We start from the raw sequence: 1,047,214 nt of genomic DNA on the forward strand, positions 1-1,047,214 counted from the left end.
TCCATAACAACAGAAAAGCACTGCCAATTCATAACCTTGAAAGCCACAAGAAAGAGTGAAACAGAGCTTCTACCTAAAATACTCACAAAGGTCTGATTCAAAATCCTTGAAGTCAGCAGGAGTCTTTGCATTGGCTACAGGAGGTTTTGTATCAAAATTTGATCTGGAAAGGAAGAGAAAAAATGCTTTTATTGAGGGCTTTCATTACAGTAAAACAGTGACTCCAACACAAGTGTCAGAGTTAATGAAAGGACAAATGATGGTTCATTGCTCAGTGACTTCTGCATGCTTGTCCTGCACAATAAGCTGTGCAGTAAACATTTCCCCTCCAGGATACATTTAACTTATTCTGATTCCTCTCAAATCTTATTTGCAAGAGAACAATATAAACTCAGAAAGTGATCTCCCAAACAGACACAAAAAAAATGCGAAACATCTTCCAGTCAGCAAGTCCAAAAGCTATTCAGATTTCACCTCCCACTCATTTACAATGCCACAAATACTTCCCAAGTTCTTGATTAAAATCTATGTAATCGTACTGATTTCAGCCTGAATTGATAATCCCCCCCAGTTTCAGCATGCATGGCTGCTCACTCTTCAGAGGAACACTGATGTCAAATGCTTTCAGAAGCAGAGTGGACATGGTCCTAAACAGTGTTGAATGAGGCTGACGGACAGACAAAGTATTTGGCTTTTGTATCTGAATCCCTGGGAAATGTCTCGGCTGTCTTTATGACCTCCATCACAGTAGCACAGATGGATCTGTGAGATGAAAAGTGATGAAGAACACATGTGACCATAACGTGATGACCACAAAGCTGTTTTCCTGCTAATTCTCATACTCATACACTCTTTTCCCCCATCTTTCTTCCACCTCAATATTTTAACATGTATTTCCAATGTGACATGCTTAATAATACTTTTTTCTCTGTTCAGCTTCTCCATTATCCCTACCAAAACAATTTGCTCTCTTTTCTCCTCTGTAATACTTTAGGAAGGAAGCACTTTCTTAGGACCATTACCTAAAATCTCAAACATCTTTAAGCATACTTCACTCCATCAGAGCTGCAGGAGGCTGTAGTTTCACTCAAGCCCACATACTATCCAGAACACAAACAGACCCAAATAGTCCATTCAGGACTCTTCTGATGTTCCTTCTCCAACAAGTTTCATTAGTCCCAGTGTTTGGTGGCCCTGAGAGGAGAGAAGCTGATATTAGAAACATGAAAGGATGAGAAATCATAGTCCAACTCCAGTTCCAGTCGAGACCTTAGCAGACTCCTGCTCTGCTTACAGGGCAGTTACACAGAGGACCAGCATCTTATAAACCTGTTCATAACACAGACATCAGTAGAAGCCAGTTTTCCACTTCTGACACACAAAGAAATGAAGATGCATTACCCTTCCCTCCTTGGGACAGAAGTAACCCCATTTCTGTACCTTTGTCCCTATCTCCCTCCAAGAAATGACCACAATCCCAAACAAAATGCAGGTCCTGCACATCGTTCCAAATACCCCAACTTAGACACCAGCATAACAGTATTCCTCCTCTCAGGGAAAGATGCTTATAGCCCAGACCAATCTATTCGCAAAGGATAGGAAAAAAACTTGCCCTTTGCCCCCTAACAAAATTATCTCAGACATCACAAGATGGGCGGTAGAAATGGGCTTGCGCCTACTCAATCTGCAGAGTCTGCTTCTTTTTCCTCATGTGTGGTTTGTTCTAAACCTCACTTACGTAACGTTTATTTACCACAACCATGCAGGCTAATTCATGTATATGTATTTAGTAGAAACGCGTTTGAATTAATGTTCCCTGCTTGTTTACTTTGAAGGACTGAATGCCCCCTCAGGAAGACATACTGATCTTGAAGGAGGCCGTTCTCTGATGAACGCTGCTTCCTGCAATATTTATGGCATCTGAAGTCTTCTCTCCGCTCTTGATCTTTTGGAAAGGGATCCCAGAGGAGGGCGACAAAGCCTGGAGAGGGGAGGAGGAAGAAGTAGTACAAGGGGAGTCCCTCTGCTCAGAGTGCAGCATCAAAATGTAAACAGGAAGGTGATCAAGGACTGTGGTTGTTTCTAAATTAAGCACTTAAAGTCAATATTAATTAACACGAGAGGAAAAAAAAACATTGAGCCAACTTTATAACAGCTGCTTTTGTCAGTTTTGCAGCTCAATTCTGCTAACGTAGGCCACGTCATCTACAATCTTTAGGCTGGCCAAAAAAAAGGAAACATTGGAAAGTAACCTCTTCATGTTCTAGCACTTGCACTTCTTCAATTAATCCACACAGCCCATAGTTATTATTAAAAATAAAATACTAAGTACTTCTCTGGCTCTTTCTTCAGAACAGAGTTTGGGCTCCATAAGAGCTGGGAGAATGAGGAGAGCTCGCTTGCTGTGCATGTGATATCCTTCCTTCACCTGCATCCCAATGAGAAATCACCCCTCTTTGGGTGATTATTGATTTCATGGCACAGCGATCGAACAAGAAGCAGCAGCTCAGAGTTGCGAATCCAGTTCTACCAAGTCCAAGTCAAAAAGTATCACAGACTCACAGTTTTATTCATTGTCTTATATTCTTTCTAGGGCTCAGCTGACTCACCCTCAGCTGGGGTAATTTCCTTCCCATCCCTGGGCTTTGTGGCTACAAACCAGCAGGTGTAGCTGGGAACAGCAACTTTTCCCTGAAGTCTCAGTGCACATGGACCAGAAGCAAAGGCCAATGCAGAAGGGAAATGGCTGTGCTCCTGCAGTCCTATCTACCCTTCTCCTTTTAATTCTCTTTACCACATGCTGTACACAAGCATGGGGCTAATGCACCTCATTTATACCAGACACTTATGGATACACAACTCTGTCTATATATGCTGCTACGAAACATAGATAAGAAAGACAGGCTGCATGGTTAGCAGATACTTCCCTTCATGTTCCATTCCCACACGGCAAGGTACAGATAATGAGTAGAAAACCACATTTCTCCCATTTGAGAAGGACGTGCCACAAAATCCTGCAAAACAGGTAATAAGTAGAGTCATTTGCACTGCTCTTGAGGTCCATGAAACTGCCAGCTTTGAGCTGTGGCTCTCCTCTCCCTTTCCCTTTCTAGAAAGCATATTTTGTCAAGAAAATCCATGCTAATATGCAGAAAGTAAGGCTGAGTGAGACAGGCTGGGAAAAGATGAGACCAGAGGGCAGGGTTACGCTGTAAAAAATACGGTTTTCAATGAAAGAGCTTAGCTGCAACCGGCTGAAAAGAATTTGATGGAAGAATATGATCAAAACAAATTATTCATAGGAGCAATGTGAGGAGAAAAGCAAAGATTGAGAGAAAAAAAAGTGGAGAAAGGGGGGATGCATTTTACAAGCCAAATGGGTGTGACAAGTTTGATTTCTCAAAAGTGACCTGCACCTGAAACTTCCTTGCAGGGACAGGGGATGCAGATGGGATTTCCAAAGGCCAATAAGGGGACAATAGAAGTTAACAGCATCAAGAACAGGATGAAGAAGTTGATGATGACACATAACACACTCACCAGCACCTTTTCCACACAGTAGAAGGAGGTTCAGCTCCTTGCTATATTAAGATGAGCTACTGAAAGACAATTTCTCCCCATAGGCTCTCAGTCAGTAGAATGGACTGCCTGAAGGCATTTTAGTGGCCAAGAGCAAAACCTATTCAAAAAGCAGTTACAAAACCCATTACTCATTTCTGTGGAATATATATCCTCAGCTACAAACCTCCTGGAGACTCTCATTTCTTCAAATCAGGCAAACCAGAAGTGCCAGTTGTCTAAGGCATCCCACCCCAACCCAAAGCTCTGCACTGCCACAGCTACCCCATGCTCCCCAGGGGCTGTAGCACGGCGCATCCAACTCCTGTGCCTGCAAGGTCCCTCTCATAGAATGACAGTTTGGAAGCCACGAAAGTCCAACTCCCTGCTACATCCAAACACTATATCAGGCTGCCCAGTGCTCCCATCCAACCTGCAACTCTACATCCTCATGGCAGCACACAGGGGTGGCCAGAAGCTGTCAGAAGCTGCACAGGCAAAGCCTGTTGCACATCAAAGCCAACATCGGCCCTCTTCCTGCTTTGAGTGGATTTCTGCATTCATGCTGTGCTCAGTTCTTAGTGCAGCTCGCCACCAAACAGCCTCTCCTGGCTGTGTAAAGCACTTCCCTGATGCAGTCACTAAGAAAAAAAAAAACAAGTTACAGAACTTCTCTCACTCAAAAATTTGCTTTAAAGGGAGATCAGAAAACTTCACCATAGCAATGACTCTCCAGGAGAGGTGTGAAATGCTGTGCTTATCAACTAGTTCAGCGCTGGAGAGAGAAATGGACATCCGAGCTCATTTTGCTACATAATGTTATTAGTTATATGAAATTAGACTGTCAAATACAGCTTTATAAAATGCAAGCGGAACGCAAGAGGGCAAGGAGGAGAATGAACACACTGGGGACAAATCACTGTCACTCACAACGGAGTGCCTGGCAGACTAAGAATTAAGTTCACTCCTCAGGGCAAGCCATCCCCAGCTGTTATAAATACATTTTAATGCCCCTGTCAGAGTGCTGAACGAGTGAGCTAGCGCAGTGTGTCAGGTGTTTTCTGTCATTCAGAGAGCTGGAAAAAGACACGTTTCGATCTCAGCTTTGTCACTCTTGCCTCCAGCAGTGCTGAGGCAGCTCCTCCACGGGTCGGATGGGGAGGGTGGTGGTTTAGGAGCAGGCTCAGGCTGCTCCTCCTTCCATTGTTAATGCTAGCTATGCATTTGTTGGGCTCCTTGGCCCTCTCTGGACCGTGACACCAAATCACTATTTAAGAGGCCACTTGGGCTTCTCCCTGGGAGACTGACATGGTAGGATTTCAGCCAAACTTGGATGCTGACAGCATGGCTCCTGGAGACCTTCCTCAAGCTTGCACCAGGAGCTGTGCCCAGAGGGATAAGATGAGGTCAAGGCTCTGGGAGCCATGCTTCAGTGTTTCTTTCTTGCTTTAGGTCTGAGGCATGGTTCCCAGAGCCATCTGCCTTCTATTCCCTGTGAATCCAGCTCCTAATGTCCTCCAGAACCTGCAGCCCAGCTACAGACACCCATGAGGGTACACTGAGCTAGGTTGGAGCCAATACTCTCCGCAGCTGCTTCATTTTTCATTATTGAGAAGCCCCTTCTTCAGAAATGAGCATGAAGATGGGGCTTAACCCCAGCTGTCAGTTGTGCATCGACACAGCTGCACAGCACACAAAACCACCACCAGGAACAGCAGAGCCCACATTAGGGGTCCTGCTGGTCTCCAAAGCAAAGACAGACTCTTTTCTGCAAAAGCAGCTCTCCAGTGCTGTCCCATTAACCCAACAGAAGCAAAAATGCATTCCATCTAGTAAATCCACTTCTGGATTGCTGCTGCCTTTCACTTCCCTCTGAAACATGAGTTTGGCCCCACAGACTACAATCTCTGAACAGAAGGAGTGTTTAAGTCACAGGAGACCAAACACAGCAACAAAACAGGGTGCAGCCATGAACAGGCAACACAGATGGTAGGCTCCAGAAGAGGAGATCATTTAAAATAAACAGCATCTACATGAGAAATGTGCTACTACAAGGCAGCATGCAAGAAGCTGCTCATTCAGATGGAGAGACATACAGGGCTGGGCACCCTTCGGACTCATGCAGCTATTTGGTACCAGGATGACGTGGCACACCCCTTTCAGTCCATCCCAGCAATCCTAGCGATAAGATGAACAACTGCAGCAGCTACTGACTGAATCCACAGAGATGCTTGGGGCCAGAAGCCAAGGCATCTTTTCAAAAGAGAAAGGCTTTGTTTCTGTGATTTGTTTTATTTCTAAACAGCTCTTGTTTCCCTGCAGCCTCCTCAGCAATAGTTCATGTACAGTAACATGCCAAGCCACCGCAAAACGTCTTGGGAAGAGAGATTTCACTCGGCTCAGCAGACTTTAAAGGGAGCGTCTGCTGTCAGACACCCGTGCTCATCACCCACTGACGCATGGGCCTGTCTGAGAGCAGACTTTGGTTCACCGCATACTCCCTGGGAGAGGGAGATTTTATCAGCATTACCGTTACAGCAGTTCTTTAAAAACCAATGTGGGATCTCATCTTTCTGGGAGCACGTGCGTGCGATTTACAACCTCGCAGCCAGCAGCATGGCAACCCAGATTACTTAATTCATCATTTCCCGAGAAGGGAAGGCAGCTGCTGAGGCACAGGGAGGTTTCAGTCAAGCGAGACCTGGTCATTATCTGTTGAAGTAATGGCTTCAGAAAACATACTCTGCTTCCTAGACTTCAGCTGGATACAAGATGCCGTCTCACAACGTGGAGACCCCATCCTATCCTTAGCTGCACAGAACCAAGCCATCACCGGAACCAACCACATAACTAATTCTGCTCACAGACGCTCATGAAGCGCACAGAGACAAACAGCAAGTCTCTAAATCTCCCACTCCTGAGGGCAGGGACTCAGCACTGTGACCAAACTACTGTGCTACAGAAGACACTCTCTCCTCCTCTACTATATTTTAGCATCCTTCTGTTCCACTTTTTTTCTAGTAGGTATCAGCCCGCAGTACCCCAGAGCACCTGGTTCAAAGGAGCTCCACCAGTTCTGCAAAGCAATATGAACAAGAAATTAAACACGCATTTGCATGTAGGGTTAATTAGGCTGCATGTCCTTAGAGACTGGTGGTAGTTTCCCCCCTCTGCCTCCTAAGTACCAAAAACTCAGTGACTGTTTCCTCACGGAAAGCACATCTACACCAGATCCCCAGCACTTCTCACTGAGGTTTTTTCTCATTGACATGGTCAATGACAAGGTGTTTTTTTCTCATTGACACAGGTTCACTTCCTTGCCACGCTTCCCACCTTAAATATGTTCACTGGGCTGTTGGGCACCACAGACTCCACAAGGTAACACAGAACAATATGTAGGACAAAGAAAAGAAAGGGATAGCAACCACGACTAGTGTAACTGTCCTTATCTTTCAGCATATCAGTGCAGAGCCTAATAAAGCCATAATGAATACATTCTTGGGTACACATGCTTTTCCAGCATGCTACGCATCTCTTGTGTAAGAAAGAGCTCCATCTCCTGGGATGTAGCTCAGTCCCTGGGCCATTAACACAGTCCTTGAAAGGACTCTCCTTTTTTATTCTTAATTTTTTATTTTTTTTTAATTTTTTTTTATTTTTCCTCTACTGTTGAAGATTCCCCTGTGGAAGCATTCAGAAGTTGTATGGGAGCAGAGGAAGGAGAGCTGCCTGTTTTGCTTGGAGCTGTTTGGAGGCGGTTAACACAACATGGCCAACAATCAGCTTGCAAGCTTGAGGCTTAGAAAGACCATATATAACACACTGGGTTGTTTAAAGGGAGGCTCATGTTTGTCCCTCAATTTTCCACTCTTTAGAGCACTGTTGAACAGCTAAATCACTGTCCTTGCTCACAAGCAAGACAAAGATCCTGGGGAGCTAGTGCTGCTCCTGCCAAGGAAATGTCAAACCCTTCAGTATCTATTCAGAGTGGGGCTCCTGATAGAGTTTCTCATTGGAAATAATAAAAAGAAGCAAAGTTACCAAATTGGATTAATCTTGCCTTTCTAAGTCTCCTCTTACAATCTGATGGAGCATGGAAGATTTGATCCTTCTCCCTTCCTGGGTAGGGTATGGATTTGCTCCCATCCATGCCTCTGGGGCTTTTGGTTTGGCTCACTTATGCTGCAGCACTCAAACTCCCTTAGCTCCCAAACCTTGGGACTAAGGCATGAGACCCACAACCAAAAGACAGGGTTGGGTTAGATCTATTGGTTGAAAACATAGCAGGAATTTAATGATGAGGGCCACAGAACTACAAAAAGCAAAACATGTTAAGAAAATGTATTGCAAGAGTTAACGCCCCAAATAATGAACTCTTGCAAATAAAGCATAATGTCAAGTCTAAAAACACTTGCTGCAAGAACTTGCAATGAAATAATGACAAGATAAAATTGCAGCTACTTATATTAGAAAATATTATTGAGTTCTTAGGAGGATGGTGTCCAGCAGCTTCAGCTGGGGCAAGACTCAATTACAAAGGAAAGAACATTATGCCTCAAGGTATCTACATGCTTAATTCCCTCTCCAGTCAGTATCTTTATAGACATGGCTGGAATAGATTTGTCACAGAAAGCCAGCTATGCCATCCTGCAGAGAACAGGCTGACCAGAGCTGTGACACGTTACATCAGCTCTGTGACTACCAAGGCACTGACTGGTGCAGCCTTTCAGCATCAGCACAGTGCAGGGGGGCAGCCCAGGGTGGCAGTTAATGGGATGGGTAAAGGCATAACAGTGGAGGACATTAGAAGGCAAATCATAAAAATAAAACTGCTTTACAGCTTTACAATAAAAATGGGCATATAAAAGAAGTTCAGAAGAGATTGCGGCTCCATTCTGAACCAAGTTTGAAAATTAGCTAAAATTTATTAGACTGCTTTTGGATCAGCAATGCAGTAAATGCTGATATAGTTGTTACAGAAGTTCTCTGATCCAGAATGGAAAATATAAACTTATCTACAGTTGATCATTTCCCTTGGGGTGATGGTTTTTTTCATGGCTTTTCTCTTTGCTCCAAACAATTAAATGATGCTATAGATAGTGCCCATTTGATGCAGACACCCACAGCCAGAGCCGTGTTTCTCTGAACTCTGTAAAATAAGCTTGTACATTACATGCCCTGCAGTGCTAGCCTGCTAGTCAGCTCCTGCCAACGTGAGGCAGTGACACACTTGGGTGATACCAATTGCTTTTAAACAGTCTTAACTGTTTGGGGAAGGAGGGTCAAGGGCAGGAGGAAAGCATGCAAATAAGCAAGAAAGCAACTTGATCGCTTTCCCCAAAGTCACACCTCTAAGAGCTAACAGTCTGCTTGCTGTTCTCTTACAGTGAAGGTCTGTCTTTTGTGGGGTAGGAATCAAATTCTATTTATCAGGCAGTATTTTCAATATGTGAGCTGCCACTTTCTTTCCTCAGCCAAAGCAACCAGAAAATGGAAGATCCGAGGTGAGAATTTTTCTCAAGTACTCAACACTGTCATCTCTCTGCTCTTGATAGCAAAGAACCAGCTGATGCCTGACCTATGCCTGGCTGCTCCTGGTGTGCATTACTACCTGGATGTCTGTGCAGCCACACAAGCGTACAAAGGGGGAGAAAAGCAGCAATATCCAGCTGCATAGCAAGCTGAAAAGCTATCTGGAAGGAACATTAATTTTGGCAAAGGAGACTGTTTCAGTTAATGTAAGTTCCCTAATGATTTTTAATGCCACATGGGAAGAGTTGCTCTTTAATTTCAACGGCCCACCAAAGATGTTTTGTGGCAGTAAAGCATGCAAGACTTGCTCCAGGCAGAAGCATTCTCTTGTCAGGACCCAGACTGAGATTTCAGGGAATCAAAGCTTGCTGAGACATCCAGACCTTCACCATGGTGTCTGGCACACCAGGACAGACTATTAACCTCGCTCTTTCTTATAAAGCTCACTGCTCCATAGAAGGACCACTCACATTACCCCACACACTGGCTCTAGGCATCCATGCGTAGTCATACTGACCCAGGGACAGTGGTAGTGAAAATAAAGCCATCCTGAATCAGCCACCAGTCATTTTATATCCTGATACACGAGGCTTAATTACCCATGTCATTAGCTTAGTTTGCCTCAAAAGTAATGTTTAACAGATATTGCAAAGCATTATCATGCAAGTTAATTACCTCCTAGCTAGACGGAAAAATAAGAAATTGATTTGGTAGGAATTAATAAACAAAGCACAAACCAAAACACAACGCAGCCGTCACCTAGAAGCAGGAGGGTAAATGTAGCCAAACGTAGCCCTGTGTTTGTAAAAGGCTTTTGGAATAAATGTTTAAATGAAGATAATTATTTGTCCTTTTGTTTTTTGTTTTTTTAACCCTACTCTAAAAAAAAAAGGGGGGGGGGGGGAATGCCAATAGCTTTGAAAAACACAGAGTCATAAAGATGCATCATATAGATAAATACACATCTGCAGCAAAAAACCCCTGAGGGTGTTTTCATGCTGGGTACTGTGCTTTGTGGTACCTTTAAACATGGAGAGCGCTGCTCCTTTACTCTCTTGACTTGCACAATCCATCAGTGTCTGTGTGGCTCTGGGTCCCCGTAGTTTTCTACCACTTCTCATTTCCCGTGGCACAAGTTAGTGCTCCAACTGCACCAAAAAGAATGAGAAATGAAAAGGTAAATTGGATTTGCGAGGGCTCCTTTTGCCAGACAGTAGGAACAGGAAAAAAGAAGGGAAGGGAAAACTATTACTGACCTTCCTCCATCGCCGGTGTGCATGCTGGGGAAAGAAAGGGGCCAAGATGTCTCTTATGTCACTGAGACAGAGGTTGGGGGGAGGCTGAAAGTCAGTGCAGGTGCCAGACACCATGGGGACAGTCAGGTCAGATTCACTTCTGTGCTGCCTTGCCAATGCTTTCAGTGTGTTCTCCCCGCACTTAAGAGAGCCAAACCACACGAGATGGAGTCCAGTTAAATTACTAGGTAAATTTTTTGATTTGTGCAGATCATCTGTGGAAGGGGACTCGAACAGACCCATGGAGACTCCAGACCTCAAACCAGTTGGACATCCAAAGGCCGAAGGGACAGGGCAGCCTTGATGCGGCACCTACGATGAAAGCCAAGTCCCTGTGAGCCACAGGAAGCAGGGGGCATACAAAGAAAAGAGGGGCAGATTCCCAGGAGGACAAATCCACCTTGTTCCACGCTGTCAGAAAGGTCATTTACACCAGCTGAACAACTGTCCTGCAGTCCTCAAAACCACTTACAAATGCACTGAAGAACCCTCCTTACTTTCCAAAGCTGCTTCATCCCACTCCATAAACGAACATCTCCATTTCTACTCCCTCTCCCCTTCCAACCTCACCTCATTAACTGTTTTTTAAATGCATCCCATAGTGCCAAAACTAAAAGAAAAGAAAGAAAAAAAAAAAAAAAAAAGAAAAAGAAAAAAGAAGAAGAAAGCCTCTCTACTCCAAAGAGCAATTAAATCCCATTACCCTTCAGCTGGCCCACTCAGGCACGACGGTCACTGACAACTATCATCAAACTTGCAGCAGCACAGCCGCTGAGCCACCAGTGCTGCTCAGGGAAGCCTCGTTCATGGCTTTGTTCAGTGTTCTCTCCATACGTGCATGGAGCTGTGTGCTGGGGCTGACTCCTCACTGCAGAAGGGAGCAAAACACACACGTGTGGGTACCTAACGTTCAGGGAAAACAACACATTTGCAGTTACTGAATTATCTCTGGGAGTAGAAATCCTGCCCCACCAAACAGTAAGGCACAAAATGACAAAGCTGTGGGCTGCCATAAGCAGGCTGCATGGGGGGCAATGCAGGCAAACATCCCGCTTTACCCCTGCCTGAATTAGTGAGGCCGTTTGCTTACCCTGCTCGTTTCACAGCTAAGAATGGGATGAGGCAGAATTCCCTCCGACTCTTCTTGTTGGCCTTATGGTGGGTTTTCAGCAGGTACTGCAGGCATCACATGTTATTGGAGACTCCATCAGCATGTCACCAGGTCTCAGTTTTCCTATAAGTCAAGAAGATGGTCTTGCAATAAAGACAGACCCCCCAGCATGATGCATATTATGACAACAAGTAATGAAAACTGGACCACAATCAGCCAGAATATTACCCAAAGGTAAAGGAGAATGAAGAGTTCAGGCCAATCTCAGCACATCTCTTCATACCATGAGCTCAAAGGTGGTTTTGCTTTGGGCCACAAGCAAAATGAAATTTAAAAAACAAAGGGGGAAGCTTTCATCCCTTCCCAGCTGGGCCCCTGGAACAGAGAAGCTGAAGTTTATGTTCTCTCTGCACTGTTTGCTAGTCCCTCAGCACAGCCCACTAAGTAGCACAGTCAAGACAGGCTCCAATTCTCTAAAATCAGCAGCCTTTAAAGCTGTACCAAGTTATGTATCAAACAACAGTGACACCTTAAAATCAGAAGTGACTTCTGGAAGTGCTGGCTTCTATTTTTGGAAGGCAATTCCTTCCCTTGAAGCATCTTGTTTAGAAAATAACAGTTTTTCCTCCTTTCCATTGATGTTTGTGACAGAATGATTGTGAGGTCTCAATTACTCTGTATTCAGTGTGCTAATCCCCTTGGAGATAATGGGTTGCAGTCACCATGAAACCAGGCACTTAATGAGATGATTGAAAATAGTAATCAGGCACTAGGTGAAGCACCTCACCTCTGGCTATTTGAGATTACTGACTCCAAAAGAAGTTGAATTATTTTTCTATTGCATTTATTCCTGCACCCATAAAATCTTCTTATACCAGCTTCTAAAATACATAAGCAATGTGTTTCACTTCACAGAACTATACTTACTGTCACGGCTGAGCCCACAGGTCAATGTATCTGAAGATGTAGATATCAAAATTCAAATTTAACCCAGCAGATCTGCAGTTCTCAGTGAGGAACCTTTGTGTCCTTGAATTCTTTCTCGTTTGCAGTCAGTTCATGTGGTGGTGGGGAACTCACAGAAGAACATCCGCTCCCCACCGAGTGTGACATCTCCTTTTCTGTGCTAATGTTTTCCCTGGTGGGACTGACAGTGGTGGTCCTACAGGGAAACAGCCAGCTCTGCCACAGTCACAAGGCATCCCAGTTTCACATCAGCAGAGAGCATTCAATTCCTGTCAATAGAAGAGAAACTGTTGGCACCAGCAGGAACAGGTGGGAACCAAATCTAACAGCAAAGCAACAGCCCTGATCCCATCCCACAGAGACACCTACAAGCAGCTCTCGCTGTTGTGCTGTGGGCCATTCATCATTCACAGGCCTCCACCCACCCCACACTTTGCCCATTAGAGAAGGCAGAACCACCAGCAGCTATACAGGCACTACATTTCAAGACACAAATAAGAAGCTAAAGCAACCAGACCAATTTCCCCAGTAAATGCAAATTGCCACCATGAGGCTGGAATGAAGGCCTGGGTCTGAACGTACTGTTGACAGGAATCCATTTCTAGAGACATCAATTATTTACGACTGCAATAAATCATTTACAGAGAGCTGTAAATTCCAAACCGGGTTGAACAAACACAAGGCTTCATCATCACCCATTTCTCTTACAGCCAGAGCTGGGCTGGGAAGAGATACTTATCTTAAGCGGGATTGATTGGAGGCATTGTGCTCAGAGCACTGCACTCTGCATACAGTAAGGGGGAAAACTTGATGAAAGGGCAAATTAAGGTTAAGCCTCATTCTGGCAGTTCCAGGGCTGCCACGTTAACTGGTAGTAACATGTGGAGTTGGTATTTTACAGCCAGTTTGGGGATTGCTGGGGGAGGTCCAGACACAGCTATTCTGCCACCGATCTGTGACAGTGCAGAACAGGTGCTGAAAAGTTTTGGGAAACACAGCTGGGCATCTTCTACCTGACTGCTTGGACCTGTGGCTGTGCCCAAGTCAGATGGATTGGGACAGCCCCAACATGCAGCAGACTCTCCACCAGCATTAGGGCTCACCATTTCTCATTATCTTTCTTTGTATCTGAAATCTGGAGCAGCTGCTGTGAACAAAGCTGTGGGGAAAGTATAGCAAGGCATGCAAGCTCAGCAGGGCCGAGCTCCTACTCACTGCAATGAAGATGCAGCAAAGTTCTGCAGCCCAGCTAACAGGAGGCCGGATCCTGCTCACATTATTCAAGTGCTCCATGGCCAGGTTCTGAGCCAAGTGATGGGTCTCACTGCCATGAGCAACCTTTGCAGTATAAAAAATAAATCAACCCTGGACTTGGGAAGCTCCTACAAACCGGGCAGTTATCCTACAAATCCCTCCCTCACAAATAAATAACCAAAACAACAGATAGATGATGCTGCTGCAAGAAAGCGGAAAAATCAGTTTGCCTGTTTAAATCACTTGCTGCTGGGGATGTATTTCCTCTGCCAGCCTGTTACTCAGAGCCCTGTGGTTCGCTCTCCCTTTTTTTTCTGCACCAAAAACCTGCTGCTGTTTTTCTGAGAGCCTGAGTGCTGCTGACTCCTGTGTCGGAGCCAGCTGCTATTAGTCATCTGAGGATAATTCCTGCCAGGGTTTTATTCACTGCAAGGCCCACAGAGGGGCCTTTGCAGCAATTCACAAAGACCTAGTTGATTATTTAAGCCAAACTCGGGGCTCTATGTCACCTACCAGCATTAGCCGAGTAGCTCAAAGGAGATGAAGGGTGATGTGGCACCGTGGTGGATCCAGCCTCATGTCAGAAAGACCACAGATAGGCCTTCAGGTGCGAGAGGCCATTTGACTCAAGAAGGAACCATGGACTCCACTTCCCTTCACAGGACATCGCTTGTAATGCAACAAAGCATAAATGTGCCATTTGAAAGCAACTAAGGCCCTGATCCGACATTGCAAAGCTTGGCATTGACACTTGCACCACTGAGCCAGTAGTGATTTTACTGTACAGACTTACATTGAAAAGATCTTCAGCACGCTGTAGTAATTAGGAGAGACGTACTGAAGTACTCTGGACCATCAGGTATGTCATTTATCACATTTCAGTGCAATTGTAAGAACTGCAGCATCAGCTACATCTCCACAGAATGCTGAAGATAAAGAAGAATTTATAAATATTCCGCATTAAAATTCCCTGCTACCACTTTGTGAACCTCCTGCTGCAGCCTAATGCAGCCCACAGGTTACTCACTTTGCTCAGCTCCGGCATCCATTTGCATACTCCAGGTAGTCCCTCCGCTGTGGGCAGTAACCATCTTTGTTAGCAGTGCGGGCATGGCACATAGTGATACAACTTACCCATCAGGCTCTTGGAGGTTACTACTTGTGATTAACTGCTGGGAAAGAACCATGAGGAAGAGCGTGCTCTTGTGATTAACATCAACTAGTGAAGACACCAAGAATCAATTCACCTTCCTAACTCTTATCACGTAACAGAAAACCTCTGTCATGCATTACTACCACACTGGTCCATATCATAGCACTGTTCCTGTAGCCCCCCTGCCCAAACAGGCAGCCTTGGGCCATGTGAGTGTGAAAGTTACAGAACTAAACACTTGCACCTGTGTTGATAATTGGTTAATTGTCATTGCCTTCCGGGCAACTTGAGATCACATTGTTTTCAGCAGAAGTCCTAGGCGAACTTCATCCTCCCCCTTCCCTTCTGTACCAGCCAAATCTGCAACCTAGGAATACTGGCCAGTTCCAGTCTCTCCACTTCAAACACATTACATTATTGTTTTAAAGAAAATACTATGGAAATTTGGCCACTATATCAGGCCAAAATAGGCTATGTAGGCACTTAAAAACTTGATGAATGACTTTTTAATTGTCATTCTGGTTTCCCACAGTTTGTCACCTATTCTCCTACTCTTGGAAAAGGTAGATAACAGCAGGACAAGGGGAAACTGTTTTAAATTGAAGGAAGGTTTAGGTTGGATGTCAGGGGGAAGAGCTTCAGTATGGGAGTGGTGAGGTGCTGGAACAGCTGCACAGAGAGACTGTGAATGCCCCATCCCTGGAGGTGTTCAAGGCCAGGTTGGATGGGGCCCTTGGCAGCCTGGTCTGGTATTAAATGTGCAGATAGGTGGCCCTGTCTGTTGCATAGGAGTTGGAGACTCATGATCCTCAAGGTCCCTTCCAACCCAGGCCATTCTCTAATTTCCTGAAGAGAACACCTTGTCTAAGACCTGCTCTTCACTGGCCACATTTAGGACAGGCTGAGGAAGTGAAAAAGGTAATGCTGACTTTGTAGCTCAGAGAAACAAACCTTGTTTGGCATCTGTAGTCTCGTTCCCCTCCCCCTGAGATCATCTCACACTGCAGAGCTCAGGGAGGCCTGCAGGAAAGCCATAACATGGATGTTCTTGGACATTCCCTTATCAAAATTAGGACCAAAGATCAGATCGTAGAATGGCTTGGGTTGGAAAGGACTCCAAGATTATCAAGTTGCAACCTCTCTGCCACAGGCAGGGCTGCCAACTACTAGACCAAGTTCTAGATCCAATTGTCCAAGGACCCATCCAACTTGGCCTTAAACATCTACAAGGATGAGGCATCCACAACCTCTCTGGGCAGCCTTTTCCAGCACCTCTTTACTTTCTCAGTAAAAAACTTTCCCCTGACATCTAATGTAAATCTTCCCTCCTTTTGTTTAAAATCTTTCCCCTTTGCCCTATCTCAGTCTACCTTTGCAAGAAGTTGGTTTCCCTTGCTTTTATAGCTCCTTTTAAATACTAGAAGGCTGCAATGAAGTCTCCCTGCAGACTTCCCTTTTCCAGCTGAATGCATGCAGACACCCAAATTATCATCAGAAATGCCTCAAGAAAGGCATATGGGCAGTAACACATCATGTACATCAGCCCTGTGTGCCGTTGCTTGCAGAAGGCACCTGCTTAGCTGACCCATACTGAGTACCACTTCTCACTCCAGCTGCTAGGCCTAGTATTGGAAGCAGGTTTTGGAAACCCAGCTCTTCCAATTACAGGAAGCAGAATTTAGCAGAATTTAGGCAGCATAACCAGCTGGTGGCTGAGCTATTGGCTGCTCCTCACAATAACCTCTTGTTTATACTCCACCCCTTTCCTGCTCTTGATCCCCAGGCTGCCTGCATCTGTAGCAGCTTAGAAGGAACTGAATCTTCATACAAGGAAACAACGCATATCTTTGCAAAAGGGAGCCCATGGCCCATGCAAACAACACTCTACAAGGCAAAATATTTGAGTAGGTTTCCTCTTTGCAATCCTGACTACACACAAGCCTTCTTATTTTCCACAAACCCATTGAATCGCATCCCTTCGAAGTGTGTGAGAAAGCCTGAAAGAACAGAAAAGTTGTCCTGTCCAGCTCATTTGGTAGGAACCCCTAAAGCAGAAAGAAGTAAACCAACATTCTTGCCAAGAGATTGGGAATTTTCCAATTTGTGCTTTTGTCTCTCCCACCCATCTGCACAAGTACAATAGTGGGGCCACGTTTGGCTCTGCAGCAAACTCAAATGCAATTGGCAGAAGTTGGGAAAGAGATATAATTGTGTTTCTCCAGGGAAAGTGGTCATTAGGAGGGTATTATCTGGATAGTGGTTATGTAAACTGTAGCTGAATAAGCTCTATTTACAAGCAAAACTGCCAGAAAGTGATCAGAACACAAGCGATCTGATGAAAAGGCTGCACTTGAGCAATGTGAAAAGCCAATAATCTGTGAGGAAGAAGCTGTCTTATTACCAAGAATTTTAAGAAGAAATACTGCTGGTGGAGGGATTTCAAACCTAACCAGACCATCAGTTTCAACATTTCTCAGTAGTCTGAACCCCTTCTTGAACTTGAAGTAAATGAGACTGAGAGAGAAGGCTGCTGCATCACAGGGACCAGGCTCTGACCTGCTCTGTAATCTCTGCAAGTCCATAGTCTTCACAACAGTGCATTCTGTGTCCCTTTGGTAAGTAAGCTTTTAGTAGAGACAAAGTCCTGTCTTCATACTTCACTACCATGGGGGTTGTATGTACTCAGAAGAAGAAATCTATCCCATTACACCTCAGTTTGTCCCATTAGGCCAACATCAATCACAACATCTCTGCAATAATTTGCTACAGACCTGACTCAGTTTCTCAGTATCACGTCTGCACTTGCAGCCAGAAAGTGCTGGATCGGTCCCAGTCAAGTTCTTCCTCCACATCTCACTGGAAAAAGATGGTGTGAATGACCACGAGATACACACAAGTGGCTTTATCTTAGACAACTTCATTGCACACAACACAGTGTGGACTTAAGAGCGTTGTTTTTCTTTTAGTCAGTACTTTCTAGAAAGAGACAACCTGTGTGAATTCACAAGCACAATCTGGGATATAGAGAGGTCGGCCTAACCTGAGCAGCTTAGTTCAGCTTGACAAGTTTGAGACCTATAAGGGAGAACTCCATAAAGGTGTTAAGCAGTTCAGTTAAGTCAGACACACACTTGACTGCTCAAAGCTTCTGCTATCATGGACTAAACCACCAAACACGTGTTCCTCATGCAGCAGTACAACCTCCTCTAGCCAAAGTACCCTATGAATTTTTTGCTGCCTCCTCCTCTAATGTTGTCAGAAGTGCTAAAGATTACAGGATGCAGTACCCTTTCCTACAGCTCACAAAGCCTTATGTCCCTGTCCTACAATCTGATGGCTATCTGCAATCTCACACAGAACATATGGAGGGAGACAGAGTTGTATTTGTGTGAATCTTATTCATTCAGCATGATTAGCCCTTGATCTTCCAGTGCAGGTGTTAACACATATGGCCACAATTCTCCCGTGCTCATCAAACAAAACCAACTTGCTCATAACTTGAAGCTGTAGGGCACTTACAGGCTGACAGACTCCAATCTAATTCCTCTGCTTGTTTTTTATCTTTCCTTCTCCTTTCAGCTTGACAAATGAACGTTGCGCTCTCCAAACTGAAATGAGAAGCTCAAAGACTGATCAGTAGGAAATGAGCACTCAGTTGATTTGTGAGAAATGCCGACAGTTCTGATGGATTTCCTTTTTTTTTTTTTTTTTTTTTTAAAGATGAATTGTTCTCTCAGAAAGCAACTTACAGCAGCCATATAAATGCACACTGTTGTACTTAATATTTAGATAAGCAACCCTTAAGGAAAAGATAGACCATCAATGATCCAGTGAAGCATCTCCTTTCTATTCAGAGCTAATGATGAACAATAGTCCATTCTGCAGTTGGCTGCAGGAACAGAGGTTGCTTTGGGTAACATGACAGCAAGATGGTCCAGCTGTACTGACTATCTGTATTGTTCAGAAGCTGCTACAATGCAGAATGTATCAATCACAGTTTGAATGCTGCAGAAGTGCTTCTGGTGAAAATCTGTTTAGCCTGATTACAACCTATACAAGCATCCCAAAAGTTCAGCCAGAAAATGGAAGTTGCTTATCCTGTCTTAGCACAGAGATATTTGGTGGTATGGAACAACCACATCTTAAAACAGATGACCACCTCATTTGTGCTTCTTGCTTTGTTTATTTTGCTGTGAAGCATCTACAATACCACTCATGAACGCTCCACATCCCCACGACAGCCCAAAGCCACTGCTGACATCCTAAAATATTAGGAGAAAGATACATTCTTGCTTTTTTTCCCCCTGAACGCAAACAGTAACAGGAGAGTCAGCTCAGAGAGAGAAGAGAAGCTGTAAATCCCTGTGATCTTCTCATACCTGGGGAAAAACAGCCCTCCGGGATCTCCATCAAACCCAAAGAAATTAACAGAAAGTCTCCCAAAGGGGATTTTTACTGTGCTTCAAGTCAGAAACTCCATCCCCATCATAGATATCCACAGCCACAATCCCCAAAAGAATAGGGAACACCTGCTTTTTACTATTAAGCTGGGAAATGCTAAGACAGAAAGCCTAAAATGGTCACTGGTGCAACATAGCATGTACATGCATATGCAGCCGTGCAACTGCCACCGATCTGCATCTTTAGATATTACATTTCTTTTAAAGCATGGTCCTAGGTGACTACTGATCTCATCACTACCTGCTTCCCTCGCTAGCTGTCAGAACTGCAGGACTGCCTTCGCACACATGGCTCACTTTACCTGCATGCCACGTGAGTGCAGCTGAGCAAACCTTCAGCCCATGGTGGGCTTGTAGAAATGCCCTGCTTGCAAAACATTTGCTACTGGAGGTTAGGCAATAAAGAGGACAGCAGGTCGCAGACAACTCGGAGTAGATTTGCAGGATTGTTAGCAAAAAGGGAGGGCAAGAAGGATGCACAACTACAAAAAATTCAGTAAACCATTTTTGCTTGTAAGCAGAGCATGTTTTCAGTTGCGTGACTGAAAGGCAATAAGCTGATACTTGAAGACAATAAGCACAAAGGTGTTTTCTCAGAGCCTCTTCTCAGATTAATCTTAATTTCCCACTAGCTTGTCATTACTCTGATTAGAGTGCTGCTATTGGTGTATCACAGCCAGAGATGAAACACTGCCAACACACGAGGACATCGCAGCCTCTCCCCGAGTAGCATTTCTAGGAAGCACACTGCTGCTTCTGGCTGGAAGCACTCTAGAAAATGGCTCTAATCTGCAAGATGCCAGTTAGCCAACAAAAATTAGGAGATGTAAATCGTGCCATAAACCCAGACAAGGAAAACCAGGGTAAAACTTGGTGGTGTTGGACTGAGATTCAAAATACCAAGATTACCACTTGACTTTGCAGGGAGCTTATTGTGACGAGCTGAGAAGCTGGCCAGGTCTTACCTCTCATTGCCTGCATTCACTGTAGACCAAGGAAAACCAGGGGTAAGGCAAGAACCAAACAGCATGGGGATGCTGTCAGCTCACTGATCTGCTATAGGACCCTCAGGGGCCTGAAATGCTGCACAGAGACCACTAGATAAAGCACGTGCATTTTCCTTGCAGCCACAGCCATCTGCCAATCAACACTATCAATCTGCTACAAACAAGCCTCAGACTACAGGATAAGGCCAATGCTGTAACTATTTAACATACCTGCTGCCAAGCTAGCTGCTCACTAGCTGCCTATAAATCCTGACCTGACATATGCATGTGTTATGTTTCCCAGCTTTTTGGCTTTCCATCCTTTGTTTTGCAATCCCAGAATGATTGCAATTAAGGAATATTACCTCATCAAAATGCCTATCGGCACACTAGCCTGTAAACACTAGTAATAAGTATGGCTAATAAAATACAGTTTATTAGCCAACCTTGTACAGTATTTTTACAGCCTTTTTCACTCATCGTTGAGAAAAATAAATCCTCCGCAGCTGTGCTGGAGCTGGCATTGCTGCCAGCCTCCCTTGGTCTCACCTGTAACGAGGTGAGTAATTAAAGTCCTTATTGGAGCAGCAGGGTTTTTTTTATTGCCTGCCACAATCCTATTCTCCACTTTCCTGACTGACTCAGAGAGGAACTGCCACAAATGCCGTCTCTAAAATAGATCGGCAATGAATTTTGCTTTTGTTGCGTTGAATGATGGAAAAACTCAGCATCCCGGCTGCACAACAGTTCTCCTCCTCCCTAGCCCCAAAGGTGCCAAGGAGAAATCGAGCGGCCCCTCCCAAATCCCTGAGCAGCAGAGAACTACTTGCAAATCACCGCAGTTAAAATGGTAACAAGGCTATCGCTGGAAGAAAGCGAGGGGGAAAAACGCTCTGCTCCATAAACTTCTCAGGAATCAATTAGCCTGGAATGATGGTAGATAAGTGATGATTTGTGCGGGGTTATAGGAGAGCTATAAACATTTTGCTTTTATTTGTGCCATGACCTTGCTTGTTCTCAGCCAGCAACTGGGCAAACGAACCACAGAACAGGAATATTGTTAAGAGCTTAAACCAGCAATTCTAAAGAGAATGTTTTACTTGTGGAAAACCACACACAGTCTTCTCTCACACAAGATGTTGTTTTAAGGCTTTTTTTTTTCCTTAAAGGTACTCGGTGAAGTCAATTATCGTGATTTATGAAGTTACTTTCCATGAGATAAACATAAAACCAAATGCTTGGCAGTAAACATAAACCTCCCAAGTTTTTCCTCCTTCTTCTGTCCTTTTATCTCTTTTTATTACCACATTCAGAAGTATAAATTGGTAATTTATTGAAAAATGAATGGTAACATTTACTGAAGTGGCACTGTTTGCTACCCACTTTTACTGTGAAGAGTCTGGTTTTAGGAGCTTCTTTCTTTACACATATAACACACACATAAACAAAAATGATCCTTAAAAGATGACTTAAATATTTTCTCCCCTTTCTTGTGCTCTTTAAAAGCAGAGACACTGGGGAAAAAAATCATTGAAAGGAATAAAACTACTCTATGTGCATACTTGCCCTCCATCGGGTCCTCACGTGGAATGCCAGCACTGCAGCCTGGAGGAGGGAGTGCAGATTTCTCCTGAGAACCAACCAGGAAACCAGCTTCACTCCGGGATCCAGTTGCAGGGTAACAACTCCCTGGTAAGGATTTAGATGTGTTACCTGCTTAAAGCAATGAAGTCATCAAAGACATTAACCCTCCTCCGCATTCAAGTTGCCGGGTTTTACCTAAGGAACAGCATATTATTCTTAATGAAGTCACTCGCCCACAGCAAGGTTTGCAGAGAAGGTAAATTGCTGCTGGTGACATAATGGGTAGACCTGGGAGAAAAAAAGACCTTGCTCATGGCATATGGCAACCCATGTGCTCAGAGAGCAGAAGGAGTTGGGTGCAGGAGGGAAAAGTGGAAAAGAAGAGTCACCAAGGGAGAGATGCTTGGAGTCGACCTTGAATACAACCAAATCCCAACAGCATGTATTTTCCCCAAAGCTGATGAATCACCGCTTTCCCTTTCTATTAGATTTGTTAGTATGAGAGGAACGCGTTAAAGGGGACCATGGATGAGCACTGCTATTGGAGACTATTGGAGACCGTGCTATTGGCGCACGGTGCTAGAACCGCCGTTTGCATCACTGGAGGCCCGGGTTCAAATGCCCCCTGTGGGGCAAGTGGTAGAACTGCCGCTCTGCTACACTAGAGGGCTCGAATCCCGGGAGTTGGACTCGATGATCTCTAAGGTCCCTTCCAACTCGCACGATACTATGATGATACTATGACTCTGCACTGGTACAAACAGCCCCCCCCCCCCCCCCCCCCAGGAACTCAGTACCGCTCCACGTTTACAAACCAAGCATCTAGACACGCAGCAAAATGGTACAGGCCGTGTTCATCGAACTGCAAGCCATTCAGATAGCACCTCATCAAAAAGACTTCCCTGAGCCAGAAAGAGAGGCCTCGCTGCTTTCTGTGCATCCACCTAATGAACACAAATGCTCAAATCCCTGTGGCCTTGGGGCCTAATTCCGACACCTGCCAAAGAAGCCTGCACCTGTTTCTTGGCACTTGCAACAGGCTATCCATGCACACTCAATCAGCTACTGCTTAGCAAAAGCCTTGCTGTCTCCAGGTGACACCTGGTAACTGCAGATCTGTTCCTCGTGCACCAGCTCGAGGTTCAAGCAGCTCAAGACCCCCCTCCAGCAGGGATCAAAATGATTACACGGTGCTACTAAATTACAAAAAGCTGTAACTATACGTTCCACGTGCAAGCTTGCAGGATTCCCCTGAGGCTTGTCTTCCTGAGGCTTGTCCTTACGCCAGGACCTACAGACACATTAGCGGCTTAACCGAACAATGGAGGGCACTCCCCGCTGCCATTAACACATAATAAAACCTATTTTATTAACGATTCCACATAAGTACTTCAGCTAGAATGAAAACCGTCCGCATAAATTATGTGACTACGCCGCTTACACTCTGAAACTCCCATTTCTACAGAGCAAATCACTCACACCTTCTGCAATGTCCCAGAGCTGAATAGACAGCGATAACTTTCTGCAGGACCTAATTAAATTAAATTCATTCTATTCCAGAAGTTATCACAATTCAAAGAAAGCAAGTCATTGTCTGCTAAACTTCCCATGTTGGTAACAAAGAGCCTAACGCTCTGTAATTTCTACGATGACAAGCGGATGAAAATTGTGGAGGGTTTTTACACAAAAGCAGCATCCGGGATTGAGAGAAAATATCTCCTTTTTATAAATTCATTCTCTGAAGCATTCTAATTCTCTAAACATACAGTCTGAGCGAAGTCACGCTGTATTAAAGCTGTAATATTCTATTATACACAGTTCTACAACCCCTTTCACCAGATGCCTCACACAGTAACGCAAGCATTTTTTACATCACCTTTTCACCAGTGAAGAATCACACACAGGAAAACCAGGAAAGGATTTGGATCGGGTACCCTGCGTAAATACATTTTACACGCTGCCTGTTGCTACAGATTAACAGAGATGAGAGGCCAACCAGCTCCATCATGCATGGCCAGGAAGGGCTGTAGAATTTGTGCTTTCAGGAGCGACCCTCGAAAAGGCATGAGAATGAGTCCGGCCCTTCTGCTGAGCCTCAGGAACATGGCGGCTAAGCACAGCCCACAGCTTTCTGAAGCTGTTATGTTGATCAAGGTCTCTTGGACAAGAGGACTGAGATTCTGGTCTACCTTGATAGTATTTAGCATAGCTAGCATAGGATAAAAACAACTTGCTTCCCCTAACACCTTCCAATACAAACAGTAACCAGGCAGGAAAATGTTCTGCTCACAAAGAAGCAAAAGAGCTTCTAGTTCACTGTGCCACCAAAATATTCACAGGTAGGTCCTTAGTCATACGCAGAAAGAACTGAACTCACCCCACTGTAGAAGAAGCTCTGTGGCCATGCAGCACCCCACGTTACGAAGTCCCAGCTCCAAGAAATGCCCTCCCTTCTCTGGCTGGTCCTTATATGAGCTCCGTGTGGCTGCCCCTGGGTCCGCCCCTTTCTGGCCAGCTGCGGAGCACAGGTGCTAACGGTTTAACGGTTTGCCCCTGACCCCCTGGGCAGCCACAGCCCTTCACCAGGTGCTTCATCAATAATTCAAGCCCTGAGCTAACCGTTCCCCAGCAGAAGGGAACACAGGCAGTGCAATTAAGGCCACACATCTTGTGACTAAAAGGTCATCTCCAAGTCTGGCAAACTAGTGACAAAGTGTCTTAAATCAGCATAACAGCAACTACAACACATGAGCAAATGTGTAACACATCCTCCCCTCTATGTAGGATTAACCCTCAGATTAGAACCACAAAACTCTTGAAAAGAGAATTCAGATATGTCACTCAGTTTTAATGCATGAGTTTGATAATCTAGCCGATGTGGCAGTGGGCTTCTCCATCACCCCTCTGTCAAACAAAACATTCCTGTTTAAAGGCTGGGAGAAGCCATTCTGTCCAGTTAATCCTGATCTGTTGGAGAAGATACATTAAATCCATACTGGTCACTCCCTAGTAATGCCTTGGGGCAACAGCTTGACTCTGGCAAGGAGAGCAACAGAAAGGGATTGTGATAAATGAAGGAATTCTGCAGGAAAGCCACTCCCAGTTCAAAGCAGACAATGTGCACCAGAGCTCATGTGGAAGCAATTAATTCTAATCACTTATGAGACAATAAATTTAATTATGAGTTCTTTGAAAACTAAAAACCCGACAATTATTGTTAATAGTCTTTTCTTGATGGCAGATAGCGAACAGAATTTCTCGGGGCTGTCTTTCCTGCAGTTAATTAAAAAGTCATTTTTTAGTTAAGGATGCCTGGGCTCACACTAATATATGCAATGGTGCTATTGCACTAAGCTTAGATCCTGCAGGACTGAAAAACAATCTTTGAGCATTCATATAATCGGCATCTTCCTTTCTACCAAGGTCTCAGATCTTTTTTGTGTGTTCCGAGGTACTCTCATCTCAGAACAGCTGGATGCCTCCAGCTTCATTACAGCTACCCTTACACTAGTAAAGCCACAGACTGCAAGCAGCACTCAGTTTTGGAGCTGAATGGGAGCTCTGGCTGGGGAGTAACAGTGCCTGTAGTCACTGCTCCATGGTGACACAGCTGTGACCCACATACATTCCTTCCCTGCACCTGACAGTAAACAGTTTCATACAGAAAATAAACTGAGCTTAACAGCATATCTCACACAGCCTGAACTGCGTGAGGAAAGCCTGAGCGTGGAAATGACCCCGACTCAGGCATTTTCCATTTTGATGCTCCACTCTTTCTCTCTACCAGACAAACACCTGTTAGAGCCTGACTTCTCTGCACTTGCAGTAGGTTCCAACATTTCAAAAGGTAAACTACACACGATGCTATTGTACCTACCAGAAATTACTTCAGAGCATTTACTAGCAAATGCAAGCTAACAAATCTCAAATTTGCCCAGTAGCTTTCATACCCATCCTTCTTCCCCTGTACTCTCTCCCTGCACTTAACTGCTCCCCAGACTCTGTCTTGCATGATGTTCAGATTGTTAATTACTACACTTCATAGAATCATTAAGGTTGGAAGAGACCTCTAAGATCCAACCATCAACCCATCCCCACCACAAGCACTACTCACATCCTTCAGTGCCACATCCCCACAGTGCTTGAAAACCTCCAGGGATGGTGACCCCAACACCTCCCCAGGCAGCTGAGCCACTGCAGCACTGCTCTTCTTTACAAGAACTTATTCTGAATATTTAACCTGAACCTTTTCCAATGCCCAATAGCTGAGGCACCAAGTGCTTGTTAGCATCTCAAAAGGAGATATGAATGATAAAGGATTGCTGAGACCCTCAGTGAAGAAACTACAACTTGGGCTAAGCTGCAAAACAGATTAACTCTGGTATCTGCATAGCTGCCCCAAGAGCCCTACGGAAGATTTTAATGCTTATTTTAGGATACCCTAAGAACACAGATCTACTGGTGATAAGAACATGCCATGTATTTGCTTCCAGCTGGCCTCATCAACAAATGCACAATGACTGAAAGCTCAGGTTTGATCCTCAGCAGGAGTCAGATTTTGATCACGCCATCTTACTTTCCATCTCCACCATTCAGTCTCCCATAACACAGGACAACAAACATTTCATCCCATGCCGCACAATGCTTTGTCAGAAAACCACCCACTTTGCCAAGAGTTGCTCCAAGAAGCTTCTGTCACAAGGGGGTGGATTGTTAATGCCTCTCTCTCAGACATGACAAATAGAGCCATTTTAAGCTACAATGAGCTCTCATTACCACCATAAGAGACCTTGGAGGACAAGAGCTAAGCAGTATTTAGTAAAACTCAGGAAGTCAGGAAAAAAAGAACAGATTGTCTAAAGCTGGAAGAGCAAATGTTCTTCCTGAAGAAGTGTCTGGCTCGCAGTAATAAATAACGTGTGTGATCATTTACACGAGAGGCTAAAAGCAGTGTAAAATCAGCACAGCCTGCTGGCTTCGCACTAGTGCCAGCAGCTCTGTTCCAACTGACAGACACCATATCCAGTGTGTTTAAGGAATATCATGCTTCAGGAGGAAAAACTTGACCTTCAATAATAACAAATGTTCCTTGGAAGAATGAGTTGTGCTGGAACTTTAAACTCTCAGCCCTCCTGGCAGAAGCAGAGCATCCATTTAACATCATGGTACTCCCAGAGAGTGAGTTTACTCCCTAGCAACTACTCTTCTTTTCCCTGAATCATATCACTCTAAACCCTCAAACATAATTTGCAACAAATGCTTTTGTTTCTGTTTCATCTTTATAAACTTCCCCGAATTAAGAGTTTGTCTCAACCGGTACTATCGCTCTGCAGAATTCAATACATTTTAATTATGAGGACGAGGGAGAGTTTAGCCTACCTAATTTATGACAAAATATCACATTCCCCATTTAATTAGGATAATTTAAAAGGTTCATATTTAAACGCTCTTCCATGGTAAGAGAGAAACAAATGTTACACTAACTAGATTATTCCCTATAAATTGAGTTACGCATTGTTCCATACAGAGATGCAGGAGGAACAGAACCAGAAGGTTGGGGTGGTTATTGGGCAGCATATTTTCATGTCCTGCAGATGGCTACAGCAGAAGCACTCATATGCTTTGTATGGCACAGCAGCATCTCCTGTCAGTGCAGAGATGACAGAACTAATTACATCCACTGAAAGCTTCCCAAGGTCAAGGGTTGCTCTGACTATGGCTTGGCATTATAAATGCTTTAAACAACAGGAGCCAGAGATACCCTCCCCTTTTACCACCTCACCTTTATTGCCATGTGTGTCCAACCTCCTGCTAGCGGCTGTTGGCATCTCAGCTGGAATGCAGGCAGTAGGTGAGCATCAATCCTCTGATACTGCACACACTGCATCTGTGGGGTTTGGTACTACCATCCAACTCCTTCCCTGCTTTTATGAATCACCATAATCCTACGGATACAGAGGTGATAAGCTCCCAGGCAAACTCTGATGCAAACAGAGAAAACCAATACACAATTATGCTTTTAAGCCCAGCATCCAGTCCAGCAAAGCCCAACAACCTGTAAGCCCAAGAAGACATCCTGCTCTGCTCATTGCCAAGAGCCCCTTCAGATCACAGCATCTTTCCTGCTTGTCTCCATTCTATGCCTTTCAGAAAGCTGATTTTGACTGTTTCAAATGGAGCACACAGTTCTTCTCAAAGCTTCCCAGTGCTTGCTTCACTGATATAAAGAATACATCTTCATTTCCCAATGTTCTTGGGCCCTTACTAGGAAAGCAAAAAGTTACAGCACTGAGGTATCTTCCCTCTCTTGCATTCTTTTTTCTTGTGCAGATCTCAGAAGTTGTGCCTCATACTGTCTTTTATAGCTTCATGTGTCTCTTTATTAACTTACTTTAAGACACTAAAGCAGAATAAAATGATTTGACAGCTCACAGATTAGCAGATGGCCTTTTCTTGCTCTGAACAGCACCTCTTTCATCAGTCATTGTCATCCTCCACAAGATTAATAAGAAGAAGACACATATAAGGCAGAACCTGTCAAAAGCAGATGAGAATGGTACAAAGGATACTAATTGTAACTTCTTTTTTAATCTATATTGATCTCAACAGCCGTAGATATTAAAAAATAAATATCTATAAAAATAAATCCCATAGTGTTTTCACCCTCTTTTTGCAAAGAAGAAAAGGATACAAAAAAATAAATTCAACCAGCACTTGGTATTGGCACGAGGTAAGTTTGGGGATGACTTCCTGGCCCACCTGAGAACGATAGAAACTATTATTGTATCAACTCGCATCAGACACAGCAAAACCGGAACAGTTTTCTTCAACAGGGGAAGCAGAGGAGACACAAAAGGAGGTAGAGGAAAGGACAGCTGGGGCAGCGTACGTACCGGTGGGTTTGCTCAGGAATGCAAGGACGTACATGACATCCGCTGTGGCAAAGTGGAGAAAGGACTGGCGTTCAGCATCAGCAGCAAAATGTTAACACTACTGCATAACCAGAGTACTCAGTATATGGAATACATTTAGCTCATGTGTTTCTCTTCCAAATTCATTCTAATTACATGAGGATCTATGGACACCAAAGAAGCTGTGGTTTAAGTACCAGCAGCTGCTTCAGTGAATAGCAGGAGCATACAGACAAATGTATATAGAGTGCAATGCTTAAAGAACTAATGACAACAACCAACCTTATTTTTTAATAAAGGGAAGAACTCAAGAATGAGTGGACATGACAATCTGGGGCATTTATTTCATTTTCAGCTCTTCAGAAAAGTAACAAAATCAAAGTAGAAGAGAATAAAGACACATTTTAAGTTATCACTTTGTTCACTACTGGAGGTAAAAGCAGGGTGGGAAATGTGCAACAACATCAATTATTAATGAAATTTTTGCCACTGGAGAAAGAAAGTGCAGTATGCATTTACAAAGCACTGCTTCATTAACTACCATTAGTCATTCATTTCACAACTGAATGGGCGAACGCTTGATAGCTCTGGGCTCTCCTGGACTGCTGTTTGGTTTTGTTTTTTCTTTAATAACATCTCTACTCTAGAAGTGCAAAGTTCTCTCTCTCCCTCTGCATAGCAGTCAGGATTGCATTCAGCACAACAGTTAGTTATGATGAGATGTCTGAGATCAGAGAACTTGGAATATCAGCCAGGCCAGAAAGAAATCCACATTTAGCTCAAAATTTGGTCTTGGCACTTAGCATCTGTTGTTCAGGGATTCCTCTGACACCCACAGGTATCACAATTTGTCCTCTCCTTTGCACCTTCCAATAACAGCTCTCATCAGTTTTGATTTCCTTCCTGAAATGTTATCTCATTAGTTCAACTTCTAATCTTTCCAACTTCAGGGCAGCCCTCCTATACTGTGTTATGGGGGAAAAAACGTGTGGTCCCCAGCTGGAAAATATTTAGAGGTAGGCAAAGAGACTGCCGTATACATATACAGGATACAGCATTGTTAGACACAGAGCTGCAGAACTCTTCTGTGCAATCAGTAAGTGAAGACACGCTGCAGGTGACAGAACAAGTGTCTGCTCTGCAGACAGGATTTGCAGGCATTACTAGAGCTGAAAAAGCAGGAGAAAAGCCTGGAGTGAAAGTGAAAAGGTCACTTAATTGGGTGGCGTAAGGTAGTGACACGCTTTCACCTTGTTCTGAAAGGATTCAATCTTAATGCCCACAATCCCAGCGCAAAACACTGGACAGCAGTACAAAGAAGTCTTCAGGGAATTCCCCATTTCTGAAGCCAAACAAAAAGCTGAAAGAGAACCCTTACAAAGCAGTGACAACTGCTTGAATTCAGACTGATAAACCTGATTTTTTTAAAAACAGAAGATTTTAAAAAGAGAACACAGAGAGATTCTTCATTACCCATCAGATCTGCAGGCTGTAGAAGAGGATGCTTAGCCAGGGTTTAAAAAAAGAAAAAAAGTAGAAAGTAGGTGCCTCATGCCCCTGTGCTATTGCAAGGAATTATTAGGAGTTCATCATCTTTTGTCTTTTAAGAGGTTCTATCATACCCATCACCCTCGACAGTTCTGTACTGTGAGAGTTGTCCATGGCATCATTGGGTAGATCATGCAGGAAGATGCCCGATCATTACGTTAAGCTGTAAAATCCTCAACAGTCAGCAACAGAAAGAAGAAGCTACACATCTTTCTATGGGAATTCAGGGCCAAATACCAACAGTCCAGTGTGAGAACATCTGGGCATACGGATCCAAAAACATCTAAGGAAGAACAGGTTAGTTATCAAAAGAGCTACTCCTATGGAGGAACATTCCTATCTTTCATCTCTCTGCTATGGTAGCATCTGGATCTATTAAGTAATATTTCTTCCTAAGTGGAAATGGAGATAAGTTAGTGGAAAGGCTGGAGAGAACAGTGCTTTCCAATGAACTATCAAGAGCACTCGCTTGGAGTTAGTTTGCTTAAGCTGGAAAGACAAACAGTGCAGACGCTATAAAACGCATGGCAAGACTGTCAGATGGATGATCCGAGATCTCCTCTTTTGCGTTGCCAGAAGCAGCTAAGATTGCAGGTTGGACATAGATCTTCTATGCAGCATCTCCTTTGTCAAATTGTCTGTAGTGGAAGAGACTCTTGGAGTCCAATTTCCCAGAGTATTTGATAGCTTCAGCAAAAAGCTTTGTCACCTGTCAATACAAAGCAGATGAGGACTGAGCATTGCAAAGCCTTCTGCAGAAGACTGAGCGAGCAGGCTCCACACTTCCATGCTCACACTGATACAGTTACGTAATAGATCCAGTTCCCAGGTCCATCCAAATTAAAACCAATTTCAACCTGGCTTCAAATAAGTGTTGGCTCCAGTCCCCTGAAGAGTACCTGTCCATCTGGATTGATGTATTGCTGCCAGACTTCCTTGGCAAGACAGTCCTATCCTGTGAGAACACTTCTTTCCCTCTACTGCCCAGACCTTTAAGAGAACGTGGGGTTGTCTTTCTCAGAGGATCAAACTCTGCAGTTAAAATGGTTCACCTCAATTAAGCAGGTATAGTAATAAATTTTCGATGGGACTCCTTTTCTGGTTTCACAAGTAGGCAGAGGACGTTCTTCAATTTCCCATTCCTGTTAATCATGTTTGGCATTATCCTGTTTACAAACATGGATCTTAGCACACCCTCAGCTCATTCCAAACACAGAAGATATTGCACAGCTGGACACCAGCTCTAGTCACCGAGTTCCACACTGGCATCCACTGAAATCCACAGGAATTTGGCTGCAGTGTTTAATGAGAACCAGTTGAGTCCCTTTCGTGGCAGGTGAAGCCCCTTCAAAGGAAGTCAAGGTAATACTGGCAGCAGGAGACCCAGTTTGCACTACCAAATATCACATTCCCTATCAGTATGTGAAAGGTGCTTTACAGGAGCTCCAAACACATCATAACTTCCAACTGGGGGCTACAATAGACCTAAATGCTCAGGTAGGAGTTCCACTTGGATGGTACTGTGGACCAGGATTGTCGCAATGATCATTCAGAAAAGCCCAAAAATCCTGTTTCATGAACTAAATACTGGAAAAAAGAACACCAAAAATCCTTCCCACACATGACTTAAAGATGTTGTGGGGAATTCTGCACAAGGAATTTGTTCTGAATCGAAAATGATACAATGACAACCTCAACTGCATTACAGGACCCAAGGTTTTTTCATCTATATTTCACTGCAAGCAACATTATTTTTAATAGTAGCAAAAGGAAAATACATTCTAACATTCATACATTGCCATGATTTTCTGTCACATTATGATTTTTCAGAAATAATGAGGGTCCAAACACACCAGAATCTAGTGATTGAAAGTGGTTGAAAGCTCTAGAGGCTTCTATGATCAAGAGGAGAAACTAAAACATGGAAGTACCTGGAAATTAGTGAGCAGAGCAATCCCACTGTCAATAGCCATTCTCCGGATCACATAATTATCATGGACAAACTTGGTGTTGCTGTTAGGCAGGTTAATCACCAGATCTATTTTCCCATCCCTTATCAGCCTGAAGAAACAATGCACAAGACAGTACCACAGTGTATCTTGCTTAATGAAAATTTAAGCTAAATAGCACAGGCATGCAAGTAAACAACACCGAGAACTCCCATTTGTGTTTAGTCTTTGATGCTAAGTCATACATCCCAGGAGGGGAGGGTTAAGGCATCAAGGTAGGACAGAGCAATCTGGGCTTTATTTCTGTTCCACTCAGTGATACAAAACAAATATTCAGCCTTCACACAGTTCAGCACAACTCTTAAAGGTAGATGGACTGTCATCGAGATCTTGCATACTCTCCCATGAAAATGTAATGTGGAGCAATACACCCATGATGTAACAAAGAGAACTGTTAATGAGATCATAGAATATCTTGGTTTTGAAGGGACCCCAGGGATGATCGTGCTCTTTCTGCTGTCATAATATCAGGCTGAATAAAATAAAACTTCGGAAGTCCCATTAAATCACTAACTTTGATCCCAACTGGACCAGAAATTCGCATTCACCACCCTGGATGTTAACACAGTTTGGACAAGGTGAGTATTGCTCTTACCTCCTGACTGAAGGGAGGCTGGGACTCAGGCTTTCCTGTGACGGCCATGCTACAGGATTTGCAGGGATACCATTTGCATAGAGCCAGTCAGAGGTTGCTTCAGTAGCATAAAGCTGTTAGGGGAAAAGAAAATATTACCATGTGCCTCATAATACAGAAACTTTTCATTTAACTCATGTGGGTCTGACCCTACGCTCAAGTCTGGTTGCCAGAGCTGATTTTGAAGGGCTTTTTCCATCACAGGGGCTTTTCCCCATAAAAACAGACACAAATAAAACAGCATGACTTTCCCAAATTTCTGTTATCTCTTGCCTGCTGATTGATGACAGTGAACGACAGTAACGCATCCAGAAACAGGTTATTGGATTAGAAAAACCTAAGCTCCTCTGATTTTCAACAGAACTTACATTCAATTAAATAAATAAAAAATTCTTAAGTGATTATTTATTTTCTGCCTAGCACTACATTTTGAAAGACAGACCTATAAATCCACTAATGCCACTGAGCAAAAGAGTATTTAAATACTTAATATTACAAGCTCTCCCCAATCTTCAGTGGCTATGTTGTTAAGTTTCAGTAAGGATGTGGTTTCAAAATTACCCATGAGTTTACAGAAGGGATATCCACACTACACACTTCCTACATCAACAGCTGATTAGAATCACTGATGATGCAGTACCTTCTCTACACAACAGGCTTCCCTTCTCTGTCATTTTTTGTTTCTTGGAGAACTTAGATTTATAGTGTGACATCCTGGCTGCTGGCCAATAGCAGAGCCACGGTCGCTCTTGCCAAGACTTGTGACTTAGTCCTGCTTGTTCAATTAATCAGAAACACTTTTAGTTGGGTGATACCTGCTGGCTCTACTGACCACTTGGACAAAAAAAAAATCCCTGTTGTACTTGGAAAAAGCTCCTTTCCTCTGTCCCCAGATAAATTCCAAAGTTCATCAATCCTACAGCAGGCTTGAGTACATTTTTGATTTTAAAAACTCTAGCTTTAAATACCTGAAATTGCTTACCTTGAAGCCTTCCCCATGGAGTAGTTCTGCTACAGTGAGGAATCTGGGGCGGAAGGATTTCTGAAAAAGGAAACATATTGCACAAACAGTCAAAGGTAGGATTAGAAACAGGGCTTCGTTTACTAGCACAGAGCTCTTCCAGACTCTGCACACAGACAAAAACGCCTTGCTGTGCATAACATGCACAAACACATGTCTGAATGTGCATGTACAGTGCCATCCTGAGAAAACAGTCTGCATCTTGAAGTCCAAAGTTACTCCCAGTTGAGACATACAGACATACACCAGAGTAAGTGTTCCCAAATTGATTTCTGTATCAACAAAGGAACAGCCCTGCATATTAAATATTAGGGCGATTGCCTTCCCAAATACACCAACTAGAGCCTCTTCTACTCCTAATCAAACATCTGTTCCGACATTATTCAAATATTTTGCCTTCTTTGCTGACAAATGACAAACGTGAACAGGCTTTGGGCAATCTGTAGTTGCTCTGTTTGCAGATTGCTGTGATGAAGAGCCTGTGTAGTTCACTTCTAACTCCTGTGGCCACATAGAAGGAAAAAACAAACAAACCAACCACTCAGGAGACTGGGACCCTCTTTTCCCACAAGGAGCTGAACGCCCAACTACTTGGGGCATATGAAAGACTCATGACACATATCCACATCTATCAGAAGACACCAAGATAAGATGATCTCCTGTAAATGTCTGCATTTGAACAAACCACTATTGAGCAGCAAGTGGAAAAAAATCGAGCTCAGCATAACTTTCTTCTGGATGTCAAAGGTCCAGCAACAAAAAGATCAGAAGGACCGTATGCCCTTCTCACCAATGAGGCAGGCTGATTCTTGCTTACAGATCTAACCTGCTTTTGCCATTTTGCAAGTAAGATTATAGCAAGCTCCCTTCTCAATCTACTGATGGCTTAACCTTTATGGGCAAGTACAATATTCTGAAAGGTGAACTATTTCCTATGAAGAAGTCAATGGGGTTTTCTTACTTCTTCTTTTTTTGAAAGAACCTCATTCTGTTCTCTACACTAACTGGAAAATATAAATATAGAGTGTGACAGGGTTGGCAGCTTCCCCGTCAGAGAAAAACGTTCTGCCTTCTGGTGGTCAGGGGGGCTGGCTTTCACAACAGCATTATAAACTTCCACCAAACATGTACTGAACACTTGTGACACATAAAACAGCCTCACCATGAAAAGAAATTACAGCTGTCAGCTTGCATCCGAGCAACCTCAGATTTACAAGCTGACTGAAAGAACCTGTGCAAGAAACCATTAGTTACTAAAGGTGAAAAGTACAAGCAGATTTATTTAGTGGAAGATATTTATTGTGGGAGAATTGTATTCTCTTTCAGTTACAGCAAAAGTTCTATTTCTCATAATCTCTCTCTCTCATGTTTGCTGGTATGCCACACTATTTATAGAGGGCTATATTCCCAGTTCTTCCACTCCCACTCCCACCAGTTCTCATCGAGGCCAGGCACAAAATGAAGCCAGCCCAACTCCTGGCCTCATCTTGAATTCTGTATCCAAATGCACCGTGGAGCCTGCAGAACTTTCTGCACATAGGGAACCAAGGGAGAAGGTTACCTTGAAACAACAGACTCAGAGAGCTGGGATTTAAAAATAAAATACTCCATTAGTGCTTTCCGCATCTCGTGGTCACCAGCACAGATGCAAGACAGATGCACACCCTCCCAGAGATATCACTGAATAGCCCAATCAGGAAAGAAAATAAAAAGAGCTTTTCAACTCCTCTTGCATAAAATATAAATTATTTAATGGCAGAGTCAGGGTTTCAGCATCACAGATTTCTCCAAATGATGAAAAGAAAAGAGGTCAGATTAACAGCTTGTTCAAACTGGCAGAGACTCTTTTTCCTAACAATCTAGCCATGATCCATTTAACCTGGGATGGCAATAAGTCTTTAGGATTCTGGGGAATCTTGACCTTAGCTGTCTCAGCACTGCTTACAACTGAGGAACAACCAAAGGGCACCCAGTCCATGCCGGTTGCCCAGCCCACCTTGTTCTGTCCAGCAAAGCTTGCTTAACCAACCTTGAGGAGGAATACACTACCAGCAACATTTTGGAGTGGCTGCTAGGATAGGGTTAACACAGAAGCTGCTAACAAAGCACAATATCATGGAAGGTTCTCAGAAAAGTTGGGTTCATACTGGGGACTGCTTGGCCTGTGTACATGCAGGGACAGGCTCTTGTTACTTATAAAAGGGCTGGGTTTTTGAGCTTTTGGGGTTGCTTTATCTTATTTCTCTTTTTCTTCTTAAGACCTGTGTACCAAGAACACTGGGCTTTGTTTAACACATACTGACACAGAAGCTACATAAATGCTTTCTACAGCAAAAATTACCCTCTACTCTCTGTTTCCTTGAAGCTCCTCCAAAGAAAAAAAGTTTGGACAGTTCCTAAGTTTAGACACTGGATTCTTCTTATTCTTGTTCTCCTGGCTTCTCTTAGTACCGCAGTGATCAGATACACAGGTATCAACTGCCCAGATTCTCCTGCACTGATTTTAAACTAGGCAGCAAGCAAGGACTTTCCTGCTAATGTGAGGTAGCTTGGAAAAACAGTTTCAATCCATACATATTTGTGGGTGTTTGTGTGCGTACATGTGTCTATATAAAGAAGAATAAAAATCAACAAAGAACAACTGGAGTTGTGATCTATGTTAGCAGAAATTCTATTCCTTCTTGGAATCTTTTCTTTACATCCCCTGATGGCTCAGACAGTCCAACATATTTTTCACACCTCCACTCAAATATACTCCCATCGTGACTCCAGAGCGGAAAGGCACACGACAATGGTACACCTGGTGGATGTCTAGTGGTCTAAAAGTGTTACAGCTACACAATACACTAACAGCAGCACACTCCTCATGTGGTTGGGTGGCACTACAGCTCTGCCTGGAATTAAATCTTGTGCAGCTTAGTGGTGTGAAATACATCTGTCTCAGATGGCGGAATAAATTGGTTTCAGTGAACCGATCATATCAGTCACCTACAGGCACCAATCTCTGCAGCAAGGTGGCTTCTAACTCTCTTATTCCAGCCCTAAGCTTGTAACAATCCCTCAGCAAATTTCTGCAGCTCCCTGTAAAATAACCAGGGTCCATATGTAAAAGCACTGTGCCAACTCCAGTAAGGATCTCTCCACTGTGTTTGTTACTTGCCATTTCATTGTTCTTCCAGATGGATTGCAGAAAAATACATTTAAGCCATAAAGATGTGTGGACGAAAAAAAAGGCAACACTTACCAACTTCCTCTGCATCAGTCTTTCATTAGCTTTGATTTTTAAGACTTACCTGGATTCCAATCAAAATTCCTTGCTTAGGAAAAGTAAACCCAGTGGCAAGCATGGCTTTCTGGAAGGCAGAGTACACATCCTCTCCAAAGCATGCAACCTAGGAAAGGCACAAAGAAGACAGCATGAGGGGCCAAGACAAAAACAACCCAGAACGCTGTTTCAAAGGCAAAGAGGGATAATAATATTGAAACGTGCTCCTTTGACTTCTTCATGCAGAATCAGACTGTTATTGCATGGAGTCTGCAGGCACATAAAAAAAAATAAAATCAAAATATCACTGCAGGCAAATCTCACAATGTTAATGAAGCAATAATGTAGGAATAGGCAACGCTTTAGTTTCAAACAGCACACCAAGGAATAACAGCAATTGATTTTGCTGAGTTATGTGAAAGTTGCACACACTTTCTGCTCCAGTGTTTGCAAGTGCACTGCAAAATGTTTAACACTGTGTAATGCTTAAATACCTGCGAGTGTTCCGCATGCAGGCATGCTTGTGTGTGTGGACACGGCAAACTGCTGACTGCATCTGTGCCATCACACGCTTCTGCTGATGGAAAACCATGTGCTTTTCCATTAGTTTACACAGATGCATGGAATTCCAGCAAAAAGTCAGTAGGCACTTACCAACTGGAATGATTTTGTTGCTTTCTTAAGGATTTATCTTAGACAAATAAGATCTTGGTATTAAAAACCACGTAGCAGTTCTCCATCACTCAGAACTGCCTGTGGATCTCAGCTGCTTACAGACTGTCAGATGACAATGACATTGTTCAAGAATCAAACCGCATCCCTCGCCCAAATTTGGAATTCTGAAGATAAAGGAATGCAGGAGTTTTTGTGCAAGTAAGCAAAGAAACAACTGAACAGCCCTTGCTTTTTCTGGCTGACTCCACACTTGAAAACCAGAGCAAAGCAGAAACTGCCAACAGATTTTTCCCTTTGAAATAACAAATCTACACAATTATACAGATGGGATAAAAGGGCTGATAGAGGATTGCTCTCCTGTTTCCCTCTCATGGTCCTTCCCATCACAGAGTGAACACATTTATGGTCTCACAGTTTCCATGGTGAACAGAAAGCAATATTTCATCATGGAAGAAGAACAAACCGTGATATGCCAGAAGTGGGAAAAAAAATAAGAACTGCACAAACAAAAATCCCACAGGGGACTGGAAAAATACTGGTGACAACTTGTTGCTTAGCTTTTCTTCAACAACTCATCCTTGAGCCTTCAAGTCAGCTTTGCAGTGCAGGTTTTCTGAGAAGAGATGCACATCTCTTTGTAGGTGATGGATAATCCTATCCTGTAGGCTTGGCCAGGGATTGCAACATGCCAGGGGAAGTTTCCCACTGCCACACAGTCACAGTGTGTGCCTGAATCACCCACAATACCCAAAGGAACCTCCAGCACCACACCTGCTAGTGTTGTGGGAACAGACTCCTGGTAAATGCAGCTCTGCCAGACAGATATGACAAATTCAATCCCAAATCAAGCCCTGTGTGCTGAAAATGTCTTTGAGGAATAATTGAGCATTTTACCCGAGTTATTATACTTACTTCACTCATAAGAAAGACCTTCATAACTGTCACATTTTATGGCATTTGTGAATATGGATCTTTCCAATGCATAAAAGTTAATAGTCCCTCCCTTATGATCAAAGTAATCTCTGACTCCATATAAAGCTAAAAAAGATAATTCTTGCCCTTAGGTACATTTTTCATTCCACTGTTTTTTTGGAGGGTGCGTAGCAGAAATGTCCTCCATGTAGTCAGTTTTGTTCTGAAAATAAGGAAATCACTGGGCTTTTTTCTGTATACTAACCTATACTGACAGGAAATCTTCCACAATACTGATTTCCCATGCATTAAAAAGAGTGAAACACAGTAATCCTGGAGATACGTAAGAGAGCTAAGGTTGTTCTAAAATTATAAGTCTAATGATTTTTCTTACAAAAATGGTAAGTTTTTTCCAGAGAAAACAGTGCAAGAAGACATAGAAGAGCTCATATCAAATGAGGCTCTGCCACCTGCCTAGCTGTGATGGAGCAGAGTCAAGCCTAATGTCATTTCCTCACAAATTAATCACTTCCCAAGTTGGCTTTCCAGACTGGAATATGTCTCTAGCTACTGCTATCTCTTATAGAAGTAGCAGAGCAAGCAAGTTTAAAGATAGCTTGAATGTATCTACAGAAACTATTGACAAATCAGCAAGAACTCAAACAAGCCTCTTTGTTCTGCATGCACAGTACTTCTTCAAACGTTGTCTTGAGAAACTATTGAAAAGCAAGAGTTCCCATCAGTGCTAAGTCTGCTCAGGAAGAGGAACGGCTTTGTTCCTTTATGATGTGCCATGCTTTCTCAGATACACTACAGAAACACGTCACAGCCCTGCTGTGTGCAAAGCAGCTCCGTCTCCCTGATACTACAGACAGCCAAAACCACAGTTATCGCATTTCTTGCCTTTTTGCACCTTGGGACATGCTTTGATGGTTACCAGGCAACATCAGAAACGTGGCCACATGTATTTGTTGCCTTTAAGTAACTAGCAGGTTCCAAGACCAAACGCCCATGACTTGGAATCTTCATATTGCTACTCTGGTGTGTACCAGTTGGGGGTTTTTGAAGGCTGTATGCGCTCGTATGTCAGGAAGCTGGTGATTCATAAAACGGACTGACGCATCGAGAACCTCCCAGAACCCAGCAGCTCTCAGACTAACTCATTTCAGGCTGTCACATCAAGCAGGTCCAATGCAGAGCCCACATGCAGGTAAAGAGGGACATCCAGTGGCTGAATCAATCAGGTGTTCCATGACTATGTGTTCTCACAGATAAGAAAGATGTTTTTAATTCTCGAGGACACAGATGCCATCACGACTCAGATTACTTTAAAGGTTTGTGTTTAAAGGTTATTTGCTTAAATAGTAATTAAAATAAAAGATACCTCCCCTGTAGAGGCCATTTCACATCGGAGAACAGGATCGGCATCTCTCAGCCGGGACCAGGAAAACATTGGGGCCTTAAGAGAGAAAGAGGGTGGGGATGGAAAGGAGAATGAATATTTAATAGATTGCTGCAAAACTCCAGTTACACTAAAAGCTAGAGAAAGAGATAAACATGAGTTAATCCACAAGAATCACTGGTCAAGGCTGATAAGCAAAGGAGCACTTGGCAAACAGGCATCCCTAGCATCTTGATGATGGACTGGAAAAAAAATGAGCACACATTTCACCACTAAATCATCCTCTTAACTCTCCCAATCTCGTTCATATCTTGACAGCAGATTTCTAATCTATGGTAGTCCACTATCATTTTTAAGACTTTTTAAAACAGAAAAGTCTACAAAGTGTTTAAATCACGAAACAAGGAGAGATACTATCTAAAGCCAGTCAGTTTTCTGAGCAAACATTTTTGCAGCAGAAATCCTTCATTCGCAGGATGAAACCATTCCCCGGGAACACAGCCTTGTTGGCAGAATGCAGGTGAAACTTGGCAAACCATTTTCAGGTTCTTTTTCCCTTTCTCCCTCAAAAATACACACCACTAATTTTTGTCTAACCCTCATATGAGTGTATTACAACTACTGATTATCTTCATTACTGTTCTGCGGAGTCAGGACATAGCAGTATCATTAACCTCTAAGTTCTTCTTTCTAATTTAACTTCATTAAAAATAAAGAATAAAACAATAAATCCCTGGTAAAGAGCCTGTGACCACATGTGGGAAACATTCCAGAATAATGGTCTACTAATTAATGATTTTTTACAGGTTATTTTAACTATCTTAAACTACTACAGGTATTTACATTAAGACAGCATCGCCGCTGCTTAGAGAAGATTCTGGTTTAGAAACCAAAGATGAAATTCTATGCTTGGAGGTCCTGGAGATAATACTGCAGGCAAGACAGATGCTGTTTCATGGCACCTAACACTGACCAACTAAAATGTGACAGCACAATTTCTCTGCGAGAGGTTTCTCAGTGGATGTCATCTGTCACAGTGACTTTTAGATCAGTTTTGCTTCCTCTGTAAGAGAAAATTTTTACAGTAGCCAACTCTCCTGTCTCATGCCGAGATCTGACAGTCAAGGTGGATTATTTTTAATGCATGTCTTAAGAGGTAACAATCAAGAAAAGTCTTCCAACCAGTCCCCTAAATTTTGTCTGCCATCAATGTGAAAAATCAATCTGAAGGAACAGACTCTGTCTAGTACTGAAGATAAATCTTATGTAAAAACTTTGCCAGTTATGATCTATCCATGATTTAATCTTGGTCAGGATGAACATGTTTCACTCTGAAAAGAAAGACAGCAAGGCAATATTTTGGTCACTAAAACTAAATTGATGGGACTCCAAAATCACAAAGGAGAAGCTACGTTGAGAATGAAAGCAAATTCATATTCTCTTCCTAGAGTACTTCCAAACTGCTGGAGAAACTAAATTCCATTCCCATGCAGATACTCCTACTAATAAAACCATAAAGGGACAGAAAATACGATGCTCAAGTAATGAGAACCAGGTTTAACAGGAATGCTTTTCCAAGTTCAGCATTTCCAAATGCGTTAGCAGGGTTTTCTATCTGACAAACCCACACAGAACACAAGCAGTGCAAAAGGCTTTGTAGCAAAATTTTCAAGAAAAGAGCTGGCTTTTCTGCTCTGTAGCCCACATTCCCAGGAGAGGTGAAACTCTTGACTGTTTATCTAACAACAATCAGCAACAGAAGCCCCGAGTCTAAATAACAGAAACTCATAGAAATAAACGGCACTCAAAAATAATAACAAAAAACCCTCAGACTAGACTTCCAGAAAAACACTCAGCTGTGGTATCAAAAGAAAGCATTAGCTTGCTTCCAGACTGAAGATTTTCTTAGCGGAAAGATGTTATTTCCTATTCTTTCAGTTCTCACTTAATATGGAAGCTATTAAAGCTTCAAAGTTCCTGTACAAGCAATTCTCATTATCAATCATATCCTTGCACTGCTGCTCTAGATTTTTATGAGTCAGAACTTCAATTTTTTTCTTCCACCAAGCATTCAAAACATTTATAGCACATTTTGGTATCTCGAGTGCAGTCTAAATCTAGTAATTCTGAAAAGTAACATCTTGGCCCCACTGAATTCAACAAATCCAAGACTTTAACCCTCCTTTAACCGGTGGAAAAGTAAAACAGGTTCTGTGCATTCAACAAAGGCCCATGTCCCAGTCCTGGAAGAAAAAAATCAGGGGGCACCCAAAACACAAATTTGTACATGTCCACACATAGATCAGACAGCATTACAAAAAGGCTTCAGTATTCAAGAAGAACTTGAGCATTCAGTTCTTCAAGTGCAGATCTCTCAGACAGTTTGGATTCATAATTCACAACGTGTTAAATACAAGGAAAAAAGGGAGATTGTTGCTGTTTAGCACTGGATAATTTCCCTTCGATGCCTCTAAAATACCCAATGCACATTATCATAAAAGAAACTAGAAACGGTCAATGTGGCCAATATGTTAACTGTTCTGCAGGCATCAATGCACTCGTTAACATCTATTAACATGCTAAGTGCTGGCTCTGTTATACTCTTTTTGAAACCATACCTTAATCCCAACGTATTCGGATGGAATAATGGGATGCTCCAGTGTCGGGAGGGATGACTCATTAACCTCATTTCCAGTCATCACTTTTGTGGCCACGTCAATGAAGTCCACACCCAGAGTCTTGGATACAAAAGGAAAGGAACGAGAAGCCCGCAAATTGCACTCTATTACCTGATGGGATTAGGGCGGAGAAATGCTTCAGTCAGTTGCCGTGCAACAAGGAAACAGATTAATTCGTGTCTCTGGCAATCAGTCCTTACTCCTCTTGGCAGAGATGGTCTTCAGATTGCCAAATAAGAGGCAGTGAAGCTGTGTTCAATGTTACAAAGAGCAACGAGGGACGGGAAGCAGGCAATTTGAGATAGAAGACAGCGATATTCTGCACCTGAGTTTCAGCTTTGCTGCCCATAGATCTCACTAGAAATTGTCTTATACTATACCCTTAATGCACAAACAGCATGAGAATTTATGCAGAAGCATTAGGTACAAGTTTTAGAAGCCCTCCTTGTTCCTTTTTCATGGTAATGGCACTTAGCGAATGCCCAGCTAGTTTTACCTCATCTTCATATGGAAGGCATTCGGTGACAAAGGCATGAAATGGGAGTTCTTGCACCTTCCTGAGAAGCAGGCCACCAAACCCATTAGCAAGAAGCTAAGTGTTGTAAGAGAAAACAAAGGGGCAGAAAGGCAAGGCAAGAATAGGTAAATAAAAAGAGAAGGAAAAAGAGGGATTAATCCACAAAAAAAGGCTGAAGGAAAACAAAGAAAGAAGACTCTGTCCTATTCCTCTGAAGAGTTTCTGAATAACTGCGTGAAATAAAAGAAACGTGAGGAACAGTTCAGTATGTTTTCCTCAACAAACTGCCCGAACAGCATCTCCAGTAACATCTCTACCATACTATGTCAGGATTTCCACCCATTCACTGCTTCCTCAATCTTACTCTGCTTTCACTCCTCTTATCTTCCTCCAGGAGGAACAGAAAACAAACTGTCACCTATAAAAGGTCTGATATCTGCCATACTTCTGTTACTGAGAGCTATCAAGACCACACTACTTAGAAAACCATGTTAGCAGCTTATATTAGAAGCTTTATTACTTATATTGTCCTGCTTTCTTTCCAGTAACACGGAAGGCTTATTTTAATAATTGAAACAGCTAAAGACCAGAAGGGATATCTGAGAGCTGAAAGCAATGACATTTAGTTCACAGGATGAGGCACGGGTCTCAGTGCTGTCCACCCTGCTAAACACTGATGATTTTGGGAAGGACAAAAGCCATGGAGAAATTAAGCTACTGCTGACGGACATGCTGTAAGTTAGAAATCCACAGCTGTAACTGCCACATAGCTTTTCTGACAGAGAGAGACTGCAGGAACCATGCACCTAACTATACCCAGCAGAGTACACCTTTGCTTGCCAGTTACCAGCACAGTACTTACCAGCACATTATTGCCTCGTACCAAGAACTGCACGTTGAATGGACCAGAGATGGCAAAGGCATTTGCAATCTTTCTTGTAGCAGATTTTACCTACCAAAGATAATATACACATATATAAACAAAAATCCCACAAAATAGCACCATACCAACAAATCATCTCAAATATGGATTCCTTAGAATATTCTATCTCTCTGCTAGTGCATTGTTTCTCCATATAGCCTCATTTTGGCAATAAAAGTATATTTCAGAAGCAAAGAATATTGTGGTAACCCAGAACCTGAGGCTTCCTTTGACTGCAGAAGTAAAAACACAGTTTTGTGTGTATGTGAAAAGGGGAGCAGGGGAAGAGAGAAAGAATTAAAACCTGTCCCGTCCGTTGCAGCTCCTACGCTGAACACTGCAACTTGTATAACCCTTTGTGAAATAAAGAGTAGTGATGTTTACCTACTTGGTATCACAGGCATCCCAAGAGTCTTTCACCAACAAGCCTGTCCCATCAGTGGGAGATGTGTCAGCAGAAATACTCCTAGCAAAACTGGGAGAAAACTATGGCCCTAATTTTTTGGTCAGCAATAAACCACACACTATTTCAGTACAAGACTTTGAATAGCTTGGCTCCTGAAGATGGCTGCTGCCAGAAACAAGGCACTGGACATCTCTGTAAGCAGAGTTGGGGCACCGACAAGATGACATCGTGAAGGATTGCATATTCATTCAGTACATGCATGTTGACAACTAGCTCCATATTACTAGGCTTATTCTTCAAAGGGGAAAAGAGTAAAATTAAGTGAGGTTCATTCATTCTGATATCCTTTCCAGAAAAGATATACAGCTAAAAAGATCTAATCATTTAAGGACAGGGGAGAAGTGGAAAGTGAACCCTGGCATACACATGGATAGGATGCTCCTCTCCTGCAAAGAAGTTCATCCTAAGAAAAAGAGAAAAGAAACCCAACAAATCTAAAAGTGTGTACTCCTACTGCTTAAATTAATGGAACACAGTTCAGGTGGTCTTATAAATGCAGCAGAGTCACAGGGAGCACACTGATGTCCTGCATTTCCAGAAATCACACTGGCCTTTAAAAAAAACAAACATTGTTGATTTCTCCTGAATTTTCCTTACAAGTTATACCAAGCAAGGAGAAAGTTGAAACAAATAGCTTTTCTCCTTTCTCTTTTCAGAGCACCTACCTTCTCCAGGGCTCCCTGGCTAATAGTCTGTGTGGGTAACATGAGAGTGGCATCTCCAGAGTGCACACCAGCATCTTCCACGTGCTCTGAAACAGCATGTGCAATAACCTGCATGTAATGAGACAGTAATCAGTCACATCGCAGTTTCTCATAAGGGATGTGCCCTCAACTCCCTACCCTTTGCTAGGCACAGGCCAGCAGGCTCTTGAATAGAGCTGTATCCCAAAACAAAAACAGATGGTTCACGAAGGAAATCCCCCAATATTCTTGAGGAAAATACATCTAAACCGAACACAGGGCATATGAAAAAGAGGATTATGTCAGTTTCTTTCATACTGTGCTTCAGCAAATGAAGAATGGTAAATTGTACACAGCTTGGAGATCCTATGACCTCCAGTAACACATACTGATTTAGAAGCTAACAGCTCATTAGACTTTAAACCTCATCTTTAAGCTCTCCTGCCCATCAAGACCAGAAATTTCCCCCCAGATTTGTCTACATTTGCTTACTCTTTTACAGAACTTTAATTGCACAGAAAAACAATAAGGGGAAATTCAAGCCTCGGGGTTTATGCTAAATAAAGTTGCATCAAGGCACGCTATCTTGATACTCAAAAAGACAACGATCTTGTCTGCTGGTTAAAAATGAAGATTGAAAACAGCATTTCTATAAAACGAACAGTTTGTGATTGCTTGTGAAAACTGGAATAGATCAGCAATGAAATGTAAGGTGAAGCTGTAGCAGTAAAAACATGTAATACCATAACACATGCTAGTAATTCTGATGCAAGTCATTTGTGAAGCCAGCAACCTGCAAATCCATAACAATTTTATTCTAAAGGACTCGTCATGTGACTGAGCAATGCTTAAAGCAAAAATAATGCATGTAAACAAATAATTCAGGTGTATACAATAAAGTATAAAGTATTTCAATCGTGATGTTTTTGAACCTCAGACAAATCCCTCTTCTCCCATTTTTCTGCTCTTCTCAGCACCACACAGCAAGTCATTAAAACCAGACATTTTTACAAATCCCATATCTTAGAAAAAGTTTAATAATAAAGGAAAGCTGAAGTTCTTACTCTTCCTGCCTTGGCTACAGCATCCATTTCCACCTCGCGGGCATCTTCAATAAATTTAGTGAGTACCACTGGGTGATCCTGTCATCATGACAAGACAGAATAAGAAAGCTTTTATTTGATAGTATTTGTGGATCATCCAAGCACTCTGCTATTCAGCACAGGAAAAGCTCTGGAAGCGGAGTCTCGCAACACCAATCCATGAATATCCTTATTCCACAGACAAGTGAACTTTGCCAAAGAAATAACTGGAGAAAACATCACATGATTTCCCCAAAGCCACTGAGCCCTCCATAAAGTGTCACTATGAGAGAGAATTTGCAGGCAAAGGGCTTAGGGCTTTTAAGTGACACCACAGATGCAGTGATCTCAGATCTTGCCTTCTTACCTCTAAGATCTTCAATGTGTCCCCTGCTCTGAGTCTCACAGCCATCTCACTGGGCATACTGCTTCTCAGATCAACTGATTCTTGGCATACTTAAGGACAATGCAGAATGGCTGTTTGCTATGGCAGTAAGTCACACGTTTTAGGCAACCAACCCATTCCTTTCTCATTTCCCTGCCTAGTTTCCTAAGTCTCCCAAGGGAGAAGCTGCCACTAATTATAGCTGTCCAGGATCAACCTCCCCTTGACTCTCAGGTTCCCTTGTACACGCAGTTTTCCTCCCTCTTCTTCCCACCCATCTCTGGGATGCCAGCACACACTCGCCCAATGCCTTCTCCTCCCAGCCACCTCCTCTCCAACAGATGGTTAAAAACCTAATCCACATTCTTCCAGACCAGCTTTATGTTTCAACATTTTAACTGTCCCACCCACTATTAACTGCCTGTTATTTATTAGAGAATAAAAGGGAATAAATGACAGCCAGGGCATGCTCAAAAGACTCCTCTTGAAAAAAGATAAAGCAACTTTGAAAGTTACCAGACAATTCCTTACATTTATCAGTGCAAGGGTAAATTCACAGGCAAGGACAATGCCACAGCCTCTGCTGTTTCATAAATTTAGTGGCTCATGTCCTGTAACTTTCTGTTGCGCTGCAGTTTTTCATAAGGAGATGTTAGATATGCACACAACCTTGTTTATTCCAATCTATTGCAAATCTTGCAAGAAGTTTTGAACATTACTACCAACATAAACGCCATAATGAGACAACACCATAATAGCTAAGTGGCTAAAACAACAGAACATGGGTCAGGAGATTTATCTGGAGATGTTTTGTTGGGTGAAGCAGAAATAGGAAAGCCTTTGTAATAGAAAAGTGAAGTCCGTGTCTCATACAGATGCTCATTTTCAGTTGTACACTCACAGTTAATTCGGTAGAATCAACTACAACCCATAACAAGCCTTGATGAAACTAAAAATCTCCGTAACTTAAAAGAAAACAGTACATCTGTTGTTTCAATTTTTGCTAGTTCAGCTTCGGCTATATTAACGCTGTTAGCAAAATAAAAACACCACATGAAGAAAGAAGTCTTCCCTTTGCAGTCTGACCAAACTAGCAAAACTTTAGCATGTAAATTTACCATACATCTCTGCAGGATCAGGGCCAGAGCACCCAAAAAGTAATTGTGTGCCCAAGAAGTACAGCTGCTTGCGTCTGCAGCATTGAGGCAGTATTGGTGTAGTAGAAATGACCATCACACGGACCCAAAGGGAACAGCTCCTCTTTTCCCCAGGATCACATCATGCACTGCAAGCTCCCCAGCCCCCCACAGGGCCTTCTGTACCAGGGCTGAGATTCCCAGCAATGAAAAGCTGCAATGCCCAATTAAAGTCAATCAAGCTGTGACTATTTAAGCTGATGAAGCTCACTTTCCTGGGCCATGGTAGGAAGCTACAGCAACTACGACAGCACTATTCCAAAGAGGGAACATTTGAAACAAATAAAGAAATAAAGCCACCACCAAAAAAAGGGGGAGGGGATCAAAATAAAACAGACAAAACTCAAACTGTTGAAAGGTCAGACTCCAGATATTGTATATTATCATTTCAAGCTCTGCCGTTTCATTTTTTCCTCCCACACTCTCAGCTCTCCGAACATCCCTCATTCAATATAATACCAATGATGAGTATAAAAGAAAATCAGGCTTTGAGTTGTTTACTACGTTCTGAAGCGCTCAGGTCTTTGGGGAATTGCTGAGATTTCCCTTTTCTACATTTCTACGTACTGTCCCAAATCCTTCCTATCGGTAGAAAAGAAAAACACTGAAGAAATCCCCAAATCAGGTTTTGAAGAACTTTTAAAATCAAAATCTTTCATCTTATGCTTCATGTACTCTGAAGGTCAATAACCCCACCTAACTAACAGTAAGCAAGCAGCTGTCCTGCTTCTGTATCAGAAGAAACTCAGTATATTATTTGCACGCTTAAATGTCATAGCAAAAGCTCGCAAAGGTTCCTGGAATCAAGATCTGCCCTTTCGGGAATGAACCGAGGGGTCAAACTCTAATTTCACTGGCTCCTCAGAAACAGATGGAAAACAAAACAGGTAAAAATGACACCGTAGGCACAAAACATAAAAGCAGCAGCAGGGCAAAGACTGATACCTGAGAGACTCTGGTGGCTTCCACTAAGAACTTTTTCATTTCCTCTTCAGAGAATACTACATTCATTGCAGACCCACTGTAGGAATGAAAACACAAAACAATCAGCTTTCCTTGTCACTGCATGAGAGACCTGAGAGCACCAGACACCACAACACAGGGCTGCCAGACCTTTATGTGACAGACCAGCCAAGCAAGATCCTGACTTCAGCCATGTGCTCACTCCCCTCAGCTGAAAGAAAGGCAGCTCTGGTATCTCGCAGACCTCCATTATACTCGTCATAGCTCACGGCATAACACTCTGCTCACAGACAGCCCAACTGCTCTCTGGCAACAGGTAAAGCCAGCATTGCACCAGCCACACTGTTGTGACAGTGTAAACAAAGGTAAAAACAGGCTGCTCTTAGCCAGCTCTTTCCTTAGGCTTTAGGGGAGGGGCAGAGCAGATACAGATGTAGAACCTGAAAGCCACTTCAAAATGCAACTCCTAGTAATATCAGACAGGGGGATTTGGGAGAACGTGGGTCGAGAGTCAGTAATTTCATAAGATGCAACAACGTTCACTTCTACCACTGCTGCCCAGATTCCTCCTCGTTTTGAGAAGCAAACCCACAGAGGCTGTGGAGAACAGTAGAAGAAGAATCTACCCCACCGTAACAGTCACTTTAACCTAAAGTAAATAGACACAAGTACCTACATGCTTCTACTTAACTGGACTACATCTTCAGCTGATGTAAATCAATAGAGTTCAATTAAATCCATGGATCTATGTCAGCTGCACCACTGAGGACATGAACTGGTACACACAGCACATAACCAGGGAGGAAATGCATTTAGTTTTCAGAGGCAACTAGCAAATATTAAAGGCCGTACGTGTTCAAAGGATGAAGTCTAGCCGTGGACCTGCTGCTGTTGTGCAAATAGAGTCCACACAGAATGCTGTGCAAAGGCTTTTCACTTACTATTTTTTCAAGCTTGACATTCTCCAGTTCCATTTTCCTGAAAATTCCCTCATCTGTCCTGAAGTTCCTCTAACCTTGAAATGCCCAAATCACCTTGGAAATACTGCATTACCAAACACTTACATGGAACGGGTTTATACTTCCCATTTATACAAATGGAAACAAGAAGAATGCATCTCATTAATTTAGAACGTGATATCAGGAACACTTTCTAATGTGCCCTCCTGATCAAAGCTCAGGCTTTTAACTTGGATTTGCAACTTTACTGCAAGCTTCAGAAACTAGATGGAAAAATCGCAATCAACACTCTTTACTGAAGGATATTTTCTTGAGGTTGAACATACATGAAATGTTCTCTTTATCTTTTTATTTTGCATTATTTTCACTTTGATATGTTCCTTTTCATGTGAAAAGGATTCTGTCTCCAATTTATTTGCACTTGTAAATTGTGCCCAGCAAACTGCCTCTTTGTGCCTAGTCAGCTCTGAAGAAACTCCTCACAGAGCAGAGCGATCATTCAAAACCTGCGTGAGCACTGATGAAACTTCTTCAAAAAGTCTAGCTGTCGGAAATGTGCAGTTCTGTACAATGTCTATTTAAAGACAAACAGCTGCCGCAGCGTAGGGACATAAAACATGCCCAAAAGCAGAGAAGTATGGCAAATAAGAAGCTAAATTCAAAAAATGTGCTGTCATCTTCTGGTAACAGATGCCAACCTCAATAAATGGCCTCAGCATGTTGCCTTCTGATTTTCCTGGTGGCAAACAATCTTGTGGCTTAATTGTATAAGCAGTAGTTTCAGGAACCTGACAAAATATCCCAGATGGCTTGAGGTTTTTGGCCTTGAGACACGAAAAAGGCAGTTTAGCTGAACAGACATTCTTACGATTACATTCTACCTCTGATCTATGCCTGAGAGATGTAGGGAATCCATTGGATTCCTTTGTAGGTATTGAGCAGTTGTCCCACCTGTTAAAACTGGCAGTTTTAAGCTGCACGCACCTAACAATGTGTTCTCCTTGTGGCCCTAAAATGACTGTCTCCCTTGTCTCAAGAAGGCTTTCTGAGCTCCTGCTCCCCACCCTGGTGAGCCTTACCTTAGGACATAGGAAGGCCTCAGCAAACATGGGTAACTCACAGCGCCTGCAAATTCAACTGCATCTCTCTAAAGACAGGGAAGGAAAACATGCTGTGAACAAGGACATACTTTAGTCATACCAACATTTCCATTCTAACAGCATTTATACTTAAAAACAAAACAGAAAAACAAACAACAGTAGAGTGCTACAGGTGTACTGAACAGAGTACATGACTTCTCTGTTCCAGAGCTTTAATGCTCAGACCTTCCCATAGAGCTTCATCAGGAAAAGCAGAGGCACTGACAGGTCTTAGAAGTTCTTCAACATGAGTAGTAAGAAAAGTAAATTAAAACAGTCAAACGTCTTCAGAATCTTGAAATGTATCAGTAAGTTGGTCCCCATGAGCAGATGTTCATAACGCCCTGTGATGTTTTTGTTTCCCAAGTGCACTTACCAGAGTGCTGACTGCCTTCCAGGGAGCTTGAGCCACGTGCAGCTCATCCAGAACAGCTGAGAAAATGGAGCGATCTTCTGCCCGGTCGATCTGCAAAGGATGCGTGCCAAGGATCTTCACTCCACTCTGGTGTAGTGGCACTGCCAAGTTATTGGGAATCTGCCCACCAACAGAAATAATGCAGCCACTACATCCCTGTTGGCAGAGGGAAAACAGCACAGTTGCATCCACGTTAGCTTAATATTAAAAACTGCTCAAACTAAGGACTCAACATATAGATGATATCATTTTTAGATTGCTATGAGCAGATCATAACTTTTATGATGCAGAGGTACCCAGGTTATAAAGTGTGATTCAGAATGTAGCCTCTTGGAAAAAAAAAAACAACACTGTCCTCCTTGATGTCATCAACAGACAGCAGTAACTTGATATAGAATTCCCCAGGAAACCCAGGAGTCTGCAGTGTTCTCGTATTTTTGATACCAAGCCAAGATTTTACTAATTCTGCCAGAACCACAGACTACTACTTTGTTTCCATGTCCTATTAAGGGGCTACTGCTTTCCCAGTGAGGATAAGCACCAGGCTGACACATGCTCCTTCAATCTGCACGGGAAGGGAGCTGTGCTACAAAAACATCATGCCCTGCAACACAACTCAGAACACCACTCAGAGGGATCATGTCTCTCTCCCTTCCTCCTCACACGTGGACATGGGGACCATCACTTCTGCACTGCCCTACTGTGACCATCAGACATAGCAGCACAAACAAGCTGTTTTAGGTCTTCCTTCTTTCAGAGCCCTGCTCTTCCAAGAAAACAGCCCTAAGGCCAGGGACTGCCAGAGTAGCAGACATCCACACAAACACAAAAGGCAGTAACACCCAACAGAGGGGCAACTGAAAACAACTAGAAGGCTTTCTTGTTGTTGTTTCTTTCCTCCTATGCCAGCACTTTTATTTGCTAAGCCAACATCCTTTCCTAGCCTTAACAAGCAAGCCTTAGGGAGCTCTCACTGCTGACCCCTTGCTGCCTCATACATAGCCAAGCAGCGTGTTGTTCATCCCAGCCCATTCCATCAGGCAGCCTGTGGGGGAGAATTACTTTAGATATAAGTCACCCTTTATTTTAATTCATCCTCAGTATTCTAAACTAGCTCTTCCTTTCTGGTAGCACAAGTATTTATGCCAGACTCTCAAACATGCTGATTTCTATGCAGATTCTTCAATACCTTACACAATCCAGAAGTAGATGAGGTAGGACAGGTGGCACAGTGTCCTCTGTTCCCAATGGCACATCTTTTGTTTGTGCCCAGGCAACCACAACATTTTACCACAGAAAATAAGAAATGGCAAATAATGAGATAGCTGAGCTTCCTTGCAAACACGCATCCTTCTTCAGGTGCAAATATGGCTTTTGTTGTACTTTATTAAATAGACTACTGAAGACTTTCAAGTACAATATAGCTTGGTAGGGAAATTTTCACTAGTAAAAATAACAGGCTTTCAAGTGCCTGAAACAATTATAGTGAAGTGAATTACATTCAAATTCTTTAATAATTAAGGGTAATTAAATAATGGTTTCTTTAATTCTAAATTAAAGCCAGTGAAACTTGTCCCAGAGGAGAATCAGGCCCACGGCACAGCCATAGCAGTGAGCACTTTTGAATCACGCATGTTATACAGTTTTACCCACCTCTAGCAAATGAGAAACATAAATCAACATCCAGTGCACAGCGATCCATGGTTTGGCTCTATCTTTTAGAGTATCAATGTTCTTTTAATGAACAAGGGTGTTTCTCCTGCAGAAAGTTATCCCAACTGGCCTTCCTAGAAGAGGAACTTCTTAATGAGGGATTTAAAAGATTTAGAATGGAAGATCCATAAGCTGTGAGCAGAATGGTCCAGAAGTGACTCAGGAAAAAACAGATGATAAATAAACCCTGCTCAACTTTGATGAGGATAATTTCCTACGGTAATAAAGATCCACTCAAAAAGCTTGGCATTTAAGAAGCACTTGTTATCCCAAGGTCTGCAAGATTACTCATTTGCCTTATGTGACAATATACCAATATACGGTGCTAGAGACAATGTTTTTTCCTAATCTTTATGCATGGCATACAGCTGCTGGCCAACAGAAGCCATCTGAAAGAGCTTAGGATGGAAGAGTGAAAAAGACTCAACACAGGGTGGAGCCAAGACAGAGGCTGGTTTGTGCCCACTTGGGGCCATCTCCTAACATCAGAGCTCATCATCTCCAACTCTGAAGGAAAATCTGTTCCTTACTGGGTCTCTGAAAGCCCTCAAGCTTCCAGACCCAACCAAATCACAATCCTTATCTCTGTTCCCTGGACTCTCTATCATCCCTCATTGATGAGAACCAGGCAGTGAATAAGCAAACCCTTCTTGCAGCTCAGAACAGTTCTTGTTTGATAAAAAGTCAGCCTAGCTTTGATGCCAAGGTCAACAACATAGTAATCTATCCTTAACATATTTCAACCACAAATGTCCCAGCAAATGGCATCTCCTCAGCTGCTGCTCGTTTCCTCCTTTAAAGCAGTTCAAGTCACTGAGCCTCTAAAATCAAAATACTGCCTCTACTGCAAAGTTGGGATGGCATCGGGGACTCCAGGGTGACAGAGGAGGCAGCTTACTCGAGCAGAAAGCTAAGAATCACACGCTCATTTTTACTCAAAAAGAAACATAAATTCAGGCCCAGCCGCTGCTTACTTCCCCCTTTAAAACTCTGCTGTTATTTCCCAAAAATGCTCTCAACTTAAGAGCAGCCCACTGCCCCGCTAAGGTACGGGACCGCACTGCTGAGAAACACGGGCACAGAGAAACAGACTTTGCTGTGTATCAGTTTGTCATCAGCCGTATTTTAATTATAAAGAAGATGAGTAATATCCTTGCCAGTGTGCAGCCTTAAAATATACTCTGTACATACTCTAGTGGAAGAAGCCTAGAGAGAATTATTTTCCCCTTTACAATAAAAATCACTCTTTTTATTACTACCTTGCTTTTATGCCATTAGTAATAGAGTTGGGTTTTCTTTTTCCCTGAGTTTGAAAACAAATTAGACCATTAAAATTGTACCTAAGAGCCTCCTTTAGTTTTATGAATTGTTTCAGAACGATCCTGGAAACTGAAAAAGAACCAGAAGAGGCCCTCAAGCAGAGAGAATATTAAAATAAAAAGGGAACATCTTCTCCGGAAACAAAAAGCCAATAAATCTGAGGGAAGGATTTTTATTTATTTATTTTTTAAATTATTGTCCTCCCAGACTACTACCTAATTTTGCACTTTCATAGTAAATTAAACTTCCCTCCAAAGCACAGCTCTACTCTGAAGAGCTGTCTCCGGTTTGTCAGAGCAGCTGGGGATGTTGACTAGAGAGGGAGACAGCCAGCTGAGTACATCACCAGAACAGCCCTGTGCCAAGCTGTGAGCAATACTGGGAGGAAGGTTGGGGACCCCCATCTATCTCGTTGGTCAGCCCACTCCTCAATGGACGATAGTTGCCCAAGGCTTGGTGCTAACCCTAGCACTTAGGGGACAAAGGAATCATCTTTGCTGGTGGCTAATGGCTTTATCCATTGTTTGCTGATGGTTTTACCTACAGTTTGTCAATGCTCCAGGATGTTTCACAGTATCTACATCACTAACACTGTTCATTGCACACCAAAAGACCAGAAGCACCACCTTTACTAGGATCAGACCCTAATGGGTTTAACATCTTCAAAACAAACACCTTCGGCTCCAGGTACCACAGAGTGCTGCTATTTGATGATGAGATCCACAACACCTCCCAGCATAAGCAAGGTCAGCCAATAGACTGAGTGCTGTGATCTCAAACTCACCAACCCCTGCTGTGACAAGCAGTACAATGCAAATAACGTATGTACCATTCTTTTCTCATATTTTTCCTTACAGACCTTGCTAATTACTAGTACTATATGTTCGAATGAGAATATGTTCCCTCATCAGCTATCCCACCTCCTCCCTGATCCTGAAGTAATTAGATGCTGTGTGTCATGGATGTTATTTCTCTGACAAGCTGTCACACCAATTCCTTCCACACACCAAGTTCAGAAGTTGAGTTTTCATTAAACAAGTAAGTGTTCAACATTTATAGAGCTGAGCTTCCCGGTCAATCCTTAAGCGTTCCAAAATAATCAGCCTTTAAGACTCCAGTGAGCCACCAGAGTCTTTTAAACTGCCCTAAATCAACACCTACCAATAACCATCCCTCTTTTAGTGAAAAAGTAAAGAAGTAAAAGAACATGGAAAAAACAGCTATGTACAAAGATGCAAGTTAAAAACGGACTTAAAAATAATTTGTGAATGGCTTAAAATGTGTTTAGAAAATGAAATCTGATACGCTTTTGCTTGGTTCCATATTTGGGAATAACCGAATTGTAGCCAGGCTATAAAAACATTTTAGAAACTATCTTCCATTCACAAAGGAGCTGAGCTCAGATCGTCAAGCAATGGCAAAAAAAGAGCCAAGAAAAGTCATAATGTGACCTGGGCTCCTCACAGTTCCTTCATTAAGTTACACAGCCAACTTACACTGAAATTTCAAGGGAGACAGAAGTTTCTGTATGTACCTCTGAAAATCTCAGTCATAAAAACTAAGTATATTACCAGTTAGAAATGAACATTCCCCATAGCAGGACCAACTGTTTTCACCACATATCCTCTTATCACCACATCTCCCTGGGACTCCTATCTGTCTTACTGTCACCAGTCCTGAACACTCGAAAGCTGCCAGCAGACAAGGGCAACACGGATCAGGTGCCAGAATATCCTTCAGCTTGATGGGGATACAAATGCCCCTTCCTGACCTACCTGCACTTTGCACAATGCTTACCACGCTGCCATTCTACTTTAAAGCCTGGAACCACAAGCTTCTGAGCACCTCAGTGTCACACAGTTAAGTTGTTCTGCTTGCTTCAGGGAGAGTACTTGTGCTTAAAGTCAAGGATACACTTAAGTGCTAAAGCTCAGCACCACAAGGGCAGAACAATTTGTGCGATAAATGACTGCACAGCAAATTAAATCTGCTTGTAAATATTGCACAATATGGCATCCTGCAAAATAAATTAATATTTATTTGGCATTCATTATTGAGCAGTCTGCTAGGAACATCAACGAGGTGTAAAATGCAACACGGGGATCCAAACCAAACAGCCTTAGCTAGCAAGCTCTCTCCCCTACCCCCAGCTGCTTCACAAGAGCAAGCTAGTGACATGAATTTTGACAAGTTTGGGCTGCTTTGTGGCTTTTTGTTGCTGCTTCTGCTTTTCCTTAATTTTTTTTAATTCTTTTTTTTTTTTCTTTCTTTTTTTTTTTTTTTTTTTTTACCTCGTATTGGTAGATGTCCAGAATCCTTTCCAGTGACATCTCCTCAAAGTACAGTCTGTCACACTCATCAAAATCTGTGCTCACAGTCTCCGGGTTGCAATTCACCACGACTGTTTTGTTGCCAAGCTGACGCAGCGTGCGGATACTGGAGACAGCACACCAATCAAACTCCACACTGCTGCCTGCCAGGAGACAGAAAAGCAGGCAAGGAAAGGATGGATGCAGGGAAGAAAACAAACAAACATTCGTGCTGAAAAAAAGAAAAGAGCCAGCATTGCCTCCTGTCAGCTCAGAGCATGAAATCTAATCGCCCCCCCATGGAAACTAATCATCCATGAACATGGTCTTCCTAGAAGCACGGGTGAAGTTGGCTCAGCTGCTGAGGAAAGAAAGGCCCCCAGTATGTCTGTCATCCTCGTGCAACAAGTTTTGCCTGTCCTTGCTGCTCATCCAGCTGCTGCTGCCTCTCAGCCAGCCCATTTTGGGAGGAACTGAAGAAGAAAAAGCTTAGAGGTGACAAAAGGAGTGCACATTATGAAACAGTGCAGTTTACTCAAGGAAACATGAAGCAATTGTACAGAGACTGTTTGAAAAACAGAAGAGTGAATTAGGTGTTTTGTTGTGGGTTTTTCCTTTTGGTTTTGCTCTTTTGGCTTTTACCTCTCAGAAAAGGAGAGTACGGTTAGTCTAGTTAGTGGTTCTGACCTTTCTACTCGCTGGCTGTAGTTAAGGCAGACTGATAAACACTTTCAGAGCCCCTTTGTGAACCCTTTACATCACTGTAAAGGCTGCAGTGCTTGTGGTATCACTCTGGGGCAGGCACATCCCAACTGCTGTGAACACTGAATAAGCACTGGCCACCCCTAAAGGAAAGATGCAAGGAAGGAATTTTCAGAGTGCCCAGTGACTCCTTTCTCTACACACCAGGGGAACTGCAACTTTTGGCAATGCTGCAGGACTTGGGCAGTTCCAGAATCCAAACTGGAGGTAACAGCCACCATCCTACACATTTCTGTGCTCAAACCTCTAAGAGGGGTAACAGACAGAGAATGATGCATACTAAACAACAATGCTAAACAGTTATGCTTGTGGTCTGCAAGAAAACCTTGGCCTCATTGTGATACTGTGATGTGTTCACAGTCATTACATGATCATTAACCAGATCATCATTTTTTATATATAATTGTGTGACAAGATACACTGGAGATTCAGGCTGCACTTAATTGCTGCCTCCACAACACCCAGTAACAAACAGATGGCTGGCACAGGTCACTTATCAACAAGCATATAGTTTATTTCCCTGCTTCTGTCAAGCAGCAATCTCAAAGTATGTGGTGGCCGCAGCTAAAATTTCACAGAAAAAAAAACAGGGAAATCAAATTTGGAACAGCATGTTTCCCAAAAGGGTCACCAGATGCTCATTCAACTCTTTATTCCACCTCAGCTACTCCAGTATTCTTACACAAAGAAGAAACCTCAACTATAGGACATGACGGTCAACCGCAATCCCCAGCAGACTGCTTTAGGCACTACCTGGGATCACAGCCAAACACACGGAGGTATAATACAATACATCAAGAAAGGGTCAAATCCAGACAGCAGGAAGAGTCAAGACAGCAAACTGGGAAAAGCACGCCACTTACTTGACTTCAGTGGATAATGAAAAAATAAAATAAAACACATCAACTTGGGTAGCGCAACTAGAGGTGCAAGAAGTGGTTTCTTCTATTAGCAGACTTCCTTTAGTTGAAACCTCTTTCAAAGATCGTCCTGGTCTAATCCAAGCTAAAGATCAGATAGAACCAATACCAGACCCACACACCTACGTAAATTTTAGACACATCCCACCAACATCACCAGAAGGGTACTGCGTGATCCACCCATCCAAGCAAAACAAATGGATGCAGTTTAATTTCCAGCTTTCAAAAACTGTCACTGCTACTTGTGATGCGCAGAGCAAAAATATTTCTGAGGAACAAGCTATTTGTTTCTTGTCAATAATTGCAAGAAGGATCCACTCAAAGTGAAAGCTGTCATAAAGAATTCAGCACACACTGTCTACGCCATGTTTGCAGCCATAAGAAAACTCTTTTGCTGCCTGAGAGGCTGAGTGTGTCAAAAAATGTATACAGACAATTGTAGATAAAGTAGATGAAGATACCCAAATGTTATCACAGTCACCTATGTTATAGTATTCAAACTCAAAATATGTAACAAAGCACATAAGAGCTGAAAGCAAACATATCAAAGCTACCTGTGGCAACAGTGATCTTCCAGACTAGATTCTCAAGACTTAAAGACCTGAAAAAGATTTCTTTAAAAAAAATCCCTAAAACTTGGTGGAAATGACAACTTAGCGATGTGCTTTTGAGTTTCAAGCGAAAAGGAATAAAAATTCTGTTTTTTTCAGGGCGTGAAATAAAGTCTCCAAGCAAGAATAAAAGGCAAACTTTGTGCTAGGAATTGATGTCCTGTGCACTGTGCTCTAGAGGGTTTTGCCACCACATCGGAAGAGGAACAAATGAACCACAGGAATATCCAAAGAAAGCTCAAGGGTACAAGGAAAACAGAGTTGTGAGAAAGATTTACCTATGTGATATGGTCCACAGCCCAACACCATCACTCCACAGTCATCAAATTTTACATCGTGCTCCTGAGAAGGGAGGAAAAGAAGTCATTAGGGCCCATACTCCAGCAGCACCTAACTCCGTGCTTCTCAGAACAAACAATTTCAGGTGTTCCATCCACATCCAACAGCCTGATCCTTCAGGGCACAAGTCTGATGTCATTTACTGCAGTGTTCAAGAAGAACAACTCCATCAGAACTTGTGCTGCTGCACTCAAACCAAAGGAGACCCGACACCCCTAACCTGGCTATCTGAGCAGTTGAGGAGCTATGAGCTTCCACAATAACAGATGCTAGGATGAGACAAGTGAGACGTGAGTTCTGTATTCCTAGCACCTGACCTCTGCACAGAAGTTATCTGTACAGGTGATAGGAGACAAGATCCTAACAACATAGGGGCATTAACACCAAATGCACTGGATCACTGGGCTTGATCAAAGGGAATTGTATGCATCACCATCCAAAAGAATTGCTACAGAAAGCAAGTTCTCCAGAAATACTGCAGCAAATGGGAAACAGATCAAACTAGACAGCAATGAGTTGCACCTACCTGGCCGTTGTACGTAACATAGAGGTAATTAGTTACTGCTGGGTATTCTGCTGCCAGTGTGTCAATCTGTATGGAAAAGGAGAGCACAAACTATGTCTTTGCCAGTGCAAGATTTTTCTCACACAGTTCCCTTTTTCCCCCCCACTTTCCTTTTCTTATTTCTGTCCTATTACTTTTTTCTGCCATACCTTTCCTCAGAGGGACTTGATCAGAACTGTGATATGCTGACAAGGAGGCAGATGCTCAGCTTACAGTTTAGCTAGCTGGATGCACTCCTCTCTACCAACTCTTTCTAAGCTGCAGATCCACATCTACTCAGTAGAACAGCTTCCCAGCCCAAGAGATTTTCCCAGCCAGCACTTCTTGCCTCCACCTTCTTCATTCTCTAGTGTAAACCAATTACTACAGGTTACGTGCACAGTAACTAGTCCATCTATGCCACCCACTACTACTGAAGTTCCCTGAATGAACAGCTGAAACATTTCTAACATGGAATTCCAAACAGTGAACAGTACTAAAGCAGTCCTGGCAAGAATTTTTACATGTTACCACTTAAATATGTTCCCAATCTTCAAGTATTTTCATGAATCCCCACTGACAGTCCAAATGCTTGTGAATAATGAAGGATGTGACCTTAAGTCATTAGCACTATGTAAGTGTCTGCTGCTCATTACTGTTGCTATTACTGCAACTTGTACTTCATGGCTCACGAAGAAACATATGCTTTGATGCCACAAATCTTGCATCAGGCAAACGACCTTATTAAAGGTACCTTGGCACAGAAATCAATCCAGCACAGCAATGTCATGTGCAAGAAAGAATGTAGTGCAAGAGCAGACATGTTCCTGTAGGCCAGGTGAGGACACAGAAGGAAAAGAGCAGCTGGGTAACAGAAGGAGATTTGGCATCTGGAATTGGGCCTGAGGATACAGATGGGCTTTTTCAGAAACACTGAGTAGCTTAGATTGGCTCTGTTGGTTTTTCTCCCCCCTATTAAGGACAAAAAAAAACCAACCCAGCTGGTGGCAGTTTAATACCGACATACCTTAAATGCAGCAACAGAACACCTAGCAAAGCACTTCTGACACTGCCATGAATACTAGATGAGCTCATTACACTCTGTGCTATCACAATGAATAGTAAATGAACCCATAGCAACAGGGCACTTCAAATAAAGTATCACCCTGTAAAAAGTTACTAGTGGCACAAAAGACATAAGGCATTTTTCATGGTGACCCCATGGTGGGCAAGAATCGGTCTTCACAGCCATTTTCTATAGCCAGGTAGCAACATTCCCACCTCAGCCATAAAGAAAATGAAAAAGTCAGCACCTCCTTGGGGATATTCAACCTACAAATGCACGATATTGCAGTGAGCCTTGCAGTACAGAGGTAACAGCTAGACAGGCAAAGTTTGTTCATTTCTATAGTGCCAAAACTCCCACTAATGACAACAGAGCCACGGTTTTCACTTTGTTTACCTCAATTGTTAAGGACACAGAGCCCTCCTGCTCATCGCCCCCTCAGAATCTCCCTCCCCAACCAGTCATGTTTCTCATGGTACCTTTTTCACCCAAGGCACTACGTTCTTCCTCAGTCTCAGCTGGCGGCACTGGACTTCAGTCAGTCCCAGGCATTTCCCAATCTGTCTGTCTGAGAAGCCAATCTGTTTGGCCTTCCTCAGCGTCTCTTCTGGAATTTCTTCACTGGCATTAAAGGAACAAACAGAAGAAAAGAGCTGCATGAAGCTTTACAGCAATATTTAGATGACACGTGACTACTTGTGCCTTCTAAAGTGCACTGAGGTGCAGTTGCTATGGAAGTATGCACAAAAAAGCCAAAAAAAAAAAAAAAAAGAAGAAGAAGAAGATGACCCAGCGAAACCATGCAATTCTTTGCATAAAAGATTTGCTTTCTGTAAGTCCTTCCTCTCTTGTTTCTGCTTCTAAGGAGTCCTAGTTTTTGCTAGTTATTTCAGATACATTGCTTTCCCCCACTCGTCACTGCAGCTCATGGTTTCTTGCCCATTTTGAGTTTTTCACCTTCTCCATTCTCTCTTTATACTCTCCATCACACACTTTTTTCTCTCTTACAGTGCTTCAGTTTCACTTTGTTTTGACTCCACCTATACCCCTGATAGTTCCTGCCTGTTTCTAAGCTACCTTTTCTAAGCCCAGCTTTTGCAGAAACATAAAAAAGCCTACGTATTTTTATCAGCACTTCTGCTCTTCATCTTCACTGCCAAGAGCATCCTTGCCTGCCCAATAAATCAATATTTTATGAGCAAGCAAGCTCTGAATCGGGAAAAAGGAAATGATTAACAAACAAGCAATTTTCCTAAATCAGAGCTTTTGAATTATGTCCTTTGCTTGATGGCATTTTTAAATAAATAGCGTTATGTTATTTGAGTGGGAGGAGAGGATAAGGCCACTTTATTGGAATGTGTCAGGAAGCTGAAGCATGAAAGACAACCATTGGATTGGATTTTCCACTTCAGCTCGTGGAGCAGCTCCACTGCCCTCAGTGAAGTCAGGCTAGCTGCAAAACAGGTGAGTCACAGAAGTGCCAAACCAGCTGATTCTGAGAGCAGCACTGCAGACAAGAAACTTTAGGGTTCAAACCCCTGGATAGGTGGGCTTTCCTCTATGACTTCTCCGGTATCCTCCCTCCTTCCTCTGCAGTGTGAGAACAGGATACTCCATACACCTACAAGATTGTCAACCAGGTCGGGGAGAACTCGCAGAAAGGAAGCAATCCCTGTAACTGCTATCCATCCTCAGCACCAGATCCCAGCCTAGCAACCACATGGTAACTATCAGCCTGCTCTGTGCACAGATGACTCCAGACAGGAAGATCATCTGCACCCTTGTCTTCTCTACAGCTTCAACACATTGTTTTCCTTACTCCAACAGACCCTGCTCTCTTCTAATCATAAGGAAATGGTCCTGCCTAATTGGGGTTGAGTTTCCTGGGTTTTGGAAGGGCTTCCCAAAATAAAATCCACTTTCCAGCAACTCAGCAGCTTGATTAAAACGTACAGCTTCCATGCACTAACTCCTTCACTGCAAAAGCTCCTCTGCTTCTGCAGAGCCCTTTCTACCTTCCAATTTCAGCTCAGAGATAGAACTTCTTGTATTAAGTGCATATGTCAGAACTGAAGGCACAGATGAGTGTTATACAAGAGGAAACAAGCAAGCAAAATCTGCCAGCTCCCTGGCAAAACTGACGCTAGCTATCACCAGCTATTAGGAAGGACACAGCCATACCAGATTCTTCTCCTAAGTTCAGCAATCCCAAGGTAAAAGTGAGAACACCTGATGACCCCAAGAAAATGAGCCTGTTCCCATGTATGTTTGCTCCCTTGCTTTCACTGTCTCAGAAGCACACATTGTTGGCTGTTATCTGATTACCGACAGAAAAAGAAAATGGCCTTCATTTGCAGCTTATTTCAATTCACTTTTTTTCAGCTCTCATTATAACAAAATCATTCATCGTCACCCCCGCCAGCAGGGTGGACAGAACAGAAGCAGCTGTAATTTTGCAATATGATCCCCTTTGTCTTAGGCTAGCAGTTTAAATCACCTGAGATCATTACCAAGATACCCTATCTTGGCCATGCAAATAGGTAACCAGTTTCACAAGGGAGATAACCAGTACACAAGAGTAAAGCTGAGTGCCTAAAAGGGAAATAAAAGAGTTTTTCCCCTGCTACTCCCAGTGCACAACAAAGATAAGAGGCATGGTTTTGACTGTGGTTAATAGAAAAGATATGCTGGGAACCTTCACACAAGAAGTATCTGGACAGGAAGGGTTTCCTCATTTCCAATGCCATGGAGCTTAATATGGAGAAAAGGCACCTGGTTCATCATGAGGCAGGAGAGATGAGAACTGGCAACCCTGCCATGTGGATATAAGAATTTTGCCATTGGATAGCTAAAGAAAATCAGTGCAAATCGAACACTCAACAGTGCTGCTTTCCAAGGCCTTGAAAGCAGAATCTGCCCTGAGATTTCTGTTTACTGTTAATGACTTCTCAGATTTATATCCCAACTTTCACCTGAAGCATATTAAGAAACATGCAGACAGTAGGCAGCGTGATGTTTATATTGCAGATAGCAAGACAGAGACACACAGAGGTTAAGGGGGATGTTTTTTAAATCCAGCATTGACCTAATTCTCTTCCCACAGCCTCTGTTCCCAGACAACCCATTACACTTGCTAGAGACACTGAAGGCAGTAAGGGCAGACTCATGCTCATCCCTTTGAACACTTGAGTGCAAATGACCCTTCTAAGAGCTCATCATTAACCCAACACTACAATGAGAAAAATAACAACCATCAAAACACTCAGTTCTGACTATTGCCAAACACATGCCCAGTCCAACATAATGCCCTCCACCTTCCCCTGGGACATCACTTGATACAGACCATGAGTGTTCTGAAGACTGAATGCTCCTTGCTAGTTTATAATCCATTCTAAAATAGGGGGAGATTAAGTGGCCTTTAAATGACTTCTTTTCCTAACGATCACCTTCACAAAATGACAGTCAGAAGTTTGAGACCTTCAAAACCAGACTTCCTCTACACTGCCACAATCAATCAGCGGCTGTTCCCTCCTTGCAAAGCTAAGTCTCCTGCACATTTTGCAGCTTATACACAATACAACCTTTGCTTGTACTTCCTTTTCAGGTTCCAGTTGATTTGTTGTTGCTCTTTGCTTAAAATTCTACCCTGTCATCTTATGAACTCCATACTCCTGCTTCTTCTTCAGTGATAAACGATAAGAGGAAACAGAATAAATTCCCTGTAATGCAGAAATTTTCATCTGGCACAGAAGACCTGGGGAAATCTATTAACTGACTGGAAGGATGCTGGTAGTGCTGCAATTACCAGGACAGGTGGCTTGCTCCAGCACAGCCCTCTCTTCTGCTTGACTGCTTTCACATGATCCACTGCTTTAGGAGTATTGCTAAATAAACATGTCAGTGGAAAGCTCCAGCTCCATATGCAAAATGCTCTTTTTCTTGTCCTGCTTTATGTGGTCTGGGCACGCAGGGAGGATCTGCACAAACGAGCACACTCCACCTCACTTTGCCAGTCTCAAATGTAGCTCCTCCTAATTCTGCAGCCTGCTCAACAGTTTGGCTCCTGCAAGCAGAGAGGACCAAAAGCAAAAAGCACTGCAGCTAGAATCCTTACGTCCTGAGCAATCTCTCACTTTCACAGGGGCATCACAGACAGAGAAGGTTTTAAAAGCCTCCTTGATGTCAGGTTGCATTATAGCCAGATATTTTTCCACCTTCCCTCCCTTTCCCTGTCCACTACAAGGCTCCCAGTGGCATCCTTTGCTCGCTCCTGATGTTTTACAACATTTTGAACGTGCTACAATTAAAATAATGAGATCAGTGTAGTAATCCTCTCTCTTCTTCTCTTCGTGAGGAGAAAGACTGTGACCCTCCTTCACCTCCTAGGAAACCTGAGAGCTCAAAGAAGAGCTCAAGGATGCAGGAACTGTAAAGCAACAAGCCTCGCTCATTGAACAACCACCACTACAGAACCATGCATCTACACTGTTCTGATCCCCAGGCTAATCAATCTTATTGTGGAGACCTTTATTTAAGTAACATGAGCCTCACATTGTGCCCCAAGATGTGAATGATTCACATCTACAACTGAGTGATGTGCCAAAACAGCAGCTCAAACAGCCAAGGAATGGGTCATGTGGGTCAGGCTTCCTCAAAGCCTGTTTTCCACTACAGCTAAAAAGAGAGCTTTGAGGGCTTTCCTGGTATGCCCGGATGCAGATTCCCCAGAGCTAATGCATACATCACTAGAAGAGGTTCCCCAATGGCTTTTAAAGAGCAATGCCTGGCTATGGTGTGTCAAAGAGAAAAATGCATACTGAGTCTTCACAAATGTACAGGTGCTTTAAAAGAAAACACAGCTGCAAATAGGAAGTATGTTATGCTAGACCTTCACAAAGCACAAACAACCGCATGGAATAACTGCTTACACCATATTCTACTCATGTAGTTAATTCCTAATGTGTTCCTGAGCCTACTCTGCCCTCCAGTTCACTCAGAAGACAAAAGTAATCTTCCCAGTTAGTTAAACTCACGTACAACAAATATGTCACTGACAGGTCCTCAAACAGTATAAATCAGAGCAGCCTCCTTTACAGTCACCAAACCAGCTCCACATTAAATCCACACAAGATCTCACCTGTGCTCTCTGACCTGTCCCAAAACACACAAGCCAGCAGGAAAAACTGTTTTTGAGAAGAGCAGGTGTGCAACTCGCACTGTGGAAGAACTGATGTTATCGATGGCCTGTCTGATCTTTCCTCCTACTTTGTTTCCCAGGTCACCTGCTGGAGTCAGGCTTTAATTCCAAAACCCATGGCTACTCCACCATGTTGATATTTTGAACTCAAGTCACGCTTCCAGTAAGTGGCTCACCATGCACACCTTTCACAGAGCCAAGGGCATGAGCTTCTAAAAAGAATTCACAACAAACAACTTCTGCCATGCAACCTGGCTATGCATACTGGGCTTAAAAGGGTCTCCACCCTCACATTTCACTCTGCTTTCCCATCTATCAGCCTATCTTCTTTAGAAGCAACCACAACACTCAGGATTGACTCTATTCCTTTCAGGCAAACCAGAAGCCAGCAAATGTTTTTATATCCCACAGTGCCAGGATAGGCTCTCATCTGGGCACTTCTTGTGCACAGCCACAGTTCTTAAGGAGCACAAAGTTAGGAACAAATAAAAATAATAATAATGGCCACACGCAAAAAAATCCTCACTGCAGATAGTCAACAGACAGATACTGATCCCCAAAGATGCTTTACCTGCCTTTACTCATGCCATCAAAGCATCCTGAAACAAACATGCTCCAGTTGTTACTTCCAAGTTAGCACTTCAGTTGAGATCATGTGGATGAACGTGCTAAGGTGGAATGATACAAAAATGGTAACCAATATTCAAAAGGTTATTTATAAAGAAAAACTCACCAATATGGAAGCCTTCACCAGGAAACGTTGAGGTAATCTCCACTGAGGAGCAGTCTCCAAGAGATGCTGCCTTAGTGGTGGTCAGCACTTAAATGAGGTCTACAGGGAATGGAGTCAAGCTCCACCCCATCCAGGAGAACAGCTAAATTACTCTCACCTGTGCTCCCACAGCTGATTAATCAGAGGTTCAGGCTGTGATTACCAACTTCCCATACAATACAGCACTTGACTCCACTGCAAATCTGACTTATTCTGGACTGCATTTATTACCCAGGCCTTATCAAGGTCAGCTAGATGCAAGCAGTTCAAATTTCTTCCACCTTCACAAGCTGTCTGTATGACAAAAAGCCAGCAGGGTTGCTCCAAAGCCCTGCCCTTCCATTCTCTCTCATGGGACAGGCATGGCTAAATCCCAGGAGCTCAATTCCAACAACAGTGCAACTACTGCTCTATCCACCACTGTTCATGGACCAACAGCATGGGATGCTGCTTTCTCTTTCCACTTACATATGTATATGAACAGTGGAGAAGGCTGTGGTTAAGATTACCTTACTGAAAGTATCAATGTAACAGATAAAAAAAAGCAACACTGGAAGTTCAAACTTTAAATGAGAAATAAGTTGGTCACAGGAGAAACAGCAAGGTTATATATTTGATGTGAGTGATTTTACTGGATATTCTTGCAGGTACCCTCAAAATGGCTTTCTTTTCCCAATTCAACTCAGGTCATTTGCTATCATGCAGCCAAATCACATCACCTGAATCAACCCTTTCTCCATCTTCGAGGACCCAGAGGCAGAGCTGAATAGAAATATTGTTGCAGCATGACCGCATAGGCTCACAGGCACCAGGTCCAACCCTTTTGGAAACAAGTTTGCTGGGATAAACGTAAATGAAGCAATGGGTGCTTTTCCTGTTCTCAGCTGTCTCTGCAAATGATTGGCCTTGTACAACAAACGCTGATAACATAGAAAGATTTGTCTCCCCCATCACGTTTCCCTACATAATATTTTGCACAAGCAAACACTTTCTCTGCATAAATCAGTGAGGCCTTGTTCTCCCTTTGAATCACCCCATACAGCCCTTGCAGTGTGACCTGAACACTGCTTGATGAACTGCTCACAGTTGTCATTCTGCCTCTGAACCCCCTTCCCCACCTGCCTGACGCATCCACTACTTCTAGCTCTGACCTTCCTCTGGGCAGAGACCATCTCCTTGTTACCTGTTTCTACAACAGCTCTGCTGGGCCCAAATTAAGATTCTTGGCACATCCATTGCTTCACTGTAAATCACTCCAGAACCACTCAGAAGACATTAAAAACAATAATAATAAAAAAAGGAAGAAATGGACACAGCAAAAAAGAGAGCTTGTAATCAGGAACACAACAAACACTTTTGCTTGCAGTAACTACATTGCAGTAACAAAGATTTCAAGCCATGATTGTGTCACGGCCCATTCTTTTCAATTGGGAATAATCCCACAGCACAGGTAAAACTCAATGCCAGGCATGCTAGGGACTAGAAACAGCTGGTTGCAGGAAGAGCACATGCACACCAAGTCTCATTTGCATCACTCAATTAGCTTTCCCAGGGCTACTGCAGAGATGTGTTTCCTGATGTGGCTCACTGGACTAGCCCCTTAGATCAGGTCATAACTGCTTTTTCCCTGTTCTTTGCCTTCCACATAATGCAGCTGGACAGTCTACCTCCTCCTTTCGATGTAGTTTATGAGGTAAGCTGGTTTCCTTGAGAGTGTTGGAGTAAGAATAGCAGAGTGAAAAAACTGCGCTGATCAGTAAATGAAACTAAATTAATTAACATCAGCAATCCCAGCTGCGTTGCATCAATTTCCTTACAACAGATGCAACACTGGTTAGTGATACAAACACAAGGTTTGACATTGCCAAAGGGCTTGCTCTAGCAGGCCTGCTGTAGTTACTTAAGTGACCAGAAGGATGAAATCGGTATGAGATGGTACTGCCTCCTGGTAGTATTATTGCCATCCTCCCATAGCAGGGAAAGGAAAAGTAGCCCTAGTGATAAAGGACGGTACAGAGTAATTAGTATCTGTGGAGGAATGGTGCATTTATAGCAGCTGAGGCTTCGATTGACCTCTGGGATCCTAAGCGCACGTTCCAGAGCGTGGCACTCCAACAGCAGGAAAACCAATCTAATTCTGGGCTTTTTTCATCTTCTTCCTTGGGAGTTGCGCTTATATATTTTAAGGCACTCAAGACAAATACGACATGACACAGATGTTAGAGGGCAAATGTTTGTGCAGCCAAACAATAGACTTCTGTAAGTAATCAAGCTACTACTTCTCTTCGACATCTCCCTCTACATTTATTTTTGTTTAGCTCCAGATTCAGCTTGTTCCGGGGGGCAAAGGAGACCAATAGCTGCTCAATTAAAACTGCACAGCTGGTCAAAGAAACAAAATCCTAGCAGGTGAACTCGGTTATCTACTGGCTTCGGTGCGCTCCCAGTGCCATCATGTGGTGAAATGTGGTTAGCACAGCAAGTATTCAAAACGAAAAAGCCAACACATAGCCTATAATTCAGTAAGAAGGTGCTCCCAACCTCATAAACCACGGAAGGAAAGCTCAAGTCAGCAAGAGGCTGGAACTGAAATACAGCCAGGCACTTTAATTTACCGCTATCTTTCCAACTTAGTTTTATATGGTCATTTTTCTTTAGGAAAGAAGATTTATATTTAAATATGTCTGGTATTATAGGTGTTTGAAAGTGCACTACAAAGGCAACACATAGCACATGATCACAGAAAGGCAGAAAAGCTTAAAAATCGATTTTCCAGGAAAAATAAAAAGCACTGTATTTGATTCTCAGGTGTAGTAAGTCAGGACTACTCTCAAATCTGAGGGCAAACCTATCCTAGGTATGTGAGTGCAACCTAGCATTATTACTGCAGGCCATCTCCACATTTCCAGTCCTAGCATCAGTGAGACAGTAAGGATTTTCCAAAATAAACTAGCACTGTCAAAATGCCTACAAGCAGCAAGAAAGCCTGAGTGCTTAATGAACTTGCTCATCCTGAAAGAGTGTGCTCAGACATCTACTCCATCTGGGTGAGGCAGTGAACTGGGGTTTAAGGCAGCATCACCTACACTTAGTACCAAAATGAACCTTTCAGCATCAGGTACCACAGTTTTCCCAGCAGAAGGTTCCCCAGACACACCAATGTGCCCAAGCTCAAGACTGTTGGTTTGTCTTACTGCTTCGCTTCCTTCAGGATTTTCTCCATGTTCACAATGCTGAGCATCTTACACAGGAACCATTTGTCGATGGCTGTGAGATTGTGAATGACATCCACAGGGACTCCGTTTTCCAAGGCCTGCCAAAAAGAGGAAAGCACCAATCAGATGCTTGAATATATGCTCTGTAAATAGAGCAAAGAGTAACAGCAACTACATAACACAAAGACGCCAGCAGCAGAAAAGGCAAGCCAAATCAAAGGTCTGCCACCACAGCCCAAACTGAGCCCAAGCAGAACACAGGGAAGGACCAGTCACTTCCACACACGCTTGGGCAGTAAGAACTGGATTCCGCCTGAACAAAAGAGAGAATTTGCTTTTACAAAGCCAGCAGCCAAACTTCAACCAACAGCCTGGTGGCTACCAAGTGCACGTCTGTACCCCTTTGCAATCAAATCACTTCAGTCTCTGTCCCACTGTGAACTTGTAGGTGCTAATGCTAAACAAGAAGGTCCAAATTCTCATCTCACTGCTTTGGAGCATCAATTTCAATTTACCCATTAAAAATAATACTTGAATCAAAACATATGGCCTTGAGTGCCTAAGTAAAGGAGAATCCAGAACTAGGTGACAATTTGCAGCTACATAATCACTATCCTTTCTGGGCCGTGGCTTCTTTGGTTTTGTTTTTGTGAGATTTTTTTGTTGTTTGTTTATATACTTCAAACTATTTATGCCACGGAGCTAAAAGGCTCCCCACAGAGTCACTGTAGAAAAGATTGTTTGACAGGACACTGCAGTATTAAGGAAGATCTTGAAGAGAGCCCCCCAGTATGATAGTTGTATCTTCCATTGTTGATACTTCCTGGGTCTCACCAGCAGCATGCAGTTACAACTCTCCTGATAAAACAACTATAATCAACTATAATGATAATAGCAGCATACTATCTTTGCTGAGCTGAAGTAATCAAACTCATTAATTTGTTACCAAGCTTAATTGTTTTCTCACAGGACAACATCCCTGGAACAAAGCCAGAGCAGTGCCACTGAAAACTCCAGCATTCATCTGGGGATGAGCTTAGCACACTGCACAGTGACGCTTTTTTCTTTGAGTTATCAGGCCAAGGGCACTGAGCCACATAAGCTCAAAGTTAACATGACCACATACACTTAATCTACTTAGGACACCATTTAAAAAAGTCTTCCATGGGAACCTGGAGAAAACAAATGCCTTGTCAGACCATAGAAAGAGAAAATAAACTACCTCCGTCCCCATGGAATAAATCTGGAGAGGGAGACAAGACCACATTTGCAGACAGCTTTTACTCCCAAACTACTGTGCCACAAGGGTAAATCAAGTTTCCAAGCATAAAATCCCTGTAGGGTTTGATTGGTGGTTGCGGACAGCACTCAGAGTGCTTGCTCTATTCATACCTACATGGCAGAGTACAGAGGGAGCTAAAAAATGACAGAGCCTTTCAGCAGGGCTACTTGACTTTAGAGCCCTGCTCACTTTCATGAGCGTCCTGTCTCCAGGCAAGCACAAGGGGCTGGCTTAGCCACCTGTGCTGTCTCTAGGGCCAGCATTGTTCCTGCCATCTCACCCCTGCTCCCAAACGAAGTATGTAGCTGGCTGCGGACAGGAGTGCAAGGCAAGCTGACATGTCTGTTGGTGTGGATAACATGGAGATCAGGACCCCAGTGTGAAATGGTACAGACTGCACCCACCATATAAATCCCCTGGTATACAATTCCTAAGAGAATCTACAGAAGGCCCAATACAACCTGAATAGCTCTTCCTGCTCATCAAGTGCAGTTATACCCTTGCCACACTCTGCCCAAAGAAAAACCCTCATCTGTTTCAACCTCTTTCCTGCTGCCATTTAAAAAAATAAAATAAAATAAAATAACAATATACTTTGCAACAAGGATTCCTATTACAACAGCAATCGCTTTGAATGTCAACTGAGCTTCCTTTTCACCTGAACAGTTTATGTTTAAATCATTCAAACAGACAAAGAAGAAAGAAAAAACTTAAGGAGCCTTCCAGAGATGAGGAGTGGGGCCTGTAGGGAGGAAAAGCCGTGCGAAGAAGCTCCATCCTGATTCAAAGCTGATACCTAATGGGGACTAACTCTCAGCTTTTAAATGTCAGCAAGGTGGGACCTGCTGCCCCAGCTGCTAGAGGTACCTCTCACCGATATTGCTTGCCTCAGTTATTAACAGGGAAGAACAAGTGCACAGCGTGAGACAGAGGCAGCTCTTCATACAGAGGGATTAACATTTTTTATCCTGTGCCTTTGTTCGATGGTTCCTAGTGAAAATGCCACCAACTGGGAGCACCCAGAGTGTTAACTGTGGCCCAAACTCACCTTTACCTCCCTAAATCCCGTGTTAGCATGGGGCTGAGATTAACCTTTATAAAGGCTCCCTAAGCAACTCAGAGAGATGAGAATAGATTGGTCCTCAGTTGCAAGAGAAAGCTGTAATACAGACCAAGCACAGCTGCAGAAGGATGTTCTACACTTATGAAGACACATATTTCGCCAGCTTGAAAAACAAGAGTCAACAGCTGGACACAAACAGAACATCTTGTGCTTTTCATTAAGGTCATTTATAATAGAAACAGTTATGTGAAAACCTCTGTACAAATACAGCACAACTCCAGCTCCCCTTACTCAGAGGGACTAATGAGCTATCTACACAAGTAAAAGGGGCTTAAAAGACTCCACCAAACAAAGGCAAGGTTGGATGGGAGCCTGGGCAGACTGAGCTGGTGGGAGGTGTCCCTGCTGCGGGCAGAGACTGGAACCGGATAGGCTTTAAGGTTCCTTTCAACCCAAACCATTCTGCAATTCTATGATTCTCTTCAGAGAGGACGTGGACAGATGGAAAAGTTAGCTGCAAAAAAGCCGATACTTGAAATTACAGCTATTTGGTCAAGTAACTAACCATGAGATACATGAGTGAACACCAGGAAACTGAAGGCAGAAATAATTTGGTACCCTAGCTCCCTTGCATTAACATACGGTGGGACTGGATGATCTTTTAGGTCTTTGCCAGCCTTGGTGATTCTACGATTCTATACACTTACCCACAGACCTCAAAAGGTGCTGCTACTCGCCTAACGTGACAGGAAACAAGTTTAAGAACACTAGGAGAAGTTGAGCATGTTTCCAAGAACAAGGGATTCCTGATGGCTATATTTAGCATAGTCACTTAACTGCTTTTCAAGTTTCAAGCCCTTACCAGTACAACAACTTCAGAAATACAGCACTCTCAGACTGCAGCTCACCAGTCTATCATCCCTTGTTTCAGTTCACGAGGATCTTCTTTGTTAACTTCTTCCCTTTCCATAAAACTAATGGTAATCTGCCAAGTAGACTGGCTTTAACTGTCAATTACACTAGCATAAATAAAGGCTGAATATTAGCTAATATTTAGCAAACAATTCTATTAAAGGACCAAGCAAAAGAAGTGATTCAGATTTCTGCTGGCACTGCCACAAATTTTACTTCAGCAACAAAGATGCTACGCAAATGAACTAAGTATGCTTGGCAAAGGAAAACAAGGGGGAGAAAAATGCTCAACTTCTGCCATCTCAGTTCACACAGTTTGGTAGCCATAACTCAAGGGACATAGGTCAAATGCTTTCAATCTTCTGTTACCTTGGCCATTGCATATATTCGAGTGCTGGATGGTTCAGACAGTTCCTTCTGGAGATCTGTGTTGTCTGGCCAGGCTTTGCTCATGGGCAGATGTGAAGTGAAGCCATCTATAGAGGGGTGGCACATTCTCAAGGCCTTTTGGAAGCTCTCTTCAAAAGTGCGGCCAATAGCCATGACCTGTAACAGAGAGTACTTCCACATTAGTTACAGGGAGCTGCTACCCATCTGTCCTTCAAATAACAGATGGGTGCAAGTTCAAACCGTAACGATGAACATACAGAAAGATGACAGCCCTCAAACCCACTCCTTAAGATAGCCATACTGGCTTTAAAACCAGTGGGAGTCACACTCGTAGGCCCAACTGCGAGTAATTACCAACAGGGAGTTTCAGACAAGCGGCTGTTCTGCTTTTGTCTACCTACCCGTTAAGTACAGCAAGTCGCTGTTCTCCTTGAAAACAGCTTGGAAGCATTGTAGAAAGCATTATGCAGCAGCATGGGTGTGGTGATACAGAAGGATATTTCTTTTTAACAACCTGTTAGAGAGAGAAACTCGCAGTGGGAATTTTAAGGTGCAGAAGAAATCTGCTCCTCTTCCTGTAAATTACATTTAAAAGTGACACTCTCCTGAGAGGGCTCTCTTAAAGAATTATTCCTGCTTGGCAAGCAGTGCCGGGGTTTCCCTCTTTAAGTCTTGACATCAGTTCCAATAGAAAAAAAAAAGACTTTCTCTGCAAAAGTCCATGAGGTACAACAGAGCCCTTACTCAAATTTCTAGATGCTCAGTACGGCAAAATCCTAGCTGTGTAAAAATCTCCACAGGCAAAGCACTGGAAAATGTCAAATTAAAAAATAACATTTTTTCTCCTTCCTTACAGCTCCAGGCTGTTGGCCCAGCACAACAGAGCTCTGGAAAAAAAAAACAACAAACAAACAAAACAAAACAAAAAAAAAAAAAAAAAAAAAAAAAAAAAAAAAAAAAAAAACCACAGGCCAGGCCAGATTGTTCAATTAATAAAAATGCAATAGGTGCTGCCATCTGCTTCTAGGTTCACGCGTAAGGGGATGGCTGTGCCATACTAACAGACACAAAGCTGCCAGAAGCCCTTTGCTTCAAAGACATGCTTCTCCTCTTGGAGAAAGCTGAGTCTCTTCAGCTTCTCCACCATCATTTCAGTCCACCCTCAGCAGTAGTAGACAAGCACATTTGGGGCTCTGACTCTTTTTATCCCTCTTCCTCCCTCACTTTACCCAGCATTAAAAGATGAGAAGGACAGGGCATTTGTGTGGTTCTGCTTTTGTGGCATACAGCAAAAGGAAGGACTCAGTACTTCCTCCTGCAAATACATATGGTCAGCAAGTGATTGCCATGCAGCTGAAGGTGCACAATGCAACCGTATTTGGAACTCCAATTCCAAAGAATGGTCCAAAAACTCATAAGCACAGAGGGTTAATATCAGTAAGTATCAACTCACTGAAGAAAAGAAAAACACACACACAAAAAAGCACCTCATTGACACTGAAAGCCAAAACTGCAAATGGAAAATGAAGGTCTAATTAATCCCTTCAATTGTGATGAAAGCTCATTGTCTGAGCAAGGTAGAATTGATGTTAGGAAAGGCTCATGTCAAAATAATTAAATCAAATATCTACTTGAAAAGCATTAGGAGAAAAAGGCGGCTGAAAAAAATATATAAAATAATTATTTTGCTTTGATACCTGATATGTAATTAGTTAATTAGGAGAATAATTTATACAGTTTCCACTTCTTCAAATTCAGTCTGAAAAAGCTGCTATTGTCACAGACACCTTAAAAATCAGCATTTAGAAGTCCTGCTGTCACATTCCAGATATGAGAGACTTAATCACTAAGATAAACAAAACTTCAGAACAGCTTTATGCATTGTGCTAGGATTTCAAGAGCAGAAGTAGGTAAGATTTGGCATATGGTTTTAACAGGGAGGACAAAAGGACAAACAACTAAAGGAGCAACTGAAAGCTGTTGTTCATCTGTATCACTGAAAATCGCAACCACAATTCTTGATGTAATACTCCTAATTAATGACCTTGACCAAATTCCCAACAAAAGATAACTCCAGAAGTCTTATCATGAGTGTTAAGGGTGCATTTGATCTCAGCTGATTCAAAGTGGTCTCTTCCATTAAAAGTCAAACTGTTTATGAATCTTTACTTTGACAGCCAAGATCACAAAGCTCAAACTCATTTCAGTTTAATACAGTATCAGTTAGGAAGAACTTGAGGTGAATTAACATCTTCAGAAGCCACTGGGTTCAGTAAGAAGGATACTCTGAGAATTTCCGATCAGTGGCTTTCCCAAATGGTAGAATGGAAGGAATGGACAGGCTCTTATACTCACCTCTCCCACGCTCTTCATGGAGCTTCCAATCCGGTTGGAGGTGCCCTGAAAACGGTCCAGATCCCAGCGGGGTATCTTGGTAACAACATAATCAAGGCTGGGCTCAAAGTAGGCTGAGGTTTTTCCTGTCACTACATTCTTGATCTCAGGTAAGGGAATCCCCAAGGCAATTTTAGCAGCAATGAATGCTAGTGGATACCTGCCACAGAAGAAACAGAGAATGGTAGAGTAGGAATGACTCTGCTTTTGCAATTGCTAGTATTGCAAATGACAATAAAACCTCATAGGTCTCTGTTTTAATAAAACTATTTGCTATACCAAATTGCAACAGTTCACTACTCTTGGCATACTGGTGGTCTAAAAAGATAGTCTCAAGCTTACCGATACAATTTCACCCTTCTTGCCTTTACTCTCTGGATATTAACCAGCTGTTGAAAAGAAAGCAAGAGCCCAGAGTTTAAGCTGTGGAACCAAGGTTCAGGACATCTGGATTGGGTTCTTGGCCTTTGTCACCAAAACCCTTTTAACACGGCATCTCCTTGTCTCATCACATGTGAAATTAGAAATATGGGTCTATTTTCATTATTATACTTTCAAATATTGAGCATATGAGGGCCTGAACTCTGCTTTGCACATGGTAGGTGACAGAACTCCTGCTTGTTTGCAGTTGCAGACAGTCTACCATATAAACACTAAGACTAATTACCTTATAGTCTTAAGGACAGACATCATAAAGACAATATCACATGCCTTAGGTGAAAGACATATTTGATACACAGTGCTATAACCACATATCATCCAGTGTATTATCAACTTTATAACTGCACGAGACATGCCTGTAACCCTGCAGAGGCCGCGACCCTGGTTTGTTCCCTGCAAGGGCTGGGAGCCAGGACTACCATCAGTATTCATGGACCACTGAACACACAAGCATAGCCTTGTCAATTAGGAAGGCTAATCGCCTCAGCTCTCTGGCTAACACCAAGATTTTACAGCCTGCACTTCTGCCAAGGATTTGGTAGCAGCATAGATGAATACCAGAGTTCATGTTTTTTCATTTAGAAAATGAAGGATATAAACCTCAAGGGATTCTTTGCATGTTACTGTCTTTTATTCTCCTTTTCCTCAAGGAACAAAGTGGCTTCCCCACACTATTGCAGAAAGTTATGTTTTTCCCCCATACCACAAAGATTTTACTTTTCATTTGAAGACAAGAATCACAAGAAGAAAATTCAACACTGGGGGCTTCAACAGTCTACACTGAAACAGAGTTAGGTCAAGGATGGCAAAAGGAATGGAGATGACAGTTCTGTGAAGCTGGCTCAGCTGGAGGAAAAGAAACAAAGTGAGTCTGTTGCTCTCATTTTGCTAGAGATATCATCCTTCACAGTGTTTAGTTGGATGGAAAAACCTCATCAGCAGACAAGTAACTTTATTCCTGTATCAGACAAAAAATCTCATCTTGAAAATTCACCAAGAATCCCCACATCTTCCACTTACGCCACATACTTTTTCATGACTGGTACTGACAGCTGAACTACTCTAACATAAGATACACACTGCATAAGCAGCCAGATCACTGCTGTATAAGGTATTGTATGTATCAGCCAGTCCTCAGGCTAACTTCCTATGATACTGTCAGCGTAAACTGATATTGACAGGGGAGAGCAAGTTTCTACAAAGGCAGATAGGGATAGGGCAAGGGAGAATAGTTTCAAACCAAAACAGGGTAAATTAAGATTAGATGTTACGAGGAAATTTTTTACACAGAGGCCAGTGATGCCCTGGCACTGCTGCCCAGAGAAGCTGTGGATGCCTCATATCCCTGGAGATGCCCAAGGCCAGGTTGGATGGGGCCCTGGGCAGCCTGAGCTGCTGGGGGCAACCAACCCAGAGCAGGGGGTTAGAACTGAACAAACTTTAAAGGTCCCTTCCAACCCAAGCCCTTACATGATTCTATTAAATCTCAAGGTCTTTGGCTCATTCACAGTAATGAATATGTGAGGTCACTGTTCATGAGTGCCATCTGAAAAGAAAAATAAAATCTTTAGCTGAATCCAGGCATCACATAGAGTTGCAGACCAAATCCAAACATTCTTCTCGGAACCTTCTTCACTGCAAACAGCTCCCTCCCTCAAGATCTTTTTCCTACAACACTGATAGCAAAGCCAGTTTCGTGATGACTTTCTTGAGCCACTTCCAATCAGACACAGTCCATTTGCAACAGCTCTTAGGAAATCCTCCAGTGCTTCATTACACCCAAAGCTCTCAACACAAAGTTGCCAGTAACCCAAGTAGCTCCAGCCTTTCCAGCACATCATTCAAAAGCCAAACCCTTGCTGTTTTGTGAGAAAAGCAGATGTGAGGTGATTTTCCCTCAATGTAATGGAAGATTACTGTGCTTGAGCACTCCTTCAACTTCCTATCCCAATACACTGTAAAGCTACCTAGATCAGAGTCTCACTTTATTACCCTTTTAAATATATCACACCTATGGTGAGATCATAAAAACAGTTATATTTAGCTTCAAGTCTGTTGTTGAAAAAGAAAACAATCCAGATAACCACTGTCCATCATCATGACTAATCTCCACTCTGCTACAGCACTTCAACAACCACTGAAGTTGTTGAAAACTGTAAATTAATCCATAATTTGCACCTCTCAACAGCATCTGCAAAGCACAATTAGGAAGCCTATTTTTAAACAGGCTGCTCTGGCCATTCTTACCTTGATTAGTTTATGATTAGCCAACAAAACAAAGGCAAACTAATACCATTCGCATCAATTTGACAGATTTGGGTCCCAGAGGTGATGTGCAGCTAACATATGGATACAGCGGATATGCTTTGTAAGGACAGCTATTAGGCTCCCCTCCCACACAGCTCCTGGGAGTTTTTCCCTTCAGCATCAGCAGGCTGGAACAGACTCAGAAGGCTCACTAACCCCTTCTTCCATCTCCCAGCAGGACAGACTCTCCCAGGGTCACTCCTAGCAGATGCTGACAGAAGCTGTTCTTAGAAACTTGCCAGGCAATTCATCTTGCCCTGACTGCTCCAGAGTTCTCCCAAACAGCCAACTTCAATCTACCTTGCTGCAAATTAGGCTTATGCATCCTTGTCTTAACTGCATGGAAAGCAGATGCTGAAACTCTCCATACTCACAGCTGTCATTTACACATTTAAATAACACACTAACCCAACTGCCTTTCCATAATTACGTTGTTCTCCACTTTTTGTTTGTTCATATTGTTTTAGTGCTCATTCTTTAAATAAACTTACCCTGTTGCCTTGGATGCCAATGCTGAACTTCTTGAAAGTCTGGCATTAACTTCAATGATGTAGTATTCCAGGGAAGTTGGATGCAGAGCAAACTGGATATTACATTCTCCCACAATGTCCAAATATCGGACAACCTTGATGGCACGATCCCTCAGCATCTGAAATTCCTTATTAGTGAGTGTCTGGCTCGGAGCCACTACAACGGAATCCCCTGTTTGTCACAAGGCAACAGAGCAGGAAAATGAGAAACAGTTCAGCAGCAGTGAATTCTAGCCACATACATTGCTTTGTTTGCTAAACCACTGCTGCTAGTGAAGTTATCACTAACTTTAAAACCGAATGAAATGAAAAGCAAAGACAGTCAGAGGCCTAGAACTGGATTTTGGGGAAACTAAAAGCCGTTTTATGAAAAACAGTATGATACTTGGGGGCTCAGCCTAACAATACTTGTTTTACACACTATCTGGCTTCACTGAAAACCTGAAGAGCATTTCTAGAGCCCACTTCATCAATCACAGAACTGTGTAAACTACTGCATAGAACAGTTAACAAAAGTTACTTCCTGTGATCCTACCTGTGTGGACTCCCATCGCATCTATGTTTTCCATATTGCAGACTGCAATACAGTTATCAGCAGCATCTCTCACAACTTCGTATTCTATCTCCTTCCAGCCCACAACTGACTTTTCCACAAGAATTTGTTTAGTCATTGCAAATGCCTACAAATACATCAGAGACAAGGCACAGTAAAAAAAAAAACAAACAACAACAACAAAAGAAAAACACCCCTAAATTTAAGGTTCCTGTTCCTCTCCAGACATCCCAGATCACTATGAACACTGGAAAATAAGGGTAAGTGAAGCTCATTGCACAGATGACAAGCAATTTGTATTCTCTTTAAAATAAATAAATACATTTCTTACCTTTATTTGAAAGGCACAACAGGTTAAAGGAGCAGGGCATTTAAGATTACAATGGCATATAAGTAACCACTGGGAATATAAAAATACCTAAGGATTCAATCACACAACAAAGACATGGTCTCACGCACAAGAGTAGCTCCATGGAATTCAGTTGGACAACTCCACAGAAAGCTGAGCAACTAAATGATAAGAAATACGGGTGCCAGCAAGCACTACTTAATTAATAGCACTAATAATGTCACTTATCATTGACATACTAACCAGAAGCATGATTCACGATTTACTCTTAAACTAATCCAGCAAGCACTCCTCAACACAAGAGACAAAACTGAAAAAAATGAGCATAATCTAAGTGAACAAATGGACGCAATATTAGAAGATAGAAAACATTAATCACATCTTGCTTAAAATGGGCATATTATCAGTCCATCCTTTCGCAGAGCTCTTACTTTTTACTCAGCACATGAATCAGCTTACAGACTTGTCCTCTCTGCAGCTAGCTTAAGCTTTTACTCCAATAAGGCCCTTAGCTCAGTTGTCAAACTCACATAATAGAAGAAACAACTTGTACAGTAGCATTTCACCCAGACTAAGTGGGTGCTGAACTTGCAGTAACGCAGTGGGAAAACCTAACTATGAGTGTAAAATAATCCATGCTTCTCCTTTGTTACTGTCCGAATCCAACACTTCACTCCACACAGGATCACCCAAATCCAAACCTTACACCTGGTGCTGGAGATGGGGCTGCACTAGGCAGAGCAATGGGACAACCCCTCCCTCAGCTACTGGTAGCCCTGGGCCTGCTACACCCCAGGTTCCAGTCGGCCCTTCAGGCTTCAGGACATGTTGCTGGCTCAGGTTCAACTTGCAAGCAGCGAGAAATCCCAGGTCCTTTTTCCAGGTCTGTGCTCTGGCCTCTCATCCCCCAGTCTGTACTTAAAGCCAGGGCTGCCCCATCCCAGGTGCAGAACCAGCACCTGCTTTTCTTCAGGCACATGGAGAGAACTCGCACATTTGTCAAGATCCAGGCACGAGGCCTCTCTGTCCTCAGGGAAGTCAACACTACTCCCAGTGTAGCATCATCCACAAATTTACTTAACATCCAGATCATTATTGGAGTCATCAATGAAAACATTCAAGAGAACTGATTTGAAAACAGAACCCTGCAAAATCCCACTGAGTGGCAGCTAGGGCAACTCTCAGGCCACAGCCTCCCCTTGCCCGGCACAGCCATGTTTTGCTTATCATGGGACATTCTTATGGTCACAGAGCCATGCCATAATGATGTCACGAGGCAACTCCCTGACAACACCACTGTGTGTACGGGGTCCCTGTCAACAGACCCTCAGTCTGTGAGTGACCTGCATCTTGTAGCCTCCTGACCCAAGAAGCGATTTATCCAGTGCTCTCTTTCTCTCCATCCCTCCCACCTTTCTGGAGGAGGATGGATCCTCCTCCAAAGAAGCTTAAGATCCAGGGGAGCAGCAGCGAGCCTGAACCAATGGAAACTGATCCACCTGAAGACGATATTTAGCCCATGGTTTAGGGAGGTGGATCTGCCTCCGGAGGAAGAGCTGATGGAGGTGGATCCATCTCCATCAGGGCCGAGCCAATGCTATCACATCATGCTTGCCCAGATATGTCGTCACATGCATTGGCAGCGCACCAGGGGCTTTCTATTTCCATCTCATCATTGAAATGACACCATCCTCCAGAGAGCCCCTGTGACAGCTGCTACACACCCCCTTCTTTCCTGATTTCCCACCTTTTCCCAGCACCTCTCCCCTCTTCTTCCCCGAACTCTGGGGAAAAGGAAAGGACTTGGACTGGTGTTCACTGGGCTGCGCTCAGGCAACAGAAGGAGTCCGGCAGATTGTCCTGAGCTCCCTTGCAGCCTCCAGGTGAGCCCTAAACAGGGTGAGGCTGGTATTGGTGTCCATTAAGCTGCTGAGCTGTGAAAACAGTAGTCCAGTGGATAACCCTCAGTGTTGTGCCACCTCCAGGTGAGTCCTGAAGAAAGCAGGACTGGGACCGGTGTCCATTCAGCTGCTGTGGCTGGGATAAAAGGAGGAGTCCAGGCCTTGAACTCCTTGCATCCTCCAGACAAGCCCTGAGGAAGAGGACAGGACTGAGACTGGTGTTCACTGAACTGCTGTGCTGGGGCAAGAGAAGTCCAGCTGATGTCCTTGAGCTCCCTGCTGCCTCCAGGTGAGTCGTAAGGAAGAGGGTAGGACTGAGGCTGGTGTCCACTGAGATGCTGTGCTGGTACAACAGAAGGTGTCCAGCAGACAGCCCCAATCTCCTTGCTTCCTATAGGTGAGCCCTAAAGAAGAGGGCAGGACTGGGACTGGTGTCCACTGAACTGCTATGTGGACAGCCCCGAGCTCCCTGCAGCCTCCAGGCAGTGTCACGAGAAGCTACAGGGGCAAGCTGTGCCTTTGGAGAAGCAGAAGACTTTGGTTTGGATCATAGAATCATAGAATCATAGAATTACTCAGGTTGGAAAAGACCTTGAAGATCATCAAGTCCAACCGCAGCCTAACCAGTAGCCTATCTCTTAAAAACAACCACAAAACAATACCACAACAACAAACTTCTGCTAAATCATATCCCTGAGTACCACATCCAAGCGGCTCTTAAACACATCCAGGGATGGCGATTCAACCACCTCCTTGAGGAGCCCATTCCAGTACCTAACCACCCTTTCTGTAAAGAAGTTCTTTCTAATATCCAACCTAAACTTGCCCTGGCGCAACTTGAGGCCATTTCCCCTCGTCCTGTCACAAGTCAGTAGTGAGAAGAGACCTGCCCCACTCTCACTGTAAGAACCTTTCAGGTACTGGAAGACGGCAATAAGGTCTCCCCTCAGCCTCCTCTTCCTCATACTAAACAGCCCCAGCTTCCTTAGTCTCTCCTCATAGGGCTGATTCTCCAAGCCCTTAACGAGCCTCGTTGCCCTTCTCTGGACCTGCTCCAGTACCTCCATGTCCTTCTTGTGCTGAGGTGCCCAAAACTGGACACAGTACTCGAGGTGAGGCCTCACCAATGCTGAGTACAGGGGCAGGATGACTTCCTTAGTCCTGCTCACCACACCATTAGGATGGGAAGAAGGGCTCAAGTTCAGCGTGAAGGTCCATTCCAGTTGCTCCATTTGGACTCTTTTCCAAGTCAGGACAATAAATTGAAAAGGACAATACAGTTTAAAAGGACCATAATGATAACAATAACAAAGTAAAGCCAGTAAGTGCCTCTCCATCTTTAGTACTTCAGGGTCTGTCCTGGGACACTTGTGTCCCCTCCCAGACTCCCCAGTGGGAACAGCTTGACTCTACATTGTGAGGCCCAGCCCAGGCCTGCACCCACTGCTTCCAGCCCTGTCAGCCCTGAGACAGGTGGTGCCTGACAGCTCTGTGCTCAGCACTGCTGCAGGGCTCCAGAACTTGTTTGCATGACAGCAGGATGGGATGCATGAAAAAAAGGCATTTTCACACACAGCTCCTACAGCATTTTTCTTGCTTTTTCCCAACAATTTCACCTCTCACAGCAAATCTAATGAAAACAATGCTGGATTTCCTACAGCAAAAGTTCATCCCTCACAGCCAGCAACAGCCAAATGATGAAGAGTATCACCCCCTTCAGAAAAGAAGAGTAATGGCAAAAGAAAGAGCACCTTCAGACACAAACACAGCAGAAGCCCAAGACTTCAAAGCTTTCTGACTCCGATACCACCGCCATCACTGAGCTTTGCAAAGGCTTCACGCTCCTTGACACCTTTCACATGCCATTCACTCCTAAAAGTGGTGAAAATACCCCACTACGATTCCAGTCAGACCAAAATTGCACAAATGCTCAAATTAAGGCCAATTTCTCATTAACAGGTCTGTCAATCAACCCTTTTCATTCTCCAAGTCAGCAGCATGAATTATGAAAAGAAGGTATGTGAAGCAGTCAGGAAAACATCTTACAGGTAAGATGAAAAGTAGAGTATGTATGAGTATAATTCCAGCGTCTGTAACTATTAGGATAGAAACCATGTAAAAAAAGTATCATAATCTGTCCAGACTGTATTCCCAGAGCTTGCAGTCACAGACATACCTTCGTACCAAGGTCCAGCAAACTTTCCTTGTCAGTGCATACACCTGACCCCAAACCACCAAGGGCATAAGCAGAACGTATCATGACCGGATAGCTGATCTTCTCAGCTGCCGCCAAAGCATCTTCAATCTTAAACGAGAGAAGACTATGTTACAGAGAGAACAAATTCAGAGAAATAAAGTCAACCACATCATATTACTCTGTTAACTGGAAATACCATCACCAAGACATTAAACTGTCCCTTGACAAATTGAAAAGAATGGAAATGGATTTTTAATATTACCATGTTCTGCCAAATAAAAAACCAAACCCAAAAAACCAGGCAAGTGGAACATGGGCTCAAGATGGCAACTTCTGTCTTTAGCAGTGTGGGCTTTGCTGCTGTCTCCCATATCCTTACCTGGTCTGCCTTTGCACATTAAAGCATCAAATAACCCTTTCAACAGACATCCTGGTTTGAGACTTCCCTCCAAACTCAAACATGCCTTCCATTGAACCAATTACTGCTTCTCATTCTCATCCTCAGGGTTCAGCATTGCTGAGTTTGATGACCAGAAACCATAAGCCTAAAAGGCTTGTGTAAATTTAAATTAAAAAAAAAAACAAACAAAAACAAACAACAAAACCAACCAGCTACTGAAACGTTACAAAGTTTTGTAAACTTAATCTGCAGCACACAAGTCCCCACAACCCCCCAACTTGCTTTCCAATGGATAAATTAGCTTATGCTTTCCAAGTGCTTAATTGCATTTTCATCTACTTTAAATCATTGTCAACCAGCACTAATCCTTGTGGAGTGCTGATGAAACAGCACAAGCTAAGCTTGTAGTTAGATTTCACTAAACAAAACTAGATTTAAAAAATAAATAAATAATCCTCACGACAATAATAGTAATCACATCTTCAAAAGTGCGTGATTTACCGATTCCACTGCAAAGCTAGGAGCAATCTTTTCATTTAGCTCCATGAGTTTATCAGAAAAAAGCTTTCTATCCTCTGTAGCCATGATGGATTCAACTGATGTACCTAGGACCTTCACACCATACTGCTGCAGGACTCCTTGCTTGAAGAGCTCCACTCCTGCAGAGCAAACATAGTTTTGAGGCATTACAGTTAACAAAGAAGAAAGTGCCCAGAAGCTGACTACCTGACCACTTGCCTGCTCTCATCAACAAATAAAGTCATTATTCTGATACAAGCACTTCCAGCCTAAAATCTAACAAACACAGAATTACTGACTAAGGCACTGCTTGATGGTCATCCAAGAAACAAGCAGTGCAGTTGGATAATGTTGCAAGAAGGTAAATGAGGCTAACTTTTCCAATTGATTTCCACCTCCATAGTCTGACTACCCTCAGTTGATCTGTACTAAGCAAGAAATGAGCTCCATCGCAGGATACATGCATTACTTTTAAGTATCAAAAGCAGTGATTAGATGCTATGCTCACAGTTCACCAGTTACTTTTTCTCCCCAAGGTCAGCCATCTCTGTCTGCACTTCTGGGCAACATATCACAGATCTTGTACGTCTGCCTAAGTGGTGATAGCAACGAATTCACCTGCAAGAGCTGCCAAGGTGCCTGTACTGAACTCACCACAGTTGAGAGCTGTTTGGCCACCCATGCCCAGAATTAATCCATCAGGACGCTCTGCCTTGATGACCTCTGTGACAAACTGTGGAGTGATGGGAAGGAAATACACTGCGTCAGCCTGCTTTAAGCCAGTCTCATTGGTCTGCACTGAAGCAATGTTGGGATTCATGAGGACAGTTTCTACATTTTCTTCCTGAAAAATGAAAATCTGCATTTAAACTAGGCATACATGGTAAAAACAAACAATATTACCAGCAGCAAGGTGAGAAAAGGTTCAACAAGAAGTGCCACCAGCAGCAGAATGTAGGTTCCCTAAGATATGAAAGACAAAGTCTCTGCCTCTATATGCAAGGCAAAGGTTAGCCAGAACTTTATTCTGCTGTATAAAGTATGTCGTGGATGAGAAACTGAGATAGAGACAGTAAAGTTTGTAATCTGCTTCCTTCTGTAGTGATGATGGTTTTCCCACTCTTTTGACTACAGACAATTTCACTACAGCTTGCTCAACAACAGAAAAGCCTGAAAAGAGCTGGGCAGATCAACTCTTCTCACTCTCAACATATTAGCGCGTAAAGAGATAACTAACCAAGTTTTGCTAAGGAAATCAGATTGTGGCCATTCTTAAAAAGATAATAATAAAAACCACACCTCAATCACAGATAGGCCAAGGGTGACATATTCCTGTTTTATTTAAAAGTCGTACTGGAAAGAGCAAGGATTCTGGACTCATTTTTATGAGAATTCATCCTAATATCCATCAATTTCTGGTAAGGCACTAAGTTGCTACGTGTACATAAACCCTCTGGAAATAATGCCAACTATCAATGCAAAATACATTTTAAGAGAAAAGTTTGCCACATGTGAGTAGCAGAGGCTAAGAAAGAAAAACAGAAACTTTCAGAACAAACTGAAACGAAAGCAGAAATACACAAAGATAAACTTTCCTTAAAAACGTGTGGAGCAGGGGAAGAATAGAAGAACCAAATTCCTCACAGAAACTATTTCAGTTTTAGACTAATGACTACTTTCTGTGTAGTTTTCATGCCACTGCAGGGTAGTTCAGTGACCAAGTCACTATTTCCCTGAAATGCGCTCAGAAATTCACAGCTCCACTTCTACTGTAATGAAATGGGGAGAGTGAAGGTACATGACTCTCCAGCAAGATGGCCTACCCGTATATCATCATTTCTTTCCAACTTACCTGGGGCAAGGTGTCTTAAGGACCAGCTGGCAGAGATGAAGAAAATAAACAACGAGCAGAATTAACGCCCCCAGGCCCTGTTATTCGAGATGCTAGATTTTAATCCAGTCCCTGTTTGTCTTTGCAACTTTTTCCTCTAACTTCACCTGTTCGTTTTTTTATTTGTTTTATTAAGTACACTGCATTCTGCAAAATAGGTACCCATTCTAACTGGAGAATTTCTTCATAACCTAACTAAAATAGTGAAATAACAATACTTCAGAGCACTCCATTCCTCCTTCTATGTAAGATCCACCTGTACTCAGAACAGCTGGGAGAATCCCCAATGCAAGTTATCAAGAAAGTTTGTGGATGACCATAGCCTGGTCTCTGTTATTCACAGATGCTTCCAGGCTTCACTCTTTGGGGTATCTTCCTGCCTTCGATAAGCATTCTTGCAAATGCAAATTCACTGACTGGGGCAGTCCCAGATCCACAATGTCTTAGTCCTAGATAAGGGCGTACACATAACTGCAAAGGACTGAATGTAAACAGCAGCACCTTCTTATAAGGAGTTGGCATCCAGCAGACTCAGAAGAACAGAACTACATAGCAGAGCAAATCAGAGCTTCCAGCAGTGAGAATCCATATCGATTATTTAGAAGAAAATAAAAACCAGATATCTAGGAGAAAGACATCTATTTTCTGTCTGCTGTTAATTGTCCCTTTCCTCTCCCATCCATGCTCTGGTAGCCACTGCCTTCTCTCCTGCACGCAGCTGTATATCACATCACCAGAGGCAAGGTCAGTAAGAGCAAGTGCTGCTGCTAGAATGGCTGATTAGCCTACAGCAGATCAGAGGTGCTAGATGGTGGCCACAGGAAAGGAAAGGGCACTGTGGGAGGTCAAGCGAGGGATGTTTATCATTAAGGAGGGTTTTCATCCACAAACTGGAGATGAGTTTGAAGGACGAAAGAGAAAAGAAGGGGAAGAGGTGCCTCTTTTCTAACTCAGGTCATTATCTGCACTCACCTTCTCTGTCATCCCCCACTCCTAAACTTGTTCTCATCTTCCTGAAAACATGGTCATTTCACACTAATAGCCAGCAACAGCAATACAGAGCACAAAGCATATACAACACACGATGCACTATAACATTAGGACCAACCTAGACTGACCACAGATTATATTTAAGATTATTGTAATTGATTTAATTATTTTTTCCCCCATTTTCTGACTTCAAGATCAGCAGAGGAATAGAATGGCCCTGACTTAAGTTAGAGCAGTTCACAATTACCATCTTCTCTGAAGGCAGCTGCTACAACTGCTCAGACTGTTGGTCAACTCAGATCACTCAACCAAAAAAAATCACAAACAAAAAATGGCTAAGTATTCCCATAGCCATTTCTTCTTACCAACTTCCATGCCCATGTGATACCACAGTTGGATAGGCATAGTTCTCTGTGAGAAAGCAAAGTATGTCAAGTTAGGTTAGTACTTTTCAAGTATCCTTCTCACCTTCAGAGCCTTCACAGCCTGAGATCCAGAGTAATCAAATTCCCCTGCCTGACCGATCGACAGACCCCCAGATCCTAGAATGAGAACTTTGGAGACCTACAGGTGTGAAACAGAATGGAGAAAGTCAATATTGTGGTGGAGATGTTGAAATGGTGACTATACAGCACAGAACAGCCTCCAATTAGATAACACATCCTAAAAAGAAAATGAAAGTCACCTCCAAAAACACTGCAGTTTTTCTTCTAAAGGTATTTCTCCAGGACTTCCCTCATAACTCTTTGGATTGAGAAACATGATTTGCATATAAGGCATGCAACAAACGTGTCAATTGTAACATACTTAAAGAGAACCGTGCCTCATTTTGGCTGCCCACAGAGTCCAGCTGCTTTCTAAGATAGCAATACTGTATGAAATTCAGCTCACGCTAGAAATTTCAGACTTATTTGCTAAGCATCAGAGAGCATCAACATTATGATGCTGAGACAAAACCTCATGGCCAGATTATCCCTGGCACTTCATATGCTGCTGGGAGTGCACCCTTCTTGGGAGAACTAGAAAGAAAATTACATGTCACGTCATATCTTAAAACTTTCTGAAAGAAAAGGGAGTCAGTAACACAGCAAGAAAAACCTTTTGTAAGGGAGGCCTCCTTCCACGGTCTGCTTCTTATGCCACTTTGTATGGTGGATTCAGCAGGAACCAGCAAGCTCCTAGACTCACTGACAGGCAGGAATGAAGTGCATCTGTACACTGACCTCCACTCTAGAAGCTGTTGCTCCAGCCTTGGGCAGGACCGAAGCAATGGTAGTGCCTTTCCCTCTCTTAACCAGGGAGATAAATGAATCAAACAGGAACTGGGAAAAACAAACACAAGTATTTAATCTCCAAAGTTGAACACAACTAATAACAAGCAAACAAGGAAAAAGCAGGCCATTTGGGAGTGCAGGCTATCAACTCTACTCCACCGCCTTTAGAAAGCAGATTTCTCTTCATCAGAAAGGAGAGGGCCATTATATATAGTGACTTTGGTTTATCTGACAAAGTTGCATTCAAGAAAGTGAGGTCATATCAGGGAAAAAACACATAAATCACATCTGCACGCTCTGTTTGTGTAAAGCTGACAGTAGAATGAATGAGTGCACATTGAAAGCTAATATACAGAAAACCATACACTTAAATGCCTCAAGTGAATCGCGTGGAATGGATTCTGTTACAGAGCTGGGATCTGAAAAAGTATATCTGAAAGTCATTTGTGCTAAATTAGTATATTGGGGGGATCTCAGAGCAGCTGTGAGGGAATTTTTCTTCAGTCTGCATGTGCCTCATCTCACAAGCTTGCTTGCCTTGCAGCCAGCCAGCACAGGCAGAGGAGGCAGCAGGACACAGCAGAATACACTCTGGCCGTATCCGTCTCCACACTCGCAAAGCTAAGTCCATCAAGCTGGTTGCAGGCAATCACCCATGGCAAGGAGCATACAAGGGTCCTGTAAGCCTAGCAGTACAACATCTAAATAACCAAATCTATCCAAACAGTGACAGTGCACTTACTTGGAACAGACAGCCGAGGGTTGTTAATCTCAGAGAACTCAAGTCAATCAAATTAGTAAAAACGCTCTTGATATCAAGAAATTTACTCACAAGTTTAGTCAACAACATGAAATTAAGATTAAAATAAGCACTTCCATGTATACTTCCACCTTCTCAAGAAAGGCTCAGAAGGATATTTATGTTCAGACCTGCCTCCTCTGCATTCCACATCCCCTGTTGTTGTTTCGTCCTAGTCTGTGACTACACAACCAGTTGTTACAGAATTTGTGCTAAGTCACAGATGGGGGATTAAAATTTCATTTCACTTGGGAGAACCAGAGTGAGGAAGTGTGAATTCATCTACATAACTCTACAGTAATTATAAAATTTGCAAGTGGAACTAAAATATATTAGAAAGTTAATGATTTTACTACAAAACATCTGGCTGGGATTTTTTTCTCTAAGATGAAATCCTTTTCCTTTTGCTATCACCCCAGGTACAAGAGATTTGAGCCTGATCTTGCAAAGGCTTAAGCACTCCAGTAACTTCCAACACACAAATAATCCCACCAGGACTCAAAGCACGCACATCATGTGAATGGAACCATTGATCCAAAGCACACAGAAGTCAATAGATGTCTTGCTGCTGATTGTAATTAACTGTGATTCACACTAAGCAGAACAAGCTTATGCATTATTGGGTCCTCTGTGAGAATCCTAACTTTTCCAAAAACAAGATTTAGGACCATCACCACCATAAAGATTTGTCATTGTAACTGATACGTATTCACACTCCCCAGGGCACATAAAAGTAAGGCTGGATCAACTCTCACACAATACCTCTGTGTCTGTCGGCCCAGGATTTGCATCTGGGTAGAACTGTGCTGTGAAAATAGGTCTGGTCTCATGCATAATTCCCTGCAAGATTAAAAACATTTATCTTAGACACCTCCTTGCGAGTGGGCAAGAAAACAGAAAGCCAGATCTTATCCTTGTAAATACAGAGGGCTAAGGAGCTGGGATGCTTTTAGGAGCTACCAAATTGAAACCCATTTCATTCCCAGACTTCAAACTATGCCTTACCTGAGGAGGCATGGAGCCTTTTGCTCCTCTGAGAGTGTTCCAATGCCTGTTTAAATCACTGAGTTGCGCATGGCTGAGAAGCACAGTGGAGACATCACTTTCATTACAATCACAAGCAGTACTCAATTGCATGCACTTAACAGAGCAGATAGGATAGCCTGCCTACAGAGGAAATTCTGAACCAGGCAAAGAAGTAAAAAACTTCATAGCAAGAGAAGGTCACCTCGAAGGATCCCGTGTCTTTGGTTTTCCTGCCCCAATATAGCTACATCTGTTACGGAAGAACTAGATTTTGGTCACGCTTTCTACTCCTGTAACTTACTTTAAATACTGACACAAAGCCTTGCACATGATGTCTAGGTCATTTTGGGGTTTATGATGAAGCATGAATGCTGCTCTGAATGAGCAATAGCTATGAGGAACTGTTGAACAGCTGTTTTTGGAGACAGCACTCTTATTTTCAGTTAGCGTCAGGCAGAATAAACTTCTCAACTCCAAGTCTGATAGCACCAGGCCAGCATGGTCTACCACTAGACTACGCAATAGCTGTCACTACTCATGGCCCCTGAATCCAGATGGAGGAAATCAAAATTCCATCAAAAGGGAATTCAGAAAAAAAAAAAAAATAGTTCTGATATAATCTGCTTCCCTTGTGAATGGACAAAGGAGTCCCAGCAGCTCCTACAGAGCAACAGTGCCATCCAGAGCTGCAGGGTAGGATGCTGGGATAGGGCAACGGTGTGAGATAAGCTACCAACCTCAATGAGTTTCTGCCCTCCAAGTAAACACCACCACCAGTGTGTCAAGCTTTCCTTGAATGCTCACATTATTACTACATACATACAAATCTTTCCACAATATTCCATGGTTTGTCAGTATTTGGAAACCTGTACTGGCCCTGTCCAGCTGTAAAGAGTCAGATCAGCCAGTATTTCTTCTTTTCCAAACAACAAAAAAACAGACTGCATATGAGAGCACATTGAATCCTGTTCCTGTTTGTGCACATCAGTGTTAAAATTGCATTGTTCCTCATCCCTCCAACACATGGACATATCTACAGAGGTTTAAGAGACTTATGCCATTTTGAGGAAGACACAGAAACAGTCCTTCATTTCAATGACTTTCTGATAAACAGTAAGACATGTGCAACACTAGGCCTAACGTACAGTATTTATCACAGTCATCTACAGAGCCTAAGACCCTTCTCAGTGTCTCAGAGCTCAAAAGACCTGAGCAATATGATTTTGTTTTACTTCCTATCCTTTCCCATGTTCATCTGTGAAAATCTAGTAGTCAGGTTATTGTTTTGCTTTTTAAATCTTTTTATTTTTCCTTACATGAAGGTCACTTCAGATCTGATAAATTGTTCTGTAGAGGTAACTTGCCTGTTTCCCTCCTGACATTTATGCCTTGGAATTCTATTTACATTAACACACCAAATTCAACTCTAATAACAATCCTGTTCTGTGCTGCATAACACAGAATGAACGCAACAGTACTCTGACATGGATTGGTACACTTGCAGTAGGGAAATCATTGAAGTTAATAAGGCAGCGTTTCCAGGGAAATCATGAGTTCACTGTTGCAGCTGTACATTTTGGGCTGATGTAGACAAGAGAACTAATGGTCCACCTTCTTATGTATTGTATGGTAGGGCTCCAAGTAAAGCAGGTAGGGTCAGGTCACTACGTTTAGTCATGGTGACTAACGGTAACCTGACTGCAAGGAGGAAAAATAAGTTGAGACAGAGTTTTTACTCACTAAAGGCTGCTATCTACAGATTAAAAAAGAAAAAAAAAAAAAAAGGAAAGCATGCACTCACCTCATTTGTTTGATCATTGGCATTCACAAAGAGAGGCTTCCAGCCAGGTGGGAGGGTAGAACTGTCAATAGCATAAGCATGGTTCTGAGCAGTGATGACAGCTTGTCCATTCACTGCATTCAGGACGGGCTGGTTCTGTCCTCTGAAAGAAAAAAGGAAAAAGAAAGGGTCAGAGAACAGCAGTCAGAAGTGCCAGGTGTGGCTAAATGTCACAAAACGACAAATCCTAGGAGAAACTTCACTATCCCTCAGTTTGGTGGAGACCAAGTACCCACAAAAAAAGCAATGCACATCAGGGCAGACTAATTTAAGGCAAGGAGAACATCAAGACTGAAGTAGTGTTACTGCCACTACTAGCTTCTGTAAAGACAGTTCAGAAGGAAGACACACTGCTGTCTGGTGGTCTTTAATGATGCTGAGATGATCTGTTTGGGCACTGGGAAGCAGAAGAGCTGCTGCACCTGTTGGCCATCTGCATCTTGTAGGAAGTAGCTCCAGCTGCTATTCCAGTGATTAGATTCCCCACACCAATTCCAAACAAAGGCTCTGGGCGATTGCTCTCCAAGACCTAAAAAGAAAAGGTTTTCAATAGATATTGGAGCATCTCTGTTCAGAAATTCCAGCATAAACCATGCTAAGCTCCTAGCCCTGCTACAATTCCCACACAGCAGCCACGTGTGGAAAAATAGTGAATGCAAAGGTAGCAACAGCCTACAAAGGACATTTTTCTCCTCTCCTAGGCCTCACAGGCAAGGCTCAAAGCACAGCTTAGCATCTCAGTCCACTCCAGGGGAATAAACAATTATACTTTGCATTTAAGTATGACATTATCTGAAAGAAGAGTGCCAAAAAATCAGAGATGCTCTTTCACAAGGTTACAAAGGTGCTGACAGAGTGAGTACAGGGCATTTCAAGGCACTGCTAAGGCAACTGTGGCAAGGTCTGTGTGGCCTTATTGCATCTACTGGTTTGGAGACTCAACTCCCAGTGGACTGAAGCAAAGAAAATCCTAGGAAGCTGAAATAGCTGCATGACATTTGGCTCTTAACATGTCAGTACAACCAGCTGTTCAACCAACTTGACAAAAAAAAAGGCAAACATGAAAAACTGGTCTACTGGCTATCACACTGTACCTTTCTGACATTCTGAATCACCTCCTGGGCCTTCATGGGATCTCCTGGACCTCCAGAAATTATGAGCCCATCATACTCCATGCTGGTAAAATCATGGTCCCATGGAACTAAATGTACTTCTGCACCTTTCTGGGAGAAAAACAAGCAATGAAGGAAGCAGAAGGATAAATGAATTTATATCTGGAGGCTGTTCCCCATGTCCTCTTTTCCCATGGGTTGAGGTGTGATTTCAGCCATTCCTTTGCCAGGGACAACAGCAAAGCTATTTTTAATTATGCTCAGATTATTTCCACAAGCCTGGTAGGATTCAGCATATTTGAACCACCACAGCACTTGCCAAGTCATTTTGAAATCCACTAATTAGATTACAGCTTAGTAATGAAATGTGAAAGAGGTATGTGCATGTTCAGCATGCTCACTTTTGCACAATGCTTTCATCCTAACTGCTAACACAGAGCTTCCCCACCTCTTTCTTTGACATGCCAGAAATAGTCTTGCACATCAAAAAAGGGACGAACATCCACATTAACTAGAAAACCAACACAAGTAAACCTTGTACATCCAGAGACTGAGAGGACACCACCTTCAACTCCTCCTATGTGGCCAGAGAAGTTAGGACTGCCACATCTCAGTGCTAACAAAAAAATATTTTCTAAAAATCCTCAAATTAAACAATAACTTCGGCTGCAGGGAGCCCAGGAAGTCACCTAAAGCAATCTCTGCTCAAAGCAGAGATGACTTCCACTTTAAGGCGGTTACCAAGGCATTGGTCAGTTTAGCTTCCTGTATCTTCAAGGACAGACACTCCACATCTTTTCTGTGTCTCTGTTTCAGCCACTCAGCAATCACTCTCACTGCAAAACTTTTTCCTATTGACTCATGTTTGAGAGCGTTTGGGTTGGTTGATCTTTAGAGACAATGTGCCTCACATCTTTTAAACTCTTTACTCTCCTGGAATTCTTTATACCTGAAAGGCTGCTGGGCAAGTCCACTTCCTTACCCCCTCAATATCAGGCCTTAAGTTCAAGAACTCTTCACAGACCGTAAGAATCATCCAAAAACAAAAATCACCTGTACTTCATTTTAAGAGGGAAACCGCTACTGGAATTAACATGTCCACCTGGAAGGAAGGCTACTGAATACACACAAGGCTCTTTACCAAAGCAAAATGGGAGATAAAGGATATAAAGCACTGATCTACCTTTACCAGCAGACGGATAACATTGTTCTTCAACCCGCAGTCAACAGCTACAATTTTAATCGGGTTCCCTTTGCCATATACCATTACTTCCTATAAAAAGACAGACCACGATGTAAATAATACATCACCCCACAAAACACAGGGAAGATTAGTAGCAGAAGAACTCTTTACCAACATGCAGACTGGTGCTTAACAATCAATTCACAGAGAAGTCTCCAGAAGTACCACAGGTATTAACACTTTCTCCTTTTTTTTTTTTTTTTTGTGTTGAAGTAGAGATTATAACACCATTTTATATCTCGTTGATTGCAGCAGTGACAGCAATCCCTAAGAAGGCACTTGTTTCCATAGCTAATGACAAGCTTTTTTTTTCCTGCGTTTCACCTCATTAGCAGTGAAGTAGCAAGACAGTTCTCACAGATCATTACAGCTCAAGAGAACTGCCAAATACACGGGGAGAGATTTTCAGCTGAAGTGAAATCATTGTGCCGATGTCAGTAGAGCAAGGTTGCTTCACACCAGCTACAGATCCAACCCATTAAACACCATCCCAAGATGCCAGTCACAGTAAGACCAAGGCATAGCATTGGCTGGCTATATTTTGTGGCAGACTTCCAGAGCATCACACGCTACAGACTGGTTATCTACCACTGAGCAACAGCTATGTGACACAGACAATTTTACACATCTGACAACACTTTTCTTGGCACCTTCTCTTCCAGCTGCTGCTCCCATCTCACAAAATAAATTGCTAGGACAGGTTGCCTGCCCCAGTCCTCAAACTGGACTGTTTGTACACCCACTCATCTGCTGGTTTTAACTAGAACTTCTTTCTTAAGCATGTTGAATTATTTTACTTGTTACACAACTGCAGTTAATGCCAGGCCGGGAATGCTACTCATCAATAAGCACATAAGGCAGTCTTCTTTCTCTAAGCCAATTCTGTGCTTACCTTCAGCATTTCTCAGCTCCTGAAAGCTGATATTCGGAAGTGTTCTTTAGATAAAGTGTCTTTCTTCTTGTGCAATCAATTTTATTTATTAGTTCTTAAGTGAGCTAAACAACTCCCTTTTAATCAGCTTCCCTGACATTCATATTTCACAGCTGGGCCTCTTTATGAAAAGGTGTTAAAATCCATGCCCAGAATGTCTTGGTGCTAGGGATGAATCAGTTCTTTTCAAGGAGGATTATGACCAGAGAGAAGGAAAAAAATAATACCCCTTCTATAAAGAGGACAAGAATTTTTAACAGTTCCTCCCTATGTGTTATCCTAATTCAGTTCTAGTTTGAGTAGGTATCTTCTCAAAGACTGAAGCGATTTATAGAATTTAAGCAAGCTCATGTCCTGCGTGAAGACATCTCTCACCATCATCATGAGTGACTGACTGCCATTTCAGGAGCAGAGGTGGAAGAGTCAGGGCACAAGAAGCCATTGCCCATCTCTACAGGGTTTCAAGGTGCAGAGAGGGCCCAAGAGAACTGAAGAACAAAACTTCATGGAACTTTTTTAATCACCTTCTTTTCAAAACTTCCCTTGTCCAATTAATTAGGCTATGATTTGTTAACAGCTTTCCTTCAGCAGCTGCACTGAATTCAGTCTCTGCTATCTTCACCACCATTCCTTTACTTCTCACACTTATTCTTACTCTGTGCTGCAGAGCACTGACCCCTGTGTCTGGCAGAGCGTGGTTAGACTGTGAACTGAAGCAGATAAATGTTAAAATACTTGTTTCTTCTAAAGCCAAAGGATTTCCCTCATCTGCTCAGAGCCAGGCCTATAAAAAACGTCCCAGTCTGAAACAATGATGTGGTCAGGCTGTAAGCCAGCAGTTAGGATGAGGAGAAACCCCTTCAGGCAACAGTGGTGAGAACAAAAAAAGTACATGGGACTGAATGTGTAGATAGAAATGACCTTTTAATTTCAAGTAGATTAATCTCTTTCATTTGCTCTGGAACCCTGGCATCAAAATATATCTCCAAAAAACAAAACACTGCCAAGTTTCCTGAACTCCCTGCTTTGTATAAGCAATGCTAGGGTATAGAATCTACATGCTAGCATCTATTGATGCTGAGAAAAGGAGGAATCAAGAGAAGTAAAAAAAAATAAATAAATCTCTCCAAAATACAATAGATTAGTAGGTGTTAATGTACCCTGATTAACATGGGAATAACTGTTCAGCAACTGATAGATTAATTATGTCCAATAATTATCAACACTAAACAGCTTACTTCATTGTCAGCTTTATTTGTGGTGCTGTTTTTCAAGCCCAGGAAATGAAGTTATAAATACAGCGAGACTACCAAAGCTCCATTTATCTTATTATACTTCCCTTTTAAAAGCCATTTTCAACATCTTTAGAGTAATTTTGTCTTCATAATTGCAGAGTTTATCATTACAACCTTACCTGTTGCTGAATTACTGCTCAAAATGTCTTCACTGGCATCTTGCAATCATAGATCACAAAGACTTCAATAAGCAACTGATACCCTTGTCTGTAGCAACAAGGCCCTGACTTAAGGTACAGAAGGCACCGAGTTAACTCTAAATTAGTGAGATCCTTGTCTTTCAAGGCTGCCTGTGTAGTCTAGTGGCATCTCGGGTAACCAGTTACTACAGCAAATCCCAACATGAATGATGTTGAGATCACAGACCTCCAGGGTCTAGAAGTTATATGGTTTAGAAAAAGTCCAGGCTGCTTATCCTCATAGCAAATGGGGAGCAGTTATTATCCAGAGCATACAGAACTGGGACTACAAGTTCTCACCTTTGTTGAAACTTCTGCAATTAAGTTCCGCTTATTTGGGTCTGCAAACTCTGTGGATTGACCTTCAAATTCAATCTTCCCAAGTACTGTGCCCTATGGTAATAGACCAGTAAACAAAGCATGAGAGCAGGAGAAGCTATGAACACTGGAACAAGGTGGTGACAGGCGCAGCAAGCTGAGCATCTGTTTATAGATAGTTTCTTGACAGCTAATAACCATTCCAGCATATTCAGAAGTTTATGATTCCTTCAATGTATTAAGAAAAAGTTTGAACTTCTTTCATCTAGAGATTAATAAGTGCCATCAGTAAAATCTCTAAATAGTTTGGTAAGCTTTCTAGTGACAGTAAAACAGACTGCCTTCCAAGAGGATCTATACTCAGATCCCCAAATAAGATCTGAGAGTAATCCCCAAGGCAGTTTGCAGCTTCTGGTTTTAGACATCCACTGTGAGGTCTTTAGCCACATACTGTGCATAGCTATAAGGCAGCAGAGCTGTAAAGCAAAGCTGAGTAGGAGGCAGGTCATCATGGCTGTTTGACAATTAATCTGTTAAAAATAATAATAAAATGAACTCCAGCAAGCTCTGCTCTTTCATGCTATGACACCCTTGATCTAATAGCAGCACATTCTACTTGATGTTCTGCTCATTAAAGTTCTCAGTGAAAAAAATCTCATTTTGGTTTTTCCCCTTTACTGGACTAAGTGGGACGAATCTAGGGTTAACCTTTTACTCAGCATGGGGACAGGGTGTGCAATACAAAACTTCTCAAGGTAGGAAGAGGAAAGTGAAACCCAGTCTATGTTTTGTGATAACACTTTTAACACGTAACAGCGTCATGACAAAACACAGTTTGCCCTGTGAATGCTGGAAATGCTCACAGGCTTGAGTGCTACTTCCTTAAGATACTCAAGCTAGAAAGAATCTTTGCTATTTTCTTAAGGCAGAAATGTGCCATTGTCTTGCACTGCTAAGTGTGCTGCTAAGGCTAAGTTTTAAAAATAGCTCTTAACTGTGACAGACATCCTGCCTCACCTTGAAATGACAACACTTCACACTACAGGGTACTCCATACTGCTTTCTGCAGAGCAGACCTGAAAAAGTCAGAATCCACCTTAAAGAAGTGATGTTCTTGGGAGCCACACACTGTCCCATTTTGTAGCCAGTCCTGTAAAAAGCTGATGAAAGAACCCTAAAAAATCCTTTCCCACAAATAAGAAATCTATGTTTTACCTTGCCACTGGATTACTCAGCCAAATGTATCTTTAAAGCTACTTTAACAATTTGCTGCTCAATTCTTCACTTGTCACAATGAAGCTCTATTCTCACTCCCAGTTTATAAATAGACACAAAGTGAAATATTAAATTGTTTTTTCAACATGATTGAGAAGTCATGGAGAAAAAGCTACATTATCCACTATTTTATAAGCTATAAACTGATACCATTCAGACGTCAGTATGATGCCCTATGCTGTTTGAGAAGCTACTGGATAAATACTAAAAGCATATTTACTTTGGATGGAAGGAACACTGATCCATTAAATGGTACAACTCAAGAAAGCAGAAAAAAAAAAAGGTATTGCCATTTTCCATTGCAATAAAATGCACTTGTCTGCGGTCTGTAAGAGCAGGACAAATCCTTATCATCCCATAGGAATCCACGTACAAATAACTCCCTGTTCAAGCTGGGTCACTGATAGTTTGGTCACGGAATGAACACGGGTGTGGGCTTGGACTACAGATCACAGACTTGTCACCTTAAGAAAGAGCAGCTTCAAATAACCCATTACAAAAGAAAAGCCTCCAAGACCCAAGAATTTACATTCAGAATGGCTTTGATCACTGTACCTTAACGCTAACTTTCATCTGCTAACATATCTGTCATTTCTCCATTCTATTCTATGATTCCTGCTTATATCTTTCTATTGTTCGCTCTCAGAAACCAGAGAAAAGTAACAAATGTTAGAAATAATCATAGGTTTCAGTCAAAGAAAACTAGTATGAATCAGGAGTCCAGGTTTCATAACATAGGCATTTCTTAAGTTTTGAAGAATAAGAGGTTTCATCAACCAAAGCCTTGGATGCCTATGAATGAATTTGCACAAAAGGCCACAAAATTGTTGCCCTCTCTGTTATTACCTGAAGGAACGGATAGTAGGCACTATTACTATAACAGCTTGTGTTGGAAAACATGCCTACATCTAACAGGAAACCCAGAGCCTTTGGAAGAGTGTGAGAATCTGAGCAGCATTTGAAGCCAAGGCATCCCAGCAGTTGCACTTCTACCTCAGGTTAGCTGTGCTGTTAGAAAAATGTCCCAGAATTGGCAAGGTTAATTTAACTGGATCTAGGGAAGTGGATCATACCTTGTCACGGATTATCTTTGACAGCATTCTGGTATCGACCCCATACAGAGCAGGCACCTGAAGAAATCACAAAAATGATATAAGCTTGAGATTAAGATAGATGAAGACAACAGCTAGACCACTTTGCCACGAAGAATGTCCCTTGGTTAAAGAGCTCTGGCTCATAGCAGCTCTCTTACCAAGGCCACATCACTTTCAGTTCTTTCTTTCCCCTCCCATTCCTACTCATAAAAAAGCTTAGTTATTCAAATCTTCTAGTTTCTGCACGAAAAAGCACTAAGCAAAAGCTCACGTGGTCTAATCCCTGAGCCACATTTAGCCTTCCTCTTGAGTACCTAACCCTCCTCGCCATTATAGGTCAGTGGCACTTTACTGGCACATCCCTGACTCCCACAGCCTCAAATGAGAGGGCTTCCAGCAGCTAACATCTCCTGAAGTTTCCACTGTGGCAGCCACTTGGAGAAGCAATGTACAAACATAGAATGATGGACTGGAATATAATCTAACATGAATTGTTTTTCAGAAGAACCAAACATCCCAATTTAATTAACAATTTGTCTGTAAAGATGTTGGAAATAGCACTGCACCATGACAAAGAGAAATGGATGAAAATGCAGGGGACTAAGGAACACTGAAGAAATGAAGACACCTAAAGAGATAAGTGACTACCAGCTCAATGCCGAGTGTTCTTTCCCTTGTTCCCAGACAGACAGCTCTGTTCTCTGAATGCAGTTACCCTTGGATCTCTCACCTTTTCTTCCTGCAGCCACTCTCCTAGACTCCTCACAGCCTGCCAGTGACTGTACTCACTGCTGTAATCCAGCACCAGCAAACCTGAAACCTGCAGAGAGAAGAAATGTCATTTTGCACTGAAGTATCATTCCATACTAGCCCTGTACATTCCCGGTTTTCACTATTCATCCACTGCAAAGCACATCAGAGTTCAGACATAACGCCACACGGATTTGATGTGACTGCTCTTGAAGAACAATGAAACAGTAAAACCTCACTCTTCACAGTGGGAGTGCATAGAACATGCACCAGGCAAAGGAGTAAAGACATCAGCAGTTTGTTCTGATGAGTGCAACTGGGCCATTTTACTTAGAAAACTCACGGAATAACATTGCTTCCAGATAACCAGAACTACAAATTGTACTGAATCAAGACGACCATTCTTGTTAGAAAGAAAATGGAAATGTAAGACAAAATGTTTTATTTTGATCCACTTTTTGTTTAAGCAAGCACTGCAATTCTTAGCGACATTTCAAGTGTCAATTCCACTTTCCAATGGAGCTGGATTGCTTATAAAAGAGGCATTTCACCTCAGGACAGATACAGCATTTCACTGGTTCTGCAATTACATGGTTTTATTTGATTTTTCAGCACCACCACAACTGCATGGACACAGACCTGCTGCTAGCCAATGCACCCTGTCACTAAAGAGTAAATACAAGTTCCTGCACATATAAGTACAGCCTTCCTCAGATAGCTGCCACTTTCCCTGTTTGTGGTCGTACAGGCACACAGAAACGCCTCATTCTCTGGCATTTGTTCTTTCTGTGACAACCTGGCCTCGGCAAACACAGACTAATGTGAATCAGAAGTGAATGTGGAGAGAAAATAAGGAAGACATCCAGGAAAGCAGTTCACAGAAACTGTGCCATGTGTATCACTGAAGGGAAACACACCACTTTCAGACAGCATGCGGCCTTGTACAGAAGGCAACACAGATTACTTTTTGCCATCATATCTCTAGAAGAGAATATCCAGTAGAAGAAAGAGAAAGATTAAGTATCATTGATTCCATCTAACTGATACTAAAGTGAGAGTGGGGCAAATCTCTTCTCACTGGTGACGAGTGACAGGACGAGGGGAAATGGCCTCAAGTTGCGCCAAGGTAACTTTAGGTTGGATGTTAGGAAACACCTCTTTACAGGAATAGGCTCCCCAGGGAGGTGGTTGAATCGCCATGCCTGGATGTGTTTAAGAGCCATTAGGATGTGGCGCTCAGAGATATGATTTAGCAGAGGGTTGTTAGAGTTACGGTACTACGGTTAGGCTGCAGTTGGACTTGATGATGTTCGAGGTCTTTTCCAACCTGGGTAATTCAATGATTCTATGATTAAGGTGCCAGTAAATCCTTGCACATGTGTGCACATATTCACACACACTCAGGCTGCCAGCACCACCCTTTGATCAGCTCTTGCATTGCCACTATTACCTTGATACCATCAGACTCCAGAAACCTCCTGAGGCCTATTTCATCCAGGGCTGCTGTGTCAGGCACTCCACCATTCCCAACAATGGGATTAGCCAGTGTAAGAATCTGCCCTTTGTAGCTGGGGTCTGTCAAGGCTTCAGTGTACCTAAGAGAAGAAGCAACAGGAGAAAAAGTACATTGGTCTGGAGTTGAGAGGAGAACGAAAGAGCCAGTGAGAAGATGACAGGTCTAAATTCTCATAGGCCACAAAACAAAAACAGTGATTATGTAATGTGTATTATTCACAAGACAAAAGAAAACAAATCAGTGAATACGCCCTATCTTTGCTACCTGTGGTTAAACATCTGACACAAGGAATAAGAAAAGGCTTTTGCTCTTCATGTTTCATTGAATAAAAGCCTTGGAGCTAGTAGCAAACTCAGACTCTTTATGACTTAACATTTCATTTGACCCATAGACAACCACTGGGGCTTGGTCATTCTGTGGGTACCCCATGTGGCCAGCACTTACCACCTCCTTCCACATGGTACAAAAACTTGTGCCTCTCAGTGCTAATAGAAGGCTCAAACAGAAAATCCAGCTGACAACACAGCTGCTTCCCCAGCCTTGGTCTTAACTCCAGTTTTCTTGTAGAGTTCTTCAGATGTCCAGGGCTGTAATTGCCCCTTCTATGAGGAACAGGTAGACATTTATATTCTCTGGGCCCATGGAAACAGCTACAACACATCCCTCTGATTCCTCACTACTTCTCTGTTTTCTCTTCCCCTACTTGCTCTATCTGCAAACTGTCACAGTACTGCTCCTGCCGTTTCTCCCAGCACAGAGGCCTGGCAACTCTTACAGGCCATCTCCAGCTTCCCCACTCACAGGGCACTCCATATTTCACCTGACGATTTTTAAGAGCTTTTGATAAGGAAAGAAGGTTGAAGACACAGCTTTAGAACTCAGTAGTCCGTGCTGGGCACAGAGTCCTAAGGCACGTTCCCATCTTTAACCACATGCAGAAGCCCCAGAGACTGCAGCTTTGTTCCATAACCTGCCTGAACACTCCTCTTGTTAAGAACAGATCTAAAAGTAAGGCAGAGCATCTTCCTACAAAGAACAACTGAATCTTATGATGTTTGGAATTGAATGGAGGATCATACTTAGGATTTTTCCATCAACTGCTGTACCAGTTCCAGATGTGATGGGGCTAGTAGATTCTGTCTCACTTCAAACCCCAAAAAGGAGAACAGGATAAATATAATCTCACCCATGCGCCCGATTCTGCAGCTTCAAAGCAATGCCCGACCCTTCCTTCTCTCCTTTATAAGCTAGCACACTGTCTATAAGCTAGCAATCTGTCTTTCAACTCAGAAGTAGCTGTAATTTAGCAACAAATGAAGGTAGCCACAGGAATATTTAGCCAAATGCATCAAGACACTTCAGGATGAATCCTCTCTATAGAAAATATAATTTATTACTGTCGTTACTGTTTAAACAATACGCAATTGGCAATTCCAACCATCTACCAGATATCAGGAACTCACAAGAGACATTTTTATGAAATGCTGAATTAATGTGCCAGCAGATTAATTGTTAAACACTGGGAAACTTCACAAAACCTGGAATGGTTGCAGGCAGATACAGACAGCCCAGCACACCAGCCAGCACTGAGAAACGACATGTCAAATGAACAATGGCTATGAAGTATTTCCAGGTAGGCTTCTCCTGCTGTTCATATTCATACTTCCTGCTGTAGGTAAACAACCACACAAAGTGCAGTGTGATCACAGAACTGCAGTAAGTACACAGCATCTGCGCATTTAGTCTCTCTCTCTCTCCTTCTAAGTCAATTGGCTGTGCTTCCAAAAGACTCCGTGTTAACGACAAAGCCAACACAATCAACATTTACACATTATTTGTAATGCACAGATAAAGACAGGGAGCCACTGAGTTTAGCTGTGGTACAAAGGCACAGCTCTGCAATAAGACAAAACGCCCTTTAAGAAGGCACAGTGTCTTGTGGAGTAGAGAGGAGCAGATGGGATTGGGAGTTCCAAAGATGCTGCAAGGTCCAACCCTCGCTGTGCCTGCCCACATCTTTGCTTGATTTCAGTAAATTCCCATCAATCACCTCTTTCACCAGAACATCACATCAAACACACGCAGGCATACTGGAGGCAAACACATTCACTAAGCTGATTCAAACAGAGTAACATTTTATGAGCTGTAATTCTTCTCTCTTAATTGCAAAATCTCCTCTTCCTTTCTTCCCTCTAATCCAAACAGATGGCAGCAACACAAAGATTTTTTTTATTTGAGCAAACACTTCGGAAAAGTTCATCTTCATGCTTCTCTAATGAAAATTCAACACTTCTCCCCCAAATCACTGCTCTCTGCCCTCTATTCTAGACTAATCTGACATTTTAGCCAGCTGTAGCTACTTCAGACCTGAAAGGTATGCATACATAAAAAGCTTCTATGTCCATGAAAACCACCATGGGCTGCATCCAATGGGTTCCATTGGTAAGGAGTTGATCTCCATGCTCAGGAGCACAGGAGATAGAGGTGTGCTTCTACTGAACAGCAATGCCACAACTGGCAGCAAATCCTGTCACTTCTATGATCTGCAACAACACTGCAACTTCTTATCCTCTATGCCTGTAAGTCAATCAAGTTCACATTTCAGGAGTGCTCTGAAGACACTACTTGATATTTCCTATGTTTTCTCCCTTGCCATATGCTGCCCAGCCCAGAAAAGATCTCTCTTTCCACAGGCTTCCTTCCCAAATCACTAGGAAACGAGCAAACACAGCTTCTGCTGCCACAGTAACATGTGGAGGAGAAATTAATCCATCAGGTCCTCCTTGACTTTTGTGATGTGGCAAGATTTATTGCCCATAATCCATCACAGAGAAGAGAACCCTGGTGCCCTCCATCATTCTGATCTATATTAAACAGTTGTTTGTTGGCAGGTATATTAACACAGCAAGTAATTAGTGCTGTCAAAATACTTAAATAATTGCCTCCTACTGCAAAACTTCACAAACAGATTCCCCTCTGCTGCAATTTAACATTCTCACCAATGAGATCATTTAAAAACTCATCTTGCGAGTACTGTTTTCTCCAAGGGAGAGCAGAATTAAGAGAAAGCAAGGCAGCTGGGCAAATTCTACTATGGAAGGCTGCAGGCAAACACGACTATGGATAACTACCAAGGAGTCTCAAGCACCAGCAGCCTCAGAGTTGCCTCACCTGCCTAGGGGCACCTCCCTTTCCTAATCAAAAGCCTCGATCCCCTGGGCAAATTTCCCTTACTTAAACAATTCAACAAAAACACTTGGAATATTTGGTTGCCATCCTAAGCTAGCAGCTATTGGCTTCTAGCACTTAAGAGCGCAAAGTCAGGCTAGGTTAGGAATGAACCCGATTCTCTCCTTCACCTGGAAAGAGCACAGAGATCATATACATACTTAACTGTAGTATGAGACATCATGCATCAAAAACTATGGTTCACATAAGTAACTTTAACTTGGGAACCTTGGGATTTAAGAATTTTCAACTTAAAAGCCAAACTCCATTAGCCAGCAAGCTGCAGATACTTCAGACCCCTATATAATTAATCTGGATACTGGAGAAAGAAAAAGGATTCATTAAACCAAGAATCTTACTGTCCTGTTCCTCCAAGTGCTGATCAGCAGCTCTCTTCTCTGACTCGGCAGCGGCTGAATTTCTACATGAAGGTAAGCAGATCTCTGCATACCTCACTACCACAGTTAGCTTTACCAGTCATTAAAGTGCTATAATACAAGAGGACTGCCTGAAGTCATGTTGTTACTGGTTCTCTGTGTATTCCTAGAGTACAGTGTTCCCTATATGAAATGTCTCATGATTAGAACAGGACACTATGAGCTAGGAAAAAACAGCCACAGAAACTACCCCTTTCATGCTAACAAACCAGTTATCTTCCTTTCATCTTATTTGATTTTACCTTACCCAGAAATACCAGTGTTGAATACGACTTCCCCTGCTGTGGAGGATGGATAGCCAAAAGAATATCCCTTCATCTTCGTTCCATCTTCCAGCACCAAGTTCGCTGTCTGCGCCTAGAGAAAGGCACATGAAGACACTCAAACACAGGAGGAAAAAGCTTGATATTTACACATGTAGCACCTTGGACAATGCCTTTTATGCCTCGTGATGTACGTGCTCCTGCCCCTCTCCCGTTCCCAGCTGTCATTATTTGTCTCCTGCTGTTCTTTTTCTTCCTAATAGTTAGGGAACATCATGCTCCTAGAAGAGCCAAAGCAGCCAGCAAACCTCAACGCAAGCAAAACGTGTTCCTATTAACATGGCATCACACCAGTTCCTTCCACATCATTTTGTGCCTTTCTTCCATCACATTATCCGGCATCACAACTCTACAGGAAGACTTGTCTCTCTCCTCAATGTTTGCTCAAGGCTTGTTGCTGAGTATGCTGAGTACCCAACCATGAACTTTGACAGGTGCTTAACTTCTGTTGCAACTGTACAGCTAAGCCACTGAAAAATAGATGGACTTGTGTCAGAAGACAAAATTCAACATACAAATCCATCCTGCCGCAGAGGAATTCACATCAGATACTTGTGATCTCAGTTACTTAACAGGTAGGCAAAAATTGTACTCGAAGGGGTAAGTATCTGGAAAAAAAACCTATATAAAAATCTCCCTCAGAACAACAGCTCTTTCCTGAACATTGCAGCGCTAGCTCAACTTATGGCAAAGAACTGTATGCATTTTGATACACTGATTAAACACAGCCCACTGAACTGCAAAAACATGTAGCCTTGCTTTACATTTTGATACAGGAATTTGAGGACAGCTTTCAAGATTGCTTTAAAAAAAAATAAAAATAAATCAATCTTCGGAGTATTTGTGTTTTCAGGTGTCATAAATGAATTAGCTGTGAATTTTGAAATGTATAGAGTTGCAATCAGACATTCACCTCAAAACAAAACGTGATCAAGTCTCTCTACCATTTCTCTCCTACCTGAGAAAAATAACCCTCACTTCATAACCCTGCCCTACTCAGATCATCACTTTCTGGCAGAACACACATCTGTCAACAATTAGTTTCAAGGATGAGATGCAGGAAGAGTAAAAATTCATTTAAAAATCGCTGACAAACACCTTGAGAACTCACTGAGAACTGCAGCTACTTCCATTACAAACCAGACTGATGCATTAGTTACATAAAATCAGGGCATTTAGCTTTATGGCTTTGTTGGTGTCTTTTTTTTTTTTTTTTTAAGGTTTTAATGAAAGTATTAATTGCTATCTATCTACAATTAACTATATCATGCACTTTACAATGGCTGCTCTGAAAGTAATGCCTCCTGTTTTATGATGTTGGCCCACAATGTCAGAGGTAGATGGTGGTCGCTAAGAATTTGCTATCAAACAGTTACACTGCTTGTTATCTGTTATAGTTTCCATGAAAATAAGAGGCATTACTTTTGGAGCATCCTATATATATGTGGCCTGAGACAATTCCTCTTCACACAGTGCAGCCCAGCCAAGCCAAAAGCTTCAACACCCACAACAGACTGGGTTGGGAGATTCCTTCAGGCAGCAAGGTCACCGGTGACATGCGGGGGAGGACAGAGTAAGCAAACCTGGAAATAAGTTTGTTAACAAACTTCAGAGATTAAAAAAAATTGGAAGAGCAATCTTTCAGATACCAAGAAACTTCCACTTCTGTAATGCATACACAGAGCACAGACCAGTGTATACACCTCACTGGTCCAAGCCAGAGCTGTGCCAAGTTGGTCCATTAGGCAGCAGCTCTTAACACAACTAATCTTCACACTGGTTTGTGCGTACGTGCGTGTTTGTGCTAAAGTTGTTTTGTGTCTGTTTGTTTTATAAGCTATTTTTGGTTGGTGTGGTTGTTTGTTATCTAGACAGAAGGATTCCTCACACTGAGGGTTTTTTCTTAAAGAAGATTCAAGATCAATGTGCTGTAGAAAGGAGCAGGAGAGCTACTTTCCATTAACAGCACATCAGCTGAACAGTCGCAGCAAGGAGAAATTTCATTCCCAGCACTGAACATTTTGTAACAATCATGGCAAACATTCATCTGGAGCTGCTCTGTAGTTATAAATACTGCACAAATCAATTACTAATGTACTGCAGAATACACTAAAAATCAAACCGCACTGCTAAGTAATTGAATTGCGTGCATCTGGGATGGTTTTAGCCTTACATTTTTTCCTCATTAATGTCAAGCATCCAGTCATTCTCAAAAGGTTTAGCTATCACTTTCTGAGCCTTCTCATATGATTGGATGGGATAGTCAGCAACACCACAGTCCTCCCACAGCTATTGATACAGTTTTTGGAGCTGTAGATCTAGCCCCAGTAAAAATCACAGCTTGGTCAGCCCCCTAATCTCCTAAAATGCCTCTCACTACAGCAAGCTTTCAAACCATCAAGGGTTTATAAAGGAGAGAGGTGACCTGAGTGCCTTGGGCTGTGTTGGACAGGACTTCCACCCTTTCTAAAAACCAGACCCCATTACCAACACAGCAGGCTGATCAAGCTTCTCTCAGTCTTGGTTTCAGGAGATGGATCCCTGGATTGACCCTCTTCATAGCCCACATAATCTGAGTCCATCCAAATATCAAACCCAGTTCAAGCAAATCCTATCACTTGCTCAGGCAAGCTGGGGTCAGCACTTGAATCACAGCCAGACCTGCAAACACAGCCCGGTAGGCTCCTCCTAGGAAGTGGAATCTGCTATGGTGGAATGACCAGAAAAATTAAAACCCACCTAACTCCAAAATCCAGTGCGATGACCAGGACCTTTGAGGCTCACCCTCACCATGATAATTAACAGGAACCTGCAATTCCTTCTGCACCAAATCAGACCTGTTCTTCTACACACTGAGCCAGCAAAGAAATCACTTGTGTTGAATAGAAGCCCTGTTGTGCCATTAGAGCCCCTACATGTTGTCCAAGTAATGCAGTGGGATGTCCCTGAGCAACCATAACCTGCTGCAAGTTCAGCTACAGAATGGATAAATGCTCAGAAGCTTTCTTCCTCTCCTTGATTTATTGTTCTTAATTAAGAGCTTGGTTTGTTTGATGAGCATTCTTGAAGCAATTACTCTTACTTACATTTCCAGCAGAGGTGTTACCACATCCCTCAGTCACCAGCCTACTTGTCTTTTCAGTTTTGTTTGTAATGTGAAAAGTGATTTACAGGCTATAAAAAAGGCCAATTGGCTCAATCGAGGATTAGCTGGAGAGACTTTTGGTTTTAAGGGGGAAAAAATAAAAAAAGCAGGAAATAAACAAATATCCCAGAGCTGCCATGAGATTCTATTTCCTCCCATTTCCTCCCTACACACCAGTGGCTTTACCTTAGCAGAGCTCCTTGTCCTCCAGAGAGGCTGCAAAGCTCTAGAAGAGCTCTGAGAAGGATGGAGATAGCTAACAGAAAGGGTGATGCTGTTGTCAAAGCACCATAGGAATTTGTTTATCTTGTCAAAGGAGCTTGAAGAGCTAACTAGTTCAGATCCCACTTCACTATGTGCTCTGTGCATGAAAAAAAAACAAAAAAAAAAAACCAAAAAAAAAAAAAACCCACATTGTAGCAAAAAGAATAAAGTATAAAACTGGATGAAATTAGTTCCTGCTGGAAATCCTGCTCTAGCAGACCATCTTCCCCACAGAAAAGATGAAGACCTGCCTAACTCCAAAAGATCAGCAGTACAACTTGCTTTTTAAAGAAAGACTTAACCCTTGTACTAGAAAGTAAACAGGTAATATTTCTTCCTTCACACTTGCCTCACAGAGAAGCCAATCAAGGAAGTCAAGTTTTTCCTCTCAAAGAGATACTTCAGCTTCACTTGGCAAGGCCATGCAGAACCCTGAATGCTGGGCTGCAGGAGGACTATGAGTACACCCAGCACTGAGGACAGGTTGTGTGCACAGTAGGCACAGCTGGCATTCACTTTCAGCACAGGCCATCTTATTTCCCTGTGGTAGGAAGATGGTAAAATATCTCCTTGCCAAGGCAAGCCATGAGTCCACTCTGGCACACTTCCTGGCACACACATCCGGCTGGCAGCTAACAGCCAAAGTATCAGAAGGGCAGAAAAAGCCCAAAGCCAACACGCCTCTCGTGCTGCAGAAAGCTTGTGCCAGGACTGTGCTGCATCTATGCCAAATAACCAGCAACAAAGGAAGCATCTTATCCTTGCTATAAAACTGTCTTCTTGTGAGTACTATGCCATCTGGACACTGCTAACTGTGAAGTCTTCTTTTGCCAGCCTTTTTTGTTTGTTTGAACACATATGATTTTCTCACACTTGCTTATGGCTAGAACTAGGAAAGCAGAAAGGCAGGAATAAAAAGACGAATCAGGTGCCAAGTCAAGGTGTTATGTATCCCAAAGATGTTTCACACTTAGGCTGACTTTACAGAGAAGGTTTGGATTGGTTCCCTCCTTTACCATTCATGTCAAAGAGACGGTGAAGTCAGGTATCACAATGAAAATGTCACAGCTCCTACAACTTGAACTCTGTAGCATTTCTTGAAGCTGTTCACAACAACGCCACCAATATTTGCCCTTGATAAAAAAAAAAGGAGGAAGAGGAACCAAAAGAGGCAAGGCAGGTAGTAGAGGTCATGGAGCACCAGAAGAAAGGAGCATCCCTCTTTCCCACCCTGCAGCAACTCTTCCCATCTATGGAGAATAAGGCCCCATTTCACTTCCAAAATAGAGGGACAGAGTAACACTTGACTGATCTTTCACCTCCTTGCTTGTCTCTGCTCCCCAGGCAGTCATTTTCTCAGTTATTTTCCACCTGCCTCAAAATGGATTTGAGGAGCCTTTTTGCAGTCATCTGAAATAACTCCTAAAGCCAGCGCTCAAAAATTCTTTTCTCGTTTTTAACTGTATTTTTAACTTGCTTCTGGTGTTTATGTGTTTCTTTTTAATAGCTCTCCCAGTCCTCTCCTTACAAGCCAGCTATACTGTTACAAGCCACCTATTTATTGCTCATACAACTCTTTACATCCCCATATAACTACACTGGCCTCAGATGAGTATTAAATGATATGAGCTTTGAGTTAGTTTGCCCATTCCTGAACTGCAAAGAAACACAATTATGCCAACAGCAGCGATGCTAAGCATCCCTATGGAGCCCTTGGGGGTCCCAGATCTGCTCTCTTTGCCCCCTTTTACCCTTGGATGCTCTATCTTTCCCACAGAACTGATGGGCACAGTGCAGAGTAGGGGTGTACAGACCTTCTAGTCCCCATATTTCAGGTGACACAATCACATTTCCTCCCATATGCTGAGTTTAAAAGGACAGAAATCAGACTTGAGAGAATAATTATCAGGCATTCTCCAAAAAGTACCACTCTCCCTTTTGCTCCCTAATACTTAGCTTATACATAAATCAGAAATAGGTTTTCATTGTACTTCATTATATTCCCTAAAATAGCCCACTGAGAAAAAGCGATCAAATGCAACTAAACACTCATTCCAAGTCTACAGTGACGCAGGAATGGGATCATTACCTATGCTACCATTAGCCCACACACCTTAATTACCCTGCATTTCACAGTTTCTGCAGCCTTCCTACAAATATCCATTACAGTTAATGATGGCTGCAACACCAAATGCAGACCTTCTTGGTCACTGTGTCACAATTACACTCAACTACCACACTCATAGGCAAAGCTATATAGCCATTTAGCCTTTTAGGACTACTTACCCTTAAATTCTCCCATGGGCCTGCTGCTTTAATGCTTACATAAGTGCATTAGACACCATTTGACTTCTACTTCTGCATGTCCCATAAAAAGATAGGTAAACAAGCTTGTCACAGCCTTAAAGACAAGCCCCAAGACAGGAAAGGTTCAGATTCTGTATTTCAGATTCTGAATTGAAACATGCAGGTGTTGCCCCTGGCAAAGGTGATGTTAAAAATGCAAGCTGAGATCTCAATTTAAGAGTCACAGTCTCCTAAGTTAAGCAAGGTATCAGCTTTACTGCTTTTCATAAATCAAAACACCCGCTTTCGCAGCACAAACTACCACAGGTACTAACCTAAATTATCAAGTCCAGTACATGAACAGCTTTCCCCAGAGTCAATGATAAGGCAGTCTAAGTCAAACAATATATTTCAGAAACACACTGATGGCTGGCTGGCTAACACCACAGCTAGTCACCGTGCAGGTACAAAATCACCACCAAGCCCAAGACTTTCAGTGCACGGTATGATCTGACTACCCTGCAACAGGTCCTGCTGTATACCCTGAAAGAGAAAGTGAGACCACTTCCTTCTCACCCTCCTGGGGCATATAATTGTTATTGCTGTCACTGAGGTTGAAAGAGCTCCCAAGGTTTTCACATGGTATTTATTTATTAAATACGTATTCATTTTCCTTGTCAAGAAAATTGGCAAGCACAGAATTAAGTAGATGCTAAAACAGCTGGTACTGTAACTCTATCAGAGTTGGGCAGCAGTTTTCTATGAGCTTGAAACTTCTTAATCAGATGCCTCAGTATCATGAGATACAACCTTGTAGGTCTGCCACTCTGCAGACTATGAATGAGCAACAATACACGTACCTAACACATCAATTTGTCACTTCAGCTGTTAACCCATCAGAGAAAGAACACACGGGATCCAGTCTGATGTAGGTGCCTACCAGAATTATCCTGGGATATGTAAAGAAAAAGGATACCTCAAAATCTGAACCAGCAATCCTAACCATGGGCTACAAAGCTTTACCAGCAGAAGACGCTTTTACCACAGCAGACAGCTATAACCACTCCAAATAGTACAGCAAGAATTACATCCTTCTAAGTCAGATCTGATTGCAGAGCCTGGATAAAGCCAGTGGGAGGAAGATTATTGCACTGTGCTATAAGACAGTGAACAAGGCAGCAGTTCACACCTGCTGTGAACTCTCAGGGAGGGAAAGACAGGTCCATTAGCAAGTACGCCAGTCACAACACAGCCTCTGTCTTTAAGTGCCTGTCAGACAAAACTGAACTGTAAATTCACGTGTTGAAAGAAGGGATAAGAACTGGGATGCTACTTTCCTCATTTGATTTCTCTCCTTTGCCACCAATTTTAAAGAAGTAATGGCTCTTTTGCAGGAGCCCAGAGAAGCATTTATTCTTCTCGGAAATCAGTGGCCACAGCCCAAGTGTCCCATAGTTTTTCCCAGCACCCACTGAAACATCACTCCTTCAGTTGCTAATTTAATTACACTGCTATTCCACATACAAACACACCTGAGTCCCAAAAGGGGGCTGCAATCTCATGGAAAACCTTGGGAGGTACCCGATACCAAAACACCTACAGCGCTACAGAATTCATACACCAAGTCCCAGCTCACCACTGGGTAACGCTGCATCTGCCCCAGTTGTCAAATACAACTCTTGTATACACTGAACGGAAGAAAGCTGGGGCAGTGAACCAAGGGTTCAAGTCCATAAGATGAAGCAGTGATGCAGAAATATATTCACAAAGAACCATCTACATCTCTGATTAAATTCAGAGCCAGTTGGTTTTCAATACAATGTAAACAGGTGCTACATGGACCCAATGGTGCCTCAAGTCATACTTCAAGTGATGTTAGTTTTAAAATATCTAGTTGATTCATGCTGACTGGACTAAAGTGCTGCTCTGCTAGCTACTGATCCTATAGAAAGGTGGGGTGTTTGTAGAGAAAATGTCATGTAATATTTAACTGAAACCTTGAACTTCCACCGTCTGGTGCAATTTACTCTACTATTCCAGACTACACAAAAATTGTTTTCTTATCTAATAAAACTGTTGAGCCAAGCAAACCCTCTGCTTCAGGTTCAGACAAATCTCAGTCAGATCAGTTTGACATATCTAGGTAAACCCTGTTATCTGCAACAAGCTATCTCTAGGCATGCCAAAGCATCTATTAGACCAGCGTAGCTCCCTGCTAGCAGTTACTGTTACCTTGATGCTCAGCAACTTGGTAGCATTCCTCCAGGAACTCCAGTGATCAGTAGACACTTTGCAAAACTCCAGTCTGCCTTTCAAAGTCTTCACCACTTTGCAAGCTGTCAAAATTCTTGTCATCTTGATAGCTGCTGAAGTGTAAAGTTGAAAGAAAACAAGTCAAAGCAAAAATCCACTTGTATGCGTTTCTTCAAGATTTGGCATATGCAATACACTCTTGCAGATAACAGAAGAAGAGGATATGCAGCAGTTGTGCTGGACTGACTGTACAGCACTGCCCTATGCCCTCCCATGTATTCTGCCATTAAAAGCCCCTGGTGCAGCCCCACCTTTCTCCCGCCCCTCCTCGAAGGGGTGCTTGCTTAGGAACCCTTGCAACACTAATCTTTAGGTGGTCCCTGAGCAACATGTACCGGTTGCATCACAGGCCAGATGCTAACTTAACTTACTAGAAGACAGCAGAGCTTGCTGAGAAACTGCACCTGCAGCAAGGAAGACAGTCCTCACTCTGAAACAAATACCTTACATCTCAGTAAGTGACAGAGAACCACACTGCTTCTTCTAACAGCATGTCACTTGTGCAAATTAAGAGTCTCTCTGTTCACAGTGCGCTTTCCAGCACTCTCCAATGTATAAACTGGGATTCACCTGTTAGCAAGAGGGACAGCCTTTAAGTGACTATAACACTTATTCCTGTACTAGAAGACGGAAAATGGGAGGACTAAACTGAACAGATAGCTGCAGACTTGCTATTCTGTGTTTGGAGAACACATAGTCACTAGCAGTCCCAGCACAGCTCCCAAAGTATCATCCCAGGGAAATAAAAAGGACATCAATAAGAAAAATAAACCACCGCAAAAGGAAAAGCATCTTTTGGCAAAAAAATAAAACAGCAGAAATGAGATAAAACATTTCATACACCATCTCCTACCCAGCTAAAGACTTTTGTAACTATCACCTACATCTTGGACACATACTACTTGAAAGGATTTAAGCTTTTTTTTTTTGTTTGTTTGTTTGTTTTTTGGTTTTTTTTTGTTTTGTTTTGTTTTGTTTTTTAAATCACTGACAGTAGCAATTAGGATTTCTTTGTATCTAGTAGTTTGAGATAGTTTTGAGCTGACAGCAGCATCATGTGCAAGTACTTCCTGCACAGCTCGTTATAGCACCAAGCTGAATCATGATGCCCATAATAGAAGACAGGGGCACGGGTACCCTCTGTGATAAGAGCTAGTTGGAGGATTGGGTTAGAAAGGTATGAGGAAGGCCTGAACCCAACAATGGAAAGAAAGATGGACAGAGATAGTATGGAAGACAGAGTGGATGCAGAGGACTTCATGGCTTTAGCAAGAGCTCTGTAAGCATGCAGAGTTGAGAGAAGAAGGTCAGCTTCATTCCCTAGTAACTAGAGGGTGGTTTAGGGGAAAGGCATAATCATTCTTAAAAGAAGATAAACAATAATCATTCTGTCTCATAGACAAAGCTTGAGAAAGAGAGGAAAAAAAAAATAAACCCTCCTTGGTTGGATCTAGCTTGTACTGCTCCAAGTTGGAGATATATCAGAGAGGGGATGTACAAAAAGCAAAGTAAGCAAACTGCAAGCAAGTGGACTGTGACGATCTACACCTTGTATATTAAGATAACCTTTCTAGTACAAATGCATACAAATGTATTCACACATGCAATTCAGAAGCCAGTTTTCTTCCAAAGTCACAATTCACATCACATTGCCTTTCTATTGCCACAAAACTTCCATTACAGATATACCTAAGGGCAAACTCTGCACTCCATCTACCTCTACCAACGGCAGTGAGGTAACTTTGTGTCCTAGACATACATATATTTGAAACAGAATCAACCCACAGTGCTAATTTAACCACCCTAGCTGCTAATTCCTAACTCTATCCTTTTAACCGCATAAATTTTAATGTGGCAGCACAATGAGGAAGACAGACCCAGCTACCAACACATAGGAAAGATAGAAAGAAGATACATTTGATCTGACTCTAAGGCCAGCAAATGTAATGAGTGTTCCCAACAGAAGCTTCATTTCCAAAAAGCCTGTCCACAAACAAACAAGCCTTCAGTGGTTTGGACAGATATTTAATATGTGCTGCATTAACAACTAAATACCTTCAGTAGAGGTAGAGTCAATAAGAAATGGCGAAACAATGAGGAAAAACAAACCAAGCACAAAAGAATGAAGAAAGAAATGCAGAGACCGATGGTTTCATAGAAATACAACCACACTTAAAACTCGCCTGTCTGTACATAACTTGAATCTGTAAAGTCCCTGCACAAAACTAAGCTTGGGCAGGCACTCTGGAAGAAGGAAACATATCAGAGAAACCGGGAACCTACAGCCATGATGGCAGATGATCACTCAGACAATAGCAGCTCAAGTAGTGGGAAATAAACAAGTATGCACAAGTTAAGCCTCCTACCCTTCCGCATAAATACTTAGAAAAAGGCAGACAGCATTTTGTTTCAAATTCATTCATACTATGTCCTACACAGACAGGGAACAAGGCAAGGAGAGGGAAGCGCTCATTAAAATGAGGAGCTTTTTCTGTTTACAAATGAAATTCATCATACAGCACCACTGTACCATAAAATCAAACAAAGTCAGTGGTCTGTGGCTTTGTGAATCCCCAGGGCTCGGATATTCAGAGAAAGCTAAGTGCCTACATTTTTCAAAGGCTTAAAATAAGCCACTTGACTTTCAGATAAGTGCTCAGAGAGTGCTTGAGGTCCAACTTAGGTCCCCCTGAATAGGCATGCCAAACCTGGAGCTCCTGAAGCCACCCATCGTAGCTGGAAAGCTCTGCTATAAGCAGGACCTGCAGGACTTCCACGTTGGATGCATTTACCTCCTAGAGAGCTGCACATGACTGCTAAAGGAAAGGGGGAGAATTGCTCCCTGGACAAAACTAAACACTCCTCCACTGGAAGGGAACATGGGCTGCAAAACTGCAATTTTGCAGTGCAATAGCTGCAGGACAGCAGATCACATTAGATCTGGGATCATAGTGACACACGTTGACAAGGGAAAGCTGGACTTGTTTGCCTTGCATGATTTCACTCAGACCCACCACAGGACATCACCAGGTCTGTCTTTAGCATTGTTTTGTCCCACGTACAGCTCACAGTCACAACTCTGCAGTGCAAAGTAAACACGGAAGGAACTCTCAGGCCTTGAGTACCAATGCTAGCCATTTCCAGCTCCTCTGCTTCACAGAGGACAAGTAAGCCCCAGCCTCACAGCAGACCAAGAGATGTGATCTTGACCACATCAACTGCAGTGTCTTGAAATAAACCCAGGAGCAGGAAAGCAGCAATATGCTTCTGCACAGCTATCACTGCTCCCTAAACTACACTCCTAGTTACTTGCAGGAACAGCCTAGTACTTTCCTCAGGAAGAACTCAAAGAAAGTTCTCCAAATACATGGAAGTTCTTAACAATTCTTAATGCTGAAAAGACAAATTTGTACTACAATTCTGAAAATGGAGATAGGGTAATTTTATCATGTTCTGAATTTTGTGCTCCTTTTCAAATCCATGACAAAAGGTAAAAAATAAATAAAATGCAGAGATTATCAAGACTGCCTGTTACAACTATCACATTCTCTCCACCTAATCTTAGCATTATTCAGCTGCCTCTGCAGATTCCAGTAACAGAACTATATATCCCTGTCAACTTATTAAGTTATTGCAGGAAAATGACTGTCATTTTCAATTTCTCTGTAAAAAAGAAAAACAACAACAAAACACATGACTAGTTCTGTTCTCACTTGAAAGGCAAGAAATATAGCCTATTTGTGGGCATCTGGCCCAGATCCGTGCCAGTTAAAATCCCAAGTAACTGCCCTTCAACTCATCTGAGCTTCAGTAACATAAATCTCTCTGGACTGGGACCAGTGTAATAAGCAGTCCAGAGAAATTGCCTGGACTCTCCTCATAGCTGACATGAGAGGGAAGTTTTTTCCAAGTGTTTCTCAGATGTCTTTGGAAGTCTGTCCTGCCATCTGTCAGGCTCTATCTTATTTCTGACCACCACGTCTTGCTCTGACTAAAACATGCTCCAAAAGATATTGGGTGGAAAAGCAAAGTAGTTGATGGTGCCAGTAAGAACGAAATTCTCCATGGCCACAGGGAAAAAGACAAACACACTCCTCCTTCCCTCAGCCAGCAGAAAAAACTTTAAAGTGATTTGGAAACACCACCTTCCAAGAGAAGATGCACTTGCTTCTCAAGGAACCCAGTGCAAGCATCAAAAGCAGATGAATTATGCTAAGGTTTCCCAAACCTCTTCGACATCTTTACCAACAATCTGGATAGTGGGACTGCGTACCCCCTCAGCAAGTTTGCTGATGACACCAACCTGAGCTGATATGACAGAAGGAAGTGATGCTACGCAGAAGGACCTGGACAGGCTTGAGAAGTGAGCCTACATGAACCTAATGAGGCTCGCTAAGGGCAAGTGCAAGGTGATACACTTGGGTCATAGCAATTCCAGGTACATGTACAGCCTGCGAGAAGAACTCATTGAGAGCAGCCCTGCAGAGAATGACCTGGGAGATTTCATCCCTGGAAGTGCCCAAGGCCAGGTTGGCTGAGGCCCTGGACAGCCTGACCTGGTGGGTAGCAACCAGTCTGTGGCAGGTGGGTTGGAACTGGAAGATGCCTAAAGGTCTGTTCTGAACCAAAGCATTCTAAGACAATTTTAGGATTTCCTAATCAGGACTTTATCAAACAAGATAAGCACTAAGAATGTAACAGTAAGTTTAAGGTAGCTATCAATTTCCGTCTGCAGCATACTGCTAACAGCTCTATTAAATCTGTTGACCTCAGAGAACATCACTTACTATTTTTGGTATAGAGGAGGGATAAACTAAAATTGTACTGTTCGTGTGCAAATGAACTAACAGCATCCCTGCATCCCCATTCCTCTTGGATTGCCACAGGAGAGAAAGCATGCTCAGTTACGCTTGCAGATCTGCTGCTTTGAGCCAATCTCAAAATCAAATGAAGCACTTCAAGCAAAACACATGATACTTAAAAAACAGTTCAGCTGTGATGCAAAGTATCACAAGCCAAGAATTGTAAAAATTAAGACCGATGTTCACCTGAGTGTATGGAGATAAGCTGAAGGGAGGAAGAATCAAGTACATGCCTCAGCCTTTGCCTTTCCTCCCCCCAAAGTTCTCCTATTTTAAAGGGAGGTCTGAGGAAAGATGTATTTTAAATTTCAGTAGGAAAAGTTCATGGTAGATCAAAAGACAGTCCTCAGATCTGGGTGATGCATTCCAATTGATCCTTATTGACTCACATAATTGTACATCCTGTCATTTTTCCCTTTTCCTGAAGTCCAGCCAGACAATATCAGCTCATTATTAGAGACTTCATCCCTCAAATAAGAAACAATAAAGGTTTGTAGACGTGATGAAGAACTTCAGGACATGCTACTGACTTCAGCACAGGAGACAAATAAATAAGTTACATTTCAAATGATAGCAAATTGAAGCCTTGGCAGACTTCTGGAAACAGCAGGTCTCCTGCATGCATGCAGATCAACTGCACACCTGCTTCAAAGGCAAGCCTGGCATTACCCTGCACTTGGGAATTCACATCACATGAATCACACTGCACATCCAGAGACACGAGTTTGAAAGTTCAGGAAAGCTAGCAGAACAATACATGCAGGTTAGTGCACCACAATTCTGGGGAATGGCTGATCCATTCTGCAACACCTGGAACCTGACAGCTGCTGAGAACTAGTGCTTTGACAGAGGAAAGCTGCACATGAATGAAAATAATAAGATCTAAGTTAGCCTGTAGCAATTCCCCTTCTATTTTAGTCTCAGTCACGTTTTGTATAAACAGGATGCATTCAAGTCTGCATGATCTTTAATTGTTTCAGAATGCCTTCATGCAGTTGGAAAATTGATAACCACTTGTCTTATTGAGAAGCAACATAAACCTTATTAAAAACCCACCTGCTTGATTCCTCAGATATGGAGAGATTGTTAGTAACTCAAACAGCCAAACATTGCTGATCATTGACCTTCCTTTTTACATTATTCTACTATTGACCTGAATACATTTGGGTAAACTTTCTCCAGTTCCAGTAAAGCAGAGAAGAGGTCTGACAGTAGCTCAGATAACCCAGAACTAGGACTAAGAATATTCTACACTTACCCACATGGCCACTCCATTATTTCCTTATGCTGACCATTTGATCCTGCAGAGAGTATAAGAAAATCTGCGCTCAGTACTGAGAGTCACTGAGAAAGGCCTTCCTTTCCAGTTAGGAACTGAATACAACAGTTGAGAAAAGGGAGAACACTTGGAAGAATTTCTCAGACATCATAATGATAGCAAGCTCACATCAGATGTTTAATTTTCCTTTGCCTTTTTACATCCTCACACTCATTTATGCTTCATCCTCTCTGTTTATTAGCCAGAGACAGCTAAATATTGAGAGAATACAAGAGCAGTTTTTCTGTTTTCAAAAACACCAAAGCAAAGCTTTTGCTGACAGCTCTAAGTGACTTGCAAAAGTTTGCCTGAAAAGCAGCAGAACTAACACACATCTCTACACCTTTTCCCCTTGTTTCCATGTTCTTTCCTACTTGCTACTTCTTCCTGCACAGACTGATTCTGACTGTCCACTTCGGCTGACTACACCTGGCACTAGCAATGGCAGGAAGCAAAGTTCCAAAGCATGACTGTGAAATGCAGAAGGGCATACTCAGTATGAGAAAGAGCACAAAATCTTGGTATAATAGCATGAAGAAATCCTGTTCCTAAGTCACAGTTTTGCAGTCCTCACAGAGAAAAATATGAATGCCTTGTTGAAAGAGGACTTACAGCTCTGAGCCTTGAGACAACTTCCATTAATGGAATCACAATGTGCAATTATCCTTTCAATAAGACACACAAACCTCCAGTTGACAAGGGATTGGGATACAGTGCAGAATTCTGAATGCAGAATGTTTTCCTCATGGGTCTTTGGCTAACAAATGCCTCAGTCTGAAGAAAACATGGAGACAGTTGTACTTGTGGATGCAAAGCTGTAACTTATAACTTGAAAATTCTTTGTAGATCTGATTAAACACCACTTTTTGTTCAGGAGTTCAAACAAAACAACAACAGTTTTAAAATCCAAAATCCACTCTTAATGTATAATTGCAAGCAGTTATTTGAATGCCTGTGCAACTCCATGTAAAGAAAATAAAGAGACGGAATTTTTTTAGACTAGATATTATGATATCACATTAGATGAATGTTTTAAAGTATTAGGAAGAAATTCTTTACTGTGAGGGTGGTGAGACACCGGCACAGGTTGCCCAGCGAGGCTGTGGACGCACCCTCCCTGGGAACATTCAAGGCCAGGCTGTTTGGGTCTGTGAACAGCCTGGTTTAGAAGGAGGTGTCCCTGCCTACAGCAGAGGGTTGGAACTAGAAGATATTAAAGGTCCCTTCCAACCCAAACCATCCTATCATACTATGAAATGCAATTCTCACCTCTTAAATTAATTTTTTCCTTACATTTTTTGTTTTCACAACAAAAACCAGAAAGCAAATTTCATTGAAGAAATAAGTGAAAACTTTTGTTCTAGTATTTAAACTGAAGTGTCAAAAAGCATCAGAATCAAACCAGAATACAGTTTCACTTTCCTTCACAAAACGTACATCTGGCCCACCTGACAGCAAGCAGTATCTCAGCACTGCAAGGTAAACAGCTCTGGAAATGAACTTACACGCACAGCGTGTGGCTTCATAAGATGAAAGAAGCATGCCTCCAATGTATCTGGAGCAGCAACAAATACGAATGGCATTCAGGATACAAAAGTGCTCACAATCAATCAAGCACCCTGCAATTGTCTCATTTAACATCCCATATGGTACTTCGAAACAATATTAAGAGTTTGATTTTGTAAAAAGAAAAAATACCGTAGCAAAATCATTGAAAAACTCAAACCAAGGTCACAACAAAGATGGTCTTTAAAAAGAAAAGGGGTGGGGGGGCAAATTTCTTGTTAACTCTGCCCACTGTGGCACCTTCCTACTCTTCCAAACATTGTGGATAAGTTGTGATCAAGACAGCCTTTTGGTCAGTAAGGTTTATATAATGCCTGACAAGAAGATTGTTATATCTATTCCCACGTTAGAGAAAAACCATTTTCAACGAGATTAAACTTCTTTCAGGCTTGAGCAGCTCAGGGAGCAGTGATCTGCTGTCTGGAATACAGGGTCTGTGCTTCACCCAAACTTAACAAAGATAAGGCTCTTATCTTCAGCGAAAGAAAAAGAACCAAAGTCTTGAAAAATGGGTCAAATTCCATTGCCACTGGGATTAGCAGTTCCTCTTAGATCAGCTGACTAGGAGAAAATACAGAAAAAACCTTGCTGTATCTGAGAGAGACTGACATTATCCCGAAAGGCCAACTTCAGAAAACCCTTGCTTGGCTAAAACTGAGTGTAGCCAGAAGAGCCAAAGTAGTTTTATGAAATAAAAGCAAATCAGAAGGGCTACATAAACACTCTCTCCCATGCTACACATCCTTTACACAGTTTAAAAATAGCAAGACCTTACAGTGCACAATTAGCCACATTTGCTGAGGATGACTCTCATCACGTTTGCTTCCTTCTGTGGCAACGCTATCATGGCTGAATATGTGATAGATTACCACACCCCAGTGTATGCTCTAACAAAGGAAAGCAAAACTGCCTTGCCCTTGATTACACTACAAAGATTATTATCTAGAACAAAGGCTTCAATATAAACAGTTCCTGGGCTTCTACTTTATACACACACATATAAGTGCATGAACACAAGCACACACTGTGTCCACTGCACAGTTCTGTCATTTTGCTCCTCATTGCGGTATCAGTTTTTTCTCGAGTTAGAGGCAACATCAGTGAAACCAAAACATTCACAAAGAAATCCTGTTATGGAAGAGCCAATGGATCCAACCTCACAGAAGGCATCTAGCATCTACAGAAGACGTTGGCCAGGATGTGACCCATCACAGATCCTGGGATCTGTGACCTCAGATCTATGAGTAGGGTGATCCAAAAGCAAAGTCAGGAATTGAGGGGAGTGAGCAAGCATCCATCAGATGAGATAAGCAACATAACAGAAGAGTATCTTATACATAAACATGGCCTGGCACAACAGGTCCTCACAGGTAGGCACTATATAATTCAGCTCACAGTAACTGCAACTGGTTGGACAGTAGTGGACAGTTATATTACCACCCTAAGTAAAAATAACAAAAACTCACAAGCAAAAGCTCATGGCTCCAGAGTATATCAATAGGCCAGGCCTACAGCTGGGCTCGAGAAAAAAGCAGCTCCACTGAAACAGTGGTATGTGTGATCACTCTCAGTGACTACTTGATAGGCTAATGCCTTGTGTACTCATGAAAAGCATCACCTCACAGCCTTATTCAACCTGACTTGTCCTAAGCAGAAGATACTGCACTAATAACAGGTTTTTACTACAACAAACATCATAGCAGAAGATACAGAAAACTTCCCACAAAGTTTCTTCCCAAGCTTCAAAAGCTTAATTCATTAATTTTCCCTTTGGAATATTTATGACTTTTTGGAAAGGAAATGCACAGTATTTCTATTTCACACCAGTTCAGGTTTGTTTTACTTTTTACCCTTTAGCACTGGCCTGTGCAGTGCTGGACGTTCCTGGTTTGGTAGGAGGGGAAGCTAGTATTTCGTAGGTATTACTTAGCCTGGCCTTGGCCCCTCACCTCATAGACAGCATCCCTATCAATCAGCATTTTTGATGTTGTTTCATACCTGGTGCTCCAGACAGGAAGGATTTGCAGAACAGAGGGTTTTCTTTCAGTGCTCTGTTTTTTTTTTGTTTTGTTTTGTTTTTTTTCCTTCTTACTGCTGCTTTTTTGTCCTCTTCCCATGGTTACTCAAGGGGGTGAGGAGGATTAAAAGCTTCATACACCATACACACAACCATGCACCGAAGCACGTGCCTCAACTTACAGATGGATCTGCCACTAGGCAGGTATACTTAACTGAGGATGGCTCTCTATCTTTAAAGAGAACAGCAAACTCCTACTAAACAGATCTATAATGTCATTTAACCAGAAGTTTTTTTCTTGCAAAGATCAGTTAACTTAGAGAGTATACACTTCTAGGTAGCAGCTTTTATTGCACGCCTATAAAGAGGACACAGAGTACCAGAAGATGTGGGAGCGGGACCAGCACTGGAGATTTCAGGCACAGGTGCACTAACCCCAAAAATACCACCAAGGTTAAGTACTATCCACAGTGAGGAAGCTTATCATGAGATAATTTTGTGAACAATCTCTGCTAAACTCTTCCAAACAGTGCAGAAAGCACAAGGGGAGCTGTGCTACAACTTGCTGCTGGCTGAGCCTTATGCAGTTTGCCTCTGAGAAGCAAGAAGTTGCAGGCACAGAAAGCGCCATTTGAACTAAGCACATACTACTTTCTGCTTGCAATATAATTAGGAACCACAACTGCAAAGGAGTGCTTTACACAAGTGCTACCTCTTTCCTGTTCCAGTCAGGGAGACAACCAGCTGTGCACTCTAGAAATCACATTTAACCTTTCCAGACAACGTAATTCTCCCTCTCATTCCCTACCCCACAATCCCTTTGCAGCTGCAGCACCCTCAGGAGTGTGCTTTGAAGAATCTGCAAGGTGGATTAGGGCAGCATGGGTCTGATTTCCAGCATAAGCAATTGGTCTCAAGCCAGACCCAGAACGACCTTGGAAAAGACCTAAGTTTTCAACTCTGTTGATGCACATGAAGCTTAAAGTCTATCCATCCAGGTTCCTGGCTTGGTTCAAGCCCTGCTCTTCCCCTCACTCTTACTACACCATCTCATCTTGGCAAAAAGCAGTTTTGGTCAGAGCTCTGACCATAACACTATTACCTATGCGATTCAGCAGCTAGAACAGCAATGACGGTATGCTCCAAACAAGCCTAATTCTAGTGCTTACTGTAACCATCTCACTATGAGCTTCCCACAACAGATACACTGAAATTTCATAGGGAGAAGATTCAATACCTGTGTGGATGAAGCAGAAAAGTCTAAAGTTCCTGCTGCTTCAACAGCAGAAGTCCACAAAAGAGGAAGATTCTAGAAGCAACACGGAGCTCTGTGTTTAAGTGCCAATATTAGCTATGAATACACCTGTAACTCAACCCTCAGACTGCTTTCTGCAGCTAACTCTGCCTTTTCCAGGGCAAGTGTTCCACAAAACGCAGCTAAAGATGGACTAATTGGGATTGCGTGCATTTTACATGTTAGCCACAGAGTTCTCTAGTAATGGTCTCTATCAAAAATTTCATCCTGCCAGTCATTGAATGGGTTCAAAATTAATCCAAAACTAAGACAGGCTCACAACAAAAGCTCATGATCTTCGTGGCCTGGGCACAGCATTACCTTTAATAAAGTGAAATAACATCTGCTTTTGTTTTTCTTTTTTTACTTCAGACTCTGGCTTGGGTCTGCCACAAAGAACCATGTTACTGTATCTTCAGTTATTCAAAATAGAAACAGTATCAACCAAAGTAGCCAAGTGAACAAGTGATAATCTGCAGAAGCACTTACAGTTTAAGTGTCAGTGGTGTGCTGCTGTTTATTGAATCCAAGGGCCTACTTCGGGAAGAGTCCCTCCATGTACACGAGGTTTTTCCTTGTTCGCTTGATGTTGGAAAATGCCCTGGGAATGATGCAGAAATTACAGAGTTAATTGCAGACCAGAATCCCAGAGGAGAAACAGCTTCGACATTACATCTACACCTACAGTATGAGAAATGCATTCTCTTCCATTTATCTGTATCATAAAAGGAGTCACAAGAAAGAATACTGGCATGTGAGGTTGGAAGCCATGAGGTTGGAAACTTAGGAAGGAAACCAGCCCTTTGTTTAAAGCAGCATTATGAGTTGGCAAAATATTTTCAATCCTTAACAAATAAACTTAAAAAGAAAACACGCCTTAAAAACACAAACAAGGCAAAAAATATAAAAGACAAGGAGAACAAGAAACTCTTCAATACACAGAAAGCTCTGATCCTGCACTCCAGGCAGTGACCCATTGTGAGATATCGCTGTCTGGGGAAGAAAATACAGTCCCACACCCTGGCACAGCCAACATGCCTTGTGTCAGCCAGCTGCAGTGGCTCCATGCCAGCTGGAAACAGCCCTCCCTCCAAAAGCCTCAGCACAGCAGCTTGCTTTTCATCGGGAGTAAAACCACGCAGTGTTATGGACACATCTGTGGGACGACAATGCTCTCCAAAGCCAGCTGCACATCTAAACTGGAATTTCTGCAGTGTTTTTGTCCAGGGACAGCTCCTTCCCTGCAGAGAGCCAGCCTCAGCAGAGCTTCATTAATGTCAACGAGGAAAAGGTCTTCCCATCTCTCTTATTTCTGTGTTGTGTGTAAATGGCAGTAGCGCACAGAAGAGGACCAAGCCCAGCACTGCAGTTGAGGAAGCAGATTTGCACTGTGCCAGAGATCCTCGCTAGCCACTAAGACAAGTTACCACAGTTACTAGCATGCCTACCTTAATAACTTATTAATGCTCCAGCCCTGTAAAAGCAGTGAGACAATTACACCTGTCAGAAAGGACAAACCAACCACCTCCAACTTCTATGCTCTAAGCAACTCCAAACCCAGCTTCACTGCAAGCAGCCCCCAGCAGCAGCTGGGGCACATCACACACTATAAAGTCTTCACAAAGAAGGAAATATTATGATCCACGAGAAAAAAAGTACAGCATAAGTTCACACCTTATTAGCCCCTCGAGTACACAAAAGGAGGAAGAAATCTATAGGAAATTAGATCGATTGTGTGGCACAACACATTTATGTGGGGGATTTTAAGTCATTTATTTAGAAGCTGTCTCTGGAATTTTGTGTACTGACACTGCTAATTACAGCCATTACCAGCACAGAGACTGTTCAGCGATGCTAATGAATACACTGCTCTCCTAGGTGTGTGACTTACTGAGGACCTGCAGGAAGGAAGAGCAGCTGTAAGAGCCTCTGTAAGCCACAGGAAGAGAAAACATTTCGGGCTAAAATTGAGCTACAGATTTTATCATAGGCAATCTCCGGGCAGCAGGAGACTTCGCACCACCTGCTTTGGCTTTACATCAGATCAGGAACCTCTCCTTCGCCAGCTGCCTTCTCTTAAAGCCCTGAGGTCTGAAAGCGCTGGCTGCAATAGTCCTGAAACATACTAATTAACCCGGTTTCCCTGAAAGAATAAGGTATTGGGTACTACCAGAGACCACCAAAAGAAACAACTGGGTCCCTTCAGTGTTACTCGGAGACATTAGATCACCTGTTAAGCCTAAATGTGTTCCTCACCATCATAAAGACCCTGCTCACTACCACCCAAGCTGCTCACATAAATCAGCAAGTGAGTCAACAGTCATGCTCATGCACTGCACACCCTCCAGACGTGCAAAGGTGAACATGAGTACAGACAGATGTCAAATACAGTCAAGCTGAGCAATGAGCCACATCAGTATCATCACTGGAGATCACATACCATCCAGGCACTGAGCTCTAAAGACAGCACTAAAGAAGCAAGTGCCCTCTGCAGAACTGTTCTAATCATTACAGCAAGGCAAAAGAAACCTGACGTAATGTCAGCCCTGTCCAAAGATCAGAGCCTATTAAAATCAGAGCAAAATGTCTTCCAGATGTATTTTACATTGACCTCACCACAGGAGCAGAGAGCTCGATCCAGCCCTCAGCAGCTTCCTGTCTGGTTTTCTTTGCTTCTGCGCACAGGAAGCCCTTACTGATCTCTTCTCATCCAGGTCTGCTATCCAAACTATCACTCCTCCCTTCACTTAGAAAGAAAGGATTCCCCACACTAACTGCAGGGTGCAGTGGGAGCTGGTACCTTACAGTCTCAAGGAGGAGAGAGTGGCAAAATGTCAGAGAACTGCAACATGCACTTCCCCAGAGCCTGATGTATAGAACGTCTGATCTGTGCGTATTACTACCTACAAAAGCAGCCACACGCTCCCACAAAGCAGTGCATTAGCTGCTTTCCCACCGCAAAGCCTGCCTCCTTCCATTTGCTGCTTGTGAGACAGGGGCATCTAGCGGCTGAGCCCTAAAAGAGCAAGGATGAGTCGGGAGCTTAAGGGAAACAGTGGCCGCTGGCACAGAGACACATAGTTACAAAGCTGTTAGCCTAGTAACTGCTCCACCCAGACTGAGAGCTGTAAAGCAAAACAGAAACACACAGCATGAGGGATACCTAATCTAATACCAGCTTTCATATGTCAGACACACAGCGTGCTAGTGAACGCATGCAGCAAGAGTCCCCTAACTCCCAGAAGCCTGTGGCTCAAGACCCTCTTCTGCACAGCCAGAGCGATACCTTCTAAACAGCCTGCCCTCACTTTGGATAGCTGCTCCCAGTCATTTCAGCTGATGGCTGCTAGCTTTGAAAGCCACTGTATCACCTTCTCCCATTAAGCCCGTGACAACATCCAAAGACCTGACAAGCATCTACCAGAAACCTCTTTCAATGTCTCTTGTCTAGTCTGAACAGCCCTACTCAGACTACTTAGTGCTTGTACATAAGACACGCTTATTTCTTGTATATAAGACACAGCTTATTTCTAATATGATTAGTTCTCTCACTTGCACTTCTCCTAGTTTGGCCACATTGTCGGAGATGAAATGTAAACACAGTATTTCAGAAGCAAGTGAGCCACCAACATACCTAACAGGACTCTCACTTCTGTTCCCTTTCCCCTCCTTGTAACAACCGAGCATAAAAAGCTCACATTTATGCAGAAGGTCTCTTTTCTGGATGATAATCACTGCTCAAAGACAATGCAGGTGTGTGCATGATCAAGACGGCTTTGCTGAGCACCTGCCTTAACACCTCACCTCAGTAAAAGCAGGCAGGATAATAGGTGAGGTTTGCTCCACATACACTATCAATAAAATTGACCAACTTAGTTCAGCTTCTGTGACTGATACTTTGATCTCCCCACAGAAGCTGCTAAAAGAAAATAATCAATGCAAAATACAATCATGCTTACAGCATATTGGGAAAACAGAATCCAATAAAAGAGACGCTTCTCTTTCCAAATGCCCTTTAAAAACAAGAAATTTTGTCAGCATAGAGCCAAGATATAAAACTTGCTTTGCCTTCAGAAAGCAAATCTTTTTAACACCCGTTAACTGGAGAGCTGCGGTAGGGGAGGTTACAGAGCTAAAGGATGCCTAGTGAAACCAAAGGACAGTGCAGGAGGAGCCATTCCTCTCTGGTAGGTGTTTCTGCCTGCTATAAGTGGCTGAAGCACTGGCAAAAATTTATACCCTCATGGAAATGAGGGAAGGTGCAAGCAATCAGGCATCCTGAAGCTAACATCATGGAGAACCATGTGTATAGTAGAAAATATTACAAGAATGGTGGTATAAAAGATAGTCAAAGGTTATCAGTAGGAAAAAACTATATAGGAAAAACTATAGGTTATCTATAGGGAAAACTCACCAATTCTGAGGCCTTCAAACTAGCTGGAAAATGCTGAGACTGATCACTCAAACTCCACGAAGCAGCAAACTCCAAGAGATGCTACCTTAGTGGTGGTCAGCCCTTAAATGAAGACTAGGAGAGGTGGAATCAGGTTCCACCCCTTCTGGGAGCACAGCTGAATTGCATTCACCTGTGCTCCCACAGCTGACCCAACACTTGCCTCAGCTGCTTAATCAGAGGTTCAGGCTGTGATTAACCATTTCCTATACACTGTGAAACACAAGTTTTAAATGTATAACCACAGGATGCATACAACCAACCTACCAGCGTGCCAGCAAGCAGGACTAAAGTGCAGTATAAGGAGCAGTACTGTACTCCACACCATTCTTTCCTCACTCATAGAGAACTTTCTAGAACAACCTCTGGTCTGCAAACCCAAGACCTGCTGGAGGCTGGTTTCTAGACATTTTATGTTTACTTTCAGGTTGCTTCTGCACAAAACTAGCCCCTAGATGTGCTCTGAATAACTTGCTCACCCTTTTTATTTTCCCCAGGGAATCCAGCACGACCTTTTTTAGTTGCTATAAGCACACCAGCATTGCATCTGTGCCCTCCCTCACACCCCAGCTGACTGGTACTGCGCAGGGAACTTGGGAACAGCTTCCTTCGCATATTCATTGCCTGCCTTCCTTTTCTGCTCAGTGTGGGCAGGTTAACAAGCAAACCCCCAGGGCCAGCCAGAGGAGAACTCTGAATCCCACAGGGACAACAGCAACGCGCTGCTCGAGCCCCGCAGGAGATTCCAAAATGGCGCCCGAAGCCTAGAGCGCTGCGTAGGGGCGGCGCGGCGCGGCCTTCCGGCGGCGGCTTGAGGGGCGGGGCGAGGCGAGACGGCGCGCGGCGGCACCATGATGGCGCAGCGGGCGCTGCCCAACCCGTACGCCGACTATGACAAGTCTCTGGGCACCGCGTATTTCGATGCGTCCGGCCGGGTGAGTAGGGAAGCAGCGCGGTCACGGCTGTTCGGTGGACCCTGAGGTTCCTCCGGCACCCTGGGGTGACCGCGTGGTTTAAAGCTCGGCTGTCTTTCTCCAGCGTGGCCTTGCGATCTCAGCCCGCCGCTGGGCTCCTAGTTTCCAGCCAGCCCTTTTTAGATGCGTTAGGAGCTGTGCCGGCCCCTCCAGCCGCTCACTGAGACCTCCTCCCGTTTGCCGCTGTTGATTTTGGTGTTTCTGCATTCTCTGCAGCTGACTCCCGAGTTCACGCAGCGTCTGAACAACAAAATAAGGGAACTGCTGCAGCAGATGGAGAGGGGCCTGAAGGCTGCTGACCCGCAGGACTGCACGGCTTACACGGGCTGGGCAGGTAGGGCAGCACCGTGGGCATGCCGTGCGAATGGGCCGCCTACTCAGCATGGGGCTGGATGGCTCTGAAGCTGTCCTGCAGGTTAGGCCAAGTCAAATGCACTTCTTCACTGTATCCACAGTAAATGTGTGTCGTGACCGGCACTTCTATTGCACGATCTGTTAAGCCAAGGGGCTGTTATTTCTGGAGTTCACGTTTTTGGCAGCAGAACTCAAACCGCAAAGGAAGACCACAGAGATGACACTGGGTCTTCCCTTCATTAATAGTGCCTGACCTCTGCAGCAGATAAAGCTGGAGGATTCAAATGCACCTGCTGGGGAGCAAATACTGGAGCCTTTGAAGAGCGCTGACAAGTAAACTGCTCTTCTGTGAAGCAGGCAGGTGTGCGCAGTAGGCCATTTCCCTGTAAGCAGCAGTGAGTGGCAGTGGTAAGCTGAGAGCCTGCAATAATGTCCATCTTTTTTGTTTAGGCTGATTTTTATCTTATGATGCTGACTGACAGACGGTTCCCCAGGCGGTGCCCCTTCACTCAGGCAGGGCCAGCTCTGCTTCAGCATCAGCTGGAGGGAACAGAGCTAAAGATGGAAACCTTACTCAGTCAAACTCAGTGCAAAGCTTCCAGGAGCTCGTCTCTATCCTGTTCTGCATTTTCAATCTGTCTTTCCTTCTTTGGGAGCATGCCCTACCTTCCCCACCCTGTTTCTTCCCCCTGGAGCCAGGGAGGATGCACCTTTCTCTGCATCATCGTCTTTGGATTCTGCTGTGTGCTTTGTCAGCTTTTCTGCTGCTGCTTTCTGCACTGTGCCAGGCTTTAGGGAGGCATCTTGAGATAGGCAGGTACTTGTGTGGCTGCTGCAAGACTTCTTGCTTTTTTTATTTGTATTTTTTACCTGGATGCTGTAATCCCAAATGGCGATTTTCCACGTTATGATCTGAGCACAGATTGCGCTTGGATGCAGTGGAACTCGATTCCAGCAGTTTGCTTGGGAAAACAGTGTTCACTGTGTTGTTGCTAAGGTAATGTTGCAGCCTGGTGAGAGCAATGTCAGAAATGGCTGCTTAAAAATTTTAGTAAGGTAGACAGGCGCTGAGAGTACTCCAAAGCAGTCAGTAAGAAATGCAAGCATGCCACTGTTGAATTCCAGCATGGGAGAACATTCATTTCTTCCTTTTTTCTTTTTTTCCGTTCCCTGGAATCACTTCTCATTGGGCATGCAACCTTCTTGCTTTGGCTAATAGGATTAGAAGAAGCCTGGGAGCAGTTTTCCCGTGGGTCACTGCCAGAGAAGTGAACTTTGCACATATTACATTGTATCGTAGGCACCCACGTTTCTTTTCTACTCCTAGCTGTATTAATTTATTCAGTGCTGGTTTCCAGAGAGCAAATTAATTGGGCCAAGACAGCAGCTTCTTCCCTTAATTGCTTATGTAGAAAAGGCTTGTTGAGCATCTTCTCATGTAAATCATTGCCCAGCAGTCTGAAATCAACCTGCACTCTTGTGGCCACTAATAAGAAAGATTTGAAATGTGCCTCTTCTAGCGTAAACTCTGTGTGAGATGCAATGTACTTGAGCATACTACATTACACCCAGTAATACACAGCATATGCTGGCACTTTACTTTGGTGCCTTTTTCTTTCCCAACACACTTGAGAGCCTTTCCTCCCCTTGCTTGCTTTTGTGCCAAAGAAGCCGCAGCTTCTTGGCACGTGAACTTGGAGCAGAGGAAGGCAAGGACTTTCATTTTCAGCTCAGAGGCAGAGACAATGTGCTCGGATCGAGATTATCCAGCATACAGCTGAATGTCCTCAAAACATATTTGGATCAGCTTGTTACGATTTCATTCAGTTCCCCATAGAGATCAGGGCCCTGTAGGCAAAGCCTTGAATGTGCCTGGGTATAAACCAGGCTCAGCTCTTGTGTTCCGTTTTGTCTTTTAATCAGTTTAGCTAGACAGCTGCAAAAGCTTTTATGGTCCTAATCTGTTTCCCTGTTATTGGAGTATTGACTCAGGGAAAGTAAACTGCTGTAAGCTAATTCTGAATCAGAAACGGTTTGAATCTTGGCAGAAGTACGATGCCCTCGTCCATTTTCAAACAGATTAGCATGAGGATGCCCAAGAGTTGTTTGAGCATTGGTATTTCTCAGAGGCCAGGAAGCCTTGGTCCAAAGGCTACCTAGACTAGAAAGCCAGATGGTGGAAAAGAACCAAGAGACTTGATGTCACTACTGCCACCGCTTTGCTGACTGCAAAAGCCAGGAAGCATCTGAGTCTGATCCCAGGCGGCCTGTTGTGTCCTTCCAAGATGATGGGGTGGTCTGCTCTCTGAAATATTATTTAAGGGTGAGAGCCCACCTCTTCTGGCAGCGCTTTTGGGATTTGTTTCCCATGCAGACATTGCTTTCTCTAGCAATGCACTAGTCATGCTTTGACAGCTTGAGAGCCTCGGAAAGAAACGAGTGAGTGCAGGTAGCTGGCTCCAGCTTTTGGCTGGCCTGAGAGTAGGGCTGAGCTGCCTTTTGAAAGGAGTCTTCAAAGACATATCCAGCAAGAGAAATGCAGTTCAGGAATGAATGGATAGAAATACAGGGAAATTACCTTTTGATCACTTCAGTGTAATATCATAGTTCTAACCTCATAATCACAAGAACTTGCATCACCTTACAGTTCTATTCAGAAGAAAAGAGAAACATCAGAAATGGCTTTGGAATGCATTAGTGAGTGTGAGATAATATCCATACCTCTGCACCAGAAAAGATGCTTATTGTCCTTGCAGCTGGGCAGTAGAGCTATTCCACCCCACTCTGTAACTTTTATGGCATGCTTCATCAAAATAACATTGAGTTTCCTGCAAGAAACCATCAGGTTTTCTTGCAGTGTGCAGAGATAAGTTTCCACTTCTCTCTATTCCTGGATGTCTTGCTTGGAGAGTGCTGGCTGACTTACTTCTCTGGGTCAACGTAAGATCTCCAAGCTCTTTCCTTGCTACTGTGGATGACAGGTTTGGAACTGATCCAGATCAGCAGCGACCCAGAAATCTCTTGTGGGAACCTGGTGACCTTGGTGAAAGGACCACACTGGGGCTCATCTCCTGGTGGATAAGGAGGCATGTTCAGAGCAGTGTAATGGACATCCCTGCTGGTCTTGTCAGAACTGCAGTGGAGCTGTCACCACTTTTATCCATTCTGGTCATCATGAGGAGAAAGCTTTGCCTTGCTGCTGTTGTTCTCCCACCAGCAGAACCGTTTGCAGTGGTAGTGCAACCAACAGAACTTGTGGGGAAGCCAAGACATGGTTTTTCTTTTTGATCAGCAGAACAGTCATATGGTAGAGACTGTTTTCAGCCTCTTGCAGTGCTTTAGATCCTGAGCAAGAGCTTATCTTCTCTCTGCCCTGTTGGAGATAATGGATGCTGAAATTAGGACCGTTGGCATTAGTTCATTGCTGCAAATACATCCATTTCCAGTGCATACATTTAAATCTCCTCCCACACCTCTCCAAAAGAAATAATTAATGCAAAGCATTTCTATGCATCTGTAACATTTCTTATACAGGGTTGCAAGAGATGGAGATGTTAAATAAACAGGCTTTGATGCGAGATACACAGAACTGGTATCTGCCTCCTGATTCCCCACAGCTAGCAAGTATCTCAGGAGTTCACACTGCAGTACATTGGCTCCTTGCATGCTAGAGACAGCAGTTTCGGTCATCAAAGCCCTATTAAAAAGATATGCTGTCAATAGCACACATGTTCAACACAGTCCTGCACCAAGTGATGTCTGATGTACAGGTACAGCAAGATCTTATGCTGCAAGGAGAAACAAAAAATAAAGTCTGTAGAAACTGCAGGGAAAGAAGGTCTATTTCCCCTGCAGGCGACTGCATTCTGTATCGCTCCACACGCAGCTTTATGCATGGTCCTGCCTTCCCCTGCTAGATTTCCCTCCTGGGTTCACAAGCAGCAACAAAGCAAGCAACTGGCTGAAGGCAGTGCTGCGCTGTGCCCTGCTGGTCATCTCAGGAATGGGAATTCCTTTAAGAATGAGTCAAAAAAAATGTCCTTAGAGACAGTTTGTACTGCTTTTGGCTTTTAAAGATAAAGAGGTGGGGGATAAATGAATGGAGAAAGCAAAGGTCTCGTTCCCATTCCTTAATATAGGTTAGTATAGGTCAATGCTTTTTGGAATCTCCTCCAAAAGACTGACCATTGGAGAGCACTTAGGCTTGAGAGGAAAGGGAGCAAGGACTGTTTTGCAAGATGAAAGGCAGAGAAGTCAGTGGAAAACACTGCTGGGACACTTACTTTCTCAGCATTCAGTCCTAGCAGTCTTGGCATAGTAGTTATGTAGAGAATTAGGGTGGTATGATGGCCATGGGAATAGAAGTTACTTACAAAGCAAGGAGGTGTATATCAAAGCAGGTAACTCAAAAGTGCAAGTTGTTCTCAGCCGTCGGATGTGTTCAGAGTCTAGAGGCTGTCCTCGGTGCTCAGGAAATGGAGAAGAGTAACTTCAGATTTGCTGGCTGGAAGAGGAGCTCCCCTTTGAAGAAGGGCTTCATGTCCACATCCCGATAAACCCAAATGTTGGTATCATGCACCTGAGCTTCTCTCTCAGAAATACTAACGCTGAACTGCTTGGAGAGAGGACAAGGTTATTCTGCAGCAGGAAATGGAAATCTGCTCTTAATGTACAAGCAAAACTGAATTGTCTGTAGTACGAAGCTTTCAAGATTACCCATGCAAAATGAAAAGGAGATCTAAATTTAAAATCATCCACAGTACTATAGAAAGTAATTCTGCAGCATGCTTTTTCTTACACCACCACCCCTGCTTTTGTAAGATGCACCAGTCTGTTGTGTAGGTCTTGGGATCTGCTCAGTGGGAGCCAGTGGGAGAAGAAAGAGCCAAGCGGGACTTCTCAAGGGTTTTGTTTCCCAGTGCTGAAGAGGTGTCACTTTTTAATCTGATCCAAGTCAAGGGACCCAGCCCTTCACTTCTTGGCATCAGAAAAAGCAGTTGAGACAGGGTAACAACTTGCATGCTTTGCCACAAGTCCTGTCTTGCCTGATGTTTTCTGGTGTTCTGGGTTTTACAAACCAGTCCCAGGCATGATTTTTTGGTTTAGGTGTGTTTGTCTGGGTCTCATCCTTTGCTCTCAACTACTAGAACGGTATGTAACCTTTCTAGCAGAAGCTCTGTTAGCCCCAGGCCCTCCTGGGTCAGATGCTACCACTTGTTAACTTGCAGTCCACTCATAAGCAGCGTGAGATAGAAAGGGGTCAGAAATCAGTAGAAGCTATGGATGGTGCTGCTGGGCATTATGTTGTGCACATACCTAAGAAGAGGTCTGCAAGGCTCATGACCTAGATGAGGCTGAGGGCCAGGCTTTTCAATGTGTAAAAGCAACCAAGCTGTGTAGTGGGAAGAAGACATAAAAAGTAAATCCTGCTGGTTACAAAACTTGCATTCCTTTTGCAGGCATTGCTGTGCTGTATTTGCACCTGCATGATGTGTATGGAGACCCAGCATACCTCCACATGGCCCATGAGTATGTGAAGAAGAGCCTGAGCTGTCTGACAAGACGATCCATCACTTTCCTGTGTGGAGATGCTGGGCCCCTGGCAGTGGCTGCGGTCATCTACCACAAACTGCAGAACCACAAGCAGTCAGAAGACTGCATCACTCGGTAAAATGCATGGTTATGCCTTTCTGTTCTTTCTGCACTTGCTGTAGAACTGACCCGGGTTTGTACCAGGCCCTTTCCTCTGTGCCCCAATAGGTTTTGCCACAGTCTCAAAGAATTCAGAAACTTAACAAGACAAGCTAACTTGTGCCCTGAAAAAGCATCTAGCTTAAGGACAAATGTGTGGCTGCAAGCAGGGGAGCAAAGGGTATTCCTTAGTTGGTATTGCCACTTTAGATATAACTCAGATAAGAGAAAAATAATGCCCAAATAAATATATTCACAAAAAAATTAAGGTGAGGTTTGGGATTTTTTTTAGAACCCTTAGATTCAGCTTGACATCCATTCTGATGACAAGAAGAAATGTGTCACTCGCTTCCACTCTCTATTTGTTAGTTGACTTTGACTTAAACCTAAGATTGAAGCATTCTTTTCAAGTGCCAAATGCAGCTGGTTATGATTCATTTATTTCTATTTCCTGCCTTCCCTCAACTGTTTTCAAATGTATTTTTGTTGGATACTTAAGAAAAAAGAGGATGTACAAGGAGTATTAACAATCAGATCAGCATATGGCAGAGGAAGGAAAAACAGCTATGGATAGAGGGAGACTGCAGTTGGAAGCTTTTCTTGCTCAAGGGATACTGACAAAATGAGAAAGAGCCCTGCATAGAATTGCTATTTTCAGTGGTCAGCACACCAGCAAGACAAAAACACAGGCACTTCAGTATGACACCAATGCCCTTAAAACACTGATTAAAATGCCATAGACGGGTATCTGAGGTGCCCGTGTGATTTGGAGACGCAGTTCCTATTCCTTTAACTAGAGCAGCTTTTCATTTACACAGATGTGGTCAGCCTGAAGACAGAATTCCCTTTTTGAATGCTTGAAATAATCTGTGGTTTGAGTTTTGCTTGATAACTGTTGAAGCGGTGAATCTCACTATAGTGAATGTATTTGTTACTAACAAGGGAACTAACCTGTCAAACATTAGCAGCCAGTTCAGTCAGTACACAAGCCCCAGGTTGTAGAAAATCCCTAATTAATATCTGCTTGCTGTAGATCTCCCCCTCATGCATCCCCCCTGTTCTCCCTACAGCTCTGTGGCAGAGTGGAAACGTGTGATTAATCCTGCACTGCCATCTAATGGCATAATAAGGGCAGAGCCTTGGAAATGGGTTTCTTCATACATCTGAAAGAAAAATGGGTCTTTCTGGAAGAAACAGTTAAGCTGTCCTTACTGTGCTACCAATTCCCAGAGCAGTTAGCCTGAGCATGCTCCCTTTACAAAGGGAGTATTTCTCTTTGAGAAACAGCTCCCTTGATCCAGACTCTTAAGTGAGCTTTGAATATGCTTTTTGCTTACAGAAGAATTGCTAAGTTATGCGGTGCAAGTGTATAGAAAATGCACTTCTGTTCCAACTAGAGAGAAAAGAGTCAGGGTATACACAAATCCCATCTTGCTCTGTGCTGCCTCACCTTCCCTTGGTCTAAAAAATAGTGATTCTTTGGCAGCTGGGACAACAGGCTGGTTTGTGAGCAGTGACTCTTTCAGGCCCTCAGTTTACACCCTCGCATCTGAGAAACACATCCTGGCAACATACCAAGCATCTCCTACTGTACGTATGCTGTGCAGTCCTGCCACACATATCTAAAACAACAGAAAGTCCCTTGATAACCATAACTAGGAAGGCAGCTAGAGGCAGAAACAGTAACGCATAGGGAGCAAGAACAGTAGCTCCAACTATTCCAGATTTCCCCACTAAGAGAAGGTTTTACATCCATGTTGTTGAAAACCTCCAGCAAGGGTGGAACTGTTTATCCACCCATCCATTCTTGCTATTGCACCTGACATTTCCCTGACATCCTCAACAGACAGCATCTGTTCCTACCAACCTGCTGCTAAGCAGAGCCTGTCTGCTGAACTGTCAAGCTCCTCCTTGGAAACCCTCCTCTTCATCTGCTTTTCTTCAACATGGGGACAGGAAACTCGAGGAGGCAGGATTTTTTCTTCAGGCCACACAGCTGGGAGCAGGATCCCTGCCAGATGGGTTTGCCAGGACTCCACTTACTCCCAGTCTCGGATGCAGAATCTGTCTCATGGGTTTAATCCGTGAGAAGCCTCCCCTAGAAGCAGTGCAAGACAAGATGAGGTCAGGCCATCTCCTTGAGACATTTCTCCCTCCTTTCTCCTTTAATCTCTCTGCTTACTTTGAGTCCAGTGCCAAGGGAAACTCCTACCACAGGAGTCTGAGCCCAGCGCCCTCTCTCTGCTCTGAGGGTACACTGGACGTTTGGTTGCTTTTCTTCACAACACATAACTCTGCCTAGCAGCAAGGGCTGCCAAAGCACCTCTTCTGTTCCTCACACTGATGTGGCAGGGAAGCCCTGCACACACCGATCTCATTTTAGCCCTTTCCCTGTTACAGCCACAGCAGGAAGCAGCTGAGGATACAGCCTTGAAGCTGCTGATGCCAGAGTTTTAAAAGTGATGGCCTTTTTCAGAGTGTTTTGTCAGAGAGGAATGGAAAAATAAAGACAGAGCCACTCACATCTCTGCCTGCTGCTCATGGAAGGACATCCAGCCTTGGTGGTGCTGTGGGGAGAGGCAAAACAGGAAACTTGCATTGAGAGTGAACTGAACTGTAAAGTGCCAGTGTGCACAGCACTCAGTCCCCATTAGAACAACAGGAATATCACAACATGGAAATAGTCAGGAAAAATGGCACAGAACGTTTCTGAATCCAGCAGAGCTTTTGCCATGCACTCATGGGCTAAAGGCTGGTGCCAACCAAGCAGCTGTCACTGTGGAACTGCCCCACAGACAGCCCATAGTGTTCATGCTGCACACACTGTCCTCACTATTGCATAACTCACTCCACAGCTCTTACCCAGATTTCTATCTCATGCAAGCACCTCTTTTACTGACAGCATTGCTCTGCATACCTTGTAGGCATGGAATGAAATGAGCTTTGCTATCAGGACTTGTTAGAATATAGGTTGAGGTTTTTCCACACCCTCACAGCACCGGCTGGACTTTCTAGCATTCCTTGAGCAGCTAAATTAGGCAGATACTTGCATTTGAAAGCAGCCATTTTTGGCAAAGGTCTGCACTTCCTGTGGCCTCACAGGAAAGTAATGCTGATTGTCTCCTGTAGCCCAGACTTCCCCACAAGTAGCTTTCCCAGAGCTAGTGCTCTGAGATAGTATATGCACATCGTATGGCTACAGTGTGAAACACTGGACAAAGTAAAGCAATAAGCCAAGGAAAAAGCAAAGGGGAAGGAGGGATTTTGTACCTTGTGTAACAAGAAAGCTGAGACAGGAACTTTCGTGGTATCTCGTAGGGTGTAAGGCAGCACTATGGAATAAACGCTGTTTTAGAACTCCAGTCTTACTGCTTGTTTACATGGCTTTGACTGTCCTCTGTCCTCTGATATCCCTTGTATGTTTTTTTCTTTGTAGTCTGCTCCACCTACACAAGGTTGATCCACGAGTGCCAGATGAGCTGCTGTATGGGCGCATGGGCTATCTGTATGCACTGCTGTTTGTGAACAAGCACTTTGGAGAGGAAAAGATCCCTCAAAGTCACATTCAGCAGGTACTGTGGCTTCTCAACAGTGGAGGCTGAATTAGCCACTTGATGATTTATTAGCTGTCTCTTCCCATTCCAGTCACCTTTAAGCAGATATAAATCAGTGCTAGATGTAGAAAACTATGGCAACAGATGAGAATCCACACTGTGGTTTCCTTGCTGTTCATCCTCTTTGGAAGAGAAAGTGCTACACGTCCCTCTCACCCCATCCCTGAAATCCATATAGATGCCCAGACAGCACTGAATTGGCATCTCTTTCACCCCTCCAGCCACACTCCCCACCTTACATGGGGGATTAACAACAGCTTTTTCTATTTCAGGTTATCTGCTGTGCTGGACGTAAGATTATAGGACTTTCCTCACCCACATCTCTTCTCTTCCACAGGTCTGTGAAGCAGTTGGAGCCTCAGGAGAGAGCCTGGCCAAAAGGAGGAACTTTGCAACCAAGAGCCCACTGATGTATGAGTGGTACCAGGAGTACTATGTAGGGGCAGCCCATGGCTTGGCTGGGATTTATTACTATCTCATGCAGGTAAGAGGCACCTAGAGGGGAGGGGCTGACAGCACTTGTTTATCATTTCTTTGAATGAGAAGGAGCATCTGAATAGCTTCATGGTGACATCAAGCCAGGCAAAACCTCTTGTCTGAGTCTCTCTCCTTTTTGATCACATATTTCCACTTCTGATGTTTTTCTCCAAGTCTATGAGTTTGGATGTTCCATCTCCATGAACATCTAGAGAATCTACATTATACAAGCAGTTTCATGTAATGAAGGCTGGTGGATCAGCAGGATCTAAGCTTCCCTATCTTTTAATTGCTTATAAAGTATTGCCATTCGTTGACATCTTTGGGTTTCTCTGATTTATGTATTTTTAGGAGGCAGTTGCTTGGAGCAGTCTCAGATCATTACAGTGTGAAAATTGCTGTAAGAAAAGCGTGCTGAAAGAGATCATTGGTGTAGTAGGAAAGTTGGAAATGTCTCCCAAAATCAGAGCTTCTCAGTGTTAGAGCAGTGGGACTACTTCTATTAAGCAGCTGAGTTCTGTAGCACCTCAAGTAGGCAGAGCAAGGCAAGAGTCTGGGTGTCTCTTTACTTTGACGTGCTCCTTCTCACAGTTTCTCACAACTCATTGCTGTTCTGGGAATCTTCCCTGCCCTAGCTATGAAATCAGGGTGAAAATTCCCATGTGGGTCATTTTTTGCATAAAACTGCAACGTTTAAGCTTCGTAATGACAGCAATAAACAACAGTGCTTTTTCAAAGCAGTCAGAGTGCCCACCAAATGATTTGAATATAGTAAGGCTTATAGAAGTATGAATTTTTGTTTGATATTAGGCTTCTCACAGCAGGTGGAAGACTGCCAGGTTTCAAGTGCTTGGCTTCCCTTCAGGAAGTCCGTCTCCCATAAAACACTATGTAGGCTTCATGCTTCTCTGCTGTATGAAACACAAGGAGCCTGGACCAGCCAAGCATAACACACAAAAACCTGTGGGAGAAGCAGACGATGGGAATGCAGAGAGGAGGATGTTGGACTTATGGTCTCCAGTGGTTTTACAGCAGAAGTATTGATTCTTAATTTTCAAGTTAACACCATCTTGAGAACAGCGTGATCCCTAGATTAAAGTCTCAGTGCAGTCTGCTGCAGGAGGTCTGACCAGTGCAGATCCCCTGTGGGGCAGCGTCATTTGGAGAGGAAGCTGAAACCCCTTCCTTGCTTCCATCTGAGGTCAGTGGTGAAATTACCCCCTTGCAGTTACCCAGAAACATCCACAAAAATGCAGCATCACAGGCCGTTGGGCAGGAAGAGCAGCTGACAGCTGCTGTGCTCTGGGTGCTAGGAATCATTCCTGGAATTCATCCCTAACAGCAGTTTAACTTATTACTCCAAAGCTGGGTACTTGAAACCACATCTACATAGTCTCAGGAAAAGACTACTTCTCTTGCTTAGAGGGCTGTGTGACACACTTGGGGAAGCTTTTGTTTTTGGGGATGCAAGAGTATGACGGGAAATGAGTTGCTGCTGACAGAGCAACCTGAGGACAATCAGGTATTTGGGTTGTGAAAGACTGGGCCAAAGAAATAACTTCATTTACAAGGAGCAAGAACAGAATTAGCTTTGTTTCTTTCAGTCAGACTTTGGATCCATTAGGGAGAGACACAATGGTAACTCTCCTGTTATTAACACTTTGTGTCTCTTAGCCTGGCCTCGGAGTGAGCCAAGTAAAGCTGCACAACACAGTCAAACCCAGTGTGGACTACGTCTGCCAGCTCAAATTCCCATCAGGCAATTACCCTCCCTGCATCGATGACACCAGAGACCTACTTGTCCACTGGTGCCACGGGGCACCAGGCGTTATCTACATGCTTCTCCAGGCCTACAAGGTACAAGAAATCTTGCAGATATCCTTTGGGGATCCCTAAATGTGCTAATGGAGCTAATTAACGCAGGCCTCCCCCCTCACACAGGGATGCGCTCTGTGTAAGGAAATTACTTCATCGTAGGGGAATGTTTCTTGTCTCTCCAGGTGTTTGGGGAACAGCAGTACCTAAATGATGCCCTGCAATGTGCAGAAGTGATCTGGCAGTACGGGTTATTGAAGAAAGGCTATGGGCTCTGCCACGGGACTGCTGGCAATGCCTATGCTTTCCTAGCACTGTACAACCTCACTCAGAACATGAAATACCTGTACCGGGCCTGTAAGGTGAGAACCTGTGCGAGAGGAGAGAGAGGATTGTTTACTTCTGCCTTTTTACAGTGCAGCTTCTTCCCTTGAAACCGGATTTCTAGTGTGGTAAAGAGGGAGCTGGTTCTAACCAGCTCCACCAGCACAGTCACTGAGCAGGGTAGTTGCTGCATGACAGCCCACATAGAAGGAATATTTTGCACTCTTGCTCTGCAAAGGGATAATGTGAGGTTGAAGATGGTAATTATCTCACGATGCATCTCGAATGACATCTGAACGCTATTGCTTTTTTTCCATAGTTTGCAGAGTGGTGTTTAAGCTACGGTCAGCATGGCTGTCGGACTCCAGACACACCGTTCTCTCTCTTTGAAGGTAAACCTCCATTCCTCAGCATGCGTTCTGTTCCTGGATATGAGTCAGTTCAGCACTGAGGAAAATGTTCCGCTGAACTCTTGGCAAAACTCAGCATAAAGAATGGGAGGGACATAGTGTTTGCTGTTTTTACCCTTTCCCAGAAGCAGTGTTCCTGTAACAGGCCAGCAGCTTCTCTTGGAGCATCTTGTCCTCTTGGGCCTCCAGCACAGATTCTGCACACATATTAAGGGAATGACTTTAGTGGGTACGGGCCAAAGTCTGCCTTCAGGCAATTTGCAGCCTGGCTCTCCAGTCTCTTTGCGTTTTTAAGGATTAAAATCCAGCAGAGGCTTTCCAATTCCATTTCAAAGATGAATGAAGAGGAAGCAGGGTCACTTTTGCAGTGTTCATTGACTTCCCCCAAAATCTGCCATTAGCAGGTATGGCTGAAAGAATTGGTTCCTCAGCTAATATAAACCTCCCTAGCTTTGGGGCGCACCAAGGAGCGAGAGCCAGACATCACAACAGGATCTCAAGTTTTGCAAAGATATTCAGATTCTTAAGCCCATAGACAGGTGAAGCAGAAGGAAGGGGGCTGGAAGTGGGGAAATTGGCCATACCTTCCCAGATGCTTTTCCAACACGTGACTAATTTCAGAATGCTCTCCACATTGAAGAACCTGAGCTGGTTGGGAAGTGTAGGCTCAGACCTTGGAAATGATGTAGCTCCTTCTGAATACATTTTCCTGCCTTCTGTCTTTATGATGAATTCTCTCCTTGAACAATTGATAACTTGGACGCCCAGATGGAATCTCTCTGAAGCACTTTATTTTTTCTCATTCTCAGGGATGGCTGGAACAATTTACTTTCTTGCTGACCTGCTGGTGCCAACCAAGGCCAAGTTCCCTGCATTTGAACTGTGAACCTAAGCTAGGCAGTTCCTAGCCTAAATCTTTCTGCACTTGGAAAAGCAGTTCAGAGCTGCTTTCTCCTCCTTCTGAACTCATCGTTGTTTACCTAACTAAACGTAAATCCATCCTCCTAGAGCACGCCGAGTTCTCTAATATTTCTAGTTGTTTTGTTGCATTGTTTCAGTTTAAATAACAAGGTGCAGGTTTTGCTGGTGTCTCCTGAAAGCACAGGGCTGCAGCTGGGAGAAGGGAAATATGTACAGTATTTTGTGTGCTATAAAGTTTTGCTATTCTCTGTATCCCATTTCCTGGGAGAAAGTTTTGTATTGAATGTAACTTTGCCTGTTTAATTTGTTTGTTTCGGTGCTGCCAAACAGTTACAGGGAGTTGGCCTTGGAAAACAAAAGATAAAACACTGAGACTACTGCCCTTCAATGTGCTTTGAAGCTTTCTCTTTCCGCCCATGCAGGGAGTAGGTAGTTCAGGAGCTGGGCTGCTCCACAAGAAGTCAATGTGATGCACTGTGGGATCTCTCCTTTTTTTGATGTCAGATTACAAGTAGAGCAGCTGGAACTGACAGGGTCTTGTTCAGCCTTGGTCTGAATTTACACCTGGTCTGCTTTATAGGTGAAGGTTATTATGCATTAGCTCTTTTGTGCATCTTTTCCAGTACCAGACAAATAATCCACTCGCTTTTGTGCTTTTTTGTCATCTTAAGCTGAATCTTGCAAAGTCTATTGGTCATGTCATGGAAAATTGTAATTTAATAGTAAGCTAGGTTGCATACTGGTGTGGGCACTCCTATTTAGCTTTGAAAATTCATTTTGCAATCTCATATTTAAAAACATATATGGATATTAGAGCTGATTGGCAGCAGCAGCATAAAAACAGAAATGTATCTCACTGAGTTCTCTCAGTGTTCAACCTGTTACCTGGCTACAGGATATGTACAGGCTTTTGTTTTATAAGCTTTCCTGAACCTCGATAATTCCAGGCACTTGTTATTGCTCCTTGTAGTTTGACATGCACTACATCTACCCAACTGGAAAACCTGCTCTAGGTTCAACAGCTTTGACTTGACAGCACACCAAAAACTTGCAAGGGGCAAATTAGCTTTGGAGCAGTTTGTTGATGCTACCCATCATGTTCCCCCCCATTAAACCATTGCATATTTTTCTAAGCTCCAACCATGGGCTCAATACTGAGTACAGTAGAGGTTACTGACTCCCCTATACTACTTCGTGCAGTTTGAGGGCAGTTCCTCAGCCCGCACAAGTGTGGGCACAGGTTTGGTTTTTCAGGAGAAAGCTGATGAGTGGTTGAGGCCAAGAGCAAGGCAGCTTCAGGGCAGCACAGTCTCCAAGTCAGCAGCACAAAGTGGGAGCTGCACAAGCTGTCCTACTATTTTCCAAAGGGCACAGTGCTGCCATGAGGACCAAACCTGGTGTGTTCACAGCTAGCTTACCTCGCAACAGCGGCATAGGCAGATCTGAAAGAAGCTGTTTCAGTGAAGAGTAGGAAGCATTCCTGAAGACAACTCCTCTCCTCAAAGAGCAGCCCCACAGCCAGCTCATCAGAAGACAGCCTGATGCACAGAAATGCTCATCTGCCTTCGGCTCAGCCTTCCTGGCAGGAGCCTGACGCTGGTTTGTGCAGCCTAATGGGGCAGCACTGCGGCCCAGGGCTCATACACAGGACTGGTGCAGAACTAGCAGGTGGAGCACTGTTCAATAAAACATGAAAACAAACCAGCTTTGTGTTGTTTTTTCTCATTTTGTCACCTCATAGTCCCCAAAAATAAATGAAAACCACAGCTTAAAAGCACCGTCACCCAGCTTAATTTGTGCTTTCTCTGATTCTCAGTGAAGCAGAAAACCACAACCTCAGACATACCTGTTCCACACAGATCAGGGGTGTTCTGCAACTCTGCTGGAGGTCGGTTCACATTTGACAACGCAAACTCAAATGCACCATCAGAATAAAGTTTTCCCAACTAATCATTATCTGTAGTGCTGGGCATGCGGTATGTACTGGAATACAGGAGCCAAGTACAGTGAAAACTCTAGGAAAGTGATACTGGATCGAGTAGGTCAACTGGCAGGCTCAAAGTTGTTACCCAGTAGTGACTGAAATGACAGGGATTTTCGGGCCAGTGGGGTTTTGGAGGGGCTCCCTGGACTCAGAGGGTGTGCAGTGTTAGCTTGCAAACTCACTGTCAACCCAGATGGAAAATTCTTTAGCACTCAGACCAGCATAGACTCAAACCTCCAATTACAGTATCATAGCTGGCAGAGGTGGATGCTTCAGCATCTTGACAGCTGGGCCTCTTAACTCATGGGACTCGCTAACCTTGGCAAGAAGGGCAAGCATAGACTTCTGAATTACAGCTGAATCTCAGAAGATGGCTTCATTGACTGTTACCTTCCTGAAGCAATCAAAAGATGCTTCATACCTTCTGCATACTTTTTTCCCTTTCTTTTTCTTTCTGAGGAGAGGGTGGTGTTTTTGTTTTGATCCTTAGCTTTGCTTTTCTCAGTTCTGGAAAAGTCATCTACAAGGGGTCAGATCTGGAGCCAGTGCCTGATGTGTGTAAAGCCCACGGCATTAAGCTGATTTAGAGCAGTTCAGGATCCAGCCCTTCTACGACAGCTGAATGTAGGAGTCAGGCAGAGTTTAATTAACTTTGAATGGCTGATCACATTTCGGGCCCACCTAATGAACTTGTTTCTGCCTGACCTTAAAAGCAAGCCTGGCTATATTAATTAAAGGATCCTAGTAACAAATACGTGACAGGTAGAATTGTGGGGTTTTTGTTTGTTTTCTCATTTGAAAAGAACTGGCCAACCCTTCCATCATTCAGACAGCAGCAGGACAGCCCCCACCACATACCTCTTTGCTGGAAACAAGACACAAAAGCACTCCTAACAGACATATTTATATCCCTCATGTACCCCCTGGGCTTCAGAGAGCTTCTTCCTGGCTCTGAAGTGAGAATTATGGATGCTGCTACTGCAGAAGTGACATTGCTTGGTTCAGGCAGTGCTTTGTACAGACACAGGTGAAACAGAGAGCAGTGGGGCTCACTGCACTGACGGTCATGCTGGGATCACAGTGAATGTGGCATTTGGTGTCTCGAGACAAGTATCACCAACCCAGTACCACCCCACTGGTGCAACTTACCTCTGAAAGCAGAGGTGAGCGTGAAGATCTGGGCAGCTGCTGTGAGACCTGGAGAAAAGCATCATATCACTGCGTTGTGCAGGGTTTCAGCTATCTCAGCATCAAAACTGCTCCCTTGGAAGCTGTTGAGAGAAAAACAGGACAAAGTAGTTGTTAATGATTTAAGGCAGAGCCTGTTTCTGCACCACCCACAAGGCTCTGTATTCCCAACTACTGCTCAAGCCATCTTTCACACGTAGTGTGGTGGTCTCTACTGTTTTCTGTGGCAGACCTGCTTAAAGGTCTTTCTGTTTTATCTCCCCCCCGACTTGTTTCTGCCTCCATGCTGCTCTTTGAGGAAAAAGAGTGGTAGCTTTGACTCTGGATTGTTTCAGGACTCCAGTTCACTGTATGACAGCAAGGGGGAGGCAAAATGCAGTGTGAGATCAAGGCAAAACCTTAGCCCAAGGAAATTTGCACCCTCCCTACTGCTCTTGGAGAACCCAAAAACCAAGCTCATCCTCAATATTAGGATAATACAGATTTGAAGAGGTCCTAGCAGATGGAGAGAAGAGGAATAAAGTATCTCATATAGCATCCAACTCCAGAGATACAAGAGCCATTTGTTTTTACCATTCTGTGCTGATCAGGACATCACACAGTCAGTCTAGCACCCTCAGATGCTGTGCATCCCTCTCTGCCCCTTCTGAGGAGAAAATACAGCAGATTAGGTTATAAACCACAATACTGTACTGAATGGTTGCAGTATGACTGTGGTGACACACTGGAAAAGGTTGCCCAAGGAGGTTGTGGATGCCCCATCCCTAGAGGCACTCAAGGCCAGGCTGGATGTGGCTCTGGGCAGACTGCTCTGCTGGTTGGTGACCCTGCACGTAGCAGGGGGGTTTAAACCAGATAAGCGCTGTGGTCCTCTTCAACCCAAGCCATTCTATGGTCACCGTGCCATTTATTCCCTATGTGGATGACAAGATGCAGCTCAGCTTGCTCTCAGTGAGGATGACAATGAGTGACAGAGAAGGCCCAGAGGTGTGCAAAACAACTGCAGAAGCCTTAAGAAGGGAACATAATCCTGCGCCTGTGTGGAGCCATTTAGCTCCATCCCCTCATGGCTGGGGAATTTCTCACCTGCAGGACACGCGTCAGACTGCCCTCATTTTGCGGCTGTTGCAGTTTGCTGCAGCATTTGCAGCGATCCCAAGCAGTAATCAAATCTGCTGGTGGTGCTTCATCGTCCATAAATCCCATTGGAGTCTGGCCCATAAATAGTTATGCTACAGCATGCAGCTGCACACAGAGCAAGAGCAAATGTTTCACCCAGCGGCTGCTGGCTCTGATCGGGTTGAGGAGTTGATCATGTTTCCACCATTTGGCTGAGTTCTATTATAGCTGCCTCTCCTTTAAGGCACGCTCCTACCAGCGAGGGGGAGACCACAGCACCACTGAGCACCAATGGCTCTGTGTTGTATGAGCAAGCATTGAATTACTGCCTTGTGAAAGAGAGGAGTAATGCTATTAGTACTCACTTCCCTGATTTGAGACAGGATATATCAGTAAGGGAGAAGTTAGGAGACATTCCTCACAACAAGAAATGAAATATCTTGGTATTCTCTCCTTGCTTTCCTCACTGTAAGATTTAAATCTGACCCCAGACCCTCTGCATCTCCAGCGGGAGCCTCTGCAGGACACAGCAGGAATGAGGGCTGCACCAAAGCTATACACAGACTGACGCACATCTTTTGTTGTAAAAAGTTCATGCTGTGTCCACGCAGACAAACCAAAACCTTCAGAAACTTCTGATGATGGAAGCGGCACGTGCCATCCTGCTATGGCTCCTGGTCTGAATAAGAGCTATCTCACACTCCTACTGAAGGTAACTTGGGGGGCTCTGTTAAAACTGAGAGAATCAGGTTGGATTCATGCCTATAAAGTCTCATTGTGATGCACTGACAATTCTCCAAACATCAGATTTCCATCCAAAGGGAAGAACCTCGGAGAACAGAGGTTGGAGGTGACATCTGAGACCTGTTCCAGTGAGACATCATAGAATCATAGAAACAAAGGTTAGAAAAGACCTCTAAGATCATCTTGTATACTTCAGTCTTCCTTGGACCGAGGCTCCGCAGACGAGTCTCCTTCCCCTGGCAACAAATGCCAAGTTGGAGCTCCTCCAGTAACTAACCTCCGTCCAGTAATTCACTGCTTTGTTTTTCTCCCACATCCTTAAGCTGAGCAGGCAACCCTGAGCTGCCCAGCACTGGAAGCGCACAGGAGATGTGCACTGTGAAAGGAACTGGGCAGAGGCAGAGTGTGATTTGTAATGATGTGGATTGGGTCCCTGCCCTCTGCCAGCATGCAAGTCTATGCCCTGGATGAACTCTGAGAAGCTCACAGCCCAGAAGCAAGGAAACTGCCACCAGCTCTTTAAAATGATGGCAAAAAGCTGAGGAGCTTAACTGCATCACCACAAAGGTCACCTGCCTGCAGGAAAACTGAGTTATAATGAAATGTGCCACGTTTGCTGGCCAAGACTGTCAGAGAGCTATTAAAAACAGCAGGGATCTCTTGGCCATCTACTCCACAGCAGGGCAGGCACCCTGGCTAGCTGCTGGGCATGCCTTCTGCAGCTCCAGCCGAAGCACTGGACGTAACCTTTAGATGTGACACAGGGATAGGAGTTTCGCATGGGCATGAAATTAAGGCTGAGAGAAAAGGCAGCAGAGAAAAAACCAAATGGCAGTTTGTGACGGCCGTGGGAAAGCAAACAGCTCTGTCCTTCAGGAACACACCGAAGGACAGGAACAAAATTAATGCATGCGAAAAATAAAATACCAATAGAAATAAGACATACCAGGGGTCTCCTCTGATCCAAAACAGAACTGGAAACCAGACTGAATTGTGACCTCCTTAAGTGCAACTAGAAGCAAGGAATTCTCCATCTGCGCTTCCCAAAGGGACGAGCGCACGCTCTTAAGCACTGGGATGGTAACTCAGGCTCCCTGTGCCCTCAGTGCTCGGAAAGGAAAAGTGTGCCAGACCACAGATAAAACAATCCCAACATCCAATCTTCACAGGTATTAGCACTTCAATGTGCAGGGTACCAAAGTCTTGTTCAAACCATTTTCCAGCCCTCCCCGTGCCTCGAACCCACCTACCAGAAAGCTTGGCCATTCACATCTTCGCTTTTACCCTCACCACACGGTGGTTTCCCATTAGGTTTTTTCTTTTTGAACCCTAACAATACACCTCACAACATACAGCATACAATACGTTCTCATGGCCCCAGAGACAGCTCACTATTTAAAAAGCCATCTGTAGTAACAGATTTGTAAAGCCAAGTGATTTGAGACACCTTGAGCAGGAGGACAGACGTTCAATTCAAAAATCCATGAAAGGAGGCTGCTGTTTTTTTATTACATGAAGGGAAGCGAAAGGAAGAAAAAAAGCAAGATTGGCCTCACAAAGTCACTCACAACAGCTGAAATCTCTGGCCAATGAAGACCAATTACCATCCTCATTACTGAGCCAAAGATGACAGGGAAAGCAGGTCTGCATTACAGTGTGCAGTGGGGAAAAGCAACCCTCAAGCTGTGGAAGCTGCCAACACCACGTTCCTCCTGGCAGATGTCAGCTCATCCCAAGAGCTGCCGTTGCCACTTTTTGCTGCACCATTTTCTCCAGCTGTGGCAAGCGTGCAAGCTCATGAGAGCAGGCACTCACAACCACACTGTGGCTGTGGGTTTCTCTTCCCATTTGGAGGGACAAGACCGTAGGACAAAATGCTTGTCAATTTAATTAGGAATTAGGGAACGTCTGCTCTTAACTCTATTGTGCAGGTGGCAGATCTACTAAATCAGATGCATCAGGGATACTGCTCAGTGTTTAGCACCCTTAGGGAGGGAAGCCAAGGCTAGCAGCCAAGGGCAAGCAGAATACTTGCATTAAATACTGAAGTCCACAGCAGACCCACTTGATTCCAGTTACTCTTTACATTCTTACAACAATAATAAAACCATATAAAATCTTTGTAGAAATTAAAGCTTTCAGAAGGGGAGAGAAAAACCCCACTTCCATAATGACAACTAAAAGAGAACCAGAAAAAGTTTAAAGGAAAAAATGGAAAGAGTTATGCAAAGAAAAAAAAAAAACCAGCAGGGCCCACAGCCACACTGGAAGCTTCCTTGGAGATACCTCCAAAGCTGTGGTCCAAAGGAGCATAAGCCCTAGTTCATGATAAAAGATGGGTTAGAGTTTCAATTTATGACCATAAAAAGCACAGATGGAAGAGATACTCCCAATACTCCCAATGCTAACACTTATCAAATACAGCAAGCAGAAGGATGGGACTCACACCTCCAGGCTGGTAAGTATGACAGTATTAAACGTACAGCTGCTCCCCTCTCCAACCTATCCTATAGAAGCTGTGTTAAAACAACATTCAGCATGGGAAGAAGGAGGCACTGGCTGGAGGTCATTAACATTACAGCACTTCCTATCCCATCCTTGGGAGACAGATCCAACAACATGAAGGTTAGATCCAAGTTCTGCCATAGCAACAGACAGATTTCCAGATGCCTTCACTTTCAGAACCCTCAATTACTTCAAAGGGATTTTATCATAATATGAAATTCTATGCACCATCACACAGAATAAAGCAGAAGGCAGGAGACCCTACGCCAAGTCCCCCAAAGGTCATAATTCCATCCTAAGCAACCTCCTTGACCCTGCCAATTCAATTCACAATAAGAGAGTGCCTTCAATCACTGTGTGTAACATTCACAATGGCAAATCGAATACAGAAAACAAATTAATAACAATTTCTGGAAGAGAAGCACTGGCTTCAAGTCCCTGCAGCATATATGGTTTGGTGCTATTGCTAGTTAGAAGCATTCAAACATTCAGCCAAATTGTTTACTTTAGAAATCTACAAGGAAAGAGACCCAGCTCCACATGCCACAGGAATTGTGCCAAAGAACACGTCACGGATAAAGAGGAGCCAAAATGAAACACTGGCCAATCCCTGCCAGCCAGAAACACTCAATGCGGCACCTGGGGACAAAACGGATCATGTGGATCCCATATCTCAAAGCACAAAGCCTGCCAGGGAGCATCCTATCAACTCCCTGGGGAGGCCAAAGCTATGAGACATTTGAGATTGCAAATGGAGAGGAAGATCCTTTGTGTTGAAACTACCTGCACTTCATTTCATCACATCAGTTGCAAAACATTACTGGCATTTGGCTCTCCCGGGACTGCGCAAGTATCACAGAATATCAATCAAAAAAGCAGATAAAAACCAGATAGATCTCCACGCAAGAGATGAAAGCACGTTTGAGTTCTGCAGAAATCACTCAGTTCCTTACTCTGTGGGTAACACCGTTGCATGAATACAGAAAAAAATACTACAGAACAGTCACTTGAAGTTCTCATTGGATTTGATTTAGTTGAAATGTCTCATGTTCTTTGGCAACGGACTTCACCAGGTCTATGCACTTGACAGAATTTTTTCAATATATCTGATGAGAACCAGCGACAAAGCTTCAAGAAATAGAAATACTCGGAGGTCACCTCATTAACCAAAATGGTCCAGATTTTAGGTTGAAACCAGTTATCTTGACCCATCCTTGAAAACTCCAGAAACTAAAATTCCTTTGCCAAAAGGGATGGATAAATAATCGCTACGTGGCTATTTCTAAGCAAAAAATTAAGCGGTACAACTGATGTAAGGAGGTCGTAGACCTGGAGTTTGTGTCAGGGTACTCCTGCATGTGGATGTGGCAGCACCATCTTCCGTGATCCAGTCTGTCACCCATTGACTATGGAGTCCTCAGAGCTACAGAAGGAATGACCTCTTCAACGTACACGTACTTACCACTGACATTTCCAACTGCTCTTTCCACGAACATCCTTGCAGACTGGCTGTGGTGCTCAGGGTCCAGCTGCACTTGCTGTTCTCACTTGCATGGTTTGAAATTGCTCTGGGGGAAAAAAAAAAAGAACAAAAAAAAGGAAGAAAAACATATAAGGAAAAGGGTTAAAAATAAAAGTTGCACCTGCACGTGTGCAACCCACAGCCAACTGCTGAAGCTCTACTGACTTAACGAAGCTGCTCAGGGGAGATGAGTTTGGGACAAAAATATTTTAAGATAACAGGCATTTCTGAACTACCTTTGGAGATAACAGTCTCCATAAAGTATGTCATCAGCCACGCGCTGGCAGCTCTGAAGTCATCTCATGTTGCAAAGCAACTGACTTTGACAGAAGTTTAACAAGCAAGAAGATAAACCTTGGGACTGCCTATTTGAGCAGAAGAGGTTCAGGCTGAGACCTTGCTCCTACCACACTCTGCAGGTGAAGTGCCACAGCCCTGAATACGTGCACCTTGTAGAATACAGCAGCTTTCAATGCAGCAGTCAGAGTGCTCTAAGTGGAAGCAGAGGCAGCTTGCACCAATTGCCAAGTGCCATCCCACAAAGCTTTCTTTATGCTGGAGGTGCCCCTATGGCCACAGGGTCCCCCCAGCAACTCTTCCAGTGAGGGTCACCATGAATCTCCTGCTAACAACCTCTGATCTCACTAGTCACATGAGAAGCAAAGTGACATTCTTGAGCATCACCGTGTCACTTCTCTCCCTACAGCTAAATAAGGGGGGACAGCACCAGAGGGCTATTTAAAGAAGGCTAGCAAAGCTATTTAACATCCTGAAGGAGAGGCGTTGCACACATATACATTCCTACTCACCCAAAAACAGGCTCACAGCTTTACTGTGATGATTTCAGAGCCTTACCAAGGGCTGTTTGCTCATGCAGAAGGAAGGCAAAGGTGTTATGAGCTCAACACAAAGGCCAAGTTCCATCACAGGTAGCTTTAAGTGGCTTGGTCAGGTTTGTCTGGGGGGGGGGGGGGGGTCACATGGCATTGCTGGGACAAAGGTAGCTCAGTGTGTGCTCTGTCCCTCAAACAGCTCTATGACGTGTTGCTGAGTCTTCCTGCTGCCATTAAGGCCACCATGGAGCACACATCATCCTCCTGTGACATTTCTGAAGTGAGGCTCCTTTACCTGCTGCCTGAAGATCTCCTTCCCAGTCACGGTCAGACAGTGGGAACAAATATCCTGCTGGGGTAAGAGGATGTGGTGTCATCAGAAAACACCAGCTGATGCTACAGGAGGAAGCAAAACCATAGGCATCAAGCTGGTGACAATGCTGGCCAGGAGGACAAAGAAAAAGGCACAGTGTAGACTCCACTGAGATGCTACAGCTGGGCTGCCTCCAAGGCACACCTTACCCAGACGCACAGTAGTCTCAGATCCCCAGACTCCCAAAGCAAAACATCACCTCTGCCTCCCCAAGTCAATTCTCCACCAGAGCTACTTTACAGGTAGTAATAAATACACTAAGAGACACAGGATGCTCAGAAGAAAGTGCTCCTCAAATGCTTGACGCTCATTTGCATCTAGTCAGATGCAAATCTGACTGGTTGCACGGTACAGATTATTTTCACAACACTGTGCATGAGAGAGAGTGCACCAGGATCTGCATATGATGCCAGTGTTCAGTCTTCAACATCTAAGACCACACAGCATTCCTCTGGGCCCACAGTAAGGAGGCCTGCCAGGAACTAGATACACAGTGCTGCTCACCTGTATTTTGGATGCATTTTCCCAAGGCATTTGCACTTCAGAGTTGCTCTGCAACCTACAAGCCAATGCTTGTACAACCACAGGGGAAACAAAAGCCAAAAACAACAATCAAGTATTTCATGGGACAGTGAAAAGTAAACTGCACAGGGTGCTTGGGCAACTTGACTTCCTCCCCGGAGGATTTCTAACAGGCTGAACATGAGCTGAAAGCAGTGCAGAGCTGCCATAATCTCCAAGGGAGCTGATTCTCCCCACAGCAGCCCTCCTGGTGTGCAAGGGGGATGGAGATGCTCAGAGCTCTGAGAGGAATGCCTTGTATGTCTCACTGCCACTTGCTAGAGGACGCTGACATCGTCTGGGACAGAATTAGAAAACCTTGAGCAGGAGGGCAACTAGGCACAAGTGCTAAGTCAGCCAGAAGCTATATGTGGCACACCAGTTGCTGCCTGCCCTCCCTCCCAGCCCAGGGTGCATATACACACACTTCCCACAGCTTTTCTCAAGCATTTCCCATGCAGGTAAAGGGCAAACGTGCTCTCTCAGCCCTCCCGTAACCAAATCCACTGCATCAGACTTGTGTTTTCAGATATTCATTCCCTTGCCTGCTCCTCTGAAGTCATTTGACTTCAGCCTGCACTACTGATACCCCATCTGTGTTCAGGCTCTCCGTGCCTCACACCACACTTGGAGGAGCCAAAAGGCAAATCCTTCCTCCTTCAGCACACCCACTGTCTCCCTCATGATGGCAGAGCCCTTCGCTTATGCCCATAACCCAGCCTTGGTTTTAATCACACACCACCGCCTTACCTCCCACCAGCTGTAAATCCAGCACCGATGGTTGGTCACACTCCTGCAGTCACCTCCCCCTGCCTATCCAAGGATGGGGCAACCAACTCACAGAGGACCTCACTTAACCAAGGCAGCCCCAAACACACCGACCTAACCATTTTTTAACTGCACGTTATTGTGCAGTTCTTCCACAGAAACTTGTGTCCCACAGCTGCCATCACCTTGGGTAGGAACCAGCTCTGCTTCCCATATAGAAAGTGCCTCACACGGACAAAGCCAAGTCACTGCTAGAATAACTAGGTGCTCTAGAATAATGAGGTTGCACACAGTCAGCATCACAGCCTCAAGTGGACATCTTGACAATTTGCTGGCAGCAGATCTCCGATTTGTTACCTTAAACCTGCAGTGAAATGTGGGAGAATCAAAGCAGACAAGTGGACTGGCCAAGGCAGCGGTCTCCTGTTAAAGAGAGCACAAGAGTCTCTGCTGCATTTTGATGGGGAAGAATGCATGGTGAAATGGAGTATTTGTTCCCTCAAATTCATCATGAATTTGAGTAACTCCAATAACTGCCTAACAGCCCAGTTCGCTTCTGCATCTGGTTATATTCCTGTCCCCAAGCAGTCCCCCTGGCAAAGAGTTCCACAACCTCACTGGTACAGGAAAACACATGAGTCCAGTATGTTAGCTCTGAATTGCCTTGTTTAGTTTCACCAGGATTCTCCCTGGACTTCCCTGTGGCTTTGGGTAATGGGATCACCTCCCACTTACTGATGGAATAAAGAAGGTTGTTGTACCTGAGCACAGCTTGAAAGTGTTGCACTGTTTCTCAAAGCTCGACGCTTGCCAAATGGTGCATGTAGGCTTATGGCTTTTCCTGCTGACACTGCAGCCCCCCAACCTTCACAGGAAGAACGCCGTGAATACTTACTAGCAACAGGTGTCAGACAGGAGTTTATCACAGGAAACGAAGGACATGTTGGACAGCTGAAATGACAGATGATAACTAGGTATGGGACTGCAAAATGGGACCAAACTAATTGCATTTTCAGGTATTTTAGACAGTAAAAGACAAAAGGCTCAAAGGGAGCATCCAACAGCTCACTGCTTAACATATGGGAGATTCAGTTCCCTATTCTGGTGCTGGAATTTAAGCCAGCACCTCCCTCCTCCAAAAGGAGCAACCAGCTCCCTGAGCTACATACTATCCTCAGGCAGTGCCACCCTAGTTGAGACTACATCAAAAAGGCAGAGACTTAAAAGGAATTGCAGAGGGATCACAGCCCTTCCACTCTGGTGCTGCAATCATTACCCATCTCTATGACCCTCGTCTGGAAAAACAACACATTTCATTCCAGAAGTGTCAGAATGAACCACATCAGTGCTCCAGAGGGGAAAAACAACAACAAAAAAGCCCCACACATCTCCCCTTATTAAATCAGCTGAATTTGGCTCTAATGCATGAAGCTTTCTGTTGGCTAACACTGTATCTTTATCAAGCTTTTCCAAAACCAGGCAAGCATCAAAGCAAGTAGACCCAAGGCTGTGTTTCCATGAGCAGCAGGAATAACAGAGCAGTGCACCCAACAAAAGGCTTTCCCTTTGCTCGACTTTTGGGGCCTGGTGAAACCTGAAGCCCCCTCCTCGCTCATGATGCCTCTCCCCCGCTGCAGGATTCTCCCACAGGAGGAAGGCAGCCCCACACCCGACAGGGCAGATGCCAGCAATATCTCACATCCTCAGCTGCTGCTGCTTTCCCTTAGAAGTGGATCTGGGCAAATCCCAGCAAGTGTGAGGCTGGGGGTTTGTTCAAGTACTTGTGCTCACAGGAAGAGGCTGCTCACAGCACGAGAGGAGCCGTCCTGCTGCAGCAGCTGGCCCTGGAGCACAGGGACAAATCTCCACACTTTGCTCCCAGGGGACAGGCAGGCACACAGCCCACACACTCCCAGGGATGTCCTGGGGCACATCCAAGCTTGCTGGGTAGATAAACCCACAGCAGAAACGTGACAGGATTCAAATCCCCACCCTAACGGGTAGAATAAGGACCCGTCACCCCCTGCCTTCTTTGCACTTACCCTCTCACTCGATCAATATGCTATTATTCTGTGGCAGCTACTTATGAAACCTCCTTTTCTGGTGACTTGATGTCCCAGAACAACTGCCTGCTTCAGACACACTGTGCAGGATCAGCATTAAATTCATGTTTCATATTTAGGAAATCATCTTCTTTATTTTAAAGGACATTTAATGGTGGCTTCTGGGCTTATTTCATTGCAAACCTCAGGTTACTGCAGAAATCACTGGATTGTCACCGATCCCTCCTCGCAAACACTCACAGTTCTCATAGAGATGAACACACACAAAAAATAGGTTTCCTACCAGATTACATCTCCAGAATTCACTTCTGGTGGTGGATTTTGCCAAAGCTTGGTCTGAGCAACGTATGAGATCAGCATCATACATCAAAGGCATCTGGGCTCTGAACGCTGCACGGCACAGTTCAAGTGACAGAAATAACTGCCCCATCAAAGGCCTTGCACTTGCTAGCACAGAGCTTCTGGAGGCTGGAGAATGAATGGGAAAGAGAAGGGCAGACAGCAGCCCTGGGTTTCTCTACAGATGATCTTAAACATATGCACCAGGGGAAACTATCAGGTTCAAAAGAGTTAGAGAGGCTGATTTGTTGTGCTGAAAAGAGGTTGATGAGAACAGAAAGGCTTCTGCTCAAAGCTATCTCCCAGTCAGACCGGGAGAGCACAGGGTGCATGGAAAACCATTCAGAGATGGAGGGGCAGAAGGATAAACAAGAGAAAAAGGATGGGCAAGGACAAGGAGAGAGCAGAAATGTCTCCGGTGCCTGATGACTGGTTTCTGATCATAACTACTTTCTAATGAGGAAACCTGCTGTGGGGGAAAACATCATCCAGCTGATCTCTGGTCATCAGGAGCTCAACTTATTCGAAGGAGGAGAAAAAAGATCAAAGGAAAAAAATTAAGCAGTGTCATAATGGGATAGAAAGGAATCAGCAGAGCAGCTGAGAAATGCTCAGGGTCCAGAGAGGCGCCTTGGCTGGAGGTACTGCAGTGTTTTCCTTATTTGTCTGCTTTATTTTTAAACACCCAGAGCCTTTGCTTGATCAACACTTCCCTGTAAATGAAGGGAGAAGAGGAGGAGTGCGGGACTCTGGGGAGAGAGGCAAACAAGGTTGGAAATTGATGATCTTCCCAGCCATGAAAGTCAAAATGCCTGCTTGAAACCAAACCCTCCTGGAGCACTATGCAGGCATGGGGCAGAAGGGGAGGGAAGGAAAGAAGATTTATTACTTCAGCGGAGTGGAAATTCTGATGAGAAAAAAGAACCGCTCAATCCATGCTCGAATGTCAGCAGCAGGTCTGAAAGTGGATTTGTCACATTTCCCCACAAAAAAAAAAAAAAAAAAAAAAGAAAGAAAGAAAAATTAAAAAAAAAAAGAGCAGAGAAGAAGGCTGGGGTTTATAAAGAAAGGGGAAAAAAAGCCTCTGAAGTTCCTTGATCTTCTGAAGCCCTGAACTCTTATATTCCATTTATAGCCCGAGCTGGAATGACACCCCCCTCGATTAGGGACTGTCCAATCCAGCTGCATGTGTCAGGATTGTACAAGGCACTAAGTGAAATATATATATGCCCTTATAGACTTTAGCACACTGGGTCCACCTCCAGGGCACGGGCTGTAGCTCATTCCGACCACTGCTTCTCTCCTGGGAATCGCTTTTAGGGGGGGGGTCTTCAGGTTTTTTTTTGGGGGGGCCACCTTCACTCTCAAGTTTAAGCAACACAAAATGGCACCTAAGAAGGACGTTAAGAAACCAGCAGCAGCAGCACCCGCACCCGCACCCGCACCAGCACCTGCAGCAGCGCCCGCTAAACCCAAAGAGCCAGCGATCGATCTCAAGAGCATCAAGGTAATGGATGAACGCGTGCTGATCGCTGACCCCAAACACTCCCGAGAGGGAAAGTTAGCAGAGTTTCTTTCTGAAACCTGCAGTGAAATGTTTTGTGTGCTTGGTTCCTGTATGGAGACTGCAGTGAAATGAATAAGTAAACCTCGGGCAGTGGATTTCTTGAGCTGCTGAGTGTTTGGTTGTTTTAGTAGCTTGGAGGGGTGTGAGGCATGGCGCATGAATTAACAGAAGAGTGGAGCTTGGTGCCTTCAAGCATATTGCAGAGGGTCACCCTTCAGAACTTCTTACCAAACCAGTATCAGCCTGACTTGTTTAGTAAAGCTGAATTGACAAATTCCATCAAAAAAAACCAAAAAACAAAACAACCAACAACCCAAAGAAAACCCACAAAAATTAATCCCCCAAACCCTAAAGTAGGTGCATGAGGACTGGAAAAGGTTACTGGAACTTGGAATGAAATGCTTTCCCACAGCATGGTGCTAAAAACAGATGTTAATTTAGCAGTTTCCCCTCAAAGTTCTTCTCAAACTTTTGCAACCACTCAGTAACCATTTGGGCATGTGTTTTAAGATCAATGCTGCTTATCTTTAAAAGCAGCAAAGATGACAGAGATTTGGCACGTTCACCTCTTTGTGTTTTCCCTGCACAACGAACACTGAAAAACACCACGAGCTAGAAAGCCATGAATGGAAGCGTTTCAACTTATTTCCTCTCACCTTTTCATACTTGCTCAAAATTCACATTTTAATGCAAATTGAAAGCAAGGAAAAGGAAAAGGCTTCCAGACGTTTCCATCTGATTGCATGTTCATTGGAACACATAGTGAATTTAGACTCTGCATGCCATCCAGCATCACCAATCATTGCCGTAACCCTCTGAGAAGAATTCCCCAGGCACTCATCAGAGGGAAATCTCTATTTAGTAAAAAGTAGGGGGAGTTAAAGCAGTTACAGAGATGAAGGGACAGACCTATTTCTCTGGGCATTACTATAAATAGTTGTTCTCCACCTCCCTGACAAGCTGATTGGTCCTGGGACCAATTTGCTGATAAGGAATCATGCCTACTATGAAGAAAAGAAGGAGTACAAGGACTCCTAATAGGACCTACTCATTTTAATCTCATGATGAATTTCTGTTTAAGGTATCTTAATACATGCAGTCTGTCATCAATACGGTTCCAGGATTATGACCCACTTAGTAAAATTCCTTAAGTTGTCTTTGGTTTTCATCACTGTTAGCCAGTATTTTGCTGGAACAGCACTTAGCTCCTCATAAGACTGAAGCTGAACTCCCTGGCAAAGCTAAACAAGAGCAAGAGGGGAAGAAAAAGAAAAGAAATACTGAAATATTTAAAACAATCTTAGTAAAAGATACACAAAAGCCCACTGTTTTTGAGAATACAGCCTGAAAATTAGATTAGACTTCACATTTTGCTCATCTCAGAGATGAAGGGGAACACAAGCTACACTGCCTATGAAATAATTTAATATGATTTGATAGCTCTCTATGTCCAGTTCATTAGGAGAAAATAGAATTTTCAACTTCAGTGATCTCAGCTAATCTATCTTAACATAAATAGAATTAATAGTGTATTACCAGCTACAAAAATGGCAGGCTGCAGTCTCAGGCAATCCAACCCACTCTTCTGCACAGACAGCTCTCCTTTACAGCAAGGAATATATGCCAATAGCAAAAAGAGAATGCTCTAGGTTTTATCACATTCAATATGACAGAGGAGAGTCTTCTTAAATTCTTTCTTCTGAAAGATCAGACAACATTATTCCTCTTTGAAGTGTGGGAAAACCTGGGCTAGCAAAACTATTTTCTTCACACTACCGGCAGCACACAAGCATTACTATTCCTATTTGCAAATGAGTAAAGCTATGAGCAGCATGATGGAGGATATGGGTCTGTCCTGCAGCGTGCCCCCACAATGAGTCTCTGTCCCACTGTGACCTTAACAGGCCAGGGCCAGGAAGGAGGCCTCAGAGGTGCTATACAGGCAGAAAGAGCCCCCAAGCAAGGAGGGGGCCCACCCAAATGCACAGCCATCACCACAAGGTGATGCAGAAGCCCACACTGCCTGTAAAGGTGACAGGTTCCTTCAGTCCCAAGCCTTCTCCCCACACCTAGACCTCCATAGCAATCCAGGGTTGCTCAGATGGACCACGGCATCTCCATGGCTGGCTCTCTGGGCGCATAACAAGAACAACCACAGCACTTTTGGCACGGAGTCTTGCAGTACAAACTAGACAACCCCCTGAAGCACCAGCCAGCCATCCTGGGTTACCCATTTTCACTCACCTCAGTGAAATCAGACCTCAGGAAATTAGGGGAAATAGTCTCGTCTTCTAAGCAATTTGACCAGGAGATGCATATGGTAAAGTTGGGTACAGAAATACATTTTCTGAGTTTTAGCTCTATCCCCTCTTTTAGCATTAATGAATCCCGAATCCTTCCATTCAGCCAGCAAAGCGTCAGCACAGAGAAAAGCACAGCAACATTTCCTGTAAAACTTCAGAGCCAGAGAGTACCTAAACCTCATCTTCTGACCAGGACTCTCTTCTGATCAGCACCCTCTCCTGGAGCTCTTGTGTTGATCTATCAAGTGTGGAGTCAAAGCCCCCCGCACTTTCAACAAGAGTATCAAATGGGCTCCCCTATGCTCACCAAGGGAATTATCAGTCAATTTGTAGCTTGCTGCAAACAAGGGATTCCTGGGATTACCGGGATGTGGGGCCAGCAATGTTTTGGAGAGTCACCAAACCAGCAGACACACAGAAAGCCTTCCTTGGTTTTTACATTCAAGCTTCCTCTATCCATTACAACTGGAAAGGATAAGGGTAGAGCTGCCTAATCACGGTTTACATCAGCCAAATAAGCCAAATCTGGCGGTGCACCTCGTTTCCAACAGGTATCAGAAATCATAATATCCTCCAGAACAATCAAGAAAGTGGTTTCCCAGTATTGCTGGTCATTCTTGATGGAGTCTGGTTTTAAGCTTCTTGGGATGCACGCTTTATAAGCCAAACTTAAGAAGCATTAAGCTGGGTTCTTGCAAAAGTAGGCACCCAAAATCACTCAACATCCTCAGAAGTGGTAATGGGCTTTTCACCTTCTCTTGTTACTATTGGCCATTCTTTCCACATACACTTTAAATTAACCCAATTGAAGCAAATGACTTAGTGACATACTAGCAGCTAGTATGAGATTTCCTATTTTTGAGCACCATCTATTGACTAAAACCCCAAGTAACAGGAATATCAGACTGCGAAAAACTCAAATCTCTGAACTCAGCCTATTCTTCAGCTCACCATAGGTTATAGTGCAACCAGGACAGAAAGGAAATCAAGACAAGGACTGGGAACAGGAGGAATTCATTTTGATGTCAAAAATTAAGGACCTTTTTTTTCCCTACTCAAGAAACAACAACTCTGAATTTGCTCTGCATAAACCTTTTGAGTCTAAATTTATATTTCCCTTTTTCTAAAAGTGCATCCTGAGACTTTAAAAGGTCAAGAATTAAATCACTGACAGGAGAAGAACAGGGTGATGGCAGCAGCAACCAACCACGATTAAAAGAATAAATAACCATTCGAGTCATTTTACTAAAAGACTCCTGGAATTTAAATTGGTAGGAAGGACATTCCCCTAAAACTCATCTGTTTTGTCAACTCTTGTGTGCATGCCTCAGTGAAAAGCTCTGAGCTTATGAACAGCACTACTATGAAACATTTATGAGAATTTCACAGGTGTTTGGTTTTACAACAAAAGCATTGATAAATGGCTAAGCTTCAAACTGCTCAAACCAGCAGCAGATAGTGTTTCCTCATGTTTAACTCTGCCCCTACCACCAAGATGAAGAGTGCACTGCTTTTTTAAACTGGAAATTCAAAGGGCCCTTCCCAGCACACACACCCACTCCTAGGACCAGCAGCAGCCTTGCAGCACTAAGCACAGGGCTTGGGGACCTGGAGATGCTGAGCTCAGTGCTTTTCTCTGTACTGATCTGAACACGAGGTGCACTGACCCAGCGTCACAACAGGTCCTTTATTTAAAGAGTACACCTGAGTGTCTTTCCCAAGTACCCATGGTGTAAGTGATGCTCCTTTGGTACATGAGGCTTTGCACAGTGGTGTTTTCAAGGACATTAATTATGTCATACCCAGTTGCAGATACACTACCTACATCTTCGGGGGAAAGTAATTTGTAATTATCAACTAACAGATATTTGCTAAGGTCCTGTGTAACTGTGTGATGCATGACAAAGCCTACTGCATGGAAGCAAGCCTGTGTGATCGTTTTGTTTTTAAATACAGAGCTCTTAAGACCGCAAAAAGTGTTTCTCCAAATGTCCTTACCTCTCAATGTGTTCAGTACTCAAGGGGGTCATCTCTGAACATGCACTGCATTGGATATAACCAAAGAGGTAAACTCACTAAATGCACTGACAGAAAGCTTCTGGGCTGGAGGACAAACAGGACTGCAAATGTCAGCTGAAGTACTGAGAGAGCAATTGCACTGCAGACCAACTCCTGGAGAAGTGGCAGAATGAGAACAGCAAAGTTAACAGTAGCTTTGCTCACAGTGATAAGCGCTTCCTTGAAAACAGGCAGGTTCCTGCCTGAAATTTTTGACTCAGGCCCTTAGGTTATGCCTGACCCAACACCAGCAATGGTCCAGATTCTTTGGGATGGACTTACCTACTAGACAAGGTCACTGCTCCTAAGTGCCCTTCAGGTAGGAAGGAGACAAACAACAATAAGACTTCACCTAAAGAAATGTGAAAGTACCTCCCTGACCATCCAGACCAGCTTCCTCAAGTGTTGTTAAGCAAGGAATCCTTCAGATATCTACCTTGTCCATATATTTTAGGAGACACTATCTGATAACCTGAAAAAACATTTAAAAAGTAATGGTTCCCCTTTGTGGCTTTTTCTTTTTAATGTCAAACAAGATCCATTCTTAGTAATTCACAGCTTTGGCAGTATCGCTTTGGTGTTACCGAAGATAATGATTGGAGGGTCTGATGAGTGAAAAAATTTGGTAGAAACAAGAGAATTCAAAGCAAATGACAAAAATTCCCAACAGCTCACCTAGAGTAATTTCAAGCATTAGCAATAGTTGCATGATAGAGGCTTTCTCCCACCAACAGATAAACTGAAGCAAACCAACAGGACTTCTAACAGTTTACAACCCCTTAGCACACAGAGAGATCACTACTGATAGCAACAAGATACTTGAGTTTATCTTACATAAGGTAAGAAGAAGGTGACTAATTTAGCCCATGACACGTAAAGAAAGTAGCTGACTGTAAGGAGATATGAAACAGCCAAGATGGAAATTTGCCCCTGGTTCCTTGAGGCTTTATTACATCTCGTACACACTGCCAAAAAACGCTTTCAGCTGGCTAGTTTGCTGCATAGCACTTAAATGTCAAGTAGCAATAGCTTAAATAATGTTAATACTCTACCACTGCCACTGGGAGGCACGTTAAAACAAGGCATCCCTTGGAGAGCAGCGCAGAGCTCCCAGAGCTTCACATTTCCTTGCACATCCCCTCGATTACACACATTCATGCAAAACTAAATGCAATTAGAAAAGGGACACACTAACAAGCGAGCACAGCTGACTGTCCTTCTCCATGAAGCCAATAAAGCCAGTGCAAAATGTTATGATCAGCAGCCGTGACACATTTCACACTCAGGCATTTCAGAAGGACACAATTAATTGCCAAGGTTCATCTACAAGTTTTAGCCTAACTGTAAAGTTACACACTTTAAAGTAAACAAGGCACAAAGTTACAAAGTGTGCTTAGATGGAAAAAAAATACATCACTTTAAATGCATTAAGCTAACAGATTTAGAACTATTCTTCCAAACCTCACGACATTTCACATTTCTCTCCCATACATGAGCAGCATTCATCTTTATTCTTTCTCCTATTATATTTTTTGGCACTTTCATTCTCAAAAAAGAGCTCTTTCTCAACAGCTCACCCCCTCCTAGCGTTTCTTTTTCTTATAAAAGATATGAGGCTAAATCCATCAGGCTGATGATTTTTACTTGAATTGGACACGGGCTCTGAAATCTGTGGCATCAATCATACCAGCTACTGAACCAGGGTGAGGGTCAGCAGCCTGCTTTATGGAAGGATTGGAGAGCTGTGTAATCCTGCACCCCATCATGTCTGCTAGAAACTATGTGCAGCTATATTAATCAAGGGGGAAGCATTAGCAGTGAGCAGATACTGTATGAACTGCTACAGGCACAACACCAGCTCCATCCACCCAGAAATGATAGAAATCTCTCAAGATCAGTATTAACAGCTAGATATACAACAAGAACCCTCAGGGACTGTCTGATCTTCCCCTCTCTGATTTTTAGAGACATCTGAAAGGTTCTCCATCTTTTCTACAGAAACAGTACCACGAATTACCTGGTGGCTCCCTAATCCAATCCTAGCTACAATAATTCTCTGGAACTTAGCCTGATGGCAGCAAGCAGGTGGAGCAGCTTTAGCTCCAAGCAGCACCTTTCCCTCAGGTCTTTGACCCTTCCCAGACACTTGCAAAGAGCACCAAGTGACTGTCCCTCAGCACAGCTGTACTTAGAGTGCCCTCCAGCCCAAATAGGTGGGCACAGCACACAGGTTTGTGTGGACTGGGTATACTGCTTATCTGGTGACTAAGAGCTGCACACAACCTTGTCCACCCTACTCTGTGTAACTGGGATCTGGTCAGATGTGTCCCATCAGCAATTAGAAGATGGTCACAAACTATATAGCGAACTGCCTCAACCAAAAACAAAACAATACAAATCAACACAGAAAAAAAGCAGCACTTTTCCTTGGTATAGCTATCTTCCTCCTGGATAATAACTTTATCCCTAAGTAAGGGCTGAGCCAAGTCAGAGAAATCCAGCTCCTGCTGGTCTTCCCATGTGTTGCAGTTTCCTTCACTCCTTCCTTATTTTTGCTGGAGGTTTGGGGGGGATGGCATTTGTGTTAGTTTTATTTAAAAACTAGGTTTTATTTAAAAATACCCACACCAAACTGAACTCCCTGAAATTTCACCTTCTTCCTAAGGCCCTAAGACTCACCACATTTAAAACAAGAAGTACTTTAAAGCCCCCAACAAACCCTGAAGGCTTAGAGCTGCTTAACTGAAATGTGCCCATGGTCAATAATTTCTCCCCAGTGAAACAATGTCTAGGGCATTTTTATTTTATATATATATATAAAAATATATATATATTATATATGTATATTATATATATATATTATATATATATAAAACAAAAATGCCCTAGACATTGTTATTATATTATATATATATATATATTATATATTATTATTATATATAATATATATATATATTATCTATCTATCTATATAAAATATAGAATGAAGGGTAGATGCAGTACACAAGTATTTCCTCTCGTAAAACATGAGCCAAAGCCTCCTACAGTCAAGAGTTCTGCCTGCTTATATGGAGAACCCTCTCAATTTATACTTACTTGACAGCCCATTCAAGCCAGGTGGCTGGCTAATCCAGGTATCAGTTTTCTCTGCTTAAGACACATGCAGCCCAATTATTTTCTGGTTGCTACGTAAAATCTTTTGGAATGAGTTTTGTTGTAGCCAGTAATAGTCTGGATCTGGAATCAAGAAGATACTCAGGAAAATTTTCCTTGAGCAAAAATTCAATCGTGTTTCCAGGGAAACATTTAGCAGCCTCCAGCACTGCAGAGCAAGAGGCTGAGGGCAGGAGGAAAATTCCACAAAAGGCAACACACTACTTTGACCCAGGCAACATTTCAGCTCTGCCAAAGTCTTTGGAGAGCTCCTCTATTAATGCATTGGGACTGATGGCCAAGGTCCATATTAGCTTTCTCACTGCATGTGCTCCTGCCCCAGTCAGTATTAATTAGGAGATCTGAACTGTACTAAATCGATGTGGGCTAATTCAGACAAAAACATCAGATCCCTCTACTTTGTAACCCTATGGCTATGCCCTGTCCTGAATATGTTCCCGTTCCCACGTGATAATAGATCACTAGTAGCAGAACATTTTATAGCCTCAGTTTATTTTCCAGGTATTCCCTGGAAATATGCATTTATAAAATGCAAATAATCCATTTGGACATAATGTCTTCAAACTAAAATGACTAGCTCAGGAAACTCTTGTATCTTTAGACATCAAGAAGGGAGGTAGGAGGTTAAAGATTCAAACTGCACTAATTATTTTGACCCATTTTGATTGTTCAGTCTTTAAAGGATATGGATGTTAATTCTGTCTGGATTTGATTGTTTCCTTTTCATACAGAAAAAAAGCCAAACCAGTTAAGCTTATCTTCAGTTTAACTAAATGAGCTATAGGAGAAAGTTTCTCACAGACCACATTTTACCATTAGAAAAAGAGGAGTGGCAAGTGCATAACAAAGGAGAATAGATGTTAGGAAGGACTTGTTTACAAGAATGGAGACTCTTGCTGTCATACAATTTTCCCAGCCCAGCTCCATGAACCTCCCCATCCAGCTGAAGTGACAGAGAAGTGAAGTTTGGATCAGCTTTCCCTCATTCTTCTACCTTTCATTGCATTAGTTTAGAGATGTGAGCCAGGATCGTAACTATATATTGCACTGTAGGAATAGATTTTTGCTACTGGAGAAACTGTACAATCTCTCTTCTTCAGCTTATCCTGAAACTTACCACTCCTAATCCCACCAGGAGCACCCTGCAGCCCAAAAGACACTGCTGTCCCCTTTCCAGCACACAAAGCTTGACAGGCATCCTTGCTTCAATGACAGCTTCTTCCACATACCTGCACCACAATAATCCATCCAACCCTGACCCCAGCAGCTCCTCATCTCATCACACCAGCAAGCTCTTAAATTGGCATGCTAGGGTCGTAACTCAGCGCTATTTAGGAAGGTGTCCTAAATTCCTTGCTGCCCTGCAAAGTACACCTCCTTGTCAGCTGCAAACCTAGCAGTATAGCTAGGTCCAGACGTGTGCATAGATTTGCCCTTAGAAACCTTCAAAATTTGGAAAACATGACCAGCGCAATAGAAGACCTTCAGTTGGATACCACCTCAACAAGCAGGCAAACCTTCTTCACAGTGCCAGCAGCTGGACTGCACCAAAAAGACAAACAGCACCACCCACATAAAGCAGACCTCTACATCACCCAAATAAGGGCTTGAGAAAAGCCAGCAAAGGGACAAGGAGTACTAGCAATTTCATGGGCTTTGAAACAAACCCAAGGCATGCTATCCAGCTGCACTTAACACACAACTTGCAAGCCACGTGTAAAACAAGCCAGCCGGGCAAATACATGGCACCTCTTGCCCTCAACACTCCCTGACTGCTGACTTAATAGCTCATTGGAGAAATAGGAGCCTTGCCTATCTCAGTAGGCCTGGACAAGGAATATCCCTTCTTGATGGTCCAGACCCAGAAAGTGCTGACATGATCCAAACTTGCTGCTCACTACTCCCTGCCCCTATCCAACCTCCTAAAAATAGCAGTCGTAAGATGTCCATCAAGGCACGGCGCCTCCTGTCACTTTGCCCTAAGAAAGCTAAAGAACTCACCGAGGGGAGGGGCAGCTTCCTTCTGACACCTAATCCAGGCAATGCCGTCAGCGCCGCCAGATAAATAGGGGAAAGAAAGGCCAGGAAAGCAGGACCACTCTCAGAGACCTCTCAGCTAATCCCTCCAGCCCGTCCGCCGCTCTACTTTTCCAACTCTCAATCATGGTGGGTCCACTGCAAAGCTAATCATTAGCAGCAAGGCAGTGTATTTTACAGGAGTAAATTCAGCTTCTCGTTCAAGCTAGTTCTGGGGGGGGGGAAGACAGGCCAGAGGGTGATGGTTTAGGTTTGCTTGATTTTCCTCCGCATTATGTTTAATACAAAAAATATCATAGCTTAATGCTTTATGAAACAATGTACTGTCAACAGCTAACTTAAACACATGCCTTGGAAGGCATGATTTACTTTCTGTTAACATAAAGAAAAAAAAACAATAACAAAACAAGAAAAAAACAAGCTGCTTGTTATAAATATTACTTCAAAAGGTTGTACTTACGTGAGTCTATACTAAAGTAGTAAGTCACCTGGTGGTACATACATTATCAGCTTATTTGTTAGTTAATAAACTTGAGATTGCTATTGCTTCTGGCCACAAGCTTGGTGCTCCCAGGGATGGAGGTTTTTACAAGAACTCTAAAAACAGGCCTGGGGATGCATTTTTATACGGCAGGTTGCTAGTTTGGGTTTCTGTGGCCTAAATACATTAGGCAAGAGACAGATATGAGAGCACTCAGCTACCTTGTGCTATTTGCTTTCTCTCAGTGCATTTTCAGCAGTACGACTCCTTTTTTTCTTTCTCTCTTCCCAACTGCAGTCCTTCTCACCTGACGAAATCAATGGTAAGTGAAACAAAACCTGAACTAACAGTGGGCAGGATGGGGGGAACATAATGGCTACCAAAAAGCTAAGCATTCACCGGTCTTAAGAGCTCTTTTGCCATCTACATCGCTTCTGTGCATCTGTCAGGCCACATTTTTTTTGCTGTCTTGGAAGATACTCGTGGATTGAGCTGGATGCTTTAGAAAACAAGCAGGATCTCCCCCAGCCCCCCCTTCCTAAGCTATTTTTTGTGATTGATTTCCTTCCAACAGATCGAGTTCTCCAAGGAGCAGCAGGATGGTAAGTTACAAGACAGCCGATGCATTTCACATGTATGTGAGTTCAGAGAGGAGCTACAGCCTTGAAAGTTTAACTACCAAAAGATGAGCTAGGACTTCATTCACCTGGTTTAATTCACAACACTCTTGGCTTAAGAGTCACTGTGCTGGTTTAAACTCAACAGTAACGTAGCCTCAGATTTACATGTGATTTATCAGGGTGCTTACATGCCACCTAAGCTGAGAAGTATACGACCTGATGCACGAAGGGGAAATACAGTGGCGCTACCACTTCTACCTGATGAACATTTTTCACCTGGGCTGGCTGCTCATAAGCATGCTGAAAATGGATTTTGTTTGCTTTCTTAGAGCTGTGAAGGAAATAGGCAGTTGAAGACAAAAAGGAAAGTGGGAGCAAGCTGAAAATTTAACTTAGCTGTGCGCTGATATAAACAGAAAACATTTTGCTGAAGGCTCACATGTCACTTCTGCAAGGAGATGCTATGGAAGAGGGGGCAGAGAGGCTATTTTACTTTAAATATATTCATGAAGCATGGAAGTGGCTGGCAAATAAGGGACTTGTGGACTGTCACAAAATGTAATTGGTCTGAAGGCACTACAATTCTCAAGCATCTTGTATTATTTTCTATTGGTGACCTGCTGAGAAACAAGTCACAAGTTCACCCCCCACTGAAGCCCTAGAAACCTAGAAAAGAATGTTTTAAATACCTTCAAGAAGCTATCTGGGTTATATTAAATAATTACTTTAAGACCTGTCAAAAACACAGTAGCAAATACAAAAGTCTTGTGACTGTGAGGAACTTATTTAAAATGAAAAAAAACAAGAACTTAGTAGAAATCCAGAGGATGAGGAACGACTTGAAGCAGGTGTTAAAAGGGCCCTAAACTTCCTAAATATCAGCCTGTTCTACGTTACGCCATCAGAATCGACAGGGAAAGATACTGTGCAGCAGGTAGGGCTGGAACCATTCTTTTTCCTGACATCCAAACACTCAAAATGCCTTCCTTCGTGGCCAGGACTCCTCATCACTTTGCCATTTTAAAACTTCTACAGAAGCGTAGGGAGTTTAAAGAGAAATGTCATCAATTCAAAGCTGGCACATGTAACAAGACAAAAGGCTTTTTTCAGCTTCCTTCCATGTTTCAGACCATCCAGCTGCTATCTTGCTGTGACGACTACGGCAAACAGAGGAGTAATTAAAGTACACTTGAGAGAGGAATTTCCCTGGATTGGAGCTTGTCCCACCCTCAGTTGCTATTTCCAACCATACAAGCAGCTGGTTATTGCTCTCCTTACAGAGAGATTTTAGACTTGCTTATTCCAGCAGAGGTATAAACTGGGACCAGCTATAAAAAAAAGTAATCAAAGATATCGCAGCAATACTCACACCTAAGACAGAAAACATTTCTCTGAGCTAGGGAGCTGAGCTCAGAGCCCAGCGAACATAAAACTTCATGGGATTTACAAAGTAGGGAAACTCTGATGGCTTTTCTAATAACAAAGTGGCATTGTTTTATACTTGGCTCTGGCTAAATGTCAGGAATGCACCAGATGAAAGATCTGATCACATAGTATAAATCAGCACAGCTCTATCGACCTCAGTTGCAAGAGCAGAAGCTGATATGGAGCTGGTATATTATAAGGGGAGGCTCCACACTGGTCCAGAAGGCCTCGATTTCATAGTCTGCAATAAAAGCTGTAAGGGGAGAGGGATAATAGTAAAGGGCTATAGGTCTCACAAATCAAACAGTAAGATTAGTTTCAGATGTATTAGATTACAGCCTAGCAGGTTGTACATCCCATATCAGCAGTTTTCCTGGATGCCAGAATCTCCTCCAGTAACATGGTTTATGGATGGCTAAAGCAGGAACCTAAGCACCTCTGTGCCATATGTCCCCAACACAAGATGAATGAGGACATGACTTGGTGTGGTTTGTTACTCCTAAATCTGCTCTGAGGCACAAAAGACATTCCACCTACATATACTGTGAGACAAAGCCCTCTCTAGCATCACAGCCACAGAATGGAATGCATTTGGTTCGCCTGGAGTCAAAACATGGCACCATCAGTCATCACAGTTCAGAAGAGATAACAGCACAGACCAAGGTGGCCCAGACATATGAGGTTCAAAGACAACCCTTCAGCTGAGCTTCTGGCTTTCTTTTAATGATTTATTTTTGGAGATCTCTTTGCTTATTGCAACAGCAATCCAAAAAGCTTGAAGAATTTTTAACATGATTAATGTGGAGCTCTGCAGATAGACAACATGATAGGCAACTGCCTGCACTGATTTTTATAAGAGAAATGTCACTACACCAAAGTATTTGGTCAGCAGCAAGGGGAGAAAAAAGCAATGTTGATAACTGGCATCACTAAAAGAAACAAAGTACTGAAGTTGTACATACTGTTTATACTACACCATAACAAGCAACCACACAAGCTTTGCCTACATATTCACACATCTAAAATAAGTAGGTATAAACTGCAAGTAGCAGACAAAGGTGGGAATAAGTTATTCTATGATTCAACTCTATGATTCTTAATGGTTCTATTCTCCCTTTGCAACTGTCTGAAAGGAGATGGTGGTGATGTGGGGGGTTGGCCACTTCTCCCAGGTGATAGGACAAGGGGCCTTAAATTGTGCCGGTGGAGATTCAGGTTGGATGTAAGGAGAAATTTCTTCTCAGAGCAGTGAGGTGCTCGAATAGGCTGCCCAGGGAGGTGGTGGAGTCACCTTCCCCAGAGGGTTCAAGGAAGGTGGAGATGTGGCACTGAGCAGACATGGTGGGGAAGGGTTGATAGTTCAACTAGATGTCCTTAGTGGTCTTTTGGAACCTTAATAATTCTATGATTATAAGCACAGGCAGAAGTGTCATTGCAGCTTTAAGGCAGAGCAGAAGTAGGAGCATTTTAACTCCACCTAGTTTCCTGTTAGTAGCGTGTAGTCAAGATGCTGAAATTGCAGGCAGAACCCACTGAAGCAGGCTGCTGTTTTATGCAGCTACATACTGTGGCACCAGAGACGCAGTCTTTGGATGAGACAGAGAACAGTGGATTCTGCTGCTGACACGTAAAGAAACTTGTACTTGAATAGTAAGGGCTATTGAAAGCTTATTTTACTCCGTGTTTGAAATAACTACAAGGTCAATTGCAAAACTACTGGAGGCTTTTAGAGTCAAGAAAACTACAAAAAGTAGTTATAAAAGTTTTAAAATAACGAAACCTAAATGTCAGAGAGGAGTTTCTCTTGGGATTGTGGGCCAAAGATTCCCTTGCTAACTCCCCTGGAGTCGTTGGAACAGTATGAGAAGACAACAGGCTTGCAGCTTTGTCAATACAGATGGTCAAAACGTAGCTGTCTGCCTCAATCTAACCACTGCTCTTCCCTTGCAGACTTCAAGGAGGCCTTCCTCCTCTTTGACAGGACTGGTGATGCCAAGATTACCCTGAGCCAGGTCGGTGACATCGTTCGGGCACTGGGACAGAACCCCACAAATGCTGAGATCAACAAGATCCTGGGCAACCCCAGCAAAGAGGGTAAGAACCCTACTATCTTTCCTGGGCCCTTTTTACAGCTGAGGAACTAATTAGGAGCCATCGGTACTCCCAGAAGGAGGAAGATGATTTTTTGCTCCAACAGGGAAGCAAGGTGGGCTCTCCAGCAGCAATAAGGGGAATTTTGCCAGTTTCATTGGAAGAAGACGGGGGCAACAGGAAGTACAGTATTCAGAAAACCTCACCCCTAGGCTATAGGGCAGTCTCTGCAGAAATCACTTTGTTGTCAGCTTGGAGAAGCATGCACTTCTTACTGTTCACAGCCTCTTAGTGACCAAGACTCCTCAGTAAGAGTCTACTTCTAGCAGCAGTTCCCTTGCATTAGCTGAGACTTACCCCCAAGAGTAGAAACCCAACTTCATATTTCAGCTGAACAGGATGGCCTTTTTGAATCTACTACAAACCTAGACACACACAGCACAAGCTGGCAATTTATTACTGGTCATTTACTAACTGTCACATTCTATTTCCTTTCCTCCTCCGTAGAGATAAAAAGTGGTAAACTTTGTGATAACCTCCTTTTAACAAGGACTTGGCTCCCGGACATCCCCAATTTCACTCAAACAGGCACAAATTAGGATAGTCTAAACAATATCCAAACCGACAAGCCTGGGAAGACAGGCTCAAAGGAACAGTTTACAAGTCCTGCATTAAGCATTAGCATCAGTGGGAAGTGCTAAGCAAAAGACTAGTACTGAGCTGAGACAGTGCTTTACGTGACTATACCAATAACTGAACAACATCTTTACATAGCTGGACAGTACACTAGTTTCTGGAACAGCCAACAATTCAAAAATCTCCTGTGTTTCCATCTCTTATATTTCATTCTTGCCCAGATGAAAGCTCCTTGAAAGGATCTAAGTACGAAAAAGAAGGGATCCTTCTGGCAGCCTTGCTGTCTGGGGAAGGCCTCAATGAAGACCTCAGCTTCTGGCCCATGAAAACAAAGGGGCAAGTTGCACTAAGCTTGTGAGGCCTTAAACCTCAACAATGAGCACTCTTAACAGCAGATTTGGATACCACCTCCACTGGGCATCCTATTTTTAGTTTATTCTTTTGCCAAGTCTCTGTTATCACATCCAGGAGACCTGACAAGGCTAGTAACATGATGTAACCCACGGGCTTTAAGTCCCAGCATCTCACTCCTCTTGCCTTAAACCCTATGCAGCAGGAAAGGAGATCTGTTTCATGCTATTCTGCAGCTCCCCCATTGCCAAAACCTTTCCAAAGATCAACTCATGTAGCACACTTCATTTCTGAAGGAAATATACAACACTCATGCATTTTATAGAACCATGGGAAAAGTGGAGTAGAGAAAGGATGTGAAAAATCAAGTGGATTCAAAAACTAACTCCTATGATAAGAGGACCCAGATTCTGCAGAACAGCCTAATCCTGTGGCAAAAGGGGCAGGCAAGCAAGGTGGGAGGCTTTCCCAAATTTCAGTGTGAATATCCCAGGTGAACATTCAAGTGTCCAGCAGCACTGCAAATGATGCTTTCTTTCCAGAGATGAACGCCAAGAAAATTACTTTTGAAGAGTTCCTGCCCATGCTGCAAGCAGCTGCTAACAACAAGGATCAGGGTACCTTTGAAGACTTCGTTGAAGGTCTGCGTGTATTCGACAAGGAAGGCAATGGCACAGTCATGGGGGCTGAACTCCGCCACGTACTGGCTACGCTGGGTAAGGGATTGTCACATCTGAGAACACAAAAACTGCTGCTGTTTCTAGGCACAAGAGAAGGAGGATGAATGTTCTAACTAGCTTAGAGAGGTAGGAGGCTGCTAGCCAAGACTCCGGGAAAGCTGATACAAAGCAAGAGAAAGATCAAAAGAGTTTTACTTCTAAACTTAAATGAGGTACTTTTAGTCCACTGAGGGACAGAGAGAAAAGACTAAATCTAGAGATCTAAAGCACACAGAGGATTTGCTGCATATTCTTCACTCTGTAAACGACTAGGAACCCTATGTCTACATGCACACACAGAACTTGTAAAGAAAGTTAAAATGAATAAATGTTAGTTGAGCAACAGATCTTCTCATTACTACCCCAGAAAACAAAGAAAGCATTTGGAAAAGCTGCAGAATTCAGCCTCAGCTGTGTGTCTGCTTAAGAATTAACCAGGCTGCCTTCGTTCTCCAGGTGAAAAGATGACAGAAGAGGAAGTAGACGAACTGATGAAAGGACAGGAAGACTCCAACGGCTGCATCAACTATGAAGGTACATGTGGGGGGGTTCAACACCCTCTTGTCCTACACTTCATCCCTAAATTTCATAGCAGTTGCCTCTTAGATTCTCTGGCAAATTGGATGGACAGAGCTATAGTTGAGTTATGTTGAAAGGTTTATGCATGAAAACAATGTGCCTGGCCAGCACAAACCTAGCCAAGTGAAAGGCTGGGTTTAGCGGCAGCAGAGAAGGCAGCTGTTGTTAGCCCTGGGTCTCTAGACTCTAACATCCTGTAGAAAACCTCCCATAATTGGAAGCAAACAAACCCACAGCCAATACTTGGGCAAATGTTTCATTTGACATCTAGTCTCATCACAGCCAAGCAGGAAGAGAATTTAGTTTGAACAGTATTAAACACTTCAAACTTACTATCACGTTACTGAGCCAAATCTGATCAGAAGCGTGCCTTCCCAACACCATCAGCTCCTGAACAGCTCTTGCTTTTGAAAGAGTCTCCTGAAGTAATATTTGCTGCTCCTTCTAACTAACACATCTGTATTTTTCCACAGCATTTGTAAAGCACATCCTATCTGTCTAAGTGAACATCCACAGATAACAAATGGTACGTTCCCATTTGCATGCTTAACCTTGACTTTTTGCTATGCTTAAAGGCTTCTTCTTGCCCATGGCCAGACACAGGTTATGAAATCAACATGACACTGACTCACCAACGATAAAATTAAACTGCTGTCCAAGAGCAACAAGCACAGGAAAGCAAATCGCTGGGTCTTATTCCCCAGCTCTACAACTGGTAAAAAACTCAGGTGGGAATTAGTGGATTTTTCCAGCAGGCAGATCATGAAAAAATGCTCAGTTTATTTGTGAATATGAAAATGCTTGAACTTAGAAGTCACTCTAAATTTCTGTCGCCATACAAAAGGAAAGTTCAACACTATGCAAATTGATACCTTAAGACACAGAATCAGAAAAACAAATCCAAGCAACACCTCCAAATAATTCAAAGATTACTGTAGAAAGCACAGCCTACGTTTGTGAACTACTGAGAACAGCTCTCCAAAAGAAATGAATTAATTATCTCAAGAAAGTATTCTAACAGACATGGCCAATAGCCAAAAAACGGCTTCAGAAGTACCTGCACATTTAGCACTATTTCTACAAGCAGAAGGGGGGAAAAAAAACAAACAACAATAAAAGAAACAACGTGACCCACAACCTTGATATCCTTCTGCAAACAAGATACTGTGGGTATGTGGGCTCCTTTGAGCTGTTATGCTATGTTGGGAAAGACAATCCCAACTCACGTGCAACTAAACAGACATCTCAAAAGCAAAATTAAGGGTTCCATTTGTCATTTTGCAATGTTTCTTCAGCCAAATGTGATTTCAAGTTGAACTATCCCATTCCTTCCTAGAACAAGATCAATTCGGAAACACCAGATGGCACCTAAAATCTGCTGAGTGAAATTCTTGCTCTGGCAATCATCATCAACATGGAAACTGCATAGGACTGGACAATATGCCTCCAAACCCACTATTTCTTTACTATTTTTATTCTATTTTTTAACCAGTGCATCCTTGGGCATTGCCTCTGGGTCACTTCCAAAAACTGAACTTTCACCAGGGAGAGTTAGATGGAACAACTGCTACCGTCCATTCCCAGTCATCTCTTTCCATGTTGTTTCCCATGAAAGAACGTAAACTTTTGGAAAAAATAAATCATCAATAAATCCCTGTTGTCATTTTGAGGCTATAAAGTCTTTTTTTACCCCTTCTAAACCTATTCAAACCTACTCAAAACAAGAACTAAGCACTTGATTTATTTCTGTACGTTGTACTTAACAAAATAAAGTGTTATGAGAAAAACATATATGAACATCTTCAAGAGGCCACTACTAAATATGGATGAAAAGCAAAGGGGGACTGGGGGTCTGGGAGGAGGAGTGGTCAGGAAGCAGCCACACAAATCAGCACTAACATGCTTTTTGGAGAAAGCCACCTGGAGCTGGTATCAGAACAGCTCCCAGGGTAGCACCTGCCCCAGTGCACAGATAGACCCAAAAGCAGCCATGGTGACCCTGCCTCAGGGAGACACACAGAGCCACTCTTCCCAGCAAAGACTCCTTAGTACTACAACAGTACGCCCACAGCACAACTGGGAAGGGATCCTCTCGACCAGTTGTATTTAGAGTTTTATGGACAACTAGAACAAGCAATCAGGAATTAGACATGCATAAAAGCTCTGTATGGGGGGAATAAATGCTGCCATTTCCTGGGGCACGTGGAGAACAGCCCAATGTCCAGTAACCAGCACCCAGGGCTGAACTGTCACCTGAACATCCCTGCCTTTAAATGTAGCTCCTTGCTCCTTTCCTTAAGCATTTGCAAAACTGATTTAGCCCTCTATCTGAGGGTCAGTTTGTTCTATTAAAATCTGACTTAGCCTTATTAAGTTACAGTGCACAACAGCTCCATCATTCAAGCACCAACAGGTGCACAAGGGGCAGCTGGCATGAGAATAAGCCACAGTACAGCCAGTGGAGCAGCAGCTGCCTCTTTCGCAAGGCTTCCCCAAAAAAGTCTCCTGCACACTGGCAGACAGGACCAAGTAAGTCTTAAACCTATGCTCTGCCCAGAGACCCATGGCAGGAGGTAGCTTACAGGTGCTTGCTTTGTGCATAGTGGGGAAAAAAGGCTCTGATAGAAGGAAAATGGGAGGTAGTTGCTTAACTTTGTCGTAAGAAGGCAAGGAAAAAAAAGAAATCAAGATGCATGAACAAAGTTATTTATAGGGTCTCAGTCTGGAGGACGTTTCTCAACTGCTGAACACCATACTGCTTCACACCATATTGCACACACATGCTCCACGTGGTTTCTCTTTCCTAGAAAACCACAGATCTCAGTTGCTGGGAAAGCAAACAAACAAAAGCCAAAATAACATGTCTCCACATACACTGTCAGTCAGTCCCACTTTGACACTTCTTTACCACGTGACATCAACGTGCAGTCACATAACCAGCCCGGGGTTGGAAACAGCCTGAAAGATCAGCATGTCCACCATTCTTCTCTATAAATCACAGCTTTCGTTAACACATAATATACTTGGAGTCCAGTTCTATACTATCAACAGAATGAGACAGCTTCTGTGTGGAAACAGGGAGATTTGAGCCACCCACTGTTAAAAACCTACATACATAGAAATATCTGTTAAAACAAAATAAAAAAATCATATCCTGATAAGACAACATTCTGGGAGTAATCTTAAACAATGCAGTCACTTAAAATGAAAGAGCAGCTCTTAAATACTAGCCTCTTTCAGCAAGTTACGGCTTCAACCAGCAGCTGTTGTCTAACAAAAAAGACATCAACCAGAAATGTCTTATTTTCAAAGCATAGAAAGGAAATGGCTTAAAAGAAAAAGGTTTGAATTGAGACACACGACAAATCCAGACCTTCCTCTCAGAAAGTTTTAATTCCGTCAATAAAAACCACCTCAAAAGGTACCCAACCTGAAAGCACAACTTGGAAATACAGAAACAAAGGTCTCTAATAAAACATTCAGGTGCCTTGTCTGTAGGTGAGCTGAGTAACCTGCTTTTCTTCAAACCATTTAAAAGTTTAACTTGTTTAGACCCAATGGCCCCATGCTAGTAACCTCTGCATTGCTCAGAGCCCTGATCCCGGGGGGTGCTCCTCAAAAATGCTTTATTTCTTTTCATTATTTCCTGCTCCCTAAGGAAAGAGTGACCAGCACAAGCAGGACCACTAGGCTGTATTGTGGTTGAGCTCCTTCTCTACCCACGGAGTGGGATCAGAGAGACCCCAACAGCCGAGGAAGGCTGCCTTGCATCTGCTTAGACTGAATGGAAAAAGTAATTCTCAGACCCAGACATCTGACACCTCTTGTTATCACTGCATTTGCTTTGTATTTTAAATAGAACATAGTTAATGATCATGCTTTCCATTACTCAAAGCAATTGAGTTTAACTCCTTGGGAGCAGGGCTCAATCCCCAAGGAAAGGTCAAGGTGCAAAATGCTAGTCCTTGATACACACCACAAGGCAGGGTGACTAGCAACATGGAATGCACACCATACAAAACCCAAGCAGAAACTTCAGAACAGCTGAGGAAATGCAGACACTGAGCTTAACATTAGCTCTCTCCTACATACTGTATGTTTATCAAGGGACCAGACCCTTGGCTGGGAAAAAACAGAAGCTGTTTGTGTGCTACTTGTGGTGTTTTATTGTCTCCCAGACCTAAATGGGCTCCTACATGAAGCAATGGAATGTTAAAAAGATGAGGACATCAGCAATGGTTTTCCTAACGTTAAGCCACTGAGTTCAGGTGGGCAGGAAGGGAAGTTTTTCCAGGCGTGCCTGACGTGTCAGGAAATAATCACTGATCATAAATATTGTACATACTGCACTCCACCCACTGCCCCAAGCTCATTTGAGTATCAGAGGCTGTCCAAAAACGTCTCCCCACAACCCTCCCTGCACGGCTTGCTTTATTCCCCCCTCAGGAGTTGCTAAACATCCAACACTTCTTCCCACCTACAGCCTAAGAAATTCATTGTGTCACTCTTCAATAGAAGACAACGGTATGGAAGGTGTATTAATTACCCTTGTAGAATCATATCATAGGAGGGCTTGGGTTGGAAGGGACCCAAGGACCATCAAGTTCCAACCCCCTGCCACAAGCAGGGCCACAAACATCCAGATCTGGCACTAAAACAGGTTGCCCAAGGCCCCATCGAACCAGGTCTTGAACACCTGCAGGAATGGGGTATCTACCATCTCTAATACTACAGGAGCCAGCACATACACTCACTGACATCTCATAGCATCAGCAGAAGGCTCTGAAGGCTTGCCATCCATCCAGAGACATCTCCAACACTTCTAAATTACAGCAATAAATGCAATCGTTTCCTCTACAACGTCACGTGGGTCTTGCACACATCTAGCTCCAGCACACACTGTGATGGGAAGTCCTGTAGGAAGAAGCTCAGCAAATACATCCGTCTTCTTTCTGGCAAGCAAATTTGGCTATTTACATCACTGAGCCAACCCAGCTTTCACATCCATCCTCTCTACTTAGTACTGAGGCCACGGTACATAGAACAGTGCTCTCTGAACAAACTCCATTAACATCATCCTTCCAGTGATGTAAGCCTACTCCCACAACACTTTATTTTCCTTTTCCACATACTTTGAGAGAAGCTATTTCATGCCATTATTACCAGAACTATTGTTATGCTTGAGCAAATTTTCAATCTAATTTCAGTTTTCAAACCAAATATGATCAGTATCTTGCTATCAAGGTAAACCTTCACTATTTTTACCATAGGGAGGCTGACTACTATAAGGATATAAGGAAGGTAATAAACACAGAATTGTTCCTTAGTAACCTATTATTTCTCATTTGTTTTAAGAAGAAAAACACAGTACTTGTTCTACCTAGGCACACACATTTATTTCAGAATGAATACTGAAATGTTGCTGAAAAGGTAAGATTTCACTCTCATATCTACCTCCTAGATTAATTGGTGTGGTATGCATCAGCCCACAGTTTATTAGAGCATTAAACTGAACTTTCCATTACCAAAACCTATGGTTTGGGAGGATAGTATAGATTAGTCCATAAACATTTCATTTCTCCACCAGTGTAACAATGATGGGCAGCAGCACTCCTAAATCAAACTCTTGTAAAAGAAAAGCTATTGCCAATCCACTGGAAAGGACTTATGCTACAAGATGAAGATTGATAAAATGCAATAAAAATGCGGGCATATTTCCTCAGCAGCATGAAAAGTATCTCAAGGGTATTGTTCACACTCATTAAAAGGAACAGTTGTGATAACTGGTATTTGTAATTACAGCCTAGGTCAATTTCATTTCTACTTAGTAGAAGAACTATTCAGAGTTTGTATGCATTAATGGTGTACAGGCCCCCATTGCATGACGGGCATTTAGTGGCATGGAGAATAGCAGCCAGCATGATCGAGGGAATTCAGCTCCTGCCCAGCCTTGCAACCATTTCCTGAAGCTCACTCAAAATCTTCTAATTCACCATGTCTGGCCCTGCTACTATAGAAACCGAGAGATGACAAGTGAACCCTAGGCATCACGTGGATGAAATGTCTCTCAAGGCTGCCAGGAAACTTGTGAAGCAGGCCCAGAAGAAAGAAGATGAAGAAACAAACTGAACGTAGCTTATGCCAGAGGGAAAACCAAATCTCCTTTAGGGATTTTTGGTCTTGGAAGCTTGACTCACACTTCATGCAGACTTGGAGCTGGTAGCCACACTTACAAAGCAGGGAAGGAGCCTTGCGATAAGGTATTTCCCTATTTCATTTTTAAAATGTGCCTTTTCAGAATAAAATTATTCCCTACTACAAAGCCCTTTCTGAAACTGGCACAGTCACACGAGTTTGTGTTTAAAACTCTATACAGCATAGCCACATTTAGCTTTTCAATAAAGGATGTAAAGAAAGATAAAATACTAAAGGAAATTCCCGTCAGGCACAGCTTGTAGGCAAGTCAGCATAGCACAGAGTTCACAACCTCAAAAATTAGAGCTTCACACTTCCAGGCAGCATGATAACAATTGCTTCTGCCCACAAGCAGAGTGGAAATGGCGATATTTAGTTTCCTACAACCTAGCTAATTACCTCCTGATAACAGCATGACCCACCTCCGCCCTGCAGTAAGTTAAGCATGTCTGAGGGCACTATGTAATACGAAGTGCTTGGAAAGAGGCTACAAACGGTCTGTGGGTCAATTCTGAAGGCTTTCCGATAAACTGTGATACAATAAGACCTTAAAATAGATACTATACATTTATAAATCCACTATCTACTCCATCAGTGAAGTGCAGAATAGAGACCTGATCCCCAATGCAGGTATTTTCCAGACTTATTACTCCAGAATCATAAAAAGGTCATTTTTTTCCTCGAGAAGAAGCTCTTCTCCCTGCTGAACACATATGGGCTTGGGTAGACACAAAGCAAACTGAATGCTAAATGCTCTGGCAAAAATAACTAAGTTAACCTTCTTTCCAGGTGACAGGAATTGCTTCCTTCACTCTAAATACAGAGAATATGACTATCCTAAACTGTGCATCACTCAACAAACTGCATACATGTTACTCAATGCTGTAACATGACTGGAGGCACAGCAATGACAGCAGAGTAACAAAGTCCTGGGCTGCAGCAAGCGAGGGCTTGCTCAAATGCAACAGCCATTGGAACAAAATCAAAAGAAAAGTTTACCTTTGCAAGGCCTCACAAACACAGGAATCTTCAGCAAGATGCCCTCACCTCCATGCCAACCTTCCAATGGGGTCAGAGAAGGGGTGGATACTGGCTCCAGCCCTTCTGGTCACTCAACAGCATTGCATGCACCTGAGCTCTCCTGGACTGGCCCCACCTTCCCACCAGCTGCTTAATCACTGCTTCAAGCTGTGATTCAGCATTTCCTCTAAGCCATAACACAACCCATACATCTTGTACCCTGGGGTAGTCAGGGATGGGCACATTAAGCTCCATTCTTCAGTTATTGCACTCCTTGGCTCAACCAAATTGAAGCCACAAAAACAAAATATTTTTCTTATCTTCCCAAATATCAGCTCTTCAGATTGCTTGCTCAGGAATGCATTTTCTGCGGCTCTTTGTGTGACAAAGAAAGATCCATTTTTTATTTCATGTCAGTCATTACAGTTTTTCATGCTAAACTCCTCCATGTAAGGGATGGTGCTTATTAACCACCTCATTAATTTAAGGAGTGCTTTCAAAGTTTATTGTCTATAATGTTTATGCATATCTGAAAAAGCAAAGGTTGTTTTTAAACAACAGCAGACAGAATCATAGAATTGTTTGAGTTGAAAGTGACATTTAAAGGTCACCTAGTCTAACTCCCCTGCGATGAACAGGGACATCTACAGCTAGACCACATCAATTACATGTATTTAACTTAAAAGATTTCCTCTAATCTATTCTTTTATCATTCAGCAACATCACTGATCTACTGAGTGTGTTCTAATGTTACTGCTACATCTTTAGCACATTTCTGACAGAATGAAAAAATAGCAATTAGTTTAACCAAAACAGGCTACATCACTCATAACAAGAAGCTGGTCATAAAAAGGCAGCATTTACCTACTACTTTTGCAAGTTCACAAAGGTTTTCTAAGAAACCAAATAAAGAAGGGAGATCAATACTTATGTGAACTCTAGCTACAGCCTTATTACCTCAAAGGCAACCAGCTAGGATGGTAATGCTAATAATGGTTCTAATATACCTCTCTACAACTACAACCTCTTAACACCTACGTGAGAGTGGTGCTCAGCTGATTCAGGTTCTTGAAAGCTATGAAGCATCTATTTAAGAAATTCTTTCTTTGTCAGTGCATGTTACACCCATTATCTTAATTTGCTCAGTGCATAGGACCTTCCAACGCCCCACTTCTGCATTATCCCATTACAGAAGGACCAGCTCTCTCCCAGCACTTAGCTACACCGAGTGTAAGAAAGTTTACTTATTTATTTGCCTGGACTCATTGGTACAGCCATAGCTGACCAACAGCTCCTGGCCTCTGTTTCTAATAATCAGCACTAATCAACTCAAGTGCATTGCACTCCACTAACGCTGAAGTGTTAGGAACATTTTTGGCTAATGACTGAGTTAAGCTGGATTTCAGCTGAAAACCTGTGGGAGAAACACTGGATATGTCAGTATGCCAGATATCCAACTAATAGAAGACGTGCTGGCACAGGTATGCATAAGAAGACTTTGCTACAGAGCAGCATCCTAGATTGGCAACTCCTTGTAAAACGTGATAGTTTGAAGTTTCACACCAAAAAAGACCCAGAGAAGAAAAAATTGTGTCCCCTAGTGAGACATAATCTCCACGCTGAGTCATGATCTGCGTTCATGAGACACTCTGCTCCCTCTCCCTGTTGACACCCAGCAATCACTGGACTTCACACAAAGGTCTTGGAGGGGTGTGGTGTCTCTCAAGTGCTCCAAGACACATGCTGAAGGAGCTGGATTTCCTGCTAGGGAAGGCCTACTCATCAGCCACAGCCTCTCTCTCTCTCCATCGTATCATCTTGCATACACGTGACTAACACTGTGTGACCCTGAGCAAAAGCATGCTAAGGACAGTCACGTACTGGGAGAAGTAAGCTGAGAGCTTTGCATCTTATTCAAGCTTGCCCTGCACTCTAATGCCAACATAGTAAAGTTGGATGAAGATCATACATGTCCCCTGGTGGGCAGACATGCTAAACTGGCACCTGGACTCTTAAAAAGAAGATAGCACATGAGCTTTAAATAACCTGGTCAGAAACCAAACCTCTAGGGCTTTCATATCAGACATGAATAGTTGGACACTTCATTCGCAAGAGAATGAAAGTCTCAAAAGGGAATAAAGAGCTCTGTAATAGGAGGAGAACAGTGTCTCTTGCCACACGTACCAAGCTTCTGGTCAGATCTCGCAGCTTGGCTTTACAGGTAGTAGCACCATCAAACACAGCAAGACAGAAAAATACAGAGAACCATATTTCTATCAAAAGGAATTACTTGGAATTGCCCTGCTATTGAAAACAAGTCCAACATATTAAGTCCTGGAAGAGAAGAACACCCTTGCACAGAAATAGCTGCTGCTGCTGCAGGCATAATAATAGTAGTAACATCTCTATTCAAAGCAGTGAGCAAGATTTGAATAGACAAAGCCACAGCTGTGCTGTTCTGATGTTGGAGATGGTCCTGCCAGGTGGGAGGTTGGACCACAGGTCCACTGACACCATCATTGCTATGAGACCTTGAGGGTAGGAATAAAGCAGAGGCAGCTTAAACAGTAAAATCTTCCTAATTTAGATACCTCGTGGTTTTTTTGTTTTGTTTTTTTGCAAGCCATCAAAACGTATTTTCAAGCAAATAAGGACAATGCCACGCACAATGGGCAGCACAGCGTAGGCTGCCAATTCTCTTGCAACCCTCCTAGCCTCATACTAGGAAGCAATGGCTGCACAGGAATGCAGAATTGGGGTCCAAGATTTGCAGCCATTATCCCCTTTGGACCTACATGGAAGCTTTTTATGTGGCGCTCAAAAGGTTTCATCAGGAAACTGCAGGAACAACTTGTTTCAAGGCACAAGATGACCACCCACTCTCCACTGCCCTGTTGCTCCCACACTGATGCTCCAGATAATGCCCTTTTGTAGCTTCCAAAGATGCTCTTTTGCTGAGGCCACCAAAAAGCCACACTCAAAGCCTTCACACGACAGGGAAAGAATGGCTTTCCGTATGAGAAACCAACACATGCAGCAGCTAGTGACTGGGCACATGCTTGGCTGTCAGCAGCTCTGTGGATGCCACTGGAAATGGCTGCGAGATTTTTAAGGGCACATCAAATTGATTTGGATCTGTTAAAACCTAACGCCTTGAGCTCCATCTGTGTTTCAAGTGTCCCTGCTGGAGGAGCAGAGGGAAGAACAAACACAAGCAGAGAACAGGATTTTCCTTGCCTTATCCCCACTAAGTCTGTTTGTTTAAACAAGATGGGTGGAACCGAAGCCATGCATGGGTGAAACTAAAAGGAGCCAATGTATGTGCCTGACTACTTCATACCAGCACATTTGCAGAAATACATTCCCTTGCAATGCAAAAGCCAGTGGAGTCCTGACACGTTCTGCTTATCACCAAAGCCTCATTTTAGCCTTAAAATTTTGCCCTTTTCCCCATCATTATTTTACTTCTTCCTGCCTTCAGCATCCCAAGCAGTAGGTTTGCCCTCCTCATGTCACACGCCACCTTTTAAAACAGCTGGTATGGGGTGGGGATCGCCTGTCTGTGCCAGCACCCAAAGGTAACGCCCCGATCTCAGCGGGATTTTTCCACCTTTCCCCATGGTTCTGCCCAGGAAGAGAGCAGACAGATCTGTATCTCATCCCCATCCAACCCATTATTTCGCCATCTGCGTAAATTCAGCCTAGCAAATGGTTTGAGTGGCAGACAGCTTTGCACAATACTAATACAATTAATCTGAACAGTGAAGATATTCTTCAGGAGTTCAGCCATGTACAAAACCTCCTTTACGTCCCTTTATTTTCTGTCAGCAGATCTTTGGACCACATCAGATACCCAATTCACCCTTCTGGATTGAAGGGATGTGGCCCCTGGGCACGATGGGGATGGGTCAGCAGTTGGACTAGACTATCTTAGAGGTCTTCTCCAGCCTTAATGATTCTACGTTTCCATGAGTCTAAGGCCGGAAAAGGTGTTCTACAGCCCACGTCAAGAGCATATTGCACATGTGACTTACAGTACAGGGGAGATCTCTCTGGTGTCCTTGTATCACAGTATTGTTATATGCATGTTCCCAACTAAACCAAGGCAGACGCCTGCAGTGACTCTCCTGCAACAGCTCACAAGCCAACAGGAGACATTTTGGCCCCAAAGTGCTCCATCACTACTTGCACGTGCCTGCACAGCACAACCCACCCTGCTGCTGAACAACATTGCTCCTACCGCCAGCATCACAACAAGCTTCAAAGAACTGTGTGCATGAGACATCAGAAAACCAGGGCTAGAGTGGAGGAAGAGTTTGGAAACACGTCCTCAGTGAGTAAACATTCCTTTCCCTAAAACAAAACCAAACCTAAAACAACAACAAAACAATTTATTCACACTCTTTGGGAGATGCTAATTAAAGTTTACTTTAAAATACTAGCAGACACGAGTGTGGGCTGTAACAGGAACATACTGTGAAGTGACAGGTCTGCAATAATCCCATGCCTCAGCCAAGTCTAATTCATTCTGATCACACACGGGTCCGAAAATCCAGGAAGGCTCCCGGAGCAAAAGCATGTGCACTTGTGGGAGGTGCAAGAAGTGGCTGTGGAGCTCCGGAGGTGCGAGAGCGAGAGCAGGTGTGAGAGCAAGGGTTAATAAATGAGGGGTGCTGAGGAGCCTGGCTCTGCAGCAAGCAGGAGGAGAGCTTTTCCTGCTTGGCTATGGCAGTGAAACGCCTAACACTTACAGCACGGTACGGAAAATAAAACCACCCAAACACAAGAGCAATACGGCAATAAAAATTAGTTGGTTCTGGTGATGCCATGATCCAGACAAGCCACCTACGGGCAGAGCAACACCAAAGCATTTGTGCCCAGAGAGACATAGGGTGTTGAGGAGAAGGTTGGTGGAGATGAGTTACGTGTCCATAAGCGTGGATCCACACTGTGCTTGCTTAGATTCACCTCAAGTATTCCATGCTGGGTAGGAAAAGCTACAGAACGGGATGAATACTGGTGTTGTTAAGATGTCCCTTCCTAACTCATAGGTCTCTGTTCCTGATGGATGCAAGAGTTATATCTATGATGGGCTTAATAAAAGGTGCAGAACACCAATATCTCAGCCTAGAGGTGTAAATGCACCTTGGGTACACAGACACAACATGACGGCCGCAAGGTCCACTGCTGTACCATGTGGCTGCCAGAGTCTCCTGCCTCCCTAGGTAGGTTCTGCATTTCCCATGTACATACCCAGGAACGTGCCTCCTGAGCCTCGCACAGCAAAAACACACCATCTACACATCAGAGCACTGAGCCTGCCCTCACCGCTACGGAGCTAAAGCACTACTGAGTCACTGATAGGGGCTGCTGAAACAGAAAGAGTAGACCCAAAAGGTTCTGAACAGCAGGGCAAAACACAAACATCTCTATGGGTCTGCAGTGCAAAAAGACCGAAAAACTCACTGTGAGTTTGCCAGCGAGGAGATCACACACAGCAGTCCTGCACCTATTCACGGGGGAAGGCAATGAGAAGAGAAACACTGGGTGCAATAGGAAATCATGTCGCTAGTTTCCTGCTGCCAGCACCTTTTATTTAATTCCATCTTTTTTCCCCCCCGTATGCTCGTGCCCTGGGAAGGCATTGGATTTCACCAGGATCCCACCTGCACTCACTGCAGCACTACTCTCTCAGGCAGGCTTTAATTAGATGGGGCCAATAAACCATATGTTAAATGAGTGATTTCACTTTTAATTACATTTTCCAAAATGTAATATATAGTTCAATTACAGAGAATGTGAAAGGGACACCAGCCAGGCGCTCTCTGTTGTCACATCACTGCTTACAGCCGTGGAGCACCAACTGCTTTCCAGCTTAGTCCACTGCTGGTGCTTGCTTTCCCTCCATGGCTGCTGCACGTGGCTCCACATGCTTCAGATGTGACTGCTCCTCCTTTCACCAACCCAGTATTTCATTGGGCCCCAAAAAATAATCAAAGGGGCACACATCCTTACAAGAAACAAACCTGAGGCAGCTGACAGCCCCCAGCCTGCTCACCTGCAACTCAGTTTGTGCCCTTGAGATGCATGAAAATGCTCTCGGAGCCTTCACTGACAAAGTTTCATTCACAATTTCCTTCCACACTTGTGAGATCCCCATCACTCCCTTAGAGATGAATACATATAGATCCTAAAAACTGACCCAACAGATGGGAAGCAGTATAATGAAGGAGCATTGCTTCTTACTGAATCTCAAGCTTTCTCCTTGAGCCTCTGAAGAGCCTGAAAACAAGGTCAGTGAAAATAATTTGGTGTCCCAAAGCTGTTTAATAAAAACACCGCTATGTTTACCAGACTGCTGCTCAGCCACTCTCGCGCTGACACCTCCCTAATTGGGGAGCAAGAACTCGAGGGTGGCTGTTCTGCACCGAGCAGGATTTCTGGCCAGAAATCTACATCAGATCAAGTGTCGCATTTGCTGGAATTTGACTTTTTCCATATTAGGAATCCCTGCAAGCTGATGCGTCACATTGAAAAATAAATATTAGTGGTTAATGTCAAGTGGGAACTGCAGCCCTAAGGGGAATTCTTCTCAAAAGCTTGGTTAGATCTATATCAAATGTGTGTGCTTACTTACTTTGTGGTCTCTGGTTCACAGGGGCTGCCACCTACAATATCCAAATGAGCCTCTTTTCTGCCGCCAGGTAATGGCAGACAGTGATGAAGATCGGGGCTGCTGGGTGCAACTGAACAGCTTGATCCTGCAAAAAAGAAATGGGATTTGCACTATGAGCCCTGGCCAGTGTAAGTCACAGACCTCAAAAGCTCCTGAGAAAAGTCAGCATCTCAGTTTAGCATACAAAAGAGAAGAAAGAAGGGGACAGACCTTAGCAGAGTCTGCTATGGTGAGACAAGAGAAAATGGTTTTGAACTGAAGGAGGGGAAATTTAGACTGGGATATAAGGAAACAGCATTTTGCAATTAAGGTGGTGAAGCACTGGCATAGGTTGCCCAGATGGGAGGATACCCCTCCTTGGAGACATTCAAGGTCAGGCTGGACGGAGCTCTGAGCACCTGATGTAGTCCCTGTTCACCGCAGGGGAGTTGGACTGAATGACCTTTAAGGGTCCCTTCCAACTCAGACCATCCTATGATTCTATGATGATATGGATGTGGTGCCTGGGAACTGGCCAAGTCTCAATTTTGTGGCAGAGAGAGCTGCCATCAGCATCAAGGGATGAGATGGCTTCCCTCTCATCCATGTCTGCACACAAGACACAGGTCTAGGCATGGGCTCTTATTTCTGCCCAAACCCTCCTGAAACACATTGCCTTTTTGACATCAACAGATTTTAAGGTATCCAAGAAGCTTGTAACTGTAGCTTATAAATAGCTTATAATTATATATCAATATGGGGACAGGTACAATACACAGCTGCAGATGCATGTGGCAATGGGGAGATGTGATTTCAAGGCCAGGCTACCATCAGTGCCCCTAAATTACATCATTGCACTTGGATGCGGCATTTTTGATTCTCAGTCTAAGATGCCACACATGGAGAAACACCTTCAGGTACAGAAGTGCCGAGTTACACACCTGCACAGACTTCTGAAGGACGGGCCCCAGCCCTATCGACTTTTTAATCCTGACCTGAAAAATACCTTCATATTTTATAACCATCTGTTGCATGTCTGACCAGCTTCATATCTACAAAGCAGTTAAAAATCCAATTATTTTGCACATTAGGGAAAAAAAAAAAGTGCACAGCTCGCATTAGGTGTAAAACCTCATAGCAAAAACCAATTGCTTTGCAGATATAAACAGCCTGATTGAGATACATGGCATAAATTTTGCATAATCAGCAGCAACAGCTAAATGTTCTTAATCACGTTTTATCCACCTGCTTGCAAAGTTATGTTAAGTGACCACAAAATGCCCAAATGCCTGAAGATAATGTTTTCCTAGTAATAAAGTCAGTCTTTTTGTTCTTGTTTCACACATCACCTTATTGAACTGGTCACTCAACTCTCCTTTCCCTGTTTGGGAAATCATTCCTCCAGGAACAATGCACCCTCAGGCTTACTTCTACTTAGGTTGCACTATAAGCTAAACTGGCCCCAAATCAGGGAAAGCCCTGAAAATGTATTTAAATGTGAAGTTATTCAACTCCAGTTGCAGTATTACATGAGCATGCACGTCAAAACATTGCCAATGTACAGCCCACATATAGCTCCCATATAAAATAGCTGCAAAATCTTATCCATCTGGAGCAGCTGGGCACCTCGGTCTGGGTTTGTTTCATCACATCCCATGGCTTGCTTGCTAGCACACATCTTCCAGCATCGACCCACCCCCCCAATTCCACCATTTCCTTGCCAAGAGGTGCTGAAGGTTACCTGGTCTTTGCTGTCCTTTTCATGGAAGAAAGGAAGAAAGTGTTGGTCTGATGCCTGCTTGCTGCAGTCAGAAACTGATAATAATGTTCTTCTTGCATTTTCCAACAGCAAATCTTAGAAAGCATCTTCCTGAATACTGTGATCTCACGACGTCAAAGCTCTCTACATGCCTGGTGTCCTCCCAGTACGGAACCTGGAGGCCTTTGCAGCAAAAGGAGACAAAGAAGAGTTTGCTTTCCAGGACTCTTCACCTCCTGCAGAGAACACACTGTTAGTATTGTTCCTGCTCTCAAAGGGAAATCATGTCCTCGTCACTATCAGTGAAGAGAGCAAGGTATGATAGGACACATGGAGAATCATGGTCACCTGAGTCAAGCAGGACTATTGGCAGCTCTTTTCTTCCCAGCTCTGATGGCTTTCAGCTGTCACTACACCTGGAACTAAGTCAAACGTGTGCTTATCCTGCTGAGCAAAGTTATTTCAGCTTCTACAATAAATCAAGGGCATTAGCAAAGCCTATCACAGGCTGCAATAAAGAACCATCTTGTATTTAACACACAGCAATTTCCAGCTGAGATTAAGCATGCTCCTTTAATTTCCATTGCTTAACATCTGCATTTGAAAACACTGATCTGCAAGTACCGAAAAGCCATTCATGAGAACACAAGGATGTATACTCCAACAGTTATGTACCTCTGTGCCTATCCATCTAGAAATATGTGAGGAAAAGGCTCAAGAAACAGCAAGGTGTGCTTTGGTGGGACAACCACTGGTACAATGCCTCCGAGCCTGGTATCTGCACCTCAATAAATAAAGGAGCCACAAGAGCAGTACAGAACTGCCTTTGCACTTCTGAACATGAGAAGAAGCCTGGTTCCTTTTTATATGGGGACTATAAGAACTTTGGTGCTGCCTGGGATCTGTTCTTTGCTCGGTGCTACTACACCACGTAGCTCTGAAGGACTTCTAAGAATGAACATAAGGCAAATAATCAATCAGCCCACATTGATTTAAGCCCTGCTCTGGAGGTGGATCTGAAGAGGGAGGCCGGTCACATTTGGCAACAAACTGATAAAAACAAATCAACCACAGAAACAAATTCCTCAGCTCATTTCAAAGAACTAGAAAAAAGAAAAAAAAACAGCTTCAAGCAAGATCTTCCCTCCCATCCTGCTCCATCACATAGATTTCAGGGGCTGCTTTGAGTGCTTTATTTTAGCAAGGAATAAAAGTCACCGCACCTGATAGATGGCACTGCTCTCTGCCCTGAAGACAGATCGATATTACAGATCACAAATAAAATTGTCAGAAGGATTGAAAACAGGATTTACAACTGAACTGGTACCACACCTACATGAAAATAATAATTTACATTCCTTGCCACACCCTACAAACTACACATGGGCAGCCTGAAACAGGGAAAGGCACCAAAATAATGGGAAAGAGCAGCAAACTGCGTCCTGACGTTATTTCAACTGATATGAAAACAGCTGAGGGGAGGTTTCCTTTAGAAACCAAACAAAATAATCCAGAAGCCTTCAGGGGGTTTCAGCCTTTCTTCCTGAGATGAGAAACCCCCAAATCCACCCATGCCTATGAAAAGCAGCCTCTTTCCATAGAGAACACCTTCACCAAGAAGCAGTTTTCTGCTAAAAATCAGCTTTGATAGGGCAGCTTCATCCCAGCTCAGGTGCTGGGGGTGGCGGGAGCAGCTGATGGGCACAGAAGGGAGATTGAGGTGCGCAGAGGCAGGTGATGAGGTTTGGGCCCTGCTCCTGCCTTGCGGGAAGGCTTCCCCCATCCTGGGAGCGACCCGGGCTGCAGGAACAGATCAGAAGGGAGAGAGGTTCACGATTCGTGTGGGAGTCTTGAATAATCTGTTCCTATTTTAATGTGAACACGGGTGGTAACATGGAATTACAGCATGTGGAGGCGGGCTGGCGCTCATGGATTAATGAAAAATAATGAGATAATACGGGACGTTTACATAGTCTCATTAGGAGGGCTGGATTTCTCCACCAACAGAAATCCCTGGGAAATGTTGTATTCTGGTACTTCATCCATCATCTCTATAACAGGAATGAAGAGGACGCGAGCTGTTTCACGAGCATATTCATTTGACAAGAGCTTTCATTCTTAGCCTTAATTTTTAAGCAACCAAAGTACTTACATGCTAATCCCTTCACCTCGTGCTGCATTGTATCCGGGGGGTAGCGTGGCTCCTGAGGTGCTCTGCTGTGAGAGAAGAGTAAAAGGGTAAAGCTGAGTTTACTAAGGACTAACTGCATTAGGATTGACTAGAAAGAAAGAAAAAAATATCAAGCCCAAAGTGCAACCCGAGCAAAATTTATTTTTAGCCCCTCAATTACTGTGAGTTTCATAATGTGATTTCAAGGGCCTTCCATTCCCGCACACGAACACTATTGTGCTTGATGCTCTGCGGTGTCGTAGTGGGGAATGATTCACCGTAGGGCTGGGATTTAGCATTCAAGTGCGGAGATGGAGAAAGCCGACTTTGATTCACTGCTTTTCTAAAAACACAAATTTGCCCTCGGATGAAGCTCTACTAATTTCTTGAAAGTTAACGCATAAAACTGGAAATCTTAGAGCTAGGGAGGTGAATGCCAGGAACCAACATGGCTGTTCATGGGGAAAACCATTTTGAGTTTGGCAAAGCTGCAGAAGGCACCTGTCAGAACGAGCTGCTCCCAGCTCCCTGCGGTTGCCACCGCCTTTTGGTGACAAGTTCGGATGTGCTGGGCAGGTAGGTCAGAAATATGTGGCTTACCTGGTTATTAGACTGATCCCTGAAGGGTGGTGCAGCAGTTCAGAAGGCCCACTGCAATTACAACATTAAATCCCGCAAAGAAGGCACAGAGAGAACTATCGAGTATTTTGAAAGCAGTTGCCTCCCCTACCCCAAATTAAGGCGTGATGACAGCAGAATATGCAGACGCTGGTTGATAACCAGGAAAGTGCTGTTTTTCAATAGAGCAATGGCTTTTTCCAGTAAAAGTGCTGCAGGGAAAGTATTAGATGTGATTTCCTACTGCTTAAAGAGAGCCAGAATGGTGAGGCTGACCTTGAAGGGTGTTCTTGAGAAACAGGCAATGGCAAACTCTCGTGTGACTTGCACCACCTGTACACGTGAACAAGTGAGAACGCTGGACCTCAGTGACAGCCAGCAGGTTTCTAAGACTTCATTTCTCCCGAGTAACACAAAGATGTGCACAGTCTCTTCCACGTGCAGACAAACAGCTCATTAGCCCTAATGATTGCAGCTCATTCAGCTTCTGCCTGAAGTTCCTCCCCTTATATTCTCCAAATCTCATCCGAAGCATCTGCAGCCAAGGAAGAGATCTCCACCGTAAGGGGTCAACCCAGCTTCACAGTGGCACAACCTGATTCCTATGCACAAAGTACTGGGACTGTCAAATTACTTGAATCTCTGGTCTCTCTGAAGCAAAACCAAGGAGCTGGCAATGCTGAGTGCAGGAAAACAGGGCCATTCCTCCGAGACAACATACATCAACCAACTTAAAGGATTAAGTTTTATTCAGATGATACCTGAAGCATTTCCCTTTCTCATGTCAATGATGAACACTTTTATTACCAGGGAGAGGCCGGTTAATCTTTAACCAGGAATTTACAATTCTTAAAACAAATAACCAAACTTTTACTCGGGAGAGGTGGTTTTTCCTTTTTTGCTTGCTGGTTTGGTTTTTATATCATGAACATCACCAGATTGACAGCCATGTTACGAAAGTAAGAATGAGTTGAGCAGTGTGAACTGCCCAATAAATCCATACTCACAAGATGGCCCCTGGACGCAGCAGAGGGGAACTCCACCAAAACAAACCCAAGCTGAGGGAAGGAGTCAAAGTAATTCCTTACGTGATCTGAGCGCTTTTCCAAACAGGTTGCACGTCAGGCCACCAGCTCATCCCAAAAGCATGGCAGCCCTGGTGTCAGCTAAGCGATGCCCTCATGTCACAGAACAGCACCTGAGAGGGAACACTTGTCGAACTCGCACTGAAAAGCTTCTTGCTCTGAAGTTGATGGAAAGATCGTTAGCTCCAATGCACATCAAAGCGGATCTTGGCCCCATCCCCCAGTCTTATAACCCATACTCATAACCCCAGCTCATAACTCATTCAGCCTCTCCACTTAGCTAATAGGATTTGTAACCAGGTAAGAAACGTGATTCCTTTGAGGTGTAAAATTGCCATTCACGTTTCCTGCTGCAAGGAAGAAAAATGTATGCGTACACCAATACTTCCAGAAAGCTTGAATGGAAAACCCTTTCATGTCAGAAGTTTATTTTTATTGGTAAAATATTAAATAATATACAGAATTAAAAACTGCACTTACACTTCTGAGAAGAAATAATTCTTGGACAAATTATATGCTTGTTCCTGAGATTCCCTACATTTATTCCAGTAGCTGTGCACTCAAGACAGTACAAACCTTTATAATATAATCCTTTTCACAAAGTATTACAAAGTTTCTGCAGCTTCTTTTTATTTATACACACATACAGACTCACACTCTCACGTGGCTGCACAACACTCACACATGTACAGAGCACACACATACAGACGTGGAACCATATGTATGCATGTAGACTAAGGTGGAAAATAAAATCAAAATAAGTCCCATAATTGGGAAGCAGTGGGGCAAATCCCAGCAAGTTCACTGCGTTTTGGAGTAAATTCTGGTTTAATTTGTTGGGTTTTATTATTATTATCATTATTATTATTAGATCCCTCAATTTGAGCTCAGAACTAAAAATCCTGACCTGGGAGGAACCAGGACCAATGTGGAATTCAGCACTCGAGTGGGCAGAGAGCAGCCCCGCATGTCATAAAAGGTGCTGTGACAAATGGGTCAAAATCTGAGATTACGTTCACAAGACCTCGAGCGCTTTGCTACCACCCCACTGCTCCAGCATGGTCCCTGGTGGAGGGGGAACCTATACAGCCTACAGCAGATTACCACAATTTGGCCCTGAAAGAGTGAACCCGTGGGCAGTCACCCCACAGAGTGCACTTTTCTTCTTCAACTCAGCCGAGTCTGGGGAAATATTTTGGCAATCCATCATATGGTCTCCTCACCTTTGTTATTATTAAAAAGGAATATCTTAAATACAAATTTAAGAGACAAAAGTGGCTCCTGTGCATGCGCAGCAACTGCCTTTCCAAGAATCTCAATGGGGTTTTTCTTTTTTGTTATGTACCTAAATACAGATTTACAGAACAGCAGTTTCAGTCTGCCGGGGGAAGGAGAAGGGGGGGAAAAGGAATTAAAAATACGCTATATATAAATATGTATAATATGTAAAACAAGTCCCATCTAAACATATATAAGACAAGGACAACTGTAAAGAAGCTTTTCTGGTCTCTCAGGTAGATAAAGGACACAAGTCCTGTAATTCTTACGCAGGCAAATCTCTCCCATTAGAGCAAATGGAAGCTTTGCCCTAGCTAAGAGCTTAGGCCTAATCCATCATCAAACCCAGGGAGAGTCTCCACTGAGTGGGTTTTGGATCGGACCAAGCCATCTTTTTCTTTTCTGTTATTTTTCCATAAACATCAATATTAAGTGCTTTTTTTTCTTTTTTTTTTCTTTTTCTTTTTCTTTTTTTCTTTTTTTAAGAGGAAGAAAAGAAAGCTGCAATTAGAAAAGGAAGGAAGAGGCAAGAACACATTTGTCCTCAGTTCAGACCACTGGATGTGTGTCAGTGCTGAATACAAGCCGGAGTTAAGGGCCGGGCTTCAGTCTTAACCTACAGCTTCTCACCTTCTGTCAGCCAAAACCTGAATTCCCGTACTTACTCAAAACTTATCTTTGACTGCATTTAAGAAAGAGCATTTTGCTTCACTGATTTGCATTGACTGAGGAAAGGAAAAGGAAACCATCGTACATTAATAAGACATCAGGGGAAGTATTGCACTTGAACCGAAAAATACCCCCTAAAAGGTGGTTTACTTTGTGATTTTCTTTTTAAACTAATACAAGCGAATCATCCATGTCTGCAATGAGCATTTTTAGAAAGCAAGACCCAAGAATGAAGCACGAGAAGGAAATTTGGGGTTGGTAACCCCCACCCTGGAATACAACAGTAGTAAAACTTTTAAAGCATTTTCTTCCAACAGGAAAAAAAAAACAAAACAACCCACTATACGACTTTTTACTTTACAATGTTAAATCTTTCTAAACATTTGCATTAAAAGTTTCCAGTTTCTCATAAAAAGATACACATTTTAGGAAAACAGAACAAGAACCCAGAAAATAAAACCAACTAAAAAGGAAGGCAAATATACAGTATTATAATTACATCACTGCAAAGTCACCTCGAAAGGTACCCTAGGTCTTTAAAGTGTTACAAAGAGTACGTACCTTAATATTTTGTCTCAATTCAACTATGTTTTTTTCTTTTTCCTGTTTTTAATATAAAACTACACTTGAGTACAAAAATATGTAAACAGACTGTACAGCCAATGAACAAAAAACACACACACACACACAAAATAAAACCCTAGAGAGCCCCAAGCTACAAGAGATAAGAGCAGGCCCAGACTTAGAGAAGGAAAAGGGGGAGAAAGGGAAACCAACTGAAAACCGAAGGAAACTGGTAGGTGACAGAGGGAGGGAACGCATTCAAGCTCTGAGAACGCTTGACAATTAGTCAAAAGAATCGATCACAGTTTCAGAATCTGAACTACAACATAAAAAATAACCCAAAGTCCTTCCCTTGTTACAGCGTGCTCAGAAGCGAACATCCATTTCCAGTAAGCAATGTCAAATCCCAGTAAGTGCATAGTCGGGGATTCAGTGACCTCTACCCCTTCAAGAAGCTTTTCTTACTCCACATCACTTGAGGTAAAGCTAAATGGCCCAATTTACTGCAAACTGGCCTCTTTGTGCCAATAACGGCATCACACTCTCCCCTCTGCCTCGCGGGAGGCTCCCATATTTCATGCCAATGGACAACGTGGACTGCAGGCTGCCAGCACAGCACGCACAAACTGCTGGGCAGAAAGGATTAAGGCTGCTACAGACACACCTGCGGATTTGCCTTCACCACAGAACCCTGCCATTGGGTGCTGCCCACCAAGAGCTGGTGGAAATTGCTGCGCTGTACCACTCAGCAAGGAAAGCCCTAACCTAACTCATTAAGCACAGGGTTAACTGTAAAGCTTTGTTTGTTTTCTTTTTCTTTTTTTCTTTTTCTAACTGCAAATAATATGAGGATGGTCACTGCTGTCCACAGAACAGCAAGTCTCACGACGTAAAGGAAAGGGATGTTGCAGCAGGAGAGCATGGGCAGTTGTACTCCCAAACAGGGATCCATGTGAGCAGGGCAGTAACCACCATTCCGAGGGCTGGAAGTGAACTGCAGTAACTGGGAATGCTGCGTGAGCCTAAAACAGGAAACTGGCAATGCTCTCCCTGAGCAATCCTTCAGCCCTTTCCTTAATGGGATAAAAAAAAGAATACTGTCTCTACAGAGCCAGTCCTGCCTCTTCTCTCCCTAATTCCTCATCCATCGTCCCACCGGGATGGTCAGCCCCAGCAGACCTGTGCCAAGGAGCTGGCACTAGATTAAAGCTGTGCCGGCACCTTCAGATGCTGAAGGTAATTAACCAGGTCTGAAAACAGGTCACCAACCTGCCAGGAAAGCACCACAACAATTCTGCACTTCTCACCCAACTATGCCAGCTCCTAAACCCATACAGAAGGGAGCGAGTTCCTCCTGGCCTCCAACACACACCTCTCCCAACACAACACCCAGATGGGTTTCTCCTTGCTCTGCTCCAATGACTGGGGTGGCGTTGGCACCATGGTCACATCTCCCAATGCTGAGTCAGTTGGGACCAGCCCCATTGACCAGCTCCAGCTGGATGCTGGGTGCAGCTGGATGACTGCAGCCCTTCCCACTCCTACAGACTCTTCCTGCACACCTCACAGCTAAACACCAGCACAGCTCCCTCCCGGCCCAGCTGCCAAAAGGGCACGGGGGTCCGGGATCTGCCTTGCCTGTGGTACAAGAAGGGGTTTTACTTTGGGTTGGCTCTTGTCATGCATTCTGAAAGGGCAGGGCGAGATATCATGAATGACATCATGAACTTTCAAAATGCGTTTTAAAAAGGCACATTTACAATAAAGCATCAATCTAATCGCACAATACTATATATATAAATATACTTTCTCAACATCTTCCACTGCTCTACACTGCAAGTCATTACTGCCATCTATTTTTGTTTTTAAAGGATACTAAGCCAAGCAAAGATGCACATTTCTAGCATCCAAGTCAATTTCATCACACTCTTCCTAAAATTCCTTCCTCGAGTTTAGTTGATTCAGGTAACAGCGCAGCCTCCCTTATCCCTCCTTATTACATTATAATGCACAGCAAGAGTTAAGTAAAAGGAATATTACCTCGTGAGGGAACTGCATTAGCACTGCTCCTGCCCTCGGCTGAAGTAAGCACCTTTCCCTACATTGTCTCCAAAGCTTTTCTCTGGATGAAGGACTGTTCTCTGTCATCTTTCACAACGCGTTCCCAAATAAGAAAAAAAAACAACACAACAACAGTTCAGGACTAAGACAATAGTAATAACATCCCACTGAAGGCCAGTTTTGAAGGGTTTGGTTGGATTCATGGCCTTCCTCTTCTTCCTGACAGCCCCAGTTTAGGAGCGCCCTTGTAAACAGAAAGAAATTCGGGAATTCTTTAAAAACAGAGAATTTCTTCACTGCTAAGTAAATACACATTGCTTCCACACGGCTACTTGTGAGCTGTCCCCTCAGATCGCAGAAATTACTACTAATATTTAATTTAAAAAAGGCCAGCTTACAAATTTAGATTCTTCCTCTAATACGGACCAATAGTGGTTAATGCCCGGACACCCCTCTCATCAGTTCATAGATGGAAGCACTTTTTAAGGAGAATAAAATTATTTTAATCTCCTAAGTTACTGAGTAAAGAGCTGGCTTTGCTGAGAAATGCTATATATTTTGATGTGCACTCCTAAGTGACTGCAAAGAAGGGTGGCTGTAAAATCCATTGGCTGTAACAGCGGATATATAGATAATGCACTTTGCTCCAGGAATATGGATCACATCAAGAGCACAATAAGCAGCCGTGCTTCTATGTGAATTAATAGCCTTGTGCTATAAATTGAGTCAGAATCTTGCCATTTTGGATGTAAAAAGAAGTGAAAGGGCTAATTGGATGTTTGCAGAAATGGCTCCTTTATTTTATTTTTTAATATAATGAAAACAAGGAATGTTCAGGAAGCCAGTCCTGAATCTGCAAATGCATGTTTTGAACTGGAAACCCAATTCCAAGAATTTCAAGAGAGTCCAATAAAAATCAGCCAGGTTTGATTTCAAAGACCAAATACTCAGAACAATTGGATTTGCAGGCCAAGGATTATCTACTGAAATTCCTAGTATGCTCTGAATGACTAATCAATTTGACACAACTCAACAGCTTTTCTTAGAAAAAGTTTCAATGCTTCCGCACGGGGGCAAAATGACTTATGTAAAAAACTCCATTAGTTTTCCCTTGGCCAACCAGGCATCTGCTTTTGAGGAACCTGGGATTGCTCCTTTCTCCAAACAGTAATGCCAAGTGGGAACTGAACACTAAAACAAACAGTAGTCCAAAATTCTGTTCAAAACTCAGACTGGAATTTAATCTGCTTTCTTTCCCTGTGTCTAGGATGAAAAACTTCACTGAGCCTTCAGAAAAGGACAATGATAATAGAAATTATTAGAAATTAATAGACATTATTGTAATCACTCATCTTGCTCTCCAAAAAATGAAGGTTTTGGAAGGCAGCTTTAACAGTGTGTCGTCCCCTTCCTCGTTCTCTGCTCCTGCGGTATCAGTGCATGGTATTTCTCCCACACAGTTCTTGCATGCTGCCACTGGAATGAGGAGTTGGGCTTGACTGAAGCCAGCAACACCACTGCGCCTCTCTCTCTGATCACTGAAGCACCTATAGGATATACACTGCAGGAGGTATTGATGAACCATCAGCAAGTGAAAGAGCACTCTAACAAGCTGTGGATATAATAGCCAACAACTTATTTGTGGATACACAAACGATGCTCTGCCTTTCCCCAATCCCTGTGCCTTCCCAAGCACAGGCACAATTGTTTTAAACACTTGTTCCCTAGTGCTAACGATCTGAAAAATCCAAAGCCCACGTTCTTAGAATCACAGAATCTCACAAGGTTGGAGAGGACCCACGAGATCACCTAGTCCAACCGTCCTCCCATAACCACTGCTACCACAAGCCCCGTATCTTATAGCTCCTTCCTCCCACTGACCAGAAGGCAGAAAGGACTGTTATATCTCCCGCTGACAGAAAATGATACTCAGCCACCCTTCTTTTTGTACAGATGAATCTTTTCAGAGCCCCAGGCAAGCCCAGTGACTTTCAGCACCCTTCCCTTTACACATCTTTCCTAAATACCCTTTGCTGCCCAAGCAGAAATAACAGCTGCCTCCCCCCCAACCCTTCGTGACATGCAATAAAAGCAACTCCCTTCTTCTGGATTTCCAAACACCTGATGATGCAGAGCACAGCTCCTCAGCCATCTTCCACTGTTCCAGGGAATCAGCCATACAGAACGGAAGCGATGCCCTACAGCATCTCCTTTTTCTCCTGCACAAACTCATTTGATTGCACCAAGCGAAACAGAATGAGAACAGCCTGGAGAATGGCAGCAACTTCCTCTATGTTAGAATAAGGAAAGTAGGAGGAGGAGGAGGAACCCAACTACATTAAGAACAATGTTGGGAAAAGGTTTTTAAATCTGCCTCTCCAAAGCCCGTATATTCCCAGCCTTGATAGCTCTCACATTACACCAGATGACATTTCTCTCCATATTGTATTATAATTAATAGGCTACTGCAAGACTTTACCAGCTCCTACTTAATAGCATTTCAGTGCTGGGAAGCAGTCATCAGGTAATCTGGCCATGATCTACTGTATCCTTTCTAAACACAGGTTCTGGCTGCCAAGAATGTCACCATAAAAAGATTTCAATCGATACCACTCAGCTCCTACTTTCAAATGCTCCAGGTCTGGGAAGAGAAAGGAAAAAAAAACACAAAAAACCAACAAAGCAGTACCCTCCAAACAAAGAGTAAACTGGCACGTGTATGGTGTACGCAGATTGAAGTGAGCAGATGGGAACTCATTATGGCCTGATCTTTCTCCCTTCTCTTATACTTCAGTTACTTTATATTTTGGAGAAGGTCTCACTGAGCGCACGGAGACCGCTCGCGTGGAGGGGGTTAAACTCATGCAGTTCTTTCCATTCCCAAGCTGTGCTCTTGTTGCACAACAACAACATTTCAATTGTGATTGGTACAAACAGTTGGGTTTCAATGGCAATCTGTCACATAGGTTTAAGCCCAGTTTTTAACTGAGGCAACCTGCAACTTGGGTGGTTGCTGGCTTTGTTACTTTTGGGGAGAGGAACAAAGGAAACAAAACTCGCTGCTGTGCTGGCTTTTTTGGTTGCCGTTGTCCAGTCTGTAGCTCAAGGAATTGCGATGGGGTTTGTTTCATTTGTTTTCTCTACAGTGAAATAAATCAATTACGAATAGAAATGAAATTTGAATTGAAATCAGAGCACAGCACCTCCGTGTATCAATTGTGAAGATACAGGGAAGGTCATTTGCAATCCGTGTGTTTGCAGAGCCGGTGCGCTCCCCAAGAGCAAAGGCCATTCAGTAAAACCTGTGCTTTCACTCCTAAATTAAAGGACAGTTGATGATATGAAAACAAAAGGAAGTCACTGGTCCAGCAAATAAGATGTCAACTACGGAAAAAGCGATCGAGACTCAGATTGTGGTGTGGCTGAAATCATTGGGGCAGTCCCATTAAATCCAGTGGAGCTAAGAGGATCAACGCTGGCCAGTGATCTGGCCCCTAGTTCCTTCTCAGCTGCCAGTATTAGTTTAGGCTGCTGCCTAGAGGTTAACACTGTGATAATAGAATGAGAAAGTATTATATAGGTGTATATAGATATATAATTATACTTAAAGAACACTTTACTAGTAGTACTTTGTTATTTTCACCTCTGTCATTTTAAAATAAAACTACTTTAGAAGAGCAGCAGAACCTCTTGAGTAAACTACAGACTCTCACCCACTCCTAGGCCACTTATGGTCCCAGAAGCAAGTTTAAACATTATTTGTAAATTAGATTTTTTAAAAAACCATAGGGTGTAACTAAATAATTAAGGCTCCCAAGGGTCTCTAAGAAGCCAGTGAGTCAACACATAGGCACGGAGTAACAGCAAACCAACAAGTCTAAAAAAAGTGCTTCATAAGTTAAGGAAAATAAAATTGGAGAGCCTCAAGCTTACCACAGAAGGCCCTCAGACTTATGAAACTAAATTGCTGTTACGTAGTACAGTGTTAAGACTTACGTTTCTTTTCTCTTTTTCTTCTTCTTTTCTTTTTTTTTTTCCTTTTTTTTTTTTTTTTTTTTTTTCCTTTACATTCTAGAAGGGCAATACACACTGCGTCCAGGAAAAAAGCTCACCCTAGAAAGTAATTTTGAAAGGAATGATGACTTTGACTGATGCTCCTAAGTCCCTAAGCAGTTTTGCTTTAACAATAATCGCTCACTCTGCAAAATAAGGACTTCCAGCCACTGAAACCCCGCACCATATCTGCACGTATGGAAAAAAAAAAAGGCTCTCCTCTGAAATGTTTCTGTTTGTCTGAAATTGTAAATGAGTGGCAACTTGTCAAGACTTTAAAGCAGCTAGCAGGGCTGAGCAACATCCCAAAATAGGACGTGATATACAGCTGAGACAGAAACAGACTGCCTTTCAGCTCCCACAGAAAACACATCAGGTCACTCCGCAACAAGTGGCAGCAACAACAACCTCCCCCCTTTTACCTTTCCCCTTCCTTCTTTCCATTCTTAAGCCGGGCAGAACAAATGAAATTAAGTCCACAAAAAAAAAAAAAAAAAAAAAGAAAAAGAAAAAAAAGAAAAAAGAAAAAAAAATGTTAACAATAACATTAATTAAACAACAGCAACAACAACAACAAAACAGGCGTATCAATGTCTGAGGAAAAGTGGGACTGTAAGTGCAGTATTTCTTCATGTGCAGTTCCTCTACTTCATAAGAGTCCCCTTTGGATGAGAAGGCCTAGTGGAATGTGTGCTCCCCTCGAACAACGTGCGATGAGAACTCGTACCGGTCCTGGCTTCGGTAGCCACAGATGTTGCACTCCAGCGGGTCCCGGTAGCCGTGGCAGCCCATGTGGATGGTATACATGACGTGGTCCAGGAAGAGAACGCGACAGTGCTCACACTTGAAAGCCCTGATCTGCTCCCCTTCTCCATTGATGACCTTGTAGATATCCTTTAAAGAGCCCTTAGAAGCTTTTGTGGCATCCAAAGCCTTGGCATCCTCCTTCATATAAGCCGGGCTTGGCTTCCTCTTGGGGTTTAAGGCAGAGTTTCCTTGGTAGGACTGGCGGTCTTCGTGGCTGCTCTCTGAGTCAGTAGAATCCAGGCAGCTATTGCTGGGGGAGCCCTCTCTGTCTTGGGTTCGACTCTTTGGTCTGATGAGGGAGATCGGGCCATCCATGTTGTTCTCGTGACTGTCAGCTGTTTCCCTGCTAATGGGCCTTTCTATCCTGTTAGGATGATAGACCAGAGCATAAGGTGAGCTGCTGACTGGAGCCACCTCTGCAATTGTGCTTGGTGTGTGCTGCATCAGGGGGTGAAGTGAGTCAGCTAAAAGGTAGGCGATTGCATTGTGGATGGCTTGGTCCATCATTTGAGACTGTATCAGCTCAGACTCCTTCTCATAGGATAGGTTCATATCGAAGTGAATATCTGGATAGCCAAGTCTCATGAGCTTTTCACCTAAGGGACAAGAGGAAACGAATGAGAAAAATCCATGCAGTCACTCCAAGGTCTCACTGCAAAGGGGATGAAGGAGGACAGAAAATCTCAGCTTGAAGCGAAACGCGCTCCAGAGTCCAAAGCTGGCCACAGAATGAAGCAAATAACGTGAGCACCTGACATTGTGTGTTCAAGGTAAAGTACTTCTGCTGCTCATCCCCTTAGTAAAAAAATACCTGCCCCCAACTGGAACTGGAAAAAAAAAAAAAAAAAAAAAAAAAAAAAAAAAAAAAAAAAAAAAAAAAAAGCCCTGCACCTGTTTAGGCAGGAAAACATAAATCACACCTATAGCTCAGTAAAAGGCAAAAGCAACCTTCACTGCCATAGGATAAATATACTTAGAATGACGATGAGAGATGACTCACTGTGTGAGTCCAGGTTCACATCTTTTCAAATCAGTGGCATTACAGATACATGCAATAGCGACCACAAACTGAGCGAGTTACAGGGCATGATGCATATTATAGATCTCCTTTAAACTTAACAAATTTGCAGCTGCTTACGTCGGGACACAGCACAGCTGCACGGCTTTTCCTGCGGTGGCTTCAGAGTGTCAGCAAAAAGAAAGTTCATATACTAACTCCTCTTAATTAAACAGAAAAGATGATATGCACAGCCATACATCTGAGACACAAGATGCGCTCACCCGCGTGTGTTCACACACATGAACTGTTAGCTAATGTTCATTTTTAAAACTGATTTTATGACGTCTGATAAATAATTCTGGTGGGTTTTCACCATCTTTGTTATTTTTCACTGCCTCAGAACATAAAACCACACTTTTCTTTAATGCTGTAAGCTAATTAATTCAGGGAACCAATGCATACAACTAGTTGGGCTATCCAAGAACTAAAAATCTCAAAAAACTCTATTACCTTTTGCCAAAATTGCTTGGAACAAAGTGTGTATAAACCAACATAAGAAAGAAACAGAACTGTAATCCCAAATCTCTTCCAAATAGCATTAGTACATTTCAACATAGCTATCATTCAGCACCGTATTTTAGGCTGTAATTCCTTCCATGCAGCGTGGCTTATCTTAAACGGATGCACAAAGAGAAATAATTTTATATTACCCGTGAAACAATCAGGTTATCTTCGGAGATGATGCATCCCTTTTGCTTGGGAACTTAGCCCTGATTAGCAAGGTAATTAAATGCGAGCTTAAAGAGAAGCACGTAAATATGCCTGGTCCCTTCAGCAGTACTGCTCATGTGCTTCTGATTAGACACCACATTTAGATACGTTTCCCTAAGGCTGGCTGTGTTACATTTACAGCTCACAGAAAAAAAAAAATAACATAGAAAACTCTTCCTTGGTCATACTTTAGACATTTGGAAAATAAAAATACAGAGAAACCAAATGGTCACAGCTGCAGTTATCTAACACGGCTTAAGGATAACTCTTGCCCAACATCCTCCTTTCAGTACAGGTGTGGCTGTGCTGCTGCCAGTTGCATGGATGACACTTTAGTGGTCCAGTTCCGCTTGAAACGGAGCAGCTACTTCCCAGGTGGGGTGGGAAGAAAGCTGCAGGAGGCACGTGGCATCTCTGGCATGGTGGGAGAAGGAAACGAAAATGGAGAAGCCATCAGCCCCTGTCGCCTGCTCTGGTCACCCTTACCACTCTTGTATTTGAAAAAGGAACTGGATCTGGTGGAAGAGTCTGATCCACTTTCCAAACACGCTCTCAATCCTTTGTAGACTAGAGTGATCAGGAAATAACACTCGTCTTTATGGATGACTTGGATGAATGAGCCAGACTTCATTTTGATTCCTTTTTTCTTCCACATTTAGCAATTCCACCAGACAGCAGAGTAAATAGCAAACTGCCAGTGACCTGAATTATTCATTCCTTTAATTATGTTTCAGTAATGTCAGAGCCTTAAAAAATGGCATGACACACATAAAAGTAAAATAAATGATAACGTGGGGAGAAGAGGACATAAGATACAGAGCTCAGAAGAAATAATAACAAATCAATCTAACATAGTTTTCAATTTTAATTCCTCTTCGGCCAGGCCTATACTTCAGACCAATCATTTTAATCATTTTACATTTTCACTCCAAACTATGCTTACATTCTGTATATTCTTGCCTTACATTACTCAAGTGGAAGAAGAAACACTCTCTGCTGTGATAACCTTAAGACATTCAGAAAACCCCCTCTAAACAGGTTTCTGAAGCTAAGTCAAGCATCAGAGACACTTCTGTCCTGTGATACCTGCAGCCCGTTTTGTCAATTACCTACAGCAACTGCAATTTCATACACACTGGAGAAAGCCACAGGAAACCCTGGAAAAGTCAGTTACAGTATTTAGCACTGGGTAAGTTTCTTTCTGACCCTTGGAGTCTGTTGATCAGAAAGAGCACTAAAGCATCGATAGATGTAGCATGCAAAGATTTGAGCTCATGCTTACAGGACCTTCTCATAAACACCATTAAGCAGTTTTGGAAGGGTGCCCGATGTATGCACAGGAAAATTTCCTGCAAGCAAGAGAACCATTACAAGTTCTTCCTGATAGAGTTGAACAACATTTCACTGGGGAGAAAATGAGAAGAAAAGTGAGGTCACCATGAAAAAGAAAAGGTAGCAAAGCCCAGGCTCTGCTGGTTTCCAGCTCAGACACTGATGCCAGGAAAGATCAGAAATGGCAGGACTTTTCCGGTCTAAAAGAGAGGCTGTCATTGGCAACTTCCAGAAACTGATTTTATTGGTAACATCCAAAGAGTGAATCAACTCAGTTGTGAGGTTCACTTACAACATGCAGAACTATACTGCTTATGGCAACAACATGAGTACTCCAGAACCCAAAGGGCAAGGAAGAGGGCCCTCACACCCTCGCAGATGAATTCTGTACCCTCACAAAGATAACCTTTAAGAGATATTGCAAACATAATTACATCTAAGTCTGTGCACAACTAAAGGGGAAAAAAGAAAGAAAAAAAAAAAGGTGAGGTGTGAACTGCCCTTCTTCCTTTCTGGGCTGTAAGAGGTCTGAGGTCTAGCACAGATAACTATTTCACTGCTGAGCACAGTGTGCAGGGAAGTACAGCACTAACTAAGACAACACTATAGAAATCTGCCATGTCTACAATCTCTTACCACTGGATTTGGTTTGCAGAGAGCTCTGCTCCTATTGTCAGCCTTTTCAACCCTAACTTGCATCACAGCAGTAAGTTAAAACACAATACACACCTTCCAGTTCTTATCAGCTGTACAGTAAATCATTTCAGACCACTCAAAGAAAACAGTTTAAGATTTAAGCTTTTATCGCAGGAAGATGAATAACAATACTGAAAAGGAACCGATGCCTCCTAGCACTCCTTGCATGGGTTCCAATACTTCTTACCTAACCCCGTTAGAGAAAGTGACAGAAAAGAAATAAGAAATGACACGAAAGTTGTCAGTCAGAGAATGGAAGAAGCCTGGCACTGGTATTTGGGGATGGCCAGCTGACTGTGAGCAGTCAGGTCAGTGTGTCAGTGGCCCCAGGTGAGATGCTGCATGCTGTTAGCCCTCTACAATTCAAAATCATGAGGGTTACCTTAAAGCCTCAGCGGTGATTTAACAAATCTGTCTGAATCTCCATTTAGCCAAGGGGCAATGACTTTTCCAAATGGCTGTCTTAATTGCCTACAGTCCTTCAGTCCTCTCTCTGCAGGTGTCTTTGGTGTAGGCAGAATGAGCATACAATACCCTTAAAACCTAAATACAGTCCATCCAGGGAGTGAGTGTGGAAGACGCACATTACCTTAGTTCAGCATCTAGCAGCATATACTTAGCCCAAATAACTCTGTCCTGCCTCACGTCCTAACAAGTTTAACACTGCCTCAATGACTGTGAAGAGTAGATCCAAGCTACAACTCAACACCAGTAAAATTTTCCATACAGTCTTCTGTTAGGAGCTGAACAATTTTAAGATGTTGAGATACAAAGTAGGAATTCTGGGTCTAGGACTCTGAATTTGGTGATCAAAAGTGATCCAACACTGTTTTATATTCACGCACTATGAAATTTACCAGGTGCAGAACACTGCACTTGGAGCATGCACTTCTCCTAACAGAAGCAATGTGATTTTGCTTCCTTATGCTGCTATTATCAGACCAGTCGTTGCTAACTCTCAAGAATTAATACAAGTTACAAGTCATGAGATAATTCCTTTTTTTTTTTTTTTTTCACACACACATATGGAGACAGATAATTACACGAGTTACTTTTTCACTTGCTGAGTGAGGAGAGGGAAAGATGACAAGTCTTTGTCAAAAAGACAAAGGGTCACAGGAAAGTTAACAAAGGAAACAAAACAGACTAAAGGCAGAGTAAAAAGCTCAAGATTTTCTAAGTCATTTTTATTATGATGGGGACCTCACTTTTGAATGGTCTGGACTGGCAAAACTAATTCTATTGTTTCCAGAATGTCTTGCTGTGCTTTAACCCATCTCAACTACCACCCCTCCCACCACAATCACATTCTGAGAGCGCTACCTTTCCCCTTGGTTCTTTTTTTTGCTATCTTTCACAAGTTAGTAGCGACCTACAGCTACACTCTACAAATAATAAAAGGCGTATCTCAAGCTTACCCACAAACTTCTGTGGGGTGGAGCTTTTACGCTTTCCCAAGTTGCTTGTCAGCTTCTCTATAACAGCAGGTCTCTCAAAAGGCACCATAGGAATATTGTTGTCCATCACAGGCTCTTGTTCCTTACAATCTTCCATAGGAGGTACTACATAAAACCAAAAAATTGTATCAGACAAGTCTGGTCTACACTTGACAGATGACACAAAACATTTGAGCTCTGCTGATTGTGCAACTAGAGCAACACAAAATAAAGCAAGGTGCAAGAACACAGTGGGCATTCAGATAGCATTCCCCTTTGAGAAGGCAGCCATGCTCTTCCAATGCCTGCCTTTGGGATCATCTTATTTTACAGAAGCTACACTTTATGTTTAACAAAGGACTTGTTTTGTTCTGAGTACAGAAGGTCCCACTGAGGAGAAAGAGCTTTTGGTATATGGTACTTAAGAAAATTCCCTCTGTAGATCGCAATTTCTGTCTTCCTCCCTCCAGCACGATCCCATGTTACCAGTGTAACTTTATGGCTGTCTCGGTGGTCTCACTTAATATCACGCTTATCTTATTTATCATTCTTGTTTTCTAATTACACTGATCTCAATAACTAGAAAACATGCAATGGCTTTGCATTCCCTAAGACAGAGGCTTCCAAAATGAAGAACATATTTGTTAAGGTGTTTCCTTTATTTCTATATATGAGACTAAATTCACCACACATTGTACTGAGATTGTAGGATTAACATGATAAAGAGATTCCCTTTAGAAACAGTGAAAGAAACTGAGAAGTTTTTGAACTAATGTTTTTTTCCCCATCAGTCACAGACCTATCAATTGGTAAATGCAAGTCTTTTGCAACTCTCCTCCCACTATTTGCAACCTCTTATGGACACTAGAAGGGTCAGCGGTACCACGCTGAGGATTAACCCCACATCTTCTGCTCCATTGTTTCTACAGAAGCCTCTTGTCTCATTTCTTATTCAGTTACCTTTCATTTGTGATTGTGCCATAAATGAACATCACCAGCCTGCTTTCCTCCCATGTAACTTGACTGCCTTCAGGATCCTAGTGCAGAATAATCACTCATCTGTTCTCAAACATGTAGCTGTTTGCTAGCACATAATGTATGAAAAATGAGGTGTTAAAAGCCTCATCTTTGCCTTCTTTCTGGTAAGGAACAACAAATTCCAGGCAATTACAAAGCAGAGTTATCTGCTCAGGTGAACTTGTCAATTCAGGCATTCATAATAAGAAAACATAGCAATTTATTCATTTGATACCATTTGTGCCTCTGCTGCTAGGGCAAGCTGAGTACTTCGAGTTTTAGAATCTCCCATATGCTATAAAATGATTTACTCTGCTGCTTTTTTGTTTGTACAGGATGCTCCCCCTGAGAAACACAATAGTTTCTCATTTACAAGGCAGTCCTGCTGGCATCAGTGAAAGAGGAAGAAAAAGCATAAATATGAAACGAATCTATTGCAACAAACTGGGATGTAGTGTTCACATGGCCTAAACCCAGCACAGTTTGGGAGATCTGAAATGTTGTTACTGATATGGCTAAATTCCTACAGTTAGGCAAACACTCTTTGTCCAGAGCTATCTGCACTAGATTCCTTACCTGGAAAGAGCCAGGTAAGCTAACACGTAGATTAGGGTTAGCTCTTAACACTTAACAAAATACAAAATTAAGCAGCAATTGAAATCTCCAAAGCATATATTCACTCAATCCCAAGAGTATCTTTCCAAAGTGTGGAATGTGAGAGTGAAGGAAATCAAGGCATTCTTCAGAGTTAGCCTGAGCCTTAGCTTGAAGCAAAGAGCAGAGTAATCATTTGTGTGTGCCTCTCTGGGGCCTCTATGCTTCTTTTGAGAAAGGACTTAAAAGTAAACCATAAAGCACACACTGAGCTTCCCAGGTGGGAGCACTGGGATGTGAGGGGAGACTTAATGCTACCATTCACCTGGATCTAGAACTACCTGTCACTGCCAACTGCCATCACTGTGCCCCTCTAACCAGCATGATGTGAAGTCCCTTAGACATTCGCCAGGAGAGATTTAATCATGTTTGCCAAGGGGAGACACAGGCAACAGTTGAATTCAAAATGTTGTTGTAAGAAAATATTGCTGGAAAAAAAAATAATAAAAAAATGAAGGGGTTGTTTGAACATTTCTATTTTAAGCCCAAGCAAAGTCAGACTGGAAATAAAATGGATAACCATATTGGGTTTGCACTGGTTTAACTCTGGTTGTTAGAAAAATCAATGCAAGGTCAGCCACTCCAACTTCTCTGGGTGCACGAGGTTAAAGACTTGCCCCTCTTGTCATAGTGTTGAGCTGCTCAGAAGAGGCTTTAGATTTGCTCAGAAACACGCTAACAACAGTAAACCTATTTAAAATAAATTACTGAAAAATAAATCTGTAAGTTGAGCAGAATTAGGGAAGAATCTTAATAAGGTGATCTCTGAAAGACTCCTGCAGTCATACCTCTATTGGCCAACTGTTATTTCCCTATAAAAATGCTGGCTGATATCACCAGCTACCTGGTTAATCTGATAGACCCACCCTTGCAGAGGGAAGAGCATGTATTTTATTGGGAATGGAGTATGTGGTTGAACTATTACTATCAGCAAAGTGCTCCATCAAGTGCAGAACGGGTACCCAAAAGCAGCAAAGCCATCAGATGAGTCTTTCTACTGACTTTTATACACATAAAATCAGGCCTAACACAGATAATCGCTAACTTCAAGATCTTTGAAGTCATTCATTAAATTTTAAAGGCTGATTTTAGTCTCCAGGGCATCTAAAAAGATAGTAATTACTTCATAGAGCTGTATAAACGTTTTGGGTCATGTACCTTTATAGATCTAAAATTGTCACAGTACATTATTTTAGAATTTTGGTGATTTTCTTCCCACCAAAAAACAGTCCGTAGTAGAAACATTGATTAGATTTCATTGCTGCTTGTTTTTTTTACGTTTTTAGAAGTGACCTTTCAGAACTTTCACGTAATTGATTTCCAAATGACGCTAACACATGCAAATGCATGAAGTTTTTTTTTATATATATATATATATATAATTACTTTCATCATCACTGTTGACTTCATGTAGCTCTGGAGCTTTTCACATCTCCTTCCTATTTTTTTGATAGGATATATTACTATAAGGCATAGAAATAATGACCTCTGAGTATGTCTACCACCTTTACCTCTTAAAAGTACCAGTCACTTTCACCAGGCAGACGAAGGGGATTCATATGTTCCTTAGTTTTTATGGCAACTTTGCACTGGTGCCTTTATCACTTTACTTCAATGTCCACACACTCACATATCTCAAAACTGAAATACCAATTTCAACAAATCAGCAAAAAAAAAAAAAAAGTGGGGATTTTAGCCCATCTTTTCTCTTCCTGCTTATCTGAGTGCAAGCAATAGATTAGATGGAAGTGATACAAAGCACAAAGGAAGGAGGAAAAACAGATGGAAAACCCCTGTAAGATGTGCTCCAAGTGCAAGAGACCTCAAGACATGGTGTCCACCCACCGTGGTGACTCAGGACCTGCCCGGCAGCCTCCATGCCAACATTCTGCATGTAGTTGTGGCAGCGTTCCTTGTGCTCTTCCAGCGAACTGCGCTGCTTGTAGCTTCGGCCACAGTAGTTGCACTTGTGAGGCTTCCCCACTGTGGAGAGAATGAGAGTGACAGGTCAGATCCGCAGCAGCCCACCCATGCTGCCAGCATCACATCCTCACAGCAAACTGCTCTTGAGATGGAAAGACAACTAAGAAAGGTTACTGAAGTCCCATGCCTTCTTCCCAGCCCCGTCTCCCCCCACGCACATGCCTCCCACCTGCTTGGTACTTGGCTCCATCAGCTGTTCACACTAATGCATGGTATCTGCAGAAGCAACACGAGGTGAACTTGCTGATCGTAAAGCAAATAAACAGACGACAAGAGGGGAAAACAACCCAAACAGTTGAATCACATCCCGGCACTGCTTCTGTGTCACCGAGTCTCGTGGGAAAGAAACTTCTGAGGTGTTTTGCCCATGGCACGAGCAGCTGCTTTCACAAAGTTGTGTTGCCCCAGTGCCCTAATTCTGCTTTGAGCCGGGGAAACCCATCGCATGGCACAGAGGAGTTCTCTCAGTGAAGCAGCTTTGCCAAAATTACCAAGGGAAGGTTCGGAAAAAACACAAAACCCAGACAACAAAGTAATGCTGGTAACGGCCCCTGTTTCATGTCAGAGCTAAGCTGTCACCAGTACTTCACATAGACTAGATAATATTAAAAAAGAAAAGAAAAAAAGCAAAAAAAAAAAAGCTGAGTACAACAAAAATCAAGCCAGATGAATTTTGAATGCAAGATATGACTAAATATTTTTGCATGCGTGCATTTCACTCAAGTGCAATATGAACAAATGGCAAATGACTCTCAACACACACAAAACCTGGCACCAGATTCCCATAAAGTAAATCCCTCTCATAGCATGTCATTAAGAAACCACAAGAATGGCCGAACCCAGGGCCAGAAAGCTAGCCAGAAGTACAGTTTGCCAAACCATGCTAATAAAGGTTTTTAATATAATTCCAACTTGAAGAACAAAACCATTTATTCTCTAATAACTAAAGAGCTATTAAGTCAGTGCTACAAGTCCTGTAAAACACAAGAGGCTGAGATTTTCAGAGCAGGCTAAGGGATGGGGAAGGTCAAACTTCTTACAGAGTTTTCAGAATCTTATGTAAGTATTTTAGTTTCCATCCAAAGACACAGAGAATATCCTCTGTTGTACAACGTGCATAAACATTGGGTTCATCCCAGTCTTGAAAGATTTTCACTGTCGTTTACTTAATGAAATCCAAGCTGGACTAATGACAGACAAACACTGTCATTCCTAGGCAACTGGTTCCTTCCTATCATTGTAAGATAGACCTGGGGCTGCTTCAGCGCAGGGGGAGATGTAGGGGGCACAGTGGGAGGATACCCATAGCCAACAGGAAGTTGGACAGGAAGGGTTTTGTGTTAGCTTGGTGTCAGATCAAGAAAGCTAACGCAGCTGAAGGAATTAAGCTAACAGATCCAAAGCAGGGCTGAATTAGACCACCCAGTTTAGCTATGCCGGGTTTCCAAAATCTTAGGTGAACCATAAGATGCAAAGAAAATGTGTGATTGCCTTCAGCTACTCAAGAGATAGATGCTACTAATTAAACTTATTATCATTTTGCACAGATAAACATATTCTCTTACAAGATACAGGAAAAGAAAAATTAATCAATTCAACAATTAAAAGAAGGAAAAAAAAAAAAGCTGGTATTACACCTCTTCAAATTGCTGCTACTTGCATCGTAACTATTTCACAAATTATTCCTAGATAATGAGGCTGAGCTTTCCCATTGATATGTGGGACATACAGCTACCCAAATCCCATCAAATTTCAAGGTTCATAAGAGATGATAAAAGCTAATGGCAATAGCAAGATTAGTACATGCAGTATGGGATTTGAGGAATGTAACTCCCCAAGGAAACAAACTCCTTCCTCCAGGGAGAAGACAGGAGTATAAACAACAGGTGACAAATGTTAGCCACATTGTCTAATACACAACTGGAAGCTGCTCAAACACAACAGGCAAGAGTGAAGTTTGTGGATTCCAGTTCAGCAGACTTGAACGTAACCCCCTTGGGTTCGCTTGCAAAGTTAGTCCCCTGACTCTCCCTTCCCAACAGATGTAATTACATCACAGCCTAGACGTGACACAGGGAAAACCTGACTTATTCTATAAAATTACACAAATCAACTACAACTCGGGTTGTGCCCTCGATCAAGTCAGTCCCCAATGGGAACAGGTTCCAGTAGCAGTAGTTCATGTCACCAGCAATGCTCACAATCCAGCTGGTGATGAACGCAGATAGCAGGGGAAGCAGTGACAGTCTGGATTTTAGGAATCCCACTGTTGTGACAAATGTCAAGACATAGAATTAGTCACAAATTTCCCCTTTTGCACTTATCAGAGTAAGTCATGACAAAAAATACACGTCTGTGGATACGAACATTGCCAGCAGGTGGACATTTTTCCACTATTTGTGCTACACAATATAAAGATGTAAAGGTGTCTTAGAGAATTCAGTTCCAGTGATCTTCTCTACAGCGTATTTTGTTCCACATAACAAACCACCAGATTAAACCATGTAGCTTCCAAGAAACATTTCAGCCCTTGTCAGAGAAGGTATAGTAAATAAAAGAGTCAAAAGTTGCCTCCAGAACACACAGCTGTGCTCCCAAGCACAGGTCCTGGTCTTTGCAGAATTCAACTGCACTATAACCACCAAAAAACTCAAGCCCACACCAAAGACTGCTCTTTCAATGAGCTCTTTATGGAGCCATCCAGTGCTTGGCTCGGCTTGAAGCTGATTTCCCCCAGCTCCTGACCAAGGACCTTGTCAACAAACATGGCATTCAGTGCTCCAAGTCATTGTACCAATGGCAGCAGCACCCAGGAAAGGTGGTTTGGAAGCCCCTGGTTTGGGGTAATTATTCCTGTATTGCCTTTAGATAGAAAACTACCATCACTAATTCTCATAGAAGTGACATAATACAGTGAATGCAAACAAGACCAAAATCTTGAGAAGTCTTCAATTTGTCGTTGAACTGGGAAAGACCAGGGCACCGGGTAAAACCCAGCAGCCATATCTCTGAAAAAGCTGACTTGAATACAAAAAGCACACCTTATTTTTCTTACTTACATGTCAGAGTTTCCACACATTTCAGCTCAGATTCATACAGATGACAATGTGGCACAGAAAACCCACAATGGAGTCTCAGCCTCAAATGGAAAATATTATGACAGTTACACAGAAAAAAGACATTTCAATTTGAAGTAGATTTTTTACCATGAAACAGGTAAACCACTCGCTGAAATTTACAAGAAACCGAGTTTGCTTGTGAAACAAAAACGTTTGTGTGCAGGGAGGTGTGGAAACAGGAAGAGAAGACAGAGGCAAAGTGCTCTATAGTGAGGAATACTGGAGTCCTTGTGGGTGAACTTTGATAGCTGAGAAGTTTGCAAGCAGCAACAATGAGATGGTGCAACACTCAGGTCAATATTCAAGACAGAAAGCAGACTTGGGCCTAGGGAAACTGCTTTTAAGTCATAAAAGAAGGTGAGTGAAAGAGAAAGAGCCCGTAAGGTTTTGTTGCACAGGTTCTTAATTTTGGCTCAGCTGCATAGTCTATGTATTTTCATGCATAACAAGTGACTAACTGAGGATAATACTTAGAACCTGAGAAACTGATCCTCAAATTCAGACTCTTGCAGAATATGGCTCCTGGGCAACCCTTTGCATCTTATTGAAGTGCTACAGGGTTACCTCAGCAATACTAAGGAGCAAAGACAGCAAATCCATCAACAAGTAAAATAAAGACATTGTACAGGCCTAGACACACAAATATAAGTGGCAGCAGTTGTTACAAACCAATGCTAGCTAGCAGGAAAACTGTGCAAAGATATTTAATGGGGTTTTCATGAAGAATGTAAGACTTTTTCTGATAAGCTGCTGGATGTTTACAACAGAAACTTGAACGTCAGAATCTGGAAACAAAGCTGCGCTCCACTGCTGTACAGTATTCATTTTCAGAAGCAGGACAAGTGCTTTACAAAGTCAAAACTACACCTGGATTGTAACTGCTAACAAAACCCAACTGGGATGGTTCACATCACAGAACTTACCCTTGGGTGCAATTTGGATGACACGGGTGGCACTCACGATCCTCATCGGCATACTTGAAAATGAAACTGTTTGCCCCCTGCAAGCCATCAGGACATTTCTCCACACAGTTCGGACCATCCTTAAAATGGAAACACTTTGTGCAGTGGTCAGGCCCCTGGAGAACACGGAAGCAGCAGCAGATTCAAGTTACTCCATTTTTCCCTTCTGCACTAGAATTGCAGGTTCTAGCCTGACAGCACAGACAGCAGTAACTGCAGCGGTGGGTCTTTCTCAGCAAACTCCACAGCTCCAGCCACTACTGAAGAGCAGCACACACGTATATCTTGGTGGTTCTGATCACAAACTTACTCTGCAGAGCATAAGAATAATTCTAGTTTCTAAATAGGTTTCACCACATTACCAGCATGCTTCACACAACAGGCTTCACGTCTGCTTTAACCCTATACACACACAAACAAAAAGAGGTAGAGTGATCCACTGCCTCCACAGTCCACATCACTTCCCACACTGCCTTCTCCCTGTGGCATCTGGCAACCCTTCAAGTGATCCTGTGACAAGGTCTTCTTCATATATACATAGTTTTAGCCTTAGCCCAGCTAAGGCTCCTGAGCAATGTAAGCAACACTTTAAGCCAAATACTGTGTTCTGTTTGTGCACTGTTCTACAACTCTATATTCATGAGCCCTCCTTCAAGTCCCAATTTCTCTCACAGGCTGAAATTCGCAATGTTAACTTCTTGCTTTGCAGCAGCATTGCAGAAAGCAGAATGGTACAGCAAAAACAATTATGAGAGCGATGAGCAGTGTCATGTGTTTGCTTTCTATACAGTCATTAGGTTACGTCAGAGAACCAAGGAAAAAAGCTACAGGTTAAGTCTTGTCAGTAATGAACAACCTAAAATACAACTCCTTGCATCCAAGATGCTTTCCATCTTAGCAAAATAAACATGACCAAAACAAGAAACAATTAGTATCCAACAAAAGGACGATAACCTTTGAAACAAGACTCGCTGCTCATATAATACTGCCATCATAAAGATGACAGTTGCAGTTGAAATTCTTTTTTAGGATGTGTGTTAAAAGTGCTGCACCAGAACAGGCCTACGTACAGAACCTACATAGAAAAAAAAACACAAGATGAGGTTGCTCGAGCTTTCTGAAAAACTGAGACAAAGTCCCCCTTTTTTGGAGGGGAAAATAAAACAAACCTGAAACCACAACAAACAGGACAGAACTGAACACCATGAATAAAAGCAGTTAGAGAAGGTTCAAACTGCAACTGAGTACTACCTCACATTTAAAGACCTGGATGTAACATTTAAGGCATTAATACAACTCAAGAAAGGACTCCTTTTTCAAAGCATCTTCTAAAGCACTCTAATACACCCAAGTTCATTCCTAGAATCTGCTTAATACATGCAGAGTACTGCTCCTACGTGCAGAGGAAGTGCATTTCCTGCCTACATTAATGTTGATTTTCAACAGCTACTTTCCATTTTCTCAACAGAAGATACCCGTGCGTCAGCACATTTTAACAGCCAACTAGCCCACAGTGCACTCAGTGTTGCTCTTACCGGTCCATAGCACGTGATCATGTTGTCTTCCATCTTCTCACACTGGGGATCACACTCCACACAAACAGAACCATTTGCAAACTCTCGAAATTCCCTAGGATAATATTTTGCAGGCAGGTTAGGAAAAAGCAAAAGTGAGTCTGAAGCTGAGCAAAAATGGCTGCCTCTTCACCTGGTGCTAATCATCTCAGCCTCTTTAAGCCAGTGGACCACACCAGCTGAGATCACTCCATTTAAATGCATTAGGCTGCTTAACAACAGCTGAAAATTGAGCCCAATCAGCAAAGTCACTCAAAAAAAACAAAAGAACTCCTCCCCAAGTCTGGGGCAAATTCCATTCTCCAATCAGTACAGTTCAGAACATTCTAGAACAAGTGCTGGTGATACCATCCAAATAGAGCCTCTCTTTGCAATCTTACTAATCAGGCACCATGGCAGAACCACCCATCAAATGCTGCAGGGTTTGTGGTCAGATGGTTCTGAAGCACACAAAAAGACAATTTTCCAACCTTTTTTAAGCACATGGAAGTATATTCTGCCACTGTTCTTTTTGCATGCACTGCCCAGAAGTGTTTAAAATATTTTCATGCACTTATAGCACTTCCAACCCTCTCTCCATAACAGTTCTACGATTTAACATACAAGGCAGGAAAAGAAAGAAACCATGCAGCGCTTTTATTTTCAATTAGCACCTTGAGAAAAACACAATTAAAATCATTCAGAGGTTCTTTCATTCATTTTGTTTTATCTTTATTATGCAATAAATTCTTAGGACCTTGCTATGCTGTTATACAGGATGCTGAACTCCATCTGCTTCTTCCAAAGCCTAATTATCAATTACTCCTACTGCAAGTAACACGAGCTTTGCTCTACTTTACCATTATCAGACAGCCTTGACCAGCCTTGTCTGCTCAGATGGATTGCAGATTAAATACTGGAGGATGTAAACATGGCATGTAATAAACATGACAGCTTTTATGTACTTTTCCCCATTCCACAGATTTTAATTCAGCTCATTTCACACATCAACACAATCCAATTGTATGTGAGATATATTGCTACGTATAGTGAGCATTTTTTTCCTCTACAAAGAACTCAACAAAGAATGTGTTTCCAGGATTAAAAAACAGTTAGCAAATACGATGCAGAGGCACAGGGCCAGGGTTTCTTTGTTCACTTTTTAAACACTAAAACTCCCACTCAACTTGTCAAAGCCTGATATTCTCAACACTTTTTCTTCTTTGCCAAGTTCAGATGAATTTATTTCAATGCTTACATGCATTTGGGAGTTCATAAATATGCACTCAGGTAGTCAAGAGGTGTAAAGTTACCTACAGTACTTGGCCACTAAGCCAACACTAATGAACCCCACACTTTGACAGATATATGGCCAAAGACAGACTCACGACACATCACCTGCTACTCAGCTCCACAAACAACCCCATCCCAATCAGACTGTTCGGCCAACAACTCAGGGTCTGTAATAATTACAGATGAGTACGAAATGGCCAAGCTCACAGCAGAAAAAAACCAGTAACCCACTAGCTAATTTACGATCAGACTTGAAAGCCCTCTGTAGGAGCGTGCCAGTACCCACTAAGGATCTCAATCACAGTACACCAATAGCACATTCAGTAACTTCCAGTGCATGTACATCAGAACCACAAGCTAACAGACCTTCAAGTAGTTTTTATTACCTATGCAATAGTGCACTTCACATAGAAGTGGACCACAGCTGCACAACTCCACACAGACTTAATATCTGGGGGCATTTAGAGTCCAGACAAAGTCACAGCCACAAAACCAAAGTGCCTGAGTATGGCTCTGTGTGCACAGCCATTCATCTCAGTCTGTATTACCGCAAAACGATTTGAAACTACAGCTTCCATATTACTACACAGAAATATCCCCAGTATCTAACAAAACTGAGCTGACAACCGCCACATAAACATTAACATTTTTCCTTTCACTTCAAATGAAGCTAAAGTACCAAAGAACTTGATGCCAGGATCCTAGCCTAGCAGTTATGAAGTGTTTCCTTTAAATCAAGGAGGCCCTAGCTATCAGTTTATGATTCACATCCATCCCTGCTATCCTCATTCGTGCTGCTGACACACTGCCCGATTCATAACAGGGATCACTCTAACACACATGCTAGAAAAAAAACATAGATGGCAAAGCACTGCTGATTTTGCAATAACTGAAAGAAGGTTCTATATTCCTCAGCTGCAGAATAACACGTGTTTTGAAGAGAAACCTATCTGGCCATCACCAGAAGTGGAATGTATGAAAAATGCTGAAGCACTAGTTTGTTTTATTAAATGAAATAGGAAGCAACATATTGTGATGGAGATTTCCTGCCAAATACCTCTGTGCAAAGCAGTGAGTAATCAACCTCTACTCCTGTACTCGATATGTGGCTCTGGCACAGTACTCGTTGATTGCTGATTGCTTATTCATCTGATTTTTAGTTTTTAAGATTATAGAATTGCATCCTGGCACCCCTTCTGAGCATAAATGCAGACAGACTCCTAAAAGCTTTCAAGCCCAGAGGAATTTATCCCCTGAAAAAGACAGCCAGCAGCCATCACCCTATCATCATTAAGCTTTAATCTTATTCCATGGACAGAGAGAAAGACCATTCATTTTCACCTAAATAATTGCAGTCTAAAACATTGCATTCTTAAATCCACCTGAAATCCTACAAGTCTTAATCTTTTTGGTTGAGATCTAATTATTACTGAAGAATAACAACACATTACCCCAAGTCTGCACCTCCTTCTGGTATTACGCCCTACCTGTGCTACTCCTCTGGGCCCCAAAGTCCAGGGGGTTCATCCTGCTGTTGGTGATGTAGGGCAGCTCAGCAGACATAGCTTTATGCAAGAAGGAACATCACACTCACTGTGACTGTTTCTTCAAGTCTCCAGCATCCATTCACTGTGGATTTTTCCTTGTTAGTACTGGCTCACATTTTTATAGCTTGTTCTTCATGCAAGCATCTATAGTCCCATGCTGTATCCACACATACTACAAACAAATATCCTTTACAGGTGCTAGAAAATAACACTTGGTTCAGTTGCTCCTAAAAACTAGTTAGTTCTAGCCAGCTCAGGGTCAGGGGGCTATTGTGTTTTGCTCAGCTATTGAGAACATACACACACCTGTGAGGTCTCCAGCAGCAAGCCACACTCCACCTCTTCCCATCCTGTGTGCCTCTCCATGCCCTCCACATCTTCTCTTCAAGTGCCATTATCACACCAGGTGTCTTATTTCTCTGTAAGACATCATCATACGAGAGTCACAGCAGCAGACCTGTCCAGAAGAGCAGAGCTCTCTTTTTAAAAACAAAAAAACATTCTTTTATTATACATCCAAGGAGAGGAGCACAGAACATTTTACTAGTAGAGCTTTTGGTATCTGAGCAGCAGTGAACTGTAACACTTGGCTGCACACAATCCCCATGGCTGTTTACTGCTGTATTTATCAGTGATGCTTAGATGACTCCGGTACCATGACAAAGGCTTCTATACTCTGTAATTCATGCGCATTCTAATGCATTATGATATAGAGAGATACAGAAAGATTGTATGAAATTCAGATGAGGAGCGTTTTCTATCAACAGACAGGATTAAAAAGGTGCAGGTGCTTCCCCACTCTTGGGTCACCCTCCCAAACACTGTGTGAAAAGCACATTCACTAATAAAAGCAAGACACTCACCTGAAAGACAAGAACCAGTAGAACACAAACGAGCGTAACAAAGAGTTCGGGACTATTAGTGCAGTTAAGAAAACCCAAGTTGCTGTAAAAACAATGGCATTTCACTTGAAAATGTGGCCATTCATACGCACGTTGCTGCATGCTAAATGCAGTTCAGAAATATGTAAATCTCATCCATCCCTAAGCTGCTTCTTGACTCTATTTTCATTTTAGTGTTTCTGTCTAGTCTACATTTTGCCTTCTCTCGCCTGTTTTCTGTTCCTGAAACAAGCTCAGAGGTCAGCAAAGCTGTATTTATCCCAGCACTACAGTGCTTCATTGAACGTGGCTCGGTAGGAGCCAAATCATGATCTAAATAGACAACTTACTTTCCCAACACAAGTCCTCAGGTTGCATTTAATTGTACAGGGCAGTTTTATCATGGAAAAAGGTTAATTAGGTATCCCTAAAGCCTAGTCACCCCCTCATCAGTACATTAAAAGCTATCATACTGCACTATTCTTAAAATCATTCTCAGTGATTAAAACTCCTTATGGGCAACCCTATGTTATTGTCTGTGACACTAGTATATAGCGGATGTTCAGGTACAATGCAACGCTTTGGCCTCTGATACAGATCGTGTTGAAGATATTAAAAGATAACATCTTAAAGCACATTATACCTTAGCAGCTGCCAAAGGTGAGTTTGAACCCTCGGTCATCCTTGCAGAGTTAAGATGACCAAAGCTCCAAGAGGCACCTATGAAGTCTGAGCACGTCATTTCCATCTGTCATGAAGCAACATTCTGCACTGGGGCTGACACGTGCTCCTGCATCTTTGTACCCTTCCAGAACACTCACAAAAGAGACAAGCAGCTCTTCAATCTCTTCTCAAATGCAACATTGCAAGGCTTTCCACTTATTCTCCTCCTCAGAGAACTGCAGTGCTTTCGTGACATTCAGACCACACTTCATCTCATCAGTTAAGATTCTCCTGCCGGCAAACTCACACCGTGCACTGCTCATCGCAGAGCAGCTCCAGGCTTCCACATGAGGGACACCGCAACTGACCCTGTTACTGCAATCTGTGGACTGCCCGTGGCATTCGTTATCACAGACAGCCAGAGGGGACAGCTCTAAAGAGATCTCACACAGCACAACAGAGTAGAAACGCCTCTCCATCAATTAAGGGATGTAATGGACCTGTGAGCTCACCGTAGCTGATGACAACTAGTGCACACAGAAAAACATTCGTCCTAAATGGGGACAGGCTGAAGGCAGGAGGTGCTTTAAAAACCAGAATCACTTGAATCACCTCCATAGTACTTAGACTGATCTACCAAACCCCCTAAAATTATTCCAGTCCATTGCAGCCAAGTACTTGGAAGCAAGTTACGGGCCGTTTCCATACTTAATGTTAGAATGTGTTTTGTGCTCATAACTGTCACGTGAAATAAACAATCAGTGTTATAAACATCACAGCACACTGAAAATGTAATATAGCTTTGGCTCACTAAAGAGCTAAAAAAAAAAAAAAGCATTAGTGTTCATTCAAGTCTTCCATTATAGGCACAACTAATCTGTCAGGTTTGTATGCTTAATGTATTCACCACAATTAGGTATACTTTTTATGAAAAGGCTAAAGAAATATTACAGTGCAACAAACGCAGCAAACACGAAGTTAACTCCACTTAATTAATCAACCCTAGGCAAGACAATACCTAAATATACACCCTGCTTTTATCTTAATAAATATTTCCTGTTGAGTCTTTGCAGCTAAGGAAGCATTAAAATTTAAGATTATTTGCGCACTGTACAGCTATAAAATATAAAGACATTTTTCTTTGAAAATGGACACAAAAGATGGCTAAGTCCTATCCTAACCACTACATGTGCTGCTACTAACATTGAAAGAAAAAATGTGAACTCCTGGTCAAAGTTTCAACAGCATTCATGGCAGAGTTAGGCACACGCTCACAGGCTTTTTGGACCCAGTACCACTCCAGGGCAGTAAGCCAGACAACAGTGCCTTTATTTGTGCCTTTTCAGTAGGGTACCTGCTAAATCTGGAAGAAACAAGATACAACACCATAAATGACTGCCTGATCTCTTCTGCACTGCAGTTCTTCTTCCTGACATCAAGTAACACACACACAAGTGTCTCAGGCACATTTAAGGTCATTACAAGAAGTTCTGGAAGATTGTGTCACATCTGGGGCATATCCCTCTCTACAGCTACACATGAACTTATAATAAAATAAAAAATTAGGATTAGTACTGTGGCAAGTATTTAATAGTTACACTACTTCACTTCTGAACTAATGAGTTCATCTCTTATCACTTGACAATTAGTCCTCTGTATGAAGACAAATGCAAAGAACATTTCAGAGAAAGAAGAAATAATCAAAGCATACAAATAGGGAGATTTGCTTTCCAAACAATTCCACTTGACAGTAGTACTATACTTAACACCAGGCAGATAAGGCAGCTAACAGGAATTGTCACAGGATAAAAAGTGCTCTGTAAGCAAACAGTAACATACAGGAGAATTTAGACATGCTCTCCATCTCCTATTTGAGAGCCACTGTTTCCTCAGTATGATGTTCTGTCCAGTCCTTGTTCTTATTTTTACCCTTAAACATTTTAGCTTTGATATTATTACAGATTTTTAAATGTTTTGAACACAGTGGTCAAAGCAAACTGCATTATTTTCCATGCACTGAAGCGGCAAAGGATGAAGGAGTACATCTAGTAAGTAAAAAGAACATTGTAGGACTATCTTACTGAAACTGAATGGTGGAACACAGATTTTTTCCAGAAGCAAGGGCACAAGGTTGCTTATTACAGCTGTCAGCAGCAAGGTGAATATTTGGCTGCTGCTTGACAGCTTTCTGTGAAACAGAGTTGACAGGAAAAAACACAGCAAATACTGAATGTTGAGCCATTATGCCAGAAATTAATAATGAAGTATTAGTACAAGGAATGCCATCTTTCCTTAACAAAAAGCCTTTGGGGAGAACATCTAAACGCAAAATCAAACAAGAAAGCTTTAAGTTCAAACAGGTTGTAATTCTCAGTCATTCGTTGGGTTTTGTTTGCTTGGTTGATTTTTATGGTGCAGCTCTTGGCCTTTTAAAGCAATAAAGCTCCTAATGGCAGAACCAGAGCATCAACACACCCAATGTGGCCCACAAATCACACAGACCAGAGTCTTCTGGACACTGATGGTCACACCCACAACAGAAGGTCCCATCCTACCATCCTTTGTTTCTACTGAAGGTAATAGCTCTAGCTATCTATGTGCCCTAAACTACTTCATCCTTTAGGACATGACATCCCTTCTTCATATTGTCTCACATTAATAAGTACAGCAGCACATGCAGCTCCTAATCTACCTACATGGAAGAAGATACAAGTACCATGCTCCACTATGACCTCCTTCCTCAAGAAGGATGGGGTGGAGATCAGAGGAAAGCTCATTTAGGCCAAACGCTGCCTCAATTATAACAGAAGACTGTCTGTAAGTAATCTCTCCACAGCTATACTGAGTTTACAGTTTTTATTCCTTCTATCTACAGCTGGTGAATTACTGTTTTCCCCTCTTAGCATCAGCTCAACCAACGTGGATATAAAGAATCACTGCTGTATTACTAATATTAATATAGCGATAGTGATTACTTATAACTACTGAAGCACTACAAATGGATATTTGTATGAAATATTATTAAATTTAGTACCACTCCCCTAAATGATGAGTCCCGAGCACTGCAGTACAGATAGGTTTTTACTGTCTACTGGAAGGCTTCGGAAGAATAAATGGAATCATTACTCCACAAATATTCAACCGTACATTTCTAAATCCTTTTGTTTGTTTTCAATACTGAAAGTTTTTAAAAGCACCATGTTCTCACATTATTATTCCCGATGTGGAACTTCAGGCTTCTCCCTCAACACACTATTTTCGTCTTATTTATATGCACTAAAATGATTTTTCCCTCCTCCCCCTTCATATAATACAGAGGAAAAACTTGAGACAAGACAGCTGTTATTTTTCGCTTTGAAGACATTCTACAAACAGCTTAAAGTTAGGGAAATGACTCAAAACAGCAACACAAAATCAGTGGGGAGCAAGCTCACTTCATTAAACATCTGCATCACAAGCCGAAGTCTCATATGGAAGTTAAATTAGTTTGCTGAAACATATTAATACTTACTGTAGTGTTTTCTTTCATTTCCCAGTATGAATTACTAAGCAGAGCAAAAACAGTCACCGTACCATTTTTACAAGCATTGTACTTCCTATACATTTACTCTATAAATAGTTAAAACTGAAGTGATTAAGGTTTAGCCCCATGATTTACTGAGCTATTTGCTCACAGTACACCTTTCACCATCTGTACCTCTACACATAACACACAACACATGAAATATACCTTATACCACCGCTATGTAATCCAAAAGCTAAGCTTTACTCAGTCTGGATCTTCCACACTTACCTTCCACAGTAAAACCTCAGCAAATCCTTTAACAGTTCACACCAAAGCAATCTGCTCTTCCCTGGAGACTGGCACACGGAAGTCTGAAGACACACAGGAAAACAGCTCCAGTTTTCTTCTGGAAGCAAAGGAAAACATTTCTCTGAGTAAACGGGTCAAAAATATGAAAATTGACATTTCATGTCAGAATTAAAGAGCTTGCCATGGAAAAAATGAAATGGCTCATCTAGGGATTAACACAGCTGTCTGCAGTTACATCAAGTGACAAGGTCTCATTAAATTATTCAGTGGAACTACTTAAGGCAACGCTGTTTCCCCCTCTGCTCATAAAAACAAAGTTAGCATTTCCAAGGACCCCAGCACTTACAGACAGCTTTTCAATTCAGCAGAAGACTTACATCACTAAGGTTTAACCCAGAACCCCAAGTGCAGTAGGTATGTACTGTTACTGAATAGAAACAATTAACAAGAGCTTCAGCTGAAAATGATTACATCCTACACTGCATGACAGAAGTTCTTATCCCAACACAATAAGCAAAGAGGCACAGAGGTATCAGCTCCACATTTTTCTCCCCTCTTCAGAATCTCCAGCTCAGGAACACAAAGCTAAGCACTGAGTTCCAAGCAGTACCTCACCATGAACCCAAGGAGCCACTACAACATGGATGGTATTACTGTCTAGCTTTCCCTATGTCTCATTCAGTAGCATACAAAACGAACCACTCTTTCCTTGCAAATTAACCTCACTAATCCCACCAGGTCTCACAGAGCAGCTTCTTACCCAGACGAGCAACACAAAGGGATCAGCTTCTCAACTCAGGCACGTGGATCTCATCTCATTCTTGCCATAACCAACACATGGCACTTCCTTCCGTAGAATGGAGGCACAAGACCACTGCTCTATTTGATGCATAACAAGGGAGTGATGTAAGGGAAACACACCTTGGGTTAAGCTTGCTTCTTGACTTCTCAGTGAAACAACTGCTTAAAGCAGAGGAAGTTGCTCTATGAGGATACATTATTACTAGAGTGATGCTACTGTTTATTCTTAATCAGCTTTCAGACACTTGCAGCTTGATCTTGTTTGGAACCTGACCTAATCATCCTTCCTGTACTGAAATACCAATGACTCAGTTACCACTAAGTCATTATTCTAGTACAACCATGAAGTATTTTTCTCTTATTTTTCATATTTTAAGTGAATATATAATGAGTTCCTGTCAACATTTGGTATGCACACAACAGTCTAACAGCACATTACTGCTTGTTTCACTACTCCAGAATGTCACAGTACGTGGTTCTGGAGCATCCCAGGCAGGTAAGTTGACCTTGAAGGTCAACACCTTCAAGGCCACAAGCATCAACTTCCCTAAAATACATCCAAGCCACAGTTACAACTGGCATCAGTGCAGACACTCAAGGAAAACAAAGTTGAATAAACAGATCAAAATCAGTTCAAACCAGTTAGCAGGTTGACAAATCGAGTTACTGTGCTCAAGGCAGGATTAGGAATTAGTTACATCATGATAGCACGGACCAACAGTATCAGCCAAAAATACTGGGTCAGGCTTCACTTTCAACAGAAAAATAACATGCTACTTAAGCCAACAGTCCTCAGTCCAACTGTTTTAATTGAGGACTTCACCAAGAAGCACACCAGCATGCTAAGGAAAAACAGTAATTTTTTAGTCATTCTTTAAACATAATTTATATGTGAAATCAAGCCATGGAACAGTTACCAAGACCAAAAGTACTTACTAAGTCCCATCACAGGAGAAAGGCAACTGGCCTGAAGGCACAGAACAACCAGTAAAGAGACAATGAGGAGAGAAAAAGGATGCTCCTATTAATGTTATTAACCCACATTTTCCCACACTAACCTGAAGTTTCTGTTGGCATTTATCAAACGTGATTAAAATTCCACAGCACAGATTAAAATACGTGGATTTCTGCATAATACAACTGAAAAAAACAAGTCTTAACACTTACTGCAATAACTTTAAGCCTTCTTTCTCAAAGAAAATAAAATTAAGACAGCACAAAGTGGTTACAGTTACAACGCTTACCCTGCTGAAGTGACAGATTTTTGCATGAAGTCTCTTAGTTTTGTCTTTTAGAAGAAAAAAAACTATCAAGAGGTGATTCAACAGTAGTGACTCACCAGTGTTAGGGGGGTTTGCATCATCGCAGCCAATTCATTCTCACCCACACTTGAACATCATCATCACCAAACCTGCTTTCTGGCTCTTCAGCTCTGGCTTTCATACTTTAAGTGAAACAGAAGAGATGACAACTCATTACCTGCAAAACCTGATTCCTTCCATGTCACTGGGAAGATAACATGGAAGATGTTGAGAAAGCATTTGAAAGTATATCTCAGTTACATATAATTCAACACCAGAGCAACATCTCTATAGCATTATCACCAACCTCTTCTAACTAACTCAAAACTAACTGCCTGGGGACACTTTCAGTGAACCCCACGTAACTGCTGTGACTGCCATTTGTTTGTTACCCATAGGTATTAGAGCATCACACATTGTCTTAAAGTCAAATGGTGAAGCAGCATAAATGCTACTATTTCATCTATATTCCTACTGTGTATAAAAATAGGAAACCTGTCCTGTACATGTTCTTCTCCAACATTCTCAGACAGCTTTGCAAAGCTGGCACCTTTGATCTGTCATATTTAACTAGAATGATGCTCTTAGTACCTTTTAAGTATTCAGTAAGTGAAAATGCCACCCTCAACTGCATATTAAGTTCAATAAATTTACTATAGCACCCAGGTTCCTGGATTCTTAGTCAAAACTTTGAAGTTTTCTCCCCCCCTTTCCTCAAAGATCAGCACAGCCTATTAAATCACCAGCATTCCTACGTAAACTAATATTCTTACTCTGAATAGAAGTAAGGCTGCAAAACCTGAAGCAGCTCTCCCGTACCTTCACTCTTTGAGCCATATAAATCATCACATGGATTTCACTAAATCAGAACAACCATTTTTCTAGTGTGTATAAAATATTTAAACAACTTGAAACAAAATAGTGTTTCAACTCCAAAGCATGAGAAATTATCCCTGCAAGTTTACTGGAAGTGCGGCACTGAGAATATGTATCTTTCCCTAATGCTGCTAATCGCTCAATTGAAATCCAACCCAAATAATGCAGTTTGAACTGTAATCATTTTTACAGAGCAATTCATTAAAAACAACATTAGACATGCCATTTACCACACTGGTTTTGCCACACCAAGTCTTTTACAGCTCTCTTAGGTTATGCATTAAATTAACTTACATCGTGGAGCAAATCCTCCCTGAGCAGTTTGGGGCACAAAGGATGTCACACAATGGATTATATCCAAGTTCTGGTGTTACAAATAAAACGTGATTGGAAAAAGAAAACAATAAAAATTCAAGCAGAGAGGGCAGTATTTGACAGGCCAACCAGCTCTCCACATGTAGCCTACACAATGCTACAGAAGTCTGTAATGTTACATACCTTGTTTAATGTTAAGTTGGTGACCTGGAGGAGCTGGAGCACATTGGAGCTCACCAAGAACACCTGCTCAGAAAAATCAACCGCTACATCGAATTGCGAGACTGCCATGCCAGGATCGATGAATGGACTAACTGGAGCTGTAAGAAACTCATTGACAATGTGAAGCTCAGCCCTTGGCAACACAGAGACCCTTGCCACAACACCAGCTGGGAACAACTCTACAAAAGAGCCCTGGAGACAATCAAAGGCAACCAGTGCATCTTGGCAGAAACAACAGCACTTCACACATACTTAATAGGAGCACAGCCCATCACATCAAGGGAGCCATCAACTCCCTCTGCTGAGGACTGATTACACACCCCGTGTGTTTCAGCTACTTCTTAGTAGCCCACTACCAAACAGGCACACAGACTGAAGTGTGTTCAGCAGAGGGACACCAAGACAACCGGACTTGGAGAACACAGCCCTTTTAAGGAAAAGCTGAGAACACTGGTCTTGTTTGGCCTGGATGTACCTTCAAGGGCATGTAATAGAAAATGGCCTCTGAAAAGCTACAAGCAGGTGGAGTAGAACAGACATGGGAGAAGAGCTGAAACAAGATGCAATTGCATTTAAGGGGAGCCCCCTGAGGTTGCACACTTCCTACATTCCTTTCAACTTCCTAGCAGAGAAAGCACGCAGCAAGGTCGAGCCCGCAGCTATAGCTGCAAAAGACAAAGCTCTTGAGAGATGTGAAAGAAGGGTTCATCCACATACAGCTGAGAAAAGATCACAAGTTACTGCCTCTGAGCTCTTTGATTTGCCAGCACCACAAGTCCGATAAGGACCGAAGCATTCCTGGCATTGCAGCCTCTCTGCAGCTAAAAAGAAAGCTTACATGGTGCTCTTCAGTAATTATGGCAAATCATCTAATAAAGCTATTTTCATCTCGATTTCTCCATGCTTAGAGCAATACTACAAGCCTACCTGAAGCAGCATTAAAACTCGTGGAGTTTCAGGGTCTGCTTCTAACTTCTGACAAATAGTGAACTAACAAGCTGCAGCAAACACTGCTTCTTCCAGACGCACAGCCAAGCTTACCATAAGCTTACAATAGATTTTTAAAACAAGCCAAGCTCCCTTATAAGAGATTCACTTCAATTTTTGGCATCACCCCCTCCTGAATTACTCACCATACAATTCTGGCAATGTGCAACTCTACAAGGGCACCATTCTGTTCACACTCTCCCATTAAGTGATACGTGGAGTCTTTGTATGAAGATCAAATATTTCATCTGTGAGTTCAAGCAACAATTTCTGAGGGTAGAATTCACCTCTAACTCCAAGTTTTTCTGCTGCACACACTCTAGTGTCCTTCTGCAACACAGCAATCAGACAGTCAGATGCCCATCCTTATGAACAGACTGATATGAAGTTCCAGCTGTGCAGCAATTTATATTCCACCTAAGCACTAAGTGATTTTGGAGAGAGTTCTTGCTGTCTCTAAACCATTAATATTCTTATGCCTCAGGAAAACTTTAATTCACGTGCCCAGTACTACCAGTGAACAACAGGCTTACAGCACACACCAAATTCAACTACTATTATACTTGTATTCAATTTTAGCTTGTTGCTTTGTGTTTATTTCTAATAAAATAATCCAGTCAGAAGATAAAAGGAAAAGTAAGAAACAAAGCTGTAGATGGAGACAAGATAGAGGGCAATGAACAGCAGCTCCCAAGAAAAGGAAACTCACATAAAGTGTAGGAGTTGCATTTATCATCAGTGACATTGCCATTGTCATTATTAATATGTCTCTGTACATTACTGGCACTTTATTGCAGTTAACGACCCATTTCCCACACCATCTCATTGCTAATCTATGTCTTTCTTTATTAAACTAGTAGTTAGCTAGCAAAGACAAGTATTGGTCACACATGAACATTGTCTTTACACCTTCTAACAGAAGGGATGACACTTGTAAGTGAATTAAAGAAGAGCCACATCACTCCTCAGAAACTATTTTTAAATGAAGAACCTATGTAAAAAGCTTCTTAAGACATGGAACTTCAAAGACTCTACACGGCAATTGAACTTCAGTCCCTTTTTCTCTAACACTGACACAAGGGTCCACCTTGTCACTGAGTATTTGGAGTCGTGCATGAAAATGCTCCTCTGGTGAAATGTCAGACAAGAAACACACCGATGTCAGCTTTGCTACTTAATATTTTTTTTCCCCCAGTTATAAAATAGAAATAAATAAATAAGAATTCTGACACTGTCGTACAACCAGCACAAATAATCCCTTTACGGTTATTTCCCTCCATCACCACAAGATGGAAGAGAACGACATTCGCAAGCTATTTCAAGGAATACAAGCCAAAATACAGTAGTAGGTAGCCAAGAATGTTATTACTGTTTTGTTACCTAGTTAAGGACATTTCCCGTTTTGTTTTGTTTTGTTTTTTTTTTAAACACATACAAACAACAGAAGTGACAAAACTGATGGGTTCTCACACTTATATACTCCCCATTCATGTTCCAGTGAAAATTAGCACATTAAAGACTCCACAATTCCAGGTTAACATCTGGCAGAACTTCACCAACAGCCTTCAGCAAAGGCCTCAAGAAAGCCTGCCAGAACCATTTCCTTGCAGCCAACTCTGTTGACAAGGAAAGGTTTCTCAGATCTTTCTTGGAGCAAGGAAGACAAACAAACACAGATTTTGCAGAGGTAAAAATGTAACTTCATATTGGACTACAGTTTTTTCAGCCAAATAATTGAGTTTTGCAAAAAGCTGCACTTAAAAAAAAATTAATGTTCTGCCTCATAACAGGATTATCAAGCATCATTTGCAATGTTAAGTTGTACTGAGTCACTTTTATCCAACCTTTCCCTAGAGTAAATGGATTTCTTTTGATGCATTACTGAAGATAAGGAAAAACAGTAACCTGACTGCACTTCAGAATTAGATATCCATAGACAGCAAAGCCTGCTTGGAAGTTTCTATTTAATATCAGGTATAACTCCAATAGGAATACAAAGAGTCCAAAACTGCATGTCCAACTAGCTTTTCTCCTAGAAAAGAGGTAATCACCCACACATCTCATCCATCACAAAAACTGGGCTGCAGCTTTCAGTTTCTCTGACTTAGATCAACTGTGATACGTCATTTGACTTTGTGAGGCTCTGTAAAGTCATCCATCACTTTCTCTAAAGCTCTGCAAATCACCCCGTGCACAGACAATCCTCAGGAAATCACAGGGATGATGGTCTGTCACCCTGTCATGATGTTCTTAACTTAAGTCACACAAGTGATACCATAGTTCATAACCCAGAAATTAAACATATAGGAAAAATTATTGAGATACATATTTTGTTATCATAGAAACACAAGAACTTCTTGTTAACAGATACTCATTCATCACTTTTAACTACCCAACCTACCAGTTGTTCCCAATGCACTACATAGAATGACTGACTGGCATATGTAGCTTTCTAAAGCTATACAATGCTCAAGCCTGCACTGACTCCTCACTTAAAGCCACACTCCAAGCTGAAATAACACAACATCCACAACCCTTACATCACACTCAGATCAGCATGCACAGCTCTTCAGTGTCTATGTCACTTCCACAGTCTCACTTTCCTCCCAAGACAAGAGAAGTCACGCCGGAAAACACCAAAACAAGTAGCACAGATCTGAACAGTCCTTCTGTGGTCACTGGGCTCAACACTGAAACTCAAAGAGGAAAAAGACAGCACAGTGTGTAATACCCCACTTCCAGAATATTTACTTCCCCCTACAGAAGCATTTTTAGTGGGGATCTCCATAAAGTTTAACCAGCTGGATATTCACTGAAGCGAATGGAAGAACAGCCTATGTGAATTAGCCACGTTAATTTAAACTCCCAGAATCATTTCAGCCATTTGTTACTCTCTCCTATAAAAAGAGATTTGTAATACAGTATCTTCCCACCATTATTTTGTCTCCCTTTAATTCCTGCAACCTTCCCTTTTTCTCCTGAAGTGAAAAAAAAGAACACATATAAACAAGTAAATAAATGCAGACTCTTCTACACGCGTCTCTCTGAAATGCCCGACTTCCAAGTTCCAGCCAATTCCCAGCTCTCCAGTGAACCACCATCTGCCCAGAAGTCAACACATAACATACTCATCTTGCTGTGTTCACAGAAGGAACAGAACAACAGGGACAAAACAAACTCATGCAGAAATCAACCTGCAGCTCAAGTACCAAAATTGATTCTCCCTCCTCCAAAAGGCAGCTTTGAAGCCACTGAGACCTCTGAACAGCAAGAGCCGGGCTGCTCAGCAGGCTTCTGATACCCCCAAGCTTTTTACACTTATCAGGTTACACGGAACAAAAGACCCCATTCCCTAAGCTGTTTTTTTGTTCTTGTTTTTTTCCTATTTCAGTTGCATTGCCACCCATATACATCATCTTAACTGAGAAAAAGAGAGGATACTTGTGAGGAGCATTCCTTCAACTCTTAAAATAAGTCAATCTAGAGACACATGCCTTCATAGTTCATCTATTTTCATAACAAGTTTCAAGTTTACATTTTCTGTGTCCATTTTTTTTCTTTTTGTTGCTGCTAAACCACCAACACCATTTGCTAAGCAGCTAAATGGACAAGGTGACACACTCATTCAGAGATGCAATCCTTGACAATCCAGCACTGCTAAGGCACCGACCAAGGCATCACCACCAAGCTATAAGGCAATTAAAAGAAGCATGAAGAACATGCAATCATACTTCATCTCTCCTTCCACAGCTATACTTAGAGTCATTAACCAGTTTACTACACACAAGTCTCTAGCTATGAGCCCAAAGAATTTATACCATGGAACAGAAAATAATATTTATCACAGGTTCTGGGTTTTGTTTTGGGTTTGTTTGTTTTTTCATTTTAATGGAGTGACAGTCTGAACAACAAACTAAGTCAGCAGGAGCTCCCAGCACACATAAGCACCGAGAGCTCACAAGGAATTATTCATAGGAAGGACACTCCCGCAGCACTAGATGAGCAAACCATTAGCTCAAATCAAATGGGAAACACTGTACTTGTACATTTGATGCACCAGGTCGCCAACTCCCAGATACTGAGGGGCGCTTACAGTAACAACCTGAAGCATGTTTGGAATCTCAAGCTGAACTGATAGTCAGATCAAGGGGAAGAGAAGCTATTAACACCAGCTATTAACAAGACTTATTCACTGTCTTCCACTTAAGTCCAGGCTACAGAAGTTAACCACCTGATTTTTACTTATTAATAAAAAGTTTCGTAGAATAACATTCTGGAGACTGAGCTCTTGAAATCACCTTTTTGTTTTGCAGGTACTGACAGATGGGACCAAGGAAACAAAGGCAGACTCCTGTAATGGCATGGCTACAAAGCTACAAACGGCTAGTAAGGCAGAACATCCTTCTACAACAACAGGTTTAGAACTGCACATCCACGTTAGGTAAGCATTTATTCCAGAATCATCCTTAGCAAAGCACGTGCATATTTAATGATACTAAATGCACTCATTATTTGGAGAGAAAGCCACCCTTTATCAGCAAACAGGCTCAGAATAGGCTGACTGTTCAGTGACACCTGTGACCTTTAACCAAGGAATCAAAACCATCAACAAGTTTTTGTCTCCAAGCCTTAGACTTGCAAGCAGCCAACCCAGCACCTCACTAATATAGCCTGTTATGCTTAATAGGATATTAGGAGGGAACTAAAGGTGCTGAGCTTTAACCACCACCAGAAGACTCTGAAACTCAGGATACTGAAAATGCTTGATGGCTCTGGAGTGGACCTCCACGCGTTATTGTCATAACAACCTGCCGATGGAGAAGCACTCTCACACAGCTCAACTGATACATACAAAACAAAGACATTGTAGTTCAAAGCCTGAAAATCCCGAGCTGTCAGCAATTTCTAGCAGAAGCACCTGTAGGGTAAAACAATAAAGCAGAACCTTAGCAGCACGTTTAAACGCCTGCCTATCGCTGCACCTGCCCTCTGTGCTTTCCAGAGATGCATTTAGATACACTTCCCTCTCCACTAAGATCCACCACTTACACGGACTCCTATTCCACACCTCAAGTCCTGCACCCAGCTCTACAAACCCTGAATCACACTCGTGCTTCGGTTTATTCCTTATTACCAACTTCCCCCTGCGCTGTTAGATACAATGAGTGCAGGAATTAGGAATCACCCAAGTCGCGCTTCTCCTGCTTTATGGTTGTTTGCCAGTGTTGCAAATAAGCTCCAATGCAATTTCCAGAACTCAATGCGGCCTATTTTTAGGCAATGCAGAAGGGCTGATTACTATTTTAGTGTTATTTTTTTCATTGTACTGCTTGGTGTAAGATGGGCACTCGCATTTAATCATCTCCATAGATTACCTCAATGAATACAAATGCGTTACATTCTCCTTAAATAAATGAATGCCAATATGTTCTAGGGCAACAGAAGTAATTGCATATTGATAACAGTCATTATCATAAGTCATAGTTGCTGGCAGAAAATCCACTTGTATTTTTTAATAAGGTGCAATATTATGGTCTATTTTGAGATGATGGCTTTCTATTTCCCCATACATAACACCTACAATATCATGCCAATATAGCCGGCAGACCCTGAAAATAGATAAAAACTCAGAATGCAAACCTGCAAATTGTCAGATTTTACAGTTCTTTGAAGCCAGGGTAGATATTCCAAGTACCTCAGCAAAACAGATACGGAGGAATCATTATCTGTGCCGGGCTGATGTACCTCCTGTTCCACTTACACAGCAGATAACAGCGAGAAGCACTTTACCCTGAACTCACACAGCCAGCTATTTCAGATTGGGCTTTCTACTTTACCATAGTTTGCAAAGTAATCTGAAAGACACTCAAGAAGAGGACACGTTTCCCTCATTTTTAAGAGGCATCGAACTTTAAAGCTCACTCTGGATCCAGCTGCTACAGGAGAGTAAGTTGTAACGTCCGATATCAAGATTGGAGGCCCGCATTCTGTGCTGCTGCTCTAACTCAACGCTTTACATAAGCAGAACGAACTCGATAAAACAAGCAGACAAATGCAAAGCCCTGCACCATGGACAGAAGGCTGCACGAAACGGCACGGGCTGGAAAAGGAGCCGGCAATGTCTCCAGCGGTCATGGATTTTAATAGCAGCCGACAGCGCGCAGAGCAGCGCGAGCACAGCGAGGTCAAGACGAGCCTCGTGCCGGCATCGCTCTCCTCCGGGTGCTGTGAGGAAATGAGGGCTGGAAAACTCAGCCCAGTTTTGAACCTCCGCACCCACAGCAAATCGGCGGCTGCGGCCCGCCCAGCACAGCGCCTCTTGCACAGCCATCCCAAGGGAGGCTGAAAGGCAGAGCGCCTTAGCGGCGGTCTGAGAGCCCGAGTGAATGCAACCGGACAAACCGGGCGGCGCACGAGGTGCGAGTCCAAACCGGGACAGGTCGTATATGGAACGCGACAGGACTTAAGATCAGCAATAAGATAAGCCAAGAAAGCCATACCTCGCAGCAGAGCACGGCGCCCGGTGCCGCACGTGGCACAGCCTGCCGCAGCTCCCCCAGAAGGCAAACGCCGGGAACTGCCCGCCCCGCAGCTCCAGCGCCGCCGTGCCCCACGGGCAACGCTTCAGTGCGGGCAAAAACGCGTTAAATAAAAGCACTTTTCACCACAACCTCAACACCCGAAGCGCAGCCGCCCGCCCGCCCGGCCCTAGTGAGGAAGCACGAGCCGCCGCACGCGGCTGCAGCTGAGCAACCCGAACCCGTCCGGCAGCTGCGGGTGGTTCGTGCGAGCAAACCGACACCGCTGGTTGGTTCAGCGAATGCACCGCGCGCACCTGAACCGCTGCTCGCTGGATTGCGGCCACCTGCTGCGTGCTGCAAACCGTCCCCCGCCCCCCGGGTACAAGTGCAAACAGCGCAGCACAGGTGGTGCTCAACTCATCTCTGTGCAAAGTGCTGGAAGGACGCGTGGAAGCTCGCTGTCCGCCCTTTGCTTCTCACTTCTGTTCCTCCGGATCATTTGCTGCGCTCACGTGGCGGCCTCGGCTCTGCTCAGAAACCGTGCAAAGCAACTCACCCCCTCATAGGTGTAACCGACACCCACCTGAAGGCGCAGCCTCTGCGAGAGGTTTAATGATAAAGGTCTGAGCACCTTGATACTCATGCAAACCTAATCTAAAGGCAATTAAAAGCATGCACGTGTAGCGATTCTGCAGGATTTTACCGCCCCGTGAAAAGCACCAAATTTGGGCACCGAGCATTTCTGCAGAAAGCATTTCTGTGCATTTCAATACACCGAGTTGCACACAGATCATAATTTGGATGGAAAGCTGCACGTTCCTGGGCTGCAAATACCACGCGCTTAGTTAACAGCTTTCGAGCAGGGAAGTTGTAGTTGCTATCAGACACCATTTTCTGCTGTGTGCTCTTCTTAAACTTCACAGCAAGCACGAGGGCTATTCTTAAAGAGAAAACCGCCTTTCAATTGAGAATTAACGTCAATTGGTGGACTCCCTATTCCTAGCTTCCATTGCTCTGCTGCCGGCAATGCCCACATTTCACTAGGAAATGCTTCACCACAGCAACACGCCTTGTGGGCAAGGGGGATTAAAACAAAAAAGGCTGGCTTCAGTAAAAAGAATTTCAGATGGATTGAGGACCTCCAACAACACGCATAAAATGCGACATTTTAAACGTATTTCAGATATTTCTATACATCCCAAAATGCTCAAGATTTGTCTCAGACAAGATGCACACACATAGAAACTGTTCTATAATGTGTGGCATCGACCCCAAATAAAATAAAGTCTTATTGGGGTACCATGCTGTAATGCAATGGAAAGTGCAACAAAGATAGCAGAGTAGTTAGATCCTAGGCTACAACAACAAAGAAGGTGCTTAAACACAACCGCTAACTAATAAGACACAAAAGAAAGGGGAAAAAACAAAAACCCACTTACCTCCGAAAAGCCTCAGAAACGCAGGGATCTCCAAAAAGAACCTTCTGCTCCCCCTGCCAGCCCTTAAATAAGGTCAGGGAAGTGGTGGAACCTTCTGGACACTCAGCAGCACCGCGTGCACCTGGGCTGGCCCTGCCTTCCCACCAGGTGTTCAATCAGTGCTTCAGGCCGTTAATCAGCGTTTGCACCACGGGGGGTAAGGGGTTCAAAATGGAAATGAGACCAGAATTAACTCCAAGGCTTTGTTCTCCATGTTTAAACTGGTTGCCTCCCACTGTGGCAGGTGCAAATACATATGGGAGAAAGAACAGAGCAGATCCATCTAGTGGGAGGACAGAAAACATATTGCTGTCCTATATGCAACCAGGAAGCAAAGTTTATTTTTTCACATAAAACATGAACGTATGTGTATGTTTTATGTATGGCTTTTTTTTTCTTGCCTTTTAGCAAGCATTACACGTTAAATCAGGGCAAGTGATCCCACATATGATCAAGGGAAAGCAGAAGCCATGCTGGCAGTTATTTAAATCTACAAATTCTGCCATGTTGTCTTTACAGCTAATTTCAGCATCGGTATTTTTCTGTGTTTCAGCTCCAAATCTTTTAAATACACAAATATGAAGAGAAATATTTATAAGAGGCAACAGGATACAGTGTGGCCATGGCTTTCATGTCAATCAATCGAGAGGATCACAGTTATACAAAGAAACATTTTGCTTTCTTCTTTTCTTTTGTCTCTCATTCTTCATCCTTCCCTTGTGTGTGTTCTTACTTTTAACATCCAGAGCAATTTTTATTGACTTATTTTTCATAATGACAACTTTTTATTGTAGACATATTGTCCAAAGTGACTTAATGATGACCATTCATTGCTATCAGCTTCTGTTGATCTTTGTATTCAATAGTGCCAATGCTTACAACAAAAGAGCTAAACAGCACGATGGGGCATCATCTAGAAAGCTCCTGAATGGCAAGAGTGTGTAAATTACGCACAGCTGGGTCAGCTGGGTCTTGCCTGAGGAGTGAGAGACAAGAAGCCTTCAAGTCAGTTGTGACTGAAGTGAGAAATGGAGCAGATCTTAAAATGTCAGGAAATTCCAAAGAGAAAAGCACAGTGATGCTGGAAATAACAAAGTCCCGCTACCTGGCCAAGAAAATAGAAAACTAAGGGAGAAGTGAAGAAGCTCGGACAGATAACCCTTCTTTCAAACATCTTGGCCTGTTTGCTCTTCTACACCCTTTCCAAGAACCAGAGTGCGCCCAGCTGCAAGCAATAATACAAACTGCTCGGCATTCACCTGGAAGCTCGTTATTATTTGCTTGCAGTTTCACCCAGGAATGTTAGATCCTTGACCACGACTGCAGGGTGGTGGAAAATATATTAAGAAACAACAAAAAGTTGATCCCTCTCCTATAAGGAAAACAAAATAGTTTATTAATCCGCAGCTATTCTAGTTTGCTTTATGACTGTGTCCCTAGCATTTAGAAAACTGCTTTAACGGGGATTGAAGTTGGATTTCTATGAGCTCCTCCTTGTAAATCTTAATAAATGATTTATTCGTGTTGTTTTCTGTGTTACCGTGCCATTTTTGCAGCGTATTTACCAGGAAGCAGAAGTTCAGATGAATGCAGCAGCCTGCTATGGGGAAAGGGAGAATGCTGGAAGGATGAAAAGAAATACCTTAAACATGTACAGAGCTGAAAGCTTAAGTAAGTGGTATCCTGATGCAAGTGTATGGGCAATCTTACTAAACACAGACCATCTCAGCACTGTGAAAATAGGACTTCTGCAGTCTCTTATGCACAAGGTAGATTACTCTTTAATAAAAACCGGTATAAGAATTATAAACAGTGAAACAAACAACAGCAATGCAGAATGGAGACCATGGTCATTTATTAGAAAATATTCATTATATAGACTTTCAGTGTATATTTTTAATAACAATACGTTCCTAGAAATGATTAGATATAATTATTACCCCCTTATTTGCCAAGACCCTGCAGAGGAATTTCTAAGCAGTTCTGGGTGGGCTGTCCTTATGGCATAATGGTCTTCTGCTTGTTATCAGTTGGAATTTATTGGTACAGAAGACCACCGGCGCTTTTCAGGGCTATTAACATCACTTAAATTTAAATAATTTAAGTAAGCCTGTTTCTCACTCTAAGGGAGAATATGCAGGAGTTCCAAAAGAATACTGATAGCAAGAACTAACGTTAGCATTTCAAATTGCCTACTGGAATGCTCTCTATTCATCATCTGGTAAACCGAGGGAAGCTATTCTTTTAATTTAGGCCTTTGAGTTAATTGCCAAATGAGAAGAATTATAAACATGCCCATTTTCCTTCTCTTTGAATACTTCCCTCAGGATCTCATTTGATCTTGTGGGTAATGTACCATTTTAAAAGTAGTGGGATTAAGCCTTTAGGAAAAAAAAGCAAGATTACAGAGAAAAAGAATACGAAAAATCATTTTAAAATGGATCTGGAAAATGATTTAGCCCTTATTCTATATCTGCATTTCAACTGTTTTGTTATATCTACATCATCAGAATATTTGGTTGCATTTTCTATAGAGGCACTGATTTTTTTTTCTACCTACCCTCTCCGAAATGATTAATTTGATCTATATTTCAGAATATAACAAAAACTGTTTTTCCTTCTCAACTAATCCTCCAGTTAGAAGTCAGTGAGCTTGGCTGCTCTATAAAATATTCCACGTTAAAGATACCAGTTTATAGCTTTTTATTCAAGTGACCAAAAAATTGACTTCATAATTCGAAGGAAACGTTCTTGTTTAATTTCTGGCACTTCTGAGATTCAGAAACAACTAAGACTGTCCTCAAACTTCTTCCAGTCCGTTTCTTCAGTATTTCTTGTGTAATGGCCACAGTGTGCCGAAGAGCAGCTCAGGGAGACTAGAATCCAGAAGGGAAATGTTCTACCACTGAATACATCATTACTAATGAATGTCTGGAATCCATAAAGCACCTAATAATCTCCTTTCCCTTTTTCTTACAGCTAAAAATGTCGATGACCAGAGGAAAGTGTCAGGTGCTTTAGCAGAAAGATATTTCAAACACATGGCATCAAAATGAGAAAATGGAATACAGAGGGCAGACATGAGCTAGTTTCTATTACATGGTGGGGAGCAGTGTTTTATTTAATCAGACTAATTAAAACAGAGATGTCTCTTGAGTTCATTGGCATCTATGACAAAGTTTCTAGGAGATGATGTTTCTTTATAAAATCTAAACCTAAAAACAAACCTAAGTCTGTTTTCTTTCCATCCTCTTCATATGGTAAATAATAATAATGATTAGAAGCAGAGCCAGAGTGTGGGGAAGGTGGATTTATGCATTCTCAGTTGGTAGGGTCTTGTTCTTTCAAAACTGCTTAAAAACTGCAGTCGCTGTTAATTCAATTGAAGTCACTGAATAGTTCTAGAGTGTGATTTGCTATTAATAAAGTAGGAACGCATTTCTGTAGCAGTTCAGTCACAAATCTTTCCTAAAATGTATTTTCCCGATGTTGGTCCCCCAGATAAGAGCCCTGGTCTTGCTACGCTTATCAGGCAGATCTGCAGACACAGCTGAACACCAAAACCAACAAAAACAACAAAAACAACACCACAAGTACAACTGGTAGATAGGAGAGACTATTGCATTCTTCTTCCCCATTACCAATTTCTGAACAATCGGTGACCTAAAACTAGCACTACTTTTAAGTAGAAACAAACCAAACAAAAGATTTGGATCAGTTCGCGAACAAGACATTTTTAAAGGAGCACAAAACAAGCTTTAACCACGTGCTTACCCAAAGATTAACTGGGGAAAGAAAAAAAAAGGCTTTTCAATACTGCTGTCTGTCTTGGGCTGGAGATGTTATTTATTTTATACAGATACTCATTGAACAGTGTAATCCAAATCTTGGAGGCCTTCAGAAAAAGAAATGAGAACAGTTTTGAATGCAGCAATAAATGTTGGCTGTTGCAAAGGCTGGTGAGGTGATGAGTAACTTCAGATTTGGGAGCTTCCTTATACATATACTGTATGTTGCTGTTCAGTATTGAGGGAGGGTTCTTAGGTATTTTAAAAATAGGGGCATTAATTTCTGTATCTAATTCTCTTTTATAAACACACCAAACATTTGCTGACTCACTGATTTTTACACCATTGGTTGTCCAAGCCGTATCTACCTCCGCTGAATAAATCTAGTGTCTTGGCTCGATTAAATCCAGTGGCAAGCTGACTTTTCAGCGGAAGAAGGATTTCATATGTTCACAGCGGTGCTGTAAGTTGCCTCGAGGCAGTCTCACTAGGAAAACAAGAATACGGCAAAGTTTACTGTTTCTAGCTGATGAATATCAATACATTGGAAGGTTACGCAGAGCTCGAATATGCTGTGGAGGCGTTTTGCAACTTATCAATGTCAGAAGTTGCCAGTTTGACACTTCTCATAATGATTTTCAAAGAAAAAGATCTGGAAGCCAGGAAAATACAGGGGAAAAGTATTGTGCAAATTGTATCTTTTTTGGGTAACAATGTAACCCATGAAACTGTTTGTTTGTTTGTTTTAATTTGGGAGGTACCATTAACTTTCTCAAAAAAGAAAAGAATCTGACGACCAGATTAATTGATATAACGACCATCCTGCTTTGGAATTCTTCTCCACCGAGATGGTGGATGAAATTGGAGGGGAAAAAAAGGGAAGGAAGAGAGGAGAGAAGGGACACTATTTTTTCGTGTCTCTACCGCCTCCATTGATTTTGTTTATGAAATTTTCCTGACAACAGTATTGTCTCTTCAAGGAATGTACTAAAACTCTTTCTGGTATGTGGTCAGCCTGTTAATTACACCTGCAAACAGATTTATTCTGCCATTTGATGCTGTACCTGCCCTAGGCCAATCCAGCTGGTTACACTGCAGCATGGTGGAACAGAGACTGTCTGAACAATGTCACACCGATGGTCTTTGTAGGGAAGGGAACATTTCTGACCCTCTTGAAGCAGCTCTGGCTTTGTGCAGAGCATTAACCATTGTTAGGCACCACAAAGTTACTAGATTTGATTCTAACCTGCAAGAACTGCAAGAGAATGAGATTTTATTTTCACAAGTTCTATATCAACAGCAAAAGGCAGCTCTTGATTTCCTGGGTCTTTTTTGGGTACAGATTAGCAAACAGAAGGTTTGGTATTAGCTCTGATTGCCACTTTTTCTGTAAGTCCAGAATTTTGTGTAACATTGCCATTGTGACAACGGACATAAAAATTCAGAAGAAACATGAGTTCCATAAAATCATTATGCTAACAACTGACAGAGGCCCATGGGAAGCGTGCCTGACAGTCCAAGACACGCTGGCCATGTCACAGCCGTGACACATCCTGGACCTTCCAAAGTGAATTATCACACTTCCAGAGAACTTACAGGTAGGGGAGGGTGAGGATGGAAGGTCAAGTCCCTGCAGAAGAGTGGATCCTCAGGATACAGTCCACACGCCTGCTGTCCATGAGCTTGACCAAGAGCACCTGTCTGGCACAATGGAGAGCAGCAAATTCCCCTTTACAAGATACTGTAAAGCCACAGATGTTAACAACTGTGAGATCCTCCATCTGCCAAAACCATACAAGTACATAAAAAATAAAAACACAGCAGCCACTCTATGTGAGAAGCAAGGCGTCACCTCCTGCCTAGGAAGAGGCTCCCATTTATACCCTTTGTCAGATGTGCAAGGCTGCTCTCTGGGACCAAAGAGAACAAGGAGCATCACCCTAACCCCAAAGCACAGAGCGCTCCCATACATCCTGGCTGCAGGAAGGCCGTACCACAGGCTGCTGAAGATCTGGAAGAAGAAATACGCTTCACTGAGTGTGTGACAGTCAGGGGAAGCAAAATCTGTCCGCAGGTTTCATGAAGGACCTTGCCTATCTATATACCAAGCACCTACTAATTATTTATGGTTTCCATTCTGGAACTGCACATCACAGTGGCTCTGGGGAAGATCTTTCATCTTCAGTGTTGTATATTCCTCTGAGGACAGGGGCTTTAGTACCGCAGTGTCTTGAGACCTCATCTGAGCACTCAACCTATAAAGGGTGCCACAGAGAGGTCTTTTAGAAACCTTCTATTTACTCTCCCTTAAAGGGCTTATCACATTTTAACTATCAAAGCACAAAAGGCAGCCGCTGCCTTTCAAAAGCAGCATGCCAGCTAGTTGTTTCCCAGTACAAAAAATAGAACTAATGTCCCGGTGTTTGGCACAGCTCATTTCCACCTCTAAGCAGCTGCAGCCTGCACAGGCACTCCGTTTGTAAAAACCTCCTTCCAGGCAGTGCGGAAACGCACCTTATTTACTGTAGCAAGAGGTAGCAAAATAAAAATACACCAGAAATGAGTGCTTTTATAAAGCAGGATTTACATTAGCACTACTGTGTGGGATCCTGGGATGCCTTACACCTTTCCACACTTAGCAGGATCTTTATTTAGTTGGAGGCTTTCAGCTCTTTGCTGTGTGTTTTTGCTGGTTCATAGTTCTCAGTATCCCAATTCAGTGATTCAGCCCCAAAATCAAGGAACTCCCCTTGGGAATTTCACAACTTCTTCTTCTTTATTTGAAGACAATATTCTGTACCTACCTTTCAGGCTACAGCTTGAAATTAATGCTGCCGTCTTTCTTTCCCTGCTTCTCACAGGAGACATGAACCAATACTCCTAACAATTGTAAATCCAAAATGCTTTTATTAGTATTATAACCAAGCCGAGGAAGAGAGGAAGAGAGGACTACAAAGGTACCATCTCCAATTAATAGCGAAAAAGTTTGCAATCACTGGGCTAACATGGAACTTGGACACAGGAATATCTTCCCCTTCCAGACAGGTTGACAAAGAATACGTGTGAATAAATAGAAATCACTGCTCATCCTATATGTGCGATATGTATTACATCACTGACTGGCCAACCGGTACTTAAAGCTTACTAAATGTCTTGATTGCTTTCACTTTGGTGCTGTACACAAGGAATCCCCTGCTGCTTTAACACAAGATCAAGAATATTCAGTAACAGAACAATGAAGTGGAAAAAAAAAAAGCATTTCCCATACAAAACCCCAAAGCTCAACGTCTGCATTCTGGCTGCTGTAGCTCAGTACATCAGGTGCATTAGTAAAAGCCTGGTGCTTCAGAAGTTTACTCCTGTAGCATTCCCCCTATTTACCAACACCGCTTAGTAATAGAAAAAGGAGAAGAACCCCAAAACGCTCGCACCCTGAACACACACCTGCAGTGCCCTCCGGGCGAGCGCCAACCGACACGAGGCCAGCATCCCGCGCTGCCATCGCCCACGGCAGCCCCGCTGCACTCACGGGGTCACACCGAGCCCCAGATTTACGAACGGGCGGCCCCAGCTGAGCGCTTCGCGTTCGGGGGGACGGATCGGCTGCGGGATGGGAAGCGATGGGAAAAGAAAAAGCCGAAAAGGAGGAGAACGCAGAGAGCGACAGGGAAGGAGGCGGCCGGGGCACGCAGCACTGCTCCCGCCGGGGCCGCCCGGTTCGGCGCTGCGGGAAAGGGGTCCCGGGGGGAGCGCGGAGCGAAGCGGCTCTTCGCCGGCCGCTACCAGGGATGGGAAGCGCCGACGGGCGGCCAAGTGCGGCGCGCGACGCGGGACGGGCCGAGCCGCTCCGCCGCTCCCGGCCCCAACGCCGTTACATAAAGCCCCGAAAGGCGCCCGGCCGCGGCGCAACGTCGCTCTCCCGAACGGCCCCGAATCCCCAAATCCCGGCGCCCCGCAACTTCCTCGCGGCTCCCCTGCAGCTCCGAGCCGCGCTCCCCTCGCGCCGCCGGGGCTCCCGCTGCAACTTCCCGGCCCGCCTGGCCGCGCACCCACCTGCCTGCGCCGCAACCAGCACACAGCAGCTCCACCACAGCAACAGCCTTATTTTCTGCAAGAAGATGAATTAGGAACAAGCCATAAATGATTTCCAGAACCAAACAATAAAAACGAAGCAATAATTGAGCAATGCATTTAAGTATATATGCCTAACGTCCGGCTCCGTATTTCACCGAGCGCAGCCAGGTTCTCTTTCCCAGAGGAGCAGTGGGGCGAGCGGCGAAGAACGGGAGGGGGAATACCGCAAGCGATGGGGATTCATCAGCAACGGGCACGAGGGGAGGGCGGAGCTCAAAGCTACCCACGCCGTTCTCAGCTCTGGAGGCAGGCGGGCACCTCGCTCCCTGCGCTCCCAAGCCTTGCACAAACGCTCTGCTTTCCAAACCCTGGCTCTGCAGGCACCCAGCTCTGTGGGACCACGGCAGCAGAGGGAAAATGCTGCACTGGGCTGCGTGTGCGAGTATGAAGCACCTCCCGAGGTGTTTTCAGAGTACATTCCAATCACACAGAACAGCCGTTAGGTCAGGGCATTGCTCAGCACTCCACTCAACGCCAGAGGAGCAGAGATGGACATGCCAGCAGCCCCCAGAGGAGGAAGAGGGCTCCTGCTCTGCACTGGGCTATGGAAAGACCTATGAAGAACAGTAGCCAATGGCTCGGCTGAAAGCATGGAAGAGAACTCGTGCCTTTCATGGCTGTGTCACCCAGCTCTGCATGCGTGGGCAAGCAGCAGAAGGGCTGCTCAGAGGGCAGCACGTGTGGGAGCATCATGCGTGGCGGGCAGCTGAAACACTCTGCATGGCTCTATGGAATCATAAAACAGTTTAAGTTGGAAGAGACCCTCAAAGGTCATCTGGTCCAAATCCACTGCAGTGCACAGGGACACCCACAGCTCCATCAGGTGCTCAGAGCCCTGTCCATACTGACGCTGAATGTCTCCATGGACCGGGCATCCACCACCTCTCTGAGCAATCTGTGCCAGTGCCTCACCACTCTTATTCTAAACAACTTCTTCCTCATATCCAATCTAAACCTCCCCTCCTTGAGCTTGAAACCATTTCCCCTTATCCTGCCACAGCAGAACCTACTAGAGAGTCTGTCCCCTTCTTTCTTATAGCCCCCCACCGAGATGCTCTCAGGTCTCCCCAGAGCCTTCTTTTCTCCATGCCCCAGCTCTCAGCCTGTACTCATAGGAGAGGTGCTCCATCTCTTGGAGCACTTCTGTGGCCCTCTTCTGGACACACTCCAACAGCTCCACACTTTGATACTGAGGACTCTGCACTCAGCTGCTGACCCCAGAGCCAAGGTCAGGGTCCTACAACAGGAGCAGTGTGGAGATGAGCTGTTCTTGCAAGACTTGGGGGCTGATATCATCACCCAGCATCGAGAACCGGCCGTGAAGCGTGAGCTCAGCCACCCACAGCAGCCAGCCCATCTGGCACCAACAGCGGGGCCATTGTGGGGTGGTGCAACACAGTCTGTCTGTTTTTGCAGTTATTCTGTGGGGAGGAAAGCAAAATTCCCCCTAGAGCATGAGGTGTGTGCTGGGAACTCAATGAGTCCAGCCACTTAGACTGAGGAAAAAATTAGGCTATATGCATGAAATTTCAAAAATAATAGGTAGAAAATACAATGCAAGGATTTAATAACCATATTTTCTGGAACAAAGGGCTCAGCTCAAGAAAGCCTTTTAGGCCACGCTTGATTTTCAGTGCTGTTTGTGTCTCAAAACAAAAAGATTCAAGTGCTCTCACGTTAAGCAGAGCCAGAGTGGGACTATGAGCTCTCCTCCAACTTAGGCATCATAATATTCCTTTAGGGCTCCTGCACATACTGACCCCTTGGGCGCCCTGCCTTTCCAAGGGCCTCACCCATACCCCCCCACAGCTCTCTCCTAAGGCTCCCGGCTCCTCTCCTCTAGATAAGATGCAGCAATATTTTTCCTTGTCCACATACAGAAAGGCAGGTGTGCTGGTGTAAGGAAACACCAGAGTCAAATACAGCATCCACACACAACATCTGCTTAGCCAGACCTCTCACCTATCCTTCTCTTCCTCCTCAGCCCTTCTTTGTTCCTTACCTTGATGGTGGGTCTCTGTGCTCCTCTAGTGCCTGCAGGCTCCTTGCTACTCAATGATTTCCTGCCATACTTCACATCTTCCCTGAGTCTCTTCCCAACTGGCATTGAATAGAGTGCAGCAAAGACAATACAGAGGTCTCCTACTTGACACAGAAGTGTTCCTTCTCCCTCACAAATTGGATTGTACTTCAGTCCAGTCTCAATATATCACCTTTCAAGAGATGCATCGCAAACATGTCAACATACTAATAGCATTGTATTTGAACATGGGCTCTTCAATTTTGCATGACAACTGAAGACAACACAAGCTGCAGTTCAGTGCTTTGCAATCCTGCTGCTGTCCACAACAGAGCTGAGATTTCTCCCCAGGGTCAAAGCACCGCTGTTTTCAGTGCGCTCAGGGTGCCACCTGGATAACTTTAAGGGGAGGGGACTAAGGGGATATTCACCCATTCCCCAAATCGTATTTGAAGTTCCCAGTCATTGTTATTTATGAAGCAGTCTCCAATGCCTTTTTTTGATACAAAGTTTTCCTATGAAAAATTCATTTATACAGCACAGAATGTGTCTATAAATAATAGACAGTCCTGCTCACCTCCCTAATTTCTACAGACCAGGCAAGCTCTACTTACAGAGCTCTAGCACAGAGACAATTAACAACATGGCACTATTGGTGCACATCAGCAGTCTGGCACAATGTGCTGAAGGGCACCAATTGCCCAACAGTTTGTTCTTTCTATAGCAGCGACACAGAGAAGAGTTTCCCATTGTGCTAGAGGACAAAGGATGCTCCTGTGGACCTCAGTAGGTGTATTGGGCTCAGTTCACAGCCAGATGGATCCTCACTCTAAAAAAGCAGCTGCCAAAATCACCATTATTTCAAGTTTGGTCATCAGAATGTCCAGGCTGAGAAGCTGGGTTGCTTCAAGGCAACCAAGGAATTTGCTTAGAGCAAAGCTGAGTTTATATGCAGGAATGAAATGCTGACTTGACCACCTCCATCCTTTCAGGCTGTCATTGAACTGGCTCAAATGATGTACCCAGTACCACCAGGCAATAGGAAGAGGTATTAAACTAAATGAATTACCTGAGGCAGCTTTGTTGCAGGGTGCAATCGGACAACAGAGCAATACCCCACAACCTTCCCATACCACCTTCATTTCCTATGTAGTCAACTTGAATCATCACACAAGAAGTGACTGAAGCCCAGATCATGCTGAACAATCCATCACGACTCATACACTTCTTTGTATGCTTGGGGTTTTGGGGGTTTTCTTTTTGGAGGTTTCCTCATTTATCCCCCAGCACATGCTTGGGGTTTTGGGGGTTTTCTTTTTGGAGGTTTCCTCATTTATCCCCCAGCACCTGCTCAGGCACTTTGGTCTTGATGGCTCCAATTTGCCAAAAAATCAGCGTGTGCCTGAGGCTTTCAGCTGGTTTCCCCTCTAGTGGTGAAAGCCTGCCACAAGCACATCCATCTCTGTGAGCAAGGGGTTGCTGCATGCTTCCCTCCTAAGGTTTAAATTAAGCCTTAATGAAGACTCAGAATCTAAGATTAAACGTTCAGCCTCTGGCTAACTATGTCTGTAAGGTTCAATTTCCTTGGCAAGCATCTGAGTTGAAAAAATACAAAACAGCCCCAAATCATATTTACATGATAGGGATTATGGGCAGTCCTCCCTTAAAACAGCACAAGGAACCCATGCAGAGCTCCAGCACACTTTTGGGCAGCCACCCTTCATCTTAAAGAACTTGGTTTAAGCAGTGGTTGCTCCTCACTCAGGTCTTTCGCTACAATTCCAGCTGTTGGCTTCATCAAATTTTCCTTTTTATATTTCTCCTCCCCATAGCGATGTCTTGTAAACAGCCTGGTTATTTACGGCTATGAACAGGATGGAAAATCCTGTGAGTATCTCGCAGCATTAAGGACAAACATCAGTGGTTACTGCCTCATACAACGCGCACAATAAATCTGGATAATCTGAATTTATATCGCTGCAGTCTTTAAAATGAACAGCTACTATTGCCTTTTTTTTTTTTTAATTATTTTTTTATTATTATTATTTTTAAATAATGCACAAAAATTCTAATAAACGACTTAGTCTGAACTCCGGGAAGAAGCAAGAGGCTGCTCAGATGCACTGACTGGCTGGATTATTGAGAACGACTGTGGCTGCAACTACTTTGGCTCACCAATATATCTGCCCCTCTTTTTTTCCATAACAGTACCGCTGTAGAGCTATCAAAAAATGAAATCCCCTTCTTTTCCAACAGACAGAAATATTCATGTGGTTCAGAGAAATACAACTAAGATGATGGGAGCTTCAGCACCATTTGAGCCTACCACGTGCAGGCTTTACCAGCACAAGCTGCACAGATCTGTCTGCCCGTCTGAATTCTTGCAACATACCTGCTAGTTTTCCTCCTTCTGTGGATCCACCGATCAATTTCTCCCCTTCATTAATAATAAACTTCCTTCAGAAATGAAACACGAGGTTCAGAGCATCTCCGGGAACTTCTGCTGCCACTGTGTATGAAACAGATGTAAATGTAAAGGCTGTCTGCTGCGTGACACTAAGTAGATTACACCTCCCACTATGCAGAAAAGCACTGCCACCAACATCATACCCACTTGTTAAGAGTCAGATAGAATTTTTACTCTGTTTTTAAATATTTCATAACATATATATATATGTATACATATATTAAAGTATCTGTAGTCAAACACAAGGCAAAAAGCTGCCAAGAAGCATTTCCCTCTGGCTGGTGGCACCTCCCTGTTTGCACTCTCAGTGTCTCTCTAGGTAAGCAAAAGCATAACTACATCAACCCATCTTCAGTACCACGACTGACAACACATGAGGTTTAAATAAATGAATGATTAACTGTGGGATGTAAAAGGAGATTGTGTGTTTTGTTGTTGCTTGACAAGCTGGTGAAAAATCTTGCCCCGTAAACACAGTTGTCTCTGTTGATAGAGAGACACGTTATGGAAAGGCATTAGTCACTGTAAACCCTTTGATACCCAACAAAGATGGATTTCAATAAAAACCAACAGACATTAAACTCACCCATCAGGCTCAGGCTTAAAGGTGAATGTCATAAATACATTTCCATTGATCTCAGTACTTAGAACCAAGAGGCCATGGAACAAGTGGCATTTCCAACACCACCCATTTCTGCTGACTGCCCTGATGTGATGCCCAGGGCTGAATCCCACTCACCAAAATGCCAGCTGAGCATCACTGGAGACAGATATTCCCCTCATGGTGTTTTGGGATTTCTTCCTTTCTTTCTTTTGACAACAAGCCGACCACTTTATTCTGAAATATTTACTGGACTTATTAAGGATCGAAACAACTGAGCCTTCCTTCATCTCTGCATCCAAAAGCTGGACACAGCTCCAGCTCCTCAGAGTACGCTCCCTGCAGCGGTTTCCTCGGCTCAAAAGCAAGATGTGGACCCAAGGATAACCCTTATCCTTTCCAAACTTTGACCTAAGGGGACACTTCCAGTAATTTCTGGAACTTCTGGTACTTTAGTCCATCAGATTCACACATACTAAAGAAATAATTCTCAGTTTAGCTGCAGTGAGGAGGTTGGCCTGAACAGGAAGGTTCTCCTTTAGCCTTTGGGAGCACAGAGAGATGGTTATACCATCCACTTGGTAGGACCTGCTCTCCAGCCCTGCTCAGCCGACATCCTTCAACACCTGTGAGGTGCAGAGCTGGTCTCTCTAAACTTTACCTTCCCTCCCACACTCAATATTCTCATCATACAGGGTAGGAATCTAAAATGACCTGGTGGCTTTGCTACAATAGTACCAGAAAAATCATCACCTCATCATTGTTCGACCTTGTGAAAGAAGGGTGAAGTACCTGAGCTACCGGCTTGAGATACCATTTATACTGAGTATAAATTCTCACGAAAGAAAGGTAATTATCTGTGAGTGCTGTGGAGTGCTGTGGCTTCATCTGTCCTGCAATGTCAGGTAAAGGTGAAGGCAGCCCACCTGCACACACGGTCAGGTGCCGCATTTTGCAGTTCTTGGTAATTTCCACTTCCAATTAAAGCTAAAAACAAACCAACAACATCAGAGTGAGAGAAGATGATCTGCAATCCCGCTGCTGGAAAAGCGATGGAAATCAAAGCCTTCTTGCAGCAGCACGGGGAAGGGCGGAGGGCGGGCACAGCCCCGATGTGCGGCAGCAGGTCGGGCAGCTGCTGCCGGCACCCGGAGCGCAGTGACCGAGCATCCTCCCCAGCGCGATTTTCCTTCCGCCTTCCATCCTATTCAGGTACCGCCCTGGCGGCTCGCAGCAGCAAACTGCCCCCAGGTGCTCTCGGAGCGTGTCGGGGATGCCGAACTCGGGGGACCGATTTGGGGATTTTGCGAGTACTTCCCCATACCCCGCGGTCTGCTCGTCTCGCAATACAACACCGCCCTCTCACGGTTCGTCTGCTGCCGAAGCTTCACATTTACAGGCTTTACGTTGGGGCAGCACGCCGCAAGGATGCAAGGTCACTGCCCTTTCTGCAATGGCCCCCACGGGATCACGCTAGGTAGAGCATCATCAGTGAGCTGACAGCCAGCACCCTCCAGAGCACTGCCAGTCAAATTCAGCGCTGTATTTCCATTTAATGTGAAGCCAGCCTCTTTTTTCTCCTCCTTCTGTGAAGGGCAGGAATGGAAGATCTCCAGGAGTTCACAGCTCGGTGGCTCACACCATTTGCTCCCCAGGTTGGCCAGGCCTTGCTGCAGTCCCACCCTGGCCACTACCCCTCCCACTCCTGTTTTCTACAATAAAGCCTCTTCTGGAGGTGCAAACGTTGCTTGGCTGGGCTTAGTCCTCTCTTTGGAGGGTGGTACTTGGTTATATTCAGCTTAGTGTTTCTTCTGCACATTTGAGGTAAAATCTAATTCCAAGAAACTATAATATTTGGCAAGGTATCACCTAAAGTGGGAGGACATCTGAACACACAAGGATGCTTTGCCAGGAGGGCTTGAGAGCCCTGTAGTATCAAATACCCTACCAGCATCAAGAATAGAGATCTGAACAACAGGTCCAAAGGGAAGCAAAGGGGAATTTTGTCTCCTGCAGCCCCCTCAAACAAGCCCCCTCGCCCTGTTGCCCACCAAGGCATTGTGCCAAGCCACTCCTTAGACACAGTGTGGGTGTCTGGCCCCACCGCTTACCTCCTGCATTCGATTTGCTCCTCTCCTCCTGCACAGTCGGGGCTGGATGAGGTCTCCACCATCTTGCATCGCACAGTGAGGAGGGCTACGTCCCCAGCAAAGCACGTGGCACTGAGCTCTGCAGGCAGTGGCAGGACAAGTGTCACCACAGAGCCGTGAGACTGGCAGGAAAACCAATTAGGGTGTGGAGCTAAGGTTAGGAAAGAGATTGCACATGCAGTACCTGTATCCTCTGTATAAATCTTGTCCCCTCTGCTTAGGAGGTGTTGGATCGGACCAAACAAAACACTCATTTTGGCTGTTTTCAGAGAAAAGCGTAGGTGTCCAAAACAAGGAAATATTCTGGTGTAGGACTCAGTGTAGGACTTGTCCGCTAGCAAGAGAAATCTCTGCACTGCTTGGAGATTTCCTTCAGGAAAAGAAAGGTTTAGAAATAATTTATAAGTACAAAAATGGATTACAGCATCCAATTCCTGCTTTTAATATCTGCAGAACTTCAGCTTACGTTCACTGTCTACTCCATAAAGTTCTTGGTGTTCCCAGTGTCATATTTTTCTTATCGCTCCATTTGGAGCTTATAAAAAAGTTTGGGGACATTTCTAAAGCGAGAGACACACGAGCACGCTATCAAACTGAAACCAATGAGGTGCCACGCTACGAGGCTTCCTCTGCGGCTTCTCTGCTGGCAGACAAATCTCAGCCTCGGCTGACCCAGAGGAAAGGTCAGCCAAGCCATCAAACATTTCAAAGCACAATTAAGACCCTAAATGAGAGAAGTTAAAGTTTAATGATGGAACTGCACCGCCGGTTGATGCTCACCAATTACAAGGGTCACTTGAAATACGATCGGTGAAACCGCTGCGTGTCAGAAAGCTGCCTCTGCTGATGGGAGCGAGGAAATTTTCTGGCAAGGCAAACAACCTTGCTCTAATGATACGACTGCTGCTATAAAAAGAAAGAGGAAAAAAAAGCAATTCAAATTCAGTTCGGAAGAGCTTGAAGTTGATGCATTCTGATGCACTTAGAATAATTCAGCTCCCATATGGGTGTGGCTATCCAAATGAAGTCAGAAATTAACTCTCCACACCAGGAGTACAGCACTACAGGAGAAATCAAAGACTGAGAAGGGACAAGAGCCAGCAAAATAGCCTGATTCAAAAATACCATGTGTAATTTCCCTTTAATAATGTGCAATTTCATACCGATTGTCATTTCCCAGCCTTCTGAAATCTTCAGTGGAACAACCTATTCTTAATATTAAAAAAATTAAAAAAATTAAAAAAGGTTGAGTAAAGCATTTCAACATCAGAAAGAACAGAACTGAAATGAGGATTGCATATCTGACATTCTTCTGCTGCAGCTGATTACATCTGACATGCTCCTGCATTGTGTTTTGTTTGAACTAATGCCAACTTGCTCAAGAGCAAAATATATCATGAAAGCCTCTTCTCTGCCATCCTCCCCATGCCTGACAGGACTGTTCTAGAGGATCAACGCTGAAATACTGAAGTAACAGCAGGAATGCCCGAACAGCGCAGCAATTACCAGCAAAACAGGAAAAAGTTTGGCTCTAATACTACCAGTAACTTTCCTACCGAGTCACTGCAGCAAGGACTGTTATCCATTACAGACCAAGGCTTTGCCAGGATCTGACTTCCCCCAGATCAGCCCAGGAAGGCATTTGAGGATTCAGCTGAGCATCCAGGCTTGCTCTGACCTCAGCTGTTTTCCCTAAGTCACAGAAGTTGCGTGTTCCTGGGAGGGAATGGGATGGCCTCAATGCTGATAAACACTCATAAACACTATTTACTCCCAACATTTCTTCCTGAAATACAACTTCTGATGGGGCACAACCTCATGGGAAAAATGCCTGGACTGCCCTCCTGATAGCTTCTAATGAGTACGTCCAGATAAGCTCAGACATCAGGCCCCACAGCACTCAGAAATCTCTGTACCCACCATGTGAGTTTTTGCATGACTGTGTAAAGGCCTTAATGCACACAGGTCAGTGTTTGAGTGACTGTAAAACATATACCACAATGGGGTGACATCTGTTTTTTGACACACATCTAAGGTATCTTACATGCTAAGGAGCCTGTGAGGACATGAGGGGGTAGCACAGTGCTCCACCTCCTCTGTGCTCTCTGGTTTCTATAGAAGTTTGGTGGGAAGGAGAATGAGGGCGGAAGGAAAACAGTGAAGGGATACTTTAAATTAATGACTGCTAAAGAAGAGGAATGGCTTCAAACTAAAAGAAGGGAGATTCAGGGTAGATAGTAGGAGGAAAATCCTTACTCAGAGGGTGGTGAGGCCCTGGCACTGCTGCCCAGAGAGCAGTGGGTGCCCCATCCCTGGCGGTGCTCAAGGCCAGATTAGATGGGGTCCTGGGCAGCCTGAGCTGCTGGGGGCAACCAACCACTACCATGGGCTGCAACTCTATTCCAATCCAAACCATTCTGTGATTCTGTGATAAGATTAAAGCCAACTTCAGACTCTCCTCCTGTCTGAAGGACCATTGCTGTGTTCTATATCAGTTCACCATCAACAACGAATTTCTTATCAGTGACATACCTGACAGCATTTTAAGCCACATCATCTTAAGATCCTGGAAAACAGAATCAAATCTGAGATTTACCAACACCATCCATTTCTATTGACAGAAAATATCCAGAACATGAGTGAAGACAATTGAATTTGGATCCTTCTTAACCAAGACGCAAAAAGAACCCTAGCAGCATGCCTAATTAAGTCATGTTCCAACACATATTGTGACAAAGTCCTTAGCTCAAATGCCACCTTGACACACCAGCTATCTACTTTCATTACAGTCATCTTCATTTCTGGTGTATAATCTAAGTCGTAACATAAAAGTTTCTGTGTGGTAGTAAGAGGTGACATTATAAGTCATTACGCCGTGGTTTATAATGCCAGTGGAATAATTTTGTATCAAGGGTTACAACTAAATTCTTGAAAGAGAATGATGTTATGGGAAGTAATTACTTCCCGCCCCCAGCCCCCCATGCGTACATTAGCTATTAAACTTTAATAACTCAGATATGATTTCAGGTTTCCTAGAAGACAGGTTTGCACAGAAGGTCTCTGTAATTCTTACATTTTAGCGGCCAGAAGAAAAGTATCCAGTGAATATTTACTATTTCATTTATACAACAAGAAAGAATTGCAAATAAGTGGAAAATGGGCTGTTTGTGGCAGATCAAAGGAAAGGCTTTTTCCTCAGCTCCGATCCCAGATAACAAATCTCATCTGACGGGCAGCTTGTGTGTCAGCTAATCCCATAAACACAGTTATTTAGACTAGAGACTACAGGTGACACATGACTGCAGACATAGGAAGAGAAATCTAGGATGTACTTAAAAGATCAGATCAGAACCAGTGACAAACACCCTGTCATTATTCCAGGCGGCTGCGCTGGTTCCTTACCTGATTTGAAAGACCGACCCACATCCTCTGAAGAAATAGAATCATAGAATCATAGAATCATAGAATTACCCAGGTTGGAAAAGACCTTGAAGATCATCAAGTCCAACCACAGCCTAACCAGTACCCCATCTCTAAAAATAATAAAATAAAAATAATCAATACAATAAAATATAATAAATAAAATAAATAATAAAAATAATACACACAGCCAGCTGTGAGTATGTGTGCATTTAAAATAACACACTACATTTGTCTCCTTGCCTGTTTTATAGCCTTGTCATTCTGCTTCTGTCAGCTCAACAGCAGGAGCAAAGCGGGGGACATCTGTGACATTCCTTGGACCAGCCAGATCCAGCCTTTTCTGGGGGCACAAAAGATTGATGGAAAAAAAGTCAACTCATCAACATTTGGGCCCAAATACATTGCAGCCCATCTTTATCTCTCTACCAAATCAGCACTACATTATTTGGTTTAAAATACAGCCCAATATTTTCCCCTTGTGCACGCAGGACCTGCCTGTGCACTCCAGTTTCAAACTGGGGAAAGGAGGGAAGGAAGACAGAACATTTATAAGCCTTTTTGCTTCTATCTCAACACAGAAAAACATTCCAGCATCACCAAACTCACACCATTCACTCAAAGGTTAAGGACACCCCACAGTATTACCCAATACACCAGCACACCTGCCAACAAGGTCATCCCGTACATATGTTTGCCTCATTCTAGTTGGTCACATCCTCCTGAAATTAAAATTTTCCTTCTCTTAAGATCTCTGAAGTAAATTTTGGAGTAAATTGTCACGCTGGTGCATTAGGCTCAATATGCAATGCCAAGTACATGGCACCAGTACTCAGTGACAGAACACAGGCCTTGGGGGAAAGGCAAGGGAGTGCCTTTGCTGCAGAAAGATCAGTGCTAATTTTGTTATGTCACTACTCACAAACAAAGAGTTGCACAGGTTGGACACACTCCAAGCAAGTGGAGTGAGCAACTTTACTGGGAGGATTGGGATAAACTTGTATTTGAAACTGGATCTAAGGCTAAGCCACCCTCTAGAAGAACATATCAAGGACCTTTGCAATTTAGAGGTAGATGGTAATGATACAACTAAGATCAATGCTACAGTTATGGCTTATTTTTAGACAAAGCCTAACAAAAAGAAAAAATTAAAAATCCAATTTTCTGCTCTACTTCCTAGAGAATACAAAACTTCCCCTATCAGTGACCATCTAATGATCCGTTCCTTCTCAAACATTGGAAACTCATTAATGTTCTTCCAGCCTCATGAATCCAGGCCTTGATCCAGTGCAGTCTGAACAAGTCCCAGCCAACCCAATCACTGTGCTACCTTCTATCCCTGCATGCGTTGGGGAGGATGGGCATCCATCACTGACACTCAGCAGAGGGCTTTTTGGAGCTTTTTAAACTACTTTTGATTTAAGAAGCTTTGGACACAACAAAGAAGTCTCTCCATAGAGGAGCACCCCCAGAAGCACGCGGTATTGGTATGCTGGGAGTCCGACTTGCTCTCACAGCAAAGGGCTACGGATTGCACCCGGATGGCTTTTGCTCTGTGTCTTTAACAGCAGCTCAAAGGGTCCCCAGTGGCTCAGGTTTGAAGGAACGAAAATACCAATTGACATTTTGACTTGTTTGTTGTCTGGAAGCAATAAATCAAACGATCCACCATAAATCAGCTTTATATCGCAGGACAAAATATCAATTTGCTCTGGTGAAATCCATTCTCCTTAGAAGTCAAGTCAGCTCACAGAGAGAGAAAAGAAGGGCCAGGAGGCAGATGCTGCAGGACTTCCACAATCCATAGGGAGTTTATTTTTACACCGCATTGGGAACGCTTGTCAGCACCTTTCCTCTGCATTGCTGTGGCCACAACTCCCACTGACATCAAAAACACAGAACCAAACAAAGTACCACGGAAAGAAAGCTGCGACCACATCAGATTATTTTAAAACAAAGCACTCACACCTCTGATACCTTACGAATGAGCCATCAGCTGTGCTCGTTTAGTTCTGCAGGCAATGCAGAACTCATCTGCAGATTGCTTGCCATAAACTTTTCCTCATAGGCAGGCTAGCTCGGATGGGACCAAATTGATTGAGAGCCCTCAATCATCCCACCACTGCATAAAGACATTGTTCACAGAAACCTCTCCCCGTCTGGAGACCACCAAAGCATGGAAGAAGCACAAGCTCTCAAGATCTCTGTATAGAGCAGAAGGTGTAAATCAGCATTGCTCTGTGCAATGTTCTGGTGTAAAAACATACATAGATAATCCCCAGGATTCCAATCTCCTACTTACTGAGTGATGCATAAGATTCAGTTCAAACCTGTGGCAAATGGAAAATGTTTATGTTCGTGTGCAGTCCCTGGGAAACCAGTGATGATTTTGTCATTGATCTCAATTAGATAACCATTACTGCAAGACTTAATGGGCTGGTTGAGCAACGGGTTCCAGTCATTTTCTACATGACCATTAACAGCTGTAATTTCTGCTCTTTTTTTAATATTTTAACTCATAAGGCTCTCCCTCTTTTTATCATGTTCAACAGTGTCTCTATTTCACTTCTTCAGAAAAGGGCCACTTTCCACATCGCCATAGCTAATCAACACTGGATGAGCAACCAGCTTTTCTTCCACACAATAGTAAAGCAATACATTCTCATGTCATTATATATTTCTGCTGTAGAAATCCTACTGAGACCATAGGCAAGACAACAGGGGTAGAGGAATCTGAGTCAGGAGAGGCTGATGAGGGCTTAAAATGGGGTGGGAATGGGGCAACATGTAAGGCTGAACTAAAAAACAGTGTTCTGAAAACAGCTCAAAAGGTCTGATATTCAGATGGCCATCTGACTTGTTTGCATTTACCTGCTGTAGTGATTTCAATGCCTTCACTTGTTTTGAGTTACTTGGGATCCTGATGAAGGATCTTTCATGAAGTCTCCAACAGAGGAGAAGCCTGAAGAGAACTGTCTCATTTGCATCAGCTCTTGAAGAGTTTCGGTTCCCCAGGGCTGGCAATGGAAACAGGAAAACTCTGGGGATGCATATTCCAAAGCACAACCAAGTTAAATTACCAGTTCACCAAAGCAAGCTTTTTCCCCCTTTCCCTGTTAAATTCACCCTGCATACCTATCACTTTCTCATGTATGAGCTGGGTGGGGAATTACGCTATGAATGCCTCATCTGAATGCATGTCACCAATCTGCTATTAACTGTTCTCCTAGAGCTACTCCTCAGATTCTTGCAGGGAAATGTTTACTGCTTTCTTGCATGGGCAACCCTCTGATGTAGCTTTGTCATCCATCGCAGGCGATACAGTGAACTACAGTTAATTTCGAAGCAAACAAAATGGATGATTTCACACCCCGTTAAACTAATAATTTCTTTCTGCATTACCGGACTTGGGCAATTTTGTTCTCATCCCTGCTCAGCTTTGTACAGCCCCATACCCATTACTGTGGAGCAGTCTTAATTAAATACAAACACTTTCCTCATCAAAACACTGTCTAAGGAATGTCAAACCTTGTCTCCTCAGATGCCATAAGGGGCCCATTATGTTATCTAAACACTTCCAGAAAGCACTGCAAGGCATCGTAAATCACAGCATTACAAACAGGCTCTCATCTGTGTGTTCCCAGCCCCCTCAGGATGTTTCCATAGTGGCAGACACAGGCCCATCCCCTCAAACAGCAGCACCAGAACATGCCATTTCAGCCCTTCAGACTGACTAGAAACAGAAGAGAAATCCAAATTCCCATGATAAAAGAGCAGCCATGTAGGAGTTGAGGAGATGTCATGTTTCTCACAGCTGCACCTTTGGAGCTGCCGGGGATGCCAGATCCCCATCAAGCTGTCCTCTCTTGCTAAAGGTACAAGCTATTGAAACCACTTAAGTTGCAATCAGCTGCCCCAGCTCGGAGCCACGAGTGCCTCTCCAGCAGGTAACTGGCCAGATACATTTGTGCAAGGCCTCCAGGGAAGTGCCAGAGAAAATTTAGGGGTCTCAGTCCCAGGAAAATGAACCCATCCATTCTGTTTGCCACAACCATGCAGCCTGAAGAGGGTCTCCCATAAATCTCATATACTGCTATGTGTCAGCTGATGTCAGCAAATATGACCACTGTTCAGAGCTTGGCCTTTGTTCCTGGGCATGTCCTGGGCCTCAAACTGTGCCACACATCTCTTTATACTTAGTTGGAAAATGGGAGCAAGCTTTTAAAAAGGAAGCTTGCAATTTCTTCCACAGTTACCCCTGTCATTTTATACTAACCATTTAAAACACATCAAATGAGAACAAACATCACAAAGATGTGAGACCAAAAGCAGTTCCCAATAGGAGTTCCTATTAAACACTGATGGCAACAGTTCCCATAACAAAAGACAGACATGAGCATTTTGCTACATCATACCGAGTCTTACACGGTTACGTTCTTTCATTGCCTTGTGAGGTGGACACGTTATATGTGCTTGTGTATAGACTCTGATCCTTTACTGTGTTTATTCTCCTGCCATGGCCATTTAAGGAGCTCCTCTGGTGCTGCAACACACCGGGGAAGAGCCACCTTCTACCAACACCCTGCCACCACCCCAGAAAGCTCCACTTCTTGTTAGAAAGCTTTGCTTTGTCCTTCCACATCGCATTTTCCTCCCTACAAGAAGATATCTGTGTAGGCTTACATGACTCACCTCTTTGTGCTGAACCAGAACTTCACATCTGAATCCCAGTACTTAACTGCCATGAAGAAGGGATGGCTCTCATTGAAGATCAGCAAATAAGCTGGCGTTAAGTTTCCATTGTGCATTACTGGTTTCTCACTGCATCACAGGAAAGCAACAGCTCCTGGCTGCACTTGGAAGCGTTTTGAGGTGCAGGACAAGCTCCCATCTGTAACATACCAACAAAAATGTAGCAAAACACTGGTGGGAAGGTCCAACCTCTGTGGCCATGTCACGAACATCTGTCCCTGACTTCATGGGCCAATGTAATAAAATAAAAGGCAGTGCTTTCAGAGCAGCAACTGCACTTCACCTGGCCAAGGTAATTGGAAAACCTCCTAAATTACTGCTCAGATGTCTCAGAATGATAGAATAGCCCATCTTAACTCACAGTTCTGAAGCAAGGAAACAGCTACCCATAAGGTCTGATACTTTTGCAGTGCTCAATACTTGCTATTAGGTTTTCCATTCTCCATATTTATCCACCAAGTTTGTCTGGCACCTGAGAGAAGTAGACTATTTTTGAGCATTATTTAACATGAAGCAAAGAACTCTGTGCTGGCACAATAATAAGATTACTTCCTACCAAGGACCCCGTGCAAAACCCCTGTGACACTCACTGTTATCCCTAAGAGATGTTCATTTCACTTGTTATCCTGTGTTCAAAAACATGGATCATTTTAAACACCCATGTATACCTTGCATGCATAATTTTCCATGATTTTAATAGGATTTCTCCTCCTCTGTGAAGCACCATGAAATGTAATATTTTCCTCAGAATGGGCCGTGAAATGTGCCTACCTTATCAGCAACTTGTATAGAACTCACTTGCTGGATAGTTTGACTCGCTGCATGCCTCCCTCCCACACTCAGTCTATTGGGCTGCTGTTAGAAGACACATTGTTTAGCCTATTTTATTTTAGTTTTTGGCGATAGTTGCAGTCTCAAAGGGATACATGGCATCTGATTGCACATGCACATGTTTCTGTTTAGTTGCTAGAGCGTAAGGAAGAACATTATGCCTGATTCTTGCTGCTGGAGTGACTTCAGTCCTCAAGCACACAGCTATGATACCCTGATGTCTAGAAGCCTCACACACAGCTCAAAATCATGATAATTCCAAGAGAAGAAAAGCCCCTGCTCAACAACTACATTGGTGTCTGAGACCAGGAGCAATGCCAGAGCACCAATGACCTACAAACAGGAGATTCCTCCTGCAAAGAAGATCCTCAATATGAAAAACAGCAGGTTATCCACAGATTTGAGGTTTGCTCATCTGAAAGAGCGACCACCAGGAAAAAGCAGTGTGTGCTGATTGTCCCAGACTGTAATTTAGTCCTGTATCTGCAGGTTGCAAGTTTTGTTCCAGTACATAATGGTTTGGTGGAATGCTTCCCAGCAGTCCTGCTATGCACGCTCCTTAATAACAGAGAGATCACTTGTTGGAGGGAAAGAACATATTCCTGCATAAGCCTCTTTTGTATAAGAAGTTTCAAGGATATGAAAGCAGCAATTACCCTCACCATGGCTAATACAATTAAGAAATACTGAGGTACTGAGAAAACTCCGGTGCAGTTAGACTTTGAATATTGTCTAACTACGAGTTGTCGTTTGCCAGTGAGCTACAGATAGGTCAAATTAAATCTGAGGTGCAGGGAATGATCGTAAGGCAGTCAAAGGCTGCGGGGTGGGCTTTACACTGCAGCCTGTCATGGAGCAGGACCCAAACCCTCTGCCAGCTGCCACCGTGAGCTACGGGCTCTCGTCAGTTTTCAGGGCACGAATATGCAAACTGAAGCAGAACCATTACACCTTTAGGGATAACCTCAAAGCTAATTATACTCTCTATCCAAAGCAGAAATGCCCTAGGTAACAGGAACAATGCTGCTTCACTAAAACCTCTCTTGCTGACTCCAGCTTTTGTGAAACAGGTAGGTTGGTGCTTCTAACAGGGCACAATTCAAATAATTTGTCTTCGATAACAGGTAGAAAAAAAAATACAGTAGGATTATTACAGCTTCAATACCAACAGTAAGAAGCAAAGCAGCCATGGATTGGCACTGCAATGAATTCAAGGCAGCAGAAGGCACAGGTCATGGAAGAACAGAGGCACAAACATCCTGAAAACATAGTCCACGAGAAGATGGTAGAAAATGCAATGTGAAGAAGAGGAGGGCTTATAGAAATGTTCACATGACTATTACTGAGAGAAAGGAAAAGACTTCTTTGAGGTGTTTGCAAGGGTTAAAAGGAGAAGTCTGTCTTATATCAGGAAGTAGATGTCTAATAATGAGAAGGAAGCAGTCCTGTGCAGCTAAGGGTGCTAATGAACCTTCAACAGATCTGCCTCAGGTAGATTCTGTTTTCTGGTTTATTTCACCTCAGCAGAGAGGGAGGGGGTTGCCCTGGACAGGACTGAGATTTCAATGCCCTTGATTCAGTGCCCAAAGTACAGGAATAAAACACATAGTTCAAAGACCTCTGAATAAGAACTGATATCCGCTGTTTAAAACAAATATTATTTCCAATTCAAGTTGAAATACAATTAAGTGAAAAATAGGATGAGCTCTGTCTTCCTTTTGGCTTAGTTATACTCGATTGCTTTGGTTACACTATGTATATAATTTCAGATTTTGTTTGGGAGGGTAATGAATGCAAAGCTCACCACACAGGTTTGCTTAGATCTGCTGCTGGCAGAGTCCACTAAGGGGATGCTGCTGACAACCTCATGAACGCCATCCTTCCATCCACTGCAAGGTTTGCCTGTATGTGTGTGCTGATCTGATGCTAATGCAAAGTGCTTTTTCAATGGAGAACTGGCTAATACTTACAACGTGGGGATATCACCACAGCTCCCAAGTGCTGAGAGCCACGTACACTACACTCATTTCCCCAGCTCCCCATTACCTTGGTGCTAACATAACTTGTGAAGAACATTACGTTATCCTTAGCAAGAGAGACCCAAGAGATGCAAGTGTTTGCCCTGGATAATCTCCCTCCTTATTAACAGCAGACTTATGCAGGTATTGGTGATTCACCTTTAGTTAAATGGGTAAAAGCTTTAATTTACAACAAGGGATTTATCTGGGAAGGAAGGAAAATAATTTCATGCCTCATTGTTTTTCCATGATCCCATTACACCAGGGGATGACGCTTCCATTATATCACTCAGATATGAGATAAGCATACCTCACCAAGGTCTGCTTTCTTTCTCTACTATGCAGGAGCATGTGAGTAGCTGGAGACAGGAGGGTCTGAATATTCGATACACCTTAAGCATGCAGAAATTCCTTTGCATCTGAGCAAAGAAATGTCCTGGGGAAGCAGGCGGTAGAAGGAGGCACAGTGAGCACAGCACAAGCTGTGCAGAAGGCAAAGGAAAGGCCTAGAGTAGCCTGAGGACTCCCCATGTGCTAAACATCACAGGTTTGCTGCAGGGCAGAGGTGTTAGAGCCTTTCAAAAGGGAGGTCATCAAGATCCTTTTATAGGAGACAATAAGCACTAAGAGGCTTATCGTGGGCTTTCTCCTCTTGTATAGTTACATACTGAAGTGAGGAGTCTGTCCCACGGGTAACAAACTCAACCAAATCTTATTTTCTCTGTTTTTGTGCATATCTGAACTCACTGGAAGATAAGAAAGCCATCCAGGCTAGGAGCCTGCTCCTCCCTAGGGCCCCTCAATGCAGAGCATCGCTGCCTTCCCCTAAAGCCTGGGGGAAGCATGGAATTTGGCCAAAATCACAGAATTGTATGGGTTGGAAGAGACCTCTAGAGATCATCAAGACAACAAGTTCCAGCCTCCCCAGGCTGCACGAGGGCACATCAGTGCTGTTTATTAAAATCACAGCACCAGGCACTGCCCAAATGTTATGTATCCTTTGTACGAGCTGAAGAACACTATTATGTTAACGCAGCACCATTTTGTGCACCTATCAGTGGAAAAAGTAGCACCTTAGAATCTATTTTAAGAGATTAAAAATTCTACAAGGTGTCAAGCAGCTTGACATTTAAATTATCAGCGAGACGAACAATACTGAACCCTTAAAACAGCTCATGGGCCTCAGCAAGTTTTTTCCACTGCGTCCATACATGCATCTCCTTAACAAGCATGACACCCCATTCCATTATGGTTTAGTCCCCAGTGAGGGTATTGTGAAGACACAGTGTCAAACTCTTCTGGGTGTGAGGGCCATCTCCATTATGAATCACCATTTCCTGAGTCACCAGCAGCTGGGCTTTTTGTCCAGAAGGATTAAGAGCAAAGAGGTAATGAGGCTCACCTTTCAGTTACTGTGCTTCCCAGTGTGATCCAAGCCAGCTCTCCTGGAGGCAGCATCCTCTTGAATCCACGGGATGGCACTGCAGCTATTACTCTCCTCTTTCACATCTGGAAAAGTTTATAAATCAGGTTGACTTTTGGGGTAGATTTTCTGCTAAATTTCAGACAGAACTGAGAAATGCTGCCATAATGCTGCAGATTGCTGGCAGCTGAACATCCACCCCCACCCCAGGCAGCCGCAGCTGTGTCTCTTTTCTGATGCAGTGCACCAACACTAAACCCCAGAGCTCCACATTTTCCTTAAGACTTGTTTTTAACCAGTCTGACCTATGGGGCGAGGTTACTTAACCTGCCTGAAATCAACAGACTCTCAGGTTTTATTTCCAGTCAGATCATTCTGGAATGAGAGAAACAGACTAACACATGCAGGAGGCTTAAACACTTACCACCAATTTTGGGAGTTTCTCCAAAGCGGATGAAGGGTCAGAGGAAAAGCCTTGCAAGTTCCCATCTCATTTATAGGGCACCTCTTCCTGATCATTTGTACAAAACACGGGAAGGACTGACAGTCTCTAACAGAGATATTGAAGCCAGTGTAGAAAACCTCATAAAAGCAGGTTGGCTCTGTAGGCAGGTGGCCTAATTACAAGCCTCACTAGCATTGATTTCAATCTGAGTGTGATGGAGCCCTCAGTTTCCACATGAAAGAAATAAGTCAGCACCACAAACCTTGCCAAACCACTGCCACTCTGGATCTTCTCACAAGGTGTAAGGTGGACAGATACAAAGATGGTAACAGATATGCAAAAGGTTATTTATGAGGAAAAACTCACCAATATGGATACCTTCATTGGGAAATGCTGAGACAATCCCCACCCAGGAACAATCTCCAAGAGAAGCTGCCTTAGTGGTGGTCAGCCCTTAAATGAGGTCTAGAGGTGGAGTCAAGCTCTACCCTTGCCAGGAGCACAGCTAAATTACTCCCACCTGTGCTCCCACAGCTCACCCGACACTTGCCTCAGCTGATTAATCAGAAGTTCAGGCTGTGATTACCAATTTTCCATACACAGGGGTTCTCTAAGTGTAGTGGGATTTCTCAGCTAGGCCCAAGTGCCATCCAATAAACATCAGTACTCTTCCCATGAAATGTGGTCACAGCTCTGGCCTTTGGGTCTCTGTTGTTGCACTGCAGCCCATCAGAGTGTCCTGGGGGGTGATAACAGCTCAAACCATCTTGCTCTTGCACTGGACAATCTTCTGTTCTTGTCCCTCCAGGGCTGGGGAATGACCCTCTCTCTTGGGCAGCCAAAGGTCTGAGCCCCACCAGCTTTCCAACACAGCCTGCCCAGGGGGAGGCTGAGCTGTGGGGGCTCAGCCAGAACACCTGAGCCCTAGCAATTAACTGTAATTTGGAGACCTTTAGAATAGCACAGGAGAGAACAAGACTTTCAGAAGCACCTGGGGCTGTTCTGAACAAAGTCTGACTTTCAACACTGATTTTTGCTGCTACATGTCACATGTGCACGGAGGTAAAGCAGATGCACAGGTTGGGCAGGCACAATTACTTTAAGCTAAGCAGGCTGATGTAGCAGGGCCTCAGCAAAACCCTTCCTTTATTTCCGATCCATTTCAGAGCATGACCTCAGCCTTGATAGCTTTGCTCTGAAACACTGGTGTGAACAAAGACTCAAAGAGAAACTTAGCTGCCAACACTCTGCCGTGGTTCCCCGACATGCTGATTTTGCAGGAGTTCAGTATAAAAATGGTCATAGCTCAACTTAGATTGAAGCTAAAGGGCCTTCGGAAGAATATTCTGCTTCTTGACCTGGGCTGGCACTTTGAATGGGCTGCTGGGTGATGGTGGGCACCAACTCAACATTCACTCTAAAATCTTGAGTTCTGAGCTCCTGAGGGCAAATCTGGAATGACTTTAAACAAAAGGAAGGAAGATTTAGATGAGATGTCAGAGGGAAGATTTTCTCTCAGAGCTTAGTGAGGTCTGGAATAGGTTGCCCAGAGCGGCTGTTGACGCTCTATCCATGGACATGCTCAAGGCCACGTTGGATGGGGCCCTGGGCAGCCTGAGCTAGCAAGAAAGCAGTAGAACTACCAACTGATATAACCCATTGCTGATGGTTGGGTTTTTTCATTGTCTACTAGGCAAACAATTTGAGCCACGAGGAGATAAGCTGTATGAGGAGCCGGGAAAAGGGGAAACAGCCAGGACTGAAAGAAAACAATGTATTTGTCCCATGAATGTCTTTAGGAATGAGGAGACATGTTGGCCAGAGGTACATGGTTTCAGCACTTGCATTTGCTGTGATGTGAAAAGGAGAGAGCTGTGGATGAGGAAGGAGATGTTAATTTACTCTGAGGCTAGGAGAGACCCACCCATGAAGTATCGGGTTGGTTTTCTGAAGGGATTAAGGTGTCCTCACCCTTTTGGGAATTCTCTGTGCTGTTTTTGTTGCTGTCATCCAACAAAGGTGTGGCAGTGGAGAGTCACAGGAGAGGTGAGCAATGCATTGAGCACTCCGCTTCCCCCAGGATGGAGCAACATGTAGCAACCAGGCCAGCTGAGTCAGAAAAAGGGACAAATGATATGGAAGACTTCATTGCAGCACGGGAATTTATGCCTGTGCTTCCTGATCAGAGCTTAAAGTACCTTACAAGCAATCTTAGTACTCACTGCATTCTATACATCCTGCTGGTTTCAGTAGAGAAGGCTACAGAAGAAACAAATCAAACACTTCTTCAGACAAACAGCCTGCAATATGGATTTGCAGGGGATCCGCTTAAGCTATCTGTCTGGTAGGGCTTCGGCCTGGCGTGACTCTTCCCCATTAGGGAGATCACGGCTGCAATACCTTTCCTCAGTGTAGCAGTGCCAAGGTCAGTGGAGAGTCATTCCTGAACACAAGTGCAGTTAAGTTATCTCCTACAGGCAAACTCCTATGCATGCAACTTCAAGTTACAATGATGATGGCCAAATTCTTATTGGTAATGGCAGGTAGGGCTGCTTTTTGTGGCTTCATAAGGGACAGAGTAGCCATTAAGAGAAGAAACTTCAGTCAGTGAGTAGCCTGAATAATGTCTCAGCTCAGGAACACAGACAAAAGTTGTAGATTACTTATTTAATAGGAAAAAATAAAGAAAAGCATATAATTGGATCCATTTGCTTGATACCTTCATCATTTTTTTTTCTTGCAATAGGAAGACAGCAAAGAATACCTCTAAGAAAAGAATTCCTTTCACAGGAATATGACTTGAATATACTTGTACAGTCTTTGTACTTGGAGATGAACAACAGGGACATTGTGACCAAAAATGAGAACAAATTTCATTTCAACTTGTCTTACCCACAGAGCTTTACTTGAACGCTTTTTCTCCAGGTAACCTACCACTTTCTCATTTATTCACTTGCATTTTCCAAGGCCACATGCAATTTTGCAGCTAGATAATGCTTTAAATTACATTCCCTGTAGTAAGCACACTCAACATTGTTCTGAAGAAAGCAAGCACTGTAGAGAACATGGCCCTTTCCAGCTGGAACAATGACCTATGAACACTGGAAATCATGAAAAAGCACATAAACAGAGGCTCAAAATGGAATGTTTAGCCAAATCAATTTGTAACAAAGCCCAAATGTCACAGTGACAGTAATACACTGTATTAGAGACCGCTGAACTGGTGCCTTTGTGTCATGCTGGCAACACGGTGAGGGCTGGGCATCAGTGGGGGGTCTTGCTAGATTTCTCCAGTGGTTTGCAGTCTCAAAGGAAGTCTGCTGCTAACCAAATAATATGAGAGCAGGAGAGCTGAAAGTTGAGGAGAATCTATGGCAATGGATGTATGGCAGCCTGTATCCCTTGCTTGTACTGAAGCTTGTTCATACCAGAGGTCGGAAAGGACAGATGTGCCATTTACTGGCAGGGCAGACAGCTATATAAAAGAGAATGCATTAACACAGAGAGGTGGAAAACAAAATCAGACTCACCCTGTGACCGTGCCCACATGATGAATGGAGAGGCAGGGAGCAGACCGAGCTGTCACTTAACCCAGAGTGTGCTGTTCCTCTGCAAAGTCCTGCTAGGCCGTGGTAACGAAAGCACAGTCCCAAACTGGAATAGCATCTGAAAGGCCAGCAGTGTGTCTTCACTTTCTTCTCTGCTGTGATTCCTGTTTCTGTCCTGTTTTCTGCAAAAATAACAAGAAATACATTGTTCTTAATGTCTAGATTGTTTAAAACCACCTTTCTTCCCTCTTAGAAAAACATGCTATGTTATCGAAGTGCCACCGAAGCACTTCCTGACCTCAGGAGCAGACAGGGGAAGCCAGGGACACCACCTGGGTGTCGGACAGGCATTGATGTCCTCGGGGAGGCAGGGCTGATGTTCAGGCAGGCCCAGCCACATAGACGTGCCTCTGCTGCCATCTCCTGGCCTACTGTGGGAGTGCAGCGCTGCGGACCCCAAAAGGAGGGATTTTGAGTAACTGTACGGCAGGTTTAGAGCACAGAAACACCGGTAGGTGGCGGTCGGCGACTACTTTTCAGGCAGGGTTTCAGCCGCGCTCGCCCCGCTGCGAGCAGGATTGCTTTCCGTGCGATTTCCAAACCGCGTTTAGGGAAAAACGCAAACAGTTTTATCCTAATCCCGTTGTAAACAGGGCGGATTAGAAGGAATCCCCAACTCGAACATGTCTTAATCATACCGACGGGGATTGCGTGCCCGTCTGCGGGAACGGAAACACTTCCTTTTACAACACACCGAGGACGGGCGCGGCGCCCACGGGTGCAGCCACCCGCGCAGCCACCCGGGCAGCGCCGCTCTCCGTCCCCGCGGCGCGGCTCCGTTGCGCGGCCCCGCACTGCCCCCCGCCACACCCCGACGCAAGATGGCGGCGCGGCTGCTTCGCCTGCGTGGGCTCCTGCGGGACAGCGGCCGGAGGGCCTTCTCCTCACAGCCCAGGTCGGCGGGAGCGAACGGAGCGGTTCTGGGGGCTGCGGGACGGCGCTGGGGGTTGCGGGGCGCCCCTTTGGCGCGGCGTGGGGCTGTTGGGACGGAGAGGTGTCGCGGGGCCGGCTGCGTGGGCTGCGTGCGGGTGTGCGTTGGTGGGGCTGGTTACGGGGTACGTATATACAGGGGTATATCTCGTACGTGCTTGTGTGGCTATGTAGGTGGTGGGTGCGTGTGCGTATATGTGTGTATATGTGGCTTTGTGCTGTGTGTGTGCGTGACAGGAAGGCTGCGGGCCTGAATGCACACGTACGAGCACACGCACACATGTATGTGTACATACATACGCACCCTTGCTTGCAGGGAGGCAGCTTGGATCCTCCGTGGCACGCTGGGCCCGGTGGTTCAGCCATGGCTGTACAGAGGGCAGGCTGCCCTTTGCCCCACTTCCTGGCTGACAGCAGGCGGCAGCAAGGCTTGACCTTGCTTGCCCTACTGCACCAAGGGGCTGTGGGGCCCGAGTGCCCTTGTGCCACCCTTGAGCTGTGCCAGCGTGGGGTGCTGGCAGAACAGCAGCCCAATGCTGCAGGCCCAGCGGGCCCTGCACTCTGAACAACTCAGTGTGCCCATAGATGTGGCTCAATAGAGCTGTAAGTAGCTTTATAAATAATCCCTGTTTGCTAGGCAGGTGTTTCCTTCCTTTACAAAGGGCTGTAAAACAGGGTGTGCCTGCATCCAAGCCGATGTTGGCTTCTCTTTCTCAGCCCTGCGCCAGCCGAGCAGCATGGCACGAAGCGCCTGGAGCCTTCTTCTGCTAAGCGTTTAACTGACATTGGCACCCGGAGGATCTTCTCGTCGGACCACGATATCTTCAGGGAGAGCGCCAGGAAGTTCTTTCAGGAGGAAGTGCTGCCTTTTCATACAGAGTGAGATACCTTTAAAATGTTCCGGTTTTTTAAATAATTTGCTTTTTTTCCCCTCCCAAAATAAGCGCTTTCAGGTGTTATTCACTATGACAAGATAAACAAGATATTTGTTTTCAATAACAGGACTCGATTGAAACGAACCTGCCTATAAGGTTCATCAAAAGTCACCGATCGCTCTGAGCTGGCACCTTTGTTGCAGGCCTACGAGCAGGACAGATGGAGTTTGTACAGTTGCAGCTGGTGTTTCCCTGTTTGTGCACTGTCTCATTGAAGTGGAGGGGGTACATTTTCCTTTGTCTTTTATTAGAAAGACTTCTGGTGCAGCTTTGTGAACAGGTATTGCGTCTGCTCAAGGTTAATTATGATCCTGTTTGCTGACACAACAGTTTCTTCAGGTGACTGGAACAAGTTGGACTTGTGTTCTTGCATCACAGCCGAGACCTATGAACCATTCTGTTCTCACACCTTCCAAATAAACAAGTAGGCTTCAGGCGTAGTGTACCAGTTAGCTGGGCCTATGTGGAGAGACTGCTGTGGCATCAGCAAATGTGGATGAGCAAGAGGAGAAAATGCTTTTGTGATAGGTGACATTGAGACAGTGGTGACCCTCAAAGTAGGGGACAAAAAAAGCCCACAAAGGTGGTCTTTAGAGAGAGACAGTTACCATTGCCAGCGCAGGAGCAGAAACTCTGGTTCTGGCTAAATCTCCAAGATCCTGCTCTGGTGCTCAGACCGAGACGCAGCACAGCCTTGCATAACGAGTCATAGAGTCATCAGGTTTACATGTTGGAAGCCGGGATTCAGATATAGTTGGTATCTGTGTCATGCCAGTGGCATTTGTGAAGAATGGAAAACCTGTTATTAAGCCATCACTTCTTAGCTGGGAAACTTAGTTGTCACAGCACTCTGTATGCTGCGTTGTGCGTTGCTGAGACTGAAAGCCACTCTACCAGGCAGCGAAAACTTGCTGCGGGCCCTCTAAGATGAAGCAGCAGCCATGCCAAATGGGAGGTAGCACACGGAGAATTTAATGGCTATCTCTGTTCTTACGCTGTTTGCAGGTGGGAGAAGGATGGCCAGGTGAGCAGAGAGCTCTGGGAAAAAGCTGGACAGCAAGGTTTGCTGGGTGTTGCTATTGCTGAGAAACATGGAGGCATCGGAGCGGATATTCTCTCCTCAGCCGTGCTCTGGGAGGAGCAGTAAGTACTGGGCACCTCAGGAACAGTTTGATTCCAGTTATCCATGGACTGGTTTTTCCTTTGTTTCGCCTTTCATATGATTTCATCATTGCTTACAGACATCAACATCAGTAATAAAAACGCGTACAAATCCCTTCAGCTTTATGCATTTCAGGTGATTGTTTAAATAATAAATGCCATCGTGCTCTACTGTGGTTGAGGGAAGCATTTTGATTAGGCTGGTAGGCTACACAATGACCTGGCTTTGAAGATACATTCTGTAAATAACAGAGCAAATGCTACAAGTTCACATTATGTCCAAGATGTCTGTGTTTAGGGCTTGCTTTCACTGTTGGGTCTGCGTTGTAAAGGTGTGAAGTTCACTGTTTACATTTCTGTAGCGTTGCTGCCTGAGCTGTTTTGTTTTTCCTCACTCCCCAGGATGTACGTCAACTGTACTGGCCCAGGATTCAGCCTTCATTCCGATATAGTCATGCCCTACATTGCAAATTATGGCACTGAAGAACAGATCAAACGCTTTATTCCTCAGATGGCTGCAGGCAAGTGTATTGGTGCTATTGCCATGACGGAGCCTGGGGCTGGCAGGTAAGCTAAAAATAAAGAGAGATGGTTATAATCTTACTTGCTGTCTGCTGCTTTCTCAGTGAAAGGGATTCATGAGCATCCAGGTTATGCGGACATCCTAATAACTGGGCGATATCCCAGAACAGGGAGGGCCTCTTTACAGATCACTCTTCTGCAGCTTTGCCAATGTGAGATACTTGCTCAGAATCAGTTTCCTTATTGTCTCACGATGAACAAATTTACTTTGTATTTCCTTTTATGGTCTGAGATAAGGTTAATAATCTGTTTGTCCTGCGAATATACCTTTAGTATGATATGTAATCACGAGAAGGTTACATCAGTAAAGATGGCTTTACTTCATTAGTATTAATTTTTGCTGTGGAACAAAATGCTGGGTTTTTTTCTGTGCTTTTTTCCCCCTCTGAATCCTTTCAAACAGATGAATGTTGCTGCTTTACTGACATTGTTGAAGGGCAGACAGCACATATTCTGAATAAACTCAGGTGATCTGGCCATTTTCCACAACAGAGAGGAACAGGTGAAGAGCAAAACCTTTTAGTGTCATGCTTCCACAGGGAGTCGATGTTGGCTGTATTTTTTTGCAGTCCCTCCTCATTAAAACTGAGCATGTTCAGAAGATGTTTTGTTTGACATTTGTCTTCTGAAGCATATCAGCGTAAGGGGATGCTGACTTCTGGTATCAGCACTACATCACACCGCTTCCCACAGGCAGATCCATTAAAGGGGGGCCTCATGCTCTTGTATGATAGCACACATTTATCATCTCTTTCTGCAGCAGGCTTTTGATTTCTGTGTTACTGCAAACCATTTCTCTGTGTGCCATTATCCTCCTGTGCGTTTTCTCTGACTGCATGCCTTGATGGTGTGAAGTCCACTTCTTGTGGGGTAGCATTCAAGGTACAAATGACAGCTTCTGCAACAATTTCTTGAAGGGTTTTTTGAATTCCATTCTAGTGACTTGCAAGGAGTACGGACTTACGCAAAAAAAGATGGAAGTGACTGGATTCTGAATGGGAGTAAGGTAAGAAACAGGCATGTACGTCCCCCATAGCCTGAGAAGAGGTGTGCTGCAATGAAAGCTGTGGGAACTGTTCAGAAACTCGTATTAGGAGAGCAACATTAGATGCTGTGCTTATGCTTTCAAGCTATTACAGAGTTGGTGTGTGCAAATAAATCTGTACGTACAGATGTCTGTAAATATACTTGCTCATTGTGTGTGGTTGAAGTCAAGCAGGAGAGATTGCTTATTTCTTCTGGTGGTGTTAGGATGAGTTATGTTGACAAGCAGATGGATTATTCTGCAGAACTCTTGAGAGCAGTTGTTAGTAGAGGCCATTGGCAGTTTTGCATTTTATACCTTACTAGTTTATTAAAAAAGAAAACCTCTCTTTCTTATTTGATGTCTACGCCTGATAACTCCTTCCTTCATTAGCAGAGGGCAGATGGAAGAAATGGATCTGTGCATTCTTTCTCTTCACAATTCTCACCACACAACACCTCTCACATTTTGTAATTTCCTCTTAGACAGCACTTTAGACTTCCTGAATAATTAAAATGCTTAAACCTCGCCTTTCAGTTTACCTATGAAAGCTTCCACATGCTAATGGTTTTCTTTCTATTGCTTGATGATCTCTTCTAATGCCTGTCCACTTTGCTTGTTGCGTTATTGCAAGCTGTGCTGGAATTTGTTTGTTTTTACAGACTTTCATCACTAATGGTTGGATGTGTGACATGGTGATTGTGGTTACGGTTACAAACCGAGAGGCTCGATCTCCTGCTCATGGAATCAGCCTTTTTCTGGTGGAAAATGGAATGAAAGGCTTCACGAAAGGACGCAAGCTTCACAAAATTGGCCTGAAAGCTCAAGTAAGTTTGTGTATACGACATATAACACGACATGTATAAGACCTATAACACATAGTAGACTTTGGGGAAGTCTAAAATTGCTTGATGCCTTGCACTAAGCTTAATAAAGATAAAATGGAACAGTTATTTTAGTGCTGAAGCCTTAGAGCATAAAAATTACACATACAAAGTATGTATACTGAGTTTCCATATGGAAGTCTGAAGTACACAATGTGCAAGGAGAAGCTGGCAGCTGGATTTCTTCAGTCTGAGAAAGGTTGGAAAGATGGGATTCTATTTCTGTCTTCAGATACCTAACGGTTGGCTGTAGAAATGGAGCAGCACAGTTGAAAGGTGGCGAGGGACATAAACTGAGGAGACTTTAGTTGGTTATTAAGAAAAACCACCATAAAAATGATGTGATAGCAGAACCAGAGGCTCAGAGCAGTTGTGGGGCCTCTCACTTGGAAGCACCAGGAAGTGAAACCTGATAAGACCTTCAACTGCTGAAGGTTGAGTGCTTTGTCCATCTTTAAAGGGATGGACAACTTCAGAAGGACCCTCTCAACCTAAACAGTCCTATGACTTAATGGGGAAAAAACGTGGAATGCAGAGATGAGAATGTCAGACTATAAACTGTCCTTTAAAATCTTCTTAGGACACAGCAGAGCTGTTTTTTGAAGATGTGCGGTTGCCAGCAAGTGCCTTGCTTGGGAAAGAAAACAAAGGCTTCTATTATTTGATGTCAGAGCTCCCTCAGGTAAGAGCAGCGGAAATGTTTGCCGTCTCTGAGAAGAACATGGACACAAGTTTTTATCACTGCAAGAATCTTGGAGATGATGGATCTTGGAGAGCCTCATGTGGTTCAGGGTGGCTGTGAGCAGCATCCCACCGATTTTACTGCTTTTTACCTGAAGTATGCTACTTGTAATGCTGAAAAGCCAAATTCTTTGGGCGTTGGCAATGGTGTTGACATTTCACTAATTCAAAGTCAGCAACACAGCTATTGAAGAACCTGAGCTTAGATTAAAGGGTTTGTTGGGTTTGGGTTTTTTTGTATATTTCTACTGTGGAACCATTTCTCTTAGCAAACAATGTTCAGCTTGGAAGATTGCATTTGGCATTCTCTTCAAAGAAAAAAGCAAGCACTGCTGTCTTAGCTTTTCATCTTGTAGAAGCATATTAAAGATGCAAGAACTTATTTCCTTATCCATAAAGCAAAGTAACTAAGTTGTTACCTAGATACCTCTAGTGAAAATAACAAAGACTGACTGGCTGAAGTTTTGGAATGATCTAGGAGGAAAAAGGGGCAATGTGGTTTTTCAAAACCTGACTGTGCTTTGTCCGAACTCTGACTGGCTCATCTGGTAGAGATCGTGTGCCTTTACTCTTAGGCTGTAAGTAAACATGAAAAAATATGAAGCCTGATTAAAGGAAATCTTCTGCTTGAAAGAAACAAATGCAATTGCAAGCAGGTTCAGAGGAATGCACCAGATATTTTAGTAGTGCTAAAAGCAACTGTTGTCTCTGTTTATCAACACATTTTGTTGAAGAAAGGGACAAAAAACCAGCCACTGTTCTTATGTAGGTTTTCTTTTTTTAAGAAGTATCCTACTGAAATTATTCAACGTGGGATTTTTGTTTTAAACTGAGCAGCAAAATCTGATAATAAAACAGATTTTGATATTAAGCTTTCAATCAGTAAGAGCCCTGTGGTTGTCACATATCTTTTACTGGGACATTGTTCCACCAGGGGAGTCACCAAAAAGCTTTAAAAATGAGCTTTGGACATGGAAACATTTGGCCTGGTCACTAATATCAGGGTGTCTGTTTTGATCTCTGATGTGCCTTCTACCTCCCACCTTCAGTGAGCAACACTGAACATCTGACTTCCAATTATGTATTTACATACGTGCATCTAATGAACAGGAGTGTAGGACTAACTCTACTGGATTCTGTGATTCTCTGTTCCTAAAGGAAAGACTGCTGATTGCTGATATGGCTCTTGCCAGCTGTGAATTCATGTTTGAAGAAACAAGAGATTACGTGAGGCAAAGGAAAGCTTTTGGGAAGACAATTGCACACTTGCAGGTGAGTTAGAACAGGGAGAGCTGTAAAGCAGATGCACAGGGGAATTGATGTACATTTGTGTATGTATAACATCAAGCAAGAAAAAGTCCCTGGACTGTTAGTAAAGGGCTGCTTGCTGAGGCTTCATTGCACTTTGGCTGCTGTCTCTCTTAATGCCCATTGTTTGCAAAAGTCGCAAAAGACAATGCTTGTATTTTAACGTTAAGGAATCCTAAAGCAGTAATGCTTGTGGAAAGAAAAAATACAGGCAGAAATTACTGGCTTTGTGCTGGTTACTCTTAGGCTTGCATTTTACCATCTGAAGTCACTAATCACAGAGTATATTTTAACTGCTTGCATTTCTTGATCTACTTGGGGTGCTGTACACTACAGAGGAGCTTGGTGTGTGTGCAGCTACGTCATTCATCTACCCATAATGTGCTACAGCAGCATGAACTTTATGAGACTGATGCTGTGATGGTCCCCAAGCAGTGACCTTAATGCTTGAATGCCTGCAAAGGTGTTTTATGTCCAGCTTTATAGGTATTGTAACAAGATTCCTCACCTACCAGGTAGACAGATATTCAAGTGATTGCATTGTAAAACTATTGGATCATTCACTGTAAATACAACTTCCCCATAAAGTAGTAGTTAAATTGTATTTTGAGGTGTGCCTACACTGCCTAATTGCTGTCATGAAGCACAATAACATGGAAAGAAACATTTGCCATTAGAATTTCCCTGAAAATCTATTAGGCCTGAAACCAACCAAGCACCAGAAAGATTGATTTATAAGATAGGAATTGCTCCTTTTTTCATTATGAAACACTCTAAAAACAATTGGAACTGGAGTATGTCTGTTTTTCTTTTGAGAGTTCCTTTGTCAAAATAAAGTCTTTAATCGTTCTGAGTAGCAGCAGAATTGAGTTCCTTAGGGGCTGGAATGTTAGGTAACCAGGAGCTGTGATCTTTCTTTCTTTTTAAACTTAACATTGAGAAACAGCAGAATTTAGTATGTCCAGTGAGCAGCTCTAACACAGAAAGAATACGCTATTTATGTAGGTGTGGAATGCTTTCTCATCATAGTACTTCACTGTGCAGAGGCCTCCAAAATAATACTGTTTCTTAGTATAATCCATTCCCAACACCAGGAGGCCCATATTAATAAAGTACAATATTTATGGGAAAAAAATAATAATCCATTCTTGCATACCTTTTCCTGTTTGCACTAGAACATGCACATCAAAAATCCTTTCTAATTAGAGCTGTGTCTTGCCCAATTCATTTAGTTGTATTACAGTACAGAGTTGGGATTTGGTTATACTAACTTTGAAGGAAAGCAAAAAGGCCTTTTCTTTAGATGTTTAGAACTGTGAGATCAGGAGAAGTTTCTGTTCCTAAGAGGTGACTTTTATTCCCCTTTCCTACCAGAACTGCCAGGAGGCAGTTACGTGCTGCCTTAACTGGCTTTAGGTACCCTTCATAGTGGGCTTCACCTGCCAGGCTGCATTGAGTGAAAGGGGATTGTTTGGGCCAGATATACATAAGCTGCTCCAAATGTAATGCCTACTATCTATTGTCATGGTAACTACAACAGATCCAATAAGCACAGTAACCCTGATAGAGCAAATTCTTAGCTACAAAACACAATTTTTCAACATAGTCACCACCAATAGCTGTGCATCTTCACCAGCAATGAACAAGAGCCTGCATGCTGCCCTCATCAAAACACGCACCAGCAGAGGTGACCCAGCATCACCACTGCTGAAACACACCACCCACCTCTCACTGTGCTCTCCTCTGTTGTTCGGCCTTCATAAACATTCAGCGAGCATCAGTGAATGCTGGTAGGCACAACTTGTTCTGCATTGGCAGACACCGTTCTGTTAGATTGCCCCTCTGCTGCTGTCTGTCACATGGCAACAAAACATAACAGGGCCACAGGTTGGGCATACCTGATCTAAAATATCTCTTTCAGTATGACAGAACTCAGCATCAGGAAACTTTCGGATAGTTTGTCTGAAACTACCTTTGTTTTTCCTCAAAATGTTTTGTTCGTCACTTGCACTCTGAAGAGCTGAATGCTCAGCAAATGCAGCCAATGCACAATGACATGTTACTAACTCGGCTGGAAGCTCATTCTCTCACAGGAGAAAAAAAGACAGTAGCAAAGCTCCCAGCACCTCCTACTCTCCAGGAATGTGTTTCCAGGCATTTGGGGGGTTCCCCATGATGTCATGTTTTGACTTGTTTGGCAAGTTAAAGAGCAGTAATTTTCCCTAATAAGACTGGTAGAGATGTAAATGTATGGAAAACAAACTGCATTTAGATGTAAAGATACAAAGCTGCTTGAAATAGAGATTTTGAACAGAAACGCTTCTAGAAAATACTTCCCTTTCTACCTCAAATAGAGCTAAACGGTACTACTTCTGCTCTTTCTTTCCTCTGCTTCCTCTGTCCGCTTCCAAAATAAGACGGTGCAGCACAAGTTGGCAGAAATGAAAACGAACATTTGTGTGGGCCGAGCCTTTTTGGACAACTGTTTGCAGCTGCATGCAGATAAACGCCTGGACTCCCCCACAGCTTCTATGGCAAAGTACTGGTATGTAGTTAAAGTAATTGGGAAGTGTTACTTATGTGATCTTGACAGGAGTCTAGTAATAAAAGCACTGAACTGCTCAGATTTAAACAAAAGATAAAATTACTGTCTGATTAATAACAACACGGTTGGTTTCTAAGAGAGGCCTTTAGCTTTAATTTCTGTGGAGCAATCCACAGCGGCCTTACTTGTTTTGAAAACCAGCACTGGTTAAAAGATCAGTTTCAAAGTTTTAACATGCTTTTAAGATAGGCTTCCATTAATAATAAAGATCAGCTTCAAGTACAAGTGAGCATTTCATAGACATTTAGAAAACTTCACTACAGTAATTTAAAAAATTATGTGTATATATTTAATCACAAGTTTATTTGAAGCTTGTGTGATCTAGAATACTTTTTAGTTAACATTACTTAGCTTTAGTAGATGTTTGGCCCAGATACTTTTTGAAGCTATTTAGTTTCAGGAAGAAATAGTTGGCTACAGCTATTGCTGTAATTGAGACTAAACAGTTCATTTCTTTATTGGCCAGAACTCCTCCTCCCTTCTTCCTCCACACTTGGTGCAGTTATCTGTTAACTGGGGCTTAACTGGGGAAATCTGGATGACTAAAGACATTGAAGAGTTATGTCACAAGAAATTGTAATCTGTGTAGTTTTGTTTCACTCACAAAGATAGGAGAAAAAGTACACCAAACATAAAGAAACGGCTTAGGGAAGTGTAGAGTAGCATATAATACAAGAATGGTGGTATAATAGTTAGTAAAAGGTTATCTACAGGAAAAACTCACCAAATCGGAGATCTTTAATCTAGATGGATAATGCTGAGGCAGGTCATCTAAACTCCACAAAGAAACAATCTGCAAAAGAGAAGCTGCCTTAGTGGTGGTCAGCCCTTAAATGAAGTCTAGGAGAGGTGGAGTCAGGCTTCCAGGAGCACACCTGAATCACCTTCACCTGTGCTCCCACAGCTGACCCGACACTGGCCTCAGCTGATTAATCAGAGGTTCAGGCTATGATTACCAATTTCCTATACAGACAGAGGTTTTCTCAGATTCTAAGCTTTCAGAATTAAATGTAGAAGTAGTATGCAGAAAATGCTGAGGGAATCCAGTGAGAATCTTTACAATGAAAGGAAGGATTTTGTTTGAATACTATTTCTGGCACTTCTTACCTAGAAGTACCAGGTACGTATGCAGAGGCATTCTGCTCTGAGGAGGGAACAGCTGACGTGCCAGCTCAAATGGACACTTACTTCCTCAACAGATTTTCCAAAGCAAGGAATTTGAAACTCCCCCGACCCACTACAGTTTGTTGTGCATTTACCCGTTCTCTAATAGTGTTCCTGTGACTCCGTCCCATAGATCCCTTAGATGGTTTAGAAAGTCCTTGAGTGCAGAATTGCTCATGTTTCAGGAGACAATCTCCTGTTTGTTTTGCTTATAACCTGTTGCACAGTCAGTGACTTGAGTTAGAGGCGTGATGACTTCAGAATGTAGTGTTAGTATCTCCCTCCTGATACCTTGTGAAAGATTTGTACTTTTCATTTTGTGATGACTGGTTATATTATGTAGCTGAATACAGAAGTATGTTTGAGGGATAGTTGAAGTACCTCCCTGCTGCATGTTTAAAATAAATACACTAAGAATTCAACAGGGAGGATGGCAAGGAATCATAGAATCACAGAGTGGCCTGGGTTGAAAAGGACCACAGTGATCATCCAGTTTCAACCCCCTATGTGCAGGGCCACCAACCAGCAGCCCAGGCTGCCCAGAGCCACATCCAGCCTGGCCTTGAATGCCTGCAGGGATGGGGCATCCACAGCCTCCTTGGGCAACCTGTTCCAGTGCGTCACCACCCTCTGGGTGAAAAACTTCTTCCTAAGATCCAACCTGAACCTCCCCTGTCTCAGTTTAAAACCATTCCCCCCTGTCCTGTCACTGTCCACCCTTGTAAACAGCCGTTCCCTTTCCTGTTTATGTGCTCTCTTCACGTACTGGAATAAGAGAGTCTCAAGTTCTTTCATGCAAAGCAGTTGACTCAAACAGTCATCTTATGTTGCCACTCTGAAGGTCTGTTTTTTGGGGGGTTTTTGGCTTTTTTTTTTTTCCCCACATCACTTTTGCTTGAACTCTCAGTGCAGTTAAAATCGTAAGTGTTCCTTTGTCTGTTTTTCCTTGATTGAAATAACGTGAAGTATGTAGTTTGCTAGAGGCTGAGATGCAGGACATCAACTTCACATGGTGTGTTATCAGTCATCTTCTAGAGGGAGGGGTCATAAAACCAAATGCTTTATAGAAAATGTTTAATGATGGAGTAAATGAGAAGCTTGCAGTGAGCAGTCCTATTTAAGAATTAAAGTATTTTGGAGTGTTGAAAGCTATAAAATATTTTGAGGACAATAAAGTATTTCCTGATGATGGTGATATTCAAAGAGCCTGGAACAGAAGGGTTTGATAAGAAGGATATGCCAACATGCATATTGTCTATTAATAGAACCAACAAAAGAAGTTTTTTGGCTGGTGAGGAAGGTAAACAGGCTTGTTTGTTTTGAAAGCTTCCGTTCTCTGAGAGCACATAGACAACAAATCTTAATGCTTTTCAATTCAATATATTAATTTTTCATCGTGGAGGAAGAAAAGTCACAATTGGAGTGTTTGAATGGCCAATGCTTTAGACTGGTTATACAGAGGAAAAAAAAAACAGCCCAGTGGGGTGTATTTTTGTTAGCTTATCTGTATCTGTTAATTTTTCATAGCATGCATCCTGCTAAAAACAGTTTTCTTCTTGACCATTTAAGGGCGTCTGATCTCCAAAACAGCGTAGCAACTCAGTGTGTGCAAATGCACGGAGGCTCGGGGTACATGTGGGAGTATCCGATTGCAAAGTAAGTGCACCGTTTCAGACCTGACTGCTGAAGGACTGCTAGCCAAATAGAATGCGGCCCTTCTTACATATACTCGTCAGTTGTTTTGTGTTAGTACCGATTGACTGTTCCTTTTCTCATCGTGTTTATTGAAAGGCAGTCATCTGTACAGATGTCTGTGTGAGGCTTTTTTTTCCTGATTCTCCAAGTAATTCATAAGCTGTTGTGCAGTCTGTCTCTTTTTCAGGGTTGTTCTTATAGAAGAAAATACCAATTGAAAAAGAGAAATAGTATTTATTATTATTATTATAAATAAAGGAGCTGGTTTGCATGTTTTCTTGCTGGAATTATATGTGTATGCATGGAAATGTTGGTCAGCCTAAAGCTTGCATAATGTTATAGAATAACAAATTGCCTCATCAGGACCATGAGTGGTTATGTTCACATTTTGTCCCCTCTTAAATGGAAAACCTGGGGGACTTGCATGGAGAGATTTGCTGTTCCCAGGAATCCTTCATTGAATCTTTCCTTCTTTTTTTTTCCTCTCAGAGCTTTTGTGGATGCCCGTGTTCAGCCCATCTACGGTGGCACCAATGAGATTATGAAGGAGCTGATTGCCAGAGAAATTGTCGGTGACAACTAAGGCAGGTGCTGGCTGCCTGGAGAACCTTCCAGAACACCTTTATAGTAATACATGAGATTAAAATCAGACATCGGAATGTAAGTAAAGGAGGTGGATGTAGTGTATCATACTCTTTCAAAGGAGAGAAGCCTGTTGAAGTGGTAGCAGCAAGAAAGTGCTCCTAAGCGGGATTTCTGATGCTTAAATTGAAAGGTCATTAAATAGATTTGGATGAGACTGACTTCCCCTGACGTGTTAGTGAAAGGAGTACTATGGGTAACTGAAAGTTACATTGACTGTACCCTTTGCTGTTTGGGATTAAATCTTGCCTCCACACAAGCCCGTTTGTGATGGATAAGTGGGAGCAGAACGCTGGTGTGAGGGGGAGGCCGGGACCTTGTCACTGTCCATACACGGCTGCTTATTGCTGTCACCAGGGCGATACGTGCTTTAATCGCTGTGCCTTATTGGACAACCGTAATAAAGCATTTCTGTGCGCTCCGTGCCTCGGCTGTGTCACTTCACACCTCGCGGCCGGGAAGGACTCCGAGGTATTTTTCCAGGCGGGGGCAGCGCGGTGCCGGGCCTACAGCCGCGCTGTGCCTGGAAGCGCCGTGCGGGACGTTTCCTCGGCCACATTTCCGTCGGCGATCGCTCGGCGGGGCGCGGCGCGTCCCCGTCAGCACAGCGCGGCTCGGCCGGGACGGGGGCGCGCACGGCGGGCGGCTCGTCCCCGCACCCCGCCAATGGCGGCCGGCCCGGCCCCGCCCCCGGGAGCGGCAGCTCGGCCTCGTCCCGCCCCTCGGCGGCGGGCAGACCCCGCCCCGCGGACGCGCCGCGCTTTAGCTGGGCGCGGACTGTTCAACCGCGGCAGTGGGAGCCGCGCCGGGCGCCGCGCCGCGCGGGCTGGAGGCGGCAGCGCCGCTGTGGAGAAGCCGCCGGGCGGAGGCAAGCGCGGGGCGCGGCAGGGGACGGCGAGCGGGACGGGGCGGGCGGGAGGCGGCCGGCAGCGGGGAGCGCGGCGCACGGGCGGCGAAGCGCGGGGAGGGGGGGAAGAAGCCGCGGCCGGGCGGCGGTTAGTTCCCGCGGCGGTGGCGCCGGCGCGCATGCGTGAGGAAGAGAGCGCGTGGGGGCGGGGCGGCGCGGGGGGGTAACGGTCCGTGGGCGCGGGAGGCGGCGCCGTGCGGGAGGGGCCGCGTCGCCGCCCTCAGCCCGGCCTCTCGGCGCCTCGGGGGCGGTACCCGCCGCGCTCCGCCTCCTGCGCGGCCCGGAGCGGGAGTTTTCAGCCGCCCCGGGCGGTGGCTGAGGCGCCGGCTCCTCGTCGGCGGCGAGGAGCGGAGGAGCCGATCCCGAGTGAACAAATGTAAATACCGTGACCGAAGCCCCGTTACCTGTCAGCAGACGAGCGCTTCCTCGCCGCTCTCCGCCGTCCCGGCTGGGTAGAACGCTGGGCCGCGCTCCTCGCGGCGTGGAAGCCGGCTGCGTTCGGGAGCGCGCGATTTCCTCTGCGGCGCTGAGTGACGGGCGCGGGAGCGCGCGGCGCTGTCACAGCGCTTCGTCGGACGGCGAGGTACGAAGGCGTGAGGGGTCAGGTAGAGAGCGGGGCAGCGACGGGTCCTTCCCTATTGGTGGAGAAAAACGACTCCGTTATCATGAGGGAATGCTGACCAGCGTGGCCCTTTTGAGTCTGGTTTTATGATCGGAGCGGTTTGGGTGGTCTTAAACCGAAGGATCCCCCGGGGCTGCTTGCAGGATGGCAGGCTGTGCGGTCCTGTGTGCTGCTGGGAGACGTCCCACGTAATCCTGTTGTGCTTGGGGTTGAGTTTTTGGTGGGGGTTTTGTTTTGTTTTTTTTCCCCAGTCTATTAATAGAACCAAATGCTGAAACACTTAAATGCTCCTTGTGAGTAACTGGGCTGTGTTTGAACTGAAAACAAAGGCTGCCTGCTGAGATGATCTCTGCTAAAGCAGTCCCAGGTGTGCTAAATATGGATTTCTTCCCTTTTTCTTTCATGCTCCTAACCAGGACGTGCCCGGTGGGACCCATATCTCCTTTGTGGCCGTGGCTGCCAACTGCTCCATCAGCAAACGCAGGCCGTGCTATTGAGCTCTTCTCTCTGTTCTCAGCAATCCTTACAATCCCATAACTTTGGTGCAGACCAGGAGAGCTGGGTAAAGTTAGCCCCATGTGGCTGCCTCCTGCGGGGTGCAGCTCAAAACAGCTGCCCAAACCCAGCTCCATGGGCCCAGCCAGCTGAGGCGATGCCTGCCTGCCAGAGCAACGCTTTATTTTTGTCTGGTGCTAATCAGGGGCTGGCTGAGAGGAGCTGGGGCTCACAGGATGAAAGCCACTGTGCTCCAGGAAGCCAGCTCTGCTGCAGGTGCCCTTCGCAGGCCTTTAAATCAGCCCTCATCAGCATCAAACATAGTATTTTTGTACGCTCTTGGAACTCAGTTTTGGGTATTTCAGCAGATGCTGTCTGTTCCCAGTTGTTTTGCTTTCTGAGATGCTTGCTAGAGAAGGAATAAACATTAGAAGTTCACATATCCGAAATACAGCTTGCGTATGTTAATCTGAAATGCTATTTGCAGGTAGAGTAGGCCCTTGGATTTGGAAGCAGTAATAAAAGAATCTCTCCCTAGTGCCCAGGAATGTCATTATTAAGAGCATTTCAGGTAATTGGGATGACAAAAGCCATCCTTTTGCAACAAGAGAAGGCTGCTATAGAGCAGCTTTTGCAAACCCTCCAACAAATGGTTGCAGAAAAGAGAAGATAACAACAAAAAAAAGCAGCCACAAGTCAAACCAACTCTCCTTCCAAGCAGAAATCCCCCAAAAGATTGTCTGCAGTGTTATGCAGCCCAAGTGGTGGCGTTGTATAAAGGGGGGAGTCATAAAACAAGAGGACTATAAACAGAATCATCACTTTGCAGACTGGAGAAGGATTACCAGTCGTATTTCTTAGCAGAGTGCTTCTCGTTGCCAGCATGAAGACACCAGTTTCAGGATTTAGACAGATCCCAGTGATGGGGAGAGAAGGTTAGAGCAGTAAAATGCAGCATGAAGATAGAAATAAGCAAAGCAGCAGTAGAAAAGCAAGGGTAGCTGCAGGATTAGGGACTGGAAATTATGTTTAGTGGGGAGAGAAGGCAGCAGGGTGTGGGTCGGGGCAAACTGCAATCCCAGGCTATATCCTGCTGGGTAATTAAGGCATTAGGGAGGATAAGCATAAAGGCACTTTAAACATCAGTCACTATCCTGTGCATGTCTGTTGCTTGTTTCTTCCCTTCCCAGGTTCCTATTTTACATCAGCTTTTCTTCTTCCAGTACATTTTACTCTACCAAGTGAAATACGTATTGCACAGGTGAAAAGCAAAACATTTGCCAGCTTTAAAATTAGAACAGCAGAAATGCAAGTAGAACACAGTGGAAAAAGTTTACCTGAGACAAAAATAAAACCTTACAGAATGAAAACACAAGCTTTTCCTACAAACCAAAGGCTACTTGCCATCCGTGTCCTTGCTTTTCTTCTCTCCCCCAGAAGATAACAGGTCTGGCTTTGGAAATGCATTTCCAATAAGGGTGGAGTGAAATTATTTTTGCTGCTTTGTGCCAAAAGGAAATAAAGTGCGTCAGCATGAAAATTGTGCCATTTCAGTGGAGCCGAGCACTGCATCCTACCATAGTTTTTCTGTTTTTTTTTTCTTTTGCAGCTCATTCTTTGTAAAGTCTTTTTGATGTCACTGAGATGAGAGGAACACACCTGAAGTGACTCACACAGCTTCCTTGGGGCCCAGCCACTATGTAAAGCTGGCAAGTTAATGGATGAGGGTTTAGCTGTGGCTTTTTTCTTTTTGGAAGCATTTTTCTTTACTTTTTAGCTGCACTGTAGCATAGAACCTTTTGTCAGGTGGTGTACAGTTAGAATAATAAAAGCGTATAGTTGTAATTACAGAGTAAATGACTATCTAAGAAAAGACTCACCAGTGCTGAGGCTTTCAGTCAAGCTGGATGCTTACCAACACTGAGACTTATCACAAAAACTCCACAAAGAAGCAGCCTCCAGAAAGAGTGGCTACCTTAGTGGTGGTCAGCCCTTAAATGGGATATAGGAGAGGTGGAGCTTCCCCTTCAGGGAGCACAGCTGAATTACCTTCACCTGTGCTCATGAAGCTGACCTGTGGCTTGCTTCAGATGGTTAATCTGAGGTCCAGGCTGTGACCAACAGCTTCCCTTACAGGTGGATTGACCAGTGCTCTTTAGTTTAATGGCATTGGTTTAACTGGAAGGTACTTTGATTTTCCTTTTCTTTCCATCTTTCCCTGAAAAGAGGGGAGAAAAAGGTCCTTCAAACTAAACCAACTTAGCATAATTTGTTAATGGCATTTGTTGTGATTTAGGAGATTTCAAGCTGTGCCAAAAGGGGACAGAGTCCTCGAGGGGAATGTCATTTTGTGCAGCATAGCCTTCTACCTTTTCATAGGTATGAAATAAGTGTATCCACTGTAACTCCTTGTTTGCTTTGGGAGCATTGGTCCTGTGCATAAATGCGTCCTGGTTTTCCAGAGCAGCAGCCTGTCATTCTTAAAGCACTGGGTCTCACTGCTAGGTAGGATGAGAGTGAAAATCCTGAGCTTTTTAGTCCTGTTGTTTTGGGTTCGTATGAGGACTGCTGAATTCGGTCCCTGTGATGCTAGGAGGCACTGCACAGAGGTGAAAACCCAACAGGTGATGTATACAGAGAGCATAGAAAGCTAAGTACACCTCACAGAGAGGGCCAAGGCAGAAGCAGATCTGTGGTTCTTCTTGATTTTTGTAGCGTTTTAATGGTTAAGGAGAAAGCATTCAGACTGGTACTTCTCATCTTAGGTCAGCCTCTGGTGTTTGCACCTTCAGTGTAAGAGCTGTAGTTACAAACCTTCACACAAGGAGGTTGCTTTTCTGTAGTTCCATATAGAGACATCTTGGAAACATGGACCATATATGGGATCGGTGTTGGAAATTACTGAGGTATGATAAAGAAAAACTGGCATCCTTGGTTGCCTCGCAAGGGAGTGTAAGCTGTCCGTGGTCTTTAGATAATGTCCCTTTATTTGATGTCTTTGATTAATGTTTAAATGTTGAAAGAATGAAATGCCTGACAGAGTTGTTGTATTTGTATCATATCATGAAAATGAGAAAATTGACACGGCCCATGTTGTTTTCAGGTTTGCTGTAAACTGCCTACCGTAGCTATAATGACACCAGCCCTCAGAGAGGCAGCAACAAAAGGTCATGGTATCCACTTGTCACCTTCTTTGTCCTCTAGAGCTATGGAGTCTGATACAACTTTGTGCATGGAAAATTCCAGAGCAGTGGAAGAGAAGATAAAAGAGGACTCCATTGCACAGATTACTTGCTCAGTCCTGGGGTTCCCCACTGCTGAGCCCAGCCTCAGGAATAATATCTTCAGCGTGCAGCATTTTGCTTCTCCGCCATCCTCCAAGCACTATCAGTCTGTCTTGTTAATGAGTACAAATTCTGCGTTTAGCAGCAAAACCGGTAAGCAAATGATATCAGGAGAGCCTGAGTGCTCCAGGATGAGAAAAGCATTACATAATGGCTCCAACGCATCGTTTGCTCAGATCAGTCATTCAGGACCTGAGCAACAGGTCAAAGGGGAAGCTCTTTCAGAGACCACATCTCCGAATTTGGCAGAAACGCAAAGACTTGTGGATTCAAATGTAACTGAATCCAGCAACGCAGAAGAAATGAGGCTCTTAAATGATAAATGGTACAAGAAGAATGGTTTTTTGGGTAGGGCTTTGGGAGTCTGCACTGAAACAATAAAAGGGGATTTATTACACCAAATTCTTCATGGGCCTTCAGAAGGGATTCTGAGCTGCACCCGGGAGGAGGTGTACGCTCGCTTACTCCAGTGTGTCACTAAGCAACAAATGGAGATCAGCCGGGCCAAAAGAACTCAGAAACGTTTACAAATGCTCCTGGCAAAGCATGTTATCAAACACTGTGATCAGCAGCTGAAGTGCTTCGTAAAACATCAGCTTCAAAGAATGAAGGTTTTACACAAACCAGCCAGGTTTTCGAGCAGTGGTTCCCTCAGGTGTGCAGAAGGTTGGCCGGAAAACACTGCAGCTACTTGGGAAAGTAGTTCAAGTGTGGATGTACAGAACGGAGTTTGCGTTGCACCGGGAGAAATCCGGGGGTTTGCGCTTTCGACTGGAGGGCTGCTGTCTCGTGTGGAAAAGGATCTGGACTCCGATGCAACGTGTAGCAGCTCAGATGAAGACTACGATGGACAGACTGTAAGAACAGCTGTGGAAGCGTAAGTGTTAAATTCCTGCTTAGACTCATGTGCTTCATGCTTATAAATCAAGCTGGAGGGGTGTAGACCTGCAAATTCCTTCTTGTCTTAGTAACCTCGCTCTGTAGGTAGTCCTTCTGAAATCAGCAGGACTGCCTACGAGAGATAGGTTTGGCAGGATCCAGATAGAAAGTAAGAACTTGTAACTGCACAGGGCTTAAGCAGCAGTTATGTTACTGCACTGCAGAGAATAAGATGTAGCACTGTGCTGAATCAAGCATGCATCACGTTAGCGCTGTTAATTATTCAACACTCGGATTGTGCTGTAAATCACAACAGATAGTGATAGCAGTGCAGTAAATGATGCTTGTGGCTAGTACCAAACTGAATTAGTCAATGTTACAATCTTGAAATCCATTATTAGGTGATCACGAGTAAGTATAATCATCAATGCAGATGTCAAGCCATCCAGTATTTGAGGGATGCATATTGAAAGTCTGCTGCTCTGAACTGTATTTTTTAAATGCTGATTTACTTAACGAGCTGTTTCTTGTTATTTTGAAGTTAGAAGTGTTTGTTGTTTATGGTATCAAGATGTACTAGCGCAAAACTGATATCATTAGATAACACTGCAGTTCTGTGTGTCTATTACACTGAGAGAGAACCAGTCAATACAAATTATCATAGCTTTGGGAATCGGCTGTGGGTAAGACAAGTGGGCTGTAAAGTTGTTCCAGGAATGAAGATGGAAACACAGCCTCTTCTTTTGTTATTCTTTTATTTTACTGTGCTGTCAGTGCAGTATCTTCTGTTGAGAGATTGAGAAAGCATTGAAAACGCAGCTTCTTTCCCTTCTGAGCAGGTGAAGAGGAGGGAGCATCTCCGAAGGTGTGTAAAGATGACTTTATGGCAGCAGCATCTCTAGTGCTTGAAGTCAGGACCTTTTTTGTGTTTCCTTATCTCCTAACGTAGTCCCTGCTTTCAGGGGCTTTTTGAAAAGCACCGAGCGACACTAGTATTGATGGAAAAATAAATATTAAAAAAAAACAACCACAAATCTTAGTCTGTTTCTTCAACAGCACATTGTTCAGAAGTGAAGCACACCTCGTCTTCCATTGAAACGGAGCTGTGCCATATTATGTGTTTATTGCTTCTGTTATAAAAGCTTGAGTGCAGCGTGGTTCTATCAAATCGCTGCTGCAGTTTGTTCAGCTCTGTAGATCTGGGAAACAGGAGTTGTTCATTTTCTTTTCCATACTGTCAGACTGGTAAACACCACATTAAAGACCAACCCAAAGCATAATGTATTGCCAACTTAGTTACCATCACCTCAAATGTTTTAGTCTGCAAAAATACTCTTCTCCTTTTGAAATACTCTAATGAAAAACCAGCATCTCTAGCTCTTCCCAGCACTGCAGATTGAGCATTCCTCTCCTGGCTGATACGCTTCAACTTCTGAGTAATGCCTTTGCCTCCGGGATTCTTATCTTGTGATTACATGAACTGATGTGAAATTCTGATGCTCAGAGGGTAGCAGATAATCTAAAACTTGGACTGGAGCTCAGTGTGAGGGTTGTCTCTTTTCCTCTTGCCAGGGATAGTCCAGTTCCACATACTGCCAGTCCTCCAGCTTTATTTCTTCTTGTAGCCTTCAGATATCTGAAGTTATCTTTCCTCATTGGGCTTATTCAGTTCATTTTGTTGTTCTGACATACAAGGCCGCAGAGGATTATTAAGGACACAGCACCACCTTTGGCTTGGGAAATCCCCAGGCTGCCTGGAAGGTGAGGGAGTATTCTGGAGAAGCTTAGTTCTGTGTTGTCCTGTTGCAAGACTGTTACCTTGGCTGCTGCTAGGCGGCCAGAGGCTGACCTAGTGCAAACTCCTCTTTCCCCCCTTTTAATGTTCTTATGGTTAAAAGCAGTCAGGCAGCCGGGATGGCTGGTTGTTATTGTGCATTAGGGAAACTTTTGCTGCCTTGTCAGCATGACAGTCACTGTGTTTGTATCGTGCTGCTGGACCAGCAAGTGTGGAGTTAAAGCACCACCTAATTTAAGCTGAAGACACTTGTCGGTGTGCATATGTTGAGCCAGTGCCTGAATTAACTCCGCAATGGGGACGGGCTGTCTCATCTGAATTCATCGCTATTTTATGCTTGGGATGGCTTTCTTTGTTCTCCACCTTTCCAAAGATTTGTATTCCTGGCTAAAAGACTGCACTTCCTTTGGGTGGTAAAGGTTTGTCAGTTGTTCAGCTACACAGCTGCTGAGATTTGCTTTTATTGCTGAACTTTACCGCTTTAGGATTCTTTTGATTACCTTTCGGCTGGACAAGAAAATGAAACAAAAGTTAGCTTCCATTTTTATTTTTGCTAAGTGGATTTATGTTGCTTTGAAATGCTTTTGTCTCCCAGGGAAGTGGTTCTTAGTGCTTTCCAGAAATAGTGTGATTATGTGGTGAGAGAAGGCTCATTTCCTCACTTTGGACTGTTATTTGTCATAGTGAAGACTTTCACTGATTTGGAAACACTCCTCTTGTAACATTCTAGCCATTAAAAGGTTCTGTTAATGCACTGGGAGTGGGAAAAATCTTTGGGTTCTACCTGTATCACGAATTAAAGATTGTGTTTAACTCAGGGGAATAAATGTGCAAGTGGCTGGCCATAGCTGCATCCTTTGTAGCTTGCTGCATCAACCCAGTGTGCAAGAATGGAGGAGCTTCTCATTCATAGATTTACCTGAGCCCAGCCTGCTTCTATTACAGGATAGGGAAGATCTGATTCCAGCCCTAGTTTTTCATGGTGAGAAAATATCTGGAGCTATTTTTAGCTCTTTGAACCTGTTCATTCCCGTTATCCTGCACAGAGTTTTGCCCAATGAGTGTTGACATAAGCTCTTCTGAGCTGTATCTCAATGCTCTGTGACTCAAGTCAGATTGTCTTTATCCATCTATTTCAATACCCATGTTCTTCAGTTGCAAATAGCTGTTATAAGATACTTACACCATTGTTCATCCCCTGTGCGTTGCACAGGTGCTGTCCTCAGACAAGGAGAGCTTTTTTAGTTGGCAACAAACAGTGCTCTGATTACTAGAGAAATTGGAAAGTCCTGTCCCATTTCTTAATCAAAACACATTTGGTTCTTTGAGCATCTGTCAAGGAGAGGCATTAAGGAACAGTTGGCTCATTGCAGGAGTTCCGACATCTTGCTTCAGTTGTACAGCTCAGCAGCATCTTCAGCTCATCACAGCTTTTGTGAAAGGTTTCTTTGGCAGTGCAGCGAACTTTCATAAACATTCTGTAGTATTTTCTTGTACCATTCCTTGCTTTGGGTGTGGGAAGTCCATTGAGATGCTATGTCGAAGGTATGGTGGTACTTCTTCCTGCTTTAATAAAGACAGAACTCAGGTGCCAGTCACTGTCTCTGTGTCAGGTATGATAACCAAAGTGAATGCAGGACCCAGTGAGACATCGCAGAGTAGGATGTAAGCATTTCCCTTGGGAATTCGGAGCCCACCACCACCACTTAAGATACAGCACAGACAACATTCTGTCAGCTCGTTCCAGTTGGAACTGCTTGGTCTTCCATTGAGGTTCACAGAAATGAAAGATTACCTGTAGAAATGATGTCAAATAAAATGACTTTGGGGAGGATGTCAACTTCAGGTATTTTCAGCAGCACACCTCTGCTATGTAACATTTTTGTCTGGGGCAGCCTTGCATCCTTATTCCTGTATTTCCTGTGCATTCCTGATGTGCCTAAAGGTTCTGACTGCTCATAGTCAGATGTGAAAAAGCCAGATGTGGTTATTTGGGAAACCTTTACAGTTGCACAGTACCGATCGTTGGGGTTATTTTTCCCTTCCAAATGCACTGAGTGATCTTCCAAAATGAAAAGATTTATCGCTGGCGTTCTTTAAAGGCACAGCTGCTCACTCCATCAAATAGCAATGTCTGTGCCTAATTGATTAGAGAGAAAAGCTTCTTACAACAGACTTTTCTGCAAAACAAGTTGCTGTCTGCCTACTTGCGAGAACTCCTGGGCCCTGTTTCCCCAATCCTCCTTCCCCCATCCGAGTGAAACCCTTTTGCATCACTTGGTGGGATTTGTTCCTGCAGAAATATTTTCATGCTTTTCCTCTGAATTTTCAAAGACACATTTTACTGATTATCTTCCAGCAACCTCATGCCTGACAAAGTAGCACTATTTGTATTTTTCCATGCCCATGGGGTTTGTTGTGCCTGGAATCTTTTATAATGAATATGCAGAGATAGGAAGGAGAAAAATAAAAATAATAAAAAAAAAGCAAAAAAGAAGACTTAGTCAGTTTTTTTTTTCCCTTTGATTTCTAGTTGGGAAGAGAAAGATTGGAGATCTGCTTTTAGTATAAATACTTGGCAGGGAGGGGAGCAGTAAGGCGGAGAGAATAGAGGAAGGAAGAAAATATTATGACTGGTATCTCCAGTTGGGATCTGTTTGTTCTAGATTATTTTCCAGTTTTCCTAGCAGTTTTTCTCATGGCTAATTGAGCAATGTCAGTGCAGCTCTGCAGGCTTCACAACAGAAGGCACCGCTTGGGGGCTGGGGCTTTTTGCCCATCTTTGAGCCACGTTATCAGGAGAAGCTCGGGCCCTTATTTTCCACCCTGAGATATAATTTCTCTTCAAAGCTGATAAGAGAAATGAAGTCAGGTTTTGGGAAGGGGAGGAAGAGAGTCTGCCAGCAATGCTGTTCTCCATTTCTCCGAAGCACAAAACCCCACCTAGTCCTAGTTTTTAAGACCTTTTTGTTTTATGAGTGAGGGAAATGTCTTATTTGCATCAAAGATTAGTGTGACAACCTTTGAATACTTAAGAATTTGTAGGTGCTGATGTTGAAAAGTTTAAGGCATTGCTTTTTCATGAATTCCATTCCCTCAATTCTTGGCTCCTATCACTTCATGTAGGAGGAGAATTGTGTGCAGGGAATGAAAGAAAAGCTTGCTCTACGTTACCTTCTGTTTTCATTTGAGGGATGCTTCTGTTATTCCAGAATATATCCTACCTCGCTTGCTGGAATTTCTGTAAGGGGGACTGACAACTCCTTTAGGATCACACATGCATGTACTGTTTTCTCTGTAGATATCTGATATACAGCAACAAGGATTTGGTTTTGAGCAAGGCTTCCTTCTCGCAATACCAGAGCAATGCTCTTGTGAATGAGGATCCTGATTTCTAACCCGTAATTACATCAGTATTTCTGCAGCTGCTGAAAGCCATCTGGAAGGTTGGAAGGAAAGGCAGCAAGTTGGACAAGTTCTAACGTGCAAGAGAGCCTCAGAGCTGGGAATGGCAAGGCTTCTGAATTAAAGAAGTGTTGAATGCATATGAAATAAAATCTTGGCAGTATTCTTCTAAATGACAATCTAATGCACTGTCAACATAGCATAGTAGAATAGAAACTCTAATAATTACACACATGTATATACTTGACGAGCTTGCACACTTAATGACATGGTAGATGCTGAAGCACTTGGTGCCTGATGAGATCTGCTATTTAAGCTGGGTTTTACAACCAGCTTTTCTCCTTCTGCTAAGCTGTGAAATGTGTTTGTTTTCATGGAAAGCTTTGTTTACAATCAACAAGAAAGTGCGTGTGTAACATCTTGAAAAGCGAGGGCGTTATGATTGCATTTTGCAGATAACATTGATTCCTTAGGAACCTACTTCAAAGGGATACATCCGGATCCCTTGAAAGTCTGCATACGTGGGCCTTGAGACAGGAAATCATTTAAGTGCTTTCCTTTTCACGTGAAATAGAAAGTGTGCTTAAAGGCTTCCCAAAATAGGAATGCTCTCCTGTAATGGGCTTTCATTCATACTGCTAAATATGGGTGAGGAATGTAACTTATGATATCAGATTTAAATATACTGACCTGTGTTCTTGGTTTTTTGTTGTTTTTCTTTTAATTAAAACTGCAGTAGCTATGAATTATTTTCATCCAAATGTTCTACCTAGCTGCTGTGGGCGAATGAGTTTTGTGTTAGGGAATTAATACATTTCCAATTAATGTACTTCTACTTATTGCATCTGGTTTTGAAAGTGTAAACACAGGCATGTGTGGAGATGGATGCTTTGGAACCTCCTCCTCCTCCTTTCAGCCAGGGGGTGGGCAGGCTGACAATGGAATTCAGCAGAACTCCATGCTGGGTTCCTACCAAACACCCAAAGCAGGAAGGTTGTCCTGTTCAACCACACATTTATGGCTGGGTTGGCCCCTTGGCCCTGCAGTGCCTGGTACTGCATGCAGCCAGGCTGACACTTAAAACCACGCTGCCCCTGCCTACCTTTTCCTGAGAGCGTAGGTGCAAGTTTGGGGCCCAGCTTCAGGGGTGTTGGGGAAGCACCGATTACACCGCTTGTATGCTGTAATGTTCTACTGTAGGTATCTTTAAAGGCTTATATTGTAAGCTCTGTCTTACTTTATGTTGGTCATGGGATGCAGACATAGCACTGTTTTCTTGAGCTCTCTTTTCAAGGGCAATTGTGTAATCCTTACAGGGGATTGTTGTTAGTCTATTGATGTGCCATTTCAAAAGCAAGAAAACCTGTTTCCAGGCAGCCCTGGTGTTCCTGAGCTGGTTTGTTTTTATTTTTGTTTTTATTTCCTTTGCATGTTAGCACTGCCTGCTTCTCTGCTTTGTGCTGATCGCAGTGAAGTTATGTGAAGGAGGCTGAGGCAGCTGACGGAAACTGACAAACTCATTTTAGAACGTTCTGAACAAGTAGCATTTGCAGGTCTGCATTCTGCAGGGGTTTCTGTTGTTGTTAAAAGGTGAAAGGGTGCTGATTGTTTTCCTTTTGCAGGTTTTTATTTTCTGAGCAGTTAACATTCTAACTGATTGCCTCTGTCAGCCAGGTAGGCTTTTTATCATGACCATCAGTTAAGAATGACGTAAACAGAACTGAAGAGGAAAAGCACATACCAGAACTGCTACAAACCTCCTGGAGCTCAGTCCCCTAATACCAAGCTGAATTTGTTGCCTTTGCTGAGCTCTAGCTGAACAATTAAGTGCAAGTGTAATAACTGTATTGTCTCTATTAGAAGACCTACAATAATACTATGATTGGGTGCAGGAGTCCCATAGCTGGCAAATACTGGCTATGGCATCTCCTTGGCTTGCAAGATGTAATTTCTCAGATAGGGGAGCATACACGGCTTCAGCATTAAATTCTTATTAAATGTCTTCTTTTCTACTGTACCCAAGCACAGAAATGCTCCTTTCTTCTCTTTATATTTTCAGTTATTTTCTACAGCTGATTGTGCCTGATAAGCTTAGGAATTATTGACTGAAATCCTCAGGCCTGATGACTCATCTGAAGCGTTCACCTAGACGAAGGTTTCCAGTTAGGGAACACAAGATATGTGTCGTGTATTAGCATCAACACATGTCATTGGGTGTAATCTGAAAGTATTAAATGGCAATGGCGCGGTAGGGATGGTGGGACCAGGCGTGGGTGCCAGGCGTTGTGATAAGCAGTTGCTGATGTCCATAGATGACAGGGAGGGCTGCCACCCATCTGTTCTGAAGCCGTGTAGTGTTTCAGGGGACAATCTCTGCCAGGTAAAACTCCTGGTAAACACCAAAGAAGATAACAAGCCTGAATGACCCGATAGCATGCGTTTGCAGGGATTGCGGTGTAATTCATGAGTACCAGAGAGCCTTCTAAATGACTTTCTGGTCTGGTTTGGTGCCAGCTCTCACAGAACAGTTGGGTATTGCTCTCCACACTTGGTCTGCAGTGACTGCTCCTGTGCGATCTGAGCCAAGGCTTACTTTGAACTGTCAGGGTGAGCAATGCTCTGTTGTGTAGTGCTGCTTGGCTGTGATACTGGAGGATTCTATTTGCTGCCGTTTGTTTGAGTCTTGTTTACACTCTGGAATGCGTGGAAGAGATGTTGTTCATGAAGCAGCACTTGCTGCTTTTTCAGTTATGTGGTTATTATGGGTTTAACAGTGAACTCGTTGAGGGGAGTTAATACTTCAGCAGCAACTGAAGTTAGTTCTGTCTGAAAATAAACATGAAGTAGGTGTGCTGGAAGAATGAGACCTTGAGAAAGTGGGTCATTTCATAGTTGGACCTGCAGAGCACCAGAACGCTGCTCAGCTCTGGTCAGACAGTGCCACACAGGGAACCTGAAATGTTTGGGGGTTTGGTACAATTGAGTGAGCTGTCCCAAGAGAACCAGGAGATGTGTGATAATTTCCAGTGTGTGTTGTGTCCTGTGAATTTCATCATGAGTCATACGATGTCTGGATGGGATTTAAGGATCGGGAAAATATTTTGATGGCTCGTTCTTCAATTTCCAGACTTGAGTCTTTCATCAAAGTGATGAACTTCTGCCATTGTTTTCATTGACTCTGTCCAAGGAAGGTGATGAGCTGTTTATCCTCAGGATAATTAATCTGTAGTTGATGAGCTGATCCTTTCTCCCATATACGTCAATGTCACATGATTGGCAGTGAGCGTCTGGTAGCAGAGAGTTGCCACTGAGAGGAAAAGGTGAAGCAGCAGGCATGGCTGCTGTCAGGATCAATGCATTGCTTTGGGACTAAGTCACCTGTGAACTCGACACCAGAGCAGCGTGGGAAGAAGTTAAAAGGGGCACAGCCTGGCAGAAAGCACAAGTAGAAATCCAATTGTCAGGAGCAGCTGCCATTCTTACGTTTAATGAAGAATTTCTGAGTTGGAGTTATTCCCACCTATGCAATGTGAATGCCTTGCTCTCCACCTTGTCCTTGTTGAAGAACACTGTAACTTGAAAATTCTGGTCTTCTTTGGGACAAAACTTTAGGAAGGAGACTGTGTTGTGTGTTGGTAAGCTTGCGTTCTGGAGTCGTGGTGTGGGCCTGCTGCAAGCATCCTCCTTTCCTGTTCAGTAGAAAGCATCCTGTCATTGTCCCTGCAGGCATGTCACGGTAGGGGCACGTTACATGTTCTCACTCAAAAGCACAAGGCTAGGAGGCTCCAGTTTGGGTTAATTCTCAGGACATAACATGCATGTGGAGAATCTTGCCTTGCAGTCAGCTGTGTGCTATGAAGTACTGACTTTCCAGTACTTACCATACCTATTTAATAGGCTATCCTGGGAATTTAACTGTCAACCCCAGATTTTGTGCTTTTTTGTGCATTTAAGACATCACTGTGTTACCCTTCAATAGTTATGAGCTGTTACTCAGGCTCCTTGGAAAACAAATCTCACCTTCATCTTCAAGGAGGCTCTGGTAGAATAAAATGCTTCTCAGCGTTCTATTGCTTTTCTGCAGCGTTGATCTGCTTATGTAAACACATCATCTGGTCTTGTCTCTCATTCCTCTTTTTTGGGAGAAAGGGAGGAGTGTTGAGGTTTGTAGGGAGCTGAGAGGAAGGATTCATAGCCCAGAGAATTCCTCCATATATTCTGTCTACAGATCACAGCTAACAACTTTTTTCAGTTCTACTGATAACGTTGCTTAGTTTTTCTCAACAATTGCCTGTTCAGTCTTACTGGAGCGATGCATTCACTTCAGAGTTAGATTTTTGATCACAGTTTGCCTTTCCGCTTTTGTACCTGTTCTCTCCATGTCTTGTTTGTTCTATTGTATATGTCTTCTTCAGTTGCAAGTTGTGGAGGATGGACAGTTCAACCAAAACAGCAGAAATGCCAGCCACAGATAATGCCTCTGATTCAATCTCAGCATGTTTTCCTAGGCAAATTCAGCTTGCCTCATTTGTGCAAAATGAGTATTACCCTGTTTCTTCCTATTCTCATGGCTCTGAAGGAACACAGGAGATCACCTCCAGATCTAGAGTCATCCCAAGAGCAGGACATTTATATGCAGATGAATATTTCACAGTACTATGGCACTGACCTTAGAAGCTTCTGGAAATGTGATGCGTGTATGGAACTACTGGCAGAATTTGGAATTCCTGTGAGGGATGTATGATGTGAAAAGCATGCAAACCAAGCCGAGATGCTCTGCATGCAGGAAATGGGACAGCTCCATCTTCTCTTGTCTCAGTCCCAGCTGTTCTACTGTAGCTCCTGCCTGACTTCCTCCTTCACTAAAGACCCTTATGATGTTTGTAACTTCTGTGGGCTTGTTTTCCTTCTCTGGGTCAGTAGGATTAATGAGTTCACTTGTACCATCCTAAAACACCTTTATCCACCTAAATCTACAAAATGGAGGAAAGAGTGATGCTAGAGTTCATAATCGTAGCTTGTTAAAAGCATTTACCAATCTCTGTAATAAGATTTTAGAATCACAGAATCCTTAGAGTTGGAAGGGACCTTTCAAGGTCACCTGGTCCAATTCCCCTGCAACAAGCAGGTATGCCACTGCTAGATCAGGTCTTGTCTTCTCTGTGCTGAACAGTCTCCAGGCCTTGTCTTCTCTGTGCTGAACAGCCCCAGTTCTCAGCCTGTCCTTGTAAGAGAGGTGTTCCATCCCTGGAATGGATGCTCCATTGGATCTGCTCCATGGCACAGAGGTGAGACTGGCAGGTCATTAGTTCCCAGGATCATCCTTTTTACCCTTCTTAAAAATGTGTGTGATGCTGCCTTTTTTCCAGTCACCAGTGCTCACAAATATTTACTCATTTCTTTACTGAGCAAATGTTAGGCCATACCTTACAACATAATAGGAATTACAGACTTCTCAATTAAACAGATGTTGTTTTCAGTTGTTCATCACTTGGGTTCCCATAATATTTTGCACTGACAACAGGCATGGGGTGGCAGGCATGGGCAGGGAAGAGAGGCTGAAATCACTTCCTTTGGTGTGAGCCTGGTCTGGAAATGTCTGTGTTTAGTTTGGTGGGAAGTTGTCCTTCCAAAAGAGCCTAAGGACAGTGTTATTACAGTGCTATTAACTAGCAGAGTTTAATTACATACTACTCTTACTTTAAGGCCTTAAGAAATACGTAGTATTTTCGAAGGAAGGAGAAACATTTACATAATGTATTGAACAGCACATGCAGTTAATTCAAGACTTAATGTTGTGCTCGAGGAAAAAAAACCTGTGTAAACGTATTTTCAAAAAATTAACTTGTGATGCAACTGTGGAGAGGATTTCTTTATCTTCAGGTGGAAGAACGGTTCTCCTGTTATCTGTTGTGGGTTGGCTGTCTGAGTATGGATTCCTGTACAGACTCTGATTTCATACAGTGGATGTGACGTATGACCAGCTGCAGTCCTTCTCACTCCTTTTTTCTTCCCAGCTGTGTGGGCTGGTGTTGGGGTTTTTCGCTTTTCATCTGTACCCCTCTCTGGGCTCTGTTTTAGAACATACCCTTCTGCAGAGGCAGTTCCATCCAGCATCCATGTGATCTCTGTTCTTGCACCTGATCTTCTTGCATTCTTCTGCTTTTGTGGAGTTAGTTTTTCATTAAGATGTGGGTGCAAACCAGAAGACAATCAGTAGTAAAAGGTGGAAAATGATGTATTTTACATGCAATCTACCAGAGGCTGTATCTACTATTCTTACGATAGCTGAAGGAGGTTGAACACTCCAAAATGTTGAGGCATGTTTTATAAACCTTTCCATGAAACTATTACAATTCATTGTTAAGGTAGTCAGCACACAGTCCTGCATGAAGCCGTGCAGTGCTCCTATGCAAATTTGCTTCTAGATTCCCATGTCTGTCTTTTCTTGTTTCTTTTGTGATACTTCTGTGTTCTTTATTGGCAGAGGAAGGAGGGTGCATGTAGTCAGCCTCTACGAAACTTGCCATGTAGTGTCACACAGCTTGGTTCAGATCAAATAGTTTATCCCAATAGCTTGTTGGATTTAAAGCACTTCTTTTCCAGTTGGAGTTTTTTTTCACAATTATTTTTTTCTGCCAGACTATTTGACAGTTTTGATGGGGAAAAAACACCAGTCATTTTCTTAAAGTAAAATAGATAATGATACGATACCGCTGGAAGTTACATATAGAACTATTGTTGTGTTGTCTCTGTTTGAATTTACCTGACCATTCAAATGATGTGTTGAGTGGTAGCATTACACCGTTCATTCATTTAATAAGTAGTTTGAATAAAGTTTCCTGGTAGCAGCGTTGAGCTTAGCGTACTGTCAAGTAACTGGAAGCATATCTTGATACAGCACCTGCCTGTTTCTTAACAGCAGCATGAGTTTTGATCTAGCTGTACTACACCTATCCAGTTTCATTTATCAATTAACTCAAACAAAAGTAAGTTAAACTAAGTGTTGTGTTTGGGCAGTGACTGGATATCCGGCTGGTCACTGCTGGTGATGTCTTAGTAGATTACAATTGTTAGCAAATTATGCTCCTGGAAGCTTGTGAGAACAGCAGACAAATCTGAGTTCTAGCTGGTGGGGTAATGGAATTCTGTACAGGGTTGTATCAGGTTAATGCGGAATACAATTCAGTAATTTTGACATTTTGGGTTTATAATCTGCTAACGAGAAAGTAGCCTAGCCTGGGAACAGTCTGTGAAGATTGTACACGTTTGAGCAAGTTTTACAGTTACAGAAATCAGCTGATGGGAAAATGGATGGGTAAAATCAGGTATCTGCTGAAAGCAGCTGAGATGCTTGCAACACAAGGCAGAGCAGCTGTCAAAAATGTTCTTGTGCAAACGTGGTTATCTTTATTTTTGGACTAACCAGCATTTTGTCTTCACAGCAGCTACACTTCTGAATGGAAGTGGCTTGCAGACAGAGCTAGAATTGGCAGCCGTTGGACATGGCTTCAAGCCCAGATTTCAGAACTAGAATACAAAATCCAACAACTAACTGACCTTCACAGGCAGATACGTGCCACCAAGGTATTGTCTGTTAGCTCATAAATGGGCTTTTCGCATTATTATTATTTTTTTTTTTGACAGTGTTTCTTGTAATGTTTATTTCTTTGGTTCCTTGTTGTTTTTTGTTTTGTCCTGGAGTTCTTGTATATAAGCAGACTATTGAAAGCAGAGGTTAATAGGAAAGACATCAAGAGGTCAAAAGTAATGTACCCTAGAGGCATCAGTACAGGATTAAGAGTCAGGGACTCTTACCTTCCTGTCTGTAGTAGCTGGGGACATTGTTAGTGACTTTCAGAGGCCTGGCACAAGCCATGTCATTTCTCACACTGTTTTCTTCCACTGTGGAAGAAGTAAGATGTGTTTATTGGGAGGGGTGGTTGGCTATTCATTTTTGTGTCATGGGCATCTGGGGGCTTTTTCTGTTATTTACAGTGCATGCTTATTCTAAGGATTAGTTAATGTTTGCACAGCACTTTGAACAGGTCAAGGATTAATTATTACTAAAATTCCAACGTGTATAACTCATGTGCTAACTTTTGTAAAGCAAACTGGCTAGACAGTGGTAAAGCCACATTCCTGAAACATTAATAATCTATCTATCTATCAAAGTAATGGCTTGTACAGGTCAGTCTCATGCACAAAAAGCCAAAATCTGTGATAGTTCTGGTGGTGTGATAGTAACAGGTTTTAGAGGATGACTTCTGGGCTCATCATTAATGAGACACATAAAAGTTGTGTTATCTATGCAGCAGTCACATAAGCACAGATAGAGAGGAGCCAGGAGATGCTTTAGGTTTTATGAGGTTTGGAGAAAGAAAAGAAAGAATAAGGAAAGAAATCTTGCTAGAGAGCATTTCCTGCTTATCACATAAAGAATTATTTAGTCTTTTGTAGCTCTCAGAACCCCTCTTCACATATCTTAGTCTCCACAGTCAAATTTTTCTTTAAAAAAGAAAATATTTAAAGAACCTCTAATTGAGGATCTTCACTGCCTCTCTGTCTATAGAGGTAAAGGAGATTTGGTACTTTGCTGAATGGTGCGAACATCCATATTGTAATCATGTCCCAAACACACTCCAGTATGCCCAAAAATCAGACTTCAAGGTGGCATATGTCCCATGGGCTGCAGAGCAGTGAGAAATAAATAACAGAGAAATGAGAGAGCATTCTTTCAGTCATGCATTTTCTTCGCATTAGGTGGCATGTTGGCTCACAGCCTAGTCTTCTTCCTGCTGGAGATCTTTGGTAACATTCCTTTTTGCAAACTTCATGCCCCTTTTACCAGCTGTGGTGTGCAGGATTTGGCATTGTGTCCCATACAGAAGGTAGACAAATAATCCTTGACTGTGATTTTTGTTCTTCTTTTTTGTCTACACCTACATAGCATGTTAGTGCAGCAGTTAGGGAAGGACATGTGGACTGGTGGAAGAGCTCTTTGTTTTGATTTAGTGGCTACAGAGTAGTTACACAATATCTTTAGAATTTGTATGCTGCTTAATGGTTTTAAAGTGTTTTCTTTGTGTTTTGAGTGGGAAAATAAGTGATTCATAGCCAGTGAATAGTAACTCAAGCAAAGCATCAATCCTCTAACAGCAGAACGTAATATGAAGGGAAATAGTTAACTTACCAGATTCCTGGCCTTTTCTGCTGTGTCTGCTTCATCCTTGTGCAAACAGAAGTAGCAGCCCTGGAGCTTGGAGAGTCCATCCATTTAAAGTGCTTATCTGCCAAATAAAACAATAACATTAAGTTGGAAATAGGGAAAGTTGGTTGCCAAAATCTACTGGTTGTGACCAGTTGTTGTAATCCTGCATAGCCAGTGTTAGCCTCCCAATCCTTTCCTGTTCCTCTTTTCTTACTTACCTATTTCTGTCCACTCCTTCTCATACTGTCTTTCATTTTACTCCTTACTCTTGTGCTTTCTTCTTTCCATGCTTATCACTAGGAGTGTGAAGCTTTAGAACAATAAAACACCAGTGGAAAAAACTGTGGAGGGTTCTCTTTTTTGACTGAGTTCCCTGTGAGCTTCCTCTCATTTGAGTTAGTGTTCTAGACTGCTGTGGGTTATTTTTTCCCCTCTCTCCACGATGACCTGTGATTTAATTACTTATTTAGCTTTCTTCTGTTTTTAAGCTATTGGGCCACTTTGTCCTGTGGCACATTCAAATTAAGGCTATCCTGGAACTTCCTGGAGCGTAACAGCTACAGTCTGTAGATTATAGTCTGATACTGCCTGGATTTATTCCCACCTGACAGAAATTGAAAAGCACAGATGGTGGGCTATGGCCTGACAGTGAATGTATAGTTGGAATAATACAAGGGTATAGTTGGAATTACAGAGTAAATAGCTAGAGAATATCTAAGGAAAGACTCACCAGTGCTGAGGCTTTCAGTTGAGAAGGATGTTCACCAGCATCAAGGCCCACAACAAAAACACCACAAAGGAGCAACCTCCAAAAAGAGAAGCTACCTTAGTGGTGGTCAGCCCTTAAATGGGATCTAGGCTTCCAAGAGCACAGCTGAATTACCTTCACCTGTGCTCCTGCAGCTGACTCGTCTTTTGCCTCAGATGGTTAATCAGAGGTTCAGGCTGTGATCAAGTTTCCCTTACAGTGGAAAATCTCATGTTGATCTTACAGAAATCTAGAATCTCCATGGGTGTTTTGAGCTAGGATACAAGTTTTCAAGCACCTGTCAGCACCTGAGTATGTCAGCCTTGACTTGAAACAGGAATAAATTAGAGATGCAAGGAAAACTAGTCCATTTTACATTTTCTCCTAGTCTTGAAGGCTTTTTCAAAATTGCTTTTGTGATTTGGGGCAAGTTGTTGCTGAGGTAGGAGTGCCAGGTGTGAGTAAAACTGCAGGATCCTTCATGTTCAACAACCACAACACAAGTGAAATATGTCCTGCTAAAAGGCATGGTGTGTTCATTTAAAGGTGATCTTCCCCTGCTTTTTGGTGGGATAGTCTCACTAGAAAGCCAAGTTGGAGGCAGAGTAACTGAGTGAACCCATTCTTTCACTATCTGCTTGATATATGAGTAACAGTAAGTTCTTTCCCATTCTCTTTGGGTAATGCCTGCGGAGGCTTGATAGCTGTTTCTGTGTATTAAAATTACTTCTCAAGACAGTAACAAGTTAGGGCTGTCAGAGGAACTGTCGTTGGCTGTAGCAAAGTTGTTTTTGCTTATTATTAATGTTTAAAGCTTGTTGAAACAAACCATCAGAGGTGTTACCTGGGAATGTATCTGACACCTGTAATTTTCTTATCTGTCAAGTGAAAAGCACAGTGACAGTAATCTTTTTCCAGCTCAGTTTCTGAAACTCTTGGTTCCTTACCAAGTAAAGCTGCAGCCGTCTTACTGGGCGGTGTACTCCAGATGATGTGTCTCCCATTGGATTGGTGCAGATTGCCTGGAAAAGCAATGAGATCGATGGAACATTTAGGATCATTGCCTGTATAGTTACAGAACTCTAAAAATGCTCATCTTAAAAATCAATTACTCAAGTATGAAAGGCTTTTGTTTTGATTTGCACCTTTCTCTTGGAACCTTTATGCTTTGTTTAGAGCATGGATAGGAATAAGAAAAACAGCGCTTTAAAATGCTTTAGAGAAATGTATCGGCTGCAAAAAATATAACCAACTTCAAATCACAGAGTGGTTGTTTTTGCAGAAAAACCTCTTCTTAAATCAGCAGGCAAATGAGCCTGTAGTTGTAATAAGTATGAATTTCCGATTTGAATTTTGGCACAGATGTTTAAGCAGTGGTATAACATCGTAGTGTGGTTGCTCTTACGGGGAGTAGTGTGAACGATGCAGCTTTTATTAACCAAAGTACTGACTAAACTTTCTGTATTTGAGCTGTTGAGTGTATTTAAAACCTAGTCGAAGTGCTCCAGAGTTGCTGGGAGGATTTAAGGGGGAGGTGCCAGGTTCAGCCACCCCTTAAGCATGGTTTAGGAGGGTTAATTCGTTGTCAACCAACTGTGTTCAATTGCTGTTGTCTAGGGGATGGTGATCTTAGAAGAATTCCCATTTCCAAAAGACATTTTGAAGAAGCAAATACAGTTGACAGACCAAGAAGCTTTATTAAACGCCACAGGGAATTCGCAAGCTGCCATTGAGAGACAGGATTCTTTGCCGGAGCATGACTTTGAAATGTCACCCAGCAGTCCTACCCTGCTTTTACGAAACATAGAAAAACAGGTAAAGTAAAATGAGAACTGAACAGTCAACGGAGCTGAATGATTTACTTCAGAAACAGGGCAGGTTCCATGGTGATGCTTCTGAAAAGGAAGCTATTTTGCACTCCTGAGAGTGGGTGCTGTTGAATTCAAGGGCTTAAATACATACATTGTACACCAGGTTTACCAATTAACCTATTATTTCTAATATGTCTGTGTTACCACTTTGTTCCTATCAAAACGGCCACATAACCACTTCTAACAGCTATCCCCAAACCTGCCTCCCTCTTATGTTTAGGTTTGGGGTAGAGTTGCCACAGGTTGTTTCAGGAAACACTTCTGTGAGATCAAAGACTGCAGCTGAGGATGGAGCTATGTTGCCTCTTAGAAAAGCTCCAACTGCATGTTGTTGTTGGTCTGGCTTTTTGAGCATCATAGCAACTCAGTGAGGAGCTGAGGAGTTGCAGGTATTTCACAGGCAGAGTGTAGGTATAGAGAGGAGTTTCAGTTTATGGTGTCCAAAACAGTCATTTCCAAGGCTAATTCCACGAAATACAATGTAGACTCCAGCAAGGTTTCTTACTGCTGGAGGGTATACAGGGAGTATGGCAGGATCACACTGCTGAAGGAGGTACTGAAGGAGGTAAAAGTTATTTCCTGAATGAGTTTCTGCAGTTAGTGTAGAGCAAACCTAACAAAAGTGCTGTGATGTATTAACACATTGCTCTGCCACTGGCTGTAAATTCTTGCTCATATGCACGCTGCTTAAATGGAGTAAGAGTGGCTTTAGTTACCATTCCTGTTCCTAAATCTCTGTGCCAATTTTTCTTATTTGATAGTCATACTTTCCTGTTCTTAAAGTGCTTCCCCTGTTAGATATATTATAGCTACGACAGACAGGAGTGAGAAAGTAATGAAACAGGAAATTGACACTGTTGTGTGCTGGCAATTGCACAAGGTAAATCGAGAGCATTTTTAGAATGTGGTAAATGTCCCCTCCAAAGTAATCACCTGGAGAAATAAACACACTTTTCTTTTAGTAAAACATTTGACTAATTAAGTACTAGCTTATTAAGTACTAGCAGTGCACTTACTGGTACCTGAGTGGTTATAGAAGTCCAAGAAATGTGATGATCCAAAAATGACTTGCAAGTACAGGTGTTCTCTGGACTCACACCAGAGTTCTTCCTTGCACACCACACTAAGCTTTGGGATTCGATCTGTTGTATTTCGGGATGATTAATTCTGGAAGTTAACATGGGCCCTGAGGTCTGGGTTTCTTCATGTTGAGAAGAGCCATGCTGTAATCTGCGGTAGTTCTGCACACATTCCCATGGAATTCTTCAGTCTGTAGATAAAAATGAGTAATTTCACTGGTAAAATACAAAACGACCGAGCCTTCCTTTTTTTTCTAAGACTGTTTTTGAGTTCTTTACGTAGCTGTGCAACATCTTAAAAACATGTAATTTTTTCCTTGCAGTCTGGATATCTGCCACTGTGGTGGTGCTTTCCCATTCAGCAGAGTCTTTGCTTCATACAGATTGAATGCACATTGAGATTTTTAAATCAATCTGATCAATACGTTACTCACATCTCGTTTGCTCTGTCCAGATCTTTTACGACCAAATTGCTATTTCTGTGCTTTAAAACCTGTCCCTGAATGTTTTGTTCTGACCTGATTTTTTTAGCCAGTGACCGGAATGCATCACTTAAACATTAATAGAAAAGGCGTGACTTGTAATTAACTGGAAAATATTTTTTTCAGCCTCTTCCTGTATAAACAACAGTGCCTAGAAAGGCAAGCAGGAGATACTGGGTAGTCTCTGGCCATTCTTGTTTTGAGCAATCAGTTCTGACTGATAAGCATACAAAGTAATATTAAAAGTTTAAAAAACATGCATGCCATTTCAGATCCATTGCATTTATATTCAATATGCAGCAGTTTCCTCTGAGTAAGCTGTAGGCCGCGTTTATTGTTAGAATAACCATTAAGGTCTGACATTTAAAACAAAACCATTGTGAAATGTTATCTGGAGTCAGTCCACAACTCAGTGCTTTGTGGGGAGCAGCTCTTAGTCTTACCAAGTAACCTGCGTTTCTTTTGGGGCAATTTTAGAAGGCAGTGGTTTTGAGGACGTTAGAAGACTTGAGTCATTTTATCCGTAGCTGCGATAGTCTCCCTGCAACAATAAAGAAGAAAATAAAAAATGACGGCTTTGTGGGGTTTTTCTTCGTTTTTGTTGTTGTTGTTTTTACTGCTGTGAGCAATGAAGAGTATTCTCTTAACAAGAGTGCATGCTTTTGAGTGAACAAAATGTGCCATAAGTAGACAGCAGACTTTTTTTTTCCTGTTGAAATGCTTTCCGAGCTGCAGCTGTTGTAACATCAGCTGTAAAATGTTCTGGTTTCTTCTGCTGTTCTAGCCATCTTTGGCTGAGATACTGAAATCACGGATCTACTCGGTGTATTATTTATTCCGTGTCCTTGGCAGGTCGTTCAGGGCTGGAGTTTTTCTGTTTGTTTGTTTTTGTGGTGTGTTTTTTTTTTTTTTAATAGCTGAGCATAATGTGGAAGAAAATAAACATGCAGCTCTTGGTTATTCACAAGAAGAAACTAAATATGATCCTTCCATGATGTATGAGATTGGAATCTTAAGTGGGAAAACAGCAGAAACCCAGGAGCTGTTGAGTATGGTCTGACTACCTTCTGTGTTTTTATTTATTCCAGAGTGCACAACTGAGTGAAATCATCAGTAGCCTCATTGCTCCGCTCAACCTGTCTCCAGCTTCTTCTCTCTCATCCAAAACTTGCAGGCACAGACAGCTGGTCAATGGCATCTCCTTCAGGTAGGTGACAGTGTGGTGTTATTTTCTTTGGGAACAACTTTGGGTAAAGTAATATAAATTCAGCAAATAATCCTTACGGTATTAGGTTAGGGAGAAAGAACTGCTTTCTGTGAACTTCAAGAGTGACAAAGTTGAGCTTGGAAAGTTGTAGTGTGTTTTTGTTTTCTTAAAGACGTCATAAAATAACGCCATCACTGTAATTGCACATAAGTAAGTCTTGGAATGAAGACTGTATCTGTGCAGTAGTGAAAGGACTCATTAAATTGCATGCTATTTTTACATGTTTCAGTCTTAGTGTATTCTGTCACCGTGAGTTCAACTTAATTACTACGAAGCTGACAAACTAGATTTCACTGGATTAGTACAACACACGACCAGTGCCACCTGTACCTCAACATGGGTCAGGGTCTGTTTATTTCTAATAGCTTTATGAGTTTGCACATCTTCAATCTGAAGAATCTAAATGAATCCTTGCCAGCTCATCTTTCACTCATTTTGATTCGCTTTGCAGTCCTGGATGAGTTTACTTTTCCAGGATGAAAGGATGTAGCAGCCTGAAATTGATGCTGTAGGCAAACGCTTCATAGTATTGTGCCATACGTTTTAGTAACTTTATCCTGTATTTGTTCATTTTAAAATGCGCCACAGGTACTTTTCAGTATTATTCTCAAAGCACTATTAAGATTACTACTTACAGTCCAATCTTACAAACGACCTAGGTATGTAGGATATTTCTCTTGAGCTGCTGGTGAGGTGATTCGGGGGGATGAGGGCATAGCTGAGTTATTCACGGGTCTTGATTAAGATCAAGTGGCTGAAGGTGATCACTATTGGGGCCAGGGGCTTTATGGCAGTGTCTGCAGCAGAATGTAATTCCCTGGCTCCCGGCTCCGTGTAGGGCTGGCCACACCGTCTGTTTCTCAGCAGCTTTGCTGCAGAAGCTGTAGCTTCCCACGAGGAGATTATAATGAGCAGCTTGGATGGGCAACTGCTGTCTGTTGCCAAAGCGACTGTGTGACTGTGCCCTCAATTTGAGGATGAAGGGGTCCTGTCATGTGGCATTTGTGTTCCTGATGTAGTGGTTGTTTACAAGTAATGCAGAGAACAATCAGAATACTCTGCTGAGTTCTGGAATAAAAGCTGCCCCGATGATGGTATGTGGAAGAAGAGAAGAATCAAGACCATTAGGAATGTGTCTTGAGTCTGTGACTTCCTTGTGCAACAGACCAGGAAGGAGTCCTGTTTTTCTCAGTGTTCTTAGATGGGAATGAAGTTGACTTCATGGTGAGGGAACCTAATGGTGCAAGTTCAAGGTTCTTCTCTTCTGCATTTTACTTTCCAGCAGATGTTTATCAGGAACTGTCCAAAATCAGTCCTCTTCCTTTTATGAGCAGCACGGTTGTTGGAGCAGCTCAGGGAGTGCTCTCTTTAAGGCTGGTTGTTTTCTTTCCTTGGTCTGTAACAACCTAAGGTAGAATGGGAAGACACGGAGGATTTTCTCAGTGCCGTAGCTCAGAACTGGAGGTGGTAAGTTAGCTGCTGCCAGGGAAGCATAAGATCACAATCATGGAATGACAGAATGGCTTGGGTTGGAAGGGGACTTCGAGGATCATCCCATTCCCTTGCCGCAAGCAGGGCTGCCTCCAGCTAGATTCAATACTAGACCAGGTTGCCCAGGGCTGCATCCAACCTGGCCTTCAGCACCTCTGGGAACGCAACATCCGCAGCCTCTCTGGGCAGCCTGTGCTAGCACCTCACCACTCTCTCAGTGAATACCTACCCCCTGATCTAAATCTTCCCTCCTTTGGTGTAAAGCTTTTTCTCCTTGTCCTATCGCTATGTATACCTGTGTAAAAAGTTGATTTCCCTTCTGTTTATAATTTCCCTTTAAATACTGGAAGGTTGTAATGAGATCTCTCCGCAGCCTTCTTTTCTCCAAATTGAACAAGCTCAGCCCATTCAGCCCGTCTTCAGAGGCTTGTGATCTTTCTATTTGTTAGCTTGAAGATCAGCTGAATTATTTTAATTTTTCACTTCATGTGAAGTGTTTTAAAGCCTGCAAATAAATACATCTCATAAAAGATGGTAATTAAGCACAGCGTAGAGTAGTTGTCCTAAGAATCCCACGAGGAAATTCACTGACTCCTACTTGTGGTATTGAGTATGTTTCATTTCTTCTTGTATTTTATTGGTGTCCTTGTTTAGTGTGCGATTAAATCAAGCAGTTAAATTCTGAAGTTAACTTCATTCCTTGGCTTATGTTCCCCTCGCTTTTTCCAGAGCACTGTCTGACTTTATTGTGTTTCAGAAAGTAGAAGTCAGAATCAACTTGAAAGTAAGGTGATTTTTAGGATTTTGAAGATGGAAATAGAAGGGATGGGATTGCTGTGTTTACAGATAAGGTAAATGTTTGAAATATGTGGTAGGCTCTTGATGCAGAAGATCATATAGTCCTTGTTTAAAGTAGGTCTACACGTGAGGTGCTTTGAGGATGGTAATGACAGGGTTGCAGTATGGCTTGTTACTTGGGAGTTCCCAGTGGAATTGGTGGTACACGGACAGTTCCTGGTTGATTAAATGTGGGTAAACTTGAATTGCCATTTGTCAAGGTCTGATTTTATTAGTGGTTTCCCGTTTTTTTTAATGTAGTCTTTCTTTGCTTCATTAAATCTGGACCCAAAGATGAGCCAGATGAAGGTAAATCTTCATAGAAGCAGCACCTTAACAGAATTACTTCCTTATCAAGAGAGGGGAGTGGAAAAAAACCTTTAGTTCAGAATAGAGCCTGTCCTGTGGCTTCCAGTGCATATGTGCATTCTGTAAGGTCTGTGTTCTGCAGCCAGTCTGCAGCGCAAGACAGGCCGATCTAGAAGCTCTGAGTGTTTCAGCAAATACAGGAATGTTACTTCCACCTCTGCTCTTCTGTAGAATCCTGTTTTGAAAATCATACTACATGAAGATCTAAATACATGGATAACTTCAGCCTTCACTTGGAAGCCTGTTCACATGAGTGGCAGGAAAAACGTATTGCTGTGAACTGCAGTCCCAAACCACAGAACTGAGAACTCTGCTTCATCTGAAAAAGAAACTGAGCATTCCTGGAAGGCACAGGAGGGTAAACAGAGCAGCTGGAAAAGGCTGCAGAGAGATTATCAGTGACCTACACAGCACAGCAGAACAAGGGCTGCAATTGCAGAAATTGAGACTGAGGAGCTTTTTGTGCTAATGCTCTTTTCCAAGTTGTTTTTCATGTAAGGGGGAGATAGTGGAAGTTCAGAATCTGGTCTTGGCACTCTCTGATGTCAGGGCAGATAAGAATGGAACAAAAGTTTTTAAGCATTCAGAGGAGGTACTTCACTGGAACTTTTGCATGGTCTTGCAATATTGTATTTCTTTCTCAAGCTGTAAAGTTCAGCATTTGCATTAAGAATGTCATGCTTCAATGCTCTGGGCTTTGTTTTGGCACTTACTAGTGTGTTCCTCTATATCCATACCATTCTTCTTTTAATTAGCACATTTTTCATTGGGTATGTACTGCTTGTTGGGGGGCTTGATGTGTCAAAAGAATAGTTCAGATTCGTGCCAATAAAACATCGTTGCCACAACAGCACAGCAGGGGATGGTGTTTAATCAAGCCTTTGTAATGAGCACTTCTTTTTAATAAAACATGTACCGTTAGTAGATAGTTACTTCCCAAATAGATTGATAAACAACCCTGTAATAAACTCTTTTCCATGTTTTATTGCATGTTAGAAGTTTTCTAATAAAGCTGTATCCTACCTGATAAAGTTCATGCAAGAGAATAACCATTCATGCAGAGAAAATAATCATTCCTGCAGACAGATGGCCTGTTATGATCCAAGGCTGAGATACCTCGTGTGCTTGCACTTCTTGGGCAGTTGAGATTTGCACTCAAGGTCTTCAGTATTGCAAAAATAAATGCATACTTGGGGATTTTAGCAGGACGCCTTTATGTCTGCAGGCAGAGGTTGCTACAGTGACAAAATAAGATTGGGATACCTGGGAAGATGAAGTACATTTGATGGCACTGTATTGCTTTAACTGAAGGAGGAGAATTCCTGATTTTGATACAGATGTTTTGCAGTGGTTTGCAGTCCTACAAAGAGTCAACAGTGGTTTGTAAAGGTTTACTAAAGTTTCAGTTCATGAACAAAAAATAAGACGATCTTAAAGTGTGTAGGCAAGATTCTACATCTCCGTGTATTAGCACAACTGTTGCTTTGTGTGGAGTGTAGGTTTGTAGAGAAATAATAGTTGTAACTTGGAGTTCAGAGGTATTAGAAGCACTGGGAAGAGCTCTTGAATTTGGAAAGAAACAAGAACTGTTAGAAAAGTTAGCAAAAACAATGCATTTCTTTTTGTGATAGACCACAGACTTAATCAAAGAGCAAACAAAACACATGGATGCTTTCCAGAAGCAGTATCCTGAAATACTTCAGTGTGTATAACGTTCTCTTAGAATTAGATGGCTAATGCTAATCAGAGGTTGAAAGCTTGTCCACTGCACATGGAGCATATTTAACTTTTTGTATTTACTCTCTCATTTATTATGAAACTGCAGGGCTTCAGACAACAGAGAAGTATCCTCTTCGAGCAACTGGCTGCTTGATCATCAGCACATCAAGAAAAGAAGAAGAGACAGGACAAGACTAAGATCTTTTTCTGTGACTAATGTCAGCACATCTGCCCGAACAAGGCCACTTCACAGTTTCCAGAAGAGAAAACTCTACAGAATGCACAGTGCCTATGACTGGAATCAGCAGGTAGGCCTTTGCCTCTTTTTCTTCAGGAGACAAAAGCAGAGTCTTTCCGGTGTGTCAGAAGAATGGTGCGTGTGTTGCTTATGTGTTACTCTCAGGGAGCGTAGAGGTGTGCCAGCAGGAGCTCAGAGTTAATGAGCTGAACATAAAAATCAAAGATTGCTCAGAATCCTGCTTTTCAAATGAGTTTGTTGCGTGGCTGTCTTTAAAATCTAGTCAGAGGACAACGCAGCATTTCCTTTGGGAGGCTTGACTGCTGAGGAAACAAACTTCGGTGTACATCAGCTGCCTGCTTGTTATCAGAATATTTGCTTTAACTACAGGAAAGTTTACACAGCTGGTGGCTCATTATTTTCTAGGAAATTAAGTTGCAATATCTTAATCTTGTTTCCTTTTTATGCTGTTCCCGATTAGAAACATTACTTCTTCCATGGTGTTTCACAAATGCTTTAAAACTCTTAAGAACCTTCTGCATTACTAAGGAATTCATATTTTAAAGTGGGGGATAAAACACTGTTATGCAAGACAAGGCATATTTCACATCTGTTATTAATAGCATATTGCTGTTAGTAGCATATAATGAATTTATTTAGCTGTAATGCTTAAAGCAGTCATTTGGGAGCAGAGACAGTATGAACTCTTTAAAGCAATGTGAATCCAAAGTGATTTTAATTTCTTCATACTTGGTCTTTTAGAAGCAGTGCTACACTGACAGCAGTTTCTGTGTCTTCTCTGCTAACTGCTTAGAAAATACTAAGTGTACCAGTGGTCTGGGGAAGAAGTTTCCCCTGCAAGGATGTTATCTGAGCATGCTGATCCAGCACCTTCTGCAGCAGAAGCTTGTGAACAGAAAGGTCATATCTGCAGCTCAGTGGTGGGAATACAAAGCAGAGTTATACCTTTATCTTCAGCCTGCTGTAGAGCTGAGCTGCTCTGGGTCATCAGTATTTTACAGACTGTAATCAGAAGGGACTTGTTTTTAAGTAATGTGAAGGCTTCAGATGTTGGAGCTGCAGTAATTCTGTGCATGCTCCACGTTTTTTACATTTCTAGTGCTGGGTTTCCATATATTAAGCCACCTCCAGTGTCTCTGTACTGAAGATGCAGAGATGTCCAAAGACATCTGTCTTTGGCAGTAAAAACTCCTGTAGGAAATGCTGTCTCAAAGAGGCCTCACAGAGTTTAATGAACAGAAGTGCAGCTTTCTATTTAACAGTGACCACTTTCACTCTCCCTCCAACAAAAATGAGCATTCCCAGATTTACAGAGGAGCCTTTAGCATTAGTTAAATGGAGGCCAAATTTGATGCCACGTTAAAAGAATTTTAGTCTAAAATTCTGGAATTCAGGACATATCTGAAGTTTTAATATTCCTTCTGCAGTGATGGGATCCAAAACCTAATTGGTTTGGAATCTCTAGGCTGCTTTCCAAATACCTAAGGCTCGGTTTTACAGTTGATGAGCTTTAGTAATGGACCTCATGGATGGAAGGAGAGATCTGTTAGTTTGCAGCTCTTGCCTGGCGATCTGCTTATTGACTCTGAATCTCAGCATCTTCAGGGTGTCTGGTGGCCAGGCAGCTGGATGCTGTTGATAGATACTGGAAATGTGTGCACTAAGACTGCAGTTCAAATGCACCTTCTTCAGCTTTGCAATCAGAAGCCTGCCTCTGAGTGCTTGTAAAATCATTGCTAGCCTTAGCCAGCTTGTCATGGCTGACTGTATGTGTCATACAATTTTTGCTTACTGTGGCTCTCAGCACAGAAGTCTGTGGTTATACTTTGCTTTCTGCATGCAGAGTTTACCAAGGGGCTGTGTGGAGAACTGTGTCATGCTACAGAGAGAGTCAGCTCACGTTCCTGAAGAAAATAGTTGGTGGCAGCAATCAAGCTGTCAGTTTTAGGCTTCATGCAAGTGCCAAACTCAATTAAAATGCTCAAAATTAAGGTAAAGCAGTTAACAAAGGCACATACGGTGTTGGGTGAAAACAGAATAACAGTGATCCTGCTGGGGAAGCAAGCGATAAAATTGGATTGGACGTTTTCTGCATGTTCTGACAATCAAACCTAAGTAGCTATCAGGTCTTTCAATTAGGAGCCATCGAAAGAGTATTGTTTCATTGAAGAAATTTCATTCTGACAAGCTCTGTCACTTTCTTAGTGCTGCATTTGCTACACTTGGTTACCCAGCTGCTGATGAGATTGTACAGCTTGAAATGCAAGAATGCTGGGTATCAACGTGGATTGAGTTGTAGATTAGACAGGGGGTAAGGCTGCAATTTAGGAACAGCCTCTGGGATTGATTTCCTTTCAAAATGCATCTATATCCCAAATAGTAATCCAACAAATTTCCTCTGGCCTTTCCTAGAAAACTGAGTTATTCCTTAGCAACATGGAAAATATCTGGATTTTTAATACAGTGTTACTGTGCTGCCTCTGGCAAGTTGTTCTCCCATATTTTCTCAGGTTTTAGGTATTTATAGAGCTTGTGGTACCATGGTGTCTGCAGACTCCCATTTCTTTTAGGACACTGGCTTGATAGCAAGCTGGAGCTAAGGAAGACTTGCTGCCGTCCCTGCAGCAGCTGTGCGGTTAGCAGAGACCGGCTTGCCAGCGTCTGAGAAGGTGCAATCTTCTGAACATTGCATCTCCTCAGACAGCCTCGGCGCTACTGAGTGCCAGGCTGTGCTGGTGGGCAGTGCTGCACTGCTGAGGAACCCGAGAGAATGAGAACTAAAGAATTGTGGCTAGAGAAACCAGAGCAAAATGCAGACTGCCCATGTCGAGGAGATGTAAGAAATGTTGGCTTAACTTGGAGGAATTTGTTTTTTCAGAACACATGACTGACTGTACACTCCTTGTTTATCCAGCGGCATTCACAGTGTTGTCCTTCACATCTCTTCAGATTCTTTTGGGAAGCTCATTCTCCCCTGCAGCACCCAACACACATGTTAGGAAAGGGGAAGTATGAAGTTGAACTGCTATCCCGTCTGTTGGTTCATAAGGTCACTGGGAAGAGAGCCACATTTTTTCTCTATCTACTGCTGTGCCGCATACATTTCCAATGCTGTCAAAAGTTTGTGTATTCAGTGACGTAGTATCTGCTCAGTGCCTGTTGAGAGATGCCCCGTACTGTCCTCTGCTTTGCTATGTTTCATCTCAGAAGAAAACTCCTTCCCCTCCTCCTGTATTTGAGATAATGCTTACACAGAAGAGTATCTAAAAGAAAGCATAGAGTTTACGTAATTACCAGTGCAAAAGGAGATGAATCCTTAAAATTGTCTGCAACTCGAGAAGATCAACAGATCAACATGATAGCTGGACTGCAGTGGGGATAAATAAAACAGGATGCGGGGTGTTTGGCTTATCTGCCACCATCCAGTATCCTCAGGAACATGAGACATCCTTTGGGGACGAATCCGCTTGTCCACTAATTCAGAATGAGTGAACAAGATGATCCGTGAGTCATCCTTTGGCAGTGCTATCTGTTTTGTATCTGTCTTCTTTCATGATCTAAATATCTTAGTAAGAATGTAGGCCATTTCTTGATTGTGAGTCAGTGCACAAGCCACTCAGAATAATCCATGCGTGCAGTAAACCCTGGGATGCAGTTTGTTTCAGAGTGGACAACGTGATTGTAGTGACACATCTCTGCAGCAAGAGTTCTGAATGAATGTTACAAACGTTTGTGCGGGGTAACACAGAGGAATAAACTGCAGCCATGTTGTAGGAGGAGGATGCATGCTTGTGGACGGGGGCTGGAATCCTCATATTGCTTCATGAAGGATTTGAACTTATCTTAGAGATCTCAAAATTTCTGGTAAGCTTATTTAAAAGCAGCCAATAAGCTTTATTGCTACTCAGACAGTCTCAGAGAGGTCTCTGCTTAGCTGATGTGCCGTGCTGTTTACTAGAGTGTATTTAATCTGTGTTGTTTGTTGCAGGGTTTCTTTCATAACAAGGAATGTGTTTTGCCAGGACATTTTGTTTCTCACATCCTAGCTAATGGCATCAGTTTCTCTTAGTTTGGTTGAGAGTTGCTTTACCAAGAGATGTCACTGGAACTAGGTAGCGGCTTAACACATTAAAACATTACACGGTAATAACAAAAGGTAAGAGGCAAAAGAGGAGTGAGATCTAAGTGCTATAACATTTGGTCCTTTCCAGTTCTTTGCAGGGTTCTGGAGCACTGTGTTCTTTCTTTTTAAGCTGAAAATTTCCTTTGTATTCTGTATTTCAACCCACTGGAGGAAGATGGTGGTTGTGCGGACTGAGTCACGCATAAAGAAAACTGGAATGTAAATTTGCAGAGTTGCCAACACTATGAAAGTCAGGAACCCAAGCGAGCATTTTAACAACCCACTTCCATTTCCTCTGTCAGATTGTCCCATGTTGTTGTGCCTTGTTATTTGCCTTTCGAGAGATGCAGGTGAATTCTGTGTGCCTTTTATCATAGAATATCCTGGGTAGAAGGGACCCACAAGGATAGAGTCAAACTCCTGGCTCTGCACAGGACCACCCAAAATCCAGACTGTTGTCTTCTACAGATAGAAGTGAAGTGACAATTGCTGGTTTCTCTAGCTCACTCAGTCTGTGCACAGACACAGACAGAACCAAGTGAAACAAGAGGCTGTTGAGAAATTCTGTATAGAATAGTAACTATCAAGCATTTTATTCACTAGCCAGCTAGAAAGTTTGCAGCCATTTCTCCTTAGTTGCAGTGAAAGGAGTCCACTGGTTGTCATTCCTCTCATTGGTATCCCTAGATATTGGCTCTGCCACCTGCCTCTGCATAGCTCACTGGCATTGCTGGCTTCTCAAAGGCTGTGAATACAAGGAATGTTGTTGTGGTGCCAAGTCTCTTGCAAAGAGGTTTCAAAAAGGAGATGTACCCTGCTTTAGTGAAAGTGGTATACCTCTGAGGGGACGTCAGGCTTGTGTGGGGGTACAATTCCTTGGTTATGGCTTACCAAGTTTGTAAATGAAATTGCTAGTTGATAAAATCACAGTCTTACTCTGGAAGTTTATATATATATATATATATATATATATATATATATAAAGTAAATATACATGTAAATATAGTACTATGGTAATTATAGTATACATACTTTCATACATGCACACACACACACCGTGTATATCTATCTATATACATATTTATATATATGAAAGTGTGTGTGTGTATATATATATATGTATAAAAGTAAAATTAGTAAAAAACCCAAACCAATAAATACTGCCTGGAGAAAAAGTAGCATTCCTGTGCATTCAGCTATTCTGAATATGTGACAAGACTGTTGTCTGCTGGGGAGGAAGGAAGAGGGAACTGCTTGAGCTATTGCCAGTAAAACATAATCTGTCTCTGTCAGGTTTATGTTAAGCCAGGCGGTCTGAAAGTTCTCTTTTCCACAGTGAAGTGTGCTTTTAACAGTTGTGCAGTTTTAGCTTGTTATGGTATTTCTGTAGTGTTTTACTGATCTACTCCTGATGTCTAGACAGCATTTTTACAAAACATATCCTCACGGGTTAAAAAGTCTTTTCCTTCTTTGGGTTTCTTTAATTGGTCAAAAATTAATCACTGACCTTGAATTCTTCAATTGATTTGTTTCTTCAACAAAAGCTCTTTGTTTCAGGGTCTTTAGGACAGCATACCTTTCCCACAGAGCAGGTGAAAGTCCATCTCCCATTGGCTTACAACAGGGTTGAAAGAACTAAGCTAATTTATACCTCTGAAAGGTGGGTGGTCTACAGGAATGGGGAAGATTCTGATCCCTTATGACAGTGATCAAAATCCTAATTTGAGACAAGCTGGACGCTGAGTAGTTTGTGCTCTGTCTTTTATGGAGGTCAGTTTCCTTCAATTTTCTTCCTGGAAGAACAAACTTCTGCCACAGGATGTGCTGCTGTATCCTTACTATCAACTTCAGAGGGACCACGGGCAGGCTGATGTGTTCACATCCTGGGGCAGCTTGCTGTGCTGCTCCTGACCTACATCATGTGGGAAAGGTCCTCTCCAGGAGCTTAATCTGGTAGGGAGGTTCTGTGAGGCAGTACGCATCTTTGGCACTGCCTGTTAGACACCATGAAGGGGTGTCTGAAGTGTTTTGCCTGTCTTCTCCCTGCACTACTGTGTGTTCTAAGATATCAGCCATCCACACAGCGGTTCTCTCGTGTCCCGCAGGTAAGCCTCTGCAATGCAGCTGGCTACTCATCTGCTGAAGAACAGCCTTTAATATTGACAAAGATGGCTCCTCTTTGACACTGCTGCAAAGTTTTGAGTCTGTGTGTGTAGGGCGAATATATTCTTTTTCCTTTCCTTTTTCAGGCTTATAAGAGTAATCAGAAGCAGACGTGACAGATATTCAGCAGAGTGTATTTGAGCTGACTTAATTAACTTGCTGGATTCATACGCATTGGTGTAATTGAACTGTGGCTCTGTGTTGTACTGTTACACTTCGGCTTGTTTCCAAAAATGGTTGGAGTTTCAGCAATGAGTTGCTGAAACCATGAAGTGAGTATTCACTTCACGAGTCTTAACCAGGAGCACAGAACGGTTTTCTCTTCAATTCTGGCACGCTTTGTGGATGCAGACCTTTTTCTCTCTGCGGAAAGGTGGTTGGCTGGTACTGTCCAGCTTTCTGAACCCTCTGCAGCACTGGCACATACCCACCATGCTTTGTCTAATGAATCAATTTATCACAAGCAAGTGCAAAATTGTTTTAGATATCAAAATAAATGGCTCACTGTATTTTCTGTGAGCCAGTAAGACAGTACTAAGAAAAAAAAAAGCCAAGAAGATTAAAATTCATAATACTCTTAAAAATCAGATTCTCTTGGTGACACTGTACATCATGAAGTTTAAAAGAGCTGCTATTTTAGTTTAATAGTTAAAGACCACACACTTCAGATTGCCTCTGAAGTACAGTGTATTTTCTTCTCCATAATGGAATTAACCTAATGTAATGTTATTCTTCATATCTACTTCAGCTCAGGAAGCGTGAGGTTTTGTATTTCAGCAGTGAAGAAAAATGGTTCATTCGGTGTGTAAGGTATAGGATAGCAGGGGAAGAGATGATAAGAGTTCAGGAATATCTTTTTTTGCCTTCTGAAGGGTTGGCATTGTAGCCAGGCATGCCACAGAGGCCTCTCTTTGGAAAGCTGTGTGCCCTGTTTTACTTAAAACCACGTTTTGGTGCTGTGTTGTGCTGATACCTGTGGGCTGGTTTTGTTCAGTTGACTTTTGGTAGTTGGTGAGCCACCGCCTTCCTGGTTTTGTTTTTTGCTGTGCTGCAGTCAACAGTACGTTGAGTTGTAGCCTCTGTTTAACTCGGAACTGGAAAGGGGCAGAGGTCGGTTCCCCAGCAGAGTCAATGTTTTGTTTTCTCTAAGGTTGAAGCACTGTCTATGAGCAGCATGCTCTCACTGCAGGATGAAGGGCTTCGGAGTTATTTTCTTCAAGAGCTGATTAAAGCAACATTCCTGACAAACATCATCATTTCACTCATTCAGCGTTTTCCAGTGGAAAACTACTGCAACAGAAATTTAAACCAGATCTGGTAACTGGGGACACAGACGCTGCCAGGCTTGTTTTTAGGTTTGTTTTTTTTCTATTAACTTCAGAGGGATTTAAATAAAATTACTCTTGTTTCTGTTTAAGTCCTTACGTTCTTTTGAATTATGAAGTGACTTAATGAAAGACTGAATGATTGAGGTGTCGGTGCCAGAGCAAAGAAATAATGCACAAATCCAGGAGGAAGGTTTGTAGCTCCCACCACAGACGAGATGAGGAAAAGAATGTGGCATTTACCAATGTTGGCAATTTGATTTTATTACTGTTTGGAAATAGACTGTGATTGCGGAAGTTATTTGACCGTTTTATGCATGTTTTTCAGCAGGCTTAGCTGTAAGCTGTATTCTAAATGGGTTTGCAAATGAAGTGAATTCAAGCAAGAGAAAGTCAGTCAGGACTAAGGGACTGGGTGTCAGTGTGTGTTGCTCTTACTCATATATTTTCTAGGGGATTTTACTGATTGGTGTTGGGGGATTTCTTTTAAAACTAACTGTATTAACTGTACTGTGGGTTCATTTCCAGAAGAAAAATTCAAGCAGAGTGAGTGCAGCAGCAGCTTCAAGTAGCGGACCTTCAGGAAACCAATTCATTCCAGAATAACAAAATCTGGTGAAAGTGGGTTTTAGTGCAGTTTTGAAAGGCAAAAGTTAGAAATTGAATGAAGGTAAAAGCTCTTTAGGCTTTACTTTAATGGTCCGTATAATGGGAAACATTCAGCTTGCTTTAGCACTTACCCCTCTAGTGTTTCCAAACGCGTCCCTGTCCTGCCAGCACTTCATGGATGTTTAAAGTTCAACAGAAGAAGCATCCCATATGTCTGACGTGGGAAATAACACAACACTGACTTGAAGGAGTCCCGGGCTAGAAAAGAATTATTTCCAATTAAAGTTGAAACATTCCACATAAAACCCATCTACGGAGGTCAGGGTGGCATAGGGACCATTCACGTTTTCTTTTGATGAAAATGTGAAATACAGCAGGAAGTCCACACAACCACAGGGTCTCCTCTGCCCCACTGTCATAACATGCAGCTCATTATGATTTTAATATATCCTACAGTACAAAGGTGAACAATTTAATATGTTCTGATAATCGTGGGTTGCAGATACTGATGCTACATCAGAAGTACAGATTACAGTAATTAGAGAGAGACAGTGTGGTAGATGCATCACTAGCAAATGAGTGACACTGCTAGAATACAGCCTGGGGTCTCTCAGGCAGGAGGAAGCAGCTAAAGAGATGTCTTGGATTCAGGAAGCAGGACGACTAAAAATACAAGTTTGTTTGATCGTCTTCCCTGTGATGCAGCTGTTGGCTGGTTTCCTCTCCTTCCATAAAAAGTCTTAAGAAAATCAAGAAGACCACTGTGACGTTCATGCTTACAGTCTGTTGAATTGAAATCCTTTTCCAGGAGACAATAGTTGTGGCTCCTTGCACAGTATTAGGCTGAGAAGCTGATACCGCAGTGTTCCTGTTTCCTCTCTGCTCATTTTAGGATCCTGCAGTATTTGGCAAAGCAGCAAACCCCTTCTTGTGTGTGCACAGCAGCAATGGATGACCTTAAAAATATCAGTGCTCTTGGGGCTGCTACTCATTGTACCTAGTAAAGCTGAAAGTGGCATCAGCAACACTCTTTTCCTGCAGTAGCTTATTCTGAAGCATGGGCTTGTTTTGACTACAGCTTAGTAGTACCATGTTCCACTCTTTCCTTCTGTCTTTAAGAGCTCAGCATTTTGCCTGCATGCTGCTGCTTTGTCCTTTCCTCTTGTGTTTTGCCATGCTGTCTTGCTACTTTGCACCTACCAATTCTGTGCAGTCCATCATTTTACTTTCCGTGCCTCAACAAGCCTTGTAAATAAGCAGCTACATTAATCTTTCTTCACAGTTCTCATCTTTGTAGTAGTTCACTTATAACCCATTAGTCAGTCAGTGCATCCATCTCCAGCATTTATTGTTCTCTATCTTCCTTCATTTATGTTATAACAAGGTAAGGACTTTGCCCTCCTCTTTTGTGTAAATAGTATGCACAAAATATTTAGTATTGTCTTGGTGTAAAAGATATGAGCTCAAACTGTCTGGAGAAGTAGCTTTTTGGCCATAGGATTATTATATGGGAATAATAACTGGAAGCAGTTACATTTTGCTCTGCAAACTCTGACAGCTTGTACCTGGCCTCTAATAAAAAGGGTATTTTTATATTCTTTGTATTGTGCTCCACAGTAGAGTTAGTCATATGTAGATTACCTGACATTTGTGCGAGTACTTTTCCCATTCACATGTCAAAGAGTGACTGTGAGGTTTTGTATTCTTCTGATCCAGCTGGAGGGAAGTTAAGCGAGTAAAAGAGAAGTTAACCTTTGCTGCTTTGTTTCCATGCAGACTTCATCATTTAGAGATACCTCCTATCTGTACAGAACTCAGTTACCATGTGCGGTGCCAGCCTCAGCACTGAGCAGCAGCGAGTACAGTCCAGAATCTAAAATGCTGGACTACGTGCAAGAGCTGGACTCTTCCTTCCATCCAGTCCTATCATTCCCTTCAGGTAAGTAACCCAAATCCTCCATAGAGGGTTGTGTGCTTATGAGAGCTGTGCAGTTTATGGACTACCTTTCTCACAGAGTGAATTTTTTATAGGACATCGTTCTTACAAAAAACTTCCTACTGGCAGACCATGTTAGGCTGAAGGAAAATCATAGTTTCATGCTGATATTGAAAGACACACCTGAATTTCCCATAGCAGTAAGGCAATTACAGCTAAGGAAGTATGGTCTAGGAAAAATTTGTGCTCGGGCCCTTTGCACTCGGCTCAGAAAGTTTCTTTAGGTTTTGTGATTGTTTGAGTGATAACCAGCCTTTTGGTGGTTGCTGATATTAATGATTTCTGACATCTCATTCTTTAAATCTTTTTAACCAATAATGCAGATGTTCTCTCTGTCTTTTCTTTGCCCTGAAAGTGCAACTTGCACTTCCAGGTTACCACATCCAGTGCTGTTGTTTGCAGAAGGGATTCATACTATTGAATTTCTTTCTTTGGTGATTTTTTTGTTGTTTTGCATTTTAGACAAAACCTTTTTGCTGAGCAGAACGGGAATCCTGCTGTAATGAGGGCTTCTTTGCCACAAAATAATCCCTACAGAGGAGAGCTGTCCCTGCACTCTTCCTGGGTCACTTGGTGCCAGTTTGTGTAACTAATGAAATTGTTTCCTTGCTTCAGCTTCTGAGCAAGGACCGCTGACCACAGCGCATGTTTTGGGTGGCTTTTGTCAGTGTTCCTTTAGATATCTGCTCAGGGATCTCTAGAGGGGCTGTGCCCCTTGCCTTCATTCTTGGCTTAGTCTTAGGGGAGACTAGGAAGTTTGACAAGAATGCTGGAAATCCATCAGAAAAGAAAACCAACTCTGATCATCATGAAAATAAGAGAAACTGAAAGGCTACTGATTGCCTTGTGGATACTGTAGGTCACTTTGCCAGAATGAAGGAAGAAAAATTGTTACTCTGATACCGAGGACATCTTTCGTTTGAGGAATATTTATCCTCTTTTTCCAGGAACCTTAGCCTTGCTAGTAATAGATAAGACAGGATAAGACTGCTGGACTGTGTGCTGCTTGGACACGCTCCTTGCTTTTGAGGGAGCACAGATTCCTGCTCTAGACTGCACTCTGCACTTTGCTGAGATTCCATATTATGAAGGGTATTTTAATAAAAAAGTGCAAGTGATCGCATCATACCTTGAGCACAGAAGTGATTTCCAAGCTTACACTTGGACAGATGGAACTTTGTAGTTTTTATCTCAGACAGTGGGCCTGGTGCTTTAACACCTTGTTTGTGGATAATCTGGAACAAATGCTGTTGCCCTTGTAGTTAAGGGACAGGAGCACATAATCTCTGAGACATCGAGGTTGTTCTTCAGGAAGAAATCAAGAGGAGTTGTCGGTTTTTTTTTCCTTTGCGTGAACTTGATGACTAATAAACTTTTCATATTTCTTTATGTTTTACTCAGAGGTAGAATAGGAAACGTGCCAAAAACCTTGGGGGAAGGAAAACCTTTTGCAGGTCAGCTTTGATCTGGAGACTTAAATATCTACTTAGATCAGTATCAAATTGAAATAATTTGTTCTTTTTGGTGAGTGAAATACATTGAAAGGTTCTGTCCTGGCAGGTCCTCAAGGCATGTGAGGCTGTGGTTGTATGTAAACAGAAATAATTTAATGCCCACCCTGTGGCTCTGTGCTCAGTCCTCTGAATGTAATAGCTGTCAAGCCTGCTTCTTATGTTGACATATTTCTTTCTACTTTATTTCTCTTTTTTCTTTTATTTCCAGAAAGGCCTTTCTTACAGTGACCTATTTTTCTTAAGCCTTCCTGTCTTAACAACAGCGGCTAAATTCCTTACCACTTGAGATGTTTTGCAGACTAATTCTTGGTTAGAACTCCCTCAGGAAACGAATTACATTTCCTGCTGTAGCCTTTGCCAGAGAGAGAAAGAAGGAATGTATCTTGAAATTACCTCTAAGCTCTCAGCAGTAGCAACTTTGAAAAGCGTTAATTACTTGTACCCAAAAGGCTGAACCAAAAGCCTTGTGGATTACAGGGAAAGTGCCCTGTGTGCTCTTCGTCGTGCTGCACTTAGTGCAGAAGTTAGTCAAGAGGGGAGGACCCCAGTCTTTCCCTCGTTTTATTCTCCAGAGCTTGTTTTCATGAACATCAATTCTGGAGTCACGGCAGGTGTAGACATAGTTTATTCCAGAGTAAGACAACCTTGAATTTCCTACTTTGCTACTGAAGACTAAAGAAGTTAATCTACAGAGTGCCCACACTGCAGTTTGGTGAGAAGCATCAGTTAAGTCCTACCTTGATTTTAATTGCCTTACTGGTCCATAGAAGCTCATAGTGCAGGAGGGCTTGTAACCACTTAAGCATCATGGCTCTGTTGGCACAGGTGGCAGTGTAGGTTCACAGCTAAAAATTGACTTGTTTCTACCATGATATAACTCAGTTTCTACTAATAGAAAGAAAGGTACCTTCATGTCTTACCTCTCAGCAGTTACAGGAGATTATCTTAGAATCGTAGAATGGTTTGTGTTGGAAGGGACCTTAAAGCCCATCCAGTTCCAACCTGCTGTTCTGAGCAGGGCTGCCCTCAGCAGCTCAGGCTGCCCAGGGCCCCATCCAGCCTGGCCTTGGGCACCTCCAGGAATGGGGCACACACAGCTCTCTGGGCAGCACTGCCGAAGCCTCACTGCCCATCTTATGTAATACTTGTTTTAGATGCACATGCACAATCATTATCTCGCTGAGAATTACCTTGCCTGCAGTATTTTGTTTATATATGCAAAACACACACCTTTGAAATGTTTGCTTGGGCTACGGTAATCACATTTTCCTTTGGGCTTTTGCCAGCTTTAGATGTTTACCTAGACTGTGTCCAGATTGACAGTGTGGAGGTACTGCAGATACTGTAGCGGGCAGTTCTCAGAGCTGTGCCATTTTATGAGTCACAGGACTCAAGGCAGCTGCATTGCTCATAGATGATACTATACAGTGTCGTGTAAATTGATTCCTAGACCTCTAGTGATGACACATATTCCATTATTTCACTGGCTGCCATCTAAACCTTGTTTTGTTTGGATTATTTATTTTAGATATTCCTCTTCACATATACTTCGAAACATTATTAAGGAAGGATGACATCAAGGGAGAACCTGCTGATGCCTCATATCCTGGAGTGGAATTTAAAACGACTCCAGAAAATGGTACGTAAGGCAAAATACTGCAATGTTTGCAAGACTGTTTTTCATTAGTTCATCCCAAAAACATTCAGTTTGTAAATGTAACAAAAGCAGTTACCAGGGAAGGGAACTGGCCAGGGATTTAGGTGGAAGAGGAATCTCTAGAACACAGGTACTGCAGTTACGCTGAAGCGATCCCATCAGGAAGGCACCAGTACAAGTGCAGGGAGTTTGGACTGGGAGTTCTTTGCAAACACAGGTGCCCCACTGCAGTGTTTGTAGTATTTGCATCCTCACCTGAAGTTTGCCTTTCCGCTGTAAGTAGTTCACTGGGTGAGACTGCCTGGAATTGCTGCCATGGAGAAGTTCACTTGATATTTGCTTTTTCTGTTGTAGACTATAATCATCGTAATGTTGCTCTTAAACGATGGAACAATAGCTGTCTATCTAATTCCAAATGTCAATCAGTGTCAGGAACATCTGAGCAGCTGTCGGAAGGAAGAAAGAAAAGACATCTAAGTGAGACAGCAGTGGGTAAGAGAAAACCTGTGTTGTTTAAGGCAGTTCTGGTTGTTAAAGTGTGTGTACTGTCTAAAGGAGTTTGTCACTTTTCAGGAGTGAAAGAATGGACTTAAAATGCCAGGAGAAGTACTGTGCTATTGTAAAGCACCGTAATCCTTCTCTCTTTTTTTAATCTTCAGTGTGTATTGCAAAAGGAGACAAGCTTCTGTATTTTCTTTTTTGGATACTCTCAAAGGAAGCTGCTGAGCAGTCCCACTGTGCTTTTGTAATGCTGGCTGTCATTATTTTCATGAGGAATTTTTTATAGTAGCCTAGTGAAGCAGACTCCATCACAAAGTTATTCGTCAAATCACGTGCCCAGCCAAACATTTACTATCCCTGGCATCTTTGGTCAGCAGTGCTTCATTTCTTGTGTACTGTCACTTGTGGTTCTGGCTTCCTTCCTGGCTCTTAGGAGGACCTGTGGGTAACCACTGCTTAGAATTAGTGTTTTCACTCTTGTTACCTTTCATATTTTAAGCAACTGAATCTCTACTTCAGCAACAGGTCAATTAATAGAAGCTGCTTTGAAATCTCTATAGAGCCACATAGAGCAATGTGATCATATAGACTGGAAATTCAGCACAACTGTGTAGATGTAAATAGCATATTACTTCTCCAGGGTAGTGGGATGTAAAATCTAACAAGTTCTATTACAGATTCATTTATGTGAACTTTGGGAAAACGTTTGGCAAAATTCCTCCCAAAAGATATAAGGAAAAATGATAAGTAAGAAGACAAACTGTATTAGTGTAAACTGTCCCCTAGGAGAGAACAGAAATGTATAAATCATCAGTTAACGTGATGGGAAAATACAGTTCTAGCGTGGATCCAGGTAAAGCTGTAATCCAGGCAAAGGAACACAGGTGGGGGTGTGGAAATTGCCACAGAGATAATTTAACCAAAAATTATCATCTGCTTAAGAAGAAAGCCAAGCTGCTTATCAACCTGCCCCTCAAAGGCAGGTGCTGACCCAGTGCTCCTTGTGATCACACTGCTTGCCAAGTGAGCTGTCATGCACACAGAGAGCAACTACTGGAAATACTGGGAGCACCAGAGGAAAGAACCTCTCGATATAAACCTTTTGCACTTACAATTAGTCCTCTGCTATAGTATTTGGCTACTTGAGGTAACAGAAGAAAAAAACCTATCTTTTATCATAAGGATCACAGCTTCCCAATTCTAGAGAACTGCTTTGTAGTATAGTGAGTAGCAGCATCAGTTCTAGTTTATTAGTGCTATGGGTGTAGTACTACATATTTATTCCTAATTTGGGCTCTGTCTAGGAGAAATTATCCATGGGGAAGGTCAGCCTGATGAACAAGGCCAAAAATAAAAGCCGAGTACCAGGGAGCTGCAGCGCTGCCTGGCAGATGCGAGTTCATGTCTTTGACCCGGCCTGTGCTGTTTGGGTGTAGGATCTGATTTAGCTGTTTTTCTTACCTCCCAAGTTGAAATCGTCTGCTTCTTTTTATTAGTTGTCACTTCATTGTCTTTTTGTTTCCATGCGGGCTTCAAGGTCAAAGGAAAGCAGAACACTGGTGGTTAACTTCTGAATCGCCCTAAATGCTGCTTCCGCTGAGATGAAATAAGAGTAAGGGGGAATTAGGATTTGTCTGGAGCAGTGGGCCAGTGTTAGAAGAAACCACGCGTGGAGATGGAGGAACTACTTTTGTCTGTTAGCCTCGCTGCCAGTTCAGTTTCATTGTTGGCCCATTTATCCAGGAGGGATCTGTCAGGGATTGGCACGTCTGAGAGATGAAGTGCTCTGAGGGGATGCTGGGAAGCATTCTTCCAGGTCTGATTGGATTTGCTGTGTGTAGTCTAGGATGGTTTCTGTAATAAGAAGCAGGATTTGCCCATATGAAGTTGGTTCCAGCAGAAGAAATCCTTTGTAGAAGGAAAGGGTTTTGTGGAACGGCAACGACAGGATGAGTAACAAGTGTTTATTTAGACAGCTTTTTTTAGTACTCATTAAATCTCAAGCGGATAGCTGCGGGCTTCTAGAACTGACTTCACTCTTACTGTATGGAAAAACATCCTCGGTCTAATAGACTACAGTGGGCATGCATTGTTTTAATTACTGTTCTCTTGTGACAGGCGACCGTAGCACGAGGTTTGAGACGTTCTCCTTTCAACATGCAGAACCAGAAGCGCCTGGCAGTTTAGCAGCCGTGACCAATATCAATGCCATGTCTAGGCCCACTCACAGCACTTCAGCACAGGTAAAAGCAAAATGCACCATCATGGCTGAAATGCTAACAGAGTTGCAAATAATCATCAAAAATATGTGCCCTTCATAGCTAATTTTGTGTTACGTTACAGTAAAGAACCTTTCCTACATTAAGTAAATTATTCCAGATGGAGTTTGTGTGCTCAGAAAACAGATAATTGCTTGTTGAAGAGTTTTACAGACGACAGAACTGGACATTTCAGTTACTGGCACTGGCCTTCCAGCTTTTTCTTCAGATTGCAGTGAACATTCCCTAATTTGTGCTTCCAGGTTGACACAGGAGCTCTTAAAACACTTTCTTCTTGGTGCAGAAGGGTCTCAGTGCAAATACAGTCACAACACTTGTTAAACCTGTTTCTCTGATTGAAACCTCTGTGCTGCACAACTGGTGAAGTCTCTGGTGTAGAATTGTGCTGAGGAGCATCAGAGCTCTGATTCAGCAGGATCCCTGAAGAAACTTCATTTCAGGCCTCCAGTTCTGTTTGGCCTTGTGCTGTGCTGGCACCTGCTAAGTCTTAATCTGGTGATGATGGCTGGAGAACTGAATTCAGATACACACCTTCCAGGCAATTTTGGCTGTGCACAGATCTCTTATTCTCTCTTCTTTGATGAAGCCATCTTTGAAGAACACCTGCATCACCATTTTAGAATAGATCTTTCCATTACCATTCAGCTAAAAATGGAGGTATTACATTATGTAATATATTGTGATTTAAAGCTAAACTCTTTCTGGTAATCAAGGAAGCTCAGTTTGTACCCTTTAGGTTCCATGCACTACTGAGCACAGAACACCAGGACTCCTGGTATGATCGTGGCAAAGAAATTCAATTATGAAGAAGGGACCATTAAATTTGAAGATCTGTTAAATATTCCAAATTAGCAGTAATTGCAATTAGGGAAATACCCACTGATTTCAGAAAGAGTTATGCAAGCAAGGAGTAATTCCTAGTGGATGGCCTCCAGAGTCTCTTGAAGTGAGTTTCTTCTTGTGCACTTCTGTTATTTCTCAGTTAACTTAGTTCCTGTGTTGTAAGCTGATGAATCTTGAATTGACTCTGTTATACAGCATAACTCCAGGAGGCGGCTGAGAAGTGAGAGCTCGTATGACATAGACAACATTGTTATTCCAATGTCACTGGTGGCACCATCAAAGCTGGAGAAACTACAGTACAAAGAAATCCTGACGCCAAGGTTTGTTCGCGCCTTCAGCTGCAAAGAAGGTGGCAAAATGAACGTGAGGGTACTGATAATTCACAGTTAGATAATGGTACAATACTAATGATTGCAGAATCATAAATTGGCCTGGGTTGGAAAGGACTGCAGTGATCATCCAGTTTCATTCCCCCTGCTGTGTGCAGGGTCACCAACCACCAGACCAGGCTGCCCACAGCATACTCATCATCTTCTCATATGCTTGGTGGCTGTTTTCTTACCGTGCATTTCAATTTGTGTATAGGAGTGGGTGCAAAGATGGGTGGTAGGAAGACTGGTCAGCTGATGGCACAAGGTATAAAAAGAAATAGGCACAGACTGATGGCAGAAGCACAGACTGGCTAAAAATGGAAGGGATTTTATATCATCTTACTTGTAGTGATACTTGTAGGCTTAAGTATGCTATTGGGCTGACTCTCTCAGCAGTTACACGGAGATGGCTGTCTTTTGTGTGCATCTGGTTCACTGAGACCCTGGAGCGTGTCCAGAGAAGGGCAACAAAGCTGTGATGGTCTGGAGCACAAGTCTTGTGGGGAGCAGCTGAGGGAGCTGGGGTGGTTCCGTGTAGAGAAGAGACTCAGGGGAGACCTTGTTGCTCTCTACAACTGCCTGAAAGGAGGTTGTGGTGAGATGGGAGTCAGCCTCTGCTCCTGCATAACTACAGTGAGAGGGAATGGCTTTAAGTTACACCAGGGGAAGCTCAGGTTGGGTATTAGGAAAAAATATTCTCTGAAGGAGTGATGAGGCACTAAAACAGGCTGTGCAGGGAGGTGGTGGGGTCATCATCCCTGCAGGTGTTGTATGAACGTGTACATGTTGTATTATGGGATGTGGTTTAGTGGGGCAGTGCCAGGTGAACAGTTGGACTTGATAATTTTAGACGTCTTTTTCCAACCTTGGTGACTTTGATTCTTTACAGCTGAAACAATGACTCAGCTTTTAGGTAAACTGACTTCTCTTGTTTCATTTCTAGCTGGAGAGTCATTGAATTAGAACCTTTGGAAAGCTCTCACGCAGATGAAGAAGAGGTAAGCTGTATTTTAATTAAACCAACTGCATGGTTAAACTAGAGGTGTAATTGGGATAATCAGTATGTATTTTCTACAGACACCAACTCTGTGCAAATCCTGCTAAGTTTCACATTTCAAAAAATAAAGTATTGGGTGTCAGAACTTGGCAACGAGTCCTACCACAACCTGCCTGACCCTGTAGTGGATGACAGACATGCAAGTGTCTCCATTAATAATTGCTTCTTCATCTAACTCATATGTCCCTTGCTGTTGGCACAGTCAGAGCTCCCTGCTCCTGAGCAGGATGTTGGGTCTGCTGCTGTGACTGTCTCTGGAGCTACCTGTGCTATAATGTCTCTTGTCCTTTTCCTTAATGGCCAGGTCCCATGGCTTCTTACCCTTCAAGAGACAGTTTGACATTTTGCCTGCAGGCCCAGAAGGTTCATCAAAAGGTTCAAGTTTCCCTGTCAGTGTTCTTTCAACCCTCCTGCTGGATGCAAACTTTTCTGCTTCCTCAGGAACAGCGTAACCTTTGGCATTTCCCACTTGTCTTTTTGCCACGCCAGCACACCATGTGCTACTACTGTTGCTTTCTCCAGATGTAAAAATCCCCCTTTTTCCTTCAGGGAATGCCTGTGGACTTAAGAGGCTGAGGGGTTCCTTTCTTCCCTAATGATAAGCTTGAGCCCAGCCCCAGTGTGAGCATAACAGCCGGTCTGCTCTCCAGGCAGCTTTTCTGTTCTTCCTGTCCTATTGTGGCTCCTCTTCGAGTGTCAAAAGACAGACCTGCCAGTTTTACTGTCCTTTGGACATTCCTAGTTTCAATCTGGTCTCTGCTATAGGCCATTACCAACTGCTGTAGCCGTAGGGTTAGCATTTATACCTTCATTCATCATATCCATTCTTGAGCTCATTTTTCAGAACATCTACAATCGAGGCTTAGGGGCCTTATTAGTAGGAAAGCTTTGCACTGATGTAGCAGCACAGAAGATAATGCTAAACATAACGCTGAATGGACTTCAGGGTGTCTCTCTGTGAAGCATGTATGCTCATTGTTAAATAGCCCTCCCAGTACATTTGTGTTTGGCATTCCTAGTTCAGCCTGTATGATTCATCCCTTGGCCAGGAAATAACTTGAGTACAATAAAGTGGCTTTGCCTCCTGCTGTGGTCTGCTGCTTCAATATTGTCCATCAGCTGCTGGGTAGAATGGCAGAGACATCAGAGGAGGAAAATGATAGAGAGCTTACTCTTCTAAGCTGTTCTTTGCCAATTTTCCCTCTTACTTTTAGGATCTTATTAATTGGTTTGGATGTTTTTCTGAGCACTGAGAAAGGGTGGCTGTCTGATCATAAATCTTCCATTTCCTTGCTTAGTTTTTGGGCTGACTTAGTGAGTAAGCTTGAGAAAAGGCATGAGAGAACAGGAGCATTACCTTTTTTCTTCGCTCACATTCTGACTCTTGAAGTTCTTCCTTGTACTAACGTCAAGGAGAGCCTCGGCAGATCATTGTGGAAGAAGAGAGAGGGCAAAATGTATAGTCTGTTTCTGCAGAAATGTTAGCTTTTTCTTTGCTTTCTACCACATCGCAGCCTGTGGTGGCACCATAGAATAGTTTTATTATTATTATTTCCCACCTGTCTTCTGTCTGGCTAAATTACAACTCCTTGTGCCAACCAGCAGTTAGGATCTCTTCCACTTGATGCAATAGGCTTGTACACAAAGTTTCCACAAGTTTAAAACAAACACGGAGTCCCACATTTGTCAGGTTCTACAGGAGCTGAACTTGCAAGGATTGAAACTTAGCCATTCCCTGTTCACAGCACGTTCCTTTGAGTACAAAAGGCTTACCTATTTTGGGTACCTAGTTCTTGTTTCTGGCAGTTTTGCCTTACAAACACAGAAGGTGGACAGTCTAAAAGTTAATCTGCTAGCTGTGTCTGCTCCATCATTTCTCTCTAAAATTAGGTATGTTTTGGACATGCAGCATTTGTGTTTCCTGGTCTGCATGTGTGAATTTGCAGCCTGGTGTTGCTCTGATGCAGGGGAGGGTGTGCCATGGGCTTTCCTGTTTTGTTTTGCCTAGGTTAAAGTTTCTGGCAAGGCGAGGGTATAGAATAGCGTTAAAGTTTATTAGGTAATTGTTCCAGTAAGGACAAGGACTTCAGAATTATTAGTGTCATTAGTTCAGCAGAAGTGCTGTTACGGTGTACGGCTGAGTGTTTCCCATGAAGCAGGAGACCAAAGCACTGACTTAGTTTCGAGAACTTGTCAGAAATATTCCTGGTCATTTATTCTTGGTGCTGTTCCTGCTCATTCAAGGTGAATGCCCAGTGCTTTGTAGCCTAGCTAGGTGAGATGGGGAGAATTCACATCCTAATAGAAGCCAGGTCTTGTTCTTTGCATGAGCTCCTTAATGGTGCTTCCCAAAGAGACCTTCCAGCCTTTGCTCTCAACATCACCGCCAGAACCTTCTGACAAGTACTGACAGTTCTTTGGCCTTTTTCAACCTATTCTTACTGGGGAAAAAAATCACATTGCTCTTGCTAGAGAATAAATGAACCTAAAGTTGGTGAAGGAAATAGATCAAGTCTTAGGCAGGGGCCAAGGCCGTAGTGAATTTACTAATTAGAGACCCTTTATGCTGAAGTAATGATGTCATTTTGTCTGTGGAACAAATAGTGATTTTAAAATCTACTGTATTAGTGGTCAGTCTTGGATGGAATAGAGCAAAACTGAAATAAGCAAGTCGTTAAATCTCTGCTGTCAGCCACGGGAGAGGTACAGTAAAGCTTATTTCATACTGCAGAACTCTTGGCCGGCGGAGGAACGTGGGCTTTGATTTTGAAAGGAAGCTCATTAAAAATGAAGTTTCTTCCCAGCATGAAAAGTTCTGGCAATTTGCTAAGAAAAGTATTTTCAAAGTCTACGTTTTTCTTTCAGAATTATCTTTTGTTTGCACTTCAAAGGAAATGGAGCACGCAGGAAAATCCTAAGCGCTCCCTGAGGGAATAACACTCGGGTAGTCCATAAAATTCTCACTTTTGCACTGTACAGCGCTGACCTTGGAAAAGCAAAATCTCAGCTGAGGTGCAGGCCTGGAGTGGTGCAGTGCAAGGGACAGAACTGGTGGATTCCAGAGAGAGGAGGAAACGCGTTAGGTTGACTTCCATGAGGGGAAATCAGCAGCTAACAAAGCGGTTTGTGTTCAACAGGAATACATAAAAGCAATGAGGAGTCTTCAAAAAGAAATCATGAGCTGGGCAAACAAAGCAGGCTTGTTTGTCTGAAGGTTCCCGTTGAGTGCTGAGCTGAGGAGGAAGCAGGCAGCTACAGTCTTAGCAAATGGCTTCCCTGGCTAATTCAGACTGCACTGAATTGCAGCTCTGGGGCCCTTTTCACCATCCCAGCTGAATTTTGTTGTGGGACTGTAGTTCACGACCTGCAGCTTCGGTTGGAACTGTGGTCCCTGGGAAGCTGAGGGATGCCACTATAGGACATGTTTGAAGCAGCATAAATGCGCTGTAGTATTTTGCGTTGCAGCCATAATGGTAATGCAGCGCTTCAGTGCTGCGAGTCCTCGTGCAGGGAATGGCTTCTGCAGAAGGCCTGGGGGCATCAGTTGCCTGCTGCAGTGTAAACCCAGCTGACAACCTGTCTGTCTCTGGCAGAGCAGTGGGGACTCTGCCTTTTGGTTCTGTGTTTTATCAGATGCAATCAGAAGATGAATCATGTTGCTTGTGTAACAGCCACGAGAACTTTGTTTTTATAGGAAATCAAATTCATTTTCCATGACCCTCAGTTCTTGGTATAGTTCTTGTCCAGGGATGATCTGGCAATGCAGTTTAAGAACAGGAATTGTTGTTTCTTAGAATTTCACTGCTTTTGAGTGGGGAGCAGCTGGCATAAAAACCCAGGGCTGCAGCACTCGCACTCTCTTGCCAGCCTTAGCTCTGAGGTGGACTTTGAGGCAGCTGAATGGTTTGGAGCACTCTGAAACAAATCTGAGCAGTGCTGGAGCGGCCCAGCCAAGAGCTCACCCTGATCTGGGGAGGGAGAGGGACAGGCAGCTCTGTTGCTTCTTGCCCAGCTACTTCTAAGCAGCAGGAGAAATGAAGATGGCTTTTTCAAAGCAAAGTTCAGAGAGGAGGTTTTTTTGCATCTGAGGAGTTTGTATCGAAAAAGCAAAGCTGGCTCTTTTGCCTGTGAGCAGTTAGTTAGTTCAAATACAGTTGTCAGATCTGTGTGAAGTCGTACCTGGGTGGTGCAGATCACTCCTAAGAAGTGCTTTCTTCAAAGCAGCAGCAATTTTCTGCTTGGTTTCCTAGCAGGAATGCAGCACCTCAGCTTTGCTGTGTGCCTCTCTGTGTGGAGCTATCCCCAGCCTCCGTCAGCTCAGAACTAAGGCTCTGTGCTTAAAGAGCACCTGGTAAATCCTTTTGCCTCCCAGCCCCCTCCTGCAGCAGGCAATGGAAAGTTCTGGAATTTTTGCTCGTCTTCATCAGAGGAACCTGAACTTGCTGCTTCCCACCACAGGAAAACATGCATTAGGTGGAAGGGGGGATAATTTCCGTCTCAATTCAGACTGACCACAGGCACATGAGATAAACTGTGACAGCATCCCATTATTCTGACATGCCTTCATACTGCAAGCATGCATCATCCTCTCTTGTGGTGTGTTCTGCAAACAGACCTCCATAAAATTACATATAATACTGTCTGGTTCTAGAGAAGTTCCTAATTACAGCAGCTGCTGCATCTCCCTCCTTTCTCATTACAGGCAGAAGATCTGTCGGATGAAGTGTTTTCCTCACGTCATACAAAGTACGAAGAAAGAGAGCGAGCGAGGTGGTCGCTGTGGGAGCAGAGCCGCTGGCCCAGAAGGAATAGCAGGCAGGTGTACTGACTGGGGCAGGCGTGTTCCTGCTCAGCTCATCACGAGGGCTGTTAGCACAGCTGTCATGGGGAACTGTGACAGACAAAACAAGGGCACTCCTTGTGAATCAGCTTGTCAGAAACACCACCAGGTCTGCTCCGAAAGTTGGTGTGCTAGTGATTAGTGAATAAAGTTTGTGCCATTCCCAGCTGTGACTTCAGCCACACGGTGCAGCAGGAGCCCTTCTTCACTGACCTGACTGGCTGTGCCACGGACCTTATGCTTAAGCCGTGATGTGCTGGTAATGAAAAGGTTAATTATCACAGGCCTGCTGTCTGGTGCAAAACTCTCCCGAACAATATTGTGTGTAAGAGTTAACATCCTGCAGCTCTATCTGCAGTTCAGCACTGGGAAAATGATTCCCATAAACGGCTTCACAATCTGCCAGGACAAAAACCATCCTATAAAGATTGGGATAAGTGTTTTTGCCATTCATCATAAGACTGTGTTTGTTCTCGACTGAAAGTGACCTGCGATCATATGGATAAAAATGCCCAGTTAGCTTAGTCTGTGTGCTAAGATTAACACCTATCCCGTGCACCAGGGGAACCCACAACCTGCTGTTCTGAGTTCCGCTGGCACAGGAGGAAGGCAGCATGGTTTGGATCAGGTGCCTGTGAGCAGTGCTGTGCTCCCAAGCAGGACCAGCCCCGAGCTGCTGTGCAGCCAGAGTGTGGCTGTTCCAGCCATGCTTATCCATCTCCTCCACACAGTGCTCTGCGACAGCAAGGCTGTCGAGAACCATGCATCTTCATGTCTTTGGTTTAAATAAGTAGAGCTTAGTTAGCACATATGTACTGTTTCCAGTGTTGTGAAAGGACAGGAGCCAGGTGTTAAAGACTGCTACCCCTTTTTCCCGTGCTAGATCTTACAGCAAAAATGCTGACGGAAGACACGGCCAAGATGCAGTGCAGAAGGACCACCCGGGCAGCTCCTGTGCCTCGCTGCACTGCGCTGCTGAACCTGCTCCCGACCTGACTTCTGAAGCCCACAGCTCTGTTTGTTCAGGGATTGCACAACTCTGCAGGGAGACCCAGGAAGCAAAGGTGGGTGGTTCTGGTGGCTTCCACTCCATTTGGGACTTCAGTGACCACCAGCTCTTAGTCTAAAGCTCACAGCTTGAGCGTACCCATGTCCCTCCTTGCTCCAAACCTGTGGCTGTCACACTAGTTTGTGTGGACCAAATGCAGTGCTCCTGTTTAGATAGGTTTCATTCATCAAACATACCTAACATTCACCAGCAGGTAAAGTTCTCACTGCTCAGCAAACACGGCGCGTTGTTCTAGAGGTGAGTGTGGCAGGCCCGGGCTCGGAGCTGCTCAGTCTCTCCTCAGGGCTGCTGGCCAGCACCCAGATAAGCCTGCGCATGTCATGGCAGGGCACCTGATGCCTGGCAGCAGGGAAAGGAGCCTTCCCCTCCCAGTGCTGTGTCTGTACTGTCACAGCTCTGTTCCTAGTTCAAAACCACACGAAGCCAGCTTACACGGACAGCTGGTGCCTCGTAGTGCATATTCTGTACCTGAAGAGCCCTGCAAACGATTGTACAGAATGACGCTCATTTGTAACTCGATAGCAGATCGTTCTGCACGTAGCTAATCAGTTCAGACTCAACCAAAATCCCTTTTTTTTTCCTCCTCTTTTCAGTCTGGGCTGTGGGAACTAAGAGTTTTTCCACTAAAAGATGAAGAGGTGGAAGCTTTACTGTGCCAAGATCAAATAACAAGTCAGACTGAAACGTCAAGTGCAGCTTTCCCCAGCGACTCTCCCTGTGCTTCCTGCACACCCCTTGCTTTGCCAGACAGTGGCCTCCCACCACGAAAACCATCGACAGAAGAGCCAGAAGACAGCGAAAATGCTTGCCTGCGAATCAACAGTACAAGAAAGCAAAGGTGACAGGGAGTAATGTGGTTCATTAAGAAAGCCAATTAAGGTGGAGAAAAGTGTAAGGTAAAATCTCTCTTGTTCACACAGCATATGACAGCACAATTCAAAACCTGTACGTTAGCTGCATATAATATGTTTTCTTTCTTGCTTTGTAACAGGCAGGATAAATCCCAAAGACAACACTTCCTTCTTCCTGAACCCCAAGAGAAAGTAATTATTTCAAGCTGGAAGTCTAATATTCCCAGTGTTGGGAGTGGGCACACATAAATTGCTGGCAGCATTCACTGCTTTCTGTTGTCATATCGCCACAGTTGTTAGCGATCATCCTTTCTTGTTTGTTTTCAAATGCGTTTCTGGTTCCGGTCGATTCTGGTGTGGCAGGATATGCTGCCTACCTTAAACCAACAACTTCAACTGAACACAGAAAAACTACTGGACAGTGTAGTGGGGAGGAACAAGAACTACTCATTGTCTTCCTGTGTGGCATGAACATGTGGCACAAAATCCACCTCTCTTTAAAATGTGTGTGTGTAACCTGTGTGTTAAGAGAAGGGCAGGTGAGCAGTTTGAAGGCAGGAGGTGTGGAAGCCTTGACTTTAGCTTAAAACCTGTACTCAGCTCTCAGTAGTGCCAGGGCATGTTTTGTACAGATGTCGTCAAGCAATACGATAGACATAAACCACTGCATTTCAATAGGCCACATATCTGCTACTCAGAAAGTAGGGTTCCTGTTTGTCGTATGGGTAGAGAATTGGAAGAGGAGCCCTCTGAATATCACATTCTGGGTCATCTCACTTCTTTAGTCCTTCAGCAGCAAAGGAGGCTCATCATATTTTGCTTTAATACGTTAAAGACTAAAAAGTCTTGTAATTTCTGTACAGTGCCTTGCAAGAGTCTCTAAGTATGCCAACATTTGGTGACTAGCTGAAAAGGAAGAGGTGGCTGATGCTTACAAGACCAGGAAGGGAAAAAGCCTCAAAGCTCTCCACTGTGACACTGGGTAGTTTTAATTTCCCAGTGAGTCGACGGGGAGTAAAGAAAAGCAAGTTGTTTCAAACTTGCATCTCAGTAGGGTAGTTTGGAATCTTATCTGCAACCTCAAGAGGTATTAACAAAAATGAAGCATTGAATGTAGGTATCATTTACCAACAGGAAGTTTTTCTGTGTAGGACAGTTGAAGGCAATATTATAGGAGTCTCTGTTTTTGTGCTAAAGTTTCTTCTGTGTGTCATACCTGGGACTGGACAGGTGACCCAGTTACAGCGTCAGTTCTTCTTTTGTTTGTCAGAATGACAGGAAATATACACTGGACATCTGGAAGCAGTTCAGTAAAGTTTCAACACTACAACCTATTGCTACATTGTAGTTTATTGCACATTCTGATTATTTTTTTAAACTTTTTTTTTTTAACACTGGTTTGTCTTAAACTTGAATCTTGCCTCAATGTCTGATACTATAATCTTTGATGCAAGGTTGGTTTTTTTAATTAAAAGTTATTTCTCTATATATATGTATGTTGTTGTATGTAGTCTGAATTTGCTGGCTTTTTACAAGTGAAGAAGCAACAGTGAAGCGTTCTGTTGGCACAGAGACTGGCTCAGTGCAAAGATGGGCTTTGCAAGCACACAAATGGTAGTGGCATGAAGCTGTGCTGCCATAGCAAAGCTGCACAGGTGCCCTGTGACCAAGGTTGCCCCCAGCATCTGTCTGTCTACACAAGCGACCACTGTGTCTCCCCCTGCGTGTACATCTGCTGCTGGGAAGAGCTCTCAGAACATTGTATGCCACCAGTGTTTGCAGGGCTCTTCCACTGCGCAAAGCCCTCCAGTAAGAGGGTGTCCAAACCTCACCCACTTCATTGTAAGGTCAGGGCTTCCTGCTGTTTGACTCCTGACTGTTCTGCATTTCAGGGCTGGGACAGAGCCACAGCAAGTAAGGCAGCCTGCTAGCTCCCTGATGTGTTCCCAAGATGCAGTCAGGAAAGGGAAACACATTCCCAGCATTGCATGGCAAGAAGCAAAAGGAGAGGGGTTTTCCAGATCTACTTAAGGAGAGGCAGGTGAAGAGAGTTGAAATGTGAGAAAAGGGACAGATGACCCAAGTTTGATCAGACTCACAGGCTGTAAAATAAAGCTGCTCTGTGTGGCTGTACAGTTCCCAGCTGCAGTTTCCCATTGAACCATTGTGCTGCTTTGAGGGTTGGCTTCCAGTGTACAGCTCTAAAGCAGCTGTTTGTTATCTTGCCAGATGCAAGTCAGCGTAAGCAGAATTTCTTTTGTCCTCCCTTCATATGCATTTGCTCAGCTATTGTGGGAAGCAGTGCCTCACAGCGCAGCAACAAAACAGCTAGGCAAAGACAGGCTGAGCAGCCAGGAGGCTGTAAAACATACTGGACAAACTATCCTAGTGCACATTGGTCCTGCCCCCATCCAGTCCCTGCCCAAAGCCTTTTCTCTTTCCCTCTGCCTCTCAGCTCGCTCCACCCACAGCTGTCCACGTGTCTTGCCCTCAGTTTCCTCCTTCCACTGTTGCCAAACTCTGCTCTGTGGGAGCACTGTAACAATTCTGGTGTTTGTTGGGCCCTGTGGACAGCGCTGCTAACCCAGGACTCAGTGCGAGGACAAACTCAACAACTTAAGCAGTGACACAGTGACTACAGCATGTACAGAAAGCACACGGCCTTCTGCTCTCAGAGCACAGCGCAGTGCCTTCAATTAAGTAGCACAACTTCGGGCCTATCTTTTGCCAAAACAAGGGGTGTTTTGATGACCCTTTCGTCCCAGCTTCCCAGCACTTTAGCTCCTGCACTAACCCTGCAGAGCTGTTTGCTTGCTGCTCAGCCTGCATTTCAGGTACCAGAGCTCTGACCAGCTCTATATGCACAGTGCATTGCACTCTACCGAGCTGCTTTCTGGTCCTGACGCGTGTACCAGCCACACAGACTATAGACCTTGCCTAGCCAAGCCGTGGCTGCTGAGCCTTCTGCTGTGTTCCCCCAGAGCAGCAGACTGTTTGCTACCCTTCTGTCAGCAGTACAGGAAATAAAGCACACAGAATACCATGAAAGTTTAAAGGAGAGAGCAAGGCTAATGAGAAGCACAGGAGGCGAGTCTGTCTAGAGCACCCTGCTAAGGCCTCCCTGCAGGTTTGAGCTCTCCTACTTCACGTGTCCAAATCAGACAGGACAGGGCATGTACAAGGACTGCTCAGGTTACTAACCCAGAGGAGAGTTAAGCTATTTAACAACTGAAAAGCACACACCTCTATCCCCTGCATTTCAACCTACATACAATGAAATCACTTCTCAATCGCTGACCTGGGTAAATGCATGAACAGATATGGGACAAGATAACACGTTTTAACATTCTTCTACAGCATCCTGTCCCTTGGATCAATACTGGAAAGGTAAAAAAGACTCCCCAGGTCCTGGGACCTGGCAAAGGCGTTTCACCAACTTGCTCGGTCTTTAACTACTTACGGAGGTCAAGTACATCCGTGCAGGAAAAGCAGAACTCAGCAGCATTTCTGACAACCACACACATGATTCCTACACCTCAAACGATTCATTTTTGACAGCTCAAGGGAGACTTACCACAGCACAAGTGCGTTTAATGCAGACAGTGGAAACGTTTTGTAGGAATGCACAGATCAAAGGACACACACAGACAGCGGCAGGCAGGTGGTTCATTAGTTCTTCCACAAGGCAGCGGCCTGTGGCGGTGCCACGCTCTTCTAGCAAGCAAAGACTGAACTGCGTTTCAATTCAGTCAGCATTACAAGTTGTGCCACGCAATTAGCCTCCACAGAATCAAGAGACAGGTTCAAACCATTGCATTACCAACCCTGAAAGACAGCCAGAGCGTTTTTCAGCGCTGCTTGCTTCATTGCAGCGAAGGAATGATTCCTCTGTTCAGCAGCAACAAGTTTCCACAATTAATGGTCATCCAGCCCTCCCTTAGCACGAGGAACAAGGATTTTCCTGTGCGCCCAGAGCCTTGCGCAGCGCTGCTCGGGTAGGTCTCACCGATCCAGACACCGCTTCTGAGCAGCTTCCGAACACACATTCCTTAGCAGATTGATCACAGATCTCGGATCTGCGCTCTTCATAATGGCACTGCCAGACACAATCATATTTGCACCCGCCTGGAAGACATTAAACACCCGCTCAGTGACGCTGGGACACGGGTAAGGGCAGCGACCGACGCGAGGCTGAAGGGCAAAGCAGCACTCCTTGCAAGGCACGGGCACCGCGCCTCGCTACCACAACCTGCGCTTCCCCAGCAGGTAACTTGCTCATCCCTGCTGCTGTTAGCTGAACACTCCGAACACCGCCTTTAGCTTAGCAGAGGCTTCAGGAGCCACTGCAAAACCAAGCAGGAGCTCAGACCCACGCGACACCGGCACTGCCTGCTCTGCCATCCCCTCTGACCTCAAAGCATCAGAAGGCAGCTCCTACTGATGCAGCTCCTCCTACACACCGTTTCAGGGGCAGCGATGCCCCCGGACCCCCCGCGCGCAGCCCGCAGCCCCTCACCTCGGCACACTTGTGGATGGTGTCGGGCCCGACTCCTCCGTCCACCTCGATGTCCAGCGATGGGAATTGCGTCCTCAGCCACTGCACCTGCGGGCACACGGTGAAGGTGGCTCCCCGTCCCGCGGCCGGCCACGCGAGCCCCGCGCTCCCGGCACCGAGCACGCGGCAGCCGCCCGGCTCACCTTCGGCATCATGTCTTCCATGAACTTCTGCCCTCCGAAGCCCGGCTCCACCGTCATCACCAGCGCCATGTCGATCTGGTTGGCCCACGGCGCCAGCTGCTCCACCGAGGTGCCGGGTTTGATGGCCAGCCCCACCTGCCGGGGGGAGAACCGTCCAGAAACGCGCGAGCCGCCCCGCGGCCCCCCGCGGCTCCCGGCCCCGCTCACCTTCATGCCGTTCTCGCGGATGTCCTTAATGAGCGCGCCGGGGCCGTCGGTGGCCTCCAGGTGGAAGGTGTACTGGTTGGCGCCGGCCACGGCCATGGGCTGCACCCACTGCTCGGGCCGGGCCACCATCATGTGCATGTCTGCGGGCGGCAGGCCGGCGGGCCGTCAGGGAGGGAGAGAGCCCCGCCGGGCCTGCGCCGCCCCCGCCCGCTTACCGAAGAAGGGCTCCTGGCCCAGCCGCTTCCTCAGGCTCTCCACCACCGGGTGCCCGAACGTGATGTTGGGCACGAAGTGCCTTGGGGGCCGAACACACAGCACGTTACCGCCGCCGCCCGCCGCGCCGCCCCTCCCCGCCCGCCCCGCGCCGCGGCCGTTACCCGTCCATTACATCCAGGTGCAGGTAGTCGGCCCCGCAGTCCAACATGCGGCTGCACTCGGCGCCCAGCGCCGCCAGGTCGCTGTTGAGGACGGACGGCCCGATCCGGCACCCCGACGCCATGGCCGCCGGCAACTCCGCGCCTGCGCCGCCGCCGCGAGGCCTCACGGGACGGGGCCGGGCACCGCCCCCCGCGCGGCGCCATCTCGGCCCGCGGGCCCCGAGGCGGCGTCCGACGGAACCGCCCGACCCCGAGAGCCGGACGGCGCCGCCCGAGCGGGGCAGGCGGGGACCGACACGGAGAGCGGCCCGCGGGGCTCGGCACAGCGCCGGACTGCGCCACGCGGCCTTGAGCGCGGCAGTGTCCGCCTGCCGGCACGTGGGCGCGCGGCTCTGCGGGCCCGGGGGCGCGCGGCAGCAAACAAACACACACAACCGTCCTTCTGCCTCTCTGTATTTCGGCCGCGGAACGACGCGCGCACCCAACGGCGAGGCGGCACGACCGACGGAAACGCGGACGGCGCTCGGGGCACGGACGGCTCCGACAGCACGCGCGGTTAAGGCCCCTAACGCTACGGGAGCAGCGCCGTTCGCGGCACAAACACGGCGGTTCCGCTACGGAGGTACAGAGCGAAGCCAAAGCGCAGCCGGGCACCGGCACACACCGCAGCCGGCTGCAGCGCCTGCAAGCGGGCGTTGTATCTAGTGCCGCCTATGGCTCACCGCGGGGGAGTCGCTGCTGGCAGGGGGAGACCTTAATGGCAACACGTATTGCGTACACGGACATGAAATAAAGCACAGCACACGGCCAGGCACCCGCTCTCATTAAGGCTGGTTCTCCCTTCTCGTTTCCAACAGAAAGGTCGCTGGATGAAACACACCCCACGCTCTGTGCTGCACCGCAGCTCTCGGCTCAGCCTGCACACCAGCTCTCCTCCTGCTGCCCACCTGCACCCAGCCTACCCAGGCTGTCATGCAGGATGCCCACCTGCACCAGCTCCGAGGCTGCCACCCCGTCATCTCCCTTACAAAACACATAAGCTTTAAAACTGCATTAGTGCACCACCTACAGATGGATGGACAGATCAATAAAGGAATACAATTTGCCCCCCTTGTAGCGCAAGCAGCACGTGCTCGGCGCCCCTGAGCTTGGCAGCAGGATGGCTTTTGCTGTCGGCTGTGGGTGTTGGATGTGCACAGGTTCCCTCCTGACAGCTCCCATCCACTGTGAGCATTTGGCAGAGGCCGGGCAGCAAAGCCCAGGGCTGCCCAGGTTGGAACATGACTGCAACCTGCTGCTACCAGGCGTGCACATCACTGCACCGCAGCAGCGAGATGAGCATTTGTACAGCGGTATCTGAACAGCTCCTAGGGAGATGGCTGGCAAAAGACACGAGTCCTTCCCATGGAGATGAGAGGACGTGGCTCCATCTCCGCAGTAAGGCTGCTTTATGACACACATGTTCAGATTACAAGCCCCAGGGGCCAAACTGGTCACGAGCACGTTTTGCAAACTCGCAGCAATCTGAAGCATTTCTCTCTGCACAGTAACGCCACAGCCACAAAGCTCAGCACCTATCCCTTCTCAGACACTGGAAAAGGCTGCGTGGGATCCCGAAGCACACGGTGACCTTGGGCACCGCTTACTATCTCATGGCTTGATTCACAGCTGGCTTGCAGTTTGCCCCTAAGCACCTGATGGCTACATTCACATTTCCCAGTAACTCTGTGGTGCTGCAGCGCAGCCCTTAACTGAGCTGTGACTTCAGCTGATTCCCCCCCAGGGATCACCTCAGACATATGAATGTAGCACATACGTATCTCACACTTGCAGCCGTCAACGTTACACACATGTAATGGAACCTCTAAATAGAATCTCGGCATGCCAAAAAATAGATTCTTTCATCAAGTTTCTGCCCTGCAATATCCATCCTTTCTCTGCAAAGTACATATATATTTGCATGTTTGCATCTATAAGGAACACGAAAATACCATATATAAATATTTACTCTAAATCCCTATACCTAAGTACATAAGACAGCATCAGTGAAGCAGCTGCAAGGTACCAGAAGGTCCACGCATTCCAGATGCGGTTCCCCAGGTGGTTTTTTAGTTCTAAGCCGTGCATCACCCAGTACATGAAAGCAGCACAGCGTGGAGTATGTCTACCACCTGCAGACCACTCACGCCCTGTCCATCCTCTGTGCACAGCACGTGCATTCCTTTCTGTGGTATGAGCTGCATTTAGTTTAACAGAGCAAATATTTCTGTAGCACGAGGGCAGCATCTTACAGAGTAGAACGACACCAACAGATACAAGCAAACTCAACTAAAGTCTGCAGTGCCAAAAACATGAAAAGGAAACAAAAGCGTCTAACTGCTCCACAGTGCTCATCATTGCTCTGCAATAAGAAACTGTGGTTCCAGGCTTGTAAAAGTCAAGCTTTAGATTGGTACCCTTTGTCAGTGTTTTCACTGTTGGTACCAACATGTCAAAGCCTGGCATCCAGCCACTGCATAAGCAGCCCTCTTCTCAACATGGCTACAAAAACACATCTCTTTCCTTGCACAGTATCTCAGCCCGCTTACCCAGAGAGGCTGCCTATCACAGCACACGGCTGCCACATCAGGCCTTTGTGGACCACGCACACTTGTGCACACACCCGTACCCTGAGAATTTTGTACAAATTCTCTGCTTCTACAAGTCTCGCCCTGGATATGAATGGATTCCTCATAATGAAATTGGCCAGTCTATAGCAGCAGGCTGTTAGCTCTATTCTGCTTTTGGATAATAAAGTGCTCTTAATTAGTTACTAGTTACCGGGGAACTCAAAGGAGAAGGTACAGCTTTCTCTTCCTTCTCCCACTACCATACCTCCCCAAGAGTTAAACATGAGATTCATCCAGGTCGACGTCCGTCTCCCCAAGCTCCACATGTGTGAAGATGAAGTGAGTGGCCAGCAAGGGGTTTTCCATTCCATTGTCCTCACTGATGTGAAGGACCGTGTCCCCATGCTGCAGCAAGCTGGTGGTCTCGAGGCCAGCGTAGTCCTCGGTGTCAGAGAGCTGTGCAGGCGGCGTGCTTTGTGCTGTGGCTGGCCGGGACTCCACATTCTCCTCCTTCTCCTTCTCAGCAGAAAGCGCCTCGCTCTGCAGGAGAGGAGAGGCAGTGGTCAGGCTCAGAGAAAGAGGGAGTGGGCAGGGAAAAAGAGCAAGGGAATACGTGTGAAGTATTTACTTATTCTGTACTACCATTTTGCCATTAAGGGGCCAGGCAATCGCAGATTTTAAGTTCCTAAAGTTCTACCCTTGCAGTTTTTGCTGGTGAGTCAAATCCGTAGCAATAACCAGAAAAGCTGTTTGCTTTCAGTTTTTAACTCTTTGCCATTTCACTGCTCAGTGTATTTCCAACAAGAGCTTCTTATATTCATTCATGGCAAAGGCCATACACCCAAAAGATGTGAGGTGTATGGGTGTGTAAAAGATCTCAGTGTCACTGTGCAGTCTCAGTGCGTAGAAGCAGTGATCATCATCACTATGCTCAGTGGTGTCCAACACAGAAAGATGCTGGACAAGCAGCTAAGCAGCTCCTTTTGAAACACCGTGCTGCTGACATTACCCCCCTCAGTTTCTGCAGGAATCCTTCCAGAAGGACTCACTGCTCATAGGATGAGGAGCAAAGACCAGTTGACAAAACCTCAAGCAGCTCCACAAGGACTTGTGGGTCTGACGGGAAGATGAAAAGAGAAGATACACGGATCTGCAAACTAAGAATCATTGCAAAGGTAGAGAACTGAGGGCTTGATACAATTCAGCCTAAAAAAAACAGTCTTGACTCATCAGCAGGTTTTCATCACGCTGCTGTAGTACAGCTGTATCTACCTGCCCTGCAACTTAAGTTGCTGAGGCCGAGATGAAGCAGCAGGCAAACAGACACAATAAAACTGTCGGACACGCTACCTGGCCAGTGGTCTGGCTATGGAGATCAGCTACGATGACAGCAGGTGAGGATGTCAGCACAGGTTTACTTGGAGCTTCCTGCTTGCTGCTCTCCTGGGGGCTGCAGCCCTGCTGCTGGGCAGCTGAAGCTGGGGACTTGGCTGGGGATGGTGGTGTGGCCTCAGGCTGGGCTTCAGTGAAAGTCACCGAACGCTTCTGATCCGCTGAGAGGTGCAAAGCCCAGAAAACTGAATATTAAAATACTTTAATTTAGGAAGGAAAACAGAATGAAAGCAGACAGCATTCCTAGTGGCTTTACAAGCAAGACAAGACTCCTGATTCATTCTGTCTTTATAAGGTGTCTAAATGGCAGCCAATCTAAAAGCCTTTTATTCATAGGCTTCCTCTGAAGCCAGAGCAAAAGTCCTGGTTCTCCTGAAGATTACTGGGCCTACCTGTCTTTGTCATGGCTCGAGGATGTCACCCAAAACATATTTCCATCCCTGAATTTCATGTACTGGATTCTCATGTAAGGGAAACCTAAGATGTAAATATCAAAGGGAGTTGCCTGAGGCTTTGAAGGAAATTTGAGAAAAGAAAGAGGGGAGCTGACTGCCTCTCATTCCTGCCACTAACCAAGTCCACTGCCTGGACTAAAACTTCACCTTGAAACTAACAGCCTTGCTCTCACCCTTCATTATTCCAGTAGGAGCTTTACGTTCCAAACATCTCCAGCAGCACTGTTAGCCCAGCAGTCCTGGCCGAGCAATTAGAAACCCAGGAAGTTCTCAAGAAACCTTTGCTCTTCCAGGTGTTTCCTCCAAAATTAACTGTCCACTTCAGATGTGCAGAATTCAACTACCTGCTCTGCTTGACAGTGCTGACTCGTATCCATTTTCATATACAGCCCTTAAAACTCTGAACTGTGAAGCTACAGAGTGGGAAATTTCTTTTTTCAACTCACTAGCACCTTCAAATTAGGCACCTCTTATTTCCACAAAGCAGCTGAAAACAGCTTACACACCCTTCAAATATACTATCTTTTCCTCTGATCTAGAGCAACAACCAAGTACTGTCTGCTTTAGGGTACGAAGTGCAGGATCTGAACATGCAGTACTGCCCTACCACTTGGTTTTGGTTTTGGCTGGATGCTCCGCCGAGTGGTTGAAAGTCGAGCTCCGTGGCGGCTACGAGGTTCAGTTTGAGTTTTCTGACGGGACAGCAGCGGTCGTCGAAGCTAGATATGGGAAGAAAGAGCAACGTTAGGCTGAGGTGTGCTCATAAAACACACAACTTAGCCCCTGCAGGAAGGATACAGATACATGTTTTAACATTTCTATGGCTCAGACATCTCCTTCATACTAAAACTTGTGCAGTTTGTGTCTTTCCTGTTTTGCTATCAAATGCAATCAATGCGATTTGCGTGACATCATTTGAGTTTGAAAACCAACCAAACAAGTGACCAAAGCAACAAAAACCCGCAGAGGAAACATTCAGGGAGTACAAAACCAAGTGCAGCTTCTTTAGGAGGGCTGCTCAGGTCTCACAGCTACAGACTTGCAGTACTTGCTAATTCAACCAGAGTATCACAGATTATTATGTAAAACAGACATGTCACATCCCGAAATCATTTCAGAACAGACACAGACTAGGAAGAACAACCAAGGCCTGTTCACTCACCTGCCGTAGGCCTCTCTTCCGCCCCAGGGGCTGCTGCAGAAGGAGGTTCTGCTGCCCTGGCTCACTCTGCACGCTTGCCACCCTGTAGGACGTCGACAGCGTTAGGTCAGGCACAGAAGCCACCTGTATAACTAGCAGGAGTCCTGGCAATTGTGACTAAAATAAATAGATAGATCAACCACTAATGGCACAGTCACTTCAAAGAGCACATACTGTCTTTGAAGGATGGTGGGAACGTGTCTGTTGGGTTGTGGCTTCCAAGGCTTAGGAGAGGGTGGGAGGTGGAGTCATGGCATTCAGGACTTGGCCACGCACAGGTAGCATCCAACTATAAATAACTGCAAATTTCAGTTTTCAGGCATTGATTGATGCATCCCACTGAGCAACACTCACTTCTCTTCATCCTTTGCCACATGGGCTTCATCAACAAAAGGCAAGAATATCAGCTTCCTAGCTCTAAAACCTTCTTGTTTGCTTTTCATTTACTTCATGGACAATGTTGTAAAAGCTATTTTATGTTTTTTCCGCCCGAATGGACTCCACAGCCTCATCACAATGTTGTCATCTGGTTTTAATTTCAATTCAACAAACAAAAAACAAACACAAAGTGACAAAGGACCTATTCACGTAATGGATGCATGAGTTATGTAAACAAGGCCCCACACTCAACACTCGCAGCCTTGAATCTCTGCGGCTAACAGATGAAAAATACAAGTGAACATAAAATTCGTATATACATAAAAGCGCACGTATTAAGTTTTTAGTATCTTGGCACAAAACAATCTTTAGCAATAGAACAGACTTGGCTACATATCATTCCATCCTACCGTTCCAACTGATCATTACATCTACTTCCTACAAAAACAGCACCCTCCCCTCATTTTTATCAAGTACTGTATTCCTCCCAGCAGTTAAAAGTTGGTCATTGAGCAGGCAGCGGTCACAAAACGTAATAGCTGAATGCACCGTGTCTGAAAGACATATGGTTACAATAGCAACTAACATTTAGATGGACTTCCTTTAAATCAGGCAGCTGCTTATTTGGGAGAGGCTGGAAACCAATGAGCCACAAGTCCTATTTAAGCAACCTCCAGCTATAGCTGGTGTGCACTGTAGAAGATTTGGTATTACAATCCATTTCACTTTTGGCCTGCCTTAACCTAAAGAAAAACAGCCTTCTTTTCTCTAGATGTTTTCCTTGGATCTCCCTGGAGGAGCTCAGTACCACCAACAGAGGGAAGGTTTACTATCTGACCTAACGTGAGCCGAGGAAGAAGGCAAACCTAAGGTTTGATGAGGTCAGACATGGAGGATGTCTGCAGAGAGGCTTAAGAAGTTCTGTCTCTCCTAAGCAGCTCCCTCTTCCCTTTGGCAGAAGTTACTGCTCTTCCTAAGTTTGGTAGAACAGAACATGTGAGCTTCCTGGCTGCTTCAGGTCAAAGTCTGGTTAACTGAGCTAAAAGTCCTTTTCCTTGCTCCCTTATCAGATTAAACCCAAGCCAGACTTTGCACTAAACTGTATGTGTTTCCAAAAGCTTTGCGGTGAGACAGCTGGCAACTTCAGGAGAAAGACACTACTACCTTCAGCCCCTGACGCTGTTTCTCTTCACATTGTCTGACCACAACATCATAATCCTAGCCATGCCTGTGGCAATTCACCACAGCTGTGGTGGGTTGGAAAGAAGGAAAAGCTTCTGCATGCTCAAAGCCAGAACAAAGATGTATTTGAGTCCTTTTCTCCCTCAGCTCCTCCAAATGAGATCACCAGCCTCCGGAACGTATTTTCCAGCTTTGACGTAGGAAATTGACATGATTTACATACAAAGCATCCTAAACGTCATGCAAAAGCCTGTGTAATTGCCAGTGTGGGATTTAAATAAAGACTGGCTAGAGAAGGCCTCGAAAGAAAACTGTTCAATTGTACTAGCTTCTGAGAACACTGTTAAAATGCCTGATGAAGGAGCAGAAGCTCTTAAGTTACGAGTGAGGAGACATACCTGTCTGTAGCAGGAAGACTAGTTTTATTCAGTACTGTTTATCGTGATGAGACAAAGTCACTTCACATGCACCTTGAAACTACTTAGAAAAGGTCATTAGATCAAGAGAACACGTGGACCACATGAGGGTACAGAGGTTATACATGAAGAAAAAAAAATGATTCCCATGGAGTAATCTGTGCAGTAAAGACAGACAACAGAGAGGTGAGCAACAGAAAGGCTGGATTTCTTGTCTTCCTGCTAGAGTCTGGGATTTTCAGCCTGGCTAATATCATAAGCGAAATGAGTTTAGTGCTGGTGGATGCTTATTTCCAGCGCTGAATCATTACACTAATTGACATAATTGAGGATGATCTTACGAGCTGAAATTGCAGAGAATTATTGCAGGCAAATGTTAGATCAGAGAGCAGCCCAGTTTTGCAGAGCTGCCTGTGCACAGCACAGTCCTGATGTGGCTCTGCCTTTTAGCCTGTTGTCCCCAAATTCTGAAGAAGGGATGGGAAGGGGAGTCATAAAGACCACGGATTTCAGATGAGCGGCTGAAGTTTCAGATACAGCCTTTCACTTTGTGCAGGTCTGTTTTCACATCAAAGAAGGCTCTGCTGATCGCATTTCCATGAAAACGAGCGTGGCAGACAGATTGTTGACTCTGCATCGGCCTTCCCTCCTCTCCTGTCTCTCCTTGTTTCCCAGACCTGACCAGGAGTACACTGCTTTTCTGGCAGCCTGTGGGACCCAAATAACGAACTCTAAATCAAATGGCGTTTTGGCTGATGGTACCTTTCCCTCCTATGGCAACGTGATCAATAAGATGGGTTTTGCTACATGCCATATATCAGATTTATTTGGGAATAACCAAACAGAAAAGTCTCCTGCCCGTCACAAAGATGCTCTGTCTCTCCCTCAGTAACACTATCAGAGTTTTTATCTTTGCAGAAATGTTCCTTCCATTTCATAGTTATGGCAGAGACAGGTGAGCAAAAAGATCAGACTAACCCAGCTTCATGGAAGCGTGTCGCCAGCAATGCAAGAAATGACAGCCAGTCACACAGTGGGGGGCTGAAGCAAACTTTGTCACGCAGGTAATTATAATAAGTGATGTTCATAAATCACAAGAAACCATGCAGCCAAATAAATAAATAAATAAAAAGATAAAAGAGGAAAACAAAACAAAGGAAGCAAGTTTAACAGTCTGTTAAAAAGGTGTACATGCTTGCCAAGCCACTGCAATAGGATGTACACACTATGAGCCGAGACATCTGCGTGAGGAGGGTTAATGGACAAAGGCCAGTGGAAAATGTAGATAAACTCCAGCTCCTGTATTCCTAGACACATCCTAGCCCTGCTGGTGTTAGATCTGTCTTGCTTGCCCTGACCATATGAATATCCCTGTCAAGTACCATGAAGCTAGGATAGGTTTAAGTATAAACATTGACAGTGCCTTTGTGCAATGGATTTCCATTGCAGTGAGTTCTCATACTTCTTCCTTTCCTGAACTGGGGGAAACATGCTTTCCTCTGACGCAGCCCGTGATGCTGGGTGCAGCTGTTCCCCAGCCCTGCAGCCCATGCTGTCTGTTCACTTCTGAGCACTTAAATGCTGTCCCCTTCCTGTCTTCCCTGCTATTCTGCATAGCTGGCTATAGCCGTTAGAGAACGAAGGGAAACAGACATCATTCGTTCTTCTATTTGTCACTGCTTATTTAACTGATTTAAACTCCTGCTTTCCACAAGGGTCGAACGTCCATTTGATTTATTTCTTTGTGTCAGTTACGATTAAATTCAGGTCTTGAATTCAGAAGGCAATCCTCAAAAGTTGTCACCGTGTTCCAATCAAAGTTATGCGAGAAAAACTGAAGCCTGCATTATTCAAAGCTAATGTTCCTAAGTGTAAAAACACATTTGTTCTACCCTGAGGTCCCCACAGCACAATAATCTCCTACACTGTCTGCTTCATTACTTCTGTGCTTTAGAGGAGGAATCCAATTTGCAAATTTAACAGCGCATTTGAAATGACTTTTCTCGCTCACAGAAATGTAATCTAGCTTTTTTATATGAGCTTGCAGTATTTCCTTGCCCTCTTTGTAAGGCTTTGCAGCCCTGATGCCTGTTCTTTGAAATAAGTAATAAACCTCTACAGAAATGACTCCCAAATACGCCTGTTAAGCTCTTTATCCAACAAAAGCTCTGTACCACAGAGCAGGGTGGAAGATACAGTGTCCTGGTTCCCAGCAAGAATTGATGTGACAAATTACTAAGAACCCACTGTACAGTTGATTATATTTCAGGGTTCAAAATAAATTACTGCTTTTGAACTCATCTGTTGATTTATCTGTCTCACGTTGCTCAGTCCAGTCACCATTATTAGAAGTGACTCCCAATTAACAAGATCAAAACATTACAAACTCAACACTGATGTAGGCCGGTAACAGGTCATGACAGCTTTAACTCAGATACGGACCTTTGTTGCTCATCTTCCTCAATTGGGGTGAGCTTTTAGTTCTACATCTGAGACAGCCCTTAGCTTCTTCGGTTGAACAACTTCATTTTAAACCCCAAAACTTGCTCAGATGAACATGCAATCAGTTTTGCTGTAACATGGAAACAGATCGCCACTTTCCTGCCTCTGCCGACAAGCTAATGTCTTTTCCTAATGCTACTCCTACAGTGGCACCATTTGAAAGCCAGTCAGCCAAAGCAGGATTCAAGTACACAAAGAACAGTGTGAGTCATCGGATGATCTTAGTGACGCAACCAATGATAAACTCTCCACTTGTCACCCAAGAAAAAGGAACAAATGAACAGAGCAGCCTGTCCCCGTCCTGAAAAGCAACTGCTGACATGTAAAATCCAAGGAACAAAATAAAAACCGTTCACACAAACGCTTCTCAGTGCATCTACATCTTCAGCTGGTGCGGTCAAGTAACAAAGTAGTGTGCTATCTACCCTGCAGACAACGTAAGGGGTCTTTTTCTGGAAAGAAAGAGATGCTCTTGGGCCTCATGAGAGATCCCTGACCTTGTGAGGACAGGCTGAGGGGTGTGAGCAGAGACTATAAGGATGACTAGCATGGCCAAAGTGTTAAAGGTGCAGTCCTCCCTTCTAGGCTCACTCTTGATGCATTTGACAAGCACAGCCCTATCAGTGCTTGCACACTAACTCCCCTGTCTGCAGGAAATGCTATACAGCTTGACCCAAACTCCAGTTCCGATAGGGCAATTTTACATGCAGAATAACAGTGTTAGCCCACAAAGCTTTCTAACCTGCCATTTGAGAAGTGCATAAATAATGAGAATTACCGTAGAGCATCCACAGAGAACTATGTTCCACAGGAGGCATTGTAATTAGTTTTATTAGTGAATGTTAAAGAACACAGCTTGATATTAGTATTAAATCTTTTGTGGTGACAGAACTGTGAGATGAATGGAAAAACAGATGCCTCTGTTTATATAAGCCTCCAGACTAATAACAGGCTACAGCTAATGCCTTGCGGATAATCTTTCTCGTGCCTTTCACGCAATTGCTAAATAAGGGGAAACCCCCCCCACACTAGTATAGATCACTATTTCACCTGCCATTTCTCCTTCCCCTTAACTTCCTCAAAGTATTGGCAATCAAAGCTGAAAACTGAAGGTGATTTGCTACACCTTTGACTCGCAGGCCTGAATATCAATGAGCCACAAGAGACAGAGATGGAAGAGCAACGAAAGGTGAGGGGAAGAGACAAAGGTTGGAAACGGTCTGTTTCCCAGCACACACACTGACAGACAGGTAGTGTTAACACTGTACCTAGAGAGGCTGCCCTCAGTGGTCAGGCTCGGGGAGTCATCGAGGACATTAGGTTCACTGCAGGAGGGGCAGGGAGATTAAAAATTTAGGGAAAGAAAATGCAAAAAATAATAAAAAAAAAAAGCATGCGATTGTCTCTGTTTTCAAGGGAAAAAATATCAACGGAATAAAAAAATAAAAAGGACGGTAACATTAACTGGTCTCGCACGCTCAGCAGCACACGTATGACTCAGAGGAGCTGAAAGAACATCCGATAACAGTAGCAGTCTTTAGAGGGAGGTTTGCGCTACATGGAGACTTCTACATCTCAGGCGTGAATCAAAGAGTTGAGGGATTCAGAAGGATGTGTCTCCACTGGAAATAAGGGCAAGGAAACGTTTTCCAAGCCATTTTTCTGTGTCATTTTCATTTACTTTAGTTCTATTTACTTCCAGCTTCATAGAAAGCTTTTTTTTCCATCCCCTTCCCCACGAGCCAGTTCTTCTAGGCAAAAGGAGGGCTAATCTGTCTCCCAGGAGCTACAGACCACTCTCATTGAGGTACAACTCTAAGGACAAACACATCTGGAAAGCAAGATCTTGTAGTGCAATGAAACTGTAAGTAAACAGCTGGAGTGATCCTAGCAAATGGGTATGCAATCACATCGCTCTTCTGTACTTCAACCATTCATGGACAAACAGCCTTCTCTGCCCATCAGGAAAACACAAAAGAAAAAAAGCAGTCTGCTGGGTTACCAGCAGCAAAGCAATAATAATATTACTTAGCTTTAATTAGCTTACATTTGTGAGGCAGCCTGAAAGCCAAGAGACTATCTCCAACTAAAAGGGCACGATACTGTGGGCTATGGCTGTACTTGTTGAGCTTGTACTTTCCCTGTACAGATGAAAAATGATTCTCCTAGCATACCATGTACATCAAAAGTAGAGAGCAATGCTCAGTTACCACTTAAGTCCTTCTTTTTTTCCCCTCAGAATCACCATGACTTGGGATTGCACAAAGCAAACGTTGCTGTCAGTCAGCTGTGACTCTTATGAAGCTTATGCATTCAGGATCGTCATGAAGGACTGGGGACAGTGCAGTCCTGCATGTTAATTTTTTAAGAAATAAAGGGCTTGAATCAACTGGGTTCAAAAGTCAAACAAGTTCCTGTAAGCCCATTTGTGAAAAATCCCAGATAAAATCTGTGCAACTCCTCTCTTGTAAATCACTTCTCCTATCTCTGCTGGTATGTACCACAGCTGTTACTTTTCCTTCATGTATCAAAGTTATTTCTTTGCTTCCAAGCAAGACTGGGAGGGAACAACGTTATTTGATTTTCTAAGGCTGGTCAAGAGACAATACGGAATTTACTGTTTAAAGGTTCAAAGGAAGTAGCACAAATTAATCTATCCATTGAAAGATATCTTTGGATTACTATGTCACAGAAAAAGAAAACAATAAGTACTATTTACTTAGGACAAAACAACCTCATTTAAACGCATTTAACTTCTCTCAGAGCTTAGTACAGATGAGCATAACTTTCTCTCTTTCTCACCACTCCATGTTAACCAGGAATAAGGCATTCAAGGGTATTCTCATCAGCAAGAACATTCCAGTTTTTAAACAGTGTTAAATCTCATCTTTGAGCTTAACATTCAGTGTCTGAGATGAGCTAGTTACTGTCCTAGAAACGATAACATCTGGATGGAGGAAAACAGAGTAAGTAAAATAGGCTGCCTCTGCTCCTTGCCCAGCTCTGGGGATTCCTCCCCACTTCCTATGCAGACTGTGTGCAATCCCCTGGTTCAATGCAGAACCCAGGAATCAAAATTCTTTTTGCTATCGACCATAGTAGCAGAGGAAATAACTGCTGGAAATTACCAAAACGATTTAAGTGGAAGGATTCTAGAGATGACAGCTTGTTCTTCTGGAACTTATACAGCACAAATCATCCTGGATAAACATCATTTCCAAACCAGCATCCTTGGTCCAACACTATTTCAGGATGAATAAATTTATCACCACTATGCAGGTGATGATTATCTCACATCCCAGAATTACACATAAATACACCATTTCTGCTCTCATGAGTGTAACAGGAAAGATGAAAAGCTCACGTTGTTACCTTTGGCTGGGCAACATGCCCACCTCAGCCTGAGGTGCAGACATGCTGGAGAGATGGCTGGAGAACCGCCTCCTCCCAATGGCACCCATAAGGTATGCTTCTTGTTCACTTACCACACTGGGCATGCTCAAGGAGTCATCTAGAAAGAAAAATAACAAAGAAACAGAAAAAAAGAACAGGAAAGAAAAGAAAACAACTCCCCCAAAGCCCACCACTTATATTGGTCAAACAATGCCAGTGGGGTACCCAGCACTTACTTACCAAGTTGCTAAGTCTGCAATTTTGAATATTTCCATTGCATTTTACAGTCATGGTTCAGAAAGACATGGGAATAAAACCCGTCAGGATGAGGAACACAGAGTATGTGGGGCAGGGGTTTATGTCTGCCTTCAGCTTATACAGCTTTCAGGAAAATAGGTTTCGACAATTCTGCTTCCTTAAAGCTCAATCCTGTGAGTAATAAACTGTTCAGCCAATTTTTGTCATAAATGTTGTAACTGGCCATGTACAGTATGAATGAATGGCTGCTACCAGTATAGCAAAGCACTGTTATAAAACACATAACAAAGCAAAACGCAGGGCTGACAGCCTTTGCCATCCCCTTGGGACACGCATTTTAATTGTCACCAAAAAATGGGATAAATTGACTCAAGCGCATCATACTGCAGCTGAGCTATGCAGACAGTGGGACTGCATTCAGGGATGCTTGAGATTTTCAGCGCTGTTTCAAATTACATAATGTATCTGGAAAGAAATTACTCTACTGTGGTTTTTACCACAGCAACTTCTAATTATAAATAAACAAAACACAGGGGAGGTTTGGTGTCATTTTTCTTTTTGACCTTGTCCAATTTTGATTTACTGAAATATTTTATGGCAGCATTAAAGCAAAGCAGGACTGAGGTAACAGTGCCACAAGCAAACAGGAAGATAGAGCTCCTCATTCCACACAGCAGCTCATAACTATTCTGAGGCTGAAAACGGTGTTTGGCACAGCGTGTCGCAGAGCAATGTACGGGCAGTACAATGGTATCCACACAGGTGGATTCTACAATGGTTAAGTAATGAGCCCAGCTAAAATAACATTGGGCTGAGCCTGAAAAGTTTCAGGCTAAGTGCTCTTTCTCCAAAGGCAATTCTGCCCTTTTTTTTTTGAGCCACTGTTTTTCCCATTTGCTTAACACCTTTTGGGAACAGTCAGCAGTCCTCAAATACAAAAACGAAGTGCTTCAGTTTCAAGGCATTATGGCAACCAAACGCTTTTGCACCAGAAGACAACATCCCTGCTAAAGAAGGGGGAAGCTCAAGCCTGACGACACAGAAGCAGATTTTTCTACCCTGGTTTTCAGTCATGGACAGCTCAGAGGAGCATAGAGAAGGAAAAATTCCAAGAATAACATGAAACTCAGCTGAAATGACAAAGCAACACTGAGGTCATTGCAAATCACTCCCTGAAAGATTCACCATTCCATTCCTTTTAAACAGACACTAGAAAGCCTGGCAGTCCCAGAACTGGCCAGCTGCCCAAAAGAGAGATATCAGGCTTTTGTTGTCAGGAAGTTTAACACTTAATTTCCTCTTTGTGAACTGGGTGACACAAGCACAAAAACATTCTACCCTGCAGAGCCACAGCTGGATCCCATGCAGCACAAGGACAACATATCCCATATCAGAGCATCTGGATATACAAGTGATGAGTCGGAAGTACTCAGCAACAGGACCATAACTACACAGCCAGCCACCACCCCCACACCTCCTGTGAGATGAAGGGCAAAGAGAAGTCTGATTGCTAAATGCCTTATTAGCAATGCAGGGACTGCACATCAGCCTAGGTCTCACACACTAGAAGCCTGCCTGTGCCCTTCATTTTCTCTACACAGAACTCAGGAGGAAATGTGGAGGTACAAAATGACCCAAGCTCTAACATCATGGATGATGCAACAACCACAAAAGTTTCTTAACCTTGTACACCCACATGCTTTTTGTTCACACTGGGACAACTGTCTACCCCCCCCTCCCCATCTGTCTTCCAGAGCATCCAAGAAACACCTGCAGTGTTGAGAGCTTTGCTCCAATCAGTAGCCACATACTTTCTTCATCCTCCTCATCTGTACGGCTCAGTGTGTCCTGAGAGGCCTGCTGGGAAGGCTCACTGTCCTGCTCCCAGACTGTGCCAGTGCCGGTGTTGGAACGGGACATGGTGGCCAGACTCAGGCGGTAGGCAGAGGTGGAGGTGCCCACAGTGCTCACAGATGTCTTCCCTTGGTAAGCTGCAGAAGTGAGAACACCAAACCCAAGTCAGAGAAGGGACTAGAAATAACAAACAACACGCATTCATGTCACATCAGGCACCTGGCTCTGCTCCAACCAGTGTAACAGTAGATGGGCAGAGGTAAAGCAGACACAGCTGCCCTGGCTTGAGGTACCTCATCTCTCCCAGATCTCTAATAATATGGTGTGTTTGTTTTTCTCTTATGTAGTCTGTTTTTCTCCTTCAGCCTTACTGACATATTTTCTGGATCAGCTTCAACATTTAGAAACAAGGCAGATCTCTACTGAGGAAAAAAAACTGGAGGCATTTTTGTTTCTTTCCTTTCTTCAGAACAAAGCACGTAAAATCTCTTGCTGTCTGTAAGCAGCGGCTGCCATCTCGTGGCAGAAAGGGTGACTGTTAGAGAAGCATGCCCTCATAGAAAGGGAGCGATGGAGAGATGCATTGTTACACTGTGAGCTCACAGGTAACAGTAGAGAAAATCAAAGCAAGATGGAGAGCAGAGGAGACAGAACTGCTGCTGAACAATGGATAGATGTTTCTACATGAGCTGCTCCAGATGTACACAGATAAAGAGGGCTTGCTGTGTTGTGTGATGGGGCTGTGCAGGCCAGCTGTGACGGAGAGGCACTTGCTGAGAAATAGTCTTACAGGAAAAAAATAGGCACAAATTGCCTTTCACAACTGCCCTGCACTTTGGGTGGCTGTTCAATGGCAAAGTTGGGCAGGGCATGGGGCCTAATTGAGGGACAAGCTGTCAGGGTGAGAGTGGACTCTCCTCCTAGACTGTGGGCAGACCTGCCACAGGTTAATTTTTGGGTGGATAGATTGGGCTGATAGCCCCTTGGCTCTCCTCTGCTTACCAGATCCGCTGTGCACTGCCTCCTTCAGGATCTTCAGCTCATTATTGAATTCCGCAATGAGGGAGCTCTTGCAGAGAGGGCGCGGTATGAACCGTCTTTCCAGCTGGTCAGCAATGTGCTGTCGTGCAGTCAGCTCCTCGTGGTTATCAGCTGGCTGGGCCAGCAGCTAAGGCATGAACAACAAGAGAACATATTAGCATTGGAGGTGAATGATGCCTAGGGAACTGGGACTGCTCTCCACACCAGTTTAAGCCTGCAGCCAGCAGACTGTCCACTTTGCTGGCAAGACGATTTGACTGCTGCTATGAGAAGTTTTCACCTGTCTTTCAGGGACAACCTTGTATTTGACTGAACAGACAAAATCTCACTTAATATTGGTACATGGAGATCACAGCTTCCTTATGATAAGCTCTACACTCAGAGCTTACACAGCTACAGCCTCCAATATGATTTATCCTGTCCAAATGGTGAGACACAGAAGGCTAAAGAATGTGAGTGCCATGTGCCAGTCTACCTGGTAAGAAGAGAAGAGCTGTGATTAGCTTAAGCCATGGCTGCCTCAGCCCGGCAGCTGTCTCCTCTTCCGCATGAGACGCATTAGAACCATCGCCCAAGAGCTGCAAAGCAGAACGGTACTTCCTGGCTGTATTGCCCAGCTCTTTTCAGAAGAGCATTTTCAGAAAATTTCTGCCAACCACGCCCGGGCTCAGAGCATCCATGCTACTTTTGAGTGTCTGTCACAAAACTATGTCAGTTTGAAAACCCTCTTGGTCAAGCCCAGTAGTACTAAGTCTAGTTGTCCTCGGTGGCTTCTTGGATCAGAGCTCCTATACAACAGTCATACTCTTTGTTGTATCTAGCAAAAAACTTTGTGCTTTAGTTTCAACGGGTTCACATGTTTACTAATGCATCTATACTTCTGATAAGTCACTCCCTATACATGAACATCCAGTTCTTCCCGGCACGCTGTTACCTCAGTTCTTAGCAGGGTAACAAGGGATATCTTGCCTTCAGGGAGTGATCTAGCAGGAGCTAAAGCAACTGTTACCTTGCACTGGATGAAGGGCCGAAGGAGGACAAAGATCGGGATCCGTGTTCGCACGATAAAGTCGAGAAAGTCCCACAGGGCCAGCCCTCCCACCTTCCGCAGCGCCATCTCTTTGACTTGCAGACTCAGCCAGTACCACTGGCTGTCCAGCTGGCGTTCAAAGCAAACAAGGATCACCTTCAAGGCTATAAGAAAACACACACCAGCAATGGGCAATCAGAGATGCTATCAGTGTCAGTTAGAATTACTGAGGGAGAAAAGGGGAAGGCCACAATGGGCACAAACCAACACAAGCATGCTTGCATGCATGTGCACATACACACCTACACACCTTAGAGTCACAACTGTCTTTTCTGTCTGCAAACACTTCAGGAAAGAGGGGTGACTTTGTTAGAATAACAGGCCTTCAAATCAAGACTGGAAGGCCTAATTCCAGTTTTACCAGCAGGAAATTTTCCTACTTCACACCCAAGTTCCTCTGTGTTTTATTGCTCCAGCCTTCCCTCTCCCTCCCTGCAGAGTTCTTCTAATGTAATTAGTTTATCTTCTTGGAATCCAGGTATTGTGAAAGCAACTCAGGAAAGGAACACAGCCTTGGCTGATCAAACATCCTCAAAAGTCTCCATCAAGCACAGCCATGTGAAGGGCCACCCTCAGAGCACAATAACCTCCAGGTTATTTACAGGGTAATGAAAAGAATCTTTCTAGCAGTGCAGCTGCTTGAGCCACAGCCAAACTATAATCTAAACAAAAAAATAAAGGTTTGGTAAGCCAAGGGCTATAATTCACAAGAGCACTGCATTACAAACAGGGGATGAAGACAGGAGATGAGGCTCAAAACAATATGCTATATTCAAGTGCACTGTGACCAACAGCTCACAGAAGAGACAAGGAATTTACCCCTTGGAACAAAGAACGGGCCTGGAAATTGCTGGGGGAACAGCTGACTGCTCTACCTTTCTTGATGGGATGGCCAAGACATTGCTGCCATCACATATCTGTATGCACAGTTTTGGGGACAGGGAGATAAATCAGTGATAAACTGTCAGTTTTTCCATCAGCGGCACCTCATACCTCAGATACAGGCTAACAGAGACATGAATATGTCTGGGTAAGAGCTCTCACAAAACCAGACAGTGAAGCTGTGTGGAAGGAGGGCTCCCCACATAGTTCTGATAACCTGCACTGCCGCTGGAGCTCTATTTCAATTATTTTCTCTTTCCTTTCAACTGAGGGTCATACGTGGGGAAAATGTAGTACTCTCTTGCAGCAGCATACAGTGAGGACGGGGAATATCAGTCAATAAGGACTGTGTGCACAGGACCAGCAGGAAGGCAGACTGCATCACATTTTATCCCAGCTAACCACAGGCCAGTGAAACTGTGACACGAGGGGACGGTAGGCAGGCTGACTTGCCTTTTGTGGCCATATCCTGGCAGTATGAAAACTGGGTGGCATCTATGTGTGCTGCAGTCTCCTCCATCTGCAGTGCAGACACCGTTCACATTGCAATACTTCCCACAGTTACTCCTGGCTTCATGCTCTGGCATGGGCCCCTATTCCAGGGCAAGACCTAAGGCAGCTCTAAGAGCTCAATTAGTTCCTGCCTGAGATGGTTTTCTTTGGTGCAGTTTTGAGTGCTCCATTTTATCTCTTTCTCTTCCCAGCTGTGAGCAGAAGCCATCACTCACCCAGGTAGGCAGCCTGGCTGGTGGACTCTGCGAGCCCTTCCCGCCGCAGGTCCTTCCCTGCATCCCCCGGGGTGGAACAGTGGGCTGGGGAGCTCTCCAGCATGAAGTTCTTGCTGCGGGACGTGCTGATGATGCGAGGTGGCAGAAGGATATTGATAACGGTCTGGAGCAGCAGCAGGACCTCAGGCTGCTCCAGCCAGGGGCTGTCTGAGATGCATTAGGAGGGAAGAGAGAGAGAGGAAGATCAGACTACATCTCATCAAAGATGTCCAAAGATCCAGACCCTGTTCCATTCCAAAACGTGAGGCAATCTCAATTGTCCCCTAAGCCACAACTCCGTCCCCCACACCTTGTTATCCTGTTTCTCCTCCTGCAAGCAAAGGCAAAGTTTATTTAACACCAACACAAACACGCACAAACACAGAGCTAAAAGGCACAACTAAATGTCCCATTCAGTGGTCTGATGATTTCCTTTTTTTTTAGTCTCCTTTTTCCCCTTCTTCTTGGCTTTTCTTTGGGGATTTACCAGTGATCACTCTCTATAGATGAAAGCAAGGAGCAGGACTCGTGCCAGACAAGTGGCATGGACTGGGCAGACAGCAATCCACAGGGGCACGCAATTTCTGTGACCTCTGCTCCCCTCTGGCTTTTGCTACAACAGCCCTGTCTTGCTTTGCAGTCCGGTTTCAAATAGGGAGCATATGTCTGTGAAAGACCTGACCCAAGAACCACGGCACAGCTGAAACAAAGAGGAGAAACAACTTCTCCCAGTGGAACTCTTTCCAGTCTCAGACCCAAAGGGCACTTAGCTGACACACTGTAAGTGACAGAAAGAAAGGAAAAAAAAAAAAGAAAAAGAAAAAAAAAGAAAAAAAAAAAAAAAAACGAAAAAAGAAAAAAAGAAAAAAAAAAGAAAAAAGAAAAAATGAACAGAGAGCAGGGAAAGTACAAACAGCAGTTGTCAGAAAAGGGGAGAAAAACTCCTTTTGTTAAATTAGTCAGACCTTTGCTTCCAGATCCTACTGTGAGCACAAATGGAATCAGTAGGTTTAAAAGCATTCCTTCCCTTCTTTCCTGATTGGTGAATGGGGAGACGACATGGCTTAGGGGGAAATCTTCTTTCAAAGCCTGTGCAGTAATAATAAGAAAGGATTAAATGATTTCACCAGCAGATAACTCACACAAGTTACTGTAGGGAATGGCAGTCCCCCAGGCACCCTGTTTACACAACACAACACAGGCACTGATGACCTGATTGAATCATAAGCCCTGACACCACTTAGAAGTAAAAGGATTTCACAGAATAACCTTAGCGTCACCTGTTCTTGTCATAACCGAGAGGTAAGAAGCTCAGATTCCTTACCCACAGACATTAGCAATATCAGAGGTCTACCATAGGAGTTGGCTGGGTGTTAGTCCCAAACTCTGTATTGCTGCAAATGGGACCTGAATTTGACCCTGATTACAGGGAACAGAAAAAAAAATAAAATTAACACAGGCAACAGCACAAATGATACTACCTAAATATTCTGCTGTTTGAACATGGAGCTTATTCCCAAACACACTTTTTGGTCTGTCTCACTTCGCGCTGTTCTACCACCTTCCCTAACATAAAGAATGAACTCCTGAAAAATAAACAAAATGCACATTCACTGAAGCCTAAATGAAAGATCTTCCATATTCTTTAGAGGAGGTAACACAAATGACTGCTAGTAGAAACTCTGCTTGTTTACATTTCCAACTTCCCTGTTGCTCTAGTCCTAGCTGTGAAATGCAACTTTGCAACCCCTCCAGAAAATGGGTTTTGGTGGGTTGTGAAGTACTTCTGTTTCATATCCTACTGGAAGCGATAGGAATACAGCTTCTCCTGTGTTGTCCCGATGTTTGGTTTTTGTTCCACTTAAAACCCAGGTAAAGAAGGAGTGAACAAGGAGGAGAAGATAACAAAAATGGAAACTCCCAACGTGGTTTCAAAATGACTGTTTTGATACCTGTTTTTAAAAAAAGATAAAAGATTTCAGAGAAGGTGCAGGTGGCCCTTTTTGGCTTCTGATTAACGAACCGTTACCTCAGATCTGGAAGAAATCTGTGCTCTGTGTGAGCTGGTTTCAAAAGGTCCTTCTGTGCCTCGTGCTCTGAGAGACAGCACTATGTTTTCAACCCTCTACCCCTTCCCAAGCAGCCCCACTTCTCAGAAATAGCTGAAGTATCCAACTAGATGTGTCAAAGCATATTTAAAAACAGAAGTTGGAGCTAAATTATGAAAAATTTGACTCTTCATTCTGTTGCTGCCACTGTCTCCACTCTATCTGATCTCATGCCAATGAGGAGGGAGAAAGAGATATGAGGGCAGAAAGATTCTGTCATAGTTGTGGCACCGTCATGAGAAAGGAACAGTGATGAATTTCTCCCAAAGTACAGGATGGGTTTGTTATTCTGTACAAGGATGTTATTGAGTCAGCAGCTGAAAAGCCTAAGTTGCCCTGCCTCTTTTAGCTGGCACACTGTGACCTCTCAGTTACGCACATGCACCCAACAAGAAAGGAGATTGGGTTGCATGGACGTGACCCAGGCACATCCCCCCATGGCAGAAGACTTATGCTAGCTTCTTAGATACTGCAGAGAATCCTAATATGCTTGTCAGAGCCTTAAACAGCATCAATCAGCCGAACTCCCTGGATGTGAATTGGTAGTGTTAAGCTAATGGATGCTTGCTGGGGAGCTGGCCCCAACAGGTCAATTCTGAGCTCAGTTCAAATCGTCAAAAGGATGAAAGAATCTGCGTGTTGCTTCTCATTGATTTTTGGTGTATGTTCCACAGTTTTTGCCCAGCTTTTGCAGAAACAAAACAGAGCACCGATGAGTTGGTGTCTCAACCAGAAGCTAAAACACACCTAGCCACAGGCCAGGGCAGACACACCTGTATCTGCAATGCTACAAGCCGGACAACAGCTGTGCTGAAGGGCAGAGGTGGCGAGAGATAAGGGCTGAGATGAAGAAGGGGTAATCCGTCAGCCACACTGGAGGGTCCTACCACTCCCATCACCTGCAATACAAACAGAGCGCATCACCACAACTGACTGCTTACAGTTTAATCCATGCCATATCCTCCAACATCAGTGAAATGGAGGGGCCTTCCATTCGAGCACTGGGTTGGGTTGGCTCTAGGAGAACCAGCCCTCCACAGTGGTCCCTGTGAGAGATGGGGCCAGTGAAGAGGAGTTCTAGCAGGGAAAGGAAGGGGGGAAAAGGGAACCGGCAAGGGTGGGAGGAGTGCACAGGTAGCTTGGTACATTTACAAATGTACCCAGTACCAGCCCTGAATGACCAGCACTGGACTGGTGGAACAGTGAGTTGGAGGATACGTCATGTAACGACTGTAACAAATGAAATAAGTCATCAAAGCAAAAAGTCTGCATTGAAACTGGATATTTTTCCCTTCTCTTGCTGATTGAAAAATAATGTCCTAAGTCTGACCCAAGCCGGGCTTTGTACAATGTTCAGATTCCCCTCAAACACACTGTATTCTTACAGATTCTAAGTATGATTCATCTCACCTGACACAAGACTTCCATAATATTATCACCTGTATGTGGCTTGGTTGTCTGCAACCCTATGAAAAATCAGCACAAGAAAACAACAGTTCAAGGGGAGAGTTATTTGAACTGTTTTGGATGTTTTCTTCATAAAAGTTAAATCCCAGGTCTGCATCTGCCCATTTCTCTCCATGACTAGGGTAAACCTAGATGACAGAAACAGGCAGAAGCCACTTTTCCAAATTTGGCTTAGGGAGAATGATAATTTGGAATGGGAAGAGGTAGAGCCCTTCCTTTTTGTCACCACAGAGATTATCATTTAGGAATTTCCCCATCTTCCCAGCTAATCTCTTTTTGGCTTTGTGATGTAATTGGTCTCCACACAAATAAGCAGTCAGGGGTGCTCCCAAAGCAGCCATAGATCTGACAACTAAGGATAAGATCCTCTTAACAGAAAGAACAAATCTCTTTTCCTCGTACCTCTCTCTGACATTGCCAGCCAGCTGAATGTAAGCTCTATGACTGCACTCTGGAACTGTAGATCTTTCTGGTTTTTTTTGTTTTTTTTTTTTAGAGCACTGGCTCATTCCTAATGCAGGCTTTTAGAGAGCTTGCTGTTGTGATTCACTCCATACTGTCTGCTTGTCAAACTACACGTCCATTCTAAATTTGTATTCTAGCTAACTCTATAGCAGCTTCCCTGTGCAACCACTCCAATTAGCCTGAGCATCCAGATTAGCAGTGCCTCTGAGTAACCACCTCTGTGAACAACAAAGAAGTCCCAAGGACACACACGAACAGCTTGAACTTCGACGTCCTTGCAGTTAAGAGTGCTGCAGAAGCTTGAAGAATAGGAGCCTTTGTATAACACCGATACTGCACTTTAACTGATGATAACTGCTCTTAAAGCTCCTCAGAGAGGTGTTCTGATACTGCTAGATAAAGTACCAACATCTGCATTCTAAGAAGAAAATGTTATTAAATCCAATAGCAATGACAATACTAGGGCCACCTTTCACCCTTTATCTGTATTTTTTCCACATGGAATGTGAGCATGTGCATTTCTACAAATAGCTGGAGTTACAACGAAATCAAACTGTTTGTTCCCTCTGTAACAGCTGCAGAAACTACAATCTATCACTGAATGACTAAACAGGTTCTGTCTCTACCACCTCTCTGTTGTAACACACTTATGAACAAAATATCTACTGAGAGTGGGATCTGAACATTGTACCATGCAAACCATGCAAAAAAAAGATCAAGCCAGGGACATTGCAAACAGTGGAGTGAATTCACCCATGTAAATCCTTCTAACTAGCCAGACACCTGATGGCCCCTGACAGAGCCATCAGGGTCCTTCCCCACTGGAGACAGTAGGTATGTCCAGTATCAGCCCCTCCCCACCTCTACCAGGTGTGTGCAGTCTCCACCACCCCACTCTCCAACTTGCAGCCCTCAACTCTCAGCTCGATCTGGCAAAGGTGGATCTTCAAAGTGGTGCGTGGGAAGCAACGGAAAGAAATCACTTGACCACTGCTACTGGTCACTGTATCTCCCCATGCACCACTTCAAAAATGAACCTTGCTATCTCTAGTGTCACTTGCGAAGTCCCCTTGTGAGGAGAAGGGGGACAGGTAAAATGACAGGAATGGGTATGAACTGTCATCTTCGGTGCAGAGAAGTCAACAGCAGACTGGGGTTTAGCAAGGGTTCACAGGGTTGCCGCTTGGCTACTCACCAGATTGACACACACATTGATCAGAGACCTAAGGTGAGGCAGGAAGGATATGATTGGCTGCCTCTGAAGTGTCAAACAAACCCCTTCAATCAAATTGCTGGCAGGCTCCCACTCAACCTGGCGCCTGCAATACAACAGTAGGTGCTGTTAGCTGACGGCCTCCTGCCCCCCACCAGACGCTCGCAAACATGGCGACCAACACACAGTGACGCCCACAGAGGAAACGTTTCAGACAGCAACGATGCCCGAGATGAGCACAAAGTGCACGACAGAGAGAAGGTTTTATTCACGCAGCTCAGGAAAGCACAGAGCACACTGAGTGTCTGAGAGAGCAAAATGTAGCAGAGATGTCTGCATTAGCGACAGAAAAAACCCTGACAACGACAACAGTAGATAGGCTGTGATTCACTTCTCCCTGTGATGGGGGACGGAAGAGATTCAGCAGACAGCTGTCCCAGGTGTGCCTGTGAGTGGGAAGACATCTGCTGAGCCATGATCCCAACTGAGAGTGACTCCTCCATCTCTTGTGGCTTTTGGATGTTCAATAAATCTTGTCAGCTGTTCTCCTAAACTACTCTGCCATCCAGTCAGAGACGCACACTGACGCTCTGAATTTAAGCTGCTCAGTAGTGCAGACTTCACCTTCCTCACCCCATGTAGGACAACTTATCAGCAACAAAGTCCTTCATTTCAGAAGTCCTCCTTCCCTCATGCTTTAAATTTTTTCATGAAAATAGCTTGTAGGACTCCTGATACAGAATGGAGTTCCTCCTAATCATAAGCAGATACATAACAGAGACAACAACAAGGTGGTTCCCATCTTTCATCTCAGGGCTGGACTCCTCAGAGGCAGTGTAGTTCTGAAGCCAGTATCTAACTGTGTACTTACTGGGATGGAAGGCCAACGCTTTTATAACTTGTTTGCTCAAGAACAAGCGATACCCTAGTCAATTTTGCTCAGATTTCCTAGAGATGAATGGAAGATGAAGCATTTACTGTCTAAATTCTGAAGTACACAAACATACACCTCATTTTTCAGCATCTATGGTTCCTAAACGTACTCCAGAACAGGAGTTTGTCTTTGTACATGTTCTTACACTACTCCCATCAGACTCTGGCTTTGGAGCAGGGTGCCCACAGGAGGGAGCATGCAAGACTCTGGTGTAAATATCCCTCTAGATGGCTTCTAGGGTCTGCCACCCTGCAATGTGTGATTTCTTTTCCACCTCCAAGAGGCTTCTTGCTTAAATGATGCTTAATAATGATTAAATGCAGTTACTGCATCTAGTCAAGCGGCTTTGCTGTCTCTGTCCCTGTGCATATGGAATAACAGTTTCATCTAAGCACAGGTTCAACTGTAGATGGAGGGAATATGTGGGAAATTTTCATATATAAGCATTCATTTCACTTAAACAAGAGGAAAGTTATTCAAGAACAAGACAGACCCTTAAGCTGCCTCTTGAATCAGAAGAAAGTATAAGCAAGAACACAAAGAAATTGCAAGAAGCACGCAAGGCCCATTGAAGAATGAAACCATCAGGAAGGGGAAGCATCAGTACTCCCAGCTCTAAATTCCCTCCCCACAAAGGCAGCGGTTTCTAAAGCAAGATTGTTAGTCTAAGGGAAGTGATAGGCAGCGATGACAGAAAGAAGAAATCACCCTCTTATTATTTGCTCCATCTTAGTTGTGTACACACGATTCCCACAAGAACCTGAAGTTTTGTGTCTAAATTCCAGATTCTGATGTTCCCTAATGTAATTTGGTTTCTGAGTTCATATGACTAACAAAATGACTGAGTGAAGCAGCTGAGGACGTTTGTCCACAAGGTTAAGTGAGACCAGTAGCCCTTTTCACTAAGATCACTGGAAAATCTGCATGGTTGACAGATTTTACATTAACCAAACTGCATTTATATCACTGCCTACAAGGTGGAAATGTTCAGTTTTGAATTCTTCTTGAACTCATCAAGGCCTGTACCACAAGGCTACTTCAGGAAGCACCAGGGTTTCACAAGTCACTGACCAGATTCCACTGCTGCAGTTCTGCTCTATTTATGAAGGAATACTGAGAAGTTACTCACAGCTCCAGACTACTTTTATCTTTACAGAGAACATAACAGCATTTCTGTGAGAAGGTATTCTTGAAATGCTCTTGCTACAGTTCAGTTAACTTTCCATTAAAGAAAAAAAAAATAAATCTCCTTAACTCACAGCTAAAATAGAGGGCAGACGGTCCAAATCTGAGGATGTATTTTGGAGAAAGAGAACATAACATTTCTCTAAGTACTCTCTGTAGTTCTTGATAACCACAAATTTCTTTTCACCAGAAGCCACAACAGAAACATCAACATAAATGCACACTGACAGAGGAAAAAACCTTCATTTTCCAATATATTTTAAAGGTTCACAGCAATACAACAATTTTAGTTAGATGACATACCCACACTTCAAGGCTTGCAACATCAGAAACGGACCCCAGAGGGTTTCCATTGTACCTGCTTACCTCAGAGTAGGCATCTTGTGAATTTTATTGAACATACGATCCAATCTCTTTAAGATGAGGATAAGGGCAGGCCTCACCGCCTCAGCTGTCCAGTCAGTGATGGGTAACATCTCCATGATGTAGCGCCGGAGACCTCTGCTTTCCATCGTCTGCGTGTCATAAGGTGCCAGTTTCAGCAGGGAATGTGCAATTTCTGCCAACCTAAAACCAGAGCTTGTTAAGAGAGAAATCCAGTACTCTATGACTTGCACTTCTTCACACATGCTAACCTAGTAAAAAGAAATACTCTAAAGAGCATATAGGCCTGTGTATTTTTATGATGATATTAAATGCACTGAAGGAACATCAAGAATCACCTATGTTACTAAAAACAAAGCAACTGAGCTGTTAGTAAGATTAGAACACGGAAATTGGTTTTGTGCTTATTTATGCTGCGTCTCCACACTTCAAGAGGTGTCAATGCGGAGCTTTCAGGTGTTAATTTTTAAAAATGATGTGTCATCTGCTAGGTTTACGTAACATGCCCTTTGTACGATTACTCCCTGCAGCTTTCATCTTTTTCTCCTAACACTTCCACAGATTGTGCTGCTCTTGTTCCTTCTAACCTTCTCAGACGGCCTTGCCAATGGCATTTTCTGTACACTGTGAAATGCCATGGCAACACTTAACTTCCACTTGCAGTTGGAAAAGTAGCTGCTGAAATACTTGCCTTTGTCTACCAGAAATCCTCAAGTAGTAGAGCCATATTACTTGTAATTACTAATAAAAGAGGTAGGAACTTGCATGCTCCTTGAACTGTCACTAGACTTTGTAGTGGCCAGTTACGGGGTAAATCCTACTCATACCGTGGGGTTTCTTCTGAAATGCTTTCAACTAGTGGAACATATTCCCCTCATCTTTAAAATCCACCTAGCAAAATCAAGGGCAATTGAGCTCTTCAGATTAAACACCTTTGTCCCACTATGGAGTAGATCTGTTCTCTTAAACACCACAAAATTCAAATCATATAATTATGCTTCTTTCCAGTAAATCAATATCAACAGTATATAATGGTATATTCCATTTTCTAATGCATCATGAATTCTAAGATCCACCTCACTCAACTTGAGATGCCACTCTCAATTAGTATTCTGGCTCCGTTCGGGAAGAAATAAGCAACTTGGGAAATGCCCAAGTACTGAGATAAACAGCTCTTTTCATTGGCTCCAAAAAGACCTTTATGATTTCTCCAGACTAAATATTTCACTTTGAAATGGTTAAAGTTAGGTGAGATGAATCATGCCGGAAGGGAATAGCCAATTAATTGGTTTTCTGAAGACTCTGAAATGGCATCTGACAGCCTCCAATGACCATGGCTGTCACACTACATTCTGGCAAATCTGCTGTCTAGTTCCTTCAGTGGCTAAATCCTGTTAGTCATTTAACTGACACTTAGCAAACGAATTTATGTAACAAACTGGATAATGTTCCTTTTATTTAGGAAATATGATGAAGCAATTCTTGTTCCACCACAATAAGGCAGTCATTTCCAGCACTTTCCAGGAGACATGAGAGAATCAGAGCACAACTTGTTGTCATCTGCAAATCAAGCCCTTAGCTATACTGCTATAACCTCTGAACTTGAAAGAACTTGTCTCTTGAAAGTAACGCAGCTGCTAACGTGTTCTCTAACTGTTTCACTGCAATCTCCTGTCAAGGAAGTATCCTTCCAGAAAATACACCAATAGCACCTTCTGTACACGCACATTTAAGTTTGTGAAACTTGTCTTTTAAGGGAGGGACATAAAATTATTACAGAGCAAGTAAGCCTAATCTATCTGGATTATGAAAAAATACGTAGAAATGAAGCTCCCGCATTTCTGTTATCTAGCAAATACTTCCAAGTAGTGCACTTAGTACCCTCAGAGTGTTAGATACAAATGTAAGACTAGGATGGTAATGCAATATGGAAAACAAAAGTAAACCCCTTACTACATGGAACAAAGAAAATTCATTTATTAGACATGTATTTTTTGCTCCCAGTGAAATCATTAAAAAGCCCAACACAAACATATCTAACTAGGGACTTAATGTGTCCTGAGAACCTCACCTCAGTTTCCTAACATAAGATTGAAGTTCTTGATTCATATTGCTAAAAGTTTGTAATGCAACTAACATTAATTCCTGATGCTAACATTCCTCGGAAAAAAAATAAAGATGGCATTGAAAAACACCCAGGTCCATCAGATTTTCAGCTTGTTTGCAGCTAAGCACTACACAGAAATGACATGCATCTGCAGAAACAGACATCTCCTGTTTAAAATTACCCTCTCAATTACAAAGTACTTGCCAGAGGGTGAAAGGCAACATTCAGTTAATATGCAAACACACAAACCAACCAAAGGGACACCTTCCATGTCCACAGCAAATTGGGGCATTTGTTAAAGAAGACCTAAATTAAAACAAAACACAGATCTCTAATTGTGACAGAGCCTGCTACGTAAGGGGCTCTTGTCATTTGTTTTCAGAGCATGAATGTAAAAGACAAATGTTTTTACAAGGGTTTCCCTGGTCCGGGGGGGAGCAGGAACAAAACTGGTTCCGTAGACTGCTAGCACTTGTCTCCCGTCAGCGTGCTTCACAAGGCTTTTATGGTGAAAAAGGTATAACAATCAGGTAAAGGAATTTCCCCTAAAGACGACTGAAAAACTATCAAGAGAATCAGGTCCCTTCCCTCTTGTCTCACTGCCTTTTTTTTTTTTTCCTTTAGTATCAGGACAAAACTTCTCAGTAGCAAATTATCCCTGTTTGGTGGTTACATGAACAGCAAGCACATATTTAGCAGAGAATGAGGTCCCAACTATTAGAAATCTTCACTCAGCAATTTCTAGGTCAGTAAAACCAATCTACAGTGAGCACCCAACCAGCCTTCTGAGCTCATTGCTGTACCTTTCAAAAAAGTCTTGTGCTCCTGCCTTATCACACAGTGATGGTCCTGTAAATGTCTTCTGCCCTATCCTCCCCCATACTCCAGGCATTTATGTTGAGTAGTGCAGAGGTTATTTACCCCTTCTCTATATTTGTTGGTAGCTCATTCTGATGCACAGCATCCCAGGAGAAGATAAAAGCCCCATTCTGCCAGATCAGCAACTTCTTCATCCCTTGCTCTAGAAAGACAGCCTTATCTACTCTGCTCCTCATCATAACTTACTCTGATGTATCAGACGGGCCTCAACTTTTGTTTCATCCACTTGAGACAGGGGTCTAAACAAGACCAAAGGTGAACATAGAAACCCTTCTTACAAGCAAGCAGCACCAAGTACAATCTAAATAACATCCAAGTCATGCATGGTCAAGAGAGCAACATGCAAGCCTGCACTAACAGAAAGTGATACAGTCTTCCTGCTATCGTGAAAAGAGCTAAAAGAAATGAATGTCCCTGAAACAACAAGTAAAAGCAGAAAGCCTGTGGAGTACCTCATGTGTGACTTCACATCCAGCAGTTCCAGAGAGGTGACTCTGGGCTCTCCAGCCAGGTTCTGCAAAATCTTCAGCCTTGGACCACAGTGCTTGTAAAACTCAGTGCAGATATTCAGCAGCGACTCCCGTGGTCTCCTGAACTCCTCTCTAGCAATTCGTTCATCCAGTTCCTCTCGGGGAAGACCTTGGCCCTCCTCCAGTAAATGCAGGTTCTCCCTGGAAGATATAAAATGAGAAAGAAAAAGAAGTGTTGCATGCAGAAGAACCTTTCCTGTTTGTTTTACAGGAGATGTTTCACCTGCAATTGAAAATAAAAAGTAGTTGCACCTGCAACTAAAAAAAAAAAAAAAAATAACATCTGCAAAGTCTTTTTAGGAATGAGAAAAATGAATGAACAATCCTTTGATGTCTTCCTTTGAAAAAGGTTGCCTGTCACAGCAACAGTGGGTGAGCCTCAGTGAACCTGGAAAGCGCTGTACAACAGTTCCTGACGTCAGAGAAGGCTGAGTGAAGATTTTACTGTACCTGATGAAGTGCAGTTTGGCTCCCTGTTCTGGATACCTGGGAAAACAGAAACAGTGCAATTGTAAAACAGCAGCTTAGGAATGCCTAAACGGTGCCTTATCGCAAGAGCATGACAATGTTCTAGCCACTCTCCATGGGCAGGATGGTAACTTTTATCACTGCAACCATGACTACATGTAGTTAGTGACCACACTAAATAGCCTTTACCTCCTATCTAGAAGCAAACAAAACAGACTGTCAAAGTTATTGCCGTCATTATAAAATGAAAAAATAAGGTTTTCAAGCAATTTCACATAATAACTTCCACTCCAGTGTTTGGTCTGTCATTAAGCCAGAGCTCATCTTGTGGAAAGAGTACATCAGAGTATTGTTTTGTTGTCATTTTCTCTAGGTATTTTTGTTGAGAAAGCACTAAAAAACCCTGCACCTCTAGGCTAACATAGCCAAGGCTGGAACAGCATCCATTCTATGAGACTCCTGCTGCTGCTGGCAGATGTCTGTTGCAGTGATAGCAGAAGAAATAAGGGCAGGAAAACTAGAGCAGTGAAGAAATGTTTTTGGATTTGAGACTGAATGCTTAATAATGATAAATATCTGGAAATTTAAACAAGTGTATTCAAGTTACACAGCACCGGGAGTCTCTACTTGGACTGTCAGCAGATACATATTAACGGCTTTCCAAAGTCAGCAGACAAATAATATAAATAAGGCATTAGTTTCCAATACACCGCTACAACCAGGAACATTCAGATCCTGGACTGAGATGCAAATCAGTGTCAGATGCACTGCTGATACTCCAAAGCCTGGATGTAACAGTCTTAAAGAGCAACAAATTGATTCCAGGAGTTACCAACCATGATGTGTACACTTGACAGCTATAAAGTGATATACCTTTTGACAATCCATGTGGAAAGAGCTTTCTATCTCTCTTCAGTACAAAAGAAGACAGGGAACAACTTGGAAAACATGACTTGCCAAAAATATATTCGTGATTTATAGTCCAGCACAGCCCATGGTACTTTACTGGACCCCTATGGGCTGTGCACAGACTTATTATATGCTGTTACCAACAAAAGAGAATTTAAGAAGGAATACTGTGCTCTGAAAGAACAGTAACAAAATGTTTCAAGCCCTTGCTCTATGGCTGTACAAATTGTCTAGTGGCCTTGTTCTCACAGCATCCTCATCTGAATGGCCAGTATGAAAGGAGCAGTCTGCTTGCATCTCCTTCCTTATTCCCTTTCTCTGTGCAAAGTTATTTTTCTTGTTGTATTTTTATAAATAAAGGCAGAAATATTTCCAGTCACTTCCCTTTTCCTCATATTCTCTGCCATCTTCTCCCTTGCTACCTGTAACCCCCAATAAAACAAACAAATAAAAAGCCAAAATGGAGGCAAAGGCAATATAAAGAGACCAGAGAAAAGGGAAAAAAAAAAGGCAAAATAAATGGATGGAAAGAAAACTAGAGGAGGTGCTAATTTCTGTGAGTCTCAAAAGGCATACACAGTTTAAGGTCTTGTTGCTGCCCAGTCATTTAGAACAAGGCCAGAAGGATCAAATCCTTCTGCAACACAAATGGCCTCTGTCCAGTGGCTCTCTGACAGCGGACTTGAAGGAAGAAAGCAGTGAACTGAAGGACATAGTTGCTTTGTCAGTGTACTGCTAGAGTGCAAAGAGCAAAACAAAAAAAGGGCTATTAAAGATGACTGTCTTCTGATTTGATATTCTGGTCTTCTATTTAGTAACATGGTTTTAAATAAGAATTTACAGTGTTGGAGATTTTGGCTATTGTCAGAAATTCAGTTCTAGGCTGTGTGCTTTTTATCTCACTATTTTCTTCCCATAGTATTTACAGCATCTCCTCAGACAACTGAGAAAGCACTCAGAGGAGACAATACCTTACTCCAATAAACCCAGAAAAGCTGCTTAGAAGGACAAGAAAGAAAGGAAAATCCACTGACTTACCTGGTGTTCACACCTGCTGACATGGTATGGTTAGCTGCTGTAGTCCCTTTGTGGCCTTGGTCACATCGACTCATCTGCGGGGCTGTCATAGGCCTGACAAAGGGAAGGTGAGTAACATGCTAAAAACTGCATCTAGTAAGTGCACTGAAATTCTGCTTGTGGTCTAGTGAAACCTAGCTTTAACTTTACCAAGTCTAAACCTCAACCATTATACAAACTAACTCAAATATCATGAGCACTTGTTCACTCCTTTTCCCCAGAATGATGAGCAAAAACATCCTGAGACGTGTGAAGTGTGAGTTACCTGGTGAGAACTTCAACACTGTATAAAAGGGCCTGCAAAGAGGTGGCAAGTGCAGCCATAGCAGCAATCTCCTCACGAGCTGCTGTCACAGTTTCCACTTGAGATGTCTGTCGCTTCAGTTTCTGCAAGTAACAGGGAACCAATGCTTCCAAGACCATCAGCATCTGGAGACTGGAAAAACAACCATGACTTGGTGTCTTATATCCTGTCAGTCCTGAAACTCGCATCAGATGGAGACTTCAGATTCTTTCTGAAAGCCCCTGAGCCCCCACTGGCCTGTGATACCATTGCTTCTCAATAGGTAATCAGCCTTGGGCCAAAGAAACTCTCCTATAAGGGACTTCAGGGAAAAATGAAACAACAGTAGGAAGTCTAAGCTTTCAGGTATCTTCTAAATAAGTCATCCATTTGCAGATGTTTGTTTTCTGCTCCAAAAACTCCTTTCTTCTCTGTTTTTTTCTTAGACACTACCCTTTTTGCTTTCCCATCTCTATGCATCTTCCTGTTCTTTCCAGCTGCCTGTTTTTGCCTTCCAGTGCCTCTCCAACAACAGTAACCATAAAAACACTACGTGGCCCCCATCTGGAAATACAACTTACTTGGTGCTGCTCAGACTGACACCCATCTCAGCACTGCTTCCAGCAGCTGGCTAGAATTGGAGCTGGTACCCTAAGAAATGCATCAACTAGCAGAGCCTAGGCCTCACAGAGAAGCATAGTGCTTGGGTTGCATTTCTATGCCCTCTGTTTTGATTTCTCATGCCATATGCAACTTTTAGGCCTTTTCTGAGTCTGCACAAAACAAGAAAACAGACCAGCACCTTCTGAATGACTCAGGAGCATAGGCCACCACTGTCACACATAGCTTGATGGCTTCACTGATTGAAAATGTCAGGTCCTCATTCCCATAGCAGAAGTCTGAGGGAATAAAACAACAAGAGAAAATTAGTACACAAACACAACAAATATGAAAAGAGCTAGCACACTCCTTTCCCCCATTTTCAATCGCTTGTTTCTCGTGTTAATGCTCCCTAATGAGCTGATTTTTGACTAAATAAGTCTATAACATAGAAGGGTGCTGAACTCCCACTTGAATCAACATCCAAGAGCTCAGTAAGCAAGAAACAATTCTTAGTAAGACAAATCACTGCAGAGCATAAAGGCTTACAGCTCATGCTGCAGTCCTGTTTCAAACATGACCCATCACTAGTAAATTCTTAAGCTCATACATGACAAAGACACATATCTGCTTTAGAAAAATTTTTGTCCTTTTTCCTAGATGCTTCCATCATACTAAAAATGACATCAATGCGCCACTGATGACAGCATCATAAAATTCCAGGATAAAACAAAGCTTTAAAGCTAAGACTAGTTGACCAAAATTGGCATTAATTAAGTAAAGTGCAAATTCGGAATCCTTATAAAAATCAGACAGAATTGTTTCCCTGCAAATCACACAGCAGCCGAATTCTTAAATGCTGCATTGTATGGCTAACTACTAAGAGACAGTGTCTTACATACATCACACAGCCATATATACTCTACTTTGTAATAAATCAGCTCCCCTCCTAGAACTCAGCACGACTGACAGTCTCAATGGCATCCATCAGTTACTAGTCATAGTCTGCCCACAGGAGAGGATGTTTTGGTTTCCTGCCAGCATGGAAGAGAGGAGAAGATGACACTGATCTTGTCAGCATAATATAGTTTATTAGCCATCCTTATTCTTCACCCACACATGATAAAATTCAAAATGCCAGGGGCGAGCTTCAGATTCGAGCTTCTAAATGCAGAAAAAGGAGCTTTGGATTAAAATAAATGAAAAATTCCTTTCCTGCAGAAAATATCTAGTGTATGGTGGTAATAAAGTCATCCTTACAAGATTCATGAGGCATAAGAAACAGATATTACTGCACTCTGGGAGAAGAAAAAAAAATAAAAATAAAATAAGCTGCATCAGATACGTGTTTAATCAATAAACTGCAAAGCAGAATTACTGAATAAAGGATTATTTGCTGTTACCTAATGACTTGAGAGGCTTTTCCGCTTTCACCAGCTCTAAGATGTCCAAAATGTCTGGAGTATCTCCCTCTAAGGACTGCAGCAGGTCAAACAGGCACTGAGCTGACACTCCTTTGCTGGTTCCGTTGTTTGCAGCATCCTGTTGCAATGACACATGGCTGCTTTTCTGAGGGTCTGTGTGCATGCTGGCAATCTTTACAGGAGGTATCGACAGCCCTTTTTGGTTTGTTTGCTTATTTTTTTTTGACAAATTGCTCACACAGAGTTCAAGGGCTTACTGCTCTAAAGCAATAAGCCTTGCCTGATTCCACAGATGGATGCTATACTGGAAACAATACGAACACCGCACACAACTTTACTTGCCATAAAAAGCAGATCAATGCTGCCCTGCTAAGAAGAATGTGTGCTCTTACAATGTATGTGCACTTAGATCTAAGAGTTACACTTCAAATTACAATTCCATTAACTTTTACCTCACTACAATGTTAAAAATTAATTAGTGAGGATTTCCAGACATGGCTAATCCAGTCTCAGAGCTCATATGTACTAAAACTTGGCAATAAGCTTTCTGTTCATATAACTGCATTGTAAGAAAAGATCTGCATTTGAAGAGTTGCAAATCCGTACTGTCCTTTTATAGCCTATTTATACACAGGTATTTAAAGTGAAACTATATTTACTACCCTAGACACCAGTGGCTCATTATCTCAATATGCTGCTTAATCAACTGATGAACAGAAGTGAGTAAAAATAAGATGAGGTAATGGTTCAGTGTAACACCAACTGCAGTAAGTACGTGTTCAATTTGCATGGTGCTGATGCTCCAACTGTTTCCTCTTTCTCATGTCTGATGGAAGGCTGGCTGCACACACAGGCTTCCCCACACCAAGCCTAGGGAATGGTTTCTACTCACAGGGAACTCCAGCAGAGGGGCGACACTTGCAAACAGCTGCAGAATGAAGGGCTTGCGATGTAGAACGTAGAATTGGCGGCATGCAAACTCCATTGCTTGGCGTAACTGTGGGTTGCTCTCATAGTCAGCATATACCTAAACAAACATAAAATGACACGGAAGTACTACTTTACTCCAGTGGAAGGCTTCTTCAGCTCCTATCCTCACACTGAATCAACTACAGCCTGATAACAAGTCAGGAATGTTGTTGCTTGGAGCAGCAGAATTATTCCATGCATATTTCATAAGATACAATTCTCTATAGTCAACTCCAGAACGTTGTATGTTTCCTTTTTCATCCTTCAACAGAAACACACTTGATTCTTACTTAGCTTTGAAGCTGTAACAATTTCAATATTCTGTCCTACAGAAGTGCTACAGAATCAGCTGTCTTCATTCTGTACATTCATGCAGCTGATTATTCCTAATTAAGAACCTGCAACTGTCCAGCCTGATCAACATTATCTGTTTTTTCTTTTTTCTTTTTCCATATACTCAGACTGCATCTCCAGTTTGTCAAGACAACCCTAACTCCTCAACTATCATTCAACACACTGACAGTTCTGCCCACTTTAAAGATACTCCAAGCTTTTTAGAGTGGCACTTCTTCTGAACTGGCCACTGAACACAAAGCCAAAGAAGCGAGACTTATTTCTCAGTTATATTAACAGCATAAATTCTTAGGAACAATTTGACTGTGCTTCCTTCTTTTGTCCATTTCAATTGCCTGTCTGCACATCTCTGCTGGTACAAATATTTGAGAGGTTTGGAGCAGAGGCAGTCAATTGTACTGAGGTTTGCCAGATGTAATGATGAAATTCACATTACAGCACACGTTTCTTGGAGGTTTCTAAAAACGTTTGTGTTAGACCTCTGCAGAAAAGTACTCTGTTAGTGTGCTAGTAAGCTGAAACACATCCACACTTTTAGTACAACCACAAGCCTCCAGCAGCATAACTTATTGCCATGGCCTGCTACACTTGCAAGATTTTATTTAGTTGAAGAAAAGGAAATGGCTAACAATATTTTAATTCCATCAAGCAAAGCAGAAGAAGCTGCGGGCCGCTCCAGTGAAAATAACATTTCCTTGTAACTTCTTTTGGATAAATGCAACAACTCTAACAGAGTCGTGACAATGGAAGGAAATTTTTAAGTTTATCCATTAACAGTCAGTTTTATAACAAAGTGCCCACTTATTAAGTTTCCCTTTGTATTTTTCATGGAAATAGCTCACCTGCAACATGCTTGGGAGCACCCACTGGTACCCACTAAGGGAGAAGAGGTGGTTAAAGTGCACAGCTGTGTTGATGACCGTGGCAGCATACTGCCTCAACAAGGCACTGTCTTCAGGGTGCAGGATCAGGGCACCATTGAAGACATTCAAGAACAGCATGATCTCATCCCCCCAGGGGAACTCGCTAGGCATGCCAAGAAACATCTCTTCCAGCAGCTTAATCCACAAGCTTTTCTGAAGGGTGTCAAGACCAAAGAGCTCTTTTCCAGCTGCGGTGGAGAAAAGGCAAAAGCAATCAACTCTGCCTATGATGGCCAGCCTCACAACACTCACATAAGCTGAAGGTTTTTCCAGAGAACCCTCCCACAAAGACTGACCCTTGTTCTGCCTTTCTGAAATGAGCTCATCCATTCTGAACTTCTGCAAGCGCCTACAGGGCTTGAACCATTCTCAACCGAAAACAAGGCACATGAAGACTCACTCTAGTTTGTCAAGAACTTCTGTGTTCTGGGGAGTACACAGCTGGACACAGCTCAAGCTGTAGCCTCATGCATAACTTCAATACATTATTATATTCCTGTTTATGTCCAAAGAAAGTAACTTTGTCTGGAGGCATTTAACACAGCAAAGACCTTTTTACTGCTATGCTTACAAACCAACAGTAATGTATCATTTTCTCTAGGAAGAGATTTATATAAGCTTCTAGTGTAGCTTTGTAGCCTGTGTTTCTAAGGCAAATGAAGTGCCTCACATAAACCTTCTGAGCCCTACAGAACCATCAGAGAAAGCCATGAAAAAGCCATACCTTGGGGATCACTGAAGAGTGAGAACTCAGCATCAATGGCATTTCGGGGAAATGAAGGCAAACGGAGGAGGTCTTCCTGAAGCATCGATACGTGTGACTGCTTGTGGGCAGTCGGGATTTTCTGTGTCAATGATATGAGGAACAACACCCGCCCTACCTCTTCTAGTTTACGGGTGAACACCTGAATAAGAGACAAGAAATACAATCAGTCAAATCAAAAAGCTCTTGTATATACGTACATGAACTTCCAGGTAAGCTTCCGCAGCCTTCTCTGATGACAGAGAAGAAGCACTCGTGGCTGACAGGAATTTGATGAAATTCAACGTGCAAGTACTGTGCCCTTATGCAGAATTTGTACGACCAGTGTTTTTAGTTCCATTCAGCATATGTTTGTAAACAGGTTTTAACTTCTTCCATTCCAGTGTTGTAGAGGATCATGAGTGGCTGTCAAACACTTTGCAAATTTGCAAATCTTTTATGGATCAATGTAAACGTAAACTCTGCTTGTGTAGGGTCCAAGGTGATTAGAGGCAAAACAAGTCCAAACAGAAGGCTATACAGTTGCACTTACTCTCTGCAAGGTCCTAGACAATAGGCAACACTATGTTGGGATGATTACCTCCCTTCTGGATAGAGGCTGGAACTACTATTGCAAGTGTATGTAGGGTTCCAAAAGAAAAGTAATCGTAAAACAAGGCGGATCAAATTCTCAGCTACTGTAAACTAACGAAGTCCTGCTGACTTTGATAATGAATTCTGGTTTACACAGCTGAGAAACTCAGATCCATTCAGCATCCTTTGAACATCTGAGGGGTAGGACTAATCAGGCAGCTATTCTATTTTGATTCTAATAGCAACCATAAGGCAGAGCTGTGCTCAGTAGCAGAAACAACTGTCTTTGGAAGCAGTTTCAAGACAGCTTTCAGCTTCTGGGTTGAAGCCAAAACTTAGAGCATGTGGCTTAACATGGGACAAATCTCAGTTTCCCACATCCTGCAGTCGCTATGGCCTTCCTCTTACGTGCACTCACTCTAGAATAGTGCATTCAAACAGTACAACTTCTGCACTGATTGCTCCCTAGTATGCACATTCCACAGTGCTGCTTTCTTTCCCAGAGCCAGATGTTGTCCAGCACCTTGCTGCATGACTACAGAGAGGCTGGCAGATGCTTGATATAAGCTTTACCTTGGAAATATGTTAGTTTCCAAGTGCTCCAAATAGACAAATGTGGAATGTAAAATAATGCCCTGAGAAATCTGGACAGGCCATTCTAATGTTTTTGGGTCACATAGGGCACAAATAGCTCAATTATTTGATGTATGGAACAGTGAGAATAGTTTCTGGCAGCGAAGCAACCAAAGCAATTCCAAGTCACTTTCACATTTTTATAGAATTTCTACTGACAGATGCAGCACATGAGATATTTCCCTACTCTGTACTACACACACATAAGATGGCACTAACAAAGTTTGCCATTATTTTAGCAGCTTGTTTCTCTAAAGCAGCTTCACAGTTAGTTTTTGTAATGTTTCCCAATGATATTTTCCTGTTTGCATGCTCACATCGCCAAGGACGCAACTACAGCAGCTGCTTTATGGCTAGAATGATATAACCATCAAAACTTTTAACAGTTTAACCACATTCCCCTTCCTTTTTATTTCCTGCTTAGTATCACCTTTGCAGATACAGCTAGAGCAGTATTCAGTATTAAGTATTCAGACGTATACTGCTGAAAAAACTTTGTTTTTGTGGGAAAAAAATGCATGAGGTTTTCTACAGGTGGAATGGACTCAGACATAAAGACAGCAGTATTAAGGAAATGATACTCTCAGAAGGCTGTAGCACATAAAAAGCACTGCTCTCTCCTCCAGTTTCTGTAGAGAGCTTCTAGGAGCTGCAGAGCATAAGCAGGATCTGATAGATTATCAGGTCATAAGGCTGTGAAATGGGGAAGACAGTGCCCTTCCAGGGGCAGAGTCTCCCCTGAGGCAACAGCTGCTCCTTGAGTGTCACTAATGGTGGCTGTACTAAAAGACTAGTATCTGAGAGCAAGACAAGAAACATTCTTTACAATCAGAGGACAGACAGCAAGGTTAAACAGATATTGTCTAATCCACAGCCAGATGTTCTCAAGAAGAAAAGGTTCTGAAAGACTCAGAGGTCATGTTTAAGAAAGCAATAAGCATCTTAAAGCTGAGTCAACTGAAGCTGTTCTGGCCAAGCGTAGGAGAATGCAAAATGATCCACCTGAAAAAGCTGTATGGAGAGAGGGAGAGGGAATTCACATTCACATTCTTTGGCTCTTCTTAAAATACCATACAGCTGTCAAACAGCACCTAGACAGATTTTATGCCAACTGCTGCTTCTCCAGCAGAGCTCACTATCTGCATGCAGTATGAATGGAGGCCTTTAAAAGGGAAGGAAAGTTTTATTTACAGGGCTTGTTTTTGGAAAGAGATCTTAAGTGACAGTAAGATACCTGCTTCTGAATGAGCTCTTGACCCTTTTCTGGATGCATCTGCACGAGGTTGAGCTGGGGAGAAACTGATCTCCGGAAGGGATAAATGTCACGAACATAGGTCTGCCAGGAAAGAAACAGTGAAGTGAATTTTTAAACAAATGCAACTGCAACAGCATTGTTCATTAGAACTCAATATAAGGCCCTTTTTTCATCCTATCTGAAGATTTTGGGCACGGCATGAACAGAAGAGAAATTCGCTCTCTCTCTTTTCCAGGGAAGCTGGACATAATGACTTAATAGCCAAGGGACATTTCTGTCACTTCATCTTTCTGTCAGACTTCAATCTTTTACCACACACAAATAAATACCAGAGATGTGGTGCCTGCAGGACAGAATTCTGCTTATGGGCTGCCTCATTTCCCTTGAGATAACCCTGATGTTTAAAAGGGACGAGATGTAAAGAACCTAGATATCTGTACCTGACCTTTGCCTTACCTTGTTGTAATGAATAAGATTCCATCGCTTATCCATTAAAAAGTAGTGAGAAGACTGTGTTTCAGGTATGTTAAAAAACTCCAGACACTCCTGAAGAGGAAGAAAGAGAAACGTTTTGATACTTAATAGCTGTCTTGTACAAACACCTCAATATCTACAAGAATATCCTGTTAATAGTGTATAAAAGCACAAACCTGAATGTCTGTCAGCCTTGTAGTCTCTGTGACTCTTGTTGCATTACTTCTTCATTCTTTTTTTTAAATCATCAAGTACATTAATGTGTTCGCAACAATCAAGGCAAACCAATATCACAGTCTTGAATATTGATGCTATTTATTTTGAGATTTTCATTCCGCATGTATTCATCCGGTCATATTGCCCATATGGGCATCATACAAGCTACTTTTTTTAATCAAGTTTTAAAAATAGGGGATGTACAGAGACACTACAGTTCGGACCCTTTAAAGCACCAAGGTGCATGATTCCATTAAAACTGAAGAGGTTTCTACAAGTCTTTCTTATGTAGCTTGGTTAAGTTCATCCTGGAAAAAACTGGGCATAAAAGAGAACTGACTTCAGATCTCCTAAATCCTAAAATATCCTAATGGCTACCAAATCATCACTTCTACTCTTTCTGATCCTAATCATTGTCTTCAGTGTTGATAAAATTAAAGTCACTTCAGTTACTTCTGTATTTAACCAAGGGATAAGAAGCTGCAATGTATTCAAATGTACTTGCATTTGTGGGGTTTTGGCTGGCTGTGAGGTCAGCACATTTCTATTACCATTTAAGATGGGATTCTGTTTTCAGGCAACCAAGATTTCCTCATATGAACACAGAAGTGCTTGTTGCAGCAGATCTGACACTAAAACAGGAAGCTCAGGCAGAATGTATTGCTGGCATCCAGGTACGGTAAGTAAAAAAACCCACTTAACAGTTCATTCAATTCAAAAACTCACCTTCAGAAGTGCCTCAAACTGTGTGTCTTCGTGGACTGGTAATTGAGTTGGTATATCACACTCATTCTGTCCATGCACAACAAGGGTCTTTGTGCCTAAAGGAAGAAAAGCAGTTGCATTCTCCCTGGCCTCTTTAATTAACTCTGTTTCAAAAGACTGCCATGTAGGAAAAGTAACAGTTAAATTTAATTCCTGGGCAGACAGACAATGCCAGTCCTGCCTGGAATGTGTTATGTGGTGACAGCATAGGCTCACAATTCTGCAGTTAGCGAGAAATTGATCTGTTCCTAAAATAGGGAGCTTGCAATTTTAACAGCAACAAGTATGGAAAAAGAACAGGCCTAAAATGTTGAATTTGTTTTTCACCAAGAAATTTCTTGCCTGACTCAAGAAGCCCTAAGCTCACAGCACACTGTTTTGGGGCTCTCAGGAGACTTAAATGAGAGGCTGCATCTTACAATGATCATACTGCCAGCTTTTCACACCCCAACTGGCATAAAGTTCTGAGTTAAAAAGACTGTTTTCATTCATTTTGTTTGCTTCTTACAGAGCTCTTAAAGTTGCCTACTAAATCTCAAGGAATTAGAGGTAGAATTTACTGACTGAATTCTCAGTTCAAGTAAAAGTGACTTACACAACCATACAGAGATCTAGTGCAGTACTGGCAGATCTATTTTTTGGTAAGAGCATGTGAACTTGGAAGTGAAGGAGGCTTAAGGACTCATTTCTTATACCTGGCATTGAGGCAGTCACCAGCAGTTTCACTTCACACTGTTCCTTCTTCATAGTCTGTTTGAGATCCTTGAAAAAAAGCCCTTCAACATAACCCACCACTTCCCAAAGGAAGGTTAGCGTGGCAGAAATGGCATCCATGCCCCATTCACATGGAGTGCGTACAAAATACATGATCAGTCCTACCTGCAAGTAACAAGTAAGAGGAGTATTAGATTATACACACTCGAACTGTGTAGGGCATTGCAGAAACACAGAACAAGAACATGGTTCTTCTCTCTCTCCTCACTCATAGAACAAACCCTAAATTAAGCTTACATCCTGAAAGTTTATACATAATACAGAACAATTTGCCTCTACTATTCTTTCTTTTCCTGCAGAGGATGAGGATGGGGGGAGAAAAGCACAATTGCAACCCAGTCTTAAAAGCCACTGTGAATGAGGAAAATGGAGAACTCCTCCATTACAAGACTCCATGTACCTTTTGCTTTTATGTGCTGCCACACAGACACCTGACATACACTGGAAGGCTCCTGGAATAGTATGTATCTTGTCTGTTTTTTCATCACTTAATTGAAAGAACTCCAACAAATGCATTTTCCATAACTATAAAAGCTTATAATTTATTCCAAGCAAAGCATTTTCTGAATGAAAATTAAGTAAAATAATAAATGGTTTCTGCCACTGTGATCCTCCTATTTGTCTACAGTTCATCATTCGTGACTCAGCTCAGAAATTCAGGACGGGGAATGTAGGGGCTTAACAAGAAGTGAAAGATTCTTTCTCCTCTCCCTTTAAGGAATCAAAGGCTGGTTTAAGTAATTTGAATCTAGAGCCAGAAGCAGATATGACCTATACATTAATAGTTAAAGACCACCTTTTTCCTTGCAGATTGTAGCATTAACTTCTTAAGACACATACAGACAGGGGTAAGATTATGGGCTGCACAGTCAACCCCCAAGCTACTTACCAAGTAATTAAAGAGGATATGAGATGTCTGCGCAGGAAAGTCCCCAATATTCAACAAAAGCTTCCTTAACATATACATTAGCTCATCCTGCAAAAAGAGCAAAAAGTCACAAAATAGAAAACGGATCTCTCCCTTTTGTCTTCCCCAGCTTTGTTCATTTCTATTTTTATTCAATCCCTTCGTTCAGCTCTGTCTGTTGGTGTATGAAATAGAACTCTCTGCTTGTGACTGCTACTATATTTCCCAAAATAAGACCCAGGGTACAGCACCCAGGCCAACGTCTGCCTTTTTAATCAGAGAAAGGACATTACTGTCATTTATCCTAACTGTACTTATCCTGGTTCTGCACCCCTCTCCCTATAATTATACTAACTCTTGCTTATTACAACAAATGGCTACTGAGATATTTTTGCAGAGAAGCTGTGAAATCTAGCACCGCTCAGTTCAGCAGTTGAGATTGCTAGAAAGGAGATGGGGGAAGAATCTAAGTTTTCTTCCACTAGAAACTGCTTTCTTTAAGGCAGACTAAAACATTTCTTAAGGTGGAAAGGACAGCCAGACAGAGACAACGCCACCCCCCACCCTTGAGAGAAAACAGAACAGGAGGTGATATCTTTGATAGAAAGGGTTGTGCTTCACTAAACATCTGTTCAAGGCTAGCTTAGAACAAGCCACATCCTTAGTGGTGGTAAATGAGGTTTGTCCCATTCACATCAATGAGCAGAAACCAAAGCCAAACGAAGATTTTGAGCACCAAATTTACTTCTCCAGTCACTGCCCACAGAGGGATTCTACTTGCAGATGTGCACCCCTGCTCTAAGCAATACCTAAGTCCACTAGAGAGAGGAGAAGTTTACCTGACGGTTGCTTATTGTGAGCTTCTCAAGGAAATGGCGCAGAACTGTAGAAGGATCTTCAATTAAGCAGTTCCACAGGACCTGCTGAGCAACAGCACTCACTGTAAGAAAGAAAACATAGTCAGAACTCTATCCCTTGGAAAGGCCTTGAAATGGTGCCCTTAAACGCAAATGTCCCTAAGTTATTACAATTGTCATTTTTGTACTGAAATGCACAGGAGTTACTTAGAGGTATTAGGATTCCTGCACACCACTGCAGTCATTTCAAGCAATAATAACAAGTCTAACACTTGAACCTTCCCTAGGTTCTGGTGACAGCACAGGTAGCGCTTTATCACTGTGATGAGGGAAACAACTGTTTGGATTCACAACTCCAGATGAACAAACATGCCAACTATGAAGAAAAAACAATACATATTTTGTTCATACATGGAAACTGCACTTCATAGTGATTCACTGAGTGACTTAATCTGGTATTAATGGACGGTATTAGACTGTCAGCAGGGGACTATGTCGCTTATCAACTCCCCAAAGTGTAATTAATTGTAACCTTGTGAAGATTAACAACAGCAGAGAATTATTCATTGTTTTGTTTTCACTACTCATTTCTCAATCACAAAACAACACGCTAATTCAACAACTGACTATACCCACTCAAACTAAAAAAAAAAAGTGTCATAAGTTTCTGTTTGCAATCAGCTAACATTATGAGTGATGATAAAGGGAAGGACAACAGTCCACCATAAACATTTAAGAGAAAGAAACAGAGAAGGACCTATTATTACTTCACAAATAAAGCACAAACCATAAAGCAAATGCTAGAGCTGTGTATAATTGGTTTTCTGTTTGTCATGGGATCAAAGAAATACTGCTGAGAATAGACCTCTGCAGGTCTCTAGTTCAAGCTCTGTTCAGAGCAGGACTGTCACCAGCATCACATTATGTCAGCTGTGGCTTTGTCTAGACAAGACTTGATAACTGCTGTGGATGGAAATGATTGAAGATTCCATGCAGATTGCACTATGCTCCTGGCAGTTTATTTTCTAATTTGCATCTTGAACTTCCCAAGTTGCAGTTTATATAGCAGCATTCCTCTAGCTGCTTGTTTTCTTTTTGTCACATAAAACAAGCCCAGCTTCACACTCAGTTCTCACAGAACATTTCTTTTAAGTCTTTCACTGTTCTAAAATCCCCTCATTAGATTCCTTAAAGCTTCTCCAACACCTTTGTTGAACTTTTTAGGGCCTCCCAAAATATCAACAGACCTTCAAGATCTAACAACAAAGGAAAACAAACAAAACAAAAACAAAAGAGTACACTTCTGATGCTCATCCATCAGTGAACAGTTTGTGAGAACTGGTTACTCACAAGGTTTGTCACAAATACAGACACTCGTGACAATATATAACACATACTACTACTATGAAACAAACTGTGAGCAAATCCAAGGTTGTATTACACTTCTTTCACTCTAGTTAAGGCACCTAACACATGTAAACGTTGTAATTACTGGCAGGTTCTGCCACTCCTAATCAAGAATGACTTAAAGTGTAATCTAAGTCAGTACCAGCTACTCCATCCTCCCGGACTTCTCCGTCTTCCATCAAATGGACAATGGGGAGTACTGCTGCACAGATGCATGCTGGAAACACAGCTTGAGGTGGTTGTGGCACATGATGGTTTGGAGTATGCTCTGTAGTATGTTCTTCATCTGGAGTACAAAGAAGATTAGAAGGTGAGTGTTTGTGAATGAGTTCCAACATTGTATACAAGCAGGTGAGATAGACATTTGCATTAGGTGCTGTATAAACAGGACAAAATGGCAGGCTGTCTGATCACTGTGCACACACAACAGACTTACTACTATCTCCAAGAAGACACTGAGCTTCCAGTCAACTTTCTGACCAAGAATTTTAATTAGCTTATTATAAATTGGTTCAAGCCTGTGGATACATTCAGCAAAATATAATGCCATCAGCTTTATCGATTAACAGGTTTCCAGTGAATGAAATCCTAGGAAAGAATATTCCACAGTGAATTCAACCTACCTTCTGCACTGACTGCTGACCGCACTGACCAGACAGAACCACGACGGAAAGAATAGTTCCTATGAGACGTACTGGAGGTGCAGGAAGGACTCACAGAGAGACGGCGGGAAGCCAGGTTGGCAACTTCTTCTACTGACAAAGAGAATGGGAAATGTCAGTCCAAACCCAGCTGACAGACTTGAGGGACTTGTTGAAAGGAGAGCACTTGCAACCAAACTGCAACATTGAAAATTCAAGTCAGGTAACACTCAGAACAATTTAAGACCTGTAAACATCAGGTAAGTACTTTAATCATGCTTTGGGAACCAGCTAAGCACTGATCCATAATAGTGTGTGGTGACTTGGTGAGTCAGATTTCAACTGAGGTGCCTATATACTTCATGTACATCCTATTACTCATCTTTGTTGGTGGTTCCTACCTTTTACTGAGAACTGCAAGTTCTGCACACATATCTCCCAAGACACATCTAAGATTCAGTGGTTGTTCACCACCTTTCTAGAGACATTAAAATGATTCAGTGCTAATACTTGCCCACTCTCTAAGGTGGTGACCATACCAAAGCAGGGACTTTCCTACTACTAACAATAGTTTTTTCTTGGATATCACATCCCTAAGCAGTGCTGTATGTTGGTAGCAGGTGCTCTCAGTTCCTTGGAAGGCAGTTTCTGGCCCTGGGGCACACCTTCTTCTTCCTGCTCTGAGCTTGGTGTGCAGGTTGGCTCATAGCAGGCCTCCTGAGTGATGGGGATAGCAGTGATGAGACTGGCTTCCCGACCCAAGCGCTTCTTTTCTTCCTCCTGCTGCAGGTTCTTCAGGATGTGCTCTGCTCGCTGATGGGAACGAGACACCGCTCTGGCTGAAAATGACTTCTGTTAGGAAGAAAAGAGAAGAAACAACTTGACACTGTTAGTTATGATACACGTAGTCTTTGTGTTTCACCAGGGTCCTTGGTGACACTCAGCAACTCAGTTTCTAAATACAAACCAAACTCATACTAGCTGAACAGAGAAGCACCAGGAGCTATGTCTATAATAAACCTCACCACACAAAACAGGACCAAAAACCAGAAGACAGTTTGAGTGAACTTATCCTTTGGAGAGATAGCAACTGCGCTCCTAAGATCTCAGTTACTGACTCTCATGGGTGCATAATGTACAGTATAGTGTCTCCTTGATCAAACAGACAGAAAAATCTTACGTCCATGTAGAATATGCTGTGCCCTACATGAACCACGTATTGACTAGATCTTCCCCAGCAAGAAAACTTAAGAGTTTAGTTTAGAACCTTAAGGCTTCAGCATTGCCCAGGCCCTTACTGAGAAGCTGCAATGCTCACTCATGACATTTTTGCTTACCGACTGGTCCTCGTTGATAGGATCTTGCACGCTCCCGCTGCATTGAGGGACCCACGGAGGATCAAACATCGGTACAGAGGGCATCCCCAGGACAGGAGAAGGCAAAGTGAAGTTTATACTTGGAGGAGGGATCTAAACAAAACCACAAAACACATTTTGTTACAGCACACAAACATGAACGCCCATAGTGCTAAGTGCTAATTAAAGGACATCTCACTATAAAATAAGAACACATTGACAGATTTCTTCATCTGTTTTTCTTGACCTCATTGTGTGTTCTCCAGTATACTCTTCCCATTTTATACAGGAGTTCTCTAACACCAGCTATCCCTACATTGTGACTGAGGTGACCAATTTTTTTCCTAAACAGATTTTGAGACAATCTCATGTCAGCATGTCATAGCACATCTATCCTACAAGACAAGCCACAAATGGTTAACATTGTGTTTCACGTGTTCTATCTACCTTAAAGATCTGTTGAGCTCCTTCTTCCATCCTAGGCCAGACTTGATACCGAAATCTCCAGAGCGTGTGAAATTTGAGAATGGCGTTCAGTCTTTGCACTGTCTCCGGGTGATGAAATTCGGACATCAGCATGTCAGAAACAGCCTCTGGCACTTTAACAGCACATAGCAGGAACATGGCAGCTGCAGCGAGAGAACATCTGATCATCTGTTTCCCTCACTAATGTGTTTACTTGGCAGGAAAAAACTGCAGCTGCACAAACCCCAGTCAGAAAGAAACCCTGATTCAAAAAATGTGATCAGCAGTCCACTAAGCTTAGCAAAACTTGTGCTGCACCATGAAACAAAAGTGTCTATGATTCTATCTTTTGGAGACACACAGCGTTATGCTTGTAAGAAGCCTACTTGTTAAACAAAATACAGCTCTTCCCTTCTTACTAATGCTCAGACACAACTGATATAAAATAAGAAGCATTCCTTGAAGCAACATGACTAACTCAGCTTGGCTTTCTAAAGTTTCCCCCCTGACTGCTTCCTGTGATGATTAGTAAAGGCAGGTTTAACAGCTCAGCCTTTCCCACAGAGCAGGATCAAGCGGCACAGTAGAAGACCATACCTCAATTTTCAGGGGATAGAAACAAACAAACCAAAAAGGTTCTTTCTTGCTTAACTGCTATGATTACAATCCACCTCCAGGAAAAAACAGCATTGCTACGTATTGACAGACAAAGAGCAAGTCAATGGAAGAGATCAGAATAGAAGTTGAGGTGGCCCACACAGGGTTAATTGGAGCATATCTGAATATAAACAGACAGAAGACCTCCAGCCCTGTGGAGGTCAATTAATTTAGGTGCATATCCAAGGGGCACCGAGCAGGAAGCAAGAGAGCAGGTGGCTGGTAGGTGGCTGTAGGTGGCTGGTGGGTGAGGTACTCACAGCTTCTTAGACCAGTAGCTGACCAAAGATCAATGGAGTTAAATTCTCTAGATTATGGAGTAATTCTTCCATAGTAGAAAAAGCACAGTTACCGTCTTGTTCACCTCAACACTTACTTAGATGGTGACAGACATGGGAGCTGTGCTGATGGAAGGCAATCTGAACGCATGCAAAAAAACAAGGCTAACCTTTGAGTGCTTACGTACTACCTTGCACGACGCTTCCGGTTTTGCTACCACATCCTGCTTCAAATGTGTGTAGCCCCTCCTGTTTCACCAGCAGAGAGAACTTTTCTACTCTTTGGTGTTTTACCTGCATCTATATCGTGTCTTAGCAGGACTAATTTGAAGATGCATGCTCACACTGAGAGGTTTCCAAAATAAAGAGTTTCAGCCTGAAAAGGAGTCAGTAGATGGTGCTGTTGTACATGAACACAGGATTTCCTTTTGTCCAGTTTGTGGATAGCAACATTGGGAGCGTTCACATTTGACCTTGATTGAACATAAATCATGCCAGGGCTGAAATCACTCAATACTAAACAGCTACTACAGTCTCTCAAGTGGATTTCAATCCTCCCTTGAGGGAGGGGAAGAAGAGGAAGATGTATCTAACAGGCTGCACTGGAGGGGCAGGCAGGTAGCACTCCTCAGAAATAGGAGTCTTAGTACAACTTTGATAAATTAAAAACAGTTGTACTATTTTACTAGAAAACAGTATGAAATGGGGAAAAGAAGTGCAGCCTCAGGCATCTTGCTTCTTTTCTTTATTTTACTGCTGTCTTCCTGTTTGCACATTTGGTGCATTTGGTTTTCATAGTGAGGCTTCTGTAGCATGGGAGCTACAAGGTGGCCTCTATTAGAAGAAAGATCAGGGGCCGCTCCTATGCTGGACAAAGCCATTTTTAGATGGTTCAAAGATGGGGCTACAGCTGCTGACCAAAGCTGAACCAGTGAGCTGTTTATACCTCTGTGCTTACGTGTTTAAGAAAGGGTAAAAATCCTGTGTAGCAGCTGCAAGAGAGATGAGTGAGAAGAACAAGTCTGCAGACACCAAGGTCAGTGAAGAAGGAAGGGAGAAGATGCTCCAGGTACTGGAGAAGACTCCCTGCAGCCCATGGAGAAGAACATAGTGGGACATGCTATCCTCCTGCAGTCCATGGTGTACCACATTAAAGCAGATATACACATTGCAGCTCATAGAGGAACCCACATCACATCAGATGGATACTTGCTAAAAGAAACTGCAGCCCATGGGGAGCCCACACAAAAGCAGCATCCTGTGTTGAGGAGCCCATGCTGGAGACAGTATTCTGGCAGGAACTGCAGCCCATGGGGGAACTGAGCTGGAGCAGTGCATTCCTAAAAGAATGCAGCCTATGGTACTGACCCACTCTGGAGCAGACCCTGAACTGCAGACTGGGAAAGGTCCATGCTGGAATAGTTCGTGAAAGACTATATGCCACAGGAGGGACCCATTGCAGAAATACGGGAAAAGGGTGAGAAGGAAGGAGCAGCAAAGGATTTTGAACTTAGCACAGCTTCATTCCTCTTCTCCCTGCACTGCTTAGGGAGTAGGAAAATGAAGAAAATTCATGAGTTAAGTCGAGCTTGGAAGGAAGGTGGAGATAGAGAAGCTGGTTTTAGCATCTTCCTGGTACTCACTGTTCTAGTATGCTATTAATTAGCAATGAAGTAAATTAATTTTACCCAAGTTAAGTCTGTTTGCTTGTGACAGCTTAGTGATCTCTCTCTGTCCTTAATTTGACCCTCATTTTTCCCCTCTTAGTTTCTCCCCTTGTTGAGGATTGTGAGAGAAGCTTGGTACACACCTGAGACACTGGAAAGAACTGTGGCGGGTTAACCTTGAATCACAGAAGGTTGTAAGGAAGGGACCTTAAGGATCACCAAGCTCCAACCCCCCATGCTGCACACAGGGCTGCCAACCTCCACATTCAATACTAAACCAGGCTGCCCAGGGCCCCATCCAACCTGACCTTGTACACCCCTGGGGACAGGGCATCCACAGCCTCTATGGGCAGCATCACCACCCTCCCTGTGATGAACTTCCCCTTGATATCCAAACTAAATCTTTCCTCCTTCAACTTAAAACCAATTCCCCTTGACCTGCCATTTTCTACCCTTGTAAAAGAGTGGACATAGTCTGCTCTCTAGTCAAAAAAGAAACAGCTTAATGAAAGAAAAATGAAGGCAATATACCAAATACTACAGCAAACTCTGGATTGATTACATTGCTGTATTTCCTCAGCATAGGAACCCTGTTAAACACAAATTACCAGTTCTGCTTTTCTCTGCTTGTTGGCCATCAACAGGGCCAGACTGTCTTCCTGGTCCTTCTGACCACCTCCTTTGTATGGAGCACAAAAGCACAGGAGGGTCTGTGAAAACTCAACAGCCCTCAAGAAACCCATGACGTTATTCAGACCTTCTCAGCCAGAGAGCTGTCTTGTGAGGCTTTGCAACCTGCTGTGGGTTCAGCTGTCTGTCTAGCTACACTGCTCCCTTACCTGCTGCTCCAGCCATGTGCTCATCCACACTGAGCAGGAGCTCCCATGCCGCAGGATGGATGTCCCCATACATTTCCTCAGTGAGGACAGGAGCTGCCTTGATTAGCAGTGACAAAGGTGCAGGGGAGAGGCTCATAACCTGTAAAAATATTTAAAAGGAAAGTGTCATGACTTACAGCTGAGCTGTGCCATCTGCCTTCAGTGCACACTGCAACATTTTGTAAAATTACCCTAGTTTTGGACAGCACTTCTGGCTGACAGCTTCTAGTTTCGGTCATTTCAGATAAAGTTCCACAGAAGAACATTGCTCTCAACCTACACTAAACCAGCACTGTTGCAAGCTAGTTCTGAGTCTGCTGCTAATCACTTAGGTCACAGGACATGGGTAAATAGGACAAGAGGAAAGGAAAACTCTTCCAAGATGGTGCACAAACAGTGATGTAAATCCATGAAATATTCATACACAACTAAGAATTGCTCAATGCTCCTTCAAGAACACTGAACAAGAAGAAACAAAGGAAACTTCCTGTATGCAGACAGATAGCATCTCATTGTATTCGAGGTTTTTCTTCTATTCTATGTTTTGTGTCCCCAGTCTTGATGCATTTATCCCTACGGGAAGCCACAGATGTTGATTAACATTTAATGGACCTACATCTTTAAAGAGTACTATGCCAGGGGTTCCCCTAAGAAGCTTAAATGTAGAATTACAGCAGGGCTGAACTAATCCATACTCAAGAACAACAGTTTCATGAATATCCATACACATTTTATTTCTTGTTGCAGCCTGACCCAACATCTGTGTAGCCAACTCCCCAATCAGTGTATGGCCTGGCCTAGTCAGTACCTGGTGCCTAATGTATTTTAACATTCCAGAGTCCTTCTTTCCTTCCAAGTTGATATCAATCACTCTCTTCTTTAGAGAGGGAGTTCTGAGGCATGATTTGTCTGAGCACTGAAAAAGAAAAAAGAAAAAAGAAGAAAGTGTTCTCATTTTGATTTCCTGAAGTCTGGAAAGGGAGATCACATAGAAGAAGAATTTCCATACACTAGAAGCTGCCCAGTACCGGAGGTGCAGCACCAAGCCCTTTCCTGTGCTAGCAACACGCTATCAGTGAGATGACATCCCATTTTCTTCTCTTTTTAACATAGTGTTTCTTGATAAAAGCTTGAGGAAGGCTGTAAGCCAAATGAGGACTGTCAATGTTCCTTGTGTAATCTTCATAGGTGACACTCGTGTATTTTAGGTGAAAAGTGTTTTAAGCACAGAAGTGGTACAAAAAACACAGCTTTCCCCAAAATTCCCAACTGAAATGCTTGCTGTGTACAACACATATTCATCCCTTGGCTACATTTATCTTCTGCAGAAAGCATGTGACAATTCACTTTAAGATTTGAGCTCATGCCTGCCTGACTGTTGTCTCTAGCAGCCTGCCAATGCCAATGATAATGACAAGGCCTGTTGTTCACGCTCATTGTTCACAATACCAAGGACTTTCCCAGAATGCTGTTTCCACAGATTTTCTCCTCAAGCTGGTAGCCTGCTGATTAAAACAGGATCTCTCATTTTTCAGGGGGCTCACAAGGCCCATGATTGAATTTGTGTCATACTGCTTTGCAGTCGGAGATAAAACAATACACAGCATTGCACAGTGTTCTTTTGCTACCTTTCATGAACACTGCCAGCTGCTCATCTTACTCCTGCCTTCTGTGGAGGAAATGGCTGCCTCTCTTTCTTAATATCTAATTTATCCACTGTTTCTCTACGCCAGAGGAAACATATGGGAATTATTCTTTCCAGGAAAGCAGATTCATTACCTCATTTAACCTGCCCTGTGCTTTGTTCCATAAAAATACCCTTCTAACTTGACAGGAAACAAACAATCAACTGGCTGATAAAGAAGCATTCAAAATTGTTCTCACAGTCTTTCATTTCCACTTATGCAGATGACAGCCTCTTTGCCCAACTAAAATCTTGATGAGTTTCATGACCACTTTTGCCTTCACTGTTACTGCTAACTAGCAGGATGACCTCTGCCATTACAAACATTCAGAACAATTGTCTGTCTTTTGCAGTAAAGGCTATATTGGTATTTACCAGATATTTACTTTATTCATATGGCAGGTCTGTGGATATTTTGCTAAAGGAACAAATATATTTCCACTGAACTTAAAGGCACTGCTCAAATGCCTAAAAAGGCATAATCTTTTTTGACTGTCTTGCGGAAATGATCGTTGAAAGCAACTCACTAAAGAGACTGTAATATTAAAGACCAATGCATATAATTACTTGAAAAGAGCTGAAATCTCAAACGTAAAAGAAATCATGCAAGGTTTTACCAGAATTCCAAGAATGATTCTTATTAACAGACAAGAAGGAACAGGAAAATAGGAATGAGACTCCAGGGGCTGATGAACTGATCTCATAAAAGAACACTACATTTAAGGTCAGGTTATAGGCATTTTAACATCCTTATCAGCAACCAAAATTATTCCTGAACAATACAGTTTACGTTCCTTCCATAATCCTAATTGACTTTGTAACTGATTGCAGAAGGACTATGTTTAGGAATGCGCTGTGTTCCTTTTCTCATGAAAGAAGAGAGTTTGAATAAGTTATGCAGTCCTTGAAGATACTTATGCCTTGCCCAGAGAACAAAACGAAACAGAAAACATAGAAACATGATAGATTTTCCATTTACTCACTTCTTTTTGCTTTTTGCCCCTTGCCACACTGTTCAATGTGTTTTCTCTAAGGGAGTCCACTGTGTCTCCATACAAGAGTTTGATGGCACGGACGAGGCGAGCACAGGACCGGCTATGGTGGAGGTAGCAGTGTGGGTGACAGTAGTCAATGTGAGTACATATGAAACTTTGCTGATTGCATAAGAGGATCATAACCTTGAAAGGAATAAAATTGGATAGTTAGAGACATGCTGCATAGCATATGCCAGCCATGGGGACGGCAAGCTGATACTCACAGCCTCGCTGGCGAGACCACAAGCTCAACACAGCTTTTTGAAAAAGTAAGCCTATCCATGCTGAACTCCATACCTGCAAGTAGTTTATGAACTGGCTAAGCACAGCTAAATAAACACTGTCATTAACAAAGCAGACAAAGAGAGCTGCTGTAGATGCATCTGTTTAGCTGGTGGCAAGATGATGGTTGAGTAAAACTGTACTCTCCGTTCACAGAAAAGCTATTCTATCACCAGTCTGAGATGAAGACTTAGACTGGAAATTGTTAACTACTCAATCACCAACCTGTCCTATTGCAATAGCTCTGTAGCTGCAGTCTGACTGCTCTTTCAGTTAAGGTAGCCACATCACTCCACTCTCAAATACTTCGGCTTTTCAAAAGTCAGAAGCTTAATTTAAGACCAATCTAGGACCAATCATTTGAGATTGCTGTCTATGCTTACTTGTTATGGAATTACAATATTTTGTGGTCAATCAGGGATAACTCAAGTCACTAATGCTGTGTGAATGCTAAATCTGATCAGCACTACATAGCCTTTACTGAGCCCTGGGTACACTGTAACTTGTAGTTGCAGCACAATGACACACAGTGAGGACATGGCATATAGGGCTGCCATAGAGCAAATGTTGGTGCATGAAGAGAATAAACTAGAACTAGTGATCCTTTTGAGTGGTTTGCCCGGCTGCCAAGTAAAGCAGGCTTTTGTTTTACTGCAGTCACCCACCCATGCCTTCTTTCCAACAGGTAAAAATGACAAAGTTCTCATGTGATGCTGGTATTTGTATGGCATTAACTTCAACAGGTGATTTTTCAAATCGTCTTTTCTCCTGAGCAGGATAATGAAACCAAGTGAGATAAATAGCTCAAGTTCCCTTCATTTCATGCTATGTATTTAATAGTCCATGTATCCTCCAACACTGAGTATAAGCATCGTGTTTTATCCGAAGCTGCTAGTAGAGAGATGACTTCATCCCCTAGTAATTCATCTCTCAGTACAAACCTCCACGTCTACATTCTCAGCTTAGTACAGTGGAACTTCCAGTTGACATGTAACCACTACCAGCAACAGAGAATTGACAGAGAAGTAAGGCAATCCAGGGACTGAGGTACTAGCTTGGAAAACATGGCATTCAGCTTCCCTGCTCTACTACCCTCTTCCAAAAAAATACAGCTATCAAGAACTGCTTCTGAAATCACAGCACTGGATTAAGTCTATTCTTGTCCATATTCCAGCAGCTAAGGGCAGGCTGTGTAAAACACCTGGAGGAAAGAGGAGCAAAGCAACTCACTCTTTGGCAGCTGTTTTTCCCAAAGCCAACCCAGAAATTAAAAGGAACTTCTGAGAGGTATCAGTTCTCACAAATAATCTATGTGTGCTAGAGTCAATCCAGCTTCCTTGTTGAGAATGTGGACTGTACTGCACCATCAGAGAGTGTCGTGGGGCAACAGAAGTGTACAATCTCAAAATACCAGAAGACTGAACTGCATAGGCTTGCCCACATTACAGTGTGACGGACAGCCAAAACTACTCAAGGCCTTGTGGGGTTAGATGTGATGACAGAACTCACCCACTGGAATATTAAGTATTACAAAAGTAAGACTTTTTTTCCCCACAAGGTAGATAATTACGCTCACCGCTGTTAGATTTCATGGATACAAAAATATGTAAGTTGAACCAAAAAAGGGACTGCACAAACTCCCCAAGGAAAAGTTTTTTGTGTCTATTTAAGAGTGGTCACAACAGAATCTCCAGCTCAAGTAGCTTCTAAAATACTGAAATACCTTTTTTCGGTAGCACAGGTCATGCTATAGACCATACTGTTACTATCCATTCCTATTCAAGCTGGTGATAATAGCTAATGGATTTTTAAGCTGAAGTGGCATGGCTTCCCTGAACATCTAGTGAGAAATACTCCTTTTTCCTTTACAAACTAACTATGTAAAATGGACAGAAGGAGCAAGACAAAAACATTCTGGTTTTAGTCTGTTTTAGAAAAGACAAACAACCAATTTCCAAGGGTTGCTGCTTATTTACACTTGAGATACTACACCAAAAAAGCAGAGACTGGGATCTGGTTATTGGCAGCTCAAAAGGTTTCCCACCAACAACGCCATCCTTGAGCGTGTGGTCAGTGATCCATACTTACATGCAGCCATGACATGTTCCGATGATAGTTCTCCTCCGTGCCTGTGCTGCTCAGCACCTCTGGCTCAATGCTAGGTTCGCTTGCGCTCCAAGGGCTCCCTTCTTCAAAAGAAAAATATCCAAAGGTGGTTGTTTTTATTGCTTCCTACATGCTTAAAGCCTAGGGACAGCACTTGTAAGCCAGGCAAGCCTTGTGGAAACAGACCACCGTACACTGAATATGCCACACTGAAAAACTGCATTTGGACACCCCTCCCCAATCTTGGTACCATGCTGGTTTGACAATTACAATTCAGACTTGTCTCACAGGCCATCTTTGTCAGTAGCATACACTGCTCCCTCCCAACATATTTTCTTTAGTGCAAAGGGAGGAGGAAACTAAAAAACATCAAGAGAAAATTATTTGCACCATTCAGATGCTATGAACGGTTGGTTTCGTGATCTGCATTGACTGGGCTCTGTGATTAAAAACATAAGTAAAAATCCAACCAGGAGTGGCATCCAACTGGAAGAACCAGTGGGCCAAGTAACTGCTAAATGCCCATGGAAACTGCTAACATTACGGGGATGAAAGGGGAAAAAAATCCTGATTCTAGCACACTAGTTCTAAAGAATTCAGGCAGAGAAGAGACTTACGCAGGAACAGCACTGATCCCTATGTTTCCTGCAGCCATTTCACTACCTTTTGGTTTCCTACAATACTAATAGTACTGTTACAGGATGACTGGAGATGAACTCTAGCTAATTCTTTCTTTCTCCTCTTTAAGCAAATGCTCACTTTCCAAAGACTACAGAACAGGCAATGCTACTCCCCATGTTTACCTAATAAAACACCCTCGTATCTACATAAAAATGACTATTAAGCTTGGGAGATTGTTTCCACACTAAATGGATCAAAACCTTAGCTTTTGGTTAACAGCTCTATCAGAGAGAGACCCTTAAGTTCAACTGTGAAGGAGATTTCTTCTGACAGGATGCATATTTGATTTCCATAACATACATACACTGAGATTAATATTTTTGAAGACTAAGGAAGGCAACTGTAAAAATGTATGTATATGCCAATATGTAGAAATATAGTATGTAGCAGGCATATGTTATGTTCTATATGTAGGTACATATATATATACTACATGCCAAATGGCATGCTTATGATATCATGTACTACATAAATATGAAGCGCATGTTTGTACATATGTATATATATAATCTGCTAACATAGACAATAAAATATCATATATGCATATGATCTTATTCTTTATATCATATGATCTAGGGGTGTGTGTATGCACATATACACATGTGCGTGTGCTCCCCTAAAGGCAGCATGCATTCAGCTGGCAGACACACCAGCATTCCAAGAGTTCATGCTGTAACACGGAGCTCTGAATGGAGCTGATGCTGCAGCCAGGCCCTTGGCGGCAGGATTTGAACCATATTCTTCCCAGGCCCTACTTCTGACAGTCCACGAAGAGGACTCTAGTCTTTCTCCTAGCCTGTCGGGATGGGGGTCTCTTGTTGTCTCTAGCTCTGCTGCAATCACATAAAGAGTTTAGGTCCTGCCTACTCATCCCCTCCCTTTCCACCCACTCATCTAAGTTACCTATATCAGTGACAGTGTCCCTGCTGTGGGACAGCTGTAGATCCTCATTCTCAGACTCTGAGTCCTGCCGTGATAACTTGGTGCTCTTTAGGCTGCCGGCCCGGCGAATGCTGGAAAGGGAACCCCCCTTCTTCACCCGGAAACTGCGGGTTCCTTTAATCTGGAGCAAGCGGGAGCCTCCTATCCTGATCCTCCTGCTGGGAACTGTATTAAAAGAATAAAAGAGGACTTTTTTCCCCTTAATATTTCCCCATTTTAGAAAATCAATATATACTGGCCCTCCCCTCCCTCCCAACCTTTTGCTGCCAGCTTATATTGCAGCGTCTTTCCTTCTACTAAGAAATATGGGGCCAGAGGCTCCCTCCAAAGCCACCGCCAATGCAGCTCTGTCAGTCAGGCAGTAAAGGTTTAAGGAAATGTGTTCTGCACCTCTTTTCCTGTAGACCTGGTACGTCACCTCAGGCCTTGTCTGTATTTGGAATTAGCCCTTCTTCAACCACCAGCAAGTAGAGTCAGCTGCTCTAACAAAAACCCAAAAAGTGGACAAGGAAAAACTACGATTCACACCACTTTGAATCAATTCCTGTCAGGAAACAGAATCTGTCCAATGGATGTAAACTGCAGTTTTCTTTGCCAGCCCCTGGGGTCTCCATTAGTGCAGAATCACTTCTTGCTAGGGATAGATGGCCGAATCCCAAGCATGAATAAGGCACCTTGGAAAAACCTATTTTCTTGTGGGCCTGGGTTCTGTAAAACACACTGAAATCTGCGGCAGAATCAACTAAGCATACAGTACACGTGATTGCAGAAGGGCAGTCTGCTTCGTGAGGTTAGCACACACGACTTCTTTGAAGTAAGATTTGCATAAATCCGTGTCTCTGCATGTTACTCTTCATCATTAGAATGCTTTAGAGGAAACAGGAGCACGTAGATCCTCTCCTTCAGACAAATCAGCAGCTTTCAGGCATTAACAACATCCATTAACACTCTGCATTTTTGATGAGCAAGACATGAAATGATTCAATGTTCAAAGCACCAACCGTTTGCGCTTTCGTTCTCCTCTTAGTTCAAAGGCAGTACATGGCAGTATGTCAGTCCAAATGTTGCAACACTCAGTCATTTTACTGCAGATCTAATCAGGCAGGGCCATGTGTGATTGATCACCTTTTTGGAGTCTTGTTGAGAATGAACAGGACACAGTTTTTTTTGACACCATGGGTAAGAAAATATTTCAAATTAATTGTATTTTGGCTTCGAGAAGTAAAACAGACATACCTTTCCTGCTGAGAATGTTCCTAATTCCTCCAGAACCCAACTGCCACTCCATTTCCAGCGACTAACACCCTGGCCAACGACAGGATAGGTTCTGAGAGCTACTATTCAGTTGTCATGAATCAGCTGGGTAAATCACTGTTGAGTGACCAGAGAATCTCCCTCCAAGTGATCATGCTGAGTTTCATAGCAAGCTCAGATCTATCTCTATACAGCTGCTCAGTTCACACAAACAGCAAACTATTTTAGCTCTCGTAACCCAATTTTGCAGAATACCATGCTAGCACCCAAACAGAATGCATGGTACAATAAGAGCCTGCATCTACCTAGATTTAGAGTCTACATTTCAGACATACCTGGAGCAGATTCTAGACAGTAAACCCGGAGCTTTTGGATAAGCTGACAAGTCATGCCTGGGGTGAGCAATGAGAACAAAGTTTTTAACACTCCATAGTAAGTGAAAGGAAGCAGATTAGTACTCGCCAGATAGGTAGAGATAAAGAGACCTGCCTCTGCAGGCAAGGAAAATTTAGTTATAGTCACACAACATCAATTCCTTATCTAGAAAGTGCAGACTACAAGAGATGCCTCTGCATCTTTTGTGGCCCAGGTAGATCCCCAGAAGTATATGCTATGGCCAGGAAAAAGAACATAATTATTGTAATTTTTAACTAAAACATTATCTTGCATTTATTTAGATTCCAGAGACTTCAAATTCATTTCTTGCTAGCATACATTTAGGAGTCAGCCTTCTTACTACTATCACATTTCTCATCCCCAAAACGTAGTTAAGAAGGAGCTTTAGTAAAGGAAAACTACAGGTCACATTACAGAAAAGGGAAAATGGGGGGAAAAAAAAAATCAATATCTAAAGCTGCTGGAAAAATAATTTAAACAAAGCCAAGAATTCAGAAAGTTAATATCATCCTTTCAAACATGATTCAATTCTACAGTATGCCTGCAGCATAGTAACACATGGAGACACACCCCAGTACTCTAAGGAAAATGGGACAGTTGTAGAACGACCATGAGAATTGTCCACCAGCACCACAAGCTTGTAGACATTCTCTCATTTATGGGACTGCTGCCTGAGAGGATGAAAAGAGGCTTCTTGGAATTACATAGCTATCTTAAAAATAAAACCCAAAACATTTCCTCATCTAAATAGTTAGATATCCCACTGAGTTAGATTGTGAAATAGACCATAGGTCAGTGTGCATCTCTGGGCTGCCATTATGTCAGAGGTACAAAAGACTAGGCTGAGCATCAACTTAACTCACCTGACCTTTCTTAGAAAGAAGTCCCTAGCTGTGTTCACAGAAGAAACTATCCTATGTGAAACACAAATCTGGAGGCAATTGTACACCATGTGAATCTTAGAAATGTTGCTAATAATTTCTACAGTAATTAAGGCAAGGTCACAGCTGAAGACAACAAAGACTTTGTCCAAAGCCCTCTGAAGTGAATGGAAGTGCCTCTGAATCATGAATACACAGTACAGATGCTAGAGGATAACCAGCCACAGACTCCATCCTTTTCAACTTAACATAAAACATTTATCCTTTTGAAACCATTATCAAAATCATCATTCAAACATCTGTGCCTTTATATGGCCTTTATAAGACAGGATTAAATAGTTCTTCCAGGAAATGCATCTGAGGGAAAATCACTTACAGGTGATTGACTGGCAGTTTAGTTTCTAATTGCAAATAGAAATAATGACTGTATATTGTATTGCAACACTTGTACCATTACATAGTACGTGAGTTTTGCATGAGATGGCTTAAAAACGGAAACAATCTGCTTTTCTCAGCAAACACAGTGAGCTCGAGGTTTGCTTGTACAGTATACAGTATGTTGGTAACATTAATCTGCTAGCCATCAAAAGCCACATAGATGTGTGTTTTCATGTGGTAGCAAAGAACTCAAGAGATCAAGTGACCACCCACTAATTCCATGAGATGCCATGACTTGCAAACCAGTACAGATTTTCACAGTAAGATCCCAATCTTCCCTCCTATCTCAGGTTTTCACAAAATAAATAAATAAATAAAAAAGTAATCAAAATAAGAAACAACTAAAACCACCTTTGATCTTTATTTATGAAGCGGATCAAACAGTGATGCTTCTAACAGCATTGCACTGAGATATAATTTCAAATAAAACTTTCTCCTTTCTAGAAATCTCACAATGCTTCCAATTGGTTTCAGTCATAGCAGTGCTTTATAGAATTTAAGATCTTTGCTTCTCACATTCAATATATTGAAACCTGAAGGCAAAAAGCATCTTAGAAATGATTCAGAGCCACGTGACTCCACGGCCTCCTGCTTTTTTACACAGTCTATGCAAATGAAAACATAAAACCAAGCGCCACTTCACAAGCCTGAAGAATACACAAGCCTTGTTGTGCCAACAAACCTTTTTTCTCCTCGAAGCCAGCCTCAGATTTGAGGGTGTGGCTGCTGCTGTGCAGGGAATCCTTTGAATCTTCATTTTCATCCAGAACCCCAGCAAAGCTGATCTTTCTTTCATACCTGTGCCGGTCCATCTCAGGGTCCAGACGTAGCCGACAGCTCTCCAGATCCTGTTGGCAGCACACAGACCATGCAGATTTTCAACCGGTTTGAATCACCACCTTTTTCCACTACAATCATAGAAACTTAAGGAAGAATAGTTCAGATGGCTACTTATTTCCAGATAAAATTACACACACTCAAGAGGTCTCTTACTGGAATTTCTATACGAACTTGTACAGAAGTTCTTGGGGACTACCTGGAACATGACAAAGTCTATTACTCTAAGAGCTGGTCTGGGGGAAAAAAGACATTCTAGACTGAGTGTGGTTGAAGTGTATTAGCTGATATTAGTCCATTGCACGCCAACAGTAGGCCCCAAACCATCAGCATTCAGCTATGTGTCTGCATGGAAAAGCTAACAGTTGACTAGAATAAGGAAAATATTCTGACTTTGTTGAACAACAAAACCTGGGATACAATATATAGATAAAGCAATGGTCTCTAGTGTTATTTGGCACTGAAAATTTTCATGCTGACAGCTTAAAAAGTATCCAACACAAACAGTTTAGGATATGTAATAAAGGCAAGAGATCACCAGCTTTTATCCTGAACAAATCTGAACCTGAGCCACAGCAGCAATACAGACATATTCCTAGGGTGTGTTTAAACACATAAAGGTACCCCTTGAGGGTACTTTAAACACACTACTCGCTGCTGTTTATCAACGCGCATACACTGGAAACTGCAGCCCCCAACAAAATTCAAAGGCAGAATGAAAGACTTCATCTCACTGCACCACACAAAAGTACCACTTTCTACTGATTCTCATTATCCAACATATTCCTAGCTTTAAGACAGCTACACTGCCGAGATGAATTCAAAATCCTGGTATTACCCTACTTTTGGATGAAGTCATTTCTCACTCAGTAAAATATCAACAAGGAGGTTAGGAAGTCTCACGCTGAATTTCTTTCCCCTTTTTATTACTGCCATTCTTACATACCTGGGGGCTGAGCCACTTCTTCATAGGTCAACTACAGCCTTTGAAACCAGCCTCAAATCCTAACTACAACAATGCTGCAACATCACCCTTTCAGGGACGACTGTCATCACCAAAATTTGATCCTAGTCATTCATTAACAAAAAGCACAATAGTAGGGCTAAACTCTTTGTGCTCTCTTGGAAATCTGACTTCTCATTCTTTCTTCAAAAAATTTAGTCTGATTTCCTGAGGAAATTAAGCTTAAAAAGATCATGCGGCTTATCTGTCATTCTATGTTTATCACATCTGAATTTGCTGGCCACTTCCAATATAGCTTGACAGAAGACAGCTGAGAAGAAAGCCTGTACATTTTGTGAAACAAAAGGCTGGAGGTAAGGTAATGTTAAACTGCATTAAATGACATAAGAAAATCCACATAAGAATGAACTGCTAGAAATTATGAGGTTCTGCCATTCAAAAAATTAGCTGTCACCTTATCAGATGCTTAGCTTATTACTCATGCCAATATTTGTCTTTGTCTCTCAGTCTCAGGGAAGTCTCCTTCATTCTTTGTCTCTGTTCCTTTCTTTCCTCAATTCCCTCAATTCTATTGGTAAGACAACAGAAAAAATGCAACCGTGACAAAGCTCTGAGCTTCTGCAAATGCTCTGCAAATCATCTTCTCCCCTTTCTCCTAACTGCCCTGTTGAGGGTCAGCTGACTCTCCTAATCAGCTATGTGGCACTTGAACTGTCATCTGTTGCACTCTCAGGTCCTCCAAACAGTTTCTCAATCCATCTGCTGCTTTCTATCTTGAAACTTTCTTGGACTTGCAATACACATTTTGCTTCACCAGTCTTATCTTTTTATCAGCTCATTTGATGTGCCATGCACATCTTCCTAACAGAAAACGGCTCCTTTCCCTCTGCATCAGACTCTCGTTTGAGTTATCCCAGCCAGCCTCTCCTCAGAAGGGCACAGAGCATGACTCTGATGGCACAGCTCCCTCTCCCATTTTTATTGCCCACTTACCACAAGAGGCTCAGGACGTGGCCTAGGCATGTATGGAAAGGTCTCTCGAAGGAAAGTGGTGATCTCCAGGAGAAGCTGACAGGCTGCCATTTTCAGCGCAAAAGGACAACAACATTTGGTAGGATTCACAGTGCCTAGGAAAAAAATATTTCTGTTGTGAGCAAGGAGACGATACAAAATGTTGAACCAAAACGTGATGGACGTTTTTATGTATGGTGCACAATACGAGTTGCACTAAAAGAGGAAAATCTCTTCCTACACTAAAAGGAGCATAATAATACAAATATCAGTTCATGTATTTACTGGCACATGGCAAAGTATCAATGCGGTATAGTGTTCTGCGACATATAACAACGTATAGTGAGCTATCTGCTAAACTGACATAGGTGTTGGTACAAGTGAAGAAATAGATATCCTTCTGTCTCTTTACGGTTTTGCATTCAGATGCAAGTTCTGTAAACATAGGAAAACTTCTCAATATATACATGGAATTACGATTAGCCAGAAAAAAGGACTGTGCCTGTTATGAAGTACTGCCCTGGTAACTGAAAAAGGCCATCTCCTCTGAAATCAGGCTTCTTTATTTGTGTGTGTGCACAGGAGCCAAATGCCATTCAAAGATAACTGAAGAAAGAATAATCAAACGGCATATTCAGGTTATACATTCAAATGCTTAACCTATAACAAAAGAAGGGAAAAGGGATGACCCAAATACTTGAAGTTTTGCTTCAACTCAGTATAGACTATCAGCTTCATAAGTCCTGCACTTTGTAAGCAATCTAAGCTTAAAAAGTGAGAAACAGCTTCAATGCTTCATCTTAAAAATGCTAGTTAGGATTATGAAAAGTACTTAAACTAGTTGTGATAACAATTAAATGCAACCATTTTTTAGCGTTACCTCATAGTTCCGTCTCGGGAAATTTTAGAGCAGTTTTTACCCTGATGTATAATCTAACAACTTTTTGCAAAGAAACGGTCCAAACCAAACAAGAAGGCACTGCCAGTACCAGATAAAACCAGAACAGTTCTATGAATCTTGTTAATTCCTCTGTACGTGCTATGTGTAGTGAAGACAGACTTCACAAGGACTAAAATAACCTGAACTATTAAAGAGAGTTGAACTGTACGGGGTGATGGAAAATCCATCAGCATACTTCATACTCCTCAGCCCAATTCCTTTGTGCACTAGGCAGCTGCTGGAAACATCTGTCTTCAACAAGAAAGCTGACTGGATATCTTCTATCTATAACATGGCTTTCAGGCAAGTACTTGCGCTTTTATGTGGCTTTCTAGACAACAGCGTGTTCTCTGTTTGCTTGCCTTGTGCTGCCTTGATAAAGCAGTTCCATGTCCCCCTGGTGAGTGCCTAGAATCAATTGCTAAACAGGAACAAGAAAGCCTGTTCTGTCTGTTCATTACAGGAATGTTCCTCACCTTTTAAAAGTCATTCAATGTTATGGGAGAGGAAAAAAATCAAGTACACTCTCCTGCTTTAGATATACCTCCTCAGTAGCCAATAAAACATCCAGAACAGCCACCCACACTCCTGTTGCTGCTAGTGCTGTCACACCACACTGTGGCACGTGTGAAGGTCTAAGCTCAGTGTTAATACCCATCTTGCTAGCACTTCCCACAAATGCCATTTCCACCTCCTCCCCTTAATCCCAACGCTGACCTCCATGTAATGATAAGAACAAACCTAGGACCACAGAAGAAACCAGAAGATACATAAACAGTGCTAACACATTACATCCAATGGTAAACAACAGTACATGTAAACAAGAAGTAGCACGTTACAGCACAGACATACATACAAATGGTGTCTGGAGAAGACATACTGTTTGTCATCACCTTCACCTACACCTATGACAGTATCTATTCTGACCAAACTTCTTTTGATTCATGGGCTGCTATAATTTGCATATCTATCCAGACTTCCAGAATCAGTGACTTATCATCACCCTCTCACCCTTATGTACACACATATACCAACACACACATACAATGTGTGTATCTTAGTTGGTGTTACACAGGTTTTTAATGATGCTTTTTATACCACTGTGCTAGTTTCTGCTGAAGGATCAGGCAAATATATAGCAAAGCCAAGATTTAAAAGCCTTTGGCAGAGCTATGCCAACACACACCAGGCAAGGAGTTCATTCTTCAAGATTAAGAAACAGAAAAGCAGCTAGTCTTACAAAAATATTTTGGTAGAAATAACTGGAAAGAATGGGAATCCGAACCATTTTTGGCACTGAGGTGACAGCAAGACTCAATAAATATATTATTCTGCATATAATTGCTGTTGCCAGTATTTAGGAATTGCAACTCACTACCTGTTTCACCCCCTCCTTTTTCTTCAAAGTTTCTCAGTACTGCTATCCACCTGTAATGTTGTACATCAAGGCACAGAAAGAACAGGGAAGGAAACTAAGGCGGAGGTGAGGGACTGGGAAATACAGCTGAGTGGCAAGGAGATGAAAAGAGAAGAAAAATTAAGTGCTCCTAAAGCAGAGGTTCTTACAAGCGGGGGTTCTTGTAGTAAAGGGAGTCTCCTTACTGTCATCTAAAAAGTCTTCTTCCTCATCCTCCTTTCTCAGGCGCCTCTTGGTCTCCTCGTCATAAATGAGGCCCAGCAGGTTGGCAGGGCTCTCACTCTCGGCATGGCACAGCTCATTGAGGCGGACACCAATTGCCTGCAGAGAGGGAAAGGAAAGCATAAGAAGGTGAGAATTTCAGCCCAACCCTGCAGCCTGTGAAGATGTTCCAACCAGAAGAGAACGTACCGGCTTCACGTTTACTCTCTGCAAAATGCAGTAAAGTACAAAAAGGAAGGATAAGAGAGTAATCGCTACGAAAAGCATTATTTGTTTCCCCATGATCTTTTCAACCAAACTCCAGAAACCACTACATTTCAGGAGGAATTTTTGTTTTGCAGATCAGGTTAAATAATAAGAGCATAAACGGCACAGAACAGGCAAAAAGAAAGTAGGTCACCAACCTGTATGAATTTCTTTCACTATTCTCCCTCTCTGTTCTCCTCTCCCCTATAACTGTACCAGATTTTTTAATGAGATTTTCACTGAAAATGTACGTCTTCAGTTCAAGCAACTATCCTGTCACTCAGGGATCCAATAAAAATACCCCTTTCTTCCACAAGACTTGCATGCTTGTGGGAAAGTCCGCTTTCATCTTTAAGAGTGACTTCTCAATGTGCTTTTGAACAAATAGGTAATATGTACATAAAGGCTAGAATTGCGTATAGGTGATCTACAAGGGCTGCCCTGAAGGTAATGCCTCCTAAGTAATTCTGTTGGCCCTGACATCAGAAGCGGATGTTGGTGGTATGGCAGCAGAGGCTGAACCTTCCCAACAAAAACCTAATATAATGATTTTCTTGCTGTGCAATAGATGGCAGCAGAGGGGCAGGCCGATACAAAGGCATCCAGCATGAAAGTGCCCATCAAAGCAAAGGCATGTCACTGAATTTCTCCATGTGGAAAAAAGTGCACCTATGGACATTCATTGATGTTTGCTGAACATTTATGGAGACCAAAAAGTGGATATTAACAGAGTGAGGTGGTAGGTGGTATGTTTAAGCAATGGTGACAAAGATGTGAAAGATGAGCTTATGTTCTAGACAGCCATGCACAGTCGTCACACCACAAAATCAGATTATGACCAGGGATCTGTGTACAAAGCTCAATGTCAGTTTCAATAAGTTGGAAATGATGTTAGTAATGTCAGAATACTGCAGTCTGCACCAGGTGGGTCCCACAGATTCTCAAAAAGAAACAAAGAACACCATATGCAGGTTTGTCAGGATATATTGAACAAATATGAAGCTCAAGGTACCGATCTCCTGGAACGCATCATAACAGGTAGCAAGATGCAGTGTCCTTACTATGAGCCAGAGTCAAAATGGCAATCCATGGAGCAAAAACACATGACTTTGCCCTCAATGAAAAAGATCAAGATGCAGCCCTCAGCAGATAAAGTGACATGCCCTGTCATTTGGGATAGAAAGAGTAATCCTTCCAAGTTTTCTAGAACTCAGACAAATCATCAGCTATGACCACCATATTTCAATGCTGACTATGACGAAGGCTCCAACTTCCAGAGTCAGACCAGAGAAGAAGACAACCTTTCTCTTGTAACATGATAACTCCAGGCCCCATAGCAGATTGAAGACCGTGGAGTACAGTGCCAATCTCAGCTGCACTGTCATACCACACCGATTGTACAGTCTGGATGTGGAGTCTTCTGAGTCCCAGCCAATGAAAAGCAGACTGCATGGGCGACATTTTCCTAGCAATGATGTCATCACAGCAGCTGTGAAACAAGAGGATCACCTCTGCTAGTGCAGATTTTTTACAAGCACAACATGCAGGTTCTTGTTTACCACTGGCCAAAATGCAGAGCTAATGGTGGTGACTATATTGAAAAATGGAGTTTTGTAGCTGCAAATTTGATCTATCAAATAATATTTTTGTGCTCCTCCTATCTGTTGTAGCTTCCATTGAAATAAATAGGAGTGACTTTTGGAGTGACCTACATATATAAGAAAGACAGGCCAACAGACACCCACTGAATACTGTTACGTTCTCTACAAGAGCATTGACTGTTTATTTGTTGCTACTTTGTCAGCATCCTTATCAGTATGTAAGCAGCCCTTGCGGTGCTGTCAGCAAAGCTACAGATAAGGATGTGTCTGCAAGAGGTTTACTTTCCTGCTAAGATACTTTATTATTATTTTTTATTTATTTTCCTTGTTGCATATAGGTAAAGAGAACAGACAAGAAAGTAAAATTTTATCCTATGACATCCCTTTGATAGAGAGGAAGAGGTTTTAACCTTGAAGTTCTAACTAGCACTTGCCATTTGGCTTCCCTGGTTTAGGGATGGTTTCAGAGAAAAATATTCAGGAGGATTTCTGATTCTTCTGGAAGTCAGACTGATGCTCATGCAAGCACTATGTAATTTTCCTCCCTCAGCTGAAGCAAAGCAGAAACAAATAAGCAGTCACAAACAGGTAGCATTTATGGCTCTTCCTTACTACTTAGCAGTTCCTGTGAAATCCAGCAACAATGAAATAGGCAGACTCTGCTACACAAAAAGAATAAGGTGTTATTATATTGTGGTTTGCAAGCTGATGCAAATAGTTGCCCATCTCAGCAACCTGTACATTGCTAAATAAACTCCACATCTCTCAATTTTTTTCCCTTCCATGTTTCAGTCAGTTGAGGAAGAAAGTCTGCTTGTATCTGCAGAGAGCAATAATCTATCACATTTTTTACGCTATTCTCCAGCCTTACATTAAAGCAATCACATGCAATCCCACAGCACTCTACCTAAAGAGAACTGAATTCTTAACATGTATTACCTGCATTTATTATCCTTGGTTACTCACTTATTTTTAAACATGTGGAATATCTTAAAATAAGCAACAGTTCTTCAGCAGGTATGGGCTTCTTGACAGGGTCAGACAGTGCAATTGCTCACATACTTTAAGAGATCATGGTCAAATGAAACTTAAAGAAGTCAAACCATCTTTTTAGATGACATACAGTAGCTCTGCAGAATTCCTTGCTGAAGAAATGTAAGTGTGCAAAAAGAGACTGAAGAAGTAAGTCAAAGAAATCCACTGAAGGTTATGAATACGCACTGTCACATCTAGGCTACAAATAAATATTTGGAAGCTACATGAAATCACTGCTCATACTTTTCATTAAGCATTCACATATGCAAAGTGATGGACTAAGGAGAGTGGGCCAAAATGATCTTCTGACTGAACATGGTAAGGACAGGGACAGTATCTCTGTTACAGCCTAACAACATAAATTATGACCAGAGAAACAGATGATCTTGCCAAGCCATGAACTGCAATTTGGAAAGGAGGCCTGTGGGTCCCCATTTTACTGGAGTTGAAATTATCTTCACGTTTTGGTTGGTTTTTAAACGTAAATAGAAGAGAAAACTAGCTCTTACGTCTCCCCATTGGTAGAAGAGCTTCGCTGCATTCCACTGCAGTTTCTGGTTCCTCTTGTTACCAACAATAGGAGAACGTCCACGGGACAGGCCTTTCTTAGTAATGTTCACATGGTGGCCCTTCATCCATTCAGGCCAGTTGCCACGGTTGCAGCGATGAACAAAACGCGCACACTCAAGGAACAGCGCTGCTCTCGCCACTACAGGAGCTTCCTGAAACGTTCGCAAAAAATCACCTTAAATATACATACATTAAAAAAAGCGAAATATTAAGAGGACTTTGTGCTTTTATCAGTTGATCATAAGCTTGCCATAGCATCACACAGTCTGAGCAATCTCTCCATCAAAGCCTGAAACCAGGATCTCTGCCTCAAGCTAATTAAATAAAGACCCACAACACTGAGCAGTTACATTTAGTTGAACCAGCAGAGGGGCAAAAGGAACCACATTTTAAACAATCTTCTGTTTCACTTCCTCTCTGTAATTGTTTCTTCCCAAAACCATCTAACCACAGAAAGCAGAAGTGTTTATCTGACACTTCCACTGGAGGAGTGACTTGTATTTCCTTCTCACCTCTAGTAAGCCTGCAAAGTAAGCAGCATGGACACGTGAATCCTAGCATTTGTCATGTTACGTTTTGTTTGTGCAGCTCAGGGGTGGAAGTAAGAATAGAGGCTTGCTGAAACTAGGAAAAGCGCTGTTTCGCACTTAAAATAAGCAGATATACAGAGTGAAATCTCCTACTGGTACAAGTCAACAGCATTTCACACCTAACTGCAAAAGCTTCATTAAGTACATACAGTCTAGTACTGAAACTTAATATCGACCAGCTGAGATCTGAAGTGAGAACCTTGTATATTTGTCACAGTGACACTCCACCCCCAACTTGGAGGAGACATTTTCTTTAATGGGAGACATGATATTGAACATATCTTTGTCTGAACTGGTCCAACTCCCTCCCCAGCAGCCTATAGCTCTGTGAAAATAACATCTTAACACCTGTGGAAAATGACTAAAAGTGAATAACTTCTCTTCGTTTCCATTTAATCTACCCCTCTTTCCCTGTAGTATCCATAAACAAAAGACCCCAGGCCAGCAGGTTGTAAAATAAAATAATAAAACAACATCCACATTTCACAATCTGGCTTTGAAGGTTCCCTAGCAAGAATTTCACAGAGCACAAACACGTGTTCCACACACTGAGATGATGCCAGCCTTAATGAGATGATTTGCACAGGTGAGCATCTCTTTATAAGGGTGAGTTCTTCAGCTGTGGTCCATGAACAACAAATGGCCCCTGAGATCCTAGAAGATGGCCTGCAGTTGGTCTATACAACATGATTAAATAGGGCTTCCAATACTGCTTCAATCAAAAGTTGAAAGCAAATTTTCAAGTAATGCTCCGTAAGTTTGAGAACTGCTTTAAGAAATTACATACTACAGATAAACTTAGAGAAATTAATCCTGATGGGAAAATGAACACGAAATTACAACAGGATGCAAAAAACAGGTCACCTCTTTTAGAAAACTGTTAAAAAAAAAAGGGGGGGGGTGTGGAGGGGTGAGATCATATGTTGTCCATACTAATAAGAAAACACACATTAATTGCTTCCTGACTTATCTTGTTGCTGCTTAAAGCTGCAGGCTGCTATTCTCTTTTATAATTTGAATAGAATACAAGCTCTTGGCTTACATTTCATTCAAACGATGGAAGAAAAGAGCAATGTTTTAGTCATTCATTTAAATAGGAAGTACATTAATGGTGACCCAATGTTCTGTACAGGAAGGCAGGGATCTTTAATCAGACACCGATCAGCAACCAGAAACAAGGCTAACAACTATCACATTACAAATTGCTTACTGTCCACATGAAATGTGGAAGACAGCAAAAGTTCTTCTTGTAGTTGCTTTAATTCTCACACAGTAAAACCTTATCCAGACTTGGAGACATGTAATCACTGGGAAAGTAAAGTCCCACCTTTGGTAACCTGTTTCAGTTCACTACTCATAAAAAACACAATTTCTTAGTACGCAGGAATCTTGTAAAGATATATGTGCAAAAGGTTACAGAAGCACTCAACTAGTATAATTAAGGGAGCATATCTAGGACAGGGAGTGAAGGGCAGGAGGAACATGGACTAGCACAGGAGTTCCAAATTCAGAAACAATGGAATGCCCCCTTGCATGAAAGAGGACTTTCTGAACATCATGAGGCATAAGCTCCTTGTGACAGCTTACCTGAGGCTCAGCGTAAACTGAAGCAGCAGCAAGAGAAAGATGAAGATGTGACAGAATGAACAGGGATGGATTCACACCACAGAGAAACACATCACAAATGGAGAGAAATGAATCAGGCAGGCGATGCATAGCTGAAAAGAACACAAGTTTCCACAGTCACTGTCAAAACTTAACACAGCAGCAATACTCTCACAAGCTGGTCTCTGCCTGTGAAACAGGTCACAAGTACACTTTTAACATTAGACCTACTACATCACTTTGCCTTTTGATGTATATATTTTTATTGTCTAAATTGACAAACACAATTCTACCACTTAACAAAATTTCAAGCATTCCTATTCCTATTCTTCAATAGATAACCTGATTTGTACTAAAGCAGCAAAAGCAATGACCTGGGGTGACAGGGCGCTAATATGGAATACATCTGGAAACACAAACATGGGAAGAACACAGCCTAAGACATCTGGTGACACAGAGTCAGGGATACTGACAAGTATTGCAGTTCTTGCAGCTTTGATTTTGCTTCTGCACTCTCATTACTTAATAGATTCTTTCACAACACAGTCCTGCCATAAAGCAATGCCATTATAGCATTTCTGGTAGGACAAAAGATATACATGCTACAACAGAGTAGCCCACATGTGGTGAGGATATACTGGAAAAGTGTAAAAGTGCTACGTGGCAGTCATTGCTAAACTAGTCAAAGGAAAGCTCATTCTTTCCAACACGAGTCATTAACAACCAGAATCATAAAAGCTGGTGAAGACCACTAAGATCATCCAGTCCAACTGTCCACCTACCGCCAATACCAACCAAATCCCCAAGAACTACACTTACCCTTTTCGCCTGGGCTACTTGTCTTGGCTAGACAAAACAGCTATTTATACAATGCTACACAGCAACGTTTTGTTGGAACCCTCTGCAGAAACTTAAAACATTGTATTCCTTGCCTTACAAAAGTATCAGTTTGGATACAAGTTTGGATTTCAGCTAGGGACAGCAATGAAACTGTCTGCAACATATTATCAAGTGTCATTAACAGTTGCAAAGACATACATTGCGTGCAGTTTTATAACAGTCTGTCAAGCCTGAGTGGATCTCCTGGGAAAATACATTAACTACATGGTTTCTAATCCTAAGCAAACCCTTAGCTTTAAGTACAAATAAATCAGTACCTCCCATAAGGATGCAGCCTCTGTTTCACTGCTCTTATGTCTGGAATTGCTGTGGCAAATCTGTGTAAACATCCAGGCTAACTAAAGATCTTTAAGTCTGTAGAAGATTGAACATTTTTGCTGCAAATCTGCATTGAAAAGCATGCTGAAAAAGTTCACAAAACAACTAAAACTAAAAGCAGTCTGCCTTTAACTTTTTTTTTAAGGTCGCCATAGCAACTGGGCTGGATAAAATGACATAAGCAGCTTCCAGTTTGCTTCAAACCTGATTCCAACTATTACTTCAAAAGCTTGAGGAAAACAAAATGTTTTCTGCTGGGTGTGCTCCACTGAAATAAAATATGGGAATTTTCCAAAGCAGAACACTGTCATTACGAAACACACCGATATGACAGCAGATGTCAGCTTTTGAAAGCCCCAATGCATGCGACTTGTTAACTTCCATTTTGTAGACAAAATGGCAGCTCAGTAGGTACTTGTAAGTAGTATCCCAACTGTGTAATTTGAACAAAGCTTCCATCATCTTTAGCTGCAGACTAGAAATCTAGCCTAGAAATCTAGTCCATCTAGAAATTCTGATCCCAGAAGTGTAGGCTCTCACTCACATCCGTAGCTACTCCAAAATGACACCACTGTGTACAGCTCCTCACACAGTGCAAAGAAAATATGCAATACGAAAAAGTAGAGAAAAAGATGAAATTGTGGCCGCTGAAATGACAGGCTGGGATTTGATTAAGACCACAAATGAAGGAGCAGGTTTATATGCATTCCAATAGGTGTTACATATTTCTGCCTTATGGCACGTAGCACTGTGTGCTATCTTCTAAAGGGACAGTTTATTCAAGGCAGCTTATCTGGCTCCCAGCTACTGGGTTGCAGAATTACAGACTCACATATATAAAAAGCTCCTTACTTGTGTGTCAAGTTACACCCTTGCTGAGATCACACAGAAATTCAAGAAAGAAAAGCAGAGCCAGGCAGCTATAGCATTGCTTCTCTACCATCACGGTTCTAGCCACAATAGCAAGAAAAGCCACATATCCCGAGTTTTTAAATATTCTTGGTAAGTACTTTTCATAGCAGATGCTGTGTTACAGTTCTGCCTTCATTATACTGTTATAGATTGATAGCAAATATAGAAATACAGAACCAAATGCCTGATGATCTCACCCAGAAATGAATTAAGATATACCCATGCTACTGACCTTGCTTAAGAATAATATCAAGTCCACAGAAACTTTATATGAATGCATTTATATGTATAACAAATGCAATATAATAGATATCTGTTAACATAAAACAGTTATTTTTAGAGGTCATAGTGAAATCAACAGGACTTTATTCACTGCAGTGTCTTATTCTACTAACTTTAAATGAGTCACTGTGGACTGAAACAAACACATCATACAGGCTAGAATTCATAGCCAGACTTGAACAAGTCTGCCCCTCTGCTACTTGCTCTGACCAGACACTTAACTTACACTACTGGCCCTCACCAAAGCCATCTGCAGGAAAGGAAAAAGACTGAAATTGCAGGAAGTCAGAACAAACATCTTCAGGTAGTTACCTGTACTAGTAATTTTTAATTTACTTCATACACTGGCAGAGAACAAGCCTGTCTGTGACTTCAGCATGTGTATTTATGATATCGTCAGGACGTAACTGCCAAATCTATGCTTTACAGACCAATTTATAAGCTCACAAATACTGCATCCCCAGAAGGATTTTATTGACATACTAGACAGTGGTGACTCTTCCTTGTCTGTTCAGCAGTGGTCTGACAGCATTGAGGAATGGATTTGTGCTGTACACACAGCAGGAGTGACTACCCCCTTCTCACCTTCCAAGCTCACTGCAACCCTGACTGCCAGACTATAAAGCAGGTTGCACTGTCAGCAACTCTTTTCATGGCTTTCAAGCGGAGGACCAACAAACCCCAAAAGAGGGTGTGGACAACTAGTGAAGAAAACATCTCTCAGCTAGAAAATGAACACTAGAAAAGCTGAGTCCTGGTTAGCAACAGTGACTCTTGGCTGGTATTAGTGCAAATCTGCTTGCATCTGCAACCTAAGGATGTAAACGGGTGGTGCACAGAGTATATTACCCCGAGGACTATAGAGCAGACAAGGCAGCACAGCTCAGGACACAGCATAAGCAGAATATGGGAGAGTCCAAAGGTCTGGCACCCCCAGCAGGGAGCAAAAAACTCAATATGAGTAGAAACAGCAACAACACTATAAACAGGTGAGAAATAGGAAGACAAAGGGATGGGGAGGATGTGGATGCTCAGAGAGCAGTGGCTTTCAACCCTTCTCAGTTTGTGAACATCCAGACAAAGAAGTAGAGGAACACTATGCAGAGAAGTTAGAAACACTGGAAGGCTTTTCTTTGCTGCCTACATCAAATCTTCTCAATGGGAACACAGAGTCCCACTGGCCCATGTAGCACAGGCTGACAGCCACTGCTTTAAAAATCAAAGAGACTGTCAATATAAACAGCAGCTGCAAGGAAAGGAAGGCAGGAGATAGAGACACTCAGTTGTGTCAGGAGCAAGGGACTGAATTGAGTCACTACTGTGACTTAAATCTATAAATTAGCAGTATCTACATTTAAAGGCGTGCACACTGACATCTGAAGTTTTTCCCAGTGGCAGGCTGTGCTGAGGGTTTAGTATTACCTAATGTATTTACAGCTCTACCAGAACTCCTGAGTGATATCTGTGCCTCCCCAGGTAGTTAACCAGTCCCCAGTCCTTATTCTGAAGGTAAGTACTGACACTAGGAACAGACGCAAAACAGCTGTGAGCAAAACTTAAGTCTGACAACAAAAGCTTTGTGCTGGCAATAATCGAGTGGTGGGGAGTCACCTAATAAAAAAGAGATCCAATTTCTCTGCACATTTATCCAGTCACAGGTGCTAAAACTTCAGCTAATACAAGCACCACCAGTTGACATTCCTATAATGCTTTACCTGCTTTCTGCAGTAGCATTACCAACATTAGTGAAAGACAGCAGACCATCATGTAAGCACACGCTCTCTCACTCAGCAGGTAAAATACACCCATGAACAACTTACAAGATCTAGGGCAGCTGCTAAGATGGAGGCATCGGGGATAGTGCCTGGTTCACAGCAGTTCAGGAGAAACTGAAAGCGCTTCATCCCTTGGCGGATTGCTCCCAGGTTCACAACGTTCTTGGATTTTCCTCCTTCTTGGTTGGAGGTCATGTGATCGTCAAAGCTATGGCAACCTAAAAAGATAAAGAATACAGAGGGGATTGCAGGGAAGGGCAGGGAGAAGGCAACAGACTCTCTCACCGATAAAATAAAAAAAAAAGTGGTGTAAAAATCCTGATGAGTCCAGTTTTAGACTAAATCCCTTCCTCACCTTGATGCGCTATCTTGAAGATAATACGAGCATTTTTAGAACATTTGTGACTTCTGTGAAACAGGCATACAGCAAACCAAATTCTGGTCACGGACAGTCTGATGTCTCCTCTAAACAATACCAGCCTACTCAGGGTGGAAGACCCAGACCTACTCCAGCATAGGTGAAGAAGAACATGACTCTTTGTCCCCAGCTCTTTAATACCAAGGATCACTCTTACTGCCTCTTATTCTTGAATTCTCTCCTACCTCACTTAACTATTAGCTTCTAACTTAAAAGTGGAGCATACGTAAATCTTATTCCCCATATATTAAACAATATTAGATCATGTAGTAGAACACAAAAATCAGTAGCAAACACTGTGAAGATTCCATATGGGAATCACATACTGTCTAATTTTTAGGTGCACATCTACTGTAATGACCAGAACACCTAAACTGAGATCGGATTCAGTTTCTAAGTATCTTAAATCATACCAGCTTTGCTCCCTTGAAGTGCCTTGCATTCTTTGGGTTGGAAGATTCCCTTATAAAAATTCATTTTGAAAATGGAGTTAGGAATCTCACTAGAGCTTCTTCCAAACACTATTTTAAAATACATACTGAGATCACATGATAAATGGACAAATCCCACTGCAAGTTGTAATCAGTGCTTCCTAATGCACAAGATCATTACGTAGTCTCTACCTAGATTTCAGACAGTCATGGAAAGACACAGAAAATGAAGAAAGAGGTTTTGAGGCCAACGTGGCTGGCCAAAACAAGAACAGACAGCTTCTGGGTCTTTCTGTTTTTATCCATAATACTCCCTCTGTTTACACGAGGTACAAAAGGTTACAGAATACTGAAGGATAAAGCACTGAAGAACAAAACGCTGCATGGAGGATTCAAGATTAGTTTCAAAAGTAGACTTGGAAGACTTGGCAAAATGGCCCTACAGCACTTTGGGACTTCCTCTCCAGGAAAGAATGGTTGAAAACTGAAAATCTCTTTGAGATCTGAAATTCCCAACATTTCCTAGAAAGCATTTACACACTACAAATAGTCACAACAACAACAACAAAAGGCTATGTGGATCTTCTCTCTTTTTTTTTTTCCTCCTATGAAAACAGTAGTATGCTAAATGTCAAGAAACTTATTTAAGGTATCTGTACCTTTTCTCTTCCCTCTGAAGGTGCACGTAACTTAAAAGCATACAAAATGTTCGCATGTTGGAAAACATTTCAAGAAGTAACAAAGAGAAACAAAGAAGTAGAAAGAACCAGCAGAACGCTTACATAAATGAGTAGGCACAAATACTCTTTTCTCTCAGCTCCTCCTGTTTCCTTACAGCCTGCAACGTCCTGTCTGAGCCCTCCTGCTCTGGCTGTTTTAACACTAACTCATCTCAGGTACAAAGAATTTTCTCCATGTAGGGACCTGTTAAGGGAGTGCCCAAATGAGATAAAGAACAGAAACATGAACTTCAGATACAGAAAAGTCTGCCTGAGGCACTACCTAGACTCGATGGCTACAGCCCTTTGCAGTCCTTTGCAGCCCCAGTCTTGAATTTGTTGAAGCTTTGCAACAGAATCCTTCAGAGGCAGCTGATGGTTATCCTTTACATCAATCCTTGAGTTGACTTGCTATCAGCAGGGTGACTGCCTCCAGCTTACAAAGGGTTAGTGTGATTTGGCCTCACAGAAACCTCACCCAGTGAACAGAAACCATTTCCTACTGTAGTAGGGATGCTGGATGTCCATGAACCCACCCAGGAGAATTGCTTTGTCCCCTTGCTTTCACCCTTTGGAGCCTTACCATATGCTGCCATATGTTCTGCCATGAAAGCCCACACAATCCCTCTGTAGTCACCAAAATGTCTTCATTAAGAGCCTGAAGGATCATAAAGCCTCTCAATTTAAACATATTGTAACTCACTTCTGTATATATGCTGTGTTCTTTGAAAAGGTGAAAACATCTTTAAAACAAAACAATTGTGATGCATGAATGTGTATATATTTGCTTGTATATATGTATACACATGCACACATACAAATATACACACACACAGATATGCATACACACATATCCAACATAGACAAAAATTTCCAGTGGTCTACATGATATATCACAATGACAGTTTATAAAAGGTGCGGCAAACTATTCTATGTTTTATTACCTCACTTTCTCTCTATATATAGATACATAGATAGATAGAAATATCTATCTATAAAAGACATATATATACCTATTTACTCTAATGTATGTATACTTTTGGGGTTTTTTCTTTAATTTTTTCTACTATGATAAAAAGCCCAAAAACATAAAAAGGAAAAAAAGAGGAAAAGAAAAAAAGAGGAAATAAAGAGGAAAAGCATAAGCACTGTAATGGTACAGCACCATGAATGACAGGAGTGGAAACGTAGAATTACATCCCAAAAAAATGTCTCTGTGTGTAAACTTAAAGGATTGAATAGCACACCCAGCTACCTCAACAGGCTTCTGTTCTCAGTATACACACAAAACTTGGACACTCTTACAGAAGATACAGAAGCATTGCAAACTTGAAAGCCCTCTGTATGAGCCTGTTCTACTGTCCTAAGTTCTCCAATCCCGAAAAGTCCTCACATGAATTTCAATACGCACATATGAGTACATGCAGGCGCATACAACTAAACTATTATTATTGCTTGTGTGGCTTTCTTTGTATACTAGATACCCGTGTGGACACAGTGATGATAATTCCCTTAACTGTCACATTTGGAACATGAGCCGATAGTGTGCCCAGGTGGCCAAGAAGACCAATGGCATCCTGGCTTGCATCCGAAACAGTGTTGCCAGCAGGAGCAGAGAGGTGATTGTTCCCCTGTACTCAGCACTGGTGAGGCCGCACCTCGAGTACTGCGTCCAGTTTTGGGCCCCTCACTGCAAGAAAGACATTGAGGCCCTGGAATGTGTTCAGAGGAGGGCAACAAAGCTGGTGAGGGGTCTGGAGCACAGGCCATATGAGGAGCGGCTGAAGGAGCTGGGAATGTTCAGCTTGGAGAAGAGGAGGCTCAGGGGAGACCTCATTGCTCTCTATAACTTCCTGAAGGGAGGTTGTAGTGAGCTGGGGGTCGGCCTTTTGTGTCAATAGTGACAGAACCAGAGAGAATGGTTTCAAGCTATGGCAGGGGAGATTCAAGCTGGACATTAGGAAGCATTACTTCTCAAAAAGGGTAGTCAGGCACTGGAATGGACTGCCCAGCAAGGTGGTGGAGTCACAGACCCTGGGGGTGTTCAAGGAAAGACTGGATGTTGTGTTGAGGGACATTGTTTAGTGGGAGCTATTGGTAATAGGTGAATGGTTGGACTGGATCACCTTTTAGGTCTTTTCCAACCATGGTCATTCTATGATTCTATGATTGATTTTGCTGCATAGCTTTAAACACCCTTCCTTTGCCTCAGTTAGCGATCAGACAACTCTCCTTATCAACATCATTAGACCATTTGCCTGTTTCTCATCCTCACATGTAATGGTCTCTGTTTTTAACCCATTGTATCACCTATATTATCGCATTTCTAAGGCACTTACATATCAAAACCAAACATATCACTTAACTCCTCTCAGAGGTATATCCAAAGCCTCAAGTTCTTGTCATTAATCAGACCAACTCTGATGTTACATACAGAAGGCTGCAGTATGGACTTCAGTGTTAAAAAGTTCACAAAGCCCAGAACTAACATGTCATGTGAGTTTTATACAGGCCTAAGTTGTGCCACACATACAAAGCAAGGTTATTCACTGCTCATAGGGCCAAGACTAAAACTGTGAGACTGAATCAACAATACAGGCACCCTAGACAAAAGCAAACTAACAGTGACAAAAACTCAGCATTATTAAGACAAAAAGAAAATGTTTCCTGCAAGAAAGTATGAAGCACATAACAACATGAGCAATGCAGAAACAGCTATAGCAGTCTAAAGATCTTACCGCCCCTCAGTTACTAGCTCCCAGAAAGAGCTGGGACTTAAAATAGTTGAAGCATTCCACACCTACTTCAGTGCAATGTAGCAGATGCAATTTCCTCTATTGTGGGGATTTTCAGCTTCAGCTAAAACCACACAAGCTGCTGGGCTGAGGGAAACTCTTAGAGGAGTAATATTTTTAACTTGGGAGACAGCTGACTGTGCTTCTACCACAGCAGAATGATGATCAACCTACACTTGTGAGATGTACCCATCCTTTGCTAGTATCACTTGCCTAAACAATGGCCTACATGCATTACATTGCATGTCTGGGACAGGTGATGGTATAAAACAACACAGTGCCAGAGGGCAATGTCAGAAAATGAAAACCATAATGTCAGATAACGGATCATACTGTAATAAGCACAGAAATGGTGGCTAAACAAGAAAGCCACTCCTTTTTACGTGTTTTTGGGAGTTGGGCTTTGTGGTGGTTTTCTTTTCTGTTTGTTTTTGCCTTGTTTCAAAATACAACAGTAAAACTTCAAGACTGTTATCTTCCTGAACAACAAAGATGAGTTCTGAGCTGAGGACACGAGCAAGTGAATGACTGCATGACATCTGAAAACAGAACATATCAGGACACTGTAGTATTCATAAAGGCACTTTTCAAACACTGCTGATTTTAAGATGCATTGCAATTAAGTATGCTTTTGTGGAAAAGTAGTGTTGTCATTACTTTGTGTGCTATGAAAAAGGGACAGCATCCCTAACGAATGGTATGCAGACATTAGACATGCAAACACAGAAGAAAAGAGGTAATTTTAACAAGATTTGCGCAGGGTTTTCCATTTCATCAGTGCTGATCTTTGCTAAAACTGTCAAATGGTCACAAATTGGAGGGAAAAAAAAACAACAACAAAACAACTGATGGAATACCCATTGTCATCTTAGGCAATGAAAGATTTACAAACCTAATTTCAAACTGAATCGGTGCTTTGAAGCAAGCATTAATTTTTCAAGTCTGTTGTTCAAATTCAATTTGATTTTCAAAGCCCAAATATTGTATTTGCATAATTTATTTGGATAGTCTAGAAAAAAAAAAAATAAATCGACTTTGCTAGAGGATTTTCTAAATCAAAACAAAGAAAGAAGGAAGGGAAAGAAAACGGTTACAAAGACTAAAAAGTTGGAGAAGGCTAGAATGGATACAGAAACTATGGAGAAAGAAGAAAAAAGGGAAAGGGATGAAATACAGAAGGAGATTTAAAAAGAAAAGAAAAAGAAAGAAAAAAAGGAGACGAGAACCCTGATTTCTAACCATCTTTTTCTTCTGTGTGATGAAGCTTGGATGGGTGTCTTCGGCAGGTGCGCCATTTACCAAGACGCTTGAAGAAATTCTCCTCTTCATCTCGCCCATTGTCCAGGCCACCTCCTGGCCCCCCTCCTTCTGACAGCTTCACTGCACTGGTAAACTTCACCTGTGCAAAGACAAAGGGCAGGTTAGGTTGTGCCATGCTACCCCTCTCTATCTTCCTTGCTTAGACAGAAAGCATCTAGGAAAGTGCTGTGGCACAGTGAATCACCATAGCAACACAAGTGGGTCTGCAGAGACTTATACATGCTGAAGTACTAAATCTTTTAATCTTTCTGCTTAAATGATCTGTCTGTCACAACAGGCTGTAAAGGCACAAAGGAAGCATAGAGAAATGTGGCTATCAGTTAAACCTTATGGGTATTTACAGGATCTGCTATTCTTTCTCCACTAGCAAGGACAGGCAGACAAGTACAGCAGAGGTTTTTACCTAGTCATCTTCACATCCTAGAAGGGAGTCTGCATGCAGCCACTCACATACCACAGCCACCACTAACATGCCCCTTGTGCAGAGAACCAGGCTCCAGCATTCTCTCTGACAAGGTCCTAACACCTCACACCCTTTTTCCTACCAAGTAGCATTCTGCACTTTGTTCCTGTTTCAGTTACACCTACCAAACAACAGCATGCACGGTTCTCAAAAAACACTCTTCACCAAATACTGACGGTGCTCCATTAAAGATGGTCCTCACTGCTTTTCCAGTATTACACAGCACAGGACAAACTAGACAATACATCACAATAGAAAGATACCACTGGTGCACAAGTATAGCTTGTCTCCTGTCTACCCCATCTTTATTTAAAGGTAGGAGAAAAAGCTGCTATTTTCTATAAAAAGCCTATTATGGAGCTAGAGGATACAACACGCTGCAATTGCTGCAGAAGGCAACACATCAGCACTTAAAGACAGACAAGATTTAGAAATCCTGCAACATAGATGGAATTGCAAATAGAGCAGCATCACCAAGCTGTTTCACAGAGGGAAGCAAGTAATTGGCTGGTAGAAGATCAAATACACACGTTATTAGGTAGGAGCTAAGTTTTCCCACCATGCAAGGACTGAAGAACAGGAAAGAGTAAAGAATGGGGAAAAGAAGTAAAAGACTTGCTTTCAGGGATCAGCAAGTGCTGCAACACCTACTACCAGGACAAACAGCTTTCTCCTGGTCCTCACTCTGAGGACTCCTGGTACCTGGCACAAATATCTATGATTTACTCTAAGAAGTGGACTGACATAAAGAAGTTAGACTGCCTTACTCTGCAGAAGTCCAGTATCAAACTGCCATGTGATTTACTCTCTAGATTTGTGTTAATAGTCAGTCACATTGGCCTGCAACGCCTACGTTGAGTACAGCATTTCCTTGGGCAGGTAAAACAAGTCAGATCCTGTCCTTGTACGGTCTCTGAAATGGAGTCAAAGCACTTACCTTGGAACTCTGTCTGATGAAAGACAGACGATCAACAGAGCTGATATCCAGGAGATCTTCCACCCCATCGGCCAGGCCAGACAGGGAAGAGCGCTTCAGCCAGTTCCCTGTTGCAGATTAAGCTATTCAGAACAGTTCTGAAAAAGCTTCCAAGTAGAACCTATTTATAAGCAATCACATCATACTTGTCTGAAATGGTTGTGCCAGGGTATGGTAAAACAGGAGGTAAGGAGAAAGCAACCATGACATGTTAAGTGCATTAACTACCATGCAAGGCCAGGTCTTCAGACTTGTAAATGATGCATGCTTTATCTATCAAAATGCTATTTGGATATTTCTCTTTGACAGAGAGGAAGAATGCTTGAGAAATTGAGGCGTTAGCCTGCTACTTTAGAGATCTATTTTTCCACAGATATTGTTACCTTTGGTAAATTGCTTACTGTTCCCTTTGCCTTTGTTTCCTACCTATGAAATGGAGAAAGCAGCATCTCCCAGCTTCAATACAGAGAACATCAAGTAAACATACACAAGAAGGAACTACTGTAAAATATGTTTTCTAGAAGATATATCTGTGTTTCTCTACACATGCAGTACGTATATAGAATAAGAACAGACATACATTTACCTATGGGGAGTTTGAGTTTCTTTCGAAGGGAGATTCGTCGAGAACGGGAACGGGAGCGTCTGTCTGTAGTGGTTCCAGAGTGAGCAGTGGTGCATTCAGATGTGTCCTGCTCAGACTGACTACTGGTATCGCTTGCTGCACTCTGTGATTTGAACATCTTTCGCCAGAAGTCCTTGCGTCCCAGAACAGCACCTTGGTTTTGTTCATCACTGGAAAAAAGGAAAAAAGAACAAGAAAAAAAAAGATGAAAAACATGAACTGAACTTCAGTGAAATCTGGATGCTCAGGGCGATGTGGCCTCCTCCAGCAGCCCCACACTGACCTTTCTTGCTACATTTTCAATTCCAAACATACTCTTCTCAGTGTGACATAATCAAATTGAGCATATACAATATTGCTCAAGGTACAAAATAAGTATCTTCTTCACTCTGAAGAGTTTGCCCACAGAATGGGTCCTTTCAATTTTCTGTTTGCACAAGTGAAAACAGCACATCATCTTGTATAGGTCAAAATGACTTGCATTGGTAAGACTACACTGGTGCTTTCTACAAGCACGTGTACTGGAACAGCTTTAGGACATCATGATAGCCATTTGTGAACCTGCTGGAATCTCAGTTATTAGTAACTTACTGCAACGGGAACAGCATATTTTGCTATACTCTTGCAATCTTTTATAGCTGTGGCAGTTGCCTGGAGTAGAACAGCTTGCTTCAGTTCTGCATAGGAATCAAAGGCTTCCTGTTATCCTTGCAGTCTCAGCAAAAGAGAGACTCTGCAGGCTTAGTTAACGCACAAGAAATGTATAGAGCTTTGGCATTTGCACACCTCAAAACACTTTAGCAAGACAGATAGGAATTCAAGGCCCAGACAAGTTACATGACTTGTCCAAAGTAACTCAGGAGACCAGTAGCCATTCACAAAACTTAATGAAATCCTTAAGTAATGGAAGCTTCAAACGTGCAATGCTTAACAGCATGTTGGTTCACTCATTAAAGAAACTGGTAGAGCGCCTCTACTGTTAAGGGAAATGCAACAGTTTTAGAAGACTATGGGGCCAAGATGAGTTCTTGGGGGGCAGAAAAGGAGTAATGTCTCTTAGCAACAACTTAGAATTTGAAAATAAATGGAGCCTCCCCCTAGAAACATAAACAAAGCATCATGAATAGCTGATGACAGCTCAGAGGACTTTCTGCCATCTTCAAGGCTATGACAGTGAGTGATATTGACAAGTTACTGTGGTGTCTTTAAACAATCTCTGGTGGTTGCCCATGAAAATCAAGCTGATTTCAGTTGGAAGCACTGAAAATAGGCATTACCTTGATGTAACCAGCAGGTCATAAGACCTCCAACACATTTGTTGCACCATCCAGGGATGGATGTCCTTGGATGTCCTCTCCCAGTTTGTACTAAACCCAGACAGAAGCTGCCAGCAATAACATAACGAAATAGTATTCACTTACTGTTCTGGAGTTTGCATTGGGCGGCTTGAAATGTAACTGCGACATTCATCGGGTGCAGCTGATGCCTGACTTTTGTCAATGATGACACTTCCCATCTCAGATCTATATAAACAATGTAAATCATCAAATACTACGAACGGATGGCTTATCTCATGCTCATCACATTGCTACATGACAAAGAAATCAGCGCTGCTGAACAATCAAACAGTTTTTGAGATGCACTCTCAATTTACTAACTCAATGACTCTCTCTATATATCACTTGAAAAAGGCAACAGCTCTGAGAATAGCTAAGGTTTTTAGGAGATTTTCAACCTTCTTAATCCTTCTTCCCAGCAAGCCTCAGAGCATGCTGCTTTTTGATAAAGAAGCATGTCAGGATTATATTTGTTCAGGGATTTGTTTTGCATACCAAGGTTTACCTCTCAGATAAACAACACTAGTCTCCCACAGGACGTGACATACATTAAAAAATATAACCACACAGCTCTGTGGGACTTGCACCATGCTCTTTTACTTCTTTTAGCCTTTCCTCTTCTAGTGTTTCCATTGTTCCATTTTCTTTAGACTCCCATAGGAAAGGGTTAACATCCTTTGCTGCAAAATCTATGATTGTTTCAGTTCATTAAATTTTAAAGGAGGCTGCCACCACAGTGCAATTCAGTACACCAGGAACTAGCATAGACTGTGAAAACAGAATACACAAGCCCTTGAACTTTCTTCATTTGTATTCAGTGCATACACTCATATAGCCATATTCAAACCAGTCGTTCACCTGTTTCTTTCCAGACACCAACCTTTTGCTGCCAGAAGATTTCAGCTCTTGCTCCGTTTCCTCTGGCTTTTTTCCTGGTATTAACTTTTCAGCGCTGTCTAAGAGGGCACTGAGTGCCACTCTCCGAAAGACATTCCCATGAGCCTCCTTGATAAACTGAACAAGCTGACGGATATCACAGTACAAGCCCTGGGTAGCAAGATATCACGAAGAGAAAGATCAGTCTGTAGGTTGTAAAGAAGCAGTGAGAATCAATAGTTTCTAAGGTCCTTCAGGAGAACTTTACTTCCTCTGATTGTTGTCTGATCTACTCTTAATGGACAAGGTTTGTGTTTTCCAGCTGAGATCAAAAGCTGGAAAAGCTGCCACTTGAAGCACTTGGAAGAAGCACAGCAAAGATCATTACTGTTATAGAAGATGATCTTCAGAGGTCTAAAGTGAATGTAGAGGTATCAGAGACTAGATGAGGAAGCTGCAAAAATGACTTAAAGCCCGTTATATCCCATTTATCTAGCCTATAATCTGAAAAGGCATGAAAAAGCCTAAACGATGGGCTGGAGAGGAAAGCATAAAAGACTTGCAATCTTTGTTTCAAAAGTAGTGGGTGTCTAGGGATTTTTCTTAATTATTTTAGAACTTTACAACATGTGAAGAGAGAGGAATGACTCATTCCCCAACCTACTCCCACACTTAAGCTCTTTTTAGTTTTGAACACTCATACATAGCTGTGACGTGAAAAGTCACCCGTACCTCTGAGGGTAAGAGAATGGACGGTAAGGCTTAAAAGACCTGGTTTTCCATCTGTGAACTTTACTGAAAGATCGTGCATTATTCTGAAAATTCTCAGCTAGGAAGTGCATAGCCAGCTTTCAACAACAAAAATATTGCTATGCTCATCATATTCCACTAAACTGAGTTCATCCACTCTGTTAAACTTCACTGGTCACATCCAAATGAAAAACTATCTTTGCAAATACTAAATCAAGTACTTACAAGGTTTTCTGGACTGTGCAGCTCATGCGTGGTGGAAGCGCAGCGAGTGATCAATGACTTGAACATAGCGCTGACAATAATACCTTCTACATTCTGTGCTGTAGACTTGTTGTCCACTGTGGTGAAGTTATTGCCAAATCCAGCTTTGTCTGTGAAAATGAAGAACAAGCAAACCCCCTTGTTTAGAATGCTTTTAAAAAGATGGCTTTACAATGCAAGTTATGGTATTCAGATACACAGGACAAGGGCTAGTCCTCACCTAAAATCTTATCCTCAGTTCTGGCAATCTCACCTCACAAAAAATTTAGCAGAGGAGAAAACAAATAAAAAGGATGTAATTTTCCCAGAAACAGTTGTAGCGAGAAAAAAGACCAAACAGATAAGGGTGAGTCTGGCTTCTGTTTATCCACATCCCTCGCTTAGAAATGTATAAAATAAGACATCAAATTTTAACAATACTTGTAGCTTTTCTATTTATTATTTTAAAGAACAGGAGATATTTGGTTAAACTGAAAAGTGACAATGCCCTTGAGAAGACAGTCTTACGAACTAGAGGAAGGCTGTTCTTGCAAGGTGCAAAAGAAAACCAAGTTGTCAAAGATTCAAAAAAGCAGTACACGTTTATAAGACAAGAAATATCCCAGTTTTATAAGGTGAAAGACTTTCCAAAAGTTGCATGAGCTGCCACCTTTCAAAGCCTGGTAATAATTGGTGAATACTGAGGAAACTTCCTGTGAACATCTTTTTCATAAAAGCCTGCTACTCTTTTATTGGTGTAGTCTCTGAAATGCCTGAGATCAGAGAGAATCTAATAGAGCAGACAGACTCCCCAAATACTGGGGAACTGCTATTTCTATTCTGTAAACAGTGAAAGTTAACTGCTATCACATGCAGTGACCAAGCAGAAATGTCCAGTCATTCTCTTGGCATCTGGAATAATTTTCCTAAAAAAATAAGCATAGTATACACTAACACACACTTATATTACAGCTATGCACATCTCCATGTTTATATTCTTGTTTATATTCTTGTTTATTCAATCTGTTCCTGCTATTTCCTGCCTCACCTGAGGCACTACAGAGGGTTTTAATGCTCAATTATATCTCCATTCAGAATAAGCCCCGGATTAAACAAGCCATTTCAGCCGGTTCCTGCTCATGCCATGAAGCAGAAAACCTTCAGCCTGAGGCAAAACTGAATGAAAATATTTCTTTTGAAGAGCCATGAACAACAGGTAGGACGAATCAAAAGAGAAGCTTTCCATTTCAGGTGCACTGGGTGCTGCATGATCACTACCTGCGATCACTAGGTGGTAAAATCAGATGAGTTTGAGCTCTGCTGACCTGTGTTTGCTATGAGTATAAACTGTTAAGTTTTGAGGATAGAAATTCACTTCTTTTAATTTATTTATGTTAAGGCAACAAAAAAGGCATGGTTTCTTCCTGATGCTAAAGTTAAAGTAAATTCAGATGAGAACTTCTGATGCCAGCCATACTTACTGTCTGTGACTGGCTCCATGCAGAATCCCAGTAAAGCATGAAGGAAATCCACCACATTATTAAGAGAATCTCTGTTCACATAATCCCTCATGGTCTGGCGGAACTGCATCCTATCCAGTTTATACAGCTTTGTGAGACAGTTCTGAGCCTGAAACGACACCCGTCAAATCTAATCACATCAAATTACATGTCTAAGTCACACTGATAGCAACTGGGTATTTTGAGGTCCTCTTTTGCAATTAGTCAATGCTCTGCCTTCCTATCTACAGTAACCTTCACCAGGAGCCAGAACATTTAGGTTCTGTAACGGAACACAGTCTGCCCCTGAAACAAACAAGAAATTCAGCACAAGGGGAGAGTGGACTTTCATGTGTGCCACTGTTTGGAGGTGGCACTGAAGTTATTCTCAGCCATGTCTAAAGTACTCATCCCCACCCCTTTCCCCAAAGGTAAAAAGTCATTAAGCATGAATTAAATAGGAATGTACCACCTCTGTCAAGGTTTATTGCCTTAAAAAAATTTCTTAGATTCAAGCATCAGATTTTCAGCTGACGGCTCAGATCCAAGCCACTTCACCTGCACCCAGTGATCAACTTATATCATTAGCTTCTTACTTAAAAGCTATTAGCATTCAATTTCCTATCAGAAAAGTACCCATCCCACTGGGACTCCCAGCAAAACTTGCATTAGCAAGTCTGAAATACCAGCTTTTACAGGAAGCATCAACTCCTCTGCTACCTACAAAAAGGTGTTTAGCTTTCCAGTAACTCACACGTGAGTTGTGCATGCAGCCAACACAAATGGCGCATGCAAAGCAGTCTGACTAGACAAACACACAGAGAGAACTGCAGACTTGGACATGTAGACACCTCTTCCCATAAAGACCTAGTTCAATAAGCCTAGTAGGAACTCTGGTTCCAGCAGACCTACTCATTTATGTATAATATCATGCTCTGGACTAAATATTTTGCTGGCTCAGTTCGAGCCTAACTGACCCAGGGGTCAAGCCAACTAACAGAGTAATGGTGACTGATACAGAGGCACTTAATCCATCTTCAGACCATCTAGCTCAGATTCCAGCATCAAGTTATAGCTTTTCTGACATGGCTGAGGTTAACCAAAGCCATGCAGAAACACCTGGCTCCCACCCCCGATTATGGACGGGGGTAAACTCTCATTACAGTCATCAGAACTGCTATCTGCTGCAAACACAGAAGGCTAAGAGGCAATATGTGCTGGAGAGAATCTTTGGAAGGCTCCCATTTGACAGGGCATTGGACTGATCTCAGGGAGTCAAATTCTGGTTGAAGTTCAATGTCTGGGTTACATTCTGGGCACTTTACAATTCTTCAGCTTGAGCATACTCTGAAGTAGAAGGAATCAGTGGTAACCAGCTGTCTTGTCCTTCAACAGAGAACGAGTCTTCTACTTACTTGCTGCACAAGAACATGCCTGCAAGCACAATGCACTTCAACTATTAGGACCTGATGAAGCAGCCCAGCAACATCCAGTCATAATTATCATTAGGAAAGGTGGACATAGCTACTTAGACTTCAGGATTTAGATATGCAACCTAAAACATACTCTCTTGGAGTTTAATCAGTGTAAGAAGTGACTTACACCAGCACACATGGGGCTTTGCTCCAGTATATTTTTGACTTTTCACACAACCTTTGCATTGGGTGCTGCAACATACCCTGGGCCTCAGATGCACTCATAGCAAGTCCCAAGGTCCAGAAGGTAACATCAAAGTTGAAGATCTGCTACAGCTGGGCTGCAACACAGTCTATGTGCTCAGACAAAGAGAAACACATTTGTACTCGATACAAAAAAAAAGCTACAGAGGGGTCAGACAAATCTCAGCAGCTGACGTCAAAAGTACAAGGGGGACAATTTAATGAGCTTTAATTTTCTTACATTCTCCCGGAATACCTGGTGTCTCAGGCGATCTCCAGAGAGCCCTCGGTGTCCTTCCCCACAGCCATAGGCACAACCCAAGGACTTCACAATTTTGATAAGCATTGTGAGAGCCAGCCTATGGGTGCTGATAGACGGACCTTCATCCTGAGTCACAGAAAGTTGGTGTGAAACCTTAGTAAAACCACTGGCTTTTTCTTAGCACTTAGCTTTCAACAAACCGTAGCGCATTACTGCCCTCAGACACTGTTACAAAGTTTAACTCTTAAAACACGTATTGCAATTACTTTTCAAGTTAGAGCACCAGCCTCCTCTATTTAAACTTCCCTTAAAAACTGACATTACAAATACAAAGCCCACTAACAGGATACTGTATCATTAAGCATCTACTTCAAAAAATTCTGCATGAAAACAGAGAGCTGGCTTGCTTAGGCAGAAAAGCAACCATGTTTTTCACCTATCTTTGGTATTACACTACCATGAGTTGTGACTTTGGAGGCCAGCAACAGCCTTTCTCAGCCAATTTTCATAGCAGTATTGAAAAACTTACAATTTCTGGTTATCAAAAAAAACAAGCTGTCTTCAAACACTAAATTTTGGTTTCCTTTATAAGCTATGCACAATAAACCTTATAAAGAAATAACGACTGCTTTGCATTTTGATAGGATATTGAAAATATCCCAGTAAGACTCACAAACTGCTTTTGGAGAAGTTGAAGTGCTTGAATTCCCAATTGTGTTACTTCAGCACAAGTTCAGTGAGCACCAGAACAAAAGAAAGTAATTTGTGCAAAGAAAAAGGAAGGCAAACAGAAGGGCAACTGCAAACACATTCATACTTTGTCTTAACAGATATTACAGTTCATTATGGAGAGATACAGTGGGAAGCAAAACAAACCTTCTCTTGTTTTTTGTCATTCTTCTCATATGGCCCTCCACCTCCACCACCTCCATCACTTCCTCCTCCACCACTTCCACCACCTCCTTCTTCCCCTCCATCTCCAGTTCCACTGACAGGAGGAGGCCCAAATCCACAAGTTGAACCTCCAGAAGCTTTGAGTTGAAAGGATCCTTCATTTGGTCTCTTTTCAGGGGCTTCATTTTCTTTGTTCTCGCTCTTCCTCCGGACTTTCTCTACCGATGGCACAACCCCAAGCTGAAGCAAGCACTCCACAATGTTCAGTGCCACATCACAAATCCTGGAGCTGATGTCATGGTTCAGGACCAAGTAAACAGCCTTCAGGACTACCTGGTAGAATCAAACATCATATTTAAAATTAGTCTAATTTTCTCTCCTAGTACTTCTCAATGCCTGGAAATTCTAGTCACAGACTAAAGACTCATAGCAGGCAAAGTACAAACTCAGAACGAATAACACAACCTTCAAACCCAAGAGCCTACAAACTAGGTGTAAAAGAAGAAACCATGGGTTGGGCACAGTCAGGCAAAAAAGGAAACTATGAGATAATATGTGTGAGCCTGAGAACACTGCCTCAGTGCACCAGGCATTGTCAAGTCATTAACAGGAATGAAGAAAGGGTGAGTTTTAAGGTGCCATCGAGGTGCTGTTCAGTTTTACACTGTTTTACAGGAAATTCAGTGCATGCTTCAGGAACACAGCAATTAAATAATATCACTTAAGATTTGATGTGTGCATTACACATGCACATGCACTCCTTGCAAGGAGTAATAGGAGTTGCAGTATCTCAAGGGAGACTTTTACAATATGCACAAATGTATCTGACTGACCTTTATGTACTGCTGAGAGAAGTCATATAAAGAGGTGGAGGAAAAGCCCATCAAAACCCTGATCTCAATGGTACCACTACAGTGACAGAAGAGGGACCTGGCTTTCCTCATTCCTTGCCAATTACCGAGAGATCCAGCATGCCGTTCTTGTGGACAAAGTTGTTGGTTCCATCAATGTGATCCGTATCCTCTAAGCAACTGTAATTGATGCATGAGTCTGTCAGGCTCCGTGGGAGGTTGGCACACGCAAGAGGCTCATGGGGCATCTCAGGGATAGGCACCTGATTGCAAAGCTTCCTCATGTGCTCACTGAAGAAATCAGCATAGCCCACATTGAATGAAGCCAGGGTAGTGTTGAAGGTGGCCACAGTGATGGTAGAGATCTGGGACCGAACTGCAGGGAACAAAACGACTACCTGTGAATTTCCATCTGCAGAGTTAGAAAGTGGCAAATTGAGGCTGTGCTTGCTTACAAGAAGGGTGCAGCTCTCATTGCAATTCGCAGTGCTGTAAGACAAGACAGGCTCCTAATTCCTATAATGGATGCAAGGGTGAAAAGCGTAAGTTAATTTCTTTCTTTAAGCTACTGCAAATTAGAACCCAAGATTACTCAAGCAGTACAGTTCCGTGGCAGTATAAACTGATCCGAGACTACAGGGCAGTTAAAACCAGGGAGTCCAGACAATTTAAACTTAATCCAAAATGAGGATTATGTTTTGGCTAGCCTTGCTCCCCATACTGGTCCAGTGAGTAGTCTCAGAAGCAGGAACACCACAGCAAAGGAAAGAATAAACACTCAGCAGCTGAATACAGGAGTGAACATAGGTTAGCAACATCAATTTAAAACAGCTTCATTAGACTGGCTTGCAAGATTTCATCACACCAGTTGAGAAAACAAGTAAGTCTAACACCACCTGCAATAGTACATCACCAACATTTAAAATTGACTGATGAGAAAGGTAACGTGGTATCAAAGTTCACAGTACCCAGAAAAAGGACATCATGACACAGTTAAGTCTAATTTTAAGTTGGCTAGCTCAGATAGAGGCAGCATTTTGGCAACATAGACTAATTCTCATTAAACACTCATGCTGAACTCTAGCACACAGTATGAGTAATTTCCTAAGCTTAGCACTTTGTAAACAGGTCTGTACACTCGACAGTGTAGCAAAATCATGTGTCCCACAGTGCTGATTGGGCCATATCCCTCAAGACAGTATGGCAACAGCACTAAGGAATAACAACAAATTTCTGCCTAAGGCTACTTACAGTGGTTTAATTAATAACATAAGAGACCTAGCAGCAACCTTCAAGAATTGACTCAGCAATGGACTTGCTACATTTTGAAAATAACAACTTGTAAGAGTGGTGACTACATGCATGTGTAGCCTGTGCAACTCTGCCAGCACCAAACGAGCAGTTTCTATTAAGAGGCCAATGGCAGTGCTTCAGCCTAGACTACACACTGGTTGACAATCAGTACAGGAAGTAACTGCTGTACCATAATATAGAAGGATGACTTACAGCAAGCATGACTTTTCAGTGGCAATCACAGACATCTGCATGTTCAAGATGACAACGGAAGTATTAAATTAGGAAACTCCATTCCTGAGTTACCAAGTTTGATGACTACCCAAGGGTAACTATTTTCTGTTTCCTTGAGGTTATGCTTAGTTTAACAAAAATCCACATCCAAAATCTACACAAAATATCTTTGTTTATGTACCAAACTTCTATTTCACTATCACTGACAGAGCTGACTGCTGGATAGGACTCAGAGCCCGAGAAGGAGAACTCTTCATTTACATCGATGGATGCCTGCAGCAAGTATGTCCATGACTCTTCTTCAGCATCTACAAAGGACATACCTAATTCTCCACCTCTGATTTACAGTGTGTCAGACAAAAGAAAAGCGTTTATTAGTAAATTTCTCCTGGCCAGGGTATTTAGACGACAGATGGGAAGTTAGGAACGACCAGAATGCTTGGATACAGTTGGCCACAAAAGAAATAATAGGTAATATTTGCACATCTTCAACTACTAAACATTTCATTTGAAGTGGGAAAATTCCCCTGAAAACAGTGCAATTTGTCCTATTACTTAAATAGTTGCAGCACAATTGTACCTTAGGTACAGCCAGTGTAGCAAGCATTACATACAGCTACTTTTCAGCAAATATTTGGCTACAAAGCTGATGTGGTATGTAGGATTACTCTTCTACAGAACAAATGCTGATCATGTATATACACTGCATAAAGCCGATCCAGGAGCAGAACTTTGCTCAGAACCACAAGGCAGGGATAAAAGAGATGTATCCATACTAAATTAGAGCTGATGCAAATCCATTCTCTTTCAGACTTAAGACAGTTGCTGTGCTAAAACAGCATGAATCTTTGAGAGCTCCCAAGGCGACGGTACATAAAAATGTGAATATCCTTCTTGGTAAGCAGCCTGGCAGCTAGTGCAGACAGACTCTGCCCTGCTCCATGGGGTGTGTGATATTCTCTTCCCTCACGAAGGTTTAAGGTTACACTTGCCACAGCTGAGGCCTAACCTCTATGGCGAGGTTTTGCTAGCAGCACTACAAAGCAGGGAGAAAGATTTGCTCTGCTTAGGCAGCAGGAGTAGTGCCAGCAAAGCCCTCTGGTGCAGATAGCTCTGCTGACAGAACTTTCCTTCACATGACTAATGTTGTTTAACAAAGGTGGAGCTGTTCTGTAGACAGGAAGTCTCTTCCTTATGGAGCAGACTTCATCCCACCAGGGGTTCTCTCATAGTGGCCATACTGGTATTGCTATTTCTGCAGAAGGCTCGGAGACAGATGGGCCCAGGATGACTGAGCAAATTTCAAAGCTTGGCTTCTGTTTTGAATTAAGAGAATTAAGAAAAAAAGTGGATTTTTCCAACACAGCTGAAGACTGAGATGAGGCACAAAGTACCACAAAGCTCCCATGAAACCAGCGAAGTGATACTAAGTTCCTGCTCAAATTTATGTACCATGTACTGTTAAAGTAAAAAAACAAACAAACAAAGCTAAAAATCCCCATCACCACACCAGAGCTAACGGCTGCCTATATGTATATATGTAGTAAAGAGCGAAAGATAAACATGAAAAGCTCAGAAAATACTTAAACACTGAACAAAAAACAGGCAAAAACAATTAGTCGTATACTTTTACATGGAAACATTAACATTTCCTCATCTTCCCGGAGTTCATATTTCAGTGAAATTTTTCTTTCTTGATGTGTTAAATTTACCTTCTTTGACTGTATTCTCTCCATGGCTGTTTGAGTGGTCAGGCAGATCAGAGACAAGAGTGTGGTGAGAGTGTGAGTGCCTTGCACTCAGGCTTTCCATCTCCGTTGCTGTGTCAGAGCTCCCCCGTCTGGTGAACTTTCCTAGGGTGAAGACAAGAATTTGATACTAGATTTACTAATCTGAGAGGCTCCTGGAGATTCTGAGAGACACTCACTGAAGACAGAAATGGAAAGGTTGGAGTCAGAAGCCACGGCTTTCCAAGACCCTGTGAAGTTGCAACAGAACAAATTTAAATGAGATACCTTGCAGGGGTTCACTGATGTAAAGATTAGCAAAATAATGAGAATAATGTATACCATCTTCAAGAAAGGATACGAGGATAAAAATATCTGACATTAGAAGTTTGTGAAAAAGAAACCATGCCTAGAGTCTGTTCAGTGAACTTGGAAGCTTGGAGGAACCAATATTTAAACTCCACATCTTTGTAATACCAAGACAAGGAAAGCTTAACTATCTGAAGCAATGCTCTACTTAATATCCAACATTCACTTGAAGAAAACACTTAATATTCTTTTCTGTGCTTCTAATGACTACACTGCTGCTTCTCCAGAGATTTCTTCAGAGAAGAAAAGGATGCAACCATTCTTTGAATCTAATTTAAATCACAGTTGGATAATGCAGCTTCACATGTATTGGAGTGGTACAGCCACAACTATGGGTTGCTACAGTAGCTATTATTACAACTATATGGCTATTTTCAGAGACAAAGTGAAGCATAGGTCATTCAAGGTCTGCTGCCAGCACAGTTACCACTTCTGCAAACAGATATTTAATACTGAAACCAGAACGAAGGACATAAGGTTGTTATAGGACAGACAAAGAAACCAAAAGCCTCTGCTGTTCCCTAAATGTTCAGGACAGGAACGATAGAGAACATGGGGCAGAGATAACAACGCCTCACCCAATATGGTAGTTTGCCACCCTCCTCTCTCAATGCCACGCCGGTCCTCTCCAATGCCAGAAAAACTGCCAAATGAAAAAGTGCTCCGAGTGGGCGAAACATCCAAATGGTCCTCATGGAGAAGGAAGGGCATCCCCATTCTCCGTTGACGCTTCTTCCCAGTATGGTGGAAAGGAATTGACCCTTTACGTTCACGTTCTCTGTCCTCTTTGCGGCTTTTAAACTGCAGGAGGAAGAAGAGCAAAGATGAGAGCAGGTAGAGGCCTTGAGGCATTTAACAGCCACTAGGGGGGAAAAATTACATCAGCTATGTGGCCCAACTGTAACCTTCTGTGCTGAGCATTTTGTCTTGGTCATTCATCCTCAAAGCAACTCTCTGCACTCAAGGACCATAGAAATACTTAAAAGGAACTCTGTTTTACCACAGGCTGGGATGGACGCCCTTGAATAACCATACAACACGGTCAGATATAAGAGGTAAATTTCCAGAGCCCACAAAACTCTGCTAGATATCTTGGATGGGTGCAAACCCAGAGCTTCATTACATTAAGAATGTCAGAAGAACTTTACTTGAATTAGCTGGAATTACAGTGAGCACCAGTAAATCTGGATGTCGTTTGAGTATCCTCCTCACATACAGTTTCAGCAAAACAGACATTAGAATAATGTCTTGGGTATGTTCAAGAAACGTTTGGATGTTGTGTTGAGGGATATGGTTTAGCTGGGAAGTATTGGTGATGGTTGGACTGGATGATCTTCTTGGTCTTCTCCAACCTTGATAATTCTGTGATAACGACTTCAGTAATGTGATTTGAGTTTGTGCATAATACCTAAACAATAACACATAATATTACTCCCTTTGACAAAAGATGACTATCTCCTATACAGCCACGAGCTCACAGTCCAAGCAGACCCTCAGCTGCTACTTACAAGGACATTCAGACACTGAATCACAGGTAAACCAAAGCAAAATTTTCTTCCACTTACCTTTTTGAAGATGTTCATCCCCAGATCTGTGGAGAGATCTGGAACCGCTGGCCTACGCAAGTTCGTCAGTGAAACCTTGGAAAATGCTTCTGTGCTTAGTGATTTTTCTTCCTCATTACATTTCATTGTGAGATCCTGCAGCTCCCAGAAGAAGACAACAAGCACAAGGAGAAATAGAGGATAAGCAGCTTAAGAAAATAAGTGCTTCCAAGAGCACTCATTGGAGGAGCACTGTAAAGGAAAAGGACTCATCACAGAAAACATCATTCACACATTTAAAGAACAACAAACAAAAATGTTTAGAGACTCCTTTAATTATTGACCTTCAGTAACATTTTTGTCATTGGGAAAAACAACAATAAATGAGTGAGACACTGTGCTGCCAAAGACAGATTCAGGCATCGCTGTCAGCATAGACAGTAGGCACAGCTGATCCGTGGTCAGCCAAACTTGATTCTGATTCAAGGCATGATGCTGAGTGGCTGATAATCTTCCCGAGGCCTTGGTTTACATTCATATGCAATCACAGGAACCACACTTTGTGCAATGCTTTAACACGTATGAGAATCTGCCCTTACTAATGCATGCCCATAATCATGTGTTTTGGAATTAAGCTGCAATAAGCAGCATGATCACCTCAAGAGGTTTTATTTGCAAAAATACTTTAATTATACAAATTCCTAAGTACAAGAGTCTGAAATTTTCAATTCTTCTTGTGATGCCACAATGGGATATTTTGGCAAAAGGAAGGAACTCATCTTTAATTGTATTTATCTACTAAAGAAACCTAAGATGTCAACACCACTAAGAATCCTTCACTTGTAACAACAAGTCCTCCAAGATCCTTCCACATCATACTACTCATATTTATTAAAGCCCCTATAACTTCTTCCACCACACGTCCCAAGACAATGAAAACTTTGAGACTAATTTACCAACAGTTCAGTAGAGGGCGCTCTGCTCCCCTTCTGCACAGAGAAAACATTCCAGCTGCCTACTGCAAAGAAAGGCTTTGGTACAAAAGGTGGCATAAGCTCAGCTCCTGACCATCTGTTCTCATTAAAAGATATGCTGCCACTTTTCATGAGATGTTTGTGCAGCTGACCTGACCAAATCCCCTTAGGATAATTTCCTTCTGCCTAAATATCAGATTGTCTCTAATGGATATGGTCTCCTGCCTTGTTTCCTCATTAAGAAGATTGTGCTGAACAACTAGGTTCTGTTAAAATACCTTTTTCCTTCCAATCCTGACAGCTACATGCCATCAATAGATAAAAAGACTCCTATAGTATAGAAGACATAGCTCCTGGCCAGTCACATCCCAGCTCTGCAAACAGGTGAGCAGTTTTATGTTTATGAATTTTCTGCTAAAGCTTAATGACCAGTTACAGAGTCCGCAGTACTGGGACACTGGGAATCAGACTTCTTATGCTAATCAAAGACTACCCTTAAATCCTTCCTATTTATTTTATCAATATAAGAGTGGAAGGAACACACAACAGAAAGAGATCTGATTCACAATTGTCCAGTCACATTCGGTCAAGGTACTCTTTTAAACCATTTTGAAATACACTAAAGACTGGGGATTCATATGCAAAATCCATCAGACAGCAATCAAGGACCCAAGCCTAGATGTCCCTCAACAGCAAAGCCAGCAATTACTTCATATGACTTGGTTCTTAGCTTTTACAGCTCTCTAGCTTCATCTGTCTGGAAAACATTGTGCCAATTTAATTCATTTTCACAACCTTTGGTATATTAATACCTAATTCAGTGTTCTATTTGGTGGCTTATGTTCACCAAAATTACAGAGTAAGGATGAGGATGTACCATGATACAAGCTACACAAATGCAAAAAGACACAGTCCTAGCTGTGGTTAAGATGGAAGTCAAGTGAGAAACACTAGAAAAGCAAACTACAGAATTATCTTCTATCTACAGCATGGTATACAACTACTTAAAGAATCAAAATAGTACTCTCTTTGAAGACTGATCTGTGCAGTAGATTATGTTGGTTTTACGGTATGCCTAAGATGGACAAATAAAGCTGAACAGTTTTGGAGCTGTTACCCTAGATCTTGTTCTGATTTCTATTGCCTTTGTTCTGCATGACTGCAAAGCTAGCAGCTTACTAGTACTTCTTTCACTTCTCAAGGTATTGCACTTAAGACTCTCCCTTTTATATTAGTACTGCTGTGAGTCACTACAGCTGCATTGGCCTAATGCTTTATTTCAGCAATGGCTCTTTGCCCCTGCAATATCAGCACAAGACTAGAGGTTTGTGAGCCTCTGAAGGTCTCATTTCCTAGACCCGTCCTTAAGCTAAATTCAAGGCATGTAGGTACAAAACAGGCTTCCCTTAACATGTGTTGCTACATCTGAAATATGTTTGGATTCAAGTCATTTTCTAGAGAAAGCTAGTATTAATTTTATTCACTGTAGCCAGTACCCCTTTGCTATGCAACATGGAGTGCCAGCATGCTGCACTGAATCTTCATCCACTTTGCCCTTCATTTTATTAGGCAATACATGAAGGATGCTTCTTGTGTTTTCTCAACACGACACCAACTTCTTCAGCCCAAGATAATAATTAAAATGTGATTTCAGGCACACAGAATTCAACAAGAAGTGTGAGAGTTTTGCTGACACCTCAGCAGATGCATTAAGTTACTCTGATAAAGAGCAGAACAACAAAAAGAACATAGGTTTACCAGCAAAATCTACCAGCCCCTGGTCTGATTTACATGCAGCCTCCTTTTTACCTTTAACCGGTTTAATCAGCCAACTGCTATGAATTTAACCCACTGGAAAAGAATGTCAAAAGTTTTGAGAGCGTATTCATCAACCTGATGATGTCTAGCTTGGAATTTAGATCTAGACAAAAAAAAAAAATAAAAAAAAAAATAACAAGACCCAAAACAAGTTTTAAGCATATTCCCTGTTCTTGACTGATGAGCTGGTGATATCTCAAAGAACAATACTGTATGTTGATAAAAAGAAATGAAAACTCAGTCCTTTGGAGGTGGCTCCCTCTCCTCTGACTAGCAGATGACTTGGGTGATGAGACTATTTAAGATACTCAGCTAAGCGCCTACAGTCAGTTGGGATAAACTGTAGGGCCTTGGTGCCTCTGTGTTGCAGACTTCAGCCCTCAGAGTTGAAACTTTTGGTGCACAGAGGACTGTTTGACCTCCTCCATCACAGCTGTTCTGCTTAACGAATTGGAAACTGTTTTAAACAGGATTCCAGTTTGATGAAGCACAGTAAAAATACGCAGGGCTGACACAGAGGTTACAAAAAGCAATCAAATCTAGCCCTGGAGGAAAGAAAGCCCTGGACAGAGTCTTCACATTTGCAGCCCAGTGGAATTGCCAAATGGATTTAACAGAAAAATGTTAGTGAAGAACAATTGAGTAAAGGAATCTTTTGCAAGGGAGAAGCATCTTGAAATAGCAAGAAATAGCCAAGTGTGTGAAAGGAGATAAGTGTTTAAAGAAGAACCAACAGAATACTAATGCAAGCAGTGCCTATGGAGAACAATCTCATGCACGCTGCTGTGTTGAGAACTGACTGCAGTGTTACAGCACTAGGAGCTACCATATTTGTGTGTAAAATAACTGGGCTGTTATGAGCAAAGGCAAAAAGACACACACACAAGAAGAGCGAACCACATGAACAGAGTAATATCTTCCAATGTACTGTTCTACTTAGCTAGCATTACCTCCAGGAGATCATATTTTCTGTACATGCACAACAATTCTATAAAGTCCCCTCCAAAGGTAGATGAAGACTAAATAGTAATTCTCCTCACCTGGCCTTTACAGGGATATGTCAAGCCTTCACAGGGATGAAATAGGCAACAGTTTATAGGAATATGCAATACAGACAATAGAATTTAAAGAACACTGCCACTGCTGAGCCCTGAAAACTATGAGTAAACATATGACTTCATAAAAAGCATAAGAATGGCCGCAGCACCCTGAGACTAAAAATGAAAATACTAACATTTACATTGCTTATGCTTGTTTTCTGGCTGTACAGGATGTTTCACCCCTAACCTTTTTGAAATAACAGGTCAGAAACTGCCAGAATACCACAAGAATGAATTTAAATTTAAAAAAAAAAAAAAAGAGAAAAGAAAAAAAACCAAAACAAACCACAAGAATTAATTCTGAGAGTTCTGAGTCAAAAAAGACATTTGACAGGAACATTAACAGCAGCAAGAGCCTTTTACTTGTAGAGCCTTTTACTTGAGATGTGTCATAAAATGGGATTGCAAAAATAGAATCCTGTATTAAATTTTGTAAGGAAGTTCTACTAATTCAGTAAGTCAGAATTTGCTGTTAAAAGCCTACATGACAGGACGAGTACACAGTCTACAAGCGTCACAAATCAACAAGGAGATTAACTCAAACTGCAGCTGCAGCCCCTTTTCATCCCTGGATCAACCATGACCTAACCAAACCAAAACAAAACAGAAACAATTAAGTTCTAAGACAAAGATCTCTACTGCATTACAGACTGGAGTCTGGAGATCCTTTTCTAGCAAAACAGGGAATAAGTTTTGACACCTACTAGGATAGTTTGTCCACCGAGGCTCTGCTGACAAATATAAAGGTAGAAATTATGCAAAAAGAATAACACCATGAGAAGAAGTAACAACATGGAGGGTTCACTGTCTCAGCTTTCAAAAGTCTACTCTGATATTTAACATAAGCGCTAGTCTGGAGCGCGCAATGATATACCAAGCACAATTCCTTTTCTTTTGAAGGGTAACATCAAAGAGAGCTCAGGAAAGGCAGTCTGATATCTTCTGACAAACTTGTCAGTATATTCCCGCGTTAAAAACTAATGTTATCAGTATTCTCCCTAGCTTAATTATCACAAACCTCTAAGCTTTCAAGCTTTCAGCAATCACCAGCTCAGACTCTGACTCAGATTCCACCTCCAAACCCTTCATCAATCTCCAGTTCTCCTGAATCACTGCACGTATCTGACCTCCAGGCAGTTTCGCCAACACCAAAGCTGTGCTATTCATAGCCATCTGCCCACCACTTCCCAGAAGCACCACACTGGTTTCATACCCATGACAACTGCTTACCTGAGTTTTGTGGGTATTCACCAGAGAGGGTGCAGCAGCCACCATGGAGCTACTGCGGAGTCTTGGCAAAGGGGTGATCTCTGGCTCAGGTGGTTTCTCAGGCTTTTCCTGTAGCATGTGCCTCAGTCTCTGCAGGTAATACATCAGTGACCACTGCGTGCCCTCCTCAGACCAGTGAGGCTGCAGCAAACAGCGCAGAACTGCCACGTCGAAGTAAGTGGCATAGCGAGATTTCTGGCACGGTGGGATCACCACGGACACTCTGTTCCAAAAAATAAGAGAAGACCTGTTAGTCACCAGGCTCCTAAGACCCTTCCTAGATACTGTGTCCTCTGAATAAAGAAAACACAAGGATTGTGTTTTGTACATTCAGTGTACATTTTATGTGCTTGGTACATTCAGCTGTTCTTAAGGGGTCACCCAATGCCACAAAATTTTCTTTTACAAGGAGAAACTGGTTCTGTCCTACCTAGCATGCTGGTTTGCTCCAAAAGATGCAAGAGCTCTCCTAAGAGGCCTAAAATGTAGCCAGTTGTAGAGAGCTGTAAGCTATTTGCATTCTCCTGCTATCTGCACAAAACACCAGGATGTGCACACAGCTGTGCCTGCTTCAGCTTGCAGGGATATTTGACACTGACCCTTTGGGACTAAAGCCTTGACTGACGAAAGTGTTTCTAAAGACACGTAAGTGGATATTTAACTTTCAGCTCCCTAGAGGGCTCAAGCACAGCCTTGTTTTGTGATATATTGGTTTTTTTTTTTGTTTGTTTGTTTTTAAGGTGTTTTCTTGGGTAAGGTTGCTTTCTTAAACTGTGATTTGAAGATAAGCCTTAGGCATCTGTGCTAACGGAATGATTTGTTCAGCTGGAAACAGACAATTCTGTTCTGATACTGGTAAGGAATATTTAGAAGCTGTTTACATTCGTACACGTCAGGCCTTAACAGAACAAGCAGACAGCGCAGCTAAGCTAACTAGCTATTTCACCAGTTAAATTGATTCTCATGCAAGTAAAAGCTTGCCAAGGTGTGCAAAGGGAAAACATCTTACTTTCACTACGGTTTTCCTACTTTTCAGATAGGAATTATTTCCTAAGAGCTTGTAGCATGGAATTTCCTCAGTACTGCAGTCTGTACACACAAACCCAAGATGACTGTGGTAAGTCTCAGACTCCACATTAAAGACTCCAGAGATTCCAGATTTCAAAGAGATCACCACATTTTCAAAACCAACCCTACAGCAATAAAGTGCCCAAACATTTTTCCCCATTTCTCTCCCAGTATAACTGTCCTGATCCACCTTCTGCACAGTCAGCAGCCGCTAAGAGACAATCTGTCAGAAAAGAAGCAGTGAAAGGAACTCGGAGAAATGGGAATCATATGGGAAAAGGTGTGAAATGCTGCAGATGGGGCAGGAACTCTGGAGACCATCTATATTTTTTGCCCATAGAAATACACAATCTGAACATCTCCACTCAGTGTCTTAGAAATACACCCCTGTGAACTGAATGATGAACTTCTGTGGGTTTTGGATTCAGTAAAAATCAAAACCACTTCCATGAATAGTGCTCTGAATCATTTGGGAGCTACAAGAACATCAAATATTTATTCTTAAAGCCATTTACATTATCAGCTCTGCTAAACAACATGTGAACAGCACTGGCACGATACTCCTACCTCCAGCTGGGTACCACCACATTCAGAGTACAGGAGACCAAGGCCACAGTCCAACAAAGCAACAACGCTGACTAGTTGAACTCCTTTAAGAGCTCAGAGTGAAGCGCATGCTTGAAGTGCTTTGCTGGGTCACTATCCAGCGTCACAGATCTACCCATTGCATCTAGGGTAGGTATAGGACTGGCAAAGGAGAAAGAAGTGTGCTGATGCTGCTTGGGATCACACAAACCCTCCAGATGTGCAGATCTAGAACTCAAACCTGCAGGACTTGGTTTGCTGCCAGCCTCACAAGCTAACATTGAAGGTAACCGGTGACTGCAGACCAGCCCATCTGTGTCAGCACATAACTAACTGCAATCTACGGACTCCAAGTTCGTCTCTAGAGGAGAATGGAGAATTTCACTGAGTAGAGCAGAGATAATTAGCCAGGATCAGAGGAACAAGCCATTTTTGTATCTGAGGAACCAGAAACTAAACTCTGTGCTAATTTAGAAGGAAACATAGGGTTTGTTTTCTCAGTTCCAAGCTAATTATGACTGTAGGGAGAGTGGAAAAGCAGTCATCCTCCAACCCAGGGCCCAAGGACAAAGAAATACTGCGGCTGTTGGTAAGCAAAATACAGTGGTCCCCAAGTTGCCTGTTGCATGGCAACCAAGGCTCCCTGTACAGTTTTAACTGATCAATGAGTCCTGCAAATGAGGCGACATAATGACGCTCTCTTCAATGCCTGTCTGCAGCTCCATCTCCATAGCAACCACCAGATCCAGCTCGACAAACCAATCACCTGATTCTGTCTTCTTAAAAGGCTTTTTTTTTTTGTACAGCTGTGCCTCTCTGAGCCACAGTGTTCACACACAGAAAGGCAGTCTTACGCCCAACTGCAATTTTACTGGCTCACATTAATACAAATTAAATAAAGAATCAGAATTGACAATGGGCTTGATACAGAATCCCAAGGGAAACTGCCTGATAGGATCAGAGCCATAGAGAGCAGCTATGCCCTTTCCACCAGGGAAATAGCACATCAACCCCTTTTTTGAGAAAACCTATTATATGCAGAAACCCACTTCTTCCCACATTTCTTCTGTTCCTGTAATGAAGCAATTTCTTAAAACACTGTTTTGGATATGACGTTTCCTGAAAGAGACAAGCACCAGGACCAAAATTTTCATGAGAAGTTCAAGTAAGACACCTAAATCCAGAGACCTGAAAATATAGCTAGGCTTCCCTTCCTCTCCACACTCCCGAAAACACCCATCAGCTTCATTTACTTTATGGCAGTACTGAGTGTCCAGCATCACTGAAAATTTAGTTCCATCTTTATCTGATTGAACCTAGAATAGAATGTTAGTGTAGCAGTGCCATGCTGGAAAACTGCAGCTTCAAGTCTACAGGGCAAGATGGGAGGATGTTTTTACACCTTTGCTTTTTTGTTTCTCTGCTTCTCTTGATCACGAGCCTCAGGGTAGCAATCTAAGCAACAAGACACAGAGAAGGTATAACGAAGGCAATGGAGAGAAGCTTGCAAAAATCCTTTGCTGGTAGGAAATAGAATTTTATCAGGATGAAGCCAGAAAACATACTAACTGCCTGAGACTAAATCCAGCTAAGAAGAGCTGAACCTGCAGATTTGTTAGTCTCTTTAATTATGAGAAGCCAGCACAGTAGAAAAGACCAAATCAATTGTCACAACAGGCTAAGAAGAGATGTCTCCAATGTAAGTGGCAGTGTGTGTCATCACTTTGTTCAGCTCCCAAAACTAAGATCTGCAGAGTTCACAATAAACATCCAGCACCCTCAGAGTTCAGTGACAACAGTCAATTCAAGATGAGTACTACCGTCACCCAATCACTGAGCTACACCAATCTAATATTCTGCTGAAACAGTCTGTACCTGGGATGTGGAGGACCTCTCTCTTGAGAGGTTTGAGAGGACACGCTTCCTTCCAAGGAATTTCCACGATGACATGCTGAAACAGTGGGCTTTGGAGGTACAGAATCTGGTAGGGTCGTCTCACAGACCACCTGTAGTCCCTTTGGATAGTTTAAATAAAAAGAAATAGGAAGATAAAACACTGATCTCTCTCATATTAGTTTTCTTACTGTAGTTTATGCTTAGATTACTATTATTTATACCATAAAAACATGAGAAATGAATCAGGCCTCTGTCTTTACAGTACGAGGACCTGTACAGGCAAAGGTCCTGTACAGGCCTTTACAGTACGAGGACCTGTACAGGCTTCTATAAGACAGGATATTGCCAAGGAGATCAGGACAACTATATCAATACCCTTTGGTTTCTCAGCAGACAAGTGTGGGAGCCTTCAGGAAAATTGTAACAAACTGTTATTTCCTAACATGGATTACTTCAGAGTAAGAAGTGCAGCTGCTGTTTCAGCATTCAGCTTCCTCTTCCCTCAGCTTCTCACTCAAGCCCATCCAACCTCAGTACAGAGCTCACCTCTGTATGACCACTGTCCAGATTTGGGGATTCACAAGTCACACTCTGATTGTTGGTAGGAGAACTTCTTTTAGCTGAAAAAAATAAAGTGAAAATTCATTTCAGAAATCATCTCTAATATTTTAACTTTACCAACTAAAAGGATGAATTAGAAAAGAAAAAACAACAACCAAAAAACAACCAAAAAACAACCAAAAAACAACCAAAAAACAACCAAAAAACAACCAAAAAACAACCAAAAAACAACCAAAAAACAACCAAAAAACAACCAAAAAACAACCAAAAAACAACCAAAAAACAACCAAAAAACAACCAAAAAACAACCAAAAAACAACCAAAAAACAACCAAAAAACAACCAAAAAACAGTGCAGTATCTCTCTTACAGGCTTCCTAGCATTAACCACAGCCACTAAAAAAAAAAAACCAACAAAAAAACAACTAACCACATATAGTTTAACTTCTGCACCTTTTTTCAACTGTATTTCCAACAGCTCTTTGAAGTGAAAACCTCATTTCTATGAAATTAAATTTGAAATCGTATTTTATCCTAAGTCCATTTGGCATTAGACTGTGCTTTCCTGTGCACGCTAGTGCACTTCACCTGGGGTCTCTTCCTCCTCCTATTTCCGTATCTTTTCAGCTTTCTTTCTAGGTTACCTCTCTCAGAATACACAACGGTTTCTAATTCAACAAATTCCTTCATCATAGATAGCATAGGAATCTCATACAGAAAGTTTGATCAGTGATGATGCAGAAGAACAAGGATATCACAAACACTAAGGATGACAGTTCTTGAAATCTTGCCACATTGCAAGCTATTCGTATGTAACTTAGTGTCAGACTGAATCCAAACTAAACATTATAAAGCTCGAGCACTAGATGTGGTTTTTAATTTCTCATTGGAATGGGAATTAAGTCATTTATTGTGTGTGTCACAATTTGAGACCAGAGCGCTACAATGTTAGAAACTTCCTTGATATAAAGAACCTTATTCTGGTGTCTATTTCAATTTGATTGAAAATATTTTCAAAATATAACAGAATATTTTTCAGAACAGACTTCACTCTTGATGTTAGACTTAAGGAATTTTCTGACCATACATGAAACCTTGAAAAAGAAAACCCAATGGTCGACAAAAACTTAGGACTAATTTTTTATGTTATCTGCAGGGCTGAAATCTTTAGTGAGCTTCATCTTCTACAATTAAAAAACAGGAAGAAATTATTTCAAATCATTTGAGATATTGCTTTTCAATTTTAGACTGCCCTAGGGGCCTGCAAAGTCTTTAGAACTAAATACAATATCCAAAGTGATTTTTTACATTTGAGAAATCTGACTCAGCTAACTACATTTTCATTACTGTGAAAACTCTAACTTTGTGCTTTTCAGAGCTTGCAAGCAATGCCAATGTAATACAGCCAGCACAATCACAATTCACTAGTTTGTACAAATTATGCAAAGCTATTACCTCCAATGCAACAGTAAAAAAGCACTTTGAGAACCAAGCCAGACATAGAGGCTAATGACCCCACTCCAGTCTCATTATGGGTGAGTTACAAAAGAGGAGGAACTCTCCCAGTACACAGAAATGAATTTGCAACCTAAGTCTTAAAGCCTCTTGAAACTACATTCTTTAGTTTATTAACGTGGTGAAATCCAAAATTTCAGACAGTAAGAGAACATAGACCCCTGTTTGCTCTTCACTCCTAATACGTTCAGTACCAGCCTGGGGTAAACCTTACCCTGCTGGACAGTCTTTACTCTTAGCAACTAAGGAAGACATGGTGAAATAGAGATTTGAGGCTGACAGAAAGCAACAAATTTACTGGAGAGTTTCTTATTTCCTATGTGTGATTCCTCTCTCATGTCTTAATTAAATATTATGCAAACAATACTTGACTCCAGAGGGAAACAGCCTGAAACTACTCTCAAAAGCTTGACCAGCTCCTGCAGTATCAGCATATTCCTCAAACATGATGGCTACTGAATAAAACACAGCATCGACCAAACAAAGGAAAGGTTTCCCACCTGTACAGCAGTCACATACCTGTAACAATGTTCCTGATCGGTTTTACAAGGGCATTGAAGGCAGACACTTCAGGTTGCCGGTGCTCCCACATAGGCTGCCAAATAACAAGGCCACTAGCCAGTCGAAACGTCAGGTCAGATTCCTAAAAAAGACGATCAGAGGTTGAATCACAACAGCTCACATAAAAGAACATTGTTTCCAGTTTAAAGAGACTGTCCTTTCTCTGATGCACAGATCATATGGGAAATAAGTGGCATTAAATGCCATTCTGTGGTGGTATATTCTAACTCAGTGGCTGCTAAAGCCACTCAGCAAACACTAAAACATTTCAAGCACAGATACAAAAATACAACGGGGAAAATTCATAGCATCAGAGAAAGGCCTGGCTTAAAAAGGACCACAAAGATCATCCAGTTTCAAACCCCCTGCTACATGCAGGATTGCCAACCAGCAGACCAGGCTGCCCAGAGCCACATCCAGCCTGACCTTCAATGTCACCAGGGATGGAGCATCCACAACCTCCTTGGGCAACCTGTCTCAGTGTGTCACGACCCTCTGGGTGAAAAACTTCCTCCTAAGATCCAACCTAAACCTCCCCTGTCTCAGTTTAACACCATTCCCCCTTGTCCTGACACTGTCCACCCTTAAAAACAGCCATTTCCCCTCCTGTTTATATGCTCCTTTCAAGTACTGGGAGGCCACAATGAGGTGTCCCTGAAGCCTTCTCTTTTCCAAGCTAAAAAAATCCCAGTTCCCTCAACCTCTCGTCACAAGAGAAAACAAAGTTTACAATACAAAAATAAACAAAAGCTGTTTCCAAGTTACATTTTCATACTAGTTAGTGAGCTCCTTTTTTCAGTACCTTTGGCAATAAGAAGAAAAGCCATTTTTAAGTCAGGAGCCGTAGCATCCCTTCTAACCACACATAACTTCATATTTAGCATTCAATCTCATCATAACCTTATAGCTTGCATCTCTGAACTGCTCCAAAAAGAATGATATTAAAACACTGATTAGAAATTGAGGTAACATTAAATGTATCAAATTATTACAAAATAGTAGCATACAATTACTAAATAGTAAGACTGCAACTGCTTCAGATCTGTCTCCAGAGACGCTGGGACTGCTAGCAAACGAGCCATCATGACGAGCCATCATATACAAGCAATGGAAATTACAAAAATTAGCAAACAAGTAAATATTAGAAGGATCAAGGTGCAGTTATATTGACAAAAGTCAGATCTACATTAGGAGTCAGTAGTGTTAATGTAGTCCAGCTATCCCCCACCAGCCACACACAAACACTGGCAATAGCAGAATAATTATAGCTGCACCGCTGTGTTCTGTTACTTCACTTCACATACCTCACAGGCTTCAATCAGTGATGCAGATAGCTAAAAAAACGGCAAGAGCTGGCTGCTCACCACTCCCCTGTCCTTTCATTCTACACTTTTTTAGTCCCATCTCATAACAGTTAACTCATAAACCTTGTTATGAATTGTTGCTTTTAGCTGTGTGGTTTTTTTTGTTGTTGTTGTTGTTTTTGGTTTTTTTTTTCCTACAGAACACGTTGCAAATGTTGTAAAGTGTCAGCAATAACTTAATAGATTTTTATTTTGCATTGCCAGCTTTAGGTAATCTGCAGACACTTTTAACTGCAGTTGTTATATTGCAGGATTACACGTCACCTACCAAAAGTTTCACTTAAGAATGCATTGCTAAATGCAGGAACTCCCTCAGAAGTCAGGAAATTCCATCATTTAGGCCTTCTTTTGCAAATACACCATCTGACTTCAGCACATGCATTATTTTGGTTATCAGATCATATTCCTCCCTAAGACTTGTACCTCTGTGAAACACAGAGGGGACAATTCTGACTTACCATGACAGTTATGTGCCTCAGATACCCTATCTGTTTTTATTTGATGCACTCAGCATAAAACCCAACAGAGGGACTTAGGCAGACAGGAAGCCTTGCAGCCCTCTTCTAACTTCAGAACAAAGGAATACTTCATTGTCTCTGCCACTTCCATGCTCACACCACTAAAAAGCAATCTTGCTAACCAGCATCAAGATGATTAGTAATGATAACAATGAACCTCAGCAGCAGCTCCACAGCAGAGTCTCTGAAAAGCCAGCAAGGCCCTTGTGAGCAACAATCGAGTCAGATGAACACACATTAAAGCTTGCCATCTTTTATACAGAATTAATATGGGCCACAGATCGTTGACATTCCTAGGGTACAGGAATGCCTCACTTCAGATTTATTTGCCTTTGTGCACGGTAGAGTGATTGTTCATGTTGCTGGAAGGATTCCTTTCTGATATCAGTGGTACTGTGCCATCACAAATAAACATCTGTAGTGTCAACCAATGTGCACTGCAGGCTGAATTAAATGTTAGACTCAAAAATCCACAAAGGCAGAATCATTCTTTCTTTACTCAGAGGTGTCTCCACACAAGTACCCCATTGGCATCCCACTTACTTTAATCCTGTGAACAAGAGGAGCAAAGAGGAACACAAAGAGCTCCACGGTGGCCATGGAGTTCTGGAAGAACTTCCTCCTGTTGTTCTCCTCCTCATCATTCGTGGTGCTGGGTCGGGGTTGTCCCGGTGACCCTTGGTTTTCAGCCTGGTGGATAAAGGCACTACTGCTCCCTCCCCAGCTAGAACCTCTGTCTCCTCCAAACCGTTCATTGTTGCAGTCCTGAGGGGCCTCCAGCAGCATCCAGTGAAGAGTGTGAAGAAGCTTTGTTTCAGCTACTCCAAGTTTATCCTGATGACCTGGAAGGGAAAAAGACATCACAGTATCTCACAGGCTTTCCAATAATGGTACTGTTGAGAATTTCACAACCACAAAGGAATTTGGGCATCCAACTTCACAATGAGAGCTTGAAAACTCAAGTTCTACCATTATACAGCATTAAGTTTTGTAATGTTTGAAACCTCCTAATTTACAAGTCTCATCTATTTCACAGCATTTGCAGTTTGGATACTGAAATGTCAATGGCAGAGACAATGACCGCATGGTCCTAAAGGATGGTAGCTTGAAAACCTTGTCTGTTTGACCCCATTGAATAAGGCAGAATCTAAGCAAGCACTGTGAGGTTTCTATTAAAACTAAGCTCTTGTGTACCTGGAAAATAACTAGCAAAACATTACTCAACTACTTAGATTCTTCAGCTCATGATTTCTAAAGCTGGCAGACCACTGACCTCACAGGGAAAACTCTCCCAGGTTCCTCTGTTATAAATGAGAACAGATAATGAAATATAAAACACAGAATGAACTGGAATTCAGAGTTAAAATCCTAGATCTAGGATATGTTGCGTGACAGGCTGACCATCAATCTCATGTTCTGATTTATGTTTCACTAATGGACAAACAAACTCATATGAGCACTAACCTAGCTTGTTTCGGTTGGAAAGCAATGTTGCAGTGCAGTGCAGCACATGAGGGAGCGCAGCCTGGACAAGTTCCCAGCGAGAAATGCTCTGGATGGCTTCAGAGAGAGCTGGAGAAAGGCCATGAAGCTTGTTCTCTACCAAAACTCTTTCAAAAGACTGGAATTGAGAGAAAAAAAACAAACAAAACAACACTAAACCTTCCCACACACACTTTTAAAAACATACACCATTCTCTTTAAAACCTCTAACTTTTCATTACACAACTATATTGCAAGTTAGAATATTTTTCATGTAAAAAAGCTACAGAGTGTAGCTAAAGCTCACTATATACATGGACAAACTCAGCTAGGACATGAATGGGCCACTCTATATAACAATAAAATATACATAAAACTCAATATAATAATGAAAAAATAAAAGCAAACATCAGGCATATAAAAGTAGCAACATCAAAACAGACTTATACTATACTGCTGGGTATTAATCTGGCATGCAAGTGATCCTGCTGGGAGTAACAGGATCTAATGAAGCCTATTTTTGTGGAGCTGAGGGCTGGTATACTATTCTCTCACACACACATGCTCTTTCAGTTTAGTGTAACATAAAGGGCAATCCATTAAGGGTATGTGTGCCTCAGGAAATGTTTTCACACCGTGCCACAAAAAATAGCAAACAAAAATTTTCAGTGAGCCATGATGTAGTGGTTTTATGAATGCTTAAAAGAGCTGATGGCTGCAGCAAGTTCATTATTTCCACCTCAAGCAACATGAAATAAAACGGTCTGCCTCTGAAATCCCCCAGGAAAATCTTTATTGCTAGTTGCTCCAACTATTTCAAATAGCTCTTCCTCTGACCAGATACAAAGATCTCATTATCGGTCACAAAAGCAGTTATACTCCTTCACTGAAGTTCCTAAAGCTAAGAAAAGCATTACTGGTAATGCATGTCCTTGCCATAGACTAGCTTAGCCTCCTGGCTACCTATTTGTTCACAAGCTGTTCCACCAATTTCATCAGGCTCCTAGCAAACAAGTAACTGTTGGCATTCATGACCTAAAGGGTGTTTCAAATGCCCTCACTCCAGATTCATAAAGCTGATCCTTCAACACTAGTCACAACAATTTTTCCTGTAAAAGTGCAGCAGCGATAGGAATAGACTTAATTACAGGAAGAAAAAAAAAAAAGCTAAAAGGGCAGCAATAGTAGACTATCTCTCTTAAGTGGCCAGCTACTCCAGTGCACAGCATGATAACCAACGTCTATGTGCACTCTTCTGCATAATGCAGCAGCTGTGAACTTGTCCTCTCAGGTTGTGCCCATGTCTGCTGGTAGGGACAGACAACTCCTCAACGAAGAGACAGAATGTGCCAGTGCATGCACAATGCCACACTCATGGGAATAGTGTTCCCATCACAGCTGGCTCTGCTCTAGCCAACATGGAGGTAGAGAAGGACACATCTATCTGTACCTACAGCCTGACTGGATCTCCCCATTAGCTCCAAGCATACAGAGTAAGAGAAGGAGAGAGAGTTTGATTTGCAGGAAAATATACCTCTGTATTTAGTACTGAGGGGGCTCACAGAAAACTAAGCCTATAGTTACACAAACTGAACATGAAGAAATACAAGAAATATCAGAGCTGACAGCAATAGTAGATCCACAGAAAGTTTCCCTGCTCACCTATTAGAAATCCTCAGTCTCTGGTTAGAAAACACAACATTCATTGCAGAGCAATGACAGAAATTGTAAAGTGTTATTTAAAAATATGTGGACATATGGATGAAACCAACAATTAGTCAGAAATAAAGGGCTATAGATTAGGCTATCTGCAACGTGCACATAGCACAAGGGGTGGGTAACGCAGCTACCATGGAAAGACCCAAATCATTCTTACAGTCAGAGATCACTCTTAGAGATCTGTTTTATGTCATGCTGTGTATGAAGGAAAACACTCATTCACAGAATCACACAATTGTAGGGGTTGGAACACCAGCAGTAACATTACATGAGACCTGGCTTCCTTCGGGGCAATACGGCAGCACACCCAAGAGAATGCTGTGAAGTCCACTGAGATGAGAAGATAAGTAAATGCTTTGAAAGCCTGGGGTGAGGGGAGACAGGTGCTCATGTTTATGGTCTGGGTATACTGTAAAAAAACGGAGCTACATCATTAAACCATAGAAGAAATGCATCACAAATGCATTAGGATGGAGGTGCAGAACCATCCCAAGAAGGGATTACCTAACCACCAGGGAAACAAAGTACCTAACCACCAGGGAAACAAAGTACCTAACCACCAGGGAAACAAAGTACCTAACCACCAGGGAAACAAAGTACCTAACCACCAGGGAAACAAAGTACCTAACCACCAGGGAAACAAAGTACCTAACCACCAGGGAAACAAAGTACCTAACCACCAGGGAAACAAAGTACCTAACCACCAGGGAAACAAAGTACCTAACCAACAGGGAAACAAAGTACCTAACCAACAGGGAAACAAAGTACCTAACCAACAGGGAAACAAAGTACCTAACCAACAGGGAAACAAAGTAGCAAACTGCTCCCAGAAGTAAGACAAAGTGCAATCCTAACAAATGGTCAGGGACAAAAGAGTCTGAAAAGGCCACTGAAAAATAAGATATCTTTTTTGTCACAAGAAGTCAGGATGCCATCCCTCATTCCTTATCCATTGCTGCAGTCACATGCTCCCACCTCATTCTTTTGTCAGCTCTGCAGCTTGCTGACTGGAGTCAAGCCTCCACACAGGCCAAAATGAAGTTCAGCACAGAACGAAGCAGTTTCTACCAGGCCAGAGTGCTGAATTAGCTCTCTGGAGGGCCTGTTAAGCATCTAATCAGGCTTATCTAAAGAATTAATTTTCTTGCCTTCAGTAGAAAAGACAACCCATGTAAGCTCACACTTCAGCACAGTGTCAAAGCTATTCAATTAATAGAGCAAGAAGAGGAAAAGAAATAAATCAACAGACACAGCAACAGTGTTCTGAAACAGGATAAGAGACACTGTCATGCTCTGACTTGAGACTTCGAGTATCATGTTCAGGTACTTCAATGGCATTAGGGACAAAGTCCTTCAACAGCTGCCTCCTGAAAGCTCTGTCCCACATCCTTAACACCACAGAGAACCCAGAGAATCTGCTGTTACTTTAAAATTAGACATATTCACTTCAACATTTTTGTTTTCTGAGCTACATGAAGCCATTCTTCTGTTCTTTCCTAGGTTGAAATCCTCCATGAGGAATAAATGGCACCCAATGATAATCAGCAATGTTTGCTGAACATTTCTAGAGCGGATGGGAGCTTAGCAAGTTTCTGGGTGGCACATTTCAGCAGTGGCAACACAGGGTCACCTCCATTTACACAGATTTTTTGAGTGCAGCATGCAGGCTCTTGTTTAATGAGAACAAAAAGGCACAGCTAACAGTGCTGACTGTTAAAAAACTATTTTGTAGCTGAGAGTTTTCTCTATTAAATAGTATTATTGTGCTCTTTGTATCTGTTATTGTTTCCATGGAAATAAATAGGACACATTACTTTTGGATCAACCGATATACTGTCAGCATGGGACCTCATTGGCATCACTCTTGCCCCTGATTATGACAGCAATGAGCAGCTCAACAGCAGTAATACGTAATTCTCTGATTAAGTGGTCTCATGGGGTTTGCATCTAGTTCTTCACAGAGGTCCAGCTCACAGCAAACACTCCATGTGCAAGGCTCCAGGTTAGCCTTTGCTCCCATAGTGTTTTCTCCTTGCTCTAGAATGACTTCTTTTTCTAGTTCCCAGGACCTGCTACAGACAGAACAGATTTTGGGAACTAATTTCTGCCCCACATGAACTACACAACTGCTTCTACAGTTGAAAGGAGTTACATCAACAAGAAAGTAGAGAGTGTCTGAAGCATAAAGGGTATGGTAATGTTATGGACATCTGGAGTTGCAGTCTCAGGACTGCTAGTAAGCTAAGAAAACATTACCTGTGTTGTTGCAGTAGCTAGTCCCCAACTGCAACAGCTCATGTCAAAAGAGGATAAAGAACACCAGCCAAAGTGACAGTGAGCAAAGTCAGTGCTATGTCTTGGCTAAAAAAGAAAGAGGCAATCCCTTTATGAAATGATCTGTCTGTGTGGCCCTCAGGGCCACTTACATATGCATATTTCCTTTTAGCCTGGTGATGCCATCTGTTTCCACAGGGAAGAGCGGTCAGTCTTGTCTGGCTGCCTTCCCACTGCTGCTGTTCTCCTTTTACCCTTCTCCAACCAAGAAACAAAGGGGCTGTCAAACACCAGGATCAGACCTCATGTCACTTTCCTGCTGGACAGGGAACAGGGAGCTGCCTGAAGGCAAACAGAACAGAGCAGCTGCTGGCTGGTCTTAGCCTTGGTTTCCTATGCACCTTCCTCAAGTCACATGAGCGAACCCCCGCTCTAAGGCCAAAGGAGCTGTACCTGCAGCTGACTGTATAAGGCACCTCTGGGTTCCATTCCCTCAGGAGTGCTAGATGAGCTGCAGACCTCCTCCTGAGAAGTAGCCATACTCGATCTGACTCAAGAATAAGGAAAAAACAAACAAAACAACCAACCAAAAAATGCCAAAAACCAAACCAAACCAAAACCACATCCAAGCAGTAAGCTAGGACAGGAGGGTTAGGGCTATTGGACTTATGCTGTTTTTTTTCAACCTTCTCATCCACTATCCATACTCCAGACAGCTTGAGATCTGATCTTCAGAAATACACATTTTGCATTAAATACTCCTCCTGCCTCTACAGAACAAGAACTTCTGAGCTGCCTTGAACATATTTTTCCCACTGAATTGCTCATCTAAAGCTTGGGCTGCAACACAGGAGAAAGCAGTGAACTAGTACTAGTGTCACTTCAGACTGACTAGAGGTAACTTGAAATACAGGCAAACAGTATTTTCAGCCTACAGAAGGGCCCCCAAGTGAACAAGTGTTCCTATAAAAACTTACAACGTGAATCTAGGAGCTCAGAAGACAAGAGTCAGGTTCTACGGTTTATGAATGCAAGGCTATTGTACAATCAGTAAAAGAGACATTAACCATAGTACATACATTGACAATGAAGCAGAGACGCTAACTACTTCACTCACAGAAAACTCCTGCATCCAAAGACTCAGTCTACTGCAACCATTACTACAAGTTGTTTTTAAATGTTGTTCCCCATCTATCCTTTAATCACTTCTGACAACAGAAATGTATCATTATATTTGCAAAAACCACAGGGAGAAAAAAAACGAAGTATTTTAAAAGAAAGCTGGAATTTGCAAGGTCCTCCAGAACACACCTGAGATGTCCCATCGTGTCCCAGTTTCAGGCAGTTTTGAGTTAATTTTCTTTCTATTATCTGGTACAGTGCTATGTTGTGGATTTAGGGTGACAATAACGTTGACGACACAACAATGCAATGCAAAGGGAAAAAATATAAAACATATCCCCTCAGCCTCGTACCTTCACCCTCCCAAAGCACAACAGTTCTGTATACCCCCCAAAGCACAACAGTTCTGTATACCACTCACATACATTCCCTTTGACGTCACTTAAAGCTTTGAGTCAAGCACCTTAGAAATGACATTGAATCAGAGCAGAGGAACTTCAAAAGGGGGAGAAGGAAGGATATTTAAACCTTACACAGGTACAGGGCATTCAGACAATGTGAAACAATGTGGGGGGGTCCACAGGGCAGAAAAACAGTATTTGTCTTCATATCTAAGGCTAGTCTATAGCCAACTGACGTCAGTGAGGTTGTTGAAATAAGAAAAACAAACTATTTTTCACAAATATGAAGAATTATGAACTGTATAACAAAGCTCAAAAACCCAATACAAACATCTCTTTCAGACCAGATCCTGTAATGACTGAATCCAGACCTCCAGCATCCTGCTTCCTCAAAGCATAATATGCAGCAAAATCTAGTGCAGCAAGTTTACAGCAAAGAATCATAACAGAATGCATATGACAACACTGTGCTGCAGTGTCAGGCAGTTAAGAGCCTATAGACATGCCTAGAACAATTCTGGCAAGAGAGTTTAAAGAGGACAGATCATACATCAGGTGCGCCACATTCCTAGACATGCTAGTCAATACAGCACTGTTAGATAATCAGCCTGATGTTTTAGAAGATAAGCCAACTATCTGTCAAGCTCCAGATACCTTCTGTTTCACTCATGCATGCAACAGTCTGCTATCCTGCTGGATTACATGAAAGGTGTTGATGTGGGCAGGCATTTCTATACATTGCCAGGGAAAGGAAACCAAAGAGCAAATAAAAGTGGCAGATGCATCAGATCAGGCCGCATCACTTCTGCAAAACTAAGCACCTCCTTTGGAAGCTTTCTAGCCATATTTAATGATTATGTCAAGAAATCGAGAAGTATCAAATTCTCCTTTATATAAGCAGCTGAAGCAGACTAAGCCTTCATCAAAACTAGCTAAAGTTGCAGACATAAACAAGGAATTTTGATGCAAGAGAATTGCATATTTTTAAAAGGCCTCGAAATACTGATAATCTCTGCGCATTCACTGTAAACATCTTTCTTTATTCTCCCTATCTCCTGAGACAACAAACTCCCCTAACTCTTGGGGCTTCTAAAAAAAATCATGGCACCATGACCCTCAGGCCCCATTATGCAATTGGTTTGAAACAAAGATGTTGAATTAATCCATGCCCAAGCTGTGACTCTTTAGCACCAGCTTTTTGTCAGGACTATACAATGTAAAAATATAACTGTAGGCACAGTATCTAGACTGGGTACTCCAAGGCATGTGCTGAAGGAAGATGTGAAGCAATAGCCCTGACCTGCAGGGAAGGCACAGTTTGATTGTCATGGTACTACCTGTAGGCCAAAACACTTCAGGACCACTCACAAGCCCAGAGACCACCTATTTCCTGAGCATTTTTTCAGAGGTCCTTTTCATTCGACTGGAACATGTAACTTACATTCTCTTGCCAATTTTTACACTTACCAAATTCTGGTATGTCCTTAAAGAAACAGGATTTGGAATTAACCCGGAAGACAGAGAAAAGCTGCTCTCAAAAGTACAGCATGAAGCACAACAAGTCACAGACAGCCAGACAAATTTATGTAGAAGAGAGTAGGAAGTTTTGTCCCTCTACCCAACAATAACAGAGAACACTGGTGAAGCTGTAATCTCAAATTAGAGGGACTGACAAGGCTCTTGCACACTTCTGACACTCCTGCAATGACGTAAGGCAACAAGCTCCACTTTAAATCCTCTGAGCTGTAACTGGTATAGACCAGCAGTGATGCTTTGAGCTTATTGTGCCAGAACCACTATGCATTTCACCCAGCAACACAGTAAGACAAAAGTCCTCTGTCAGTAGTTGGTATCTAGGAATAACCCTGAAAAATTTATGGATTTCCTAGAAAAATCTAGTCAGCAGTAGCAAGGGCTTCTCCAGTTTAATGTCTTGTGAGAAGGAAGTCAGGAAATTGCTGCAGAGAGACCTAAGTACTTTAAACTATTAAGATACATGTCGGGACCGCATTTTTCCAGTCTGTCAGGTTTAGCTGCAACTGCTTAATGTACTTTAAGTCAACCAAAGACAAGCAGCAGCTGAAGAAATTGCGCAGCTCCCTAGATAACCATCATACTTGAACTTGCTGTGTATATTCCCTTTCTCTTGTCACATGCTTGAGTGAGATTTTATACTAAATCTAGCTAGAAATAAGGGTTATCAGCATCTGCATAACAATCCCTTCAATCACGCTAAGATATGGTCCTCTCTTATCCAATGAAGGATACATTTTCATTTTCCATTATGGAAGTATTTTTAATGCTTGCTGTTAGCAACTTTTACATTTTTAATATTATAACTCCAATAATCACAACCTGAAACGCCATGAATTTCATCCAAAAGCCATTTACTCCATGACAAACTGTAAGATTAGACCCAAACTGTCTAAGCCCAGTCTGCCCTCACTGTGTCAGTTCAACTACTAATATAAACATTAAATACATATACAATGTCAAAAGGTGGACATGATTTCCAGTTTCTCTAGATGGGAAAAGACATCAAATCCTTCACATGATAGAAGTACAAAATTAAGCTAAATGGTCTCTCCTGTGAGTTGAAAGGCTTACTGACCAACCACCATGGCAAGGTCAAGTTGCATTAAACATTAGCAACCAATAAGAGTTGAAAACAGGTACATACCACACAGGAAGCTTCATATTGTTTTCCCAGTTTAGGTCTTAAAAATGCACTGAAGGAAAGAATTAAAAAAAAGGATTAGAGGCCCAGCACTTCAAGCAGGAGTTTTGCTTAGTTACTTTTAGGATTTTTCTCACGTTAAAAGATTGGCAAAATGCTGAAAACTTTATAATATAAAAGAAGATGAAGCCAAAAGAATGTCCTGATACCTGTTGATGATATCTGCCAAGTGCTATCACCTTACAGGCCCTTTATATTAGACAGTTTTCAGCCATTTTACCTCACTGAAAGATGTTCAAAATGTTCTGCTTAATACATTAAATATTACTGAACTTTGCCCTGTATGTATTTTAAGCTAGCGAACAACTTGCCTGTTTTATATCAAGTATTTTTCTCCACAACCAGTGATTTAGAAGGCCTGTGATGAGAAGCAGGCCTTCACCCTGTAGCTAGAGAACACCTACCCTCTGCTGTCATTTCCCTCCAGAACAGAATTGGTTACACGCTTAGAAAGAAACAAAACAACAAAAAAAGAATCTCCGCACATAAATCAGGTCACATTATTACATATTATTTCTTAAAGGATGAAAATGTGGGATAATGGGATTTTGTGACTGAGGTCCTAAAATAAAGCCACAACCTTCAAACCTTCCACCCTCTTCCACAGTCCCTGTGATGTTTTCAGTTTGGAATTCCTGCAAGACCGGAGACAGACAGCATTCACAAGGAACACAAAGACCCAACTATACATTCAGCCTGCCCCTCACACATCATTTCTCTACAATCCAATGAAACAGAGTGAGATTTTGACGTATCTGTTTGCATGCTGACCTCTCAAAGCATAGATTACACTTCCAGAATAGCTGCAAAAACAGACAGCAGCAGAACCATGATTCCAGTGCAGCACCAGGGAACATAGCTTCTAGCCCCTAAGCTCCAGAAGTCCTCTTAAAACAGGGAGGAAGAGAGCAGCAAGGAGGGGTGAGGTGCGCACATATGCACATGAATATTTTAAAGTCAAATTAAGAAGCTTTCTGAGGTTGCCAGTGTCCTTCCCCCATTCCAAATACACACAGATCACACTGCATGAAGTGCAAATAAGAACCGCTTGTTTCACGCCTTCATATTGCAGATGCAGTAACTGCTTCCTACCCAGCACTGGGCAGCAGCTGGCCTGCCTGCTTGCCTCCCCTCCCACAACCCTGTTGCAGCTGTATCCTAAACATGCTGCTCTCACCTGGTTTGCCTCCACAGGAAGGTCTGGATGGGCAGAGGGATACCACGGCCGCTCTCCTGCTCCTGGCCCTCTGAGCTTTTTCGTTTCACCATGATGCTGATGATAGCTGCTGCTGTGAGCCAGTCTTAGCAGACATATCAGTCGGTGTCTCCCATAGCTTCCTCTTGGCTCTCCATAACTCTTTATCCCCTTCCCTTCATTCCTTACAGCTCTCCCCCCCCCCCTCCCTCCCTGCACCTCCTCCAGCCTCGGTGGTGCAAAATGGCTGCAGGAGGCAGGGAGGAAATTAGGGGAGCGAAGATGTCCGCGTCCCTCCGCTTCCTCCCTGCCTTCAGCACCTCCCTCTGTGGACAGCTCCGGCTCCGCGAGCCGCGCCGGCAGGCGGTGACAGGGGCGGGCGGGGGGGGAGCGCCAAGCGGGCCCGCCCCGCCCAACGTCCCGCGGCGAGGCCGGGCGCGAAGCTCCCCTCCCGCAGCCCCTACCGCTTCGTCCAGCCTCGGACGGACAAGTTGGGGGAACTGACGTGCAGCTGGGAATGCACAGGACAGCCGGTCGGGTCAGCAGAATGTTTCTCCCTCTTCCCCCTGCCCGGACGGAAGGAACGCTTGGCGCTGCTGAGCTCCTGCATCGCTGCAGGCCAAGCTGTCCTCCATCCACCTAGGCAGCCGACCTCCAAGCACAGAAGTTGTCAGAAGGACAGCTACCTGTGCATCTTCAGAATGAGGAGAGCAGTAAGGTTGATGAGACACAAATGAATAAGATGAAATTACATTGCTTGTGTCAAAAATGATGGACAGTTCAAGGAGAGGTGTTCTGACAAGCCAAAACTGTATTCATGATGGTCTTTCGATTCTCCTATTCAGTATGAGGCAATTAAAGACTCACTGAGTCCCTTCCTTGAACAGGAGCTGAGCTCATCAGCCCCAACTATTCTGCTCCTTGTGGGTGCTTGGAGGAGCGCTCACTGAAAACCCAGAGCCACTCATGCTGGAGATGAAGGCTCTTTCCAGTGACCAAGCCAGTGCTCCCCTGCAGTGACTTCAGCTGCTTCTGCTCTCTGCTCCTGGAGAACATAACCCCACCTGCTCCACATGTGGCTAAAACACTCCTCTTGCACAAAAGTAGTATTAAGACAGCCGTTTGGAAGGTAACATGTTCAATTACACATAAACATATTTACAGCCAAAAAGTTTGACAGAAAGGGGTTTTACTTTTCTTCTCCCTTTTGTTCTGTCAGCACTAACTTCTTCTGCTGATGCACAGGAATAAGGACTCTCTAGCTCAGATAGTCAGGTTTTGATTTCTATTTTCCTGTTTCTCAAGTTAGGTCAGAAATAAGACAGCTGTGATTTCCAACGTCTGCCAAGAACTGGCTACTGAGAGAAGGTGGCTAAAAGAAACCACTGCTAAAGAAGCACTAAAGAAGTTTCCCATTCACCATCCCCTCAACATCACCAGGACTTTATTTAACCAGTCTTTATATCAGAAAAGTTCACTTGAGCTTTTAATTATGAATAGAACGCCCCTTGACATCCCAAAGTGAAACAACAATGCAGTAACAATGATAAATGTGTTTTTATAAGTTGGCTTTATCCAGTCCTGTAATATGTTACAAAACTATTGAATCACGCATAAGCAACAGGAATCACTCTTTCAAAGTGCAGATTCTCCAGTCTCACCAAGCTGTGACCAGCACCAACCCCAAGAAGAGGTGCACGTGGTTATTGTTTCTCAGTCTCACCCCTCTGCTTGGCAAGAACACAGAGCAGATCCTCCTGAAAGCTCTACTAAGGCAAACGGAATATAAAGACAAGGTGATTGGTGGTAACCCACATGGCTTCACCAATGGTAAGTCATGCATGACAGACTTGGTGGCCTTTCAAGATAGAGCTACTGCATCAGTGGAAACAAGAGCAACAGACATCATCAACATAGACTTGTGCACAGCACTTGACACTGCCCTGCGCAACATCCTGGTCACTGAGTTGCAGAACAATGGATTTGATGGAAGGACCACTAGCTGGATAGGGAATTGGCTGGATGGTTACACTCAGAGTTGTGGTCAACAGCTCCATGACAAAGTGGAGACCTGTGACGAGCGGCATTCCTCAGGGACCGGTGCTATTTAACATCTTTGTAGGCAACGTGGGCATCAGGATTAAGTGCACCCTTAGGAAGTTTGCAGATGACACCAAGCTGTGTGGTGCAGTTGATGTGTTAGAGGAAAGGGATGCTACCCAGAGGGACCTAGACCAGCTTGGAAAGGCAGGCCTTCACCAAACTCACTAAGTTCAACAAGGCCAAGTGTAAGATCCTGGGTCAGGACAACCTCAAACACAAATACAAGCTGGGTAGAGAATGGCTTGAGAGCAGCCCTGAGGAGAAGGATTTTGGTGTATCAACTGATGAGAGACTCAACATGAGCTAGCCATGTGCGCTTGCAGTGTAGAAGGTCAACTGTATCCTGGGTTGTATCCAGAGAAGTGTGATCAGCAAGACAAGGAAAGTGATTCTGTCCCCCTACTTTGCTCTTAGGATACCCCATCTGGAGTACTGTGTCCAGTTCTGCAGTCCCCAAAACAAGAAGGGCATAGAGCTGTTGAAGCAGGTTCAGAGGATTAGCAGGCTAGAGCACCCCTCATATGAGGACAGGCTGAGGGAGCTGGGGCTCTTCATCCTGGAGAAGGCTCCAAACAGACCTTATAGCAGTCTTCCAGTAACAGAAAGAGGCCTAGAGAAAAGCTGGGGAAGGACTTTTTATAAGCAGGTCGTGACAGGACAAGGGAAAACTGTTTTAAACTGGAAGAAGACAGATTTAGACTAGATATCAGGAAGAAATTCATTACTATGAGGGTGGTGAGACACTGGCACAGGTTGCCCAGTGAGGTTGTGGATGCCCCCTCCCTGGAAGCATTTAAGGTCAGACTGGATGGGGCTGAGAGCAGCCTGGTTTACTGGGAGGTGTCCTTGCCCATAGCGGGGGTTGGAACTAGAGGATATTAAAGATCCCTTCCAACCCAAACCTTTCTATGATTCTCTGCTTCAATATTACTTTAAGAGTGGCTAGAAGCAGATTTTAACCTCGCTTAGTTTTGAAAGCAACACCTCAACCCCACCATAAATCACAGAATCCTAGAATGGCTTAAGGACCTTAAAGATAAACAAGCTCCAAACCCCTCCCATGGGCTAACTTGCTCCCACCAGCTCAGTACTTAACATGGGGGTTCACGAGGGCAGAGTAGATGGGAGGACACTCTCCTCCCTCACCCTGCTGCCCCTCTTCTGTTGATGCAGCCTAGGATACTGTTGGCTTCCCACACGTAAAATCTTGCACTTGGCCTTGTTGAAACTCATCAGGTTCTCATGGGCTCATTTTTCAAGCATGTCCAGGCCTCCCTGGATGGCATCCCTTCCTTCTATGGTCTCAGCTGCACCACTCAGCTTAGTGTCATCAGCAAACTTGCTAAGGGTATAGTCAATCCCATCATTCGTTGTGTCTCTGATAAAGATGTTAAAAACCACCAGCCCAAAGACCGACCCCCAGGGGACACCAATCATCACAGGCCAGTGATACCTGGACACAGAACCACTGACAACAACACTCTGGCTGTGACCATCCAACCAATTATTTATCCATCAAATAGTCCAGCCATCAAACCTGTGTCATTCCAACTTGGAAATAAGGATGTCATAAAGGAGCATAAAATGCCCTGCACAAGTCCAGGTAGATAACATCAGTTGCCCTTCCTTTGTTCACCAAAGCTGTCACTACACAATAGAAGGTCACCAGATTGATCAGGCACAATCTGCCCTTGGTGAAGCTGTGCTGACCATCTCAGATTACCTCTTCATTTAGCACATGCCGTAATATCTCTTCCAGGAGGATCTACTCCACAACTTGCCCAGGCACAGACGTTAAGCTCATCAGCCTGCAGTACCTCAGGTCTTCCTTTCTCCCTTTCTTAAAAATGGAAGCTGCATTTCCCTTTTTCCAGTCACTGGGAGCTTCACATGACAGCCACAGATTTACAAATATGTTGGAGACCAGCTTGGCAACTCATTAGCCAGTTCCTTCAGTACCCTGGGATGCACATCATCCAAACCCATAGACCTGTACACATTCAGTGTCATGAGGTAGTCTTAGACTTGCTCTTATCTTAAAGCAGGATGAATTTTGCTCTCAAAACTCCCACCTAGAGGTTCAGGAACACAAGAGGCATGGGGAAGTATAACTGGCAGAGAAAACCTTCTCCATGCCTGACAAAGCCAGGTCTTCCTTCTTGTTTATCCAAGGGGGTACATTCTCCTTTTTCAGTCTTTTCTGCCCTATGTATCTAAAGAATCCCTTCTTGTTATTTTTCATATCCCAGGGGACACGCATACCCAAGAGGTGCTGTTATCTACACAAGTGAGCCAGCTTACTGCTAGGGAGTTATGCACATAAGAGCAAGTGAAAAGTTATAGCCTAGAAGATTTTACTTATCTCTGCACAGAACTTCAGTTTGCAGCAGAGGCTCACAGCTTCAGTCAGCATCTGATTACACCCAAACACTGGGACTACAGTGGGGCCCGCCAAGCCAGTCCTCTGCTTTCCTTAGTTACTATTTAAATTGTATACGTGGTTTCCATTCAAACAATACACAGACAACAAAAGCAATAAAAATTTAGAGAGAAGGTCACCATAGCATGCTAAGTCTGATAAAGACCTCAGAAAGACCTGTGTTAACTCACTACTGAACAGCACTTCTAGCTACTGTTGCTCTGTGGATTAGGCATGCAGGAAGCCGGGTAAGGGACAGGGAAGCTGCTAGGACACCTGCCTGCACTCCATTGCACAGCTGCAGCAATCAGAATCAGCTTGCCTAATTTCTTGATGCATAAGAAATGCAGGCAGTTGGTTTATGGATTAAGCAAAATAAGCACACATTAACTTTACCTCAGAAGTCATAACACACCATACTGATGAGCACAGAGCATCTTTGCAGAACACAATTAACACCTGCAGAAGTGCTTCCAACTCAGCCAGTGCAACACACCCTCCATCTTTGCCAGTTCCCTTTGGTTTCACAGTCAACCCAGCCTCAAGACATGCAGAAGTTGCTCCTGCATCTGGCTCTTCATCTTTCCAAAAGCCTACGAGATGCAGCCTGCAGAACCCTTAGTCAAGCAGACGGCTCTTTCCTGGAGTTCAGGCTCATGCTTTTTTTTTCCGCCAGCCCAACACCCCTCCCACATCACTTAGGTCAACACTAAGCAATCAAATTGTTCTATCACATCAGACCTCCCAGAACAGGCAGGAATCTTCTGGAAGCCTGGGCAGACAGACTATGGCAACTGACCCTGCAGAGATGCTTCCACCATCTCCCCAACCTTCCTGAGAAATAACATCACATCAACAGAGAACAGCTGCCTGAGAGAAAACCGGACCAACAGGAAACAACTGGAGTCAGGCAGAAACAAAAATAAGCAGAACAAGAAGCAAAAAAACCTCAACACAATCTAATATTTTAGTTCAGGGAAAACCATTTCTATCACGGCTGCCTCAAGCTCACCTATCACTTCTCAGACCAGTGCCAGCTAATATAAATGGACAGGAGAATAAAGACACAGAAGAAACCAGAATCATGATCTCAAATGGTTAAGAAGGTGTTAAAGGATGCCGTAAATAGCTGCCTCCTACTATTACTTCTGAGCATGGGGTCTCCTTCTGCCTGGCCTCTGGAGCCCTGAGTCTCCATCCAAGACCAATGGATGCTGCTGCCTTCTCATTTGAAGACTCGACCCAGCAGCAAAGTTCTGCCTGCACCCCAGAGATGCACACATACGACACCAGCACAGTCAGCCAAAGACACTGTTGCAGACAAGGCACTTCTTTCACACATACACACCAACATCCACACCTGCGGTCTCCTAATCATACCCCAGCTGCTGGCCCTGCGCTCTCTCAGCCCTCGCACCTGCAATTAATTAGCACTTGATTGCACCACCCACCTGTGAATGCCCGCACACAATGGGATTAAGCAAAATGGTAGTTAAGAACTTCCATTTTGTTTTTGAAAAGAAAAAAAAAGGAAAAAAGAACGCAAACAAACAATAATTAACACAAAAGAAGCCCAAACAAAAGCTCGAACTGGCCAATCCATCACCTTTTTCCTGAAGAAAAACAGCGGGACTCCCATTTCAGAAGGATAGGCCCTCTGTTCAGCAGCAAACCTTGCAGCAGGATTCTCGGCCTACCAGCATTCCATAACCATAGCTCATAAAGGTTTATTCAGCAGCTCCTACTCAGCACAGTGCTCCAGCTTAACACTTACCAGTAAATCAAACAATACCATTACAAATAACATTTTTTCTCCACTCTCCGGTTAAGGCCGAAGTAGGTTCCTAACCACGTGTCTTCAACTGCCGCTCCAGGTGCTAAGCACTCCAATCCTTTTGTTCTCAGCCTCCCAATGCCTTCCCTCGCTGCAGCCGCCACGTGAACTCTGCTCCTAGTAGTTCTAACGGAGCTCCGCTTCCCTCGCGGCCCCGCGGGAACAAAGTACCTCCAGCAGCCCCCCAACTGCGGGATATTTTCCCGATCCCCATCAAATTTACCCCCCCACCCCACAGGTCTCCTTACCTTCGATCCACGCGAAGCAACACGTTGCGGGGGCCGGCCGCGTCCAGCGCTCACTCGCGGCCAGCCGAACCCCTCATGGTGGGAGCAGCACGCAGAGCCCGCCCCACCTGCTCCCCTCACAGCAGCCAACGGTCCGCACGCGGCCTCGCGCCCTTTATAGCCTTCCGCAGGAGCGAGGCGCGCGCTCATTTGCTGAGGTGCGCTGTGGGGGAGGGCGGGAGCGGCGTCCCGTCAGCAGCGGCTCGAAGGGGAGCCGGCGCTTCCTCAGGAAATGCTCGCTAATTGGGAGAATTTATTTGCAAAACACTGGAAGATCTCGCTCTGCTACGAGTTAAACCTGGTATTTTGTCAGCGATGGGATTGAACCTGCTCTGACAGAGCCGACTGCCAGCAGGTAGGTGCCACGTGTCGCGAGGTGTCACGATACTGAATGGCTGGCTGAGCGCGCCCAGCGCTGCACCGCAAACAGTGCAAACCAACACGAGCCAGTGATGACAAGCGATTTTATTTTGCAAAACAATCACTATACAGCAACAAATACAATTGCAAATCGGATTGAAAAACATGAACTACCTACCACCAGCCATTCAAGAAATGCCTCTTTTTATGGTAACAGGCTCTAGAATTATCAGAAAAAAAACACAGGTTTGTAACAGCAGACTGCATTCCTTGAAATCCCAGCATACAGCACGTTCATTCGTTGTTTTTTTTTCTCTTTGCTAAAGTTGAAGTGGCTCTTATATGCTTGATTTTTTTTTTCTTTACCAAGTGTGAAACTAATTTACTTTCCTGCAGTGGGAATTGCTTGAGTTGCAGCGGGAATTGCTTTAGCGGTCTGACGAGCAATGAACTCTACACACCTAGGCTAGACTACCTGCTTCGGTTCTCATAGCGAACGTGATCAACTCTTCAAGGCGTCTGTCTGCCTTTGAAGGGACATGAGTGCTTGGGTTTGGAACGGTGTTTGGCCCAGCATGGCAAAAACTGCTGCTCACGTGTGGAAGCCCACACAGGCTGCCTTCAGACTCCCCTTGGGTCGGGTAGATAGGCAAGCGTCTATTTGTAAGCAGTCACGATGAGGTTACTACTGTACATTAGCATAGCACTGAATGGATGATACCATTTACTGCCGTACAGTGAAAATATACATGGCCCTAACGGGCACAAAATTATCCTCATCGGTATTAGTTTTTCCCTTATTGGTGCTGGACCAGAGGTTTGCTCACCTTGGATTTCTTTCTGCTTGTGGTTACACAGAAACAGGAGTCTGCGGATGGGGCAGAAGCCCCTTACTTTTGTCTCTACAGCTTTACAGATTCTTCACTTGGGGCTCTCCCCTAGCCATCCCAACGGGTTTTGCTGTTTCATTTCTCTGGGTTATCTCTGCTTTGTTACAAAGTCGGGTCTCGCACACGCAGTGTACCTGCTGGCTGAACATGCCTGTGGAAAAGAAACAACGGATGCAGTTTCCAGGAAGCTGGCTTTGTCTTGTTTAAGTGGGCATTATGTATTTACAAAACAGTTTCTTCCTTTAAAAACCAACCCTCTTCTCGATAAATTAAGATTAATATGAACATTTTCAGTGAACATCTAGAGTCATGTAACAACTTTTTTTTTTTTTTTTAACAGCACAAACTCTTAATTTCTTTTACCTTTATCTAAGTCCAAGCATTCTAGGTTTTTTTTCTATGGAGGGATGATTACAATTACAAAGGTCTTTGCTTGAATCAAGACAAGAAAGCTCATTTTAATGCATGAAATAAGTGTCTTGGTGCGTTACACCACTCTAACTTTGTACTCATAGGTGGATTAACTAAACATCATTACCTAGAGTACGTCAATTTTAAAAGCAGAATTAAAAAGAAAACACCTCAAGTAACACTGTTCTCACTAGCTGGTGTTCAGCTTCAAAGAAGCTGAGGTTTGGTAGTACCATAGACTCTCCCACATTTGCAAAAGGCATAAAAAAAACCACACTGCAAGGCTCATTTACATCAATAGTGTGATCAGAGCAACATGATGTAGATACTGTTTCAGTAGTTTTTTGTTTTTTTCTTCGTTCTGTCCTTTGCTTTCCTGGAAAAAATGGGAAGAGGCTTTTAATGCATCTCTCTGGACATCGTTTCCATGTGAATTCATATGATTACGCAAGAGTATAACAAATACAAGGCAGAAATCAGAACCCCTTTAGTGTGGTTCCAAGCTGACTGTCCTTTGTATAAAACAACTGACTTACCAACAGTATTAGGAATTTGGTAGTGTGATAAAGCTTTTTGCAGTGCTGAAATGTTGTGTGTTGGGCTAACGTTTCCAGTAAAATTATATAGAGAGTCTTCTTAATTTTGTTTTGTATTTATACTATGTGACAGCTTAACCAAAATCCCCATTTGGTCCACTGAAGATTTACTGCCAACTAACCGTGTGTTTGCAACCTGAATCGTGGAATCCTGTGCTATTAATTACTAGAATCTTTCTTCACAGACATAAGAATGTTCTCTAGAGTCTTTTTGGTTCAAAACCCAACACACACACGCACACGTACAAATTAAGGAGCAAAAAGAACAGATAAAAAGCTTCCAGCACACAATGTTAACCTAATACATGTATCAAGTATAGCTCAACTGACAGTGCAAAGTTTAGTTAAGAGATTTCAAAAGGAAAAGATCAAACAATCTGCAAGAATGTAAACTGGTCATTTCATAATGTCTACTGTACATATAGTATCAGCAGATTATTATCTGCTGATGAGTAATACTCCCATATTACCTTCAGTGTTCTCTTAGTGTCCATAAGACAGTGTTGGAGCTCACAGGTAACTCCATTAGATTGGATGTATATGCATCTCTGCCCTTTTTATGCACACTTTTTCTTATACTTTTTATTAGTCGATATAATCCCACTTTGCTCAGATTTTAAGATGCCCTATTTATTGATTAATCGCTACAGCAACCCAGTCTAGGGAGCTCAATTTATCTACTCATGTACTATAATTTACAGGCACCTCTTGTTACGTTTGTCACTGTTATCTCAGTGCCTGAGTGCATACGTAAGATATCACTGAAGGAGAGTGGAAATGATACCTTAATACTTTTTTCTGTTTCAACTTTAGCAAAAGAAAAAGAAAATAAATAAATCTAACATTTGCTGTTGCTACAGGAATTAAAAAAAAAAAAAAGAAAAAAGGCAAACACAAACTATTTTGGATTTAAAAAAAATCCAGAATCCAAACCCAGCCATCTTTGGAGACCGTTTTACAAACTGCTGGACCCCCACAAAAATCAGATCTTTGTGAAGAAAGGGAGGGAGGAGGGAAGGAATCCTTTTTCTAGCATCACAGAAGAGACTTGCATCTGGCACTAAAACAGGGTCACGGCTTTTAGTTGTTACAGAAAGCAACTTCATGCTAAACGTTTTCATCTTTTTTTTCTTTTTTAAATGTATTTTTATGAATAGGGAAAAAAAAAACCCTGCTAACATCTACTTTTACATACCTAAAATTGCAACACCAAAGGGTGCAAGAGACACAGATACTGTGAATAAAGTAGAATATTCAAGTATATGAAGAGGGCGTCTCACAAATGGCCACAGAGAAATATATATCTATAATACTGTATCAAACAGATGGAAAGGATGCGAAACTGATGGTGACTACACAAACCTAGCCGCTTAACCAACTTCCTACTCAGACACAAGTCCATTGGGGTGGAAGTGCTTGCTTTCAACAGCTTGTTTACGTCACTTCCCCAAGCATGATTCAATGTTTTCAACTAATAGTTTTAGTTATTAGTTAAATAATTTATTGGCTTTTCAGCTATACACCGACATAATTATCCAGGTCCAAAAAAATGTTAATAACTTAATTCAACTTTAGTTCTACTTATTTATACAAAATATCACTTTTTTTTTTTTTTTTTAATTAATTAAACTTGAATTTCTCTATATGCCCTTCCTTCTGGTAAGCAGACTCTTAATCTAACCTGTAATAACTTACAATGGGCAGCTTTTCATTTTTTTTCCCCATCTATCAACAGAACAGTGAAATGAGCAACTTGGGATTTTAACAAGGCTCTTCAGAAAGAGATGGATGGCCTTCAGGCACATGAAAGGTAAAAATGCATTTTATTGTAGTACGGTACTCCATGCAAGACAGAGCAGAGCAACAATAATTGTCCAATGTAACATACTGCAGTTGTATACCCATATAAAGCCAGTGTCTTCCTGTTGTAAATGGAGATCAGGCCAATTTCTGCATCTATTAATATTTATCTGTTTGTTTGTTTTTTAACTGTATGGTAACTACAAGTCTTGGGATGTGACTTAGTTTTAGACATGGTAAAAATGAATGTAACACCTGCTCTGAGCCCATTCCTGCCAAGAGCTCATGCCTAAATATTATTACTTCATACAACGCAAAATGAGCAAATTCATAAGCCCTGTTTGGCGAGGGCTGCCGTGACATCTTCAGCGAGGGTAGCAAGCTGCGGTGATTCAAGCAGGTTGATGCTTCCAGAGGATGAGACATTGCTGAGTCTGCGTGGTGAAGCCACGCTGGACCTGCCTGGTGACTGCGTGATGATCTCAGCCCCGTGATCGACACGGGCTTTAGCGTGCTCTCTGAAGTTGAGTTTCTGGCTGTCAATCTGTTGCAGGAAAGCAGAGTTTAACATATGATAAATTTAACACATTTTCTCATCATACAGCTTTGCGTCTCCGTTTTTATTTTCAACAGCTCTCACAAGGACTGAAGTTTCCTTAGTTCCTGGAAGGATTGAAACTGCACGTCTCTTTTTTAATGTGTGTTATGTCCTCTCTTAATGTTTCTGTCTTTGATGGATGCCTGAACTAGCAGAAGCACTGTTCCTAGCTATATGAAATTAGTAGGCATTTTATGTGATTTGTTTCTGAAATCTGTATTTTCAAATGCTTGTGGGAATGTCTTACTTTCAAGATGTTTTCCTTGTGTTTCACAGAACAGTCCCAATCCTCCAGGATAGCCACACCACAAGCTTATTGTATCACACTTATGCCATGCAATGGTTCCAAACAATGTTATTTTTAGGTGGAAAGCCAGGCCACAAACTACAGGAGGTTTCTCTACAAAATTCACATTAATCTTAGATGGGGATGTGAGCCTGATCATTCCAAATTCCACAGGGAACAAGTGGCACGTGAACAGGTTTGATGCAGAACAAAATGATGTTTCCTATTCAACTTAAAGCCATCACTGCATTCACAACTCTAGAAATTTCACAGAAGAATCTGGGCTGGAGGCACACTGGTAGCATTTCCCTGAGGGTTGTCCCCTTACCTTGACGTTACCACCGCCAGGTACGTGGTGGGCATTTTCAAGTGAACCAACTTTAGCCTGAGCTTTCTCTTTGAAATCCAGTTTCACGCTCTCAATTTTCACGCGTCCTCCTCCTATGCAAGAAAAGGAAATGAAGAGTGGAATGGCTCAGGAGAAGGTCTGACATGATGCAAATGGGCATAGTCAGATTTCTTCCCTTTTAACTGAGTTCTAATGAGTTCAGAGATGTGCAGAATAACACGCTGCATGTTCAGTAAAATATAAAATCTTTAACACGCATATTCAATCTGTAAGCATGTGTTACAGTCCGCTTAATTTTCATGGGATTTCAGCAGATGTTTATATATCTTGCCAACTTGAGCATGCATGGTGCTGTTTGATTAAACTGGCATTTTGTACAAGCAGCGTGCGTTCTTCCATACAGTTTTTTACCTCATCTCTAAACAAGGTGACTGCATCCATCTGTGTCTTTACAAGTTTAGTCAAAGAACTAAGAACAGTGTTTCCATTACCCAAGTATATTTACTTTCTCTAGGGCTATAAAAGAGGATTGTATCATCCATGACTTCCCCTTCACATACAAGTCTTCCCTTTGTCCCACGTCCCAGAAATTGTAGCAAGTTCTACCGATACCTGGCTTGTGGTGGATGTTCTTGAGTGAACCACACTTAGAAGTCACGTGACTCAAGTCAATCTTCTTCGTTACAATCTGTACCTGTTAAAAGTGCACACACAGAAATTACAAGAGTGAAAAGAATAAAAGAAATAACAAGATAACCCTTGCAGAGGAAGAGCCCAAGCCTCTACAAACCACTGGAAAAGGAGAGATGGTTAGTGAAAAACAGACCATGCCACAAATGAGGAAATGCTGGATTAATACAGCAAGCTTCCTTTCCACCTAGGGAAAATGACAGAGCTGGGTTAAGCTTTTAAATTAGGAAAATGGAGGATGAAGCAGATCAGTTTGTGGGTTCTTCCAGAAATGTTCCTGAGCAGTCCTAAAGGGTGGATGCTCCAAACCCCTGTTTGGTTCTGTTTTTGAACGTGCATCCTGGCTACTAGGAATATTTCCATGGCTGTTTTTTTCTTGGCCATCTGTTTCATATTTTTTGCCATCTAAACATGGTGTGCATTTTAGCTCAATCCGCTACGGAGAGGCTGGTGAATCTACAAATGCAACTCCTGCAGCTGCGCCTAGCTGGTGCTCAGTCACCAGTGGCAGCAGCACTGCACTGCTCATCCAGGCAGCAGCACAGGCACCCCCACCCCTTCTGCATCCTTTGCGTTGCCATGGCTGCAGTGTGTGATCAAACCCCGAGCAGCCTCAACTGGTTGCACTGGAATAATGCTGTGGCATTAGCACACATACACCAGGTGATCACACCCTCTCTCTGAGCTTTCTTTACCTTTATGTTCTTCTTATCTCCTTCCTCTCTAATGAATGTAGAGAATCAAGAAGGTTAGCTGAGGATGCCCAGCTGTGAGCTGGAGTCTCTTTCTCGAAATGATTTTCTCGGGCCACTCTCATGAAAAGCACTAAAGCATTTTGGCTCACGCTGGACTTTTACTGTTAGTACCCCTGGGCATTTATAGAGATGACCTGTCTTTCTCATTTTCTTTTCCTGGCCAAGTTCTGGAAATGTGTTGTGCTCTGTGAAGAAAGATCAGAAGACCACCACTGCATACATGGGGCTCACAAAACTACTAGACCAAACTCACATGTGAGACATTAGCAAGAAGGAAAAGAGTGCTCAGAGGAAGGGAGACAGAGGGAGCTGGCTGTGCAAGGTGGGTCAGCACAGTGGAGATGCCTGCTTACGGGGTGTCTGTGCTACTTACATTTCCTCCCCCTGCAGAATGTTTGATGTTATCTCTGGAACCACACCGGGACTGAATATCGCTAAAATCGATCTTCTTGTTTAAAATCCTAACCTAAAAGGAATCGAAGGTAACTTACTACATAAAATACAGACACTCCATCGGGGTGCAGGACAAGGGAGCCAGAGTAATTTTGTCTCCTGCTGAGACTCCTTCTGTACTGAAGTGTAAGAATGTTAATCACACCAATCTCCACACTTAGTATGTAACTGCAGCACAAATAAACACAGTATGTTGCTCTTTTTCTACCTCATGACTTGGTGGTGAAATGCAAAGGGAGATGCTTTTATACTGGGAAATATAAGAGGCAGCTTTTCCCTGAAAAGCTCAAAGAATTCCTTAGTTACTCAAGTGGGAGTTCTTGAAAAGCCTGTGCCAGACTCTCTAAAGCCGTGGCCAGTGTTTCTGCTGAATTGGCCACAAGGAAAAGATGCAAACCCTCTTCTCAGTTCAGTGCTCCAGCCTTTCCTGCAGCAGTCTATGATTCAGCCAGCTCAGACAACAGTTGAAATCTTGAGCTATTTCACCCCCTCCTACAGCAACACAGCTGTAACAGTGGCTACATTCATACAACAGACTGCTGATCTCAGGGTGTACTTTTAAAGGTGACTGGCAGCTCTTGACCAATAGATTAGACTGCAGTCAGAACTCAGTGCCGTGCCTCTCTGTTTAGGCAATAAAAACGTACAGTGCAGAGGTGGCCTCTCGCTTCATCTCATGACTCCAGAACCACAGAGCAGCTGCACGCCAGCTTAAGTGCTCAGTGGGAGGAAGGAAGAACCCTGTGCAGTTTGTGCTTCCCAGTGTCATATCCCCTAACAGCCAATGCAAAGGATTTCTTCATGGCAAGCTGTTTTGTGGGTCCTCCTCATTACACATAAATTATTTACTATAGCAGTCAAACCGCTGGGATGGTAAGTGCTTTGTTGCTTAAACTGGTAAGGATCTGAGGTGAAGGTACGCTCAGCAATAAGGGTGATAAGAGCACTAGAAAACACAACTAACACAACTAGTGGGTCACCTTCATCCCCTCAGAAGGACATCTTCACTAGGCAAGATGATAGTTCTTGTCTTCCCCCTATCTGCTTAATCCATGCAAGAAAACCAATGTACACTGAAAAATGAAAGGAAATGCCTTTGGAGTTTTAGGCTTGTACTTTATCTCAATATACTGTATGTTTAAAAAAAATATACCCCAGTGCTATACAAGACAGGTGTCACATCAGTTACTGAAACATGCATCAGATGTGCGGTCAGATCTGGTTCTGAGCTTCAGGCCAGACAAGACTGGACAAAACAGAAAGCCTTCCTGGCACTTTCTGAGCACATCTATCTCAGCAATGTGGGGATCAGCAGCACCTCTCAGCAATGGCCACAGGGATGCACTTGCTCTGAAAAATGCTGACTTTGGTCGTGACAGGACCTCACTGCTGAGGACTGGGGGCCTGTAGCTGCAAAGTGAAGCCAAAGCAAGGTGATTAGTTTAGAGGGTGCCTTTGACTAAGTGCCTTATGTTTGATTTGCACCCAAATACCTGACAGGTTATGAGTGTCATGTACCCAGCTAGCAGGTATGTAAAGGAACAATCAATACAACTATACTCTCAGCAGATTAAATGTCCCTTGTGAAGCAGGGTCAGCAGGAGACCTACATATCATTTATGTCCCGTGCTGAAGGCTGAAGTGAGATGAGTAATGCAGACGTGCTGTGCTGGTCGCCTGACACAGGTGGAAATGATGACCACCCTCAATAAGTAAGCATCCTATGAACTAATGAAGCCATGTTTCCTGCAGATTAATGCCTTATACCATTTACTCCCTCAATTTAGAATTTTTAAGTGAGGCCTACCCCCTCCTGCCAGCAATACCCATCTAGCTTTCTCCCATGTCAGTTAGTCTATGCAAATAGGAGCCAATGTCTCTGACTGTGGAGCAGGGACTGAGTTACCACTGCTGTTTCCCTAGTAACAGTGCTGAGTCTCTGTTTTGAATCTAATCAATAACTATCAGCACATCTTGGAGGGACAGCAGGTGTTTCTAACCTCTGCTCCCCTGCCAGCACTGGTTGAAATCGGCCAACAAGTTACAAATGAGTTGAGGATAGCTATGACTGCCAGCCAGACAGTGTGACTCCATGATCTTTGTTTCCTTTGGGAAATCAGACTGTAAACATCAGAGGGAAAGTATGGGAGAGGGACAGGCACCATTTAGCCTAAAGAGAATCTTTGGCTTTCAAACAAAACGGATAAACAGGCTGAATTATTTGAAGCTGGAATCCAGAGGGAAATTTGTAACTATCAAAGCAGGGAGGCTCTGAAACTGCTTCCCAAGGGAACAGAGCTACAAAAAGATAATGGTAAACTTTTATAATGGCACTTGAAAGGAATTGAATGATGCATCTGTCTATGATACAGACAGCACAAATACCGTGACTCACCAGGAAGGTCTCCATGTTCCTGAATGTGTATGGACATCTTGTGTGGAGGTGGAGGTGTGGTAGGAATGCATGTATATGAACTTTCATTACTTTCATTCTGTATTTTAATATGCACGCACAGTAAATGAAAGATCAAGCCTGCTCATGCTCTCATTCAGGAAAGGGAACCTTTTGCTCTGTGGCAGAAAATGGACTGCTTTCTCTTCACACTCCATAAGCATACCACTAGGCTAATCTCCTGACAGACTCCCTCGTAACACTTGCATGGACATGCCAGTCTGAGATGTGTTAATTTTCTTCTACTGATCTGACGCTGGGTTGCCAAGACATGCTGCACAGGCGCTGGAAGGTAGTATTTTGTTTTGTCATTTCTCATATCCAGCTAAAGTGAAACCACAGCAGAAAACTTAAGCCTTACAGACAATGCTGAGTTATTCCACAAAACCACACTGCCTAACAATCAATCTGGCTTCTGTCTGAAGTCCTGGCAGACCTTTTCCCACTCTGTCCTCTGATGACCCCTCTGCAGAGGTCCAGAAGTGAAGCCCAGGGCAAATAATGCTGACTGGCACACAGCATAGCCTTACAAACACCAACTGCTTCTAGACAGCGCCCAGAAGGAATTGGCCACGGCGCTCCAGTGCCTTCTGTGCTGTTTGAACGTTGTCCAACAAAATATCAGGAGATGCAAGGCATTTATGGACAGCTGCAAGGAAAACAAGTGTTGAAGATATTTTTCATGGAATTCATTTAGACTGGGTATATATTGCCCTGTTCATAAGGGTGAACACTTCTAGTGGCCTGGCAAGTAATTTCAACAGGAAGCAGTTGTGGTCTGAAGGCAGCATCTACCCTAGACCAGAAAGGATGTTTTTGGGTGAAGCTGGTTGACGTGAGAAGCAACAGGCTGGTAATACCTGTGAATCTCCCAGTGACTTACGTGGCTCCCTATGGCTGTTCAGAGAAAGTGAATTTTGATTTCTGTGTACAACAGCCTCCTCTCTGCAGCCTGGAACAGACCCTCCTCTGGCAGCACTGTACCTCTCTATTCATGGTAAGCAGAAATTTGTACAAGTACTGAGTAGAAGGCAGATAAATGCAAGAAAGAATTTAGTTCAGTTGTGCCCCACTGCATCAATGACTGAAAATAGCTTCTTAAAGGGAAAGAATAAAGGTTCATTGCTGCCCATCATCACTCAGTTCGGCTTCCGTGAGAATAGGGAAAGCCCCTTCCTAACATATCAGCGTCTGGGCAGATAATCCCTCAACCACTTTTCTCCGGTGGCTTACTACACTGGTACACACCAAAATGAAGATACTCCAAGAACAAAAATTGAGAAGCTGATGAAATTACAGGCCCTGCATATATTTTTTCAAGAAGCTGATCATTAATTTTCTCCTAGCCATGAAATTATGGCCTTTGAGAAGTTCTACCACACACACTGAGCCTAAAGCACCTAAAAAAAAAGAAATCTAGCCTGGCTCCACTTGTCACTTGAACATGCCGCGGGGCTGTGATATTGGGAAAAGCTCCCAGACTCCTAACAACTTACCGAAGATGACAGGTTCCTCCTACTTACCACAGCATCACAGCAATTTGACATAACCACATCCCAGGAACTAGACATTATTTCAGTGTTTGCTCTGCTGGTTAACAAAGGCACTGAATGAAACAAGAATCGGTTGTGCAAGGGAAGTGAGGTTAAGGTTAAAACCTGAATGGAATCAAGGAGCGGTTCTCAGTGCTTCGAAATCTATATGCTGCCAAGGACAGATGACACTACAGATTTCATACTCCTGACAGAGGCTACAAGTAGAGTAAAGGAAAGGTGACCCATGTCAAAGCCCCTGAAGAGGAGGACTGTGCCTCAAATGTCCTACATCTACAAACATAACCTGAGTTCATATTTGTACTCCTGACATTACCAGATACACACACCGGGGGAAGAGCCAGCCTACATGCTAGTGAGATTCTGGACGCACAGTATGGACAAAATGATGTACCATCCTCATCTTATTCTTAGCAAAGGGTGAGCAAGAAGATATGTTCATTCCTGACTTCTGAAAACACAGCCAGAAGCAGACACCAGCCATATAATATTTTGGTCTGAAGAGATGAACTATAAAACAATTAAAAATTGAAAATGTGTACTTTAAATGAAAAATGTCAGTGAAATAGAAGAGATGCCATGCAACCAATCATGTCTTTAGTATTTGCACAGAATACCGATGGCTGATTCACGTCTCTCTGTGAAGAACATAGAAGCTTCATTCTACCTATTTGCAGATCACAGCACGCATCTAATTAATAAGGTGACCATATTGATCTAGGAATGTCCCTAATTGTAAAGGGAGAAGCTATCAACAGCATAACACAAGGGAAAAAATATTTTCTGAGGGCATTTTCTTAACTACCAAAATTTAAATTGTGCCCACTGATTAATATCACATACACGTCGCTAATTGTCCCAAGCACACCGATCTGTGTTGGATGCTGTTTTCACAGGTATCACACAGAAAAAGAACCCATTTGTCTCCCTCTCAAAAATTAACAACTGATACAGAAGCTAGCATTTTCTCTTAAACATGTAGCATGGTAAGCTTTGTTCAGGTTGCATGACTGTGATGCAGAAACAATGAAATGTCATGCATAACTGCTGGGAAATGCAAAGCAAAATGACAGCTTTCCATGCTGAAGAGTTTACAGTCAAGGGACAACAACTCATTTTAACTGAGTATTCAAGGAAGAGCAAGATCCGAGACAGATAAAATCTAACCACTGTTCTGTAATCATATTTCTCACTAAATCTGGGAAAATGATGAATTGGATGGCTACAGAAATTGATTCATGTATATCAAGTGAAAAAAAGATCCCAGAGGCAAAATTAATTCAGCTAAAAAAAAAGGATCCCATAGATTGATGTTTCAGTACTGCCCTAAACAAAAACAAACCACAAAACCCCACTGCCATGGTACAGACAGCATTCATACAAATTTCAAGATGACAAAAAGTCTGAACAGAAAAGCAAAACCCAAGCCTTGGCATGTGAAACAGATTTCTAGCCCTTCACCCAGTTCTCCCCATGCTTCCCTTGGGCTGTCTGAGAAATAACAGATGCAAATGGGTTACTTTTGAAAGCACAGCATTTCCTCCACAGCTGATGCAGTGATAAAATCCATCTGAAGCCCAGCAGACCTACCCATGAGCAAGTTGCCTCTGAGCTTTGCCAAGAATGATAACATTTCACCATACTCTACTATAAAGAGAAAACCAGATAACCACCTCAGGGCTACAACACCAAATGGAGAAGCCCTCATTTCTCCAGATTACAGAATAGCAATTAAACTTATCTTAAACCATCTATTCCCATTAGGAGCATAATGCAGAGCAGTGTTTGCTTGTTTCTTCCACTAGAAATGTGCTCTTTTTTTTCTTTTCTGTCAGATGGAGTAATTTCTCTCCTTTTCTTAGTTTCTGTGGTTGGCAAGTCAAAGCTGAACTCAAACTGCTAGCTGATGAGGTTTTGATGAAATTCAAGGCTGAAGCACTGCATTTCTTGATTTATATGGCATTCAAACCTCCTGTGCTGCTTCAGTTCTGCACCTCAGCCTCTAGTGGTTTCACAGTGCAGCTGCGAGCTAAGAAAAGACCTTGTGCTAGGTTAAGATACGCCTCTGGTAAAAGCATAGTCTGTCTCCAAATGACACTTCTGGGCTGCATATCTGTATTTCTTTAGTGATTTGCATGTCATGTTTATGTTCTAAACTTGCTCAGATATATTTTGGCTTCTTGTCTGCTAGTTTTTCCTGTGGTTACTGCTATCAGCACTTTCAGTTCAGGTTATAAAACTTGAGCAGCTTTCTATTTGTTCCATGTATCATGACTAAAAGCAGATAATAGATAACAGCTCATTGTAGCCACTGCACTATTTGCCACCAGACATTAAAAGAAGTGAGAAGACAGAAGGAAATTAAATTAGCTTTTATATGTTCCTCAAACAGACCCTATAAAATTCACTTGTATATACTGGCAAAGAGTTAATCCTGAAACCTCTTGTCTAGACTGAACAACGATGGCATAAGGGAGACATAAAGAAAAAAGTCATGGACTCTCCCTTTGCCCAACCTGCAGTTCAGTGGCCTGAGACTGGTGAGAATTAAAAAATTCTTTTGTCTCTGTGACATTATGTGCAGGCAGCAGACTGCACCCCAAACTGTGAAATACCAACAGCTGGGCCATTATTCACTATCCAGCAAAGACTGTGCAACTCCAGAGAACTGCTAAGAGGTCTACGCATGGTGTTTACAATTAAATACGATTCACTGTGGTCCTTTAGTCGTGTACTGCTCTTGTGGCCCGCAGAAACTAAAAGGAAGGAGAACAGGCTAACATGGTTCTGGTTTTGAGCTCCCATGTTCAGCAGCTGAACTTACTGCAAAGCATGCCAATCCAGAAGCACTATCTGAAGTTGTCCTCCAGGCCCCTCTGCAGCTTGACTATCTGCTGTGCACTGTGTCAGATGGGAGCTGGACTTCCATACAAATAACTACACAGATGTTCACCGAAATAAAGGCAGAAGAACCTACACAGAAGCATTATCTTCTTGACTTGATCTAAGTATATGGCTACTGTCCAAATCCCAGAAAATGCTGAATATGTTGACTTGCTATGAAAACAGGATCCATGCTTATAAGATACCTTACTGTATATATATATATGTATATATATATATACTGTATATATATATATAAGCCTGTTTTTTTCTCAGGAAGACCTGCAGTAAATGTGGTATAGCAGCATTCAGCAGCATTTATTCCAGTTACTTATTTTTTTGGAGACAACATTTGGGAACCTCACTGTTCTGTATGTTCCACAATGTATTCCAAATCTCAGATATTTATAGAAGTATCTGACCTGGAAATACTGTGCAACCCAGCTTTCTAGAATGTCTTACTTTCTGAACAGCCAAATGGGGGAGTGTGTTATCCACACATGTCCCGACCCTGGAGGTAGCTGAGAGGTGGACCTGCCCAGAAAGCAACCCAGATAGCCACTGCAGTCTAGCAGTCTCAGGGAAGTAAAAGAGATCTGGGGACACAGGGTGTTTTTGTGGTGGGGTTGTGCCCGCAATCAATATAAAATGAATAAAAACTTTTTACAAAAAGTTAATCAACAAAATAGTTTACAGCCATATGGGTGGGTTTTCTGTACTTTTAGCATTACTTTTGAGAGGTTATATTCTTTTTCCTCCTTCTCATTCAGCCTCTTTGTTTCTAAATGAAATACGATTTCTTTTAGGTTGTAAATGGGTTTATAACCATTGAAACACTAATAAAATGGACTGCTTCATCCTGTAAGCTAGAACGCATGTTCTTCCAGGTAGAAAGCTTGTTTTAGTGGACATAATTTTGTGTTTTAATGCCATGCATGATACCAATTTTGCATTGCCCAAAAGTGAGAGAAGGCCATTCCAGCTGTGGCCATAGTTCTGTTTAGTAGGGCACGAAGCATATCATCTTCAAGGGAAGGCACAAACACCATAACATAGGAAAATGTATGGTATTCTCTGTCTCTCTTCAGTCTCCAAAAGCTCCTGCTTACCTGAAAAACCTACATGTTTACTGTGCTTTTCAACATACGCTAATGTCTGTCTGTAGCAACAAGGGGTTTTGTTATCCTACACACATGATCAGTCTTCAGCTGAGAGCAATCTTTATGATAACGTACTTCAAGGTGTAATAACTGTGCAAGGTATGAAACATTCTCTCATTTTTAACTGCATCAAAACCTCTCTGTATTCTTATGCTGTCAGACAGTGAGAACAGAAAATCCTAATTTACCTTCTTACACATTCATCTTTTCTTCATGTATATGCCTTCTCCAGTTCATATAAGACCTGTGCCTGCTTATTCCAACCCTGAAGTAGTTGGAACAGTTAAATTGTCCCCTCCCATCATCTTTAAGTTGGGGTGGATTTACCAGGTTGGAGGCTGCAATTCATTTACATCATTCAACACAATGCACAAGTCATGCAAAATAACACAGGGAAAGGTCATGGTGCTGTGCTATCCTGCTAACGTCTGTCTAGGTTGAATTTGAACTCGCCTGAATTAAAGCAAACCTCCTTAATTTGCTGGTGCTGTTGAAGACTAAGGGAGCAACAAGTGACGAGGGTCACGCTGAAATGTATCTGTGGCACAGACTGCAAACTTGGAAACTTCTCCCCTGATCTCAGTGAGGTACTGTTACAGTTTTCTGGAGATGATATTTCTGAGATAATTTTCTGAATACAGTCCTGACCACTGCAATTTGACATCACTTAATCAACCAATGTAGATGGCAGTGACAACAGAAGTAGCATTTGAAAGGAAACTTAAAATGGCTCCTGTCCCATACCAAACCAAAATGTGAGATTAAATCACATGTAGATAAAAATAAAGGCTGAAATCCTTACCTGTCCCCCTTTAGGCTGGTATTTGATGTTATCTGTTGATCCAATTTTGGACCTGACATTCTTGAGGTCAGGCAGAGGCTGGTTAATAACTCGCAGCTGCTTCGGAGTTGCTGGAGATTTAGGAGGAGTGCGAATTATGGCAACTTTTTTCTCAGTAGGTACCAGTATGGCAGATTTGGGGGTTCCAGGAGTATGTGGGGTTCTGGAGTAGCTGGGCGTCCCTGGAGTGCCTGGTGTACGGGAAGAATAGCTTGGTGGAGTCCCTGGAGTAATGGCAGTGGAGCCAGGAGTAGTGGGAGTAGAAGTTCCACTTTTTCCTGTTCTGCTACGAAGTGGTTCTGATCCTACATGCAAGAAAAAAACATAATTATATCCTAGAAATATTAGCTCTTCTTCCTTCTGTGCTTCCCAAGACTGCAGCCCTGTCTGCCACACAAGACAGAGCTCTGCGATAGCTGTCAACTAGAGCTGTAACAGCAGACTGGATGTCTGTCTCTGTGTCTCCTTTGCTAATCAACCCTGCTGGAGGTACCTTGTCACATGTGGCTGAGCAGATAAATCACCCACACAGTGGCTGAGCTCTCCATGTTGCAATACAGATGTGCTGCCCACAGTGCTGTGCTTCCTGCAAAGCTCATTATAAAAGGCACAATATCAACACAGCAATTTCCCTCTTAGGAAAAGGACTGAAGCACCATCGGAATCCAACCTTCAGGGCTTGATCTGACAGTCTGACTCACCAGTAAGAATGCTGTATGACGTTTCAATAGATTCAAGGTTAAACTAGGGTTGTGAAAATTCTGTAATCTTGAAACTCTAGGCTCTAAATTGCCTGGCCGCTTGTGTTCACATACAACTTGTGGTAATACAGCCTCTTCAGCTGAATCCTAGGCAAGCACTCAGCTGATGAACAAGTCATAGCTCCATTGTGTGGACAGGCAGATGTCCCTTATGTTCAATTGCTGTTTTTCAGCAGTAAAGAGAAAAAAGCAATTAAAGAAGGCAACCTTGATTAAAAATCACAGTCTAGCAAAATCTGCACATAAGTTAATATCATGGTTTTATGATCACTGGTATTCCACATCATATCATGTAGTGTAGTAGGAATTAAAATGTTAATGCCCCAGTTCCACACAGCAAAGAGAAGAAAGGAATGCATATAAGGAGGTGTAGGGTCATCTGACACTCTCGCTTTTCTTTGGCTTTTCTCTTTGCTGCTCTTCTCCTTCACTGCTGCCTGTCCCGACTGCACAATTACTGTAAGGCCTACAGCTTTCAGATACTCTGTCATTATATCTGATTTATTGGCTTCAGTTCTAATTATCTTGCATTCTGATACCATATTTAGTCAATCTGTTTCTCCTCAGATCGTTGCCGCTGGTTTTTTTCTAATTATTTTGGGGTCCCCTGTTCCCCTTTTCCAGAGGCATGGATTTTGCAAAATCCCTCTGCCCCACTAGTCATGGAACTGGGCTGAACCTGCCCGTAAACCACTGACAGTTAAAAAATACACGAATACTGTAACATTTTGTAGCAGCTTCACTCCCCTGTTAATGGCATTACTTGTCCTTTTCAGTGAGAGCAAGAACCAGTTTAGCAGTGGCACTGCACTTTCTGCTACCAGCTCTACACGTAACTCTTAAGGGCAAATAGACAGAAGCTGAGACATCTTTGTAAGCTGCTTAAAGCAAGGCTTTGCTGAGACTACCCAGGAAGAGAAAGATCGAACCAGTCTCCAAAGCCTGGAAACTCCAACACTGAATGGGTATGCATGAGTTTCACCTTTAAAATGATCAGAAATCACAGATCCATTGGGCTGCTCTAAAGCAGTGAGGTTAATCGAAATTGCATTAGATTCATTAATCATTCCGTTCATTTAATGGTGATGGAGCAAATCCAGTGCACTGCTGCTCCCAGTGTCCAGGAAAAACTGCAGTGCATGACTCATCTGATAGATCAAACATACTCCACTTTCACTTCCAGTTTCCTTGAATGGTTTCTTTCTTTTCCCAACCAACACTAACTAGAATCTTCCTAATACACTGAATGAGATGGAAAGGAAATTCTTTTTTTTTTCCATCTCTTGGCAGCTTTGGTATTTTTATTTTCCATTCTTCAGCACTCCAACCACATCAGCAAATACCAGATGACCTTTTGCTCCTAGTCAACAGAATGAGTTGCTGTGCCAGGAGGTCACTCTTCATACACAGGGCCTCTCTTTTACCCTTAGGGCATCACTCAAAAATTTCAAAGGGCTTTTTTTTTTTTTTTTTTTCCCCTTTTTTTTTAATTGAATTTAATTATCTGCTTTCCTTAGGCTCTTTTACAAAGGGAAGAAATTGATTTCTAAAGCCAGAGGAATGCCTACTGAAAAAGCAGGGAATCACATCCAGTTTCTGAGGCTTAGAGCAAAAGCAAATCTAGGAAAAAAGTTTGGGGAGTATCTGGTATTTATTCTTTTGCCTTGGAGTTTATTTCAGTCTGTGAATTGATAGAATGAGTCCGCATAAAAGGACCTTGATATTTTACTGTCCTGATTTCCCCCAGTGAGTCACTTCACTATCTAACTTCTCCACATTTCTCATTGGAGGGTGCTTTTGCCCTAGGACTAAAGTAGAGCAAAGGGAGATCACTGCTGTGAAACAACAGATTAGTGATTTTAACTATTAGATTCACTTTTCCAAGAAGAAAGAAGATACCCACAGCAGTAGAAGAGGACTAATATAAAAAAAAACCACCATAAAAAACAAAACAAAACATACGGGTGGTCCGTCGTACTGAAGAAGAGAGGGATGTTGTGAGGGAGAGGGAGTTCTCCTCTCTGTCTCGATCTCCTGATACAGCTCTTCGAGGAGGAAGGATGGAGGAAGGTCTTGGTAAAGAGGAACGCTTTTCAGGACTCTTGCTTACTCCATCCTAATAGCAGCAAAATAAAAAAGGAAGGTTTAGTTTTCAAAACATCACGCTCTAGACTGTGATCTCTCTCAGCCTATATACAGAGGGGAAGCCTCATCCTACGGACCCAATTTACTGACACAGGAAGCTGTGAGGATCTAGCCATTTCCCATGCTCTGATTAACTCTTAGGTGCTTCTTTACTGCATGAAAACACTCAGTAGGAAAGGGCTGGCTCTGGTGCTGAGTGGACAGAACTTTGTTATTGAAGAAGAGAGCTCCCTACAAGTTCCCCAAATGTGGTATTTGGTAATCTGACTTTAGCTATGGCTTCTTCAAGATAAACCTTCCCCCTGCAGCAGACAAAACCTTTCTTTTCCTGTGGATTTGACTGAGCGTGTATCAATGGCCGAGTTTACTCCTACTGAAATTAAAGCTGTATTTCTCAGTGACTGCAGAGGATGCTAGTGGACTACTAGCATTGTGAACTAATCCCTCTGAAGCCATCATACATATCATCTTCACCAACACAAAAGCTTCTGAGCTACCTAAAACAGATACAGATTCTCCTAGATCTAAACATGCACAGGTTCCATATCTGGTTCTTAACAAGGAACAAGGCTTGGTTGGTGCATTTTTGTAGTACAAATCAGAAGTAAAACACTGCTGCTCAAGTGTGAAATTTTCACAGGTACTCACCTGCAGTGTAACTGCAATGTAGGTGAACACACACCATATTATTAGGTGATGTATGATTTGATGATGATTAAATGTAGCGATGGTCCCAAACAGAATGAGACACACTATGCATGGTGAAAATAGCTTTTATATGACATAATAGTCACCAACTCAGCATCAGATAGATCTGCAGTGCAAGTGAAAAGTAAACATAGGGAAGCTAGAATGAACTGCAACTTCTTCAGCATGGTCCCATGTACAAAGAATGTGGCTTCTGCTCTTGTTAAAGGTAATAAGAATGGCACTCTCCTACATGGGGACTGAATTTGTTTTCAGAGTATTAGCTGGTTCCTTTCTTAAAACTTCTCCTGGAAAATAAATGAGTACTGCTGTTTCTGCCACTTACCCATGTGCAAAATGGGTATAACTTCTTAGCTGTCAATGAAGTAACATCCATATCCAACAGAAAGAAGGTATGTCCAGCTAATTATTTATTTTGCTTATGTTTCCTCTGGAGATGTTGCTGTGTATTTATCCACTTTATAGCACAAATCTTGTAGATTAGTAATCATTTTTCCTGCCACTGGATGTAATTAATCCCAGGTAAACTCCACAGATAATTACTCAGACGCAGTGGGGAGAGAATGTGATCCACATAATTTACTTACACATCTCCAAGCTAACTCTCTCTACCAACTCTGCTACCTTACCTTAGCATCTGATTTTGAGTAGGGCAAGCAGTCTCTTGGGCCTGCTGAGGAGGGCCGTACATAATAACTGTCTGTATCGAGAAAAGTGGCCCTTTTAGTAGTTAATGAGCAAGCTGAGCTGGGTCTTGGAGGAAGCAATGACTTTGCTCTAGATTTTGAGGCAGGAATCTTTGACAAAGAGGCAGTCTAGTCACAAGAAAACAAAAGAAAACACAACATGAAGCTGGACAAAAGGAAAACACATGCAACGTGGACCAAAATAAAATGCCAAGCTATGATTTAATTATTTTCCTGTGTCTAGTAATGGTGATTACGCAATTCTGACAGGCAAAGTTTTAGATCTCTGTTGTTTCACTGAAGCCGTCTGTGTCTGGAGAGATTTACTGGTTCTAGGAGTGCCTTTCTGTGCAAATGCTATTTTTGCCATGTGTTAATAAACGAGAACTTGTACCAGGCATGGCACTTAGCTGGTACAACTGCTCGCTAGCTACATTAGAAACAAGTGCAAAACTACAGGCACACCATGACACCCTGGTCTTCTAAGAGTAAATTGTGCATTTGTAATATATCCCTCCAGGCTACACTCAAGAATAAAACAGTGGGAATCTTGATAACAGAATCACACCAGCATTCCCAAGACATCAGAAGGACCTAATAGCAGTGCTTCTTTTGCCACTGCATACACACAAAAATATATTGCTAGAATGAACTCTGCAACATATTTATCTATTAATATGGAAAATAATTATTTTAAACAGAATCTGAACACTGTGTTTCTGTCACAACAAAGGCTTTCTCAGGCTTTGACAGATTTGTAACAATTCAGTTTATACATACCATCCACTTGAGAGGATTTGGTCTCTTATTTAAAAGAACACTAAGGTTGTTAGTGATGCTGAAAGTCTGTGAAAGCACAGCTGTGTTGGGTGGCTCCAAAAAGCAGACATGTGAGTACTTTTCACCAGATTTTCTGAACTTGGGATATAACTAAGCAGGCCCAAATGTTAATTCAGTCATTTCCAAATTATCTCTACTTGAGGAACAAGCAACAAGACCCCACAAGACTGAAAAATCCTTTTAGATTTGGATTCTAGACCCTATCCTTTCCACTCATACTAAACAGTGTCCTACACGAATTTGTGCATCTAATGAGGATACTGAAGTTGGACAAGACTGAGACATTTCAATAGAACATCTGGGGAAAACGTGTGACCCTGATCTAATGCACTGCTCTGGGATTACTACAATCTGATTCCCCTCGCTGCTAATTAGCAGGCAAGGCACTTTTTTAGCATCAGTAACAGTAGCCCAATCTGGTCCAAACAGATTTTGGTGACATGCTCAAGACTGGTAGAGCAAGCAAAGAAAGCAAATACTTCAGTCCCTGCCTGTGCTTTACACAGAACGCTATTCTCATTACTCCAGCAATACATTACCTTTAACAGCTGCTATAATTCATACTGTCGGAAGTGCCAACTGTCCACATGAAAAAGATCTACGTAACCTTGATCAAGACCCAGTAATTCAGGGATTGCTGAAGCAATTTATTTCAGAGGCCCTCCTAAGGCGTGGCTAAGATCTGACTAGCATGGGTATGCAGCTCTTTCCAGCATATGGAACTGCATAGCCTTTCCTGAATTTCCTTTGCAAAGTAGTATGAAAAGTACAGTTTGAAGTTGGATAACAAACTGACTAGGTTGGGTGATCTAACATTACCAGTGATCTAACATTACCAGAAAAGGCTGCACCTGAATGACAAAGAAGCTGAAAATCAGGAAGAAAGAACAACATTAAAAAAGGAGAGGACAAGGCATGAAACAGAAAAACATCCAGAAGGGTGAAGATGGTAACCAAAATAGGGAAGCAATAGGGTGAGAAGGTAAGCAGGGACTAAACTTCTGAACTTTGCCACAAAGTAAAAGACAGGGATAAGTAAGGTGCCCAGAAAGGAGATCATTTCAGAGCATGGTTTTGCTGTGCTCGTCCTTAAAGACCTCCATGAAAACAGAAGAATCTGACAATGTGCTAGTATTGCCTTTTTTTTAAATAAGTGTTTATTATCCCTTTGAGAAAAGAGAGTTAACTGCTGACTAAGACTGAAAACCTATCTAGAAATTTCTTATAGAACTAGTAAAGAAGTTCTGGCAGTTACCCAGTTATAAGCTGAAATGAGTCAGGCCTCTAAAATCACATGAAATCCTAGACTTGAATTTAGTCACGGATTCTAAATTTCACCAGTCCTTCATAGCCTCAGATCAGTTATGCCGCTATCATCATTAATCATTTCTTACAGTTAAGAAGCAACATATAGCACTTCTAAGACAGCTTCCCAAAGAACTGACAATCTGGTTGGTTAAGTGAAACAAATCAGCCGTATTAGGAAATATAGGATAATCCTAAGGAACTGATGCACTGTGAATGATGGCAAACAAAGTTTTGTGCTGCAGATGTAAGTTAGCGTGTGTCAGTGTTGTGTAAAAAAGAATTGCATAAGGGATAGTGAAAGAAGGTTGGTTTCCCGGGGATTTTAGAGTGGTGGGACAAGAAGAGCATAAGGTCAGCATGGGAGCAGGACAGAGAGGCGCTCAACAGACAAGAAGTAAATGCAGGGAGCAGTACAGGCTGCAGAGCAGCTGAAGACAGGACATGTAATTGTCAGGTTAAAACACAAATTAGCAGTCCACAAATTAGTCAAGTAGGAAGCTCTTATTCACATACAAAATGCTACTGGCCAAACATTTCTACACTGGTATGACAGCCACAGAATGCACAGATAAGTTAATGATGTATCAGAATACATCTAGTGAGTCCTGGAGGAGGGTTTCTGCCTAGGCAGCAATCAAGCAAGGTGTCAGTATACTGAGTTGGGTATTGTGGAAAGGTTCAAGGGACACAGATTATCCTAGAGGATGTCATGGCTCAAAGTGCTGAACAACAACCAGTCCCTGCGGTTTGGAGCCTGTGTGCCTGAATAAGTCTGCGAACTGTCATCATCTGCTACCTGGGACTGTAATTCAATGCTAGGCGGTACTGCTATTCAGGAAAGATGATTTGAATTGCCCTTTCAAATGAATAATGAACATGGAAAACAATTTCTAAATGGAAAAATGAAGTACTAAATTAACACAAAATGATCTGAAATGAGCACAAAGGAAGATGATTAAGAAAGACAATAAGTTGATTTTACTCACTGAGAGTTTTTCCTTTGCTTGTTTAAATACACCAGGAGCCTGGTTTGTTTCACCAACTGCTGCTGAGAGACCCAAAGAAAGACTTGATGGTTAAAAAGAACAGTAATAATAAGCATTTCCACTTAGTATACTTGTTAGAACACTCATATACCTTGGAACTACAATGCAAAACAATTATCTTGTGAATAAGTCTGAGTTAACTGTATGCAGAAATGTGCTCATCCTAGAAATGTCTTATATTCATTGTGCTTGATGTAAAATTGTACTTCACATATGTCAAAGAAATCCAGCTTTTGTATTCATGTACCTGGCAATCTAAGAATCACAGTAAAAAGTTCCAAGAACAACTATAAGAGGCTCTATTTCTGAAGGTTCATCCCAAGATACCACATTCACTGATTTTCAGAGAGCACTGAACAACTGTCCTGTAAAAATCAGGCTTAAGTAATCCACTGGTGAAGATTGCAAAATAAAGGATGCTGAAATCACCACTATTTAAAATATTAGCCAAAATTCCAGTTGGAAGGAGAGAGATTGTCTGGTGAATTACCATCCCAGCTGTGTCACTATGGTCAGTGCGTCGTAGCTCAACCAAGCTCTCAGACTTCAGCATTCAAATTACACCGGGGACATCAAGTATATTAACTATTTCATTTCTCTGATGCAATATGACTTAAGATTCTCCTCTCTGAGTTGGATTCCATCCTTACAAAGTTGTGTAATGGGGGAGCTTTTCAGAAAGCAGGCTATTAGTTTCAGCCTAACAATGCTGTTCTAGAAGTCAATGGCTGCATAAAAACTATCTACATATGAAATCCTTTGGCATCTCTGCCATAATGGCCCTTAGAAAATGCAGAAGCAAGACAGTGCACACAGATGACTTCCTCTAGTAGTGATCCTAACTGTCTGCCAGCTGTTACAGCAGCCCTAACACACTGCACAGGACGGAGACATTTGATTTTCTCCTCTCCCTGTGCAGTTCCTAGGCATGGTGAGGGGATTTCTGGCTTCCTACCACACTTCCACTCAGTAGCTGGGTCCTCTTGGAATAATCTCCTTGATGTTTTTTTTCCTAAACTGAATGAGTAGGAAAGAAAACTTAGGAGGAGGGAAAGAATATATAGCTACATACTTCTGGATTTGTACCACAGATAAGTACAGCACAGCCCATCAGTATCACATTTTACCCCATCTGTTACTGCTGGCTTTGGTCAGTTTTGCATCTCTTCTAAATAATCACAAACTATATTTTTCCTCCTTCCTTTGGTATTGAAACCTAATCAGCTACCACTTTGAAGTGGAAAGCACAGCTGTGCTGCTCTTGCTGACTTACCTGATAAGCACAACTTCTCCATCTGAACAAAAATCTCTACATGTCTGCCAGCAGTTTAAGTACACAACAAGCATCTTTTACCTCTTGAGGGGCAGCAGAACTCAAGCCTTGGAAGAGAAGTGTATCGCGTCCTGACTCCTGTGCATAGCCAGTTGGCCTGGCCTTGCACCATAACCACTCCTCTAACGGCACAATGGCAGCAGCAACTCACAGCCACAAAGCATGAGTCAGAGTGGGGTTTGCCTCCCATAACTACATCAGTCACGGCAAAGATTCCTCTGCTCTTTCCTTGGAGTTGGCCACACAATTTCTTGTTCAAATGTTGAGGATGAATCTCAAACAACAGTCCTTCCTTTAAGAATGGCGGTATATATTACCAGTATTTGTCAGCACTTACCTCATGGTGACATGGGAGTTTTTTTTTGTCCTGTTACTGAGAGGAACAGAATGACTTAATTTCCTGGCCCACTACCTAGAAAATCTGAGCAAATAATAATTCCCTATTGTAGACTCTTGCATCTTATGACTGGACATGTTTCATTTTGAAGACACAGATAAGGCAACATCGAGGTTTTAACTAACTGGAATTCACTTAAAGATGCACAGACTACAGTGTTTTGGTGGGACTCCATTGGCCAAGTGTCAAAAAAAGCTGAGAGGACCAATCCAAATAGGACATACTGACAGCTGAAACTGGCTTCAAGAAATGGTGCTGTGTTTTACATAAAAGAAAAACACGAGCTAAACAATGTCCCTCTAAGTTCCTGATCCTGGATGGGACTGGACGACTGGTTTAGGCTCAGGGATTAACATTAACATATGGTTGCCTACCCTCTTGGTGTGCAGAGCCATGTGATAAACTTGCACATGGTGTCTCTTCTACTCCCCTCATTAAGCATAAAGAGGGGAGGTAGGAGACAACAAGGGATAACTGATTTTTCCAGCAGCAATGAGTATGGTGAAACATTTTTACAGATATTTTTGTGGCGTAGTTCAAACCATTTGACTTTAGAGCCCAAACCTCAAAGTTAAACTCAAATCAACATCACAGTGAATTTTATGACCAATCTGAGTCCTTTTTTGCTTGTTTGTTTGTTTCTCTCTATCTCTGTGTTTAAATGCACTGAGAGATCATTCTTGTATTACATTTTTCACTTCATCTAATATGTCTCCTACACAACTTATCAAGAAAGGAAGAAAAAAACTCTTGACTGTTGCCAGGCAGCACACATTCAATCAAGGCACTGAGCAGATTTTCTTATGCAAGACTACCAGGATGACTCAGGTCTGTGAGATGCTGCTGGACCAGAATAGTTGAGAAGAGTTAGAGTATGAGAGGGTAAGACAGCACTGACCACAGAGCTGCAGAAATGCAGACAGAGCTAGAATGCTACAAAGCCAACATGCTTTTTGTGACACAAAGAATCAACTTCCCAGTCCCAACACTTACTGAATCCCTCCCCCTGCTCTTTTGCAAGAATACAAGTTGTAACTGCTGTAAGTAGTAAAACATACAGAAGAAGAGCTGTTTTAATCTATACTAAGCTTTATACCAAATATTAATTTTTTGCTTGAAATGCAATTGTAGTGTGAGCCCAGATTTCTTCTCTCTCAGCTTCATGCTGCATATGGCTGGATTTCCCCTGTGGATTTTCACTGTACAGCATAAACATCAGTAAGAGCGGAAAGTGTAAAGGCAGATAACATCAATCAACAAAATAAAAGTCCGAAACACTTCTTATTATGCAGGAGAGTAAAGCAAAATAATGGAAATGCATACCATGGCTTAAGCTGTCAACATTTTCCCACCAGAAAAAAAGGCGTGAGAAAAGAGAAAGGAAAAAAAGAAAAAAAAAAAAAAAAAGAAGAAGATGAAAATGATGAGCAGAGATTCCTACAACAACACACTATAAGCATGATGCCAAGTTACAACCACAGCACTTGGAGGTCCAAGCGATGACAAGCACACATGATCATGGCCTCCTTTAAATAAACAAATACCAGGAAAGAAAAAAAAATATGATTAAAAACAATGAAAAAAAGCAATACTATTTGTGAAGGTAGTCTTGAAGGAATAATAACTAAAAAAAAGAGAAAAGCTGCTATAGCCATGAGATTAAAAAAAAAGTCTATGTTTGCCAGCCACATTGCATAACTGAACAGAATGCAGTCACCTGTCTGCTTCCGTTTAACACAGGAGAGATGAGTTGGTCTAGTATATTTGATAGCAGGTTTTAAAATGATTTTCCTGGAGGGAGAGTGGGCCTGAACTTCAGTTTTTTTAGCAAGTTCAGCTTTCTTATACACTGCTATGGACAAGAAAACACAAAAAAACATAATCAGGAAAAAACCAGCAAAGTTTCATATGACAATACATCAAGTGGCAGGCCCACTGCTCCACAGCTGCAACTCTAAAGTCAGCTTCTATTGAGGTGATCAAACCTAAGATGGAAGAGGGGCAGCACTGATGCATTCATCTCAGGTGTGCTTCCCAGAACTCTGTGGGGATTCCTACAGTGAAACAAGACTGGTGGAGCAGTGAGCCTTGCACATGGCTTTTCACATAATTGTACAATGTCTCATTAAATAGCACCACATGTAATAGTGTTAAGATGCACATCAACTACAACAGAGTAACCTAACAATACTGCACAATACTACAAAAGAAAAAAAAAAAAAAAAGAAAAAAAAAAATATATATATAGTAATAGGGAGTGTTAAATGAACCTTTTTTCCTTCTCACTTCATCTCTGGAGAGTGTGCTAGGTTCCTTTTTAGCTATTTTCCTTTCAGGAGTAGAAATCCTGCCTCTCCCAGTTTTAAAAGGTTTCTCTTTTTTATGCTTATCGAGAGATGATCTTCGCAATTCTCTCTCTGCCTTCTCCTCTTTAGGAACAGTCTCTAACTGTTCAGTCATGATGCTCCTATCATCATCTGTAGGATCAGAGCAAATTGTAACAACAAACAGAAGATTAGTAACAAATGTTAGCAATACTGCAGCGGATGCAGGGTAAAAATCGTTGAAGACCGACCAGATGAATTAATTAAAAAAAAAAAAAAAGGTAGGCAATTCTACCATTTTTTAAACATGCTGAAATTACTATTACAGTTACAATAATTTTGCTTTTTGATCATTACGTTTTGGAAGCAAAAATATAAAACAAAACAAAAAGGATAATGCACACCTTGAGTATCTGCCCAGAGACTGTCTGTGTCCATGATGGAGTCATCAACTGTTGTTTCATCTTTGTAATCATCACACGTCTCTGTTTTGTAGTCAGTGAGCAACATTTCTTCTCTCTCAGGTGAAGCAGGAGCTTCTGGGGAGCCCTCCCTTGGCTCAGCTTGAATGTCAACCACTTCCTCAATCTCTAGCTCCTCTTCAGCCTGGGAGTCCACTGCTTCGATGTCTTCCTGCTGGGTAGCAGCAAAACGTACACTGTGAGAAGCAGATTCGCCCTCATCAACTGTTGTCTGCACCACTGTGATAAAGTCATCCTCTACCGTCACGACTGATTCAATAATGCCTTTCAGTTCAGGCAATGCTTCTGGGCAAACCTTGCCTAGCAATTCTTCATCAGTAGGTTTCCCAAAGTCCATTTCTTGGGGCATTTCTGATATACGATGTTTGTCTTCTTCCTTCTCTTCTTGTCCACCTTCTACCTTTTCTTCCTCATGTTCTTCTCTTTTTGTGGCTTCAGCTGTCACTTCCGATGGCAGCAGTGTTTGGACTTCTGTAGGTTTCACAACTGCATCAGGAATCTTCTCTGTTTCCTCTGGAGGCTGTGGGATGCTCTCCATCTGAATCTCAGCAGGCTCTTCTTGGGGAGGCTCAGCTTTTGGAAGGAGGAGCTCCATGGAAGGCTCCTTTGCTGGCAACTGTGTAGACACCTCTTCCTCTGACACAGATGGTTTTGGAGCTTCTCCTTTGATATCCTCCTGTTTCAAGGGTTCTCCGTTCAAACTTTCTTGGGTTTGATCATGTTCTCCACTAGATTCATAAGATTCTTCTTTATCAACTGCTTCTTGATGTACCAGATCAGGCTTAGTTACTTTTTCCTTAATTTCTGTTTCAGACAGTTTGGTGCTGTCCTTCACATAACTAGGCTCAGTCTTGGAAAGTAAATCTGCATCTTTTGCTTCTCTGGACAAGATGTTCTGATCTTTCTGTTGAGATTCTTTGGGTTCAGGCTCTGTTTTTTTAACAGGGTCTTTGTCCTTCCCTGAAGGGAGAGAAGCAACCTCACTGATCCTACTATTTAACTGACTCTGATATTCTTGGTCAGCTTTCCTTGCAGCCACTTCCATATCATGCTTTATGGCATTGTAGTCTGGTCTTATTGGAACTTCTACCTCAGCTATTTCAGGAACAACACTAAGAGTCTTCTCCTTCTCCATCAAGAAAGAAACAGCATCCCTTTCTGCTGTTACCTCTGTAGCTAATATTCTGTCATAAGAGGTATCATCGGGTACGTGAGCTTTATCAGACATGCCTTCCTCTTTCATTTCTAAGATTGCCTCAGGTCTGGTCTTCTCTGACTCTTTACTGGGATAACCCTCTTTATAGTCAACTTGATCTTCGCTTTTTTCCAACACAGTGTCGAGCTTCTCTTTTTTCTCCTGCTCAAAGTCCCTCGCTAGAAAAGACTCACCAGTTGCATGCTGCGCTAAGTCTTTTTCACTGAGGAATTCTTCTTTGGATTTTTCAGCTGCTGCTAGCTTCACTTCTATTAAAGACAGGTCAGGAGCTAGGTTGCGTCTCAATTTTTCATCTGTGCCTTCGTAAAAGGGACAGGTTTCACCTGTTAAATTCTCACTGTCCTGTACTGGAGAAGGGAGCGGGACTGTGTACTTATTGAAAACACAGTAACCCAAGTCTTCTAGCTGACTTTCAGCTTTTAGAGTTATGTGGTTTTCATCTGTCACAGATGCCAGGGCTGTGCTGCTGTCTTCCACAACAGCATCAGAAGGAACTGACTTCTTTTGTGCCACCTCAGCATCTGCACTCACGGATGCTACTCTAGATCTCGTCCCTGCTAAGTCTAACATTTCAGGCAGGTCAGGAGCCAAGACAGCACCATTTTTGTAATAGTCTTTGGCTGGGAAAGGCGATTCGACCAAGGTCTCAGGCTGGACTTTTTCTTCTGCCATAGCTTTTTCTTCTTCAATGTGCTCATCTTCTTCTCTGCTATCAATGGGGAAGCAAGGGGCCCTCTCCATTGCTGGTGTGGTTGCTGGCAAGTAGTCATCACCTTCATCCATGCTCCCACTAGTGTTAGTTAGAATATCTGATGCAAGGGGAGAAAGATCATGTGCACGGCCAAAGCTAAATCCCAGAGCTATAGAATCCAGGCAGGACATGGGCAGGTTAATTGACATACTTCTCTGCTCAATTGCAGATCTCCCCCCAAGTCCCAGGCTCCTGCTCAGAGTCAGGTCATCTTTATTCTTGCTGTGGAGCTCCCGTTTATCCCCATAGACTTTGGGGTCAATAGTGAACATTCTTTCTGTTGGGGAACTGGGTTCTTCAGATTTGTCTGGTGTATAGCTCTGAGCCAGGGTACTGTACCCTACTTCATGAGAAGGCATGCCCTGCTGCTGATCCATCTGTAATTCCTCCTCCTCTTCCTCTTCCTCTTTGTCTTCAGGTATTAAACGACCTGCCTGGTAAGTCTCATATGCACTCTCTTTAGTGTCACTTAGCTCATAGTAATCACTGCCTTGTTTTAGAGTGCCTGTTTTGAAGGCTTCCTCTTTCAGTGCAGAGGTTTCAAAATACTTGGACATTCCTGATCGATCCACTTCTGCTTTCATTTCATGAGTAGCTGAAACACTTTCCTTATCCTCCTTGGTTTCTTTTTTAATGTCTTTCTCTTGAGAAGGTTCTCGAGTAGGAGCCTTATCAGTGGTTAAGCTTGGTGCCCCAGGGCTCTTCTCTATTATTTGGGATAACTGTGGAGTATCAGGGTGCTCAGTTGTTTTCTCAGGGATTGGTACATAGCTTGATTTGCCAGGGGATACCTCTGTGCTTGGCTGCATGTCCTTTTTCGTAGCTATTGTCGCTTGGAGCCCACTTTGGTCCATTTCTTTTTCTGCCTTGAAAAGATCAGACATTTTAGTTTCATCATCCTTTGAGAAATCTGCTTTGTCTTGGTAAAGTGTCTTAACTTCAGGTTTTGTGGTAAATTTTCCATCGTCTAATATTCGAGCCTCCCCTTTATCATAGAAGTCGTACCTTTCTTCCTCATCAGTCTCATCCTTGGTCATGTCCTTTTCCTGACCCCATGCAGGGATTTTCTGCATGCTTGGTGTTTTCAGGCCATCTACAGTTACTGCTGAGACTTCTTGCAGAGTCAGGGTCATGCCCCTGTGGGTCTGTTCATCTTTAGCAAATTCTTTGGCAAACAGTTGGTCAGCAGGTTCCAGTTTTGTTTTGGCACTGTCTTTGAGAGAAAGACCCTGGGGCATAGCAAGAGATGGGCCTGAAGGCAGTTCGCTTTTGGCTGCTTCTGTCTTGGGTTCTGATGCCAACAGAGAACTTCCATCACGGCTGATGGCAAAATCTTGGACATCTTTAAGGTCATCTTTAAATGTCATAGGTATAACTTGGTTGGATGATGAGGGCTTATCTGCAGTCCGTTCCTCTGTTTCACTCCCTTTAGGCAATTCAGACGGCAAGTCCTTTTGTATTTGAGAAATAGGAAGCTTGGCAGGAGGTTCTGCAAAACTGGCTTCCAATTTCTTCTGTGAATCAGTTTCCAAGATCTGTTCTGATAGAGGTGAAGGCATCTTTTCTTTGTCTTTGCTCTGTGAATCCTTTTTATCTGTAGCCTCTGTTTTTGTTGGCTGTGGAACTAAGGCATCATGTTTAGGTTGCTCAGTCTTACTGTCTTTTCCAGATTCCTGTCGCTTTGTGTCTAATGGATCTGTTGTGAAAGGGCACGTGCCCTCCTGGACACGGAATTCCATCTTCGTGGCTGCAATTAAATCTGAAGTAGTTTGTTTGGGTTTTATAATAGAATTATTTAAAGCACTTATAGGCAGGCAGTCATGTGGTGTACAGAACATCTTGGTATGAGTGATGGAGAGGGAAAAATAAGCAAACATGCAGCAAGGCTATCCACACAGAAATCTGCTTTCAAGCATTAAATCCTAGTTTCCTTTCAATATATGATGTTCTGTAGCGAAAACGTGACTTTCACACAAGTCAATATGTCAAAACTGTAATGAGATCATTTCATGTGACGACTTCATCTTGGTAATTTTTGCTGGACTGTGGGGCTTACGTTAGTTTTGCTTTTCTAAGTTTCGTAAGATTAAGTCCAATGAACAGCATCATTGTGGGCTGCTTACATTTAAAACAAACATATTTATGCATTTCTATATTTATTTTACCTTTTTCATCTACATGTGTCCTAAACTGAAGAAGTAATACATACAGGAGGTGTGTCAGAAGAGGCTGCTGTTCTAACTGCACCAACTTTTGACATTTATCCCTTGCCAAATGAAAAAATCTCACAAACTGGCCTGTGCAAATCAGCAGCAGAGCTACTAATAGTGCCAGATCTCAGAGGTCTCCAACATGGCCAGTCGTCTTCAGTTGTAACTGAATACCAGTCATGTTTCAGTGACTGCAGCACAGCCCTAATTAAGTTAATTTTAAACCGAAAGTGCTACACTTACAACATGCCACTATATTTGTATGGAGTACTCTCTAGTTAAATTATTTTTACATGTACCATATTAATCTTTAATATCATGTTATTTTTTTATATCCTTTGGAAAATGATGATTCCTATCACATGGGGAAAAAAAGAAACACTGCAGAATACTTCTTGCATTAGTCTGTGAATAATGATTTACAAGTTTTTCTTTCTAAAACTTATTACAACAATTAGGCCAGATCTAGATCTCCTTATGTCTGATTTACAGTCCATGGAGCCATTTTCTGACTCAGATGATTATGAATTTTTCAGAATAACTACTATCAAACTACTGGTCATTCTTTAAATGTTTGCATACAATTAAAGAAGGCTACTGCCATTCTACACTTTGCAGGTAGAAAGAAACCAGAATTCTGCATCTACAGTACTTTTTAATCCTTCATGACTTTACATTTGGTGACTTGCAGAACCTATGAAGTATAGGCACAAAGCCACTGAGCAGATGTCATCCTTCCTTCACAGAAGTGAATTAACTAGATACTGATTTTTCTTGCTTATCCTATCATGCCTTTTACTCTATCACCAATGAACAACATCAATGGTATCTAAAGATATTCTAACTGCCAATTTAATTTTCTTTAGGTGGGTCTGACGGAAAGTCAGCTCCCCAGATACAGCCCTTCTTCACCAGGTACTGAATGGGCATGTCACTACTCCATGCAATGTGTCTTCACACCTCGTTACACTGACTGATGAGAAATGCCATCAAAAAGACTATCTTGAAGCCTAGTTCTCATGTACTGAAGGACAACTGCTTGGAATAAATACTTTGCTGCAGTAAGCAGATCAGAACTTGATGCTGAACACCCCATCCTAAACTTCGTGAAGAAGGCAAATATCCCAGTGCAGTTGATGGGGCTTTGTCAGAGCAGGGTGCTCCGGCCGGGTTAAACCTTTGTAATAAGGGAAGACACGCAAAAAAAATCAGATTTTGCAATGATCAAGGGAGAAGGGTGGGCTGCAATGAATGGCAAGGATATGACATAAGAAGCAATAGCTTTAGGGAAGCTAAACCAGAATGCACAGAAGCACACGCACACAAAAAAATATTGCACGCTGCAAATGAAAGCATTTCTACAATTCAAGCCTCTTTATGTCATAGTTAAATTCATTAGATCTACTTTTTGAAAGAAAAGCAGATGAATCTCTGCACCAAAAAGAAAAAAATATACAAACATTAGCAATGTGACTGGCAAACATGTCTGAGATGGGGGGAAAAGGCTTGCGCAGAGGAATCAGCTTAGCTGCAAAGCACTCGTACCATGGCAAAGTTAAAAAAAAAAACCAACATAGGAATCAGCTGCAGTGGTGGGAAACCATGTTGTCATACAGCACCTATGCAATCATAGTATCTGCTACACACTCTTCAAGCATAATAACAAGAGCAGTCATACTAATAAATGGAAAGAACAGGAAATGAAGCAGCCTCGAAAAGCACTGGAGAAAAGCTGGAAGATTGACTGGCAGCAAACACATGCAATCCTAATGAGGACACACCTTCCGCAGCCAAGGAAGGGGATGTGTCTTTCGGAGGCACTTCCCTCACAACTGTTAGGCTCTCCCTGCTGGATGCCACACTTGGTATTTTGTCTTCACGACACACTGTGGCCTCCAAACCAAAATCCAGCTGACCCTCACCGAGGCCCTTGGCCTGCTCTGAAGGCTCAGTGGGCCCATGCTCTTTCCCCAGTTGCGTCCCAGGAAGAGCAGCAGGTTTCAATTCCACAGCCATCGGACTCTCTACTGGTTCTTCTTCTTGGAGATGGAAAAAGGAGGCGACATCAACACCAACAGTAAACAACAAGCACAAAGCTCAACAGGACTGGTTTTCTTAAACACTTTCAGCTCTGAACATTCCAGAATTGCATGTCAAAGGTTTGCTAGAATCCAGCCCATTTTAATTGCAATAGAAATGATTTTTCCCAAAGAAAAAATACAAAGCAAACACAAGAACCCTGCCGCCCCCAGAGAAGCACGTTTATGCTGTAAGATGAGAGCTGAAAGTGCTTTATAGGTACACCGCTCCCAAAAATGACAGTGGGTCAAATATTCACTGGAAATGGAGATGATATTGAATGATGGATGGCTCTGACAACATCAATGCACTTCTGATAAACGTGCTGTTTAACCCAGTACAAGACACTGAATTGAGGTGGGGTAAGGTAGGAGTCGTTAATTTCTTCCCACTATGCTGTTACTGACTGCTAAATGACAGTGAGTCTGCCAATCACATGGGTCCTAGATTTGGCAAAGTATTCAGACACTTGAACAGTCCTAATAAGCCTTGCACATAGCTGGCAACTGGTGATTCCACCAGAGTACAGCCAAGTATCTTACACTGAGTCGTTTATAAACTGCTTCTCCCTTAGGCTGCCTGAGATCTGAACCCTGTAGGTGAAAATCACCGTTGTAGCACAAGGACTCTTTGTTAGCTTTCCTGTGTACCTAACTAAGCCCCTAGGCTCCTCTCCTCACCACCAACTAAGCCAAAGAAACCAGTGAACACCGTGTAACTAACTGTATGTTCCTCTGAGATTTTGAACCGTATCACTTTGCCTACAGGCTGCTAGAATCAGTAATGCAGTACCAAGAATGGTCTTTATTCTACTCTTGCTATGGAAGAATGTCTCCATTCTGTCTTGCCACTGCTGTTCAGACAGAGTATTACTTTGCTTTGCTGGTACCACCTCCAATTGGAAATTAGGATCCACTGTGAATCCTTTGATTCAGCAAAATATGTAAGCAGCTGACCGCCAGCCAAACTCAAATAAACCTGATGACCGCTCTGGGTTTTAAGTACAGTCCCATATGGAAGGACTTTGCTGAATCAGACTTAGAAGAAAGTGGTTCTGAATCTGAATCTCCTGGCATTAAAATTAAACCTCTTTACAAGGGCATGATTTTTCTCCCGAGACTGACTCAGTTAAAGCTAGGCAATCAACCATCCACCTTAGTTGTAGTCCTTAAAAAGTAATTTAAAGGAACACAAATACTGTTTGAGGCTGAGAAACTATCAGTATGTAAGGTATAACATTACTAATAACACACAAAAATGTAGTTAGGGAAAGATACCGTATCTTAAGTGAACAGAAGCCAGAAGATTCAGAATCAGAACTGGACCAGTGCCTGTGGGATATTTACCTGTGGACAGACTGTAAAAGGAGCCCAGCAGAACAGGAAGTGTCCAGACAATAGAGGCCCTTGCTCAAGTAACTTGCTGTACTGCTCTTTTTTTCCCCCTCCAATTTTTGGTAGCTGTGTGGTGCATTTCTTTCAATTAAAGAAGTCATTTTACCCCATTTTTATGGCAATTACTGCACTCAGTGCCATGTGGTTAAAACGAATTACTCACTAAGTCTTTTCTTAATGAAGCAAAAGTAGTACATATGTAGCACTGAAACCCCTACAGGTTAGGCTTCTGGTGCAAAGCACTGCCTAGGTTCCCTTCAAAGTGGCGGAGGAAAAGCCCCCAGAAGACAAATCATATCATCTACATTAGACCCCTATTTTACTGAGTCAGTACACAGCTCAGAAATGGCTAAAATCTGGGGAGAAAAATCCCATCCTCACCACTAATGCACAGAAAATACTGTGGCTCTCTTACTATGACTAGAACTCATCATATAGAATTGTTGAGAACATGAATACTTTAAGGGATCACTGAAAAAGAACTTGCATGAAGTACAGACTTCATTGCAGCAGCTGGAAAAAGACCAACTGCAAATGAAAAGCTTTTCAGGAATGGATAAGCACATGTATACACAGAGGCAAACAACTTGGTACATAAACAATGCTAGGGATATCAAAAGTTTGCACGAGCAAACTGTTTCAGCAGATGCGGATTATGGCAATTATGCTGCTTGTGAGCTGAAAACTAGGACTGTTTTAAGAACAAATAGAGAAACCCAACTACAGTAAGGCTATTCCTGTGATTTTCTGACTCTCCCGGCTTCAGGCAGATATCCTGACACTAACAATCTGCAGTTATTTGCATTGCTCTCATTCTGGTGCCGCTGCACTACAGGGCTACCTTATCCCGTTAACTGTGGCTGAGTCTCCTTTTCTTGAAATGCCCCACAGAGCTATTTCAGTCACAGACCTCCGCCTGCCTGAGAAACACATCCCCAGAGAATGCAGAACTGCTTTTAGCTTCACCTCCTGTGTCCCAAGATTAAGTTAATCAAATGCTGCCTGATGAAATATGATCCGATTTGCTTTGGATAACAAGGCACAATTCTCATTAGGCACTGAAATAGATTCTCCCTTGACTCCTAAAAAAAACCAAAACCAACAACATTTGATTTTATGTAAACTCCACAGATAAAGTAATACTTACTGATGGACTTAGGCTGCAGAAGGAAGGGGTACAGGAACAAAGAAACAGCAAACTTTTTAACACGTCTGCTTTGCTTGCAGCCAGCTGACAGAGTGTTAAATGGGTGCATCCACAGAACAACCAGAATCAAACATGACCCAATACTGCCTGAAGACACCAGTATGTACTGGGGGAAAAAAAATTGAATTCCTTTGCCTAGTGAAGACTTAAAGATCCTCTACTGCTAACTCTAGTACAGACATTAGTTTAACTCAGCCTACTTACCTTCAGTAACAACCTTCTGACCTACTCTGCATGCTGTCCCTGGTAGCGATGCTCTGTCACAAAGAACACATCACTGTCTGCTTCTTTTAACTAGCCGCTCTTTTTTCATCTGCTATAAGCTTTGTTAGTAGACCTGCAGCCCTGGTTTACCAAGGAGCATGGTTTCATCGACCCCCAAATTGCATTCAATGCTCACAATGCAGCTTCACTTTGAGAACGAAAGAGTTTGGAGGAGTCTCACTCATTTTCCTTCCCCAAAAAGCAGCAATCCCAAGCATATATCTATAATGGAATGGATGGCAGGTGGGTAGAGGGGAAGAGGAACAAAATGGGACCATGCTCAGTTCACCTTCATCATAGCCCAACAAGACCTCTGTGCTCTTCACTGTGGCACTGGGATGTGTACTAGAGCCAGCCCACTCTGAGCTGAACAAAGGGTGTTCATAGTACTCCTCATCCGAATTGTAGGGCTCATCATCGGGTACAGACACTGAGATGGAGGGGGCCAGGCGTTTACGCCACTCCCTGCTGGCAGCAGGCCCGCAGCCTGGGCAGAGGGGTAGCGGTCCCACCTTATCCTCCGCCCCTGCATCTACAAATAGACACACAGACAAAAACTGCAGGACAGACAGACAGAAACACGGCAAGACAGGATGGATGCATGCACTGGCAACACTAGCCACACTGTCATACTGCAGAGTGGATGAAATCAGCCAAGCTGCAAATCAACGCAGGATGGAGGGATGGGGCAGCTGTGTGTTTTAACACAAGCCGTTTATCTGGCACTTCCTACAAGGTCTACGAACACTGGGAATCAACAATGGAATAAATGAACTTCCAGACCACACTCATTACTTAGAGAAATATGCATTGCACACAAACCACATCTCACAACTTGCACTGGCTGTTCTAAAACCTTGTGGACTACCCCGACAGTTGCATTCTTTTGTATTATTCGTCATCATCGGATGTAAACTGTATTCATCAAGATGTACTTTTTTTTTCCTAAGTCCTTTAATTACAAGTGTAAGCTAGTTTGCTTTTTGCCAATTGTGGTTTCGTCTGTTTCCAATGCACTCACTCCTCTCCTTTTCCTATAAATAAGTAACAGTTAAACAAAACGAACAAACAAACACAAGTGCCTTCATCTAATTGCCAGCTTTCTTTGCTTCTGAAAAAGGCCACACAGCTGCTCAGAGCACTCTCTGTTGGTCCCGTATTTCACGCTGCTCTGTCCTGTTCCTGTTGGTGAACAAGCTTCCCAGCTCAGAGTTTACCAGTTCTTCAGAATGACACCTTTATTCACCCGTCACTGCAGCATCACAGATAATCACATAACCAGTACAGGACCACACCATCTACTGACAGCTACAGGGAGGGGGAGCTTCAGTTTGCTCTTCCAAGACAAGAATAATACAGAGCAACAAAAACGACTGCCTTGTCATCTGACCCATATAAACCTAAAGGGGAGACCTGGCTACACTCCACTTTGACCATGAACTGAGCCGTGAAAAACTAGAATTCTACTATGAGAGAAAATACATTTCAAGTCCATTTTTTGGTGACTTCTTATTGCCTGCAGCAGTCCTAGAAGCTTCATGAAAGAGTCCACGCTGAGCGTACCCTGGCCTTTCTCCAGACAACTCCAACTTAAAGATCCCCAGAGCTTCCAAAACTTTCCTCACAGATAGAAAGCACTGAGTCAGGAAGCAAGGCTTTAGCACAGCATAACTGATACTAGCCAGATCTCTGTGTGAAATGCAAGACTAAAAGGGCTCACAGATGCTGCTGTTGCTACCAATACCAGCAATTTTCATTCATCTCTATCACGTGATCAAACTGATCCCATCCATAAGAGTTCTATGCCTCTTGCTGGCAAATAACAGTAAGTTTCAAGTTTCTTTATTTAGCACACCATAACAAGATAACATCTGTGTCATAGAAAACAAACAAAAAGGTACCCTCTGCTTTCTGCCCCAACATGGCAGCAGGAGTCTGTTAGCACACTGACTGCTGTTTTGTCTGCCCCAGAAAAGGATGCTGCAATATTAACCAAACAGTCAAGGAAAAAAATAAAAAGAGAAATAAAAATTATTCATTTTTCTTAATATTAGTAGCTGCAAAAGAAAGATTATCTGTGTGTAAGACCTGAGCTGGTCTGACCAGGAATGAATTTATGTTAAATGCACCTACGCACAAATACAAACACTGCCTAAAGGATGGTACAAGAATCATACCCAGTTTTGTTCAGGATACAAACGTTGCCTTGAGGTACTGGTAATTTAGATGCTTCACCCCCGCAGTGTAATTTAAAACACAGACTCAGGACTTCAGGTGTATTTAAAAGCAAGGTGTAGAGAAATATTCTGGCAGCCTGCCTCTGCTGAGCAGGAAACTGCAGAGCAGTGCAGTAAGAGCAGCTAAATCCAGGGCTGAACATGGCCTCCCACCCTTCCCTAGTACTTAAGACCTGGCAACAAAGTTGCAGTGAAGCATCTTGATCCATCTGCAGTGCATAACCCACAATTTCTCAATAGAAATTTCTACAGAATCCAGCACCGAACTTGAGGGGGTCACTGTTTGCAAAAGCTAACTTTCATGAGGACATGTCACAGCATGTGGCAGACTGGGAGCCAGCTCTCCTTTCAAGACTGCAACTTCTACTGCCGTGCAGATGCCCTCGTGCTAGTTTGTGTTTATTACTGTGGCCAAGAGCAGAAAGGGGTGTGATGCCCTTACTGTCTCTGCTGGAACCAGGGCATTGTGGAGAAGAGAAGGTTCCCGTGGCCAGAAGTGCAACAGGAAGGGAGGACATGCAGAAAGGGGGAGGTGGTGCACTACAGAGATGGAAAGTGCAATGAGAAAAGTGCATGTTCTCTTTCTGGCTGTGGATCATATTTTAATCACGGACCCTTTGGATGTAAAATGTACCAATAGGAACGAAAATGAAACTCTAATTTTTCTAGTCTGATGCAAACAAGGATGGAAATTGTTTCTTCCTGGGCTCTGCATGGAATGAGGTCAAAGAAACACAGGTCTGCTCCTGCTTTTTAACACAGCAGGACTGACAACATGACAAATGCTCAAATGCACACTACTGCGATGGGCCAAAATCACTGCAGTCTCACTGGAACCATCATGTCTGTGGCTATCACAGATCTACATCTTTTACCAGTTTTGTTAAAGATATTTTCAAACTTGCAGCAGAAAATTTCACTGACGTGACAATGAAAAACTCTTCAAAGAGAAACATGTTTGCAACAAAAAAAAAAAACCTCCTTTGCTATTTTAATCCCTTCTAATAGAAGAATTAAAAGAAGAATTCCCACTGTATTCTAAAGTCCAGGATAAAAATCTTCTCATAAAGGTTAATTCAGCTTTAGCTTGCAGCTATATTTCAAAAATGCCTTTCATTAGATTATTATTACTGTATATAGATCCTTTTTTACAGGGCATACGGTTACTTTCAGTTTGCTAAATATTCTTATTTGATATATAATGCATATCCTGAAATGCTCATTTCAAAATGGAAGGCAGTCCCTCAAGGCATGCTCCTATATTGTAACATTTAGAAGAATTTTTACATGAAGATATTGCAGACCATTGTCAAAAGGCACAGAGCACAAAAGAAATGCCAGGTTGGCAAGAGAACACTGCGTCAGTCCTGCATGACCAGATACAACTGATAAAAGGATAAGGCAGCGCTAGTGAAAATTTCATTTCCTGAGCAAAAATATGTTACAATAGGCAAAATAAATGAAATAATGTCAGTCGGGCAAATTAGTTCTTACCTTCCGCAGCAGTAAAAAGGGACAGGCTCATCGAAATGGTTTTTTGCAGCCAATGAAAGGAAGAAACCTACAACCACTGACTCCCTTCTCTCATGAAATACACTTGACCCACAAACCTCTTTGTCTTTCCTACCTTCTTTTTTTTTTTTAATAATTTGTGTTTGCTGCATGGCTGGCCACATCCACCTTTGTCATGTCTACAACAGTGATTTCCTTCCCACTATGACTGAAGGAAGCCTCTCCTGAATCCAAAGCAATGCAACGCACACTGACAAGTGTGCTAGGAAAATGTTTTGAGAAAGCAGAAAAAAAGGAAACGAGAGTCAGGTACACACACCAAATATGCCCTTCTTCAACAACTACTTTAGAACTGAACACATTTACAATTTGTATTCTTCTGAATAGAAAGACAATGTAAAGGTGCATGGGGATGGAGAGCCAGATGGCACAGGGAACCGGAGGTTTAAACTGGGTCAAAACCTACTGAGCTAAACTCTTCCAAATGGGAGCTTTGCCTGAATCAAAACGACAGAACAGCCTCCCCTAGGTCAGCAAAACTGAACTGACACACAGAAAATGAGGACCGCAGCTTCCACCACAAAGCAGAACACAAAAGATGTTTCTTCTAGTGCACTAACTACACTGAAAACTGACTATGTTGACATCTGGGGAAAATGCAATGGTAAGTGCTACTATATTAACTCAGTTCTACATGCAAAGAAGAAAAACAGTGACAATGAGTGATGAGTTACTGAGACATAACACCCTGCTCTGAACAGCACTGTCCAGCAGTCAGTAATACCATCGTGCTATGTGGCATGGGCTACATTTTGCCACCTACTGCCAATACAACTTGCAAGATGGTGTCCATTTCCTTGGGGGACAGTTTTGAATCTTCTGACAATTAATCAATGTGATTGCTTTATAAAACCCTAAAAATATGCAAGTAATATCATTAAGAGAAATAGTACTTAAAGCTAATCCTAAGCAAAGACTAATGGAAGAGCGCTGACATTGGCCTGAAGCAGAAGAACAGGGCCTTTATTGTGATATTGTGATCATCAAAAAGCATATGCAAAACTACTCAAGTGAACTCTATAAAAAAAAGACTAAAAAAAAAGTGGTGAAAACCAGAATAACAATTCTAAAAGCCTTGCTGACACTCTACTAGTTTCCTTCTCAGTTAGTCATTTTGATGATGAGAACTGTTGGACTCGCTCTTCAAAAGACACACACACAAAACCAACGCCCAATGAATCAAATGTTATGTATTGGTTCCTGATCATATATCTGTTATGCATTCCCAGTACAGCAGGCTGCCAAATGTTGTTAACAAAAGCTGTAATTGCATTATCTCTGAAAAGACTGGAGGATTGAACATGCCTAACTGCAGTGTCTTGATAGACTACATTAGCATGTGCAGTAGGAGCCATCTACCTGCAAAGCTAATAGTCTCCATGTTAAAATACTAACAAAGTTTGTTCAGCAAATGATAAGAAATTACTTCCACACATTTACTGGGGGGAAAAAAAAAAAAAAAAGCTGGGGAAAAAAAAGAAAGGAGGGGTAAATAAATAGACACACAGAAACGCTGTTCACACTGGAGAGTTCAGCTGACAAGATTCTGAACTCAAATTCCTTCCCTGTATCTACATGACACAGCTCAGTTTTGGTACACTGCCTTCTCTCTCTGCTGATGGCCTTGACGCAGCACTCTTTTTCTGTTGAACTCTGAAACTCACGCTTTACCATCATGAAAACTTCACTGGGACTTAGAGCTCTACTTAAAAATTAAGTGAAGGCTTAATTTTTTTTGATGAGGGGATTTTAGTGGGAGGGAAAAGCAGAGATCACAGGCTATTGACACTGAATATTCATTGTGCAGGTAATAGGAACTTTCTTTGTGAGACTAGAATTTGGCTCCTGCTCTACATGAGCAAACCCCGCTGCATGCAGACACTGAAGGAGGAATTAAAGGTTGAAGATTAGAAAAATGATCCAACTCTCCATTCCCTTACTTTCATGCATTTAAGATTCCAAATACAAAGCTAACAGTGATTAAAAACAAAACGAAACAGAATGCAGACAAAAGAATCCCAGGAAAACATGAATTACCCATACTGAATCAGATTTGGTGACAGCACTGGCATAGCAGACATCTCAGCTGACATTACGCATGACAGATAAAAGGATTAGTTAGCACCACCATCTTTTTTTCTTCAATATGGATGTACTTAACATATCCTGCCAGTTACCTCTGTGCATGTGTCTACCTCACTGCAGTTGGTTTGCAGATGGGGAGTTACTGCTGGGGAATGCCTTATCTTTCCACATGAAGCTGAAGGAAGTATCTCCGTTTCCTGATTCCCCCTTGCTTTAGATTCATGTCTCATCCCTCTGCTGGCAGCTGTACACTGCAACGTCCAGGAGACCCTTACCTTCCTCCAGAGCTCCAGTCTGCTCAGAAGCTGGCGATGGAGGTGGGGAAGGAGGCAGGTTGGCTGACTCTTCGACTGCTGGAAATCAAACAATGGAAACGAGACACAGCGATTAATTCCCAGGAGATCAATGCTCGATGCAGACTGCAGTCAACCCATGCTGCCCAGCTGAGAGAATTAGTGGATGGGGACTTGCACACCAGGGATCAGAAGGAGAACCTTTCAGAATAGCTGGATTGCTAAAGCTATATTAAAAAGCTTTGTCTTCTTAGATGAAATGCATTATTTCCAAAATTCTGGTCAGAGAGCACACTACAAAAAATGAAGTACGAAATCATCTCTTAGATCGGTATTGCACTTAGCCTTCAGTCACTCGAGGCAACAACAATAAAGCATCTGTGCAGGAGAGATGTTACAAATTCAGGTTGAAACTGGCACCCAGTCTTTTCAGTTTACCTCGAGTACACGAACACAAAACACATCACAACCTTCTTTATTTTTGTTTTTCTTCTACTGAGTTCAAAGTCAATTACAGAATGCACGCCAACATTCCTTGTCTAAATACAAAAGACATCAGCACAAAGAACTTATGTCAGCTATGACCTATTAACAATTGAGCTGAGCGAGATGCTGTGAAATCTGCGCTTCACTCAGGTTACATGTAAATTCATTTCCAGTCACGAGTCTTTGTGCTGAAACCAGATGATGTTTTTTCATTAACTTCAATAGGAGTACGATAAAATCCTGAACAAGCTGCTGCTCCAATGAATTCGACACAATCTCTGCACCTGATTTCATACAAATCATTTTGAGATCTTTTTTGAACCAAACCCTCCACTGCGACTGGAGCCATATTTGAAAGAAAAGAAGAAAATAAGTAACGAGTCTGTTCACGGATCTGTGTTAGTTAAATGGCAAGTCCCAACCAGCAGATCCCAGTTTAAGACTCATGGCTTCTTCCCAAGGATGGAAAGGTTACTTTCAAAGCCCCAAAAGAAATCTCCTGGCCTTCTTCCTCCCAGTGCCAGCATGGTTTGGAAGAAACCCCTGTGTGACCTGCCCTGCAGATCTGCTTGTCCAGGGACAGAGTATTTCTATCTTCACAGCAGTCCCATTGTAGATGAATTTATGTAACAGTGACTGACCACAGGAACTGCAACACCATTATGTGCTAACTGAGGAAGTGCTTCTTACCATGTTTGAGGCATTTACCTAGCTACCTGTAACTGAAGGCTCATTTTGCCTCACAAAGGCCCCAGTGAAGCACTGTGTACTTAAATATGTATGAAGTGTTTTGTGGAATCAGGGTCTTTCATGTAATATTGAGTCCCTGCAAAGAAGGGAATTACTGAGGCACACATCACTCTGCTGTACCTCCAGCTCAAACTTAATCCAATGAAGCAGAACACCTAGGGAATCAAATTTACAACAGGTATTTTTAATTACTCATTGATACTAACTCATTCCTAAGCAGGGTCCAGCCACTGTACCAAGCAAAGTGGAATATGCCTGTGGGGAAAATACCACGAGGTGTTATTTTGATTTGATCACGACATGCAAACTCTCAGCAAGACTAATCCCAGGGGCAGGTCTGTAAGACATTCACCACTCCAGGATGTCATTTGGTCTTTCTCTGGTGTTTGTGTACATGCTCTGGGCAGCTGTGGAAGTTTTCTGGCAGTTTCATAGCACTGTGCCTATGAATGGCTGGATAGTTACTTATATATACATACAGTTGATTTTGGACCACTCCCAGTCTGGAGCATCACACTCGCCTCCACCTGGTGTCACTCCCTCTGCCTCACACTGGTGACTGCTGTCCCCTCTCCCACTCTCACCCTGGGTTCCCTATTCCTCTTTGTGTTGTCAAGAAGCTCATCTCCCACATTCTGGAGTAGCTGCCATCAACCAGCAAAATCTCCCTCTTTTTAAATGCCTCTCCCCTAATCTTTGTCTCTCCAGACATCAATCTTCCTCTCCAACAGCTGAACATAAAGGGGCTCTCAGTGCTGCTTGGTCCACCAAACAAAACCACCTGCACCAACTATAGCCACAGCTGCACTGCTCAGGAGATAGGTGGAAAGCTGTTCTTATGGGCACACAGAGAACGAGACTGCCAAAGGGGAATGAAGAACTGAGCCAATAGGGGTGACAATATCACGTGGTGCTGTAGCTTACCCCTGACTCTGACCTCCATGAATACACTGCTGTGTTGTTTGCTGTGTGTTTGCTTTTGTAAATACACGTGTATATGATGTTCACAAATTCAAGGATACATTCTTCATTTTGTTTTACCTATAGGTAGTGGTCCAGGCTGATCTTTGTGCTGAGCTTCTTTTTCCTGTTCCCCTTTCAGGACTGCTACAGCTTCAGCTGTTACTACTTGTACTATCCTTGCAGACACTTCTTCTGTGGCAGCAGAAAAAGAGAAGAAACACACAAAGAAAAGCACAGTAATGAGAAGGATTTCTCAAGAATTACAGAGATTAAACAAAAAGTTAATAAATGGAGACTGGACTTAAAGCATTTTCTTGAAGGTAAGATTTTCCTGAAATAAAAGCAAATCATTAAAAATGAAATAGGACAAAATATTCAAAAGACCTCCGTGGAAAAAGCTGTTTATACAGTGTTTATACAGACCAGGACTTCAGCCTTTGCAGTAGGATGGAGTTACCTGTGTTCTTACTTGTACCTCGAATGCTATTTCCTCTCCATCAGCACCCAGTTAATATGCAATAAAGGCACTTATACATTTAAAGATATGCTGATAAGGGACTTGAAAAAGAAGAGCCAAATATTTCAATATGATTAAAATGTGCATTTCGGGCTCCTCATCCCTTTTAAGACTGCAACATAAAGTTTTATTTCCCCAGTAGAGCTGAATGCCACACAAATGGACTGCAGAAAATAATGTCCATGGTGCAGGATGGACTTGCAGGCCTTGGCCTGGGATGCTGGTTTGCTCCCAGCTGCTGCCGGTGCTTGGGCAGGAAAGGGGAGCACAAGGGGAGCCGCTGGGGTTGCTGCACACTCCATAGAGCAGGGTGCCCCAAGACCTGCACTTTGCTTGTCCCCATGACCAGCAATGTGCAACGTGTCCAGGGAGGACATGGTGAGGATACCAGCGAGGAATCGCTCAGCACTGCTTCACCCCACTGCAAATGGCAACAGCCCTGTTCTGAACTCGCAGAGCCCCCATTAAACACCATCCCTGAGGGCACAAATAAAAGCTCTCTGCTCATCCATTACGGCTCCCTCCAGGCAAGGGGAGGGGAAGTATATTTAAATCAATGCCCTACTTGTAACTTTATGGCAAACGCCCTAACAAGGGACACTGTCCATTAGATTAATAGTGGCTTCATCTCACTATGAGCACTCTCAGCATTTTTAATGCAAAGTTATTCCTCTTCATTTGTGCTTCAGAAAATCCATTTATTTTTTCTCCCCAAGAAGCACGGATGCAAATTACTCGACTTCCATGGTCATGCTCATCTAAAAACAAGATGCCCTGTTAATCTCCCTTCTGAACAAACTGAGTATGTAATCAGATATTAGAAAAACACCCCAGTGGCAAAGAACTTTCATAATTGTTGGTATTTATATCCTACAATTCGCTTCCCTCTTGACTGGTTGCCAGGAAGGCAGGGACTACAACGCAGTACTACTGGCTGCAGCCAATACTGAGAGCTGATGGATGAATGTGTCTGAACCACCAAGCAGTGAAAAAATAAGTTGGTTTTTCAAAACTGCTCATCCAAGAATAGATGAGGAAAGACACGGATAAACTGACTAGATAAATGATCAAGGATAAATCAGACTTGAAATCAGAAGACGTTTTGCATGAAGCTCTGACAGTCTCTCCATAGAAGGAAATGCTGCATCTGGCTTTGAGATGGAACTCAATGCATTTATGAAAGAGACTATGTGATACAGATGCATGTACCAGCAGGAGACCAAGCATGGCAGCTCTGCTTCTCTGTCCCTCTGGCCAACAACACGCCCTCAGTGTGTTACAGGAAACTCCACTCTGTTGTGTAGATCGAACCAAGCCCCATAATCAAGTCACCACTCAGCAGCACCAGTCCTCCTAGTTGCATTTTAGGCTCCTGAATCTCTTTTTGGAGCTTTATAATTTTTCTCACTTTCACGCTTGCTGGATGCAAGGATGTGTTCCTCTGCACCTCCGTAGTGAGGAACATGGAAGAGATGATGCTTCACAAACCCTCCCAGATTGTTACCCGGTGCTGATATCGTGCAGCAGTGGACTGGACACGAACAGTGCTTTGAAATCCTTACAGGTCCTGACAGTTCCCCAGGCTGTGAGGCACACACAGACCGCAAAGTGCAAACAATAAAAAAAAAGTGGGAAGATGAAGTCTCCAGACCGGCGTTCCCTCTCCAGAGACATACCCACACTGCACCTCACAGCCTGAGCTGCAGCACCTTGCATGGCAGGACATGCATGTATGAAGCCAGCCTTTCCTGTAAAAAGCATCCTTCAACACGCAGAGTTTCCCTGCTCAGATTCTGTTCTTTTGAGAACATGAAGGGACACCGCCCTGACAGCTTTGATAAGCATGGAGAAGGGCACAGAGCTTTGCAGTGGCTCTGGAAGACCACGTGCTGATGCCACTGAGCTTCATGCCTAGAGGATGCAATGTGACCCTTCTGCTCAAACTTCAATGCCAATCTATGACACCAACAGAAGTAACATCAAGTCTGCACTGATACAATTAGGAAGATCTATGAAAATCAGCTTGCAAGCTTATTTCCATGTGAAAATTACAAAAAAAGGCTCCAATAAATTCTTTTCAGAAACAGAATATCCAAACATAAAACGCATTCACTAACTTTGAGTATATCCAGAGGAAACCCACTTGATCACCTGCTCTCTGCCACCCGAACTACCACAAGCTTCTTCCCAGCAAGGTAGGACAAATCTGCACTAAACAAGATTTTGTTGTTGCTGTTACATATCTAAACTTGTTTACATCCAGCCCCATTCTGGGGTGCAGATGGGCCCTCCAAGGCTCTAAGACAGCTTCTGCCCTCTCAGCTCTCTTCCTGATTTAATTTGCCTGGGACACACATTATGTTGAACAGGGAGATGCAGCTGGAGGTAAAATGGTGCCTCCTGAAAAATGGTAATTTCAGACTAGGAAATACATAAATAACAAATATAAATGGCCTCGGGGCTGTTAGTGGTTTTTTTCTATTTTAAAATCTAGAAAGGCTCACTTTGAGCACTCTGTTGATGGATATTTTGGGTGACACAGGAGGCACAGGCAGTTCACCAGAACAGCAGTGTTTTTGCTATACATGACTGCTGCAAAAGGACAGACGTTTTTGTACTAATGGACACTATAAATAGCAGATCCAATGGGTAAGTCAAATCCTCACAGGGCAGCTATTGAGACTCTTCATAGTTTCCTTATGGTTCAGTTGAAGTTCAAGGAAGCCTAATGATAAAGAACAAAAAAAAGAAAAAGGAGAGTTAGCCAGCCTGGATGCCGGGCAAATTCTTCACAGCTTAAAAGCTTTGCAGAGAGCTTTGATTGTAAGGTTTTATTTTCTCTCTCTTTAGCCAGGTAGACATTCTCTGCTTCTGCTTTGTGCCTTCAAAAACAGCACTAACAAATGACAAGGAACAACAAATGTGTATTTCTTAAAGGCGATGCAGATCTTAGCTTCACATACAACTCCAGCACAACAGAAGACCAGCAGCAGGGCTGTTTCTTTTTACTACCATGCCAGCTGCTTATAGGACACAGAGTGAGCCTCCCAGTCTGATTGCAGGGAGTGTGGTACCCCAAAGCCCAGGTGGCCCTCAGATACGGTTTCCATAGTGAGAGGAGACATTGCAAACCATCCTCAGCATGAGCTCTTCATGCTGGGCAGGCTGAGCTTAGAGGCCAGGAGCTAAAAGGCATAGGGATGGCACTTCTACCGCTCTCCTACAGGCTGTCACTTCAGACCATGCTCTGATGGGGCTGCCAGCTCACGTTTGTCTGGTTGCTAACCATGCTGTGGCCGTTCTCTGGCAGGGATGAGAGGACCGTGCTATTCTGAGAGCATACATCAATCTTATCTGCTGTGTTAACTCAAGCCAAAATTAACACTCAAACCAGCGAGCACCTTCTGCTCCTGGCCCTAGAAGCAAACACAATTATTCTCCTAGGTGTGACAAAGCCCAGCCCCTCGTGCACCAAAGTGGGACATCTGGGGTCTTCTTGCCCTGCACACAGCCCAGGGACACAGTGTCTGTAAAAGCACGGTGAAGGACCAGAGGACGGCTCCAGCACGGCCAAAGATCCAGGATCAGAGCCTGTGGAAGGCCAAGACGTCATTTCAAAGCCCTCCTTCATTTCTTATTGATGCTGCTGCTGCATTTGTCAATGCCTCCACTGGCACCTGAGTCCATTACCTACATCACCTTTATTTCCCAGGAAGCCTTTCCAGTCCATTAAGTTTTTTAACACAGAGACTTGCCAGCCCCAGTGACAGATAGATGGATGGTCACAGTGACAGACACACGGATGGTCACAGAAGTCTTTGAAGAACATCTGAGCTTTCACCACATATTTCCAGAAAACGTTAGAAACATTTAGAAACAGTCATAGCAAGAGCTGAAATTAGATCTGTGACAGATCTCTGCAGCAACACGCGATGTGTCTGTTCCCTTTATGCCCTTTGTGACTGTTCTCCTTCAGCCTCGGGCACTTTCTTCTCTCCCAAACCTACCATAACCTCAGGCACAATCCGTTGGGGAAATGAGTGTGCTGTGAACATGCCTGTCTACGTGACACAGCTGGGCTACCTGCCCCTGACAGCCCCCACTCAGCAGGACCCCCTCTCCACCTCCCTCATTCCCCTGTGCAATCTGAGGACTGGTTTCAGGGGGATGCTTACAGCATCTTCCTGCTTTGCCCTGGTGTTGCCACAATTCCACCTTCCCAGATAGGAGCTGCACCACCGCTTGCTCTTTCGAGCAGCAGTTTTATCTCACACCACCACAGTGGCAGCAGAGTTTGCCATAGCCATAGAGGAAGCCATCTGGTCTCTGCAAAGCAGAGCTTGTTTAAGGCATAAACAAAGTTTAACATGCTGGAACCACACAGCACAACAAACGCTCCAGGAAAAAAGAGAAGGAAAGGGATGTTGGGAAGGAGAGATGGAGAGGAGGCTGAAAATCGTGTCAAAACTGCACATGCATTCACAGTGTCACCCCTCAGACCCCTATGATGAATGCTAACAGTGGGCTTGTTTAAAGCAAGGGGTAATTAACGCTCATGGAGGACTGAAGCTAAAACAAGGAGAAAGAAAGATGCAAACAGATGGAAAGGATAAAATAATACGTTTCATTAATTTTGCTACATTTTAGGAATGGAACACAGGCAGGGCACAGCAAAAGGATTAGCTACATGTGTGCTTGCAGAATTGGGAAAACAAAGCAATTTCAGTCAAAACGTGCCTGTCAAAATCCTCAGCAGGGTGCAGAGCAGTTTCCAAGGTAACCAGCACTAATTGTTGGCACAGCGAATCCAGTCAACAACAAAAGCATGGAGGAACCTGTGCTGCTGTGCAAGGCAAAGCAGCCCAAACACGTTTCGGCAGAAAGGGAAGACACCAAGTAGCCATTTGCTCTCTTGGACCATTGAACAGCAGGCAGTTCCTATGGACTTCTCACCACCACCCCCCTCATCAGGTACTGCAATTCTGAGTGCAGCTGGACTATAAACTAAACAGCTGTAGGCTTTGTTGAGAGGCATTCAACCCTCCCATCCAGGGAGGGTCCTGACCTCCTGTTCAGCTGCCCTGGAGGCCGCAGGGAGCGATGAAGCAGTGCAATAGGACCGGGGCTGCACCTGCTGATACTGGGATGGAAAACACGAATGCACATCTAGGGCGTTAACACAAGAATTAATAACACCTCTAAGTCCTGCCTTCTGCACTCCGATTCAAAGAGTAACGCGCAGCAGCAATCAAAACAGTATGAATAAGTCATATAAAGCACAGATAACAAAGAAAAAAGCAGTAGCACAGCTCTGCAGAATTCAAATATTTGCTCTCAAACGACTCTGGTGAGCGCAAATATTTTGCTGTAAGTAGGTCCTTGATCTGGATGATGGCAGTATCAACAGTAATTGGCAGGAGGCATGAAGGGAAATAATGGGCCCATCAGCTTTGAAATTAAACGAAACCACAACACAACTGACAAGCATCTCTTCCCCAGTAAACGCATTGACTGTAAGCTACTGCAGCATCAGTGAGGATACGACAGATGAATTTAGTCAGCAGGACTCACCAGCCAGCTGAATAGGTCTCACAGAAAGAGAGACCTGCAGTTGTACAACATGCTGAACTCCAAAGGTATGGATGCTCAAACGACCTTTGGAGAAAGATGCATCACAGAGACCAGGTGAAAAGAACTGGCACAGGAGCAGAGCATGGCCAGGTACATCACCTCACTTCTGCCCGGGCTGTGCCTTCCTGGACACCTTTTCAGCAAGAGCCGAACATAATCCACATCTCTAAGGCACACAAGTGGCAAATTTGTGCCACTCCAGCTCCAACCACACGTGGCTCATTAAGCAGAGCCCTCTGCCATGCCATGCTGTCCAACCTCTGTTAAAAAGAACCAAGGGATCCATTCCTGCACACACACACACCTTCAAGGTGTTTAAAACAAGTCATACAGATGTCAGTTCAATAAAGCAATGTTTTAAAAACAAGCCCAAGTTACTGCAAATACTCGTTCCCTTAAATATTTAATCCTTTCTGTGTGAGTAAATACACATAACAGGTAACATAACTAGCTTTTAAATCAGTATTTGTTTTGGACTTCAGTACATGCTGGCATTTTAAACAAGCACACTTTTAAGAGCTAATTAGCTTTTAATATAAACGGGAGAACTCACAGAAGTCAACGCACAGCTACTTAGAGCAGGAGCTCACATGTCTCCTAGAGCTTGTTTTTAGCTTCTTTTTAAAGTGCTTTTTACAGTGTTTTTTGCAATCTTTAAAATATTCGAGTGAACAAACAGAACAAACACCGACCAAGTACGAACACTGCTGAAATGAAGATTAAAATAACAACAATTCATGAGCGAGCTGAGTGGAATTTCCAATTATGCCTTGTCTATTGTGACTGAAGAGCACTCCGCCAATGCAACAGTTCTGATTCATGCCATCAGAGGAGCTGGTAACACACAAAACACAGGGATGTGGTGCCCTTTTCACCCTAGGGTTCATGCTACTCTTCACCCCCTGATAACCAGGCAGCTCTGCCATGTACCAGCAGCTTGGTCCCCTGTATCCAGAACAGTGTCTCTCTCTCACCGACTGTGAAGAGCAGTGCTGTGTACCCTCAGGAGGATGTGCGCAAAGCTTCCTCCAAGCAGGCATCTCTGACCCATCACCACTCATGTCTTCTGTCCTCTGCCTGCATGCCCTTGGAAGCTATGCACCAATCACTGCACGGAGGGGTGAGCAAAGAGAAACACGCACCTACTCTTAACACAGGAGGTGTGACAGATAGACACAAATGCACACACTCGGTGCACCTTCTGAACTAACCTCTATTTTTATCATCCTAGGGTACCCAGAATGTGCACATCCCTGGCTGTGGTGCTGTGGGAACAGCTGAGAGGAGGCTCCAGGTCACTGCAGCCACTGGGAGACGTCTGTGAGCAGAGAAGGAGCCAAAGTGCACAGAAAAGGAGTGATGGCTGTGGAAATTCAAGGTCAGAGAGGAGCAGCATGGGGTGGTTGGGATAAAGCTGGGAGTACAAAGAGAGAATGTGGGAATAAAATGCCAGAGGCAATGCTAGTGAGAAAAGAGGATAAAAAGAAAGAGCTGGCAGAGCAACTGTTTGGAAGGACTATATATTCTAAATCAGAAAAACCTGGCAGCAAAAGGAAGATAAAGCAGCAAAGGATCAGCTGCTTTCACAGTCCACCAACAGCCTGCACAGGTTGTATTGCCCTGGATTTGGCAGAGACACCTGATTTGGGGTAAAAGACAACAGGCACAGCTGAAGTTGTTTCCTACTCTTGAAAACAGGGAGGAAAACAGCTTTGCTAAGTCAGCAGAGCTGGTGCACCCACACAGCACCACTGCTTCTGCACCTCTGTGCTATGTGTCTAACCTGCCAGCTGCATGCTGGTGTGGAAGGAGGATCAGACTGCAAACAAGTCTCACTGTAACTGCTGTAGGCTGCACAGGTAGCTGGGAGTTGTGCCAAATTGGGGTGTGCTGCTGTGAGTTAATCTCAAGGGAAAAAAGGTGAACAAAACAAGTGAAATAGCCGGGGTTTATTTTCCTGTCCCCAAAGTGTACGCTGTCTCCAACAGGATTTGATTTCTGTGAAGTATCTGATCCAGTCCTGAGTGAAAATGACTTGCTGGAAAGCAGTTAGCACATTTTCCTACACGGAGATAATGATATATCATAGTTATTTTCCATATACTGAATGCAATTGAAATTCAAGTACTTTCCATGCACAGAAGGGCTCACGACCTTGTCTATACAGTTGGGGTGCCTTGAATTTCCTCCCCTTTTTGCATGCCATGAGCAATGCCTCAGTAACAACAAAACCCCCAGAACAAGACTGCATTTCTAAACTACCACCTCAAAATGAGCTTTCCAGGCACCACTGGATCTGCTCTGTAGACAGTCTGCAAAACAGCCCAGGAAAACGTCATAGTTTTGGAGGAACAAGGAACAAGTGATGGAGTCGGAACCAGCTGGCAGCCCACTCACTTTGAGTCTTGCTTTGGATTTCCAGAGCAACCTTTTCACAGCTGGTGTGGACAGGTGATGGATTATTGGTGCTCACCATCTCATGCCAGCCACATTAGGTTGATTTCCATCCTTTCAGCTGGCAAAGGCAAGCAAACCTGCATTAATTATCTTTATGATTTAAAGTGAGCAGTAGCAACTGTTCATAACAGGAATAACCCAATTGAAAACCCTAGCACAAACTGCTGGTTCTGCTGTCCTAACCTCAGGTGTTAACGTTGCATGAGAAGAGATGACTTGCTCTGTATTCTCACCTCACAGCTTAAATCAGCAGGGAAGATAAAGATGGGGTTTTTATCCCCAGCTTCCTTCTAATCTTTCATTTGAACTCCTTGCTTGAACTAAAATCCATATTGCCTTTGCCTTCCCATTTTAATACAGGGTATTAAAATCAGAGTTAACTGCACCAAGAAATTTGCATTATATATACATATACACACACACACACACACACGACTCTTATATCTTGCACCATAAATACACCCTAAAGTAGTATTTCCCTTTCATTTCCATGGCAGTTGTGCCTCAGTGAGGCCCCCCCACATGGTGCTCACAGACTCCCTCCCCATCTACCCTCTATCCCTTAACCTTGAGAAGCAAACACTGAAGGAAAAGGGAAAACAAGAAAGAAAAATGCTCCCTTCCTTTGTCAGACAGTCTGGCTGTGGCTCAGAACCGTTACAGAGGGGCTGTGCACTCCTGAATGCTAAATAAGCTCCCAGGCTACAGACTTTCTCTCAGCGGAGCTTAAAGAGAGATCTCACTCAGCACAGGGAACAGTTGGCATGGCAACGCAGAAAAAAGGAGCCAGCAAGACCTGGCACTCCTGCTGTAGTGGCAGCAGACTGTTTGCATGCCTCATACTTCTGTAAATGATGTGCTGGTACCTGCCTTACCTCTGCCAAGGCTGGGCCACATCTGCCTGCAGGGACAAGGAGGGATGCTTGACTGCTAGGGCTGTGGGGATCCAGGCCAGGCAGGGCACTGAGCCACAGAAAAAGTGGGAGGAAAGGAACAGTGAAGCATGTGAGTGAGAGGGGTAATGGTTAACGACCTTAGCCCTTGAGCATGTGTGCAAGACCCTGCAGGCTGACAATTGCCTGCATAAAGAGTGAGGGGGCTCAAAACGAGGCAACAATGTCCACCTACCGGCTGCTGCCTGAGAACCTGCTGCTTCCTTTGCAAGGTGACTTTGGAGGGGAAGTTGGCACTTCAGCTCTGCCTGAAACAAGAGGAGCCGTATCTCTGCAGAACAAGGTTTACTTGTTTGTTAATGAATGTTCCTGCAAACCTTCCTGCTCAAGGAGCAAAGTTGGAAAGGAAAGTTATATGTTGCCATGGTCTGCAGTGATACCATCATCCAGCTGCCGTCACAAAGACTGCCCACAGCCAAACGCCACTCGGTGCTCCTGCGGGTCCCCCAGGCTTCCACTGTGGTAACAAACACATCCACAGCTTCCCTTTGGACTTAAAGAAGAGTTATCGTGCTCTGCCTTTAGCTCTGTGCAGGACAGAGCTGGGCTGAGTCCAGAGGTTGTGGCCCCAGCACTGCACAAGATAGTGTCACCTGCCCTGGCTCTGTCACCACCCTCCTGTAGCACCTTTTCTCCTGACAAGACTGTATCTGATGGGACCTTCAGCCTTCCACAGCTATCCTGGCCGTGCAGCCCTTGAAGCATGCCTGCAGATGTTTTCAAAAGGCACCTTCAGGAGCAGCGCTGGTGGCACACAGCCTGAGCTACCAGTGCAGCTGGAACAATGTCATTGCAGCTGCCGCTCCACTGTGTGGCTGTGCTGCTCCCTGTATCTCCCAAAGGCTGGTACCGATCATAAGCACTGGTTGCCAAGCCAACACCAGCACTGGTGTTTGGCTCTCATTGCTGAAAGAAGCACAGTTGCTTATGCAGTTCCCTCTTAGGATGCTCATGGCGTAACTAGAAAACACCAAAGTGCGTCAGGAACAACAGGGAGAACAAAGGATGTAGCTGGTTGATGCCGCCTCTTAGCCAGATTTGGCTCTGATGTGGCACAGATGCAGCAGCTGACTTCAATGGTGTTTCTTTATCTAGTTTAAGACAGCTTTCATACATAAACCTGACCCAGAGGCTGACATTTTCAGAGGAGCTGAGCTTCCCTGGGTGTCACTGCCCACAAGTGCGGCCAGCCCCTCCAGCTCCAAGCACTGCACTTCAGTCACTGCCCAACTGATCTCTGAAGTCCCAAGAGGAGGTGGAAGGGCAGAGCCAGCCCTTTGGAGAGCTTACAGCTAGAGAAAATGGGGTGGCCTAGTGGAGTCAGTGACTGGCGGTGCCAGGCACAGTAGAGGCTTCAGAGACAACAGTAAGCACGTCTGCAGTAGCTACCAAATATCCAGAGCCAGGGAGGAGCTGGGGGATGCATCAGAGAGACAGAGCTCCTCTGGCCCCATTCCTGGTCCACTGCAGAGAAAATGCACATCTGAGGAGAATCTCTACAGTGAGCTTAATAGAGAATGGTAAAAATAACATCTTTTAAGAGTGCCACAAAGAGCCTCTGCTGCCTCTGCCCGTGTTCTCTCCAGCAGCATACCGCGAATGTCTGAAATACTCCAATAACGTGCCCCAGAAAATGACACTCGTGTTACTTCTAACATACAGGAGAAAAGTTTCAGAAGCCTGCTATGTTTTCCTGTCTCTAAGCAGATAAAGGTGATGGTGCACAGTAATTACCGTCACATTTCCTGGGCAAAGGATGTGAGATCAAAATACCTCATTAACAGCTTCTTTCACATGGGAGCCATTCTTTGAGCTTTGCAAAAGAAACCAACCAACTGAAATTTGACAAGCACGGCACTTGTGTTCATCCTTCATCATCTCTGACTTTGCATCCTGCTATGCATTTTGTATGTGCTGCTTTTGCTCAAGATGTGCTTGTTGATGGTATCATGTCTGGCACAAAGGCTGGGAGGTCCCTTTTGGAACCAGGAGGTCAGGGAGCTCGTGGGGTCTCCTGTAACTCCAGAAGGACTTGGGCAGCAGCAGGGCAGCCAGTGCCAAAGGGCAAACAAAAAGAGCTACGTCAAAGCAGCGCTGTTGGGAAGAAAGACTAAAAAGGGCTCTGTACAAAGGTCCGCTTATATGTTTACTGGCAGCATCACTTGAGTGTTCTAGCTTGTATCTTAGACAGGGAAAACAAAGGAGAAGATTAAATAACAAGTCAATAGAAAGGGAGAAAAAACATGAACAAAGCAAGCGGTGACTCGCCTGGCACAGTTACAGCACAGGGAGGCTGCTGTGCTTGCTGACTTCACCCATCGTGCAGCAGTTCTGCTCCCAGCACTGACCGCATCAGGTCCAGTCCTGCCCCGGTGGGCTCAATGCCTTGACCAGCAGAAATACATGTCGCAGGGACCTTCTGACAGTGCAGCAGTGGTGAGGACCACGAGCAAGAGCCTCTCTACCTGGAGGCAGACTGCTACAAGGCTAGGCTATGGAAGATGATGGGATACAGATTGTTTCTCTGATGCACCACAGGCAGCTTGAAACACGCACAACCCTGATCACCATGACTCTTTTGCACAGCCAACCTACAGGGAACTTAGCATCTCCGCTCATCTGTTCACTGACTATGACAGGGCGGTTTTTCAGGCTGACATTCTCTGCAGCTTATTTAAATACACTTAAGGAGGAGTTGGTCACAGGAACAGATTTGTTGCAGATGCTCATTTAGTCTGCTCAGCAAAGCCTAAAACAAATGGCTGAACTCGGATGAACTACACCAAGGGCTGGAACAAGAATTACCCCTTCCTGCTTCTCTCCTTGCCTGTTCTGTGTAGACCGTGCCATTCTGTGCCGTCTGCATCCCCTCCTCTCTGGGGCAGTATCTGCTGTCACACAGACGATGCGCTGGCTCAGGATGAACTGATAAAAATGAACTACTTTCTATTGTCCTTGTCTTCAGCTCTTCCTTCTCTCCTCGACACCTCCTGTCCCTGCTGTGCTCTCTCACACCTTACATCTCACCAGCCCTGCTCACATCTCTTCTCACTCTCACCACACACAGTCTGGTCCCTCCCCCGGCCCTTCCTTCAGTGCTGCCACTTGTTCATTCCTCTTCACAGGCCCAGGGCTCTCTTCAATTCCTCTTTCTCTTACAAACACACACCAACCTCCCGCTCTCCCCAGCCTCCAAAAATAATCGCCTCTCATTTACCTGGCCTGGCCTCCCCCACACCCACCATTCCAATGACTCAAGGGCTCTGAAAAACAACGTGTGAGCACCCAACCTGGGTTCTCTGCACTGTGTCATGAAGCCTGCTACAGTTCTCCATCAGCCTTTTTGCATCCCACACAGTCTGGGTACTCAGCCAATTCATGAAGGGCTCTGTTCCTCTGGCAGGACGTGTCGCTGTCCTTAATATTGACTGACATGAGGACAGAGCCACTGTCCTGAGGCTCTGATAATAGGATTTCAGGAAATGCTTTTCTTTAATCTGCCCAAAACAAAAAATAATCAGATAGCTGTGTGGGTAATCCAACCCCCCTCCAACACTAAGCACGCATTTGATGTACAATGAAGAAAGCATTCAGTCAGCTGAGTCACTGTACTTCAAGAAACACTGTAGAAGATGCTTAACAATACAGCCCCTAATCATACAAATTTGACAGATTAATCATTTCGCTAATGAAAAGCAAAAGAAATGCATTTTAAGTGTAGAAAAACAAACCTTTTCAGCTTGGTGCTCCTTGCAAGTCAGATAAAATGGACTGTGTTGAATTGCTGGCTCCCAGAAATCAATGAAGTGCATCTGGAGTGCTCCTCACCGCTCCCTTCTAATTGGCTGACCAGGACTTTTCAGCAAGCAAAGAAAAGGCTGCCACACATATATTGTAACAGGTCAAACACATCCTTGATCTACCATGGGGTCCAATCCAAAGCTTTCCATGTCAGAGCAAGCTTTGGAAGATTAGCAATCAGTGCCTCTTTTGCAGCACATATCTCACGTGACAAGAAAATGTTTGTCTTGACAGGAGCTACAGCTCTCATCCCCCACCATTAAAACTTCCAAGATCCTCACTGAAGACTCCGCAGATGCACATGGGAAGTGAGTATGAACAGGGAGGGATCATGGAGAGCATATTAAAACTCAACAGGGAGCTGCACGCTGCCCTAAAGCAAGGAATCTTCATGAGCTCCTTGGGAACAGTGCAGGTCTCATGGCTGGCAGGACAACCCACATATGGAGACACACACATATAGATACATACATTAAAAAGAAATAGCTGCTTCACCACTTTTCTTTATATCGCATCCATAACAGCTTCCTATGCGTTATGCCAATAAACCAGGCCTCTTCTCTCACAAGTATTTGCCTTCAACTTCAGAGGATGCCAGCCTAGGCCCCGAGGCTGCCCTGCCCACACACAGGGCACAATCCCCGCTGCCATTGGGCCGTCTGAAAGGAGGGCATTGATGTGCCTTCATAATGCAACCATTGCCAGTGAGATACACAGCCAGATCGATCAAAGGCAGCACAGCAGCCAGATTCAGAGGACTCCACAATTGAGGTCAGATTCAGTAACTCCTAGACAGACGCCAAGAGAGGCAACACACAAATAGGAAGGTAAATTTTAACTGTGCAAACCTAAAAACGTCACTTGCAGTGACGGACTGAATGTGTTTTAGCAAGAACTGGTATCTCCTTCCCCACTACCACCCCTCAGCACTACATCAGCATTGGCACGAGGTGCCTGCGTCCTGGTGACTAACACTAACCCTCCCCTTACCACTGATTTTACAGCACAAGCCCTGCAAATGGGTGCCGTGGTGCTCTGCTGTGCCCCCAGGGCAGCGAGGCACTGCCCATCTCATGCAAGAATTCTCATGAAATGCCTCAAAACACAACCAAACTCTGATCAGCAGGGAAATGCTTCTACCTGTATTCTACTTCCAATGGTCTTGTTCTTGCTGCTGGTGGAGATTTATGGGCTCAGACACGAAGGCTGAGAAGCTACAGAAGCCCAGGTCATGGTTCTGGATTTACACCAGGGAAAACAAAACTCCTGTAAATCCACACAAACCCACAGTCTAGCTTAATTATCTCAGTCGACCTTGGCTTCCTGTGTATTTTCTCCTCATCTGTTTGGAGTCAGCAAGCTACTACAAGTGATTACATGATTTGTATTACTGGTAATTATGTGTATCACACTGACATTTAAACGCCCTATCTGACAGAGCACCCCACAGCACTAGCAGTTTACAAGCCAACGCTGCAAAAATGGCTGAGCTCGGTGGCAAATGGCAATCCTGATTTCAAGATCAAATTCTGAATCCAATTGCTTGATGATGCTGTATATTTCACTTGCAAACACCAGCGTGTCTTTGGCAACACAACCCTTTCCATTTCTGCTCTAAACTGCTGACAGGTCTGGCCTTTAAAAGAGCGAAATGATTAAAAAAGTATATCTTCTGTATCCTAGTATGCTTTATGTTGCATTGAGAGTCCTCTAAGTCAGAGCTCAAGGACATGAGTTTCCAGAGAACTAGAAATTCACGTGTGAATGCAGTTTTAGAGACTTCTTTTTGGTGTTCAAGGACAACCAAAGATGCCATGAAGTAAGCTATAATAAGACTCCTTAGCAATAACTGTATGGATTGACAGTAAGTCCCCACACCAGAGATCTTGCAATCTAAGCAGACAGTGAGAAAAAGCAGGGGAGGAGGAAATGAGGCTACAAAGAGTTGATAGAAGCAAACTCTGCACAGATAAAGAGCAGCCTTGCTCCCTTGGCAAGTGCATTTCTCCAGTCCTGCTGCCTCATTTTGGTCTGTTTTGCTGTTTGATCCTTCAGCTCAGAAAGAAAAGCGAAAATACACTACGACACCCAGTGATGGGCAGCACTGGATTCCTGCGTCCTCTTGTCCACTAGCTCCTAATTCCTCGATAACCATTCAGGTCCCTCAGATACTCAGCTTCAGAGCACCCGAGAAGAGTACTTTTGTAAAGAAGAGGACAACCCACTTCATTCTGTAATCAGCACTTCTCCATGTGTATGGGTGCTGTGAAAAATCAGTGGCAAAGGAAAAATCACTTTCAACTCAGATCTCAAGCCAACTCAGAACAACTGCAGCATCTTACCTCTGAGATCCTCTATGACTGCTCCTGCTCATTTGCTGGCTAAGCACAGTTCAAAGTTAGGTTAAAATGGAGAAAAGAGATCTCGTTATCATCGCTGCAAACAATTGCCAACAATGTGTTCACCTGAATGCTTACATGGGTTTTCTTTTATCGCTGGCTTCCCCATTTTGGCTATCCACAAGAAGAGACTCTTAAAATCCAAGCCTATTTACCTTCAGCAGAGATACTCATTTCCAGTAGAAATGCTTATGAAATGACTTGAGGGTCTGAGAGCCTTAAAACTCTCCAGCTGCTGAGAAATTATGGATAGTATCTCAAAGTGCTGACAACAGCCAACAAAGATAGCTAGAAAGATCTCTTTAGCATGCATGGATGGATGCATCAACAGCACTACTGTCTGTACAAGAGACGTTCCCCTTGTACTGTGCATTTGGGGTTTAAAGACGGAACTCTGCACAGAGTGAATTAGCATTTATTTCTAAAGCAGGAAACTTGCCTTGAATATTTCATTTTTACACAGTCACACTTCACTCCTCTCCCCCCGCCCTCCCAAACAAGCTGAATGCTAAAATCCTAACATAGTTTACAAATAAAGAAAACCTCAGCAGGCATCCTGCGAAATCTGCCTAGGGAATGGCCAGTAAATGCTGACACTGAACTGCAGTATTTACGATCAGGCTGAGGGATGCACTGTCCTGCAGATAGTTGGTGGACGTACTGAAGGTGTTATTACTTGTGAGCTGTAACAGCAGAGACCATCCTTCCTTTGTGCATGCACACACACAAAAGTAAGGGGCTATCAGCACACAACAGCTGAGCAGCTTCCTGCTGCCAGCCCTGAGCAGCTTCTCTGCCCAAGCCCGTTCTCTCATCCCCGGCAGATATCCTCCCATGGGCAGCAAAGCCCTGGCCCAGCTGCAGAGCACCGGGGCACGTTACCTGCTGTCTCTCTGTCCCCTGCCGACAGCTCTCCATTGATTCCATTCTCTTTGCTGCGAGCATACGTCCCCGGCTGCTCCCGGCTGCCCAGCCCAGGCTCCTCGCCCTCTTGGTAGGGAAACCCATTGGCACTTCTGACCAGTCCAGCACCTGCGCCGCCCTGTTCCTTAATTTCAGGTGAGTGTGGGTGTGAAGCAGCCTCTGTTAGCTGACCCGAAGTCCAGTGTGGTGCCTTGGCTTCATCTTTCCTATCCTCCGCCATTTCTATTCTCCTTCACCTTCGCTTGTCCTGTAACGACATTAGCAGGAGAGATCAGAGCCAAGTGGATGACTATGCCTGGCCAACAGTCAGCCAACAGGCGCAGCACAGGGTTGGTACCAGAAACTCTCGTCCTGCAAACGAGAGAAGGCTTAAATGCACAAGCATCTTCTTGCCTGGACCAGTTGTGAGTGAACTTGCTTGGAAACCAAAAGAAACCACAAGTGATCAAAGTTATGGGTCAAATCCTCCCAGGCTCCCAGGGTGCCTTGCAATTATTAGCACTAGTTTCTTGGGGGCTGCTCTTCTGTTAATCTGATTTTAACTCGTTAATTACAGTGAAATGTTGACCCAGTTAATGAGATGTGAATCAGCATCAGATGGCAATGACATCTTCCTGGGTGATACGGGGAATGCAATAACAGTTTAAAGATGTGAAGCCACTGTAAACATTTTTGTTGCAGAAGCAGTTGTGAACTTCGCTTTTGCAGAGCAGGGAGCTCTTCAGCCACAGGATTTGCCCACTACAGCACATGCAGCCTGCTGTGAGCCATGGCAGAGACAACACTTGAGAAATGCACTGGGTTCCCCACCATAAGCACTGCCTGAACCTGTGCACAGCCCTCTTGCTTGCAGTTGGGTGTGCAATCACACCCACTCCCTTTTGTCCAAAATAGTGTGTGGGAGACATTTGTTTCCCAAAGAGTCATTTGCATTCTCTAATAACTATCAGTATTTATACATAAACAAAACTAACCATTATTTGCTACTTCACATGTACTTCACTCCTGTTAATTAGTCCATGCCAGAAAAAGAAGCTACCGCATGAGCCGCAGGCTGGGGCTGTGCCTCATGGAAAAACAGCCCAGTAGGTAAGCCTAGGAAGGCAGCATTACAGTAAGCTGTGTTTTGATAATAAGGTGACTCCAGGGAATGACAGGCTTGACCTAAGTCAGCAACACTGAAGCAAAATCCAGCAGGCCTTGCAATTCTTTCTTCCTGGAAGAAAAACAGCATCTAAAAGCCATCAGCTGAATGCAGTCAAGCAGCCGCATGTCACAGAAGGCTGAGCAGTCCAGAGAAGAAGGCAGAGAACTGCACAGTGCACACGTTCTGAGGGCACTGCATTAAGAAACTAATCATGAAGGAACAAGGGTTTCCAAGGAGCCAGGTCAGTTTGCAGAGAGCATCTGAACACAGTGAAAGACTATCACTGCTTGACTGATAATTATTCACAGTTGATAACTGAGCAGTGTCACAAGGCTCAGTGGCCCTGAGATGCATCTCCATGGGCCACAGCCTCCATGAACATACTCTGAGGGCTGAGCAAAGCCTGCTCTAGGAAAACAGGGCAAGATTTCCATCCACACCCTTTCAAGAAGCTCAGAAAACAAACCAACCAACCAACCCAAATCCAAGCTCAGCTTTCTCTTCACCAGTGCAGTGCATTGTGCGCCCCAAGAGCTGCACGAACCTAACCACCAGCATTCCAGCTCAGCCCTGGGTCACACATGAGAGAAACCCACTGCCTTCGTGGGGAGAAAGGCACGAGCATGGGGTAACGTGCTTCTAAAACCCATCTGGATGGAGGTAGCTGTGGTATCCCACATTCACAGCTCAGAGGCTGTTAACTCTCAAGTGCTCTGTTCCAGGCAGATGCTCCCCACACCACAGCGAGCTCTTGAAGAAGGATATTCACATCTTTACAATGGACCGTGTCACAGAAGTCCTCTGTGAAACCAACAGAAGTGCTTTTATCTTTAAAAAGAAATACAGTGGGCAGGCTTCAATGAGAGCTGTGTGTATCTGGAGGCAGAATTTGGCTCAGTAATTATAATAGATGGTTACAGAGTGAAACATGGATCAATTCATTCTTGACTCCCTGTTATTCATCAAGTGCTCTCGGAGTTTATAATGATAGAAGAAACAGTGCAAGTGAATCACACAAAGCATCTTTGTGCTCAGCAATTCAACAGTGAGTATCTGCAACACCGCTCAGGTTAACAGCCAGCACACACAGGTGTGCCTCTCACCACCATGAGGTTAGTTGTTTTTCCCTCATTTAATTAGCATACCAGAGGCTTAAACTAATCAGGCAATGTAAAGATTGACACAGAAACAGAAAGAACGGACAAATATTATGGCAGCATTTAAGTAGCATTATGTAATCTGAAATGAAATCTGGAATAGCTTAAGCAATTCAAGGGAAACACGGTACTTAGGGAAGCATATTTCCCTTTTCCACTATGGTTTTCTTTCTTTTTGCATCAGCTGTGATGAAGGTTTTCAAAAAATATCAGAAATGAAGGAACAGGCTCCTTTCAGAACGTCACATTGCCTCAGTTAAAACAACCTGGAGATGGCAGGCCACAGGAGGGCTGGCCAGAATGCCCGTGCTCCACCACAGCTGCCAGCAGCTGCAGTGACAAGATACTTCATGGACATTCGATTCCCATCCTTGTAACTTGCACGGTGCACGGGGGACAGCCTTAGTGATCTGAACTGGACATCCTGCCTTCTAAGCTAATAGCTTGTAGCAGAAGTGGTTGTAAAAACTAATTCCCTCTTCCTTTTCAGACATTTGGGAGCTGTAGAGGGAAAGAAAATGCTTAAACAACTTGGAATTAAGACAGAGGGACAAATCTCATGGGGAATCTGCAGTCCAACTTTGCAGTTACCTCCTCTTTTTACACATGCATATTTCTTAACCCAAACACTCCTCTATGTGGCAGCAGCTCCTGCTGCTTTGGCTGGGCTGAACACAGCCCAATTGCTTTGAACTCAACGTGCAACAAACCAGCCACAGTAACACGCCATGAGAGCACGATGCACAAAGCTCCAGATAATGCTGATTTAGACATCCTGCCATGCTAGCTGTCCTTCTACATATTTTCTGAGTTCATCTTGCGGAATCATCTTAGCATTACACTAATATTGCCTTGGCACGTAAGCGGATGAATTTGCTATGAAATTCACTTTTTAAGAGAACAGAATCAGGCCAACACTGAAGGATTTTGCCAAGTCCTTGCTTTCCTGAGGGGTGTAATCTAGCTCAGACTGATAGATACCTTACCAGAGAAAACCTTTAATTCAGGTCCATGCGCCAGCAGGCCAATGCGGGTGTTGCATCTGAATACCAAGTAGCAGGCAGTATGGATTAAAAGGTCCCAAGGGGACGTACCTCACTGACAGCTCTGCCTGGAGAAGTGAAGGAAAGCCATTGAGGATCAGGAGGCTGCAGTAAGAATAAGAGCCAGAAAGAGGGCAAATTGCAGCCATCTCCTGTCACACCAAAAACTCAGCCTTGGCTTTCATGTGTAGGACACAAACATTGTTAGGGCTACCGTTCTAAGTGGAATCTCCAGGTAATTAGAAAATAAGGGGATGAATTTTGGATGCCACAAACATGGAGAGATCTGTCCCCAAATCTCACCCCTGCATTTCAGTAAGCGTGCATTCTTTCTCTAACTGAGCTCCTTTCAGACGTGAGTGGTGTGCATCACGCAGAGCAGACAGCAAATGTACTCTGTGTGTTAGTCCTCATACCTACAGTGTTTGGTCACGCTCTGCAAGCTGCCAGGAGATTAGCAGAAGTCACCAGGTGATATTGAGTGCCTAAGTACCATAATTCTGGTAACAGAACGTATTAATAGACAGAATTACATGCTCCTCTCAATTGGAGTCACTCTGCCTCTGAAGCTTAATAAAGGACAAGTAGGTTTCTCTGGTAATTTGTAACAAATATGACTTATTTCTTCCTTGTCCACCACCTGAGTTATCAGCTTGCAGCTAGACCGCTCTTTCTAGACAAGAGCAAGACAATCCTCTTAAATACCACCTCGTGCCTGTTAAAAATGCAAGCAGCATTCATCTATGCATACCTGTAATAGCATTTGGGTTTTAAAGGTTCTTCCATGCTATTGCAAACCAATTGTCAACAGCCACATTTTTTTTTTTTTTGTAGTAGAACCTGTAAGTAATTCTTCTGATCATACTCTGAGTTACAAAACTGATGAGAAATCAAGAGTGGTGCCTGGATCACAAGCAGAACAAAGGCAGCTTGCTGCAGAAAGGGCAGGAAAATGTACCACGAACTGCATCCTTGCCAGCACTGAAATGAGGGATGCTCCAGTCCCCAGAGCAGCCGAGCAGACCTCCACCAGTGCTGCACAGAGCTGCTGCCCACGCTCCTCCTTGCCCACATGCTTCCTGGGGATATGGGGATCGATCTGAACTTCTGTGGTGGGGAGGGAACAGCACTGGGAGGGACTGGGGTCCAGGTAATCACACTCTGCTCTCACTGCAATCTCCTGACCATGTCCCAGGGTTTCCTCGTGGATGGGAATGCCTTAAGGTCTGTGTGAAGATCTACTTAGCTCTACTTTTTTTTATAGCTCTGGGAATGAATGGAGAGGGAAGAAATGTTAAGAAAAGGCTTTTATCCAGTGAGTTAGAAACTCCTGAACAGGATGCTCTGTCTCCTCTCTGCAGTACAGCACAGCCTGACCTGCATTTCTTTTGGCAGCAAATGGGTCCATCCTACTGCAGAGTCAGAACAGGTAAATGGCTGAGGAGGAGCCTTGCAGCTGACACTCCTGCTAGACACGGCCCATTCTTGCTGGGGAAGCTTGAAACGCTCCCAAGCTGCAGAAAAGCAGAGCTGCCATGCCAGCCGGCCACTGACTGCTGCCCTACACAGCACTCAGCACACAGACTCACCCCCACTCCCAGGGGCTGCTCAAACTCGCTCAGGCGTCAGAAACTTAAAAGCCGGCACCTCTCACAATTATGGAACACTACTAGCTGCTTCTGCCTTCAAAAACACCATCTATCTACCGTAGGGCTCAGCCCTAGTTAAAAAGCTCCGTGATTCCCTGCCCACTCCTTCCTGTTCCAACACCACCCCTTTCCGACAGCTTCCATCCACAAGGCTGCATTTTTTCACGATTTGCCATTCATCAAATACACTCACACACAAACATCTACCACCACTCATAATTGCTTCCTGCAGGAGAGAGGAGAGGCACTTCAGCTGGTGAAGGAGATGTAACCATAACAACAGCACCATGACAACTACAAGTGATTTCTGCAGCAAGAAATAAGGCACAAAGTTATTGCTAAGAAATCCCCTCCGTGCAAAGGACAGCAAAAGCAATAAGGAGGCACGAGCAGCTGGCAGAGCTGCCAACACCAAGGAGTACAAGTCGCGCTGGGTTTTAAATCCTGCACAATGCTGCAGTTTCTAGGAAGAGACAATGAAACAAACACTTGCCTCAACAACTTGAGTGTTTATTTGTATCTTTACAGCCTTTCGCTATTGAAGCATTAATAAAAGGTTTGCCATACATACCACGAGCCTGTGAAAGCTGGAAGGCCAGCTGAAATCATTGGGTTAAGGGGATGATTTTAAAGCTTGCTGCCTTCTGACCCTGGACTTGCTACGGCTGCTACAAGCAGGCTAACGCGCTTCCCTCGCTCTCAGCTCACACTACCACACTTACAGCAGGATGGGTGCTGGGAAAGGCAGCCCACAAAAAGGCTGGAGTGCCATTTTGCAAGATTTCTCTCTTCCCCATGCTGACCTTGCTAAGACACTTAGATGCGATGTTGCATCTCTTCTCTCAAGAGACTCGGTGATGGATGACAGATCAAATTAGGTAGTGAAGAATGTAATTAATTATGCTCATACGTGACTCACATAGTCTCCATTCAGGACAGCTCTGCAATCTGCGATGTGAACTAGCCCGTTCAGCAGGGAGGTGCCACACAGCAGAAAGTCACAGAGCAGCAATTGCACTTACCCAGAACAAGCTCCTTACCTGTGCTGGCGGGGCTCTTCCTTCACCACATACATGAATTACTCTCACATTCCTTTGTTCTTTCACTACGACCTCACTAAATGTGACAGGTTTGCATACTATCTCAGCTTTACTCTGGGAGCTTTTAATTAGAAAAAGAAACGCTGCCTCTACAAATGTGGCTGCATTTTTCATTTTCCAGAGATCTTACCTAACTCACACAACTAATTCCGGCCCTGCTACAGCACCATCTCTGAGAACACCCGGATGCTATCTTTGGGAGCACTGTCACGTCACCTACTAGAAATGGTAAGCAGGAGGCTCGAGGCAATTTCAGGCAGGCTCTTCCCTGAAAACATATGCAGGAGAAGCAGCCCACGATCAAGATTCAACAGCACAGCTTCTGTACAGCCTCCAGGGCCATCTCCATGGGACAACTGCCCGATTTGGACACCATCCCAGCTTACTTGTCCTTCTATGTGCTGAACAAGCTGGACTCTGACATGGAAATCAAGTATGGAAGTGGTAAGAGGGAAGGATGGTTTGAGCAACACTTGCTCATGTGAAGAAGGTTTTTTCCCCAGGTCAGGAGCAGCAGGTTAATGCTGAGGGTGCTTAGCTTCACAGTGCTCAGACACACCAGGCAGTTATGCCAGGCGCACCAGGGAAGCAGGAACATCTTACTGTCTAGCAGAGACACTGCTTGTTCATGCTGAAAAAGAGCAGTGGGCAGCAGAAAGCTTGTTCTGGGCCCCCTCTACCCAGGCTCCCTTAAGCGTCTTTCATTCTCAGTTTCGTGGTTAGAAAATCTTATAGGCAGAGGCCCAGGAACCCGTCACAGAAGCCAGTGCTTCCACCTGCAGCACAAAACAACTAACTGTAAATAAATAAGCAGAAACAAGGAGATGAAGGCTCATAAAACCAATGGGGGAAAAGGTTATTTACAGCAAGCTTGGCGTGCAGCAGCTAGTGCTAGAACTTTCTTTCCTGCAGAATGCCTGAGAGGTGGGCTGCCGTGCTGCAAAACCCCGATCTCACCAAAGCAGGAGGATTATTTCACCTCTTCAAACTATTTCCTAATGATAATATTATAAACAGAACGTTTCTATTAACTTAAATACGCTCTCATGCTTGCCTGACTTAAAAACATGCTGTCCACCCACATGCAGCCACCCACTTGTATGACCATGACTGCACATCCAGGCAAATAAGATATTCTCTCACTACCTGGAAATGAGAATACCCAGAAATCTTTTGTGCTCTTGAAAGACTCCAGAGGGTGAAATCACAATATTTGGGATACAACGTTGTCATGTGATAGCTTTTCCCTGCCAAATCGTAACTCAACCAACCCCACTGCCTACAAAAGAAATGAAGCAGTCACTCCCCACTCTGCTCAGGCACAGGGGATGGAGGGCAGGAGAACACAACAAGGAGCCTGGCAGCACAGAAGCTGTTAGCAGCCCTTCATTTCAAAGGTACTTCTTCCCATTGGAGGGACTTGAGTTAAGACCCTGGGATATGCATTCAAGCAGAAACAGGACTTTATATGCCCTGGCTTGTATTTTAGCTAAAAAGATTTCTTCAGTTTTGAATTTATTTATTTTTTTTTTGGGGGGGGAGGGTGGTGCTAAGAAAATTAAAGTATTAATGCATAAGGCAGAACCAACTCACTGAGTCATCCCGGCTTTCTGAAATCTTAATTGTAGGCCTTTGCTGTGACAGCAAGTCCTATTTCAGAGGCTCTTTTCCTCCCCCACCTCCCATGGGTGCATGCAATCACTTGATTCTTGCTTCAGGTTGGCTTTAAGCTTGTTCTGCTGCCACCCAGTATCTTCCCACCCTGCACCAATGGGCTGACGTATATGTGTGAAATCAGAGGTGCTCTCCTGGGATAAGGGGAGGAAAGAATGAGTTCTGTGGGAGGCATGGAGCGAGCCCAGGGCCAGGAGTAGGGAAGGACAAGAAGGTTGTGCTGGATGAAATAAGTGTGCATCAAGAACGATAAGATGCGACTGATGAACAAATTCAGTAACTGAGGGAAAAGTCTGGAAAAAACAAAGCCATGGGGCTGACTGTGTGTTGTTTTCATATAGACAGACAGCCAGGAGGAAAAGAGGGGGAGCCAGGATTTGCCATCTCCAATCAAAACATCCAGCCTAGACTCCTGCCACAAGCAGTGGCCAGCACGAGCTGCTCAACATGGAGAGGCAAGAAGCTCCACTGAGTTTCAGTGTCACATCAGCACGTTCTCAACAGACATAGTCACCACCTGGTAACACAGCCCTGCTGCTTTCCATCACGGCCAGGTGCCTTCATGCCTACGAGGATCCGGATCACGTTCCCTCCAGGCAGCACAAGCAAAGATGCCCTCAAGGTCATTTTCTGGACAAGGGGAGTAACTTCTCTTGAGGCAGCTCTTCTGTGGACTACAGGCAGAAAATTCCATTAAATGTTCAACAGCATACAAAAGGCACAGCGGGAGTTAGGGCACGCAGAAAAGGGACATGGAAAATGCACAAAAGCATTTAAGTGTTCAGGTGCTCCTGATATCTCATTTGACAGAGACCCGGGATCTAACACACAACAACTGAGGCCGCTTCTGAATTTCCCTGGATTCTTTCTGTTGCAGTCTTTCAGCAGCACTAACACCAACGCTGGTTTGCAGGGTCTGAAGGCATTAAGTATTAATCACAAACAAGGCACAGGCGACCTGGAAAAGGTGCAGAGTGTGCAACCAGGATGATTAAAGATCCAGAGAAGCCTCTGTGTGAGGAATGACTAAACGGGCTGGGGCTCCTGAGAAAGAAGGGAATTGGAAGGTGCTCTATAAAGGTATGCAACAAAGGGAAGATGAGTAAGCAAACAACCCTTCTCTCCACAAGAAGCAACAGTGCATCAAGCAGGACTTCTCTGCCAACAAGAGCGGCACAAAACTTCCCAATCCCAAACAAAGTTCAGAGCTATACAGAGGTCTATATCTAAGTGGCTGCCATAGCTGGATTTCCTTGCTGCCAGATAGACAGTGATTCATTCTGTAAGTTTTGTGCCCTGAGCTTTCACCAATTCTCTTCTTTTCAACCTGAAGCCCAGCAGAAGTCTAGCAGTAATAATTAGCAAGCCATAAAAATCGACCTGATTTGTGGGAACCACTGAAGGATGCAAAGAGACATTTCTGTTCAAGGAGATGGGAACAAAGGCGCGTGGTTACTGACCCAGTCATGTCAGACCTAAATTTTGAGGGAAACCCAGTGAACAGCGTCCTGCAGACTGAACGCTGCCTATTCATTCAGCCCTGCTAGCAGAATGAATGAATCATCTTTTCAGCCAGAGACAGCCCCTCTGGGTCAGAGCGGAGGTCGGCGGTGGGGCATGTGTTTCAGACTGCTTGCCCTAAATGAAAACATACAAGAGTGCTTATGCTGCTGCAGCTCCAAGCATTTCATCTATAAAATATCTACATTTAGTATCTCATGAGACCTCTTACAAGTGGCAGCTCGGGATACATTGCCAGGTCCTTCTGGAAGGGCCATCTGTCTTCCCATGTCCTCACGTCCTTCTTCCACAGACACCGTTTTCATCTCATCCTCCTGCTTGTTCCCAACCTAACCATGAGCTCAGTGTCACTGTGTGCTGTCTGCAGACTTTTAGCACAAGGAGGTTAAGTTGATTCTGCAGGACAGGTTGAAAATGAGCACCCTCTTTCTTCAGCTGGTGAACCAGCCCCTTCCAAGTGGCAGTGGCAGGGTAGTCTACAGGGCTTGGTTTTGCTGCATCAGCAGAGGGCAGAACACATGGAAGAACATGTGTCTGGGTTGTGATCTGTTTCAGCTAGAAACTTCTAAGGCCAACAAAGCTGTTCGTTTGCTAGTGGCTGGCTGCGTAATAGGTGTTTTTCATTTACAGTGTAATACAGTCTGTGTCATACAGTGTATTTTCCTTTATAGCCTGTTAAACATTGCAATGCTCAGCAGGGAGCTGTGAAATTCCATCACATTCGATGGGAAAAGGGATGCTTTTAAAAGCTGCCTCCTGCAGCTTTCATCCCAGTAAGCATTTTCCTCATTCCTCTGTTAACTAGCATCCAGTTTTCCTTCCCAAACTTATTATCCAGTTCATTCCCTGCAACTTGCATCCATCATGTTGCTTATCCATCCTCATCTTCCCCCACGCACCCATCACCATCAAAACCACTTCTGCCTAAGCACAATAAGCCTAACTACCAGAGGGGAAAAAGGGCAAGCATTACATATCTGAGCCCAAGCTGCCCTTCCCAAGCAGGGTTCAGCCACCCAAAGAGGTACCTCGTGCTTTCTCTACCTTCCCTTCCTCCCTCAGTGCATGGCTGCTGAGCAACAGATAGCAAGGAACTCACCCCAAGGACTGTCTCAAAAGCATAACAGGACTCACAGTGATCTGGCCCGGGCTGTAGCCCAAAAATAAGACTGTTTCCTGACTACTCAAGGATCAGCACAATCCAGAGAGAGAGACGGTGTTCAGAACAGCTGGGCACCCCCGCTTCTCAGTCCAGATGTCTCCTTGCCTCCAGTTTCTGAGGCAAACAGCAGTCAATATTTGCTCAGCAGTAACACAGACCACGCAGTACGAAAGAGCACTCTTGTCAAATGCAAAGCACCCTTATCAAGCTGTTAAGACATACCCACAAAGAAATGGATGCTAGGTTTAGCAATAGACCAAAACAACTGTCCCAACAGCTGGCTCCCCTCTTGGGCCTCATTCATCTCCCACCCACTCTCAGATGCAGGGGTGCAGATGGCTCAGGTTTAGCCACACATGGATCTGGGATAGCCTTGCCATCAGTGTTAAGCTCTCAAGAACAGAAACCCTGAGGAAGGCAATGAGGTTCCTCCATCAGCTTACACATCCTGAAAGCCTCCTCTTACCCCATACATGCTTTCTGCACGCCATCTGGCTGAGCTGAGGCCTTCTTCAAGAGTAGGGTATTGAGGTAGATCCCAGCACTGCTGGTTCCCCACATTATGCACTGTCTGCAACAGTGAGATGATGAAAAGCCTCCCCCGTCCCACTTTATTTTTAATAAAATACCTATATATTACATAAAGGATTCTTCTGCTGCCCTTATAACAGTTCCCAATTTGCAAAAGCATTTATATGAATGAGGCTGCAGCACAAGCCAGAAGAAAGAATAAAACCCTAAAGCTCCTTTTCCGGAAGCGCTGCTCAAATCAAACCCCACTGTGTGCACGCCAATCAGCAGAGACTTCCAGAACGGATTTACTCTGCTGCTCTGTCAGTGTTCTCTGGGAATATTACAGACGTCAGGAGATTTTTCTTGAAGCAAATCGTTACTCGTCCTTCAAAAAAGCACCTTATTTGATACAGAAGGATTTGGGATGGGAGGAGCTCCTAAACTGCAATCCTTGTTATTTCAGTTGACTTTGCATTTCTGAGCATTTTAGAGGGGCAAAATGGGATTTGTTAACATCTGGCTAATAAAGACTACAATACCCACATCATTATACTTGGCACAGACCCACAATCAAGCACAAAAAATTACCATTTAAAAGATACAGTAGATAACTCAAACACCAACCATTCACTCTGTACGCTGCTTTGGAGAATATACTGCCCTATACTCTGTTGTACAGCTTCCAAGGAGCATTGCTCATTGCCATTTGCAGCTTCTGAAATGGGGGTGGCATTCTTCCTTTTTCCACACAAGAAGTGACTATTGAGACAACATGTTTTTAAATAGAAGGCTTCTTTATATCAATACTAAATGCACACAACTGTGACGGGAAGTCACTGTGGAACCAGCTCTCTGCATTTAGCTCATATCTCATTGCTGTCTCTGCTCCCTATTACCAAAATAAAAGGACATGGCTATACCTTCCTCAGCTCTCGACCTTTCTCTGTTGCTTTACCTGTTCAGAATCCCAGGAGATCTTAACATTAAAGATTACCAAAACTTATTGGGAGCTTCCTGCACGCTGCCCAAAGCTCTCTTAAACTTCCCACGCCAGAACCACCTTCGGCTGCAAGCAGGAAGAAAGGAATGGCACAAGGGGAGCTGGCATTAGGGTGGATCAGGACAGCATTCAGACAGTTCTGCTCAAATTCCCTGGCACATTCTCAGTCAGCGCTATGGAAAGTGCCATGGAACATATTCTGCTGACCTGACATTAAGGCACTTCTCACTCCAAGTCTTCATCGAACTCTAGATAAAAATTCCTTCTGCCTTAGTTCCTAATGTGCAGTTTCCTATTTCAGCCATTCCTGAGCAAGGAAGCTACAGGATCATAGAAATGGAAGGCAGCAACCAAGGCACTGAGGGCCGAGGACTGTCCCCTCTCTGCAGACCAGTGCAGAGTGTTTATGCATAGTCAAATTAGATATGAAAGGGCAAAATCAAACTGTTACTAAACAATGGGCTCCTTTGCAGCAGAAAGCCTAAGAAGCTGATGTATTTGGGAGGCAGAAGAGCAGCCTCACTGCAAAGCAAATGATTTACCGTGTAAGTCTAAGGAGACACTGAGAGCTTTCTTCCCGTAGCTGAGATGAGGCTGTCCTTTCCCAAAGCAAAGGGCAGCATTCTGTTTTACTGGCAACGCTGTTAGCTCTGTAAATTTTACTTTCAGCATCCCTCTGAAGGTGTGGGTTTGCCGCTACTGAGAAAGTCAGACGCAACCATGCTGGGAGGCCGCCAATGTGCATTAATCACCCACAATACACGGACAAGGTTGTAATTCTTCTACAGGTTGGCCAGACTGCGCCATTTGGGAATGCAGTGTTAACCTCCTGCAGGCAAGAGATAGTTAAAGACAAAAAACAAAAAGCCACCAGAAGGTCATTCCTACAAGTATGTAACACTTCAGGAGAAAAAGCCAACTTCCTTCTCAGCAGCAAAGAGCAAGCACTGCCCTTATGTGTTCGAACACCCTCTAGAACTACTGGCTCTAGTTCCGCTGCTTCCTGCCTATCTGCAGGACTACAAAATACACTGCAGTATAAACTCATTATGTAACAGAGCGCAACAAATTAAAGTAATTTTATTACACGTGGCAAGGAAGCAGACCTAGAGATCAGAGCGCCTCATTTCCATAGGTTACCATGTTTTAACCATGTGGCGCTTTCGAGACCAACTCGTTAACAGAAAGCAAAGCATTCGATTCAGATCCTCCCCTATTTCCTTTTAACCCCTTCCTGCTGCTCTCTGCAGTACTGACACACTGCAACCAATGAAAATCCCATATGCATTCCCTAGCTGCACAGCCATTTACATGAGCGTTTCGATGGGGGTCACATTCCTGGTGGTGAAACAAAATACCTGCCAATAAAGGAACTACAGGAATTACAAATACAGCGGAAATGTGATGCCAGAACACATCTGAAAGAATTTAGAAGCAGCGTAAGGATTACATTACACATTTGTTTAATTGCACCCTCCGTGCAGAAAAGACAACAATAGAATGTGGTAAAAGCAGAGCAGGATTTTCTGCATTCAGCAGCACTTCCTTCCATTTTCCTTCCCCTGTCATCTCTGCACCAGAAGCACTGAAATAGCCAGCATCTCTGCAGTTGTAATGACTTAACACCCACCTCAAGCACATACAGAAAAAGACTAATTTTGTAAGCTTCGATGCTTTTAAATTATGTTTGTTGCCATGAGAACTTGATTAAAATGCCACCTACAAGCTTGCAGAAAGGGGGAAAAACAACATCAACAACCAAAAACCTCTTTTTAATCAGCAGTAGTACACTTGCTGCATTGCAGCATTTTCACGAGCTCCACAACCTTCTGCAGCGAGAGGCAGCAGAGATGCCCAGATACGTTTTGCTGAATACCTTATTCTGGACAAAATGTAGCTGACAGTCTGGTTGTCACCCACCACTATTCCAAAACATTCCATTCAAGGAAGATAAAGCACATACGTATGTTCTGCCCCGTGTCACAGATCAGAAACTAGAAAACTACGTGCACATGCAAAGCAGGGGCAGCTCCATCAGCTCCACCTGTGACAACAAAGCATTTTTTGTGTGATCTGAGACAAATCAAAGTTACTCAAATTAGGTTATTTTACCTGCGCTTCGTAAAGGAGTCGCCTCATGCAACTCTTCTTAAGACGAGACAGACACACTTACTTATCCACAAGAGAAAAGCTACCATTGTTCTAATTAAGAAAAGAGCCAGATTGCATCCCATTTAAAACAAATTTTCCCATGAAGGTCCAATCCCCTCTTGAGGATATCATCCATGTTAGAGCAGACAGTCTCCTCTAAACGACTTCACATGAAGCAGCCCAAAGAGCAGACATCTATCAGCACAGCAGAAGGACATGCATCACACCAAAGACCAGGGCTGCCATCATCTAAGGAGAGAAATGCAAACAGATGAAAGAAAGCGGAAAAAAATGGCCCTATGCTCTGTCAGCGGAGCAGGTAGTTCTGTTATTTCTTCACCTGCCTTTTCATACCATGTTATTAACTGTTCTATTCATGACAGAAAACAATGCATTCTTCACCAGAGGAGGAGACATACCTATGATCTGACCATCATGAGACAACAGGAGCTGGTGGTGCCCCCTATGAGTTGTTCAGGGTACGAGTGGAAACAGAACCACGTGGACTCAAGGGCATTTCGGGGCCACTGCAAGCTCTCAAACATGCACCAAGACAGACACAGAGGTCAATGGGCATATCAGACATGGATCAGGGTGGAACGTGGTGCAGAGAGGTCTGAGAGTGCTGGCTGACACCAGCAGGACCAGCTCAGTGGGATCACGTTCATGTTTTTTCCACCTTGCCTTCTCTATTTCTTTCTGCTAACTGCTGTGAACCTGGAATCCTGCTCCCATAGGGTTAAAAGAAGAGGAAGACCAATGTCATGATTGTCCAGACCTCCTGGTGATGAAAACAACATTCCTCTACTTTGCGTGCAAGGAAAAGCCTGGCTTATTATTCATAGACACGGATTTTCCAGGAGATTAATAACATTAGCAATTATAAGGCACTTTATTGAATAAAGAGATTTCCATTTTATTATCTACAGACTGCTGAGATTATGATTGTCTCACCTCTTCTCCGGATTAATGTAATTTATTATTTGCTGCCAATCTGCCCTCTTCCATTGGGCATTAGCCGCATACAGGTTGCTAAAAGCAAGCAAAGGAGAGCCTGCATGACACACTCACACAAATCTGCACCAGCAGAGGTGACCCACCGTCACTGTCACCACTGCTGAAACACACCACACTGCCTCCCCGTGCTCACACCCACTGCTTGGTCTCCATAACCATTCACCAGGTGTCAGTGAATGTCAGTGAGCGCCACTTTTTCCATTTGGAGGAATTCAAGGACACACCTTTGCTTCCTCTGCTCTTCTTTGTCAGGCACCGTTCTGTCAGCCTGCCCCTCTGCTGCCATCTGTCACACAGCAACACAATGTAACAGAATATTGGTGGGACAGTTTGATCTGTACAGCCATCCCACCAACATCTGCCTCAGATGCTGTGGGCCAACATCATAAAAGAGGAGGCAGTACTTTCAGAGCAGGCCTTGTTTATATTACTAAAGTAATGAGGATCTTCCCCAGGGCAGAACAGCACTACATCTGAGGCACTGAGATGCAAGATCAGGGTTCAGTCCAGGGCTCTGCTATTCACCTGCTCTATGACCTTGAACTTATGAATAAATAAGCCCGTGCTTCAGTTCTCCCATCTGTAAAACATGAATTATCACATTCACACTGTCTGTAACTCGCCTGTTCGTGCTGCAAATCCTCCAGGGCAAGGGCTGTCTCTTTACATCTGTGTGAGGATGCTCTGGCTTCCAAACAACGTCTTCAGATCCAGATTTCACAAAGTTTTGTTCAAGGAAGGACACTAACCAGACACAGCATCTGCCTGGAGAAAGCACGATAAACTTTTTCATGCAGCAACCCAAAAGGAGAGGATTGCAACAAGGGCCTCTGACATCAGTGCTTGAATAGCTTCCTGGGCATATAGGAGAAGCAGAGGGGACCAGGACACAATGTGCCTCCTCAAATGCTCTGCAAAAAGAAGCAGCCTGAAGCTTTGGATGTTCAACTCATCCGGTCCCTGAGAGCCCAGAAACTCTGCTCTGGCCCCTGGTCGTGCCAAAAGGGACCCTTAAAGCCCCTGCTGTCAAGAATATTCCCAGCTCAAAACCTATATGTGATGTCTCAGATGAAGGCTGCAGCCCATCCACCACATTAAGGAGCCCCTGCTGATAATGCTAATGCAAAAAACAAATGAAAAAGAAAATTATTCCATGTCTGTAAGGCTGTTGTCCTGATCAACTAGACTGCCTCTAAACCACCCAGTACCCTCACAGACTTTCCATAACACTTTCCCCCTCTTTCCTCCGGTGATCTATATAAAGCTTTCTGCATTTCTTCTGATAGCTGCTCATTTCTACAACTCCTTTTACAAACAACTGCTTTTGGTAGCAATTAAAAATGTGATATGTTGAAGTGCCAGAATCCACAAGTAGTGCCATAGATCACAAGGTATGCACGCAGTCCCTGCTTCCAACCTCTCTCCACAGCTACGTAACAGGTCCTTAAAATGTCTTCCTGACATTAAAGCAGCACTGCCAACCTTTAGCTTGATTCCATCAGTTAGTTCAGCTGAAGATGTGTCAGTGTTCCCACAGCCCAAAAATACTTGCTCCCTAATTGTCTCATTACGCTTGTGTTCCGGCTGCCTGTCCCTGCTGTGTCTATCCACACACATCGCTGTGAATCACACTGGCCAACTGCTGCCACATTTGACAGAAGACACTCAGCTCCTACCTACCACCTTTAGGAGCTCCACAGATGGGTATAAGAGATGAAAGACACGAAACGCCCCTGTGGATGGAGATATAAGGAGAAGAGCTCAGCCCTTATTCCTCCTGCCGCTCCGGACACCAACCTACACTGCCAAATGCCACCCATCATTTTAGCTCACAAAACAGTTTAATTCACAACAAACTATACTCAAAGCAGTATGAAGACTCAACTTCAGGCATTTCAAAGTACATTTCCTCTGAAAGATATAGAAACATTGGAGCTGCAGAAGGAATGCTGTACTAGATCTTCCTCACTTTGTTCAGGCCAGAAAAAGAAATAAATAAAGGAAGCTTATATATTTTGATTTGCTATTGTATTTCAGCTAGCAGTAAAGATTCTGCACTTGGGGGGATGGCATCTGATTCCATTTTAGGGCAAACCTTCAGATTAATTTTTAATGGAGCTGAGCTATTTTGTCTATTTCAGTTATCTGCTGCACTGGTCAGTATGTAGAATATGGAGCCACATTGGTAACTGGACCATCACTGAATTAGCAAAACATACTCCTAATGGAAACCATGCTGATCCGCAGAGAGAGACAGAACCAGTGTTGTCTGTTTCCTAACTCTCAGTACACAGGATTTTAAGGAGAAAAAACAGCAAAAAACACAAATAAAACAGAATTAGACCCCTAGCTAGCTGCATAATGTATGTGTTTTCATGCCACTACGTCCCAAGTGAACTGCAACACGTGAGCACTGATTTCCATCTACGATTTCCCAGCATGAACTGCAGGGTCTCTCGGGTGGTAATTACACCAACAAACATGGTCTCACCAGCATGTTGCCTGCTTCTCACATCTATATCTCTCCCTACATCTGACTGTAAGCTCTGTGGGCTCTGGAATAACTCCACTGTTGGAGCACACAGCAGCTAACACAACACTGATCTAAGGCAGACTTGGACACCTAGTTACTAATATGGTGCTTAGAGCACTGAATCGCAGAGCGTTAACAAGAGTCACAGCAAAAGCTGTTGCACACAGTAGCTCGCTCCCAGGCACGCTGCCATTAACCCTAGACTTGATCCTGTTGCGTCTAATTCTGCTTTCATTCCATTCATAAAGTGGAAACAAACTCCTTCTGTGTTCTTACAATTTTTCCCAGCAAAACTATACAATTGTATAAGGACATTTTTATTTTTTTTTTTGCACAAGAAGGTTCTAGCTGAAAGAAGGATACCAGGCAGTTAATACAGCATGCCACAGAAGAGTCTTACAGACATAGGGACGGGTAACACTATCAGCTACTTGGTAAGAAAGGGATGCTGACTGAGCACCTCGAGATGCCCCACACATGGCACACAAACGCAGCAAAAGGCTGAACAGGCAAACTTACAGCTTTATTATACAGAGGTCCTGGAGCCTTCTGATACCCAATTTGACGCTGATTTGTAAAACACAGAAGAGAATGAGCTGCGTCTCTAATGTCAAGCTCTCCCTTAACATGCAAAGCCCCTGGCAGAGCAGGCTCCTGCACTGTTACCCCTCTCCCTATGCAGTTCTTCCAGCTGCTCAACATGTCAGAGCCAGGGAACGGACTGATTCATAACTTCCTGCTTCAGAAGGAACCCGAGTCTCAGAGGGGTTAGAAAGGAGGGAAAAAAATGACTCATCTTAAGGATGACAACTAGAATAGTTTCTGGTCACGATTATGAAGACTTTTCTTTCATCAGCTGTGCTGGAAAGAACATTATGATTCAAACATCTGTTCTTCTCATAAGCTTCACTCCTCAACACAAATGAATCCACGCCTCTCACAACCTCTCTCACGCCAGAACGCTCGCAGCACTCCCATTACTCCCACTATCTGTTTCAGAAGCGTGTTTACTAACATCACTGCTTACGCCCAGTAACTCAGCCTTAACTCTGGGCATCAGGTTTACTAGCAGTGAGCCCAAAGGGGCCAGGGCTGCTGAAGCAGCCAGTGACTCATGCTACAGGACACCCAAAGCTACCCTCTTGGAGTGGGATCATTTTTTCCATGGTGGTATAGCAGGCAGCAGTGACTTCCAGCCACAGCACTGATGTGAAAGCAGATCTCTGTTCCCTGCCACCAGCCGGAGCCATGCACTTCAAAGAAGACTTAAAGGGACCTCAGCACTAGGAAGCTACGTGAAAACTCAACATTAGAACACTGGCCTGCTTCTTGAGCTGCAGGAAGCACTGTGTTAATTTTACTGCCAGAGAAGCAAAAGAAAATATGATTCTCAACTGCTCTAGGTTTCCATGTGAGCAAGAAACATCAGCTCTCCTTCCTTATTTTTGCTCCTCTGAAATACAGCACAGCAGTGAGAAGGTCTAGGGCTGGTGCCAGCTCCTGATCATGACAAAAGCACTGAACATGAGCTGCAATGCACAGAACAGTGCAGCTTCCCTTTCTCACCAAGCTTGTCCTGCAAACCAACCTGTCACCATTCAGCATTATGCAAGAGAAAGGAAGGAAGACATTTTCCCCTTCTCCCCCAGGCCCTCTGGCCCACCTCTTGGGCCCAGGGAGCCAGAGAGCTGCTAACCAAAAAGCTGCAGCAAGTCATGTTATCTTTGTCTGTCAGTTCCTCCCTGAGTCTTGCTTCTGGGCTGTAAACAGGTTTGAAGCATCTAGTGACTAGTGACTCAGCCTGAAAGGTAGGACTATTACTAACACTAGCACCATCATCATCGCGATTTGCTAGTGACAGGGGACATTCTCCTTTCTTTCCATTGCTTAACAACCATGCCTGAGGCCTTTCAAAATGCAGCAAATGCTGATGATAGCAGATAAATACAAGTAAGACGGTGTTCTGCTGTTCTGGCTTTTGTTCAAAACAGGCATTTTCAAAGGAGAGTGCAGAAAATGACTATTAAGATCACAAGAAAGGAGGAAAGAGGCAGGTTGATTATACAATCAATAACAGCACTCCCTTCAAAGCGAGAAGAAAGTAGACTGATGACAAAGGATAAACACAGAGGAGAAAAAAAAAACAAAGGCTGGTTCTTGTGCAAGAACACTGTAGCCAGTGACAAATTTCAGCTGGAAGCCAGGGAGAGGTTTCTAACTCACAGTGCAGTTGCAGAACAGCCCACTGGTCAGTAAAAGACTACTTTTAAGAGGCTGGTTGCTGCTGAAGGAGGGCTGGATGCCATGCTGGAAGTGAGACCCCAGTGTGCCAAGAGCTTTATTCAAGCTTCCACAGTTGCTTAGTGGAGATGCCTCCTTGCAGCTCTCCCGGTGCTAAGCAGGAGATACACAAGCCAGCAGCGGAGGAGAAGAGAATGCAGAGCCAGCAGGGGCAAAAACGTTCTGAATATGTTGCAGGTCCATCTCAGTCCCACAGCGTGCATCAACACACAAACAGCACCATCAGAGAGCCATACTGCTTTTGAAGCCAAGCCTTACAGCTTTAAATGCCAGGAACAGGCTGCACTGACATGACAGCTCAGCAGTGTGAGCTCTGTCACCCTTCCGCAGCCCTCTGTGCCACCTTGCTGGTTGTGTCACTTACCCAGTCCACCTAAGCCCAGCCTCAGCGATGCCTCTGCACAGGATGCACTGGGACAAGCTCCTTTCCCTGAGCACTGACCTCCTTTAACACAGCTTTCCCCATCACCCACTTGCTGCTCACTATTTTTGCTAGCTTTCACTGCTGTTTTTAGTCTTTACAGGGACAAAGGACAGCTAATGCTCATAAGATGTTATCCCATCATTGATGCCGTGAACCTGCACAGAAAAACCCTAGTTCCAATGAACAAGCCTTTCCTTCTCTTCCACTTTAAACTCACTTTCCCTCTTCTTAAAAGTCTGAGCAGCAACAAGAGGCTATAGGGTACTCCACAGTCTTCTCCTTATTTCAGGAGCAATAATTCAGACCGGTCAGTTAAATATGGGGCATGCAGAGACTGCTTAAGCCCAGCAAAGCAGATGACTGAAGATTTATTTTCTCACCAGTGGAGAAATGGTGACCACAATGAAACTGCATGTTACTTTAAATCTACAAAGCTAATTTAAGCCTCTATTTCGTACTCACACATGGCTGCAAGGGTACTACAGGGCCATGGGAAAATTCCTGAAGCATACAGGATCAGTACAAGCAGTGCCGTGCTGCCCCAGGGCATGCCAGGGGCTGAGTGTTCCTTTTCAAAGTGCTGGCACATCCTCAGGCACATTGCTGCCACCAGAAAACCCCCCTGGATGTTTAGGGTTACAACATGTCTAAGCAAGTGCAAATGCATGCAGGGTGGGAGAAGCCTGCATCCCCTCTCCAGCAGGGCAACCCTCAGGGACACGAGAGGCTGGCACACACGGTCCTCATTTTGCTGTCAGGTCTATGTTGGTGTAGATTGCCAGAGAGCTACCTGTGCTTCATATGCCCTCAGAACTTACAAGGACTAATCTGATCCCTGATAGACATTTCCTTCCAAGTCACTGGGCCAGGACAGACTGCAGGTAGACATAAACAAGGAGGTCGTTTAGGAAATAGGCAGATTGATGGGTTTGTAAAAGCTAACAAATTCCAAAATCAGCCTTGTACCCAACAAATACACTTATATATACACACAAGTGCATGTGTGCGCATCTGCACAGATGTCTGATCTCACGCTACTAAGTGTTTTTTCACTCCGTAGTATCACTTGCCTTCCATTCAAGCTGTGTTGGATACTTGTACTGATTCCATCTGACCGGCAGCCCCAGAAGCATGGCAAAGGCTACCCAGTGGGACTAAGGAAAATGCACGTGGCTCACCAAAGAGCAGAAATAAACCAAAGAAATTTAACAACACTCTATAACTCCACAGTGCATTCCAACATCAAAAAACAGTACCTCGCATAACTTCAATAAAACAGGGTTCGGAATGGACTGCTCACTGGCTGATGAGTCTCAGTCACCATTAACTGCTTACCATTGCTCTGCAAAACTCTTCCTAGATTTTCAGTGGCACAGCTCAGCAAAGCAGAGGGCATGCTGAACCAGAGTTGGGTGCAGCAGCACTGTCACCTCTTTCAGATGCTCTCCTTCAATATCAACACCACTTTAACACTCTCTGTAAGCAGGTCCTCGCTAAGCCAAAACAGGAAGGCAGCTCCATAGGCAATGGGCACAGGGGCTCCCATCAGACAAAAGAGGCTTTTAAAATAACAAAACAAGGAGGGAACTCAAAAAACAAGCACAGACAAAAACACAAGTGGGAACTAACCCCAGAAAAATAAAGTGTTCCAGAAGTTAGAGAAGTTTTCTTGCTCTTTTCTCAAGTCTCAAGGTCTGGTGAAGCAGCCTCCGTGTGGAACTATACTAGCAAGAAGAAAGGTCATACCTGTTCAAGCAGATGATAGGGTGCTCTGCGTGGTTGTTAAACAAGGAAAACTCTCTGTTCCTATAAAAAAATAGAGAGAGATACACACTCTATTTAGTCCCTGTTCAGTTAGTTTAGCACAAACTCAATACAATAAGAACTGGGATACTACCTACTTCCACAGTAGAGGCCTGAAGCCTTCTCCCCTTGACGCACATTAAATAGCAGAGGATACACAACAGACATCGCTAACCCCCCTCTTGTGATGCCTTTCATTCTGTGAGAAGTGCTTGGGCAGTAACAGCGACCACCCTGTTCAAGCAGCCTCTTGTTTGTCCTGCCTACGCACCCGCTCCCCTATTGCAGGTCTTCCAGCAGAGTCCACTGGGCAAACAATATGGATGCAAAGAGCAGCCTGACAATGAAATGGTCACTGTCAGAGAGAAAGGTACCATCAAAGGTGTATGATGGGGACTGCTGGTACTACCACCTGTGTTTAAGGCTGCCTCTCATTTGCTTTTAACTTCAGAGATTTTAATCAGACTCCTTCTTTCACACAGAGAGGATCTTGCCTGTACCACAACGCTTGCACAGGGCTGTGCTAGCTGCAGAGCTTCACCAGTGTGCCCAAGCAATGCCCAGCAAGAAATGAATGATTGTGCTGCTTAGAAGGGGAAGATTTCAGACAATTCTGACAGCAAATAAAGGGAGAGCAACTGCTCCAAAACACTGCAGAGACTGTCAGTGGACCATACCATCCACTTACATGCAATCATTAGTGACATGAAACAAGCTACATGGAACTGCAGCTGCAGCTACCGTCAATTCTAACCCCCATAGGATAAAGATGAATGTTAAAAGAAGCTAATTAAGTTTCCTGGGCTCAGCAGAAAGACTGATGTTCTTGACACCTGAGCACTTGGAACTCCAAGTCCTAGCAGCTTTCCAATGCATCATCCGTACAAACAATGCTGTGCAGCCCATGCCCAGAAAGGTGGCTCTTAGGAGGGCTAAACATGGGACAGCAGCATTCAGCATTGACACAGACACATGTGCAGCAGGCAGACCAGACAGCATTTTAAGGAGCAAACAAAATCATCTCAGTACTTATACACAGTCATTTATCACCAGCATTGAACACAAGCTCCAGTTGCCCAAACTCAAACCTCAATCAACTCTCTGATGAAGGTCTACCACAATAAATGTGATTTTAGCCTGAAGCTGAATATCAAACATACCAGAGAATCAAAATACAGCCAAAGACTGCCAGGTGTCCTACCATGCAGTTACTGCAATGAGGACTAAACATCTTATTTTCCTATGCTGTTCCACCCCCCAAGCAACATGCATTGCTTCCATTCCAGCCCCTCTGCCCCATGCCCAGCTCTGCCTTGGAGTCATCAGCTTCACCCCGCTGCCTGCAGAGTGGCACTTCTAAAGCTATTAACTCTCCTGTCTGGGAGCTTGTCTTTTGCTCCTCATTCCCCCAGAGCAGTGTGCAAGCAATGATAAAACCTAAATTGCCACAAATTACTTTTAAACATTTCGTGTTTTGCGCAATAATGCATTATACACGACAGTCTGCAAACACCACGGCTGCAAATGGATCCGATCCATTAGGTTGCCACGTCGCTTTTTCCTTTTTGAGTACCCTCTCTTCCTTTCCCTCACTGTTTTCCTCCCAGCAACAGAGCCTTAAAATAATAGAAATGTTCCTTTTCTATCCAGCTGGCCTGGAAGAAGTTTTAATGCTGCAAAAATGAGCAGTGCCACCCCAAATTTATTTATTCCAAACGCTAATTAATTGCTTCTGTGTTACAAATGACTGGGTTACTCTTAACGCTTCTTAATTCCCACAGTTTAAGTAGCACCACTTGTCCCACAGCCACAGAAATCTCCATACCACTGTACTAATCCACATCACAATTTTCAGTCTGCTAAAATAAATGTAAAAACCCTACAGCTTGGAACAAGTCATTTTGCAGAGAAAAGCTGCTGCAGGTCAGGGCGGCTCCCGGCCACGAAGGAGCAGACAGTGAGAACCAAAGCCAATGGGGAGATGGAGATGGGAGAGATTAAAAGCTCTCCCAGCATCCAAGAATCTTGGGTAAGTGGAGCCTGAAATATGCTGCAGACAGGAGACACTGTTCAATCATTTATGGAAATCAAGGTTAGCAGTGTCAGCACAGTTGGCTGAGGAGGAAAGTTTCCTCGTCTTGGCACAGAAATAACTTGGCTATGCTAGTGGCTGCCAGTAAGGAATAAAGAAAGGAAAGAGAAGGACAAGGAAGGCAAAGGATAAAACGAGCTCAGCAATATTTTCACAGATTGCACACAGCAGCCCAGCTAGGACCCTGAGGGGGTTTGTGTTTCAGGAGCCTCAGAGATGGAGACAACTGCTACATTTGATGAAAATATACGCTGTCTGGGTTTTACAAATGGTGTCTCCAATACTGCGTATGATTTTCTAACTAGCAGGAAAGAAATCATTCTGCCAACAATTACTGTTGAGCGAAGGACCACAAAGAAGAACTGGGGCCTGGAGCACCTCCCATACAAGAGAAGACTGAATAACCTGAGTGTGTTCAGCCTGGGGAAAAGACCAAGGGAGGATCTCACTGATGTTTATGAATATCTAAAGGGAGGTGGGAGGCATACGGATGAGGCCAGGCTCAGAGATGCCTAGTGATAGGATAAAGAGCAGTGGACTAAAGACTCAGTGTAGGAGGTTCCATACTAACATGCTGAAGAACTTCTTTACCATAAGGGCAATGGAGCACTGGAACAGACTGCCCAGAGAGAGGGTGGAGTCTCCATCTATAGAGATATTCAAGACCTGGCTAGCTGTTTCCCTGTGCGACCTAAAGCTGGGCACCTGCCTTACTGGGGGGGTGGTGGACTCCATTATCTCTTGAGGTCCTTTCTGACCCCTGAACTTAAGTGATTCTGTGCTTTTGCCCTCCTTGTTGGCACTGATGTGTCACCAACAACACATTTCTCTTAACTACAGTTTCCTTGCTTTGTAGTTGCTCAGTGAAGACAGGTCTAGGGGCTGTTTCAATCTTGTCGAGATGAATTCTCATGCATACTGCTTGAAAGATGTGCCACCTGCTATTTTATATCTATAATTTATTGCATAATGAGTTCCCATAAACTCTTACAATAGCTTAAGAGACTTATAAAGTGAATTGCTAGCCTATTTTTTCTGAGTTCATCAGCAAAGCAAGAAGAGCTCGGGTCACCAAGTTCCTCCAGACTACACTGTCTCGGTCCCAGATTCCCCTAGAGCCACAGCCCTAGCAGGCTTCCTCCAGCCAAAGATTTGGCCTCCAAGGGCTGCACAAGACCCTGCTAAGTGAGAAATGCTGGCATAGCACTGTCTTGCGTATTTTGCCATTTGCTTTAAGAAAACTGAACTATTTCAGACACTCATTCAACTGCTGTGTAGACACGAGACACATCTTCATGGGCTTGGGAGGAAAAGCTCACTGGACTCTTTGTCAGAAAAGAACTGCTTGCTCCAGTCATTTAGTAAAATGGGAACTAGCAACCATCTAAGCTGGTAGCCAAGAATCAGTATTTCATTAAGATCTGTGTCCATCGCTATAATATACAGCAGAAAATGTACGCTTCGACACCTGGGTCTAGCACTCTCACACAGTACACAGTAGTGTGTACCCCTCCCATACCAGGAAGTTGGAGACCTGTCCCTTTCAGTATAACCTGACATCTCACCAAGACTTTGCCAGACACCACTAAGTTTGTAAGATACAACCATAACTCTTATTTTTTTTCCCTAAAGGAACAGCAAAAAAAACAAAAAACAAAACAAAAAAACCCCAACATACTTAGAAATAATGCACACGTACCTTAGTAAAGTGTATGATCACTCTTTGGACTAACAGTACTTCCTAAAACAAGCCCACAGCCTTCAGTAAGCTCATGGGTGCAAAACCAAACGCATGTGTTGAAATGAGGTCCGTTCCCATGCAGAGCTCTTGCAGTAAAAGAAGCCACAGCATGTCAAGACTGTAGGGGGCTTTGTCTCAGTCCCAGGGGACAGACACCATCAACAGAGAAAATCAGCCATTACCCTTCATGTACGTACACAAGCCTTGACAGTCACGCTGCTGCAAACCAACAGCAAGAGTCTTTCTCTTACTCATTGTGCTAATTTGGAGGAAGGCATAGGGAGGGAGAGAGGGAGGGAGGGAGGGAGGGAGGCAGGCTGAGGAGGTGAGACAAAGTGCCAGAATAAAGCAAGGCAATGGAAAATGATGCACAGCTGAGCACAGCCACTTGCAGATTCGGTACGCACAGATCCAGGGAAGCTGAAGATACACTGCCCAGAGCAGGTCCACACTGCCTACAGTGATGCTCCAAGAACACACTTCCACCCAGCACAAAGAAGGCATATTCCTGGTTGCTCTTATTGAGTCCCATCCTATCCGAGCAGTGGGAGACACAGAACAGAGGGAAAGCAACATCAACAGTCCCACACTAGACTCTCTGATGCTCCCATTTCCAGGCTCACTTACTGACAGGGGCATGTCCTCCCAGCAGTACTCAGGAGCACCAGAAAAGGCACAGCCACATGGGATGGGGGTGTACTAAAGCTGGAACAGACATGGCAAAAGCTCTGCCTTGCAAAGAGCAGCACAGGAGTCTTCCCTGTTTCTGCAGCTCTCAAGCCGGAAGGGTCTTTTTGCAACTGAGGAATGAGCAAAGACATGAGAGGGCTTAGAAAGCAAGAGGTACTACACTGGATTGCTCCATCCTCCTGAAAGAGGCTCCTCTTCAAAAGCACCAATTTTACTCCTCCTGCAGACTTTCCTAAGTTCTACAAGGCAGGCAGAACATTTTCTAAGTACATCTTATACCCAGAACTCAACAGTATTTCTCAGAGGTGTGATGGAAGCATCAAGACAGACACAATAAAAATATGTCACTTTTTTTGGCTTAGCTTCAGTTTACTTTTCTTGCCAGCGGGATATTATACAACGTAAAGTGTAATTCAAACTTCAGAAGATGGCTCTGATGAAAAAGCAATAAAACCCCACTTTACAGGTTTTAAACTGCAAGAATATCTTGTGGGTCATTGAATGAGCTACTTACTACCTGAGGGGAAAACCGCAGTTACTCAGCTCCTGCTGCTCTATGCCAGTAAGGAGGCCCAACTACAGAGAGAATCAGAATCATCTGAGTTGGAAGGGACCTTTAAAGGTCATCTAGCCCAACTCCCCTGCAATGAACACAGATATCTACATCCCAGCATTATCTTGATGCCGTGCAGTGCGTAATTCCATCCTCCTGCATAACCAAGCACAGCCTCTTGCCTGTGGGTACCATGAGGCACACTATGCCACAAGAGCTACAGCTGAGGAGCTGGTGCATCTCCAGAGTTGCATGGAGAAGCCACCTTAACCTGTAGCTGGTCCACAGGTTCCTGAAATCAGCTGGCTGCATGTTATCCAGTTTGTCACCATCCTAAGCTAACTTTTTGGAGCTGAGAACAGGCTGTGCAAATTGAGCAGTATCCATGGCAACCACATTTCAGCTAAGGATTTGCGCTGAGATGGATGCATTTGAGAGAAAGAAGCTCAAAGCACTAAATGAGATAAGGGACACAGAAGATACTGGCTACAGCATGGATCAACTGTGACATGAACACCACCGGAGATGCCCAAGGTAAATGTGAATAGCATAAATCCAAGGCCAGAAAACCAATATCTGTGTAGACAGCTTGGAAACATACATGGCAGGACCAGAAGCGCAAGGCAGCAAGCATTCCCTGCCTTTTCCAGGAGATGTTCTGCTACCACACCTTGAATTTCTGCTTCTTCACCATATTTCACAGCACCTTAGCTGAGCACTGACCACTTTCTCTGACACTTTAAGGAAGCTTTCCTGGCACACATGAAAGGAATCGCATCACTGATGACTATACAGCCAGTCTTCTTTTGCACATATCACAGTTAAAAAAAAAAAGCTAAAGGTCCCAGAGGCTTTAAGCCTTTCATCTTCTAAATCACCCCTAAACTGCTTATCTCTGTTAGCAATCTGAAATGCACAAGTTGTCCATCCGTCACAGGGTGAGTGGGAATTATGGCAAGCAAAGTCATTCAGTATTTGAGTACTGGGAGATTTTTGCTCTCTTTGTCAGTGTTTTGGGCACATCAGCTGCCATTGCTGCCTCCAAGCCCACAGGGAAACGCCTAAAGGCTCCACACACAGCACACTCTGGTATCCCGGGACAGTCCTTGCGAGCTGACAGCAGCCAAATGGGGTCATGGCACAGCAGCTCGAGAATGGGAAGCGGGACAGCCCAGCAGGCAACTCCCTCCTTCAGCTTCAGCTCTGGGAAGCTCTGAGGTACCCCTACTGTGTTCACAACAAGGTATCAACAGGCTGGATTTCAAGCTTGGTGACTGCCAGCCACCCTCTACTACCAGGGCAAGGGAACTAGAGATCAGGAGCTCACCTGGCCTGCAGCAGGGACATGCCACAAGAGATAGCTTAGGAAAGGGCAGGGAAGGACAGTCTGTGTGGACAATCTAAGTAAGGTATCTATCAATGTTAAGATACAACTGTCCCAAACCATCTGCTTAAGCCTTCTGCAGGAGTGCCCTGCTGGCAGCCAGAGTGATGAGAAACACACCTCCATGTGCCATCGCTGTTTGACCTGCACAAAACCACTCCTAGCAGAAGGAAATGAGCTAACATGCATGCCTTTCTACAATGCAATAAGCAAGGACACAAGAAGTAGCAACCTTCAACAGGACTTGTCTCCTTCTCACTCAGACATAATCTATCCTCAAATTATAGATATATATCATCACTTCATTTTTCACCTGACCGGAGTCTGTGCTCATGCAAGCAGACTATCTCCCCCAGCCCAGGACTGCTCTGACTGTGGGCTGCTGAAGCAACCACACCTGCAATGAAATTCCTCTACCTGTGCACCTGGTTCCTGCCATGTGGCAAAACTAGTGACCTGCTGGTGACTTAAGTAAATGAGTAACGCCTCGTGCCAGAGAGAAACTGATACCAGGATCAGCTAGGGAGAAATGTTCCTACCATGAAACAGGAGCAAGAAGTGTTTTTTGCCTGACAGCAGGACAACTGGTGGAGGACTCAGTGACGCTTAGGAAAGATGGATCCCACAAGTGCCACAGGAATATGGTCCCCCAGAGGTGAAACAGTAGGGAGAATATCCAAGGAAACTGAAGAACTTCAGTCCCTAAAATCAAGTAGTTCTTAATTTTGTATTTAATAAATCAATAAAGCATTAGCCCAAACTTCCTGCACTGCCTGTTACAGGAAAGCCCCTGCCTGTTGGCAGCAGGGCACAGGAGGGTTTGGCTGATGGAGTTTCAGACACAGTCTGGTCTCAGTGCATGCAGGCAACAAATCTGTGAAAGAGCTGCTGGGACATGGCAGAGAACTGCCACAAAACAGAAATGCAAGCTGGGGTGGAGGCTCCAAAGCAGGGTTCATATCTCTCCAAAACAGACATGTAAGCAATCACTGGTCCCTGAGTATCACACCACTCTGGTCAGCAAGCCAATCGCCCTCCATTGCACAGTTGGTAAACCAAGCCTGGAGCCAGACTGGCAGCAAATAGCTGCAACTCCTCCATTTCCCTAGGGCCCACAGCACGCACTTACCAGCTCCCCTACCCTTCTGGGCTGAGGGGATGCACCCCACAGCCTCCTGCCAAGCTCCCAGCCAGGCTCAGCACCAACCAGCAGCAGCATCTGCCATCTCCATCACAAGTGGCACAGAGGGCCAGCCTCGCAGCTGGGAGCAGCAATCATGCTTCCCAGCTGTGTTTAGGCTCAGTGGGCACTCAGAAGCGTATCCCGTCACTAATCTATTCTGCCTGTCTGCTGGGCTCTCGGGAGAGAACTCCTCCTTTGCTTCCACAAAGCTTTCAGCTTAGGCAATGGGCAGCAGAGGTGGAAGCAAACAACGTACAAGTTGGGCTTTACTGACACAAGGCTTTTTAGCTGAGGAGTTTACTGTGAGGGCTCTCTCGTACAATGTATATGTATTCCAACCTGTTGTTTATTTGAAAATTCTGTAGTTCCTGTGAAACCAACTGTTCTGTATTTAATAGCTTAAGCTAGAAGTCATAAAAGCCAAATTCAGACTATACAATATTAAGAAATAGGGCTCCAGATGGCTAGCTGAGGTCAGGCTGAGGCCAGCAAGCCCATAAAGAACGCACACTTGTGTGTCTTTATTAAAGTTTAGGGATTTAATGGAAACAAGAATGTTTTTCTTTCGAGCACTTATTTCAGATAATTCTGTTTACTTTAATAAAAAACGGACATCTTTTGCAAAGTTTAAAACAACTAGAAGCTGCCAGGAGCAGGAGACCCCTATCCTGTGGTTTCACAAGGAACTGCTGCACCACTGTCTCACTTGATGAAAAAATAAGGCTAACAAGTAAGTACCTCTGCTAGAAGCCAAAGCTGAGTTGAGGTTCTGCAGTTTTGGGCAAGCTTCCTGTGATGGCTTAGGGACTGGAAATCCTATAGAAAGCTGCAACACCTCCTCTCTTTGACAGCCATCTGCTCAGGCAGGATGAGCCCATGTCACAGACTGCCTCTCGCTGCAGGAGGTTTGGCATCAGTCAGTGCTGCACAAAGGGGATAGTGGGGCTGATGCTCCTTAGCCACGTCGGACAGAGACCAGCACCTGAAGTAGCCATCCACTCTTGCCGCCCACTGACTTGATAAAGGACTCAGCTACTGAGACCAGGAACATGTAAACCCAAAGGCACCTTGCTGTGAATGATGGAGGTTTGGAGCACCAGCTGAGATCGGGTTCATGTGGATAGCTGTGCCAGGGTAGCCAGGAAGATGCTGCCATGTGGATTCAGGATTCATCTTGTGCCCTTTCTGTGTCAACTTTAGCTAAATGAGAAATAAGAGCTGCTAACACAGTGATAGGAGACCAGTACAAGACAAAGCAATGAAACAAACAAGAGGAAGCTCCAAGGCCTCTAGTCTCTCCAGTCCCCCTGAGTACCCTCCTCTCCTGAAGCCCACAACCAAGACAAGTTGAGATGAGTTCCCCAAGAGCAGCAACAGCCAGCAGCAGGAGGCACGGGCTCTGCCGGGAGCCACAACGCTCAAATTTCCTCCTCCCCATTTTCTAACCTCTTCCTCTGATAATTATTTATCATACATATAATTATTTACCCTTTATTTATAAGGGGTTCAAAAGTGTGTTTCATTATTATACTCTAATTGGCTTATGATTAAGCAAGCAAGCAGCACTAGGATGACAAGAAACCATAGTACACCACAGCAGAAAGCATTAGCTGTCCCAATTCCTCCTGCACAAAGATCTGCATGGTGCATCTGAAAACACTTAGCAAGTGGCGAGCCAACGAGAAAACCAGGGTAAATACAGATTTCTAACCTCTTGAAACTAAATCCCTGTAAAGAAAATTATTATTCTCCTGCAGTACCACATGCTTCTGATTGTATCAAAATACATTAAAATAACAATGTTTTCTCCTAAGCTGACCAAACCTCAGGAAATGATTTGCAGGCTGAAAGCTGTACTTCACTGCCCTGAGACTATATAAGTGCCAGGCTGCACCGCTCGCTCACAGCACCACGCTTTAGCTAACAATAGACAACACTGATTGTAATACTTCTATGAAGAGGGAACAAGACAAAAATAGTGCTTCGACCTTCAAATTATGGTTTTTATGGGTTACAGCAAAGCCATTAAGACCAAATCCCTCTTTGAACAACTTTAAGAAGTATTTTTGTACTTCACCCAACAAACATGCCTCTTTTTCTGTGCCACCACATAAACCTTACAGAACATCCAAAACAGAAACTCATTACTCAGAAGTGCATAATGGCTATCCTAAATCACCATTTTGTTATATAAACACCTTTAAGCAGATTAAAGAAAGTAACTGAAAGCCAAATACAAGCAATCCATTTGAGCACAAAGGCTGCAGCCCTCTGTAGCAGCGTATTTCAGGTACTTAGCACAATTTAAACCTCAGGCCAAGAGAGAGTTGCTCATCGTACCCAAAGTCCTACAGAGAATTCAGTTTTACTAAGACCTGCACTTCCGCCTACTTGACAAATACTTCTTTTCAAATTCCTGGCCCACTTTCAATTCACACATTTGAAAACAGATTCAAAGGTGATGTGGCAACACCTGCAGGCAGGGCATCATAGTTCAGGGCTCGTTCCTGCTGAAGCATCCAACAGGCAACACACTCTGCTGGGAACAGACACCTGTGCTAGCAAAGCACAAGCAAGGGGAGGGATGCACTGAACACCTCAGCTGAAGCAACAGCCAGTGTGCATGGCTGTAGTGCAACACATGGGAGGGCTGAGCATACCTGAAACATGTGCAGACTTGGCTTATGAACCATCACCATAGGCACTGAGATGTTGGTCCTTGAAGAGTTAACTGCCCAATACCCACAGATAGAAAACAGAAAAGGAAAACCCAGTTACCGTTGTGTACTTGTACTTTGGACATCGAGGTTCTCTAATAATAAATACATTAAAAAGTAATTTAGCATCAGGTCAGGCAATGTTCCTAGCAAAGCAGTATGACAGCAAAGCTACCTGCCTTCAGTCTTCCACAACCTGCCTCCTGATGCCCAGCTGTTGAGCTATCTCCTGTTCCCTGCCTCAGATTTCTGAGCGTTATCTGTGGGTTCATTTTCAAGGAAAATATTTCTAAAAAAATGTGCTGCATTGTGCCCTTTTTTGTTCTTAAAACACTGTGAACTGAGTCCAAGGAAGATAAAATGCCTTTGCTGAAACCACAGCCAGGCTCTGCAGCACAGCAGGGAGGTGCACACAGATCCTCTGCCTTTCAATCCAAGCCGTAATGACAGCATCTCCATTCCTCTTAGCAAAGGGCTGTGGCTTCTGCAAGCAGTAAACAGAACATATAGGCCACAGGTCTGAAGTTTAACTTAATCTCCTTTAAAAGTACCGCTCATCACTCAAAGAAAAGCGTGTGACCTCTCGTGACATCTCTCTTGAAGGAGCTTTCTTGTCTGTTGCTTTGAGGTGATTAGGAGACACGGTATTTTGAATGCAAACGAAGAAATCCCATGGCTTCTTATTCTCAGGCATTAAGAACAGATTTCTCTGGGTTTTGCATGAATTGGGAAAACGCATCAGAACCAGGAACTGAGCAATGGAGCAACAGGGAGCTTTGTCTGGCCTCTTCTTCCTCTGGCAGGTGCTGGTCTCTTCTCTCAGGTGCAGAAAGGCACCCTCCAAGTGCATACCACATATTCCTATCTGCCTGACTCAGAATGGAACAACTCCATCATTAAGTTAGCTCAAGCAGACCTCAGGGTCTGATACCAGTCTAATACCTGGTCACAGAACCAGCCATGCTCCTGGAAACCACGTGGCATCCAGAAAGTGCCCCTGCAAGGTTATTCAGATAGTATCAGCCTTTACTAAGCTTTCATTTCTTCAAGCCCCTTGCATCCACATGCTTAGTGCTGATTTTCTTGTGGCCTCTTATTACTGGGCTGGCCTATTTCCCAGAAAACATATGCCATGGGAAGTAGCTCAGCCCAAATGACTATAAACCAGTTAAAACAGTTTTCAAAATGAATTGCCTCTTGGCTTTCCTGTAGCTGTATATCTCTCTCCTTATTGACTAGCCATGGTCTTTTATGCCCTGGCTATACCTCAGTGAGGGTCTAACAGCAAAGGCATTAGCCCACAATTACTTGAGGGAAGCTACGGCCTTCTGCAGCCAACAAGCCCAAGAGAAAGTGACTCCTGCAGGTAAGCACCGTGCCATGTCACAGCTTAATGATAGGGACAGCAGGCAACAGGAATTAGAAGTGAGACAGAGGTTCCATGGCTTCTTGTTAACAGCCTCTGAGTCCAGCCTGACTTACAAGGGCAGAACTGCACAATGATGCTCTTTGCACATGAGAAATGAAGACACAAAAGGGAACTGAAGCTACCAGCAGAACACCACTAGAAGTCTGGGTCTGAATTCTGCAGACATGAGGTGTCCCAGCAACAGGCTCCATGCAGTAGTAAATACAGCCACACAACTCATTCTGAACGTGACTGACAGCAGGGCCTGGGCAACGGAAGACACAACACATCCTGTAAGCCAGTACATATGCTCAGTGCCACAAGGCAGGAGATAAATAATCGATCTGCCTTATTGAGGCTGCATCTTCCCGCTGCCACAGAGCCCTACCTGACAACCAGCCCCTTATGCATCAGGAATTATAGGGTGCAACCTTTATTTTGCTGTATTCCTGCACAACAGAGGCTCACTCTACAAAGTCAGCCATGGTGGTTTTAATTTAGATGTAGGTAAGTGATGGTTGGCTTTCTATTCATAGCTTCACCAGTAACAACCAGAATTGAACAGGGGGAAAGGATCTAATCCGTTGGCACAAATAGCACTTCAAGGAAACTGAGACAAAGAAAGGCTGAGATAAAGGCAGAGCACACACTGAGTGTGTCCATCCTAATCTTGCTGCCTACAGAAAAGGCCTTGCAAAAGCTATTTTATCACTTAAACTAAGACCGAAGCTATGCTTTATGTGTAGCATGGGGCTGCATGAAGTCTTTCTGCCCTCACGTACTTAGGTGTCACAGGACAGCCATTCCCAGCTCCAGGAACACAGCTACTATCCATAGGCAGAAGCACAGCAGCAGGAAGGTACATCTCTCTGTCCACCTCCCAGGCTGCTTGCAACCATCCCACCTGGTAACAGCCACAGGACAACCCTGATGAGCGCAGTGGGTTCGTTCCCTTCTTACCCACCCACCATCACATCAGTCACAAAGGAAAGAGCTCACTGACTGTAACTGAGCAGGAAAAAAAGACCACCAGACAACTCACCTGCCACAAGCTACTAGTAATTACTAATAAAACCAACTGACAGAAATCATTTCTCCATCCCATGAATACCTCAAGTACAAAGCTTGCTTCTAGTGGGCTCCAACAGCAGAGAAGGTGCCCAGATGGGAATCAACCATTTCTTACATGGCCTGAAATCAGCAATGCATGCAAGAAAGCTCAAAGCCACTCAAAAGCATGCACCGTGTTCACATTGTTAATGAGCCTGCTCTGTGTGAAACACACACCCTCAGTGGGTTTATGGAGAACATATGCAGGGACTTCTGCCATTGGGATTTCCAAAGACAGATAAAGTAAATAACACGCAGTACGGATCTACACTGTAGGAAACACTGCCCTAATTTTGATGGCATATGTTTTAATGTACTGTTTGCAACCAGTCAATAAAACCACACAAATCTGTTGGAATATGGAAATGAAAGCATTTCAACGTGCCTTTAATTTTTAAGGTTGTGCCCACACAGCCGCATGTGCTGTTATTAAACCACTCAGAACAAATATTATTTATTTTACACAGCCTTCACAGTATTTTCTCCCCACCATCCTTACCCTTAAACATCCAGCTAAGTCCACCTCAATTTCAGCCTACATATTCATTAAACCTATGCAGGTGTGAAATAAAACACATTCATTTGTATAAACATAGCACGTATCTCAACCCCTCCACATTCATACTGCAGCTACTTCTTAACCTGCAACGTATGGCATGTCATTATATTGATTTCCTCTCCTAACAATCAAGCAAGAAACAGACCCCACCAGCCAAACTGGGATGTGTTGCAGAGCTTTTCAGACGCAAGGTTTGGATTACTGCTGTCTCTCCAGCAGCATTTTAGAGGAAACAGAAATTAGGAAATCAAAGCAAGCCAAAGCTCTAACAGCACAATGCGAGCAAGTAACTAGAAGGTGGATTTTAGTAGTTAATATCTGACAATAAATTACCCCTTTCTGCCAACTTTGTTAATGTTGCGTTTCAGCATAATGGTAGCCTCTGGCAAAAGACTCCACGGTGACAATTCCAATTAGCTTCCCTCATCTTTATCCCACAGGTCACCTGCTAGAAACCTGTATGTTCACTACTACTTCTCTCAGGACATGACTGACTGCAGCAAGGCCAAGCGCTCTTCTGAGCCAGGCAGGCATTGCCGTCACAGCTCCACACCATACAAGGCACCGTGTGGTGGGAGCTCTCACCCACTGGGTTTTCCTCTGCAGCTGTGGGGCTGAGCTGCTCTGACCCCTGCAGGCAGGTTGCTTCTCCATTCCTCAGCTGGGAAGGGACCCTAGGGATCTCTGCTCTCCTGCACCAGCCTCATCAACACAAGCTCCCACTGGCAACAGCACCCTCCACCTTCTCATGCAACTACTGAGATCACCCCAATGCATTCTCTTTCCTCATTAATGCCATTCTTTATGGGCCCAATCGATTTGGATAGCTTGCTAATGCTAAAAAGAGGCTATTTTCGTTTCAGTAGGCTCTAACTTTGCCTTTCCACTGCCACAGAAACATGCGGCAGGTGCCATGCAGTAGACAAAGTGCTTTGCTTGCTCCAGAAACAAAGCCCTGTCACTTTTTTGCACTTCTCCCACCAGCAGCATGTTGGCTCAGCAATGCCTGCAGATCCTTTAGGAGGACTGAATGCTTCTTCCAGGACCTAGGACCATTCCTGGCTACATGACTGATCTAGTCACCCTAGTTTCAAGCCAATACAGGGAAAGCGTAGGCATGGGGAAAAAAAAGCCTTCATGCAACAAATTTTCAACAAAGGCATCTAAGTATACTCTGATAAGCACTGTAGAGTTGCACCACCATATGAGCTACTTGATGTTTGGGGATTACTCCTTCATTCCCCTCCTTTCCAGAAACTGCAAGCCATGCCAGGTAAGCAGCATAGAAACCAGGGTTTGCAGGGAGCACTGGATAAAAGACTGAGGCCTAAATAGACAAAGCTAGACATGAAATCCTATTGGAGGGAAAATCCTTAGCAAGGCAACCCAAGCGGGACTCTGCAAACAAACCTTAGCAGTGGGATGAGCCCCAACCGGGACCAAGCAGAACGAGCACAGCAAACACCAAGTGCCCATTTCTACAGGCTCTCGGGGTCTTAGTACCTCAATATGTTTGACCTTTTTAATCCATTCTGCACCCCCCTAAAAGCATCAGTCTTCCACTGCTTTGAATCTCAAGTCACAATCTGTACCTAAGAATAGATTTTCATATGTGCGATCATGTTGTATCTGAGTGTCCCCACACCAGCTTCATGACCCTCAAACTGTTTTATTCAGTACAATATTTTCTTCACAATGGCTTTTCTGCTTCCCAATCGCTTCTTAGTTTTACTTAAGTGAGTCTACAGTGGTTACATAGCCCTTCCACTTCACATTCTGAATGAGAGCAACGCGCAGTACAGAAGAATTTCCCTTGGGCACTTCAGTGCTTACAACTCTTTAAAAAGTCTTCATTACTGATGTTGTGAACACTGGGCTAAAACACATCAACAGAACATCAACCACAGACCGCATGCACTGCTGCAGCCCTCCTGCAGCCGCTGCACAGAGCCAGTGCTGGACTTGGGCCAGAGCTGCAAAGAACTTCAGCCTGCTCAGCCCTGCCGGGCAGACAGCAAAACCAGCTTCTGCCACAGTACCATCTCTCGACAGCAGGTGAGCAGGCTGCTACAGATACCAACACAGCAGGCACAAAGAACAGGCCATGCAATATGTTGTATGTTTGCTTCTGCATTTTTCTTACCGGCAGCTCCTTCAATCCTCTCACCTTTTGCGAGCAAAATTTTTCTAGCGTTCCCTGAAGCACCTTCCATGTCCAGTCCTTTTACTGCCCCAACCTTGGATTTATTTCCCTGCTAATACATTAAATAGTAAATTGCATTTTGGCTTTTAACATCTAACGCTACAGCTATTGCGTATACAGCTACCGGTTTCTGTTTAGAGCTGAGCACCCCATTAAAGCACACTGATTTATCAGGAGGGTAAACGCTGCAGTAAGGTCCCTGCTATCAGTCATGACACAGAAAGCCATGCATGCCAAAAGCAGGGGAAAAGAATGATTCAGTGCTATTACAGAGAGAGATTATTTTCTATTAAGAAAAGCAGTGGCTCCTTTATCCAGCAATGAATGCAGACTGACCAGTGCTTTACAGACCTAGTAAGATGGGGTTAAAGATGATAACAAAGCTGTGCGAAAGAGGACAGATGGCAGCCGCACAATAGCCATCAAGTCTATTTAAACATTTAAGTGGTCTTCCTACGCCCATCCCAGCTCCAGACGTGTGGATTCAATGCCTGGCTCGCATCACATGGAGCCCTATAACCTGCAGCAGGTGCAGAGGTCACAGCTTTCCCTTCTACACCATCATTTACAAATCCACCCATCCTCCCCGACAAGCGCAAAATAAGCAAAGCTGGGACAGATGCTCCTTCCCAGCAGCGATAAGCTGTGCCTCTGTGACTTGGCTACATGTGGGCTGAAGCCTGGGACAAAGCAGCAGCTTGGGGAAGGCAAAGGGAGCACTGCATTGGACAGAGCATCTCAGCCAGACTCTGTGCAGTCCGACAGGGCTCTCTCTCTAACAAAGCACAAGACACACCACAAGACAGGCTATAACACCACAGAGATTGCTCCAGCTCAGACACAGGGCTGTGCAGTGTAACTGTCTCTGCTATCTGTACTGCTGGGAAACGGAAGCACTCCGGGTTCAGTCCTCATAAACACTCACAGCTGTAAATCCTCACAAGCCCTTTTAAGCCTCTGTTTCAACATATGACTTCCCCAGACAAACTAGTTCTTCCCCTTGTTTTAAGGGGAGAGAAGGCACCACTGAAAGCAAGCCTATTTTAACACCATAACTTGAATTGAATCCAAAGGTTTGGATTCAGAAACCTTTGTTTTGACAAAACACAGATTTTGGGCATCTTGTTGCATTTAGTGAACTCTATAGGGAACGGTGCTGGTAGAAAAGAGATTATCACATCCTTGTAACAAATAAAGCTACCGAAAACACAAATGCGAACACTAGCAAAACAGAAGTGAACACACGGATGAGAAACGCAAGGATTTGACTGTACCCCCCTTTCCATAGGTTTCACTGCTTTTCTCCATGTTCAGAGGTTGGCGTGTTGGGGCGTAAAAATGACAAATGTTTTGCAAAGCCAAATCCATTGTCAAATCCCGATGTTCACACAGAATATACTCTGCTAATAGACGAAAATAAAAGTCAAGTTTTGAGTTCCACTGCCAAGAAGTACTTGGCAAAACAGCCACGATGTTATCCAGTGTCCAACCACATGGAGCTGTGGTGCTTGACAAGCACCTGAAACAGAACCACAGTCACCTGACCAGTTGTCTATAAGGAATATACAGCAATTGCACAAGGTCTCCGTGAATCCTGTGTTAATACAACTTGCAGAAGAGAGTAACATTTTCCACACGGGTCCCCTTAGAACTGAAGGGGCAAGGATGAGAAGTAAAATAGAAAACGATGCTTCAAGCTCTCCAATTTGTAAAAGCACAAGCTGTCCTTGGCAGCACTGTACACCTGTGAGCAGAAAGCTTCTCACAGATAAATGCTACTCTTCAGGAGTGCGGGCAGCAGGTCCTGACCTGTGCTTGGGCAGCCTCTGCCCCACACATCCCTGTAACATCCCAGCTGGTGCTTCACTGGAAGGCTGCAGACACCTCCCACCGACTTCCTTACCAGAAATAGCTGTAGCAGCACCGCGCAGCAGATCACTGTGGGCTAGCACTGGCAGTCGTGCCAGGCTGCAGTAAACAGTCACATCCACATCAGATCTGGGTTGTCCCTACTATGTGCCAAAAGTCTCAAAATGCACCTTTCTGGCACAGCCCCATTTCTCTGCAGCTGCATTTCATCACTGCTAGCCAAGGCACAGCACAACAGCTGTGGCGATGCTGCTGGCTCCTCCAAAGCCCAGAAACAGCAGCTCTTACGGAAATGTGAGCCCTGCCATCCAGCCAGACTACTGCAGGCACCTTGGCTCCTGACCTGTATGGGGAGAGAGAGGCTCTGGTATATGAGGAATACAGCAAAACAACCACCACCACAAGCTGGATTTAAGTAGTGGTGGATCTGCCAAACACTGACAAGGTGAAAGCAAGTTACAGGACAAGAACACAGGAAATAACTGAATTCCACCACGATAATACTATACTCAGACTCCTGAGAACCCTTCCCAGCCACACTCAGTGTCACACAAATCTTCTCTGAAGCTCAAGGCATCTGACTCATGGAATTTCAGAGCCCTCCTTGGCAAACACAATACAGCAAACAGCAGACTGTGTGGGGACCAGGGAGAACTGCCACCATCCAGACCAGTAACTTCTTCGTTTGCTTTTTAGTTTGTAAATATTCTCTTTCAATGAATTATTCTCACTTTGCAAACTGTTTGCAAGATGTCTGGATGCATTACTTGTATCACAGAACAGGTCTCCACCCCTCGTGTTCTATAATTTATCACTGAAGTGCTCAAGTTTCCTGTTCTGGGGAAGGCTCAGAAGCGTATTTCAGGTTTGTACAGATGCCAGTTAGTGATCCAAATGCAAAACTACATTCAGACACTGTACATATGAATCTATGAATTTACCTGTTCATAATTACTTCCACAAGTATTTGGTGCAAGGAAAGACACCTGTATCAACAGACACGAAATACAACAAACCTGAGGATGAACGCATTCATTTATATACTCACGGGCATCCTCAGTATTTTGTAGCAAATGTTGCTGAAGTCAGCAAATCTGTTCGTTTCTCACAGTTGCTGCTACAAATATGGCTGTTCTCTTTATTAATTACATAATACCAACACTGAAAAGAAAAGCTTCAGTTCTCCTTTTAATGATAATGAATGTGCTTGCTTGTACTGCAGGACTACGTGACAACTTTCCAAGGAAGAAGATTCCGTTCTCCTAGGCTCTGCGCATTTGTCCAAGGAGAAATGAAATTGCTGCTGACGTCCCTTTAGTTTTACCAACATGTTGCTAAACCCAAGATTTCTCAGCCTCATCCTTGCAGAGATGCAGAGCACGCAGCACAGGAGCAGCCCACTGGCCTCGGTGCACACATTCTGGGAGAGAAGCTTACTGCACAGCACTGACAGCCACACTGTGCTTCATGTAGAAGTAAACCTCGTGTGCTTTTAGTTTCCCACAGGCCAAAGAAACACCCTACTTGTAGCGGGGATTTCTCCTCACTGGCTGCTGCCCATGGGCAAGCACCATAGCAGCCGTGTTGCACCCCACAGCAGCAGCAAGGTGAGGCTGGGCACGCGGACTTGTCAGCACACATTGCAGCTGCAGTGATGCCATGCTTTAACATCACACTATCAATACAACTCTCAGCCATCTTGGATTGGTGTAAACTCAACTGGTACTGTATTAACACAACATGGAGGACCTTAAAGGCAATCAAGTAGCTGAGCCACCACCATCGCGTTGCATCTGGGATTGATGCACAGTAACATCCCCCTAGACAGATTTCAGTTTAACTGCTGCGACTCTGGAAATCCTGAGGCAGGCAGGTATGTCCTGTATTAATAAATATTACTTGCCTTGTCCCTGCCCTGACCCCAGCCAGAGATCTCTCAGGTGGCCCATGGCAGTGCACTGGGATCTCATGCCCTTGGCTTTCAGATGAACAGAAGCAAGCTGGCTTTGCAGTGAGACTGCTCCCTGTTGCTCAGGGTGACCAGGAGGGCACAAAAGGTATCCTTGTGCTAGTTAATGGACACAACAGCCCAGTCCCCAGGTCTACAGCATATGAAAGCAGAACCCAAACTACCTCAAATCCCTGCAGCCCTGTGCAAAAAAATATATATATATATATAATACATAGCAGAGGTGAAACTACACTGGCCAGTGAGGCTTCTTGCTACATGAAACTCAACATTGATTCCAATGACATATCTTGAAAATGTCAGTACAGAACTGATCAGACATCAGCATCCTCCCTGATGCTTACAGGAGATGTAAGGCACAGTTGCAGGAGAGCAGCAGGCACCAGCCTGTGCACTGCTACCAGCAGCATGCTGAGGCCTGAGGCCAGCAACCAACAGTAGCGCTCCGCAGCCCTGAGGTGACAGAGCTTCTAGCTGCAGGGCACAGCCTGGCTCTCTTCCTCCTGCAAAATCAGGTGCTGCTTTAGCACCAGGTTCCCTCTGCTGTGCTACATTTGCAGGGGACCTCTCATACACAAAGGCATCAGTGATTTCTCCAGGAATATATCACAGCATTATGCTGTGGGTTTGTTTCATAAATGCCCACAGGCCACAGCCATAACTTAAACACCTAAACAAAGAAGGGTGGACATGTCACGCACAGGTCCCACAAGATGCCACACACATCCCTTTTTCTCCCCAGCTAACGTCAGTTCTATGGCTTCCAGCACACGATGATGTTCGTCAGTACTAAACACTGCACTGCTGAGCAGCACAGCACTCGAGTCCCTCAGGGCATGTGGACAGAAATGGCTCAGGACCAGCAGACACAGGCTACTGAGACATCCAGACTACAGCAGGAGCTTTGTATTGACATACACACACACAGCTCTATGGTCCTTCCCCCACTACTCTCTATTCCTGTCTCTAGCACTTATAAACCTCTTTCCTTTGGTGATGAAGAGGCTAAAGAAAGGCACTTTCCTAAATGTGACTCATTTTCTTTTGGCCAATTAAGGAATATATTTGCAATTTTAAGTGCAAATGTTACAAGTAAGAAAAGGAAAAAGTGAAACCAATTTACTAACCACACACACTGACAAATCACCTTATCACAAGAGCCGGGATGACTCAGAAAACAAATCTGAATAGCTTCTGTGATTTAGCACTGATCGACACTCAGTGTATTAAAATAAATTGCCTGTGATTTCTCGCAAGCTCCACACTAATGCACTCCCTCAAGTATCAGTGCAAAAGCAGCAGTGCATAGCTATCTAGAGGCTTCAGCCAGTGGCAGATAATGTAATGAATTGTGCTCTGACCACAGCAGGGAAAGGAAGTTAATCTGCATCTCCAGCCTTTCGGGGAATGTTCCAGGTTTGCAAAGCGTGAGTCAGCAGCATTGCTGCTCCATAGGTTTTTTCCTACCACACTACCAGCACTGCAGACTCTCCTGGCTTTCCCAGCTCTGTCATGTCAGGCTCAGGTTCCCATCGGGACACAGCACCTCTTGAATAAAAGGGGCAGATGAATTAATTGCCTTTTATTCGTCACGTTAAATGCCACTGCAGACCTGTATAATCACAACATAATTCCTATACAGCAAAGAGGTTCACAGGAAGAAAAGGTTATGTTGATAAGTGAAGGAAAGGGAAATTAGCATTTTACTGAATGTATTCCAGTCTTTTGGTTGTTCCTGCTACTGTGCTTATACCCAAACCACAACAGTTATCACAGCCAAGACAGAAACCACCATTTTAAGTCCCGTGAAGTTGGTGAATATAACTCTCCTGAAGAGTATACTGGAATCTGACTTTACACAGACCAATAAAATAAGTACGAAGACAACATAAGCTTCCAAAATGAGCCTGTCAGCCTCCAGCCTTTCACACCAACTGAAAGTCTGCACCTAATCACTTCTTCCTGCAACAGAAGCCACATGAGCTGAGATTAACTCACGATCAGTTGCTTCCCCCACTGATTTCTGTGCTTTGATGGTTGTTTTCCTGACAGGTTACATAGGGTATCCTTCCTGAAGTTACTAAACCAAACTTCTGCTGCTGTAATCCACTATCCTAACTCTTAATATTTAAACATAGCCTGAGAGCAAGAGTGCATTTTCCTCCGAGAAATGGAGAACAAAGCTGAGGTGAGTCATCCCTTCCCCTCAAATGGTGAAAGTACTGGCACAACCTCACCACTCACTGCTGACTCTGACCTTCCAAAGCAGGCAATGCACACAGTGCCGGCCCGCCTGCACCCAGAGCAACTCCAGCACTCACTGTGTCCTGTGCAGAAGATAGCAAAGGGCCACAGAGAAACTGGAATGCTCTGGTGCAAGGCTAATGGAAGATGTGGCAGGAGCAGAGAAGAGCAAAAGATATTAACTTATATGAAACAAACCTTCTTCATCAGGATGACAATCCATTAGCTCAATTCTAACCCATATAAACAGGTTTTATGTGGATTACATTCTCCCTAAGCAATAATTTTTGAGCCAAGGGACCAACTTCAGCCTGTTTTGGTGCAGAGAAAGAGAGAGCAGATTTCCTACAAGTCACATGAAAACAAATGTCCAAGTAAATGAGACAGACCCTGCAAGCGACTCCTAACTCAAAGGAAAGCCGTGACCCTTATTTGCCACCGAAACCTTTGCCTAGGAGACAGCCTTTCTAATCAGTTTAACCTCCACTGAGAATTTATCATCAAGTTCAAGACAGAAATTAACATCAGCATCACTAATTCCATTGCTCAAATTAAAAAATAAATAATAAATTAATTAAAAAAAAGCTTGTTCCATGTAACTGTAGGGAACAAACACAACAACAGCACTAGTGGTCTAAACCCAACTCTGGTGAAAGATGTGAGGATGTTAAGATCCTGCCTAAAACAGCCATAAAGCAAAACTCCTCCTTACCTCCATTGCATGTGCTGAGAAAAGAGCCATCTACCAAGTGCAGTTAAAAGCCAGATCACAGTGTTGGGATGCAAGCAGACTGCAGGGCCAAGCTGGCTCCTGATGCCACTCCCCACAAGAAGCACTGGGGACGAGCTAATGACATGCGCTGCTTCTGAATGCCTTTGGCGCATTTGGTCACTGTGTCCCATAAAGGAGAGTGCCATACATCACGTCATTCTGGGCACGTGCCCCAAAGCTCACAAGCTGATCTAACACCCCTCATTGCCACTGCAAGCTCTGCCTTACGTTATCTTTCTGTATCAGCTAACTTGTTTTCTTTTGATATTCTAATCCATCTTATTCTGCACCTGTGGCCACAGAATTGTTAAATCTTGTTAATCCACATTTTCTTAACTAGTCCCTCTTTACTTCAAGAAAATTGTTGTTTGACTTTTTATTTATTTATTTATTTATTTGACAGCATGGCAGCTTTTTCTTCTTTGCAGCCAGTAGGATTAATTGGTAACGTGCATCTCAAAAGCTCAGATCAAGGGAAGAGGTTAAAGTGAGTGATAAACCAGAGGAGTAAGAAACATGTATGTATTGCTGGTTCAAAAAACAGAGAACGATCCCCACTCCAACGCTGCTTTATAAACACAGAGCTGACACCCTTTCTTTGTTTGCAGGAGACCGCAGAGATCTGATAAGATACTGTGCACAGAAGATAAGAAGCATAAGAAGCATTTCCATAGGAAATGAAAACCATTCAAACAAGAGGATCTCATTGCCAACAATTTTGAATCATTATGCAGTGCCACTGTAAAGACTGTGCAGTTCTACTTGCCTGCTAACAAAGCCATCACTTGGAGTTGTCAGAGATCCTTCATTTTCCCTTCCCCCATGCTGCAGCAAAACCTTGGATTTTGACATCAAGCCCAGCAAGCAGTGTTAGTCCTTGAGACAGAGTTTGCAAAACATTAATGAAATCAGAATGAGACTGCAGCTTGGCTGGCTGCCCCTGGATAATGGAAGTGCAATTAAAAGTAGGGAGAGGAGAAAGGACCTGCTCTTAGCTAAAGACACATCACTGAAGACTTCTTTTTTTTGAGAATTTAAGTGTTTTGTATGCTATTTACTTCACGTTTTTCTATTTCCATGAGTCGAGTGATAATTGATACCAGGAGGAAATAGCAGTAAGATCAGCTAAAGAAAACTAACAAGTAAAGCATTCCTTTGAAGAATTTTATTTAGCCAGGAAAGCCTATTAGGTAAGAAGACTCCTGCCAAAGACAGGGAGAATACAAGAGCCAAGAGAACAGAAAGATGTATGGGAGAGGAAAATGAGGTACAGAATGGTATGTGAGATCACCAGGTGGGGAAATATCCTGAAGAATTCAGTAATGCTTTCTCCCAGAAGGAGCACTATTGGCCCCAGTAATCTCCTACACCAATGAGGTTGATTATTCATAACATTTCAGGCACCCCTTGCTGCTAGCAGTGACCTGCTTCCTTGCCATGCTGCAGTTTTGGCTTGGGGGTCTTGCGTGTTTGGGACTCCCACTGGGCATTTCATGAGACCAGGCTTTCTCACCAATTTAACATTATTCCCAGACTTAGCCATGTTAGAAATGCAACTGCCTTTCCTACAAACTAAAGCACATGTAAATTTTGCTTCCCGCCCTACAGACACACATATTGCCTTCAGGTCTAAATGCTGAGCTAAGACAAATGATGAGCTCTGATACCTGATAAGAATAATACACTGTAACACCTCAAAGAGTTAAAGCAACCAAAGCCAAAAGGTATTAGGGGACAGTGGATAACAAACTTCTCTTGGGAACTAGCAACGACATGATCAGAAAAACCCCGGTCCATCTGCTTCATTTTGCCATATATAAATGATTTCTGAAGGTCTGAGAGAAAAAAAGGCCATCAGATAGAAACTCTGCCAGCACTGCTCCGCCCAGCCAGGCTGCTGAGATGCTGTACATAAAGCCCCTAGCTGAGCAACACCAATTCCCTATGGCAGTGAATGGGTTAAAAGAAGTTTCCCTCCTCCATGAAAGCGATACAGCATGAAAACAGCACTATGCTTTCTGCTGGTGTGATAGATTGTACCTGTTCTGAGCAAGGCACCGAGTTTACCCTGTTCTTCTGAGAATGCAAGCATTGCACAGATGCTGAAGCCAATCTTTGACAGCCCCCACGCCCAGTACAAATGGAGATGGGTCTGTATCCCAGCTAGAATGAAGCAAGGCAAGCGCTCAGCTTTCTGCCTCACCCTTTGGTAGCTGAAAGGGCTAATGAAATAGCCAGAGCATATGCATACACACCAAAAATCACCTCAGAGTGCCTGCCCAAACAAATAAAAAAAATCCATACAAAGCTGCAACACAGCACAGTTCAGTAAAATGACAAATGCTAATTACTGCTTAAATCAAAACAGAAAAATACACGTAAGGCACAGAAAACAAAGAACGATCCACACCCTGCTTCACATTCAATCCCACATCTTTAAAACCCCATTGAAATACAGAGGCGTCCTACCTTTCCGCTCTGTGACCAAGCAGATTCCGATCAGTGGATCACGTCAAAGACAAGATGTTGGAGTATCTGTTAAAATAAACCAAAGGTGGGGGGGAAAAAGAAAGAAAATACTTCATTTTTGATGAAAAACAGCTTCCAGCGATGAGAAAAGTTCTTTTTTTCCATTATACAAAAACCTGGATGCACACAGACACATCCATACCAGTATCTGTGCATAAAGGCATGCGTGCTTAGAATAAATATTACGTATGCACCGAGTAAATTTATCAGCAAAACTGCTGAAGTTTATTACCTATACATTTTAATTCATTCAGCGTGCACCACTACGGAATTCAATCTACGACAGACTAAACCCAAAAAGCTACAGCACGAAGGTATAACTTGCAAATCCTCACAGAGCAAACAAAGCTGACATTTTAAAAAGAAAATCATTACCGGCTCATATGCTGCCATAGCACAAAAGCCTATCCTTAAATAACTGCTGCATAATCATTCTCCTGGAGTGTTGTTATCCATCGGCTCGCTGCCTATCTCCAGACAGACGCAGTCTGCAAGCCACCGGCTTGTATCTACCATGGGTACGTCAGGAAAACTGCAAATTAGAAGTCGTCCCCGCAGTGGTGAAAAGGAAAAGAGGGTGAGTGGGAGAGGAAGAGGGAGTTCACTGGCCACAGAAATTTCCAGAATGATGACAAACCCACCAGCTCCGCCATCATCCACTTACAATAGGATGCTGCACCTCGTGGCTGCCTAAGCAGTTCATCAAGGGCTTTCTGGTATCAACTGCCTGACAGGCATTTTAATTGCATCCAACCAAGTGCGTCCCCAGGAATCGGGCCTTTAAGCCTATGAATATCATCAGCCGGTCCCTTTTGTGCCGCTGCCAAACACACACAAGCACACACGGCACACAGGCACAACGCACACAGTTTCCATTGCGATGCCGATCCAAATCCTAAACAGGTTTTACAGCCAGTACAATGAAAAGGAGGTCTGAAGGGATTTTGCATTTTCTACATTATGGATTAGGGGTGAGATTCACTCTCCCTTTTCCATTTTTTTTTATCCTATGCTACTGTTCACATGTCACAAGCAGCTCATTTACGCTGTCATCTGAGCCTGCCATTTGTTTACCCACAGCAATGGAAAATAAAAACGGGTAGAACTCGGAAGTGCTGCGGAGAGGATCAGGGACCCTTCAGGACTAATAAATAACACAGGGCAGCAGTGGTCACTGCACAGTCGTGCTTGCACATGAGCTGCTGTGAGGCATCCAGGCTTACAGCCCCAGCTGCACCTACGCCTTTAAGGGCTTCCTTCTGGTCATCCATCTGAGCACGACATGGGATCACTGAGCTGTGAGCCTGCACTGTGGGGAGAAGTGGCAGGGCTGGGAAGGGACAGGACAGGAGGAGCAAGGGATGAGGGTATTAAAACCAAATAGTTGAAAGATGAACTCATTTTTTTCTAACCTTTGTAGTTCTGTAGTGAAACATCAGCACAAGCATACGGAGGCTTTTAGCAACGGAGGAGTCACGAGAACCCAGTGAGCCCAGCCCTACTGGAAAGGGCTGGAGATGAGTTCAGAGGTCCCTACAGTCCAAAAGCAAGCCAACCAGACCCGTTCCCAATGTAAGCACATGCTTCTCTGGCCCTGTGCCAGCAGACCCCTTCAGAAAGAAGGATGCTCCCAGGAAGAGAACACATCTCCCTGCCACAAAGTTCAGTAGAGGCCCAGCAAACCCCATGCAGGAAGGAGCAACAGATCTCACATGGATTCTCAGGGCTTCTCTCTCTCCCTCTCCAAACTTTGGGGGTAGAGGGCTACAAAGGGAACTAATGCTCTCCTGCCTTCCCTCATGACCATGAAAAAATGACTCTTCAAACATCCATCAAACTTCACATCAGTGAGTATGCCACCCTCATCCATCTCTATGAACGGATCCCAGCACCTCAAAAGCACCTGCCCTGTTCTCTTTACCCACCCCCCCTCCTCTAAAGCATCACAGCAGTGAGGAGGAGCGGAGGAAGGAAGCCCTCAAAGACAACCTGTAAGGGACAAGAATGAGGATAGAGCAGGCACTGTGCGGCAGCAAAAAGGCTTTCAGGAGGAATGGAAAATCAAGCAAGAGCAGCACTAGCGCAATCCTTAGACTTCTCAGAGAAAGCCTCCTGTGACTCACCAGAGGGGTGCCTGCTGCTGCCAAATCTCCCACTGCAGAGCTCATCCACTGCAGAAACCAAGGAAACTCTTCTGCCCTCGTCTTGCTCAGCTCCCCCACCTCCCAGCTGGTGTTGGCTTCCAGCCCCTGCTGCCAACCCTCCCACACTCCCATGGCCACCTCCTGCCTGCCACTCTTCCCCCAACATTCCCGCAGAGCAATCAACAGTTCAGGGAGGTCCCAAAACCAGCAGCTGGGCTGGGAAGGTCAAGGGATTACAATAAATCCTAAAAACCTCCACAAACAGCTCTGAGATGCTCCTACTGACCTCTCAAGATTCACAAGGGACTGATGTTCATTGCCAAGCTGTGCCCTATGCCCCAGAGCATTCCTGCAGATCTTGGTAAGGCTCTGTAGGATAGGGTGCTCTCTTTCATTACCGTACTTAGGATTGCTTATAAGACCCAGCTACATTCTGGGTCACGCTGCACAAGGTGCTGGGCAAAACAAGAGATGGTTTCTATCACAACTCGTTATTTGAAAGACACAAAGGGGCATACTGGCAGCATGCTACTCATTTGAAAGATGATGAAAAGAGAGCAGTTAAGGGGTTTGGGCTCGCCCCAACCTCTGTAGCCAAGCTAAGATGGAAGACCCTCACAGATCCTCAACCTCAGCTCTTAACACCCAAGTCCCTGCCAAAATCACACAGCCTGCCTTTAACAAAGTACTTGGGGGTTGGATGCTTCTTTTTTAGTAATAGGTTGGGTGAACATTTTATGCAACGCCTAAAATAGCATCTAATATGATCAGTGATGTAGGTGAAGAGGAATAAGCCTACTGAACAAAAATTGCACCACTCTGGTAAAAATAGTCCTGGAACAGGGAATTTTCTCTTTATGCTTTCTTGTTTTAGCACTTAGAATGGTGCTGGGGATGGCTACCTACTGGAGAGGCTGAGAGGAGACGGGCTTTTCTAGACTAAGTATTGCCTGTTCTTCTGCAATAGTAATAAACACTGGAGTGTTTATTTTACCAGCCATTTGAGAGAGAAACTTGCTTTTCTTCCCTCTCCTCCCCTCCTTGAACAGAAAAAAAAACAAAAAACAAAATAGAAGGACAGTAATTAATTCTGGAACAGCACATGCAGCACGCGACACCAGCTCCTTCACAGGAGTTCTATGGTGAGGAAGCTGTGGCTGGAGGCATCTCTATGGTTACTGGTACAGCGAGGAAGAAGGGTGGGGAGGAGACAGCAGAAGGTTGCAGACTGAAGGAACAGCTTCTGCGGCAGAAAGGGGCAAAAGATTTCCACATAGAGCAGGAACTGTCCAGATGTGGAGTTCAGTCTCCTTATTGTTTTCTCCTCCTCCAAAGAATGAGTATGCAACAGAAGATCTACTGCCATTGTGCAGTCATTGTTCAGTCAGGATAATTTCTTCCCATCAGCCATACCCTCTGCCTTTGCACCACAGCCCATTCCATCACCTTCCTGGGACAACCTGGCCTTTCTTCCAGCCCAGAGGCATGTCCTGGTGATGCTGCCCTCTCCTCAGCAGCCATGCAGGGGCCTGCTGTGCTGCACAACACAGCCAGCTGACACGACTGCAGCTCCTGAGTGCTATCAGTACAGAAAGGAGCCTTCAGAACCTGGATAACTTCAATCCACTTACATCTCAGCTTATTTGTTTTTGAAATGTCAGATGGATATTTTCAGGTACAATCTCTCCTTTGTGAATCCAAACCGACTCCTCAACTAAATAATAGATTTGAAGAATACCTAGGAAGGGAGCTCTCATTTCCATTTCACTCCATGCCACCATGTTGCTGAACTCACACTGAAGGATGTGGGATATTCAAATCCTTCCAGGCCTGCTTTTTAGAAATGCCAATGCTGCACAGAACCCTTTGAAGTTGTCACGTAAACACGTTCCCAGGTTTTCTTAGAAAATCTCTGGTTTTCAGTTAAGTGATCAATGAGAGCAAAAGAAAAAGAAAGCAAGAATTCTGACAGGTACTGGTTAGCTCCCAGATTTTGCATGTAGATGCAGTATAATTGCTAATAACTGCTGCAGTATGTAGTTTTGTATAGCTGCCTCCTAACAAAGCAGCAACAGCAAGCTGGAAGGAACAGCCCAGACTCGGTGCTTGTTTGGCTCACTCAGGAGATGCCTGGTATCTCTGGTGGCCCAGCTGAACTCCCTGGGCTCAAAGCCCGTCTGCAAAGGAAAAGCAACCCAGCCTTCAGCATGGCAGAGGCAAACCTCAGTCTCAGAACCGCAGAAACATCAGTAAGCACATCTGATGTGATCCCATTGGCAAAGCCTGAGTGCCTTGTCACAAACACACCAGCTCAGAGACTTGCTCGCTGTCCCTGGAAGTTGAAACCAACTTCCAGTGGGTTCCTGCAGCCTGTGATATCACAAACAATCCACAGCACCAACACTGCTACATAAAGTAATGCCACTTCAGCATCATGGCTTTCTACAAAGCAAGTTCCTGAGCTGTGCACAACCTCTTTGGGGGCTGCAAGACAACTGCACAGTCAGCACTGTGTTACAAGGAGGCTCAGAGATCACAGGTGCTAACACAAAGCTCCTGTCATACAGTCCAGGGCCACTGTAGGTAGATAGATACTATCTACAAGAGAGTCATTACCATTTTAAACATGCTAGTGAAATAACTGAGTGTATTCTTCTTTTACATTGTTGTCTTTAATTTCATGTCCCACAGAGAGGTAAATGGCATGCATTGCCACGTGAAGCAGTATCTGCAGCACTACAGCCACAGCAAGCTAGTAAGGGAAATCACGTTTTCCAGGAAAAGTATTTGCTCTTAAGAAAGCAACACTAGTACACACTGCTGTCAAAATGTGCACTGCTAATTAATCTTTGGGTCCACCTAAGGATGCCATTCTTCATATAGAGCCTCCCTCCCACACAGACAAGAGGTGGAGGCAACTACTATGGCCACAGTCTTGCAGGACACAGTGTTCGTGACTGCTCTGAGCACAGTGGGAGGAGGTTTTGTCAGCTTCTTAGAAACAGCATCTGAGTGTAAACTAAGAATTAAGGGTGTCAAAAAAGGCCAAAGGTAGACCGACAAGGTTAGAAACAAAGCTGGCGTTTTATAAGCTGATCAACTGCTTTATGTAATTCCAGTTCTCCTAAAAGCCTGCTGCTACCTGGCTGTTCTCTCCACAGCTTCCTCCCAACTCTCTTCTGAGCACTGCTCCACTCTCACTCTTCCTGTTCGAGATGTTTCTTGTTGGCTCCCATCACTGTGCCCTCCCATTCCTCACCTTTTCTGACACCTCCCTCACAATCCCTGCCTCCCCAACAGGTGAAGGACAGAGAAGTCAAAAGCCTGAACATCACGTGCTGCGTGACGTCTGCAGAATACAGAGTTTTTTATTCTGCTTGGCTGCGCTATTCATCCTCCACAGCCTCATCCTGTCTTTAGAGGCAGCTCTGGCCTTCCTTCTCTGCCTACAGAGATAAGCAGTGCTTTACGGAAGTGTAACTGACAATCATGCTGATTCATTGACGCTGCAGCCACTCTCCTAAGGCTGTGTGATCCCAGCCTTCCAGGTAGTGCTGAAAATCACAGTCAACCTTCCCATCACGTGTGTCTGTGTGAGCTGCTCCTGTGAGCTGTGCAGGCTTGGCCCCAGCAGGCCCAGTCCCCATGTCACTGGCCAACAGCCACTGCCTGCACTGAGGCAGCGCAGCACAGTCACAGCGCTTGGCTCACCGTGCAGATCTCAAAACTCACTGAGCACTTCTTCCTGCCATCGTGCGGATTATGACTAAGGCAATAATGCAGATGCAAACATATCATTTTTTCTCATCACTTCCCTCTTCTGGCCTACCGGTGAGGTGACGAATCAAAACCTTGCATACAGTAAAATACCCCAGCTACTGCGATAGGATTTACTTCAATATCAATTTGTACTTCTCTTAACAACCACGTAACCTAATGGGTTTCAATTAACGGTCATGTCAAATGAAAGCTTTGGATACCGTTCTGTATTAACCTTAACAATAACATATTTTAAATTCACGATTCATTTGTTGAATCAGATTTTGCATGATATGCAATTAAATTATAACCTCTGAGTTGGCACGGCCTTAAATGCATATAAAGCAATAACTGTAACGTAAAACACACAAGCTCGTCTGTTTCGCCTAACTGTTTTGGATATATAAATACATACATTCTCCAGTTCCATGGGAAGCTGGCACATGGTGAAACAGCACTGAAAACAGATTTTCCTGCATCCAATCTTGTATCTGTGGGCTCCATAAAGAAAACACATTTGTTCCTTCATTTTCACAATGCTAATAAAGCAACTGGAAGATTCACCTTTCTTCAGAGATACCCTTTGCAGCAGCTAAACACGGCCTTCCTAAAACCAGCCAGCTAGTTATTTTCAGTTATTTTCCCCCATGTCCACACATTCATTCAAGATCCCTAAAAGCCAACTTGTTCAGCCCTAATACCTCACTGCTTTTCCTCGACAGCAAAACCAACGAGACAGGCAGTAGAAATCGCAGCAACATGTAGCAACATGTACCAGGATTGGTTTGAACAGCTTCTCACTTAGCAGTGCTTTATGTAACGGAGGCAGTCAGGCAGAAACCCAGGCAAAAGCTACCAGCAGCCCAGATGCACCAAAGAGAAGCTGCTGCGCACTGGCTGAAGAGGAGACAACCAAAGTTGCCTTATGAGAATGCTGCTGACCCACACGGACACCGACATGATGCTATGTGGCTCTGATATGACAGCTTACTTCCTCAGCCCAGGCACACAGGTCTTTTCCATGGAGACAAGTCTCCTCTGTGGCTGCCCTTTCAAACTGCAGCTTTCCAGTAAAAACAGTCCTAATTAAGAGCCACTTGGACCTCTAAGACAAAACCCAGCTCAGACAATCTGAAGCCCTTGCCTGCCAGCCATGCATTTGGACCAGAGCTTGTGTTTCTCAGACAAAGGCAAGGTGGGGGCAGCAACACGGGCACTGCACATAGCAGACATCCTCCACACAGAGAACCCCTTTGCAAACTGCTTCTTAATGGATTTTGACTGTTGCACTTACTGTGAAATGAGCATCGCAGATACCGCCGGCTAATTCATTAGCTACTTGTGATTGATTCTTGCTTTCATCACCATAAAAGCAGATTTCCTGTGGTTAACATAATGATCCTGATTCCCCTTTCGCTTACACACATTAAATCAGCTACAGCTCCACAGAGCCCACAGCAGCTGCTGCATCAAGACCAAGATGGGTTAATGACTGCAAACTTGGAGTGGGTAGCTCAGGGGTAGGTTTAATTTCCCCTGGCCTCACAGCACTGTCCAGAATGATTTTGAAGCTCTGTAAAGAAGAGCTGCTCTCCTCTCTACTAGGCAGCTGCCTCGAGGCTGAAAAACCATTCCACAGTGCTCGTTTACACTGCCTAAGAGCTCAGGGTGTGGAGAGGACTGTCACACGCTATTGCCATTAGCAGGCAGTTCAGGGAAGTTAAACCAGGTTTGACTTCAACCACGTTATCAGTGGACTGGAAGATAAAGCCACCTGGCAAAATGAAATTTCGAGTAAACAAAGAAGCTTGGAACTTATTTGATGCACCTCAAGGGATTTGGCCTTCCTTAGATGAAGAGGTGTTCAGATCAATGGCATTTCTGCTGACAGCTCAGTGGCTGCACTGCCAGAAAGTTGGGGAGTTTCTCACATCATTTCACCAACCAACATGAGAACTTGCTACCATAAACCATCCAGACACTGCATTACAGCAACAAACACCAACACAGGGGAAGGCTACCACAATTGCACTAAGCTTTTTAAGGGCCAGAATATCTAAAGGAAATAATACAAAAAGCAGAGACAAAAGCCATACAGCTTGGAGACGGCAAAAGCACAAGGATGAGATCAGAACAGCTAAGGATGGACCACAATTAGCAAGGAGCATGAAAGGCAACAAAAAAGATTCGATGCAATCTGAAAAGCAAACAGGGCAAGTTATGGTTCAACAGAGAGGCACAGCAAAGATGATGCACAGAAGAGTAGGATACAACACAGTCAACATTTGCCTCAATTTTCACAAATAAAATCAAGTGTGAGTAAACACTGCATGAAATGAATTTTAACAAGAAGCAGAACCTTGGTCAGAATGGGTAACAGCAGCCTCCAAAGCTCTCAAAACAAGCTAGACATAGTTGAACAAATTCTGACTAAAGAAGAACATGCAAGGTTTCACAGCAGACCCAGATGAGATCAAACACCACACCCTCTCTTGAAAGGAAGCCGTGGGAAATGACAAACCAATCGGCTTAATCTCCTTTAGACAAAGATTTTGGCACAAATACACGAACACACAATTTACAAGCATCTACAGGAAGGGACAAGAGTTGAAAACTCATAGAAAAGTATTAATTTGTCAATAACAAGTCCTAGCAAACTAATCATTTTCCTTCTAGTTTGCATTTACAAATTTGGATTTGACCCCAAGTTGGGCTGAGTTTTCCACACTTAGGAAAGCATGCTAACTATATTTTTATATGAAGAGTGGCAGAATAGGAGCCCCTGTTTCCACAACAGTAAGGTGGGCCTCCCAGGCAGCAGGCAGGTGTTACAAGCCCTGCAGCTCTTTCACGTGAATGCCACGTTCTGCTGCACACCCTGCTAGAGGTGCACCTCAGCTGGGCTGGGAGCAACAAGTTGCACTGCTGCCGACCTGCCATCCCCCAAGATCCTGGCTCATCCCCAGGGTGGGATGGCTTCAGGTGAAACTGTTGGCCCACATGGTGCTGCAACAGAGACCCCAGAACGCAGCTGCTCCCGGGATTTGCAAGGAGGCTCCTTACCTCTTTTTTTTACAAAGGTCTGGAATCAAAGACAGCCTTTGGGCTGTGACAACTCTCATGTTGGAGCAAAGTCTCCAGGCAGCGATGTGGAACCAAGAGCACAACACTACTGAAAAAGAGGGCAGAAGGAAAGGAGAGCAGAGAATAAATGGAATAACTAATACGCATTTGCTCCAAGGTTCTCTCTGCACCAATTGGTAAAAAGAATACAACTGAATCATTAATAATTGAAGGAAATGGAAGACAAAGGCATTTTCAGCCAATGTTAGACAAAGGGATGAAAGAAGGCTGTAATGAGAACTCTGATTGCAGGGGGCGCTGGGAAGGAAAGTGTATATTTAAAAGAAATGATTCCTTTGTAAAACAAGAGCAAGTTTTCTCATTGCTGATGCAGACAGACGTAACTGAAAGGCCTTATTCAGCTGATGGTGTCACTGAAAATCCTTTTGGGCAAGAGCTCTCCACTAACAATATTAAGCAAGGACACGAGATTGTTGTAACAAATATGAAGTGTCACTTGTTTATGTTTTTTAGCCTTGTAAATCATTAAGGGATGAATATTCAATAAGCATCCAGTGCTCTGAGCTGAGTCTTAACTCTGCTGATTCTCCACACATATCTGATGGAAAGCTTGGGCCAGCTTGTTCTTCCAGTGTTCCCAAAGCATATCCAACACCACGGCACAGTGCTGAGCATTGCTTCCTGAAGCTGCATCCCAGCCAGAGGAGCTTCCACGGTACCCCTCTGCATATCCTCTCTGCCCCCTCTAGCTACCAGAGCTCGGCAACAAGCAAAGCTACCTTCTCCCTCTGGCCTTTTGGACACAATGTTACCTTATTGTGTTTCCCTGCGCTGTATCACTTTCCCAACTGCTGTGAGCCCGGGTGCACCTCGGTGGCCATGCAAGGGCTCAGCAGCAAGCAGAGAGCAGCCAACCCACACAGCCTCAGCAGGACGCCCTAAGGCACACACCAATTGTGTTAGCTCTGACGGGACGCCTAGACCTGTGTGGATTAAGCACATGAAACCTGGGATTCACTTTGTTGAATAGCAGCCCTGATTCACACCACTCACAAATTGCTTAATATTCGGTACTGCCCTCATTAACCATTTTTTAATTGCTTTCCAGTCAACGCAAAACAGAAATATCAGAGTTTGAACAGCTGGCGACACCCTTCAATATTTCATGGCTTACACTCAGATATAAACCTTTCTGACAGCGCTGTCACAGGACAGCAGATTAGTGGAAAAGAAATGGGCTTTCATTATAGGATTTATTCTCTGTTCATCACATGTGTGAGGTTTTAAAAGCACTAAATCATTCTCTGTTTGTTTGAAACCTACCAATCCACTCCCCAATTTCAGTTCTTATTCTTTCCTACCTAGAGACGAGATTTTGAAGAGCAAAGAGAGACATAGCTAGTGCACTTTGTAATAAAGGGAAAATATTAAAAAGGTTATTAGTAAAGCACAAACACATATAACACTCAAACAAAATACAGGACCATGACAAAATAACCAGCTTTCACAGATGGACAAAACACAACTCAATGAAAACACAGGAAACCTATACCTGCTGCGGGAAGCTGCTAGGGCAAGAGTTAGCAAACTCCCATCTGGTAAGGCTGTCTGGGTTTCTGTGAGCACCCCCTATTTCTCCAGAACACACCAGCCCTGTGCTGCAAGATGCTGGCCTCTCAGGCCACCAAAGAACATGCTAAGTGTCCAACAGCACCCACTGGCTGCACCCAAGCTCAGCACATCACTGGAGCTTTAACCACCATCGTGCTAGGGAACACAACTCTTCCAGCCCTTCCTGTTCCATCAGCAGACTGTATTTGTTGATCTTACAGGATTTAGATTGCTTCCAGTTGCTGACCCCCTGAGCCCATCAGGAGGGCCCTAAAGAAAGCAGCCTGCTCAACTTATCTTCTTCCTGAGGCCGTCTCCCACCGCAGCATTCAATGGTCACTGCTCTAGGTTCTCTTCCCTTTCTGCTCCTGAGGGCACAGGTCAACACTAGCACATGAGGAGCACATGCCAAGGTTCAGTGAAAGACACTGGCAGGAGGTAATGGCTTTATTTCCCTTTGGAGAGACTTAGAGTAACGTCTCAAAAAAAATAACATCTCTTCCGATGCTCCATCTGCTGCCCATCAAGCAGACCAACTGATTCTTGCCTCCCACCTTCCCTAAATCCCAAAATACTCTTACTCCAGAGGAGTTTAACAGAGCTAGTCAGTCACTAAACTCACTTAAAAGCCTGTCCTGAGGATGGTGCTCGACAGCCGCATTACAACTCATTCAGCTCCATACCCTCATGGCAACAACAGAACACCCTGCGCTGAGCTTGTTCCTCTCATCCCCTACCCCAGAGGTACAGGTAACGACTGCTACAAACCAGTGCCCCAGTCCTCTATTGAAAGCTGCTTGTGCAGGTGCCGGGCTCTGAAGTCAGACTTCTGCCCACACTTCGAGTGTGCTTCTGAGATACACAAGACAAACAAAATGCAGTGGTTCTGTCTCCACTTTCCCACCTAACCTCAAAGCCTTTTTCCTTGTCTCATTCGCTTGACTAACAGAGAAACCACAAACCTTCTCTATAGAAAGTTATTTTTTATTAATAAGCATGCACTCATACACATGTTCAGATTGAGTCCAGCATATAGCCAAGGCAGAAATAACTCAACACTGATTTATTTTTTATGCTTTGGTAAAAAATAATTTTACACTCCAGTAAGTTCAAAAAACCTTCTACCCTGCAACATGCAACCTGATGAGCAGAAGGCAGAAGACAGGTATCACTTGGAGACTGAAGTCTCCTGACAGCACGTCCCTAATATCCATGCACTGAACAGCTGTCTGCCACATGATGGAAAACCCTGAGAACAAGACAAGAAAAAAGGCTTAAGGGATATATATATTTTTTGCTATCTCATTTTGTTTTCCTTCAACTACTCCACATGCTGCTATTTAATTTTTGAGGCTCAGATTTTGCCCCTTTAAATAAAGACCTAAAGGCTCTCCCTGCCCTGGACTAATCTGTCCTTCCTGAAAGGCGCCTGGAGGGCTCAATCTCTTGTATTCCTCCCTGTGTTTACCAGCTGATACTTGTGTGCATTGCCCAGCCAATTACTATTATTTTCCCTCAAAGCCCACAAAGACAATTCAGGAGTAAAAGCCCTCTTAGTGCAAGACTCTTCACAAACACCTGCTAATAAATGAGGAGGACACGTGGGGCAGGAGAGAGGCTAGAAGGCGCATAGCAGCCTGATGGACCAGAGGTAAGAGCCCAGCCAGCTCCTGTATCTCTGTCCTGACTTCCAGGAACAGAAGATACAGGCTAAGAAAAGATTTCCTGCAAGCCAGCTTTATTTATTTATTGTCAGTTTTGGTTGGTCTTTCTAGATAAGGCCACATTCCTAAACATACACAGCCCCAGTGCACAAGGTTCTGTGCCTGCTCATGGCAAGCTTAACAGCTGCACAGTAAACATGACAACAGAGATGCTGATGAACAACCTCTGTCAGCAAAGTGATGGGTCTCAGCCTCCCAGCTGAGACCTGCTGGTGCATTTTCAGGTGGCACCACATGACACAGGAATCCTCTGGGGACAGTGAGGTGGCTCAGATACCACAGGTCATCTCCTTGCACTATCCTGCCTGTACTAAAAAAGAAATCAAAAAGGAAGCAGCTGGAAAACCTGCAGCAAATGGCCCTCCAGGCAAACCTCTCAGCAGGAGCAGTGGCTCCAAAGGCAAGGACCTGAGTTTGCCAGCACAGGCTAGCGCACAGCAAAGCCCAAGCTGACAAACGGGCTTATTCACTTGCTGGCTGTTTACTGTGCCATCTGCTTTACTACATCCTTTAAAAGGCCGTAGCAGAGATGAAAGGCAGCTTGGTTGCCATTCTCCCTCTGCTGCACACTACCAGGTGCCCTGCACAGAGGGGAGGCTGCTGATGGAGCCAGGGAAGGGTAGCAGAGAGTTCAGTACCCAGGGGGAGCCAGAAACTGCAGGACCAGGAGTAATACGGAATACCAGCCCTTCAAGAAACACCAGTTACTGCAACATAGCATCTCTTGAGCCACTCCAGGAACAGCTGTCTGGCTGCTCCAGGAGTCTGGACAAGAGGAGGAAGCCTGCAGTCCTGCACGTTTGCAGGGCACTAAGACACTGCTCCCAGGGTCAGTTGTATTTCACACAGTTCTTGTTCTAAAAGGGTCATTCCTTGGGTGGATGAAAGAGCCTTGGTGTCGAAGAACAGAGTACGACTGAGATGCAGGTCTACAAAGAAGTCTGCTTACTGATTTCAGAACAACTACAAACAAGAAGACATGATAGCCCCGGAAGAGCGCAACCAAATGTAAAGCTGCATGCCACAGGACTGCTTGTCTAATAGCAGCACATCTCACAGGATGAGGAGATCCTAATATTAAAGCAATCACTCACCCTATCCCACCACTGCTTATCGCATCCTCTCCCCTGCACGCTCCCTCAGAGTGGTTGGGAAAGCCTCGGTGCAGCCCTGTGGAATCAAATGCTAGGGAACTAAATACATATAGAAATATATGTATCTATAAACACACACAGCACATAACTGTGAAACACCCCATCTGCTCACGTTATGACACTAAACGCATGCAATTAACTGAACAGAAACGGCATAAGGATCTGGATCAGTCAGTGGCTTTTTCCCCAACTCCTACCATTTCCACCTTCCTCTCACCCTAACATATGGAATGCCATATGAATTACTGAGTGGATCATGCTAAAACTAGAGACAGTCAAAGCTATTTTTAATGCAGATTATGGGGGGGATCTTGTCAGTCCTTTGTGCAGCATTGTTTGCTTTATAAGCTTGGTCTGTCACTACTTCTGGCAAGCCCCACTTCCAGGGCTGACAGCTGATCTCTAAACTCCTCAATATTTTCTCTCTGCACTCCAAATTAAGTCTCCTTTCCCAGCTGGGTTATCCGGCAGGAACTCTGCAGGAGTAGCAGCTCAGGTGAGAGTTACTGCAGAGTCAGGAATCCCTACATGTTCTCATGTTCTTGCCCTGGCACAGACTGGGCTGGTACAGCTTTCCCAGCCCCTCGCTGAAAACCTCTCCACCCTAAGAAACCACAGCACCAGAGCCAAAGTCTTAGCAGGAAAAATCATGAGAGCAACCCGATTTGTGTATGTGCTGATATTTAAAACCCAATGCAAAGCCAGGCAGACTCACAGTAGAGATCCAGCAGCAGACACAAAGTCTCTTTAAAGACCCAGCAAGCTCTGTTAGGCATCTTAAAGCCAAGACAGGTCAGGTCAGCCATGTTATTATTAGCTTGGAGTGGCCCATGCATCAGTTTCAGCATATGTTACCCAAAACAGCAATTTTTATTAAGAACTGCATTTTCTCCTCCCTTTGAAAATCAAATAAAGCATTAGCAATCTCATCTTGAATGTCAGATAAAAGGCTTCAGGTGAAGTAGTACCAACCTAGAGGGACTATCAAGTGCCAAAATAAAGCGATTTCTTGACAGCAGTTGCCTTTATTTTTTATCCTATACGGTCTCATTATAATCTAGCTCTACAGGAAGCATTTTCTTCCACAGTTCATTTCACCACTGAATGGAAAGCAGCTTCACACACACCCCCTGCTACTGACACACAGCCACGTGGATGCACACCTTCTAACCGGTCCCCAGAGGTAATGCTCACATTTACATACTAGGTTTTCTCCTAGGAGACGCAGGTGCTGTCTGGGCAAACCAAGAGGCTGGGAGAATTCAACACTTCCAGCTCTGGTAGAAGCAGAACGGAACAAGCTGGTGGTTTCGAGGTCCCAGCGGTTGGGGAAGTGATGCTGGCTGCACTGAAGCAGCCTTAAAAGTGCTTAACAAAGCAGAAACTGGAACTGATGTGTCACAAAACACTATCAATTACCATGCAACTATTACTTCATTTTAATATACAACAAATCCCGTCTCTTCAGGGTACCACTGGTTCCTAAGCAGAGGCAGCTCAGATCCTCACACAAGCGTTTTCACAGATGTCTGCTTTTCCCTCAATGAAAAAGACATCCCCAGTCATTCCTTCCTGGTTACTCTCTGCAGGACTCAAACTTCTGAAATGCTCTCATGTCTTTCCCTACGACTCTGAAACGTGTTGGCAAGGCTCTGCCTTCCTGTTGCATATCTGCAGATCAGACTTTCTCCCTTCACATACACGCTCCAACACTCTGCACCACAGGCATTTTTATTTGACTTTTCCTGATGTTACCACAGATCAAATGACCTGAAGGATTTCTGAAGCAGCACAAGGATGTGATGGGATTAGACACCGAGAGGAACATTGAGACCTTGCTAAAGCTGTCTTCTTGATGGACTGAATATAATAAAGCAAGTCCCTGTTGCTTCTCCTCCGTAGAGGCAAGGGAGAAAAGGTGAGCCCTCACTTCTTAGATTCAGTGTGGCAACAATAGACTGGGAGGACATCCCAAGCTGGGTGAAAACCAGCAGACAAAGGCAACAGGAAATAAAACCATTGGAAAGCAGCAAGACCCAGGAGAGCTGGTGCACAGGAGATAGAGCCCAATGAGAATACGAGGCCAGATTTGTGGCCAGGGCACCATCCTCACACAGAGCCAGAAGAGCCTTAGTCTGCAGAAGCTTCCCCAGCCCATATGTCTCTTTGGCTCTAAGTATGAACCACTATTCCTTTGCTAAAGCAAGAGGAAGAGGGGAGGGAGAAGGGGGAGCAAATTAATTCAGAAGCCTTTGGCAGCCATGAGTATCAAAATAGAGGCAGAAGTTTATGTAGAACAGGCCTACACTGCCAAATGAAGTCACAAGTGGCTCAGTTCAGATCTGAGTCTTTTTATTATTGTTATTGTTATTATTATTATTAGCATTTGGCAAAAGGATCCAGGAAATACCTTGCTGGTGATGTCTGCTTCTCCCAGCACAAGTCTGTTAGGAATGCTGAATGTCTTACCCTGGAAAAGGGAGAACCCACACTATTTCCAAGCCTCTGACTTCTACTGCCATTGATTTAAGGCACATGGCAACAACATAATTTTATTATCATTTTTAAGGAAGTTAACACAAAGAGAGCAAAACTTCCCATGAAGGCTTTTCTTTCATCCTCCTCTGTTAATCAGACACGGTCTCATTGAGGAGGTTGGGGGGAGGGATTTCCAAACACACAAACTTTGGTTCAGTTTAACAGAGAAAAGCCTCTATTCATTTTAAAGCTTCATAAAGAAAAGAATCCAAAAGAATCCTGCCTTTCAGATAAGTAAACACAAAATGAGAACACACTGCTCCATCTGAAAAGTGAAATACAGCCCCAGTGCAGGATATAAATAGCTCCTAGCCACACCGATACGAATGATGTGCTCTTGCTGCAGCACAGCGTATGGTCTGACAGGGCAACTCATTTTGAAGCAACTTGTTTTTCACTTTTGAGCAAATAAGTTGAAACTTAAGGAGGATGAAGAGCTTTGTATGCTCCTTAGGGAAATAAAAAAAAAGGCCTAATTTAGCAATACATAGAATATGCACTGAATTCACAGAACGCTAAACAAGCCACCTACAAACCTCTCACTTGAAGTAAAAGCCAGAAATACACATCTCTGTCACAGATTGAAGCCCTGCATCTGCTGCTTCAGGTCAAGCTAAATACTACAGCTTCCTAAAAGGGTCCTACAGGGACCCTCAAACCCTAGTGTGAAGCTTTGGCCAGCTTTCTTCCTCCTCTCCTCTTCCTCTTCTCCTTCTGCTCTGACAAGCTCTATGCCATGGCCAGGAGAATTCAGGCAGCACCTCCTCGCACCAGGATGTTGGGCCAAATACTCACCCCCATCACACCACCTAAAAGCAAAGCTGGGCAATCCATCTGGCCCCAAGTGCACACCACTCCATTTCTGAGAGGTGAACTTGAAGCCCTATGCTTACCCTTTTCACCCAGTTGCATGAGGATCCCATCTACACAATCACAAAGCAGCATTTTATGTTCTCATCAGCAAAGGAAGCTCCTGATGTCAAGCCACCATTAATTGAACAGCCTATTGTCAGTGTTGGAAATCAATTTAATAAATGTTCACAGTTTGTCTGAGTATTTTCCATTGCATGTTGTCAGAAAAATCAGGACTTGAAGTCCTTTGCTTGAAAGTGCAGTGTTTCTGCTACCTTAAATGATGGAGAGCCTCAAGAGCTGCATACACTGATAATCATCTGCCCCATGTGGATGGGACACCAGCACTTTACACTTAGCACTCAGAATATGCTAACATTCCATTTCACTCACTCCGCTGTGACTATTCTAATTCACAAAGCTCTATTACCTCCCCTTTCCAAACGCTTGCTGAAAGCTGGGGGCAGTTCACATCACTGAGTAGAAGACATTACTTGAAGAGCTTTTTCCTTCAGAAGAATACCCACTTTACATCTAGGACTAAAAGTGCGATATTAATCTTACTGAAAACTGTCCTTAAAGACCATAATAGATGCAAACAATAAAACCTGGGGGTAAGAAACATGAAATACGCTTCTTGTTCAAGTTATCCGAAACAATTTCTGAAATATTCAGTATGAATATTACCTTCAGAAGCTGCTCCTATCCATGAATATTTAAAACTCTGTTATTTCAGAGTCAGCATTACAGGTTCTAGGAGGCCACGTTCCTGAATCAGCTCATTGTAGCCCATGTTCTATGAATTGCACAAAATTCATTGCCCTTCTTGCCTATACCTTATAAACTCTTGACGGAAGCACAGCACTGGTAACCAGCCATTTATAGATTGCAATTTCACATCACAGCCTCTCCTACCCATTTCCCTATAACCATGGCTGTCATCATTCCTCTGTCTTGACATTATAGTGAGGTACGTTTACATCTAAGAACTAAAATTACATATCCATAAATTCACGGGGTGAAAAATGGAAAAGTCTTATTGCCTGAATCTGGACCGGTTTGCTAAGAGGCAAAGAAGTGCTGTACTCACAATGTGCAAAGACAAACCTGTCTGTGGCAACCAAGTGCCCATTTACGTACTGCTGAATCGAGTACCACCCTGCATGAGCAGCAGCAGGACGGCCATCCTCCATGAAAAGCTACCATGGCACAAAGCACTGCATCTCCTTCCAAATCAATCATGATTCTGCCCCTTTTTCAGCTCTTCCCTCTTCATTCCTCACTGCCCTTGTCCTTCTACACTGAAAAACTCCAGTTTGACACAACTGCAAGGAAACACAAGGACACAGACATGTTATTCACAATGCTGAAAATCTGTCTTCTGAATTAGTAGCAGCCAACGGCTGAATTTGCCAAGGCAACTTGCTTCAGCTACTTGATGTGGCTGGGGATAAAGCTGACAGGGCAGAAAAAACGCTCAGATTTAAGCAATCAATTGTGGAGCCGCTGAACTAAATACAACTACAGAAAGGACTCCAGAACACGACTAGACAAAGTTTACATTAATTTGTGCTGCAGCAGCCTCTCCTACCTGTGCCACAGAACTGCAGTTGAGGTCAGCAGAGCTGTCAAAGGCAATGCAACCCCTCTGCAAACACCCCCGACTGATGGCCATTTCTCTGTCAGGATTGTGCACAATTCATTCGCTTTGCCTATTAACTTCGCTGCAGAGATAAAATAACCCCATTTCAATAAAGCAAGGCCTAGACAGAAAGACCAAATCAACATGAGTAAAGTTTGGAGGAAACTAAGAAGAGATATGCTAAGAGTGTCATATGCAAACATTTAAAGATTGCTGTGCACTGCAGGGAATGCGAGCAGTAGGTAAGAAAAATAAGTATATCAAAGCAAGGACACTTAGGCAGTTATAGGAAGAAGCTCTCAGCCAGCAAGGACAGTGAATGAAAAGAAAGCAGCACAACCTGTACCATACACAGCAAATTCCCGAGCTACAGACAGAGAAAAGGAGCACCATTTCCAGCTCCTGGCTAACCAAGTTCCTTCACTCAACCAAATGCTTATCTGGGGTTTTGGCCTCTCCCAACATGGCTGTTTCTCCCCTCCATTAACTGCAATTTTCAATTCCATACACTGTCATTTCATCCTGCTACATCCCCTCTGAACTAATATCCTGCTGCTAGGGGCAGCATAGAGCCTTCCTGCTTGCTTTAAACCTTCCATTTTCTGTGATGTGCAGCGCAGTGTGGGGTGCACATAGCGACACAGCAGAAAGTTTTAATGCAGAATCTGCCCCACAAAAACCTCCTGGGCACTATCTGGGCCATTTGGTGAGAACAAGCAGCCCAGCAAAGCATGAGGAAACCACTCCGTGCATGCCATAAAAAGGCAGATCGTTTCTTCAGGCAACAGGGTACTGTTAGATGCCCAAGTCTTCGGTGCCATCCTGCAGTCAAAAGGCCAGCCGTGGCTCTGCGCCCACTTCATCCCAACAGGAAGCAGCCCAGCTCTGGCTGGGGGGAAGAACTGTCACACTGTCCCATGGGGCCTGCAAGGGATGCTGGCAAGGTGACACTGCATGGCTCCATCTGTCCCCACACTGCTGCCTTACATAAGGCGCTTCACCCAGCAGACAGAGAAGCCCTTTGATGTGCTGGCGTCCCACCCAGCCCTCCTCCTTGCACTGAGTTTAATGAGGCTGTTTTTGAGCAAAGTTAGGAGGAAAGCAATTATCTTTCTGAGTTGAATGAACACTGGGCGTAATTGAGCAGAGTAAGGAGGAGCAGGCAGGACAAAGAGAACTCGTGGCCTCTTCCCCTCCCCTACATATAGCTCTGACCTTACACGTACTGCTAAAAACTGAAGTCCAAAGGATATGACAGCATTCGAACTGGAAAAACATAGGAAAAAAGCGTGCAAATAAAAGCATTCACAAAACCTTCCTGATGCTTCCTTTGACCTCAACTACCCAGCAGTGTTCTCCTCTTGCGCCATATTCTGTACCACCTCTTTGCAATCCCACTTTCTCCCAAGCTCATGCTCTCACCTGTGCCACTGCAGGCAGGTGCAGTGCTCACCACGTTGGGCTCACCTGGAGCTCATTTCCATGTGCTGCCATCCCCCTGGCCTGCACCTTGCACAGCACCACCAGCAGCAGGCAGTGTGATGAAAAGCTTGGTCCTTCTCCCAGAAAGCAGCATTTCTTCCCAGCTACACCTGCACTGCTCCTTCTGCACAACAGCCCTCCAGGTGAGCACTTCTGTGACTATGTTTACAGTAGGTTGCACTGATTTCGGCAATGATTATTACTTCTTATTTTGTTTATGACAGCATTTAGGAAACAGCTGAAAATGGGACTGTACCATACTGTACAAACACTCAGCAAAATTATTTATACAGATACGTAGGTGTTGTCCACTAACAATGTTTCTGCAGAAAAACAGCAGCAAAAGCACACATCCAGCAAAATTTAAAGCAACTCCAGAATCTATTCTCTGTCAGGGTAAAAGTGCTGAATGCTTAGGGGGACTAAACGATGGATGTGGGCACAGTAAAGCAGTAGGTGGTGCATTTAAGCAGAGGCAACAGAGGGTCAACTCCACTGCTGTGCGCACATATATATATATATATATATGCATATACACATACATATATATCTATATATATTTTAAGCAAGCACAGCATGCAGGCTCATGTTCATCACCCATGAAAATGCACAACTAATGGTGGTGGCTATGTTGATAGCATTATTGTGCTCTTTCAAGCTGTTGCAGTCTCCATGGAAATAAACAGGAGACATTACTTTCAGAACGAGGTAGGGACACACAAACACGCACAAATTGTGCTTCTTGGTGATTTGTTCTCATGGTAAAAAACAGAAGAGCTAAATTGTCACAGCAGTTCTTGTGGTCCCCATCATCCTCACTTATTTCAGTGGAGCTTCTACAGCATCCTTTGGGAGAAAGCCTTTAAAGATGGAGTTTACAAAGCATTTAAGCAATCCATTCTCACTTAGCAAGCACTTAGGCACTTAGAGTAAATCATGTGCTTGGTGGCTTTCCTGATTCAAGGCTTAAATCTTTCAGCTTCCATAGTGAAACGGAAAGAAACAGCTCCAGAAGTTGAGACTACGGTCGGCTCACACAGAAAAGACAGCAGCATTAACCAACAGATAGTACCTGAAGCCCTGCCATCAGAAAAGCTGGAGCCTGCTTCTGCTACATGTTCCAAATACAGATAAGTAAGGTTGGTTTTGCTAAGTTTATCAGCTGTTGTCACTATGTCAACACATCTCAAACCAAGGGACATTTGCTCCTCTCTATGCATACCTCCACACATACACACACCTCCAAACACTGAGCTCTGATAGGTGCTTCAAGCAGCAAGGCTCTGCGTTCTGCCCTGGTCACTGGTGTACTAGGTTTGGAAGTCATGTAGGATTCTAGTGCAAACAAGGACTCACCTTCACATATAATCCTCTTTCTTCCCCCGGATGAAAGATGATGAAACCTACTTATTAGCCTTGAAATGCTCTGAACAGGACAGGAAAACATTTCTATTACAGAAGAACCAGGTTTTGTGGGCACACAAGTTGACTAGGACTCAAGAGAAAGACAAAAGTGAGCCAGCATACTTGCAGGACCAAGCTGACCCCAGAAGGCCCCAGAGGAACAGAAGACATGAAGCACATGGTCACACCATCAGATAAGAGCCTGTTGCTAGATCAGCCTCACCCACCATCCACACTGCAAAACCCTGGCTCATGCTAAGAGGATGCTTCAACCCAAGCTCTCTGAACAAAGAGATAATTCATATTCAGCATCTTAACACAGGCCTGGACTATTAATGTGATCTGAATGGCATTGGCATGGAAAGGCAAGGCACACCATCAACAGCTCAGCAGCAGATAAGACAGCTCTCCCTTGGCATACTTGTGAAGCTTTGATCCAGATGTAACAGCAGGCTCTGGCAGCCTACTTCTTGCCTCCCTTTGCAGGAACACCCGGAGAGAAGCACAAGAACTGCCAGATGAAGGCAACAGCCTTTAAGACCATCATGATGAAGTTCCAACACTTGAGATCAGCAGAGGGATGAAGAGCCAGGAGCCACTTGAGATGAGGTCACTCACAGGACTCCAGCTGTCCCAAAAGAAATACACAACCAAAGTATTTAAACAACACCGAAAGCAAGCTGCTTATAAAAAGCTGAAGTCCTCAGGCATTCCCTAGAACAGCACCTCAGGCTGGCTGAGGTTGGCAGGGGCCTCTTGAGATCTTTTCAGCCCAAACCCTCTGTCCAAAGCAGTGCTACACCTGTTCATCTCAGCAACTGCTTCTCCTGAAGCAAACTATTTAAAATAACCCTTTAGTCTGGTTTCATTAGAAATAAGAAAATCACAGTCCTGCACATTAAGTGATCGTGTCAGTGGATGTCAGACTCAGGCCTTCCCATCTGAAAACACCCATTTTCACCTTCGTGATGAAAGCATTTTCTACTACACACACAAGATTGGGCAATGAGTCAACACACACTGAAAGTGAACTTGTATTGCTCTTTATTACCTGTTCATTTACCTAAATGGAAGGCAAGAGCAGTCCCAATGCTGTCAACTTAATTACATTAAAGAAAGAAAGGCACACAGTCTTCTAAATGGAAGAGGCAGTATCATGTTTTATTGCTTGCATAAAACACTGCATGCCATTACAGTCTTACAAAAGCATGAGTGTTTTATATGCTATTAAAGCAAGCTTGCTCTCCTAATACCAGAACAGCACAAAAAGTGGATGAAAGCCTTCCATACAAACACAAACCTAGCTGATTTCAGAACTTCTGCTAATACCAGCACGTACCTCTGCTAAAAGGACTGGGAGAAATTAACTGAAAAGAAAAAAAAAAAAAAAAAAGAAAGAAATTGGATGGAAGACAGAAGTCTGACATGCACAGCAGGTAAGGAAATAAAGAGCACATATTCAGGACTGCCATTTTTACACACCCAGGGGTCAGTTCTTAGTCCCAGCATCAGGCCTGGGCATCCAACAGAAGCACAGAGCACCTGCTGGCCACTAGTTTGTTTCTCAGAAAAGTCTCAAGAAAAAACACAGACAGAAAAGCCAAGTTGCCCTACTCATTCCAGTGAAGAAAGGCTGCAGCTTACCTCCTTGATGCGCAACTCAACTCCTCGCATAGGTCTTACCACTGCCTTCCTTGCTATGACATGATGCACCAGGTTGTAGCAGCTTCTAAGAAATACCTCCCCCTCCAACCCCCCCCCCCTCCCCCCTGCTTGAAAAGTGTCTTGAACCCTTCCTTGCTTTGCATGACTAAAGAGCAAGGAAGATGCCCTGGCAACCTGAAAGGTGGAAATGCAATATAGGACACTCACAATTCAGCATTATTAAACTAGAAGAGAAGCTGCTTCATCAGAACTGCATACAAATGGGGGGGAATATCTACAGCTTCAGTCAGCCTCAATTAGAAGAGAAAAAAAAATTGTGCATTTTCAAAGATGGAGATAACAGTAAGCTGATTAGTTTCGCCAAGGAAGGCTGCAGAGATGATCATGTACAGACACAGGACACAGAATCACAGAATCACAGAATCACCCAGGTTGGAAAAGCCCTCAAAGATCACCAAGTCCAACCACAGCCTAACCATAGCACCTTAACTCTAACAACCCTCTGCTAAATCATATCTCTGAGCACCACATCCAAACGGCTCTTAAACACATCCAGGGACGGCGACTCAACCACCTCCCTGGGGAGCCTATTCCAGTGTTTAACAACCCTTTCTGTAAAGAAGTGTTTCCTAACGTCCAACCTAAACTTACCTTGCCACAGCTTGAGGCCGTTTCCCCTGGTCCTGTCACCAGTGAGAAGAGACTTGACCCGCTCTCACTGTAAGCACCTTTCAGATACTGGAAGAGAACAATAAGGTCTCTCCTCAGCCTCCTGCATCACCTGAAGGCTTACATGTTTGAGCTGTGGTTACAAAGAAACGTTCTCTTACCTGATGCGTTGTTAAACACACGTAGATTCTCTCTTTGGTAGGTATGAAGATATTTTTCCTTGCAGAGACGTAATCTGGGTTTCCCAAATGTAAGAGGGATTAAAGAAAAATGTTTAGTGTCCTTCCTACACTCTCAGAGCCCTCTGTGGAGGACAGGCTACAGACACAGTCAGATCAAAAAGCAAAAGAGTTTCCTCCAAACCTGTAACCCACTGCCAGACATCATGGATTCCGTTCTGCATTTTTTCCATTCCCTCTGACCCTCCACCAACCCCAAGGTTCACATTCCCTGCACAGGAGAGGAGGTAGTAATGCATATCCAAAAACCCAGAGTAAGACATTTAAGCATACGGACAGCAAATGGCAGCATTAACATCCTAGAGTTCTGGTTACAGCCTTAAAAGATGTCTTATATAGGAGACTAAGTTTAATCATGTACATAATCCTCTAGAGTCTATTTAAGGGCTTGAAAGTTAAGCTGGCACCTTGATTATTTTTCTGGAGGGAAAAACTCTTATGATTTCCCCAAAGTGATGGAAAACAGTGTTTCAAGGCAACTGCACTTATTTTACTGTTATTTAATGTCCACATTCCTCAAGTTAGCACTTCAAAAATAAATGCCTTTAAACTGTCTACCTGCAGCACCAGCTACATCCAACATTTAAGTGTAAAACTAGATCTGAACACAACACAGCAGAATCAAGCACCTTTGGAATTCACAGATAACAAAAAGCCCCTCCTGTTCCATACACACACAAAATATTTGTTGCTAGAATGAAAATAAATCACCTAAAGGTAATTTGCAAAACCACCCACAGAAGGAAAAAAATAAGGATTCAGAACAGAAATGTTATCTTGCTAATAACTACTGTTCCTCCATCAAATAGGAGGATGACTCACTACAAGGACCACTTCTACTGCCAGCCTACCCCCCAGCAGTATTTAGTCAAAATGATGTTGCGTCTCTCAGGAAGAACATGAAATAACCATACGATTCCCTGCAATGAAATATCAGCCCCAAGTCCAGGGCTGTTGCTGTGAACGCTGCAGCTGTGCCTAATGAAGAACAGAAGCACTCCTCACGCCCCTAGCAGTGCTTCAAAGCCATGGTGGCATCTTGTCAAGAGGGCTGAAGTCACACCTCTTCTCCAATTGCCATCCTGGTGAGCTGTCAGTACAGCAGAAAAATTTTGCCTGCTCTTCACACGAAAATGGCAATTTTAGCACACGCTTCACTGAATATAATGTCTTTAAAATAGATGGAAACATTTGTTTACTGAAAAGTCCCAAGTACTCCAGCAGTTTGAAGGACTAGGACCCAGCAACCAGGGAAAAATCCTGAAGGCAATCTCAGAAATGTTTCCACTTAATATGACCAGAGGACCAGATGTGTTCATCCTAGAACAGCCAGGTTAAGAAAGCTGAAAACAATCAAGAACCATTCAGTACCCCAATGTAACAGAAGGAAAAAGCAGCTGCCACTAGATCTGACTTACAGACTGCGCTTCTGATCCCCACTGGCTCCCAGGGCTAAATTCTCAGCATCTCTCGGCAAATGTTACTATTTACGAGCTACCAGGGATGCTCACCTACCTAATTAAGTATCTTACCTATTACCTTAGTGTGGGCACAAACCAGGTTGACTGCAAGCGCCAAAATGCACATCCACATTCCCACAGACAGAAAGCTGACCCTTTGCTAGGAGTGCACACTGCACTCTTCCAGTACTTCGAGTACAGAACATGCAGTTTTCTTGAGCCAGCCTAAAGATGTGATTTACCAAGTGGGGTAGGGAACAGCATGCCTGAAGAAAGACCTAACCTTTTCCAAGTAGTGCCTGTGAAACAATAACCTTCAGAGCACTGCTTTTTATATTTCCAAAAATCCTGTTAGCTCAATGTCATTCAAGTAGAAGTGCTACCATCATCAAGCAGTATCTCTCCCAGCCCACTCTGCAGCACGACGCTAAGTGTTTTCTGAAGGGCTCACAGATGCCTGAAATCTTGGGATAAAGTTCAAACAGGGATGGAGATTTAATACACACAGGCCCTGCAGCATCATGCTGCAGCACTTCCTGCAACGGCAGCCAAGACTTGCATTTACTCTGAGGTAAATGAAATGCCGGTTCTAAATGAGCTTCCTCTCACTTTCTCCATCCTCTGCACTCCTCCTTGGCTCTCTTTTTACTTCCACATTTCCCCCATGCGTTGGGATCTCTTCCAGCTTAATCACTGATCACCAGCTTCACACTGCTGGATTCCTCCTGTGCACCCTCAGTCTGTGATGTTGTATGGTCCTGGCTTCAGCTTGGCAGCCAGAAGCACTACAGTCATAGCTCCTGTTCCTTCAGGTCCTGCAGACTGATGCCAAGTTTATGAGGTGGCTCAAAAGCTCTGACCAAGCAGGATACATGTCATCTTCACCGCTTTTACAGGTTCCTTTAAAATCATTACCCTGGTCTGGGTGTAAAAAACATTTGAGTAACAAAATATCAAACAGAAACATCCTTTAAGAAAGAAGAAAAAAAAAAAAAAAAAAAAAAAAAAAAGGTGGTAAAAATAGAACTGGCTGGAAACCAGAGACCACAAGAAGAGCTGGCGTACAGGAAATTGCCCTCATCAGTTACTAGATGGGAATTTTTTTCCCATGTACTACATGGATCATGCAGAGACAGGATGGTTGTACACACAAGTGGAAATGTATTACCGTGGGACAACCTAGCCTGAAGTTCTGTATGGCTGGGGAGAGAAAGGGAACACAGCAGCTGTTTCTTTGCAGTCCACCCCAGCATAGTAGAACAGATCCCAGACCTTTGTCCTGTGTGTTAACAAGTTGCAGTTAGTGAATTTCAAAAGAAATAGTTCAAGCCAACAAAAAGCATCAAAAAGAAGTCAGCAACACAGAAATATACACACGTGTAGGCCAACTGCTCCAAGTGCCTTATTCATGGCAACAATGCTCTGTTTGCTCAGGTCTTAGCATGCCGTTCCATTGCAGAAGCATTACATCTATTTCACTGTGCTACGCTAATTGAGCTTAATAGCGTATTACTGAACCAGGTCTACAGCTACAGGCAGAGCTTACCCAGTGCCTTTTAATACAAAAATGCTACATTTCCTAACCTGCCAATACAGTGCTTTTGTCATAGAATTAGCAATTATTTGCACATATGGGGCAGCTTTTGCATGATGGAGTCTCACCTATGAATGAACAAAAAGCTAAATCCCCTCCCAAACAGACAGCTTTTGTGATGTGCAGTCATAATCACAGTCTGGCACTAATGTCTGGCCAAGACTTCATGGGCAGCTTTCACTACCTATACCTCAGCACTCTGCAGACTGCAAAGGGTAGATTCCTTTCAAGAAGTACCGAGTTATACCCCAACAACTTGTTTTTGTTTATGAAAACAGTTGTCCAACCAGCAGCACTGCTAATGCACTCGTACCAGCAGCACACCCACACTACCCCAGCTCTGCAGTGCTGTACATGTACCATCAGCCTCATTTTCAAATTGCTTGAGGTCACCTAGCAAGTCAATAGCAGAGCTGGGTTTACACAAAGCCTGCCCCAGTATCATCCTTCTCTGTTGGCTGCAGGACTGGTATGTGCACAGATAGTGTCACACTCTGCCCCACATCACCGTGTCCAAAGCCATGGTCACCAAGTGAATTCTTCTACCCATAATGCACTTATTTTCAGTACACTTTATGCAGCACTTTGCATGCTGTGTGCATGCTAACTTGCACCTTCCTCCCCACGCACTCCCATGACGGCACTTCAGGCCTGGCACCACAGCTAGCAGAGCTGCTAAGGACCAGCAGCCAGCCCTAGTGCTGAAGGCCAGAAGTTAACCAGGCTACAGCCACTGACACAAGGCCAGACTTAAGCTGGCCTGGGACAACATAGTATGAAAGTGGGGAATTCCAATATAACACAAAACATCTGGCCTAGGAAGTCTAGTTAAGTTGACACATTACCTACTGTGATACACAGGCCATATGCTGCATTGCTGTCCCCTCCTGCTGCTCACTCCTGGAAGTACGTCATGGTAGAAAACTACAACACTGAAGTTAAGCTGTAGATCCTGTTACATCTATTTCATATCCTTCATAATGCTGCAATCATGCAGCAACCGCTCCTGTATTTCTTCTAACAATTACTCCTTTTTACATTAGTATTTTAACAGAAAAACACCTTGAAGATATGTTTTGTAATATGCAGAACTGCGTTTTCCCTCAATACTTACTATGAAGTTGATACTCAAAGCACAGGAGAAATAATCATGGCATGCTTTTGTTTCGTGACTGAAATCTTTACCTATCTGCAGTTCGCAAACAGAAAAGGTGGTCTGAAACCTGCCTTTATTAAGAGACTCTGGAAAATTCCAACTGCTTACAGCACGACCTCTTCTTTCCCTGCAGCATTTAGCACCTGGCCCTGCACTGCTCCCCACGCACAGGAAGACACACTGTCACAAAAGCTGCGGCTGAATGGAGCGCCTCTCTGCAACAGTTTTGCACCCAGCCCATCAGAACGCAGCTCGGCAGCTCCCACATGATTTGAGGGTTGTTAGCTGGACTCCTCCCCATTCCTAGGGCAAGCTGTCTTTACTTCTGCATCATACATGGCTGTAGAGACAGCACAGGGGTCAGCAAAGCATGAATATTATTAAAATGAAGGTCATGACAGAGCACTGAATGCTTTCGTTTGGTTCTAGTTTGAAACCAGTTCTCATCCCTGCTTTAATAAGTTCATCAAAGCAGATTTCCCGTGAATTCAAGCCAGTACACAAGGAACAGCCAGGCACTGTCAGCACGATTCTCCTTGTCAAGGACTACAGCAGCACACACCACTCTGGGACGACAGAGCCCTGTCCTCCAGCACGGCTCATTTACCTGACTGTGAGCACTGACCTTATGGCCAGCTTTATTTCCTAGCTGCTGCACTCCCTGCAGCTTCCACAAGCCCCCATCTAATCTCACAATGGTAAACAGTCACAGCCAACAATGTCTGCATCTGTACTGCTCAATTTGGCATAATTTTCCTGCTCTTTGTTACTCCTTCTTGAATAAATTATTTCCTCATCTCTGCATGATTTTTTTGCAATGCTTACCACTAACATCTTATTCATCCGTTCCCTTTTGGCACCCAGGAAGCCTTAGGATGCCACTGCAGCCTGCCTTTACACATAAACACATCACTGCTATTTACCAAGTTGTTCAAAAAACCAGAAAGCGATGAAGTCTTCATTCTACCCCGAGGAGCAGAGGAAAGGTCACATTTTCCAGTTTCCCTTCTGATAATGCAAACAATCATTCCTGTTCCATTTGCAGTCAGCACTCAACAGTCCTACAGTTTACAAGCACATCCCAGCACAAGCAGGTTACATGAGAGCCAGCCAAGGCACTGTAGCAGGTCCATGGGGAGAAAGAGCCCCTCACAGCACCCAGCCTGCACTGTGCAACACGGCCATGTGCAGACAGCTGTAGCATCTCCAGAGGACATGCTGACACTCCTACCCTCTGGTCACAGGTGGTAAAAAAGGGTCCTCATCACCTTCTGGAATCTAGCACACGTGCAGGTCACGTAAACCTGCAAAACTAGGTAGTATTTGCAGAGGAAATCGATCAGAGCTGAAGATACAGCCTTTCTATAAAGGCAAGCTCTGACATTTTACAGCACGCTTCTCAAGGACATAGATTTATTTCATACTTCAAATATTTTGCTCCATCTGCCTGGACAATGAGCCAGGAGCAATCTGACTTGACCAGGCCCCAGGCATTCTCTTTAGCATAACAGGGGTTTTCACTCTGCTCAGAGGGGTCTCTTCTCAGACTCCTCAGTTAGGTGACAGTCTCTCAATTTCTACTAATTCTGTGAAAGCTGCTATTTAAAAAACATTGTGGGCTAAAGTCTCCTGACAGTTTCTTATTACATCCGCACCTGCAAGTGCAAACTTGGATTTTCTCCCTCCTGGCTTCCAACTCCACACATACCACTGCTGATGAACCCACACTGAGTCCTAACATCCAGTTGCTGTGGGATGGGATATTAATACAGAAGCGCTCCTGCTTCCTAATCAAGGCAGAAGCAGAAAGAACAGAGTTTACTCTGCACCACCAGAGACAGAAACATCAAGCACCCCAACACCTTATGGCAGGAGTCCTGCTTTGCAGGGCTGAGCCACGTCTCCCTCCAGCAGGGGGTCCTACAAAGCATCCCCTTGTTCCAAAGGTACTCCTAAAGTAAGCTAAAACTACAGCAAAATATAAGTTCGCACTCAGAGAAGCAGTTCTAGGACACTGCTTTTTATTTTCATGGCACCCTTTGTCACCAGACACAAGGCCAGATAAAGGAGCTTCAGGCAATATAAACAGAGCAGGGCCCTTCCCAGGGCAGCCCATAAGCACCTGTCTGTGAGAAAAAGCTTATTTAGGCAGCACAACAGCAGAAGAGCACTCCAGTAAGGTCACTCAGTATAAGGTCACATGAAAGCACCAGACAGCATGACGTTCATGTTTGGATATGCCCAAAGAAAATGCAGCTGAGAAGTCTGCTATGAGTACGTCAGTGCCCAGCATCTGTGATCTGTCAAATACTGCATCCAAAAGAAGAGTCTGCATCTTCATAGTTCATCTTTTCAGCCACAAACACAAGAGGCAGCAGCTCACCCTGTGCCAGCCAAGGCTTTCACTCTGCACACAGCAGAAAGGACTCACAGAGGAAGGGTACCAGCAGGAAGGAAAAAGCAAATCCTGGCCCTGACTTCCATGGTAAAAAACTGTACTCGTCTGTCTGTACCCAAGACAAACCCCGCTAGCACAGAGATTGTCCAGACAACCCATGGCATCCAAATTGCACATCCCTCGTGAAAACTATAGCTCTCCAACCAGACAGCTCGCCACATGCTACTCCACTCAATGCAAAGCCTCCTGCTTTGGTGAGCCAGGTGTGAGGCCTCTCCCAGTCTAAACCCACTGCTTCACACCAGCCACCTCGTAAAGAAGAGTCAAGCTTCAGGGGTCCCACCAGCAGAAGCTGAGGCTGTGGGACTGCCCCGTGGCTCTCCGGCTCTTGAAGCCAGGTGTGAAGTTATTTTACTGCTGCTGTCAGTTATTGTGCTGCAGAAACAGGACAAACACTCCAAACTCAGCTCCTATTTTGCTTTAAAATCTCTAAGAGAAACATCCTCTCTACTGCATTTGTAAAAACAGAAGGTCTATTCAAAGAAAGACCTGAAAACCACTTAAAAAAAAAAAAAAAAAAAAAGGCAGAAATTAGCCCACAATGGACAGAACCAACCAAGCCAAGTCCCTGCACTACAGTATCTTTGGGAGACTTGCTCCTTCTGTCTCACGCACGGTGACAAAGGAACACTGAAAGCAATCCTACATCTTGTTCTGTCAGCACAGGAGGCACCTAATAAATCCCAAGATGTAGAATACACTTAGAAGGCTTTTTTCCTGCTTCCCTGGGCTGCGTAATTACAGGCAGCGTTACTACACTAATGCTACCTCCCTTTCTGCCCTTGAAGAAATAATAGGCAAACAATGCGAAAAACACAGGAGATAGCCAGGGAACACCTACTTGCTATGCTTGGAGTAAAGACAGGACTTGTTTCTGAAACACGTCTGGCTTATACAAGATCTGCTGCTATTCTTTACAGAATGGCTCCAACCAAGTCATTCATTTACTTAAGCGGTTCATTTGCATAAGACTGCGAGGCACCTGACAGCAGGCAAAAAAACAGCCCCAGCAGCAGGTGCGGTACTGATCTCAGGCCTCCTCCAAGATGTTAAATACCGGCAGAGATGCTAACACCAAGGAACGCACAGATGCTGCTTTGTAGCCCCACCGTTCTCTCAGCCTGAGTACCTCGTTCTGTGCTGTGCACAGAAGGCACTTCTTCTCCGTGCCCAGACAGCACAGGAAAGCTGAAGGAGCTGCCAAGGGCCGGCAGCTTAACACTAAGAGGTTTCTACTGCCCACACAGCTTGCAACAGTGCTCCACAGGAGCTGGAAGGTGAAAACGTGAAGGTCTGGAACCTGCTGGTAAAGCTTGTAATGGTTCCAACGAGGCAAAGCTTCACAGGGGTAAATTAGAATCCCATGGAAATTAAAAATAAAGCACAAAAACGTTCAGCTGGGTCTTCCTGACTCCCCCTGAGCCAAACCTGAGGCCAGAACCTTGTGCCACAAACTCGGCTTGCTGTTGTGTTACATCTGGTAAGCATTACAATCTTAGGCAGCATGATGAGCCTTACCAGAACCTGCCCAAAAGAAAGCAAGCCCACACAATCCCTCTCCCTCAGCATCAAGAACCGCAGCCAGCAGTAATGAGAATGGCATCAAGGCTTTCCTGTTGCTATGTTACAGATGTTGCTTAGTACCTTCATGTGCATTTCTCAGGCTCAAGAGGCTGTTTGCCGTCCATTATAAATGCATGTGGGTGCATGGCTATTGGAACCAGTGGAACTACAGCAATTAAAAAGATAAGCCTCCATCCCCAACGCTTCAAGCTTCCTAGCATGAATACAATGCACGCAATTGCATCCTAAGCTTAAGCACAACAAACTTCAGTTTCAATACTTGCTTATTAGGAAAAAATGCAATGTTTAAAGCAGAAATACAATTGTCAGATTCTGCCACTATTCACAAGCCCAGGTTTTCTAGACCTGATCACACAGCCGACATACGAAACTTGACTTTATATTTGCTTGAGAAATGCAACAGCTTTTCATCCAAAGCAAGTTTCCAACTGGATGAGCTGTCGTCCACATTTTCTCCTTCTGAACACATTAAAACAGATGCATGCACTGTTGTACTAATTCAAAATAAATACAAATCCACACATGTATGTGGTGCTCTTGTTAATGTTTGTGCTTTGGAGCTTTTTCTTAGTTGTTAGATCAAGATAAGCTGCTAATTAAGATGTGTAGTGGAAACAGGTACTAAGATGGAAGAGACAACAGCGCTGCACATGGCTCATGAGACGAGGCTGATCCTGGTTGGGTGGCAGACTTGCCTGTCTGCAGATAACATTAGGTGTCTTGATACATGCCCCCCCACAGTGGATCATAATGCTCCCTCTGCATTCCAAGAACAGATCTCCACTAAGGTTCTGGAGCTGAGCACCTTTCCAGAAGCATAACAGCATTCTTTTGGATCTTAAGCCACATCTCCCATGCACAGGAAGCCAGAGCAGAGCAGACACAGGCTGTACACTGCATGGAAACACATGCTCCCTCCACAAGAACCCCTGCATCACAAGTTCAGATTTACTTGTGACTCAGTGTACGTTTGGTTTAGGCATCATCTCAACCACTGCACCTTTCCATTCACCTCCCATGCTACCTCCACAGGAAGCAACTTGGGGCAAGCTCTCTTTCCTGACCAGTGTTTTTCCAAATCAGTTTCAGGTCCAAAAGCCTTGCACCAATACACACATGTAACCACTGAGAGCCTTGTCCCCCACCCGGTTCCCCCACCTCCACAGAGCCTTTCCTGCAGGAAGGTCACTGTTTATTCAGTAGGTACCTAAAGACTGAAAAAGAGAGCTTACAAAACTCTACATTTCAAATGCAACATTGTGAAGCACTGTATCTGCCCTAGCTTAAAAATTTAAACTTAACATACAATTCCCCTTGATTCTTGTTCAGAAGATTGACTTGGAAGCCCCAGCTCAAAGCAACCATCACTCCATCACAGTATCCAGGTGTGATTTATACCACGTTCAGCAAACCAAAGCACTACACCGGATTATAACCTCATCCAAGACGGAAAAAATCAGCAAAGTGTAAAAGGACCCTGCAGGTCTCTTACAAAGTATTTGTATATTTGCAGCAGGAGAAAGATTCTCAGGCATTACTTCTGGATTTTATTTGGCAGTGACTTGACCAAGATTAAATGGTAAATCGTGGACAGGAATATCACATCCAGGTCTGCCAATGCCCAGGCTCATACTCCCCAGACTGAATCAGCATGCACTCTCTAGAAGCATAGGGCTGACTTCATTTCATGAGAATTTGAGGCATCAGTCCTAAACATGCTAGGAATTACAAGCCCAACAGCTTGACAAACAGTTATTTCTGCTATACAGCAGTATCCTGAGGAGAGGTAACGAAAGATGAATGGTACCCATATCCTCAAGTGTGTTGTGTATTTAATTCTTCATGGAGTAACATAACCAGATGATAACAGCAAAAATACAAATGAGTTATGCGCCAAACCAGTGAGGCTTCATCTGAAAGTTGCAAAATTAAGAAACTCCCGGCCTTATACATAGCTCAGACAAATGAATTGAACTCCACAATCCCCCTTTCAAGTCTGAAACTCAAGAATTTGGCATATGGCTCCCATTAACATGCGAATTCCCCAAGCTTCCAAGGTGAGCAGCAACATTTAAAGAGATGCTGTAAAAGCTCCAGATAACAAGACATGTTTATGCCAGCAGCACTTAACAGCTCGAAGAAGAAAAATGACTCATTCTTCCAACTAAGAACTGCAGGGAAAATTAGACATTCCCCTCAGCAGAGCTGCTGTGAGACCTTCACATGCCCAGACTGAGATTGTTTTGACCCTGCTGCTACTGTTACTGGTATTGTGGACAAAACAGAAACAAAAAACAAATGCCAAAGCCAACTTTGTGGGAGCAATGAAAGGCTCTTGATGTATCACCAATCGACTGGTGATAGTTGTAGAAAGGTATGAGGAGATACAAGGAATAGAGATAAAAATCTATGAACAGGATATGAACCAGGGCTGTAAGAAACCTTCCATCCATAGGCTGTACACACTAAAATGCTCTCCCCACACACAACAAAACACACTCAAGTTATAAAAGGCGTTACAGCCACTAAGCTCAAAGGCTGTAACTGAAGTAAACACGGTACATAAATATAACATCTATAGATGGAAGATAAAAGGAAAAAAAGTAGGAAGAAAAGCATTTGGCAATAGAAACCTGTATCTTGGCCTTCACGGTTCACTCGCAAACTTGCCTGTTTTTTTCCCGTTAAATAAAAGATACCTTCCCTTGCAGAGGAGACTCAACTTGCTTAATTTAAACTTTTCAAGTTAGAATTAAAAGACACATTTAACTCTACCTCCAAAGACATCACTGCCGTGACACCTACACAGAAAGGCCTGGCTACTACTCTCATTGAAGTCAAGAGTACCACTCCCACTCATTCCTATGAAGGAGTACCTAACCTAAATTATTGTCCTCCTGTCTCTGAACTTCCTTCCTGGTATGGAATGAAAGAGGTTACAAGGGATGTTTTTACCCTCACTGAATTACTGAAAGATTAAAACAAACACAAATTATTCTAAGAGCCTAATGGCTGGTCAAGTAATTTATTCCACATAAATTAAATGCATTAAAGTTTGAAGACTTATCATTAAGCAGAAGCAGACACTTGTAGTTCTACAATATGTGTTGTTTTATTTTTACAAAGAGTTGTGTACCACCTGTTCCTTCCATTTGCTGGTTTGGGGGGGAGGGAGAGCTCATTTTGTTTCCTGAAGACACTGCTGGCAATGGAATTGGTCATTAAAACCAACCCACAAACACTTCCTTAGTTAACTAACTGGTGCTCAGGAGCTGCAGGCCTCAAAAGAACATCTTCCCCAGATACTCCTTCAATAAATATTTTTCTGGCCCTGCCTCTGGGTCTCACATCTGGTGTTGGGTAGAATATTAACTCAAACATTTGCTATCACTCAGAAAATTGCTGCTTTATTTATTTATTTCTAGAACTCTGCATCTTTATATATTTTATGAAAGCTAAGGCAACAAAAACACTGCCCTTAATAAACACACCTATTTCTGTATATATACCATCTAAGGCTTTGAACAACACAAGTGAGCAGTGCTTTGGACATATCATTTGAAGGCCCACAAAGCAAGCTGGCTCTTCTGCAGCACAACACTAACATACTGGTGCTGCCTTCAGTACAGTCACGCCAAGCAGAAATCCATGGGAGCCAACACAGCAAATGAATCTGGCTCCACTCCTGTGAATGTTCCCTTCAGTAGTAGAGAAGAAGATATTACAGGCACAGCGCTCTGTCAACACTTCCTACCTCACTTCCTCCCTAGGGCAGACAGGTTTCCCCAGTCCTTGTCCAACCCGCTGGCTCTCAGGAGGAAGTTCACATGGGACCCATCCTGCTTCCCCAGATATTAGCACAGAGAGCGACACATGGCTCTGAAAGCAGATGCTCAGCCTACAAGGCAGGGCTGCTTAATGCCGCAGCTCGATGGCCTCATTCCTGAATGGCTGCAGGCAGCCCAGAACAGGTGCTTTTCTAACTCTTCAGCGCACTCACTAGACCACAGCTCTCCTGCCCCCAGAGCCTGCAAGTCTGCCCAATGCAAGCATGCTACCGGGACACACACGAGCTCCTTGGATGCACAATTTCTGCCTCTGCCTACAAGAGGACCGCTAAGAACAACAAAGTAAGGAGCACTTCCAACCTTCTGGATTTCTTTTTCTGTAAGCTCAAGTTCCTCGTGACTTCAACATGTGCAGCCAAGGTTCAGTTTAAATCGCTTCTGTCTCACATGACAGAACACAATCTCTTTCCAGCCAAGGTATTTAACAGCCCTTAGCATCAAACCAAGGATGTTGGATAGGATGTAATGCCTTCAACAGGGAAATGGGCCTAGCAATTTTAGGCTTTTTTTTTTTAATGCAGCACAAAGAAGAACATCAAAGAAGAAATCTCATAGTGAAAGGAGCCAGCCCCACTATAACATCCTTGTCATACTGTCCTTGCTCCCATACAGCACACCTGGCACTGGTCTCTAGAGGAATCCGTGCCCTAGGAGCTTGGCAGTGTGGCTGAAGCCCTTCAGTGTTTGCTTCCAGCTGTAATGTGGGAGATAATGCTATTGATGAGGCTACATAACAGCTGTGTAAAATAACTTGAGGTGCATTTACCTTACACCAGGAACTGATGATCCAGTATGCTGGTGTGATGACAGATTTCTTCAAGAGATCAAGTGGCTTTTTACCATCATTTATTTGTTGCTGTATAGCAGGCCACTTTCATGGGATAAGCTGACAAAAATAGCATTTACTAAAGACTGAAGTAGGAAAGACTTCATAGTGTAAGTGGTGATCACAGCTGACAGAACTCTTAACAGCACAAAGGTAAACTTTCAAGTAGCTCTCCCTTCTGTTTACAGGATGTTTATAACACAAGCTCAACCCATTTTTCCATACCTCATACTTGACAGAGAACAGAGATCTGCAAAAACAAAAGGCTTTTCCCAGATTCAGTAGAAAGACAGAGGATCTTCAGAATAGGCTCAACCACATATGACCTTCACAGGTCTCCTGAGGTGCTGATCCATGGGCTGAAGACTGTCTTGCAAGCAATATCCACACATAAAGGCCCAACATTCAGTTAGGTAACATGGGTTCTTGTCTTCTGGTTAATTAGCCATGAATTAGTATCAATCTGGAAATTATTTCTTACAGAAGTTCATATGCCTCCTGTAAAATACTTGGTCAAGATTTAAGAATACATTTTTGGTGCATGCTTTGATTTCATTTTTCAGATTCACAGCACAGCAAGCACCACACTGGCATTTCAGATTTTGTTTTGAGTATGTGGGTTTTATTGTCATGCAAGTATGAGAAATTAGGTAATATTTAGGTTCAATATGTGCCCGAGCTTGCACAGACAGGCCTGAGAGAAACTGTCTTGCTTTCATTCCTTTGTGCAAGATCTAAAACTGCTACACGATGAGCAAGGTGATGGAAAGTGCTTTGGGGCAGTCCAGAAAGCAGTGCAAGAAATGCATCAAGATTTTTTCAGTGTCATGATGTGAGCTGTGTAAAAGGTTAAGCAAGGGCTGTAAGGAAGGCTATCAAGACATGAGAGAACTGAACACAGGGTGCTGTGAAAAAATTACAATTTGAATGTGGCTCAGATTTATGCAGGAGAAGAAGGAAATACCATCAGAGAGAACAACAACAGCAAAAAAAGAACCTAAAAGGTTTACTCAGCCTTGGTCTGGGGCTGATCCTGCAGCCAGAGCTGTCTCATCAGCTAACTCAAATGGGGATTCAGGCTACTGATTAATAAGGATAAGGTGTTTTTTTTTCCTCTCCATTTATGCAAGAACACAACTTCTCCCACGGTAACCTCTGAGCAGCTCAAAAACAGCTGAAGTCACTGACACTCTGCTGTAATTACAGGCAGAACTGAATTACCACTAATATCCAGGAGCAGACAGTTCACCTTAACCTTTCAGGCAAAAACTCCCCAGCCTGCATTGACTTTTCTGATTACATGCCTCACTGTTTGCAAAGATCCCCCAGTAAAAGCAGAAAGCATATTCAATACCTGCAATCAAGACTTCTGAAGCTCAGACTTGCACTAGTGAATTAAAAGGCAAGATGAAGTCCCTTCAAGTCCACTTTTTGCTCCTTGCAAAAAACATCAATCAAGCAGCTTTAGATACACTTGAAGCTCAGACCCTCAGCTCTCTCTCCCCACCAGAGTTAGCTTCATTACTGCTTTCAATGACCCAGATACTGTTGACTATTTAACTTTCTGCATGATTAATCACATATAATCCCCAAAAAGCCTAGACACTCAGAGACTGACAAGGAGCATCTAAAAAGAAGTGTCTCCCATTCACTGGACGGATGGACAAGGAATAACAAACACCATGAGCAGGACCCAGCAGTTTCATTTCACATCTATTGGCAACTGGAGGCTGCACTCTCATCCTATGACCAAGTAGCACACAAAGAAAGTAGTGAATAAGACAACTGGAGCCCCTGTAACTCAGGACAGGGGGGGAAAGGGCTGCAGGTGGAGCAGAAACTTCACAGCCAGATGAAAGCACCCTCAGTACATAGACGCAAGTAACACATGTCCCAGTTTTGACTCCATTCCCTACTCTAGACAGAGTGAGTATCAGCTGCTGGAAAAATAGAAGAAAATACAACTATAACTTAATCTTGGCTGCATATTGTCACCAGATAAGCCCAGTGCTTGAAAACATCAAGTAGCTAAGGTCAGTATTTTTGGGGCTGAGGACAACTAAATTAAGTGAGAATGGTCTTTACCAACTCTCTTTGTGCCGCTTTTCATCTGTGCTCTTTAAATAACCAAAAGCTGTCTGCATCCATTACACAAACCTTTCTCTAAATAGATAATGCCAGAGTGCAGTGACAAATTCAACTATCAGCATATTTATTTTTTTTACATCTGTGCTGCCTTGCAGATTTGAGTAATCTGTAAACAACCTCAACAAAACATTTCAACAAAACAGAGGAGCAGTCCTTCAAACACAGTGAGTGTGTGCAGACTGACAGACGAGTCAACAGTCCACACTGAAGAAAACATTGTTTGCAACCAAAAACCCTACATTTGCAATGTGAAAAAAGGAAAACACAACATAAGTTTCAGCTCACAGCACTTGTACTCAGTAGCACCTGCATTTGGATAGCTCAGCTTGCGCTGCAAGTCAGACATATCCAATGGAAAACCAACACCTGCACAAAAAGAATTTGGCAACACTTCAGTGAGTTTTATTTTTCACTTAAGTTCCCACCTCTGCACTTCCAAGTCCTCCACTGCACAGCCCAGGAAGTATACTCAATGCCTTTGTTCAAACTATCCTCAAAACACACGCACACAGGGGTAAGAGGAATCCTGTCAAACTGATGCTTGAACAAGCCACAGAGATTCACCAGGCAATCCATGGGGGTAAAGACAAAGACATACAGCATTGCCAGTCATCTGGAAAAATTGATACAAGAGTAACAAAAGCAGAAAACTCACTTTTGGTGTAGTTATCACGTTGTAAGTCACACGATACTTCAGCTCAGGTTTCCACAGTCTGAAACAAAGCAAAAACCCTCAGTTAGTTGCAGCAAGGGAAAGGTTTTTGTTGTTGTTGTTTCAAATTGAATTGTAATTCCTGAATTGCAACCTGTGAGTAACAAAATAACCTCCCTCTCTGCTTTTGTTAACATTCAAAATAACACCAAATTAACTTACATCCCCTGGTATGTATGAGACCAAGTCACACTGCAGAGGCTCGGCTGCTCAGAACGCCTCCTTTCGTGTGATGTAGACCATCACAGAAAAACAGAATTCACTGAAACACGAGCTACACCGATGGCTTCTAATGCGTCAGGTCCACTTAAACTGAACCCCTTCTTTCTTCACAGAAGGGAGACAACCTGTAAATAGAACACCATTTATGTATGTATGTTTCCCAGTAGTGATTCACCAAAAATAACGAGATGGTAACACCAAAAAACAGAAGTAAACTGAATCAGCAAACAAAGACATTGATAACTATTCTGTGCTGTGGGTACCACCGTATCTCAAGATGATCACAGCAGCATAAGTGAGAATTAATTACTGCTTTGCAAACCCTAGGAAAGGTTGGGCTGGAGTGAAGCACCCACATGGTGCAAATTGTTGCTATTAACAAATTGAGTCAAACTGCCTAACAAGGATGAAGAACAGGCAAAATTTCCTTCCTACCTTCACGTCAAAACCCAACAAAAAAAGACTATTTTCCAGTATTATCACTCTTAATCAACACGTATCCCACCTGGACAACTAACTTCTACCAAAAGATGGCTAAGAAACCACAGCTGAACAAAGCAGTTCCAAATAGTCACTTAATACCAGGAGATGATAAATGCTAGTGAAGATAAAAGCACTTGGTACTTTAAGTCAAGTTTGCCATGTCTCAGAGTACCCACAAGTGCAGGTACTATCATTGAACACAATAGGAATCTTGCTGCTGACTACACCCAACTTAGAAACAAAACACACTAAATGAAGGGCAGATTCAGTGCCTTGTCAAAGTTAGCACAAGGGAATGACTGCAACATGAACAGAAAGCAAGGATCTCATCCCTAACTCCTGCTTTTCAGTACGAGATGACTTTCTGAAAGAAAAATGCACAGGTTTGCATTGCACACTGCTGTTGTTCAGCAAAAGTAAAGCCAAGAGAAAAGTGGAAGAAAACAGCTCAGCTCTTTCTTCTTTCCTCTCAATACCAGAAAATGAAAAGTCAGTTCTTAGAATATGCTGGCCAGGCGTGGTCCCTATTATCTTTGGTTAATTCCACATGTCTGAGACGGAAATCAGCTCTAAGCTGGTTAGACTTGCTAAATGAGATTTGCCTAAGGCCCCACCCCCAGGGGCAGTGTCATGCACCAAAGATTTGACATTCTTCAGAAAGATGCTACTTGTCCAGACACTGCTATGTATCACCTTTAATGATTTACACAGCGTATTCATTCACCTCTTAAGCAAAACTTCACTTTGCACCTCCTAATCTCCAAAGAGCTTCTAGTCTACAGCCAAAGCAAGACACAAGTAGGGCTGGTACCAGCAGGCTCCATGCTGTTAAGTTTCTGATGAGCACCTAAAGGAGATGAACACAAGCCTGGTGTTTCCAGCAAGAACTGCAAGTACCTTTAAGAGGGAGTCAAAGTTTGGGAGACACCAGGCTCAGCCTAGTACCTTGGGTCACAATAACAGGAACACAGACTTGTTGCTAGCAAGGCAGTAGGGCTCTAAAACACAGACCAGACATGTATTTACTCTTCTGTTTCACTTACTCTCTGTAAATCCTGCCTTGAGAACCTCCAAATTTTCAGAATCACAGCCCTGACTCATACAGGCAGTAGTGAACACCCAGGATACATTTAAGAGAAGACTGATAATAAATAAAGTACTATGCCAACTGCTTGACTCAGAGAGAAAACTAGTAAGCACTGCCAGGTGTTGTCATTTTGTCTTCTGAATGCTTGTTGGCTAATAAGAATCAGGAGTTAAAGAACATGTCTATATTGAGTGATTTATCTACCACTTTCCTGTAACTACAGTGATATTTGCTAATAGCATCATATTTTATGTGAAGCGTGCCTGCAAGGAGTCACACTTAAAGATCTGGCTACTAAAGACATGCATTAGCAACTTGCAAGTAACCCAACACAGAGAAACCAAGTTGTCTGGTATTTGCTATCTGGTATTAGCCTACGTAAGCCCTGAGAAAGGGGCATATGCTATGAAGAGAGCCTGTTTCACCAGGATAACTGGGTTAGGTGCATCAACATAACTTCTAACACACTGGGCACATTTCATTTTAGAAGATGCAGGTGGTTCTGGTTAAATGATACACTGTAAATCTGAAGACAGAAGTGAGATTGGGCCATGGTGACCATGAAATGACAGCACCAGCTTTTCCAACAGAAACAAGTAACAGGAATAACTAATTTGAAATACTGAAAGAGATTTCAAGTAACTGCACAAGTCAGCAGCACCAAACAAGAGGTGAGACTAGTGCTGAAGAGGTAATCAAAGTACAAAGGTAAACTATTCTGTGGCATGGGAAAACAAAGTAGTTACAGTGCAAACCAAAATGGAGAAAGAGCTGCTTAAGGAACATCGAGAGGTGCCTCCTGTTGGTAAATCAGCTGGACCAGATTGAGGTAGTCTGTAATTATTTATAAGCGAAAACACTAATGAAAGAAACCACTGAAACTGCAAGCTCGTGGAAGATGGAGCCCTGAAGTGCTGCCATCAGATAAGCAAAGAGCCACCTGGAAAGGAAACAGGATCATGGCAGCCCAGAGAACTAGAGACCTATCAGTCTAACAAAGATGCTTGAAATGAAGTTATCGATCTTAAACCTAGAAGACTGTAATAATCAAAATCAGTCCAGCTCTTTCTATTAAAAATATAATAATACAATAATAATAAAGACAAACTGATCTAAACAGTTTTGTTTGCTCTGCAAAATAATGTAGTCTGGGAAAAAGGAAGGGTAGCACAGATGGCTAAGCTCTGCAGGGGCTGGGAAGAGGTCTCAGATGTCTGGTCTGGTGGTCAGTTAAAAGCACTGAGCTGCCATGAAAGTCAACGACACAAAGGCTGCGCTGCTCAGAAGGAAAGGAGAGGCAAGCCAGCACTGTGACAGCAATCCTGCTAAGCTGCTTGCTGTGCTCACCGCCAGCAGCCCTTGTGAATGGGTGGGACAGGAAACCCCGGGAAAATCTGCTGCCTTGACTCTAGATGTTAATGCTTCTCTGTTGGAGGAAATCACCTTAGCAGAGACAGCAAAGAGAAAGAGGTTTCGGCATACAGGTTCTTCTGGCAGCACCTTAGATGAAGCCCAGCGGGATGAGCCCAGGTACCAGACATCACACCGAAGCAGCTGGGGAACAAACCATGATCCAATGCTGTGCTTACTCTTCGGTTGAGACAAGTCACATATCACAGACAAGCAAAAAGAGCAACTGGATATTCAGCTTCCACAGACATTTTCCAGAACTCTTCTGTCAGAGCTGTCAACCCAGTAGTGCTAACACTGATCTGCGACACAGACATGCCTTAAAACAGGAGATAATCCCCCATAGTATAAAGCTAGCAGTTGTTGAACATGTCTGGAAGACTTGCAAAGGAGATTTAGGCTAATCTAACTAAATTAGGTACTTACTGAAGCAGCACACCACCTTCACTGGATGCTCTAAAAAAAGCAAGTAAGCAGGACAAAGCTATCTCGAGGAACCTGCCTCCACAACCGAGCTCTGCATCGCACCTTCCTTCCTGCCTCGCGCGTTTACCTTCCCTTGATCTGCCTACTACAGCAAACAGACAGTCCAAGGTGGGTTTTTTTGTTGCTTGCCTGATCGCATGTGATGAAGCCAAGAGGCAGGAGCTGCAGATGAAGCACATGTCACTGCCAATACACTGGGCTAATCCGTGTTTTGGACCAAGGTTCACATGGGAAGCCTACTGCTGCAGCACAATGACAGCCATCCACGTGAAAAAAGAACAAATGCATCTTTTGGTTCTGTAAAGAACATCAGAAATTTCAAAGTATACTTCTTATTGGAAGAAGACTGTTCCTTGTGTGCTGTGATAGTATCAAAAATATCTCCTACTACCTGAACAATAAGTCCAATGACTTCATAAAACGTCAACATATTTTAGCTTGCTTGCACATAAAAATAATCTATAGTCAGAGTTAAATAGGCAAACAACATAGCAGATAGGTGGAATATCTTTCCTGCTGTGCAAAAAGGAGCAAATACACGTTCCGTTTCATTAATGGACTCTGAGAGCCTAGCTTCCCAGGGGCTATATGCCACACACATCCTTTCAACTTTAATCTTCCAGTTTCAGGGATTTTCACACCAAAATCACACTGCACGCTTCTGGTGCTCCTGCAGCAACAAAACCTCAAAGCTTCCATTTGGTTCTTTGACTGGTCCTGTTATTCTTTATACCATTTTTTAATGCTTAAACATATTTTCAGACGTGACTCAACAAGCTTCAAGGGTAAAAATGGTGCATGAAAATATCAAACAAAACAACAAAAAAAGACTTGAGTTTCAATAGCAATCTGTGTTGCTCTAACTCTACTCCCTGCTCTTCTGAATTCCCAATTCATTGGCATTAATGCAGTAAGAGATAACACAGCTGGAAGCCTTCGGTGAGAAGACAATTGTCTGAAACTTGTTTTCTCTGCCATAACATTTAAATTCCTCATCTGGAACAAGCATGGGCATCAGATACTTTGGGGGGCTCCTGAGACCCCAGGGGCACTCTTGACAGAAAGCGACATGTGCTCCGTTCTGCACAGCCCAGAAGCCCTAGCTATCCCCACAACAATAATAAAAAAGAGATCCCAGCTGCTCCATCACCAAAGGCTCAGCGACCCTCAGTGAGTGTGGAAGTGGTGCCCTGCCTTTATCACCAAGCCTAAACAGCTCACAAGGCCACACAGAGCACTGACCGCTGCAGACTGCCCAAGCAGCTATCACTGGTCACCAATAAGGAGAGAGACTTGGGCTTCACAGATTTGTTCCACCTCTGAAGCATGTGTGAAATCTCCCATTTCATACTAGGGCTGTGAAATACAAATTCCTAAATGCAAAGTAGCAAGATAATGCAAGAGTGACTGGTATGGAAACACCGGGATTTTCACAACACAACCTTACACAGTTTGCAGACAACAGAAAAGAAAGACGACATGCTCTGAAAATATAGGAGATAGAATGAAAACACTGTATAGCTGTTTCCAACTGGAGCAACATCCATATCATGCACTTAATGAGGCAGGAGCTCCGTGGAAACAAGCAATAATGTGATCACATAATTAAAGACTGCTTTATAATACACATGCAGAAGGCAGCCACAAAGGCTGCACAAACCCCCTTTATTCCAGTATTTCCTGAAATGAGCCATTTGACTCAACAATGTTAAAAGGTTCCTTTAACAGCTTCTTTGGTCTGTGATACATCATCGAGATGCAACTGAGGTCAAGCGGATTAAAAATCTGAGTAACATTTTGTGCAGCAACATCACAAAAGAGGCACTGTCTACACTTCGAGGGTTGATTAGCATTCAGTCTATTTCTGCAGCCACACTAGAGACATATGTGAAAGTGGATGGAACTTAGAATTCATAAACATTCTAAATCAGGAAGTTTTTTTATTCTTACGAATAAAATAGAAATACTGAGTCTTTGGTGGCCTCTCAGTCCCTCGTATGAATGCTGCAGCGTGACAGAAACAGCAGATTAACAACAATACTCTGTGTAAACGTTAACTGGGGAAAGACAGAAAAACATAGCAAGGCTTTTTGTGTGCCTTGCCCTGAGACCTGTCACAAGTAGCTATGGCAAACTAATTCAAACCTGGAACAGAGAACGCATTTCACACAGATGAACTTTTAATTAGTAGGCACCAGCGTCATTCTCATATTAAGCAAACCCTCCTTGAGAAGTGGCATTATCTCTATTGTATTTGCATTTCAGCTAGAAGAACACATCGTGCACTTTCTTCCTTTATTAAAAGGGCTGACACTGAGGAACATAATTAATGAGCAGCTTTGAACGCAGCCTTCTTTTAAAACCCCCTATTCAGGATCAAAATGCTGTTTATAATTACAGGTGCTGAGCACAGAGCTTGTCTCAGTACATTTCAAATCGTTACACTATATAATTCACCTCCAACTTTTTTTTTCCCCCTTTAAAAGGGAGATGTTGTCAAAGTTGCAGGAGCTTTCAGAACAGAAGGTCTGGATTTAACTAAGGCTAGTCACCCATGTGGACACTTGGAAAACTGCCCCAGCAACCCTAAACTGACCACTGTGGCAACCATGAGCAAAAAAGAAAACGGGGCTCTGACAAAGCAAACTGTATTTGTTGAAAGCAGTCCTCAACCACACAAGCAAGTCCCACTCACTTGAGTGGTTCCTAGCACATGGTCATTTGAAAACGCAAGGAGCTCAGAGCATCCCATTCATCATTTCAGCTGACTTTCTGGTTCTTGAATAGCCTCTTTACAGCATACTTTTTCAAAACATAAAAGGAAAATACTTGGAAGTAAGTACTTTCATGCTGTGTCAAATTTATACTTGCAAAGGACGTAGCCACTTGGTCCCACTTCTAAAGAGGTTTACGTTTTAACAGATCCTGTACTGCAGAAACTCTGACGCTGAGTCCTTCCACTGGTTGAAGCCTCCAGCATATCAGGATAATGCCTTGTGCCGCCTGCCAAAGACTGAATCAAGCTAACCGGCAGAGTCCTGCTGCATGCTCATGTTGACATTTCAAGGAATCACAAAATATTCTGTTCAACTCATTAATCCCTTAATGCTGCTCCCATCTATCACAGAGCCCTGTGTAACTGCAGGTTTCAAAAAGCTCCAATAAGATTATTAACAAAGTAATGCACAGGACAGCACAACAAGAAAAGGATGTCAGATGCATTACCATGCAAAGCTTGTACTAATGGCTGCAACCACTCTGTAGGCATCAATGTCAAAACAGCAGAATTACCTGTATGGAATAAACAGAGGTGTACTAAGTCCTCCTTCTCTGGAGATATTCAAAACCTTTCTCTGCAATCTACTGCAGGGAACCTGCTTTAGCAGGGGGTAGCACTCTGTAATCTCATACAACTCTGCGAAGCCAACAAGATTCAAGAGCAACATCACAAATGTAAACCATTCTTTTAGGTATAGACACCACATTACAAAGATTGTGTGCAGAAACTCCATTCCACACCGTTCTGCTGCTGTTGTTTAAGGCAGTGACCTGGTACCTTCGTCTCTGGTGAATCCCTGCCCATGCAACTGGGCTTCATGCTGTACCCCTCCCTGCTTGCAGCTGGTTTTCTGCTGCTATGCAGAGGAAGGATACAGTCTTTCAGGAAAGGAGTTGCTGTCTCTTACTGATAAATCCCATTACCCACTGTTCAATTTCTGCTTGCGCTATAGTAACATATGTTTTAGACCATCTCTACCTCTCCCTAACTCATTGTGCAGCTTTCTGCAATCAGACTGCAACACAGACAGATCACTTTCTACCGCCCTCCTTCCAGTGACACACACAGGCTTTGGATAGGTGGGCGTATTTGGCCAAGACAAATTCAGGCAGGCCCTCTGTACAACACTCACAAAGCAATCTTTAAGGTGCCTTTTTTGTTTTTATTTTGTTGTTGTTGTTGTTTGTTTGTTTTGAAACCATACAAAGCAAGCAATTAGATATTATTTTGTCCAGGTCTCAAGGTTTTTCCACATCTCCCCCCCAAGTAGTCAAAGCAGAATCTTCCTGATGTGCCCAGAATTACAGTACAAACTCAGGCGTCACATCAGGAAGCACACATGCTGTTAGGTAACCGTAATATGGGTGTTTTCTTGACATAGGTGTTTAAAATGAGCTGTCTTCACCTATGAAACTCGGTGCTCAGGTTCCTTTCGTCATCAACCCATACTCTAATTAACACCATCCCAGATTCTCTCCCTCAGGTTTCAAACCTCAGCAGGTTGTTCTGCAAATAGAAAGCTTTTCCCACTATCCCTTGCAAACCTCAGGTACCTCTTACCCCATCACTTCCCTTTAGCAATGTGATGTTGTAAGGCCAGCTACTGTCCACATTGTCAGCAGCTTTATTACTGCTCCCAAAAGTCCAGAAGAACAAATCTGACATAATTTCATCTCATCTGTTTCATCTTATGAAGCTCAGGATACAAAACACTCCTGTTTCAATACAAATAGGATTCTTGCCTTCAGCAGACTGCAGCAAAACCCTGCCATCTGTAGCCCTCGGGCAGACATGGGATGCACATGCTTGGGAAGAAAAGTTTTTATACTGAAACCCCACAACTGGCACTGCTATAATCATTATTATTTAATATGGGACACTTCAGCACTTGACCAACGAAGAAAATTGTTTTCAATAGAGCAAATTACCGAGCAACAATCAGCCAACTACAGTCAGATCAAATTCAGTCACAGTTTCATACATGGGTACATTGAGCTGATGATGTCTGTAAGGCTAGTGCCTATTTTGCACTGCTTCCAGCTCAAAGGCAAACATGCCAGCAGCAGCAGTAACTGACCCAAGGGTCCGGATAATGCTGCCCTGAGGAGAAAGTATTCGAAATGGACAGAACCAAAAGTCAGATCACCCTTTGTAAGAGAAAGCTGCAGTACGTGCAGCTACCTGAACAACATCTGAGCACAGCGCACAGATCTTAACCAAGCACTTTGCATCGGTGCAGCAAAGGAAGAAGCTATCATGGTAGCATAGCAAACCCAGATCTTGCTTGAGTCAAACAAAGCAGTGCTGTAGGTGCACTGGGAGCCAAATTGCATGGCCACAGCCTGCCTGTTTTCTTTCATTCACTTTTACTGAGAAAGTTTCAGCATTGAGATAACGGCTGAAAACCAAACCAAAATTTCCCAGTCGAGCTTATAAACTGGAAATCAAGCAAGGTAAACAGGACAAGCAAAGAGAATGTACCTCACCATCAGCAAACACTGCTCTCAGTTCTCCTTTTCTAGAAGGTGAACAGCACATAAATACACACAATGACTGCAAAAGGTTTTATTAGTTTCTACATTTCTATGCATACAGTAAAATTATTCCCATAATCATACCCAAAGTTTACAGCAGTTACATAAAATGACAACTTAGCTTTCACCATTCGTACCTGTCCAGGATGGCAGTTCTGGTTCACATCCAAGGATTAAAATCATTAAAATATTCTATCCCTGTTAGCCTCTGAAGTGCCTTATTTATTCAGTAATCTGCCATAACAAGGATTTATACGGAGAAGATGTTCTAAAAACACAGGCCTTAGCATATATGCAACTTATTTCAGGGGGTTCTTCCTCTCCCTCCCTCAAAATACTGGTATTTTCTTAACAAGAAAATGTACTGATAGAATCATTCTTAATTTCCAAGTTCATGGATGTGTTGCACGAACCATTTAAGCGCCCCAGACATAGGGTAGAAATGGCAGAAACACAGAAGCTACTGATTAGACCACAGAACACAGGTTCCCCGTTCACTTTTCAATAAAACCATACTGTCAAACGTTAGCCCTGCCAGAAAAGGATAACAGAAGCCAAGGCACTATTTGCAATATCCAAAGTAAGACCTAGAATTGGTGATTATCAGTCATACTCCTTGCTCACTATTAATTAATGAAGCAAAATCTAGGAGCTCTCTGCAGCTAAGAAGGAAAAAATTAAATGGTGCTGTTAAGAGAGAATCTTCTCCTTGCACGCATCTAGTTTGAATACATTACAACTGACTCACTGAGAAAATATTGAGACACACCTTAAATTCAGCGCTGGCTTCTCTACAGAAGCACAAGCTGGATATCCTGTTCCATCCTCCCTTCCCAGATGTCTGGAAAATCCTCACGGATTTCCAAGTGCAGAGACCACAGTTGTCCCACAAAACACACAGCGGCGGCTTTTGGACGACTATCAAATACATTTTCACCCAAAGCAGTGAAAACTGCTCTGAACCCCAGTGTGGGGGCCCTACCCTGAGATCTTCCCCTTTCCTGGCAGCACAGGGGAGCCTGGAGCTGAGCAGCACCAGCACAGGAGCACAGGCAGCAGGTCCATCCATGGCTATGGGGCAGCCAGCACAGACGATGAGCACACAGGACAGCAGCTGCCTCCTGCAGTGACAGCCTCCTAGGTGAAAATAAAAGCGAGAAGGCGCCTGTGCCTTGGTAATCCTGTCATCACATGGACTCTTATCAGCTCTCCAGTAGCACACCAGCTCTCCAGTAGCGCACAGTGATGCTGGAAGGGCTATGTGGCTTTTGGGAAAAACTATGGACTAAATCTATTTTTCATCTGAGGGTTTGCAGATGGTTTTAACATGTTCTTTTAAATTCAATCACATGCTTTTTTTTTTTTTTTTTTTTTAAGCTTTAACAAAAGCTTCAAGTTCATCAAAACGTCAATCCCCAGACTACAACTATTCCTGAATGTTCAGTACCAGTGTTATGTGAGCATCACCAAGGCATTTAACTTCAAATCAAGAATGCTGCTGTACTTCTCCTCCTCATTGCAAACACCCAAGTTTCCAGAGCCCTGCCCACCTACCACAGCAGATAGCGTAGATACTACAGCTGCATCAGTAGCTCAACCTTCAAGCCACCCAGTACTTCAGGAAAGCATATGCACATTAATTGCACTTGTTAACAGGAAGAGGAGCCTGAAAATTGGACAAGCAGTTTCCAAAAGATGGATAGTATTCAACATTAAGCATTTAGACAAGAGCTATGAAAAATAACTGGAATAACCAGAATTTGCATCTCAATTGTGTGCCACTGCTGGAAATAAAGAATTTGTGAAAAACAACCTGTTCTAAATATAACAAACTACGATATGTTGCTCAGGGATGATCGTAATTCTTTGACAAAAGAACAAAAGACAGATATTCTGAATTTCAAACCATTTGAAAGCAATAAGCACATGACTCAAAAGAAATATTTACAAGGATTCTGTACTGTACTTGTTAATTAAGATATTTATTAGTCACAGTAAGATCCTTTTGCCAAGGAAAGAAGAACTTCCATTTCTGTATATATTTTGAAGTACTGTTTTTAAGACTTATCCACAAGAGATCAATGTTTTGGATTCTTCTCTAAGTGATATCTTAAAATAACGTGTCAGAGCGTGAAAACATTCCGAACCATTTCAGTGTTGTGCATGTCAGACATAGCAAGGAATGCAATTTGCACACTCTCACATCACCCTGCTATTTGCATACAAGAATCAAACACATCTGAAGTTACCAACATCTTTGTTTCTTGTTTTTCTGCTGATTCTTTAGACCTTCATCTCTCCAGTGGAAATCCCTCCATTTACTTATCAAACATCAACATTTTAAAAGGAGATTCTGTGTTCAAATTGTTCAAAGAGATTCCTTTGAAAACTGGAACCTTCTGGGGAAAATGTGTTTTACTCAGTCCTGTTGATCTTCTGTAGTTGATGCTACTTAATTCAGCACAAATAGAAGCTTGACAAGTGTGTAGCCCTTATTCCCAAGGCATGTTCTGAAACCAGAGAAGATATCAGTGCTTCATCATTGTGTTTTCCTCCAACAAGCGTTTGCAACATATGATACAGCAGCAAATCCTACCAGTTTCTTTAAAAAGAAAAAGCAATTCAGAGAAGTACGAGCTAGTGTGGCAGTGCAGTTGAGATGATCCTACCTCCTCCTCAGTGTTTTTTTTCCCTGACATCCCCATCATGCTGGCAATGGACAATGACAAAGCAGGGCGCTGCACCCACACAACAAAGCAAGAAAAACTGGATTTTTTCTGAGAGCAACCATTGCAGAGCTGGGAACCTGAGTTTCTCCAAAGAGAAGCAATACATGGCAAAATAAGACATCTCTTGGAACTGTGTGTGTTTACCTTCCATTTAACTGCTCTATCTTTCATGGACTGCACTTTAATAATAAGAAGTTTCTGCCTCTATTACATGCTACAGTCCCAGGGCTCAAGAAAGCTAGGATATTCTCTTTAGGAGTCACTTCCAGAACTTCTTGCCTTCCCATCAGCACAGTCACTCCTCACCATTGAAGCAGTCACAGTTTATTATGACATCCCACTTCTGTTTATCCTGAAGTGATCCAAATGGTACTTCAGAAGAACACAAGACTAGCACACAGAATGAACAACACAGGTTTAAAGAGACAAAAGAACCAGAGGTACTGCCATAATGCCTCGCTACCATGTCTCATCTCCTGAGCATGGGAAGCGTACCCTGTTCAGGTAAGCTGCTTTCAACCATTGCTTGCACCTTCAGATGGTATTCCCAGCATCCTTCTTTTTATCAAGTTTTATTTCCAAACATCTCCATTGATGTTTGCACTTGTGGGTCTTGGACTACATCAGGGATCCCTGCATCATTCACTTTGCTGTTTGGCTCACTCAGATGAGGCTCATGCAAAACAGTAACCCTGGTTTTCTGAGATCCAGGTGCGATTCAGTGTCATATTTCTTAGAGCCGTACTCCGAGCCTGAATTGTTATTACTCGATAGAACTTCAGTGTAACAGAAATAAAACTCCCCACTGAAGCAAGCAGACTGTTAAATAGCACTTGTCCTTGTTCAGCTTAATTCACAAAATCCCAAATCCAGTTTCATAAGCAATTTTAAATGCAGCTGTCAGCCACTGGGCAACATCTGCTGCACATTGCTAAGACCCATTTGTGCGATGGGAGGCTGTTACTGCTGCTGCCAGCTTCGCAACAGAGTTGGATATTCACTTAGAAGTAGGTTTCTGTTCACACAGACACACAGCATTTGCACAAGCCAGTTGTGTCAGCGCAAGACAAAGCCCAATAACCCAGCTACACACAGACCTTTCCACAGGTCTGCCCACTGCACAACTCCTCATCCAGTTCTCACTACCACAAAAGCAACCATGTAGGATTTAAGCACAGATGTCTCATCCCTCCCCAGCCTTAAAGTCCAGCTGTCAAACTGGCCAAACTGATTTATAACAACAATAAATTAAATAAGCCCTTGTTACCTAACACATTCTACCCTAGTGATGTCAGCAGATTCAAACAGTCCATGATTCCAAGTTCACAGCGTTCAAAGAGAAAATAGTGAATCCCATTCACATGCAGATAAAGAAATGAACTCATTTAAACTAATATAAACTTAATTAGACCCTGTATTAGTAACACTAGAACATCATGACTGTCCTCTTTGGGTGTCCAGGGCTGTCAGACATACTTAGACTAATGAGCATCATCTGACCTCTTGAACCTCTCTCTTCTCCCTTCCTCCCCCCCAAGGCTCCCTCACCCCCCCACCCAAAAGAGTGACGAGCCACATTCTATCCTTATGGGCCCTGTCAGAATTCTATCCTTATGGGCCCTGTCAGATCACTATTTAACAGCATGAGACCAACAAAACAACGCTGTGTGGAAACAGGGACAGCAGCAGGGCAAGAATATGGCAAAAGACCCAGAAACAGAACAATGCAGAAAGGTTAAAAAATAAATAAAAAGATACAGAGAAGAAAAAAATCCTGTAGGTCCTCTAATAACTAACACTTACCAGTAGAAAGATGTGCCGAAGGACTGACTTCAAAGAGAGCAGCAGGGTATGACAGAGCATGGCGAGCAGCTGGTACAGCATCATGCCTCATTACCCACCAACAGGAAATGCGCACCCCTCACACCTGGTGCCAGTCACTTAGAGCAGACTTCACAATTCACACAGGAGCTGCTACAACCCAATTCTTATCAAGTACCATTAGCCAAAGATGGGACTTCTCAGTCTCTCTGACAGATAGATCAGGAGACAGCTCAAATCAGCGCAGGAAAGAAACCATCTTCTTCAAAGTAAAACCCTTGAAAAGCAGCTGTCACCCTACATGTGCAGGCAGGGTGCCACCAGACAGCACACGTGCCACAGATGCATTGGGATGGGTGGGCACAGCAGACAGCAGATCCCAATTCTATTCAGAACATACATCTACCCAATCTCCAATAACTGGGTGAACCGAGGGCAGGCACAATTCCTGCAGAACCAAAAGTCCGTATGTTGCTTAGCCCAGGGAGCCTAACTTGGGGATGCTACAACAGCACAAGTAGCTCTATAGTAGGGACACACAGTATCCAGCATCCATTTAAACAACATCAAAACTTAAGTCCCAGTTTAAAGCATCACTTAAACATTTCTCAGCCTTGGGCAGGCTCTGTGTGACACCTCCCTGGGCACCAAGATTCCCTAAGGGCTACTGCACTTATCTTGTGGCTCAATGAAAAAGGGAAAGCTGTGTTTTAGTAGCTAAAAAAACATCTCCAAATCCAGTAAGAATAAATAAACACATACCCTGGCACGTATCAGTAAATACTTGAAATAGCGATTAAATTTGGGTTTTGCTGCCCCCAATGACCTTTTGTCCCAAATTAGCTGTTGAAATAAAAACTGATTTTGTTTTGCTCTTTTGGTTTTCCAGACTGTTCTGACAGTTCCATTACTATTGCCTTATCTCCTCCTCATGGCTTCTCATCTGGACAAATAAATGGCATTGTTGCTCCTCAACTTTGTTTGCTGTTTTCATTTACCACCAAAAAGCTCCTCAGAAAGATTAACTTCCACTCCCATTTGACAGGCACAGAGCTCTGTTTTCCACTCTGTTTCAGATGGGAAGAAAAGTATTGATTAATGACTGCTCTCTTATTTTTCAGCTTCTCTCCCAGGAATCACAATAGTCTCATTTGCACTAACAATTAAGCTTGTAAGCCCAATTACAAAGTGGCTTCATGGATTATAGCTCCATGATCAAAAAATCAGAGGCCCAAATGAAACCAGCCCCATCCTTGGGAAACAAATCTTAGTGCTATGCACAGTCCGGTCAATCTTAGCCAGCAATATAATATCAACAGATATGCCCATCAGCAGAACACTGTCTGTTCAGACCCACAGTGTGTATATATGCTAACAGCAGTACCATAAAGGATTTGAAGTCCAGACAACCAAGAGCTCTGTGAGACACTTCTGTAAAAAAGAAAAAGAAAATCACCCAATATTTTCAGACCATCATTCATTCTGGAGGAAGGAACCTACAATCCTGCCAGTCCTCAGAACTGACTTCTAAACAGGTAAGAAGCACTTCCAGCTTTGGAGTGGCAATAATAATATCCTTAGCTGTGCAAACACACAAAATCCCCAAAGCAGTGAGTAGAACTCTTTGGTCATTATTTTGCAAAGCTGTCTGACTCACGAGAAAAGAGTAACTGCATCTTACCAGAAATCAGCAATACAAAGCAGGAAAAGAGCAGCAAACCAGGAAGTGTGATAAAGATACTGCAGAATTATTTGTTGCAAATGCAACTCATTCAGTATCGTGTCACTCAAAAATCACTGTTTGCTCACCACTCACTGAAGAGCACTTTTACTGCTGGCAGTGCATAAGTTTTTTTACAATTAATTATCAGTGGAAACAAACTTATCACCCTGCTAAAAAAAGGTCAACAGCGTGCAACAACTTACAAGTGTTAAAATAAAATAAGACCATTTTTATTTTTCTTTATGTTAAATGTGCCGTGGAGCCACAGACAAATTTAGGACCTCAGTGAGTTACGTGCTGCATCACAGATACTGTAAGGCCTTCTGCTCTGCGGAGTTCCTCATTTAAAGAGCTGTTCCCACTTCCCCAAAGGGGTAATACCCACATACTACAAGTTTAGGAAACACTCATGTATTTATTTTTAATCCTAACCCAAGCACCACTAGCAGGATAAAAGAGAGACCACACAGGAAAACTAATTAAGCATCTCTATCCAGACACAGTTGTTTTGTTGCTTGCTTGTTGTGGGTTTGGCTGATTTTGTTTTGCTGCCTCGAGTATGTCTCTGTGTGAGATCCAGCTATTCAAATACAACTGCAAACGATGTATCAGTCTTTTTTGTGTAGTAATAACACAGGAAGAGCAGAAAAACAAATGTTTTACTCACAGAGAACTTAGAAGCAGTAAGAAAAGTGAAGTGTGCTTGGCTGAGTTTCAGCATTTTAAGGAAATGGACCCTTACTAGTTAAACAACATAGTGCCTATAGGCAACAGCGTCTGTGGGAAGCCCTAAACTCAGTTTCAAGAATCTCTTGTTCCATTTCTTTCTCATTCACCAAGACAGATGGGAAGCAAATGTTCCCCAAGGATTATCATTGCAATATTACTTCCTCAAGATGGAGAAGCAATGGGCTTGCTTTTGGAAATCCACTCTGGTAGATACACTAAAGCCCTGTTTGGCTGCACACAGATCTTTTGGGTCAGGCTGAGTGGGCTCTGCTGTGCTACAAGGTGCTCCTAAGCCAGCCTGAGGGCATCTCCAGCAGGCAGAAGCCCACTGAGGAAACCCCCTTCTGAACAGCATCATTTTAACCTGCTACATCTGCCTGTTTCAGCCTGCAGGAAATGCAGTTCATGCAAATGAACTCGGTGTCATCAACAGCTGTGCTAATATGCTGCCTGACATAGCTTACAGACCTGTCTCCAACTGCAAGACGTAGACTAATTTTGTCTGATCAGAATCAAACATATAAAATTTAAGGGGTCAGAAAGGGCTCTGCCGGAATGATGCACACACAAATACCATGCTCATATGCTCACATGCAATGTTCATTTGCTAAGGGATACTGGGCACAGCTCAGCCCTAGCAGAGAGCTCAAGTGCAGTAATGCACTAAGAGATCACCATCAAAGCAATATAATTTAATACTAATCTGCTATTAGCCATAAACAAAACATGCTGTTTATACCAAGCACTTTTTAAGAGCTTTGGAAAGATTCTCAAATTTTAAAGACAGAAATCTAACAATCTAACCATCCAGAAGAGATTCCCAAAGAGGCACTGAGACAGAAACCCAAAGGTGGTATTGCTTCCTATTTTCTTTTTCTCCTCCCTGTCTCTTTGTCTTTTAATGTCCTATCTCACAGGAGTCAATCTTACCAAGGCAGAAGAGATTTAACCTTGGCACAAGCTACGACAGCCAGCAGCTTTATCTGAGTAAAAGCATTTGTCACTCAGACTAGCTAGAGAAGAACAGAAATGACCTATGAGCAGCAGACATGTTCTGCCACTGCCAGAGAATAGCTGCAGTGCATAAAGGGCTATTTTGGTCGTGAATCGCGTGTGGACCCTATGGTTGTTCAGCAACTGAACTCAGAGAGCCAGAGACAGAAAGAGCCTCTTCCTGTCCTTGCTATTATCTCCTGTTGACCCACTCGGCCTGCCTGCCCTATCTCGTCAGGGTCCCTGCCACCTAAAATGGACTCTGTCCTGACTAAGAACATCCCACAAAGGAGTTCATCTTAACAGCTGGATACTGCATGCCAGGACAGGAGAGGAAATATCCTGTTGCATACAAAAATTATGCTGCTAGTTGTTTGCATCCACTGGTGTTTCCCTACAGTTCTTCACTTGCACAACTTGCACACTCAGCACTTAAGCACACACGTACATTTTGTTGAACAACTTACAGCCAACTCTCCAAAACAATGGCAGCAGAATGGCAACCATGATGGAGGGAGGGTCTCAGCGTATCTTTACTTTTACTGTTGCACTCCAAGTCAAGGCTAAAGCTCCAGGTGGTGCTTGCACAAATCACCCCACAGCTGCCTACCATCAGCACAGCTGACCTTTCTCATCAGGTTCAATGTAAGAGGTTAGACAGTCTTCACACATGGGACCACAATAAAACTCTCCCTGCAGCCTCCTCTCTTCTAGACAGAAGAGAGTCATAACTCTCTCAGTCTCTCTTCATTCTTTATCATCTCTTTAATCATCCAAGCAGCCCTCCACAGGACTCATTCCAGTGTGTATCACTGTCCTTCTCACACTGAGGAACCAAAAACAGGACAACATTCCAGATGTGAGCTCCCATACTTAGCATTGATGCTAGAGGTGACTTGCCCAAGGAGTGGGCTGTTGGAGATCTCAGATAAAAGCAACGCACATAAATAAGTTATGAATGCGCTACAATTCTGCTTTTTACAGAAACAAAAGAGTAACGTTCCCAACAGCAGGTGAAATAAATCAACATTTCTGTTGTGCATCTCTTCTACCAAACCTCTTTTCATAACTAACTTTGCAGAGAGACCTCTGCCCCAGTAATAAAGCATTTTGGAAAATCCAGTGTGTTTCCTCTATCTTGAGAGCCCACCTGTACACATCTTGATGAACAGATTAACAAAAGCAAGTACTTTATGGGTACGAGCTCCAGTTCTGAGCTAAATTTTAGGGAATGAGAGCACAGAAGCTTTAAACATTACATTATACTGCTTTTGTGGAATTTCCTGGAGCTACAGTGCAACACATGGCTTACAGGCCTATCAGCACTGCCTGCTGGGCCAGGCTGTACTTCTCACACAACAGAGACCCCAGCAAAGAGATTCCCTACCAAGAAAAAAAAACAAACATAACAAAACGTCCCGAAATGACTAACAAGCTGAGCCTGAGTGAAAGGCAAAACCCTCACCGGGTTCTGAAAAAGATGTTGAGTCTCTGGGCAGTATCTAAATGGCCAGGGAAGTTCCCTAGTATCATGAGATCGTTTCAGCTTAACAGAAGTCTGGAAGACAAGCATAGTTCATAATTCTGATCCTTCACATTTTTAATTGACAGCAACTCTCCTAAACCTCTTGAAACTTACCTAAGAATCACAATAGACCATATCTAACTTCTTACAACAATACTTAGTGTTGAGCACACCAACCACGCAGTTGCAACCAGCAAGCATCTGTTCCATTGTATAAGGGCACAATATAATCTGCATTCGACTGTATCATAAGTACCACTCAACAATTAAAGGCTGAACTAATTCACTTTCTTTTTGATCTTGTCACTGAGCCACACTAGCTTTCCTAAGTCTTTCTACCTCCTTTCCCAAGTTGCCACAGCACTGAAAAAGAGACTCACTATTAGCTGGTATGCAAGCATTTGCTCTAAACAGAGACATGAACTTAAACTGCAGGAAATTTTATAAAAAAACCATAATAACTGAATACAAAGCTGCCTTTCCTACACTGTCTACAAAAAAAACAACAAAACCAGCGGTAGCTCCGCAGCCATCACAAACACTCCACCACCTCCTGAACAGGGGGCTCCCTCCCCAGCAGGCTGCCAGCCCCGCTACTCAACGTGAACTTACTGAACTAAGTTACCATTGCGCCCAGTACTTTTGGACCAAAGTGGGAGAGAGAGCCCTCAAACCCAGACAGCTTGGTCAGGAATGGGCACAAACATACAACGTTAAAAAAGAAAACAAATGAGAAAATCTTGCTTTGGATTATGCCACAGCTTCATCTGTTTGCACCACTCTTCCCCAGGCCAGTCGCAGCTGCCCCACCCAATCCCTGTGCAAACAGCATACATCAAATTCCCTGATGGTGCAATCCACCTGCTAATGGGAAGAAATCCAGGTCACAATACCCATTACCCATACAGCTGGCCCTTTCAGTGTCAGGGTCAGCGAAGAGACCAAGGACTGAATTGTTATACAACTGAAATGGAAGGGGACATCTTGCTACCCAGTCATTTATTCAGTCATTTATGGGAAAAGGTGTTAATTCACTAAATGTTATGTCTCCATCTTTGGGGCAAGATGAATAATTAAATAATGATTCACAAACAGCTTCTGACAAAAACAGCAGAACAACTGTTAGATCTGCTATTTACAGCAAGTTGTTTCATCACCTTCAAGTCCCAGGGTGGAGTCTCCAGGTCTGTCTCTGCAGGCTAACACAAGCATTGCATTCGTGCTGCACCTTTACTACTCCCATTTCTGTGCTTCCAGGACTCTTAATCCAGCTTACAAAAAAGCACAAAAAAACTATTGTCAAAACAAACTCACAAATTCTCCATAGCAAAGAGAGGTATTTCTTTTTCCTTCAGGAAATTCCACTTAATATACACAATGCCGCCGCTCGTTTGCCAAGCAAACCATTTATTACTGCAAGAGAGGCTGGAATGGCTTCTCGGAGATCACTCTCCAAATTGTTACTTCCCTATAACCAAAGATACTGAAGATCTTTATGACAGAAATAGACCTCACTGCAGAACAGATAATACTCGATACACTTCTCAGCTGACATCAGATATTACAGCAGTTACAATTCCTGTTTTCTTAAAGCTGCGTATTCTTCTTGGTCAGAGAAACACCTTGCCAAGAACAAAACAAAACACTCTCCTGGCAGGAGGTTTTGACCACTACAGCCACCTGATCCAGGAGACAAGGCAGGGTTTTCCCATTTTTAGACATTAAACCAACTTCCAGAGAACAGAACTCCTGGTTGATGGTTTTTTTTAACCACCACATAACCCAGCTGCTCTAGAACACTTACTGACACGATGACAGCAGAAATGAGGAAAGGGGAAGAAAACAAGAGGTAGAATTGCAAACTGAACACAATGCAAACACAACAAAGACGAATTTAATAAGCATCAGGAAAAGTTAACTGAGCAGAAATGTCACATAACCTTTCCCTATTAAAATAAAAAACAGCCACTAAAGCTACACTCCTTTTCATCTCATGAACTGATATAATGGCACCTGAAAAGATCTCCCTGGCTCAAGATGTAAAGTGGCTTTTATCTTTAAAGGCATCAAGAGATCAGGCCTATCAGCACCAGCTGTACCTCCATCAAGGCCTGCCTGCCTGCCTGCCGTGCTTCAGGTCTCCTGGGGCAATGCTGAGCCATTTAGCCTGAGGGCACCTGGAAAGCCTGAACCCACACCCCACTCAGCTCCATGCAGCCACCCACCGGGGTGGTCCTCTGCAGGAAAACATTGGACTTGGCATGACATATAACGGAACACAAAGTGCACAGCAGCAAGCACCCCAGAGCTGCATGCAAACTAGCTTGTGATTTAACAGGACTGTGCACAAAGAAATTCAGAACCTGCATTCATCCCAATTCTCACTGCATTTCAGAGAGGTGTGCAAACCTCAACTCCTTAGATCCTCTTGAAAATACCAGCCTTAAAAATCTTGGCCCCTACATTCATACCAGCAAGCACACAGAAGGCAACAGATTCATTTTTGTAAGAAATGAACATTTGTTCTCATTTTCTTTGGGGAAATTGGCTCTACATTGCCAGTTCTGTGGGATGGGAAACACACTAACTAACTACAAAACAGTAACATTTTTGTTTTGGAAAATAAGAATAACAGTAACAAAAACCCTTCTTGCAGCATTAAATTTCAAAAGGAAGAGCTGGAAACTAACTTCATGCATTTTTGTGTCATATTAAGAAGTCATCATCATCTGAGACTTCAGGGAGAGAAACTGAAGCTAATCATTTTTGTCCCTCTCTACTAATTGCTGAGGAAGTTTCAGGCCTGTCTGCCCCAGTGGAAGCTCAGTGTGAAGCTCATACGTGTGGACGCGACACACAGAGTGTACAAACAATCACACAAGAAGCCTGTTGCTCTCCAAGGGGAGCTGGGCGTCACAGCTGTATCTCAGTTCCACCAGCTGCCTCATGAGCTGTTCTCACAAGAGAAGAACATCTTCAGAACAAAAGAAATACACACTCTGATTAAATAAACTGTGAGAAGTTAACTTGCAATTCCATAATCCCCAAGTGACTACAAATCCAATCTCCCTGGTGTTTCATCTGCAGTCATTTAATAATTTATGTTGTAAGACCTATGGCCTACAAGAAGATACTAGGACACATCTTGAGTGCATTATTCGCCTTAGTCCCACTGACTCCAAAGCACTACTAGGCCAATTACAGCAAACAAGATTTATCAGCCACTACCTGCCACAATGATTAGCAGTACAAGCTGCTTTTGCTACTGCAATCAACAGCTCTAAGGCTAACAGCTCCCACCTGCAAGCACAAGAACACAAAAAGAGGCAAAGCCCAGTGTGTCTTTCCATTCACATTCCACTTTGCTAGTCACTACACAGCTTAATTCCCCCTCCTAGAGAGGCATGCAACTTAAGGAGAACATTACAGATTCACCCCTACCAAACACTGTGAACCAGAAAACAACTGCATAGCATAGTTTGTTCCATCTGAGAATAGACTTGTTTTCTTCCCTCATCCCCTTCCTTTGCTTGCTAGGAACTTAGTTTGTCATAATTATTTCAAGTAACACTGACAAGCCTTTCAGCATCTCGGAGCTCTAGAACAGCCAAGTGCTCCTTTTATAGAGTGGACATGGTACTAAAGTCAAGGAGAACTACAGAGCATCTTTCAAAGACATATCAGCATAGCAAAAGCTTAAGTTCTTAACAACAGAAAAAGGAGCACAAACCAAAGAGCACAGCATCCACACTGTTCTAAAGCTCTTCTGCTATAAATCGGTCCAACTGAGCAGCCTCTACACAGTGCCGCCAATTTCAGGCTGCACTGTGCACTGTCAAGTATTAGAAAGTAACCACCCATGCTCTTAGAAGGAACTCACCTGAATACCATTTACAGAAGCATCATAATTTATATCCTATAAGCAGGTCTGAATGAAGATAAGGTTACAGTAGGGAAAAGAGTATATTGCACTTGTCCGTATACTGCTCAAATGCAAATTATCTGTGTGAACTGGGGACAAGCATCCCTCCCATGCCACAATCTGTAGTGGATGTAAATGTTAGTACGAAGATTAACTTCCTTCTAATCTGCGAGCTTAAGTTACATCAAGGATGATCTTAGCTGAATAATTCTCCCTTTACCAAACAGTACTGTAGTTGAAAAAAGCTTTTGAGTTTCTTTCTTAAAGAAAATAATTTATGTCCATGCTAACTTTCAGGTTTTGCAATTTAAATATCAGAGAAGAAAAAAACAAACACAAACATTTACAGGTGAAGGGATGCAACTTCACTTCACTTGACCTTAATCATAATAGCAGAACGCTCTTTTCAGTGCAACCATGAGTAATTCTGCTGGAAATTATGAATAGGAGATAAATGACTCGTAGAGTTCTCAAACTGGTTTTCTATGCACATGCTCCAGTTAACAACTTACATAACTAGGACGAGTCAATTGGGCAGTGAAGACACCAGAGGAAATGCCAGTTCTGCCTTTAGCCAAAACGATCGTGTGAAATTTAAATTCTCAGAGAATCGTCGGGAAAGTTAGTTCCTTTTTTCCTCCTTGAGAACAGAAGCACAAGTGTTTATGAGAATAAAGAACACCTCCTTTCTTCTCCACCCACATCAACTTGGCAGCGCGTCCCAGTATTTTGTGATGTCAGCACTGAAAAACCTGCATTGCATTGCTTCAGGGCCTCCGAGAAAATACAAACAACTAAACCATACACTCATTTAAGATCTGCCCTTCTCTCCTCTGTGTGCCCTGCATTCAAAGAGAGACTTGTTGGTTCCCCTGCTAAGTCTGGCCCCAGTTCAGCAGCTGATTGGGGCTGGCTCAAGGGAATCAAGTTTATCACGTGCACCAGTGAATGTTTATGAATCAGAAGTCCAGAACACTTACCTGGGCAGTGCGTGTGGTGCATTAGGGTTTCTAGACCCTGCGCCAAGAGCAATGTACTTCAGCTCAGAAAGCATAATGGAAATAAGACCTTCCTGAGCTCTTAGCAGGACCAAGGAATTGGGAAGTGCCATTTCCCCCAGAAGGCAGCACTCAGCTTCCTGCCCACACCAGCACATCACACAGAGGAGGTGGTTGCCATTTCTGTCTGCATCCACTAGCAAGCTTAGTTCCAACGAAAAGCCAAACACATGCCACAGAAGTAACACAAGAATCCAGAACGGGGAGTGGAAACAGAAAACACTCAGTTTCAACATGCCTTTTCTTTTTGGAACCATCAGCACGGTTCTCCCTGCATATATATCAGCATCCCTCACCTTAGTGTATCACACCGTAACGCCAGCAAAATCTGCAAGAGTCACATGTAACCTTTTTTTATTGCTGTTATTAATACAGCTGCAATTCTCAAAGGCACACCTGCAGATTCTCTCCTAACATGGTCTGTTTCGCACAGAGAAGGATTTTTACCAGAAAAGCCTGAGAGGTCTGAGAACAACGCCACAGCAGGGTATGAGATGTTCAAAGGGCAGCAAAGAGCTGGTAAACACATAATCACACTTCAGGTGCTAATCCTGCAACATAGCCTACAAGCACACTCTTTCTTATCCCTAGGGAAGTGACTGGGACCTCACACACCAGCACTGATGCCACAGATAACCTGTTTTTTTGATAGAGGAAAACAGCCTAAATCACAAGTGTAAAAAACAACGTAAACTGATTATCTCCTCATTACCAAATGCCAAAATCATACTGTACTATAGTAAACTGGAAATCAGTCAATGGCCAATGACTGATTCGGACAAAGATATCACTAATGCTTAAAGTGAAAATCATGTTTTATGGCACTAAAGCAGGTGACCCTTTACTCACGTGTCAAGACATATAAAGCTGGTTGACTATCCCACTGGAAAATAATTATCACACCTGATCTCCCAAGGAATCCCGTCACTGTATCCCCTTACATCAACCATTAGGCAAGGTTTGTGCACTACTCAGTTGCAGATCACCCTAGAAAGATATGGCAAATTTAATGTTTACGACAGGTTTCATGAACAAAGACATTCTCCCATAGGAACTGTGGAGAATGAACAGAAGCTATGGCTGTGTTATAAAACAGAACTAAAGCATACTTTATTTCTTCAAAGGGTCTAGATAACCACTGCCTCCTAGTCAAAGAAGGTATTAGCAATGATTACAGGTTCTTCCACAGCATACAATTTGTGCTCCCAAACTCTTCCAATGAACAACACTAATTATTGAATCAAACACAATCTAGATCATACCTCATCCCTTTTCTGCCTTTTATTTGTGCACTCTAGTGGAATTCATACTGAAGTTTCAGGTCTGCGCTGCAGACCAGAGCCCTTGGTGAACTCTTCCACAACAGCAGCCTTCCTTACAGACAATAAAACCATCGGTCAAGAAGCCAAGACTCACTACTGAAACTGCTGTCAGCCTCTTGACAACCAGCTTACAGCTGTGGACCTTCTTCCACTAAAAAAGAAAAAAAAACATGGGACCTTTCCTTTCGCAGAGCAACAAAGAAAGTGCATTTCTTCCTTTTAAGATCTTCAGTTCAGAGTTGGTAAAGCCTAAAATGCCACCATACCACAGGGAGAAGATTAAGGGGCATACTTCACAATACAGACTGCACAGTCACCTAGCTAGCTGTCAGCCTGGCAAGTAGGGCAAAACAGGAAATGAATGAGTTCGTAGCTCTTCTCATGTCAGTTGAAATACAAATGTTTATCTTGTAGCCATCTTATAATCAACACACATGCCATTCTTCTTATTTTAGAATTTTCCACTGAACTGGCAGAGTTTGCATATACATTTTTACATATCGTGTTTGACAGATTACCTAAATATATACCCTACAACATTTCTAAGTTATTCTTATTGCAGAAGTCATTACTGTCATAAGGAAAGCTTCCCATTTATGGTCCTTCATGATGGGGAGGAGCTATTGCTCTAGCATGTGAGAGCAGAATGCGGAGGGAGTTAGTCATTCACATACATCAGCAGCATGCTGAATGAAGCAGTACTGATGACTGCAGGTAAAAAATGTCTCACTTGGAAACTGGCCAGAGGAGAATTCTCATATATATTAACAGTACTGGCACTACTGCTGACTCTGTTTGACACTGTCCAAGAATTAGACAGTAGTCTTTGAATAAGAATTTCCATTCCGTTTAGCGGAGTTATATACGTGCACACATACTTATGTACGTGCCTAAAATTTTACATGAAAAAGACTGCAAAATGGAAAACCAACTGAAAATTAATAAAAGGCACCCAAACTTGTCAGAAACAGGAATACCTTAGGGAACTTAACAGGGACCCATTCAGATCCGTACGTTACCAGCACTCCAGCAAAAAACTCCCTGCTGGATTTTCAGTAACTACCAGATGGCATTGTAGAACAGGGATAATTCTCTAGTAAAGGACAGGTGTCTGTTTAGAACTTCCCGAGAAAGGCAGTCATTCCCTACAGAAATCTGTCAGATTCAGTTTCAGGCTTCTGAGCCAAGTCCTCTGTTCCAGTCTCATCCCAAAACAAAAAAAAAAAGAAGCCCTGAGTATTCCCAAGTCCTGAATTTCAAGTAGACCATTATGTGACTCCAGCAGACTGCAGGAAGTATGGAAGCTATCTGCTCTAAATATATGACAATATTAGCCCAAACAGGCGCTTTCCAGCATCTCAAATGCCATTTATGAAGATGTACTTTTCCATCTAATGAGCAGCATTGTTTCATCAGTTGTCACCATGAAAAATTAATTGGCAAAATCAAAATTAAACTACAGCTTTTTGAGAATGGAAAAAACAAACATGTGCTCTGTTTTCTGCCTGTTTCAGGTGCTCTAAACTATTAATCCAGAGTACACGGGGAAAAATAAATAAATAAATAAATCTTTGTTTTAAAAAACACTGTTTCAACATTATTCACACCTCATAGCCATCAAAATTAAACACCAACGTACAGGATCACACTCACAAAAAACACAACCCCACCTCCTAGCTTTGTTAAGTCAGGCTGAAAGGAGTCGTCTTGTGTTTTGAAACTGTAGGCTGGCTCTAGCAATAAAACTCAGACCATTAAGATCTCTAGACCATGAATGTCTGTATGAAACATACTCCAATAAAAGAAAGCACTTCACTGCGTTCCCTAGGTAAGGCAACATTATAAATATTAATTACTACTACTAAGTAGGTACAAGTTTGGAATCTTGAAACTATTCTACCATTAACATCCTTTACATAATTACACCACAAGTCTTCCTGGAAAAAAACAAAAAACAAAACAAAACAAAAAAACAGAAGAAAAAAGGAAAGGAAGCTGAACGGCTATCAGGCAGAAAAGCCAAAGTCATCAGACAAACGCAGTTGGTTTTAAAGCAAATTCACAGACATGCAACATACCCAACAAATAACACTTACTGTGAAAGCAGGTGCCAAAAACCCAAAACTGAAAAACATGGAACAACACAGAATGCTTTCAACCAGTAACAATACCTACCTGCTTCTCCAGGCCTATTGCATCCACAGCTTAGCTCCAATTTTTCCTACCACTTCATGCATGCTCAAGCCTCCAGTAACTTCTCCACCATGCTACAATTAAGTCTTTCTCAAAAATATGTTTATTGTGCCTGGTTTTCTGCTTTGCCTCCTTCAAGAGCAAGCCTCGAGTCAGTCCTTGAAGTCCACAAGCACAACATTCTGATTCTGTAAAAGCCATTGCAAATTACTACAGGATCTATACCAGCAGCTCCTGTTTGCCTTAATATCAGTGCATTACTAGAACAGTAAGGACTGACATTAAGAAACACGAGTCTTACCAGGTTTACAAGCAGCAGCAAGTCTGGTGAGGAAAAAGGACAAATGCTGTTCTTCATCACAACTTTCCCCAGCTGGGGAATACCATCATAGCATGCAGTTGCTACTCCCTCCCTCCCTCATTCACTGCTCACACACCTCCTCTCTGATTAAAACAAAACAAAACAAAACCACAACAACAACAAAAAAACCCACTCCCAAAGACTGAAGCTGCCCATCTCAAAGAAGTGCCCTTATTGTGCCTTTCTCCCAGTTTACACTTTAATTTTAGCTTCAAGGCAGCTGGGTTCCTCTCTGGGGAAAAACAACAGCAGCACACTAAACCCTCTGGGTACATTCCCCCTGCCTTCCTTCCCAATACGCCACTGTGGGGTTTCACACAGGTCTAACACAACATCAGTCTGCAGCAAAAGGGTAGTTAGTTCAGTCTCATAGAATCACAGAAACAGAAGGTTGGAAAGGACCTACAAGATCATCTAGTCCAACCATCCTCCCTTTACCATACCTACAGAAAAGCACTAACCCTTATCTCCTAGCTCCCTATCCCTAGTCTCTCAGGGTAACAAACTGTTAACAAAAAGGCTGTCTAACCTGGGGCAGTAGCTTTCAAGAACTGTTAAGATTTATTTTTCCTCTCCCGTGGGTAAAAAAAAACAACAAAAAACCTTAAAGGTTCCAGATTCACAGAGATTAAAAGGCTTACTGAATGACTTGATCCATCCTTTTATGGCACAGTTGTTCCATGATCATGTGGCTACTCTGTACCATTAGGTAGGGTATTATTGGCACAGCTTTAAGGAAAACAAACAAAAAGCAACCCACCCAGCATTTGGAAGCCAGCTTGTCTTTAACGAGGATCTCAGCTGCAGGACCAACCCCTAAGTAGATGCTGTAAAAACTCAAAGGACATTTAAAACATGGATTTTGACTTGAATTCCTCAGAACTCACTATAAGAAACTAACAGCAGATCCTGATATAACACTACCAAGGAATTGCTATTTGAATAGTAAATGCATATCAGATTTTAAAAGGAAACAGATTAGATTTTTTGCCACAAAGAAGCTGCTCAAGAAATGTAAAGGACAAAAGCCAGCAATAGTGTGAAAAAAATTCCATTGGTGGCACAAGAACAGAAGTAACAACTCCCTCAGGCTTCGTGCAGATGCTCCAAAGCGTTTGTAAGGACAGCAATTGCAGTTTACACAGTCCCAGGACTACCCAAGTCGGCTCCTGGCTTGTTACCCCCACGATTCAGCTAAAGCCCTTCCAAAGCAGGACTGCAGTAGCCCTGGACTCAGACATTGCTGCTAGACAAGGGCCGTGACCCACAAAAAGAACACCTTTAGGAAGTGGCAGCTCCCACCTTCCAGCATGGCAGCAAGACAGCCAAAACCCACCCACACATCTCAGTACTGCCATGCTTCCTCTGCCTGCTGGAGTAGGCAGGGGAGTATGGGGGATATGGGAGAGGAGCAGTTATCTCGTAACCACTTCTGTGCACCCACACCACACCAGCCTAAATTCCTGGACCCACCATGTGCCACCACCTGCTGCTGCTGACTGATCCCCAACACAGAGGTGTGTTACCACAGCGCTTACCCTCCAGACAGTTTCCCTCCAGACAGTCCCACAATAGAGAATTTTAAACTTCCTGACTAGGCCCTTTCTGGATTGCAGACACGCTGAAGGGGAAATAATAAACAAAATGAAATACAGGTTGAACATTAGTGTAAAATACTGAGTCAAGCTTCTATAAATCACAGTGCAAACCAGCGAGTTCTATCTGGCTAACAATCTCAGCAGTCTGCAACCCTTCTCCGTTGCACACATCAATATTCAGAAGCACACAACACCAGCTGCTCTGGGGGAGCAGAATAATACCAAATCTTTGTTGCCGCCACCGCTCCCTGCTTTGCAGTCTCCAGCCCACCTGCCATCATCCTGGGCTGCTTTGTGTCTGCGACTGATGTTCATGGACTCTTTTGTTGTGTGCCTATAAAAAAGCACCCGCAATATCTCCAAATTCTAACAGTTCAAGTAGCTCTAATTCAGCTTCCAGCTATGCTCTTCGTCCTCTAAAAATAACACACATTTAATTGCAACTTGCTACAATTTTCTAATTCTCTGTGACCCCAAATGTCTAAATCTATTACCCAAAGACAGCCACAGTAATCCTTAATGAAGGTGTGGGTATGATGCAGCATGCTAGGGGCCATCTGGTTGCCAGGTGTTTCCTGGCTTAGCTTTTCCTCACAGCACACACCCCTCCTCCTACTCCTCTAATTCTAAGAAAGACAATTTCCACCTCAGGACCTCCTTCATTAAACATACAGGCAAGGGTTTTACTGCAAGCAAGTTCATTTTCTTCTTGCAGCGGGAAGCACGGAAAGGCTGCTTGTTACCATTTGTATCACCCCATGACCAGCAGCAGAAGACTGTACCAAGGGTATTTCTGACTGTCAGTAGGAAGGGAGCCAAGTGCAATGTTTTCACGGTCATCCTACGTCTTAAAATCCATCCCTTACGACCAAAAACTGACTTAAAAGATTAAAAACATTAAAAGGGCAGTCTTTTAGACCTATCAGAACTACTCACATGAAGAGCTGACTGAAAAAACACAGGGCAAGACTCTCAACAACTGTAATTTCACATCTTTCAAAGAGTATCACAACCTACTTAGAGATGGTAGACCTATATTTTACTTGCAAAAGAAGAACACTAACTTCCCTGAAATCCCTGCCTTTCAGACAGGCCTTTCCCCTCTCAGTTACATATTCCTATCCTTCCCCAGCACTCTGCAACACTTCTATTTGCTGTCTCAGGGTTAGTAAAATCAAATCACCTTTGTCAATACAGGTACATACTTCACACCGATTAAATTGTGCCTTAAAATGTTAGCAGTAATAACAGGTTACTCACACAAATAGCGGTATTACAGGAAAACAAACAAAAGCAAGTTCATAAATTGATTCCAAAGCAAGATTCTGTAACTCACCTTAACATCTCCAAAACCAACAAACCAGAATTTAGCCAATAGGCAGGGCACAAACCTGAAAAAGTTGCACTAATAACTATGACTACCACAGAGTCTCATTTCTGTCCTCCTAGGAGCTGCGGGTCAAGCATCGCTTCAGCAGGTACTGCTTGCCTGTCGGTGCTTCAAAGCCTGAGTTTGCAACAAGGGCTGCAAAGATGACTTAGTCCAGATGGACCAAAGAACTGGAAGGTACCACAGTTACACCTTCTGGGTGCACATCAAGAAACATAGGGTACAGCTGCACAGGTCATCCCTCACCCAGAGGCTGGCCTGTGAATGGACACACAGGCTGCAGAGATGAGTGATGGGAAAGACCCAGCTGAACTTTAGTGCCCGCTGGCAGTTCTGGTAACAACACTGATCAGTGCTGGCATCTTACTACTGGGTTACAGACGTGGAGAATCCCAATACATCTGAGCAAACACACACAGACATCCAGGCATCTAAAGAACCAATACAATAAAGCCACTGTAAAAGTGATGAAATATGCTTCTAACTTGAGGGTGACAGTAACCATCAATTAAAACTCGGCTACATATTATTGATTCCACTCAATGCTAACACTGAGCAAAAACAAGAAGGAAAAAACCAAACTGACTCCATTCAGCTTTCTGACCGATGGAAGCAGCCCCATCCAACCTGACCTTGAAAAAAACAAAATGCATTCCCCAGAAGTATGTGCTCAATTAGTCATACTGAAATACACACTTAAGAGTAGCTTTAATGTTGCAATTCACATACTGACATTGTTTTACACAATACTAACAGCATGCCATCTTAAATAACCTGACTGAAGGATTATAAGCATCACCTATAAATCATCACTGCCAATTCTGACAGAGTATAAAATTATATATAACCATGTCATGTCTTTTGTTCAACATCTAAGATATACATTTATTATATGCTGTAACAGACAGCCCTGCATAATATGAAATGCTTACATTAAATATTTGTCTTGTTCTGAAACACAACCAGCTTGCTATACCCTGAAAGGCTTAACTTTGCAGAACACCACGGAATGAAAGCCCTTATTTACAGTGTTCTATCCCTTGCTCTTTGGAATGAATCATGTTATTAACTGTTTCACATTCCCCCCCCCCCCACCCCGAAAAATAAGAGGCTTGTTTGGTTTTCTTCTATTTTTTGTTTTTAATTACTCTCATGCGTGCCTGCCAACTTTCTCTTTACTACTCCACAAAATATAAATATTTTCCTCTCTCTAACCCAAAATAAACATGCAGTTTCCTTCCTCCTGGTTGATGTGTTTCTCCAACATTTTCATGCAGGAAATTTTTAATGGGGTATCTAATTGATCATATGAGAAAGAAGCGGTGAAGCGGTGGGGACAAAAAACTAGCTTGCCACTCTCCTTTTGGGCACATCAAGTCACACACCAAGCAAAAATGGCAGCTCTGCTCCGGACTAGCAGCTGCACAGTCACCAGGTCCCAGGTGCATTCTGAGCATGCTGACAGCCAGCTGGGAGCATCATCCTGAGGGCCCAACTCTGCCCTCCCTGTGCCACTGCAAACTGAGAACTACTCCGACATAAAATTGAAGAAGCTGGCTCCCCATGCAGCTATCTCCCTCTGCAAGTGCTTGCTGTTAAGTTTTGTCCATTTTGTTAAACAATACTTCTCCCTTGCATTTTCACAGGCATTGCCCAGCACTGCAAATTTCCTAATACTAGCACAGGTAAGTGCTGAAGGAAACAGGGTAACCCTGCAGGCCAGGAAGCAGCTTAGGACAGACACACCTGGTTTCATCTCTGATCCACCCAGAACTGCTGGCTGACAAGCAGGATGGGATGTGAATTACTGAGTGTCCAAACCATCCCTTGAAGAGCAAGCACTACTCTCTTTTTTCTTTGCAAACCATTCAGTTACACATCTGTCTTTCCCCTTTGGGAGCCCCCCAGATTTTGTCCTCAGCTTCCTTGCACGTTCTCTAATTGCTGAGAGAAATAAAATCTAGTATTGATTTCAGCATGAGTCAAGCGGAGCAGGCTAATGCCTAACTGCATGAACACGGTCTTGCTGCAAACAGGAGCAGAAGCCTGCCTATCTACCACACCCTGCAATACTGCCTGCCCCCAAAGAGCAGCCTGAGACACCTGAAAAGCATGTCTGGCACCAGCAAACAGGAATCTGGCAATGCAGAGACAGTGCTCATGAACATACAGCTGCTGTTAATCAAACTATAGCCCCAGTAGCTCAAACAAAGGTAGTAGCTCTGCTTTCTGAGTGATACCACATGGCCAGAGCAGGAACGGGTACCCAATTGTATCTTACCTGGTCACATGAAAGCAGATGAAAGAATGGGACTGGGACTTTCAAAGGCCTTGGGATCTGTACTCCACAATCAGCCAGGGGGACACTGGAATCATGTTAACTTTTGCAAGAGCTGGATGGCAGTGCTTTGAGCTGCTGCACTATAGTGTGCAACCTTGGGTCCAGAGTCCAGACAAATCCTCTCTGAGGCGATCAAATCCTTCAGCTCTAACCTGGCAGTCACAGAAAGGCCACTGCAGAAAACAGAGTAACTTGGCACAGAAAGGGCTGGCTAGCAAACACGAGCCCCAAAACGGAACAATTCAGATCCAGAATTGGATCTCTTCTTAAAGTCAGAGGATTTCAAACATGCAGCTTCTGCCTATTTCACAGCAAACACAGAAATGAAGACTTCTTTGCAGACCCTCTTAGACTCTCAGCTTTCCCAGGGGGTAACGGGGCCCATACACTGGTGGTCTGATGCCTTGCAGTTGTCTGCACTGGCTTAACAAGTTATTACAAATATCTTCTATGGAAGATGTGAAGAAGGGGGAGAGAGAGAAAGACTTAGCTCTACCACAAAGTCAGCTGAGGTGCCTTTGGGCACAGCCTGGATGGCACAGCAGTTGAGTTATGCAGGGAAGGGGGCAGATGTGCTCTCCTGTCCAGCAGAACCAGGTTTCTGATCCCACAATAAGACACCCAGCTGCCTTTCAAATGTCTGCAGCAATTCTAGCATGTCTGCTGTTAATCTCGGGATCAAACCTGGCCAATTCTCCAAAACTCTGCTCTCAGCCTTCACAATATTCTTCTCTATGTTCTCATTTTGAGACATTTTCTCACCTAATTCATCAAAACTGCACTTAAGATCAGAAGCTCAAAAGTGGCAAGTTTCACACTGGGAAGCAGCTGCTCTAACAGATAATGCATGCTCCTCAAAATAGGGCTGACAGCTTCCAGTTTTAAACCAGACACCAGCCCCTATCAGTCTCTGCAGAAAATAAAGTGAAAACATAGGGTTAATTGAATCAATAGGTCTTATAATTAAATGCTGCCAAGTTAGATGACATGACCAGAGCATTGTTCTGAGGCTTTTTTAATATTGTTCATCCGCAGGTTGCACACACATTAAATACAGCTAATTTTGCAAACGGATACTGGAAATTTAATTTCAATCTCCCTCAGGGAGAAAAACAACAAGTTTTGCAACAGAGAAGAAAGTTTCCATACACTCCATCCACTAGGAGCTGCTGCAGTCTGGCTGCATTAGGGCTCACAACGCTACCTCCCATCAGAAAACCCTTCTAATCCTTCTCAGGAGGAGTGACCAACACGAAACAAGGAATATGCCTCAGATCCCTGCACCCAGGAGCACCACTTGTAAATTAAGGAAAGCAATTTGCCTGTGGGGCTGAATCCTACCTACAAATCTGTAGCTCAAGAATTCACATCCCCCTCGTGTGCTAAAGCATCCCAGGTTTTCAATAATGAGAAAACAGAGCTGAGAAAGGAATTGTCTTTTTCCAGATGGTGCAAGTTACATGCAGATTCAATGCACTCAGTGTAGTTCCATTATTTTCTCTACCTGCCACTCTTGCTTACAACAAAATCAGCACATTACTCATATAGGGGTGCATGCTTATTTCATCTGGAAGACAGACACCGTGTGCTAAAAAAAACAAATACTGACTCCACCACATAAAGCTACAAAGTGTTTAAAAATGCTAGGAAAACAAACAAAAACATGCTTGTCAAGGCTACTCAGGCAGCACCTGCCTCTCTAATAACCAGAAACAATGAGATCTGATAAATCTCTGCATTACCAAGGTTGCCCAGGTCTCGTATTTGCACCACAATTCCTTTCAAGTTGGCACCCTAACAAAGCCACAAGATACCGAGTACCAACACTGCACCCGTTGCCTTGTTAGCATTCTGAATGACTGTGACAGCTTCCTCTCCTCCCCAGTCAAGACAAAAGAAAAAAGATCAGTTTCATCTGTGTGACTGCTGTAGGGAAAAACACCAGTGAGTGTAAAACCGTAAGGAACAACTCCATTAGCTCATCTTTTCTCTTTAATAAAGCGGCAAACAATTAGTGTTAAAGTAAAATGGGTCAATCAAGACCTCAAATCTTCTTAACAGCTAGCACAGTCAACCCATGTGGCTACAGCAATCCAAATTAACCCCACACATGCATGTCTCTTCTTCCAGTACCTAGAAAGCAATTACAAATGTCACATTTAATGTCCTTCTAAAACATCTTTCTGCAGCTTAGTAGCGTAACCTGTGATTTACCCTACCCTTGAAAGAAAAGCTTTTTCCTTTGCTGAGGCAGATGGCTTAGGAAACCACCCCTTTCCATCAGTGTCTCTCCAAATCAGCTCCACCCTGCGGAAATCAGTCTCTTGCTGGTTTTTCCTTATTAGCTCAAATGCACTACAGAATCACTGCTAACGAGCACACCTGTGTGTGAAGGAAATGAACAAAGAGAAAAGGCACCAGGACACCTAAAAGCAGCAAGGCCTGTATTCTCCCTCAGCTTGTATGTGTTAGGGGAAGGACATGCAACCTAGTGACTTCAAGGAACGCTGTTCACTTCCATACTTTCTCTGGAAGCCCTCAACACCACCAAACATCATTGGGGTTTTCCACAACTAAGCCCGTGGACACTGAATTTAAACCATTTTCCTTTCCAAACAGAACAGTTTAAAACAGCCTTAACTTTAAAGCACACTCAACATTCATTTCCAAGAACAATTAAGAGAGTACTTTAACAACTGAATAAATCCAGACGGACAAAAGCAAGCATCTTGGAGTTTTCAGGAACAATTGCACATACAATCACAGAATGGTTTGAGTCGGGAGGGACCCCCTAAAGACCACTGAGTCCAACTCCCCTGCAATGAACAGGGACATCTGCAGCTCAATCAGGCACTCAGAGCCCCGTCTAGCCTGACCTTGAGCGTCCTCAGGGTTGGGGCAGGGCAACCACAGCATCTCTGGGCAACACATTCCAGTTCTTCACCACATACTGTAAAATAGAAGCACATTTCAAGTACGCACGTGGACCTCAAAAAAGCACACAAATGAAATGCCCAGATCATCAGATAATTCCATCTAGAAGGTACCTTGGGAAGCCAGTTGGCCCTAGGGCTCAAGAACACTGCAGTATTCCAAATGTCTGTCTTGTTACCCACTCGTGCATGTTAACTGCAACACTCCCTAATGCATTTCTGGATAAAGCTTCGATATAGCAACAAATGTGCTGAAGGCACAAAATTTCTCTTAGAAGAACCCCAATAAAGCCAAAGGTCAAAAGGTTGCTTTTTACCTTGTGCTGAGGCAGAGGCTATACCAGATGAGCTCTCAGCATCCTCACTGCCAGCACCCAGGACTACATGGAAAAGAGGTCTCAACTTTGGAGACGCCCACAATTTAGAGAGAAGCACTACTAGAGCTTGTTTGGCTTTTTTTCCCCCCTCCTTAAGCTGGTTGTCATTTGTCTTACTGTGGCATATCAGATTTCAGATCTGACAGATGCCACATCTCCTTTACAAGTTCTATCAGTGCCTTCTGACTTTGTGGAGCTTACAGTAATAAAGAGGCAATTCTTTGAAAACCATTATCGTCAAGTCCTCACAAGCTAAATTCTTTTTGACTTCTCCCTCTTCTCACTCCTTTAAGCAAACAAACCTGTCTCCAACACATGTATATGAAATGCCACGTTTGGAGGTGACTGCTGAAATAGTCCAGCAGAGTCTGAAATGGGCCTCAGCCACCCATTTCTGTGTTTAGGTATTTCCAGCAATTCCCACAGCTCAGACAACTGTTCAGTGACAACAGGCCCATACGTAGAGGGGCCACAAACAGCTCTGGTGTCAGTACAAAGAGCAAACGTTTCCTCTCGTGAATCCAGGTACACAGCTTTGCAAACAGTAACTCATACAGAAAGCAGCACGATGCAGGAGGAAAGGAAGGGTGTGCTTCTGAAAAGCATCCAGTAACAAGCAAATTCTTAACCCACAGACTGCAGCAACTCATTTAGGGCCTACTGCAATCCTTCACGTTCCAGTGCAGGACCCCAGGGGTCATTAAATGACGATTTTTTAATTGTCAGAATATATTTAAAGAGCACAGCAAAGTGGGTACTGACATAACATACCAGAACAATTACATCAGATCTCTAAATCAAGGCTTCAAACGCTGCTTTATGTAACAAACTGCATTATAAGCGCAATGAACTGCCCTCTGCGCTCAAAGTGTGCTAAAATTCTCCACAGAAGAACAGCGACTTTTTCTTGTCAGGATGACAGCTCTTTGGCTTCTCTCATACACCCGCGGGCAAACCACAACATGGGTGCAACAAATTATAAAGTTCTATTAACCGAATCCTTTACATAAAGGGATGGAGTGAAGGAGCACCACTTCTCCTCCCGAGCCTCACCGCACAGGGACTCATTTGCTTCCTTCACTTTTGCTCTGTGAATGGCCTCACTAAGCTAAAGGGGTGCAGCATGCTGGTTCAGCTCACCTCTAAGGCTCTGCAGTGCTGGGGCCTGAGCTCCAAGACTTGGTGCCACACCAACTTTGGGGTCCCACCTGCCAGCAAGTGCATTCTTGTTTTAACCAAGCAGGTGAAATTAAATGCACAGCGTTGAACTCAGTGGTTCCTACAGCAAGGTGCTACTGAGGTGAGTCAGGGGTTTGCCCACCATTTTACATACCACATTCTGAAAATACAGACAGCACAAACACACACCCATCCACAAACTGACCAAGACTGTCTCTGTGCTAACTGAGTTTCTATCACAAGTAGGGAAGGTGTCTATTCTTTACATGTGAATCACTTCTTAGAGACCTATCAAGTAACAGCAGGAGGATTTTCATCACATATAGCTCTCTCTGCACATTCCCTTCCCCTCCTCAGCAAGAGCTGAGATGCCGTAATCACGTCATCCAGTAGGGAGGAAAGCTAGAGAAGCTATTGGAAACAAACACATCCTGCAGCTGATATCTGTACTCAAGCCATCCACCAGCACAGGTGCAAAGAGAAAGACTCCTTTACAAGGAGAAAGCAAATGTCTGGGCAGGAAGGGGGAGATGCAGAACAGAGAGGAGATGTGCTTTCACTCTGCAAAGAACACGGCTGAAAACAAAAGGGACAGGTTTGCTGGTTGGGGAGCAGCACAAGCGCTGGACAGCAAACGGTTCTTAGAGACCGATTCACTGAAACGGCCACAAAAACACAACGGATCACGGGATGGCAGAGATTTAGAATATGTGGTAAGAGTTACAACATGTACATATATAATTCACGACTTTATGTGAACAAGCCCTTTACGTGAAAGCCTGCTGCTCGATATCAAGAAGAAACCTGCACAGAACGCCACCAAGTCAAAGAACATCTTTATTCAGAGGAAAAACGAATTCCGTTGGCACCCTGAAAGCAAAAGACAGCTCTGCTGGCACGTGGCACACCCCACACCCCCTTCCTTCCCAAAGGTGCCCCGCACAGCACGCCTTATCCGAGCAGCAGGTCCTCACGAGCAGCTAACACACACACACACACACACACACACACACACACACACACACACATACATACACACACCAACCTGAGGCGAGCAGCGTTTATTGGGCAGCCCTCCGCAGCGCAGCGCTGTGTGCCCGCGGCTCTTACCTGCAGCAGCAGCTCGAGCAGCAGAACGGTCTCTAACACAACAAGGCTTTGTTCGCCGCCGCCCCGCTGCGGTTACGGCAGCCACGCGCGTTTCCTCCCCGCGGCTCATGCATCCAATGCGGGACGTTACGATTCCTTAACCCTCCCCTCACCCCCCCTTTTAAGCGCAAATTAGAAGCGCTTACACCCGCGGCACCCCCGCGTCTCCGGCAGCGTTCTTTGTTCAGCCTTACAGATCCCTTTAGAGAAGCTTAGGGTGGGGAGGAGGGGGAGAGCAGGAGGAGACAGAAGGTGACAACCCTTATAGGGTTTTAAGCGCTACGGATGCTCAGACCCCGAAGGGGAGCCGACGGCTGCCAGGAGAACAAAACGAGCCCCGCCGTTTACCTGCGGGAGGTGAGCGGAGCCGACCCGCCGCCCGCCGTGTCCCCGCCGTGTCCCCGCCGTCTGCTCGCGGCTCGTTCAGCAGCGCCCGCTCCCTGGGGGCGGCACGCGCCCTCCTCGCGCCTAACGGCCGCGCAGCCCCCCGCCACGCGCCCAGCCCGCCCGACCGCAGCCCGCCAGCGGCGCCCGCTCGCTCCTTCCCGCCCTTCCTCCGGCGCTCGCGCGGCGGACCCCACCTCACGCTGCCTTACCTGAGCGCGGCAGACAGCTGCCGGCACCGGAGCACGGAGGGGTAAAAACGCAGCGCTCCGCCGCCGTCAACCCGCCCCGCCGCTCTCGGGGCTGTCGCCGGGACGCGGCCGCCTGCGCGCCGCGAGCCCCCGGGACCCGCCCCGCTCCTCCGGCCCCGCCCCGGCCCCGGCGCCGCTCCCGCAGGGCCCCCGAGGCGGTGACGGAGGGCCCGGCCCCTCGCAGCCGCCCCGCCCCGACTCGAGCTCGCCGCCCGCAGCGGCCCCTGCATTGCGGAGCGGTACCTGAGCGGGGCGGCTCCCGCAGCCCGACATGGCGATGTGGTGAGGTGCGTGCTAACGGCCGGCCCCCGCCGTGCTAGGGCAGCCGTCCCGCGTGTCCCTCACCTCGGGGCTTCCAGTGAGGCCGGTCGAAGCACCTTCCGTTTTTCCTTTTCTTCTAGGAGGCAAAGTGGTGAGATAGTTGGAAAATCATACCTCAGGATCTGCGCTGCTGCCGCCTTCCAGCTGTGCTGGTGTGGCTCTGAGCTCTCCGGCCCTTTCCTGGGCTTCGGCGATGAAAGGTATTCTGTTTGCCACTTAGCAGCTTCCCAGTCCAAACTCTCCCCTCTGCCCCTCGGGATGGCACTTAACGTTTCCGTATTCCTTCGGTGAGATAAGAAACACGAGGGCAAAGGCAGCCGTCGTGCGATGGCAGCTGTGTGGCGGTGCTGCAGCAGCAGCTGGCCGCACCCACTCGGTGTCACTTGGTTGCCGTTCTGCTGCAGATAGTGAGTGGAACAGGCTCGATTCTCTTTCCCTGTCCCTGAACAAATGAATCTGGTGGTCTTTATTGAAAACGATTGTGCCAAGGGCGGTCTGTCAGAATCTTAACCAGCAATTCTCACTGCAACACTCACGTAACAGTGCCAAACTTTTAAACTTTGACTTCCTTTGGACATCCTTTGCAAATCAGCAGCAGACAGAGAGAGATTGTGCCAAGAGAATAAAGCCATCCTGATGTCCTCTGATTGCTCTCCGTCAGTGATGTATGTGAATCTGGAGGAGATGCTTCCAGATGAAACATTTGCTGCAGGCCATCTTTCTTGCAGCCTTCTGGGAAAACACCTGTTCAGTGCACAACACCCGTGAGCCAGCACATACTGTTGTACTAAGGAACATGATTTCACAAAGAAACATTGGTGGTAGCTGCATAATCAGACTAGATGACCTTAGAGCTCTCCCCACAAGCATAGGGACTTTGCCACATCTTTCACCACCCAGGTAACAGGAATGCAGGCTTCAAATAAAGCCTCATTAGGCTGAGAGGAAGTGAGCAGTTGACTTGATACTTCATGCAAATAGAATTAGATTTATTTTAAGCTTATAATATACAAAAAGGGAAAAGACGGTTTGTACTTTTGTGGGGGGAAAAAAGCGCTGTAAGCATATCATAGAAGAGGAATCTCAATGGAAAGACATTGTGCCAAATAAATAGGCTGTGTCCCATCTATAAACATCCCTAGGGATCAGGGTGATATATTGACCACAGAAAGGCTCAGAGTATTCCATGTGCTGTGCAGAAATCGATGCCTCTCACTCAGATGCAGTATTGTGGTATCGCGGCAGTATCTTTTCAGCAGCAGGCTGCAGTGAGAGAAGGTGAATGCTGGATTGTTAGTCATTCAGCTGCAGCTCTCCTTTAAACAGTCACCAAAGGTGAAAAACAAACACAGAAAAAACAACACAGCATTCGCCATTTTCCCCCAGATAATTATCTAGTCAAATTACGTTATACTTTACATTAAGTATTCAACAACAGCATTGACACTAGATGTTTTAAGAGAGGGAAAAAGGGTATAATTTATGTTAGAGATGTTAAGATACATACAAGTGTTTTTATTAGAAATATTCATGCAGAGATCAAAAAGCATCATCTTACTAAGAGACAGCGGGGAAAGATTTCTTTACAAAGGGGATTTTTACATAACTTCACAAATGAGGAGCTATATAGTAAAGTTCTGACACACCGAATTATGGATGCCTGTTTGGAGATTTAGCTTGTGAAATTTGTGTGGACTTCTGCCTGCTGAAAGAAAAAGGAAGAACTTTGTCTAAAGTCATTTTGAAAGTGATTTGTTTCAAACTGTGTCTGAGAAACGCCACCATAAAACTGACCGTTTCAATGTATATTCTTATTATGTAGCTGCGATAACAAACTGCTTCTTCTCCTCTGACAGTTCATTGAGCTGTAATTGCTGGCAGCTTAGGTGTTTGGCTTCCCTTCTGAATAAAGAAGGAAACATTTAATCTTTCCAAAACACACGACTCAATGCCAGTGTCACAACTCAGCTAAGTGAGCAGAGCAGTCAAGTCAAAGCCAGCTCTTATTTATTCACGATCGGAAGAGCTGCAAGCAGAAACCAGAATTACAAGGCAGTGGAAAGCATCCTGTGGAGTTTTTAGGCACTTTCCCTGGTGGCATGTTGTAAGTCTTGGGCATGTGCCACAACCAGTTGAGCAGTTTTTACCACCTTTCCCCTTGGAAACACTTAGGCTAAGGGAACCGTGAAGGCGTGATTATTGCCTCAAGTTGCTGAGATGTTTCCTGCAGTAACAACTCTAGAGTCCCTCTAGTGCCCAAATGAAGGGGAGAAAAAAACAAACAACCCTGAGTTAGGCTCCTTAAAAAGCGTTATCAACCACTAAGCAAAACAAAACCAACCACTGACAATATGGTACATTTGTCCCTGGCTTTGTACAAGAGACTGCGTTCAGTCTGCTTCTGACTGGGACAAGAAACAAAACAATATCATTAACTCCTACGGCAAAACCTACATTTTAAAAACCTCCTTGTTCTGCATGTCCACTATTTGATAGGATTTGGCTTTTAAAGATTACTTGGAGATGTTGCCCGTCTGCAAACATATGTCACAAACTGGCACGGGAAAGCTTTAAGCAAACACAAGATCTAGCCATAGTGGGAAGACTTTTAGTGGAGCAACCCTGCCTTTGGAGACCTTCACTCTCTTTGATCTTTTTTCCAAAGGAAATAGGTACCCAAATGAATTATGGTGAGTTTGGATGTCAAAAGCCAATCTTTGCATTAGAAGTAGTGTGGTTTGAAAGCAGACAGTATAAATTACTGCTTCCACCTGCTCTTGGGGACACAAGGAGCAAGAATTACAGCAGACACACAATTCCAGCTGGTATTTGGATCCTTATTTCTCACTACTGTGATTGGAAGCAAAGGGTACCCAGATAACATGCTGAAGTGCAGTATGCACAGTGCAAATCGCTTATTGAGTAAGCAGTTATGCACAGAGCCTCCTTTCCCTCTGTCATTTACCTAACCCAGCCCATTTTCCTCTCAGCTCTTGAGGCTTTGTGACATCTTAGTTATGGGGCTGGTTGCCTTTGCTGAAGAGGAAAAAACTGGATGTCAGACCTGTCACGTTAGGGACATCTCACAGGACATTTTGTAAACATATTCAAAAGGAAGTGAGGGGATTACTGATCCCTGCAGAATGCAGCTGGTGACATTTCTAAAGCCTAAACCATTTTTCACTGCTTTAACCTGTTTTCTAGTGCACAGAGGAACAGTTTATCTGTTCAGTTCCCATCTCCATGAGCAGGGAAAGGAAGTCACTCAAGGGAGAAAAAAGAAAAAAAGAAAAATAAAGATTTGTTGCTCTTAACGTTTTCTAGTTATAACAGGGACCGATTGTCAGGAAGTAATGATTGCTAGACTGTGAGCTTTGGTTGTTTGCTTTGCTGTCTCTGCCTTCTCATTTGTACAACTACTGCCATCTTTGTCTATTCTTAAGGCTGTAGGAATAAAACCACAGCCCCATTCAGTATTACCAGGTCTTCTAATGCGGTAAGCATCCACTACCTACCTTCAAAACCAAACAGGTTTAAGTAGTGAAATCTCTCTTTCTATGTTATATCTGTAGTATGCTTATATGGAAAAGTTGCTTTTCAAAGTAAATGCAACACATGCATTACTAAAACTCATTTTGGTTAGAACTTGAGGGGTATACTATTTCGGAGAGTTCATTTCCTGTCCTACTGAAAAGTCTGAGTTTTTCCAGTGGTATCTACTGAGAATTAAAACCACAGAAATAATGTGTAGCTGTGCTTGCATACTTGCACATGGAAACTCTTCAACTCTCTGATGCACCAATAGCTTGTTTTATTAATGTAGAATTTTGATAAGGCTTTATACTTATTAAAATGCTCATACTCTTACGTTCAAACATGTAAATGTTACTACATTTTCCAAGCCTAAAGCCTAAATTACCAGTTGAAAACAGATTAGCCTAATCAAGTTAACATAATGGTACAGAACATCAAGTTCATCTTGGGTTTTGGGCTTCATATTTCTTGTACTCTTGCTACAAATAAAACACAACCATTATTTGTTACGAGAGGAGAGGCATCTACAGACATAGCAAGGAGTTGTTTACTTGCCTCGGCTACAAACCACCAGCTTGCTGCTAGGAGTCTTCCATTTTTGAAAAGGCAGCAGAGTGCATCCCTTCAGAAGGCTGGAGCAGGCACAGGATTCCTGCAAACCTAAAAGCACTGAAGAATTAAGGCAATTTGCAGAGGGCTGTGATAGACCTCACCCTCTTATATTGAGGCAACCATGAGAAGAGAACAAAGCCCACGAGACAAAGTCTGTCTAAAGAAAGAACACGGACTTGGAAGTAGCCTCATGCATCCCCACACTCTCCAAATGCCCTGCTGGCTGCTAGCCCAGCAATACTTCAGGCTCATTGATTGCAGTCCTCAGGAAAACTCAAGATCTGCTTGCAAATCACACTGCATTGCCTCTCCGTAACTGCGGCTTGAGGTTAAATACCAAATGTACTTGGGGTCTGTCCCTCAGCAAGCTTCAAACTACCTCAGACTCAGCTGCTATGCAAACCATGAATGCAGTGAAGTAGTCCAGATTTGAGAATGCCCTCAGCCTGCAGCTGGACCAATGAGCACACACTCATTGTGGCTTGGCTTAGCATGGCTGAAATATTCCCCCAGCCTGAGGAAGACAGACCTGAATGCCTTGAGGCTACCGGTGGGCTTGTTGTGTGTCACTTAACATCTCCTCGTTCAGGGTCATCATCAGCATGTGCTTCTGAAGGTCTGCCCTGTACAAAAAACAAACAAACAAAAAGGGAGTATAGTCCTGACAGGCATCATGCAAATCATGACGCAGCACAAATCAGTACTCCATGTGCAGTTATCTGAGCTAAATTACAGATGTCTCCTCATGTAAGCACCCAGTTTAATGAACTGATATTTTTGCCGCAACCAGCCTCTAAAACGCAGCCTGTGTGCCTGAATGTTCTCTCTTAAAAGCAGAACTGAAGAACCTATGGGATCTGCGAAGAGGAGCATCTGCAGATGCTTTAGCAGAGTTTCTGCCATGTCAGAAGTTGAATGAAATTAGAAAAAAAAAAAAAAAAAAAAAAAAAAAAGAAAGAAAAAAAAAAAAAAAGAAGTTCAGATCTTATTAAATCAACTGTCATCATAGGGAAGCAGTAGTTCATACAACTCCGTTGGGCAAATCACAGATCCATCTAGCAATCGTCCAGCTACATGTTATAGCTCTGAAATACATTGGGCTGATGTAGGCCACTTGTTTTTCAATTAGTCATCTGGATTTTGCATTTGAAGGACTCATAGTACAACCCAAATCAAAGAAAACTGTGGGTGCTCATTCCTCTCAGTTACCTCAGCCAGAGATTTGAATGAAACAAAAACTCAAAACTGAGATCAGTTCTGCCTTAAGTCTTGAATACTGACAAAGGAGAAAAAAGTAAAGCATGTTATAATCAAGGACCTGATGGGTGGGGAGAGAAACATTCCAGGTGGTTGTGAAACACACAAACATCTATTGTCTGAAGTGACTCGTTGTCATCATTTGATATTTCTGCTTTTCATAATATCTTTGGATGCTTGCGCAGGCTGGTGTGTTGCCATGGATACAATGGTGTCAGTGCTGAGTCTGTTAGTAAATGGGCTGATCTGTTGTGCACCTGTGGAAGGAAAAGAAGGAAAAATTCCTTCGTCTCTGTGGCTGTTAGCAAAGGAAGGCTGACAGTAAAACAAACTGACTCCATATAATGGAGTTCAGAATCTCCTCCTCTTTATAATGATGGTGTAGTAAAGAGAGAGAAGATAATGAAGCGAAAGAATGAGGAGAGCTGTCAAGCATTTATCAAAACCCTGCCTGCGTAGCTTAAGGCAAGGGTCCCTACATGATAGTGTCAGCTATATTGTCACGGAAAATCAATCAGGAGGTTTAATAATTCAGTTTCCTAATGGCCTGGCAACCGCTTTCTGCAAGCGCAAGGAAACTCAACAGCAACAACAACAAAAATACCAAGGCTAAAAGGTGAAAAGCAGCAATCAATAGACAACAGAAGAGTAACTTGCTTTTGAGAGCTACTCTGAAAGCAAGCAACAGACACCCATTATAAAACTAATATTTGGATACATAGGCCATTCCAAAAGTAATGTCTCCTACTTATTTCTGTGTAAATTACAACAGCTCCCCATAACACTATTTGATAGACCAGATTCTCACCTGCAAAACAGTTTTTCAACATAGCCACCATCATTGGCTGTGCATTTTCACCAGCAATGAACAAAAGCCTGCACGCCATGCTCATAGAAATCTTCATCAGCAGAGGTGGCACATTGCCACTGCCACCACTGCTGAAATGCACACCCACCACTTACTTTAATCACATCCACTGTTTGGTCTTCACAAACATTCAGCAAGCATTGACGAATGTCAATAGGTGCTGTTTCTGACACAGAAGTTATTGGAAAATATTCAGTTCCACACTTCTGCTTCATACTCTTCTATGTCAGCTGCAGTTTTGTCAGGCAGCCCCTCTGCTGCCATCAGTCACACAAAGTAACAAAATATAATGGATTATTGGTGGAAAAAAATCAACCACTACAGTCATACCACCAACATCCTCCTCTGATGCTGTGGGCCAACATAAAAATTAAAAATAGGAGGCATTACTTTCAGAGCAACCCTCGTAGCACACATTTAATGCTTTTTAACCAGGCACAACTCCACTGCTAAGAGGTAAAACAGGTTTAGAAGTGAAAGGCTTGTACGTGCACAGGAAATCAAGTAACAAACCTGGGCAGGACTCCAGGCTATTTTCAAACTTTTGCTTTTTTCTTGGTGTTAGAACAATCTCATAAATGACACACACACATACATATATATATATACGTGACAGATTTCTGAAAGCTGAATTCCCATACATTAACACCATTTTCTTTATTGGGCAACAACAGAAGAGTGTTTAATTTGATTATAAACTTTCATTTTCTGTTCTGTTATTCACAGAGGAGCTCTACAAAAATTTGGCGCGTTACCATTTATTTCATAGAGAGCTTCTCTTGCCTTTGAATTTGGGGTCAAAAACCACTAAAGGGGTTTCAAAGGAGGACTTTATTCCCCACTATTTGTACAGATGCTTAAGTTAAATAGCTTTAAAAAGTAAGAAATAAGAATGAGGTGTACCTTCTCTCAGCAGGGTTGTGTCACTGTACATGGACCAGAAATATAATGCAAAATATTTCACAGTGAATTTTTCTCATCTTAACTGGTAAAGTTTCATCCACATGGGTTCTCTGCCATAAAATAAGGAAAACTGAGTTGGTCGGTTTTGTGGTCAACTGTAGTTCCTTCCTCAGCTCACATCTGTAAAGGTAGCATCAAGAACAATTTTTAGAGATGCAGAAGATAAGCAGAAAGCCAGGACTGCAGTCCTTAACCTTTTGTAAGTCCCTTCATTCCAGCAGCATTCTGGAAGCATAGGCATACACTAGGTTGCTTTGTAGCTATTGACCAGCGTGGCCAGTAGCTCCAAGGAAGCTTTCCCAGCACAAAGCCTCCCCCTATGGCTTTGCTTTGGGGACAGACCAGCACGGTGACAGAGCTCTGTTAAAGTGCTGCTCTACTCTTTTATTTCCTGTTGCTGACTCATACTGGAGACAGCTGAACCTAGAGAAGTGCTCTCCACACCAGCCATCACCACAGTCACCACAGAGGAGAAGTGCAAGTGCAGGCAGGTGGTCTTTGCACTCCCGATGGCAGCATGAGGGAGCCTTGAAATACATCTGTTCATATTTATAAGACTGTTACTTTTCATTACGCTAGCACTACAAGATAACAAACCCAAGTCTGTTCTCATTTCTCTGAGGTAATTCTGCTGATGCCAAAGGAATGGCACTGTCCTGTCCTTTTTCCTCATAAATGAGAGGCAGAAGCATCTGACCACAGCTCTCCTTCATTCTTATCTGTGCAGCATCTCCCTGCATCCACCTTAAGAGCAAGCTACGGCAGAAGTCAACAATCATGTCTGCAATATAACAGGGGGTCCTAGTACCCAAAAGGACACAATTAAGCTCAGAAAAACGAGAGAGGTAAACTCAAGATAAATGCAGTCAGCACTCTCCTCTTTTGGTACTGTTCACTAGCACTACAGGCAAGCATGTGAGCACTGAGCACAATGCCATAATGACTAAAAAATTTTCCACAGTGAAAGTTTCATGGAGCCCTTTCCTATGGAGAGGCTGGCTTGTGCCCTGGAAAATGACAAATCACATCCCTTCCAAAAATCTTGATAATCACTTAAGCCCTTGTGTTCACAGTCCTACCAGATTCCGCTGCAGTTCCAGAGAGCCCTTCTGCATTCAGATGAACTGTGATTAAATTCAACTGTCAAAACGAGAACACACCTTCAGACTATTAATTAGTATTGCTGGAAGCACAGCTCTCTTGTCATTCGTCTGTAGCCGCTTTGGGAACCAAAAACACCCAGGGCAGTCAAAGTCATTTGTTTTCATGATGCTGCAGAAACGCAGTCGCAGTTTGTGGAGGTGTAAAGCAAGGGAGCGGTGCAAACCAGCAGGGAGAAGCTGAGAGGCGTCACTGTTGCAGACAGACGTATCGATACACACACATCGCGTATGGGCAGTTGTACAGCTCACGTTGCTAACACATGACGTGGCTCAGCTCTAGTAACCAGGGCTTAACTCTGGGAATCAATCCTCCTACGGAGAGTTATATTTTGGCAACAGAGTACATTGCATTGGTTGCATGGCTAATTTCCTTCCAAGTCTCCAAAACGTAAAAGGCGTCTTAAAAAGAAACTTCACGTTTCATCTTGCAGCTTTTTGCTTTTTAACTGCTCTGCCCTCGAGCCATGGGAACATGCTCCCACTAATTAATGATTCATATAAAGAATTTATAGGAAGGGTAGAGATGTCCATAGAGAACATTAGGGCTTTTTCTTGCAGAAGCTGCCAAGGAATTCCTCTTCTATTTCATTTCCCCCTTTTCAAGGACTTTTGTTCAGCAGTTCCCTCCCCAGACACACACACTCCTTAAAATCAGTGTCTCTGTCCACAGAATGCAAGCTACAGTAAAAGCTGAGCTGGTGACAATGCAATCCCCACTAACCAGCACCACGTAAACTAACAGTCACGGTCACTAAAATCTCAGCATATGGGACCTGTAATATTCTTGCACATATATCGGTGAGCATCCTTTGGGTCTTGTCATATTTGAAATGCTTCAGTGCCAGCTCTGCTATGGCTTGGACTGAATCTTGTAGCTAAGCAACAGCAGCCACAGCTGGGCAGTCTGAGTGACGTGGCACTGACAATTTATCCTGCACAAAACCTGTCCTTGATGCCAGCTCTGGACCACTGGCCCCAGCTAATTCTTACAGCTGACCACAACTTAGCATGTAGTTGGCTAAAGAGATTCAGACTGTACAGCACCAGATGGGAAACATGACAATTAATAGGCAGTGCCAGCACTGAGGGTGCTACCTACTAGAGGACTGCTGCAACAGGAATAAAAATAAATCTACCTCTGCATGAACAAGGATGTAGCAGGTGGCAGACGTTGCATGCAGGAGGCAATTCAGAAGGGAAGCAATACTTCAAAGCTGGGTGTGTTAAGCAAGCTGTTAAAACATCTACTGCCTTCAGCAGACTTCACATTAATCCCAAAAGGAAAATCAGCAAGCGAGGCTAGGACAGCAGATTTAACTCACTGTTACTGAGCAACATACCTAGGGAAGGGATCTCATCTAGAGGGAGGCTCGCAGGTTCCCATCTGCAGGGCTGGGAACTCACGGTCTTCCTTGCTGTGAGAAGAAAGGTGGGACAGCATCAGCAAGGTTAAAGAAATAGGGATAGAATTGTTTTCTAAACACTTAGAGAGAAAAACGAGCACAATTAAACCACAGCTGGTCATAGAACTATTGCACTGGATTCTATGATTCTGTGACTTGGAGATTAAAGAGGAATTGTGGGAAAAAGTAAATAAAGACATAATAGAAACAAACATCTAACAGAAAGCTGTTTCTTCTGGGGGCCTTGGGTGAGGGTCAGGCCATAATTCTGTCATTAAGTGCTGTGCACTAAAATCTTGGCTCTGAAAGCCTCACCTTCACCCCTGTCACAGCCACTTGTTAAAACCCTGAGTCTGAGCATAAATAACGTCAGCTCAGATGGTGCTTGTTACTCTGAGACAGGCCTTGTTTCCAGCACAGTCAAGCTCTATAAATACCTGCAGGCACTTTTTGGCTTTAAATAAATAAATAAATAAATAAGAAAAAAAAAAAAAAAAAAAAAGAAAAAGCATAGAAATTAACTTTTTTCATCTGAACAGAGCTCCAAGGTATGAATAAAATGCCATTTGGCAGCATTCCTGAAGCAAAGTACACGCACCATCAAATATTACTGCAGCCTTGATATATTCCAGCTGCTACTGCCCAGCAGACAGGCTAATGCACTTCTCTTCTAATGTCACCTTCACCTTGTTTTTCTTAATATATTTGCAACCGTTTATGAATTAAACCTCACATCACGCACATGCCTTACAAAAGGGTCGGTCTTGAGACACAGCAGCTCAGTGGTTAAGATGCCAGGCTGTAACTGAGGGCTTTGATGTGGCAGCTCTCTTCCTGGCCTTGGGTAAATGGCTTTGTTTCCACCTGAGACAGGGTCACAGGTCTTGTCCTCTAAAGCAGTGAGGACAAATCCATTGATTTGTGCTAGCTAGGCTGCCCCATGTGCTAGGAACTGCTTTATTTTTAGGTCAAAAGGACAATTTCTATCTCTTTTTTAGATGGATTCAGGCAGACACTCCAGGGCTGTGCAGAAGCTTGGTAGCAGATGCAGAACTACAGAGATTTCCAACTCAATGCCATAAAAATGCAGGCTTTACTACTCACAATAATTCATTCTTTACTCATCTTACCTTCTTGGTAGCAAAATTCATATTTCATCTTTACTGTGGAAATTGCAAAAACTTTCCATTCTAAGTGCCTAAACTTTGATTCTTGACTCCAAATTTAGAAACCAGCATTATTATCAATGACTCAGCTGCTCTCCCTGCTTACCATTAGGATTTACACAGGATCTAACAGGGACATTAGCCTTAGGCTATTCCCTTCCTAGCAGGAGACATCTTTATGGGGGCAGATGCAGCTGATTTGCAGAACTCGCTCAGAGACGACTCTGTGCAAATCTTAGGAGGGTTCAAAGAAAGTATAGAGAAATCCATGAGGGATGAGCAGGGGGCCAGGCATCTCATTCATGCATCTGTGAGCTGCCAGCTGCTGCAGGGGTACCACAAGCAGGACCTCTATAAACCCCCTCTTAACTCTTTCTCTAACAACTCTTCCAGTTCTTTTCTTTCTACTGTCCATCTGCTACAAAGCTGGTCAGTCTGAAACAGCCACCGCAATTCTTTCATTAATAGGGAGATCTTAATCAAACTGTTTTAAACAATGCATCAAGTTGAACTGTTTCTTAAACGCCTTTTCAACTAACAACATCAGAGAAGAAGAAACATTTTATGTTTTAAGTGTGCAAAGCTCTTTTCCCATCTTGCAGAGCAAACTGACAGACATAATGTACGGCATGATCTGTTTTTAGCATTATTATGTACCCAACTTTTTTTTCTCTTTTTAATTATAGGGAACTGTAACTAAATTTTGATATCATTAGATCATAGAGTTTAATAACGGCTTGCTTTAAGATCTCTGTCTTTTGCCCCAAATAAGAAGAAATGCATCCACAAATGGAAGTCTTTGGAGATGTTATCCTTCAGGCTATTTAACAGTTACTAACAAAAAAACATATCCTTTTCCTATATACCTGAACAACCTCTTTTTTTAATCTACAGAGATGAATAGAAGTTGCCACTTGATCTGGGGAGCTATGAGATGTTGTCTACCTGGTGATATCAACGAGCTCCAAACCCCTCCAAGTAAGTGAAAAATAATAAGCTTTAGTTACAATCAGGGCCAAATAAATAACTTCTTTACTGCAACTACTTGCTTAAGCAGACTTGACCCTTTCTGAACTTCCTATTGAAAAACACTGTCTTAGAGAAAGCATACAATATATAGTTTAAAACTGCTGATTCAGGATGTGAAAAATGCCCACACTAGTACTGTGTTTACAACTGTGTTCTAAACTGTGATGGTTCTTGAGCTATTTAACAAGCATCTCAGACACCTGTGTGGGAAAGCAGCCAAGGTAAGCAATCTCCACTGTTCAACCAGAGCTCTGTCTTCTAAACGGTTAATAAGATTTTGGTTCCTATGGAAGTAATGGCAGAGACAGCACTCAGTGTCAGTATGATTTCTCAGAGAAGCTTTGCTTTGAATTTTCCTTAATTGAATATATATGCATATAGGAGATAGATATATATAAAAAAAAAAAACACTACAACCACCACCCAGCATCCTACACAGAAAGACAGCCAAGAAACTAGTCAAACTAATGAAATGGCTCTCCTTTGATTCCTCGGGCACTCACTCAAAATATTAATCTGATAATCACCAAGGCTGAAATTCAGCAAGGTTGTTAAGTGTCTAACTGGAAGCATTCAGTCTCATTATTGTGATTCGTGGGTTTAAAAATAGAAATATGTTTAAATGTTCTGTAGAATGCTTGGATCCAAATGAAATCAATACATGCTATGCGTCTTATTCATGAAATATTAAGGGAAGATGCATAATTTATCGTACTCTGTGTATGTACTTAGCACTGATTATACTGTTATATGCATATAAAATTGTACTATGCATAATTTAAACTGTATTGTGCCCATTTTATGGGGAAAAATCATCCTTAAACTCACAACAGTTCATTTTTTGGTGAACTAGCCATTTGTTTTATTCTTAAATCCACTCTCACCTGTTTAAAAACCCTTTTCCTGAGGAAAAGAAATCATAGCCTCCTCTAAAGCCCTGAGACGGTAGGGTGCAGTTGTCTGCGAGCGACTAGGCAACACGGTGGTCCTTTGCTGACCTCTGGTGGTAGGTTGGCAGGGCCACAGCCTGCAAAAAACCGCAAACAAAATAAAATGCAGCTACAAATGTTTGACGGCAGATGGCGCTACAGGATCATTTTTGGTTTTTAAATAACAAAAATTTAACTTGAATATTTAATACTGCATATTTGTTATTTATATACTGCATATTTATTAATACTTAACAAAAGTGCCTAAGAAGGGCCAGCATTGTATTTCTATTATTTCCTTTGCATAAATAAATGTTATATTAGAAATAAAAATGAGACGATTAGATGAGATGTCAGACTTCTCTTGTGTTTTGCAAGGAGAAGGATACTGTCACAGTTATAGTCAAAGATATGTCACAGGTCAGACATCTGGTCCTCTCCCACATGCACTGAACATCCTAGTAGTCTAACCTGGCTTACTGACAAAGGCCATTCAAACTGAAACATGTTTGTGGCCTGCCCAAACCCAGTTCTAGATGTCTGTACCAATGAAGAGGTGGTTGTGGGCAGCAAACTGAAATCAACCCAACATTATCTAACTATTTCTAATTTCCTGGGTCCACAAAAAGTAAAGCCAACAGAAACAAGCAGCACTGGCAAGTTCAAAACCAAGAGGTAAACTTCCAATTGACCTCAACACCCGTCCTGGCTGTTGCCTGTTGGCTCGCTGCTGGAGGAGAGCACATCAGCAAATGACAGGCAGAAGAAGAAAACGTGCATAGAAAAACTAGAGTGCTTCCAGAGCACCCATTATCAGTAGCCACATTGGGCATTAAAACACATAGACCCACCCTAGTGTGAAACACAACAAAAAGCTACAAATTTCCTTTCAAAAAGTATCAGTCTTCAGTCCTAATGCCTGTGGGGGGAAACAGTCTCCGACTCAGTGTTCTCATCCTCGTACACAGCTACACTCATAGATACTTAAACAGCAATTGCAATCAGCAAAGAGTGTTTTCTTTGATTTCTCATTTTACTGCTGGTAAGATCAGTGACTGCTTGAAACCAGCCTTTCACCTTCAAGAGCAGCTTACATTTATGACTTGAACAAGGGTAGAACAGTAATGACACAGTAGTGAAAGCGCTCGCTGTGGCACAAGGTAAAAACCAATAGAGTGCTGTGGTTGAGAGAAAACCAGAAAAGGCTAACTCACAAGACTTTGTAAGAAGTAATTACAGCTCATACGAGCACGTGAAAGAATGAAGTTTGTTTCACCAATGCAAACTTCTCCAATAACAGGTTAGAGAAACTGTAGTCTACAGACAGTGTCAGAAGTGGCGAAGTTCATTAACTGAGGCTGAAATGCAGAGACAGAAAGGCAATGCAAGGATGCATTCAGAGCTATCACCTTCTTCTTCCACCTTTGAATCAAATATTCTATTTGTCCTTTGCTCCTGCACTTTGATTCACATTACAGAGCATCCTTTGGGCTCCTAAACCAGAGCTAAACTGACTGATTTGGTCCTATCACCACAGTGAGGTTAGGCCACAGGAGCAGACAACAGTTAATACAGAGCTAAGCGTGGAAAATAGGAACATCACCACAGGTCACATTCTCAGCTCCCATGACTGCCTTCTGAGGGTGCTCTTCCATCGAGCTGCCTTCCCCAGGAGCTTAAGTGCAGCCATGAGGCTCCAGTCAGCTCCTCAAGGTAAGCCACTACTGCAGCTGTCTTGGGAGGACAGAGTCCTAGTTTGGTCAAAGATAAAAAATAATAATAACAAATCCAGTATCACCCTGTTCCTTCTCACTGCACTCAAATGTTTATTTTCTTGCCTGGTGCCCAGAGCTTCTCTCTTATCTTGTTCTTGGGATTGGTATCCTGCAGTGACAGCTGGTGGGGCCCATTTCCTCCTCCTCCCTGTAAATTACCATGCCCACCTCCTCACAGCTTTTAACAGTGAATTGACAGAGCTCCTAGAGGGTTTTTCTTGCAGAATTGAAATGGTGATCACGTAATCTTTCCAACATTAACTGCATTATTAAATCAGCAGTATGTGAACTAGATTTAATAACATGCTTGTTCCAAGCAGAGACAGTTAATTTCCCACTATCTGCTCATAGCCCTCAAAATATTTCTATTCTAACTCTCAGTTTTGCATAGGCTAAACAATAATTAAAAAATTTAAGTAGTATCTGGGGAATCACCCTGTCTTCTTTTGCATTTGCTCATTGAAGTTTTCAGGTCAAATAAAATTGTTGTTCTCTAAACTTAGTTCCTGAAAACTCAAAAAGACAGAGACTGATATGAATAAAAATGGTAACTGTATTGGAGAAGAACAACCACTTCCAAAGTCATATGGAAGCATCTGTGAGGATCCTAACAGGCACAGATAAGACTTCTGAGACAAAGGGTGGGAGGAAAGAGGACTGATAGCTTTTACACAAGTTTGTCTAGCAAGTGGTGGGAGCTGTGGGAGCTGCAGCTTGCAATAATGCATTGCCCATGGAATCATCTCCTATACTCTATAGGAGCAGAAATTAAACCAAGAGCGTTGCATCAATAAGAGACAGGTACATCCCTCAGAGTCCCTGGTGCAGCTGATGTGTGATGATGCTATGAGTTCACTTTTCCAGCCATGACAGCAAAACAGCAGGAAAAAGGCCAAGTCCGGCCCACATCTGAGACTTCTCATCTGCAGAACTTCTTGTTGTGAAGAACCAGATTCCTAGGAAGAAGGAACATTAAGTACTTGAAGGAAATCATCAGGTCAATACTTAAGCCAATTCACCCATCCCATGGAGACTAATGCATTTACCATCGCCTCCTAGTGCCTTTCTTCAGATAAAGAGGAACAGAGATTAATTAACTGATGCTATAGAGGACTGGAAAAAATCATCTGCAGTTGATCATAAGATAACACATGTTACTAGTGAGGCTGTCTGCTAAAGCAAATTGTGCAGGAGTCATTTATGCCCACATCTAGCTGCGAACATCACTTGGTGATGGACTCTGCCACTCTGCGTCCTCTGGTCACATAGGTCCCCCTTCATTCCCTTCTCCACAAACCGACAATCGTGAACTCTATCCCAGGCTGTCATTCGCTGTGTCATTTCCCTTGCAGCTATTACTGTTCTCTTCTCCTTTTGCCTGTCTTCTTGGGAAAAAGGAAGTGAGATGTTTAATAAAAAAGAAGCAGAGAAATCAAGAAAAAAAGCATGTAACATATTGCTGAACTAAGTCCTCATTGTCATTTGACAAGCTAGCTCTACTTGTGGTTTATCGCACAAGCATCAGAAACTTCACAGACTCATTACAGCCCTTCTAGGCTTATATATCCTACCCACCTGTTTACACACTCCAGTTACAGATTACTGCATATACCTATCTTTTTCCTACAGGTTTACCACATAAGCTCTGCAACTTCTGAACAATTAGTGGGCTGCTCTCATTTTGGATTGTATAAACAGTTCTACTGAGTGGAAAAGGTTGTGAAATTAGTTTATGAAAAGCATAATTCCAAACAAGTATTAGAATAAAGCTAGTGCTTAAGTATACATATATTAAATAAATAAATAAATGAATGCAAGTTTTCAGAAATATTACCAGACTAGTAAGAATGTAAGTGCTCTCTCTCAGTATTTCAATGAAAATAGGAGCACATGTTATGTAAAATTAAGGAAACAATGAAAACAGTCTTGTTCTAGAACTAGCAAGAAAGTTACCATTTATACACACAAACCTGAGCATCTTGTGGAGGCAGACAACACACAGCAGGGTTGGATGTTTTCCTATGTCATCTTTTTGGGCAACAGGACAACATGAGCTCTCAGAGGATGGCAGGGAGATTTCCTGGGCTGTGAGAATAACATCAGGTAAATGGATCCACATCCTACTACAGATAAAGAAGGGAAATTCTTGGAAGTGGATGAAATGGCTGTAAAATTTTAGTGCTGTACTGTAACAGTAGGCAGGAACTGAAGATCCCTTTTTCTACAGTTAAAAGAACCAACCGTAAATACTGAGCTTTGGAGCACTAGCACTCAAGTGCAGGCAAAGTATTTGATAACAAATCACATCTGTAGAGTGATGGGAAACATTCAAGCTTAAAAGCTACCTCAGCTCTTTTAATTACAGACCATAAAGCATTCATACCTTTGTCCATCACCTGAAATTCTAGATTAATCTATTGGTTAACAACTAAAGGATATTTTTAATGTTGCTTCCAAATGTTTCAAGCCAACTTCTGCATGTTCTGTGCTCCACATTTTTCCTTGTGTATATGTATCCTGCTGCAAAAGTAAAGTTATTCCAACAGCCTGATAGAGAATTTAGCTGGGAAATGCCAGAGGAAAGTACAAGATTGCAAGTGCTTCCCTCCACCTCCCCCCCTTTCTCCTCAGTTCCTGTTATTTGTCTGCAGAAATGCATCTTAATTTATTTTTACAGTATTAATAAGAACACTGTACCTTCCACCTTTATGCAAACAGCTGAAATTCCAAACACTGGTCCTATTAAAAAAATAGCACTTCCTCACCTGAGTAAGCTGCAGACAAACAGTAAATGTGCAGTGTAAAACTCCTGCAGCATGTTATTTCTCAGCAACGAGAAGAACATACAATAAAGCTCTATTAACTGCTGTCGCCCTCAAGCCATCATACCATTATCTCACACTGTATTTCAGGATAAAGCAGAAGGAGGCCCATACGTGCTGCTTATACAGCTGTCTAGTACACTAAGGGGAATTACTTGCATCAAGTGATAGCAATGAACAACATTCCTTTTGGGGAATTTACATAAAATATTTATTATTTCTTTAAAGCAAGATAATTATCCTGGAAGAAACTGTTTCCACCAACTTCACTTGTTAAACATTCACAAAACATTTGGCATTCCCCACTGCATTAAGATCAGATATAGGCTTGGCAAGCCTTAGAAAAAGATCACAAATAAATACGTGTGTGTTAGATATAAGGAAAACTGTTTTCACCACGAGAGAGTGGTCAAATACTGAAGCAGCTGTAGAACCTCTAGCCTTGGAGAGGGCAAAAATCCAGCAAACTAACCTCTGAGCAGATTATTAGATTAATGGACTAAAATGACTTCAGGAAGTCCCTTCAAACCTGAATTATGTGTTTCAGACATTGGTAGAAGTCCTGATCTTGAAGTGCAACTGAGAAAACAAAAATCAAAAAACTCACAGCTATCAAAAATGTAAACTAAAAAAGCTAATCATGTGCATTTGGTAATATGACTCTGAAATGCTATTCTGTGCTACCGGACTCATAATTCACTTGAGGAATGATATTCTCTGGTTTCCTCTCTATCCACATCAGTAATGTTAAAATGATTCAGTTTTGTAGTAAACAGTTACATTAGCCAGTAATTTTTTCTAAGATTATAAATGGTCACCTCCCGTCCTGCCCCACCACAGTGCAGATTGTAGCACAGAGCCAACAGGACTGATAGGGCAAAGAGCACTCAGCTTCAGTCTTTCTTTGCCACTTTCACTGGCTGCAAACCCGTCTGCTCAATAAAATGTTACCATTTGGATGAATCAGATGAGATGATCTGGCCATACTCCCACAGTTTTGGTCACACAATACTGCTCTGACATCTTCTGCAGAGAATGAATCACACACACAGGAACAAGCAGCCATTCAGACATGTAAAAGGAAACACAATGTTAGTCATTCTGCTCAAAAATTCAGGGAGAAAATAAATTAGTCTTCAAACCAGGCCTTTATTTTTTGGAGTAACCTACAGTCTTCTCCTCTTGTCTAAGGGGCAGAACTTCTCGTGAGATCATCTGGAAATGCATATTTAGCATATTTTTAATCCATATGCCCTGAAGTAGATTTGTTTTCCTTACAAGCGGTCTCTCATCAACCTGACATACTGCAGCCACAAAGACTGACCTGTTTTCAAAACCTCTTTGAGCCAGTCAGATTCTTGACAGAAATGACCCTGAAGCCCCGTTGATCTTGCAGAACATAACTTAAAGACACAAGATGAACAACATCATATAAGCCTTGGGAAAATTTGCTGCATTTCTGTACCACGTGCTTATTTCTCCTCTGAAAAAGGTACAATGCCTAACAAACAATTGATAAGCATTCTTAACCAACAAGACACTTGATTTACTTTAAAAGATGCATTTCTACTGTGTATCCTGCTGCTGATCTCTCAGTAGGAGGAATTCCTGAATGTTTCTGGGAGCTGTGAGTGGAGAAACCCATGTCCTTTCTGTGCGTCTAAAGGGTTAAATAATTCCAGCATGGCCAACTTCAGTTACTTAAAACATGAAAGGGTAGGAATATGTTTTTCTTGCAATAATAACAACACAAACATGAAGAAAAGCCGTAGTTACAGTTCTTAATTTGCTTACCATTACCAGGAAAGTTGCATTATAAAGCTGAACAGCACAGCCCATTGGTACCAGACACAACTCGAATTCCTATTCCTTTGCATACGGGATAGGCCTCAGATACTTTACCTAACTTCTTCATGCATAACAATGATATCTGGACTACTGCTTTCTCACTTGTGGGTTTGTTAGCACCAAATAGGAGGGAAATCTCAGACCAATAGAGAACTCTTAAGGATCAAATAAGTATACGATAGAGTGATCAAGAAAAAAATGAAAACAGGATCAAAAACTCAATATTCTAAGAGCATCAATTAATGGAAAACACAAGCCAAGTAAAATATACTTGTTAATCTATGCTCTTCTTCTATCTCTTGCTTATATGAAACTCATTGATCTCTTATCTTGTGGTCTGTACCTTTAATACATTGTGAGGCATGTGGAATTCTGAGAAGGGAGAACAAAGTGCCACTGAATAACATTAGAGACCTTGTACTGACCCCTTTCTATCATTAAGTTATGAATTATCACTGATACTCTGCATTATACAGATTAGCATCAAAACCTTAGTTCTAGGTACTAAGACTTACTCTTGAAATAGATGAGGCATTTTTAATTACTTGATCTTCTCTGAATTTTGAAGACTACAGGAGCTTATTTCCCCCTCCTGCACAAACATAACTGAACTAGTAATAAAGTTTCATAATTTTACAGGAGATAATATCTCAAAATAATTTCTGTATGGCTCCTTACCCACAACTTCGCTTTTCTCATCAAACCAGTATTTTTACACAGCACTGTTACTGTGTTTATCAGTAGCATGTTCCACTGCAAAGTTTGAGAAAAGCAATTATAAGGAAGGCTATGATTAAAACAAAAGACTGTAGCACTTACCTCGTTCCTTTCTAACCTGCTTTGAAACATGCCTAAACAGGACGAGCCTTGAAGAATCTCTAAGGGCATCCTATGGAGCACAGTGTCAGTACCAACTGCACAATAGGATGGTGATCACAAGCAACCCCCTCCTGATCCTTCTGAGAAAAAAATAGTTACTAGGCTTAAAGGATTTACAGTGTGGCTTTCTGAGGGAGAACATGACATAGAAATGTTCCTTAGGGTCACCAAAAAACATCATTTTCCCTACAAAACTGACAGTTATGTTGCATTCCTTGATTAACTTCAGCTGACTCTTAACCCATTATGAACTTTCTGTAATGATGTAAGTCACATAAGAACAACCGACTTTATTTGATAATTTGCAGTATCCTTTCTTGAAATAAGCCCTTCTTGCTTAAAAAATATGAAGCAGCACTTTTATTTCCATCTCTGGAGAGAAAAAAAATTGCTGGACAAGATTTTTTCATAACTACTTTACACTGTCTTGAACTTTTTTGAGGTTGAACCTTGCAACCCACAGAGGCACTGGGCAGCACATCAGGTATGCATAGCCCTCCTTGGCCCACATAGTCAAAAGAAAATGTACTTAAGTAGCAAACTGGCCTGGAGCATCCTCACTTTGAAAAAACCTGCTGGACATGATCTTTCCCACCAGTTTCTCTGCATAGCCACGGCTTCAGATTTTTCCTACATGCTGCACCCAGCCATCCCTTACAGCATGTCCCACACATACCCAGCACTCATCTTTCCATCTTGCACCTCAAGACTGTCATTCCTCTAACAAAATGTTGCAGAGCCAACCAATTCCTACATGAAAATATTCCTCCACAAAAAAACCCTACAACCACCAAACTCCTGTAGGAAAACCTCCAGATTACTGCTTAGTCATCAACGTATTCCTACTGGAAACCTTACATTATCCCTCAGATTCCATCCAAAACCAGTCTAGAAACAAGGACACACTGTCCCAACAACATGTAAAACTCCAGCAATCAGCACAAACTTAAAATCAAAAGTGCACTGTGATTCTGTTGGCAGGTGCTAATACAGAGCTCTGTTTTAAAGCTGCTGAGTGTATAACTTGCAGTTTTATGAGGAGCGTTCTGAAAAAAAAATAAAATCAGTACCTGCACTTGTATAGTGTGGATAGAGAAGCTTTTTAAAGAGCTACTAAATCTTTGGTGCTCTGAGACTGAGGATAGTCAGAGCTATCTGCATCTCCTTGCAAACATCTTGTGCTCCATTTGCTGGAATAGACACAAGTTGAACCTGGCTTAAAACCTGCAGACCCATACTTATCCTCCCAAAAATTTGGCCTCAGTATCTGAAAATCTTTTCCACCACAACCAGTGGCAAACAGGCTACATCTGTAGATCTTTTGAAGAACCAACCAAATGAAGCCTCTATAATCCATACAGCCTCAGCACAGGAGATTGGGCTCAGGGCTTCCTGAAGCCCCGACTATTGTCAGCTAACTGTATGTGTGTATGTACACATACACACACAGAACCATAATTTTATAGCTGTATCACAGACAGATATTTGTTAAGGGAAAAGCTACTAGTACTGTTCTATAAATGCAAATCGGCACAAAAAAGAATGGAAACGCCAAAGATCCCCTTCTTTTGAACACAGTGTATTTGCTTCTTCTTAGCTGCAGTCACAAAAATAAGCCTACTTATTTCTGTCTCTGATGCTCACATACATTTAACTGTGAATACTTCTCTTGCAACAGGAATAGTTACAGAAATGAAATACAAACAGTGAAAAGAAAGAAAAAAAATGAGAAGTTACTTAACTATCAACTTAGACTCAGTGCCTTTTTACAGGACAAGACCTGGCATTTATTTCTGAATAACTTTCAGGAACAATATTTGCAAGCTTGATAAAATGTTTACAATTCCTCTGGCAGAGAATTTGCATTTTTACAGACCTTTACCACAGTTTAAAATTATTAAAACACATGGTCCAAACACACCACCAAAAAGCAAATAAACAGAAACAAAACAGAATATTGCATTACAAGGTAAGACAATGCCCTATGTGTTACAGCAGTAGACACAAGCCAGCAACACCACACCAGATACCTTTTACCAAACTGCTTTAATTACTCCTTTTCTTCCCTACTTGGAGGGCCTGTAATTGGTCACAGCTGGTAGCACTTAATGTCACACTGCTCCCAGCAGCTAGAGCCCTGACTGCACTTTAGACGCAAGTTTAATTAGCTGCTATACTGTGGGTGTAATTACTGCTTAAAGTTGATTTCTGTCTTTTGCTTTTTTTTTTTTTTTGCGTTTTTTTTTTTAATTTTCCCCCAAGAATTCCTGACAGAAGTATTCTTTGTTTCTCACTGTGAAAAGTAAAATGTTTGCAATATTTGCAAATACTGAAGTTGTATTACAAAAGGGAGAGAGATAAACTAAAGCAAGCTTAACTTGCACAAAGACTTTTTTTTTTATGTGAGAAGTTTTATGTCACAAAAGTGAACAAAGAGTTTGCAACTTAATGGTAAGCAAGCTTAATTTTACTGCTCAAAATCTTACAGTGTAACTCAGGCAAATGTACCCAGTAAGATCATCAGAGCTTGTTTCTTCATTGAGGAATAATGCAAACCATACGACATTGTACAATGCAAGACTTGAGGTTCAGAATGTACACCCAGAGCAGATTCCTCCATGTTCCTCAGCTTTACGTGCTTGCAAAATGCTGAAATGCACAGTACTATCTGAACCCACAGACAAAACGCTGGTTAAAAAAAAAAAAAAAAAATTAATTAAAAAAAAATGAAGCTCATAACAGTTAAAAAAGCCTAGAAATTCTGAAAAATACCATTGCAGTGGCTCGATCTTTACATATGCATGGAACGCATTTCCCATTCTGAATAATCTCTATCATTTGAATGAAATTATTATTTAACTCAGACTTAAGGTATGCCAAACTTGTTTTAGTCAACTGCTTCCTTTAGGGGAGAACTAAATGTGCCTGGCATCCTTGAGGATGTCTGTAACTAAATATATCAGCATACAGAAAAGCCTCCTGCCTTGTTATTGCTGGTATGTTTCTGGTTGGAGCACAAAACACTGCTGCTACAATGAAGTTTAAAGACCATGGAATAATAAAGGAAGCCCTTTTGAATGAGTTACTTATGCTGTGTTTTAAGGACAGCTGTTAGGAGTCACAATCTAACAGCACAAATTTGGAAAAAAGTTAGCATTCCTTCTAAGGGCCAAATTACTGCCACAATCACAAACCTGCTTCAATTAACATCAGTGTTTTCTATTTTGAAGTAAGTTTGAACTAAATAAGCAATCGTTTTTTCTTTGAAATGCAAGCTGTCAATTAATTGAAAGCAAAGAACCTTGACTCTCCCGATGGAGCACTTAGGAGCCTGCTGTCTGAAATACATAGAACTATTGAATCCCTGGGCAACCTCTTCCAGTGCCTCACCAGCCTCACTGTAAAAGACTTTTTCCTTATATCCAACCTAAATCGACCCTCTTTAAGCTCAAAACCACTTTCCCTTGTTCTATCACCACAGACCCTGCTAAAGAGTCTGTCCCCTTCTTTCCTGTAGCGCTCCTTTAGAAACAGAAAGGCTGCTGTCAGGTCACCTCAGTCTGGAGTTTTAGATACATCTCTTCAGGGGAACACCAGTTGCTTGATAAAAGCCAGCCCTCTCTTCTGAAAACATTTTCAAGTATAATTCTCTCACATTACCCAACTTTTACCTTATTCTGAGACAATCTTCCCTGACAATAGTTTGTCACAGCCTTGTGAACAATGTGCTGCTTGCCATGCTTCCATTTTCTTCCAAAGTTTTCACTAAAGATGGATATAAATATTGCAAAAACATAATAGTAATAAACCTTTCTACACAAGGATATTAGTTAGCACATAGCTTTCTCAAATACAAGAAGTTCAGTTGCTATTTTACTACAGTTGACATTGTACTGTTAGATTCAGCTTCTGCTTTTCCCTTTGGAAGCCCATTATTATGATATTACTGACTTTTGAATCTGCACTCCCTCCTTTTGAGACCAGTAGCTTTGTTATAAGAGCTAGTTCTTCTCATACTATATCATTATGAAAATTGGCAGGCCTTTGTCAGGATCCATCTGCTTTATACTTCTAAATGCCACCCTCACATTTTCTTGCATGCCCCTTCTTTATTTAAAGCAGTATTGAGCTAATATTTACTAATTTTTCCACCAAAACCAGAAACTCTTTGCTTGAAAACACTGCAAACTTTATATACATACATATGTATGAAAAAATCTGTGTGTTTATAGCTTAGTGCTTGATCCATGTTATTCCAATTTTGTGTTTGCTTTCATTCTGCTTAGCATTGAGAAAACTCAAAGGAGGCCAACGAAAATCAGCTACACTTGTTTCAAGAGATTATTTTAGAACTGTGATTTATTCAACCTTTTTGCTATGAGATGAGTACTTGTGGGAGATATGTAACCTAAAGCAGTTTTACCGGTCTGTAACAAGTCATATGCAAGTAGAAACCATTTTCACTTATCCAAGTGAGTAATACTGAAGAGGGGAGGTTTACATTGGATGTAAGGACAAAGTTTTTCACAATAGTAGTGGTGAGATACTTGGAGAGATACTAGAAAGCTGGTGGAAGCCCTGTCCTTGAGACAATTAAGGTCAGATTGGATCAAGCTCTGAACACCTGATGGAGCTGTAGGTAGTTAGACTAGGTGGTAGTTAGACAAGGGAGTTAGACTAGGTGGTTTTTAAGGGTCCTTTCCAACTCAAAAGAGTCTGTGATTGCACAATACTACAAAGATGTGTATTTACTCTGCATATACCCTAAATACATAGCACAGGAATGGGAAAGGCTTAGGCTCACTCATACCTCTGTTACACTGGTTAAACAAGTAGTCAGAGATGAGATGCCTGAGATGGGACGTCAGCTTGTGCAGGGGAAGGCAAGGAGACAACTCTTTAGCAAGTGATTTTCCAGTAGCAGTGCCAGTCATTGTCATAAGAATAATTGCGTGGTTTCTTCCCAAAAGATCTGAAAAGATTTTGCATGTCTTTCATTGGCATAGAAACTTGGCTTTCCTTGAATTTTTTTGCCTGCAGGATTACCGAGTGATTTTCCAAGCCGTTTCTCTTGCTTTTCTGGAAGTAGCAGCAGGTAGCCTCCCACTAAGTTTCCCTAGCTCAAAGAGGCAGTTTTAGGTGTCTGCTTTCCTTGATTTGTTAGTGACTATTCAGTGTCTGCGCAAAGGAATCCTTCAAAGTTGAAGTGCCTTGGCAGTAAGGACCTCAAATGCACTATAAATAAGGCTAACTAAACTTAAAGGATTGTATTACTTACAAGTAAACTAGCTGGATAGAGAAGGACCTGGCTGTAACAACCCTCAGTTGCACTTCTAAAGCAGTTGGAAATGGGGATGCTTTCCACGTATGGGGCACCTCCTGGAATTTCTGTTTGCTTTTAAGACCAGCACCACCCTGCTAACATACAGGTGTTATACTAAAGAAATGACTTCAGCCTGGAGAACATGAACGTTCACACTCCTGTCATGTTCCTCGGATGCTCCAATACTCCTTGGCCTTCTGCCAGAGCCTGTTCAACTCATCTGAATTGCAGAAAATTGGCTGGGAACAAGGTATTGAACAAAGGATAGGAGACCTGCCCCTCTGGGTTGCAGAAAGCCTAAAGGGCTGAAACCCTTCTTTTTTTCTATGCAGCCTTTGTGTTGTTTGCACCCGGACCCCAGCTGTGTGTGTCATGTTGCAAAGGAGCAGTCTTCATCTCAGTGCTCTCCTATCTGAGCTCAATATAACAAAGCTCAACATGGAAGAAAAAGTGATAGGGAAGAAATTCCTGTGAGGTTTATTCAGTGAATCAGCCCTTCTGTCAAAAGCTGTTGCAAATCCTAAGCAAAGTCTGAGGCAGTGAGCCTTGGCTGCACTGCTGGTGTTGATTAGGTTGACTTACTGTTTGTCTCCCTGGAAAGGAGCAAGATATACTGAGACACTGGTGTAACAAATCCCTGCTTTATTAGGCTGCAGCCATGAGCTTTTATCCCACTCAGAGCTGGCTGCCATTTATCTCAGAGTTGCCTGCATAGCGCATAACTCACCATAAGTGAATTTGCCCTCTGTGATACGCATTCACCTCCTCCTCAACCTTAGTTCGTCAGCCCTAAAGTCCAGCAGAGCTGTGTTAGCTGTTAACCCATGCCCTTCCCCAACACAACATAAAACCTGGTATCTCTGCCAAGTCATAAGTCCTTGTAAAGCCTACATGACATAACAGTACTGTGGCTGGTTTCAGGCATGCTAAAACAATTTTTTACTGCAGATGGTGAAGAAAAAATTACTTCAGTTTTAAGTTTTTTCCACTCTCTCCCATTACCATGCGATTCCTTCTTGCAATTTCTGATCTGACTGCATTGCATCAAGCTGCGTTTTTCTCCTACCTCCAAAAAAAAGTATATACAGAAAAATTAATGGACTCTTCATCTGAAAAATATGTGGTCATCAGGGAGTTTCATGCACAATTCCTTGGCTCTTGTACTTGGGAGATCACCCACACTTCTCTTACTGAGTTATTCAGATCATATACTTTAACTTATTACAGAAGATTGGTCGTCAATGTTTTAGATAAAATTTGTTTCTCGAAAGCTGAAGTCTGTCATCTAGAATGTGGAGTTTAAGGGTAGGTTAATCCTAACCACATAATTCACAACAGCTTGAAATGCAGCTAACATCATTTTCGTTGATAGGTAGTAGTGTCACACAACCACCTTCCACATACCACAAAAGTATATCACATAACGAGACTCCTGATAAAAAACAGTTTTGGAATCAGTCACAGTCCAAACAAACACTGTTAGAGTATGATCAGATTAAGTTGTTTAAAGTAGGGGGCATGTGGAAATCATCACACGCTGACATCAGATGTAAATCAGGCTTCTACTTTAAATGGGCTGAACACAGGGTACGTTGTAGTATAAGCTCAGCAACTTTACTGAACTATTTCCTGTTCTTGAATGTTTTATCAAAATCCCTTTAAAACATGTAATAGACATCCAAAAGGGTTTTACAAAGTGCTGTTAAATTATATATATCGTTTTAATAGATGTTGGTGTATCTACTTTAAAAAGCAGAGCACAACTAGGAAGAAACCACTGTGGTGCTTTCTGTCAAGGAGGAATTAGTACCTAAAACATAACTGAGATTCAACAAAGCCTACTGTAAACCTGCCAGAAGACCCATGAAGACCATCATTTTGCTGGATCAGCTGTCACAGTATCAAGTGAAAGCATGTCCTTGACAAGGAGGCACATCAAGCTTCCTATAGAAACTCCAACAGATCCATTTCCCATAAGTGACACGGTGATGTTTGAAGAAATCTGTGGAAAACGATACTAGAAGAAGCTACTTCTATAGATATGTCCTGCATAAGAGGCATCCACGAACACCTCTGATGTAAAAATATTTTTAAATAAACTACTGCAAAGTGATTGGGAACTTTACAGTGATGATGATGACCTTCACACATCATATCTGATCAAAGTACTCTAAAATGCATCTGAATGTTATGCAAAGATGTCCCCATAGCTCCTTTGAAAACTGTCCTTGACAAATTCGTGTGTAACATTCAGGTATGTTGTGGAGGGTATGACTTAACTCCCCATGGGTGATCCAACCCCCCAACCCTGCAAAAATGTCTGCACTGAAACTGAGCATTTCCTTGCTCCAAGGCAGGAAAAGTTAACTCCTTCCTTGCTGATACAAAAGCCCTCAAAGGCATACTGAATTCCAGAAAGATTCAGTCAGCAGAAGTATAAAGAAACTTCAGATAGAATTCAAGGAGCGCACTGTGTTTGATTTCTGCAATGAGGGAGTTCTTCAAAGTTATTCACACAAAACCCAGAGGCCTGGGTATCACTTATAAAATATTGTACAGCAACAGGGGAAGACTCTGTAGTCTGAAGTGAGAGAGTGATTTACAGGCATGCCCAAGTGGTGTTTGGGATGATCAATGAAGCCCAGCCTTCACTTCTTGTAAATGAAATACCTGAGAACACGCGGCATCTCCGTCAGTCTTGGGCAGCTGATGCTCTGAGACTTCTCTTTATTGCTAGTCATCTCATACAAGGAGTGCTGGAGAAACATCCCCTTCTTCGACAAGCAGTGTCCAAGGAAGACAAATGAATTCTCCCGGAGATAAACATCTGGCAGATTGAAGAGGGATGGAGATGAAGAGAACCCATACCTCTAAGCGCATGGGCAGGCAAAGATTTGTGGTAATACCCTGTGAAATCTATTTCTCACTGGCTCCATCATGCATAGTGCAAGGGAATGAACCGGCAGGACACACAAAGCAATGGTTGCAAATGTAAATCAAGCTCCAAAGACACCTAAATACTTAAAAAGACAAAGATGAAAATAATTAGAAAGGACATCAAAAGCTACAAAGAATTTTAGCTGAAGGGAGTCAAACAGTGCTCTGGGAATTAACAAAGAGGGGGTTACCAGGGATTTGGCATGAAAATTCAAGGATTAAAGACCTTTGAGCTAACCTGTTTTCAGGATAATGACAAGAATGTGGGCATCAACATTTGCATATGCTTTACTATGTGATTCTAAGCAGGGGCAGGACAAAACGCCTGACTGATCTCCAGGGCCATTTAAGGTAAAATGCACATCTTGGCTCTTCCAGTTCCTCCCAGAAATATCTGGAATGCGTAAAAACATTTTGGATCCAGCTGATACATACTGGATTGATGGGAATTTCTCTGCAGCAGGATAGTTATCCCAAAGAGCCTCCCCAGTGCTGGTCAGAGCTGTCCCTCCTTCCAGCTGCAAACGCCTACTGACATTGAGCAAGAATTAATGAGCTAAAAACAACTGAATTTCAAGTGGCAAACTCTCAATGTCATTTTTTTCCCCCTAAGCAGTGTGTTTAGAACAGCCCGTGCTGGATTTTTGCGCTCAGAAAGCTGGGCAATGTGCTTCTCAGGATTTAGGTATCAGCTGGGGGACTTTAGACACCACAGCGCTGAAGTTTTCTCCAGGTTTGCATTGTCAAGCTGCAAGTCCTGATCTGAGATACTTAGCACTGCGTACTTACATAGCCTGAAATATTAAACATCAGCTGTTTATGGCTGCTTTGTTGTTTATTACGCCCTGTTTTCAAATTCAGTAATTTCCAGGGGTAAAGCTGGGGAAGAACATTTATCGACTCACACAGGCAAAGAGAAGTTAGTTCTTCCATGCAGCAGCCCCAGCACATTCATAGGTGATTTGAGAGGGGAGGAATTTGACATTAGATTGTGAGAATCAACAACATACTAAGATCTCCTTGACATTTCAGTTCCATTCCCCAGATGGGTCTGGTTGTTAAATTCCCAGAACACGCACATTCCCCTGTAACCAATACTCACAGGTCACATTGAAAGTTCATGTAGGCTAAAGGGAGGGAGCAGACATCCCTGGTGCCCAAAAGCCAGCAGTGGGAGGATGGCTGCAGCTGCAGGAACAGGGCTACAGAAGACAATGAGCGGAAGAAAGGAAGATAAGGAGCCAGGAAACAGGCAGAAGACAGAGCAGAAAACAAAGAGGCAGCAAAGAAGGGAGAGCTGCAAGGGAAAAAGCAACACCAGCATCCAGCAGTGAACAAGAGGGAAGCCTGTATTGGAAAGGAAGGTCTCAGGAAATGTCAGATGGGATGGCTGAGCAAGGATTCTGGGGGAAAAGGCTCCTTTAGGCTGGAAAGTGATGACAGCAAGGGAGAACAGACTGACTTCCATCCTCTGCATGAAGTCCCTTGACGGGATGGAGACCAGAGCATGAAACCATTTCGCCTAATACAGCATCTCTGCATGCCATAGTGGCCAAGGTCCAGTTAGGGAGACTCAGTCTGGAGCACAGGTAGTGCAGACTGCCTTACCTCAGCAGAACAAAGAGGAGGCCACAAGTATGTACACATCTGGGGACAAAACTTAAACACATAGGGACAGATAAATTCAGTCTTCCCAGCACATGATGCCATTGAAATGTCTTCAGGTCATCTACTTCAAACCCTAAGTCTTTGTTACAGAAATGTCAGGTTTGCTCTGACAAGCATTCAGCATTTACAAAGTCCTAAACATAAAGCTATTCATAACACTTACATTCAGTCCACTGTTGGTCTGATGCAGTATGATGTGCCTTTAGCTATACAGGAACATTTTCTTCAATTCATTAATGGGATCCAGATTTTTCTAACTGCTCTCTTTACCTTCACCAGTAGCTATTAAAGTTGCAGCTATCAGCTGTGCAGCATTTCATCAGTGGATCTCACAAGTACTTAGAAGAATGAATGTATTTGTCTTCCCTGAGAAATTGTAATCCTGTCTCTCCTTTCTTCAAGTTCTCACCTTGAGATCTGCAGTTTTAGAGTGTGTTTCCATGTCTAATACCTCATCTTCCATACTTCAGAACCCCAGAAGCTTCCCATTAAATATATATATATATATATATATACATACACACACTGTTACTAACAAAGCTCATTCTGCATCTATACCAATTTCTTCAGCGTGAGCCAAAAATCAAAGTCACTGCCCATTCAGAAAGCTCCATGCATGGTGGCTCCAGGTCAGTCATCCAGGAATGCTTCCAATATATGATTCTCTTGTTTATCACCAGTATGGGACCACTGCTTTTCAGGATGTTTACATTTTGTTTTCCTTCCTTTCTTTATTCATTTTACTGAAGGCTTGCAAAGCACTGATCTGGAAAGAAAATGCTCGCTATGTGTCACATGCAACAGAACAATCGTAACCAGAGCCTGCATTTCTCAGTTCTCACCACTGTCTAAAGTGAATAATAACTGCATGATTTCGTTAATACCTTTAGGAGGGAATAAAAACCCTTCCTCGGAGGATGTGAAAAATGATTTCTATAGAAAGGGGAGCTATTGCACTGCACTGTGGGTACAGCAAAATACATTTGTTTGAAAATATAAGTGCTGCTAGAGAACTTGGAGACAACTTGGAATTGCCAGCTTGCTATCTGCAGACTACTGGGACTGTGTGAAGAATAGGCACTAGCAGCTGACATGGTATTTGTCTTATTTCATATCAGTGAAGTAGTGGTAGCCAGCACATCTCTCCTGCACAGCTGGATTTAAGCATCCTCTGCTCTATTAGCTCCCTGGCTAATATATTTAATGATAATTTGTTCATTCCTTCTTACTATCTCACTAACTTATCTATCTACTCTATATCACAAACTTCAGGATGTTGTTTTTGGCATCTCACCCTGCGTGTTGTGCAATTTAGTTTGCTGATCACATAGGCAGCATCCAGGCTGGGGTCCTTTGCAGTCAGCTACTTCCCTTAGGTTGGTGTAGCCATTTTTTATCCCATCATTGATTTTACAACTCAGTTGCTATTTTTTTTTTTTTTTCTTAAAAAAACAAAAGCAAAACCAACACCTGATTCTAGTTGAGTCATATTATGCAGTCATACTCTTTCATATCTCACCCTCTCTTTAAACACACTGACATTTTCTCTTTCCACTTGAACCTCCTCAGCACACAGCCTGAGGATCCTGATTTGGCATTTTTCTCAGAACAGACTTTCTGAGAACAAGAGGCCTTTATTCTTCCTACTTCTCCTGGAAATCTTTCTCTGCAAAGCTGTAAAAATGAACCACGGTACTCTCATTCATATAAACATGGAAGTTGTTCTCACCATATATACTCCACTTACTCTTGGTTTTAATAGAAGGAATTACAGATAAAAATAATCATACGTGGGCTGAAAGTGTGTCCTTTTCAAACTATTTCTAATGTGCCAGCATCGTCCGTGCAGATCTATTAACATCACGAGTGAACCTTCATCAGAAACTAGACGTGGCTTACAAATAGCTTTGGTGTTCAGTACTCCCATCTTCTCATCTGCTGAGCTGTGCTGGGAAAGGGTGCCTTCTGATAAGCAACATGTCAGGCTAATTATCCACAGGGATTTCAGGCTGCATATTTGCTCTCTGAAATAATGTAACCCAGATGTGGGAAAGGCATGGTTTCAATCAGTCCTTCTATACATCCCATGACACTTGGTCACATGTGCATGCATAGGTATGTGTATCACCCAGTAAAATAACCGCATTATACACAGCCAATAAGCTGGCTGTCACACATGCTTTCTTGTTTGCACTTCTCTTACGCAATTTCAGTGCTGTCTCCAAAAACCTTCTGAAAAAGAAAGTCCATGTAGTTTCAAATGAAACAACTAAACGCTTTGGGTCTTTCCATAGACAAAAAGATTTTCACAATAGATTGATGGTGACTCATAAAGCCATTTTACCACAGATAAAAATTAAGGATTTGGATATCATCTCTAAACTGCTACAGAAGAGCCTGGGAAAAAGAGAAAAAACAGCTCTCTCCAGCATATGGATGGCCACTGAAAGGGACTCACCAGCAAAGACACTGTGTGATGGGCACAAAAGCTATGAACAAGGCTGCCTTTACCTCTCAGCTGCTCTCCTAGCTGAACAGGAGCAAGAAAAGGTAACCAGCTGTCCTCACCAGCCTGGTGCAGATTGCTTACCATGCTACTAGTAGTTTCACTCACCTTCAGAGGATGTCACTGTGCCCCACTGTCCTTGCTGGAAATGCACAACAGCAGAGGTTAACAGCATTAAATACAGCTGTCCCACTTCCTTGTCATCATGTTGTTCATTACACAAAGACTGGGAGCAAGTTCAGGCCTAGCAAATAAAGCATTAAGAACTTGAAGCTGACCAGAAACTCTATTAAATGGAGCTACTGCTTTCCTCCTCTTTTGTCCCCAGAAAGCTCTATTTTCCCTTTGACCCAGCTAGGGTGATTAAAAGATGAAGCACAAGTGTCTTCCAGAGACAAATGGAGCAGATTTCAGATGGGATGGAGGACCTTTACAATCTGAGTTAATGCTACCTCTTAGCAAGGACTGACTTTCTTCAAGTGAAGTTCTGAAGTGATGATAGGGGCAGCACAAGGCAAAGCTCAATGCAATTTGAGGAGAAAAACAAAAACATTTTCACACCACAGAATATAAATTACATGCTAGATCAGATTAGTCTCTAATTGCAAATTAATCAGGGTGCAGAATTACAAACCTCTTAGCATTCTTCAGAAAGCTCTGAGTTTGGGGAGAAGAGCACATCAGGAAATAGGATTACTCAGAATTATAGTTTTCTTGACATTTTGTGCAACAATTCTTCCTTCTTATATGAACTACCTGCTATTCACTGCTTTATAAAAAAAAGTCCAAAGCCCAACAAGTAAATATAATAGATAACATTGGCAATGGGCTTCATAGGACTTGCTGTTTACTCACTCCTCAAGTCTGTGTGCTGCCGCAGTACTGATGTGCATCCTGATGTATCTGCTCTGACCCACCGCAGATGGACACCTGCTTGCTAACAGCATGCCAGAAAAAGCCAGGAAGCAACCAATAGTGTGGATGAAAATAAACTACAATGTCCAAAATACACCAGAGCAAGGTTTCCAAATGTGACTTTTTTGTTTAAATTCAGCTTCTCCTTTGAAAGCCTTTCCAGAGTTTCTGAGCTAGCCTGTGCAATATTCTGAGCAAACACCAAATCAGCCGAAGACTTAATATCTCACTGCAAACTATGAAAACCAAACCAAACCAAGCCAAAAGAAACAAAACCCAGCAGTAACAACAAATCAACCCACGCAGATTTTGAGTTTTGCAGGAAACGGGCCTATCTTTCAACTTACTTGGTATCCTGCTTGATGGAAAACTTCCACCAGGACCCCTTCTTATCAAATGGAATCTTAACATGACATTATTATAAATATTCCCAAATATTTCTGGATGTACTTGTTACCAGCACATTTTCAACCTACCAACTGCAGCACTGCTTTGCTAACAAGAGGCAGCCTAAATGCATTCAGGTGAGCTAAGAAAACAGCTGGCTATGAAAAACATTCACAGCTGAAATCCCAACAGCCACCTTAAGCAGAGTGGTTTCCCCTCTGTACATTACAGTGGAGAGAACTGTTATTTTATTTACATCATTTTAATTTCTTTCAAGCAAGAGAGAAAAGAAAAACAGAAGAACAGAGTGATTAATTTCCAACATGTTATTACTATCTGCAAAGAATTTGATAAAAGCACAGAAAGGAAGGCATTTGGGGTTTCAGGTTTTGAACAGCAATATAAAAATATGATGTTGGTTCAAATGTCAGCTCAGGTCCATATTGACAGCTACAACTTTTTTTGTTTTTTTTATTGGACATATTTTACTGAGTATTGAACACTTGCTTATATAGGCACTGATTGAAGAATAACACCACAAGTCAAAATGATAAAGTGCAGACCTGTACTGAGAAGCAGGCCTGGTAAGGCAGTCTACTCCTACAACTCAGCAGAAAGAAGGGGGAAAAAAAAAGAAGAAACTGCCATTATAAGAGAAGAAATGTATGATAAATTAAGTTCTGTGGTGACAGAACTACATAAGGTTTCCTACAAGGTCCAGGGAATTAGACAAATTTGTTTTGCTCTTCATTATTTTTTCCAGAAGTGCCATGTGACTCTAACCTGCATGTGTATATGGCTGTTATGTTTTCAAATAAAGATGGATGCACTTAACAAACTCCAGCCCAGTAAGGAGGTTTGCAAGCAGCGACCGAGGCTGTGATCAGAAGGACTGAGCCAAGGAAGCTGATGTGGGTCACTAATGATGGGCTGCACTAGATCTCCTGCTTACACAGGTACTCTCCCTAAGAAGATCTGTGAGTTAATATGGCAATTTCAGCGTATCCTGACCTTTCTTCATCTCACAAGGGCAGTTTTCTACAGTTCTCAGTAACATAAAAAAAACCAAACTTATCATTTCCAGAGCTTGCACACATCCAAAAACAAACAAACAAAAAAAGGTAGAAAACAAGAGGGAGAATAAAAACTAATATAAGCTAAAACATTATTTTGTAGTAAACAATAGAATATAACGTGCAATAGTGCAATTTCTCCTTTGCTGCTCCAACAGTGAAGTCTTGACAGATAGTCCACTGAATTTTGGTGTAGGGCATTTCACGTCTAGCTGCGAGCTTGCCGGGCATTGCTGGGCTTCCCAGTCTTCAGCGCCGAATCACTTTGTCCTGGCTCTCCTTTCCCCTTGCCGAGGTGTCGGAGCTTTTGATCCCAGCGCTGCTTATCAAAAGGCAGAGAAGAAGTTAAGAGTTTATCAATAAAAAATGTTATTATTATAATAAATACGTTAGCTGTGTGGCTTTACAAACAATAAAAGCCACCGCCGTTGCCAACACAATACCCTGCATTGGGCCCCAGTGGAGGAATCTGAGGTTATTAAGAATTATTATTTCCAACAGAGAGGAGCATCCATTTCCTGGCTTGGGTTAGTGCATTCTGTGAACAAAGGGGCTGACAGCAAGGCACAGTACAGAGTCTTCAGAAGTATCTAAAAAGCATATGTCAATGAAGCCACCTGTGCACTGGCTAGGGGAAACTGGGGGAAAAAAAATCAAGTGGTTTTTGTGTTTTTTTTTTTTTTAAATTATCTTTTCCAGGCAATAGCAACTGCAGTACAAAAAGGCATAAATGTAACTGGAAAAAAATGACGACGCTTCACAAAAAACTGGAGACTGGGATGTGAAGTGCCATCATTAGGCTTCTCCAACTGTGAACAACATTCTTATCAGCTTCTGCCCCACACTCACATAACACAGTCTGAAGTTACCAAGTCATAAATGCCACAGATTCCTAATTAGCAGTTTCTTGCCCTTTATACCTTATACTTTATTCAACTAGTTTCCTGATGTGAGCACTACTACTGTACCAGAAGTCATTGATATAGTGGCTCAAAGACCTACAAAATCTTTATCCACACCTGCTATGTATCAATAGCTGAGAGTACAGCAGGAATGAAAGAGCATCACATCAGTAGGGGAAAAAAAACGACTGAGTTTAGGTATTGCTTTTTTTTTTATTATCTATGAGCCTCTTCAGTGCTGAAGCACTAGACCTACCACAGAAACGTTCTGCATATTGAAGCCAGTACTGGACAGAAAAACAGCTGAATTGGACTGAAACCACTGCTTGATAGAAGGCAATCCCAGCTGTGCAATAAGCTAGAAAATATGTGAGCTCCCAAGAAAGAAACCATATATCACCCTGCCACCCCCGAACTGGGACTGAGCAGAGATCAGCCTGCAGCAGCAACCTGGTGTTTATTCCATGGCACTGGATTTCATAAAGTTCTTCCAAATCAAACAACAGCTTGGAATAAGATCCCCATATCTTTTCACTCATGTAATTGCTGTGGATGTACCATATTTACACAGAGAATCCTGTATTTCTAATGAGAACAATGTTTTCCTGCCAGTCACCATTAAAACTGCTGGAGAAGGCAGCCAGCAGAAGAGACTGGTTTGCACAAGTACAACCACTGTGTCAAGACAACAGATGAGAAATTGTTTTAAAATAAGAGAAATCTGTGTAAGTTGTAGAAATAGCCAATACTCTGCTGTGCATCAAAGCATAAAAAGGAAGCCCTTCTAGAACATGGAAGACATTAGAATACACTAAAATTAGAAAACACTAGAGAAAACATTCCTGTATTGTTTCCAGTTGGCTTCTACATGTAAAATACAAGATTTCCTTATCATGCACCTTCCATATCTAAGCAAGAGAGACAGATTTAGAATAGCCATTAAGCCATGCAGTTTGGTAACTATATTTAAAATGTGCATAACTACGTTAAAAGAATATTAAAATCTGAAAAATGCAATTCTGACTTAGTCTGGAAAACAGTTGAAAAGCCCTCTTTTTTCATTACTGTTGCAGTTCCAGTGAAGTACATATGAGCTGCAGAAGGCAGAGTTTCCCTACAAAGGCAAACACTTCTGTGGTCAGCTTTGTTGAGATGAAGATCTTGACTACTGTCCACTTACACTACTTGGCACATATTTCTGAGTAACATAATAAGCCATGTTAAATTTTGGTATGTTTTATTACTTAGCTTGAGTTAGCATTTGTCTTTTTCCTTCATTTTGTAAAACTTCAGTAGCTGTTCCACGGCATCTGCAATATTTGACTTTTGTTGAGGTTTTTTTCCTACCTTTACTTTTTTACCAAGTCGATCCTTCCATTTCTCGGCTATGGAGCCTTCCACCAAGAGTAACCTACGGAAGGAAATTAACTGTTACTCTACCAGCATTCACGTATGACCTACAAAACCCAATACAAGCAAGCATCACGCCTCTGTGCCTGCAGAGCTTTGTGGCTCTCAGCAATCCCTCTGAGTAGAGAATATTATTACAGTGCCACGCAGAGTGACACAAAGTTTGCCTTATCTGGTGACTATGCAATCTCTATGGACAGAAGAACAATCAACAAGTAACACCTCAAAGATAATGCTGCAAGAGTTACCTGGAGCGCTCCTCATCTTCATAGCCCATTATGATGTACTCTTCATTGGCACTGAGTGGTGGACAGAGGCAGCCAGAGTTTGTGTAAAGGTTTACAGTGTCCTTTGGGATGTTCACCAGGGAAGATTTGAGAATCTCCTTTACTTCCACTACTGCAGTGACATCATGACATTTAGTCTTCACCTCCTTCACTTTTGCCCGAATGACTAGGAAGAAGTAGCACAAAGCATAGTTAACAGTAGCAGATAATACAAGTTACTCCTGGGCTGTTCTTGATGACCTCTAGGATTAGCCTTTTGTACGGTCCATTATCAGCAGCTCAAATGGACTCTGTAACTCCTCAGAGCCCCCAGCTCTTTACTACTTCACCCTCCAGCAAGAGGCTGCAGGAAGCTCAGCATATTTCAAAATAGAATGAGTCACAAACAGGAATTGTGTACCAGATGTAAAGGTGTTTCGTTAAATTTGGGCTTGATTTTTAGCATCCCCTCTCCTCTTTGCTCTTCTCACTTCATGTATTTAATTCATTCTTTGTATGTACTCCTTCTGCTTAATGCTACAATTGTTCTCTGTTTGACTGCTTGCATTACTAATGTCTGAACTTAATCTGTTACTCTCATCTTTTCATGAGATGTGAATATGCATCAAAGGTTATTCTATTACTATCTCTATTGGATGACAAGCCCTTACCTGTTTTATCCTCTCTCCACTGACCCAGCACCAATCTGCTCTGTTCCTTATGAGCACCAAATACTCCTGATCTTGACCTGGAGACCTGTTTAATTGTTTCTACCTTTGCTCTTTGTAATAAGTTGCATAGGAGGGAAAGTTGCCTTTCAAATGCAACAGATATTTGGCTCTCTCACAGTGATCAGTGAACTGATGTCGCATGTAAATGCAAAGCAAATCCAGTGGTCACACTGTAGAGGATACCACATCTTTCACAGCTTGCAAACAACATCCTTTCCATGACAGACAATAAACTCCTAGAATTCCTAATTTCTTATAACCTATGAAAAGTAACAATGGACCTGATATACTAGAAGACTGGGGCCATTTGGACTATAGAGGACACAGAGCACTTTTAAAGGTTGTACTGACAAACTAACTGACAAAAAGGTGTTCATTGCTGGCTTTACTGTGCAAGAAGGCAAAAGCCTAGTATGCATGTTAGATGCCACGGTGAGATTTTAAGCATGAAAATTAGCAAAAATATCCCTTTCTATGAAATCAGAATGTATCAAAGCTGTAAATCCAAAAGGAATTTCAAGCATAGGAGCCCACAGTGTCATTCTTAACAAATGACTTTTCACACTAGAAAAGTGCATGAATCCCAAACGCCCATGCTGACACTGAAATAACTAGCACTCAGCGTCAACAAAGACACTCTTGTACTAACATATTAGGCTAATCCCCTCTATCCTTCTATAAACACTCTCAGTTTTGAATTTGGAAAAGTTTCAGGCCACATCTTCTGTAATAAGTCCTACTGGATTAACCATTGGTAATTGAAACCATAGGCTATTTTTGTGACATTTTTCCCAGTCCTATTTAACTCTCTGACTGTAGCCTTATAAACAGCCATCTCCTAAGATGACTGGGAGCTGGCCATGCAGCTGTCCTTACCATAGTTATAATTGTTGCGTAGGTAAGTCTTCTGGGTAGCTTTTATGGGTTTGCATTTGCAGCGATCTACAAAACAGAAACTTTTATTTAGAAGGAAAACAGTCTACATTCAGTGATAACCTCCCCAGAACCCCAAAGTCACACCTAACAAGAATTTCCCTCCCCTGAATTTGCTTATTTATTATAGAGAAGCTAAATATCAAACAACACAGAGCCTCCTCTGCTGGAGAGTGTTATAAATCTGTCCGTAAGATTTCAAATATTTCTAGGAGAAAACCTGAAGTGATGAAATTGCATTTAAAAAAAGAAAAGAAAAATACATAACAACAAAATTCACTTTACACGTGAAGACATATAAGAGATACAACCAATGGCTAAAGTATGTCAGAAGATGGTGAGACCAAGAGATAAATGGCTTTCTGCTATGCATGCTTCTAAGCATGGCCCTGCAAAAAAAGAAACTTCAACCTTTTTAATATTATACATACTAGATATTAGGAAAATGTTTCTTCCCATGAGTGGTCAAACACTGAACAGCCTTTCTAGAGAGACAGTGGACAGTCCCAGGCCTGTCAATGTTTAAGAGGCATTTGGACAATGCCCTTTTAAATACGTTCTAACTTTTGGTTAGCCCTGATGTGATCAGACAGCTGGACTAGATAACATCTTAGGGTTGACTCCAACTGAACTATTTCAATCTAAAGAAGACACCTCAAACAAGTGCTCTGTTTTAAAGTAAATGAGTCAAAAATGTAGTCAGTAGTTCTTTCTTCCAGCAGTTCAATAACAAGACAAAGACACCAATCTAGCAAGTACTGTTCCAAAGCATCACAATGCAGCATTTTTAATACACATGCTGTAAACACTGCTTCATATAAAATGCTGATCCAACTGACAGGTCTCTACCTACATCCAACACAGGACTTTGATACAACACAGTGCACAACTTTCAGGTCTCATGCCACTGTTGGAGACTCTGTGGATAAGAAGGGGCAGTGAAAGGTGCCTGGTCAGGGTGCTCATTCAGGATTTGCAAAAACCCCACTTGACACTGGGACTATATTCACTGTTATGGTAAAAGCCATGTAGCAGAAAGGGATAAAGGTAAGAAGCCAGGCTCTTTTGCCACAGACACATTACTTTCTCAGCTAATTCTCAGCTAGACATTATTTTCCCAGCTAATTTTACTTGAAACAACTTAAGGAGGGGCAATGCTTAAATGCTGACTACTCCCTTAAGAAATTATAGAGGACTAAAAATTCCTTCAGTAACAAATGACTGCATAGGTGTAACTAAAACAAGGAGCTACTCATGAGTCCGTATTACAGAGTGTGGGACTGAAAACTGGGAGAGCCAGAGGGAATGAAGTTATTGACCAGCATACAGTAGAGCCAGCTGCCGAAAACCTCTGATTTGTGGCAACAACCACCTCATTGAGTGTAAAACTCAGCAGATGCTTGCAGCCAGCACTTTCTAAGGAGGAATGCTCAACAGTTTCTTGGCAATGTTGTCTAGATCTCACGATGGTTCCACCGGCACGCTTGCTCTCTAATTTGGGAAGAATAATGCAGAGAGGCTGCCATGGTCAGCCTTCTGATCTACCTACACCATGTGTCATCAGCCCTGAGTACAGTTGAAGCCTGTGCTTTGGACACACCTAACAACAAAGCAAGGCCAGCTGTTGCTTGGGTTTGTGATCCAGAACCCTAAGTATAATTAAAATTGGGAAATTACTAGCTTTTCCAGTAGGATGACCTTCAAAACACAATGCAAATGAGTGCTGAAGAGCAGCACACCCAGCAGCATGGCTTCCAGACAGCTAGAAACAGTACTGCACGTAACATTTTCATTAGCACCTTGGGAGTGCTAATGCTGAAACCCCAGACCCATATTTTCATTAACACTAACAATATTTCACTGCCAATTATTCTAACGCAAAAATCCACTTCTTTTGACTATCATGCTAGCAGAACTTGGTGGATTCTGTCAGACTCAGCGAACTGACAGGGACTAAATTCCCTCCAAGCCCACCTCAAAGCCTCACCCTTCTCCAACCGCAGGTCCCAGTATCATGTGTTTGTGGTCAGCTACTCTAATGTACCACTGGAAGTAAAATCTAATTCAGAGAAGAGTAGGGGAGCTGCAAGTACAACTCAGGTGTCATTCATACTCGGAGTCCTGAACAACCAGTCCCATCTTCTGGCTGCACTTCACTCAGCATTTAAGTGAAAGAAGACTTAACACAGCCTATTTCTATGCATCGCTGTTCTAAAATAATTATGCATACAGCCAGTGATTTCGTTAAATCCACCGTGAAGAGTCTAGGAAATAACTTCAATTTTCTTTTTAAGATGTCTGCATTAAATAAAAAGATGGTTATGGACTTCTCAAAATTATTATTTATTTTGGACTGCAAGGATTTTTGTAGTTGAAAATAAAAATACAGGAAAGAGGAGAACATCTCAAAAGAAGAGGATATTGTTTCCTTGAATTTCAAACATGTCCTCAGGAACCTATATATAGTATCCTACAGACTTAGGCTTTTGTATGGGACTGTGTTAAAATAATAAAGGCTGAGAAGGGAAGTGATTTTTGGCTTCCCTTCTGCCTGCGGGAGCTCATGCATACTTTAGACCAAATTATGGCCCATTTTATAAGCTGCCTTGAAACACGCCATAAAAGACGTGCTGCTCTGACCCACACTCATCAGGCATCTTGGCATTCACATTCAACAAGTTCTATGCTTTAACATTCTCCTGCTCTATAATTCCTTGCTCTGTGACACAAGTAGAAAAAAAACAACAGCCTAAAATAAGGGACAGAAATACATAGTCTCATTAAAAATAAATATTGGGGAATATCTTTTATTACTTGTTCTAGAACTAATGGGTAGACCTGCGTGCATCCCTGAAGGATACCTTCCAGTTGTCTTTGTGTTTTTCAAATTTATATACTAAAGGACTTTACAAAACAATGCATTATTTCTAATTACTACTTAGGAATACAGAAAGTAGCACAAAGGCACTTGCCAAGGTCAGTTCTAAGGCCAGACGCAAAGAAATAAGCAACTAATCTCTCTCATCACCTGTTACGGTGGCTTTCAAAGGGGACACAATGCAAGTATTAGAAAACATACTTTTATTTGATGTATGTTTCCGAGCTTTCACCATCTCTTGATCCTAAGGGAAGCTCACTTTAACCTGACTGTCTCCTCCAAGGCTGTCTGAAGGGCTCAGGGACCACAACTCCATTAGGGCCTAAGCACCAAAAGAGACAGTAGAGTCTCACACCAACTAGGACTGTGATCTCGGCTGACTTTGCCATTAAATATTCTTTTTTAAAACATGTTAAGATAATACCAACATATGCTCAACATCTCTACCATGAGAAACTTCTCCCTGTAAACTAACCAAAATAAAGGAACTACAGGGAAGAAGGTTTTCTGCTATAATCACTACCTACAAACATGTCATCTTAAATACTTGTGCATGCACAGTCTAAGCAAACACTCAAGCCTGGCAGATGCTTCCATTTTAAGTTGTGGATAAAGAAGTCTGGAAAATTTTCTAAGTGGCTTGAATAGCATCTCATGAAGCATACAAAAATCTAGCTTACTTCCAAGAGACAGAAAAGCCAGCTGAAATGGGTGTGGTGCACTAAACCACAAACTGTGTTCCAACAGTAAAAAGCTAGTGATAAAGATATTACCCTTCCTCTTCATCAGCACTTTTTCTCTTCATCCTCACTCTCTCGAGGATGCAGTTTTTCAATTCCACAACCCTGAGGGCAAGCAGTTCTGAAGACACATGTAATACTTGTGACATAAGGTGACAAAAGATCGATGCTGAAGTCAGCAAAACTTGGTATCTAATTGTGCATTGCTCAATCATATCTAGGTGCTTATATTAGCAATCTGGACAGCAGTGTGTACCGTAGCTGGAGAAGAAAATTTCCAAAGGAATAGTAATAAATTTCAAAAAAACCTATAGTTGGCTTGCTTAAGCAACAAATCCACCTTTCTATAATGTCAGCTACCAAACTAGGCTTTGCTTTTCTTTGCGCTGCCTGTGAATAGTAGTGAAACTCAAGAGATTTCACTCTGTTCAGTGAAAACAAAACCAATCAGTAAAGTAAAAACAGCAGGAGACTTGCTGGAATAAAAACAGCTTCACAAGCTCTCAGCCTCCATTTCCTCAGGTTAGCGTGAGTTTTACCACTATGTGCAGACAAGCTGGAATTTAATTGGAAAAACTGAGTCATAATAAAGCACAATCCTCAATGTATTTACCCCCAGTGACCGAGAGAGTTGGTGTACTCACCAACTTGCTACAAAGTGAAATAATTTTCCTTTGGTACCGAATCTCAGTCTGCTGGAATTGCTGGAATCTAACCTCCTTTGGCTAAAACACCTAACACAAAGAACATCACGTGTCCAACTTTTTCTCACTTCGCTCCTGCAGCACGTGACAGTGAACACCTGCAGCTTCACTCCTGCTCTCCTTACAACTTACAACAGTGGTATTTATAAGTTTATAGAAACTCATTTTGGTGCATGCAATCCCAACCCAGTCGCTTGGCAGTTTACAGAGCTGGGATTTTCTTTCTCATCATTTCAGTAAGCATTCCTCAGTTAAAGCAAAACTCATAGTGGTATGCTAGTAAAAGTCCACCAACGACTACAGTATTACCCTCCTCCCTGCATTTTCAGTTCTGCATGGAAAAACAACTGGATGCACTGGAGAGAAAATGACATTTTTGGCAGTAGGGAGGCAATAAGGAAGAAAACCCACATAACAATCATTCTCACTCTTCATGGCAAAACTTGTAGTGAAATCAGCACAGCCCTGTGACTTGAATTGTATGGCTGATTTGGTCAGAAGTACACAGTCTTCAGAGCCCCAAATCCCACCTTGCCATGACAGATGCAGGCACAAATCAAAAGCACAATCTACAGGATTCAAGATAGGGCAGAAGATCTATGCAGCAATTAGTACTGCTCTTTATAAAGTATTAAAAGAATGTGCTCATGCAGCTTATTATATAGTTTCAGAAAAAGGTACTCACCAATGCCAGTGCCTCTACAGTTGCCATTATTAGAATCCATTGGGAAATCTGGCCCATATGACAAAACACATAAAGAAATGTTAGCATTCTTAGTATTGCATTATTTCAACACATACACATTTGATATTTTATCTTTCTTTGATATTTAATATATTAAAACACAACGAACAGGTAGATTGTAAAGTTCCAGAAGCCATCCTGTTTCCACTAGAGCTGTCATCAATTCTTACCTGAGCTTCACCTAAATATGGCACATAATGTTACATGCTGAACCATATTCATAGCCTGCTTCTAGCAGTGCAGAGACTGGCGGGTTTAGGACTAGGGTGGAAATCCATGGCAAGAATTTGCCGCATTTAAAAATTACACACATAGAATTTGCATTTAATTAGATGAGGAAGGAGAAATTACTTTTGGTTTGTTTGTTTTTGGTTACAGAGGAAATCAAACCAACCACAATCATATCACTGAAAGAAATGCCAAACCACCACTTCAGACCTTTCCATATTCCTTGGCATGTTTTAAAACACGCTGATTATTTTGAAGGATAGATAAAGAAGAGAAGGGGAGAAAAAGGCATTGTGCCAAACTTCCAAAAAACTGCTTTCAGACACATTTGTATGTGGAATGTGCCTCACATTTCAAATTCCAAATCTATTTTTTCATCAAATCGCATAATTTAATGGATTTAGAAATATATTTGATACCAAAAGATGTGTATGTTAATGCATGTAGTCTTGCACAACTTAAGGAGAAGAAAACACACATGAGAAACAAGACTAGGAAGAGAGGTAGCGTACTTTGTTAGAAGGACAAATAAAATGTGAAAATAAATAGGCTTTAAATAAAATCCCCTTCTTTAAGTGAGTATGGCTAAAGGTTTCTTCACCTTTTTCAGATGTCAAAGCTGCTATCATACAAACATAGTCTTTCTTGTACCCTTATGGGATCTACAGCAATCCTGGTATTACAATACAACTTCGGATGATACATGGCTTAGCTAAAGAACTTCCATGTGTGGACTGCATTTTAAGAGCAGATCACAAATTCTGTAAATAGAGAGCCCCAGGCATCCCCAGCTGCAGTTACCAGTACAAGACTCGTTTGTATTGGCTGAAGAACCATCCTCAAAACTAACACCAGTGCAGCAAGGGTGGTAAACACTCAACACGTGCAATATAAACCTGCTGCCGCAAACAAACACCAAATCCAACTGTTTTCCACCAGCTGTTCTCTTCCACTTCTAGTTGCACAACCTAATTGTCATGTTTTGTTATTTTTTTCCCCTTTACAAAACCAATTCCAGTGAACTTCATCCTCATCCCACTTCCTAATTCTGCAGGCCTTCATTTGCCAGGTCACTCCTCCGAACTCCAAGCCAGTTATTATGGGTATGTGACATAACAGCTGGCTGTGCAATAGGAGAGCATTTCAGCTGTGTGCAAAGAAGCTATTCATATAAATTAGCACAATTTCTCTGAGTTCAGGCTGAGGTGCGCAGCATCTTGTACTCTGCATTTGTGGTCAGTGCACAGTGCTTGCTGATGAATAATGGAGGAGTAAACAGATAACACTGTGTCACTCCATGGAATCACAGAATCATGATTAATCTGACTTTTAAACTCTTGGGACGGGTGAGTTTTTACCGTAAGGAGATGTTCATCTTTCTCAGGGCACTTGCATATGTTATGAGATGAGCAGTTTCTACTGAGAGAGAGAAGTGTGGGCTTATGGAAGCAACTGGAAACTTTTCACCACTGTACAACATCTTGGAAAAGACTTCCACCTTCCCAGTCCTTCTTCTGTAGCCAACAAACACACAAGGCTCGAACCACTTGGCCATTTCTCACCTACCAGGGAAGGGATAAGGAAGGTGGTCGTGGCCAGCCCTATCAGCAGCCACCAGCTTAGATAGGCATGAGGAACCATGATATGGCAGGCCCTGACCCCAGCCATCTCAGAGAACAGGATCTCTCCATCAGGCTTATCCACACCTCCAGGCAGAAAAAAAAAAAAAAAAAGAAAAAGCTATTTTAAAAAATAAGCAGCTGACTTGCTATTGTTCTGCTCCTATTCTGAGAGGAACTCTTAGCCAAGTTGTGTCTATGCAAAGCAATCTTTTGAAAGAAAGAACTGTCAGTGATGATTAGCAGGATTGCCAAAGAGGAAATATTATCCAGAGCTTCAATTCAAAGGCTTCCTATTAAATTTTGGTTCAGAGCGAGGGGGAAAAATCCTAACTGATTTTTCCAATGAGCTGTTTTAATTAATACTTTTTCAGAGGGGTGCTATTTAAAAAGTTAACAAAGATAGTAAAAGCCACTTGCATAGTGAGTGCACGAAACAACAATCCTGAACCACAGATGCGGATGAGAGCTTTGGGAAACAGCAGCAATTTGGTAAATTCTGATAAATTAAATCTTATCTGGAAATTAAAAGAAAAAAAATAAAGCCATCCTGGGGAATTCAGGTCTCCAAAGGCAAACAAAAATGCAGTCAAAGTGAGCAATGGCATTATCATTAATATGGTCATTTTCAAAGCTTACACTTTGCAGTTTTTTTGTTCTTTAAGAAATGAGACCACCTGCAAATTCTAAGCAAACAACTAAAACAAACATCGAATTCAAGATGGGCATAATTGCCCCTCCTCTGCACTGCCCTGACTACTACCCCTGCCCTCTTTGTGAGTTTGGACTGCCATAAGCAGACACACGCAAAGCAAGAGTTGAAGGAAATCTGACCTTGAGTTTGGAAACCACTGATTCAGAAATCTAACAACATGTGAAAAATGAGCATGGAAAACAGTTATTTTGCTTTTAAGTGTACCGTACCAAATTCAAGTACTGGGTTACAACAACTTCATCTGAGCAGACAGCAGATGTGGAGGATTTGGACTACGTCGAGAAACCACAGCTTTGTTTCTGATCTAAGAATACGTCTATGTCAATTAAATCCTATTTTATATTCTTTAATGCTTAAGGGGTTGTATTTCTAAAAAGAGGCAGAATTTTAATCCCCTGTTTTATGGTAATCAGTCAAAATGGTTCTGTCATTTATTGTACATGTTTATGATGTTTCCCTTTTCTTCAGCATCTCACTAATGGCTTGATATGCCTTCAAGCCATTTCTATGTCAACTTTTAATACGGAGTGCTCCTATTCTGGGCCAAAGGGATAAAGTATTCACAGTGATGAGCGGGTGGTTTGGTGCAGCAAGGAGCGCACTTTGTCTAATACTGAAATCCAGAAGCACTTAAAACTGGTAACAGCAACTTGTGACAGGAGCAGGAAAAGCCCCACCAGCTCCTAGGGAGTCAGATGCGTGAGCCCCGAGCTCCAAGTATGTGCAACAAGGTAACCTGATGCATCTGGATTATCTACAGAAAATACAAATTAAATCAGAGAGTAAATATTGCTGCTTGTAAGTAACAAAATATCTAAGAAAATAAAGTATGGTGAGATGTGACTGCCTTTACCAAGGCACCACTCCAAACTTCCCAAGGGCAACATCCAGGACTGCAAAATCGCTCCCGCACCTGCTGGCTAAGCAACAAGATACAAAGTTTTTCCTGTTCTTTCATCCATGTCCACACTTTATTGTCATCTTAACATCTGCAGAGCCAGAAATTCAACCAACGGATTTGTCCTCTGGTACATGCAGTGCCCAGTTCCCTCTTCAAAACTGGAAATGAATGTATCACTGGAGACATAACCAGAGTGAGCACATAGGCCTCAATGTGCGTGCATCTGAGCATCAGCAATTAACGCGGTCACTCTGGTTACTTACTGGGTGTGAAATTACAGACATGATACATTTCCCATGGAGTGCTGGCTTGAAGGCGGCCCTCAGACATGCAGGCCAGCAGCAAAGTGTAGCAGCCTTGCTCAAGTTTGGAAACAACCACAAGCCCAGAGGGTTGGCTGCCTCTTAACTCTGGCTGCACAGCTCTCCTCTAACTGAGCCCTAAACAAAGCACTTGTACTATCCTCAGCAGAATTCTTCATCATGGACATAACACTGCTTGTTTCATATCTTCAACATATAATCAACCTTGAAGCAACATCAGGAGAAAGACACAAACACCTCCCTCGTTCCTGCTAAGAGGAAGCCCCTAAACAGGCTCCTCAACTGGTGCTGCAGATAGAAAGAAGTCTCAGAGATGCTCACATAGGATGTGTAGCCCACAGCTCAATAATAGAAAGAGAACTTTCTGCTGGGATTTGCCACAGCTTCAGTCAGCCACAGCTTCTCCTCATTTGGCAACAGCCCGGGTCCAGCAGGCAAGGGGAAGACAACTAACAGGGAATCTTTCCATCCTTACTGCAATGTCAAAAGAAAAATATCAAGTGAACTTCAGTTCATCTTCAACTTAGCATCACTGTCCTAAAAACCAAGATGTAATGGTGAGAGGGAATTCTAGCAAGGTGTGCCCTGAAGGTCAGAGGAGCACCTCGCTCATCAAAGACTCAGACAGGTATTGGAGAAGGACTGGAAACGGAGCTTCCTCGCCTCTGCCCCTGTTCCAACCATGACAGCCCTCCAAGTGCGCTGCCCTTCAGGCTGCCACCTTACCAAGGGGATCAGGCAGGACACATCAATCCTCACCACCAGTAACACAGAGACCTTGATAAGACAGAAAGCGATTAAGAAGTCTTACTCTGCAGGTAGAATAGTCCTTCGGAAAAACAAAAAATCAAGATTTAACTTCTGAAAAATAAAAGCACCTTCTTCTACAAGAAAAGCCCATTACAAATGTGTTTATAGTTCCGCCTGCTCTATTAGGTGTTATTTGCAAATATCGTGAGGTCTGTGAGTGCTCAGGAGATAAAGCACGAGTAGCATTCTGCATTCAGGCCATTGAGCAGCTTGCTCTCTGTGTCTTCTGCTTGGCCGCAATGCTCCATTTGGAGAATTGAATTTGGAAGTGTTCACCTTACCTCTTCCTCAAACAGGAATCTTTCCTTCTGCTCTCTAAAGGAGCATTTTCATTCCCTCAAGAAGGATTCTTTCAGCCTGGTACATAATGCATCGGTTCAACATTTTCAGCCCAGAAATGAGAATGTCATCAGGTTCTCATTCACTGAAAGAGAGTGTTCATGGATCCAGCACTGGAATCCCTCAAAGAGGTCATTGTACTGCTGAGGTCCTCAGAAATAGGTAACTCGGGGGCAATTTTAGCCAAACTTCCTCCCTCCAGATTTGAATGTGATTGCTTTCAAATCGCTGCAGGCTTGCCAAGCCTCGCTCGGTCTGGATCCATTTTTAATACAGTTCTGAAAGCATCTCAACGCTGCCCAGAAATGCACTTGGTGCTGAAGGGCCCAACAGGTCGGCGGCCCTTACGAGGCTGCAGCAAGACATCCCCAGCACACAGCGTGGAGGGAAGGACAGGTGAAAACGGGACGGCCAAAGAGAATAACTAGCAGCAGTCGAAGGTACCAGGGCACGGCCCCAAGTGCTACGTTGCAGCTCGTTAGTTGGACAGGACTCAGAGCAGCAAACTTGGTTCAGCTACAGACAGAACGCGGGACAGCTGCGAGGCTGCCTCCGGCTCAGAAAATCACCGTTTTCGTACGGGTCAAATGTCGCTCGACACAGACACAGCCACCCACCGCCCCACTCTAACTTCCAGTTCCGCCGCTTCTGCCAGTTAACGTTTCTGCGGGGCGCCTCTCACCGGCACCGCCAAGTGTCGCAGCCCCCGGCAGGGCAGGGAGCCGAGCACAAGGCACGGAGCAGCGCGCAGCCCCCACGGTGCGCTCCCGCAGCCGCCCGGCGCTGCGGCGCACCCGCTGCCTTTGCCCCGCGGGAAGTGTCACCTCCGAGCGGCGGAGCCACCCCGAGACGGCACGGCGGAGAGAAAAGAGGAGGAGAAGCCGCCGGGAGCCGGGCTTTGTGCGGCCGGCCCCGGCCCGACGGCGCGCACTCACCGGCGCCCTCGGCGGTGACGATGGCTTCGGGGGAGATGCAGACGCCCCGGTCGTAGAGCGGCAGCTCGTCGCAGGCCAGGCTCTCGGGCCACGCGTGGCGGTAGCGGATGAGGACGGGCTCGCAGCCGGCGCGGGCGCGCTCGCAGACGGACTTGCATGGCTTGATGGGCTCGTGCTGGAAGTCGATGGTGCAGATGGGCGCGTACATGGCGCAGAGAAAGAAGAGCAGGTCCGGGCTGCAGTTGGTGCCCAGCAGCCCCTCGAACTGCTCCATGGCCAGCACGGCGTTGGCCTGCGTGCTGTGATGCAGGTGGTTCGGCATCTTGGTCATGTTCCACGGCAGCGGCTTGCATAGCGGGATGCGCACCGGCTCGCAGGCCGCCGCCCGCCCCGCCGGCGCCCGCCCCAACAGCAGCAGCGCGGCCAGGGCCAGCGCCGGCAGCCCCCGCCACATGCCGCCGACGGCCCCGAGCTCAGGGGCCGAGCTCCGCGCCCGCCGCTCCGCTCCGCGCCTCGGCCCGACCCCGGCACCGCCCCCGGGCGGGCGGGCAGGGAGGGGTCGCGGCCGGGGCCGGGGCCGGGCCGGGCGGAACAAAGAGGCCGGGCGGGGAGCGGGGAAGGCGGCGGGGCCGCGCTGCTCGTGCCCGAGGGCGGCCCCTCGCAGCGCGCCGTCCGAGAGGAAGCGCCACGCGGAGGAAGAGCGGCGTCCGACTCGTCCCGCACCCGGCGGGGAGCGCACCTGGCTCCCGGGAGCCCCGAGATCTTCAGGACGGCGTGCGCCTCTCAGCCCTGCCTTTGGTTTCGCGTCACCTGTTAGTGTGTGCACAAAACAGGTCTAGAACGTTTGCTATGCTTTGCCTCCAAAGAGTTTTCCTTATAAGTACTTTTCCTTCGAGTTCTCACAGAATGCTTTCAAGGTTGTTGCTTTAGACAACCAAAATGTAAAAGTTCTAGCGCCGTTGCCTGCGTTTAGGTTCAAAGCTCCAAACAAATACCTACCTGCATGACGAAAGCAATAACCAAGGACAGACAAGGAGGGGACAACAGCAACAACTGCAGCACCACAGTGGACCCACAGACTGACGCTCAGCACTTACAGTGGGCGCTCAGAATTCCAACCAGTTCAATTCCAGGCGTAGCACTCTCTTCAGACTGACTACAACATCTGCCAGAGAGCTGGTGGATGCTGAGCACTTTAACATCAAAACCAAGGAAACAGGAAAGGGGCTCTGCTTTGGGTGCTGCTGCTCTGCCCGTTATCTTTCCTGTTAAGAGGGAACATACTGCCTCACCTCTCTAGTGACAACAACTTGCACCCTCACCCTGGGTAGCAGAAACGTATCCTCAAAACAGGTCCATCTAACAGGAGCAGCCAAGTTACTGCCACATTAGCTCAGCGTGGTGTGCAATCAGCACTAACTTTGTGATGAAAACATACCCACGGTTTCCTGGTAAGCTTTGAGACAGCAGTGCAGACCCAGAACATCAAGGAATAATAACAATACAGCAGTAATATCGTACTAAGTCATTCCTAGAACAAACCAGACTACAGCAAGGACGGGTCCTCAGGCAGGGATTTGCTCTTGGAGGAGCTCATCCACAGAAGAAGGACAAAGTTTGTTATTGTTACAGCATCCCGCCAGAACCCTGGTAATCCACCATAGCACAAAGCACATCTGAAGGCCAAGCTGCCCTCATTACTCTTGTATAACCCCTCTAAAAAAACAAAACAAAAACTGAAAACAATAAATCAGTAGAACTGCCAAAGCAGGAAGATGGATTTCAGCTGGCAGAGGTTTGATAATGCAGTTGCTAACACAGTGCAACTCTATTGGGTATGTCCATGTAATGGCACGTGGAGTGCTGCAGAGGACATGGAAAGGGACCTACCTCTTTGTTGGTGCAGCAGAAGGAGCAAAGTAAGAAACTACACCCAAGCTGAGAGGGCTAATCCATTCAGCCATTCTTTCTTCCCCCGGTGCCAATCTTTTGCCACCTGCTTCTTTCTCTCCCACGGGAGTCAGAAAACCAGCAACAGGCACAAGAAGCAAGAGTGGCTTCCCAACAGTAGGGAACGGTGTGGGCTCAGCTGTGAGCACCGGGTGATGCTGAATCCTCTGCCACATCACTGCTCATATGGCCCACAGGCCCTGAAGCAGCCTGGAAGCAGCAGAAAAGGTGCTAAGGGCTTGGGGCCTTGCTCCAGGAATGGGCTGCCTTTGGTGCTATCAGGTACGAATCACGCAGGTTGTTTCAGGGCATGCTCCTGCCCATTGCAGCTAAAACAGGAACATGACCCAATCTGCATTTGTTCAGAAAAACAGCTGAGAATACTTCAGAGCAGGCTTTCACTTCCCTGAGACTTTCTGTAGCAAATCTCAGGGTTCTTACAATTTAATTTACTTAAATACGCTGCCTTGGGGAAAAAACAAACAAACAGAAAAGAACCCACACAACAAAAACAAAACACACTGCCCAAAACCCTACAATACTTCTTCCACGGCTGTTACTAAAACCATAAAGTCATTGACTTCCACAGTCATAAAAACGGGATTTATTGTACATTTCCTGCTTCAGCCTGGGTCTTGTTACAGCTCCCTCAGGTAGACAAAGCACAGGGGGACCATTAACTTACGTTAATAATCTCCGTGTGGATGGCTTGGAAGTGGAAAGGAAGAAGAAAAGGTTCTTTTAATGCAGTCTCTTTCAGACTGGCAATTTTTCAGGCTGTTTTTGTGAGACAGCCCATTGTTAACTATCCTGTGCCCTGGGGACGTGCATGCATAGTAGAGACAAATTTGTCACGTTATGTTTGCTCACAATACCTGTCTTGTTGAAATCTCAGCAAAAAGCTGGAGTTTCCTACATGCAGTGCTCCCTTCCCAGCAGCACACTGGAAGCTGCACTTGCTTCATTGCAGAGCACTGCAGCCAGGTGCACTGCAAGCAGCGGGCCTCATAGAGTATCCAGTCACACTGGGACTGAAAGTGTAGGAAAATGAGCCAAAACATTCTTACCATTAAGGAACGTCACAAACCCCTATTTTTCAGAGGCACCAGAACTGAGCTTAAACAGGACCTTTGTCCCCAGTTCCACAAACGTGCCCCTCAGATAACTGCACTGTGGACTACTGCATTTGTCTAAGTATCTGCAGGATCAATTTGCATTGCAGAAAAGAATAAGAAAACAGCAGAAGGAGCTGAGCTTAACACACACCCAAAGCACAGCTGCTTGGGCTGCACTTGGGCCCATAGGCCAAAGATTAGGAATGTTCTTCTGCCTTTTTTTTTTTTTTTTCTTTTTTTTTTTTTTCTTTTTTCTTTTTTTTTCTTCCTTTTTCCAAATTGCTGCTCAAATACTCAAAGATACGAGGAAGCTTCCATGGCAGCATTATGTGCAGATGTGCAACTTCCATATCCAATTATCTCATTGCTCTAATTCAACAAATGGCTGCGTGCTGGTACAACAAACGTGCTGATATTGAAAAACGCATCCTGTCCTCCCACAGCAGCCCTACTCAGGGCACAAGGCACTTAACCCTTCCAGAGCTACAGCCACCTCAAGATGGAGCAGTTAAGGCTGAAACTGCAAAACCTCTATAATACGTCTTGCAGCATTTCTATTCTGGCCTCTATAGAAATAATCTGAGCTGCCTCACTTCAGTGCCACAACCACATTGATTTTAATTTTGTTAAATTCACCATTGGGGATTTATAGCCTCTGTGGTCGCACTGCCCAAGCCTGACCCTGCTCACACAGATTTATGAGCCGCGCGCAGCGGCATTAAGTACCAAATCACACCCACACCTAAAAATAAACCCTGCAAACACAGCTCAGCTGTATGGGGACCGCACAGTGCTGCCAGGTGCTGAACATGGCCTCACCACTGATTTCAGGGGGAGCTGATTGGGTTGGATGTGCCCTGGGATCAAGTGTTTCCTATATATAGCAGCCCAAACAGCATCTGCATTTTACTCGTGTTTTTAGCAGCTACTAGTGGGATCTGCGAAGGGCTGTGATGAAGCCTCAGCAGTTTTAGGAAAAAAACACAAGTGTGCTTTTCCTGAAAGCTTTCACCAACTTCAGTTTGGGACCTTTGTGGGCTTCTGATCATCCTTAATCCCACAGCTGCTGGGGAGTGCAGGGACATTAGCAGAGCACTCATCTTCTACTTCCCTGACAGCATTCAGCTGAACGTAGAAATGGGGAAACAATGGAATGTCAGCATTGATAACCAAAACATTTTAAAGCTGCTTTACTTGTCCACTCAGTGAACCTCTGTAACAGAAACCTCTCAACAAGCGTTTCTTTCAGGCTGTTTGTCACACATCCACGGGTTGCACCTACAAGAATGTTTTTTCTCTCCTGGAAGCCACAGGTTCACCCAAAATGGAAACACCAAGCCTTTTTTTTTTTTTTTTCCCCCTTCTTCTCACATACTTGCAAATATTTAAAAAGACAGGGATAAATTTAATGATGTTTTTGTGACTTAGAAAAGCCTTGCATGCTTTATCTGCTCACTGAGGACCAATTATGTCTATGGTGACAATTAGCAGGGCTGTAAGGCACATGCTGGAATCATGAGAATACAGGCTCAGAAAAATACCACAGGATTCTTTATTGGTAGTCTTCCTTCAGCAGAAGACAGCAGTGGTTTTGTCTGCTTTGCATCTCAGCTCCAGTGCTGCTGGAGGCTATCTGTCCTCTCACTGCCCCATCTCAGTCAGTTCAGACAATAACAATGGATTTACAACGCTCCTAGTAGGTTATCACTGCCTTAATATCATTTTGTCCCCCTTTAGGGGCTCACTTACCAGCTTGTAGACTTAGGAGGTGAGGTCCACGTACATCAATATGATGCTAGAGGTTCCATCCATACTCTTCCCTCTCTTTACCACCTAGCTGCAAAATAACAAGACAACCAAGCATCTTCTTTGCTGCTTGAATCTTCTGCATTACTGAGATTTTGAGAAGCTCTGAGGTGATGCTGACAGGAAATGATCCTTCCTGAAAGGCACCTGAGTCCTGGGCTACACATGACCCAGCCACCACCACCACCACAGGAGTGAGCCATACCCACCTCCAGCAGCTGGAGAGATGCTTGAGATCTCAGGAACTCTGACTCCTCACCCAGCCAGTAATGAGTCAGCAAACCAGTATTACAGGATAAAATCCAAACACAAATGAATCTGATCATTAAGGTCTCCCTCTGAACTTCTATCAGATAACAGCTGATAAATACCATCCCAGCACTGAAACAAAAAGCCTGTAATAGAATAGTAGTGCGATTATTTTCTGAATTCTTTTTTTTTTAAAAGCAAGTGTCACAGGCTCAGTCCATTCTAAAAGCTGCTGCTTGGCCTTCTGAAGGGCTTTGCTATCCAAGACAAGAAACCCTTGTTCTTACCCCATCTCAATGTAGCACTGTTGCTAAACATCACTCCTGCTCTCTTCCACCTCAAAGACAAACAGAACTAACAGCACTGAGCCTCTATGGCTCCACTGTAACAAAGAGATGCTCCCATCCAGTTTTGCTGACCTGGTCTTTACATCTTACAAAGACATCTCAATGTTTTACATGTAATTTATGCATTCCACACCTCAATGAATTTGCTGCTTTGCTGGTGGAGTGGAGCTTTTAAATCTAATTGCAGGGGCTGAAAGAAGCAATCTAGAATTAATTCTTAATAAGTATCAGATGCAAAACTTGGTTATGAAATGGACTCAGATTCCCAACTGTCCCCAGCTCTGAGCACTCCCCATTCTGCCTCCCTTTTCACATCATCATATACATTCACAGTGCATTCTCTAAGTTTCATTCTTACCTCTTTGCAGCTGTCCACACTTCGCTGTTGCAACTCTACTACTAAACAGATTATCATTTGATGTTTATTTACAAACAATAGAGCTCTCTGCATATCTGCCCATTAAGTCAACTTAAATTTAGCTGAGCACAAAGGCCCTACAGTGAAGGGCAAAGAGGGAAAAGCAGAAAAGTTCAGGTCATAACTTCAAGTGACCAACACCAATGTCTTAAGCCATGTTGCTAACAGACTATGAACTGCACTTATTAGCACTAAGCTTTTAAATGCTGTAGTGGATGTGGAACTCTTATCTTTACATGTGGGTGTCAGGACACTTTTTTCTTCACTGAATTAATTCAACAGAAAGAAATACGCAACCAACCCCCCCCCCCCCCCCGGAAGCTAGGCTTAACATATGATTTTGATTCAGAATTTAATACAAGCATTTCCAAGTAATACGTTGTGTAAGACACACTGACACCGTACCCAGTCAATGGGTCATTTTAACCTAACAGCACTAGGAACAGCATGACTAATAGCTAATTAGGTATGGGTTTGGACGTAGGCCTGGGTGCTGGTGGTGCATTTTGTTATGTGTCAGTGCAAATGTTTACAGATGATAGAACACAACAAAAATATAGAAAAAGCACTTAGGGAATGTTTGTGTTCTACCAAAGAACACTTGTCATCTCCAGGGAAAACTCGATAAGAACTAAAAAAACTGATTCAGAACATGACTTCAGGAAAAAATAGGCAGAACTTCAGTATTCCTGAAAATTGGTCATTTGACAGTCCTGAAAATAGCTGCTCGGATCCACAAAACCAACCAAACACGGGCAGCTGCCAGTTCAGCTGCCTTACTTTGCACAGGCTGCGTCTGCGGTTCAAGATTCACCAAAATGAAAACTGTTTCCCTGTCTTCTTTCAATCCCTAATTTAACAGCCATGTTTAGTAATGAATGCAGCTACACTATTTCCTATAGGATCCAAAACACACGATGCAGATAAGTTGTGAAGCTTCTATCTAAAACAGAAAAACAGATCGCTAATTTAACAGAATAATTTGCCACACCGGTCAGCCTCATTCTGAGTTTGGTTCAGCTCAACAGATTCACTGAAAAACATTCCAGCATTAGTTTGACTATAACCGTACTTAGAGAACTGGCAGTAGTTCTTGGTAAGTCACCGAGTGCTCACACTTGTACGAGGCTGTGCTGCATCTGATAGACCGGGGAAGCTTCTGGCAAAATCAGAGTTTAGCAGCAAGGGCTATTTATCTCCTTGTGGTCAGGAATTCTTGAATCTGGAGTAAATCACGTATTAAGTCCCATAGTCCATGATGACCTGCTGAAGGAAGCTCCTATCACTTCTCCAATCACTGACCTCCTTTCAACATTTTCTGAGGTTTTCCAGTGCATCAGAGGAGACACGTTCCGAGCATTAGCTTTTCCTTTCTAGAAAAGGAACCACTACAGACAAAAAGGATTAACAGCAATCATTCACTTCCATGAGTTTTTTTTTTAAACCAAAAAGTAGTTTTCTGGGCAGTCACGGGACATGATTCTTTCATGCTGTCCTGCACAACAGAGAGCCCTCCCCCCACAAATGAGGTATCTGATCCAAACGGGCTCAGCTGTCCCTGCTTCATGTTCCAGGAGTTAGAAGCACTTGTGCAAACACCACCTGAGGTGACTCAACATATACAGCATCACATTAGCTTAAAAGCTGTGGAGGATGTGGTGCTGCTGGCTGCAGAGGAAGCATTCCTTCTCTGCCACCCCCCCCCCCTGCAGTTGTGGTTGAACAGACACATTGCTGTCTGTGTGCATGAACACCAGTTGCCTTGAGGCCTGCGGTCGATGTGTTCTGCCTTCAATAAGTGGGCTCTGTGTTGTCTCAGCTAAAACCAGAAATAAGTGCAATACAGTAGGAACAAAGCAAGAACCCCCACCCCTAAGAGACAAGAAACCTCACGCATCTTCAAAACCCCAAACGCTTGTGGCTGAGTCCAAATCTCTGCTCCCAAATTTCCTCTGTCTTCAGTTTGGTTCTGAGCTTGCTCTGAGCCTTTGCAGGAAGGGCACCCAGAGACACCTCAGGCATCTGACTGCGCAGAGTGGTTTCTTCGCAAAGATGCTGCCTTTTTCCAGGACTACTTCGGTAATACCTCACAACATGGACGGCTGGCAGGGATCATGATAAATGACCAATCATGATTCCTTTGAACTGACAAAGATGAAAGACAAAAAAAGGTTATTTCATAAACTACAAATAACTTGAATTTTTTGACAAGTCAAACTTGAAGCCATTTTTTGCAGAAGAGGCTAAAATACAATCAGATACCTTACTCCTAATTAAGGCTTTGAACGTACCAGCTTTCAAATAATTCAGCATTACACTCTCGAGTGTACCTGACTTCTTCAAGAACAAACTTCTGTGTTGTGTTACTAAACCACCGACTTAAGAACAGGTCTGTAGTTCTAACACAAAAAGCATCATTAGGAGAAATACAGATGTGCTGGATTAAAATTGTCCTAAGGAAGAAAGGCAGTACTTCTATTCCTCTGCACACAGGAAGCTATTGTAAATGAGCACAAAACAGCTCTTTCATAACAAAAATAAGTTACCAGTGTGTGCAGAAGCTGCACAGAGGACAAGAGCTTCATGCAACGTCGAGAGCATCGCATCTCTTTCCACGCTGTGGATTACAGAGCACAAGCATCTGGTCAGCTTTCAGGCAAAGTGGTCCAATGCTCTCCTGCATGCCAACAAGCAGCACTGATAAGAAGAGGCTCAGGACACATGGATCTCAGTCCAATGTTTTGATTTTAGCAACGATCTGCTGTTCTACAGTTATTTCACATTTCACATTCCAACTTCTCCTTGCTGGCGTAACTGGTTCCACTATGCACTACATAAACGCTTTTTGCATTTTACTACCTCAAAGTAAGATTTAAAGGCTAATGCTGCAAAGCCGACTCTTCTTACACCAGCCTTAATTCTTTCTTTCACTTTTTCCAAGAGCAACTGTCACATAAGCCAAAAGGTGGATGATGGAAAGAAATCTTCACATAAAAGCTCTAAGGAATGATATTTAATGAACTTTGAGATGTAAAGCAGTGCACCACAGCACAGTTTAAGCTTCAAATACTAGGATGACATTTCTATTAAAAATAATTCACCTACAGATAGTACAGTCTAGTGTTTATTGTATGTTATGGAAGGTACACTTGAATTCCAAAAATTTAAAACATATAAAAAGTGGTTAAGGGCTACCATTTTATCAACAGGTGATAAATGTGTAAGAATGTTTATTATACAGCAGGGTACAATGGTAGTGTTAATGCCAACAGGGCACCACAGAAGTTAGTTTAAAAAAAATCTCCACTATGCTTTATACAAACAACACCACTTGCTGTTGTTTAAGAGTATCGGGAAAGGATCGCTGTCTGAGGGGGAACGTCTGTCATGTTAGATAGTGTCATAGTACATAGATTGGCCAACGTTTCAAAATAAAACTAGAAATGCTGTCATTACTTCACAGAAATGCACATCCAATATTTGTTTTCAATAAGAACAATAGGTACAAGATTATAACTCTCCCTATATGAAATAATTTACACACAGATGGAAGCTACGCTATCTAAAATAATCACTAAATACATTTCTCTTCTGGGAAATAAACGAGCAATTTCTGTTCTGCATGATCAATATCAAAAACGTATAGCAGAAGTAGTATATCTTTAAACATAACTGATGCTCTAAAAACAAAATAAAAAAGGAAGAAAGGAAAAGAGAAAGATTTTCCATGAATGTGCAACCTAAAATCAACCAAGCTGATATTGTAGTACAACCATATTAAGAAACCACTGATCAGAAATACGACTTGATGGAAAAAGTTTATAATCCACAAAACTGTTCATCAGGCCATGAAGTGTAATAGCTCCACAGTTGACAGGTATAACTGAGGCCACACGGATACGTGCTATGTTTGATCTCCAGGAAGCAGATACTCAGGCAGAAGATGTGACGCTTTGTTTGTAGACAGCGTGGTACGCGTTTCTCAGCAAGACGTAAGGGAAGCAAGACTCCAGGAGATCCATCGTCAGGAACGGGGACTCCTGCACAATCTGACCAACAGCAGAAACGTAAGGCTGTGCACAGCACCTTCTACATTACTTCTTCGATGGAAATTCTTTTAATATTGTACAATCAAGAGTGGGAATTGTCTGAACAATAGGATACCACAACAGCAACAAACAACAACGTACTGATGCTGGGGAATAAAAGACAGAGTACTACTGACTACTGACAGAGTATTACTAAGAATGACATCACAAACTACTTCCACTGGTTGATGAACTAAACAACCAGAGGTGTCAACAGTGTGATGCTGATCCTATTCCTTTAGTTAGTTACCCCAATAAAACAGACAAAGCTTACCATGTCCAATAGTAGATAAACAGACTCTCTGTTCCTTGTAGTAGTTTTGTCCGTCTCCTGGCCAATCTTGAGTAGACTAGATGATGCAAGCTGCACAAGATGAATATTTCAAAGCAATTAAAAAAGCACACATCAGCTTCCACCCTTTCACTCCACACACATTTCTGAAGATATCAATAGCCTATTCAATAGTGACAGCACTGAACTTGCAACTACAAAGCAGCCAGCAACCATCAGTGCTGGGCTTTGCTCTCAGGGAGACGTTTTTGTTTACACATAGCAACATTTAATAAGCAGTTCGTGCTACTTCAGGCAAAAAGCCATTTTGTTTATTGTAAAGAACTTCTGCTCATCAAAACAAATAGCCAAAGTAGGTAAGTTGACTGTAATTAAGTCCACTGAAGCCAATAAGAGAGCTCCCTTTGGATCAAGATCTTCCTTTCTTGGTCTTTCCCACTATGCATATAAACTTACTGCATTATCATTTAAATTTTCTACTGATTGATATTATAACCAGTTTGCTGTAGAAGGACAACTCTCACTTGCAAAACTATATGTTTAATTTAAGAAGTGTCATCCTAACCGTAAAATTGTTGCATTTTATTAGACGATAAGCAACCTTGCATTGCTGGCTTGAAAAGACAGCCTAAAAATAAATATCCAAGAAACTTACACATATACTCCAGTACACATGATGACAGAACATAACCAAATACTGGATGTGCAGATAACATGTAGCCCATGTTTTCATACCTCACAGAAACACAAAAGAAATCCAATCTAAGAGCAACACCAACAATAAGACCCATCTCCTTCCAGCTGTCATGTGTACCATTATGCACTCACGTCAAGCAACAGCAATATAATTAAGCAACATTTACCATAACGGGATTTAAATTTCAAAAATTAACTCTACAAAACCTCTCTATTCCTCTAGAAGCAATTTCTGCAAATTAATTCCTAATGTAAAGTGAATGTGTACGCTTCAAAGAATCTTAGCTCATACTCAGCGGTACTAAATAACCCAGAGAGTTTTTCCTGTCTTTAATTAACATTGACAGGAAAGCAGATCATCTCCAGCAGCGTATTTTCTCCTCAGGAGGTGCTTTCCTTCCAGACTAGCAGTAAGTGACAAATAAAAGGGGTCATAAAAGATAAATTAGCAAAATATCTGAACCATCAAGTCACAGTCTGCACAGTGGTCTGAAATCAGTTCATAAACACTGCAAAAATGCAATCCTCATACCAAAAGTGTTTTTGTCACATGAAACCATACTGGTTTCCTTCACTTGTCAAATGTATGCAACTTGACGCAACCACCTCTCTTTCATCTCTTACAGCCAGCAGTTGCATTAGACAAGGTCAGCGGCTAAAGGTTTTCTCAGTTGAACAAAATGCCGCGAGCTTCCAGAATGGAAACAGCCTCTAAGGAAGAAGAAAGAAAATTGCTTCTGTGGAATTTTCCTTACAGAAAGGGACCACAACCCGACCCTCGTAACTGAGGAAGGTAAGAAGCAGGGTGGGTGCGTTTCTGCATTTCACAGATAAGCATCAAAAAGGAATAATCACTCCAATCAGTATTCTTTTAAGGAAAAATAAAATAAAATGAAGTCACCATTTTAACCTTTAGTTTCCTTTTCAGTAATCTGTAATCAAGAGCTATCTTAAAAAAACAACACAACCCTGTTTCTCCTTAAGAAGCATGCCAAAATGAATTTAAACATCTTCAGAACCTAAAGGCTTCTGACTTCATTTGAAGCATCAGTAGGGATAGCAACACCTCTGATCCTCTGCCTACTCTAAAGCATAGAAATGTCTCTTCCCAAATATCCTTGTACCGTGCAGCTATCAGACAGCTCCCGTGCAAGGACAGCACACACATCAAAAGGTACAACTCAAAGAACCGCTCCAGAGGTACCTACCCTGAAAAGACAAAATCATTTAAAAGAGTCCAATACATTGAGGGAAGAGTTAGCTAGACAGAATCATGATTTCACATGCACTACACGCCGTTTGCAGTCATGGACTGTACAAGAGGTGATAAGCGCTAAGAAACTAATTAATACACAGAGGATTATACTGAAAAAAGCTGATTTTAGAAATTAAATCATACATACAGCCAAAAATTCTTTCAGACGGTCTTCAATGCTTCCCTTGTGGATGGTAAATAAAGCCGCAGCAATCTGGTTGATAGCTTTTGCCAAGCAATGAATGTTGTTGCAATGCCCTAAACAAAAACATGCACAAATTACCTCAGCACTGTGTTTGAAAATGATAATGTTTTGGAAAATATTATCAAACAATAAGCTTACTCATCACAATGAAAGAGCAAGTTTCATCATCTTAAACAGCAGCAGCGAAGTGCTCTTTCACACAAACTCTGTATCATCAGAGCAACCTCCAAATGCTGAACTACACTGCAAAATTTGATGGTATCACCACTTGACAGACAAAACATTCTGTACAAAAAAAGACTCGATGAGGCTAAACGGCTGCTTCCTCCCCTTACTGTACATGAACAAATCAGCAGGCTTGGATGTTATTCCCCCAGGAGATCTGTAGGACCTCCCGAACCAAAGTAGTGTATTTCTGACAGCTCAATGTAACCAGCTTGCCAAGATTCACCTTGGCTTCAGGGGACTGGAAGGAGACTGGAAGGAGACTGGAAGGAGACTGGAAGGAGACTGGAAGGAGACTGGAAGGAGACTGGAAGGAGACTGGAAGGAGACTGGAAGGAGACTGGAAGGAGACTGGAAGGAGACTGGAAGGAGACTGGAAGGAGACTGGAAGGAGACTGGAAGGAGACTGGAAGGAGACTGGAAGGAGACTGGAAGGAGACTGGAAGGAGACTGGAAGGAGACTGGAAGGAGACTGGATGACACGGGTTTTCAAAACGAGCTACAGCTGAAAAACAAGAACTGCTCATCAGCAAAGCCTGCTATTTCTTTTGGCAGCTTAGTCCAGTCCAGCACAACAGAACAAAACCAACAGAGACCCAAACAGATAGCTTGGGGAACTGGAAGAAAAAAAAAAATTGGTCTTTGAAGGAGTTAACAAGTAAGGATGTTTGCAGACAACGCTGACAGGTTACTCCAAGCCACCCATTTTCTGACCATTGCTGAGAAACTGTGGCCTTCCAATGCGTGGCAAGTCTCACACTTTCAGGTCAGGCTATGTCTCTGTAGCCTGCTATTCTAGTCTAGTCTCTAAACACAAACTAGCGCTCTGTCCCAGAATGCGACTAAGTTGGGATCTCTTAATGAGAACAAAAATCAAGCAAAAAGAAAAGCCTGTTAGAGCCCCCAGTCTGAACCTGAAACTAGTGAAAGAAACTGCCTCAATCTTGAAGAAGGCAGAGGGAACACAGACACTGCTGAAGCTGTCCAAGAACTGTCTGTGTTTGGGACAAATCTCTTGCCAGATTAGAAAGCTGAAACTCCTTCAAAACTGTGACCTGTTGATGGTAAAATTCAGGATTTAGCCAGGGAATTTACTTCATAAAGAGCAGCATTATTAAGTTCCTATTCTGGAAACAGCATCTATTTAAAGTGTCTAAAGTCAAGTGTTCTACAATAAGGGACAGAACAGGAAAACATAATAACACACAGCTAAGGCAGAAATGACAAGGTCTATTCTGTTTGTTATTTGTGAAGAGTGAACATATTTTATATATTCCTTTTGGCAGACCATTTTCCTCTTAATAAAAAGGAGTCCATACAGTAAAGAATTACATAATACAGAAACCACATCTCATAAAATCAGTAGGAACTCCTAATACAGGCTTATTTGAGTTCTAAATGCAATTCCTCTCCAGTCAGTTTTATGAGATCTTATTAACTTAAGAAACCTCTTATGAAAAAGGCTTTGCCTGACTTCAGGTTAAGAGTTACTGAATTAAGTGATAGAAACTAGAATATTTTGGCTGCATCATATAATACAGACAACATAATCCTCATCTATTGTTTCAGACTGCCAGCAGCCGGAGGACAAAGAAGATCCTTCTGAAGAGAGAGGAGCTTGGGAGAGGCAAACTGCACGAGGTCCAACCTGCTGGAGAACATCTGTGAGCAGCAACATCTCGCTCACCTGACTCAGGTACATAGGAAGAAGTTTTCACAGGGGTAGGTGCAGCTCATAGACATACCTTATTAATTAATGACAAGCAAATATAATCACCATTAAAAACCTGTAGTACAGTTTCTGTGGCAAGTAGTATATGTTTCGAGATCACAGCTGAAAAAAGGCTACTGAAGGAAAAAAACAGTATCAGAAAGTGCTTCCAGCTGATCTCTTCTTACTAAACTACAAAAATAAATACTTAAGAGACATGGCCTCAAACACATATAAGCGAGTTCATCTGGGTGACACCAGCCTAAGTGTCCTCTAACAAGCAAATGCCTCTGCCTCTCCCCATCAATCATTTCACAGTCCTTCATACTCTATGTATTCTGAGGTTTTTCATTCAGCCATCGTAACTGAAAAAACAGGGTGGCAGAAACAGAGTGTAGATAACACAAAACAACCCTGTGGGATACAAGCTGTTCTCGCTGTTCATCAGAACAAGCTGTTAGCCTCAAACACTTGACCTTTCAAAACCATGTTCAAGCTCTACTCATTACATGAGAGATTTATCCAACTTTTTCACAACAGGCAAAGGGCTACACAAACTGTTTAACATTAGAGTTAACAAACCCTTGATCTTTTAAAAATGAAGATCATCTTTCCCTATCAAGAAGGATAATTGAAACGCATAGTTAAAGTAGACCTGATTAAAAGGAAAGCAACTAAGAAAATAGAAAGAAAAACCTCAAAGTATAGCTGATAAATGCATGCAGAATAAACAGTCCTTTATGCAAGCTACACAACATAATGCCAATAGCTTGAGCAACTGAAAGGTGACGCTTGTATGTATTGGAACAGTTTCCTCAGTCATTCTTTTTCAACTTAATTTTGTCTGAAAGAAACTTTTTCTTGGTGGATTACAAGCAAAGAATTTCCTTGAGGCAATGTACTCTCTGTAAGCTGAACTATTCCGTAGGTTACAGTCCTGTTCACAGCTCATACCTTCTGGATTCCATCTTCAAAAGTTAATGTTCAGTAATATGAATAGCCCATTAAAAACAAAAGCTATGATGTATGAGTAGCACAAAAGCCAACAAAGCCATTGCTAAAACATCTACACACTACGCCCTAATTAACACAGAACATGCTCTCCGCCAATTTCACACACTAGTACAAGATCGCCCCCTACAGCAAATAAACTGCTCTCAAAGTTTCAAGCAAAAGATTCCTCCATTGGAAATTTCAAAACAAGAGATGAGCAAATGCTTCACAAAGTAGTTCTCAGAAAACTTATTCTGGATCTTCCCTGTATCTTTTACTTTTGTTCATTAAGAAAGAGAAATAAACATTCACTGCAGAAGCATTAAAAAAACTCCCAGGACTATAATGAAGAAAGCATGCAGGGCTAACATTTTGCTGACATTTACCTTCAATGGCAGGACTGTACTGAGACATCACGTTACTAGCCAGAGTTGGCAAGGAGACTGCCACGAAGACCATGAGAAGACAAGCAATTTTGTATTCTTCTTCTGGACTAATGTTTTCTGAAAACAAAAATAATAAGCCCTTTAATACCGGATCATAACCAGTCATTAAAACATATGGAAATCCCCTGCTCTGTTAACCCAGTTTAAACACTTCATAGCTGTACCTCAGCAAAAGCTATTTGAAATGCCATTGCAGATACTAGTTGTTTTCCTAATATAAAGCTATGTGTATCAACATATAGTACATACAAACAATTACACTTTTGTATTTGACATACACTTTGTATACAAATTGTGCTTGATAGAACTAACTTTTAATACTGAACCGCCTCTTGAAATTATCTATATTTGCTCCTCCCAAGTAGCTACTATTAAAGCAAGAAAAACAAAAAAGTTAACACCTGCAACAGTTACAATCTGATAACTTATATTATCCATTGCACTTCCGGGAAGGATGGGAGGGGGAAAAGGCATAAAATGCTCAGTAAGGAATTGCAGTATGGCTTGGGTTGCAAGGGACCTCACGGATCATCAAGTTCCAACCCCTGCCCCAGGCAACGTGCTGCCAACCACTAAATGCTGCACTAGATCAGGTTGCCAAGGGCCCCGTCATCCAACCTGGTGGCCCTGAACACCTCCAGGGATGGGAAGACTTAATACTGTCAAAAAACACTTATGGAACTTAATTCATGCCTTCAAAACTGCCAGAAGAAGGGCTACACATGTGAGGGCATCAGTACGTTCGGTTTACATGTTTCCCATGGTAAACTGCATGTTAGCATCTGTATTACGGATCAGTAACAGTGTCGTGAAATTCATCAGATGCGTAAAAGATGAAATGCCAGCTGAAATGTCTAATTTAATTACACAGATTTGTTACAGATCAGTGGAACAGAACTGATCCCATCTATAGCTGTTCACAACAGAATCCTATTTCTCATGTCCTTCAAGTACAGCAGTTTTTAACCATCAGCCACTAGCTTTCTGCAGCACCTACCTATTACCTTTTTCTTAGGTCAAGAAAACAATTCATACGTAGTTGATCCTCAAGATGCTCATTAGTGCATTCTAGGCAGTCTGCACAGAACATGCACATTCTTCAGGCAACTTACAGAGTTGAAAGGAATACAAAGGACCCAAGATACATAAACCTTCTCCCAGCACTTCAAACACAGCCATGTCTCGGGGTGCTCAGCTTTTTGCTCCTCTTTGATTCTCGTCCGTTACATTTTTAAAATTGTAGCTCCTTACCTGATTTTTGGGAGGACAGTGCTACAACCAAGGCAGGATCAATCTCACAAGGCAATCCAGCAGCTGATGACAGTTCATATACATTCATTGCCACCTGAGGATGAGAAGAAAGGCAATTACAAGATAACTGAATGCTTTAGTGTCAACTTGATGAAGCGCAGTAATGCTGACAAGTTTAAAACGTTTACATTAGTTTGATGCATTAATAGACTTTGGAAACAAGGCAGAAACTAAATGAAGAACTTCTAGATTTGACTGTTTTGGTTTTTCCCCACCTCTAACTTACTTTGAGCTGGTCAGTCAGTACTTTGTGCGTTCATTTACCATTTCTTTCTCTCAAGCCAAACAAAGCCTTTCTACAAGGCCTCCAAAGCAAACATCCAGACTTTCAATTGGCTATTTCTGCCAGAGACAATCAGCATCCACAAAGGTTGCACTTTTAGACAAAAGCCGCAAATCACAAGTTAATGAAGTATCAGAGTGAGGCAGGCATCTTACAACAAGCAAATCTGATACAGTGTCCAGTGATTGCAGATGCCAAAAATTACACTGTAAGTGATCCCAACACTTGGAGGAGCTAAGAATGCCTTTCAATCTAGACCATTTCCAAGCCTGGCTCAGGTTCCATTTTATACCATTGCCTAGGTAATTCTGCATTTTCTTCTTTCCCTAATTTACACATGGAACTGAACACTTAAACGTGCAATTCAAAACAATCTTGCCAAAAGGAGGTTTGTACCGAAGGGCCCTGTGAAATGCTGGTGATGTGCCTTGCACACAACAGCTCTCTCATCAGCTCCCACAGAGTCAGCCAGCTGCAGAAGGCAGTACAGTGTTTACCCAGGTGGTCAGCTCAGCTACCTGAGTGCAAACCCCTACACAATAAGGACACTGCTTGGTCTGCATGGTGCTTCACCATCAGTGGACACACCATAGCTTGAGCACAGAGCTGCCTTGAAAGAATTACACAAATGGGAGCTGGATTATCACGAATGAGTTAACTATTAATGCTGGATCAAGTACAAGCCTGACTCTAATAATAATAATAATGCAATACCTTGACACTAAAAGTAAAGGCAAAACAAATCTTCATCTTATTCATTCTATCAGTTTTCCTAAATTTTAAGTTCTAGGGCTACCAAAATAATATTACATGTCAAGTATATGTTTCATTAACAAATTAATGCTATTTCCTACAGCAAATTCAGCATGCAGAAAGTTACAATATTACTGTATCCTAAAACATGCAGTTTTCTCATCTGTTGTTTTCTCATCTTAACTTGCAAGTTCCATACATGACAGGACTGGGGAGAAAGTTCAAACAAGCAACTGCTGACTGTCTACAAGACTTAATTGTTAGCAGGCTCATAGCGCTGGCCACAGCAACAAGCTGTTTTCAAGACAAAGCTCTGGCAAAGTTCTGGGCATTACATGCCAGAGTTCCCAGTACTCCCAGAAGGCGCTGCAGAGAGCACTACACAGGTTTGGCTCCTTCTGCACTCACAGTCCTCCAACATCACCCTTGCAGGCTTGTGCTGACTTCTCAAACTAGACTACACATCTGCAGCCCACACCACAAGATGCAACATCTAAGCTTGATACCGTGCAAACAGCAGCACAGACTGTACCGTAGCCCTTGTATTATATCACACAGTTTGAACTAGAAAAACAAAGAATACAAAATAGGTACATCATGAGAATCACAGGGGAAGCGTAGAAGGCCCAGAAAAGACCAGCTGCCAAACAGTATATAAAGCAGGGGCAACTAGCTGGTGCAACATGGTGTATCATCTGGACAACAGTCCTCAGTATGGTTTTATTCAGTAGTAGACTGCTTTTCTGCCACTCAGTTATTACACCGACTGCAAATTACTCTGGGGACTTGCAAAACAGAATAAATAAGCACTATGCTTTGTCATATCTGCTGACACAAACGAGTTCAGTGATGTCATTAAGGATCCACTTAAATGTTCAAGATGATCTAATATGATCAGGTTTAAAATGCCAATGGTAAAAGACTGTCCTCAAGGATTTAATACTGTTGCAGCCTTTATTCTGCCCAATTTTTCAGCACTGCTTTGGCACCAGGGGTCATAAGCTGCCTAAATCAAATGATCAAGCACAAGTCAGCAGCGACTCCAGCTTATCCACAAGCTGATTCTTCACATTCAATAATGGAACATGACACTGCTGATCAACTACTTTCTATGCAATCATAGGTGAGAATTATTCTCTAAAAAGGTAAAAGGCTTTTCTTCCTAAGAGCAAAGGCAACTCGCATCATTTTTATGTAATTATTGTAAGCCAGCATCCGTGAAATGTATTCTTCAGAGATCCTGTGGTGGCATCAATTTCAGAGTTTTCTGGAGCTCAAACACTTACAGTTAGTCAGCATTAGAAGTCTCAGAAAGCACGTGGCATTTCAGCCCATGCGTTCATCACACAGCCTCAGCTTCAGACTGACTGCTGAACTGTGTTGTCTGAACTGGTGATGCTGACCTTAGAGGGCTTGTAACAGTTAGTATAATATGCTTCTTAGAAAGGTGAAGTACTTACAATTATTATATAATACATTCCATTAAACGCTTAAGTATTTCTCAGCAAGAATCAATGGCAAAACATAACCTTCAAGTTGAGGAATAACAACATATTCCACAGCTGCCACACATTTTCTGTCCCACCACAACACCAGCAAGGAACCTGCAAGCCTTCAGATGCTCCAGGCCAAAACGAGCTATTAAAAAAACCCACCAGGTAGCAGCTAGGGCCAGAACTATAACTAGGGCCACATAACTAGGGCCAGAAGCCCCACGATGCACTGACAAGGGGTTGTGAATGTAAATACACTATCATTCAGAAGCAAGGCATTTAATTCATGGCACTGCTTCTCCTCAAACATGTCTAAGATGAAGTTTGGAATAATTTTCTACTCAGGGCAAAAATCAGGCTTGTAGACATCCCATGCACAGAGCTCTAACCACGCACACAGCCTTTTAATACTCACTCACACAGGCTGCTTAGCTTCGTATTATGTGCAGTGCAGCATTCCTCCCTTTATTGCTTAGTAACAGTTTGGCACTTCATAAACCTTGTTCTTAATGTCTGCCATGAAAGTTCTCAGATGTTAAAACAGGTAGAAAGGGACTTGTCAGTCTATGTTTCCCCAGAACATGAGAAGGCTGCAGAAGGATAATGACTTATCTCTTCAGAAAAAACACTGCTCTTTGGTTCCAACATTTTTCATAAGGAGGATCAAAGTCTCGCCCCTTGCATATTTTCTGTAAGCTCCAAAAATGACTCCATTACCCTTTGGGCCTCACATTACCTTCATGTCAGTCTCTCTTGGAATGTGATCTTTGAAGTCCTCAATGGAACTTACAAGGAAAGGAATGTGGTAGGATAAGACCTAAGAGACACAAATGCAAAATGAGGACAACACATTTCCAAAGCTCCCCCCATCAGCTAGACAACACCATTTTTTTACTGCATTTATTTTTCCAAATGAGTCATTTTATACGTATTAATTAAGTTTTGGACCTCAGACATTAAAGCCCAATAAAATCAAGCTGTTGGTAAACAAACTGAAATCAGGCTTTACAACACACTGAGAACACCAGGAGGCCTGTTCCAACCACAACAGGATGGTTTTAATGCAGTATTTCTCTAAACAGTACTCAAGAAGTACTTGTTTTCCTAGAACTTGCAATTCAAGGTTCAGTTGTAACTAATTTAACCACACATCAGCCTTTTCAAAGCTGTACGTCTGAATGGGAAAATCTCAAATACCTTCTTATCCTATGCAATTCAGTACAAATTATTCAGAAAATACTCAGTCATTTCTTACATCTCTAAGTGCTTCCTGTGCCAGCGACCGAAAAGACAAGATGACACCGATAATGGTCATTCTCTTCAAAACACTGTCAACAGCTGAAGAGGAACAAGAACAAAAGTAAACAAAAACCTACCCAAATTTATAAGCTCAACTCAACAACAAAAAATGAAATGAAACAATGAAACCAGGAAGAAAAATGAAATCTAAATACCTCAAAATAGCACAATACTGAAACACAGACACTTAAGAGCCAAAATAAACATGTGCTTAAGCAGTTTCTTAAACCTGAGTTGATGATGAGATTTCCTGAAGAGATTCCCTGCAAACCATTCAACAGATGAAGCCTGTTACATACAGATGATGGTATTCAATGCTAAAACTAGAGCTGTGCTTCCTTGAGGCCAGAACATACCCCTGTAACTATTACTTGTTAAAAATAACTGTGAAATACATTATAAAAATGCTTTCAAATAACAGTTTAAAGCAAAGGAATCAGAAAAATACGCATCAAAAAAACTGTGCTTCCTATTTACACCTAAGTATTCACCTAGATTATTGTTGTTACAGATGCGTATTATCAGCCCTGATGAAAAAATGATGCTAAAAGCTCATCACATATCACCTACACTGAAATCTCTTTTTGTCTGCAGCTGAGGACTGGAGTACTTTGAAGAGATCCATCAGCTTGTGAGTTCACACATGTAGTATTACCAATCACTTCACATCCAGAAAAAGCAACGCACATTTCATTCCTCTCTTTACTGTGAGGGTGGTGAGACACTGGCACAGGTTGCCCAGTGAGGTTGTGGACGCCCCCTCCCTGGAAGAATTGAAGGCCAGACTGGATGGGGCTGAGAGCAGCCTGGTTTAGGGGGAAGTGTCCCTGCCTACAGCAGGGGGATGGAACTGGATGGTCTTAAAGATCCCTTCCAACCCAAACCATTTTATGACTCCATGATTCTGTCAACATTATACTGAGACATTCATTTAAAAGGTGTTCTTCACAAAGATAAGGATAGAAACAGTTCTACATCTTCAGTAAGGACCTTGCTAGTTACCCACATGATAATCTTTTGAAGAGTGCTGCCATCTGGTCTGGCTTGTCAAAGCTGGTCCTCATTTGTGTCAGAACTTCAACGTTCTCCACCACAAGTTTCTAAAGAGAAGCAAGGATTCGAGTCAGCTACCCATTCTGATAGGCTAATAAGATAAATGCCTGATTTAGGCTAATTGCTCCCATTTTATTTTTTCATTAACAAGCAAGAAAAGTAATTCTACAAACCTATGAAATAAGCTATTAAATATGCAGCAAATGAATCACTTCCAAGAAACTGCAAGAGTACACGCACATAACCAAAAAACTGATTGCTATGCTGAAAGCTGGAGAGCAAAACAGAACACCAGGTTACACTGAAATCAAGCTGGGCAATTTTAAATCAGTCTCTGCACCAGAATCTGGCAGATGCCTGACATTGGATTTGAAACTCCTCAAAAGCTCTACAGAATGGAAGCCTGAAGGCAATAGCCTGCATGCTGCTACTGAATCAAGCTTTCAGCTTCACAAAAATAACCAGCATATGGGTTTAAGGTTTAAAAAGGACAGGCAGAAATACAGTTCTAACAGTTAACTGAGGCCAACTTGTTAACCCTCCCCCCCTCATTTTAACTCCGGATACAAAGCCAGCACCTGGTCTGGGAAACAAAAGCAAACATGTGGAATCCTACTCTTAATAAATTCCCCATTCCTATTCTCTTGGTGCTTCTTTCCCCCAAACACAGATGTTTCTCTGCTCTCTCTGCAAGGCCAACCGCATCTGAGCCAAGCAGATGAACATTTTATTACTTTTTTTTCCCTCCAAATATGTGGTCACATGCACGTGGATGCACCTTGTGTTTCGCTTATCCTTACCAGTATCAGAAAACAACTTCAAGTTGCTTTTTTATTTTAAAAATAAAACCCACAGAGCTACAGTAACAAACGTGCTGAATTTAACAAAGTAGGACAAAAATAAATGGACAAAGACAGAAGCAACCAACAAGCATCTGCCCAGTGGCCTTCTGTTTTACTTTAAATGTCACCTTGCATTGCCACGATTGACATAATTTAACCCTCAATTCACAGCCTTCTCACCTGGCAACTCTCGTTCTAAAAACTCAACAGCTGGAATGGGCACAAAGAATCAACAGCCCCATCCAGCTTAGTGTCAATCACTTGGGTCAGGGTACCTGCATCCCCCTTGTGGCATCTGGGGGAACATGAGCAACCCTTCTCAAAAAAAGGCTTCACATCTTTTTAGGCTGCATACGTCTTAAGCAACTCAGCACTAACACTGATGGGGTTTACAGACAGAACAACATCTTTGAATATGTAACCTGAGATGCAGCAGAAAGCTGTACTTCTCTAAAGGCCTGGTACGCTCACACTGGCTGATGGAGAAAAAGTGAATGTTTCTTCTAAGAACTGACTGTGCCTCTTTAATAAAGGAGCACACAAATAGCCACACAAAACTCAATACTGTAAATTAACAGAGCCTGCATAAAGTCCTGCACACTCAGCTACTGAAGAGCTTGGTTTAACACAAAGCACAAATGCACAGCTTCGCCATTTGTGCCACGCAGTCGCTTCACAAGGATAGCACACAAATAGCTGTTAAACATCCTAAACGAAGCTGAAACACAAACCCACCCTTCTTTCCACCCAGGAGTTCCCCAAGATTACCTTAAGCTCGGCAACCTGCGAAGAAATGTGCCACATCAGACTTTCACTTAAGAACTTCATGCCATACGGTCCCAGCAGCTCAGAGAGGGCTCTCATTTCTGAGAAATACAAGAAACAATTCTTCAATCATTCCTTCTTCAGTCATTTGACATTCATAACGTATCAACTAACAGCGTTTTAATCACAAAACTTTTACCTCAAAGCTGCATCTCAGATTTGATAACTCGTGCTGTAACAGAACTGATCAGCAGTCACTGACACATCACACTCCTACTGCAGTTTTTCATTTTTTAACAAAAAGTAAGAAAAACGAGCTACTTCAAGGCACTAAGGCAGCAGAAATAAACAGAAATGAAAATACTCTGCAAGGTAACAAGAGCTGTGTAAGATGAAACGCTTCAAGAGTTGCTGTAATTCCCATCACTGAAGCAGACTACATTTATCCCTCACAAACATCCAATAACTACATTGAGACAAGTTTACCTGATATGTCAGAGTATTCCTCAGCATTAAAAGTTAACTCATTTTCCGTTGGCAAATTCACAAATGCCTTCATAGCTGGAAAATACGCTATGTGACCATTGCTGACCTGCCTTAGCAATGTTTCCAAATACCTTAACAGAAAGGGAAAAGGTTTTAAGATGCAGACATACATTGATAGAAGTGATATGCAAAGCTCATACTAAGTGTTCATACAGTTACTTACCAATTTGTGTACAGACTGGTAATGGTTGGCTCACCGTGGCTATCTAAATGCTGGGTTTGCTGAAGCAGAACATTGTTAAATACTCGTGTAATGTCAATCTGTACGTAGTTCTCTATTGACTGCAGGACCGTCATGTAGGCTCTTACGCTGGTTAATAGCTCTGAAGGCTTTGCAATCTCCTGTGTTGCTTGATTATACATAGTCATTCCAACAATTGACCTTTTAAAAACAAAAGGAGTTACACACCTTTCTTAGAAGGGTTAAGCAAAGAAGCAGATATAAAATTGGTCATCATTAATCATTTTAATAGCAAAGATAGTAACTGTTCTGGAAATAACGATGTGAAGATATAGCTAACAACAGATGAGTGCACAAAGTGACCAGGTTTGTTTTCCTTCTACTTGAAGAACAGCAGTAATTACATTTTCTGTTATCTTTGTCTGCCACTGAGTTCTGGTAATTCAAAGTCTCCTTGCAGCAGACCAGTGAACCCAAATACCTGAAACAATGCCATATACTGTGCAAAACAATCATAGCAACATCATAAGCGCCTAAGTAAATTGGCATCACCGAATCCTACCAGAAAAGACAGGACAAGGAATGCAGGATCAGGCTATACAGTAGATGATACTCAATTCAACATACTTAAGTCTCCACAAAGTTAAAAGTATAAGAATATGACTTCTGAGCTTTGCAAGCTACCTTTAAAAACTAATCTTATGTAGTAAGCATACAATACTCCCAATATCAAACCAAGACAGACTCATCTTGTTTATGAACACATTTATCTTTCCGTTACTTCTTACTTGGTAAAGCGGATTTCCAGGTGAGAGGTTAAATATTCTCTAGGGGTAAACGTGTGCTCCCAAACCACCATGTTCGGTACGTAATTGATTGAGAAGCAGAGCTCTGAAAGTGCAGTGTGCAGTTTGTCCAGGCTTTAAAAAGAAATTAAGAAATTGAAAACAAATTACTTAACATAACATAATATTATCATAGGAAAGATACATAGATGGAAGATGCCTCAAGATCAGCTACAGCTCCCTTCTTTCAACTTCTTTGAACAAGTGCAGTTCTCTGATGGTTGGTTGTTGCACCTGTAATTCCTTCTCAGCAGCATGTGTGCATTTAACCACTTCCAGACACAACACTGAACACCTCGTCCTCTTCTTATACCTCCCTTCTTCCTCTTCAACCTCTACAATCTTGGCCTGTGATCTTACCTAACACTTATTTCCTATATTTCCTCCCCTATCACCTCTTACATCCCAAGATGGATTCATTCATCTTCCACTCTCTCTTTCTAATGGATCTAGATTTGTTTCTAGTTTGCTAGTGCTTTCAGTTTTCCTATAGCTACAAGTAAGAAAACCTCCCCATACCAGCAGATGAAGGCAGCAAACTGACTTTCAGCAGCATGAGCATTCAGACCTATCTGTACTTCATCCAACTAACAATGTTAAGCAAGGCTGAACTGAAAGATGCCACCCATGCCTTGGGACTCCCACTTCCTCAGTTGATAAGACTACAGGAAATTTAACTACAGCATGGGAATAGATCCTTACTACTCTAGAAGGGTAACAGCCACAGTGCTTGGTAAGAGTTGCACATTCCTACCACTCTAAGTGAGAAAACCCAGTCTTTGTACAAGGTACGAGTACCGTATGTCCACAGACCAGGAAGTCATTGCACTTACCATCAACTTTACTCTAAGAATGTAAGCAAGAAGTAAAAGTCACAAGTTTAGACTTGGGAATCACTGTGAAAGGAACAGGAGAGGCTGCTTACTTGGTCACAACCAATCTGTTTTTTCTCATGCTTTCTACTCCTGGTTTCTCCCGTTCAGGTTCTCCTTTCTTTCCCGTCTGTTTTTTCGACTTCTTGTTCACTGCTTGACTGATGGTTTTGGCACAATGCTTTGGCAGCAGCTGGGAGAGGGAAAGAAATCACCCCCACAGTTAAAAACCAACTGCACTGCAGCCATGAGATAAAAAATAAGCTTACAAGTAGGTGGAGACCTCATGACACAAGTAACAACTCCTTTGATAACTAACAGGATCATTTAACATAAAAAGTCTTCATCAGAGTACTTATCACTTTATGAACACTGAAGTTCCTGAGGTCAGGGGAAAAGAGGTGAAAAGGAAACAGAGCCATAACATTTCACAAAGTCTAACTACCTAGAAAGCCTGAAAGGAGAATTAAAGCAGAACAAAAAACACTCACCTGATCACTCAGCGTACACTGTTCTGTGCAAATGTCTGTGATAAGATTTCGAGCCTGCTTAGCCATTTCATCCAGGAACATGTTACATAAGGAAAGACTACGATCTCCAATGTGATGCCGCTGTTAAAAATCAAATAGAATTTAGTTGTCACTTTCCTCTTAGTTCCACACTACTCCAAAAATACATTGTTCTGCAGCTCATTCACATCTGGAGTGACAAAAAGCACATTACTGAGTCCTGAACAACGCTGAGTTGTGAACAATCCTGAGTCCTTTCATTCTCCATTATGGTTTTTTTACTGCAAAGCCCTGTACTGTGAAATTTTCAGTTACTGACATAGTGCGTTACATACTCCAAAAAGAAAGAGAAAAGCAAAAACTTCACTAAAAGGCGACAAGTTTTTAAAAGCAGATATTCATCGCCAATTCTGAACAACATCTGAAGCAGCCAGTACTCTAGGCTAGTGCAAATCTCACGTTTAGTACTGGTACAAATCAATGAAGAGAAAAAGAAAATGTAACTTAAGCTACTGCAAGCACACAGCACCATTCATTCCCTCAAACAAGTGTAATAAGGAAGCCTTGCTGCATACATTTCTGGACTAGGTTCCTCTGTATGGGATCCACACAAGTACAGCCTTCTGCCTTCATGACATCCTTCTTCTACCACTAATGCTTACTTCGTAACAGCCACACCACCACACACTGTAGGGCACACCGCAAGGATTATTTTTCCAAACCTACAACAGCTACCAAGTGATACAGTTCTTATACTGTGGCTGTGGCACAAGGCGTTTGCTCCAGCTGAGTTCACAGCAACAAGCACACAGCAGGCTTTGAGCTTCGGCCACTGATTCCTAGCTGGTACTGGAATGGTTCTGAAAGACATATCCTGTCCTGAAAGGAAGCTTTCATCGAAGCTTTGTTGTAGTAGCCTAACAGACCTAGTAACTTCATATTAGCACTTCAGAATAAAAATCCACTTACACAAACACTACACCAGACTGGCCATGCAAACCCTCTGGGTAATTCCAAAGTCTATGGGCATACATGCAGTACTAAAGGATCTGTTTCATCACATAAAAATACCAAGAACTTCCTCAGAAAGAAATCTGCTTTAACAAAGGATCAAGTTTTTGGAAGCAGCACTCCACAATTCGCATTCCTATTTCTACCCAAATAAGAAAATATAGCAAAGCGAATGCTTACATTGTACCACGTATCACTTAAGATTACATTTTCAAAGGCTTGCTAAGGATAACAGTATAACGGGCCACGCTGAACTCCCAACTCACTATTCCACTTCTATAACTATGAGTTAATAAACTTACGAATTGTAGCAGGCAAACAGCACATAGCCACACACAAACCAGTGACCCGGAAAAGTCATTTCACTTTTGGACCTGAACTCAACCTCTTTCTAAAGCAAAGACAATCATACTTCAGGAAACAATCCTAAGCACAGTAAAGTGCTGAACTTTGCCTTTTTATCACTCTCCTTCCTCTAATCCAACGCTGCTACAACAAATACCTTACAGCCCTGAGCACCAGTACTTCCGATTTTTAAACCAGAGCTGACAGTATCCAAGACATTGTATACAAAATTACCTCTTCTGGGCACAGTTCGTGGGTGCAGCTCATAAAATGAGTACAAAGGAGTGGGAATGCAATCGAGTATCTTGATTGAGAGGGAAGCTCCAAACACTGCTGAAACATCTTCTCAAAAGCACGACTATAGAAACTAATGAGAAAAAGACACTTTAATGGAATACATGTCTAAGCCCACTGCAAATGAAGTCTACTTACACAAATCAAACTCGCTGTTAATGCCAGATATGTCATTATAACATATGTAATATCAGATAATGCATATTGCTTTCAAAGACATTCACTTCTTACCCATTTTGTTTGCATCTCTTGTTATGCGACCATTTTTATTCTGATGTTTGACACGTGGTCACCACAAGGATTTGCAGCTTTTGCTAGAACTCATTACATAAGAACTCACAAACGAGCCCAGATCAGTTATGTGACTGTCTGAACAATCTCTGACAGACCTTCCGAGAAATAACAGCTAACCAGAACTTCATCTGAGTCTCCCACTGAAGTATCCTATGAAGCTTATTAAAAGTTAAACTTGCAAGGACAAATCAAACAATAATTAACACAAATATGCGCTCAGGTTCGTAACTTACCAGAATATAGAGAGATCTGAGGTTTCAACCAACATCTCCACCAAAGAATCTACCATTTTTGTGTGGAAAATGATGGTGTTCATCATTTTGCCTAGCTCCCTGTGGTCTGCCAGTCCAAGAGAAGCTTTAGAGACACTGGTGTAGGCCTGGACAGAAAAAGAAAGAAAATGAAACTACCGCTGCTTTTTTTGACTATTTCATTGCTATTGTCCAACACGAAAGTTAAGCACTGATTATGCTGTGCAGAGAACAAGTATTTGTAACGACTTCACACAGCCCATTTTAACCTTTTACTGTATTTTAAGGAAAGCAAACCGCCTTTCAGCAAAGTCTCCAGATGTCTCGAGTATGACAGCAAGGCACAGAAGAAGTGAGGCAGGAAAACACTGACAAAACACTTACACACACTAGAGGAATCAAGTTTAGAGAACCTGCCCCTCTGCTTTGTAATATTCATGCTTTGGTACGCAAGAGAAAGAAAGTGCATTTTTCAAATACGAGAATATACCATGTCTATCTAATATTGAGATTATCGTCTAAACACTTCTCCCCCTTTTACTATGTGAACTGGAGACAGGGTAACCCCAGCACACACAAGCGATCTCACTGAACATTCTCTTGCCGAGCAGCCTCTACCTTCCCTTAGCTGGGCAGGCTGAATCATATTCAACACAGCACACAGCTGCCAACAGCCTCCTCCTCCACAACACATTCCATTTCCAAATTGTTAAAAATGCTCCAAAGAATTATTTGCAAAAAGTAGGTGGCGATGCAAAGGGAAAAAGAAAGTTACACCAGAACACAGAAAATTGTCCTGTGTGTTTGTTAGTTTTAATTGCGCAGAATGTCCTTACATAGCCTGTCACCTACTTGCAGTAGCAGTAAGAACTTAAGCCAAAACATGCTCTAAGTTGAACGCCATGCAGACATGCAGTCTTACCTGCAATCTAAACCAATCTAGTCTCATTCCTCTGAAGTCAAATACCTCTCCATCTTCAACTGAAAGAAAAATGAAGGCAAAATACTGAACATAAACACTCAAGGGAGGTAACTACAGCAATTCAGAAACACTAAGCCAGTAAAAAAATTACATGGCTATTAAACCTCTTTCACTTGATAACTTCAATCCAGCACAACCATGCTAACAGGCATTGAAATGTTTAAATAAGAATACATATAATATCCTTTCTAAATTAAAGCTAGTGTCCTTCAAATAGTGTAGCCTTATCTGTACAGAACTGCCCAGGAGAAAGGACACAGATAAAGAAGCAGATACAATAATGGAAAAGAAACAAGGAAGTCAATTGCGTCTATGCCATTTACTGTTATGTGCAATCAGAAGTAGCAGGAAGCCATGAAACTTTCCAAAGAAACATTTCATTTGGTTCCCACTTTCCCCCACACTCATAGGAATAGACTTACCTTGCTTCACACTTAGCGAAGTCATAGTGTTTACAAAGGAGGACATGATGATGGATTCATCCTCTGGGCACACTGACAGATTCTGAAATAATTGTTGTTACTGTTATTATTAGTTCAAAGCTCATTTAGAAAAGATCGTCAAAATTTATAACAAATTATCATCTGCAATCTGATAATACGTTCTACATACTTTACAGAATATAACTTAATCAGCAGAGTTTCAAATAGTGAGAATTAACAAGTACTATTTTCCAGTTCATTGGTTAATGACTGTACCCACAAAAGGTTGTTTCCAAACCAACTTTGTCACGAAAGACAAAAATCTGTCAGTAACCATTCCCACACATGTTCAGGCTGTTGTCATTGACAAAATGGACAGGGACCATCTTTGTGCTATACAAGAGACACCAAACATTTCTCAGACCTCTACAGGCACCTGATCTGTCTGCACAGATAATTCAGCTGGGCTCAGAAAACTCAGCAGAGCCCAGCTCAGAATCACTAGGCTTCCCACAGACCGATCCATCAGCAGATTTCTACTAACACCGACTTGAGTGACTTAGAGCACCTTAAAGAGAGTCTGCCAAGTATAGAACTCCTACAACAAGGAACAACTGATGAAGAAGCAGTTGCAGCAACTGTTAAGATCATATTTCTGTTAAATATGAGGTTCATATAATTAAAAGTAAAACCAAGGATCTGGTTACATTTCACATTGTAGACTACAGTAATATAAACTGATAAATAAACAGTTTGAACTGCATGTTAAAATGAACAGCAGAGGAGATCAGCTCCCCCTTCTGGTCACTGATACACTACCTTAAGTAAGAAAGTTACTTCTGGAAACAGCAAAAGAGCTTAATACTCAATAGAAGCTACTCCAGTTTGAGTAGCTCCTGTGTTCACTACATTAGGGCTCCACCTCGTGGCCGTTCAGAAACGTAATCAAAGCAGCTCAGAAATCCTGCCAGTTATTTGCCAGCCTAGACAAGAATAAGAGTTTTGACAGCACAGGGCTAAGTGACACTACATCAACTCTTAGGCAGCTCAGAAGCTCTCTAGTGTATATTTACTTGCAGAGATGAGAGAGGTACCAAAGGAGACCACAGTAAAACAGGCTCTGGTGACCCCTACAGATACCTGACTTCATATTTAGGTTATTTAAGCATGTTAAGCTGACACTGAACTGCATTAAGGGTGTTATTTAGGCAGCGCTGCTGCTCTCAAAAGACTTAAAGAAGAAACATTGTACATAAAAGAACCATAGTGAGCAACACCAGCTTGACACTGTTGCAAGCACAGTTAGCTTCTCCCCACTCAAAAGCAGCGGAGCAAAACACTTTCTTGCTCAATAATAAAACAGAAGCATTCCCCAAGTCATTAAAAGGAACCTCAGCCCTCCAGGAGAAGCCTTTAAAGAAATTCTTGCCTGTCCCTACAGACTAAGATTAAAATAAATTACAGCTTGCTCCTTGAGGAGAAAAGAAGCATAATGGTCTCGAATATAACACTGCTTCATAACTTTTTGGTGTTCATACAGCAAACAAAGGCACAGCTCTAAACCCTAACATTAAGCAGGAAGCTCAGACACTTGGCCTTATTCCAGGACATTTATCAAAATCCACAAAACCAAAACGTGATTCATAAAGACTTTTAGGACAAATAAAACAGAACCCAAACCATGCTCTTGCCATACCTGAACGAGCTCATTTAAGACCACCGCATCAAAGCCAGAGAGATACTGCACGTAGTACCTCTGCATCACAGGTCCGTACTTGCGCACATGTGCTCTGAGCTCCTCCATGTAGAATATCAGCTCAGCTATGTGCCTAAGCAGGAAGACAAGGGAAGGCTTACAAACACAAAGGATAAACAATATTAAACACCTGTATCAGTGCAACACTTCCCATGGGGATTGCCTCCTAAACCTTGCTTTTAAAACTATTACTTAGAGGTAATTTCTGTATTTAACATCATCTCACATTATATAACTTTTTCATAGAAATTTTCTCTGTATGGTAAAATCCACTCACTTGGAAATACATCAACAGGACCCCCCTCACAGTAATCCTCAAAGGTCCCTGTAACTGCCCACTTCTTTCAGAAGAAGCCCTTTTGTAATGGCCAATTAAAAAAAGCTAAAGCAGTTAAAGCTGAAAAACAGAACTGTAATAATTACTGATTGCAGCTCAAGTCAGAAGGCCTTTATTCTAAAAACCCACGACTTTACAAGATGGTAAGACACCCTCCTCTGCTGAAAGCACTGCACAGAAGATAATGCATGTTACTCCTTGTGTAGATGTCAATTAACTAAAGCAGTTCACACTGGGCAATTTTCTTTAAGTAACACTATCAAAGCTGAAAATGAAAGCTTAAAATGCTCTCCCAATTATTAGATTGATGGCTTCCTGGATTAAGCCCAGAACTCTGCGAGAAACAATCAGACGGCCTGACATACTTAACCAGCGTGCATTTTCTTTTGATGGACCAGCTCTGCTCATATTTACCCATTTAGAAGAGACCAAGAACTCAGTCTTGAGAAGCCCAGGAATACGTGGAGTTAAAAATCAAGTTTTAAATCCAGAGGCACAAGTCACGAAAATGAGATACAACAACAGTGGGTTATGACTGCAAATCAAACTGAGTAACTGCAATGGCAGCTGAGCACTCAAACTTCAGTCCGGGTGTATGACACAGGTAACCACAATAAAAGCCACCTTCACGGTTGCTCAGAAGAGGTAGACAAAAAGATCCCTGCAAGCATTTCAGAATGGATTCTTATTTACCTGCAGTACCGCCATCCCCACCACACAGCTCAGAGAACAGAACCCAAGGCTTTCTGTTTCAGCTCTAGAAACACCCTTGGTTGTCACTTGCCAAGTGGAGATGCTGTCAGACTTTATTCCCAAGATCAAACTCCTGTGCTCCCTTATCCCTAAAACACTACATGGACAACCAGCTCCCTTCAGTCTCCTCACGCTCATGAGATTTTATAATCTTATTTCTCAGTTTTACTTCCTATTTATGATGACACTAAACATATATTATACAAATAAACCTGATTATCAGATTTAAATGACAGTTCTGCTACGATAAAGGAGACATTCTGCAAATCCATCTCTGGAACAGCCTGTTTTCCCATATGTGACCATATAAGTTCACACCCCCCTCCCTCCCCTCTTAGAGAAGAAAAAAAAAATGCTTAAGATTATCACAAAATAATTTTCCTTCACAAATAAATCTTCTGCAGACAAAATGTTTACCACTGCTCCAGCAGTTTCTAACACAACAACACCTCTGCTTTTCTGCTTTGATGGGATGATTCGCACTGTCACAAAACAGCCCCAGTTCTCCTACCAAGTTACCATTCGCTGATATTCCTTCGCCTTCAAATGTATTCCCTCCATAAGCTTCTTGTAAATATTCAAGCCATCATACTAAAAATTGTTGACGTACTTATCTATGAAGTCATCTGCACTCTTCTTTGGCATGTTATCTGCGTGACGAAGAAGCCAAATGATTTCATCACGAGCGAAGGATAACGCCATAAATACAAAAAGTGCCTGAAAAAGAAAAATTATTCTGGAGGTTTATTCGACAGTTGGACACTTGATGCACAGTAAGACACAATGGGGCTCTAAAGCAACAGAATCTTCAAAACTAAGCAGGTTTTACCTCAGAATACAGAAGGATTTGCCCTCCCTCAAATGACAGAATATTACCAAGGAACAAACTACAACGCAGGATGAAACAAGGCCAGTAATTACCTTGGGGCCCAGCAGGCCTGGCTGATCAGACAGGACTGTAGCCAGTTCTTTGAGTGCAGAACGTAAAAACTTGCGTCTCTCTCTGTGCATCGAACCACTGCATCAAAAGACCAAACCAAACCATCATCCAACATGCACATGGCTGGCACGTGACTCACTGCAGACATTTAAGGCCCACCTCTTATCACATCAACTTAAAAACTTCAGCATTTCCAAGGACACGATTCATTTGAAATTCACATCTCCATCACCCACACTGCATATTCCTGAAGTAATGCAATAACTACATAAGGAAGACCTCTGTCCCAGCAGAGGATTTGCATTGGACTCCACTAAAACATTTCTATTCAATTTGCATTCACATTCAGTAACTTGACAGAAAGAAACATAAACTAAATGCTCTGAAAATCTGACAAATAATATAAGACTTGATAAAATCAACTGATAATGGCATACGATTGAGCAAACCCAGAGAGGTCAATGCATGGGCTCTCTTGAAAATGCACAATTAAACTGGAATACAACGAGTCCTGTTTATACAGCCTTCATAATTTGGCTGAGAAGAAAATTCAACACTAATATCCCCCAGAAAAGTCTTTAAGACACTTACGCATGTGAAACAGCAGCTTCTTTACACTCTCTGATGTCATTGATACGCTTGTTGTAACTGTAGGAAAAAGAACAACCCAAGATGGTAAGAAAGAAACAGAAGCACAATCCAGCAATTGGGAATTGCAATGAACTGCAATTACAAAGCAAGCAAGGTAAAGCAGAAAGCTAAGACAAGACTTCATTCCACAACCAAATCTAAACGCATAAATCGGATACTCAAAAATAAAACAACTCTCTACTCAAGTGCTCCTGCTGTTCTCTGGTAGAGGACTCCACTTTTGCCTGAGTTTTTGCATGCTGTATTGCAAAAACAATGACAAATGCTTGCCACTGCATTCAAGACATCATTTCTCTTCACAAGCACTCTAAACACTCGCCTTTTCAGAGACCAACTCAGAAAAAACTTTCACAACTAGGAATAAAAACAAAACAAACCCCAAATCCACAACTGTTATGAAATGGGCTCTTGGAAGTTATGCATTAAAGCAACTGTCACAAAACTAAGAACTCTTGTTTTTTTTGTCTGATTACCTGTAAGAGGAGCACATATGAAGTAGAACTGACATTAACAGACCAGTCCTTAAAGAAATGATACACTTTGAACACAAGAAAGAAGAGGAGGATGACAACTTACCCTCGTATGTTTACAAATAAGTCTTCCGCAGCTTTGTGAATATGGAATACTTCATCTCTAAACAGAGCCAGGCAGGAGCTGCTTTGAAGTGCAAGCTTCCAAAGGTTCAAAGCTGTCGCGTCACTATTTAGGACTCCATGGCACAAAATAAATCCAACTTCAGAAGTTCACGTCAACGGGTGTCATAAGCAAGATGCACAAAGACAGTAAGAGAACAGTGAGACTGTAGGCCTCTTCTCTTAAAGTGGACAATTACTTAACTGATTAACATGTCACTGGATAGCATGTAGTTACATACACACAAAAGTACTCCACTATTCACTGCAGAAGAGGAACACTTTCATTTTTGTAAGAAATGACTCATAGTTTTACAACAACTATTTTCCTGTTAAGTCCTACAACCTCAATTCTTTGTGAACATCCAGACTAAACTCACGTCAATCCACGTTCCAGCAGGAGCTGAAGTCTAGCTTCACTGCGTAGAAAGTGCAATCCATACAATTACGATTAAATCAAGCTCTCTAGAATCTCTGTACAATACAGAAACACAAACTGCCCATTAAATGCTAGTTGTTTTTCAATGCAACCATGAGCCATTTCATATGATTTTACTCACAAATAATCCATTTCTCCATTGCATCCAGAGAGAGGTATTCACACGGCATCTGTTGAACAAACAGCAAACCATTTGTACACGAGCTGTTCCACAAAAAGTACGTTTGAGAAAAGGGGATTAAAAACAGTCTTAAATGCTGATGAACCATGGAACATTGCTTCTGATTAGTAAACAAATCACTGCTTCAGATATTAGGAGACATATCATTACATGAGCTTCCAGTCCTTGCCAATACTTTGAAACAAATACCTACTTTGACATTGCATTTAACAACAAAAGGCTTTTGATGTAAACCAAGCACAACCTGACAACCACTTGATTTTCTTCCCCCCCAAAACATGACTATTCCTGTCCCAACTGAGACAAAAACTGAGACCAGGAAACATTTTAAAGAATGCATCAGTTCTGACTCGCGGTCTGTTGGCCCAAAGCCATCTGACAGCACACAGGATTCCCCTGCTCCACAACGTAGCACTAATATCACTTCTCTTCAACTCTCGATTAACAAGCTTTAGAAATAAAGGCATGGGCTAATACAACAGAAGCATTTCCATCTACAAAAGGACACAACTTTCCCAACTAACCTATTTATCTCCCTGCTTAGAAGCCTTGTACAGGTTACCAAACAGGAAACAAACCACCCCTATGTTATTTCACAGCAAACTTTGCTGAACTTTATGATAAATGTGAAATACAAAAGCCATACTGTGTCAGACTGTGCAGGATTTAGCATTGTACTGGGTGCACTGATGAGACTCAGTAGTTGTGCGTTTCTCCACTGGTCAGCTGAGAGATTTCTTCGAGGATAGACCATCTGGAGTGAAATCAGGGCATCTGAAAGGGACTGAAAAAGAGACAGATGAAAGTGGTTAGAAGCCATGGTGATGAATGAACACAAGAGTCTTAATGCACAAAGAGATCAGAAATCAGAATTTATGCCAACAGCTACATACTAGATCTGAAGTCCACAACCTTCCATAATTTAAGCACAAGAGATACTAAACAATATTTCATTAGCGTTGTTCTCTCAAGGTTATTACCAATAATCACTGTTCAGTTGGAATAACGCTAGAAAAGTAATGTACAGTTGGAATAGTAAAAGAACAGTTATAAATAGATAGCCAGAAGTTATCTATAGGAAAAACTCACTAACTCTGAGGCCTTCAGTCAAGATGGAAGATGCTGAGGCTTGTCACCAGAACTCCACAAAGCAGCAGTCTCCAAAAGAGATGCTGCCTTAGTGGTGCTCAGCCCTTAAATGAAATCTAGGAGAGGTAGAGTCAAGCTCCACACCTTCTGGAATCATAGCTGAATTACCTTCACCTCTGCTCCCACAGCTGCCCCAACACTTGCCTCAGATGGTTAATCAGAGGTTCAGGCTGTGATTACAATTTCCCTTACGATCACCAATTTATTTCAATCAAACAGTTCTGAAATTTAACTTCCGTTTAAAGCTACTGAGCCTAATTGATTTCACAGACAGAAGACTATTCTGGCTTGAGCGGAGGGATGAAGAGAAGCATGTTTTTATTTGTCTGTGTAAACGGAGTTCAAAAATTCTCCGTTCAGAATTAGAAGACACAGAAGAAAGCAGCAGAGGGATAATTAATCAGTGACAACTAAAAGTTGTTCACTACTTATTCCTGCATCTCACCTATTGTGTTATTCCCTACTCTCTGCCACTTACTTTATTAGGTCCCCCCCCTCTTTGCTAGCAGATTAGGACTGTTTTCAGCAAATACTATGGGAGCATCTACGTAACAGATTAAGCATATCCAAATAATTCTGATCCCAAGTGACTTTTCCCTTTTCTTCTGCATCAATACTGGTGTTCGCATGAGCCCTCAGGGCGCCAGGATCTAAGCATTAAGGCAGCACAGGCAAAAAAAAAAAGGAGAAGTCCTCAGCTGAAGCTAATATAAAGGTCTAAAAAAAACTGCCAGGGCTACTGCAAATGTTGTGGGAAGATGGAAGAACAACTTAAACGTGTAGTTCCACGACAGTTTAACTTAAGTACCTATTTGTGCAGTAGCTGCCTGAAGGAATTGACCCCAATTTATACCTCTAGCAGAGAATCAGAAGAAGAACAGAAATGGGATTGGCAAATGGCTTAACAAAACATCTCAAGGGAAAAGACTGATCCATTATTAAACACAAATGCACGAACAAAGATGGTACAAAAAAGTGAAGCACCAGAACGTGCACAAAAAAAGCTTAACTGCAAGTCAGGTCCTCAGCAATGTCTCTTAATGCCACAGGAATCATGCAGAGGAAACTGTAACAAAGGTGAGTTAACTGATCATTTAGACAAAGAAGAAGTAAACAAAAACTATCCTGAGCACTACTTGGAAAAATAGTTGGAAAGCTTTCAACTTCTACTGCCTATCCTCAAAAGATAAGGATATAAATAAAACCTTAAGAGGTGAAGAGCAGGGAAACAAAACCTGTACCTAGATTCCAAAGCACAAAGCAATAAGCTAAGTAAAAACTTCAAGCAATTACTTTGTAATTTACTTAAAATCTTGCAAAAAAAAAAAAAACAAACCAAAGCAACAACAAAAAAAACAACCAAAATGAGTTGTTAGACAAACAACATGAAAGCACCTAGAAAAGAACACCTACATAAATGACAGCCGATGTGGTTTGGCCAGCACTGCTCACAACAGATATCCTTTGTCAGAGCAGCAAGCCCAGCAGACACATGGAGGTGATTAACAGGGTACACACTGCTTGTCTCAAGGCTCCACTTTCTCCAAGTAATCGCAGATGAAAACACAGTCTAGATAAATTATCACAGAAGTGCTGCACAACCAGATGTGTGAGAACACAAAACTCACAGAAATATAAAAGAGCCTACAGGCTCATTTAACTCAGTTAAGTCAACTGAACAAGGTGCACAGTGCCAGCTTTGCACAGAAGAGATGTTATTAAAGAGGCAGTGGTGATCAACTGCTCTCCAGGACACCAGATTTAATGAAATACCAAAGCAAAACCCTCAGGTTGCAAAACAGGAAGAAACATTCAACTCAGATGGTAAATCCAAAGAAAACTCTCCTCTTATCAATCTCCTTTGCTTCAAGCTACAAATCAAAACAGAATGCGCAATAAGCTACCCCTGCTTTAAAGCCATTTTTACTCCTCAATGAATAATCTGGAACCTTACCAAAGCACTGCAGCACTCCTGCACTTCTGTATTTTCATTTAACAGGAAACAAATCTGCAGCCCCAACCATCCATTGTAAATAACACCTCCTGTAAAATTTGTGCCTAAGAGCCTTGACAAAAGCTCTTGTACATTTCCTTTTTGATCTCTGCTTTTTCCCAAGTAAGGTTACCATATGTTTGTGTGAAAAGCGGTTACATACTTTACTGTGAGGTACAAACTCCTCCATCATTTTCTTTAAAGGATTTTCATAATCCACAATCATCTGGCCAAGGCGTGGATATTCTCGGTCACTTGGGAAAAAAAAACAAACAGAAACAACCATAATTCACTGAGGTGTAATTATTACTCTTCTAAAAACACATTTCCTACACAACAGATTCCTACCTCGCTCCATGTGTCATTTCATGAGCGTAGTTGTACAACCCAATGATAGCCTTCCTTTCTTCAATTCGAGACAGCAGTATCATCAGCGTAGTGTAGGTTATAATCAAATCTAGGTAGTTCTTCGTCAAATCAAAGTTTACAGTCTAGAGGTAAAAAACAAAAACAACAACAAACCTCATTCTAAAACCTTCCGAAACAAGAACCAAACTTCTTCCTCTTATTGCCAACCTTTCTGGTCATTTTTAAAACACAACTGAGTGTCTTGATCAGCATTTTCATCCTGCTCGTACATAGACTTTGTATGATGTTCATTTATTCATCTAAATCCCCAGAATCATTTTTATTTGTGAAAGCAACCACACAAATAAACCCGTTCAGGCTCAAGTGTTGCAGCTGGCAGACAAGAAAACTCTTCTTCGATGTTACAAACAGGTCAACAAGTGCCTAGTCTCCACAGTAGATTTTAAGAAGACTCTTAGTAAGACCTTAATAAGACTCAATGAGCAGGCAGATACCCCACTCACCTGCCACAACCACTCCATAGGAAAGTCAACCAAAGTTAATAAAGGCCAAAACTAAAAAGGTGACACTATGGACAATAAGAAACGAAGATTAAACCAAAAGAACATGGATTTTGCTTTAAATTACGCTTTTCGATACTTTTATTCTTGCTTTGGCCAAGAGAAGTGAAGACCTCACACATCCCACACATACTGAAGGGACAAAAGGAGTATTCCTGCCTTTGAGCCTCATACAATTTAAATATAAAGACTACAGTAAAACGAAGAATGCAGATGCTGTAAAGCAAATAATGTTGTTTTTATTTTGCTGTTAACTACAGTCCATAATGAGCCTGTTCCTAAGGGCCTATGTTCTGATATCACACTATATACACAAGTAAGAGATAAAAACATCCTAACGCATTTATTTCTCTCCCATTTATAACAAGAGGAGTCACATTTCTTGGACCAGCAAAAACAAATCTTTCTAATTCCTCATGCAGAGCTTTGATTGGAAATAGTTTTAGTTGGCCTTTAACAGTTGGACCCAGAAACTTACAATATCAAAGAAGACTTGGCAAACATCAATAGTGTTCAGCAGCTCACAAACATGGTCCTTAAGGAAAAAAAAAGGAATAATCTTTTAGAAATTTACATAGCAATGCTTAGTGACTGAGGTTAAGGTGGTTTAAACAAACAAAGCAGACCTGTAAATTCAAATACCTTCATTTACAAACGGGAGACAAACCTGACATGCTGCACCTTACCTTAAATTCCATAACATCAACAAACGTGAAGTAGTACAAGGCCAGGTTCTTCAATATCTCTGACTTTTCTTTCTGTAGCTGAGCAAGCTGTTGCTAAAAGAAGAACAGAAACACCTTCACTGTTCCGAGAGCTTGAGAAGGCAGCTGACAAGCACTACCTGTAAGGCGCAGATTAACCACCAGGTCAGAAAACTATGTTAAAACTTCTTTTGCTAAGACTGAAGCTCTGTGTGCATCTTAAAGGCACACGAAGCTCTCAAAGTGCATCATTAAATAGCTGCTAACTATAGTTTGGAGATAAAAATCAAATTAGTACACATTAGTACCAAAAGGTTATTGTTTAGCTCAACTAGAGATAAAAATGGGTAGTTAGGAAAATAGCATTATCATGTGCATTATTAGCAAAAGCAGAACGGTACGTGAGCACAGATCAGTATGACAAAAAAAAAGAACGACATTACTCGAGGTGGGAGAAAAGAAGGTGGCAGGTTACACGTTTTACTACAGGAAAACATTATGCTTTTGAATTCTGAACTTACCAAAAAGAATATCCAGGCAAAGCCACGTTAAGCATGCAAAATAAAATGTAGATACAAACATAAAATACAGTAACGGTTCTTTGACCAGTTCCATATAACACAATAATACATTCAAACAAAAGCAACAAAATAAAGAAACACAAAAGAAGCAAAACACTAGCAGTAGACACTGGTGGATAAAATGGAAGAGGCAAATGTGAATACAGAGGCATAAAACAGTCCACGTGGATCGATTTATTTTTTAACAGACAAAGAAATCTCATTTTATTTCCATCTTCTTCAACATTTTCTTGAGGAGGCCGACAGCGCCCTTAAAAGATCACAACTGAGAACAGAAGATGCAGCTGTTAGAATAAATGGGACAGCTGTTCAATTACTATATACCAGTCTCAAAGCACAACAAGGATCCAAATACTTAACCTCTGTTATTCAGTTACTAATTACTGTCTTGATACATGAATTAAAACAGCCTCATGACACTGAATATGAAAGATTGCCCTCTTAAGTGTCTGTGAGACTCACTATTGGTGAGATCTACCCCGACCATCAGAGCCAATGAAGCTCTCCCAGTGCGTACCCTACACTCCAGCTACCCAACACGCAGAGAACGGAGCATCAGAACCACAACACACAAAGGAAAGAGCACTTGGTACATTCAGGGCTGCTCTGCCAGTGCGCAGCTGTTACAGGATGAAAGCTTATTGCCTAACATGTTTGAGTTCAGCCTTCAGCCTGGATATTTGAAATACTTATTGCAAGTGAGTTGTATTCGGAATACTAAGCAAAAGCAGGGTTTATTCTCGTGTAACTAAAAAAGCATGAGTAGGATAAAACTTAAAAGCCATTTCATGAAACCTCTGTGACACACTAAAGAAGAGGAAAAAGGGACAGCCATCACAAGTACACATGTGCCTTCATGTGTCCTCCCTACAACAATTCCAACCTGGGCTAAGCAAGGGGCCACGCTAAGGTGAGACTGCTATGACTGTAGGGTACTGTATGCAGCACCTACATCTGAGTCTGTGCTTCATGCTTCAAGGCCACAGTTTGGGGAAGCACAGCAAACAGGAGATGGTGCTGGAAACTGCTTTGCAGATATTATATGTTATTGTGCACTGGAAATAAGAAGCATTACTTTCAGATCAACCTACATCATTACTTTCCTAGTTACCTTCCCAGAAATATGTAAAGGACACTAACGCACCCTTACGGCACCAAGATCACCATTACTTGAACAATGAGGCTTATCAAGGTAGGAAAGGTGTTTTCTTGGTATACTGTTTCACTTGGATTTTTACCTAGCCAACCCCAAACACCATTAGCAAAGCACGGTGCAAGAAGTTCCAACTCACACTACACAGACTGCACAGTGATATTTGAAAGCAGTTTACACCATGTGGAGTCTGGGATGTTTATTTGCATTTTTATCCCCCAGGAATGCGGGTGTAGCTCTTACCACACCCACTGCAACAAGATTTTCCATGGCTAATTTCCTAACAGCTGTTTAGATGCTTTAGGTGCCGTATCGCCTTGTATTTATTCAAGGCTGTTTTCCTCAGCTGTAATTCTCACTTACCAGCAAACTCTTCTGTTTCCAATACTCAGCAGTACTTTTAAAGGATAAGCTGAAACGTAACTACCACCAAGAGATGGTTCCCACTGCAGTTAACTGTGCTTACTGACTGCTTAGACAGAAGAGCTGTGTTTATTCTTCAAGAATAAAACATACCAGCAAGGATGCCAGTGACACTGCTAATCAAAGTGAGATTTAAGACATATGAAGAGCAAGAATAGAAAAAATCCTGTATATGAAATCATTAAGAGACCAGCTGATTGTTAAGCACATTTTCTTCAAGAGAGAAAGTGACCTTCACCAAGTTCTTGTGTGTTTCTTTCTTCATATTAACCCTAAATCTTGAAACAACCAATTACACTCAGAGAGAATGCATCTTACAAGAAACAGGAATCAAATCAGCAACCGCAAGCCAGCATCATTTACTTGTATGAACACTCAGTGATGAGTTATTACAAGGCCCTCAGAGAACACACCATCACCTCCACCTTTCCAGCTGGAATATATGCCCCTAAAGCAGTAATACAAATTCTGACTGCTACAATTCAGGAGACACAGGGAAAATAACCACTGACAGCATTCTTGACATTATTTATTTTAATCCATATGCCTGCCACATACAGCATCTTTCAATGAATACTTCACAAATTCAATTCATTTGAATGGAATTCTCCATCCACAAGACCCATCCCTGCATGATGGGCAGACGAGGAGAACGTAACTAACTGAAGAAGTTGTTTCATCTAGTGTAAATTAACTGCAGAACGATAGACGTGCCCTTGGTTTTCTCTCCAATTAATAAAAAGCAGACTCTCAAGCAGCAGTCTGCATATGAATATGTTAGAAAATATTTAACATTCTTACTAACTAACGCATCTGTACCATATGATCTATTCCTGGAGAGTTTTCAAGTTTCCAGTACCAAGGCAGCCTTCTTGAAAAGGAAACAACCTGCCATGGCCCTCCACAACTGCCACTGCATGCAGGGCCTGCTCTTGGGGCAGGAGGCCCCTCTTCAGAACCTGACCTGCCAGCCTTCACCACATTACCCCATAGCCTCAATTTTACATGAATTTCTGCATAAATTCCTACATTTGGCTCATCACGTGTTACTGTATCATCCGAGCCTTTGTCACTGGTCTTGATGTCACTGTAGCAACCATTTATGCATTAAAATTCCCTGCCATGCTGTTTTACAGGCAACAATGTTTGGGGCCAAAAAAGAAGTCTATCTGCCTGCACACTTCATACTTACAGCCTGAAACCGGGAAGAAACTTCACTCAAGATGCATGACAAATTTGGGATGCCATTTTTATCACCATCACCACATAACTAAGACACTGTTCAGGTACTACTGAGAGTGCAGTGCATCTGTGTTACTCAATGGTCAGACTCTTGAGAGCTGAAGACATCAGAAGTACTACCGGAAACAAAACGAAAGCAGGAGGTACGACCCTACCAGAGCACGGCACTGGCAGAGCAGTTCAACTCTGAAATGCTTCTTTGTCAAAATACAGACAAAAAGATGCACAGAAGGCAAATTTTCTTCTGAAACATTACTACTGCACCCTATTCTTAAATACTGTTAAAAGGTCTCCAGGCAAGAGACATAGCTTACCAGAAGGGCATTTATTCTTGAGTTTATCGGCTAGGAGGATTAAGTTAGCTGACTTATAAATAACAACTACCATAGATTTTAATACCGCTCCATTCCCTGGAAAGCAAACTATTATTTTTTAGTGAAACAGTATCAATAATGCACAGGACAGCACAGTTGAGACCTTGAAGTAAATTCCCATCCAGCAGAATTTCTAGACTGTATCCACTAGCGCTGTGCAAATGGCAATACTAGGAGTTGCATTAAAAACAAACCAACACCACTTGCTTTGTGGCACTGAACTGGAAAGAGCAAAAGGGAGTCATCTTAAAAGAGTGTGATTTTAAGTACTTAAGTGTCCTGAACAGATGTAATCAGAAGCATCTACCACAGATTAAAATCAAGGTTGGTTATAAAGCCCATATTCAAATAACATTACAATACAATTCTTAATAAAAGCATGCTTCAGCTCAGGAGGTCCAGCCAACGCGTGCCCCCCAGCACCCCTCCCACACTCAGCTCAATTTCTGTGCAGCCCAATCACTCCAAATTGAAACCGTGAAAGGCAGAGCAAGCAGCCCAGACATACACATTGCCATCTAAAGGGAGAAAGCAGCACCCACGGAAAACAGTAAATAAAATTTAGAGTGAGATTGTTCACATGTACAGATTCTAACCCGGGGAGACTGGAACGGTCTCACCACTTGCACCCTGTTCTCATCTGATCTTATTTCCAGACCCCTCTGTCACAGACCAGCAGACCACAGCTGGAGTTAAAACAGGGAAACAGCTCTGAAAAGAATATCTCAAGAACTTGAGATCAACCCAAATGAGGAGATAAGAACGGTAACAGGAATGTAGCTACTGACAAATCAAGATTAACGCTATCTGGAAAGCATGGACACTTCACCCAGCAAGCATACCTTGCACACTTGTTCCATCAAGGTTCCATCAGTCTGCTTGCTGTTAAGCAGTGACTGAGTCACAGCATTGTCAGAAGACATTTCAAAATATAGGAAGTTTCTCTACAGGGAAAATGCTCGGGAGCAATCTGAGTAGAAGAACATATGTTCAAGAATGCAGAAATTCTCACTACTTCTCATACATGCTCGTTTGGAAAGCAGAAAGCAAGCTAGCACGATTACGTAATACAGAATTTTACCTATGCAGGCAGTGAATTTTCACATCCTACCCACAACGTACAGAAAATGTACATCTCTCCCTCCAGCTCCACAGTGTGAAGTACTTTAATCTGTCTTTACAATGTAATTGAATGTTAACAATGGCTAAAAAAAGAGGTTCTACTGCAACAGATGACTGCTCAGACAGTTGCATATTTCACATACTATTAAGCAGCGCTACCTTGCTATTCACCATCATTAACAGACAACAGAAATCTTCACACTACTCATATTCAAGGTTATATGGCTCTAGATGGTGACTGAAGAAGAAAGGGCAAGTGTAAGGCTACTGGGACTGCCCTCTAACAAAAGGAGAGAGAACTATTAACTGATGAGGTCCTGAGTTATCTATAATCAATCCTTTGGTAGACAGACTACTCCATTCAGTTCTTCAGCCTGGTCAGCAAGGATTCATCAGGATTCATCATGTTCGTTTGAACCGCTCATATCTTTCACTCTTGCTCCAGTACTGACAGTCAGCAGTTGTTGGACATGAATCTAGTGTGACAGCGAGTCACAGATGGATCACAATCAGTTGCCATTGTTTTACTCAATGAATACCTAAAGCACTCTGTAGTAAACATCACAGAAGGAAAACATACTTGAAGATCAGACCCCCACTCAGCTACTGCAGAGACTACTCCTCCACTAAAGTGGGTTGTTCACCTTAGACACGCTAAGCATTACAAGAGATGGTATGTGAGAAACCCACGTAACAGCTAAGAATCAGAACACAAAAGCAGAAATAAGCACTAATCAATCATTCTTTAACTGAATTCAAGCTTGTTTGCTTGGCAACATTACCTACTGACACAGCAACAGATAATACTGTGTAGATGCACAATGCTAAGCAATGGAATTGCTGCAGATCAAAAGAAAATCCAAAAACTGTCCTAAAAGGCTGTTGTACAGTTTTCGTCACAAGGACATAGGCTGCATGTGCCTCCCCTGTAAGTATCCTCAACAGCATTTTTCAACTGCTGTTTCCTTGTCCCTGTAAGCTTCTTGCCCTTCCCCATCTTTCATCGTGTTTCCCTGCTGAAGGTTTTACTTTACTGTTAGCACTGTGGAGACCAATGGGAGAAAGCAGACAAATGAACAGCAAGTAGAGCATCAGCTTCTTCCTCACTTGGCCGTGATACTTATCCCTTTGCAAAGCTAAGGTATATGAACAAAGTTTATCTCACACTGAGATCTCTCAGCAATACAACATGACTTGTGTCCCATGAGGCACTGGTAACAAATAAAGGTTTATTTTGAACAATACAACATGATTAAGAAAAACTTGAAGCAATAAACTGCTGTTTGCTGAGACCATGGATGCCTACTGCTGGAAGTCAAGCTGCATAGCTTAAACTGTGCTCCTATATAATGCAGGCTTCTCATAACCTCCCTAACAGCGTTGCTTTCCTTAAACACAGCCCTGGCTTCCTCACGGTAAACAAACAAAAGGCAACAACGAAACACTGGAGTGAGACCTATTTTAGATAACAGGATTGTCAAAATGCCTCAAATGAGCTTTGATCCATTTCTATAAACTTGACAGGACCAAATGCATACATACCCATCATTAGTTCAGCTCTAATTTCACAACCAAGAACTGGAAAACACTGAGAGCATATTCTTAATAGTGCTCAATGACTTCTTATGTACATAGCAACCTTTTTCAATAGCACAGTTGCCACAGAAGTTCAGAGAACACAGAAGAGTTCACCAAACACTAAGGAAAAAGGAAGTTACTTTTTAATTTGGTAAGGAATTTGCCCTATTTGTCACTAACACAACCATATTCAATACAAAAACAAGCAATATCAAACAGAGCAAAAAGAATAAGCTCTGAACTGAGAAAGCAACACTGTTCACATTGTAACTGAAACAGCTTCTACCATAAAAAGAGCTTCGGGTGGGTTTGTTTTTGCTTTCTAAACTGTTGTTGGCATTACTGAGGACATTATGTGGGAATTCTAAAGGTTTAAAAACCAACTCAACTATCACTCCCATTCTGCAAAAAGCAGAATGCTTATAGCAAGTCTAAACCTTTTAAGCACACATGCAATTAACTGCATGCAGAGAACATGCAAACCCCATCACCTACCTCTGCAATGCACCTATTGAAAGAAATGTTAAGTAGATAAAAAGAAAAAGTATCTTTTCCTTGACTTTCAAACTGAAACAGTGAAACTTCACGAGCATTAGCTGCCAAAAAAACATCTGCCATCTAATTAGAGGCTACAATGTCATACTTAGTAACTGCAATTGATCTCAATACATCTGAAAATAATTCTATTTCTCCAGGATCTGCGTTCTGTCCTGTGCAAGGCTTCTCCTACACATCCCTTATTGCCATGGAGACTGCTACCACAGGCAGGAGCACCCATGAGGTACAAACACATGTTCCCATTACTCAGTCAGCCAGCTTTTATTGATCTGCTTGTCAGGCCTCATCGCAACAAGTCAGAAGATGCACAGCTTCCATCTTCTGCTCACCAACGCTCTCTGCTATCAAAGGAAGGCAGCATGCAAGTTTAGACTTCTGGCCAGGTTTATTTCCCGCTAACAGCTCATCGAAACTGCACAAAGAATAAGGAAAAAAAAAAACAAACTACACTAACAACAACAACGAATTACAGCGAGGTGGAATATTCTGTCTTTGGAGTCAGCTCTTGCTGTAGGATCTTGTCAGACATTTGAATCAACAACTGTATTTTAACTATGACCTTCAGCACCAGGAGCTTTATGTAATTCACCAATCCTCACAGAACCGAGCAGCACGCGTCAAAGGGCACTGAAGAAACAATACACATACAGTCATTTTGTTACTTACATTGTTGTTCCGTGTTTCTACTGCTGGAAACTTCCTGACTATGAATTTGACGGCAGATTCCAGGTTTTTGTCAATAAGGTAAGATGGTTTGGCTTTGGGGTCACCACATGCCTATAAAAAAAATACAATACAAAAATGGAGTAAAAAAAAATAATAATCAACCACATCATGTTAAGCCACAGTTGCAAATCTGCAAACAAACTAGAAAGATTTTTTTGTCTTGGTTTGTTGGTTATTATTATTATTTTTTAAGTGAGCAGGTGATAATGAGAGGCAAAGTGCAGGGACTGTCACAGCTGAAATATGCAATGGGAAACAGTACAGAGATGCTCTTCTACTGAAAAAGATGCATGGAAGTATCAAAGCAGTTAGTGCAGAACAGCAGTGAGGGAAAAACAAATCAATCCTAAAAGAAGGGGGAAAAAAAAACAAAAAAGGTTTTCTTTTTCCTGCTCTTCCTGGTTTGAGGTAGTGTTGTGTTCGTCTGGAGTTAATCAACTGCTAGAAAATTTAATCATGTTATCATCTACGGAGGACTAGCCTTGGTGAAACAAAACTCAAAAAGCCCCACCACCCATCTGCATTTAACTTGTCTTTAAATTGTGAACTGCAAGAGAGCTTCCCCCCCACAATAACAACACCAATACTTGCCTAAAACGCCCTATTCCCTTAAATTAGCAACTTACATTTTGCTTTTACACGTTTTACTCACGTTTTGCAACTCTCGTTTTAAAGCTGTGCTTTAAAAGCAGCAATGAAGAAACTTGATTAAATTTCCATTCGAATAGAAGCCACAGCTCAGTGTAAGCCCCTCCAATAGCCTACACAGACATCTCAGAAGCCCAGGTTGGAGGAGCGACTCAACTACTTTTAGCCAGCTGCAGAGCATGCTGTTGGACACACTATTTATTCCCAACTACTCTAACGAGCCATGCTATATAGTTTAGCTGGGGAAGACATACCAAAGGCAGCAAGCATTATTAACGCAACTATTTGTGCTCAAATTGTATTTTCTCTCAAATACGTATTTAGCTTTATAGTCCTCAGAGGGATTTTCTTGTCTCATGCAAAACTGAATTACATGCTACGCATTTCTACGCAACATAGTGAACTTGAATGACAGCTCGTTTAAACTCTTCCACATCGAATTCTATGGCTGAGTTGCAGACCGTAGAGACAGAAGTCATGGAGTATGAGACCGGTTCTGAAAGCGGGCAAGCGGGCAAAGGGAAGGTGAAAAGCTTTGCAAACCTTCCAAACTTGTCCTTGCTGGGAAAGCATTGCAATAGAAAGAGAGAAAAATTACATATAAACATATGACTCAAATTCTACAACACGTTACATTTAAGTGAGCTAATACACTATTACCTACAACCAAGAGAACATTACAGCCATCTGTTACTATAGACAGCACGCTTTCTAGCGGACAGTGATCATTCCAACGCGCAGAACAGTTTTACATGTACTTAATAGAATTTTACTATCGCACAGTTCGAGTACAAGCTGAAACACGTAACTTCTAATAGTAATTTCAAACGTAAGTTCAGGAAGGAAGGAAAAAAAGGAGTTCAACATCACATGCATCTACAGGGGAAAAACAGGAGAGAAACTCAGTGAAGTTTTACATACCTGAAAAAGAAACGGTAGCCAAGAAAAAAAAACAAAACAAAAGTCATTATTGTAAGTTTCTACAACTCCTGCCTGCAGCACTCGACCATCAGAATGCACGTTAACGTACTACTCCAGTATCTGCACTCTTACATTTGCCAAGTTGACCACAGCACATTCCAGATCTTATCACAGCGTTACATCCAGAACATCCCAAGAGGAATGGATAGCCACAATCAGCTCAGCAACACCCACGTCATTGATGAGGTGCATATTGCAAGTATTGGTATTCTTAAAACAGGAAACAACATGTGCCACAAAAGGTCTGTTCCACACACACTCTTAAGTCTTCACTCTATTTCTAAAGTAAAAATTGTAAGTGACAAAAATTAAACAACTCACACTTGAGATTTATGAAGTCCTACTTAACCAGAAGCCACGGGTCTCCTAAAAATCTGCATCAGGTTAACGCAGTTCGGTATCCTTGCCACACATTAAGTAGCTTTCTCTACCAAAAGGACTACAAACTCAGGAAGGATCTTAACAGCCAACATGCATCTGTGGTCCATTATATTTCAATGCACTTGCACTCACACAGAAGACAACTGCTAATCCTACCACCACTGATTTCCTAAGTTTTTCAGCCTGATTTCAATAATTACTTCCACATATGCTATTCTTCATGGCTTCCTAGCACCAGATGGTTTTCCTCCTGTAAAATGAAGGTTTACTTCACTAGAAGTTACATTCTAACCAGGCCCTTCCGTGCAGCTTCTTCGTGTGGAAACAGCGCCCTGAAAACACAAACATCCTCGCTGGGTCTCAGGAACTTGGTTCCCAGCAATGACAAATGTTATTCACAGCCTAAGAGGCAAATCTGTGCTGACATCCAAGAGTCCAAGAGACAGCCTTGTTCCTAACCACTGCTTATTTGCTAACATGCAGCACCTGTAATTCTGCCTCCTAATAAACTATATAAGATTAATCCAAAGAGCAGGAAAAAAAACTTCAGCATGCTAAGAGCTTTAAACCATAGAACTTCAAGTCCCAGCTTTTTGGAAGCTACACAAACCTGCATTTCAAGCCCATGTATCTAAGCATTGCAAATTCCAGAATTACCATGGACTTGCTAGTACAGCATTCATGACATACAGCTCTCTGAAGATACAGAGTTCCAGCCCCTTCAAACTCAACCTGTTACACCACAAGCATCTCCCAGCAGTCACCTCCCAGTTCTTTTGAACATTACAACACAGCTGTCAAGCACTTGTGATGAAAAAGATGATGCAGAATTACCACTGAGACTAGTCTACAACACTAGCTAGGAAATAGAACTGCAAAGGACTCGGATGCTGGATTTCTATCAAGGTAGACTCCATTTGTTTGCCCAGTACCCTCCTACAACAAGCTCTTAAAAAATAAGCAACATTTCTTTACCTGATTCTGTGCATTGAACCCCAGCAAGATCAAGCAAATTTCTATAGCTAACAGAGTCATTAATCAGAGTATTTCTTTGCCTCCATATGCCCAGGTCATCAAAACAGACTAGATGGATCCCCTTGCATAAACTGTTGAGGTGTTACACAATGCCAAGTATTCTGATCTAAAGCAGCATTTTCCTCCCTCAGGAAACTACATTATTAAACAAAATTCAGACTCCACTTGAAGCTAACAGCACTCCTCTATGCAAGTGTCACTTTGAAAACAATGAATACTGCACAACTCCAATTAATAGGTTGCATCGCATAAGCAGCAACCTACAAGAAAGCACCCAGCAACAGCACACTTAATATCTGTACTGAAGGTTAAGTTGTCACCACACAACACTAAAGACTACAGTACAACTCCGCCTGAACCACAGAACGCCAACCTTAAGAGGTGTGCTGAAAAAACCTTTTGCCACAGTACAGCTGAAGTTATCACTACCAACATCAAAGCTGCACACTTCACTTCCAAGCTGAGGACATGGGATGTTGGATAAGGGCAAAAAAAACGTTGACTGACAAAGCTACTGCACACACAATTACAGAATCATACAGGTTAGACAATACCTGAGATCCAGACCAACCATCTACCTCCCATCAATATTTCACACTAAACCATGTCCCTTAATACAACATCTAAATGTTTCTTAAGCACCTGCAGGGACGGTGGACTCAACCAGCAGCAGCTTGTTCCAGTGCACCAGCACACTTACAGGGAAAAAATGTTACCTAATATCCAACCAGAACCTCTCCTGACACCACCTGAGGCCATTCCCTCTAGACCTGTCTTTAGTTACATGGGAGAAGAGGGCAACCCCCACCTCACCACAACCACCTTTCAGGGAGTGGTAGAGCTAGGAAGCCCCTGGTGAGCTACTCTTCTCCAAACCTAACAATCCCAGCTCCCTCAGCCACTCCTCATAAGGCCAGTGCTCCAGACCATCAACAGCTTCACTGCCCTCCTTTTGACACACTCCAGAGTCTCAAAAGCTTTTTTTGTAGTGCAGGGTCCAAACCTGAACACAGCACTCCTGCTGATGTGACATAAATTACGTGCAGGCACAAGCACTGTCAAAACCCAGTAGCATGGCACAGCATCCGGGACACCACCTTGCATTTGCAACACCTACACTTCACTCCAACCTTTTGCACAGGCATGCAGCATTCTCAAGAGCACTAGGAAATGCTACTTCAATTATGTGATGTAGCTCTAAGTTACCAAAACACGAAGGAAACAGCTTTTATACCTTTTTTCTTGGCAGTAAGCCCCATCTATTCCTAACGATGAGCAGGGCTACTGCCCAATGAACAAAGACAGCTAGAAGAGAGCTATAGTTTGAATCAGTACTCTTCTATTTTCATTCTTCAAACTGTCAACATCATAAGACAACCATAAAACAAGTCATGTACTGCAGCACTTTAACATGGTTTTATTATTTAGGATTTTACTGCTACTACAGACTTGAGATAAAATACTCCTGAGCAGATTCAATGGTGACAATAAATACTCAAACAGTAAGTGAATCACCTTGCCTTCAAGTTTCATTCACGAATGAATCTGTATTAAAAACCCTGAGCGTAACAAGCAAATAGATGGAACTTCAACGACAAAATAATTTAAACAAAGTCATTCCCTGAGCTAGTAACTTTCATTAAAGAAATATGTTAAGATTCCTAGTATTAAAAAAGAGGGGAAAGTCCTGTACTTTTTACAGCTATCTTCAGCACATTCTCTTGACACACAGGAAAGGCACGTGCAGTACAAACCATTCTTCTTCTGCAGTGCTGCCATTAAAGACTTCCCCCTAAAATATATCTGAATTTAAATGCTTGGTTTGCAGCTGCAGATCCTACAAAATTACACTAAATAATAAATGGCAAAGAAACATTCCAAGAGACAAGCTCATTACTAACTCCACCTTTTGGTAGGATGCAGCACACTGTTTATTTCTCATTTACATCATGCATTTAAAACTAATGAAGTTACCGACTGCCAACCCCTGATTTTGAAAAGAAGTCCAAGTACAGAGAACAGAGAGGTGAACAATCAGCAAGTAGCTGCTTTGAAAGCTCAGTGCGTTAGGAAGCAGTTCACTCTCCATTAGCCCTACTATTGCTGTTGAAACCTACCATGGCAGCTTTGCTGCACTTCAGGTTCTGCGGAAGCTTGAGTTCATTAATAAACAACCTTGTCCCAGATGATCTTTGTGAATGAGCCCTTTTAACAGCTTTGAAATGATACACAAGCATCAGCCAACCACACAAGAACAAATTATAGTTTATTATTTTGATGGCTAAAAATTAACTGTTCTACTCTAATATAATTTCCTCATCAGTGTGTCCTGAACCACACAGCACCTCCTTCATGTAAACTCAAACATCCAACAACAAGGGTCATCTCACATAAAATCTGAAGGAAACAGATCTTAAGAACTTGCCTGCCCTACTTTCCCTGTCCAAAGCAGGACCAACTGAGTTTCTCTTGCTTTTGGGAGCAAATCTTTACTCACAGTCCTCTAACAGACTAAACTCAAAAGCAACCTGAGATGATATTTTCCATGATTTAATCACTAGAAAATCCTAAGAACTTAGCTGTATTTTTCTTGCTCTGATCTAATCCACCACTTCATGCTCTCTGTGGCCATACTGACAAGTTGTTCCTCTTCTCCCTGCAGCAGTTAAAATACTTGATAATTTGTATCAAACATAACAACCTACTTGTGAAATAACTCCTAGTTGAGTGGATTTCTCTTTATCCTCTTTACTGTAGGTCACTCACACTGCTCTTGGGACTGCCCCCACTTCACCAGTGCCCCTCCTCAAGAGTGAATCAAAACACCTATTTTCCAGGTGAGTCTCATTGCGTGCCACATACCTACTCACATTCATGCAATCTGCCTTCATTTCTTGCAGTTAAACCCAGCTGGCTCCCGTTTTCTGTAACTTCCCCCAGCTATTTTCAGCAGAGTGGTCTCCCTGTAACTCTTTACCTTCCATTTCACATTTCAATAAGCATAAACTAACTTACCTACAAGATTTGTTAGTGCATACCTACAATCTGTTAGGCTCAAACTGAACTGTAATTACATTCTTCATTATTTCTGCAGCTCTTCCTGGTGTCTTAGCTATAAATTTAATAAGCACACTGTATTCATCACCTAAGCCATTGTAATGCTATATAACAGGTTGGTGAGTACCGTGATAACAGCAGGGTAGCAAAGTCCTTGGCTACAGCAAATGAGGACAAGCCTAAAGACAGCAGCCACACATACAGGAATGAAGGAAAAAAGCTGCTTACCTTTTGAAAGCCTCAAGTAGGCAGGGACCTCCAGCCCTCACCTCCACTACCAACACTTGAATGAGATCAGGGGAGGGGTGGACCCTGGCTCCAGCCCTTCTGGTCACTCAGCAGCACTGCACTCACCTGAACTCAACCAGGTTGGCCCTGCCTTCCCACCAGGTGCTTAATCAGTGCTTCAGGCCATGACTGAGCATCACCACTACAGCTGTTAATGCAGAGCCTGGCTGGAGCAGAGCTAGGACACAGCCCAGTGAGACACTGTAGGACTACAGTACAAGGACATGTTTATAACCCTTCCCTAACATGGCCACCCATCTGCTCTCATTATTACCATGTCATCCAGACCGTATTTCCTGAGATTGTCTGTATGAACAATCAGACAAGGTAATGTCAGCAGCCTTGCTAAGGTCAATGTGCAAAATACTTACCAAATTGTCCTTATAACAGGGACCTGACATTTCAATGATGAAAGAAACATGCTTTGACACTACCTGTTTACATAAACCCATATTATCTTCTCGCAGTTGTAATGCCTACTTAAATAAGCACTTGGGTTTATTAATCAAATACAGGACAGATGAAACACAAAGAACAAAAATGGAAAGAAGTCTCACTTCCACAACACTTTCCTTGACTGTAGTTTATAAACTAACAGTAATAAAAGCCAACAGGGCAATAGGATCATCCTCCCCATTTCAACTCTGGAGCTGAAAAACCTAAACGATTTGTGCTCTATCTCCTCTTGTAAGGTGAAAATAATACAAAGATTTGAATAATGCAAGAAGGATGGTTATAAATACCCAAAAGGTTATCTACAGGAAAAACTCACCAGTATAGAAGCCTTCAGTCTGCCTGAAAAGCATTGAGACAGACTGCACAGAGGAACAATCTCCAAGAGATGCTGCCTTAGTGGTGGTCAGCCCTTAAACGAGGTCTAGAAGTGGAGTCAAGCTCCACCCCTGCCAGAAGCTCTGCATACAAATCTCAACAATCTCAACAATCTTCTGCAACAAAAACAGAACTTGTTTTTTTTTCAACACACAGCAGAGCAAGTGGAGAGCAACTGGGGGGCAGGGGAAGAAACTACAGCGAATGTTTCTAAGCTAAGAAACAATGGAAAATAATTGTAGGTGCCCACCAATGAGGCACAAGCATAAGGCCATCTAGATTTCCTTCTGTATATTTGGGAAGGTATCACGTGATATTCTGGTACTGCATTTAGAAGCTTATTGTCTCCTTACAACATGCGTTGCTTTCTGAATATGTCAAAAAAATTCCAATCTGAAAGGAAAAAAGAAGTCCCAGGATGCCATCAGTTTCTATTTGCTTCCAGAGAAAAGTAAGTCTATTTTGTGCCTCAGCAGCATGTATCATACGTTTGTTTGCTGTTTTCTCCTGACTACCAGCTGGGTGGCATTTTGAACCATTCCTCTAAGGCTACAAACACAAATGGACCAACAAATACTGTTGTCTTAACCTTTAAAAAACTGTTAATATCAACCAAGCACTAAAAATAGCCCTACCCCACCCTAAGTCACTTCCTGATGACTTGAAGACGTTATCTGCTCCTTCCAAAACCCATCTTACAACACACAACAAGCTTATCAGTGAGCTTCTCCCCTCAGCTCAATGCGCTGCAGCCATTTGAGAGCTCAGTGCCCACATCTCAGAGCTCTGCAGTTTGGGAGTTTCTCCACGTTCACTTACAAGGCTCTCCTGCTTTTCCAGAACAGCTGCTGCAGTGCCTGAGCAGAACAGCACACCTCACCCACCGGCTCACAACCTTCTCATCAATGATTAGACTTGGTCTAGTCCTCTTCAGTCCAATTTTGGAGCTTTTGGGATCTTTTCCTTCACCCTAGGCTCACCACCAGAGTAAAAGGCTGGAGAAGTGAGGGCCTGCCCTCTCTGCTGCCGATTTCTGTTGATCTCAGCTGATCCAGCCCACTTCTCCCTGTTTCACCACAGGAGAATTGGTGCTGTCCTTCTTTACCCTCACAGCACTGTTGCTCCTTCAAAAACAGTAACTAATTTAACTGCTGCAGGAGATAAACAGGGAAAAAAGTATTCATTTGGCCTTTTAAATGGCTAACAAGCAACAGCCTTAACATAGGTACAAATACACTGTTCCTAAATTACATCTCTGAAGTACTAACCAGCAAATGACCAATCATCTACTGTGATCTCCTATCCGACTTATTAGATGTACGGTGCTTACAGTAGGACTGGGACTGAATTTTAGTTTAGAATGATAAAGGCCAACAAAGGCCTTGCAAAGATTTATTCTGCCCTTTACCTAAAGCTTCAGCTTAGTTATGCAGTTGGTATCTAAGAGCCCACTCTAGTTCTCATTAGTAGGTAGCATGCGATCGTGGGAGCTCTGACAGCCAACAGAAAGTTGCACTGAGGACGTTTTAAGAAGCAAGTTTTGCATACAGACTTGCAACCCGTGCAATGAATAGAAGGATGACACCGCTTGCAAAGCCAGTAGCACCCAGCAGCAGTTGTCATTTTTGAAGAACATATACTCTAAAAGGTCAAAGCCCTCTCATCCCACACAGCTCAGTTCTAAGTCGCACTGCTCTGACACCCATCAAAACCACACACACAATAGTGCAGCATCACACAACGCACACCAAAGCCATCTCTCTGACTGCTCTGGCTGTAACAACTGCATCCAAGTCTCACCTGAGCCAGGATGGCATGAAATAATGCTGTATCTGACTTACAGACGTAGCTGTAGGCACAAACAGCGAGAGCAATAAAACAACTGTTAGCATGTACAATTGAGGATAAACATTTTAAAAGCAGAAGGAGCAAAACAGGAGAAAAAGTGCAGTGATAACATTTCCAAATGGAGGACTGATGCTGGTCGCAGTACAATAGGCAGCTAAAAACAGCTGAAAGCAGCAGGCCGTGTCATTCTTTATAATAAGTTCCACCTCCATACAGATCAAGTAGGAGTTCAGCCTCACCACCCACTGCCACTTCAGTAACTCTGCATTTCATAGCTTCCAGGCTGCTCTCTAAGAGGCAGAAAATGGGGTGTTCAGACATCCCCTCTTAAAAAAGAACCGTAAACCATGTCAGAAGACAGTGGCACGGGCCAGCAAACAGGAAGCGTAGAACAACTAACAGCTATAAGGAAAATGAGATCAAAATGGATTTATTTTTTTAAATAGGAAGCGTAACGATAAAGTTCTTAGTTATTTTCTCACATTTCTGTAACTGGAAAATCTTAATCCCTTAAAGTCTCAGCTCCCTAACCAGCACCTACAGCAATCCGTGCAGCAGTGATGAGCGCGGCAGCTCTCACTTCCTCTTATTCAAATGAGTCTCAGTCATTTCCTTTGACCGCAATACCGCATATTGTGCAGTTCTCTACAGATTGGAGTTTTGATATTGTCTTCTGTAGAGGAAGCCAGGAGAACCCTCAGCAGCACTTCTGAAACCAACTGTGTGCAAAGAGGGATAAAGTCAGACAACAAGAAAAAGGGTTCCAAGAAGACAGCTGTGCTGAAACCAGACCGAAGGGATGAAACACGGGCATCTCAAAACTTCAGGGGCGCACCATCAGAGCCAGCCAGCGACCGCCATCAACCAGCACTTACTGCAGCTTAATACAACAACCATTTGAATACAGAGAGCTCCATCTGCTTGTCTCCAGGTTGGCCAAGCTCTACATTGCTCAGTAAACAAGCCACCTGGATATGCCTCTTCTGTCTGTACCTAAGACCTAAGCACTCTTTGAGTCCCTTCACCGAGCTTGCAGGAAAACCTGCTGTCACCTCTGGTGTTTCTGCTCCCACACTGAAAGCCCATCCACACGCATCACTGCACCAACAGCAATGCCATATGGAACAACCCGCCCAGGAGTCCCTCCGCCAAATGCGCTGACGGAAACACATCCATAGGCACCATGCTGCTTACCCTGAGCAACTCCAAACCAGTAATCGCAGAACAACCTGCACTTACACTCATTAAGGCACCGCTTTATGCCAAGAGATGCTTCACCTGCCTCTTTTTCCTGCCTCCTTCCTACACAGCACAGCTCTTCTGGCAAAGCCTTTGCTCACGCACAATCCTACTGGTACAGTCTTCAGCCGACACGTCTCTCAAAGCACGACAAAGTGCACACACAAATTACATCAATATAATGATGCTTTTCCCCACAAACAGACAAATTCTGCTTTGCATTCCAAAGAGACTTATACTGCTACCAGTATTAAGTAGCAGCAAGTTTCTGGCACATAAGACTGCAAGTTAAGAGAAACTCTGCTTTTATTTCTAGAAGACATAAATTGGCAATAATTTGCTTAGATTAGTTGACTGATGCTAAGTGAAACGCTTAGCAACTGCACACCAGCTACTGGTGTTGGTTGGGATTAGCACTGAGCCCAAATACTACAGTCACTTCCTTCCCCTAGAAACGACAGCCAAATAAGACCAACCCAGTGCCCGGGATTGCCTGCAGCTCATGCTGCTCCAGAGCAGAGCTGCTGGACGGAGCAGCGGACAGGATGACTCTCATCAAAAAGGGGGTTCAGGGCCACAACAATTAACTCACAGATGGATGACAACCAGTTCCAGGCCCTTTAAGCCTCAGGATTCTTTGCATCCCCCAAACGCCACTGCAGCACACAGCATGGGGAACGGCACGGGCCTTCTAATACACTCAGCCTGCAAAGGTGTGCTCGCTGCTGGAGCACAGAAGTACGGATTTCTATGAAAAAATGAATATCGCCCATAAACTACGTTAACGTCTAAAATTCGCTACTGGAACCGGTTCATACAAACGCGTACCTCCACATCCCGCATTCGCACTGGGAAAATCGAGGCAGGAACGCCAGGCGAGCAGCTGGAGTACCGGCACGGCGCTCCGTGCCCCGGCACAAGGCATTTCCGCCGCAGGACGGGCAGCCGGGCTGCGTCTCGGTAAGGCGGCGAGCGGCCGCAGCACCCACGGCAGTTCCCGGCTCCGACTCCCGCCGGGAGCTGCTAAGCAACGCCGACTCGCGGGAGCCCGACTTAGTAATTTAACCCGCAGCCCTGCCCGGGCCGTAGCGGCGCGGGGAAGCCGGGCCGTCGCCTGACTCACGGGGAGCGGCCCGGCCTCGGGCCTAGGCCCCGCCGGCGGAGGGCTGAGGCCTACGCGCTCCGGGCCCGCCCGCCGCCAGGTACCGAGCGGCGCCGGCCCCCGCGGCCCCGCGGGAGCGCCCGGGGGCCTCCCGCCCCTCCCTTCTCGTCTCCTTTCCCTTCGCCGCCCTGCCCTGCCCCTCGGGCCCCGCAGCTAGGCCGCGGCGCGGCGGGGGGCGACGGGAGGAGCGCCAGGCGGTCGGGGCCCGGGGGGGCGGCGGCGGGACGGGGGTCGCGGCTGTCCCTCTCCCCGCCTCCCCGCCGGGGCCCCCGCACCTTCTTGATGTTGTAGAGCCGGGTGAGCATGCCGACGCCCCGATCGTTTAGGATGGTCAGCTTCTCCGCCAGCTTCTGCTGGCTCGGCTGAAGCACGGACCGCGACATCGTGCCCCGCGCCGCGCCCCCGGCCCGGACCCCGCCGCCGTCAGCGCTCGCAGCCCCGCCGTGGCGCGGCCGCAGGCCCGGCGCTGCTCCGCCGCCGCCGCCGTTCTCCCTCGCTGCCTTGGCGGGGCGTGGCCACGACGCGGCCCGGCCCGGCGCTGCCCGCGGCGTCACGTGGCGCGGCTCACGGCCGCCCCTTGCGGTCCGTCGGAAGAGCCGGCACGGGGACGGCGCTGGGCTGCCCGGCGCTGGGGGCGGCGTCGCTGTCACGGCTGTAGGGCCCAGGAACGCGCTTTTCCGAACGTCAGGGTCACCGCGAAACGGGGAGTGTTTCTCTTCTTCTGATTGGTTTCTTGTATTCGGGGCCATTAAGCTGTATCTGAGCTCCGATTCTAAGTCACGCTTAAAAACACCCGTGAGTGTTCTTCCTAGAAGTTCCTATGACGCTGCTTTTTACCAGTCATCATCTAAAGCACTGCAGAGCATACTGACAGCTATGGTACAGCGCACCTGAGGGAGACACGTAGAATCATAGACTCGTTGAGGTTGGAAAAGAGCTCCCAGACAGCTTCGTCTAACCGCCAATTCATCCCCAGCATAGAAACAAGAGATGTGGTACTTAGGAACGCAGTTTAGTGAGCAACGGTGGTGGTGAATGGATGATTGGACAGGATGAGCTTGGAGGTCTCTTCCAGCGGTGTGTGAGCTGAGAACAAATAAGGGCTAAATTGAAATGTGTCAAACTTCACTCTTCTTGTGGCTTACACAGCAAGGTCTGAGCTACGCATTGCTGTAGTGCGATGGATTTCACAGTGACTGCTGCCTAAAGGCTCTCATGGGAGCTTGGTGCCACCTGCTGCTGCCAGCTCCCACAGCCCGCTGCTGTGAGGGGCTCCCTCACCTAGTTCACGGGAATGGCTTAAGGACGGACCTTCTAATCTCATTCTTTAAATAACAGCCTCACCATCTGTTCCTTTTGGTGCATATTAATACTTGTATTTCATTTTCAGTTTGCATTTCTACACTATAAATCAGATTATTTCTGTCTTTCAGCAGTTTTAAACTAATAGATTTTAGAAAGCAGAGAATTGAATACGAGAAGCCTGAATGTAATTGAATTGTTTCTGACCTCCTTCCTTTTGGCTGCTACAAGATAATTTATGATTTAGAACAAAACCGAGAAGCAAGAACTTGGAGTTCCAACCTTACAGCTGCTGTTGACTCATTTGTTGTCCTTTATCAGATCATTTTCTGTAGGCATTCTGTCCAGGAGCCTGGAATTGCTGGCAACAGCACCGTGTGTGAAAGCATCAGGAACATTCAAATCAGCCTTGAAATTAATCAAGCACAAAAGTCTATTTCATTTCCAAGCGTTTAATCAAATAGCGATTGCAATATTTTTACATAAAGATTGTTCCTCCTATTCTGAATTCATTTGAGAATAAATATGAATGTTTCTGCTTACAGTAAAGATGTTTCCCATATAGTTACACCCTAAGAAAAAAAGAACACTGCTATTGCTGAATCACAGAACGACTTTGATTCAAAGGGACCTTAAAGCCCGTTTACTTCCAACCCCCAACCATGGGGCCCATCCAACCTGGCCTTAAGCACCTCCAGGGTGCTTATAATGCTGGCAGAGCATCCTGTTTTCAACTCCCACGTTATCCATGAGGCTATTCACAAAATCCTGTTATAGGGAGCACCTCTGCTTGCTGTCATTGTTAATGCAAATGGTGCCAAATAAGCTGCTTTTCTTGAGAACAAACTGAATGTCACAAGAGGGAAGGGAGCAGTATGAATAAGCAAGAATCTCTGATACAAGGCAATTTACTACCTTACAGACCTAACACTGAACAGAATGCTGTCTGAATTATCACCTTAGCATGGTTAGTTGGTCTATTAATATTCAAGCAGATACATCAAAATGAAAAATCAACTCTTAATGAAGTGTGACAAAACAGAGCAGTGTGTCTGCCTTGGCAGAACAAGGTCTTACCAGCAAGGTGTTGATTAGAGGAGGGAGGTGTATCTCAGCCCTTAGGAGAAGATGTGAAAGGTGAGTTCAAAACTCCGTGACAGACGATGTTTCTGCCCACACAGAGACCAGCTGCTGCTGATCATGTAATTGGCAGCATCTCGCTGATCCGAGTGTCAGGACAGGTTTTAAGTCTGGAACTACAAAGCGTGCTTTTTTCCTCTTGCTTCTAAGCACTTCGCTCATTAGAGAGGGAAAATGTGCACATCTGCTAGGGAAGGTAGGATATAGCTGAAAAGTTGTGCTTCATAGAAACTGCATTGAAAAGAAAAACAGCTCCAAAACCTTCTCTCTATGTGAACAAAGAAATTACAGGTACAGAAAGCAGATGTTACCGTGATTCAACTTGGTTAAAGTGGTTGCAAACATTTAAGCTGTCAGCAGAATTTTTTATCACTTGTAATGGCTGCACAGCAAAGCTCACGTCGTACTAGTTTTGCAGGAGCCTTATGCAGAAGCTGCTGGCTGCATATGTATAGGTTTGCAGCAGGAAGTTCTATTGCATGTTGGCTTACAACAATACGTCTGTGTAGTACAACTTGGGCTCACCAGTCTAGCAGGAAGCACACCAACAAAGCAGCAACAAAAGCTTTGTCAGTACCAGCATAGCTCCGACAGGTGTGGTAAAACTGGAAGGAAAAGAAAAATATGGCTACAATTATCTTTAAAACACAACTATTTGCTTGGCTTTTTATTGATGATTCACACTCCAATGGCTGCCTATACTTAGTATAAAAGTACAAGCTTAGGGTAAGTTGCACAACTTTTATGTTGAGTTTTTGCTTACCTCTGAACCTTTTAAGGCCAACTGTCTGGTCACTTCAGGGTTGAACAGAACAATTCACTGAGGGGCTTTTGAGGAGTGAAGATTTCCTTTGAGAACTTGAGAAGGAGAATCACGACATGAAGCAGCTCCAAAGGCACCAGCTGCATCTGGGGTTTCACAAAGCATGTAAATTGTATCTATACTTTACTAGCACTGCTACTTTATAACACACAACAGTCAATTCACTGCTGCATAGCAGAGTGTGCTGTCACCTAGGTCCGTGCTACCCTTCTATCTTACACTTCTCTATGTATATTTCCTTGCCTGTCTGCATTTTATTCTTGGTTCAACTTCTAACCTGGGGACTACTACAAAACTCACGACTGCGGTGAAATGGTGCCCATCAGGAGCTGATGTCAAGTGATGGAGCATGATCCACTACCACACTACTGCCAATTGAGCCAGCAGAGCCCAAGAAGCAGTTGTTAAACAGACTCCTTTAAAACAGAAACCAAACCAAAGGCAAACTGTTCTCTGCACCAACTAGAATGCTTAAATCATCACCACCACAATCCCAGTAGTTTGTGTCAGAGTTTGTTTGTCAGTAATACTTAAGTTGATGTTAATCTTGCATCTAAAGGCACACATGCTGCAAACTTCACTGAACGAAGTCTATACCATTGTTTAAATCACCTATAAAAATCGTAAATAGCACTAAACAAATGCAGCTGTCTTTATCAGACAGGCTTTTGTTCAGGGGGGACAAGACTCACAAGGCCTGTCACGCTCACTAAACCAAACTGACACAGACACATTATATTTCAATCTCTATTTTCTGTAATGAATCCCCCAACTTTGTCATTCTTTACATTCTCAGGAAGTTACCATGTCTGCAGTTTTCCACGTCCCTTTTTATCCCTCTTTTAGTAACTATTTGGCCACTGTTTTAATTTATTCTGTCATTAACATCCGAGCTTGTATGTATGTCTGCTCCTTGCTCAGTTTTTGCACGTCTCAGTAAGTTCTAATTGCTGAGGCTGTGTACAAAGTATGGCCAGTTGCACAGAGATCCCAGGCCTTAGAACTCTAAGGAGAGCATGAAGGAGATGTGCAGAACCGGTTTGAGAATGGTGAATACTACAGCAGCTGTTCTCTAATGCACTGCAGAAACCTGCTACTTTGAGAATGCACAGGCACTTCTGCTCATACTGGAAGGACAAGTATAACAAGCCTGCTCCAGAACACCTGGTCCTACACTATGCCACTGAGCCTTCAGCAGCAGAGATGCAGGACATCAGTAAGAGCTGACTTTCTCAATGTGTCCCAGGTCCATGATTTACCTCTAATTAATTGCAAATCAAAGGTCAGACTGGAAGCTACAGAAGTCTGTGGCAGAAGGAAGAAAACTGGTTATGTGTGAGCTATCAGGATGGCCAGATAGAAGTCAAGAACTAGGCTCACTCCAGCAGGAAGCACTGGTTACTTTTGGACCAAATGTGGGTTCAAAATGCCATCCTTAGGTCTAATAGTATGGTTTCAGAGTTTGGGTTACATTTGGTTCTCGCAGCACTCACTGAACAAAAGGATTAATGAGTTTTCTCTTTGAATGTTAAGCAAAGCTTAGGAAGCCTGTCAGAATGAGTCACCCAACCAAATTAAGGTCCTGATCTGATATGGGCGTAGACCTTAAGTTAGGTTTCTAGGCAGAGGTTACATCACCACTTTTAAATACACTCTGGTAAATACTGCAGCCAGAAAGGGCACTGGATTACGAATCCACCTTGCAGAAAGCATATTTGACTTGCAGTTTCCTTACAGACTGAAAAGCCAAGAGAAGCCAAAAGCAATCTCTGAGGTATCCATGCAGCTACCAAGTAGGAACAACACCTAATCTTTACTAGGAAGACGAGTTACACCGAAGTAACTGGCCACTGATTAGAGTAAGTCAAAAGTAACCAGTTTGCAAAGAACCATCTCCATCCTGTTTGAACCTGGGATGAGGTCAGGAAGCAGTGAACTGTTGCTGGAATACAGATGGCAGCTAATCAAACAACCTGCCAAGGCGGCCCTGCACACAACAGCCATGGGGCTCCCACTAACCCCACAGACGTTTTCCTGTATCTTGGTCTACTGACAGAGCCTTCCCTGACAAGCACATAGAACCTCGCAATCTGACCTACTTTCTTTAGGCTTTGTTACTCTTCTGTCCTAGGCAAATAACCTGTTAGAAGTTTCTTTGTCTCCCCACTTCCCCCACGGGAATGCTGAGGAATGGCACATATACCTTTAAATACAACAGCTTTTATGGTCTATCTGAATATCAAGGAAGAAGCTCTCAGCAATAAACTTGCCTTGGGTTTAGAAGAGGAAAATTTTAGTCAAAGAACAGTCTGAAAAGGAAGCATTATCCCCCACTGCTGCTAGGAATCCTGTTTACCAACCAGCGGGGACCTCGAATGCCAACTGTAGTAAAAATCAAGCTGCACGGTTCTCTTTCAAAGTCTCAGGTTTACATCTGACAGAGCAATCCTATGGTAGGTTTTTTATAGGGGGAAAAAAAAACAACAAAAATGTGTGGAGAAAAGCAAACTAGGGGAAGATGACACCAGCATCACCCAAACTGTCACACCCCATTCTATGTCAACATGGGGAAAAAAATGTAAAGCCTGCGACAGCTATCCTCTCCAGCTCCATCTGTAATGTCTTCTGCATTTGACAAAAATATGAATCACTTGAGGGTATAGAAAACATAACACTTGTTTCACACAACACAGAAATCAGCAGCGTAGAACTGAAGTGAAAACAATACTGTGATAGACATGACAGACTATCTAATTCGGAGTGTGAATCCAGACGTGTGGAGAACTGACTAATGAAGTCCTATGTTCAGGGTTAAAAAGAAGACATCTATTCAATCTTACATAACAGTGTGAAGTTGTGAAATTAAGGTAAAACCAAGAACTCAAAATATTCTTAATGAAAGAGCGAATGGTGGTGCTCGAAGTACAAAACAGCCTTTTTGGTGGGATGTTTTCTTATCAATCAAATTGGGTGGTTTTCTTTCACATTCAAATTAATCCTTTGGTCGTTTTGAAAACGTGGCTAAAAGATGTGGGGGGAATCCAGGAAGAAAGGGAAAAACTGTTGTGACTTGTTTTGACAAGACAGTGTCAAGGGTAAGGAATCTTCCTAATTAGGATTTTGTCCAAGTAGTAAAGTAGTAAATTAGTTCAAATTTATCCACACTGATTTCCAAATCATTAATATTCTGCCATTAGTCTAAGACTCAATGAATGAGATGTTTGCTAAAGTGAATCAGAAAATATTTCGATCTCACCTTGAACTTTTAAACATCTTCATTTTATCAATATATTTATTTACCTGAGGAAACAGATCGGAAGCCCTTGGTTACTTAAAATCGTGATTAAATAAGCTGAAGTGTGGAGTAATGAGATGATCCTGTGCTTTCTTTTTTTTCTGAAGTACTCAAAAGTGAAGGCATGTTGAAAAAGAACAACAAAACGAAGAAAATCCTGACCTTTCAGCCTGTCTGCTTATTGAAGAATGAAAGAAAAAATCCTGAACGCATTGAGAGAGATCACTGAGGTCAGTCTGGATCCTTCTTTCACAGTGCAGTGTAGCAAAAATAAGTCATTTTTCAGGCTGTGAATACATGTGTGTGCTCCAAGGTGTCATCTATTTTTCTAGAAGTGCCTTTCCTTAGGTTTTATCACTTCTCTTTGTATTTTTGAAGCCTTGCTTGTGAGAAACTTTCAGCTATCCCTAAAGTATCGACTGACACATCCATCCCAGACCCATAATGACAGTAAATCCCAGCAGTATGACTTGTTTGCTGACACAAGCAATGCCATCTTATGAACTTAGTTATGATGGAAGTTCTTATCCCATCAACACTATTGACTAGGAGGACTTTCTTCATCTTGTGTGATTTATGTTCTCTATAATCCACAGATATAATCTCTTGGGTCAGGAGTCTTATGTAATTAAAACATCAAATGATTTTAAGAAAGAAAATTAGAACATACAGGCTTGCTCAGACCAAAAATCCATATAGCTCAATGTCCCATATCTAAGCCATGGCTCAAAGAATGGAACCGACAGGGAGAGCCTAAGCACAAAATGTCTATCTGTGCTACTGCAAAATACGCTCCCAGACTCCCTGTGACTTGTGGCTCTGGGGCTCTGTGAGGCAGAGACACCATCTTATATGTCATATAGGTGCTGATCCACTCTTCTGTGGATGTATCCATTGTTTTGTGAACCCACACTGATTTATAGCAAAAGCTTAACAGTGTGTTGTGCACAGGAATATCAAGGAATAATTTAAGCTCACTCCTGCTTGAATATATTTCTGTTCTGAGTTAGAAGAAGTTAGTGGCTCTGGCTGGATCAAGCTATAGATGTAGAATGAGATAGGGTACAGATAACTTCATTTTCCTTCTCTGCCTGCAGGGAACTTCCTCCCACACATGAGCATACAAGCACGGTGTAATATTAGCAATATGTTAAGGCAAGAAAAGGACATGCTGAGAACCCATATTCTCCGACTGCATTTTGGTAGGAAGTGCTATGCTATGCTCACATGTGTTACCCTTGATTTTAACCCCTACTTACAGAAGACATCTCTTAATGGTAAACAGTAAGAACAGGTTCTACTTCCATGGCTGACTGGCTACAAGATAATTCTACTGCATTTGTGTTTCATTCCTGACATCAAACACCCCTAGAAGCTGTGATGGTTTCCCTGTTGAACTCTGGAGCTAGAAAAACTTGTAGTGCACCCAATAAATCTTGATATTATGCCTATCAAACTACACAGAAGCAAAACCTACACTTAAAATACAACAAGAGTTGTGAAATTAATTTGTCTTTCCAGGCTGTAGGCTTGGCCTTTGCTGCCAGAGAAACCTTTGGGGACTTACTTACTGTTACTCTACAGTAACTCACATGTCTTTTAATGTTAACTGAAATCAAACTGTACAGAAACAAGGCAAGGAGAAAGATCAAAAGCCTTCATGCATAAGTAGGCTGGGAGAAGATGAAGTGCAGAATGGAAGTTTTCTGGTAAAACAAGAAATTCTGAGTAGTCTAATGTTTAGCCATTGAAAAAATAGCTTTAGCTTTTTACTTGCTTTTTGGTTTCTGCTTTTTACTGAAAAACAAACAAACAAAAGAGAACCGTGCTTTGGATTTCAGAGGAATGGAAAACATTACAGAAAATTACGTAATCTCTCTTGTAAAGCTCAGTTTTTCCTCTTCTGTTTGTGATGGTTCTGGACGCTACTCTTTAGTCACTGCTTCTTTAGTGAAGGTATTCTTAAAATACAGATTTGTACTATTGCACAGAATGGCTGAGGTGGGAAGGGACCTCTGGAGGTCAGCTGGTGGAAAGTAACTGCCCTAGTGATCGACAGTCTGTGCGTGCTTTGTAATTAACCATTACTCCCCTGCAGAGCAGCTAGCACAAACGGAAGGCATTTTGTATATGGACATCTTTGATAAAATAAGTCATGTTATTCTAATCTCCCCTTTCCCTGATGAACCAATAGATGGTCTTTCTCCCAGTTTAACTTTGCATCTCCACCGACACAAACTGTTTTACACCAAGATTCATGAAAACTTGATCTTTATACACTTATCTCAGCTAATACAAGACTGCGGTGAAGCGAGATGAAGAGCTTCTGCAAAAGAGAAACGAGTATAAGTGGGAGTGGAAAGCAGACTCTACTTGTTTTAAGAACACATAGACAGGAGTTGTGCCAGATCTTCCTCACACCAGGTCTCAAGGAGTACTCAGTATGCCTTGAACACTTCAGTTCTGCAGTCTACCCCAGTCCTCATTGCTCGTTATTCAGCACAATTTCTAACCTGTTATAAAAATATACAGCTGTAGATCAGAGAATCAGCCTGCTTTTGTGTTGGATTGCTCTCCAAGAGTGGTGAGGAACGCCTTGATAAGTGTTTCTAGAGCCCTGACTTTGATTATGTGCACAGCTTTGCTTCTGGGGGAGTTTCCCTGCAGCACTATGTGGAGACACCCCATGGGGAAAACCACCAGTTCGGGCTGGCAAGAACCAGCAAACCGTTTGAATAAATAACATAGAGCAAAGCTACCTACCTTCTTGCCAAGGATAGAAGCTAGTATTTGGAGTAGGTCCACAGCTGTACCCAAGATTATTAGGAAGAAGGGTCTCCGATTACTTGCAGTCTTCTGCAGCTTGAAATGGTCTTTCATATGTGCATTGTCAGAGAAAGATGACCGACTTATCAATCCACTCCTCTGTCCCCCTTCCTTCCTGTGATCCTAGGAAAAAAGCACCATAATAATTGGCAAGCTTAGTTTCTTAGACATGTACATCTGAGCTCAGTGATGTGATCTCCATGCACAAAAAGGACAATCCCAGCAGGTTCATCACTCTTCACAACACCCACTTCAAAAGAGTCCTTGTTACAAACTCACTCTTCCCTGTGAAATGTCATCTCAAACTTTTGCCTGCATTTCAGCAGCTTTTTTATTGACAGAGCTGCCAGGAATGTTACGGATACCAAGACGAAGCAGGGAGTATCCGTTCCTTCCTTTCTGATGTGGGTACACAGCTGGCCTAGAAGACAGTTCATTCTTGAGCGACATCACTTGCACTTTCCTGGGACTGTAGTTCTCTTCTAGAAAATTCTCCTCAGTGGTATCAGATGTAGATCCATTTCCATTCATAACAGGTCTTAAGGATGAAAACAAATGGATAAGAACAAATGAGCAGCTGTGCCTCAGTCAAAACGTCTCTACATGAGGTAAATGGCACAGGACACGGATGTGCACAAAACAAATGTCTCTGAAGCATTGAAGCAATGTCTATGGCATTTTATTCCCTCTAGACTGTCATGCTCTAGGCATCCTGCTATGTGCCACCTTGTCTTATTGCTTACGCTGTGAATGATTCCAACCTTGTTCCTCCAAACTCCCATCACCTTCAGCAATAAGAAGGGTAGCAGGAGCAGGCATCATGTCTTTGCAAAGCTGAAACTGAGTCTCTGCACCAGGCCAGAGCCTCCACAACACGTGAGGCAAACCATTCTGGAATGTACGAGGCAGGGAAGTCATTGCTGGAAGTGCTGATGTATGCAGCAGCACAAATGGTAGGGAAAAATCTATTAGCCCAGAGGGTTGTGCTGTACAAATCAGTATGGACATGACCTGCCTGTCCCACGTACCAACAAGTGCTTCATCAAGTGATGAACACATGCAGTATGATTTAAGATCTAAGCTATTCCTTGCCTTGTTTCAGTTTTCTTTCTTGAATATGATTATCTCCACATAGCACAATGCATTCCAGAAAAGGCATGGAAGAACCTCATGAACTAGCATTATTGTTTCCCCCTCTCTACTCTAATTACTTCCTGATGCATTCCATGGTCATGCTCACCTTTCTCATCTCCATGATACATTCATGATTCACTGTCATCCTGCGACCAACCAGTACACACAGTTCTTTTCAACTTCTCACTTACTTTCAGCTAATGAACTTCCACACTACAGCAGAGGCTCATATTGTTAGATTGTATTGATTTCTCTTATTACAGTCCTCAAAATCACCTAGTTATTTCAGTTTGAAATGTAATATTAATAGTGTATTACCTGGTGTTTCATTTTCTGCTCCAGTTAAACTACTGATAGAAGCAATCCACCAGCAATTCTTGGTGCATTTTGCAATCAAGTTCAACCCTCTATCATGCACATTCTTCAGCATACAAGGCTGGTTTCTTACAGTCAGCTATCTGGAATGTCTGATTATCATTTCTGATAGAATCTGGCTCTTCTGCATAGATGAGTAAGAGCAGTATCTAGGCCAGAATGAGCAGTGGTAGGAAATAAACACAGCAGAGATATGATAGTCTCACATGGGCTTTCTGACTACGTACAAGATGTTTTCTGTAACAATTAGCATTTATGTTTTCTATCTGACAACTATTAGAACAGGTTCTGATGAATTTCTTGACAGAAAACAGAAGAACTATGGATTAAAGACAGCTTAAAGCTCTACTGCAAACACATGGGTAGAGAGCTTATTCAAGAACTGAAGATTCAGCAATACCATAATACACACTCACTCAACGACAGGCAAACACCATCCAACTCCTGCTATATCTTTAGACAACTTTTCAATCTCCGAAAACCAGCACAAGAAGAGGTGTTTGCCTGCGAAATGAGGTCCCAGTTTAACACTCCAATCTCACAACCTTCTTCTATCTTGTAATTTAGAGTATGAACAACTCAACAGCAACATGTAAATGCCTGCATGACATAAAACAACGTTTGTTAATATCTAGGCTTGTTAGCGTTCAGTGTGCTTACCCCACTGACACAGTGATTAATATCATACGAATCCCTCAACGAGTATCTGTAGAACACTTGCATTTCACAGATAACAGCACAGATTTGGTGTCCAGCAGCGGCCCCTGATGGTTAGGGTTGTTATGGCAATGACATTCCCGGCTAGTTGGATCAGCTCCTCTGAAACCAGCTTCTTTCCCGCGTTCACGTGTATTGCCGGCTTCCTCAGATGCCAAGGAACGATATATACATTTATTATCTGTGTTATTATCTTTTAGCCGTGGGAACCTCACATATGTGTCAGAACTAAGTCTTGCAGACTCTCAATACGCCCAGTACTTGTGTAGGTGTAGCGCAGAAGTCAACTATGAGGCACATCCTTGAGCCCTGCTCCTCTAGAGTCTGGACTGCAAACAAATTTAGCTCGGGCCTTGCCAAATTGCCTGATATAAGAGGCTCTCTGCATCTTATTGGATGCTCTACAGCTCTTGGTCTTACACTTTCAAGGAGACTATTAAATACACATCTCTCACTCAGGATATTACCAAATATCCTACTTGTATTTAGAAAGTACTTTTGGTTGCAGAAAATGATGGCTATAATTTACATTTAGCCTCCTGTTTTGCACCTCAGTGACCCCGATCTCTGTGCTCTTGCCCCGGCCCTGACCCCTTCTCCTTAGCTTTATCCCCACTCTTGCTCTCCCAAACACAGCAGCATTCTGCCTTTCTCAGCTGACCCTCATTTTCTAACCTAACACCTGTGTAAAAATCACCTCGGGCATACTCCCAAACAACTCACAGCGCTGCAGCTCCCATCACTTCTCTGCTTCTTGAACTGCATTTGCCGGCTTCTTCGCGTAGAGCTACAACGCCTGGCTCGGCTCTGCGGGTGGTCCTGGAGAAGGATCCTTTCAGGGCCATAACGCGGATGTTTAATGACGTTTTAGAACCAGAGGTAGAAATTAACAAGCTTTAATTGCACGAACTGACAAGGACGATTCTGCCGAGCACCGGCGGTGAGCTTATAGCGGGAGCTCCGTGCTGTGCCCGCCCCTCTGAGCGCGGCAGGGCGGGAAGCGGCCCCTTCCTCCGCCCCCTCAGGGCCGTGCCCGCCGCGCGGCTACGCGCCCAAGCGCCGCCCTCAGGGGGCCGACAGCCGGCGGGGCCGGCCCGTGCGCGGTGCCAGGCGGCGGCGGTCGGCCGGGCGGCGGTGCCATGCAGTCCCTCGCACAGGAGATCAGGAGTTTCTCCAGGGCCAACCTGCGGAAGCAGCGCACGCGGGTGACGACGCTGACGGGCCGGAGGGTCATCGAGACGTGGCGGGGCGCGTGCCTGCAGGTGGAGGAGGAGGCGGAGGCGGTGCCCGGCGGCGGCTTCGTGAAGGACCTGAGCTGCGACCTGCAGGTCGGCGCCGCGCGGCCCTGGCTGCTGCTGGGTGAGTGAGGCGGGCGGCGGGGCCTCTCTCGGCGCCGCTGGGAGCACCGTGCAACGGGTTGCTTTCTCCTCAGGGTCGCAGGATGCCGCTCACGATCTGGAGACCCTCAGGAAGCATAAGGTAACGCCTCAGCGCGTCTGGCGTGCTTATTTGGTGCGGGTTTCGTTCTTAAAGACTATCTTTGAGTGATGTTAAGGGAAGTGACAGCACAGCAGCTGCTCTGTGAGCAGGTGGGTGGATGTCTGAGTACTGCAAGAAGGTGGGACATGTCACCGTTTCACACAGCAGAGCCCCGCATTGCCCTCTGTGCAGATGTCAGGCACTGAGCAGAACCAGACATACATGCCTGTGCAGCCAAGGGAGGGAAAACAACAGCTCCAATGCCATCCTCGGCTCTGGTGCTTCTGTCCTCCACATAGATGTTTTCATTTCCTCATATTCATTGTAAGAAGAAAAATAGAGCACTTCCAGCACGTGGTTTGTAGCAGGAATGTTAAAGCTCATTGGTCAGATTGTCTGACAGGTCTCGTGCCAGTGACCTTTCTCAGAGAGCAGGTCTTCCTTACCATCAGACTCAGCACTGAGGTGTTAGCCATCACCTACCAAGGTATTATAGAATCATTTGAGTTAGAAGGGGCCCCTAAAGGGCATCCAGTCCAACTCCTCTGCAATGAACACCTACAGCTCGATTAAGCTGCTATGAGCCTGATTCAGTCTGATCTTGACTGTCTCCAGGGATGGAGCATCCACATGTCTGGGCAACCTGTACAAGTGCCTCCCCCCCCTTATTGAGCAGACACCTGAAATTCCTTGGCAATGTTTGCTGTCAAATTCAATGTGGTAAACAACTTGCTTACTGTATCTGACTATTTCACATGTATTCTTTTTTGTTGTCGGGTAGTGTGTCTCTGTACTGAGAAGCAGAAGTTGAGCTCCATCATGAACTGTCCAAACTGCAGTGGTGAATCATCTGCTTCCTGCTTGTAAATTGAAACTGATCTTTAATACACAACACAATCTGACATTAAATAAATGATACATTTAACTTGAGACATTATAATATAGGAGATATGAAAGTTGATACTTGAAATACTTCCACCGCCCTAATGAGAATCACTCATTTGTTTTAATTGAGCAAACAAAGACTGCAATTGGGCAGTATCCTTAAGTTGTACTGCATTTGAACTCAAGGTCAAACTTAGGGAAATGCACACCATAGATGGCACATAAAGTTGAACAGCGTGGTTGTGTAGGTTACAGTCTGATTGTGTCTAAGGAATATTTTACCTTTGTTACTGCTTTTTTTGCTTGCTGTCTTCAGAATTCTGTTTTTTTTTTTTTTTATTATTTAGGTTACACATATTCTAAATGTGGCCTATGGAGTCCAAAATGCCTTCGTTAATGACTTTATATACAAGACCATATCAATTTTGGACCTTCCAGAAACAGATATCACCTCCTACTTCCCAGAATGTTTTGAGTTTATTGAGAAAGCCAAGATGCAGGTACAGTATATCTATACAATACAACTGTACAGTATGGTTATTTATTACCTTAAATCCAAACAGCTGCTTCTCTCAAAAGCTACAGACCCACATGCAGTTATATGCCAAGGCTGTCGGAGCACGGGTTAGTACCTTGAAGCCAACCATTGATTTTAACAGCTGATAAAACCCTGACAAAGACATCACACGGGGAGCAGGGTGACTGACCTGCGTTTGGGGTTGCTTAGCTGCTCTACTTATAAAACCAAGAGGGATGACTCCTATTTGTTCAACTTGGCCTTACTGTTTAATTTATATCAGTGGTAGCTTTGACACTGTGACCTGACAACCAGACATTGTTGTACATTATTTGACTGTTTCTACCATACTCATTATTTACACGGTTTGAGATAAAAGATGATAATCCTGCCCCAGTTTGCTTGGTGCACACAATGTTCTTTCCTTCTCTCATGTATCATTTACAAGCTATGTGATACTCATTATCACTTAATGACCTTTTCAAGGTTTCTTGTTACTGTTTCCACTTCATTTCTAAATGAGACTTGTCATTCATAACTCCACAATGTTGATTCCTGTCTCTGGTATTTTTGCTCTAATTACTATTTTGTAAACTAGGAAGCTCTAAAGTTCTCCTGCTTCCTCCCCCCACCCATCAGTATTAGTGAGTTTGTAATGGAAAAGTCGCACTGAAGATCAGTTAATGGACAGAATGGGTGTTTTCTATGATTAATTCATAAAGCATATAAGTTATCAAAAACCACTTCAGATTTTCCTCTGCATAATACTGTTTGCTTTGTCAAGTCAGTGTTAAAAGACCTTATGATGAAATCTACCATTAAGTGCTATTTTGTGTAAGTAATTACAAGGAGATACTACCATTTCATCACCAAAGTTGGGGGGGTGAGGGATGTTCACTGATGAGGAAGTCTAGATATCTAAGAAATGGTTACTAGAATATGGTTAACTTAAGAGAACCCCTTACATTAGAGGAGCAAGAAAAGTGTGCACTGTGCTTTGAGTTGCTGACAGTTGTTGCTTGTAACAGGATCAAGTTTTCTAACACTTGTTAACTGCTTCAGTCTGTAGACATAGTGGTACAAACACTGATACTGATCAGTCACCTTTTTCTCTGGGCTGCAAATTGGTACATTTTCCATTGCATGGTAGGTGACCCAAGTCAAATCATAGTGCTCACATCTAATACAAAATGATTGAAGCATTAGACACTAAATGCATCCTGGTATAAACCAGCAGTGGATCTTACCAGGGAAAAATACATGTGCTCAGTGTTGGTTTATTACTATAGCCCATGTTTTCAAGTCTACTCTGTGGACTGAGTGAGAAAGTAAACAAAGATAACAATTTCCAACAGACAACGTGAAGAGGATATGATTTCCATTGGAGAAAAAATAAACAGCAGTATAGGGATCAATGAAGATGGTACAAGTCCTTTCCATCCTGGTTCCACCCCTTCCCGCCGGGTGCTCAATCACTGCTTTAGGCCTTGACTCAGCATTGCCACTACAGCTGCCTTTCTGTGTTTTTAATAACAGCATACACTCAACTTTCCGTATTCCAAATAAAATACATTTTAAAGTTAGTGTCCAATTAGATCAAGTGTCTTTGTGTTCCAGCTGTCCATGATTTGGTGTTTACATGAAGAAGCTACTGCAAGGACTTGGAGAAGAGCACAGAGAATGGTTTTCAGTTCTGAAACGTTTGGTGTGAAGTATTTGTTAATCATCAAATGGCCTTGGTTAGAAAAATAGTTAGTTTGAGCCTCATGTAACTGTTTGGAGGTATTTATTTACATTTATGTTTGCTTTGTGCTAAGCAAGGAGCTTTGACTGAATCATAAGATCTATTGTAAATCAACTTCCTTTGCTATAGTTTCTTGTTTCTATCCACTTAGTGATTGTCCCAACCTGTGTTGTGTTTGTTTCTTGAAGGATGGCGTGGTCCTGGTCCACTGTAATGCGGGAGTGTCCCGTGCAGCAGCAATAGTCATCGGTTTTCTGATGAATTCAGAAAGACTGAGTTTTGCTTCAGCCTTTTCCTTGGTAAAAAGTGCGAGGCCTTCGATTTGTCCCAATCCTGGCTTCATGGAGCAGCTTCACAAGTACCAAGAGCAAAATGTAAAGGCGAATGGAAGCATAAACCATCACGACTGATGGAAAGGAAGAAGTGAAACAATGTGTTCTGACTATACAGTACCAGATGTTGGATGTACTTTAATCTCTCGCTTTGCAATCCTCCTTCACAGGTGCACTTTAAAGTCTCTCTCTCCGTGTTTATGTTCACCCTTACACTCCCATTCTTCAGCATCTGGTGTAGAGGCCAAACGGTACGAGCTGTCAGGGTTTTGTTGTTGATGGGCTTTGGGATGATTTCAGAGCAGATAGGTTGTCACAAACTAAAGGTTCCTGGTTTATTGTCGCTTTGCCGACAGCTCTCAGACTAGGTGAGCTGTTGTAAGGTGGCATGGTGTGAAAAAAACAAAACAGAAATCCGTGACAAAGATTTTGTTGGTAGCAGTATTTTTGTGGCCTTCGTGCCCCTTCTAAATGGTTGGACACGTTAACTTACAGTACAATCAAATAAACGCTGTGTGTGGATAACTGTGGGTTTAAATGACAAGTAAGTGAAATCTGGTTACTTTTCCCTCGCTTTCAATTGCTCATTTCCGAGGCAAACCGCTCACGGTGCCTCCATTCCCACGGCGCTGTGCCACACAACGTCACAGAGTAGGCGGGAGCAGCTCGCACCTCCCCCGTCACAAGATGGCGGCGGCGGAAGTGACGCCGGGAGGAAGTTCCGTCGTGTTTGAAAGCGCCCGGCGGAGCGGTTGCGGCCTGTTGCTGCTGTCCACATGGCCGGCTTCGCCATGGATCCGCCTCCCGCAGGTGAGCCGTGCCGTCAGTTGCGCCCCTGTTCCCTCTGCAGCCTCACTTGCGCTTCCTTTCGCGCCGCTGCTGTCGGGCGCGTGCCGGACCGTTGGGCGGCGCGAGGTACCTCAGCGCTGGGTGTTGTGAGGCGCGCTTGGCCCGGCGCTTCCCCTCGCCGCCGCCCCCAGTTACCGACACGGGGCGCGGAGAGCCCGGCCGCCATGTGGGCTGCAGCTGCGGAGTCAGCTGGGCGGTGGTGAGGGAGGGAGCCCGAGTCCGGCGGGGTTTTCTTATACGTAGGAAACATTCATAAGGAAACGGCTTTCAGAAGGAGCGTGGCGCTGCGCGTTCTTGTGTTCCTTTTATAGAACAGGCTACAGCATCTCCTCACTGCTCCTTTCTCGTTATCCCAGCAGCGGAGCCGATGACGCTGGGTTCCCCCACGTCCCCCAAGCCGGGCGCCAGCGCTCAGTTCCTGCCCGGCTTCCTGATGGGTGACCTGCCCGCGCCCATCACGCCGCAGCCGCGCGCCCTGAGTGGCCCTGCCGTGGGCGCCATGGACGTCAGGTCTCCTCTGCTGGCAGGTCAGCGCTCCTCAGGCGTCCGAGGGTGGTACTGAGCGTCCGGTTGGGTTTGTCTTGTTGCTTAGCGTGGTTTCTGCAGGCTTGTGTTCTGTATTAGGCACACGTAACAACGTACCTGCCGGCAGTGCGGTTGGCTGGAACTCTTCAACGTGGGCTTACGATCAATTAATGCTTTGTGTCCAACCCTGAAGTAGTAATCTTTAAGGAAACTATGTATAAAATGTGAAGTAATTGCGTGAGTTTTATTACACTGGATTGTTATAGCCACAGATTATCAATTATAGGAAAGGAGTAATGTAATAACTAAAAAGGATGGCTAGGGGAATGTCACTGCTGAGAGAGGAGTATGGAAGCTCCACTGAGGAATGAAAGTTCGTTCTGAAAGCCTTAACTGCCCTAAGTGAGAACTGTCAGCTCAAACTACTTCTGTGGGTAAACACACACAAACTGTTCTAAGGTTTATCACCATTTTTAGTCAGTGTAACTGTCTGTTATAATGGAACTCACACAGTTAAATATAAAAATAATAATAATAAAGAAGATTAGGTAACTTAACTTCATTCTGTCCAAACTCGTGCTAGTTCGTGCTTTCAAGAGCTGACCTTTATATGTAATGTGATCTTTGATGGGAAGGAATGGAAGCTTGTTCAGTGGCAATGTGATGACAGGTGCAATGTCTGCACAGTTTCATGTGGCTCTTTAGTAAGTAGTATGCCCCCCCAAAAGGTTTAAATGCTTTGCTTTTCTATTTCTTACACAGAGAAGTTTGTCTAGAGCAGTCAAATTATGCTGCTAATCTACCTTGGAATGAGAAAACGTAGATATGATCAAAACTGCTTAAAAAGAAAAAACACATAGGGTATGTTTGGCATCCAGAGATCTCAAAGCTTTAGGTGTTAGTTCTGTTAGAAGACTTTTTCTGATAGACACATTGTATTCTTGCCTGAAACGTTCCAAGTTGAACAGTTTTGTCTGCTGTCTCGTAAGCTCATGTATTGACTAAGTATTTCATAGTTAAATTCATAGTTAATTTTGACTGAAGAACAACTAGCAGCAGGCTAAAGTTACCAGCTTCCTTTCGTTATGTCGTTTTAACTCCAGGTGGCTCTCCCCCACAGCCAGTAGTCCCTACACATAAAGATAAAAGTGGTGCTCCGCCGGTTAGAAGCATATATGATGAATTATCTAGTCCTGGACTTGGATCTTCACCGCTAACCTCCAGAAGAGCGGTAAGTTACTGTCTTTTTCTTAGCAGACAAGGTGAGGTACCTTAGGACTTCAGTGAGTACTTTAGAACAGTTTATGCAACTGAATTAGTGAAGTGTCTGGTGAGTGTTCTGATCATGCTGATATGCACTCCAGTCTTCCTTTGGGCCTGTTCCTGGGTAGTCCGACAGCTTTGCCTGTGGGACTGCTTCTGATTTTGAAGGATTTTCAGTAGACTGCAAAGATTGAAGAGATATGTGCTATGGCTCAGTTGTACCTTGTATTGTTTTAGTTGATATAGTGCAAATACTGGGTCACAGCCTGAAGCAGTGATGGAGCACCTGGTGAGAAGGCAGGGCTAGCCCTGGGGAGCTCAGGTGCATGCAATACATGTCAGTGACTGGAAGGGGTGGAATCAGGATCCACCCCTTCCCAGACCTCATTTAAGGGTAGGCAGTGGAGGTGAGGGTATCTCGTACTTGAGGAGATCCCTGCCTACTGGAGGTCTTAAAAAAGTAAGCAGCTCTTTTTCATTTCTGTACCTGTGGCTGCTGTGGGCTAGTTCACATTTGCTGTAGCCAAGGACTTTGCCACCCTGCTGTTATCATCCCGTTACTGAGTATAAGATATGATGTTAACTTGGGCAGTGAGGTGGGGGGTTAATCTTTATAGAGCAACAGTGAAATTTGTTAGTAAACTCCCCCTCTTACTTTCAACTAAGTGGTCAAGTGTTAGTGGGTATTGTTTTTAATGCACATCTGCTGGTGGGGAGACAAGGCACTTTTCTGAGTGAGCAGACTTCATTAGATGTCTTCTGAAAGCTTTCCAAGGAGGAAAGTTTAAGTAGTAGTAAAGATAATGAGCAGCTAATAGTTGGAATGAGGGTTGCTAAGCTGACAAGTGCTCCAGTTTGTTTCATTTTATTTCAGAGAAATGCTATGGCTGAGGATAAAAATACACTCAAATTGTTTCAAGAGTTGAGTAATATACACATAGGAAATAAATTTTAGGGATTAGAACTCGTTCAATTTCCTTCACTAAACATTGAAGTTTCACTGAATAGTTATGTGGAAAAGAAAATAAAGATGAATGCAAGTAGGAGCTATGCTCTGTTATTTCTGAGTTTTCCAGATGCAAATCAGCTGCTGGTAATCTCTCATGCTGCCATCCTTTCCTTAAGGTGCATGTAGTGCAAATTGCTGGCTTACAGCAATAGTGAGATGTCTGGTGAAGGAAGTTAAGCTCTCAGCTTTGTAAGTATTGGCACCAGAAGTTACTTGGCTTCATAAAGTTTACGATTAGTGTAAAGGATTTTTTGGACAAATTGTTCGATTCCGAAATGACCTAAAGCTTGACTTAAAATCAAGTGAGCTTTTTAACTTATAAAACAGCAGTGCTTTCTTGTTAGATAAAATGATATCAACATTGCCTGTGTCCTGTTGCTTGTGCAACCATTTTGTGAAGTAGTTTGTTTAGCATTCCTGTGCACTCTTTAATACTTGAGTTTTGGCCCCTTAATCAAGAAAACAAACTGTTTTTTAAGGCTTGGTAATCAGTTGGAAACTCCAAAATGTAACAGTTGAGACCTACTGGGTGCTAGTATGTGTGAAATATAGATACACAGATGCTGGATATTAGTCTGAAAAGTCAGAAGTAACTTAAGACGCGCTAAATATTACTGCTTGATGGTTAAGTTAGCCTGAAAAAGAACTGTTCTGATCTGGGAAGTGTACCTACATTAATGTTATTTACTTTCTGTATTTTAATACAGGGCAGTTTTTCCCTAACGCAGAGCCCATTGGTTGGAAACATACCATCGACTCCTGGAACAGGTAGATGTCCCATCAGAACACTTAGTCTACTTAGTTACTGCCTTCTTAAATACACAATACTGTTCAAACTACATCAGCTCCTTGCAAGTTTGCTGCATTTGTGCTTTTCATTAGCTTTTCAAAAGTTATGTGGGTGTGAATAGGAGATAACTCTTGACTCATAGTGGTAGATTTTCCATCAACTTCACGTTTCTCACTCAGCATCTCTTGCTCAAGAGGGGTCTGTGTTTGAGTGAAGCTGCTGTGATTGAAGAGTGGTTGTCTGTGTTGCTAAGGCTTTCAATTTGCTGTATAAACACGTGGCTTCTTGCTACACTTAACTGAGTGTCTTGCTTCCCTTTGTTGTCTGCATTGAGTAGCTGCTGTGTGGGGAGGAAGCCTGCTAGCTAGTTGGAAAACTTCTGAAATCTGGACTAACTAAATGTCTGCAAATAAACCTCCATTGAATTCTTCTGTGTACAAGTGAAATACTGAATAGTGAATTTCTTTTAAGCTGACGTGTCTTGCAAGTGTATATATTAAACAGTTTTGTTAAATTTAACAGCTTCAAGTATGTTCAGCCCTGCAAGTATTGGGCAGCCTAGAAAGACTACTCTGTCTCCAGCTCAACTAGATCCTTTCTATACTCAGGGAGATTCCCTGACTTCAGAAGATCAACTAGACGACACATGGGTAACTGTATTTGGGTAAGTTAATTTGGAGGTATTTGGATAGTTGTGGGCTCGGTCTTGGCTACGAATGGAAGCAAGTAGTACTTGGGGACTGCTATTATCTGATGTTCCTACATTGTTCAGAAAGTACAACTGCTGTTACAGCCAGTAGGTGCACATACCTGCTATCTTAGTGTAGAATCTTAACTCAAACTGTGTATTAGCAAGTTAGAAAGGCACCATTCTAACATTCCATTTGTGGCAAAATAAAAATGCATACAAGATAGTGTTACTCAAATTACTCCTTTTAAGATGTTATTAAAGTGCTGGTCTATTCTGGATTTCCAAAATCTTTTGGTAGGGTTGCGTTCTATCACCGAAACTCATCCTTTTTTGGGAACTCTTATTTCTTTCAGGTTTCCCCAAGCATCCGCTTCCTATATTCTTCTACAGTTTGCTCAGTATGGAAACATATTAAAGCATGTGGTATGTTTTAGTCTGTAGCTTATTTACGAAAATGTTCTGGCTCGTTCTTTAAAATGGCCAAGTTACACAGTTTTCATTTAATCACATACAGATGTCCAACACGGGAAACTGGATGCATATTCGATATCAGTCTAAGCTTCAAGCCCGAAAAGCCTTAAGCAAAGATGGAAGAATTTTTGGTGAATCCATCATGATTGGTGTCAAACCTTGTATAGATAAAGTAAGTTAACAGCTGCTCTCTTTTAAATAAAATATAAGCATTCTGCTTTTGGGATTCCTTCTTATTTCCCCTACTGACATTGTTTTCTCCTTGAATCATAGAGTATATGTAGTTAAATAGAAAATAGTGAATTTTATCTGATTTCTTTTAATTGATGAAGTGCTGGTGAAAGCAATCACTATGGAAGCTCTCTCTGAGGTGTGGAGGATGTTAGATGGAGTTATGTTGCTGTACATGGTATGAAGTTATAACCTCAGAGACAGCTGAGCTAAGTGCTTCCCAAAATGAGATTTGGTGGTATTTTTGTTGCTCTCAGTTGTTTCTTGAATGTCTTGTTTCCTTTGTATCTAACTGTTTACTTGACTCTGACTTCTCAGCTCACTGTAGCACCTTAGGCTACTAAATCTGTTAGCAGTACAGTCCTGATTCTGTTTTTGTTAGTGGTGGTTGACTTACGTGTGGTTGTATTAAGATTAATTTTTGAGCTGTTATTTTCTAGGCGTTTCCAATACTCTTACCATTAATTCCTGCAGCACTTCGTACTGAGTATGGTACACAGGCAAATGAGTGGTTCTTCCATAGTTGAAGTCTCTTCTTTGGATAACTGACAGCAAGTAGTGACACAAACTTGAAAATATAAAGCCTTCTAGAATAGTGCTCTAGAAATTGAGCTTGAAATTACTTGTTATTTAGCCATTTGAAACATTTATGTGGGATTCAAATGCACAAAGAAATTTCAGTGCCTCTTTCCCCCATGGGCTTCTAACAGTAGGACTTGTGGTCTCTCTTAACTTGTCTACTGTTTTGTTGTCCCGTATCATCGACTCAGTTGCCTTTAAAGAGAAGCTCTAGAAGTAATGATCTACAACAAGTAATTCTAAGACATCCCGTCTCTTAGTTGCTTTTGATTACTTATTGTGTCTTTGGGTAATGTCCACTTGAAAATATGAATAAATACACCCATGATCATCAGTATTTTGAGGGCAAGAGCCTTGCGGAGAAGATGATGTTAAGCTAATTGTGTTTAACAGGTCGTCAACAAGTTGCAAAACTTGCAGCAAGCCTCAAGAAGCAATTTTTGGTCTTCTTACTGTTTCCAAGTTGTGTGATTTTTAGTACATAGAGTCAATAGGCTATGAGCTTCCACTAGTTCTCAGTGGCATAATGCAATGCATAAATAATTGCAGTGAGCAAGATGTTTAGGGTCTTATATGGAAGCACCTTTTGCACTCCCTATTCGTAGGCACTTAAATGTAGTCATTGCCTTTTGTGGGATATGAGTATGTTTGTTAATTAAAGATAAACTTCCTAAGATATAAATGTGCTCTTCAGTGTTGGCTTATATTTCTTTAATCCTCTCTTTAAGAGCGTGATGGAAAACTTTGAAAGAAGCTCCACATCTTCAATGTCTTCAGTTTTTACTCCACCTTCAAAAACCATAGGCACACCAATACAACCTGCAAATACTACGAAGATTTCTACAATGAGACCTCTTGCAACAGCATATAAAGCTTCCACTAGTGACTACCAGGTATTTTAAGGGGAACAGAAGCGTGTGGTTTTGTGTTATCTTCTGTTAAGAGTGTGAGGTGGGACATGCATTAACTTTAATATGATCTTACCCTTTTTTTCCTCCTTTAATTGACTGGTAAAAATGTGGCTTATGTGCATAGGCCTACAAAATCATTTAACCAAGTTATTTACTTTGTTAAAGGGTACAGCTTGTTTTGGAACTTTAAGCTATTTTGTCTAGATATAATAACATGTAGGAAAAGCGTGTTTTTAACACTAACCCTTGTTTGAACTGTTTTTTATCTTTTTTTCTTGCTTTCTAGGTGGTTTCTGACAGACAGACCCCTAAGAAAGACGAAAGCATTGTATCAAAAGCAATGGAATATGTGTTCGGCTGGTAATTGGCAACGAGAAGTAACACACTAAGTTGGTCAGGGTTGGATATCTGCTGCTGGCGTCAGTGGTTAGTTGTATAACTACTAGTGTCAGTATTTTAATATATATCTCACCTGCTATGCCTTCAGTGATTTCAGCAGACATGTAGCTTGCACTTTAAACGATTGCAATATACACATGGTTTTAAAAACAGCATCCGTGTCAATGTAAGTGCTTTTTTCTTGTTTGTGCTCTGATTGCATGATTGTAGGAAAAAAATACAAGCACTGACTTCTCTTCTGCGATGACTCCATGTGAATTGCTTCCCAGTACATATGACTCGCTACTTGCAGGAAGAACACTATGTATAGCAGGCTCATGGGGACTGTTCTTAATGTATGTGATTTTAGTTTTCCAATTTGGATTCATTGCTGTTCCCTAATTATCTTGGGCATCCTGTTCTGATTGTCATAGTGACTTTTTAACTGTTTTATTAATAAAGCGAAGTAAAATTTTTCTAGGTTGTTTTTTAGACAAGCATGAGATATATTAGGAAATACTGTTTGTGTTACTCTTGAAGTAGGTGCTGCGTAATGTTTAAGTCTTGTTTGTGAAGCGGATGCTGCTGACTCCTGCTGAAGCACCAACCTCTGATAAAACTAATTATGGTATAAGTTTTATTTATACATAAGAATATACGGTTTAATTACTGGTAAGTATCTCTATGGGTATTTTAGAGCAGAGCACTTGATAATAATTATCATCTTGCACTTTTTTACACTGCAGAACACTGAGCTGAAACAGCTGAATGGGAAAATGCAGCATTGGTGACCAGAGCTACTTTTGTTTCAGGACGCTTCTATGAAATTCCTTCTAGGGCACTGCTTGAATGAAACTGTTTAGATTTGACACTTAACCCACCCTGAATTTTTATTTTAAAATAGGATCATAGAATGGCTTGTGTTGGAAGGGACCTTCATGATCTTCCAGTTCCAGCTCCCTTGCTGTGGCCAGCGTTGCCACCTGCTAGGTCAGGCTGCCCAGAGCCCCATCCAAGCTGGCCTTGAACACCTCCAGGGTTTGGGCATCCACAACTTCTCTTGGCAGCCTATGTCAGTGTATCAACAGTCTGGAAGAATAATTTGTCCCTAACGTAATCTAAGTCAACATTCTTTTGGTTTAAAGCCATTCCCACTTGTCTTATCCCTATCTACTTGTGTAAAAAGTCTTCCTCCTGTTATTGTCTCTCTCTAATATTGTAAGGCCACAGTGAAGTCTCCCTGGAGCCTACTCCAGACTGAACAAGGGCAGCTTCTTCAGTTGTTTTTCATAAGAAATGTGCTCCAGCACACTGATCTTTGTGGCCCTTCTCTGGCCATGCTCCAACAGTTCCATGTCTTGTACTTGGGGGCCCTGGGCCTGGATGCGGTACTCCAGATAAAACCTCATGAGAGTAGAGTAGAGAATCACCTCCTTTGTGATCTGCTGGCTGTCCTTCTTTTGATGCAGCCCGGGATGCAGTTGCTTTCTAGGCTGTAAGTGCACACAACTAACTCGTGTCCAGCTTTTTGTCCACCAGGATCCTCAAGTCATCAGCAGGGCTGTTTTTAAGGAGTTCTCCCAGTTGCCCTGACTTACGTGTACAGTGCCTTGTACTTGGCCTTGTTGAATCTCATTAGTTCCTATAAGCCTGCTTGTCTTGCATGTTCCTTAACATTGTTTCCAGGAGGATCTGTTCCATGAATAGAGTTCAGCTCTCAGGTAACTTGATCAGGTGAGCACATAACCTTTAAGATGGCTTGTTAAAGGCCACTTCCTCCTCCATCTGGAATGAGATGAATTATTTTTTTTTCCTCCACTAGTTGGGAAATTACAAGCAGTGGTTATTTTAAAAATGGCTTTTAAATGGTTTTAAAATGACTTTTAATTATTTTATTTTTGAGTTTTGGTGATTTTTTTTTTTTAAAATGATTTTTAAAATGCTTGCTTATTTGTAAAGTGGTTGTTCTAAGGGTGGTGGTTTCAGTTCGTGTCAGCAGTGAGCTGTTCAACTGCAGCTCCGTTCATACCTGAACAGTGTGTTGCATCACACTGTAATGTCTCAGTGTTCATCAGCAGCTCTTTTGGGATGTAGTTGGTTGGTAAGATGAGTCCCAGAGCATGCTCCTGTACCCCAGATGCTAACTGGCATGTACTTGGCTGGGTTAAGGTAGAGATAGTCCTGAGTAAAATCCATAAACCAGGAGCAAAGTTATTAGCACTTCCTGCAGTTGGGCTGCATGACTTGAGCTGACTTGATGTACTTTGTGCTTCTTATGGCTGCTGGGGGTGGTGGTGGACAGGGGAAAATAAACAGCTTGGTACTGCAAGAGCACCAGTGCTTCTGCATAAGGTTTATGGAACCTGAACTAAATTTGCAGAGGCAAGTTAGCATTTGTTTTTATGTTAAATAGAAGGGTACTTTTGTTATGGGGGCAGCTGGCCACTCAGTTTCTGCCAATTCTCTGTCCCAGCGGTGACTTGCTATGGTAGCATGTCTGCCCTGAGATTATCCCAGCAGATACTGGTGGTGGCAGATGAGCAAGATGTCCACTAACCCCCATTAGTATCATGGCCATTGTAAGGGAAAGTGTTGATCACAGTCTAAACCTCTGATTAACCACCTGAGGCAAGCAATGAGTCAGCTGCTGGAGCACAGGTGAAGGTAATTCAGCTGTGCTCCTGGTAAGGGTGGAGCTTGTCTGCACCTCTCCTAGATCCCATTTAAGGGCTGACCACCACGAAGGTAGCATCTCTTTCTGAAGATTGATCCTTTGTGGAGTTTTTGTGACGAGCTTCAACATTGTCAAGCATCCATCTTAACTGAAAGCCTCAGCATTGGTGAGTCTTCCCTCAGATACCCTCTGGCTATCCATTTATTCTATTATTACAACAATACCCTTGTATTATTCCAACTATACAGCCATACATAACAGAAAGCAAGGATTGTTAGTTACAGAGCAGGTTCTCACAAACAACTTGCTTCCAGCTGCAAGCAAAACATAGAGGCCATTTACTTGCTTTCCCCAGCTTACACATGTAGGGGTCATGATCTGTAGTTTTGCACACACAGTGAAAGACTATGTGCAGAGGCAATGCAAGTTGTGGCTTGTAGCTGTGATTGAGCACCTGGTGGGAAGGCAGGGCCAACCCAGGGGATCTCAGGTGTGTGCAGTGCTGCTGAGTGACCAGAATGGTCATTTAAGGGTTGACACTGGGGGCAATGGGTTCTTCCTGGAGGAGATTGCCATGTACCTGAGGCCTTCCAAAGGTAAGTAGATTTTTTCCCTTTGTTGCGTTTGAGCAAACTCTCACTTGTAGCTGAGGACCTTGTTGCTCTGATGTTAATACTGTTACACCATGTTTATCTTATGTAATAATAGTCTAGTGAAAAACTACTTTTCAACAGAACTAATGTAGTTTCTCCTTTTATTCAGTCTTTCTGCAGTAGGGAGAACATAATCAGATTTGTATCAGGTTCATAAATGAGGTTAGAGGAATGGTGACACTGAAGCAGAGAATAAGATGGGTGTCTGGGATCAGTGTGTGTAACTTACTTTGCTCTGGATCTAATAACTAGAAGACTATGATATTTATGTAGAACAGATAAAAGTTAAGTCCTTGTTGATAGGAGCACTACTGCCTTTACTTCATATGGCTTTCCTGTGTTGAAAGGCTCCCCTTAATATGTTGGTTTATGGTCATGCAGTAGGTAAACCCTTATGTCTGTGATTTGGGCTTTGTATGAGGATGTAACAGTGCCACACTGCAGAGACTACACTTCCATTGCAGTGCATTCCCAAGAGATCTTTATTGTTTGTGTGAGCATATGGAGGCCCTGTGCGGTGAAAGGGCAGGCGATACAAAGGTACATATATGAAGAATCTGGAACATGGGATGTCTTCAAGAAAACCTTTTCAATGTTGGCTGCTGTTGGTTGGTAGCACTGCCTTCAAAAATCTGGTCCTTCCTGTTTCCCTGTGTGCCTGCTGCCTGGTTAAGATTCTCTTCTAGCTGTAGCTAACTGTGATTTACTGTAAAGCCGAAGTAGAGGACTTAAACTACTGATGTGTGACACTCATGAAGCTGAGTTCTGGTTCCAATTGCAGTCTGTTGTCTTACAAGCCCCATACTTTTGTCTTTAGGATTGTGGCTTTAATTTAAAATGAAACTGAAATAAACATTTGCTTACTGTTTTGCCTCAATTGCAAAGGATTGTAAGTTACTCAGTAATCTAATCCGCTTCTTGTTACCTAAATGTAAATTCTAGGAGGATTTGTTAATTCTATGGTCATGTCCTTATTAATCATTTATGGTTATGTATCTAATAGAGTCTGTTTTCATCCTCTTAATATCACCCCTCTTCGATCTAGATTTCTTGTTATTTTGTTCTTGAGAGATGTTGGTTTGGGTATTAAGTCTACAGTGATGAAAAATGAGCATAAAATGTCAGAGTCCATCATGCATGTCTCTCTAGTTTCAACCCGTTCATACTATGGGTGTCTACCGCCACCTTGTGGCAGATCGTCGGACTTCAACACCGGGTGTAAGTGAATGAGCTGTGGTATTTGTAGTAGATAGGATTTACTTCTAAATGTACTGAATATACATGTATACATAAATATATATGACTTACTATGTTTAGGTGTAATTCAGACTTCTAAGTGCTTCAACAGAGTAGTTCATGAAAATCTTAGCAGTATTTAGTCACCTTGTTATTTGGGGTCAGATAAATGAAGCAGTTGTATTTTTGCCAAAAATACCATAAAATCCAATTTGTGTGAATCCTGTTTTTGGCACCAGGTACTAAAACTTGCATTAGTTGTAATTTGATTGTGGATGTCTAGGCCAGAGATGGGGCTGCAAAAACATGCTGCTTAAATGTGCCTTAAGGAGTCGACTGTTCAAGTGTTAAGTAAGTCAAAGCTAACTAATTTGGGTGGCAAGTAGCTTAGAATCAGGAGTGGATCTACTAAAATTGAGACTGCGTGTAAGTAGGCACTGAAATAATTATTAGAATGTTTTGTGTAGGCATCAGTCCTGGCTCAACTTTGTGGTGATGCTGCTGTAGTGCTTTTTTAATTGGGTGACAGCATGAAGTGTTCTAATGAAGTACAAGTCACAGTGAGTACTAAGTTGCAAGCAGTACTGACTGCAAATACCTCTTTATGTTCATAAATGAGGGCCCAGCCTTCCAAGAGGAATAAAAACAAGTGCTGTATATTAAATAATAAGCTGGAAACTGTCAACAGTTGGATGCAAAGTTGGTGAATTAACCTTTCAAAGTGATTCATTAAGCAACAGGTAATATAAGGAGCTTATTGGTAATAGGAGCAGGTGCTGTGAAAATGACCCCAGAAACTCAGGTCTGTGCAGACAAAGCACTATTTTATGTCACTCTTTTTGTTCCAAAAGCTAGATACTCTCTAGATTAGGAACAGCACAGAAAAAATGAGAATTGCTTTCAACAGTTTGTGTATTAATTTAAGTTATTTATTACATCCTATTTTGCTGCAGCTTAGTAGAAAAATAAGCTTATGGACGTGCTTTTCATTGTAGGAATGAAAGTAGTTTTCAGTAGGAAACAAGAGGGAACCTTTTCAACTGTGTTATTCTTCCTTTCTATGCGTACCTTAGCTACCTATATACCATCCTGTTTAGCTGCCTTGGGAGCCCTGTTTGTTTTCTGTGCTGCTGCTAAATATCCTTTTCTTCTTCTTTTTAAGATCACTGCCAACCTGTGGTGGCAACTCTGGTGCTGAGAAGGCAACAGTGAATACCTGAAGCAAGGATAGCCTGACAGATGGGTGTCAGTGGAGAGTTTAAGTAATAGATATTTGGTGCAGTGTGGGCTATCCAGTTCATTTTAATAGTGTTTCTTTTTGTTTTGGAACTTAACTATCTTCTAGATTGGTTATCAGTTAAAAATGCTGTGGCAGTGTATTGTAATGGATTTCAATTCTTTTTGGAGTGCTTGTACACTAAATTGCCGAATAGTCTTTGTCCTTGTGCCAGAACTGCTGGCAGTTAAGCACGGAACATCTTGGAAGAGTCATGGTTGCAACGCTGGATGTCCTGATGTAAAACACTGAAATGATTTCATTAAGTTGTTTTGATCTTTAATATGGTAATAGCATACCTTGTTAATTTAACTGCTGTCAGTTTCCAGTCTAATGCTCAAAAATATATAGCAATCCTACAGAACTCAGTCTTTGCTTCCATAAAGTTTTGAGTATGGTGAATGTGCTGTTAGCTTTGGTCTTAACTATCAAACTATAATGAGAACTTCGTCTTCAAAAGCAAGCAAGCAGAAAAAAGACTGCTGCAGTATGATTCATTTAGCTTGCACATGTCTCTTAGTTGGCAAGTTCTTTGACTTACTGAGCTTTCCCGGTAAGCAGCCTCAGCTCTTTCTGAAGTGAACAGATTTAATTTGTGAACCTTGTGGGACTGATCCCCAGAAACACCACCAGGGATGAGGGTGTGCTGCAGACTTGGGTGGAGGTCTACTTGTATTTTGTAAGCTTGCAGTGTATGAGTGTGTAGAATGATGTTTCAGTAAATGAAATATGGTTAAAATTACCTGCTGTAGGGTAATGTAATAGGCTATTGATTTCAAGTGCCACAATTACTTTTACTTGTACTTGTGAATGTATGGAGATGCTGATTTGTAGATTGAGAGTGGAGAAATAAAAGTGCAGAGATGTCTCTTCTATGTACAGGCTTGTTAAGTTTAAAAGTAATTATGTGGTTATTTCCAAATGGCTATGTTGTTAACAATGGAGCTCACATATGTCTTCAACAGTATAGGCTTCATTTTTGCTGATGGTCAAATGGAAAAGACACTGGCTATTATTCCTGTGCTCTTAGGTGTGCATGCTGGTTTTCTAGCACATTCATTTCTCTCTTAGAATAACAACTGTCAAATGGTTTCCATCCTAAGGATGCTTGATGTCCCATTCCTGGAGGCTTTCAAGGTGAGGCTGGATCAGGCTCTGGGCAACCTGTTCTAGCAGTGGTGTCCTTATTTACTGCAGGGGAGTTAGACTAGAGGCCTTTACAGTCCCTTCCAACTCTAAGGGTGCTGTGACTCAAAGTGGACTGTAGAAGTGGGGCAGGGTGAGAACAGATGTTAGCTTATGCATCTTTCTAAAAATCAGTTTGATACTGAAAACAAACTTTTGCATGTAATTTTTGTTATTTCAAGTGTGTTTTAGGTAATTTTGTTATGGAAACAACTGGCCTAATAGATATAGAATAATCAAATGCTGTATTATCATTTACTCCACATAAATACTGTTAATGGTTGTACATTTTATCTTTGCAGATTTAGTCTCTAGGAGACTTCAAATGCTTTTTCCAGCTTTGTATGGGGTTGCCACGGGATAAGATCTTAATAGATGTGGAATGGGTATATATTGCAGCTTGTTACTTGTCACTGTACAGTGGGGGTGTTCTGTGAAATGAAAATGCATTTAGTGGGTAGATAAATTACAACTGCTGTAGCATATCAAAATGTGGCATAGCAGCAGCTGCATGGCTTGTGTCTTTCTAGAAGAGCTGTGGTAAGTGACTCAGTACATTGGCATATAATGAGCCTTCAGAAATATTGTGCGTATACCAGATATTCAGGGCACCATCAATAGAACATATAAGGTGTTAAGAATAACTATTTCTTTGAAAACTAAAAACAGTTTTATAGGATGAGTTTCAAAAGGTGTTTAGGAAACTTTTCTATTGAACAGATATGAAGTGACTTGGAAGTTCAAGTACTGGAAGCTCATATTTTGTTTTTTTCTATTTCTTATGTGTTTGCTAAGTTTAAAGCTCTGACTTAAATTTAACTGCGGAATTATAGGAATCTCTGCTCTGAATCTCAGAACAAACTGAGGTTATGTAAATTGGTCTTAAGCTTTTGGGACTGTCATAGCATGAAGGAAGTTAGAAATGTGGCTGTGGAGTATTTCCCAATATTCTTTCTCTGCTTTTTTTTGTGTGAGTAATTGAAGTAGCGTGGCAGAAGGTTGTCACTTCCATTTCTGCAAGAGCTGCCACCTCCGTACTGTTTGAAGTGGCAACTGTATGAAGCACAGTTGACCTAGCAATGATGTAAATGCCTGTAGAGGAAGAAGCACAAAGTGTTACTATACCTAGCATGTTTTTGTCTGGCACTGTGTGCCAGCTCTTTACTTGTTGGATGAAGGATTTCTTTTTGACAGTTAGAAATAGTTTTGTGGGTATCATTCTTTGACCATCTGCAACTGTTGGCATTTGAGTCCTTGTAGGATGGACTGAGAAAACTATGCACTTAGTCTGTGTGAAGTCTTTGGACAGGAAAGGAATTCTTGTAGGGATTTGATTCCATAGTCTCTTTAATTTCTGTTCACCTTTTTTCTCTCTTTTCTGTATAAAAATAATATGCTGTGAACTGGGAGAGGTCAGTTCCTCTGAAGGTTGTGCCATTTCTTGCTAGAAATCTGACAGAAGTGAGATAATTCTACTGCTGTATTAACATAAAAGCTGGTATTTTAGTGTACTTAGTTACTTTAGTGTACTTTAGTCTTAGTTACTGGGATAAATAACACCTGGCAGTTGCTGTTGGCTTCAGGTCAAATATTTTGCTGAATCCCTGTAAGATTGTGGAGGTTTCTTGTAATTATGTATATTGGTATAAAAACACAGAACTGTGGTAAATATGGTGAACTTAATCTTAAATGAAACTTAGTTATTGCCTGTAGCACATGGATTTCTGCTAAGACTGATTAATGTGATTGATTACTGATACTGCAATAGAAATTCCAGTTAGTGTTTTGTGGTTGTTCTTTCAAGGCACGTAACAGGCAAAATCATCTCATTTCATCTCTAAGTCTCAAGGCTTGCAATACTATGTTTTGTATCATGTGATTTCAATCACTGGAGTGTTTTACTCAAAGTGTTTGAGAATGTTAAAATAGAAATTTCCAGTTCTGTAATGGTAGGACTTACACTGGCAATTCATTGGCTATTTATTTAATGCAACATATATATAATGATGGCATCCAAGGAAGTTTGGTAGAAGCAGTGTTTGTTATTATGCAATTTGGAAGCTAATGGATGAAGGCCTTGTTTTCAGCAGTGCCTTGGCACACACAGAGACCAGTAGCTGAGAATTCATCTGCTAAAACCAGGGGATTTGTGGTTGTTTAACTGCCTAAGCAGTAGGCAAAGAGAAATGTTGCGTGATCTGGACTGGGGTGGGAGATAAACACAGTGGTTGCCGTATAAATGGCCAATTGCTTGAAGTTTGATGACCCGTGGAGTCTTTAGGTTGCTGTAAAAGTATATGCTCGTAGAGTTTCAATGTTAAGTGCAAATAATTTTGTTGCTGTAGTTCACTCTGTCTGTAAGCCAGATACCTTTTGTGCTTGCTGAAGATTGTTCTCAGCAGCAATTCCTGGAATCATCTGCTCGAAGTCTCAAGTGTTTCATGGGTGTCTGGGGCCTGCTGGAAAACAGAGCTATTGTTTTGGCATCTGTGCTCTCATACTGTCTTCCTTTAGACTCCTGTTTTTGTAATAGTACCTCTCCGAAGCACTACATCAACATTTGGTAAGAAGTAGGTTCTGCCTTGCACAGTGTGCAGCCTTGAAACGTGGAATTGTTGGAAATGTGCTTTGGTTTTCAGTTTATCAGTTTCTTTATCTTTAAAGTGAAAGATGAAGTTACTAATTCCAGGTTACGCAGTGGATATCATGTAACATAATGCATGTGGGCCAGAGATTGGCTTAGCACTGCAATGGAATTTTTCCTTTGTTCCTTATGTCAGTATGGAAGTGTCAGATTGGTTTGAATACACCTCAGTGCTGGTTACCTTCTGCTAGGAAACTTAGACTTTAATGTTATATCACGTTTCTAGCTGCATAAATGTGCAGAGATGGAAAAGCCTGCTTCCCTTTATTTGTAGTCAAGAAGGTAAACTTGTTGAGAAAGGCAGGAGTGTACTCTTGAAATATATTTTACCTGGCCAACTTAAAATGTTATAGTGTATCTTATCAGCTACAGGCTAAGTGCTGCTTACAGGCAGTGTCACTGCAACACAGCTTTCTGTAGAATAACAGGAGGATGGTAATAGCGAAGGGAATTTTGTGTGTCAGAGCAGTTGGAGATATTCCATATAAAAAGCTTAATTCCTGCTCTTAGCAAAAGCAATAGAAATCTCAATAAAAAAGATTTCTTGTGTTACACGAAAGAATAAAAAGTGCTTCCATATTTGATGTATTAATGACTTAGGCAAGTGAGAGGAAAGAAAGCTTGCAATCCCCCTCCCTACCGAGGCCCTGTTGATTTGATGTTGATGTACCCAAGCTGCCCCACAAAATTAATACGTATCCCAGTGTTTGCATTTAAGATCTATTTTGTAAGAGTAAGTTAGTAGGAATATTCTGGTGGGTTGAAATTTCAGTGTTAAGTAGGAGTGAAAAGTTACTAATATTTCCTTCACTTATTTATCCCATTTTTGGTAATCTGGTTGAACTACATACTGTGTATGTGCTCTTCCCAAGGGTAAGGACTGCAAGCTTCTAAGTCTACACTAGAAGAGAATCTCTTAAGTATGCTCTGTCTAAAAGCCAAGAGTGAATGACAAGGGTTTCTGAAGTGCTTGTTGCAGCGATGATTTCTTGCTAGATTTCAAGTGGCCTTTATACCGGCAGCTTGGTTTTTCAATGAAGGCCTTGGCAAAAAGATTCTCAGGATGGGAAAGAACTTTCTGAAATGTGGGGGGGGGGGGGTGAAAGAACAAAAGGCATTAAGATATGAGACAGCAGTAGAGCTGTTTGGGCAATCTTACTGAGTGCCTACACATCTGTGTTTTTGAAGTCAGACAAATTAGTATTGCTTTTGCCCACTAGAAATCAGAGGGGATAATGGATGTTGCTTTGTGTGTGACAGTGGATTCTCAAGGCTAATTCATAGCACTCCAAAAATTACTTTATTGACTTCGCAGTTTAGGCAGTGATGTGAGATTGATTTTGAATTGTGTACCCTATGTCATACACGAGAGAAGGAATTGAATTGGATAATCAAAACTGTCATAGTTTTTTAAGAAAAATAGCTTGCTGTGGGAGTGATAATCAGGGTATCTGTTGTTAAATTGAAACAAACCAACTTTTTTTTCCCCAAAATTGGGTGTTATCTAAACAGTGAGCATTTATCTGTACAGTGTGATTAGTTATGTCATGTAGGGCTTTTTTCCATCAGGTGTTGGCAACCTGAGCTCTTATTTTGCTTCTGAATCACCTCTGCGGGCTCTTGAAACAGAGTTCTTTAATGCTTTCATAGAATAAGAGTTGCAATATGCAAAAACTCATGTTGGAGGAATGTAATAGACTCTGTCGTCTTAAACGTTATGTCAAACTGACTTCAAAGAAACAGTAAGTAACACCTGATTTTGCTCAGGTGGTCTTGTTTGTTAACACTTGATTTTGCTTTTAGTGCAGTTGGGGTAACTTTCATAGTATTGTTTGTGATAGAAATCCTAAGTTTATTATGTGTTGAAAAGAATAAAATACTCTTGGTGCAAATCAGAAGTTAGATATTTGATAAATCCATAATTGATTGCAGTTTCTAATCACAGTTCTGTTGTCAGCAGGTGCAGCTATACTGCAGGAAAGTGATACTTGTATGACTAGTCTGTCATCTGTCCCGTGTCCCAGTGGACACAAACAGTACGTCCTTTCTTTTGGAGACAGGAAGAGAATACTTTTATTCCTGGGAACGTTAGCTATGTTAATAAAAATGAAGTGCTCATTAATTCAGTTTTAATAAGTTTATATTGTGTACACAAAATGGAAAATCTTTAGTTCCAAGTATCATTTATGCTCTACTGTCTCTTGTTTGACTTAATTGGTTTGCAAATACTGTCTACTGTGAGTGTCAGTCTGGCTTTGTGAATGTGCTGTTGTCTGTTTGGGATTGCTGGTTTCAGTGTTACTTTGTGTTAATGCAGTTCAGAACCTGAGCAGACTTTGCAAATTCCCCAGATATGCTGAAACTCATAAGCTGTCATGGCGCACTGTGCATGCAGGGGAGTAAGGTAGAGACCCAGTTCTTTGTGGGAAGTGAACTTCTAAAATGATTGATGCCAGTTGCTGACTAACCCAAGTAATGGAAGGGTAATCATATGAAACCATCAAGGTAAGTGATATCATGCTTTTATGGTCCTTCAGTATATTTTCAATCCATATATCACTGTTAAATTATTAATGCATGCTAATATGTTTGTCCTGCTTTGTCCTAAGAAAATTAGAGCAAAAAGCAAGTGGAGGAGGAAAAAGGACGCAGAAGAACAAGAGGATGGTGGTATTGGGACTGTTACAGTTTCCAGGGAGGGGCTGTCATGGGGAGACAACCAGATGGACACCTAGCACTGTTTCAGTTGTTTCCATTGAATGCTTATCCTTAAAATTAAGATTTAAATGAAGGGTTTCTGACTAATATCCTACTGATAAGTAAAATATTAGGTTATTTTATTCATTAATGCTATTGAAATGAGTTGGTAAGTACTGCTGAAGTGTTTATTGCCAGTTTAGACTCCAGGACGGCTTGAAATCTGTCTTAGTTTCTTGGCTATGATTAGTTTGGGTTCATTCTCACCCAGTTTGAGGTTATGTCCCAGTTGATGGAACAGTGTTAAAGCTTTTATGAAGCCCCTGTTTATCAAGTTATTTCAGGATACGTTCCATTTAAACTATGTGCTTATGTACCATTGACTCAAGTGCAGGCTTTGCAAGGAGCGTGAAGCTTAGGTAATGCATCGATGTCTTACCGAATAGGAAAATGCTGAAAATTGAATCAGAAATATTATGAAAATATATAATTATTTCGTTAACAGGAAAATACATTAAAAATTACTTAAGCTTACTGTGCTCACGTAACTATGTATTAGTCATAAAATACAAAACCTGCATATGCCTACATGCATTAGAAAATATGTTTTATGTTGAACCTCATGGTGTGTTTCTTAAGTGAATGTGAAATGTCACAGACCAAAGCTTGTTTTAATTCTGTTGCTTTAGCAATATGATGGTACCTAATCTGAATGGAGTGGGATGTTTTCAAGATAATACTTCTGAAAATGCATTCAGCAACAGCTTAAACTAAGTAAACTTAGGATGTAGGAGTAAACTCTCTTTCATCATTAGCTTTACATGGTTCATTAGTTCTAACATAGGAAATTGGTATGCCACCTGGGTAAGAACGCGTTAGATTATTTTCTGCAGTGCTGTCTATCTCGATTTAATGCTGACTCTGTTATTCTTGTGTTTAATGTATTCAAGTTGGCATGGCTGTGAAAGGCATAATTCTCATTACGTGTGCTAAGCCAAGCAGCAAGGGAAACAAGCCTGACTAAATGCTTGGATTTCGACCAATGGTGCAGCAAACTGATGCTGGTTCTGGAAATGAATACTATTCCTGTATTCTCATCAGCTGGCAATACTGAGAGCTTTAACAGATAGTTTTAAAGCAGCAATAAAAATGTGGATGCAGTCTGAGCAAGGTAATGCTCTTCAGTTGCATAACATCAAAATGAAAATTACTATGAATAATATGGGTTCCTGTTACTAATGACAACTGGTTATTTTTACACTGAAGGGCATCCTGTGCAGCACTTGTTTTGAGAGTTGATGCAGTCCTTGGCAGCAGCAAACAATGGAAACTGATATGGATTTTTGGTACCAGTAGCTGCTTCAAGATTACCTGTAGGTCAGTTGTTCAGAATGCTTAAGGCTAAAAAAGTTGTGACAGCAGAGTTCCAGTTGTCCTTGAGAGCCTGATAGCAACTTTCAACTCCTCGCTTTTACCACGGTATGTAATTGTCCCACTGTGTTGGTGGGCTGGCAGTGCTCTCAGTATGAATACTGCTCTGTTCATAGAAACAAATGATGCTCTTACACAGCTGAACTTCTTCTGTAGCTCTGTTCTTTTTCCAAGTACCTGCAGAGTTCATGGTTATTATCAAACGTGTGACAGCTTAAAAGGGCTCCTGTCAACAATTACCATTTAGGTAAGTGGAGGTCTTTGTTGGCAGTGCTGTAACAAACATGATATCTGAAGTTAAGTCCTTAATCTGAAAGCATATGGAACTCATATCTACTGTCTGGCATGTGTTACTAGACACCTTTACATGTAGAATGTAGTAAGTATGCATCTCCATCTCAGTAAGAACAGCCACCTCCATGTTTTGTCTGTGTATCTGCAAGAAACCCAGTCTTCCCAGATTTTCTTGGTAAGATTGCCATTTTAAGTACTCAAACAAGCTTTTATCCATCTTCTGTAACGCGGACCTGTTTATGTGCTGGTGAAGAAAGCCTCAAATCCTCGGTTCTTGTCATTTGCAATCCCTTGATAGCTACTTCAAATTGTGTGTAGTTAATTCCATGGCAGATATGTACATTGCTTGTGTAGATGGAGAATATGCATTTTTAGTTACAGTAGCTGTCCATTTGATGCAGGTAAAGCAATTAAAATGGTCTATGTGTTATAATATATGTGCATACATATGCATGTACTATGTATCTAATTTTCATGTAGACAGGGGAAGAGAAATTGCTGTGCTGGGGAGCTTGTACTCAGAAACTGGAAAGGTGAGTTCTCACAAGATGTGAGAGATGATGACAAGATTTAGTTTCATGATTTTCCTTTTCATTTTAATTGTCGGTCTTTTATGGGCCTACTTTCTGTGACAGGGTTAGGTCTAACAAAACCTCTCTTTGCAGGGGAAAGCTAGCAGCTAGAGCAGGAGCTTGCTGGACTATGCTGTGAAAGAATTTGAAGTGTTTGGTGCATCTTGCTGCATGCATCTAGCACAAGGAGGTTTGCTTTGTGTTTTTCCTTCTTGACATGTAAATTTCTGTTCAGAACTTAGTGGTGTCATTGACTGCTGTGTGATGTTAACAGTTCACTAGCCAAATACATAAATCCATGACACACAAAGGTCTTATATCTCTGTAACTGTCTGTATTTGGGAATTTTTTGGGAATGACTGGGGACTCCACAGATGTAAAACTTCAATTGAAGTCCACAAATTGTTCACAAAGCTTCTCTTAAACTGGAAGAAAAGATGACCTAACCTATTTAATGAATAAAGACGGAACATCAGAGTAACAGCTTAGGGTTAACAGGTATGGTCTGTATGACAGCCAGACTGGGGGCGTAGTTTAGCCTTTATGGTAACGGTTTACTTTGAATTTACCATGTGTTCAGACATCAGGGTTTTGGTTTTTTTTACTTGGAGTTTTATGTTTTAATGAAACACCTTTTCATTAACTGATACTACTGTTCTTTATTTCTAATGGAACAAAACCTTGAAGAGCTGCATTTAACTACTTGATCCCTGCTTTCTTGTGGAGCACATAATGTTAGAGTACTGAATTTATTGCCTTGGTGGAAAAATATTATTTAAAAGCAAAGCCATCTGTGGGCTTTTCTGCATGGAATGTTCAATATAACATAACAGTAAGACAGACAATGTAACAGGAGAAGTTTCATTTGTGCCACTCAATGCAGCCCCATGGTATTAGTCTGAGTTATGGTAACCTAAAACGAATAGGGCTTATCTTTGTGGTGCTACTTGAGAATGTGGCAGACTCGTTGGGAAAACTATCGGGAGGATTGTAAAAACCAGAGGTATGAACAAAGTGTGGCTTGTTACTGCATCTCCACAGGTGCCAATTAGGGTTTATACATGAGTACAATGGAGGAAAGAAGTCACTTTGCTTTTGCCCTATGACTTTGCTTTAGGGTTGGATATCAGAGTGATCTCTGGAATTGCTAAGAAAACTTCTCCTGCATAAGTTTTCTCTGAATCTCCTTTTGAGAGCTGACAATTTCCAGAGGTAGTTCAGGCTTTCCCATGAGTTATAAGATAATCAGCCTCTTCCTCATTCTGTTTGAAAAGGGATTAAAGGTTTAGTTTTGTTCTTATGAATGTTAGTGATAATTGCATTGCCCTGTGATTGCTGTTTAGCTGCTTGCAATGGTAAGATACTTGAACTTCAGAAATGTGTTGCTAATGACCTTCAGTATGTTTTTTCTTGACTCTGTAGTGAAATAAACACTTAATATGTAGTGGATCAAAGATGATAAGAATTGCTGAAGCTGGGCAGAGTAGTACAGAACTCATCTGTTCTTTATGCGTAACGTGTTTGTCTGTTCTTAAGAATGGCGTACGATGAAGAGCTGTGAACCCAAAACAATCGAGTTAGAACAGAATATCCTTGGCTCAACAGCTGCACGCTCACATATTTGAGAGGAACAAAACATTGCAGAGAGACATGCCAGGAACTATAAGGTACTAAACTTGTAAACAGTTACATTTGTTGGACTGCTGCTCAAATGGTTCTCAGACTAAGGTATCAGCAGCAAAACTGAGCTTAATGGTGGTCAAGTGCCTTTAGCATTCTCTTGGATCACTAGTAGAGAAGGGAAGGGATGGTTCACGTAACCAGTTTGGTTAGAGCTGTGTCAGAATAACAAAATAGAATGTCAACAGCAAAGCTATAGGTGTTCTTCACATTAAAAGGGCATTGCTAAATCTAACTGGGCAGCAAATATGCAATGTGCCTTGGGGATGACCAGCTTCAGCAACTGCAAATGTAGAGTTTGTAGAATGATGGCAGATGGAATCCTATAGCCATTCTTTACAGAGAGTTTGCTCATCTTAGTCATGCAAACAGACACTCAAACACCTGTTCTGCAAATGCAGGGGGGGAGGAAAAAAAGACCTTCTTAAAAGCTTGCAAAAGTAAGTACTAGAAGATACTCTTCTTAGAGGTTTGACATGATTTCATTATTTTTTCCACATTAAGAGTAACTCATTTATAATAAAGATATGGAAACAATCAGCTTTAAGATTGAGGGCACCTACTCTTTTGTTTGCTGTACTCTCTACTGTTTGATGAAGATTAATCAATTCTCTATGTTCTTTGCTGCAAATATAAAGGCTAGGAAAGCCGCTTAATCTATGTCTAAAGTAACGTTGCTATTACTGAAATTGAATTCTCTGTGACCTGTCACCAAATAGATGCAATAGACTCATTCTTTTTCACTTCATAAATATAGCTTTCCCATTAGCTAAACCAGCCAAATGCTTTGCTTTGTTAATCTACTTAATAAGGACTCTAAGTGAAACCCTTTCCGTGCATTCTCTTCCATCAGTCTATACAGAAACTGTGGTGGGAGGGATTGGGCATTTATGTGGATGGCAGAGTTAGTCACACACAGGGATTTCAGTTTAAGAAGGATTAAAGCAGATTGGGGAATACTGGGGATTAAGTTGGCATCTTCCTTTAAGGATTTTTTTGCAGCTAAAGTCACTTTTCAGAGTTTAAGATTTTAATTATTTTGGCATAAAATCATCCTGGGAAAACTGGAACATCCCTCAGTTTTAAGCTCCAAGATGACTAAGGTATTGATTTGGGATATACCTCATCGCTGAATTCATAACAACTATGAGTACGAAAATGCTGCAGTTTGCTTACTTTTTCTCTAGAGGAAGTATATACATAAGAACTTGATTATTTCTTTAGTAGACTAAAGGTCTTAAAGTTGTGGGTTTTTTTTTTTCTTTTTCCAGGAATATGTGTAGAACAGGAATTTGTATCAATTTAAGCTAAGAAAAAACTCCTCCCTATGACACCGTGGGATGTTTTATCCTTGCTGTTTTACAATAGCATCACAGTGTTTGTGGTTTGCATTTGTGATTGTGATGCTTTGAACCAAAGGGATAATATTGGTATAAAGATTATTGTTTTTCCAAACCCCATTTAGAGGGAGGACAGTATTGTCTGTGTTCTCACTGTAAAACCAAGAGGCTCTTGGAGTCCTGAGGAGAGTGATAGAGTAAGCAAGGGCTGGCTCAGGCCGCTGTCAAATGACAAGAGAGCCCTGAAGCAGTGTGGCAATCTGGCAAGAATAATTTTTCTAGTAGTAGTGATAAAGACATAACAAATATATGTATCTTAAAAAAAAAAAAAAAAAACAAAACACAAAAAAACAAAAAAACAAGCAAGCAAAAAAACCACTTGGAAAACCTCTTTGCTAACTGGTTAAAGTTAACACAAAAATACTGAAGCAGACATGGTGCTGGAGGCAATAAAGTCTTCTGCAGTGTTGTTACACTGTGGTTGGAAATACTTATCTATGTGTTAGGCACTTGTCACCAGGATTCCGTTTGTCTGCTTTCTTGAGATGAAGAGGCTTTAGCTACAGAAGGATCTCAGGAAGGGGTTATTGATTGTGAAATAGTGTCCTTGTCCCTTCTTGTATTTATCAGAGCTTTCAGGTCCATCACTCTGCAATTGAAGAGCTCATGTTTGATGCCATCCAAACAGACTATAAGCAGCAGTAGCCCATTGAGCTAATTGTTTGCTTGTTTGAGTGTTTGGAAAGAATAAAATGGAGAGAGAAATAGAAAGAGGCAGGCTGCCTTCTTAACAAACTCCCAGAAGCAAGAGTCATTTTCTGTGCACTGAGAAAGCCTGCAGCCCAACTCTTTCTTGTCTGAATGTGACATATTAGTCTCACAGTTCCTTAGGAAAGAGGAAAATTAGTAGCCAGTGGGGCCATTTATTTCTGTTTCTCTACATTTAAGTAAAACAAAACAGAAAAACAAAAACCACAGTAGCTATTGCCTGGATCAAAATGAGTCATTCGCTGTATTTCTTTATCACTCAGGGATGCAGCTGCATTTGTAAGAGCAGAGATACCATGTTTTGTTTTTTTTGTTTGTTTGTTTTGTTTTGACTAAATTTGAACTAGATGATCTCCAGAAGCCCCTTTCATATCATAGTATCATAGTATCATAGTATCATAGTATCATAGTATCATAGTATCATAGTATCATAGTATCATAGTATCATAGTATCATAGTATCATAGTATCATAGTATCATAGTATCATAGTATCATAGTATCATAGTATCATAGTATCATAGTATCATAGTATCATAGTATCATAGTATCATAGTATCATAGTATCATAGTATCATAGTATCATAGTATCATAGTATCATAGTATCATAGTATCATAGTATCATAGTATCGTGCGAGTTGGAAGGGACCTTAGAGATCATCGAGTCCAACTCCCGGGTTTCGAGCCCTCTGTGTAGCGAAGTGGCACTTCTACCCCTGCGCCACAGGGGGGATTCGAACCCGGGCCCTCCAGTGCCGCAGGCAGCAGCTTAAACCACTGCGCCACATAGACTCCTATGAGTCTATGATTCTTCCTTCTTATGTAGCAACCTACAAGTGAAAAAGTAAAAAACAAACATCATACTTGATGTGATGTGTTGGATATTAGAGCAATGGCCAAGAAGGTGTTCTATTCTATTAATTCATGGAGTCAAAATAAAGGAAAGGCTGGCTGAGGAGCCTGGTCTGGCTCTTCTGAAGCTACTGGTGGAAATCCACTGATGCTAAGTGGCAACAGAAGATGTTTGGTTAGAGCTTGACGGCTACTCATAAGTGGTTATAATCCTGGCAACCAGACTGTAAAGATGTTTTAAGTCCTATCTTTAGCTTTGATCATTGTAGTCCTTAGACAGCCTTGAGGTCTACTGAGGTAGTCTAATGAGTCAAGGATCGTTCTCATTGAACAAAGGGTGTTAGTACCACTCAACTAAGCTTTTCTGACCCCGCTGCTATGGGTATGTCATCCATAAGAGATGAGGCAAAGCTCTGCCTTGGTGAAGGGGAGGTGTGGGTAGCTGGGGGCTCTAACAGCTGGTCCCTGCTGGCAGCTGGCTTTGTTGTATGTCTGTTACTGGGTCTTTTTTTCCTTGTCAGTGCATACTTGATTTTTCCTGCTGAGAATGTGGTATAATGCTGTGTTTTTTATGCTAAGGTGGCAATGATATATCAAGAAGTGAAAGGTACGTCTATTTTATCTGCACTGTACAAAGAGGTTGAGCTGTTAGATTATGTTTCTAAATAGATGTTGCTGAAGTCTCATCCAAACAATTGTTCTTAAAGAAGTGGTAGTTTGGGAGGTTTCTGTTTTGTGTGGTGTTTTCTATTCCAGTACTGAGTATTTCAGCAAGTAGGGGAGAAGAAAACAACAGGATGGGAATGCTACGATGGCAGTCCTTCAGGCTTGTCTTTCCTATTCCTAATTTGCTGAACTGTCTGTATTAAAATGATCTGATCTGGGATCCATGTAGCTGTGAATTTCCGCAAATAAATGAAAAGCCTCATGCAAATATAATTTCCTTAGTAGCTTAACTTTCATCTGCTTTTACTTAGCCAGCTTTCTCATAATGAGCAGAGAAATCCCCCTGCTCAGTGTGTACATGAGGGCAGTGTGCGGGATTTATATTGGTCTGTTTGGAAACCTGTTCTGATGTCTCGAAGTCCTTTCTTGAATCAGTAGAGCAAAGTGACTATTGTGGGATTATTCCTGTAAATGAGACCAGAAATGAACCTGTTATCGGGAGAATTAGATCTGGGAACAGGTTTCACTATTAACTTGCACATGTTTATTTGCAAAAACTGGTCTGAACATGATTAAAAACCCCTCATAAGGGCTCAGTTATCCTCCTAGATGTATGTGAACAGTGCATGAGTATCTAAAGGCTCATTAAACTCTGGGGTAGTTATGACTGTTTTTGGGTTTTGTGATAGATTTTGTTTTGTAAAGATACTGAAGAAAGGAAGGAGGAATTTCCTGCTGTGGAAGACCAGCTTCTCCTTAACTGCTTATACTGGCTAGTAAGTTTTGTAGTGAGAGCAAATACAATCTTTTAATGCATTTCATGCAAAACATAGCTTTTTAGTGCAGTCCTAAGTAAGTAATTTGCAGCATTTTTGTAGTTGCTGTTCTCTTGGTGTTGGGAAAGAAAGCATTAATTCTCCTTTAATTATTATTTTTTTTAAATCAGGCCCAATGACAATTGGGAAAGGACTGCTTGAATTCTCTAATGTGCCATCCCTGCGTACCTGTGTGTTGGGAGCACAGTGGGGTGCCCACAGGGTGCCTGGCAAGGTGTTTGCGGTGTGATAAGAGTACACTTGTCCTGGAGGGGAGCCAGCTTCCAGAGGTCCTACTGCATTTGCAGGAGATGTGTGGTGTGTACAGCAGAGAGACTAAATCTAGCTACTTAGGGAAGGGCTGTGCTAGAATAATTGTCAGGACTTCAGCTACCTGTGCTAGTTGGAGGGGGCCCTGCCTATAGCAGAGGGCTGGAGCTAGATGGTCTTAAAAGTCCTTTCCACTCCAAACAGTTCTGTGTTTGTCCTTCCTCTGGGTCATTTGCATAGAGCTCTCCCTCTTTGCTAACTGTAACTTCTACATGTACAGGAGTTACAGGCATCCAGTTCTACCATGCTTGTATTTGAGGTGACCAGTGGGAGCACTGATGTCTATCCCAGGCTTTCTTTCACTCCTGGAGACTGAGAGCACCAATCACCACTTATGGAGCTTGTTGTGCACAGCATGGTGAGGCAAGCTTCTGCTATGGACATGAGTATTGAATGAATTAAAACCAGATTCTTCCCATACTATCCTTCTATTCTGACTATTTCCTTACCGTTATAGCTGTACAACAGCAAAGTTTCTTCATTTACTAAGCGATTTCAATTTGAAGAGCAAAAAGGGGTGTGTTTTCAGTGGTGGTTTTGAGCTTCCTATTCTGTCTTCTTCATTTGTAATAGTAGAAGACAGGCTGGAAATGGAAACCAGTGAAACCACAGTTGTTGCTCCCTTGTGTCAGTGGTTCTGTTAAAGAGATATGCAACAAATGGTTTCTATGATGGGTGCTGTGTCTCTTAGGGTGATGAAAGAAAAGCTGGAAAAAACTTCACTAGTGCGTATTTAGAATGTGATGTGTGCCAATTATGTGCTGGATGCTCTAAAAGGAGCAAACAATAAGCTTCAGTGCAAAGGGTTCTCAGGGGAGGGATTTCTTGGGGCTTCTGTTTGTTCCTTGTCTGAAATATGAACAATTCATACCACGATGATTTTCTGAACTGCTTAACTCCCTCCCACACCTGAAGAAAACGACAGGAAAAGCGACTTTATTAGATCTGTTGGTTAATTAAAAATCCTGCTTGAGTTTCTGCTAAAGACAGCAAAACCCCCCTGTTCACAAGATGTGGGAATTGGTACGTTGGAGAGTGGAGGGAGGTTGGGTTCTATTAGACTTATCCTTCTTTAAATCACTTTTGCTTGAACTGACAGCGAGATTCCGTACTTGTCCTTCATGTTTGAGTCCCAGGAGAACAGCACATACCATTTCGGTACTATTTTAGCTCCTTTCTCCTGGTAATCCATTGGGCCTAAATCAGGTCACCTTGAGGATTAAATAATGGTGTTATGGAAGGTTTTTTCTGGGGGAAAAAAAAAAAAAATCAGTTATTGCTTTTTTTCTTTTCTTTTTCTGTGAGAGGAAAATAAGGGATGTTTTTCCCCTGGAAAAGATTGAGTAGCTTTTTATTTCTGGTGCACTTAAGCTGTAATATAAAGGTCTGGGGCACTCTATATGTTTTTTCACAGTGAGAGGATAATTAATCTTAATTGCACTGATCATTTTACCATTCTTCTTCGCCTAAGTGATTACAAATGGCTTTGCATCAGGAGGCAGAATAAGCTATCTGATCCAAACACCTATTGTTTGGCAAAAATTAGCTACCATTTGTTGTGTGGAAAGTGGAATTGCCTCAGCTATGCTGCTTTAGTGGTACAGCTTCCTACATTGTTATCTTCAGCCTGCTTGTGTGTAGAGATGACCCATAGAAGCTGTGTAAGATGGCGGTGTGTTTACATCTCTGGGTTAGAGGAGCTAACGAAGCACCAGTTTTCAATGTTAAAAGGTTTGACATTCTCTGTTCTGAGCTGATTGAGGTTTATACACGTATATATGTGGAAGTGTAGGAATAATGGAAGGCCTGGATATCTGCATGGAAACTGAATGCAAACACTTGGCAAACAACCAGAACAAATGCAAGAGGAAATAATTAGCTTCTTTTTCCAAGTAGATGAGCAGTGTTTGATCCTCATCTATCCTGGACAGTTTAGTGAAGCACTTATGTGTGGTAGAGTTATCAGTGATGCACACACTTAACTGTTATCCTTAACTCTGAAGTAGCCTTCCAGCAGTAGCGCTGCGTGCTGAGAGTCAAGTGGGTCCTCTGAACCCTGTGTTCACTATGACTTGTTTTAATGAGTTACATTGTCTGCTTAATATTTCTGTTTTAAGGCACAAAGTTATTAGCATGAATAGAGAGCAGTTCCCCAGCCTCCCAGCAGAGCATGTACTTGGGTTCAAATCCATGTTTTGTCAGCTCAGATCTGCCAAAACTACTTGGTATTTTATTCTGCCTGGCTGTAGTTTATACTTGGGTCACGCTGTTTAGTGTCAGAGTGTCTAAGCTGTTCCTGTGTATTATGATACACATTTAAGTAATGTTGGGTCTACACTTATGGGTGCTTTGCTGTAGTGTTTTGGTTGGATGTCAAGATGCTCTGAATGCTCTCAGTCTGGTAAACCTTGGCTGCTGTTTTATGCATGCAACAGCAATACTCCTCCAACCTCTGGAGATCTCTCCGTGTGTGCTGCTGTGTCAGGGCTGAATTATGGAGAAGCTAATTAAGACCCCCACACAACAAATTCTCCACTGAGATAAAACAGTAAGCAAAGGTTGTCCCGTTTCTGCTTACAGAGGTGTTTCTTAATAACCTGCAGCAGGTCCAAGAACCATTTTGTTACTGGGGAGTTTCTTTAGGAGGTGCTTGACAATGACAAAAATCTGAGTTTTCAGGGCTGGTCTAATGCTTGCCTGGTCTCTGTGAGGCACAGTCTGAGCTGAGATTTTGGGTTTTCCAGAAAATTTCTTGCTTTAACTCCTTTTTCTCTGCTGGGATCTTGGTGCAACCGAAGGATGAGTGAGCAAAGATACTTGGGCAACTGAAATGGCAGCAGAACTCAGTCAATCACAGAATGACCTGGGTTGGAAGGGACCTCAATGATCATGAAGTTCCAACACCCCTGCCTGGCAGGGCCACCAAACATCAACATTTACTAAATCAGGTTGCCCAGGGCCCCATCCAACCTGGCTTTGAACACCTCCAAGGATGGGGCGTCCACAACCTCCCTGGGCAGCCTGTTCCAGGACCTGACCACTCTTCTAGTAAAGAACTTCCCCCTAACATCCAACCTAAATCTTCCTTCTTTCAACTTAAATCCATTTCCCCTTGTCCTGCATTATCAGCCCTTTCGAAGAGTTTACTCCACTCCTGGATATAGGTTCCCTTCAGGTACTGAAAGGCTGCAATGAGGTCACCCTGCAGCCTTCTTTTCTTCAGGCTGAACAAGCCCAGCTCCCTCAGCCTGTGTTTGTAGGGGGTGTGCTCCAGTCCCCTGATCATCTTCGTCACTCTTGTCTGGACCCTTTCCAACAGCTCCATGTTTTTCTTGTACTGAGGGCTCAATACCTGGACAAGTACTCCAGATGGGGCCTCACAAGAGCAGAGTCAAGTGGGAGAATCATTTCCCTGTCCCTGCTGGCCACCCCTCTCCTGATGGAGCCCAGGATACCGTTTGCCTTCCAAGCTGCAAGAGCACACTGCTGGTTCATGTTAAGTTTATTGTCCTAAAAAACATGTTGACACTGAGTTTGTACTGCTCAGCCTGCAAGGAAGGAAAGATTCTCATGTTGCCAGTAGGGCAGAAGAGCTATTGCAGAGTGTTGTTGTTGCCTCTGAGCTTTGAATTTCTTCAGTTCGTTTTGAAGTAGCCTGGTGTTTCGTGTTTCATTTCGGCCCCTTTAACTTTTAACAAGGAGGAGAGAAAATAAGGCTGTGGAGCTGCAGGTGAATAAAACTACAGACTGGAAGTGTTCAGATTGGGTATTAGAAAACATTTATTCCCAGGAAGAGTGGTGGTGCACTGGCATAGGTTGCGCAGCTAAGTGGTGGTGTCACTGTCCCTCATGGTGGTCAGGAACCAAGGTGATGTGATACTGAGGCATGGTTAGTTGGGATGGTTAGGCCAAGTATCTTAGCCATCTTCTCCAACCTTAATGATTCTATAGAAGAGGGGTTCTTTGGTATCTATAACATCTTGGGACTGTCAGGCTTCGCAGTTGTTCACAGTCCCTTTTAGCGAGGTCAAGGGGGGAGACTTTGCCCCACAGCTAAAGGAATGTGCCTCTCAGGTACTTCTGTCACTGATAACTGGTGTAAGGTATAACTTAGCACTCTTATGTTCAGTTACTTATTTGTCCAGCAGCATGCAAAGCTCTGTTGAGTTGCATGTTGTGGTTTAGATGAACATATCAGTTCTCCATGATGAGGTGCTTGAGCACGGACTGGCAATTTTGATCCTCTGACCACCTGGTTAGGGGCAGGATTTGAATGCATTTTTGCATTCAAAATGGTGATGGTTGGTGCTTTTGGATGAGAGAAAACCTTCGTGACTCAAAACCTGAAATTCTGACAGACTGTAATAGATCACACACTGTAATGCCTAGACAGTTGTACAGGGAAATTCATGCCATGAGTGATATGGTGTCTGGGGAGCTCTTAAGTGAGTTTTCTGCTTTCCCTGTTAATTGCATTGCCTTTTAATATCTGCAGCTCCAAAGTCTGAATTAAAATATAAGCCCTGTGAATATAGTGATTATACTTTATTCATGATGCTTAAGACTTGCTGAGAAAGCATTTGGGGATGGGAAAGGCAGAAAATGAACAAGCAGGTGATAAGCATGTTTTCTGATATTGTAAGTACTATCGTTTCTGTCAGCTAAAAAGGTTGGGTCTGAATTGAACTGCTAATCCAAATGGTACAGCCAGACAAATCTAAGAGCATGATGCTCCTCCTTCCTTTGTGCTAGTTTAAAAGTAAGATATTAATTTAGGCATTGTGGGTGGGTGAGTGTGGTGCATTACTCTCTGCTAGAGCTGGGAGTTTTTAGTTGTGAAGGTTTTCTCTGATAAAAATCGATAGAGTTGGCTTAAGAAGTGTCCAGCAGATGGCGCAACTTGCTTTATTTATCTGCAGAACTGCTTATGTTCTGAGGCTTCCTTTGGCTTGAAGTCTAATGCAATAGTTTTACATGCTCTGGTCAGAAGCTAGCATTGCAGAGAAGTGAATTTTGGAAGCAAAAATGCCAGTCCTTTACTGGAATCCAGCATCTTTCTTCCTCCAAAGATAGCAGTTGTTAATGCTGTGGTAGGAGACTAAGTTGGTACCCGATACAGTATGTTTGTAGTTTAAATCCACTATTTATACCCAAACCAAATTTTCCTCATGTTAATAATGGATGTAAGACACGACTTTGCTTGTTTTCCAGTTGATGAGAAATAATCATTAGCCAGTTGTGTTTTAGAAACAAATAAATGGCTTGTTTGTTTGTCCTTCATGCTACCCTTCTCATATAAAATCAAAGGGTTAATTTGCTGCTGTGGGATTTGTGGGACTGAATGCTGTTTAGCAGCTGAATAGCTGAAGATGTCATTTCTGTCTGTGAGCACAGATAGAATAGGATGAAGTAGAACAGCAGCAACCACACCATTCCCTTCAAAACCAAACAAAATCCGAACGGACCTACTCCTATCTCTAGAAATATGTTCATATTGTGGTCATCATTAGCAAAGATTGTGTTAACAAGAATGTTTGTAACAGCAGTGCAAAGATGGTATGAATTAGTTTTCCTTCTCTGATCATCTTAAAAAGATGTCCTCCAACTTCTTAGAACTTCAGGGAGGCTGCAGTGTTGAAAAATGCATGCTGAAGAATCAAGAGAAGCTGTAAAGCTCTACAGTCTTGGAATATCTGGCAGCAGATGCTTTTTTGGTGTTCTGCTCCCTTTTATTCCAATCCCTCTACACAAATATAGCTTTGAAGCTAGGAGTGATGTGTAAGGAGGCAGTTATGTCTTCTTTGGAGAAAAAAGTCAAGGCGTAGCATGCATGAATTCCTTCCAGAGCTGGATAGGCAGGCTCGCTTCAACAATTTGTTCATAATGTTTAAAGCCATTAAATTATTTAGCCATCTGCTGTTAATAGTGGGAAACTCCTGATAGAGCTGAAGGTCTGAACAATGGGAATGCGTTGTTGATTGCCCTAAAAGTGCAGTAGGTTTTTCTGTACTCATGAAACTGCAGTCTTTAAATATTTTAAATATCTTAAGTGTGTGTCTGACTCTCCCTTCAGTGGGCTTCTGAATGCAGTGCTCGTGTAAGTGAAATGCAGTGTGATAGGGTCTGATTTAATCCCTAATGGCTTCAGTGTGCCTACTGGGCTTGGGAGGTAAATCAGCCAAAGGCTGCTTAGGGTTTATTGTAATAAGTGTGAGAACAGGGATCCAGTTTCACATCTGGAGTTCAGGTAAGAGCATTTCAGGCTTTCCTGAATTGGGAGTGTGGAAGGAGCAGGGAGAAATTTCTTGCCAGAGAAACTATAGCAGCTTTAGTTGTTTTATGGAAGTCTTTTTAGTTTACTAGGCACAGTTAGGTTTGCTGACTGATGCGCTCTCCAAAAGCGGTTCCCTGCTAGACTGCTTCTGATTAATAAAATATATGAAAGCAAAGGATAAAGGATTCTTTCCTAGCCTTTTTTTCCTGGTGCTTATGACTAATTTACATTTTTAGCATCTTTAACTGCTACAGACCTTAGACACTTAGATCCTTAAGATGCTTACCCTCCTTAGATGCTTAGATCTGCATGGTCTTTCTCTCAGTCACACTTGGATAGTTCTGCTTGCATTTTAAGCTGTTCAGGAGCTGACATGCTCTGCCCTGAAAACCATGTAGTTTGTGCAAGTCTTTGTCCAACCTAGTAATACTTGGCGAGCAGCAGAGTGCTACAGTAATACAGTGTCATCACTTCCTGATTGGAGATGGTGAGCATCTGGGTGTTTTGAAGGACTAGCTGTTGCCAAGGGGCAGTAGATCAGAATACTTTGATTCTATTGTTACCTATAAAAGTATTCCAAAAACCAAATAATGCCTTTTTAATGTGTGGTTGGTACCAAGTCAAGTCATGAAGTCTGCCGACTGTGTTTTGTTTGCAAATAGATGGAACAAATAACCAGTGCCACTGATAAACTGATCTTGAGAAGTTTTTCAAGTCAGTGTTTCTTTAATAAAAGACTTTGCCGTTTACTTCCCTTCTGTTTTCCAGGCTAGAAGCAATGCTAGAAATTATGTTAACAGGAGTGGCACGTGGCTGATCTACATGGTATTCACCAATAGGCAGGAGTTTATTTTCCCCCAAGCGAATGGATGGGTCAGTAAATACATGTGAGGTACAGCTGGAGATACAGAAGTATTAAAACAGGTGAACATCTTCCTCCATCAGAGCATAACAGAGCAGATTTTAATAAGGAATAACAGGAATGAAAGGTATGTTTGGTGTTGAAAGCAAGACGGTATAAAGTACCCCGATGCTCTATGTTGTGTGTGAACAGGCCTGCCTACATTTCTCAGCCATCTCTGGGAGATGTGTCCTATCTTTCCTTGCTAGTTTGTGGCTTGACTGGCATTCCCATGTTTGTCTTCTGAGGCAGTATTATGCCTGCAAAATGCAGGCTGCTGCAGGTGATCTGGATTTCTCTGTTGTAAGTGAGGATTTGAGAAATGGTTCTGTTTCATGCTCCTCCTGGGAGTTTGGGCACAAGGCGTTCATGTGGGGAAGGGAGCGCAGGCTGGTTGGTTCTCAGATCGTTGCTTTTCATCTCATCCAGCATGATTACAGCAGGTATTCCTTCTCTTTAAGCCCCCAGGAATTTGATGGACTCCCTTACTGTGCAGGCTGCTCTTGTTTTCCCACTTACTGAAGTGAGCCAGAAGGCACTTGCTGTTCTACACACAGTGTGAGCAGCATGGGTTAGTCACTGCAGCAATTGATTCAAGTAAGTCAGGAGTAAAACCAAGTCAGAGTCTTGCAGACTTGTGCTTCCAATGCCACGCTCAGAAATAAAGTCTTTTAATCTCAGATATTAATGCCCCAGGCAAACTCTTATTATTAAATTGATTTATCTGTTCCATTTTAAGGTTTAGGGATAGCGCTACTGATTTGTCTGTTCAGTGGAGCAGAGGGGTGTACACAACGTACTATTTCCTTATGAAAGTTACGTGCTTGTTGTACGTAAAACCGCTCGTGTTTTTAATCTTAAGCCTGCCATTGTCACTCAAGCTCAACTCTTTATCACACGATAGTTAGAGGAAGAAAAGCAGATCTGAGTTTTTACTATAAACGGGAGTTAAGAGATAATGGTAGCATAGTTTAAGTATGCTTTACATTGTACACCAGGGCTGGAGACAAATGATAATGCACAGCAATTACTTCTGTTATTTGTGTTTTTGCACTTGGTCTCATTTGAAGTCTGAGTGCTTTGATTGAGTGGCAGTGCTGCAGGACTCAGACTCCTTGCTTCTCTTGCTAAGGCTTGGAATCACAGTGCAGATTGGAGGTAACTCCCCTGATGACAACTGAGCTAGCCTTGTCATTATTTAAGTAAATCTCTAAAATCTTCATAGGAAATACTGTATAGAATACAGATTCTAATGGGTGATATCTTACATTTGATTTCTTCTAAAATATCTGCTGCATTCACAAAATCCCCTTCCCTTTTTCTTCTATTCTAAGCAACAGACAACTGCCATATTACACCTTAGAGTAGAAAGTTATTAAAGACATAGAAGTTTTTGAAAGATGAGTGTTGCTCTTTTGGGTTAGAGCTTTTTCCTTTAGAATCCATTTGTATGATTTTAGACTGAGAATGATCATGTGGCTCCTCCACTCCACCAGAATAGAATGGGAGTGGGAACAGCTTGGGCAAAGTGATCTAGCTCACAGGCTGGGTCTTGCTTGAGAGCATCTCCTCATAAATATGCTGTTACCACTATGGAACCTGGCAGGAAGGAAGCAGATAAGATTTATTGAAGAAGGCCTACTGTTAGGGCTCCACAGAGATCATAGCGATGACCGTAATCGATTTGATGTAATACCTATATCAGAAAAATGGGCAAGAATCTAAACAACATAGCATTGAATGAAATGGTGTAGAGAGGGCCCACCTTAATTTTTTTTATTTTTAAGTTTTAGCTCCCAGTTTATTCACTTCAGGAAGATTAAAGCATAAAATTCCCTAGCAATTGCTATGCAAACATCCAACGGTATTGAATTATATAGTTATTGCAGACAGCTACTTAAATTGAGTAATTTAGCTGTTTAAACTTTTCCTTCCCAAGCATGTCTTATTTCCATTATCCATAGTGCAGATCACTTGCGTTCTGCTCAGCGTTTGGTCTGCAGGAGTAATTTGCAATAAGAGCTCAGGATGTGCAACAGATCTCTGTGTCAGAACTTAAACCCTGAGTTTGTGTCCTTCGTGTTTCCTGCTCCACTGAGGATCTGATCTCACCTCCTGCTGCATTTGTTGGGTTGGAGGATGGTCAGGTGCTTCTGCCCACATCAGGCCTCTGGTTGTTTCAGCCCAAAGAGATGGCTACCAGAAACAGTTTGCCTTACCAGTAGTATGTGAAACTTGGAAAGAGAAACAATAATTTAAGTTGTAATATAAAGGAGGTGGCAAATGAAGCCTTTTGGATTTTCAGTCACTTCCTTGTTGCAACACTTTTTGCAGGTTCAGTCAGTTTCATCTACTTATCCTCCAACTTGTTTTCTTCTTTGCATTTTACAGCAGGCCAACTGCGTGCAGGTATGGGTGGCTGCTGAAAGCGGTTGCAACCTGGTGTCAGGTCAACCTCAGGCTGGTGATTTACATCAGAAGATTGTCTGAGGAGTGAGAAGTTGGTTCCAGTGTTTGGAATATTCCTCAAGCCAGTCAGTTCCTCCCTGTTGTTGGAAAGTGCTCCTTGAAATGTCAGACCAACTTTGCTGCTTAATGTGCTGGATGTAAGAGGTACTGGCTCATGTACCAGAAGCTGATAGAAACCAAGTATTTTTTTTTTGATGTAGGAAAAATTTTTCTACCATATCTTTGTCTGAATCTGTGCTCCTCATTGTAGAAGTGTGATTTAGCGATGTACTTCATGCTTTGTCATGTAGATGTGAGGATGCTGATTTATTTTCTCTCATCTCCCTTCCTTATTTCAATAGGGACCAGCTTTCTTGGTGAGTATGATGCCTGCCATTGCATAGCTGTTCTTGTTTAAGGAAAGTTGATGCAGATTAGCTGTTGCTTACTTTTTGAGCGTCTGAGGGCGTTTTGCTTCCTAGGCAACGCAGGATTTTTTCCTGCCTCAGCTCATTTTTAGCTTTCCTGAAAGTATTGTGGAATACTATTTAGAAATGCAGAGGAAGGAACACAAAAAAAAATTGGAGAGAGCTTGCTGAGTGGGTTCTTTGGTTTGAGATCAGACAAATAATTCTATATGAATTTATGATGTGACATGGCAGTGTAAAGAGCAAATGCAATTTCATGTTGCATTATTATTTATTGGATTTATAATAAAATTGCAATTACAGGGGAGCCTTGCTCATTCAAATGTGCTGAGACGCGATCAGCATGCGTGCTAGTAGAAGTCTGTTCTATTGTGAAGTATGCAGAAATGAGGGTTATTCAGAGATAGAGGTGAGCTTTTATTCAGAAATGAATCTGTTGCTTTAAACTTTACACTGAGTTCCAAGCAAAGCTTGTGGCGTTAGTGGTCCTCGACATTAAGCAGTGCAACGTTTTTCTACGTGCTTTTTGAGTCACTTCTGAAAATTAAATAAACTCTGTCTTATCTGTTCTACTGGCTTCTCTTTATCGACAGAGCTGATGAAACTTCTTACCTCTGTCTACCTTTAGAAAATAAGTAAACAAAAGGAAAACCTATAGTATATATTTGCTGGGATCACTGATAGTAGAAAGCTAATACCTTAGTGACTAACCAGTACAAAGGTGACATGAATTACTGCCTCCCTTGAGTCTCTTAAAGTATGTCCATTAGTTTTACTAGGATTGTGATGCTACAACTTGGAAAGTGGAAAGTGTGCAGGAAAACCATAACTTGAATCTTAAAAATAAGTACCGGCAGAGGAAAGATGAGAAGGAGACTAGGAGAAGATCAGTCCAACAGCCTGTCTTAATCTGTATCAATTCCGTCTTGATTCATTCCAGTAGTTTCATCTACATAAATTAAAATTGTACTGATCAAATACAACAGTGCTATTTGGTGACATGCATTTAGGAAGGTAATTATTCACAGGCACAAAGGTGGCTCGACTGTAAGGTGAAACGCTTGCTAGTCCATTTGTCTTACTTTGAACAGGCTGTCAGGGATGATACGCTTTGGTGTTTGTTGGAGAAATTGTGCCTGAAGAATATGCTCACTTTGAAGTGAAGAGTAAGAAGCTAGAAGCAGTTCAAGGAAGGATAACAAGACTTTCAACACTAAGGTTATCCTGTTCTCCCTATTATCTTTCTCCCAGTTTACAGTGATGTTGGACAGTTAGTACACGGACAAATGCAGTGTATATCAGACACAAGACCATTCCCATGTCCTGCTGACAGCTTAGTGCCAGGAATGCAGTGCTACTCAATAGACTTCAGTGGACTTCTGCAGGCACTGCTAGGCCTGATGGAGGTGAGGCTGTTCATATGTGCTGAGAGTTGTGCTCACATGAATGCACGCGTCTAGGCTGGAGTGGATTTGCATCCAGTCAACTTGCTGTGCCACAAAGAGACCTGGTAGAGGATCTGTGTGCTTTCATTCTGTGGTTTGCTTCTAGCTATTACTAAATTAAAAACAACAACAACAAACCAACAAAAAACAGCCCAATGGAAGAGAGGAGCACCAATAAGGAGTGAGCAGGCTCTGCTGGAACTGGCTAGTATTTTGTAAGTATAACCTAATGATCAAATCTGTTTGTAGGTAAACTCATTTTCTTAAGAGCCTACATTCAAAAAGAGATATCGACACTGTAGTGTGGTAATCAGACAGTGCAATATATCTGGTAAAATGCCAGCCTTCCAGAGATCTGACAAACCCAGCATTTGTTATTTACCTGTCCAAAAAATGTTGGCTTTGAAAAACCGGTGCCGATTGCCAATAGAAGGGTGTTCATTACAAATTCAGCACAACATGCTGTCAGCTTCAGCGTGGAGTTAACTGCAGGGGTTGCTTTGGCTCCGCTTACAGAATGGAAAGTATATTAATTTGTCCATAATTCAAACTGAAATAAGAGGAGAAAGTGAGATAAGATGAGCAGTAAAGGGAAGGAGCCAGGTGATTTTTAGGTAGCAAGTTAAGGGAAAGGAGCACTTACCCTTGAGAACTGTACAAAATAATTTGTGAAGTCATTAGTCTTATGACTTATTTTGGCTGCTTCTGTTATTAATTATTTGTACTGAAGTAGCACTCAGAGATAAGACTTAGCTAAAAGCTACTCTGCTGACTTTTGCAAAAGCACACAATAAAATGGCAATCTTTTTCCCTGAAGAGCTATTCATCTGAAAGTCGTTCAGCATTCAGAATGTTTGTCTCTTGATTTTCATCACTTCATTATTTCCATTCTTTAATTCTGATACACAGCATCTGAACCTGAACTGTGTTGGTGTGTGGAAAATATCAGAGTCATGCATCTGCACTCTGGATGTCTCTGGGCACTGTTTGGTTTTCCTTTTCACAGTGTGCACTCGCGCTTCTCCCAGTTAAATTCCTTTTTATTTATTTATGTTATTTCTCATTTTCTGCTGTTTCTTCCATTGCTTGTCTTTATTTTTAATTTTCTCACATTCCACACTTCTGTCATCTTTTGGGAGCACTCTGCCTCTGACGTTCTTCCTACTTTATTCTCTTTCTAATTCTGGGAACGTTCTTAGAATCGTTAATACTGGAAAAGACCTCTGAGATCCCTGAGCCCAGCCCCTGCCCACCTCCACCATACCCACCAACATCCCCTCAGTGCCCTCATCTCCACAGTTCATGAACATCTCTGGGGACACTGACTCTGCCACCTCCCTGGGCATCCAGTTCCACCAAATAGCTCTTGTCTTCATTTGTCCTATATGCGCTTTTTCTAGCGAGCTGTTCCATTTCCCACTTATCTTATCCAGCAAGCATCTATCAACAAGATGAGCTACTTGGGGTTAGCGTACATTTTAACAGGGAGTCAGGGAAGTGCTGGATGTCACCAGCTGCTGGGAAGTCCATCAGGGATTGATTCTGCTTCCATGGAGTCTTAAGTCTTCAACAACTGCCAGGAAAGTTTTATAAACCAGTTTACTTGATGTGTTTACTTTGTTGGGTAGCAGCGTTGTTGTCTGTTGGATCATAGAGAAGAAGCAGTAATGAGGAAAGAAGGAATGAAGTTAGCTGTTAGCATCTTGCTCTTCTGCTCTGCTTTTAATTATTGTGGCTCATCAAAGTTTGCAGCAATTAGTGCCACCTTGCTGAAGTAGCCATTTAAACTGGGTTGTTGTTGTTGTCATAACTGTTATTGTTCAAGAACTACATTTTTCAATTAGGGGAAATACATGAGATGCATTATCTATAACAATCTTTTTTAATGATAACAGTGTATATGGAAATTAGTCCAGAGCACAAAATTAAAGATATTTGAATAATTATAGTGTAATCAAGTCAAAATTACCGACGCCTTTATTTGAGGCTAGATTATGTGGAAAACAGTGCAAGAAGAAAAGACGTGCTCTGAAATCCTAAAGGCACCAGTGTTTGACAGCACATCTGCATTATATTGCACCAAATCATTTTGTTTTGTCCCTCAGACATTTACAGTATTAATACAAGTCACTGCAGTGGTTTCCAGGTTGGTGGGTGTGCTGACAGGCTCCCCTGTAGTTCATTTCGTTGGCATGTCTAGGATGTTTCAGTACAGTGCAACGTATTGCAAAGTAAAGGTGAGTTTAGTAATACTCACCAAGGTGGCTCAGAATGTCTGCGTTATAAATGTTTGCATCGAATTTTCTTGGGCAAGTTTCAGTTTTTGTCAACTCCTACCCTTTCTTATGTGATGCTACGTGTGCTTATTTACAGCAAGGTAAAGTAAAGAGATCAGGTTGCCCAGGGAAGTCTGAGGTAGAAAATCAGGGAATTACAGTCTTTTCTTGTTGTTGTTTATTTCAAGCTTTGGAAAAAAACCAACTTACTCTGAAACTCTTTACTTTTAGTAGCATGTGCTGACTCACCAGTGCAGAAGAGCAGAGTTAGAGCTGTTACAGTCATTGCTTGTGTTGAAGGAGAACTGGAAATAGATCTGTGTGCTTCAAGCTATTAATTTGTGCAGAAAAAAGAAAAAGATAAAAGTATTTGTAGTAGTTATCATCTTTGTTATAGGGGATAAAGGCTAAATTTATGTATCAGTTTTTTTTTAGAATTTTAATTCCCCAAACTAACATGAAAAGCTGAAAGAAGAATCATAGTAAGGATTCCAAATGCATAAGGCAGCTGATGGATGACTGTGAACTTCGTGTTAGTGTAAAGAAAAGCAATACAGTTCACCTACTAGTTAAGATGTAATTTAACAGCATCCTTTGGGGATGCTGCTGCTGATGTCAGCAAGCTCTGATTTTCGTACATCTGGCAAAGCATAGGTGGGTAACACAGGATTCTCCCCTGTGTCTGTTTTCCATGGTAGATGGAAAGAAGCCAAAAACACCTGTAAGAATTCCCTCTCAACAAAATATTGTTGGGAGTGACCATGTGGTTATAAATGATGTCAGACTCATGAAATCTGATAGAAATGAGGGGTTGCAAAAGGCAGGAAGAAACATAAGCAGTGGTTGAGAAGCATTTACAGCTTTGTGAGTAGTTTATGCTGCATTTGAGTAATTATTTGAAACAAAATAGAAAGTAATATGCCTCGTGAAAAGGAAACTGCTGGTTTTCATTCTTATTTTGTAAGAAAAGGCAGAAAATGAATAAGGTTTGGGGTTTCAATTCTTAATGTTGGCTGCAGTCCAGCAAGTATAAGAGTTGCTTTGGTGATGACCAGGCAGAAATTGCAGCCAGCCTTGAGGAGCAATGGGATGAAGAAGCTCGACTGGCAGCTAAAATCACTCTGCACTGCTGTAATACTTACTATATAATTGTCAAATAAAAGTTTCACAAGTCATGTAGTGATTTGTCTGCATGGAGGGTTCCAGAATGCTTTGTAGCCTGTAACATAGGCTCTTCTCCTGCAACCTCCCCAGAGTACTGTATCAAAACAGCAGGAAATATTCTGCATTAATAAATTGTATGAACTGTTTCTATAGCTTGCAGAACAACTGTCAAAAGACTAAGTAGCAAGTTTTGGGAAGCAGATAAAAAACTTAATAAAGCCAAGTGGTTTGTGAGCCTGGCTGCGGCAGCTAATGCTGCAGATGTATTATGGAGCTGAAGTTGATCCAAATGAGGCCCTTGGCATGTGCAGCTAATGGGGGAAAGAAGTGGGCAGCACTTCCAAGTTCAAGAACTTGAAGTTCTGCTTTTTTATATATATTTAATCTTCCTGCTACTTATTTTGGGAATTAGTTGCTTAAAACTTTGCTCGTTGCCAGTTAATTTAATTCACTAATGAACTCTGCAGTCAGTCTGTGTTGGGCTCTACATTTGGGCTGCAAACTCTTAAATCATGTTGCTTCTGGCTATCTGCACTAACACGTGTTTACTGATACCTTGCAATACTGCAAAAGCAGGAGGAAAATGAGGTTATATGTTTGATATATCTGTTTAGCTTTTAGTCATTGTCTAATGAGAGCTTTATGTCTTTTTTCAATCCAAGTGTATCACTTGCTGGAGGTTTTCAAGAAGGGGCATGTGGATGTAATGTGGTCTAATGGACACAGTTAGGGCTTGATGGTTGTCCTAGATGATTTCAGCCATCCTTTTCAACCTGTATGGTTCTTTGATTCTAGGCATTACTGCACAGAAGAACCACTCATTTTTCTGACACCCAAAGAGATGGTCTGAATGACTTAGGTAAGATCAGATTGGGACCTGTGGAAGGCATGGAATATTGAATAAGACCTTGCTTGCTGTTAGGGTTATGATGAAAGCTTCTCAGTACCTATCCCTTGTGTGATGGGACAATATTATTAGCAACTGGATGTGCAAATAACATTTACCTAACCTCACGATCACTTCATGCAACCATCCTAATGAAACTAGGAAGTCTTATTAGTTTTTATGTGGCTTGATATTCCCCCGTCCAACCTCCCCTTCCCTGAAGTGCAGTTATTTACACTGATTCCATGATGTCTGTGCTATCATTGCAGGCTTGAATTAACCATGAGAAAAAGGGTTAATTTCCTAATCTACTGGCAAGTGTTCAAGCCTGTCCTCTAACTTCTGAGATATTTGTGTTACTGCTGCTATTGTTTAACTTGAGCTTTTGACAATAAATAGTAAGAAGATGAGGGTTTTGTCGCTTCAAAATGCGTCCCGTCCTAATAGGAAGGAAACTGTTTGTGGTGGGAAAAGTCATGGAAAGAAACGCAGTTGTGCTATGTAAATTTTGTTTTTCGTTAACCAATGCAAATCCAAGGCTATATAGCTGTCAGCCAGGTCTTCATCCTTCTAAATGGAAGTTTCTGCAAACTGTTCAAATTACATCCAGCCATACCTGCATGAGGTTAGAGATAACTGAGAAACACTTCAGAGTTGCTTGTTTTGCAGGGTTGAAATGAATTGATTTTATTTATTTTTTTTTTTTTAAAGAACATCAAACCAGATTTGCTTGGCAAAGGGAAAGGTTGGAAGATATTCTGTTTCAAAATGCGTTATTGCTTTACTTGAACCTAATTTCAAGTGGAGGAAAATGTTACTCCAGAATCATGATTCAATAAGTGCTCTTTATTTTGAGCTCGTTCTCCCTTAAATCGAAATCTATTATTCATTTGAAATGCATTGATTGGTTTTATGAAATGTTAGATTTAGGCATCGGGTTGTTTTGAGAGCAGTATTTCACTGTCAGAGGTAAAGTTCTGTGGAGAACAAGGTTTATCCGTCCCATACATGGTGCTTTGCCAAACGGTCCTTGAGAAACCTTCTTCTGTCTCATCCTACAGCCGCCACTGGTGAGCATTTCTGAAGTGAACTAATTCACAATTTCCTATTAGAAGAGTCTTTTCCTTGCTTTTAGTCAATTATACAAATGAGACATCGTTATTCCTTCTCAGGAAAAGAACAAAACAGAGAAAGAATGAAACAGACCGGAGAACTTGATTCTCAGAATGTGCCTGTGATTGTTGGAGGTTGAAATATAATTGACAGAACAATTACGCTTTCATTTCCTTAAACCATTCTTCCGTGCCATTTCAGATCTAGAGTTGATAGGTCAGAGAAAATGACTGTGCGAGCTCGTGTACTGCAGTTGATTGTTTGGCACAACCCTCCACCAAGAAGTCACTTTAGTAGATGGGTTTCTTCTCCACTGCGTTTGACAATAATGTGAATGAGAGCTGTGACTCCCTGTTGGCTTACAGTGGTGAGCCACTTATTTTTTCAGGCAGTCGCTTGTCAAGTGAAGATCTACAAAATAAGCTCTACAAATAGCACATAAATATGTTTATGTAAGAGATGTTTCTTCTTCCAGCGGTTAATCATGTCAAACATGAGACGTTCTTTAAGCAAGGCCTAAATAATGAATGCGTTTTCTAAGCTTAAAGCTAGGTTGCTTTTATTCATTTTCAGTCAATTTAAATTGCTGCAAAATGCCTCTTTTGCATTAACGTCTAGGAAATACCAAAGTCTCGAGTCTGAATCTTGCAAGCTCGTTTTACATAAATTTTCATACACACACATATGCTGACTGAAGACAGTGGGTTGCATGCACAGAAATAAATCTGGGTCAGACTATTAAATTAATGAAATCAAATTCTCCTCTTTGGTGGAGCTGAACACACATTGAAAACATCTGAAGGACATAAAATCCAGTCAGTGTTATCCAACCAGTATAGAGGAGTAGTGCTGTATGTTCCCATCTGTAACAGAAACTGTGGAATTCTTACCTTTCTGGTGACTGTTCTTTCTTGCTTACAGATGGAGCGCATGGCAGACTGGTGTTGGCATAGCTAAGTTCTAAGCAATGAAGCAGGCTTTTTGAAGCAGTGCTGAGGTGCACCGATGCTCTGATAAGAAAATTACAGACCAGTGCTATACCAAAATGACTGGAGATAGAGCAAGCTTAGTTCTCGGGTGCCTTCAGCAGTGCTTACAACTACAGCAAAAGTGGCATGCACTAAAGCAACTGTTGTTTCTATTTAAACTGAAGCAAATCCTGCTGAGCTACGCAGAACACCAGTGAAATGCAGATGTTTGTTATGCTCATCAAAATGTTTGTCTTCTAAGTTTAGAAACAAAATTTGCTTTCTTGCCTTTTTGTCCCTCATGACAGATGCTCCTTGTAGAAAACATAGTCAGTGTAAAATTAAACAGAACAGCAACTAAAATCCATCTTTTTACTTTCTTATCTATTGATGTGCCTGTATCTTTTTGTGCGCTATGTTGGTATACTTTTACATTCTGGATATGTATGTGTATTCATACTTATACTGTGGTTTTATTATCACTCAAAAAGGACTGCAGGGTTGCGTTTCTCCCCCATTATAGCAGGTTATCTAAAAAAGTCATCAGGTACTTTACTGAAGCTATGAAAGGTTTGGTGGTGACCAACCAATCGCTGCTGCCATTAGGGAAAACCAGATCCAAAAATCATTCATACCTATGGGTATTCATTTACATCCTACAGAATAAACTGATAGCAACTAACTAACATTTGTCATGTGTCTTGTCCCTTAGGTACTGATGCCTAATGTCCACGTTTCTACCAGCTCCCAAGGTTTGCAGGTACTTTTTTTTTCTCATTTCCCTCGATTACAACAAATCACTCGTCCTGCTAGCAAAAGCTGTGAGGTAGGTCAGGTATGGATCCCACCAAGGGCTGTGCAGTTGGAAACCAATTCTTTGTCTCCTAGATGCCTTCTGCGCTGGGTATCAGGGCTGAGCATGCCCATGGTGAGAACATCAGTGTTGGAAGTTTAATTTTAGCCTAGTCATTGCTTTTGTGAGCTCACAATATTAGCAGTATGCTGTAAGACACTTTGCATATACCCAAATCTTTAGAAAGTCAAGTGCAACTTAAATATATTCCCTTAATGAAGTGTGTGCTTTCCAAATACAGACGGAATTTCTTATACACAAGAGACCTGCGGTATCAACAGGCCAGCAAACTTCCTGTAGTGTATGTTAAGATCTGATGTGCCTGCTGGATATTGCATTCCCCAGAGTCTTTCTGTAAGAGCATCAGGAGGATGTTATTATGAAATCAGTACTAGGTGGCTCATTACCTTTGTAGCGCATCATTTCCCATAGGGACCACATAATTGTTTCCTGTTTGATTCCAGTAGTTTTGCTCCAACACTTGTCTGGGAAGAGACTCTTTCTTGACTGATGATTAACTCCACAAGGAGATAAACAGTTTTGTATTTTTCTTCCACACTGAGCATTGTTTTTTAATAAGCAGCTTATTTCTGAGCACATAAATAAGTAACACACTTAATTCTTATTACCTTTATCCACTTTTACAGCTACTAGTGTTCCTGTAACTGCTTGTACTTGGAGAGTCACGCTTTTAAAATCAGTGACCAGGGCATTCTTGTGCTGTAATATGAGGAGTAACTTTCAGGGAGTTTTGGATCTATGCTGATACAGCACCTGGCAAGCTTTACTGGAGAGCATCTCATGCACAGAACATGAAGTGCATATCAGGGATTAGAGGATAAAAAAAAAAGCAGAAATACATTCTCTTGTCCAGATGCCTGTGAGTCACATGGTAAGAAAAAGGTCAAGCAGCAATGTTTTCACAATAATATTTATTTACAGCTTCAAGTAGATGGAATCAAAAGGAAAATTAGCTGGATGTGAGCAGAGATAATCTTGTAATCTTTTGGAGAATATTGTGTTGTGTTAACTTGCCCAGTTCTGAGTTTGTTATATCCATGACAGATCAAATAGGATAGTAATGGTGGAAGGCTGCCCCTAGGGGGCAGTCCAAGGAATAAGCTGTGTAAATTGGCCAGTAATTGGATCGCTTGTATCATAGAATGGCTTGGGCTGAAAGGGACCTCAAAGATTATCTATTCACAAACCCCTGATATGGGCAGGGTTGCCAACTGCCAGATCAAGCGCTAGATCAGGTTGCCCAGGGCTCCATCCAGCCTGGCCGTCAGTGGGTACATGGAGTAACTCAGGGGACGTGTACCTCACACAGACTCAGATGTATGTAGCCCAGCCTAATACAAGCAGGATCTTACGTTAACATCGTAAGCGTTCAGTGGGGAAAAGGATTACTCAGAACATATGCATATATGAAATACTTAAACATGCGCTAGAGGCAACTTCAGCATATAAATCACCACACACTTGTACGATAGAAGGCATGGAGGCTTTTCAGGTGCTTTCTGGACTGGAGCTGAGAGGGCAGGAGAGACGGCAGAGTGTCAAGTTTGGCAAGTCAAAGAACATTGCCTCCTTATGACACTGAATGTAGTGAGAAGCACTCCCAGCTCTTTAAATGTATGAGTGGTTTCAAGCTCTCTACTTCCAGTCTGTTAAGTATGCCTTCTTTCAGAGAGGTGGCTTGGGGAACTGTATCCTGTATTCCCATTTATGTCCCTCTATATTGTACACAGGGACAGAATTGTTGCCACAAGCCCTCGAAGCTAGTAGTCCGACTGCATCTGAGGCATCCTTAGCAGCAAGCAAAGAAAACTGCAGGAAATACGACTTCTGGACAGACAGTGCTCTGCCATCCCTGCCAATTTATTTTGTAAGTGAAAGATTGATGTTTGGTTTATGAGCAATGACTGGGAACAGGCAAGTGAAGCTCTCTTTATGGAGGTTCGTTCTGCTATCTCTGTTACTGGATATATTTCAGACAATATAAATTCACTTTAAAATAACACCACTGTGGCTTTTTACAACCTTCACCTGTCAAATCTTTGATTTCCTTCCTGCTTTATCTTGTCTATGGGTTGTAGAGGTACAATAGAAGACATAATCCTAAGAGGTCATCTCTGCTCTCTGTTACCTGTGGGGGGGAAAAAGCCTCAAACTCAGAAACACTCATTTATTTTCTTGATTTTTATACACTCCAGTTATTCCATTGATTTCAGCGGGAGCACTCATCTGTTTTGAGTTGGTTGTGCAGCTGATTACTGAGTCAGGGTCCATATGTGTGAAATTCTGGGTCTGTTTAGCCTTGAGAAAAGAAGGCTGAGAGGGGACTTGATCCAGGTTTATAAATACCTGAGGTGTGGGAGCTATAGTGGCGAGGCTGGTCTCTTTTCAGTAGTGCGTGGGGACAGGACTAGGGGCAATGGGCTGAAACTCCAGCATAGGAAGTTCCGCACGAATGTGCGCAAGAACTTCTTTACGGTGAGGGTGACGGAGCACTGGAACAGGCTGCCCAGGGAGGTGGTGGAGTCTCCTTCTCTGGAGATATTCAAGACCCGCCTGGACGCCTACCTGTGCGACGTGGTGTAGGGAGCCTGCTTTGGCAGGGGGGTTGGACTCGATGATCTCTAGAGGTCCCTTCCAACCCCTATAATTCTGTGATTCTGTGAAATTAAGTATATATATGTGTCTGCATATTCAGGGCCTGAATGGAAGCCTCCGTAAAATGCAGAGTTGCATTTTGTGTTCACTGACTGAGGAAAAATGTCCTTGAAGTCAGCAGGCACTTTGCTGAGTAAGGCTGTGAGGCATCTGGCCCATACAGCCAGCAGCCCCAGCTGTGACTCTCCACATACAAGAGCTAAAATACAGCACTGATGCACAAAGCTGCAAGTGAGGGGAAAGGGGGGAGGCTGATCAGCAATTTGCTTTGGCTGTGAGAAAAAAATTCTGAAACATGACTTCAGAAAGGCGCAAAATATTCCATTTATTCAGCAGGGTTGGAAAAAACAGTTCTAATCATGGGTTACTGTGAGCTTCTACTAGATGGAGCCTGATGTTTCATTGTGAGCAATGGGTGTCTGGCTGAGGGACAGCACAGCTGTGACAAAATACATATTAACATATGGAGATGTTTAAAAACTAAACAAAAAATCTAGAAGAACTCAAATAAGTAAAACCACACCTACAAGGCAGGGTTATAATCTGATTGTTTGAATTACTAGCAGACATTTGAAATAATTTGGAAGGAAGGTTTTGGTTTTTATACCTCTTTACAGGCTTCCCTTAACAGGAAGAAATCAGCAAAGATGCCTATATCAATTCTTTAAACCCCTTTATTCTGCACGAACTGAAAGGGACTGCTTTTTTCTTTAGGAGGGAAAAATGCTGGTGGAAGAATGCAGCCAGGGGCTAATCTTCGAACTGGGGTGGACACAGAAGTAGTTCTGTTGACTTCGTAAGAAGAGGCCAAAGGGCTTAGGTCAGTAGGTGGCAGCTCCTTTTGTCCAATAGTCTGTGCCACCAGGTGATGGGATTCTGCCCAAAGGAAGAAAAAGATGTTTGATGCAGGGATCAAAAATTAATTGAGGGCTCTATTATGGTTTTGAAATATTCAAACATGGATTTGTTTTCTGTTAAATCAGTAATATGTGAAAAGCCTACCTTGGGCAGGCTCTTTCTCCAAGACAGAGTTTGCTTGTGTGAGTTCTGAGGAGCTGAATTCCTCTGATCTCAACCTACTGATATGTGAGAATTCATCCCGAGGTTTCATATTCTCTTCAAATTTGGCTGTGTGATTCTATGTGTCTAACTCAGGAGTGTGGTTTACATCAGACAATAAGGGGCCAGAAGTGTTGGACACTTCAACGTCAAGCCTAAGTCTCGCTTCTGAACCTGGCCCTGCTTCACAAAAACTCCTAAGTAGGTTGTCCTCAGGAAATGGTAGCTTTTCTGTGTCTGCTGGGTTGGGGGTACATAGAGAATTACAGGGAAAGGCGATGGGTGTCACATTTAATGATGTTTTTTCAGGCAAGGTTTGGTTGCTCAGGAAGATCCAATGTGGAAGGGTTCGTGCTAGCAACTGCCAGTCTAGTAATATATATTCTTGAGTCTGGGGTCTTGTTTTAATTGCCTGATTCTGTGTTCTTGCCTACTTTGTCATGTTAGGCATAGAGTTGCCATGTGTTCCCTGTGTGTTCCCTGTTCAGAGTACAGTGGTGTTATGCATAAGTATGTAAACTCAAGGAATAACTTACCTGCAGAGTTAAACATGACTAAGTTGTTTTCCCTGTTACCAATTCACAGTCAAGGTGTTATTGGTAACACAGACACAAACCTTTTAGAACAGATGCAAATAAGTCAAAAGCTCTGTAGCAACAAAAAACAAAGAATGCATGTTATTGGATAATAATTCATTGCTACCAGATCGTATGGCTTCAAAGGATTGTTGTGAGTCCATTAAAAGTTTATTCATCTGTAAGGAGATGATGAGAATAAGGTAAAGAACAGCAGCATGCTTGAAGTTGAATGGCGTGGTAGGTGCCCTGTGACTGTACTTTATATTTGTAAAACAGAAAGCAGTTGGGTGGATATTCTATACATAGGATTAGCATAGCAAAGTTGATTTCTAGTAAGAATTATGATGTATGATTCACAACAACAACAAGAAAAAGCAGCAGTTGAAGACTGGTAAGATGGGTGAATCACAGGGAAGCTGTTTATATCTAGTGTCCAGAGAAAAATTATATCTGAAGTCCTGTGGAAATGCTGGCTAAGTCAAAGGTGTTGGTTGTTCTTTGTATTTAGTGCAAACAGCTGCCATAATCTATATGCCCAACCTCAAAAATAGATAATAGTCTGTAATAGAAAAAAGTCTAGCATGTTTAGCTGAGAGTCAAACTACAGTGTGCTCTGCTCTGAGCAATGGATTTTGAATTAAATTGAGGCTGTAAAGCCTGTTGGCTTTACTGGGAGTGCAAACCTTCAAGTGTCATAGTGCACTTGGACACCTGTACCCTGTGCAAAAGAGAGGATGTGTTTCAGCCAGAAAAAGCCTCAGTTGCTCCAGAAGGGCAAGGAGCAGCTCGTACGGCTGATGTGTGTTGTGTGTTATCACAGCCTTCAGCTTGTGTGTCAGGAGGCAGAGGGGGGGGACAGAGCCCGAGCTGCAGCCAGCATAGCAAAAGCACTGCCTGCAGCGGTGTGCTTAGAACGCGTTTGGGTACTGGATGTAACCTGGAGGATTTCATGTGTAGATGGAGGTCTGAGCTAATCAGGCAACATGAACAATTAACAGGAGAAAGAGAAGGAAAGATTTCAATAAACGACAACAACAAAAAAGAGAATTAAAAAAAATGGAGGCCATAAATAATAAAAAAATATATATATTTTGGATTTCTTCTGTGTTGATGTGGAATCAAAGTGGAAAAAATGTCGTAAGCCTGGAAGGGAGAGGAAGAGTAGGTTATACATGTAGCAAATGAATGTAGCTGGAGATCAAATTAGAGAAATAAAGCAAGAGAAGATGTAAAATGAGATGGAATGTAAGGGAAGGAGATGACTGCTGGGTATTAAAGTCAACCTGGAGGTAGAGGCAGAGAGTGGGGGCTGTAGGAAAAAAGACCTCCTTCAGGGCAAGAAGCACACAGTGTAGAATTCAGGAGTTGGCAGTACTGACTTGTAAAGCTTTGTTGTCCTTTTCTTTTTGTTCTAACTATATTTCTCTTTCTGCCTGCTATAAATGTTTGTGGTTTGCTGGTTGGAACCAGTAAAAGGCTGAAACTTGCAGCCTTAGTTTCTTCACTTCTCTTAATTATTTAGTGCAGTGTATTGCACAGTTATTACTAAAAATAATTGCAATATTGAACAACTGGTGTTTTATGGTAACCACCTGAAAATAAGCAACAACACAAGTTCAGGTAATGAACTGAGGTTACAAAAGAAGCAGATGTTTTTGCATTTAGGTGATTTGGCTTCTTCTCCATGAGGATTTTCATTTGTGGAGCCCCAGTCTCTTGCAAGCAGTATGACCGACTGATGAATAAGCGGCTTTCTCTTTAGGCATTTAACTTCCCCTGGAGACAAATAGATTCCTGGGATTCTTTGACTTGGGAAAAATGGTTAAGTTAGATGGAATTTATTTTAAATACCCTTTTCTGCAGGTTAGAAAATGTATGTCTGGTTTTTGGTGTCACGCAAAATGAGACCTGACCTGTTAATGACTTGATTCAATTCAGGTGAATAATTTAAACTCATTTACTTCTTCAGTGTCTTGCTTAATTTCTTTTGTGAATATTTTTATTCCTTTTTTTTGTTGGTTTTATTTATTTATTTATTTTTTAAAGACTCAGTTTTTAATTTCAGCTTTTCAAATGCCTCAGCAGTAACTTCTGTTATCCTCGACATTTCTGTGTCACCGTAATGTGAACTACTGCAGTGGGAAACATAATCCTCTAATCTGGCTAGCTCAGACACATTGTTCATACCGGGACATTTTCCAATTCAGTGTATTTATTAACAGCTCTGAGCACTCTGTTCACTTTGGCATCTGCAATGGGAACACCCTGATGAATAGAAACTGTAGTCCAACAGTTTATGCCTATGGCTTATTTTATTAGTTTAAATGACTGTACTGGTTCATGTGATTGTAGAACACAGAGCTCTGTCTTGTGTTATGAAATGCAATGAGATACATACACGTGTGTCTATATATGTGTATATGCATGCTACACATTAATATTTGTCCTGAGAGATTAGTCATTGCTTCTGCTGGGATATTTCATTCCATACGGTGCTTTTTCTCTCAGTCCAGAGATGAGCACAATTGCTTGCAGGAGGTGTTTTTAGGAACGACATCCATTACTGAAGAGCTTGCTAGTGGTCACTGCTGAGCTCAGGGAATTAGTGCAGATAAATATGGAGTGTAACCCTCAGCAGCAGGGGGATGGAATAGATGATCTTTAAGGTCTCTTCCAACACAAGCCTATGGTTCTATGGTTATTGATATTCTGCTTAGGTTTCCTTTGAACGCTAGGAAGTGTGAGTACTCTCAGAGACGTACAGAACTTTTAGTAAAATAAAAACAAGCTCCTGCTTATGTGTATATAAAATCCCAGGATGGGGTAGAAGATCATCAGTGATATGATTTAATTTAGAAGGGCATGCAGTTGAACTAGAGGTTAATGGCAAATATCATCAGAATCATTAAAAAGAAGATTGAATCACCAATATTGGGAATACAATTCTATTTTTCTATGAAACTATGATAGATCTTAATGTGGATATTGTATGCTAGGAGTGTGACAGATGGAAACCTTTGTCTCTGAACCTGTAGATGCAAAACTGAATTCCTTTTTTCCCCCCTCACCCCATCCTTGAAAAAGCCAAAGAGAAAAAGGTCTTGTGCATACTTTCTCAGAACAAAACCAAGGATGAAAACATTGCTCAAGCTGTGAAACAAGAACAAAGGCCCTTGGAGCTGATGATATTTTCTATTACAAAGTCTCTGAGATAAAAGAATTAAAAAGCAGGGAAAATATCATTTGCATTTATCTGTATGCACTATAATAAACACATGCTCAAAGGTTTTAATTTTTTTGAGAACTCCTCATTAATAGCTATGATTAACTGTAGAAAGTAACATAAGCCAGTTGGGGAAAATATTAGTTCATAACACAAAATGGTTTTTAAAACAATTGGAGTTGGAAATGAGCTTCCTAAAAAGTAGGTACGTTTATTAAGAAGACTCTTGACATTATAACACTGAGCTTTTGGAGAAATAAGTTGTGCTCACTTTGTAGTGCTTGGTTTCATGATACTGGCTTTTTGGGTTTGGCCAATTGGCTTTTAGCAGTGTATGAAAAGCTGTTAGCAGCGGATACTGATGGTACCGCCACTTAGGGATGCTACCATTGTAAAGAGAAAATCATTGCTTTGAAAGGCTACTGAATCACAGAAAGGTCGTCTGTGTACATTGTATTGTAACATGCTAAATAAGCTGCAGGAGGGCTCAGAAACAAAGGCAATCTTCACTAAGTTTTTCCATGATACTCTTATTTGGTTCTCTTGTTCCTCAGGAACTTAGACATCCATTTAGTATTCAGGAAGCTCTATTGCTTGCAAATTACTCCCTGTTGCTGCCTTACTTCTTGAATCTTTGCTCCTCAGCTCAACGTTTCCCAGCATTTCTACCTAGTATTTGCATTCTTGTTTCTTTCTGTACTTTGGTGTTATTCCTTCCATGTGCTAGACTGGACGTGCTGACCTTGCGCATTTCCATTTGTTACCATCAAGACCAGCTTCCTCACTTAGTAATTTCTTGACAGCTGTAAATCAGTGCTTGAAATTGAAATCCTGTGACATTTAAGAAGTAGCAATATGTGACTATACAAGTTCAATTTACTAACGCTGCATCTTCAGTGTACTAAATTTCTAAAGGTGGTATTGTACAATATGACAAAGTAAAGGTTGCTGAGCATTTTTAGCCAAGTCTGTTTGTATATCTTTCAGCCATACAAAATAATCCATCATTCAGCTGCAGTCAGAAATTGACTGAGCCTAATTACTCTCAGCTGCCCGTTGTCTTCTCTGTTCTTAGCCTTCTAAGATGCCATTGAGCCCAGTGTGATGATGTGCTGCAAACAGCCTTTATTCACGCGAGAGGCTGCTTCCAAGAATTACGGTTGGATATAGTGATAGCTCTTATAGGATCAGATCTAATAATAGTTCACCTGATGCAATTTCTTATGTAAATGAGGTTTCCAGACAATTTCTCTCTTCGGTTTCACCGTTACCAACTCTTCTACCATACTCCACAGATATTCATCATTCTTCCATTTCTTTCCTTTAAATGAAATGTTTGCTGAACCTAATTGATACTGAAATGCCTCTTCTTGCAGGGCAAAAAGAATTGTGCTGGAGTAATTTAGTGTATCGAGTTATTCACAGCCATTGTATTTGCCTGCGTTCTTCTGGCGCTGCGTTTTCTGAAGATATTGGAAATCATTTTCACTGATGGAACCGATGGGAAACAATGAGTCAATCACACGAGACAGTGGATTTGGAAAGCTCAATACAAGTTACTGTAGGAAGTTAAGTGTCTTTGTACATACAATATCAGCGCTTTTATCTTCCTCAAGGTTACCTGAATGCAGATATTTAAAGACTACCGCACCTTCCTCATTACTGAGAACCCACAAAGAAGGAAGATAAAAATATCTGGGGAGAGAAGCAGTCAGAAATACTGTAAGTAAAGAGAGTTGCAGCCAGTTGCGTGGATTTCAGTTAAGTTGGTATAAGTTTTGTTTGTTCCTCTAAGGTGAATACTTTGAGTCTCTTGATAATGGGCCATGATAAGTCAAAATCATAAAGTGGGGGAAACCACAGTGTTGCCAGTTTATTCTGCTTTCACCCTAGAAATATACTTTTCTGTAATGAATTCCTCTTCTGTACGAATGAGAGACTCTCATTTGCTTCAGCCTGAGTTTGCCTGTGTGATCTCAGTCCTTGAGGAAATTGCCTTCTGCTCTTCAGTAGTTCTATTCACTTAGGTTATAAAATCTGAATAGATTTCAAGTATTTTTTTCTTGTTCTACTGTATCATAATTGGCTTTAAAAATACAGTAGCTGTTAATTTTGACTGTTAGTTGACTGTACCTTGGTCTCTATTTTAGTAGTTACCTTTGTGACATTGCCTTATTTGCCATATGTTGGTTTGACAGCAAATGAGGAGTAACCATTAAATATAAGCTGTGGTTTTAGAGTGTGATTGCTTCCTATCAGAAGCTTTTTTACTTTGGTGAAGGGAGAATCTCTAAGGAAGCAGATTAAGGAGGAAATATAGACTAGAGAGGAAACGCTTATGACCATTTTCGCTATTGTCAATCTTTGTGGTTGTGATCCCTGTATTACATTCATGTGCGGGGTGTTCTGTGGTGTAAAATCTTTATTTCCTTCTAATTACTATTCCTCATCATAGCTCTGATAATGAAAAAAATAATAATTTCAACTGACAGGAAAAGCTTAAAGTACACAGCCTTTCTGCCAGTTGTCCAGCAAATGAAATCTTGTACTCTTGAGTCTTTTTCAGCCAAAGGCTGCGAGATCATCAAGTGGCATGATATGAGTCTATTCTTGAGTCAATTACTGCAGTGAAAATGGAAAACAGAGTGGCTGCAGCCCGTGAGTACCCTTGAAGTGGTCAAGAACTGCGAATGTATTTGCCATTCTGCTCAGCACAACTGGTTTAAAGTACGGGCACTGTCTCTGGAAAACTGCTCTGCAGAGCTTAGTAATTTTCTTCCCGCTGTGAGGGGATGTTATACAGGGTTGTTTATTATAAACTTTAATGGAAATGAGAGCCAAAGCATATAGACACCTTGCATCAGAGATGGCCTTATGATGAAAGCGCACAGCATGCCTTGCTCTTGAGATAGCTGAAATAGACTCCTGTGTTCTGGGAAGAATGTAACAAGGCTGAACCACAAAAAATACCTCAGATCTCTACTTAGATATAAAAGAAAAACCACAATAAAAAGCACTCATTTGTCACTGTTCTGACTTCTAATCAAGTGCGATTCGTTTATGGTAACAGGCTGTATATGAGTAACTGAAATTAGCTTGCCTTTAACCCATATTTTTCACAGATGATATTTAAAAATGACAGCAGTATCAACTGAGACATGAAGTACAGTAATGTCTGTAGTCTGTGCTGTGTGGCCATATAACTGGTTGGAGTTCCTTTTTCTTGTCCTCTTCATTAAAAAAAGACTGCAACTGCAACATGAAAAGCTTATTCAGTTTGTAAGCCATCCCGTTATTATACATGATCTAATCTTTCTTTTTCTGGTCATCTGAAATTGGGTGTATTGGGTTTAATGCTGTCTCAGTGATTTTCCTGATTCAGATGATTGAGCCGTAGTGAGCAGTAGTCAGCTGAATTACTGTTGTGCTGCTTGTGCCTGGAAGCTGATAGTACTGGAGGAATAGTTTCCCAAAGATCACCAGAAAAGTAATTCTGAAATGTTTCTGGCTTCATAAAAAGCACAGGGAAAGGTAGATTCTGTTCTCAGAAATCTCTGGCACAGATTGAAACCCCACCTTCAAGTTCAATTTAAGTACATGGGCACTTTTGAAGTCTTAGGCTCTTACATTCTGAATTCGCAGATCCATTAAAGACAATTTTAGAATTACCCTCTCTGCTACCACAGATTTCTCGTCTTTCAAAGCTTAGCAAGCTTTGTCCTCAGCTTGATTCTTTTTTTTCAAAGCTTTTTCTGTCTTGTACATGATGAAAAGCTGCAAAGAAAAAACGTGTGCAGAGAGAGGGCACAATAGATAAAGCATAGTTACACAGCAGTTGAATGTGAAAGACACGCTCAGTCCTTTAATGTCTACTTTCAGCACTTTAAAACACTGTCCTCCACAATAATCTCTTAAGTGCTTTATCTGATGCTGACGCTCAGTGCTGGTTGGTACAAACAGTGCTGTAACACCTTGGCTAAACCGATGGTTGGCAAGTTCTGTATTGTTTATAGTGTCTCTGCCACAAAAACTCTTATTTTAACAAGAAATGTTGAACCGCTCCAAAAAATGCCTTAATGGTAGCATAAGCATTTAATTTTTAAATTAAAAAAGAAATAGTTTTGAATTAGACCCAAGTGCCATGTGGACTTTTTGCTGAACGTAACTCCTGCATACGTGTGTCAAGCCCTGAAGCGCTGCGTAAATGCAATTAGAAAAATGGTATTACAGCATTTTGGTTATGAGGAATTGATTTTTGAGCAACTGGCTTCTGAACAGAGAGCAAAAGTTCTTGTGAGGACTCAGTTTTTGGCAAGGAGGTTTTAAAAGAGAGAAGGTTTTTCTTCGGTAACAGGTGCGTGCTTTTGTGCTTTTTTTAAGCAAAGGTCATTGTGAAAGACAAACCCTCAGTTAAAGGACGATAAGAAGTTAAACTTCTTTTAGGCTGGAATTCTGATAAACAAGATGTATATTCAGTTGCCAGCAAATTTGGCAGTAATCAATAGCTGGAGCTAAATTTCTTTTTATGATAAAGTTAGGCCAAATTCTCTGTCTGCATGAGGGAATGAAGACTCCCTGACGCCTTTGGCTCATCATGGACAAAGAAGTATAATGAAATGCTTTAAACCAGGCGTTCTATTACAACAGCGAGGGTTTGATAAGATTAAAAATAAATAGATAACTATTCCCAAGAGCCTTTCCAATTTTTTCTTCATACTGATATTATGTCAGTGGTACTTAGTGTTGTTAGAAAATAACAGTTGAAAGCATTACTTTATCAGAAATTCTGCTTTAAATACAGAAACCGGGGACACGTGGAGTAGAAAAAGGTTTTTCTTGTGTATGCAGTTTGCAGTGCAGTTGATTTCAATGCATGATCGCATGGTGAGCAGATGTAAGTCTGACTTTCAGAAATCAGTTCCAGATGCAGTTTGGAACTGATCCACTGTTGAGCAGCCTGGTCTGGTGGTTGGCAACCCTGCACACAGGAGGGGGGCTGAAACTGGTTGATCGTTGTTATCCTTTTCAACCCAGGCCACTCTATGATTGGCAGAACTTGTGGTTGGGCTTTATACAACTGGTAGTGACTTCGCTCATGCTTCCCAGTGAGGCGATGGATGCCTCATCTCTGGAGGTGTTCAAGGCCAGGTTGGTTGGGCAGCCTGATCTGGTGTCTGATGTAGTGGTTGGCAACCCTACCTGTGGTATAGGGGTTGGAAATAGATGATATTTAGGTCCCTTCTTACCTAAGTCATTCTCTAATTCTATCTGATTGGATAAGTTGGATTTTTCTTCGTTTTCCAGTTGCCTGTATGTTATATCTGAGCATCTTTAAACCCCTTCTATTTCTTAGAAATTGTTCTAATTCTATTATAATTATGTTGAAATGGGACTGTAAGGAAGGGAACAGGCAGATGAAAAAGCTCAGTTGCATGGGGTTGTATTTTTGGTGTGCTTCACCTTTTCTTAACATTGCATGCTTTCCTTTGTTTCCTTTATAGCTGATGAGTGCCTGTTCTGATTTAGCCTCCAGTGCATCTTTTGAGGCACGCTGTTCCAGGGCCTTGTGCTGTAGATATTTGAAATCAAAGCCAGGACCTATAAAATGTGGTAAGGAAAACACCTTACAGACAGTTTAATACATAAAGGTGTTCCAGTAAGAAGGTGGAAGTTACTCAGCTAGCAACAATTATGCAACATACAATGGAAGACAGTGGGTGTATCTACAGCACAAATTAATTCACTTTATGAAATGGACTCAGTTAAGAGTCATAAAAAGAATTGCATTATACTATTGCTGTGAATATCAAACAGCCATTTCAGGTAGTTTGTGTTTGTATTTCTCCTTACATATTAGATGTAGGAAATGTTTCTGTTGCTCAATTACGCTTTACCTGGCAAATGAATAGGGCATCCACATTTTGCCTGAATTAAATTCTGAAGTTAACTTTTCATAGCGTATGGTGTTGCTAGTGAATCCAGACAACTTGGTTTAATACATAAATCATAGCTGTAATGCTATGAATAATACACTATAACTAGAAAAAGGTATTCTATAACTAGGGTGTAGTTCAGTACTCTTTGCTTAATTATCTCAGTTGCATACATATATGTATATATGAATCTCACATAAACACACACACACACACACACACACACACAGATAGTTCGCATTAACAGCAGAGAAAGCGATGTGGCAAACACTGGAAGATACTCGACCCTTGTCCAACATTCAATAAACTGGAGCAATGTAAAGTGAGGCATCCTGATTCTCATGCTGTCAGATGTTTTGTATGTGAAGGTCCCTGGGATTTCAGTGGGCTGTGCTCAGTCAGTTCTTTGCAGTTGCCATAAAGGTCATGGGGTAGGCCCTAGTTATTAGCTCTGGGTATGAAACAGTGGACTCCAAAGCAAGCTGTAATGTGGAATTCTTAGTTCCCTAGAGCTCAGCGCACTGAGCCATGTGGTTCAGTGCTGGAGGAGACTGAAGGACAGTTTGTGGGAGGAGTGGGTATCGCGTGGTCTCTCTTATTTTGCTGTTTGCTTACCATATGCCTATCAAACACAGAGAAATAAGAGAACTCCTAATGCACCTTGTGAATGATCACAAAGCAGCAGTCTAGCTGCTAGAGGAAGTGCTTCTCATATCAAATAAGGAAGTGTGATCATCCCCTCAAAAATAAGAGAATATTATTGATGTGTATGAAAAAGAATGATGCAATGGAGTATGATATCCTGCCAGCTGTGGTTTAGAAATCTCCCATCTTGATTTGCATTGTGAAGCAGGAAAAACCATAATCAGTTCAGGGCATGGAAGTGATGGAGAAGGAAGTAATTTAAAGTGTTCTTTCATTTCCTTTCACGTGAAGGCCTTGAGGGATCAGTTCAGTTCTTCATTCAAAAAAGAGCTGTAATGTGACAGGCTGTATCCAGATGGTAGGTGGTGTTTTTTGTTTTTTCAAGACAGGGCTGTGAGAATAGAGCACAAATTATTTTCTTCTTATATGATTTAATCTTTAATGTGTAAGAATTTACTAAGGCAGGGAGGTTTCTCCCTTGTTTGGTAGCAGGCAAGTTACATGGGCGCAGCTGAACTCTGCTCCTGCACCTGCAAATGTGGTTGTGCAGAACCAACAGTTCCTGCATGTATTGTTCACTGCATTCTGTGGTTCTGCCCATCTTCTATTTCAGAGAGCTTTTTAGTAATTCATGGCCTTAGCTGTGCTCCGTGGTCAAGTGACAATAGCCTTCTGGGATGGCAGATAGTATGAAGCACTGATACAGCAACCGTTATCTACACAAAAGTCGTACCACCACCCCTGAAAATATCTGCTATGCATTTTCAAGTGCACTGAACAAATATTCCAAAGGGAAAGGGCATATGTTATTGCAGTCCTGGGACAATAAGCAGAGTTATAAGGTAAAATCTATCTGGTATTTATTCAGCTTTTCTGAATGAAGAGTATCATCACTCTGCAGCGCTGCATTATGCAGAGCCCTAATATCCCAACTAGTCTCTGTCAAAACAAACCTCTGTGTCTAACTGTGGGCTCCAGATAAGGTCAAAATGTAATGTCACCAGTCTGCCCTGTGTGCACTGAAAATAAGCGTTATTATTCCTAAACACAGTTTTGTGAGAGAACTTGTTGAGTTTCACATTCTGATAGTCTCAGATGCTTAAAGGTGTTGTGTTTTTCCTCCTCTTTTATAGCTTCTATCACTCTGATAGCCACTGAGATGTGATTGAGTGCCTGGTAAATGCAGGTCGGCTGTGCTCATCAGGTTTGGGCAGGGCTGTCTCTGTGAAAGAGCACTTACAAACTGAGCCACTGAGGTTTCCAGCCCTGTAGGGCTCACATGTGTGAGCTGCTTATGGAGTAAGTAAGGGCCTCTCTGCTCCAGGAATTATCAGTCTTTTCCTTGGAGCGAAGTGTTCACAGCTGGCAAGGAGGGCAACATAGTTTTGTGACAAAATCCCAGGGCAAGGAGAACGAGGAAGGACAAAGGGAAATTTCTAAGGTGATCTTGCAAATTAACTTATTTCTTTGACTTATGCAAGTGCCTCAAATTGTTAAAAGACATGAGTGATCATTCCCAAGTTAATATCCAGTTGCAGGTCACTGCAGCAGCTGTGTTTATAGGTAGTTGTACACCTATGCATGTCAAGCTTGCTTAGCAGAACTGTGCAGAGATGCCAGTAATCAAGTGGCAAGATAAAGAAGAAAACAACACAGATGACTGCTTCCCTCTAATAAACTGAGCATTGTGTTAATTGTTAACTCTCAAAACTTGTTTGGTTTTACTATTGCAACAGAATGCTAGACTTCAAATTTGGATAAATTCTTAATGTTTTTTGAGTGTAATCCTACACTCGGGAGGTACTACAGGTCAAAGAGCTAAGATGGATGTAAGAAGATATTTAGTTTACCAGCATTTAAAGAGAGAAAGTCATTCACTGAAATACTGAAGCAGAATGCAGGAGCTTGTTACACATGTCGGGGAGAGGTGATGCTACTGCCTTTATGCGCAGCATTAGTGTAACTCAGAAATTAAGTGTATGCACCACTTGCTTTCCAGTTTGGTGTCATATTAACTAAGTAAAAAAAAAAAAAGTAGGATTTCCTATGAATTCGGAAGGGACCCACGTGGACCATAGAGAACTTGAAGATGTTTATATTGGTCAAAACATTTTCTCCAACGCATTGCTAGTATAATCAGGTGTCTTTTGTTATAGCATCAGGTATTTCTTAGTTCCACTAAAATCTGAGCTTCTGAAGGGGAGTGATTAGATGAAAAAGTAAAGTAGTGATTCCAATGGATTTCTTGTGGAGGAGGGTGTGCAGCCAAATGAATCATGGAGGGGAATTTTTTTAAATTGCAAACTGACCTTTGAAATGTCAGAATTTGGATGTTTCCTGTAATCAACGTTCTGTGATGAATGAGAGCAGTAAATGTAAAGATGTTCAGTCCTAAAGTGTGTGTAATCGAAACCCAATGAGAGATCGATGCCCTTTTGGTGACCTTTTCTGAAAAGGCCAAATGACAGCATTTATGGGAAGCTTTACTTGTGCTTGGAGGATGATAGCAAATGGATTTATTGCATTTTGGTGTCCCAGCTGTGGAGAAAATCCGTGTCTCTATGTGTGAGTTTATCTGAGAATGCATGTATAGTATTCACAGAATTGTCTGCTTTTGTCTGTCATGGAAATTCAAGGGAAGATCTGAGAAGCCAACAGAATTCTTATCTCTTTTGCATCATTGATCCTTAATGATTTCACATGGGTAATATAATTACTGTGTTTGCATAGAGCAGGTTTCATGACTAGAAAGGCAAGAATGCCACTCACACATTGTTGTTCTGGTTCTGTACTTGCAGGAGGAAAAAAAAAAGACAGAGTATGAGAGAGCAAGGCTTGACTACATAGAATAGCAGATATGACTGGATGGACAGACAGATCTGTAGTAAGGTAAACAGTTTTTGCTATAACATCCTGAAGTGCTGAACTGCATTTTAAGTTGCATGAAGGACCACCTCCATAGGAGGAAGCAGCCATTTGTCTAAGGTGAAAGGCAAGCAGAGTATCTGAGCTGAGGCAACATACGCAGTGTGTCAATCTGTTGTCTTTCAAAGTAACGTGGAATGAATTACCTCCTTCCTGAAATGTTTTAGTCTCAACTGTGAAATGAGCTTTCAGTAAATGACTCTCTAGTAATAGCAGAGATGAGAATAGTAAATTAGGGCAATGGAAGTGAATGACTGCAACCATTTACTTGCTTAGTTTTGCTCTTTGTGTAAATTTTCAGTGCTGCACACAATGCACCTTAGCTGTAACAAGGAGACCTGGCATTTTAATTCACTGCTCATACAAAATGTTTGTAAACCTTTGGTTGCCAAAAGTAACAAATGCCAGAACTTTGCATGCTCCAACACATCATTTAACCATAAAGGTATAAATGCATTCAGACTACCTAATCTATCAGCATTAATTCTTCTAATATGAACACAGGGTTTAACAATGATAACGGTGACACAGAGGTTGGCGTGCTGCTTGCACGTTAAAGCCCTGGTCTTGCTTGTCAAGTAAGTGGTAATAAATATAAATAATAAATATTAAGTATTTATTTTCATTTTTTCTTCTCTAGATGTTTCCATAAACAGATTGTCACTATTGTTTTCCTTTCATGAACAGAGCTCAAAATGCAGGTGCTGCCATCTTTAAGCTCTGTAGGAATAAACAATTGATGTTTTCACAACACAGTCACTCATTTAGGAAGTGCAGAGATCTGAACACAGGTGATGTCTGCTACTTTAAAAAAATATATATATATATTATATAGTATACACAATATATATATCATTTAATATATATATAATATTATATATAATATATATATTACATATTATATATATTATATATTATTATATACATATTATATAATATATATATTATATATATCAGTGTTAGAGAATGCATATATATATATATTATAATATATATATAATATATATATCAGTGTTAGAGAATGTACTTTCCCATGAAGATGATCTCTTGCAGTCTGGGCTTGGTTCTGTAGTGTAGCAAATACTTCCTATTTGCTTGAACTGGTTCAGACCTCAGATGGGATGGTCTACGAGCCTGACATAATATAGATTCTTCCATGAGCAGAGTATGGTTGAAAAAAAGCTTATGCAACTTCTTCTAGATATGTTGGCACAGGGAGGAAGTGTGACCAATGTGAAGGGAAAACATCCAAACATAGCTCTGCCACAAATAGCTTTTACAACTTCATAGCCATCTGTTTTCAGTCCAGGCTAGTATATACATATATTTTCTTTCCATATTTTCTTTTGCGTGTCAGACCTGCTGGCTGAAAGGTTAGATTTTATTCATGTGAAAGTCAAGAAGAGCTTTATCTGTAAATTGTTCTGACAAAAGCAGGAGGTTTCAGCTTGGCTGCTGGAAGGCAGCAACTCAGTCTGACAGAGCAGGTACCAGAGAGCAAAATGTAGCACAGCCAATAAACTTCAGTGTGCAGGGAGGTGCAACTGTTATTCTAAGCTCAGTTTCCATCTCTGAGCTATCCATAAAGGCAATAGGGACTTTTCCTCTCTTTTGCTTCTCATTATTGGAGGTGGGCCACATGGTGGGAAGGAGTGGATTGGGGGTGGGAGATCTAGGCTCCTGTAGACACAATCAGTGACTTGAGAATGACAGTGCTATGCTGCAAAGCTCTACGTGGAGGATTTATAATGGCTTCCTTCAAGTACTCACATTTCAGACCTGGTGGCGAAGCATCTCAAGCAGATGTTTGGCTGCTCCTGTGATTTGAGACTGGGTTGGTGATAAACAGTCTGACATCAAATGAGCAGCAGTGGATTCAGTGACACGGTAGCATATTATATGTGGGATGAGCAATTTGCTGAGGATTCAGAGCTAGAGTTCTGACAGTAAGATATCAATCACATGAGATTTGCATTGAGAGGTGTTTGCATTCTGCCTACAGATAAAAATCTATGAATAACTTCAGAGAACTGCACGTCAACCTGCTCTGCAACAGAAATGTGAGTCAGGAGCTTTTCCGTTCTGCTTTGTCACAAAAGGGTGGATTTTGAACTGCATTTAAAATGGAGTGGTATATACCTTATCCACACATTCCTTATTTGAATATATGAAAATATATCTAAATCTCAGTGTGGGTACCTGCATCAATAATTACAGTGCTCTTCATACAGAAGGATGAGGGAAAAAAATCAGTTAAAACTGCAGGTGTTTTAAATGTTCCATCTTTGAGGCATAAAATTCCAAAGACCCAGTTAATCTTCAGGGACTGTAATGTTACTGTCACATACAGTGCATCACGCTGAATCTGAACATACAACAAAATTCAGTGCTTAGTCTATAGCTGTGTAATAATCTGCTATCATTGTGCAGATTGCTTGGTAGGATGAAATATAATTGATGCCTGCTGTTGTTCAGGGCTACTTCTGCTTGGAACTGCTCACATATTGTTTTTCCACTCTGTGTTGTTGTAATTCATACCAATCTCTTAGCATTTCAAGTAATGCATTTTATTTATTTATTTAGCATATGGTGAAATTAATCTGACTGTCAGGAAAATGTTTACACGAGGTCAACCCAGAGCGTTAAACATAAGTACCCCCTATCTGCCCGTTGGGTGGATGAAATTCCATTAATTGCTATTTATTAAGAAATTTCACATATGACAACTTGTATGTTTGTCCATCACAATGTTGAGCATGGGATCCAGAATCCACAAGCAGAAATCTACTACATCAATGCTTGGCCTCATAATGTCACCTCATGGCATAATTTCTTAACATTGAGTAGGGTTACAGTCAAAGCTGGACATATCTGAATCTGCTTTAGATAGCTAGTTCCACAGAATAAAGCTTGAATAGGGATCCACTGAGGGAGAACGTAGGTCTCAGTCTGGTTGCATTTAAATTGGCAGAAATTTTGCAATCAACTCTAATGAGATTTGGTTGCAGCACTGTAATCCATTTCCTACAGAAATTTCACTGAATTGCATTTCATGCGGCTCTGCTGTTTTGTGGTAGATGCTGAAGACACATGCAGGATATTTTCTCTTTCTTTGACTACAAGAGGTGCCGTGTCAGACAACTTGGTAAGTCAGTGGTGCCAGACTTTATCACTGTTAGGAATAGGAGGTGATCTTAGTTATTTCTACCATGTGATACATGGCGTTCCTGGTTTGACTAAAAAATGTGTGTGTGTGTGTATATACATACATACATATATATATATATATATGCATTATATATACACAGAAGCAAAGGAAGATTTTTGACCTATATATATATATATATATATATATAGGTCTGCTTCTGTGTCAGAACCTTTCTGTGTAGCTCCATGAAGCAGATGGTGCTTTCAGCAGCAGGTAGCTGTATTTTTGTCAGATGCCTACTCCCTAACTGGCTACTGCCCTTGGAAGCATTTAGAATCTATTTTTCAAATTAGGTTCCTTGGCTTCTTTGTACAAAAGGCCACTTATTTACATTCCTTTGTGTGTCTATTCATCTTGCTTCCTCAAATCTGAACATGAAACACGAAGTGCCAATGAATACACAGCAACAATGTTCATCAGTACTGGCCGTTTCTTATTTATGGTGGACTATATGTAATTAATAGCCTGGTAATTCAGAGTGAGTCTGGAGGGGAGAAAAAGCAACACAGAAAAGATCAAGTATTTCATGGATAGGTCAAAACAGGCTTAAAAATATAACTCTTATAAAATTAGCATTACTGAGATCAATTATGTAATGATGAAGTTATAAGGAGTTACTACTTAAGTAACTTTCTAGACAGATCTATGGTTCATAATTGAATGAGTTGTAAGTGCTACAATTACTATTTGCAATTATACATAGGTTTTGCATTTATGTATATTTTAATGTAATCTGTAGGTGGGCAACACTGCAATCATAATAGAACTACAAAACACCCTTTTCTGGAGCAATGTGCTCATTGCCGAGTTCAGCTCACAAGAAAAGTAGTTTTTCCTTAAGGTTTTTTTCCACAGGAAAGGAGATAATGAAAAAGGAGAACATCAGGTGTGGGAGTAAATGGGGAAAAGATATTTTAGTCTCTGTAAAGAAAGCATTGTGTGTTGCCAGTAACCAATAGGTCACCATGGGATTAATGACCTCATGCATATAATTCTTTTTGGCTCTTTGTGAAAATTCAGATGTTTCAAAATTTAGCTTGTTAAACTAGAAGAATATTAAAAGGAATGTAAATATTTTCCGAACTGGGAGTAGGGCTTTCTTTCACATGTTATTTTTACCTGTCTGCTGTCACCGGAATACACTAAAGCTGAGAAACAGGTACAAAAAATGGAAGTAATTTTTCCTGCTCTTTATAGAAGCTGTGGGAAAGATTATTTGTCAGGCCTCTTCCTGCAGAGAAATTGCAAGGGATGTCATACAGGTGTTCTGGGCGCTGCATCTGCACATGAAGGGAAATCCAGGTGCTAGGCTGCTGATATCCCTGTACAAACCCAATTTCAATATGCTAAAAATTGGGTAGGATGGGTTTGGAATCACTTTCTTTTATTCTAGACTATTTGTGCTTAGAGCTGACAAAGTGTTATTATTCTACATTATTATTTCTACAGCGCTGCAGCTTTAAAAATTTCTCTTAGAATAATTGGTTTTATATTTTATTGTTTTATATTTTACGTCTGTGCAAAGGATAAAATATTTGATGCACAAAGCATTATTCCTAGATATCCAGCTGTGGAAAACAGTATCTGTTATTTTACTAGATTTGCTATAGAGAACTTTGTCATCCATATTGGACCAAAGATAATACAAAAGTTATTGTGAAAAAGATATAGTGGATTGAATTGACATAAAACCTAGTAGTTGCTATCCATTGTTGGATACTGTCAGTTAGAAAGCACTAGAAGAACCTAGCAAGGTCTCAGCTGAAGAATACCAGCAAGGCAGATGTTAAAGAAAAATGTCCTGTGAAGGAAAGGATGTAAATGGAAAAAAGAGAATATTATTTTATTTGATATACAGTCCCGGAGCACACACGGTGTAAAGCTTTCTGAAAGCTACAGCAATTTGAAACTCGGCTGTGGAGAAATCTGAGTGAGAAAAATCTATATACAGACCAGCGATACTAGACTGAAAAGCATATTAACCTTCTTTTCTTCTGCCTAGTTCAACATGTTAGATTATGAAAGTCAGGAGCACGCCGTGATTTACTTAATGCGAAGATTTCTGCACCTTTAATTGACCTTTGAGCACATGTTGTTTCCAATTGTCCTGATTACTCCCCATTCTCACAGGATGAATGAACGTGTAATTTACGTGGATTCTGGTACTTCTGTGCCATCTTCAGAGGACTCTGAACGGACTCCTTGGACAAAGCCACTCATAAATCCTTGTCATATCTTCAGGTGAACATACTTTATCTCCTTTTTGTTGTTCTTTTAATCTGTTCTAGAGCCCTGACACACTAAGAATCTTTATCTGCTCTTGTGCATAGAAGGTGGTGGATGAAGGGAGATTTTTTTGCAGCCTTCAATTCCACCCACTTCTGTTATCTCTTCAAGACCCCAAGGAATATTTAATTTGATTCTCTTTTCTTTGCATCGTGATCATTATCTTGACTTCACCCCACTAATGATTACTGTACATCTGAATTGTGTTTTATATCCTGAAATTGAAACATAGGAAAAAAATTGTGGACCTGCTCACAAATATGCACAAAATGTAAGGGGAATTATTTTCAGTGGATTTAGAATTAGGTGGAAATAGCTTTTCAACCAAAAAAAGAAAAAAAAAAAAAAGAAAAGAAAGAAAGAAAAAAGGAAAGAAAGAAAAAGAAGTAGCTTGATTTCATGAAAAAGTTCTAGTGTTATTTTCTGGATTAGTCCTGAAGTCCTTTGTTTCCAGTAAATCCCTGGAGGCTGGATAACTAACAGAGCTTTGGATTAGCAGTCTGAAACTAATGACATTAAATCAATTGCTACAAGAATATATTTAGGCTGAACATTAATAATATGGCAGGCTGGGTGGCATAATGATGGAACACTGGCCCGGGACTTGGGGAGATCTGGACTGTGTTCTTGGCTCAGCCCGTATCTTGCTGAGTGACCTTAGGAAAGTCACTTTATCTACTTTTGCCTTATTAAAAAGTTCAATGTGGAAAGTGCTTTGAACTCCCCTGATGTCAAGTGTTATATCATCGCCATATATATATTATGACCACGCAAGCAAAATCTATTAAATGTTGAGCATAGTAAAAGAGGCGAGTGCCTGTGGTCAAACAAGCAAACAAACAAACAAAAACAGCTTTATTAAAAATACTTTAGAGTCCTGTCAAGTCTTCATTTCTACAAGAAAATGAAGGAATATGAACATACACAAATGTCTTTTGCATCTTAGAAACAGCCCTTTACTCTGCTAAGAGCAGTTTGATATTGAAATATTGTACAAAGATAAAGGATGTGTCAAGTGGGATGCTGAAGTTCATCCTGGTTATTGTAGTAGTCAGTGTTTTCTTTAGGGCACAGAATAAGACATCAGGAAGGGAATATGGAGAATACTTGTACGTTTAGGCTGGAATTTTATTGACACATAACTATGAGAAAGCTGAAATACTTAATACCACTTCTGTTCTCTTTTGGATCAGAATTGGAGGGCCAACTATATATTTCTGGTAGCAAAGAGGGAAGATCTGAGACTACAGTGAGGGAATGACTCATCAGAGAGAACCGAGCAGGGTTCAGTTTTTGAAATAGGATGGAGTTTGTCTCTCTTCAATGGGAAGACCATAGAATGAGGGGAAACAATTAAAGGTTATTTTTGAGAACATGCGGGGCATTTCCAGAGCCTGAGGAAGGGCAAATGCAATCCTTATCATTAAAAAGGTAAAACAAACAAACCACCCAAAAACCAACAACAGAAGGATGAGAGAAATAAAAGACTGTTGTCTTTTATTTGCTCTTTGTTGCTCTTCTTCTGAGAAAATAGTACTGAAGAAACATCAAAGCAAACTGGGAAAAATGTGTCTGTAACCGAAGTACCCTAAGGTTGGTACAAAGCTTTGTGGAAAACCATTTTAGCAGTTTTATTAATGAATTACTACCAAACTCTCACATAGGATCATGTATGCTCTTATTGTAGCAGTACTCAATATTTTCATCAGTAATTTGGATACTGAAAAAAAGGATGCTTATTGAACATGCAGACATTATCAGCCTAGGGAGCTTCAGGCTTGTAGGAAAAAGTGATTTCTCTTCAGAACCTGATAATGTAGAAAAATGGCTTGAATTATAGGGTGCCATTGCGTGAGAGCAAATACAGGGCACTAAACTTGTGCGGCTTCAGATCAGATGAGGATCTGTGGGAAGATCTGGCGTCTTAGCATCAGACCGTCAGCTGTTGTGCACAATGTAAGCACCCACTGGAGGTACAGTAAGAAACCAGGTGGATGAATGAAGGAATCCAGGTGGACTCCTATGTACTTTTTCAGTGCTACATTTCATGGAGGATGAGACAGGAGAATAGCCAAAGGCAGGTGAGGATGGCTGTCCTGGTGAGGAGTTAAGGAGCTGGCATTATTTCATCTGAAGAGAAAAGAAGACAAAGGTGCGATGGGATAATTGCCTTCAAATTCATCAGACACTGTAGCAAAGATGGGGAATAATTTTTCTTCGTGTCCAAGTGAATGAGACATCAGATAATGAGCTAAATTCGAAGCAACTGATTTAGGTTAGATGTGAAATTCCTGACAGTAGGGGCAGCCCAGTGTGAGAACAGATTCTGTGCTCTCCCCAGGCAATCTCTGCAACTGGAAATTATTAAGAGCAGATGAAACTAATGTCTGAGACAAGAGTGCTGTATTGACTGAGCCCTAAAGCAACCATTCTGCCCACATCTTGCTGCTCTTTGTGAAGGCCAGGCTAGAAGTTGGAATGGTTACCCGGAATAGGTTGGTGCTTAAGGCTTTCATTCTAGTGTTGTTTTTTGGTTTTTCTTTTGGCGCATCTTCTATCTTCTGTTGCTACCACAGTGAAATTTATATACAGCTAGTCTATGATAGTTTCATTAGAAGGGCAATGTAAATAAAAGTGGAGAGAAAAATATATTAATGTTTGTAAAGTACTTTATGAGGCCCAGCTGAAAGGCAGTATATAAGAACCAACATTATTATGGGAAATCGATGGATAAAGTAATAAACGGAATTGAATAAGAAATGAAACAAAACCCCAAAAAGTGCTATACTCTGCACATAAAACCCATAAACTATATATTAAACTTAAATAATACCCCATTTTAGGACTTTTTTTTTTTTTTTTTTTAATTAGGGCTTTCTCATTTCCCCAAGTTCAAACAATTAATCACAAGCCTATATAATCAAAAGTAAAGTTTATTTCTTATTCCCTATTCATATTGCAGTCCTAGCATTTGAGATGATTACATACTATATATAAACACATACCTACTATGTAATCATTTAAAGTGCTTGGAGCAGCGTATAGGTAGTTCAAAATGAACACCCAACATCAATAGCATCCCAGAGCACAGCACATTATGAGAGCGAGTTTAATCTATCCCTGAAATGAATTTGACTTGTTCATTAGCGAGATGAAGAAAACTGATTGCAGTGAACTATTTTCTTTTACATCAAAGAAGGGATAATCTTACCATGAAGACTTTTTTTCTTAAAGGAAAAAATATGTTTGGAAGACTGGCAGTGTTTTTAGAGTCCTAACTGATCAATCCTGGATTCTGTGGCATTATTTATATTGATTTTACTTAATCATTTAATTTTAAGATGACCCACTCTGCTTTAAATACATACGAGTTTCCTGTTTCTTATATGATAATTGCTTCTTTGGTACTAGTCCAGCACTCTTTGTATAGGTAAAAAAATAAATAAAAAATGAAGATGCAGAAGCATCAAATGAAGAATGGTTTGAATTGGAAAACTAATGAATATTTCAGGTAGGATAGTTTGAGGGAAAAAGTTAGGGATCGTAGCTCAAAAGGAGCAAATCCCTTAATCACTAAGAAGACGGTCTGATAGTCAACATTTGCTTGTTCATTAATGTTAACAGACAATGTGAAGATACATAAGTAACAAATAAAAACCCCCTGAACAGCATGTTTTTCTCTTTCATAACCAGGTTATTCAAATTGACACTTGCTCAAACAACTGGAAACAGTTCTAGCAGCAGCACCTTGAGAAGGACATCAGGAGGAGGTCAGACAGGTAGATTTATGAAGTGTATTAATTAGATGTAATGATGTATTCTACATTTACATTTCATCTTAGGTTTTTGAAGCTATTTATAAACATTGCTGCACTGCAACAAGAAAAACAGTCATTGCATAAAATTTTTAGGAGTACTGAAGTATGACTGACTTGCTGTAATAACTAGGCATCAGAATGTCCAAGTCACTATAGAAATACCTTAATTTAAATGCATTTAGTAGCATCTAGGTGCTTTCAGTTTGTACTGGTTTTCAGTGTAATTATTAGGATAGAAATCATGAACATGGGCTCAGGATGGTGACTTCTGCCTTTAACAGCATGGGCTTCCCTGCTGATTCCCGTATCCTTACCAGGTCTGCCTTTGCACACTAAAACATCATATAACCCTTCAGGCATAACAGGCATCCTGGTTTGAGACTGTTTCCTCCAATTTCAAACTCATATCTTCTACTGAACCAATTACTGCTTCTCACTCTCATCCTTAAGAGATTGCTGGTTCTAAGGACCAGAAATTGTAAGCCTAAAATGCTTGCATGAGATTAAATAATTATTATAATAAAAAGTAGCCTCAGATATGTTATAATGTTTTGTAAACTTTTATTCTGCAGTACAGAAGTCTTTCCCTTGTAATTTACTATTCAGTGGATAAACTAGCCTATGGTTTCCCAGAGCTTAATTGCATTTTCATCTATTTTAAATCATTGCCAACCAGCACCGATCCTTGTGAAGTGCTGATGAAGCGGCCCAAGCTAAGCTTGTAGTTAGCTTTCACTAATGAAAACTAGTTGTTTTTCTTCTCTTTTTTTAAATAAATCTTACAATAGTAGTCATCACATCTTCAGAAGTGTTTGATTTACCGATTCCAACGCAAAAGAAGCAATCTTTCCATTTGACGAGATCCTGCTGATAAAGGCGGATCAGTCATTGTGGCTCAGTGGTGTTATGCTGAAATACTGCAGCACAGAGGGCTTGGTGAGTGTTTGTTTGCAGGCAAGTATGGATTAACAGCTTGAGATAAATGCTTGTCTCCATTTTTTTTTTTTTCTCTCTTTTTTTAAGCATAACTACTCAAACATAAGACTGAAGTCTGCCAAATGCAGTGTCCACCAAAATAAATTTGAGGTCACCCAATGTGAAATACAGAGAAAATAATATGATCAAAATACCTCAGAAAAAGAAAGAATGAGTGATTTGAAAGAAAAAGGGAGAAGAGCACTGTACACTCTAACAGCGGCATCTTAAATGCAAAACATTGTTGTACAGAACTTTATTATGAAGTGATAAATCAGCACCCTGAGGCTTCATTAACTTCAGTGGAACCAGACTGATTTATGCCTGCTGAGTCAATGGCTGTGTTTATATGTCTGCATAAGTCAAAATTAATTGTGTTTGGAAAAATAGAAGATTCTAGGAATATATCCCAGAAGAAAAGATATCATATATGTACTTTTTAATAATTCTACTAAGAAACTCATATACACAGGACTTAAATGGGGAGACAGCAAACATGAAATGTGGGTATGTAGGCTTGCTCATTACAAAACATAGGAAACTTGTGTGGTGGGGAGAAGACTGGACAAAACATTTCACCTTCTTCTGTGTTTTTCCTTCTTAGGTGATACGTAGCAGGGACCTGTGTGCCTTTCTACAGGACTCTGAGTGACACAGCTGTCCTGAGGTGAACTTCTGCCTTCCTGTATGGCTAGAAATAGGTACAGTTGAAGCATAGTGACACTTGGAGGCCATGTTTCTTGAGACAGTAGAGAACCATGGGCTGGATCATTGCTTTTTTGGTTAAAATTTCTTTAAAGTATCATAATTTGTCAGTGAGTGAATTAAACAAACTGTGGGAGCACAGTTGGCTTCTCAGCTGATGATGCAGGCAGGGAGAAGAATGCACACTGCCTGTGAAAGGTTCCCAAATATCCAGGTTCCTTAAAGTGAAATACAGTTACTATCCTGACGCATTGGCAGTACTTGGTGTTTGGCACTGATGTAGAGTACAGCTTCTCAGAACTGATGGTTTTATGGTCTCAAACAGCTCACTGGGATGCAATTTGGCTTGTTGAACAGCTATTGGCTCTGGAGTTTACTGTGTTACATCATGCTTGTACCCAGTTCTTGCTTTTTTTGGCATTTGGCTGCAGTTTCTGCCCTCTCTGGTAAAGTATAAGAGGAAATTGTGAAGATTTAAGTGGTAATGAATCACCATCATTGTCTGAAAGCTTGAAAGCTGCTGACCACTCCTTCCAATAGTCTATCCAGGAGAGTGACTGGTTGATAGATATCTCTCCATTTAGGCAGAGAACCAGGCTCAGGCTCTCATTTGTCCTGAGTGGACATGACCTATTCATTGATAAGGAAAAAAATGTGAGACAAGATCCTTAGGACCTCTGCAGTTTCTGATTTGTTTGTGAATATTTTGTCCTGGCTCTGATGTGGGTTTTGGCTAAACAGTTGGTAAGTGAGCATAACATCACTCAATGTAGCTCTGTTTTAATTGTCATATGAAAAGATTTAGACATCTTTGGGACGGTTTACACTGAGAATACAACCAGAGTGGATTGAACGTGATATTATGAATATCTTTATTAGAACCTAATCTGAATCCCACAGTTATCTTTTAACAAATATCTGAGAAAACCTGGGGAATCCACTGGTCGCAGAATTACAGGGGTTGGAAGGGACCCCTAGAGATCTCCTAGCCCAACTGAGGGGCTATGTACCTGCATGTTAATTTTGACTCACTCCAGCTCAAAAAGCAGGAGACTGTGCTTAGTATCTATCAACTCCTGGTCAACCACAGTGTCATCACTTTGGGGAAGGACAGTTTTACAGTTATACCATGAAAGTTTTCATGAAGAATCAAACCTCCCTGCCAGTATGTTTTGTCTAGTGCTTGCTTTAATTCTCGACAGTATAAAACAAAGTGTTCTTATACAGTAATGGTTGGACTTACAGTGAACATAGTGCTGAAGCAGTCTTTAAATAAAAATGTTTTTGTAGTTCCTTGTTCCTTTGTAAGGTTATCACAGCTCTACCTCTCCTGATTTCCTCTCTGATAGGCACGTCCTCTGTCAGCACTCTGCATCTCCGGCATTCAGACTCATTCAGCCTTCCCATTGGCCCACATTCACACGCAGCCTTCCCAGTAAGGGGAAGAGAGCTGTAGAGAGCAGAGTAACCGTGGTTATTCCTACATCAAGTCAGAACTGAAAAGTAATGTTATGCATGGGCTGAAGGAAGCTCAGTTCATTCTTCAGGCTCCTTCCCTACAAATGCAGTGGGAGACATGTCGTTAGGGTGCCAGTGAGTCTTGCACATCTGAAAGGTGATCACGTACCAGTTTCTTTTGGGATCCACTCTAAAGAAACGAATGCTCATTTTTTTCTTTTTTCAGTTCAGAGCATTTGCCAGTAGATGGTGTTAGGAATTTCTCCAATCTCAGTGGCAACAAATGGTGCTGGCATCTGAAAATAAGCAGTGTTTTATGACAGTAGCAAGAATTACTTCTCCTTGTGAATCTATATTCTGTCACAGAGTTTACAATTGCACTTGCTGAAATGCTGTCATTTTCATTTAAACTAAAGGTCCTCTGCAGCAGGCGGCTCCACAAAGGGTCTCACCTCGTCAACAGCCATTTCATAGGGGTGAGAGATTAGCAGAGCGGCAGCTGAAATGAAAGCTACCTGTTACGCCAAGGATCAGCTAGAGGAGGATGATGCAGGATGCTTCAGAAACATGGCCTCAAGGTACACAGATTGGATGCAGATTATTACTAGGAGTGACTGCAGCCCCAGTTTTCCTAAACCTCATCTCTAGTGTCTGTCTTCCTGTTTGGCCTGTAAGACAGCCAGAGCTGCTGGACTCTCCAGCTGTTCAGAAGACTTTCAAACATCACCTCTTCATGAAAACCTGGAAATGCAATACATGCCAGGTAGCAGGCTTGGTTTTTCAGGTTGTGCAGCATTTGGGAACTATCTTGTTTCTGGAATTCCTAGTAGTTGAGCACTAAGTAGTTGAGCTCCTGATATAAGTTCTTGAAGGTTAGGGTGAACATTAAATGACTTTACACAACTTAAATGGAAGATAAACAGCAAAATGACCCAGTTTGACACAGGGAATGAACTGAAGTTGAAAATGCCTCAGTTTCCAAAAGTTTTATCACGGAAATGCTCTTTGTTATTGTTCCTGCATCTGAGAGAAAGGTAGCACACATAGAAGACTAGTAGCTATTTTGGTCAGTAATGCTTGAAAAAAACCCATCTACTTTCACAGTTTTATTAGAAATGGTATCCTGACAGACTGGATTTGTATTCTCTCAGGATATGTTTTCTTAGGCGAGGCTGCAATATATATGTGTGGTTTTGCTGGCAGAATTTGTGTCATTAATTTATGTAAACCAAGGGCACTGAGGAATCCAGAAAACCATTTTAAAACGTGTGTAAGTCAGATATATAAAACTGAAAGCCCAGATAGCTTCTATAGCCTAATGCTGTGTGACTTCAGTTCCTTCTTGAGTGCGCCACTAATCTTTCCTTCTCTTTGGCAAAGCTACTTTTTCAGAGTAACCCAGTATATGAAAAAGCGCTTTGAAACATCTGCTCTGAATTTGCTCTTTAATTAACTAACAAGTAAATGCTTTTCTGGTTGTGGTACAAATGGCAACTTGAGTTAATATCATTTGCTGTGTTAAAAAGTGTAAAGACTTTGATTATATCATGATCTTTCTCCTCAGATAATTGTAAGATGATGTAGTTTCAACCTCTGTAGTTTTCCTTGTTTTTCCATGTTTTTAATATGAGATTCTGGTTTATTAACAGCTGCATCACTTTACAGTGCTACAGGATGCTACTAGACAACCAGGGTAGGAAAACAGAATTCAGCACGCAGATTTTAATTTACTTACCCTTAGTAACAGAGCTGAAAGTACCAAGGAGATGTACTCCCCTCATTCTTTCAGTATCTAATGCTTCAATACTTGGCACTTAATCTTTATTCCAGACACCAGTAAGGCAGATGAGCAAAGTTATTGTAAAGCAAAAGTTCTCTCTTTGGTGTATGCCAAATGATGAAGAGCATCACCCCCTTACAGAAAAGAAGAGCAATGGTCCAAAGAAGGAGCACCTTCAGACACAAACGCAGCAGAGGCCCAAGCCTTCTGACTCCAATACCATCGCCATCACTGAGCTTTCCAAAGGCTTCACGTTCCTTGACACCTTTCATATGCCGTTCACTCCCAAAAGAGGTGAAAATACTCCACTATGACTCTTGCCAGACCAAAATTGCACAAACTCTTGCTCAAATTAAGGTCAGTTTCTCATTAACAGTTCTGTCAATTAACGCTTTTCATTACCTAAGTCAGCAGCATGAATTACGAAAAGAAGGCATGAGAAGGAGTAGGAATAACATCTTACAGGTAAGATGAAAAGTAGAGTATGTATAAATACAATTCCAGTGTCTGTAACTATTAGGATAGAAACAAAACAAAAGGATCTTCTTCTCCAGACTCTGTTCCTGGATTAACTGCAGATGCAATTTACAGGACTTTTTACAGTCATCCCTCACTTGGTCTTGCTTGCACTCAAGTTCACCATCCTAAAAGATCTGGCTTGTTAGGCAATGGAAACTATGTTGTTTCAGCTGCTGTGCGATGAGTCACAACGAGTGGTACCAATCTTTAGAAATGATAGGAATCCTTAATTCCAACTGAGTTCATGGCTGCTATGGAAAAGCAGAGCCTTTATGTGCTTGGAAAGTAAAATACAGTCTTTTCCTACGTTAAGGAACTTGATTTTTCTCTAGCATTGGCGTACATTTGATGATTCAGGGCCATACAACCTTTCCTACATCTTTCCTACTTAAAAGAAGCCGTTTAGAACAGCAGGCTTTTTTTTTCTGCTGAAAAAGTGACTATCTTTGTTCCGCACATGTTTCCACAGCAAAACACTTCTGCACCAGACCTGATAGAAAATTGTTCATAGTTCAGTGAGAAGCCATTTAAAAGTCAGTCCTGGCTCCCCAGATGCTATAAACATCCACTTTGATCAGTTAGAAAACCTGGTTGCTTTTAGTAAAAGCACAAGCTGGGATGATTTTGTTTTGATTGTTTAACGCTGTTGATGTTGGAAATAGGTATGTCAGCATTTGAAAGATGGTCCTAAGGCACTCGATTTTTTAATAGCAAGCAGAATTCTCATTAACAGGCAATTTTAAAAAGCAATAACATTCATTTTTTGGACTATTAAGCATATAGAGTGTTTATATTTCCAGCAAAGAATGAACTAATGGAAAATAAAATTCTGTCATGCACTAGTGCTACAACATTGCAACATAATGTATGTGAGGCTGATTACATTTCAGCTTTTCAGCGGGATTATACATGATCAAAGCTTCTGGGGTGAGAACTATGTAACTTAAATGACTGAAAACAATTTTAATGTTTAAGTTAGTCTCCTCTCTCCTTTCAAATAAAACCTGGCCTCTTGTTGATGATGTGTTAAACTAAAAAACAACTGTCAGCGTATGTACTTCCCTAATGACAGGCAGATACGTCCAGTGACATATCCATTTGGTATGCAGTCTATGCAGCTGCCTGGTACTGCTACAGTTCACCATATCTGTCTAAAAACACCTGCCCTTTCTGGCACGTAACAGAACAGTGCCAGTTCACAGAAAGGCAAAATAAGATTTTTCAAGGTTTATTTTCATGCAGGTGTTAGAGAACTACTCAAGCCCCTGTAGAAGGCTACGCTACCAGCAAAAGTGGGGATCCACTCTTCTGCAGGGACTTGACCTTCCATCCTCACCTTCCCCTACCTGTAAGTTCTCTGGAAGTCTGATAATTCACTTTGGAAGGCCCAGGATGTGACAGGGCTGTGACATGGCCAGTGTGTCTTGGACTGTCAGGCACGCATCCCATGGGCCTCTGTCAGTTGTTAGCATAATGATTTTATGGAACTCAAGTTTCTTCTGAATTTTTATGTCCGTTGGCACAATGGCAATGTTACACAAAATTCTGGACTTACAGAAAAAGTGGCAATGAGAGCTAATACCGAACCTTCTGTTTGCTAATCTGTACCCAAAAAAAGACCCAGGAAATCAAGAGCTGCCTTTTGTTTTTGATATAGAACTTGTGAAAATAAAATCTCTTTCTCTTGCTGTTCTTGCAGGTTAGAATCAAAATCCAGTAACTTTGTGGTGCCTAACGATGGTTAATGCTCTGCACAAAGTCAGAGCTGCTTCACGAGGGTCAGAAATGTTCCCTTCAATACAAAGACCATCGGCGTGACAATGTTCAGACAGTCTCTGTTCCACCATGCTGCAGCGTAACCAGCTGACATGGCCTAGGGCAGGTACAGCATCAAATGGCAGAATAAATCTGTTTGCAGGTGTAATTAACAGGCTGACCACATACCAGAAGAGTTTTAGTACATTCCTTGAAGAGACAATACTGTTGTCAGGAAAATTTCATAAACAAAATCAATGGAGGCGATAGAGACATGAGAGAAGGGACACTATTTTTTCCTCTTTTCCTTTCCTTTTTTTCCCCTCCAATTTCATCCACCATCTCGGTGGAGAAGAATTCCAAAGCATGATGGTCGTTATATCAATTAATCTGGTCATCAGATTCTTTTCTGTTTTGAGAAAGTTAATGGTACCTCCCAAATTAAAACAAACAAGCAATTTAATGGCTCACATTGTTACCCCAAAAAAATATGATTCGCACGATACTTTCCCCATATATTTTCCTGGCTTCCAGATCTTTTTCTTTGAAAATCATTATGGGAAGTGTTAAACTGGCAACTTCTGACATTGATAAGTTGCAAAACGCCTCCACAGCATATTTGAGCTCTGCGTAACCTTCCAATGTATTGATATTCATCAGCTAGAAACAGTAAACTTTGCCGTATTCTTGTTTTCCTAGTGAGACTGCCTCGAGGCAACTTACAGCATCGCTGTGAACATATGAAATCCTTCTTCCGCTGAAAAGTCAGCTTGCCACTGGATTTAATGGAGCCAAGACACTAGATTTATTCAGCGGAGGTAGATACGGCTTAGACAACCAATGGTGTAAAAATCAGTGAGTCAGCAAATGTTTGGTGTGTTTATGAAAGAGAATTAGATACAGAAATTAATGCCCCTATTTTTAAAATACCTAAGAACCCTCCCTCACTACTGAACAGCAACATAAAGTATATGTATAAGGAAGCTCCCAAATCCAAAGTAACATTAATCACCTCACCAGCCTTTGCAACAGCCAACATTTATTGCTGCATTTAAAACTGTTCTCATTTCTTTTTCTGAAGGCCACCAAGATTCTGATTATGCTGTTCAATGATTATCAGTACAAAAAAACCCAAAATCTCCAGCCCAAGACAGACATTAGCATTTAAAAGCCTTTTTTTTCTTTCCCCAGTTAATCTTTGGGTAAGCACATGGTTAAAGCTTGTTTTGTGCTCCTTTAAAAATGTCTTGTTCGCGAACTGATCCAAATCTTTTGTTTGGTTCGTTTCTATTTAAAAGTAGTGCTAGTTTTAGGTCACCGATTGTTCAGCAATTGGTAATGGGGAAGAAGAATGCAACAGTCTCTCCTATCTACCAGTTGTACTTGTGGTGTTGTTTTTGTTGTTTTTGTTGGTTTTGGTATTCAGCTGTGTCTGCAGATCTGCCTGATAAGCGTAGCAAGACCAGGGCTCTTATCTGGGGGACCAACATCGGGAAAATACATTTTAGGAAAGATTTGTGACTGAACTGCTACAGAAATGCGTTCCTACTTTATTAATACCAAATCACACTGTTTGTTTCAGTATTGAATTAACAGCAACTTCTGTTTTTAAGCAAATTTGGAAGAACAAGACCCTACCAACTGAGAATGCATAAATCCACCTTCCCCACACTCTGGCTCTGCTTCTAATCATTATTATTATTTACCATATGAAGAGGATGGAAAGAAAACAGACTTAGGTTTGTTTTTAGGTTTAGATTTTATAAAGGAACATCATCTCCTAGAAACTTTGTCATAGATGCCAATGAACTCAAGAGACATCTCTGTTTTAATTAGTCTGATTAAATAAAACACTGCTCCCCACCATGTAATAGAAACTAGCTCACGTCTGCCCTCTGCATTCCGTTTTCTCATTTTGATGCCATGTGTTTGAAATATCTTTCTGCTGAAGCATCTGTCACTTTCCTCTGGTCATCGACATTTTTAGCTGTAAGAAAAAGGGAAAGGAGATTATTAGGTGCTTTATAGATTCCAGACATTCATTAGTAATGATGTATTCAGTGGTAGAACATTTCCCTTCTGGATTCTAGTCTCCCTGAGCTGCTCTTTGTCACACTGTGGCCATTACACGGCATTGCATTTCCCAGAGTTTACCAGGAATTTAACAGATTGAATGCTTGTGTGTTTTTATGGTAAGAAAAGGCATTATAAATATCACAACTGAAAAAGCTGCACTGGGAACCCGTTACCTTATGGATGTTCCAGTTGACCTGTTTTGTTTCCCAACATGGTCACAATTACTTTAGGAGAAAAAACATCACATGCATCTGATTATTTGGATCCTTTTCTGCTTTGGACAGATTGCAGCAATCTTACATAAACACTGGCACAAAGCATGAGGGCAGTCTGGTTTTTGACCTGTATCTGATCATTTTGCAGTACACGCAAATGTGCTTCCAGTGGTAGATTCCCCCATGCAAAGTTCCTAAATGCAGTAAATAAAGCCATCTGTTGTGGAAGTGGGGTTTTAAAATTATATGCCCCGTTAGCCACTGTTGTGCATATGGAGCTATTCACGTCTAATACGTAAGAGTGCCTTTCTAAAAGGAGTTTTGTTCACCTCATTTTGCATATTTCCGGGCCAGCTCTCAGATATCTTTATTCTTACATTAACTTGTGTTGGATTGACTTCAGTCTTTTCACTCTTCATTGACTTCTTCCTACTTTCTATGTTCCGTTCATCTCTATCATAAATGCAAATACAGTAAGACCTTCATCAAAAGTTTAGTTAATGGAACTGGCTGACATTTTAAGATATGAATGTGGTATACAAAAGTAATAATAAAAGGGACCTCATCAGCCTTTAGACCAATTTAAATATCCCTTCTGTGTAAAAATGCATGTGCCATCATTTGCTTTGACGACTTGAAAGTATCAAGATCTGTAGAGTCAGAGTAGCCCTACAGATCATCCGGGCTGTCTTTTAATAAAGCATCTGCTTCCGTGTTTACCCTGGATTCCCGTGTTTGAAGATCAAACACCCTAATTGACCTGGAAAGCCTAATTGCTGATTTTTTTAATAGCTGTTATTCTCCTCATCCAGGCACATCACCCAGGAACAGTCGGAAGATAAGGAGACGAATACTCCACAGTTTATTGGAGCTTGTTTTGATGGCCTATTGCCCTTGTTAAAAATCTGTACTTACCATCTACGGTTACTTTAAACCTTCCTTTTCTGTTATATCTATTAATGAAAATACAGTTCTGTGAAGAAAATGAGAAAGGGGAAGACCTACAAGAAATACTGAAGAAACGGACTGGAAGAAATTTGAGGACAGTCTTAGTTGTTTCTGAATCTCAGAAGAGCCAGGAATTAAACAAGAACTTTTCCTTTGAATTGTGAAGTAAGTCAAATTTTTGGTCACTTGAATAAAAAAATCTATAAATTGGCATCTTTAACGTGGAATATTTTATAGAGCAGCCAAGCTCACTGACTTCTAACTGGAAGATTAGTTGAGAAGGAAAAACAGGTTTTGTTATATTCTGAAATATAGATCAAATTGATCATTTTGGAGAGGGTAGGTGGAAAAAAAAATCAGTGCCTCTATAGAAAATGCAACCAAATATTCTGATGACGTAGATATAACAAAACAGTTGAAATGCAGATATAGAATAAGGGCTAAATCATTTTCCAGATCCATTTTAAAATGATTTTTCGTATTCTTTTTCTCTGTAATCTTGCTTTTTTTTTCCTAAAGGCTTAATCCCGCTACTTTTAAAATGGTACATTACCCACAAGATCAAATGAGATCCTGAGGGAAGTATTCAAAGAGAAGGAAAATGGGCATGTTTATAATTCTTCTCATTTGGCAATTAACTCAAAGGCCTAAATTAAAAGAATAGCTTCCCTCGGTTTACCAGATGATGAATAGAGAGCATTCCAGTAGGCAATTTGAAATGCTAACATAAGTTCTTGCTATCAGTATTCTTTTGGAACTCCTGCATATTCTCCCTTAGAGTGAGAAACAAGCTTACTTAAGTTATTTAAATTTAAGTGATGTTAATAGCCCTGAAAAGCGCCAGTGGTCTTCTGTACCAATAAATTCCAACTGATAACAAGCAGAAGACCATTATGCAATAAGGACAGCCCACCCAGAACTGCTCAGAAATTCCTCTGCAGGGTCTTGGCAAATAAGGGGGTATGACTATATCTAATCATTTCTAGGAACGTATTATTATAAAATATATACACTGAAAGTCTATCTAATGAGTATTTTCTAATAAATGACCATGGTCTCCATTCTGCATTGCTGTTGTTTGTTTCACTGTTTATTTTTACTATAATTCTTATACCAGTTTTTATTAATGGGTAATCTACCCTGTACATAAGAGACTGCAGAAGTCTCATTTTCACAGTGCTGAGGTGGTCTGTGTTTAGTAAGATTGCCCGTACACTTGCATCAGGATACCACTTACTTAAGCTTTCACCTTGGTTAAGGTATTTCTTTTCATTCTTCCAGCGTTCTCCCTTTCCCCATAGCAGGCTGCTGCATTCATCTGGATTTCTGCTTCCTGGTAAATACGCTGCAAAAATGGCACGGCAACACAGAAAACAACACGAATAAATCATTTATTAAGATTTACAAGGATGAGCTCATAGAAATCCAACTTCAATCCCTGTTAAAGCAGTTTTCTAAATGCTAGGGACACAGTCATAAAGAAAACTAGAATAGCTGCGGATTAATAAATAAACTATTTTGTTTTCCTTATAGGAGAGGGATCAACTTTTTGTTGTTTCTTAATATATTTTCCACCACCCTGCAGTCATGGTCAAGGATCTAACATTCCTGGGTGAAACTGCAAGCAAATAATAACGAGCTTCCAGGTGAATGCCAAGCAGTTTGTATTATTGCTTGCAGCTGGGCGCACCCTGGTTCTTGGAAACGGTGTAGAAGAGCAAACAGGCCAATAGGTTTGAAAGAAAGGTTTTCTGTCCGAGCTTCTTCACTTCTCCCTTAGTTTTCTATTTTCTTGGCCAGGTAGCGGGACTTTGTTATTTCCAGCATCACTGTGCTTTTCTCTTTGGAATTTCCTGACATTTTAAGATCTGCTCCGTTTCTCACTTCAGTCACAACTGACTTGAAGGCTTCTTGTCTCTCACTCCTCAGCCACGACCCAGCTGACCCAGCTGTGTGCAATTTACACACTCTTGCCATTCAGGAGCTTTCTAGATGATACCCCATGGTGCTGTTTAGCTCTTTTGTTGTAAGCATAGCTTGGCACTATTGAATACAAAGATCAACAGAAGCTGATAGCAATGAATGGTCATCACTGAGTCACTTTGGACAATATGTCCACAATAAAAAGTTGTCATTATGAAAAATAAGTAAATAAAAATTGCTCTGGATGTTAAAAGTAAGAACACACACAAAGGAAGGATGAAGAATGAGAGAAAAAAGAAAAGAAGAAAGCAAAATGTTTCTTTGTATAACTGTGATCCTCTCGATTGATTGACATGAAAGCCATGGCCACACTGTATCCTGTTGCCTCTTATAAATGTTTCTCTTCATATTTGTGTATTTAAAAGATTCAGAGCTGAAACACAGAAAAATACCGATGCTGAAATTAGCTGTAAAGACAACATGGCAGGATTTGTAGATTTAAATAACTGCCAGCATGGCTTCTGCTTTCCCTTGATCATATGTGGGATCACTTGCCCTGATTTAACGTGTAATGCTTGCTAAAAGGCAAGAAAAAAAATGCCATACATAAAACATACACATACGTTCATGTTTTATGTGAAAAAATAAACTTTGCTTCCTGGTTGCATATAGGACAGCAACATGTTTTCTGTCCTCCCACTAGATGGATCTGCTCTGTTCTTTCTCCCATATGTATTTGCACCTGCCACAGTGGGAGGCAACCAGTTTAAACATGGAGAACAAAGCCTTGGACTTAATTCTGGTCTCATTTCCATTTCGAACCCCTTACCCCCCGTGGTGCAAACGCTGATTAACGGCCTGAAGCACTGATTGAACACCTGGTGGGAAGGCAGGGCCAGCCCAGGTGCACGCGGTGCTGCTGAGTGTCCAGAAGGTTCCACCACTTCCCCGACCTTATTTAAGGGCTGGCAGGGGCAGCAGAAGGTTCTCTTTGGAGATCCCTGCGTTTCTGAGGCTTTTCGGAGGTAAGTGGGTTTTTTTTCCCCTTTCTTTTGTGTCTTATTAGTTAGCTGTTGTGTTTAAGCACCTTCTTTGTTGTTGTAGCCTAGGATTTAACTACTCTGCTATCTTTGTTGCACTTTCCATTGCATTGCAGCATGGTACCCGATAAGACTTTATTTTATTTGGGGTAGATACCACGCATTATAGAACAGTTTCTATGTGTGTGCATCTTGTCTGAGACAAATCTTGAGCATTTTGGGATGTATAGAAATATCTGAAATATGTTTAAAATGTCGCATTTTATGCGTGTTGTTGGAGGTCCTCAATCCATCTGAAATTCTTTTTGCAGAAGCCAGCCTTTTTTGTCTTAATCACCCTTGCCCACAAGGCGTGATGCTGTGGTGAAGCATTTCCTAGTGAAATGTGGGCATTGCCGGCAGCAGAGCAATGGAAGCCAGGAATAGGGAGTCCGCCAAATGACGTTAATTCTCAATTGAAAGGCGGTTTTCTCTTTAAGAATAGCCCTCGTGCTTGCTGTGAAGTTCAAGGAGAGCACACAGCAGAAAATGGTGTCTGATAGCAACTACAACTTCCCTGCTCGAAAGCTGTTAACTAAGCGCGTGGTATTTGCAGCCCAGGAATGTGCAGCTTTCCATCCAAATTATGATCTGTGGGCAACTCGGTGTATTGAAATGCACAGAAATGCTTTCTGCAGAAATGCTCGGTGCCCAAATTTGGTGCTTTTCACGGGGCAGTAAAATCCTGCAGAATCTCTACACGTGCATGCTTTTAAGTTGCCTTTAGATTAGGTTTGCATGAGTATCAAGGTGCTCAGACCTCTATCATTAAACCTCTCGCAGAGGCTGCGTCTTCAGGTGGGTGTCGGTAACACAGCTGAGGGGGTGAGTTGCTTTGCACGGTTTCTGAGCAGAGCCGAGGCCGCCACGTGAGCGCAGCAAATGATCCGGAGGAACAGAAGTGAGAAGCAAAGGGCGGACAGCGAGCTTCCACGCGTCCTTCCAGCACTTTGCACAGAGATGAGTTGAGCACCACCTGTGCTGCGCTGTTTGCACTTGTACCCGGGGGGCGGGGGGCGGTTTGCAGCACGCAGCAGGTGGCCGCAATCCAGCGAGCAGCGGTTCAGGTGCGCGCGGTGCATTCGCTGAACCAACCAGCGGTGTCGGTTTGCTCGCACGAACCACCCGCAGCTGCCGGACGGGTTCGGGTTGCTCAGCTGCAGCCGCGTGCGGCGGCTCGTGCTTCCTCACTAGGGCCGGGCGGGCGGGCGGCTGCGCTTCGGGTGTTGAGGTTGTGGTAAAAAGTGCTTTTATTTAACGCGTTTTTGCCCGCACTGAAGCGCTGCCCGTGGGGCACGGCGGCGCTGGAGCTGCCGGGCGGCCAGTTCCCGGCGTTTGCCTTCTGGGGGAGCTGCGGCACGCTGTGCCACGTGCGGCACCGGGCGGCGTGCTCTGCTGCGAGGTACGGCTTTCTTGGCTTATCTTATTGCTTATCTCAAGTCCTGTCGCGTTCCATATACGACCTGTCCCGGTTTGGTCTCGCACCTCGTGCGCCACCCGGTTTGTCCGGTTGCATTCACTCGGGCTCTCAGACCGCCGCTAAGGCGCTCTGCCTTTCAGCCTCCCTTGGGATGGCTGTGCAAGGGGCGCTGTGCTGGGCGGGCCGCAGCCGCCGATTTGCTGTGGGTGCGGAGGTTCAAAACTGGGCTGAGTTTTCCAGCCCTCATTTCCTCACAGCACCCGGAGGAGAGCGATGCCGGCACGAGGCTCGTCTTGACCTCGCTGTGCTCGCGCTGCTCTGCGCGCTGTCGGCTGCTATTAAAATCCGTGACCGCTGGAGACATTGCCGGCTCCTTTTCCAGCCCGTGCCGTTTCGTGCAGCCTTCTGTCCATGGTGCAGGGCTTTGCATTTGTCTGCTTGTTTTATCGAGTTCGTTCTGCTTGTGTAAAGCGTTGAGTTAGAGCAGCAGCGCAGAATGCGGGCCTCCAATCTTGATATCGGACATTGCAACTTACTCTCTTGTAGCAGTTGTATCCAGAGTGAGCTTTAAAGTTTGATGCCTCTTAAAAATGAGGGAAACGTGTCCTCTTCTTGAGTGTCTTTCAGATTACTTTGCAAACTATGGTAAAGTAGAAAGCCCAATCTGAAATAGCTGGCTGTGTGAGTTCAGGATAACGTGCTTCTCGCTGTTATCTGCTGTGTAAGTGGAACAGGAGGTACATCACCCGGCACAGATAATGATTCCTCCGTATCTGTTTTGCTGAGGTACTTGGAATATCTACCCTGGCTTCAAAGAACTGTAAAATCTGACAATTTGCAGGTTTGCATTCTGAGTTTTTATCTATTTTCAGGGTCTGCCGGCTATATTGGCATGATATTGTAGGTATTATGTATGGGGAAATAGAAAGCTATCATCTCAAAATAGACCATAATATTGCACCTTATTAAAAAATACAAGTGGATTTTCTGCCAGCAACTATGACTTATGATAATGACTGTTATCAATATGCAATTACTTCTGTTGCCCTAGAACATATTGACATTCATTTATTTAAGGAGAATGTAACGCATTTGTATTCATTGAGGTAATCTATGGAGATGATTAAATGCGAGTGCCCATCTTACACCAAACAGTACAATGAAAAAAAATAACACTAAAATAGTAATCAGCCCTTCTGCATTGCCTAAAAATAGGCCGCATTGAGTTCTGGAAATGGCACTGGAGCTTATTTGCAACACTGGCAAACAACCATAAAGAAGGAGAAGCGCGACTTGGGTGATTCCTAATTCCTGCACTCATTGTATCTAACAGCGCAGGGGGAAGTTGGTAATAAGGAATAAACCGAAGCACGAGTGTGATTCAGGGTTTGTAGAGCTGGGTGCAGGACTTGAGGCGTGGAATAGGAGTCCGTGTAAGTGGTGGATCTTAGTGGAGAGAGAAATGTATCTAAATGCATCTCTGGAAAGCACAGAGGGCAGGTGCAGCGATAGGCGTTTAAACGTGCTGCTAAGGTTCTGCTTTATTGTTTTACCCTACAGGTGCTTCTGCTAGAGATTGCTGACAGCTCGGGATTTTCAGGCTTTGAACTACAATGTCTTTGTTTTGTATGTATCAGTTGAGCTGTGTGAGAGTGCTTCTCCATCGGCAGGTTGTTATGACAGTAACATCTGGAGGTCCACTCCAGAGCCATCAAGCATTTTCAGTATCCTGAGTTTCAGAGTCTTCTGGTGGTGGTTAAAGCTCAGCACCTTTAGTTCCCTCCTAATATCCTATTAAGCATAACAGGCTATATTAGTGAGGTGCTTGGTTGGCTGCTTGCAAGTCTAAGGCTTGGAGACAAAAACCTGTTGATGGTTTTGATTCCTTGGTTAAAGGTCGCAGGTGTCACTGAACAGTCAGCCTCTTCAGAGCCTGTTTGCTGATAAAGGGTGGCTTTCTCTCCAAATAATGCGTGCATTTAGTATCATTAAATATGCACGTGCATTGCTAAGGATGATTCTGGAATGAATGCTTACCTAACATGGATGTGTAGTTCCAAACCTTTTGTTGTAGAAGGGTGTTCTGCCTTACTAGCCGTTTGTAGCTTTGTAGCCATGCCATTACAGGAGTCTGCCTTTGTTTCCTTGGTCCCATCTGTCAATACCTGCAAAACAAAAAGGTGATTTCAAGAGCTCAGTCTCCAGAATGTTATTCTACAAAACTTTTTATTAATAAATAAATTCAGGTGGTTAACTTCTGTAGCCTGGACTTAAGTGGAAGACAGCGAATAACTCTTGTCAATAGCTGGTGTTAATAGCTTCTATTCCCCTTTATCTGACAATCAGTTCAGCTTGAGATTCCAAACATACTTCAGGTTGTTACTGTAAGCGCCCCTCAGTATCTGGGAGTTGGCGACCTGATGCATCAAATGTACAAGTACAGTGTCTCCCATTTGATTTGAGCTAATGGTTTGCTCATCTAGTGCTGCAGGAGTGTCTGTTCTTCCTATGAATAATTCCTTGTGAGCTCTCGGTGCTTATGTGTGCTGGGAGCTCCTGCTGGAGCTGCAGATGCTTAGGAGGCTGTTTCATTCATCAAGTTCTTTATGTAGTTCTGCACAAGTCAGCAAATGGGTCCTGCTCTGTGCCCTGACCCTCATCTTAGGTGAACTTGTACTTTATTGGAGAAAGTTGATGCAGAGACTGCGGCCCTCTGGGGGAGTGTTCACAGTTGCTTAATTTTGTCAGGCTTGTGGTGCCCCACTCCTGGTGGTTCAACCTTGCTGACCTCTGTTGCTCTGTGATATGAAACCTTGTATTTCCACCAGGCAGCTGGTAGGAGTTGCTGAACATAATTGACTTAGTTTGCTGCTCAGACTGTCACTCCATTAAAATGAAACAAAAAAAACCCCAAACAAAATCAAAACCCAGAACCTGTGATAAATATTATTTTCTGTTCCATGGCATAAGTACTTTGGGCTCATAGCTAGAGACTTGTGTGTAGTAAACTGGTTAATGACTTTGGAGATAAGCATGGATAATACCAGGTTTATCCTCAGAACCTCTGCCTCCCAGGGGAGTTGCATGGGATTTTGGTCTAGAGCTTTGTCCACTGTGTTATGATTCCTTCCCCTGGCGCTTAAGGGACAGTTGGCCTTCTCCATGGATGCCTGAATGCTCAGTGCAGTTCTGTGGAGGTAATCCAGAGGTTTTTATGCTGCTTTATCAGGTGTTAGAGCTTCCATACACCACAGCAGGCACCTTTCCTCAGCCTCTAGCAAAACTGGTCAGCCCTCTATTAACTGTGTTCTTAACGTTTCTACTAGTTGTTTTCTTGAGTGCTGGTTTACCATTGGATTTCCCTGTCTGAAACCCTTAAAGCTTGTCTCATCCTTCTGTGCATAGGTAACACTGCTGAAATGCTACTCGAGCTGACAAACCTCTGATGTGGGCTGTATCCGGTAGCACAGTTTTAGTCCTCAACTGCTCACCTCTGCAGTGTATTTGCCAGCTTGCTGTACTTCTGGAAGGTAAAGTTGTCCAGTTAACTGTAAAGAAAGTTGGGTAGGAAGGGATATAGCTCAAATGAATACTTCTCTAACTTGCAGGATGTTTGTGTTCTTGCAGTTGGTCCAAATAACACACTTCAGAAAATAGTGTGATATTAAACTTCCATAATACAGAAATAGAGGCTTTTAAGATAAATATAGTAATGAAGTCTTCAGCCAGAAACCGTTCGAAAAGGTTTTAGTGCTGTAATTTAAGTGGGCAGATATCTACTTAGATTTTTTTTATCCCTTATAAGGCTTGTGGGGTTGTGAGAAACCATAGTGGGGTTGACAGTCACTTGGTTGACATCTTGTTGATGAAATATCATTTCCTCTGACAACCCCACTGAGACCTCCTACTCGTTTTTAATGGGTGAACTAACATATATATATATATATGTATATATATATATTTAACTGCGTTTGCTTTTAGAACTCTGTGACACCAGATGCCCTTCTGCACAGCTCAGATACAGACCTTTCTGGTGCTTCCTTCTGGCATGCTGCTTAAGCAACATCAGTGTTGGAGCAAATGTGTTGCCATCTTTCTTTTGGGTTATAAGTGAGCAAATACAGAAATTACTGACTGGGATGTTTTTATGAGTTCAAGCATGAAACCCTCAATTTGTGGCTCTGTAGGTGATCAAAAGCCTGGGATAGCTCATGTCATTAAGACAGAGGTAATGTATTAGGCATCCATCAAGTTGTTGATCTGCCTACAAATCAGCAGTGTTCAATGAGTGGTAATGCTCATGTAGTGTTTGATGTGGTAAATGAAGCTAGTTTCTCTTACTCGTGGCTTCCCTGGGGAATTACATTGGGCGTATTGGATGCTCCACAGGTTAGCTGGGTTTTATCTGGAGCTGAGGGAAGGTTGGATTGTCCTGGTAATTTCTGTATGGCTTCTAGAGCCCTTCCTAAGGACCCAACCTGAAATAGCAGCTGTGTGATTTAAGGGGAGGGATTTGCTTTTAGGTGTGGTGTAGCTTAAATCACTATTATCTTCAATTCTTCAGTTGAATTTTCCATTGTTCTGTTTCTGAAGCTGTGATTCAGGAAGGAAAAATAGGGCCTATGTGGCATAAACACTGAGTGTTTTGTGCCAGTGCCTTTTTTGTACTTGTGTTTTGTACGGGACTAGGCACTTTGTCATCACTTAAATAATACAGTACAGCCTATTAAACAGAACACTTAATGAAGGTACATCTTGCTGTTCTGGCTGTGATTATAAATTAATTTCATTTCCATCCACACTTAAGAGGTTATTGCCCAAACATTAATTGTTATCTGGGGAGTAACTAATTGTTGGAAGATGGAAGGAGACTTTTCCTTTACTGGCATGTGTGTGATGCTTGCTACCTTGTGCTGTGCTTGTGTTATGATGTTGCTATTACTTGTAAAGCAGTTATGTGAAGGAAAATATTAATTAGTCAGTTTTCTTCCACAGCGGGATCCGGTGTAAACTTTACAGCATTCCAATCAAAACACAACAGTACCCTTCAACAACCAAGAAAGTGAAGATAAGCACACGTAAATGTGATGCTTAGAACCTGAATGGGAACTCAGGGCAGCAGATGACTGTAAGAATCTGAAGCATTGCTGACCCTTCCTAGTCACAGACCTGTGTGCTGGGCTCTGGTAGCTCTAAGAGGTGAGTAGTTTGCAGTCAGTGTTGGGATTGATGGGTGCGCTGTCTTAAACAGTATGGGAAAGTTGCTGGGTTTTAAGACTTCCATAATCCTATCCCATTCATGGGCTCTGAATAACTGTGTTAGTGCTGCACACTTCAAGGTTATCTGATGGTGTTGTGGGGTTGCATCTGTTAATTTTTTGTCTATTGGTATGTATTGTTTTATTAATCACATTCAACTATTTCTAAAGAGTCACTGATAAAATGCTTACCTGCTGATGTTTGGAAGTTGTGGACATAGTTCCTGAATTGAAGTCTTAAGTCTGATGTTCAATAGTTCTTGGAGGGAGCTGCCTCTGCAAATGGCTTTTCAGTTAGACACAACGTATGGGAAGTTTTTCAAGAGGTAAGTCAGCGTAGCGGTTTTTACATGTCAGGTTCTTCCTGTTTTCGTATTTATTTCTATAGCATTTGCCAGCAAAAGCTGTCTTGTGACTTCTTCCTCTTAATTTGCAGGTAAAATTCAGGATTATCATTAAGTAACTTGAGTGGAGAAGGGTGTTTAAATCCTACTGTAAGTTTGAAAATGGCTTATATTTGAAAATTTACAGCAAGTTTATGCACACAAAAATAGAGGTAGTAATTGCCAAGAGAGATGAATGGTCAAATTTTATGATAGAAAGGCTGTTGTTTTGCTTCAGCTAAGATGTCTAGCCAATAAATCCAGCAACTTTGGTTAATGTTGAACTGAGGGAGGCTCTTTAATGCTTCTCTTTATAAATGATTTAACTAGAAAGGGCAAGCAGTGCCTTCAGTGTGTTCTAGCTTCTCTGCTGCCAAGTGTCTTAAAACAAATGGCTGAGTAGACTGTTTTCACTTTCCTCCACTCTGGTTTCTCATCTAGGAGTTGAAGCAATCTGCTGGGTTGGTTTTCTCCCCTTCAAGCAAGAACAAAAGCTGAAAACAGAACTCAGCCTAAACATATGAAGGTCTTTGTGTATCCAATGTGATGCTAGAAACTTGTTTTTGGAAGTGTGATGTATGCAACAGATGGTAAGGCCTTGGGAGCAAGCTGGCTCAGGAAGATGCTAGACATAGCAGGTATGTGACCTACTCATTAGTTTGGTACAATATGTTGCTTGGTGCCCTGGAGGATGTAATTTCTGCTGACTGACTGATGGATGTTTCCAGCAGCTGACAAATTAACACAAGCATCGCTAGCTCAGTTCTTCACTGAGTGAGGAAAAGGTCTGCAGTGTGTTGTGAGGATAGCTGAAGATCATGACATGTGCAGGGTGTTTGTTATGGGTGTTATTGATACAAAATGTAGCCTGGAATTAACAAGAACCATTTAATAATTTACTAAGGATAAGAATTTAATGGGCTGTTTTCATTGAGATTAGATAGCGATGTTGAACTCTTTTCTCTGCAGGTAACACCTTTTTTGTTGACTTCAATTGGCTTTCAGGTTATTTTGTGCTGTAAGTTCCTCAGCTTCCAAGTATTTTGTAGAAAGTACTCGCTTGTTTCAGTTGCCATCTTTATTGTGTTAAGTGGGTGTGTTCTTTAGGAGAGCTGTGCTGCATTCTGTACAGCATTGGCTGGGTATTTTTGCAGGAGGAAATTGCCCAAGTTCTAGGGAAGGCTTTGAGAGCTCTAGAGGATCTTGAACAAGGATGGAGAAGCAAAAGCGTGTCTAGTAAATCCAATTTTAAATAAGAAACTGGGTTGTCTGTTGACAATATTCTCATAGCTCTTTCTTATTAAACTTTACCTTTGTATGTGATAGCTATTATCTGTGGATTAGTCTTCTGTTTGAGAATGCAGTTAGGCTTGAACTTAAATTGGTGTTCAGAAGTGTTTCGTCATCAGATCTTTTTGGAGGGAATTGCAGAGTATATGGATATTAAGGCAGTGGTAACCGAAGTTAATGTTATTACTGTGGACTTCCATTTGCATTAATGTCGAGCTGCAGTTGAAAAATGCATTTTAGAAGATGTAAGTTGGTACGCATTTTTGAGATGCTGCTGGTTTAATGCTCCCAGGAATGGGGCTTATTTATGGCAGAATGCCTTTTTGGGCCATATGCTCCATGGTGGTAAGGGGCAGAGGTTCGGGTGTCTTTACATGTAGTGGGATCAAGTGAACACAGGGCCGTGACTTAGAAGTGTCCATGGGTTGGGCCGGGACAGCAGTACGTGTTTGGGCTGGAGCTAGTAGCGAGGCAGTGAACGCCTGCTGTGCAGAGCTGTAAGCAGTGTTGTAGTACTGGCTTTGAAAAATAAGTGCTGTGTATTGGCACTTGTGTGTAGCCCACTTCTTATTTTCTTATTTAAAGGTCTGTGGAAGAAAACATTTGGGTCATCAAAACAGTGAATCAGGAAGGCAGAGCACACCAAATGTGTGAGGGAACCGAGGCCGTTGCTGTAAACTGCATTGAAGTAGTAGCAACATGTGCTGAGAATAAGTGGCTCTGAGATATTGTTGCAGGCATGCGTGGGAAAGCAGTGATCTAGAAGCTGAGAGGGATTGCCAAGGCTTTGTATGAATTAAAAGGAAAGGACTGGTGACATGCAGATGATTACCTTGAGTGGTGGGGAGCACCAGCTTGCTGAATTGAAAGGAGTGAACTGTAGGAAGGAGTGGGAATGGAGAGCTTGGTGTTTTGCTTTGCTGAGCTGTAGCTGCTGGGTAGCTCTGAGATGTGAGAATAGGAGAGTGAGCGATGAGCCGTTCCCTCAGAAGTGGTTGTGTTTGTATTTGCAGAGAAGACGAATCCAGGGTCACAGTGTAGAGGGAGGTGACAGAGGAACACATGTCAATCCTGTTATGTCCTTTGAGTTCATATTCCCCTTTTGGAGGCAGATTTTAGACTGCCTGACATGGAATAGGAAGGATTAAAACGTGGAGGATAAATTTTGTTAATCCCACAAGCTCATTTATGGAGGGCATTCCCTTAAATCACTTCTGTTTTTCCAGTTGCTGTAGGTGCATCCCTGTGAGATATTTGGAAGAACTATTTTAAAATGTCCCCTGTCGGCATGCATCTATTTTACTTGTAAATCCTTGAGGCTATTTCTGTTCCATATATCACTATTATCAACAAGTCAAACTGAATTTATTTACTGCGTTGGATGTTATTTAAGAACAAATCTGTAACTGTTCAGGTGTTCTGTTGTTGTAATTGTGCAGAATTTGTGTAGCTTTCTCCTTCACATCTGAAAGCATGCTTGAACTGAGAGGCTTGCTATGCGAGTCAGTACCTCGACACTGATGAAATGATAGTGGTACGAAGCAACAGATAATGTGCTGATAGTTACTTCAGTTTGTGCTTGAGTGTGATGCTATTCCAGGAAAGAGAACCTTCCAGTAGTAAAAACTAGGGATTTTGTTGTGTTTAGATCTATTAAATCTACAGTACCTTCAGCAGTGTCTTGTAGCTGTTAGAAAAGGTTGTGAGTTGTTTCCCAGTCTCTTTGCATCAGGAATACCAGTTTTGGTGCTGTGGGTTACTTGTGGTCTCACATCAGCACGTTCTGTATGAGTAAATCCTGCCCAATGGAGGATTCTAGTGAGATAAAAAATATATTTATCTATATGTAAATGAAGTCCTAGTGCACTGCCTCAGGCCTTGGCATTTATTGTATTGTTTCTCTAGTGGTATTTGTCATCTTTCTAACAACAGGGAGGGAGAGTTGTTTCTTTAGGAAAAGACTGTGGCGATCACCTGGGGTGATGCACTGCAGTTAGGATAACTGCTGATTCCTGCTAAGTGACTTAGAGACCATGTGATTAAGTATCACTGTGGGGTTTGAACACCATTTTGCACTTTGTCTTGTCATGCTTTCAAGGATCAAAAGGACTCCGTTTGAGTTTTAAGCTTGCAGCAAGACAAAGTAAAACATTTGCAGTAAGAGATGGTTTTTTTGATGTGTGGCTTGTCTGTGGAAAGATCTTCAAGTACACCGGTAATACTGTAAATACCTTCTGGCTTGAAGAGCACAAGCCCCTACTTTGTAAAAAAAGGGTTTGCAGTTTGTTTATAACTTTGCAGTTTGTTAGTAACTTTGGTTGGCTTAATTTTTCCAGTGCAGGTATATTCATCAACAGCCCCCTTAATGCATAAAAAATACTGCAGAAAACTCTGATCAGGCTTGCGTGTTTTCCCTGGGGAAACAATATCAAAGTAGTCTGCAAGTGTTAAAGGACATTTCATGTTGTCTGAGATGGCTCAATTTACTTGTTTCCTATGGCAGTATGTTGGAATTGCTAGTCACTGGTTTAGAAACAGGTATTTTTTTGCTGTGGAATGAGTGGGGTAGAGCCAAAATGAACAGCCTGATGAGTTTTTGAACAGATCAATATCAAGTTATACTTTCAAACTGTTCCAAAATCGTAACTATTGAAGAACAAACCAGTCCATGCAGCATTAACAACTCATTACCATTTAAAAAGCAGAGGGGAGCTTTACGTAATATTACTGATAAGTTAATGTTTAAACAACTTGAGGTTAGTAGATGATGGGGGAACTTGGGTTGTGTGGCTTGCTGTCCTTCTGACCAGCCCTGATTGGTTCTAAGTATGAAGTTAGCAAATAAGTGCTCCGTGATCAACTTGAAATAAAATGCACTGTGAGCATCACAGACATGTCCAGCAGGCCAAGCTCTTTGGATTCAGGTGAGCAGTGACATTCTTGTCATAACTGCTTTAAAGTGAAATACAGTAGAGTATTGCAGTGTCTTACTGAGACCTCTGCCTTATGCAACGCTGATCTGCAGTAGAGATGACATTTGGACGTGAACTTGCTATGTTTTTGTGGCAATACATCTTTTGGAACAAGGTTTGGAGACGTCTCTCAAACTGCACAGATACTCCTGGGTGTTGGATGTGGACTGTAATGCATATGATGTTCTTGAACAGCAGTGAGATCCTTGCATGTAACACTGGGTTACGTTCAGAAAAAGTGTTGGAAATGCTGCATCTGCAGCAGGAGCAGAGAAGTTTGCTTGTGAGACATGGTGATAGTAGGTTGGTATAGCACAGGGCTCTCTGTAGCTTGGAAGAGTTGGCAGCTGGTAGAGCCATGTCTGGAGTTGTGTTCCTAGTGATCTTGGGCCAAGTGTTTGCACGCCTATTTTAAGCAGACTCGGGGGGCAGGACTCTCAAAGCTGTGGGAACTTAGCACTAGAAATCTGGCCTAGATGTGGTTTTGTTGTAAGGTAAGGGTGGGCTTCAGGGGGTTAAGTAAGTGGAAGTGACTTAGTTGTTGTCTGTACTAGATGAGGTTGATCAGTGCTTAATGATGCTCTATTACGTTTAATGAACCCAACTGCCAGGAAGAACATAGAAGCACTGAACTAGCCATTAACCTGTAGCTCATGAGGGTATTTTGCTGGAACATCTGCAAGTAGATGGGAGCTAATAAGGGAGTGTACTTACCAGGGAAAGATACGCTCACTTAATTGTTTGATTAATCTAACGAATTGGACTGACATCAATGAATTGGTCAGTAAATCCCCGCTGTCTAATGCTGCAGCTTTATTGAACAGGGATGCTGGATGTTAGTTCCCATGTGTTGCAGTGACACTGCTGGGGTGTGGTGTGATGCTGTTGGGCCTTTGGAGCCCTTCAGGTCCTGTTTTGTTTCCATGTGTACACGGCATGGAGAACATGGTATTTTAATCCGAATCATTTTAACTGATCTGGTTTTCTTTCTCAGATGAGAGCGATAACCTTTGGTGGTTACATAATCAAAGATGCTTTCAAAATGCACAAGAAATGCAGCAGTGAGAAATGGTAATGAGTAGCAACAGATGTGCGATGGTTTTTTATTTTATTTTTATAAGAGCAATTATGGAAGGGTAATTACAGATGGAAATAGAGCCCCACAGCAACAGTGAGCTTTATCAGGGAGTTCTCAGGAGTGAAACAAGAGCATATAAGCAAGAATACCTTTGAACATCAAAGAAGAAAATGAGAAGTTAATTCTTAAAAGTGAGGCAATAGGAAACGTGCCTTTCTTTGTGATGTCTGCGTGCTCCGTTACCAGATATGCAGCCCGTTAGCTGCTTTTTTTGTGTGGGCTGATAAACAGCGGTGTTCAGGAGGCGGTAATCACTGTACAACTCTAATGAATATTTTAAAGAAGCCTTTTACAAAAAGGCAAAAGTGGCGCTACTTAATGTGCTTCCAAGGAAGACAAATATGTAAGCCTTTTATTTTAATTATCCCTGTGTTTCTACTATTTCATCATCTGTGGGTTTTAGCGAGGAGTAAAATTTTAAGCACTAGCCTGCTCCTTTTCAGATGTTAAATCCTCCTGATACCAAACGTGGTGTTTATTGATTTTCTCCATATTTCTTCCTCTGAAGATCTGTAGAAATGAATTAATATGAAAGAGAAGGGTACTATAAATAAGTACAGACGTGCAGATATTTCCCTGCCCTCCTGTCTTTGGTCAGCTAACAGGCAGAAGGAAACGTGTATCAAGTGAGAAACAGCTGGACTGAACCCAAGCATCTGCAGTATGCAAGCAACAGGTCCTTGTGATTTTTGTGTGAGAATAATGAACAGTAGGATTTGATATTAAAGGTGTTCTTCTTCTTAAATACTTAACTATTCTTAGAGACTTAAATACTCATCTATTAGAGTAGTTTTAGTAAATAACACCTGTCTGCTAGAGTATATGAAGCGTATGCAAGAAATGGTGGTGTATGTCAGTGTGTTCAGCATACTCGATAGCGTGAGTAACAGCAGTCAGTCCTAATTCCTGTTTCCTGGTAATAGATATCTCTGGGATCCATCTTTGCTGCTGGAATCACTGGTACAGCACTGGCAAGTCATGCTGCTCTCAAGTCTTATCTAGTGAGGGGTCTCATATTGCTGGCAAATGTTCTTTTGTTGCTGTGGCAGGCGGGTGTTCAGTTCCATCCCTGGCTCTGCATTACTTGGCCTTGCTCGTTCTTCCTGGAGTTGCAGTTGAGTGACTGGTCATAGCAGGCAAGGTGCTCACACTTACTTAGTGCCAAGTTGGTGTGCTTGTACCTGTCATGTGTGCCTATAGTTATAAACAAACAGAAAAAGGGTGTACAACTGTATGCTGCGCCAGACCACCTGTCTCCTGGGATCTTATTTCACATCTCACTGTGGCAACTGGAGAACATTCACTGAGTACTCATGAAGACAGGTAAGAGTAACAGTGAGACCCAGGAAGTGATGACTGAGCATCCTGTCTACTTGCAGTAGGTTTCTCTCTGGCAGCTAGGAGTTGTACTTCTCAAACTATAGAGGTAGTTAAAGACGGGCAGATGTGGTGCTCAGAGTGCTTGTGATGTAAGACTGGTGGTTGCTGAAGAAGGCAAGCAGTGGTTTGATTTTTCAGACAGTACTGAAATGCACTCTGCGTGGGTGGCAATATTTTGTATTTAACATATTTCCAGTGAAAGTCAACTCAAAGCTCATCATGAGCTCAAACAATTGGATGTTTTGAACTAATTCTATGCGTAACTTCTTTGAGAGCTGAGAAGCAGCTTTAAAACAGAACTGATTAGTTCTCATACTGGGCACTTCAGTATGTTGCACATGGTGGCCCTGTTGTAGGAATTATGCCGTTTTTTGACATGTGTCTAACACTGAATGTTTTTGTTGTATCTGGTTGCTTATGTGCCAGATTAATGTTTCAGTGAGAGCTATAATTATGTTCGAATAAGTAATTAGGTCTGAGGAAAGGGAAAAGGATACACTGAATCTTGCCCTCATTTTCTTTTCATGGTTTATGTTTGGAGCTTAATTTTCTTCTCTCGTAACCTATTTTGATGCTGACTTTCATGGACAAGAACGGTACAGTGCCAGCAGTGAACTTGCTGGTTGGGATCAATGGTGTGGAACCTTTTCTGTAGTCTGAAGTACAGGTGGTGACAATCCTAGCAGTCCAGTAGGGAATTTGACCAAATGAAAGACTGCTCTTCACCTCTGGGAACAGGTACAGTGTGATAAGCTTTTTATTCCAAGAACTGCATAGTTTTTATACATTTTCGGACACATTTTTGACAAGGGAGTTCTTAAGGAAGTATCCTGTGAGATGCCTGTCCCTGAGAATAGTTAAAACATGACTTGTCACTACTCTTATTAGCATATTTTAGCTGCTGGGTGCTAAAAGGCCAGCATTTCTTCTGTGAGTTTTGGTAATGCTTAACAAAACATGAGCCCGGCTTTTGTACCTTAAATTCATTCCTAATGAGTTTTCTTAAAGCTAATTTGGTTCCCTTTCCTCCTAATTACAATATGGAGAGTTGGAATTTCTTCCCCTCAGTGATACTGGTCTCATCCTGGGGAATGTGATCTGAAACCAAACTGAAGGTGAATTCAACTATACATTTTCTGAAGTAGGATGCAGAGTTCAGAGTTGAAGACAAAAGAATACTCCAGCTAGGTTTTAAATCAATCATCCCGTATTTGAGAGCATAAGATTCAGTTTCTTTCACTGTCTTTGTGTGCTGTTTGTTGCATAATTGTGGAAGGAGAGATGAAGTATGACTTCATGCTGCTTGTGCTTTTTTTAATTGCCTTATGGCTTGGTGGTGATGCCTTGGTCGGTGCCTTAGCCATGCTGGCTTGTCAAGGATTGCATCTCTGGATGAGTGTGTCACCTTGTCCATTTAGCTGCTTAGCAAATGGTGTTGGTGGTTTAGCAGCAACAAAAAGAAAAAAAATGGACACAGAAAATGAAAACTTGAAACATGTTATGAAAATAGATAAACTATGAAGGCATGTGTCTCTAGACTGACTTATTTTAAGAGTTGAAGGAATGCTCCTCACAAGTATCCTCTGTTTTCCTCAGTTAAGATGATGTAGATGGTTGGCAATGCGGCCAAAATAGGGAAAGAACAAGAACAAAAAAACAGCTTAGGGAATGGGGTCTTTTGTTCCGTGTAACCTGATAAGTGTAAAAAGCTTGGGGGTATTAGAAGCCTGCTGAGCAGCCCGGTTCTTGCTGTTCAGAGGTCTCAGTGGCTTCAAAGCTGCCTTTTGGAGGAGGGAGAATCAATTTTGGTACTTGAGCTGCAGGTTTATTTCTGCATGAGTTTGTTTTGTCCCTGTTGTTCTGTTCCTTCTGTGAACACAGCAAGATGAGTATGTTATGTATTGACTTCTGGGCAGATGGTGGTTCACTGGAGAGCTGGGAATTGGGTGGAACTTGGAAGTCGGGCATTTTAGAGAGATGCGTGTAGAAGAGTCTGCATATGTTTATCTGTTTATATGTGTTTTTTGTTTTGTTTTCTTTTTTCCACTTGAGGAGAAAAAGGGAAGGTTGCAGGAATTAAAGGGAGACAAAATAATGGTGGGAAGATACTGTATTACAAATCTCTTTTTATAGGAGAGAGTAACAAATGGCTGAAGTGATTCTGGGAGTTTAAATTAACGTGGCTAATTCACATAGGCTGTTCTTCCATTCGCTTCAGTGAATATCCAGCTGGTTAAACTTTATGGAAATCCCCACTAAAAATGCTTCTCTAGGGGGAAGTAAATATTCTGGAAGTGGGGTATTACACACTGTGCTGTCTTTTTCCTCTTTGGGTTTCAGTGTTGAGCCCAGTGACCACAGAAGGACTGTGGTCTATGCTAAGATCTATGCTATGTGTTTTCTGGCGTGACTTCTCTTGTCTTGGAAGGCAAGTGAGACTGCGGAAGTGACATAGACACTGAAGAGCTGTGCATGCTGATCTGAGTGTGATGAAAGGGTTGTGGATGCTGTGTTATTTCAGCTAGGAGTGCGGCTTTAAGTGAGGAGTCAGTGCAGACTTGAGCATTGTATAGCTTTAGAAAGCTACATATGCCAGTCAGTCATTCTATGTAGTGCATTAGGAACAACTAGTAGGTTGGGGAGCTAAAAGTAATGAACGAGTATCTGCTAACAAGAAGTTCTTGTGTTTCTACGGTAACAAAATACGTATCTCAATAATTTTTCCTATATGTTTAATTTCTGTATTATGAACTATGGTATCACTTGTGTGACTTAAGTTAAGAACATCGTGACAGGGTGACAGACCATCATCCCTGTGATTTCCTGAGGATTGTCTGTGCACCAGGTGATTTGCAGAGCTTTAGAGAAAGTGATGGATGACTTTACAGAGCCTCACAAACTCAAATGACGTATCACAGTTGATCTAAGTCAGAGAAACTGAAAGCTGCAGCCCAGTTTTTGTGATGGATGAGATGTGTGGGTGATTACCTCTTTTCTAGGAGAGAAGCTAGTTGGACATGCAGTTTTGGACTCTTTGTATTCCTATTGGAGTTATACCTGATATTAAATAGAAACTTCCAAGCAGGCTTTGCTGTCTGTGGATATCTAATTCTGAAGTGCAGTCAGGTTACTGTTTTTCCTTATCTTCAGTAATACATCAAAAGAAATCCATTTACTCTAGGGTAAGGTTGGATAAAAGTGACTCAGTACAGCTTAACATTGCAAATGATGCTTGATAATCCTGTTATGAGGCAGAACATTAATTTTTTTTAAGTGCAGCTTTTTGCAAAACTCAATTATTTGGCTGAAAAAACTGTAGTCCAATATGAAGTTACATTTTTACCTCTGCAAAATCTGTGTTTGTTTGTCTTCCTTGCTCCAAGAAAGATCTGAGAAACCTTTCCTTGTCAACAGAGTTGGCTGCAAGGAAACGGTTCTGGCAGACTTTCTTGAGGCCTTTGCTGAAGGCTGTTGGTGAAGTTCTGCCAGATGTTAACCTGGAATTGTGGAGTCTTTAATGTGCTAATTTTCACTGGAACATGAATGGGGAGTATATAAGTGTGAGAACCCATCAGTTTTGTCACTTCTGCTGTTTGTATGTGTAAAAAAACAAAAACAAAGAAACAAAAAAAAAAAAACCCAACAGGAAATAAAAGTCCTTAACTAGGTAACAAAACAGTAATAACATTCTTGGCTACCTACTACTGTATTTTGGCTTGTATTCCTTGAAATAGCTTGCGAATGTTGTTCTCTTCCATCTTGTGGTGATGGAGGGGAAATAACCATAAAGGGATTATTTGTGCTGGTTGTACGACAGTGTCAGAATTCTTACTTATTTATTTATTTCTATTTTATAACTGGGGGAAAAAAGATATTAAGTAGCAAAGCTGACATCGGTGTGTTTCTTGTCTGACATTTCACCAGAGGAGCATTTTCATGCACGACTCCAAATACTCGGTGACAAGGTGGACCCTTGTGTCAGTGTTAGAGAAAAAGGGATTGAAGTTCAATTGCCATGTAGAGTCTTTGAAGTTCCATGTCTTAAGAAGCTTTTTACATAGGTTCTTCATTTAAAAATAGTTTCTGAGGAGTGATGTGGCTCTTCTTTAATTCACTTACAAGTGTCATCCCTTCTGTTAGAAGGTGTAAAGACAATGTTCATGTGTGACCAATACTTGTCTTTGCTAGCTAACTACTAGTTTAATAAAGAAAGACATAGATTAGCAATGAGATGGTGTGGGAAATGGGTCGTTAACTGCAATAAAGTGCCACTAATGTACAGAGACATATTAATAATGACAATGGCAATGTCACTGATGATAAATGCAACTCCTACACTTTATGTGAGTTTCTTTTTCTTGGGAGTTGCTGTTCATTGCCCTCTATCTTGTCTCCATCTACGACTTTGTTTCTTACTTTTCCTTTTATCTTCTGACTGGATTATTTTATTAGAAATAAACACAAAGCAACAAGCTAAAATTGAATACAAGTATAACAGTAGTTGAATTTGGTGTGTGCTGTAAGCCTGTTGTTCACTGGTAATACTGGGCACGTGAATTAAAGTTTTCCTGAGGCATAATGGTTTAGAGACAGCAAGAACTCTCCCCAAAATCACTTAGTGCTTAGGTGGAATATAAATTGCTGCACAGCTGGAACTTCATATCAGCCTGTTCATAAGGATGGGCATCTGACTGTCTGATTGCTGTGTTGCAGAAGGACACTAGAGTGTGTGCAGCAGAAAAACTTGGAGTTAGAGGTGAATTCTACCCTCAGAAATTGTTGCTTGAACTCACAGATGAAATAATAGATCTTCATACAAAGTCTCCACGTATCACTTAATGGGAGAGTGTGAACAGAATGGTGCCCTTGTAGAGTTGCACATTGCCAGAATTGTATGGTGAGTAATTCAGGAGGGGGTGATGCCAAAAATCGAAGTGAATCTCTTATAAGGGAGCTTGGCTTGTTTTAAAAATCTATTGTAAGCTTATGGTAAGCTTGGCTGTGCGTCTGGAAGAAGCGGTGTTTGCTGCAGCTTGTTAGTTCACTATTTGTCAGAAGTTAGAAGCAGACCCTGAAACTCCACGAGTTTTAATGCTGCTTCAGGTAGACTTGCTGTGTTGCTGTAAGCATGGAGAAATGGAGGTGAAAATAGCTTTATTAGATGATTTGCCATAATTACTGAAGAGCACCATGTAAGCTTTCTTTTTAGCTGCAGAGAGGCTGCAATGCCAGGAATGCTTCGGTCCTTATCGGACTTGTGGTGCTGGCAAATCAAAGAGCTCAGAGGCAGTAACTTGTGATCTTTTCTCAGCTGTATGTGGATGAACCCTTCTTTCACATCTCTCAAGAGCTTTGTCTTTTGCAGCTATAGCTGCGGGCTCGACCTTGCTGCATGCTTTCTCTGCTAGGAAGTTGAAAGGAATGTAGGAAGTGTGCAACCTCAGGGGGCTCCCCTTAAATGCAATTGCATCTTGTTTCAGCTCTTCTCCCATGTCTGTTCTACTCCACCTGCTTGTAGCTTTTCAGAGGCCATTTTCTATTACACGCCCTTGAAGGTACATCCAGGCCAAACAAGACCAGTGTTCTCAGCTTTTCCTTAAAAGGGCTGTGTTCTCCAAGTCTGGTTGTCTTGGTGTCCCTCTGCTGAACACGCTTCTTTCTGTGTGCCTGTTTGGTAGTGGGCTACTAAGAAGTAGCTGAAACACACGGGGTGTGTAATCAGTCCTCAGTAGAGGGAGTTGATGGCTCCCTTGATGTGATGGGCTGTGCTCCTATTAAGTATGTGTGAAGTGCTGTTCTTTCTGCCAAGATGCACTGGTTGTCTTTGATTGTCTCCGGGGCTCTTTTGCAGAGTTGTTCCCAGCTGGTGTTGTGGCAAGGGTCTCTGTGTTGCCAAGGGCTGAGCTTCACATTGTCAACCAGTTTCTTACAGCTCCAGTTACTCCATTCTTCGAGCCTGGAATGTCAGTCTAGCAATTCAACGTAGGGGTTGATTCTTCTGAGCAGGTGTTCTTGGTGAGCTTCAATGTGCTCCAGCTCCTCCAGGCCACCAACTGATACATTAAACAAGGTATGTAACATTACAGACTTCTGTAGCATTGTGTAGGCTACAAGTCTCCATGTGGAGAGCTGGTTGGCCTGTCAAATACTGCCCTCTCTGCTTGATTTTTTATTTTTTTCTTTTTCCAATCACATTTTATTTGTAACACCAGAACTTGGATATAATCCATTGTGTGACAGTGTTGCTGAAGTCAAGGTAAATGCGTTACATTTCTTCCCTTTGTCCATCATTGTGGCAGCTTCTTCACAGAAGGTGGTCTAATTGCTAACCGTGATGTTCCCTTGGTCAGTTCTTGCTGACTGTTGCTAAATATCTTTTCATCCTTTGTGCCCCAAACTGCTCAGGGAGGATTTGCTCCACGATGTAAGTTAATTTAATGCATAACCTAAGAGAGCTGTAAAAGACTTGGTGTGGCAAAACCAGTGTGGTAAATGGCATGTCTAATGTTGTTTTTAATGAATTGCTCTGTAAAAATGATTACAGTTCAAACTGCATTATTTGGGTTGGATTTCAAGTGAGCGATTAGCAGCATTAGGAAAAGATACATATTCTCAGTGCTGCACTTCCAGTAAACTTGCAGGGATAATTTCTCATGTTTAGGAGTTGAAACGCTATTTTGTTTCAAGTTGTTTAAATACTTTATACACACTAGACAAATGGTTGTTCTGATTTAGTGAAATCCATGTGATGATTTATATGGCTCAAAGCTGAGAGTGAAGGTACGGGAGAGCTGCTTCAGGTTTTGCAGCCTTACTTCTATTCAGAGTAAGAATATTAGTTTACGTAGGAATGCTGGTGATTTAATAGGCTGTGCTGATCTTTGAGGAAAGAGGGGAGAAAACTTCAAAGTTTTGACTAAGAATCCAGGAACCTGGGTGCTATAGTAAATTTATTGAACTTAATATGCAGTTGAGGGTGGCATTTTCACTTACTGAATACTTAAAAGGTACTAAGAGCATCATTCTATTAAATATGACAGATCAAAGGTGCCAGCTTTGCAAAGCTGTCTGAGAATATCGGAGAAGAGCATGTACAGGACAGGTTTCCTATTTTTATACACAATAGGAATATAGATGAAATAGTAGCATTTATGCTGCTTCACCATTTGACTTTAAGACAATGTCTGATGCTCTAATACCTATGGGTAACAAACAAATGGCAGTGACAGCAGTTACGTGGGGTTCACTGAAAGTGTCCCCAGGCAGTTAGTTTTGAGTTAGTTAGAAGAGGTTGGTGATAATGCTATAGAGATGTTGCTTTGGTGTTGAATTATATGTAACTGAGATATACTTTCAAATGCTTTCTCAACATCTTCCATGTTATCTTCCCAGTGACATGGAAGGAATCAGGTTTTGCAGGTAATGTATTGTCATCTCTTCTATTTCACTTAAAGTATGAAAGCCAGAGCTGAAGAGCCAGAAAGCAGGTTTGGTGATGATGATGTTCAAGTGTGGGTGAGAATGAATGGGCTGCGATGGTGCAAACCCCCCTAACACTGGTGAGTCACTACTGTTGAATCACCTCTTGATAGTTTTTTTTCTTCTAAAAGACAAAACTAAGAGACTTCATGCAAAAATCTGTCACTTCAGCAGGGTAAGCGTTGTAACTGTAACCACTTTGTGCTGTCTTAATTTCATTTTCCTTGAGAAAGAAGGCTTAAAGTTATTGCAGTAAGTGTTAAGACTTGTTTTTTTCAGTTGTATTATGCAGAAATCCATGTATTTTAATCTGCACTGTGGAATTTTACTCACACTTGATAAATGCCAACAGAAACTTCAGGTTAGTGTGGGAAAATGTGGGTTAATAACATTAATTGGAGCATCCTTTTTCTCTCCTCATTATTTCTTTACTGGTTGTTCTGTGCTTTCAGGCCAATTGCCTTTCTCCTGTGATGGGACTTGGTAAGTACTTATGATCTTGGTAACTGTTCCATGGCTTGATTTCCCATATAAATTATGTTTAAAGAATGACTAAAAAATTACTGTGTTTTTCCTTAGCATGCTGGTGTGCTTCTTGGTCAAGTCCTCAATTAAACAGTTGGACTGAGGACTGTTGGCCTGAGTAGCATGTTATTTTTCTGTTGAAAGTGAAGGCTGACCCAGTATTTTTGGCTGATACTGTTGGTCTGTGCTATCATGATGTAACTAATTCCTAATCCTGCCTAGAGTGCAGTAACTCGGTTTGTCAGTCTGCTAACTGGTTTGAATTGATTTTGATCTGTTTATTCAACTTTGTTTTCCTTGAGTGTCTGCACTGATGCCAGTTGTAACTGTGGCTTGGATGTATTTTAGGGAAGTAAGTTGATGCTTGTGGCCTTGAAGATGTTGACCTGGGATGCTCCAGAACCACATACTGTGACGTTCTGGAGCAGTGAGACAAGCAGTAATGTGCCGTTAATGTTGACAGGAACTTATTATATATTCATTTTCAATAAGAAAAGAGAAAACAACTTCATGGGTGTACTAGAATAATGACTTAGTGGTAACTGAGTCATTGGTATTTCAGTACAGGAAGGATGATTAGGTCAGGTTCCAAAGAAGATCAAGCTGCAAGTGTCTGAAAGCTGATCAAGAATAAACAGTAGCATCACTCTAGTAATAATGTATCCTCATAGAGCAACTTCCTCTGCTTTAAGCAGTTGTTTCACTGAGAACTCAAGAAGCAAGCTTAACCCCAAGGTGTGTTTCCCTTACAGCACTCCCTTGTTATGCATCAAATAGAGCAGTGGTCTTGTGCCTCCATTCTACGGAAGGAAATGCCATGTGTTGGTTATGGCAAGAATGAGATGAGATCCACGTGCCTGAGTTGATAAGCTGATCCCTTTGTGTTGCTCATCTGGGTAAGAAGCTGCTCCATGAGACCTGGTGGCATTAGTGAGGTTAATCTGAAAGGAAAGAGTGGTTCGTTTTGTATGCTACTGGATGAGACTTTGGGAAAGCTAGACAGTAATACCATCCATGTTGTAGTGGCTCCTTGGGTTCATGGTGACGTACTGCTCGGAACTCAGTGCTTAACTTCACGTTCCTGAGCTTCTGGAGTTTCTGAAGAGGGGAGAAAAATGTGGAGCTGACACCTCTGTGCCTCTTTGCTTATTGTGTTGGGATAAGAACTTCTGTCATGCAGTGTAGGATGTAATCATTTTCAGCTGAAGCTCTTGTTAATTGTTTCTATTCAGTAACAGTACATGCCTACTGCACTTGGGGTTCTGGGTTAAACCTTAGTGATGTAAGTCTTCTGCTGAATTGAAAAGCTGTCTGTAAGTGCTGGGGTCCTTGGAAATGCTAACTTAAAGTTTTCATGAGCAGAGGGGGGAAAACAGCGTTGCCTTAAGTAGTTCCACTGAATAATTTAATGAGACCTTGTCACTTGATATAACTGCAGACAGCTGTGTTAATCCCTAGATGAGCCATTTCATTTTTTCCATGGCAAGCTCTTTAATTCTGACATGAAATATCAATTTTCATATTTTTGACCCGTTTACTCAGAGAAATGTTTTCCTTTGCTTCCAGAAGTAAACTGGAGCTGTTTTCCTGTGTGTCTTCAGACTTCCGTGTGCCAGTCTCCAGGGAAGAGCAGATTGCTTTGGTGTGAACTGTTAAAGGATTTGCTGAGGTTTTACTGTGGAAGGTAAGTGTGGAAGATCCAGACTGAGTAAAACTTAGCTTTTGGATTACACAGTGGTGGTATAAGGTATATTTCATGCGTTGTGTGTTATGTGTAGAGGTACAGATGGTGAAAGGTGTACTGTGAGCAAATAGCTCAGTAAATCATGGGGCTATACCTTAATCACTTCAGTTTTAACGATTTATAGATAAAATGTAAAGGCAATGCAATGTTTGTAGAAAAGGAATGGTGACTGTTCTTGATCTGCTTGGTACTTCATACTGGGAAATGAGAGAAAACACTACAGTAAGTATTATACATGTCTGCAAACTAATTTAACTTCCGTATGAGTCTCCAGCTTGTGATGCAGATGTTTAATGAAGTGAGCTTGTTCCCCACTGATTTTGTATTACCATTTTGAGTCATTCCCCTAACTTGCAGTTGTTTGTAGAATGTCTTTAAAGTGAAAAATAACAGCTGTCTTGTCTCAAGTTTTTCCTCTGTGTTATATGAGGGGGGAAGAAAAAATCATTTTAGTGCATATTAATAAGACAAAAATAGTGTGGTGGAGGAGAAGCTTGAGGTTCCACATTGGGAATAATAATGTGAGAACATGGTGCTTTTAAAAACTTTCAGTATTGAAAACAAACAAAAGGATTTAGAAATGTACGGTTGAATATTTGTGGAGTAATGATTCCATTTGTTCTACAGAAGCCTTCCAGTAGACAGTAAAAACCTATTTGTACTGCAGTGCTCGGGACTCATCATTTAGCAGTGGAAGTACATTTAATAATATTTCAATCCATTTGTAGTGCTTCAGTAGTTATAACTAACCACTATCGCTATATTAATATTAGTAATACAGCAGTGGTTCTTTATATCCATGTTGGTTGAGCTGATGCTAAGAGGGGAAAACAGTAATTCACCAGCCGTAGATAGAAGGAATAAAAACTGTAAACTCAGTATAGCTGTGGAGAGATTACTTACAGTCGTCTGTTATAATTGTGGCAGCGTTTGGCCTAAATGAGCTTTCCACTGATCTCCACCCCATCCTTCTTGAGGAAGGAGGTCATAGTGGAGCATGGTACTGGTATCTTCTTTCATGTAGGTAGATTAGGAGCTGCATGTGCTGCTGTACTTATTAATGTGAGACAATATAGAGAGGGGATGTGATGTCCTAAAGGGTGGAGTATGTTAGGGCACATAGATAGCCAGAGCTATTACCTTCAGTAGAAACAAAGGATGGTAGGATTGGACCTTCCATTGTGGGTGTGACCATCAGTGTCCAGAAAACTCTGGTCTGTGTGATTTGTGGGCCATCTTGGGTATGTAGATGCCCTGGTTCTGCCATTAGGAGCTTTATTGCTTTAAAAGGCCAAGAGCTGCACCATAAAAATAAACAAAACAAACAAAACCCAACGAATGACTGAGAATTACAACTTGTTTGAACTTACAGCTTCCTTGTTTGTTTTGGTTTTTAGATGTTCTCCCCAAAGGCTTTTTGTTAAGGAAAGATGGCATTCCTTGTACTAATACTTCATTATTAATTTCTGACATAATGGTTCAACGTTCAGTATTTGCTGTGTTTTTTCCTGTCAACTCTGTTTCGCAGAAAGCTATCTTGAATTAAACAAGCAGCAGCCAAATATACACCTTGCTGCTGACAGCTGTAATAAGCAACCTTGTGCCCTTGCTTCTGGAAGAAATGTTCTGTATTCTACCATTCCGTTTCAGTAAGATTGTCCTACAATGTTCTTCTTACTTACTAGATATACTCCTTCGTCCTTTGCAGCTTCAGTGTATGGAAGAGAATGCAGTCTGTTTTGACTGCTGTGTTGAAAACATTTAAAAATCTGTAATAATATCAAAGCTAAAATGTTTAAGGGTAAAAATAAGAACTAGGACTGGACAGAATATCATACTGAGGAAACAGTGGCTCTCAAATAGGAGATGGAGAGTGTGTCCAAATTCTGTGGTACATTACTGTTTGCTTACAGAGCACTTTTTATCCTGTGACAATTCCTGTTACCTGCCTTATCTGCCTGGTGTTGAGTATAGTACTACCGTCAAGTGAAATTGTTTGGAAAGCAAATGTCCTTATTTATATGCTTTGCTTGTTTCTTCGTTCTCTGAAGTATGGTAATGAAATGTTTTTTGCATTTGTCTTCATACAGAGGACTAAATATATAACACTAGTGATAAGAGATGAACTCGTTAGTTCAGAAGTGAAGTAGTCTAGCAGTTAAGTATTTGCCACAGTACTAATCCAACGTTTTTACGTAATTAAAAGTTCATACGTAGCTGTAGAGAGGGTTAAAGAGGAGCACAAGGATATGCCCCAGATGTGACACAATCTTCCAGAACTTCTTGTAATGACCTTAAATGTGCCTGAGACACTTGTGTGTGTGTTACTTGATGTCAGGAAGAAGAACTGCAGTGCAGAAGAGATCAGGCAGTCATTTATGGTGTTGTATCTTGTTTCTTCCAGATTTAGCAGGTATCCTACTGGAAAGGCACAAATAAAGGCACTGTTGTCTGGCTTACTGCCCTGGAGTGGTACTGGGTCCAAAAAGCCTGTGAGCGTGTGCCTAACTCTGCCATGAATGCTGCTGAAACTTTGACCAGGAGCAGACATTTTCTCTTTCAATGTTAGTAGCAGCACATGTGGTGGTTTGGATTGGACTTAGCCATCTTTAGTGTCCATTTGCTGAGAAAAATGTCTTTATATTTTGTAGCTGTACAGCATGCAAATAATCTTAAATTTTAATGCTTCCTTAGCTGTGAAAACTCAACAGGAAATAGTTATTAAGGTAAAAGCAGGGTATGTATTTAGGTATTTGCCTTGCCCAGTGATGATTAATTAGTGGAGATAACTTCGTGTTTGCTGCATTTGTTGCACTGTAATATTTCTTTAGCCTTTTCATAAAAAGTATACCTAATTGTGGTGAATACATTAAAAATACAAACCTGACGGTTATTTTAGTTTTATCTATAATCGAAGACTTTAATGAATACTCATGCTCTTTTTTTTTTTTTTTTTAGCTCTTTTGTGAGCCAAACCTATATTACATTTTCAGTGTGCTATGATGTTTATAACACTGATCCTTTATTTCACCTAATAGTCATGAACACAAAACATGTCCTAACATTAAGTATGGAAACGGCCCGTAACTTGCTTCCAAGTACTTGGCTGAAATGGACTGGAATAATTTTAGGGGGTTTGGTAGATCAGTCTAAGTACTATGGAGGTGATTCATGTGATTCTGGTGTTTAAAGCACCTCCTGCCTTTAGCCCGTCCCCATTTAGGATGAATGTTTTTCTGTGTGCACTAGTTGTCATCAGCTACGGTGAGCTCACAGGTCCATTACATCCCTTAATTGATGGAGAGGCGTTTCTACTCTGTGTTGTGTGAGGTCTCTTTAGAGCTGTCCCCTCTGGGTGTCTGTGATAACGAATGCCACGGGCAGTCCACAGATTGCAGTAACAGGGTCAGTTGTGGTGTCCCTCATGTGGAAGCCTGGAGCTGCTCTGCGATGAGCAGTGCACGGTGTGAGTTTGCCGGCAGGGGAATCTTAACTGATGAGATGAAGTGTGGTCTGAATGTCACGAAAGCACTGCAGTTCTCTGAGGAGGAGAATAAGTGGAAAGCCTTGCAATGTTGCATTTGAGAAGAGATTGAAGAGCTGCTTGTCTCTTTTGTGAGTGTTCTGGAAGGGTACAAAGATGCAGGAGCACGTGTCAGCTCCAGTGCAGAATGTTGCTTCATGACAGATGGAAATGACGTGCTCAGACTTCATAGGTGCCTCTTGGGGCTTTGGTAATCTTAACTCTGCAAGAGGAGGATGGTCGAGGGTTCAAACTCACCTTTGGTAGCTGCTAAGGTATTATACGCTTCAAGATGTTATCTTTTAATATCTTCAACACGATCCATGTCAGGCCAAAGCGTTGCATTGTACCTGAACATCCGCTATATACTAGTGTCACAGACAATAACATAGGGTTGCCCATAAGGAGTTTTAATCAATGAGAATGATTTTAAGAATAGTGCAGTATGATAGCTTTTCATGTACTGATGAGGGGGTGACTAGGCTTTAGGGATACCTAATTAACCTTTTTCCATGATAAAACTGTCCTGTACAATTAAATGCAACCTGAGGAATTGTGTTGGGAAAGTAAGTTGTCTATTTAGATCATGATTTGGCTCCTACCGAGCCGCATTCAACAAAGCACTGTAGTGCTGGAATAAATACAGCTTTGCTGACCTCTGAGCTTGTTTCAGGAACAGAAAACAGGCGAGAGAAGGCAAAATGTAGACTAGACAGAAACACTAAAATGAAAATAGAGTCAAGAAGCAGCTTAGGGATGGATTAGATTTACATATTTCTGAACTGCATTTAGCATGCAGCAACGTGCGTATTAATGGCCACATATTCAAGTGAAATGCCATTGTTTTTACAGCAACTTCAGTTTTCTTAACCGCACCAATAGTCCTGAACTCTTTTTGTTATGCTTGTTTGTGTTCTACTGGTTCTTGTCTTTCAGGTGAGTGTCTTGCTTTTATTAGTGAATGTGCTTTTCACACAGTGTTTGGGAGGGTGACCCGAGAGTGGGGAAGCACCTGCACCTTTTTAATCCTGTCTGTTGATAGAAAACGCTCCTCATCTGAATTACATACAATCTTTCTGTATCTCTCTATATCATAATGCATTAGAATACGCATGAATTACAGAGTATAGAAGCCTTTGTCACGGTACCGGAGTCATCTAAGCATCACTGATAAATACAGCAGTAAACAGCCGTGGGGATTGTGTGCAGCCAAGTGTTACAGTTCACTCCTCTTGCTGCTCAGATACTGAGAGCTCTACTAGTGAAATGTTCTGTGCTCCTCTCCTTGGTTGGATAATAAAAGAATGCTTTTTTGTTTTGTTTTTAAAATCAGAAGCTGTTCTCACAGCTGAGGGTGAGCATTTTGACCTTAAGCACTTGTCAGACCTGCAGAGAAACAAGAACAGCTTTGTTTGTGGGTGAAACCAAGCCCAAGTGTGGAAGTAATGAATTTTTCTTTAAAAGAAAATTCAAGTAGCTTTTATTATGTTTAGGTGAAGGGCTCTGTTTACCAACTTTAGAATTAAATGTGTTGGGTAGTGAGGTATTTCTTTATTTAATGGCAAACTTAAGAAGTCCTTTGTGCTGTTTGACTCGAGCACTACTGCTGCTTTTATTGGTATCTTCTCTGCCCTTACACATGCATCAAATTCATTCTATGTGAACTGAGTCAGAAGCGCTGGCCTTGGAAGAATCACTTAATGGCTTGCTTCCAGCTTCTTTCCTCTGTGCCTTTTCCATTCTGGGTATGAGCGTCATGCACAGAGGTAAGGCACCTGGTGTAGGTGTGGAACCTTGTGTGCTGTTGCTGTCCCTTGTAGGTGGCTGTGAGCTTTGTGCTCAGTGCAAGCCTTCAGGAGGAAGTCTGGTCTGGCTTGGCCTGTGCTCTTCTGGACAGGTCTGCTGCTGTGACTCTCGTATGATGATGTCTTGCAAAGAAATAAGACACCTGGTGTGATAATGGGCCTTGAAGAGAAGATATGGAGGGCATGGAAAGGCACACACAGTGAAAAGAGGTGGAGAGTGGCTTGCTGCTGGAGACCTCACAGGTGTTTGTATGTTATCAATAGCTGAGCAAAACACAATAGCCCCCTGACCCTGAGCTGGCTAGAACTAACTAGTTTTTAGGAGCAACTGAACCAATTATTATTTTCTAGCACCTGTAAAGGATATTTGTTTGTAGTATGTGTGTATACAGCATGGGGCTATAGATGCTTGCATGAAGAACAAGCTATAAAAATGTGAGCCAGTACTAACAAGGAAAAATCCACAGTGAATGGATGCTGGAGACTTGAAGAAACAGTCACAGTGAGTGTGATGTTCCTTCTTGCATAAAGCTATGTCTGCTGAGCTGCCCTACATCACCAACAGCAGGATGAACCCCCCGGACTTTGGGGCCCAGAGGAGTAGCACAGGTAGGGCGTAATACCAGAAGGAGGTGCAGACTGTTGGTGTAATGTGTTGTTATTCTTCAGTAATAATTAGATCTCAACCAAAAAGATAAAGACTTGTAGGATTTCAGGTGGATTTAAGAATGCTATGTTTTAGACTGCAATTATTTAGGTGAAAATGAACATTCTTTCTCTTTGCCCATGAAATAAGATAAAAGCTTAATGATGGGTTAGGGTTAGGTGATGGCTGCTGGCTGTCTTTTTCAGGGGATAAATTCGTCTGGACTTGAAAGCTTTTAGGAGTCTATCTGCATTTATGCTCAGAAGGGATGCCAGGATGCAGTTCTATAATCTTAACAACTAAAAATCAGATGAATAAGCAATCAGCAATCACGAGTACTGTGCCAGAGCCACATATCGAGTACAAGAGTAAAGGTTGATTACTCACTGCTTTGCACAGAGGTATTTGGCAGGAAATCTCCATCACAATATGTTGCTTCCTATTTCATTTAATAAAACAAACTAGTGCTTCAGCATTTTTCATACATTCCACTTCTGGTGATGGCCAGATAGGTTTCTCTCCAAAACACGTGTTATTCTGCAGCTGAGGAATATAGAACCTTCTTTCAGTTATTGCAAAATCAGCAGTGCTTTGCCATCTATGTTTTTTTCTAGCATGTGTGTTAGAGTGATCCCTCTTATGAATCTGGCAGTGTGTCAGCAGCACAAATGAGGATAGCAGGGATGGATGTGAATCATAAACTGATAGCTAGGGCCTCCTTGATTTAAAGGAAACACTTCATAACTGCTAGGCTAGGATCCTGGCATCAAGTTCTTTGGTACTTTAGCTTCATTTGAAGTAATTTACTTTTATTATGGTGAAAGGAAAAATGTTAATATTTATGTGGCGGTTGTCAGCTCAGTTTTGTTAGATACTGGGGATATTTCTGTGTAGTAATATGGAAGCTGTAGTTTCAAATCGTTTTGCGGTAATACAGACTGAGATGAATGGCTGTGCACACAGAGCCATACTCAGGCACTTTGGTTTTGTGGCTGTGACTTTGTCTGGACTCTAAATGCCCCCAGATGTTAAGTCTGTGTGGAGTTGTGCAGCTGTGGTCCACTTCTATGTGAAGTGCACTATTGCATTGGTAATAAAAACTACTTGAAGGTCTGTTAGCTTGTGGTTCTGATGTACATGCATTGGAAGTTACTGAATGTGCTATTGGTGTACTGTGATTGAGATCCTTAGTGGGTACTGGCACACTCCTACAGAGGGCTTTCAAGTCTGATCGTAAATTAGCTAGTGGGTTACTGTTTTTTTTTCTGCTGTGAGCTTGGCCATTTCGTACTCATCTGTAATTATTATAGACCCTGAGTTGTTGGCCGAACAGTCTGATTGGGATGGGGTTGTTTGTGGAGCTGAGTAGCAGGTGATGTGTCGTGAGTCTGTCTTTGGCCATATATCTGTCAAAGTGCGGGGTTCATTAGTGTTGGCTTAATGGCCAAGTACTGTAGATAACTTTACACCTCTTTACTACCTGAGTGCATATTTATGAACTCCCAAATGCATGTAAACATTAAAATAAATTCATCTGAACTTGGCAAAGAAGAAAAAGTGTTGAGAAGATCAGGCTTTGACAAGTTGAGTGGGAGTTTTAGTGTTTAAAAAGTAAACAAACCCAAGCCCTGTGCCTCTGCATCGTATTTGCTAACTGTTTTTTAATCCTGGAAATACATCAGAGTTCTTTGTAGAGAAAAAAATGCTCACTATACATAGCAATATATCTCACATACAATTTGATTGTGTTGATGTGTGTAATGAGCTGAATTAAAATCTGTGGAGTGGGGAAACGTACATAAAAGCTGTCATATTTATTACATGCCATGTTTATGTTCTCCAGTATTTAATCTGCAATTCATAATTCATTTGACAAGTTGAAGTGAAGGTTTTGATGAGGTAGAGTATAAGTTTTAAGGAATGAGCAGGTTATTCTTGCACAACTACTCCTCTTGCTGACAGTTAGGAAACCATAGCTTGGTCTGAAGCTTAACCTCTCAAAAAGTGATTTAAAGTACTTTTGACAGCTGGTTGTATCATTTCAGGTGTTAACGTAATAAGAATCATATCTGTGAGCCAAAAGGTGAGAAGAGAGTTATAGAATAGCGTGTGGTATATCCCTAAGAAGTGCACTGCTTTGTAACATGAAACATAACCTATTGTATTTATATGCTGCCTATAGAGCAAGCGTTTGAAAAGTGTGCCTTGTCACGATAGTTGGAACATGCGACTTTGGATCCACTTCAGAAAGATAAGTTGATGTTACCAGTCTAGAAGGGTTTGCATGTTATGTCTTTGTGACAAAGCAGTCTGTATTACATCTGAAGTGATGTGTCATCAATACTATCCTTTGCTTTTGCACCTGCTGTTTGGCAGAATGAAGCACACAAGAGTTGCGTTGTGTTGCCTCCTTCTCAGGACTCCCTTGAGGCAGCTATGCTTGTACACCAATGTCCTTAGCTGCTTTTAGGAATCCAGATCAGTAGGAATGTAAAGCTTTGTGGTAGTGAGTGCTTTTACAAAAGGGAGTAGTTTGAGGGGAGAAATTGTGTCCGTGAACACTGCTTCCGTCAGAAATAGTGTCAAGGGTGCACTTACAGTTTCCCTGTTCTGACAGCTCAAAGCCAGTTGCTGTGTTCAGCTCCAGTTGAATTGCTCTGTAGCTGCTAGAATTGGTTGATAAACAAAAACAACCTGGTCCAATCCAAAAAGATAAATAACTGTGAAAGTAAGGTGGTAGCAACTCTGAAGTTTGTGTCTCATTGAGACGTTGAGTTTTGCTTAATGAATGTAATGTTTTTCCTTGAAATTAGTGGTACATAAAACCTCTAAGTACCCCCATCCCTGGGGGCATTCAAGGCTGTGTTGGAGTTAAGTGGTCTTTATGGTCCTTTCCAATGCAAACTGTTCTGTGTTGTTTAGTTGGCTCTATCACTGGTCATCGGAGGGTGTAACTAGAGTACCATCGCACATTACAATTGTGCATTGCTAACAGGATGCTTTTGCACCACTCAGATAAGTAGTGCCACTGCTTCTGTGTCAGCAATGCGGCAGTGGCTGTCTTTGTGAAGATGCTTTTATGTTGCTTTTTCTGCAGGGGGATTGGATGGGAAGTTTGTAATCTGGGAAACGTAAGATTTGTAGGACGTCTTGCTTTGTAGCAGTAGTAGAGCACAAACAAGATTATTTTGTTATTTGCTGTTTCCTCTTGCCTTTGTGATGTCTTGTCATCTCTGGCTGACCAGGTTGGGCTCAACAAGGAACAACAGGAAAGACTGGGAACTTACCTGTTAGTGTGGTCCCAATGGGAGTAAGGGGAGTGAGCTGCAAAATCCAGGTACCTGATTATTTTTAAAGCTTTCCTAATAATTTTTTCCTTAAAAAAAGCCATCTATGTTATGCCATAACAGATCCAGTAGCAGGGTAAGTGGTATTATTAGCTTTGCTAGCATTCTGTTCCTGAAGGCAAGCGTTGAGCTAGGTTTTGTCATTTCAGACAACTTGCTAATTTTGGTTTGGCTTGCATTGACTTGTTAGGAAATATGCTGCCCTGGTGCCTGCAGCAAAACACGGATGAATGCATCTACAGAGAATTTCTGCTGAATTTTTCAGGTTTCCCTAAGAATGACCTCGAGGATATATATATATATAACCTTTTCCTACGTTTATTTGTCTGTTAACTTGAAATTACTCGAGACAGTTATTTCTAAAAATTAGGGGAGGAGTCATGAGGTGTTACCTACTGAAATGTAAGACCCAAGTGTCAGAATGTTTGTTGGCAAACTGGAATATTTCATCACTGGATCTTTTTCTGTTTAATCTACTGCTGCTAAGAAACATGACAAAATGTTTTGAGCCCAATAATCTGGACAGGATTTGATCCTCTAATGAAAACTGTAGTACAGTGTGTCCATTAGATCAAGCTCTGGTCTTGGTGTAGAACAGTCAGACTCACGTGTGTGCTGTGGTATTTGCACTGATTGTAGCTGGTAAGGCACAGAATTAGATGGGTATTTAAAGTAGTTTTTAATATCTAAAATCTGTTTCATCTGGTCCTCTATTTGTAGCAACAAAACAACTTGATTAAAGTGCAAAGATAAATAACTATTGGTTAATTTTCTATACACAAAGATATTCAAATATATAGTGAGTCACATATACTCAGTATCATGAGAAAGAGGTATGAATTGTGATGGCACTCAGGAAGCACAAGCTTTAGTTAAAGTGGATTGCACTTGATTTTTGAGTAAACGTGATTCAGCGAACTGCAGAAATAGCTGACCATCAGGCTGTCAGTTGCCTCCGATTAACAAGTGTTACTGTTCAGGTAAGAATCTGCTTTATCCCAAAAGCTGTGCTAACAAAAGCAGATGCTTAGGTACAAATCCTGTCATGAGGGAATGCTGTAGATGAAATTACTCATCATCATGTTTGATGTCCTGGCTCAAGGCTGTTTTATTCTGCTGGTCGTGTCTAGTGGCCAACTGAAGTTAAAGCACATAGGTGTAAAGTCTTACGTAGATCTAGGGTTTTCCTGATAATTTGATAAACTTTTTTGAGTACTTTTTATATTATCTCTGGGAGGACTTAAGAAGGGGGAGGGAAACAAAGATCAGGCGTACGTATATACTGAAGTGTATATATGATGTTTAAAGGTGCCTTCTTAATGTAAGTGTTGATCACAGGTTTATTTGTTCTGTGTTCTTGTACTGGAGTATTGTAGGAAGGTACTGAAGGAGGGTGCATTTATTCTGGGAGAGCACTTCTGTAGTATCCAACAGGCCTGAAAATAGATTAAAAACAGTGAGAAACTAGGTAGGAAAATATTTGTCACTAGTGACCCTTGTATCGTATCTATCCACCAGTATTGTTCCTTCTCTTTTTCAGTGGGCTTGTGGTATTGAAGGAGGAAGGAGTTGGTGGTGCTGTAATGCTGCTTGTCTATCAGATAAATAAGCTTTGTCAATGAGTCTTAAATGAGCCCCCTTTAGAAGTTGCATAGGAAATGGCTGTTGGTTTTGGTTCAGTTCCTATTTTATCTGGGGCCATAGTGAGCTAGTTCTCTTAGAGATGCATCTGTAGGAGTTTGTGTGATGTGAAGGAAGATGTTTTAGGAAAAGCTGTATACTTAGAGATCTCAGGACCAGAAGACCAATAAAAGTGGGTTTTAAGGAGCAGTACTCTAGTTTGAAGGAAAATGTGAACTTAGGGCAAATACAAACAAACAAAATCCAACCTTGAAACTCCATTAAAACCATTAATTAAGGAATGGTGCTGTCATAAGAACTGCTTATTTGTTTTGATTCCAGACTGCACTAAGTGAAGTGGGAAGTCCGTAAGGGTGCTCTAGTTTGTCCCAGCAGGTGCCTGAACACCACGTGGATGGCTTGTTATTTGTTCTCTCTCCCCCAGCGGGATGGGGGGATAGAGTCAGGGAAAAAGCACCAACACAAAAAACCTTTCAAGTCAAGATAAAAACTACTTATTAAGCCAGAAAAGGAAAAAAGGTTTAATAATAATATGTGTGTTTATATTTTTACAAAGTACAATTTATACTTTTACAATGTAGTTGAGTACCACCTGACAACTGATGCATAGCTAGTCCCTGAGCAGTTGTTGGCTCCCTTGGCCAGCTCCCCTCAGTTATGTGGCTGATTCACGTGATGTCAGCCGGTATGGATTATCTTTTTGTCTGGTTCAGATCTGCTGTCGTTGTTCTTTTTTCCTCCCATTAACTTTTGCCCTCTCAGCCCCACTTGTTGGCAGGGCAGTATGAGAAGCTCAGGTCTTGAAGAGTCTTTGAGTTCTTACTGAGTGGTGCTCAGCAACAATGAGAAGATTGCTGTGTTACCACTGTTGTTTTTTTTCCTAAAGCCAAATCATAGCGTCATACCAGACACAACAAAGAAAATGAACTTTCTACCAGCTTAAACAAGGACAAGGAGGAAAAAGGCCAAACCAAAGTATGGTTATGAAGTGAAAGATTTGAATAACACATCTTTGGTGGGGTGGGAAGAGGATGGAAAAGGACTTAAACAGGAAAAACCAAAAATGCAGTTGAATGCTAAAGAAAATTCTCAAGATGAAGAAAGATGTTCTTTAAGGTTCTTAAACATGGAGTGTGAAGGGGTTGATAACCCCCTGCCTTCCCCAGGAGTAATAAAATACTTCAGCATTTCATGTGGTGTTCCAACACCAACCACATGTGGCTTGCTGTGGATTCCTACAGGATGCTTGTGAGAAGCATCATCCCAGACTGCTTAGAGCCCCTAGGCTGTTGTTACCCCCCGCCTATGAGTAACTTCTGCTACTGAAGAAGACAACTCAGACTTCCTGCATCTGTTTGCTTTTGTGCAGACATCCATCCTTACTCTTCTGCCAGACACCATTACTTCTGTTTGTCAGTAAACAATATAAGTGTCAGTGGCTTGTTGTATTAGCTCATCACTCGGTGCAGAGTTGGCAGTGTAATGAAGGGGGGATGGGAGGGGGAACTGTTGCAATTATCTGTTGAACTATGGCAAATTTGTCACGGTATTCAGCCAATCTTTACTATGGGATACTGAGACATAGCTTTAATTTTAATGCAGTAATGTAGTATATCACCTGAAAGGGAGGAATACATTTGAAGGGGTATGCTAGAACGTAGCATTTGGCGTTGTAGTGGTATGCAAGGAGCAGGATGTCAAATCCAGATCTTCTAAAACACCTCATGGCTTTACTGGTCTGTGCAGTTTTAGTCTAAGTTTTGTGCTTGCTGGCACTTCCCGACTTCTCCTGTGTAATTCCAGCACTGAATGTATTGCCAGATTTACTCTGGAATTGCTAAAGGAGCTAAGCTAGTTACAAACAGCTGCTGCTTTTGTTCATTGTAACAACTTAATCTGGATGAAATAGCTCTCCAATCTGAATTTTAGGTGGAAAAATGTGGGAAGAGATACAGCAGTAAAAACTCAGTCCAATGTAGTGCCCTGGATTATTGAAATTACTTTTGGGAATAATTCCAGTTGATCAACAGCATTAAAAAAAATAACTGCTTTGAAGCTTCTGGGCTTATTTGTCTGTGTGTTGGAATTAAATGCTGTAAGTGCAGTAGGAATGGACTGGAAATGTGTTTCTTTAGATACAATGAATAATTATTTTTCTCTTCGTTATGGGTGTGTACTCAGTGCAAAACAAATGTAAATAACAGCAACAGCCTTTGTGATGTTTTACGGTGTTGTTTTTCCCATACTCTGGCTTTTGTTGTTATGAAGAGCCCATTCACTGCATTGCAGGTATGTCTGTCTTGGGGTTGCAGAAAGGAAAAGTCTGAAGTAATGGGTACATTTCATGATATTTCTTATATGGTCTGCTGATTGAGTGACACAGAGCGCTATTTAAAATGTGTAAGTACTGGAAATTTAGGTGCACACACCTATGACTAAGATGCTTTGAATTAGATGTTTACTAAGCTTATTATAAATTGTATTTATTAACATGAGCCTGCAGTTTGTGGGTTGAAGGCTGTGTTCTCTTCAGTGTGGTGAATGGGAGAAAGAACATGCATGAATCTAGTGCTGAAGAAGGAAGGTGATAAACCTACACATGGCTTGTTTAGTGGAATTAGGTCTCAGCTGACGTGTCAGAAATGATGGGCTTTCTGACCTTGCTTCTATATCTTCTGTGTAAGTTCTTCTGTCTGATTGTCCTTCAGCAGTAGCTTCAGGGTAGCTCCTCTCTTGATTTCTGGGCCTACCTCATGCTCGGGAGAACATGTTTGATATTAATGGAGATGTGAAGCAGCATCACTGGGGCCTTGGAGCTACCATGCTGTGCACAACTGGATGCTCTTTGAGGCAGGATGCTAGGCGTAATGTGGAAGAGAAAACTGCCATGTTGAAGTGATCTGTTTCAGAGTAATTACCTCAATAAAATGATATAACTTGTTATTGCACCCTTCACTTGACACTGGCATGTTTCTCTGGCAGTTTCCTTTGTTTGATGTCCTTAGCATCTCCCCTGGAGCTTTTGCATTGTAGCTGTAGGTGGCATATGATCCAGGTAACAAAGAATCCCATTGTAAGGGATGGGTACCATTGCACTTAATGAAGCATAAACCTCGAGAAGAATGCATTTGGGATATACTGGGTTTTAAACTATACTGGATCAAGCCTGAAGATTACCCTCTAGTACTAAGTGAAAGCTCTCTGCCTTTTATAGCGCGGCACTGTGTGTTATCGTGGTGACTGTCACCTGCCTGGGGCAGGGAGAGGTGCTGGGTGGGCTTCTGAGAGCATTAGCATCAGGGAAGGGCAAACCTTTGCATCTCTCAGTTCACATTTATCACCAAAAGGTCAACTAAATAAATAAGTTCCTGGCTTGATTTAATGCTTTATAATAGCTCTCTTCCCCTCTGTTACATAAATCCTCAGCAAAAAGGCTGCAACACATCCACGGTGCTGTTTCCTGTAGCATCTTCAGCTGTGAGTGGAGAAGGTATTTCAGTTACCTAAAATGCCCAAAATTAACAAGTTGTTGTTCTTGTCCATATCTTACGTGTACTGATTGCTCTGTCCTCTTTTTTGTTACAGAAGGCTCATTAGACATCGTTTTGCTGCCTGTGAACTTGTTGCATTGCTCCTTTTCCTTTGAACAGAAGTGTTATTCTGTTTTTTTTAGTTGTGTCTATACATGGGAGTAGGATTAGAGTGTAGTTGAATATTGTATTTTAGTATTAACAGGCAGATTATTCTGCTTGTGTACCTAATACAAAAGTCCTTAAAGAAAAACTGTGTGTTGATATTAACTTTAGCAAAGGAGTATCGGTATAGGAGTATGTTTTGATGCTGTACCTTCGATTTTTATTACCTTGTGTTTACCTGTAACTTCTGCATTTCTAAACAAGTACTTCCATAAAAATAAGTGTTTTTTTGTTTTTGTTTTTTAAGTCCTTAGAGAAAACATACAAGAAATTCTTGTTGAAAAAGAGACAAGGCAATGTGATAACATGTGAAAAGCAGAATATCAACAAAGCATCCAGTAACTTTTCAATCCTTCTGCAAGGCTGGAATGTAGGTAGCAGGAAATAAAATGCCTCCAGAAGACCTAATTTTTTGGCAGCGTTGTGGTTTTACTAAATCAAGGTCAGACGAGAACTAGATTAAGCCACGTGATTAATGTGCATTTTGGGTGTAGCACAGCGATGCTAGTCAGCATACTGAGGAAAGATTCACTGTGAAGATATGTGCAGGTAAGCAGTGATGTTTGGATTATGTTGTGGATAGGACTGAAACTATGAGGAACTTTACGTCTGAAGATCAGTCAGTTCAGCCAGTTGGTTTTGTTGATTACACTTAGAATGCTTCCAGGAGGGTATGGAGCTCTCATGGTAGTGGCTGAAGTTACAGTGATTGAAGTGAGGATCTAGATGATGAAACAGGTGGATGCATTATTCACTGAATTTATTCTGCTTTCAGAACATATAGTTAAGGGATTTGAGTGTACATGCAACGCTTCAACTCATGAAAGTGTTCAGTGAAAGCAGTAGCGAAACTAACTGAAGCATAAATAGGGGCCTTTCTGATGGCTTTGGAATAAGACAGTTTAATATTTTAAAATAGACTGCTAGCACAATGTTAGGATCTATGTGGAATGAAAGAATTTCTCTCAAAGAAAGACAGTGAGCAGGAATCTTTTTATTGCATTTTTTGAGAAGAAAAATATTGTTTCTGTTAATATTTGGACTGTCTATACTACCCCCACACCCATGACAGTAACACATTTTGCAGAAGGTTGTGAGTACTGAGGTAATGCTGGCACAATAATTTACTTCTCTGACAAACTCAGTGCACAGTGCTCCAGAAGCAGGGGCCAAGTCTGTGAAGACTTCGGAAATGAAGTTGTTGCCATGTGTGAATTGGCTTTTTCTCCCAGGTAGCTGTGATTGGATGACAGATAGTGGTCTTAAGTTGTACCAGAGGAAGTTTAGTTGGGTATTAGGAAAAAATAATTGGAAGTGCCTGACTGGGGAAGTGGTTGAGTTGCCATCCCTGGAGGTATTCAGAAAGTCAGTCTCATGTCTGAGACAGGGAAGGTCATGGAACAGATAGATCGTCCTTGTAGCTATGCTAAGGCACTTATAGCTATGCTTTACCCCTTTAGCAGGATCTGTGGTGGTAGAAAAGGAAGAATGGCTTCAAACTCCAAGAGAGTAGTTTTAGATGAGTTATTAGGAAATAGTCTTTTCCAGTGAGGGTGGTGAGGCGCAGGAGCAGGTTATCCAGTGGTATGGTTGATGCCCCATAACTGGAGACTTTAAAGGTAAGGCTGTATCAGGCTCTGGGCAACCTGATCTGGCTGTGCATGTCCTTGTTCTTTGCATGGGAGTTGGACTAGATGGCTTTTAGAGGTCAAAGGAGTTTGTTATTATGTAACAACTATGCAGATGTGACACTGAGGGATATGGTTAATGATATGGTGGTGATAGGTTCAAGATTGGACTGCATGATCTTACTGGTCTTATCCACCCTTTATGATTGTATGGTAATACTCAACAGAAATTTTCAAGCACTTCAGTAGAACTGATTTTGAGTGAAGTAGTCTTAGTGAAAGTCCATCCCTGCAGAGACAGCTACCCCTGAAGCAAGAGTAATGCACGGTATAGGAGTGCATGATTTCAGAAATCACTTTTGTTGAGTGGACATCTAAAATTGTTCATTGCACTCCACAAGTGTTAGCCCAGATGGAGCCCTGAGCAGAGTTGAGGAGCTAGTGGCTGGACTGCATGCTTCCCAAGATCCCTTCTGCCTTATATGCAATTACATAACATAGGACAAGAAATAATATAAAACAAAATACCTGTGTTGTTTTTCTTTTGCTACTGGAATGCTGCTAAAGAATTGCATTGTTAAAGTGTTCAGGTTGGAATTTAGTAAAGTCAACAACTCTGTTGCCATAAGTTTTGTTTGAGGTACGTGAAGAAATTTAATTCTAGCTTGGACAACTGTAGTTTAAATGTATTCTGAGCTAAAACTTCTTCCTATGGTTTGAAAACAGATGAGGAGGAAACTTAGAAGAATTTTTTTAAATTAATTTTCAGCAGTTTTACTCTCTCATGGGTTTCCATTGGAAGTGGATTACGTTGTGCCCCTGGAAATCATTGAATAAATATGTTCAAGTGCTCAATCATTTTAGCAAGTACCCCCCCGTGGCTTCTACTGTGCCTTGTTTGAATTTTACAAGATGTTCAACATTTCCCGTGCCTTTTTGGTTTGACCTTTAAATATTATTTAAGAAGTGGATGTGATATAATCTGCAACCGGCAGATAGAGGCTTAGAAGGAAAGGACAATATTGTGTTGGGGATTGCTGTATTTAAGAACAGAATGGCCTCGAAGGTCTTGTGAAAGTGATAAAATTAGCGTATTTTGTAGTAGAAAGAAGAAAATGCTGCGTTTAGACTGGAATATATTTGGAGGCATTTTCCACCCTGGTGATACAAACTGCCTTTTTTATTTTCTGTGTGATTAGTCAAATACTACCCAAATACAAATTTGTGACAGTATTAAAGATACTTTGCATGCATGAATATACAGAAAACTGCTTCAGTTTACATTCAAGGTGAAATGAGACAGGATATTTTTATACAGCTGTGGGGTGCGTGTGATGGGTTTGCAGCTTCTTACAGGTCAGTAGGTAATGAGGACCATGAATTCAAAATGAATGATTTGATCCATTTCGTTTCCTTATAAATGTATTATCCTCTGGGTAACAATTATGTTCTTCTATAATATTTATCATTTTGTAATTATTTGGGATTTTACTACATTGTTCAGGCTGTTTTATGTCTATTTAATGGCAGTTCGCAGTCTGTGACTAATCTCGGGTCTATTGCTGTTCTCATAGAAGAGGTCACAAGTGCAGTTAACCTTCATTATCTTGGGCTGCATAACTTTTCAGTTATGCCTGTAAAAGGCCGCTACTATTGTTGCAGAAACATCTACCCTCACCCTAAGCAGCATTTTTTGCAGACAACACCAAGCTGAGTAATGCAGCTGATACAGCAGAAGGAAGGGATGCCATCCAGGGGGACCTTGATAAACTCAAAAAGAGGTCCTGTGTGAATCTAATGATGATGTCACGCTCTACTCTGCCCTTGTGAGGCTCTATCTGGAGTATTGTGCCCAAGCCTTCGAGCTCCCAGTACAAGAAAGATGTGGAGCCATTGGAAAGAGTCCAGAGGAGGGCCACAAAGATGATCAAAGGGCTTAAGCACCTCTCCTATGAAGAAAGGTTGAGGTGGTTGGGCTTTTTCAGCTTGTAAAAGAAAAGACCTTAGGAAATTCCTCATGGCAGCTTTCCGGTATTTGAAAGGAGCTCATAAGCAGGAGAGGGACCCGACTTATTATGCAATCTAATAGTGATAGCACAAGGGGAAGTGGTTTTAAACTAGAAGAGGAGACAAGGTGTAGGTTAGATGTTAGGAAGAAATGTTTTACTCAGAGGGTGGTGAGGCACTGATGCAGGTTGCCCCGGGAGGTTGTTGATGTGTTCAAGGCCAGGCTGGATGGGGCCCTGGACAACTTGATCTAGTGCTTGGTCTGCAGCCCTGCCTGTGGCAGAGGGTTGGAATTGGGTGATCTTTCATGTCCTTTCCAACTTGAGCCATTCTGTGATTCACTAAGAAACTGTGTCTTACTGAGGGATTCAGAAAATGTAATTTTTTGTTACCTGGTGTGGTTCTCCCAGTGAGTAGACTTGGACTAACCAAAATGTAGTGCTGAGGCTTATTCAAAATATCATATGAGCTACAGAAAATGTATCTGGAATTATTTCATCAGTGTTACTTGACCAGGACTTACCAATTAATCTAAGGAAGGCGCTGATATAATATTGGTCAGTTCTGCTAGATGGCTCTGTTTACCACAGTTGGTTTTTTTTTTACCTCCTTGAGCTAGCCTTTCTGTTTGCAAGCCTTGTGCAGCGTTTGGGAGCATTTTAAACCCCTTTTTTTCAGCAGAAACAGACCAGTATGAGCTCTTTTTGCCACCTCAGACTACATATATGTCTGCTCACTGTGGTGGTGCAGGAGACTGCAGACTCCAGCTTCACGGTTAGGGAGAGCACAGAGATTGGGGCTGTGAATAGGATTCCCCTCCCTGACCTTAGCCTTGCAGCAATGACAAACATAAGCATGTGAATGTAAATTTATTCTCCATCAGCCTCTGGTATTTAAGAGTGAAAGCATAAGCAATAAAAAGGGTATTGTAATTAGTCTGTGTGGGGAGAAATGGTTATCACTGTGGCTTCCTTAATCTTTTCTAAGCATAACAAAAATAGGCTTTAAAAATATTTAAATTAAAAAGTCACAGAAATCCTTCCACAGTTAGTGAAGTCTGTTTCTCAATCCTGTGTGTTCTATTTGCCTGAACAGCAAGTGGTAGGAAGTGATGCTGTTTAACCTTGGGGTTGATCTGTTCCCTTTAGGTGGGGCTAGAAACCTTTTTCTGCCTCCGTTGGTAAAAGTTTTATGGGTCCCCAAAGGGATGAAACTCCATTTCCAATAGTATGAATACTGAATTTGAAGGATGTAGTAACAAAGCGTGTGACTCACAGTGGTTGAAAATGCAATAGGTAAGCATTGGTCTTGAGTAATAAAATCTAATATACATTCCCTTACCTCTCCTTCAATGTTCCACCCCCCCAAAAAAAAGAAGCCCAACAAAAAAATCCAACACTTGGAGATACCCTGAGACTTTTTGCCAGGATATGTACTCACTTATGTACTGCAAATCTGAAACATTTTGGGGATGTTTATTAAAATGATGCTATTTCTTTACTCCTCTGCAGTTCCGGTTTAGGGAAGGGTAACTTTTCAACATTACTGAAAAAAAACAGCAAGTGGAAGCTAAAATGGCAAAATAGTTTTCCTAATTTATGTCCCGTGATGCTTCTTCAGTATCTTGTTGCCTCTCTTGTCTTCCACATGCAGCTTTGTGTTGTGTAGATGTAAAGGAGGAGGATGCTACGGTTACACAAAGTGGTCTGGAAGGGATTAACTGGTCTCTGTGGGACTCTGATCATCCTTAAGAGCCGTGCTTCTGCAGATGAGGTTTCAGTGATGAGGAAATTTATCCTTTGTCAGCATTGTCACTTATCTGTAGACCCAGATGTATCTTTATGGGTGTCACAGTCATCAGTGAATGCTCCCTAAGGGGAAATACCATGACAAAAGTTGCACTTGTGTAAATAGCAGGTTTTTTAGTAGCTCAGGCATTCAGGAGGTCCCTCACTGTTCTCAAAGCTATTCATTTTGCTGTTCCGTGGAAGTGCTTTATTTGTAAATCACAGCATTTGGGTGTCTTGGGCAACAGAAGACTTCTAAATCGTTAGGACTTTGTAACCTTGTGTTTGTTCTTCCCTCATTGACATAATGCTCTGTTGTTCTTAGAAACTAAAATCTCATTAGAGCTAAAGAAAAAATGAAAAGGCAGGAAAAACACACTCCCTGCTTCAACTAATCTGAGTTGGGTTAGGGCACTCAGATGTTCTCCCATTTCCAGGGGTGAACCTCAGCTCTGCTCTCAGCATCGCATGCTGTCAGCAGTTTTTCTCACTTGTAATGCAGCAGCTGGGTGTTAGCTTTGCTTATAACAGGATCACTGTGCAATTTAGGTAATCTTAACAACAAAAATTGCTACCTTAGATTCTTTAAAGGTCTGCTTTCATTGATTTTTCTTCTGCTTTACTTTGTGCTTTTTTTTGCTCTTCTAAGAAGTCCGTGAAACTTAAATGAAGGAGCCGACTTCCTGAACTGCTTAGATGAGCAAACATTTAAATGTTGTTTTTTTTTACTTTTAGTAACTACTACTTTGTCCTTCTACCCAAAGCTGGGAAATATCTCATGTTTTGCTATCTGTGCTTCACACTACTTTTGCCACAGTGTCTCAGTCATGGCAATGTGGGGAACTTCGAACTCCATCATCTTGAAGAAATTTCAAGTACTTTTAATGCATCTTTAAGTAGATACTGATGTTTATTTTTGATCTGGGATTTAAGGTAGTCTCAGATGTCGGTGGGACACAGCTCTGCATTTTCAGGTTTGTAGGAGTAGTGAAGAAGAAATGCAATGCAGTGGGAGGCTATGAGAAAAAGTTATCTTCTTTTTGGATTCAAATGGAAATATTTCTCATTGAACTGTTTTGTTACCACAACTACAGCAATACCAATGAAAAGCATGACAGAATCAAAATGGACAGGTTAGTTTCTGTGCCTCTAAAGGCATTCCTAGAGCACCAAAACTGTATTTCTCTCTCTTTGGTTTTATTTCCACTTGGAATATGCGATTTACACTTTCCTAAAGTCTTGGCATCACTAAAAAGTCCAGGTTAAGCTACTTCTGTGTAATATTTCCTGTGTGTGGGATTTTGCTTCTGAATGTCATGTTGTAGGACAACCTGAGAAGTGTGTAACACCCTGATTTTCTGGAAGTGATGCTGCTTTGTTTAAAGCTGAGGTGGTTCCCAGACCATGTCAGTGACAAGATGACTGCCAGGAGAGAAGATAGAGTGAAAATTGCTGCCTGAACTGCCCGCTAGTTCTAGTTTATTTATGCTAGTTACCTTTTAATGAATTTGTTATTTATGGATGGTGTGATGAAGAATTCAGCAGGCTGAAGTTTACCAGTGTGTAAAGGGCTATTATTTTCTCCTCCTCTATTAGCTCTGCCACATGCACCATGTTTGTGTGAAGTTAATGGAGCATTTATTCGGGCATGCAGGCCACATCAGGACTGAATCTGTCCCTGGAGTGCGTTATCTCCAGGTAAAGATATGACAGCATTCAGTGAGCTCAGATTGAACCATAAAAGCTCTTAATAAGGGAATTATAATTGTGATTATTAATTTATAATTTTATTCCTCATTTAGCCCATACATATAAGAAGTTAAACAAGATGCTGGTGAATGCTGAGTGATGTTGGTTATGAGCAAACACCCAAAGGTTTTGTCTTGTTGAAAAAATGGGAATGAATTTGGTTAAGCAGTTGGGGTGCTGTGAATCTCTAACCTGGTTTTGGGTAGAGAATTGCATTCGGAGCTTAGCTCAGCTGCTAGGATACATGCCGTGCATCTTGGCAGCTGAGCTCCTGACTGGGGGTAGTGGGGCTTCTTTGAGTGCTCCCCATGGACCTGGTAAAAGGCGTTAGGACAAATTCTCTATGCTCAGACTGGTTGTAGCACCTTCCGCTTATGGTGTGGAGACCTGTTTGGTCATTTGGCACTTGCTCAGGAGAGTTAGTCATCTATTGTTGCGGCATTAACCTTTAGAACTGAGAAGCATGCCAGCTCTCAATAACTGAGCAGAGGTCTACGAAAATGAGCTTCCTGCCTAGTGGTTGCACGTATGGCTGAGTCATTCACTTGCTGGAATTACTTAGCCAATGATATTCCTCTTTCACTTAATTTAACTTTTTTTTAATTAACGGTTTAGATTGCTGTCTTTCTAAAGTATGTATTTGAGAGCAAGAGGAGGGATCAACACAGGAAACTTTTCTGCATCCTTTGAAACTTAGAGCTTACAGTTTTTCCAGCCCTGCTTTTATGTGATTTAATAGAGCATCGTTTGGGACTTCTGTATTTGGAAGTAGACAGAAACTGCAATTTCTTACTGTGCATGGTCTGTCTCCTGTGCCTCCTTGCTTCTGCCCCAACCCAAACACCTTTCTTGTGTAGTAAGCTGTATTTACTTATTTCTTTTTTGCATGTTGATATGGATGTTCAGAGTCCTCAATTCATGGCACATAGTAGAAACTGAGCCTGTGTGATACTCCGTTTACTTCAGGGTAAATTAAACATGTGTTGTAGGCCTGATTGGAAAGCAGAGCTCATCTTTTTAGGGATACATTTGTGGTGAAATCCAGGGATGATGCAACTATAAGTGCAAAGCTGTGTATTTGTATCTGTGTGTGTGCAACCTGGGTGGAAGAAGCTGTGCAGGGAGATAATTTTGCATACTGAGCACATTGTTTCAATTGCATGTTAGAAGCATGGAAGCTTCTTTGAAATATCACAGTCAGCATTGGATTTCTGCTTTTTAGAGCTGTTCTAACATTTCTAGTTACGTATTGCAGCACTTCATTAAATTATGAATAAAAGAATACATTGGGTTGATTTTAATACTTTTAGAACTGGTTAATGATCATTAAGCAATGAATTTATTTTGCACTATACTTGCAAAGGAGCAGTGCAGAGTATTCGTAGGAAAAGCGATGAAAGAAATATTAAGAGCAATTTGTTTAAAAGACTAATATCGTCCCATATAAATTCCTGTTACTCAGACAGCTGAATCGAAGCTAAATGCTGTTTTCTTCAGCCCATTATTATTGCATCACCTGAAAATGGAGAGATTGGGAGAGATTGGAAAACTGTGTGCTGTGGTTTTCTGTTCTTAACGTGTGTATGTTTGTTGTTTATTATGGTGCTGAAATGTGCCTGAGATGCTGACTTTGTGAAATGGCCTGACTCTTATCTGTTACTTGTCAGCTGAATTAGAGACGAGTTGAAGCTGCCTGCAGGATAGATTCACCTCCATTAAACTAAGCTGTCAGAAGTTAACGAGGGAAAGAATAAGGCTTGTATCCAGCCCAACTTGCTTAAAAAAAGAGGAAAACATATTTTATTCTATTTAAGATCAGAGATGAGTGATATGCCTGCCTTTACAAATGTGTGGAAGGAACTATTTTGTAGTAATTAAAAAATAATTTTTAAAATTTGTAATAATAATTGACTAACTGCTTTGATATGAACTTCCTGTGCAGGTAGTTGTAATCCAGAGGAAGAATTATGCAATTGGCTTAACTTAATGGAGAAGTGCTTTGTTGTTCTAAGATGAATGTGACTTCAGAGAATTAAGTCTCTAAATAATTCTCTGTATTAATTATCAAATATTGACAAGCTTGAGGAGTCTCTGTACTCTCACAACTTAATGCTCTGCACAGGCTTTAAGAAAGGAAGGGCAGGAAAATCATCCAGCCTGATGAAACTTGGGCCAAAGTCCTTTTAAGTACAGTCTTAAGCCTGTAATTTATTTGCCTTGGTGTATATGGCTAACATGATCTTGTTTTTAGAATAAAGATGAATCTTTTACAAGGCTTGTCAACTTCCATGGATTGAAAATATGGGAAGACTACAATGCAGCTTACCCAAAATCTCCCATGGCTGAGTTTTCATGATACAGCCATGAGCTGTTTAACTTCCTCTTTGCAAGCCCTGTGGTTTCTCATGACTATTCCTGTCAAAGTAAAATTCTGTTTGCGGTGCTGAAGGATCCAATTCGAGTGCAGTTTTATAAGTGGCACAATTACTACCCTGTAGAGGTTAGAAGGTACCTCTGGAGAAGTTCACATCCAGCCCCTTCTACAGCAGCTTGCCTACAGTAGGTTGCACAGGAAAGCATCAGGTGGGTCCTGAGTGTTTTCGGAGGAGTCTCTACAACCTTTGTGATCAGCCAGTTCCAGAGTTCTGTCACCCTCACACTAAACAAGTTCATTCTCAGTGTTCTTAGGGAACTTCCAGTGTGCCAGTTTCTGCACATCCCCTCTAATTCTGTTGCCATGCACTGTTGAAAAGAGTCTGGCCTCATCCACTTAATTCCTGTCCTGTGTTTATAAACAGTGATGAAGCAGGATATCAGAAATTCTCCTGTTTAGAAAGGGCACGTACACTGAAATGTTGGAAATGATTCGTTATGCTTTGGGTCAAGGGAGGGTTGCTACCTGCACAATCATTTAGTTTCTTAATGAGGCTCATTATACCACTGTCTGTAAACTGTGTCTTAGTATAAGGTACTAGATGTAGGCAGTACAATTTCAGTCTTTTAATCTAATTAGATCTGTTACACTATGACATTCTACTACAGAGAGCGGTTAGAGAGTTTCCACCTTGAATAAACACTGATTGTCAAAGTGGGTGTATTCTGAAAGCAGCTTTGTTTTTTTTGCTTTCAATGGAGTGATATGAAGTTTTCTCAATTACCCTTCACAGTATCCAGATATAAGTTCACATCTGGAAACGTTGAGTCTATTGATTGCCATACTTCAGCTGCTACCAGGGATGTGTTCTCCTTTATGTGATTACAACAGTTGAATGTTATGGGAAGTGTTTGTGTTACTTCTCTGTGCAAGTCAGCAGTTGGTTCTTTTTCATGGTCTTTAGCATTAAAGTTAGACTAACTTTATTATTTTCCAAAGACAAAATAATGACTTTTTGTGTGGAATTATTTGTCCATGGTCTGGGGGTTCTTTCTGGAATAGCGATCATGTGTACTACTTTTAACTTCTTGAGGATTTGGGGAGGGAAAAAAAAAAGGTACTCAGTCATTATGAAAAACTGTGTTACTAATCATAGTGACTTGCGTTATTAATTGTAGTGACTTGTGGATATTACGAGTAGTTGAGTAACTCATTCTGTAGAAGTCATACATGTAGAAGGATGGCACTCGGTTATTTTGGGCTGTTTGAAAGTTGTATCATTAGTTTCAAATAGTTGCTTGGACTCCCTCTGTGTGTATAGGAGAAAATTGAGCTTTACAAGTCTGCCTAATAGATGTACCAAACAGAATCTTACATTGGCCTCCGCTGTTGCGAGTACCTCAGTAATTAGCTTTGACTCTGTGCCTAACGTGGTGTGACTGATGTTGCTGGATGTGTCCTATGGTCTATCCCTTTGTAAGGTTCACAACAATCAGCGAATAACTGTCTGCTTTTGGTGAAATCATACCTTTAGTTCAGCTGTAATGAGGAAAGTAAGTTGCATTCTTATCATTCCAAGCCAGAATGCCATGGTGAAGTTGACTGGCAACTTATCATACACCAGCAGCAACAGAGAAGTCTACTTTAACAGAAATAGAAGTAAATGTTTCCTACTTGTAAAAATGTGTTCAGGTATTCACTAAAATTCAGATCTTTTGAGTGTATTTCCTGCTTATTGAATTTCTTTGTATTTGTTGATTTTATTAACGTGGTTAATAGACCCTTTGCTTCAGTGTGTTTCTAAAGGCATGTTTATACGTTGTTTATGATAGGGGGAAAAATGATCTTGTAGGGTGTGGTGGGAAGGCTTGAAAAGACGAAGAAACTAGAACTGTGGTAGAAGGCAGTGTGAGTAAAATGAAATTCTAGATGTTATCAATGTCTCTCATTGACTTTTGCTTCCCTTGTGGAATGTTACAGTGAACTACCAAAAAAAGCCATTTTGGGTATTGCTGTAATTCATAAAGAGCTAAACAAAATGTCAGTTCAGCTCTTCTGAATAAGCTGAATATGTGCCAATCAGTAGAGGTGATAAAACTACCTCTGCGGAAAGCTATTCATGAAGTCCTTATTTTGTTATATGGAAGTCCCAGTTCTAGTCCCTCATTCCAAGAACAGAAACAAATTGCTTTTAGGCATCAGGGCCATGCTTATGTCACTGTTTGGTATCTCAGACACTTGTTTTAGTCAAGGCAGTAAACCAGCTACAAAATGTCTGCAGTGGTGGGAGTGAGACAAAGGGTTGTATAGCTTCCATTATTCACTTACCAAATGATCGGAAAGGAGTAGCTGACCACAAGGAACGTATTAATCAGATTTGAACAAAGTTATAAGAAAACAAATACAATTAAAACAATACTGAAGTAAGAGGTATAAAGTAGACAGTGCACATCATCTGAAATTCTATTCCGTATCACGGTGACCAGCAATTAGCCTGTAATTTTTCTAATGCAGCCCTTAGGATCTGCACTGCCTCTTCATGAAATATTTCATTGAAGTAGTAGCTTATTGATTTTTCATATTAATTTTAATTATGAAGGAAACATACTTTTTAGTATATTTGGGAACTGGTAACTTTTTATTACGTTGAGCCAGTTCATTGCTTGTGTCTTCAGTGTTTCAAAAACGAATTATATTGTTTTAGACTATCTGACCAAAATTTATCATGAAGGTAAGCACACTCCACAGTTTGTAATCTGGAATTTGTAAGTTGCTTTCTCAGTTATCCATACTGGGAAGACTTTGATTTTTTACTTAATAGTAATAGGTTAGAGTAGATGTCAAGATGAAAGTGTATGGGATCAGAGCATAAATGTCTTTACTGCTTCCAGTTTTGCTTGGACATGGCAATTGCAAGAGCATCATCTTGCATCAAAAAGTGTCTGAAAGGATTTGTTAAAATCTGATGCTGTCATTGAACATTGTGTGCAATGCAATCATCAGGCAGAATATTAAAACCTCAGATAGGTATCACCTTGCTCAAAGAGAAATCATCTTATTCAAATAACTACCTTACAGTTTTTGTCATAACATCTATTCCTTTCTGTGTGTGTGACTTGTTCTAACAAAGGATGTGCCTGCCTCGTGAAATCATGTACGTAATCCACAAAGCTGAGCATCTCAATCAGAACAGGAGGTTGTCCTTCGCTAATTTATACAAATGATACACTCTACCATTTGATTACTTACTTAATATGCTTTTTTTGATCTGCCAAAGCTGATCGGATATTCTCTTGGTAGCAATGGTGTTTTGGTAATGAGTGCATTTTTAAGTCTGCAAAGTAGTAATCATGAAGACCTGTCTTTTAATAATGGCTAATTAATGTAAGTACATATGCAGTCTTAGCTTACATCCTAATCATTCTGTGACACTTAGCATAGAAGAAAACAGCACGGAATAAATGGGACTTTGTCAACTTGAAATGACTCTGGTCTAGGAGAAGTCTAGCAGATGTTGATATAGATGGGAAAACAAAGGTCACTAGTATGTTCTCCATTCAATATCAGTTGGCCTCGCTTTTTGATTTATCAGCACACTTGTGCTTCTATCTTAAAGGATGTTTAGCTTTGAAGTTGTAGCCATATAAGCTAACAAACAGGAGGAGGAAGAAGAAAGGGGAGAGAATAAGTGAGTTTAGCCAACATATTGTGGTTTTGAAAGGGCCACAGACAATTCAGTTTTAACTCATTCAGTAACCGTGGAAAACCACTTGCACTAACAAGAGGAACAGACTTTTTAAGTGAGGGGAAAAGCTCATCTACAAAAGTGAACTGAATGCTGTAAGCAAGTCTCTCATTATCCTTAAGGCTGTTTAAGCAAGAGTTTGCCACAGAGTCTCGTGCAGTTCTGTGTGATTACTCTAATTCTCCTTAATTTTTCTATTCTCTCTATGTATCTGGTTCGTGAGTGATTTGTTGAGGCCATGAATAAACAAGCAGGAGTTGTTAGAACCTTGAGAGAATCATAGTGAAAGCTAAGTTTTCCTGCTTGTTTCTTGTCATCTGGAAAGCAAGTGAATACCTTGCTGTGCTTTTATTAGATGTTATGGTAGTACATTTTGTTTCCAGTGCTATCTTTAACATAACAGATGTTTTAGGGACTCGAAGCAAGTACGCTCAACTTCATATGAGTCTGTAAAGGAAGGCAGAAGTTGCGAATGTCTGTTGGCCTTATGTTGCTCTTTGGGCTTTTTTTTCCTGAGCTGTGTGATCTGCCAGTGTAAGACTGTGCTGTGGGTATCCTTTAGAGACCCTGAAAAGGGAAGAAATGGTTATTTTTTTTCAGGGCTGTAGATAGAAAGGACTTTATTCATGAGAGTTCTGTCATACAAATACAGTTCGCGTAAGGAATGCTTACTGTGGTAGCTCCCAAGGGACAATATTCTAGATAGCAGACAGCAGTTTGTTTTGAGCTGATGTGCTGTTTAAGGGAAAAATACCCAAAATCTTGAGGGCATGTGGTGAAATTCCTTGTGGAGTGTTTTCAGTTGAGAAGCTCCAGATATTTGCAACGTGTTATAATTATTCGTCTTAACGTGACTCGATTGGCTTGTTTTGCATGGAAGAAATTTACAAGCCCCGTTGGTATTCTGTTGTTAAATTCTTGGGTTTTTTTTTGGTATATGTTGTTAAACATAAACAGACATTACAGCTATTTGCCAGACAATCATTTTATGCTTTTATAGTGTGCAATGTTTTAAACTCTGAGAAGCAAATTAATTTCCATATATCCCTGGTGCATTATAAAGGATTAGCTAAAGCTATAGTTCTTTTTAGTTCATTTGAATTTAGGGGCAAATCCAGGCTAAATTTGATGAATAACTTGTTCCCAGCAAATACCATACTCATGCCTAGCTGCGGAAACTATTTAGGCTTTTTCAGCAGGAAACTCATTTTCGTTAGGCACCCAACATAATGTTTAAATACTTCCTCTATTCTCTCTGCCTATCATCAATCCCTTATTAAGCTTAGTTATGCTAAAATTTCATTTTCATACTCAATCTTCTTGAAAGAAAACTGGAGGATATGTACTCCCAAGTATACATACTTTTGATGTGAGTTGGTTGCAACTGACTGTTGAAACTCTATGATAAGAAATACAGGTGATCTCTGGGAGATGTCCTCAGATCATCTGGTTGGAGGAATCTAAAGTTCTACTGGAGCCTTTTCCTATCTGAGCAGATTGTGGTAGCACTGTGCAAAAGGGGAACAGCACACATTGTGGTTTGAAGCGCAGCTGTGTTTCCCAGCTGGGTCTGGGCTTGTGGGGTGGCTGGTGTATGGTAATAGTGACATCTGCCCTATAGAAGATAGTGTTCGGTTGACTTGTGGATGGGTTCAGGCAAGTCTCATGTGTGACCTAATCATCATTCTCAAGAAAAAACTAATAGCGCTGCTCAGGGAGTAGACTTCCTTTTGGAAGTCGTCTGCCTTTCTTCAATTAAATGTTTTTACAGCAAGCGGTATGTCAGTAACCTTCATGTTTTTCTCACACTTGACCAAGCATTGCAAACAGAGAGGCTCACAATCTTTGGTATTAAGTACTAATTCATAACTGGATTATATATTTGTATGTGTGTGTGTGTATATTTCTTTTTTTTTTTTTCTTGTTGATTAGGCAGCATGCATAGTTTGTAAGTTATAGGAGGAAGCATGCTTATCATATGACCCTATCAATCAGTTAGCTCTGTGTAAATAAACGTTGTGGGAGAGCTTAGGTGTAATTGCATAGATTGATAGCCAGTAGAGCAAAGGAAGGCATTGGGAGGCAGCTTCTTTGGAGCCAGCACGTTATGGTCTCCTTGTTCTTTTCCTTGAATCTTTGTTGCACCTGGGACATGCAGACATGTTGGAAATGAGAAAACTACATTACCAGTATATGGCAAATGCCTGTTTCTGTAATGAAAGCTTGAAGAAGAAAACCAAAATCAACAGCCAAAACTCGCATAAGCAAAGCTTATGCTGTCACTGGAGTTGAAAAAGCATCTAGAAGAAAAATTGGGGCTGACAGCACTTACAGAGGACAGCCAAAAACAGCAAGCTACACCCTGGGAATAGCTCTTTTATCAAGTGCTGCCAAGTGTGAAAAAAGCATTTCAGGTGAGATCAGTGTACACTGCAGATTAGCGAAGTGTCAATTAATAGCTAGTGTAGATTTAGGTTCTGCATGGTGCTAGTAATCCCCTGACTTTTAAGTGTGGAGGACATAAGCAGAAGTAATTTCTCACCCAATGCATTCTTATCTTAATGTCTTGTTTTCAATAGAAACGTGTCCATATTGTGATCAATAAACACTGTGAGGGAGCTAATAGTGTCTATTAATAATGACTGTGTTTTACTTTGTCTCTTATTTTGGCTTTTAAAATGTTAGTTCAGAATTCTAAATACATTAAAGTACTGAACTAAATTACTGAATTAATCTGAAAGAAAAAAAGCCGTGTTGGATTTTCCTTTTGAATCTGTCCTTTCCTACTGTAAAGTGAAGTTTATGAAATGTTACTTTTCCAAGATAGAAGATGGGTTTGATTAAAACTATTTGTTTATTTATTTTTAGTAACAGCCATGAAATTATTTTTTTGGCTTATCAATGAAAGGGAAGCTTTCACATTTGTTCTAAGATACAGTTCTTAGTTTTGCCTCCAAATACTGCTTTGCTGTAACTCTGGGGCCAATATTTCCCGGTAAAGCCACTGACTGCACTTTGACTGGTCTGCATCTTCCATAATGCATAACATCCACAAAAGAAAATCAGCTTGTTGCAGCCCTGTTGCAGAGCATCACAGTTCCTGATGACACTGATGCTCTGGCTTTGCCGCTTCCAGCTTGTATGACAATCGATATTGCTGGAAACGCATTAGGAATGTCTGAGTGAGTATTAGTCAGCAAAGAGCTTTAAAAGGGGGTTGTAGCCTGGGAGCAGTGGTTTTGTTTAGCTGCCAGATAAGAAATTGAGCCTTCCCCAAAGTGCATTGCCTCAGGAGAAAGACAGAGGACTGAACGAGAGTACAGAACATCAGGGTGTTTGGAGGCAAATAGTTTATTCACATGAATTCTCCTTTCCTTGGGCAGCTCTACTGCTCTCCAGAGAAAATTGATTTATTGCTGGTTGACATTTTCCTTGAATAAACTGGGAACCGTACTCCATGAACTCACTCGCTGGCTGGTTTAAGATGCTGCAAACACACTGCATTAGACTGTCGCTTGAGAATAAATCCCAGAGAGAAGCACTGAGTTTTATCACCTGCTTGCTAAAAATCAGTCCCATGGAACTTATAATAGACTGAATCTTAATATTTTTACAGTTGTGTCATATTTTCTAGGCTCCTTGTTACACTTAGTCAAATTCCTGTGGTGTCCAAATCACTGACATAAATGCCTGCTGTTTTCCCAACAAGTTGACCAGAGTAAACTTCATTTGTTTCCCCTCTGATTCTGCTTAAGTGTGCCTTAAATATAATGTTTCCTATCTTCACCCAACGTTTTATTGTTTACCAATCTCAGGTAATCATTGATTTTGTTCTCATGTCCCTTGTCTCTGCTTTTCCTTTTGTTAAGTGTGGACTAACACCTCTGAGGCAGGTGAGGACCGTGCCATGACTCAGTGGTTATAACCAAGTTCTCTGGAGTAGATTAACCTCTTGGCAATGTCTTCCTTCTCTGCTTTGAGTCACTTTCCATTCTTCCAAGATTCTCCTGATTCAGTCTTGAAAATATGAGAAGCTGCCCAAAAAGCTTGAATGTATGTTCAAGAAGAGGTCTAGTTGCTGCTTGAACTTGCTGTTACCTATATGTTACATACACAGTATACTGAAGCTGAAATTCTTTGACTGAGTTAAATGCCATCTACAAATTAAGCTGCATATGACAAAATGTTACGTAATTAAGTAGAGTAGTTTCTGATTTGATTTGCTGCTTGCAAGCTTTATAGTAGACATTATCTAGTAGTGTGTTTAGAATTTACTGATTGTTGCTTTGAATGAATGTGAGGTTTATTTTTTCAGTATTTCTGCGGGATGTTTGTTTATTTGCAATATACCCTTCAAAACAAGGAAGTGTAACCTAAAGCATAGCTTGACTGGTGAAATCCAGGGTGCATGTGCTGTTTGTGTAGCGAAATCAAGCCCTGTGGTGCTTGTGTGTCCATACTTACCTGAAATTAGACATGGATAATGAAAGAAGATTGATGATAGGGCCCTGTTTTACCAAATTAGGGTGTCATGGCCATGAGAATAACCCACTGAATTGATACCTTCAGTAGTAACTTCATTCTTTTTGATTTTGGCACCATTTTGATATAACTAGAAACATTTCTCTTTCTTTAACTGTGAAGATTATTTTTAACTGCATATTGACATTTTTCACGCTTGGAGAAATGTGTTTCTGAATAGCTGCCAATAAAACTTGTCTCATAGATTCCATTCTTATCATCTGTTATTGTTCCCTCATCAGCACTGACAGATAAATAACTATAGTTAACCCATCACCGTTGATGCTGGGTGTTTTGACCTACTTAACAGAATGTATTTTTTTCAGAAATATTCTGGATGTAGTTGATGTATTGCGCTTTCTGGAACAGCATGCTTTTTCTTCTGCTTCAGCTTTTTTCTTCCAGGCTATATATACAACTAGGAAGCTTGCAGTCTGTCTTAGACGTTAGTGGAGGTTTGTTATTTTTTCTATTCTATTGATTTGATAGCTTCAAAACTTCCTCAACTTTGTCTTTTTTGGAGGTTTATGGGAAGGGTGAAGAGTGAGAGAAGGGAGAAGAGTGCTTAAGCAGTTATTGTTCAGACTGTCTGTTCTGAGGTTGACTCCCCTATGACTGCTTGACTGCTCAAGTTGTTTCACTTTTATTCTTCTTCTGGTTTGTAATGTCAGTTTTTCTTACTTCATAGCATATAATTTGATCTCTACAGGATCTATTGAAACACAGCCAGTATTAAAGAAAAGTCATCAATCATAGTCTTTCCCCTGACTTCTTATTTTTATCACTTTCACAAATTATTCTATATGTCCTTTAATAATTTTTTTTTTTTTTTTTTTTTTTTTTTCCTCCAGGGAAGGTATTTGGGTTAGTTTAGATCTGGTGTTATTCTTTGCTCTTTGATTCACAACCTGCCTATCTTTTTCAACTGCCATGCAGTTTACTGCATGGCAAGATAATTGGCAGAAGGGCGAGCTGACATTTATATCCTTCCTGCCTGAAATTCCTCCTGTCCCTGATAAAATTCCAGCCTTCTTAAAATTCTGCATTTTATCTGTTTTCTTTCCATTGATAACTTTCAGTTATTTTGGATAGGAACAAAGAATGACATGGGGAAAAATGAAAAGCCAATCTGAGGATTGGTAAAGGCAAGTGATGATAGTTGCACATGTGAATGAATAACCATTGCAGAACTGTTACAACAGCAACGTCAGCCAAATGGAAACACCCTCTATACTTGGATAAAGGGAGAGCTATGTTTGCATCAGAGGGTAACAAGAGCCAGGTTTTCATCTGATCCTCTTTGAATCCTGGAAGAGGTGAAGCCACCTAAGTGTGCTGGCATTCTAAGGATACCTGACAGCCTGTGGAAAAGTTTTGCTTTTTTCCCCCTAATAATGTGCTTTTTAACTGTGTTGCTGTAGTAAAGGAAAACATGCTTTGCATTGCTTCGCTCAGTTCTTATTCCCATGTGCGTAGAAGTAACCATAGAATAGTGTTTGCAGGAGATCTGGAAGTTGGAGGGATGGGAAGAGGTCATCTTGGACATGATTACAATGAAGCATATTTAATGCCATCTCATACTGCTGCTTCACATCTCTTTTTAAGTTGTAAGCTCTTTGAATTCCGGGCTTTTTCCCTTGCTATGTATGTCTACTGAGTTCTCTGAATCTTCAAGATGTGACTAATATAGACATGACGAATACTGATGAAATACTGCATTTGTGTATTTCCAGATATGCTGTTTTCCCAAAGACAATAGAGAAATCAGATCTTAAATTGTTACTTGAATTCATGATGTTTAAGGAGTTACCTTTTCTTTAGTGTCTTCCTATGAAGTATTCTCTGAAGCATCTTGTATTTGGGTCAGGAGAAACTGAAGTCCAAAGCTTTTAAGCTTCTTAGCCAAAAAGAAGATTCAAGGAAGTAAAAATGAGGGAAAGAAAAAGTAGTACTGGTGCTCATGTGAAAGAGCCAGATTACCCAGTTCTCAGTTCTTAAGTTACAGCAATGTAAGTATCTAGCATATGAACATGGTCCTTTTTTTGCCTGGTTCATTGATAATATATTTTTTTTCTACCTCTGTTTTTTTTTTTTTTTTTTTTTTTTTAATTCTTTTTTTCTTTTAAATGCTGCTTAATCAAAAGTTTCAGCCTTCTGTCACTGTCAGTCTTATCAGCATGTTAGTAGAACTGTGGAAATGAGCCCATTGACTCTTCATGCTACACCCCCTACCTTGAGGTGCCCCATCTTGAGCTTCTTGCAAGCAGGCATGTGTTTTTTTGGACTTAACACTTGAGTGTGACTATGAGTTTGGTTGCATGTAGTGAGGAAAGCTGTAACTCAGGTTGTAAGTCTGGTTCCACTTTGCATTTGTTAACTGTGGTGTAATGGAAGTACCAGACATAACCCTCCCTGAAATTAGTGTTTAGATCAGTTGATATTAATGATCTCATGTTGATCTTGGCTTGTCTTACTGCAACCGTAATAACAAAATTAATTTAAACATGTTTCTTCATAGGTTATTATGTAAGCTTTTTTCATTGAAAGGAAAAAATGTCTTGATAATGTCGATTATAATAAACTAAAGGAAGTTAAGTCTTGTGTGGTCAGTGTTGAAGCACACCAGATTCCTAAGCAGCCTCAGTTCTCTAATGTACACTCTCAGTTAGTGGAGGTTACCTACCAAACAGCTTCTGTGCTGAACTATTTTTTGAAGTGTAAGCATTTAATTGTTTTTGAAGGGATGCCTTTCAGTCTCTGATTTTGCAGTGGAACTTCCACTTGTGCTATTTCTTGTTGACCAGTAAAACAAATTGAAGTAACATTATTTAACTGTGTTGGGCAGCTCATTTCACTTCTTTGCACATTTTTGTAAGTGTATTGCTTTAATAAGAGGTCTACGTAGCCTAGTAACTTCTTGCCTACCCCTCCTTTCATTCTTGAGGTAGATTTCTCTTGGGAAATCCCGAATGCCAAATGGAATTTAGATGGATCTGAGGCTTACGATAGGATTGAAATTTTGAACCAAAAAAATGCAACCGACTCAACAATCAAAAGACCTTTAGGATCTGAATCATGTTGTTTCTCTATGAAAGATGTGCGAAATTGCTCAAGGACTCTCAAATACGCAGCAGAGAATACTAATTCCAGTCTGAACAAGTTATCAACAGTGTGTAAATAACCTGAGTTGTCATTAATTTCATCACACCCTAACACCAGCAATATTTCAGTGTTCTTTCTCCAAAGCTTGCTTAATCATATGAGCTTTTCCTTGTCAATTAAAAGGCAGTAATATTATAAAAGTGCTCGAACCTTTGTGTTGTTTTAAATTCTGGAGTCAAATGTTGATGGCTACTTGTTCACGTACTTAATGTCACCAATGGTGGAAGAAGCTCTAGGGAGAAGAACATAGGAAATTTCAATCAAGTTCAGTGGTAGGCATAGGAGAATATGGCTGAAGCTAAAATACAGCTGGTCTGATTTGAAGGTCTTAATAGCTGGAGTTGGTTTGTAGTTGTTATCCTACTTCAACTGAGTGATTTTATTTGGAATTTTTTACAAGTTTCATGTGTATCTTTTATTGTACTTTTTATTGTGTTTTTCAGGCTACTGTATGGCACCACAGTTAAGAAAGCATTAGACAGTTTCTAATTCAGGAATACTTGTATGTGTAAGTCTGAGAAACTTCATTTTGGTCCAGTACTCTAAAGCTTTACAAAAACATTATTTTTTACTGTGTAAGTTGTTTCTGAGTTGGATGAAGTCTAATATCAGCTGAGGTTGCCTTTTTGCTTCTGGAATATGGCAAGAACTGAGAATAAATCCAACTTTGTTGCCTCTTTTTGATGTAAGAAAGGCAGAGTTCCTTGGGTTCACTTGAGTCTTTGACATGGAGCTGAAGCTGCTGGAGAAAAATGTCCCCCAGATCTTCACTAAGGCACTGTGTTCTTGCGCGGTTTCTGTACTACATGCTATGGTGTTTGAAAGCTGCTTGCAATGCCATCTCTGCTAGGCAAAGGATGTGTGTTTGCAGATCTGTACAATGAAAGAAGATCTGTCAACCTGTCAACACCTGTGAATGCTGTTCCTTAGAGATGCCTGAGCGGATCAGAGGGAGGGCAGGTGGAGGAGTCTTTGAGAAAGAAAATGTTAATTCAGCTCTTTCTGTGTCACGTCAGCTTTGATTTCTTCTTTATCTTTGTCTGCATCTCTAAATTATCTGCCACAACTCTGCAAGTGGTTTGAATGAATGAAGGCTTTGCCTAATTAAATTGTGAAGGACTAAGACGCAGGTGTAATCGGGTTATCCAAGCAGAATGAGAATATGAAAATAGCATGCAAGTGATTGGTGTGACCTGTTGAACCTGAACTTTTTCATGTGTTGTGTTACTGCTTTGGGTAAAATTAGCGTCACCTTGATTATTGATAAAACAGCACTTTAGTGCGCCATTTAAGACTTTGATGATCATCAGTTAATGTTTATAATACTCGTTCAGATCACTAAGAAGTGCAGGGTAAAACTGAGATGAGAAATGCTTGCGTTTTTTTCTCTGTTATGAAAATATTTGAGAAAAATTTTATTTTCTGGTGTTTCAAAAGAGGATATTTCAACAAAATTGATAGAAATGGTGCTTCCTAATTCATGCAGAGCAATTTAAATTGGAATACACAACTTAATTTGAGGTAGATCTTACTGCACTAGATAAATGTATGAAACCAATATGTAAATAGTGGATTGTGCCCTCACTTATTCTTTGAGCTGAACTGAGACGTGTTGAAGCACCTGAATACGTGTATTATTCTGCATGTGTAGAATTGAGATGATATCTGTTAGTATTGGGCTAGGATAAAGATAAGGATGTGTTTGCATTATCAGGAGGATGGGGGGTGGCCTCTGCTGTCAGGTATGAAGTGAGTTGTGGAATCATGGGAGTGCTAAGGTTGGAAAAGATCTCTGAGATGGTCAGGTCCGGCCTCAACCCAACCCCACCATGCACACTGCCTGCATCCCTCAGTGCCACCCTGGGCAGCCTGTTCTGATGCCCCACACTCTTTTTGAGTGTGAAATTTTCCTAATAGCCAATCTGAACCTCTCTTGGTGCAAATTAAGGCCATTCTCTATTGTCCTATTACTGAAGTCTAGGACTTGGATACAAACCCATTCTATTTCTCCCAAAGATCTGAGTTTAGATCCCTGGGTAGGGGCAGTATGTACCAAGTTAACCTTAGTAACAAGATGTTTGTTCTTATTTAGTTCTGAATGAAAACGATATGAATTGTCCTACCAGAACACTTGTCAGTCTGTGCTGCCCGCTGTCAGTGGATGTGATAATGCACACCTTAGGGCTGTGTGTTTCTCATGTAGTCCTCTGTAGTCTTCTTTGATACACAATATACAGGTGTTCTTAGTTCGTGGCTGTGTTTTGTTTTGCTTTTTTTCTGTCTGAGGTTCTTCCAAGGCTGGTGATGAAAGGAAGCAACTTCCTTTGCTCTGCTCTGGGTATTTCTTTGTAGAGGATATCCATCCGGTTATGGAACTGACAGATGGTTTTCCAGTTGATCTACTTTTTGCAGTGTGATCAGAGTAGCTGGTGAGTGTTGTTCCTGCAGATCGCTGGTGATGTTTCTCAAATCTTCTTCTCTTCTTTCATGCCACCTTGCTTCCATAAACTGCCAATATGTTCCTTTCCTTGCATGCTGAAACTGTTCCAGCTGCTCTGTTCTGGAAATACGCATCACATAATGCACATAGCAAACCTCCATTCTAGTATTGAATGCGAACAGTCAGCAACTGCTGGAGGGATGCAGTTGTTTTGTTTCTCTCATACCTTATTTGTGCTTTTAGATAGTAAGACTCCTTCAGATCCAGCCCCTCTCAGCTTTACGCAATGTGCTTTAACATTATGTCAAATTTTAACCTCTGTCACGTGGCTCAAGGTATCGACTGACTAGGAGGTTTTGCAGAATTAATTGTTCTGAACAGAAAAGCCTTTGGGATAGGTTTGTTTTGCTGGAAGGATTATCACTTATCTGAAGAGTGGTTTTGTTTGATTCGTTATTAAGTAATTTCCCTTCTGTTGATGGAAATGTGTGTCTCTAAAGTGTGTAATTAATTGAAAAAATTACCATTAAATTCAAGATTAAATCAATGTTATTAATTTCCTTTCAGAAGGCCTATGTGTAGTACTGAGTATGGATGTTTAAGCTTCAGATTTAGATATTTGACTCTATCATTAGCACAGAAATGAAGATCAGTTGGATATTTAAAAGAAGAAAACAAAAGCTTTCATTGCATGTCATGAAGATGCTTTTTGTTTCCCATCCTGATTCACAGAAAGGAAAGCTTTTAAATCCAGCTTCAGTAGCTCATGGTAACTTTTGCCATGTTCAATGAGGATACTGAAGGGCTGAGCAAAGCAGTCCTACTGCTTCAGAATCTTGTGTCAAGTATTCAAATCCGATCCCACTTCAAAGGGATTGTAATATTTGACTTTTAGCGCAACTGCCCTATGTTTTATCTGTCCCACTTTGGAATTCTCTTAAAATTTTGTTGGAGAAATCACACTGACTGCATGAGTCCGGGTGCAGGCCTTTATTTCCGACAAGTACTCTTTGTCCATGTAGATTACAGTAAGTAAAGTGAAGGTGTAGGAGATCAGATCATCAATCATTAGTTATCTTTTAACCTTTTAATGCCTGCAAGTTTAAGCCAGGTCAAGTGAAGCTCTTGGCTTTGATCATTTGTTGGTAGTATCATATTTCTTGATGTCTTTAATACTGTTTTTTTGTAACAATAATAATTGGTAACTAATATGTTTGGAAATTAACAATCTTTTATTGCTTTCGATACTTCATACCTGATTCATGTCAGATCTTTTCAAAACTATTTAGTTAAAAGTTGAGACAGATAATTGTCATGCATAGAATCACCAAAGGTTGGAAAAGACCCCTAAGATCATCCAGTCTTGTATCACTATTGTTTCCCTCTAAACCATGCCCCTCATTACAACATCTAAATGTTTCTTGAACACCTTCATGGTTGCTGACTTCACCTCACTGAGATGCTCCTTCCAGTGCTTGGCCACTGTTGCAGAACATATTTTCCAAACGTCCCACCTGAATTGCCTCTGGTGCAGCTTGTGGCTGTTCCATCTAGTCCTCTTGCTAGTTAAATGGGAGAAGAGACAGAACCCCCTTTCATCATTAACCTCCTTTTAGTTATTTCTAGAGAATGATAAGGTCTCCCCTGAGTTGCTTCTTCTCCAGACTAAACAATCTCAGTTCCTTCAGCTTCTCCTCATATGACTTGTGCTCCAAGCCTCTCACCAGCTTCATTGCTGTTCTCTGAACACAGTCCTTGGGCTTAATGTCATTCTTGTAGCGAGGGGCCTAAAACTGAACACAGTACTCAAGCCATCTCCAAAGCTGCGTACAGAGGGATGATGACCTCCTGCTTCTGCTGGCATTGTTCTTTCTGCTACAAGCCAAGCTGGCTTTCTTGGCCACCTGGACACACTGCTGGCTCATGTTCAGCTGAGTGTTGACCAGTACCCCCAGGTGCTTTTCCTCTACACAGTCTTCCCAGCCACACTGCCACAAGCCTGTCACGTTGCCTGGCGTTGTTACGGCCAACATTCAGGACTTGGCACTTGGTCATATTGAGCTTCATTGCATTGGTTTCAGCCCAATGATCCAGCCTGTCCAGATGCCTCTGAAGGGCCTTTCTGCCCCCAGGCAGATCAGTGCTTCCTGTCAATTTGGTGCCATCTGCACATGGTATTGATTAAATCCATATTTGCATAGCTAATAAAATAAACTAATTGACTCTTTAAAATTCTTTTTGTTTTGTTTTCTTTTTTTTTTTTTTTTTTGTTACCTCCTTGCTTTATGTAGACCTTTTGCTTAGAAGCATTTACTAGAAACATATGGGGAAGGCAGAGGTAACTGTCTTATGGCTCTATAAAGATATAACAGCCTCTTTTCCATTTCTTAAGTGGAGTGCTATCTTGGCTGTAAATAACACGACAGACCTGAAAGAGAAAGCAAACAGTTTCTATGCTTTTAGTATGCTTTCACTCTAAGCAGAAGTCCACCCTCTCTTAATGTGGTGTCAAAAAGGAATAGCTACTCTGTAGTTTGATTTTGTGATTTGTATTATTTCTTTGCTGTTTTTGTATTTCTTTTTTTTTAACCTCACTCTATACACTTTATTCAGTCCAGTAGCTAATATTTTAATGTTAACATTAAGCAAGCTGGCTTGTGTGATGAGGGATTTTGCAAGTACAATGATTTTTGCCCCACAAGGTAGAAAAATAGGATTTTTTTTTTTGAGGAACTCTAGAACTGCATTGCTAGTTGTACTTTAATGTATTCTTGAATGGTCTAGAACTTGCTAGGCAGGGGTGATTAGCAACCAAGGATGTAGTGTTTCCTTCTGATTAATTAGAGACCAATTAGACCCGACTGGAATTCAATGTGAATCTTTTCACTGCTGACAGGAGCAGGTGGATCACAGCAGGAGCTCTTGTCGGATATGAGATGTGCTTTCTGTCTTGGATAAATTACCAAGAGCATTACATGGTTCATAATGGATATTTAGGGGTAAATGGAATTTGAAAATGAGTTAAGTTTCTTCGCGCTTCAAATATTGCTTAATGTCAAGCCTGGTTTTGAAACTGTAGGATGTGTGGGTTTTTCTTTTCCTCTTTGCTGATTGTATAATGAGGTTTTCTTTAAATGAAACTGATTGCCGTCTCGTAACAAATGTGACTCAATAGAGCAGGGAGCTTCCTGTTCTCTTAAATAGAAAATCTTAAAATCTAAAATACAGGAAGAAAAATGACCAGAAAACTAGGATTTTCAATTTCTAGTGTTGTAGTTTTCAGTCATACTGATGTTTTATTTATTTATACATGTAATGATCAGTACTCAGCAAGCATTTAGGAGTCTTGTGTTACTATCAGGTGTTCTTCTGTCACAGAATGACAGAAAAGCTTTGTTTGGAAAGGACCTAAAAGCCAATTGACATCAGCAAGAAAGGAACAGTTTCAGGTATTTTTTGTATTTCTTATATTTCACAAAGGCATTGGGTTGTTCTCTGCTGCGTTTGGCAACCTGCATCAGGCAGCGTGGAGAGTTCTTGCACTATAAATTGCTTATGCATAATTAATTCTAAGTACTAGTTGAAACTGGAGCTGTTTGATAGGAATCACAGAGATCTTTGCTTCTTGCAGCGAGGCTTTGTCTTAGAATTGTCAGAATGCTGATGGAAAGCAATTTATCTGAAAGTTTGTATTGGTAGAAAGGTTTTGGAGAAAAAGTTGAATGCCAGAGTATTTGCATAAATTAAATCACAGTGTCTGACTGTGGAATTAATGTAAATGCTTTTAAGGATACGAGTGGATGCTATTCATAAAGCTTTCTTAACATATTCATCTTAACTGCAATTGTAAAATTGAGCTACTGATCCTTCCTTGATGGAAGCTCTTTTATTTCTTTGTTATCTTTTCTGATGAAATAAGCATGCTGATTTATGAACCTTACTTGAAGCTTTATTGCAAACAGTTGGGGGTTAGTTTATCTAATATGGCATCTGTGTGTAATTACGCATCCATCATTCTTCCTTGGGCTACTCCATTAAGTGTCAGGGCAATACGGCAAGCATAATGGTCCTGGTATTTTTATCAGCACGAATGCCAGAGATAAACATTCCTCAGCAAAATCAGAAAGAAGCATGTCTTAAAACTGTAATTTTGATATAAAATTCAGTGAAATAAGTGAAATTGAATATCCTTAACATATTCCTCGCTGTAGTTGAATTCATTTATCTGAGCTGAGTTGGGAAGTAACTTCTGGCAGTCTAATCAATCTTTTGATCACTTTGTCACCTTTTCAGATCCATCTTTTACATGTTTTGAAGTAAGTTCAAACATCTGTAAATTTTCTTCACAGCAGCTTCTTAAAGTGCCTTCTGCAGAAATGGGTTGTCAGGAAAATTTGTGTTCCAGTGGGAAAAGAGAGTTGAATGTTAAATGTTGGCATTGTATTAATGTGTACATTGGTCATATTAATGTTGCATTGAATTCTGAAAGCTTGTCTAAAATCTGACATGCAAATTACCTTTTTATATTGTGGAATAGGAAAGACAGGATCAGGGAGCTTAAATAACCATTATGTTTACTTTACTGTGTTGAAACTTTTCCTGTGTTCATTGCATTTTATAATGAAAGTATGGAGAAAATACACAATAGAATGAATGTTTGTGTAAACTGAGTGAAAACTCTACAATTTTATTACAGTAATGCAAATTGACAGATAAATACAATCTCTGTAATCACAGCAGTACTTATTTACGTGGTGCTTTCTGTGGCGATGCTCTTGGTGTCACAGCTTTCCAAATACAGGTCTATATGTTCCAGGGATGTGAACTGAAGTTCTTAACTTTGTGGTGATATATCTTCATTTCACTGGGTTTTGAGTACTATAATGAATATGTAGAATTTCCTTGTGTTGGGAACAAAAGCTCAGGGGTTTTTTATATGTACTCAAGCACTGAGCTGTCATTCTAATGATGTAAGTTCACTGCAAAACCCCAAATATTTGTTATTGTTTTCCATATATACTTGGAAGTACAGTAAGAGAGCAAGGGAGTTAATCTATGTGGTAGTAAATTGAGTGACACCCATCTTTGTGTTTAAGTTCTGCACAAGACTGGTCCATGGAGGCGTTAGCTTTTCATCCCCCAGTCTGTGGTGTTCGGTTGCAGGTATCCAAATGTTTACTGAGAATAAGGGAGAAAGAAGGATGCCACAGGCTCATATCTGAGTGTCATCCTGAAGAGTAATAAAGGTCTGTAATGAGGATTTGGTGTATTTCATGCTGGAAGAATAGATTACAAGAACCTATTCCAAAGGATCTGAGTTGTGAGTATTGTGATGCTAAGATTTCCACTCTCTTCACACAGTACATCTTCAATACTGAATTACTAGGTAAGCATTTCTTCTCTCTGCACCCAAATAGAATAAGGTTTTATTTATGGTTGTCTTGTTCCACTCAGTGGGTTTCATGGGAGGTGAATTTTCTCCTGTCTTCTTAGCCCTGCCTTCCCTAGTCAGTAGGGGTCACTGCTGTGGTTGAGTCTTCCAAAACTCTGAGGAATAATATAAATCAATTTGAGAGCATTCTTAAAACAACTGAAAGTCTACTTGGAGGTAAAATTGGTTAATTTGCTAATACTGATTAGTAAGTGTTACCAGGTAAGAGATGTAGGAGTTATTTCGATGCAAAAACTTATAAAACTATATTAGGCAGTGGCCTGCTGCGAAGAGTGAAAGAAGAGAGGAAGATGAAGAAAATGGGGAAAGAGAAACAGACAGATGTACAGGAATATAGATATGCAAACATAGCTAAGCAGTTTGCCACTCTTTGATCCAATGATGTGTTGGTGTCAAGGGGTGCTGAGCGTTGGTAGTGGCAGGTTGTCCAAGGAGTTACGGTCAGTTGGCAACAAATACAAATGTATATGTTCTCTTAGAGTCCAGGGTACTCGGGACTGCTCTTTGGAGTAACAGTTTCTGGCTTCAGGGCTCTCGGTAGGATTTCTTTAGTTTCTGTCTTTCAGGTCTTGTGTATTTAAGTCAGCAGAGATAAGAGGGAACAGCTTGTATCTTTCCTTTTGAGGATACTTTGGTATCATCTCCTATCTTCCTGTATGAAGCTGAATATATTTGGTCCCAGGCCAAATCTACAGCCAGAACACATTCCCATTTGAATGCTAACAGCTTCTGGGTATGTCCAAAAGAGTGCTTTCAAATGTGAAGCTGTCTGGGAACTGTAATTGATTGTCTCATGTTGATTTGAGATAATACATTACTTACCAGTCTCAGAGAATGGTTTTGGACAAAGTTTCTATTTTAAAGATGACAGAAATCTTTTTGGTGAATTGGTTATTTTGGAAGGAAAAGAAAAATATCCAGGCAAGTGTAATGCAAGTTGTCTTTGTTCCTTGTGAAAACAGTCACAAACCCAAAAATAATATGGAAAAACCTATTAACCTATTCAAGGTCACCTGAAAGGGAAGTGTCCATTGAAAATGAGGATCTTCTGTCAAATTTTTACTTGATACTGAAAAATTTTACAAGTTCCTGTCTCTTATTTCCTTTCATTCCAATAGTTTCAGTACATATCAATTAAGTGGTCCTCAGTGGCATCTTGTAGAGAGAGTAAAGTGACTTTACTCTGTTTATGTTCTGTGAGTTGCACTTCGGTGTAGCATCTCTACAAAGGATGGAATTACTATTGAAGGTTCTTTACAACTCTTCAGAAGTTCAGATGCAGACAGATTTTTAACAGAAGAAAGCCTCTTGGTGAAGACTGGCTGACAAAATAAGTAACAAAAGGCAATTTCATATCAATAGGGAGAGTGTATTTCTTTACCTGATGGATGGCTTGTAGATGCAGTAAGCAAGTGTCTGTTTCAACTTCTTGTCAGTGCTGAGCATGTACTATTGAGTGCTTATATTGCATTTGGGCTATGGCTTGTAGCAAGTGCGTCTGGCATTTGTAATAATTAAGGGGAGGGGAAAAAGATACTCAAAAGTAAGGATGAGAGTTTTAGTAATCCTTGAATAATCAGCCTTAATCTGATTTAAAGATATTAACGTTTTCTCCTGAGTTTTCAGAGAAAACAGAATTATTTGCAGAATTTCAAAAGCCAGTTATTATTAGTGAATAGGATAATATACGGAATCTCTGGGGGAGAAAAATACTGTGATACGGAATAGATATTATGAACTCAGCAGTGTAATGGAAAGTAAAAAATGGAGGAATAGAATGCTTTCCTAAGAGCTCCCAGCTGCTCAAATAAAATCTGTCTTGAAATTGCTTATTCAGGTGTGCTTTATGTATTTTCCATTCTTGCCTTAGAGGTTCCAGAGGCTGAATAATGCAATAAAAGCTAACAGGAGGTTTGTTTCAAATAGCTGCTGATGATTGTCAGATGTCAGAATTGTTTTTGTTTACTTAAGAGGGGTGTTGTGACTTCACCTAAATACCCTGTGATGTGCTCTGAAGTAGTCATTTAAGGGGCACTGTTCAGTTAAATCTTTCAAAGATAGTCCTACTTTTGTCATGCAAACAACTGTACTTGGTCAAGTGGTGCTGGAGCTTTACATATATGTAATCTGTGTTTTCTCCCTGTGAATCTTCTTCCCAATCAACACAGAACACAGCTGAACGATTTTCAGGGTTGGTGTTTGGTTTGTTTGTTTGTTTTTGCTTCTATTGCGTATTTGGTAGAATTATAGAATCATAGAATTGCTCAGGTTGGAAGAGACCTTAAAGATCATCGAGTCCAACTGCAACTTTAACAATAATCTAAGAGTACTCTGCTAAATCATGTCCTTGAGCACCACATCTAAACCGTTTTTAAACACATGCAGGGATGGTGACTCAACCACCTCCCTGGTGGTCCTATTCCAGTGCTTAACGGCTTTTTCTGTAATGAGGCTTTTTCCTGATATCCATCCTGTCCTTACCCCTGCGCAACTTGAGGCTGTTTCCCTTCATCCTGTCACCAGTGAGAAGAGACCAACCCAACTCTTGCTGTAGCAAGCACCTTTCAGATCCTGTAGAGAGCAACGAGCTCTCATCTTAGCCTGTTTTTCCCCAGACTAAACAGCCCCAGTTCCTTTAGTCTCTCCTCATAGGGAATATTCTCAGCAAGCCTTCTTGCTTTCTTTGGACCTGCTCTAGCACCTCAGTGTCCTTACTGTATGTCTGGTTTATTTCATTGTAACTGGTTGGGTTTTGCTAGGGGTTAGGTAGGTGAATGTGTAATCTAGTGAATAAAGAAATAGTGTAGTGTAGGAAATCCAAGTTCTGCTGCTCTTTTTTAGTCTAAAATCTCAAATATAATTAGTAGTCTGTACACTGCATGCACTCCTTGGCCTGTTCCTTAACTGTTAAGTGTAACTGGCCAATTGAACTCCCATGACAAAATAAGAAGCTTTCTAGTTATGAACATACACACAGTTGGTCTTGAAAACTTTCCAGTTGGTAATGTCGAGTTAAGGTGTGCACCTTGCAGCCTGACCAGTGAACGCTGTGTGGATACTAGGAAACTCGTTTGGGAATGGATAGGAGAGTCAGTGGAACAGTAGGTTTCAAACAAGGTAGCTGCAAAGAGATAGGAAGAAGTGGTGTGTTGGACCATGTCTCATGTGAGTTTATAAATGCTAAGACATAAATCCATTTATCCTTGTTAGGAGATTATCAAAATCATTTTATGTTATCTTTAAATGTAAGAGTAAATAGGGGAGTGACTTGAGAAAGCGTGGTCTTGGAGTAAGTACTGGAAGGAGATGTGGCAGGGTTGGAAAATTGTAGAAGTTGTCCTTAATTTCTGTGGGACGCTGTGTATGAACAGCCTGAGTGGAATAGCACTGGGCAAGCATTTCCATTCTCGTCTCTCTCCCAGCTGTTGATGCTCAACAAGTGCATTCATCTCAGAATGTAAAATATTGTATTTTATGCTGCACGTCACGTTTACTTCACTAAGACTTTGACTTCAAAGCAAAATTTCTTCTGACGTCAGAAGGTAATTACTAGGATTGTGTTGCCTGAAAATGTCTTTACCACATCAGCCTTCCTTTTTTTGGCTAGCAGAGCGACAGATGCTTGGTTAGTGCTGTTGTTGTGCAGAATGGACCTTGGCCCTATGCAGGCTGCCTCGTTAATTCTGCTCAGACCTTGGGTTCCCAAATCAGTGCAGTGCTGTTTTCTCATCACCACCCAAACATTCATCATTAGACTACTTGGAGTATAGCGTGGTTTGTGACAAGGCCCTAACACATTTGACATAAGCAATCAGGTGGAACATTATTGTAAGGTAAGGAGGGCAGGGAATTTCTTCTAGAATTAATAAGGGATTAAAATGTGTACATTTTATATCTTTGGTTTTATTTAAACAGTTTAGAAAGAAGTTGTTGTCGTTTTTTTTGAGATGTCCTGCATTCTGCTCGTAACCTAATTGCACTTAGTTAGCTTCCATGGTTCCAATGACAGGCAACTGATAAAGTCATGATTTTCATCTTCTTAAAAGAGCGTTTTAGGTACATGATGGAAAACTAACTGAGTGCTGGGGGGTGATGAAATCCCCCTGTGCAGTTTCATAATCAGTGTGGCCTGCGGGTTTAAGTCTAGCATTTTTGCTAACCAGGAATAAGGTGCTGTTTGAATTATTTACATTATTCTCCTTGTAAGCAATTGTTGCTCATTTAGTTCATCCATTTCTTCTTATTTTTCAATTGAAAGTTCATTTCTTGGCCTTTCAAAGAGTTCCTGTCAAGGAATGCTCTTAACAGTATTTAGGTTATTTCTTATGAGACACGGGCAGTTATAGCCACCCAAAATAAGAGAAGATGGGTTCTACTTTTGGTTTTATGTCAGCTGAGGTTCAGGTGTGTTTTACACCAAAAGGGCAGAAACTTTTATACCTTAGTGACTAGTTTTTTTCTTTTCTGATCTGTGCTTCTACATATTATACACAGCAATGTTATTATTGTTATTTTGATGGCATCAGCAGAAGGGTAGCTGGTGAGAGAAGCAGTCTGGTTTCCCCTGGATATCAATGGATGTGCACTGAGGGACTTGGCTAGTGACATGGTAGGTATGGGTTGAGGCTGAGTGGATGATCGTAATGTTCTTTCCAACCTTAATGATTCTGTGATTTCTTTGCAGATACTTAATGTACATACTGGTTATTTACTGCCCTCTTAATTTATTTGAATGTGAGTAAGCGTTCATTATGTGTCTGGTTATTTCCTTTGCCTTAGAATGGTAGTGTTTTCCTTGTAATATTTAGCTGGAATATTCAGGTTATTTTAGTGAATAGCATTTGGAACAAGTACTACTTGTTATGGGAAACTGGCAAAATGTGGGAAGATGTTTTGACACACATACCTGTATGTTTTACTAGGATGTGTGAATCTTTATCCTCGCTAAGCTTGTGTGATTTTTGCATACGAACAGCTACCAAATGCAGAATGTGATGAATTTGTAGACTGTACTTAACCATATGAAAATGTACATCTTATCATTCCATAATGCAACAGTGCGCATGTCTTACGATACAAAATGGATGTTTCCTCTATATAAAGGTGGACATTAAAATCAAATGCTGGTATCACTCCTGATTTTCTGTTAAGTCCTCTAGAAAGAAATTACATTTCTCTTCCATTATCTGTTTCTTTTACTTCTGGAACATGTTCCTCGATTTCACCCTGTTTCTTTATTAGCAATTCTAAATTGCATCTCCAGTCAGTTGGACTGCTGTTTCCATTGCAGCTTGTTTTTCTACTAGAGGTCTAATTTTCTTTGTGATCTTCTTGGATACAGCCTTTTCTACCACCTTAGTGTCTATTGCGGACAGACACACAGGAAGATAATAATTCAGTCACATAATTAAAGGTAACACAATAAAATAGGCAATGAGTATTTAATGACTTTCAATTAGTTAAAATTAAATGCTATTTTTCTGTTTCTTAATTGAATAACACTCAGAAGTCAAGTGCGTTTTGGCCAAATAGGATGTATACCTTAACCTGTTGATTTCAACCCCCCATGTGTTTAAATGCTCAGAGAGGTTTTGGAAACCCCATCCTTGGTTGGGGACGTTCAAGGTCTGGCTGGACCAGGCTCTGACCACTCTGATCTAGATATAGGTGTTCATTGCAGGGGAGATGGTCTTTAGTAGTCGTTTCCAACTTAAGCTGTTTTATGATTTTGTATTGGAAAAAGAAAAAAAACACTTGATTTTTAAGCATGCAAATACAGACATACAGCTTAATCAGAAATAGTATTGTAGTTGATTATCTAAAATCCTATATGAGATATGAGAATGAATGAACTTCAGAAAGTGGCAGAAATGCCATAGAGAAAAGAACCCATGTTTGATGTTAGAAATGCAAAACCAAATTGGAAGGTCCCTGCAGGAATGTATGTGAAATAAAACATAAATTTTGCACTGGGTCATTCTGTGAGCCAACAGCCTTAAATCTATTAGGGCATCTAGTGTGCACCTTAACAAAAGTGGTTTATTTTAATGTGGCATTGATATACGCAACATGGGAATTTCATATCATATATTGTCTTCTATTTCCTTGTTAAGGGCTTGGAGAATCAGCCCTATGAGGAGAGACTAAGGAAGCTGGGGCTGTTTAGTCTGAGGAAGAGGAGGCTGAGGGGAGACCTTATTGCTGTCTTCCAGTACCTGAAAGGTTCTTACAGTGAGAGTGGGGCAGGTCTCTTCTCACTACTGACTTGTGACAGGACGAGGGGAAATGGCCTCAAGTTGCGCCAGGGCAAGTTTAGGTTGGATATTAGAAAGAACTTCTTTACAGAAAGGGTGGTTAGGTACTGGAATGGGCTCCCCAAGGAGGTGGTTGAATCGCCATCCCTGGATGTGTTTAAGAGTCGCTTGGATGTGGTACTCAGGGATATGATTTAGCAGAGGTTTGTTGTTGTGGTATTGTTTTGTAGTTATTTTTTAAGAGATAGGCTACTGGTTAGGCTGCGGTTGGACTTGATGATCTTCAAGGTCTTTTCCAACCTGAGTAATTCTATGATTCTATGATTCCTTCCAATCTGATGAGCGGCTTTGCAGCAGTTTGCAAATGTTTTGTAGGACTGCTGCTGGTAGAGAACTGTAAAAACTGAGAGTAATGTGTGTGGTGTGGAGGTGTATGCAGTAAGAAGGTGGCAGACAGTCTTAGCTTCCTATCAGTATTTTAGCTGGGACTTAAACCTTTTTTTACCTCCTTCTTCTCAAGTACACATACAGTAGTAGACCTGCAAGCAGCAATCCATCTGGAGGAATATATCGAGGTCAGAAAGCTTCAGTCATTTCTCTGAAATGCTCATTTTGTGCTAACAATAGTGCTGCTTTGAATCATTTGCAAACTTAAATTGAAACAAGGCTCTTATTTTGTGGGAGGTGAGCTACTGTGGTGCTCTGGGGAAGAAGAGCACGCGGGGAGGAGTCTGATAATAACAGCAGTGATGGGTGCTGTCAGTTCCAACACGGCATTGAGTTGTGTTTGTGTTTCTTGCGTAGAGGCCTTAGGAGTGTGTTTGGCCACAGCAAGTTAAATCTGGTCCTTTCAATACCCTGTATCCAAGCAGGAGAGAATGATGCTCATGTACTGTCTGTCCAGGGACTCTGTGCAGTTTCTTACCTTTTAGAGTAAAGAGGGTTTTTTTTTGTTCACCTCTTTGCACTGTGTAATGCATGGCAGAAATAAATCACTCGAACTGATATACATGATACCTAAAAATAATGATAATTAAAAATAAACCCTGTGTATATATTCCTGTAATTCTCAAGAGGGTCATTAATTTTACCTGCTGTCTCTATTAACCAAATGCCTTTTCCTGCTACAGAAAGCTTGTTTGTTCTTCCATACCAGTTGTAACAATAAATGCTGTTTGGTTAAAGACTGAGTCAGAAGGGAGGAGCTCAGGTAGTAAATAACTGTGCAGTGTGTATTTTTTGTGTGCCTTGTTAGTTACAATGTGTGCTGCTGCAGATTAAAATAAAATGTTGGCTCTGCGCTGGGAAAAGCTATTTCAAGGAAACTCATTTTCCCTCTGATACTGAGCATGTAGAAGTAGGCAAAGACTGATGAAGAGTAATTGGCTATGAATATTTTATCCATGAAGGAGTTTTTGGTGTAAAAATAAGAGGCAGAAATGGGTGAGGAACAGGAGCACTGGGACACTAGGAAAGGGGTGGACATGTATTTCCCTCCCGTCCCATTTTCGTAGTGCAAAGAGCAAGTAGGACTGATGCTGTAGAGAGGAAAACACCATTTAACACCCTTATAGAATGTGCTTAAACTTCTGCTATCACACTCCCTAAACAACTCTTGTTTTCTTCTTGTTGCTGCCCACTATAGCAGTAAGTATAGAAAACAGCAGGGATTGGCATTTAGTTTGTTCTCCAAATATAATTTGGTTTTCCCTCTCTATGACTTTTTCTTCTGTTTCCTCGTGGTCCACTGGATGGCTCTGTGATCACTCACATTATGTGTGACCAGCCATTACTCTGCAGCTGTGCTCATTTGGTTAATATTGTACCAGCGCCTTGGTTTCTGAGTGCTGAAGGCAAATGCTGGTACTTCCAGCAGCCGGAGCAGGGGGTAGAACATCTTATACTAAGAGCAGACTTGCAGGTGGTCACATCTGCACTCAGCGACAGAGGTGCTGCAGCATCCGTGGTGAGGATGTGCAGTTCTGATAGGAAATGTGGAAAGCAGAGCAATGCAGTGATGCACGGAAGGCTGGAGCAGCTATGACTTTCCCATATGACTCCCACATTCCTGTTCCTCATGTTTGTTGAGTTTTCTCTCAGAAGAAGAATGGCAACACAAACCAATATAGGCTGATATCCGCTCTTGAAAGTCCATGTTATATCGTAGTGATATCTAGTGGAGAAGTAAATCCAACAGACCACTGATGCTGTAGTCAATTAAAACTGAGGAAAACAGGAGCTCTTTTGAGCTGTCTTTCTCTATAAATCACCCTCTATCTCTCCTTGGGAAATTGCCAACTTAAAACCCAAGAATTTCTTGGCAGGGCTGAAATCAGAAGAAACCTAGTTTATATTCCCAGAACTGCACAGGGCAGAGCTGGAAAGTGTTTCATTTCTGCACAAAAGCAGGATAGGCTTCTTTCAGGAAAAAAAACTGCATTCATAAATGAGTTTTGTGCTATGTAGTGACAGCGCTATAAATTGTATTGTAGGAACTACTATAGCGTTCCTTGGAAATTATTTAGAATTAATGCATAAGAAATTATTCATTTTCCTCCTGTTTTTCTTAGGTGGACAATTCAGCCTGGTGACAATTCAACCTGTTAGCAAGGTCAGAGAGCACGTGAACTGCAGCCCAGTTATCTATGTTGCTTGCATCAGGTTCTGGCATTGTTTTGGATCATTTCCTCTAGGGCTTACCAGAACTAGAAGCTTTGAACTACTTCTTGCTGATATTAAACTCATTTCATGTCCACCAAGGCAATGTTTGGAGATGGGGGGGGGGAAGGGGGTACCTAAAATGTGACCTTTTGTATTGTCAACTTTGTGCTTGGCCTTCAAGCTTGTGGGCCAATTTGGCCATTTCTAGTTAGTGATTTAGACACATCCTAAAATAATTGCTCATGTAAGTATGGAGTATTTTTTTCCCCAGACTGTAGTCCTGTATTAAAATGCCACATGAACACTAAGCTGATAAAAATCAATCGGGCAAAACTTGGTTTCTTCCACATCTGAAAGGTCCACAAAAGTCACAATTTAAGGCAAAACACAGAAAATAGGATTTTTTTTTTTTGTAGTGACAGATGGAGGCCTGAATTCAGCTTTTTTTTTTTTTTTTTTCCCATTAGAATCAATTTTTTCTGTGTCCCTACTGTAGTAAAAATATTTAGTAAGGCTCGAGAAGAAGCTTACCTTTCTTTAGTGATCTGTGGTCCTCTCAGTGAACTTTTTCTTCTTACTGTGCTTTCCTCTGCTCTGATTACTTGACTCTATGAATATTGTTACCTGTGTGATGTGGGACTTGAAATGGTGTAGAGTTCAACTACTGTAGAACTGAAGAAGGTTGGACTGGTGGAGTCGTGCAGCTGCTGTGCAGTAGATGGATGGTTTAATAATTCAGTGCAGTCAAGTAGTCTATTTATAACTTCTTTAGAAGCGTTCAGTAGTTTTCCCTAATTACTAAACAGTCTGAAAATAGTTCCAAGGTCTTAAATGATAGAACCTCTTCTAATTAGCGAGATGATATTCTCTCCTTGTCTCAGCAAATTCTACTTCGAGTTACTTTGATGCTCATAGGAACGTACTGTGATGCCAAAATAATTCCCAGAAAGATGCAGTGCTTTGGAAGGTATTAATAGGAAAACCATACAAAAACCAAACCAGCACTCCTAAGCAGGAATTAATTTTAAAAACTGTATGCAAATATTTCTTCTGACTATGTGAACTGAGTTATTCTATTAACTGAAAGTTATGTGTTACTTTGCTAGCTAGATACTTGAATTTTTCCTGTACCCAGTTACTCAAGAAGTTGAAAGAATTATTTTCTCATTCCAGATGGAATGGTAATGACACTGAAGTGATTCATGTCCTGTCTTCAAGTATGTTCTCTAAACTAAGGTTTGTCTAAGTGAAGGAACAGTAAGAAGCAGAAGCCACAATGGAAAAAGAATAGAACATGATCTGGGAGTAAGGACGTGATCATTAGTTCCCCAGAAAATAGTGCCTACTATTTATTACAATGGAAACTACAACAGATATGAAGAGCACAACTAGACTAACTTGATAGAACATAAAATCAGCTACAAAATACTTTGTCAGCAGTCACCACCAGTAGCCAAAGCACACTGAGGGCTTGATTGAGTTGCTCTTGATTTCATGGTGTGACAGCTGTGCATGCCTGTCTGGAACAACTCTGTTGCGCTGCTGTCACCACTGTTGAAATGCACCTCCCACCACCTCATTGTGCTCACGCCCACTGGTTGGTCTCCATAAGCATTCAGCAAGTATAGATGAATGTAAGTAGGTGATACTTGTCCATATGGAGGAATGATGGTGGTGTGCTTTTGCTTCATACCTACTTATGTGTCAAGTGCTGTTCTGTCAGCCTGCCCTGTCATAAGGCAACAAACTGTAACTGACTGTTGGTGGGAAGGTTCCACCTCTACTGCCATACCACCAACATTTGCCTCTGACACTGTGGGCCAACAGAATAAAACAGGAGGCAGTACTTTTGGAGCAGCCCTTGTAGAGATGAAAAATACAGTATTCTTCCTTAGCTTCCTCTGCTATAGAAACTATAGGAAACTATTAACATGAAAGAAGTAAAGCAAATGTTGTGGCCACGTACCAGAACTAATAGCTACAGCGTATGTTATTCTTCTTCCTAGCTACTAATTTTTCAGCAGCACGTAGTAATGTGGGAGTAATGAGCTGCTTCTGTTTTTGACATTGTCTACAACTACATTTTTCTAACCTGTCTACATTTGTGCAGACAGGCACCTGTTGATTACAGGTATAGGAAATCAATGCATTTCATTGAATGAGAAATACCTTCCTCTCTGTACTTGTTTTCCTCTTTCGTTAGTGTGTTAGGCAGTGGTCAATCTATTTGAACTTGTGTGTACTCTTGCAGTGTTTTGAAAGGGATTGACCTGATTTTGCCCCGGGGTGGCAATTATTTTCATATATTGCCACATTAAATGATGTTGTCTCACAAAATCTAGATGTTCATTTTCTTTTGGTCTTGTAAAACGAGATAGTCAAGTATATTTTCACATTTATGTCACTTCTCCTTTTACTGTGTAGGAACTCAAGTACTCAAAGTAACAAAGATATGCAAAATGGAAGGAATAATGAATTTTTAGTTAATACCTAAGAGGAGCTTAAAAATAAACTAGAGAAAGTAAACTTAAGGTGAAGGTGCCAGCTATGTTTCTTATGATAAGTGTTATATAAAGTATTACAATAGCCTTTAAATGTTTTAAAGCTTCTTAGTCTGAGAAGCTTTAAGTGTTTGCTTTGAGCTACCTGCAGGTGTTTCAGGCTTTACATAAAGCATACAATAGAGAAAAAAACCTTGAAAATCTTAAGAACGTTAGTTAGAATGCACTACTCTAGCTTTAATGGACAGGTGAGTGAGGAAGAGGGCCTTTTGAGCAGGAGAACAGTCTTACTGTTAAGAGCAACAGTTCTTTTTAGTGCTAGGATCTCAAATTCCATTTCATTCTTTATATTGCTTTCCCTGGTTGTTGTTGCTTTCTGTTCTTCCCCATGGACAGTGTGTTAATGCAGTAGTGCTTAACTGAGATGATTTTCACTACACCTTCTTAGTATTTCAAAGCATTGGTGTAGAGTTGTGGTACTTGTTCTGTGTAGTTGAAGTGACTCATGGGAAAGGCATGAAGGCAAAGTGGAGGATCCAGAAGAGATGGATGAGTATGTTGAATGGTGGTTATAAGGTGGGGAAAAGTCAGCTCCTTGTTTGTCCTGGGAGAACCATGTCCATGCAGGCTTTATCCACAGCATTGCCATAGAAGCTCCATTTAAGAGATGGTTTTTAAGTGAATAAGTGGTATAATGTGTAGTTTTCATACAGAACCTGTATGAACTGTCAGCAGAATGTAGGAATTCAGATCTGCGTGTGTGGATGGTGGGACTGCAGCAAGTGACAGTGTGGTCCACTAGCAAGAGAGCGGCTACTGTTAATTAATTTTAGAAACAGAAGAGCAAAAAGGGAAATCACTTTGGCAGCTTGGACTTGAGCTAAAATAGTACAGCAAGATTAAAATCAGCAATTGCCAGGGGTGTTAATTAGATGTGGGACCACACATACAAAGTGTGTCTCACAGAGTGTTCTAAAGAAGTCACTTTTGAGACAGGTCACAGAGAATAGTGGTTTTGCTTTGGCCTATCTTGTTGGATTAAATAATTTTTTCCTCCACACGGTGTGTATAGTCATCAGGGAGTAGAGCTTTATGAGAACTTATATCTCAGCCAGTACATCCACCTGGAGCCTCTCACATATAGAACTACTGTGTGCTATCTGAAAGCTGCAGACTAAAAGCATCCCCAGTATTAAGGATCTTGGAGCGCCTGTGCGGTGATTTGGGGTAAATGGAAATTCCTTCATTTTTTTTCAGACTATTTTAAAATTCCTGAGAAATCAAATGACCTTATAGAGCCCATATTAAACAGTTCAGTTTCATTAATCATTTGGTGAATCGTGAACATTTAACTGTTTACAAGGATAGGGAAATAAAAAAAGTTTATTTCCTTGAGAGCCAATTTAACACATGTAAATAACACAAATTAATCCATTTTTGCACAGTTTCTTCTCTTAAAATTTTCTTTCTCAGCAGTGAACTTTCGTAAATAAGTTTATTGGTCTTGAGGCTTGGAAAAAGACCGAAAAGAAGAAAACTGAAAATGTTAATGTATTTTTGGTTCTGCACAAATGCTTTTAAGTTTACCAGACACATTAATTTCATTGTTGCTAAGTGTTTGGTTTTCTTTTACGGCAAGTTAATTTGCAGTACTCTTCCCTGCGGTAACGTTAGATGACAAAGTTGTAACTAAATAGTCATCCAACTTCTTTTTACCCACACAGTTTGAATTTGTCATTTTCTTCGGAACCAGCAGGAAGTCTTTTCTGCTATCATCATCATGCTGTTGATGTGCCTTGTTTTGGCAAGGGGAAATCCAAGGGCTAGGATTCTGATGGTGAAGGCTTAGTCTTTTCTGGAAATCTAAAGGATTTGGGAGGGCTCTTGGGATAATGATGAGCAGGATGGAGCTTGCTGCTGCAATCCCAGAGGTGTGAAGGGAGATACTGGCTACCACATATCAAAGTTAAACCGTTCTAGTAGCTAGCTGATGTGCTCATCTCTGCTGGGGTTCATCAGCTTCTGTAAATATAGTCAGTGCAGGTTCCTCTTTGTGTACCCAACTCGGTATTAGGCCATCTTGTGCTGGAGATGTGAAGCAACAAGATTTTCCTGCTTAATAGGTTAAAAAAAAATAAAAATAAAATCCTAGTAATGATTCAGATGTTAAATCAAGCTCCTATTCTTCCTGTTGGCGCCATGCAGTTGGGCATAAGGCAGAACCATATGTGCTTCCCTGAAGTGCTGATATGCAGAAGTGTTTGCCAGATTTATCTGTTCTCCTTTAACTGCTAATAACTGTGTTCTGGGACGCTGAGTTATGGTCCAGAAAATTTCCATTACTTTTTTTTTTTTGTTTTTTCCTTTGCAGTATTTGACAAATTAGGTAAAAACATGAAAAAATAATTAATTTGATTGTTGAGGTTTCTTTGGTTTGTGTATGTATATATTCACACCCACATGTACAAATCTAGGTGACACACAAAGCATGCAAATACAACACAGGAGAACAAGAAATTGCATGCCTGCTTCGTGTTGGGTAGAACACAGACTAGATGTCATGGAATAAAACTACCCAATCCATCGATTCTCATTTCTGGGAGCTTTGATAGGACTCTATAATACGTCTCTGCACATTCTTCATCGTGTGCTACAAGTGGATTTACTCTACTACCTATGTGTGATTTTTATCCTGTATCTACTTAAAATTGTTTGGAAGACTAATGTATGGAATAAATGCTTTTGTTTTTTGCCATACTGTAACTGTAAAGGAGTTGGCCAGCCCTTCTTTTGTTCTTGGCTTAGTAACATAACCTGTGCTGTACATCTCTTAATGAAGATGGTCACTACTCTTAATAATTAAGCAGCAAAGCTAATGTGTGCAGTTGCTTTGACTGAGGTGATGTTCATGTGTCTAGCTTCTGCTACTTACTCAGCTGTCCAGGCTACACGTTTAGCAACGTAGCAGCATGATGACTATTTTTATAACAAGAACCTGCACACTTCTGGTGTATTTAAAACAGATGTCAGATCTTAGGAAAGAGAGTGAAATGTAGGCTGCAGCTATGGTTTGTTCTTAGTAATAACTGGTACCTTCCCCTTGGATTCTTCAGTAGTGAGGATTGTGGGTCACTTCTTTGTGTTGTGGCTTTATTTGCAGCAGTAAACTAGCTGAAAGCGTGGTACAGCTTATATGTATAGTACAGCTTATATATATATATAAGTACTATAATATAGTACTATGTATATAAGTACTATATATGTGTATATATGTATAAGTGTATATATATACACTTATATATATTATCTATATACACTTATACATATATATAATATTTATATTTTATATATATATATATATAGTACTTACATGGCTTTTTAAAAGCTGTCATTTTCTTTCTGCACTTCTTAAAATATGAGGGGCACGATACCCATTGTGTCGTGTGCCACAGGTCATCTTCCTACAGGTGGCTACAAGTATGTGGGAGAAGAAAACATGGGAAGATAGTCTGTGGTACTGTACACAGGTGGACATGAGTATCAGAATATCATTCAAAAGGTTTGTGAGGAGGTGGTAGTATTTAGCTAAGTGGAAAACAAAAGGCTGAGTTGTGATGCTCCGATGGTATTCATGAATTAATCAATTGCTCTCATTTCTTGATGTGGTATCTTTCTCTGAAGCGTGGAAGTTAAAGAACTGCAGTGTTATTTTTGCATGCTCCCTCACTCTTGGAGGAGAGTGAGCCCAGTCTCTAATAGCACCAGCAAACTGCCCTATCGCGCTCTTTCTGTAGCAGCTTATATAGCTACTTCTTTCTCTACACCGTCTGTGATGAGAAATGTAATGGTCAATGATGAAATTAACTTGTTGTTTTTAAGGTGTCCAGGGTGGAAAAGGTATGGAGCCCCACAAAGCACTGAACAAAGTGAATCAATTTCTAATGATCATAGAGTTGTCATTAAAACGCAGCTTTTCAGATGGCTTTTACTTTTCTGCAGATATATCACTTGTTTAAAATATACTTAAAGAAAATACAGGAAAAAAGGAGTCTGCATTGTATTGCATATTCTTTAGTAGGGTCTCTCTGATACTGGAACTTGCTTGGTTTTTTTTGTATTTTTTTTCTATTTAAATGGTTATAGTTAATTTTCCTTGTATCCTGTTTCTATTCTATTGACTGGAATGAGAAATGGCACCTGCGAAGCTGAGAAGGCTTTGGTGGTGTAAAGCTGATAAGACTGTAAGCAGGATCTGTCAATGCTGCAAGAAGCTCTTTTCTCTTCAAATTGTGCATTTCCTTATACCCTGTGATTTTCTGCTACCTACCTATCAGCAGTGCTTTTTTTTTTCCCTCTTTCCCCTCCCTCCCCCAATAGTAGCTTTTAGTGTAATTCAGATGCATGTTCACATCAGTGCTATCTGTAGAGGAAGGTATACTTTAGACTTGTTGGGCAGTGTATGACTAAGCCTATAGATGAATACTTTCTTTGGCCTGAATGTTCTCAGCAAAGCTATCACTTAACTTGTTTCCTTTGAAGCTCCTGTACAGTTTCAGAGCTTCAGGTGAAGATGCTGCTTTGCCAATAGTAAGAGCACAGCTCTTTGTAAGTAAGAAACTATTTACCTTTGCTCCCCATATAACTACAAATTCACTTTCATTTATCTTTGAAAAGTAGTTGTTGGCTCTATAAGAATGCTTGTCTAATTACCTTTCTGTGTATAGAGTCCAAAATCTCTCTAAAACAACGTGGTCCTGCAACAAGTCCTTTGTGTTTTCATTTGAGTTGCTAAAGTTGGTATTTAAAAAGAGTTTTGGTGGTGATTCAGTTGTAGTGCAAGAAGAAGGAAGTGTAACCTGAAAACCTGACCATCAGAAATTGAATGCTGAGTAGCAAATATGGCTGCCATTCACATTGGAGCTGATTTCTTTAATACTTAATTCACTTAGTCTGAATTTTGGACTCAAATTAGCTGAAACCGTTGGGTTAATAAGCAGGCAAAATTTTCAGGCATTAACTTCTTAAAAATCAGGAAATGCCTTCTATAGGAAACACCACGCTGCAGCACAGCTGCCAGAAAACACAGCATCTCACACAGCTGTATGGTGCTAGGCATACTGAGCCCTCTTGATCAAAATGGTATGTTAGGACTGTGTCTTTGTTAGCAGATGGTATGGCCCAGTGCAAGTGCATCTGGGGTAGTGGTCCTGAGGACATCATATCTACATCAAATATGCTGGAGATTATTTTGTAGTGTATGTAGTCCTGTCAACTGAAAGAAGTGCTTCAGGCTGGCTCCTGGGTACTGCCTCTTTGCTCAGTTTCATCTCCAGACAATTCCCTTTATTTGCTACAAGACTACTCCATCAGACAAGTTAAAACACAGTAAGAGTAACAATCAGAATTCTCTCTTTAATAATGCTTTTGATTGTAAGAAAAAAAACAGCAATTCAACATCTATTATTATGGTGTTACAAAGACCTGAATTCTCTCTCTTAACTCCTTGTGTGAGTTCCATTCTGCCAGAGGTCAGCTTTTACCTGGAGCAGTACAGGTTTATTAGTGAGGGTGGTGTGTGTTTCAATGTATGGTTTGCTAGGTCAGCTCACTTACAGCAGAAGTAAGCATGCTGGTGTTTGACACTATTCTGTGCTGGCAAAGTTGCTTCTGAGAGAATGGAGTTAAAAAGAAATCTGGGGCATCTTTAGGTGTGGTGTTTGCATGTTGGCTTGCAGTGGGTTTTCTCCAAATCCTGGTTGAGTGTGGCACGGAGGATAAGGTGCTTCAGTGTGGGTGAATTGGATGTTGTTTCTCTGGTGCTTCCAATATAGATGGTGCTAAGACAACTAAAGCAGAACTTAGTGATTTTAATACCATTAACTAATTATTTTGAGGAGTCCAACGCTTAGCAAAAAATAAATAAATCAGGGTTCAGGATCACCACGAAATACATAAGATGGTATCAGTTTTTGGATGCGGACAGTGTGTATATCGCCTAATTTTCCTGGTTTTTAACCAGCCTTGTTGGATTTTGGTTGGTTGCTTGTGGGATTTTTTTTCCCCCATCTGCGCTGCCTCTGGGTTATCCTTCTAATAGTCTCCACTCAAAATCCTGTGTAGATCACAAAGAAAATCCTCAATGTGCCTCAAGGATGACACTTCAGATTGTTCATTTTTCATTTTCACTTTGTTGTTCGCTAGAATTCGGAGCATGAGGGGGACTAGCAATGTTGCCTTTGATTTGTTTTTGGGAAAAATGTGATGGTTTGTAGCACTGGTTTAGCTGTTTCCACCTTCTTGGTCATTCATATCAGTAGGGAATAATGCTTATTTTTGCCTTCTCTGGTAATGTGTTATTCAAAAGTCCTTAATGTAACTGTAAGACTGGATAGAGTTAATAGTCAGATGTACACAATGAATCTTTCACCTCTTAGAGTAACGTTTCTACTGGATGCCACGTTATAATTATACAAATGAATGGAGGATGTCTGTCTTAGTTGGGTTTTTAATTGATTGCGTGGTACAGGTTGTTAATCAAGCTGGAGGGAGCATTTGAAAACCTTGTGTGGGAGTACTTCTCAGACTGTTCCTAGTTTTATTGACATTACTTATTATTATTAATTCCTCTAAGAACTAAAGGATGAAAAGCCAGACCAGGAGAAAATTAGTCTTCCCACTTTTGTGTTGATTTACTGGAAAACAAAGGAAGAAGATTGAGGTTGATTGTCTATGTTAAGCATGTACACGAGGTGTGTTGTATCTGATTTTACAAACAAGTCTTTCATAGAGAACATAATGTGGAGATGAATGTTTTGTGTGTGTGTGTGTGTTTTTCCCTTTCCACAGAATACATTACAGGGGAAGAAAAGCATATTCAGGTATTCTAGAGGTATTTGAAAAAAAAAAAAAAAAAAAAAAAAAGGAAGACCAGCATTCCTTTCTCTGCTCAGACATACGTTTGGTTATTATATAAGATGAAAAACTACCAAGAAATAACCCATAGTGCACCATTTGATAACATAAGGAAAAGTAAAAATAAATCTGCATTTCCAATGGATTTCTGCATTTTCTGAGCCTTTAGCTCATGCACACTAGGAGATATTCTGTAGTTTGGGATTATTTGGAACTCTGTTTAGCTTGTATCTCTGTGTCTCAGCTCAAAACACCTGCCTTTGTGCTACCCTATTGATGGCTTCTCTCTATTATGAAAGCTGTCCTTTAGAAATGGCCTTCATCCTCCTCAGCTTTTTCTCCACGTTCCATTTATTTCCCAAGATAATTTCTGTTCAACGAATATGATAACCATTATTAATTCATCACCAAGACTTAATATTTGCTGTTGCCTGTTTTACAGATGGAGGGTGGTATTCCTGTCTTCTGCTTGTCCTTGCCCTTTTCCATCCTTTCCCCCACATAAGAGCCTTTGACCTGTTATGTGGGTGGATGGTGTGATCCCAACTAGAGGTGGTTTTTAAGTGCTTTGTGCTGTCTGTGAAGGACAGGAAATGTGAAAATTAGCTGGCGGGGGAGTGCAAGTCAGGCTTCAGAATGCACCTTCCTACTCGCGGCACATCTTGCGATCTGCTATAGCTGAAATGTTAACGTCTAAGTGGATTTTTATTAGAAATAGGTCTCCGAGAGTCTAATTCAGATGTCAGAGGTTGATGGCAATATCAATAAGAAGCTAGCGGCATGGCCTTTATTGCATACTTCTCTGCTGGCATGTGACAAAAATAAGCATGATAATTTTATAGCTTCTTTTTTTTTTTCTGCCCAAAATATAGCTACGTTAATCTGAAAGACAGCTGATTTCTCAAGGTCAAAAGTGCTTGGCTACAAATTGATGAGCTATTATGCCTGTCTGTGGTTTCTTTGATGGTTCTGTATTAATAATATGCGTGCAGAACAGGCTATAAAAATTCCATTTGAAGGTATTAAAACATACTGGGACATTTAATCAGGTTAGAATTCCTGTCAGTTGGCTGTAGGCACAGTGTTGTTCAGTCAGTCATTAACACGGAGCGCAGAATGTAAGGATGAGTGCTTGTTCCATCAGTTCAGATTTCACTGAAATGACCTTTTTGTGTGGGGCGGTTAGGTAATGGTTCAGTGGAAATGCAATGCACAGCTGTGGATGCTCTAGCGAGTAGCAGACTATTCTACTGCAAGCAAATTTACTTGGAAAGAAACAGGAAGAGAAAATACTTCCAATGTCACTTCTGCAATAGAGATATACGGAACAATTGCAACAGAAATGTATTAAGGCGTAGATTGCTTCAGGAACTTCCACCACTTATGAGATATAATCCACAGGACTGTTTTTAAGCTATCTAACGAAAATCGAGTTACATTAGAAAATACTGTAGTGTGAAATAGATGGAGGCACTGCAAATTTTACTTGGAATATGATATTTCTTTCCAGATTAGATCCTGCGTAAAGTTTGCAAGATAATGTATGTAAAGTCCCATTACACTTATTCCAAGTTAAATTGTCCCTTATTGTATTGAAATTGAGGTAGCTACAAAAGCAAATCGGTCAGGGAGTGAAAACAAGACTAGACACTGGAACTGTTTTTTTTTGTTTGTTTGTTTGTTTTTTTAATGTATCTGGCGCTTTTACATCTAGTAAGTGCTTTTGTTGTTTAAGAACAAAGACATTCTTCATACAATGAATTCCAATTTAGAATGGCTTAGCATATTAATTATTTTTAGAATATGCATAAAACGTGTGTTTTCATACTGTAAAGTCTAGGTATTTTTATGAGGCATAAAACCATGGTAAATCTGCTGTTTTTGTCTCTCACTGTGATAGTTCTATATGGAGTCACTTTAAGTTCAAAACATTCTGCTTGATTATCAAGTTAAATTCCTTGAATGAATGTTTAACCCATTTATATCTTGCTAAGAATTTATGGTACTTTAAGATACTTTGTATTCTGTGCTTATGTGCTGTTGGTTTATATGTTTGTAACCTCCTCAGATTCCCCTGAGTTATGTGATTGCTTGTATGTTTGTTATTCATAGAATCATAGAGTAGTTTGAGCTGGAGGGGACCCTTTAAGACCATCTGGTCCAACTCCCCTGTAGTGAACAGGAACACCTACAGCTCCATCACATTGCTCAGAGCTCCGTCCAACTTGACCTTGAATGTCTCCAGGGACAGGGTTCATACCACCTCTCTGGGCAACCTCTGCCAGTGCTTTATTATCCTTATTGTTAAAAACTTTCCCCTTAAATCCAGTCGAAATCTCCCCCTTTTAGCGTGAAGCTGTTTCTCCTAGTCCTATTGCAACAGGCTGCTAAAGAGTCCATCCCTTTCTTTTTCACATTTCCTCTTTCAGTACTGAAATGCCACTATTAATCAGGTCTCCCCTGAGAATACATCTGCTTTCTTCACTCCTACTGGTTGTAGTTCTAGTAATACCCAGTAGAAACATATTCAAGTTCAAAATTGGCTCCCAATTTACTCTTCAATAGTTCTTTTTTCCATTTATCCCTCCAAAAAGGAAGTGTACTAGGCTGCATGGTTATTCTTAAATAATGTTTAGCTCAGTGTCACTTTGCTTTGGAAGTACTGATGATGGGCACTGTTCTTGGGACTGATTCTCCTTTCTAGCAGAGAATGGTTGACCTAAGAGTGAATAATATAAATGCCTGCCAAGGAACGATCTGCTCTGCTTTTACCCCAAAACACTTTTCTTATCTGAACCAACAGTCATCTTGGCACCTGGCAAGAGTGTGCTGGAGGCAGCTCTGCAGTACTGAGATGATGAACGCCCATGTTGGCTGCCTCTTGGGCTGATGGATGCAGCGACCCTTTGGTGTTTTCAAGGTGAAACACAGCTATTCACTGCTCTTCTGAATAAGTAAATAGTTGCAGTTATTCTATGGCAGCAGAAATGTCAGTGTTTAAAGACTCCTTGGCCCTCCTGTAGCATCCTGCTCACAAGCTTTTCTCACCTTAATGGGCAAAATTGTTCATCAGAATGTTGAGAAATAGAGAAATATTAAATGGCATATTGAGAGTCAGTGGATGGTGTGTTACATCATGGGACCAACAAGTTCCAGTGCTTAGGTGATGTCCCACAAAAGGTGACCAATGCTCCCAATAAAGGCTATCTTAGGAAAGTGTATGTAAAATGGAAGGACATATGCATTTCAGTAAATTTATGTGGATGCCTCTCTGTGTTCTTTCTTAATATATATAGAATGAGAGAGGAGGGGGGAATTCAGGGGAGTATAAAAGGCTTTCTGTTGAAGTGATAGAGCTCCAAACAGTTCTCTCTATTCATGAATATAATAAAAGCTAAAGCTGTTTGGCAAGGGGATTCCTGGCTAAGCAAGCGCTTCAGGGAAGCTGCTTCTGAGTACTGGATGTGCTAATTATGTGATGTCAGGGCCTTGCAGAGGAAAAAGTGTCTTGAGGCTCCTTTATAAATATTGGGAGGCGTTTTGGCAGAACTGTATAGAAAATTATTCCAAAACCAGGCCTCAGTCCCACAGTCTGTGGGTCATCAGAATTACAGCCTTCTTGCAGGAGGACAGCAGTACGGCGCTAGGGGGGGATGGTGGTGAGCAGTCTTCACTCAGTGCATTTTGTTGGCTTTTTGAAACGCTCTAGATAGTCATTAACTGCCGGTAATACATCAACCTTTTATTTTCTCTGCATCTTAAAATAATGGCTGCTAATTCTTTAGCAGTTATGTGATATAAAATCTAACTGTGGAATGAAATGTTTATTATCCATTTTCTCTCATGATGAGTTAACTTTTTCACAGTGCATGGTGAGTATCTTTAGAACAAAGTACTCAGGTCCTCATATGTACTGGAAGAGGCTTCAGTGCCTTGGGTATCAGTGAGTAGTAGTAGTGCTGATGAGAGCAGTCATCTTCCTCCTCACTCATTGTGAGCCCTGAGATTACCTGCACAACTTTAGACTTTCTTTAATGCTAGCTTAAGACCCTTTCATCAGTTCTGCTGCATGCCAGGGAGGTGGTGGCCTCAATATCCTGGGAGGTTTTCAAGAGGAGGTTAGATGTTGCACTGAGGGACATGGTTTAGTGTTATGGTGGTTATGGTCAATGGCTAGACTAAATAATCTTCATGATCTATTCCAACCTTAATGATTCTGTGGTTATATGCTCTCTTCTCTGCAATTTCTGTGCTTAAATCCAGCATCTAAATGTGATTTAAATTTGACTACATCTTTCAAACGTCATGAGTTTTTAAAAATTTATTCTGAGGTGGTTCGCTCCCGCTGTTATTTGTAGCAACAGCAAATGCATTTCTAGGTATAGATTGCAAGGATAATGCATGCTGTGTCACATGTAGCCATCAGAAATATTTTGGTATCACTTGAAGAAGTATTGGGGCATCTTAGAGAAATGACTTCATGTACTGTATGGCGAAAAGTTAGACATGAGCATAGGGCAAATGTGTGTCTCCTTTGGTTTTTGGACCTGTGCATTATAGCTAATGCTGCCATGTCCAGGAGATGTGCGGATCAGCCGCCCTCAGCTACTCTGTGCTAGCCAAGGAGCCTGTGATGTCCTGAAGGACGAGTTCTCTGCCTGTTTTCCTTCCCCTTTTGTGGCACCTGAGCAGGAATTTTGCTATTGCAAAGTATTGCTTTGTCTCCTGCAGCATGTCCTTCGTAGAAAAATGTGCAAAGGCTTTTCTGCCTTAAATGTACCTGAATTCAAAAGTTATGTGGAGATCTATAGACACATCTTTTTTTCAATTACGGTATACTCAGTTATCAACTCTATGCATTTCCAAGTATGCTCATAGGCAAAGCGAATATTGCTGAAAGATTGTCTATCTAATAAGAACTGCACTCTTGTAGTTGGCCTGGTAGCATCTTCTCTGCACGTCAGCATGCCAGTTTATGTTCCTGATGAATACAGTTCTTAGTAATTTTTACATGTACAACTTCAATTAGAAAAACATGTTTTCCCATCTCAGTGTAAAACAAAATATATATGTTAGAAAATATCATGGTGTGGAGCTCAGAATGTGCCGAAAGAACGGTGTTATCTGCTGACTGCTGAAAGTAGTTAAAATTCTGCTTCTCAGACAAGAAGACAGCTGTCACTTAGCATGACATTCCCAGTCTTTTGTAGAAACAATTATAACATGCAAATTTTTACTCACGTATGCAGCCTGTACCTCTGCTTCTCCTGATAGAAACATGTGCGCTTAAACAGCGTTTTGGAGTTTGTATAAATCTACTGGCTTATGGCCATTTTGGTGGTTTAAAGCCTGAAAAGTCTGAAATCCACTTGTTATTGCAGCTACCAAAACATTTGTTTTTAAGTTGCTTGTACTCATGCTCAGGTTTTTTTATTTCTTAAAGTAAAATACATAAAGTGCTAAATTCAGTTTCAGATAATTTTTCCGGCTGGCAGCTTTTATTCCCTGAGTGCGCGTGTATGGCACAATGCAGGGCCCCCAGAGCACATGTTTTTTTGTGTTTTACTGTTTGTTGTTCAGCTATATCATAAAACACACAGAACAGCCTGAGCAAACGTTGCACTTCTCTCTGTTGTGGTCTGAGACCTTGGAATTTAAGAGCTGATTGCAGTGCATTGTTCCTGCCATACAAGCTTAAGCCATCCTTTGCGGTGCAGTGAGGGTGGAGGTTCCCCCTGGCTTGGGCACTTATGTGAAGATGATTCTGTGGCTCTTAGTAATAGGGAAGAGGTGTGCATGCCCTCAGTTCGTGGTGACTTGGAAGGAAGGAACTGTACTGAATAGCAGCCAGGGTTTTTTGTAAGACATTCAAGACCCTCATCTTTGTTTATATGAGTCGTATTTCCTTGTCACGTGTAACCATGTTGTGACGTGAGAGCTTCAGATATGGATATGAGCCCTTCTTGTTGAGAAGGAACATTGGAAATCGTTCCACAACAGGCTTTGCTTGTGCAAATAACCCAGAAAGTTGACACTCTCCAGCTTCATATGCACCACACGGTTCATGTGAATGGACAGTTCTGAAATACAGAAATCTGAACAACCCCAGCTTCCTGTACAGCAACCTTCCGTCCAAAAATTGGAGATGCATCAATTCCAATGTGATATTTTGTATTTCCAGCCTCTTGCATTGCCAAGTGCTAGAAAAACGCACTGTACTCTGGTTTCTTACAAGTCATTGCAATCTGGTGCTTGGAGCCATTGTATAAGCCAAATAGCATCTGTTATTCAGGAAGATGCCACAACATTTTAGGATACTAAGTTTGTGTGAGATAGAAACTGGCTGCAGAAAGGACCTGGTATGGTAGAGTTCATCAGCTGCATGCTTTTTGTGAATCCTCATTTTTGAGTATAGATCCTAGAAAACCATGGAGCATCCTGGGGAAGCATCCCATACCTGGCCTGGTGTGTGTTGTCACTGGCATTTCAGAGGAGTCTTGTAGCTGTTGCAGCCTCATCAGTGAGTGTCCTTTGGATGCACTTGCTTCTTTGTTTGGCTGGATGGGGCCAGAACTGTGAGCTTTCATTTGCAACTTAATGATAGCAGGAAACCATCCCCAGTTAACTAGAAATTCTGAGTTTCGTGCTTTGGAATATTGATGTTGCTCTATGGGTACCTTGCTCGTCACTGTCCACGTGCCTAATTTAACAGAAATTCTGCCCCTTGGTGATAGTTATTTGAAACACCTGCTATTTCCATGATTTTGGAATTGGAAGTATCCTGTAAAACTTCAATTTCATATAAGAATGGTTTCAGAATGCACGCAATGAAGTTGATGCCTCGTTCCTGAAGCCATTCAGTCAGGTTGGACAGGACTGTGAGAACCCTGGTGTCCCTGTTCATTGCAGGGGAGTTGAACTAGATGGCCTTTAATAGCACCTTCCATCTCAAACCATTCTCTGACTCTATGAAGTTGGCTGTACAAGTAAAATGGGTTACAAAATGTTTGACTCTGAGTGCTCAGCAGAAGCGAAACAACTCATAGTGATTCTGATGGCTTCAGAACTTCTTTTCTGTTGCAGTACTCTGTTTCAGTGTGCATGGGAGAAAAGGGAACACAGGTGACATGGCCATGTGTGTCATCTTCAGGTCACACTGCTCCAAACCTGCCTCACTGTGCTGCTTCTGGATGTGGTGCATACCAGAGTTCTCTGCAGCCCTTAGGAGAGGATCTGGGCCCTCAGCACGTCTCTGGTTATGCCTGGGCTGAAAACCTTCTTGATTGGGGTTTTTTCAGCAAGTCTGGTGTTGAATAGAATTTGACTTTCTCAGCTGAAATGCTATTTCCATTACATTATTATCCTGTTCGGATTCATGGGTCTTGCATAGAAAAGCAATGCAAATATCCTCAAATAGATGAAAAAGTTACATTTTGGTGGGTCTTACGCAATACTAAATTAAAAGGTTAATATTCTGTATGCATAATTATTATAAAAGATATTTCAAGGTAGATATAATGCTGTGTAAAACAGCTGGAAAAAGTGGAAGAGAAACTTGAGCAAAAAATATTCGTGATTTTAGCTCTTTCTCTTGCAAATTTTTAGCGGACTCATCTTGTTTTCAATTATTCATTGCTTTGACTGTTTTCTAAAGATAGATTTCAGGCTGTGCATTTTTTTTTTTTTCAGATCCCTTACTGGAGGAATTGCTTCGCATATTCGGTATTTATGGTTTCACATGCGAAGTGTTTTGAATGTGCATAGAGATAACAAACTGATCTGAAATAAGTGTTTTAAAATATTTTCATGAATATTTTTGTGTAGAGTCATTTGCTTGCTTCCACTTGCAACGTAAATGACTTTGAAATGTGGGAGAAGGCCATTAAAATGTATTTGCTAAAATGTGGAACAAACCAGAAATAATCAGTTCACTCTATTTCTCTGTTTTAAAGTCTAGAATGCTGTCTCCTGGTATATTCATCATCTTGTTTAAAATCACTATGTCCAGATAGCGTAGCTTAAGCAATTTTGTGGATGTTTCCTTATATTGTAGCAAGGAGATGAAGCTGGGTGATGAAGCAAGCCATCCAAGGTTCAGATAGTTGTATAGTCTGAAGTAATGTTGGAATATTTTGGAAGCAGCGGGCAGAGGTTTTCTTCATCAAAAGGAGACCACCACTGTCCAGTGCTTACAGTTAAACATGTCTGCATGTGTGTACGTAACCTTATGTCAGTGCTTATCAGCTATGCCTGTGCTCTTGCTGTTTCATTTAACTGAGTGAGTGTGATTGGATGCTGTCATAACATCCTATTGCTTCTGCTTCTGGTCAAGATCTATTTTTCTATTAGGACATTTGCAGATTCTTGTAATGTTATGCTTACTTGATTTATCTGTCACTGGTAATTTGATATAATTAATACATTGGGATTTGCAGACTTGGAAGAAATTATCAGATAGAATTACCTATGAATGAAGCCTAAGGGCTGCAACCCTGGCTGTCTGGTTTCGGAAGCCATGAGAAGTATCCATGACTAGAGCCTAGATGAGTGTTGTAGGAACTGGCATTGTGTTCTTGCTTGATTCTTGCATGCTTTCCCCAGTCTTTTGTTGCTGGCTGCTGTCAGAAGTGGGACGTGGCTGTGTGGAGAGCTATTGTGTGCTGGCCTTGTTTTATGTACAGCAAATAAATAGCTGCTTTTGTAAGGTTTCATTTATTAATTGCCTTATTGCTTTCTTTTTGCTGTTATTATCTCCTTTTTGCTCCCTGGGAAAACTGTTGAAGGGTGAGCAGCTCATTAAATGGAAGAAGCTCAAGTAATTTTTAGCCATTTTTAGTTATGCTATCATTTGGTTTATCAAATGTTTGACTTGAAGAGTGCTTCAGATGTAATCCTCCAGCGATAGGTGGGGTTGTTAGCTGACATCAGGAAGTGTTGGTGAACCCCAGAGGAGGGATGGCATTCTCTGCTCTGTGTGTGTATATATATATACACATATATACACATATGTGTATGTCAAATAGCACAGGACTTGTGACAGTAGGAAAATGATTCTGCAAAGATGCATAGCAGTGAAGTTGTGAAAGCTGGACAAGTGACACCCTTTTTCTAACAACTGGCAGCAATTTTCAGGTCAGAGTTACGTACACAGCAGTGCCATGTTCCATGTTCCTTAACTTCAACTTAGTTGTCTGTTTGTTAACCGCCTCCTCTGTGTAATATTGCACTATAAATAGCATGTAGAGTTTTCACAAAGATATGTGCTGGTTTGTATTATTACATATGGCACAACCAAATGATGTCTCATTGAAATCACTAGAGATCTTCACTGTTTCTCAACCTTTGGGAGATATAATAGACTCTTAACGCCCTTTGTGGAGATGGTCAGAGTTATAAATATAAGTACTAATTGCTCTCAAGTTGCTAGCTGATTCCTTTTTAATGTAATAAATATATTGTTCCAATACTGTAATTGAGTCTTTTGAGTGCTATCTCTTAACTGTAATCAGTTTTCATAGAGAACCTGATAGCAGCTCATTGAATTTAACTCAATTCAGTCATAAATTTATGTGCTTTGAAACATTTAATAAATTTGAGGGGAACAGACAACTCTGAACACCTTGTAATCATGCAGTGAAGATGTATTTTATGTTCTGTGCTCATCCTTTGAGTCTGGTGGTAAAGCTCAAGAGTGAAGTTCATAAGTTTGCATGAAACTGCAGGTGATTTGTATGGAAGCTCTTAGATGGTGATCATCTGGCACAAAGCAAATAGAAGCCATGAGGATGTTACCAAGGGTGAAACAAGCAGACGATTCTCAAAGATTGAGGACCAGAATGTGAATTTAATATGTAGTAAGGTTTTGTTGCCATCGTGGCCAGGGGGCTGCTTGGTCAAAATGTGTTTGTTTTTTTGCTTGTTTTTAATGGACATCAACTTGCTCTGTGTCCTTTCAGAGGCCAGGTAAAATGATTTGTTGTCTCATTTTAACATAAATCAATTTTATGTAGTTGTAGTATTACAGCATTCAGAAATGGAAGTGTCTCTAGGGGCTCTAGGAAGCTCTAGGGGCTGAAATCTTCTCTCCAGGGATTGTGCTTCATATTTGTAGGATTAGGTAGCTCTATTTAAAAGTGCAGCTGAACTAAAGTTAAGGTAGTGGGTTCATATAAATCCGTGGAGCTTGTGGGAGGAAAACGGTTTTCTCCCATCTAAAATTTGCGGTGACTTCTTATAATTTTGTTGCATATTGATTGGAAAACCAGGTCAAAACCATGTTCAGTTTTTATCATGGGAAGCCGTGATTCCTGGAGAAACAGCACCAAGGAGAAAGTGGTATTTTGTCCTCATAGAACCAGAATATCCTGAGTTGAAATGGAGCTTTAAGGATTGAGTCCAACTCTTTTCAATTCTCTTAAATCTTTGATTTACAGGTAGGACAATAGGTGCTTAAAAACATCTGTACCAAATGTCAGGAAATGCTCAATTTGATTTCATATACGTTATTAGATTTTGACATCTGCCTTTTTTATGACTTGTTAAGGGAAACGTATTACCTGAAAATTCCCAAATAGCTCTGATAAAAGCTAACAGCCCATTAAAGGTGACATATTTGAAGTCTTTTTGCAGTAATACATTACAGCCCTAAGGACGGATATTCAGATTTCTCAGTGAGGTCAGGAATGCTATCAGAATGAATATCAGCTATATAAAGAGGAGCATAGAATTCTCACTCATGCTCAGACTTGGGGCGTGTGGCTGTTCTGTTTATTTTTTGGAGGCAAAGGATGGGTAGATGAAATAAGGATTGCACAATACTCATTGATTTGAATTAGTACTTAAATGTTGTCTGAATATATAGGTGCTTCTTCTGAGTGTTTCCATAGGTTGACTCTTTACTTTCTAAAGCATCACACACTCTTCAGCTGTTGTTTTAGTGTTGCCCAGGAATTCAGGCTCCAAATACTGTGATTCTTTAAGCAGTAGCTTTTACCCACTGCAATACTGAACTTAACATAATTAGTGGTGCTAATATTATGTTGTGGCTTACTAGTGCTGTTAGTTACTATACTCATCAGTTACTGGACATATATATAGCTATATTTTACCTAGTTCTTCCAAGCTTGTGTATTAGTGCAGATAGCGATATAGTTGCCTATACCTTAGAAATGTCCTGGACACATTGCAAAGATCCAAGAGTATCGGAGTAAAGTGTCAGCATGGTAAACATAGAAAAATAACAAAGGGTTTAACTATGGCAATTCTAACAAGCAGCATGTAAGAGGTGAATTTAATGTCTGACCTTTCCAGTTCAGGTTTGCCAGATTTTCCATGTTGTTTTCCCTTCAATATATGAACAGATGAGAAAAAACACGTCAGTTTTCATATAAATGTGCACAATGTGATTGTTTTTTGGGGGGTAAATGTGGTTATCCTTCAGAAATGTCAGAATTTTCCTAACTCCTGTATGTTAAATGTTTGATCTTTTAGAAGCGAGGCTCGTGTTGTGGTTACTGTTGTCAGTTAATATGTAGGAACACCCTGGGTATCCCATAAATCTCTGTAGCTTTACATTAATTTCTGCTTTCTTAATCTTGAGAAACAGTACCAAATTTCATTTCAACTATTATATTTTGTTGTTTGTTGGTTTTTTTTCCCAATGGTATCTCAAGAAGAGATGAGACATTACCTAGCAAGAGTTATCAGTCTTGGGCTTGTGTGCTCATACAAGGTGAGAAATCTGAAAGCGTAAATGCAGAAGTGATCACTGATCCTAGAACGATTTCAAAGCAGAGCACATTAGATAGGGAAGTATACAACAGGATAAAAAAAAAATGAGAAAGAAAGCAAGCAAATAAAGGATAGTGGTGTATGGTTTAAGTTATTCAATCAAATTTTGTGCATCACATTTGTTAAATGCACAATTGAATATAAATGGGCATTTTCTGTTGTAAATGCTTGAGTTTCTGTTCTAAATGCTTGAATTTTCTATTAAAAATGCTTAAGTTTCAGTGATAAATTAATGATAAAAATCACCAATTAGAAAGTGCAGAGCAGGAACTTGGGCATTGTAAAGTGTTTTGTATTAGAGATGCATTTACTGCAAGCAAACATGCAGTGACATCTCTACGTATCTGAATAGGTATCTGCTGCCTGTTAATAAGTTGTGTATCACAGGCTGGTTATTTTGGCTAAAGACGTTTAATTAGGGTTTGGGTTCTCTGTTTGGGTTAGCAGAGAATCCAGCAAGTGACTAAAGTGATGCAGGTGCAGGACAATTTCAGCCTCTGTTGTGATGCAGACCTGGCATTATTCAAAGTGGGGCTTTAAATTCATAAGCCAGAAAGTACAATGTCAGACTTGTACTTTTGATCTGTTTGGTAACTGCCAAACTCTTCTTTCCATCTTGTGTGGGCTGGAGGATATTTTTTTTAGCTATGCATGTGCTTCATACTCTCTCCAGAATTTAAATTGAAAATACATTTTGTTTGGAGAGGAGTTGTTTTCTTAAGTAGTTTTTTATCCTGTTGAAATGTGCTGACAGACACAATATATTCAATTCTGAGGCAAGAAGAGATCACGAATGATAGAATGACTCAGGTGGGAAGAGATCTTAGAATCTGGTTCCGTTGTCCCATCAGCCACTCAGCAGCTCAGGCTGCCCAGCGCCCCATCCAGCCTGGCCTTGAACTTCTCCAGGGATGGGGCACCCACAGCTTCTCTGAGCACGTCACTGCCATCTGAGTAAAGACTGCCCTCCTCATATCTAATGTAAGTCTTCCCTTTTGGAGTTTAAAACCATTCCCCCTTCTCTCCATCAGATTGTGTAAAATGTCAGACCCTCTCCTGCTTATGAACTCCTTTTAAATACTAGGAACCGAATAGTCCAGCCTTCAAATCCTTATTTCTCCAACTTAGAGATAAGGATTGGGGAGGGGGCCACATCAAAGGCCTTGCACAAGTCCAGGTAAATGATATCAGCTGCTCTTTCTTTACTCATGCCATCACTCCAGCACCACCAGGTTGGTCAGCTGTGATTTGCCCTTGGTGAAGCTGTACTGGCTGTCAAGGATTAGCTTCTTGTCTCTCATGTGTCTTAGCATAGCTTTGAAGAGGATTTGTTCTGTGATCTTCCCAGGCACAGACTTTAAATTATTTCGTGTTGTGGGAAGTATGGAATTTATCTACGGGATGCAGTTAAGTGTGAGAATGAAGAAGGACATGGAGGTACTGGAGCAGGTCCAGAGAAGGGCAACGAGGCTTGTTAAGGGCTTGGAGAATCAGCCCTATGAGGAGAGACTAAGGAACCTGGGGCTGTTTAGTCTGAGGAAGAGGAGGCTGAGGGGAGACCTTATTGCTGTCTTCCAGTACCTGAAAGGTTCTTACAGTGAGAGTGGGGCAGGTCTATTCTCACTAGTGACGTGACAGGACGAGGGGAAATGGCCTCAAGTTGCGCCAGGGCAAGTTTAGGTTGGATATTAGAAAGAACTTCTTTACAGAAAGGGTGGTTAGGTACTGGAATGGGCTCCCCAAGGAGGTGGTTGAATCGCCATCCCTGGATGTGTTTAAGAGCCGCTTGGATGTGGTACTCAGGGATATGATTTAGCAGAGGTTTGTTGTTGTGGTATTGTTTTGTGGTTGTTTTTTAAGAGATCGGCTACTGGTTAGGCTGCGGTTGGACTTGATGATCTTCAAGGTCTTTTCCAACCTGAGTGATTCTATGATTCTATGATTCTAAGTTGTCAAAACTGGCCAGTTAGTTGTGGAAGGAGCATGTAACCCAGCAGACAGTAAGATTATGGAGTCATGTGTATTTATCTTCAAGTGAAAAATCTCAGAAGCTTTAACGTGTTTAGAAAGCATAGAAAAAAGAAAGAGGGCAAAATGGAAAATGAAGAAATGTCAGCACTATCCTTTCAAAAACAGACATAAATTTCAATTCCGGGTCTTGACCTCATCAGGCTAATAGATTTATATTTAAACAGGCATTTAGCGGAGCAAAAATGTTTTTGCTGTCCAATATATTTATAACCTTGAAGGACTTTTCTCTTTTGCTTCTTTCTCTTGACCTTTTAATAGAGCACACTTTTAAACTGCGAAGTGGTGATTGTTGTAGAGCTTTGCTGGAGGCACATGAAGTTCACTCAAAGCACAAATGTTACCATATAAAGTTCACAAACTTTCATTTATTTTGTGCCCCAAGAAGGAAGGTTAAATATTCTCCAAGGCATTGCTCGGACAGTGACAAGCTGAAAGCTTGTAAAATGCAAATGGCCCTCAAAAGCCAGACTTTGGCTCTGCGTGTCCATCTAACTGGTTGAGAAAGGAAAAGATCAAATTTCTATACCTTCAAAAGATAGCAATCAAATGACTCTTTCTTGGACTTTTGAAGAAAAACTAAGAAGTCTTCTGTGATGGGTGTTGTTTTTCCTTGATAAAAGTCAAGTATTCAATCACTTGATGAGACAGACTTTTGTTACTTTGAACTTGCTCCAGATCTGAAGTATACAAGTAAAGTGTGGACATTGGTTGGCTTTACTTGGAAGATCCACCCTCCTGGTCTTATCTGAAGATTTCCCCTGACGTTCTTACAGAGTCTCTGTTTTCTGAACTTAGAGTCAGGCTTTTCTCTCAGAATTCTGGTGGTGTTTGGGCCCAAATCCCATTTTTATCTGTATTGCAAGGAGAAATAGATATTTAGAGTGCTGTTCTTTTATTAATTAGACCTCAGATGGACCAAATCAATAGTACTTCAGAGCCTGTGTATCCACACAGGCAAAGAACTGGCAATTTTTAGGTGTTTGTCTGTTGATGGTTTTAGTTCAAAAACTTTTTTTTAAGTATTTTTACTTCTACACAGTCCTTAGAATTCCTACTCTCAGGGCTCATGTGCTGCGTTCTCACTTTCTTTGTGCCTATTCCAAGATGTGAGATGCAGTTAGGACTCACTGGGTTGGATTTGCACAAGACCGGAAATCATTTCTCATACAGAAGCTAAAGCAGCCTAGAACACTGTTTAAACTAATGTTTTTTAATGTAACAAGTGCTGAACAAGTGTGTCTTTTTGCGGGCACAACACCTTGAACTTCTTTGCAATTTTGTTCTGTTTGCATGCATAGCATAGCCAGTATTGGCTCTGGTAGGAGGAAGCACAGAGTGTTTTTGTATGGTTACTTTCTTTCCCTCTTTATCTTCTTGTTTTTTGTTTGTGCTGCATGTAGCAATAAGGATCTGATTCTGGATATCAGCTGTTATCTTCCAAAAGACAGCAGTGAGGACCACCAAGTTGCCGTCACCTGCTGTCCCTTCATACCTGGGTTTATCACAGCTGGAGGTCCACTGCTGCAGCTGTTTCTGAGGGTTGCTGTTTGAGTTTCAACAGTCTTGTGGTCATTTTCATTGTTATTTTGTTTACTGGGAAGATGGCAGTTTTGACAGCCATGCAGCAATTTTTGCTTGGTGAGGGTTGGTATTCCTCTAACAGTGTTTTCCGTGTATCAAGGTGATCATTTTATCTGAACGGTTGGGCTAATTTGACTTATGGATGCAGTAGCTGTTATAATGAATTCATGAACTATGCATATGTTGGACTAGAGAAAACCATAAAGATGCATGCATCTTGCATGGGGCTTGCTCACTTTATTCTTTTCCTGCCTGGATGATGTGGCTTAGTGCATATGAGTCTTAGATGTCCAGTCAGGGTGTGGTGTGGTGGGAAAAGCTTACTTAAACTTGTAAGTCTGGGTATCAGGCCAGTGTTGTTTTAAAAGCTCAGCAACAGACAATTCTTACTGCATTGGCAGTAGGAGCTGAAGAAAACAGCTACATTTTGCTTTGTGAGGGTTTTCATTGCAGCTCAGACATCAGCAGGCAGCGTCCCAAGCAGAAAATGCAGCAGCCTATTTCTCAAGCTCTAAATAAAGCCCATGGGCAGCTCTTTGACTGCAGCTGCAATCTGGCTGGAGGTGCCAGCCTCATTCTGTCCCACTGTCCTTCAGCTTCCTTTCTGGCAGAACCGCTCTCAGCGGTTCCTCCTGTGCTTTTGTCCAATGCTGAGAAGTAAAAATATCTGTCTTGGGCTCTGCTGTGCCAAGGACGGAGTCACCTTCTCTCACTGCAGTGCTTAACCCAACAGAGACCAAACAGAGCAGGGCAGGTGTTTGGGGGACAGCAAAGGAGGGAAGAAAGAACTCCCTTTCCTTCACTCTCCTTCACTTCCCTGGACTATTGGAATGGTCAGAGAGTGTGAATGGCAACAGTGCTTGTCTGAGTGTTAAATCTGATTTTTAATTTCTCTGTTGATCTGGTAGGAAATCTCTCTTACGTTGTTTTTGTGTTGGTTTTGTTCTGTAAGAAGCTGGGATTTTAAAATGAGAGTTCTTAGTTGCTCCAACAGGGACATGAGCTGCTTCCAGAGCAAAGATGACAGCAAGTGCAGTTTGGTGGTATAAAAATGAAGAATGTGGTTTAGGCTGTCCCACCTCTTTGTGCTCTCTTTAGTCTAGCAGCTGTATTTGTGCTGTAGTTAGCGTTTTTATCTTTGTCCCTGGGAGGCTGAAATGCCAGGTGGGACTGAAGCAGGAGAATGCATTTGAGGAAAAGCCGAAAGAAACACAAGGGCAAGATGGGCTTGGAGATGGGAAAACTGATGTGCAGGCACAATGCAAAAATATACCAGTTGCATGCAAATTTGGGATAAAGGTGGATTCTTCTGCTTCATGTATCTTCACTTAGAAGCTTTGAAGTGATGAGTGTTTGTCCAAATGACTTTGCCTTGGTATTGATATAAAAATTTCGCTTAAAATGATTGATGCACACAGAATTAATGAGTGATGGTGGCATACTGCTGTAGCAACAGCCAGCAGAAATCCTTGAGAGATGCAGTGTGATGACTTGCTGCTTCATTTCTTTTGCAAACGCCGTGTAACCCATTCCATTTATTGTGCATCGCTCTACTCCTATTTGCATTAACATATAGGTGCTGATGGTGTGGATTTAGGTAACTTCTTCCAGTGAAACCAACTGTGTTTTTTTTTATTCCCAATTGTTTTTACTTCTCCCCCCTTGTCTTGTTAGCAGAGGAAAGAAAATGAGGCTGAAATATTCTAAAGGAAGTTTCGGGTGGAGTTTTGCTGACAGGCTAACAGCCATGTACGAAATGTTTTGGGTACTCATGCAGATTAAAAGAGAACTGGGAAATGAAAGAAAACTGTTCAGTTTTGATGCATTGCTTTATCTTGAAAAGGGACTATAACTTAAATCTTTAGCAGAACATTTTCTGCTTGCTTTATCTTTGCAGCAGTTAATTTTTGCTGCTGTGCTCTGTGCCATTTTTAAAAGCAAGAGTTATCATAGATTTGTCACTTGAATACTGTAGTAAACATGTCTACATTGAGCAACAGTTGACATGTTGAATCCAAGTCACTTTATCACATGAAATGTTGAGCTTCAAGCAAAATTACGGAGTCTGTAGAGCTGTATAGGATGGAGGTTACTGTTACATTCACATCTGTGCTTTGATTTTGGCCTAGTTTTAAGTGGAATGTTCTGCTGCCCAGTGTGCTACTTCTCCCTATCACACAGAAACCTAAAAAGCTTTCAGATGTGTTTGCACCCACACTCTGAATGACACAGCCAAAAAATATTTGTGCTAACGAAGGAGGCAAGTCTTAGGGGTCACAGTCTGATTTTGATCTCATGCTCACTGCACTTTACTTAATGACTTCTTAGATTGCTTATGCTCTTATTTGTGAAACAAGACAGCAGCAATTCTCTTTTCACTAAACACCTTTAGACTTGTGAAAGGGAACTTGCCATATAAACTCTTAGAGCAATTCTTATGGCAGGCTGCAGCAGAGTGGCAGTCAGTAAGGCTGGGATGAGGACAGCAGAGATTTTCATGCGCTTAATCTGCAGTGTTGCCAAATGCTGCTTTGAAGCCGCATTACTGGTGCTAACAGGAGTTTTGGACTCAGATGAAGGAAGTTCCTGGCTGATATTGACTTGCTAGGAATTACTTAATGTTAAAGAACAATCCTGATTTATTTCTTTTTTAACATCAGTGCATGAGGAATGTTATCAGCTTTCTCTCGTCCGTCTTTGGAGCGGGCTCTGTAGCAGATAATTGTCTTTAATCTCCCTACCTCATTTTCTGAGCGTTTTGAAGTGCAGATGTCCGCGGTTTTCTGTCTGTTGTTAATCTGTGGGACTTTCAAAAGTGGACTTGAGAAAAGCAAAACAATCTTCTCATGCATTACGGGCTTTTGTGTTGGTTGCTGGCACCTTCCCAAAACAATAAGACTTCAAGGGCACACCAGGTACTCTCTATTTTAAGGCATATTTTTCTTCTTGTTTTTTTTTTTTCCCCAATTCGATGCTGCTTTGCTGTGCTTGTGTAGTTTGCCAAATTGCAGTCTGTGAGATGCAAAACAGATTATTTGGTAATTAAAATAATTCAAGTTTATGAGAGAGTTTGAAATTATTAATAAAATATTCTTATTTTAGTACAGTGGAGCTATTTGTCTGTTAGCACAGAGTCCTCTGAGTTATAGAGGAGTAAAAGTAAAACTGAATGCTGATTTTCATCTCCTTTGGGATTGTTCTCTTCTATATGGTATGTTTACTACCGAAGTGTTTTGTTCCCATATAAATATCCCAAGAGGCAGGCCTTCTCATAATGCCTTCTCATAATACCTTCTCACATACCTATTACTCTTAATATGCTCTTATAAAAAGCTCCTCTCTTCAGTGTAATCTTTCAGCATAGTGGCTGTGATGTGCAGTATGACAGCATCAGAAATACAAATTAGCACAACACCTCTTAGCACCAGACCCACGGGCAGCCCAGCACCTCTGGCTGAGGTGAGTAAGTGGGGGAACTGAACAGCAGCATTGAGGGAAATAAACACTTACATGTCCTGTTCTGCTCTGGGGTGACCCATTACTTAAGCAAAAATGAAAGGGAAAAAGAAAAAACAACCCTTTCTCTTTATGTCTCTTTTGTTACCATAGTAATTCTTGTCGTACATGTGATAGAGACGTCATCCATCAGAAATACAGCAAATTCCTCTTGGAAGAGGAAAGTAATTTGAGGTGGATAATTTTATCAGCGGTAACACTTGCATTTATCATGGCCAAATCTTTGCAACTGATAAATACTGCTCTGTTTTTAGTTTTTCATTTTCCTGTACTGACATTTTTAAACTAATATCCTCTAAATGTCAGTATTGTTAATTTTTCATTTTGAAAGGTGAGAGGTTAAAGAATTACGCTTTGGATATGCAGAAGGAAAATAGAAATAGATTGAAGTTGAATGAGTCTTTGAGTAGACCGCTTTTCTGTGTGTGAGTTTAGTGTACTCTCTTTATTGTAGTGCAGTACTTCTGCCCACGAAATCTTCCTGCTGCTTAATTTCCTGGTTGGTATTGTTTTAATAGGGAAATACACCTGTAAAATAGTGAAACTGGCAATCAGTTGAAGCGGTATTTCAATGTTATACTTAAAGGGGATGAAAAAATCGTAAGTAAACTCATTTAAAATATGACTGTGGAGCTATGAAACTCATTATGCTGTGGTAGCAGGGAGAGGGCTGAGAAATATCTTAGTTTTATTGCACCTACTAGAAAAGTTGTCTGAAGGAAAAGGGTTCTTATACAGCATAAGGAAAGCACATTGATGAGTAGGTTCGACTTCGTTGGTACATTGGTCACATGCAGTGACCCCCCAGGCAGGTCACACAGGGTTCTTTTTTTTCTATGGCTAAGAGTCAGACTTCTTTCCAACTCTGTCATCTTCCACTCTTTCATCTTGCATGGCATAGTCATATCCCTCCCATTTCAGTGCGCCTCACTGTGGGTTAATGGCTGACGTATGAGCTGTGTGCTGTGAGAATGCGAATGTTTCTGCAAGGTGAAGCAGAAAAATACCCTCAATCAAAACCAATCAAAAAACCTGTTCGATTACAATTTGTCATGTCTGTCACTGTGGAAAAGCAGCTGTGATGGGGAGGGAAAAAAAAGTATTCCATTTCACTTCTTAGTGATGCTCTGTACTTCCAGTAGAATAATTTCTTCAGTGCTAAAAATGGGGTAAAGATCAATTGATTATCACAGCATAAAATGTGAAACAGCAAAGATTTGAAGATGTAATGCAGCATAAAATTACCAATTTGAAGACTTTTTTGAAGTACTTTTCCCACAGGACTCTATTTAGGGCAGATTTTAACTTCCAGGACCCTTACCAGAAGCGTCAGATAGTGAAGGGCAGGGATGAAAGAATTAACAAAATTATTGCAGAATTAACTGGGTTGATGTTTGGGTGTGAATATAAGGTGGGAGGGAGGGGGGAAAGTCACTGCATTTGGAATAGAATCATAGAATTACCCAGGTTGGAAAAGACCTCGAAGATCATCAAGTCCAACCGCATTTGGAATGAAAAGCAAACTTCAAGTGTGAGTCCATAGATTCTGGCTGAAAAAGCAGGGTCTGCTCTTCCCAACACTCCTGCCCTTTGGCCCAACTCAGTCTCCTGAGCTCCCAGCTGTTGGTAGTGCCTTCCCAGGCACTCATCTCTCCCTTCCTTCCTTCCCTAAAAGTTAATAGGAGCACAAATACTTGATAGTATTAATCTAGAGTTATGTGCTGCAGTGATCCCACCAAGAACAGTGTAAAAATAATTTGGAACCAGTGTTGTTTTATTGGAATCATCTGAGGTTCCCCTATGTGTCCTTCTATAGTTTTTGCATAGGAGAACAGTAGTTGTATTTCATATTGAAAACTATCAGAATATGTTTTCCTTTTGTCTTTCGAATGTGTATGAGAAATACAGTCCAGGAAAAAGAAAGTCAATGTAGTATTACAGAAATGGTAGTTTTCTTTCTTCTTTTGTTTTGCATTTAGTTCTTACATTAGAAAAGTTACCAATAGTTGGGAAGAAATGTTCCCAGCTCCTGGTGTACAATGAGAACATTTCAAACATCACCATGATCAGCATCTGTTGGTACATATCCTTCTCTTTCCCTCTATAAGTTGGTTAAAAAAAAAAAAACAACAAACAACCAAGCAAAAACCTCCAACAAAGGTTTGCTGACTAAATGTGAAAACTCATCTGACCTTTCTGTTGGAAATGTTATTTCAAATCAAATCTGTCATTCAGGGGAGTTACGTTGCAGGTTACCAGTGTTTACAAAACGTTTGAGTAGGCGCTTGTTATCTTCGCACATATCTCTCAGCTTATCTTTGCTCTGTCTTCGAGCCATCTGCTCCTTTCCTGTGGTCATTGTTCTCCACATTAATTAGAGCAGAGTGTCTGCTGACTAAATAAGGATTTAAAGACTTAATTCCTATGTGCCTAACTATTTGAGGGGGGGGGGAAGAAAATAGAAAAATAAAGTGCAGTGATGCTGTTTGGAATTTGCAATCATTAGTATGAGGCTGTGAGTGCACTTCTGGGTGTTTAGGCAGCTTGAATAATTTAGAGCCTTTATATAGAGCTGACTTGTCTCATTTGATTTATCTGCTCACATAGGATTTTGTACTATTTCTGGGTATTTTATTATCCCTATTGTCTCTCACATTAGGAATATGGACAGAAGCAGAGAGCGTGAGCAGAGATGGAGGGTGGCATCTGCTTACCATCAATTGATTTAGCAATAAGTGATATATAAGCGCATTTAGCCTTTTCTGTCATACACAGAAGTTAATCTCTGACCTGGAGACACCAGATATTTTCTTTCTCCTTGTGCATTATTCAGCCTGATATTTTTCCAGTTTTTCTCTGTTTTCAGGTAGCAGTGCTGAAGATCACAAAAGGGGATACCTCTCTTTCAGTAGAAATCATTTGTTTGTTTCTGTGACCATTTTTCTATAAGAAGTATTGCCATTCACTTGGGTTTTGGTTCCTCGCAGCGGACATCCCATGTATGATTATAGTTAATGTTTGGGTCACGTGAAAACTTCTCACCTCCTTTGCCGTGTGAGCATTATGAGCCATTTCTCCCCCAAAAAATATCATCTTCCGGTTCCAACAAGAGCTAACACGTAGTGATACCCCTGAAGGGTGCTGGTGTGGGAGGATGGGGCTCTGGGAAGAAAAATGAAGGACACAAGCACCTGATGTAGCAGGGTGAGCAGTTGGCCCCACTTGAAAGTGAAATTTGATTGTTGTGGCTATAGCATGTCTCAGGTATTTTTATTTTATATTTTATTTCTTTTAAGTTGCTTACTGGAGCTTGATTGTGAGTATCTTGGAATCCATATCATTAAAATGCAAGGCCATCACTTTCCTGGCTACTGCTTCGGTTTGAAAGCATGTTATCAAGTCACGTTGCTTGTTCTCTAGTCTTCGGATTATTCTCTAGCCTCATTTTAAGCAAGCTAATGATTTGGAGGACTGACCTCACACGTGCTGGATGTGAGCAGACAAGGGAGTGTTGTAATTGTGCTGACAAGCAAGACATTTGCTCTCTGTTGTTCGTCCTTTTTGGTGAAGTGACATTACAGCTCTGGATGTTGAGATGATTACCCATTTGAAAATGCGTTCCTTAGATGTCCGAATGCCTGCAGAAGGCAAGTGAACAAGTAGCATGTAATTACAGCTCCAGCCATCTCCCGCGACTCCTTGCAAGTGCAGTTGTAGCTCAGTGAGGTGTTTATTCAGAGGGGTGCTGCCTGTGGTGGTGGTCTGCCCTGTGCTCCTGCTGTTCTTATATGCTTTTCCACTGAAGAGGTGAATGGCTTTGCTGTGAAGTGGTGTGTGCTGAGACCATGCAAAGTACAGTCGTACCCACGAACCTTGAAAACAGCCAGTTATTCTTTTGTACAGCTCTGTATAGCATGCATGCCCACTAAAACACAAAAAAAAGTTGAAAAAGTTTAATTAACTGCATGCTAATTAATGAACCATTTGAGTGAGGAAGTATGTCATTTTCAGCATCTCAATCTATTTTATCATTGTGTCCTATATTTTTTGTAGACAGTATTCTATTATATGCTCTAACAGATTTGTGTCCAAAATACAGTTGAAGGCATACAGTGATACTGTGAAACTTTCTGCCTTCTTCTGCTGATTCCTAACAAGTATTGGCGATGCCCCGTGTAATAGAATAAAAGCCACGCGTTTACTTGGCTCCTGCAAACATTCTTCTCCTCTTGAAAGTGCCCCTATTTAACAGATTGTAATTGGAAAAAAAATGTGCTTTTATTTCTATAGCACATAGTCTTTAAACATTTCTCCTTAAACCCAGAGTTCTCCCATTCTCTTGGAAATGCTGGTTTTCAGTGACAAAGCGATTATCCTGATTGTAATTAAATATTTATCACACAGTTCCCTTTTGTCATTTGAATGTTACAAGGCAGGCAAAGATATACTTTAAAGGCTGAGTAGTAAGCTATATTATGATAGTATATCAGGCAAACGAGTGTTTGATGGGCTGTGTTAATGCGAGCTAAAAATAAAACCCCATCTGTTCACCTTTCAGACTGCATCAAGACACTGCATATGGGTTGTGGAATAATTTAATGAAACACAAATGAAAATATGTTTATTTCCGTCTCGACAAAATAAGTGAAACAGGCAACTTGTTAGTGAAGATGTTTTAACAAGGAGGGAATTGGGTGCTTCTGTTTTGTTCTGGAATACAGTAGCACTGCATTGATTTAAGAGGGTAAGTGAGTAGATGTGGGAACTGAGAAGCTCACCAAAGGCACTGCCTCTGATCATCATATAAAGCTCAAAGTCTTGAATTCTGGTGCTGAGTTTGAATTATTGCAACAGTTAATGATATTAATGGGGCACATCCTTCCTACAGAATATATTGCTTACTGTGATCATCAGAATAACTGTTTATTGGTTATCATTCTTCTTGGAATCTAATGAGTTCTTGTCAAATTTATTGGTAGACTATAGAGAAACTCCAGCGCCATATGCAGATTCAACACAGGCGATGGACCCAACCATACAAATTCCTAGCCTCAAGGTAGAATGCATGCTGTGCTTTATAAAAATATGAGAAGAAAAAAGGGAAGTGCTGCTTTTTTTGGGCTCCTGTTGGTGGTTTTTACATGGTGAAAGTTGAAGCTGTTGGTATGACAATTACTGTGTGCTGAGGATTTTTGACTGTTGTCACCTGTTGTGGTGCACAAGTCACATAGATTAAGTCTATTGCTTTTACCAAGAGTATCCCATTGATTCTCTATGTTCAACCAATGCTTAACCACTTGCTCTGAGTTGAAATTACTGATCTTCTTCTGCTGGTTTTCTGAAACAATACTGAAAGACGACCCTTAAGCTGTTACTGTCAGTTGGATGGTAGAGGGGGGTTTAGGTACTTTTTAAATGTCAGTCTGATGTAATCGTGACTTAACTTTAAAGGTAGGTCTCTTAAAGGAGAGGAATTGCTTAGCAAACGAAGCACAGTTAAGTATGAATACTAGTTATAACAAAGAGGAAAAGGGGAAATACAGAATCACAGTATCAGCTAGGTTGGAGAAGACCTTTAAGATGACCAAGTCCAACTGTCACGCTGACTTTGTCTTTTAACTTCATGTTGATACATCTCTTACATACTCCCAGAGATAGGAACTCCACCACTGTCTTGGATGATCTGTTCCAACACTTGACTGCCCTCTCCAGGAAGTTCTTCTTGCCAATATCTGATCTATACCCAGAGTTTTTTGTATGCCTAGCCTAAACCAACTGAAATGGCAGTTGGAGAAGAGCTTAGAAAACAGCATTGCTTAGGTAAGACATCTTATAGTTCAGGCTTCTGGAGTGCATTTTGTGATATCCAGCTTTGCGATGGGAAGAACATAAAGGACATTTAGGTCCTTCTCCTCAGAGCTCCTTTCCAGCAGGTCAGCCCCTAACCTGTAGCAATGCACACAGTTATTCCTCTCCAGGTGTTGGACTCTACACTTGCTCTTGTTCAGCCTCATAAGGTTCCTCTCTGCCCAGGTCTCCAGCTGGTCCAGCTCCTGCTGTTGTGTCAGCCACTCCTCCCAGCTTAGAATCATCTGCAGGCTTGCTCTCTTCATCCAGGTCATTGATGAAGACGTTGAATAAGATCAGACCCAGAACCGACCCCTGGGGAACACTGTTAGATACAGGCCTCTAACAACACATTGCACCACTGATTACAACCCTCTGAGCTTCCTTTTCTCTTTTTCTCTTCTTTCTCCCCCAGCAAACCTGTTGAGAAAGCTTAACGAATTGTCTATTCAGCTCTCGTATTACTTTTTCCCATTATTCTGGCAATGAGTTACAGTATTGTATTGCACGTACATGCTGTTCCCAGTACTGATGGAGCTTTTTAAATTGGAAAGGTTTTTATTTTTCACAAACCAGTTGAAGAAGGAGTGTTACCTTGAAGATTTCTTCTGAAGATACAGCCAAGAAAAAGCTGTCATTACTTTACACTGTCACCCTCTTTTTCCCTTCTCCTCAAAACCTTCGGGTTAGATAGATATTTCTTTTAGTGGCTCGTTGCTTTGTGTTTTTTGCCCACATCTAGGACATGCTTTTCTCTTCATTTAGCGTTTTGATTTTGCTTGTTCTCAGCTGTATTTCTTGACCCCTCGGGAACTGTGTGCTATATTTTCCTTGCCAGTATGGATGCATGTTAATGCAGCGGATTGGATGTATGCAGAATAAAACAGACATTAATAGGTATGTGAGAGTCCCAAAGGCCTTGCTGCTGGCAGGCTGCTCTCTCTTGTGCTGAAGGCAACTGGTTTGCTTTATGCTTTTACTTCCCTAATACAAATAGATTGCGAAACTATGAGAAAAAATATATGACTTTGCATAGGGGAGCATTCCTTAAGTTCCTTCCTTAGCCAGTCTATATATATACAGTGTTAAAAATCAGCTGGTAACAAATTGTTCTGAAATGGAACCCCTTGATTTATTTTTATATATTTCAGCTATTTGTTTCCGTTCCAATGCTGAAGCCAGTGCAAGATATTTCCCTTTGCTCGCTTCTTCCTGAGAGCTGCAGCCCATTAATAACAGTGGGCGTTCTGTAACATCCAAGTAATGTGGTACAGGCTGGTGCTTTGTTTCCTGTCTTGCCATTACTTCTCGCACCAGGAGTCAGTGTTTTAGGAGATGTAATGAGCTGTCATTGCAGTTGATAATGGGCTATGAAAAATTTAGCTGGCAGTCTATGGGATGCCTGTGCAGAATTTGGTTGCACAGCCTTGACTAAAGCTCCAACAGTTTAAGGGTGGCTCGGTTGCCTAAGTGTGATATTGTCCTCAGAAAAATCTGGAGCCCATATATTGAGGAACTGGATTATGGAAATCAGTCATTATTTAAGGAAATACTAAATGTTCTTTCAGAATAGTCAGCAGAGCTTGGTGCTGTGTTGTATCCTTAATTAGCAAGCATAAGGCTTAAAGAAAAGTCTTTCAGGGGTAGCCAGGAGTTATAAGAAATGTGAAAATAGGAAAACTTATTTTGTTCCTTCAATATAAGCACTTTTGCAGCATTAACAACTTTGAAATTCTATGAACATACCCTTTCCTGATTTATTACACAACCTGTAGGGTCACAAGGCAGGGATACAATAGAGGGTACACATTAACTTACTGAAAAAATGTGCATGTAAATGTTATTGCCATTTTTCTTCTGGAATGCAATTAATATCTCTTTGCCTCTGGTATCCGTTAGCCTGCTGGGTTATCAACGTAATTAGTACCTTGGATGCAATATCTCATTGAGTCTGATATTGCTTTTATTTAAGGCTAAACATATCAAATATTTGATTGAAAAGTAAAGTTAAGATCCCTGGAAATAAGTTTGGTGCTTTAACTGATCTGTTTCCATTTCTGTTAAGTGATGGGTCGGTACCACTCCTGTGTTTAGTGATAGGAATTTTAGACAAGACAAATATCATTATGTCATAACGTGTTGCGTTAGTGCACATTCCTACTTAGTTAAGAAATTTTACTCCTTGGATCACAAGGTGCACAGAGAGGTTTGGTGTTCCATTTTTGAAGCACAGTAAACTGTAAGTAGCTTAAGTAATTGTTTCCCAAGCTATATGTTCCTCTCTCTGAGTCCCTGTGATTGCACTCAACTCAGCGTTCCCATCTGCTACCAACTATTTGGGGCAATTCAAGCCTTGCTATAGCACTGCCAAATTAATTTTCTGTCTAACATAGTACTTGTTAAGTATCTGATCCATTTTTTCAATGCAGCCAATTTTATTCCGATGTAAATGAAAACCAAATTTAGTTAGCCACACGCTTCTATCCTTATGTGTCACCCTTTTTGTACCTCTTCTAAATCATGCTCTCGGGATGATTGTGGCAGGCTTAACCTAAATGTAGTAGTGAATGCTGCTATTGTAAAATGAGAGCCTTTATTCATCCACAGTTGGGAAACATCTCAGATGAGAAAAGATGTGAGTATAGACAAATCCAAATGTCACCTGATTATGTAAGGTTTTCCTGTTCTGTGGTCCTTCACAATCTCTTTCACAATTTCAATTTAAATGTTGCTACTTTTTCTTGCCTTCATATACTCTGTTTCTTCTGTTATAAGGCAGACTCTTTATTCTACCCCCAGTGTTGGTCATAGGCGGATGTACATAACTTGTAGGTACCACCTTCTGTTTTATGAACATCACTAAGATGGTTGGTGTGAGTCCTACTGCCAAGTAAATACAGCAAAACACAAAACTTAATATTTTAAAATCTTTGTTGTCTATGAAGGATAGGTTTTGGTCTATAAACTATCTGCAATACTCTTAAAGGTCTGTGTTGGTAGAAAATTTAGAGTAGCTTTGAAATAACAAGACCTTCAAGGACAAATGCAAGCCCTGGAAGTAGTAGTCCTTGTACAGATGTGACAGAAGGCATTGTCTATTTGGAAGATGGACTCTTAGCTATATTTTTCCCCTCCAAGTTAATATTTTAAGATTAGCTTTTTGCAGAATGGAAAAATAAGCTTCAGAGCTTTCTTCAAACAAAATGGGCATTCATATAACACAGTGGAAGTATTGAGGCAAGCAGGTGAAGTAGTTCTGGCTATCTAGCAGCGTCCTCCTGGGAGTGCCACATTTGTGGTTGATAGCCCTCCTGCATTTGTGGCCTGGAGCCTGTGTGCCATGGGCCCTCATGTGGAAACTGAAGTTTAACAGAGAGGCAAAGGAGTTTGAAGGAAAAAAAGGATGAGTATAGTTCTGTTATCATCAGTACAGCTTAACAAGGAATGCTTTACAACAACAGCATTCTTTGAGGCAGTATGATTAACCAGGAAGGAGTTTTAGCACTGCTGTCTTTATGTGTAAGGATCTGGGGCAAGTGCAACAAGAGACATGCAGATGCAGACTGGGAAGCTCCCTTGCTCTCAGGAGTCAACCAGTTCCTGAAGGATCCCTATTTTTTTTCTTATACAGCCGTTCCACTAAACTTCAGTTGAACTTGGCTCTGAAAATGAAAAAGCTTCAGAGCACAGAAGGCTGGAACGTATTTGTAGAAAAGAAAAATTAATACCGCTGCCTTCACCCTTGTTGCACTTGCCCATATTTCATGTTCCCAAATCACCAATCATATATGAGACAACAGAAGCTCATCCAGTCAAGCTGCCAGCCCAATTCCATGGTACTCATGTGATCAGTCATATACTCAAATTGCTAAGTGCTGAAGTCCCAGCCAAAGTGGATAATTTGATTAAACAAAAATCTTTAGGTTAACCTAAATACATCAAACCTTAGTTACAAATACCAAATGTATTAGATGAAAGTAAGACAACAGCTATTTTGAATTATATACTCAGCTTTACAGATTGAACAATGAAGGCTGAGATGCACGTTGTATAAATGCTTAGGGCCACGTCCTGATCTCTGACATCAGCTAAGAATTTATTTCTTGGAAGGAAAGAGGGTCTGTGTCCTATAAATGTCATGTAAAGCTCTCCCTGTCAGACTGCTTTTACCAGCCCCAAAAATGTGGGAACGATTTGAAGAAATAGATACTTGACAAAAGAAAAAGCAAGAAACAGATGAATCCTCTGACCAACCTTCTCTCCTGTCTCTTGAATACCATTTGCTTAAATTGTTAAGGCTGCCTTGAATGGGAAGGTTGCATTGCCATCCTGCTCTACGGGCACATTTCATCTAGTGAACATTTAAGTGTTGAGATGTTTTGAGCAAAGATTAAGAAGATAAGACAAAAAGATCACCCCCAGAACAAAACAAGCAGTAGGTGCTTCAAGTTTTCCAACTTCTGTTTTCTCATAGGAAAAAGTACCACTTTAATTGTTTATTTCAACTGTTTATATAGAGCTAAAACTTGATTTTTCAGAAAAGCGAATACTGATATTAATTAGGAGATGGGAAAATAAAAGCAGATTGTGTTTCCAAATGGTTTTACATTTGTTCAGGGAATTTTATAGTCAGTTCAGAATAGATCTGAATTGCCTCTATGCTCGTTATTATTATTGCTAATATATAGACTTCAGTAATCAAAACAGCAGTGTACAAATGCTTATGATCTTTTGATCGGGGACAGATTACTCATCCCTCTCCAAATAATTATGAATTTCTCTACAGAGTCTAGCAAAATTGAGCTGAATCCTCCTTAATTTCCTGTTGTTTTCTTCTAGACAAACCAAGCTTAAGAGAGACATTGATTTAATTTGGTGAAGAATGCACTGGCTGCCTGATGCCTTGCTTTTTTCTTACTCGTGTCTTGTTAACAATTATCTTGTCAAAAGGTAATAGAGGCAACTGAAGCAATTAGAAAACTTCTGATAGATGGAAAATCTTTTTTTTTCCTTGCAGCAAAACTTCACCTAAAAACAGTGAATAGTTATTATTTAATAATGTTACTTAATTGTGTTCCTGTAAGACAGTCATGACCTTTACTTGAAACTTTATGGACCCCAAATTCTCTACATTAATGCCAATAATGATATGGAACAAAATTTAGACCTGAAATTACATTAGAGAAGCACAATATAGAGCTGAATCTGTGCTATGTGGTCTCCTAAGGAAGATGCAGCTGGAGTTCTCCTGTCCTCCATGTGTCCTCCCGTGATGTGAGGACATCAAGCCAGGGCGGCACAAATTGCTGCCTCTGATGGGTGAGGCAAGAAGACACAATCACTTCCATTAGACTTGGTATTGATCAGTATCATCAGTTTTAAGCTCTGAACAATACTTCCCCATCTGCTATAGTTTTTAAGGTTTCTTTTTGCGGCTCAGATCAAAGAATATTGTAGTGTCCAAAAGATGATACGTTTCCTTCCCAAAATAGTTGTTGAAAATACTACCTCTCTCTCTTCTCCTTGTCTTAGTTATATCCTTAGCTCATTGTGGTAAAATGCTGCTGCTACTTCTAGTGTGTGTGTGTGTGTGTGTGTGTGTGTGCCTGAGAGCTGCCCAGGGAGGAGTCTGGACAATGTTTGCATCACATACAGAGGCTGTGAATACATGTATGGATCAATGTGAAGTCAAAAATCCATTTAGACACTGTATTTCTTGACTCTTAGCTCTTCTACTAATTGAGTGAGTTTAGGGGAGGAGTCCTCCTGTTGTAGATGCAGCTTGAACTGTTATAAATTGTAAGGATGGATGAGTTTTGATGGGGTGCAAAATGTGGTCTGCTGTAGACTTTCACTCTGCAGAGTGACTGCTGTTGGTGTTGTTCTAAGCAGCTCATGAGTATTAAAGATTTAGGGGAAAAAGAAGTGTTTTTCAGCTTTTAGGCAGCATGTTAGCTTGTCCAGCTTGAGGTTTGGCCTGGAGATATCTTCCACATTTAGACAGAGAGTGTATGGTTTCACCTTGCTAAAAGTAGAATCGAACTGAATTTACTGCCTACGTGTTCCTTGTGTTTCTTTTAGGAACGCCTGGAAACTAACTATGCATTTAGTAACATGGAAGAACACGATGGCTGAAGTATAATTCTCTTTCTTTACTTTTGTACTTCTTTTGTAAAGGTTGCGGTAACAACTATTGGAGCAAATGAAGGCCCTTGAATTTTTTATTTATTTTGCATTTACTTTACCTGGAAATATTGAAAGTATTGTAATGTTGTTTGCAGAACATTGGTGTTTAGTGATAGATGGAAAGGCTTACGTTAGTAGTTATATGTCCAAGTTTAGGAATCCTTTTCTTACGACTTTTAATTAAATAAAGAAGATATCAACAGGATCATAAATATTCTAATCTTGTTGACAAAGCTGAGATTTTGATGATCTTTATGTTCCATTTATGTATAAATGGAAGTTAGACAAGAAAATATGATTGATGGAAGAAATAGAAGAAGGGAGAAAATGAGGAAAATAAGGGAGAAGATAACCTTGAGGCCCTTGTTCAGTAAGAAATAGCAGTGTTCTATTAGTGTGGTAATTAAGAATGGTCTCCCTTTTGGTCTGCTGCCAAGTCGTGAGATGTCAGAGTACACTGGCAAAATAAACACAAAATGATATGGATGTTATAACTCATTTGCTATGGTGCAATCTCGTTATGAGACATATAAGAAAATGTTATGGTAATATGCTTCTGTGCCCATCGTGTTATCTTTTGGTTGTTAACGTAGAAAACTATTTCCTTTTTTGTGAATGGGAGGTTTGGTCTTAAATTACAGTAATTGCACCAGATCTGCAGAGGAAGTATTCTTCTTTCATCAGACTGGGATCTGAACTGTGACTTTCATTTCCGATGGAACTAAATCAGGTTTGAATGTGTGATGCTCTCTGGCTATACAGTGATGAATAACTTGTGATACTTGCCATTGTACTGGGGCCACAACATCCTCTCTGTTCCGTTTTAGCAGGGTCTGCTGCAATGTGTCCCTGCAAGTGCATTCATAATGATGGCAATTATTTGTTTAAAGTGATATTATGTAGTTCCAACTAATGGAAGATAGTAAAAAACCTCTTGGTGGTACTCACAGCAGCTTGTGATTTGGAAGCACCACTGCATTTGCTCACATTAGTACAGCTGGGAAGGGAATGTTTTGTGTTCCCTGTTAGGCATGAGTTGTATGTAGCAGCAGAAGCCCCAGGTAAGGATGAGAGACAAACAAGTGAGGGAGAAAATACTGAGGTGAATCTAATCTTTGGTTGTTGTTCACTGAGGGTGGTTATGCATGGTGCGGCACTGGCTGGCACTGCCTCCTGCCACAACAGGGCAGGCAATGTATTGGCTGGTAAACAGAAGACCTGGTAGCACTAAAGCTGTGTATGGTGTTGCAGTTTGTATTGATTTTCTGAATCTCAGGATCAAAAATTGAATACAAGGTTTTGTTCTAATACGTCCTTTTTAATTGTCATGGGGCTCCTTTTGCCTGAAGTTTGACTTGTGCTTGAGTTCTTCGGTTGATTTATTTTTGGGCCAGTTTGATTCATAATGTTAAAACCTTTTTTCTTTGAAATTCCAGCTTGAGGCCACGGTGTTTTTAGAGTCCTGAGAACAGTTTAGATTAACTGGGCAACGTGTCTGTTTGCCCTGGGATTGAACATCTTTTTAGCTTCCCACTTTTCTGAGACATGAAGTTGTTAAATGAGGATTGTGTTCATTTTTATTTTTATCCTTCACACGCACTTTAAGAACTGTTACAAGCAGCAGGAAATAGTGGAATCAAATGAAGGGGCAGTAAAAACCAGATCATGCAATTGAATTACCTACAAAACCAAAGCAGCATGCATTGAGCCCCCTTCACACGAAGGTACAATGTGGAAACAAGTCTGGATATCTTTGTGGAACAGGAGGAGGAAAGGGCAGAAAAGCTCGCAGTTCGGTCCCATCTTTGATTCACCACTCAGTAACTGAGTAATCCATAAAAATAGATTTTGGCTGACTTGATCCGTGTCCCCATTACATGGTCAAATCAAGCTCTGCCTATGCTTACCAGCAAATAATTTCAAGGATTGGGATTGATTTTAGACCTCATGAACAGGTGCACCCTTCTGAAATCTCTGTTCAGGCAAAGAAACGTGTTCTTGGCTGTCTTGGGGCAACGCTTGGACATAAAACGTGAACTGATGGAGTTGACTGAAGGTTGGGGTGTGCAGTGCCTGCAGTCAGACCACTGCCGCCCCCTGCCACAAAGTCCAACAGTTCTGTGTCTTCTTTTTTGGTTTTGCTTTACTTGAAAGAAGCACTAAAGCAGATGAATTGCACTGCAGTTATTTTGTTTGTTGAACAGTTTATCCCACGTGTGATTTTACAGAATGCATACCGCTCAGCATCAGATGAAACAGTGTTGAGGACAAAAGAACAGTAGTGTGTCCCGATTCGTGTGTCAAGTTAGTGGTGTTTGTACAAGTGATGTGTAGGTGTATTTCCCCCATTTTGAGCTCGTGCAGCTAAGAAGCTATGAGTGAGCTCTGCCTCTGCTTCTGTAGCGCAACTCCCAGGCCATTGGGATGACTGAAGTTTTAGGTTTTCCCACTGATAACTGCGTGGTGCTGTGTAAAAACTGATGGCAATGCCCAAAATATAATGCAAAGAACAAAAAACTATGAAACTAATGTGAGCTGATGTAAGCTGCCAAGGGAATGAGAAAGAGGCAAAAGAATTGGATGAATTTTTTTGACAAAAAATAAAAGGCAAACACAAGGTAAAGGGCTTCATGAAAACCTTGCGCTCTCTCCCAGATCTGCTCAGTCCTTCTGCTTGCACAGAGATCTCCCCTGGCAGACTGTGTGGATTATATTGTTTGTGAAAAACCAATTTAAGAAATGAAGTAGTAGGGAAAGTGGAATTACCATCAATTATTTTCCTCTCGTTTCCATCCCATTTAATTTCTGTCTTTGGCAATCCTGCCAGTAGCAGAGCAAGGCAGGCGATTCTCCAGATCATTATTTTCTTCTGAATGTTATGTTAAAACTAATGTGTTAGTGGATTGCAGGTGGTGAGGTTTACCTGTTCAGGCAGTGGGATAGCAGCTGCCCGTGCTCTTCTTCATTGCTATCCATTTCCCATTCCACCTCATCTTGTCAGAGTCATTAGCAGCAGCATGTTATACAACATGCAGGGAATACCATGCTTATTGTGTTTAACTTTGAGGAGAAAAACTGTTTTGGAAGTCCTAGATGATCTGTCCTGGGTTATCAGTTGTACTCTTACTGCCACCTTCACTACTTTGTAAGAGGGAGTCTTTGCTTGATGATGAAACCTTAACCAACAGGAGTTGATTTTTCTGTGGGTGAATGTTATGATGCTATTTAAAAATCAAGTGTAGATAATTTAAACATTTTAAACAATTTAAAACATTTGAAGCAGATTGAGCTCACAGTCTTGATGGAAACCTAATATTTTTCTGGCAGTTTTAGAAAGCAAGCGTCACTTGAGATGGTTTCTGTCTGCCTGTAAAGGATGTGCTGTTTGATGCTCCTGTTTGTATATATGACCGATCCTCTGTGTGTTCCATTGTTTTACTTCTGCTGATGTTCCTGTCTGTCTTTCATGGTCAGATTCAAAGTTGAAGCACTTTACAGCCTCTGGCAATACAATCTGATCTGATCCCTTACTGGAGCTTAAACAAACACATTTGGCAATTTTGGCTATTCCTAATTTTTGAATATGCACTGAAGCTGACATGACCTCCCCTCGTCAAAGCTTCTCATTTTCACAGTGACTGCAGGCTGTAGGTCTCAAACCTCCGTGCAACACAGGTCACTTCATTGCCCATCCAGCCATTGCCTGCTGCATCACCTTAGCATGGCAAAACCAACATGAATATACTGGTGTTGACAACAACCTGCTTTCGAAATGACCAGGCAACGGAGATAGACTTATAGAGACTTAACGGAGACAGGCTTATGTTGGTTGTCCATATTATTGTTGTTTTAACAGTTTACTTGGTGCTTTAACAGTGTCCTGTGGTAGGTGCCACTGGAGGGCTTACAGTCTGTTTGAAGGGGCATTTGCTACATTATCATGCTTGCAGTAAATCGTGCACATTCATGGGTGGCTGTCATTTGACTGATAATAACTGTTCAAGTAGGTATTGACCAGGAGAGCTCTCATGATTCCCTGCCACGTCCTCAGTGCTCTGCCACCAATTACTTTGGTCTATAGACCCATTCCAGAAGTCATCTGCAAAAAGCTGAAAGCAGAAATACTATTTGTATTATCATTGATCCATTGCTGACAGTCATTATAATACAGTTCAGGAAAACAGTGTCTTGTGGAGCTAGAAGGTAATTGCCTGGAAAGTTGGATTTCACTTTTCTTGTATGTAGGAGTGTTGAGCTTTTAACGTGAAGACGTGATAGAGGAATGTATAGTGCAAGAAATAAAGTTAATACAAAATAGCAAAGAAGAAAGCTGGCAGAACTGAGAAGAGGTGGTGGGAACCAAACCACTCAATTGTGTCCATAATATGAAGGATTTTCAAAGTGATGCAGAGGACTCTGCAGTTCAGTTGAGCCCAGCAGAACAGCCCACCTGGTCAGACAGCTGCACGTCAAAGGGAGAAGTCAGGAACTTGAAAAACCTCACAGTATCAGCAGAGTGAATCTACTTCTCATTGCTGAAGAACTGAGGCAGAAATGACAACTAGTAGGAATGACAAATAAATAGCAAATTAACTCTTTGCTTTGGTTTCAAATCGTAGATTGTGAACGGGAGCCTCGCTTTATGTCTCCAGTTTTCCCATCACTTACTTGATCTGACATGACTTTATGTGTGCAAGTGAGTACTAATTCGTCACATATGTTGGACAGAAAATTGGGAATGCATAACAGGTGAACCAGAAAATACCACATTTCTTTCAGCCTGTTTCATTTCAACATAATTTCAGTGGTGTTCAATCCTAAGGCAAATTTGATCTCAAACTGTTACTGTTTTTTTTGTTGTTGTTTTTTGTTTTTTTTAAAGGAAAAAAAATGAATTCATTAAAGCTATTTAAGCTGTGGATATAATTTACAAATCCCTATATTTGATCAGGCAAGGTCACTTTTCAGTACAGGTTTCTATCTGTTTTGTGTACCTTAGAGTGTTGTGCAGCTCTATCAGACGGCAGCTAGAACTGCAGATGTTCATACTGCATGGAGAAAGGCATCTTAGCAAGCAAGAGGCTTGATGGTATGTAATAATAGGAAGATTCAGTCTAGTGTGAGGAGTTGAAGTTTGCCACTTTTTATTTGAACGTGCATAACAGAATGGTTTTGCACTGGAAGAGAAATTGAGGAACTGTGGCATAATCCAATCCTTATTAAAATAGAAATCAGCACAGAAATCAGTGAAGAAGTGTTTTTCCAGTATGACCCATGATTAATGTAATGAAAGGGTGAAGAAGCTATACAAATGTGAAGTCAGGATTCGGTGCTTGTTTTCCCCCTCTGCAGAGAAGCAGCTTTTCTAATCCTGAAGTTTCTTTTGTTACTGTGTTTTAATCTTCTTTGGAGTTGCCCACATGCCATCCTGCAGATCTCTAAGGAGAAAGCAGCCTGGATTATTTTGTGCAGTATCTGGCTGGTTTGCATTTTGGTTTTCCCCCTCAAGGGAATCCTATCACATGTCAAACACCTCAGCAGTTTGGTGATGGTCTGAGATATGTGTCGTCCTCACTGCATTGTCATGTCTGCATCGTTGTTATGTATGAGCCCTAGCGCACTTGACAATTCACAGCTAAGTTCACAGGTCTGTGTAGATGTGTAGTTCCTGTTAAATAAATAGTGGGGCCTGAATGGTTTAGAACTCAAAGTACGTTTTAGGTAAGCAACTTGCAAGCTGTACATAACAATTTTTGATTGATATGCTGTGCTGAGCCCAAAGATAGGCACTTGAAACATATTTGCCTGTGATTACTCCTACAAAATCACTTGTGAGTTTGTATCTACAAAGTCAGTAGTGAAGAGGTAATGGCTGTATTAGGCACCCTTTAAATGAACGAGACAGGAAGAGAAAAAGGAAGAATTACAAAGAAAGTTTTAAAATTGGATTAAATTTGGCTCTACATTTGTGCTGATATAAATGCAAGAGAGACGCACTTGACTACTGGAGCTGTTTTGGTGCTGCATTGGTGTTGTGTGTAGTGCAGGAAGAGTGCTCTCTCATGATGTGCAAACTAAAACGCCTCACAGAGCACAGGAAAATTAATGTCCTTAGGGGCCTTCCTCCCTGTTCTCATAATTTCACTGCTTCATTTATTAACTGAAGGGCTGCTTTGCCATGCAGCTGGGACTGGCGCTGCCTGGCAGCGGACGTGTAGGCTTTGCAGGTTTCCATGCAGCTGGGCTTTCTGCTCTCACCATCAGCTCCATCCTCGAGCAGTAACTCTCCTGGCAATAACAGCCAGGATTCACAAGCTTTTAAAGAAAACAAACCCTAATCTCTTTAAGATTTACATGGTTTTAAAATCTAAGCTTTTGGTTCCACATATCTTAGGTATGGCTGGCAACCATAATAATAATAATAACATCTGAGGTAAAGTAGAAGAAGAAAGGAACAGTAGGAAATCTTTTAAATGATGCTTTTAATACTGCTTTTACTGCAGATGCATTCTGTCTCACAGCTAGGAGCAGACAAGACAGCTTAGATGAGATTTGTGTAGAAGATGTGTCTTTTGTGATGGGAATGGAATGATTAATTATAGAGCGATGCACGCTGCCTTTCTTATGGCTTTCTTAGGGTTCTTCCCCCCCCCCCCCTTTTTTTTTCTTTGGTAAATAAATACCTTTTATTAGGCAGTCTTTATATGAGTTGTACTGTAATTGGGAATATATTTTCCCCCCTAATAGAAATGCTAAGAAAAAGGGGGAAAAAAATCTTGTCAAGTGAACATGGTAATGCTGTTAGTTCCAGATGCATCTTAGCATGATCCAGCAAATCAAGAGAGAGGCTTTCTGTCTTGTGGAGTAGATTCTACCAGTGTGTGTCTGCGCAGTTAATGTAAACCCCAGGGGCTGGGAAATATAGTATGCCCTATTTTATTTGCTTAGGTGCCAGGCCTCCAGCTGAAGAGGTCACCAAGCTCTTCCTTTGGAAGATTGATTCAGAGACTGCCGCGTTTCATGGTCAAAAATAACTCTTGCTGTTTAGCGCAAGTTTTCACTGTCAGGAGCTCTTTAGTCTGTATTTGCCCTTCCTTAAGTTTCTTGTATAGCCTTGAATGCTCTTGAAGAAATTGTTATGACAAGGGTTCTGTAATTCTTCATTTGTGCTGTTGTATTTTTTAAGTCTTATTTCCCCTCCTCTTCACAAGGCCCTACTTAGCGTTAGCCTGAGTAAGTTAGAATGGCAGAGAACATTAACCTGTTTCTGACCAGCAGTATGCATGTGTCTTGGTCATTCAGTACTCCACGAGATCAGGGGATAAGTTCTGATTCACTACTTGGTGGAACACAACAACCTGTTTCAGTAGGAAGCAGAGCAAGGTATAATGTTTTAAAATACTTCCTATTTAGACAAATAACAGGTTGGAATTGATTAGCAATTGTGTTGATTAATAACAGTTAATTCCTCTGACACATTCCAAGCAAATCTCTTGGCTAATGAACGTACTTGGTTTATTGATCTATGTCCAGTTCATTCATCTTGCCTTAAGCCCTTAAGTTCTTCTGTCTCTGCTGACATTCATCAGTTTCCATTTGCCTGTGCACTTGCAGAAGACACTGAAATATGTGGGTCTGTATTTCTTGGAGGTTGCCACAAGTCCGCGGGCTCTGCTGTAGATAGAATCAGAACTTGTGTTTAAAGGTTGCTGAGGTTTCTCTTACTGTTAAGTGATAACTCGCGTAACTGAGAAGACTTAGAGTGTACTTGTGTAAATTTTAGTGCTGGCTTTTGCTTTTTTCTACCTGAGCAAAATATAGCTGCAAAGCAGCTCCAGTCACATTTTGCAGAAGAGGAAATTTAAACAAGTGAGAACCAAAGTGCAAGTTGATATTAGGAAGATACTTAAAATATACCTGGGACGTTCAGTGTCTTTATGTGATCAAACGACTGTTGCTCTGGCTGTTTGCATTTGCCTAACCTTCTGTTATCAAATAAAATCACAAACAAAATAAAGTTTCTGTTGGAGTCAAATATGAGTGCAATCCCAAGAAAGACTCCAAAGGTCAGATCAGCAGTTTTGATATATTGCTTCCTAGTATCTACAAAGCCTTAGTGACATTAAACAGTACGAAGTGGAGTTTGCTTGAAGGTACTTGGGTGTTGTATGTTTAAAGAACAAGCTGTTACCTAGAAATGATAATGAAATAATGGTGAAAGGCTTCTAACTCTGGCTGGTCTTTGTGGAATAAGTATGTGTGGAAACTGTCTTCTCTTCAGCCACAGACACTGGGTCTGCTGCTTTGGTCTGCAAGTAGAGACGGTGTTGAAAACAGAATCCCACAATGTTTTGTCATGGAATACAAAAAAGTGGCTATATGCTTAGATGGATAAGTATTAGCATTTTGTGCTTGTTTACACAGATTAGGAGAACTGAATCACAACAAAGCATTTCTCTTCCCTGGAAATAGGGTAGAATGTTAATTAGTCTTGTTTCCTTTATTTATGGAGTATGACAGCTTAGGAGACTTGCTACTCTTGTTAAACTTTTTTACTTTAAAGTGAGTTTTACCAGGAGCCATCTTAAGTAATATTAAATCTTATTTTGGCATCTATTTACTTTGAATTAGAAGGTAATTTAATCAAATTAAGTCAGGAAAAAAGCCACGTGTATCCAAAAACATGAATTGGAAAACAGAGTTTAGTAGGGCTTTCTGTGTGCAAAAGAGGAGATAGTGAGTTTTATGTTGATGAAGTTCTCAGTGCTCCCTGCAGATATGTTTTGCATAACATAACTGTCAGCAACATGTAAAGGCTATTCTGTGACATGTATTTCTGCTTGGGCAGAGTACAGAGGTTTATCAAAGTCTTTGCTGGTGAGAAGCAAAGCTGTGCCAAAGTCAGGCAACATTTAGTTATTTCTGTGGATAAAACACTTAATGAAAGCTGAGTGTGAAATCCCCATTGTCCATCAGTAAATGGGAGAATGTATGAGAGGGTGAGCATGTGTATGTAGGTAACTACATGTGTGTACAGACACAGCTCTGATGCATCAGGGAGGCAGAGTGACACAGACAGGGGAAGAATGAACCCAGACAACGGGGAGAGCTTAGTGTTTGTGTGTGTGTTGGGTGGGGGGAACCTCTGCTGAGGAGAGTGAGGGCTGAACCAAGGGAGGTTTCTACAAGTGTCTGCTTCCATTTTAGGACAACTTGATTATGTTTAGCTTCTCGGGGGAGACTTTATATGATTAAATTTTACTCCTGAACTCCTAACTGTTCAGCACATGATGGAGTCACCTTGAATCCGGTGATCACTTAAATGATAAAAATCATATTTACCTGTGAAATAATCATTTTTACTCCATGTAACTCATTTATAGCATGCATCTCTGTTAAAACACTGCTGCCAGAAACAGTTTCCAACTGTTGGAAAAGATACAGGAATTCAGATCTAAATGACACATTAGCTCTTAATTGTACAAAAAGTTACGTTTTAAGCATATTTTGTTAGGAGACTTTTCAAACAGCAGAGCAAATCTGAGCCATGATTTTAATGATAGCATGCTGTGTTAAAGGAAGCCTTTGACTGCCTCTATCGGGTATACTTGCAGTGCATTTTTTTTTTTTTGGGTTGGTATTTTGGTAATGGATAATTTTACCTCCAATGAGTGTGTTACACTTCCACATACCCTCTGTTACACTTTCTTATACCACCAAAACAGTTCATACCGCACATGATGTCATGATGTAGAATATTGACAGCACAAAACCATGACAGAGTGGTTTAGGACATCTTTGCCCAACGTAGACACGTATCATGTATTTATAGGTTTTCTTGTGTTGTTAAGTGTTGAAGACCATCAAGCTACAGAACCAGCTTTTTCCATTGCGGTCAATTCCTGCCTTTTGTTAACCTGCAAGGGAACTAGAAACAGCCACAAGCTTAAATGTGAAATCTTCCCTTAAACTGGAAGAGCGCACTTGAGTCTGCTGCTGTTCTTCTCAGACTTGAAGAGTGACACATTGGGCTGTCCCCGTGCTGCAGTCAGGATTTCAGTTTGCGCAACTAAATTCCTTATTTTTATTTAATTTGTTGTTTTTTTTCTCAACCTGAGTAATGTCCTCAGTGGAGACCTCTAGTTTACCTGAAATGACAACAAGAAAAGAGCCTTGCAAGTCCTAACTTCTATCAAATTATTATCAGCGGTGTGAGCAGCTTGAAACACCATTAGCCTGTTACCAGTATGAGGTTTTATTTATTCTAGAGCTCAGAGCATTGATGTTATTGATCTGCTTTAGGGATAATCACTCGGCTGTGTAATCTAGGAAGTTACATTGCTTCTTATCATGGCACTGATGGTTTCAAGCTGTGGCTCAGGTCTTGTGTAGTCCAAATGCTAATAATTTCTGTGTCAGGGTTGTATGCACAGAGGAGGTGAGGAGATTTTGTTGCTGGGTGTTTTCTGATTCGTTTTGTAGGAAACTTTACCATTTCTGCCCCTTTTACTAATTTAAAAGGTTAGCAAAAAGATTAAAAGATCATCCTAATGGTATTTCAAAGCCACGACATGTTTTTCTTCACAACTACAAATGTGAGTTATATGCAAGTGAAACACAGAGCTTTGAGCGTCTCACAAGACTAGAGAAAAGATGTTTGATCATTCTTTCAGCTCGAATATAATTTCCCATGTTATCTGGTATGTTTTGACACACATTTTAATCTTCAATAGGCAAAACACCTGCTGAAATGTTATTGAATCTTCAAATCAGAAGATCTGCTTTGGTCTTTGCCGAGTGGAAATTGATCCCTGTATAAGAAGCAGCTGTTAATGGAGGGGGCTCCTTGAAATCATACATTGAAAAAGCCTGCATTCTTTAATCCATCATTGTTAAGCATTTATTTTATGCTAGAGTTTGACTTTTTGTAATTATACTTTTTTCCTATCTAGTGTTAATATTCAAATACCATTTTCCACCTTCCATTTAGGATATATACCTTATGGTCACGGTTATAGGAGAACATGGTCATAAATGCAAACTACACTATTAATGGAACTGAATTATGTATATAACTTGAAATATTCACAAGTCAAACGTATAAACCAAGGTAGGTTACTGAGTTTTCAGTGAGAAACTGTGAATGAAGGTGGCCTCATCTGAACAAGCCAAACAAAGTCTGAGTTTTCAGTACTTAGACTAATAGACATTCAGAAAGCCAGCTTTGCTACCAAGAGTAATGTTGATGTTACAGATCTGTCTGGGCTGCTATGAAAAAGATACATGATTATTACCATGAGGCAATAGTTGGAATCCCACTTTTAGATGTTTTGTGATTGACGTTCATTTATTTTAAGAGATGGAGAAGCAGCCATTGAGATTCATTCCTGCTTAACCAACAACATTAGTTTTCACACACAAAGTGTAATAAAAAGATGGCTGCAATTGTTGCTTTTGCAGGAGATTCAGCCAGTGGCCAATGTATAAAAGAGCAAAAAAACATTTAATTTTGGCCTTCAGTAATACTTGTCACTTTAGCCAAAACAGAATTGCTACCACAAAAAATAGCTGCTAGTGTTTTATTTGGAATACCTGATTTTTAGTAGGGCATTGTTTAGCTTACACTGACAACCCTAGTCTTGCAGGTGTTAAGACATGCTAAGCATACAGTACTGACTATCTTTGAGCCTGCACTGCTGTAGAGCTCATAGTTGGACATATGTGTTTATCTTATGGATTATATTTGGTGTTGTACAGCTTAATGTCAGCAAGGGATTCCTTTTCTACTGAATGCTTGCGTGGTTATATAATAGTTATCCTGGAACTTGAACATTTTGGAAAAGATTTTGTTATCCTGTAGAATAGCAGCTTTGCTCGCGTGACATTGTGTCAGCATTGAACTTAAGGAAGGATTTGCAATTAGTGCTGAACTCATACAAAATTTCTTCACGAGGAAAGGGAGGAAACAGAAGATGCACAATATTAGTTCCCTATTCTGCTTTGGTTTTCCCTTAAGTTAATTATTTTTAGTATAAGTAAACAACAAGTACAGGAACAGAATAAAGAATGTGTCAAAGAGCTCCATGCATCAATTAGATGCCTTCAGCTGATCAAGATGCGATAAATTTGCTGTAGGGCCTTTGTAGCTGACTAAAGCACTGTCTGCACTTAAAATTGGGTGAAAGCCCAGTGAACTTGACAAGAACCATAATAAGCCTTTTTTTCAAAGGCAGGTGAAGTATGTAGGCTTTCAAGAAATATTAAGCAGACAAGCTAATTCTAAAATGCAAAGAAAACACTTCAAAATTAAAAGTTCCGTATACAAATATGCAGGAAAATAATAAGGTGCAGATGTGCCGTGATGTTGACAGCAAGTCGTATCTTCTCTTGGGATACAGCCCTCACTAAGTACCAATAACTGAGAGTTTGTGAGCTGAATATCCTGCGGTCAAAAGAATTTTCCAGTGCTCATATGATGCGAGGATTCCTTAAAACAAAATGTTAGAGGCAAATGACTGACAAAGCTGATAGACTTGCTGGCGTAACGCACATCCCTTCAGTGGATTTTTGAGAAGCTTCCACACTCCTGGAAGTCATTTGAAAGACTGTCATTTCCAATCTGTAATTTTCCTGCTTTCTGCAGTGATAGAGGATTAAAGACCCATTAGGTTTCAGTCTGAGCGCTAATCCAAGCTTTGGACAGCTTTCCATTTTTTCAGACATATTAAAATGCAAGCACTGCTCATTGTTCCAACTAACTTTTCACTTGATGTTTGTTTTACTGTGTCACAGAACAGTTAAGAAGATTGCCATACTTCCCCTTTTTTTAAACAGTTTTAAAATAAATGTTAAATAGCTTTTTTAATGACACGTGGACCTACAATATCCTCTCAAGCTGAACCTTTAGTATTTTAAGACAACTATTTCTAGGAGATTTATGAGCTGCAAAGGAAATTCTTAAAAGCTGATTTGCAACCATAAGATTTGCACTGGTTTTCTAATAACTTGGTTCTGATTGCTTATTGCCATATAATTCCGTTGCTTTTAGAAATGACACTTTTTTTGAGAGAGCAAAATGGTGAGTAAGACAAGATGATGCTCATGCTTATTTGCTTTGTATCTAACCTTGAAGGCTTGTGTGGAGTGAGCAGGGAGGTGCGCCCTGCATTCCTCAAGCTGGAAACTATGCAGCAATTGCTTAAAGTGCATAGAAGTAAAGAAATCTTTGACATTTGAAGTGCTTCCTGTCAGCTAGGAGGCACTATTATGATCTCTGTGTGGTCAAGGGATAAGCTGCTCTCAAATGGTTACCAATCGTGTTTGGAAAAGAGCGTGAAGCCCATAGAATTAATCTCGTGCTTTGAACTTGAACATGGTGTTTGCAAACTCCCTCAGCACCAATGGTGAATTTCAGCAGGAGTAGGATTGTTTATTACTCTCATCCTCTTTTTTTGTTGTTGTTGGTTTTTTTTTTATCCCCTCCTCTCATTGGTTACAGTACTCGCAAGATGTCTAGTTCTATATAGTACTATTTTTTCTGAGCTCAGTGAAATAGCTGACCTGCAGGCATATCTCAAGAAAACCAATGGGAATGCTTGTTGGGTTGGCAAAAAGAGTGCTTTGAGACTCGCTATCCGCTTTGGATAATGTCTATCATTAGAACAACATCTTGTAATCGTACTGTTTTGATTCTATGGTGTCTGGAAGTGTTGCACCTTCGGGAAGGAAGCAAATTTGGGAACTGGGACTGACACTCACTACTTACATGATTTTCTGCTTGCAGCAGGGGCAGTTTGCCAGGGAATGCTTTTATTGCCTTGTAAGTTGTAGCTTGGCTTACAGATTTTAATGCTGAACTTGAGTGGTTCCAGGAGAGTCTCTGATCACACTCCTGGCAACAGGAGCATCATGTGTTTCTGCATGCTGACTTTTGGGTACCACATGTGAAGGACATAAAACTGTCAGATAGCATCCAAAGAATGCTGACAGGGCACTGTGTCATATCTGCACTAGCAGTAGGTAGGTTATGGATAACTGGGTCACCCACTGCACGCACTTATTTTCAACTTACCTTTCTGACCCTCGTCTTTTCTCCTTAAAAAGGAGACCTTTATGTTCTCAGAACTGCTTGAACAAAACAGCTAAATAAAGTTCCAGTATCACAGAATCACAGAATCACAGAATTATAGGGGTTGGAAGGGACCTCTAGAGATCATCGAGTCCAACCCCCCTGCCAAAGCAGGCTCCCTACACCACGTCGCACAGGTAGGCGTCCAGGCGGGTCTTGAATATCTCCAGAGAAGGAGACTCCACCACCTCCCTGGGCAGCCTGTTCCAGTGCTCCGTCACCCTCACCGTAAAGTATAACTCCTAAAAGCTGGACGATGCCACACGTGAAGTCTTTTGATTGTGCTTCTCCCCTCTCTAGCAGTACATATCTGCAGATTCTTAGGCCATATGTACAGAAACACTTGCGGCTGCTTTCTAGGCACATCCTTCTGGTTTTCAGTGATTTGTGGTTCAGGCTGAGATAAAAATGTTATTTATGGCCATTTCTATGCTGTTTGTTAATAACATGGAGTTCTATGAATGAGGCTATGATGTCAAAATTAGATATGCATCAAGCAGAACTATTCTTATCTAAACACTTAAATGATCGTTTTGGTACTGCTTTCATTCAGTTATACTAATACCCTTTTTGATAGTATTGCAATAGAAATTGCCAAGGTTCTTGTCTCCTGTGTTAGGGTGTAGAAAATGATGTGATTGTAATAATTAATGCTGACATTTTACAGAAGAAAAAGCTGAAATACAAAGGGAAATGTGAATTCCCTGAACCTGCAGAGTGCAATGTGTTCCAAGCTGCATTGAAATCAGTTGGCATCAGCCTTTTGGTCAGCCCGTTGCAGCATATCTTAAACTGATATTTGCACATATTTGCATGTGAATACATCAGGATTTGTATCCATTACTGGCAAGACCAATGCAGAAAAATGTTGGGCTTACAGTGTCTGATAGCAGAAGGAATTCAGGAAACCAAGACAAGTCCAACAGGAATTGTGCTGTTGCTAGTGACAGTGCAGAATTTAGTGTTGTATAACTGTATCTGATAATGACAAACATTGCATAAGATGGTTTCCATCATGGTTTGGTTTAGTAGGGGAGATGAAAGGTGTTGTTCTCAACAGCGGCTTTAGAAAGCCACCTCTCTCTTGATTTCTTCTCCTTGAATTTAAGAGGGTACGTAAGATTAAGGGTCCTCAGGGTGATTTCAGCTAAAACCTGTTTCTGGCCCTCCCAGAGGAAATTCTTGTGTTCTATTATCTAGAGAGGGAACATAGACTGGGAGAGCTAAGGTAAGTTGGGCATTTTTGAAGTCTTTAGTATGTGCAGAAGCTTATTGCATGCCACAGAGTATCTGTTTAATAGTAAATTCAATACTGCCTTCCAAGTTTTTGCTGTCTTGCAGCCATAGCAGGCTTGATTTTCTTATTGTCTGTGACCTCTTTGTACTATTGGAGTAGCACAAAGTGACTGCAGCAGGCAAAACTGCTGACTGCAGAGTTTTGCTCTTGGCATAAAGCTGGCGTAACATCTTTATATTTTGCTACGGCAGTTACCATTATTCTATCATTTTAGCATTATAATAGAGCTGGGCATCGGGAGTGAGAGAAATCAGGAGGACTGGAGCAGATGTTTTCAGAGGTGAGGAGGGGATGGCAGATGCAAGGCCTACATTTGTATTGGCGGAAAGCCAGGGCACAAGATGTTCCATCTATTCTGGGCTACACGTGACCCAAGTGGCATTAAAATGAAATTCACCCTCTATGGCAGTAAATCCCCCTGAAAACGAACAGTTGAAAGGCCCAAGTCTGGGAGTGGAAAAGAGATTACAAAGAAAACAAAAATTGTCAGAGGAGATTGATGAATCGCTGGTGGAACGCTGATGTGTTTGTAGTGATGTAAATATGTGCATATGTTTTAAGCAAAAGCATTATTTTCATTCGCCTTTCCTTGGGTGGAATGAAATATGCTAAAGAGATGGGCTTTGCGTGTGAAAGGGTGGTTTGGGTTCTTACCCATTACAGCAGTAGCAGCGTGCAGCAGAAAGCTGATGGGAATGGCAATCATGCATATAGAAGGTGAAGTTCCCTAGATAAAAGTGCCGTTCTCAGTAGTTTGCCAGATGCGTACGTTTTTTTCTGCAGGAGGATCTACTGCAGGGCAATATTTCTCATTTTTGCTGTGCTTCCAGTAAGGGCTTCCTGAAGTCTCCTATGCTAGGCAGAAATTTCTAAAAGTAGCCAATCTTCTTGAATGCTGTTCAGCTTCCTTCCTTCCAGTCTGCTTTCAGCAGAACTAAATTAAGTCACATTTAAAGCCTATCCAGATTGTATTTTTCTTGTTTTTCCTGAAAGCCCAGACACCTACTGTCCATTGGTAGAGAGAGAGAGCAGAATTCAAGTCTGTTGATGAGAAACAGAGATGTATGCCATATTTTACAAAATGTTGTGTATGTCCTAATATTTAGCACTGAGTGAGCTTGGCTGGCTGAATGTAGTACTTCACAGGAGTGAGGTATCTCCTCCAAAAAACAAAGGCTGCCTCTTTAGAATAAAAAGAAGGTTTATGTTGAGAACATAAAATGCTTCTTTTTATCCTGAAATTGCTTGAAAATACAAGAACCAGTGGAAGAAGCTTAATAACTTCGCTGTCCTTGTCAATGGTAGAAAACCAAGATCATATCAAATGACTTTAAGATCTGATTTGTTGATTGGTTTGGACAATGAGAAGTTCCTGCTGCTGACCTTTTTTAGGTGTGTGTAATCAGTCGCCACTGCAAATAGAAAGAGGTGGGTCTCAAGAATGGCTTTATGATGCTCAGGAAAAGACTGGAATTCAAATATCCTTTGAGGCTTTGGTTTTAAAGGATATGTGAGTGTAGAGGAAAAAACAAAGCAGACATGAAGAAGTGGGAATTACATGCGTTTATAAAATGTAGGCATCTGTAAAAAGAACTTCTACATTATGAAAGAGGTACAAGACAGGGATTAAAGATTGAGTTAATCACATTCCTGTTTATTGGTTTGGATGCAGCGCTGTAGCTTCTGATCTAAACTTGCTACTTCCACCTCTGCCCTGTGATAAACGCAATGTGTTCCTTTGGGGTGTGCTGAAAGATAAAGCCTCTGGATGTTTATTAGAAGTAAGTCATGAAATAAATCCTAATCTAACATATTGTAATTGTTCACCATAGTTGATTACCTTATTGGGAGTGTAAACATAATTTCCTCTTCTTTAGAGCAAGAAACTTAATCATTAGGAAAAACAGTGGTAGCAGTGCTGGTGCACTTGAGTACATTGTTGTGTGCATGGTTGTAGTGATCCAGCATCCCTGTACTTTTTCTGTTGTATTCCTACAATTCCTTCAATTCCCTGTTCTTTTGACTTTTTTTATTCCTCTCTACAACAGTGTAGCAACCTCTTGGAAAATTCTCAGTTAAGGTAAAGAAGACACTTCAGATCAAGAAACTTTTTTATCCTTTTTAGTCTTTGATATTGAGTCTCTCCTCTCATTAGGAGCACTTAACCTGAGAAGAAACAACCCTTTGGCTGGGTCCAGGAGGAAACCTTGTTGTACTAAAGGAGACTGGGTAGAAAGTAACAATGAAAATCAAATAATTTTATTCATATCTGTTTCTGTCCTGGTTCCGTAGGCACTTTGCTATTCATGTAATATTCACATGGATCTGGAATTACTGCCTCTTAAATCTTCAGATTCTTCCTGAAGAGTGATCAAAATCCATACCAGGTGGGATATGGAAATGTATGAGACTTTTTAAGAGCTCAGTTAAGTCAGGAATGTCAGAACATGCCTTTTCCTTGAGGGACTGCCCTCTTGTTGGGTTGTTGGTACTTCATGGCAGTTATGTGACCTTGGCATGGAAGACCTGACTTCTCCTGTTTGAAGTATAAGGGCTACAACATCCAAGACCTTAACTACTTTGTAATTCATGTATTACCCAGCGGTGTATGTGTAAGGGGAGTGAGCGGAACTTTTGACATCCATTTTTTAACTTTCATATTCAACAAATTCATATCTTACTTTAATTTAAAAAAACCCAAATTGATGAACTACTGAGCATCTTACTTTTGCTGTTTTCTCTTTCTGTGCTACCTGAAATTTTCTGTAATCCAAGATATCAAGTTGGAATAGGACAAGCATGAATGTGACTGAATAATAAGTTATTGAATTTGCAGAAAGATAATAGATATTTAAATTAAGGAGACAAAAATCTGCATATGAAACTGTTTAGTATGAAGATTAAAACATTCATAAAGATGAGACAAGCAAGAACTCCTCAACAGAGGGTAGCTGTAATTGGAGTGGCACTTTGAGAAAGGCAAAGAAAACTGACTTTTGAACCTCAGTTTTTTTGTTGTGGTTTTTTTAAGGGGAAATGGAACTAGTGAAGAACCCTAGGAAAAATCTCATTCCACTGTTTACTGCTGTATCATCAAGGTAATAGAACAAAAAACATTAAAACCAAAAGACATCCAAGAAATCTTGTAAACAGGAATAGCCTGGGATGAGTAGAAATGCTCCTTCTGAGTCAAATCAAGCCTTAGAGCAGAATAATACTCTTTTATGTGTTACCTTCATTAACAACTATTCTATATTCTATTTAACAAGTCTTTTTGTGAGAGGGAGAACGTAGCATGCTTCATTTTCTCCTATGCCATCTGTTGTGTGGAATTTCTAATCATGGTTGAATCTGCTCTGCAAAGGTTTCTTTTAGTGGCAGAATTAATCTGGATCTCTCCTCGGTCGTGCTGTACCATGTATTTTAACAAAGCTGGGAGCCAGGCACCTCTGATACTTCTACCTCAGTGGCAAGTGGGGTTGATCTTAACCTAAGAATGGATGGGGTGGGAGGTGTTATTTGGAGGACTGTAAGATGGAGAAGGATGGGAATTTATAAACTTAGTTTACTAATTGATGAGGGGATCTGTAACTGGGATTAGTAACTTCTGTAATAGGTTCGAACTCTTTTCTAGAAATACTGGATTTGTGGACAATCGGTCAGTAATGCTGAATGACTGAACCTTGTTCAAGATGCCTAATTAAGTCCTAATGAGCTGATCACATCTCTGCTCATCACAGCGCTTGCTCTGGCGTTAGTAACAAGTGCTTGAATGCTCAGTGTAAATGTGGTGTTGGGCATCTGTCAGTCTTTCCGCAGGCCAAATTTCTGCCTTTACCCAGGAAAGTGCCCCTGCTGAGGGTCTGATTCAGCTCTCAAATATAGCAGTGTAATTCCGTTAGCTCAACTGCAGCGGGGTTAATTCTCATTTCCAAGAGCATCAGTGAGTGGTGAAGAAAGTGTTCTGTTCCTCATTTGAAAAATGTAATTACTCTCTGTGTATAGAGATTGATCAGATTCTCCGGCAGTCTAGGAAAAGCTACCCGCTGATTTCTGTAGTCTTTAGGACCCTTATTAGAGATTTCCATTTCATTTTGAGGTACAAATAAATATCCTTAACGGTGATGATCAAGCAATGCTAGTCCTGTTTAGGAGATGAATTAATCGAGGAAGAGAAATGAAAGCTTGTAGTATTGTAGTCCAAAGGATACAAAGGATATAGTGTTGTTTCTTAACAGCAGTAGTTATTTCAGTGAATGGCACTTCGATCATCAAACAGCAAGCCCTATCTAACTGTCACCTAAAAGTTGGCTGTCACACAAATGCTGGTAATACCTTCAGCAGGTAGAAAACATTGTCATTAAGGTCAAGGATCACAGAATTCTCTTTGGCAGGGAAATCTCCATCATGTGAAAATGTTTCCATTATGATAAAATAAGGAAGTAAACTACAAGGAGGTCATTGACTGCAAGAAGCAATTTTCAAGCTCTTATTGCTTCTGATACTCTTCAGTGTAATTCACAAACAAAAGCATAAATCAACAGCAACCTGTTCCAGCAGGTTAGTGGAGAATCAGGAGAGATGAAGCCACATAAAACAGGATATTAAATTGCCACGACCAATTTCCTGTAATTGTTCTTAAAAGAAAGCAGAACACTTTTTGTTATTTTTTATTTTTTTTACAATTACCCAGATATTTTGTAAAACCCTGCATATTTTAGAAATGCTTCAGAGCAGCCAATATATATAATAAGTCTGTCTGCTGGGAAAGTAGGAACAAGCAAACAAACATTCTCCTGCCACGCTAGTGAATTTTCTTATCACATGCATGGCTGCTCCCTGCTCTGGCACTTAGCTTACCACAACATTTATAAAGGACTTCTAGGCCACAAGCGAGTATTTTCAAGAAACGTATGTGGAGGTTGCCGTGTCTTATAAATGCAATCCATTTTCTGTCATTTCTTGAGAACGTATGCTCAGCTGTTACAGTTCTGCAGAATCAGCGACTGGGAGCATTTATTAACCGTATGGGTTTGTTCCCCAGCATCTCTCAGAGGGTATAAACAGTCCAGTGAATATCTCAGTGCTTCTTCAGTGTTCTGTGCTGCTTCTGGTCCTCACAGTCATTTACGGCTGAGGTTAATCCTCAGCTTAATTCTAGCTGTAGGTGTCCCTGTTTGTAGCTGTAGATTTACCTGTTCATTGCACAGGAGTCGTATTAGATGCCATTTAATGGACCCTTCCAACTCTGCTGATTCTGCCATTAATGTTGAATATAACGGTACAACTGTGATACTCAGAATTTAGTTTTTACTTCTAGATTAATTGCAGTGGTGTTTTGTTCTACTTGTTTTTATCGTTTGGTTTTGAGGAGTGTTTGTTCATTTTGGATGAAGTTGCAACTCTCTTGTTATTGGGAGCTTTTTGGAATATTATTATGTTATTGTTATTAGCTGTTTTTGGAATACACATTTTTAATAACTCCTTTTGTTATTTTCTTCCATGTCTGACTTTATTAGAAACATCCCAGTATCCCCTACACGTAAACACCATCCTATAAAAGGTAGATATTTTCACAGAAGTCCTTACTTCTAAATGGTCTTGATTCAATGCTATACTGTCCTTCCGTTCATTATATTTAGAAAATCATTTTTTCCCCTAAAAACTAGGTCTACAATTTGCATATCTTAGGTACTCAGGGATATGATTTAGCAGAGGTTTGTTGTTGTGGTGTTGTTTCGTGGTTGTTTTTTAAGAGATAGGCTTCTGATTAGGTTGCGGTTGGACTTGATGATCTTTAAGGTCTTTTCCAACCTGAGTAATTCTATGATTCTAAGTAATGCTGAGAACTAATGAAATTAAAGTTTTCCACGTTGACTTCCTGCAATACCATAGACTCTGTATCTGTCATGTGGCAGCTTGTTGCCAGTAATGTGAGCCATGACGTTTGTGCTGTGGTGAAGCTTCTCACATGATTAAGGAATATATATTTTTAGGGGTGCGTATGTATATGTAAATGTATTAACTAATTACTGTTAACATCTCAGAAATATACTTTCCGCATTCCACTTAAAGTGCTCGAACTGTGAGCATGGAATTTCATGATGAATTTTGCCTTTCAGCTGATCCAATAAGTGATTTATAATTGAACGTATGACTTGGTTAATTTGTTCAATGCTAGTATTGGGGAAATCTACTTTTAAAAAGCAGGAGGTGTGCTAATCTGAAAGGGCAGAGTTTGTGTGTGTGGGATGGGGTGGGGGAGGAGGAAGCAACATCAAAACAACCATGTGTGAATTGAAAGTTTGTGAACCAGTTTCAGCCCTCCACAGTGGGCATACCCTGCAGTAATGGTACTGTACGCGGTGATTGCCCAAAGGCTGGGGTGGGCTGAAATCTGTCCAAGGAAGGTTTGTTGATTTGATATGAGTTGTTAATGAAGAATATTAAATGTTCTGGAGATAAAGAGACAAAACAATCTGAAACAACTCATAAGTTAATACCAATTACATTACAGTCCTACTGCATTCATGTCTTTTGACATGGGAGATAGGAAATCATGAGGGTGTGGGACATGTTCTATATTTCATGCTAGTGCTGCTTTCCTTTTTTGTGGCCTGTTTATGTTTTACTCTTCCCACATAGCAATCATGTTTTTTCCATCTGCTTGAATCATAATTTAAATTACGATTAAATTCGAAATGAATCTTCATGCACCTTAAGTGTAGTAGCTAAGCAGGAGCAGCTTTATAATACTGTGTCCTCACGGCGCTTGCAGTTGTAAATAGTAGTGCTCAGATACACAAATTGAAAGGGAATACTTGCTTTTCACGTTCCAGAATCTTGCTTTCAGCCTGAAACCAAAATTTGTTCTGTTTGTTGGGAAAAAGTAGAGAAGAACCTTCAAGCACTGGAAGAGACTGAGTTGGGTCTAATTGTAAAAGCTCACCTTCTTTTCAGTCTTTGCTTCCCTATAAGAATGATTTCAAAGAAGAGGATATTTTTTCACTGTATCTTGCTGTAGGAACCTAGCCTAGAATATTTCACTTGTGAAACTGAAGTTGACGATGTAACTAATATCAGCAACGTTCTGCGAGCAGTTTTCTTGTTTGACCAGAACAGGAAAATTGCTGAAGAAGTTCCAAACAAACCTGTTTGATATTTGCAATATGCCTTTGTAAGGTGGGAGTTGTAAAGGAGGAACTTTGGGAGAATATACAACTCCTTTTATCTAAAGCAGACTTCAACTCAGTCATCTGCATAATGTCTGGATAAAACTTTTCTGAGTAATGGATGGTGAAACACAAATCTAGCGGAAATTAGCAGGCAAACAAAACTGTAAAGGAAAGAAACAGACCATAAACAGTTTTTTTCTTAAGGACATATCCGTTCATATTGTGGCAATAGTCTTTATTTTAGATATGCTTTAACCTACCTCTGTATTTTAACGTTTTGTTACGATATTTGGGCCTTCTTAAAACTGTCACTTCTCCCTTGCTAAATGAGATAAAGCTCTTTTACTGCTTTATAAAATAGGGGAAAAAAATGTATTTTAGTATTAAAGCCACTGTCGGCCTTCAGAAGCTCCGTGCCAAATCAGTGCTTTTGTTGTGGCTCCAAGCAAGTTGTGCATTACTGATGTAGAAGTTATATTTCCTGAGTAGTTTTGAAATTGTATTTCCTCGTCTATAAACATAAGGACATTGCCAACAGGACCCCCGTTTTTAAACAAGATTCCCTTCATATAAATTATCCCAAGTCTGCATAGTAATAAGGCCATTTATATGGAAATAGATGCACTACTCTTCTTTTGCTGGCTCTCAAGAAATTCATGAACTGCGTTTCACATTATGAGAAGTGCTTTATGAATCAGATGAAAAGCCAAATTTAGACACTGGTAATTTCCAGTTCCCATTGATAAATATTGCTCCAAACGTGAATTCGGTGAAGGAGCCAAGAGGTGCAAGACCGAGGAGGTGTAAGTGATAATAATGTCAGTAAAATCAAAAGCTATTGCAGATAATGGTCTCTCCTTCCTTAGCTGATAAATGCAGAAGGATGGCAGAGAGATTTATCAAAAGATAAGCAATGAGCCCAACTGAAGGTGTTTATTTTCACAGAGGGAGATGCCTTTTATCTTCAGATGATGATGATGTATTAGTGACTTATGAATTAAACTCAATAATGTCTCCCAGTACATTAGCAGGGCAGGTACTTACCCAACTAGGAATGCTACTCATTCTAATTTATTTAGATAATGAAGATTGCTGAAAGACAGGCAACACACTATTCATAGAAATACAGCTGAAGCGGGAATCACTAGCATGGGAACAAGGGGAGGAAGCTGACAGATTTTAAGCAGCTCCTAGGAACTTTCTTAGCGAGTGCACAAAACTCCAGACAGAAATAGCAAGTGCATTAGGTGTGCTAACACCAGTGAATAGCAATGATTGCAACAAAGTTATGCTGAAGCTTAGCATGCATAAATTCATTTTGACCTTCACCGTGTGGTGAGTGAAAGTAAATGAAGGTTGGAAGCTGGGTAGGGGTGTCCCTGAGTGATAAGTCTGTAAATAGGTAATTTGAAACTAATTTCTGATAAAGGCGATTCAGAAGTGGGGATTTGCAACATTGAATTCTGACTTTGCAACTTTGAATATCTTAACTTCCTTAGGTAATTTGTCTTCACACACTGGACGTTACCAGTCATATGTAACTTTTCATAGAACAAGAGTGGTGCCGCATATACCTGTGTGTTGCCAACTTATGTCATGTTGAATTTCTCAGTATTGCTTTTGGTTCTTAAAATCGTTTTTCTCTGAGCTGTGCAAATCATTAAAAATAAATTTCTTCATTGAAAGGGCTGTATTTGGAAAGCAAATCGGTGAGGATTAAGAGAACAAAGGTCACATTTTGAATCTCAACACTGTAATGAAAAGTGGCACTTCTGAGGACTGAATTACCATAGATTATTACTTGTGTTTGTCTTGTAACAACTTCCTTATTTTTTAATAGTTATAAAACAAGAAGGTGATGTTTACTAGTGATATGCCACTTGTGTTTTCAGTATGTGCATTAAAAGATAAGACACACTACTGCCTTAGTTGTCTAGTTGAACAAAAATTTACCTACACCTAGGAAGATGGAAGTCCTGGTAACTGCTGTACCTAAACTGCTCTTGAGCAAAATAGAGAAACAGTTCAGGGTCTCTGTGTTTCTGGGGTAGGAAGTCAGATGTTGGAAGCATTGGGGTTTATTTCTATTTCCTCATGAAGGAAGAAATGGTGTTCTGGCTATTCTGTATTTTCCTTGGCTGGTGAAGGATGGTCATTCTCACACCAGACGTTATAGGAAAACAACATGAACTGAGTATTGGAGGAAGGGGGAAGTGAGGAAAAATAGGGAAAGATTGTTATAGTTCTCAGTAAAAATATCAAGACATTTTTTGGAGGCCCACTCCTGATTGTAGAAGGCTGACTACCTTCACTTGATATTGAAGTCTAATACCTCAAAGAAAGTAAGGAGAAGTGTTGATTCAGTAAACAGACATATAAGACTTTGAGTGAAGGAGAAAAAAGCCTTACTAACACCTCCATTAAAAATAGTGGATGAACTTGAGATCAAATTCAGTGAATGCTGAAGGATGTGAAATGGAGCTTTATATCTGAGGGGGCATTCTCCAGGCACACTTTGCTCTCATTACCTTCTGTGGATCATGTACATGAAAATATGAATATGTTTTAAGCAGCTTAAAACATACTTGTCTTTCTCACAATATCAGTTGTCTTAAAAATGCTGTTTTCAAGATGAGGTTCTTATTTTTTAGAGAGGTTTATGTATGTGGGTGTGTACTGGTGTCACTGTATACAGAGTTCTGTCAAAGATGTTCACCTTGAACTTTGTCCACTTGGTTTTTATTGCATCAGGATGAAATATTGGACAATGGCTTTCCTTCATTAAAAAAAAAAAAAAAAAGTAAAAGGAAAATGCAAAGGCAAGAAAAGAAATTGAATGAAAGAAAGTGGTGGATTTTACTACCTATGCCAGCTCTCTCTATTCTCGATGTCTCTCCTTTCTCCTCAAGAAAATGTGATTCAGTACGGAGTGCACAGAAAAGATGCTTTAAAGAGTCTTTACAAATTGGCAGTACATTTATTTATACACATTTCACCCTGACACATTACATATCATCATGAGGCTCCCCAGGCTACACATAAAAAGAAGAACAGCCATAAATCAAACCGGAGGCAGCTCTTCCATTTCTTCACTGATTTTCAGGTGTTTTTTTTTTCTCTTTCAGTAACTCACCGAGAGACTGTATTTTTTTTCCCTTATTACTCACTGAGGGAAAACCATACTTGGTGTTACTGTCACTCTTCTTATTTGATAGCAGTGGTAATGAAAATAATTTTCATGGCATGTGTATTTTAAAGCAGGATGGAATCCTGTGCAGATACAAATAGGTTATTTCAGGTATTTTCTTGATATGATCATTAGTTGATCTTTAACTTTTCTGTGAGCCTCTAAGGTGAAAGGTTTCTACTGAGCAACTCTTGCTTAGTTGTTTCATCGTTCTGATTTTCTTTGTACCTAAGTATGAAAATCTTCAAAATATGACCTACATGCATCTTTTTTTTGGTTGTTATTTACTTTGTTAAAGTCCAATGAATTTAAAAACAAACAAACAACAAAAAGGTTTGATTGCAATCAGAATTGAATTCTGTGCTTTCTGAGCAATTTTTTTTTTTTTTTTTTTTTTTTTTTTTTTTTTTGTAATTTCAGTCATTTTCACGATTTCCCTGTGGGTGGTGTTCATTTTACCTCATTTTAGGCTTGTCTGCTGGGATTGTCTAGACTCTTAATGCTCAGTGAAGCAATAAAGACACTCTGAAGGATTTATGTAGTATCTCAGTGAGGGTTTTGCTCACTTCTTTAAGATTCAAGTTTACCATACGAATATTATTACATGAGAATGGAAGAGGCAGAAGTGGCAAGAAACACTTCTTACCCCAAATCCACTGCAGTCATCTTCTAATAGAAGAAAGGTTATTCTTTCCTGGAAGGAAATCTCTTGGGACTTTTACTGGGACGTGTTTGTTCAGCAGCTTAAAGATTATGCCAGCAACAATTTCAGACATTAGCTGAGGTGAGAATTGAATCTCGCTGATATTCAGTGTGGGAAGTATCATCTAAAAGCTAAGCAATGATCAACAGTGTTTCTCACTCAGGAAAGCTCTGGTCAGTGTAGATTAGGGCAACTGTTTTCTATTTCCAAGTAATTTTAGACACTGGGTTTTTTTGTACAATTTAGTAATCTTTCTTATTGTAAGTGGTTGATGCTATTCCTAATATTAATGTTTTGCTTTTTTCATTTGTTTTTTTTCTCATCAGTTTTTGGAAATAAAAAATGACTCTAAAAGGATCACGACAATAATTAATGGACGGTGTAGTGTAGAATGTCTTAGATATATTTAAGTTTTGGTCAGATAACATGAGGTTGCATAAATTACAACTCTAAAAAATGGCAATGTTATATATATATGTAAACTATAAAATATCCACAGTTTATTAAGTACTACAATTTCCAGGGTTTCAGTGTTCCAGCCAACAAAACGCACCTATTTCAGGTATTGATCAAATAAGACTTAATCTTTGGGTTTTATCCATTGCCAGCTTGCCTTTCCCTTTTTACCTCTTTTGATATCGTGGTTAAATTGTTACTGGAAAGGAGGTTGCAATAGTGAGTAACATCTTCTGTTTTGGCTGGTTAGTGCTGATGAATAATCTAACATTTGTGTGAGGACACAAAAATCAGGGTTTTGAGTTGGATTGCATCCTTCTTAGCTGTTAGGATCGCTTCTTTTTGCAGTCCTGCAAGATCCTGGTTGTCTTGTTGATGTATTATTAGAAAGAGTAAGTGCGCACCAAAAGGATTACTAGCAGGAGGGAGAGCACCTCTCTTAGCAGATTCTTGTACCCTCCTTAACTGGAGGAAGGCTGCTGATTCTAACTCTGCTGCTGCTCACAGGTTGTCAATGAGCTATGGCTGAGTTGTAAGACAACATTAATTATTAGAGAACAAAGGCCAGTGAAGTAGATGTCTGCATTGTGTGGCAGTACAGTTGGTGAGGTGAAGATTGTACAGGAAAGCTTGCATGAGAGTTTTGTGTAGAACAATTCCAGTTCAAATTCAAAGGTATCTTGTAAGATGACTTGACAGCGTACTTTCTCCTTTTACAGTGCTGTTCCCTCAGATGAACAGGGAGTAGCTTTAGTCTGAAATACATATATATAAAACTTAAATGTCATCCTTATATAATTTCATATTAAAAGGGTATACTATTCCTTTTTAAAAATTATTTACATATAAATTCAAAATAAAACTATGTATGGATTTTCAACTGTTTGCTCTGAAAATATATTTTTTGCAGTGCGTAATTCCTTGTTTGTGTGCCCATTGCATTAGGAATCGTTATCCCACTGTGTTCCAAAGAATAACTTGCAGCTGTTTTATTTAATTATCGCCTTCTGTAAATGTATCTGAGGTGACCTTGTGCTTCTGGAACCAAGTATCAACATGTTGATGCTTTATAACATTTCTGCTTTCCTAATATCGTAATAGAAGGTATCTATCTTCTACTTTTGGAAGGTAGCAATATTCAAAGGAGTGTATGTAGAAAAGCTGAAGCCTATAAAAAGGACGTGAATCCATCTCTGGGAGGCCTTGGAAATTAAGTGCTGGTTTCACTTAATGGTTTTAAGGTTGCTTTATTTCTCAATCCTTTGTCAGGACCTGGTGTTTTCTCATGGTTGTGTTGTTAGAAGTGATAGGAATAAACTTTATAAAAAAGGAAGGCTGTCTAGATGGGGTTCAGACCAGTTTTTCTGGAGGATGCCTTTTGAAAACCCCATTACATTCCGTCACAGCGTCCCGTTTCTTTCCTTATGTTACATCAGGTCCTAGCAGTTTTACTTACCTCCTCATTATTTGCTGCATAGCTCTCCACTGCTCTCGTTTGAAAAGCTGTAAGATTTTAATCATTGCTGTTATGCTATATGCTTTATACTCAGTTAAAAACAAAGCACAGCTGCTCTCTTCAAACACTTTTAAGTGTGACGTTTTCAAGAGCACTGTAATTTCACATGGTAAAAACAGGTGAACTAGAAATTAGTTGTTGAAATCAGTGTTGGTCTAAAAATGATTCAAATATATAAGAATTACAGGGTCAGATCCCACCCTTTGACTTCACATTTTGCTAGCTCTACTGCAGTGTGGGTAAATTTACGTGCTTGTGTTGAAGCTGTAAATGTGATGATGGTCTCACAATTTTTAGATAGAAAATAAATGCATTATATATATTGTTCTCTACTAAATGTCCATCAAAAGGCTTTTTGTTATAATTCTGCTCTTTTCTCAGTGCTGTTTAAGTAATACCAAATGGAAAAGAAAGAAAGAAAGGTTACCTACTCCTTGTATACATGAATGTTTTCCTATTATCTTGGAAATACCTTTTAAACAAACCACTGCTTATGGATGATTGTCTCATCTTCCCATATGCCCTGATGTTAATGAAGTAATCTGATGCTATTTCCACCACTTAAAAGCCTATAAGATGGTATGTTTCTTCACAGTTTGTGGTCTGCTGTGATGCAGTGCAGAAGTAGTAGCTGATAATTTTCACTAATTTTGCAGTGACAGACAGTCGTCCATATTGATCATTAACCACTGCAGGTGTCAGCCCAAACGTGAAAATTTCATGGTCTCAGAGCTGTTCAAGGAAGAGGGTCGTCGACGTGTTTGGTATTGCATTAGACCCATTTCTCATCAGTGAGAATTATGAGCTTGTGGCATTGCATGTGCAGTAAAATGCTGCAGCAAACTATGCTGATCCTATACAATGTTAAGAGAGATTTGGCAAGACTTTAGGGCCAAGTATGCAGTGGGTTATGTGACTAAATAGCATAAGAAGAAGCTTAATCTTCTTTTATTTTCTTTCCAGTAGCCTTAGTGCAAATAAGTTGTTGTTCAGCAGTAAGACCTGCTTTAGTGCCATGATGTGTACTCACAAGAAGAAGCAAACTGTTCCCAGTATGGGAGCATTGAACATACTAGGTGCCCAAGTCAAATGCGATGGCAAAAAGACAGAGTAATTAGGCTTCCAACTTTTGTGTGTGTTTTTCCTTCATTTCTTTTCCATTCTACTATCCTTCACAGTGGGCGGAATGGCAGGATTAGTTTTCCCCTGAAATACAGTTTACTGTAAAATTGGCACCGAGTGTAGTTCACTAACTTTATGGGGAGAGGAGAAAATAGTGCTTGAATGTGTCAAGAAAGTGCAGATTTATTTGCACTTGCTTTTCTGGCTAAGGTTAGCCTTTACAAACTGTCATTGCTCTGTATAATTGTGGTTGGATGCAACTTGCTGTTTTCTTTCTGTCAGCATTTGCCAATGTGACTGCTGCACAGCTGACAGTGAAAAAAACACTTTAGTAATGTGGGTTCAAAATTCCAAATTTCAGGCATGCTGCATTTTTTCCTTCATAGACCAGATTCTCCTTACATGGCAGTCATTGTATGCATGCAGATTATATGTATGCAGAGAGTTATGTTTGTATACTTCACATAGAAAATCTTCCATTTTCTCAACTTTCATGTGTCAAAGTATTGTTGAGAGCGAACCGTTTAGGTTGGCTTCCTCTTGAGATCAGTTAGCCCAATAGTGCTCTCCAGATTTGGTCTAAAGGTATGTGATTAAGATCACTTGTTCTTTAATTGTGTCATATAAAAGTTTCTTATTCGATCAAATGGCAGAAACGACATTAGGTGAATAAAATAATTGTCAATAAGTTATCAAAAAATGAGTTAGTGAATGATTTAAATTACATAAAGATTGAAAAATAGTACTACTCCAAGTTATTAGCCTTTAGTTTAAAACAGCAGATATCAATATAATCAAATTATCAGGTAATGTTTAATTTTGTTTATCCGTACTTGTCATAAAGAAGTAATGCATGAAAAATAGTGAATAGCACAGCCCAGACACGCAACTAGGGAAATGCATCTTCCAGAAGCTATTACCAGGACAGACCCCTGAAGCAACAAGATGGTTTTCCTTTAATTGAATTCCACTCCCAATCTGGTTGGTGTTTTGAACTGCTATTTAAAAGGCTTGTCTCCAGGGAAACAAGATTTATGTGGGCCTGAGAGACTCTGACTGACAAATTAACGCGTGGCTATAGTCAGAAAAGTGACTGGAAAAATGACATTGTGGGGTTCCATGTTTTTCTTTCTCTGGGACTTCCAGATCAAATTTGCTCAGCTGACAAGTCAATCAGTGCTTTCCGAACTGCCAGCATTTCAGCTCAGCGTGGGAACTGAAATTCAAGCTGTGATATTTCTTCCTCTTATTTCATTGCTCGTGATGCCAGCCATCAAAACTGAGCTGGCGTTATTGCTTACGATCTGCAACCCAAAACCCAGCTCCATCTCCCACTGCAGAAGTGCTCTGCAGTGCTATCGGCAGTGGATTATTGCTGATGCTGGGCCTGGGTACCACCTGGTCTGTAGAGCCTCAGTGGGTATTTTGGTCTTATTTCATTAGCCTCACTTTCCCTATTTTTAGACAGGGAAATGATACCTCCTTCTTTGTGGGCCATGTACCTAAAGGCTGTATGTAGTATTCACCAGACAAATTGAGAAGCTGTGACTTCTCACAGTTAGTGGTTGGTTGTTTAATCTGCCTTCCCTCATTTACGTTAATCCTTGGTTAGAATATTCATTGTTTCCATTCTGTGGGACTAAAAAATCGTAGAAGTTCCTGACTTGGAGCAGGGCAATTATGTCAGATCCTTATTGGTAGAAAATGTAGCTAGTTATTCCTAAACAAGTTTTTCTTCTTTTTCTACTTTTTAATCTCTTTTGCATGCTTTTATGGAGTAAAGGTGGAGTAAAGATGGAAGGTAATCAGCAATGGAGAAGATAACAATGTGTGTAGAGCAAGGGAATCTAGAGTGAAACCTATCTGGGTTGTTGATTGGAGAATATAGACATGCCATCTGAGAGCATGCGCTGTTTCATAAGCTAAAAAGGAAACTTGCATAGAGTGGGTTTGGTCATGAGTTTGTTGGAGATGCAGTGGGGGGACAAGCTGAAGGAGAATAGTGAATGCGTTGTGACAGGGGATCCCCCTCGCAGTGCTTCGTGGAGCTGCTGCTGCTGCAGTATCTGACCCCTGCCTAGAACTGCATTAAGGTCTCCTGGTCCAGCTGATGTCCGCAAGGCTGGGTCAGCCCATAGGATGCTGCTATCCCACGTGAATTCTTTTTTCAAATTATCTTCTTCTTACCCTTTATTTTTTCTTTTTTACATAAAAGCTTTTAGGTTCCATGTCAGTGCTGTAGCACTTGGCTGCATATCTTATCCAGTACCGGGCTAGAGAATCAATATCACGCTGAATCGATATTAGACTTTGTCTTGATTTTCTACAAAAAGAAATTAAAGATGTGTTGGGAGGCTTATCCTCCATCTTGTTGGCGGGTTACGTGTTCCCTTACAGACCAGCTGAGCTGAGCTCTCTTCTCATATTCAGTGGGAACTGCTGATGTTTGTCAGTGAATACCTGTGCAGTCACAGTTCTGTTCTGAAAAATATATTATCAGTTAAACATCCGCACTCTTTTTAATGCTCAGATTGGATGAAACTTAATTGCACTTGACCATTTCGTACCAGAAAGCGTATTTGTGTAGAAGTCATCAAAATCAATAGGCTTTCTTTGTTATACCGAAACCAGTAGTGCCGCATTAATGGCAGAAATCTTGTTTCGTTTGTACTAGTTTTGTAGTCTCTTAAAATCAATCCCCCTTTTCAGACTATTTTATTCTATGAGCTGTTGTCAGTCATTTTATATTTCAAATTTATTTGTAAGTATATCATTATTCCAAAATTATCCTTTTTGCAGATGAGTGCTGCACTAAAATTTCCTCTCATTATTGCTTTTGACATCAATACTTTATTGAATTGGCTGTTTCCAATTTAATTAGACTTGCTTCATTGTCTAGGTCACCTTTTAAACAAAATTTGTATCAGTATGAAATTGCTGGTATTACTGAATGGGGTTGTGATGTTTTTATTCTCACGAAGATAATTTTTCACTTATGTTTGGGAAAGCTAAATGAGTGTTGATTTCTTGAAAGAATTGAGGGATTTATTATTATTGCTAGTTAAAAAAAGAAGATATAAATAATATTGGCTTGCTTAGTTTTCGAAAACATATGGGATACATTATTTTAATGAAGTAATCCTTAGCTTAATTACTATTTGTTCCAGAAAGTGAAGAGATGAAGTCATATTTACTTGTTTTTTCCACTTCTGAGAGATGCAATCCATTAGGACTTCTTACGAACGAGCTAAGCCTTGGTCTTTACTCTAAGGACTACAAGGCAGTGGGCGCTGCTCCAGCCTGTGTCTAAGCCTCCAGGCAATCCTGCTGGACTCTGAAGAAAATAATTACATGCACAGTTGTTTTAGGATTAGGCTGTAAGCTTCAGATTTGGCAGAACAAAAATAGTGGCCATAAATAAGCAAACTGAAATGTAGGAGGCAGGTTCACTAATAGAACAGATATAACCGTGGTGACAAAATAAATGATAACTATAATAAGACCATGCTGGCATTTCAGGCTGCGCAGAAACATCTCCGTGGTCTCGTAATCCTTTCCAGCTGAGATGTGTTTTTAATAAGATTGTTTTGAGGATAATATTAACTATATTTTATTAGCAGAACCCACGTTAAGCTGTTCACCTTACTTCTCATAGTTCCTCTACAAAATGTTTTCTTATTCCTGGTAGGTGCCTTACTTCTAGCAGGGCTGTGGTACAAACCAAACGCAGGTTTGTGTCAATATTTCTTTGTTATCTTGTGAGAATTTGTGTAAATACTGTTGTTTGTGTCTGACTTTTCATTTAAACAAATGTCATGGTAAAATTTCCATAGTCAGTTTTAAAACTTGATCGTTTTTCAGTGACACAAACATACACGTATGTGCTCATGTATACCTGTCTGGTGGTGGTGCATAGGTTTCCCTAGTGCAGAGGTTGGGAAAGATGATCCGAGGCCAATCTATGGAAGAGAAGTCGCATCAGTGAGTTTGTTCTGCATGTCTTTCTCCATCTCAGATGTTTTTTTAAACACAATTTCTGTCTCTTTGTGGTACAAAATCTCCTCTAGTGTGTGTGATGTCCCTTAGGTATGTGCAAGAGAATACTGATGGCATTGGAGATACCATGACCCATTGGTGACTGTCCTCCTCAATAGAGCTGATGTTGAGGAGCACGAGTGCCACCCTTCAGGCTTGCTTTCACCACTTGTTGCCCTTATTCACACAGGAGAAGAGTGTGAGTATGAGCCAAATCTGCATCCATCAAGATCCTTAGAGCATTCCACAGTTTCCGCACAGGTACCAGCTTGTAGTTGCCAATGCTATTAAAAAAAGTAGCTGTGCATGGTAGTGCCCACTTGATCTTCTATACTGCCGTGCATGCAGTGAGCTAGGAAAATATATGTTTCTTTCGGAGCTGTTTTCCATGCTGTCAGAGAGATGAATGTGGGATTATTGGGTAAGGAACTCAGCAATATTTCTCATGCTGAATTTGAGGAGTAAAGATGTTGGGAAAATCTTCATTATACCAAATTATATCTTATAGAATAAAGTAAACTCTTTTTTTTTTTTGACCTTGATTTTTCTGTTATAATTTCCTCTATAGGTACCAGGCTGTATTCAAACTGATCTTAAATATTTCTGTGCTGCCAGCAGCTGCTGAGTTTTGGGGTACGTTTTGGAACTGTGTATGTCAGTGTGATCCAAGCAGAAATTAATGCATTACACATTATAGGTCATCTGCTTTGTGCAGCATCTAAACATATGTCACACTATGAATTAAGAGAGAACCAAATGCCAAATTGTCCAGATCTCACATGGACCAGAAGTTCTTCCTGTCAGCTAGCCCTGTTCAATATGCATCTTCTGACTTCTGCCATAGGAGAGGCCTTATTGTGATACAGAGTCTTCATGCATCAGCAGCAGTGGGCAGATATTTGTTGGATTCCCTTAGGTTTGTTTGCAGCAATGCTCTAATTTCCCCGATGGAAATATTGAATAAAAACAGCCTTGAATGAATGCCTAATGTTTCCAATCTCATGGAGAGGTTTAATAAATGAGGCCCTGTGACTTTTATTTAGTGTCTTCAGGTGGTAAATTAACTACAAGAGGGCTTCCCTATTGTTCCCTGAGAGCAGTGAAAGCACAGTGAGAATTAAAACCAAAACACTAATTTAAATCTGAGTGCAGGGGCCAAAGAGTTCGAACAGCCTATCCTTGGTGCACGCGAATATCCACGCAGAGGCAGAACTTTACAGAAGTTGGAGTATTCATTTGAATATATGAGCTCATTTATACTGCGTAGGTAAGTGCAATGCATTGTAAATGGTAGAAATTAGTCTAGTGATTTTCTAATATAAGCTCCATCATACAGTTGCAAACAACATCCTTACATTGCTTCACTTTTAAAGCATTCTTTGCAGCAGGAACTAAGAGGAAAGTCTGGGTGTGACAGCTGGCCTCCCTCGCAGATCATCAACAAGAGGTGCCTGGCCACTGTGGTTGGTGCTGGCTGGCAGTTCAAAGCAGTAGAATAACAATTTTGTGTTTTGTTTTCATGATACGTGCTGGCCAAGTGCAAAGACAGAGAAGTCCCCTTTGCTTTTCTTCATTTTTGTTTTCTCACCTTCCTTTTGTTCTTGGCAGGTGTGCAAAAGCAGGCTTGGAGGAGAGGATTGGCAGCTGCACACAGAGGAGATCTAGCATGGCGGGCTGGTGGATGGACAAACACGTAAGTGTTGACTAAAATGTAACATGGGGAAAATATACAGAGTTGTGTTAAAAGATTTGCAAAACTCATTTAAGACAATCTCAAGAACTACAAAGGTCTGCTTCTCTGCCCTTTGTAGCTGGCTCCTTGCTGCAGCAGCATATGCACTCCTTTGGGTCTTGAGTGCCAGTGAGTAGGCTCACAGAAGAGCTCCCCACTGTAGGTATAATGGGACATATCTGTTCCCCTCAAAAATGCCTTGAAATCCAGAACAATCTAATGATGCTTGGGAATCTGGTTCTTCTATTACATTGCAGCCATATTGTCCACTGCATTCAGGTTATTGTAAGGACCGTGGTCAACACAAGCATGTTTTCCAGAGAAACCAGACTAAAAAAATGGCAGATGAATAAGCAGAGCAGGTTGCAGATGGAACAAAATAGGATGGCTAAAGATGGACAAAAAGACCAAAGTTATTAAAAGAGAAACTATGCCAAAGCCCAGGACAGTGAATCCCTCTGCTCCTCTTGTAACATCTCAACATGATTACATCTCCTCTCTTTGTGAGCACAAGGGCATGAACTATGTGGGGCTTTACATGAAGGCAGTGGAGTTTGCTGTGTGAACTGGGTGATGAAATATGCTGTATCAGGAAAAGCTTGCTTTACTCACTATGGTTTGCAGAGAATCCCTCTTGAGCAGTGCAGGCTGTGGCAGCTATTTGCTCTATGCCGTTTTTGCATGGTAGCAATAGCTTTTTCCAGCAGCTATTTTACAGGGGTATACGTGGCTGAAAAACACTACTCATACAACAAAAGCAATGCCAGCTATTGTTTCCAGCATCCCAAGTTTAGTTAAAGCTAATTCTCATTACCATAAATGATGTGGCTGAGTGCTTTTTCTAACCTGTATGATTCAGAAAGGTTAAAGGTCTATCCTATGGACCTGGCTGGTTTGGAAAGTTCATACTGGAATACAGAGCCTTTCAATTCTGGGTTGCCCGTCTCATCCCATAAAGACAGAAAGAATTAGGTTTGGATGGCCCGTGTGCTAACAGTACAGCTGAGGCATTGTAGCAGATGCTACAGGAAGACTAATGATCCAGTGTTCGTGCCACATAAACCTTCCTTTGTTTCCACTGGTCACGATGGACAGAGCTGGGCACCCTAGGTAGCAACTTGCAATGCTCTTGCTTTCTTTGGAGCTTTTGGGCATAGAGAGAAACCATATGTCATGGTCAATCTGGCACCTTTAATGGGCCCTAAACTGATTGAGAAGCATGTTACAGACCCCAAATGGTCTCCGTGTCTTGGAACTGGAGTTTCAGTGCTTGCAGCATAAATATATATTTCAGGAGAAAGAACCGTGTTGAGATTTTAACATATTGTGAGCCTCTGATTGCTGATGTGGAAAGGAGAGCAGGCAAGTTTCTTATTTAGTTAAATATGAAGCCTGCGTGAAGATTATAGCATCTCTGTGAGAGGCTCTGCATTTTTAGAGTTTGGCATGCAGCACTGTATATAGGAGAACTGTTAAATGACAGCCACAATAACATGTTGTACCGTTCATAGCAGTCAGGCATCCACAAGCTGAATTGATTTCTATTAAGCAGCACTAAAAGAGCGTTGGGTTCAATTGAATGAAGTAAATGTGCTGTAACCTCTCTGAAGTTACCCTTGTTTTCCTGCAGAGGTACTTGACAGAAGTAAGAGTGTACTTAGATCGCTCTGAAAGTAATACCTCCTATTTATTTCTGTGGTAACTGTAATGGCTATAAAGAGCACAATAACACTGTTTGGTAGAGCAAATTCTCAGCTAGAAAATGCTATTTTTTCAACATAATCACCATCATTGGTTATGTATTTTTGTCAGTAATGAACAAGAGCCTACATATGCTGTGCTTGTAAAAATCTGCACCAGCAGAGCTGACCCACTGTTGTCACTTCTGAAACACACCACCCACCATCTTGTTGTGCTTGCATCCATTGTTTGATCTCCATGAATGTTCAGCAAGCATCGATAAATGTCAGCGGGTGCTATTTTTTCCTGCATGGAGAAATTCAGTGACACACCTTTTCTTCATGTGCATTTCCATGTCAGATACCATCCTGTTGGACTGCACTCCACTCCCATCTGTCACACGACAACAAACTGCAACAGGGTTTTGGTGGGAAGGTATAACCTCTGCTGCCATACCATCAACCTGTGATATTGTGAGACAACATAATAAAATAGGATGCGTTACTTTCAGAGCAGACATTATGTGTATATAAAGGTAATAAGGCACTGGCAGAGTATGGACACTCAGAAGAAGGTCTAGGAATCTATACTGAAGCTATTACTGAACAAAGAAACAGCAGTGACTTGCCACAGAAGTTGAAATCCAGTGCTCTGTCCCATCTGCAGGTCAGCAGAGCTTAGGAGCTGGGCTGGATGCCCGTAGTGCTCAGTTTCACCTACTGGCCACAGTTTGTGCTCACATTAGGCTGGTTTTTGACTTTATTTCTTAGAAAAAAAGCAAAGTGTTGTTCTCCATTTAAAGTCTGGGTCTTGCCGTGTAAACATGGTCTTTTTATTGGTGTATTTCTTATGTTCTTATTTAGACATTGAGATCTGAGGTGGTTTTATTGCCACTTTCATTGCTGAATACTATCAGGGTGAAAGATGGAAGGTAAAGTAGGCTCGTTTGATTTTGCTTCTCTCGTTCATTCTGGACATTTGAATATGCTGCCACTAGAAGACCAAATTACCAAGGTTCATCATTCTGTGTTATGTGTGATCTTATTTGTTTCCTGAAGAGAAGAAAAAGATATCAGAGATTCTTACAGTATATTGTAATTCTTATTATGCCTTTATGTAGGTGTAACACACTTGACTGCAGTTGAGACACTTCTGATTAATATTGTGGATAGGGAGAGGCAGAATAACTGATCATGATGTTTTAAGGGTGATATCTATAGCAGATGATAGCGATCCACGTAGCAAACTGGGTAGATGCAAGGTATTTAATCAGAGGAACCAATATCTCAGTTTTATTTCTGTAGAAGTTTGGAGCTTTCTTTTGTCACAGTTATGAGGGAGAAATACTGTATGCTCGCAGGAACGGAGGTAGGGAGCTGAATGGTTTGTATATCACGAACACGAGTGTGCTTTGAGACTTATCTCAAAATGATAGCGAGGGACATGACAGATACATCTGTAAAAGCTCTGAAGTGCAGTTATAAGCATCCTAAATAACAGAAAATTATGGAGGTAGTAGTGCCATGATTTGATGGTCTTTTCCTGAATCAGCTCCAAACTGAAAGCAGAGATGCCAGAAGTGACTGATTAGTATGAATATCAGCCATGTAGCTGGGGTACCCAAAAAGCACTGAGAAACCGTCAAATAAGAGCCGAATGAAATAATGGCAGAATTAAAACAGTCATTAATATTGAGAAGCTAATGCAGGAGGCATTACGGTGGCCATTACAGGGCATCTAACTATGCAGCCTGCTACAGTTGTTAATTAGGAAGCCATTAGTGGTCTGCATGTCGAATAGCATTATCCCAACTCCCACATTGTATCAAGGAAAACACTGTTGATGTTTGATGCATCATGAGGTAAATGAGAGATAAACTAAGAAGCTTTTATGTTTTTATGGAATTTCTGGCTTCCCAGTACAGGGTGTTTGGGGGCTGAAACTTAGGAGCTGAGAGGTGCAGTTCTTGGTCCTGCCACAAACCTACTGAGCGTCAGATGTATTTTGGTCTAGTGAGTCTCTAAGATTTTGTTTGTAGAAAAAACTTAAACAAAGATGGGGTTACAATATTTGTTAAGTAGCGGGAGTATTGGAGGTTGGAAGTGTCATGCTGTTTGTGTGTGTGTGTGTGTATTATATATGCGTGCGTATTAGCAAAATGATTCAGCTTCACACTTTGACAATGTACCCATCTGTTTCCCACTTCATTCATCAGGATACCCTTCATTTAATAGGATGGGAGGAAATGAAAGCATTTGCAGTGCTAATATTAGTTTTAAAAGTTAAACTGATGTTAAGTGTTTCATAGAGCAAATATCAAGGGAGTCTAAAAGCATATATAAACCTACTGGATATCCACTGTGATTAGTTATCACAGAAGAGTTAGAACAAACATTAGCAGGAATTAAACAGGGATCTAAAGATTTCTAAGTCCCAATGGTCTGATCAATAATAAATTAATAGAACAGTTCCAAAGCATGCGCATGAATAGCTCTCAAAATTGGCTAATACACCAAAATGATATTAAAGGGCAAACCAAGTGTCTCAAATAGAAAGCAAGAGGAAAAAAAAGGACTCAAAGATGTGGTCAATTCCATAATGTACTGCATGCACTTTAATATTAAAGAAAAGGAAACCATTGTTCAATAAGCTGTAACAGAAAATGGATGAAATGGTATACATTCCACATACCTAAAAGCATTTCAAAATGCATCCGTTTTTCTCAAGCATTTCTGATGCCTTTGCATGGGAAAGGATGACATTTCAATAGTCTTGAAATCTATGAGATTTATTTCTCCATTTAACTTCTCTGTTAATTAGTCGATTTTACTAACTAGCCATTTATGTGACAGATGATTCCTTAAGTAAATGCAACAACAGTCATGCAAGCTTGGAAATGCTTTTTAAGAAGATCTGCCAATACTGCATTTAGAGATTAGTGATTAGCTGATTAATACGTACATTTACATTCAAAATGATAACAAGCAGGGATATTGAGGTGTCTGGAGTTCACTCTGTTAACAGTCGGTCTTTTGAGCTAGAGAATTGTCTAAGAGGTACGTGGCTTAGCACATTGTCAATAAATGGCCATGAGAGGCTTTATATATTACTTGAAAGAATAAATACATCACGCTACAATCAATAGTTAAGGGAAGTGAAAGAAACAGTATAATTGTTTGTGAGAAAATATTTATAACTCTGCCCAGTATAACTGCAAAGGGAAAACCAAATATATAAAGTTACTGTTGCTTTTCTGGTAGCTCAGAGCAATGTTTAAACACCCCGTGGCTTCGCAGAGTGAAAACCTGGATGTGTTCAAATCACTGGGAATACTGTCATTACTTTTAGTACAAGCAGCATTGCACCTAGGGTTCAAGCAATAGGAGCTTAACATGCGGCAGGGAATGAAAGCATTTTACTCTTGATCTATGAAACACATCTTGCTGGGAGGGCTTATTGCATTGTTATAGGTTTACGTTAGCAAAAAACAGGGTCGGATCTCTGCTGCTAATGTTCTGATTGCTGCCATTTGATCCAAAAAATATCTCTATCCATTCTTGGCAGCGTGGGATTTATGGCATAGATCCCAGCAGTCATTACGATTCCACGTGAAGACCGTTGATACATGGACAGATACCACTGCAGCACTGATGGGATTTCTTTCTAATCCCTGATACTCAGAAACAGGGAGAGTGTGTTAAGGAACTAAGATATCATCCTTTTCTTTCTTACTCTTTCCCCACTGCCAGAGACCCAGAAGGTCCGAGTGGACGGTTTTGGCCATCATATTGCAGTTCTTATCATAAACCTTAGGGAACTGTATCACCCCTTCTTTCTCTTTTGGTTAGAAGCATGGTGAAGAGGAATAACCTTTGTCGCACTCTCAATTTGTTCTTCCTGAGCATGCGGTATAGCCTTGTCCTCATGAGCATGATATAGGGAAGCTGTAGAATTTTAACTGATGTCAACCTAGTGATGTGGCTGAAATACTGCAGGAATGAGCAAGACAAGCTGAAGAAAGTAATAGTGGTTGATCATTTATTTTTAATTGGTTTTCTTGGAACACATCCCTAAAGCACAGACCTGTGTCAGCCAAGCAAAGGTCAGTGCTCTTCCTGTACTTGCCTCTATATGTGAACGTGAAACATAATGCAATCTGAGACACAGCCTATATTTGCAATCCCTAGGATATGTTTGATTTGAATTGTTGACCTCCCAAGGCAGGGTCCCTGATTTTCTGCCCTGCTGCTCGAAAACGTGCATTTATTCTCTAATTTGGCAGCAAGAGCAGCTGGCATACCTCCTGCCCAAGGCTGCTGTGCTTTTGTTCTGTATCAGCACAGGCTGCGTTCCAGGTGTTTTTCAATATCAGCTGTTTCTCAACTTCAGGAGCACTTACCTGCTGCTAAGAGGTTTGAGTGTTAAGGGACCATTAAAACATGCATTTCTGTTAGGTATTATGCTGGGTGTTAGGTGGTAGCTGAAAGAAAATGCCTGCTTTAGATAGTCAGAGTATAAAGAGTAGAAATGCATCTACTGCTCAACACGACCACGGCTGGTAAGCTTATGGACCCCAGTTAGATTGCAGTGCTGACTAACAATGTTTATCAAATGCTTTTTACTCTAGGAAATGTGTTACATTTCCTCTCTGGTTAAATTCAGTTAAAATTACAGCATTAACCTAAAAACTAACCTAAGAACTCACAGATAGTAAGGCTGATATATGGAAATATTCTTACAAAGGTAATGGGTGTTTATATCTGATGTAAAACATTGCTGGAGCTTTGGTTGGAAGTATCAGATGATTTTGGCCCAGACAAAAATATAGCATAACAAAAACAACTAATTGATGTCTTTAGAAGGCTGGACGTCTTACTATGGGTTTTCTTAGTGATAAACATAGAAACTGGATCAGAAGACAGTTAATGTAGAAAAAACATGATGTTTAGAACGCATGTGAGATGGCACACTGCAAGTATATGGGGCCCTTTGGTCTCCAGTTATTAATCTTGCTGAGTCTTTGAATTGGTTATCACCATCACATACGCACCCTTTTCCTCTTTACTCTCATTTTGTTGAGCTTTGTTCTTCATGCTGGCATCCCTTTTATGCAAGAGTTAAACAAGAAAGAGGTCACTGTGGGATCTTTATCTACACATAAGCCCAGAAGCTATTCAGCTTTTTTGGTAAGCTCACAACTGTGCCCACCTCACTGTGCTAATTGCAAAAACAGCATGTTTTGGGCATGGCTCCTGAGTTTTGCTTTCTCATGTTGTATGAGGAGAGGTTCTCTGTCAAAGTGATCAGCCTCCCAGAAAAAATCAAAGCTGTTTGTCCTTGATGACCTCCTTGTGCAGTGCTTAAAGGAAAGTTACCATAAATTCCAATTTTCCCATGATTCCTATATACAAAACATGCATTTTAAAAACAAACCCATAAATGGTTTCGTCATGTAAACATAATTGCAACTAACAAGAGCAGATATTTTAATGGCACGTGTGTGAAGAGTTTTAATATAAAAAAAAAAAAAGTGTTTGCACAGGTAAAAAAAAAATTCCTCTGTTTCTTCCTCTGAGTTTCCAGAATAGAACTCTAATGTATTAGGGGCAAATTTTGCTGTCACCTGTGGCTGGGTAAGGTGAACTGACATCATGAGTACCAAAGCCATCACATATAAAATCAGAAGAATTCTCTCCGACAGTCAAAGCCCCCAAAGAGCATGGGTTTTGCGTCCAAGAGAAGGATTATTCCTTTATGTTATTCCTTCTTTGAGGTCAAATTTGCTGTCATTTAATTTCAGTAGATTAATTGTATTATCAATAGATTATGGCTCATACAGTAAAAATACACTCTATTGAAAAATTTTCTGCTGGGCTTCTGTTACGTGAATGTGGGCGGAACGAAGCGTTCTGTGTGTGCAATCCCAATTTTGTACTCTTTACATATTGTCTAGAATCTTGTCCACTTTCAGACAGCATTGGAATACCAAACGTGTTTGTGTGCAGTCTCCACTCACTGGGAAAGGGAAAAAGGGAACGTTTAACCTTATTCTTTCTAGTTAGGTTGTACCCATGAAAATGTTGGACTGAAAATTCAAGACATTTCCAAAAGTACTCAAATGAATACAGTACTAAAAACAAAGTCTTTTTGCTTCCTCTTGGGAAGAGGAATGTAGAATTTAAGATAAGATAAACAATAGCTATTTATCTCCTCTGTTTATCTGCTCTGTTTGCATTTTCCCCTTGTTCTTAGTAAAGGTAATAAAATCATAAAAGCATAAAAACGAAGGGAGGCTCTTAAAATTTATTTTACTCTGGAGTCTCCTTACTTCTAATTTCCACGTTCTGATCTTGCTTAATTAAATCCTGGGAAGGTTATATTATTAAACCTGGCCACCAGTGATTGTTAGCCAAATGATACTGTAATTTATATATCCTAGACTCTTTAGGGATATGTATGGGAAATGAGGACAGAATATGACTACGCAAGTTTTAATTATATGCAGGTTTCTGCTATTCTCCGTATATAAACTAGGATCTCTAGCTAGGACAATAATTACATACTAAAGCCAGTTAATGTCAAAAACTTAGAGAAACAAGAATTGATCTTGCTTTTCGTGATGTCTTACGTAGATATTGATAGAATTTGGGTCTTTATAAATTACTGCTGTTTCAGGTAAGAATATTTTACCATATTTACACATACATACAGATATATTTCTGTGTAAGTATTTAGTAATATGGGGGATCATAATTCCTTCAGTTCCCAATGCACACCAAAATTTAAGATCTTTTTTACTATTCTTTCCACATCATGTTTGACATGCAGTTTCTCCCAGCTTGAACCAAGGTTGTAATGCACAGTCAATTAGGAAGTTCTTATAAACTTTGTCCTAAATACAAGGGAGGAACAACATGGCCAAATAAGAAGAGGAGTTTATTTTTGCTAAGGTATGTTTACAGATGACCCTGTTTTTTCTAACCCTCTTCAAGGTAGCTCTTTTTGTCAGCTGAAGTGATGGCAGCTGGTTCTAGGAGATAAACAGAGAATTTTCGGTAGAATAACCAGGTATGGCCAGTGATAAGAAATCAATAATATCAAGGTGGGCATTTCAGTGATATGAGGAGCTAATGCAGGTCTTAAATATCAATCAAGGAGGTTGAAACCAGTGACGTGGAATGTCTCCAACCTGGCTTAAGAATCAGAGCACGTAATTTGGAATTGAAGAGCTGAGGGAAGCTGTCTTAAAATGTTATCTGTTCTTTAGGCCGAGTGGAACATCAGCGTGGCAGTGGCTCATGGTGCTGCTTATGCTCTTGGGAGGAGCTGCAGAGCCTAGATTGGGATGGGCAGGAAGATGCGAAGTTGGCTGTGATGGTGAGCAGGCTGTGATGGTGAGCAGTCTGTGAGGAGTGGGCAGTAAAGAGGCAGCTGGTGCAGGAATGCTTCATAACAGCCACAGTTGTGGAAATTCTGTTGTCAAATTCAGCTGGAAGGGGAGTGTCAAAAATGCAGTTATGAGCAGTGTAATAGCTTACCTGTGAAGGCAGAAGAGAAGAGGTTAGAAGGGACTGGGAATACCAGAAAGAGAAGAAAATCCCACCACTTGTAAGCTGTCTGTCCCCCAGCCTGTCATTTCTAACCATGCGTCATGATCAGTTACTTAACCTTCAAGACACTGGCTTAAGCTGTTGTCTTCGTTTGATCTTTCCTTGGATGCAAATTGAGTGTAAAAGGCAATTAAAGGATAATTTTGTGGCAGTTGGCAAAAAATCACCACGTGTGGTTTTTATGATATTATTATGGCAGCTGAGAAATGGATCTTAAGGTACTCATTTGTTGACAACACCGAATGTTGGCAGCCTGTTATTTTTACAGTAAATTATGGCTCTCCATTAATATGAATGTACCCAAAGGCTGCTGGGTGCCTGTTTTCATAAATAAAGATAAAATAGTCACATAGCACTTTATCTGGGTGCATGGATTAATGGCATGGTGTGTCCCTGACAATGCAGACTCAGCAGTGCTCATTGCAGGTGATGTACTGTTGTTGTTGCCCTCTAATTCATTATAACAGGAATTTCCAAAGGTGTGTTTGAATTTTGACATGAATTGTTTGGTTATCCTTTCTCATTTATATTTCCCTTTTCATACTGTTTACTATAATTAGTTAAACTCCACTGCAACCCTCTCCCCATAGTATGTATTGTTTTCCATTCTAGTGCCACTGCAGATAATAAAAACATATTTTGTATTTGTTAGAAAAAAAATCTATAACTGGAGGCCTAAATAGCCTTCAAAGACAACAACTTCATCCTTTCAGAAGCTCAAAGAACTTTGCAGATTTTCTTTAGAATTCCATCTTAAAACGTGGATTTCTGTGCACTACTCTGTGAACTGTTCCTTGCAGCTCTGAAGAGAAATATTTACTGCAATTAGAGGAATACCTAAACAGAAAATTATTCAATGTGTATTGAGGGTTTGCAACAATTCCAAAAAAGCTGATGCAGCCAAGTGGATGCAAGGTTTGTTAGGTTGATATGGTTAGGGTGAATAAATAGAGCAATTAATGTATGTTTCTGAGTATGAAGAACTTGGCTAGCATAGTATAAAAAAAAAAAAAGCATTAGATAACTTTGAAATATCTCTTAAAGTAATTCTGTTTTAACATAGGAGTTTAAATGAATCTCAAGGCCTTTAAAGGCGAATGCCTTTCTGTTTGTTAATAATAGCAGCAGAGCAGTTCAGTGTCCAGTGCCCAAAGTCAGTCAATTTAAAAAATGCTGCTTCTTGGCAAAGTTGTTGTTTCTCAAATACTGGCAAGAGTTTTTGGGGGTAATACCTTTTAAAGCAGGTTTTCACAATGGGTTGTTACCATTAGTCAACCTGCAGTGTGCTAACAAGATTCCTGTAAAGCAATTTGTGATCTTATGGGAAACAGGGTTCCAGGGCTGAACAATGGGCAGCTCATTAGGGTTTGGATTGTAGCCATGAGGACTTTCTCATCTCTTTGAACCACCCAGAAGAGCAAGAAAGCTCGGTGTCTCAAGCACTTGGAGCAGGTAAACCACTGAAGTTAGCAAAGGAATGTGTTCTGGGCACAAATAGGTGTCCTGGGAACATTTTGAAGTTGGCACCAACTAGATACTACTCTAAATAATGAAATTTAAGAATTAAACACTTAGCATGGATTTGATTTTCCTGGATAGTGTTTGAAATGGCATGCATGATATTTACAGAATGGCTTGATCAAGTATTTAAATCTTCTAAATACAAAGCATAAACTTGACAAAATGGTTTCTTGATTCAGCAAGTAATTCAGAGTGGGTTACAGAATGGTGGATTACTGAAGTACATCACTGGAAGTATTTTTGCTTTTCATTTTGGAGAGATTTGTTGCTAGTCATGGAAAACATGCTCTTTCTTCTTTCCCTCCCTGAACCCAGGAACACTTTTAATTATTTATTTCTAGTTCTGTTGGATTCACTGAAACCCGGGGTAAAAATTGGTGGGTTTTTTTATGCTACCAAGTTAGTTGCATGCTGATTAAGCTGCTGTTTAAGTAGAATAAGGAATCGGGATATCAGAGCAGGATCTGTAGTTGAATGCCTCGGAAATTCTACGTAACGCACACGCTATGGGAAGATCCCTAAACTTAGGATAACAAAATATAGTAAGTAGTACCTCCACTATGTGAAAAAAAATATGATCATAACATATATGGAAATGTAATTTGTTTGTGAATATCTAAAAATCTTACTTTGAGACTTAATCTTATTTAAAATCAAAATACAGTGTACTTTGCAAGTATATTAGAGCATACTGTTATTACGTACGGTACCTTATATTATATACCTTATAGTATACTTGTGAAGTGTGCTAAAAACAAGCAGTACATGATTTAATGCAACTTTGCCCATGAGCATTTCATTTAAAATTAATCTTTAATTCTGATATTTATTATTCCCTCTATTGCTAGAGAAAGTAAAAAGAAACATGTACTAGCCGATTTTATTGACCTTTTAATCCCATCTAGCTTTCAAGCTCCCTGAAGCAGTAATAAAAGTCGAAGGGTTTTACAGAGCAATGGCATCCCTTCTCCTAGAGTACAGTACCTGCTGGTACAATAATAACAGAAAATAGCAGTTTCTCTTGTATGAATAGAAGATTGCCTGGTAACTGAAGATCAGAGGCAGGATGTTGAATAAAAAAGAAAATGCTTGTTTGAGTAGATGCTGATATTTGAATCTGCTGTAGCTGGTACCTGATAGCCAGCTTGGTTGTCAGCTCACTGATTAGAAACACGGCGGTCGTTGCTGAATAGCAGTTAGTGAGATTACAGTTGTATCTGCTCTGAGGACTTGCTGGATCAAAGTAACATGGCCATCTATTCCAAGGGTTTCATGCTTACAGTTCTTCCCAGTAAGTCAGTGGTTGCAGCGGTGCGTTGCAGGCTGCCTGTTAGTTCTCCTGTTGCCTGTGTTTAAGGAGATAAACTTCTTCTGAATATTCGTCTAGTTAGTCGTCTCTTAGATTTATAGTAATGAGAATTCCTTCAGGTTTTTATAGAAACTTGCAGTCGCAGTTCATTAAAGTTCTTTAAAGCACATATTTTTTATTTTCCTGGTGTTTATTTTCCCTGGATTGTCTTGGCTATGAAGACACTTAAACCCCTTGAAGTTTACTATATTAAGGATACTGTTTGTCCTGTTTCCACCGGCTGCAGCTGGTTCACAGCTCAATAATACTTTCTCATCAGTGGGAGTATGTGTGTGTAGGCAAAGAGGATAAAAGAAAGGTAAATTTGTGTGGAGAAAAAAAAAAAACAACTTATGTAGGAAAAAAGGACAAACTACAAGAAATCTCAAATGCTGAACTCATGTTAAAAGTCTCTCGTGGCTGGAGATTGGAAGTATCTTTACTCTGATGTTTATCTTCACTGCTTGCTTCTTCTCTGCTGCACAGTGTTCGTCACCATTGGCCTTATCTGCATTTTACAATTTTGATGTTCCTTTCAGGTATGAAATGATATTTCCATCAGAAAGATGGATAGCTTGCCCGGATGCTGAGCTGTGCATTTCTATCAGGAAAGATCCAGTGGTGAAAAATGTGTCGAGAGGCTTCGTTGCTCCAAATGCTCTGCAGAAGGGTAAGCAAAATTTACTTGCTGTCCAGAAGCTCATATCTCCATGCTTAGCCAGATCTCTTCTAAATCTTCAGACTGCTCAAGTTGTATGACAGATATATGCTGTGATATTGCTTAAGGAGGATATGTTCAGTCTTCATACGAAAGCCTGATTCATTAGCTTCCCTGAATTACACAAAAGCACGTAGCAATGACCAAAACGTATTTATATTACAGTGAACTACTGTTCCATCATTTTCACTCTACAATAAAATAGGAGAGAGGGCTTCTTTTTTAAAGAACTCACTTGATTGTAAGAAATTTTTTTTGCTCTTCTGTCTTGGTGAGCTCTTAGCATAATAAGTGCTAGTAGCATTTATTATGGACACACTAGGACCATGAGGAAAAAAAAAGATGTATGGAAGAACCATTTAGCTCGCATCCTGTTTTTTGTTGCTGGAAATGGATTCCGAGGGAAGACTATAAAATTGGAACAAGCAATACTAAACGGTCAGGTGTATCTCCTGCCTACAGCAATTGTGGCTCAAAGAGCTACTGTGCTAATGGGGGTCTTTTTAATATTTAACGGTATTTAATTAGGAAGTATATGCATAAAACAGCCTCTCAATAGCATAAGCTGTTGTATTTATACTCAGTAGAAATTCAGGTCTAGATTTACCTCATTTCACTATGGCTTAGCTGAGGTCTTTCAGAGGATAAAAGGTAAATGGTACCAGGCTACTAAAATCACAGTGAATGGAATTTACATTGTATGCCTTCTTTTGTTGTTTTCCAGCATCTTGCTGTGTTCTGTTCTCTCCTTTCACACCTTCTTACTTATTTGCTTTCCTCTCTGCTTCTTGAATCCCTTCTGTTTCTTGTAATCTTGATGTTTTAGGAATTTCGCACACATCTTTGGATGTTGAGCTTAGATCATGAAATTATTCCCTGGCACCCCCTCCCCTTGTCCCAGGGGAGAGGGATGGGCATAGGCTGTGCAAATGAAGCCCTTAAATTAACACTTCATTCTTATAAAACTAGTGGGTAGGATCTTAATAACCTTCCAAACTCAGAGAACTGCTGGCGAGAAGTATATTTCTGATTTACTATATCTAGTAGAGAAAATCTTATGAACAAGTTTTCAGAGGTAAAGCAGTCCACAAGCAGTCAGTGTTTCAGAAGTGTCGATGCTTATCCACAATAGAGGTGTAAATCTGAAATGATCAGGACCTGTCAGGATTTGTTCCAGTACGGTGTTGCTCATCTCCATACAATCCAGAAATTCCACTTAGATATCTTCCTAAGACAGGTTTACTATCCTGAGCGCTTTTCATATAATATAGTAAACCGTACTCTAAATATACTTCTATGAGCAACCTGCAATTTTAATTCTTGAGTAAGATTCAGTATTGTCTTTATTTTATAAGTGACTACATCCATACATTTGTGCTTCTATCCTCAAAATGAAAACATTGAAAAAAACACTTGGACAGAAATCTTTTAATACGTGTTATAGTAAAAACCGAACTAATAAATTGCCATCAACCTAATGGTCTGAATAGAAGCTTTGAGCTTTTAGTCTTATCACTACATATTTTAACTCTTGAAGAATCTTACATTTGGTCTAATCTGTAATAACTCCTGCAGAAATGCTGTGCCGCGTATTCATTACTTTATTAGCTCTGCTTTACAAATGCTGGCATTCTTAATGTTGTCAAGGAACTGCATTAAATGTGCAAAGCCTGTGTGTAACATAGGAAGAGACACTGCAAGATTCATCACTGAGCTCAGTGGAAGGTTTTTCTGTCCACATGTACATCTGTCCATCTTGACCTTCTGTAGAGCAATGCAGTTTAATTCTGTACTTTTCTTGGTGACATTTTGGCAATTACAGTCTGGTTTTGGTATTCTGAAATTTTAGGGTTTGTTTTTTTTGTGAGAACTGCAGTTAGACACCACAACAGTGTTTTTACTCTGAAATACTTCAGTTTGGGGGCTAGCGGAGAGGAAGTATACCAGAATTTTCTGCAGGGAGAAGAGAGCTTTTCAATATAGGCAAGAAATGCTAAGTGTTAAGTGCTTCTTACAATTATCTGTCAGGGTGAAACTTGTATGCTGTAAAGGAATTTTAGCTTTTCAGAAGCTGCCAGAATGGTCTTTGTAGTCGACCCCTGCAATCACAGAGTCATAGAATATCCTGAGGTTGAAGAGATTCACGAGGATCATAGAGTCCTGTTCCTGATTCCACACAGGACCACTCAAACCTGAGAGTATTGTTCAAATGCTCCCTTGAACTCTGGCAGCTCTGGGCTGTGCATGCTTCCCTGAGGAACCTGGTCCTTGCCCTCTCCCTCTGATGTAGAACCATTTCCTCCTCAGCTGTGGACTGCCCTGAGAGAGCTGCAGGCAGCCCTGAGGGAATTTCAGGCCGCCATGATGGATCTGTGGGCCGCCATGATGGAGCTTCAGGGCACCATAATGGAGCTGTGAGCTGCCCTGAGGGAGCTGTGGGATACCATGATGGAGCTGCAGGCCAGTATGAGGGAGCTGTAGATCATCATGATGGAGCTGCAGGCTGCCATGATGGAGCTGTGGGTTGCCACAAGCTAGGTGTAGACTGCCCTGAGGGAGCTGCAGTTTGCAGGCTCCCATGATGGAGCTTTGGGATGCCCACAGATGCAGACCATCCTGAGGGAGCTGCAGGCCACCATGAGAGATTTGTTACATGTATATATTAATTACATATA

The 1,047,214-nt window shown here is 42.3% G+C and overlaps 13 protein-coding genes and 7 long non-coding RNA genes across 104 annotated transcripts; 8 read left to right on the forward strand and 12 right to left on the reverse strand.

Moving 5' to 3' along the window:
• Positions 1–29,068: 29,068 nt before the first annotated feature.
• On the reverse strand, positions 29,069–126,870 carry CPS1 (carbamoyl-phosphate synthase 1). The gene is made up of 39 exons (XM_072341850.1): positions 126,763–126,870; positions 115,136–115,269; positions 107,133–107,242; positions 103,155–103,299; positions 101,685–101,774; positions 100,934–100,990; positions 98,568–98,660; positions 95,803–95,892; positions 94,602–94,730; positions 93,930–94,036; positions 93,469–93,610; positions 91,404–91,481; positions 89,792–89,890; positions 89,037–89,132; positions 86,342–86,531; positions 85,670–85,827; positions 84,748–84,876; positions 80,304–80,448; positions 79,730–79,940; positions 76,452–76,650; positions 74,076–74,252; positions 70,429–70,547; positions 61,745–61,886; positions 60,182–60,247; positions 59,595–59,658; positions 57,006–57,187; positions 51,643–51,837; positions 51,207–51,274; positions 49,151–49,226; positions 46,607–46,684; positions 45,525–45,632; positions 44,334–44,423; positions 42,895–43,065; positions 40,259–40,333; positions 37,316–37,414; positions 33,984–34,043; positions 32,963–33,075; positions 32,290–32,419; positions 29,069–31,067 (listed from the first exon to the last, which is right to left on the reverse strand). Exons 2-39 carry the CDS (start codon positions 115,256–115,258, stop codon positions 30,969–30,971), a joined length of 4,503 nt encoding a protein of 1,500 aa, XP_072197951.1. The 5' UTR covers positions 115,259–115,269; positions 126,763–126,870; the 3' UTR covers positions 29,069–30,968.
• Positions 126,871–131,512: 4,642 nt separating this feature from the next.
• LANCL1 (LanC like glutathione S-transferase 1) lies at positions 131,513–147,010 on the forward strand. Its single transcript, XM_072341948.1, has 9 exons — positions 131,513–131,661; positions 131,917–132,034; positions 137,514–137,721; positions 141,182–141,317; positions 141,697–141,843; positions 143,511–143,693; positions 143,837–144,013; positions 144,295–144,367; positions 145,195–147,010. Exons 1-9 carry the CDS (start codon positions 131,578–131,580, stop codon positions 145,269–145,271), a joined length of 1,203 nt encoding a protein of 400 aa, XP_072198049.1. The 5' UTR covers positions 131,513–131,577; the 3' UTR covers positions 145,272–147,010.
• Positions 147,011–160,674: 13,664 nt separating this feature from the next.
• MYL1 (myosin light chain 1) lies at positions 160,675–179,018 on the forward strand. 2 transcript variants are annotated; one of them, XM_072341951.1, is made up of 7 exons: positions 170,502–170,573; positions 171,223–171,247; positions 174,921–175,064; positions 176,591–176,764; positions 177,224–177,301; positions 177,820–177,872; positions 178,683–179,018. In XM_072341951.1, exons 1-6 carry the CDS (start codon positions 170,571–170,573, stop codon positions 177,846–177,848), a joined length of 453 nt encoding a protein of 150 aa, XP_072198052.1. In that variant the 5' UTR covers positions 170,502–170,570; the 3' UTR covers positions 177,849–177,872; positions 178,683–179,018. The 2 variants fall into 2 exon arrangements, with proteins under 2 accessions (XP_072198051.1, XP_072198052.1); XM_072341950.1 differs by lacking the exons at positions 170,502–170,573; positions 171,223–171,247; positions 178,683–179,018 and adding exons at positions 160,675–160,812; positions 171,500–171,527 and having other exon boundaries at positions 177,820–177,848.
• An 18,267-nt stretch (positions 179,019–197,285) lies between these two features.
• On the reverse strand, positions 197,286–241,970 carry LOC140254671 (zinc finger protein Helios-like). 4 transcript variants are annotated; one of them, XM_072341466.1, is made up of 13 exons: positions 241,464–241,970; positions 231,142–231,246; positions 230,739–230,769; positions 229,762–229,880; positions 228,981–229,098; positions 224,507–224,588; positions 223,950–224,062; positions 223,584–223,725; positions 220,786–220,879; positions 219,212–219,366; positions 215,032–215,169; positions 211,498–211,641; positions 197,286–206,876 (listed from the first exon to the last, which is right to left on the reverse strand). In XM_072341466.1, exons 9-13 carry the CDS (start codon positions 220,791–220,793, stop codon positions 206,152–206,154), a joined length of 1,170 nt encoding a protein of 389 aa, XP_072197567.1. In that variant the 5' UTR covers positions 220,794–220,879; positions 223,584–223,725; positions 223,950–224,062; positions 224,507–224,588; positions 228,981–229,098; positions 229,762–229,880; positions 230,739–230,769; positions 231,142–231,246; positions 241,464–241,970; the 3' UTR covers positions 197,286–206,151. The 4 variants fall into 4 exon arrangements, with proteins under 4 accessions (XP_072197567.1, XP_072197569.1, XP_072197571.1 ...); XM_072341468.1 differs by lacking the exons at positions 224,507–224,588; positions 241,464–241,970 and having other exon boundaries at positions 223,950–224,122; positions 231,142–234,902; XM_072341470.1 differs by lacking the exons at positions 223,584–223,725; positions 224,507–224,588; positions 241,464–241,970 and having other exon boundaries at positions 231,142–234,902.
• A 4,006-nt stretch (positions 241,971–245,976) lies between these two features.
• On the reverse strand, positions 245,977–256,744 carry LOC140254856 (uncharacterized). Of its 4 annotated transcripts, XR_011904330.1 has the most exons (8): positions 256,624–256,744; positions 255,305–255,499; positions 253,837–253,953; positions 251,427–251,637; positions 248,735–249,398; positions 247,407–247,545; positions 246,887–247,301; positions 245,977–246,536 (listed from the first exon to the last, which is right to left on the reverse strand). It is a non-coding gene; the product is annotated as an uncharacterized lncRNA (long non-coding RNA). The 4 variants fall into 4 exon arrangements; XR_011904329.1 differs by having other exon boundaries at positions 246,887–247,545; XR_011904331.1 differs by lacking the exon at positions 251,427–251,637 and having other exon boundaries at positions 246,887–247,545.
• A 108-nt stretch (positions 256,745–256,852) lies between these two features.
• LOC140255131 (uncharacterized) lies at positions 256,853–269,188 on the reverse strand. 2 transcript variants are annotated; one of them, XR_011904406.1, is made up of 6 exons: positions 269,086–269,188; positions 264,775–264,973; positions 262,954–263,099; positions 260,326–260,425; positions 257,443–257,565; positions 256,853–257,032 (listed from the first exon to the last, which is right to left on the reverse strand). It is a non-coding gene; the product is annotated as an uncharacterized lncRNA (long non-coding RNA). The 2 variants fall into 2 exon arrangements; XR_011904405.1 differs by having other exon boundaries at positions 257,443–257,568.
• A 4,701-nt stretch (positions 269,189–273,889) lies between these two features.
• On the forward strand, positions 273,890–287,254 carry ACADL (acyl-CoA dehydrogenase long chain). The gene is made up of 11 exons (XM_072341626.1): positions 273,890–274,054; positions 274,807–274,968; positions 276,030–276,167; positions 276,588–276,752; positions 277,707–277,773; positions 278,454–278,618; positions 279,256–279,357; positions 280,575–280,688; positions 283,142–283,269; positions 286,063–286,149; positions 286,678–287,254. Exons 1-11 carry the CDS (start codon positions 273,981–273,983, stop codon positions 286,769–286,771), a joined length of 1,296 nt encoding a protein of 431 aa, XP_072197727.1. The 5' UTR covers positions 273,890–273,980; the 3' UTR covers positions 286,772–287,254.
• A 331-nt stretch (positions 287,255–287,585) lies between these two features.
• On the forward strand, positions 287,586–343,076 carry KANSL1L (KAT8 regulatory NSL complex subunit 1 like). 6 transcript variants are annotated; one of them, XM_072341486.1, is made up of 16 exons: positions 287,586–287,698; positions 291,958–293,075; positions 305,723–305,864; positions 309,854–310,051; positions 312,757–312,875; positions 317,458–317,659; positions 327,607–327,769; positions 330,869–330,979; positions 331,352–331,489; positions 333,617–333,741; positions 334,816–334,940; positions 335,935–335,989; positions 340,751–340,863; positions 341,772–341,952; positions 342,551–342,853; positions 342,949–343,076. In XM_072341486.1, exons 2-15 carry the CDS (start codon positions 291,988–291,990, stop codon positions 342,797–342,799), a joined length of 3,009 nt encoding a protein of 1,002 aa, XP_072197587.1. In that variant the 5' UTR covers positions 287,586–287,698; positions 291,958–291,987; the 3' UTR covers positions 342,800–342,853; positions 342,949–343,076. The 6 variants fall into 6 exon arrangements, with proteins under 6 accessions (XP_072197587.1, XP_072197592.1, XP_072197593.1 ...); XM_072341490.1 differs by lacking the exon at positions 287,586–287,698 and adding an exon at positions 288,200–288,320 and having other exon boundaries at positions 292,059–293,075; XM_072341487.1 differs by lacking the exon at positions 287,586–287,698 and adding an exon at positions 288,217–288,320.
• LOC140254676 (uncharacterized) lies at positions 288,234–333,622 on the reverse strand. Of its 2 annotated transcripts, none has more exons than XR_011904286.1 (8): positions 332,960–333,622; positions 331,253–331,443; positions 325,962–326,088; positions 312,112–312,209; positions 311,130–311,377; positions 309,184–309,258; positions 307,471–307,567; positions 288,234–288,372 (listed from the first exon to the last, which is right to left on the reverse strand). It is a non-coding gene; the product is annotated as an uncharacterized lncRNA (long non-coding RNA). The 2 variants fall into 2 exon arrangements; XR_011904287.1 differs by having other exon boundaries at positions 311,124–311,377; positions 332,960–333,584.
• RPE (ribulose-5-phosphate-3-epimerase) lies at positions 342,835–348,251 on the reverse strand. 6 transcript variants are annotated; one of them, XM_072341495.1, is made up of 6 exons: positions 348,091–348,250; positions 347,929–348,008; positions 347,714–347,853; positions 347,507–347,641; positions 347,325–347,411; positions 342,835–346,933 (listed from the first exon to the last, which is right to left on the reverse strand). In XM_072341495.1, exons 1-6 carry the CDS (start codon positions 348,210–348,212, stop codon positions 346,811–346,813), a joined length of 687 nt encoding a protein of 228 aa, XP_072197596.1. In that variant the 5' UTR covers positions 348,213–348,250; the 3' UTR covers positions 342,835–346,810. The 6 variants fall into 6 exon arrangements, with proteins under 6 accessions (XP_072197596.1, XP_072197594.1, XP_072197600.1 ...); XM_072341499.1 differs by having other exon boundaries at positions 346,386–346,933; positions 348,102–348,225; XM_072341493.1 differs by having other exon boundaries at positions 347,507–347,853; positions 348,091–348,251.
• Positions 348,252–348,289: 38 nt separating this feature from the next.
• Positions 348,290–471,059, reverse strand: UNC80 (unc-80 homolog, NALCN channel complex subunit). Of its 13 annotated transcripts, none has more exons than XM_072341482.1 (65): positions 470,702–471,059; positions 469,468–469,516; positions 461,254–461,410; positions 460,333–460,631; positions 457,866–457,989; positions 455,818–455,891; positions 455,251–455,390; positions 451,684–451,945; positions 446,583–446,717; positions 445,596–445,818; positions 444,634–444,774; positions 441,502–441,770; positions 440,526–440,876; positions 439,629–439,775; positions 437,712–437,859; positions 436,213–436,361; positions 435,242–435,408; positions 434,446–434,547; positions 432,986–433,194; positions 432,361–432,467; positions 430,940–431,039; positions 425,323–425,495; positions 418,835–419,047; positions 415,407–415,542; positions 412,847–412,980; positions 410,735–410,900; positions 407,045–407,248; positions 405,443–405,543; positions 403,022–403,216; positions 401,163–401,270; positions 400,316–400,454; positions 396,857–397,038; positions 396,392–396,523; positions 395,720–395,906; positions 395,037–395,165; positions 394,556–394,699; positions 392,989–393,089; positions 392,132–392,218; positions 391,164–391,347; positions 390,430–390,524; positions 389,470–389,559; positions 388,993–389,094; positions 386,514–386,694; positions 385,709–385,977; positions 384,436–384,570; positions 383,523–383,661; positions 382,322–382,418; positions 381,502–381,672; positions 381,198–381,290; positions 379,233–379,268; positions 378,705–378,923; positions 375,249–375,449; positions 372,746–372,869; positions 370,392–370,517; positions 368,476–368,599; positions 367,472–367,678; positions 365,781–365,965; positions 364,733–364,898; positions 363,688–363,867; positions 361,598–361,736; positions 359,494–359,550; positions 353,709–353,790; positions 353,154–353,265; positions 352,050–352,252; positions 348,290–351,239 (listed from the first exon to the last, which is right to left on the reverse strand). In XM_072341482.1, the coding sequence occupies exons 1-65, from the start codon at positions 470,791–470,793 to the stop codon at positions 350,976–350,978; spliced, it is 9,957 nt and encodes a 3,318-aa protein (XP_072197583.1). In that variant the 5' UTR covers positions 470,794–471,059; the 3' UTR covers positions 348,290–350,975. The 13 variants fall into 13 exon arrangements, with proteins under 13 accessions (XP_072197583.1, XP_072197582.1, XP_072197575.1 ...); XM_072341481.1 differs by having other exon boundaries at positions 395,037–395,168; XM_072341474.1 differs by having other exon boundaries at positions 395,037–395,168; positions 415,371–415,542; positions 430,880–431,039; positions 432,980–433,194.
• A 6,753-nt stretch (positions 471,060–477,812) lies between these two features.
• MAP2 (microtubule associated protein 2) lies at positions 477,813–666,342 on the reverse strand. Of its 50 annotated transcripts, none has more exons than XM_072341641.1 (18): positions 665,570–665,708; positions 626,573–626,630; positions 586,817–586,882; positions 561,797–561,856; positions 539,617–539,905; positions 523,055–523,168; positions 520,760–520,837; positions 511,428–511,682; positions 505,392–509,183; positions 504,934–505,140; positions 504,381–504,515; positions 500,874–500,935; positions 496,163–496,316; positions 493,401–493,744; positions 484,471–484,563; positions 483,265–483,346; positions 482,632–482,744; positions 477,813–481,963 (listed from the first exon to the last, which is right to left on the reverse strand). In XM_072341641.1, the coding sequence occupies exons 5-18, from the start codon at positions 539,876–539,878 to the stop codon at positions 481,748–481,750; spliced, it is 5,907 nt and encodes a 1,968-aa protein (XP_072197742.1). In that variant the 5' UTR covers positions 539,879–539,905; positions 561,797–561,856; positions 586,817–586,882; positions 626,573–626,630; positions 665,570–665,708; the 3' UTR covers positions 477,813–481,747. The 50 variants fall into 50 exon arrangements, with proteins under 50 accessions (XP_072197742.1, XP_072197736.1, XP_072197735.1 ...); XM_072341635.1 differs by having other exon boundaries at positions 511,428–511,685; XM_072341634.1 differs by having other exon boundaries at positions 500,874–500,932; positions 505,392–509,195; positions 511,428–511,685.
• LOC140254731 (uncharacterized) lies at positions 665,800–730,507 on the forward strand. Its single transcript, XR_011904296.1, has 5 exons — positions 665,800–665,895; positions 666,010–666,129; positions 677,790–677,873; positions 727,753–727,919; positions 730,381–730,507. It is a non-coding gene; the product is annotated as an uncharacterized lncRNA (long non-coding RNA).
• On the reverse strand, positions 670,098–674,307 carry LOC140254578 (uncharacterized). The gene is made up of 5 exons (XR_011904258.1): positions 674,243–674,307; positions 673,104–673,283; positions 671,394–671,589; positions 670,605–670,698; positions 670,098–670,132 (listed from the first exon to the last, which is right to left on the reverse strand). It is a non-coding gene; the product is annotated as an uncharacterized lncRNA (long non-coding RNA).
• On the reverse strand, positions 694,388–699,986 carry LOC140255174 (uncharacterized). Its single transcript, XR_011904417.1, has 4 exons — positions 699,874–699,986; positions 698,720–698,855; positions 695,540–695,625; positions 694,388–694,520 (listed from the first exon to the last, which is right to left on the reverse strand). It is a non-coding gene; the product is annotated as an uncharacterized lncRNA (long non-coding RNA).
• On the reverse strand, positions 700,168–716,682 carry FRZB (frizzled related protein). The gene is made up of 6 exons (XM_072341969.1): positions 716,166–716,682; positions 710,236–710,283; positions 705,172–705,237; positions 703,547–703,751; positions 703,236–703,299; positions 700,168–701,305 (listed from the first exon to the last, which is right to left on the reverse strand). Exons 1-6 carry the CDS (start codon positions 716,617–716,619, stop codon positions 701,195–701,197), a joined length of 948 nt encoding a protein of 315 aa, XP_072198070.1. The 5' UTR covers positions 716,620–716,682; the 3' UTR covers positions 700,168–701,194.
• NCKAP1 (NCK associated protein 1) lies at positions 725,049–776,519 on the reverse strand. 4 transcript variants are annotated; one of them, XM_072341691.1, is made up of 32 exons: positions 776,279–776,519; positions 765,725–765,742; positions 764,474–764,584; positions 756,759–756,851; positions 756,551–756,607; positions 755,492–755,634; positions 755,307–755,397; positions 752,648–752,785; positions 751,942–751,990; positions 751,326–751,482; positions 750,690–750,746; positions 750,080–750,176; positions 749,769–749,875; positions 748,009–748,141; positions 746,313–746,394; positions 745,831–745,889; positions 744,891–745,036; positions 744,304–744,436; positions 742,696–742,815; positions 742,258–742,397; positions 741,276–741,407; positions 740,470–740,688; positions 740,247–740,377; positions 739,764–739,861; positions 738,107–738,200; positions 737,057–737,139; positions 736,538–736,618; positions 733,213–733,306; positions 731,902–732,018; positions 728,530–728,639; positions 726,413–726,502; positions 725,049–726,099 (listed from the first exon to the last, which is right to left on the reverse strand). In XM_072341691.1, exons 1-32 carry the CDS (start codon positions 776,384–776,386, stop codon positions 725,983–725,985), a joined length of 3,405 nt encoding a protein of 1,134 aa, XP_072197792.1. In that variant the 5' UTR covers positions 776,387–776,519; the 3' UTR covers positions 725,049–725,982. The 4 variants fall into 4 exon arrangements, with proteins under 4 accessions (XP_072197792.1, XP_072197789.1, XP_072197791.1 ...); XM_072341688.1 differs by having other exon boundaries at positions 756,759–756,845; positions 776,279–776,506; XM_072341690.1 differs by lacking the exon at positions 765,725–765,742 and having other exon boundaries at positions 756,759–756,845; positions 776,279–776,507.
• Positions 776,520–788,680: 12,161 nt separating this feature from the next.
• On the forward strand, positions 788,681–793,102 carry DUSP19 (dual specificity phosphatase 19). The gene is made up of 4 exons (XM_072342180.1): positions 788,681–788,974; positions 789,048–789,094; positions 790,327–790,479; positions 792,429–793,102. The coding sequence occupies exons 1-4, from the start codon at positions 788,755–788,757 to the stop codon at positions 792,648–792,650; spliced, it is 642 nt and encodes a 213-aa protein (XP_072198281.1). The 5' UTR covers positions 788,681–788,754; the 3' UTR covers positions 792,651–793,102.
• A 143-nt stretch (positions 793,103–793,245) lies between these two features.
• Positions 793,246–800,745, forward strand: NUP35 (nucleoporin 35). Of its 2 annotated transcripts, none has more exons than XM_072342178.1 (9): positions 793,246–793,382; positions 793,778–793,948; positions 795,050–795,177; positions 796,926–796,986; positions 797,531–797,672; positions 798,053–798,122; positions 798,214–798,342; positions 799,709–799,873; positions 800,178–800,745. In XM_072342178.1, the coding sequence occupies exons 1-9, from the start codon at positions 793,349–793,351 to the stop codon at positions 800,253–800,255; spliced, it is 978 nt and encodes a 325-aa protein (XP_072198279.1). In that variant the 5' UTR covers positions 793,246–793,348; the 3' UTR covers positions 800,256–800,745. The 2 variants fall into 2 exon arrangements, with proteins under 2 accessions (XP_072198279.1, XP_072198280.1); XM_072342179.1 differs by having other exon boundaries at positions 793,279–793,382; positions 793,781–793,948.
• Positions 800,746–880,739: 79,994 nt separating this feature from the next.
• Positions 880,740–887,073, forward strand: LOC140254951 (uncharacterized). The gene is made up of 5 exons (XR_011904342.1): positions 880,740–881,323; positions 884,747–884,871; positions 886,337–886,540; positions 886,771–886,925; positions 887,036–887,073. It is a non-coding gene; the product is annotated as an uncharacterized lncRNA (long non-coding RNA).
• Positions 887,074–1,047,214: the final 160,141 nt, after the last annotated feature.

The sequence above is a fragment of the Excalfactoria chinensis genome, chromosome 7, assembly GCF_039878825.1.
Source record: "Excalfactoria chinensis isolate bCotChi1 chromosome 7, bCotChi1.hap2, whole genome shotgun sequence".
Lineage (NCBI taxonomy): Eukaryota > Metazoa > Chordata > Aves > Galliformes > Phasianidae > Excalfactoria > Excalfactoria chinensis.

Coding starts and splice junctions, on each gene's coding strand:
- CPS1 (XM_072341850.1), bottom strand. CDS start 115,258: ATGACAAGAATTTTGACAGCTTGCAAAGTGGTGAAGACTTTGAAAGGC. Junction 89,891..91,403: donor CTGGGCCGACAGACACAGAG/GTATTGTGTGAG, acceptor TGTTTTTCCCAG/TTCCTGTTTGATTCATTTAT. Junction 51,838..57,005: donor TGGACATCTACCAATACGAG/GTAAAAAAAAAA, acceptor CTCTGCCAACAG/GGATGTAGTGGCTGCATTAT.
- UNC80 (XM_072341472.1), bottom strand. CDS start 470,793: ATGGTGAAACGAAAAAGCTCAGAGGGCCAGGAGCAGGAGAGCGGCCGT. Junction 461,411..469,467: donor AATATGAAGCTTCCTGTGTG/GTATGTACCTGT, acceptor TCTCAATTCCAG/TCTTTTGAAAGAGTTTTGGT. Junction 351,240..352,049: donor ATAGCCAGACCACTGGCCAG/GTAGCGTGTCCG, acceptor CCTCTCCTGCAG/AGCGAGGCGCTTTCTGCTGA.
- RPE (XM_072341493.1), bottom strand. CDS start 348,212: ATGGCGTCGGGGTGCCGGATCGGGCCGTCCGTCCTCAACAGCGACCTG. Junction 348,009..348,090: donor CACCTGGATGTAATGGACGG/GTAACGGCCGCG, acceptor TCGGCCCCCAAG/GCACTTCGTGCCCAACATCA. Junction 347,854..347,928: donor GGGCCAGGAGCCCTTCTTCG/GTAAGCGGGCGG, acceptor TGCCGCCCGCAG/ACATGCACATGATGGTGGCC.
- MAP2 (XM_072341633.1), bottom strand. CDS start 539,878: ATGGCGGAGGATAGGAAAGATGAAGCCAAGGCACCACACTGGACTTCG. Junction 500,936..504,380: donor TGTTAAACGGAAGCAGACAG/GTGACTGCATTC, acceptor TGGGTCTCTCAG/CAGCAGTTGGTGAAACAAAC. Junction 484,564..493,400: donor ACCAGCCTAAAGGGGGACAG/GTAAGGATTTCA, acceptor GATTCCTTTTAG/GTTAGGATTTTAAACAAGAA.
- LANCL1 (XM_072341948.1), top strand. CDS start 131,578: ATGATGGCGCAGCGGGCGCTGCCCAACCCGTACGCCGACTATGACAAG. Junction 137,722..141,181: donor TCAGAAGACTGCATCACTCG/GTAAAATGCATG, acceptor TTTTCTTTGTAG/TCTGCTCCACCTACACAAGG. Junction 141,844..143,510: donor TTTATTACTATCTCATGCAG/GTAAGAGGCACC, acceptor TGTGTCTCTTAG/CCTGGCCTCGGAGTGAGCCA.
- LOC140254671 (XM_072341466.1), bottom strand. Junction 211,642..215,031: donor GCAGGTCCTGAGTCACCACG/GTGGGTGGACAC, acceptor GGTTTTATGTAG/TACCTCCTATGGAAGATTGT. Junction 206,877..211,497: donor CACCCCACAGAAGTTTGTGG/GTAAGCTTGAGA, acceptor CTTGTCCCTTAG/GTGAAAAGCTCATGAGACTT.
- NCKAP1 (XM_072341691.1), bottom strand. CDS start 776,386: ATGTCGCGGTCCGTGCTTCAGCCGAGCCAGCAGAAGCTGGCGGAGAAG. Junction 740,689..741,275: donor CTGGAAATCCGCTTTACCAA/GTAAGAAGTAAC, acceptor TGTTTTTAAAAG/GTCAATTGTTGGAATGACTA. Junction 737,140..738,106: donor ACTCTTCAAAAGATTATCAT/GTGGGTAACTAG, acceptor GTTCCTCTTCAG/CTGTTGACAGTGTTTTGAAG.
- MYL1 (XM_072341950.1), top strand. CDS start 160,690: ATGGCACCTAAGAAGGACGTTAAGAAACCAGCAGCAGCAGCACCCGCA. Junction 175,065..176,590: donor GGGCAACCCCAGCAAAGAGG/GTAAGAACCCTA, acceptor CTTTCTTTCCAG/AGATGAACGCCAAGAAAATT. Junction 176,765..177,223: donor CCACGTACTGGCTACGCTGG/GTAAGGGATTGT, acceptor TTCGTTCTCCAG/GTGAAAAGATGACAGAAGAG.
- NUP35 (XM_072342178.1), top strand. CDS start 793,349: ATGGCCGGCTTCGCCATGGATCCGCCTCCCGCAG. Junction 793,383..793,777: donor CATGGATCCGCCTCCCGCAG/GTGAGCCGTGCC, acceptor TCGTTATCCCAG/CAGCGGAGCCGATGACGCTG. Junction 795,178..796,925: donor CGCTAACCTCCAGAAGAGCG/GTAAGTTACTGT, acceptor ATTTTAATACAG/GGCAGTTTTTCCCTAACGCA.
- DUSP19 (XM_072342180.1), top strand. CDS start 788,755: ATGCAGTCCCTCGCACAGGAGATCAGGAGTTTCTCCAGGGCCAACCTG. Junction 789,095..790,326: donor AGACCCTCAGGAAGCATAAG/GTAACGCCTCAG, acceptor TTTATTATTTAG/GTTACACATATTCTAAATGT. Junction 790,480..792,428: donor TTGAGAAAGCCAAGATGCAG/GTACAGTATATC, acceptor TGTTTCTTGAAG/GATGGCGTGGTCCTGGTCCA.
- FRZB (XM_072341969.1), bottom strand. CDS start 716,619: ATGTGGCGGGGGCTGCCGGCGCTGGCCCTGGCCGCGCTGCTGCTGTTG. Junction 710,284..716,165: donor CGTCACCGCCGAGGGCGCCG/GTGAGTGCGCGC, acceptor CATATGGGCCAG/ATTTCCCAATGGATTCTAAT. Junction 705,238..710,235: donor CTGTAGAGGCACTGGCATTG/GTGAGTACCTTT, acceptor TCTGTTTTGTAG/ATCGCTGCAAATGCAAACCC.
- KANSL1L (XM_072341486.1), top strand. CDS start 291,988: ATGACACCAGCCCTCAGAGAGGCAGCAACAAAAGGTCATGGTATCCAC. Junction 305,865..309,853: donor GGCAGATACGTGCCACCAAG/GTATTGTCTGTT, acceptor GCTGTTGTCTAG/GGGATGGTGATCTTAGAAGA. Junction 334,941..335,934: donor AAAGAAATCCTGACGCCAAG/GTTTGTTCGCGC, acceptor TTTCATTTCTAG/CTGGAGAGTCATTGAATTAG.
- ACADL (XM_072341626.1), top strand. CDS start 273,981: ATGGCGGCGCGGCTGCTTCGCCTGCGTGGGCTCCTGCGGGACAGCGGC. Junction 276,168..276,587: donor GCCGTGCTCTGGGAGGAGCA/GTAAGTACTGGG, acceptor CTCACTCCCCAG/GATGTACGTCAACTGTACTG. Junction 277,774..278,453: donor GGATTCTGAATGGGAGTAAG/GTAAGAAACAGG, acceptor TTGTTTTTACAG/ACTTTCATCACTAATGGTTG.